The 927,898-nt window shown below is 47.6% G+C and overlaps 1 protein-coding gene across 2 annotated transcripts; it reads right to left on the bottom strand.

Moving 5' to 3' along the window:
* Positions 1–233,477: 233,477 nt before the first annotated feature.
* On the bottom strand, positions 233,478–755,243 carry EIF4B (eukaryotic translation initiation factor 4B). Of its 2 annotated transcripts, none has more exons than XM_078689169.1 (15): positions 755,112–755,243; positions 704,552–704,953; positions 690,982–691,190; positions 689,321–689,437; positions 586,939–586,993; positions 574,046–574,186; positions 569,860–569,973; positions 483,036–483,221; positions 382,607–382,841; positions 381,915–382,009; positions 331,884–332,106; positions 263,341–263,384; positions 262,732–262,828; positions 236,192–236,264; positions 233,478–235,462 (listed from the first exon to the last, which is right to left on the bottom strand). In XM_078689169.1, exons 1-15 carry the CDS (start codon positions 755,122–755,124, stop codon positions 235,391–235,393), a joined length of 2,076 nt encoding a protein of 691 aa, XP_078545295.1. In that variant the 5' UTR covers positions 755,125–755,243; the 3' UTR covers positions 233,478–235,390. The 2 variants fall into 2 exon arrangements, with proteins under 2 accessions (XP_078545295.1, XP_078545296.1); XM_078689170.1 differs by having other exon boundaries at positions 382,607–382,844; positions 755,112–755,209.
* Positions 755,244–927,898: the final 172,655 nt, after the last annotated feature.

The raw sequence follows: 927,898 nt of genomic DNA, 5'->3' as shown, positions 1-927,898 counted from the left end.
TGTTCCGTATAGGGATGCGAAGACCCCTATGATGAAGCATGACACCAAGGGCCCTTGTGGTGTGTATGGGGTATTTAAGAAACACGATGTGCTTCCCACCAATATAGGAAACACACTTGACCCATGATCAAACTTCATTGATTGCAATCTACCTTGGGTGGATCTTTTTGTTTACTAATAATTGTAAGGGTAGGCTGTATCCACCCCAGGTGTTTGTGTAGAACATAGACTCTCCACTCCCTCCTTTGTTTTCTTAATCAAAGCGAGTACCCTTCCTCTGTGTCACCAGACACTCAAATCACTATAGATCTGCTCCATCAACTAGGGTTTAGCATCAATGTACAAAAACTTCATCTGCAACCTTTACAGGTTCAGCCGTATCTGAGGGCTCTTCTCAAAACATAAGTAGATTACCCCATACCAATGCAGCAAGGATTGAAACATTTGACACTGCTACCTTAATTTCAAATCAATCAACAACTAACAGAACAGTTATGCGTCTGCTGGATATGATGGCCTTGTGCATCGCCATAGTTTTACATACATGATTACACATGCTTCCAATGCAGGAATGTCTTGCCTGCCAGTGTCCTTAGTCAAAGGGTCAGTTAGTAGATCTACTGTTGATAGACACTCATTGCTCTCTGAAGTGGTGGACCACACAAAACCTGTTAAAAAGGAAGCTGTTCCTCGACCCTGTTCCCCAGATCGTTCTGACAGTGAACACATTGCTCAACACTCATAGAGATTACATCTTTGCTCCAGAGTATTCGTTGGTAGTAGCGCGCCGTGTTCCGTATAGGGATGCGAAGACCCCTATGATGAAGCATGACACCAAGGGCCCGTCCGCGCCTGACAGGCGCCAGGCGCCAGACCCCCTGTCCCTCTTAATCTTGCTTCTGATTACACATGACCACCCTGAGATATACAAGTTTGGAGCTCCTCTCCCTAAACCCAGCCTTCCACCCGCCACAGGAGAACGCTCCGATCCCACAGATAGACAGCCACGCCATTGAAGTTCCTTTTCCACTTAACAGCCAAAAGATAAAACCACCCAAGAGCTGCAAATGTAAGAATAATAAGTTCTGTAGTAGGGGATCTCTGTGTATAGTCATAATCTAGTGAGAATAGTCCCGCCCATGTGCGTGGACCCCGGAGCAATCAAAAATAATCTCTTGAGCTGTCTTCATTGCAGTCCTGCATAGACACTTAAGAGAAAATTAAAGACAATAATGCAGCCTGTACCTACAAGGCTACACTGTCCAGTACTTCAACTAGAAATGCCAAGGATATAACACCAATAACACATTTAACACAATCTGTCAAGTTTCACCCATAGAGAAACTTTCCTCCCCTCACCAAATCCTTGGAATGATAGAGAGGAAGGTAAGGACAGACAAGCCTCCATAGGCTGCCATTATGTGTCTGGAAAATGGATACCGTGCCTTTAAGGAACTCTCTGGAGACCCTCGCTATCCCAGCATGCACAGCCCCTTCCTTTTACTTTCAGTTCTTTTTTCCGGCTCCTGCTAGCAGGACCCTGGAGCATTGAGCTCCCCCTTTTTGGGTGTTTTGTTAACTTTTTGGCACTTTTAAAGTGTTAGAGTGTGTTCACTCAACGTATTTTTGCTTCTTCACTTTTCTGGTGATTTTGGCCACTCTTTTATCAAATATGCCTGCCTTATTTGAGAAATGTCCAGAGTGTGCCAGGAAGAAGGCAAGATCTGATCCACACAGGGTCTTTATCCTGTGTCTCCCTTCTTCTCATGTTCCTGGGACTTGTGAGATCTGTCTGCAGTTTTCCAGTAGGACTCTGAAGGACAGAGAGAAGATCAGGCTCCAAGGACTGGAGCAAGGAAGACAGCAAGGTCAAGGTGGGTCTGGGCAGGAGAGGGCTTCTTCCTGTGCCGAGGCCTCTGGGGGGCTCCCCAGTAAGAAGAAGGCCAGAAAACGCCACTGGTCTCCGTCGGCGTCGATAGCCTCGACCACGGTCTGCTCCCCGTCTCCCCAGGGCTCTGGGTCAAAGCGACGTCGACGTTAGACGTTTAGGGGATTGACGTCGAGACCTCCGACGAGGTTGACGTCGAGAACTGCTTCGTCGTCGAGTCATCATCGACGTCGAGAGGGTTCGAGAAGGCGCAGGCGGTCGACGTTGAGGCGTCACCGTCGTTCACCATCGACGTCGTCTCGACGTTCGGCGTCGAGAAAGATCATCGACGTCGAGAAGGAGATCATCGACGTCGAGACGGCGTTCTTCGACTTCAAGCCGGCGTTCATCGACGTCGAAAAGGCACTCAGCGTCCAGGAGGAGAGCATCGCCCTCCAGGAGGCATTCCAAAGCCAGGACTGTGTCTTCGGTCACCACAAGTCCACTGTCGTGGCGGCGCCGTCGCTCGGCTGCCAGGGGTACGGCCTCTAGTTCCCCCCCTTCAGGTCAGGCTGGGAAAAGGAAGAGAGGGGAAGAGGCTCCGGGCTCGGAGCACTCACAAGTTTATTCCCCCGCCAAGCCGAGGTCACCTACATTTCCTCCGTTACCTAAGGATCCTCCTGCACGTAACCCGATCCCTCCTCCGCCACCTGTTCCTCCTCATCGTCCTCCACCTCCTACGCCACCACCTCCGCCGAGGTCTGCCTCGTTACCACATCTCCCGATGCCGCCTACAGGGCCACCGCAACCTAGGCTCCTGTTTAGGCCTCTACAGCGCCCTCCGCTGCGGCCCGTGGAACGTCTGAGGCCGCGGAGGTCGAGATCTCGCTCCGGACGGAGGGATAGATCCAGGAGTTGCCGTCGCTCTTCTACAAGATCCAGACGGCGCCACAGGAGGGACCGGTCGAGGTCCCACTACACGGATTCCTCTAGTGCTAGGGACTATTCACCTACCCTGACGGATTCCCCTCGGACGAGGGTGTCTCCAGTAGACGACAGTGTCCTTCCAGGACGTGTTGCTACGAGGGGCGGCTAAGCTGGGCATCACGCTCACTGTGCCCGTGCCACTGACGTCCGTCATCTTCGAAACGCTGCACAAGAAGCAGTTGTCTCGCCCTTTACTGCCCTTGGTGCCTGGGCTGGTAGAACCGGCCATGGAACTGTTCCTCACGCCTGCGTCTACGAGATCGCCACCTTTATGGCTGCAGAAGAAATATAAGGCTCCTGACTCGGACCTAGCATTTCTTCGGGTGGATCCCACGCCTGACTCAGTGATTGTGACAGCAGCAAGAAAACAGCACGCCACCACCCCATCATCAACAGTGCCTCTTGACAAGGAGAGCCGCTGGGTGGATTCGGCAGGCAGGAAGGCTTGCGGGACGACCTCCACATCGATGAAGGCCGGGAGTGCCTCAGCCCTGTTGGGACGTTACGATCGGGCTCTGTGGGAGTCCCTCCAACAGTTTTCGGAACACCTTCCCCAGGAGAAGAGGGAAGATCCTCGCTGAAGGTTTGCTGGTTTCCAACCAGGTGATAAGTTCGGCTGTGGATTCTTCCCTCTTGGCAGCCCACGTGTACTGCCATGGGGTCAACCTTAGGCGCCACGCCTGGCTGCGTCTTACATCCTTGAAGCCCGAGGCGCAGCAGAGAGTTGCTAACCTACCCTTTTCGGGCGAGACCCTCTTCGGGAAACATGCTGACGACGAGATGGCCCGCATGAAGGCGGAGGCGGAAACCCTGATGGCTGTCTGGTTGGAAAAGCTAAGGAACAGAAAAAGACCTACCGCCCGTTCCAGAGGCGGTACGGGGCGCAAGGCAGACGGCAAGGTCGGCAGGCTGGACAGCAACAACAGCAGCAGTTCCAGCGGAAACCGTTCCAAAAGCGCCAGAGGGGTCGAGGGGGTCAACAGTCTTCCTCCGCGACCAAAGGCCCGGCTGGGTCTAGGCCTTGAGGTGCTTCTTCCCCCTCATCCGTTACCCGCTCCGGTGGGGGAAAGCATTCAACATTACCTGGCAGAGTGGAGAAACATTACTCCGGACAAGTGGGTGCTGAATATTGTTTGCAATGGATACAGTCTTCGTTTCACCAGCCCGCCTCCAGCAATTCCACCGGTCGGCTCGCAATTCCAACTACGCGAGCTCCAGGCGGGGGCCGATACCCTGTTAAGAAAAAGGGCGATAGAAGACGTCCCTCTGTCTCAAAGGGGAAAGTGTCTTTACTCACGCTTCTTCCTAGTACAGAAGAAGAACAAGTTCAGACCCATTCTGGATTTGCGACAAGCAAACAAGTGGATTCGCAGAGAAAAGTTTTGCATGCTGTCTTTGCACCAGATTTATCCTCAGCTGCAAAGGGGAGACTGGCTTTGTGCAATAGATCTGCAAGATGCGTACTTCCATGTGCCCATTGCACGGAAACATCTGAAGTTCCTGCGCTTCCTCGTCGGCGCCAATCACTATCAGTACACCGTACTACCGTTTGGACTGAAGTCTGCACCCAGGACTTTTTCTAAATCCATAGCTGTGGTAGCAGCGCACCTGAGAAAGACCAAGGTGTTTGTCTACCCGTACCTGGACGATTGGTTGATCAAAGCCTCCACCTTCCAGGAAGTGCAATTGCACTTCAACAGGACGGCCGTCCTGTTGAACCGTCTGGGGATGCACATAAATCTGTCCAAGTCTGTCCCGATTTCTGTACAGTGCCTGCAGTACTTGGGAGCCTCCATCAATACGCTGTCGGCAAGCGTGTCTCCTTCGAAGGAGAGACGCTTATCCATCCTTCGGAATGCTCAGGCTCTCATAGCTGATCCATCTACAACAGTGAGGACGGTGTCTTCTTTACTGGGATTGATGGCCTCTTTTATCTTCCTCACTCCGCACGCGCGCCTACACATGAGGCCGCTAGAGGAATGTTTGGAGGACCAGTGGGACCAGAGGAAAGTGTGTTGGGACGACCGGATTCAGTTGTCTCTTCACGCCCAACAATCCCTGAGATGGTGGTGCTCAGCAGGAAATCTCCTCCGAGGGGTTCCTTTCCACAAGGACATCCCTACTCAGACTATCGTGATGGATGCGTCTCTCCTGGGCTGGGGAGCGCATTAAGACCATCTACAGATCCAGGGAACGTGGTCTCCGACAGAGTCCACGTATCACATCAATTTCCTGGAACTCAGAGCTGTTCACTTGGCACTGAAGGCCTTTCATCTGTCCTTCCAGACCAACTCCTTGCTTGTGCAGGCGGACAATACGACCACGATGTATTACCTCAACAAAATGGGGGGCTCAAGATCGCGCACACTGTCACAGGAAGCGCAGGCGATCTGGCACTGGCTGTTAGCCAGAGGACTGACGATAACGGCAACTCATCTGCCAGGTGTGCAGAATGTTCAGGCGGATGCCCTCAGCAGGTTGCTTCACGAAAACCACGAGTGGGTCATAAACTACGAGGTGCTCGACAACATCTTCGCCATGTGGGGCACTCCAGAAGTGGATCTATTCGCCACCGCAGAAAACAGTAAATGCCGCGACTTTGCCTCGAGGTATTACCAGCCGGGGAATCTGGGGAACGCGTTATGGATCAGCTGGTCGAACAGCTTTCTGTACGCTTTTCCACCCATTCCCCTGATTCCAGCGGTGCTCATCAAGCTGGCCCGATCCCGGGCGCGGATGATCCTCATTGCGCTGGAATGGCCCAGACAGTGGTGGTTCACGGACCTGCTTCACTGGTCGAACCTACCTTATCGGCGGCTGCCGAGTCGGCCGGACCTTCTCACGAAGTTCGGGGGGCAGATGGTGCACCCCAACCTCTCATCGTTGAGTTTGGCGCCATGGCTCCTGAAATAGTGCAATATGGCCACTTGAATCTTCCTGAGGATTGCATGGACATATTGAAGGAGGCCAAGAGGACCTCTTATGCTTACAAGTGGAAGAGATTCTGCATCTGGTGCATGTCTAAGAACTATGATCTGACGACCTGCAAGGAGGATGTTATCCTTCCATACCTTGTGCATCTAGCTCAGTCTGGCCTTAATTTCCATTCCATTAAGGTTCATCTGGCTGCATTGACTGCTTACAGAAAATGCCCTTCGCAGACATCCTTCTTCCAGATTCCCGTGATTAAGGATTTTTTGGAAGGGTTGAAGAAGGTGTTCCCTCCTGTTCGGCTTCCTTCGCCTTCATGGGAACTGAATGTGGTGCTGTCCAGGCTGATGAAGGAACCCTTCGAGCCTATTCATAAGGCTTCACTGCAGCACCTGTCTTGGAAGGCATCATTCCTTGTGGCCATTACATCGGCCCGCAGGGTGAGTGAAATTCAGGCATTGTGTTGCCAGGAACCTTATACTGTATTTCATGCTGCTAAGGTTGTTATGGGTACTCACCCTAAGTTCCTTCCCAAGGTGATTTCTGATTTTCATGTTAATCAGACTATAACTTTACCAACATTTTTCCAGAATCCTTCCACTCCAGCGGAACGGTCTCTTCATTCCCTGGATGTCAGAAGGGTGTTGAAATTCTATCGGTATAAGACCAAGGATATTCGTAGATCCGACCAGCTGTTTGTCAACTATGGGTCGGTTTGGACTGGTCTGGCTACTTCGAAACAGTCCATCTCTAGGTGGATTGTGTCATGTATCCAGCTCTGTTATCAGAAAGCGAATAAGACCTTAGGGGGTAAGCCTAAGGCTCATTCTACCAGGGGCAAAGCAGCTACAACAGCTTTGCTTCGAAATGATCCCATTGCAGAGATCTGCAGGGCGGCCACTTCGAAGTCGGTCCACACCTTTGCTAAGCACTACTGTCTGGACGCGGATGCCAGAGCAGATGCTCAGGTTGGGCAGGCTTCGCTGCGGAATCTGTTCGCACAATAGTGGTGTCTTTATTTCTCCACCGCCGGATTGTTTTGGATAGGCTTGCCATTCTATTCACTAGATTATGACTATACACAGAGATCCCCTACTACAGAAGGAGTAGTTTCTTACCTGTAACTCCAGTTCTGTAGTAGGGGTATCTCTGTTATAGTCATAAGCGCCCACCCTCCTCCCCGGTGGAGAAAATGGTACTGTGATGTATGCTACAGGCCTTGCTTTATGCACCTTCAAAAAGAACTGAAAGTAAAAGGAAGGGGCTGTGCATGCTGGGATACCGAGGGTCTCCAGAGAGTTCCTTAAAGGCACGGTATCCCTTTTCCAGACGCATAATGTCAGCCTATGGAGGCTTGTCTGTCCTTCCCTTCCACTCTATCATTCCAAGGATTTGGTGAGGGGAGGAAAGTTTCTCTATGGGTGAAACTTGACAGATTGTGTTAAATGTGTTATTGGTGTTATATCCTTGGCATTTCTAGTTGAAGTACTGGACAGTGTAGCCTTGTAGGTACAGGCTGCATTATTGTCTTTAATTTTCTCTTAAGTGTCTATGCAGGACTGCAATGAAGACAGTTTAAGAGATTATTTTTGATTGCTCCGGGGTCCACGCACATGGGCAGGACTATTTTCACTAGATTATGACTATAACAGAGATACCCCTACTACAGAACTGGAGTTACAGGTAAGAAACTACTCCCTCCACACCCGCCCAAACAGCTTAATTGTCTATATGCCAATGCCCGATCGCTTCCCAAACACTCCCTCGAAATCTGGGGATTGTTAGATTCAGAAAAACCTGACTTCTTCTTTGTTACGGAAACATGGCTCCAAGACTCATCCATCCCTGACATAGCTGTGGCCCTCCCCTCCGGCTACAACATCTCCAGACTGGACAGGATTGGGAAGAGAGGTGGTGGCACAGCAATTGTCCACAAGTCAGACATTAAGCTTCATATCATCGACACCCACATAGAGAACTGGGGCAAAATACTTATCTTTTCCATAGACTTGAAGAACAAGGAGTTATGGAAAGGCGCCCTCATTTATAGACCCCCTGGTAACAAAACCAACTTCACCACAAGGCTTATGGAGATTATAGCTTTACATGTCTTGGCTTGCAGTAATTTCCTCCTACTAGGGGATTTCATCTATCACGCTGAGCTCATACAAGACCCTTATACCAATGATCTAACTACCAGTATTAACTCGCTAGTGCTAACAATGTTAGAGACCAGCCCCACACACAACGCAGGACACACCCTAGACCTCATATTTACAAATTCACATAAAGTGCAAATAAACGAGCTGTTCCCTGTTATATGGTCAGATCATCTCATTATCAGGCTCAGCATTTCCGTAAACCTCGCGCAACCACACCTTAGGAAGGAAGTGAAAATCAGCCGATCCTGGAACAGGATCAACCAAGACTCGTTTTCCACTCACTTTGTTCCCCCTCTTATCAGTCAGTCTACCCATCCCAACAAGGCAGCGACCGATTTAGACCACGCCATCATCGCAGCCTTAGACACCATGGCCCGAAGCAGGCAACTAAATGCCCTAATAAACTTTCTCCTTGGTTCCCCCCAATCTAAAAAAACAGCTAAACTTGCTACAAGAGTAGCCGAAAGACAATGGCGAAAAACCAAAAACACAACTGATAAACATCAGTATAAAGTCTCACATGGAGTCTACATGAAAGAGATAACTGCAGCGAAAAAAGCGTACCTCCGGACTAGGATTAGCCAGGCTGCAAATTCGCATAGAGAGCTGTACACAATAGTCAAAACATTCACAAACCCCCCCATCCTGCCAACCCCCAATCATTGAGTCTCAGGAATGGGTCAATGTTCTCTCTACTTTTTTTTAAGGACAAAATAAATGATATTCATAAACTCTTCCCCAAATCAACCACGCTACCTATAACTAATATTCTACCTGATCAGGCTCCTAGTGACCATCTCCCTCCTCACAATGCTCTCAAAGAATTTCACACATTCTCAGAGGAGGAAGTAGCCATCACAATTAATAAAATCAAATCAGGGTCTCCAGCTGAACCCGCCTGCTCCCAAATCCTAGCCAAAATTGCACCGGTTTTGATCCCCGCCCTGACCACAACACTTAACCTATCACTGTCCCATTCAACAGTCCCTGCCCACTGGAAAGAGGCCATAATTAGACCAATATTAAAAAAGAACAACGCTGATCCAAAACAGCCCCTGAAACTACCGCCCGATTTCCCTCCTACCACTCTTCGGGAAGGTCATGGAATCTTTAATAAATAAACAACTAATCAAACATCTTGAAGATAACAAGCTACTGGATCCATCGCAATCAGGATTCAGAGCTTTCCATAGCACCGAAACTGCCTTGCTCGAGATAGTGGATAATATTTGGATAACTCTCGATGCTAGACAGTCTGCCATACTGATCCTGCTTGATTTATCAGCAGCCTTCAACACCATCTCACACAGCATTCTTCTAGAACGCCTAGCAGAGATTGGTGTCGAAGGCTCAGCCCTACTTTGGATCCAACGCTACCTGACCAGAAGGCGGTCTAGTGTCCAACTTGGGTCTTTTTCCTCAATACACATGGGAAATGATAAGGGAGTCCCCCAGGGATCAATACTGAGCCCTACACTCTTCAATTTATACCTATCCCCACTAGCCAAGGTAATCAGAGCTCACGGTTTTCAAGCTGTGTCCTACGCTGATGACACCCAGCTGTTAATCACCCTAGGTCCAAACCTCACGGACACTAAATCAAGATTCCAACACTGCATGACCTCTATAAAGGAATGGATGTCCAACAACTATCTAATGCTTAACGCTGGAAAGATGGAGATAATGCTATTTGGAAACGCACACAAACACTGGTCAGACTAATGGTGGCCACCGACATTAGGTCCCTGTCCTGCCCCCAAGAATTCAGTGCGGAATCTGGGAGTCATTATCGACAATAAACTGACCATGTCTGACCACGTCAACAAAGTAGTACATACCAGTTTTGGACTGATGCGCAGTCTTAGGAAGATCTTTAAGTGGATCCCTCTACCATCCCGCATGCCCTTTGATCCAGGGCTTAATCATAAGCCGTCTGGACTACGGCAATGCGTTACTTGCCTCCATCAACTAAAGTCTTTTAACAAAACTTTAGACCCTGCAAAATACGGCTGCCAGGATGGTTCTCAATCTCCCTCCCTGCCCTTCATCGGCCCCCTGTCTCAGAACGCTTCACTGGCTTCCCATTAAAAAGCGCATCAATTTTAAACTCTGCCATTGACAGTTTTGTGAACTAGGCAACAAAGGGCCTAAATATCTGGAAAAAAAACCTCTCTGAATACTGCCCGACTAGAACCCTCCGCTCCTCGCACAAGCACCTCCTAACCGTCCCGAAAGTCCGCACGGTTAGAAATGGCGACAGATGTTTTTCTAAAATAGCCCCAGAAATTTGGAACACTCTACCCCTGCAGATTAGAACAGAACCCAATCATAACACATTCCGAAGAAACTTAAAAACCTGGCTTTTTTTTAGGTCTGCCCACTGAATTTCTGCAAGTGCTATGAGACCTACGGGTGATTTACGCGCTATACAAATTCAAATTCGAAGGGCCCTTTTGGTGTGTGAGGGGTATTTAAAAAACACGATGTGCTGCCCACCAATGTAGGAAACACACTTGACCCATGATCAAACTTCATTGATTGCAATCTCCCTTGGGTGGATCTTTTTGTTTATTAATAATTGTAAGGGTAAGTGTTGAAGTACTGGACACAGGATACGAGAGAGTATTCAGTTCAGGGTATTTATTTATGAGATGAAGGTCGCAGGAGAAGCTGTAACAATCCTGCCTCAGCAACCGCCTTTCCTGGAATCACGAGAATCTGGAACCTTACAAGTTCCAAGTATGACCACACAGGTTCTCATGCTCGCACGAGGACGGCAGGAGCATTAGCAACATAACAGTAGGCTGAATCCACCCCAGGTGTTTGTGTAGAGCACCGACTCTCCACTCCCTCCTTTGTTTTCTTCTTTATCAAAGCGAGTACCCTTCCTCTGTATCACCAGACACTCAAATCACTATAGATCTGCTCCATCAACTAGGGTTTAGCATCAATGTACAAAAACTTCATCTGCAACCTTTACAGGTTCAGCCGTATCTGAGGGCTCTTCTCAAAACACAAGTAGATTACCCTATAAATGCAGCAAGGATTGAAAAATTTCAGATACTGCTACCTCAATTTCAAATCAATCAACAACTAACAGAACAGTTATGCGTCTGCTGGATATGATGGCCTTGTGCATCGCCATAGTTTTACATACATGATTACACATGCTTCCACTGCAGGAATGTCTAGCCTGCCGGTGTCCTTAGTCAAAGGGTCAGTTAGTAGATCTACTGTTGATAGACACTCATCGCTCTCTGAAGTGGTGGAGCACACAAAACCTGTTAAAAAGGAAGCTGTTCCTCGACCCTGTTCCCCAGATCGTTCCGACAGTGAACACATCGCTCACCACACATAGGGATTACATCAGTGCTCCCGCGTATTCGTTGATAGTAGCGCGCCGTGTTCCGTATAGGGATGCGAAGAACCCTATGAAGCGCGACACAAAGTGCCAGTCCGCGCCTGACCGTCGCCAGGCGCCAGACCCCCTGTCCCTCTTAATCTTGCTTCTGATTACACATGGCCACCCTGAGATATACAAGTTTGGAGCTTCTCTCCCTAAACCCAGCCTTCCACCCCCCACAGGCGAACGCTCCGATCCCACAGATAGACAGCCACGCCATTGAAGTTCCTTTTCCACCTAACAGCCAAAAGATAAAACCACCCAAGAGCGGCAAACGTAAGAATAATAAGTTCTGTAGTAGGGGATCTCTGTGTATAGTCATAATCTAGTGAGAATAGTCCCGCCCATGTGTGTGGACCCCGGAGCAATCAAAAATAATCTCTTGAGCTGTCTTCATTGCAGTCCTGCATAGACACTTAAGAGAAAATTAAAGACAATAATGCAGCCTGTACCTACAAGGCTACACTGTCCAGTACTTCAACTAGAAATGCCAAGGATATAACACCAATAACACATTTAACACAATCTGTCAAGTTTCACCCATAGAGAAACTTTCCTCCCCTCACCAAATCCTTGGAATGATAGAGAGGAAGGTAAGGACAGACAAGCCTCCATAGGCTGCCATTATGTGTCTGGAAAATGGATACCGACTACGGCAATGCGTTACTTGCCTCCATCAACTAAAGTCTTTTAACAAAACTTCAGACCCTGCAAAATATGGCTGCCAGGATGGTTCTCAATCTCCCTCCCCGCACTTCATCGGCCCCCTGTCTCAGAACGCTTCACTGGCTTCCCATAAAAAAACGCATACATTTTAAACTCTGTTGCCTAGTTCACAAAACTGTCAATGGCAAATGGCCTAAATATCTGGAAACAAAACTCTCTAAATACTGCCAGACTAGAACCCTCCGCTCCTCGCACAAGCACCTCCTAACCGTCCCGAAAGTCCGCACGGTTAGAAATGACCACAGATGATTTTCTAAAATAGCCCAGAAATTTGGAACACTCTACCCCTGCAGATTAGAACAGAACCCAATCATAACACATTCCGAAGAAACTTAAAAACCTGGCTTTTTTAGGTCTGCCCACTGAATTTCTGCAAGCGCTATGAGACCTATGGGTGATTTACGTGCTATACAAATTCAAATTCAAGGGCCCTTTTGGTGTGTGAGGGGTATTTAAGAAACACGATGTGCTTCCAACCAATATAGGAAACACACTTGACCCATGATCAAACTTCATTGATTGCAATCTCCCTTGGGTGGATCTTTTTGTTTACTAATAATTGTAATGGTAAGTGTTGAAGTACTGGACACAGGATACAAGAGAGTATTCAGTTCAGGGTATTTATTTATGAGATGGAAGTCACAGGAGAAGCTGTAACAATCCTGCCTCAGCAACCGCCTTTCCTGGAATCACGAGAATCTGGAACCTTGCAAGTTCCAAGTATAACCACACAGATTCTCATACGAGGACGGCAGGAGCATTAGCAACATAAGATATCTTCTTTTCTTACAATAAACAAAGAAGCAAATAAAGCATAAATATAAAACAGGGATGAGAAACATAAAATTAAACACAAAATATGCGTTAAAAAAAAACCAATATCATTCTTACAACTGAGAAAATCTTAGTTAATCTGACTTCGGTAACAATACTCAATACATAAGAAAATCATCATATTTCTTTGGAATACGACATCGACGTACAGAGTTCAATCGTTTATCACCCTGAATTTCATTGCCAGAAATTTCTTTCTTTACCACTTCAATACTTGAATCCGTGGCATTAGTTTTTTTTTAATACAAGGCAATTCTTCTGAAATTCCAACTCTGCCCATTTTCCAACACCACGTGCCACTTGTGAACTTCCTTAACTCTAAGAGGTTCAGAAAATTTATTTTCTCCATGCCTAACTTAATTTTGACTAAATCTCCTACTTCGACCCTTCCCATCTTACTAGGAATCGTAGTGGTATTCAAAGACACATTTTTCTCAAATAACCATTGTGGAACCAACTTGGTTATGGGCACTCTACCACGCATGAGCTCAAAAGGAATAGCATTGGTGACACCATGAATAATGGTATGGTAAGACCAAACCAACTCTTCCACAGCCCTTCGAACATTACATGGACCTTGAACAGACATTTGTATGGTACCCTTCACCATTCTATTCATGCGCTCCACAATGCCGTTCCCTTGTGGATTATACAAAGAGGTACACATATGCTTGATCCCATGATTCGAAAGAAACGAACGCATAGACAAAGAAGTTAATTGGGTACCATTGTCGGTAAGCAGAATGTGTGGAAAGCTCTCCTTTAAGAAAATAGACCTGAGTAGTTTGATAACGCTATCAGTGGTTATGTTCTTCATGAATTCGACACATATCCATCGTGAACAAACATCCACTAAAACCATAGCAAAACGGCAATCAGCAGATAAGAAATCCATAGGACCAATAAAATCCAAACAGACTTTATCCCAGGGTAAGTCCTTCTCACCAACGATAGAACCCTGAGAATGAGAATCAATTTTCAACCTTTTCTCACTTTCTCTGCACAATGGACAACTCTCAACCGACCCTCGAACATCGCCGTCCATTCCAGGCCACCAGAAGTTTACCTTAAGGCGTTTAATAATCATGCTTTGGCCAGGATGACCCTCATGCACAAGAAGAAAAAGTTTTTTCTTCAGAGACTTAGGTGGAATGAACCTTTCACCTCTCAGCACCAAATCATTGGAACAACAAAGACTAAGCTCCTCTTGCAATTTGATAAAATTACGCAAGGAAGGTTTCACTTCACCCTCACGTTTCCAACCAAGGCGTATAGCATTAACTAGGTCAACAAAATCTTGATCTTCAATGACAGCATGATCCCATTCATCTTTAGAAATGGAGTTATACCCACCTGAACAAACATCATCAAAACCTGCCACCAGACACACATTTTCTTCTTCAAACTCATCAGAATCTCCAGACTGAATAGGCAAACGAGATAAGCAATCCGCTTGTATATTTTTCCACCCAGAAATATGTTCCAAACTATACCTGTACTCTTGCAACTTGGCAGCAAATCTCATTAAGCGGGGAGAACCATTATTAGCTCCTCCAGGAGATAAGATCCTAATAAGAGGTTTGTGATCAGTCCTTAAAGAAAAAATGCATTCCCCACACATAAGTGCGAAAATGCGAAACACCCCACACAGCAGCTAACGCCTCACGCTCAATCACAGCATAGTTGCATTCAGAACAAGTAAGAGAGCGTGGAGCGAAAGCCACTGTCTTTTCCACACCATTTTTTGGGGGGACAAAATAGCACCAATGCCATGAGCACTTGCATCAACAGTCACAAAAGTGTCTCTACCTGGTTCAAACGTAGTAAGAATCCCTGCATTACAATCTCAAGTTTAATTTTTTCAAAAGCTTCAGATTGTTGAGGCTCCCAAGAAAATTGTACTCCTTTCCTAAGCAACAAGCGCAACGCTTCAGTTTTGTGTGCAAAATTTGACACAAATTTGGAGTAATACTCCACTAACCCTAAAAAGGATCTCAACTGATACTGATCTTTATTTGACGGAATAGGTGCACACCTAATAGCCTTCAACAAATCTTCTTTTGGTTTGACTCCAGATTGAAAAATGGTATACCCCAAATAATCTATTTCAGTCATTAGAAATTTACATTTGTCTTTCCTCAAAGTGAGACCAGCATTCAACAAAATGTTAAGCACCTTAGCCAAATTAGCATTGTGTTCAAACTCATCTATTCCAGTAATTAATATTTAATCTTGTACATGTTTTAAATCTTTTAGTTAGGAATGCATCATGCATTGAAATACACTGGCCGCTGAGGCCAGCCCGAAAGGCAACCTTTTAAATTGAAATACACCTTCAATGGTCAAGAACGCAGTAAGTTTCCTAGAATCAGGATGCAGTACTACCTGATGGTAGGCAGATCTGAGATCAAGTTTACTAAAAAATGTAGCCTTATCCATCAAGAGTACCATCTCAGAGATGTTAGGAAGGGGAAACTTATCTTCGATAATGTTCTGGTTAAGGGACCTGAGGTCAACACAAAAGCGAGTTTGCCATCCTTCTTTTGCGTGACCACGACCGGAGAAACCCACTCAGAGGCTTCCACCGGCTCAATTATATCTTGACTCTGCATATCTTCAAGCATTTCCTTAACTTCCTTTCGTATTGCAATGGGAATCCTTCTAAGAGGATGCCTAACCGGAGTGGCATTTTTCTTTAGTTTAATCTCATGTACATACCCCTCCAACTTACCCAAATCAGAGCGAAAAACGTCACTGTACTTAGTTATAACAACATTAACATTAGAAAAATCATCAATGACGAGAACTTTATCCTCAGATCTGGGATCCAGAATAACATGTAAATCGTGTTGCTGTATCCAACCCAAAATTGCTGGACCATCATCAGAAATATACACCTTTCCTGATGAGGATCTGCCTTTGAATTCAAAAGTGGTATCCATGACACCCTTTAAATTAATAACTTCACCACCATACCCCTTAGGAATTATATCGCTCTCAGATAGTAGCATATGCGGCCAACACTCCTTGAATAAGCGGAAAGGGATGATGGTGAACATGGAGCCAGGATCAACTAAGACTGTCACCGATACCCCATTTAAAACAAAAACAGCTTTAGGTCTTTGAAGAACACCATGAGAATTATCATCAATACACAGAGACATGTCAGGAGGAATAACATCATCATCTACATAGGCAACTCTATTGACAGAAGGGTTTCTGCAAGCTTTGCTGATGTGACCCCTTTTCCCACATTTTCTGCAAGTCTTGTCTCAAGCAAAGCACCCTTGAAAATCTGCTGCATGAGACATGCTTCCACAGCGGAAACAACCAACGAATTTGCTTCTACCATCAGGAACAACGGGGCAGATTTATGAGGCCCTTGCGCCACGTTTACGCCGCTGTTGCGTCACGCAAGGCGGCGTAAACGTGGCGCATCCCTACGAACGATTTACAACGTGACGCATCTAGGCAGATGCGTCACGTTGTGAAGCCCTGCGCCGCTTGTGGGCGTTCCGGCGCAGGGTGGGCGTTCCGGGGCAGGTGCGCCTCGCAAAAGTGGCTGAGTGAAATCTATAAGATTTCACTCAGTCACTTTCAGGCCAATGCTGCGTCAAAAGCCTGCGCCTGCTTGAAGCAGGCGTAGGTCTTGATGCAGCATTGGTCAGATAGGGCACCCCCCGAGCCTTGCTGGAGCTGCGTCGCGCTTGCGACGCAACTGCAGCAATGCGCCGCCTTTACGGCACAGATGCGTCACGCATCTGTGCCGTTTTTGCCGCATTGTAAATGAGGCGCACCATGGGTGGCGGAGCAGCGGCGCAGGATGACTGGTGCATCCCTGGGGATGCGCCAGTCATCATAAATCTGCCCCAACATTTTTAAATTTGGACTTGGAAGAAGAAAACTTAGGTCTAACATCAGAATGTTTAGCATCAGTGGCAGAAGAATCTTTTTCAAACTTGTTGATAATATTGACTGTATCATCTTTCTTGATTTCAAGAAGGTGCATTTCCTCCATACATTTATCAGATTCCTCCACGACTTTAGCGATGGCTATAGCTTCCATTAACGTCGGATTCTTGGCTGCCGGAAGTTTCTGTTGCATCCTCTTGTTTTTACACTGAACAATCAATTGATCTCTTATAAGCTGGTCTGTCATTGCACCGAAGTCACACTTTAAAGAAAGTTCTCTCAAGCGAGTTACCATCTGATCAACAGTTTCATTCTCTTTTTGTGGGACAGTGTAAAATTTGTGTTTCTGCATTACAATGTTAACTTGTTTTCCAAAATACTTTTCTAGTCTCTGTTTAGCTTCATTGTAGGGATTATCCACAGGTTGCCCATCAGCACCTACAAGTTCTGGTAAAAATGTAAAAGCATGTTGACCTGCTTTACCAAGAGAGTTTAAAAAAATTGCTTTCTTTCTTGCAACTTGAAATTTAAGACCATCAATGGCCTCTAAATAGTTCTCGAAAATACTTATCCATTATTTCCATTCAATAATAGGAGTGTCCCCATCAATAAGAAATGGAGGTGGTGGGGCAATAGTTTGATTGGCTGTTGTTGCCATGAAATAAAAGGAAGAATATGTAGAAATGTATATGCGGAATTAGGCTGAGGCAGGAGCAACTGTGATGTTAACAGTAATAAGACAATTGAGTAAAAATCGCTAAATAAATAGTAAAGTACACGAAAGTACATCACAAACATGATATATATTGCTAAATGTAAGATGACAAAACAGTAAAAATAGAATGGCAGTGAAGAGTAGTGTAAAATACTATAAACGCTCGGTTAAAGGACGTGGTTGCCAAATGTTGGTTGGCAAATAAAAGAAATGACCAAAGAAAATGGCCGCCAAGCGGCAGGAGCTTAATAACGTCAATGTGAGGACGTGGTTGGCAAACGTAGCTTGGCAAATAAAGCAAATATTCCAAGGAAATGGCTGCCAAGCGTCAGGAGCGTAATGACATCAAAGTGAAAGAACTCTGATTGGTCTTCGTCAGTGCGAGTGGCAAAAAAAAATGTAGAGAAAAATGGCCGCCAAGCGTTGGAAGCGTAATGACGTAAGAAGAGCTCACAGCTTGGTAACCAGGGTGTCCATGGCAACACCGACTTAATGCCTGCGCGCGCATATCAAGGAGGAATGCGTCTCGTGACTTACGGAATGCGCGTGAACGGATTGCCACACGTCAAAGTGAAGACGTGAGAATAAATATTAAAGCGAAGAGTACCTTGTAAGGAGGCCAATTTCACACGAGAGTTCGAAAAATAATGAATGGATGGAAACGCTGACAAAGGTGACGAAGGAAGACCAGGTAAGGTTGAGAACAGGATCGTCGCCAAAATAATGAAGTACTAGACACAGGATACGAGAGAGTATTCAGTTCGGGGTATTTATTTATGAGATGAAGGTCGCAGGAGAAGCTGTAACAAATCCTGCCTCAGCAACCGCCTTTCCTGGAATCACAAGAATCTGGAACCTTACAAGTTCCAAGTATGACCACACAGATTCTCATGCTCGCACGAGGACGGCAGGAGCATTAGCAACATAACAGTAGGCTGAATCCACCCCAGGTGTTTGTGTAGAGCACCGACTCTCCACTCCCTCCTTTGTTTTCTTCTTTATCAAAGCGAGTAACCTTCCTCTATATCACCAGACACTCAAATCACTATAGATCTGCTCCATCAACTAGGGTTTAGCATCAATGTACAAAAACTTCACCTGCAACCTTTACAGGTTCAGCCGTATCTGAGGGCTCTTCTCAAAACACAAGTAGATTACCCTATAAATGCAGCAAGGATTGAAAAATTTCAGACACTACTACCTCAATTTCAAATCAATCAACAACTAACAGAACAGTTATGCGTCTGCTGGATATGATGGCCTTGTGCATCGCCATAGTTTTACATACATGATTACACATGCTTCCACTGCAGGAATGTCTAGCCTGCCAGTGTCCTTAGTCAAAGGGTCAGTTAGTAGATCTACTGTTGATAGACACTCATCGCTCTCTGAAGTGGTGGAGCACACAAATCCTGTTAAAAAGGAAGCTGTTCCTCGACCCTGTTCCCCAGATTGTTCTGACAGCGAACACATCGCTCACAGGATGGGATGCTCACCTACTGGATCTCACAGTTCAGGGTCTCTGGGCCATCAAACACCAGGGTCTCCACACAAACTACCTTGAGCTTCAACCTGTTCACATAGCATTGAAAGCGCTCCTACCTCACCCGATAAGCAAGGCTGTTTTAGTCCGGACAGACAATATAAAAGCCATGTACAATGTACAAAGACAGAGAGGACACACTCTAGTTATCACGCCTATCTCAGACCATTTGGCATTTGGCAATACATCACAACATCCTCCCAGGAATAGACAAAGACTTTGCTTACCTCCTCAGCAAGATGTGTCAACAAGGCCATGAGTGGGAACTCCACCCCCAAGTCCTCCTCCCATGTTGCCACAAGTGGGGGTTTCCACAGATAGAACTGTTAGCAACTGCAGACAACGCAAAATGTCCAAACCTCGCATCCAGGGGGCGTGGCCAAGCAGCATGGCCGACAGGACGTGAGCTCCACCAGCTCCGTCCCGAAGACCGACAAAATCCTGAAAATTACTCCTGCCCGGGCTGTCTCGCCAACGAAGTAGCGTGTCGGAGGGTGATCTATCCCGACTGCGACCCCAGAGCTGTAGAGGAGATCCCGAATCCCCCTGTAAGCGGTGCCAAGGATACTGCCGAGGGTGGCAGCGGCGCGCTGATTCACGCGACGCCGCGGTCTAGGCCTACGTTGTGGAGCCGAGCTACGAGCGGACCACCCAGGGCTGGCGAGCTGAGCGGACCCCTGGTGGGTACCGGCGCTTTCTCCGTGACTCCCGGGGAGAGGGTGGAGAGGCGGAGGATGGCGACCCGGAGGCCCTGATGCTTGGGGGTGCTGATGGTGAAGAGACGGAGGCGCCGTCCATCTTGAATTGCGCTCCCGCGGTGGAGCTCTGATTCATGCACTGATCCTGCCGGGGACTGCCCACCTGACCTCCGGAGAGCCTGCAGCCACCAGCGGAGGACGTGAGTGCTGGTGCCCTAACCTCTGCTTGAGGCGTGTGGTGAGTGCAGAGCCTCTGGGCTGCTGGGTGCTTGACCGGACCTGGCCCCTCCGCAACCTCCTGCGAGAGCTGGGTGCTTGGTTCCCTCCTCCCCCCTGAGCTACGGACTGCATTCTGGTTCGGCCTTTCATCGCCCTGCTGCCCTGGGGGGGGAGACGGGGAGCGGCGCCGCTGGAACTCCATTTGCGCTGCGCCCCTCCCCCACTCGCCCGCCATCTTAACGACTGTATTGGGCGGCCTTCTAGTGGAGCTGCGAACGCTGGTGGCACAGTGCATCTCTGTCACTACCTGCCCTGATCTTTGGGACCTGGGGACTGCCCCGCTGCTGACTGGAGGTGGAGAGAGACACGGGGCGAGAGGGTGATTGTGCCTGCGGTCCCGTTTGTCCTGATCCCTGCTACCTCGGGGGGGGTGCTGGATCCTGGTCTTCACTGCGCTCTCAGTGTTGGAGGGAGACGGGTACACACTGCTCCTGTTCTGCACTAATCACTGGATCGGCTCGACTGCCTTGGGCCCTACCTGCGCTGCATTACCTGTGGGCCCGGGTGTGGCTTCGCTGCATCTGCTGTCCCTGGCCCGGGCCGGGTCGTTGGGCCCTCTCTAACCGGCGAGGCTTGGGGTGCACACCTGGCAACATACAGAATTGCACCAGTTGACATAGCGGCCCGCAAAGATCGTAGCGCGAAAGCCTCCCAGCCTAATACCATCGTGCAATACACTACCCCTCGACTACAGCCGCAGAGGATCACGAGGCAGACGGGACCTGACGACAGAGGTGAGGGTCCCGCGGAACCGTCCAGAGCTGAAATCCTTAAGGCTATTCAGGGTTCCCACTCTGCCCTGGAACGTCAGATAGAGACAGTCTCTGTAGATGTTAACCTTCTGCGGACAGACCTTCGCAAGGTGGCAGACAAGGTCTCGGACGCGGAGGGCAATATCACACAACTGCAGGGAGAGGTTGCCTCTCTACAGAAATCTCTCGCCCAGCTTACCTCTACGACCCGTGCATTGGAAAGGCGCGCCGAGGACGCAGAAGGGAGAGCGCGCCGGAGCAACATTAGGGTCCTGGGAGTGCCTGAACGATTGGAGGCAGGGAACCCTGAACGCTACCTAGAAACTTGGATCCGCACGCATCTATGTCCGACCGGATTGTCCAGCGTCTTCATAGTGGAACGGGCACATAGAGCCCTGGTGCCCCCTCCGCGGCCGGGGGAGGCTCCCATAGCCCTCATCGCAAAGATTCTGAACTACAAGGACCGCAACTGTATCCTCAGAGCAGCAAGAGAAACAGGGCCCCTCATGATTGAGAACAGTCGTGTGTCAATTTACCCGGACTACACTCAGCAAGTCCAGGAACAAAGGAAATCCTACTTGGGAGTTAAACAAAAAGTCCGTGAAATGAAGCTTCAATATATGCTTCTATATCCTGCCAAACTTAAGGTACTTTCCCAAGGCCGTGCACATTTCTTTGAGTCGCCAGCGGAGGTATGGGAGTGGCTTGAGATCAGGGGGGATGATCTACCCCCGGGTGAGCGAGGGGGCTCACGTGAAACTTGGGGGACCAGGCTGCAGAGGAGGCGCCGTGGTAGAAGAGGACGCCGGTCTAGGTCCCGTGGATCTCCTGAGGCTCGGCCTACGGTGGGAGCGGATGGAGCTATACATATGGAAGCCTCGCCGACGAGAGCAGGCTCGAGCTCAGCCGAGGCTCCTGCTCCTGGTGAGATTTTGGTACCGGACACTTTGCAGGACGCACCGCTGAATACAGAATCTACGGCTCCGGTGGTCCCGGAGACAGCCCTACCTACATCGAGGTTGGAATAATTTCTTGCCTTAACTTGAAAGTGCCTTTCTGTGAAGCTGTCCTCCACTTGTGTGACCCTACACTAACTAACACTTGGATGAGCTATCACATCCCGCCCTTGTCGTTGGGTCCTTTTCAAATAATGGATAATACCGAGGGACTGATGCCCTTGTGGCCTGAGATGCGGGGGGAGGAGGGTGGAACTGCTTATAATCTTGAGTAATATCGTGTCCGAACTGCTAGCAGAGTTGAGAAGACATGTCCGGGGATTCTTCTTAGGATCATTCGGTCTTTCGGGGAGCTGGGAGGGAGGGTGGGTGGGGTTGCTTTGTTGTGTGTGAGTGTGTGTTGAGTGTGTTGTATGGGGTGGCTGTGCACGTCCTGGCACTGGCGGGGGAAGGGCGGGGTGGCGTTTCTGTTTGTTGCTATCCTATTGCTCGTGGGTGGGGGGGGTGGGGATGTTCTTGCAAAAGTTCCGTGTTTTGGGGTTGTTGGGGGGTGGGGTGGGGTTCATGGCGGAGGTACTACTGGCATCATGTGCACACTGTTTCCGATTTGCGGGAAGTTCATCCCGAGAGCTGCATCCCCAGATTCACATATAGTGGGGGCCACGTGGAGGCGGTTCAGGTTGCATCTACACTGTAGCCCAAATGGGCGTAATCATTGGCCATGGGTTTTAAGTTTTTAACATGGAATGTGCGTGGCTTGGGCACTTGCACCAAGAGACACAGGGTCCTCACCTTCCTTAAACGGCATGGGGTCTCAGTTGCTTGTTTACAGGAGACCCATCTGGATGACGACGGCGCGCAGAGGCTGTCCAGGAAATGGAGAGGCCAGATTTTTCATTCCTCCTACTCTACATATGCTAGAGGGGTCCTCATCTGGGTGGCCCCGGGGATTCCCTGTGCTGTTCAATATGTGGATGCAGACGTAGAAGGCAGGTACATATTATTGAGGCTCAGATTAGACGACAAAGAGCTCCTGCTCCTCAACACGTATGCCCCGAACACTGATGACCCGGCCTTCTTTTCTCAGATACAGGATCTTGTGGCTCCGAGTCTAGACGCACCCCTCCTCTGGTTTGGAGATTTCAATTGCATACTGCATCATGAGCTGGACCGTCACCCGCCCAGAGCGGGCACTAAGCCCCGTATGACGGCGCGCTTACAAGAGGTGATGCATAATCTCGGGGCAATGGACGTGTGGTGTACCTGCCACCCCGCCCAGAAGCTTTACACATGTTACACTCCGACGCACGGCACACATAGTAGACTAGACCGTGTTCTTGCGGCTAACCTTACCTCTTCCCTTACATTGACGGTTACCCATCAGGCCCGATACCTGTCGGACCATGCCCCGGTCGCATGCGTGGCGAAGTGGCCTGATTGCGCTGCACGCCCATGCACGTGGAGACTGCCGGCTGACCTGCTTCAAGATCAGGTGGCCAGAGCACATGTGGCGACGTCGCTGTCACACTACTTGGGACTCAACTGGGGGGGAGCCGAACTGCCCTACTCCACCAAGTGGGAGGCACTGAAGACGGTAGTGCGAGGCGCGTGTATGAGCCTATCGTATGGGGTCAGGAAACAATTGTTGTCTGACTTACAAGATGCGGAGGCTGCGCTTCAACGCGCCCAATCTCGATCAGATCCGGACGCCTTAGATCAACAGGCGGAGAAGGATGCCTTGGTATCGATACACGACATACTCACACGGCTTGACAAATTTACGCTGGGCCAGTACAGACAACGTCTTCATCATGAAGGAGATAAGTCTGGCCGCTTGTTAGCCTGGATACTTCGTCGAGAGTTCGCACCTGAACGGATAGTAGCCCTACGGGACCCCAGTGGCATTATGGTCCACTCTGAATCAGATATCCTCGAGGTCCTTCGAGGCCATCTACAAACCGTATATGAGACTGACCCATTGATATCGGTGGATGTCTATCGCTCGTATCTTGAAGACCTCCACCTTCAGACCCTACCGGAAGCCGCGGTGAAGGCACTTGATGCAAAGCTGACACTAGGTGAGGTGACTGCGGCGATAGCCGCCCTCCCTCGTGCTAAGACCCCTGGCGGGGATGGATATCCAGCTGAGTTCTATTTATTTATTTATTTTGCGTGTTTGTAGAGCGCTAGAATAGACTCCCTGGGGAGTATCTCCGCGCTTTATGACTGCCGAACCTACAGGAGAACAAGTTACATAACTGCAATCCAATTCTGAGACTGTATAGTTAGCCCTGGAACAGGAACGTCTTCAGCTTTTTCCTGAAGGCCAGATGATTTTCAAGCTGCCTAAGCTGGAGAGGGAGGCCATTCCAAATCTTCGGTCCCCTTACCGACAGAGCCTTACCCCCTTGCCTTGCCCGCTTGATCCTAGGAATCATAAGAAGCAATTGATCACTGGACCGTAGAGCACGGGAAGGGACATACGGCACAAACTTGTCTGCCAGATAAGAGGGACCCAAACCATGAAGTCCTTTATGTATCGTACAACAGATCTTAAAGGTGACTCTCTGACGAATGGAGAGCCAATGAAGCCTGGCAAGAAGTGGTTTTGATGGTGTTCTGGGAGGAGCATTTACCACCAGCCTAGCTGCAGTGTTCTGCACAACCTGCAACCTGTCCAGATCCTCCTCATTAGCTGACAACAAGAGACCATTACAATAGTCGAGACGCCTGATAACCAGCGCCTGGACCAGGGTCTTTCTAATGGTGTCTGGAAGCAGTGGGAAGACTCTGCGCAGTAGTCCTATAGTTCGAAAACAGGACCCCACAATGTTGGTAACATGCTGCTTCAGGCTGAGTTCTTGTTCCAGACAGACCCCTAGGTTCTTGACTATCTGCTTAGGCTCAGGGACTGGGCCAAGGTCTAGAGGCCACCAGTCAGGAGCCCAGCAGATTTTAGCCTCCCCAAAGAGCATAACCTCTGTCTTTGAAACGTTGCACTGCAACTTGTTCAAAGACATCCATTGGGAAACTGCTCTCATCCCCTCAGAGAAAGAATGTAATACCTCTGGAGTTAGATGGTCAAAGGGAAAGAGCAGCTGAGTATCGTCAGCATATGACACTGGGCAAAAACCAAAGGCTCTCAGGATATTCGCCAGGGGGGCCACATAGATGTTGAATAATGTAGGGCTCAAACAAGAGCCCTGTGGCACCCCCTTAGTAATCCTGGTCTCCTTGGATCGAAAATCTCCCATGGTGACAGATTGGGTTCGATCCAGAAGAAAGCTCTTTAGCCAAGCCAATGCCATGCCCCCTAGTCCAGTCTCAGTCAGGCGCTCGACCAAAATTTCATGTGAGATGGTATCAAAAGCTGCCGATAGATCCAGCAGCACCAGGACAGCTGATGTTCCTTTGTCCTGGAGCATGCGTAGATCATCGGTAATTGACAGCAATGCTGTTTCCGTGCTGTATTTTGGTCTAAAGCCCGACTGAGATGGATCTAGTGCACCAGTGTGTTCCAGGTGATTAGACAAGTGCTTGTTGACATGCTTTTCTATGAGCTTTCCCAAGAATGGTAAGAGGGAAATGGGTCTCAAATTAGTCATGTCAGCCCACGCAGTAGCGGTATTCTTGCGGATGGGTCGCACTTGGGCTCTCTTCCACTCTAAAGGGACACAGCCTGTATCCAAAGAGAGGTTGACCAAACTTTGGATTTCTGGTGCCAATATGCTCCTCACTGCGATCATCACTCTCGGTGGAAGCTGATCCATATGGCTCCCACTTTTTATAGTTGTAATGAGTCCCTCCACTTCAGCCACAGTGATGTTAGGAAAATTAGTGAAGGTGGGGGCGAGGACCTTTTTACTCGCTGGGACCACAGTGGGAAAGATCACATGTCCAATGGATGCTATGGAGACATGAATCTTTTCATAGATGGTTTCGATCTTGTTCGTGAGGAAGCAGGCAGTGTCGTCACAAAGTTGTTGAGATGAAGTGTCAACACTCTCACATGCTGCCGGCTTCAGGAAGGAGTTCAGTATCTGGTAGAGAGTCCTCGGCGCATTTCCTACCGCCTCTAATTGTGAGGTGATATGTTGTTTACGGGCTATTCGAATAGCTTTATGATATGATTTTAGCGCCGTCTGATACTCCCCTTTATCTGACTCCAAATGAGATGTACGCCAGATTTTCTCTAGTTTCCTAGTCCTACGTTTCATGGACCTTAAGTCCTCTGAAAACCACACCTCCTGATTTTTCGTCGGGCGGGTCTTAAAGGTTTTCATTGGAGCTATATGCTCAATGGCAATGGTTACTGCCTTTTCATAATTTTCTAGCGCCACGTCGATATCGTTCGTTGTGACATAATCTTGAATAGAGAAGGCATCCCTCAAAGATTCGTTAGTTATCTTGTGCCATTGTCTCCGTTTCATAGGAATCTGAGTGGATCTTTTAGGAATAGGTCCTATCTCAGGAATAGAGAATTCAATCGTAAAATGGTCAGTCCATACATTTACGATAGGGTCAGAGCACTCAATTCCAGGAAACCTGGACAAGATGAGGTCCAGAGTATGTCCAGCCCTATGGGTAGGTCCTGTATTACGGAGCAGGAATCCCAATGAAAAAAGATCATTTAAAAAGTCCTGGATTTCTTTTTCCTCCTTTAACTCTGCATGTATATTAAAATCACCCAATAGTAAGAAGTCTTTATCTCCATTAACATGGGGGGCCAATAATTCCAATAACATATTGGAAAAATTGTTCATGGGTCCAGGAGGCCGATAGATCAGAGCGCCATTCACAAAACATTTTGGCGAGGTACAGATTTTAAAAACCAGCATCTCGATCTTTGCAGAACAATATTGCTCGAGAATGGAGACCATAATGCTATCCTTGTGCACAATGGCTAGGCCACCTCCCATTTTTATGGGTCTATCCTGGCAGATCATTTTATATCCCTCCGGTATTCCCAAAGTAATGGTAGGTGCAGTGTGGGGCTTTAGCCAGGTTTCGGTGAAGAAACATAAGTCAGGTTCTGCCTCTGAGATGAGATCCCAAATCTGCATGTGATGTTTAGGCAGTGATCTGACATTACACAGCAGACATTTATTTCGGGAACCTATATTAGTAAGAACCTGGGGGACAGGCACAGCAAATAACTCCGTCCGAGGCGGAGCATCCATGCTCTGAAAATGACAATTTTTACAGGAAAAGGGCCCTTCCAGGAACTGACCCTTGTAACACACAGAATCACCGAGCAAAGAAGTATGTACATGGTGAAGTGCGGCAGCCGAATATGTAATATTATGCATACGAATAACAATTATAAGTACAGGGGCAACCAACCTGAGGCCAAGCCCCTAGCCCCGTCCAGTCACGGACTGGCACAGACTGGCTTCTCTTTGGCGCCTCTTCGGCGCGTCAAAGGCGCTCCCGCTGCGCGTCACCGCTGCGCTACAAACCCGAGTCTATGTAGGTTAGGAGGGTTGGGAGACTAGACCCACACCCTGCAAAAATGGCCGCCCGTCGTGGAACGACCAGGAAGTTCCTGCGCTATTCCTCCCTCCACATCAATCAGCAATCTATCATACCTTCGGACATGTCCTGGCCCCTCCCCTCCTACAAGTCTATAATGAGGCTTTGCGTGTTGGCTCCCTTCCTCCCACCATGAATCAGGGAGAGGTGTGTATGATCTTGAAGCCGGGCGGTGACAAAACTGATCCCGCAGCATATCGCCCCATCACGTTGATAAATACAGATGCAAAAATCCTTACTAAATTACTAGCCACTCGCCTCGCCCCACTCATGACTCGGCTCGTCCACTCCGACCAGTGCGGATTTATCCCGGGTCGTAACACGGCGATGAATTTGCGTCGCCTGAATCACATATTGCATGAGGTGCGGGGACGAGAGGGTCCACACGTGTTGGTCTCAGTTGATTTGGCCAAAGCCTTTGATACGGTGCACTGGGGATACCTAATGCAGGTGCTCCGAAAAATGGGGTTTGGTCCTGGGTTTCGTGATTGGATCCGGGTGCTCTACAAGGCGCCCCGGGCCAGGGTGCGCCTGGGAGCGGCCCGTTCCGACGAGTGGTCATTGGGGAGGGGCACCCGGCAGGGCTGTCCTCTCTCCCCCCTCCTATTTGCTCTTGCAATTGAGCCCCTGGCCATCTCAGCCCGTACTGAACTTCAGAACTGGGGTATAGTGGTGGGTGACACTACCAATGTAGTCTCCCTCTATGCCGACGATGCACTTTTCTATCTAACTTCCCCAGTGGAAGCCCTCCCCGCTCTGTTGCGGCTCTTGGACCGATTTGGCGCAGCCTCTGGGCTGCGAATAAATCTCGACAAGTCTCTGGTGTTTCCGCTGACGGACACTGTCCCGGACCCAGATGCGGATCCCCACCATTTGAGCCTCCGCTACGAGCGACTGGTGTTCCGATACTTGGGCATTCAGGTGGCTGCCTCTGAACAGACTCTCCTGACTCACAATGTAGACAGAATACTCGCGGCCCTCTCTAAATCTATTGCCTTTTGGAACACACTCCCGCTCTCTCTCATGGGGCGATTAGCAGTTGCCAAAATGGTGATGCTCCCTAGGATCCTCTATGTGCTGCAGAACACCCTATGCCTGTTACCCCCCGGGTGTTCCGCACATTGAACTCGCTCCTCACCTCCCTACTCTGGGCGGGTGGGCGCAGCAGAGTCGCTTTACACACAGTGACGAGATGTTGGGACGAGGGCGGCCTCGAGGCCCCGAGGTTCGACTTGTACTACTATGCAGCGCAGCTTCTCCCGGCAGCCAGGTGGTTCGCCGAGGACGACAACTGGGAACTGGCGCTGCTGGCTGGTACGGCTAATGATAGGGACCTACAGAGGGCCTTGATGCAAGGTCGTGGCGCTGACGACACTCTGCCGTATGTGGTGCGACACACTGCCAGCATTTGGCAGCGGTTCGTCGAGAAGGTGCTGCGGCGAGCGCCGTTCCATAGGGAGCTCCCAATTTGGATATTGGCCCCGATACTCAGACTGGAGGAGAATATGTCCTTTCGGGAGTGGCGCTCGGGCGGCTGCGAGACCCTTGCGGACCTCTACCCGGGTGACTCCTTTGTGTCCTTTGAGGGTGCCATGGAGTCCTTTGGACTAGGCGAGGGGCAATACCTACACTACGGAAGTCTTCAAGATGTGGCCAGGACAACATGGCCCCAGTTCCCAGAGGCGCCCCCGCTCACCTACACCCTTGACATCATTATGTCCTGTGGGAGAGGTAAGCGACTGATCTCCCTCCTTTATTCTGCCATGCGCAAGGACTCGATCCCCCCGATAGCACCGACCTGGGTGGCTTGGGAGGCGGATCTAGGGGTGGAGCTGGAACCTGCCCAGCGGAGGCGGATTGGACTGTTGACTCGCAAGGTCCCCTGCAATGCACGTTTTAAACTTATACACTTTAACTTTGTTCACCGCACATACATGACACCTGTCTCCCTTTATCGTATATCGACAGATAGACCTCATAAATGCCCTAGATGTGGGGTGGGGAGGGCGGGTTTCCTACATTTAGCGTGGGAATGTCCTTTAGTTCAGGAATTCTGGAGGAGGGTGGTGGTGTACATTACCCGAGCCACGCACCTTAGGCTCCTTCTGGACCCACTCCACTGTCTGCTGGCGTTGGTGCCCAAGCCTAAAAAGAAGGGACTATCTTATAAATTCCTGCAACTCTTACTGGTTCTGGCGAGGAGGTGAGTGGCCATCACTTGGATGGGTCAGAGGGCACCTGAGATTCCTCATTGGCTGAGGGACGCAAAGGAATGGGCCTTAGCGGAGGAGACACACATGCAACGCACTCGCAAAGATGGGAAGCTCCAGGATGATTTGCTCGCCTGGAGGACGCTGTGCATGGAGGGGCTGGCGGAGGATGATTCGGATGCCACCAGCGCTGAATTGTTTTCTTCTGCGTCCTCGGAGTCTGACTGTGGGGAGGAGGGGGCTGAAGAGGGGTGTTTGGAGACAGTGTAGAGGTCCCCTGCGGCCACGCCAATATTCTTTAATAGGTATGCCTGTATCTAGCTGTGATTCCCATAGGTCCTGACTGAGCTGTACTGACTGCGACCTGACTGGCCCTCACACGAATCTCCTGCTTTATTCGGATCAGCACTAGAAATGCCATTAATGGGGTACTTAGTTATTGTTAAACTGTTACGTAGTATAAGGGTGCGAAATAAGAAAACTAAGTGAAGGCACCGATAAGTTTTTGACATATTTGGAGCACAATTGCAAATTTTCCCTACTGTTATACATGTCTTATTCCTGCGCCGCCCAGCCTCCGGGATGTGGGCCGTCTATGGCTGTGTATTGACATTGGGACTGCTTGTTCCTGTCGTTTACATATCAACAGTATTGATGACTGTATGCCTTGTGCCTTTTTAATATCTTCGCTGTAATAAAAATATGTTTTAAAAAAAAAAAAACTCGCATCCAGGTTCCCACACCTGTTCTCCAAAGGCAATGCTCTGTGGATTAATTGGTCAGGGATATTTGCCTATGCTCTGCCTCTCCTCCCCTCTTCCGTTTCTGGTTCGGCAGCTCAGGCAAACGTCTTACCCTCATTCTGATAGCTCCCACTTGGGCTCGCTACCCATGGTTCACCACACTACTTGAACTCTCCTTAGTTTCCCACGAGAAACTTCACCTCAACACGGACCTTCTCTCTCAGAGCTATGGAGAAGTCAGGCATCCAAAGGAACTAAACCTTACGATTTGGCTCCAGAGGTCATAGAATTAATTTACCTTCATCTACCAACAGAACTAGAGCATGTTAAGCAGCTGAATGGAAATGATTTGCCTTTGACAACTGTAAAAAGCACACTGATTCATTTAATGCAACTGTGCAAAACATTGTGTTCGAGGCATGTGTGCTGTAGATACACATGCTTTGCATACTCCTGCCATCTAGTGTTTAGCCCAGATGTTTGCAAGTTGTTTTTCTTCGAAGAAGTCTCTCCCAGTCACGAGGTAGAGTGACTCCGGTGAGAGTGCGCATGGGCATCGATTCAATTGTTAGATTGGTTTCTTTCAGCCATCTTGATCGGACATGGTTTGTGGCACTCCTCTTCGGAACCGTTTTTCAGGTTCCCTTCAGTGCGGAACCCACTGTACCCTCGTCGGTATTGTTTCGTACGTGTTCCTTTATTCCTGCGTGTCGCAAAAAAGTGAGAAAACTCCATCTTTGATTCAGAAGACATAGTGGGCGGCACTCTGACCTAGCTGTGTCTCATGACTTCCACTCAGTCGTATTCATCGAGTCTACTACTGATGGAACAGACTCAGTTTCAATTCTGTCCTCGGTGGGACTCCAAGTATCTGCACACCGACATGCACAAAGTCTGCAACTTGTGCCTTTCACCGGAGCACAAGGAGGAAGATCGTGGCGCTTGTCGATCATTTCCGTCGAAAAAGACTATGGGATCGTCGGGCTCGGCGAAGGGACATGCAGAGATAGAACATCGAGTACACCCCTGATATTTTCAGAGAAGATACCAAACAAGAGGAGATGGAAGCATCTGCAGCGGAGGAGGAAAATTCCCTCTCCATTCATGAATCGGACTCCGAGCTCGAGATTGACCTACAATCCGAAGAAATTCCAGCAAGACAGGAGGCCGTGAGTAAAAAAGCCCCTTTGCCCACCAAACTTGTTCCCATAAGACTTGAGGCTTCTGTGTCACCATTGCCTTCGGGCCATGCTCGGTACCGAGAGACTGCTTCGAACACCCCGCCTTCAAGCTTGGCACAGAAACATCAGGACAAGCCTTCGGCTCGGGCTCGAGTCAAGAAATGACCCCTTCGGAGCCGAAATCTTCAACTCTGACAGTTAAAAAACATCAATCCAATTTGCCACCGAAACCTTTGATGCCGTAAGAGAAAGAAAAACGGCCGGAACCAATTCTGGACATTATGAAAGAGAAGTTGGACCCTAAACAAAAACGTCTCTATATTAATCCAGATACTGGACACACTGTAGCTAAGGATGATATGCCTTCCAAGAAGAGAACTGTTCCTGAGGATATAGATTACACAATTCCTCTGAAGAAAAAGAAGGACATGGCTACAAGCCCTATCTAGCCTCTTCCTCAGTCCCCTCCACCAGGTTCAAATCCCCTGCAAATCACATCACAGGGTTCTCCACACACATAACCTGACATAGATGGATATGATAATAGTCCTCCACCCACAGATAGATGGATTGATTATGATCAACCGGTAGATAATGATCTTGATCTCTACGCTACAAGACCTTCACCTCCTGATGATAATATTACTTACCAGGAGTTGAGTTCAAAAGCAGCATCTTATAATGGGGATACTCTGTATAAAGAATATCTAGAGGAAGATGTCTTATTCAAGACATTAGGTTCCACACATAGGACCACACAAAACCTACCTATGCTAAGGGGTATGTTGAGACATGCCGTTGACATTTTTAAGGACCCAGTACGCACCCATGTTTCAACACCGAGGGTCGATAAAAATAATTAAAATAAATACAAACCTCCAATATCAGATTCAATTTTTATTAAAGGGCAGCTGCCTCTAGATTCTCTTGTAGTTTCAAATGCTCGCAAAAGAGCTAATTCACAAACATCAGCTGATGCACCTCCTCCAGATAAGGTGTAGGAAGGTAGAGCCCTGACTATGGTTGCCCCCAACTTTTTGCCTGGTGTTTTGCTGGTTTTCTGACTTAGTTGACCTGGGACCCTGCTATTCAGGGCCCCAGGCCTACTGCTCTCTCTGTAAAATGGATTCCATGTACCTTAGGTACATATCTAAATTGGATACTGAGTCACCTTATCAGTCCCTGTACAGTGTACCTTAGGTACCCAGGGCATAGGTGTACCCAGGGCCTACCAGGGGCTGCAGCATGTATTATGCCACCCCTGGCTGGCCATCCAAATCTGACACAACTGGCTGCTTGACAGCTGGGGCAAGGTGGTGTAATCACCCTTTGCTTTAGATATAGTATACCTATATCTAACCCTAAAAATGGACACACAGATCTCCTATCAGTCACTCCTATGGCAGGCCTTAACAATCCTGAAGGCAGAGTGCTTGGAATCGTGTGAGATGGTGCTCTGGCATGAGCTGAGCCTGTCTGCGGCTTTCGGGATCCATCCCTTAGCCGTTTCCATGATATCGCATACCATATACTCTTAAGTGCATTATAATCCTCGCGGTTATATGCCAACTCTGGTATCGCTTTATCAAAACATGTCGAGTAAGGTGTCATACGAATTGGAATACTAACCCCGCGCCAATTCTGGCGACGGGGTTAGCATTCCACCCTTCTAGAGGGACACGACATGTATGTAACCCCTAACCCCGGTTAAAGTCAGACAGAGCCTTAGCATCCACAAAATGGATGCTGCCACCGAGACACAAGTCTGCCCTCCTGCTGCTGGGAGTCCTCCCAGAGCAGGAGATAAGGACAAAGGGTTTCCTGCCAGGGGCGGTGCCAGCACCGTCCCAGACAGGGTTTTGTGTATTGTAGGTAGGCAGGGCTTTAGAGGAAGGTGACTGCACGTGGCACCCCGGTGCTCACTGTGCATAGGCTGGCTGGAACCAGTTCCAGGGTCACTCCAGACCCTGTGCTGGGGAAAAGCCCGCCAAGGAAGTGGGTGTAACCACCCCCCTCCTAGTCCCACCCATAGGGCAGGACTTAGTCGCGTGCCAGCCCCTTTTTACAGGATAAAGGTAGAGACTGGCCCCCTTCCAGATCAGATCATCTTTGAATCCTGAAACTACTTTCTGCGAAAGGAACTCAAGACTTCTTCCTAAGATTTCTCCCTTGTGACTAAGGAGTAGTCACCCTGCATCCGCAGGCACCATCTAAGAACACTGCGGTCTGCTGCAAGTCCTTCCTCCGGAATCCGACTGCCCAGCTCGACGAGAACCGGCTTCCCTGGCACCTCTGACCTCTACCCACCTCTACAGCCCAGCTGAGAACCGTGGGTGCGACGAGACCTCAAGGGACCGGCCATCTGCAAGACTGCACGACTTCTTTCCAGCAAGCCCGCCGAGTGAATTCCTGGTGAGTGCTTTGGGGTCCGAGAAGCCCCCACCCTGAGCAGCTCCAGCACCGAAGAGCAGCCCCCCAGCATCTCCACGATCTGCGTGGGGCCCTTCTGCTTTCCGCTGCTCACCGCGTTGTTTGGCTACTAGCCCGTTGGCTTGTGGCCTCCCTGACGACGCCCGACGACATTTCTGCTGCTGGTCTGGTTGCTCCAGACTGGCCCTTGCTCCCTCCCAGAAGAGGAGCACCCTGGACCCTCCTGGTCCACTCAAGACGCCATTTTGAGTCCACCGCGTGGGCTTGAATTAGCCAAGGCTTGTTGCCCAATCCTGGGTAACTTCGACGCCAACGACTTCATCCTTCGTGGGACAGCTCGCACCTCCATCCTGGTCGCCGACAACGCCTCCTGGTCCGAGAGACTGCAGAGCCCAGCAGCGCCCACTCACCTGACTGCGGTGACTTCGCCCGGTGCCATCCTGGTGCCCACTTAATCACTGGCTAGTGATTCAAGAACTTGGTCCCCTCTGCTTTCAGGTTTCTTCTTCCTTGATCCAGGCTTGGATCCATCGAACTTTCCTTCACTGGTCGCCTGCCAGCAACTTCTTCCTTCCAGGCTCCTGGTCCGGCAACGAGATCCCCGACGTCTTTTCAGACCTATGCAGCTGCAGCCCCTGGGCTAGGTAACTTCGGCACTCCGGTGTCCCAGCATAGCCTCACTATCCTAGGGTCAGGATCCACTGTCGTTTTCTCCCTACCAGGTCGGGTTCGCCCGTGAACACTAACTTTGTGAATTCTAGCTTCCATAGACTTTGTCCCGCATCCCGCGTGAGAGTGCACACTCTGCACCCGAGTTCCCTAGGCCTCCTGCTAGTAATCTAAAGGTTCAGTAGTCCAGTCCTAGCGATCCCAAAGCCTCTGAGAATCGTTACTTACCTGCTAGTAATTCGCATTCCACTTTGAAAGTATATGGTTTTTCGTGCCCCTCGGGCATTTGTGTAACGTGCTAACTTAAAAGTATTTTCGTAAGAGTTTTGTTGTGTGCTTAGCACCCTGTCCTCATAAAGAGTACAGGGTTGTTGTGATTCTAATAAATACCTTGTTTATTTTCATAACACTTGTGTGGTGTCCTTTCACTGGGTGTTCAAGGGGTAATGTGATGGTAAAACAGCTGGCTTAACACGCCCTCTAGAGTCTTAGCCTTAGACTGCTCGTATCCATGCTACTAGGATAGCTGGTCTATAAGGTTGACTTACAACCAATCATCAATAAGGGTTGTTTGGACTGATATATAGTGATCACTAGAATAGTGAGCACTGCACATCAGGCCAACTTCTCACATTGGTGAGCAGCGGTTGGGATTTGAGCTTGCTGTTGTTTTACCACACATGCCCTAAGAATATCTTGTGAAAGATCACATAAGTACTAAAGGTACATATAACTTAGCTTAGAATACTCTGAGTTCTACTGAACCAGCTGTTGTAGCTCCTATGGCCTAGCACACCCTAAACTACAACTCTAGCAAGGGATCAGTAGGCAAACATATAGTGTAGGTAAGTGCACCACTTACACCTCACTAGAAAAGCATGTCGACTCAGGGGGACTCTACTGAGACTCCCCTGGTCAGTGTTGACCCTCCACAGGTCACTTCAAGATATGCAGCTCTCAATTTTCAGGAGATGAGGCAACTCTGTGTCTCCAGGAAACTGAAGCAGGGGTCTAACCCCACCATTCCCTTTCTGATAGGTCTCTTAGAGACATATGATGCCAGAAAGCTCTCTCAGTTACATGAGAGCATGCCAGCCTTAGAGGGAACCTCTGGGGATCCAGACCTCCCCAACACTGATTCAGCAGTTGAGGAGGAGGATCAGGAGGTACTCTCTGGGGATGAGGTAGACAAGGGTCTTGAGGTAGTCAGAAGGCTAACTAGGACCAACTTAGACTTACTTGGGCTAGGATCTGGGGGCCCCCCAGTACTAACCCGAAGTGGGCCTAACCTTGGAGTTAGGAGGGATAGATCTCTTTCTAGGGACTCCAATAGATCTCTGCACTCTAATGCCTCTTCTCAGGGGAGAAGGAATCCTCCACAGAGGAGATTTACTTCCCCTCAGAGAAGGGAGCATGAAGCTAGGATGAGACAAGCTGAACTGAGGATTGAAAGGGAAGAAATTGCCCTGGCCAAAGAGAAGCTTGCCCTGGCAAGAGAGCAGCAGATGAGTGGGCTAGCTCCCACTGGTGGCAGCAATCTCCCAAGAGATAGAGAGAAGGGTTTAGATACTAAACACCTGACTAAAATAGTGCCCCCCTTTAAGCAAGGGGATGACATCCAGAAATGGATGGCTGCTCTGGAGAGGGCCTGCACTGTGCAGTGCATTCCCCAGAGTCAGTGGGCAGCTATACTGTGGCTCTCCTTTGATGGTAAAGGTAGAGATAAGCTCCTCACTACAAGAGTGGAGGATGCTAACAATTACCAGGTCCTGAAAAATGCACTGGTTGATGGGTTTGGCTTAACCACTGAGCAGTACAGGTTGCTGTTCAGAGACACCCAGAAAACTCAGTCTCAGGACTGGTCTGACTTTGTTGATTGTGCCACTAAGGCTTTGGAAGGCTGGCTACTGGGTAGTAAGGTTACTGATTTCAAAGGATTGTATAATCTAATTATGAGAGAGCAAGTCTTAAATAATTGTCAGAACCAGTTATTACACCAGCACCTGGTAGACTCTGATCTGACCTCTCCACAAGAATTGGGTAAGAGGGCAGACAAATGGGTCAGAACCAGGATTAGGCCCAAGAACCAAGGTGGTGACCAGAAAAAGGAATCAACCAAGCCTCAAGAGAAGGGTGGGAATAAATCTACAGATCAAACCACATCAGGGCCCCAAAAATCCTCTGAGGGGGGTGGGTCCCAGAATCCTTCCAACAACCAGAAGAAACCTTATTGTTATCCCTGTAAACAGGTGGGTCATTTAAAAACTGACAGCAGTTGCCCAAAGAATAACAATAAGGAAAACATACCCCCAAGTAACATTCCCAAACCTCCTGTTACTACTAGTAGTAATCCCCCAGGTGGTGGGAGTGCCCCCAAGAATTTGGGTGCATTTACTTTGGGAGTTCCTGGGGACTCTGGCCTAACCAGGTCCCCAAACTTAGATACTCTTGTCTGTGAGACTGGCATGGGGTTTGCCAACTTCACAACTTGTCCCAACACTTTGGGCAAGTACAGACAGGAGCCCCTCATCAATGGTATAAAAGTTGAGGCCTATAGAGATACAGGGGCTAGCATCACTATGGTGACTGAGAGTCTAGTCCCCTCAAGGCAACTTTTACCTGGTGCCACATACCAGGTGACCAATATTGATGGAGTACAGAGAGATCATCCCATGGCAGTGGTCAATCTCAGCTGGGGAGGTGTCACTGGCCACAAGAGAGTGGCAGTGTCACCAAACTTGCCTGTAGATTGCCTACTGGGGAATGATTTAGAGCTCTCAGCCTGGGCTGAAGTAGAGCAAGAAACCCATTCTAGAATGGTGAACATCCATGGTAAGGTTAGTGGGGCAGTGGTAGCCACAGCCCCAGTCCAAGATATCCTCCCTGAACCGGTCAGGAGGGTTGTGCCAGTCACAACCCAATCTCAGACAACTTCCTTCCCAGAACAGGTTGTCAAGGCTGTGATGGTCACAGCCCACACCCAAACTGAGCCCCCTCCTGAAAAGGTTGGGAGAGTTGTGATGGCCACAGCTCAAACTCAGACAGATGACAGTGTTGTGAAGCCTGAAACTATGGATCACTCCACTCAGACAGAGAGTATTGAGGAGGAAGAGAAATCTCCCTTCCACCAGACTTTAGGAAAGGATCAGCCTCCTCAGGGAACTGATCTAACCCCTTGTGAAGAAACTGCCACAGAGGTAGTCAGGCCTAGCCTGGCAGAACCCCTGATGTCAGTGGACCCTTCCAAGGTGGGACCCAGTCTGGAGCAGGTAACCTGCCCCTCTCTACCCTGCCTCAGTCAGCCCAGGGCTGTAGAGGTCAGGGAGGCCAGTGTTGGACCCCAAGGGGCCCCCTGTCCAAAAGAATTTCCCAATCAGCAGATTAAGGGCACTGAAGCTAGTAGTCCTAGCCAAGTGAAAATAAAACATACTCCTGAGGGATCCCCCTTAAAATTAGTTAGGGACCTCCCACAGATGGACACTGTTGGGCACAGCCAAACTTGGGACCTGAGGGCCCCAGACCTAACCTGTCCCTCCAGTAAGCCAAACAGAGGGACCCAACCTCCAGCTGTAGGTAGCCAGAGGTTGACCCTGAGAGCCCAAAACAACTCAGTCTTGGAAAGAAAGGCCTCTATGGTGGATGATGATTGGAGGAAGCTGAGCCCAAAGCTAGTGGAGCCTCACTTCAGTACTCCATTTCAGCACCAGCCTTTTTCTTTGACAAAACACACCACAGGTAGAGATTCCCTATGGTGGAGACCCTCAGACACCCTTAGGGTGAGGGATTGCTTAGTGGACCATGACATAGGGGGTAACCATGCCCGTGCTGGTACTTCCTTAAATGGCCACTCAGGCAATATAGGCTTACCTGGACAAGGATAGCCTTATCTCCTTTCGTTTGGGGGGGGGTTATGTAGGAAGGTAGAGCCCTGACTATGGTTGCCCCCAACTTTTTGCCTGGTGTTTTGCTGGTTTTCTGACTTAGTTGACCTGGGACCCTGCTATTCAGGGCCCCAGGCCTACTGCTCTCTCTGTAAAATGGATTCCATGTACCTTAGGTACATATCTAAATTGGATACTGAGTCACCTTATCAGTCCCTGTACAGTGTACCTTAGGTACCCAGGGCATAGGTGTACCCAGGGCCTACCAGGGGCTGCAGCATGTATTATGCCACCCCTGGCTGGCCATCCAAATCTGACACAACTGGCTGCTTGACAGCTGGGGCAAGGTGGTGTAATCACCCTTTGCTTTAGATATAGTATACCTATATCTAACCCTAAAAATGGACACACAGATCTCCTATCAGTCACTCCTATGGCAGGCCTTAACAATCCTGAAGGCAGAGTGCTTGGAATCGTGTGAGATGGTGCTCTGGCATGAGCTGAGCCTGTCTGCGGCTTTCGGGATCCATCCCTTAGCCGTTTCCATGATATCGCATACCATATACTCTTAAGTGCATTATAATCCTCGCGGTTATATGCCAACTCTGGTATCGCTTTATCAAAACATGTCGAGTAAGGTGTCATACGAATTGGAATACTAACCCCTCGCCAATTCTGGCGACGGGGTTAGCATTCCACCCTTCTAGAGGGACACGACATGTATGTAACCCCTAACCCCGGTTAAAGTCAGACAGAGCCTTAGCATCCACAAAATGGATGCTGCCACCGAGACACAAGTCTGCCCTCCTGCTGCTGGGAGTCCTCCCAGAGCAGGAGATAAGGACAAAGGGTTTCCTGCCAGGGGCGGTGCCAGCACCGTCCCAGACAGGGTTTTGTGTATTGTAGGTAGGCAGGGCTTTAGAGGAAGGTGACTGCACGTGGCACCCCGGTGCTCACTGTGCATAGGCTGGCTGGAACCAGTTCCAGGGTCACTCCAGACCCTGTGCTGGGGAAAAGCCCGCCAAGGAAGTGGGTGTAACCACCCCCCTCCTAGTCCCACCCATAGGGCAGGACTTAGTCGCGTGCCAGCCCCTTTTTACAGGATAAAGGTAGAGACTGGCCCCCTTCCAGATCAGATCATCTTTGAATCCTGAAACTACTTTCTGCGAAAGGAACTCAAGACTTCTTCCTAAGATTTCTCCCTTGTGACTAAGGAGTAGTCACCCTGCATCCGCAGGCACCATCTAAGAACACTGCGGTCTGCTGCAAGTCCTTCCTCCGGAATCCGACTGCCCAGCTCGACGAGAACCGGCTTCCCTGGCACCTCTGACCTCTACCCACCTCTACAGCCCAGCTGAGAACCGTGGGTGCGACGAGACCTCAAGGGACCGGCCATCTGCAAGACTGCACGACTTCTTTCCAGCAAGCCCGCCGAGTGAATTCCTGGTGAGTGCTTTGGGGTCCGAGAAGCCCCCACCCTGAGCAGCTCCAGCACCGAAGAGCAGCCCCCCAGCATCTCCACGATCTGCATGGGGCCCTTCTGCTTTCCGCTGCTCACCGCGTTGTTTGGCTACTAGCCCGTTGGCTTGTGGCCTCCCTGACGACGCCCGACGACATTTCTGCTGCTGGTCTGGTTGCTCCAGACTGGCCCTTGCTCCCTCCCAGAAGAGGAGCACCCTGGACCCTCCTGGTCCACTCAAGACGCCATTTTGAGTCCACCGCGTGGGCTTGAATTAGCCAAGGCTTGTTGCCCAATCCTGGGTAACTTCGACGCCAACGACTTCATCCTTCGTGGGACAGCTCGCACCTCCATCCTGGTCGCCGACAACGCCTCCTGGTCCGAGAGACTGCAGAGCCCAGCAGCGCCCACTCACCTGACTGCGGTGACTTCGCCCGGTGCCATCCTGGTGCCCACTTAATCACTGGCTAGTGATTCAAGAACTTGGTCCCCTCTGCTTTCAGGTTTCTTCTTCCTTGATCCAGGCTTGGATCCATCGAACTTTCCTTCACTGGTCGCCTGCCAGCAACTTCTTCCTTCCAGGCTCCTGGTCCGGCAACGAGATCCCCGACGTCTTTTCAGACCTATGCAGCTGCAGCCCCTGGGCTAGGTAACTTCGGCACTCCGGTGTCCCAGCATAGCCTCACTATCCTAGGGTCAGGATCCACTGTCGTTTTCTCCCTACCAGGTCGGGTTCGCCCGTGAACACTAACTTTGTGAATTCTAGCTTCCATAGACTTTGTCCCGCATCCCGCGTGAGAGTGCACACTCTGCACCCGAGTTCCCTAGGCCTCCTGCTAGTAATCTAAAGGTTCAGTAGTCCAGTCCTAGCGATCCCAAAGCCTCTGAGAATCGTTACTTACCTGCTAGTAATTCGCATTCCACTTTGAAAGTATATGGTTTTTCGTGCCCCTCGGGCATTTGTGTAACGTGCTAACTTAAAAGTATTTTCGTAAGAGTTTTGTTGTGTGCTTAGCACCCTGTCCTCATAAAGAGTACAGGGTTGTTGTGATTCTAATAAATACCTTGTTTATTTTCATAACACTTGTGTGGTGTCCTTTCACTGGGTGTTCAAGGGGTAATGTGATGGTAAAACAGCTGGCTTAACACGCCCTCTAGAGTCTTAGCCTTAGACTGCTCGTATCCATGCTACTAGGATAGCTGGTCTATAAGGTTGACTTACAACCAATCATCAATAAGGGTTGTTTGGACTGATATATAGTGATCACTAGAATAGTGAGCACTGCACATCAGGCCAACTTCTCACATAAGGAGTCTAAATTAATGGATGCATCGGGCAAGAGGATAGCGGCACAATCTGCCAACTAGTGGCACATTGCTAACACGCAGGCTCTTTTAGCAAAATATGATAGAGCCCACTGGGATGAAATAGAGGACATTCTACAATACCTCCCAGAAGAACATAAAAAGAGGGGGCAAGACCTAGTGCAAGAAGGAAATTAAGATTGAATTCTTCTATTCGATGTGCACTACATGCTGCTGACACTGCAGCAAGAGGGATTAATACCAGCATTCTCCTCCGTAGGCATTCATGGCTTATGATCACTGGATTTAAGCCAGAGGTTCAACAATCTATTTTAAATGTCCCTTTTGATAAGGAACCCCCGTTTAGACCTCAAGTAGATGTGTTACTTGAGAAAATGAAAAAAAGACCCAGAAATGGCAAAATCTATGGGAGCCTTGCAGTCATCATCCAGCAGGGGCTCCTTTTGTCACTCATTTTATAGTGGAGGATCCAAAATGAATACTTCAGATCCCAATACTTCCTCCTATAAAGCAAACACGCAACCCTCTTCACCCAGGGGTTTCTATAGGGGAGACTACAGAGGGAACAACTTCAAAGGCAGCGGAAGAGGTACATCAACCCGTACCTCTCCCTCTCCCAATAAGCAGTTACTTGTTTACCATTCCCCCTGCTCATCTCACACCTGTCAGGGGAAGACTACAGTGCTTTCTGCCCATTTGGCAAGCAATAACCACAGAAAATTGGGTATTAGACATTATCCAACATGGTTATTGCCTAGAACTCCCTACCAACCTCCCCAATATTCCGCCTCGTTATCATCAGCTGTCATTACAATACTTACAACTACTCAAACAGGAGGTACAAGCCCTATTAGCAAAAGGAGCTATAGAACCTGTTCCAACACAATATCAAGGATTAGGAGTATATTCACTGTATTTCCTAATTCCCAAAAAAGAGTGGTCTCTATGACCAATATTAGATCCAAGGCCCCTAAATCTGTACATACTATCAGAGCACTTTACTATGGTCACCCTCCAACAAGTGCTTTCACTGATACAGCAAAGTGACTTTATGTCTACATTAGAAGTAAAGGACGCATACTTATATATTCCCATCCACCCAGTGCATCACACATACTTCAGGTTTGTGATAGCGGGAAAGCATTACCAATTCAAGGTACTTGTATTCACAAAATGCCTGGGGGTAGTAGCTGCTCATCTGAGAAAACAGCAAATCCATGTCTTTCCATACCTAGACGATTGGCTCATCAAAGCCAAAACACAGGGAAAGTGTTTACAACACACTCCATCTATAATAAACCTTCCTCAATTGGGATTCAAAGTCAAAGCGCAAAAGTCTCATCTTCAACCCTCACAACTAAAACACTCGTACAGCTCTAGCTTCCTCCAATGCAGCCAGAGAATCTTACTGCGTTTTCAGTTAAACCAGCACCTACCAGTGAAAATGTTCATTTAGTTGTTGGGAATGATGGCATCATGCATTCACATAGTGCCTCATGCAAGGTTACATGTGCGCCCCCTTCAAGAATGTCTAGCACGACAGTGGAATCAAGCACACGGTCAATTAACAGATTTAGTGTTGGTAGACAGCCACACTTGTCGCTCTCTGCAGTGGTGGAACACACAAAACCTATCAAAAGGGTGCCCGTTCATCGACCCTATTCCACAAGTTGTACTAACAGCAGATGCATCTCACAGGTTGGCAGTGCCAATCTCCAGCATATGACAATTCAAGGGTTATGGGACACAAACACAAAAGTCTCCACATCAATAACTTGGAGCTTCTAGCAGTTCAACTAGCACTGAAAACGTTTCAGCCTCACCTAGTAGAGAAAGTTGTCTTAGTCCGGACGGACAATATGACGGCATTGTACTATGTACAAAAGCGGGGGGGGGGGCACACTCTACAACTGTCACGCCTCTCGAGACCATTTGGCGTTGGGCAATACATCACAAAACTCATCTTCTGGCAGTACACCTTCAAGGAATAAACCACCACTTAGCCAACCTCCTCAGAAGGATGTGGCAACAAGTACACAAATGGGAAATTCATCCCCAAGTTCTCCTCCCATACTTCCATAAATGGGAATTCCCACAAATGGACATCTTTGCCACAGCACAGAACTCAAAATGCCCAAACTTTGCCTCCACGTTCCCACACGATCAATCCAAAGGCAATACCCTATGGATGAACTGGTCAGGGATATTTGCTTACGCTTTTCCGCTTCTCCCCCTCCTTTAATTTCTGGCTCAGAAACTCAGGCAGACATCACTCACACTGATTCTAGTGGCTCCTGTAGGAGAGTAGGGACTGCTTCCTATGGTCACCCCCACTTTTTGCTTCTCTGGTTTTCGACTTAGATGTGGCTGTGGGCCTGCTGATCAGACCCACAGCCCAGATGCACTCTCTCTAAATTTACACCATGTACTCTAGGTACATCCACAATTGGGAATTGGTTCACCTTATCAGCCCCTGTACAAATGTACCATAGGTGCCCAGGCCATAGGTGCAACCAAGGCCTACCAGGGGCTGCAGCATGTATTATGCCACCCCTGGCTGGCCATCCAAACTGACACAACTGGCTGATCACTCAGCTGGGGCAAGATCGTGTAAACACCCCTTGCTTAGGTATAGTATTCCTATAGCTACTCTTATATATAGACACACAGTAACCTATAAGTCACTCCTATGGCAGGCCTTAACAATCCTGGAGGCAGAGTGCTTGGTTATATGTGAGATGGTGCTCTAGCATGAGCTGAGCCTGTCTGCAGCGTTCGGAACCATGTCCTTATAGCTGTTCTATGTTATCGCCATACCATATACTCTTAAGTGCATTAATATCCTCGCGGTTAAATGCTAACTTTGGTTTGGCTTTATCCAAACATGTCGTGTAAGGAGTCATACGCTTTGGAATACTACCCCCTCGCCAATTCTGGCGACGGGGGTAGCATTCCACCCTTCTAGAGGGAGAAGACCTGTTATTGCTGACTATCCCGGTTAAAGTTAGCCAGAGCCCCAGCGTCACAAAATGGACGCTGCTGCCACTGACACAAGTCTGACCTCCTGCTGCTGGGAGTCCTTCCAGTCACGGAGGTTTGGACAATATGTTTCCTGCCTGGAGAGGTGCGAGCACCACCCCAGACAGGACTTTGTGTATTGGGACAGGGAGGGCTGAATAGAATGAGACACTGCCTGAAGCACACAAGGTGCTCCATGCATACCCCGGTTCAAACCGGTTGCTGGGGCACTCCAGCCCCAGCTCTGGCGCGAAACTGGACAAAGGAGAGGGGGTGTAACCACCCCCTTCCTGGTCCCACCCATAGGAGGGACCTAGAAAGTAATCCAGCCGCTTTTAGTTGTATAAAGGTAGGAGCTGAGTCCTGAGACTTTAGATTAATCCTGAATCGAAACTTGACACGAAACTCTGGACCTTCGACATTCTGCTGAAGTTGAAGACTGAAGAATCTCCCTTGTGGCCAAGGAGTGACCACCCTGGGCAACCAGGCACCATGTATCAAATCAACGGCTTGCTTTGTCTACGTTCCCGCAGGAACCCGAGCACAGAGCCTGACACGACCCAGACTTTCAGACCTCTCTGAGACCTCTCTTCACGTCTGCAGCATAGCTGAGATCCATGGAGGCGACGAGACACGTGGGACCGGACATCTTGAAAAGCCTGCAACTTGCAACCTGTGCAGCTTCTGAGGCACCCTAGAAGTTGTGCACTGGGGATTGAGAAACCCCGATACCGAGCTCCATCTGCGACGAAGATCAGCCCCCCACACTCCACGAGTCCTGCGTGGGGCCCTTCTGCTTGTGTTCTGCTCGACGCGTTGTCCGGTTGCTGGCCCTTTGGCTAGTAGCCTCTGTGACGACAATCCTTTTTATCCACTTCGCTGGTCTGGTTGCTCCAGACTGGCCCTTGCTTCCCTGCAAAGGTGAAGCACCTCAGACCTTGCTGGTCTGTACCAGAAGCCTTTATTGTATCCTTTGTGGGTTGCCTTTGCCAAGGCTTGTTGACTCCAATCCGGAAGTCGACCCCTCCATCTGCGAGATCCTTCGTGGGACAGCTCCTCTCCAGCAAATGGTCGTCCTCGACGCCTCCTGGTCCGCGTGGCTGTAAAGACAAGCTTCTAGACAGCACCTGATTGCTCCTCGACGTCGTCTGGTTCCTTCCTGGTTCCACCCGGTCACTGGCTAGTGACCCAGACTCCGTCCCCTCTGCTTTCAGGTCCTCTTCATCTTCGATCCACCCTTGGATCCACCCGGACATCTTCCTCCTGGTCGCCTGCAGCATCTTTCTTCAAAGGCTCAATAGGCTTCAACGGCGAAACCCGACACATCTTCACACCTATGCACCCGCCGTCCGTGGGTGAGGTAACGCAAGTACTTCGGTGCTCCCAAGGGTATTGACTATCCAAGTGTCTAGGTTTTTAGTTGTTTCCTCCTAGCTAAACCGGAAGTGTCCTAGATCCTTCTAAATCTAACTTCTAAGTTCCCATTGACTTTGCATTGACTCACGCGTGTGTGTAAAGACACTGCACGCGTCGCCTGTGGGCCTCCTACTTCTAAACTAAGGTTCAGATAGTGTAGCCCCAGCAATTCCTTAGGCCTTTCCTTTTCTTGTGACGTGGTACTTATACCACTTTCTTAATATATGGTTTGCTTCGCCCCTAGGGCCTAACCGTAAATTGTGCAACTTAACGTATTCTGACTAAGGGCCAGATGTAGGTCACCAAATACCGGTCGGTAACGGCCGAATTCGGCCGTTACCGACCGGTATTTGACATGTAGGGGGCCTCATATTTACAGAATCTGTATATTTACCGATTCGGTAAATTTACAGAATCGGTAAAATACCGACTCGGTAAATTTACCGATTCTGTAAATCCATATGTAGGTGGCACTTCAAAGAGTGCCACAGGCCCTTTAGGAGTCGGTATTTACCACCCAATCCTATTGGGTGGTAAAATACCGAATTCCAGTGTACATGCACATCTGTGCATGTACACCTATGCCATGTGACACACAGACATGCCCTTAGGGCATGTATGTGTGCCACATGGCACACAAGCCTGCAATTGGGGTGCTACAGGGTGTCAAAGTGACACCCCGTTCCCCTTGCCAGGATTCGGTATTTACCGATTCGGTAAATACCGAATCGGTATTTCCCATTGATTCCTATGGGCTTCAAGGCCCATAGGAATCAATGGTAAATCAATGGTAAATACCGAATCTTACAGAATCGGTAAATGTGCAAGAAAAATTACCTACATCTGCCTACTTCTATATTACCGATTCATCGGTAAAATTCGGTATTTATGAATCGGTAAATTAGATTTACCTACATCTAGCCCTAAGTAACTTGTTATGTGCTTTGGCCTCTGATCTCATAAAGAGTTCAGAGGAGTGTGTTAGTAAATAAATACATATATATTTTATATATATCCTGTGTGGTGTCCTTTCATTTGATATTCAAGGGGTTACATATGGTAAAACAGCTGGCTTTACACGCCCTCAAGAGTCTTTTAGCCTAAGACTGTTCTGTCCACGCTACCACTAGGATAGCTGGTCTATAAGGTTGACTTACAACCATCACCATAAGGGTTGTTTGGACTGGTGCAAGGTGTTCACTAGAATAGTGAACATCATATACCAGGCCAACTTCTCACATTGGTGTGCAGCGGTTGGGATTAGAGCTTGCTGTTTTACCACTTGTAATCTTGAGATATCATTTGAAAGATCACATAGGTACCCATAGGCACATATAAAAACAAGTCTTAGTATACTTAAGTTCTACTGAACTTAGCTGTTGTAGAGCCTGGGCCTAGCACACCCTGACTACAACTCCTAGAAAGGTTCTGTAGGAAAACAAATAGTGTAGGTAGGTGCAACACCACACCATACCATACTAGAAACCATGTCTCAGACAGTGAACCCCAGTGGTTCTCTGCCTGCAGAGGTAGATCCCTTGAGGACTGCTTCGAGATATGAAGCCTTAGCCTTCCAATAATTGAGACAATTGTGTACTTCTAGAAGGCTAAAACAGGATTCAAACCCTACCCTCAGATTCCTGGTTGAGCTCTTAGAAGAGTATGATGCTCAACAGCCACCTAAGACAGGTGATTCAGGCAGTGCAGATGAAGGCCTTCCCTCCTCAGATGATAATGCTGATACTATTGAACCAGAGGAAGAAGAGGGGGTAGAAGAGGAAGATTCTGATCTCAAGACAAACAGCCAGGTCCCAGTCAGAGGACTTAGCCAGGCTAACCTAAGTATACATGGGAGTCATTATGGGCAGCCCCCATACAGACCCCCAAGTGGGCTTAACCCGAGGCAGAGGAGAGGAAGATCCCACTCCAGGGAATCTCTCCAATCTCATGCTTCAAATAGCTCTCATGGCCTTCCTCAGAGAGGGATGACCTCCCCTCAGAGGGAGGAGGGAACATGAGGCCAAAATGAGAGAGGCTGCTCTGAGGATTGAGAGGCAAGAACTTGAAGTGGCCTTGGCCAAAGAGAAGCTTGCTTGTGCTAGAGAGCACAGAGAGAGTGGGTTAAACCCACTGGTGGCAGCAATATCCCTAAGGATAAAGATAGGTCCTATGAGAATAGACACCTAAGTAAGATTGTGCCCCCCTACAAAGAAGGAGATGACATCCACAAATGGATAACTGCTTTGGAGAGGGCCTGCAAAGTACAGCAGGTACCCCAAAGTCAGTGGGCAGCAATCTTATGGCTCCCCTTTTCAGAAAAAGGTAGAGATAAGCTCCTCACAGTTAGTGATGGGGATGCTAACAACTACTCTGTCCTGAATAGTGCTCTGATTGATGGGTTTGGCCTAACCACTGAACAATATAGGTTGTTGTTCAGGGATACCCAGAAGACACAGACTCAGGACTGGACTGATTTTGTTGATTGTGCCACTAAGGCTCTGGAAGGCTGGTTATTGGGAAGTCAAGTTAAGGACTATACAGGGTTGTATACTTTGATCATGAGAGAGCAAATCCTTAACAACTGTCAAAACCAGTTATTGCATCAGTACCTGATTGACTCTGATCTGACCTCTCCCCAAGAATTGGGAAAGAAGGCAGACAAATGGGTCAGAACCAGGATTAAGCAGAAAAACCAGAACCAGGGGGGTGATCAGAAAAAAGCAGACCAGAAGGGTAATGAGAAGAAATCAAAAGACCAGAAGTCTTCACCAGGCCCCCAAAAGGCACAGGGGGAGGGTGGCTCCAAAAAGAACAAACAAAAACAAGAAGGCCCAAAGAAGCCCTGGTGTGGATACTGTAAATCAGTCTCTCACTGGTTTAGTGAGTGCACCAAGAAGGGCACAGCACCAACCACCAACCCTAAGGCAACTGTTCCCCCTAGTCCAGCTGGTAGTGGTGGTTCCCAGCAAAAGGGTGTAGAAAGGTTGACCCTGGGAACTGAGGTGGACTCTGGCCTAGTCAGAGTACCAACTCAGGCTGTTCTTGTCTGTGATGGGGACATAGCAATGTCCTCTACTTTAAGTCCCAGCAATCTGAGCAAGTACAGGCAGACGCCTTTTATTAATGATAAGATGGCTCAGGCCTACAGGGACACATGTGCCAGTGTCACCATGGTGACACCTAACTTTGTGGACCCTGACCAGATCATACTAGGTGAGACCTACCTAGTGACCAATGCTAGCAATGCCACTACCTCCCATAGTATGGCAGTTGTTAACTTCTCCTGGGGAGGGGTAATTGGCCTCAAAAGAGTTGTTGTGAGTTCAGACCTTCCTGTAGAGTGTCTGTTAGGTAATGATCTTGAAACCTCAGTCTGGTCTGAGGTGGAGTATAGGACCCATGCAGAAATGCAGGGAATATCAGCACATGTCCTTGCTGTGACCAGGTCACAGGCCAAAAAGTGCTTACCTGAACAAGTGCTGGATCTTGGAACAATAGACCAGACACTACCCAAGAGAAAGAGCAAAAGGGTTAAGGCAGTGCCTTCACCCCTGCCTCAGGTTGAGGATCAGCCCTCCCAGGAGGATGATTCTGAAATCCAAGAGAGAACTGTCCTAGAAGAGCTTGAGCCTCAACAGGTTTAGTTTCTTGGGACAGGGGGACCCTCAAGGGCAGATCTGAGGCAGGCACAACTAGACTGTTCCTCTCTTGATCCCCTCAGACAGCAGGCTGCTGCTGAGGCTGCTGGGAATGCTCAAGGTACCCATGAAGTGTATTGGGATGATGGGCTCCTTTATTCAGAGGCTAGAGACCCCAAGCCTGGTGCTTCCAGGTGGTTGGTTATACCTCTGCAATTTAGGGGCTTCCTTCTTACCTTGGCACATGATATTCCCTTAGCAGGACACCTGGGCCAGAACAAGACTTGGGACAAGCTTGTCCCTCACTTTCACTGGCCCCACATGTCAGAAGATACCAAGGAGTTTTGTCGCTCCTGTGTTACCTGCCAAGCCAGTGGCAAATCAGGTGGCACCACAAAGGCCCCCCTCATACCACTACCTGTGGTGGGGGTACCCTTTGAGAGAGTGGGGATAGACATTGTAGGACCAATGGACCCCCAAACAGCATCTGGGCACAGATTTATACTGGTGGTAGTGGATCATGCCACCAGGTATCCAGAAGCTATTCCCCTGAGGACCACAACAGCTCCTGTTGTGGCAAGGGCCCTACTTGGAGTTTTCTCCAGAGTGGGGTTTCCAAAGGAGGTTGTCTCTGACAGAGGTGCAAACTTCAGGTCAGGATATCTAACTGCAATGTGGAAGGAGTGTGGTGTCAACTATAAGTTCACCACACCCTATCACCCACAGTGCAATGGGCTTGTGGAAAAGTTCAACAAGACCCTAAAAGGGATGATAAAAGGGTTAACAGAAAAGCTGAGGCGAAGATGGGACATCCTTTTACCCTGCCTTCTGTTTGCTTACAGAGAGGTCCCACAAAAGGGGGTTGGCTGCAGCCCTTTTGAGCTTTTGTTTGGGCATCCTGTAAGAGGACCCCTATGTCTTGTGAAGGAAGGATGGGAGTTACTTCTCAAAAAGCCTAAGCTCGACATAGTGGACTATGTACTTGGTCTCCGTTCCAGGATGGCTGAGTATATGGAGAAGGCTTCTAAAAACCTTGAGGCTAGCCAAGAACTTCAGAAAGCTTGGCATGACCAAAAGGCTATGCTGACTGTGTACCAGCCAGGACAGAAAGTGTGGGTGTTGGAGCCAGTGGCCCCAGCAGCACTCCAGGACAAATGGTCTGGACCCCACACAATAGTTGAACATAAAGGAGAAGTCACCTACTTGGTGGACCTTGGGACTCCCAGAAGCCCCCATAGGGTGCTTCATGTCAACAGACTCAAAGCATTTGTCGACAGGGCAGACATGGGCTTGCTCATGGCTACAGATGAGGGGCAGGAGGAAGAGAGTGACCCTCTCCCAGACCTGCTTACTCAGAACCCTGATGATGGTTCAGTAGATGGTGTAGTCTTTGCTGACAGCCTCTCTGAACCTCAGCAACAGGACTGCAGACAAGTTCTTCAGTCCTTCAGACATCTGTTTTCCCTGACCCCAAGTCAGACAAGCTGGTGCACCCATGAGGTGGACACTGGTGACAGTCTGCCTGTCAAGAGTAAAATCTACAGGCAACCTGACCATGTCAGGGACTGCATTAGGACAGAGCTCCAAAAGATGTTGGAGCTGGGAGTTATTGAGCCCTCAGAGAGCCCTTGGGCCAGTCCAGTAGTCCTGGTGCCAAAACCTCACACCCAAGATGGTAAGAGAGAGATGAGGTTTTGTGTGGACTACAGAGGTCTCAATGCTGTCACCAGGACAGATGCCCATCCCATCCCCAGGGCAGATGAGCTCATTGATAGATTGGCTTCTGCCAAATTCTTGAGCGCATTTGACCTGACAGCAGGCTACTGGCAAATCAGACTAGCTGAGGATGCAAAAGCCAAGACAGCATTTTCGACCTCATGAGGACATTATCAATTTGTGGTAATGCCCTTTGGTTTGAAGAATGCACCTGCCACTTTCCAAAGGCTGGTGAATCAAGTTCTCACAGGACTGGATGACTATTGTGCAGCTTATCTAGATGATATTGCTGTCTTTAGCTCCACCTGGGAGGATCACCTGGTCCACCTGAGGAATGTTTTGGAGGCCCTGCAGAAGGCAGGCCTCACTATCAAGGCCACTAAGTGCCAGATAGGGCAGAGCAAGGTTGTGTACCTGGGCCACCTGGTAGGTGGGGGTCAGGTTCAAACACTGGAGAGCAAGATCCAGACCATCACAGACTGGACTCCTCCAATGACCCAGACACAGTTTGTTAAAAACTATGGGTCCATTGTGACACCACTGAATGATTTAACTTCCAAAAATATGCCAAAGAAAGTTCAGTGGACAGTTAGCTGTCAAAGGGCATTTGATGACCTGAAGCAGGCCATGTGTACTGCACTATTCTGAAAAGTCCAGATTACTCCAAAGAGTTCATAGTCCAAACAGATGCTTTTGAGTTGGGTGTGGTAGCTGTATTTTCACAACTGAATATAGATGGTCAAGACCAGCCATTGCTTTCATAAGCAGAAGTCTGACCCCTAGAGAGAAACGTTGGTCAGCTATAGAGAGGGAGACCTTTGCTGAGGTTTGGGCCCTGAAGAAGCTGAGGCCATACTTGTTTGGCACTCACTTCAAGATTCAGACCGACCACAAGCCCCTCCTATGGCTAAATCAGATGAAGGGTGAAAACCCCAAACTTCTTAGGTGGTTCATTTCCCTACAGGGGATGGACTTTACAGTGGAACATAGACCTGGGACTGACCATGCAAATGCAGATGGACTCTCCAGATATTTCCATTTAGAACATGAAGACTCAACTGGTCAAGGTTAGTTTAATGTCCCTAAGTTTGGTGGGGGGGGGGTTGTGTAGGAGAATAGGGTCTGCTTCCTATGGTCACCCCCACTTTTTGCTTTTGCTTCTCTGGTTTTCGACTTAAATGTGGCTGTGGGCCTGCTGATCAGACCCAGAGCCCAGATGCACTCTCTCTAAATTTACACCATGTACTCTAGGTACATCCACAAGTGGGAATTGGTTCACCTTATCAGCCCCTGTACAAATGTACCATAGGTGCCCAGGGCATAGGTGCAACCAAGGCCTACCAGGGGCTGCAGCATATATTATGCCACCCCTGGCTGGCCATCCAAACTGACACAACTGGCTGATCACTCAGCTGGGGCAAGGTCGTGTAATCACCCCTTGCTTAGGTATAGTATTCCTATATCTACTCTTATATATAGACACACAGTAACCTATAAGTCACTCCTATGGCAGGCCTTAACAATCCTGGAGGCAGAGTGCTTGGTTATGTGTGAGATGGTGCTCTAGCATGAGCTGAGCCTGTCTGCAGCTTTCGGAACCATGTCCTTATAGCTGTTCTATGATATCGCCATACCATATACTCTTAAGTGCATTATAATCCTCGCGGTTAAATGCTAACTTTTTGTTTGGCTTTCTCAAAACATGTTGTGTAAGGTGTCATACGCTTTGGAATACTACCCCCTCGCCAAGTATGGCGCCAAGGGTTGCATTCCACCCTTCTAGAGGGAGAAGACATGTTATTGCTGACTATCCCGGTTAAAGTTAACCAGAGCCCCAGCGTCACAAAATGGACGCTGCTGCCACCGACACAAGTCTGACCTCCTGCTGCTGGGAGTCCTTCCAGTCACAGAGGTTTGGACAATAGGTTTCCTGCCTGGAGAGGTGCGAGCACCACCCCAGACAGGACTTTGTGTATTGGGACAGGGAGGGCTGAATAGAATGAGACACTGCCTGGAGCACACAAGGTGCTCCATGCATACCCCAGTTCAAACCGGTTGCTGGGGCACTCCAGCCCCAGCTCTGGCGCGAAACTGGACAAAGGAGAGGGGGTGTAACCACCCCCCTTCCTGGTCCCACCCATAGGAGGGACCTAGAAAGTAATCCAGCCCCTTTTAGTTGTATAAAGGTAGGAGCTGAGTCCTGAGACTTTAGATTAATCCTGAATCGAAACTTGACACGAAAATCTGGACCTTCGACATTCTGCTGAAGCTGAAGACTGAAGAATCTCCCTTGTGGCCAAGGAGTGACCACCCTGGGCAACCAGGCACCATCCAGCAAATCAACGGCTTGCTTTGTCGACGTTCCCGCCGGAACCCGAGCACAGAGCCTGACAAGACCCAGACTTCCAGACCTCTCTGAGATCTCTCTTCACGTCTACAGCATAGCTGAGATCCATGGAGGCGACGAGACACGTGGGACCGGACATCTTGAAAAGCCTGCAACTTGCTACCTGTGCAGCTTCTGAGGCAACCTCGAAGTTTTGCCCTAGAGATTGAGAAACCCCGATACCGAGCTCCATCTGCGACGAAGATCAGCCCCCCACACTCCACGAGTCCTGCGTGGGGCCCTTCTGCTTGTGTTCTGCTAGACGCGTTGTCCGGTTGCTGGCCCGTTGGCTAGTAGCCTCTGTGACGACAATCCTTTTTTCCACCTCGCTGGTCTGGTTGCTCCAGACAGGCCCTTGCTTCCCTGCAAAGGTGAAGCACCTCAGACCTTGCTGGTCTGCACCAGAAGCCTTTGTTGTATCCTGCATGGGTTGCCTTTGCCAAGGCTTGTTGACTCCAATCCGGACGTCGACCCCTCCAGCTGCGAGATCCTTTGTGGGACAGCTCCTCTCCAGTGCCTGGTCGCCCTCGACGCCTCCTGGTCCGCGTGGCTGCAAAGACAAGCTTCAAGACAGCACCTGATTGCTCCTCAACGTCGTCTGGTTCCTTCCTGGTTCCACCCGGTCACTGGCTAGTGACCCAGACTCTGTCCCCTCTGCTTTCAGGTCCTCTTCATCTTCGATCTACCCTTGGATCCAACCGTACATCTTCCTCCTGGTCGCCTGCAGCATCTTTCTTCAAAGGCTCCATAGGCTTCAACAGCGAAACCCGACACATCTTCACACCTATGCACCCGCCGTCCGTGGGTGAGGTAACGCGAGTACTTCGGTGCTCCCAAGGGTATTGACTTTTCAAGTGTCTAGGTTTTTAGTTGTTTTCTCCTAGCTAAACCGGAAGTGTCCTAGATCCTTCTAAATCTAACTTCTAAGTTCCCATTGACTTGCATTGACTCACGCGTGTGTGTAAAGACACTGCACGCGCCGCCTGTGGGCCTCCTACTTCTAAACTAAGGTTCAGATAGTGTAGCCCCAGCGATTCTCTAGGCCCTAGGCCTTTCCTTTTCTTGTAATGTGGTACTTATACCACTTTCTTAATATATGGTTTGCTTCGCCCCTAGGGCCTAACCGTAAATTGTGCAACTTAACGTATTCTGACTAAGTATCTTGTTATGTGCTTTGGCCTCTGATCTCATAAAGAGTTCAGAGGAGTGTGTTATTAAATAAATACATATATATTTTATATATATCCTGTGTGGTGTCCTTTCATTTTATATTCAAGGGGTTACATATGGTAAAACAGCTGGCTTTACACGCCCTCAAGAGTCTTTTAGCCTAAGACTGTTCTGTCCACGCTACCACTAGGATAGCTGGTCTATAAGGTTGACTTACAGCCATCACCATAAGGGTTGTTTGGACTGGTGCAAGGTGTTCACTAGAATAGTGAACATCATATACCAGGCCAACTTCTCACAGCTCCCACTTGGGCTTGTCAACTGTGGTTTACCACACTATTAGAACGGTCAGTAGTTCCACACCAAAAACTGCACCTCACTTCTATCCTTCTCACAGAGAACCATGGAGAAATCAGACATCCAAACCCAAGAAGCTCAAAGTAGCAATCTGGCTCCTGAAGTCATAGAGTTTCTACCACCAGATTGTATGACAATTCTTAAAGAAGCAAGGGAGCCCACCACTTGAGCATGTTATGCAGCAAAGTGCCTTCCGGCTGTAGGAAGATGGCTCTGTATATACTATACCAAAGTAAGTGAGGTATAGTGTGCACAGAGTCCAGTGGAACCCCAAAGTTAGGCAGAGGTAAAGGTAGATAGCAACTTACTCTCTATTTGTGGTAGTGTGGTCGACCAGTAAGGCTTTATCAGAGGACAGTGTTAAGCATTTGTTGTACACACTCAATCAGCAAATTATGTCACACACTCAAAGACTGAACTTCAGACCAATTGTTTTTGTATAAAATTACTCTTTTAGTTATTTTATTTCCTAGAACCAAGCAAGCCTGGCACAGGTAAGTGATACGTACTTTGCAGTAAATATACAGATTGTAACACAGTTTGGATTGCAATTGTAAATGTACTTTGATTTGATTACAATAGTGTGACTGATAATGCAATGCCTTTCAAAATACAGTACATATACTTTGTATCGTTTTGAGTAAAATTACTGGTAAGTTACTTTTCAATCAATCAATCAATCAATCAATCATTATTATATTTGTAAAGCGCACCACATACCAGTGAGGGTCTCAAGGCGCGCGGGGGAGGGGGGGTTCTACTGATCGAAGAGCCAGGTCTTGAGGAGTCTTCTGAAGGCCAGCACGTCCTGGGTCTGCCGTAGGTCGGGGAGCGTGTTCCAGGTTTTGGCGGCGAGGTAGGAGAAGGATCTGCCGCCAGCTGTGGTTTTCCGCGGATGCGTGGCACTGTGGCGAGGGCGAGGTTGGCAGATCGGAGGCTGCGGGTGGGGGTGTAGAAGCTGAGTCGGTCGTTGAGGTATGCCGGTCCGGCGTTGGGTATGGCTTTGTGTGTGTGGATGAGGAGTTTGAAGGTGATCCTCTTGTCGACGGGGAGCCAGTGTAGGCCTCTTAGAAGGGGTGCGATGTGGCTGCGTCGGGGGGCGTCGAGGATCAGTCGTGCCGAGGCGTTCTGGATGCGTTGCAGCCGTCTCAGGAACGTGGTTGTTGTTCCTGCGTGGAGGGCGTTCCCGTAGTCCAGTCTGCTGGTGTCGAGGGCCTGGGTGACGGTTTTCCTTGTGTTGGAGGGGATTCATTTGAAGATCCTGCGGAGCATTCGGAGGGTGTGGAAGCAGGACGCGGAGACGGCGTTGACTTGCTTGGTCATGGAGAGGGCGGAGTCAAGGATGACTCCCAGGTTGCGCGCGTGGTCGGTGGGTTCTGGGGCAGTTCCTAGCGATGTAGGCCACCAGGAGTCGTCCCAGGCTGATTTGGTGTGGCTGAGGATGAGGACCGCTGTCTTGTCTGAATTCAGCTTCAGCCTGCTGTCCTTCATCCATTCAGCAACGGCCTTCATTCCTCTGCGGAGGTTGGTTTTGGCGGTGTGGCGGTATTCGGTGAGGGATATGATCAGCTGGGTGTCGTCGGCGTAGGAGATGATGTTGAGGCTGTGTTGTCGTGCGACGTGTGCGAGTGGAGCCATGTACATATTTAACAGCGTCGGGCTGAGGGAGGATCCCTGTGGAATCCCGCAGATGATCTCTGCGGTCTCGGAGCGGAAGGGTGGGAGGCGGATGCTCTGAGGCGGACTTTTGAGATTACTTTTCTTACACAGTGTAGTATACCTGGATACTAGACTGGGACACTTTCTGTAAACGGGTAAGTAAAATAGTTTGTTATTTAGTACAATTTTAAAGAATTTCTTAGATTTTCAAACTCCACACTTTTTTTTCCAAGAAAAACAGTCAATGTTATCCTATGGAGGAAAATAGTGTTATCGGTTTTGTTAGTGGGATTTGAGGTTCTGGGGTAGGCTCAGGGGTCCCCCAGGGTCAGGGGTGCACTCTCGTTACACCCTCAGCGGCACCAGGGCAGCCGGGCACAGAGTGCTGAGGCCCAATGTTATCCAACGGACGTTAGGGGGCCACTGGTTGGTGGCTGCTGACGAGCAAGCCACTTGGTTTGTGGGAGCAAAACTCCTGGACTTTAGCTCAGGGCAAATGGGGAAACAAAGTAGCACCAAAGGTGCACCCTCAGCGGCAATAGGGCGGCCGAGTGCAGGGTGCTGTTTTGACGTCGGGCGCCCTGTTGTTTGCAATGGGGAACCTCCGGTTTGCAAAGACACGGCAGTCTCTGGGACGAAAGGTCTTCTGGGTGCAACCACCACTTGAAGAGGTAAGTTGGGCTGTGTGGGGTTGGTTAGGTACTGTCAGTTGGGCCACCCAAGGCCGTGGGACGTCTGGTGCAGGGGTGCCTTTTGGGGTTGAATCTTCGTACCAGCTCCTGGTCGTGGTTGGGGGGACCTTCTGGATTTAGGCTGCAGACATCGACTGGAGGCTTGAGGCAGGTCAGGGGTCACTGGATCTCGGGTCAGGATCGCTGGGGAGACCTCCTTGTAGTGTTTGCCCACTCGAGCTGAGGCCGTGGACAGTGGGTGCAGAATGGTGATTATTCGATGTTTTCTGCCGGGGCCAGAGGTGGTTGAACAAATCTGGTGTTCTAGGGAGACACATTCTTAGTAGTTGAAGGCAGGCAGGTCCTCCGTGGTTTTTGAGGTTGCTGGCTGCAGGGCACACCAGGATTTCGCAGGAACAGGTTCGAGGTGGAGACGGGCCTGTAGGGCTGGAGCCAAGTCAGTGGGTGTCTTACCTCTTGTTTGCTTCGGCACGGCTGTTCTGTCCTTTTTCTTCTTTTCTTGTTGCAGGTTCTTGTCTGAGGAAGCAAGGATCAGGGGTACTAGATTTAGGGGTGTTACAGGTAGGTAAAAGGTTGGTACCATTTGGGTCCCTTACCTGGGGTGGACACCCCCTATTATGCCACCCTCCAGTGGGAGTGGGCGTCATAAGCCTTTCCCTGGTTGGCGGAGTCCCCCCATCTGCAAGAAGGTGGGGACTGAGAGTTGTGCTTCTCCTCGCCTCCCCCACCTGAGGAGTGGAGTTGGCAGAGGTGGGCACGTCTCTCTTCCTCACTTGTTTTTCCCTCCGGTTCTCCCGCCCAAAGTGGGGACCAGTTGCTGGAAGCCTAGGGAAGCTCACAAAGGTGGCAAGCCTTTGAAACTTCCCCTTCGTGGTCCCTGCCCATTCTGGGGGAGGAGGCTTGGCACCTCATCCCAGGATGTGCATTGTTTCAGGCCCCCGAGAACAGCAGGCTCTCGACCCAGGGGTCCAGAAACATGTCTGTGGTGGCAGTTGAAAGCAGCCACTCAGTCTGGACACTAGTGGTAGGTTAGTTTTCAGGGGGCTATTTCTAAGATTCCCTCTGTGTGCATTTTTCATTAAATCCCACACTGGCATCAGTGTGGGTTTGATGTGCTGAGAAGTTTGATATTAAACTTCTCAGTTTTCAGTGTAGCCATCATGGTGCTGTGGTGTTCGTAATGACAAACTCCCAGCACCATATACTCTTAATGGCAGCACTGCACTTACAATGTCTAAGAATAGACTTGGACATTGTAGGGGTACAGGGCTCGTGCACTTGTACCCTCACCACCGGTTTAGTGCACCCAGCTAGAGGGGTGACTGATCTATGCCAGGGCAGTGAGTTGTAGGCATGGCACACAGGGATGTGTGCCATGGCGACTCTTCACTTTGTTCTGCACCAAAACACACAGCTCGCAAAGGCTGTGTGTGTGGGTGTGTGAAGGTACAGGACCTCTAAAGGTGGCACAATAAGTGCTGCAGCCCTTAGAGGCCTTCTCTGGTCACAGTGCCCAGGGTACCTGTTGTAAAATTTACCAGGGGCTGACCTGTGGCCAGATATGCGAATTGGGTTTTGGCTTCAATGCAGTTTTAGGGAAAGGACATAGGCCCTGGGTACCTGGTTAGCAGGAACCCAGGGCGCCCTCAGTCAAAGCACATCAGCAATTCAGCAAAACGTGGAGGCAACCATTCAGAAAGAGGGCACTTTGTCACACCGGCTCAGCACGAAATACTCTGACAAGCATTCCTGCTCGAGGCCGAGTCGGCCAAAACCCACCTCTGAGCCGGACCCTTCGGGCTCTAAACATAAAATAGGCTCGGAGACAAAACCTTCAACACTGAAACCAAGGAAACATTCCTCGGAGCTGAAATCTTCTGCATCGAAAGGACATTCCAACTCCACACTGGTGCGGAAAATTACACAGATGACAATACCGCAATCGGATCCAAGCATGGACATTGTACCACCCAAATCGGATCAGAAACAGAAAAACTCTATATTAATCCGGATACTGGACATATTCACGCTAAAACGCCATACAAACACAAGCTTCCGGATGACGACAGCTCTAAAATTCCATTGAAGAAGAAAAATGTGGAAACGTGTCCTTTCCATACATACCTTCACCTCCTCCTCCTCCTCTTCCTCCTCCCTCTCTGACACAATTTGATCCATTACACATTACACCTAGGTAATCTCCTCTACCTCACCCTGATTCAGATGACACAGATGATGATGACACACAATAGCCAATAGATCCTTGGACGGATTATACCGTGGATCCTCCACAAGATACAGACCCAGATCTTTACCCTGCCTAACCATCTCCACGAGATGACAATCTATCATGTCAGGAGCTTATTGCCAGAGCGGCACACTACCAAGTGGTAGAGGTCCATAAAGAGTTCTTAGAGGATGATTTCCTCTTAGAAACTCTAGCAACACATAAATCCAATCAGACACTGCCAATGCTTAAAGGTATGTTAAGCCACACAGACGACATCTTTAAAGACCCTATACGTACTAGGATCCTCACTCCTAGAGTGGATGAAAAATACAAACCTTCCCCAACAGACCCTATTTGTATTAAGGGTAAGTTGCCACTGGACTCTGGTGGTATCCAATGCTTGAAAGTGAGCTAATTCTCAAGCATCTGGGATGCTCCTCCCCCAGATAAGGAGTCCAAACTAATTGACACTTCTGGCAAATGTGTAGCTGCGCAAGCAGCTAATCATTGGCGTATTACTATCACCCAAGGTCTCCTTGCAAGATATGATAGAGCCCACTGGGACAAAATAGAACAACTTCTACAGTTTCTCCCAGATGAACATAAGGCCAAAGCACGAGACTTAGTTCAGGATGGTAAACTCATTTTGAACACCTCCATTAAATGCATTCTAGATGCAGCCGATATTGCAGCTAGAGGGATAAATACAAGCATCCTACTCAGGAGACATGCCTGGCTATGTCTTTCAGGGTTTAAACCTTAATTACAGCAATGTATTCTAAACATACCCTTTGACAAAAAACATCTTTTTGGCCTTGAAGTTGATCAAGCGCTCGAAAGGATGAAAAAAGATACAGATGTGGCTAAATCCATGGGCTTGCTTCAGTCACCCTCTAACAGCGGTTCCTTTCGGCGCCCTTTTTACAGGGAAGGGTTCAAATCCACAGGGACAGACCAAAACACTTCCTCTTAACAAAACATTTCTCAATCATCCTTTACAAAAGGTTTTTTCAGAGGAGGATACAGGGGAAACAGTCCAAGCGACAGAGGTAAAAACACCACACCCCGCAAATCTCCTTCCCCAAATAAGCAGTGATTTCCCCAAACTTCCCTCCGACTATTCCATACCGGTCAGAGGAAGACTTCAACACTTTCTCCCCATTTGGGAATCAATAACAACCGAGAAATGGGTGATTGGACTGATCCAACATACTTATTGCCCGGAGCTTACCAACAACCCTCCACAAACATTCCACCTCAATATCACAAATTGTCAACAGACCACCAGCACTTGCTTCAACAAGAAGTGTAATCTCTTACTCAAAGGGGCTAGAGAACCAGTCCCACTTCAGCACCAAGGGTCGGTGGTTTATTCCCTTTACTTTCTAATTCCCAAAAAGGACGGCTTATTAAGACCTATTCTAGATTTCAGAGAGTTAAACAAATCCATACTGTCAGAGCACTTTCACATGGTGACTCTGCAACAGATACTTCCTCTTTTACAACAAGTTGACTTTGTCTACTTTGGATCTAAAAGACGCCTACTTTCACATTTCAATTCATCCAGCTCATCGCAAATACCTAAAATTTGTGAAGGCAGGCAAACATTACCAGTTCAAGGTACTTCATTTGGCGTCACCACAGCCCCCAGTGTTCACCAAATGTTTTGCACCTTATTAAAGCAGGCACTTACCGGAACTGTGTACTACACACTGGGGTAACCGTACACTAACCCTGGGCGTAGTTTGCTGGTAGTGCTACGCGAAGTACACTTCGCACTACGCGAGCTACGCAAACTGTGTAGTGCACTGTGCAAAATGCTGTTTGCACTGATTGCACAGTGCCGGATGCTTGTCCGCACTGTGCAATCAGTGCAAACCGCATCTTGCACAGTGCAAGCGGTTGTTTTCTGCCGCTCGAGTAGATTTCTACTCGAGAGGCAGCTTTCTCAACGCGGACTGGTAGTTTCTCATTGCGAGAGGTCGTGAGCATACGCGACCACACGCAATGAGAAACCTGACCTCCCCGCGTTGAGAATCTCGCCGGGAAGTTCATTTTCCACACTCGCGATCGGCAACTTGATGTTGAGGACCACGGGCAAGCAAAAAATGACTGCTACGCTATGCGTGTTTGCACTGTGTTACGTGCAATTCACGTAGTGCAAAGTAGCTCAAACTACGCGAGCGTAGTGTAGTACTTCGCCCAGGGTTACCGTACACCTACTTCATCAGTTAGGTTTCACAATCAATGCTGTACATAAAACTCTAGTTCAGGCCCTAATCCTCAGCCGCCTGGACTATTGCAATGCCCAACTGATCTCTGCAAGGGAATCCTCTCTTACTAAATTGCAAGTAGTTCAAAATACCGCGGCCTGACTGGTGACCAATGCCCCTCCCAGAACCACATCTACCCCACAACTTAAAAAACGTCACTGTCTCCCAGTGAAAAAGAGAATAAAATTCAAAATCTGCTGCATGTTTTACAAATCCTTAAACAACATGGAATCCAACTATCTGACTAAAAAGCTGGTCAGATATGTGCCACCCAGAACCCTGCAGTCGAGCCACCAAGGACTCCTCCATATCCCTCGCTTCAAACTAGCACGCATGGGCGGTGAAGCATTCTCCCACATTGCCCTGCACTACTGGAACCAACTCCCACTCCAATTGCGCCAATGTTCCAACTTATTGGCCTTCAGAAAGCTGCTGAAAATGGCACTGTTCTAACCTATCTCATTGAGTCGGCCACTAGTAGTCACAGTGCGGAGATACCGCGATGGGGGTGATTCGGGCGCTATAGAAATCATATAAATAAATGCACAAAAATCTCATCTGTGCCCTGCGCAAGTGCAATCCTATCCAGGATCTTCCCTTAAAGCTCTAGCCTCTCCCAGTGTAGCCTGGATTCACAATATTCAGGCCACAATACTACACTTTCACCCCAATCAAATATTACAACCAGAGTTTTTATGAAGGTGGTGGGAATGATGGCATCCTGCATTGCAATCGTACCTCATGCAAGGCTACATATGCCTCCTCTGCAGGAATGTCTAGGGCGTCAGTGGAATCAGTCACTGGGTCAATTAATCTATCTAGTGTTGGTAGTTGGCTGCACCCATCGCTCTCTGCAGTGGTGGAACCCTCAAACCTTATCAGAAGGGCCGCCCTTCTTAGACCTGATTCCACAGACTACTGACAGCAGACACATCTATAACCGGTAGGGGTGCTCATTTCCAACATCACTCAGTACAAGGGCTGTGGCCAGACAATCACAAACGTCTCCACATCAACTACCTGGAACTTCTAGCGGTGTTTCTAACACTCAAAACATCGCTGACATGTCTGTGCGGACTAAGACAGTTTTGCGTAGGTGAATGTGGAAAGCTTTATCTGCAGAAACAGGCACAAAGCAGTTGGAATTGGGCAATTCATCACAGAATTTATCACCTAGCAGAACACCTAGCAAAAGTGGATGTTCAAATTGCCGACCTGCTCAGCAGACACAGACGGCAAGTTCATGAGTGGAAACTTCATCCCCAAGTTCTTCTCCCTTACTTTCAACAATGGGGATTTCCACAAATAGATTTGTTTGCTACAGTCAACAACACAAAATGCCCTAACTTTGCGTCCAGGTCCACACACCATCTTTCCAAGGGCAATGCTATATGGATGAATTGGTCAGGAATATTTGCGTACGCTTTTCCACTTCTCCCACTAATTCCATTACTTGTTCGGAAGCTCAAACAAACATCCCTCACATTGATATTAGTAGCACCCTCATGGGCTTGTCAACCTTGGTACATCACCCAGTTAGAACTGTCAGTGAAGCCACATCAAAAGGTACATCTCACACCCGGTCTCCTCACTCGGAGCCATGGAGAAATAAGACGTCCAAATCCCAGGGAACTCAACCTAGCGATTTAGCTCCTGAAGTCATAGAGTTTGGTTATTTACAGTTGCCACCAGACTGTATGAATATTCTCGAAGAGGCTAGAAAACCTACTACTAAAACATGTTATGCAGCAAAATGGAAACGGTTTGTTATCTATTGTAATAACAACATCAATCCACTTGATGCATCTGTACAAAATATAATTTGTTACCTGTTGCATGTACAGCAATGTAAATTGGCTTACACATCCATCCGTTTACAACTAGCAGCGGTAGCTGCATACTTGCAAAATAATCAACACTTATCTCTGTTCAGAGTACCAGTGATCAAAGCCTTCATGAAAGGATTAAAAAGGGCGGTACCACCAAAAGTTCCCCCTGCACCAGAGTCAAACCTAAACATAGTCCTTACAAGGCTAATGGGTCCACCTTTTGAACCAATGCATAAATATCAGTTACAATTCCTCTCACGGAAGGTTGGTTTCTTCATAGCAATAACCTCACTAAGGAGAGTTGGTGAACTACAGGCATTAACTATACAAGACACTTTCTTTCAACTTCACAAAGATAGGGTGGTTATCCGAACCAATCCTAAATTTCTCCCTAAAGTAGTTTCTGCCGTTCATATCAATCAATCAGTTGTTACCTGTGTTCTTTCCTCAACCTGATTCTGTATCAGAACAAGCTCTACACACACTTGATGTTTGACGAGCTATACTATATTATGTAGAAAGAACCAAAGAATTTCGGAAAACAAAGCAACGATTTGTTGCTTTTTCTCCACCACACAAAGGCAATACCATATCTAAGTCCGGTAATGCAAGATGGATTGTAAAAAATATCTAAACAGGTTATGCCAAAGCAAAAATAACTTTGAAAATACCCCCTAGAGTACATTACACTCACAAAATATGGGCTACTATGGCCTTCTTAGGGAATTTTCCCCTAGCCAACATCTATAAGGGAGAAAAATGGTCTACATCGCACACATTCACCAAACACTATTGTGTAGATGTGTTTGCGAGACAACAAGCTATTGTAGGCCAAGCAGTTCTTCAAGAACAATTTACTTACCTTCGGTAACGATATATCTGTAAGAGACATAGATTAGTTATAGGTTCCTTACCTTAAAATTACCCCCAGGCGTCAGACTGGATCCGGAGAATTCTTTTGTCAGCAGTACCTCTGCGCGTCGAAGGGTGGCGTCGGTTGGCTCCGCTTTGTCATTGGCATCGTGGTCGCCGGGATGACGTCACGGTTAGCTACTTAAGCACCGCCATCGCGCGCTGACGTCAGGCCTTATACCAGACATTCCACTCCAGAAGCGCAGAGCCATGCAAGACACTGGCCACTGTTGCACAAAACTAGGGCCCTGAAAGGAAGTCCTTAACCCTAGAACTCAGTTCGCAGAACTGGGAGGATGGGTGGGGCGGTAAGGAATCTATAACTAATCTATGTCTCTTACAGATATATTGTTACCGAAGGTAAGTAAATGTTTCATCTGAAAGAGAAAATTAGTTATAGATTCCTTACCTTACAATAGATACCCCAGCAATACCACCCCCGGAGGTGGGTCTGCGAACCAAGTTCACACCAGAAAGTCCCAAAGAACAGAACGGCCAAGTTCATCCGCCCTGGCGGAATCTGCCAGGTGTTGAACCACCAGAGATATGCCCTGATGTCCCAGCCATGTCCAGAGACGGAGAGCCTCTTGACATAGGGTCCACTACTGCACCCCGCCCTGTTTGTTGCAGTACCACATGGCGGTGGTGTTGTATGTGAACACCTGCCCCACTCTTCCCTGGACAAAGGGAAGCAAGGCTTTTAGTGCAAGACGGATCGCCCGCAGCTGGAGAAGGTTGATGTGGAGCCCGGACTCAGCCGGAGACCAGAGACCTCTGATCTCTGCCTCTCCCATGTTTGTGCTCACCCCAGAAGTGACGCATCCGTCACTACTGTGAACTCAGGTTGGGGAAGGGAGAGGGATCTGCCGTTGACCCAATCCTGGTTCGTTAGCCACCACTGCAATTGTCATGCAGTGCCCTCCACGGTCTGAACGCAATCAGACAGATTCCCCTGATGCTGTGCCCACTGGAACGTCCGGTCCCACCGCAGAGCCCGCATATGCCACCTGGCATGATCTACCAGCAGGATGCCATGAGGCCCAGCAGCCTCGGGCCATTCTGACCGAAACCCGGGCTAGAGGCTGAAAGATTGTAATCATAGCCTGAATATCCCGGACTCGCTGCTCGGGAGGATATGCCAGAAACTGTGGTGTGTCCAGAACCGCTCCGATGAAAAGGAGCTTCTTAGAGGGAGTCAGGTATGACTTAGGCACGTTTATAGTGAACCCCAGCGAGTGCAGGAGGTCCGCTGTAGTCTGGAGGTGGGAGACGATTACCTGAGGTGAGCCCGCCTTTGAAAACCAGTCGTCATGATAGGGAAAGACTGGAACCCCTGATCTCCACAGATTAGTTTCAACCAACGCCATCCCCTTCGTGAATACCTAAATGTGCCATGGTAAGGCCAAAGGGGAGCACGTTAAACTGAAAGTGCTCGTGGCCTACCGAGAACCGCAGGTAACGCCTGCGGGCCGGCCGGATGGGGATGTGAAAATAAGCATCCGGCAAGCCCAGCACTACCATCCAGTCTCCAGGGTTGAGGGCAGACAAGACGTGAGCTAGCGTCAACATTTTGAACTTCCTAAGTGAGTGACTTTACTGAGATCCAAGATAGGACGCAGACCTTTGTCCTTCTTGTGCACCAGAAAGTAGTGGAAATAGCAACCACGACCTACTTCTGGGACAGGAACTCACTCGATGGCTCCCTTGGCCAGGAGAGCCATAACTACCTGTTGGAGAAGGGCCAGATGATGCATCCGACATGCAGTGGTACTGAGGTGGCATAGCTGGGGGGCATAGTCTCCAAGGGGAGGGAGTAGCCCCTTCGGACTATTTGCAAAACCCACCTGTCTGACGTGTTGATGCGCCAATGGGGAGGTGATGGCAAATCCTGACGCCCACTGGCGATTGGTGGCCCTGAAAGGTCAGACTAGGAGGGTTTGGAGGCTGCTGCAGAGGGGGTGGTGGTGGACTGGCACACTCACTGGCCCCGCAGGGCAAGACGGCTTGTGCCAACCGGTGGCTCTGGGCGGCGCGTGGTGGCGACAACTCGTATCCAGCCTGTGAAAGCAGAGATTAATTGTTTCCGTTGTGAGATAAGCCTTATGTATTATGTAGTAGTGAATTAGCTGGAATCTGGCGTTAAGGGGGACACTAGAATCATATTGCATTCCCCAGATGTGCATTGGCGAGCCAGATCTGTCTCCGAGCGGCTTCACAGGGAGTTCAAATCCGTAGCAGTCTGCAGACGGAGCGCCCCTGCAAACCACCGAGTAAGATGACGCCCCTCTCCCGTGACATGTAGGTATTCAAGTGTGCTGTGTGTTTGTGGCTCTTATGTAATATCTCCCCAGTGGCGTTGCAATGTGCCAGTCCAAAAGGCATGGCTAATTAAATATTCAGGTGGCATTCCTTCCTCCTCTGTTACGGTGTTGTAGGACATGAGTATGCCATCCCAATAGCGGTCACCAAATGTATAAATGCCTGTTGCATGTCATGCTGTGAGTTCAGCCGGGAGCATCTTCTTGTTGCCTCTACGCATACCCAATAATGGGATTGCTGGAGCGTATGGTGTAACATGTTTCATGAGGGATAAACAGCGACAAACGCAGTGGTAGGCCACTTGTAACAGCGAAAGGAGAGTCCTGAATGTTTTAGTGCAGGGGTGGAACAGTCATAGAAGAGTATCTAGTCTATAGGAAGTGCCATGCACTACCATGTCCGATAGGTATAACCCCGCCACACAACGGGCCACCCACTGTATTTGGGATGCTAGATAGTAATGTTCTAGGTTGGGCACCGCTATTCCTCCCTGAGCTGACGGTAAATACAGCTACACATGTGCCAATCTACAGCGTGATGTGTTCCATATTAGATCACAAAGCATACGCTCAATGGAGTGAAAAAAGGAGGGTGGTAGGTACAGCAGTAGATTAGTAAAATAATACAAAAACAGCGGAAGTACCACCATCTGGTAACCGCAACCCTCTCCCCTCTACTGAAAGAGCTAGCATCTTCCAAAAGTTTATTTGTGACGTAAAAGAGTTAAGAGCCCTAGTGAGATTGCCATCCAGTTAAGTCTTGGTCATTATGATAAATCCGGACACCCAAGTACCTAAACCTAGTCAGCTGCCAAGTAACTGGGCATAACAATGAGTGCTGGATCTGGTGTGTGGGGGAAAAAAGGGCACATGCATGATTTCCCCCAGTTGACACGTAGTCCAGACAGGCGTGCAAAAAGTTTAACACCTTCGCTGCGGCGGCTATTCCGCCGCAGCGCTAAGGGGGCGGGGGGCGCGCGCGCGCCCATGCTGGTGACGGAACCGCTCCGTTACCAGCCTCGGTTGAGCTGTGCTCATGACGGAGCGGTTCCGTCATGGCCCCGCCCGCTCAATAGAACGCGCCGCGCAGGTGCGAAATCAGCGCCGCGCAGGTGCGAAATCAGCGCCGCGCAGGCGCGTCGGGCGGGCCATGACGGAACCGCTCCATCATCAACACAGCGCTACCGTGGCTGATGACGGAGCGGTTCCGTCATCAGCGCGGAAGGAGTTAAGGATGCTAGGTATTGACATCTTTGATATACAACAACAGATCATCCGCATATACCAACTTTGCATGCCCATAGTTCTGCAGAGGCACGTATGGCTCGGGCTAAGGGGTCAATGGCCAATGAGAAAAGAAGGGAAGAAAGAGGGCAGCCTTGTCTGGTGCCCCTACACACTTTTATTAGTTTTGAGACAGATTCCAGTCTCAGCCTGTACGGTCGGTCTGTCATATAGAAGCTTAACCAAATTAAGAAAGAGAGGAAGGGTCACTCAATGGTATCAAACGCCTTCTCTAGATAGAGCACTAAGCACCCAGATCATGGTCAGTGGTGGGGGGGCATATTGCATTATGCGGAAAAAGTCAGCGCAGATTGAAAGAGGTGGTGCACGCCGGAACAAACCCATTTTGATCGCTATGTATAGAATAGGGTACCAGTGGGTCCAATATCTCCACTAACACCCCAGCCAAAATCTTGTAATCTGCATTTAGTAGTGCCAATGGGCGGTAGGACCCCAGTTGGGAAGGGTCTCTGTCAGGCTTCGGTAAAGTTACTAGAGTGGCCTTACAGAGGGAGTCTGGTAGATGTGAGGAGTGGAATGCCTCATCATACACCCTTTGAAAGATGTAGGGCCAGAAGTTCCACATACACTTTATGAAACTCAGATGGTAAGTCGTCTGGGCCTAACTCCTTCCTAGAAGCAAGGGCGCACATCGCTACCTGAATCTTAGCAGGTGTAATGGGGGTGTCCAAATTTAATTATGGATCTTTGGTCAACTTAGAAAAAGGAAGGCTTTCTAAAAAGGAACATATTTCCGATTCAGACACCTCTAGTGTTGATTGGTACAGCTTCGTTAAATGGTGGACCATCTCCTCATGTATTTCATGTTGTGTAGAACACATTATGCCTCCAGGAGACATCAGCGCAGTAATAGGTTGTACCTGCCATTCCTGTGGGATCAGCCAGGCAAGAAGGGTTACCGAACGGTCAGTTTTTACGTTTATCCTAACTGAGTGTACTGTATAGTTCAGGCATCATCAGCGCAGATTGAAAGAGGTGGTGCACGCCGGAACCAACCCATTTTGATCGCTATGTATAGAATAGGGTACCAGTGGGTCCAATATCTCCACTAACACCCCAGCCAAAATCTTGTAATCTGCATTTAGTAGTGCCAATGGGCGGTAGGACCCCAGTTGGGAAGGGTCTCTGTCGGGCTCCGGTAAAGTTACTAGAGTGGCCTTATAGAGGGAGTCTGGTAGATGTGAGGAGTGGAATGCCTCATCATACACCCTTTGAAAGATGTGGGGCCAGAAGTTCCACATGCATTTTATGAAACTCAGATGGGAAGTCGTCTGGGCCTAACTCCTTCCTAGAAGCAAGGGCGCACATCGCTCCCTGAATCTTAGCAGGTGTAATGGGGTGTCCAAATTTAATTGTTGATCGTTGGTCAACTTAGAAAATGGAAGACTTTCTAAAAAGGAACATATTTCCGATTCAGACACCTCTAGTGTTGATTGGTACAGCTTCGTGAAATGGTGGACCATCTCCTCATGTATTTCATGTTGTGTAGAACGCATTATGCCTCCAGAAGACATCAGCGCAGTAATAGGTTGTACCTGCCATTCCTGTGGGATCAACCAGGCAAGAAGGGTTACCGAACGGTCAGTTGTGACGTGTATCCTAACTGAGTGTACTGTATAGTTCAGGCATCGCAGCCATTCGAACAGGGTCGTATCTGTTTTCTTTGCGTCCGCCAGTTCCAAATTACAAGAAGATACGGCGGGAGAGTGTGTCTCAAATTTCAGTAAAGTTCGCTCCACCTTCAACAGTTTGTTCTCCACTTGCTTCCGCATACCTCAACCCAGACTCAGGCAACATCCCCTCAGTTTCAACTTTATTGCAATGGCAGTAACAAGAGATTCGCGGTAGGGGAGATCCTCCAGCATGGCAGGCTGCAAACTCCAAGTGGGAACTGTCGAGGATCGTGTGTCACAAACAACTGTTATGTATTGCAGATTGTGGTCTGAATGGGTGTGGCCAAAGTAATACAAAGTATGACAGAGGGTAGTAAATTGGGCGTGCATAGAATCTAAATGGACATATAATGCATGTTGTGAAGAGTAAAAATAATACACTTGTGTCATGGGATTGCAATGTCTCCATATGTCCACCAATCCCCACCGCTGTGTCCAATCGCCCAGTATCAAGGCATTACTAGAGACCGCCGTGTAACGCAGTGGGGGAAAGGAGCAGTCTAAGTCCATGTCCAGGACACTATTAAAGTCTCCGCCTATCAACCACGGTAGGTCGCACTACTTGGAGAGAATCTGTGATAATGACCTGAGGGAGCCCTGCTCAACATGGCATATATGTTACCCAGCAGGAGGTGACTACCATCAAGTCTTCCTCTGAGGAAGATGTACCTGCCCTTGGTATCCGTCCCCACCCCTCTATCAAGAAAGGAGTGCCAGGGTGAATCCAAATAAACACTACACAGGCATATAAGGAAACATTTGTGGCAAATACTTGCCCCCTCCATCTACGTTGCAGCTTAGATGCTTCTAAATGTGTTAGGTGCGATTCTTGCAGTAAGGTGATTTGAACATTATGTCTTTTGAGATATGAGTATATTGTATATCGGTGGGAGGGGGTACGCAGGTCTCGAACTTTCCAGGTGATAATACATTGAGTTGTCATGTTATGCCTGTGTGGTAGGGTATGAAGCACCAAAGACTAAAGCATACATGTGACTGTCGGAAGGCGAAGATGAAAGTTTGCAGTGAACACACACATCAAAAACTAAACAACCTAATATTAAAATTTAACGCTAACATGGCAATTTAGCAATACCAAAAGAGCGGTCCTTATAGAAAAAAGGCTGCCCAAACCGAGACTCAAACTTTGTCAAACAAGATGGAACCCCAGGATATGTGGGTAGGAGGGCATGTAACCACACAGAGCACTCAAAGGTAACATCCCCCAACATTGGTGAGTAAATGAGAAGCTCCAGGAGACATTTCAGACGGATCAAGAGAACAGCTCCCCACAGTCCCCTTTGCTCGGGGGACAGTGAAGCCACACAACCGCTCACCCAAGAGCCAGCCCAATCTAGACATAAAAGCAGTATACCAATTCCAGGGTGCATGCAGATAGTAAATCATGAGTGTAGCAGAGGGCAGATAATAGTTGAAGACAAGTTACATGCCAGATAATATCATCTGACATCTGCGGTGTAATGTCTGGCAAAATTATCCAGTTAGTGTCTGATGGGCAAGCTACTAAAGATTTCTCGTCTCCGGACTATTGAGCAGATACTGCGTCTTTCTTGGAGCCACTAATGGGATTAGATATCTGTTCCATTTCCCAGACTGCCTGTTGTAGCTCCCTGAGGATTTGCTCCAAGTTTGGAACTGCAATCAGTTTAGGTGAATATCTTTTTTTGCTTGCCACCAGCGTGATCCCCACATTACTCAGCTCTCCTCCCCTGCCACTCGGTCAAGGACCTACGAATTGACCGGAGGCCTCTAGCCAATCCCAGGTATCTTGCGGCATGTCGAAGGACCTTGCCTTGCTGCCAACCACCACACGCATTCTCGCAGGGAAAAGCAACAAGTATTGGATATCCAGCTGTCAGAGTTGCTGCTTTACTGCTAGAAAGGAGCTGCGTTGGTGTTGTACCCTTAGGGTATAATCCGGGAAAAACATCACATGAGCAGTGGATAGTCTGACTCTTGTAGCTTCTGTGTTTCACATAGTATAGAGTCTCTGTCACGGAAGTGTAGGATTTTGAAAATGAACGGTAGGGGCTTGAGCCTGGTGCGGGTCTCCTTGAGGGAATGTGATGCACCCTTTCAATAGTGAAGTATGATGACAGGGATGATGCCGGTAGGAGGTCTCTGAACCACACTGCCCGGTAAATACCACTACATCCTGGCCCTCCGCCCCTTCTGGATGTCCAATTAGGCAAAGGTTGTTGAACCTTGAGTGCCCCTCTGCATCCTCCACTCTGTTCTCCAAGTGACAAATTCTGGCTTCAGTCTCACAACTGTTTTTCAACCAACTCAGTGGCAGGCTGGACCACTGTTAGTTTGCTCTATGGCTGCTACACGGTCAGACAGCTTCCTGTGGTCAGTGTGAATCAGTGTGATTTCCGGCGCCACACTGTCAATTTTAGATTCCAATGAAACACGAGAGTGTTCAATAGTATCCAGCACGGCGTCAAATTTGTCCCCAAGAGGGGGATGCTGATTTTGGGAGTCAAGTTGTTCTGGTTCCACTATTGAAGAAGAGCGTGAGGAAGTTCTAGAGTTAATACCGCAGATGTGACCCATTCTTATGTCACCCATCAAGCACTAGCCTCCGTGGACTTGTACACTTTTTTCCACACTGACAGCATGGACAATAGAGCTTCCATTCGGCTGGATAAGAACGCAATTGCTGCTACGCACCAGATTTTTGTGCTCCAGTACAGTTCATAATGCTGTGTGCTATGCAGGTGTCAATGATGCAATTAATTACTGTACTCAGGGTGACAGTACTATTTTATGCGAATGCAGTGCTGTGAAGGCAGTCTTATACAGCGGTGTCCAGCACGCTACTGCACCATACCAAGCAGCAGGGGAGCAAAGTCACGTAATGTGCATTGAGGGGGAATATTTGCCATGCGATAGATGCCATGGGAAAACAAGTGTTGATCCACTTAGGAAGATCGTTCCAATGTCTACTCCCCCGGAGGGGGCCCAGTATAAGAGCAAAATCTAGGCCCCCACCAGCCGGATCGTTCCCAGGGGATCCCACAAGAAGCTGCAAGTGTCACAACACCTACTTACAGGGCCTTAGTACTGTGATCTGCAGCTCCACCGATTGGGCAGCCTGTGGTGAGAAGCGCACCAGGTGTGGCAGCAGAGCCTGCTCAATCCCCAGCTGCACGTTTTGTAGTTCCATAGCCGTCAGGGAAGGGGGGCTGCCCTCTAGACCGAGACCCACCTCAAGGCTCGTCCAGGCTGCAGCCATGGGCTCCAGTATCGCCATGTAGCCGCTATGCCTCCAACCAGTGAAAGGGGTGCACGGGTGTTGGCTGCACTTCTGACCCCAGCCCCCACTGTCCCAAAAATTGGCAGGCGTGTTGTCTTCGGTCGAGGCAAGAGAGCCCCCTTAATCCCGGCAGAGGTGTGTAGCGTATGGAGCAGGCAGGAGAGGAGACGGCGTCCAGCCCCAGGTCGTTGCACTCCTCAATTAGCCCCAACCGCGCAGCTTGGGCCACTGGGCCGTCTCTCACAGTCAGGGCTCAGACAGTCCCATAGTAGCTATGGCCTCCACTCCTCATCCCACCGCTGCAGCCCCCAGCATCAGCGCAGACCGCAGCTCAATACCGCTCACTCCCACTCGCAGTTCCCTACCACGCCTCACCTTCCGCCACAGGCCGGCAGCTGTTACCAATGGCGATCTGAGCACAGCAGCCTGGTTCTCTTTACAGGAGTAGGCCGGCGGGTTCCGGTTGGCAGACGGCGTATTGTGCACATCTAGATGGTGCTCCTTAGCTCAGTAATTGACCGGATAATGAGGATGAGTTGCGGAGAGCCGTTAGAACGCTTCCACCATCTTGCCTCTGCAGGCCACGCCCCATGGACACCTCTCTATTGATACTTGTTCACGCTGCATTCTCACCTTCGTGCTGGAAAAGAATCCTACAGTAGAATCTATGCTCATGCGCATTATCACCAAGAGAAGAAGTCACTTTGCCTCGGAACTCAAAATACTTTTTTTTAAGACAAACAACTTGCACACATCTGGACCCAACACTAGATGGTAGGAGTATGAAGAGCATGTGAATCTACAGCACTACATGCCAAGAACAGATGCTTACAGGGTACGTAGCGTAATCCTTTCAATTGTTGCCATAATGGTTTGAGAGTTCTGAAGAAGTTAAGAACCTCTATATGATTCTGCGGCTCCAATTTTGCACTGTGGTCCTGAACCATTATTGCCTTCTTGTCTTAAAAATATCGACTGTTTGTGAACCGGCACAAGGAATTCTTGAACTTTAAGTTGTGTTTTTTTTATGTTATTATTTCTTTAAGGTGGGTACAAGGGCGTTCTGGTGTCAAGCTGAGTAGCATTTTTTGCTGTAAAGTAAAGCAAACATTCATCCTTTACTTTAAATGTCAGCTTCAATGTTTGGAAGCCCCTCACCACTCCATTATCCAGTCTGCATCAAATTTGCGTATATAGACACGTTTTTATCAGAGAAAGCCTTTAGTCAGGACCTTTTGGTATATAAATAAATAATACCGGATCTATTTTTGAATGAATGAATGAATAACAGATAGCTCAATAAATAAGAGTCAAGATTCGAGGTAGTGGGAGTTTTGCAGGTTTTAATACAGCATAAGGACAGGAACAGGACAACCTGCATAGGAATAGGATGACAGGGCCCAGCAGCTGCTGGGGCTGGGTCTGGGATGAGCGCGCTCTAACTTTTAATAACAATACACGAGCATATATACATAGCGCAAACACATAGCATTACATTGCAGTAGGCGTAGCAGTGGGTGGAGCAGAAGGCGTGACGCGTAGCAGTCGCGAAAGATAAGAGTAAAAAGAAGGTGTAACTCAGACATGTGATGCAAACGTAGCAGAATATGTCATGAATGGGCGGAAACATAGGAGGGGCTACCTAAGGAGCCGGGACCTCTAACCTGATGGTGCGCGCAAACTGGCAATGACGTGTTACGAGGAGAAGCTGGGGGCTATGAACTCTGTGCTAGGAGCAGAGACTAAAGTCTGGAGGGTCGGAGCGACATGTACCTAAACCCTATCTAGTATCTGATGTTTAGGGAACATGTTGATATAAACTAGAAGTCATGAGGGGAAAAGCTAACTGACTCTAAGACTGAAGCAGGCATTTATTCTACATGTAGTGCGTGATGAAGAATATTAAATGACCATTAAATACAGTATTTCTCTTAATATGGAGCCGCATAGGCTAGACAATGACGGAAACTATTGATGCAGTTCAGTAGCTTAGGAATGCAGAGAAGGAGGACTAAACTGATAACTGGAATCATAACATAGTCTTGGCAGACTCAGAGACTGAGCCAAGCTGCACCGGGCACTGCGAGGCAGGAAGTAAGTGAAAGGTCGAGGATACAGGTGGGGGCTGTATCGCTCCTCAGCGAGGCTTCAGGAGACAGGAGCTGAATCTGATGTCCGGGCCCTGTTGAGGCCTGGAAACGGGGACTTTATAATGAAATAACGTGCACACTGAGAAGCGTGGCAACATTACTTTACATAAGCCTGATATTCGTAGTATTCACGGGGACTGGAAAATGACATACCAGAGGTGGACACAACTGTAATTGCGTCTTGAATCGGACATGGGGAATAACATATGCATATTGGTCATGCACACATAACATATGATGGATGACACGTAGGGACACAGAACATGACAAAATTTACTTTTCCACATTCCCTCCTTGTCACTACGTTTCCATCAGGAAACATCAATATTCATGATACCATCTATCATTTCATATAGTACCATTTGTTCATCTCGAATTGTCTTGGAACGAGATTTAGAACGGGGCTTGGGACTAGGAATACAAGAGGTAGCACACATGCCGCAAATCGCAGGGCCACATTGTATACAGAGGCAGCAGCTGAATATGATCGCTACTGCGATACCTAGAAAGGACAGGACTTTCCATCCCCAGGCGGAAATTATATTCCAGAACCAACCGGACCATGTCCAAGTGCCTGGATCTTGGTGTAACAGATGGGCAATTTTATGGAGTCTGGTTATAGCTGAATAAACAGACGGCGCGTTATTTGGAATGAAAATGCAACAACTAGATCCGATGAGTCTACAGGCCCCGCCCCTATCGGCCAGTATGACGTCAAGGACGAGACGATTCTGGAGCACAACAATTCTCATAAAGGATTGCTCTTCGGTTAAGTTACCTAGAGCGGAGGCAGTCTCATCTACTACTGCTTCAAGAGTTCTTGTTAACCTACGGATTAGCTTACTGTTTACGACTGTACCTAAATAAGGGAACACACCTTTATCAATATCAATGAATTGCTCTGCAGCAGTTTCAGTATAATCGACAATCGGGAGGTTTCTCTTGTGTCTAGTATGTACTAGGAAGGAATTCCTATGGTAGTCAGGTGGGGCTAGGAAAACAGGTGGCAGTAGGAAGGCAATGTAACAGGTTCCCTCCCAATCGAGGGGCAGACGAACATATGCAGTTTGACCACAAACAAAATAAGAATGACGTGAAGCTTTAAAAATAGATTTCCCACTGTCACTATACTGGATAATAGTAGTACAATCACTATGTCCTACGTGTACAGAACCATAATTACGGACACATAATTCGCCTTTGACTGGTAGTACTGAAATAGCAGGTGAGTCTGGAGTAGTATCAGACTGAACATTCAGGACCATGAAATTCGAAGAATAATTACCTAAATTGTACACTTCATTTTCTAGATCTAAACCTGTTCTGTGGGGGAAACCTTGCTTGTCTGGGAAACATGTGCTGTTAAGAAAAGACATATCTGTTAAGGATGACGTTAACGTGGACCATGCTCCACACGAACCATTATGTGAAAAAGGATAAGGAAAAAGTGGCAGAACTCCCTTCGACGTCTGGAAAGGGGGGAGTCGACCACACACCCAGCAATTAGTGGCATTGCTGGTCTGGTGTGAATAATGCAACATGCGGATGAAGGTATTGTTACGCATAGCGAGGCGGTATGAATATTCGTGAGGAGGCAGATCACTAAACGTGTGTTCTACTGTAACATTAGAATGCTTATTTACATGAGGAACTGGAAAACACAGGAAAAATGCGTAACTGGTGCAGGAAATCATTATGCTGATGAATAATATGAAACTCAGAAAAACGATACATCGGTTTGAGTTTTGACTAACTCTCTCACTATGGGGGTCTATTTTATACATGTCAGAAACAGTCTAACCGTTTCACCTAGGGGAGGACTTATACAATCAAACTGACTGACTTATTTTACTAGACCGGAGTTTTTGCTTATACTCCTGCTGCGGAGTTTTCTCTACCAAGGGAGGGGTTGTATCAATGTCATTTGCGGGACAGTCCTTGAGAGCAATATTCTGGCAATCCTTCGAATCCTGGGAAATGTTCTTAAAGACGGGTTTCAGTCCTTTAAAAAGTTTAACATGAGAAAGGTGCACCCAGCCCTTGCGTCCTTCCAACTTCACGGCTGTACGGGTGGTGAGGAGGACCTGTCGGGGCTCTTTCCAACGAGGCTCCAGCGGACTTGATCTGTCGAAGTTCCGGACGAGCACCATCGAACCTGGAACGATCTCATGCGGTGCCACCTCGGTATTGTCTGGAAATGTGGCAGCAACCTGTGAACGACATGAGTTGAGGGCAGACATCAAGGAAGCTAGGTAATCTGTCAGCATATTACATGAAACATCAGTAATACTTCGGGGCCTAGGAGTACCCCACATGTTAGGGGGGCGGCCGAAAACGACCTCATACGGGGACAGACCTGATCTGGAATGTGCGACCATGCGCATATAAAATAAAGCAACTGGCAGAGCTACTAGCCAGTCCACACCCTTATCTTTACAGATTTTGGCAATTCGAATTTTCAGAGTCTGATTATGTCTCTCGACTAGACCGGCTGCTTCAGGATGGCGTACACAATGAAACTTCCACTGGTACCCTAACAACAGGGAAACGTGCTTCATCAACTCAGATGAGAATGGCTGACCGTTATCAGAATATACGACTCTAGGGAGTCCATATCGAGGGAAGAATTCACGAACCAACTGTTTGGCAGTGGTCGCGGCTGTGTAATCTGGGACTGGATATGCTTCTGTCCATCTGGACAAAGCGCATACAACTACAAGGACATACTTGAAACCTCGACATCGCTCCATCTGAATATAATCCATCTGGAGGACCTCAAAAGGGTGGTCAGGAGGCTGGAATCCACCTTGTTCCACCGGGACACTTTTACCTGGATTAAACTGACAACATATCATACAGGTACGGACTTTCTGCTTGGCTGCAGCTCGTAAATGCTTGTTGAACCAAATGTTCTGGATACTGTCTAACATTGCTTTTTCTCCTAAATGTGCTGGACTATGTGCGGTATTAATGATGACTTGAACCATAGAGTCGGGGAGAAACCATGTGGCTCTACCCTTCGTTAACCATCCTTGATCTGTCTGGACCCCTCCTTGTTCGGACCATTTCTTGATTTCTTCAGGAGTAGCATGTAACTGGATATCTATGACATCTTGTGTAGGGTCCTTAACTGTCATGTATGTAATCAGATCTGGAGTGTGTGTCATGTTAACTGGACTGTCTAGAGCCTGTGCTGTAAGCTTGGCTGTGCGATCTGCTAGATCATTACCTTGAGAAATAATGTCAGTGACTTTCGTATGTGCTTTGCATTTCATGATAGCGATAGATGTCGGTAAATGTATTGCATCTAACAGAGCTTGGATAAGGAGACCATGCTGAATCTTGGTTCCATGAGAAGTCATGAAACCTCTCTCTTGCCAGAGCACTCCAAAGTCGTGTACAACTCCAAATGCGTAACGTGAATCTGTGTAAACATTAACTTTCAGGTTCTTGGCGTGTATACAGGCTTGTGTCAGAGCAACTAGCTCTGCTGCTTGAGCGGACAGGGTATCAATACGGTGTGTCTCAATAACTTCAGTGTCAGTAGTCACTGCATACGCGGCGACTAGTTCTCCTGTACTAGTTCTCATACATGAACCATCCACATAAAGTGTCAGGTCAGGATCTGGTAACGGAATGTCTGTCAGGTCTTGTCTTGGCTTTGTCGTAATGTTGACTACTTCCACACAATCATGTGTGGCAGAATTTGAACTAACTGATGGTAACAGTGTAGCAGGGTTCAGAACGTTGCAGCGTCTGATTTCTATGTGTGGCTGGAACAGTGTCAATTCATAACCTGTTAAACGTGCAATTGTCAAGTGCTGTGTTTGTGTTCGATTTAAAAGAACTTCCACGGAGTGTGGAACGTGTACTGTCAGGGAGTGTCCTAAAACTATGGAATCACTTTGTCTGATAGCTAGTGCTGTGGCTGCAACTGACTTGAGGCACGCAGGCAGAGCCTGGGCGACTAGATCTAGTGTGCTCGAAAAATAAGCACAGGGCTTGTATTGTCCTGCTTGATCTTGTGTGAGAACAGATAATGCTGTACCTTCGCGTTCAGTGACGAAAAGTGTAAAAGGCTTACTGTAGTTCGGTGTAGCTAGAACTGGAGCTTGACATAAAGCTTTCTTTAACTCGTTGAAACTAAGTGTATGTTCAGATGTCCAAGGGAGGACAGTCGATACGGCTGCCTCCTGTGTCGTTAACTGTATCAGTGGCTTGGCTAGAAATGCATACTGAGGAATCCATTGTCTGCAATAAGAAGTAAGGCCGATAAAGGCACGTACCTCCTTCTGGGTTCTGGGCTGGGGAAGACTCGCTATCAACTGGATACGGTCTGGTGTCAACTGCCTACCCCTCTTGGACAGTAAGTGTCCTAAGTAGACCACTTGCTGGACACAGAATTGAAGCTTCGAAGGGGACACCTTGTGCCCCATCTCGGCTAGGAAATACAGAACCGTCAGTGACGCTCGCTCGCAGTCACGTTCAGAACGGGCTGTGATCAGTAGATCATCGACATACTGGAGCAGGGCAGTGTCAGTTGGCATGTGAATGTTGTCTAGTTGTCTCTTAAGTGCTTGACTGTAAATACTAGGACTTTCTGTGAAACCTTGAGGAGCTCGTGTAAACATATAGCTCCTTCCATTTAAACAAAATCCGAAAAGAAACTGGCTGTCTGGATGAATAGGAACACTAAAAAATGCGTTCTTGAGGTCTATTACTGTAAAGAACGTGGCTTCGGAATCAATGGCTGTCAATAGGGAAGAGATATCTGGGACAACTGGGTACTGCGGAATAATACATTTGTTAAGTTCTCGTAAATCAATCACTAATCGATATACTGGGGGTGCATTTGGATCAGTACGTTTCATGACTGGAATGATCGGAGAGTTACATACGTTGGAGTCAGTTTCTACAACTACTCCTTGAGCCATGAGCTCGTCAATAATTTTGGATAAGGCTGCTACAGCCTCGGGTGGCAATCTATACTGTCTGATTCGTGGTAACACTACACCTGGTTTGAGAGTCACACGATGGGGTGTGATTTGCATATAACCTACATCAGTTGGACCTTGCGCCCATAAATGCTGCGGAACTTTAGACAGTCTGGAATCAAAATCTCGTAATACATAGTGACCCTTAAAGTCACGTAGGAACAATCGTATTCCCTCTGGGGAACAACATATAACGGCACCTAACTCTTTCAGTGTTTTAATGCCTAATAGATTTTCTGGACATGACTTAGTAAGTAACAGATCAGTAGTGCGGGACAATGGACCTACTTCTAGAGTGACTGGCTTTGAAATCTCATTAACGATAGGCTTTCCTGAAAATCCAAGGGAAACATTTCTTGAGCCTGAGAGCGGAGCCCCTGGAACTTCGGCGTGACTAATTGTGGTCCTACTTGCCCCTGTATCAATCAAAAACTTCCTGTCTTTCCCTAATACTTGACTGTGAACATAGGGACCTTCTTGATCTACAGGTATCTCGATGAGAGGCAAGCCTACCTCCCTCTCTAGGCTGTTTCATGAATATGGCTGGTACTCTGGATACTCAGACTGTGCATACTGGTACATCTGCGATGTAACATGCTGTGTTGCAGCAATAGGCTGCGGTACTGTAACTGTCTGTTGTGCATTCTGTGGCTGAGGAATCTGTGAAACTTGTTCCTGTCTAGGCGGACGTGGTCTTTCTTTAGTCTTACCAGTAGCTATGTTATGTTTCAGAACTGCACACTCATTTATAAAATGACCTGGTTGTTTACAATAATTGCAGTTCCCTTTAACGGGTGCTGCAGGATGACTGGCTTGATTCGGACCCCTCTTCTGACTGTCTTGAGGAACAGATTGTGCAACTAGCACTTTCATTTTCGTGTCTTTCATACGTTTTCTCTCGTGTTCTTGCTCTTCCCTGATTCTATTCTGGTGGTACTGGAGCATCTGGAGCATCTGGGACGGAGTATTTGCTTGCCAGGTGCTTTCGACTTTCAAAACTCGGTTTTTAATTGGTGGACTTGAATTCTCGACTAATTTAGTAACGAAAAGGTGAGGATATGACTCACTACTTGTCTTGAGGCCACTGTTGATACTAAAGCACTTTTCAAACCTAGAATAAAAATCACTAATGTCTTCTTCTTGTTTCTGTTTACAGGCTGAGATTGCATCCCAGTCTTCCTTTTTTGTTGTTAATAATCTGGGTAAAACTTGAATCAATAATTCAGGTAATTCCTTACATTTCTCTCCAAGACCAGTACCTGGTACTCGTGCCTTGTCTTCAGCTTCTAGAACTGCCCAATCGATCTTTTTCTCTCCCACCTCCCATTCTTTTTCTTTGAGCTTTTCATACACCCCTGCGGGCAACAGGACCTTTAACATCTTAATTATATCCGGGTACGTGTATTCTCCCATACGGAGCATGTCTTTTAATTCTCTATGGAACCTTGCTGGATCTTTGTCATGACAGGGAATTAATTTCTTCATTTCGAGGAGTTCCATCTTTGTGATCGGAGTGTACACAAACACTCGCTGCATTTCGCCACCCGCTCCTCTGACTGGGTGGACTTCTCGTAACGGATTCTGTCTGTCTATGTAGAATGATTTACTTTCTGGGGGTGAGACATGAACAAAATGCGGGTTCAAGAATGTTCTATATTTGTGGCGCTGTTCTAGAATGACACTAATTAAATCGGTACCTAGACCTCTCCATCTGTACTGGAGTAACTCGTTCAGGATATCATGTAACGGGCCTGGATCAGAGTGCTGACCCTCATACAGAGTAATGAGGTGCTGAATCATATACATACCCACCAGTCGCTGCTCGGCTGGGGGCATTTTCAGAAACATTTGTGCCACTATTTCATCTGGAAAAGTGGTAGAATCAGTAATCCATCGGACTGCTGATCGGGCTAGTTCCTGTTCATGCATAGTACTTAACTCACTATAACCGATTCGTGATTTCAGAATGTGATCGGTAGCTTGAAATACTTGTTCTAGGGAACCTTGTTCTGGTGCTGGATGATGGAAAATAGACTTGTGTTCTAGACGTAAATGGCGATCTGGAAATCTGGGTTTTCCTACATACGCTATTCTGGCAGTATTCTCATCGTCTTCCTCTTCAGGATCAGAGGTACTTTCTTTCTCGCTTACTTGTGCTGCTTTACGCTGTTCGTGTATCTTTATTATCTCTCTACGGATTTTCTTGTACATACTTTCCATGGCACCAATGGTATTGTGCTTTCCTTCGGCTATATTATCACTCCACTTTGTCAGGGTTTTCATTTCTTCCGGGTCTTTAGACGGGTAATCTTGTTCTCTTATTAGACAATTAATTAAGAACTTTAATATCATGCGCTGAATCTCGGCTTTCCTTTGAGACATGGCATCACTAATACTTTGTGGGTCATCCCCTGTACGGATGAAACGATATATTCTGTCTAGATCTTCTTTCATATTCGGCAAGGTGACTAGATACTCGGTCACTCTCCTTACGCGTACGGAATATAAAACCATATTAAACTCGCCTGGAACTGGGTCATAGACACATTCGCCAAGGGTTTGCCTGATCTCTGCAACAGACTTATTACTTTTAGGAGTACGCTGTGATGCTTGAGCATGTAATTCGAGTGCTGATAAACGTTTGTATGGCGGCGGAGTTTGAGGAAGACCTCCTCCTGCGGCCCCTAAACTGGAATCATCAACTGATGCTTTCCGTCCTGGCAGGGTCGGTAATTGTAACGTGGGCTGGACTTGTATGGCGGGCTGACCCGGGGGGGCTGTTAAGGGCACCCCGGTATCTGGGGGAGCAGGAATTACCTGATTTACAGGGACTGGCGGAGCGCGAACAGGATTTGCATATTCGGGGACTGTGTCGTCCAGATAGGACGAAATAAAAATATCAGCTGCGGTCGGTTTGTGACGTAGCTTGGTCGGAACTAATGGTGGCGGGAAATTACTGGATGCCTCTGGGGTCGCTTTTGGCAAGCCCTCAGCAAGAAGAGGATACATACCCTTAATGAGGGCATTCCTCTGTCTGTCTGATTGCTCAGTTCTAACTCGTTCACCTATCTCGATTAATTCTCTTTCTTGGGCTCGTTCTTGGGATTCTCTACTTAGTTCTGACTTTCTGATTTCTTTTTCGGTTCTTTTATGAGCTTCTTTGCGCCATAACTCGATGGCATCTTTCTGTGATTGTCTGGCTTTCTTTTTCCATAATGCTTCTTCTACTCGCATGATGCATTCGGCATCCCATGTACCCGATACGGGCCATCTATACTTTTCTTCTAACTGTTTGGTATACTCTACCCATAAATCTAGATACAATATGGCACTTATGCCATGTTTCTGATACATAAAATGACCTGGACTGTCCCTGGGCGGGACGGGAACTGCTGCTTCCAGCAGACCCTTTCTAGTCTTTAACTGACGTAACTTGGAAAATATGGGCATGACTGAACTGTAATCTAGACACAATACAATACACAATGAACACGATACTTATACTCCATTCATACCACGACATTAGAATACATGAAAAACATTTAAAATAACAGTTCGGACAGAATACTTCCTGGAAGTACTTGAAATTTCTCGAGAACAGAACTGACTAGAACAGAAACTAGATGCACTGCTGAAACAGTACGAAACTTACCGGTCTCTTAAAGAGACACGTCAGGACCCGTATCCACCGAAGTGGACACTTCGTTTGTGGGACTGTGTACCACCACCCCACAGACCAGAGTCAATCAAATTGACCCTGTCTAGATACCACCCCAGTAACGGTACTCACCGGGCAGCAAGAACGGAAGGCCTCGGACTGGACTGGACTGCTACGACGACGAACTTCGGACTTCGGACTTCAGTTACAGGTGGACCTCCGGATACCTCGGACCTTGGACTCTTGGCTTGGGCTCTGGTCGGGACTCGCCGCGTTCCTCCACCGTCTCGTCTGGATGCTGGACCGCCTCCTCCGTCTCCTCCGTGGGCCTGAGGGATACTTGAGCAGAAATATCTGCCACTGCGCAGAAGAGTTCCGTCACGACTGCAGAGGGTCAGGGGGTCGGCGTGGCTTCACCGACGCGTGGGGAAAGGGCAAGTCCCTATTCGGGCGCCATTATGTGGTATATAAATAAATAATACCGGATCTATTTTTGAATGAATGAATGAATAACAGATAGCTCAATAAATAAGAGTCAAGATTCGAGGTAGTGGGAGTTTTGCAGGTTTTAATACAGCATAAGGACAGGAACAGGACAACCTGCATAGGAATAGGATGACAGGGCCCAGCAGCTGCTGGGGCTGGGTCTGGGATGAGCGCGCTCTAACTTTTAATAACAATACACGAGCATATATACATAGCGCAAACACATAGCATTACATTGCAGTAGGCGTAGCAGTGGGTGGAGCAGAAGGCGTGACGCGTAGCAGTCGCGAAAGATAAGAGTAAAAAGAAGGTGTAACTCAGACATGTGATGCAAACGTAGCAGAATATGTCATGAATGGGCGGAAACATAGGAGGGGCTACCTAAGGAGCCGGGACCTCTAACCTGATGGTGCGCGCAAACTGGCAATGACGTGTTACGAGGAGAAGCTGGGGGCTATGAACTCTGTGCTAGGAGCAGAGACTAAAGTCTGGAGGGTCGGAGCGACATGTACCTAAACCCTATCTAGTATCTGATGTTTAGGGAACATGTTGATATAAACTAGAAGTCATGAGGGGAAAAGCTAACTGACTCTAAGACTGAAGCAGGCATTTATTCTACATGTAGTGCGTGATGAAGAATATTAAATGACCATTAAATACAGTATTTCTCTTAATATGGAGCCGCATAGGCTAGACAATGACGGAAACTATTGATGCAGTTCAGTAGCTTAGGAATGCAGAGAAGGAGGACTAAACTGATAACTGGAATCATAACATAGTCTTGGCAGACTCAGAGACTGAGCCAAGCTGCACCGGGCACTGCGAGGCAGGAAGTAAGTGAAAGGTCGAGGATACAGGTGGGGGCTGTATCGCTCCTCAGCGAGGCTTCAGGAGACAGGAGCTGAATCTGATGTCCGGGCCCTGTTGAGGCCTGGAAACGGGGACTTTATAATGAAATAACGTGCACACTGAGAAGCGTGGCAACATTACTTTACATAAGCCTGATATTCGTAGTATTCACGGGGACTGGAAAATGACATACCAGAGGTGGACACAACTGTAATTGCGTCTTGAATCGGACATGGGGAATAACATATGCATATTGGTCATGCACACATAACATATGATGGATGACACGTAGGGACACAGAACATGACAAAATTTACTTTTCCACATCATTAAGATTTCTTTTTGATAAGTTGTATATTGGAATTAGTTGTCGTTGCCTCATGATTAATCTTCAGAAGTTCATAGATTGGCTGAACAACCGCACTCATGACATAACATTCACATTTCAGTGGCACAATGAGTCCATAATCTTTTCAGACCTGATTATCAAACATGAAGGAGGAAAAATCTAGACTGCTCTTCACACGAAAGAGACTATAAATGTCACCATCAATGAGACTTAAAAGACAATTTGCCATTTAGTGAATTTCTACGTACCCGTAGGAATTGTACAACAAGCATTTACAATGCAATAGGTCTCGCATTGACGTGAGTTTGAGCTATTGGCATTGCACATAATAATGCCTTTTATTTTTGTTTTCTTTTTAAAAACATAAATACAAGGCATTGTAATTTACAATGCCAATAGCTTAAACTCACGTAACTGCGAGCCCTATTGCATTGCAAATGCTTCTGTACGTACGTACGGCTGCATGCGTCTATGCGTGGAGCGGATATTTGTTCTGTGCTGTTTGCGTGTCTGTGTGTACCTCGGTATGTTTGTGTCTTTGTGCGGGTTTGTGTTTCAGTGACTGCGTCTGTCTAAAGGTGGCCGTGCCTCTCTACGCATTTAGCGTACTTGTTTGTGCTCGTGTATGTGTTCCGTTTCCGCACCTGTGTACGTCTGTGTGTTAGACAGTGTTCGGTTCCATGGGAAGGCACCACTTTACTTATTGTGTTGCGATCAGCGCAGTTTTGCCGTTTGTGCTCAGGTCGGTTGTGTTTTCTGTTGACCCATACAATGTCCTCCTGGTGCCCAGCCCGGCCTCCTTTCCGGGTGCATTGACGTCAGCCTGGTGAATTATTGCAGTCCACCTCTCCCAGGCTCAGCCACGGACGTGTCCTCTGATAGGAAAGCTGAACCCACCGCCTCATTGCCGATCTGACCCTCGGCAGTCAAGACCCGCGAGCTTCGGCTGGGGGACTCCTGCCTGCAGCTTTAGCATCCCTATCTATGCAGGAAGCACCTCCAAAGCGAGGGATGAAACCTTGCTTTGGGAGGGAGCAGACCACAACCCAGAGATGTGTGAAAAAGGCCGCTTTATTGAAACAGGTGCACATCACATAATAAAATCCTTGGCAAATGCCTTACAAAACTAAACCTCACTAACCAACCAAATACCTGACCCCCGGCCCCGCCCCGCCCCTAAAATCTTCTTGAACCCGCCCCCACCCGCACATTACAACATTACACATCAATGCAACAGTATATACAACCCCCCAAATTCCAACCTTCCGTTAAACAACTTCCCCTGCCTCTTTGCCTTTATCACTGTCAAACCCCCAAACCTGCATAACCTAGAAATAACATAACTTGCCTACCCCATCCCTGCACCTGTTCCAAGCGACAAACAAAGCAATGTCCGTGCGCACCTGTCCCAGCAAAAAACGCCTATAACTAGCAATTATCCTACTAACGAAAAACCCCAAAAATGAAAAAAGGGGGAGGGGCGAGGGACAAAAATGACCACTGCCTAAGCTCCCAGCCGCCAGCTGGTCACCAAACCTAAAATGGTGGCTGGGAGCAGGAGCCCAACCCCTTTACGGTTGGGCTCTGTTTGGGCTATATTTGGGCTATACCCACCTGCAGCCCAAACACAAAATGCCCGGCTGGAGTCTAGCACCCCCTGCCCCCCTCGCCCCTCCCAAACCGCCTGGGGGGGGGGCTCCCTGCAGTCGGCCAGTCCCCCATGCCCCTCTTTAGATTGTGAAGTTTGCATCCTCAGTCTTGGTGCCAGTGTGTAGTGAGCCGGGGGAGGGAAGGGCGGGGCACGCACAAGTGCCCCAGAACGGCTTCCATCGGCCCCAAATCGGGGTAGGAAATCAACTCGAAGCGGCAAGGCAGTAAAAGGGTTAAGGAGCTTGGTTAATCCTTCAGGACAAGACTGTGTCGGCGAATCCTTGAGACCCTCGGAACACGCTGCCTCCTCTCTGAGTTCTCTCCCCCCCATCCAAACCCCCAGCCACATACTCCGATACACAGGGCAGTCTCTGAAGTATTAGTCCCTGCTGTCAAGTGTGTCATGCAGAAGTCAGCCGACCCCCCCCCCCCCCCCCCACCTCCCCCACCTCCACTACCACCACTGCCACAACACACAGCAGAGTCCTATCGGACACACATTTGCATTTATCAATGCAGACCGGTTGTTGGTCACTGGGTTGTGAAGGGGTTACGGGGTCAAACGCGCTAAGAGGCCGGGTCGTGCCAGAGGCGCAGCAAAGGCTCCATAAACCCCAAGCCGAGTGAGGAAAGTTCCTTGTACCATACCTAGCACATTAAAGGCAGGTAGAAGCCGTTTCCGAAGAGGAAACTATGAAACCTCCAAAAGAGGTGGGTAATCATGGTAAAAGCAGATGGCACCAAGGAAGCATAGAACACCGTACAACGGACCTGCAATCAGTGCATGGAGCCCACATGATCTCCAGGCCCAGAAGAGACAAGCAAGGGTATATAATAGTGTATGAGTACCCCACATGGAGTATGTATACCCTGGACAACGGGGGACACCTCTTAGGGCAAAAAGCCAGGTGAAAAAGAACGCAGCAACGAACCAAACCCATGATGTTACCGAGCTGAACTACCGGCTGAAAGCCGCAAGCAGAAGACACAGCAATCTGTGACGTACGGCCACCGAAAGCCAAAGCAAAATGCATCCAAGAGATGCTAGTAAAAGGGTAAACACCCTTGACCACATAAAAAGAAGACAAAGCTCACTGCTCATGTTAAACACAGAATACATGCCAAGGCTCACTGCTTATGTTAAACATAGAGCGCATCTAACACATGCGAAAATGAAAGGGTACCACAGAAGACAGGCCTAAAAGGACCTAAGCGGGAGGACGAAAGCCCGCCAGCAGCCGGTGAACCACCGACTCGGCGTGAGCATCAAAGAGCAAAACACCATCAACGGGTAAATCAATCAGATGGTCCCGGATATTTTCTGGGAAGACACGGTCTCGCAGCCAAGCGTGACGCCCTAACGTAACAGAACTCGCCATGGCTCGGCCCAAAGAATCCTTAGTATCTGAGGCTGAACGGATTGTGAATTTGGCCATCCCTAATGGAGTGAAGAAGAGCAGCGCAAGCACCCTCGGAGGTGGCAGTAAGCAAAGACTCTGCAGAGTCCCACAGGGCAGAAGTAGGTCGAGGCAAAACACACACAGTATTTAAAGACCGAAGGGCTGCACTAGTGGATGCAAAGACGTTCCTGCCCCAGGAGTCAAGCCACCTGGACTCCCGAGAGGGAGGAAGCATTAGAGGGAGCAGAGAAGGAAAGGTAGTCTGTAACACAAACCCCTGCATATCAGGGTGCACAAAAAGACAGACCGGGTCATGTGGAGCTGGCCGGTGGCGGTGCAAACTGAGCGTGCCCTGAAGCTGGTCGGACCCAGGTACCCAAGAGGGCATCATAGAGGGATGCCTCAAAAGGCAAAAGTGGCTCCACATTGCCAGACCCACGGTGGAGGACCTCCAGCAAGGGGTCCACCGACAAGGGGGTAGAGGGGGGTTGCATATTCAAGATGCTGGTGGCTGAGACCACCGTCAAAAAAGCTGCACCCGCCTCAGTAGCCCTTCGCGGAGGGGAAAACAGGTCATCAGTGGGGTAGGGTTGTAGGCTAACCCTCCCAAGACACTGAGGGTGCGCCCAATGCCCCATGGAAGGAATCCCCATGGAAGAATGGGGATTCTGACAGGGTTCCTGGGGGGGCAAACAGCCTGGTGGATCTGGAAGCTCCTGAGGAGGCGCCACAACCACGCTGAACTTTCTCCTGACGTTACACAGGAGGGTTGTACCCAATAAAGTCACTGGGACCTGGGTGCTATACGATATATGGAAAGAGGGGTCTCAGTAAAAGGTATCAAAAGTACACAATAATTATTTCAAAAATTATAAAAATGAGAAGAGAAACTCAATTCAATTACCACACTGTTATTTAATCACAATGTGGTTATTAAGCTGTATATATCATTCTGGCAACACAATTATTAAAGTGCCCCGGGAAAAGGAGGGCTGAACATACTGGTCTCTCTTACATGGGCATGTTGGGATTGGACTAAATCCGATGCACCGACAGTACCATTACTGATGCTTGTTTTTAGATAAATGTCGTTTTCACTCTCCTGTGTGAGAGGTGCGCGGCGAGCCTTAAATGTCCTACTACAAAATCGTGATTTTTTAATTCCATGCCCATTTATCTCCCACAAAATGTTTATTGAGAATGTGTATCTAATGTTTCGCAACACTGGTTGAAAATATGTATTTAGTGTTCTTTGAACTTGCGGGTCATATGGTCGTATTTAACTAACTGTGGTTTCGCCTACACCCTGCTGTGCATGAGGTGCGCGATGTTGATATAATCTGTGATATGGTAGGATAACCACGCTACCGGCCTCTCACAAGTTTAGAATTGACACAATGGATACTTGCAAACTTAGCTCATCTTCACCGCTTTATAGACACCTTGATAAGGATAAAGATAATACTCTTGCAATTTTTGAAAATTGGGTACTTTCGAAGTCGGCATGAGCACTTAGTCTTTTTTCGATGGCTCTTGACGTGTGACGTCATGGCACACGTGCACGCGTCAGCTTTACAACGCTGAACACGGGTGCCGGCCTCACTGCTGGACCGGATGGCGTAGCGTGAGGACGTGGAGATCCCCTCTTTGAGATAAGAGCGATGGGGTCTGTTCGCGGTTATGTACGGGCAATACCGTGTGACACGAGATAGTTCCATTAAACCGCCCCTATTTTACCTGTCTTTCTAGTTTACGAAGACCGCGGAGGCGGCCGTTTTTTTCCGAAGCACGGCTGAAATTGACCTGCCCGTGCATGTGAGATTGCATTTTTACACGACATTGGACGCTCGTTTGTGTGTACACCATTGTAATAGTTGTAGTTACCTTACAACCCCCGTTTCTAGGTCTCACCTATTCCATTCCGCAAGGAATGAATATGCGAGTCTAATGCAGGTAAACCACTATTTAAGCTAAGGCTCTCAAAAGGCTCTCCAAGAGCGGATTTTCAACAGTTCACGTGAATCACGTGACCAAACAAGCACGCGCATTTTCACGGCCGCCAGGCCGTGACACCATATCAAAGGGCTTCTCCCAGCGTGCGCTCTGCGGCTTCTCCTCCCCTAATTATTCATGGCCGGCCGGCCGTGCAGCTCCCGCTTTCGTCTCTTTCGTCCTGTTTAATGACTCAGCTTTCTCTGCCCGTCTCTCTACTCTTCCATGTCCTTTCCTCCATTCGTTCTTTCTTCTCCTTTTCAGCCCACCTCATCACATCTCCCAGGTGTGCACCACACTCGTTTTCCATTCCATCCCTATACTCGTTTTCTTCCCCCTTCCTGCGCTCTGCTTCCTCTCTGCCTTCTTTCTTACCTCTCCCCTCGTCCTCCATGATTCTTTTCACTCCCCTTCTTCCACACTCATACCTTTTATTCTCCTCCCAATTCGTGCGTTTCTCTTGCACCCACCACTCTTTGTGTTCCACGTCTCTTGTCTGCTTCATTTCCCATTCTTGTTATTTCTTCTATCTTGTGCTCGATTTTCTTTCCTCTCCCCCTTTCTGCTCGTTTTTCATATATATTACTACTGCCACAACTTTTCTTGTTAGTTTACGTGTTTTTAAGCCCCGCACTTAATTACATTGGCCCCACACCTTTGAGACCTCCCTCCTCCCCCCGTTTTTTCATGCCACGTAAAGCCCTGGGGACACCCCACCGCAAAAACACTGGGACAAGCTCTAGAGACTCCATGGCGACTAGATCCGTTCACTATGCAACAAAGGTGAAAGGACAAGCAGCCCTGCGACAGGGTTAACCCTTAAGGGCCCGCGGGCAGCGATGGATGTGACAGCAGGCGCCTGACCCCAGTGCAAGTGCAGCACAAACAGTGTCTCCCCTCAGCCATCTCTCGTACCTCCCAGTCACAGCGCGCCCTCTCGCTCTCAGACTCGCCGTGGTGCCAGTGTTTGGGTGGGGCGAGAGGTTCCTTGATGATTGACCCATAGAATTCGTGTCTTTATGATGAGTGGGCTTGGAAACATATTTATGACGTGTGCATGCTGTGCCTAGCATTACACAGTACCTGGATAATGTTTGCTGTGCAGAAAACTGCAACACAACATTTATATTTTTAAGCGCTACTCAAAGTTGTTCACGGTGTTAGGTGTAATGTCCGCATCATTTTGGTTCTTGTCGGGCTGCAGACATTAAAGAAATGTCACATTTTGTTTGGGTTACCTTGCGGGGATTGGGATGGAAGCCATCTGTTGCTTCCCCAGCACACCCTCTCCCCTAATTATTTACTTCACTTTTCACGGCCGCAGGCCGTGACTCGCATCTGCTTCTCTGCTCTTCAAAGGCTCTGCTCCCCGCCCCCCCCCCCCGCCTGCACCACCCAGAGCACTTCAGTTCGTGCCAGCCCCCCTCCCAGCGCTGCCTTCTTTTAATCGTTTTGGCTTATGTTTTAATACTGCCAAAGAGTCGAGGCATGGATTGGAGGGATAGTCATTTAGCGCTTACACAATGGTCCTTTCTGCGCGTGGCTTGTTCGATTGCATTTATTTGTATTTCGTTATGATCTCGTCACAGGCCCGTTTCTTGTCGCTAGCGTAGATTGTAATCAGATGAGAGATGCTGCTCGTCGCCAGAGACATTTTGAGGCTTGTTCCAGTCCGGGGGAGGATGGGTTAATGAGCGTCCACAGCCAGAGAGGTGCCTTGATTCCATTTCACATGCAATCTCTGCAACTTATTTTTCTGCGATTTTTCCAGTCCCATTTGTTGTAGTGTACAGAAAACAGGAAGACTTGGCACGGCCGGCCCTAGGGCCTGCTGTTGCATCACTCCTACGACGCGGTGGTGCCGGCCAGGAGTTCGCTTGCTTTGCGAAGGAGATATGTGCGCTGTGTCGCTGGCTGTGGATTTATCTGTAAATCTCACCTTTTACCCCAAAAATATATGTGTTTTCACTCGCAAAACTTCAATTTTGTTTGCATTTGCTTGTCAAAGAAAATACCAAAAAAAACTACACTCTTCTTTGAAAATATTGGCTACATATTATATGTTGTAACCAGCGCCATTGGTTACATTTAAACAGCGTGGGACTCGGTAAACACATCTTTATATGGCAGGGGAAAGATATTAAAAGGATCGGCGACTTAATGTGTGTCCCCAGCAAGAAAGTCAGAACCTAATTCTAGGAGCATTCGTACAGCCCACGGCTAAGGGCTTGTCGCTGTAAGTTATACCCTAAAACACTGACCTGCCCAACATACCAGCATCTAAAGCCAGGTACAAGCCCCCTCTCTCTCTGCTCTGGCTGTCATTACAGACCCAAGACAGGGTGTGGCTTAACGCTCAGAATTGCCGGCTACGGGCTTTGGACGTCTGCTGAACATCCTGTGATTCAGCGCAAATCACTTACTCACCCCTTGCTTGCTACAAAAAATGTGTCCCTGTATGACATAACTCCTGCAGCATCACTCAGCGCTACCCCAGCATCACTCAGCGCAACCCCAGCATCACTCAGCGCAACCCCAGCATCACTCAGCGCAACCCCAGCATCACTCAGCGCTACCCCAGCATCACTCAGCGCTACCCCAGCATCACTCAGCGCTACCCCAACATCACTCAGCGCTACCCCAACATCACTCAGCGATACCCCAACATCACTCAGCGATACCACAACATCACTCAGCGCTACCCAGCATCACTCAGCACCACCACATTATCACTCAGCATCACCACATTATCACTCAGCGCCACCACAGCATCACTCAGCGCCACCACAGCATCACTCAGCGCCACTACAGCATCACTCAGCGCCACCACAGCATCACTCAGCGCCACCACAGCATCACTCAGCGCCACCACAGCATCACTCAGTGCCACCACAGCATCACTCAGCACCACCACAGCATCACTCAGCACCACCACAGCATCACTCAGCGCCACCACAGCATCACTCAGCACTACCACAGCATCACTCAGCGCCACCACAGCATCACAAAGCACCACCACAGCATCACAAAGCGCCACCACAGCATCACAAAGCGTCACCACAGCATTACTCAGCACCACCACAGCATCACTCAGCACCTCCACAGCATCACTCAGCACCTCCACAACATCACTCAGCAACACCACAGCACCACTCAGCACCACCACAGCATCACTCAGCACCACCACAGCATCACTCAGCACCACCACAGCATCACTCAGCACCACCACAGCATCACTCAGCATCACCACAGCATCACTCAGCACCTCCACAACATCACTCAGCACCACCACAACATCACTCAGCAACACCACAGCACCACTCAGCACCACCACAGCACCACTCAGCATCACCACATCATCACTCAGCGCTACCCCAGCATCACTCAGCACCACCACATTATCACTCAGCGATACCCCAGCATCACTCAGCACCACCACATTATCACTCAGCACCACCACATTATCACTCAGCACCACCACAGCACCACTACAGCATCACTCAGCACCACCACAGCATCACTCAGCCCCACCACAGCACCACTCAGCCCCACCACAGCACCACCACAGCACCACTCAGCACCACCACATTATCACTCAGCACCACCACATTATCCCTCAGCACCACCACATTATCACTCAGCACCACCACAGCACCACCACGGCATCACTCAGCACCACCACGGCATCACTCAGCACCACCACGGCATCACTCAGCACCACCACGGCATCACTCAGCACCACCACAGCATCACTCAGCACTACCACAGCACCACTCAGCACCACCACATTATCACTCAGCACCACCACATTATCACTCAGCACCACCACAGCATCACTCAGCACTACCACAGCATCACTCAGCACCACCACAGCATCACTCAGCACCACCACAGCATCACTCAGCACCACCACAGCACCACTTAGCACCACTCAGCACCACCACAGCACCACCACGGCATCACTCAGCGCAACCCCGGTATCACTCAGCACCACCACAACATCACTCCGCGCCATCACAACATCAATCTGTGCAACCATTCAACAACAACTGGTTCCAATATGTTCTCTCAATGTTTTAAGCTTTATTACAAATGTCACAAAAAGATGTTAATATTTCACTTCTGTTCTTTGATTTTCGTCACAATAAAATACACTGAACATAATCTTCACAAAAGTTATTCACAAAAGTTTAAGCTATTGCCATTATAAATTACATTCACTTTTATTTAAGTATTATTTAAAAAAATTAAAAGCCGTTATTATTTGTAATATCAATACATCTAAGTCACGTAAATACAAAACATGTTGCATTACAAATGCTGTAGGTGTCACATTTACGAAAGTTATACCTATTGGCATTGTAAATGACAAAGCTATTAATTTAGCTATTTTCAAAACCAACACATAAATAAAAAAATTGTCATTTACAAGACCAATAGCTCAAACTTTCATAATGCGAGACCTATTGCATTGCAAATGCTTGTTATGTTCTTGCCGGTAGTACTGAGACGTTAATGATGGAATCAGACTGACTTTATTAGCAGGAATCGATTTGCCGTTTTGAGCCCCGTTGACAAGTGAGTGATTGTGCACGCTCTTCAGAGCCGTGTTGGTTTGAACTGACATTTGCAAATTGAAGGTGCGAGTCACACGCCCTTGTGTTGTTGTTTTTTACCCTCTGTAGCACTGAGATGACCATGACGGCGTCTGACTGAACTTGACTTCTAGGAGCTTGATAACTCAACTAACAAGTGAGCTATCGTTCATGCTCCAGCCTGTTCGTATCTCGAGTATTTCAATCGCTTGTTCTTGAAGTACTCTCTCACCCGGTCTTACAGGTTGTTTCACGTTCTCCTGTTCCCGTTGTGAGCCGGCCGGCCCAACTATCCATGGTGAATAATTAACTGGTGGTTTTACATGTTCTTGGGCGCTTTCAGCGCGAATTTTAATATATTTTCTTTTTTCACAATATTCAGACTTATTTCACTTCATTTTCACAGAATTATACGCCCTTTTTTTGACCCCCCCCTGTCCTGATGAAGACCCCGCCTTAAGGTTTTACGTATACCTACCTTTTTGTCTTGGGGTCGAAACGTCGACTGCTACAACTACACACCAGCCGGCGCAACCAACATTTTGATTATTAACATCAGCGGCGGTAGCATGGTGTCATGTGAATTTGTAGAGCATTAGTTGCTCCACCTATATATACTGGCTCAGTGTTCTGAAGCCAGTTTGATATTGTCTTATGCGTTTTTATGCTTTGATGTTATTGCCTGCACTATGACCAATTCTGCACATCCCTCCTTTCTCACACAAACACCCCATCCCACCCTCCTTTCCCCGGGGCACTTTAATAATTGTGTTGCCAGAATGATATATACAGCTTAATAACCACATTGTGATTAAATAACAGTGTGGTAATTGAATTGAGTTTCTCTCCTCATTTTTATAATTTTTGAAATATTTATTGTGTACTTTTGATACCTTTTACTGGGACCCCTCTTTCTATATATCGAACTTTCTCCTGAGGCCTCTATAGAAGAATCCAGAACACGGCGTCGACAAGGAGTCGAAACTACACGTGTCTGCGCGATATGGCCTGGTCAGACGCCGACTCGTCAGCCTCCGGCGTGGAGTGGGCGCCATCCGGCGCCGAAACGATAACAAGCTCCCCCTCTGAAGAAGAAGAGGCCGCCGGGGCCGGTGAAGCAATCTTCCGGCACCACCCCGGCTCCGCCTCATCTAGAGTGGGGTCCGATTCTGGAGAAAGGAGCGAAGCCAAGGAGGCGAGCCTCCGGTCCCGGGTTGGCGCCGACCCCAGCTCCGGACCCCGGTGGGGTGTGCTCAAGTCAGGGCTATGAGCACGGGGGCAACCACCTGCGGCGCCAGAGGGAGCCCCGTAGGGCTATGCAGCGCAGCGCCGTGGGACGAAGAGGGGGATCCAGGTGGGCCGCGCCCTAACGACCCCATGTGGAGCGTAGAGGGGGGACCCAGCTGGGCCACGGCCGGACAACACCACATCTCCGACATTCCTGGGAGGCAAGGGCTCAATCGGCGTCGGGGGCGAAACCGCCGGCGAGTCTGTCGGAGACCCCACAAGAAGTGGCGGTACCGAGGACGTCCCAGGAACGGGCGAGGAACAACGGGAGACCTGCAAGGGCGTAGCATAGGCCTCCATTTGGGCCTGAGTCGCCCCCACAACCGGAAAAGGCGGATAGAGGGTGGGACGACCGTCGGGAGCACAAGTCCGGAAAGTTTCGGGAACCAGAGCCCCTGACAACAGAAGAAGGTGAGGTGGATGACCTAGGCGACAAGCGCCTCGACTTACCAAGAGGAGAACGACGGCCCCGGGCCCCAGAGGGCGATCGATGGTGGAACCGGACAGTAGAGGAATCTGCAGTCGCCGATGAGGCTGGGGGGAGAGACGACTTCGACCGAGACAGCCGTGCTGAGAGAAGCTTCATACGGCGCTCCCGCCGAGACTTCGGCTTCAGACGTTGGCAGGCTTCACAGTCTGTGAAGTCATGGTGCTGGCCCAGATACTACATACAAACAAGATGCGGGTCTGTCGCGGACATCTGCCGCAAACAAGAATTACAAGTTTTGAAACCCGAAGGTATTACACACTGTTCCTGACGCAAAGCGTCGAAAATGAGGCCTGAAAACAGGCCAGAGGAGCTCAATCTGCACATGGAAAGAAACTGACGTCAGCGTGCTGGGAGGGACTTACATGACCTCGCTGACGTCACGTACGAGGACGACGTCAGGGCGGGGTCGTGTGGTGCCATCCCCCGGGGCGCAGAGGTGCTGCTGCAACATTTTTTCGGATACAGTCTCACGCCTGGGGATATTCTAATTTAAGGAATCTGCGGCTAGATGTCTATCAGATGAAGAGGGTTATACAAGCATTTGTTGCGGTCTCTGTTGCTTGACTAGAATGTGCCCTGACGAGCCAGTCATCTATCAATCAATCAGGGGTTTATATAGCGCACTACTCACCCATGAGGGTCTCAAGGCACTGGGGGGAGGGGGGAGCTCCGGATCGGTCAAAGAGATCCTTCCTGAATGTGTGCAGGGTAGGGGAGCGTACTGGAATACTTGATGTTTTTGTTTTCTTAAGAAGGCTGCTACTGGAGCCAGACACTTTGTAAATATCCTGGAGGCGGAGTTTAAACCAAAACGATGAACCCTTAACTGAAAGCGGCTTCCGGCTACTGTGAATCTTAGAAATCTTGTGTGGGACAGATGAATAGGGATGTGGAAATACAAATCCTCTAGGTCCAGGTTTGACATATAATCTCAGTGGTTTAGAATATCTAGTAAGCCTACCACGCTAAATTATTGTTTTCTTAAGATACTAGTTGAGATCTGAGGTTGAGGATAGGCGGCCATTCCTTCCACCTTTTGCAAATCACGATAACTGGAATAGAATCCCTTCCCTTGCTGCGAAATAGGGACTTTATCACCCCCTTCTGGAGCATGGTTTTGACCTCCAATTTGAGCATGTGCAGATGTTTAGGAGTGGAGGTGCGATGGCGAGTTCTTCACAAATTCTAGAGTGTGGGCGAATTGAACATGGTCTAGGACACATTGGTCCAATGCCATCTGTTGCCAACGCCGGATGAACTGGAATATTCTTCCTCCTAGTCTGACAGATGAGGGAGTGGGTAGCCAAAGCCTGAGACAGGTCACAGGTGATGACCAGCGTCCTTTCCCTGATGTGCTACTCTTCCTCTAGGTGAAGGCCTGCTGTAGGCTGCTTAAGGTGGTTGCCTCTGGGCATATTGTGGACCAAACTGCTGGGAGGTAGACATGCAAGAGATACCGGTATTACTGGTAGCCTTCCGTATATGAAGGCATGCCTCTTTCTTTGGTGCCTTGAAAGGGATTTTTTTTTAATTGGAGAGTCTCCAGCGATTTTGCTTTCTTTGTGCCCATCTTTATTGCCTGAAGAGCTTCATAAACATGCTGGACGAACAAGGCCTCTCCGTCAAAGGGGAGATCTAAGATTTTATTTCGTACCTCTGACCTAAAGGAGGCAGCCTTGAGCCAGCCTGGTCTTCTGAGTGCTGCAGAGCCCTCCAGCCGCCCGAATGTAGTAGTGGCTATTCATGGCACAATTATGATCTCTGCTGATGTGCGCTCTCCCCTCCTGTAAGGTCTTTCTTGCTTCGGTGTTTGCCTGTTCCGGAAGCTGATCTATAAGAGGCGATGTCAGCCCATAGCTGGCAACCATACCTTCCCAGCACAGCCAGAAAATGTGCTCCTCTAACTGTTAGACCTGACATTGATAAGAAACACTTGCCAATATTATCAAAGTGTCTGCCCTCCTTGTCTGAAGGTGCGGAGATCGGAGCAGAGGGATTCTTCGATCTGCTGCGGGCTGTCTGCGTAATTACAGAGTCTGGTTTAGGCTGGCCGGTCAAAGATGCTTGGGCGTCTTCAGGGGCTTTCTATTTCTTGTCAAAGCGTGGAAGGACCGCTGTTACTGTAGTCGGAGGGGCATGCACGTAATTCATTTTTCGAAAAGGTTCCTTAAAATCATAAAAAACAGTCCATCTCTTTTGGCACGGGGAGAGCAAATTTCTTTGCTGTCCTTTCTAACAAATTATGGAACCACATCAATATCCTCCGGTAGAGAGTCCACTGGGGTGGGTGATGAAGATGGTGGTGTAGGGATGAGATAGTCTTCCCAATCCGCTGGGGCCTCACATAGTGCCCCTTCCTCTCCCTCATCAGAGGTATCTGGATCATGGAGCAGGGCTGTCTGTGGTGTATGCCTTTCGGGGACAGGCAAGGACGTAAGTCTTTGTGCTGGAGTGGATGGTTGAACAGTGGGTGATCTGGCGTGCCTGGATGGCTGTGAGGCTTCAGCTGTAGGTGGATAGCCTTTTCTATATTCTGCCAGTGCCATCATAAACCGCAAATCTGAAGTCAGAGAGCCAGGCAGACAAACCATCTCTTCTTGGTATGGGTGCTGATACTGTACATGGGATGAATAATCATAGTCCTCGTCATAGCCCTCCTACTCTTCTTAGCATTTAATGTGCAATTAACCCAAAGGGTCCATCATCACATTCATCTTCCTTCAATAGATGTACTGGTACTGGGAGGTAAGTGCTGATGTTAACCAACTTAATTACTCCTGTTTTTCTATTTTTTCTGTTGTCGACTAGGTTGTGGACGGTGTCGGTAAACTTATCTGCCGTCGGTGGTGTAGTCATCAGCGGTATTACCCCTGTCAGCGAGGATATCTGGAGGAGTTGTTGACTGAGCCTTCGTCGACAAGCTCAGGGAAATCTTCAGCATTGACGGTCTAGTCAAGGACGTAGTATAGGATGTCGTCGTCAAGGAGTAAGTGGAGGTGTACTGTGTAGTAATCGTAGCTGTTGCTGATGCCACCGCTGTATACGTTTTAGTCAACTGTATTGACAACGATCTTGTTAACAGTAAGCGGCTTGTAGACGGATCTGCCGGTGGAGCAGAGGAACGTTTCTTAAAAGTGTGACTGTTCTTAGGAGGTGGTGTAGGTGGGTCAGGTGACCTTTTAGCCTTAGGTGAGGAGGCAGCAGGTTCTTTTTTGAAGACGATTTAGATCTGTGAGGAGATTTTAAAGGACTGCAGCTTTTATAAGACCCAAGAGTGGTCCTTTTTTCTTAGGCTTTTCTTGTCTGCTCCAAGAAGGATCAAGAAGGAGTAGTTTCTTACCTGTAACTCCAGTTCTGTAGTAGGGGTATCTCTGTTATAGTCATAATCTAGTGAATAGTCCCGCCCATGTGCGTGGACCCCGGAGCAATCAAAAATAATCTCTTAAGTTGTCCTCAGTGAAGACCTGCATGGACACTTCAGAGAAAATTAAAGACAATAATGCAGCCTATACCTGCAAGGCTACACTGTCCAGTACTTCAACTTGAAATGCAAAGGATATTCCACCAACATCACATTTAACACAATCTGTTAAGTTTCACCCATAGAGAAACTTCCCCTTCACAAAATCCTCGGAATGATAGAGAGGAAGGGATGGACAGAAAGGCCCCATAGGCTGCCATTATGTGTCTGGAACAGGGATACCATGCCTTTAAGGAACTGTCCAGAGACCCTCGGTATCCCATGGTGCATAGCAAACTCCTTTTACTTTCAGTTCTTTTTGAAGGTGTATAAAGAAAGGCCTGTAGCATTCATTACAGTATCATTTTCTCCACCGGGGAGGGGGGGGGGGGGGCAGGCGCTTATGACTATAACAGAGATACCCCTACTACAGAACTGGAGTTACAGGTAAGAAACTACTCCTTCTGTAGTAGGGGATCTCTGTGTATAGTCATAATCTAGTGAATAGAATGGCCAGCCCATCCCAACAATCTAACCGGCGGTGGAGAAAAAGACAACACCACTACTGTGCAAACAGATTTCTTAACAAAGCCTGCCCAACCTGCGCATCTGCTCTGGCATCAGAGTCCAGACAGTAATGCTTAGCAAAAGTATGGACCGGCTTCCACGTGGCAGCCCTCTGCAATGGGAACATTACGTAGCAAAGCCGTTGTAGCCGCTTTGCCCCTGGTGGAATGAGCCTAAGGCCTACCTCCTAAGGTCTTTTTTAGCCTTCTGGTAACATAACTGGATACAGGACACAATCCACCTAGAGATGGATTGTTTCGAGGTAGCAAGACCAGTCCTGACCGACCCATAGTTGACAAACAGTTGGTCTGACCTACGAATGTCCTTGGTCTTATCCAGATAGAATTTCAATACCCTTCTCACATCCAGGGAATTTCCGCTGGAGTGGAAGGATTCTGGGAAAACGTAGGTAAAGTTATAGTCTGATTAACATGAAAATCAGTGATCACCTTAGGAAGGAACTTGGGGTGAGTACGCATCACAACCTTAGCAGCATGAAAAACAGTATAAGGTTCTTGACAACATAATGCCTGAATCTCACTCACCCTTCGGGACGATATAATGGCCACAAGGAAAGCCGCCTTCCATGATAAGTGCTGCAGTGAAGCCTTATGAATGGGTTCAAAAGGATCCTTCATCAATCTGGACAGCACCACATTCAACTCCCAAGAAGGCGAAGGATTCCGAACAGGAGGAAACACTTTCTTCAATCCTTCCAAAAAATCCTTAATCACAGGGACCTGGAACAAGGAAGTCTGTGAAGGATATTTCCTGTACGCAGGTAACCCTGCGAGGTGAACCTTAATAGATTGAAAATTGAGGCCGGACTGAGCCAAATGCAAGAGATATGGAAGGACAACCTCTTCCTTGCAGGTCGTCGGATCATAGTTCTTGGAAGTACACCAGATGCAGAACCTCTTCCACTTGTAGGCATAAGACGTCCTAGTGGAAGGCCGCTTAGCCTCCTTGAGAATGTTCATGCAATCCTCAGGCAGATTCAGGTGTCCATATTGCACTATCTCAGGAGCCATGCCGCCAAACTCAACGATGAGAGGTTGGGGTGCACCATCTGCCCCCGAACATTTGTGAGAAGGTCCGGTCGACGCGGCAGCCGCATGTGGGGTAGGAGAGACCGGTGAAGCAGGTCCGTGAACCACCACTGTCGGGGCCACTCCGGAGCAATGAGGATCATCCGTGCTCTGGACTGAGACATCTTGATGAGCACTGCCGGAATCAGGGGAATGGGTGGAAAAGCGTACAGAAAGCTGTTTGACCAGCTGATCCATAGCGCGTTCCCCAGTGTCCCCGGTTGGTAATACCTGGAGGCGAAGTCTCAGCATTTTCTGTTTTCTGCGGTGGCGAACAGATCTATGTCCGGAGTGCCCCACCTGTCGAAGATGTCTCCTAGCACTTCGTCATTTAGAACTCACTCATGGTTTTCTTGCACCAGCCTGCTGAGTGCATCCGCCTGAGCATTCTGCACACCTGGCAGATGGGTAGCCATTATCGTCAGTCCTCTGGCTAGCACCAAGTGCCAGATCACCTGAGCTTCCTGCGACAGTGTGCTCGATCTCGAGCCCCCCTGCTTGGTGAGGTAATACATTGTGGTCGTATTGACCGTCTGCACAAGCAAGGAGTTGGTCTAGAAGGATGGATGAAAGGCTTTCAGTGCCAAGTGCACAGCTCTGAGTTCCAGGAAATTGATGTGATACGTGGATTACGCCGGTGACCACGTTCCTTGGATCTGTAGATGGTCTGAATGCGCTCCCCAGCCGTGGAGAGAAGCATCCGTGACGGCAGCCTGAGTGGGAATGTCCTTGTGGAATGGAACCCCCTTGAGGAGATTCTCTGCGGAGCACCACCATCTCAAAGACTGTTGAGCGTGGAGGGACAGCTTGATCCTGCTGTCCCAGCTCCCCCGCCTCTGGTCCCACTGGTCCTCCAGACATTCCTGCGGCGGCCTCATGTGGAGCCGTGCATGTGGCGTGAGGAAGTTGCAAGAGGCCATCGACCCCAGTAGAGAAGACACCGTCCTCACTGTCATAGATGGAACGGCCATGAGAGCCTGTGCCTTCCGAAGGATCGATAAGCGTCGCTCCTCCGAAGGAGACACGCTTGCTGACAGCGTATTGATGGAGGCTCCCAAGTACTGTAGTCACTGGACAGGAGTCGGGACAGACTTGCACATGTTTATGTGCAAATCCAGCTGGTTCAACAGAACGGCCGTCCTGTCGAAGTGCAATTGCGCTTCTTGGAAGGTGGGGCTTTGATCAACCAGTTGTCAAGTAGACAAACACCTTGTTCTTTCTCAGGTGCGCTGCCACCACAGCCATGCATTTCGAGAAAGTCCTGGGCGCAGACTTCAGTCCAAACGGTAGTACGGTGTACTGATAGTGATTGGTGTCGACTAGGAAGTGCAGGAACTTCCGGTGTTTCCGTGCAATGGGCACATGGAAGTATGCATCTTGCAGATCTATCGCGCAAAGCCAGTCTCCTCTCTGCAGCTGAGGATAAATCTGGTGCAAAGACAGAATGCAAAACTTTTCTCTGCGAATCCATTTGTTTGCGTGTCGCAAATCCAGAATGGGCCGAACTCGTTCTTGTTCTTGTTCTTCTTGCGTACCTCCACTTGAAGCTCGCGCAGGTGGAACTGCAAGCAAACCGGTGGAATCGCTGGAGGCGGGCTGACAAAATGCAGACTGTATCCATTGCAAACAATATTCAGCACACACTTGTCCTGAGTAATTTTTCTCCACTCTGCCAAGTAATTTTTGTATGCTTCCCCCCACCAGAGCGGGTAACGGACGAGGGGGAAGTAGCACCTCAGGGCCTGAACCCGGCCGGGCCTTTAGGCATCAAGGAGGACTGCTAGCCGCCTCTACCCCTCTAGCGTTTCTGAAATGGACGCCGCTGGTACTGCTGCTGCTGGTGTTGCTGCTGCCCAGCTTGACGACCATGCCCTCTTGCCTGGGCACCGAAACGTCTCTGGAAGGGACGGAAGGTCTTCTTCTCTTGCGGCTTTTCTAAATCGACGGCCGTCAGGGTTTCAGCCTCCGCCTTCATGCGGGCCATCTCCATGCTTTCCAAATAGCGTAGCACCAGAGAACGGCAGGTTGGCGACTCTCTGCTGCGCCTCCGGTTTTAGCGAAGTCAGGCGCAACCAGGCATGACGCCTCAGATGAATCCCGTGGCAGTATCAATGATCACTAAAATGGCCAACCATTTCCTTGAGAAGGGCCACACAACTCAAGATCTCAACTGGGTCATCCTAGAAACTTTATCTAACAAAGACAGGAATGCTGAGAAAATCCTCTTTGAAAAAGAGCAAAGGTGGGTACATAGACTGGGAACTGACCGTGAGCTGAATGACAATATCCCCTGGCTCAGTCTTAATAGACAATAAAGAATGTGCCTGACGTTATTGAACTGAACCAAACAAGAACCAACCTTGGAGACCAGTCGATAACCCATGTGAACAAAAAGTTATCCACATACCAACATGAACATCACCCAAAACTGGGTCCAGTTACTCCTCCTCCCTTGTTCCACCATTGATGGTTTTACAAATACTGTTCCCTCTTTGCTGGCTTCACAATGAAGTCTCTGCCTCTACCCAATTTCGGGACACAAACAAAGATGATTATATCGTGCTAAAAGGTCCACCATTGATGGTTTTACAAATACTGTTCCCTCTTTGCTGGCTTTACAATTGGAGTCTCTGCCACCACCCAATTTCGGGACACAAACAGAGATCATTACATCGTGCCTAAAGGTCTTAAAAACCAGTCTTAAAAACCAGTTTTTTTATATATGTAAACGGAGTCCTCGCTGCGACCACACGATTTTACTCGGCTAGTCACTTTTGAATAAAACAAGCAGACTCGTTAAAAACATTAACTAATACGAACAACCTAGAGCACAGCGTGAGCGTCACCACAGGTCGTCATGGCGACACGCGGTATAACCAATCAGATTTGACGCCTAGAGTCATTACTGGACAGGAAACAGAAGGTTCTGTTTCCGGGTGAAAGAAGGCAGCGCGCTGGCAGAAGACGCCAGGGCAGGACGAAATAGGTAGCGCGACTGTAAACCAGACAGTCCGACAACCGCAAGTATTGCTGCTAACCGCGTTTAAATAACATCTTTCCCCTTTGTTTAGTCCCCTGCAAGCCTCTTAACCTGACTGGAGCGCGTTATTTACATGCGCGAGGTAAATATACCAAGACGCCGAATTAAGCATGTTAGATACCTAGAGCACGCCTTGAAAAGAACACGTGTGTTTAGGCACGGTATTACACATGTTTCTTTGATACATCGGATAAATGTAGAACTATATGTTAAACTAAGTGTGTGTAAGATCTCACACGACATTTCAGCGAGCACAACACGGTTCTGATAACCTTAAGTTCATTTCACAATTTGATACATTGCACAGGCATTAACTCTAAGACTATTTGCATGTTATACCCACCTCTGAGTATGCCTTGACCCTCTGTCAGAGTATGGAGAGTTGAAGAGAGAGTTGACATTGCCATTGATAGCAGCCATAAATGAAGTATTGCCATTTTTTAGTTGTTGCTAAAGTCTGTCAATGATAGACTTGAGATACAGTTTTCTGTTTGGTGTCTCCCCCTGTACCCTCTCCCCTGTGTGTTGAAAACGTAAGTGTATATATTCTTCTTTCAACAGGTACATTGCGACCTCATTTGAAACAAGAGACAGGTCAATATACCTTTTTCTTATCACTCCATTTTGAGCACTTTGATCACACCCCATTACCCTCACGTTATTTCACATAACGGTCCTGATGAATGCCTGTAAGTCCTACCAAGGCGTAGAAGGCAGAAACATGTCGACCTAATTCCTTTTCCCTTCACGCAATGTTTTTAACGATACTCTGAGTGCATCAACTACTCCTAATAAGTATCCCATGATGCACTATACCAGAGTTCACAAGACCCGAACCCAGACCTATTAAAATTCCTTTTCTGGTTATCCGGGCCTTTTTTAATACTCCCTCATCACTGGCTCACTACTGCTTCAACCTTGGGTCAACACCTCCTGGTGGAGGTTGCATAACTTGATCGACCTGATGATTATGCACACACGTGAATAAAAAAGCGGAGAATCAAGATACACCGCTCCAACTCCACCCTACCCATCACGTGCATGAGGGTCTTTTAATTTGGGACACACCCCCCGCTCCTGCAAGAAACCTATGGTTGTGCAGGACAAGTGATCCTTTCCCGTCTGATTATTGAATATACTTTGGAAACTGATTGGATCAGCTTTCTACCTCCGTCGTTTTGATGAAAAGATGATGAGCAGCGCATAGCTGTGGGAGTCTTGACCAAATAATTCTGACCAAAAATCCCCTTGATCAGAATACCGCCTTGAAGATTTCATGATGGCTGAAAACCTGGGATTAAGTTATTCCATCGAAGAAATCGACGCAATACTTTCCAGACCGGCTCTATTTATGAACAGTGACCTCACTCAGACTCTCTCCAGCTCCACGGAGTGGGACGAACTAACAGAAATAAAAAAAGAACAAGTAAGAACAGCCATTCACGGCATAATAATGACGGAATACCTCAGAGTTAATGCAGCACCCAGAGGACTCTGGGTCACCAACGCCCCGAGGATTTTTCTGAAGGACCTTCCATTCAGAAAAGACTGGTCTGCCATCTCATGGAAGTGTACAAGGGACTATTTAGTCCTCATTATCAAAACAGCTACAAGACTAACAGAAGAACTTACAGTGAAAATCGAAATCTTGGAAACAAAACTGAACAACACTGTGAACATCACCATATATAAGAACAGATTAGAGGAGATTAATAAAGAAATGAGCAATACCCACGAGTATTTAACGCAAACCAAACTACAGAAGTTAGCAAAAGAACTCAAGAAGTTCTCTTTAGAAAAGATACATCCCTACAGCAGTAAGGACTACAATGCAGACGACAATGCCTCTAATTATGGATCACACAGCGGTGCATTAAGCGCAGGTTCTGATCAAGGATCGGACCAACACAACAATCCTAATAAAACATATTTCCAGAATAGGAGAGGAAACCGTCGAGGACGCAACTCGTGGCGGCCCCCATTCTTCCAAACGAATTCACAAGGGATTCCTTTCCAACCTTTCAACCCTCACTTCCAGGGGTGGATGAACCCATACTTCCAAGGTCCACAAATAATGAACCATCAGATACCAATACAGACAGGTCAGAATTTCCAACAGAATATGCCTTTTTTAGGGAATGGTCCAGCTCCCCAAAGAACCCGGAGAAGAGGAGTAACTTGGTCCGACCAATCCAGGCAAGTGCAGACGAGGAGTGTAACCAAAGCCAAAACCGGTACAACCACGAATCCCTCATCGTAAATCTCACTGAGAAAGTTTTAACCCAGGATGAAGAACTCGTACTCAACAAAGGACTTGGGTATGTCCCGACTCCGAAGCTAGATCTATTTAAAACCAAATGTGAAGTTGCAGAGTTCTGCCGCAAATTGAAGTTAAAAGCATTTTTCAAAGGAGACCAAATTCCCAACAGGGAAGGAGATACTACCTTGAGGAACAAGTCATCTTTCTGTCCTCTGAATTCTCAAATTCCAATTGAAATACTGACTTTCGAGCAGGCCATCTTCAAAGCCATAGATGGGCTAGCAGATGAACCTCCAAAACCCTTCCAAAATCTCTCCAGAACGGAACAGGCAGCTCTGAATTCCCTCAAAGAAGATCACAACATAGTCATCAAACCGGCAGATAAAGGCGGAGGAGTGGTTCTCCTTACAGCCAAGGGCTATGACCAACAATGTTTGGACCTCCTCCAGGATGAGAAATTCTATACAGTTCTGACCACAGATCCAACACCGAGATTACAGAGAACCATCGCGATGATGATAGAAGAGGCAGAGACCAACGACTGGATCTCAAAGAAAGAAGGTGATTATCTCAGGACCCACACACCTCGTACTCCCTACTTCTACTCGTTACCGAAAACACATAAAGGACGAGTACCACCACCTGGACGTCCGATCGTGTCGGGTATATGTTCTCTTTTAGAACCCTTGTCGCAGTTTGCAGACCAATACCTTAGACCTCTGGTCCAAAAGACACCGACGTATTTACGAGACACAAGAGACTTATTAACCAAGTTACAAGACGTTGAATACTCTCCTGACACCATGCTCTTGGTCGGATTTGATGTCGAGAGCTTATATACTAGCCTCCCACAAAATAAAACAATGGATACTCTTGAGAGCATACTTTTCAATTCAACCTGGAATTATAAAACGCCCAGACATTTTGTACTGGAATGTTGCCGGCTGGCACTTATGGAAATTTTTTTCCAATATAAAGACGATCTATACCTACAGTGCCACGGGACATCAATGGGTAGCACCTTTGCCCCAAGCGTGGCTGGGCTATACGTCAGTACCTTTGAGGACCTACACATCCTGAAGAAGAACAACAACCCTTATCATCGTCATATACTGTTCTGGAAACGGTATATAGACGACATTTTTGTCATCTGGCTAGGGGACGAAACCAGCCTAAGTGAGTTCTACACCTGGCTTAATCAGAGAGATGACTGTCTAAAATTCACTTACTGCACGAACCGGGAAAGCATAGACTTTCTGGATGTAAAAATGTATGCGGCAGAAGGAACTCTCCAGACCCGGACGTTCTTCAAGACAACTGCTAAAAACAGCCTACTCTCTTTCAAGAGCTTTCACCCCCGCCCTCTGAAGGAGAACTTGCCATACAGCCAATTTCTCAGGCTTAAACGCAACTGCAGTAATATCACTGAATACAAGTCACAAGCTGATGACCTGTGCAAAAAACTAGAAGCCCGAGATTACCCACAAAGAGTGATCAATAAATGCAAAAAAACGTGCCAGAAATCAAAATAGGGAAGCACTCCTTGAGATCACACCAAAATCACCCTCGGAGGAAGTCACCTGTGTAACTACATACAGCCCAGTGACAAACAGTGTCAAGAAAATCATCAATAAGAACTGGCGCATCTTAACATCAGGGAACCTTTCATGGCCAAAGCCGAGGTTTGCAAACAAAAGGAGCCGAAATTTGAGAGACATCCTTGTCCATACCAGACCTCCACCAAAACCCACAAGAGGATTAGTTGACCCATGGGGTCATCCCCAAGTAACAGGACATTACCCATGTGGTTCATGCTCGGTCTGCAGTTTGACAAGACCCACCAAAGAACTCCAATTACTACCGGATTTCAAATGGACTATACGCCATCATACCAACTGCAATACCACCCACGTGATATACATGATCACTTGCCCATGTAACCTTAGATACATAGGCATGACATGCAGAAAAGCCAAACAGAGACTTTGCGAACATAAAAGCAACGTGAAATGCAAGAAGAGCACCACTAAAATGGCCAACCATTTCCTTGAGAAGGGCCACACAACTCAAGATCTCAACTGGGTCATCCTAGAAACTTTATCTAACAAAGACAGGAATGCTGAGAAAATCCTCTTTGAAAAAGAGCAAAGGTGGGTACATAGACTGGGAACTGACAGTGAGCTGAATGACAATATCCCCTGGCTCAGTCTTAATAGACAATAAAGAATGTGCCTGACGTTATTGAACTGAACCAAACAAGAACCAACCTTGGAGACCAGTCGATAACCCATGTGAACAAAAAGTTATCCACATACCAACATGAACATCACCCAAAACTGGGTCCAGTTACTCCTCCTCCCTTGTTCCACCATTGATGGTTTTACAAATACTGTTCCCTCTTTGCTGGCTTCACAATGAAGTCTCTGCCTCTACCCAATTTCGGGACACAAACAAAGATGATTATATCGTGCTAAAAGGTCCACCATTGATGGTTTTACAAATACTGTTCCCTCTTTGCTGGCTTTACAATTGGAGTCTCTGCCACCACCCAATTTCGGGACACAAACAGAGATCATTACATCGTGCCTAAAGGTCTTAAAAACCAGTCTTAAAAACCAGTTTTTTTATATATGTAAACGGAGTCCTCGCTGCGACCACACAATTTTACTCGGCTAGTCACTTTTGAATAAAACAAGCAGACTCGTTAAAAACATTAACTAATACGAACAACCTAGAGCACAGCGTGAGCGTCACCACAGGTCGTCATGGCGACACGCGGTATAACCAATCAGATTTGACGCCTAGAGTCATTACTGGACAGGAAACAGAAGGTTCTGTTTCCGGGTGAAAGAAGGCAGCGCGCTCGCAGAAGACGCCAGGGCAGGACGAAATAGGTAGCGCGACTGTAAACCAGACAGTCCGACAACCGCAAGTATTGCTGCTAACCGCGTTTAAATAACATCTTTCCCCTTTGTTTAGTCCCCTGCAAGCCTCTTAACCTGACTGGAGCGCGTTATTTACATGCGCGAGGTAAATATACCAAGACGCCGAATTAAGCATGTTAGATACCTAGAGCACGCCTTGAAAAGAACACGTGTGTTTAGGCACGGTATTACACATGTTTCTTTGATACATCGGATAAATGTAGAACTATATGTTAAACTAAGTGTGTGTAAGATCTCACAATGACATTTCAGCGAGCACAACACGGTTCTGATAACCTTAAGTTGGTTTCACAATTTGATACATTGCACAGGCATTAACTCTAAGACTATTTGCATGTTATACCCACCTCTGAGTATGCCTTGACCCTCTGTCAGAGTATGGAGAGTTGAAGAGAGAGTTGACATTGCCATTGATAGCAGCCATGAATGAAGTATTGCCATTTTTTAGTTGTTGCTAAAGTCTGTCAATGATAGACTTGAGATACAGTTTTCTGTTTGGTGTCTCCCCCTGTACCCTCTCCCCTGTGTGTTGAAAACGTATGTGTATATATTCTTCTTTCAACAGGTACATTGCGACCTCATTTGAAACAAGAGACAGGTCAATATACCTTTTTCTTATCACTCCATTTTGAGCACTTTGATCACACCCCATTACCCTCACGTTATTTCACATAACGGTCCTGATGAATGCCTGTAAGTCCTACCAAGGCGTAGAAGGCAGAAACATGTCGACCTAATTCCTTTTCCCTTCACGCAATGTTTTTAACGATACTCTGAGTGCATCAACTACTCCTAATAAGTATCCCATGATGCACTATACCAGAGTTCACAAGACCCGAACCCAGACCTATTAAAATTCCTTTTCTGGTTATCCGGGCCTTTTTTAATACTCCCTCATCACTGGCTCACTACTGCTTCAACCTTGGGTCAACACCTCCTGGTGGAGGTTGCATAACTTGATCGACCTGATGATTATGCACACACGTGAATAAAAAAGCGGAGAATCAAGATACACCGCTCCAACTCCACCCTACCCATCACGTGCATGAGGGTCTTTTAATTTGGGACACACCCCCCGCTCCTGCAAGAAACCTAAGGTTGTGCAGGACAAGTGATCCTTTCCCGTCTGATTATTTAATATACTTTGGAAACTGATTGGATCAGCTTTCTACCTCCCTCGTTTTGATGAAAAGAGTATCAATGAGCCGCCAGGAGAGAGGAATCTGCAGCCGAGCAGATCACCTGGTTGGATACCATCATGCCCTCATTGATGATTTCCTGAAAGTCCTCCCTCTTGTCCCTAGGAAGGTGCTCCAGAAACTGTTGTAGGGAGTCCCATGAAGACCAGTCATACCGACCCAGGAGAGCCGTGGCACTAGCGGCTTTCATTGACGTTGCTGCCGTACCACACACCTTTCTTCCCGCTGAATCCATCATACGGCTCTCCTTGTCAGGAGGCACCGTAGAGGATGGGGCAGTAGCGTGCTGGTTCCTAGCCGCCGTGACGATCACTGAATCCGGCACCGGGTCCGATCTAAGGAACACAGGATGGGAGTCTGTATTTTTTCTGCAGCCGGGAAGGAGCAGATTTCGTCGCCGCCGGAGTCAGAAAGAGCTCCATAGCCGGCTCCTCCAGCCCTGGCACCAAGGGCAACAAGGGCCAAGACAACTGCCTCTTGTGCAGGGTCTTGGAAATCACTGACGTAGAAGGTGTGGGGACCGTCAGCGTAATTCCCAGCTTCGCCGCCCCTCTCAACAACACCTCTTGGAACGACACAATGTCATCCACCGGTGACACCCTTGTAAGTGGTGAATCCAATAAGGTGGGTGAGTAGTCGCGGGCACTGGTCCGTGTGACGGGACCTGGACTTGTCCCTCCGGTGACGGTGTCTGGACCGTGTTGAAGAGCGACGGTCACTCTTTGAACGGTGTCTCCGCCTGGACCGTGACCTTGACCTCTTAGGCCTAGGGCGATTCACTGGCCGTACTGGAGGGGTAAGTCGCGGCGGCCGAACCGGAAGCCTAGGTTGTGGAGGCCCCGTAGGCGGCGATGGAAGGCACGGCAATGATACAGACCATGGAGGAGGCCGTGGTGGAGGAGGAGAAGGAAGATGAGGCGGAGGAGGAGGAGTAGGATTACGAGGAGGAGGATCCTTAGGCAACGGAGGAGGATGAGGATCCTTAGGCAACGGGGGAGGCGTAGGCGTCCTGGGCCTAGACGGCGAGTAGGTCTGAGAATAATCAGAGTCTGCAGACCGCACCACTCTTCTCCCTCTGTGCAGGCCTTGATGAGGATGTTCTAGAGGCCGATCTCTTCTTAGACGAGCGCCGGTGCCGCCGCGACCGTGGGCTCGTGGATGCAGGGGATAGGGTGACTACCGAGTCATGGGACACAGTCCTGCCCCTTGAACGCCCCCTGGACCTCGACTTCTCTTTCCTCAACGTCGACCTCCTTTTCGACATCGAACGTCTCGACGTTGATACATCCGTCGACGTCGAGTCTCTCCTCCTCGATGACGAACGGCGGTGTCGCCTCAACGGCGAGCGCCGGTGTCTCCGGGACCCCTCTCGACGTTGACGCAGTCCTCGACGTCGACCTCGTCCGAGGTCTTGACGTCAGTCCCCTCAACGTCGAACGGTGACGTCGCTTCGACCCAGAGCCCTGTAACTGGAAAACTCCCACAGCATCAAAGTATGAGAAATATCTTGTGGGAAATATCCAAATAGAAAAATAACTGAGCAGGGATCAGTGGAGATTCCCTAGCACGACACGCAGTAGAAAATCTGAGCAAATGGAACAATCTCAGGAGCGTTCTAGAGGGCAGAGCAGCCTGATTGGCTGAAGTATAAGTTTGGTCTCTTTTTTTAAAGACTATGACAGGTTGCAAAATTGAAGGGCCTAGGGCCTTCGTGCACTATCTTTAACACTGTATTATATGGTACCGGGGACTCCCATCTCGAAGACGAGGACTGATTCAAGCATGTGAATCAATGAAAGTGCCAATACTGAAGTGATTACATGCTCTGCATACTCCTGACATCTAGTGTTGGGCTTAGACGTGTGCAAGTTGTTGTTTTTTTCCACAGAAGTCTTTTGAATCACGGTGAATGACTGATAAAGCACATAACAATATCACAAAATCAAATGATGGATGGAGTGTTGAAACTTTTCAAACACTCAACCCCAGCCACTGACCTGGGTTTAATTAATCGTCATTTTGCTTGCCACTTCACCCAAGTATGGATACAGACATATGCAAATCAGACTTAATCCTGCTCCCCATTACAACAGCCCAACCCGAGCTGCCAGATCCTGCCTGGATCAGAAACAAGCATCCTAGTATCGATTTGGGGGTATTACTCATCAGCCAGGCTAGGTGGAATCCGGTGGTGCAGAGACCCACGTCTGAGCATATCCTTCCCACTTAGGGCACACATGGCAACATGAGAAAATAAAATGATTGATTGGTATGCAGACGTGGGTCCCTTGCTCGCTGTGCCACTGGATTCAAGCTAGCCTGGGTCCAAACAGGGGTGGTGTAGTGAGCAAAAAACAATGGATTTAACCCATATTTCTTGACTGGGGGTAAATATTTGATTTAATCAGCATTCCGTCCATCATTTGTTACCGCAGAATGTTTCGCCCTACGTGGGATGGGATGCGGGTCTCTTGCTCGCTGTGTCACTGGATTCAAGCTAGCCTGGCTGATGAGGGGTGATACCCCGAAACTGGTCCCAGGATGCTGGTTTTCAGTCAAGGGAGGACACAGCTTGGCAGTTTGGGCTGAACTGTGCCCATGAGGAGCAGGGTCAAGACTTATTTGCATATGGCTGGGTCCAAACTGGGGTGACGTAGTGAGCAAAAGTACAATGGATTTAACCCAGATCTCTTTACTGGAGAGGAATGTTAGATTTATTCAGCATTCTGTCCATTTGTTACCGAAGCATGGTAATGTACATGGGCACTAGCGCCATTGTTAAGATTGTTTTCCGCATGGCAAGTGAGGATAAAGATGGAGCATAGAGTAAAGAAAGATGACCATGTAAAAAGAGAAAAAGAATAAGACATTTGCAACTAAAGGCTTCCAAGGAGGAGTGTGGGAGCATGTGAATCTACAGAACTACATGCCGTGAACATATGCTTATGGGGAAAGTAAACTAGTCTGTTCCATTCTCTATAGACTGTAAAGCAGTTCTCCCCTAAGCAGTGGCTAGCCAGAGGAGATTGCAGATGACTGAAAAAGAAAATGCAAGACATTCTAGTCAACCTTTGCTTGTTGCCGTGCAAGTCTGAATGCCCTCGACAAGCCATCTGGCTAGGCCCACCTTAGCGAGATTGTGGTCTTTCTGTGACTTGTAAGAAGTGCCATCAATGCCTCTTTCTTGCAGGTACAGTGGGAGTTTGTTTGGGGTGGGCTATTGTCTTCTGGGTTTAGTCTAGCAAGTTTGAATACCATAGACAAGCCATGTGGCTATGCCTGCCTTAGGAGACAGCGTTGTCATTAAGTTGCTTAGTAAAGGCAACAAAGTTCAGTTTTGTGAGATGTCCTTGTCCTGTCAATGTAGTGCATGCGGGCCCATTTGACATCTAGTGTGTGGAAGGTCCTTTATGCTATTTAGTCTGAATGTGGGAAGAACACCGAAAGCTCAATGGAAAAAAATTGGGTCAGTGTAGGAAGCTGGCTCTGTATATACTATACCAAAGTAAGGCATAGTGTGCACAGAGTCCAGTGGATATTTGTTGTATTTTATTTTTGGAACCAAGCCAGACTTGGTGCAGGTAAGTAAAATAATACTTTTCTAATAAAATACAGTTGAATGCAGTTACAGGGAGGTCAAATATTCAGAAAAAGTTTAAATTACTTTTCAGTTACTTTGTGATTACCTTTCAGATAATTTTTTCTACTCCGTGATATGCCTAGATTTCACACAGGCACATTTCCTAGATAAAAGGAAAGTAAGTCAATTTTTCTTAAAAAACAGTTTCTTAGGTTTCCATACAAATTTCAACTCCACACAACCTTTTTCCACAGAAAAAGTCAATGCAGTCCTAGGAGAGAAAATCTGGTTATCGGTTTAAAGGTGATTAATCGGTCTTGGGAGTTGGGTTTCTTGGGTTTGAAGGAGGACCCCCCCAGGGTAAAAAATGCACTCAAAGAGCACCCTCAGAGGCACTAGGGCTGCCGGGTGCAGAGTGCTGAGGCCCAATGTTATCCAGGGGGCTAGGGATAGGGGACCTCCAGTTGGTGGCTGGCTGCCCACGGGCGTGCCACTTGAATGTGGGAGCAAAGCTCCTAAGGTTTAGCTCAGGGCAAAGTGGGATCCGATTTAGCACGCAAGGTGCACCCACAGTGGCACAGGGGCGGCCAGGTGCAGGGTGCTGATTTGGCATCGGGTACCCCGTTTTCAAGGGAGTTGCTGGTTTTGTGTGTAGTCTTCATCCAGAAAGTCTTCTGGGAGGAACCAACAGCTGGGCAGGTAAATTGGAGGCCTCAGGGATGTAGGTGCACCTAAACTCCTTCTCCAGGGCACTGGGTGGCCGGATGCAGGGTTGCCTTTTGAGGTCAGATTTCAACTTACCGTGCAATTCGCGGTTGGGGGGGGCTCCGTACAGAGACTGCAGGCAAAGTTGGGGGGTCCTGGAGGAGTCAACCCACAGTGGAGCGCTGGGGGACCTCCCTGGGACCGGTGGGCCACTCGGACACGGGCCGTAGTTGCCGGGTGCAGTGGTGGTTCCAGGCATTTTTTTTTGTGTGTCTTCAGCAGGCTTGCATTGGGGATTTTTTTTAACAGAGCTGCTGTTCACAGGAGATCTGGTCTTTGTGGCAGGCAGTCAGTCCTCCCAGGAGTTCTGGAGGTAGCTGGCTGGAGGACAAGATGACGTTTGGCACGAATATCTGGAAACTGCAGATGGGCCGGTAGAGCTGGGGCCAAGTCAGTTCTTCTCTGCAGTCTCCTCTGCTGGTCATCTTCTTCCGTCCTTCGTAGGTTGCGGGAATCTGTCTTCTAGGTTCAGGGCTGCACCAAAAATACTATATCTAGGGAGAGTTTTAGGGGTCTCAAGGTAGCAGCAAACGGGCTACTGACCTAAGGGTGACTACACACTTGGTGTGCTCGACCCACGTGGGGGAATGAACACAATCCCTAACACTGATTGGAGAGTGCCTGCCATCTGCAAGATGGCGGGCACTGAAAAGTGAGCTTCATGCTGGCTCTCCCACCTGAGGGGTGGGGTCGGCAGAGGTGGGCACACATCTGAACTGTTCAAATTTGCCTGCCTGTCTTCCTGAAGAAAAGGGGGTGAGACAGGAAGGGGGCCTGCTCCTGATAGTACGAGTGGCTGGGGGTCATGTTACAAAGGCGGCAAGGCCTTTAAAGCTCCCCTGCCACAGATGGCTCTTCCGGACCTGGGGGAGGTGTGACCACCTCTGTTAGAATAGAAAAATCCTACCTATACATTTTTTCACGTATGTTAGCATTCGCTGCACCATTTTATATGTCTGCGCCATTTTGGGTTATAATCGAGACTTATCCTTTGTCATTTCTGAGAAGAGGCCTCAGTTAGGTTTCATTTCCCAGAGGCCTGAATTTACTTCACTAATGAATACACTGTTCTTATTAGCCCATACCTTTCCCTTTAGATAGAAGCCTTCTCCCACTTGTCTAGTGGTGGGCACGGGCATAATGACCTTCACTGCTAGATAGTGTGTGCCCGGCCCCAGAATAAAAACTGAATTTGTGTCCTTCACTGTTTTACTGCATCTATTTGGAAAATTCCATTGTGGGCGTGCCTTCATTAGTTCCGAAATGTATATACTGTAACTTTATGCATGCTGATACTTGTCCCTCTGCAGCACTCCTAGCGACTGGCAGACCGGGCTCCACTCTGAGTGTACCTGAATAAACAGTTATCGGTTTGTAATCTCTACTGTCTGACCAACTCTTCATTTGGTATGGAAGGCTGAGAGATGGTCGTGAGACCCGAGTGACCCTAATGGGGCCACTTTCTTCAGTTGGCGCCCCAACAGGGACTTCTTCGGGTAAGTGACCCATCTCTTTCCGGATAGGGGTCGCGGGGGGCCAAGGCCATCGCCAGGTCGGACTGACGGTTCAGGGATCCCTGTATGAGCTTGGCTTGCTCGCAGCTGCCCCTTCCGTCCTCCCAGACGGTGCCTCGCCCAGCGGTCATTCCAACTGGAGTCCTAAACGGCAAAACCCTTGGATCTGACCGTTTGGTCTGAAGAGTCCGCAGTGGAGAATTAGTTTGTTTTGACCTGCGCATATCAGGTGAGTTTGTTTTGGTTCTTTTTGGATATGGTACCATTTTGGTTTGCATTTGGTACGGTCTGAGAACTGTCGAGATGAACAAGTTACTTACCTTCGGTAACGCTTTTTCTGGTAGATACAATATCTGCCTGTGGATTCCTCACCTTGTGAATATCCCCCTTGCGTCAGCAGCATTCGGAATTTTTTCTTCGTAGCACGCCGGCGTGGACGACGTCACAGGAGCACGGCATCGCGCGCGACTCCGTCTGACGTCACCGACTCCTTATTAGACCCACGTCGGCGTGATGACGTCAGTTCCGCCCTTTTTTCCGTGCCTTCGAGGCACCCGGACGGACCAACGACAGCATATATACAATGTACACAGTACATACAAGCCAAAATAGCACACAGTGCATAGCAATCATATCAAACTCAAAATATATACAACAATAAAACCAGGTATAGCAGAATGGACAACGGGGAGGCGGGTGGGCATGTGAGGAATCCACAGGCAGATATTGTATCTACCAGAAAAAGCGTTACCGAAGGTAAGTAACTTGTTCTTCTGATAGATACATCTGCCGTGTGGATTCCTCACCTTGTGAATAGAGTCCCACAGCAGTCCCTACTCCCGGAGGAGGGTGTCCACCCTGCTATACCAGGAAATCTTGGAGAACAGAGCGCGTGAAGTGGCCGTCCCTCCTCACATCGGAATCCAAGCAGTAATGCTTCGCGAAAGTGTGGAGGGAGGCCCAAGTCGCGGCCCTGCAAATGTCCTCAACAGGAACACCTCTAGACAAAGCAGATGTTGCAGACTTTGCTCTAGTTGAATGTGCTCTAATACCCTCAGGAGGGTCCTTACCTGCCAGGGAGTAGCAAATCTTGATGCACAGGATTATCCACCTGGAAAGTGTGCGCTTGTGCACCGCTCTGCCCTTCTTGCAGCCAGCAAAACCAATAAACAGCTGGTCATCCACCCGGAAGTCTTCAGTTCTGTCCAGATAAAAAGACACCGCCCTCTTAGGGTCCAGACGGTGTAGTCTCTCTTCCTCCTTAGACGGGGGAGGATAGAAGGTAGGAAGGGTAATGGACTGTCCTAGATGGAAGGGAGTTACCACCTTAGCAGAAAAGCAGCCCTGGTCCTAAGAACCAGTCTCTCAGCATGAATGGTCAGGAATGGGGGCTTAGAACTAAGAGCCTGAAGCTCACTCACCCTCCTTGCCGAGGTGATTGCAACCAAGAAGACCGTCTTAAAAGAAAGAAGTCTCATGGTACACTTGTGCAAGGGCTCGAAGGGAGAACCCATCAAATAGGCCAGCACAAGATTCAAATCCCAATGAGGAATAACAAAAGGAGTAGGAGGGAATCTATTAGTGAGTCCCTTCAAAAATCTTAAAACCACAGGAGACTTAAAAAGAGAAGGCTGATCCGGCAAACAGAGAAATGCCGACAAAGCCGAAAGATACCCCTTGACCGTGGCAACAGCAAATCCTTGCTGCGCCAAAGAAAGAGCAAACTGCAAAATGTCAGACAAATGAGCCTTCAAAGGGTCAACATCTCTCTCCCTACACCAAGAGACAAATTTAGACCACCTATACGAATAAATGGACTTAGTGGAGTCACGCCTGGCAGAAAGAATGACATCCACCACATCGTGAGGGAGAGAAAAGGAATTCAAGTTGCCCCGTTCAATCTCCAGGCATGAAGGTGTAATGTCTGGAGGTGGGGGTGTAGAACCTGTCCCTCCATCTGAGAGAGGAGGTCTGCCCTGTGAGGGAGACGGAGCGGCGGGTGAGAGGAGAGGTGGAGAAGGTCTGTGTACCACACCCTTCTCGGCCAATCCGGGGCGACCAATATGACTTGGGCCCGGTCCTGGCGAATTTTCCTCAGAACCCGAGGAATCAAGGGTATGGGAGGAAACGCGTAAAGGAGTTGATTTTTCCAACTCAACTGAAACGCGTCCCCCAAAGCTCCTTGCATCGGAAACTGGAGACTGCAGAATGACAGTGTGAGAAGTTGGCCTGATATGCAGTGCTCACTATTCTAGTGATCACTATGTATCAGTCCAAACAACCCTTATTGATGATTGGTTGTAAGTCAACCTTATAGACCAGCTATCCTAGTAGCATGGATACGAGCAGTCTAAGGCTAAGACTCTAGAGGGCGTGTTAAGCCAGCTGTTTTACCATCACATATACCCCTTGAACACCAAGTGAAAGGACACCACACAAGTTGTTATGAAAATAAATGTATATTTATTTCTAACAAGACTACCCTGGCTCTTTATGAGACAAGTCAAGTCAAGTCAAATAATTTATATAGCGCGCTACATACCCAGAGGGTCTCAAGGCGCTTGAGGAAGGGTGAGGAATTACTTGTCGAATATCCAAGTTTTAAGTTGCTTTCTGAATGCTAGGTGGTTCTGAGTGAGGCGAAGGTGGGTGGGGAGTGAGTTCCAGGTTTTGGCAGCCAGGTAGGAGAAGGATTTTCCTCCCATGGTGGTTTTGTTGATGCGGGGTACGGCAGCAAGGGCTTGGTTGGAGGAGCGTAGCTGGCGGGAGGGGGTGTAGAAGGAAAGACGTGTGTTGAGGCATTCGGGTCAGAGTTCGTAGAGTGCTTTGTGTGCGTGGGTTAAGAGGCGGAATGTTATTCTCTTATTGACGGGGAGCTAGTGGAGGTTTTTCAGGTGACTAGAAATGTGGTCTTTGCGCGGGATGTCTAGTATGAGTCTGGCTGAAGCGTTCTGGATGCGTTGGAGTTTTTTCTGAAGTTTTACGGTGGTGCCGGCGTAAAGGGTGTTACCGTAGTCCAGGCGGCTCGTGACCAGTGCGTGGGTGACCGTTTTTCTGGTTTCGGTGGGGATCGAGCAAAATGTTTTTTTGAGCATGCGAAGAATATTGAAGCACGATGATGAAACGGCGTTGACTTGTCTGTTCATCGAGAGTGAGGAGTCCAGGATGATGCCCAGGTTCCGTGCGTGGTCCGTCGGGATGGGTGCTTTTCCAAGGGCCTCTGGCCACCAAGAGTCATCCCAGGCGGAAGGGGAGGTGCCTAAGATAAGAACTTCTGTTTTGTCTGAGTTCAGGTTCAGACGGCTGTGTTTCATCCACTCGGCTACTTCTTTCATTCCTTCATGTAGGTTGGTTTTGGCGGTGTTCGGGTCTTTGGTGAGTGAGAGGATCAGTTGAGTGTCATCAGCGTAGGAGATGATGTTGAGGTTGTGTTGGCGTGCGATGGTCGCGAGGGGGCTCATGTATACGTTGAAGAGAGTGGGGCTGAGTGAGGATCCTTGTGGTACGCCACAGATGACTTCAGTGGCTTCTGACTTGAATGGTGGAAGGCGGACTTTCTGAGTTCTTCCGGTAAGGAACGAGGTGATCCAATCCAGTGCTTTTCCTTGGATTCCGATGTTTCTGAGGCGTTGTAGGAGGGTGTTATGACAGACTGTGTCGAAGGCTGCGGAGAGGTCAAGGAGGATGAGGGCGACTGTGTCTCCATTGTCTAATAGAGTTCGAATGTCGTCTGTTGCTGCGATGAGTGCGGTCTCAGTGCTGTGTTTTGCTCGGAAGCCGGACTGTGAGGAGTCGAGGGATTTGTTGGTTTCGAGGAAGGTGGCGAGCGGGCTGTTGACGGCTTTCTCAATGACTTTGGCCGGGAATGGTAGGAGCGAGATGGGGCGGTAGTTTTTGAGTTCGGTGGGGTCAGCTGTGGGTTTTTTCAGAAGGGCGCTGAGTTCGGCGTGTTTCCAGCTTTCCGGGAAGGTGGCAGAGTTGAGGGAGCAGTTGATGACGTCTCGGAGGTGTGGTGCTATGATGGAGTCAGCTTTGTTGAAGATATGGTGAGGGCATGGGTCTGTGGGGGATCCTGAGTGGATGGAGTTCATCAGGCGAATGGTGTCCTCCGTGGAGATTGGGTTCCAATCAGTAAGGATGTTCAAGGGGGGTGAGGGTACGGCAGAAGGTTGGGTGGGTTGGTCTCCGTGTTGGTTGTCGAAGCTGTTATGGATGTCTGCGATTTTGTCGTGGAAGAACGAGGCTAGGGAGTCGCAGAGGGTTTGAGAGGGAGTGATGTCGTTGGAGTTGGCTGAGGGGTTGGTAAATTCTTTGACGATGTTGAATAATTCCTTGCTGTTGTGGGCGTTGTTGTCTAGGCGGTCTTTAAGTGCAGCTTTCTTGGCAGTCCGGATCAGTTGGTGGTGTGTGCGGGTGGCTTTTTTGAGGGCGTCCTTGGTGCTGGTGTTTGGGTCTTTTTTCCAGGCCTTCACAAGGGACTGACAGAGTTTCTTGGATGTCTTAAGGTCGTCGTTAAACCAGGGGGCGTTTTTGCTGCCTAGTTTAATTTGACGTTTTTTCAAAGGTGCTAGGTTGTCGGCGCTATTGGTTAGCCATTGAGTGAGGTTAGTGGCTGCTTGGTTGGCGTTTGAAGAGTGGGCCGGGGGGTTTTGAAGAAGCGATGAGGAGATCTGGTCGATGCTGATTTTGTTCCAGTTTCTTCGCAAAGTGGGTTGAGGAAGGTTGTGGGTTGTGATCTTTTTGTAGACAAAGTGAACACAGCTGTGGTCCGTCCAATGGAGAACTGTGGTGTGACTGAAGGAGATATGTTTGCTGGAGGTGAAGATGGGGTCGAGTGTGTGGCCTGCGTAGTGAGTGGGGGTGTTAACAAGTTGATTGAGTCCGAGGTTGGCCAGATTGTCCAGAAGGGTGGTGGCGTTGCTGTCGTTGCTCTTTTCCAGGTGGAAATTGAGGTCTCCCAGTAGTATGTAGTCCTCGGAGGGGAGGGCGTGAGGGGTGATAAAGTCAATGATGTCTTCACTGAATTGTGCATGGGGTCCTGGTGGCCTGTAGAGGAGGGTGCCTCGGAGTGTGGTCTTGGGGTCGGTGTGGATCTGGAAGTGAAGGTGTTCGGCACTAGCGAGGTTGGCGTCTGAGCTGGTTGAGATGCGGATGGAATTCTTATGGACGATTGCAATGCCTCCTCCTGTTTGCTTGATGCGGTCCTTACGGATGATCTTGTAGCCTTCCGGGATGGCAATGGTGATGTCTGGGGCTGAGGATGCGTTCATCCATGTTTCTGTTAGGAAGGCTACGTCCGGAGAGATGGTGTCTAGTAGATTCCAAAGGTCGATGGCGTGTCTGTGGACCGAGCGGGTGTTGAGCAGGATGCATTTTAGGTGGTTGGGGTCAGATCTCTGTTTGGTGTTCGTGGATGAGGAGTTGGTCTTGGTGCCGTCATACTTGCAGGAGATGCATGTGAAGGGTCCATAGGTGTGTCCAGGAGCGGCTTGGGCGCAGTTGGGGAGTCGGCCGGGGTTAAGGGCTAAGAGGGAGGAGGCGTCGTAAGTAATGCGGGTGCGGTGGGTGGTACGGGGGCCAGGGGGTCTGGCGCTAGGCGCGGTCCAGGCGCGGCCGTAGCGCGTGGACGCTGCGCGTTGATTCATCTGACATAAGTGGGTAGTGGAGGGGGTGGAGGGTGGGAGGGGCAGCTGGGAGGCGGGAGCGGGGAGGAGACTTGGGCCACGAGTAAACACCACAACAAAATGTCGGCCTATGTAGGAATCGAAACAGGGGCACAGCCGGAGTGCGAGCAGTGCTACAGATCCCCTGTGATCACAAATAACAATTGCCAGGCTATTACAATATCGCCGCTATACAATGTAACTGAGCAGACAGTAGAATAATGAGGCAACGATACCAGGCGCTATGTGGAGATCAATGCGCTCTCAAATGCAGATACCAGGCGCTGTATGCAGATACCAGGCGTTGTTCTGAGGCAGGCGGTCTGAGTCAGCAAGGAGGGGTAAATGCGGTGAGAAGTCGGGAGGTCAGGCAGGGAATGAGGGGAGCGACCACTACGGAGCAAGTCCAGGTGGTCACAGCGTGATTGTGACTGGGGCGAGCTTGCTCTACTACTGGGTGGGAGGGGCAGCTGGGAGGCGGGAGCGGGGAGGAGACTTGGGCCACGAGTAAACACCACAACAAAATGTCGGCCTATGTAGGAATCGAAACAGGGGCACAGCCGGAGTGCGAGCAGTGCTACAGATCCCCTGTGATCACAAATAACAATTGCCAGGCTATTACAATATCGCCGCTATACAATGTAACTGAGCAGACAGTAGAATAATGAGGCAACGATACCAGGCGCTATGTGGAGATCAATGCGCTCTCAAATGCAGATACCAGGCGCTGTATGCAGATACCAGGCGTTGTTCTGAGGCAGGCGGTCTGAGTCAGCAAGGAGGGGTAAATGCGGTGAGAAGTCGGGAGGTCAGGCAGGGAATGAGGGGAGCGACCGCTACGGAGCAAGTCCAGGTGGTCACAGCGTGATTGTGACTCGGGCGAGCTTGCTCTACTACTGGGTGGGAGGGGCAGCTGGGAGGCGGGAGCGGGGAGGAGACTTGGGCCACGAGTAAACACCACAACAAAATGTCGGCCTATGTAGGAATCGAAACAGGGGCACAGCCGGAGTGCGAGCAGTGCTACAGATCCCCTGTGATCACAAATAACAATTGCCAGGCTATTACAATATCGCCGCTATACAATGTAACTGAGCAGACAGTAGAATAATGAGGCAACGATACCAGGCGCTATGTGGAGATCAATGCGCTCTCAAATGCAGATACCAGGCGCTGTATGCAGATACCAGGCGTTGTTCTGAGGCAGGCAGTCTGAGTCAGCAAGGAGGGGTAAATGCGGTGAGAAGTCGGGAGGTCAGGCAGGGAATGAGGGGAGCGACCGCTACGGAGCAAGTCCAGGTGGTCACAGCGAGACAGGGAGCTAAGCACACAACAAAACTCTTATAAAAATACTTAAAGTCGCACAATTTACACAAATGCCCGAGGGGCACGAAAAACCATATACACAAGAAGTGGAATGCGAAATTACTAGCAGGTAAGTACTATTCTCATAGGCTTTAGAAACGCTAGGCCTACAATGCTAAACCCTTAGATTAGAAGCAGGAGGCCTGTGGACGTCGTGTGCAGAGGGGGAACTCTCACGCGTAAGGCGGGAAAAAGTCTATGGAGGCTAGCAATTGCAAAGTTACTGTTCTCGGGCGAACCCGACTAGGTGGGTCGAAAACAAGAGTGGATCCGAACACTTAGAGTGTTGGACTATGCTGGAGCACCGGAGTACTCAGTTTACCTAGCCCAGGGGCTGCGGCTGCATAGGGTTCAAGTTGCGTCGGAAACCCTCGTTGACGAACCAGGAGCCTGAAGAAAGAAGTTGCTGGCAGGCGGCCAGTGAAGAAGTTCGTGGTGATCCAAGCCTGGATCAGGGAAGAAGGAGACCTGTAAGCAGAGGGGACCAAGTTCTGAATCACTAGCCAGTGATTTAGGTGGGCACCAGGATGGCACCGGACGAAGTCACCTCGACCAGGTGAGTGGGCGCTGCTAGGCTCTGCAGTCTCTCGGACCAGGAGGCGTTGTCGGCGACCAGGATGGAGGTGCGAGCTGTCCCACGAAGGTGTCTGCTGTCGACGTCGCTGGACCCAGGATTGGGGCAACAAGTCTTGGCAAATGCAAGCCCACGCGGTGGACTTAAAATGGCGTCTGGAGTGGACCAGGAGGGTCCAGGGTGCTCCTCTGTTGGAGGGGAGCAAGGGCCAGTCTGGAGCAACCAGACCAGCGGTGTTTGTCGTCGAAGTTCGTCGTCAGAGGGCCACTAGCCAACGGGCAAGTGACCGGGACAACGCGGTGAGCAGCGAAGAGCAGAAGGGCCCCACGCAGATCTCGTGGATGCAGGGGGGCTGAACTTCGGTGCTGGAGCTGCTCAGGGTCGGGGCTTCTCTTACCCCAAAGCACTCAGTCGAGGGTCACTCGGTGGTCGTGCTGGACAAGCGTCGTGCAGTGTTTAAAGATGGCCGGTCCCTCGAGGTCTCGTCACACCCACGGATCACAGCTGGGCTGATGATGCAGGTTGAGGTCAGAGGTGCCAGGGAAGCCGGTTCTCGTCGTGCTGGGCAGTCTTGATCCGGAGAAGAGACTTACAGCAGACCGCGATGCTTGGTTGGTGCCTGCTGCTGCAGGGTGACTACTCCTTAGTCACAAGGGAGAAATCTTGAGAAGAAGTCGAGAGTTCCTTTCGTAGAAAGTAGTTTCAGGATTCAAAGATGATCTAATCTGGAAGGGGGCCTGCTCCTAACTTTATCCTGCAAAAGGGGGCTGGCACGCGACTAAGTCCTGCCCTATGGGTGGGACTAGGAGGGGGGTGGTTACACCCCTCTCCTTTGGCGGGCTTTTCCCCAGCTCAGGGGCTGGTGTGCCCCTGGAACTGGTTCAAGCCGGCCTATGCACAGTGAGCACCGGGGTGCCACTTGCAGTCACCTTCCTCTAAAGCCCTGTCTACCTAGGATACACAAAAATCCTGTCTGGGACGGTGCTGGCACCGCCCCTGGCAGGAAACCCTTTGTCCTTGCCTCCTGCGCTGGGAGGACTCCCAGCAGCAGGAGGGCAGACTTGTGTCTCGGTGGCAGCATCCATCTTGTGGAGCTGAGGCTATGTCTGACTTTAACCGGGGTTACAGGTTACCAACATGTCGTGTCCCTCTAGAAGGGTGGAATGCTAACCCCGTCGCCAGAATTGGCGAGGGGTTAGTATTCCAATTCGTATGACACCTTACTCGACATGTTTTGATAAAGCGATACCAGAGTTGGCATATAACCGCGAGGATTATAATGCACTTAAGAGTATATGGTATGCGTTATCATGGAACAGCTATTAGGACTTGGTTCCGCAAGCTGCAAACGGGCTCAGCTCATGCCAGAGCACCATTTCACATTATTCCAAGCACTCTGCCTTCAGGATTGTTAAGGCCTGCCATAGGAGTGACTGATAGGAATACATGTGCCCATTTTAGGGTTAGATATAGGTATACTATATCTAAAGCAAAGGGTGATTACACCACCTTGCCCCAGCTGTCGTGCAGCCAGTTGTGTCAGATTTGGATGGCCAGCCAGGGGTGGCATAATACATGCTGCAGCCCCTGGTAGGCCCTGGGTACACCTATGCCCTGGGTACCTAAGGTACACTGTACAGGGACTGATAAGGTGACTCAGTATCCAATTAGATATGTACCTAAGGTACATGGAATCCATTTTACAGAGAGAGCAGTAGGCCTGGGGTCCTGAATAGCAGGGCCCCAGGTCAACTAAGTCAGAAAACCAGCAAAACACCAGGCAAAAAGTTGGGGGCAACCATAGTCAGGGATCTACCTTCCTACAGACAGGCAGTGAGCATTCTCGCGAGTGGCGAACAGGTCCACCCGAGGAGTCCCCCACATCTGAAAGATGTCGTGAACCACCTCCGGGTGAAGCCTCCACTCGTGGTCGGCAGAAAACTGCCGACTGAGACTGTCTGCACGAACGTTCAGAACTCCGGCCAGATGATTTGCCATCAGACAAATCTGGTGATCCTGAACCCAGGACCAAAGACGCAGGGCCTCTCTGCAGAGACACTGCGACCCTACTCCTCCCTGTTTGTTGACGTACCACATCGCAGTCGTGTTGTCCGTCAGGACCTGAACCGACTGACCGCGAAGGGAAGGGAGGAAGGCCTTGAGCGCCAAACGTATCGCCCGCAATTCTAGAAGGTTGATATGAAGCAACCTTTCCTCTGGAGACCAAAGCCCTTTGACCTCCAGGTCCCCCAGATGAGCACCCCACCCGAGAGTGGATGCATCCGTTATCACTGTGGCAACCGATGGAGGAAGTTGAAAAGGCTTTCCTTGTGACAGATTGCTTTCCACACTCCACCAAGACAGATCCGCTGCAGTTTCTCTGGAGATCCTCACTGACTCCCTGAGATCTCCGTTGTGCTGATACCACTGCCTGCGGAGGCACCACTGGAGTGCCCTCATGTGGCAGCGTGCATGATTGACCAACAGAATGCAAGAAGCCATCAGACCGAGCAGACGAAGGACCTTCAGGACTGGAACAACCGCTCCCTTGTAGAATAAAGGAATCATTTCCTGTATGTCGTGAATCCTTTGAGGTGGAGGGAATGCACGACATACAGAAGTGTCCAGTACCGCACCTAGGAACAGGTTGCGCTGGGAGGGCACCAGGTGAGACTTGGGTACATTTATCGAAAAACCCAACCTGTGCAACAACTGAGTTGTCTCTTGCAGATGATGAAGCACATTCTCCGGCGACTCCGCCTTGATCAGCCAGTCGTCTAGATAGGGGAACACAGGAATGCCCGATCTTCTGAGATGCGCAGCCACCACTGCCATCACATTGGTGAAGACCCGAGGCGCAGTAGTAAGCCCAAAAGGAAGGACCGCAAACTGGTAGTGTTGCGATCCCACCGTAAAACGGAGATACTTTCTGTGCGACTTCAGAATGGGGATGTGAAAATACGCATCCTGCAAGTCAATCGACACCATCCAGTCTTCTTCCATCAGCGCTTGAAGAACCTGTGCAAGTGTGAGCATTTTGAACTTCTCCTGTTTGAGATAGAGGTTCAAAATCCTGAGGTCCAGGATTGGCCGAAGCCTGCCATCCTTCTTGGGTATCAGGAAATACCGGGAGTAGCACCCCTGACCCCTTTCCTGCTCTGGAACCACCCCTATCGCACCTTTTCGGAACAGTGCCAGGACTTCTTCCTGCAGGAGAAGAAGATGGTCCTCCGAACAATAACCTTGGCAAGGAGGGTAATTGGGAGGGAACTCCTGAAAAGGAAGTGCACACCCATTCTCTACGAGATTGAGAACCCAAAGATCTGATGTAACCGATTCCCAATCTCGTAGAAAATGAGTAAGCCGACCCCCTACCGGACCCACATGATCCAGAATGGTGGATCTAGGGCTGCTTTGCTGATGTAGGTGGGGGTTGGGTATTATTGGAGGAAGTAGAGGAAGAGGAGACTTGACGACCACGTCCACAACCCTTCTGTTTACCTCTATAAGATTTGTACAGAGGGTTTTGCTGCAGCTGCTGTTGTTGCTGGCCTTGTCTGAAGGGACGAAAGGAGGATCTACCAAACCCTCTAAACTTCTTAGTGGTAGAACCTCTTGTCTGGAGACCCAAAGACCTTGCAGTAGCCCGGCTATCTTTGAATCTTTCCAAAGCCACATCTGCCTTCTTCCCAAAGAGGCCTGTCCCGTCAAAAGGCAAATCCATCAATGTGGATTGTACATCTGTAGAGAAATCGGAGGATTTCAGCCATGCTGCCCTTCTGGTGGCAACAGTAGAGCCCATAATCCTGGCAACAGAGTCCGCTGTGTCCATGCCACTCTGAATTACCAAGCGGGCTGCAGCTTGAGTATCGGAGACCACTTCATTAAAGTTCTTTCTATCATCCTCTGGAAGCTTAGATGACAATTGTTTCACAGAGTCCATCAATGCATGAACATATCTCCCCAAAAGGCAAGTAGCATTAGTAGACTTTAGAGACATGCTACCTGAGGAGAAAATCTTCTTTGCAGATTGATCCAACTTTTTAGAATCCTTGTCTGCTGGCACCTGAGGAAAAGAACCTGCAGACCTGTTAGAACAAGCGGCCTGTACTACCAGACTCTCCGGTGAAGGATGTGAAGAGAGAAACTCGGGGTCACCAGGTGCTACCCTGTAGCGTCTTGCAACAGACCTGGAAACCGCAGGAGCAGTCAACGGTCTCTTCCAGACCTCCATAATTGGATCAGTTAAAGCCTCAGTAAATGGAAGTGTAGGCTCTATAATAGATGAAGGAGAGTGTAAAACCTCTGTGAGGATGTTAGGTTTGTACTCAACAGTAGGTAAGGTCAGATTGAGTAGATCTGCAGCCTTCCTAATAACAACATGGTAGGGTGTCACGTCCTTAGATGGTGCATCAGAAACTGATGGTAAACCCCACTCAGGAGAGAATTCCAGACCACTAGTACTATGTAGGTCTTCAAAACAGTCCCCTTGATCTAGAAGTTCACCCTCCTCTACATCAGAATCTTCATACCTCTTTTCCTCCAAGAGACGCTGAGCTCTGCGTCTCGACCATTCCATACGCACCGAAGTCGATGGATCCGGTAACGACTCCGACGGAGCCGGATCCGGCGTTGAACGAGGAGCCGGGGCAGCTGGAGGACGAGACTCACGGACCGGCGTGGTACCTCGATCCAAATCACGAGGTCGATCCGGAGCCGGCAAAGCCGCATGCGGAGTCGATGACCTCGGTGGAGCCGTACCGACCCAAGGTGTATAAGGCGCCGGCATAAACGGCATAAATGGAGCTGGGGCGTAAGTTTGAGGAATGCCCAAGTTGTAAGATAATGGACCCATGGGACCAGCCGGTGCACCAGTGGAGTACATTGCTCTCGAATAAACTCCAAACATCGCATTAAGGAAATGCGAGGGGTCCTGTCCAGGACCAGGAAAAGGAGGGTACGAACCTACTGGTTGTCCTGAAGGAGGTTGTTCCGACATCGGTTCATTCTGACCCTCTTGATCCACAGGGACTACTACCGGAGTCGGAGCTCGAGGAACTTCCTCTTCTTCTTCATGCTCCGAAGAATGGTGTGACTCCAGATCTGGTTCTTGTTCCGAAACCGGAGAACCTCCAAGAGACTGCAAAGGAGAAGGAGATACGAAGTCCTTATGATGCTTACGAGACTTCTTCGAATCCGAAGACTCTTTTCCAGAATGATGTCTTGAGCTATGTTTCCTCCTCTTGTGCTTCCTCTTCGAGGAGCTCGAAGCATGACCAGAAGCCGACTTGGATCCAGACCTCGATCTCTCTCTGGATCTCGACCTCGCCCTGGACCTCGACCTCGAAGCCGACCTCGATCTCGACTTCGAACGAGACTTCTGTCTCTACTTCGAGCGTCTGGATGTCGACCTCGAAGATCTCCCAGTCTCTCTCCCCTTTACCTTCGCAAGAAGAAGTTTAGCTTCACATTCTCGTAACGCCTTAGGATTCATCCTGAAGCAGGATCGACAGTTTTTAACATCGTGGTCCGATCCAAGACACCATAAACAATCGTTATGCGGATTGGTGATCGACATCATGCGAGCGCATGACCCACATTGTTTGAATCCTGTCTTCCTCGACGACATTCTCGACGAAGAAGGAATAATTAAAGATGAAATAGTAACACTATAATAGTAGAAGATACTAAGTACCGCAGAAGATCCCAGAAACCGTTCGCGTCGACGACGCGGAAAAAAGGGAACTGACGTCATCACGCCGACGTGGGTCTAATAAGGAGTCGGTGACGTCAGACGGAGTCGCGCGCGATGCCGTGCTCCTGTGACGTCGTCCACGCCGGCGTGCTACGAAGAAAAAATTCCGAATGCTGCTGACGCAAGAGGGATATTCACAAGGTGAGGAATCCACACGGCAGATGTATCTATCAGAAAAAAGCATTTGCAATAGTTTTGCCAGTCATAAATAGTGGGCTTGTTTTCTTTTGAAAATGCCTGGAGTTAGCAAATTGATTTCTTTGTACTGTCGCTGTTCTGCAGATGCTCGATTGGAAGAAGCTCAGCCGGTGCCTCCAGAAGGTACTCCAAATTTCGATATGTATGTGAAACATGGTCTGGGCCCTATTATGTTTTGTACATTATGGACAAATATATGAGGGACAATGCCGAGTTGCAGTGGCCGTTAATAGGCACTTTCACTCTCCTCGCCCCTCTCCTGGCTGCCCCCATTGCTGAGATCTTGAATACCTCTTTAAGTGAGGGTAGTTTGCCTCTTGACTGGAAGGCTGCCCAAGTGCTTCCTATCAAGAAGAAAGATCAGGTGCCTGCCGAAGTACTCTCCAATTACCGGCCCATTCCGCTCCTTCCACTAATTAGCAAAATGGTGGAGAGTCATGTTAACACCCAATTAATGAACTAGCTTGAAGCCAACAGCACCCTTGATTCCTCGCAGTTGGGGTTCAGATCCAACTACTCCACAGAGACCACTCTCATTGGGGTCACTGATTATAACAAATTGGCCTTGGACGATATCAAGCAGTGCTGTTGGTTTTGTTGGACCCGACAGCAGCCTTCGATACGGTCTCTCCTCAGAAACTGATATCTCGACAGAGAGGCCGGTACAGGGACAAGCTCTTGATTGGCATGTTAGCTTCTTAGACCAGCGTACTGAGACCATTAATCTGAGCCCTTTTCGTTCTCAAACCCTGAAGCTTACTAAGGGGGAGCCCCAGGGCTCCTGTTTGAGCCCTATTTTGTTCAACATATACGTGGCCCCCCCTTGCTAAAGTCATCCGGGAGTACGGCTTCACGCCTTTTTCCTATGCGGACGATACGCAACTTCTCCTGACCTTTGACAAGGACTTGGAGTTAGCTGATTAACATTTTGCTAAGGACATGCTAGCTATCTCGTAGTGGATGAGAGAACATTTCCTGCAGCTAAATGCGACAAAGACAGAGATCCTGCTGTTTGGCACTGCACAAATGTCCTGGTCCCCGAGTTGTGGCCGCAAGAGTTGGGCCCTGCTCCCTCTCCATCCCCTGTAGCGAAAAATCTAGGGGTTTGGCTGAACACACAGCTTTCTATGAAGGATCATATCTTAGCCAGCGCAGGGACATGCTACCATATGCTACGCCTTCTATGCAGAGTGTTCATGTGGCTGCCCCTCTCTGTACGCAGAACCTTGATTCAGGCCTTGATCATTGGCCGCCTGGACTAATGTAAGTCTCTGTTGGCATCCGCTTAGCAGACTGCAAATTGTCCAGAATGTGGCCGCACACCTGGCCCTATAAAAACCTCCTTGCACCTCCCCTGGGCCACTGTTGACATTTTTCCACTGGCTCCCAATTCGCCAGAGAATAAAATTTAAGCTCTGCTGTCTCGCCCATAAAGCACTCAATGGGAAGAGCCCGAGCAATCTGGCAGACAAGTTCACTGTCTCCTGTCCGAATCGACTTCTCAGATCGGAAGGAAAGGGGCTGTTAGTGGTCCCCCGCTTTAAGAAAATTCGAACAGGTGGCAAAACTGTTGCCTAGCTGGCTCCAAATTACTGGAACTCCTTACCGGAGGACCTATGCAAATGTCCCAGTCTCACTCGCTTCAGAAAACTCCTGAAGACGGAATAATTTAAAATTTAATTGTGGTGGTTCGACCCTGTCTGATTCTCTTCTACAGTGCGGAGATACCCCTGCGGGGGTGATTCCCGCTCTCTACAAATGATCTACATTCATACAAAATATTGGGTATTTACAGGAGCAGTTATTTAAAGGGCAAAGCAGACAGTCTATGCTTGATTCTCTTAGGACGTGGCAGAAGGCAGAGATGGCTGAAGTCTGAGAAAGAGGCCCGAAAAGGGAAGATGCAGACACTGACGCAGCAAGCTATAGCATATGATAGAGAGAAACAGGAAAAGGGAGTTGAAGAACAAGTTACTTACTTTCGGTAACAATATATCTGCAAGAACCATAGATTAGTTATAGATTCCTTACCTTAGAATTACCCCCAGGCATCAGACTGGATCAGCAGTACCCCTGCGCGTCGAAAGGTGGTGTCGGTCGTCTCTGCGTTCATCGTCGGCGTTGTGGTCGCCGGGATGATGTCACGGCAGCTAAATAGATGCCGCCCTCGCCCTCTGATGTCAGTTCTGTACACGACTTTTGCAGCCAGAAGCGTAGAGCCATGCAAGACATAGACTACTGGTGCACCCTGATAGGATGTCCTCAACCATACAAGTCAGTTCCCAAAACGGGGAGGATGGGTGGGGCGGTAAGGAATCTATAACTAACCTATGTTTCCTACAGATATATCATTACTGAAGGTAAGTAACTTGTTCATCTGAAAGAAACGGTTAGTTCTAGATTCCTTAGAATAGATACCCCAGCAATACAAACTCCAGATCTGCCAACTAAGTTCACACCAGAAAGTCCTGGAGAACAGAACGGCCAAAGAAGCAGTCTCTCCGGACTTGGCTGTCCAGGCAGTAGTGTTTGGTAAACGTGTAAAGCGATACCCACATAGCTGCCTGAGAGATGTCAGTTACGGGGACTCCCCGTCCCAAAGCAGTAGTAGCTGCCGTCGCCCTGGTGGACTGGGCGCACAGCCCCACTGGAGGCTCCTTCTTTGCCAAAGAATAGCAGGACTTAATGCATAGAACGACCCACCTGGAGATGGTCTGTTTGTGCATGCCCGACCTTTCTTTGCGCCCAAGTAACCAACAAAGAGCTTGTCGTCCACCCAGAATGGTTTGGTGCGATCCAAGTAGAAGGAGAGCGCACGTTTTTGATCCAGACAGTGGAGCCTCCCTTCCTCTTTTGAGGGATGCAGAAAGAAGGTGGGCAAAGTGATGGTCTGGCCAATGTGAAATGAAGTGACCACCTTGGGAAGAAAGGAAGGTCTAGTTCTGAGGACGACCTTGTCTGGATGAACAGCCAGAAAGGGAGGCTTGGAAGAAAGAGCTTGTACTCACTCACCCTGCGTGCAGAGGTGATGGGCACCAGAAAGGCAGTTTTCAAAGTTAAAAGCCTAAGAGGACAGTTATGCAGCGGCTCAAAGGGTGCACACATCAGATAGGTAAGAACCAAGTTCAAGTCCCACTGGGGCATTACAAAGGGAACAGGAGGAAAAAGATGAGTAATGCCCTTGAAGAATCTATTTACAACAGGGGCCTTGAAAAGCGAAGACTGATCAGGGAGCCTAAGAAAGGCTGAAATGGCCGAGAGGTAGCCTTTAAGAGTGCCCAGAGCAGAGCACTGCTGGGCCAAAGAAAGTAGGAAAAAGAGAACCTCTGAAAGAAGGGCGGAAAGGGGATCCACAGCCTTTGCTGTGCACCATGCCACAAATGTATTCCATCTGCTGGTGTATACCATCTTAGTGGAGGTATGTCCTCCAGAAGAGGCAGTCAGATCGGAGGATCGATGGCCTCGTTGAGCAGTTTGGGATACCAGACTATTCGTGCCCAATCTGGAGCCACAAGAAGGATTTGGGCCCGGTCGTGCTTGATCTTCAGCACTCTGGGCAGAAGTGATATAGGCGGAAAGGCATATACATCCCACAGCTCCAGTTGCGACGAAAAGAGTCACCTAGCGAGTGTCTTGGAAATTCCAACGTGCAGAATTGCTGACATTGCGCATTCTTTTAGGTGGCGAATAGATCTAACCAAGGCTCTCCCACTGTTGAAAGAGACCTTGCACCACTTCCGAGTGAAGATGCCATTCGGGATCCATCATGCACCTGCGGCTGAGTTTGTCCGACCTTGGAGTTCAGAGAACCTGCGAGGTGTTGAACCACCAGGGAAAAGCCCTGATGTTCCAGCCATGTCCATAAGCAGAGGGCCTCTTGACATAGGGTCGACAACCCCATCCCGCCCGGTTTGTTGCAGTACCATATGGCGGTGGTGTTGTCCGTTAACACCTGCACTACTCTTCCACGGACAGAGGGAAGGAATGCCTTGAGTGCAAGATGAATCGCCCGAAGCTCCAGAAGGTTGATATGGAGCCCGGACTCAGTCGGAGACCAGGCGCCTCTGATCTCTGCCTCCCCCATGTGGCCGCTCCATCCCAGAAGTGATGCATCGATCACCACCGTGAACTCTGGTAGGGGAAGGGAGAGGGATCTGCCGTCGACCCAATCCTGGTTCGTGAGCCACAACTGCAGTTGTCGTGCAGTGCCCTCTGAGATCTGGACAGGTTCCCCTGATGCTGTGCCCACTGGAACTTCAGGTCCCACTGCAGAGTCCACATATGCCATCTGGCATGATCCACCAGCAGGATGCAGGAGGCCATCAGGTCCAGTAGCCGGAGGGTCATCCTGACTGAAACCCGGGATAGAGGCTGAAAGATCGGAATAATAGCCCGAATATCCCGGACTCGCAACTCGGGAGGATAGACCCAAAACTGCGTTGTGTCCAGAACAGCTCAGATGAAGAGGAGCTTCTGAGAGGGAGTCAGGTGTGACTTCAGCACATTGATGGAGAACCCCAGTGAATGCAGGAAGTCAGCCGTAGTATGGAGGTGGGAGATTATTGTCTTCAACAGCCAGTCTTCGAGATAGGGGAAGACTGGAACCCCTGAGCTGTGCAGATGAGCTGCAACCACCGCCATCATTTTCGTGAACACCCCAGGGGAGCTGGTAAGGCCAAAGGGGAGCACGGTAAACTGAAAGTGCTCATGGCCTACCGTGAATCGTAGGTAACGCCGGTAGGCCCGCAGGACGGGGATGTGAAAATAAGCGTCTTGCAAATAAAACGCTACCATCCAGTCTCCGAGGTCGAGGGCAGACAGGACCTGAGCTAGCGGCAACATTTTGAACTTCTCCTATCAGAGGAATCGGTGGACATTCATGAAATCCACAGGCCTTTGTCCTTCTTGGGCACCAGAAAGTAGTGGGAATAGCAACCACAACCTACTTCTGGGACAGGAACTCGCTCAATGGCACCCTTGGCCAAGAGTGTGGAACTTATTGGTGGAGAAGGGCCAGAAGATCCTCTGACATGCGATGGTACTGAGGTGGCATAGATGGAGGAGTAGTCGCGAAAGGGAGGGAGTAGCCCAGTCGGACTATCTGCAAAACCCACCTGTCCGACGTGATGGTGCGCCAGTGGGGGAGGTGATGGCAAATCTGGCGATCGGTGGCCCTGAAAGGTCGGACTAGGATGGTTTGGAGGCTGCGGCAGAGGGGGCTGTGCTGGATTGGCCAGCCCGCTGGCCCCCAGAACCACTGTGGTGGTTCCCACGTTCTTGGCCGGGCAGGGGCTGAACAGCTTGCGCTGGCCTGTGGGTCTGGACGGGATGTGGCAGGGCACCCCTTCGGTAGCCACGAAAGGGGCAAAAAGCAGACAATGTGGGTCGGGAGTCGGAGAGACCCAAAGACCTGTCCATAGCCCGAGAGTCCTTACAGCGCTCCAGCATGTTGTCTGCATTGTCGCCGAATAAGCGGCAGCCATCAAAGGGCATGTCCATAAGAGTGGATTGGACATCCCCTGAAAAACCAGTCTACCTCAACCAGGAGTGGGTATAGCGGCCCAACAGACATGCCGTGTTTACCGACAGCAGTCCCAAGCGGGAGGAAGAAAACATCTTTCTAAGATGGTCCAGCTTGTTGGATTCCTTATCAGGTGAAGCGTTGGGGAAGGCGCCTTTGGAGTTGGAGGCTTAGGCCACCAAGCTCTCAGGGGTGGGGTGTTGGGAGAGGAAAAATGTGTCGCCAAGGGCCGGGCGGTGTCATCGGGCAATCATCCTATCCACAGGAGCCTGTGTTGGGCCTGGACCAGGTGCCCAAAAGGATGTTAGTGAGGGCTTCATTAAACGGTAGCAGGGGCTCTGAAGAGCTCTGAAGTCCTGCTCCTTAAAACCAACTTATCCGCATTAATGGTTAAGAATGGAAGTTTCTAACTAAGAGCCTGAAGCTCACATACCCTCCTAGCCGAGGTAATGGCAATCAAGAAAACCGTTTTAAAAGAAAGAAGCCTCAACGGGCAAGTATGAAAAGGCTCAAATGGAGAACCCATTAAAAAGGTAGGAACGAGATTCAAATCCCACTGAGGTATAATGAAAGGAGTAGGAGGAAACTTATTTGTAAGGCCCTTAATGAACCTCATGACAATAGGGAACTTAAACAAAGACGGCTGGTCTGGCAAACATAGAAAAGCCGACAAAGCGCCCTTAACAGCGGCCACAGCACACTCCTGCTGGGCCAAGAAAAGCGAAAACTGAAGAACATCTGACAAATGGGCCTTTAAAGGATCAATGGATCTCTCTCCACACCATTTAACAAACTAGACCATCTGGAATAATACACAGACTTGGAGGAGTGTCACCTGGATGATCAAATAACATCCACAACATCCGGCGGGAGAGAGAAGGAACTCAGGTTGACCTGTTCAATCTCCAGGCATGAAGGTGCAGACTCTGGAGGTGGGGGTGTAGAACCTGCCCCTGTGACTGCGAGAGGAGGTCTGCCCTTAGAGGGAGACGGAGCAGAGGGTGCAATAAGAGGTGAAGTAGATCTGTATACCACACCCTTCTTGGCCAATCCAGAGCCATCAATATAACTTGAGCCCGGTCTTGGTTAATCTTCCTGAGAACCTGAGGAATAAAGGGTATGGGAGGAAATGCGTAAAGGAGTTGTGAGCTCCAATTCAATTGAAACGCGTCCCCCAACGCTCCCTGCATCGGACACTGGAGACTGCAGAACAAGGGCCAGTGCGCGTTCTTGTGAGTGGCAAACAGATCCAACTGAGGAGTCCCCCACATCTGAAAGATGTGATGAACCACCTCCGGATGAAGCCTCCACTCGTGATCGGCCGAGTAATGCCGACTGAGACTGTCTGCATGAACTTTTAGCACACCGGCCAGATGATTTGCAAACACACAAATCTGATGGTTTTGTGCCTAAGACTAGACTCGCCGAGCCTCTTGACAGATGGTACGACCCTACACCTCCCTGCTTGTTGATGTACCACATCACGGTAGTGTTTTCCGTCAGGACCTGAACCGACTGACCGCGAAGGTAAGGAAGGAAAGCCTTTAGTGCCAAAGTATCGCCCGCAACTCCAGAAGGTTGTTGTGAAGCAACGTTTCCTCTGGAGACCAATGACCTTTGACCTCCAGATCCCCCAGATGAGCCCCCCACCCTAGAGTGGAGGCATCTGTGATCACCGTGGCAACCGGTGGAGGCTGAAAGGGTTTTCCTTGAGACAGGTTGCCCTGCACGCTCCACCAAGTCAGCTCCTCTGCAGCGTCTCTGGAGATTCTGACCTTCTCCCCAAGATCTCCGTTGTGCTGGTACTGCCTGCGGAGGCACCACTGGAGTGCCCTCATGTGCCAGCATGCATGACTGACCAACAGTATGCAGGAAGAGAACAGACCGAGCAGACATAGAACCTTCAGGACTGGAACAACCGCTCCATCGTGAAACAAAGGAATCATTTCCTGTATCTCAAGAATCCTCTGCGGAGGCGGGTATGCTCGACACACAGAAGTGTCCAGTATTGCCCCTATGAACAGGCTGCGCTGAGAAGGCACCAGGTGAGATTTGAGTACATTTATCGAGAAACCCAAGTTGAACAACAGTTGTGTTGTTGCTTGCAAGTGGCGCAGCACCAACTCCGGAGACTCCGCTTTCAACAGCCAGTCATCCAGGTAGAGGGAAACAGGAACCCTTGACCTTCTGAGATGTGCCGCTACCACCGCCATCAACTTCGTAAAGACTCGAGGCGCGGAAGTGAGACCGAACTGAAGAACCCAAACTGATAGTGTTGAGATCCTACCATAAACCGGAGATACTTCTGATGCGACTTCAGTATGGAAAGATGAAAATACACATCCGGCAGATCGATGGACACGATCCAGTCTTCCTGTTGCAGCGCAAGAAAAACCTGAGCCAAGGAAAACATTTTGAACTTTTCCTGTCTGAGGTAAAGATTCAAAATCCTGGGGTCCACGATCGGCATAAATCGGCCGTCCTTTTTGGGGATCAGGAAATACCAGGAGTAGCATCCCTGACCCCTTTCCTGCTCCGGAACCAGCTCTATCGCACCTTTCTCTAACAAGGTAACTACTTTCTGCTGTAAAAGCAGTAAGTGGTCCTCCGAGCACCAACCCTGGCGAGGAGGGTAAGGAGGAGGAAACTCCAAAAAAGGAAGGGCATACCCATTCTCTACAAGATTTAAAACCCAATGATCTGAAGTGATTGATTTCCTATCTTATAGAAAGAGAGACACCAGACACCCAACCGGACCAACATGTTCTAAGATGGGGGATCAAGAACTGCTTTCTTGAAGTACCAACTGTGGCGGGACGCGAAGAGGTGGAGGAGGTTTGCTGTCGAGCGGCTCCACTGAGACATTCTCTATGTTTCCCTCTGTACGATTTGTACAAAGGATGTTGCTGTTGGCTCTGTTGAGACTGTTGGTGGCCACGAAAGGAAGCAGCCCTTCCAAAACCACGATACGATTTGTAGCTGTATCCCCTAGACTGCATCTGAAGGCCCAGAGATCTTGATGTCGCTCTGCTGTCCTTAAAACGTTGTAGGGCAGAGTCTGCTTTAGTACCAAACAGTCTCGACCCATCAAAGGGCAAATCCAGCAGAGTCGCTTGAACATTAGGAGAAAATCCGGACAATCTGAGCCAAGCTGGTCTTCATGTCGCCACAGAATACCCCATCACACAAGCCACAGAGTCAGCAGTGTCCAGAACCAATTGAATCACCTGACGGGCCGCAGCTTGAGAATCAAAAAGGGCCTCCAACAAATTATTTTGATCCTCTTCAGGCAACTTTGGAGCTAGCTGCTTGACTGAGTCCATCAGAGCATGGATATACCTCCCAAGGAGACACGTAGCATTAGTGGACTTTAGAGCCATACTTGCAGAATAAAAAATCTTCTTCACCGCTTGCTCCATTTTTTTAGAATCCCTATCACCAGGTTAGGGAAAGAACCTGAAGATTGCTTTGAACAAGAAGCCTGGACCACCAAGCTTTCCGGTGACGTATGGGTAGACGGAAAAGTCGGATCCCCAGGAGCAGGCCTGTACCTTCTTGAAATGGACCCGGAAACTGCAGGAGCAGATAAGGACTTCTGCCAAACCTCCAAAATAGGCTTTGGTAAGGACTCATTTAAGAGTAGCATAGGTTCAGAGGCTGTAGAAGGAGTATTAGGAACCTCTGTCAAGATATTAGATTTACCCTCAGCTGAAGGAAGCTGCAGATCAAGCAACTCAGCTGCTTTCCTGATCACCACATGATATGGAGCAATGTCTTGCAATACTCCAGCCTTTGGAGATGAGAGATCATACTCGGGAGAAGAATCCAATCCACTGGCCTCCTGTAAGCCCTCAAACTTGTCCACAGACAACAATTCCTCCTCCTTAAGAAGCCTCTGCGCCTCTCTCCTAGAGCGCCTCTTTAAGGACCAGCAGAAAATGCCAAGCTGACGTCGTCACAAGAATGGCACAAAGGGTGCCTGACCATAGTGGTGAGGCACACCCAGGTTAAAGGCCAAATGAGAGTAGAGGCCCTGGCAAACAAGCCAAACATCGCATTCAGAAAATGCATAGGGTCTGATCCAGGAACAGGAAGAGGAAGATATGGATACATACCTTCCTGAACAGGAACCACCTGAGGTTGAACTAGAGCCTGTGGAGACGGCGCCCGTACAGGTGAAGCCTCACGGACTGGAGAAGACTCGCTAGGCATCAGAGGCATATCGGGAGCCGGAGAACCTTCATGTGACGAAGGGCCCTTCGATGCCGGGGACCTCGTAGCCGGAGATGGAACCTGCGTCACCCATGGAGATGGAGAAGGAGGTACAAAGTCCGTTTTCGAAGCCGCTTAGTTGGAGAAGGCGACCTCAAAGCCCTGACCTTCGACGAACTGTGTCGAGAGCCATGACTCTTCTTAGACTTCTTATGTTTCCTTGACTTCGAAGTGTGAGAAGATGACTACTTCGCTCTTTTTTTACTCCTCTTCGGCTTTGGCCATAAATAGCTTAGCCTCATGCTCCTTAGGATTCATCTTCCTGCAACTTCGGCACTCAACGTCGTGATCCGAAGAAAAGCACCAAAGACAATCATCATGCGGGTCAGTGATCAACATGTGATAGCCACACTCCCTACAGGGTTAAATCCAGACTTCCTAGAAGTAGCCATTAGAAATCTTCGAGGATACAAAGTGAACACTACAGAAAACGGAAGCCGTAGAAAAACAGTTATGCGTCGATGGCGTGGAAAAAAGGGACCCGGCGAGGTCCTCTTATGGCTCCGATGACGTGATACGGTGTCACAAGCGGAGCCATGCTATTATGATGTCCTCGTCGACATGGGAGAGCTAGAAAAGAATTTACGTGGAATGCTGGCGCAGGAAGTATTCAAAAGGTGAGGAATCCACAGGCAGAAGTATCCATCAGAAATGTATTTGGTGAGGTATTTCACCTATCGGCACCATCTTTGTAGTCCATCTGGAGTCTAATAATTGTTCAAAGTGCATCAGTATGGATTGTTTCCCTGAACTCCCCCTCTAACACTACAAGCTGATTCTCATGTTTTTGTCACAGCAGTTCTATTTCTTTTAAATGCCAAGAGTGTTTAGCAATAGCCATCCCTCATATGTAAACCTTAAAAGTCTCTCAAGCCAAAGGGATGTATGACGTTACAACGCATACTTTTACAACGCCTACCTTTACATCGCATTTTTTACAATGCATACCATTACAACGCATAATGCTTTTGGGCGCTGGATAGTGAAAAGTTTAATTTACTATTCCAACTCCAGTCCCCGTGGATAGTAGGGAAGGTGTTGGATAGTACATTAAACCTATTCCCTATCCTAGAGCGCCCCCAAGGGCTATGCGTTGTAATAGTTTGCGTTGTAAAAGTTGCGTCGTAATGGTAGTGCGTTGTAAAAGTTTCGTTGTAAAGGCTGTTCACCAGCCAAAGTGTAATGCACCTCTGAATCCAAATAGGTGTATCAAAATTTTGAAGTCAGGCCCCCATATTTCTTAATATAACACTATTGTGTAAAGCCCAGGAAGGGAAACTCCTGTCTAACCAGTAGGTCAGAGAACCTGGAATGTCAGACTCAAGCATCGCTGGAATATTGTTTAAGAGCGAAGAGTAGCCTCCCCGGCAAGAAAACGGACGTCCAATCTTGAAAGGCTATCTTGGATGGGGAGTGGAAAGAAAATATTTTCACCGTCCCTCTCAAGGTCATCCAAATTTTAAACCGGCGGGGGCGTGGCTAGCAGCCGAGCATGGCGGCAGCCTAAAAGAAGAGCTCCGTAGAACGGACGGCCTCTCCTAATATCCGACCACTTATCCGTGCAGGAAAGAGGCTCTAACGGAGGGTCCCGAAGCCTAGGACCGGGCGGAACCGAGGGCAGCAACTTTGAAAACTGTCCGACACCGGAGACAAGACTTATGTCGTGGCGTCACGGAGGCCTGGACATCTCCTGAATGATCGGCCGAGAAAGAGCGGGGCAACTCGGTTTGACCCCCCCGGAAACGCACGGCCACGGTCCACACAATCTGTCGAAGGCTCGATAACAGCGAGGACTGCTCGAGCAGTTATGATTGGACTCAGCCACTTATAAAAGGACAAAACGAGTGCGGTCAGAAAAGAATTCTTTCGGACGACGGGCAGATGAAACCGAAACCTAAGGAGAACGAAGGGTAGATCCGCCATCTTATCACATAGTGCGCAGTACATCAGCCACGTTTGGCCGTCGACGCCACAGTGCCGAGGTCGACCTTTCGAAAGTGGGACCTCTGGCCTTGAGACCTGCTCCCAACTGGCTCGAGAACTGGTGGAACTACATTCTACGGGGACCTGAACGTAGCGGATGAAGTGGGCCTACTGTCCGTGCGAATAGAAGGGGACTCCACGGACCCCGGAAGACTGGGAGATCTAACCTGCAGGACTCTTGGGGTACGAGGGGGCAAGGATGACGGGGAAAAACGCAAGGGGGGGCACAACGCAGACCCGTATTGATAGATTTGCCAGTGGTGGGGTGTCCTCCTCCCCGTCGGGCCCAGCCGGCAAGATGGTGGAAGGGACGAACACGCAGAAGACAACTCTGGAAGATATCATGAGAGCGTTAACTCAAGTACAGGCCACGGTGGGCTCCATATCCACTGAAATCACGCTGCTCCGTGCAGACTTTCAAAAAATGTCTGAAAAAAGTGAAATCGATGTAGGTGGTCACAAAGTCCCTAGTAGAAGACGTCTCCGAGCTTCAAACGGCAATGCAACAAATGGCGGTGGAAAACAAGACGCTGCGTGAGAAACTGGACGATCAGGAAGGTCACTCGAGAAGGAATGACGTAAGAATTCTTGGTGTACCGGAATCTGAAGGCAATGGAGCGACGAACCTGTATGTGGAGGACCTGATTAAAAAAGAGCTAAAACCAAAGGGACCATCTGCCTTCTTCTCCGTGGAAAGAGCGCATCGTGTACCGGGGGGTAAACCTAAGCAGGGCGCGAACCCAAGACCCATCTTGGCCCGTCTCTTCAACTTCCGTGACAGAGACGCCATTTTGCAGGCAGCTAGAGTGTCCCCTCCGGTGAAGGTCAACTCCACATTGGCCTTTTTTCCTGACTATACGGCAGAAGTTGCGCGCCGCAGGAGGACGTTTTTGGAGATCAAGAAGGAACTAAGAGCGAGAGAGCTCCCTTACTCCATGCTTTTCCCGGCTAAACTGAGAGTGGTATCAGACAATAGGACTTGGTTTTTTGACACTCCTGAACTAGCGAGAGATTGGCTCGATGGATGGAGACCAGCAACACAGCCCCGCAGATCGAACAGATCAAAAAAGGACAAAATCACGGGGCTTCCGGAGGGCTCGCAAACGTCTCACAGAACGGAGGAAGAACCCTCACACGACGGGGACGTACTAGACGAAGGCGCCAACAAAGAACTCTGATCTCCTGTAGGACAGTCAAGAACATGACTTTATACTTTGCGATCTGCCTGAAGGTTGGCTACAGGACACTGGGCTGAGGGCTTCCGCGGAGCGAATGAGGGGCCGCCGGCTCCGGAGAATCTTCACCCCCGCGAGCAAGTATTTGGTGTGGGGGATGGGATAGGCACTCTGCTAAGTTGGGGGGGCGGGCGGTTTTATGTCCGTGTAGCAGGGGGGCAGGGAGGAGGGTTGTTTGGGGTGTAGGGTTTTTTTTTTGTTATTTGTTTTGTTTGACTCAAGGAAACAATGTGCAGCACAACGAATTGAACACTCAGATGGGTAGATACCGAGTACTATGGAACGCAGATCCTGCGATAAACAAGTTAGGCCTAGCGGATATGCAATGATGCACAACCTACAATCAGCCACTATAAATGGGAACGCGTGCACGGGTCCGGTTACTCCATTACAATTGATGTCCTGGAATGTGAGGGGCCTAGGGGACAAGATAAAGAGGGGGTTGGTCCTACAGGGTATTAGAAGACTGCACCCGGATCTAATCCTTCTTCAAGAGACACACTTGATGGGGATGGCGAGCAAAGCAATGGACAGACGTGGATATAGTATGGTGGTGCACTCGGACTTTACCTCCGGGTCTCGTGGAACGGGCATTTTAATGAAGAAGGCATCTCGCTTTATACTGCATTCCACGAGAGCCGATGAGTATGGCCGTTTTGCGGTGGCAATTGGGCAATGGGAAGGCAAATCCCTCAACATTGTTTCTGTGTATATTCCTCCAGCATTGCATGCCACCACTTTACCCGAGCTAGGGAAATTACTGTTAGATCTTCCAGAAGGTGACCTAATAGTGGGAGGGGATTTCAACGCAGTGGCGCACAACTCACATGATAGGTACCCGACCCGTGCACACACGCCTGGCCCGTCCCGTTTTCACAACTTCATCGAGGCGCAGGGGCGGTTGGATGTCTGGCGGCATCTCAATCCCAAGGGCCGCCAGTACACTTACTACTCTGCAACTCATAATAGCCTGTCCCGCATAGATTACTTTCTCACACTGGGGGACGGCCACCTTACAATTAGTGACGTACAGATTAGGCCCAGGGGCATCTCCGACCATTCCCCCATCACACTAAACCTCTCCAGTTCAGGGAGGGTTCGAAAAAGACTGTACCCAATTTATCCGGGTTACATTAAGGTGCCACATATCCAGAAAGAGTTAAAAAAGCGACCCATAATTACTTAGTAGATAACACTGGCTCGGTGTCGTCCCCCACTACCCTATGGGAAGCGTACAAAACGGTTCTGAGAGGTCAGGCCCTTACCACGGTAACGGGGCATAAGCGCACGCAGCAGAGGAAATTGCGGGAGCTGGAACTGAACCTAGAAGCAGCAAACGCGACACACATGGAGCACCCAACAGAGGACGCACTACACACACTTAATCTATGCCAACAAGCACATACTGATCATGTTCGGCTACAAATGATTGAGAATATAACAGCGACGACAACAAGAATATACGACATAGGTGATAAGGCCAGTAAATTACTGGCGTGGCTGAATAAAAAAAAAAAGAGGGTCACAGGTCTATACTACAACTGGCTGACCCGAGTGGGAAGCTGCATTCACACCCATCAGAAATAATTGATATCCTAGCGGACCACTTTCAAGGAGTTTACACTCCGGAAAGAGTAATCACGACGAGTGATGCGACACTGGCCCTCCAAACGGTGCACACCCCGACTTTACCCCAAGAGGTAGTAGATGAACTGGAAGCGGACCTGACGCTACAAGAGATACAGGCAGCAATCAGCACACTACACACAGGGAAAGCGGTAGGCCCAAACGGTATCCCGGTGGAATGGTACCAAACGATGGTGGACACACTCAGTGGGCTGTTATTGGCCATGTATAAGGATAGCTTGGAGCGAGGTATCCTGCCCCTGGATCAACGGATGGCTACTATAGTTGCCATCCTGAAACCTGGTAAGCCCCCGCTGAGTGCACATCATCCCGCCCGATCTCGTTGCTCAATGCGGAAGCCAAGATATTGGCGAAAACATTGGCAACCAGATTGTTGCCTCAACTGTCCCGACTGATTCATCCAGACCAATCAGGTTTTATGCCCCATAGGAGCACCGCACTGAACCTCCGTCGAGTCCATGGAGCACTGGCGCGGGCCCCCCTATTGACGGAACCAGCAGTCATTCTATCACTAGACGCCAGGATGGCGTTCGACTTAGTGGAGTGGCCATACCTCTTCGCAGTCTTGGCACACATGGGCTTCGGCCCTAAATTTATCGCCTGGATAAAACTCCTATACACAGACCCTGTCGCACATGTGACGGCCAATGGCCACATTTCACGAGAAATACCATTGGCCAGAGGAACGAGGCGAGGCTGCCCGCTCTCCCCCTTGCTGTTTGCGTTAGTCATAGAGCCACTGGCAACGGTCATTAGAGATACTCCATTGCTGAAAGGGGTGAGTGGGGGGGAGCACTGGGAGGACAGAGTTTCCCTCTACGCTGATGACATGTTAATATACCTGTCCGACCCAGCCACTGGTATCCCTATATTATTAGACTTATGCACTACACATGGTATCCACTCTGGCTACACCATAAATTGGTCTAAATCGGTCGTTTATGAACTAAAAGGTCCTCTGCCACATCTACCCAACGAATGCCCATTGACAATTGCAGACTCCTCGTTTAAATACTTAGGAATCTACGTCGCCCGAGATGCCTCGATCCATTTTACTCAAAACCTATTACCTCCACTCGCTCGCCTAAAGGCGGATGTAAGGTACTGGACAAATTTACCATTGACACTTTTAGGTAGAGCAGCCCTGTTTAAAATGAAGGCACTTCCACGTTTTTTGTATGTACTGGAAAATACGCCGACCCTAGTTCCACCCTCGTATTTTAAGAAGGTGACAGCGGTACTTTCAGGTTTGTTATGGGGAGAACGCCCGGCTCGGGTGGCCCATATAAAACTCAACCGTGGGTGGTATGACGGTGGGATAGCACTGCCGAATATGCAGCTGTACTACTGGGCATCCCAACTCAAGGTGATAAACCAATGGATACATGCACCGCAAGAAGACCCAGCTTATAGGACGGACAGAATACAACTAGGCACGCACAGTCTACTGGCACCGTTATATAACAAAAGTCTAATAGCGAAATTGAAGGGCCCGACGAAACACACGGTAGTACTTTGGCACAAGGCACAGACTAGGTTGAAGTGGAGGGATGTAATAACTAAACTTACGCCTTTGTGGGACACTAGATCACTGGGATGTTTGAGATACAGTAAGGGATTCACCCAATGGGACAATATAGGAATTTCCACAGTGGGAGACTTATGGACTAGTACTGGCATGGTCCCATTCTCACTCTTACAACAACAATATGGCCTACGACCTACTGAGACCTATAGGTACATACAGATAAGACATGCATTAAGGGCAGCAATCGAGCCGGGGACAAAGGTCCCCGAATCGTCACCGTTGGAAGACCGCCTACTCACTGATTTTATGCAAAAGGGGGCTACTTCACTCACTTATCGAAAGCTGCTTAACAACCTACCTGATCCATTAACTAAATTGCGAGCTACATGGGAGGAGGAATTAGGGGAAATGGACGAAACAGACTGGAATGCTGCATTAGCATCCCCGCGAGAGGCAGGAGTGTCGGCCCGATTTCGGTTGATACAATTTAAGATACTACATAGAGTATATTACACCAGAAGGAGTTGTTTCTGTCCTGTAACTCCAGTTCTGTAGTAGGGGTATCTCTGTTATAGTCATAATCTAGTGAATAGTCCCGCCCATGTGCGAGGACCCCGGCAATCAAAAATAATCTCTTAAGTTGTCAGAAAATTGCAGAACTGCAAAGACACTTAAGAGAAAATTTACAGACAAATAATGCAGCCTATATTCACAGGCTACACTGTCCAGTACTTCAACTAGAAAATTCCACCAAAAATCCACAAACAGCAAAGCCTGTCCAGATTTCCCTTGCTTTAACAGCAAACACCCTCAGAAATGATAGAGAGGAAGGCATGGACAGACAAGCCCCATAGGCTGCCATTATGTGGCTTAAATAGGATACTGTGCCTTTAAGAGAACTTTCCAGAACTTCTCCCAGTATCCCAGAATGCATAGCAGGTACCTCTCACTTTCAGTTCTTTTTGAAGGCGTAACACGCCAGACCTGTCACATTCCTCAACTGAACATCTCTCTCCACCGGGGAGGCGGGAGGGCGCTTATGACTATAACAGAGATACCCCTACTACAGAACTGGAGTTACAGGACAGAAACTACTCCTTCTGTAGTAGGGGATCTCTGTGTATAGTCATAATCTAGTGAATAGAATGGCAAGCCCATCCCCACACCAAAGCGGCGGTGGAGAAAAGAGAAATAACGCCACTAATGTGCGAACAGATTTCGCAGCAAAGCCTGCCCAACCTGAGCGTCTGCCCTGGCATCAGTGTCCAGGCAGTAATGCTTAGCAAAGGTATGAACCGACTTCCAAGTGGCCACCTTGCAGATTTCTGCAATCGGAACATTACGGAGCAAGGCTGTCGTGGCAGCTTTGCCCCTGGTGAAATGAGCCTTAGGCTTACCTCCTAAGGTCTTATTAGCTTTTTGGTAACATAACTGTATGCAGGACACAATCCACCTAGAGATAGACTGCTTAGAGGTCGCAAGACCCGTCCTGACAGATCCATAATTGATAAACAATTGGTCAGACCTACGAATATCTTTGGTCTTATCCAGATAAAATTTCAATACCCTCCTAACATCCAGGGAATGTAACGACCTTTCCGCTGGAGATGAAGGATTCTGAAAAAACGTAGGCAAAGTTATGGTCTATTTGACATGAAAATCAGAAATAACCTTGGGAAGAAATTTAGGGTGAGTATGCATAACAACCTTAGCAGCATGAAATACAGTATAAGGTTCTTGGCAACACAGCGCCTGAATTTCACTCACCCTGCGGGCCGATGTAATGGCCACGAGGAACGCCGCCTTCCAGGACAGGTGCTGCAACGAAGCCTTATGAATAGGTTCAAAAGGCTCCTTCATCAACCTGGACAGCACCACATTCAATTCCCATGAAGGCGAAGGCAGCCTGACAGGAGGGAACACTTTCTTCAAGCCTTCCAAAAAATCTTTGATCACAGGGATCTGGAAGAAGGAAGTCTGCGAAGGGCATTTCCTGTAGGCAGTCAAAGCAGCAAGATGAACCTTAATAGAATGGACATTAAGGCCAGACTGCGCCAACTGTAGAAGATAAGGAAGGATGACATCTTCCTTACAAGTCGTCGGGTCATAGTTCTTAGACTTGCACCAGATACAAAATCTCTTCCACTTGTAAGCATAGGAAGTCCTAGTGGAAGGTCTCTTAGACTCCTTCAGTATGTCCATACAATCTGCAGGAAGATTCAAATGACCATATTGCACTAACTCAGGAGCCATGCTGCCAAACTCAAAGACGAGAGGTTGGGGTGCAACATCAGCCCCCCGAACTTCGTGAGAAGGTCCGGCCGGCACGGCAGCCGAATGTGAGAAAGGAGAGACCGGTGAAGCAGGTCCGTGAACCACCACTGTCTGGGCCATTCCAGGGCAATCAGTATCATCCGCGCCCTGGACTGGGACAGCTTGATGAGAACCGTCGGAATCAGGGGAATGGGTGGAAAAGCGTACAGAAAGCTGTTCGACCAGTAGATCCATAACGCGTTCCCCAGCGTCCCCGGCTGGTAGTACCTGGAGGCGAAGCCTCGGCATTTGCTGTTTTCGGCGGTGGCGAACAGATCTACGTCTGGAGTCCCCCACCTTGCGAAGACTTCTCCTAGTACTTCGTCGTTTATGACCCATTCGTGGTTTTCCTGAATCAGTCTGCTCAGTGCGTCTGCCTGAACATTCTGCACACCTGGCAGATGGGTAGCCGTTATCGTCAGTCCTCGAGCCAGAAGCCAGCGCCAGATCGCCTGCGCCTCCTGCGACAGGGTACGTGACCTCGAGCCTCCCTGCTTGTTGAGGTAATACATTGTGGTCGTATTGTCCGTTTGCACAAGTAGAGAGTCGGTCTGGAAGGACGGGTGAAAGGCCTTCAGCGCCAAGTGAACAGCTCTGAGTTCCAGGAAATTGATGTGGTACGTGGACTCCGTCGGGGACCACGTCCCTTGAATCTGTAGGTCTCCGGAATGCGCTCCCCAGCCCTGGAGAGAAGCATCCGTCACGATAACCTGAGTGGGAATGTCCTTGTGGAAGGGAACCCCTCTGAGGAGATTCTCCGCTGAACACCACCACTTCAGAGACTGAAGAGCATGCAGAGATAGACGTATCTTGTCGTCCCAAGATCCTCTCCTCTGATCCCACTGATCCTCCAAGCACTCTTGCAACGGTCTCATGTGCAGCCGTGCATGTGGCGTCAGGAAGATACAGGAGGCCATCGATCCCAGCAGAGAAGACACCGTCCTCACTGTCGTGGATGGAGCGGTCATGAGAGCCCGAGCCTTCCGAAGCAGTGATAATCGTCGCTCCTCCGAAGGAGACACGCTTGCTGACAGCGTATCGATGGAGGCTCCCAAGTACTGAATGCACTGGACTGGAGTCGGAACCGACTTGGACATGTTGATGTGCAATCCCAGCTTGTTCAAGAGAACGCACATCTTCTGGAAGTGCGCATGCGCTTCCGTGAAGGAGGAGGCCTTGATCAACCAGTCGTCCAGGTATGGGTAGACAAACACCTTGTTCCTCCGTAGGTGTGCGGCTACCACCGCCATGCACTTTGAGAATGTCCTCGGCGCAGACTTCAGTCCGAATGGCAGCACTGTGTATTGATAGTGATTGCCGCCAACCTGGAACTGCAGGAACTTCCTGTGTTTGTGTGCAATGGGCACATGGAAGTAAGCATCCTGGAGGTCTATGGCACACAGGCAGTCTCCCCGTTGCAGCTGAGGATAAATCTGATGCAACGACAGCATGCAAAACTTTTCTCTGCGAATCCACTTGTTTGCTTGTCGCAAATCCAGAATGGGCCTGAACTCGTTCTTGTCCTTTTTTCGAACCAGAAAGAACCGGGAGTACAGACCTCTTCCTCTTTGAGACAGAGGTACGACTTCTATCGCCCTTTTCCTTAACAGGATATCGGCCTCCGCCTGGAGCTCGCGCAGCTGATACTGCAAGCCGCCCGGAGGAATCGACGGAGGAGGGCTGGTGAACCGAAGACTGTATCCATTGCAAACAATATTCAGCACCCACTTGTCCTGAGTAATTTTTCTCCACTCTGCCAGATAAAATTGAATGCTTCCCCCCCCACCGGAGTGGGTAACAGTTGTCGGGGAAGTAAGTGCTCAGGGCCTAGACCCAGCCTGGCCCTTAGTCGCTGGTGCCGACTGATGGCCGCCTCTGCCCCTCTGGCGTTTCTGGAATGGTCTTCTGAACTGCTGCTGTTGTTGTTGCTGCTGTTGTCCAGAAGACTGGCCACGCCCTCTGCCTTGACCACCGAACCGGCGTTGGAACGGACGGTACGTCTTCTTGGTCTCCTTGGGCTTCTCCAAACCCACCGCTGTGAGCGTTTCAGCTTCCGCCTTCATGCGGGCCATTTAATCATCAGCGTGCTTCCCGAACAGGGTTTCGCCAGAGAATGGCAGATTGGCAACCCTCTGCTGAGCGTCCGGTTTCAAAGACGTAAGGCGGAGCCATGCATGTCGTCGCTGGTTTATTCCGTGGCAGAAACCATGCGCCGCCAGTAGAGAAGAGTCGGCTGCAGCGCTGATGACTTGATTCGCCACCAACATTCCTTCGTTTAGCACCTCTTGGAAGTCTTCCCGCTTGTCCCGCGGAAGGAGCTCCACGAATTGTTGAAGGGATTCCCAGAGGGCTCTGTCATACCGACCCAACAAGGCAGTGGCACTAGCTGCCTTCATTAAGGTCGCCGAGGTCCCACAAACTCTTCTCCCAGATGAATCCAACCACCTAGATTCCTTATCTGGCGGAACCGTGGAGGAAGGTGTGGTGGCATGCTGTTTGCGCGCCGCCGTCACAATCATCGAGTCTGGAGGGGGCTCCAGCCTTAGAAAGGCCGGGTCCGAGTCCGGAGCCCGGTACTTCTTCTGCAGTATGGAAGGTGCCGCCTTAGTCACCGCTGGAGTGAGGAAAAGATCCAGGGCCGGTTCTTCCAGGCCCGGCACCAGTGGTAGTAACGGCCGAGACAAATGCTTCTGATGGAGCGTCTCGAAGATGACTGATGTCTTTGGAGTGGGCACCGTCAAAGTAATGCCCAATTTCGCCGCACCCCGTAACAGCACGTCCTGGAAGGACACCAGATCGTCGATCGGTGAAACCCTCGTGTCCGGCGAATCCGACAAGGTCGGGGAGTAGTCTCTGGTCCCAGACGACCGGGTCCGTGAACGAGACTTGTGTCTCCTGTGGCGCAGTCTAGATCGTGTGGAAGACCTGTGACACGAACGTTCCCTCCTCCTGGAGCGGGAACGCGACCTCCCAGCACGTGGGCGCTCCACCGGTTTCTGTGGAGGCGTCTTCCGTGGCCTATCCCGGGGCTTCGGAGTAGGTGTACCCTTAGGAGGTGTCGGAAGCAGAGGCAGCGACACCGACCGCGGTGGCCTATGAGGAGGGACCGGCGGCAGAGGCTGCCCCGCAGGTTGGCGGCGGAGGCAGGGAGGGGAGCGGCGGATTAGCCGGAGGAGCTTCCTTCGGTAGAGGCGGAGGGGTCGTAGGCCTCGGCGGTGTATAGACCACCGAGTACACCGTGCCCGATGACTTCTTCGAGAGAGGGGCCTGTGATCCAGACCCTCCAGAGCGTGAGCGACGCCTCCGACGTCCTTCCCCAGCTCCAGCGTGACTTTTGGCGCCAGAATCCCTCCTGCACCTCTTAGAGGAGGTTGAGATCCTCGGTGACGCTGATCTCTTCCTGCTCGACGTCGAGCGACGTTTTTCAGGCGTGGAACGGCGATCCCTCGACTCTGGCGTCGAACTCCGTCTCCTCGACGTCGAGTGTTTCTTCCTCGACGACGATCGTCGCCCCCTCGACGACGAGCGGTCAGACCTCGACGGCGAGCGTCGACTCTTCCTCCTCGATGACCGTTTCCTCACGGTCCTCGACGCCGAGGATCCCCTCGACGTCGAGCTGGTCGGTGGCGACCGGCGGTGTCGCTTCGACGGCGAGCGCCGGTGCCTTCGTCGATGGCGATGCCTCGACTTCGACGACGTCGACGACGCCGTCGGCGGTGACTTCGACGGCGGCCTAGCCAGGCCTCTCGACGTCGATCTTCCACGCTGTCTCGACCCGGAGCCCCGGGGAGAAGGGGAACACACCGTCGTCATCCCTCTCGACGTCGCCGTCGACGCTATCGACGTCGACGGAGACCGGGACCTTTTGCTGGTCTTCCTGCCTCTGGGGAGCCCCCCAGAGGCCTCAGCAGGGGCAGAGGGAGCCTTCCCAGCCTGCCCAGACCCACCTGCAGCCTGCAGTCGCCTCTCTTCCAGGCCTTGGAGCCTAATTTTCAGCCTTTCCCTCAGGGTCCTTGTAGAAAAGGTCTGGCAGATGTCACAATCTTCAGGGACATGTTCATCAGGGAGGCAAAGAATGCAGACGTCGTGTGGATCAGTCTTGGCCTTCTTCCTTCCACATGCTGGGCACTTGTCGAATAAAGCAGGCATTTTAGATCCCTAAAAGCCTGAACAAACACACAGAAGTGAAAAGGAAACACCAAGAATCAAATGAGAACACTTTTAAATCCAAAAAGTGTAAAAAAAAACTCCAATAAACCCTTGAAAAAGGGAGAGCTCAATGCACAGGGTCCTGTAAGCAGGAGCCGGAAAAAAGAACTGGGAGTGAGAGGGACCTGCTATGCATTATGGGATACTGGGAGAAGTTCTGGAAAGTTCTCTTAAAGGCACAGTATCCTATTTAAGCCACATAATGGCAGCCTATGGGGCTTGTCTGTCCATGCCTTCCTCTCTATCATTTCTGAGGGTGTTTGCTGTTAAAGCAAGGGAAATCTGGACAGGCTTTGCTGTTTGTGGATTTTTGGTGGAATTTTCTAGTTGAAGTACTGGACAGTGTAGCCTGTGAATATAGGCTGCATTATTTGTCTTTAAATTTTCTCTTAAGTGTCTTTGCAGTTCTGCAATTTTCTGACAACTTAAGAGATTATTTTTGATTGCCGGGGTCCTCGCACATGGGCGGGACTATTCACTAGATTATGACTATACACAGAGATCCCCTACTACAGAACTACTTTGTACAGAATACATAGGGCTGATCATCCAAATTGCCTGAGAGGTTGCGGTGAGGAGGGGACACTGCTACACACACTCTGGGGATGCCCGATCATTGGTGAATACTGGAAACGTATTATGAGGACCATCTCCCAGACACTAGAAGTATCGCTCACACCGGACCCGAGAGTCTGTTTTTTGAATGTATGGGGGAAGACTGATTTGACACGCCAGGGACAGCTGTGGGTGACGATAGGGATGATGGCAGCCAAACGTGATATAGCGCAGAAATGGGGAGCAGCGGAAGCACCGACGTCGACGCAATGGTGCAAACATATGGATGGGCTGATGGTGACCGAGCGAGCGGTCTACAAGATAAGAGCCAACCCTCGCAAATGGAATAAGATATGGTTACCTTGGAATAAATATAGGAGTGATCTATGTGAACCTTTACCGGAGGAGGAAGATGACAGCTCAGATGAGGAGAATGGGTTGGGGGATTGATAAATACCCGTTGTCGGAATACTGGGAGGGATACGGGATCGAGGGGGTAGATTTTTAGAAGCCCACTAGAAGGTAATGGAATAGCACTAGGGAAAACCCACTGATAGGAACGATTGACTGTATAACTGAATCTTGTTAAAATTGATTATTATTCCTACTGACTGTGTTTTTGTTTAAAAAATGGGAAAAGGAAGACAACTGATTCTTTATTTAATGATGGAATGTCTAGAGCACGATATACTTATATGCTGCCGGACCGGAAGGTTGTCGGCTAAATAGCTGCGTATTGCAAACAACAAAATGACTATGGCATGCCGACTGATATTTGAATACGCGAATGTACAGCTGCCAGGAAAAGTATTGTATTGCTATGATTTCTATATTCCTGTCTGTACTTCCTCAAAATGTACAGCTGCCAGGGTGTGCACTTGTTTAGCAGTGTTCAACTTATTTCCATCCTGTCTGTACATGTTTTCTTCCTTTTGATTTTTCATACTTTTATTATACAGCTGCCAGGAAATGTTTAGTGCTGCTATATTTTCTATACTTTCCTGTCTGTATTAAAATTTTAAATCAAAATTTTCTTGTCCCATGATCTAGGCAGGGGCTTGTTATTTAACGTACAGCTGCCAGGATAAGCATTTTGTGCCAAAATATTTATTCCTGTCTGTACGATTTTAACTTTTATACCTTTTTGTCATCTTCATGTCTTTTAATTGAGATCCAATGTTTAAACGCTTGTTAGTATGTGTCCTATTCCCATATGAATTATTTTGGATTCCCCTGTAGAAACTTTGTAACAACTTTTTCTTTTATTGCAATGGACTGATTTCATGTTTTGCTTGTATGATTTGTTTGCAAATCGAATAAAAGCTTTGAAATTGAATTGAATACGCGAATGATGTATTGTGTAATTGACAACTGCCAATAAAGTCTTACAAAAAAAAAAAAAATTTAAACCGGCCATGTTCATCCAGAATCTAGTTTAGTAGTTTGACCAGTCTAGTATACCCAGCAGCTGAAGAGCCCCATCTGTCAAGCAGAGGGACAACCGCCAAGTTAAAGTCATCCCGAATACCAGCCTAGAGCAGTCGTATTTATGAATTAAGATAGCTAGGCTCTCAGAAAACAGAGGCAACTCTATATTGAGCGAGGGAATCTATGTTAACAATGGTATATTTTTGTCCACAATGCAATCGGTTTGACCACTAGGATTCTACCTTCAGGGTCAATATCTAAGTTGACTGGAGTGAAAACAGAAAGCTTTAATGAGGATAGCCACACCACTAGGATAGAAGCTAAAAGATTAAAATAATTTAAAAGGCCCCACCTTAGAGCAAATTGAAATATACATAGTGTCAAGATGTGTCTCCTGTATGAGAAATAGCTCCATCTTAAATCAATCCAGATAAACTAAAACAAGCCTTACCCTTTTGGTGTTGAGGCCCTGGATGTTTCAAAGTAGACATTTAAGCTTGACCAGCTTTGAAATAAATCAACCCTAGGTGTGAGGTTATGCGATGTTGTCTAACGACAGACACTATTCCATGGTTCCATGGCAAGCTAAGTACCCAACATGTTTGACTGCTCAACCACAGATTATAACAGAATAACCAGATCACCTTGCCCACTCCCAATGTATACCCCACCTAACAGTAGAAATCCATGACTCCCACAGTCTTTTATACCACTTCTAAACACAATGTGGATTGCACCATGAAGAGTATGCCAGGGGGGCGCTAGAGGGCGCCTGGCAAGATGGCCGCACCGCTGTAAGGCTCTGCCTGATCGGGACCATCCGCCAAATATCCGCTGCACCGCGACATGTTAGAGGGTGCAATAGAGCTGATCAAAATCCTACTTGCTTGCGGCATCCATTGGTGGCAGTGGAGACAGAATTCAGGCTTCAGCGGCGAGTTGAGCAGACTTCGGAGCTCTGAGGCGAGGTGCGGCACATGGCGGCTGTGGTGGCGTGATAAGCCGCTGGTGTGCTGACTGGCCCGTGAGCCCGATTTGTGCACACCAGATCCTTCCCCTGGATGTGAACTGCAGGCATTCTGCTGCTGGACTGTGCATTGGAGGTGAAGTGTGAGGCATACTCTCCTATCATTGCTGGCTGTGTTGATCTAGGCCAGGCTTTGCAGTGCTATTAAGCAGATCCGGAGTCTGTGGGGCCTGCTAGCATCTGGACTTGTGAGGTGCTCTGCGGTGGTTAGTCCTGTTGGAGGGGTCCCGCTTGCTGCAGAATAGAAAGCATAGCGTGTGACGTTTGGCATTTTTAAGAGACCCCTCTTCACCTTTCTGCCTGTGTGTGTTGTGCGCTTAGTTATAACTGAAGTACATTCTCCAGCATCAAGATTGTGTAGCGGTTATCATCATGGGTAGGATGGATAAGTCCCAACCACGCCTTACCTTTGAGTCAAAGAGGGCCCCCAAGACAGAAAGCGGCCTCTGATTCAGAGGCGGAGACAGTTGCTGATAGTCATCCCACGCTGGAATCTACATTGGTTGCTATGCAGCGCACATTACAGTCAATTGAGGGAGCGATGGCGGCAGTCAATCATCGCCTAGATCACATGTCCTCTAAATTGGAGAAGCAGAATGCGCGTATTGGGGAGGTGGAACAACGGGTCTCTGCGGCTGAAGATGGCTTGACGACTGCCATGAACCGAACGACAGGCATGGGAAAGGTCCTCTCAGTAATACAAGCTAAAAATGAGGAGTTAGAAGCGCAGTCCCGGCGCAATAATATACGTATTACTGGGCTGCCGGAGTCGACCAATGTGGACCGAATGGAGACCTTTATTGAGCAACTGATAACGGATATTTTTGGGAAAGAACACTTGTCCAGTGTATTTATTGTGGAACGTGCCCACCGCTCCTTGGCTTCACGACCTGTTCCGGGGGCTCCCCCAAGGCCCATCATTGCCAAACTTTTGAATTATAGGGACCGTGACACTATATTACGTCTGGCCAGAGAGACGGGCAATGTTGTGCATCAGGGCAATGCTTTGGCCTTTTTTCCTGACTTCACAGTTGCTGTACAAGCTGCGAGAATGGAATTTGGTGAGGTGAAGCAGTTCCTGCGGGCAGAGGGAGTCCCATATGCCATGTTATATTCAGCAAGGCTTCGGGTGGGCACGATGGCTGACGGCAAAGTTTTCAGTACTCCTAAGGCCGCAATGGACCATGCTAAAGCGAAAGAAGCGAGACTCTATGGCAGTGTCTGAGGAGGTTGAGTAGGGGGGACTCCAAACTGCTGAACCGTTGTTATTTTTACCCTTCTTTTGTTCCACTGACATGTTATCTGTCAGGTCACACTGTTGGACTGCGCTCTTACTGGTAATCTTAGACTGCTCGGACTGCGGGCATTATTTGTTTGCCTGAGCAAAGACAGACAGTTCAGTTATGTAGCCTCTCATGCATTCTGTTGATGCTATTTTTTGATCACTGTGGATACTGCTACCGTTTAAGTACAGGACTCTATTCTTCTTCTGGATCTGTGTTATATATGTATGGCGCTTTATTGAATGTTATTGCCTATTCTTCAGATGAGACAGCCATCGTATCACTACTATATTTGGGACAATGATTTTTCGATGCAGTGTGGTTCATAATAGTGCCCGGTCAACTCCTGCTAGGTGGGAGTGTCTTGGCTCCGCGCCCCCCAAAGAGGGGTATTACCCAAAAATTGGTTATGCTATGTTGAGGGGGGGGGGGTGCTTGGTTGGGTGTTGGGATGGCTTTGGCATGATTGGGGTGCTTAAAGTAGGAGGGGGGATGGGGATGTGTGAGGGGGGAGGGGGGACTGCTCATGGGTCATGTTGGGGAGTACTATTGTTCTGATTGGGCAAAACTGTTGGATGGTATGCTGTATGTGAGGGGGCGGTAGGGTGGGCACTGGTAAGGATGTGGGGAGGAGGGGGGAGAGGGGGGAATGTTGTAGTGTTTTCTTTGTACAGCAATGTGAATTACATTAGCATTACGAGGTTGCATTCATTTGCTGGGGGCGGTGCTGGTCGGCTGCATTGGGTGTTGCTTCAATATGGAACGTGATGGAGGGGGCTGGTAAACTTAAGTGGATCACATGGAAAGTCAGGGGGTTAAACAGTCCGAAGAAAACTAGACAGGTGTTGGCGTACTTGGACCGTCACAGTGTTCAAGTCGCGCTTCTTCAAGAGACACATCTTTCTGAACATACTGAGTCCTGCATAGCTAAACGATGGGCTGGGGTTCGCCTTGCTTCTTCATATTCATCAAATGCGAGGGTGGTGATGGTACTAATTAAAAAAGGTATCCCATTTGAGAGCACACATGAAGAGATTAACGCAGACGGATGGTATATTATAGTGCATGGAAGGCTATGTGGTACCCTGATCACGATGGAGAATGTTTATGGCCCAAACATAGATGATCCGGAGTTCTATAACCTGCTGTGGAATAAAGTTTTTAGGCTGCCGATGTCTGCTATAATTTGTGGGCGGGATTTCAATGTGGTATAAGATCAGAGCATGGATAGACATTCAAATGCAAGCACTACTGTGAAAAGGGCGGCGCAGACAGTACATGATGGAATGGCAGCTTTGGGACTTGAGGACTTGGGACTTGTGGCCGCCATCTTTCAGTGTCTCGGCGCTCGTGGACTGCGAGAGCAGCCTATTTAAGGCGCAGTCAGTCCGGGGGCAGCCTGGTGAAGTGGACCTGTAGTTTGAGTGTGCTTCTGCGCCTCGCTGCTGGTCGCGCGCTCGCTCTTAGCGCTAGTTGCTGTATTTTTAATATAGCCCGTTTTGCTATCTTATTTATTTTACTTTTGATTATCCCTTGTTTGTAGCCACTCTGCTTCTCTGACCCTTACCTGCACCTTAATTTCTGGTAGACCCACCGCTGCTTAGAGGGTCCGGTTCCGGGGAGGCTGTGGGCGGGGAGCGCCATCTTGGAGCAGGAAGAGAACTGTGGCCGCCATCTTTCAGCGTCTCGGCGCTCGTGGACTGCGAGAGCAGCCTATTTAAGGCGCAGTCAGTCCGGGGGCAGCCTGGTGAAGTGGACCTGTAGTTTGAGTGTGCTTCTGCGCCTCGCTGCTGGTCGCGCGCGCGCTCTTAGCGCTAGTTGCTGTATTTTTTAATATAGCCCGTTTTGCTATCTTATTTATTTTACTTTTGATTATCCCTTGTTTTTAGCCACTCTGCTTCTCTGCCCCTTACCTGCACCTTAATTTCTGGTAGACCCACCGCTGCTTAGCGGGTCCGGTTCCGGGGAGGCTGTGGGTGGGGGCGCCATCTTGGAGCAGGAAGAGAACTGTGGCCGCCATCTTTCAGCGTCTCGTCGCTCGTGGACTGCGAGAGCAGCATATCTAAAGGACACCACATGGCGTGCAGCGGTGACGCGCAGCGGGGGCGCCTTTCCTGCGCCTGAGTCGCGCCAGAGTCCTGCCCGTCTGCGCTCGTCAGCGTCTCGAGGCGGGTGAGGTAGGCCGGCTCTTTTTGCTTGCTCTTCAGTAGTGTGTTGGGTGTCCCCCTCATGCTTTCATGCTTTCCTATTCCTCCATTGAGCTTTTAGCGCTACGAGGATATACCTCCTCCTGCCATCATGTTTTCCCTGGTGGCCGCTCTCTTAGGAAGGGCTGCGCCGGTTGTGGCTGGCACATGCCCAGTCAAGAGGGCATCTTGCCTGAACCCACACCACTTTACTTTCAGTGCCATCTCCTTAATACCAGATCTCTCAGTAGACATTCCACTGACATTTGGAATTTGCTATCAGACTTTAAAACATCGTGTCTGTTTCTTACTTAGACATGGCTGGGTGAGTGCTCTGGCCCTGACCTGGCCACTGCTATCCCCGCGGATTATACTATCTACAGGAGGGATAGAGTGGTAGGCAGGGGCGGAGGTGTAGCACTAATTGTAGATAAGCGCTTCCCTTGTACAACTTTTCCCGTTGATAATGTCACGGGCTGTGAAGCCTTAGGCTTCACTCTCAGGATATCTCCCCGTCAAACTTGCGTTGGGATTCTTATTTACAGGGCACCGGGACCCCTGGGCTCCTTTTTTGATGAACTGCAGGTGGCACTTTCGGTGCCTTGCCTGAGATCAGAGCACTGCATTTTACTGGGAGACCTTAACCTTCACATGGACAATATACTGGATTCGGATACTATTAAGCTGCAGGATATTGCCTCCTCTTTAGGGCTAGTTCCTTATATCTCCAGCCCTACTCATATCATGGGTCATACTATTGACCAGATATTTTCCACTAGCTCAATTGATGTCTCCCCGCCACTTCCAGTTTTGTGGTCAGACCATTTTTTAATCAAATTCTATATTCCTTTTTCAGCCACGCCTGGTACAAGACTGCCGAAAGATACCAGAAGGGTGGCGCGGCCTTTCCATCTGGTTACGGCGGAAATGCTCTCTGACGCTCTCCGCCATCACCCCTGCCAGTTAGTTGGTAATTTGGAACAAAACCTTGATTTGGTTCAAAAATGGCTTACAGCTAGATTTGAAGAGGTAGCCCCCGGTAAGCCAGCCAAATCTGCGGGCAGGCACGCCTCGGCCCCTTGGTTCACTCCTCTTCTAGGCAAGATGCGCCAAGATTGCAAGAGGGCTGAAAGAGTCTGGCGGCGCAAGTATGACCCTGTTGATAAAATCAAATATAGGGATGCTATACGACTGTACCACAAACATATTGTGGACGGAAAAAAAGTCTATCTTGAGCGCAGAATTGAGGCTGCGGAAGACAAGAGTAAAGAAATTTTTAGGATCGTAAAAGAGTTTATTTCCCCTTCTTCGAGTACGTCCATCCATTCTCATACCGAAGATTGGATTAGCCAGCTTAGTGATTTCTTTACCAATAAAATCAAATCCATTCAGGATTCCTTCTCTGATGCCGGCCTCATTCCATCTGCTTGCCAGTTGATCACTTTACCACCATCATTGAAGGAGCAAGGCCCCTTTCTTTCTGTTTTTCCTCATATCCCTCTTGCTTCTTCCCTTGATCTTCTGTCTCGGCTTCAATCGGGCTCGCCACTTGACCCGTGTCCAGCGAAATGCCTAGGGAGAGTTGCGCCTGCAGTTAACAACCTGCTCAATCCGCTGCTCAACTCTTCCCTGACAACGGGAGAGGTTCCTCCGGCTTGGAAGCACGCCTTGATTCTGCCGCTGCTGAAAAAAACATCTTTAGATCCCCTTATTCACGCTAATTACAGACCAATCTCCCTCCTTCCCTCTCTGGCTAAGGTGATTGAGAATCATGTGCATCTCTCTATTTCCAGCTTTATTGAGAGTAATAATATCTTGCATGACTCTCAATCTGGTTCCCGTGCGAATTTTAGCACGGAGACAGCCCTTCTGGAGATCACCGATGCCATAAGAGAGACTTTGGACGCTGGGGGCAAAGCCATCTTGGTCATGTTGGATTTATCGGCGGATTTCGACACCGTTCCCCACGACGGTCTCCTTTTAAGACTCTGGGAGATCGGTTTCCGTGGGACGGTGTGGAACTGGTTTAAGTCGTTTCTGACCGACCGCCAAGTGATCTGGGCACCTCCGTTTTCCGCCGAAATGCCGCCGCTGGAGGTTGGGGTTCCTCAAGGGTCCATCCTGAGCCCCACCCTTTTCAATATCTATATGGCCCCTCTAGCGGCGGTGACGGAACCTTTTGGTGCACGGATCATATCCTATGCTGACGACACCCAGCTTCTTTTTACGTGTAATAAGGGTGAGGATTTTGACAGCGGTCGAATCAAGGAATGCCTAGGCGCTGTCTTTGAATGGTTTCAGAGGCATAGTCTGAAGTGCAACTCCGACAAATCGGAGCTGCTGTTCTTCGGCTGCCTACCTGATCCCAGCTGGAAATCATGGTGGCCTCAGGATATGTTCCCGCCTGATGCTGCCTCGTCTAAAGCCAAAACTCTGGGTGTCTTGTGCGACGATGATCTTTCTTTCAGACCCCAGATTATAGGGCTGACAGGAAAATGTTTTGGCATCCTGAAAATGTTGCAGAAATTTCTTCCACTACTGTCTCTGCAACATAAAAAAATCATTGTTCAGGCCTTGATAGGCTCGCGTCTTGATTACGCGAATGCCCTCTACCTTGGCCTTCCCAAATACCTGATGGCTCGCCTGCAGGTTGTGCAGAATTCGGCTGCAAGGGCCATCTTTGGACTACAGTGTAGGGCAAGAGCCGCGGAGTTACTCAAAAGACTGCATTGGCTCCCGGTCTCAAAGAGAATTACTTTTAAGGTCTTGACCCATTGCTTTTAAGGCTCTCCATTCGATTGGCCCAAAATACATCGGAATGCGTATGGCTTTCTACGCTCCCAGGAGGACTCTAAGGTCCGCTTTGTTGGCCAAAGCCGTTGTCCCTACCATTAGACGCGCCCGGATTGGAGGTCGCTCCTTCCGGTACCTGGCACCTCGTTGCTGGAATGAGCTTCCCATTTCCTTAAGGAAAGCCAACAGTTTGCTTTCCTTCAGAAAGGAACTGAAGACTTGGCTTTTCACCCAGTAATTTCTTTTTCGGCCTACGGTTAGTGTTGTGCACTTTTTCCTCAGTTCTCTTTGCCAAAGCGCGGGGACACTCCATGGAGTAGCCGTGTGCTATAGAAGAGACCTTTATAACATAACATAACATAACTTAATAATGTTTGGAGTCTGCGGCATCCTGGGTTGCGGGAGGGCACATGCTACACATATGCACATAACACATGGTCTCGGTTGGACTATTGGCTGACGACACATGATGTCAGTACCTGGGTGGCACATCTTACCCGAACGCTGTTGGACCACGCCCCTGTGCTACTTGAGGTGCAACTGGCTACCTATGCGCCAGCCCCGTTTCGTTGGAGGCTGCGGCCATCGGCTTTGTTGGACACTGTGTTTCAAGAAAGTCTTGGAGAGGCTATTAAAAATTATTTCGAGGACAATCTCGGATCGGTGCAAAGTATGAGTACCATCTGGGAGGCGTTTAAAGTAACTATCCGAGGGGCCTGTATTGGCCTGCAGGCGGGTGTACTCAAATCTCTGCGCGACTCCATGGGGAGAATAGAACGGGAATTGGTAAGGCTGGAGCGGCAATATGAGGAGGCGCCAGATGCAGCTACAGTGGCTGCTATACGGACACAGGTGACGGAGTACAATGAGCTAGCAGATCAGGAGGTACGACATGTCGCGTAGATGCAGGGCCCGATATTATGGAGAGGGTGGCAGGCCGGGACGGGCGTTGGCAGAGAAAATTGCAGAACCATGAGCTAAACATTGTAATGTGCAGAATATTACGGAGGATGACAAGACTATTTCGGACACTGCTGGGATTTTGGGCAATTTGTCAGACATTATAAAGAGATGTATGGGAGTAGACGGACAGCTAATGAAGATGAAATAGTACAATACTTAGAGGATGTGGCCCTGGTATGGTTGTCTAAGGGACAACGGGATTTCTTCATGCACTCACTCACTGCTGAGCTAATAAGGGAAGCAATTGCCGAGCTGCCTAATGGGAAGGCTGCGGGGTCAGACGGTCCACCCCCTGAATTCTATAAAGTATATGCTGATAAGCTACTGCCTCATTTAACAGCCATGTATGCGGAGGCTATTGAACGGCAGCGCCTACCTGACTCCCTTAGAGAAGCCTTGATTGTCACACTATTAAAACCGGGCAAGCCGCCGGATTGGTGTGAATCGTACAGGCCATTATCACTTATGAACACGGACGTTAAGATTCTGGCCAAAGTCATAGCGACACGGTTGCGCCTATTGTTAAATGTGATGGTACTCCCAGATCAATCGGATTTTATCCCTACTCGCTCCACGACACACAATTTCAGGGCAATGTTTGCAGTCCTGCATCTTTTAAAGCCATAATTGCCAGCAGTCGCGGTTTTACTAGACGCCGCCAAGGCTTTTGATTCGATTACATGGACTTATATGTTTAATGGGGGTGCCGTTCTTTTTTACAAATTGGATCAAGTTACTGTACACCGATCCGGTGGCTAGGGTGCGTGTGAATGGACAAGTCTCTGATCGGTTTCCGATTAATCGGGGTACACGACAGGGCTGTCCGCTCTCACCCTTGATTTTTGCACTTATGATGGAGCCCCTGGCGTGTGTACTGAGGCAGAGGCATGCTGGCTCAGCCTTGAGGTTCTATCAAAGGCCATTAGCAATATCCATGTACGCTGATGACATGGTTCTGTACGTGCGGGAACCAGCACAATATCTAGAACAGGTTATTCGGGATTACATCAGTTTTGAATGGTATTCGGGGTTAGCAAATCTATCATACTCTTACGCAGAGCAAGGTGCCATTTGCGCTAAATTATCCTTTGGAGTGGGGTACGGACCCTATAAAGTATCTTGGTATATGGATACTTGGGGACCCACAGGAGGTTATCAGGGCCAATTATGGGACGGCGATATCAAAACTTGAAGATCAGGTGGATCGGTGGGTTCGGTTACCACTGACCTTTGCGGACAGAGTGGCACTGATTAAAATGGTGTTGCTTCCAAATTTTTTGTATATGTTTGTCAACGTACCTGTCAAGCTGACGCAACACTTTAATACCCTACGCTCCTTAATAATCACACTGGCATGGGGAGGCAAGAAATCTTGTATAGGTTGGGAGACTCTGACGAAGCCGGATGCTATGGGTGGCTTTGCGGTGCCCGACATGCACTTATATGATTTGTGTGCTCAGGAGCACTTTGCATATTGGCAGAATGCGCCGCCGTTCATGCCACATGTGGCGGTGGAGGCTGGCGCGGTTCACCCTCTGCCTCTGAAGGCGATGATTGTTAATTCATATTCGGTATTCGAACGTGGAGAGGTAGACACGGTTAGATGCACGGCTCGAGCTTGGGAGGAGGGCACAACGTCTCCCGCTATATGCAGCGGCCATGCCTTTGTTGCACCACGCCGCAATATCTATATCAGGGGAACCGGAGGCACTTAGGGTTCTACAGGCTGCTGGGGTGCGCACAATGGGTGATGCTTATATAAATGGGACATTTATCTCAGTGCAGGAGTTTGTGAAAGAGGGGTCGAGCGATGCGATGGCCACATTCGTATACGCTAGACTCCGCTCAGCCATGTGCTGTTTGTACTCGGACTTTCCTGAGGAACCTCCCACATTGGGGGCTCTACAGCTGCTATATACTGCACAGAATAAGGTTAAATTGGTTTCGCAACTGTACTATGCCTCACAGCTGGATGAAAGTGTGGCGTCCAGCAGGTCAAGGGACAAGTGGGATGGGTGTCTGGCACGGCCTCTCGGGGATGTAAATGTAAATGTAATTTGCAGTTTATATAGCGCATAAATCACCCGAAGGTCTCAGAGCGCTAGCAGGTCCACTGACAGAGGCAACGGGCAGAGGTTAGTAAAGCCAGGTTTTTAGTTTTTTACGGAATGTGATTGAGTTCAGTCCTAAGACAAAGAGGAAGGTCATTCCAGGCCTCTGGGGCAGTTTTACTGAAAGCCCCGTCACCATTTCTGACGGTTCGGACTTTAGGAACCGTAAGAAGTTGTTGGTTGGACGATCTGAGTGTTCGGGCCCTGCTGTAGAATTTGAGTTTGTTACCCAAATAAGATGGTCCTTGTCCATTGATGTTTTTATGAACCAGACAACATAGTTTGAATTTTATGTGTTTTTTGACGAGAAGCCAATGCAAGGTTTTAAGACAAGGCAGAGAAGGTGAACGGGAAGGAAGGTCAAGCACCAGTCTGGCCACCGTATTCTGCACTACCTGGAGTTTTGCCAGAAGATTTTCATTGATGGAGGCTAACAGGGCATTCCCGTAGTCGATCCGACTAACGATGAGGCCTTGAACTAGAGGCATGCGGGACGATAGGGGGATCCATTTGAAGATTTTCTTTAGGCTGCGCATTATTCCAAAGCAGGTGCCAGTTACTCTGTTGACATGTTCAGCCATGGACAACCTATTGTCCACAATAACCCCTAAGTTCCTGACTGATGTCTTAGGAGCGGGACACATACCCAGAGTGGTTGGCCACCAATCTTCTGACCAGATCCTATCGGCCTTTCCAAAGAGTACAATCTCGGTTTTACTAGCATTTAACATCAGAAAATTGCTGGACATCCAGTGTTTTGCAATCATGCATTTTTGAAATCTTATTTTGGTCTCATTAGAATCTGGACCGATGGTAACCAAAAGCTGGGTGTCGTCAGCATAAGATACAGTTCCAAAACCAAAGGCTTGGATCACTTTGGCCAGAGGGGACACATATAGGTTAAAAAGCGTAGGGCTCAATATTGATCCTTGAGGGTACGCCTTTATCATTTCCTTGATAGTCCGAGAAATGTTTTCCCACTTGGCCCCTAGAGCGCCTGTTAGACAGATAGCTCTTAAGCCAAAGCAGTGCGGGGCCCTCTACATCAATCTCTGTCAAACGTTCTATCAAGATGTGATGCGAGATGGTGTCGAAGGACGCCGACAAATCAAGCAGGACCAGTATGGCGGACTGCCCAACGTCCAAAGTCATCCTGGCTTTGTCCACTATTTCGAGCAAGGCAGTCTCAGTGCTGTGAAACGCCCTAAAGCCAGACTGAGTAGGATCCAGAAGCTTGTTTGTCTCCAAGTAGGAGCCTAGTTGCTTGTTTACTAAGGATTCTATTATTTTACCAAATAGCGGCAGAAGAGAAATGGGGCGGTAGTTTGAAAGTCGTTTTGCATCGTCCGAGGGCTTTTTCAGGATTGGTCTGATTATCGCCTCCTTCCAGTGCAGAGGAACCAAGGCGTAGAACAGGGAAAGATTCAGAATTTTTGTTAACACAGGGGTGAGAGCAGGAGCAATTTTTTGAAGGATCTGGGAGGATGCTGGATCACTTGGGGAACCTGACTATCTAGTGTAGGGCAATGTCTACTTCAGTTTCTGAGAAGGGTTGGAATTCTCTAAGACCCGTATCTGGGAGATCAGTTTCCATGTAAATTTCAGCTGATGGGAATATTGTCGGCCGGGAAGAACTGATTGAGGAAAGGATTTATGAATATCCTCAATTTTATTGTAGTGTAGATCCTATATTCCCAATAGGCTCTGCGCATTGGAATAACAAACAATAGTTTAGAGGTAAGACTTAGGTCGACTAGGTCTCTATTGAATATGTTAGACTTAATTATGAATGCCAGCTAGCTCAGAGGTCACTAGAAACTTTCTCGAATTCACAAGAAGGGATTAGTTTCCGACAACCGCATAAACATGACAACTTTGCTCCCCCAAGAATAAGGAGTATATCTCCAGAGTCGCGGAAACAATAGATAGCTATTTCACTCAGTCAATCGTGCATGCTTAGTTTCACCAGAAGTGCAGAGAAACAGAGAGACAAGCGTTTTCAATAAAAGAGGTTATTTATTGAACAGTCTTCTTTCTCATGCAAGAGAAGTAACTTGCTACAATCGCAATACTTGTCATAAAGTAAAGTGCGTACAGTAAAAGGAGTATTATGAAATATTACTGTAAAAGCATGGTATGGTTTCTAAGCCATACTGTGTTTAAAATAGATAAAATACATACAATGATAAAGTAATGACTAAACGTACTCAACTGGTGCTTCTAAGATACGCCTACCCCAGTGTACCTAACCTAAGCCTAGTACATGGGAAGGAGTAAGTGAGATGTAGTTTGAGTTAAGATAGTTTCTGCCAAGAATCTAAATCAAGAATTCTCTAAGGGTCTAATCAGCTCCGTACCTTGGTTATAGAATGAAGGAGGTCTTGTATCTCTCTCTCAGGACTCGATCTCCCAGCAACCCGCAAGGGTGACAGGGAAACACTGGAGCTGGATTTCTCGGCAGGAGAAAAGACAGCATCTCTCTCAATGCATCAGCGGGAGGGTCGGCTTCCTTCGGCACTTGCTACAGCAGGGCGTCGGGCAAGTAGATAGTCTATCTGCTCCAAACCACCGTGTGTTTTGCTAGGGCAGATGCTGGTATATTTATACCTGGAAGGTGCCGAGTTTGACGTAAGGTTGGACATAAGACGTCACTAAGAACTCGCAGTTCTTTCAGGACTCCAGGAGTTCTAGGACAATTAAATACAGAAGCAGGGGGAATTCCCGGGCTGCTGGAGGCTTGGTTTATCTAAGAACACGTTGTGCTTTCTAGGAGTCTATGGGAGTAGCCTTGCCGTATTTGGACTGCATTGGCTATGTCTTAATATGGATATGATTCTTATGCCTATATAAGGATATGATCTGATATAACCACATAGGGGCATAAATCGGTAATATTAAATAGAGTCCTAGATTCGTCTACAACACCCACTCCACGTATAATGTCCATCATTACTAAATACTAAGCAATTTGAAACATATCTATGCATAAGTTTTCCATCCCACCCCAAAATACATAAAACGCATTTGAAATGGTATATACACGAAAAATGAGTATTATACTGTACGTTTTCAAGCAGTGGTATCATTCAGATCATATAATTTTAGTACATTGGAATATTGACTGAATGAAGCATGAAATTTACATTTATGAAATGGCTCTTAATACAGAAGAGAGGGTCGAGACCATTTCATCACATATTTATACAAGACTGTACATGTGCTAGAGGCTAAGTCAAAATATTGTCTCTAGAGTTTCAAAAATAGAAATCTTGTTCTCTAAGAATAGTTCTACTTTAAGCAGAGTATCATGTGCCAAAAGGAAAATATTTTGGAAACGTGGAAAAATATAATTTCGCTTTCAGGGAAAAAAATAGTTCCAGAGTTTTTAGAAGTTCTCTTTATCAAAACTGAAGGCCGAATTCAGAGTTCAGGGAACGCTGTGTGCTCGTGTTTTCAAAAGTTATTCTCGTTGTTAGGAGAGAACATTAACTCAGATAGGCTGGCAAAGAATTAGTCTACAACAGTAGGTGAAAGTTGGACCATGTCCGAAAAAGTAGAAATAGTGCATATGTGAGATGCATTGCCGTCATCGGTGTCTAGATCAGCAATGGTCACAGAAGGTTGTACCTGTGTGCCGCTTTCATCTCGTACCTCACCACCACCTAGTCATCAGTATAGGTAGCCGCTGGGGACAACAGGTGGCATGAGCCGTTACCGAACCAAGCAAAGTATCGATATCCATAGGTACTGCTGATGGGAGTGTGAGACAGACGTCTAACACGCATTCTTCTCCACAGAGCAGGCATCGTAGAACAGGTAGGATGCAATCTTGCCAGATTGGTCTGAACGAAATAAACCAGGTAGTATTCAGAAATCTTAGCCAAGCCGAGGACTTTAGTAATCCGATCTCGGTATCGCATTGCTAGGAGCGTTTCTTCCATTGTAGTCTGAGTTTTGTCTGTGACTGGACTTGCCATATCGGAGCAGAAGGTACAAAAATAAGATTCCCGCTACGAGTCCCAAGATGAGAGGCAGGCCGCCGAACACACAGAGTGCACGAATTCGGGAAGATGCTCAGGACTGCTTCAAAGGGTGCCAACAGTGCCAAAAAAATGGTCTTAAATACATGTGCGATGCCACTAGTATCTGACTTGTTTAAAATTTAACTTAACATTTGCACGAAATGCACGGGGCAATTTGTTGATAATAATGTATGTATCTCTGCGGCTGTCCTTGCGATTTGCAGATCATACTTTCCTCTAGACGAGGTTAAAGGCACAGTTGTTTGTAAAAGAATGGAATTCATTCAGCTTAAAGTATCAATTAGAATAGAAGAGATATTCAATGAAGGCCATATCGTTGCCTCCTTGTCTGGTTTGCTGTTTGGATACAATACTTGCATACAGCAAGTGACCCTGGATGTAACACTGACGAGATAGGCCGTTCCTGGCAACATGCCACAACAGCTGCGGTCACTTAACAGAACGTAACTGCCGTTAGAAAGTTGTCTGAAAAAAGGCTCTATTTGTGTAGCAGGGGTGCCGTGCAGGTGGCATGAAAGGTTATTTGATGAACCTTCGCAGGGTCCATGCAAGTTAATTCCTTGACACAGAAGTGTACCGCTCAGTGAATTTTTAGTTGTTACCACTAAGAAATACCTCTTTTTTCCCCCCCACTCTAACATCTATGTGTGTAAAGTAAATTCCAGGTTGACTTGATGTACCCTTTACCCAACCTTTCATACAGGCCCGCTGGTATGTGCTTTTGGCAATATTGAAACTGAAAAGTTGTTATCGGAATTGTAATGGTGCCATGTATTATCCATTCAAGTTTTCACTGTGGGGTCTGCGAAGGTGTTTGGTGAATTACACGCTTGTAGTAAAGGTTAAATACAGGTCACATTCATTACTTTGTAAAGAAGCTGTTAAGGGCAATTGATGGTGCATTAAGAGAACAATGAATCATGGCTTAACGGAATTATTGAGCTTTCACGAATACACATGCATCAGTAGTAAACTTACAATGATTATCTTAAGCACAGAATCTGTTTAAATGTCAGATTGCATTTCATGAATGTAATTGTAATAGTCGGCCATGTAACACAGCTATGTTTTTATGACTATTTACAGTGTCCCCTGACGAAGGGCGTATCCCGCCCGAAATGCATTGGGATAGAAATAAACACTGCTTGCAACGAACCTTGGCATTTGTCGTGTATAAGCAAGAGGCTTGGATGGGCACAGTTTTTACATGAGAAAAATGGGAAAACGTCACATGAACCCTGCATGTAGAGCATTGGATAAACAATTGAAAGAATATCAGTGAAATTTTGGAGGAATTTGATAAGAAGGACTAATGATGGAATAATTGTGGAACAAATCAGCCATGTAGGCGCTTTTTTGCAGTGCAAATTGGTTTGGGGCGGAAGTCCGCCTCATCTCTACACATCAGAATTATCCATTCAATGACAGGTTTCTCGGAAACTGTCAATGGTAATCTTTCTAGTTTTTCAATGCTCAGCACCGTATAGTCTGCCCCTCTTTGTGCCAAAGAGATTTGTTTATCTGTAAGGTTAAAGACAGAAAGCAATGACGTTGTGTTGATTAGACGCCATGGCACGTAGCTTGAACGGAGATTTTGTAACGTCCAGCCTAACTGTACAATAGAACGTAATTGGGACTGGCCATGTTGTAACATTAGCATATCCTGTTCTATTATATCAATAGCAGATGATACAATGCTGTCCAGTGAATACATTCTGGAGGGCAGGGTCGTTAACCCATAGTCCACTACAGACAGTGTTTTTTCCAAATTAATACGATCAATTTCTCGTATTTTTTCAGCAGTTTCAATTTGTGTTACTTTCCAAGCTTCGTTGTAAGCAGCATATATACCAGCGTATATGAAACGTTTTTGACTCTGTTTGCGAGGTCCCAAAAAGAAATCTCGCAAGTCAGCACCTTCTTTAAGTAAAGTCAAGTATTGCTTAATTTCAGGTAGTGTGGATTTCTGTAGCCATTCGAGGTATAGTTTTCCTACACTGTATGTTGTTATTATCCCTGGATGTTGTCTTTGGGAATATCTTGGGTCTTTCCTGTTCTGTTTGAACCCCTGTGTTTTGTTCAGGAATCAAACTTGACAGTTATTAGTGTCTGTGGGCCAGATCAACCATTTTTTCCAATCAGGATTAGTTCTATTTTGGTGTAAAATATGGGATACGTCTATCTCCAGAGCTGTAGTGCTATTACTATCAGGTATGGGCTTTGGTATAGACGGTTTGTTTAAGTCCTTTATCCTGGCTAGGCCAAGACAGGTTGTTTGTTGAATGGTGTCATTCAGGAACATTATTTGTTCTGGAATCATGCAGGCTCTGAATAATGATTCTAAACCTTGTACCTGCCAGCCTTTTGTACCCCAGACATTTTTTGTCTCAATATTGTTTTTCCAAAATTCAAAACCAATTGTAGACAATTGTTCATAAAATTTTGCAGAATAAATCAGTTTACTGTTTGTCAACATGTTTTTCATTCCTGTCATTCATATTTTGAAATAAAACGTTTCTGGATCTCTGTTGTTAAACCCTGAGAAGTATGGGAATTTCTCATAAAATGTTTTTGAGCTGCCTTTTGGCAGTGTTGGACAATGTTCGCCTTGATTATAATGATAGGTTTCATTTTACGATGCCCCGCCCACTTACACTTACGTTGATGAATTAGCATAATGTGTCTAACTAATGATATATTCATTTATGCATTTACGTTTATATTCTCTACTTCGTTATTCATTTATGCGTGTGACATTATTAGTTTTCTTAGCTTAGCTTGTGTGCCACCATTTTGGAGTGCTTCTCTCTGCGTGCGAGTCGCACTTGTTCACCCCCTCCCGTAGGAATAGGAAAAACCCTGAATGCAGCAGTTTTTCGTTTCTTGGCTAACTGTGATCGAAACTAATAGCAAAACTTCTTATTAGAACTGTTCTCATGCGCTAGAGATGCTGAGGCCTGGCTCTGCAGCCTTGGACGAAGATAACAAAATGTTGCTATTGCAGGTGCAGATGCCTCTTGTGTGAGGCCATTGTTCACCCTCTCCGGGGTCCAGTACTTTTCCAGTATGGGCGTGTTTTACTCTGCTGTACCATGATATAATGTATTGCTGTGATGAGACGGGTCAGTCCTCTCGGCGCACTCTTAGGGGTGAGGTCGGACAGGGCCCTCTCATATGGGAGTTTGTGGCCTAATAAAATACTCTGTTTATTCTTTTCCACTGTCCGGCTGACTTCTTACTTGGTAATTATAGGTGAGTGCGGTAAGTCACTCAGGTGGATTTGAGCCACGCTTATCAAGAAGTAAAAACATTTCTAGGATTAGCAGATTTATGCAAATAGTGATGCCCATAATGATTAAAGCAATACATTTCTTCATAATCTGATGAACCTTCTAAATAATCATGTTCTGTAAATGTTGCTGACATTTCTAAATCTGACATCATATTATTAATATTTGCAAAGTCCCAATCATCAGAGAAAGTACTAGGTGATACAAAGTCACTTAAAGAAACCTTGAACTGGTGTGGATATTTCAAGAATTTAACCGGGCCATGGATGTCGTAATCAGTAGCGTCCCATGCTACACCACAAGGTATAGGAATGGCTGTGATGTTTACTGATGATAGTTCTCTTTTTTCAATGTGAGAAGATCTGTGAGGCTTTAGAATCAAGTTGATGTTCTGACTTGCTGTGTCCATTGTACTGTATTTTCCATCAATCATTCTTCCCAAGCTTAAAACCAAAATGAGCCAGAGTAGGAGGAAAAGTACACCTAACACAATCCACAATTCATTTCATTTCATCTTTATTTCGGTAAATTATCACCATAAAAGATATTAAAACAACATTTCATTAAAATTATTAAAACATTAAAAGTTATAACATTGTGACATCCTATGAAGGCCATGAAAGTATTTCAATAGTGCAAAGTATCATTCTTTTACTACCGTAAAATTCCGAGACCGGCCTTGAGGCATTGTCTTCTCAAAGACCACATTGTACCTAGATATTTAGCCACTGCAAAGACAATGTGGTCCGTCAGGTCAGTTTTGAGCACTCTGAATGCGGCCAGACACTCCACAAACCCCAAATTCCTGCATACAGGAACAATCCATTTCTTACGGGTTGCACTGTAAGCCGGGCAGAAAAAAATTATGTGCAGCTCGGATTCATCGGAAACTCTACAAGCCGGGCATAAGCTAACGGCGGGTTTGCTCCACTTACTAGTAAAGGCTCGAAGTGGGAGAGTCCCGTGTCTCCATTGCAAGTAGAGTTTCCTTAGTAAAGCAGGGTATAGTTTGTCCAGGACTGGTTCAAAGCTATAAATGTCCTTGATACATAGGAATGACTCCGTGAGTGTCCCACGGTTTGATTGGCGACAGAGTGCCGCTATTTTACTGTCATGGTAAACCTTTGCCAGTCTCTTTTTGGAAATTAATGGACAGGTGGATAGGGGGTTAGACCATAGAGTCAGTAGGCCTAGACCCTCCAGCTCACTTTTAATTAATTTTAGCCATTTAATTTTCCCTACATTGGGCATAGCAAGCACCTCCTGGAGCCCCTGCCTATAGCTAATCAATTCTGGAACCGCCCACAGCCTACGCCAATAACCCAAGGGACGCAGTGCCAGATCTTCATCGAGAGGTCTCATCCCCAGATCTAACCTTAATGGGACAAGAGGCGTACTGGGGGGAAATGCTACCACCCGCCTGATGAACTTATTCTCCTCTTTCACTAGGTCTGGAGAGACTGCATGACCCCAGAGCTCACTGCCATACATGACAGCACCTCTTGCCTGTGCCCTGTAGATTTGAAGAGGTGGTGAAATCAGATATGTTTCTCCAAGTTGATGAGAGTTCTGTAATTTTTTCTTTGAAAGTTTTGTTTGCTGGCTTGTCTTCATGTTCACTTGGATGATCAGAAAAGTCATCGAAATTGATTAAGTAGCCAGATGCAGTTCTGTCAATTGTTGGAATTGCTTCCGGATTTTCATTAATCTTTGGATTTGTATGGTCAGCAGCTACATCATTGTAGACAGGTACTTCTTGACGAGCTGTTGCAATTTGGGTTTCAAGAGGCACACGTTCCATGGCTTTGTTGCATAGTCCTTCTTTGTTTACTGCAGGTTTATCAAATGTGATTAGTCTCTCAGTTTGAACCTCTTGAATTGTAGCAAGGTTTGGTCTTCTGCTACATCTTGGGAGCCCACTGGGCCTACTACTTATTATTGGCCACATGATTGTGGTTTTACCAGGTCGATTGATACAACTCTGTTCTCCTTTTTACCAGCAAGGGGCGGTAGTACTACTGATCTTGTTCCGCTGATTGCCAAGACAGGTACTGCTTTACTGTAAGAAGGCCCAAATTCCTTCTTCACCGCAATCTTTTCTCTGACCAGATCCCCAATCTTTGGAATCCAGACAGGTCTTGCTGGGACAGGTGGTTTTTCTTCAGTGACGGTTGGCTTTAGCTTTGTGTTACTTAGACTTCTTCTTGTTTCATTTAAGTCCTGTAAAACAGCCAAACGATCTTTGATATCAAAGGTTTTTTGTTCCACCACTGAAGTCTGACTATCGAGGTCTTCGATTATCATTCTTGTACCAAACAAAAGTTCATACGGAGTGATTCCACCCAGAGAATTTCTTGGCAGATTATTAAGACTACGTTGGACACTTATTAGATGTTTGACCCACCCATCACCCGGACCTAATACCCTCGCGGTTATAGATTGCTTTATGTCACGTTTTTTTCTCTCCACTACCGCATTCCCCTCAGGATGGAATGGACTAGAGTACCGCAATGCAATGCCCAGGCTGGCCATGGCCTCCTTGTAAGCTCGAGAGCTAAACGCAGGACCCTGGTCAGAATGTAGCATGCCAATTGCGTATGTGCCGATAAAGACTCGCAAATCTTTTATAACAGTTCTGGCGTCAGCCGAGTGCTGGGACCACATCCAAATGAATCTCGTCTTAATATTTATGGGATCACTTCTTTCCCTGTGGATGTCTGAGCGTAGATAGCCTAATGCTGTCTAATAGAGGTGTCTGTATCTAGCTGGCTGCTCTGTAGTCAGGTGTCTGGAGCGGTTCATTACTGCGATCTCTGTTGCAGTCTGGGCAGTTATTTGCAAATTTGTAGCTGTCCAAGCTCATTCCTGGCCACCAGTACACTTTGTCTAATTCCCGTATGGAATCTATAATCTTTTGATGTGCTTAGACCCTCTCCCATGCGTGCTTCCTGAATCAAGAAAACTCTCTGTTTCCTGTTTGGAATTACTCTTTTCCCCACTCCAGGGATTCGAGCAAAAGGAACGGAGCTTGCATCAATTATGTATTTATTTGTGAGTGGATACTGTAGAGGTAAAGCTGCATAGTTGCCATTTATTGAGGCTTTTACTGCTAGTAGCGTTTCACCATCTATTCTTTTTTAGAACGCTTGATTGTAGCTACGGAAGCCGTGTGGACAGCTGTCTTTGCGGCCTCATCAGCCAATGAATTCCCTGCAACGTGAACGCCATCACGTTGATGACTCAGTGTATGGATCACGTGAGTCTTTTGTAGTTCTTTCTGTAAGAGAACTACTTGTTTCCAAAACATTTTATGCTTGATTGTGCCACCTTTTGCATCTTTGAAACCGTTTTGAACCCAGTTCTGCAAGTATTCATTGTAAGACTGGACGCAGTAATACGAATCGCACACTATTAGTGTGGGGAATTTGCGATCGGTATTTTCAAGCGCCATCTTAAAAGCCTGTAGTTCAGCTCGCTGAGCTGTACAGTCTCCGAGTGATTGCGTTTTAGTGACCAATAGTCTGAATTTTCCTTCGTGCCAACGACCTTTAACCACTTGGCTGCTAAGGGTGTGCGAGGGGTTCCATTGACTTTCCATTGAAATCAATGGAAAGTCCATGACGAGTTACCCTTGTCATTAGCGCTGAAGGGGTTAAAAAATCACGCATGCAGCACTATATGCTTGTTTACCCCCAACTGCGGGTTGTGCTGAACCGTCTGTATATATTATACAGCCGTAATGTTCCAGAGGCATGATCTCAGTCGGCAGAGGACATTCATATTTGTATTGGAGAAATTCTTGTGTTTTTAAGTTGGGATCAAATTCGTATACTACGTCTGATGCAGCACGAGAATTAACCCATTGTATCCATCTCGGATGTAAAGCTTTAGCATTCGGAATGCTGGCTCTTGTTACTGCCTCTAGGGCAGGTACTGGTGTAACGATTATTATACGTTTACCTTGTGCGAGGGCTTTTTCTTTTGCTACAGCAGTTTGGACCGCAGTCAGAATTTTTTCAGTAGAACTGAATTTCATTTCAGCTTGTGTGTACAAGTGTGATTTATAAGCTATTGGTACCGTTTCTCCCTCATTAGAGGTCAGGTACGTAAATCCGCATCTTCCTGCGATGACTCGGATTACAAGGTTGCGTTCGTTTGCGCGTGTTTGCAGCTTTGTTTTAGTTAACATGTCTGTTTGTATTGATCCTAAAACTTCTGTGTGTTTCTGTGTCCAATTAGTTGGTTTGAAATCGGGTTTTATTAATTCGTAGAGAGGTTTAACCCTCTCAGCGTAGTTTAGAATGTAAGTTCTTCCGAAATTCAGGAAACCTAGAATTGATTGTAAGTTTTTCAGCGTTTTTGGAGTTTGGAGTACTGCACACTTCTCTAAGAAGTTGTCTGCTACGGTTTTGCCTTCACTTGATAACTCATATCCTAAAAATAGGACAGTGAGATGGGCAATTCATGATTTTTTAAAGTTGAATTTGTACCCTTCAGATGCGAACCCAAGTATAATGGTGTTCACTCTTTTTAAGTGTCTCTCCAGGTCATTGTCTGTAAGATAGATGTCATCGACATAAGATAACGCCTCATCATCATACATTTGTAGTAACTCTGTTACCCTGGCTGAAAATAATCCTGGGCTGTTCTTGAATCCCTGGGGGAGACGACAAAATTGCTGCCGGGCCCCCATACTGGAGAAAGCGGTCAAATACCTGCTTTCTGGTGCAATGTTTTGACAGAAGAAACCATTTGAAATATCGAATGTCGTTTTATATTTTTTGCGCACGATGTTATTCATTAGTGCTGCACTGTGTGAATTTTGTACTGCAAATGTTTTGCAACAAGAGTTTAGGTGTCTGTAATCCAAAACTAGATGATATGAATCGTCTGGTTTGGAGACAGGAAACAAAGGGTTGTTCATTTGTGAGGTGCATGTTTCAATCACCCCCTGGTATTCAAGTTGATCCAAGATCTCCCTGACTTGTTTTTTAGCTTCTTGCTTAACCGGATACTGCCTCTGTGCAGTAGGTTGATTTTTTTTGTAAAAGGTATTTTTATTGACATTTCAAAGGAAGAACATGCGACAATCCCGCACAAGGGGCTGTAGAGGTGCCCTGCGGCCAAGCTTCTAATTTAGAGAACGGAATCCTAGGTGGTGCTATTCGGAATTACGAGAGGCACCTTCCGGCATGTAGTGTAAATAGAGGCTAGCGGTTACTCCGGCCATGTAAAGCCATAACCATGCGATTTCACGCCCAGCCCCCAGCGACTAGCCCGCAGTCGGCCTATAAGGACGCTATCAAAAAACTCTCTGCAGCCCCGTGACGCTGCATGCATTAACGTGGGCAAACAATTTGGGAGATGTCAATCAAACCGAGCATACGAACACAACCTCCCGTCCCCCCCTTTCCCACCCTTCCCTACCCCCACCCTAGTGGCGGTAGCAACAAACAAAGGACAGGCACTAAACCTGCTGCGACAGAGGTTCATAGTTGAAACAAGTGGAGAGCTCAGACGCTGGGTGGGCACGACGCTGGGAGGGCACACCGCGGATGGTAGGCCCCTGTAGAGGAGGGCAACCAGTGGGCCCCAGCGAAACTCAAATTTCTTAAAGTCGTCTAGAAAAATATCTGCCATCCTCTCCATACTCAACAATTTCCACAGTCTCGATTGCCAGAGAGAGATGGCCGGTGCCGGAGTAATTTTGGCTGCTCCGATACTGAGCCACATGATCCTTTTATCCGCCCTAGTCTGGTGTTCGAGACAGGGATCACGGAGGCCCAACAGGGTAGCAGCCATTGAGGTGGGAATGGGGTAGCCCAAGATATCTTTAATTTGGGCTAGAATTTCCTCCCAGAACGGCCGGATAACGGGGCAGTCCCACCAAATGTGCTGAAAATCCCCTAAGAGCCCACACCCCCACCAACATCTGTCGGAAGTGCCCGGAAAGATCAAATTCAACTTGGCGGGGTGAAGATACCAGTCCATCATGGTTTTCATGTGTGCCTCTCTAAGCTCCACTGAGTGATTAAACTTGTGTAGGTCGGACCACAGATAAGCACACTGAGCATCTAAAATGTCCAGTTGAAGGATCCCTTCCCACATGGTCGTGTAGCGAGGCCTAGGGGTAACTGCAGTGGAAAGGAGGAACCCATATATGAAAGAGATGACCCCTTTCATGGAGGAAGTTTTGGTCAGGAAGGCTTCAAACTTCGTGAGAGGTCGAGTGGCCGCTTCCCTCACCTCTGGAGAGAGCGCCCAGTGTAATAGCTGCGCGTGGTGAAATCGTTCAGTCTCCTGGACCCTGTAGTCCCTCCGACAGCTTTCAAAGGTGAATGGGTCAAAGTTGTGAAATAGGTGTGTGAGCGCTAGGCACCCGCCCTCCTTCCAAGCCTCGAAGGGCGCCTCAATTAACGCTGGAGGGAAGGCGGGGTTAAAATGTATGGGCGTGAAGGGGGAAGGAAAGGTGGTGCATCTGTCATCTCTGGAGACTGAGTCCTAAACCTTCAGGGTGGTGCTAGTGGGGGTACTGACATAGGCGTTCCTGGGTCTATCACACTTGGGTCTCCAGACCAAATCCCAGATCGTTCTCCCTGCAACGCTCCTGTCCATATGTAGCCAATGTTTTTCTGATTCTTGTTGAGACAAGTGGATATCAGGCAGTCCCACTCCCCCCTCGGCCTGCGGAGAACGGCGAAGGAGAAGCGCGCCCTACCTCCCTGCCAGATAAAGCGCAGCATCATAGACTTCACTCGCCTGAAGAAGTCCCCATCGAGGTCTATAGGAAAAGCCTGGAATAGGTACAAAAGCTTGGGGAGAAGGGACATTTTAATTGCGTGTATCCTACCCAACCAGGAGATGAACATGGGTTTCCACCGGGCCAGGTCAGATTGGATCTTAGCTAGGAGCGGAGGGAAATTAGCAGAGTAAAGTTTACCCAGCGTAGGGGTGAAGTGGATCCCCAGATATTGGACAGAGGTATCAGTCCACGGGAGAGGCGTACGCGACTTCAGAAGTGGGACTTGCGACTGGGGGATCGTGAGGTTAAGGACATAGGACTTGTCATACTTAATTTTGAACCCCGCCACTGCTTCAAAACGCTCCAGTGCAGCGTGCACGTGTGGTAGAGAGTGGGCCGGATCAGAGATGGAAGGGAGGACATCGTCCGCAAAAAGAGTAATCTTGTGGGCTTCCCCAGTGAAGGGCAGTCCACGAATGTCGGGGTTGGCTCACATCGCTATCGCCAGGGGTTCTATGCTAAGGGCAAAAAGTAGCGGCGACAGCGGGCACCCCTGTCTCGTGCCCAGAGAGTGCTCGAAGAAGGGAAACAGGTGGCCATTCACCGCCACTCAGGATCGGGGGAGGAGTAGTTCGCTCGTATCATCGTCAAGAATTTGGAAGAAAAGCCGAAGGCGGCCAGCGTGCGAAACGGGAAGCCCCAGTCTACCCTGTCAAAGGCCTTCTCGGCGTCCAGCCCCACCAAGACCGCCGGGATTTTAAACCTATTGGCCTTCTCAATCAGGTGTAGTACTCGTCGTGTGTTATCATGGGTCTGGCGTCCCTTGATAAACCCTGACTGGTCCGGGTCTATGAGCACCGGCATCAGATCGTAAAGCCACCGGGCAATGATAGAGGAGTAGAGCTTCGCATCTAAATTTAGGAGACCAATTGGCCTATAAGAGGCGCACTTACTAGGGTCTTTACCGGGTTTGGGAAGGACAGATATAAGGGCCTCGGCCATAGTGCGAGAGGTCTCGCCCCCTTCCGCCATGCAGTTGAACAGCCGGACAAGGTATGGGCAGAGCTCAGAGGCAAAGGATTTATACAAAATGGCAGTATATCCATCCGTCCCAGGGGACTTGTGGGGTTTCAAAGCCTTAATGGCAGCTAATACTTCTTCCCTGGTGAGGGGGGCTGAGAGTGCATCATTCCATTCCGCGGAGACCTGGGGCAATGCTAACCTCTGTAGATAGTCACCTTGTGCTATAGCGTCTAGGTCATCCCCTGCATACAGAGTCTTGTAGAAGGCCCCAAACAATTCAGCCTTTACCTCGTCCTGATGTGTCAGTCCCCCCCCTGGCAAGCGTCATAGATTCCCCCAACGTACTCCTTCTCCCTCTTGCCTCTAAGCTGCCTGGCCAGGTGCCTTCCCACCTTATTGCCCTGGGAGTACGAGAGACGCCGTAGTTTCAGCAAGGTGTATTCGGCCCTATTATTATAGTGGGCCCGGAGTTTACCTCTGACGGCCGTCAGTTGCCGTAAGCCTAATCTGGAGGGGTTCTCTTTGTGCGCTTTCTCTAAGGTAGACAGTTCCTCCTCCAGATGCTCTCTTTCCCGACCACGCTGTCGATTAAGAGCAGCATTCAATGCCATGCAGTGCCCGCGAAAACATGCCTTAAAGGCATCCCATGTGGTGAAGACCGAGGTGTCTCCTGGGTCATTGAGTGCGAAAAACTCATTTATAAGTCCTCGCAACTTGTTACAGTAGAGTTTATCCCGGACCAGGGAAGCTGGGAAGTACCACCTAGGACTGTCCTTACTCCTCACGCCCCACCGCGAGCAGGCTATGATCAGAAACAGACAGCGGGAAGATCTTGGCCTCCCGAAGATCCCCATGAAGAGACTGACTCCGGAAGAAGTGGTCGATTCGAGAGTAAGAGCGGTGTACGTGGGAGAAGAAAGTGTAGTCTCTAGATTGAGGGTATAGGAAGCGCCAGGCATCAAAAAGACCCATGTCTGAAAGTTGTTGTGTGTCGGCGGAGAACGTTCCCATGTCTGACCTTTGTGAGTGCTATCTAGGTCCTTCTGAGAAAAACCAAAGGTGGTGATGGACGGAGCGTTGACAATACAAACACTCACCCCCAGTCAACTGATCTGGGTTTAATCCATCACCGTTCTTTAGCTCACTCCGACACCCCAGTTCAGACATGGCCATATGCAAATCAGTCTGACCCTGTGCCTCATGGGAACAGTGCAGCCCGAACTGCCAAGCCATGTCTTCCCTGGACCGGAATCAAGCTTCCCAGGACTGTTTTCTGGCATTACAGCGGTCTTCAGCCGGGCTTGCTTGACTCCAGTGGCAAAGTGAGCAAGGGACTCACGTCTGAGCATACCCTGCCAACTTAGGGCAAACAAAGAAAAACCAAAGGTGGTGATGGACGGAGCGTTGACAATACAAACACTCACCCCCAGTCAACTGATCTGGGTTTAATCCATCACCGTTCTTTATCTCACTCCGCCACCCCAGGTCCTTCTGCCACACTAGATTGAAGTCCCCCAAGACAATCAGCGGCCCGTCAGCAAAATCAGCGACTTTCCTCAGTAGGGTATGGAGAAAGACATTTTGGCCAGTATTAGGCGTATACAGCACAAGGAAGGTGCAAACCCTACCCCGCAGGAGGCCCTTAACCATGACCCAACGCCCTTCCTTGTCATTCTGTACACCCAGAGGCTGGAATTGTAGGGTCGAGCGGAACATAAGGGCCACCCCTTTCTGCTTCGTGGCGGCGGAGGATCTGTATATTAGCGGGAACAATTTGTGCTTAAGGCGCGAGTCCTCCGATTTGGTGAGGTGGGTCTCCTGCAGGCCCACTATGTCTAACTGATGGTCAATGACATATTTCCAAATCTTTTGGCGCTTCTGGGGGGGGGTTCAGCCCTTTAACATTCCATGTCCCTAAGGTTATTGGCAACATTGGGAGTTCCTTCGATACAGCTTCTCAAAGGCCGCCCCGGCCAGCTTCCCACGTTGAGTGAGCGAGTTGACGGTCCCCCCACCCCCGTCACCCGCCAGGCCCCGAGCGTAGCATTCCACCGCCTGCTTGCCCAAGACACTCTCCTCGCGGGACCCTCCCACCTTGTACACTCCCTCGCCCCCCTCACTGGCCCACCCTGCCTCCAAGTATCCCTGGACCATTCCTCTGAGTAACCCCCTGCTACCACCACTACGCCCCCTGACCCTCCCCTCCCACCCCACCCCACCCAACACCCCAACACACAGTTCATAACAGAAGAGAACAAGTCTCAAGGACAGGGGGATATGGCACCAGTCATGGATCCTCCAGTTCGTGTCGACGACCACCCTTACGAACATGGAGAGAAAGTACCGGTGTTACCTCGGAGTAGAAGTCCCCTCCGACGCCTGCAGATGGCCCTCTCGGTCTCATGAAGCCGCCTCACCGCAGTCCGTTGCCGCGTCAGTGACCTGGTCCACAGAAGCAACCGCTGCACCCTTCTCCTGTATCCTGGCCGACAAGCCGGGCCTCCCCATCGACACAGGTTTCCCCACTCTCTGCCACTCTGCTGAGCGCCGTCGTCGCCTGCCAGTCGAGCCGTTGTCCCTTGGCGACGAGTCCTGTCGCTCCAGGCCCAGAAGATCTAACGCCACCTGCAGAGAGCATACCTGGACCAACTTGTTCTGCCATCGTAAAATGAGACGGAACGGGTGCCCCCAGGAGTAGGGCACTTTTTGCTCCTGCAGATATGGAGTAAGCGCTTTGAATTCCCTCCGTTTTTGCAGAGTGGAGGCCGCCAGGTCTTGGTATAACAAGGGACGGCGATCCCGGAACTGGAGTGGGGCTAAGTCGCGTGCCTTTCGGAGGATGCGTTGCTTTCGCTGGAAGTCATGCACGCACACCAAAATGTCTGGGCGGGGGGTGCCTGGGGTCCCCGCGGCAAACCAACACGGTGCACTCGGTCCATTCTTATGCCTGCATGTCCTCCTCACCCAGGATATGCTTGAACAGTGCCTCCACGTACTCCTGTAAGTCTGCCCCTTCCCAAGGCACTGAACGGATCCGGATATTGTTGCGACGTGACCTATTCTCCAAGTCCTAGGTATGAGCTTTGAGGTCAAGGTTCTGTTCCGTCAGGCGGATGACATCTTGTTGAAGTCTGTGAATGTCCTCCGCTGTTCCCACGTCGTGCTCTTCTAATGTCACGACCCGTTCCCCCACTCCATCCACATCTCTCCTCACTTCCCGCAGGTCCGATGCCAGCTGGGAGCGCAGCTCCGATATGTCTTCTTTAATGGCCGCGAAAAGTTCAATCATGAAGGCCTTGGTCGCAGGTTCTTCATTCTCTCCCTTATGCGGGGATTTTCCGGAATCCCATCTTTCCCATGTTTGTCCTTTTTGGGTCTAGTGGACGCCATGACTACCGGCACGCACCCCGAAGCTAGATCGTGAGGGGTGCTTCCACCCCCGGGCAACACCCCCTCTCTCCAGGGGCGACCCTGTACCGACCGCCGACAATGCGGCCCGCTAGGCGCACTCCCCTGTTGCCCTCCACTCCTTACTTGGGGGCCTCGAAGCTGGTCTGGGGTTGTCGTCACACCGGTCAGGGGTGCTCTCCACCCTGGCTCGCGCACCAGAGTCCACGTCAAACTCCACCGTGCGTCAGCTCCACCACTACTGCGCTCCCCAAACGGTAGGCCCCCGTGAGAAGCAGTGCTAGGATGAGGCCACGTGGCGATCCACCAGATCGGCTGCAAACAGGGCCCCACCGGCCGCTCCTGCCCCTGCCGCTCCGCACGGTTCCTCTTGAGGTGCCCCCTAGAGCGTGAGGGTAATTTAATAGGGGCTCCCCGTACTAGCGTCGCAGTCCTCCCTAAACGTCTACCGCGACAGGGGGCGACCCAGGATCAGTGCAGAGTTGTCAGCCCCACTCGCCCAGGGCGTCCGCTACGCCACGTCTGCTGCACTACAGGCCGCCCGATAACACCCCTTCAGTGCAGCTCACCTCTGCAGACGCACGCCCGATGGCCTGAGCGATCCACTGCTTTCTGGAGCCTGCTCCCTCCGGGGGGGGGGCTACTGCAGTTTCCTCTATGTCTGCCAAAGGCGGGTACGGCCCGGTGCTCCCAACTCCCACACCAGCAGCTTCTCCCACGCCGGTAGTGTGTCGATGCCCGAGGACGTCCTCCCCCTGCCGGGGAGAACCAGCGCTGGCCCAAGTGTCCCCCGTGCAGTGGTCCGCGAGCGGCTCTGGGTCGGAGGCCCACACAGGCCCAGAAGCCCCGATCTCAATTGAGCAGTGCAGCCGAGTCCGAGTCAAAGCGCTGGGGCAGCCCACCTCCGGTCAGCCGTTCCTCAGGTCCGCCGCACCCCCCAGCTTAGGCAGTCACCTTGCCAGGGCCACACCAACCTCCGGGCTCCGCCGCAATACAGGCCGCCCTTCAATCGCTGCCAGCACGGGCCGCACCGCTGACCTCTGCCGATCGCCGACCCGGTGGGCCGAATAAGAACTCCTGGCACTCCCAGGCAATCCCGGGACCACAGGCGGATCGAGGCACGGCGAGCTGGAGCCCCAAGAAGGTGCTAAAACAAAGCTATGTATCTCGTGGCTCCGGAGGGACTCAGAAGCACGTCTCACTCCGCCACCATCTTGGCCAGGACCTCGCATAGGTTGATTTTTTAACTGAATTTTATGGTGAGGAGAATCCTCATCCCATCCTACATGATTTTCATATAATGCAGGGGCTTGGGCCACTGCCCATTTTCTAGCATATGTGTATTTTTTATGAATTGGAATGTGATTTGAGAAGGCAGGCATAATCATTTCTTCGCCATGTGGGCACTTACTGACAAACTCTGGTGGCCAGTCTTTCTCAGCTAGAAGGATATCATAGCCTTTAGATAACTTCTCCCAAAAGAGACCTCTTATTTTCCTAATTTTGTCCCCTTCTATATGCAATGTTATTTCATATAATTTATGAGGTACACTAACTCTGGTGTCTGCAGTTTCCACCTGAATGTATTCATTCGTGTCCACTGTCTCCAGAAGATTCATCAGGATCTTGCGAGCTATGGTCACTTCTGCTGCGCTGTCTAGCATTGTCTGGGCCCACTCTCCGTTCTTGAGTTGTGTCCTCAGAATCCTCGGCATGTTTCATTTTAATACTACCTACCTTCTTTTTGGGCAATTGTAATGTTTTACTTTGATGAGCAGGTTCCTTGTCTTTGGACTTGACGCGCTCTTCTTTATGTTCTGACCGTCCTCTTCTTTCCGATTTCTGTGAGGAAGTCTGAAAAGATCGAGAGGGACGTGTATCATTATCTTGATATCTGTCAGGTTTTCTTAAATTGTCCCTATTTCTAAGGTTGTATCTTTTTTCAGAGGGCTCCCGTTGTGGAGACCTGTCCCCCCCGACCTGGAGATCTATTTCTCCGTTGGTGAGACTTTCCTCTGGACTGAAATTGTTTTTCTCTGGGAGTGGTTTGTTTATTACCCTCCCACTTCTTTTTTACAGTATTGAGATTATTCTTAATAAAGGTTTTTTTCAGGATTTTCAGGTTGTTGTGGTTTTAGTGGTTTCCCACCCAAACTATCTCTACCTAATTCTTCGTAGCACTTTTTAATTATTCTGGCAAGTTCAAAAGGCTGGTCTGTTATTTCTGTCTCTTTCAATTTTTGGCGGATGGCGGATCGCCACGGATGCTGCTTCTCCTTTTATGTTGGCTAGTAGTATAGCCGAGACTTGCTTAAAGTCTTTCAGTAATTTCATACCTAGATTTAAAGCAGGTTCTGGACCGTATTCATTTTGAATCTGTCTTAATACGCCATAGACGGGACACCATGTGTTTTTGTGTATATTGAAGCAAAGACTGTTCCCCAAGTGTCACAGTCTTCCACATGTGGTGCGATCCCCATTGGTAGACAGATTGTCAGAATTCTGTGTTTTTCATGAGGTGTCCTATCAGGAAATACTGCCTCTATTGGAGTCATTTTTTGAGCTAACCAGAACGGAATTTGTTCCCGTTTTGCGGGTAATTTGCCAATGACTGATTGTATAGTCTGTGGTGTAATTTTATTTGTGTTCCCCTGGTAAGAGGTGTGCTGTGGAATTTTTATTGCTGGTTGGACTGTTAAAGTCCACATGACATTTTGGACCAATTGTCTATGTATTTTAATTAATTGTTTTAGCTGAACTAAAAGTTCTCTGTCTGACATTTCTTCAATGTCAGGATGTGGTGTATAGCTGGCTAGAACCGGCCATGTGGCTCCTGGTCTACCTAGTGGACCGAGCCTGGTAATGTGATTTTGATGTTTTAGGGCGCCATTAAACCAGAGCTGATGCTCCTGGTACGTTAGTGGAATTTCAACGTCCTCGAAAGGAACGTATTCCACTGGAGGTTCCTCTGCTTTGTAGTAGTGGAACTCGTGTGTCACAGCATTTGCTGCTGGAAAATATATCCATGAATAGAATACCTCTGTCTGTCGATTTTCATGTGCCTCTACCACAAATATGACTGTACCACCTCTTGATGATACTCCATTATTTATAAGTTTGTAAGTTACACTTTTTCTTACATTTTTCGGGATGATTATTGCCTCCGGGTCATTTTGGAGGGCTGTCATATCTAAGACTGCTTGAGCTTCTATTCTAGCTCTTTCCCTTTCGTCTTCACTTTTTGGCATTTTTGCTGACAAAGTTTGCAGAGCAAGTTTCAAGAAAACAAAGATTAGGTGCACAATATTTTGGAACACTGTATCCTTCAACGTTGACTAAACCAAAAACTAAGTTTTGGCAGATATTACCCTTTCACCTACTCCAGACGTCTATTGGAGTTTTTACGGGAAAAGGGGTCTGTGTGAAAAGCACGACTGAGTTACTCTAGTATCTGGCATTAAATTATCGCCTTACCAAACGTTGGGCGCCATGTAGTGTAGTTCCTATATTCCCAATAGGCTCTGCGCATTGGAATAACAAACGATAGTTTAGACGTAGGACTTAGGTCGACTAGGTCTCTATTGAATATGTTTTACTTAATTATGAATGCCAGCTAGCTCAGAGGTCACTAGAAACTCTAGAATTCACAAGAAGGGATTCGTTTCTGACAACCACATAAACATGACAACTTTGCTCCCCCAAGAATAAGGAGTATATCTCCAGAGTCGCGGAAACAATAGATAGCTATTTCACTCAGGCAATCGTGCATGCTTAGTTTCACAAGAAGTGCAGAGAAACAGAGAGACGGGCGTTTTCAATAAAAGAGGTTATTTATTGAACAGTCTTCTTTCTCATGCAAGAGAAGTGAATTGCTACAATCGCAATACTTGTCATGAAGTAAAGTGCGTACAGTAAAAGGAGTATTATGAAATAATACTGTAAAAGCATGGTATGGTTTCTAAGCCATACTGTGTTTAAAATAGATAAAATACATACAATGATAAAGTAATGACTAAACGTACTCAACTGGTGCTTCTAAGATACGCCTACCCCGGTGTACCTAACCTAAGCCTAGTACATGGGAAGGAGTAAGTGAGATGTAGTTTGAGTTAAGATAGTTTCTGCCAAGAATCTAAATCAAGAATTCTCTAAGGGTCTAATCAGCTCCGTACCTTGGTTATAGAATGAAGGAGGTCTTGTATCTCTCTCTCAGGACTCGATCTGCCAGCAACCCGCAAGGGTGACAGGGAAACACTGGAGCTGGATTTCTCGGCAGGAGAAAAGACAGCGTCTCCCTCAGTGCGTCAGCGGGAGGGTCGGCTTCCTTCGGCACTAGCTACAGCAGGGCGTCAGGCAAGTAGATAGTCGATCTGCTCCAAACCACTGTGTGTTTTGCTAGGACAGATGCTGGTATATTTATACCTGGAAGGTGCAGAGTTTGACGTAAGGTTGGACATAAGACGTCACTAAGAACTCGCAGTTCTTTCAGGACTCCAGGAGTTCTAGGACAAATCAATACAGAAGCAGGGGGAATTCCCGGGCTGCTGGAGGCTTGGTTTATCTAAGAACGCGTGGTGTTTTCTAGGAGTCTATGGGAGTAGCCTTGCCGTATTTGGACTGCATTGGCTATGTCTTAATATGGGTATGATTCTTATGCCTATATAAGGATATGATTTGATATAACCACATAAGGGCATAAATCGGGAATATTAAATAGAGTCCTAGATTCGTCTACAACATTATCATGAAAATAGGAGGATACAGAATTAACCCACTCCTGTGAGGCCATTGGGGAGGGCTGACAGGCAGGAGGATTAGTGAAATCTTTTATTATTTTAAACAATTGTTTCTGAGAGTTTGCTGCCTGATGAATCCTATGCCCCCAGTAATCCTTTTTCGCTTTGGCTATTTCTATCATATAAAGTCTATGTAAGTCTTTGTATTGTTGTTTATCAGAATGAGCTTTAGTTTTTCGCCATTTCCTTTCTGCTGACCTTACAGAAAGTTTGATTTCTTCCAGGTTCGGAGTGAACCAAGGGGACATTTTGGAAAGTGGCTTGGATTCTTTCAGAGGTGCAATTAGATCTAAGGCCGAGGAGATGGCACATTCGAGATTTAAAGCTGCTTTGTTAGGATCGGTATGCATAGTGATAGAAGGGGGAACAAAATGAGCCGTAAAAGAATCAAAATTGATCTTGTTCCACGGTCTACTCAGTCGTGCTTCTTTACTACTTTCGACTTTTGTCGGGGTTCCTGTGATATGAAATTCAATGACATAATGGTCTGACCAGAGAACTGGAAATACTTGACTGACTCCTATCCTTGATAAATTAGTACATACTAGATCTAATGTATGGCCGGCACTATGAGTGGGCCCTGTCTTTAATTGATTCAAGCCCAGGGAATCGAGACTAGAAGTAAGGTCCCTGGTGTATGGGTCAAGGGTGTGTTCCATGTGATAGTTAAAGTCTCCAAGTAATATAAATGTGTCTGAGGCAAGAACATGCGGTACTATGGCTTCCGTAAGACTATCAGTGAATTGGGTTTTCACAACTGGGGGTCTATAGACAAGAGCAACCTTAAATGCTTCTTTGTTTCTAGTAGGCATTTCACCCCATTTTTCTAAATGGGAGTCAAGTACATGGACACTAATATGTGATTTATAAACGATTGCAGTGCCTCCCCTTCTTTTACCAATGCGGTCGAGCCTGTATATCTTGTAATTCTCTGGTTGTGCTATCAAGATATCTGGGGTCGAGAACTCTTGCAGCCAGGTCTCAGTGATGAAAAGCAAATCTGGCTTCTCAGTGTCAAGTAACGACCACACTTCAAGAGCATGTTTGGAAAGAGACTGGGCATTGCAATACAAGCAAGAGTAGTCGAGAGTTGAAAGATAGGGTCACTCTTATTGAGCTGTAACGGTAGATATTCGGTAGGTGCAGGACAGGGGACTTTGTTTAAGGAACGGAGCTCGCGACTAGTATATTGAATTAGGGCCATCATCTGACAGAGTGATTTGAGAAGGAGGATTGGGGAGGTTATCTCACAATGTGCAGCTTAAAAGATTAAGATAGAGCATAAAACATACAAAATCCCAGGTGGCCGGCGGCGTCCAGGCAGGGACGGGCGCAGACGGGCTGGCCTTTGGCGCGCCACTGCGCGCGTCTGCTCAACGCACTTGCTAAAATACAGCAAGTGGGCGGGCCTGCGGCAGGGAGCAGAGAATATGGAGTGCTAACCCTGCGCACCAGGAAGTGAGTAGATCTGGGTGAAGAGGGTGTTGACCCCTTCGCTCAATCGGCACACGTCGTGACGGACCAGGGGGCACCGGAATACAGAGCAGATGCAAGAACAGTTTAAAACAGGTATGACTTTAAAAACAGCAGATAGTGCAATAATGCAATCGTGCAAAGAAGCAATCGTTTAAAAAAAAAAATGAAAGCACTGACAATGTGCTGCCCAGCCTCACTGCCGTTGACAAGTGGAGGTAGTAAGTTTCAGCTGGATGAAGAGTGGGAAGAGAGCTGTCGCATGACGGGAAGCTTTGCGGTGAATGGCAATTTTAAACGTATTCATTAGAAGTTCCTTCACCAAACGTACTATACCCCTGCCCAATTGCATAAATATGGCCTGCGGGATTCCCATAATTGTAGAAGATGTGGGGCCGACAACGCTGTGTTCATTCATTTGGCCTGGGCCTGCCCCAAGGTATCTGCCTTCTGGGATGACCTGACTACAACATAGACGGAAATGACAGAAGTGCATATCGTGAAGGATGTAAAGATATGCTTATTGGGTATTGTATCTGGAGTGCTGGCTGGTGTACGTAGGCTGGTAGTGTTGGCTTTGCAGTTGGCTAAACGTAGAGTTGCTCTGTGCTGGGATGGTAGGCCAGCACCTTTGGTGAAGCAATGGCTCCATGATTTTGCTTATTGTAGAGATCAACTTACCTGTTATGCAGAGAAGCTGCCATGGGCATCTAGGCCGCGTGATATATGGGGCCCCTATACGACATATATGCTAACCCACTCGGAGGATGTATCAGAACATAGTATGTGAGTGACTTGGTAAAAAGGTATTGACTGAACCTCCTGGATATAACCCCTTCTGTATTCTGATTATGCACTGCTCTATGAATTGTGACATTCTCGTATATGCTGTAATAGGTATTCTCTTACTTGTATGCACCTGTAACTGCTGTACTTTGTCATTTACAAAATGATAAACCACTCCCAGCTACTCATGTATCTATCAGGTTTATGCAATAAGGAGAACTGTACAGGCAATCTGTGTATAGATCTCCCATTGACAGCTAGTGAACGATACCTTTTTTCTTCAACTATTTTTTTTTACAAGACTGTAGCTAATATTTCATATCCTGGCTATGGAAAGATCACCCACACCATATATTCAATATAACTCATTATTGGATGAGAGCCACCGTCATCAGAGGGGTGTCATGGGAGGCTGTAGTTCTTATCACTATCAAAGGAGAGAGAGAGGACTAGGTAGCTAGTCCGTATCCCTGGGGTTTTATATGTGAGATCAAAAAGGACTAGCCTATTTGTGAATTTACATAGACTCAAGACTGTAAGACAGGGTACAAACCCTTTTGTTTGTTCATGAAGCCCTCACCCACCAACCTGGTTGGTGGCATGCTTCATCATCGGACCCACCCAGTGACACCGAGTGTCCCTTACAGTCTTGAGTCTATGTAAATTCATAAATATGCTAGTCCTTTTTGATCTCACACCGGCTGTAGTTCTGGACAGATGTTTTCTTTTACAAAATTTAAACTACTCTTCAGGCTTAGTAAAAAGTATTAGTGGCCCCCTGCAGTTATATGTAGTTTGGCATGGTACAACATTGAACAAACCAGGTTGGCAGCAGGTAATGCCTTTATTTTTGCCTCCGCTAAGGCCCTTCTTGCCACCTGCACAGCAAGCTTCTAATCAGAAAAAAGATTTTCGATCTTTAGAATTCAATAAGCTTCTTATCTCTGGTCACTTTCAGGATTAGTCCATGGTCCTTGAAGTTGAGGCAGGTGATGATTTAGCGTGCAGGAGCTCCCAGTGGTGAACTCGGCACCAGGTAACTATGTGCTTTCTCCACACCAAAGCATTGCAAAAAGTACTCTGCCAAAAATGTCAGAAAGTAGCATTTTCATTGTGTTCAGGTTCAGCAAAGCCTTTAGATTTAGCTCCCACAAATGGCATGAATATTTTTGGCCCTTGAGCATGCTTCAAGGGCCTCATACTTTGTGCTTGATGTGGTCACCAGTTTTTCCAAGTAAGGCGAGCAAGCCTTTAGCAGTTTTTGCCCCGCCTTGGATGTTGGTGATGCGCTCAACAGCTTAATCTGATCAAGTGCACTCTGCCTGTTCAGGTGCTTTTTTTTTAGGTCTAAGTGCAGTCACAAAGTCCATTTTTGATAAATGGCTTTAAGGGTTTGTTTCAGTTCAAGCAATAGAAGCTTCACATCCTCCATTACTGTGCTTTCATTTTCTGGTGGAAAGGGGTTGCAGCCCGCCGACTCTCGTTCAATCACAGATGATTTTCTGCACTCACAAGTAAGCCTCTTACGTTTTGTGTCAGATCTACCCTACGTTGGATGGTGCCGCATTGTCCTAAAGGTGTTGATAAAATGCATGGTGGCGAGTGCAATGATATAGCAGGTTAACAAGCAAAACTTAGTCCAAGACGGCAGATACCTTCCAGGAATAGAACAGCCCTTGTCTTACCAAACTTGTGTACTAGTTTGTTGTGGGTACAGGGCCTGCTTCAAAACGGGTTTTAGTGTTAGACATGGGAGGACACTAGGGGATTAACAGTGCACTCTCCTAAACACCAACAACCCTTACAGCCCAAGTTTAGTGTGGCCTAAGAGTTTGGCCACATTGAAATTAGACTGGGGACATGGCATTTTGGGCATGTTTGCAGTAGTGCATCCCGGAACTGCTGAAAAGTGGGTAGGGTCACCACTAGGAACTTTTACCCAATTGGTTAACGAGTGGTCAGGAGTCTTCCCCACCCAGAACTAGTGAATCCTACAAATCTGGACACTCACATAGTCTTCTTCAGAACACTTTCCGAACCAGTCTGTGAACTGTGAGGAAATCTGAAGGACTGGACCTGCTCTACATTGTACCCAGGACAAAGAAATGGTCAGTGGCTGACCTCCTGTGAGGCGTCGGGGGAAAAAACGCTGCAAGAGGGCTTTTCCCTACAATTACCAGCGACACTGGCAATTGGAACCTGGACTGGACTTGGCTTGTACCTGCTGAGTGGCACCCTGAGATTCTATGTTCCCTCTCCTTGAAGTTTTGGGCAGGTTTTAGAGGTGAACTCTTGTGGTTGCTTGGGCACCAGGGAAAACATTTGGAAACTTCTGAGCATAGAATATCTACAGTAATAAGTAAAGCAGCACCACAGTACCGGACTGAATTTTCAATTTGTCCATCCAGAAATGCTCACCATCTCAGAGAAAAACGCCAATGTCCCTTTCCATTTTGGTAATAGAAACTTTTTCAAGCAAATGCCTTAAATAAACCTGGCATTTGTAAAGCGCAAACTAATCCCCCGTAAGGGTCTCAAGTCGCTGGGGGCTGGAGAGATTAAGTGAGCTATTACCCAGTCGGACAATGCTGAGCTGATCTGCCTCCTTGAACCATGAGCACCATACTCCATAGTCCGCCGCTCAGGCAGCTGCGCCACACCTCAACCGGTCACCAGAGTGTTTGTGGAAGCAACCTGTGCCAGGTATCAGACGGGCAAGTTCCATGGTGGTGGCTACTATTGCAGAATTGTCCAGCGTGAAGACAACTTTTCTTCCAAAAAGCAAAGCCCCTTTTTAGATTTGGACTTTGAAATCTTTCCAATTATTTTTTTTTTTTTATTTCCAGTCCTTCACCAGGACCAATTTACTTGATGCATCCTCAATTCTACAAAACCCAACCAAATAAGGAAATACCACACCACAGATATTTCCCAAATCCAAGTAACTTCAGGATTTATGCCCAATAAAAAATAAAAATCACAAAACATATGTATAAATGATAATACAATCCTTTCATTTTTTGTATAAGCAGACCAGCAACGGAGAGGCAGTGGGTCAGCAGGAATCCACAGAGTCTATCCACCAGTAAAAGCATTACCGAAGGTAACTTGTTCTTCTGATGGATACATCTCGCTGTGGATTCCTCACCATTTGAATTGAATCTCCAAGCAGTCCTGCACTCGTCTGAGGGTACCTGCCTGCCTATACCAACAAATCCTGCAACACAGAATGAGCAAAATGGTTGTCCTTCCTCACTTCTGAATACAAGCAATAATGCTTTGCAAAGGTGTTCAGGGAGGCCCACGTTGCCGCTTTATAGATGGCAATCACAGGGACGCGTCTAGCCAAAGTCTAATACTTCGCTCAGGTAGAATGAGCACAAATACCTTTAGGAGGCTCATTCTTGGCCATGGCATATCAAATCTTGATGCACAGAAATATTCACCTGGACAGCCTTTTGTAGACAGCCTTGTCCCTTCATCTTCTCCACATATCCTATGAAAGGCTGGTCATCCAGTCTGAATTCTTTGGTTCTAGCCAAGTAGAAGCTCACTGCCCTCTTGGGGTCCGGATGATGAAGTCTCTCCTCAACCTCCCCAGAAGGGTGAGGGGGGAGGATAGAAAGTGGGTAAGGTAATGTACTGCACCAAATTGATGAGAGTGACCACCTTAGGCAGGAAAGCAGATCTGGTCCTAGGAACCATATCCACATGGAAAGACGTAAAAGGAGGCCTGGAGCTAAGAGCCTGCAATTCACTTGCGTGGTTCATTGCTGAAGTGTGTTTCGGTACCAAAGTGTTTGAGGGATCACTGGGTTTGTCTTTCGGTGCAGAAGTTTTGAGTTCGGTCCCCGAAGGAACGTATAGTTTCTTACCTGTCGGTGTACTTTTGCAGCTTGAAGACTTTCTGGATTCACTATGCTGTGCATTATTCCGCCATCTAGTGGTTGGGTCCAGAATTGTAGTCTTTTTTTCCCCCCGTGGCCCAGGTGGGCGTCAACATACCACCATTTGGTATCCTTCGTGACGTTGACGTGCTGCCTCTGGTCATCTTTCTGGTGGAGGAGGGTGGGTTCGCTATTGAATCCAGAAAGTTTTCAAGCTGCAAAATTACACAGACAGGTAAGAATCTATACGTTTTGCAGCGTGAATCTTTCTGGATTCAATATGCTGTGCATAGACTTTGTAGCGGTTTGTCCTTATTGTGGTGGCTGGGTGGAAGATGAGCATTGGTTACTGAATATGTGCTGTAAGACCACCTGTCCCACTTGCGCTTCTTTGTTCATTTGGATATCCACGCAGTAGTACTTTGTGGATGTATACACTGAAGACCATGATGCAGCTTGGCAAATGTCTTGAATCGGTGTGTTGGCCAGAAATGCAATTGTTGCTCCTTTCTTCCTTGTTGAGTGAGCATGAGCTCCATGTAACAGTTGCCCAGCTTGTTTGTGGCATAGTTGTATGGTTTGTGTAATCCATCGTGCACTTGTATTTTTAGTAACTGGTCGTGCCAAAAAACTGCTTGCGAAGGAAAGTTGCTTTGTCCTTTCTATATAGTGCATCTACGCCTTCCTGGCTTCCAGTGTGTGCAGTGCTCTTTCTGTGGTTGTCTTTTGGAAAAAACAAGGTATTTGGATTGTTTGGTTGATGTGGAACCGAGACATCACCTGTGACATGAAGTGTGGGTCTGTTCTCATTACAATCACTGTGTATCTGCAGGTAGGGCTCTTGAAGTGTTAGCGCCTACAATTCACTTACTCTTCGCAGTGATGTGATGGCCACTAAGAAGGCAGTCTTTAGCGTGAGCACGTGCAGTGTCGCCTTGTGCATCGGCTCGAATGGTGCCTTCATCAATTGGGTCAGCACTACATTGAGGTTCCATGCTGGTGCTAGCATTCTGTTTGGAGGTGCGATCCTCTTTGCTCCCTCTAGAAATCTTTTTACTACTTGGGAGGTGAAGAAACTTTTTCCCGTTTCTCCTCTTGTGTAAGCCACAATCTCCGCTAAGTGTACCCTTAGGGATGTTTAGCTGAGTTTACTTGGCAGTAGATGTGTTAGTACTATTGACACCCTTGTGATCTTTCTTTGCAGATTCTCTGATGCACCATTCTGAGAATATTTTCCACTTTGCAACGTAGCATTTCCTTGTGGTAGGGCTTCTTGCCTCCCTGAGCACTGCCATCGTGCTCGCCGGTAGTTTGAGGTGTGCAAACTCTAGGTCTTCAGGAGCCATGCCACCAGGCTGAGGGTCTCTGGCTCTGGGTGTAGCACCCTTCCGTTCTGCATTAACAGGTCCCTTCCTTTTGGGAATCTGTGTGCTGGTGCCTACACCATATCCACTATTTGCGAGAACCATGACTGGCCCACTGAGGTGCTATTAGTATCAGTGACATGTTGCTGATCCTGCATTTGCTGAGTACCCTGTGTATCAGTGGTATCGGGGGAAAAGCGTATGCAAATGTCTTTGAGCAATTTATCCATAGCGCATTCCCTTGTGACCGATGGTCTGGATGTGAACTGTTGACATTTTGCATTTTGGTGTGTTGCAAATAGGTCTATTTGCGGTGTACCCCACTTCCGGAATACTTTCTGCAATTCCTGCTGTTTCATCTCCCATTCGTGGGATGCTGACGTCTGCCTGCTTCCACGCTGTCCTTCCCTGGGAGATGTATTGCTAGTAGGTCTGTCCCCAGTGGAATGGCCCATGTCCATATCTCCTGTGCTAGCTTCCAAAGCGCTACTAACTGTGTTCCACCTTGCTTGTTGATGTAGAACATGGTTGTGGTGTTGTCTGTTTGGATCAACACCCTGCTTCCGTACAGCTCCTTCTGAAATTCTTTAAGGCTAGGAACACTTTTTAGTTCCAGGTAATTGATGTGCTTGACCGCATCCTGTTGTGACCATAGCCCCCTAACCTTGAGTTTGTTCATATGTGCACCCCACCCCAGCTGGGAGGCGTCCGTTGTGATGGTCACTGTTTGAGTTGATTGTGTGAATGGTTTCCCCTGTGATGTTTTCCTTGTTCCACCACACTATTTCCTGATGCACTGCGTGTGTGACAACCACTAGATCTTCCCAACTCCCAGTAGCCTGTGACCATTGCTGCTATATCCATTCCTGGAATGGGCTCATGTATACTCGAATATTTTGGACTAGTTTAATGCATGACACCATCATTCCCATCCGCTTGCTCACCGTCCTGTCAAACGTTCCCCTTGCGGTAATGACGCGTTTCCTTCAGTATCGCCAATGTTCGCTTCCTGCTGGGGAACACTTTGGCCTGTATGGTGTCGATCTCTGCCGCTAAGAATATCTTTATTTGTTCTGGTTCTGTTGACGATTTCTCCCAATGGATCTAGAACCCCAGCCTTGCCAGTGTTAGTATGACCTGCTGGATGTGTAGTTTGCATTGGCTGTAAGAACTTGCCTTTACGAGCTAATCGTTGATATGGGTATACCTGTATTCCTTGCCTTCGTAGGTGTGCTGCGACAGCTGCTAGGCATTTTGTAAACACCCTTGGTATGGATTTTAGGCTGAATGCCAGTACTGTGAACTGATAGTGGCGTTGGTTGATCACAAACCTTAGCTGGCGCTTGTGTTTGTGGTTGATGGGGATGTGCAAGTATGCGTCCTTTAAATCTATAGTAGCCATGAAGTCCTCTTGTTGTATTTGTGGTATTACCCCTTGTAGGGAAGTCCTCTTGAATCGGAGTTCTTATGAATTGGGTGCAGGAACCTTAGATCTTGGGTAGGTCTTAGGGTTTCGTCCACCTTTGGCACCAGTAAGTTGAGTAAACCCCTTTGTTACTTTGGTTTTGTGGTACCACCTCTATTGCCTCCCTGCTGAGCAGTTATTGCGCCTCTAGCTGCAAGAGCGAAAGCTCCTTTGCTGAGCGTGCCTTGCTTCTTGTTTTTTTGTTTGGAGGTTGTTTTCCTAACTCTACACAGTATCCGTATTGTATGATGTTTAGTATCCATTTGTCCGATGTGACCTTCCTCCATTCCTGGATGAAGTCTTTTATTCTTTCCCCTACCGATGTTGAGTGTTCGAGGTACTGTTTGTCGATGAACGTTCGGCTGCAGTTCTTTATGTCTTTCCACCCAGAGGTGTTGCTAGGGTGGGGGCCTATTTCATGGTAGAGTCATTTGGTTGAGGGCTGTTGGCCTCCTCTTCATGGTTGTCCTCATCCGTTTCCACGCCCTCGAAAGGACTGTACCCGGGGCTGGTACTGCCAGGTCTGCTGCTGCTGTCCCTACTGCTGCTGGCCCTGGTTGTTCCCTTGGTAGCCATGTTGGAACGTTTGGTGCGATGTGGTAGGCATTGCCTCCTCTACCACCCGGCCTTCTAGTAGGTGTGCCTCTTCTCATTCCCCTGAACTGCAACACTCCCATGGACCTTGCTGTTTCGTTGTCCTTCTTGAGCTGCGTCAACTTGTCATCAACTGGCGTGCTGAACAGTTGCTCTCCATTAAAAGGTGTATTTAGAATGTTGCTTTGCATCTCTGGCTTGAATCCAGAAATTCTGAGGCATGCGTGTCTTCTCTCAGTCACTCCTATCATCATTAGCCTACTTGATGTTTCTGCTGCACCCAATGCCGATTTTAGGCATGTGTTCGCCATGTTCTTTCCTTCTTCTACCAGGTGAGCTGCTCTTTGCTGCTACTGGTCTTGTAGATGCTTTAGGAGCTGTCCCACTTAATCCTAGTGTTGGTATGCGTGCCTGTTGATCAGGGCGTTGGAGTTTGCGATGCGCCAATACATTGCCGCATTTCTCTCCCTTTCTCCCTGTGAGATACATCCTCCTACTCACCTTGTCTGGAGGTGGTCCAGCATTAGTGGGTTCATTGGTCCTCTTCCTAGCCGTTGCTGCAATTAAGTCGGCTGGCATTGACCCGTGGATGTATGCAGGGTCCTTTGTAGAATGTTTGTACTTCCTCTCAGTTCTAGGGGTCATAGCTTTGCAAATGGCTGGCTTCTTAAAGAGCTCTTACTTGATCCAGCACACTAGCCAGCATGTGCAGGAATTGGCTCCTGGTTGGTTGAGGCAGTAGAGTTTCCAGGAGGAAACATGCCTTGGGCTTCTCCTACATTTTTGCTCCATAAGTCTGTGCAGCCTTCGGTAGGACTATGTTGTAGATCCCTATGTCGTCTGGGGGTGAGGGCCTAGAAGGGTAAGTGTTTAACCTTTATTCCAGCGATTCGCGTCAAGATCTTGCCATTTCATGTCTTGTGCCTCAGAGGACATCGAGTCCCGGTAGGATTGAAGATAGTCGCCGCCTTCTCCCTCGAAATAGTAGTCTTAGTCTCCCAGTCCCTAGACTGGTTCAGTCCGTTTTCGGCAGTTCGCGTCTTCGTCGTCCCCTTCGATTTCGGCAGGATGGTGTATTGGCTCATCTTCTCGTTGAAGTCCTTTTTCCGCTGTAGGATGCTTGCCATTTTGGCCTTGAGCCTCCTCTTTGTCCTCTCCATAATCAGCAGCATATTCGGTGTCGAGGGTTGGAGCACTTCTCTTCGGGGCCGTCGACGAGGTCGGCCCTTCTTTTCTCAGCACCGAGGTTTCCCTTTCGAGGACAACCTTCGACGAGCTTTGTTTTTCGAGCATTTTCACCGATTGGGAGTCCTTTTCTAAGGATCCGCTCGGTTGACTGTCCCTGATAGCTGTTGCTTTCGCCAAGTTTTTCAGCGGCAGAGCTCACCTTCGAGGACTTAGCTTCACTTCTACGAGTGTCACTCGGGGCTTAGCTTCCCTCTTTCTTGTGTCGCTTGAGTGTTTAGGGGTAGACGACTACCTTATCTCCTTTGACGTCTTCTTATGGAACTCGACGACCGTGCAGTCCACCTGTCCTTCGGCGTTGTTGTCCTCCTCTACACTAGAAAGACCCAAGTCTCGGAGCGATGGAGGTGGCCCCTGGCCCTGCATGTTGTGGTGGCCCGTCTCTGCCTCTTCCTTACTCGGAGGGTCTTGGGTGTAAACGCCAAGCAGGCGTTGCAGTCTTCACTGCTGTGGTCGAGCAGCAGGCAGAGGTTGCAGACTGGATGTTGGTCCTTCTGGGCGTACTTGTGGTGGCAATTGGTGCAAAACTTGATCAGTGGTTTGTTCTTCCCCGCGCTCAGGGAGCCCCCTGCGAGTGCATTCTCCGAATGTCGAGGTTTTGGTCCCAAAACTTCGACCTCGTTGCTCCAGTTGCCTGACCTGTAGTCCGATGTAGCTGAAAACTTGATTTACGTCGATTTTCTTTGATTTTCCTCTATTCTTCTTTCATAACTCTGGAACTCTTTGGGAACGATCCAGGCCTAACAGCGGACAAAGAATCTGAAGATGGTGACCAAAGGTGGGAGCTTCCGGAGGAAGGACGTCGACGGCACGAAGGACACCAAATGTTGGTATGTCGACGCCGACCTGGGCCACGAAATCCCCCCCCCCCCAAAAAAACTACCATTCCAGACCCAACCACTAGATGGCGCAATAATGCATAGCATAGTGGATCCAGAAAGATTCACGCTGCAAAAGTCGATTCTGTCCCGAGTCGGATGGCTGTCATATGTGTTTTGGCCCTGAAGGCAGGGCATTTCTCTGTGCCAACTTTAGCCCGAAGGCAGCGGAGGGACCGGAGCCTTTTTAGAGGGTACCTTTTGGGACAGAGGAGTATCTTTACTCGTGGTATGCTGACCGGGCGTGAGGTGTTCCTCAATGTTGGAGTCTACCTCGGACACGTAGATGTGTTGTTTCTCCTCTGCCTCGGCTCCCTGTGCTTCGAAGATCTCTTCGTCGACATCTTATCTGTAGAAACCTGGAGAGGAGTCTCTGTATTGCTGATACATTTCGTGACGTCGAGTCTAATGGTCACGGATCAGTTTTTTCGTTCAGAACGATCTGCACTTTTCTTCGTTGTTTTCTGGTGATAAACATAAGTTGCACACGTCGAGTAGAACGGTGAGGGGGTACTTAGAGTGGCACCAGGGGCAGAATTGGAATGGAGTCAGTTCCATCTACAGAGAACTCGGTCGACGCGGCTAGGCCCAAGGGCCTTGCACAAGACTTTCTGATCGTTATACGTGATTGAGAAAACAATACCGTTGAGGGTAGAGGATTGCGCGCCAAGGGGGAAATGAAACTGTTGAACCGGAGTGCAGCAATTCACATTCGAACTCTATGGCAGAAAAAAACGATCTAACAATGGAGTCGATGCCCATGCGCACTATCACCGAAAGGAGGAGTCACCTACCTCGTCACTGGAAAAGACTTCTTCGAACAAAAACAAAGTGCAAACATTTGGACCCAACACTAGATGGCAGACCTATTTTATTTATTTAAGAGGTTGTATATAGCGCTGGCCAGACCCGAAGGTATCGGAGCGCTTTACAGCAGAAAGGAGAGAAATCATATAAAGGAGATAAAAGTAAACATAAGTGTTCATAAGTGTTCAAAAGTTCCATTATGCTGTGCGTCCGAGGTGCTCCATTGAGGTACAGAAGTCCAGAGGTAGTCTCGATGCATGGACAAAGTCTTAGGCTAAGTCTTCCTCCAGGCGGCGGTGAACAAGGAGGGGGTTAGAGAGAGGGGATGAGGTAGGGAGTGGAGGAGCATTGCCGGGTGGCTGCAGAGAGGAGACTTGTGAGTTACGGATTTCAGTTCGGGAAGGCACGGTTGAGGTAGAGGTCTTTTGAATTTTACAAAGGAGGAGGTAGTTCTGATATCAACAGGGATGGAGTTCCAGATTTTGGGTGCGTTTCCTGGGGAGGAACGTGCTGCAGTTTTTTGTTTGCGTGTTTTCAAGGGGATGAGTAAGAGGGAGTTGGAGCTCCGGAGGTTTCTAGACTGGCTGGCTTTCTGAAGTTTAGAGGCCAGGTATTCCGGTTTCCCTGTGTGCAGGGCTTTGTGCGTGAGGCAGGCAGTTTTGAAGCTAGCACGCATTTCCAGAGGGAGCCATTTTAGTTCTCTGAGTGCTGGAGATAAGTGGTCATATTTTTGGACTCCGGTGACCATTCAGGCAGCAGCATTGAGAGTTGTTTTGAGTAGCACTAAGCAGGAGAGAGCTGTACCGGAGAGGACTGCGTTCCCATAGTCCAGTCTAGACAACACCAGTGATTGGGTGGCTTGTTTGTGGTCCATGGGAGGGATGTAGGGTTTGATTTTGTTGAGAAGCTTCAGATTGAGGAAGGCACTCTTTGCGGAGTTCTTGATGTGGTTGGTCATGGTTAGTTTTTGGTCAAGGGTGATTCCTAGTGATATTAAAGAGTTTGGCAGGTTGAGATCGCCGTTGAGACCATCGATTGCTTTCAGCCACTCTATGATTTGTGGGTTTTCTTCTTTATTGGAGATGAGGAGGATTTCGTCTTTTTCCTGATTGAATTTAAGGTGGTTGGTTGATAGCCATTGTTGAACTTCTCTGAGGGTGTTGTTGAGTCTTAGAATGTCCTTAATGGAGGAGGTTTCCAAGTAGATCTGGGTGTTGTCTCCATATAAGTGGAAGGAGATGTTGGCTTTTTTCAAAACGGTGGTGAGGGGTTCCATGTATATGTTGAAATGTTGAGGGGGGGAGTAATGATCCTTGGGGGACACCTCTGTTGACGGGGAGTAGGTAGGACGTAAAGGATTTGCTTTTTATCCTTTGGGAGCGATTGTGAAAGAAGGAGGAGAACCATTGAAGGACCACCTCGTCTGCACCTACTCGGTCTTTCAGATTCTTGATGAGAAGATTGTGATCCACTGTGTCAAAGGCTGCAGATAGGTCTAGGGGGATGAGTAGGCAGCAATGGTCTGTGTCAAGGGACTTGAGGTTGTCATCCACGATGTTAAGGATTGCGGTTTCGGTGCTACAGCCTTTTCTGAAGCCGGATTGGTGTTGGTCTAGCAGGTTGCTATTGTCAATGTGTTGGTTCATGTGAGAAGTTGGCCTGATGTGCAGTGTTCACTATTCTAGTGATCACTATATATCAGTCCAAACAACCCTTATTGATGATTGGTTGTAAGTCAACCTTATAGACCAGCTATCCTAGTAGCATGGATACGAGCAGTCTAAGGCTAAGACTCTAGAGGGCGTGTTAAGCCAGCTGTTTTACCATCACATTACCCCTTGAACACCCAGTGAAAGGACACCACACAAGTGTTATGAAAATAAACAGTGTATTTATTAGAATCACAACAACCCTGTACTCTTTATGAGGACAGGGTGCTAGGCACACAACAAAACTCTTACGAAAATACTTTTAAGTTAGCACGTTACGCAAATGCCCGAGGGGCACGAAAAACCATATACACTAAAAGTGGAATGCGAATTACTAGCAGGTAAGTAACAGTTCTAATAGGCTTTGGAATCGCTAGGACTGGACTAGGGAATCGTTAGATTACTACTAGGAGGCCCAGGGGACTCGGGTGCAGAGTGTGCACTCTCACGCGGGATGCGGGACAAAGTCTATGGAGGCTAGTAAAGGCAAAGTTAGTGTTCACGGGCGAACCCGACCTGGTAGGAAGAAAACGACAGTGGATCCTGACCCTAGGATAGTGAGGCTATGCTGGGACACCGAAGTGCCGAAGTTACCTAGCCCAGGGGCTGCAGCTGCATAGGTCTGAAAAGACGTCGGGGATCTCGTTGCCGGACCAGGAGCCTGGAAGGAAGAAGTTGCTGGCAGGCGACCAGTGAAGGAAAGTTCGATGGATCCAAGCCTGGATCAAGGAAGAAGAAACCTGAAAGCAGAGGGGACCAAGTTCTTGAATCACTAGCCAGTGATTAAGTGGGCACCAGGATGGCACCGGGCGAAGTCACCGCAGTCAGGTGAGTGGGCACTGCTGGGCTCTGCAGTCTCTCGGACCAGGAGGCGTTGTCGGCGACCAGGATGGAGGTGCGAGCTGTCCCACGAAGGATGAAGTCGTTGGCGTCGAAGTTACCCAGGATTGGGCAACAAGCCTTGGCTAATTCAAGCCCACGCGGTGGACTCAAAATGGCGTCTTGAGTGGACCAGGAGGGTCCAGGGTGCTCCTCTTCTGGAAGGGAGCAAGGGCCAGTCTGGAGCAACCAGACCAGCAGCAGAAATGTCGTCGGGCGTCGTCAGGAAGGCCACAAGCCAGCGGGCTAGTAGCCAAACAACGCGGTGAGCAGTAAAAAGCAGAAGGGCCCCACGCAGATCGTGGAGATGCTGGGGGGCTGCTCTTCGGTGCTGGAGCTGCTCAGGGTGGGGGCTTCTCGGACCCCAAAGCACTCACCAGGAAATTACTCGGTGGGCTTGCTGTGCAGAAGTCGTGCAGTCTTGGCGATGGCCGGTCCCTCGAGGTCTCGTCGCACCCACGGTTCTCAGCTGGGCTGTAGAGGTGGGTAGAGGTCAGAGGTGCCAGGGAAGCCGGGTCTCGTCGAGCTGGGCAGTCGGATTCCGGAGGAAGGACGTGCAGCAGACCGCAGTGTTCTTAGATGGTGCCTGCGGATGCAGGGTGACTACTCCTTAGCCACAAGGGAGAATCTTGAGGAAGAAATCGTGAAGTCCTTTCGTGGAAAGTGGTATCTTGATTCCAAAGATGATCTGATTTGGAAGGGGGCCAGTCTCTACCTTTATCTGGGAAAAAGGGGCTGGCACGCGACTAGGTCCTGCCCTATGGGTGGGACCAGGAGGGGGGTGGTTACACCCACTTCCTTGGCGGGCTTTTCCCCAGCACAGGGTCTGGAGTGACCCTGGAACTGGTTCCAGCCAGCCTATGCACAGTGAGCACCGGGGTGCCACGTGCAGTCACCTTCCTCTAAAGCCCTGCCTACCTACAATACACAAAACCCTGTCTGGGACGGTGCTGGCACCGCCCCTGGCAGGAAACCCTTTGTCCTTATCTCCTGCTCTGGGAGGACTCCCAGCAGCAGGAGGGCAGACTTGTGTCTCGGTGGCAGCATCCATTTTGTGGATGCTAAGGCTCTGTCTGACTTTTAACCGGGTTATAGGTTACAGGCATGTCGTGTCCCTCTAGAAGGGTGGAATGCTAACCCCGTCGCCAGAATTGGCGAGGGGTTAGTATTCCAATTCGTATGACACCTTACTCGACATGTTTTGATAAAGCGATACCAGAGTTGGCACATAACCGCGAGGATTATAATGCACTTAAGAGTATATGGTATGCGATATCATGGAAACGGCTAAGGGATAGATCCCGAAAGCCGCAGACAGGCTCAGCTCATGCCAGAGCACCATCTCACACGATTCCACGCACTCTGCCTTCAGGATTGTTAAGGCCTGCCATAGGAGTGACTGATAGGAGATCTGTGTGTCCATTTTAGGGTTAGATATAGGCATACTATATCTAAAGCAAAGGGTGAGTACACCACCTTGCCCCAGCTGTCAAGCAGCCAGTTGTGTCAGATTTGGATGGCCAGCCAGGGGTGGCATAATACATGCTGCAGCCCCTGGTAGGCCCTGGGTACCTATGCCCTGGGTACCTAAGGTACACTGTACAGGGACTGATAAGGTGACTCAGTATCCAATTTAGATATGTACCTAAGGTACATGGAATCCATTTTACAGAGAGAGCAGTAGGCCTGGGGCCCTGAATAGCAGGGTCCCAGGTCAACTAAGTCAGAAAACCAGCAAAACACCAGGCAAAAAGTTGGGGGCAACCATAGTCAGGGATCAACCTTCCTACATAACCCCCCCCCCAAACGAAAGGAGATAAGGCTATCCTTGTCCAGGTAAGCCTATATTGCCTAAGTGGCCATTTAAGGAAGTACCAGCACTGGCATGGTTACCCCCTATGTCATGGTCCACTAAGCAACCCCTCACCCTAAGGGTGTCTGAGGGTCTCCACCATAGGGAATCTCTACCTGTGGTGTGTTTTGTCAAAGAAAAAGGCTGGTGCTGAAATGGAGTACTGAAGTGAGGCTCCACTAACTTTGGGCTCAGCTTCCTCCAATCATCATCCACCATAGAGGCCTTCCTTTCCAAGACTGAGTTGTTTTGGGCTCTCAGGGTCAACCTCTGGCTACCTACAGCTGGAGGTTGGGTCCCTCTGTTTGGCTTACTGGAGGGACAGGTCAGGTCTGGGGCCCTCAGGTCCCAAGTTTGGCTGTGCCCAACAGTGTCCATCTGTGGGAGGTCCCTAACTATTTTTAAGGGGGATCCCTCAGGAGTATGTTTTATTTTCACTTGGCTAGGACTACTAGCTTCAGTGCCCTTAATCTGCTGATTGGGAAATTCTTTTGGACAGGGGGCCCCTTGGGGTCCAACACTGGCCTCCCTGACCTCTACAGCCCTGGGCTGACTGAGGCAGGGTAGAGAGGGGCAGGTTACCTGCTCCAGACTGGGTCCCACCTTGGAAGGGTCCACTGACATCAGGGGTTCTGCCAGGCTAGGCCTGACTACCTCTGTGGCAGTTTCTTCACAAGGGGTCAGATCAGTTCCCTGAGGAGGCTGATCTTTTCCTAAAGTCTGGTGGGAGGGAGATTTCTCTTCCTCCTCAATACTCTCTGCCTGAGTGGAGTGATCCATAGTTTCAGGCTTCACAACACTATCATCTGTCTGAGTTTGAGCTGTGGCCATCACAACTCTCCCAACCTTTTCAGGAGGGGGCTCAGTTTGGGTGTGGGCTGTTACCATGACAGCCTTGACAACCTGTTCTGGGAAGGAAGTTGTCTGAGATTGGGTTGTGACTGGCACAACCCTCCTGACCTGTTCAGGGAGGACATCTTGGACTGGGGCTGTGGCTACCACTGCCCCACTAACCTTACCATGGATGTTTACCATTTTAGAATGGGTTTCTTGCTCTACTTCAGCCCAGGCTGAGAGCTCTAAATCATTCCCCAGTAGGCAATCTACAGGCAAGTTTGGTGACACTGCCACTCTCTTGTGGCCAGTGACACCTCCCCAGCTGAGATTGACCACTGCCATGGGATGATCTCTCTGTACTCCATCAATATTGGTCACCTGGTATGTGGCACCAGGTAAAAGTTGCCTTGAGGGGACTAGACTCTCAGTCACCATAGTGATGCTAGCCCCTGTATCTCTATAGGCCTCAACTTTTATACCATTGATGAGGGGCTCCTGTCTGTACTTGCCCAAAGTGTTGGGACAAGTTGTGAAGTTGGCAAACCCCATGCCAGTCTCACAGACAAGAGTATCTAAGTCAGGGGACCTGGTTAGGCCAGAGTCCCCAGGAACTCCCAAAGTAAATGCACCCAAATTCTTGGGGGCACTCCCACCACCTGGGGGATTACTACTAGTAGTAACAGGAGGTTTGGGAATGTTACTTGGGGGTATGTTTTCCTTATTGTTATTCTTGGGGCAACTGCTGTCAGTTTTTAAATGACCCACCTGTTTACAGGGATAACAATAAGGTTTCTTCTGGTTGTTGGAAGGATTCTGGGACCCACCCCCCTCAGAGGATTTTTGGGGCCCTGATGTGGTTTGATCTGTAGATTTATTCCCACCCTTCTCTTGAGGCTTGGTTGATTCCTTTCTCTGGTCACCACCTTGGTTCTTGGGCCTAATCCTGGTTCTGACCCATTTGTCTGCCCTCTTACCCAATTCTTGTGGAGAGGTCAGATCAGAGTCTACCAGGTGCTGGTGTAATAACTGGTTCTGACAATTATTTAAGACTTGCTCTCTCATAATTAGATTATACAATCCCTTGAAATCAGTAACCTTACTACCCAGTAGCCAGCCTTCCAAAGCCTTAGTGGCACAATCAACAAAGTCAGACCAGTCCTGAGACTGAGTTTTCTGGGTGTCTCTGAACAGCAACCTGTACTGCTCAGTGGTTAAACCAAACCCATCAACCAGTGCATTTTTCAGGACCTGGTAATTGTTAGCATCCTCAACTCTAGTAGTGAGGAGCTTATCTCTACCTTTGCCATCAAAGGAGAGCCACAGTATAGCTGCCCACTGACTCTGGGGAATGCCCTGCACAGTGCAGGCCCTCTCCAGAGCAGCCATCCATTTCTGGATGTCATCCCCTTGCTTAAAGGGGGGCACTATTTTAGTCAGGTGTTTAGTATCTAAACCCTTCTCTCTATCTCTTGGGAGATTGCTGCCACCAGTGGGAGCTAGCCCACTCATCTGCTGCTCTCTTGCCAGGGCAAGCTTCTCTTTGGCCAGGGCAATTTCTTCCCTTTCAATCCTCAGTTCAGCTTGTCTCATCCTAGCCTCATGCTCCCTTCTCTGAGGGGAAGTAAATCTCCTCTGTGGAGGATTCCTTCTCCCCTGAGAAGAGGCATTAGAGTGCAGAGATCTATTGGAGTCCCTAGAAAGAGATCTATCTCTCCTAACTCCAAGGTTAGGCCCACTTCGGGTTAGTACTGGGGGGCCCCCAGATCCTAGCCCAAGTAAGTCTAAGTTGGTCCTAGTTAGCCTTCTGACTACCTCAAGACCCTTGTCTACCTCATCCCCAGAGAGTACCTCCTCATCCTCCTCCTCAACTGCTGAATCAGTGTTGGGGAGGTCTGGATCCCCAGAGGTTCCCTCTAAGGCTGGCATGCTCTCATGTAACTGAGAGAGCTTTCTGGCATCATATGTCTCTAAGAGACCTATCAGAAAGGGAAGGGTGGGGTTAGACCCCTGCTTCAGTTTCCTGGAGACACAGAGTTGCCTCATCTCCTGAAAATTGAGAGCTGCATATCTTGAAGTGACCTGTGGAGGGTCAACACTGACCAGGGGAGTCTCAGTAGAGTCCCCCTGAGTCGACATGCTTTTCTAGTGAGGTGTAAGTGGTGCACTTACCTACACTATATGTTTGCCTACTGATCCCTTGCTAGAGTTGTAGTTTAGGGTGTGCTAGGCCCTAGGAGCTACAACAGCTGGTTCAGTAGAACTCAGAGTATTCTAAGCTAAGTTATATGTACCTTTAGTACTTATGTGATCTTTCACAAGATATTCTTAGGGCATGTGTGGTAAAACAACAGCAAGCTCAAATCCCAACCGCTGCTCACCAATGTGAGAAGTTGGCCTGATGTGCAGTGTTCACTATTCTAGTGATCACTATATATCAGTCCAAACAACCCTTATTGATGATTGGTTGTAAGTCAACCTTATAGACCAGCTATCCTAGTAGCATGGATACGAGCAGTCTAAGGCTAAGACTCTAGAGGGCGTGTTAAGCCAGCTGTTTTACCATCACATTACCCCTTGAACACCCAGTGAAAGGACACCACACAAGTGTTATGAAAATAAACAGTGTATTTATTAGAATCACAACAACCCTGTACTCTTTATGAGGACAGGGTGCTAGGCACACAACAAAACTCTTACGAAAATACTTTTAAGTTAGCACGTTACGCAAATGCCCGAGGGGCACGAAAAACCATATACACTAAAAGTGGAATGCGAATTACTAGCAGGTAAGTAACAGTTCTAATAGGCTTTGGAATCGCTAGGACTGGACTAGGGAATCGTTAGATTACTACTAGGAGGCCCAGGGGACTCGGGTGCAGAGTGTGCACTCTCACGCGGGATGCGGGACAAAGTCTATGGAGGCTAGTAAAGGCAAAGTTAGTGTTCACGGGCGAACCCGACCTGGTAGGAAGAAAACGACAGTGGATCCTGACCCTAGGATAGTGAGGCTATGCTGGGACACCGAAGTGCCGAAGTTACCTAGCCCAGGGGCTGCAGCTGCATAGGTCTGAAAAGACGTCGGGGATCTCGTTGCCGGACCAGGAGCCTGGAAGGAAGAAGTTGCTGGCAGGCGACCAGTGAAGGAAAGTTCGATGGATCCAAGCCTGGATCAAGGAAGAAGAAACCTGAAAGCAGAGGGGACCAAGTTCTTGAATCACTAGCCAGTGATTAAGTGGGCACCAGGATGGCACCGGGCGAAGTCACCGCAGTCAGGTGAGTGGGCACTGCTGGGCTCTGCAGTCTCTCGGACCAGGAGGCGTTGTCGGCGACCAGGATGGAGGTGCGAGCTGTCCCACGAAGGATGAAGTCGTTGGCGTCGAAGTTACCCAGGATTGGGCAACAAGCCTTGGCTAATTCAAGCCCACGCGGTGGACTCAAAATGGCGTCTTGAGTGGACCAGGAGGGTCCAGGGTGCTCCTCTTCTGGAAGGGAGCAAGGGCCAGTCTGGAGCAACCAGACCAGCAGCAGAAATGTCGTCGGGCGTCGTCAGGAAGGCCACAAGCCAGCGGGCTAGTAGCCAAACAACGCGGTGAGCAGTAAAAAGCAGAAGGGCCCCACGCAGATCGTGGAGATGCTGGGGGGCTGCTCTTCGGTGCTGGAGCTGCTCAGGGTGGGGGCTTCTCGGACCCCAAAGCACTCACCAGGAAATTACTCGGTGGGCTTGCTGTGCAGAAGTCGTGCAGTCTTGGCGATGGCCGGTCCCTCGAGGTCTCGTCGCACCCACGGTTCTCAGCTGGGCTGTAGAGGTGGGTAGAGGTCAGAGGTGCCAGGGAAGCCGGGTCTCGTCGAGCTGGGCAGTCGGATTCCGGAGGAAGGACGTGCAGCAGACCGCAGTGTTCTTAGATGGTGCCTGCGGATGCAGGGTGACTACTCCTTAGCCACAAGGGAGAATCTTGAGGAAGAAATCGTGAAGTCCTTTCGTGGAAAGTGGTATCTTGATTCCAAAGATGATCTGATTTGGAAGGGGGCCAGTCTCTACCTTTATCTGGGAAAAAGGGGCTGGCACGCGACTAGGTCCTGCCCTATGGGTGGGACCAGGAGGGGGGTGGTTACACCCACTTCCTTGGCGGGCTTTTCCCCAGCACAGGGTCTGGAGTGACCCTGGAACTGGTTCCAGCCAGCCTATGCACAGTGAGCACCGGGGTGCCACGTGCAGTCACCTTCCTCTAAAGCCCTGCCTACCTACAATACACAAAACCCTGTCTGGGACGGTGCTGGCACCGCCCCTGGCAGGAAACCCTTTGTCCTTATCTCCTGCTCTGGGAGGACTCCCAGCAGCAGGAGGGCAGACTTGTGTCTCGGTGGCAGCATCCATTTTGTGGATGCTAAGGCTCTGTCTGACTTTTAACCGGGTTATAGGTTACAGGCATGTCGTGTCCCTCTAGAAGGGTGGAATGCTAACCCCGTCGCCAGAATTGGCGAGGGGTTAGTATTCCAATTCGTATGACACCTTACTCGACATGTTTTGATAAAGCGATACCAGAGTTGGCACATAACCGCGAGGATTATAATGCACTTAAGAGTATATGGTATGCGATATCATGGAAACGGCTAAGGGATAGATCCCGAAAGCCGCAGACAGGCTCAGCTCATGCCAGAGCACCATCTCACACGATTCCACGCACTCTGCCTTCAGGATTGTTAAGGCCTGCCATAGGAGTGACTGATAGGAGATCTGTGTGTCCATTTTAGGGTTAGATATAGGCATACTATATCTAAAGCAAAGGGTGAGTACACCACCTTGCCCCAGCTGTCAAGCAGCCAGTTGTGTCAGATTTGGATGGCCAGCCAGGGGTGGCATAATACATGCTGCAGCCCCTGGTAGGCCCTGGGTACCTATGCCCTGGGTACCTAAGGTACACTGTACAGGGACTGATAAGGTGACTCAGTATCCAATTTAGATATGTACCTAAGGTACATGGAATCCATTTTACAGAGAGAGCAGTAGGCCTGGGGCCCTGAATAGCAGGGTCCCAGGGTCCCAGGTCACTTGCCTGGATCACTTCTTTTCTTACCAGTCGCCTCCAAAGGGTCACCATGCACCCTTTTGAATCTGAAGACAAACCCCTCTTGTGCGGAGTTCCCCAGGGCTCCGCCCTAAGCCCTCTATTGTTTAACGCTTATGTGGCCCCCCTAGCCAAGGTAATTGAGTCTTGGGGTGTCAGGGTGGTCTCGTATGCTGATGATACTCAGCTTATCTTTTCCTTTCGAGACCATTCTGACTCCCTTTTCGCTAACTTTAGGAAGTGCCTTGGCAACATCTGCTCCTGGATGTCTACCAATCATCTTGCCCTGAACACCGATAAAACGGAGGTCCTTTTCTTCAGCAAAAAATCCCCCCCCCCATCTATCTTATGGTGGCCTACTATCTTGAACCCTCCCCCTACGCCAGTACAGGCAGCCCGGAATTTGGGCTACATTTTTGATAATGCCCTGTCTGGTAAAGCTCAAGTTAATAAAGTGGTCGGAGCTTGTTTTTCCAAACTACGCATGATAAAGAAAATCCTCCCTTTTCTCCCTCAATCAGCACGTAAAACTGTGGTCCATGCTCTCATTACCTCCCACTTGGACTACGCCAACAGTCTTTACTCAGGTGCCCCACTTTTCCTGGTTGACCGCCTGCAAATTGTGCAAAATGCAGCCGCTCGGCTCATTGGCAATATTCCTGCCCGCACCTCAGTCAGAGCCTTTCGAGAAAAACTTCATTGGCTTCCAATATTACGACGCATTGAATTCAAGATTTTGACTTTGACATTCCGGGCTATCCATGGTACTGGCCCGTCATATCTGAAAAAGCGTCTTAAAATCTCGGTATCAGCCAAACATCTTAGATCTAACAACCTGCGCCTGTTGATAGTGCCCAGATTTAAGCTCTCTCGGACTGGCGGCAGATCTTTTACCATCACTGCCGCCAAGCTCTGGAACAGCCTCCCTCTTGACCTCAGGTTCTGCGAAGCTGAGCCTGTTTTTCGCCGTAAACTCAAGACTTGGCTGTTCACTAAGCAGTAGGACCTGGCTGGGTGGGTCAGAACCCTATATGAGATCTGTCTCTGTTTTCTTGCCCTGGGGACAATTCAGTAATCTTAGCGCCGGGACACTTCCTTCGGAGGTAGCTGTGCGCTCTACAAGCTTCAAAATAAATAAATAAATAAATAAATAAACTAAGTCAGAAAACCAGCAAAACACCAGGCAAAAAGTTGGGGGCAACCATAGTCAGGGATCAACCTTCCTACAGTTCAGATGACTGAAAACAAATTTTTTGAGGATTTTGGCTAGGAAGTGAAGATTGGAAGCAGTTCTGAAGTTGTTCAGGTCGTTGGTGTCTAGGCCTGGCTTTTTCAGTAGTGGTGTGACTTGGCCGACTGAGGCAGTCTGGTATGATGCCGGTTTGTAAGGAGCGGTTTATGATTTTGCACCAAAGTGTTGCAAGGGAAAGTTTCAGCTTTTTGGCCATTTGGGAGGGTACAGGGTCAAGGATGTGGGATGAAGGCTTGGAGGAGGAGATTAATTTGAGAATCTCAGCTTCAGGGATGGGGGTCGAAGGATCTCCAGGTTTTTGTGGGGCGCAAGCTAGAGATAGTTTCGATTGCTGGGGCAAAGTTTTTGCCGGCAGGATGGAGGTTGATGTCAAGTGATATTTCAATCTTGATGATTTTGTCGCTAAAGAAGTTGGCGAAGTTGTCACATAAGTCTTTGGAGGCCTGGACTTGAGTAGTAGACTTGGAAGTTTATTGCTTGATAATGTTAAAGAGTTCCTTTGGTCTGTTTTTCGCATTGTCAAGTGCGGTGCAGAAAAAGTTTTTTTTCCCATTATGATAAGTCTTTTGTACTTCTTGCGGTTTTGAGTTCTTCGGCTAGAGGAGGGATTCTTTCTCCAGAGACGTTCTGTGGCTCTAAGATTTTTTCAGTTTTAGTGGGACTAGTTGGTCTAAGATGGAGGACATGGTTGTGTTGTAGTGGGATAGGAGTTCTGTTGTTGAGAAGCCATCAGGGGAGATGGGCAGGAGGGTGCTTATTTTTTCTTCTAAGTCAAATGTGTTGATCTGTGTTAGGTTTCTTGACCATGTCAGGGGGTCTTGGATGGAAGGTTGGCACATGATCTGTTGCGAGATATGGAATAGGATTAAGTGGTGGTCTAACCAGTCGACTGGTAGGATGTGGTCTATTGTGATTGCGTTGTGTTGGGCGATGATGGCATCCAGAATTGCCCCTTTGTTAGGAGTTTCTTTTAAGCAGTACTGGATAAGGTTGTTGGAATGCAATAGCTCGTTCAAGTTTTGTATTGGTGCGCTGTTTTTATCATTCCAGTGGAGGTTGAGGTCGCCCAGAATTAGGTTGTGGCTACCTTGGAGCAGTGAGCGACCAGGTCCGACAGGTGTTCTGCGAACGTGACTGTTGCCTGGGGGATGGTATAAGAGATGGTAGTGTAGTAGTTTGTTGTGAGAAGTTGGCCTGATGTGCAGTGCTCACTATTCTAGTGATCACTATATATCAGTCCAAACAACCCTTATTGATGATTGGTTGTAAGTCAACCTTATAGACCAGCTATCCTAGTAGCATGGATACGAGCAGTCTAAGACTAAGACTCTAGAGGGCGTGTTAAGCCAGCTGTTTTACCATCACATTACCCCTTGAACACCCAGTGAAAGGACACCACACAAGTGTTATGAAAATAAACAATGTATTTATTAGAATCACAACAACCCTGTACTCTTTATGAGGACAGGGTACTAAGCACACAACAAAACTCTTACGAAAATACTTAAGTTAGCACAGTATACACAAATGCCCGAGGGGCACGAAAAACCATATACTCTAAAAGTGGAATGCGAAATTACTAGCAGGTAAGTACAGTACTAATAGGCTTTGGAATCGCTAGGACTTGACTATAGAATCGTTAGATTACTTCTAGGAGGCCCAGGGGACTCAGGTGCAGAGTGTGCACTCTCACGCGGGATGCGGGACAAAGTCTATGGTAGCTAGTAAAGTGAAAGTTAGTGTTTACGGGCGAACCCGACCTGGTAGGAAGAAAACGACAGTGGATCCTGACCCTTGGATAGTGAGGCTATGCTGGGGCACCGAAATGCCGAAGTTACCTAGCCCAGGGGCTGCAGCTGCATAGGTCTCAAAAGACGTCGGGAATCCTCGTTGACGGACCAGGAGCCTGGAAGAAAGGAGTTGCTGGCAGGCGACCAGTGAAGATTGTTCGAGTGATCCAAGCCTGGATCGAAGATGGATGACACCTGAAAGCAGAGGGGACCAAGTTCGTGACTACTAGCCAGTAGTCAGTGGGCACCAGATGGTAGTCACCTCGACTAGGTGAGTGGGCGACGCTGTGCTCTGCAGATCTCACGGACCAGGAGGCGTTGTCGGCGACCAGGATGGAGGGGCGAGCTGTCCCACGATGGATGAAGCTGCCGGCGTCGAAGTACCCAGGATTGGGCAACAAGCCTTGGCTAATTCAAGCCCACGCGGTGGACTCAAAATGGCGTCTTGAGGGGACCAGGAGGGTCCGGGGTGCTCCTCTTTTGGAAGGGAGCAAGGGCCAGTCTGGAGCAACCAGACCAGCAGCAGTAATGTCGTCGGGCGTCGTTCAGAAGGCCACAAGCCAGCGGGCTAGTAGCCAAACAACGCGGTGAGCAGCAAAGAGCAGAAGGGCCCCACGCCGATCGTGGAGATGCTGGGGGGCTGCTCTTCGGTGCTGGAGCTGCTCAGGGTCGGGGCTTCTCGGACCCCAAAGCACTCACCAGAGGATGACTCGGTGGGCTTGCTGTGCAGAAGTCGTGCAGTCTTGGCAATAGTCGGTCCCTTGAGGTCTCGTCGCACTCACGGTTCTCAGCTTGGCTGTAGAGGTGAGTAGAGGTCGGAGGTGCCAGGGAAGCCGGGTCTTGTCGAGCTGGGCAGTCGGATTCCGGAGGAAGGACTTACAGCAGACCGCAGTGTTCTTGCGATGGTGCCTGCGGATGCAGGGTGACTACTCCTTAGCCACAAGGGAGAATCTTGAAGAAGGGAATCTTGAGGTCCTTTCGTAGAAAGTCGTGTCTTGATTCCAAAGATCTGATTTGGAAGGGGGCCAGTCCCTACCTTTATCTGGGAAAAGGGGGCTGGCACGCGACTAAGTCCTGCCCTATGGGTGGGACCAGGTGGTTACACCCCTCTCCTTTGGCGGGCTTTCCCCAGGCCAGGGTCTGGTGTGCCCCTGGAACTGGTTCAGGCCGGCTTATGCACAGTGAGCACCGGGGTGCCACGTGCAGTCACCTTCCTCTGAAGCCCTGCCTACCTAGAATACACAAAATCCTGTCTGGGACGGTGCTGGCACCGCCCCTGGCAGGAAACCCTTTGTCCTTATCTCCTGCTCTGGGAGGACTCCCAGCAGCAGGAGAGCAGACTTGTGTCTCGGTGGCAGCATCCATTTTGTGGAGCTGAGGCTCTGTTTGACTTTCCCCAGGGTTACAGGTTACATACATGTCGTGTCCCTCTAGAAGGGTGGAATGCTAACCCCGTCGCCAGAATTGGCGAGGGGTTAGTATTCCAATTCGTATGACACCTTACTCGACATGTTTTGATAAAGCGATACCAGAGTTGGCATATAACCGCGAGGATTATAATGCACTTAAGAGTATATGGTATGCGATATCATGGAAACGGCTAAGGGATGGGTCCCGAAAGCCGCAGACAGGCTCAGGTCATGCCAAAGCACCATCTCACACGATTCCAAGCACTCTGCCTTCAGGATTGTTAAGGCCTGCCATAGGAGTGACTGATAGGAGATCTGTGTGCCCATTTAGGTTTAGATATAGGAATACTATATCTACAGCAAAGGGTGATTACACCACCTTGCCCCAGCTGTCGTGCAGCCAGTTGTGTCAGATTTAGTTAGTCAGCCCAGGGGTGGCATAATACATGCTGCAGCCTCTGGGAGACTTCTGGGTGCACCTCAGCCCTGGGTACAGGGACTTGGAGAGGGCCCAGTGCCAATTGGATATGTACCTAGGGTACATGGAATCCATTTTAACAGAGAGCAGTGGGCCTGGGGTCCTGATTAGCAGGGCCCCAGGTCAACTAAGTCAGAAAACCAGCAAAACACCAGGCAAAAAGTTGGGGGCAACCATAGTCAGGGATCTACCTTCCTACATTTGTTGCTACTGGTTTTGATGTTGGCAGTTAGGCATTTGAAGGAGTAGTAGTTAAAGGTATAAATTTCGGTCACTGATAGGTTGTTGTGAATGATTGCTAAACCTCCGCCTTGCCTTTTTGGTCTTTTCTATCTATGTTGATGGAGAAACCTGGAGGTACAAGCATATCCATGATTGGAGGAGAGGAGTCGTTTAGCCAGGTCTAAGTGATGAAGGCTATATCTATGTCATGGTTGAGGCTGGATTCAACTAGCTCTGTGGCATGTTTAGTGCCTGATCTGCAGTTTATGAGCATGCAGTTAGTACGTGGAGTCTCTTTTTTTGGTTCAGTTGTTAGTTGAGCAGTAGGAATGGTGATGAGAGAGGCTGGGGGTCTAGGGGGTTTTGGAATGAAGCGCTCACTTCTGAATCCAGTGATTACCTGAATCGTGGATTGCAGGATGTGAGTGGAGGGGGTGGTGTACAAGGAGGCCAGCTCATCAGAGGACATGGCTTCCATAGTTCTATTCAGCCTCGGGGCATGGATTGAGAGGGGGGGATGAGGTCCAGCTGGGTCGCAGGACCTTGGGAAGCCTATGGCGTGCGAGGGTGGGCAAGATGGGAGTAGAGTGAGGGTTTAAGGGGGGCTTATGGAGTGTCGCGAGTTTGCTTAGGATGTCATTCAAGCCCTGTATTATAATAGCCATTTGGCTTTCAATAAGGGAGAGCTGGCGGCCCGTCTATTCTTGAGGGGTGGTGGGTTGATTCTGGGTAGGATCTTCTCGGCGGGGAGAAGAACTGACAGTGTTGTGCTGTCTTCTGGTAGTAGTTGTGTTGTCAGTTTGGGTTATGGGATAATGCAAAGGATGTAAAGCATGCAAAGTAAAGCATGTGATCTACAGCTCACATGCCTTGAACATAGTTTTGAATGCGTGAATACTAAAAGGACAACTAAGCAAAAATTCAAACCGCAAACTCATAAAAAATGTAAGAGCTAGCTTAAGATCTGAAGAAGGTATAATAAAGGGAGAGGGAGGAAACCTATTAGTGAGACCCTTAATGAATCTCATAACTATGGGAGATTTAAACAATGAAGGTTGATCTAGCAAACAAAAATGCCAACAAAGCAGATAAGTAACCTTTAACAGTTGCCACAGCGCAACCTTGTTGAACCAAGGAAAGAGAAAAATTCAGGACATCAGATAAATGGGCCTTCAAGGGACCTATATTTCTCTCTACACCATTTCACAAATTTAACCCACCTACCAGCATAGACAGATTTGGTGGGGTCATAAAATAACATTCACTTCAGGTGCAAGAGAAAGAACTCTGGTTGCCCTATTCGATCTCCAGGCATGAAGATGCAGGATCTGGAGGTAGGGGTGTAGAACATGCCCCCAATGAGAATTAAAGAAGGTATGTGTACCACACCCTTGGCGGCCAATCCAGGGCGATCAATCGGACTTGGGCCCAATCTTGGTGAATCTTCATCAGAACTTGAGGAATCAAGGGTATAGGGGAAACGCATAAAGAAGCTGTGATCCCCAATCGGAGTTAACCTTGTCAAACAACGCTCCTTGCGTTGGATACTAGAGACTGCATAACGGGCAGTGTGCGTTCTCGTGAGTTGAAAACAGATCCAACCGAGGAAACACTCACATCCTAAAAATATGAAGGACCACATCTAGAAGGAGGTTCCACTCTCGATCGGTACACCACTCGCGATAGGTCGCGACACTGTCCGCATGCACATTCAGTACTCTGGCCAGATCTGCAAAAACGCACATCTGATAGTTCTAAGCCCAGCACCAGAGTCGCAGAGCCTCTCTGCAGAGAAGATACAACCCTACTCCTCCCAGTTTGTTGATGTACCACTACATTGTGGTAGTGTCGTCTGTCAAGACCTCGAGCCAAAAGTATTGCCTGCAATTTCAAAAGATTGATATGAAACAATCTTTCCTCTGGAGCCCAAAGACCTTTGACCGCCAGATTACCCAGATGAGCTCCCCTCCATAGAGAGGGAGGAGGCATCAGTTATCACTGTGGCCACCGGAGAAGGAGGGTGAAATAGCTTCCCTTGAGACAGGTTCCCTGGAACACTCCAAAATTGCAGATCCGCTGCAGTCTCTCTGGAGATTGACCAATTCTTTGAGATCTCGGTTGTGTTGAACCACTACCTGCAGAGACACCACTGGAGGGCCCTCATATGCCAGCAAGCATGGCTGACCAACAGAATGCAGGAAGCAAACCAACCTAGTGGGTGTAAGACCTTCAGGACTGGAACAAATGCTCCACTATGAAATAGCAGAATCATAGTCTGGATGTCTTTAATCCTCTCTGGAGGCAGGAAGGTATGACTCACTGTCATGTCCAGTAGTGCCCCTATGAACAGGTTGCGCGAAGGACTCCAGGTGAGATTTGGGTACATTGATTGAAAAACCCAAATTGAACAGCTGCGTTGTCAACTGCAAATGACGCAACACCATCTCTGGCAACTTTTCTTTGAGCAGCCAGTCGTCCAGATGTGTGAATACAGGACTCCCCGACCTTCTGAGGTGTGCTGCCATCACCTTTGTGAAGACCCGAGGTGCGGAAGAAAGACCGAATGGAAAGAACTGCAAACTTATGGTGCTGAGTCCCCACCATAAAATGGAGATACTTCCGATGAGACGTCCGAATGAGACTGTGAAATGTGAAAATACACATCATGTAAATCGATCGACACCACCCAGTCTTCCTGCGAGAAGAATCTGCGACAGTCAACATTTTGAATTTCTCTTGTTTGAAGTGGAAATAAAAAATCCTGAGGTCTAGGATCGGCCATAAACTACCATCCTTTTTGGGAATCAGGAAGTACCAGGAATAGTACCCCTAACCCCTTTTCTGCTCTGGAACAAACTCTGGTGCACCCTTTTTAAGCAATCTCAGTACTTCCAGCTGGAGAAACTGAAGATGCTCTTCCGAGCAAAGGCCCTGATGGGGAGGGAAAGGAGGGGGAAACTCCTGGAAGGGCAGGGCATACCCATTCTTTATGATGTTCAAAACCCAGAGGTCTGTAGTGATAGAGATCCAGTGAAATAGAAAATATTACATACTCCAGAAGACAATGTTGTTGATGTGAATAGTAGATCGTGGATGTTGTGAAAGGCCCCTATAGGTATCCGGTTTAAGTAAGTCTCCTTCCTCTCGGACATCCATATTATCCGCGGATCCACGATCTACAATTCACAACAAATCTGTCTTCTGGAATATCTAATATTAGTTAAAAAATGGACACAAACCATTCTTAAAGAGAGCGGCCCATGGAATTGGTTTGCAGGCTAATCAGCCCTTACATAAATGATTATGGGCATTTTTTAAATGTTTAGTATTTACTTGGATAATTGAGCGATCTGCACGACAATCCTATCACCACAACGGTTATTCTAAGACCACAATTCCTCACATAAAGCCTTGAGGAAGTCACTGGATGTGACAAAACAAATGTCGGCTGTTTCTGTATCTGCTCACTTGGACTGATGCTCGTCATCTCTAAAGAAATGTTTTGCCATCTGTACTCATCTTGGGACTGGGTGCATCTAGTCTTGTTAAAAATGTTATAGTGATGCTTTTAGCTTGCATGTAAATAATTTTTTTGTATGTTATAGATTGATGCAATTTTGTCTAAAGGAATTTAGTTTAAATTCATCTCTGTGGTTCTTACCTGTGATTGAATAGACTTCTGCCATATTGGTGCAAAACTTACCAAGGTTATATTCTTATAATTTTGAAAATCTAAGAGTGCTGGGATTCATTCAGTAAAATTTTGGTACAAAGGGACACTTTCAGGTTCCAGTGTCTTCTTGCACTCATGGTAGTGTGGTGCTAGTAAGAAATGCGTTACTTACCTGTAACTGCAGTTATTCAGTATTGGTGTCTTTCATAGATTCACATGCCTGAATCATTCCCCGTCGTCGAGACGGGAGTCTCCGGTACATAGAAAAGTAATGTCCTATAGACATATATAGAGAAAAATAGGCCCAAAAATAGGCCTAAAGGCCTCGCCTTAGTAGCCTATCTATGTCCTTTTGTAAAAAGGACCAAACTCCAGAAGGTAGCCAATCAGCTATCACCTCCCTCTAGAACCTTCCTGTCAGGAGCCTCAGTCTCTCAGATTTTCGTACGCACCAAGTTACGTAGGTGTAATACTGTTGGAGAGATAAGTGAGTCCTTCCAGGGGAGGCGGGAGGGTTGCATGTGAATCTATGAAAGACACCAATACTGGATAACTGCAGTTACAGGTAAGTAACGCATTTCCTATCCAGTATTATGGGTGTCTTTCATAGATTCACATGCCTGAATCAGAGTAGCAAGCAATACATTATGCACATTTCTGATGGAACAGCATATACCAGTCTGTAGATAATACATATCATGCGACTATGAGCCATCAAGAAAGAACAAGAAAGAAGTAAATAAATGTGCATACCAGCGAAGGATGGTGGGAAGAAGGAAGGCTCACCTCATTGGAATAGATGGCGAAGCACAGCCTGGCCCACTGCTGCATCCTGCATCAGTTCCGTATCCAGGCAGTAGTGCCTGGTGAAGGTATGCGGCGACTTCCACGTCGCTGCTCTGCAAATGTCCAGTATCGGCACCCCACCGAACAGTGCAGCCGATGTGGACACAGCTCTTGAAGAATGAGCTCTTACTCTGGAGTGCAATGGCCATCCGGCTCTGTTGTGGCAAAAGGCAATTGCCGAAGATATCCATCTTGAAATACTTTGTTTGGAAAGCGGCATGCCTTTCCTTGGTCTACTAAAAGCGATGAATAGCTGATTAGTTTTCCTGAACTGTTTTGTCTCGTCAAGGTAAAATTTAAGACACCTCTTCAGGTCCAAAGAGTGCAGAGTTCTTTCAGCTGCAATGCTGAGATTTGGGAAGAATGATCGGAGGACTATAGGCTCATTTAAATGGAAGTCCGACGGGACTTTAGGAAAAAACCGAGGATTAGTTCTTAAAACCACTCTGTCTTCCTTAAACTGCATGAAGGGACTTTGCATGGAAAGAGCCTGTAGTTCACTGACCCTTCTTGCTGAGGTCAGTGCCAGTAGGAGGGCTGTTTTCCAGGAGATGTATTTGACGTCTGCCCTGTGAATGGGTTTGAAAGGGTGTTTCATCTATTGGTTGAGGACCACATTGAGATGCCATGTTGGTGGAACCCTCCGTGGCAGAGGAAAGGATCTGTAGAGTCCTTTAAGGAACTGTTTTATTAACCTGTGTGACCAGAGAGAGGGCCCTTTTGAAGTTCTTGTAAACCGTGAAATCGCCGCCAAATGAACTCTGATGGAGGCGTGCGCAAGGCCCGACTGTGCCAGGTGTAGCAGGTATGGTAGTAGCTGCTCCGGAGTAGCCTGAAAGGGATGTAGATTTTTGTTCTTACACCAGATGCAGAAGCGTTTCCACTTTAAGGAATAGGTTTTGTTTGTGCTCTACGCTCTTGCCTTCGCGAGGACTTCTTTGTACTCCTGCAGGATTTCTAGCTGGCAGAACTCTCGGTACTCAGGAGCCAAGCCGATAACCTGAGTGATTTCAGATTCAGGTGCTGTACTTGGCCGTTGGACATCGTGAGCAGGGATGGATGTTGAGACAGACGGATTGGTGGGTGAACTGAGAGGCGATGGAGGTCCGTGAACCAATGCTGCCTCGGCCAGAACGGGGCAATCAGAATCAGAGTGCAGTGCTCTGTCTTCATCTTTCTGAGGACTCTTGGTATCAGAGGGAACGGCGGAAAGGGGTACGCAAATACGTTGCGCCAGGCGATGGAAAATGCATTTCCGAGGGACCTTAACTGGGAATGCTAACTTGCGAAGTTGCGGCATTTGGCGTTCTCCCTGGCGGCAAAAAGGTCGATCTGCGGTGTCCCCCATTCCGAAAAGATGTGATCAAGCACCTCTTGGTCGAGCTCCCATTTTTGGGACATAGATCTCTGTCTGCTTAGAGCATCTGCTATGACGTTGTCCTTGCCTGGAACATACTCCGCTTTTAACGTGATACTGTGGATCACAAGCCAGTTCCAGATTTTTTGCGATTCGCGAGATAGTGTGAGCAAACGCGTTCCTCCCTGCTTGTTCAAGTAGTGCATCGTCGTAGTGTTGTCGGTCCTGACGAGCACTGGGGAGTTCTTGATGCGCGGTAGGAAAGCCTGCAGAGCTAGAAAAACTGCCCTCAGCTCTAGGAGGTTGATATGGAGCTGCTTTTCCTGGTCCGTCCACTTGCCGCTGATCTGCAATTCCTGGAGGACCGCTCCCCATCCCTCTAGAGAGGCGTCTGTTACCACATGTGGGGCTGCAGGAAGCAGGAATGGTAGCCCGTGAGAGGTTCTTGAGCGACCTCCACCAGAGTAAGGCCTTGGTCATTTGTTGAGTTACCACAATGCGATCCTCGAAATAACCTGTGCTTTGAGTCCATTGCCTGGTCAGGGCCTCCTGAAGTGGGCGCATTCTGAGCAGACAGTGGGGAATAAGCAGGATACACAAGGACATCATCCCCAAGAGGGACTTGAACGTTCGGACCAGTAAGGTTTTCTTTGATGCTACTGCAGTAGACAGAGTGATAAGCTTGAGCTTTCTCTCCTGAGACGGGAATGCTTTTGAACATTCCGTATCCAATGTCGCCCCGAGAAAGGTAAGAACTCGGGAGGGCTGTAGAGTAGACTTTTCGTGATTGAGCGTCAGGCCCAGGTGTTGGAAAAGATTGAGACAGGCGCTGGAGGACTTGGCTGCGCCTTTCATAGATGGTGCTTTCACCAGCCAGTCGTCCAGATATGGGAAGACCTGGTGTCCATGCTGTCGTAGGAAAGCCCCCACTGGAGAGAGGCACTTGGTGAATATCCGAGGTGCCGACTTGAGGCCAAATGGGAGGACGCAGAATTGATAGTGTTGACTCGCCACTGCGAATCTGAGGAATTTCCTGTGGCCTTTGTGAATAGGGATGTGGTAATATGCGTCTTGCAGATCTAAAGACGTCATAAAGTCCCCTTCCTCCAGTAATCCCAGAATCTCCTGGATCGTAACCATGCGGAACGATTGACTCTTCAAGAATGCGTTGAGTGCCCTGAGATCTAAGATGGGCCTCCATTTCTTCCCTTTCTTTTGTATCAGAAAGAAGCGGGAATAAAATCCATTTCCTCTGTGAGCTGATGGTACTCGTTCTATTGCTCCTTTCCTCAACATAGAAGAGACCTCTTGAAGGAGTAATCGTAAATTCCTGTGTTGCACTTTGCGAGGAGGAGTTGTCGGGGGAAATATTTTGAATTCCAATGAATGTCCGAATTGGATCAATTGGAGCACCCACCGATCTGTTGTAATTGATCTCCAATTGTCGAGGAAGTGCGTCAGTTTTTCTCCAAGTTTGAAAAAATGAGATTGTTGACAGACTGGCTGCTGGAAAAAGTCATTGGCGTCCCCCAGTGGGTTTCCTTTGGTTTTTCCCCTGTAGTTGGACTTTCCATACGAGGTCTGGCGACCTTGTTGCTGCTGACACTGTTGGTATTGCGATCGGCCTTGATTATAGGAGTATGAGTATTTGTTTTGGTAAGATCCTCTGTAAGAGGATTGACCTCTTCCCCTGCTCCCTCGAAAGGACTGGCTCCAAAACTGTAGTGTGCCAAGCACCCTTGCCGTGTCCGTGTCTTTTTTGATCGTTTGTAGGGCCTCGTCGATTTTCTCCCCAAAGAGGTGTTCGTCGTAAGGCATGTCTAGTACCTTAGTTTGGACCTCTTGGTGAAAGGATGTAGCTTTAAGCCACCCCTGCCTTCGCAAGACCGCAGCCCCTGCCAGCTGTCTGAAGCCGGTCATTGCAACATCCATCGCACAGTCAATAAGTTCCGATGCTGATGTTTGGCTTTCTTTAAGGAGTGATTGAACCTCCTCCTTCACGGTATCTGGTAGTTCCGCCAGATACGGAGCAATATCCTCCCACAATTGCCTGTGTAGCGGCCCAGTAGCGCAATGGAATTAGCTACTTTCACAGTCATGGCCAACGTGGTGGAAAAGCATTTGCCAATACGGTCCAGTTTCCAGCCCTCCTTGTCCGGTGGAGCTGACAATGGAGAAGACTGATTCCTAGAATTCCTAGAATTTTTCTGTGCCGCCTGGGTAACCACAGAATCTGGTTTGGGATGACCAGTAAGGCAGGCTGGCGCTGTTGTTGGTGCCTTATATTTCTTGTCCAGCCTTGGTACCACTGCTGAGACTGAGGCTGGTGTCTGCATCAGCTGTTTTCCCTGCTCCCATACGTGGTCAATGATAGGAATTGATCTGATTGATTGATTGAATAGGGATTTGTAATGCGCAACTTTGCCCGGAGGTACCAAGGCGCAATTGATGGAAAATAGCCAGGTATATGTATAGAAATATGGGGTATAGAGGCCTAGGAGTAGGCTTCAGTAAAAAGCAGAGTTTTAAGTACCTTTCGGAAAAGGGGAAGAGATTCTTGGACCCTGAGTTCCAAGGGGAGCTCATTCCAGGGTCTGGGAGCGAGAGAGGAGAAAGCCTTGCCTCCCCATCTCGCCTTAACGACTCGGGGGACGGTCAGCAAATTCTGGCTGGCAGAGCGCAAGGCCCTACCGGGGACGTAGGTCGACACTAGGGACCTGATGCCCTCAGCACCAGCACCATGGAGAAGCAGGTGAGTAATGGTCAGGATTTTAAATTTTATCCTGGCATATACAGGGAGCCAGTGAAGATTCTTCCTGATCAGAGTACCCAAAGAGCGTCTGGGGGCATTGACGACAAATCTCGCTACAGCGTTCTGGACAACTTGCAAGCGATGGAGTAGTTTGTTGCTCATGCCAAGATATAAAGCATTGCAGTAGTCCAGTCGCGAGGATAGGAAGGCAACCGCAACCAGTTTCCAGGCGTCAGGAGAGAGGTAATGGGTAAGTTTTCTTAACACCCTTAGAACCCCGCAACAGGTTGAGACCGTTCTATTTACTTGCTTATTGAAAGCAAGTGAGGTGTCAAATATGACTCCCAGGTTACGGGCGGCGGGAGAAGGCTGGGGACAAGTTCCAAGTGTCTGTGGCCACCAGTCGGCTGACCAAACCTCCTTATTTCCACCAAAAACAAGAATTTCCGTCTTTTCCCCATTTAATTTGAGGAAATTCGAAGCCATCCAGCCTGCCACTGCTTCCATACAATTTCTAAAATTTAGGGCCGTGGTCTCAACAGATTGCGACAGAGAGACCTGGTTGTTTTCCTAACCGGGTCTTTAAAATCATACAGGAAACAGTCTGTTTCATGAGATTCTATCGCCATATGGAATCTCTTGGCCGCCCTCTCCACTAAGTTATGAAATCCGCCAATATCCACTGGCGGTGAGTCTGAGGTAGTGGGCTCAGGTGTGGCAGGAGATGGAGCGATTTAGTCCTCATCTCCATGGTCAGACTGGTCATCTCGGACCTCTCCATCCTCTGGTTCTTCGACTTCCTCATCAGAAGACGGGATATCCTGCACTGGCTCGCTTTCCTGACGGATCACTAAAGGTGATGGTCTAGGCCTTGAAGATGGCGTCGGTCCAGATGTAGCTGGATTTGCCCCCATTGATGGAGCAGAGGATTCAGGAAATCGCTGCTTGTAGTCTTGAATCAAGAACTGCAAGTCTGAAACAATAGACACTGGAAGGCATACCATAGGCGTGACTTGCGTCTGGACTTGTGAATGTACAGTCTCTTCTGTAAATTCCACTTCATCCCCCTCCTCATCAGTGGTTTGGCACTTTACTATTAGGTCTGAAGGACTGGTAGCCCGGTCGTACATATCCTAGTCAGATTCCTCGTCCTGCAGTAGGCGTGCTGGGGGCAACTTCTGACCCTCCGGGCCAGTCACACCACCTCGCACCGCGCACACTCCCTGTGGGTGTGCCCAGGCTGCCCGATCCCGCCACTGCCCGCAGCTGAGCTCCTGACCTCTGGTGTGCCACGATCCCGCCGCTGCCCGCAGCTGAGCTCCTGACCTCTGGTGTGGTCTCAGCCTCCGGAGCGCTGCGCCGCCTCTCCTGCTGACTGCTGTCTCTCCCCTGGTGCCCGCTCCGTGACCTGTCTCCTTGTTTATTGCTTTGTGTCCCCCTGTTCATCGCTGTATCCTCTGTTGCCCCTCTGTGCCTTCTTGCCCTGTAACTGTTGGCCGCTGTTCTCCCTTGCTGTGACCCCGCCGCGTTTCCCGCCACCTCCCCGCTGCCCCCCTGCGGCCCCGCCCCCTTACACCTGAGAGCCTTCCCATTCGCCAGCCCCGCTCCCGCCTCCCAGCGGCTCCTCCCTCGCTCCGCCCCCCCACTCTCCTCATATGGCAGAGTGGCAAACGCGCAGCGTTGACGCGCAGCGGGCACGCCCTAAGCGCGCCGAAGGTGCGCCAAAGGTAAGCCCGTCTGCGCCCGTCCGCGCCTGGACCGCGCCCAGTGCCAGGACCCCTGGCCCCCACCGACGGAAGCCGACCCGACGAACCTAGGACGCCACTGAACTCTTCGCACTCAACACCGGCAGGACCCCGGGTTGCTACCGAGCCACACCGAGACGCACCCACGGACCCTTCAGCTGCCACTCCTGCAAGTTCACCTGCAACCGGACCCAAGCCACACCAGCACCCACCAAGCCGAACACCAACAGCACCCACCTGAAGTGCATCCTGCTCAACACCCGCTCCGTCCACAGACACGCCGTAGAACTCTGGAACCTGCTCGACACCACAGCCCCAGACGTCGCCTTCCTCTCAGAAACCTGGATGAACGCCTCCTCAGCGCCCGACATCGCCATCGCCATCCCGGACGGCTACAAGATCATCCGGAGGGACCGCGTCAACCAGACAGGAGGAGGCATCGCCATCATCCACAGGAACAGCATCCGCATCACGACCAACGCCGACGACACCCTCGCACCCGCCGAACACCTGCACTTCCAGATCCACATCAACCCCAAGACAACCCTCAGAGGCACCCTCATCTACAGACCCCCGGGACCACGCACACAATTCAGCGAAGACATCGCCGACTTCATCAGCCCGCACGCCCTCCTCTCCGCTGACTACATCCTCCTCGGGGACCTCAACTTCCACCTGGAGAACAACAACGACCGCAACACCACCACCCTGCTGGACAACCTCGCCAACCTCGGACTCAAGCAACTGGTGACCTCCCCCACCCACTACGCCGGTCACACACTCGACCCGATCTTCTCTTCCAGTAAGGACATCGCCTTCAGCCACGCCACGGGACTCCACTGGACGGACCACAGCTGCGTCCACTTCAGCTTCAAAAGGACCACGCTCCACCATCACCAGCAACAGGTTCCCCGCAGAAGCTGGAACAAGATCACAGCCGACCAGCTCGCGTCTTCCCTGAGCAAGAAGCCTCCCACCAGCACAACGAACCCCAGCCAAGCGGCCACCAACCTCACGAAATGGATCAGCGACTGCGCAGACGACCTCGCCCCTCTGAAAACCCCACCGAGCAGACCGGCAGCAAGAAAGCCCCATGGTTTAAAGACGAACTCAAGAGCTCCAAGAAGAACTGCAGAGCACTCGAGAAAACCTGGCGCAGAGACTCAACACCGGACAACATGACTGCCCTCAAGCTCGCCACCCGAAAACACCACCAACTGATCCACGCCACCAAGAAAACCGCATTCAAGGAACGACTGGACAACAACGCACACAACAGCAAGGAACTCTTCAACATCGTGAAAGAGCTCTCCAACCCCAACGCCGGAAACAACGACATCACCCCTTCGCAAGACCTCTGCAACTCCCTCGCCTCCTACTTCCACAACAAGATCGCGGACATCCACAACAGCTTCAGCACTCAACCGACGCACGCCATGACCAAACCACCGCCCCCCCACCACCACCACCACCCTCCGCGCCTGGACTCCGATCAGCACCGAAGACACCATCCGCACGATGAACTCCATCCACTCCGGATCTCCGACAGACCCCTGCCCTCACCACGTCTTCAACAAGGCCGACACTGTCATCGCACCCCACCTGCGGGACATCATCAACACCTCCTTCGACACCGCCACCTTCCCGGAGAGCTGGAAGCACGCCGAACTCAGCGCTCTACTCAAGAAACCATCAGCCGGCCCCACCGACCTCAAGAACTACCGCCCCATCTCGCTGCTCCCGTTTCCGGCTAAAGTCATCGAGAAGACTGTCAACAAGCAACTGGCCGCCTTCCTCGGGACGAACGGCTCCCTCGACCTCTCGCAGTCTGGCTTCCGGGCCAACCACAGCACCGAGACCGCCCTGATCGCAGCTACCGATGACATTCGAGCCCTGCTCGACAACGGAGAAACGGCGGCCCTCATCCTCCTGGACCTCTCCGCGGCCTTCGACACCGTCTGCCACCGTACCCTAGTACAGCGCCTCAGCAACGTCGGAATCCAGAAGGCACTGGATTGGATCATCTCCTTCCTCGCCGGAAGGACACAGAGAGTCCGCCTCCCCCCGTTCAGATCGGAGGCCACCGAAGTCATCTGCGGCGTTCCTCAAGGCTCCTCGCTCAGCCCAACACTCTTCAACGTCTACATGAGCCCCCTCGCAGCCATCGCACGCCAGCACAACCTCAACATCATCTCCTACGCCGACGACACCCAGCTGATCCTCTCCCTCACCAACGACCCCACCACCGCCAGAGCCAACCTGCACGAAGGGATGACAGACGTGGCCAAATGGATGTCGAACAGCCGCCTGAAACTGAACTCGGACAAGACGGAAGTCCTCATCCTAGGATCCTCACCCTCCGCCTGGGACGACTCCTGGTGGCCCCCCGCCCTGGGCAGCGCACCCAAACCAACAGACCACGCACGCAACCTGGGCTTCATCCTGGACTCCTCCCTCTCCATGACCAGACAAGTCAACACCGTCTCCTCGTCGTGCTTCAACATCCTGCGCATGCTACGCAAGATCTTCCGATGGATCCCCTCCGAGACCAGGAAGACGGTCACCCAGGCCCTCGTCACCAGCCGTCTGGACTACGGCAACTCCCTTTACGCCGGAACCACCGCCAAACTCCAGAAGAGACTCCAGCGGATCCAGAACACCTCAGCACGACTCATCCTGGACATCCCCCGCCGCAGCCACATCTCCGGACACGAGAGACCTGCATTGGCTCCCGGTCAACAAGAGAATCACCTTCCGGCTCCTCACCCACGCACACAAAGCCCTACACAACCAAGGCCCAGGATACCTCAACAGCCGCCTCAACTTCTACGCTCCCAAACGCCAGCTTCGATCGACCAGCCACGCCCTCGCCGCCGTCCCCCGCATCCGAAGAGCCACCACAGGAGGAAGGTCCTTTTCCTACCTGGCCGCCAAGACTTGGAACTCCCTTCCGACCCGCCTCCGCCTGACCCAAGACCACCTCGCCTTCAGGAAGCAGCTCAAGACCTGGCTGTTCGAGCAGTAGCGGACCCCCCCCTGCGCCTTGAGACCCTCCGGGTGAGTAGCGCGCTATATAAATGCTTTGATTGATTGATTGATTGATTGAACTTTTGCACCCTACTGGGAGACGTTAAGTCTGGTGTAATTGACTTTATTGTGCCTTTTTTTCCTAGAGGGGTTTGATGCAAACCGTCGCTGGTGTTAATGGCCCAGTCGTCGATGGTGGGATTGTAGACGACTGAATGGCAGCTGGCGACGGAGAAATCAGCTCCGATTGCTTCCATGGTGTCGACGATGACGTAGTCGACGGTACCTTCGTCGACGGTGCACTCGTCGACGGTGCACTCGTCGACGGTGCACTCGTCGACGGTGACCTCGTTGTCAATGTCTTCGTCGACGGCACGCTAGTCGACGAGAGTTTCTGTGACGACGGCGTAGGCGGCTTCGTCGTCGACATTGATGTCGTCGTCGAAATCTTTATTGTCGTCAATGGCTTTTCAATGAGGATAATTGACGACACAGGCTTACCCGCCGTCGACGATGGAGTAGTCGTCGAAGAGAAGGCCGACGACGCTGTCGTTGACACTGTCGTCGACGACGGCGAAACATATACTGGAGACAGTCTTCTTCTGCCCTGAGGATAGCGTTGACGAAGTCGTCGTCGACGGCGCAGGCTTCCTGAAGGCAGGAACCTCCTTGTCAGACGTTGTGGATTTTGCCTCTGAAGACTTTTTGACAGCCTTTTTAGGAGGAATGTCTGTAGGGCTAGGGGAAGCAACCCTTGGCCTCTTCAAGGATAATTTAGAGGAAACAGAAGCTATCTCACCGTCATCCGAAGACTCCAGGTTGTCTCTGGTTTTCAGCCTGTTCAACCAGAGTAGTAGTCGTCCTTCTCTGTCTTTTAGCGTTTTTGTAGAGAATGTTCTACAAATTCTACATTCTTTTGGAGTATGGTCCGGATAAAGACAGTATAAGCAGGTTTCATGCTTATTAATATGGACCCTCTTCTTACCACAAGAAGAGCAAGCTCTGAAGAGACCCTTCTTCTGTTGATCAGCCATGGTCGAATTATGAAGAAAATATCCAATTTCTGTGAAGAAAAGAGTTGAAATAAGGAAACCTGAGGAGAACTTTGGTGGAGACTCCATAGCACAACTTGCGGTAGAAAATCTGAGAGACTGAGGCTCCTGACAGGGAGGTTCTAGAGGGAGGTGATAGCTGATTGGCTACCTTCGGGAGTTTGGTCCTTTTTACAAAAGGACATAGATAGGCTACTAAGGCGAGGCCTTTAGGCCTATTTTTCTCTATATATGTCTATAGGACATTACTTTTCTATATACCGGAGACTCCCGTCTCGACGACGGTATGTAACTAGCATGAAGCCACACAATGCACCTAGTGATGCTCAGGAGAATTGCTGTAAAAGGTTTCTGAACACTGTCTAGTACCTAGGGCAGTGGTTCTTAACCTGTGGTTCTCAGACTCCTGGTGGTCCACAAAGCCTACTCAGGGGTTCCACACCTGTTTAGAAAATGTTATATTGGCAGATTATTGCAGTGCTTATATAAAAAAGAAACCAAATGTAAAATCGAAAGAGATGTTTTGTAAACATGAAGGACTTTGAAATTGGAGGCCCAAAATGTAGTTTGCATCCTCAGATAGATTTGAGAGCGCAGTGGAAGTGCATCACACAGAATATAGTATGAACGATAAGTGGCCTCAATTGAATTTAGAAAAGCTCGAACCATTCCATAAAAAGTTAGATTTTTTTTACAAATTATTTGTGAATTAAAAATAGGCCCTAATTTGTGTACTTGTTTGATGAATGCTTGCTTCTTTAATGTTTTGTGGCTCAAATCATCGAAAATGTTTAAGCCCGGCCGCTAGCTTTCAGTAACGAGGTTGTGGCAGTCCCCAGATTCCAATAATAATTCACTGGGGACCCCAGGGTTCCAGTAATGATTAAGTAGGGGTCCACAGAAATCAAAAGGTTAAGAATCACTGTTTAAAGGTGAGGAATTGGAGCTTAGGAATGTCAGAAATTGTAATACAATTCGTCACAGGGCAACGTTTACCACTTTCTACACTTACATATGGTCCCAACTTTAGCTGCTCCTACTCAGTTACTGGAATCCTGGACAGTGCCTGGCTTGCCCGATAAAAGCCCCACTACAATCACATAACAGGCCTTGCTTCACATGTACTTTGTGATAGAACGTGCAGAGCAAGTCATTCGTATTCTCAGCACTTATTTAAGATCTCTGGCACTAAGACTTATAGTACACTGTCATGTCCATTGTTTTTTGCTGGACGGTTGTGTCTGATGTTCAACAATTTACCCTATTTCCTGAACTTTTTCTGTTATGGTCAATCTGTCAGATTTAACTAACTAAAACTACTTGCTCAGTTGCAGTGATACAGCCTAAGCCACAAACAACCTTTTAGGCCCCCCCAACCTTAGCATTGGAGCACTCTGCTTCCAGCAAAGAATTTTGAGCAATAGAAATAATGCAAGCACCTATTCCCATAGGTCCTATGGGAATAGGTGCTTGCTTCCAGAAAAGAATTTTGAGCAATAGAAATAATGCAAGCACCTATTCCCATAGGACCTATGGGAATAGGTGCTTGCATTATTTCTATTGCTCAAAATTCTTTGCTGGAAGCAGAGTGCTCCAATGCTAAGGTTTTGGCCAGGACAAAATGTAATCACAAAGCTTTGTAGTCTTGATTACTGCATGTCTAACTCTAGAGCTCAACAGTCTTAAACACTGAAAGCACACATACAGCAGGCAGCTAAAAACAACATGCAGGAATACATTATTTTGAAGATTTGTTTATTTGGAAGGGGAGAAGAAAAACCAATGAAATGAAAAAAATAAAGTTAAGGATGGGTCACATGATAAGACATCTCCCGGATAACTGAAATTACAGTTTATTTTCATAGATTTTTATACAAATTTGTACACGTCTCCAGAATGTGTAAATGCGGACTACTGAACTGTACTCCCATAACAGGAAGTCAGAAATGGGAAGAGGGTAAAATTCAGCTTTTAACCAAAGCAATTCCACTCACAGAGGAAAGGTGCAAGTGAAACTAGTAGCAAGTTGGCCGTCACTGTGCCACGACAGTAGGGGAGCACACAGTTTGAAATTAAGCATGAAGCCCCGACACTTTCAGCTCATACTAAAGGCACGCTCCTATACTTTCCTAGTCAGGACACAACTGGATGTCTGAGGGTTAAGGCCTGCCAAATCTGCCTCCACCTGATGGTTACTGCTGCAGCCTACAGTTTTTTTCATCTAGCAAAACAAGATTCTTAATAGCAGGGACTGAGGCTTCCTAAAAACTGTACACCTCGGCCTCTTCCAAGAGATGACCTTAATACTATGCACTAGGTAGTGATTCTGGAACACCTAAAGCAAGGACTGGTGAGGCCCTCTTAGCCAACAGCAAATTAAACCCAAATAACCCAAAATCTATGCTTCTCAACATGGATGTTGCAAAACAAGCATCAGTCCAAGGTAGAGCGAAATTCTCCTCTGGGACTGCACAACAGGTTTGCTATGCAGCACAACTGACTCTGAATGCACATTTCCCAAAAAGTAGTAACAAAGTAGAACTCCTAAGAAATTAATGCAATGACTCCCCTAACTATTGCTGGGAGAACAGCAGACAAAGCTTTGCCAAATTAAAGGAGTCAAGCAAATTGTTACAAGGATCACACAAGCAAAATTGCCCCTCTTTACCTCCTATACTCCCCTCTTCACATGTAGGAGTTACGCAGGACTGCTCAATGTCATTAAGCGAGACTTTCAGTGTAAGCCTTTTAAGAAATTTACTTTCCAATAATGAATGGTTTGTAAGGACGAACCATCCCTTGGTCGAGGGCAGACCACACTAATACCATAGGCTTCAGAGTACATACATACCATCAAGAACATCCTAAGCCAACAAAGTCATGCTTCATTATCAGCCAAACTAATCGCAGTATGTGCTCCGTAGCAGCAAATTAGCGTCAGACTTGGATGACAGACTAAAAGGAACCTTTAATGACTCTTCCCTATCACAGTACAGTTTGGCAAGCCCCTTCTTAATAAATAGAATCTGCATTACAACAGGTTTCAGAAGAAATATGGGCAGAGGGCTGAAAAGTGACACTAAAAACATGAAGTGAGACCCTATCTTTAAGAGGATACTTTAAGTTTATTTATTTAGGTAATGATTCAGACTTCATATAAATTGCAACAGGCTATGGTAAGACTAGGGAGGCAGTCTACACTGCTTCTCCAGAAATCCTTTCATGTGCCCATATACCGCTTTCTACCATCTTACCCACATCAGAACTGCAAAGTCCTTTTAAAACCAACCCCAAAAGCAGTACAGAATGCATGCTTTGTAATTTTCACTAAAGAGAAGGCTCTATGTCACACTGGATAACAGCGTGCAGGCACTCCCCAAAAATGGGCCTTTTATTTCTTTAAAATTCTGCACTTCCCTCTTAATAAAACGTCAAAAATGTTTTCAGTTCGGTCAATACTTTAAAGGCTGCAGCAGCATGCAAGAGAAACAAATGGGTTTTGTTTAAAATTAAGAAAGGTCTCCCGGAGGTGTTAATTTTGAGTATTCTGTATTTCATTTTTTCTCATCTTTGACTGAAGATTGTTTCTGCTCTCCAAATGTTCAGGAAAAGCAACAGGCTAAGAGAAAGTGGAACTTCTTTGGAAAGGTGTCACTCTGGGAACCCTTCGCCATCTTCTCCATCAACCGCTAAAGCAGCATACTTGCTTGCATGGCTGAACTTCTGCAAGAAAAAAAAAATAATGGCCAGTCAGCTTAGATAACTCAAATCTTTCCCGCTAATATAAAAACCCTGCTTCTGACCAGAATAAATCCGTCTGAGGTGAAGCACTTACTTTTGACAGATCAATGCAATTAAGATGACCCAGTCGGGTTGCACATATTTTCACAAAGGAAGAGACAATCCCACAAAATTAGAACTACAGCAAGACTGGTAAAAGCATCTAGAACCTTAGCTTGTATGCCCATGAAATAAGTTCACAGAACTAAGATGTAATAAAATCCATTCTTACTAATGATTTCAGTGCAGACAATTGAGACTCACAACTTTACAGAAATACATCAGTTAAAATGGCATCAACTCCAGCACCTTCTATTCCCCCACACCCAGCCACCAGCTTCAGTATACGTAATCTAAAACTTCAACATGCATAGTTTAACTCATTGCTAAGAAAGTAATGGTTAATGATTGATTGGTGTAAACTTGAGAATTACTAGCCTGCTTCTCTTATGTTATCTTGAAGCTGTTATGTTGCAGGTCATCAGAATTATCAAGTCAGGCGACTTGACATCTAATTTGGTATTCAGCTTATTTTAAAGAACATTACTCAGCAACTCTACTAGCATAAGGGAACAGCACATCAGCCTGTTGGCAATGCAGGATAACGCTAACATTCCCACACTCCGGTATTGATAGACTAATCCTGAAAATACAGCCATGAATAGACCATACCTCTCCAGGCACATCCTGCAGTCTCTTTGGCTCAGCTGATGGTCCAAAGTCTTGTTCGTTCATGCATTCATTCCTGTAAAAATAAAATAAAAACTCATGTATATTACTAAAGATACATGTAACTGCAATCTACACAATTAGTCAAAGTGCACAATCTTGAAACCAACCTACAATCCTTGACGTCCGTGCTTTACTGAACCCCACTTCAATTCATTCATTAGGAGTTTGCCAGTGGGTTCTGGTAAACTGAGCCTCAATCCTATGTGCTCATTTGAGTGATCTAATCTCAAAACGCCAGTGCCCCTTTTAAATGGATTATTGAATCTTAACTCTAACAGCACATAATGTCTTGCTTTAACCAGAGGGTGGGATATTTGCCTTCACGTAAACTACTTATGATAATTAAAACCACCAAGTCAAGAGGGCTTTAGTAAGAACTGGTCATCACACGAGAAGGGCTTGGTTCTTTCCAATAGCCTGGAGTTTCAGCCCAACAGCAAAGTTGGGCAAATGGATGCCCTTTAAAGCAGTGTGGCAGCACACAACGGGAGCTATTATCAGCTAAGGAGTTCTGGGAACAGACAGGCTCGGTGGTTAAAGATGACTGAAGCAGGGACCAACCTGCGATTAGGAGACAGGCACCAGAGAAAAGTGCTGGCTACACAGTGGAGGGGTGGGGTTGTGGGGGGAAGATTTGAGAACTGTGGATGAGATAAATGCACTACTTCAGGACGCTGCAGGAGGAGAAGTAAGCTAGCTGTGGGAGACGTTGCTGCCGCTTGTTCCGGTTGTTGTCCGTAAGGGAGCCAAAGGATCAAAGCGGTCTAGGTGTGACTTCAGCAAAAGGCGAGGCAGCCAGAAGCACCTTGGGGCGAGACAGCCCAACTCCTTGTTTTTTCAGCTCCTCGATTTGTTGTCTGTGTAAGAAACTGGCTCTATATATACTACAGCAAAATGAGGTATAGTGTGTATAGAGTCCAGGTGACCCCATAGGTAGGCAGATGTTAAAGTTAGACCGAACCTTACTCTGTATTTGTGGTAGAATGGTCGAGCAGTAAGAGGACAGTGTTAAGCATTTGATGTACACACAGTTCGCAAATTAATTCACACACTCAAGAACTGACTTTAGGCCAATTGTTTTTGTATAACAAATATACTGTTTTATTTTTAGAACCAAGCAAGCCTGGCACAGGTAAGCATTAAATACTTTTCAGTAAAAAGTTGCTGAATATAGAACAGTTTGAAAATGCAATAGACATCGTACTTTGTTTGATTTACAGGGGATGCAGTAGGCTGCAACACTAAGCTAATACAGTACATTGAAATGAATAGACTTTTTCAGTAAATTACAGGTAAGTTACTTTTTACGTTACTTTTCTAACTCAGTGCTGGATACCTAGATTCAGAAAAGGAGGTGGTGATGAACAGAGTGCCTGAATTAAGCAGACCACTCTTACCCAGTCCAAAGATCAGGGCTTGATCCATCACCGTTTTTTAGCTCACTGCACCATCCCAGCTCAGAACTTGGCTATATGCAAATTAGTCTGTTCCTGTCCCACCCCCTTTTTGAAGGATACCTAGATTCAGCACTGGGACATTTCCTGCAATCAGTTAAGTAAATATGTTTTAGTTATTTGTGCAATATTTAAAGAATATTTTTAAGTTTCAAATCTCCACACACAAAAACTTTTTGGAAGAAAATTGTCAATGTTATCCTTTACAGTAAAAACAGGTTATTGGTTCACAGGTAAGATATTCACTGCGGGAGTTAAGGTTCTGGGGTTAGACTCAGGGGGTCCCCCAGGGTCAGTGATGTACTCAGCGGCACTAGGGCGGCCGGGTGCGAAAATGGGGTCTCTGGTTGGTGGCTGCTGGCAAGCAGGCCATTGGGTTCGTGGGAGCAAAGCTCCTAGGGTTTAGGTCAGGGCAAATGGGGAAACAAAAAGTGCACCCTCAGCGGCACTTGGGCAGCCAGGTGCAGGGTGCTGTTGCGAGGTCAGGTGCCCTGTTTTCAATGGAGAACCTCAGGTTTGCAAAAGTACTGCAGGGTGGGACCACCACTTGGAGAGGTAAGTTTGGAAGTTAAGGGTTGGTCAGGCACAGTCAGTTTGGGCACACAAGGCCGTGGGGCATCGGGTGAAAGGGTGCCTTTTGAGGTAGGATCTTCTTACGAGTTCCGGGTCACGGTTAGGGGGGGGAAGGCCTTCTGGATTTAGGCTGCAGGCGTCGGCTGGAGGCAGGTCAGGGGCCGCCAGATCAGGATTGCAGGGGTGACCGCCTTGTGGTATCTTTCCACTCTAGCTCGGGCTGGGTTCGGCAGGTGCAGAGTGGGCTGGATTTGTGGTTTCCATCTGCTGCCAGAGGTTGCAGTTTAACAAATCCAGTGTTCACAGGAGAAGCAGTCTTTAGAAGTGAAAGCAGGCGGGTCCTCTGGGGTTTCTGAGGTTGCTGGCTGAAGGACACACCGGGATTTCGCATGAGCAGGTTTGAGGGGAGACAGGCAGGTAGGGCTGGGGCCAAGTCAGTGGGCGTCTTCCTCTTGTTAGCTGGCTGCACGGCTGTTCGGTACTTCTTTTCTTCTTGTTGTCAGGATGGATCTGAGGAAGCAAGGTTCAGGGTGCCCCCTAAATACTAGATTTAGGCGGGTTCCAGGTAGGTAAAGGGCAGGGACCAGGCAGATTCGCCAGTGAGAATGACCCTACAATACAATACAAAACGATATAGACGGTGTTTCCTAAGCTGTTTGTCGCCAGCCGGATTTTTTGTGAGTGGTGAAAGTTCAAGCAAGATTCTGTATTTATCTTCTCACTTTTACTGTGCCTCAAAGACAGAGGTTTAATGTCACACTATATCTTCTGACAGTGTGACCTATAATTTTTTACGGTGGTTGGTGATTACAAATTCCTCAAACTTTTCAGTCAGAGAAAGTAAAGTGAATTGTGACAATCTTGCCTGAAAGGCTACAGGATGTATTTTTTGTAACACCAAAATATATGTGCCTGTAAATGAATTTTATGCATTCGGCAGTTAGGAAAAAAAACCTGTTTTTGTAATTCTGAAGTGTGATGGAAGCAAAGATTTTAATAGGATCAAAACAGACAATTTACTTTGTGATGCACACATGATAAATGCTCACGGATTTAATGACCATCTCACTGCAGAATATACTGTCTTTACAGGACAGTGCTCTACCACATAATGCTTTAGTTGCATTAAAAACCGCCCTCCTTATGTCCATGAAAGCTTGGCATAGGATGACAAACATAATCTGAACTGTAAATTTTGTTTGACTAATCACATGTATTTTTTAACAACATTGTTTTGCATAGTTATGTGTGTTTTATAAAGTGGCTTCATAAATGTTGGAGAGGAGCAGTTTCTTGCTAAGTGCTGATATTAAACTGCACAAACGCAGATTCCTTGCTACAGATGCCCACCACATACATGTAGTTCCTGAAGACAGCTCTAGGCAGCAGAGTTGGTCTTCTATATTAGGCGTCCTTATAACGGCTGCATTTGAGTCCTTGTTAGCGACTGGATTCATTTAGCTTAAGCCAGTCTTCCAGAAGTGTTGCACAAATGTTTCAGAACGAGGTGCACTGGCTAGCATTGCAAAAAGTTAGCAGAAGCGATGGCAGAGGCACGGAGTGACACTGGGATCTGTCAATGTGATGCCTCTTGAGTGTTTGCACATTTACAAACAAGCTGCATCATGGGAGTGCATCCATGGAAGAATGCTCATCAGTCACGTGGCCTAAGTTTTAATGCCTTTATTTGTTTTACTGCTGACATGATTTTTTTAGTGTTATTTGACTTGTAATGACGCATATGGAAAGAGTTAGCATTCTCGGACTTAGAAGTGCTAGTGTACATTTGGGGAGTGTGTGAATGTAGTGTGGCATACACAACAAATGTTTTGATGTTGTACAAGTATGGTAGAGGCTGCTCATATAGTGTTGCTATGATCATGTGACTGTGCATATGTGTGGAGTGAAGCAAAGGGGAGTGAGATGGTTCTGCTGATGGTTGTGCATGCCATATGCCATCCAGTGGTTGATCTGGACTAGTTTTTGATTGGGTTGCTCCTGAGTTTTGAAGTGTCAAACCTTTGTGGTAATGGCAAGTAGTGTCTGTTCATTATGGGGCCATTTTGGATAGAGCATGGTCTTCCTGAATTCCATGTGGTTTTGGATGGTTCCTGTCTTTGCTTCTTTTAGTGAGGGATAGATTCCACTAACATTTTCTTTTTTTGTTTGTATAGTGGATCTTTTTAGCAGATTATAAGCAATGGTGGCTCTGGAGGAGCTCAGCTCATCCCAGGTCTTGGCTGCCAGGTGGAAGATGGACCTTCCACCCACTCTGTTCCTGGAGAAGCGGGGGCGGCGGCTAGGGAGAGGTTGACTGATCATAGGTTTCTCTCAGCTGCTTGTAAGGAGAGGCAGTTGCTTGAGGTATTGAGGTAGGATGTTGGACGGCCTTGTATGCGTGAAGGAGCAGCTTGAAAGTTACCCTTTCGGCGATGTGTTTGTGCAGTGGGTTATCAAGAATTAGTCTGGTTGTGGCATTCTGCACGGTCTGTAGTTTGGGGAGTTTCTTGTTGATTCGTTGCTGTAGTCCAATCAGCTAGTGATGTGTGAGAAAGTGGCAGTATATATATGTTGGACCAGAATAAGGTACAGTGTTTATTGAGTCCACCAACCCCAGAGGTATAACTGAGGTTAAAGCCACGTGTGACCTTACTCTCTAAAGTGGTAGCTTGGTCGAGCAGTAAGAGTACCAGAGGACAGTGTAAAGGATTTGTTGTGCACACTCAGTCATCAAAAGGTTTCACAAACTCAAAGACTGAACTCCAGGGAAATTGTTTTTATATCAAAAGATATAGTTGTTTTATTTTTATAACCAACAGGTATAACAATATACTTTTCTCAGTGATGAGTAATCTCAGGTTATTGCTTTGCAGAAAGGCAGTGACTTTGTAAACACAATAGGTACAGGGGTTGCAATAGGCAACACAATTCTACACACAATTTAGCATTGAGCTCAATGGGTTTTTCTACACAATTACAGTTGATTACTTTGTAGATTACTTTTGTAAGTCCAAGACTGGATCCTAGATTCAGTCCTGGGGTATAAGCTGGAAACAGTTTAGTAAACACGTTTTGGTTATTGCAATGATTTTCAAGGAATACAAAGGTATTTCAAAAGTTCACACTTAGAAACTTTTCAGTGAAAATCTGGCAATGTTATCCAATGGGAGAAAATTCAGGTTACAGGTAAAGTATGTTCTCGTTACTTTTGTAATCCAGTACTGGGCTCCTAGGTCCAGCACTGGGATCTCTACATAAGACAGGTAAGTAATTACGTTTCAGTAATTAGTATGATTTTTAACGAATATTTCAAGTTTTCAAAAGTAGACACTGAAGAAATTTCATAGAAAAGCAGACAATGGATTCCTATGGAGAAAATTCAGGTTACTAGTAAACCCGGTTCGGATTACATGTGCTGTTCAGTACTGGGCTACAAGGTACAGTACTGGCTTCTCTCCTAATCAAAGGTGAGTACTTTGGAATTCGGTGATTTTATAGGAATATTTTAAGTTTTCAAAACGTCACACTTAGAAGATTTTTTGAGTCAAACCAGTCAATGTAATCCAATGGCAGGTAAGTGAGTTACCGGTTTCTAGGTGAGTACTCAACTGGCGAAGTTAAGGTTCTGGGCATGGACTCTGGGGTCCCCCAGGGTCAGGTAGGTACAGTTGGTTCACCCTCAGAGGCACAGGGGCGGCCTGGTGCAGAGGTAGTTAGGCCCAATGTTAACCAATGAGGGGCAGGCGGCCTTCGGCTGTGGGAGCTGGGCTCCTGGTCACTTGGTCAGGGCAAATGGGGAAGTAGGATAGGGCAAAGGTTGCACTGCCAGAGACTCTCTGGCGGCTGGGTGAGGGGTGTTTTTGAGCAGTCGGGCTCTCAAGGTAAAAAGGGAACAAAGGCTGCAGACTCGGGGACGGTGATTCTTCAGGTGCGACCACCACTTCGGGAGGTCAGTTGGGATCCTGGAGAAGAGGTAGGTACCCCAAAGGGAGCCGCAGGGCACTGGGTGTAGGGGTGTCTTTGGGTGTCGGGAAATCTTACCCTCAGCTGGTCGTGGTTGGAGGGGTCCCTGGTACTGAGGCTGCAGGCGTCATCTGGTTCGTCGAGGAGGGTCTTTGGGCACTGGACTTCGGGTCCTAGTCGCCGGGGGGACATCCTCGTGGTCTTGGATCACTCGGGCACAGGCCGGGCTCAGCAGGTGCAGAGTGGGCAGGTCTTGAGCTTCCTGGCTGGCACCAGGGGTTGGTTGCTAATCAGAGCCTCTGCCTATGGGAGTCCCAGTTTTTAAGAGGGTCAAGGCAGGCACGTCCTCCGGGTGTCCCAAGGTGGCTGTCCACAGGAGTCGCCGGGATTAAGCAGGAGCAGGTTCCAGCATCAACAGGCCGGTAGGGCTGGGGCCAAGTCAGTTGTTGTCGTCCTGTTAGCAGCTGCACGGCGGGTGTTCTTCTTGATCTTCTTTCTTCTTTTCGTATCATGATCTCCGGAAGGAAGGTTCAGGGAGCCCCTAAATACTGTCATGTTATGTTAAAATGGGATTTCTATAGCGCTCAGCTACTCCGAGGAGTGTCCCGGCGCTTCAAACCCAATGTGGAAACAGGAACAGGCGGCAAATGGCAAGTACTACTGAACAAACAGCCAGGACTTCAAATCCTTCCTGAAAGCTAACAGGTTGACGAACAAGTTACTTACCTTCGGTAACGATATATCTGTAAGAAACAGTAGTTAGTATTAGATTCCTTACCTTAGAATATCCCCAGGCGTCAGTCTGGATCCGGAAACTTTTGCGTAGCAGTACCCCTGCGCGTCTGTAGGCGTCGTCTGCAGGCGTCCCCTGCGGCTCCGCGTCAGTCGTCGGCGTCGTGATGAAGTCGCTGGAGTATATAGACGCCGCCTCCGCGCGCTGACGTCAGTTCTTTGCACACAGCTTTTCCGCGCCAGAACACGCAGAGCCATGGAAGAACCAACACTGGTGCCATGCGAAACTAGGGCCCTGAAGGGGATGACCTTAACCCTATGTATCAGTTCGCAGAACGGGGAGGATGGGCGGGGCGGTAAGGAATCTAATACTAACTACTGTTTCTTACAGATATATCGTTACCGAAGGTAAGTAACTTGTTCATCTGAAAGAAACAGGTTAGTATTAGATTCCTTACCTTAGAATAGATACCCCAGCAATACCAACCCCGGTGGTGGGTCTGCGAACCAATACAGCTTACACCAGAAAGTCCTGGAGGACAGAACGGCCAAAAAAGCCATCCCTCCGGACTGGACTGTCCAGGCAGTAGTGCCTCGCAAACGTGTGCAGCGAGGCCCACGTAGCCGCCTGACAAATGTCCTGCAAGGGGACTCCCCGGCCCAGGGCAGTAGTAGCCGCCGTGGCCCGAGTGGAATGGGCTCTCAGCCCAACAGGAGGCTCCTTCCGAGCCAAAGAGTAGCACGCTTTGATGCACAGGACGACCCACCGAGAGATGGTTCGTTTATGTACCACCCTTCCCTTCTTCGCACCCACGTAGCCAACAAACAGTTGGTCATCCACCCGGAACTGGCGTGTGCGATCCATATAAAATGAAAGCGCACGTTTTGGGTCCAGACGATGGAGCCGCTCTTCATCCTTTGAGGGATGCGGAGGCGGGAAGAAGGAGGGTAAGGTGATGGACTGCCCGATGTGAAAAGCAGAAACTACTTTGGGCAGGAAAGAAGGTCTAGTTCTCAGAACCACCTTGTCTGGATGAATGGACATGAAAGGAGGTTTGACAGAAAGAGCCTGGAGCTCACTCACTCTCCTGGCAGAGGTGATGGCAACCAGGAAGGCCGTCTTCAAAGTCAGGAGACGGAGAGGACAGGAATGAAGCGGCTCAAAGGGAGCGCACATCAAGAAAGTCAGAACCAGATTCAAGTCCCACTGAGGCATCACGAACGGAACAGGTGGATACATGTGCGTGATGCCCTTCAAGAATCTCGTTACAATAGGGGACCTGAACAAAGAAGGTTGATCAGGCAGCCTTAGAAAGGCCGAAAGGGCAGAAAGGTAGCCCTTGATAGTGCCCAGAGCAGAGCCCTGCTGGGCAAGAGAGAGAAGAAAGAGGAGAACCTCGGAGAGAGGGGCAGAAAGAGGGTTCACAGCCTTTGCTGTGCACCATGCCACAAATCTGTTCCACCGGCAGGCGTATACCGACTTTGTGGAGGGACGCCTGGCTGCCAGAATCACATCACAAACTTCAGGAGGCAAGTCAAATGGCCTCAACTGTCGCCGCTCAATCTCCACGCATGGAGGTGGAGACTGGACAGGTTCGGGTGGAGGACCATCCCCTGCTGCTGCGACAGAAGGTCCTCCTGAAGGGGCAGGCGGATCGAGGGACCGACTGACATGCTGAGTAGCTCGGGATACCAGTACCTTCCAGCCCAGTCCGGAGGCACAAGGATAACTTGGGCCCGGTCGCGCCTGATCTTCAGCACTCTGGGCAGAAGTGGTATAGGCGGAAAGGCGTACAACAGACGGCAGCTCCACTCGCGCCGAAAGGCGTCGCCGTGCGAGTGCCGTCTTGGAAACTCCAACGCGCAGAACTGATGACATTGCGCGTTCTCTTCTGTGGCGAATAGATCTAACCAAGGCTCTCCCCATTGCAGAAAGAGGCCTCTCGCCACGTCCGAGTTCAGACGCCATTCGTGATCCACCGAGCACCGACGGCTGAGTTAGTCCGCCCTGGCGTTCAGAGAACCTGCCAGGTGTTGAACCGTCAGAGTCACGCTCTGATGTTCCAGCCATTGCCAGAGACGCAGCGCCTCCTGGCAAAGGGTCCACGACCCCACTCCGCCCTGCTTGTTGCAGTACCACATGGCGGTGGTGTTGTCCGTGAACACCTGCACTACACTCCCGTTGACAAAGGGGAAGAATGCCTTCAGTGCTAGGCGAATCGCCCGCAGCTCCAACATGTTGATATGGAGCCGGGACTCCGCCGGAGACCAGATGCCTCTGATCTCCGCCTCTCCAAAGTGGCCTCCCCAGCCCTGGAGGGACGCGTCCGTCACAACTACGTGCTCCGGTTGGGGAAGGGAAAGGGATCTGCCTCTGACCCAATCGCGGTCCGTAAGCCACCACTGCAGTTGTCTCGCAGTGCCCTCCGAGATCAAGACATGGTCGGACAAGTTGCCCTGATGCTGGGCCCACTGAAACTTCAGGTCCCACTGCAGAGCCCGCATCCGCCACCGGGCGTGATGCACCAGAAGGATGCAGGAAGCCATCAGCCCCAGCAGCCGCAGCGTCAACCTGACCGAAACCCGGGATAGCGGCTGAAAGATGGGAATCAAGGCCTGTATATCCCGGACTCGCCGTTCCGGAGGATAAACCCGAAACTGCGCCGAGTCGAGAACCGCTCCGATGAAAAGGAGCTTTTGAGAGGGACACAGGTGTGATTTCGGCACATTGATGGAAAACCCCAGCTCGTGCAGGAGGTCTGCAGTCATCTGAAGGTGGTGGACGACTGTCTGGGGCGAGCCCGCCTTCAACAACATATCGTCCAGGTAGGGGAAGACTGAAACCCCAAGCCTGCGCAGATGAGCCGCGACCACCGCCATCACCTTTGTGAACGCCCGTGGGGCGCTGGTAAGGCCGAAGGGGAGCACGATAAACTGAAAGTGCTCGTGGCCTACCGTGAACCGTAGGTAACGCCGGTGGGCCGGCAGGACGGGGATGTGAAAATATGCATCCTGCAAGTCCAACGCTACCATCCAGTTTTGCTGGTCTAGAGCAGCCAAGACCTGAGCCAAAGTCAACATCTTGAACTTCTCCTTCCGGAGGAAGCCGTTGACGTTCCGTAGATCCAAGATAGGACGTAGGCCCCCATTGTCCTTCTTGGGCACCAGAAAGTAGTGGGAATAACAACCACACCCTACTTCTGGCCCAGGAACGCGCTGGATGGCCCCCTTGGCCAAGAGGGCCGTAACTTCCTTCTGCAGAAGTGTCAAGTGGTCCCCCGACACACGGTGGTTCTGTGGTGGCATGGCTGGAGGAGTGGTCTCGAAGGGGAGGGAGTAGCCCCTTCGGACGAGCTGCAGCACCCACCTGTCCGATGTGATAGTGCGCCAGCGGGAGAGGTGATGGCGAACCCTGCCACCCACTGGCGTCACATGGGCCTGAAAGCACGGACTAGGAGGATTTAGAGGCCGATGCTGCGGGGGGAGGTGTGGTCTGACCTCGCCGTTTTCCCCGACCGCCTCCACGGTTGCCACCGCGTTGAGAAGTGTTCTGCGGCGCATGGCTGGCAGCACGTGTGAGACTGCCCCTTCCTTGGCCACGAAAGGAGCGAAACGAACCCGTTTGCTGGCGCTGGGTCGAGAGACCCAAGGACTTGGCCGTGACCCTGGAGTCCTTGAAGCGTTCCAGCGCGTGGTCCGCCTTGTCGCCAAACAGGCGACTGCCATCGAACGGCATGTCCATCAAGGTATTTTGGACATCTGCCGAAAAGTTGGCGGATCTCAGCCAGGCGTGGCGACGAATCGCCACCGTCGTGGACATCGCTCTGCCCAGCGAGTCGGTCGTATCAAGACCACACCTGATGGAGTATCTTGCTGCATCTCGGCCTTCAATCATAGCCTTGCCGAGCTTTGCTCGCACCTCCTGCGGGCATTCAGGCAGCAACTCCGCGACCGTATCCCACAGAGAGTGGGTGTAGCGGCCCAAGAGGCATGCGGTGTTGCAAGACCGCAGTCCCAAACTCAGGGACGAGAAGACCTTCTTACCATACTGGTCGTACCTCTTAGATTCCCGGTCGGGCGGGGCTGACGGGAATGCGGTCTGGGAAGTCGAGGCCTGGATCACCAGACTCTCAGGGGTGGGATCGGTGGACAGGAACTTTGGGTCGTCCGGACACGGACGGTGGCGTCTGGCCACGTTCCTATCAACAGGCGAACCTGATGCGGGCCTGGACCACGTGCCCAAAAGAACGTCTGTCAAGGCTTCGTTGAACGGCAGCAGTGGCTCCTGTGGGCATGACTGCGGTTTTAAGACCTCAGTGAGGATGTTAGGCCTCACGACCGCGACGGGGAGCTCAAGGTGCAAGGCCTTGGCAGCCCTCATCAACACCACTGAATAAGCAGCCCCAGCCTCCGAAGCCACAGTAGGAGGCGCGACAAAACCAGGGTTAGGAGAGTCGTCCAGACCACTGGCGTCACCCAAATCACCTGTCCAGTCCACATTGTACTGACACTCGCGTGACAGAGGGTCCTCAGACCCCTCCCAAACCTCTCCGTATTCTACATCTTCCCCATATTCGGAGTCAACAATGTAGACCGGCTCCTCGGGGTCCACAGGCCCCATCGGCGTCGGACTCGGCGTCGGACGACGCCGGTCCGACTCCGCGTCCGGAGTCGGAGAGGTAATGGGGACGGCGCCGCCCGGAGCCGGCGCCCGAGCACCGGCGCCGCGCGGGGGCGGCGTCGGGGGCAACCCCGATGGAATCGGCGCCGGAGAGGCCGGTAGACCAGTCGGCGTCGACCCTGAGGGTCCCAGCGGCGCCGGGGCCGCCGGCGGCGTCGGAGCCGGAGCACCCGACGGCGTCGAGGCAGGGGCACCCGAACCGCTAGGACCCCCGGACGGGAGCACAGGGCCCGAAGGCGCCGTAGGCCCCGTCGGAGGAGACAGTGCCCTCATGGCCATGAGGAACTCCTCTATCTCCTCACGCGACGCGCCTTGCCCAGGGACCGTAGGGTATGGAGCAGGCCGCGCCGGCGACCCACGCGGAGCAGCGGCCACCCGAACCCCCGGCCACATCGCGCGAGCGTCGGGTGGGAGTCGGGGGTACGATGACGACGCCCCGACTTCTTTTGTCTCCTACCTGAGGAACCAGAGGAATGGTGACGACTTCCGGAGCGCTCGTGATGGCTCCGCGACCACTCCCTCGACCGCTCCCTCGACCTCCGGCCGGACCGGGACCGCTCTCGACGTGGGGCCGACACCCTCAGCTCGAGTAGCTTGCGGGACCGCTCCCGCCTAGCTTTACTCGTCAGGGCCCGGCAATCGACAGTCGTCCACGGCGTGGTCGGGGCCCAGACACCGAAGGCAGAGTCGGTGATGATCCGTGACCGACATCGTGCGGTCACAGTCGTCACAGTTCTTAAAACCGGGCATCCTACCAGCACCGTAACAAGAATCAAAGATTCACAAAAAAACTTTGGTCAAAAGACCGGAGTACTGCACTTCTCGGATCTGCGCTAACTGGCGCGGAAAAAAGAAGAACTGACGTCAGCGCGCGGAGGCGGCGTCTATATACTCCAGCGATGTCATCACGGCGCACGACGCCGACGACGGACGCGGAGCCGCAAGGGACGCCTGCAGACGACGCCTACCGACGTGCAGGGGTACTGCTACGCAAAAGTTTCCGGATCCAGACTGACGCCTGGGGATATTCTAAGGTAAGGAATCTAATACTAACCTGTTTCTTTCAGATATTCCTTCTCAAGGAAACTGGCAAAGCATTCCAAAGTTGGGGCGCCAAACGTCGGAAAGAGCGACCTCCAATGCGTGTTCGTCTAATGCCCGGGACAGACGCCAAGGCCAGCGAAGCGGACCTCAGCGATCTGGATGGCTGGTAGAAAGCTAGCCGTTTCCTGATGTATTTGGCCCCGGAATCATGGAGCGCTTTGAAAGCAAGCGTAAGCGCCTTGAAAACAATCCGTTTTCGGATTGGGAGCCAGTGAAGAGTTTTCAGAAGATCAGTAGCACTGGCTCTCCGATGGAGGCCAAAAATGGCTCGTGCAGCCGAATTTTGCACTATTTGCAAACGTGAAAGGAGATATTCCGGCAAGCCGAGATAAAGCACATTCGCATAATTCAAGCGAGAGCCTACTAAAGCCTGCACAGTAATTTTCCTGTGATCAAGAGAAAGCATAGGAAGACATTTCCTAAGCATTTTGAGAAGGCCAAAACATTTCCCTACTAGACCAAGAATCTGAGGCTTCAAGGTGAGGCCGTTGTCAATCTGCACACCAAGATTCTTGGCCGTGGATGAGGCAGCTGAAGGAGGAAACATGGCTGAAGGCCACCAAAACTGCCACCTAGGGTCAGATGGACAGCCAAAAAAGAGCACCTCAGATTTATCAGAGTTGCACTTGAGGCTATTGAGCTGGAACCAATCAAACACAGCCCCAAGACAGCTTCTGATAATCCCACCATCAAAGTTAGAGCCCTTCTTGCAGGTAAAAAGAAGCTGGGTGTCGTCCGCATATGAAACGATCTGGGCACCATACGACTCCGCCAGTGCCGCCAAGGGGGCCATATAGATGTTAAAAAGAGTAGGGCTCAAAATTGAGCCCTGAGGAACTCCTACCTCCAAAGGCGGCACCTCGGCAGAGAACGGAGGGGCCCAGACCGTTTGGCGGCAGTCCGCTAGAAAGGACTCAAACCAGCTAAACACCGCTCCCCGTAGCCCGATCTCCCTGAGTCTTAAAAGGAGACCGCCGTGGGGAACGGTGTCGAAGGCCGCCGACAGATTCAACATCACCAGCATCGCCTTACTCCCCAAATCAAGAACCTCCTTAATAGCCTCTGTTACTTCTAACAGCGCGGTCTCCGTGCTCATATTAGCACGAAAGCCCGACTGAGTGTCATGTAAGATGTTATTACTTTCAAGGAAGTTGGAGAGGGAAGACTGAATTTACTATATATACTGAATTTAGGGGTGTTACAGGTAGGGTAAGGACAGGGACCAATTGGTCCCTGTCCTGGGGTGAGTACACCCCCTAGCCTGCTCCTCTCCTGTGGGAGGGGGGCAGGAGCCTAGCTGGGATTGGGCAGGGCTCCCCATCTTCAAGATGGCCGGAGCCCGGGGTCGTGCTTCACCTCGTCTCCCCCACCTGATGGGTTGGGTTGGCACAGTCTGGCATCCCCCTTCCTGATGTAGTTTTTCCCGCCAGCGTGGGGGTTAGGACAGGTGGGGGCCAGTTGCTGGGTACAGCAAATGGTCTGGAGAAGCTCACAGAGGCGGCATGCCTATGAAGCTTCCCCCTGCCCATCCTGGGGGAGGAGACATAGCAACCCGCCCAGGATGTGCATTGTTGCAGGCCCAGGAGAGCGGGTGCTCTCCACCCAGGGGTCCAGCAACATGTCTGCTGTATGGCAGCCTCTGCAGCCACTCAGCCCAGACGTGGATTGTAGGTTAGGGTTTCAGAGGGCATCTCTAAGATGCCCTCTGGTGCATTTTACATTAAATCCCACACTGGCATCAGTGGGAGTTTAATGTGCTGAGATGTTTGGTACCAAACTTGTCAGTCTTCAGTGTAGCCATTATGGTGCTGTGGAGTTCGTAATGACAACCTCCCGGAACCATATACTCTTAATGGCATCACTGCACTTACAATGCCCAGGAATGGCTATGGGTACTGTAGGGGCACAGGGCTCATGCACCTGTGCCCACACCTCTGGCATAGGGCACCCAGCTAGAGGGGTGACTGAAGTATGCTAGGGCAGTGGGTTCTGTGGGCATGGCACACAGGGATGTGCACCATGTCGACTTGGTTTAGTTCTGTACTTAGGCACTCAGCCTGCAAAGGCAGTGTGTGGGTGCCAGGGTACAGGGCCCCTGAGGGTGGCACAATAAGAACTGCAGCCCTCAGGTGCCTTCTCTGGTCACCATGCCCTGGGTACCAATTACTAGGGGCTGACAGGTGGCTAGAGATGCCAATTGGGTTTCTAGTTTCCCCACAGTTTTAGGGAAGGAACACAGGCCCTGGGTACCTGGTTGGCAGGAACCCAGGGCACACTCAGTGAAAGCACATCAGCAGTTCAGAAAAAGTGGGGGCATACCAAGGCAAGAAAGATGGCACTTTCTCACATGTAGGAAGCTGGCTCGGTATATACTATACCAAAGTGAGGTATAGTGTGCAGAGGCCACTGGAACCCCAAAGGTATGCAGAGGTAAAGTTAGAGAGCACCTCACTCTCCATTTGTGTTAGTGTGGTCGAGCAGGAAGGCAGTATCAGGGGACAGTGTTAAGCATTTGTTGTACACACTCATTCAGCAGAATTCACACACTCAGACTGAACTTCAGACCAATTGTTTTTGTATAAAAATATTCTTTTAGGTTATTTTCTAGAACCACGCAAGCCTGGCACAGATAAGTGATAAGTACTTTGCAGTAAATATACAATTGTAATACAGTTTGGATTTGTAATAGTATATGCACTTTGTTTTGACTAGACAGTATGGTATCGGAGAAATACAACACTTTGTAAATACAGCACATAGACTTGAATAGGTTTTTCAGTAAAATTACAGGTAATTTACTTTTGAGATTACTTTTCTTACTCAGATTAGTAGATCTGGATACTACTATGGGACATTTCCTGTAAACAGGCAAGTAAAATCGTTTTTGTTAGTGCAATTTTAAAGAATTTCTTTAGGTTTTCAAACTCCACACTTAGAAACTTTTCCAAGAAAAACAGTCAATGTTATCCAATAGAGGAAAATAGTGTTATCAGTTTAAAGTTAAGTATTTGGTAGCGGACGTTGAGGTTCTGGGTGTAGACTCAGGGGCCCCCAGGGTCAAGGATACACTTTTGTTACACCCTCAGCGGCACTAGGGCGGCAGGGTGCTCTTTTGACGTAGGGCACGCTGTTTTCAATAGGGAACTTTCGGTTTTCAAAGGCGCTGCAGGCTTGGGGACGAAGGTCTTCTGGGTGCGCCACCAGGGGTTGGTTAGGCTTCGTCTGTTTGGGCACCCAAGGCCGTGGGGCGTCGGGGTGCCTTTCAGCGACGGATCTTCTTACCAGCTCATGGTCATGGTTTATTTATTCTATTTATTTATTCAAAGTTTTATATAGCGCGAACAAGATCCTTACAGATATCAGAGCGCTTCACAATGACAGGGTAGGGGCAGTAGGAATGAACAGAGGTAATGGGAGCAATGTAGTAGTCACTAACATGAAAGGATAATAATAACATACATAAAACATATCAATATACAGTCAGGTAAACAAGTAATATAAGACGGCATAAGTCATTGATCCCACTACAGAGGTGTTCAGGTACACTTTGGGTGTGTGGAAGGCTTATAACAGTGTTTTAGTATAGAGAGAGCACTGAGTGGGGGCAGCGGGAGGATGAATCAGTGACCCAACGTGTATCATATATTGGTCGGTAGTAAGAAAGTAGCGTAATAGTGGTTGGGAGGACCTTCCAGATTTAGGCTGCAGGCAGGTCAGGGGTCGCCAGATCTCGGGTCAGGATTGCCAGGGCGATCTCCTCGTGGTGTTTGCCCACCCGAGCTCGGGCCGTGGACGGCAGGTGCAGAGTGGGGCGGATTTCGCTGTGTCCGACCGGAGCCAGAGGTTGCAGATTAACAAATCCGGTGTTCACCGGAGACAAAGTGTTTGGGGTTGAAGGCAGGCAGGTCCTCCAGGGTTTTTTAAGTTGCTGGTTGCAGGACACCGGGATTTCGCAGGAGCAGGTTTGAGGTGGAGACAGGCCGGTAGTGCTGGGGCCAAGTCAGTGGGCACCTTCTTGTTAGCTGCTGCACGGCAGTTCGGTCCTTCTTGTAGTTTCTTGTGTGAGGAAACAAGGTTCAGCGGTGCCCCCAAATTCTAGATTTAGGGGTGTTACAGGTAGGTAAAAGGTAGGGACCAATGGGTCCCTTCCCTGGGGTGGGTACACACCCTATTATGCCACCCGCCAGTGGGAGGGGGGCATGAGCCTGTCCCTGGTTGGCTGAGTCCCACCATCTGCAAGATGGCGTGGACTGAGAGTTGTGCTTCACCTCGCCTCCCCCACCTGAGGGGCGGAGTTGGCAGAGGTGGGCACACCTCTCATCCTCACTTGTTTTTATCTCAGCTTCTCCTGCCTCAGTGGAGGTCAGAACCAGTGGGGACCAGTTGCTGAGAGCAGCAAGTGGCCTGGGGAAGCTCACAAAGGCGGCAAGCCCATGAAGCTTCCCCTTCATGAACCCTGCCCATCCTGGTGGAGGAGGCTTCGCACCTTGTCCCAGGATGTGCATTGTTTCAGGTCCCAGAGAGTAGCACGCTCTCCACCCAGTGGTCCAGAAACTGGTCTGGTGGTGGCAGCTGAAAGCAGCCACTCGCCTGGTTACTAGTGGTAGCTTAGTTTTCAGGGGGCATCTCTAAGATGCCCTCTGTGTGCATTTTTCATTAAATCCCACACTGGCATCAGTGTGGGTTTAATGTGCTGAGACGTTTGATACCAAACTTCAGTTTTCAGTGTAGCCCTTATGGTGCTGTGGAATCCGTAATGACAAACTCCCAGCACCATATACTTTTAATGGCAGCACTGCACTTACACTGTCTAAGACTGGACTTAGACACTGTAAGGGTACAGGGCCCATGCACCTGTACCTTCACCACTGGTATAGTGCATCCCAGCTGGAGGGGTGACTGACCTATGCCAGGGCAGTGGGTTGACTCTTTGTTCAGCACCAAAACACGCAGCCTGCAAAGGCAGTGTGCAAGTGTAATGGTACAGGACCTCTAAGGGTGGCACAATAAGTGCTGCAGCCCTTAGAGGCCTTCTCTGGTCACAGTGCCTTGGGTACCTGTGGTACCATTTACCAGGGGCTGACCTGTGGCCAGAGATGCCAATTGGGTTAAGGCTTCAATGCAGTTTTAGGGAAAGAACATAGGTCCTGGGTACCTGATTAGCAGGAGCCTAGGGCACACTCTGTCAAAGCCCATCAATTCAGCAAAAGGTGGGGCCAACCATGCAGAAAGAGGGCACTTTCTCACACTTGGTACTCCATTTACCTTGCTGGCAACAAATGCTCCATCCGCAGACAGGAAAGAAAATGGAAGAAAAATGTAATCCCCCAAAATAACTCATTTTACTTAAGTCTCTCCACATTACACGTAGAAAGCTGAAGACATCAGCAAAGCCAAGTACAGTACCAACACCATCAAAGAAAGTGCAACCATACTTGCCCGAAAACTAACACACTGATATTCAAGCCCTCACACTCATGTGTCTAGTTTGTGGCAATGAATTGCTCCAATGCCTCACATTGGCCTCAATGGCCTCTGTTGAGGTTTCCTACACAGGAATCACCTGAAGAAATATGACCACATCACCAGCACTGGTAGAACTTCGCTTGCTCCCCTTGTTGGCCAATATCATCTACAAAGCCAAACAGACAAGAATCCCCACATATCTAACTGATCTGCTCACCATCTTCAGCAGCTGTTGGTACACCTGACAGTACACTATCAGACTGAAGGGGAAGAAGTGGAAAAGGGAACAAGACAATAGGCCTTTTGACCACCCCAACCAGCTTTTAATTTAGAAAGAAATCTGAAGACATCTCTACATCCTGGCATTGAAACAATCCACATCGACTATTAGAACTCAGCTACCGGTACAAACACTTTTTGACCTTATCTTTGCTTTTAAGCCATGCAGTTCCAATGTCTTGTTTGTGCTATACAAACAAGTTACTTACTATAAAGCACTTTTGGTGGATACATTGTCAGAGGTGGAGCAAGTGGACATAATTCCACCTTAGGAGCTTCTTCAGCACAACAGACACTAATCTTTGCTCCAGTGCTTCCTTTGGCCTCACAGCCACAGGTTCCTTTTATGAAGCAGACACTAGACTACCAAAGTTGCTGGAGCTATACTAGCTCTACTCCACTGCGCAATGATGATGATGTTCCAGCGGGCTTCAGTTCCCCCTATTGCGCAGTTAGGCCCAGTGGACTGTTTGGGGCTCTGCCAGTGGGTTGTCCCTCGGTCCTGGGCATACCCTTTGTTCTGCCAGGAACCCTCCCAGTGCCTCCCATAGATGTGCTGAAGCCAGGGTCCTCTGCGGCTTCCCTTCCACCGACGCCACCACTGGCACCCCCACACCCTGGTGCTGCCCCCATCCTCCACCAACACTTACTCCCCCTAAAGACATGTTACTACCACTAGTCAAAACATTAAGGTCCATAGACTAATTGAGGAGAAATGATGCAAGGAGGATAGTGCTGGTTTCCCTCAATGATATTGTCAAACCATGAATAATATTTCAGATGAGATTCAGACTCATTGCAGATGCTCATGGGGCATACAAGACAGATGACAGCAGTGAAAAAGAACTACCACCGCCACCCACCTTCGAAACCAGCCTGCCTATACAAAATGCCAGTGGTCTGTATTATTGTAATATAAAATGGAAATTAAAGTGAAATACTACAACAGAGTGTGCTGTACTATGCTACATAATTTGCCATAACTTGCCACAGAATTTGATTAACCAGCAGCATAATTTGGAGCTACAAAGCCACAATTCCAATGGCCCTCCTAACAACTTGAGCTTTTTATACTCAATACTATCATCATCATTTTGGTCTTTATTTCGATCGATATTGATCACAAAAGATTACAGCAATTTCAAGTATTTAAAAAATATCAAGTTAGACGAAGTTTGGAAAAAAAGTAAAAAACAATACAGGTAGACAGTATTTAAAACATTCCAAAAGCATATTATAAAAAGGGGCAATTACAGTGTAATCCATTTAAAAAGAATCATCAGACAGTGCTTTGATTAGTATTTAGCTTAATACAACGATTGCGAATGTACCACATAGCTGTTAAAATTTTCCCCACTGCAAACACAATAGGGGGTGATAAATTTGTCTTGAGTATTCTGAAGGCTGGGAGATAGAGCCTAAAGCCAAGGTTTTTTAATAGTGGAACCAGCCAGTATTTCCTGGATCTTTGATATGCTTTGCAGAAAAATAAGACATGTGGATCATTTTCATGAGGATGTCGACAAGCTGGGCACTGTGTGGAGGACTGGGACTTCCCCCAACGATCCATGAAGGCCCCAAGGGGGAGAGTGCCGTAACGCCACTGCATAAATAATTTCCTTGTCAGGGCGGGGCTGATTCCATCAAGGACAGGCTCGGGGAGGTATGAGTCCTTGGACATAGTGAACAGGTTGGTTAAAGACCCCTCGTGTGTACTCTCAATCGAGGCAAGCAACTTTTGCTCATAGAACTCTCGACAAGAGTTTGCGTGGGGTCCTGCCACAAGCATTACCCGGGTCATGCCATAATTCCGGCCTACCTAAAGACTCACATGTATGTCCAATATATCTCAGCCAGGGTATCGAGGTAGCATTTGGTAGACGTAGAATCTCCATGAGTTCAACCCTGTAACTCAATAGTCCAGGGGAGCTCCAGATTCTGCGCCAAAAGGTTAAGGGTTTCAGCCCCAGTTCTTCACTAATGGATCTAAGACCCAAATCTAGTCTCAGCGGTAGAAGGGGGGTGCCAGGTGGTAGGGCTGCCAACTGCCATATAAAGTTGTTCTCACTTATCTGCAGTTTCTTGGTGACTGCATGGCCCCACAGTTCTCCGCCGTAGGTGACGGCCCCTCTTGCCTGCATTTTATAAATATGTATAAGGGGACCAAAAGGCTTAAAAGTCGACCTACTAGCCATCCTACAAATGCCACCCGATAGCTGGACCAGTTTCATGATGGCCTTGGTGCAATGTGAGTCCCAGGTCATATTCTGGTTGACGGTTAGCCCCAGATATTCAAAGGTAAGGACCCTCTCCAGTCTCAGCGGCCCTATGGTGGGGTTTGGGCGAGTTGAGGGGGGAGGGTTGAAGATCATAAATTTTGTTCTCATGGCATTGATCTCCAACCCTCGTTCCTCACAAAAGGTCGAGAACCCGTCCAGGACCCGTTGTATACCCATTGGAGACTTACATAGCAGCAGGGTGTCATCCGCAAACATAATAGCGGGCACCCTGCTGCCATTAAGCTTGGGAGCGTCGATGTCAACCAACCCATTCAAATGGTCAATCACCCCGTTGACAAAGAGGCAGAACAGGGTCGGTGCGAGCACACAACCCTGTCTTACCCCCCTGCCAACGGGGAAACCGCCTGAGAGTGCCCCACTTCTGCCACATCTAACCCGGGCAAAATTCCCCTGGTGTAGTCTCATCAGAATTGACAAAATATCCGCCGGGATCCCTAGGTCCGCCAGGACAATCTCTATCGGCACTAAATCAAAGGCTGCTCGCAAGTCCACGAAGACCGTGTACAAGCTGCCGCCCTCGATTGTCACAGTCTTCCAGAACAAGAGGTTCAAACGAAAGATTTGGTCCGTTGTTGACACCCCTCTTCTAAATCCGGCCTGATAGGGACTTAGAATGGCAGATTCCTCAATCCAGTTTTGGAGGCGATCGAGTATCAGCCTACCAAAGATTTTCTGAGTTACATCAATGAGGCTGATGGGCCTGTAGTTGGCTGGGAGCAGAGGCGACCCCTTCTTGTAGATAGGGACAATCTCTGCGCCCAGCCAAGTACCCGGTACATCCATGCCCCCTACAACAGCGTTGAATAGCGTCATTGGGTATGGTGCCCATACATTGGGCTCCTGTTTAAATAGGTCACCCGGTAAGCCATCCAAACCAGGCGCTTTGCCAGGTATCAGCCCTGCGATGGCTATTCGCACCTCCTTTTCGGTAAAGAGGTCCCCCTCTAGTACCGTGCTGGTAGTCGGTAAGGGTTTGTAAAGGGCGCCTTCATCAACCCCATAGAGAGACTGGAAATGATCTTGCAAAGCCTTGGCCGAAATGTTGGGTTCGATTGCCGAGGCTAACTCTTCAGACCCCGTATTTACAATACGCCAGAATTTGCGTGAATCCCTACGTGATAGTGAAATTGTGAGTTTTTTCCCATTTCTCTTGCTCCCATTCTCTTTTAGCATGTGAGATCAGGGACTTGTAAGCCCTTCTCCTTGCCCTGATCACGGCTCTGTCTCTGCCTTCCTTGATCGAGGTCAGCAGATCAGATTTAGCCTTGCGGCATGCAGCATTATACCAAGTGGGGCGGGTGTAGTGACCGCCACCACTCTTTCCTGTCGTAAAGAAAACATCAGCCACAGACTTAACCATGTCCTCGTGCAACAGCCCCAGCTGCTCGTTGATACCCAATGTACTTGATAGCTCCATTAATGTGGAGACCTTTTCAAGTGTGGGAATAATCCGGGCATAAAGCCCTGATACCTTCTCAGGATTAGACGCAAGCTTCACCCACCTAACTCTCCGTCTATCATTCGTCAGTACTAACCCATTCCCAGGGGCATCCATCACGTGCCCTCTATTATCTATGCCTGGGTGGGCATATTCTATTTCCAATGCGTTGTGGTCACTGTCCTCCCTAGGCATCACCCGGAAGTCTATAATATGAGACCACAACGAAATTGGGACTAGAATATAGTCTAATCTAGACTTCCTGCCTATTTTATTGTAAGTATATTTGGGAGGGATGTCAGAGTTAGTACGTCCGTTGCAGGCCCGTACACCATGTTTAAGAGTCATCCCAGTAATTTGGACAGCCAACGGAGTCCAAGCTCTGGGTGCAGGTGCTGCCGTTGGAGGTACGGACCATAGCGCATCCTCCTCCTGGGAAAATCCATCCACTAAACCCAGGAGGGGTTCGAAGTGGCAGTTTAGGTCCCCTCCAATCAGTAGGGGAGTGCCCTGGGAAATATCACTAAGGGCAACCGAGAGGTCCTCAATGGTACGTGACTCCTGCACGATGCTAACCGGTCTGGAATAGACATTTATCACCACGAGTCTACTCGAGTTCGGCCACTCTAACAAGAGACCAAGCATGTCCTCAGTGCCAAATGGGAGCACGGCAGCCGTGCACCCCAGATCAACCGCCACCCAGGTCACAAGACCGCCAGAAGGGCGCCCCCTACCCCCCACTTTGCAGGGACAGAGTAAGATGCAAAACCTGGGCGAGAGGCTTCCTCTCTCGCCCAGGTTTCTTGGAACATACATATGTAAATGTAGGTGTACTTATATAGCGCAAACCTGTCACCCAAAGGGCATCCTGGCGCTTGCTTAGGGAACCCGTCCTGGTATTCCCCTGTGAGAAACCCCGGCAGGGTGTCCACAAGGTGAAAGTCAGGCATCCCGCCGCGAGGGGCCGTTGTGGAGATTAAGCAAGCTATTGCCCAGAGTTGCAGAGTGTGAACCCGTGAGTCGAGGAGGCACCGGGGCGAGAATTATCGAGTCCGTGGAATTTTTAGCCCAAGACCCGCCGAGGCGGGGAATTGAACCCTGGTCCAGGGCCGATCTCAGCTTCCGGGTCTGCCGCCTCTAACCCCTGAGCCACACTTCTCCATATGCCACATATGTCCCTGCCCTCTATAAATAAGCTCCAATCCGGAGAATTAATTTTATTCCCCAGGCCAGCCACATTCCAAGATAGAATATTTAGGATGGGCGGTCTGGGGTTTGGGGTCAGAGGGGGCGGAATGCCCATGTCTGGGTGGTTCATTGAGGGGGTGTTGCTAGGGAGGCTTTCCCCATGTCTATATAAAGTTTCACTCAGACTGGGGATGGTCCCTACTATATTTGCATGAGCCTCACTAGTACGATGTTTTACCTCACAGCTAGCTGGCCCACAAGAATTGTTAGGGCAGAATTTAGTAGTAGTTGCTCCCCTTTCCTCGACGCCCCTGGGTCGCTCTGCTGCCTCCCCCCACTCAGTCTCGCTCTGTCAGTCGACCAAATCCAGAGTACTATACCTATTAACGGTTGGGATATGGACCGGATGGGGGACAACAGGACGAAATGTGGGTCCTCTCCCTCTGTCACCCCAACTTCCCTCCCTCCTATAGGTAGTCTTCCATCGCTCATCATCACTCACATGGATCACTGGTGGGTAGAAGGATAGAGGTAATGACTGGATAGATGTCCCAGAATCAGGGTAGGACCATCTACAAATATGTGCAACGGTAGAGGGGTCCCTAAAGTTGATTAGGACACAATCCCCATTGATCGATTTACGTGTGTTACCTAACCATGGGACTCTCCTCACCATGAGGACATCACTCGTTATTCCGTGGGGGATGGGGCCTATTAATGGAAAGCCAACTGACCACCTCATTTTTGAGAGCCATAACATGTTCTCTTGAAGATGGTTTTAGCTCGGGAACCCCCGCTAGGATCACCGTGTATGGACTCGACTCCGGCGGTAAGTTAACTACCCTGTGTTTTGTGTAAATGCCCTGTTCTCCCTGGGTAACTACAGCTGGCCTTTCAGGGGGACGTGAAGATGTAACACAATCGGTCAGCTGAGGGGATACTGTATGAGGAGCGGGTTGTTGCGATTGAGAAGGCGTGGAAGCCGGTACCACCTCCTTCACCACCTCCTTTGATAGTAGCGTTGGTGCAGGCTTCTTGTTCCTGAGCACCCCCCCACATTTAGCAGCCGTACTGTCCTTTTTAGAAGTGTCTGCTAATTGGACCGTGGCTTTTTCAATTGTCACTAATCTCGCTTCGATCTTGGTTAGACGCGCTTCCAGGGGGCCTATAATTGACTTCATGAGAGCGCCGATATCAGCGAGGGTAATATCTTCATCACATGAGGTAGCATTGCAGCTAGGTGTCAAAAGAGGTGTATCAGGAACGGGGTTTGGCGGGGGTAATGGCGTCTTTCTCCTCAAGGGAGTCTGTTCCTTGCTACCAGATCCCCGGTTAACTCCCTCCACTGGTAGATTATGCTTTGCTACCTTAGCCTTGCGTCCTCCTGGGTTTTGTGGTCCTCTTTTCCTTTTTGGGATGGCTCCTTCTCTTTCCCCCTGCGTAGGACCTCTAGCTGTATCAACAGTATCATCTGTGTTAGCCAAATTGACAATGACATTAATGGGGGGAGGAGGGAGCTGGGGTAGGGGTAGTAGGCTCAACTCTATAGGTGCGCTAGTGTCAATATCATTAGTTAGTATGGTAGAGATGGTTAGGTCAGGTGGGTTAGACGCACCCCTAGCTCCATTCTCCCCGGTGTCAGACTATGCGCTCCATTCTTTTTCCCGGGGTCCTAGCCTGCGCTAATGTGCCCATGGATGATCGCCTTACCCAATCTATTTCTTGCGATATTCGCCTTTCCAAAATCGTAATTTCGTCAATGAGGAGAGACCCCGCCTTAACAAAATAGGTGTCCAGAGTACCTTTAGAGGCCACAGCAGCTAGGGTGCTCTTGCTCCTTGTCTCTCTCGTAGCCATAGTGCCAAGGTTCAGTTGGTAGAAAGGATGAATCAGTGGAATGCAAAGGGGGTGGCCCAGTCCCGGTCTCTGCCGTTCTCGAACGGCCTCAAACGGCCCGGGCTTAGCCCCGCGCTTGGTCCCGCGCGCGTCCCGCGGATGCGTAATAGGTCCGCCCTAAATAGAGTGGGAGGAGGAATGGAGGGGTCACGGGAAGAGGCGGCAGGTGTGCGTGGTGATTATAACGCACTGCCCTGTGGGCCTCGCAGTCCCGTTCCCTCTGCTCCACAACGGTCCCAGCAGCAAGCACAGTTTTCACAATCAGAGAGAAGAGTAGTCCCGATGTCCACAGAATCCGACTTCAGGCGGCACCCGCGGAGCGGGGGCCGAGAGTCGCAATTTAAAGGGCAGGCCAGGAGACACGGCAGGGAGGGGTCACGGGAAGAGGCGGCAGGTGTTCGTGGTGATTATAACGCACTGCCTTGTGGGCCTCGCAGTCCCGTTCCCTCTGCTCCACAACGGTCCCAGCACCAAGCACAGTTTTCACAATCAGGGAGAAGAGTAGTCCCGATGTCCACAGAATCAGACTTCAAGCGGCACCCAATACTATCAATAAAGACCAAAAGTAACTCAAGTTTTCCAGATATTAGACATCAATGCCCCCCTTCCCCCTCATCCATCATGTAGCTCAAAATGTTGGCGTAATTTGCCTAAGAGAAATGCAGAAAGCCTCCTCTATCCCTTGTCAGCATTTAATAAGACCACTTATTTCACTAATAATTCAGCTGGTTCCCCACATTCGCCTAGAAGTAACAGGTCAGCAAGACCCTTCACATTTCATGGTATTACATGTGTACCCAAGACAAATGGAATTCTGCAGCAGGAACTACTAAATTATGCAGCAAGAAAGGGCAAATGATGTGGTACAATATGTAGTTATTTCACCAATGTAATACTGTCGGGACAAGGATGAATCTCATTAGTACCAGTTTAACACCTAAATGCTGCAATTAGGCACTGAAAGGCAGCGCACTAACCTTTGCAAAGGATTAGCAACTGCCCAGAGCTACATGTGGAGCTTTCTTTAATATCTATCACTTTGTGTTAGAAACAAATCTAGTAAAATATGCAAATTATGCAGCCAAAGATCGATTAAGTGTCAAATGTGGCAAATGCATGATTATGCGTAAAATTGCACAGCCGCAGAACTATACAAAGCCAGAGGACCTAGTAAAGCATACATCTAAGTAGTTTTATATAAGACAAACGTCATCCCCCTATTAGTAGTTCATGGAGGAACAAGGCACAGCCCATCATTAAGCCCATCATTATGCATATCCCCGGAATAATCAAGAAAGTGTTAAGTGTTACTTTTCATCGAACGTACAATTACCAAGAAGCAAGCAACAGATGGATGAAAGAAGGCAATTGAATGTGGTATGCCATGAGACATCAGCACAGCTCACCTTTCAGACTCTCTGTTTCGCCCATCGCCCCAACTACGGCCACTTTCGTCTCTATTGCCTTGCGGACTTCTTACGTCATCCAAATTGTTCTCATCAACTAGACAAGCCGAAAAGAGCGTGAGTAGATGGATGGGGTGAGAAATTAAAGATTAATAGTATAAAACGTATTTACATATGGTTTCCAGATATTGTCTGTCTGCAGTAGCTTGCTACTTTCATACTTTCCACGAAACATTTGTTCAGCATGCCGGATACCTTCAACCTCACACCTTCCAAATCTTTATTGGTGATAATCGAGCAGAAGTGCACTGCTACATGTACACATTGATTAAACTCCTTGTACTATCAATCTACAGCTCTATGTTTCTAACAAAAACTGCAAGCATGAGGAGCATTTTTATGTGCGTTGAACTTCATTAAAACTGTAGTTTGAAAAGATGAGAGGGTCACATCTGAATGGTCAATGAAAGCACACGTGCCAAGGTAACCAAAGCATCACCTCCCATTATTCTCTTCCCTAAGTTTGGCTAAAATGTTTTAAGATAATACATTTATGAACAGCAAGCTCCCTACACAAGAGTATCTATCACTCCAAATCATAACTCTTACCTCTTTTTGGGCTTGTCTTGGGCAGGCCTGGTTCAGTAATTCCACTGTTAAAGGAGAAAAACAGAGTTAACATGGTAAACCCAAAGATCAAGAAATACATTTGCAATGGGTTTACATATAACCATGCGTGTTGTTAGACTAACAAATAGTTTGATTAAAATAATTATATCTCCATTACAGTTTGTAGGCCAGCCAACTTGTTTACACTTAGAGGAAGAGGGTAACTGCAAAAAGGCTACTTAATTGTAACAAAATGGTTTCTTAGGAGTAGTTTTGCAGTTTGAAGAATTTTCTGGAATCACATGCCCAGCACTATTCTGCCATCTAGTGGTTGGGCTCGGAATTCTCTCCTGTATTCCTTCTATTTTCCTTTTTAGATCTCGCCTAGGCAGCGCTTGCACTCTCTGCGAGACATGCTGTATTCAGGATAGGGGCTATAAAAGCTCTGCCCATTGTCAATGACTGCCCATGTTACAAGTGTTGTTACTCATGAGTTTGTCAGCACTATTTCTTTATAATCTAGAGCAGTCAAGACCAGTGCTTGTGGTTTACAGAGCTCTGTTGTAAATAGGGCTGTAAATCTTGATCTTATTTTGCCACATTTGCTGTGCATTCAAAGACCGAGGTCTGTTTTAGCCTCAGCTGCCTCCTACCTCTTGCTTTTGAAACGCACGGCCTGGCGTCACGGCCCTGCCTTTGTATGGCTTCTGCTGCCTACGTCTCAGAGCTCAACAAGCATTTGCAATGCAATAGGTCTCGCAATTGTAAGAGTTTGAGCTATTGGCATTGTAAGGGAAATGTGCCTTATATTTACGTGTTTTGAATACTACGCTGTGTAAGAAAAGTAATCCCAGAAGTAACTTAGCTGTAATCTTACTGAAAATCCCATTCAAAGTATATGTCTCTATTCTGAAAAGCAATGTATTATCAGTAACACTCCGGTAATCAAACCAAAGTACATTTACAATTGCAATCCAAACTGTGTTACAATCTGTTTATTTAATGCAAAGTACTTACCACTTACCAGTGCCAGGCGTGCTTGTTTCTATAAAATAAAATAACTACAAAAATATTTTTATACACAAACAATTGGTCTGAAGTTGAGTCTTTGAGTGTGTGAATTCATTTGCTGACTGAGTGTGTACAACAAATGCTTAACACTGACCTCTGATACTGCCTTACTGCTCGACCACACTAACACAAATAGAGAGAGGTGCTATCTAAGTTTACCTCTGCCTACCTTAGGGGTTCCACTGGACTGTGCACACTATACCTCACTTTGGTGTAGTATATACAGAGCCAGCTTCCTACATTGGTGGACCAGCGGTGGGATATACAACTTTGCATTTGTTGGACCACTTGGTTACCACGTGATCACACAACAGTACTCTTACATTGTCTTTAGCATTCACATTTTTCAAATTGGCATTATTTGCAAAACTACTAAAAGTCTTATTGGAGCCTTGGTTAAGTCCCTTTAGAATTTTAGAAAACTAAAAGTCACTTTAGCTAGGGTTAGAAATCTTTTTTTAACAATGTCTCAAAACAAGAACCAAGCTGTTAGTGAAAATAACCACAATTGCATAGATGACTTGGTTGAGGAGCTCAACCTCACCCTCACTTTTTCCCCCAGGAGGTAAGGTCCCTATGTAAAATTCAAAACAACCATGGGGTCCCATCCCATCTGAAAATGGTGAAGAACAAACAGATGAGGAAGAAGAGGATCAGGTAGATCAACCCCCTCCACTTCATAGGGCGAAAAGGTCCCAAGTGCCCTTGACTTGAAGAGTAAACCTCTCAGTACATAGATCCCACACTAGTGGATCAGGTACAACTGAGGACATTGACGGCCTCAATGAGGACAGCCTTTTAGCAAGGCTGACCAAAAGACAATCTAGAGACCAGGTTCCTGGGTCTAAGAGAGAGAAAGCGCAGAAGTGGGGCTAGCACCCATCAATGGTGGCAGCAATATTCTTAATAAGGATAAAGAGTAATCTTATGATCCTAAAATCCCCAAAGGGATTTTCCTTAAATATAAGGAGAGTGATGATATCACAAAATGGTTCACAGCCTTGGAGAGGGCTTGTGAAATGAGAATGGCGAAGAATTAACTCTGGGGGGGCTATCTTTTGGGAACTGTTCTCTGGTAACTGCAGAGACAGACTCCTGAACCTTTCTGGGGCAGATGCTGGGTATTATGACCTCATGAAGAGAACTCTGAGGGATTTAGAGTCACAACTGAGAAATACAGAATTAGATTCAGGGGGGCTCACAAAATCCTGGATTGACTTCGTAGACTACTCAGTTAAAGCACTACATGGTTGGTTAACTGGACACATTGTGCATGATTTCAAAGGACTTTGCAATCTGTTTATTAAAGAACATATTATAAGTAATTGCACTAATGAAAAGTTACATCAGCATTTGATAGACCAAGTCTAATTTCTCCCTAAGAATTGTATAAGAAGGCAGACCACTGGGTCAAGACAAGGGTGAGAAAAATAACCACTGGGGGTGCCCAAAAGAAAGGTGTTACAAAACCTCCCCAGGGGAAAGGTGGTGAGAATACCCAAGATAAAAAGCCTAATTCTTCAAAAGGGCCCCAAAAACCTGCACAGGGGTGGGTCCCAAAACTCTTTCCAATCTACTAACAAGTACAGGGAAAAGAACTTTGATCTTTTGAAGGCCTGGTGTAACAACTGTAGGACGTTGACACTTAACTGGAGATGCTGCTTGCCCAAACAATAAGGCTTCTAGTCCTACTACAGCTACTCCTAGTGTAGCAAGCCTCCAGATGGGATCAACAGTGTGCCCAGAGCAAATCGGGTTGCGCACTGAAGTAGTTCTAGTTTCAGAAGGGGAAGTTGGGTTTGGCACTGTAGCTGTGTGGCCACCCAACTTAACGAAATACTTACAATACCCTTGGATTAATAGAACTAGGATAGAAGCTCGGAGGAATATAGGTGCCAGTGTCACTATGGTGAGAGATACACTGGTTTCCCATGAGCAATACTTGACTTACCCAGTCACCAATGCGGACAGTGTTACCACTAACCATGCAATGGCTAGGGGGACATTAGACCAGGGTGGTGGTGGTGGTGGGGTGGTGGTGGTGGGGTGGGTGTGGGGGGGGGGGGGGACGGGGAGGAGATTACTGGCCTGGAACAGGTAGTGGTCTCTCCAAAGCTACCAGCGGCATGTCTGCTTGGCACTGACCTGGAAATCTCATCATGGGCTGAGGTTGAACTGAAAACCCATGCAGCAAAGCTGGATATCCCTGCGATGGTGTGTGGAAAAACAAGAGCACAGAGCAGAAAACAGGGTGAAAAAGTGTTGGAGCCTGAAAGTGTGGCCCAACCTTCCAAGAGGAAAGGTAAGAAGACTGGGGAACCAGCTTCTGTAAAGCGAAAGGATCAGCACCCCTCTCCTCAGGGAGAGGACTTGGACACCTCAGAGGGAACTTATCCCATAGAGCTTGACCCTGACCAGGTTGAACTCTTAGACCCAGGAGGATCCTCTAGGGAAGAGCTCTGCCTTGGACATCAGGACTGTCCAACTCTTGAAAGACTGAGGCAGCAAGCTGCTGCACAGGAAAGGGGAGAGGGATTAGTTACTTACCTGTAATCCTAGTTCTCTTCCAGGGGTATCCTCATCAAAGTCATAAGCACTGAATATTCCCGCCCATGTGCGGGACCCCGGAAACAATATAAAAATATATATGTAAAAAACACATACATCTCGCTCGACATATATGTATGTACATATATTATTTTTCTCACACCAATGCAGCTCCATAACTGAGGCTAAAAACAATGTAAACACATACATGCACTGCAATTAGCAAGAAAGCAAAAGAAAAACACCTCAGGTCAAATAACCTTTGAACTTTGTGTTTTAATGAGTAGACCACTCATAAATCCTGAAAATTGCTTGTAAATAGACATTGTTAGCCCTCAGGCTGCATTGCAAAACAATAGCATAGAAAATGAAACCATTTTCAACGAAAATCTGGCACCGTGCCTTTAAGGCAGCCATGACCCCGGGCTTCCCATCATGCCTCAGGGGTGACAGTTAGGTCAGTTGTTCTTTGCATAACCCTGAAGACAGGGCTCAACCACAAGAGTGACATAGTACCAAAATCTCATTTACCTGGGGAGGCGGGTGGGTTGCTTATGACTTTGATGAGGATACCCCTGGAAGAGAACTAGGATTACAGGTAAGTAACTAATCCTTCTCTTCCAGGGGATCCTCATCAATAGTTATAAGCACTGAATAGAATAGCAAGCCCATCAACCACCTGCAGGTAAATGAGAAGTACATGACCCAACCAAACCATAACAGCCAAATAACTCAGCCGTTAAACAGATTCCTCAGGGAGGCCTGGCCCACCTGGGTATCTGCCCTCGTGTCAGAATCTAGACAGTAATGTCTGGTAAATGTATGGACAGACCTCCAGGTCGCCGCTTTACAAATCTCAGACATGGGCACATCCTGCAGGTAAGCCGCCGTGGCTGCTCTACCTCTAGTAGAATGCGCTTTAGGAGTAAACCCCAGAGGTTTCTGCGCCAACTGGTAAGCAAGTTTGATACACGAAACGATCCACCTGGAAATGGAACGTTTCGATGCTGCATGGCCAGTTCTGATCGATCCGTAGTTAATAAACAATTGATCAGAATGTCGAATAGACTTGGACCTGTCCAGATAGAACTTTAAAACCCTTTTCAGGTCCAACGAGTGTAAAGCCCTCTCAGTTGGAGTAGAGGGATTAGGAAAGAAAGTGGGTAAAGAGATAGACTGATTGACATGAAAATCTGACACCACTTTCGGCAGGAAAGAAGGGTGCGTCCAGAGCACCACTCTATTCAAATGAAATACTGTATACGGTTCCTTAGTACATAGGGCCTGAATTTCGCTCACCCTACGGGCTGACGTAATTGCTACCAAAAAAGCCGCTTTCCAGGAAATATGCTGTAAAGTAGCTTTATGAATGGGCTCAAAGGGAGGGCCCATCAACTTTGATAGTACTAGGTTCAGCTCCCAGGGAGGAGAAGGAGGCCGTACAGGAGGATACACCTTTTTCAGACCTTGCAGGAAATCTTTTACTGCTGGCAACTGGAAAAAAGAGGTTTGTGAAGGTGATCGCCTATAAGCAGTTATAGCGGCTAGATGCACCTTAATGGAGTTAAACTTCAAACCTGCTTTGGCCAGATACAACAAGTATGTAAGAACTGCTTCTTCCTAACCCTTCACCGGATTGTGACCATTCTGGACGCACCACATATAGAACCTCTTCCACTTGCATGCGTAAGAATATCTCGTGGAAGGACGTCGTGCTTCTCTCAGAATGGACATGCAGTCTTGCGGTAGTCCTAGATGGCCGTACTGAATGACCTCAGGAGCCATGCTGCCAAGTTCAGTGACGGAAGGTTGGGATGGTGAATCCTCCCTTTCATCTTCGATAATAGGTCCGGCCTGCAAGGAAGCCTCTTGTGAGGAGACACTGACAGGTGAAGTAGGTCAGTGTACCACCATTGCCTCGGCCAGTCGGGGGCAATCAGGATCATCGTTGTGCACGAGTGGTTCAGCTTGCTCACCACCTTCGGGATCAGCGGAAGTGGTGGAAAGGCGTACACAAATTCCCCTGACCAGTCGATCAAAAGAGCATTCCCTCTCGTTCCTGGTCGGTAAAACCTTGAGGCGAAGCTTGGGCATTTGCTGTTTACGTCGTCCGCGAAGAGATCTATGGAAGGACGACCCCAAGACTGGAAAACGTCGTCTAGCACTTCGTCGTTGAGAACCCAGTCTTCTCTGTCCTCGAAGTGCCGACTTAGTGCGTCCGCCCTCACATTCTGCTCTCCTGGGAGGTGGACTGCTTGAACAGACAACTTGCGAGCCAGAAGCCAATGCCAGATGCTCTGAGCTTCTAGTGACAGGGTCCTTGAGCGTGTCCCTCCCTGCTTGTTTAAATAGTACATAGTGGTGGTGTTGTCCGTTTGTACTAGAACCACCTTTTCCTGAAGCGAGGGAAGGAACGCTTTGAGAGCCAGGTGGACTGCTCTCAACTCCAGCAAGTTGATGTGGTAGGTGCTTTCCTTGGGAGACCACAGACCCTGCACCTGAAGAGGGCCCATGTGCGCCCCCCAGCCTTGTAATGAAGCGTCTGTGATGATCGTTTGTGTAGGAGGAGGCTGAAGGAAGAGAACTCCCACTTGCATGTTCTGCTTCTTCATCCACCACTGAATGGAGGACCGTGCCACCTCCGACAAAGTGATCTGATCGTCCCAGCGATCTGATTGCTGGTCCCATTTGTCCTCCAGATCCTGCTGAAGAGGACGCATCCGAAGTCTGGCGTTCGGTACCAAGAATATGCAGGAAGCCATCGATCCTAAGAGGGAGGCTATCTTTCGCACTTTCTGAGTCCTGTTGCGAAGAACTTGCTGGCACTTGAGTGCTATTGAAGACTGTCTCTCCTCCGAAGGAAACACTTTCCTACCTCGGAGTCTAGCAGAGCTCCTAGGAAGTGAATCTTCTGAGTGGGATGGGAGACCGACTTCTTGTAGTTGACATGCAGGCCTAGATGTTGACAAAGTTCTATGCATGTCTGAAATTGATTCCTCACGCTGTCTGGAGTTGGACCTTTCAACAGCCAATCGTCTAAGTATGGGTATACGAAGACTCCCCTGCGGCGTAGAGCTGCCGCTACCACTGCGACACACTTTGTGAACACTCTGGGGGCCGACTTCAACCCAAACGGGAGGACTTTGAACTGGTAGTGAGAGGTCCCCACCCGAAATCGAAGGAATCTTCTGTGATCTGGTCGTATCGGGACATGAAAATATGCGTCTTGAAGGTCCACCGAACACATCCAATTCCCCTTCCTGAGATGTGGATATATCTGGTGAAGCGCCAACATGCGAACTTTTTTTCCCCGTACATGTAGATTGAGCGTTCTCAAGTCCAGAATGGGCCTGTATTCCTCTTTCTGGCCCTTTTTTCTGACCAGAAAATACCTCGAGTATACTCCTTTCCCCCTTTGAGCCACCGGCACTCTCTCGATGGCTGATTTCTCGAGGAGTGTCGCTACTTCTTTCTTTAACCTTTGTAGCTGGTGACTTGAGGTTGACATCGGAGGAACGGGTGGAGGTAGACGATGGAAACGAAGACAGTACCCATTCTGCAGCGTAGACAACACCCATTGATCTTTTGTAATGGTCTGCCACTCTGTCCTGTGATGCGCAATGCTTCCCCCCACTGGAGTGGACAACGGCGCTGGGGGAAGTGAAGACTCATTGCTTCTGCTGAGATTTATTGAAGTTGTTGCCTTGTCGCTGATTCCCATTGCCTTTGGAATTGCGCTTGCCTTTGTATTGTGACTTTTGTTGACCTTGCTGGTTCTGGCCCTTCTGCCAGTGAGGGGTTTGAACCCTCTGCTTCGAAGAGCCCTTGTTGTCCGAACGGAATTTCTTACGGAATTCCTTCTTCTTTTCAAGCCCCACGGCTTTGAGGGTGTCTAACTCAGTCTTCATCCGTTGCATCTCCTCATCAGCACTCGCTCCAAAGAGAGACTTGCTTGAAAAAGGAAGATTCAGAATCCTGGCTTGAGCCTCGGGTTTCAATGCTGTAAGGCGCAACCATGAGGATCTCCTCGCTGTGATTCCATGCGCATAACCATGCGCAGCCAGCGTTGCTCCATCTGCCGCCGCTCCTATAATCTGATTTGAGACTTGACCGCCCTCCAACAGAATCTCCTCGAAGTCCTTCCTATCTTCCGGAGGAAGTTCATCAGAAAATCTCTGAAGTGAGTCCCACAGAGATCTATCATATCTGCCAAGCAGCGCTTCCGCATTAGAGACCTTAAGGAAAGAAGCCGAGGTGTTACAAACTCTTCTCCCCATGAGTCTTGCACCTTGCTGTCCTTATCCGGCGGTACTGTGGATGAAGAAGCTACCGCATTGGATTTTCTAGCCGCCGCAATGATTACTGAATCAGGCGGGGGATCAGACTCGAGGAACAAAGGATCCTCATCAGGAGGACGATACTTCTTGAGAATTCTAGCTGGGACGGACTTCACCGTCGCCGGAGTCAGGAAGACTTCATTCACTGGGTCCATTATACCCGGAACCAACGGCAACAAAGGTTTGGGTGTCGTTCTGTGCTGTAGGGTTTCAAATATGACCGTCGTCTTGATCTGCGGAGCAGTCCTAGGCTTCAGGGCTCCCCTGCCCAAGATGTCCTGGAACGAGAAGATATCCTCAGTTGGAGATATCCTCGAGCGTGGACTGTTCGTCAAGGTCGGAGAGTAATCCCTGTGAGAACGGTTCCTCGAAGAACCTGAAGAGCTACGGGTCCTCCTGGACCTAGATCTTCTACTTGAACGCGTTCCAGAAGGAGATCTATCTCTGTGACGAGATTTTTTCGCACTTGAATGTCTAGAACGAGACTGTTCCTTGCGGGGAGGAGCCTGGTCTCGATACGCCTTTAGCCGATCTGCCATCGCCTTGTCCTCGGCCCAGTGGTGAAGGGGTCTATACCACCTTGGGGAAACATGAATAGAAGGAGATTTGTGAGTGGGATCCTTTCCAGGTGAACGTGGCCGTGGAGGCTGATCCACTTGATCCTGTTGCGATCCTGCAGGGGACTTGGATCTCTCCCTATGTGAACCGCTGTTTCGTCCATCCGAGGATCCGCCACTGAGATGATGAGGAGGACGAGGATAGGCTCCTTAGAGATCTAGAGGAAGATCCCGACCGAGATCTCTTTTCTGCGACCCTCCTTCTCTTGGCAGGAGGTTCATGCACTGGAGATTGTCCCACCTCCGCAGCCGATGCCGATCCTGGAGAACCCAATTGAGACCGAGACTGGTCCAATGGTTCACCTTCCTTCTCCTGCAGCACCTGCCTCAAAGGCGACCTCTCCTGTGATCTTGTAGGAGCGATGCTCACTGGCTGGGAAACGCTCCGTTCTCTGGATCTCCGCTGATCCATAGACAGTGGCTGTATCGACGCCGAGCGCTGAGCTGAAATACGCTCTCTCGACGTCGACCGCGGTTTCCTCGACACCGATCCCTTCGGCATAGAGCATCTCGCCGTTGAAGGACGTCCACTCGACGACGACTGAGGCTGCTTCGACGCCGATCGCCAGTGCTCTGTCGGCAACGGGGTCTGCCTCGAGGCCGAATGCCGCTTGCCTGAATGCGACGGAGGCTGCCTCGACGTCGAACGCCATTGATTGGGCGTCGACGTGGGCTGCTTCGACGTCGATCGACTGTGTCGACGAAGGCTCCCTCGACGCCGAACGACCATGACTAGTCGTCGACAGAGGATGACTCGACGCCGAACGCCGGTGGCCTGGCGTCGACGGAGAAAGCCTCGACGTCGCAGCATGACGATGCTGCTTCGACGTCATGTGGCTCGCCGTCGAACTCTTCCGCTTCGACGGTGACCTATCCCTCGACGCTGTCTGTAGCGGAGGTACCTTGGATGTTGACGCTGAAGACATCTTCTTCGTCACCGTCGACGCCGAATGTGAACCAGTCGGGGCTTCTTTCGACGTCGACCGCGCCTTCCGACTTTTCTGCTTCTTGGGAGATCTTCCTCTCTCAGAAAGCCCATAAACACGAATTCTCTCACGTTCCTTAAGAGTTCTGGTTGATAAAACCTGGCAGTGTTCCCAGGTTTTCGAGGAATGAGAATCTGGTAGGCACAGGATACACACTGAATGAGTGTCAGTCTTGGCCATCTTCCTTCCACATGAAGGGCACTTGTCAAAGAGAGAAGGCATCTTTGACAGAAAAATCACCTTTTTTAAGCCTAAAAAAGGTAGCAGTAACACCCTAAGTCCAAAAGACGTCGAGTGAAAGCAAAAAATTGTAGATAACAAGAATATTTTTTGACAAAAAGCCAATAAGAAAGGGAGCTGTTTCACCAGGGTCCTGACTGAAGGAGCCGGAAAGAACAACTGACCTAACTGTCACCCCTGAGGCATGATGGGAAGCCCGGGGTCATGGCTGCCTTAAAGGCACGGTGCCAGTTTTTCGTTAAAAATGGTTTCATTTTCTATGCTATTGTTTTGCAATGCAGCCTGAGGGCTAACAATGTCTATTTACAAGCAATTTTCAGGATTTATGAGTGGTCTATTCATTAAAACACAAAGTTCAAAGGTTATTTGACCTGAGGTGTTTTTCTTTTGCTTTCTTGCTAATTGCAGTGCATGTATATGGGTTTACATTGTTTTTAGCCTCAGTTATGGAGCTGCATTGGTGTGAAAAAAATAATATATGTACATACATATATGTGGAGCGAGATATATGTGTTTTTTACATATATATTTTTATATTGTTTCCGGGGTCCCGCACATGGGCGGGAATATTCAGTGCTTATGACTATTGATGAGGATCCCCTGGAAGAGAAGTCAGTAGTACCCGACGAGTTTATTGGGAAGAGGGACTACTGTACACTGAGGCCAGAGACTCCAAACCTGGAGCCACCAGGAGAGTGGTAGTGCCACAGAAGTACAGGAAGTTTCTCCTAACTTTAGCTCATGACATCCCCCTAGCTGGGAATCTGGGCCAAACAAAGACTTGGAAAAAGCTCATTAGCCACTTTTACTGACCCCAGATGTTCCAAAAAGTAAAGGAGTTTGTCAGCTCCTGTGTCACCTGTCAGGCTAGTGGCAAGACAGGTGGCCCCTCAAAGGTCCCCCTGACACCACTATCTGTGGTGGGGGTTCTCTTTGAAAGGGTAGATGTGGACATAGTGGGTCCACTTGAACCTCCCACAGCATCAGAAAAAATCCTTCTAGTGGTAGTGGATCATGACAATAGGTATCCTGAGGCAGTTCCCTTTAGGACTACTACAGAAACTGCTGCAAGATGGCCGCCTGGCAGGAGCTCCTGTGAAGAGCTCCCAGTGCTTGGGACCCCGCCTCGGGCTTTATCCCGATTAGCACCCATCAGACCCATCTGAAGCAGAAAGAAAAGTAACTGGATCAACAAAACAAGTAACAGGATTCCACAAGTAACTGGATTACTGAATTACGAACCTGATCGACGACGGAGCCTGGAGTCTGAGGAGCACCGACCGGCCACTGGACACATCGCAACGCCGTGACTCTGGACTTTCCCCCCCGTCGCGTGAGTGGGACTGGGCGGCGGCTGAAACTCCGGGAGCCTGCAGAGTGCACCGTGCCACCCGCACCTCGGTGACCAACACACACCACAGAAGAGGACTCGCAGCGACACTGGGGAGGTGAGTGAGGCCCCCCGCCCCCCCCCCCGACCGCTCAGAGGCACAAGTTGGTGCGCTGGCTGCTGCGACTGGCGGGGAAGTGCAGAGAGGAGCCGCCGGACGCACGCACAGTGAGCATTTCACTGCCTGCGGGAGAGCTCCTGACGGGCTGAGGGCATCCGCAGCAACACCGGAGCGGTCCTGAGGGAAGTGAGCCGCAGGAGGGCCCCAGGGATTGCACCGGTCTGTGGGGTCTCGCGGCGCTGGCCGTGCTCGAAGCTACGAGCCCTGTGCTGCCTGTAGGAGGGCTCCTGGCTGGGGGGGGGTCGATCTACCGGAGCGGCCTGACAGGACTCACGGCAGCCCGAGGGCGGAGAGAGGCCCCACCCGCCCCACGAAAGAGAGGCAGTCTGTTGCGCTGGTTTCTGAGACGAGCGGGACATAGAGCAACATAGGATCAGAGACGCCGGCTCCACGGCAGAATAGGTGGCGGCTGCAGCGGCTGATCAGTGAATGCGGTAAATTTTACTCAGCATTATAACTACTCTTTGCTGCATAACTCAACAGGCGAAAGCTGGAAAAGGCGCCTAACGCATCAGGAGAAAGCAGGCAAAGGTGTTTACAGTGTTTACATTGCCCCATCCGTTTGATGGGGAAAGGTATCTACTTTGCCCCATTCGTTTTTCGTTTGTTTTGCAAAACATCTCTGCTCAAAATGGCCGGGGCCATAAACTGCAATTAATCCCCTCTTGCACCACGCCTGAGTCCACGAGGCCCCTCAGCAGCACCACTTAAGATAACCAGACTGAAGATAACACTCCCCTGGAATGCAAGGTCCGAGCCAGCCGGAATAGAATCTGAAATTGCTTTCCCTGCTTTGATAACAGCAACAACAGAAAGAGGACCAATGATACTATCCCCCTACTTGGCAGCTGCTTTGGCAGCCATCTTGGACTAGTCATTCCCATCAGTGAACATATCCTTAGAACTGGCCATTTATACCAATCCCACCCATCACAGACTTTGCCTAGCGCTGCATCTAATTCTTCGTGGGACTAAATGGCTGCCTTTTATTGCAGTATTATAGATGGTATTTCACACATTTTATGTAACCTGCTCTCATATTTTACTGGTTGAGCACTAGAGTCTTATGTGTCTATTGTAACCTAAGTCTGCACCTATACTGGTACCTGTATATCCTTAGCATTTATTCCAACAGGTATTTAGTATGCTATCCCTATTTGCATAGCGTATATTTTTGTTAGTTGATCCCATCTCACTTCTATCCCTACTATGCACTGATTGATACCTCATATACCTCATTAGTTGTAAATTACACCCACTCACTTTATACTACTGGATTGCATTGATGCATAATATTTATTTGTTGGGTTTTCGATGTAAGCTACGTCACGATATTGCACTGATTATTACTACCTCATTCACCTCGCTCTGTCATGTAAGCTGCACCCAGCCACTTTCTACGCCTAGACTACACTGCTGTTACCTCGTACATTCTAATATGTAACTTGGCTTCCACCTAATCGGTCCTACCTCTCATAGTTGGTTACACGGTGTAAGCTGACTGCTACCTCGTATATAGGATACATTTGGTAAGCTGCACCTACGCACGGTCTGATCGGGGATCACACTGACTTCTACCTCTTATACTTTTGATCACTCACTAGTGTCTTCCTTGGCCTTGTAACTAGCGGCTGACAGTTTGTACTATCGTCCTATTTCCTACACCTAACGCCACAGCCTCTCTAAAATGGAGCTCAACGGCAAGTACACTTTTAGAATTAACTACCCCTCCACCCCTCTCTCCAAAAATGCCATTAAACGTTTTAAACACAACTTCTTGAGGTCGCACCCTGAAACACCCTTTGCCGACACCTACTTCTCACCGGGCAATGGAGCCCTGAATACCGATATCATCTTCGACACCGCACGCAGAGCCCAATGGAGGAAAACTTTCCTATCCCTACTCACAGTCTCCACCACCAGGAAAACAACTCATGGCCTAATTCTCACCATCACACCTTCCCACCTCTTCCCTGGCAGGTCTACCATTACTATCTACAATAACGGGATTGTCCTAATCCAATCCACGGACAAGAACCTGGAATTACTAGACAACCTGCTCCCCAAGTTCAAAGAGCACCTCTCCAAGCTGCGGACCCCCACCCAGAACTCCGCCAGCACTATCACCCCTGACGTCGCAGCCACCACCTACTACACTTCTACCCCCAGCACCCCAGTAAATGGCCCACCTGCTGTTAACGCCCCCCACTCCCCAAGGACAGTCACAAATATCTCCACCGCACATACTAGCAGCCCCTCTAACATGACCCTTCTTATCCCCACCCATACCCCCTCCATCCCTCTCTCGCCGGACAGAACATCCCCCACCCACAACACACCACCATCTGAACTAGCCACCGCCCAAAGTTTATCCACCCCCCCTCCCAGCCCCCCCACGACAGACACCTCTCCCTCCCCACTCCCACCCACGAATCTCTCACACCTGACACAACAACTCCCACCCACAACACGCCTACATCTGCACACACCATCACTCGGAGTTTATCCACCCATCCCCCCCCACGGCAGACACCTCTCCCTTCCCTGCTCCCTCCCCACTCCCAACTCTATCTCCTTCCCAACAAAAGATACAGAACATACCTCCTCCCTTACCTTAGCATCCCCCTCTCTCCCACCTCCTATTCTCAGCCCTCACTACCCTCCTGTCTCCCCCACTGTCTTCAGCCTGCACTCACTCTTCTACTCACCGGCACAGTCTCCCACTGAAGTCACTACCTATGCTTCCCACCCACCGCCTGTCTCACCTACATCACCCACACCCCTCGCCCATAAACACGTCCACACCTTGAATACCATCCCACTCATTAGCACCGCGGAACCCCTCAACAACGCTAGTATACCCCCCCCCCCCCCCCGATACCCTGCCTGCTCTCCAGCTCACTACTCAATCACTCACCAACGGCTCTCTCCACCAACACCTTCCCCAATGACCCTCCTGACCTGACTTTATCCACCCTCCAACAAGTCACCCTCCAACAAGTCAAAGAGGAAATCTTACAAATCAAAAAAGACGTCCACGCAATCAAAGACCTTCTCTCCTCACAGCCCAGTCTACCTCCCACCATCCCACTACCCTACAAACGACGCACCCTCCCTACATACCCTCGCCCCCGACGACACCAGCAATGGCCTACTATCCCCGTTCGCAATAATTCCCACCGCCCCCGTCGTGTTCTCAACCCCTTGTCGGACCGCGACCTATGCTCTCTCCTACGCTCTTATGGCCCAGGTCCGGTAAAAGACTTTTCCAACTCACACATCCCCATACCCACAATTCTTACAAACCCTCTGAGGCTCCCAACACTCAACAACAGAGGCTCCGTCCCTAACAACCTCAGAAAAGTTCCCCTCACACTAGAAAGCTCGACCACCCTACTCTCTCCCAAACTCAAATGCATCCTACTAAACTGCAGATCGGCCCAGAGACATTCCTCCGACATCGCGGATCTCGTCTCAGATAGGGATCTGGACCTAGCCATTCTAACGGAAACGTGGCTCACTGAAGCCTCTACCCCGATTATGGACATACTAGTCCCCCCCAATTATCACATCATTAGGCTGGACAGGTCTCCTGGCAAGACGGGCGGGGGAATTGCATGCATCTTTAGGAGCAACCTCTCCGTTACTCAAGTCACCTCCCCCTCCCTTTCCTCCTGTGAACTCCTCTGCCTCGACATCACCAGTGAGGGCAAACCAGTCTGTGCTTTACATCTCATCTATCACCCGCCTGGTGACAATCTCATATTCACCCAACAATTCATGGACCTGATCACTTCCAATGCCGGTCGGCAGACCACTCAAGTCTACCTGGGTGACTTCAATCTCCACTGGAACGATCAGAAAGACACCGTGGTGAATAGTCTCAAAACTTTCCTCAATGCGCTTGACCTCACCCAATTATGCGATAAACCAACACACGACAAAGGCGCGATACTCGATCTCATCATTGCCAAAGAGAACGCTATTCAACTGGAGGCGATTATACCCTGCGATTGGTCAGATCACCACATTATCACCTTCTTTATCAACGAAAAAGTTAAACCTAACCCTACTCAACCAATCAAATCCAAAACATGGAAAAGGGATTTGAAGAATCTTAACCCCTCTACCCTACCTCCCCACATCGGCAACCTCCTCCTTCCCCCTTCAGGTGCCTCAGATGTTCAATCACTGACTGACCACTACCGTGACTCTATGAATACAATAGTCAATGAAGTCGCCCCTCTGCAACTGAAGAGTCTCCACCAAAATTTCTAACCCCTGGTATGATGACAGACTCAATGACGAAAGGCGTAATATGCGAATGGCAGAGCGCACCTGGAGATCGGACCCTTCAGCACTGCATCTCAAAAAGCTTAAGAACAAGAGAAATGCCTACTTTAGGAAAATAAAGCACACAAAGTCGGACTTCTTCAGCCGCCAGTTGGACCAAGCGAAGAACAGGCCAAGAAAGCTGTTCGAGCTAATCAAGACCCAAACAAAGGCACAACCCACACAATCAAACAGCACAACAAATGACACCCCACACTGTGAAGCCTTCTCTGCTTTCTTTAAACTAAAGACTGACAACATAAGAAATTACCTCATCATGGATGTAAGCCGATACCCCAACCACACCAGAATGGCAGACACTCAACCTAAAAACAAGGCATCCTGGCAGTACTTCGATACCTATTCGGAAGAAGCAATACACAAGCTGCTCTGCACCTTGAAGCCCTCTAATCACCTCAAAGACCCTCTACCTGCTAATGCTGTAAAAGACTTTATCCCCTTGCTCCTCCCTCTCTGGACCAAGATCATCAACAGCTCTTTGCAACAAGGCCACATTCCAGACTCCCTTAAGGTGGGGCAAGTCACGCCTATACTCAAGAAACCTACAGCTGATCCGTCTGACCTAAACAACTATCGGCCCATCACCAATATCCCCACCCTGGCCAAACTGCTGGAGAAATGTGTCCAACTCCAACTAACAAAACACATTGATCAATTTGACCTCCTCAACCCTCATCAATCAGGCTTCAGAGCGAAACATAGCACGGAAACAGCTATGACACATATAATTGATGACGCTCTCCAAATTCTGGATCGCAATGAGTCCTGCCTCCTCATCCTTCTTGACCTCTCGTCAGCATTTGACACGGTCAAACATGAGAACTTGCTGGAGCTGCTAAGTACTCGAATGGGGCTATCGGGAACTGTTCTCAAGGGGTTCTCGTCCTTCCTTCACAACCGGTCTCAGAGGTTCAAGATCGACAATGTGCTATCTACACCTGTGCCTGCAGATCTAGGTGTTCCACAAGGATCCACCCTCTCCCCTACACTGTTCAACCTCGTTATGGAACCGCTCGCCACCTTGCTTCAAGCATCCAATGTTAAATTCCATATGTACGCCGATGACACAACTCTATCTAAAGTTACAATCCCCGGAAGATATCAAACATCTGAATTCCACGCTTATTAACACCCAATCTTGGCTGGCCGATAATCACCTCAAACTAAATGCTCTGAAAACTGAGTTCCTACTCATCTCACCCCCGGCGAAAATCTCCACCACCCAAACATGGCTCAACAACCTAACAGCACTCAATGTCCAACCTACCATCGTGGACTCAGCGAAATCCCTAGGCATCACACTCGACGCCAAGCTCAACATGCAGCAGCACGTCAGCAAAGCCACAAAAGCAGCTAATTTCCAAATTAACACGCTGAGGAAAATTAAACCCTTCCTCCCGGCCAAAGACTTCCAAACTGCTGTACAAGCTTTAGTCATCCCGCGAATAGACTACGGAATTGCGGCCCTCAGCGGTCTCCCGCTATCCACAACAGCTCCCTTAAGAGCCTCCCTGAACGCTGCCGCGAGACTCATTACTGGCTCTAGAAAGCATTCGCACATATCCCCAGACTTAAAGTCTCTAAAATGGCTGCCTTTTGAAGCCAGAATACAGCTAAAAATTGCAGTTATGACACACGCGGCCGTGAACCACAAGGCACCCAACTACCTCGCTCAAAAGCTGTCTATATCAGGAGGTTCGAGATCCAATAGGAGTACAAAAAATCTACTCCTGAAACCTCGTAGATTCCGGAAAGTGAAAACTTACAAGCGCTCCTTCTCAGGAATGGCACCCAGGATCTGGAATGCGCTCCCTCCTGAAACCAGGCTGATCTCCTCCACGGCACTCTTCAAGAAAGAGGTGAAAACCATCCTTCTGGCCAAGATCTCCTGATCGTTATAGATGTTGGTTCAGAGACTCTGCATTGCTTTGTATCACTGCTTACCCTATCCCTTGGCACTATACTCTACTTGCTGGGGGGCACTACTACGCTACTCTCTTACTACCGACCAAGATATGATACACGTTGGTTTACTGATCCACCTGAACACCTCTGTAGTGGGATCAATGACTTATGCTGTCCTAGATTACTTCCTTACCTGATTGTATATGATTGGTTTTATGTATGTTTTTTTATTATCCATGTTATTACCATGTTATTGACTTTTATACTGTTCCCATTATCTCTGTTGACTCCTACTGCCCCTACCCTGTCTTTGTGAAGCGCTCTGATATCTGTAAGGATCCTGTTCGCGCTATATAAAACTTTGAATAAATAAATAAATACAGCTCCTGCAGTAGCCAAGTCCCTCATTGGTTTCTTCAACAGGGTAGGGTTTCCTAAGGAGATGGTTTCAGACAGATTCCAACTTCATGTCTGCGTACCTAAAACACATATGGAAAGAGTGTGGAGTGCAGTACATGTTTACTACACCCAGTCACCCACAAACCAATGGCCTTCTTGAGATTCAACAAGACACTTAAAAGCGTGATTATGGGCCTCCCTGAAAAACTCAAAAGGAGATGGAATGTCCTCTTACCATGCCTGCTTTTTGCTTACAGAGAGGTGCCACATAAGGGAGTAGGGTTTTCCCCCTTTGATCTTTTGTTTGGCCATCCGGTGAGGGGACAACTCTGTCTTGTAAAAGAGGGTTGGGAGAAGCCTCTCCAAGAACCCAATTGAGATATTGTAGACATCTACTTGGCCTAAGGTTGAGAATGGCTGAGTACATGGAAAAGGCATCCAAGAATCTTGAGGCCAGCCAGGAGATTCAGAAGCACTAGTATGACCAAAAAGTTGCACTGGTAGAATTCCAACCAGGGCAACTTGTGTGGGATTTTAAGCCAGTGGCACCAAGCGGTCTCCAGAACAGATTGAGTGGCCCTTACTCTAAACTAGGGAGAAAAGAAAGTGTGAGGTCACCTACTTGCTTGACCTGGGCACAAGCAGGACACACAAAAGGGTTATCCATGTGAACTGCCTGAAGCTCTACCATGACAGGGCTGACATCACCATGCTGATGGTGACGGATGAGGATCAGGAGAGAGTGAACCTCTCCCTGACCTCCTCTCATACAGCAGCCAATAAGAAGGGTCAGTGGAGTTGTCTTTTCAGACACCCTCTCTGCCCAACAGCAGACTTTTGCAAGCAAGTCTTGTGTAGTATGCTAAGCTCTTTTCTTTGACCCCTGGTCAGACAAACTGGTGTACCCCTGATGTGGACACTGATGACAGTACACCTATCAAAATCTAAATCTATCGACAGTCTGATCATGTCAAGGAAAGAATCAGAGCTGAAGTGCGCAATATGCTGGAGTTCGGGGTTATTGAACCCTCTGGGAGCCCCTGGGCCAGCCCCGTGGTTCAAGTCCCCAAACCTCACCCACAGGGTGGTGTAAGAAAGTGGCTCTATATATACTGGGCAGTGTGTACAGAGTCCCCAGAGGTTTGGCAGAGACTAAAGTTAGATATAACTTTACTCTCTAAAGTGGTAGCTTGGTCTAGCAGTAAGGCAGTATCAGAGGACAGTGTAAAGCATTTGTTGTACACACTCAGTCAGCAAATGGTCTCACACACTCCAGAACTGAACTCTAGGCCAATTGTTTTGTATCAAAATATATAGTTTTATTTTAGATCCAACAAGGTATCAAAATATACTTTCTCAAAATGAGTTACTTTAGTTAAATAATTTTCAAATAGGCATTAGACTTTTTGAATGCAATAGTTACAGTTTGTTGCAATAGGCAACACAATTTCAAACAATGCAACATTGAGCTCAATGGGAATTTTCAGTTAAATGCATATAATTGGTAGATTACTTTTCTAACCACAAAACTGGATCCTAGATTCAGTCCTGGGACATGTCCTGTAAACAGTTAAGTAAAAAAGTTTTGGTTATGGTAGTGATTTTTAAGGAATATTATTGTATTTTAAAAGTTGACACTTAGAAACTTTTTCAGTTGAAATTACCAATGTTATCCTATGGAAGGAAATTCAATTTGCAGGTACATCTAGGGGATTGATATTATTGTTGTGACAATATATTACAAAACGTTTCCACTTAGCTGCATAGAATGCTCTAGTGGTTGGGCGTCTAGCTTCTTTAATGACGTTCATGCAGTCAGGAGGAAGGTTAAGGTAACCGAATTCTAGGACCTCAGGAGCGAGAACGCAAGGTTGAGCTGAGCTAGGTCCGGGTGTCTGATCTCTCCATGGTTCTGGGTTAAGAGGCGAGGAGATAGGTATAGTTTTTGGTGCTGTACTACAGAGTTCCAGCAGTGTGGTGTACCACGGTTGTCTGGCCCACGTCGGAGCAACTAGAATGAGGGTTAGAGAATGCTGCTGAAGTTGCGCACTACTAGTGGCATGAGTGGGAGAGGAGGAAAAGCGTACGCAAATCTGCCTGACCAGTTCATCCATATCGCAATGCCTTTGGACAATGGGTGTGGATATCTGGCGGCGAAGCTTGGGCATTTGGCGTTTTCGTTGGTGGCAAAGAGGTCTATCTGAGGTTGTCCCCAAATCTGGAAAACAGTTGAAAAACTTGCGGATGAAGTTCTCACTCGGGGATCTGTTGTGTTTGACGGCTTCACAGATCTGCCATGGTGTTTTGTACCCCTGGAACATGTTGGGCTAAGAGGAATAAGGTTTGAGGTATAGCCCACCGCCATATGTTCTGTGCTAGCTGAGAGAGTTGTAGGGAGTGTGTTCCGCCCTGTTTCTGTATGTAATACATGGCTGTCATGTTGTCTGTGCGGACTAATACAGTCTTGTTTGATATTTGCTTTTGGAATGCTTTTAAGGCTAGGAATATGGCTAGTAACTCCAGGTGGTTGACATGTTGTTGTGTCCACCTGCCTTGCATGGTGTGTTACAGTAGGTGGGCTCCCCAGCTGGAGAGCGATGCTTCCGCTGTCAAGACTATCTGAGGAACTGGCTTGAGGAACAGTCGCCCTGTGGAAAGGTTTTTGGGGTTCCACCACTGCAGAAAGCAATGAGTACAACCGTCCACCAACACTAGACCTGTCAATTAACCTTGAGGCTGGTTCCATTGGCGTGCTAAGCACTCTTGGAGAGGACGCATGGGGCACTATAAAAATGTAAGATGCCATCATCCCTATGAGCTGCATGAACACTCGAGCTGGAAGGGAGTGTTTCTGGTTGAAATTTTGTGAGAAGAGCTTGCATGTTTGCTATTCTGAGAGGAGAGGGATAAGCTAGCGCTCTTGAGGTGTTTATTGTGGCACTGAGGTATTGTTGTATGTGGGACGGGTGCAGATGGGACTTGGTGTGGTTTATTGTGAACCCCAAGTCGTGAAGCAGCTGGATAGTGGTGCGAGTGTGTTGTACACACTAGTTGTAGGAGCTGGCTTTAATGAGCCAGTCGTCTAGATATGGGAAGACGTGAATGTGCTGACTTCTTAAATGTGCTGCCACTACTGCTAGCCACTTGGTGAATACTCTTGGTGCTGTGGTGACTCCGAATGGGAGTAATTTGAATTGATAGTGCTGACAATCTATTACAAATCTGAGATACTTCCTGTGAGCGTTGTGAATGGAAATGTGGAAGTAGGCGTCGTTGAGATCTAGAGTAGCAAGGAAGTCGTTTTGTGAAAGAAGAGGAAGGACCTGTTGGAGCGTGACTATGTGAAAATGGTCTGACTGTATGTATATGTTTAAAGGTCTGAGGTCTAGAATAGGCCTTAGAGAGCAGTCCTTCTTTGGAATAAGAAAGTAGAGGGAGTAAACGCCCTTGTTTTGATGGTACAGAGGAACTGGTTCTATGGCACTTTTTTCTAGTAGGGATATTACCTCTTGCTTTAGCAATAATAGATGCTCTTGTGACATTGGACGCTGTTTGGGTGGTATTTTTGGGGGGTGGGGGGGTAGATGTTAGTTTGAGATAGTAACCTGATTGAATAATTGGTCGCACCCACCTGTCTGATGTGATGTTGGTCCAGACAGGGAGACATTGTTGTAGTCTTTCCCTCACTGGAGTGGAATGGTGAGGGGGAAGTGGAGGAAAGTCATTGGGTAGGGGTGGAGGCAGAGCAGGCGTTGTTAGTTTTGCCACTGCCTTTGTTATGGTTACCCCTGTAACCCCCTCTTTGGTAGCCCCTAGTGAAGGAGGATTGGCTAGGGGTCTTATAAGAAGTGGAGGGGCTATCGGAAGAGTAGCCTCTTATGTTGCCTCTGTAGGATGAGCGACGAAAGGAGTGTGAGAGCTTGAGACTGCAAGGCTCCCATAGATTTAGCTGTGTCGGTATCCTTTTTCATCTTTTCAAGGGATACATCGACATTAGGGCAAAATAGGTGTTGCTCATCAAATGGTTGATTGAGGATGGAACTCTGGACCTCCGGTTTGAAACCTGAAATGCATAGCCAGGCATGCCTACACAAAAGGACGCTGGTGTTAATTGCCCTTGAAGCAGTATCTGCGGAATCTAGGGCACAACTCATGGAGGTATTGGTGATAGTTTTACCTTCCTGTATGAGTTCATTGGCCCTATTTTTACATTTGTCTGGGAGATGCTGCATTATGGATTCCAGCTCATCATAATGTCCCCGGTCATATCTTGCTAACAGCGCTTGAGTATTGGCGATGCGCCATATTTTTGCTGCCTGTGACGCCGTTTGTTTACCAGACGCGTCAAGGAGTTTAGACTCCTTATCTGGTGGGGGGGGGGGGGGCCTCACCTGATGTTTGAGAATTGGCCCGTTTCCGTGCATTGGAGACTACAAGGGAGCCTAGCGGTGCGGGCCTCTAATATAGGCTGGATCTGTAGGGGCAGCTTTGTATTTTTTCTCAATTCGGGGTTGAGGACTCGAGCCCTGGCTGGACCTTTAAATACCTCTGGTGCATGCTTAATGACCCCCTTAAGCATTGGCAGAATTGAAGTGAACCTTTGCGTATTGTCAAACGTGTCCATTAAGAAATCTTCCTCCACAGCGTCTGTGTGTAGGTCAACCCCATGGTATTGGGCAGCCCTATGAAAAAGTAGGTTAAAACCTATAGTGTCCTCTGGGGGGGTGGGGGAGGCCTGGAGGGATATACATCATCCTGAGGAACGTAAGGGACGTCAGGGGTGTTATAATCATCCCATGAGTTAGGTGAGTGAGGGGGACTAGTGTTTCCTGATGGCTCATCCGCACCCCCCCTGTATCATCAGAATCTGTATCCACATAATCATCTTGCCTACTGGAATAGGGGATGGTGTAGGAGGATGATGTGGTGGGGTGGAGGAGGAGGGGGAGGAGGTGGAGAAGGGATCCTTAATGGAGAGGTTGCAATGTCTTTTTAGGAGGAGGCGCAGGCGCATCTAGTTGTCTCTTTTTGGACCTAAGACCAAACTGTTCAGTCTTAGGATCCTTTACAAGAGTCTTTTGAGTACGATCTGGTGTAAAAAGCTCTTCTGTAGAAGGCAGATCCTTCAGTGTCGAAGTTCCCGGTTCCGGAGGCTTTTTCGGCACTGACTCGGCAGCTATTCTGGGGTCTTTTGGCTTAAAACCGTGACCTTTTGCAGTGTCCTGGCGGAATGTGGTGTTATTTCGGTTCAGAGGTTTTTTTCGGTTCCGAAGCCTGTAGGTGGCAATTGTTTGCTCAGCTGTGAGTGTGGTTTCGGAATCGATGAGCTGGAGCCAGTCTTCGGCGCAGAGTGCTTGGATGTCGAAGCAGCGGTCGGCATGGATGAGGAAGAAGATGGCTTCTTTTTCAGTGTCGGTTGTGTGTCGGCAACGGGAGTAGGCTGACTCGAGCCCGAGACGCCTGAAGGCTTGGTAGGATTCTTTGCCGAGCCCGAATCCGGGGCATGGGAAGCAGTCTCTCGGTGTGCACCCGGGCCAGAGGAAGAGGATGTGACCGAAGCCTTTTTGGAGGGTGTCGAGTAAGGGTCGAGTCAACGTGTGTACTTACGACCCGTTGCGCCGGAGTGATGTCCTCGACGTCTGAGTCTTCGGCGTAGCTGACGCCTTCTTCGGCCCGCTGCCGTTCTGGTACGTCGACGCCCTCTTCAAAGATGTCGTCGGGGATGGAAGCGGACGAGCCAACCATGGTCCTTCGAGCTTGTCAGTTCCGCATTGTCTTCTTGGAGCGGAAGGAGGCACAAGCTGAACAGTCCCTGGCCTCGTGCTCTGGCGAGAGGCAAAGGTTGCACACATCATGGAGATCGGTGTGGGGAAACTTCGACCCACATTGAGGACACTTCGTCAATGGCGTCCTTTCCATGAGCAAGAAGATGAGGCCTAGGTAGGCCCGAAGGCCTTCGTCGACGACCGGAATCAAAGACTTAAAAATTGTCGAGACTCGCGTCAAGACGGGAAGCGCGTTCAAGACAATAACGTCGGAAACGGGTGAGGGATTGCGCACCGAACAAAACTCTGTTCCAAACCGGAGCGCAGGAAACACATCCGAGCCCGATGGTAGAAAAAAATAATCTGAGGATGGAGCCGATGCTCAAGCGCAATGTGATCCAAAAGAGGAGTCCCCTATCTCGTGACTTCCAAAGAGTTTTTTAGGACAAAAACAAGTGCAAACATCCGGGCCCAACACTAGATGGTGATCTATGCAACAGTGTGTAATCTGCAGCTCATATGCCTCGAACAGTGAGTTATCGGCTTGTAGGGAAGTACTTGACTGGCAGTGTTAAGGTTCTGGGCATAGACTCAGGGGACTCCCAGGGTCAGGTAGGTACAGTTGGTACACCCTCACTGGCACGGGGGCAGCCGGGTGCAGAGGTAGTTAGGCCCAATGTTATCCAATGAGAGGCAAAGGCCTTCGGTTGGTGGCTGCTGGCTAGCACGCTGCTGTGGGAGCTGGGCTTCTGGTCACTTGCTCAGGGCAAATGGGTAAGTAGGAAAGGACCAAAGTTGCACTGCCAGGGGCACTTGGGCGAATGGGTGCAGGGTGCTTGAGCCGTTGGGCGCTCAATGTTATTCATTGGAGATCTTGAAAAAGGAAAAAAGGCTGCAGATTTGGGGACAGAGGATCTTCTGGAGCGACCAACACTTCGAGGGATAAATTGGGATCTTGGAGGGTAGGCAGGCAACCCAGAGTAGAGCACAAGGGGACGGGGGGGCGTCGGGGTGTCTTTTGGCGTCGGGAAATCTTACCCTCTGCTGGTCGCGGTGGGGGGGTTCCCTGGTTCAGAGGCATTGTCTGGGTTGTGTATGGAGGGTCCTTGGCCACTGGATTTTAGGTGAGAATGTAAATGTAAATGTAAATGTATTTATATAGCGCAAATCACCGACCCGGTATCTAAGCGCTTGCTTAGGGAACCCGTCCTGGTATTCCCCTGTGAGATACCCCGGCAGGGTATCCACAAGGTGAAAGCCAGGCATCCCGCCGCGAGGGGCCGTAGTGGAGATTAAGCAAGCTATTGCCCAGAGTCGCAGAGTGTGACCCCGTGAGTCGAGTAGGCACCAGAGCGAGAATTGTAGAGTCCGTGGAATTTTTTAGCCCGAGACCTGCCGAGGCGGGGAATTGAACCCTGGTCCATGGCCGATCTCAGCTTCCGGGTCTGCCGCCTCTAACTACTGAGCCACGCTTCTCCACAGAATCGCCGGGGGGACGTCCTCAGGGTCTTTGTCCACTTGGGTACAGGCTCAGCGGGTGCAGAGTGGGCGGGATTCATGGTTCCTGGCTGGCACCAGGGGTATTGCTGTTTGAGCAGAACCACTGCCCATGGGAGTCCCAGTCTCTAAGATGGTCAAGGCAGGCAGGTCCTCCGGGGTTCTCGAGGTTGCTGTCCGCAGGAGACACCGGGATTTAGCAGGTTCAAGGATCAACAGGCCGGTAAGGGCTGGGGCCAAGTCAGTTGGTGTCGTCCTCATGTTCGCAGCTGCACGGCAGGTCTTCTTCTTGGTCTTCTTTCTTGTTTTGTAATCGGGATCTGAGGAAGGAAGATTCAGGCTGCCCCTAAATACTAAATTTAGAGGCGTTACAGGTAGGGTGAGGGCAGGGTACATCCCCTAACCTGCTCCTCTCCTGTGGGGGGGGGGGGGGGGGGGCAGGAGCCTAGCTGTGAGTGGGTAGGGCTCCCCATTCTCAAGATGGCGGTAGCCTGGAGTCGTGCTTCACCTCGCCGCCTCCACCTGAGGGGTGGAGTTGGCACAGGCTGGCACACCCCCTTTCCTGACGTCTGGTTTCCAGCCTGTCTTCCCACCAGAGTGGGGGTCAGAACTGGTGGGGGCCAGTTGCTGAGTACAGCAAATGGCCTGGAGAAGCTCACAAAGGTGGCATGCCTTTCAAGCTTTCCCATGCCCATCCTGGGGAAGGAGACCTAGCACCTCGCCCAGGCGAGTGTGGGCTCTCCACCCAGGGGTTCAGCAACATGTCTGCTGTGTTGCAGCCTCTCAGACAAGACGTGGATTGTAGGTTAGGGTTTCAGGGGGGCATCTCTAAGATGGCCTCTGTAGTGCATTTTACATTAAATCCTATACTGGCATCAGTGGGTGTTTAATGTGCTGAGAAGTTTGATATCAAACTTGTCAGTCTTCAGTGTAGCCATTATGGTGCTGTGGAGTTCGTAATGACAACCTCCCAGCACCATATACTCTTAATGGCATCACTGCACTTAGTGCCCAGGAATGGCCCTGGGTACTGTAGGGGCACAAGACTCATGCACCTGTACCCACACCATTGGCATAGGGCACCCAGCTAGAGGGGTGATTGATGTATGCCAGGGCAGTGGGTTTTATGGGCATGGCACACAGGGATGTGTGCCATGTCGACTGTTCAATTCTGCACCAGGACACACAGCCTGCAAAGGCAGTGTGTGTGTGTCGGGGTGCCGGGCCCCTAAGGGTGGCACAATAAGTGCTTCAGCCCTTAGGGATCTTCGCTGGTCACAATGCCCTGGGTACCCATGGTACCATTTACCAGGGGCTAACATGTGGCCAGAGATGCCAATTGTGTTTTAGCTTCAATACAGTTTTAGGGAAGGAACACAGGCCCTGGGCACCCGATTGGCAGGAGCCCAGGGCACATTCAGTCAAAGCACATCAGCAATTCAGCAAAAAGGTGGGGCATACCATGCAAGAAAGATGGCATTTTCTCACGGGTGGAAAGCGAAATGAGGTTGTGTGTGGACTATAGAGGGCTCAACTGTCACCAAGACAGATGCTCACCCTATCCCAAGATCAGACGAGATGGACAAATTGGGTGCGCCCACATTTTTAAGTACCTTTGACTTAACTGCAGGGTACTGGCAAATTAGTATGGCCCCAGGAACAAAAGCAAAGAACGCATTCTCCACAACTGATGGGCATTATCAGTTTACTGTTTTGCCAATTGGTTTAAGGAATGCCCCTGCCACATTCCAGAGGTTGGTGAACCAAGTCCTTACGGGATTAGAGTCCTTTAGTGCAGCCTATCTAGATAATATTGCAGTGTTTATCTCCACCTGGCAGGATCACATGACCCACCTTGAGAAGGTTTTAAAAGCCCTGCAAACTGCAGGCCTAACTATCAAGTCATCCAAATGCCAGATAGGGCAGGGATCTGTGGTGTACTTGGGCCACCTTGTTGGTGGAGGCCCAGTACAACCCTTACAGCCCAAGATCCAGGCCATACTGGACTGGCCAGCTCCAACAACCCAGACCCACGTCAGGGCATTCCTTGGCTTGACTGGGTACTACAGGAGGTTTGTGAAGGGATATGGGTCCATTGTGGCTCCCCTCACAGAACTCACCTCCAAGAAGATGCCCAAAAAGGTAAAATGGACAGTTAGTTGTCAAAATTCTATGTGCCCAGCACCAATTCTCAAAGCTACAGACTATGCCAAGCAGTTCACAGTGCAGACAGATTCCTCTGAGCTAGGGATAGGAGGGGTGTAAAAAACTGGCTCTATATACTACACCAAAATGAAGTATAGTATGTTTAGAGTCCAAGTGTCCCCAGATGTAGGCAGAGGCTAAAGTTAAATAGAACCTTACTCTCCAATAGTGGTAGCTTGGTTGAGCAGTAAGGCAGTATCAGAGGACAATGTTAAGCATTTGATGTACCCACTCAAGTCAGCAAATGAATTCACACACTCAAGAACTGAACTCAAGGCCAATTGTTGTATAAAAATATACTGTTTATTTTTAGAACCAAGCAGACGCGGTACAGGTAAGCATTGAATACTTTTCAGTAATAAGTTACTGGATATAGGACAGTTTAAAAATCCAATTGAAATTGTACTTTGTTTGATTTGCAGGGGAGCAGTAGTATGCAGCACTTAGCAAATACAGTACATTGGAATTAATAGGCTTTTTTAGTAAATTGCAGTTTAGGTACTTTTCTAATTAAGTGCTGGATACCTAAATTCAGCATTGGGACATTTCCTGCAAACAGGCAAGTAAACACGATTTGGTTATTTGTGCGATTTTTAAAGAAAATTTTTAGGTTTCAAAACTCCACCCATAGAAACTTTTTGGAGAAAAAGTGTCAATGTTATCCTATGGAAGGAAAGCAGGTTAATGATTCATAGGTAAGTAATAGACTTTGGGAGTTAAGGTTCTGGGGTTAGACTCCGGAGTCTCCCAGGGTCAGTGATGCACTGTTGTTGCACCCTCAGCGGCACTAGGGCAGCTGGGCGCAGAGTGTTGAGGCCCAATGTTATCCAATGGGGTATTGGGGGCCTCCGGTTGGTGGCTGCTGGCAAGCAGGCCCCACGGTTGTGAGAGCAAAGCTCCTAGGGTTAAGCTCAGGGCAAGTTTCGGACCAAAGTAGCACCAAAGGTGCACCCTCAGCCGGCACTAGGGCGGCCGGTTGCAGGGTGCCGTTTTGAGGTTGAGTGCTCTGTTTTCAATGGAGAACCTCCTGGACAAAAAAACACTGCAGGCTCGGGGACGAGGATCTCCTGGGTGCGACCACCACTTCGAGGGGTACGTTGGGATGTGATGGGTTGGTTAGGCACCGTTGGTGTGGGCACACAATGCCATGGGCCGTCGGGTGCAGGGATGCCTTGTGATGTCAGATTTTCTTACCCGCTCATGTCGCGGTGGGGTCCTCTGGATTGAGGCCACAGGCGTCATCTGGAACAATAGGTTAACAATATCTCCAAGTTAAAGTAGTCCTTTGCCCGGGGAGGCGGGAGGGTTGCTTAGGACTTTGATGAGGATACCCCTGGAAGAGAACTAGGATTACAGGTAAGTAACTAATCCTTCTCTTCCAGGGGATCCTCATCAATAGTCGTAAGCATTAGAATAGAATAGCGAGCCTCACCTCATCTCCCTGCGGGCAAAGGATCAATAAAAACAGTATATCATTCATGAGCCTAGACAAAACTAAGCTCGAACAGGCCGCAGGCTACCCAACTAGATTCCTCAAAGAGGCTTGCCCTACTTGAGTATCAGTCCTGGAATCAGATTCTAGGCAGCAATGCCTTGTAAAGGTATGAACTGATCTCCAGGTTGCAGCCTTGCATATCTCTGACATAGGGACATCATGTAGGAAAGCTACTGTGGCCGCTTTCCCCCTAGTAGAGTGCGCTTTAGGTGTCAACAGCAAGGGCTTGCCCGCTAGCTGAAAAGCCAATTTAATACAGGAGACGATCCATCTGAAGATGGATTGTTTGGCAGCTGGAAAACCCGTTCTCATGGAACCATAGTTGACAAAAAGCTGATCCGTCTTCCTAATACTTTTAGTATTTTCCAAATAGAATTTAAGCACTCTTTTGAGATCTAAAGAATGCAGCCACCGCTCAGCAGGGGTCGCAGGGTTTGGAAAAAAAGATGGAAGAGAAATAGACCGATTAATATGAAAATCAGACACAACCTTTGGTAGAAAGGATGGACGAGTCCTTAACACTACTCTATTGTGGTGGAAAACAGTGTAAGGCTCTTTTGCACACAATGCTTGGATTTCACTTACTCTGCGCGCTGATGTGATAGCAACTAAGAAAGCGACCTTCCAAGATAAATGCTGTAACGTTGCTTTGTGGATGGGCTCAAAATGAGCTCCCATCAACTTGGATAATACAAGATTCAACTCCCAGGGAGGGGAAGGATTTCGAACAGGGGGATAGACTTTCTGCAGGAAGTCCTTGACCACTTGCATCGGGAAGAAAGACTTTTGGATTGGCGATTTCCTATACGCCACAATGGCTGACAAGTGTACTCTAATGGAAGCATACTTCAAACCAGACGTTGCTAAGGAAAGAAGGTATGGAAGAATAACATCCTCTTGACCTTTAATAGGGTCAAGATGATGTTCCCTACACTAAATATAGAACCTCTTCCACTTGAACGCATATGACGCTCTTGTGGAGGGCCTCTTAGCTTCCTTTAAAATGCGCATACAATCAGGAGGCAAATTCAGATGTCCATACTGCAGGACTTCAGGAGCCATGCCGTCAAGTTCAGAGAGGGGACGTTGGGATGTAGAATCCTCTCGCTCATCTTGCCCAACAGGTCCGGCCTGCAAGGTAGACGTCTGTGTGGACACACAGACAGATGAAGAAGGTCCGGATACCACCACTGCTGCGGCCAGTCCGGAGCTATTAGGATCATCTCCATGTCCGACCTGAGGAGCTTGGAAACCACCTTCGGGATCAGAGACAGGGGAGGAAATGCGTAAGCAAATGTCCCTGACCAATTCATCAAGAGTGCATTCTCCTGCGTCCCTGGGCGGTGGAATCTGGACGCGAAGGCGTGGCATTTTCTGTTTTCGTCGTCTGCAAACAAGTCTATGGTAGGACGACCCCAGAAACGAAAAAGCTCTGCAACTACTTCGTCGTTGAGCACCCAGTCTGGTTGATCTTCGAAGTACCTGCTGAGTGCGTCTGCCTTGATGTTTAGCTCGCCTGGAAGGTGCACTGCTACCAGCGAGAGTTTCCGAGCGAGAAGCCAGTGCCAGATCGCTTGGGACTCCAGAGATAGAGGGCGTGATCGTGTGCCACCTTGTTTATTCAGGTAGAACATGGTGGTCGTATTGTCTGTCTGCACCAAGACCGAGTTGGCTTTGATTGCAGGGAGAAAGGCTTTGAGAGCGAGATGCACCGCTCGGAGCTCCAGCATGTTGATGTGGTAGGTCTGCTCTCGCACCGACCACCGACCCTGTATCTGAAGGCACCCCATGTGTGCCCCCCCAGCTTTGAAGGGACGCGTCCGTCACTATTGACTGAGACGGAAGAGGTTGGTGAAAAGGAACTCCCACCAACAGATTGAGGTCGAGTCCACCACTTGATAGAAATTTTCGCTGCCTGGGAAAGACTGATCCGGTCTTCTCAGCGTCCTGATGCTTGGTCCCACTGGTCCTCTAGAGACTGTTGCAAAGGCCGCATCCTCAGTCTGGCGTGCGGTAGGAGAAAGATGCAGGACGCCATGGAACCCAGCAGTGAGGATACCTGACTGACTGTTGGACTTCGGGTCTCGAGCAGAATCCTGCACTTTTGCTGCATCGAAAAAAGTCTCTCCTCCAAAGGAAACGCTCTTCCCAAATTTGTGTCCAGAACGGAGTCTAGGTAGTGGATGGACTAGGTTGGCTGCTGGACTGACTTTTCCATGTTGACATGGAGGCCGAGATTGTGCAATTGTTGTAGGCAAAGGTGGAAGTCGCTCCCTAGTTGCAGAGGACATGGAGCCTTTATGAGCCAGTCGTCTAGGTACGGATAGACAAAAAGCCCCTTTTTGTGAAGAAAAGCTGCTACCACTGCCATGCATTTGGTGAAGACTCTCTGTGCTGATTTGAGCCCAAAGGGTAGCACCTTGTATTGGTAGCGTTTGTTGCCGACCACAAACCTCAGATACTTGCGATGATGCAGTGCAATTGGAATATGAAAATATGCATCTTGCAGATCCACCGAACACATCCAATCGCCTTCTTGTAGATGTGGACATATTTGGTGAAGAGCCAACATGCGTAATTTCTCTTTGACTAGGACCTTGTTTAGCAGACGAAGGTCTAGGATGGGACGGAACTTGTTCTCCTGGTCCTTTTTGGGAACAAGAAAATATCTTGATTAGACTCCCATTCCTCTTTGCGAGGAAGGTTCTATAACTCGTTTTTGAAGAAGAATTTTCACCTCTCTCCGGAGCAGATCTAACTGGTGAGGACGAGATTTCTTTGGAGGAATGTTCTTTGGGAGAGCACGGAAACGAAGCCTGTGTCCATTGCTCAGTATATTCAGCACCCAACGATCTTTTGTGATGCTGCACCACTCTGCCAGATGTTGTGAAGCACTTCCTCCCACTGGAGTGGGCAATGGCGCCAGAGGAAGCCACTGCTCATGACTTCCCCCCCTCTCGTTAATGTAGAGGATTGTTGCTGATTACCTCCTCTACCTCGGTTGGATTTACCACCTCGAAACTGGGTCTTGCCCTGATTTTTGTTCTGGGACCACTGAGGGGTTTGAACCCTCTGTTGAGCCCCTCTGCCTCTGTTGGTCTTAAAACGGCGCTTGAACTCCTTTTTCTTCTCCAAACCGACTGCTTTGACTGTTTCTTGCTCGGCTTTCATTCTATTCATCTCCTCGTCAGTGTGTTCACCGAAGAGAGGAACCAGAAAAAGGAAGATTTAAGATGCGCTGCTGTGCATCGGGCTTGAGGCCTGTCAGGCACAACCAAGACGACCTTCTGGCGCAAATTCCATGGGCATAAGAATGTGCTGCAAGAGCTGCGCCGTCCGCAGCAGTGCTAATCATCTGGTTCGCCACCAGACAGCCTTCTGTTAATGTCTCTTCAAAGTCCTTCTGGTCTTCTTTCGGCAGTTTGGACTTGAAACGCTCCATGGAGTCCCATAGGCTCTATCATATCTACCCAACAGTGCAGCTGCACTGGAGACCTTCAGTGTAGAAGAGGCAGAGTTGCAGACCGTACGACCCCACGAGTCCTGTGATCTGCTGTCATTCTCTGGAGGGACTGAGGAGGTAGCCGTGACTGAGTGTGTTTTTCGTGCTGCTGCTACGATCACAGAGTCTGCGGGAGGGTCAGTCTTAACAAAGACCGGGTCAGAGGTCGCCGGCTTGTACTTTTTTTTGGATGCGAGCCGGCACCGCTTTAATGGTCGCTGGAGCCAGAAATATGTCTGACAGGATCCATAATCCCCGGAACCAATGGCAGCAACGGACGAGAAGCAGACTTCTGGTGAAGAGTCTCAAAAATCACTGTCGTAGTGACTTGCGGAATGGACAGCTCAATGTTGAGCTTCTGAGCTCCTCTTTGCAGGACATCATGGAAAGTGTTGATGTCATCAACCGGTGAGACCCTAGACACAGGGCTATCCGAGAGTGTGGGAGAATAATCCCTCTTGGAAGATCGGGTAGAGGAGGTAGAATAAGTCGATGGTGTCCTCCTACTCCTGCGATGAACACTGCGCCGCCTTTCGTGTGATCTTCCTGAACGTTCCTCCCTTCTGGGAGAACGAGATCTAGTAGGCCTCCTCACAGGCGATCTCTCAGCTTGCACTCTGCGCCTGGGAGGGCTGCGTCTGTCCACTTCCTCAACTAGTCTCTGAAGCGGAGATCTATGTGCAGGACTGGCGTAATCTTGCATTCGCCTCGTAGCCCCTGAATCTCGCCAATGATCTAATGGCAGATTCCATCTAGGGGACAACCTCACATTCGCAGAAGAAGGGTCTCGCAATGGTGAATTGCGGGCAGGGCTTCTAGACTTCGAGGCAGGTCGGCCAGATGAATGCGAAGACTAGTGTCGGGAGACTGATTCTGTCACTAGAATCACCGATTCTCTGGATCTTCTTGAAGCGGAGTGCCTCGACGCCGATCTAGACCGCTCATGATGTCTCGACGTCGGGTGTTCTGACGTCGAATGCCTCGACGGCGAGCGATGCAAGGATCGGCGATGACTACGTTGAACGGCGATGTGAAGCCGACGACGGAGCCCTCGATGCCGAACGCCGCTGGGGCGACGGCGGAGCAGTCAATCTCGACGCCTAATGTCTACGTGACGACGGCAGAGGGGTATTGGTCACCCTCGACGCCGAACGCCTAGGTGACGTCGACGGAGATCTTCCTCGACGCCGATTGACGTCTGTCTGTCGACGGCGGAGGATTCTGGACTCTCGGCGGCAGCAGAGGTGAGCCTCTCCGTGACGACGACGGAGAGTCTCTGCTCCTCGACGCCGATCGTCGCCAGGTTGACGACGGCGGAGGGGTCACCGTTCGACGCCGATCGTCGCCTGGTTGACGACGGCGGAGGTGTGACGGTCCTCAACGCCGATCGCCGCCGGGTTGACGACGGCGGAGGGGTCTTGGTCCTCGACGCCGAGTTAACAATGGCGGAGGGTCTTGAATTCTAGACGTCGAGGACGTACCTGAATCTTTTCTAGCCCGCCGTCGAAGGTTGTTTTTTCGATAAATGACCCACCGGTAGTTCTTTCCTCAGCGCCGAGCCCGACGCTGAAGCTGAAGGGTGCGAAGACTTGTCCTTTGAAGGTGTTCTAGCTCTCTTGGAGCCCTTCCTTACCGGAGACCTTCGTCTGGAAGACTTTTGAGCTAGGCCATAGATGTGAATCCTCTCCCTGTCTTTCAGAGTTCTTCCTGACAGGGTTTTGCAGTGAGGACAGGCCTTTGGGTCATGATTGTCAGGTAGACAAAGAATACAGACTTCATGGCTGTCTGTCTTGGCCTTCTTGTTGCCACAAGAAGGGCAGTTGTCAAAAAGGGAAGGCATTTTAGAGAAAATACCCACCAAACTGTCAAGAAAAAGACAGATTCTTACTTGACAGGATATAAAATGTCAAAGTAAGTCACAAAACTGTGAAAAATGAAGCAAATTTCTGTCAGAAAAACAGAAATGAGTGGAGCTGTGTTGCCAGGATCCTTCCTGAAGGAGCCGGAAAGAACTGACCCAACTGTCACCCCTGAGGCATGATGGGAAGATGGGGGTCATGGGTGCCTTAAAGGCACGGTGTCAGTTTATTGCATTCAGCTGCAGGTTAGCTTTCCAGTCTTTTTAGACTGGGGATTTGCAATGCAGCCTGTGAGCTTCCTATGCTTTCAGTGTTTTATAAGAATTTCAACTGCTTTCTGAGCATTAAAACAGTTCTAAAACAAACTTTATTGTTGTTTTCTCATGTTTATAATGCATGTTTGTTCATGTATGGTGGAAATTCTTTACAGCATGATTCAGCTCCAGTGTTTAGTAGGCTACTATCACATATATATATATATATATATATATATATATATATATATATACATACATACATACATATACATATATATATATATATAGTTATATATAGTTATATATACCGTATTTTCACCTTTTGGATGGACAGTTTTGTTTGCAACCATATCAAAATTCATTGGAGTTTCATCCATATTTCCGATACTACTTAGCGCACAGCCATGTTCATTGCGCAGCTTAATAACGTAGCGATGGAAACTATGTATTTTGGCATCAAGATCTGCAGGTAATTTTGTGCAATTTTCGTCTTTTGCCTCAATACCAGATTATGCCTTCCCAAGAATCTAGTACACCAGGATACAGTGGCCTTAAATCTGTTGCTGAGATCTGGGTTAGATCTGGCCCACTGAAGTGCAAACAAACGTATTTTATTTCGTGTCACTACATAACCGCTTTGGCGATGCTCATTCGCCATGTCTGTTACATGTTTTTCGAGTTCTGGCCAATGTGGGGTTCCTCTTTTTAATGCACAGTTATCCCTTGGCATACTCCCTTAATGCTTTTTCATTTGCTTTCCAGTCACGAACCATCTTTTCTGTTACTGCATATTGTCTTGCAGCAGCACAGTTATTATGTTCAATGGCAAAGTTTACAACTTTAAGTTTGTAACTGGCTTCATATTTCTTCCTTCTGTTTGCTGGAGACATGATGGGTTCGTGACTGTTAGCCATTTGCATACTCTACTGTATGTACTGGTGCGGTACTGTATGAACCAGTACAGATACTGGTGCTGTGTTGAACTGTCTTCACCACCACATGTATCTGCTCACCAGATTGACTGCCTTTCCTGTCTACAACAGCCAGCCCATCACAGCAAGCGATGTACTGGTACCGGTATTTCCTGTGCACACTGCATACAAACTCTGCTTAGATTTGGAGGTTTGTAGTTCCTCTCGTGTCCTAAAACGTGATGTTAGTGTCATCTTTACTATGTGCTCACACTACAGGCCCTATCTAAGCATCTCCTTTCATTAAACAGCCATGCAGAACAGTGCATTTCAGGTACGATATTATGCATGTGTATCAAAAGAAGGTGTGTAAGGAATCTTAAAAAGAAATGCAGTGTGTTTGTGATTCATCAGGAATGTACGGTACAATAAACACCCTATAGAAATATCATAAATGCAACAAAACATTATGTACCGGTGCTGTATTGCCGGCGGGAACTTTCTACAGTCCCCTTTCAATGCCCATGAACTGAGGAGATGACGTACGGTACGGACGCTCCTCTCCTTCCGATGAACGTGAGATTTATTGCCACATCGGAAGGAGAGAGAGAGACGCCAGATCAGCGCATGTGCCCGCTGTGTCTTTAGACTGAACACGCAGTTAGAAAATACCGTAATGCCCCGTGAGACCCTCTCCCATCGGCACTACGGGACTGTAAGAGACTGCGCACTATTGTCATTGTCATTTTTGATTCATGTACCGTAACTTAACTTAACGTTTGCTTTTGTAATTTGTTCTGTTGTACCGGTAATTTTCTCCTCATGTATCATTACTGGTCCTATTGTGAAGCGCTCTGACACCGTCGGGTAAAGTCCGCGCTACGGTACCGTATATAAAATTGCATAAATTCAGCTAGAGGGGATTGTAGTATGACTCACATAAGCACGAATATAAGGGGGATCAGTAGCTGGGAGAGAGAGACGCCAGATCAGCGCATGTGCCCGCTGTGTCTCTAGACTGTGCACGCAGTTAGAAAATACCGAAATGCCCCGTGAGAGCCTGCTCCCATCGGCACTACGGGACTGTAAGACTGCGCACTTTTGTCATTTTTTATTCATTTACCGTAACTTAACGTTTGCTTTTGTAGTTTGTTCTGTTGTAATTTTCTCCTCATGTATCATTACTGGTCCTATTGTGAAGCGCTCTGACACCTTTGGGTAAAGTCCGCGCTATATAAAATCGCATACGGTAAATAAAGTACAGCTAGAGGGGATTGTAGTATGACTCACATACCGTAAGCACAAATATAAGGGGGAATCAGTAGCTGGGAGAGAAGATGCCAGACTGCATGAGGTGGGCCCCGAACAGAGTGCCACAATCTGCTACGGCACAGGGAGTGTGAACGCGCGCAGAGTGAAACAAGAGCCCAGAGGCCATATTGGAGGGCTCGTGGGTGCGGACTTGGTTCTACTTGATTTTTGCTTCAAATTTAAAGTCGGTGGAGCGTTGATTAAACTCCTAAAAATTTGGTTCCCGGCGTATAAGACGACCCCGACTTTCGAGAACATTATAAGGGGTTAAAAAGTCGTCTTATACGCCGGAAAATACAATATAGTGTTTCCGGGATCCCGCACATGGGCGGGAACATTCTAATGCTTATGACTTTGATGAGGATCCCCTGGAAGAGAACTAAGGGGTTAATCTTGTTATGTGTGCAGTAGACAACAAATCGTTTACTACATTTTGCTGCATAACATGCTCTAGTGGTAGGACGTCTTGCTTCTTTAATGACATCCATGCAATCAGGAGGTAAATTTAGATATCCTAACTCTAAGACCTCAGAAGCCAAATCGCTAGATTGAGCTGCATTGGGTCTGGATGCATAATCTCTCCATGGTTCTGTGTTAGTAGATGTATGGAGAGTTTTAGTTTGTGATGTGGTACTACAGAGAGCTGCAGTAGCGTTGTGTACCACGGTTGTCTTGCCCACGTTGGTGCTATTAGAATCAATGTGAGAGAATGTTGCCGTAGTTTCCGTACCACTAATGGAATTAGTGGGAGAGGTGGAAAAGCGTACGCAAATTTGTTTGACCAGTTCATTCATACCGCATTGCCTTTGGATAATGGGTGTGGGAATCTGGCGGCGAAGCTTAGGCATTTGGAGTTGCTTTGTGTGGCAAACAGATCTATCTCCGGTTGTCCCCACATTTGAAAAAATGGCTGAAGAACTTGAGTATGCAGCTCCCATTCGTGTATCTGTTGTCTGACGACTTAACAGATCTGCCAATTGATTGTGAACTCCTGGTAGATGTTCTGCTAACAGATAAATGTTTTGAGGAATGGCCCATCTCCAAATGCTCTGCGCCAGCCGGTAGAGCTGTAGGGAGTGTGTTCCTCCTTGCTTTTGAATGTAATACATTGCTGTCATATTGTCCGTCCGGACTAGTACAGCTTTGTTTGATATGTAATGCTGGAACGAGTTTAGAGCTTGAAAGATTGCTAGTAACTCCAGATAATTTATGTGAAGTACCTTTTGTTTTATCGTCCACATACCTTGTACTGTGTGACTTTGTAAGTGCGCTCCCCATCCCGTGAGAGATGCGTCTGTGGTCAGTATTATTTGTGTAACTGGCTCTATAAACGGCCGGCCTTTTGAAAGGTTTTTGTTGTTCCACCATTGCAGAGAGCGATGCGTCCAGTCGTCTACCACCACCAGATCTGTTATTTCCTGTCGAGCCTGATTCTACTGACTTGCCAAGCATTCTTGTATGGGGCACATTTGTAGTCTTGCGTATGGGACTATGAAAATGCAAGATGCCATCATTCCTATTAACTGCATAAATACTCGAGCTTTTAGTGAGTGTTGTGCTTGGAATGTTTTGATGAGATTCTGCATAGCTTGCATTTTAAGTAAGTTAGGGTACGCTATTGCCTTGGAGGTATCTATAGTGGCACCTAGGTACTGCTGAGTTAGGGACGGTTGTAGATGTGATTTCTTTAGATTCACTGTAAATCCCAACTTGTGCAGCAGGCAGACTGTTTGATGCGTGTGCTGTACGTATTGGTTGTATGACTTGGATTTTATTAGCCAGTCGTCTAGATATGGGAGTACATGAATGTTGTCCCTTCTTAAGTGTGCTGCTACTACTGCTAGACACTTTGTGAATACTCGAGGTGCTGTTGTCACTCCGAAGGGGAGCACCTTGAATTGGTAGTGCTGACCTTCTGGCACGAACCTTAGGTACTTTCTGTGAGACCGATGAATGGGAATGTGAAAGTAGGCGTCCTTGAGGTTTAATGTGACAAGGAAGTCGCCTTTCTCTAGCAACGGTAAAACTTGTTCTAATGTGACCATATGAAAATGGTCTGAGTGTATGTACTGGTTTAGGGGTCTTGGATCTAGAATTGGTCTGAGAGACCCGTCCTTTTTGGGTATGAGAAAATAAAGGGAGTAAACTCCTGTGTTTTGATGTTGCTTTGGTACTGGTTCTATTGCATTCTTTTGCAGTAGTGATTCCACCTCTGGCCTTAATAGTAAGAGGTGTTCTTGTGACATAGGACATCGTCTGGGTGGTATTGTTGGAGGAGTGGAAGTGAGCTCCAGGCAATAACCTGACTGAATTATTTGTCTCACCCACTGTCTGTGGTGATGGAGTTCCAGACAGGTAGGAACTGTTGTAATCTTCCCCCGACCGGAGTGTAATGGTCTGGGGGAATGGAAGGGAAGTCACTGTTTGGGAGTAGAGGCGTTGCGATTGTTGCCTCTGCCTCTGCCCTTATTATGGTTTCCTCTATACCCTCCTCTATAGTATACCTTACTGGGGGAGGTTTGGTTGGGTTGTTTGTAAGTAGAGGAGGTGTTATCAGTTTGGAAACCCTTTGATGCGCCTCTATACGAGGAGCGGCGAAAGGAAGGTCTATGGGCTTGTGTTTGTAAAGCTCCCATTGATTTTGTGGTATCCGTATCTTTTTTCATCTTTTCTAGTGCACTGTCTACATTTGGACCAAAAAGATGTTGTTGGTCAAATGGCTGGTTTAATATACTGGCTTGTACTTCAGGTTTGAGGCAAGAGATTCTTAGCCATGCATGCCTACGTAACAATACCCCTGTATTTACTGCTCTAGATGCTGTGTCTGCAGTGTCTAGCGCGCATCTTATGGAGGTATTAGTTATAACCTTTCCTTCTATTAAATCAGCAGCCCTAGCCGTATATTTTTCTTGCAGGTGTTGCATGAGTGACTCAAGCTCATCATAATGAGCTCCGTCATATCTTACTAACAGAGCTTGAGTGTTAGCAATCCTCCATATATTAGCAGCTTGTGATAGTGTGCGTTTCCCTGAAGCATCTAAAAGCTTTGATTCTTTGTCAGGGGGTGGAGCATCCCCTGTTTGCGAGTTGGCTCTTTTTCTCGCATTTGACACTACCAGAGTCTAGTGGCAACTGCCCCTTAATGTATGCAGGATCAGAGGGAGCCGCTTTATATTTCTTTTCCAGTCTGGGGTTAATTACCCTGGCCCTGACTGGGTCTTTAAATATTGCTGGTGCGTGTCTTACCACTCCATTAAGTATTGGAAGTGTGGTAGTGGTTTTATGTGACATTAACAGTGTATCCATAAGAAAATCCTCTTCTATAGGATCTGTATGCAGGTCTACACCATGAAAAGTAGCTGCTCTATGGATGAGTTGTGTGAACCCAATGGTGTCATCTGGTGGGGATGGCCTAGACGAGTATGCCTCGTCTTGTGGTAGATCTGGTGCATTGTAATTCTCCCACGGGTCACCTGATGATCCAGCCATATCATCTGGGTCATTAATGTTATGTTATGTTATTTCCACTTGTAACGCCCACGGCTACTCATGAGTGTCCCGGCGCAGGACTCGAGAGGAACAAGAAGAAATTAACAAACAAAGATGTGTCTTGAGTTTTCTTTTTTAAATGGCGGGGTTCTGAATTGACCGTAGAAAGGGGTTGGGGGGGGGGGGGGGGGGGGGGGGGATGGCATTCCAGGCTTGACTGGCCTTAACGGCGAGGGAACTGCCTCCCATCCTCTGAAGTCGGAAACGAGGCACCCAGGCAAGGCACTGAGTGGCAGAGCGAAGGACACGAGCCAGGCGGTAAAAGGAGAAGCACTTCTGGAGATAGAGGGGGCCAAGGCCATGAAGGGCTCAATGGGCCAAAACCAAAGATTTAAATCTAACTATCTGCAACAGGAAGCCAATGGAGAGAACGAAGTTGAAAGGTCACACTAGTCTTGGCTGAGAGACCCAATAGCAATCTGGCAGCCGTGTTCTGGACTACCTGAAGTTTTTTGAGCAGGTAGCCAGGGGATCCGACAAAGAGAGCATTGGCATAGTCCAACCGGGAAAGGATCAGGGCACAGGTGACAGTTTCACTAGCCGCTTGGGGAAGGAGCGGAAAAAAAGTGCGCAGAGTCTTGATGAGACCAAAGCAACAGCCTGCCAGTTTCTTAATGTGGGAGGAAAAGGATGGACTCTCGTCAAACCAGACTCCCAAGTTTTTAGAAGACTGTCCTGTCGCCGAGGGAACGGGGAGTCAGGGGGCCACAGCTGTTCGCAAAAGTCAGTGGGAAATCTACCAAACAGTAAAATCTCAGATTTTTGTTTGTTACATATAAGCTGAGCATCAGCTAGCCATTTAAAGATGGAAACTAGGCACTGTTGGGCTGCCACAACTGAGCAGGTCTTGTCCCAGGTGAACAGCAGCTGTGTATCGTCAGCATAAGCCATCACCTTAGCCCCAAGCTCCTCTACCAGATATAAAAGCGGCGTAGCATAAATGTTAAAAAGGAGCGGGCTGAGGGAGGATCCCTGAGGCACTCCTGTGGTAACCAACTGAGGCGAAGGAGAAAGGGGGAGCCAAATCTGCTCGGCTCGCCCTTCAAGGAAGGACCTGAGACAGACCCAGACTGCTCCACATACCCCAATCTCAGCCAGACGGACCAAAAGAAGGGCATGAGGGACTGTATCGAACGCAGCCGAGAGGTCAAGCAAAATTAGTGCTGCCCTCCCGCCTGCGTCCCGGCACTCCCGAATAGCCTCGACCACCTCCACCAGGACAGTCTCCGTGCTGTGAGAGGTGCGAAACCCCGATTGAGCAGGATGCAAGAGGCCCTCAGTTTCCACATACTCCGTAAGTTGGCTGTTAACAACCTTCTCGCAGACCTTAGCAATGGCTGGGAGAAGGGAGATGGGACGATAGTTCCCAGGAGTGAAAGGATCCAGGGAGGCTTTCTTCAGCAGCGGCAGTATCTTCGCCTGCTTCCACCTCAGAGGAACCGCAGCCGTCTGGAGGGACAGGTTGAAAATACAGTTCCTCAGACGACAGGCTCTCAGCCACTGAAGCCAGAAGCCTGGCAGGGCAGGAATCCAAAGGGGAGCCCGACTTGAGACCCCTGAGGATTTTAAGGGATTCCAGGGGAGTAACTGCTCTAAAAGCTGAAAAGGAGCAGACAGGGGCAGCAGGTGGGGAAACCAGAGGACCCATGTTACCTCCATTACCCACGGAGAAGGAAGCTTGAATGGCCTGAATTCTCTCTGAAGCAGCGGGAAAGCGTATTACACCATGCGAGAGAAGAAGGAATAACACCCGCCTGGGCCCGGGGAGAAGTAAAATTCTGCACTATAGAGAACATTTCTTTGGCATTATTCCTTGCTGAATCAATGCGGGCAGCAAAGAATTGCCCTTTGGCCATGGCGATAGCCTCATCTATTTGCTGATAACTCTGTTGTGAGAATGTATCTCCATAATCCTCCTCTTGTGGTATTATACTGTGTGTGCTAGCTGGTGAGTGCACAGGAGAAATTTCTATTCGCCAGACACTTGGTAAACACTCGGGGGGCGGTGGTCACTCCGAAGGGTAGGACTTTGAACTGATAATGCCTGCCTTGGATGGTGAACCTGAGATACTTTCTGTGGGACGGGTGTAGTGGTATGTGGAAATAAGCATCCTTGAGGTCTAAGGTTGCTAGGAAGTCCCCTTGGTTCAGCAAGGGAAGAATCTGTTGCAGTGTAAGCATATGGAAATGTTCTGACAGTATATACATGTTGAGGGGGCGCAGATCCAGAATGGGTCTGAGGGATTCATCCTTCTTTGGAATAAGGAAGTACAGGGAATAGACTCCTGTGCCTTCCTCCTCCACTGGCACGAGCTCGATTGCGCCTTTTTGCAGCATCACCACCACTTCCTGCTGCAATAAGTGCAAGTGCTCTGCGGACATAGGACGTTGCCTTGGTGGAATGTTGGGTGGAGTGGACGTTAACTCTAGACAATAACCGTACTGGATAAGTTGTCTTACCCACCTGTCTGTGGTGATGTTTGTCCAGACTGGCAGGAACTGCTGGAGTCTCCCCCCGACAGGTGTTAAATGGTCGGGGGGCAGTGACAGAGAGTCACTGTTTGTTCGGGGCAGAGGAACGGGAGTTGTTGTTTCCTCTGCCGCGTCCCCTGGTGCTGTTTCCTCGATAACCCCCTTTATTCTGCTTGGGGTACGAGGACTGTGCTCCACCTTTAGTGAACTGTGATTGTTGACCCATCTGTCCTCGGGTAACAAGTTCATAAGTCTTTATTTCGAATAAAATTCATAAAAGACCACAGAATAAAAACATTTACGAAATATCGACATTTTTACATGTTTCAAGGAACCCCAACTATAAAACGAGAAAATGCCCAAGGGCAGCATACAAAATTTAAAACAAGTTAAAAAACAAGTTGATGCAGGGTTACACGTTCTTTACACGTATCAGCCACATCCACCCCAGAAATTTAGCAACACAAATCACAGATTTTTCATTGCGCATGTCGCGTAATTTCAACAGGGCAGTGCGATTCTCCACACAATTTAAAGTTTTACAAATTGGTTGTAGCCATTTTAGTCGCGGCAATCGATATGCTGGGCAAGCAAAAAATATGTGGCCAATACTCTCAACCTGATCAGGGCAAAAGGGACACTTGGAAGTAGAAGACTTTGTCCATTTTGCAGTAAAGGAATTGATCGGCAACGTTCCCACCCGAAACTGGAAATACAGCTTACGGTCAAGGGCTTTGCATATCAAATCCCAGAAAGGCTCAAGGGATGGTGTGATCTTATGTGTTAAAAACAATCCCGTTAGGCTATTCTCTGATGAGAGCAAAACCAATGCAGATTTCTTTGCAGCCCAAAACAGCTCTTTAAATTCTACTTTGGATGGGAACCTAGCACATTCAGGATGTAACCATAATTCATGAAGGCCCATGGAGTGCAGAATCTGTTTGACCTCCCGCAACCAAGGGATTTTACTGGCACCCCACAATGATCTAATTTCGCACAGTTCATGGGCAAAGAGACTAAGCTCTTGAGTCGTCCAGAGTCGTCGCCAAAAAGCGACAAGCCGGTACTGTGCCATCTCATCCAGGGGTCTACAGCCTAAATCCATGAGCAGTGGTTTTATAGGTGTCGATTGCGGAAGCCCAACTAGACTCCGAAGGAACTTATTCTGTGCTATGGTCAATGCTGTCAAACTTTTGTATCCCCAAATGTCTGCACCATACAAAGTGGCTGCGTTAACCTTGGCCTCATAGATTTTTAATGCCGGTGTAATGCGTTTTGTCTAGGTTTGTTTTTGTTCCTTTAACAAGCAGCCAGTAAGGCGGACAAATTTTAAAATTAAAACCTCCAGCTGTGGATTCCAATTTAATTGATGGTCAAGAGTCACGCCTAAATAGGACATGACTTTGACCTGTTCAATAGGGACACCTCCTAATAAAAATGAACTTGTGATTGGTTTGTTTTTATTAAAAACCATAAATTTGGTTTTATCAGTGTTAATCTGAAGGTCATTTTCTGTGCAAAATTCTGCGAATCTATTTAAAGCTGCCTGGAGGCCACTCCGAGTCCTAGAAAGGAGCAAGGTATCGTCGGCAAATATTAGCATGGGGTACTTGGCCCCCCCCAGGGTGGGTGCATCAGTTTGTGTTTCATTAAAGAATGCAACCACCCGATTAATGAACAGGAGGAACAGCGTGGGTGCCAAAACACAACCCTGCCGAACCCCACGTTCGACAGGGAAGTTAGCAGTTACCTGGCCCTGTTTCCCCCATCTTACACGGGCAAAATTGTCCTCGTGTAGACGCCTAACCAACTCTAGAAGTTCTAGTGGAAGGCCCATAACTCTAAGGGCATCCCATAGCTTGGCCCTTGGAACCAGGTCGAAGGCCGACCTGAGATCTACAAAGGCGGCGTACATGACACCTCCACCCAGAAGGACCACCTTCCAATATAACATGGTAAGGCGGAACACCTGATCTAGGGTGCTAGTACCTGATCTGAAGCCTGCTTGCATGGGGGAGAGTATATTATTCTGCTCAATCCACCCCTGGATTCTAGCTAGGGCCATTCTTGATACCACTTTCTGAATAGTATCTATCAAGCTGATGGGGCGATAGTTTTTCGGAGAAGATCGATCCCCTTTCTTGTGTACCGGAAGTATTTCGGCCCCTTTCCAGGATTGTGGCACCCTAGCTCCCGCTGCAATGGAATTTGCTAGAGCTGTAATATAGGGGACCCATAATTCCAGGTTTAATTTAAAAAGATCCGCAGGAACAGCATCTATGCCTGGGGCTTTCCCGGACTGGACTGAGCGTAAAGCATATTCGGTATCAGAGGTACAGAAGTTAAGGACATCCCCATAAACTACTGATGAAGTCCCTACTACAGGCTCAACAACTAAGTGAACAATATTTGGGTCTTTAAATTGAGAGGAAAAAAATTCCACCCAATCAGCAGAAGAAACATAATTTTCCGGAGTAAGTGAGTCAGATCCCCGACCCCACCTCACCAACTCCCAAAACTTAATCTGGTTAGACGATTCACAGGCTTTGAGGAGTTCCAGCCAATATGAATCGTCCCATTCCCTTTTGGCTTCCCAAATAATATGCTTATAAGCCTGTCGCGCTGTCCTAATTTCTGGGGTGTTTCTTGATTTGACAGCGGCAATTAGGGTGCTGTGGGCCTCTCTACAATTTTTGTTATACCAACCTTTGGGTTGCTTCACTTTCTGTTTTCTATGAGGCCTAGTGAGCAATTCTTTAATGGCCAGGAAACATGCCTCGTGGAGATCAACAATGGTGGGTTTTGCCCAGTCTTCAAGTGAAGATTCAAACATCTTGTCTCTGGTTTCGAGGACAAGTTTTTCTATTTGACTGACGAGCTCCTGGTCGGCTATGACCCTCGGCCATTGGACCCGTCTTCTATTGTCACTCAAAACAAGGTCTGATGTAATGCAAGCTGTTTCTACCTGGGGGGGCCCTAGACCCTGGACCTTAAATACAAATAACAGCGGATCATGATCACTCTCTGGCCTTATTCCGATTGACATGTCCACTACTGTGTCCCAGGAATCAATATTGACCAAAATATAGTCAATACGACTCACACCAATCCCATTATTAAAGGTTGGTTTGCCCGTCTTATCAGATGGGCAACGCCCATTCACCGCCCGGAACCCCCATTCCAGACATAGTCCAAGCCAGTGAAGGGCAGCCTCCGTACTCCTAACACCCTTAGTTATAGCCAGTGGAGGAATGTTCCAGACAATATCATCCTCCAGCCCTATATCCTCTACAAGATTCATGATGGGTTCAAATGAGCAGTTCAAGTCGCCAGCCACTAAAACGAGTTGGTCACTTTTCTGCTCATTTAGGAGGGCATCCAGGTCGTTAAGGATGGGTTGTTTTTTGCCACCCTGACAGCCCCGGGCATAGATATTAATTAAGAGAATATCCTTGCAATTCTCCTTTCTTAATAATAAACAAAGGAGATCGGGGTTCTTCACCTGGATTTCCCTCACACTAAAGCCGAGTGAACTTTTTATCCATATGGTTAACCCACCTGATGGCCTGCCCCTAAGACCCTGTAAAGCAGGTGTATAAAAGTTTAGAAAACCCACTCTAAACAGGGGATCAACTGACCAGGTTTCCTGGAACACGATGATATCGTGAGTAGTGATGAAATCAACCCAATCGTCGTTGTCCAGGCGACCCCTTAAGCCTGCTATGTTCCAGGAGACCAAATTGATTACATTAGCTGGATCACTAAAACTAGAGGTCTCAGTATTCCCCGGAACTCCAGACTCAATCAAAAATCCATCACCAGCAGAATCCACTAAAGGTAGTATGCCCGATGACAACATGGAACAATCTATACTAAGTGGTACCCGGGAGGGCAAGGTGAGATCGACTAGATGTTTCAAAGCAACCCTCCCCCCCAAGTCAGTCGACCTCATCCAAACAGCCAAACATGTTGAAAGTAGGCACACCTTGCCACCCAGTACTCTGTGTGGGCCCACCATGTCCAAAGCCTTTATACCTGGGCCTTTGGATTGTCGTCCAAGACCCTCCTATGTCAAATTGCCGTTGTGGGGGATAAAAAAAGGTGAGGGGTCTAACAACGATTGACTGATCACCTTCACAAGAGGCCCATGAACAAAGGTGCTGTGCTGTGTTGGGATCAGCAAATGACACCACTATACAATCACCGGAAATATTTTTATTTGTGCGTCCAACCCATGGTACTCTTCGCGCCATTAAGACCTGGCTTCTTAGGTGACTAGGTAGCTGTCTATTCTTGTTAAGCCAGTGAATGACCTTATTTTTAAGAGACCAAGGGTCCTCTTTTGTTTGATGGTCAAGAGTGGGTACACCGGTAAGTATGATAACATATGAACTGGCCTCAGGAGGTAGATCGATATAGCCACCACGAAAATTTGAACGACTAGATTCTAAGGGTGGCCGATACTTGTTAATCAAATGATTCGAACGTTGTACGACAGGTTGAAGCCTGGGTTTAAGACCTGTAGTGTTCTGTAGTGAGCTAATATGAGCCCTCGCCTTTGATGGATTTATAGGTTTAGCAGGGCAAGCTTGTTGTGCGGGTTTAGGTGGTATTGGGTCCTGGGGCAGGGAGCAGAGGCTAAGATTAGAAGAATTGATGGCACTATCTCCAACTATTGTACGAGGTTTTGGTACAGGTTTGGAGTTTATGATAGGGGGGGCCGGGTGATCTACCACTAGTGGTTGTAATGTTAAGCACTCATCCTCTGTAACCCTAGCTTCCATTTGCTTGAGACTAAAGCTAGCCAATGTAACTATAGTTTTGTCCATTTCTAGCAAGTGGTTTTCCATACGGGAAAGTCTCAGTTCTAGGGGATTAAGTAACTTTTTGAGTGTGTCCCATACTGTTTTTAAAAATTCCTCGTCCCTCCTTCTATCCCCCTCAGCCTCGCTCAATCTACACGTATTTTGTACTATTTTATAGTTGTCTTGGGAGTTTTCCACTAGGGATTTAAACTCAACATCACTTAGGGCAAGACTAATGTCGCTACTCGATGGTGCTGAGTCAACTTTATCTTTAGCATTCCCGGTCCCTGGTGTACACCCAATGGTCGTCGATTATTAAAAAACTGGGAACGGGCAATCCTTGCCTTTCTACGAGCAAAGATAGACCTTGCCAGAATTCTTTTCCGCTGAAGGGCTGCCCTTCTGGAAATAGCAGCGGACTTGGGCATAACAATTTTTCTTGGTGATCTTTTGTCCGCCACAAAAATAGACGGTACAGGCACCTCCATAGCGGTTGGAAAAGAATCCTTAACTTGCTTAAGAGGAGATGTAGGTGGCGGGTGATGCATATCAGCCTTTACAATCAGGGGGCGTGGACCAGATGTGCGCTCGGGAGTTAAGGCTAGAGCCAGTTTTCCTATAAACGATTTTTTAGAGGAAGCAATGTCCATAGAGTTTACGCGCAGCGTCTAATTCAAGGGAAACCCTGTGCTGCATTTTGTTTATTTCGACATCAATAGCCAGATTAGTCCTTGTGAGAAAATCATCCAAAGTCCCACTAGGTTTTTTTAGACCCATGGCAGTTTTGCTCCGACTTCCCCGTGAACACATCGTTAACACAACAGGGAACTGGAGTACGTAATGGGATTAACACAGGTAACAATAAAAATGTTGTAATAAACCCAAGGGGGGTGGCCCTGCCCTAACCTCCAAAACCTCGAACGGCCTCAAACGGCCCGCTCTTAGCCCGGTCTTGTCCCGGGCTGCGTCCCGCGCTGCGGGAGTTTGAGGTTATGATATAGCGGCTGATGAGGAGGAGGGGGCGGGGCCGGCAGGGAGAGCGGACCGGATGCTGTAACACGGTCTGGCAGGGACTCCTGGTTCTTGGAGTTCCCTGCACGCTCGCAGCCCCGCCGAGCCTCTCGCCTACCTCGCCTCGCAGGACCTCCCCTGTAGATGCTCCACTCCACACAATGGCGGGCGAGGTAAGGGTCAGTTTCCGCTGGTAGCTGGTGGCTCGCTGTTGGCTCCTCGTGCAATCCGCTGTGCCTCTGAATAGCAAAAAAATGACTGTGTCCCAGGAAGGGGAGTGTGAGAGTGCCTTAAGTGTCCAGGATGAAGCGAGGGGCGGGCCGGCAGGGAGAGCGGACCGGATGCTGTAACACGGTCTGGCAGGGACTCCTGGTTCTTGGAGTTCCCTGCACGCTCGCAGCCCCGCCGAGCCTCTCGCCTACCTCGCCTCGCAGGACCTCCCCTGTAGATGCTCCACTCCACACAATGGCGCGGCGTGGTAAGGGTCAGTTTCCGCTGGTAGCTGGTGGCTCGCTGTTGGCTCCTCGTGCAATCCGCGGTGCCTCTGAATAGCAAAAAAATTACTGTGTCCTCGGGTAACACCACGTGCACCTGAGCGACGAAAAGTGTTGCCCCGGAATTGTTGCGACTGAAGGGCCCCCATAGACTTAGCTGTTTCGTTGTCTTTTTTTAATCTTTGAGGGTGGTGTCAACATCAGGACCAAACAGTCTATCAGGATTGACGGGCTGGTTGAGTATGGTTGAGTATGGTCGTTTGAATGTCTGGTTTAAACCCTGATATGCGTAGCCACGCTTGTCGTCTTAGCATGACGCTAGTGTTAATAGCTCTAGCTGCTGTGTCTGCGGCATCAAGTGCACACTTTATTGCTGTGTTGGAGATGAGTTTTCCCTCCTCTATGAGCAGTTTGGTACCCTCTTGAAACTGCGTAGGCAGGTGTTGAAAAAGTTGCTCTAGGGTGTCGTAATGCGCCCTATCATAACGTGCCAATAGCGCCTGTGTGTTTGCTATACGCCAGAAATTGGCAGCCTGCGCAGCTATTCTTTTGCCCCCTGCCTCAAGCACTTTAGACTCCTTGTCTGGGGGAGGAGCTTCACCCGTTGTCTGGGAGTTCGCCCGTTTGCGGGCATTCGCGACCACAAGAGAGTCAAGAGGCAACTGTCCCCGAATATATGCTGGGTCTGCAGGTGCCGGCCTGTATTTCTTCTCGATGCGTGGGTTGACCACTCTCGCTCTGGTAGGCTCCTTAAAAATCTCCGCAGCATGTTTAAGGACACCTTTGAGCATAGGAAGTGTCTTGACTGTTCTTTCAGAGACAGAAAAAGTGTCAAATAGAAAATCTTCCTCCACTGGGTCAGCATGCATGTCCACGTCATGATTAGCAGCTGCCCGTTCAATTAGTGCATGAAATCCTGCAGAATCCTCTGTTGGGGATGCACGAGCACTGAAAAGCTGTGGGTCTTGCCCCACTTGTTGGTTTCCCTGGTCACCCGTGTCATCATAGGAATCCTGTTGTGCATCAGGGTCATTGATGGGGAAATTGTACTGGTCATCTTGTTCCCCCTCCTCTCCCCCAGAGTGGTCGGGGGAAGGTGTTGGACTCCTCCTAGGCGGAGGCTGAATAGGTTCAACCAGGGCAGGAATGTCCTGTGCAGGCCTTTTCTTTTTTAGTGGAATAACATAGGAGTCCACTGGTTGGGAAGTGATTTTCCGCTTATAAAGGGTCAACTTGCCAGTGTCCGCGTCGATATAGCGCTCAGATTCTTCCCCTGAGTCGCGTTGTCGACCCAATATTCCACCAGACGTTGAAGATTCTGATGTCTTCGGCGCCGTCCTTGGTGCAAAGGCTTTCGGTGCCTCCTTCGGCGGCAGAATGTATAGAAGCTTGGCAGCAGGCTTTGCAGGCATGTCCAGCGGCTTCTGGTGCGACGGCGCGGGAGCCGGCGTCGCAGTAGCCTTCTCACGAATTCTTTGCAGTGAACTAGCGATGTGAGATGCGCCACTCACCGAGGCACCGGGCGCCGACGAGGAGGCCGCTAACGGGCTTTCGCCTCCGACGTTCTGTGGTTCCTTTGGAGGCTTAGACGTCGATGCCGCAGCTTTAGACACGGAGTCTTTGGACCTATGAGTAGAGCCTCCGCTCTTCGATCCGAGGGATTTTGTGGACTCCGCCTCGACCATGCGTCCGTCTAACGGTGCCCCTGTTGGCACCGAATGTTTGTCGACGACTTTTGTGGACTTTGCCGGCGTCGCCCCGGCCGACCCGTGACGGACGACCTTCTTAGAGGACGCATCCCCCGCCGATGACTTCGGCACTGTCGAGTCGACAGCCTTCTTCGACTTCTGTGGCCCGGAGGTCAACGGAGCCGATGAGGTAGCAGGCTTCGGTGTTGTAGATGGAACGTCCGCCATCTTAGGTGCACTCGAATCCGGTAGTTTCGGTTTCGATTTGGCGTCGGCCATTTTAGGTGCAGTCGATACCGATGGTTTCAGTTTCGGTTTCGATACGGGCTGCGTAGCCCCCGCAGGTATGTCCGTGGCCGGGCCTGAAGGCGGGGTCGTGGCTTGCGGTGCAGGGTCTTGGGTAAGGCCGAGTGGCGATCCCGTGACCTGAGCCTGATCTGTGTAACTGTCGGGGCATAGCTCATCCCCTGAGCTATCTTCCGCGGCCCCATAAACTTCTTCGTCGTCCCCTACCTCGTCGACGTATTCAAGGTCTTGGTCAATGACCCCGTCGTCTACTTCGGGATCGGCCTCGACCTCCACCGCAGGTGGTGAGATTTGAAGATGATGGCTTAGGCCCTCCTCTTCTGGGTCGTCGAAGATGTTATCGGGTGCCGGTGCCGCCGGGCCTCGAGGCGCACCGCGCGCCGAAGCTTGAGCGTTTTCTTCGACCTGAACTTGGAGCAGGCCATGCAGTTCTCCTCGTTATGGTCTGGCGAGAGGCATTTATTACAGACCGGGTGCACGTCGATATGTGGGTATTTGGACCCACAGACGGGACAGTATTTAAACTGGCTCCGGTCCATGTTGAAAAAGTCGTGGTCTTGCTGCGATAAGAAGGCCTCGATGTCTGAAGAGTAACTCGACTCCGCAGATTCCGACTCAAAGAGACGGGAGAAACCCGAGACCGTACGCAAACAATACCGACGTAAGTAACGAAGGCCTTTTGGCCTTAAAGAAGTAAGTGTTATCGGTTCCGACAGAGAGACGTCGAGACTGCATCCGAACCCAATGGCGGAAAAAAACAATCTGGGGATGGAGCCGATGCCCATGCGCACTGTAGTCCAGGGGAGGAGCCACCTATCTCAGGATACTTCGAAGACTCTTCCAGGACAACAATGTGCGATTATCCGGACCCAACACTAGGCGGCGATCTATGCAAAAGATATGAATTTAGCAGCCCACATGCCTCGAACCTTGGTTTCGGTTCGGTAACTTTCGGCATTGATGGGTGTGTCTGTGCCGGTGTTAACTTCAGTTTAAGCACTTTCTGCTTTTCGGGACCGACAGTCTGACTGGAGCCCGAGCCGACTGGAGGCTTTTTAATACTCTTCGCTGCCGGGCCCAAAGGCGGGCGTCAGAAGGTTTCGATCTGTGTGCACCCGGACCCGAAGGCGGGGGTGGAACCGAAGCCTGTCCCTGTAAGGGGGGGGGATGTGTGAACAGGGTCGACGCTCTTACTCACGACCTGTTGACCAGCTGGAAGAAGATAGTCATCTTCGGATCGATCCTCCTCACCGGAAGCTGACTCTGCCTCGGAAGCGACGTCTTCTTGTTGTTCCTAGACGTCTACCTCGATCGGCGCCTCGTCAATGATGAGGTCTGGTGTCGACGATGACTGCTCCATAGCTCTTCGAGCTCGACGATCCCGGATTGTTTTCTTGGACTGGAACAACACGCAGGCCTCACAGTCTCGACTCATGCTCTGGAGACAAGCACAAGTTGCAAACCTCATGCAGGTCGGTGTTGGGAAACTTGTGTCCACACTGAGGGCACTTCTTGAACGGTGTCCTTTCCATGAGCCAAAGGCCCAGTGGCGCAGTTGGGCCCAACAGCCCCGATGAGCGCCGGAATGGAGAAGTGGATCCTCTTCTTAGTGTCGAAGACGATATTGATGTTTTTTAGTTGATTTATGGCTTCGAAAGGAGATCGGTAACGGGACCGACCGATTAACACATCCGAGCCCGATGGCGGGAAAAAACAATCTGAGGATGGAGTCGATGCCCATGCGCACTACGGTCTAAGGGAGGAGTCACCTAGCAGACAAAGACTCTTCCAAGACAACAACAAAGTGTAATCATCCGGGCCCACCACCAGATGGTGATCTAATGCAAAAGTGTGTGGTCTGCAGCCCATATGCCTCGAACTTGGGTTTTCCAAAATACTAAAAGTCTTGTCAGGGCCTTGCTTAAGTCCCATTAGAATTTTAGAAAAATAAAAGTCACTATAGTCAAGTGTAGACGGTTAGAACTGTCAGGTTAGAATGTCTCAACAGAACCCAGCTATTCGTGAAGATAACACCATGGACCTGGTTGAGGAGCTTGACCTCACACCTTACTTACACTTGAATTTCAAGGAATTGAGGTCCTTTTGCAACCTTAAAAATATACCAATGGGCGTGCATGCAATCAAACTAGGGCTCCAGGAGCTCCTGGCTGAGTATGCTAAAGGCCACCCCTCTGAACATGGTGATGACCAGTCAGAAGAGGGAGAGGTGTCAGAGAAGGATAATCTCCTCCCTCACCCCCCCCCCCCCCCCCCCAGTCATCTCTAGGGAGGAGAGAGCCCACATACCCTTAACCTCAAGAGTTAATCTCTGGGATCCTAGGCCTCACACAGGTGGACCAGGCCCCAGGGAAGACATTGTGAGTAGTCCCAGTGACGAGGACTGCTTTTTGGCAAAGATGGCCAAAAGGATAGACCTAGAGTCCAGACTCCTGGCTCTAGAAAAAGAAAGGAAAGAGATGGGTTTAGCACCCATCAATGGTGGCAGCAATAATAACAAGCATTTACAATGCAATGGTTTCGCCTTTGAAAAAGTTGTCAGGTCTGTGGAATTTTTGATCCCAAGACCCGCCGAGGCGGGGAATTGAACCCTGGTCCCGGGCTAGACCTCTGCATCAGGGTCTGCCGCTCTAACAATTGAGCCACACTTCTCCGAGATAAGAATCCATGTTCAGATTATGAGGTAGTCTGTGCTACAGAGAACCTTCCAAGAGGCTTGCTATTGCCTAGAATGAGTGCTGGCACACTGATCATGAGAGAACACAACAAGGACCATGCAGGAGGTGTCGGACACAAAATGGAGGAGTCGAATGACAGTTCTTGGCTGGCAAACTGCTGGCGCTGCAGAAAATCCAGCAGCAGAAAACTGCAGGATGAGAAAGGCTGCAAGAAGAGTAGAAAGTACAGACTTCATGGGTGAGCTCTGGTGAGTTAGGTGATAAAACCCCGTGTGGACAATTCGCTCCATAGTCCATGCATTTCCTGCGGTTCTTCATCGACAACTGACACCTTTCTAAACAGCGCTTATGGGGCGCTTTCACCAAAAATAAAACAAAACAAAGGTTCCTGAAGGCGGCCGCTGAAGTTCAAGCATACAGCCATGGCAAATAAAATAAATCAAGAAGCGGGTCGCTATAGTTAAAGGGGACCAGTCACCATTACAAATAAAAATATAAAAGCAGGCAGCGTGCTGCTTTGTAGGCAAGCACACTGTGGGCGGAATAGGGGAAAATCATTAAAAAGAGATAGTGCTCACAGACTAAATAAAGCAGATGTGTAACAACGCAAGTAAAAAGTCCAGTCCTCATGTGAGGTTACAAATGCAGACAAGGCGGTACTAAGGAGGGACTACAAAGCCTATTCATGAATCAAAAGCAACGATTTAGAAAGGACAGCAAACTGGGCAACCTTGGAATTTTAAAAGGCAAATGTTAGGAGTAGGGGGTCTGAGCAATACAAAATCCGTATTCCCCCAAACGACGACGTATAGGATTAATGCAACGTTACGCCTTTCAATTACGTATGCCGAAGCGTTTATTTATTGGTTTATAAAGTTTTATATAGCGCGAACTTGGCTAAGATATCTGTACTGTCCACATTTCTGCGCACACGGCCGTAGCCGAAAGCGTTGTTCACATAACGGTTTCCCTTCACCAGGGAGGCCTTTGAGGGCCATCTGGACGCTCAGTTAAATGGCTTAACATGCCATCCTTTTGTCCTCAAAACACCGAAACTAACTACGCTAGGTATGCATGCTTTTGGCAAGGGAATGTCAAACACCGAGATCAGCCCAGACGGAAGCATCAGCTGGTGTGTCAAGCAAAAATGTCATGCATTTCCGGAAGAGGTTTGTGTGCGAGACTCGCGCTCTGGGATGCCTTAGGCGCACCCACTGCAACGTTTGTGGCCACAAGCTAGTGAGTAAGACTGCCACGTGTTACATTTGTTTACATTTCAGATGAGAGGCGGAATCGTATTGTTCTAAAGTGATATTATGTTGCAAGTTGTGAACAACCAAAGTATACAATAGACTATCGTCCCATAATTGTCCGAGTTACAGTCCCGGCTGGTATTTTGGTGACGTCAAAGTACCACGATGCACTAACAACTAGTCTACAGCCAAAATCACACGATCGAACAAAAAACAACCCCTCCCCAATGCACAACCAACAACTTCAGAACTACCACCCCCCACCTTTGCGACTACCACATGCGCGCGCCCACCAACACTGAAATAAAACACCCCAACAAACACTCCAGCTGTCTTTTGACCCCCACGACACACACACCACCACCAAAACAACACATCAAATCAGTTGAGCCTCCCCGAAAACACAGAGCAGTCACCAGTACGTGTTTACGCACTCTGCTCCACCCAGCCCCCGCAACGGGAGTGCCTCTCTGTCCTCCAAGGCACTGTTCCCCACGGGATGCACTCACCCGATGCTTCGCTTGCTGCCACCCGTTGCCGGCTGAGCTGGTCCCAGCACGGGACTTCGGTGCGAGACGGGCGTTGGCCGGGGCGTAGGCTCGTACTCCAGCGTGAGGGTGCGGCTCGCTGCCTCCTCTGCCGTTCCTGCTCTCAACGCCTCCGGCACATCGGCGAGCCTCCGAGACGGCCACGGGCGTGCGCATGCGTAAACTCACAACATGGCGGAGAAGAGGTCGCATAAACAGGGAGGAAGGACTAAAACGGGGCTTCATGGATTAGAGCCGAGGACCAAACACGAGCAACAGAGTGCGCTGGGATTAGGAAAGAGGATGAGCAGCAGCACGAAGGGCTTAGAGGAAGGACTAACGCAGCACGCACAGAAAGGATAAACAAGCCAACTTACTCGGAATCAGAGAAAGGATAAATAAAGCGTATCAACTGGAAAAGCAGAAAGGATAAACAACCAAGTCAACTGTAAAACTCAGTGTAGAAGAAGCATTTGACCCAGCAAACTTCTTACCGCTATACACTTTGAGTAACTGGCAGTTATTAAGTGTTACCTATGATTAGCAGAAGCAGAATTTTATTTTCACAAGCGGTTCTTCATTAACACTGCAATCAGGGCACAAGTCAGGTCCCGGGCCGGCCAGCCAATCACAGCGCGGCCCGGGAATGACGTCATGGGGGGTGTTCCGGGCCGGCAGCCAATGACAGCGCGGCCCAGGACAAAGGGGCGGGACTTAAAAAAAGCCCGAGAAACGCCCCCGAATAGCGTTTTCACGAGAAAGCGTGATTGACAGCCTCTGTCTCCCAATGGCTAGCCTCCATTTATGGAGCTAGCCAATGGGAGACAGAGGCGGAACCAAAGTCCATATGTAGGATCATGAGGTTTCGCCGTGGGCGGAGCAACTGCTACGCAGTTGCAACGCCCAGGGCGAAACCTAAAAACAGGATAGGGAGCAAACGTCTGATCCTAAAATCCCCAAAGGGATTGTCCCTAAATTTGAGGAAGGTGATGGCATCACCAAGTGGTTCACAGCCTTTGAGAGGGCTTGTGAAATAAGAGTAAAGAAACCTCTCTGGGGGGCACTCCTGTGGGAACTGTGTAAGAAAGTGAGTTTGTACCCTAAAAACTGTACTAAACCCTAAACCCAATTGGCATCTCTGGCCGCATGTCAGCCCCTAGTAAATGGTACCCTAGGTAACCAGGGCATTGGGACCAGAGAACCCCTAAGGGCTGCAGCACTTATTGTGCCACCCTTAGGGGCCCTGTACTCTGACACAAACACACACACTGCCTTTGCAGGCTGAGTGCCCTGGTGCAGAACTAAACAAAAAGTCGACATGGCACACATCCCTCAGTGCCATGACCACAAACCCACTGCCCTGGCATACATCAGCCACCCCTCTAGCTGGGTGCCCTATACCAGTGGTGTGGGCACAAGTGCATGAGCCGTGTCCCCTTACAGTACCGAGGGCCATTCCTGGGCACTGTAAGTGCAGTGATGCCATTAAGAGTATATGGTGCTGGGAGGTTGTCATTACGAACTCCACAGCACCATAATGGCTACACTGAAGATTGACAAGTTTGATATCAAACTTCTCAGCACATTAAACCCACACTGATGCCAGTGTGGGATTTGAGGTAAAATGCACTACAGAGGGCATCTTAGAGATGCCCCCTGAAACCTAACCTACAATCCACGTCTGGTCTGAGAGGCTGCCACACAGCAGACATGTTGCTGGACCCCTGGGTGGAGAGTCCTGGGCCTGCAACAATGCACATCCTGGGCAAGGTGCTAGGCCTTCTCCTCCAGGATGGGCAGGGGGAAGCTTCAAAGGCATACTGCCTTTGTGAGCTTCTCCAGACCACTTGCTGTACTCAGCAACTGGCCCACACCAGTTCTGACCCCCAATCTGGCGGGAAACCCTACGTGAGGAAAGGGGGTGTGCCAGCCTGTGCCAACTCCACCCCTCAGGTGGGAGAGGCGAGATGAAGCACAACTCCAGTCTCAGGCCATCTTGAGGATGGGGAGCCCTGCCCAATCAGAGTTAGGCTCCTGTCCCCCCTCCCACAGGAGAGGAGCAGGATAGGGGGTGTACTCACCCCCAGGACAGGGCCCTATTGGTCCCTGCCCTTTCCCTACCTGTAACACCCCATAATGTAGTATTTAGGGGCACCCTGAACCTTCCTTTCTCAGATCCCGAATTCCAAACAAAAAGATCAAGAATAAGACCTGCTGTGTAGCTGCTAACAAGAGGACACCACCAACTGACGGGGCCCAGCCCTACAGGCCTGTTGATACTTGAACCTGCTCCTGCAAAATCCCGGCATCTCCTGCAGACAGCAACCTCAAGAACCCCAGAGGACCTGCGTGCCTTGACCCTCTTAGAGACTGGGACTCCCACGAGCAGTGGCTCTGCTCAACCAGCAATACCCCTAGTGCCAGCCAGGAACCGCAAATCCAGCTCACTCTGCACCCGCCAAGCCCGGCCTGTGCCCAAGTGGACAAAGACTCTGAGGATGTCCTCAGGCGAATCTGATCTGGAATCCAGAGAAAGAGAGAGCGAAAGAGCGAAAGAGAGAGCGAAAGAGAGAGAGAGCGAAAGAGAGAGAAAGAGAGAAAGAGAGAAAGAGAGAGTAAGAGAGAGAAAGAGAAAGAGAAAGAGAGAAAGAGAGAGACACACACACACACACACACACACACACACACACTCAGTAGTCTGGCAAAAAGAGAAGGGTTACTGCAACAGGAACCCACTTTCCTACATGTGGTCCTATCCCAGGCCAATGATGAAGGCCAAGACCAACCTGTTGCTTTTATAAGCAGAAGGCTTCGTCCCAGGGAGCAGTGTTTGAGTGCCATTGAGAGGGAGCCCTTTGCCGTGGCTTGGTCCCTGAAGAAGGCGAGACCATACTTGTTAGATACTCACATGGCTAATGCAAATGAAAGGTGAAAATCCTAAACTGTTCAAGGAGTCCATCTCCCGACAGGGAATGGACTTCGTAGTGGAACACAGACCCGTACTGCTCATGCCAATGCAGATGAACTTTCCAGGTTCTTGCACTTAGAAAATGAAGACACTCTAGGGAAAGGTTAGTCTAATCCTCTTTCATTTGAGGGGTGTGAGAAAGTGTCCTCTTTCTACATGGTTGCCCCCACTTTTTGATGAATTTCTGATGTGCTTTGACTGTGTGTGCCATGGGGTCCTGCTAATCCGGTATCCAGGGCCTATGCTCTATCCCTAAAACTGCATTAAAGCCTAAACCCAATTGGTATCTCTGGCCACAGGTCAGCCCTTGGTAAATGGTACCACAGGTACTCAGGGCACTGGGACCAGAGAAGGCCTCTAAGGGCTGCGTGGTTTGGTGCAGAACACAGTGAAGTCTTGACATGGCACAGATCTGTGTGCCATGCCTACAACCCACTGCACTGGCATGCATCAGACACCCCTCTAGTTGGGTGCATTATACCAGTGGTGAGGGTACAGGTGCATGAGCCCTGTACCCCTACAGTGTCCAAGTCCATTCTTAGACATTATAAGTGCAGTGCCGCCATTAAGAGTATATGGTGCTGAGAGTTTGTCATTACGAACTTGCAAGAAAGTGGCTCTATATATACTGGACTAAAGTAAGGTACAATGTGTATAGAGTCCCCAATCTCCAGAGGTATAACAGAGGTTAAAGTCAGATCTGACCTTGCTCTCTAAAGTGGTAGCTTTGTCTAGCAGTAAGGCAGTATCAGAGGACATATGTAAAGCATCTGTTGTACACACTCAGTCAGCAAAAGGTTTCACACACTCATGAACTGAACCCTAGGCCAATTGTTTTTATATCAAAAGATATAGTTTTATTTTAGAACCAACAGGTATCAAAATATACTACTCAATATGAGTGACTTTAGGTAATTACTTTGCAGAAAGGCAATTGACTTGGCAAGTACAATAGTTACTGGGGTTGCAATAGGCAACACAATTCTAAACACAATTTAACATTGAGCTCAATGGGTTTTTCTACATAAATGCAGTTGATTACTTTCAGGATTACTTTTCTAACCACAGGACTGGATCCTGGATTCAGTCCCGGGACCTAAGCTGTAAACAGCTAAGTAAAAGCGTTTTGGTTACAGTTGTACTTTTTAAATAATATAAATGTATTTTCAAAGTTGATAAAACTTTTCAGAGAAAAACTAGCAATGTTAACCTATGGAAGGAAATTCAAGTCACAGGTAAAGTAGGAGCTCGTTACTTTTGTAATCCAGTACTGGACTCCTAGGTTCAGCACTGGGACCACTACCTAAGACAGGTAAGTATTTACGTTTCAGTAGTTATAATTTTTAAAGAATATTTGTAATTTGCAAAAATCGTCACTTAGAAGAAATTTCAGAGAAAAACAGTCAATGGTTTCCTATGGAAGAAACTGCAGGTAACTGGTAAGTACAGTTAGGATTACTTTTGTGGTTCAGTACGGAGCTAGAAAGTACAGCATTGGCTTCTCTCCTGATCCCAGGGGAGTATTTCAGAAATGGTTATTCAGCTGATTTTAGAGGAATATTTTAAAGTTTCAAAACTGCTATAAAAGCCTTTATGGAACGACTTAAATGGAGAATTCCTCCTAGAGCACCACCTTCACCGGTGTGGAATTTAAGGAATATGCTACTTGCCAGTATGCATCTGTTCTTGGCATGTAGGGCTGCTGATATTCATATCTGTGCATAGATCGCCGCCTAGTGTTGGGTCCGGATGATTGCACATTGTTGTCCTGGAAGAGTCTTCGAAGTGTCACGAGATAGGTGGCTCCTCCCTCGGACTACAGTGCGCATGGGCATCCTCTCCATCCTCAGATTGTTTTTCGCCATTGTGGCAGAGATGGAGTATAGTACAGTAAGAGATGTCCATGCAAAGAGTGAATGCTACAGCTGCAACAGGCACCGGGGAGGCGGGTGGGCGATATGAATATCAGCAGCCCTACATGCCAAGAACAGATGCATACTGGTAAGTAGCATATTCCGTTCGAGGCATGTGGGCTGCTGAAATCATATCTGTGCATAGAATGTATAGCAGTATCTCCCTTAGCGGTGGCCACCTATGTCAGCTGCAGCAGTCTGAAAAAGAGTTTTGAGAACAGCCTGTCCTACAGCAGCTTGCTGTTTGGAATGTACATCTACACAATAGTGTTTGGTAAATGTATGTATGGTTGACCATGTGGTTGCTCTACAAATATTAGGAAAGGAATATTTCCTAGGAAAGCCATGGATGCCCCTAGTTTGCGTGTAGAATGCGCCCTAGGGGGAACTGTTAAGGTGCGTTTTGCCTTTAAATAACGTATCAGAATGCACTTAACGATCCATCTGGCTATACCTGATTTTGAAATAGGGTTGTCTTTGTGTTGCGGTGCGAAAGCAACAAACAACTGTTTTGTCTTTCGAAATGCTTTAGTTCTATCTATATAGTTTAGCAGGGTTCTTTTGACATCTAGAGTATGCAAGGCCCTTTCAGCTACTGTCTGTGGATTTTGAAAGAAGACTGGCAGTTCTATTGTTTGATTTATATGAAAATGGGATACCACTTTTGGCATGAATTTAGGGTTTGTTCTGAGAACTACTCTATTTGCATGTACTTGGATGAATGGTTCTTGAATAGTTAGGGCTTGCAGCTCGCTAACTCTTCTAAGGGAAGTAATGGCAATAAGGAAAGCCACCTTCCAAGTAAGAAATTGTAGTTCGCATGTGTAGTGGTTCAAAAGGTGGTCCCATAAGTCTGGTTAGAACGATGTTTAGATTCCAGACTGGTGAAGGTGGGTGTTTTGGGGGAATTACTCGTTTCAGTCCCTCCATAAATGCTTTAATTGCTGGAACTCTGAACAGTGAAAGGTGTTGCCTGTTCTGGAGGTATGCTGCTAACGCGGCTAAATGTATCCTGATGGATGAGTAGGCTAAATTGCAACGTTGTAGGTGCAAGAGATAGCAAATGATGTTTTGTGTAGAAGCGTCCAATGGGTTTATATCGTTACTGCAGTAAATAACGAAACGTTTCCACTTAGCTGCATAACACGCCCTGGTAGTGGGTTTTCTTGCCTCTTTGATAATATTCATGCAGTCTGGAGGCAAGTTCAGGTATCCAAACTCTAGGATTTCAGGAGCCAGATCGCCAGGTTTAGCTGTTGTGGGTCTGGGTGTTGGATTTCGCCATGGCTCTGAGTTAGAAGACTGGGTGTGAGTCGCAGTCTTTGATGAGGCACCACTGACAGTTCTAGGAACGTTGTGTACCATGGTTGCCTCCCCCATGTGGGAGCAATTAGGATTAGCGTCAGAGAATGTTGGCGCATTTTGCGTGCCACTAGCGGTATTAATGGAACTGGGGGGAAAGCGTACGCAAATTTGCCTGTTTTCGCTTGTGGCAAACAGGTCTATCTCCGGTTGTCCCAACTGCCGGAAAAATGGTTGGAGCACATTGGGGTGAATCTCCCATTCGTGCATCTGTTGACTGTGCCTGCTGAGTAGGTCGGCTATTTGATTGTCCTTGCCTGGGAGGTGTTCCGCCATGAGGAACATGTTCCTTTGAATGGCCCATTTCCACACACTTTGAGCTAGATGCGATAGCTGTGGGGAATGTGTTCCCCACCTGTTTCTGAATGTAATACATAGCTGTCATGTTGTCCGTCCGGATCAACACAGTCTTGTTGCAGAAGTGTTTTTTGAACGCTTTTAGTGCTATAAAGATCACCACCAGCTCTAGTAGATTGATGTGCATTTTCTGTTGTATTGTCCATAGACCCTGGACTGTGTAATGCAGGACATGGGCTCCCCCCATCCTAGCATGGATGCGTCCGCCGTCATTACGATTTGTGAGATAGGCTCCTGGAACAGTCGTCCTTTGCAAAGGTTTTGTGGATTCTACCAATGCAGAGAGCTGTATGCCCGACTGGTCACCAACACTAGATCCTTTAATTGTCCCTGAGCCTGGTTCCACTGCTGTGATAGGCACTCCTGTAGCAGACGCATGTGTAGTCTGGCATGAGGGAATATGCATGAGGCCATCATGCCTATTAGTTGCACTAACACTCGAGCCTGTAATGAGTGTTGTGGTTTGAACCTTTGGATTAACTTTTGAATTCCGTTGATCCGTGCTGCGTTTGGGTATGCCTTTGCTGCTAGTGTGTCTATTGTTGCTCCCAGGTACTGTTGGACGTGGGAGGGTTGTAGGTGTGACTTTGGGTAGTTTAGCGAGAAACCTAGACTGTGCAGGAGATGAATGGTTATTGACATGTGGCTGGCACATTGCTGGGCCGATGGTGCTTGTATTAGCCAATCGTCCAGATAAGGGTACACATGAATGTGTTGTCTCCTGAGATGTGCCGCCACTGTTGCTAGGCATTTGGTGAACATCCGTGGAGCTGTTGTTACTCCGAATGGTAGGACTTTGAACTGGTAGTGCTGTCCTTGAATAGTAAACCTCAGATACTTTCTGTGAGCAGGGTGTATTGGTATATGAAAGTATGCGTCTTTGAGGTCTAGAGTTGCTAGGAAGACTCCCTGGCGCAGCAGTGGTAAGACTTGTTGCAGAGTGAGCATGTGAAAATGCTCCGAAAAAATGTACAGGTTGAGGGGCCTGAGGTCCAATATTGGTCTGAGAGAACTGTCTTTTTTTGGAATGAGGAAGTATAGTGAGTATACTATGGCCCCTTTTTGCAGCATACTGATGACCTCCTGCTGCAGTAATGTTATATGTTCCTGTGACATTGGAGGGTGGTATGTTGGGTGGTGTTGATGTGAGTTCTTTGGATAATTTGCCTGACCCACTTGTCTGTAGTGATGTTTAACCAGACTGGCAGGAACTGTTGTAGTCTTCCCCCGACCGCTGTTATATGGTCTGGGGGTAGTGCCAAGGAGTCACTGTTTGGTGTTAGTGGAGGATCTATTGGCATTGCCTCCACGACCTCTGCCCTTGTTATTATTTCCTCTGTATCCACCCCTGTTTGTGTTCTTAAGTATGTGGATTGCGTATTACTTTTGTACGTGGAGGGTTGTTCCGATTTGTTACCTCTCGCTGCTCCTCTATATCTTGATCGACGAAAGGAGCCTCTGTGTTGTTGGTACTGCAGAGCTCCCATGGACTTTGCAGTCTCAGTATCCTTTTTCATTTTGTCCAGAATTGAGTCGACTGCTGGACCAAACAAAAAATCAGGATTGATAGGCTGGTTAAGAATTGTGGCCTGTACCTCATTCTTAAATCCAGAGATGCGAAGCCATGCGTGCCTCCTAAGCAGTGCGCTTGTGTTGATAGATCTTGCAGCTGTATCTGCTGTGTCTAGAGCACACTTAATGGAGGCATTGGTGATGATCTTTACCTCCTGTATAAGTTCATCTGCTTGCTCTTTGAAAGGCTCAGGTAAGTGTTGGAGAAGTCCTTCTAAACTGTCAGTGCGCCCTGTCGTATCTGGCCAGCAAGGCCTGAGTATTGGCTATTCTCCATGAGTTTGCTGCTTGGGCTGCTACTCTCTTGCCTGATGCTTCTAAAATTTTTGACTCCTTGTCAGGAGGAGGAGCCTCTCCAGTAGTTTGTGAATTAGCACGCTTTCGTGCGTTGGATACCACTAATGAGTCTAAAGGCAGTTGTTCCCTGATGTAAGTAGGGTCTACTGGTGCAGCCCTATACTTCTTCTCTATTCTAGGGTTATTGACACGTGCCCTAGCAGTGTCTTTGAAAATGTCGTTTGCGTGCTTTAGGACGCCCTTTAACATGGGGAGTGTTTTGACACTTCTTTCTGATGTTGCCAGCGTATCAAATAGAAAATCTTCTATAGCATCTGAGTGCATGTCTACATTATGGTAGAGTGCTGCTCTATCTATTAAAGAATTAAAAGCCACTGTGTCTTCTGTGGGTGATGGCTTAGCTGGGTATACAGTTGGGTCTGTAATGGGTAGAGCACCCTCATTGTCTGGCTCACCCCCCCCCCCCCCCCCCCCCGATGGCTGTGAATTGGGGTCTACATATGGGTTTTGTGGATATCCAAAACCCACATCTGCGTCCTGATCTTCAACTGGGTTGTAGTCAGAGCGTGCAGGCGAGTATGGTGCATATGGAGTAGCAGGCATAGCTATAGAGAGAGGTTGGAAAAGAATAGGAGAGGTTGCACAGTCTCTTCTTTTTGAGTGGAATTCTAGAAAAGTCTTCAGCAGGCACTGGTCTTTTCTACTGGTCTTTTCTTTTTTGTATAAACAGTCACTTTCCCAGTATTTGGGTCAATATATAGCTTTGACTGATCTTCTGTGGAGGGGTCTAGATGGATGATCTCTTCCACAGTCTTTTGCCTTGGCGCCGTAGTTTTAGGTTTGACTTTTTTCTGTTCGATGCCTTTAATGGGTTCGACCGCTTTTGGTGTCTGGATCGGTTTCTGAGGCTTTCCGACAGGTTTTGTCGGTCCGACGTGTTTTACAGGTTGCACCACTTTCTTCGGACCGATCGGTTTCGCCGGTTTGGCAACTGTTTCCGGCTGTAGAGGTGTCCTCGGAGCCTGCGGCTTTGGCGCGATGCCCTTCTTCGGATCGATGGGCTTCGGCTCGACCGCTTTCGGTTGGTTTACCTTGGGTTTCGCTTTCGGTTCTACGCCCGCCTTGGGCGTAGCCCTCTTGCCTTCGTCCACCGGCTTCTTTACTTTTTCGGCCGTCGAATTCGATTTAGTCGATTCGACGGCCTTTGGCTTCGAAGGTTTATATGGAACGGTGGCCTTGGGCTCTGCGCCCTTTGGGTTCATCACCTTCGGTTCGACGACGTTCAGTCCGAAGACTGTCATGTCGATGAGTTTCGGTTTCGATTGAACAGGCCTCAGATTACGTGTCTCGGGAAGGCTCTTTTTGTATGTTCTTAGCCGGGCGGTATGGCGGGGCTATAGAACCAGTATTTAGATCTTGGCTAAGGCCTGTTGGCGATGCCTCGACCTGAGTCTCTGATATTGGTGTAGTGTCTGTATGGGGCGGTGTACCCACGGTTCGCCCCCCGTTGTCATCGGAGTCGTCTTCGACAGCTACAATGTCTTGATCGTATTCTTCGGCATCGACGATCTGTTCTTCCTCGTCGATATAATATTCAGAGTCGTGCTCGGAGTATTGATCTTCCTCTTGATCCGAGTCTTCGGCGTGAACTAGTTCTTCCTCATCGTCGAAGATATTCTCGAGCTCCGGCGCCGACCTCTGCATTTCTTGCCTTGCCGCCCGCCGATTCCGGATCGTCTTTTTGGAACGGAACTGGGCACAAGCTAGGCAATTATCTTCATTATGATCTGGAGACAAACATTTGTTGCACACAGGAGGCTTATCTGTGTGCGGTAACTTTGAGTTGCACTGCGGGCAATATTTGAATGGACTTCGTTCCATCGACCGTCGGTCCACGTGGCGTCGAGAAGGCCCAACGGCCCGATTTGACGACCGGAGCGCAATCAAATGTTGAAAAAAACCTGTCAGTACCGATCGAAAACAATACCGACGAATCCGAAGGCCTTTTGGAAAAGTTTTATTTCGATTCCGAACTAGGAGTTCTGGAAGTACATCCGAACCCAATGGCGGAAAAAAATACAATCTGAGGATGGAGAGGATGCCCATGCGCACTGTAGTCCGAGGGAGGAGCCACCTATCTCAAGATACTTCGAAGACTCTTCCAGGACAACAATGTGCAATCATCCGGATCCAACACTAGGCGGTGATCTATGCACAGATATGAATTCAGCAGCCCACATGCCTCGAAACACATTGTTCTAACACAGCTAATGGGACCTCCCTTCGAACCTTCACATAAATGTGAACTACAATTCTTAACACGGAAGGTTGCGTTCTAGTAGCTATTACTTCTCTACGGAGAGTTAGTGAACTACAAGCACTAACCATTCAATAACCTTTCCTGCAAATGCATCATAATAAGGTCGTTCTCCGTACTAATCCTAAATTCCTTCCTAAAGTCATTTCTTCATTCCACTTCAATCAATCTGTGGAACTGCCCGTTTTTTTCTCGCAGCCACAAACAGTCGCAGAAAGAGCTCTTCATACCTTAGATGTCAAAAGAGCATTGCTATACTACATTGAAAGAACACAACACTTTCGTAAGACCAAACAACTTTGTGTCTCTCGCCACCACATAAAGGCAACCCTGTATCAAAATCTGGGTTAGCCAGATGGATTGTCAAATGTATACAAATTTGCTACCAGAAAGTTAAACGTACATTATCTGTTCCTCCTAAAGCCCACTCTACAAGAAAAATAGGGGCTTCAATGGCATTCTTAGGGAACATTCCCTTAGATGACATCTGCAAGGCAGCTACAAGGTCTACACCGCACACATTCACAAAACACTATTGTGTAGATGTGCAAACTAAACAAGCTACTGTGGGCCAGGCTGTACTCAAAACACTATTTCAAACTACTGCAACACATACTGGCGGTCGCCGCTAAGAGGGGGTACTGCTATATAATCTATGCAACAGTGTATAATCTGCAGCTCATATGCCTCGAACGGAAAATGCTACTTAACAGTATGCATCTGTTCTTGGCATGTAGAGCGGCAGAGTTACACACCCCCACCAGCCTCCCCGGCTACCTTATGTGTTTCAGTATTATCTTAATTAGATACAGCTTACATGGACATCCTTCCTTTTCTTGCAAAGCTCCATCATTTCCCTAATGGTGAAAAACAATCGGAGGATGGAGCCGATGCCCAGGCGCAATGTGATCCAAAGGAGGAGTCACCTATCTCGTGACTTCCAAAGAACTTTTCAGGACAAAAACAAGTGCAAACATCCGGGCCCACCACTAGATGGCGATCTATGCAACAGTGTGTAACTCTGCAGCTCCTCGTGTCAAGAACAGATGCATACTGGCAGGTAGTATTTTCCTTTGCTCTATAGGATAACATTGACTGTTTTGCTGTGAAAAGTTTCCAAGTGTGGAGTTTGAAAATCTAAAGAAATTCTTTAAAATGGTACTGTTTAACAAAAAAGATTTCTTACCCGTTTACAGGAAATATCCCAGGGTAGTATCCAGGTATACTACTCTGTCTAAGAAAAGTAATCTCAAAAGTAACTTACCTGTAATCTTACTGAAAATCCCATTCAAAGTATACATACTGTATTCTGAAAAACATTGTATTATCAGTAACACTACTGTAATCAAATCAAAGTACATTTACAGTTGCAATCCAAACTGTTTTCCAATCTGTATTTTAACTACAAAGTACTCATCACTTAGCTGTGACAGGTTTGCTAGGGTCTAGGAAATAAAATAACTAGAAGAATATTTGATAGAAAAACAATTAGTCTGAAGTTTAGTCTTTGAGTGTGTGAATTCATTTGCTGACTGTGTACAACAAATGCTTAACACTGTCCTCTGATACTGCCTTACTGCTCGACCACACTACCACAAATAGAGAGTGAGGTGCTATCCAACTATACCTCTGCCTACCTTTGGTGTTCCACTGGACTATGCACACTATACCTCACTTTGGTATAGTATTTACAGAGCCAGCTTACTACACCCCCCCCATCATCCCCCCAAAAAAGAAAACTAAAATAACTTGCTGGCTAATGTATAGGATGGCCAAATAGTACCAGAACAAGAGAATGGCTGATTATTACACCAAAATGTGCTGAAATAGTTCAAAATAAATGAAACGTTTGCCAATGTTCAGCAAAACTAATGCTCTGCTGGCTGAGTCCAGTTCCATAAGAGAATATACAAACATCTGACTGACATTTAGACAAAACAAAATTGACAAAAATCAAAACTTCAGAACCACCAAATAAGATGCATTAATACTGGCTGTAAAAATAAAGGGTTCTTATTTACTCACCCAGTGGTTTGATATGTGAAGTAGCTTTTAGGGCAATTCTAGATGGACCCCATGCAGACCACAGTTACGAACCTAGGTTTCAGTTGAACACTAGATATTTGTAGACACCCAGAGCTCACACAGAGTATGTTGATGAACTGAGAAGGCCAAGACGTGCTCTTACCTTGTGGGCGATTGCTTGTCAGAGTCTGAGCTCAGTGAGCGGGCAGCGGGGGAGGTAGTGCTGCGCTTAACCCATGCATTTTCCTTGGGCGGCGGGGCCGGCATCACCTTTAGGGGAAGGGGGGACTCTGCTTTTGGACCTTTGGAGCTGGGAGAGGTTGATTCCTCATCTTTATTAAAAACGTCATTTTCCACAGACTTGTCGCTTTCCCTCCTTCGTGTGCCTGAAGGGGAAAAAATCCACAATAAATGTCCTCATCCAAGTACAGTAGGTGGTAGTTGTGAGGTGGAGAGAGGGGGGTGGCGGAGTGAACGAAGCCTGGATGGGATTTTCTCTGTGAATTATCACGTTACAATTATACCAAGTTTGTGCACTGGGTAGAACAGCATTGGCAAAGCCAGCAGGTTACATCTTTTGGCTTTGCCAAGGCAGACCATTTGAGTCATCACACATGCACCATGAAGCTAAAACAGGCCCACCGTGATGGCGTGAGCATGCTTCGCCACAAAGAATCACGAGACACCCACCATTTTGCTTTGTTTGATTTATCACTCCAAGCTGGTGGATGCAGTAAATTAAAAGAAATAAAATGTGCGGGACAGCACATTTGCAGAGAAGAGGCCCTCTTAAAAAGTTTAACTAATGGGACTCCGAGGGGAGGGATGTTTGTTTAAAGAAAAAAAGAAAAAAAAACAGCAGGAAAGGGAGAGAGGGGTCAAGCAATACATAGCTGCCAAGGTTTCAGAATGCTTAGATGTGACATTTTCATAATTTCAGTTAAATTAGGAGTGACATTCAACGTCTATGAAGGACACTTTCTCGCAAGCAAAAATTCAAGTAATGAAGACTAGGGAAACCTATAAATAACTGAAATGATAAACATTTGAGCAACAAGAAATAAAACACCGTCCCCTGGCCTCACCCTCACATCTTCCAAGCTCAATTATCATGATTCTAGAGAAAAGTCAAATAATGCCAGTGCGCATTTTAATTGGCCGTTACACAATTTCAAACGAAACTTCAAATTTAACAAGAAAATATGTACAAAAATAAATGAGTAGAGTTGATACACACATGGCATGCATGAGACCACTGTCCAGGTATATAAATGACGGAAATAGAAAAATGAAAATACAGATTCAGAGTCCACATTCAGAGTCCAATTTTTTTTTTATTTCAAGTCATTTTTATTGAGTAATAACAAAGAAACAAAGACAAATAGAAGATATATAAAATCATACACTAAGGCACAACCTAAGTAATAATATTAATGATAATAATAATAATAACCATATTACACTAATAGTTTGCTCAAGAGCCAGGCAGGACATTCGCATCAAGTCGCAGTAATATACAGGTGGTCACAAAGTATGTTTCCCATGAGTGTAGACAACAGGTACAATGCAATAGAAAATATACAAGGCTTTACAGGTTGAGGCGTATCTGGGAGTTCACGGGGGGACGTATGAGAAGGATGAGGTGTCAAGGGATTTCCACAATTTCCTGTGTGATTTACGCCAGGGAGATGTATGGAGTGACTCGTTGTCTGCTCCCCTTAAGAAGGCTAGCCATTCCTGCCACGTTCTAAAAGAGACCTCATTGGCGTTTTTCCATTTACTCAGTATAACTTTACATGCTATGGTGAGCATGAGATCTATTAAGTAGCGATCATGTATATCTTTGATCTTGGAATCCAAGACCCCTAGTATAATATAAGAAAATTCCTTTGGAGGAAAGAAGTTAAAATGTTTGTTTATGCATTTGTTCGCTTTATCCCAGTATGGTTGTAAGGTAGGGCAATAGAAGATCATGTGGGCGAAGGTGCCAATATGAGATTTGCAATTCCAGCATGTAGGGCGGTCACTGAGTTGAAGTTTACCATTTTTTTCAGGTGTCCAATATGTCCTATTTATTAACATGAGTTTGGTTTGTGATAGTACAGGAGATATTTTATTCGAGAATGGGGTCAGATGAATTTCCCCCCAGTCAAATGGGATTTTACTGGAGTGGAGTTCAGATTCCCACTTTGCTTCACATTTCCTGTGGGATTTACGGGAATTGGGGGAGAGAAGTTTATAAATTGTAGAAACGGTGTGCCCAGACTTTACTAGCTGTGACATCTTGGAGACTATCGAAGGGTCGGAGGGTTTAATGGAGCGCATCGAGAGGAGAGATTTTAGTTTTATGAATTTATAAAAATCTAACGGTTGAAGCCCGTGACGAGCCTGAAGGTCAGAAAAAGGCAGTGGTAGTGTACCTCTAAAGAGATTTTTGACTTGATTTATTCCGCTTTTAGACCAATTATCCCAATGTAGTGTCTTCCCATCTATCTTTAGACTCTGGTTGTGCCATTGGGAGGTCAAGTTGGATTTATTGATTCTGATAACGGAGAACTGTTCCATTCGCAATAGGGCTCTTAGTATTAAGCAAGATGTATTTTGAGTGAGGTAACGTGGAAACGTCTGCTGTTAGGAGCGCGGATAGAGGCATATCGTTGACGATTGACCTTTCTATGTCCATCCAGACTGGGGTGTAGTCCGTTAGAGGGATTAGCCAGTTAGACCCTTGTTTGCAGAGATACGCCGTTTGGTAGTTCCTAAAGTTCGGGAGGCCCAGAACGCCTTTTCCTTTGGATAATTGGAGTTTATTCAATGATATTCTGGGCTTTTTACCTTGCCAGAGGAAAGTATTAAAAAAGTTTATAGATCCTTTTCAGGAAGTCGTTTGATATTACCACTGGCAGCATACTGGCTAGATAGTTAACAAGGGGGGTAATCATCATTTTCAATGTCTCAGCTCTACCCCCACCAGGACAAAAACTTTGGGGACCAGCCATCAAGCAATGTGGATATTTTCTTGTAGAGGGAATTCTCGTTGGTATTTAAGGTGATGACCAGATCTTTGTCAAATTCCAGGCCCAGGTATTTGAAGCATTTAGGTTGCCAAAGCAGACCTGAGTCGCCAATAATTTCTTTATCACCAAGGTTATTCAATAGTTTTACCTCTGTCTAGTCCTTATTTAATTTGTAACCTGACACTGTGGCAAAGTCTTCTATTGACGACATTAGAGCCGGGAGGGCAGTTTCCGCGTTTTCAGAAACCACTAGTATGTCGTAAGCGCTTATTTTGACCATGCAATTATCGAAACCTATCCCTGATATCTGTTGGTTATTTCTAAGATGGTAGAGGAAGGGTTCGATTGCTAGTAGAAATAGAGAAGGGGAAAGAGGACAGCCTTGTCTAGTACCTTGTTCTAATTTGAAGGCGGACGAGAGGCAGCCTCCCGCTCTTACTTTGGCTGAGGAGTTTGAATAAAGTGCCATTACCATACACGTAAAGTTCTCCCCCAAGTTGAATTTATCCAATGCTGCTTTCAAATAGGTCCAGTCTACTTTATCGAAAGCCTTTTCAGCGTCTACAGTAATAGCATCTGTTGGGAAGTCATGGGCTAGAATTCGTGTATTGTCACTAGATAGTCTGTTTTTTTAGAAAGCCGACTTGTGAGGGGTGGATACGTTTGGATAACATGTTTAAGTCGTTTGGCGAGGATCATAGCATAGATTTTGCAGTCTAAATTGATTAGAGATATCGGTCTGTAATTTTTTGGGAGGGGTGGGTCTTTTCCCTCTTTGGGGATTACTGCTATAATGGCCTCTGCTGATGTTCCATTGACGTGGCCGGATTTACTAAATTCATCGTATAAGCTTAGTAATGGGAGAGTTAATGCCGAGGAGAAGCATTTGTAAAACTTAGCATTAAACCAGCCTGGACCCGGGGCTTTCCCAATTTTAAGGGGCTTAATCGAGTTTTCGATTTCTGAAGTTGTGATCGGGGTATTAATTACGTTTTTTTCTTGTTGTGATAGAGCGGGAAGCCTGCATTCGTCTAGGTAGTCATGAGTTTCAGTGCAGTCTAGGTTCTGGTTCTTGCTATATAGAGTGCTATAGAATTCCTTAAAGATGTCTGCAATTTTTTCAGGATCAGAGTGAGCTAGGCCTGTCTGGTCTGTTAAGTTCTTGATCATGTTCGGCTGTAGTTTTAACTTTAAATACGAAGAAAGGCTTTTCCCTGCTTTGTTGGACTCGCATAATTTGGTGCTTTTTTGTTTGCTTAACCAAACCCCTGCTCTATCACTATCTTGTTATATTCGTACTTTTTTTTTTTTTTTTTAACTATTTCATTTAGTACTGAGGTATCCCTCGATATTATATGTTTCTCCTCTAGCGCAGCAATTTCTCGTTCCAGTCTTTCAAGAGTGCTATTGGAGTCCCTATTCATCGCTGTTCTAATTTTTATGATCTCTCCTCTAATAGTGGTCTTTAGAGCCTCCCATCGTATAAGGTCAGATGTATCACCCGATTTGTTAATCCTAAATTAATCTTTTATTGTGCATTCAATTGCTTGTCTGTGGGATTCTTTTTCTAATACCTCATTATTAATCCTCCATAGATTTTGTCTTTTGGCAGGCTTTAGCTCAGATAAGGATAAAGTGATACATGAAATCACTCTCGGTTCAATTGAGATTTCTTCAATTCTGGTAATAGCATTCCCGGAAATAAATGGGTAGTAAATGCGTGAGTAGGAATTATGTACTGTTGAGTAAAAAGTGAAGCCCCTTTATGTAGGATTTTGTACCCTCCAAGTATCTATCAAATTGAAATGTGTGCAGAGGTTAATAAAGGCTTCGTGAGAGTTGTTGGGGCGAAAAGGGCAGCTGGAGTCCCTGTCTAGTGTTGGGTACAGGAGTAGATTGAAATCACCCGCTACTATGAAGTCAGGTTCGTCTTGGTTTGAGGCATAGATGTTAGTGACCTAAAATTCTGTGTTGTCCTTTGACATTTTTGTTGAAATCCATTTCCCACTCGTGTCGGATGTGCTAGACAATAGGTCAACGTTAAATGTATTTGCCACTAAGGTCAGTACACCATTTTTTCCCCTAAAGCGTCCGAACCGGCAACATCGCTGTACTATTTGCTTCTATGTGAATTAAATTGTTTTGAGTCGATCTTCGTCTCCTGAAGTAAAATAATATCCCCTTTTTGTTTGTGAAGATAATCAAGTATCTTCTTCTGTTTTACTGGGTGGTTTATGCCCTTAACATTCAGTGAGACTATCTTGAGACTATGTGCCAAGGCACCTGTAGGAGTGAGCGGAGTCATAAGTGCGTTATATTCATTGTGTGTGTGTCGCTGGTCTTTTGAAGATCCTTAAATGACTGCCTATGTAAATAATTAGAGATTGTAGACCCATGTTGTGTGTGCCACTAAGGTAAAGTACAGAGTTGTGTAAAGTTTGTTTACTGTTTGTACCTTATGATTACACCTTTGTGCAACTTGATATGATGGGAGGCAAGCCTAGGGTGCAAGCAGAAAGATGACACTACTGGTACATATTCTTCATTCACACCACTTCAAAGTGTAACAGTCACATATGAGATTACTATTTTAGGCATTATCTTTAGGACAGCAAACAAGGTACCTGTATAAAAAATAAACATCAGAGCATACATCACATATATAGATTCTCACTCACTTTGCTACCCCCCATTCTGTGTATGGAATGCCCTGCAGGACTCGCTGTAGAAAACTTCATTTAGAAAGGGAAGCCTGGCACTTGAGCAAAGAAAACAATAATACGCAACATGAATAAGATAGCAAACAATGAGAAATAAAGTAAGAAAAACAAGAACCAAAACCCTATCCCTACCCACCCTCACCCCACCCTGAAAGTATGTAGCAGGCATGGTGACTGGGGAAGATGGCTCCCCTCCCATGGTAGTCGACCAGAATATGCTGGACACATGGGACCATAGCGTGGCTTAAGAGTAACGAACTTGAACATTTAGTAACTAAAACTGGAAGCTGAGTGCTGATAGAAATTAGATCGTTGTGTGTGACATTGTATTGCATAATGTGCCGTAGTGTATGTATGCACAAGTTACTTACCTTCGGTAACAATATATCTGTAAGAAACAGTAGTTAGTATTAGATTCCTTACCTTAGAATATCCCTAGGTGTCAGACTGGATCCGGAAACTTTTGCGTAGCAGTAACCCTGCGAGTCAGTAGGCGTCTGTGGCTCCGGGTCCGTCATCGGCATTACGTCGCCGGAGTACTTAGACGCCGCCCTCGCACGCTGACGTCAGTTCTAATACATAGCTTTTCCGTGCCAGAAACGCAGAGCCATGATAAAAAGCCCTGAAAGGGGATGACCTTAACCCTAGATATCGGTTCGCAGAACGGGGAGGATGGGTGGGGCGGTAAGGAATCTAATACTAACTACTGTTTCTTACAGATATATCGTTACCGAAAGGTAAGTAACTTGTGCATCTGAAAGAAACAGGCTAGTATTAGATACCCCAGCAATACCAGCCCCGGTAGTGGGTCTGTGAACCAATGGTCACACCAGAAAGTCCTGGAGAATGGAACGGCCGAAAAAGCCATCTCTCCGGACTTGGCTGTCCAGGCAGTAGTGTCTTGCAAACGTGTGCAGCGAGGCCCACGTCGCTGCCTGACAGATGTCCTGCAAAGGGACTCCCTGACCCAGGGCAGTAGTAGCCTCCGTGGCCCGAGTGGAATAGGCCCTCAGCCCAACAGGAGGCTCCTTTTTAGCCAAAGAGTAGCATACCTTGATGCACAACACGACCCACCAAGAGATGGTTCGCTTGTGCACCACCCGACCTTTCTTAGCCCCCACGTAACCAACAAAGAGTTGGTCATCCATCCGGAACGGGAGTGTGCGATCCAAGTAGAATGAGAGCGCACGTTTTGGGTCCAGACGGTGGAGCCTCTCTTCCTCTTTAGAGGGATGCGGAGGCGGAAAGAAGGTGGGCAAGGTGATGAACTGCCCGATGTGGAAGGCTGTGACTACCTTGGGCAGGAAAGAGGGTCTTGTCTGCAACACAACCTTGTCCGGATGGACAGAAAGGAAAGGAGGCTTGGAGGAAAGAGCCTGGAGCTCACTCATTCTCCTGGCAGTGAACCAGTTTTTCAAGAAGGTGATGCATGATCCAGAGGAGCTTCTTCCCCTTCCGGTATTCCTAAAATTCTTAGATTCCCTCTCCTGTTCCTATCTTCGAGCCCTGACAGCCATTTTTGTTAGAAAGTCGGTGGTGATTGTCAGATTTTTGATGGATTTACATACCTTATTTTCTGTGTCCTCTAGTTGGCTAATTCTGCTCAGTTTCAGATAATCTGACGTTAGTGTCTCTAATGTCCTGCCTGATTGCGGCGCTTTCTTCTTTCGTTGACTTTGCGAGATCATGAACCTCTGCCCGTTTGCTTAATATGGTGTCCATTGTAGCGTTAACGTTGCGTTTACCTTTTGTAGGTGAATCGGGACTTGGAGGCTCAGCTTTGAGTCTCTTGAGGGTCTTGACTTGGTCACCCATTTTGCGAAGATCGTGATCTGTTTCCTATGCAGCTTAACTGGTTTGCGTAGTAAACGTAATGTAGTTTGCGCCACAGTTTCTCGCCTGATCTGACTTCCCTAACTACTTAGGTTGGTTTGCGGCCTTGTTTGTAGTTTATAGTTTGTGGGCATATAGGTTGTACGTTTGTAGACTATAGGTTTGTAGACTTATAGACTGTATACTTGTAGACTTTCAGACTGTAGGGCATAGGCTGAATTATATTTTATTTTAGGCCTATTTGGGAAGTTGGTTGCGCTTTACTGCTATTGCGTGTAGCCATTGGATACCTATTGTTTGATGAGAAAATTTACAAGAGGACCAGAGCTAGCAGGGTGAAGCAGCACTGGCCTATAAATGCCTGGAAGTGCTAGGCTTTCTTTGGTAGCTGCCATCTTAAGGTCAGGCAGGCTAGGGTTGTTTCCCTATGGCGGACATTTTAGAGTCAGGTGACGAAATGCAACAAAGGGTTCAGTATAACTTCATCATTTGGAATTTATCAGAGGAGAAACATTTGGCAGTATTTGTTCGGTTGGGAGCAAGCGGTTATTTATTTCCCCCCACAAATGCGCCGATCGCCCCTCGCTCTGGTCACTTTTACAGCGCTTTTACAACAGTAGCGCCGATTTTGCCGCCATTTCGTATAACCCCCTAATGAGCTGCGTAGGCATAGGGGGCAGTTATTGCTCAGTTGCTCCGTTTATTATCAATCGCTTGCATATGCCGCTCAAATGTGCTGCTAGCTGCCTCTCGCTCATGTCATTAAATGCGCTTCAGGTACAGCACTCTTTCATGGTCATAGGCACCAAGCCTAGCCCTGTGTTTGGAAATGTTGTGGCAAGTGCGATTGTTTTGCAAGTTTTACGCGAGCACAATAAACATTAAAGCTGTTATACTGTTTTCTTGGCGAAGCGGATTAATGCAGATTAAGTAATCTTTCTGCTTATCGCGCTGATCATGTTGTGTAGGTACACCTAATGTTAGTAGAACACAGGACGTAGGAAAACACCGGCCATTTTAGGCGCGCGCAAGCGCAGCCTTACTTGAGGAGTAGTTGAATATTTGAATAGTGCAGTTCCAGCCGGTGTATGATTATTCTTTAGTGACCGCCAGTTAAGTATTTTCCTTGGAAGGCCCCCGACATTCATACGGGGTTAATTCCGGCCCCTCTTCAGTTCACTTTCCAGCATCGATAAAGCTACAGGCTTGATGCAGTCAGACAAGAGGTCGGGCTGGGCTGTGCTGTACTGGGTATCACCTTTCTGGAGATTCAAACTTTCTTCAATTTGGCATCAGTGGTTTCTCCAACGATTCGCCACTCTATTATCACCAAGGTTGGCGTCGGTCCCCGCGGAATCCGGGTGGAAATACTCTTGGGCTACAAAATGGGAAGAGGTGAAGGCTCACGCCGCCATCTTCACCAGAGTCCAAACCACGCCCCCCAGAGTCCAGATTTCTAACACAAGACACCTTGTACCGATCACACTTGGGGCTTTTCTAAAACGTGTTTGCCACGTCCGTGTCCACAACCTAATCTGGGCTAATCATCTCCTACGTCACTACTTGCAGGCTGCTAAAATTAAATTATATCTTTACTAGTGTTCTTGATATAAATTATCAACAGGTCAGTGATTGCACGGACCTGAGCAGCGGACTAGTTTTACAGCATGGCATCTTAAGTTACAGTCAGATGTTTTGAAAATGTATAGTTTACCTGTCGGTGCAGTTTTGCAGCTTGAAGAATTTTCTGGATTCACATGCTCTGCATTAATCTGCCATCTAGGGGTTGGATCCGGAATTGTATTTCTCTTTTTAGGAATCGCCGGAGCCAGCGCGTATGCGCTGCTCTGCGAGGCTTCTAGTAAGGACTTTCAACTCTAACCACACGCTCATGCGTGTGCTATTTTTTGCTCACACGCGATTAGCCTTTGCGTGCGTCTTTCTAAGAAAGACAGCACGCAATTGGCCAAAGGCGGGTGCATGTCCCGCCTTCTCTCCCCCCTGACCTAGGGAGCGAGCAGCAGCGCTGCCTGGTGTCAGCTGCATACCTCACATTCCTTGCAGTGTGCAAGTACCGCACTTATTTGTATTGCTGGGATTGGAGTTCCTGCGGCAGAAATCGGACGTGTAAACAACAACTATTTCGCTGTTTTGTCGCCATAAAATATAAAGCATTCAGTCATTTAAAAAGGAATCCGTTAAGCTATCTGTTGTAGCGCTGTTGGAAACACCCAGGCACCTTTACTCAGTTCCATCAACAACGTAATACTGTCAATGAAGCGCGTCAACGCCCCCGGAAGGGAAATTAACACATTATGTGCGTGGTTCCTGACTTCATTTCTTGCATTAAAATACTGTCATACCACTGAGCATCATGGGCTGTGCTGCGCAATCTTTTAAGCAGCTGCTTTTTGTTAGATTTTGCGAATTACCCGTTCCAGTTGTGAGAAAGTGCCATCTTTCTTGCATTGGTATCTCCCCACTTTTTTCTGAACTTCTGATGTACTTTGAGTGTGCCCTGGGTTCCTGCCAAACAGGTACCCAGGGCCTGTGTTCCTTCCCTAAAACTGTGTTGAAACTAAAAACCCAAATGGCATCTCTGGCCACCTGTCAGCCCCTAGTAAATGGTACCCTAGGTACCCAGGGCATGGTGACCAGAGAAGACCCCCTGAGGGCTGCAGCACCTATTGTGCCACCCTCAGGGGCCCTGCACCCTGGCACCCACACACTGCCTTTGCAGGCTGAGTGTCTAAGTACAGAACTAAACAAAGTCGACATGGCACACATCCCTGTGTGCCATGCCCACAGAACCCACTGCCCTGGCATACTTCAGTCACCCCTCTAGCTGGGTGCCCTATGCCAGAGGTGTGGGCACAGGTGAAGGAGCCCTGTGCCCCTACAGTACCCAGGGCCAAACTTCTCAGCACATTAAACCCGCACTGATGCCAGTGTGGGATTTAATGTAAAATGCACCAGAGGGCATCCTAGAAATGCCCCCTGAAACCCTAACCTACAATTCACGTCTGGGCTGAGTGGCTGCAGAGGCTGCCACACAGCAGACATGTTGCTGGACCCCTGGGTGGGGAACCCCCCGCTCTCCTCTGCCTGCAACAATGCACATCCTGGGCGAGGTGCTAGGTCTCCTCCCCCAGAATGGGCAAGGGGAAGCTTCAAAGGCATGCCGCCTCTGAGCTTCTCCAGACCATATGCTGTACACAGCACCAGGCCCCCACCAGTCCTGACCGCCACTGGCGGGTAGACTGGAGGGAAAAACCACGTCAGGAAGGGGGGATGCCAGCCTGTGCCAACCTTACCCCTCAGGTGGGGTAGACAAGGTGAAGCACGACCCCGGGCTCCGGCCATCTTGTAGATGGGGAGCCCTGCCCAATCACAGCTGGGCTCCTGCGCCCCTCCCACTGGAGAAGAGCAGGCTAGGGGGTGTACCCACCCCAGGAGAAGGACCTATTGGTCCCTCTCCTTGCCCTACATGTAACGCCCCTAAATTCAGTATTTAGGGGCTCCCTGAACCTTCCTTCCTTAGATCCAATAAAGAAAGAAGATCAAGACCCGCCATGCAGCTAACAGGACGACAACAACTGACTTGGCCCCACCCCTACCGGCCTGTATACTGGAACCTGCTCCTGCCTAATCCCGGGAACTCCTGCGGACAGCAACCTTGGGACACCCAGAGGACCTGCCTGCCTTGACCCTCTTAAAGCCTGGGACTCCCATCAGCAGAGGCTCTACTGCAACAACCCCCCTGGTGCCAGCCAGGGAGCTCCGGACCAACCCACTCTGCACCCGAGACCAGCCCGTGCCAGAGTGATCCAGGGCCACGAGGACGTCCTCCCGGCGACTGGGACCCGAAGTCCAGTGCTCAAAGACCTTCCTCGACGACCCAGACAACGCCTGCAGCCTCAGGAACCCTCCGACTGCGACCAGCAGGGGGTAAGATTTCCCAACCTCAACAGACACCCCTGCACCCGGCACCCCACGGCCCCCTATGCCCAACTCCTGGGTGCCTACCTATCATCAAAGATCCCAACGTACCCCTCAAAGTGTTGGTCACTCCAGAAGATCCTTCTTCCCTGAGCCTGCAGCCTTTGTTCCCTTTTCAAGTTCCTCATTAAATAACATTGGAGCGCCCGACGGCTCAAAAGCACCCTGCACCCAGCCGCCAGAGTGCCCCTGGCAGTGCAACCTGTACCTTATCCTACTTCCCCATTTGCCCTGAGCAAGTGACCAGGAGCCCAGCTCCCACAGCCGTGTGGCCTGCTAGCCAGCCGCCACCAACCAGAGGCCCCCTTTCCCTCATTGGCTAACATTGGGCCTAACTACCTCTGCACCCGGCCGCCCCTGTGCCGCTGGGGGTGAACCAACTGTACTTACCTGACCCTGGGGGACCCCTGAGTCTATGCCCAGAACCCTAACTTCACCAGCCAAGTACTCACCTGGAAACCGATAACTCACTTACCTGCCATTGGATAACATTGACTGGTTTGACTTGAAAAATCTTCTAAGTGTGAGGTTTGGAAACTAAAAATATTCATATAAAATGACCCGAATTCCGAAGTACTCACCTGTAATCAGGGGAGAAGCCAGTACTGTACCTTGTAGCCCAGTACTGAACCGCCAAAGTAATCCTACCGGGGTTTACTAGTAATCTGTATTTTCTCCATAGGAATCCATTGTTTGCTTTTCTATGAAATTTCTTCTAAGTGTCTACTTTTGAAAACTTGAATTATTCTTTAAAAATCATACGAAATACTGAAACGCAATTACCTACCTGTTTTAAGTTGATACCCCAGTGCTGGACTTAGAGCCCAGTACTGGATTGCAAAAGTAACGAGATCGTACTTTACCTGCAACCTGAATTTTCTCCCACTGGATAACATTGTCAGATTTACATTGAAAAGTTTCGAAGTGTGAACTTTTAAAACCGCTTTTAATTCATGAAAATTCACTACAGTAACTAAAACGTTTTTACTGAATTGGTTTCAGTTTAGACCCCAGGACTGAATCTAGGATCTAGTCCTGGAACTACTAAAGTAATCTGCATAATAATCCACTGTACTTCTATGTTGAAAACCCATTGAGCACAATGCTAAAGTGTGTCTAGAATTGTGTTGCCTTCTGCAACCCCTGTATATATTGTGTTCACAAACTTTATTGCTTCCTGGCAAGGTAATTACATGAGAGTACTCATATTGAGAAAAGTATATGTTTATGCCTGTTGGTTCTAAAAATAAAACCACTATATCTTTTGATAGAACAACAATTGGCCTGGAGTTTAGTCTTTTAAGTGTGTGAAATCCTTTGCTGACTGAGTGTGTACAACAAATGCTTTACACTGTCCTCTGGTACTGCCTTACTGCTCGACCAAGCTACCACTTTTGAGAGTAAGGTCAGCCCTGACTTTAACCTCTGTTATACCTCTGGGGTTTGTGGACTCTATACACACTTTACCTCATTCTGGTCCCGTATATATAGAGCCACTTTCTCACACCAGTTTGCTATCAGGCATGCACGTGATTAATCGCAGAGGACACACCTACAACATTCATATAGCGCTTACTACCCAAATGCGGGGCGGCAAAGCGCACTCTTGGACTGCTTGCACACTACATTTTGGCAGAGTGTGTAATTATCACAAAAACACAATAGCACGAAGAGTGCTGGGTGTTTTATCTGACTTTTGTGTTATTGCTGAGCAAATGTACGCATTTTCGAAGCCACCTTAGGCTTCGAATGTGTAACTAGTTTTAGGCGTAACATTTTAAGAAACTTGAAGGTCACCAACATTAAACAGCTTGGTTTTTTAGGGGCATTGTTTAAATTACTTCTGAACTGTGAGGTGCTGCGCTACCCGTCTCCGAAGGTTTTGGTGAAGCATGGCGGCCTAGCTGTCTGTGTCTGCACAGAGTGAGCTACCATTGCCTCTGGGCACTGCGTGCGAGCGTTAGATAATATCCCCCTCTATAGAAACATCTCTGCCTTCCCTTTCAAGGCCTCTCACGTTTTAGCACAGAACCACAACTCACAGGCTCTTCTCGGACCAGTGCTTGCAGCAGAAATATAGAAGTGCAGGTGCTTACTATTTCGAGTTTCCGTTTGCTCCTGAGAAGTGCAGGCACAGAGGCACTCCCCATCAAATGGATCGCAGCAGTGCTGAAAAGTGCAGGGACCCACTATTTACAGTACCTCTCTACTCCTGAAATGTGCTGGTACTCTCACATTAAATGTACTGCAGGTGTGACGTTACTCTCACATTAAATGTACTGCAGCAGTGCCATTACTCTCGCATTAAATATCTTGCAGCAGTGTTGAGAAGGGCCAGTACTCGTTACTCTCCCACTAAATGTATTGTGCAGTGGAGGTACTGTCACATTCAATGTATTACAGCTTTGTGGAGAAGTGCCGGTACTCTCATTCAGGAAGGACCTCAAGACCTGGCTTTCCGACTAACCCGGAGTCGCACCCCCTCCCCCTCCCCCAAACGCCTTGAGACCGCCAAGGGTGAGTAGCGCTCTTTATAAACCCCCTGATTGACTGGTTAAATGTATTGTAGTGGTGCCGAGAAGTGCCGATTCTCTTACGCTCAAATGAAAGAAGTGCAGGTAGTCGATACAGGACAGCATCTGCCCTTTTAAAGCAGTGTCTCAAACACATTTCGTTTCAAAGGGCCATGTGTGTAGTTTCAACGCGCGCTTATTTTCCGGCACAAAACCAAAACGCATTTTAAAAATAATTACAAGACTCAAAAACACCCCAATAGTATTAACTATCTGCCATGCTCTTGTGGGGCCGGGAAAGAGCCCCGGTGTTAAGTAGATCTTTGCAAACAGACCCACAAATCGTGCGCACCGTGTACCTCTCAGCGCAAACCCCCCATGGGCATAACATAGGCCCCCGCAGCCCAAGCGTTGCGGGGGGAGGGCCCCAGAACTCCAGGGGCCCCCACAGCACAAAGTGCAGTCATTGACAGGCAGTAGGGTCCACTGGGAAGTAGTTTTAAAGTTATTTTCAAGTCTGTGTCGTGCTTTGCCACTGGATTCAAGCAAGCCGAGCTGAAGACGGCTGTAATGCCAGAAACTGGTCCTCAGAAGCTTGTTTCCGGTCCAGGGAAGGCATGGCTTGGCAGTTCGGGCTGGACTGTTCCCATGAGGCACAGGGTCAGACTGATTTGCATATAGCCATGTCTGAACTGGGGTGGCAGAGTGGGCTAAAGAACGGTGATGGATTCAACCCAGATCTTTTGACTGGGTGTGAGTGTTTGATTGGCTCAGATGCTCCGTCCATCACCACCCCCTTTTGTACTGCGTTGTGCGTGCGGCACACAGCTTAGTGTGATGTGCAGTGTAAGCTATGCGTGAGGCATCCGGGGCACTGAGACTGGGGCCATAATTAAAATTGCGAGCCACTGTCTTCTGCAGCCCACATGTGCCTGCTGGTATCGAACCTGCAGGTGACTATGAAGTACTTGGTTGCATACTGTCCTTTGTCGCACTTCGCCCGGGTGACTTTTTGTGTAGTAATTAAGTCAGAATGTTACACTGATCTTCCCTTCGACATGTGTGTCCCTTTCGTGTGCGGGGAGCTGAGCTGGATCCATTGACAGCATCACAGCCTGAGCCTGCCCCGGTCCTCCTTCCCATATCTCCCCTCTTTTCCCACCCCGCCTTTTGTACTGTCTGTGTCACCGAAAAATCAAGCCGTCGGACTGTGGTGTCAAGTAAAAAGCTACTTACCAGTATGCATCTGTTCTTGGCATGTAGCGCTGCAGATTACTAAACTTAGCATTAGATCGCCACCTGGTGTTGGGCTCGTATGATTGCATGTTGTGGTCGTCTTGGAAGAAGTCTTTGTAGTCACGAGATAGGTGACTCCTCCCTTGGACGATAGTGCGCATGGGCATCGGCTCCATCTTTAGATTGTTTTTCGCCATGATGGGAAATGATGGAGTTAGCAGAAGTAAAGAAAAGGATGTCCATGCGTGTGCATCTAAGTAAGATAAAACTGGAACAGATACAGGTCCCGGGGAGGCGTGTAGTAATCTGCAGCTCTACATGCCAAGAACAGATGCATACTGGTAAGTAGCATTTTCCGTTCGAGGCATATGAGCTGCAGATACTACACTTGGCATCGATTGTGCAGCAGTGTCTCCCCTAGCAGTGGTCACCTGTATCCGTTGCAGTAGTTTGAAAGAGAGTTTTAAGGACAGCTTGGCCTACTGCAGCTTGCTGCTTGGCTTGCACATCAACACAGTAGTGTTTAGTGAAGGTGTGTGTTGTAGACCATGTTGCCGCCTTGCATATGTCCTCTAGGGGTAGGTTTCCTAAGAAAGCCATAGAGGCTCCCAGTTTGCGTGTGGAGTGCGCTATAGGAGGAACTGTTAATGTACGTTTTGCTTTTTGACAGCATATTTGTATACATTTTACAATCCACCTTGAAATTCCACCTTTAGAGATGGGGTTGCCTTTATGAGGTGGAGAGAAAGACACAAACAGTTGTTTTGTTTTTCGAAAAGACTTAGTCCGATCTATATAGTAGAGAAGAGCTCTTTTAACATCTAGTGTGTGTAGAGCCCTTTCTGCTACAGAGTCTGGGTTTTGGAAAAACACAGGTAACTCTACAGATTGGTTTAAATAAAAAGGAGTAATGACTTTTGGAAGGAATTTTGGATTAGTTCTTCAAACCACTTTGTTACGATGTAGTTGTAAAAATGGTTCTTTTGTATTGTGAAGCTTGTATCTCACTCTTCTAAGAGAGGCAATAGCAATAAGGAAAGCTGTTTTCCACGTGAGGAATTGCAGTTCACATTTATGTAAAGGCTCAAAAGGGGGTCCCATGAGTCTTGTAAGAACAACGTTTAGGTTCCACACTGGAGAAGGATTCTTTTTAATCCTTCGATAAATGCTTTAATTGCAGGTAATCTGAAAAGAGACAGATGTTGTCTGTTTTGTAAATATCCTGCAATTGCTGCAAGGTGCAGGCGTATGGATGCCAAGTTACACCTTTGTAAATGTAAAAGGTAGCAAATGATATTCTGGATGGAAGCATCCAGGGGATCAATTTGGTTATTGTTGCAATAGATGGCAAATCTCTTCCATTTAGCAGCATAACAAGCTCTGGTAGTAGGGTCCTTTAATGATGTTCATACAGTCTGATGGTAGGTTAAGATAACCAAACTCTAAGACTTCAGGAGCCAGATCGCCAGATTGTTGATTTGGGTCTGGATGTCGGATGTCTCCATGGTTCTGCGTTAGCAGGGATGGAGTCTGTCGTAACTTTTGGTGTGGAACTAGAGAGATTTCTAGCAGTGTGGTGAACCACGGTTGGCGTGCCCATGTGGGAGCTACCAGGATTAATTTGAGAGACTGTTGTCTGAGCTTGCGTACTACTAATGGTATTAGTGGTAGAGGCGGAAAAGCGTAGGCAAATCTGCCTGAACAGTTCATCCATATCGCATTGCCCTTGGACAGCGGGTGTGGAAATCTGGCGGCGAAGGTTGGGCATTTTGCGTTTTTGTGTGTGGCGAACAGATCTATGTCTGGATGACCCCACTCGTGGAAGAATGGTTTAAGAACTTGCGGATGTAGTTCCCATTCGTGAATTTGTTGTGTCTGCCAACTCAACAGATCTGCTATCTGATTGTGAACTCCTGGAAGGTGCTCTGCCAACAGATATATGTTTTGTGGAATGGCCCATCTCCAAATGTTCTGTGCGAGCTGGGACAGTTGTAGAGAGTGTGTCTCCCCCCCCACCCCCCGTTTTTGTATATAATACATAGCTGTCATGTTGTCCGTCCAGATTAATACAACTCTGTTTCGTACTTTTACTTGGAATGTTTTGAGTGTTAAGAATATTGCTAGCAGCTCTAGATGGTTGATATGGAACAATTTCTGTTGACTGTTCCATTGTCCTTGAGTTGCATGATGTAGGAGATGGGCTCCCCATCCTGTGAGAGATGCATCTGCTGTGAGCACTAGTTGTGGAAAAGGTTCGAGGAACGGCAGCCCTTTTGTCAAGTTTTTGGTGTTCCACCACTGCAGAGAGCGATGTGCACGGCTGTCTTCCAACACCAGGTCTGTTAGTTGATCTTGAGCCTGGTTCCACTGTTGTGCTAGACATTCCTGTAACGGATGCATTTGCAGTCTTGCATATGGCACTATGAAGATGCAAGATGCAATCATGCCTATTAGTCTCATGAACACTCTGGCTTGCAGAGATTGTTGGTGTTGAAAGGCTGTGACTAAGGCTTGAATGCTCTGTATCCTTGCTGGACTGGGATACGCTAGAGCTGTAGACGTGTTTATTGTAGCCCCTAGATACTGCTGCATATGAGAGGGTTGCAGGTGTGACTTGGTGTAGTTGATTGTGAACCCTAAGTGGTGCAATGTGTGTGTTGGACACACTCATTGAATGACTTGGCTTTTATGAGCCAATCGTCTAGATAAGGAAAGACATGTATTTGTTGTCTCCTGAGATGTGCTGCTACTACTGCTAGGCACTTTGTGAATACTCGTGGTGCCGTTGTCACTCCGAATGGAAGGACTTTGAACTGATAGTGTTGTCTTTCCAGTACAAACCTTAGATACTTTCTGTGAGCAGGAAGCATAGGAATGTGGAAGTAGGCGTCCTTTAGGTCTAATGTTGTAAGGAAATCGCCTTGTTGCAGCAATGGGAGCACTTGTTGTAAAGTGATCATATGAAAATGATCTGATTGTATTTAATGATTGAGGGGCCCCGAGGTCGAGAATTGGTCTTAGTGTCCCATCCTTCTTGGGAATTAGAAAATACAGCAAGTAAGCCCCTGTTCCTGGTTCTTGTAAAGGAACTATTTGTATTGCGTCCTTTTGTAGAAGTGATAGAATTTCTTGCTTGAGCAGAGTAAGGTGTTCTGTAGACATTGGACACTGCCTGGGTGGTATGTGTGGAGGGGTTGCTGTAAGTTCTAGGCAGTAGCCATACTGGATAATCTGTCTTTCCCACTTGTCTGTTGTGATGGAGGTCCAGACAGGCAGGAATTGTGTTAATCTGCCCCCCAGAGGAGTGAAATGCTGTTGGGGGAGAAGAGGGAAGTCACGGTTTTGTGGTGGAAGAGGTTCGATTATTGTTGTTACCCCGACCTCTTCCTTTGTTGTTATTCCCTCTATATCCTCCTTTAAAATATCCCTTGTTAGAGGATGTTTGTGTGTTAGATTTGAAGGATGTTGTATTGTTTGCACCAGTTTGTTTGGAGCCTCCTCTGTAGAAGGAGCGACAAAAGGAACATTTAGCTTGTGCGAACTGTAAAGCTCCCATAGATTTGGCAGTGTCTGTATCCTTCATCTTTTCAAGCGCTGGGTCTACTTCTGGCCCAAACAATTGGTTCTGATTAAATGGTTGATTTAAAATGGTAGTTTGCACTTCCCGAAATGCGTAGCCAGGCATGTCTCCTAAGTACAACACTAGTATTTACAGCTCTAGATGCAGTGTCTGCTACATCTAGTGAGAACTTGATTGAGGCATTAGAAATTAGCTTGCCTTCTTGTATAAGGTTGTTTGCCTGTGCCTTATATTGATCAGGTAGATGTTCTAGTAGTTTCTAAAACTGATTATAATGAGCCCTATCATATCGTGAAAGGAGGGCTAGTGTGTTAGCTATACGCCATATGTTGGTAGCTTGCGCCGCTATTCTTTTGCCTGAAGCATCTATTACCTTGGATTCTTTGTCAGGTGGGGGTGCCTCACCTGAGGGTTGCGAGTTTGCCCTTTTCCTAGCATTTGACACAACTAGTGAATCTAATGGTAGTTGTCCTTTAATGTATGCTGGATCTGCAGGTGCAGGCCTATATTTTTTCTCAATTCTAGGGTTTAGGTTCCCAGTACGTACAGGGTCTTTAAATATCTCTGGAGCATGTTTGATGACCCCTTTAATCATGGGGAGAATTTGAACAGACCTTTGTGATTGTTCAAATGTGTCTAACAGAAAATCTTCCTCTGCCTCATCAGAATGCATAGTGACCCCATGGTAAATGGCAGCTCTGTTCAACAGGTGACCAAAACCAATGTTATCTTCTGGGGGAGAAGGTTTTGATGGGTAAGATTGTGGGTCAGGAATATCTGGCACATCCTGTGGGTTTGGGTACTCCCAGTCTAGATCATCTGTAGGGTATGGGAAAGGCTCATCTGTGTATATCCCTCTCCCCAAACTATATTCATCATCATTTTTAGGTGAGTGTGAAGATAAAGGAGGAGAATGTGGAGGAGATATCTGTGGTGAATTAAGAGGAACAGGGGATGAAGGAGAAGGAAGTATAGGAAAAGAAGGGTGCATAGGAGATGTGGCAGAGTCCTTCTTGGCAGGAACTACAGGTGTGGATGTTGCATCTGCCTTCTTTTGTGGTGTACTAGATACATGACCTGTCTTTGGGTCAATGTAGATCTTCTTTTGCAGAGGATCTGGTTGGAAAAGGTCTTCTCCTTGTGGGCGCCAATTTTCGGGTCCCGACGAGGTTGCGGTCTGTCTTTAGCCTTAGGAGGTGTTAGAATGTCCTTTGGCGTAGTTTTTGATACCGAAGGTGGTGTTTTCGGTGTTGTAGGCTGTTTCGAGGGATTGGACGCTGCGGAATCAGGCCTTGTCGGTTTTGGCACCGAAAACGATGGCTTCGGAGTGGAAGCTGGTCTCGTCAGCTTCGAGGCTTCGGACGCTGGCTTCATACCTTTGTCTTTAGAAGTCGACGGTTTCGGAGGCGAGACTTATTTCGGTTTCGGTGCCGAGGGAGTTTGTGGGATCGGCAAGTGCGGCTTGCTCGGTACGGAGCTACCGGAAGGCTTATTGAGTTTCTTCGGAGCCGGGCTCGATGGCGGGGCTGTCGAAGTGGTTTTTCGGTCACGACTGGGCCCCAGAGGCGGAGTGTTGACCTTTGCCTTCGATCTGGGTGCTGTGTGTGGTGCAGGGGTAGAAGTACTCATGCGCTGACCCGATGGTATGGAGTCATGCGAGTCATCTGCCTCGGATACGATTTGGAGATCGGAATCTTCTTCGGGAACGAGCAGAACCACCTCGTCAAAGATATCCACCGGTTCCGGAGCTGATCTCTGCATGTCGTGTCGTCGGGCCCGCCGATCTCGGATGGTTTTCTTGGATCGAAAGGACGCACAGGCTGTACAGCTGGATTCGCCGTGTTCTGGAGATAAGCACAGGTTGCAGACCATGTGATGGTCACTGTGAGTAAACTTTGCTCCACACCCGGGGCATCTCTTGAATGGCGTCCTTTCCATGAGGTGTAGGCCTCACGGCGTGGATAGGCCCAACGGACAGCGTTGATGAACGGAATCCAGCTGATGGAGTCGAAACTATGTTAGTCGATAACAAAAGTAGTTTGGTACGTTTTTAGTAAGTTTTTGCGCTTCGAAGTACTTGAAAAGTCTATTTCTAGCTGGAGCGGAGAACTTTCATCCAAACCCAGGGACGGAAAAAAAAAATCTAAGGACGGAGCCGATGCCCATGCGCACTATTGTCCAAGGGAGGAATCACTTATCTCGTGACTACAAAGACTTCTTCCAAGATGACAACATGCAATCATCCGAGCCCAACACCAGGTGGTGATCTAATTCTAAGTGTAGTATCTGCAGCTCATATGCCTCGAACATAGTGATTCCCAGGGCTAAAATCGAAGTACTTTCACGCTCTCACACACGCCTTTCACCGCCACATGAATGCGCCTTGTGGTCTAGTCTGATGCATCTACACCTATGGGCCACCCCTTTGTGCCCCTCTCCCTGCCATTCCCCAGTGGATTCAACAGCCCCTGTCGAAGAGAAGAGCAAGAGCGTAAGCACCCACCTGAATGCTCTTTGGCAACAGAGGCAAGTCACTCTTATACTTTGTTTGCAGTGCGGTTTAAACTTTATTTAGCGCCTCGCCACAGGTTGGTTGAAAGCACTAATGTTCTCCTCAGTCTCTTCATTTCTCTGCGGTGGGAGCAGCTTTAATTCAGGTCCCCGGGCGGGCCTGCATGTGCAGTGAGACTCTAGCCATAACATCGTTACTTTACCGCGCAATATTGGGAATGTATTATTGGAGCCTGCATGCATCCCTGAAAGGGCATTGGATTGATTTTTTTTTTTTTTTTTAATGGGTCCAGTGACTTTGGTCGCTTCAAGGGAGGGAGAGGGTGGGGCGGGATTCCTATGGGGGTTGTGTTGACCCCTGATTTTTTGTTTATTGTGCATCTGAGGAGGTTAGCAGTTTTTGACCAGCAGAAAATAGTTTGTTAATTATTTACATTGTTATTTCCAAAAAGGCAGGACATTTACTCCAAGATAAGAATCAGTCTAAGGAAGTAAATGTACTCCTTTTTTTCTTAAAGAAATGTAAAGTGGTGAAGTACTTAAAAGAAATCTTATTATCTTACTGCAATAGCCAATAGGAGAGGCATGACTTAAGCCTAACACAATGAAATGTAAGGGAGTTCTGAAATTCCAGTACAATGAAGATTGAAAATAAAAATACTCACATTAATAGATAACGTTTACATATTTTGTACATACAAAGACAAGTGATTTTTTTTTATATAGGTGATGTGGACATCTCACAAGTTAGGAACGTGATCACTTGACTGTATTACCCAAAATGCACTGAGTTGCAGAATGAAAGCCCAACATACATTCCACAGATCAGTTACGTAAAGTTGGTATAATTATGCAAAATTATGCAGTGGTCATCCTGTAGGCCAAGCTTTTCTCTTGGGTGCAAATGGTCACTGTACTGAGTAAGATAAAGGCTGTTTTTAGGAATGTCCGGCGGGTGCCACCACATCAGGTGCCGAACTCAAGGGGGCTAAATACTTATAAGGTCCCAAAGGTGAGACCTATTGACTATGCCAATGCATGTTTGTTGTTGGTGGGTGTCGACATACCACCATTTGGTGTCCTCCTTTGACGTTGACGTGCTTCCTCCGGAAGCTCCAACCTTTAGATTCTTTTTTTTTTCTTTTCCGTCCGGTCTCATCTTTCTGGTGAAGGAGGGTTTGCTAGTGAATCCAGAAAATTCTTCAAGCTGTAAAACTACACCGACCGGTAAGAAGCTGGTTTTCAGCATGAATCTTTTCTGGACTCACATACTGTGCATAGATATTGTAGCGGTTTGCTAGTCTTGTGGTGGCTGGGCAGAAGATGAGCGCTGGTTTGTAAATATATTTTGTAAGACCGTTTGTCCTACTTGTGTCTCTTTATTCATCTGTATGTCCACACAATAATGTTTTGTGAACATGTGCACTGAAGACCATGTTGCGGCAAAGCAAATGTCTTGATTGGAGTATTTGATAGAAATGAGACTGTTGTTCCTTTCTTCGTTGAGTAAGGCTTTGGTGCTCTTTGTAAAGTCTGTCCTGCTTGTTTTTGGCATAATTGTATGACTTGAGTAATCCATCTTGTGATGGTGTTCTGGTAACAGGTCGTCCTAGGAAGCGGTTTGCAAAAGATACAAAGAATTGCTTTGTTTTCCTTTGTCCTTTCAATGTAATACATGACTGCTTTTATAGTGTAAAGCATGTGCAAAGCTTTCTCTACTTGTGATTTTGGAAGACACTTGGAATCTGTATAGTTTGGTTTATGTGGAATTTTGACACCACCTTCGGCATAAAGTGTTGATCTGTTCTCATGACAATCCTGTCATGTATTCGGAAGTAGGGTTCCTATAGTGTTAGCGCTGGTAATTAACTAAATCGAGATGCAATTGCCCCTACAAATGCTGACTTTAGCGTTAGCATTTGTGGCATTGGTTTGGGTAGTGGTTCGAATGGTGCGTTCATCAGCTGAGCTAGTACCATATTCAAGTTCCATGTGGGTGCTGGTACCCTTTTTGGAGGCGCTATTCTTTTTGCTCCTTCTAGGAATCTTTTGACTACGTAAGAAGTGAAAACCCTCTTTCCAGTTTCTCCTCTTGTATATGCTACAATTGCTGTTATGTGTACCTTTAATGACGTGTAGCTTAGAGTACTTTGTAGTATGTGCGTCAGGTATTTTACTTCCCTTGTGAACTTCGACAGGTTCTCTTTAAGGCACCATTGGGAGCATCTCTTCCATTTTGCTGTGTAACATTTTCTTGTTGTTGGTTTTCCACCTTCTCTTAATACTGCCATTGTGCTTTCTGGCAGTTTGAGGTGTGCAAATTCTAATTCCTCAGGAGCCATGCAGCTGGCCTAAGCTCTCTGGTTCTGGGTGAAGTACCCTTCCGTTTTGCATTAATAGGTCTTTTCTTTTTGGAAGCCTGTGCACCTCTCCCTGTGTTTTCTCCATTATCTCCGAGAACCAGGTCTGTCTGTCCCATTGTGGTGCAATGAGAATCATGGTCATGTGGCTGATCTTGCATTTGTTGATCACTTTGTGGAGAAGTGATATCGGGGGAAAAGCGTAAGCAAATATCCCGGACCAGTTTATACATAGAGCATTCCCTAGGGCCTACTTCCACGGTTGCCTGGATGCAAAGCGTTGGCATTTTGCATTGTGGGGAGCAAATCAGTCAATTTGCGGAGTTCCCCATTTCCTGAATATTTTGTGTAGTTCTGATTGGTTCAGTTCCCATTTGTGGGATGCGGACATCTGTTTGCCTCTACATTGTCCTTTCCTGGCAAGTGTACTGCAATTATGTCTATACTCTTTGGGATTGCCCATTTCCATAGTTGTTGAGCTAGCGTGCAGTGCTAAAGACTGTTTCTCCTTGCTTATGTAAAACATGGTAGTTGTGTTGTCTGTTTGTATTAACACTTTCTTTCTGTAAAGCTTCTTCTGAAAGGCTTTTTAGGCTAGGAATACAGTTTTAGCTCCAGAAAATTGATGTTTTACCGCATCTTCCTGTGTCCACAATTCCCTTACTTTGAGGCTGTTCATATGTGCTCCCAATCCTATCTGGGAAACATTTGTTATGGTCACTGTTTGAGTTGGTTGTGTGAAAAACCTTCCTTGTGCTATGTTTGTTTTGGTCCACCATGCCATCTCCTGATGAACTGTTTGCATGCCAACCACTAGATCCTCCCTACTCCGTTTCTTGCGACCATTGCTCTTGAAGACATTCCTGGAACGGCCTCATGTGCAAGCGCATGTTGGGGATTAACACCATGGCTGCTTGTCAGATTCTTCTCCTGTGTTGGACCCTGATGTAAACTGGTGTGGTCATGACGAGCTGAGCTCGTCATGAGCACACGAGCACCGTGCCTCATGACAAGCTGAGCTCGTCATGAGCACGGAAGGGGTTAAATGAATGCATGAAGCCATCATTCCTAGAATCTTCCCTACTGTCCTTTTTGTCAGAGCAATGCTCTTTTCTCCCTTGGGGAACACCTTCCATACTATATTGTTGATTTGTGCTCCTAAGAACACCTTCAATTGTTCTGGTTCTGGCGACGACTTGTTCCAGTGTATTGACAATCCGAGTTGAACTAGTGTCTCTATAACTTTTTGTATATGCTGTTTGCAGATACTATATGAGCTTGCTTTTATTAACCAGTTGTGCAGGTAGGGGTATACATGAATCCCGTGCCTTCTTAGATGAGCGGCTGGAATTTGCCACTAAGCATTTTGCTAAAACTCTTGGTGCGGATATCATGCCGGATGCTAGCACTTAGTGCATTTTGTTGACCACAACCCTTAATAGGTTTGTGTTTATTGGAATGTGCAAGTATGCATACTTTAGGTCTATGGTTGCCATGGAGTATCCTTTCTGCAACTGAGGTATCACCTCTTGCAACATTGTCATTTTGAATGTTTGTGTCTTTATGAATTTGTTGAGAAACCTTTGGTCTAGTATAGGACACAATTAGGAAGTATGCCGTAGTTCCTTTCCCTTTGTTGTACCTGTTCTATGGCCTACTTGGATTGAAGTTTTTGCACCTTCAGGAGTAATTGGGACACATCTTTTTCCAAATGTTTGTGCGCTGTGCTGTCTGGAAGAGGTACTGTTGTGCATTTCCAACATAGTACAAAAACTGACAGTAGGTTTCAAATAATACAACACAAAAGGAGTTTATAAACAGCACATTGACAGAGGCGCAGCATGGTAGAAGTGTTGTGCGTTTTCAAAGTAGTACAAAACTATGAAAATGTGTCCAATAACTTAAAGAAACACACGTGGTGTATGAACAGCACATTGACACATTCCCTTAGGCACCGCATAGTCGATGTGTTGGATTTTTCCAAACTTACAATGAAAAAAGCTTAAAGTTTTCTTGCTAGTATCTGGGGAAATGTATCCATGCTTTCCTCATATTATATATAAAAGAGAAAATTCTTAAATTGTTTACGGATGAACCATCAGCTCCTTGCAGAACCCCCCCCCTCAAAATACCTGGAGTCTGTATTCTGCCTGCGAAAAATGTACTTGCTCTGGTGCATGAGGAACCAAGTGAGCATCGGCAAAAAAAAAAGAGGCTTTTTTGCTCTTAGATTTCCACTCATGCATTTTTTTCTTGGTAATACATCTCTCTCCTCGGAGATTCTGGTGGGTTTTCCTTCTTGCCTGCGTCTGCTGATGTGTTTTCTCAGACTTCTTCAGTACACCTTCGATCTCCATGGCGAAAAGAATAATCTGAGAGCTTGCACACACTCATGGGGGTTCTAGCCTGACCACAGGGATCAGGTTTCACAATCATTCAAGAAAAAAAAAAGCACTTTCCGACTCCAACCACTAGATGGCGGAATATGCACAGTATGGGAATCTCAAAGAAGTCTGTGCTGCCAAACCGTACTGTATGTTTAATATCCATTTGTCTGAAGTGATCTCTTCATTTTTGGAGAAGTATTTTAACCAGCCTCTTACTGGTGCTGTATGTTGGAGGAACTGTTTGTTTAAAGGGGGTCTTCTTTTTTCTGATAGTGTCTTTGGGGGCCCACTCTGCATTCTAAAAGTGGGCCACTCACCAAAAACATCAGTCACTGTTGTGGTCTGCGGTCCCCCTCATTGTGTTTGCCCTCTTCCCGAGGGCGCCCTCGAAAGGATTGTCTTCTCGGTTGGAACTGCCACTTCTGCTGCTGCCCTGGTTGCTGGCCCTGGCTTACCCCTTGGTAAGTTTGCTGATATGTTTGGTGCATGGTCATCTCTGCCTGCTGGTCTCCTTGAGGGTGTGCCTCTACGCATGCTTCTAAATTTTAGTGCGCCTATAGATATTGCGGTTACATAGTCTTCAGTGGATTCAGCTTTTCATCTATGGCGCTACCAAACATCTGGTCCCCATTGAATGGTGAGTTTAGTATGCTATTCTGCAATTCTGGCTTACACTTGAGATTCTCAGCCATGCAGGTCTTCTATCTGTAATGCCAACCATTTGTCTGCTCGATGTATCTGCAGCATCTAGGGCTGATTCTAAACGTGTTTGCCATGTTCTTTCCATCTTCCACTAAGTGGTTAGCTCTTCTTTTGAACTGTTCTGTCAGATGCTTTAGTAGTTATCCTACCTCTTCCCAACACTGATATGCGTGCCTGTTTATCAATGCATTTGAGTTCGCAATGCACCACTGAATTGCTGCACTTCTCTCGACCTTTCTCCTCATATGGTCCATCCTCTTGCTCCCTTTGTCTGGTGATGGTCAAACGTTGGTTGGTACATTGGCCCTTTTCCTGGCTGTAGACATAATGACTGAGTCAGCTGGCAACGACCCTTTGATGTACAATGGGTCCTATTTATTTATTTATTTATTTTATATTCTTGTAAAGCGCCAGACTAGACCCCCGAAGGGGTATCTCCGCGCTATTGCTGTAACAAGAAGGGTTCCAAATAAATTGAATGTCCAGCCTAAGGGGAAACTACAGGGCATTATTAGTAGGGTACAGGTAAGTTTTTAAAGTTTTCCGGAAGGTCAAGTGGCTGGAAAGAGATCTTAATTCCGGGGGCAGCGAGTTCCAGAGTATTGGTCCGGCATAAGCTAATGCACGGCCACCTTGTCTAGTCTTTTTTACTCTGGGTACTTGCAGTAGCTGCTGATAACTGGAGCGCAAAAGGCGTCCGGGAACGTAGGGCTGAAAAATAGTGGTCATATGTTTTGGACCCTCCCCTGTCAAGCTCTTATGAATAGTACACAGTGTTTTAAACTGGACTCGCTTCCTCACAGGGAGCCAGTGGAGTCTCATCAGCAGGGGGTGTGAGGGTGTCCTTGGGGGGGCGTTCAGGATAATCCTTGCAGCTGTATTTTGGATTACCTGCAATTTACTGAGTTGTTCTTCGTTTGCTCCAAGGAGCAAACCATTGCAGTAATCAATCCTGCTGATGACAAGAGCCTGTACAAGCGTCTTTCTATGATGATCCGGTATGTAGGGGAAAACACGCCTTAACATACCAATTGCCCGGAAGCAGTTACCAGCGACTTGGTTAACATGGCCCTTGAAAGTGAGCTGCTGATCGAAGAGTACTCCCAGGTTCCTGACTGAACTCTTGGGAGTAGGGACAGGGCCCAGCTCTAGTGGCCACCAATCGGGTGCCCAGTGTGTCGCCGCTTGTCCGAAACACATGACCTCCGTCTTCCCTACATTACACTGCAGGCAGTTAGATGACATCCACTCTGCAATGGCTCTCATGCCATCTGCAAAAGATCTTTTTATTGCAGGTGTAAGATGTTTAAAGGGAAAAAGGAGTTGAGTGTCGTCGGCATACGACACAGGGGTGAAGCCGAAAGATCTTGCTAAGTTGGCTAGGGGGGCCACATACACATTGAAGAGTGTAGGACTCAAGCACGAGCCTTGCGGCACTCCCTTATTGAGCTCCCTAAGGGTGGATTTGTGGGAGCCCAGCCTAACTTCTTGATGACGGTCAGTCAAAAAGCTCTTCATCCATGCCAGAGCCACTCCTTCTACTCCCACCTCGCCTAGGCGGTTGAGGAGCACCGTGTGAGACACCGTATCAAAAGCGGCGGAGAGGTCCAACAGCACCAGAATCATTGAGCTGCCATCATCCAGTGCCATTTTGATGTTGTTGGTCACTGTCTGAAGAGCTGATTCTGTGCTGTGGTTTGGCCTGAACCCTGATTGAGAATGGTCCAGGCCATCCGTCGCCTCAAGATGTTGAGAAAGATAGGTGTTCACGTGCCTCTCCGTAACCTTGCCCAGGTAAGGTAGGAGAGAGATGGGTCGTAAATTGGAGAGGTCTGTCCATGGAGAAGATGCCTTTTTTCTAATCGGGTTCACCACCGCCTTTTTCCAGTCTGCTGGAACCTGACCTTTTGTTAGAGAAATATTCACCAGTTCTAATATGGAGGGACCCATGAGAGAGATCATGGGGCCGATCATCTTGGCGGGAATAAGGTCATTTGGGGACCCTGATTTGATTTGGCCGCAAAGGGAGAGAAGCTCTGTGTTAGAAATTGAGGGAAAGGCTGTTAGAGGTGTTTTATTGTTGTTTGTTGTCGGGGTCAGAGGATTACTATTGATAGTTTTATTCATAGCGCTGTTCGCTGCCACTATTTTTCCATATATGTTATTTATTTTATCCTCAAAAAAAGTCGATACTTCATCACATAAATCTTGTGAGAAGTCCTCTGAGCTCTCACACGCGGTCGGTTTAATAAAATTCTGAAGAATATTAAAAAGTTCCTTAGAACAATTGCCTGCTTGTGATATCTGTTGCGTGATATGCTGTTTTCTGGCAAGTTTAATGTTTTTATAGTACTTTGATTGAGCGTTTAAAAAAGCTGTTCTGTTACTCTCAGTTTTCCTTTTTCTCCACGCTTTCTCAACTCGCCTACAGTTTTGTTTTTCTGCTCTCAGTTCGGAGGTATACCAGCTATCTTGTTTGGATAAAGGATACTGCTTATGCTTTTTCAAGGGGGCTACAATGTCAAGGGCTAGCTTTATAGAGGTGTTGAGTTTAGCTAGAGCCGTATCGGCTGTGTCTGTTATCATAATTTCCGGATCTTTCCAAAGTTCCTGGATTTTATTAATAGTGACTTTGTGCCATTTTCGCCGCCAGATGGAGGGAAGAGAAACGCGCTTTGCAGTACTTGGAGGTGTTACTAATAAAAATTCTAATATTGAGTGGTCTGTCCATGTCATTTCTTTTGCTGGAGAGCAGATAACTTTAGCACAGTTGGTAAAAAGTAAATCCAGCATATGTCCTCCTCTGTGAGTGGGACCTTGGTTTTGTAATTCTAGACCTAAATTAGAAAGGTCGGTAATCAAGTCAGAGGATTCGGAGAGCATGGGCAAGTCTGCATGTACGTTAAAATCACCCAGAAGAAGAAAGTCTTGTTTGGATTTAATATGAGGGGCTAAAATTTCCTGCAGAGTAAGTGCAAATTTAGGGTTCGGTCCCGGAGGTCGATAGACCAGAGCACCTTTCCAGGTGATGTGGTTGGTAAGTGTGAATTTAAAAATCATTGTTTCTAGCTGTGGGTGCATGTGTTGCTCGCTAATAATCACTTTTATACAATCTTTATATATAATAGCCAGACCCCCTCCAGTTTTGATATCTCTATCTACATGTTTGATTTTATACCCAGAGGGAATCCCCATGGCAATAGCCGTGACAGTGTGGGGTTTTAGCCATGTTTCAACAAGGAAACAAATATCTGGCTGCATAGTGTGAATCAAATCCCAAACCTCGTGCTGATGCTTGGGTAGAGATCGCACATTAAGTAGAAAGCTCTTAAGGCCCGGTACGGGGGATTTAGAGTCTGAGGGAGGAGTGCCCTTTTTAGAGAGATGCCAACATTGTAAGCATGAAAAGGCTCCCTCAACACAATGCCATGGTATTTTGGTGCTACATGGCACCTGTGGTCTGAGGCTTAGTAGCACTTGGCGAGAGTACATAATTCGCCGCAGGTCCTTACCGGTGGAAGATTGTGGCACAGTATCATGGTCCATCGCCCCTCGCCCCGTCCTGTCGCGGACGGGCGCAGACGGGCTTTTCTTCGGCGCTTCTTAGGCGCGCTCGAAGGCGCCCCCTGCGCGCAACCGCTGCGCGCTTCCTGGAAGGGCGTGGCTAAATAGCCCGGAGTGAGGTAGCCACTAGAGCGCTAACCTCTACTCCGGGACTACCGGAAGTGCTGCTGCCTGGCTCTGCCTGTCCGCCCTCCGCTCAACGGCACTGGTTGCCGAGTCGGACCGAGGCGGGCAGGCGATGGTATCGAGCCCAGGTAAAGCGGGGGAGAGAAGCGGGTATTTGGGACAAGTAAGTCTGTCCTGTCTAAGTTAAAAATGCTATTATAAAAATTGCGCCCATTCCTATGGGGAATGTTTGCATTTTTTCTCACCTCTTGGTTATGACTGGTTTGCAATTGGTAGGCTCTTTAACAGCCTCTTTCCCTTGATCTAATACACTTGGTAGCATGGGTAGAAACTGGCTTCTTGATTGTGTAAGCAGTAAAGTCTCTAGTAGAAAGCATGATTGTAGCTTTTCTTCTTCAAGTTACACTCCATATGTGTCTGCTGCCCTTTTTATGACTTGGCTGTACATCCCAATGTCATCTGGTGGTGAAGGCCTCGAAGGATATGTCTACTGCCTCTTCAGGTGATTCGGCATTGAGATCCTGCCATTGTAGGTCTTGAGCCTCCGAGGTCGCAGAGCCAACATACGTAAGTGCCTCTTCTCCTTCATCCTCGAAGAATTCCTCTTCTTCTTTGTCGAGCGGTTCGGAAGTCATTGGTGGCTGCAATTCCTTGACCGGTTGCTCTGCTTCAGTCAATGTTTTCAGCGGTATCTTGAATGGCTTCAAAATGTTGTCAAATTCCTTTTCACCATCTCTGCCTATAGAGCCTCTCTCGATCTCAGACGCGTATGTTTCGGCATTAAGACCCCCCCCCGCCTCTCTTCGTGCTTGATGACGCGGACATTGTCAAAGGCAGTTTCGACCTCATTTCGACGTCAAGGAGTCTTTTTCGTTACAGTCTTCCGATTTCTTCGATTTTGAGAGGTTTTGCCGTCACAGACCCTTTCGAAGCATCCGACGGACTGTTTCTCTTTGAAGGCAGCTGCCGTCGACTGATTCGATGCGGAGGCTCCTTTCGAAGGATTTGAGACTTTTTCGTGTCTCCTGGTTTTTTTTCGAGATCAAAGGCTCTCTTATCTCCTTCGAAATCATCTTCTCGACCTTCACGACTGGGACGTCTGTATACTAGTCGCGTTCAGCGACGTTGTCATCCTCTTTGCTAGAAACGCCCACATCGCGAAGCGACGGTGCTGGTCCCTGGCCCTGCATGTGTTAGTTGGCCCTTCTCAGTCTCTTACCCTCAAGGTCTTTGGGGTGAAGACCGAGCACGCGTTGAAATCTTCACTTCGGTGATCCAGCGGCAGGCAAAGGTTGCAGACTGGATGCTGATCTTTTTTAGCATACTTATGACATTTTTTTGCAGAACTTGAAATGTGTCTTGTCCATTACCGTGCACAGGGAGCCCTCTGCATGCGCATTCTCTGTGTTGACGTTACGTACTTCCCACTTTTCTGCGCACTCTGGCTCGCCGGATAGTAGTCTGGTACGTCGAAAAGCCTTTTATCGCTGTTTTGTATAAGTTTCGCCTATTTTCGACGATTCTTCTCCTCAAATATCTGGAGCTCCTTCTGTATCGATCCAGACCCAACAGCAGAAAAAAAGAAGCTGAAGATGGCGACCAAAGGTGGTAGTCTCCGGAGGAAGAAGGTCAGAGGAGAACACCAAATGGTGGTATGTTGATGCCCACCAAATAAAATATTAAATAAAAAAAGAAATACAACAATTCCAGACTCAACCAGTAGATGGCGGAATACTGTACAGCATGTGATTCCAGTAAAGATTCACGCTGCAAAACATGATCTGCAGCATGCATGTGTGTTCTCTCAGGTGTCCTAATGATTGTGCATTATGAGGCACAGCCTGCACCAAACTGCCAGCACATCAGTGGTGCGGCATAGAAACATCACCACGTGACCAAAGAAGAAAACAAATAGTTTGACCTGTCGGTGTAGTTTTGCAGCTTGAAGATCTTTCTGGATTCACTATGCTGTGCATTATTCTGCTGTCTGGTGGTTGGGTCCGGAAACGTAGTCTTTTCTTTTTTTTTTCGTAGCCCAGGTGGGCGTCGACGTCCCACCTTTTGGTGTACTTCCTGTGACGTCGGCACGCTTCCTGAGGAAGCTCCCAACCTTGGGCGCCATCTTCGGATTCTTTTTTCTCGTGTCTGTTTTGTTTCCGAATCCATGGCAATGTTCAAGTACGTTATTCACCGCTTTACCTTTAAGGCGTTTAGCTTCAGTATTGTTTCCGTTTTCAACCACCTTTTTCTCCAGCCTCATCTTTCTGGCGGAGGTGGGTGGGTTCGCTAGTGAATCCAGGAAGATCTTCAAGCTGCAAAACTACACCGACAGGTAAGAAACTATTCGTTTTGCAGCGTGAATCTTTCTGGATTCACTATGCTGTGCATAGACTTTGTAGCGGTTTCTCAATTTTGTGGCGGCTGGGTGGAAGATTAGCGTTGGTTATTGAATATGTGTTGAAGCACCTTTTTTCCTACTTGTGCTTCCTTGTTCATCTGTATATCCACACAGTAGTGCTTCGTGAACGTGTGCACAGAAGCCCATGTTGCCGCCAGGCATATGTCCTGAATGGGTGTGTTAGCTAGGAAAGCTATTTTAGCCTCCTTCTTCCTGGTAGAGTGGGCTTTTGTCCCATCTGCTAGTTCCCGTCCTGCCTGTTTGTGGCAGAACTGAATTGTTTGAGCGATCCATCGTGCAATCGTTCCTTTAGTTACTGGTTTTCCCATGAAACTGTTGTAAAGGACACAAAGAACTGTTTTGTTTTCCTGTGTTCCTTTGTTCTCTCTATGTAGTGCATGACTGCCCTTCTGGCGTCCAGAGTGTGCAGCTCTCTCTCTGCGCTTGTTGTTGGCTTTTGGAAGAAGCTTGGTATTTGTATAGTCTGGTTGATGTGGAACCTAGACACCACCACCTTTGGCATGAAGTGCGGGTCCGTTCTCATCACCACCCTATCATTGTGTGTCTGGATGTAGGGTTCTTGTAGTGTTAGCGCCTGTAGTTCGCTCACCCTGCGCAGTGAGGTGATTGCCACCAGGAAAGCTGTTTTCATGGTCAGCATCTGCAGGGAGGCCTTGTGGATTGGTTCAAAGGGCTCTTTCATGAGTTCTGTTAGGACTAGATTAAGGTTCCATGCTGGTGGAGGCACCCTCTTTGGCGGTACGATCCTTTTTGCTCCCTCTTACGAATCTCTTTACTATCTGCGATGTAAAGAAGCTCTTGCCCGTTTCTCCTCTTGTGTAAGCGACTATCGCTGCTAAGTGAACCCTTAGTGAGGATGAGCTCAGATTCTTGTCGAGCAGGTGCGTGAGGTATTTCAGCACTGTAGAGTCCTTTTGCAACTTATTGTGCAGTTTTTCCTTCCTGCACCACAGTGTGAACCTCTTCCATTTTGACACGTAGCACTTCCGTGTGCTGGGTCTTCTCGCCTCCCGTAGTACCCTCAGGGTGCTTTCCGGCAATTTCAGATGCGCAAACTATGTCCTCAGGAGCCATGCTACCAGGCTGAGGCTCTCTGGCTCTGGGTGCAGCACCTCTTCATTTTGCATGGAGAGTAGGTCTTTCCTTCTCCTGAATTTGTGGGATGCACTCTGTCTCATCTCCATTATCTGTGAGTACCATGTCTGCCTGGCCCACTGCGGTGCGGCCAGTATCATGGTCATGTTGCTGGTTCTGCACTTGCTGAGTACCTTGTGTATCAGAGGTATTGGGGGGAAAAGCGTAAGCAAATGTCTTTGACCAGTCTATCCATAGGGCATTTCCTAGGGACCCCTCCCCTGGTTGACTGAATTCGAAGTTTCGGCATTTTGGCGTCTTGCAAACAGGTCTACTGATGGTGTCCCCCACCTGTTGAACAGTCCTTGTTTTCTGAGCATTGAGCTCCCACTCGTGGGATGCTGATGTGTGTCTGCTGAGCCAGTCTGCTTCTACATTGTCCTTCCCTGGAGGTGTATGGCTAGCAGGTCTATCTTGAGTGGGATGGCCCATCTCCATATTTCTTGCACTAGCTTCGAAAGCGGGGCTGATTGTGTGCCTCCCTGCTTGTTGATGTAGAACATCGCTGTTGTGTTGTCTGTCTGGATCAACACTCTCTGGTTGTACAGCTTCGTCTGGAAGGCCTTTATTGCGAGGAAAATTGTCTTCAATTCCAGGTAATTGATGTGTCTGACCGCATCTGCTGGTGTCCACAGACCCCTCACCCCGAGTTTCTCCATGTGAGCGCCCCATCCTTTCGGGGATGTGTCTGTGGTGATGGTCACTGTTGGCGGCGTCAGATGCTTCCCCCATCTTATGTTCTTCATGTTCCACCATGTCATCTCTTCCTGCACTGAGTGCCTTACAACCACTAGATCCTCCCATTCCTGGAAAGGTCTCATGTGTAGCCGAACATTTGGCACTAGGTGTATGCATGATGCCATCATGCCCATGACCTTGCTCGCCGTCCTCACTGTCAGAGCTCGCCCCTTCAGGTAGAGTCGCATCTCCTTCAACAGTGCTAACGTTCTCTTCTCGCTGGGGAACACCTTGCTTTGTAAGGTGTTGATTGGTGCTCCCAGGAAGATTTTTACTTGTCTGGTCTCATTGAGGATTTTCCCCAGTGGATGGAGAATCCTAGCGCCATCAGTGTGTTTGTCACTCTCAGTGCGTGCTGCTTGCAGGTTCTGTATGAGCTTGCTTTTATTAGCCAGTCGTCCAGGTAAGGGTATACGTGTATCCCTTCCCTTCTTAGATGTGCTGAGACTGTTGCGAGGCACTTTGTGAAGACCCGTGGTGCCGACTTTAGTCCGAACGCCAGGGTTGTGAACTGGTAGTGGTCTTTGTTGATGGTGAATCTGAGCAGATGTTTGTGCCCTCTGTTTATTGGGATGTGCAGGTAGGCATCTTTGAGGTCTATGGTGACCATGAAGTCTCCGCCTTGTAATTGAGGAAGTACCTCTTGCAAGGATGTCATCTTGAACTTTTGCGTTCTTATGAATTTGTTTAAGAACCTTAGGTCCAGGATGGGCCTCATTGTCTCGTCTACTTTTGGTACCAAGAAGTAGGTTGAGTACACTCCTTTGTTCCTTTCTCTGTAAGGTACTGGTTCTATGGCCTGCTTCTGCAGGAGCTCTTTTGCTTCCTCTTGAAGTAGCTCTAGCTCTTTCTTTGTGAGCGTTCTTCTCCTTGTTTTTTTGTTTGGGGCTTTTCTCTCCAACTCTATGCAGTTCCCGAACTGTATGATGTTGAGCACCCATTTGTCTGAGGTTATTTTCTTCCACTCCTGGAAGAAAAGGTTTAGTCTTCCTCCCACTGGTGTTACATGTTCGCAGGTGTTTATTTCGCGTAGCTCCTGGCTGTTCTATCTGTGCTCCACCCTGGGAGTTTTTGCATGGGTGGGCACGCGGAGCTTGACCAAGTCACTTAGTAAAAGAGGGGGGACAACAACCCTCCTCTATGTCCACATCCATTTCCTCTCCCGCGAAATGACTGGCCTTTTTGTTGGTACTGCCAGGACTGCTTCTGATGCCCCTGTTGTGTCTGTCGGCCTGGTGCGACTGTTGGAAAGCCTGGTGTGATGTTCCCGGCTGGTTTCCACCTCGCCCGTTATGTCTTCGTGACGGGTTGCCTCTTAGTGCCTCTGAACTGCAATGCCCCCATGGATCTTGCAGTCTCGTTGTCCTTCAGCTGAGTGAGTTTCTCATCCACTGGAGCCCCGAACAGTGTCTCACCGTTGAACGGGGTGTTCAGGATGCTGTGTTGCACCTCTGGCTTAAAGCCTGAAAACCTGAGCCAGGCTTGCCTTCTTTCAGTGATGCCCACCATCATGAGTCTGCTGGTGGTGTTCCCTCCGTCTAAGGCAGTTTTGAGGCAAGTGTTTGCCACATTCTTCCCTTCCTCCACGAGGTGTTCAGCCCTTTGCCTGTACTCCTGAGGGAGGTGTTTGGTTAGCTGGCCCAGTTCGTCTATGACCTGGTGCAGGTGCCTGTTGAGCAGCGCATTGGAATTCGCCATGCACCAGTGTATTGCGGCGTTCCGTTCTATTCGCCTCCCAGTCAGGTCCATCCTTCTGCTCTCCTTGTCTGGGGGTGGGCCTGAAGTAGTTGGCACATTAGCCCTCTTTCTTGCAGTGGCTGCGATGATGGAGTCTGCTGTGACCGACCCCTGGATGTAGGGTGGGTCCTTTGAGGAGTGCTTATACTTGTTCTCCGTCCTGGGTGTGACGGCTTTACATGTTGCAGGCTCCTTGAAAGCCTCTCTCCCCTGCGCCTTCACGCTTTCGAGCATGGGCAGGGACTGGCTCCTGGTTTGTGTGGGGAACAGTGTCTCTAGAAGGAAATTCGCGTTCTGTTTTTCTTCGTCGAGTTTTACCCTGAAAGCTGTTGCTGCATTCTTGATGACCGTGTTGTAAATCCCGATGTCATCAGTTGGCGATGGCCTCGAAGGGTACGTGTCGACGTTCTCCTCCGGGCTCTCAGTGTCGATGTCCTGCCAATCTATTTCTTGAGTCTCCGAGGATGCAGACCGAGGAACGTCCTCTGGTCGTCATCCCCTTCATCTTCGAAGTAGTTTCATCTTCAGGAACTTCGAGCCCCTCAGGGCTTCCCGACTGTTCTTCGACGTCGTAGTCCTCCTCCTCCGTTATCTCGACAACCTGTCGCTTCGGTATCAAGAAGTCTTTCATCCTGGCGTCAAATTCTTTCTTCCGCTGCAGATGTTCTCCATTTCGGCCTCGAGCCGTTTTCTTTTCCATTTCGGCGGCATGTTTTGCGTCGAATGGTTCGGCCGCTCTCTTCGGCGGATATGTCGGCGCCGAGGTGGGTTTCGGCGCCGAGCTGGCTTTCGGGTCTTTTATCGGCGCCGAAGTACTCTTCGGTGCCTTTTCTTTCAGCGTCGAACGTTCCTTTTCGGGGGCGCTTTTCGACGTCCTTAGCTGTTCTCCAGCTTTTGGCGCCTGGGAGTCCTTCTCTGAGGATCCGCTGTGCCTTGATGCAGCCGTTGACGCCGAAGCTTTCGGTGTCGGCGCTTTCGAGGACTTGGTCTTGTTTCTCCGAGAGTCTGGGTTAGACTGTCGAAAGTCTCTCGGGGCTTTAGGGGCCGTAGATTCTCCTACCTTCTTAGGAGTCTTATTATCGGTCTCTACGACCGTGTAGCCGTCGTCTTCCCTGGCGACGTTGTCTTCCTCGTCAGACGAGAGCCCCAGGTCTCGAAGGGACTGTGGCTGGCTCTTGCCCAGGATGTTGGCGTTGGCTATCCTCTGCCTCTCTCCGACTCGAAGGGTTTTCGGCGTGAAGACGGAGCAGGCGTTGCAGTCCCTGCTCTCGTGGTCGACCGGCAGGCAGAGGTTGCAAACCAGGTGCTGGTCCTTCTGTGCGTACTTGTGGTGGCAATTACGGCAAAATTTGAAAGGAGTTTTGTCCATCTCTTGCTTCAGGGGGCCCCCTGAGCACGCATTCTTCAAAGGACGTCGAGGTTCTTGAAGTTCTCCTTCTATGGTGTCGTGTTATCGATGCTTTTCCATTCAAAAATCCTTCTTTGCTTCTTCTTTCGCCAAAAATGTCTGGAGCCCTTTCGGGAACGATCCAAACCCAACCGCGGAAAAAAGAATCTGAAGATGGCGCCCAAGGGTGGGAGCTTCCGCAGGAAGTGTGCCGACGTCACAGGAAGTACACCAAAAGGTGGGACGTCAACGCCCACCTGGGCTACGAAATAAATAAATAAATAAATGACTACGATTCCGGACCCAACCACCAGACCGCGAAATAATGCACAGCATAGTGAATCCAGAAAGATTCACGCTGCAAAACAAGTTACTTACCTGTAACTTTGGTTCCCCAGTATTGGTAACTTTCATAGATTCCCATGCTTTTGTATCATTCCCAGTCGTCGGAATGGGAGTCTCGGTAACAGAAATAACATAGCAGTAGGTACAAAAGAGAAAGAAAAAAGGCCTAGGCCTCATTCACTTTTGTAGCATATCCGCCTCTTTGTAAAAGAGACCAAACTAAGCATCAGCCAATCAGAAGAGCCTCACCCAATAGAACCCTCCTGAAGGAACCGCAGAGCCTCAGAGTTTTGTAGCCGTTGTGTAACAGTAACCACATCTGCTGAAGGCTGAGCTTTCCTCTGGGAGGAGGGTGGGCGCATGGGAATCTATTAAAGTTACCAATACTAGGGAACCAAAGTTACAGGTAAGGAACTTGTTTTCTTGCCCAAGTATTAGAACTTTCATAGATTCCCATGCTTTTGTATCCGAGTAGCTAGCAGTAAGCAATAAAGCACATTTTGTGGCATAAATACATATAAATATCCCAGTATGCATACTTACATAAGAGAATAAGTATACACACATTGCAATAGCCATCAATACTCACATTAGATACAAAATGTGCAGAAAAGGAAGGAGGGATAGTAAGGAAAGCTCACCAATCAGTGGAAGAGGTTCCTCAGGAATACCTGGCCCACAGGCATGTCCTCCTGCGTCAAGGATTCTAAGCAATAATGCTTCGTAAAGGTGTGCACGCTGCTCCAAGTCGCAGCCCTGCAAATGTCTCTTATGTGCACTCCCGCGAAGAGAGCTGTCGACGAAGCCACGGATCTTGTAGAATGTGCTCTAATCCTGCTGGTCAGCGGCTTACCCGCTGTCGAATGGCAATAGAGAATGGCACTGGAAATCCATCTCGCAATACTTTGTGTCGAAAGTGGGAGGTCCTTGCGAGGACCACCAAAAGCAATGAATAATTGTGAAGATTTACGAAACTCCTTGGTGCGATCCAAATAAAATTTCAAGCACCACTGTACATCCAGAGAATACAGTGACCTCTCCGCTGGTGTGGAAGGGTGAGGAAAAAAAGATTGGAGAATAACTGGTTCATTCAGATGAAAGTCCGAAGGCGCCTTAGGTATGAACCTCGGATATGTTCTTAAGATTACTGCATTCCTCTTGAACTGGAGAAACGGTTCCTGTATTGTGAGAGCCTGTAACTCCCCAATGCGTCTCGCCAATGTGAGGGCAAGAAGGAGAGCCAATTTCCATGAAAGGAATTTCATGTCCGTCCGATGTATTGGTTTAAAGGGGTTCTTCATGAGCTGTGTGAGAACCAAATTTAGCTGCCAAGTAGGAGGCGTAGGCCTCACTGGGGGATAGACTCGGCACAATCCTTTGAGAAACTGTTTAACTATTCTTGAAGACCAGAGAGAAGGTGCAGATGTAGAACGTCTGTATCGAGAAATTGCTGCCAAGTGAACCTTTATGGATGAATGAGCTAGTCCTGCCTTAGCCAAAGACAAAAGATAAGGAAGAAGCTGATGAGGCTGAAGAGAAAGGGTCAACACCTTTCCGGCACCAAATGCTAAATCTCTTCAATTTTAAACGGTAAGTCATATTCGTGGAAGGAGCTATAGCCTGGGAGAGAACTTCTCTTTTTTCATTTGAGATGGGAAGGTTCATGAATTCTCGCTGCTCAGGAGCCATGCAGTCTGGTGCAATGAATCTGGATCCGGATGCCAAATCTGTCCGTGGGACATCGTGAGAAGATCCGGAATCGTCCGCAAAGGAAGAGGAGGGACAAGCGACAGAAGATGAAGTTCCGTGAACCAGAACGGTCTCGGACAAGCAGGGGCTATCAAAATCATCTTGCACGGTTCCACCTTGATTTTCCTGAGAAGCCTCGGGATCATTGGAATGGGAGTAAAGGCGTATACAAATGCTTTTGACCAAGCTATCGAAAGCGCATTCCCTAATGACCCTCAATGGTGAAGCCTGCTTGCATAAGACCGGCATTTCTTGTTGGTTGAGGTAGCAAATAGATCTATCAAGGGTTTGCCCCACTGTTGGAAAATCTCGTCTAGAACCTCTTGGTTCAGTTCCCACTCGTGACTGACTGAGGATAGCCTGCTGAGTTTGTCGGCATCTTCGTTTAGGAACCCTGGTAGATGTTCCGCCTGCAGCGATATTCCGTGAAGTATAGCCCACTCAGATTTCCTGAGCTTCCTGAGACAACGGAAGAGATCTGGTACCCCCTTTCTTGTTTATGTAATGCATGGCCGTGGTGTTGTCCGTTCAGATAAGAACTTGTGAACGAATAGTTTTCTTACCTGTCGGTATAGTTTTGCAGCTTGAAGATCTTTCTGGATTCACTATGCTGTGCATTTTTTCGCGGTCTTGTGGTTGGGTCCGGAATCGTAGTCTTTTCTTTGGTTTTTTCTTTTTTTTTTTGTAGCCCAGGTGGGCGTCGGCGTCACACCTCTCTGGGTATATTTCTGGTGACGTCGGCATGCTTCCTGCGGAAGCTCCCACTCTTGGGCGCCATCTTCGGATTCTTTTTTCCGTGTTTGTTCTGTTTCCGAAGTTATGGCAATGTTCCATTAAGTAATTTTCCGCTTTTAACCTTTAAAGGTGTTTTGTTTTAGTATTTGTCTCTGTTTTACCTTTTCTCTCTCCAGCCTCATCTTTCTGGCGGAGGTGGGTGGGTTCGCTAGTGAATCCCGAAAGATCTTCAAGCTGCAAAACTATACAGACAGGTAAGAAAACTATTAGTTTTGCAGCGTGAATCTTTCTGGATTCACTATGCTGTGCATAGACTTTGTAGCGGTTTCTCATTTCTGTGGCGGCTGGGTGGAAGATGAGCCTTGGTTATTGAATATGTGTTGAAGCACCTTTTGCCCGACTTGTGCTTCCCTGTTCATCTGTATATCCACGCAGTAGTGCTTCGTGAACGTGTGCACCGAAGCCCATGTTGCCGCCAGGCATATGTCTTGTATGGGTGTGTTAGCCAGGAAGGCTATTGTAGCACCCTTTTTCCTAGTGGAGTGGGCACGTGTCCCCTCTGCTAGTTCTTGTCCTGCTCGCTTGTGGCAGAGCTGTATTGTTTGTGCGATCCATCGTGCAATGGTCTCTTTGGTTACTGCTTTCCCCATGAAACTGTTGGCGAATGACACAAAGAACTGTTTTGTTTTCCTGTGTCCCTTCGTTCTCTCAATGTAGTGCATGACTGCCCTTCTGGCGCCCAGGGTGTGCAGAGCTCGCTCTGCGCTAGTGGCTGGTTTTTGGAAAAAACTCGGTATCTGTATAGACTGGTTCATGTGGAACTTGGACACCACCTTTGGCATGAAGTGTGGGTCAGTTCTCATCACAACCCTATCATTGTGTATTTGTATGTAGGGTTCTTGTAGCGTTAGTGCCTGAAGTTCGCTTACTCTGCGCAATGATGTTATTGCAACCAGGAAAGCTGTTTTCATTGTTAGCATCTCTAGGGAGGCTTTGTGAAGTGGTTCAAAAGGCTCTTTCATGAGTTCTGTTAGGACTATGTTCAAGTTCCATGCAGGTGGCGGCACCCGTTTTGGTGGTGTGATCCTCTTCGCTCCTTCCAGGAATCTTTTCACCACTTGTGATGTGAAGAAACTTTTGCACGTTTCTCCTCTTGTGTACGCGACTATCGCTGCCAAGTGAACTCTTAACGAGGATGAACTAAGGTTCCTCTCCAGCAGGTGCGTGAGGTACTTTAGCACTGGAGTCCTTCATTTTATTGTGGAGCTTTTCTCTTCTGCACCACTTTGTGAATCTTTTCCACTTCGTAGTGATACTTCAAAGACTCTTCCAGGAATACAATGTGCAATCATCCGGACCCAACACTAGGCGGCGATCTATGCTATAGATATGAATTCAGCAGCCCACCTGCCTCGAACACACCTTTGTTTCCTTTCTCTGAAGGGTACTGGTTCTATGGCCTGCTTCTGCAGGAGCTCCTTTGCTTCTTCCTGAAGACGCTCTAGTTGTTTGTTTGCTAGTGGTCTTATTTTTGGTTTTCTGCTTGTTGGTCTCCCCTCCAACTCTATGCAGTATCCGAATTGGATGATGTTGAGAATCCATTTGTCTGATGTGATTTCTCTCCATTTTTGGAGGTAAAATCTTAATCTTCCTCCCACTGGTGTTATGTGGTCGTAGGTGATTAGTTTGTGTAACACTTGATCCCTCTGTACGTGCTGCACCCTGGGATCTTTTCTGTGGGTGGGCACACAGAGTTTTTTGAAGTCACTTAGAGGCGGGCTGCTGACCCCCTCTTTTATTCTGTCCACGTCCATTTCCTCTCCCTCGAAATGACTGGCCTCTTGGCTGGTACTGCCAGGACTGCTTATGCTGACCATGCTGAACTTGTGTGTCTGCCTGGTTTCCACCTCTCCCGCTGGGGCTTCGTGACGGGGTGCCCCTTTTGCTACCTCTGAACTGCAATGCCCCCATGGACCTTGCCGTTTCGTTATCCTTTTTCAGTTGGCTGAGCTGCTCATCAACTGGTGCTCCAAACAAGGTTTCGCCGTTGAACGGTGTGTTCAGGATGCTGTGCTGCACCTTGGGCTTGAAACCTGAAATCCTGAGCCAGGTGTGACTCCTCTCAGTGATGCCCATCATCATGAGCCTGCTGGAGGTGTCTGCTCCATCCAGGGCAGTCTTGAGGCAAGAATTTGCCGCGTTCTTCCCCTCCTCCACCAATTTCTCGGCCTTTTGCCAGGAATCTTGGGGCAGGTCTTTCACCAACTGACCGAGCTCCTCCATGATCTGGTACATGTGCCTGTTGATCAGGGCGTTGGAATTCGCCATGCGCCAGTGGGTTGCGGGATTCCTTCTGCCCACCAGGTCCATCCTCTTGCTTTCCTTATCTGGAGGTGGCCCAGAAGTAGTGGGCAAGTTTGCCCTCTTTCTTGCTGTGGCTGTGATGGAGTCTGCTGAGACCGTGCCTGAATGTAGGGTGGGTCTTTTGACGAATGTTTGTATTTGTTCTCCGTCCTGGGGGTGACCGCCTTGCATGTTGCGGGCTCCTTGAATGCTTCCCTTCCCTGAGCCAAGACGCTGTTGAGCATGGGGAGGTACTGGCTCTTCGTTTGGGTGGGGAGCAGTTTCTCTAGAAGGAAGTCTGCTTTCTGCTTCTCTTCGTCAAGCTTGAGCCTGAATGCCGCAGCGGCAGTCTTTATCACCGAGTTGTAGGCCCCGATGTCGTCCGGCGGCGAGGGCCTCGAGGGATATGTGCCGTGGGCTCCTCTGGGCTTAAGGTGTCGACATCCAGATAATCCACATCCTGTGTTTCAGAGGGAGCAGACCCGGGGTCCGTCCTGCTGTCCTCTTCCTCCTCATAGTCGTAACTATAGTCGGGACTCTCTTCCTCTTCCTGGTCGATTTACTCGACGTCAGCCGCCTGCCCCTCGGCGTCATAGTCTTCCTCCTCGACAACCTCTACAACCTGTGCCTTGGTTTTGTGGGGGATCGTGTAGACCTTCATCTTGGCGTCTAATTCCTTCTTCCGCTGCAATATGCTTTCCAATTCGGCCTCGAGGCGCCTTTTCTTTTTCTCCATCTAGGCTGCGTGTTCCGCGTCGGATGGTTCGGCCACTCTTTTCGGCAGTTGGCTCGGCGCCGAGCTGATCCTCGAAGGCTTCGTCGCCGAACTGGATTTCGTGTCTCTGGTCGGCGTCGAAGGTGCTTTAGGGTCCTTCTCCCTCGGCGTCGAACGATCCTTTTCGGGAACGTTTTTCGACGACTTTTGCTGTTCAACAGCCCTCGGCGCCGGGGACTCCTTCTCAGAGGATCCGCTGGGCCTGGATGCAGCAGCGGGCGCCGAAGTTTTTGGCGCCGGCGCTTTCGAGGCCTTGCCCTCGTTCTTTCGAGACTGTCTCTCAGGTATTTAGGGGCCGTAGAGTCTCTTACCTTATCAGAAGTCTTGGTATTATCGGTCTCTACGACTCTGTAGCAGTCTTCGGCGGCGTTGTCCTCTTCCTCGGAAGACATCCCCAGATCGTAAAGGGATGGAGTCGGGGATTTGCCCTGCAGGGTGGCGTGCGTTACCCTCTGACTCGCTCTCACACGAAGGGTCTTCGGGGTGAAGACAGAGCAGGCGTTGCAGTCCTTGCTCCCGTGGTCGACCGGTAGGCAAAGGTTGCAAACCGGGTGCTGGTCCTTCTGCGCGTACTTGTGGTGGCAGTTACGGCAGAACTTGAAGGGCGTGTTGTCCATCTTGAGCGCTCAGGGGGCTCCCTGGTCGGGCGTTCGTCGACGGGCGTCGAAGTTTTCTCCTTCTCCTTCGTTGGCCCTTGGTTGATGAAGTCTCTTGAAGCCTTCTGAGTTGTTTTCCTTCCAATTTCTGTATTCTTCTTCTTTCTCCAAAAATGTCTGGAGCCTAAACGGGAACGATCCAGACCCCGACCGCGGAAAAAAGAATCTGAAGATGGCGCCCAAGAGTGGGAGCTTCCGCAGGAAGCATGCCGACGTCACCGGAAATACACCCAGAGAGGTGTGACGCCGACGCCCACCCGGGCTACAAAAAAAAAAAAAAAAAGAAGACTATGATTCCGGACCCAACCACAAGACCGCGGAATAATGCACAGCATAGTGAATCCAGAAAGATTCACGCTGCAAAACCTCGCAGTCGAGGGAGAAATGCTTGAAGGGCCAGCCTGATAGCTCTGAGTTCTAGAAGATTGATGTGAAGAAGACTGTGCTGAGGTGACCAATGTCCGCTGACATGAAGATCCTGAAGTACTGCACCTCAGCCGTCCAGTGACGCATCCGTTGTCACCACTTGAGGAGACGGATTGCTTACGAAGGATAGACCTTGGGAAAGGTTTTCCAGTTTTGTCCACCACAAGGCCGCTCTTCTCATTGCTAAGGTGATCTTCACCTTGTCGTCGAAAGAACCGTGAGTTTGCTTCCACTGTTTGTGTAGCTGCTCCTGGAGAGGGCACACCCGCAATCTGCAGTGAGAAATCAGAGGGAGGCATGAGGAGATCACTCCCAGAAGGGATTTGTAACGGCGTACTGAAAGAGACCTTTTTCTCAAGAGCAGTGCCATGGCTCGCAGTTTCTCCTGCCTTTCAAAGGATGGGAAAGCCTTGTTGAGATTTGAGTCCAAGATGGCCCCCAAGAAGCGAACTGTCCTTGACGGAATCAGAGATGATTTCTCCTTGTTGAGAGTCAGACCCAAATTCTGGAATAGGTTTGTACATGCGTTGGCTGCTTCCCTCGCAGCCACCCTAGACGGAGCCTTCAGCAACAGTCGTCCAGGTAAGGGAAGACCTGAAAGTGATTTTTCCGCAGAAAAGCTGCCACCGGTGCCAGCACCTTGGTGAAGATTCTTGGGGCTGAGCGAAGCCCGAAGGGTAAAACCCTGAATTGAAAGTGGCTCTTGGCTACAGTAAACCGTAGAAACCTTCTGTGTGCTGGGTAAATGGGTATGTGAAAATACGCATCTTCGAGATAGAGCGTGGCCATGAAATCCCCTGTATTGAGAAGACGTAATAGGTCTTGAAGCGAGACCATCCGAAAGGATAGGTGTTGAGCTCCCTGAGATCTAAAATAGGGCGCCATTTCTCCAATGTCTTCTTTACCAGGAAGAACCTGGAATAGAAACCCTCCCCTCTTTGTGAAGAGGGGACCAGCTCCACAGCTCCCTCTAAGAGCATCTGATGAACCTCGAGCTGTAGGAGACGCAGATGTTTTGACGGAATGGCAACAGGGGGCTTGGATGGTGGTATTTGTGTGAATTCCAAAGTATGGCCCTTTCGAATGATGTTTAGCACCCGACGGTCTGATGTTATCTTGGACCAGTTGTGAAGGTATTGAGATACCCTGCCCCCTACAGATGTTCTTGGAGGTGGGCACAGCAGGAAGAGCCAGGACGCCGCTATTGCCTCTTGGACGTATCACGATCCTGGTAATTCTGTTTTCCTCTAGTATTCGATCTTGAGAAAGTCGAGGTTTGACCTTGCTTCTGATATGGTTGTCGGTTTTGTTGCGACGCTGACCCATATGACGAGTACCGCTGCTGCTGGTATGAGCCTCTGTATGTGGTACTCTTGCCACTGGCACCCCTGAACGGAGTCTTTCTGTATTGAAGTGTACCAAGAGACCTAGCCGTCTCAGTATCCTTCTTAATATCTTGGAGAGTATCATCTATATGATTTCCAAACAACGCCTCTCCATCGAAATGTAGATCCAAGATTTTATTTTGAATCTCCGGCCTGAACCAAGTCGCTCCGAGCCATCCCTGGAGATCAAGAAACGCTGCACCAGCTAGTGATCAAAAAGCCATTGTGGCGATGTCCATGGCACAATCGATTATCTCCATTGATGTTGCTTACCCCTCCTGTAGAATCTTCTTCGCGTCACATTTCACTTCCTGGGGCAGTTGATCTGAGTAAGGCGAAATGTCACACCATAACTGGCGATCATATATGCCCAAAATCGCCAAGGCATTCGCTGCCCGCACCAGAAGACTAGCCATTGAATAGAATCTTTTCCCAGCGTTATCTAGTCTCCTGCCTTCCTCATCAGGGGGAGTAGTCAAAGGAGCCAACGGGTTGCAGGACTTCCTCTGTGCAACCTGCAAAATCACAGAGTCTGTTTTGGGGTGCCCAGTCAAAGCCGCCGGACCATCCTCGGGCACCGTATATTTCTTTTCCAGGCGCGGTAGGACAGGGATCACCGTAGCCGGATTCTTCATAGCTTTAAGACTTTCATCCCATACATGCTGTACAATAGGGATAGATCTAGTCACCTTCTTATATGGCTCCTTAAAGTCATATAGAAAACACTCCGTGGTAACAGATGGCATAGGCAGCTTGAATCTGCTAGAAGCCCTTTCCATTTACTTTTGGACCCCCCCTATGTCCACCGGAGGGGAGTCCACAGGGTCTGGACATAGTGACGCCGGGTCCGGGATTACGTATTCATCCCATTCCAAGCCCTGATTAGGCCTGCCAACGAGATTCTGATCCTCATCCGAGGAATCATCCTGTACGTCCAGTGGCGATGAAGGTATCTGTGGAGCCGGTGTCTGCGGCAGATAGACCACCTGAGTTTGCAACTCTGGAGAGATCATCACTCGGGTCGTAGGAGTAGGCAAGGCTTGACTAGCCGGAGTAGCAGCAGGCTGAGGGCATCTTGATTTGTAATCCTGCAACATGTTATGGAGATCTTGCAAGAGAGAAGTTGAAACAGACCATCTCTTGGCTTGTAAATTCCTGTGGTCGAGAAGAATGTTAAGTACATTCTTGAAGATATTCTCCCTCTGAATCTGTCTCCTGACATTTCACTAGCAGTTGGGATGGACTGTGTGCATACCCAAACGATTCCTGATCCTCATCTGAATCTTCATCATCCTCCTCTAACAACAAAGCGGGAGGCAAGGGGGTAACCCTCCTTGGAGAAGTCATGTCTGGAGTGATTCTTTTCATAGAAATAACAATTTTCTCCGTCGACGATCCAGTCGACGATGGAGCCGTTAAAGGTAAACCTGCCGTCGTTGATGTCGTCGACGGAATAGGTACTGTCGGCGTACGAACTGTCGACGATGAGATGGGCGTCGTTGACGCGGTCGACGACGAGTCAGTCGACACTCCTGCCGCCGTAGTAGTTAATGTGGTGGTCGTCGAAGCACTTGACGACACCGTCGTAGTCACCACCGTCGACGAAATCTTCGTTGTCACTGTCGATGCTCCAGTCGACATCCTCGTCAACATCCTCGTCGACGTCACCTCCGTCGACGATCCCGTCAACGCCGACCGTACCGTCAACGAGCCCGTCGAAGGCACCACTTTAATCTTGGGCTTCGACCCCTTCGTCGACGGAGCCTTCTGCTGCGTCGTCGACGACTTGGAACTCCTGTCAGACTTCTCAGAAGACTGAGAAGATGGCTTTTTGAAGGCTGGAGCAGTTTTCATCCCAGTGGATGGTGTAGATGGTCCCTCCCTCTCCTTTACACCGTGGCGAGGATATTCGACTGGACCCTGGCTCTCAGACTCGCGGTGGGTCTTTTTTGAGGCCTTAACTGGACGCTCCATAGAAGGTGAAAGGGAAACCCTACCCCTTTTGACTGACCTTGACGATGAAGCTGAAGGACTCCTCACTGTCGCTGGAGACTGTCTTTCCTGGACTTCAGTTTCTGGAGCCAGGTGAGGAGCCGACCCTCATGGTCCCGGAGGGTCTTGGTAGAAAAGGTGCGGCAGATCTTGCAGTCCGCAGCCTTATGATCTGGGTACAGGCAAAATATACAATCTTTATGCCTGTCCTCAACAAATAACCTTTTCTTGCCACAGGTGGGACATGGCTTGAAAAGGGCCTTCTCAAAAGAGTAGAGATTGAGCAGAGCTCAAAAAAGACGGGGAATGATACAAAAGCATGGGAATCTATGAAAGTTCCAATACTGGGGCAAGCTTACTTAAGTTTCATCACTTCTTGTCCTCAAATTAACACACTGTGTTAATTGTTACATGACCCTATGTCACGTGATGCGGCCGGCCCAGGCTGAGCGAGTCTCAGCAGCTGAACAGATAATATGAATACAGCCATCACCAGGCCTGTGCTAATCACTGCCATGAGTGACCTTCAATTAACAGCTGTAGCAGGCAGCATTACACAATGTGCAATTGGTGAAGAACCCTCTACAAGAGCAGTGCAAAGTCCCCGCTATGAGGGCTTTTAAAGGGCGGCACTAGCGTGTTAGCGCCGGTAGTGTTAGGGGGCACTATGTTGAATGTGTGTGTGCAAGCACATTTGGAACTTAAGCAGCCAGCATTAAACCTAGCCGCCTGCAACTGAATGAATGATTTTATGCATCATTACATGGTGCTAAACACACTTACTTTTGCAGCGAGAGCAGGCAGCTGCAATTAACACTGGCTGGCTCACCTCTCTGCACCTGGTGGCCGGCCTCCGGCCATTATGTGGCTCACACGTTTCAGATACCTGCGCAGTCAGGGGTTTCGATGCTTTGGGCAATGGAGCTGCGAATAAACCACCACTCCAGATGCTGCATTTAGTCTCTGTTCAAGCGTCGCGCCTATGGTGGGCCCGCTCTGGCGTTGGTCACAGGATTCATTTACACTGAGTTCACTGCAATGCGCTTGACGTCAGACAGTATTAGTAAATGTACCTATCACTATGCCACGCCTCAGCGCGGTGACAGAACATAGTAGCAAGCAGCTTGATGAGCTCAGCCAGCCCCCAAGACTGCAGGGCAGAGCGCACTGGGTGCTGGCTGCCACTCAACTCTGTAAATTAATTATAATAACACGCTATTAAGAGCGAGCGCTCTCAGGCCGCTTAACAGGCACAAATGCTGAAGCACTATATGTGGGACTTCGCATTTCAGTTCGGTGATGTGGACCACCACTTATTGCAATAGTCTAATGCCTGATGCATTGTACTTGGCAGGGCTGGCAATAGACTAGCTGACAGAGTGGGAATATAGAAAGTAGGGTGAGCGGGAGTGATAAAGCAGAAGTATCACAGGTGAGTTAGATTACAAGAAAATACAAGCACTCCCATAGAGTTTTAAAGGCAAAAGAAAAAAAGTAGTTCCCTGAAAATAAGCAATAGAAGTGCAAAAATCAGCCACTAAAAAGGATGGTAAAGAAGCTATGCTTCAGAGTGCGGACAAATGCCAGAGGAGGAAGGAAAGCCAATAAAGAAGAAGTCAGCAAATGAGAGCGACAAAAAAGGCAACCAATCATATGAAATGGGCTGACCAGGAGCACAAGTAGTATTGGTATAATCTACAATTGGTCTTTGGCCAATATATAGCTAAAACCTTCTGTATGCCAAACATAAAAAGACCTACTGTTCTTAGTGAATTTGGAGCAGAACCGTGTATAGGCAATTTCTAATCTCTCCAGTTGTACTTACTACGGGAAGACGTCCCTGTGCTACCAGTCTGGGAGGACTCGCTGCCTGTCCTGGATCGCTCTTGGGTATTTTCTTCACTGCGCCAGCTTGGATGTCTGCGGTCAATAGGAAAATGTGGGGTTACAGAACGTATCAAATGCTTGGCACAAGAGCATCACAAGATGTCAAAATAAATATTAAATTTTCTTTTTTGAGCGTCATTAAAAACAATTCACAAATATTTTCCCCTTTACCAATCTGTAGACCATTGTAGTATAGAAGCCAACAAATATTTTCCTTTTTACCCATAAAGATATTTCACCCTGTTTTAATGGTCTAACTTTCACTTTCCTCCTTATTGAGGGATACCCCCTTTCATGGAATCCCAGTCTGTCAGTATTTCGACTCAAATTAAACTGAAATAAACTTACAGAAAATTCAAGTCACCACAAATGTTGGATTCCCATTCACAAACCACAATGCCACATCATTCAAATATAGTGCAACCAATGAATTGGGTGCCTTCATGATCGTTGGGTCTTTAGTAGATGGAGGTCAGGTACGCATTTTTTCTCTCAGACAAAACACCATTCTGAATTACTGCTGTATGTGCACCTTCTCAACTGTATCCTTTTTGTTCCCCTTGATTGCTTATCCCTTCACTTGATAGAAACACTTAACACTGCCTTAAAAGCTTCCCTTTTTGTCTTCACCTTTCTCTAGGTTTTCGCTCTAATCTCGGGCGCTCGTCATCCAGATGGCGTGTTAGTTTCTCCTGTTCTTTCTGTAGCCGCTCCTCTACCTCCCGTTCCCTGGCCGCTGTGTCCACTGGCTTTGCTCCGCCAAAAATGGAAGCAGCCCGGCTTGAGGGTGTGGACCCTCCAGCTGAATCTGGCTCCTTGGGTGCCGTTCGAGGCTTTAGGACCAGTTTGGGTCTTTGAGTAGGGCCTGCTTCAAAACGATAAAAGAGAAATTAATTTACTGCAGCCACTTAATCAAGGCTACATCACCCCTCATTCAGAAAAAAGCTAAACAGAAGCACAAGCTTTGGCACACCTAGCAAAAATGGCATATGTGTAGTATCTTACAGATGATCCTAAAGCTGCCAATTTAAGTAGAAAGGAAAGGGATATCACGCTTCTACCGTACCTATCATTCTAACATTACACTTTATTCATGCTCAGATTTAGATCAGCATGCATACAGAACATTAGTTAAAAACAACTGTAGAGCATGCAAATGGTAAGTGTAAGACATTGGGTTGTTGGTAGACTGGTGGGAGCCCTGGGCAAGCAACAACACTTGTCCGGGTGAGAAACAAGCTAGCCCTAAATTAACCTGTGCTTAACCCTCTGGTAGCTTGGGGCAGAGCAGTCAGGCTTCACTTGGAGGCTATGTGTAAAGTATTTGTGAAACACTTCAAACAGTAATAAAGTGTAAATATCACAAAAACAAGAAGGATAAGTTACTTACCTGTAATCCTAGTTCTCTTCCACAGGTATACTCCAAGTCATGAGCACTGAATAGTCCCGCCCACGTGCGGTACCCCGGAGCAATAACCAATAATATATATATATATATATATATATACACACACACACATATATGCGCATATATCTACATATACATACATATATCCTGCTCCTTAATCCCAACCTCCACTGCATGGAATATATATATATATATATATATATATATATATATATATATATACACATATACATACAATATGCATATACATATGCAGCCTGAAAAACACCGTATTAAGCTCCAAATCTGCCATCATTGCATGTAAATCTTCTTGATTTGACAAAATAAAGACATAAGTCACCATATATGATATATGTAAAGAAGAAAGCTTCCCGGAGTTTGCTTTGAAACACACAACCTTTATTTGCAAAGGTAAACAAGCATTTACAATGCAATGGTTTCGCCTTTTGAAAAGTTTGAGCTATTGGCATTGTAAATGACAATTTTTATTTATGTGTTGGTTTTGAAAATAAATAAATGGCATTGTCATTTACAATGCCAATAGCTTAATCTCTCGCAAATGCGAGACCTATAGCATTTGCAATGCAATAGGTCGCATATTTACGCGAGTTTGAGTTAATGATATTGCAGATAACAATGCGTTTTATTTATGTTTCAAAAACCAAAACATGAATAAAAAGGTCTCTCACACTGCTGTCTCTCACACACTGCTGCCTCTCACACACCATGCTCTCCCACACACCATGCACTCCCACACACCATGCACTCCCACACACCATGCACTCCCACACACCATGCACTCCCACACACCATGCACTCCCACACACCATGCACTCCCACACACCATGCACTCCCACACACCATGCACTCCCACACACCATGCACTCCCACACACCATGCACTCCCACACACCATGCACTCCCACACACCATGCACTCCCACACACCATGCACTCCCACACACCATGCACTCCCACACACCATGCACTCCCACACACCATGCACTCCCACACACCATGCACTCCCACACACCATGCACTCCCACACACCATGCACTCCCACACACCATGCACTCCCACACACCATGCACTCCCACACACCATGCACTCCCACACACCATGCACTCCCACACACCATGCACTCCCACACACCATGCACTCCCACACACCATGCACTCCCACACACCATGCACTCCCACACACCATGCACTCCCACACACCATGCACTCCCACACACCATGCACTCCCACACACCATGCACTCCCACACACCATGCACTCCCACACACCATGCACTCCCACACACCATGCACTCCCACACACCATGCACTCCCACACACCATGCACTCCCACACACCATGCACTCCCACACACCATGCACTCCCACACACCATGCACTCCCACACACCATGCACTCCCACACACCATGCACTCCCACACACCATGCACTCCCACACACCATGCACTCCCACACACCATGCACTCCCACACACCATGCACTCCCACACACCATGCACTCCCACACACCATGCACTCCCACACACCATGCACTCCCACACACCATGCACTCCCACACACCATGCACTCCCACACACCATGCACTCCCACACACCATGCACTCCCACACACCATGCACTCCCACACACCATGCACTCCCACACACCATGCACTCCCACACACCATGCACTCCCACACACCATGCACTCCCACACACCATGCACTCCCACACACCATGCACTCCCACACACCATGCACTCCCACACACCATGCACTCCCACACACCATGCACTCCCACACACCATGCACTCCCACACACCATGCACTCCCACACACCATGCACTCCCACACACCATGCACTCCCACACACCATGCACTCCCACACACCATGCACTCCCACACACCATGCACTCCCACACACCATGCACTCCCACACACCATGCACTCCCACACACCATGCACTCCCACACACCATGCACTCCCACACACCATGCACTCCCACACACCATGCACTCCCACACACCATGCTCTCCCTAGAAGACTCACAATGCTGCCTCTCACACACCATGCTCTCCCACACAACATGCTCTACCTAGAAGACTCACACTGCTTTGTGCTGGATAGTGCGAGTTGATAGCCTGTAGCTATAGGAACTGGTTACTTCTAGATAGGGAGCAGATGTAGCGATCTGATAGGTCTGCTTGCGCAGTTAATTGTTGGCTACAGAAAACTAAGGAGGGGGGGTGGAGATGGTATGGCCAGAGTGTAGAATCATTGCACTTAAAGTACTGGACAAACTGTGATTGAGTTAGTGTCGACGGGAAGCATGAATCGGGCAGAGCAATTATTTTTGTGCAGAGCGTGGGCACTTTGCGTGCGCAATTACGGTAGTTTGAGTGTTTACAGCGCACTCAGTATGTGGTATGTGGAAAATAATTCAGTGTGGGATTACAAGCCGAAGGTTCCAGGGAGTTGTGCTTCCATCCCCCAGCCCCGGGGCCGGAGGCGCGGAGCTCCAAGCCAGGCCCAAAGGTGACCGGCTCTAATTGATAGAAGCGCCTGGAGGGGCCCCTGGGGGCCAGAAGATCAAGGGCGGGAGAAGATTACCTGTTGGGGACGCCTGGCTGCCCCCGCCCGCGTCCCTAATTAATAAAGGCTCTCCCCCCCTGTGGATGCGCTGGCGCCCTGGGGGAGAGGAGGCACCTGGCTGAGGAGGGGGGAAGGGCAGGTGAGGCACTGCGAGTACCAGAGGGAATAAGTGTGTGTACTCCATCGGTCTGTGAGCGCGCTGTGCATTCTGGGTGTAGGCGTGAGTGAGTGTCTCTTGTGGGTGGCCTTCTCTGTCTACAGCCTCTCTCTTCTCTCTGTGCGTGCTCCGGTGTGAACATGTCTAGGTGTCTGGCTGTGTACATGCCCTGTTTGTTACACATATGTGTGCGTGTGGCGCATTCTGGGTGACCCCTTCCACTGCCCCACTGAGGCAGGACAGTGCCACTCCAGCGGCCTGAACCAAAGAACAAAGATTTGGGGGGTATTATATGGTTTTTGTGAACCATTGCCTTGTCTCACGCTGTGAATATATGGGGGTCAGCCCTGGCGCTCGCAATTTAAGGTACTGGGAAAAAATGTACATTAGCGAATTACGATCCCCGCTGGGCATTACAAGCCGTGCAGAAAGAAGTGCACATCCCAAACCTCATATTATCAATGCCGGTCTGCCCTCACACAACCTAGTGCATTCTGGGTCTTGAAGTCAGAGTTTCCGTTCACTGAACGAGAGTAAAACACCGGATAACACATTGCACGTTTCAAGCCCCAGCCTTGCAACGGCACCACGGATGACGCGGGGGGAGTCATGCACTTGGTAGAGTTCAGATTTTGCCATCAAAGCTCCCGACAAAACGAGGAGAGGGCGGAAGGGCTGAGAAGGGGAAAACGTGAAGTAAACGATACGTAAAACGGTTTGGGCATTTATACCTCATTTGCGGCAGGAGCTCGGGGCTGTCAACACAGGTACGACAACAGGATCTGCGATGAATTTACCAGCAGCGCCGACCTCTCAAGGACGCAACAAGCGCTGCACGGCGGATGGCCCCGTTCCAAGCGCTATCTAGAAGCCCTGCTCTTGGGACCAGGGCCCTCCGGCCTCCCCCAAGGCGCCTAAAGAGGGTTAGAGGAGTGTCGAGGCACACTCATCATCCCGCCGTTTAAATCGTGTTAATCTCGCAAGGCTTCACGAAATTTGGTTACACGGGCGGCGTGACCAAACCCCAAGAAGCTGCCCCCCTCTGGGGAGACCATGTACGTGCGAGGTACCCACACAATCTGTGTAAGTGGCCTGATAGCTGCCCCCACTCGATCCCACACTGAACGGGGCCAGGGCTTCTGTGGTACCCGCGGCAGATTGTGAGCTGTTCACATGCAAATACCATCATGACACCGGGGGGGGGGGGGGGGGGGGGGGGGGGGGGCGGGGGCGGGAACGGACAGCGGGAAGGGGGGGGGGTAACGGGCACACGGACAGCGGGAGGGAGGTTGGGAACAGACAGCGGGAGGGGAGCCCTCACCAGGACTTCTTCCGGCGGCCATCGGCCTGGCGGAATGACAAGAAAAAAGCTCCCACCGCCGCATGACGTAGGCAAAAGGGAAACATTCTACGGAACGCCCACGAATCGCCTCGGTGAATGACGGACAGATCTCTTCCAATGGCTAGCCTCCATTTATGGAGCTAGCCAATGGAAGAGAGAGGCGGAACTAAGGCCATACTGTTTCTAACATAAGATTTCGCCTGCGCGAAACGCTGCTGCGCAGCTTTCGACAGGCGAAACATAAAAAAGACGAGTAAGCAGCTGCTCTGTTTGTTATACATTATTGGTGGAGTGGTGCTTTTCAGAATCGACGGGTAGAATCGTGAAGTTGTACATGAGAGATGTACTCAGAATTGTTGCAGAGAACTTCTAGCTGTGCTATCTCAGTGTGCACTGGAGGGATGTGCAATCAGTAAAGTCACCCACCTTTAGCCACAGACAACTGAAGGTTTCCACTTTGTGAAACCAAAGACACAGATAAAAGATATGCATGTTTAAAAAAACATCAACTATATATCTTACAGAAACTAAAACCCGGAACATTTGATCGAAAACTTAAAGCAACAGCAAATAAGAGAGAACAATAACTAGATGGCAGATGCTTTTCAAAATGAATGCAATTTTGGATTGACTGTGTAAGCACCTGTTTTTGATAATAGTAACTTGGTTTTGTATAACAATTGGAGTCTCTTCTTGGAGGATTTTTGGTGCAATATATGATGATCTTGTTTGTATGTTTTTTTGATGAAAATCAAACGGGGAAAAAAAATTCTGGCATACTTGTTAAACTATTGTTTATTAATTATTCCTTTTAGAATACCTTTCACATAGTTGACGAGATCAACTTAACGAAAGCCATTTTTGAAGAAAGTTCTATGTCTTCATGTTTGATTTTCTTTAGCGATTTTTAAGGAAGGGAACAACCTTTATTCTCCGGTTCTTTTTTCGAAGACCCTCTTTCTTTTTTTCATGCCCCTTATGATACTTCCCCTTCCACTTTACTTCAGTATTTTTACTCCCGTTTTTAGTTCACACCTGTTGTGTTACAGACCCCTTAATCCCGTTTTACTCACCTTTTTACATACCTCCTATTCCTATTTTCCACATACTCTTTTCATTTCTCTTATTCCCCCTCCAGCTTTATTCATTTTATAACAAGGATACTCTTGCTTTACTCCGTTTTAAAACTCCGTGTTTCCCCTACAGCTCGGCTTCCTCTTTGGTATAACCCCATTACTCCCACTTTTCCTCGTTTCCTTTTCAAACCCCTTAATCCTCTTCCATTTTTCTCTCATATTTTAACAAACTACTATCTCCCACTCCTGCTATGCTCCTTTTGTCAAAACCCCTCAGCCCATTTTTGTTATATAACACCGATTTCACTTCCCACTTCAACCCCCCTGTAGGAAGGTAGATCCCTGACTATGGTTGCCCCCAACTTTTTGCCTGGTGTTTTACTGGTTTTCTGACTTAGTTGACCTGGGGCCCTGCTATTCAGGACCCCAGGCCTACTGCTCTCTCTGTAAAATGGATTCCATGTACCCTAGGTACATATCCAATTGGCACTGGGCCCTCTCCAAGACCCTGTACCCAGGGCTGAGGTGCACCCAGAAGTCTCCCAGGGGCTGCAGCATGTATTATGCCACCCCTGGGCTGACTAACTAAATCTGACACAACTGGCTGCACGACAGCTGGGGCAAGGTGGTGTAATCACCCCTTGTTGTAGATATAGTATTCCTATATCTAAACCTAAATGGGCACACAGATCTCCTATCAGTCACTCCTATGGCAGGCCTTAACAATCCTGAAGGCAGAGTGCTTGGAATCGTGTGAGATGGTGCTCTGGCATGAGCTGAGCCTGTCTGCGGCTTTCGGGATCTATCCCTTAGCCGTTTCCATGATATCGCATACCATATACTCTTAAGTGCATTATAATCCTCGCGGTTAAATGCCAACTCTGGTATCGCTTTATCAAAACATGTCGAGTAAGGTGTCATACGAATTGGAATACTAACCCCTCGCCAATTCTGGCGACGGGGTAAGCATTCCACCCTTCTAGAGGGACACGACATGCATGTAGCCTGTAACCCCGGTTAAAGTCAAACATAGCCTCAGCTCCACAAAATGGATGCTGCCACCGAGACACAAGTCTGCCCTCCTGCTGCTGGGAGTCCTCCCAGAGCAGGAGATAAGGACAAAGGGTTTCCTGCCAGGGGCGGTGCCAGCACCGTCCCAGACAGGATTTTGTGTATTGTAGGTAGGCAGGGCTATAGAGGAAGGTGACTGCACGTGGCACCCCGGTGCTCACTGTGCATAGGCTGGCTTGAACCAGTTCCAGGGACACTCCAGACCCTGTGCTGGGGAAAAGCCCGCCAAGGAAGTGGGTGTAACCACCCCCCTCCTGGTCCCACCCATAGGGCAGGACTTAGTCGCGTGCCAGCCCCCTTTTCCCAGATAAAGGTAGGGACTGGCCCCCTTCCAGATCAGATCATCTTTGAATCCTGAAACTACTTTCTACGAAAGGAACTCAAGACTTCTTCCTAAGATTTCTCCCTTGTGGCTAAGGAGTAGTCACCCTGCATCCGCAGGCACCATCTAAGAACACTGCGGTCTGCTGCACGTCCTTCCTCCGGAATCCGACTGCCCAGCTCGACGAGAACCGGCTTCCCTGGCACCTCTGACCTCTACCCACCTCTACAGCCCAGCTGAGAACCGTGGGTGCGACGAGACCTCGAGGGACCGGCCATCTTCAAGACTGCACGACTTCTGCACAGCAAGCCCGCCGAGTAATTTCCTGGTGAGTGCTTTGGGGTCCGAGAAGCCCCGACCCTGAGCAGCTCCAGCACCGAAGTGCAGCCTCCCAGCATCTCCACGATCTGCGTGGGGCCCTTCTGCTTTTTGCTGCTCACCGCGTTGTTTGGCTACTAGCCCGCTGGCTTGTGGCCTTCCTGACGACGCCCGACGACATCACTGCTGCTGGTCTGGTTGCTCCAGACTGGCCCTTGCTCCCTTCCCGAAGAGGAGCACCCCGGACCCTCCTGGTCCACTCAAGACGCCATTTTGAGTCCACCGCGTGGGCTTGAATTAGCCAAGGCTTGTTGCCCAATCCTGGGTAACTTCGACGCCGACAGCTTCATCCATCGTGGGACAGCTCGCCTCTCCATCCTGGTCGCCGACAACGCCTCCTCGTCCGTGAGATCTGCAGAGCCAGCGTCGCCCACTCACCTAGTCGAGGTGACTACCATCCGGTGCCCTCCTGGTGCCCACTGACTACTGGCTAGTAGTCACGAACTTGGTCCCCTCTGCTTTCAGGTGTCATCCTTCTTCCAGATCCAAGCTTGGATCAACTCGAACAATCTTCACTGGTCGCCTGCCAGTATTTTTCTTCCAGGCTCCTGGTCCGGCAACGAGGATTCCCGACGTCTTTTGAGACCTATGCAGCTGCAGCCCCTGGGCTAGGTAACTTCGGCACTTCGGTGTCCCAGCATAGCCTCACTATCCAAGGGTCAGGATCCACTGTCGCTTTCTCCCTACCAGGTCGGGTTCGCCCGTGAACACTAACTTTGCCTTTACTAGCTCCCATAGACTTTGTCCCGCATCCCGCGTGAGTGCACACTCTGCACCCGAGTCCCCTAGGTCTCCTAGAAGTAACCTAACGATTCTGTAGTCAAGTCCTAGCGATTCCAAAGCCTATTAGTACTGTACTTACCTGCTAGTAATTTCGCATTCCACTTTTAGAGTATATGGTTTTTCGTGCCCCTCGGGCATTTGTATATACTGTGCTAACTTAAGTATTTTCGTAAGAGTTTTGTTGTGTGCTTAGCACCCTGTCCTCATAAAGAGTACAGGGTTGTTGTGATTCTAATAAATACACTGTTTATTTTCATAACACTTGTGTGGTGTCCTTTCACTGGGTGTTCAAGGGGTAATGTGATGGTAAAACAGCTGGCTTAACACGCCCTCTAGAGTCTTAGCCTTAGACTGCTCGTATCCATGCTACTAGGATAGCTGGTCTATAAGGTTGACTTACAACCAATCATCAATAAGGGTTGTTTGGACTGATATATAGTGATCACTAGAATAGTGAGCACTGCACATCAGGCCAACTTCTCACACCCCCTTTTTAAAAAAACGTCTTACTTCCCCTCCTTCTTTATCTCTTTCTTAAACCTCTAACTCGCTCTCCCACTTTACTCCTTTAATTTGACAAAGCCCTTTCTATTTGCCCATCCACGACTCCCCCCATCCTGGTTTCCCAACCCCCTTTCCTTTCTTACATTGTGTTGCCCTTTAATATAAACCTATACCTTTTCTACAGAACATATTTTTGGTGGAAAGCGTAGCTCTCGTCATTTTAACTTTTCTCTAAAATGAAGTTTCATCAGCCTCTTTACGTCAGCTCGAGGTACACATAGATCACTGGAGCAGGTTCATGCAGATGGAGGGCTAATCAGCTGATGAATGGTCTTGCTTGTGACAGAGTCCATTATAAAACACTGTCGCCTCTTCTAAGGGCTATATCAGTCACCAAATGCACCCCCCCCACCCCCGAGTTAAAAACCTGCATTGCAGGCATGGTCCTATAACAAAAGAGTGGGCATATAACATCTGGTATCACCCCTAACAGAAGGGCTATACTGCTATCAGAATGCAATGTTACAAATTAAAAAGGGAACAAAAAAGAGAGCCACTTAAATGTTGGGGTTTTATGTCATAATATTGAGGTCAAAATTATCAATCGATACAAAAATTGCAGAATGTTGGCTAACACTATAACTTGAAAATATGTATTAATTGGTAATGATAGATTTACTCTTATTAAGTAAGGACTAATGTAGAGTTATGTATATGTAAGGTAGCCGTGGTCAATCTTAACGCTATATATTTGTAGTTCAGTGTAAAAGCGCAGCATTTGGTAGTACCCCAAATGCTGGTAAAGAGAGTCCGCACAGGCAATTATCTCTCTCACGCCATGGTCTTCTGTGGCGCTCTCTGTGTTCCAGTATGCGGCGCAGGTCCACATTGAGGGCACAAGTGTTTACAGGTGGTTTCATGCCCTTCCTGCTCCTCATGCTGCCCCCGCCCTGCAGCCCCGGTAGACATCTAGGGTACAGAAAGCTCGAGTCCGTGAGGGCTCTTCAGCTCATCGGTTCGTTAGGGAGGCGGCGAGGTGCCGGGGCCCACGCCAGCTGGCTTCGTAGCCTTTTTGAATTGTTTTGGCCACCATAAGTGTGGAAGGGTATGCTCAGATGTGAGTCCCTTGCTCACTGCACCATCAGGATTCAAGCAAGCCGGGCCGAAGACGGCTGTAATGCCAGAAACCGGTCCCCGGAAGCTTGTTTCCTTTCCAGTAAAGAATTGGCTTGGTAGTTTGGTCTGCCCTGTTCCCATGATGCACTGGGCCAGGGACAGACTAATTTGCATGTAGCCAGGTTCTGAACTGGGATGGTGCAGTGAGCTAAAAAACGGTGATGGATCAAGCCCTGATCTGTTGACAGGGTAGGAGTGTTTTGATTAACTCAGATACTCTGTCCATCACCACCCCCTTTTTGATTCGTAGCCACAGCATCTCCTCCTGCGAAGACCAGCTGCTCTCTATAGAAATGTTACTGCGGCGGCCTGCAAAGCTGATTGAAACGCAGGAATAAAGCCCGTGTCCCGCCGCACGGCTCTCGAGGGGGCCGGCTGCCGCCAGCAGGCTCTGAAAAGGAACGTGACTGTGGCGGCGGAGCGGCTCGGTCATCCTCCCCGCGCGCCGCCACCACCCATGCGCGTGATTTCTGTACGCGACGCCAGTATTCTCAAGCGAGCAAAAAGCTTCTGGTGTAATTTGACGGAATCTTTACCTTTCATGCATATTTGCGAAAAAAGAAAAGTACTACTGCAAAAAATTAAAAAAAACAAGTCAGGTCCCGGGCCGGCAGCCAATCACAGCGGCCCGGGTAATGACGTCACGGGGGTGTCCCGGGCCGGCAGCCAATCACAGCGCGGCCCAGGCAACAAGGGGCGGGACTTAAAAAAAGACACGGAAACGCCCCCGAATCGCGTTCTGACGGGAAAGAGTGATTGGCAGCCAATCTCTTCCAATGGCTAGCCTCCATTTATGGAGCTAGCCAATGGAAGAGAAGGCGGGACAAAGCCACACACTGTAGGATCATAAGATTTCGCCCTGCGTGAGCACTGCTACGCAGTGCTACGGGCAGGGCGAAACCTAAAAAGGCAGGATCATACAGGCAGATTTAGCCTAGACAGGCTGCATAGAAAACAATTGGAAACATTGGAGTTGTGCCTTTAAAACCTCCAGGAACCCCCAGGCTCCTATTATGCACCACAGGTGACAGTTAGTTCAGTTCTTTTGGATGGCGTATAACAGCGTAATCACAGTATGGGTAACAGGTACATATACAGGTCTGGTATTCTCCACGGGGAGGAGGGAGGGTTGCTTATGACTATGATGAGTATACCCCTGGAAGAGAACTTGGATTACAGGTAAGTAACTTATCCTTCTCTTTCAGGGGATACTCATCAATATGGAGGAGATGAAGCGTCCCGACTCCCTTTCTTCAACTGGTTGAATACTTGTGATCCTCACTTAAGGTTCACAAATGAATATGCCAGAGAAAGGATCACCTTCTTGGATATCACTATTGATAAAAAGGAACATTTGCTGCACACTCAAACGTACTATAAACCAACATCGAAAAACAACCTGTTGTTGTTCAGTAGCTTCCATCCCCGTCCGTTAAGGGAGAATCTCCCCTACGGACAATACCTTCGCTTAAGGCGCAATTGCAGCAAGCTGAATAATTTTAAAAAACAAGCAGATGACTTGACGGCAAAGTTGGCGGAGCGTGGCTATCCGAAGAAAATACTCCAAAAAAGTCGAAAGAGGGCGCTCAACCAGAACAGAGATGCCCTCCTGGAGACATACCCCAAAAACACCAAAGATGAGGTTCCTCTGACCTGTGTAACCACGTACAACAGTCTGTGTAACGTGGTGAGTCGAAGCATCCAAAGGATTGTGACGAGCAACCAACTGAACTGGGAGAAACCTCTTTTCTTATAAGAGAGCGACTAGTTTAAAAGACTCTAGTCCATACTCGCCCAATGAAGAAACAGAAGAACCAGGATCCCACAGTACTATTCACCTGGAGACTGCCACCAGTGACGGGACATTTTCCATGTGGTGATTGCAGTATTTGCCATTTAACAACCCACACCAAATTCCTGAACTTGGAACCTGGAAAACAATGGGAGCAACGGAGTCATACCAACTGTAATACTAGTAACGTTGTGTACTTGATCATCTGTACCTGCGGTCTGAAGTACATTGGGATGACCACAAGACGTGTCAAGCTCAGGATTTGTGAACATCGAAGTAGCATTCGATGTAAAAGGAGTGCCACCAAGCTGACAAATCATTTCATCGAAAAAAAACATACACCGAACGACATGCGTTGGACCATCGTGGAACAAATATCTGGTGATGAAAAGACTCTTTGAGAAGGAGCAGCGATGGATCCATCGTCTAGCCAGCCATCGCACAGGCCTTAACGATGATGTCGCCTGGGGATCGGTACTACGACGTTGATACAACTTCTTTGTCTACCCATTATAACATACGGGCCTTAGTGGACTTTTTCCTCACATAGCATAGGAACATCTTAGAGTTAAGGGAATCGTAGTACCCCCATGAGAACCCCTACAGTATGAAACATAACGCTGTGGCAGGGATCTTAAACCAACTTACAGATGTATTTTATAAAAGACCTTTCCTGTATGTTTATTTGTTCCCCAAGAGTGTGTTTGGGGAAATACAATGTCTTTGACTTTAGATAAGGCTCCTCTATTAACATCCCCTTTAGAAATGAGCCACGTCTTTCAAGTATTCCCGGCAATAACGAAATTGTCCTTTATGTTACTTGCTATAAGAGTTTAAATGCATCTGCCTTATTCATGGTCTTTGCCAGCTATGTGTACTCTTTCTGGGTGGGCGCAACCCCATACCACCTAATAAACCCTCCACCTCCCACCCTCTCTTCCGTGTAGGGTTCATTGTTTATTATTATTTTTATACACAATGGAAACAAATCTCTCTGTCATACATGACAAACATTTAATTTGCACACGTTACTGCGTGTTACAGTGTTCGAATATTAGGGTAACTTCTAATGACAAATTCCGACTTTATTTCAAGCCGAGTCGGAATAATAACAGTACGTCCCCTTTTAACACCTCGGAACTTTTTGCCGACCCATACGATCACATGATGAAGTCACGTGATAGTAGTAGGAAGTACGAATACCAACATCACCGTCTCCTCGGCGTTCACACCGGGCCGCGGTGGCGTTCGAATAGGTACTCGGCGGGGAGTCGCCTGCTAAAATGTAAGTTACTCAGCGAGAATCTAAGCCCTATTGTTCCACTGCCCTACGATTCTCGCAAAAAGCTTTGAATATTTCAATTCAAGTGATCTGTCCCTTTGGCTAATTTCTTTGCAAAATTTTTTCTGTATAGATATGCGGCGTGAAGATTACCCCACACCGCGCTTGCCCTTGAGGACATACATTGACGCTCCTCCTGTGAGTTTAGACAGAGACCTTTCTGTCTTCTTTTTCGTCTGATCTAGTCCTTACCTATGGAGCCTTTTGTGACTCCATTTTTTGCTAATATCATTTAAAGTGCATGTTTAACTTGTTGTTTTTATTTGATTATTCCCACGCTGTTACTCGTGTTAACAGTTGGATGTTATGTTTAGCTACAGGAATTTGTAGGCAGTACATAATTCACTGATTCACAGAATGCTGAATAGGTTGTAATGACAGCGTATGTTATTCGCGACATTGGGAACCCTGATCAACTACCCCAGTGATTATTTCACCATATGGGTGTTTTTTGTCTGGGTGATGGGATTGAGTTGTATTATTTAATACTGCACCATACCAGCGGGGATTGATTTATTCTAATTAAGGAAACATTTCTCCCCACAGGTACCCGACTCCAGCAAAATTGCTGTAGAGTTCTTGAACGGCTTCAAGCCGTAAGTACAATATACTTCCTTAAAAAAAAAGGAGAATAATTTTTTCTTTTTCTTTTTACACTAACTCCTCACGGCAGGGTGCACCTTAGGGCGTGTACACCACTGGAGGATCACATTATATGGTCCTGATGAAAGCTGAGCGACTTGGGCTCTAAACAAGCAGAAACATGTCGACCAACCTTTGCCACTATGGACTAGGGATCTCTAATAACTGAGACCAACCCTATGGGTCCATTTATATCTGTTTTTAACCAGTGCAATCCGGACTATTAATAAAGTTGAGTCACGTATTTGCACTTTTTAATTAATTCTTTTCCACCCTTTTTGCACTCACCTAGCTTAATTTGGCCGGAATACACCCTCAACACACACAAGAACCAGCTCCGCTGTAATCAGGCGTTGAAGCACACTGGAAAGACATTAGGTCTTTCCAGTGGGAACCCAGTGATGAAGCATGTCACCACTAGGTTGGTGAGTGAGTGTTCTTAAATTACCTTGTCTTGTCCCATCTTTATGTGTTTCCTTTCTCCTCGTATTTCGAGGCTGTTTGTTGTATATATTTTCACTCTTCTGTTGTTTATTGGTAAATAAAACAAGGGGTGTAAGAGTGAATACCCATACCCTTTCTCTCTTGTTGTTTCTTTGATACTCATCAATAGTCATAAGCACTGAATAGAGTAGCAAGCCCAACCCCGCACCCTGTGGACGAATACCAGCATATCAAAACAATTTACAAACATACTACCCAAACAAATTTCTCAGGGATGCCTGACCAAACTGAGCATCTGCTTGAGTATCAGAATCAAGGCAGTAATGGTGTGCGAAAGTATGAACTGAATGCCATATGGCTGCTTTACAAATTTCCTGAATAAGTACATTCCTAGGCATTGCTATCGTAGCAGCTTTGCCTCTTGTGGGAGAGGTGTGGCGCCGCGGCCAGGGCGACTGACGCTGGAATCTGGGGACCACGGTTCGATCCCCGGCTCCGGCGGCAGGTTAGCCCAGCACCATGTGACTCTGGGCAATAGCTCGCTTAATCTTCCCAACGGCCCCCAGCGCCTAGAGACCCTTACGGGTGATTGTGCGCTTTACAAATGTGGACATTACATTACATTCTTGTAGAGTGAGCTCTCTGCTTGCCCGGGAGCTGCTTTTGTGCCAACTGATAAGATAACGTAATACATGACACTATCCATTTAGAAATGGACCTTTTAGAGGCTTGAAAACCAGTATTTACCATACCATAATTCACAAACAGTTGGTCAGACTTTTGTACACTTTGTTTTGTCAAGATAAAATTTTAACACTCGTTTTATATCTAAACAGAGTGCAGAGCCCTCTCAGCCGGAGTGGTAGGATTGGCAAAGAAAGTAGGAAGTGCTATTGACTGGTTGATGTGAAACTTCGAGACCACCTTAGGAAGGAATCTCGGGTCAGTACGTAACACCACTCTATTCGCATGAAAAACAAGATGAGGCTCTGTAGAGCATAAGGCTTGATCAATCAATCACAGAATTTGTAAAGCGCACTACTCACCCGTGAGGGTCTCAAGGCGCTGAGAGGAAAGGGGGTGGGGGGTGGCTGCTGCTACTGCTCGAATAGCCAGGTCTTGAGGAGCTTCCTGAAGTTGAGCAGGTCCTGGGTCTGCCGCAGGTCTTGGTAGCGAGGAAGGAGAAGGATCTGCCTCCGGAGGTGGTATGCTGGATTCGTGGGACGGCGGCGAGGGCGAGGCTGGCGGAGCGGAGCTGGCGGGCGTGCAGTGGTGGAGTCTGTTGTTCAGGTAGGCTGGCCCGGAGTTGTGGAGTGCTTTGTGTGCGTGGGTGAGGAGCTTGAAGGTGATCCTCTTGTTGATGGGGAGCCAGTGAAGGTCTCTGAGGTGGGGGGTGATGTGGCTGCATCGGGAACGTTGAGGATAAGGCGGGCCGAGGTGTTCTGGATGCGTTGTAGTAGGTGTTTGGTCGGGATTCCTGCGTAGAGTGCGTTGCCGTAGTCCAGCCGGATGCTGACGCGGGCTTGGGTCACCGTTCTTCTGGTTTCGATCGGGATCCACTTGTAGAGCCTGCGAAGCATGCGGAGGGTGTTGTAGCAGGAGGAGACGGCGCTGATCTACTTGGACATGGAGAGGGAGGAGTGGAGGATGAATCCCAAGTTGCGTGCGTGGTCCCCGGGCGTCGGTGCTGTTCCTAGTGTTGTCGGCCACCAGGAGTCGTCCCAGGCAGACTGGGTAGGGTCGAGGATGAGGACTTCCATCTTGTCAGAGTTCAGCTTCAGGCGGCTGCTCCTCATCCACTCAGCGACGGCCTACATACCCTCGTGGAGGTTGGTTTTGTGGTATGCGGGTCCTTGGTAAGGGAGAGGATGAGCTGGGTGTCGTCGGAGTAGGAGATGATGTTCAGGTCGTGTTGGCGGGCCACTTGTGCGAGGGGGGCTATGTAGATGTTGAACAGCATCGGGCTGAGGGATGGGCCCTGGGGGACACCGCAGATGAGGTTGGTTGCTTCGGATCGGTAGGCTGTGAGGCAGACACTCTGGGTTCTGCCAGAGAGGAAGGAAGTGGTACAGTCCAGGGCTTTCTCCCGAATTTCGGCTTCTTGGAGGAGTGTTCTTAGTGTGTGGTGGCAGACCGTGTCGAAGGCGGCTGACAGGTCCAGGAGGATGAGGGCTGAGGTTTCGCCGTTGTCTAGTTGGCGTCGGAGGTAGTCTGTGGCGGCAATTAGGGCTGTCTCGGTGCTGTGGTTACGTCTGAATCCGGATTGCAACGGGTCTAGGATGTTGTTGTCCTCGAGGTGGCGGGTCAGCTGTATGTTGGCGATTTTCTCAATGACCTTCGCCGGGAAGGGGAACAGGGAGATGGGGCGGAAGTTCTTTAGGTCCTTGGGGTCTGCCTTGGGCTTCTTGAGGAGGGCGTTGATTTCGGCGTGCTTCCAGCTTTCCGGGAATGTCGCTGAGACGAAGGAGATGTTGATGACCTTTCGTAGTTGGGGTGCGATGGTGGCGTCTGTTTTGTTGAACACGTGGTGTGGGCAGGGGTCTGCTGGCGATCCCGAGTGGATGGAGTTCATGATCTTTCGTGTCTCGTCGTAATTGACGTGGGTGCAGGAGGTCAGCTGGTTGGTGCAGGTGGCGTTCGGGGTGGGGTCTGTCGTGGTCGGGGCTGGCTGTACGTTGGAACTGTCGTGGATGTCGATCTTGCGGTGGAAGAAGGTGGCCAGTGAGTCGCACAGTCCTTGCGAGGGCGGGATGTCGGTGTTGGCGCTAGGGTTGGAGAGTTCCTTCACGATGCTGAAGAGCTCTTTGCAATCGTGTGTGTTGTCCAGGCGGGCTTTAAAGGAGGATCTCTTGGTTGTTCTGATGAGTTGGTGGTGTCTGCGAATGCAGTCTTTGTGGGCAGCGTGGTTGTCTGACGTGCGGTCTTGGAGCCATTTCTTTTCTAGCATCCGGCATGTGTGTTTGGAGATCTGGAGTTCTTCGGTGAACCAGGCGGCTTTCTTGCTGGAGTGGTTGATGCAGGGCTTCTTTAGCGGGGCAAGAGTGTTGGCGCAGTCTTCGATCCACTGTCTGAGGTTTCGGGCGGTGGTGTCTGGGCCGGTGGGGTCGGTTGGAGGGTCCAGGGTGAGGGCGGTGGTCAGTTGGTTCTTGGTGATTTTGCCTCAGCAGCGGCAAGGTAGCTGTTGGGTGTGGTGGTGCGTGGTAGCTTTCTTGAATGTGAAGTGGATGCAGCGGTGGTCGGGTCAGTGGAGTTCGGTGGTGCGGTTGAAGGCGACGTGGGTGCTTGTGGAGAAGATGGGGTCGAGCGTGTGGCCGGCGGCGTGGGTGGGTTCGGTGACGAGTTGTCTGAGGCTGAGGTTGTCGATCAGGGTGGCGGAGTTGGTGTCGTCGTTCTCGAGGTAGTAGTTCAGGTCCCCGAGGAAGATGTAGTCCGTGGAGGCGAGTGCGTGGGTGGTGGCGAGGTCGGCGATGGAGTCGCTGAACAGGGCCCGGGGTGCAGGAGGTCTGTAGATGAGTGTTCCTCAGAGTGGTGTTGGGGTCGGTGTGGATCCGGAAGTGAAGGCGTTCGGCGGAGTTGAGTGAGTCGTCTGCGAGGGTGTGGACCTGGAGTGTGGACTTCTGGACGATGGCTATTCCTCCTCAGATTCCGTTGGCGCAATCCCTGCGGGTGATCTTGTAGCCGTCTGGGATGGCTATGGCGATGTCAGGTGCTGAAGATTCGTTCCACCAGGTCTCGGTCAGGAATGCTACGTCTGGGGCTGTTGTGTCGAGTAGGACCCAAAGCTCGACGGCGTGTTTGTGCGCGGAGCGGGTGTTGAGGAGTATGCAGCGGGGTTGGTTGGGTCCGGTCCTTGAAGGCTTGGTGGTTCTGTCACAGGAGAAGCTGCAGGTGTGGCAGGAGAAGGGTCCGTGGGTGCGTTTCGGGGCAGCCTGGAAGCAGCGGCGGTCCCGGCCGGTGTTGAGAGCGAAGAGGGTGTTGGCGTCGTATCGGAGTCTGGCGTTGTGGGGGCCGTGGGGTCCAGGGGATCTGGCGCTGGGCGCGGTCCAGGCGGGGACGGGCGCAGACAGGCTTGCCTTCGGAGCGCCACCGGCACGCCCGCTGCGCGCGTCCGCTGCTATTCCGCGCGGCATCCTCCATAAAAGGCAAAGTGGGCGGGAGGAGCAGCTGGGAGCGGGGCGGCCAATGGGCGTTGAGGGACGGGACACAGAAGGCAAAAGGGGGCGGGGCTGCAGGGGAGCAGCGGCGGGAAGGGGGTGCGGGGGGTACAGAGAGCAAGGGGCAAGGGGCATTTAAGAGCCAAAAACAGAATACAAAACAAAAAAAGTACAAAACAGTCAACAAACCACAATGCAGGCAGCACAAGAGCACACCAGCGGCAAACTCCCGGCAGCGGCAGGAGCGGGGCAAGAGTCACAGGCGCACAGGGGGAGCCGTGCGGCGGGGGAGCGACCCGACCTGCGAGCAGGGTCAAGGCTTATATCTTGCTTTCCCTGCGAGCAGATGTGATTACCACCAGAAAAGCAGTCTTCGACAAAAGATGCTGAAGGGAAGCTTTGTGGATGGGTTCGAATGGGGGCCCATTAGTTTAGAGAGGACTACATTCAGCTCCCAAGGAGTAAATGAGGCCCTAATGGGAGGATAAACCTTCTTGAGACCCTCCAGGTAATCCTGAACAACTGGCATTTGAAAGAACGAACCTTGAGTGGGAGACTTGCTATATGCTGTTATCGCTACCAGGTGAACTTGTATGAATGAGTATTGTAAACCTGCTTTGGCTAAACACAGTAAGTATGGTAACAGTACCTGTTCCTGACCTCGAATAGGGTCATGACCTGCAGCAGTAAACCACATGTAAAAACTCCTCCACTTAAAAGCGTAGGACTGTCTCGTTGAAGCTCTCCTAGCCTCCTTCAAGATCTGCATGCAGTCCTGAAAAATGCCTAAATGTCCATATTGGATGAACTCAGGAGCCATGCTGCTAATCTCACGGACGGCAGGTTGGGGTGGAACACCTTGCCACCCACCCTGGTCAGCAGATCCGGATGACATGGCAACCTCCTGTGGGCAGGTGAAGTTCCGGGTACCACCACTGGTGAGGCCACTCTGGGGGAGCCAGGATCAGGTCTGTTTTGGACTTGTACAGCTTCCTGATCACCATGCATGGGATTGAGGGGAATCAGTGGAAAAGCGTAGAGTAATGTCTCTGACCAATCTATCCACAGAGCATTCCCCTTTGAACCTGGTTGCAGGTACCTGGCGGCGAAGACGCTGCATTTTGCGTTTTCGTCGTCCGCAAAGAGATAGATGTCTGGTGTTCCCCAGTTGTGGAAGATGTCGTGTACCACTTCTTGTTTTAGCACCCAGTTATGTGCTTCTGCGAAGTGCCTGCTTAGGTTGTCTGCTTGGACGTTGAAGACGCCCGGTAAGTGAATCGCAGAGATTTTCATGTCTCCTGCCAGAAGCCATTTCTAAATCGCCTGTGCTTCCAGCGACAGGGGTCTGGATCTGGTTCCCCCCTGCTTGTTCAGCTAGTACATCGTTGTTGTGTTGTACATCTGAACAAGCAGAGAAGTCGTAGTGACTGAAGGAAGAAACGCTTAGAGAGCTAGATACACCGCTCTGAGTTCCAGCATGTTTATGTGGTATAGTTGCTCTTTCTCTGACCACATCCCTTGAACCTGTAATGATCCCAAATGAGCGCCCCATCCCCGAAGGGACGCATCCGTCACCAGAGTCTGTTGGGGCATTTCCTCTTCAAAAGGAACTTCCACGATGAGATGAACCCGTCGCATCCACCATCGGATGGAGAGTCGGACTGACAAAGGTAGTGTTAACTTGTCTTCCCAACGATTGGAGATTTAGGACCACTGCTGCAGAGGCCTCATGTGAAGCCTGGCGTTTGGAACGAGAAAAATGCACGAGGCCATGGACCCCAGCAGAGAGGAGATTTGCCTGCCCGTGGGCCGAGGTATCTTTAGGAGAGTTTGACACTTGTGGTGAATGGATGACAGTCTCTCCTCCGAAGGATACACTCTTGCATTGACTGAGTCCAGAGTTGCGCCTAGATAGTGTATCCTCTGTGTTGGAATGAGGATGGACTTTTTGAAGTTTACATGCAGACTGAGCCGATGCAACTGGTAAAGCAGTGCGTGAGGGGCTGTCGCAGAAGAGCGGGAGACACACTCGAGTAGCCAGTGGTCTAGGTAAGGGTAGACTAATATGTGCTGTTTCCTCAAGAAAGCAGCTACTACTGCCATGCACTTTGAGAATGTGCGAGGAGCCGACTTCAGTCTGAAAGGCAGGACCGTGAATTGGAAGTGGTTTGATTGGATGCGAAACCGTAGGAACTCCCGATGCTTTGGAGAGATTGGTATGTGGAAATAGGCATCTTGAAGCTCTATGGAACACATCCAGTCCCCTTGATGCAGAAGTGGTATTATTTGATGTAATGCCAGCATTATGAATTTTTCTCTTAGAATGAATTTGTTGAGACGTCTGAGATCTAGTATAGGCCTGAACTCCTTGTTTGGACCTTTCTTTGGAACCAAAAAGTAGTGAGAGTAGATCCCCTGCCAACGTTGATGCCATGGGACCTCCTTGATGACGTTCTTTAGGAGTAGAGCTGACACCTCTACCCTCAAAAGATTTATACGACAGGTGACAGTCCTTTGAGGAGGAATGGAAGGGACTTGAACGTGATGGTATACCCATTCTTTACACTATTCAGCACCCACTTGTCTAGCGTGATTTTTGTCCACTCTTCCAGGTAGAAACGGACACTCCCCCCCCGTAACTCCCCCAACAACGGAGATAGGGGAAGCAAGTACTCACTGCTTTTGTTGCTGCTTGGCAGCTGATGTGGACTGTCTAGAGTTACCACTTCTTGCTCTACCAGGACTACGCTAGGAGATTTTTGACCTTCCTTGATTTTGCTGGGAGGACCATCTGTTGGTTTTGTCGCCGGTCATAAGGGCGGTAACGTCACCTGAAGGCCTTCCTCCTCTCGAGCCCCACAGCTTTCACCGTATCCAGCTCGGTTTTCATTCTAGACATTTCATCATCAGCATGAGAGCCGAAGAGTGATGTTACATTGAAGGGAAGATTAAGAATGCGATGTTGTGCTTCAGGTTTTATTCCCGTCAATCTCGATCCAGGCAGAGTGTCGGGCACAAATCCCATGAGAATAGCCATGGGCAGCTAGATCTGATGCATCAGCCTCTGCACTGCTCACTTGATTGGCCACTAAGCCACCTTAATGCAGAATTTCTAAGAAATCTTGCTTGTCCTCTTGAGAGCTGGTGTAGGGCCAGCCCTCAGAAAGAAAGGGTAATTTTCAGGAGCCTTATATTTCTTGGAGATCCGAGAGTGTGCAGCTCCCACTGATGCGGGATTGAGAAATGTGTAGAGCAGGCTCCAGCAATCCAGGCACTATAGGGAGCTAACGTCTAGAAGACGACTTTTGGTGCAGGGTTTCAAAGATCACTGATGTTTTGGTGGTAGAGACCGGCATTTCAATGGAAATTTATCCGTCCCTCGACAGAGAACCTCACTGAAGGTCAGAATATCGTCAATGGGCGATATCCTACATGGAGAGGAAAAAAAGAGTCTGACAATAGTCAGCCTTGGAATCCGACGACGACGATGAAGATCTAAGGCTACGTCTTCTAGGAGATGGGTGTCGAGATCTAGGTGCCCAACTTCTAGAAGAGCGTGATAACCGCTTTCTTATCAATGGAGGCCTACTTGGAATGGTACGTTCCGGTTGTTCCAAAGAATGTACAGAGTGAATCAAAGATGACCTGGACCTAAAAGGAGAACGTGGTATATTAATCCTGCGGATCTTCCACTCTGTCTCCTAGCCATCTCGGTGAGATATTAGTTGGTGGGGCTGGAGACGGTACTGGTGATTGTTCTGGAGACACTTGGAGAACCTTCGCGAAGTAGCGCTACGCGAAGTGCACTTCGTGAGCTATTTGTAGCACTTCGCGAACTGCGTAGTAGCATGTTCGCACTGTGCAAGATGCCGTTTTCAATGATTGCACAGTGCCAGATGCTTGTCCGCACTGTGCAATCATTGAAAACGGCATCTTGCACAGTGCGAGCTGTACTTTTCTGCCGCTCGAGTAGATTTTTACTCGAGCTGCAGCTTTCTCAACACTGACTGGTAGTTTCTCATCGTGAGCATGCGCGACCACTTGCAATGAGAAACCGGATCTTCCCGCGCAAACAAGGAAAAAGTCTCACGAGGATGTCATTTTGCTTGCTCGCGGTCGCCAACTTGACGTTGAGGACCGCGAGCAAGCAAAAAATAACCGCTGCACTACGCTACGCATGTTTGCACTGTGCTACGTGCAGTTCGCGTAGTGCGAAGTTGCGCAAACTTCACAAACTACACGAGTGTAGCGCTTTGCCCAGGGTTAATATGTATATGCATAATATATATATATATATATATATATATATATATATATATATATATATATATATATATATATATATATATATATATATATATATATATATATATATATATATATATATATCCATCTTTTGTGCAGGTACCCATTTGGAAGCAACAACATACACGGGCTCAGTGTCGAACTTAATTTATTTCACGCACTTGCCAGCAGGCTTTCAAAAGTACGTCTCTTCATGCAATTTCGAGTGCCAAATGCATTTCGAGAGCGAAGGCTCTCTTCCTCAGTGGCAAATTTCATCCAGGTACTGGAGCGCTCCCATAAATGTACGTGACCCCGCCCTCTGAACTTTGTAAAGAACAGCAGCGTTTCTGGTAATGTGCCTTCAAACCCACTTGGGATTTTATTTGCACCAATTTTGCTGATGAGCTCCCCTCCTTACTAAGGACTACTAATCCCAGAAACGCTGCTGTTCTTTACAAAGTTCAGAGGGCGGGGTCACGTACATTTATGGGAGCGCTCCAGCACCTGGATGAAATTTGCCACTGAGGAAGAGAGCCTTCGCTCTCGAAATGCATTTGGCACTCGAAATTGCATGAAGAGACTTACTTTTGAAAGCCTGCTGGCAAGTGCGTGAAATAAATTAAGTTCGACACTGAGCCCGTGTATGTTGTTGCTTCCAAATGGGTACCTGCACAAAAGATGGATATATATATATATATATATATATATATATATATATATATATATATATATATATATATATATATATATATATATATATATTCACTGAAAAAACCATAGGTTTCAGGCCTTGTATAGTTAGGAATTAGCATTTAAAAAAACCTTTAAAATTCACTCAAAAAACTATAAGTTTTAGGGGTGTTCTAGTTAGCTGGACATTTCACTCATACAAAACCATTGAAACTGCTCCTATAATAATCCACATTTGTAAAGCGCACAATCACCCGTAAGGGTCTCTAGGCGCTGGGGGCCGTCAGGAAGAGTAAGCAAGCTATTGCCCAGAGTCACATGGTGCTGGGCTAACCTGCCGCCGGAGCCGGGGATCGAACCCTAATCCCCAGATTCCAGCGTCAGTCGCCCTGGCCGCGGCGACACACCTGTACTAACTATATTTCGCGCACCCACAATGCACTGCTGATGATGTCACATATTACATAATTCATGACATGGTCAGTGACATCACTGATGACATCTCAAATGACATCACTGATGACATCACTGATGACATCATCCACGTGACAATCACATACACCTTTTCATACACTAGTAAATCTTTCATCACTCTTTGTAAAATACAGAGTATCATATTTGAATCCATTGTTACAGCAATACAAGTATCTAAAAACCCACTCAGTGATTCATAGATGTATACACACATCTAAATCACTTACCTGTAGATTCACTCATACATGCTGTCAATGAACAATAGAACACTATCAAAAATACTTATACACCTAAATCGACATTACACACCAGCACACATCCTATTCACATATGAAGTCATCCTACTCACTTATGCAAACAATGGATCATACACATAGTTACTTAGCTACACACTTCTACAAACACAACTTCATCTATTCATTTAGAAAGTAAGTCATACTTAGTGAATTATAAAATCATTACTACAAGTATAAAGTTATCCATACAGTCACTCACACAATCATTGAGTCTTATGTATACTTATTAATATACAACAACTGACACATACACTGCCTTTTATTTTTCTAGTTTGTTGGACATGTACCATTGAGAAATATATTTGCTCATCACCACACCCATAAAGATATTCACTCACCCAAACAACTGTTAGAACATGTAGTTTTAACTTCATATATCTAGTCAGACCCCCCAGGATATAGCGGCATGGATTAGCAAATTTAGCGGCACAAAAATGGAAATTTAGCGGCACAATTATGGAAATTTAGCGGCAATTTTGCGGCATTTTATGTGGCCATTTTTCCTACAACAAACACAGATATCTTAGTTTTTTTTTAGTTATTTAACAACATGAAGCTATGTATATTTGGTTTATTTACAATGTAGACACTTGTTTCCCTCGAGCGTGTGCTTCACAATTATGGGCTGCTGCAGTTTCACAGCAAATTTACAACTAGGAAGGAATATTTCTTTCCTGTCCATATTTTATTGTATCTTGCTCCCCGTCCCATCCTTCCCCTGTTGTTGCAACAACACCTCCTCACTGTACAGGAGTTTTTTCCAGCTAGTACTGCAGCCACTACGTCTGGTGCACTACGTGATTTTAACATGGCAGCTCCCAGTCTACCAACACATGAGTTGGTGAGCGCCCAATGCCTCTATACAATCTATTCCAATATGACGACAGCGGTTTTCCGAGTCAGATTGTTGTAGCACTCACCATGCATCTTCTCTTCGCTCCCCTCCCTCAAACACAGGCTCTTGTCACTACCTTTGGTAGATTTACCAAAGTGCCGTTATTCAAATTTGAGGCAAGTGTCTTAATTTTCATGCTTCAAATGTATTTCTTAGCAGTTCTACATCAATCTATCACTGAGGCTGCAGCTACCAACCTACTGCAGGAAAACCTGGGGCTAGAATTGGCAAGGTGAGAGTTTATTACCCGGTTTATGCAGGTAAACTCATGTCAGGTCAGTTTGTGTCTTGCAATAGAGTTCCTTAAGAAATGAAATACATTGAATGGTGAACTCGGTCCTTTGGTTTGTTGCACCTCTTTCCCATTGAATGTATAAATATGATATTGAGTATTGTGAACCACTAGTAACTCGATTGCTCTTGACGTTCACTCACACATTTGTCTAAACCATACCTAGGCATCCTACTGGCCCCCACACCAGTGAAGACACTTTCAGCCAAATAAGGCCCCTTCTCGCCCAGACCAACACAACGCTCTCTGCATGGAACCGCTCAGGGCTGTCATGGTCCGGTCGTATTGCGGCTGTCAAAATGACAATACTCCTGCGCATTCTTTTTATATTTCAGACCCTACCATTAACCCCATTGCCAGCGATCCTCTTAACCTACAACTCATCATTAACTGGTTCATCTGGAAAGGCAAGAATCTGCGTCTTCACCAACAACAACTTATCCGACCCAAATCGGAGGAAGGGGGCTTCCCCTGATACCACGGTATTTCCAGGCTAAACAGTTATGCTTTATTATGGAGATGTACAAAAGAAGAGTGCTACATTGCTGCCTGCAGCTGCCATTGCTTTAGATGTTAATTTTAGAATCTTGCGCTGCTGTTGATTATGCTGTAAGCAGCATGTTTCAATGTCTCTTAAGAAGCACCCATTTGAACAATGTTATCAATTGCTTGCTACGTGCTTCTTTAGTTGTTTGGTGTTTATAGCCGTTTGCATGTATGTGTGTGTTGTTTTTCAGTTGCCAATAGTGACCAAGCATTTCAGGCCCGAGAATATAATTAGAAATTCGTCGGGTGTGGTTCTGTTTTTTTTTTGTTTTTGTTTTAGTTCCGCCAATTAAATGTTTTAAACCTTGCAGGTGGGTTTTCATGTCAGTTTGCCTCGAAGGCCGTGTGGCAAAGCCCTTGTTGTTTTCTCTTTGTTGTAGTGACATCCGCCGATGTATTCTACCTGCTGCATCTATTGCTATCAGTCACCCACATATTTTTCTGTTTTTTAAAGGCAAACCACTATGCTAATTATATCTCGTTGATCTTTCCAGTACATTTAGACAACGACCCCTGCCTACAGTGATGAAACATAAAGAAAGGGGTTGCTATTTTGTAAAGAAACATAAATCCTGATTTGCTTAAAAAAAGATTAGCAGGTCACTAGAGGGCAGCAGAGCAGCACGGAGCACCAATTCCAATCTTTCGCAACTGAGAATGAATCCAAATTTGCAGATTAAACGAATAAAGTTTCCCTTAACTTTCCAAGGACGTTGTCAATTCGTGTCTCCAGCTTGTTGGATGCAAAAATGGATTGGATGAATATGGAGGGGTGGCATTCTCCAAATTTCGCGGCCAGTTTTGTAAAAATCGCGGCATTTTTACAAAACTGCCGATTTCGCGATTTGTTTGCAAATCGCGAAATCCTGGAGGGTCTGTCTAGTGAATCAACTATTCACACATCTTTGGGCAGTTACACCCCCCCCCACCGAACCACACACACATTCACTCTCCCATACAAATACTCAGTTAACTAATCAATAACTAATACAGACTTTCACATAGCTAGTAACCAACTGGAGAACCAGTTTACACAACAACTGACAAAGTGATACAGATATTCAAACAGTTTAGTCACTATCCACTATATTTAGTGAGACACTATAAATTGGTCAAGTAAACAGTCAATTACACTGCTACTAAATCCTCCATCCAAATATTTATTTTTATATATCCACTCATTCTTCAATGCAAATTGCTATATATATATAATGCATATTTAAATAACGAAGCAAACCACATTCACTGGATGATGTCACTGACCATGTCATGAATGATGTAATATGCGACATCAGCAGTGGATTGCGGTTGCGCGAAATAGTTAGTACAACTAACTATATAGGAGCAATTTCAATGGTTTTGTATGAGTAAAATGTCCAGCTAACTATAACACCCCTAAAACTTATAGTTTTTTGAGTGAATTTTAAAGGTTTTTTAAATGCCAATTCCTAACTATATAAGGCCTGAAACCTATGGTTTTTTCAGTGAATATATATATCCGGTAAACATCCCTCCAAAAAGAAAAGATCAGAGGCCAACAGGGGGAAACAGTACAGGAATCCTTTATTTCAGACCTCTCAGCAGCGGCAGATGCATTTCGGCACACTTGCCTTCTTCAGTGCCTTGTGCTGTTAGGAAACACCCCCATAGTACTTGTCCTGTGTAAAATACCCGCTGGTCACTGTGTCCCCTCCCCCTGATGACATCATCAAACCAATAGGAGTTCGTCTTAAGTTCACTGAACTCCAAATCCCAGCAGGCACTGTCCCGGCGCTGCAAGGCAGGTGGCGTGGGGGAGTAGGGAAAACTGTAGGTAAGGGCCAGCTCCAGGTGAGTTGGGTTTTTCGAAGAATGCTGAAACGACGGGAGCCTCCCTGTGTCCCCCATAAACGCAGCAGCCAGTCCCTCCAGGTGCAGTCGAGTGTAAGGGCAGTCAAATCCGAGAAAATATATATAGGTATTTATGTATATATATATATATATATACACTGAGAAAGGCCGCCAGGCCGAAATGCGTTGGTGTGATAGACTTAGGATATGTGCCAATAAAATAAGATTCACGGAGTTAGAGTGCAGCACATTTTGTATATGTGTGTGTGTGTATATATATATATATATATATATATATATATATATATATATATATATATATATATATATATATATATATATATATAATATATAACGCTCAAACACTCCTCCGCTTTCGGAAAAAGAAGAGCAGCACTCCGGGGAGTTACTTAAACAACGTGCAGTTTATTCCAGCACAACAAACGTTTCGGCAAAAAGCCTTAGTCGGTGTCACAACCAGTTTCCCAGCATACACATTTAAATAAGGTCATGTGGTGATTCGTAAACAACAAGGGACTCGCCCTTCCAGCATTACAATGAACGCCATCTTAGAATGGTTTCCTACGTTCGAAACCGCTACAGAATTGATCCATGGATTGGATAAATCATTGTTAGCAAGGGGCAAAAATCAACAATCTATTCTAATTATAGAACAAATAATAAAGCCGTGGATCGGCGAGGGTCCCTTGAATGAAGAGAATAAACAAATATCATGACAACATACATTACCATGCTAGGAAACATATATATATATATATATACGTGCATATATGGGTTCAGCGTACTTCATATAACGACAGTTTATAATTATTAATAATTATTGCGATGGCAACATCATAAACACTCAGTTAATCATGATTGAATAGTGAAAAGAAATAAATCAACAGCACAGCAAACAGCTAAACGTCCGTCCAGCAGGAAACATTTACGACATACTATATACAAAAACTAATCACCACTATACAGATGATGGTATAGTCATGTCCATGAAATCCATCATATCATGAAATGAGATCGTGTAGAGGATCATAAAAGCCAAGTATAAATATATACATGTTCTAATAAGACACAGAAGATGAGAATATCGGATTCGGGATATGAAATATATACAACAATGATTCAAAGATGATTGTGCTGTACAAAAGGAGTTCAGTGATCCCCATGGGAGCAAGATATGGCTGATAAATCTATACATTATATACACTATATTCCTATATGCGTTCACATTACTTTCAAGTGTTCTAGAAATAACGACATAGATAAATATCCTGATCTAATGGAATATCAAAACACTAATATCTTCACGTTCTCATTACTTCCCTTCATTTACCCAAGTGCACCACCATATCTTCTCCGCTGTTCATACCCTTGGGGAACTTGGTGGACAGATCGATTATATATCTAGATTCCAGGCGTCTAAGCCTTCTCAGTCTGTCCCCGCCCCGTGGATTGTATGGAACATAATCTAACCCAAAGTAGCGTAATTTTGTTCTATCCCTTTTGGGATGTTCGGCAAAATGCCTAGCTACTGGGTACGCGGGGTCCACTTTGTCGATAGCCCTTTGATGTTCTAGCACTCTCAGTTTAAGTTGGTTGATGGTACTCCCAATATATCTGAGACCGCATGGGCATATCAGACAGTACACAGCATAGGTGGTACTACAGGTAATGAATTTTTGGATCTTTCTAGTCCTACCAGCATCAGGAATGTCATATTGCAGGACCCTACGGCTGTTGCTGCACGCCTTACATTTCCCGCATGGGAAAAAAACACTCATTGTTTTCAAGGTGTTGGTATTAGTCTGAGTGGGTAGGGGTTCAAGATGACTACGTACTAGCACATTGCCCAAAGACCTAGCTTTACTGAAGGTCACTAATGGGTGAGGTGGCAAATCTTCTCTAAGTACGTCATCTGTGAGCAAAATGTGCCAGTTCTTACGCATGAGGCTCCTAAGTCTCTCGGCACCTGCAGAGTAGGGAGTAATCATTCTAAAGACATGCCTAGTATTCCTATCCGACCCCCCCGCTTTCTCAACTAGTAAGTCCTTTCTCAGGATCATTCTCACTTTTTTTCAGAGTATTAGATAAAAGTGGCTCATCATAGCCTCTGAGTCGGAAGCGGGATAGGCATTCCGAGGCAGCCGCCTCGAAATCCTTGTCTTGGGTACTGTTTCTTCTTATTCTTAACAGTTCCCCATACGGGATACTCTTGATGAGTTTAGGTGGATGGGCACTCTTGGCAAATAGAATAGAATTTCCTGCCGTCTCTTTGCGATATAGAGACGTTTGGATATGACCATCCTCAATGTACACCCGTAGGTCCAAATAGTTGGCTGCCACCCCGCTAATGGTACCAGACAGGTGTACATTATAGATGTTATCATTGAGGGTGTCAATGTATTTCCTGGCCATATCCTCAGTCCCCTGCCACACGATGAACAAGTCATCTATGTAGCGGTACCAATATACCAATATACCACTTTCCCGCTTTCACCACCTTCTTGGTAGCTTCTGGGCACCCGCTCCTCCCACCAGCCAACGAACAGGTTCGCATAGCTGGGGGCGAAGCAGGTGCCCATAGCTGTCCCAGAGGTCTGTCGATACAGACAATCCTCAAACAAAAATATATTGTTCGTTAAACAGAATTGCACAAATTCCATTAGCATTATGTTGTGTTGTGCAAACCGAATTGGACGTTTGTTAAGATAGTGTTCAACAGCAGATAGTCCATGTGGATGCTCAATGATGGTATATAGACTGGTACACTTGCCTTCTTCAGTGCCTTGTGCTGTTAGGAAACACCCCCATAGTACTTGTCCTGTGTAAAATACCCGCTGGTCACTGTGTCCCCTCCCCCTGATGACATCATCACACCAATAGGAGTTCGTCTTAAGTTCACTGAACTCCAGATCCCAGCAGGCACTGTCCCGGCGCTGCAAGGCAGGTGGCGTGGGGGAGTAGGGAAAACTGTAGGTAAGGGCCAGCTCCAGGTGAGTTGGGTTTTTCGAAGAATGCTGAAACGACGGGAGCCTCCCCGTGTCCCCCATAAACGCAGCAGCCAGTCCCTCCAGGTGCAGTCGAGTGTAAGGGCAGTCAAATCCGAGAAAATATATATATATATATATATATATATATATATATATATATATATATATATATATATATATATATATATATATATATATATATGACTGCTCCACTCACTCCAAATTATCCCAGCCGGGATTGAAGACAAAGTAAGGCACTCACGGGGTCCAAAATCTCAGCAACAGTGTTTATTAAACAGACGCGTTTCGGGAGAACGCTCCCTTCGTCAGTGTTTCACAAAAAACGCGCGCAGTGGCAGCATGTTATAACCTTTCAGTTCATTTCCGGTTTAGCGGGCATAGACATAAACATAGGACAGACTACAAGTCTAGTCATACGCGCCATCTTATAGTGTCTAATGCCACCTTTTGCAACAAATGGGTGTGTGGTTACATTCAACCTTCTACCTTTTCACCTGAATACGAGTTGTTATTCATTATGTTCATGTTTATGGCCTTGAGGTTTACCGGTGATTCACGTGAAACGCAAACATTTTAAAACGCCAAAATGCGTATTCAATAACCCTCTGTATGATGGGGTTAACTACATATCGCCGTGTATCGGCTGTGGCAGACTTCGTACTGCCCTTAAATTACAAGCACCTAATTAGTGCATGGCGGCTACAGACCAACTGTTTTTTGTGAAACACTGACGAAGGGAGCGTTCTCCCGAAACGCGTCTGTTTAATAAACACTGTTGCTGAGATTTTGGACCCCGTGAGTGCCTTACTTTGTCTTCAATCCCGGCTGGGATAATTTGGAGTGAGTGGAGCAGTCATTTTTTATCGCGGTGCACCACCGCGAAAAACGGCACCCGCTGCAGGAGTGACTCGTAAATGGTGTAACAGGAGCGTGATATAAATTGTACGAGTGCACCGTCGCCGAGGGGAGGAGAGGACCTGAGATAAGATCGGCCATCCCTACCCGATGACACTCTGAACTGAGACTGGACGATACTGAACGGAGGGAGCAGAGAAACCGCGAGGAAACAGCGGTAAGCCAACCTTCCTGATTTATTCAGCTTAAAAGAGTCCAGGGGACACAGTCAGTGTGGGACAGACGACGCAGCGAGGGGTTCTGGATAAATCTCAGCGGAGCAGCACAGTGATATTTCCGGGATCGGTTTATCACGTGGACATTAAATCATGTTTAACATGTCGGAACGCAAAGGAGCGGCAGTTGATATATTTAAGAACAAGAATCCTGACATTTCAAAACCTCCGAGTAAAAAGATCACGGAGACTACCAATGCTCTGACTATACAGTACAGGAAATTAGAAAAACTTTACGAGAGAGAGCTGCGCAAGTGGTGGGAGGGAACATAATTGCAGGGATACATAGAGGTTCAAAGGGTACCAAGGGGACTGCGTATTTTCACTGTCCCTGCCTATGAGAACCCGGATCCCCTCCTACTAGAGACTTGGGCTTCACATATTGCATCCTCATGTAAAGGTATGCTTGAAATCTTGGTGCAATTCGCTTGGAGCGACCGAGAGAAGGTTGTAAAGGAGATCGAAGAGTTGGAAGAAGAACTTTCCAAGAACTCAGATAAAACGGAACAAGAGCGACTACGGGCTGCCATGAAAATAAGATTGGGAAAATACGAGACTAAGATCAAAATGAGGAAACAGGAGAAATTTGACCGGGACGAACGCGATTACATGATGGGAAGGGTTCTCACCTTCTCCAAAAAGTATGATCAACCGCGCAAAGACCTGGCAAAGAAGAAACAATCACCAGTTACATCTACTGAGGGAAGAGTGGAAACCTCTGACTCGGACCTCACTGCCAGTGAGGCATCAGGCGATGAAGCGGCAGGCACCTCTACTATGACATCGGAGACTCCTTTTCAACGGGAGTTTGGAGTAATAAGAGAGAGCTGGCTGAGGGGTGGCAAAAACAAACCCCCGGAAGACACAGACAAACCAGACGAGGTGGATGGAAAGGGAAGAGGCAGAGGAAAAACCAACCCGACTATGAGAGTAACAAGAAGTCAACGCAGAGGGAGATGGTAACAGAAACCAACCATCTCACCATTGTGAACCTGTCCGAACGGGTATTGACACCAGCTGAAGAGTCTGTTCTAAAACTGGGGCTGACATTCTGTCCCAATGCTAATTTTGAATATACACAGACCAGAATAGACCTCTATAAATTCGTTCGGAAGGTTAAACTTCACAAATTCTTCAAAGTAAAACCTACGGCCCAAGAAACTAAACATCTGAGACTTAATAAGAAAAACACAGATCTCCTTACGGTAAATGATTTGACCGCGTGTGAAATGCTGCAAAACCCCCGTGCAGAGGGGAGTACAGAAGTTAATGAAACAACACACACATTAACACAAAGATTGTCAAATGTAGATGTTGAGCAAGAAGTGCCAAAAAGTGGACTGAAACAACTCTCGAAATTTGTGCCTCAGACGGCTGTAGATGCGATCGACATCTTCTCAGATAGTCGTCAAGGATTTGATGAAATTGAGAACTAAGCAGATCCATCGACCCAAATCCTTTAACATTTCAAAGGAACAGAGGCTGGCAATAACTGCCCTATCCAAGGACCAAACCATTGTATGTAAACCCTCGGATAAGGGAGGCAACATCGTCATTATGACAAAGGAACAGTACATATTGGAAGCAATGCGGCAACTGCAGGATGGGAACTGTTATGCCAAAATAACGAGAAAGGAATATGCTGAAAGCATAGAAAAGTTACATGTGATCTTGAAGAACTGGCATGGAAAACAAATGATTGATTTGGAGGAATATTTGTTTTTAAAAACCATACATCCGATCCTACCAACGTTTTACCACCTTCCCAAGGTCCACAAATGCATGAGCAACCCGCCGGGCAGACCCATCATTTCGTCCATCGGTGGCCTAACCGAAAATCTGTCCAAATACCTTGACCACTACCTGTTTGAATTTGTGATTTCACTTAAGTCATACATAAGAGACACGTCTGACTTTATTGAGAAAATTGAAAAAATCGAGTGGTGTCCCACCTACACACTCGTGACCCTAGATATCACGAGCCTTTATACGGTCATCGAACATGAGAAAGGCCTGTCTGCTGTAAAATACTTTTTGGATAAGAAACCTTTAAAATTCGCAATGCACAACAAAATGTTGTTGGACCGTATCCAATTCTGTTTGTATTTTAACATCTTTACATTTCAGGATCAGATATATAAACAACTATCTGGTACAGCGATGGGATCCTGCTTCGCCCCAAGCTACGCGAACTTGTTCGTGGGCTGGTGGGAGGAGCAGGTAGCCTGGGCCCCACACCATGAGATATCAAACAGGAGGGTCATTGCTTGGTACAGGTATATCGACGACCTGTTCCTTATTTGGGACGGGTCTATAGAAGAGGCCAAACAGTTTGTCCAATCACTCAACAACAATGAGTGCAATTTGAGATTCTCAGGGGAGATTAACAAGGAGCAGGTCAGCTATCTAGATTTACTAGTTACCATAAGGGATAACAAAATCTGCACCTCCTTGTACCGCAAGCCAACAGCGGGAAATAGCGTTTTACACGCCACGAGTAGTCATCCTAAGAAGTTAGTAAAGAGTATCCCTTACGGGGAACTACTCAGATTGAGACGCAACTGTACTCTAGATAGTGACTTTGATGAGTCTGCTCGAGAGAGCATTAAGAGATTCTCTGAAAGAGGATATAATCTTAACCTCTTAAACAGTGCATTAGAACGTGTCAGAAGACTCTCTAGATGCTCTCTTTTCGAACTTAAGACCAAACCCAAATCAAATGCGGAAAATCAATTTCGAATGATCACCCCCTACTCAGCGAACTCTTGGCAATTGAGAGCAATTATGCAAAAACACTGGCATATTTTAAAAACCGATCAGATCGTTGGACCAGATCTGCCAGCTGCTCCTCTGATTACTTTTGGTAAGGCCAGGAGTATACGAGATCATTTGGTCCACAGTCATCTCAGTATCACTAAAAAGAGTCCTGGGACCCTTAATGAAACCAAAGGCTTCTTCCCGTGTGGCAAGTGCAAGGCCTGCGCCTTCAGCAGGCGTACATTGTCATACGAGGTAAGAGGTGTCAAAGGGGGAAAGAGGATACAAAAGTTCATGTCCTGCCATACTGATCATGCAGTTTACTGCTTGATGTGTCCATGCCAACTCAGATACGTCGGCAGCACAATCAATCCGGTTAAACTGCGAGTACTCGAGCACATGCGAGCGATCGCGAATAAGGATTTCTCTTATCCAGTCGCGCATCACTTCGCCATAAAGCATAACAGCAATAGGGATCTGCTAAGGTTCTTCTGTGTGGATTATGTAGTGGATAATCCAAGAGGAGGCAATAGGCTACAGATGCTCAGAAGGTTGGAATCCCGCTATATATTAGACATGGAAACGAAGGCCCCTGGGGGGCTGAATATGGGGGAGGAATTGTCAACACATCTGGGCTAGAAATTATTATTTTTTGCTGTGAAATGCTCTGGAGTAATATGTCAGCAGAGTAAGCTAACATATTTTTTGGATCACATTGATGTATGGACTGAACTGTTGATTTGCTGAATTTTCATTGATTTTTTGAATTGTCATTTGATGACTGAGATATATTTGATAAATATTTGGGTCCTGTACTAATAACTGAAGCTTTGGTTCCATTGAAAGTATATTTTGTTTGGGTGTGATGTAGTAACCAGCCTTTGAATTTATATTGTGGAGTTATGGCCATGAGGCATACTGAGGTATGGAGCAGCCGATAGGCTGCGATGCCGATCCACGGCGAGATTTTGGCAGGCAGACCAGTTGGTCTGTAGCCGCCATGCACTAATTAGGTGCTTGTAATTTAAGGGCAGTACGAAGTCTGCCACAGCCGATACACGGCGATATGTAGTTAACCCCATCATACAGAGGGTTATTGAATACGCATTTTGGCGTTTTAAAATGTTCGCGTTTCACGTGAATCACCGGTAAACCTCAAGGCCATAAACATGAACATAATGAATAACAACTCGTATTCAGGTGAAAAGGTAGAAGGTTGAATGTAACCACACACCCATTTGTTGCAAAAGGTGGCATTAGACACTATAAGATGGCGCGTATGACTAGACTTGTAGTCTGTCCTATGTTTATGTCTATGCCCGCTAAACCGGAAATGAACTGAAAGGTTATAACATGCTGCCACTGCGCGCGTTTTTTGTGAAACACTGACGAAGGGAGCGTTCTCCCGAAACGCGTCTGTTTAATAAACACTGTTGCTGAGATTTTGGACCCCGTGAGTGCCTTACTTTGTCTTCAATCCCGGCTGGGATAATTTGGAGTGAGTGGAGCAGTCATTTTTTATCGCGGTGCACCACCGCGAAAAACGGCACCCGCTGCAGGAGTGACTCGTAAATGGTGTAACAGGAGCGTGATATATATATATATATATATATATACACACACACACACAGTGAGAAAGGCCGCCAGGCCGAAATGCGTTGGTGTGATAGACTTAGGATATGTGCCAATAAAATAAGATTCACGGAGTTAGAGTGCAGCACATTTTGTATATGTGTGTGTATATATATATATATATATATATATATATATATATATATATATATATATATATGTTTGCCACAATGTGATCCAGCAGAATTAGAGTGCGCTCATCAGTGTGTGCTCAGCCCAGGGGTTGGATCCAGACACAACATTCAAGTTTCCTCACGAATTTATATAGATCAATTTTCGTTTGCGTGTAATCAAAGTGTGATTCGGGGTAAAATGATAGTCCTTTATTTAATAATATCTTTTCTTGTTCTGTTATCTGATAGTTTGAGAGGTTCACGATCAGGTTAGTTATTTCAATAGTACCAGCTGACAAGTTCAAATTGCTAGGGTACTATACCCAACACTGGAACTAACAGTAATTGGGAACTAATCCAAGAATGACCCTTAATTCACAATACTGCCCATGTGAATTAACATGTAGTTAAATGTACTAATGACACGACAAATGTTTAATCACGCCTGTCTTTCTTTTTCTCTTTGATTTAAAAAAACGTAACTTTGTTCCAAACTACGTATCCCATAATGCCACCTAAGGCTAGTATGGGCTAGTATTTAAATGGAAATCGTTGAAGGACTAACTGACCGTGACCAAAGACTTCTGTGGCTGAAACGCGTTGGTGGGGTGAAGCGCTGATTAAAAGGCTTCAATAAAAATCCAGTTGTGCCGCCTCATTTGTGATAAAATATATATATATATATATATATATATACATATATATACATACATACATTACCATTACACACACACACACACATATATACATATATACATATATATATATATATATATATATATATATATATATATATATATATACACACACACACACATATATGTCGATATATGCATATTATTGGCAATTGCTCCAGGGTCCCGCACGTGGGCGGGACTATTCAGCGCTTAGGACTATTGATGAGTCCCCTGGAAGAGAACAAATTGAAAAAAATCTAATCAGTAGAACCGGAGACATGCAGATTTTAAGATTTCACTGAAAGTATGCTAAAAAGCACAAAGCGCCAACTGTGCATATATAGCCACGCAGGACCAGCACAAACTAACAAGTTCAGGCTGACCGAGATTGAGTGCGAGCAGACTACAGGGACCCCGTTAGGCCCGCTGAACAGAGTACCTGGTTTGTGGAGCATTGGTAGGACCTGCTAAGATGAGTCACGCAGCCTAAGTAATGCGTCGGTTACGAGTTGCAATGAGGTTGCGATGTGAGGTCCTGCGTCTACATTGAGGATCCCGTTAATGAGGGCTTGCGATGCGAAGTCTGGCATAGACGGTGTGCCTTGCAGTCAGGGAAATGTATCCGTTCCGAGGCTGCGATGCTGAGTCAATAATCCTCAAGGCTGCCGGTCAACAAGGGATGCGAGGGCCTGTGCTTAGTGTATGTTGCGCAGCGGCGGTTCCAATAGGGCGACAGGCTGCAATGCTGGTTCTTGCGGCAGTACCAACCCAGGCATCAGGGGTGATTGCTCGGGGTTGTACCACGCAGAAGAAATGCACCCGTTCTGCTGGATCCAATGAGGCTGGCAGAGCACTTTAAGCACACTTGGAAAGGTCCAGGCCTGATGTGGCATCACTTTACTGGGTAGCCTCACTGATGGCAGAGTCCAGGTGCTAGGGTCAAGTTTGTTACAACCTTCTGTCCTGAGGCTCAAGTCAGGAGGCCAGCCAACTATCATCCGAGCCCAACACCAGGTGGCGATCGTTAGGGTGTATTTGACAAAATGGTTCTTCTATGGCGAATGCTTGCATTTCACGAACTCTTCTGAGAGAGGTGATGGCAACAAGGAAGGCAGTTTTCCGTGTTAGGAATTGCAGTTCACACTTGTGTAAAGGCTCAAAAGGGGGACCCATAAGTCTTGTAAGGACCACATTTAGGTTCCATACTGGTGCAGGTGGTAACCTAGGAGGGATTATTCGTTTTAATCCTTCCATAAATGCTTTTATTGCAGGTACTCTAAAGAGAGATAGATGCAGTCTATTTTGTAAATAGGCTGCAATTGCTGCTAGATGCAGGCGTATGGAAGAATAAGCCAAGTTGGACCTTTGTAGGTGTAGAAGGTAGCAAATAATATCTTGGCGACGAGTGGAGCCTCGTCCTCTGAGATATCTTCGAGTGGGTTGTCTTCCTCGGAGACGTCTTCTTCGACGATCTCCTCCTCAAAGATGGCCTCCGGTGCTGGCGCTGATCTCCTCATCTCGTGTCGACGGGCCCTCCGATCCCAAATGGTCTTCTTCGATCGGAAGGAGGCACAGGCTGTGCAGGTCGACTCGTCGTGTTCTGGCGAGAGACAGAGGTTGCAAACCTCGTGATGGTCGCTATGAGGGAATTTTGCTCGACATACCGGGCATCTCTTGAATAAAGTTCTGTCCATGAGGCGTAGGCCGTACGGCGCCGATAGGTCCAACGGCCCGCGTCGACGCACCGGGATGTAGCTGGTGATGTCAAAGTTTATTCGATGTCAAAGTGTTTTTCACGCTAAAATGCTGAAAAGAGTGTTTTCTAGCCGGTGGCGGAAAAAAACAATCTGAGGATGGAGTCGATGACCATGCGAAGTATTGTCCAAGGGAGGAGTCACCTATCTCGTGACTACAAAGACTTCTTTCAAGAAGACAACAACCTGCAATCATCCGAGCCCAACACCAGGTGGCGATCGATTATATTCCGCCATCTTGTGGTTGGAGTCAGAAAGTGCTTTGTATTTTTATTTTTCTCTGGGGGAGGTTGCGAAACCTGATCCCTCTGGTTAGGCTACAACCTCCATCGTGTGTGTGCAGGCTCTCAGATGATTTTTCCCCTTCTGCCTTGCAATTTTGTCTTATTGCTTAATAAGTCTACTATATATATTGCCTAAGGGGCTGAGAGTGCAGGGACACTTGTCGATTTTCAAAAGGTGATTTTTTAATAAATATTATATAAATTGACATGTACACACCTGTTTTTTTTTTTTGCATGCATGCGTCTACCTACGTATGCAAACATCTATATAGATATATCCTTGTATTACCACCTACTTCTCCAGCCTCATCTTTCTGGCGGAGGTGGGAGGGTTCGCTAGTGAATCCAATAAGATCTTCAAGCTGAAAAAACTACACCGACAGGTAAGAAACTATTTGTTTTGCAGCGTGAATCTTTCTGGATTCACTATGCTGTGCATAGACTTTGTAGCGGTTTAGTTACGTTTGCGGCGGCTGGGTGGAAGATGAGCGTTGGTTGTTGAATATATGTTGAAGCACCTTCTGTTCGACTTGTGCTTCCTTGTTCATTTGTATATCCACATAGTAGTGCTTCGTGAACGTGTGCACTGAAGCCCATGTTGCCGCCAGGCATATGTCTTGAAAGGGTGTGTTAGCCAGGAAGGCTATTGTTGCACCCTTCTCCCTGGTAGAGTGGGCCCGTGCCCCTCCTGCTAGTTATTGGCCTACCTGTTCACCTAGTAGGTATCCATACGGCTTTCCTTTGGGTAAAAGTACCCATATACGTACTACTTTGCGTATTAATCTGTATTTGTTTTAATTCAGCCCTTGGTTTAACACTTCACACTGAAGTACAAACTGAAGTGCATGCCAGATATTTGAGCAAATGCTATTTAAACAACAGTACACTGCTTCCTTCTAGGCCTGTGTAGGAACAGGAAAATTGAAAAGAAGTGTACCAACAAGGGCCCATGCTGGAATGACATTTAGCAATTGCCGTCCAACAGTGATGCTCAAACAATTTCCAGAGTGGGGATGCTGTCATTAATGTTATATCACTAAAGTCATCGGGATTGTGAAAAATCCATGAGTCACACAAAGAACAAGTGTAGCAACTATTTTTAGCAGGAAAGTGGTACGGGTGTAGTATGTAGATGGCAAACTTAGGAGCACTGTTACAAATCTATTACTAAAGCACAGTGTTGTAGCTCACTGTCATTTACAGACAACACATTTTCCTAGTGAAATGACCAGTAAATGTGTACAGACATTTGGTGTTTCTGATCAACTATGTAGCGCACAAACAATGTGTGGAAATCGTATTGCGGTCAATATTTCATCAAGTGTGTTAATTTGTTTTGTTTATATTAAAATCTTTGTTTCCACCATATTTCAGTATTACGAAAAAATGCTTCATTTGAGTTATCTACAGTGCAAATATATTCTACATATTAGTTTATTTCATTTACTGGTATTTTAATTGTGTGCTCTTTTTTTACATCCTTCAGCCTTTTTTTTTTTAACACTTCCAGTACCCAGCAACTTTATTGCATAGTTCATATTACAAAATTCTCTCATTTTGCAGTTAGACAAAGAAAAGTAAACGCCAACCTACATTTAAAAAAAAAAAAAATAGCATTTTGTCAGAAGAGGCAGCCTGGCATTTGACCTCTGTTTTTAAACAACCAGCAAATGTGTCAAGATTAAAACCAAAATTAAAGGCTCTTTAGTGCTCATTCAACTTTTGAAAGAAAGCCCTCTTACTTCCAAAAATAAGTGTAATCAGTCATGCAGAAATAGGATTCTCAGAGTAAAAGATAACTGCTTGGACTCAGCTTGGAGAGAAACTTGAAGTGGTCTACCATGAGTGGTGGTTTGGATATTAAATCATACTCATCACCAAAAGTATAGCAACGCACATAGGATATAGTAAACCTCAAAGAAATACAATACGTTTATTATAACTCACCAAACTACAGCTGCTCCCTGAACTAGCATACAGGGGAGACAGCTGAAATCACATTCCATAAGAAGTAGCTACAAACAAAAGTTCCTGGAAAACCAGTACTTGTGGAAAAATACACGGAGCCAGTCAGAGAGGTGGTAAAGAGGGAGGGCGTGGGACACTCCCTTCCATAAGCTGAATCCATAAATGAGCATGACCAGGGCAAGTAAAGTGATAACGTGATATGTGCAGGACCCAACAACATGAGAAAGCATGCAGCATATGTTAAAGGCAGGGGGCACAGGTAGTTATGCTGCAAGAGACACCTGATGAAAGCAGAAGCCAGGCTCTTCAAAAGACTATAGAGGCAACATATGTTTTATACGCATTACTTGGCAATTGCGAGGGGAGGGCTAATATGGATCTGCCCTCTTACAGGAAACCCAGGTGACTTGATGAGATACTGTGTGGTTGGCTGGAAGGTAAAGACATTACCTTTATTAATGCGTACGTCCCCAGCAATGACAGAGGAATATTTAAGATGACCTGTTGCAGTACATGGCCAACTTAACACGTTACTCAAAAATAACGAGGACTGTAATTGAATAACAAAGATAAACCTAAACAGATCTCATTCCCACAACCATACCCCACGTCTGCAGTAGTCAAGGTGGCTGGGGCATTCCAGAGTTGGGATGAACAATGGCACCTGATAAATGGTGAGCAGTCTACATGGGGGAGAAGGACCATTCCTTTTACTTGGGCAGCCATAACATACATACTTGATTGGATAGATTATTGTGCTCCCCAAGTGCCTGTGGTTCAGGGGTATACACTGAATATACCTTCCTAGATCGCACACAGACCATAATCCATTACTAATATCACTGAACTGGAATGGCAAAAGGGCAGAGATCCCAACATGGAGATTGAAAGTTGAAGCCTTGGAGGCTCAAGTATTCTAAGAAACATTAGATAAGACATACAAAACTACTTCAAGGAAAACCAAGGCTCAACATCGTCCTGGTTAACGGAATGGGAGGCCTTTAAAGTGGTGCTTTGCATAGACAGAAAAAGCATTAAACTCCTTGTACTGGGGCTTCTTGTATGCCACAATGAAAAAACTGGGACTGGGAAAGGCCTATATATGATGGACTCAGCTACTTTATACTAACCCAACAGAGCTAAAGTGTGCATAGATTGGACTATCTCCAGGGGTTATTATGCAGTTAGAATGAGCCCTTGGCAGGGACGTCCATTGTCCTCCCGCTCCTTTTTTCGACTGCAGTGGAGACGTTCAGTGAGATGTGTAGAAGCAGAAGAATTTCAGGGGAATTGAGGTGGGGTGGAAGATACATTATATTTCTATGTAGGCGACATTTTGCTTCAAGTACGAGACGGCAGAGCAGATATGGAGGGGGCAATAGAGATGTTGCATAAATGTATGTTAGTTCTGGCATAAAGGTGGACAACCAACAGGCAAACCAATCTTGAAGGGTGGTCTGACCTGGGAGACTGGCACCAAAAAATATTTGGGGACCCAAATTTATATGACTGAGGAAGACCTAGTAAGGAGAACATTAAGCTAGCAATTGAGGGCATGAGAAGCAGCGCAAACTTCTGAAAACCACTCCCTCTGCAGTGCCCAGACAGCACTTGTGAAAATGGTACGAAAATGGTACTCCTGCCTCGGCTGCTTTACTACCATTTGTTAGAAACTGGCTCTGTATATACTATACCAAAGTGAGGTATAGTGTGCACAGAGTCCAGAGGATCCCCAAAGGTAGGCAGAGGCTAAAGTAGATAGTATCTTACTCTCTATTAGGGGTAGTGTGGGCGAGTAGGAAGGCCTTATCAGAGGGTAGTAAGTATTTATTGTACACAAACAAGCAAGAAATGATTTCACACACTCAAGGACTGAACTCAGACCCATTTGTTTTCTATAAAAAATAATATTTAGTTGTATTTTAGTTGTATAACCAAGCCAGGCCTGGTACAGGTAAGTGAAATAATACTTTGCAGAAACAATATAGTTGAATGCAGTTGTATGAACTTGTTTTTTTTTTACAGGTAGGTCAGTTATACAGAAACAGCTAGTTACTTTTCAGATACTATAGTTACTGTACGATTACTTTTTAGATTACTTTTCAAGTTACTTTTTCTACTTGGTGAGATATGCCTAGATATCACACTGGGACATTTCCGAAACAAAAGGTAAGTTAGGTCTCGCGCCTGCTGTCGCAAAGCGAGCCTTTTGAGATTGTGTCAGCTTTCAAGGACTGAAGAGGAGAGGACAAGAGACTGGCACGCCCACGCAGCCTGCCGGAATCGGATCAGGTCACGCGCTTGAACATGCGCTCCAATTCCTGCAGGCTGTTCAAACAGACAGGTACACACATACAGACCCCCCCCCCGCCGCCACACACACCAGCGCACCTACACACACACACATACAGAGACCCCCCCGCCGCCGCGCACACACACACCTGCGCACCTACACACGCGCACGCACACATACAGAGACCCCCGCCGCGTACAAGTACACGCACAAGTACACGCACAAGTACACGCACAAGTACACGCAGCCTGCCGGAATCGGATCAGGTCGCGCGCGTGAACATGCGCTCCGATTCCGGCAGGCTGTTCAAACAGACAGGTACACACACATACAGACCCCCCCCCCCCCCGCCACACACAACAGCGCACCTACACACGCGCACATACAGAGACCCCCCCGCCGCACACATACACACAAGTACACACGAGTGCACCGAGACCCCCCCCCCCCCCCAGCCCTTTTGAACTTACCGGGCCAATCTCGGGGGGCTCCGCTCTCATCCAAAATGGATTCTACTCAGTTGCCGCATTGAAAGTGTACCCCCGGAACGAACACCTGTTGCCCGTCTTCACTTTCTATATCCTCAGCACCTCCTCTTCTTTTCATGGCCGATTTCGTCTCACGTTTTGGGTCCTCAAAGTGTGGCAGACCGCTGTGTTTCATGGCCGCCCGCCTCCGCTGGGCCATTTAGATGTTCTTAGATGTCGCCTGAAAGATCCCTACATATAGAGAACGCCGTTACACTGACCTCGTGCGAAGAGGTATTTTTCTTCACCTCCACTGCACTTCAAGGCGCTGCCCTACTACGCCGCTGAGGACCAATGATCTACAGCCCGTGCCTGACGCCGTCACTTGACTCAGGCAGTCGCGCAGGGCAGCCCTAACGGGAGGCCCTATTGGATCTGTAAATCCCCCCAGTTCCTGTGTCGCTCTCAGGCGCTCGGTGCGGCAGCAGCGGGCCGGAGCGGCTGCGTCTCGTCCAATTAGTTACCCCCTTCCCCCTCACACAAAAACACCATTAGAGCGACCCCCTCCTTCCCCCTGGATCCGCACCCTACTCGCACCAAGGTACGGGGGCTCCGCGGCCTGCGCAGCTTTTGTGCTGGTGTAGGGGAACTGGTGTTCGGTTCACTTTCTGATGTCTGGGGCGGCTCAGTGCTGCAGGCGGCCGAGCCCCCTCTCGGTACGTCACTGTGTCCCCGCAGGAGGGCCTGAGCTCGGATCCCTCAGCCCCTGTGCAGTCCGGCTGATGTGAAGTCACGGGCCTTGTCTTTTGTTTATGGTCTGCAGGCGTTGCTGGGTATGGCATCATACGCGTCCCTGGTCTGTGTGCAGGCTGGGAATTCGCTAAGAGGGTTGCAGCTGCGCTCTTGGGTTGTAGAAGGTGACAGTAGCCACGTTGTGACGTCACGGCCCGAGTTCAATGTATGCCGGGAGGGTGCAGTGCGACATCATCCACCGAGTCCGTTCTGGGAGTGTGGGGGGCAGGGGTGTTGTGACCTTTAGTAGATGTTCTACTCGAATCTGTGCGGTGCACGAGCCTTGTTTTTTCTAACCTATAGGTGTTGTTTAAAGCAAGTAGGTATGACGTGAGAGCCATACCATCCTACCTTCTGTGCATCGTGGGAGGGGGTGTGTTGCTTTTTAGCCTGTCAGCACTCGGTGCACGAGTACGCTATGTATAGTTACAGTGTCTGGCATTCAACACACTGCTTCTTTTCTGTATGGGCGCAACATGTAGTTTGGAGTTTGCCTTTCAAACTGTCTCAGATCTGTTTCAATACTTAAAGCCTTGCAGGTAGTTTCAATAACCTGGCACAAACCGAGCATAGTGGAACCTAATGGCGTGAGAGTGTTATGTCATTTGCTACTAATGCTTCTCAGAGTTTGTAGTCCAATGCTACGGTAGATCCGCAGGGTCGTGATGCAACAGCTGTTATTATGTTTACTATGTTTTGTAGCGCATCTGTTGTCTAGAACGGTCTCTGACTTCAAATACATTTTGCAGCCTCTGAATTTAATATCAAAGACAAAAGGTACCTTGTGTCATTGTCCTAACAATATATGCAGTTTGTTTTCTCGTCAAGTACATGGAACGTCTCGTACGTACACATACACCACCAGCCGTCAGTGCATGCTTTCACCAGGCGCACACACACCACCAGCTGTCAGTGCACGTTTGCACCAAGCACACACCACCAGCCATCAGTGCACAATTTCTACAGGCACACACACCACTAGCCATCACTGCACACATCAATTATTAACGCATCCACAATTAACTATTGCAGCAATCGCAGTATGGCACACTTTACTTTTAAACATATTCATCTAAAGTGCAGCATGCCACCATTGCTACAAAAATAAATACACTTTTTTGGCCTACAATTTATTGACTTTTGTTGCAATTAGTGTTGCAATATTTAGCAATGCCAAAAGCTCAAACTTAATTACTGCGAGACCTATTGCATTGCAAATGCTTGTTTTGTAAGTACACAGTTTCTTAGGTTTTTATAGTTTTCAAACTCCACACTTTAAATTTTTTTTCACAGAAAAGCAGTCAATTAAAACGTATAGGAGGAACTTAAGTTATTGGTTTACGGGTAAGTACTTCGTTTTGGGAGTTGGTTTTCTGGGGTTAGAGCAAGGGTTCCCCCAGGGTCAAGGATGCACTCCAAGAGCACCCCCAGCAGCACTATTGCAGCCAGGTGCACAGTGCTGAGGCCCAATGTTATCCAAGGGGGGATAGGGGCCCTCCGTTTGGTGGCTGGTCACAAGCAGGCCATAAGGTTGAGAGCAAAGCTCCTGAATTTAAGCCCAGGGCAAAGGGGGGGGGGGGGTTCAAGTGGGCACCCATAGCAGCACTAGGGGGGCTGGGTGCAGGGTGCTGTTTTAGCATCAGGTGACCTATTGTTTTCAAAGGGGTTTCATCGATTTGAATAAACACTGCAGGCTCGTGCACAAGTGTATTCTAAAGGCGACCACCGGTTGGAGATAAGTTGGGATGCTGTGGGACGCCATCGGTTGGGCCACCGAATCAGTGGGAAGTCTTTTGGCGTCTGGCTTTTCTTACCGGCTCTGGTTGCGGTCGGGGGATCCTCCAGAAAGGGTCCGCAGGCGTCCAGGGGAGACTCTAGGCAGGTCAGGGATCACCAGATTCCAGGTCAAGATCGCCGGGGAGACCTCCTCGTGGGCTGGGCTACTCAAACTCGGCCCGTGGGGTGCAAAGTGGTGCAGACACACGGATTTGGCTGGAGTCAGTCGGTTGGTGAGCAATCTGGTGCTCAAAGGAGACAGACTTTTCAGGGAAGGCAGAGCAGGTCCTCCAGGTTCTGGGGGGCTACAGTTTGCAGGGCACACCGGGATTCTGCTCGAGCAGGTCAAGGACAGGCTTGTCGGGCTGGGGCCAAGTTAGTTGGTGTCCTCTTCTTCCTTCAGCACGGCTATTCGGTCCTTCTGGAGTGCTTGTCTGAGGAGGCAAGATTTGGGGTTGCCCCTAAATACTAGATTTAGGGGTGTTTCAGGTAGGTACAGGTTGGGACCAATGGGTCCCTTCCCTGGGATGGAATACCCCCTATTACACCACCCTCCAGTGGGAGGGGGGCATAAGCCTCACTCTGGGTAGTTTCCTTCCCCCATCTTCAAGATGGCGGGGACTTAAGAGTTGTGCTTCGCCTCCCCGGAGGGGTGGGATTGGCAAAGGTGGGCCCACCTCTCCTCCCAACTTGGTTATCCTGCCAATTCTCCTGCCCAAAGTGGGGGTCAGAACCGGTGAGGGCCAGTTGCTGGGAGAAGCAAATGGTTGAGTCAGCTTAAAAAGGCAGCAAGCCTTTGAAGCTTCTCCTTCGTGGTCCCTGCTCATCCTAAGGGAGGAGGCTTGGCACCTCTGCCCAGGATGTGCTTTGTTTCAGGACCCAGAGAGCGGGAGGCTCTCTACCCAGGGGTCTAGAAACATATCTGGGGGTGACAGCTGGCGAGCAGCCACTCAGCCATGACACTAGAGTTAGGTTGTTTTTCAGGGCACATCTCAAAGATGCCCTCTGAGTGCATTTTACATTGAATCCCACAGTGGCATCAGTGTGGGTTTAATATGTTGAGAAGTTTGATACGAAAACTGCCCAGGTTTCAGTAAAGCCATTATGGTACTATGGAGTTCGTAATGACAAATTCACAGCACCATATACTCTTCATGGCTTTACTGCACTTACAATGTCTATGAATAGACGTAGACCCTGTAGGAGTCAGGGCTCATGCACCTGTACCCTCACCAGTGGCATAGTGCACCGAGGTAGAGGGGTGGCGGACCTACGCCATAGGAAGTAGGTTGTAGGCATGGCACACAGGGATATGTGCCAAGTCAACTCTTCGCTTTGTTCTGCACCAAAACACGCAGCCTGCAATGGAAGTGTGTGTGTGTGTGTGGGTTAAGGTACAGGGCCTCTAAGGGTGGCACAGTAAGTGCTGCAGGCCTTAAAGGCTTTCCCTGGTCACAGGGCCCTTGGTACCAGGGGTACCTCTCACAAGGGGCTTACATGTGGCCAGGGTTGCCAATTGGGGGCTACAAAGTACAGTTTTAGGGAAAGAACATAGGTCCTGTGCACTTGGTTGGCAGGAACCCAGGGCACACTTATTCAGAGAGCATCAACATCAGGCAAAAAGTGGGGACAACCATGCCAAAAAAGAGGCACTTTCCTACACAACCCCTCTCCCCCAAACTAAAGACGATAAGACTATCCTTTCCCTAGAGAGTCTTCATTGTTTAAGTGGAAGAACCTGGAAAGTCCCTCTGCATTGGCATTGGCAGTCCCAGGTCTATCTTCCACTGTAAAGTCCATTCACTGTAGGAGATGGACCACCTATAGTTTACATTAGCCACTTGAGAGGTCTGTGATCAGTTTGAACTGTGAGGTGAATACCAAACAAGTATGCTGGCCTTGGTTGTTCCCTTGGTAGCCTTGCTGTAACGTCTGGTGCGATGTGGTAGGCACGTTGCCTCCTCTACTACCTGGCCTTCTCGTGGGTGGGCCTCTTTTCATCCCTCTGAACTGCAACGCTTCCATGGACCTTGCTGTCTTGTTGTCCTCCTTGAGCTGTGCCAACTTGTCGTCAACTGGTGTGCTGAACAGTTGCTCTCTGTTAAAAGGTGTATTCAGGATATTGCTTTGCACCTCTGGCTTGAATCCCGAAATTCTGAGCCATGCGGGTCTTCTCTCGGTCACACCTATCATCATTAGTCTGCTTGATGTTTCCGCAGCATCCAATGCTGATTTTAGGCATGTGTTCGCCATGCTTTTGCCTTCTACCAGGTGAGCTGCTCTTTGTTGGTACTGTTCTGGTAGATGTTTTAGGAGCTGCCCCACTTCATCCCAGTGTTGGGTTGCGTGCCTGTTGATCAGGGCGTTGGAGTTTGCGATGCGCCAATGGATTGCCGCATTTCTCCCCAACTTTCTCCCTGTGAGATCTATCCTCCTACTCTCCATGTCTTGAGGTGGTCCGGCATTAGTGGGCACATTGGCCCTCTTCCTAGCTGTTGCTACAATTCAGAGTCGGGTGGTACTGACCCTTGGATGTATGTAGGGTCCTTTGAAGAATGTTTATACTTCTCCATTCTTGGAGTCACAGCCTTGCATACTGTTGGTTCCTTAAAGGCCTCTCTTCCTTGATCCAGCACACTAGGGAGCATGGGCAGGAATTGGGTCCTAGTTTGTTGAGGCAGTAGTCTCTCCAGGAGACAACATGCCTTGGGCTTCTCTCCCATTTTCACTCCATAGGTCTGTGCAGCCTTTTGGACGACCATGTTGTAGATCCCTAGGTCTTCTGGCGGCGATGGCCTCGAAGGAGAAGTATCTACCCCTTCTTCCGGCGATTCTGCGTCGAGATCTTGCCATTCTAGGTATTGTGCCTCCGAGTGCGTCAAGTGCCAGCAGGTTTGCAGATCTTCGTCGCCTTCTCCCTCGAAATAATAGTCTTCGCCCCCCTGTTCCTCGACTGGTTGGGACGTTTCCGACGGTTCTGCGTCCTCGTAGTCTTTCCACTTTGAGCGACGGTTTCGGCATGATAGTGCATTGTCTCATCTTCTCGTGGAAGTCCCTTTTTCGCTGCAGGATGCTCGCCATTTCGGCCTCAAGCCTTCCTCTCTACGTGGCCGTCGACTACGATGTTGGCCCTTCCTTTCGTGGTGCCGCGGTTTCCTTTTCGAGGGCATGCTTGGACTATCTTGGTTTTTCGAGGGCTTTCGTCAATTGGGACTCCTATTCAAAGGATCCGCTCGGCTGACTTTTTGGTTGCTGTTGCCTTCGTCGAGTGTTTCGGCGGCAATGCTCACTTCAAGGACTTAGCTTCAATTGTAGGAGTGTCGCTCGGGGCTTTAGCTTCACCCTTTCGAGTGTCGCTCGAGTGTTTAGGGGGTCGACGACTCCCTTACCTCCTTCGACGTCTTCTTAAGGACCCCGACGACCATGCAGTCCTCCAGCGAGGTTGTCCTCTTCTCTACTGGAAAGGCCCAAGTCTCGGACCGATTAAGGTGGTCCCTGCCCCTGCATGTTGTTGTTCACCCTTCTCTGCCTCTCCCTTACTCTAGGGGTCTTGGGTGTGAACGCTGAGCATGCGTTGCAGTCTTTGCTGCTGTGAAAGAGCGGCAGGCAGAGGTTGCAGACTGGATGCTGGTCCTTTTGGGCGTATTTTTGGTGGCAATTGGTGCAAAACTTGAACAGTGTTTTGTCCATCCCCAGGCTCAGGGAGCCCCCTGCGAGCGCATTCTCCGTAGAACGTCGAGGTCTTGGTCGTAAACCTTCTCCCTCATCGTCCCGGTTACCTGACCTGTAGTCAGGTGTAGCTGAAAACTTGATTTTTTCCCTTTTCTATGATTTTCTTGATTCCTCTTCCGAAAACTCTGAACTCTTCGGCAACGATCCAGACAACGGCGGAAAAAAGAATTTGAAGATGACGACCAAAGGGGGGAAGCTTCCGGAGGAAGCACGTCAACGTCACGAAGGACACCAAATGGTGGTATGTCGACGCCAACCTGTGCCATGAAAAAAGAAAAAAAAAGGACTGCAATTCTAGACCCAGCCACTAGATGGTGGAATAATGCACAGCATAGTGAAAGATTCATGCTGCAAAACCTGGAAAGTCCATCCTCATTGGCAGTCCCAGGTCTATTTTCCACTGTAAAGTCCATTCCCTGTAGGGAGATGACCACCTAAAAAGTTGGGGATTTTCACCTTTCATTTGCATTAGCCATTTGAGAAGTCTGTGATCAGTTTGAACTTTGAAGGTAGTACCAAATAAGTATGGTCTAAACTTTTTCAGGGATTAAACCACAGCAAAGGCCTCCCTCTCAATGGCACTCCAATGCTGCTCCCTGGTGAGTAACCTGCCTATAAAAGCAACAGGCTGGTCTTGTCCATCATCATTGGTCTAGGATAGGACCGCTCATATCCCTAGCTCAGAGACATCAGTCTGCACAATGAACTGCTTGGTATAGTGTGGAGCTTTGAGAATTAGTGCTGAGCATATTGCCTCTTTCAGGGCGTCAAAAGCCTTTTGACAGCTAACTGCCCAGTTTACCTTTTTTGCATTTTCTTTAAGAGGAGTTCTGTGAGGGGTGTCACAATGGATCCATACCCCTTAACAAACCTCCTGTAGTACCCAGTCAAGCCAAGGAATGCCCCGACTTGGGTCTGGGTTGTTGGAGCCTCCCAGTCCAGGATAGACTGGACCGTGGGCTGTAGCGACCTATGACCCTGCTCGCAGGCAGGTCGCTCCCCACGCTGCTGCAAGGCTCTGCCTGCATTGTTTTTGCCTAATCTTGTATTTTTCCCGTGCCTAACTTGCTTTCTTGCCCAGACTTATTTTTATTCCCCTGTGCCTAAATTGCTTTCTTGCCCAGACTTGTTTTTATTCCTCTGTGCCTGTACTTATTACTTGCCTAAACTGGTTTTTCTTTCCTGTGCCCAGTTCTCCCAAGGCCCCCGCCCATTTTTCCAGCCACTGCGTCCCTGCCCACCTGCAATCCCATTCCCGCCCCGCTCCCGCCTGCTCCTCCCTCGCACATACCCTCCTATGGATGCCGCTATGCGGCCGCACGCAGCGGGCGCGCCGCTGGCGCACCTAAGCCAAGCCAGTCTGTGCCTGGACCGCACCCATTGCTAGGACCCCTGGACACCATGAACGCCACGACGCCCGACACCGCTACGATGCCAGAACCCTCCACGCACTCAACACCGGACGATCACACACCTTCTTTCTGGCCGCCCGGAAGCACACCCACGGAGCCTTCACCTGCCGGAACTGCTATTTCACAAGCATCCGCCCCACCATGCTGCCGACCAGGAAAGAACCCAACCACCTCAGATGCATTCTTCTCAACAGCCGCTCCGCCCGAAAACATGCCGTTAAACTCTGGGACCTACTCGACTCAACCTCCCCAGACGTCACCTTCCTGACGGAGACCTGGCTGAACCCCGCCTCGGCACCCGACATAGCCATAGCGGTCTCGGAAGGCTACAAGATCCCCCGCAAGGACTGCACCAACAGAGCGGGAGGAGGAATCGCCATCGTCCACAGGAACACTCCGAGTCTCGACCAACACCGACGACACCCTCAGCACTGCCGAACACCTGCACTTCCAGATCCACACCAACCCCAACACCACCCTCAGAGGAACCCTCATCTAGATTGCCCGGACCCCGACCACAGTTCAGCGACTCCATCGCCGACTTAGTCAGCACACACGCCCTCGCCTCCACGGACTACATCCTCCTCGGGGACCAGAACTTCCACCTCGAGAACAATGACAACACCAACTTCATCACCCTGATCGACAACCTAGCCAACCTCGGACTCAGACAACTCGTCACATCACCCACCCACTCCGCCGGTCACAAACTTGACCCCATCTTCTCCGCAAGCCCCCACGTCTCCTTCAACCATACCACTGAACTCCACTGGACCGACCACCGCTGCACCCACTTCACCTTCAAGAAACCCACCACGCACCACCGCACCCAACAGATGCCTCACCGCTGCTTGAGCAAAGTCACCGGAGACCAGCTAACCACCACCCTCGACCAGAGCCCAACCCGCCGACCATACCGACACCGCCGCCCGCAACCTCAGACAGTGGATCAACAACTGCGCCAACACCCTCGCCCCGATTAAGAAACCCTTCAACAATCATACCAACAAGAAAGCCAGCTGGTTCACGGAAGACCTCCGGGCCTCCAAGCAAACCTGCCAAAAGCTGGAGCAGATCTGGCTCCGTGAACGAACACCGGACAGCCACGCCGCTTACAAGAATGCCACCCGCAGACACAATCACCTCATCAGATCCGCCAAAAGGGCCTCCTTCAAAGACCGCCTAGACAACAACTCACACAACAGCAAAGAGCTCTTCAACATCGTGAAGGAACTCTCCAACCCCAGCTCCAATACCAACTACGTCCCACCCTCGCAAGACCTGTGCGACTCGCTGGCCACCTTCTTCCACCGCAAAATCACAGACATCCACGACAGTTTCAACGCCACGGCCGCCCCGGCAACCACCGAGACCTTCGCCCCCACGACCACCATCCGCCTGCTCTACTGGACCAACATCAACGACGAAGACACCATCAAGATCATAAACACCATCCACTCCGGATCTCTGTCAGATCCATGCCCACACCACATCTTCAACAAATCCAGCACATCCATCGCACCCCATCTCCGGAAAGTCATCAACACCTCCTTCGAGACAGCAACCTTCCCGGAGAGCTGGAAGCACGCCGAGATCAATGCCTTACTTAAGAAACCCAAGGACCTCAAGAACTTCCGGGCCATCTCCCTGCTCCCGTTCCCGGCAAAGGTCATCAAGAAGACAGTCAACGAACAACTGACCCGCTACCTCGAGGAGAACAACATCCTGGACCCTTCCCAGTCCGGGTTCCGCAGCAACCACAGCACTGAGACTGCCCTCATCGCTGCCACCGATGACATCAAGTCCCTGCTGGACTACGAAGAAACAGCGGTCCTCATCCTCCTAGACCGGTCAGCCGCCTTCGATACGGTCTGTCACCACACGCTACGAACACGCCTCCACAACACTGGGATCCAAGAGAAGGCCCTGGACTGGACCACCTCCTTCCTCTCCGGCAGAACACAGAGCGTCCGCCTTCCCCCCTTCCGCTCGGAAGCCACCGAGATCTGTGGCGTACCCCAGCCCCTCACCCCTCAGCCCAACTCTGTTTAACATCTACATGGCACCGCTCGCCCACGTCGCCCATCGGCACAACCTCAACATCCTCTCCTACGCCGTTGACACCCAGCTGATACTCTCCCTCACCAAGGACCCCCACACAGCCAAAACCAACCTTCATAAAGGAATGAAGGCTGTTGCTGAATGGACGAGGAACAGCTGACTGAAGCTGAACTCGGACAAGACGGAGGTCCTCATCCTCGGATCCAACCCTTCAGCCTGGGACGACTCCTGGTGGCCGACCGCACTGGGAACCGCTTCAACCCCCACAAACCACGCACGCAACCTAGGGATCATCCTCGACTCCTCCCTCTCCAGGACTAAACAGGTCAACGCCGTCTCCTCCTCCTGCTGCTTCAACACCCTCGGCATGCTCCGTAGGATCTACAAGTGGATCCCCAGTGAAACGAAAAGGACATTCACCCAGGCCCTTGTCAGCAGCAGGTTGGACTATGGAGACACCCTCTACGCAGGAGCCTCGGCCAAACTCCTGAGACGGCTCCAACACGCCTCTGCACGCCTGATCCTCGACATCCCTAGCCGCAGCCACATCACAACCCACCTGAGACCTGCACTGGCTCCCGGTCAACAAGTGGATAACCTTGAAGCTCCTCACCCCCGCACACAAGGCACTCCACAACACCGGACCAACGTACTTCAACAGACGACTCCGCTTCTACACCCCCACCCGCCAGCTCCGCTCTGCCGACCTCGCCCTCGCTACAGTCCCCCGCTTCCGAAGAGCGACCTCAGGCAGCAGATTGTTCTCCCACCTCGCCGCCAAGACCTGGAACACCATCCCCATCCACCTACGGCAGACCCAAGACCTGCTGACCTTCAGAAAACTCCTCAAGACCTGGCTTTTCTAGCAGTAGCAGCCTTCCCCACCCCAGCGCCTTGAGACCCTCACGGGGGAGTAGTGCGCTTTACAAATGATATGATTGATTGATTGACTGTAGGGGTTGGCCTTGGCCTCCACCAACAAGGTGGCACAAGTATACAACTGTGCCCTGCCCTATCTGGTACTTGGATGCCTTGATAGTTAGGCGTGCAGTTTTCAGGGCCTGTAAAACCTTCCCCTGGGTGGATCAGGTGATCCTGCAAGGTTGAGCTAAAGACTGCAATATCACCAAGATATGCGGCAATAAAGGCCTCCAATCCTTTATTCATCAACCTTTGGAAAGTGGCAGGGGCATTCTTTAAACCTAAGGGAATAACAGTAAACTGAACGCCCATCAGGTGTGGAGAATGCAGTTTTTCCCTTTGGCTCCTGGAGCCATGCCAATCTGCAAGTACCTGCAACTAAGTCAAAGGTGCTAAAAAATTTGGCTGCACCAAATATCAACTCTTCATCCCTTGGTACGGGGTGAGCCTCTTTCTTGGTGACAGTTGAGTTCTCTGTAGCCCACACAAAACCTAATTTCTCTTGCCACCCTGTGGGTGATGTTTGGGGTCTAAAACCACTGGGCTGGCCCAGGGTCTCTCAAATAGCGTAACCCCTAACTCCAGCATTTTGCTGACCTCAGCGTTGATGCTCTCTTTGGCTTGATCAGACTGTTGAAATATTTTGTTTTTGACAGGTACACTGTCACCAGTGTCCACATCATGGGAACACCAGAGTGTCTGACCAGGTGTCAAATATAAGAGCATAGCATTCTGCTGTAAGACTTGCTTACAGTCAGCCTGCTGTTAGGCAGAGAGGGTGTCTGAGTAGACAACTCCATCCACTAACTCATCTTTGGAACTGTAAGAGAGGAGGTCAGGGAGTGGTTCACTCGCTGTCTCTTGATCATCCGTCACCATCAGCATGGTTAGGTCAGCCCTGCCATGTAAAAGCTTTAGGCGGTTCACATGGATCACCCTTTTGGGTGTCCTTGTGCCCAAGTCCACCAAGTAGGTGACCTCACTTTTCTTTTCTAAGACAGGGTAAGAGCCACTCTATTTGTCCTGGAGGGCCCTTGGTGCCACAGGCTCCAAAACCTGCACCTTCTGCCCTGGTTGGAATTCCACCAGTGCAGATTTTTGGTCATACCAGTGATTCTGGAGCTCCTGACTGGCCTCAAGATTTTTGGAAGCATTTTCCATGTACTCTGCCATTCTGGACCTTAAGAATAGTACATAGTCCACAATATCCTGTTTGGGTTCTTGTAGAGGCTTCTCCCAACCCTCTTTAACAAGACAGTGTGTTTCCCTGTCCACCGACTTGGCCCCAGTCCTACCACTCTGTCCCCATCTCGAACCTGTTCCAGCGAGATCCCGGTGTGTCCTGCAGCCAGCAACCTCCAGAATCGTGGAGGACCTGCCTGCCTTCCATCCCAAAGACTCGGTCTCCCGTGAACACTGGATTCGTTCAACAACAGACTCCAGCTCCGCAAGGATCTGCGGTCTGCCCCACTCTGCACCAACGCCCACGGCCCGAGTGCGAATGGCCCCAACACCGAGGGAGAGGTGTGGCGCCGCGGCGACTGACGCTGGAATCTGGGGACCACGGTTCGATCCCCGGCTCCGGCGGCAGGTTAGCCCAGCACCATGTGACTCTGGGCAATAGCTCGCTTAATCTTCCCGACGGCCCCCAGCGCCTAGAGACCCTTACGGGTGATTGTGCGCTTAAAAAAAAGAAAAAAAAAAAAAACACCTAGAGGAGGACTCCCCGGCGATCCTGACTAGAGATCCGGTGATCCCTGACCTGCCTCAAGCCTCCAGCAGACGCCTGCAGCCTAAAACTGTAAGGTCCCCGCGACCAGGAGCTGGTAAGAAGCTCGGACCCGAAAAGGCACCCCTGCACCAGACGCCCCACGGCCTTGGGTGGCCCCAACCGACTGTGTTTAACCAACCCCCAACTTACCTCTCCAAGTGGTGGTCGCACCCAGAAGACCTGCGTCCCTGAGCCTGCAGTGTCTCTGCAAACTGGAGACTCCATTGAAAGCTACAGGGCACCCGACGCCAAAACAGGACTCTGCACCCAGCCACCCCAGTGCCCTATCGCTCTCGCTCTTCCTCCCTCCCTCCCAGCATCTCCCTCCCTCCTTCTCCCCCTCCCTCCCCATCTCCCCCTCCTCCCCCCTCCCTCCCTCCTCCCCCCTCCCTCCCCCCTCCCTCCTTCCCCCCCCCTCCCTCCCTCCCTCCCCTCCCTCCCTCCCTCCTCCCCCCTCCCTCCATCTCCCTCCTCCCTCCCCCCTCCCTCCCTCCATCTCCCTCCCTCCCTCTCCCTCCTCCCTCCCCCCTCCCCCTCCCTCCCTCCTCTCCCTCCATCTCCCTCCCCCCTCCATCCCCCTTCCTCCCCCTCCCCATCCATCTCCCTTCCTCCCTCCCTCAAACGACCTTCTCCCCTCCCCTCCCTCCCTCTCCATCTCCCTCCCTCTCCCCCCATCTCCCTCCCTCCCTCCCTCTCCCTCCCCCTCTCCCTCCATCTCCCTCTATTCCCCTCTCCCTCTATTCCTCCCTCCCCCTCTCCCTCTCCCTCCCTCCATCCATCCACCCTCCCGCCATATCTCCCCCCCTCCCGCCATATCTCCCTCCCTCCATCCATCTCCCTGCCATATCTCCCCTCCCCTCCCTATCTCCCTCCCTCCCCTTCCCTCCACATCTCCCTCCCCTTCCCTCCACATCTCCCTCCCTCCCCTCCACATCTTCCCCCCCTCTCCACCCCTCTCCTTCCCTCCACATCACCCTCCCTCCCCCATCTCTCCCTCCCCTCCCCCCTCCCTCCCCATTGCCCCCTCCCCCATCTCTCCATCCCCTCCCTCCCCTTCCCTCCCACATCTCCCTCCCCTCCACATCTCCCTCCCTCCCCCATCTCTCCATCCCCTCCCCCCTCCCTCCCCATTGCCCCCTCCCCCATCTCTCCATCCCCTCCCTCCCCTCCCTCCCCTTCCCTCCACATCTCCCTCCCCTCCACATCTCCCTCCCTCCCCTCCACATCTCCCTCCCTCCCCTCCACATCTCCCTCCCTCCCCTCCACATCTCCCTCCCTCCCCTCCACATCTCCCTCCCTCCCCTCCACATCTCCCTCCCTCTCCTCCACATCTCCATCCCTCTCCTTCCCTCCACCCCTCTCCTTCCCTCCACCCCTCTCCTTCCCTCCACCCCTCTCCTTCCCTCCACATCTCCCTCCCTCCCCTTCCCTCCCTCTCCTTCCCTCCACATCTCCCTCCCTCCCCTCCCCTCTCCTTCCCTCCACATCTCCCTCCCTCCCCTTCCCTCTCTGCTTCCCTCCACATCTCCCTCCCTCCATGCACATCTCCCTCCCTCTCCCTCCCTCCCTCCCTCCCTCCATCTCCCTCCCCCTCCTTCCCTCCCCCATCCATCTCCCTCCCTCCCCCATCCATCTCCCTCCATTCATCTCCCTCCAACCATCTCCCCTCCAACCATCTCCCTCCAACCATCTCCCTCCCTCCATCCATCCATCTCCCTCCCTCCATCCATCCATCTCCCTCTCCGTACCTCCCTCCCTCTCCGTACCTCCCTCCCTCTCCGTACCTCCCTCCCTCTCCGTACCTCCCTCCCTCTCCGTACCTCCCTCCCTCTCCGTACCTCCCTCCCTCCATCCATCCATCCATCTCCCATCCATCCATCCATCCATCCCCCTCCCTCTCCCTCTCCTTCCCTCCTTCCATCTCCTTCCCTCCCTCTCCTTCCCTCCCTCCCTCCATCTCCTTCCCTCCCTCTCCTTCCCTCCCTCCCTCCATCTCCTTCCCTCCCTCCCTCCATGTCCTTACCGCCCCCTCCTTCTCAGAGGTGTGGTGCCGCGGCCAGGGCGACTGACGCTGGAATCTGGGGATCACGGTTCGATCCCCGGCTCCGGCGGCAGGTTAGCCCAGCACCATGTGACTCTGGGCAATAGCTCGCTTAATCTTCCCGACGGCCCCCAGCGCCTAGAGACCCTTACGGGTGATTGTGCGCTTTACAAATGTGGACTTTACTTTTTTCCCTCCTCCCTCTCTCCCCCTCCCCCTCTTTCCATCTCTCTCCCCCTCCCCCCATCCCCCTCCATCCCCCTCCATCCCCATCCCCCTCCATCCCCATCCCCCTCCATCCCCATCCCCCTCCATCCCCATCCCCCTCCATCCCCATCCCCCTCCATCCCATCTCCCTCCATCCCATCTCCCTCCATCCCATCCCCTCCCCTCCCCCATCTCCCTCCCCCCTCCATCTCCCTCCCCCCTCCATCTCCCTCCCCCTCCATCTCCCCTCCCCCCTCCATCTCCCTCCCCCCTCCATCTCCCTCCCCCTCCATCTCCCTCCCCCCTCCATCTCCCTCCCCCCTCCATCTCCATCTCCCCTCCATCTCCCTCCCCCCTCCATCTCCCTCCCCCATCTCTATGTTTACATAGGCATGAATATGTATAAAATGTATACATATGTATTTTAGTCAGAAAAAAAGCACCTTTGTGGACGGTGGGTAGTGCTAAAATACTCCTAAATTCAACATAATTCTAAAGATCAAAGATTTTAACATGAAACAGTGCATAGAATACTTGCAGTAGTAACAAACAAAGGAGAGAAAACAAATATGCATAGATATATTTAAGACACATATACTGCATCCAGAACATCAACTAATAAAACCTCTTGAAAGAGGCTTAACTTCACAAAATAGGTTCCTTAACACTGCCTGTCCCACAGAAGCATCAGCACGTTGTGATGATTCCAGGCAGTAATACTGAGCAAACGTGTGTCGTTTTCCACATCGCAGCTCTGCAGACTTTTTCAAGTGGCACTCCTGCAAACAGAGCAATTGATGCTGAAATTGCCCTAGTTGAGTGCGCTCACGGTCTTTATAATGGCTTGCCAGCCCGGTCATGGGCAAATTGTATTGCGCTCGCTATCTACCTTGTTATGATCGCTTTAGAGACTGCAGCGCCTTGACAGCTTTGACCACAAGCTATGAACAACTGATTTGTTTTCTGTATGTCTTTAGTCCTTTGTAAGTAAAATTGAAGACCTCTTTTTAGGTCTAGAGAGAGTAATGGCCTTTCTTCAGGTGTGGAAGGGTTAGGGAAGAAAGTACTCAGAACATCTGGCTCATTCAAATGGAATTGTAAAGGAACCTTTGGGATGAACTTATAGGTTGTCCTCAGAATGACTGTTTGATCAGTGAAGCGCAAGAACAGATGGGATATGGTAAAGGCCTGAATTTCACTAACCCTTCTAGTTGAAGTGCTAGAAGGGGGCAACTTTCCAGTTTAAATACTTCAATTCTGCCTGGAATTGGCTCGAATGGCTGTTTTAGCAATTGAGACAACACCACATTAAGCTGCCATTCCGGAGGTGGCACTCTGATGGGTGGGAGAGCTCTAAACAGTCCTTTCATAAATTGCTTTACGACTCTAGAGGACCATAAAGGTGGAGTATGTGGCGATCGTATGTATCTTGATATAGCAGCCAGATGAACTCTAACTGACAAGTGGGCAAGAGCATACTTTGCTAGAGAAAGTAAATAAGGCAGGACCCTCCTCTGAGCAGAGAGAAAGGGATCTAGTTCCTTGCGTTTGCACCATACACAAAAACGCTTCCACTTAAGCCTGTAAGTCTTATTGGTGTTGTCAGCTCTGGATTTGCCCCTAATGTCCTTGCAGTCTTACGCAATGTTCACATTTCTAAATTCAAAGTATTCAGGAGCCAAGCATGCAGTTGCAGAGAAGCTGGCTCGGGGTGACGCACTTGGGCTTTGTTCTTGGTCAACAGCATTGGGTGTTGGCAATAAACGGATGGGCTGAGATTCCGACAGGAGGAGGAGTTCCATGTACCAGTGTTGTCTGGGCCACCTGGGGGCCGTCAGCATTCTGCTGCAGTGCTCCCATTTCATCTTCATGAGTACCCTGGGTATCAGAGGAATTGGGGGGTGGGAGAGAAGAGTGCGCTTAGATCCCTGACCAGCGCATCAAAAGAGCATTTCCTCAAGAGTTTGGGAGAGGGAATCTGCTTGCAAAAAATCTGCATTTGGAGTTGTACTGGGTCGCAAACGGGTCCAGCGCTCGTTTTCCCCAGATTGCAAATATCTTGTCCAGCTGTTCTTATTCCAGCTCCCATCCAGGACAGCTGTCGTTCCTTCTGCTCAGGGTATCCGCAAAGGTATTCCTGAGACCTGGGATATTCTGCCGTCAAGGAAATTCCGTGTAGCATCAGCCAGTTCCACAACTGCTGTGCGTCCTGTGACAGAGTCGGAGATTTTGTTCCTCCTTGTTTGTGGATCTAAAACATGCTTGTGGTGTTGTCCGTCTGGATCTACACAGACGACCCCTGTATTCAAGGAAGGAAAGCCTGAAGAGATAAGAAAATGGCAATTCAAACCAGTTTATGTGCATCCGCCGCTGAGCCAAGGACCACTTCCCCTGCACTTGCAAGTCCTGTAAGTGTCCTCCCCAGCCTTCCATAGAAGCATCTGTTACTATGTAATCTGGGATGACTGGAATAAAAGACTGGCCTTGGGACAGATGTGAAGTCTGAGTCAACCATTGCAGGGCCTCTTTCATGCGGAGTGACGTTGACAACGTCTAACGAACCTGTGGTCTGAATCCATGGATGTTGTAGTTCCTCTTGTAGAGGCCTCATGTGCAATCGGCATGCGATCTATTGCCGAAGAGAGCATTCCCAGTAGAGATTTGTACACTCACAGAAACTCACTTTTTCCAGTACAGTTTGAGTGCTAAGGCTCGTAACCTTGGTTGTCTTTCCTGGAAAAGAAAAGCTTTGTTCTGGATGGTGTCCAATTCGGCACCCAGGAATGTCATTCTCGGGTTCGGGAGGATCAAAGATTTCTGGTAATTGATCAAGAGACCTAGTTTGTGAAAAAGAGTAAGGCAATCGACTGTTGCATTTTTCACTAGGCGAGAAAATGGCGCCTTTAGCAGCCAGTCGTCGAGGTAAGGGAATACCGGAATACCTTTGCTTCTCAGGGCTGCTGCCTCTGGAGCGAGAATTTTCGTGAAAGTCCATGGAGCCGATTTGAGGCCGAATGGAAGGACTCTGAATTGATAGTGGGTACCAGCCACTGTGAACCAAAGGAATTTCCTGTGTTTCGGATGAATAGGGACATTAAAGTATGCACCCTCGAGATCCAATGAAGTCAGGAAATCGCCACTGTTGAGGCGTTGCAGGATGTCCGAAAGTGTAACTATCCTGAATGTTTGACTCTTTAGAAATGTGTCCACATTTGCCTATCATAACGGGCTGAAATTTCCAAAGCGTTAGCAGCCTTAACAGAGACTGCCGCCATAAATGAACATTTTTGCCAGCCGAATCAAGGCGCCGACCCTCCTTGTCCGATGGAGAAATGATAGGAGTAGACAGATTTTTTGATGGTCCCTGAGCCGCCTGAGAAATCACTGAGTCAGGCTTGGGGTGACTTGTTAGACATGCAGGAGAGCCCTCAGGTGCTCTGTATTTTTTGTCCAACCTTGGCAGAAACAGGAACCACGGAAGCTGGTGTCTTCATGACCTTGATTAGCTCCTGCCAAATATGATCAATGATGGGTATTCATCTGACAGTCTTTCTTGCCTGGTCCTTAAAATCATAGAGGAAACAGTCCAATTGATTCACAATTGTTGGAGGATGAAATCTGTTAGCGGCCCTGTCCATAATATTATGGAATACACCGATATCCTCCGGAGGAGAGTCTGCAGGATGATGAGGCAGTGGGGATGGCATTGGTGCTATGTAGTCATCCCACTCATCAGCGGGTGGAGGAGGGTCTGGTATCTCCTTCCTCCTCATCCTCGGATGTAGTAGGGTCTTCTGTGGGAGGAAGCGGAGTCATGAGACATGGTGCCTACCCAGGCGTGGGAGGAGGTGGAGGTAGAGGTGTCTGAGGAGCTACCTGCAGAGGTGGAGGAGCTACATTATCCTCTTGAGGAGGAAACCTTTAATAATCTGCCAGCATATTCCGAAGGTCTAGAATTAATTCTGGAGGAAATTGTGCAGGCTGCTGCCTAGGCTGTCCAAAATATTTATATTGTTGGTACTGAGCAGGAGGGGCCGGATAATGCTGGTAATACTGCTCTTCATCATCATAGTCATCATCCTCCTCTTGATATTGAACGTTCAGTTCGGAAGGACTACGTGCCACACGAAATTGGCCTTCGTCCTCATCCGAATCCTCTACATCCAACAGTTGGCTGGGAGGTAGCTGAGCCCTTTTTGGTGTCCTGAATTAACTTTGCACAGATTGCTGGAACGGTGTTGACGGACCTGCATAACATACTAGATTTTTTGAGGTTAGTGCCGTTGACGGTAAACCAGTGACAGTTGACAGTACTGCCACAGCCGTGGGATTGTCACCAATGGAACATTTTCAGTCGACGACCGTTGTCAATGGTATTGTCGCCGACTGTTTCGTCGTAGTCTGTTTCATAGTCGACGGTGGTGTTACAGTCAATGTCTTCGTCGACAAGCTTGTCAACGATGAGGTCTTCACTCTCGTCAACGGTGTAGTCGACGATACAGGCCGCATCGACGGTATGGAGCCTTTTATACTTGCGGGCGCTGTGATTAACGCTTTCAACGAGAGTCACAGTAGCCGAAGTAGACACCAGCGTCGGTGAACTTGACGCAGAAGAAGACTTGTGGCCAGTTTTACCTTAGGAATGGCTAGATGTCTCGTTTTTCCTTGACGTTCCTGGAGTCTGAGGGATCCAAATTCTGGGGAGACCTTGGGCTGTTTCTCCTGTTTAAGAGATTCCTTGGTCAAATAAGAGACTTTAGCATGCTTCCTTCTCTCTTCAGATTGACCCTCTGGCGACCTTGGCCTCTTGTGTGACAGAGGACGTGTTGCTGTCCACATCAGAGGAAGCAGACTGCTTATTTTTGAGCCATATCAAAGTCTTCCTTCTCTATCCCTCAAGGTCTGGGTTGAGAAGGTGCAGCAAATCTTACATTGTTTTGTCTCATGGCTGGGATAGAGACAATAAATACAATCCTTGTGTGCATCATCCACATGCACGCTCTTCTTCCCACAGGATTAACAGGCTCTAAATAACCCTTTTTTATAAGACCTTCAAGAAGACTAAAAGAGGCTTATCTGAGAAAACTGAGCAGAGCTCAGGGAGACTCCCTTACACAATGAAGTGCAGTGAAAAATCTGAAGGACTAAGCCTCTTCGGAACGTTCGAGAGGGTGCTGGCTGGCTAGGTTTTCAATTTGGTCCTTTTTGTAAAAGGAGATTAATATGCTATAGAGTATATGGTTGCTACCATAATAGCCTATGGAAATGTACATTTTACTACTTTGTTATTTATGCACCGTGGGACTCCCACTAGAACCAAGGGGAATGATTCAGGCATGTGAATCTATGAAAGATACCCAAATACTGTATAACTAGGGTGTCTCCAACCAAGGTGACACTGGCACCTGTATCCCCCAGGACTTTTTTTCTAGTCCCATTTCTCCAGGGTTGTGGTAAATACTTCTTTAAGTTGGGAGGCCATGCAGCTAAAGTGGCAAACTCAACTTCACCCTCTGTGACTAGAACTGTTTCAGTGGGAAACCTGATTTGCTCTAGGCGCTGTTGATCCCAACTGGAGATTGGCTACGCCAGTAATAACTGGAGGAGGACTAGAGGGCTTCATGTTAGGATACGTAGCGCCTCCAGTTAAGTGCCCCGGCTTCTTACAGTTGAAACACCAGGCCTTCTGCAGATCAATGTTTTTCCCTTTGTAACTACCATTGGACTGGGAAGAGTTTTGGGACCCACCCCCCTGAACAGGCTTTTAGGGTCCTTTTAAAGATTGTTTTTGTCTTTGGGGTTCTCAACCCCTTTCTCCTGGGGAGGTTTGGTAACCCCTTTCTTTTGGTCACCCAAAGTGGCTGTTTTTATTACCCTGGTCCTGACCCAATGGCCTGCCTTCGTTTACAATTCTTTAGGATAAATTACACCTAGGTCTACCAGATGTTGATGCAACTTCTCAGTGCAATTACTAAGATCAGAATACGCTTTATTCGATTAAAAAAGTATTAAACCATAAAAGCACAATACTAATTAAAAAAGCATACATTACATCACGATAGTTTGAATAAAATGGATTAAAAAAAGGACTGACAATTTAAGAAAAAGGAGGACCATCCATTGTCATCCGGTGTCTAACCACCCTTTTCAGATATTTTGCAATATGGTATGTCACGGGTCCATCATTCAAGTATTGCAACTTTAAAAAGGCAGGTCGGCATTGTCTCAGGCCATACCACTTTAAAATAGGTAAAATCCATTTTGTCCTGAGCATAGAATAAAATTTGAAAAAAAACATAACATGAATTGTCGACGGAAGGGAGCGAGACCAATCATTAGTATTTTGAAAAGTGACCCGGATGTGAAAAATACCGAGGCGTAAGTGGATCAGTAACAACCTATCATAGGCTCCTGTGGTATTTAATAGGTATGGTTTATTTTATTTTTATTTTGAGAGTTTTATATAGCGCGAACAAGATCTTTGCAGATAACAGAGCGCTTTACAGAGGCATGTGTAAACAACATCAAGATCAACACGATCAGGTACATAGCAAAAATATTACGTATAGTACAGGTATGAGGTAGCAAGGCATACTTGGAGCGTATGACAACAAAACGCTGTAACTATCCAGAGATGGGGAAAAAAAAAAGGATCTAAGCATTTTAGACTAATATAGGGCAAAACACAAGTGCAGAGGAATTTATAGGCTGTATCGTAATAAAAATACTGGGGTACTGTTCGCAGTGTAGGTCAAACGCATTGTTCAAGTGTATTTAGCCATAAGGATACTTTTGACTTCTTTCTTAAAAAGGAGGGAGGAGGAGATGAGCCTTGTTTCAGGAGGCAGTGCGTTCCAGATCCTGGGCGCCATTCCAGAGAAGGAGCGTTTGTAAGTTTTTTCCTTCCGGAATCTTCGCGGTTTCAGCAGAAGATTGTTTGAGCTCCTGGTAGTTCTGGACCCCCCTGAAATTGTCAACTTATGAGTGAGGTAGCTGGGTGACTTCAGGTGAATAGTCTTGTGCGTCATGCAGGCAATTTTCAGCTGTATTCTGGCTTCAAAAGGCAACCAGTTCAAGGATTTGAAGTCAGGGGAGATATGAGAGTGTTTTTTTGATCCAGTGATGAGTCTCGCTGCCGCATTTAGTGACGCTCTGAGGGGTGCAGTTGTCGTTAAGGGGAGGCCGCAGAGGGCCACGCTGCCGTAGTCTATGCGAGGAATGACTAAAGCTTGTACTGCTGTTTGGAAGTCTTTTGCTGGGAGGAAAGGTTTCAGTTTCCTCAAGGTATTTATTTGGAAGTTCGCCCCCTTGGTAGCCCTGCTGATATGCTGCTGCATGTTGAGGTTGGTGTCAAGTGTTATGCCTAAGGATTTTGCTGAGTCCACGATGGTCGGTTGGACATAGAGTGCTGTTAGGTGTTTAAGCCATGTTTGGGCGGAGGATATTTTTGAGGGAGGTGAGATTAGGAGGAACTCAGTCTTCATAGCATTGAGTTTGAGGTGGTTATCGGCCAGCCAGGATTGGGTGCTTCTGATCGTAGAGTTCAGACTCAGGATGTCTTTGGGGGAATGTAACTTGAGATATATTTGAGTGTCAACGGCGTACATGTGAAAGTGTACATTTGATGTTTGTAGCAGGGTGGTGAGAGGCTCCATAACTAGGTTGAACAAAGTAGGGGATAGGCAGGATCCTTGAGGGACACCTAACGACACCGGTACTGGTGAAGACATCATGTTTTTGCTCTTGAATTTTTGGGACCTGTTGTCTAGGAAGGAAGTGAACCAACGAAGCACAGTCCCAGAGAAGCCCATTCTTGTCTTCAGGAGATCGAGTAAGTTCTCATGTTTCACTGTGTCAAATGCTGACGAGAGATCAAGAAGGATGAGGAGGCAAGTAACATTTTGATCTAAGATTTGGATGGCATCGTCAATTATGTGAGTCATAGCGGTTTCAGTGCTGTGCCCAGCTCGGAAGCCTGATTGGTGTGGATTGAGGAGATCAAAGTGTTATGTGCTTTGTCATTTGTAATTGGACGCATTTTTCTAAGAGTTATGGTTGTATTCCTTAGTGAGTCAGGAGTAGTTGGTGTGCTCTCACTGACGGTTTAACAATATTGGTAGCTAGATTAATAGACTCCAGGTGATCTAGACAATGTTTTTAGATTATTTCTGGAGACATTATTCAAACTGTCAGGGTTAGAACAGTACTCAGGGTGTCCTAAATCCTCTAGGAAATAGTTAACGTATGTCAACAAGGGAATGCGACCTGCCCCATCAAGGGACAGGCAATCGTTAATGAAGTCCCTATTAAAGCTAGTAGAGGTACCGGTCCAAACCTTACGCCAGAGCAGGATAGACTGCATTTTAATCAGATACGATAGATAGGACAAACCCAGCTCAGCGTGGCATATGAACATGGCTGTACTGTTAGGGACCTCAGGAGATATCTTAAAAAACTATTTTCTACTAGATGCTTGCACTCAACATTAGCATAACCCCAGATGCCCGCTCCATACATAGCAATCGGTATACATTTAGCTTTGTAGATTGTTAGTAAATCAGAGATTGGGCGCCTTCCTAACTTTCTGGCAAAGTGAAACAATGCACCAGTTGCTTTACAAAATAATAATTTTCTAGATTATATAGCTATAGCCCATAGACCCCTTCTTTCAAATACAATGCCCAAGTATGAAAAGTGAGTAGTAAATTAGAGTTTCCTATTAATGAAGAAATCTCGGCACTGGGTTTACAGCATTTCATTGTAAACGTTTTGTTTATATTTACATGGAGGTCAAGATTTAACATAGGCGGAAAAGCTAGAGATGACTTTTTGTAGGCCAAGGGGCGTACGAGCCAATAGGACTGCATCTTCCGCATATAACAATACACCGATTGGTCGTTTATTTGTATATGGTAGATCCTGACAGTCACGACTTTGTTTTGCTCCCAGACTGTTAATACAAAGGGTAAACAGGAGGGGTGCTAGCACACACCCCTGCCTCACCCCGTTCTATACTAGGAAGCCGTGGTTGAGTTTGCCACCTCTTCCATAGAGCACCCAGGCCCTGGCATCTCGGTAGGACGGTTTTAAAAAATTTAGGATGGGTGGATCAACCCCCATGGTCTCTAAAATGCTCCATAGCTTCTGGTGGTTGATGCAATCAAAAGCTGAACTCAAATCAACAAAACAAAAATAAACTCCCCTTTTGGCCTGTAGATATTTTCTGAGCAGGAGATTCAGACACTGATCGCCGGTTCCCACGCCTTGGTGGAAACCGTACTGTAGTTTTGAAATTATGCCCTTTTTCTCCACCCAGAGTTGGAGGCGATTTAGGATGACACGCTCTGCCACCTTTGCAAAAGAGTCCAGTAGTGATATTGGTCTATAATCGCTCGGGTCGTCACAATTACCTTTCTTGTAAATAGGGACGAGTATGGACTCCGTCCAACGGGCTGTAAATCCCAAGGTAGAGCAAGCCTTTAGGACCAAAGCTAACAAGGGTCCCCAGAGCGCTGGACTCTATTTAAATAAATCCACTGGTGTGCTATCTAGGCACGGGGCCTTACTGCCCACGCTTGCATTTATAGCTAAAATAGCCTCTTGGGAATCAAAGTCAATCTCAATCGGAAGATAATTTGAGGAGTTTATGCTCAAGGCCTCTTCGTTTTGGGGATCCACCAGGTTGCCATTTACCCTCCCCTATTGTTATTTCAATGCTGGGCAAATTACCCGAAGCTAAAAAGGGGGCGTTCACAGCCTTCCAAAAACTTCAAGTCTTTCAAATCTGATGCTTGTTTTGGATTTTGCCGTAATTCTGGCTTGATGGCAGACTTCCGTTCCTTAAGGGACATCTTGTAAGCTAATCTAGCCCTTTATATTGCTCCTCGATCTTTTATGGGCTTATGTAAGGCAGTTATCAGGGCTGCATGAGCTTTTGAACATTTAGAATCAAACCAGCCACTCCTTATTTGCCCATTTTTTGCTTTTTACCCATAATTATTTTGTACAGACTGGGATATATTTATGAAGGAGCTAAGGACGTCAGACTTGTTAGCAGTTTTGTCGAGGCAGACCATGAAGTCGTCTTTACAAATAGTTAAAAGGTGCTTGCATAATTGAGATTAGTTGACGCCTGTCCATTTGACTGTATAGCTATTTTGTCTGTTGATAACAATCTTCCGCCAGTGGGTAGCCAATGTTTTACTAGTTAGCACCTTGGCAGGAAGATCTAGGAGAACGCTAATGGGATAGTGGTCACTAAAAGCAATGGGATGTACTTTAAATTAGTGTATTCTGTCCGCGTATCTGTTTGATACTTGTGGGTGGTCTATAACTGAAGACAGGCCACGACCATTAAAAGTGCTGCTAAAAGGAATTGGGAATAGACTTAAATTATTAGCAAAGTCGAGAACCAAACTATATTTTAACAAATTGAATAGGTCACCGGGAGTAGAATGGAAAAAAATGGGACGAATCATTATCGTCATCTAGTTCAATACCACAGACCTCTCCAACGGTATGTGGGCAGGATCCACAATTAAAGTCCCCATCCCAAATTATGCAGTAGTCTTTGCCAGTACTCCTTTGAATATTATCCAAGTCTCTCTGCAGTGCATTAAAATGTATTCAATATCCAGAGCGGGTATGTTATTATAAAAATGTTATAGAACTAAGTAATGGATATTGTCTATATTAATTTTAAGCACCTGATAATAGATCTTGGACTCCACAAAGTATCTTGAGTGCATTAAACCTATAGGACAGGCAAGTACAAAGGTAACCCTTACTCCCCTGACTAAGAAACCGCCAGGCTGAAGAATGTTTCATAACCATTAATATGTTGTAAAGTGTCCGTCCAGGTTCCTTGAGTACATGCGTCTAATTTGTAGATGAATTCCAGGCAGGATTGGTCAGTTTGGCTTTAAGGTCTGACATTCCAAAACAGAATTTCCATTTCAGTAGTTCTAGGCCCAGGCTGAGAGCGCAATCGGTAGGGGAAAGGGCGGCATATGGGCCATCAAGGCTATTTGATATATCACTATGAGAGATGTCTATTGTAAATGGAGTTGTTCCATTCTGGGTATTATCAGTATTAGGAATGTCTCCTACCTCAATGACTACTTGCTTGACATTATCCACGGGGACTATACATGGCAAAGTTATTACCGGAGTTTGGGATTGAGCCACATTACTACTAATACTGATTCAATTGCTTTCCTCCAGGGAAGAAAGCACTTCAAATCTGTCAAACAAGGGTAGGCTGGGTTGGGAATGATTCATGGGGTAAGCCAGGGTTTGCTGTGTTACATAAGAAGTATAGTTTGTAGGAGGATAAAAATAACCCATGGGCAGTACATTTATACCATGATTGGTTACATGATTGGAACCCTGTCGGCGCAAGATCTCCTCTGTTAGGTTTGGTGTTCCAAATGTGAGAACAATGCAGTCGCCAGGGAACCTCTCATCTCTTTTCCCCACCCACCCTACTCTCCTTGACATTTTAAACTCCCTAAATACGAAATTGGTTAGGCCGAATTTGGATCAGAGCCAACAAAGGGCCTTATTGCATAAGGACGCCCAAGATTATTGACTTAGAGGGTAGTTGCGGTACATTCGCCAATATTATTGAGTAAGGTGTGGCTTCTGGTGGTAGATTTAAGATCACCTCCTCTCCGTTTACTCTGCCCTTTCCCTTATAATAGTGCACGAATTGGGCATCCTATGAAAGTCACTGGGCGCTATTTGGGCTGGCACTTTATTATGATTTAAATTAGGAGTGCTCCTAAAGTCAACACTTGCCCCGGGGACTGATTGTGAGATCTGCTGAAAGGGGTTTAACTGCCCTGCCTTCACTTAGTGTGCTCACTGGGCGATTATGCAGTGTTATTTAAGCCTAGACCCTGTACTTTACTCAGCAGGTCCTCGATGAGCGATGTCATGGCCAACAATTTCTCTAGGGGAACCAGGGCTGAGTTTTGATGGTCATAAGCATTACCGGACCCCTGGCCCTCCCTCGACACCTGGGGGCTCACAGGGGTGGAAGACAGCTCTAAACGTCCTGAAAAGTTATTCAATACGCCAACTAGATGCTCTAGACGACCGTTCAATAGAGCAAAACGTTTGTCTATGGATTCCTTAATCTGCTCAAGGACAGTGTCCAGGGCGGTCACACCAGCAGCAATTGTGGCAGTTTTATCCTCCAAGGGGCAAGGCTGCATTAGCGAAGAAGGGTCCTTAGTCTGTGTGCGCCTATGGAACAGGTCCTCACCACAGAATTACACTGAGGATTACGCTGAGGCCCACTTTGTTGTTTTTGCTTTAGTGGGCCCGCACCCTTCTTACGATTCACAGATGCCTTCGTCTTAGCCTGTGCACCATCTATCGAGAGGTGCGAAGTCCGAGTCCTAGAGGCTATACCGGGCCGTTGGAGGTATCCATATGTGGTGCTATCAAATCATCAAATGTGAGGGCCGGGGTACCCAGGGCGACCAGTGCTGCCCCAGAGTTGAGTGGTGATGAGCAAGTTTGAGTTAGAGTTTGATTTTCGGGAATTCCAGCCAGGTTGTGTGTTCCTAGTGAGGATCGCCTCGAAAGAAATTGAGGGTCTAGAGACAGCTGCCTCTCTGTTAGTTCTATTTCATATCAGAGCAGTGATTCTGCCCACATTATAAAAGGCATCTAAAGTCCCCTTGGCCCCATTGCTCTTAATCGCTGCGGGATTACTCATTAAGTTGTCAATGTAAGTCTCGCCGCAACAATAATAAGTACACAGTGCACAGAGAACGCGGGGCAGAAATAAAATCAGGACATAGTACCTAGAGATCTGTAAAGGATTTGCAGGGGGCCTGTAATTAGAGAGGGGGCCCAGCCCAGCCTCCTCCGGGCTTGGACGCTCTTAACATGCTTCCAGGAGCGGGCGGTAGTGTCAGGGCCAGCGCCGCGGCGGTGCCTCTGGGAGATGTGGTCTCCTGTCAGGAAGATGTCGGGCAGAGCATGCGATGGCCGTTCCCCTCACGGCGGTGAAGTATACAGGCAAGCGCGTCCCCAGGTTGTCTCACAATGCAGACCACTACAGCAGCAACCGGCGTATCAGAAGGACTTCTGAGGTACTCTTCACCCTACGATGTGAGCGGTAGGCACAGACTACAGGGTTCATGCACCTGGGAGAGTGCTGGCCATTCTCCCTGGGCTCCCCAGTCTCACCTTCCTCGAAACGTGGTCCCAGCACAGGAGGTCTTCGTGTGAGCACCCCGTGATCCCCAGCAGAATGTGGATGGCTAGTGGTGTGCTGGGGGCGCGCTGCCCTCACGGCACCCTCATGTGCAGGGGGCTCCCAATCAAGGTCAAGGATGGGGCTGGGGGCTCAGGCACACTCTCACCGCTTCCAGGGGAGGGCCCACAGTAGGTTGACAGGCTCTCGTTGGCCCCGGAGCTCCTCTTGTCTCGGGGCGTCAGGCGCAGGCGCTGGCTGCAGAATAAGGCTGACCTGCGTCACCACCACACGCCCCAAAATAGCACTGCCCACCTCTGGTCGGGGATCGTCCGCTCCTCGGCTTGGGCCCCTGTATCTTGGCGATGGTAGTAGGAAAAGCCAGGAGTCTCACCCAGCTGCAGTCCGCGAGCAGGGCTCGCTCGCCGGCCAATCGAACAGCGGCCCGCGCCAAGTTGCCCCTTCCACACCTGCGACCTCCGGGTCTCAATGGCGCCCTTCCTGTGCGATCAGGGATCGTAGTCTGCAGCGTTTCCGTGCAGCCACAGACAGCCCCGAAATCAGTGAGAAGCGGTGCGGGGAGTTTACCGCTGCACTTCCGTGCAAGATATTGGGCCAGGCAAAGAGGTATCAGTATTCTTCTGGAGGGTGCGGGGGAGCTCAGTCAATCAGGAAGCAGCTTAGTCACGCGGAGTATCGAAAATATTTGGCTCTTCAGGAGAAGCAGCTCGTTGATGGGCTAGCTGAGGTCCCAAAATTTTTCTTTCATAAAAAGATTGTAAAGTCCATTGAAATCATGCACATAGTTTCCAGTTGCTAATATCTTAACTGAGTGGTCAATGAAGTCAACCCAGGACTGGCTCTGGGTTTGTGAGCCCCCTGTATCTAATTCTATATTCCTCAGTTGTGAGCCCAAGCCCTCAGTGTACTTCATGAGGTCATAAGACCCAGCATCTGCCCCAGGAGTCTGTCTCTGCAGTTACCAGTTGCCAAGGGAGTGACCCCCAGTGTGACTACTTCACTTTTCTCATTTCACAGTCCCTCTCAAAGGCTATGAACCATTAGGGGATGTCGTCACATTCCTCAAATTTGGGGACAATCCCTTTGGGGATTTTAGGATCATAAGATTGCTTCCCTAGCCTAGTTGTTTAAGTTGCTGCCACCATTGATGGGTGCTAGGCCCATCTCTGCTCTTTCTAGAGCCAGGAGTCTGGTCTGGCCCTAACCTTTAAGCCAACCTTACTATAATGTTGGTCTCCTCACGGAGGCTGTCCTCAATTGACTCAGAAGCACCCGACCCACCTGAGTGGGATCTAGGCGTTGTGAGTTGTATTCTTGAAATCAGGGGCACACTTTCCTAGAGTGAAGGGAGTTGACAGTTATCCTCCTCCCCTCCATCCTCTTACCCATCTTAGAGGTCTTACCTTTGCTCCGAGGGGAGGACCTTAACATACTCTGCCAACAGCTCCTGGATCTTTTGTTTGGAGGGATGGGACCTCATGGTAATGTTTAAAGTTTACATAGAGACCTTAACTCCCTGTATTCCAGGTGGAGGTAAGGGGTGAGGTCCAACTCCTCAACCATGTACACGGTCATTGGCTATATTTTCAGTAATGGCTGGGTTCTTGTTAAGAGACATTCTACAAAAAGAATCTTAGCCCTCTTACCCCTAACTATAGTGTTTTTTCATTTTTTTAAATTCTAAAGGGACTTAACCAAAGTCCTAACAAGACTTTTTAAAATTTGAAAAAATTGTCAATTCTAAAAATGTAATATTCTAAAGACAATTTTGGAGTTCTTGGGTGTGATCAGGTGTTGACCAATTCAGTCCAACAAAAGCAAAGTTGACGACCCCACCACTGATCCACCAATGTAGGAAGCTGGCTCTGTATATACTATACCAAGGTAACGTATAGAGCGCACAGAGTCCAGTGGATCCCCAAAGGCTTACAGAGGTAAAAGTAGATAGCACCTTACTCTCTATTTGTGGTATTGTGGGCGAGCAGCAAGGCTTTATCAGAGGGTAGTGTTAAGCATTTATTGTACACTCTCAGGCAAGAAATGATGTCATACACGCAAAGACTTAACTCCCGGCCAATTGTTTGAACAAAAAATGTTTCTTTTGTTGTATTTTATTTTTAGATCCAAGCACGACTTGGCGCAGGTAAGTGAAGTTGTACTTTACAAGACAGACTGATAAGAATATGCAAGCTGAATAAAATTGGCTTTGTTACAGATTTGTAAAACATTTAAAAATAGTTACTTTGGGATTACTTCTGGATTACTTTTTGGATTACCTTTTCTTTTCTGTGGTATGCGTAGATATCACACTGGGACATTTCCTAGACATAGGAAAGTAAACCACTTTGGCATTTAAATACAGTTGCTTGGGTTTTCTTAGAAACATCTAAACACAACTTTTTCAGAAGAAAAATAGTCAATGCAATCCTATGGAGGAAAATGTGGTGATCGGTTTGAAATTAAGCAACCTGTTTTGAGAGTTAAGTTTGAGATCAGAACAAGGGTCCCCCCAGAGTTAATAATGCACTCAAAGAGCACCCTCTGCGGCACTAGGGCGGCCAGGTGCAGAGTGCTGAGGGTCAATGTTAACCAACGGGGCTAGGGGGCTTTCGGTTGATGGCTGTTCTCGAGTAGCCAATGGGTTGTGGGAGCAAAGCTCCTAGGGTTCAGCTAAGGGCGTAGAGGGATCAGAGTTCGCACATAAGGTGCACTAACAGCAACACAGGGACGGCCGGGTGCAGAATGGACGTCAGGTGCCCTGTTTTCAAAGGGAGCTCTCCGGTCGGAACAAAGACTGAATGCTCAGGCAGGGAGGCTTCCTGGAAGTGACCACCGCCTGGAGAGGTAAGTTGGGATGCTGGAGGAGGCCTGGACACAGTTGGTTGGGCCACCCAAGGCCATGGGGCGTCTAGGTGCAGAGGTGTCTTTAGGCGTCAGGTTGGCTTACCAGCTCCGGTCGCAGTCTCAGGGACCCTCCATATAGAGGCTGCAGGCATTGGCTGGAGGTGTTAGGTTTCATATAGGTACCCTAATACAGGCCCAGGTAACATCATACCCCTTAACCTACATTACCTCCCCTACACTACACCAAGCCTTATAGTATTGAACCTTTACTTAGTTCTAGTCCTGGGTGCAGAAGGAGAGTTCCTCCTAAACAATAGAGTCCTAGAACTCCATCAATAGACTCACACAGTATGAATGAATATGCATAAGGGTTCCTAGAAACCAGGCTGGGGCTACACCACCTTCCTCCCCATATCTACATACACGGTTCATCCCATACATTATCTTCAAATTCAACAATGGCTAATACACACAACAAGGGACAAAGGAGCTCTAGATACTTTCTGTATGAATATAGCACCTCTTGCTAGTGTTACTTAGAGGGAACTGAGACTTGCAGGCCGACCCACCGACCAGAGAAGCGGAGACTCTTGCATGCAGACGGTTCAGCTGACAGTGGTCTGAACATCCCTTGCAGGGTGTCCAACCCGAGACCAAGAAGGGCTCCTACATTCTCACACTTCAGGTAATGGGGTTCGACTAAATCCTAGAGGGATTCTTAGCTCTCACACCTACTCACATGCTAGGTACACTTAGGTACAACTAGATAGGCATCGTAGGAGTACGCGCACTTATGAATTTTATATTCATGTATTTATTCATGCTAATTGCAAGATGGTAGAACTGTTCTATCCTTTTATGTTCACTGTACTGCTAACCATATATCTCTACTACTGTCTAATGGTTGTTGCAGCGCATATATTTTACACAAGTAACAACTGTTCAATAATTCCTTATTGAAACGCCCAGACTGTCTATTCTGTGCATCTCAGAGATGAACTAAATGAGCACGAGTGACTGAGCAAAAAGTAGTACATTGTTTCCACGATCTTGAGGGATCGGGGCTGTCATGTTCTAGGGTTACCAGAAACTAATCTCTCCCCAATAAGAGGAGACCCTAGTGGCACTGTGAGCTAGCTAAACACAAATAGGCTAACATTTCTCAGTGGGGGTGTACGGAACCAGTCTGCCACCAATCCCACATTTTACGTTCTCAAAACGCGCAGGTCCTGCATGGGTACTATAGGAACTGCACGACGGAGGCAGATCAGGGATCACCAGATCCCAAGTCATATTTGCTGAGGGGACCTCTTCGTGGTGTTGGGTCACTCGAACTTGGGCGTCGGGTGCAGGCTCACGGATCCGGCTGTGGCTTGAGCAAAGTCCGGTGCTCATTAGAGAAAGTTTTTGCAGGAAAGGCAGAGCAGGTCCTCTGTGTTCTGGGGTGCTGCTGGCTACGCCGGGATTCCCCTGGAATAGGTCGAGGTTGGGACAGGCAGGTAAGGCTAGGGCCAAGGCAGGTGGTGTCCTCTTCCTTCAGCATGGCTCTTCAGTTCTCCTTCTTGCTGGTCTGAAGAGGCAAGGTTCGGGGCCACCCCAGCATTTCAGGTAGGTATAGGTCGGGACCAATGGGTCACTTCCTTCGGGCGGGAACATCCCGTATTATGCACTGGGGGCCGTAAGCCTCACTCTGGCTGGCTTCCATCATCTTCAAGATGGTGGGGACTTAGAGTTGTGCTTCGCCTTGCCTACCCCAGCTGAAGGGTGAGGTTGGCAAAGGTGGGCACACCTCGCCTCCTAACCTGGTTTTCCCACCAATTCTCCCGCCCAAAGGGGGGGGGGGGTTCAGAACAGGTGGGGGCCAGTTGCTGAGAGCAGGAAACGGCTGGGTCAGCTTCCAAAGTAGGAAGTCTATGAGCTTCCCCTTCGTGGACCCTCCCAATCCTGGGGGAGGCGGCATGGCACCTCTTTCCAGTATGTGTTTTGTTTCAGGACCCAGAGAGCGGGAGGGTCTCGACCCAGGGGTCTAGAAACCTGTTTAGCGGTGGCAGCTGCGAACAGCCACCCAGCCAGCACACTAGTTTTAGGTCGTTTATCAGGGGGCATCCCTAGATATGCCCTCTGAGTGAATTTGTCATTAAATCCAACACTGGCATCAGGTTGGGTTTAATGGGCTGAGAAGTGCGATACCAAACCTCAGTCTTCAGTAGAGTCACCATAGAGCTGTGGAGTTCGGGGTGCCAAACTCCCAGCCCATGGTTTAAAAGGAATATGCTACTTACCAGTATGCATCTGTTCTTCGCATGTAGGGCTGCTGACATTCATATCTGTGCATAGATCGCCGCCTAGTGTTGGGTCCGGATGATTGCACTTTGTTGTCCTGGACGAGTCTTCGAAGGATCACGAGATAGGTGACTCTTCCCCTGGACTACAGTGCGCATGGGCATCCTCTCCATGCTCAGATTGTTTTTCGCCATTGTGGCAGAGATGGAGATAGGAAAGTAAGAGATGTCCATGCTAGAGATAATGCTGCAGCTGCGACAGGCGCCGGGGAGGAGGGTGGGCGATATGAATGTCAGCAGCCCTACATGCCAAGAACAGATGCATACTGGTAAGTAGCATATTCCGTTCGAGGCAAGTGGGCTGCTGAATTTATATCTGTGCATAGACTGAATAGCAGTATCTCCTCTAGCGGTGGCCACCTGTGCCAGCTGCAGCAGTTTGGAAAAGTTTTGAGGACAGCCTGGCCTACAGCAGCTTGCTGTTTTGCTTGCACGTCTACACAGTAGTGTTTAGTGAAAGTGTGTATGGTGGACCATGTGGCTGCCTTACAGATGTTCGAGAGGAATATTCCCTAGGAAAGCCATGGATGCCCCCATTTTCCGTGTAGAGTGCGCTCTAGGGGGGACTGTTAAAGTGCCTTTAGCTTTTAGATAACATATTTGAATGCATTTAACTATCCATCTGGCTATCCCTGACTTTGAAATAGGATTTCCTTTGTGTTGTGGTGCAAAAGCAACAAACAGCTGTTATGTTTTTCTAAAGGATTTAGTTCTGTCCACATAGTAAAGTAGAGCTCTTTTTAAGTCTAGTGTGTGCAGGGCTCTCTCAGCTACTGACTGGATTCTGAAAGAATACTGGCAGTTCAATTGCTTGATTGATATGGAAATTGGATACGACTTTAGGCATGAATTTAGGGTTTGTTCTAAGAACTACCCTGTTAGCATGTACCTGCATAAAGGGTTCCTGAATTGTTAGTGCTTGCAATTCGCTCACTCTCCTGAGTGAGGTGATGGCAACTAAGAATGCAACCTTCCACGTTAGGAATTGCAATTCGCATGAATGTAGAGGTTCGAAAAGAGGTCCCATGTGTCTGGTAGGCACTATATTTAGATTCCAGACTGGGGAAGGAGGGTGTCTTGGAGGGATCACCCTTTTTAAGCCCTCCATAAATGCTTTAATTGCTGGGACCCTGAACAGTGAAAGGTGTTGCCTGTTCTGAAGGTATGCTGCTATAGCAGCTAGGTGTAGTCGTATGGAAGAGTATGCTAAGTTACATATTTTTAAATGCAGCAGGTAGCATATAATGTTTTGTATGCAAGCGTCTAATGGGTTGATTTGGTTATTGTTGCAGTAAATAACAAATCTTTTCCATTTTGCTGCATAGCACGCCCGTGTGGTTGGTTTTCTTGCCTCCCTAATGATGTTCATGCAGTCTGGTGGCAAGTTAAGGTATCCGAACTCTAAGACCTCAGGAGCCAGATCGCTAGGTTCATCTGATTGAGATCTGGGTGTCTTATTTCTCCATGGTTCGGAGTTAGAAGATGTGGAGCAAGGCACAGTTTTTGATGAGGAACTACTAAAAGTTCTAGGAACGCTGTGTACCATGGTTGTCTCGCCCATGTGGGAGCAACTAGGATTAGGGTGAGTGAGTGTTGTCGCAGTTTGCGTGCCACCAGCGGGATCAACGGTGCTGGGGGAAAAGCGTACGAAAATCTGCCTGACCAGTTCATCCATATCGCATTGCCCAGTGACAACGGATGTGGGAATCTGGCGGCAAAGTACTGGCATTTGGAGTTTTCTTTTGTGGCAAAGAGGTCTACCTCTGGGTGAACCCATTCCTCGAAGAATGGCTGGCGAACTTGGGGGTGAATCTCCCATTCGTATATTTGTTGGCTGTGCCTGCTGAGCAGGTCGGCAATTTGATTGTCCTTCCCTGGGAGGTGTTCTGCTAGGAGAAAGATGTTCTTTTGAATTGCCCACTTCCATATGCTCTGCGCCAGATGGGACAGCTGTGGAGAGTGAGTTCCTCCCGGTTTCTGGATATAGTACATTGCGGTCATGTTGTCTGTCCGGATCAACACCGTCTTGTACTGTGTACTGGAGGAGATGGGCTCCCCAGCCTGTCAGTGATGCGTCCGCTGTTGGTATTAGTTGTGGGACCGGCTCTTGGAACAGTCGCCCCTGTGAAAGGTTTTGTGGGTTCCACCACTGCAGAGATGTGTGCGCAACTGTCCACCAACACTAGGTCTTTTAGTTGTCCACGAGCCTGGTTCCATTGCCGTGCTAGGCATTCCTGTAACGGGCGCATTTGAAGCCTGGCATGGGGGACAATGAATATGCAGGAGGCCATCATGCCTATGAGCTGCATGAAAACTTTGGCTGGCAGGGAGTGCTGTGGCATGAATTTGCGGATGAGTATCTGCATGCTGGCTATCCTTGCTGTGTTTGGATACGCCTTTGCCACTGAGGTGTTTATAGTGGCTCCCAGGTATTGCTGTATGTGGGAAGGTTGCAGATGCGATTTTGTGTAGTTGATTGAAAAGCCTAGGCTGTGTAGCAACTGGATTGTGTGGGACGTGTGTGCTGCACAGACTTGGTACGATTTTGCTTGTATTAGCCAATCATCCAGATAAGGGTACACATGGACGTGTTGCCTCTTGAGATGCGCTGCTACTGTCGCCTAGCATTTTGTAAACACTCTTGAAGCCGTGGTAACCCTGAAGGGCAAAACCTTGAATTGGTAGTGTTGCCCTTCTATTGTGAACCTGAGGTATTTTCGGTGGGCTGGATGAATGGGTATGTGGAAGTACGCATCCTTGAGGTCCAGTGTTGCTAGGAACTCTCCTTGCTGTAGCAGCGGGAGCACTTGTTGTAGTGTGATCATATGGAGGTGCTCCGATAGCATGTATTGATTTAGGGGCCTGAGGTCTAAAATTGGTCTGAGAGAACCGTCCTTCTTTGGAATAAGGAAGTATAGGGAGTATATTCCTTTCCCTTGTTGGTGGAAAGGGACTTGCTCTATGGCCCCCTTTTCCAGCATGCTTTGCACCTCTTGTTGTAGTAGGTTGATGTGTTCTATAGACATAGGACGATGTCTGGGTGGTATGTTTGGTGGCGTAGAAGTCAGTTCTAGGCAATAACCAGACTGGATAATTTCTCTCACCCACCTGTCCGTGGTAATTTCGTGCCAGACAGGTAGGAACTGTTGTAATCTGCCTCCGACTGGTGTTAAGTGGTCTGGAGGCAGCGAAATGAAGTCACTGTTTTGTGGTGGCGGAGGCCCTGGTGTTATTGCCTCCCCGCCCTCTTCCCTTATTACTGTTACCTCTAACCACCTCTGGTGGTGTTCTTTGCAAAGGAACCTTGTGTGTTACCTTTGGGTCCCCGGGAAGGGAGTATATCTTCTATCCTTACTGTAAGAGAAAGCAAATGGATGCACCTGTTGGGCACATAGTGCATGGTCTTAATGAACAGGAGAACAATTTTGCACAACTGGCGTGTTTATAATGTCGAGATTTCATGTAATGTTATCATGTTTTTAGGCTAATGTGATATAATTGTCATCATTTTTAGTCTAATGTGATATAACTGTCATTACAAAGGTTTTAATACCAACTATGACCGGTGGTTTGAATCCGACCAAGATAAGAGTTTTTTTTTTCCCCCCGTTTGGTGTCATTTAGCAAATTTGTACATGTGTTTAATTACTGCATTGTCTGCACTTTTCTACAATCTTGAAATGTAATACACCCGATGGATGTTACACTGGTTCTGCACATTTGACACATTGTAAACCCCCCCTTTGGCTATTATGAGTGCCCCACTAAATTAATCTGGCATTCAACGAACAAATTGATGAATATATGTCTGTGCGCCAGTAAGGACATCCTCCTTTTGCGCTAAAACAGAATTTTCTAAGGCAGTATAATGAGGTTTCCCAGCGCTTAATTTCACCAGGGGCCGAGTCTTTTTACCATTTTTACTGTGTGCCCATTGGCCACATGTAAGCAGTAACATTTAGCTGCTGCCCGGTTGATTGACCCCGCTCCCGGTTCCCGCGTTTAGTCACTAGAGTAAACGGTGTGCTGAGACTCGGCGAGAGGAAACTGTGTGCTGAGACGCGAGGATTCTTCACGCTTTCTCCTTTTTCCGGGTAAGCGCGAGTTAATCTACAGTTATCTCTGACTATGCGGAGGTCGCGAGCGCACAAGCTAACACGCGCCTCCTTTTGTTTTGCCTTTTAGAAATACGAGCCAAACGCGATAGGAAATTTGCAGTGGTTTTTTCAAAATAAAGGCACCACTCGTCCCGCTCCTGGGCAAATCACTAGATTATACGGCCTATCGATGAACAGCGAGGAGCCCTCCCGCTCTCTTCGGGTTTCGGGTAAGCTTGGTTAAAACCTGAATTGTATCTCACTTCAGCTATGCGGAGGTCGCGAGTGTGGTTGTTAACACGCGCCTCCTGTCTGTCCATTTTACTTTTTAGATATACAAGCGAACTTTGGAGTTTTGATTTAAAGACAGTTTGTTTCCCTAAAAGCAACTCGGAAGCTATAAGTGACGGCGAGCTAGTTGTTTTTGCTCCCACTGTTTCACCTTCACATTTGGTGAGTAAAGAAATGAAGTAGCGGCTTGAGTTCCATAGACGACATGACAGATATGTTCTGAATTGCGTCCTTTTATTAATTGCAGATGTGAGTTTTGTGTCACGAATAGAAGCGCCCCCATGCAAATACAATACCTAGGATCGCTGCTGCGTGAATAGGTGAGCCTTGGACTTGTGTCTCATATATCTGTATGGAGCAAGTAATGTCATGAATTGTAAGGGCCAGTCCTTAGGTTGGCTGGTTAGGTCGGTTCTCCGTTGTATGATTTTGGTAACTTATGTTTTTAACCCGGCTGGGTAGTGTGTGATGTTTCATTGAATCATACACTTGTGCTGATATTAATTATGATATTGCGTGGATTATAGTTAAGTACGGTCCACTGTCTTATAAATGCCTAATTTATTTTTAGGAATACGCTCTCTTGGCAATAGGAGCCCTTGGCCCAACATCACTTTTCAGACGGAGCCGCTAGATCCACCGTGCTTCGTGTAGGTAATTAGGTATGGCTTTAATTAGCCTCCAGTTCTTCTTGTAAGAATACATCAATCCTAATTGAGTTTCTCCTTTATAGGTGCCCTTTGTTGTACCCCCACACCCCACCACCACCTGTCCTGAGGAAGACCCAGCTGTAGGGCAATAACGTCGCCTGCTCAACTGGGGTCGAAACGTCGACATACTGTTACCCTTTCTTACCTGTGGGCAAACTGATCATTTGTTGACTGTGCCAGCCATTAACAGGATAGGATTGTCTTAACTTATGAATTGATATATGACAATGTATATATATCTAGTGTGGCACTACATGTTCAAATATTGATGAGACCACATATTATGTTATTCTTGTATGACTAATTTAAATCTATGTTGCACAATTTTCCTTTCTTCACTATTCCCCCCCCCACCCCTCTTTTTGGGCTTATCATGAAATGTTTTGAATTATACTATTGTAAAAAGATACGGTAATTAATTTACGAAGAAGGATGTGTATTAAATAACATTCTTCGAAGTCTATGTTTACGAGGTTAATTTTGTTGATTTGTGTATCTTATGTTGTTCCATCTGGGACCCCTTCTCATATACCTTTGTAGGAGGCAGATGTTTGTGAAGCATTTCCTCGTGTATTTGCTCTGTATGAGGAGCGTCGAAAGAAGCCCCTATGTTGCAGAAATTGCAGTGCACCCATGGATTTTGCGGTTTCTGTGTCCTTTCATTTTGTCCAAGATGGTGTCTACCGCAGGACCAAATAGAAAATCTGGATTGACTGGTTGGTTTATAATGGTGGACTGCACCTCATTCTTAAAACCTGAAACCCGCAGCCATGCGTGTCTGTGGAGGACGACACTAGTATTAATGGACCTAGCTGCGGTGTCTGCAGCGTCCAGCGCACATTTAATGGAGGCATTTGATATGAATTTTCCCTCCTGAATAAGATCATTTTCTTGTGCTTTAAACGGCTAGGGCAAATGTTGTATAAGGCTTTCGAGCTGATCGTAGTGCGCCCTATCGTAACGAGCCAGTAGGGCTTGTGTGTTAGCAATTCTCCAAGAATTGGATGCTTGTGCCGCTACTCTTGCCTGATGCTTCTAGAATTTTTGACTCCTTATCAGGGGCAGGTGCTTCCCCTGTTGTCTGAGAGTTGGCTCTTTTACATGCGTTAGCAACCACCAGTGAGTCTAGCGGCAACTGGCCCTTGATGTAAGTAGGGTCTGTAGGAGCCGGTCTATACTTTTTTCTAATCTGGGATTGATTACCCGTGCCCTGGCTGTGTCCTTGAATATGTCAGGTGCATGTTTTAGAACTCCCTTCAACATGGGAAGTTTTCTGACACTTTTCTCTGCAGTAGTGAAAGTGTCAAAGAGGAAGTCCTCTTCCACTGGGTCACTGTGCATGTCCACGTTGTGGAATTGTGCTGCCCTGTCTATGAGTTGGTTAAAGACTACTGTGTCATCAGTGGGAGATGGCTTAGTAGGATAAGTGGGCACATCAGGGATGGGATGTGTGTCATAAGGGTCTGTTGGCTCATCTCAAGGTTCCTCCTGGTCAGGATCTTGAGGAAAGTCATATAGGGGCTGTGGTTCATACCCTGTGTCCCCCTCATCGTCCCTGTGGTGAGAAGGTGAGGTAGGTGCAAAGGGTGTGGAAGGCATAATAGGTTGAAAAGGGATTGAGGGTCTTGTGGGAGAAGTGCCAAAGTCCTTTTTCTTCAGTGGGATAGGTGAATCAGGTTCAAAGTCCAAAGGTCTCTTTTTCCTATGCAGGACGGTAACTTTTCCAGTCTCTGGGTTAATGTAAATTTTAGCTTGGTCGTCGGATGGATCTGGGTGGAATAGTTCTTACTCTACGGTCCTGTGTTTAGTGTTGGACTTTTTCGGGTCGACAACACCTGGTTTTTCGACAACTTTTGGTGTTTTGCTGGGCTTTTTCGGCTCGGGCCCCGATTTCGGGTCGACGAGTGCTTTCGGGTCGACACGTTTTTTGTGCTCCGTAGGCTTATTTGAACGAGTGTCTTTCACAGGATCGATGTTCTTTTTTGGATCAAGTGCTCAGACCAATTTGATTTGTATACAAATATTTAGTTATATTTATTTTCTAGAACCAAGCAAGCCTGGTAGAGGTAAGTGTAAATAGTCCTTTTCAAGGCAGGTTGAACAATACCAGCAAGCTGAATGAAAAGGACTTTGGAACAGGTTTGTAAATGCTTTCAATACAGTGGAAATTACTGTTCGATTACAAATTAATTTACGGATTACCTTTTCTACACAGTGTGGTATGCTTAGATATCTCGTGGATAGATCGTGCACTCCCTATTTTAGAAAACGTACTCTGTCTTCAACCTAAGATTTTGAGCTGTGTGCTACACCTTCTCTTGTGTTTACCTTACACAGTGAATCTTGTATATGGGCCCAGAAGCCAACTGGCTTCTTGGACAAAGACGTGCACAACTTCTACTTGATATACAAACGTTTCAAAACATAAACAATGATTTTTCTTGTATCTCATTTTAATACATTATTTCAAATCGATATGTGACCATTCTTCTCAATTGTTTTCAAATTGTACCCTCATTTATACTTATGTTTAGGAATGGCTGGGCGGTGATTGAAATTACCATTGCAGAGACTATGTTTGGTATCGGATAGCTTTATTGACCTCAACTTGGGGATTCATGGTTCTGGCGGGGGGGAGGGGCGACCAGGGGCCTGTACAAATATGCCCTCCTCCTCTTCTCTGGTAGAGTTCTTCTTTTAGAACCTAGTTAGTTGGGGCGACAGGCACGCTGCTATTGGGGGTTAGGCGGTAACCGTTTGCAGGGGTGCAGGGCGGGGGGGAAGGGTTTATTGTTTTCTTTTGGTTATCGTCCATATTTTCTAATTTTTCATCTTTTTCCTAGCCTTTCCTATATATGTACTGTTGTCGTAATATCCGGACTCTGATCCTTAATTTCTAGTGTCAAGTTGCCATGATTCTCCTGCTGTTTGATTTGTGGGTGGGTGGGTCTTGAAGATCCGCTTCCAAACGGTTTAGCGATTATATTGCAGTCAATTTTGTTTTTGTGCTTAATGGTGCGGACCTCTCGAAGAATTGTACTGTTATAAGTCTATCCTGTTTTGTACCACTTCACCCTGGTAACATTGTACGTATCTATGGCACCGGATATGTCTGTTGATTTTTTTTATTTTTGCTTTAAAATAATAAAAAGATATATAAAAAAAAATTGTACCCTCATAAGATATGTACAATTTGTTCAATACATAATCAAAACAACACTATTATTAACGCATCTCAATTATCTGTGCCGTTAGATGTGATTAACATAGGTCCAATGCATTTCGGGACGTAGCGTCCCTTCGTCGGGGGCACATCTGCAAAAAAATACAGGAACCATGTTTCATGTTCATTCGTGAATAGACATCCATGATATTGCAAGATTCGTCATCAACCATGGCTATGTGCTAGAGTTGTACGAGTTACTTACCATCGGTAACGATGTATCTGTTAGAGACTATTCAAGCCGCAGATTCCTTCATGTAGAATTATCCCCAGGCGTGATACTGGATCCGGAAACTTTTCTGCCACAGCATCCCTGCGCACCAGGGGCGGGGTGACCTCACGCAACTCTGCCCAGGCGTCGTCTGCGTACGTGGTGTCAGCGAGGTCACATAAGACGTGCCCCGGCGCGCCTACGTGAGTTTTCTTCGGAGAATTTTTCCGCACCACAACGTGGAACCACCAGATAAAAAACTGGAAGCATGGGAACGGTTGCGAAGAGCAGAAAAAATTGGAAAGAAACGGTGACTAACACCACCATCAGAGTAGTGTCCACACCGCAGAACTCAAAGGCAGGGAAAGAAGAAAGAAAAATCAGAGCCCTGCACAGCCATCCTGCCAGCACATAGACAGCCTCCCACCCCTGTGCTCCCGAGGCAAGGAACATGCATAAAAGTCATGGCACACGGAGTAAACCTACCACCCCAATCCTGAGCAAGGAAGGGAACCAGTCCCAAGACAGGCAGGGACAACAAACCTCCAAGCCACCCCAACATAGAGGCAACCACCCACAAGGGACAAGGGCAAGACATGGCCAGACGACCCTCAATCAGAAGACAGCGAGGGGAGGGAGGACAGGGATAGAAAGCAACCCCCCTCCCCTCCCCAACCCTGGAGTAGCCAGAGCAGCGGGGCACCGGAGCACCGGAACCCCATCCTCCAAAGAACCAAAGGAGGAATGAACCGACCCCAGACGGAGCCACCAGTCAAGAACAAAGAAGGCACTCACAGGAGACACAGCCCCCCGCCGGGAGGCGAGTGCCGAAGACCAACCCAAGGGTCCTCGCAGAACAGGGGAGGAAGGGCAGGCCATGAAGGAATCTGCGGCTAGAATAGTCTCTACCAGATACATCGTTACCGAAGGTAAGTAACCGTACATTTGATAGAGACTACTAGCCGCAGATTCCTTCACGTAGAATAGATACCCTAGCAATACCCCCTGGGAAGGAAGGAGGGTCTGCGAAAGGCCCCCCACCAGCCAATACAGAACAGAGGGCCCCACAGAGGACCAGGTAGAACCTCGTCCCTGCCAGGCAATGGGAACCCCCACAGACTCCAAAAGGATGTAGGCGGGAGAAGAAGGCTTAAGAGGCCCGTACACACACTGCAGAGGAACCAAGGGCAAGGTCGAAGAGGCCGAAGCACCACACTCCCCCACAAGGCAAACCAGCTGCCGCCCAATGCCAAGACAGGAAGAGCAGAAGAAGCCTAGAGAACCCAAGGAAATGAGGGAAAAGAAGGCGAACCCACTCCAGATGGAGAGCAACCTGCCAGCCAGAACAGCGCCGGCAGTCAAAAGCCGCCAGAAGCAAGAAGAACAACCGGAGGCCCCAGGAAGGCAGAGTAGGCAGCACCCGGCAAGGGAAAACACAGGATCATCCCAGACCTCAGGGCAGGAGCAGGGAGAGGAGGAGATGCCCGGGCACGCCACTACGAGTGGCCGCGCACACAACCTCAGGAACCAAAAGCAACCTACATAAACGCCATGGAGAACAGGCACCCGAAGGCGACCAGAACCCCCTAGCAGAGCGCAAGCCATATGACCTCTACCACTAAGTCACATGGGGTACGTTAAGTCCCAAGATATGGGAACCCTTTTTAGAAGAACTTCCGCAGCAGAGGAAAAACAAAAGAGCGACGGGGAAAAAAATACCCCCGCGGGAGGCTTGACAAGCAGCCCAAGCAAAGCAGAAGCCCTAATCTCAAGGCCAAGTCTGCGCAACAACTCCGGCAGAACACACACAGAAGCAACAAAAGGGCAGTCCAGCAGCCAATAATGCTAAAGTCCCAAAGAGGAACGCAAATGGCCAGAACACACTCCACAGCCAGAACAACCAGCCTAAGAAGGCCAAGAATCAACCCAACTCAGGAATCACTGAGGATGGGACGGAGGAGGATAAGGCAAGGGAGGAGGAGGAGGAGGAGGACGGAGCCATGTCAAGAGCCGTTGGATGGCCGAGTCGGCAGGGGCATGAAACAGGCTGCCATCAAACAGAAGGCCGATGAGTCGCTCCCGAATATTCTCAGTGAACACTGTCCCAGAGCCAAGCATGGGGACGGAGAGCGACTGAGGAAGCCATGGCCCAGCATCTCCGAGATGTCCAGAGCAGAGTGGAGAATAAACGCCGCAAGCTCCCGGACATCCAAAGCATGATGCCGTACGTCCACCTGACCAGTCTCCTGGGACGCTGCCAGAGACTCAGCCGAGTCCCACAAACAGGAAGAGGCCCTAGCCAGCACACACTAGGTGTTAAGGGTCTGCAGGGCAGCGCTGGTTGAGGCGAACATGTTGCGCCCCCAAGAGTCCAGCCAGCAGCCCCCTCGGGACAGCGGAGTCAACAGTGGTGGCAGGGAGGGAAAAGCAGTCCGCAGAAGGGGGCTGGCGGCCGAGGGGTGAAGGGAATGACACGCCGGGTCACGCGGCACCGGGAGGTGCCGGTGCAGAAGATGTTGAGGCACCGGGTCCCCCGAGGAGGGATGCCTCCAAGCCCGTCAAGGAAAAAAGGAGCGAACCTTTGACACTGGTGAAAAAGACACCACACGGCGACCAGACTCCGGGGAGGATGACATCAATATACAGGCTGCCTCGGGTGAAGGAGCGTCCTAAGACTAATTCGCGGTACGACTGCTGCGCGGAGCTGTAGAGTCAGTTGCCTGAGGCAGGACGTCGGCACCACCGAAGAAGGTTCCTCCAAGTCACCCCGCACCGGAGACCGGAGTAGAGCTGGAGCCGGGGCGGCGCCGGAACGACGCCGATCCGACCCCCACAGAGGCAGCCACCTGCGAAGGTGAACAAAACAGGCCTGGGGAGTGACACGAAGCCCTCCGCCAGTCGCGGCCCAGAATGAGGCGTAGATCGTTCGGCAACCCATGAGGTGGTGCCAGGCACGATTCAACCTCTGACGAGGCAGCCTGTGGGGAGGGACGAGAGGGGTCCGGAGACGGACGAGGGGTCCTCCCCCGGCCTCGATCCGGAGCGGGACGAGGAGGGTCCACCGACCCCTGTGGCTACGCACGGTCCAGCTGCTGCCGGCGCCGTAGCGGTGTTACCTCGGCCTTAGACAGGACCACCCTGTCAAAGGACAGATGGGGGCCCGGGGATGCAACCAGAGCCCCAGCGACCTCCCACTACACCACAGGGATTCCCGCGGGTGTTTGAGGCGAGGCAGAGACACCGTGGCCTGAAGGAGGTGCCCCGGAGGAGCCGCACCCAATCACCACCACATCCTCCAAGCCTGGATCCGAACCAGTCAGCGCCAGAGCCACCGGCGGCGCCGCAGAGGGTCCTGCGCAAGGCGAGGGATCCGCTGACACCCCAGGAGGGGAAGGAGGAGGAGACTCCAGCGAGGCCTGTAAGGCCGCCGCGCATGTCTTCGTTGGACTCTTGACGCCCCAATACCAGGAAACGGTGAATAGGATGACACGCGGGGCCACATCACCGCCGGAGAGTCCACGCCCCGGCAGGTCGTAAACCAGCCCCCCGGGGACATACTGCAACACTTACCCACCGGGGAGCGACGCTCACGTGACATCGGAGAAGGGAGAGGACGACGACCACAGCCGTATCTGAAGCCGTCCGCCGAAGCAGACCGAGTGAAGGACGTCGACCTGGAGAGGCGCGCCGATATAAGTTTCATCCGGCGCTCCTGCCGCGACTTCGGCTTCAACTGTTGGCACGCCGCGCAATCAGTGGTGCCGTGATCCTCCCCCAAACACCACATACAAATGAGGTGCAGGTCCGTCGCCGACATGAGACGCCCACAAAATGTGCAAGTTTTGAAGCATAAAAGCATTCGCACACTGTTCCACCAAAAAGAAAGGGAAGAAAAGGGGGCCCTGAACAGGCCCGAAGCAAGGATCGGATCCGCGTTGCACACGAAAAAGGAAAAAACTGACGTGGGCGGGTCTTATGTGACATCGCAGACGTCATGTACGACGCCTGGGCGGAGACGCGTGATGTCGGCGGGCAGGGATGCTGTGGCAGCAAAGTTTCCGGATCCAGTCTCATGCCTGGGGATAATTCTATGTGAAGGAATCTGCGGCTAGTAGTCTGAGATATAAAGTTATCTGACAATCTCCCCTGTCCTGTCTTGCCAATTGCCATTCTAAACCTTCACCTCTCCTGTGGCAAGTTGTGAAGTCTTGAGGCTGCTGGCTGCAGGACACTGGGAATTAGCTTCTGCAGGTTCGAGGTGGGGACAGGCCGCTAGGGCTGGGGCCAAGTCAGTGGGCGTCATCCTCTTCTTCGCTTTAGCCCAGCATCTTTTCTTCTTGGTCGGTTCTTGTCTGAGGCGGAATGGTTCATTGTTGCCCCTAAATACTAGATTTAGGGGTATAACAGGTAGGTAAAGGTTGGGACCAATGGGTCCCTTCTTTGGGGTGGGTACACCCCCTATTATGCCACCCTCCAGGGGGAGGGGGCATATGCCTCACTCTGGTTGTCTGGGTCCCCAATCTGCAAGAGGGCAGGGACAGAGTTGTGCTTCACCTCGCCTAGCTCACCTGAGGGGTTGGGTTGGCAAAGGTGGGCACACCTCCCTTGGTTTTGCCACCGATTCTCCTGCCCAAAGTGGAGGGTCAGAACAGGTGTGGGTCAGTTGATGGAAGCAGCAAAGGCCTGGGGAAGCTTACAAGGGCGGAAAGCCTTTGAAGCTTCCCCTTCGTGGACCCTGCTCATCCTGGGGGAGACGGCTTGGCACCTCATCCCAGGATGTGCATTGTTTCAGTCCCCTGGACCGAATACACACCTCCCCCCCCCCCCCTGAGAGCAGCAGGCTCTCAATCCAGGGGTCCAGAAACATGTCTGGTGGTGGCAGCTGGTGATCAGCCATTCAGCCTGGAAACTAGTGTTCAGTCGTTTTTCAGGGGGCATCTCTAAGATGCCTTCTGTGTATATTTTTCATTAAATCCTACACTGGCATCAGTGTGGGCTTAATGTGCTGAGAAGTTTGATACCAATTTCCCAGTTTTCAGTAAAGCCATTATGGTGCTTTGGAGTTTGTAATGACAACCGCCCAGCACCATATACTCCATGGCATTACTGCACTCACAATGTCTAAGAATTGGCTTAGACACTGTAGGGGTACAGGGCTCATTCACCTGTACCCTCACCATTGATATAGTGCACCCAGCTAGAGGAGTGGCTGACCTATGCCAGGGCAGTGGTTTATAGGCATGGCACACAGGCACGTGTGCTATGACGACTTCACTTTGTTCTGCACAAAAACACTCAGCCTGCAAAGTGTGTGTGTGTAAGAGTTACGGGCTTCTAAGGGTGGCACAGTAAGTGCTGCAGGCCTTAGGGGCCTTCCCCGGCCACAGTGCCCTTGGTACCTGTAGGACCATTTAGAAGGGACTGACCTGTGGCCAAAGAGTGATAACTGGGTTTTGTCTTCAATGCAGTTTAGGGAAAGTACATAGGCCCTAGGTACATGTTTGGCAGGAACCCAAGGCACACTCAGTCAAAACACATCAGCAGTTTAGCAAAAAGTGGGGAAACCATGCAAAAAGATGGCACTTTCTTACATCTGTTCTTGGCATGTAGGGCTCTAGATTAACATGCATTGCATACTCCTGCCATCTTGTGTTGGGTCTGGATGTCTGCAAGTTTTTTTTTCTTCTTCCAGGAGATGTCTCAAATTCTATCTCCAAAGAACTGCAACAATGCGGAAAACAGATCAGCTATTCGTAGCATATGGAAGGCTACGTCAAGGTTATGCTGTATCCAAACAGACTATAGCCTGTTGGATGTCTTCAACAATTAGTCTGTCATCAACAGGCGGGAAGGCCTCTACGCTCTATGCCAACAGCACATTCTACTAGAGCGGTCTCCTCTTCCACCGCTCTCTTTGCTGGTGTGCCTCTTCATCAGATCTGCAGAGCGGCAATTTGGTCCAGCAGGCACACGTTCACCAAACATTACTGTTTGGACGCTGCAAGTGATGCAGATACTTCAGTGGGACGAGCAGTTCGCCGCAATCTTTTCAAATAAGGTGAGCCTCTGTTCTCCCTCCTCCACTATGCTCTTTTTAGACATTTATTCTTACATGTTATTCTCTTTAGCCAAGTATGCATTTGTCACCATTATTGTATTTATATAAGTTTAAGATTCTGCTCATACTGCATTGAAATGCATGTTTGCATATATACTGTGATGCAAAGAGCGTCTAACGAGCATTATGATTTGTACTGCTATCTACTCTGATTCAGGCATGTGAATCTATGAAAGACACCCCAATACCGGAGAAGAATAATAGTTACTTACCTGTAATCTGTGGTTCTCCAGTATTGGTGTCTTTCATAGATTCACATGCACCCGCCCACCTCCCCTCAGAGGCTCCTCAGGCGATTTTGTTGGCTTCACTCCTTTGCGAGAAAATCTGGGAGCCTGAGCCTCTGGGGAGAACATTCTGCAGTTTGGTGTATACAAAATGACTAGGATTGTTATGAGTGTGGAAGTTTTTGCTCTTGTAGCTTAGGGCTACTTCACTTCCGGGTTGGTTATTACCAAGGTTTTTGGATATTATGTGCATATTATTGCTTTTTTATGTACCGTGGCACTCCCACTCCGACGAAGAGGAATGATTCAGGCATGTGAAGAAAACAAGTTACTTACCTGTAACTTTGGTTCCCCAGTATTGGTAACTTTCATAGATTCCCATGCTTTTGTATCATTCACCGTCGTCGGAATGGGAGTCTCTGTAACAAAAATACCATAGCTGTAGGTACAAAAGAGAAAGAAAAAGGCCTATGCCTCATTCCCTTTTGTAGCATATCACCCTCTTTTTGTAAAAGAGACCAAACTTAGGCATCAGCCAATCAGAAGTGCCTCACCCCTTAGAACCCTCCTGAAGGAACCTCAGAGCCTCAGATTTTCGTAGCCGTTGTGTACCAGACACCATATCTGTTGTAGGCTGAGCTTTCCTCGGGGGGGTGGGTGGGCGCATGGCAATCTATGAAAGTTACCAATACTGGGGAACCAAAGTTACAGGTAAGTAACTTGTTTTCTTGCCCCAGTATTGGAACTTTCATAGATTCCCATGCTTTTGTATCAGAGTATCAAGCAGTTGGCAATAAAACCACATTTTGTGTCATAAAAACATTGCAATAGCCAACATGACATAAAGATGCAAAATGGGTACCACGGAAGGCAGGATAAAAAGGAAAGCGCACCAATTATTGGAAGAGGTTCCTCAGGACAGCATTGTCCCACTGCCGCATCATCTTGTTGTAAGGACTCCAAGCAGTAATGCTTAGTAAAGGTGTGAACGCTGCTCCAGGTAGCAGCTCTGCAAATGTCTTTAATCTGTACCCCCGCAAAGAGGGCCGTTGAAGATGTCAGATCTTGTGGAATGTGCCCGAATCCTGCCAGTCAGAGGTTTTCCTGCCGCAGTGTGGCAATGCAGAATGGCACTTGTGATCCAGTTTGAAATACCCTGTTTGGATAGCGGAAGGCCCTTGTTTGGACCCCCAAAGGCAACAAACAACTGCAAGGGTTTCCGAAATCCCTTAGTACGTTCCAAATAGAATTTCAAGCATCGTTGAACATCCAACGAATGCAGTGTTCTTTCTGCTGGTGTAGCCGGTTGAGGAAAGAACGCCTTCAGAATAACAGTCTCATTCAAGTGGAAGTCCAAGGGTACTTTAGGCATAAATCTAGGGTTAGTTCTCAAGATTACAGTGTTTCTTTTAAATTGTAGGAAAGGCTCATGGATAGTTAAGGCCTGCCACTCTCCAACACGTCTAGCCGATGTGAGAGCGAGGAGGAGAGCCAATCTCCATGAAAGGTACTTCATGTCAGAACGATGAATTGGTTCGAATGGGCCTTTCATGAGCTGAGAAAGGACTAGATTTAAATGCCAAGTAGGAGGCGGAGGCCTCACTGGCGGATAGACTCTGAACAAGCCCTTAAGAAACTGCTTGACAATCCTGGAAGACCATAAGGAAGGCCCAGACCCAGACCTTCTGTATCTCGAAATGGCCGCCAAATGGACCTTAATCGATGAATGGGCTAGTCCCGACTTAGCCAGGGACAGCAGATAAGGTAGGAGCTGATGAGGCTTGGAAGCGAAGGGGTCAATCTTTTCTCTCCTACACAAGCAACAAAATCTTTTCCATTTAAGACGGTAAGTCCTGTTCGTTGAAGGAGCCCTTGCCTGGGAGAGGGCCTCCTTAATTTCGCTTGAGATGGGGAGATTCATAAACTCTCGCTGCTCAGGAGCCATGCTGTCCGGTGTAATGACTGTGGATCTGGGTGCCAAATTTGTCCTTCGGACATTGTGAGGAGATCTGGTATAACCCTCAAAGGAAGAGGACGAGCGAGCGACAACAGATGGAGTTCCGTGTACCAGAACTGTCTCGGCCAAGCAGGGGCTATCAAGATCATCCTGCACGGCTCCACCTTGATCTTCCTGATGAGCCGCGGCATCAGAGGGATGGGGGGAAAGGCGTAGACAAATGTCCTTGACCAGGCTATCGAAAGCGCATTCCCCAATGACCCTCGATGGTGAAATCTGCTTGCGTAAGACCGGCATTTTCTGTTGGTCGGTGTGGCAAAGAGATCCACCTCCGGTCTGCCCCACTGACTGAAGACCTCTTACAGAACTCGGTTCAATTCCCACTCGTGGCTGATTGAGGATGACCTGCTCAGTCTGTCGGCGTTCTCGTTTAGAACTCCTGGCAAGTGTTCTGCCTTTAGTGATATTCCCTGAAAGATCGCCCATTCCCAGATCTGTTGAGCTTCTCGCGACAATGGATGAGATCTGGTTCCTCCTTCCTTGTTCACATAGTGCATGGCCGTGGTGTTGTCCGTCCTGATAAGCTCTTGCGAACCTCCCAAGCGAGGAAGAAAGGCTTGCAGAGCCAGTCTTATTGCCCTTAGCTCCAAAAGGTTGATGTGGAGTCGTTCCTGAGGCGACCAATGACCGCTGACATGTAGGTCTTGCATCACTGCTCTCCAACCCTCCATTGACGCGTCCGTTGTTACTACTTGAAGAGACGGGTCGTTTACGAAGGATAGACCTTGGGACAAGTTGTCTTGATTTGCCCACCATAAGGCCGCTTCCCTCATCATTGGAGTGACGATCACCTTGTCCTCGAATGATCCGTGAACCTGCTTCCATTGGTTGTCCAGCTGCTCCTGTAAAGGGCGCATTCTTAGTCTGCAATGAGGAATTAGGGGAATACATGATTAAATTACCCCCAGCAGAGATTTGTAGCAGCGTACTGAAAGACACCTTCTTTCTTGTAAGTCCCGAGCCAAGGTCTGTAGTTTTTCCTTCCTTTCCAGAGTAGGGAAGGCTTTCGAGAGCTTTGAATCCAAGATGGCTCCCAGGAAACTAGCCTTTCTGGACGGGACCAGGGATGACTTTTCTGTGTTTAGAGTGAGTCCCAGATTCTGAAACAAATTTGTACAAGCCTGAACAGCGTCCAGTGCTGCCTCCCTGGACGGGGCCTTCAGCAACCAGTTGTCCAGGTAGGGGAAGACCTGGAAACTGTTTCTTCGCAGAAATGCTGCTACTGACGCCAGCACCTTTGTAAAAATCCTCGGGCTGAACGGAGTCCAAAGGGTAAAACCCTGAACTGAAAATGGCTCTTGGCTACTGTGAATCGTAGAAACCTTCCGTGTGCTGGGTGAATCGGGACATGGAAGTACGCATCCTCCAGATCGAGCGAGGCCATGAAATCCCCCGGGCTGATGAGCTTCAAGATGTCTTGGAGAGAGACCATCCGGAAGGACAGGGAGATGAGGTAGGTGTTGAGCTCCCTGAGATCTAAAATGGGGCGCCATTTCTTGAACGTCTTCCTTACCAGGAAGAACCTGGATAGAATCCCTGTCCCTTTTGATTGGAGGGGACCGGCTCTATCGCTCCCTTCCGGAGCATCTGTTGGACCTCGATCCGCAGGAGACGCTGGTGTTTCGATGGAATGGCTGCCGGGGGCTTGGGTGGAGGGACTTGCGTAAATTCCAAGGAATGCTCTTTCCGAATGATGTTGAGCACCCAACGGTCTGATGTTATTCTGGACCAATTTTGAAGGTATTTGGCTACCCTGCCTTCAACTGATGATTTCTTGGAGGAGGGTCCAGTAGGAAGAGCCAGGAGGTCGCTATTGGCGCTTGGACGAATCTCGTCCTGGTCCAGCCTGTTTCTCCTTATTGCAAGGCCTGGAGTAGTTTGAAGATTGGCCTTGTCTCTGCTGATAAGGCTGACGGTATTTCTGGGAACCTGAGCCCGTGGATGAATAGCGCTGCTGTTGATAGGATCCCCTGTAGTTATTACCTCTGCCTCTGGAACCCTTAAAAGGAGACTTGCGGTATTGAAGGGTACCCAAGGATCTGGCAGTGTCCGTATCCTTTTTAATTTCCTGAAGAGTGTCAATCAGTTTTCCGAATAATGCCTCTCCATCAAAGGGAAGATCCAGGACCTTGTTTTGGACCTCAGGCCGAAACCAAGTAGCCTTCAGCCACCCCTGGCGACGTTGGACTGCAGCCCCAGCCAAGGAACGAAATGCTGTTGTTGCAATGTCCATGGCACAGTCAATGATCGCCATTGACGTCGCTTCTCCCTCCTGCAAGATCTTTTTCGCCTCTGATGTTGACTCTGGAGGTCGCTGGTCTAGGAACAGGGCAACATCACACCAAAGTTGGCGGTCGTATCTACCCAAGATAGCCAGGGCATTTGCAGCTCACACTAGAAGACTCGCCATCGACGAGAATCTTTTCCCCGCATTATCCAATCTCCGCCCTTCCTTGTCCGGAGGAGTTGTTAAGGGGGCAGAGGGGTTATGAGATCTCCTCTGCGCTGCCTGTGAAATATCCGAGTCTGGTTTGGGATGGCCCGTCAAGGCCGCCGGTGCATCGTCGGGTGCCCTGTATTTCTTATCCAGACGCGGTAGCACAGGGACCACCGTCGCTGGGTTCTTCATAGCCTTCAGGCCCTCCTTCCACAGATGATCTACAATAGGAATGGATCTTGTTGTCTTTCTAAAGGGTTCATGAAATCATATAGGAAACAATCCTCAGCCACAGCAGGCATGGCCAATTTCAACCTGCCAGCTGCTCTTCCCATCAGCTGATGGAAACCTCCAATGTCCGCTGGCGGGGAATCAACTGGATCCGGAACTGGCGATGAGGGATCCGGAATGATATATTCACCCCATTCAGTTGTATGAACAGAGTCATGATCCGAATGGTGATCCTCACCCGAGGAATCATCATGGGCATCTGCCAGCCTGGAAGGATCCTGTGGGAAAGATGTTTGAGGCTGAGGGGATACCTGAGCCGGTAATCCAGGCATAACCGTTGATGCAGAAATCAATACAGGCGGAGCAGGCGCTGCCGGAACCAGAGTTTGCCTAATCGCCTTAGATTTGTAGTCCTGCAGCATTTTATGCAGGTCGTGAAGAAAAGAAATTGGTACTGTAACCATATCCTGCCCAGAATGATGTTGTGACTGGGCTGCTTGATGACCTCCACCATCCTCCTGGTCATATTCTCCTTCAGAGTCAGTCTCTTGACATTTGACTAGAAGTTGAGACGGACTATTGGCATAGCTGTACGAGTCCTGGTAATCCTCATCCGACTCCCCGTCCTCAAAGAGCAAAGCTGGTGGCAAGGGGGTCACTCTCCTAGGAGATGTCATCTCCGGCGTAATTCTTGTAACAGAAATTGTAATTCTCTTTTCAGAGGACAATGCCGTCGACGACAGAGGCCTTCGTCGTCGACGCTTCAGTCTTAGACGACGATCCCTTAGTCGACGCATCCCCCGTCGACGAGCTCGTCGACTAAACCAATTTTAATTTTGACTTCGATTTCTTCGTCGACGGAAACTCTGCCGTCGACGCCTTCGTCGTCGAGGACTTAGAACTCCTCTCAGAAGAATGGGAAGAGGGTTTCTTAAAGGCTAAGTCAGTCTTCTCACCCTTGGAAGGCGTAGCTCGTCCTACCCTCTCCTTTTCACCTCGGTGAGGAGATTTGCTGGGACCCTAGCCCTCAGACTCACTGGGGGTCTTTTTTGAGGCCTTAGTAGAACGCTCCACAGAAGAAGGGGAACCCCTACCCCTCTTCACTGACCTTCTTGAGGAAGATGCCGATGCTGTATCCTCACTGTCACTAGAGACAGTATCCTTCCTGGATTTCAGCTTCTGGAGCCATGTCAAAAGCCTACCCTCACGGTACCGGAGAGTCTTGGTCGGAAAGGTGCGACAGATTTTACAGTCCGCAGCCTTGTGGTCAGGATAGAGGCAATAGATACAGTCCTTATGCTTATCCTCCACAAAAAGCCTTTTCTTGCCACAGGTGGAACATCGCTTGAAAAGGACCTTTTTCTTCTCCTTGTCAGACATCCTGGAAGGCAGCAAACAATTCTGAAGTGAATCTGAAAAGAATCTGAAGAAAAAATCCTGAAGAAACTCCTTGAGGAGTAGAAGTTGAGCAGAGCTCAATGGAGGCTCCCTAAGCACAACGTGCGGTAGAAAATCTGAGGCTCTGAGGTTCCTTCAGGAGGGTTCTAAGGGGTGAGGCACTTCTGATTGGCTGATGCCTAAGTTTGGTCTCTTTTACAAAAAGAGGGTGATATGCTACAAAAGGGAATGAGGCCTAGACCTTTTTCTTTTGTACCTACAGCTATGGTATTTTTGTTACCGAGACTCCCATTCCGACGACGGGGAATGATACAAAAGCATGGGAATCTATGAAAGTTCCAATACTGGGGCAATCTATGAAAGACACCCCAATACTGAAGAGGTGCTGTCTCGGCGCAGATCTGGAAGGCTTCATCTGTGCATTCAGTGCCAAGCCAGAGGGCGAGGCATTCGAAGCAGAGTCTCAGTGCCTACCATGTCCAGATGAGTGGTGGCCCAGAAGCCATTTATTTCAAAGAAGTAGGTTTTTGTCTGGGCAAACTGGTTTGGGTATTCACGTCACCATGACCAGCCGTAAAATCATGGAACTCCAGATCGATTTGAAGTTCAGAGTCAGTCTTGAACTGACAAGGCCTCTTCTTCGGCAGCTTATTCATCCATGTTTTCCTGTTGTTGTTTGATATCTTCTTGGACAAAGATATCAGGGTTTTTTTCAGTCTCAGAATTTCTCTACGTCAAGCTAGAGGGTCCTGCAAAGGTCTTTTTTAGACCAAAAAGACAGGAGTCGCACTCTTCTTTGTGCTCTGAAAATAAGCACAAATTGCAAAATTTATTAAGGTCAGTGAGTGGGTACCTGAAGCGGCACAGAGGGCGGAAGTGAAACAAAGGGTGGAAGTCTGTTCCACCAGCTTCTGTTGATGGAGTTGGTATGCAGTAGAAGGTAACCTGGATGACTAGGCCTGAAGGCCGCAGATGGGGTGTTCAAACCAGATGAGTGAATTCTTGTGAATTTTGATTTGTGATGGATAGAATACCTGTTCGAAACAATACCGACTAGGGCAGAATGGATTGCGCTCCCAAAGGATCCCAAAGAAGAGGCTCGAACAGAAGCACCGAAATACGTGTCCAAAACCAATGGTGGAAAACAAACAATCTACCAATGGAGTCTATGACCATGTGCACTATTACCAAGAGGAGGAGTCACCTTACCTTGTGACTCTTAAGACTTCTTTGGGGGAAAAAAAGTACTTGCAGACATCCGGACCCAACAATGGATAACAGGTGTATGCTAAGCATGGGTATCTACAGCACAGGTCTCAAACACTATTTTTGTAACTATGATGGATACAGGAGATAGTCCTTAATACCTCTTGATGACCAGATGTGCAAGGAAAGATAAGGCAGGTCATAAAAAAATATTGGTTATCAATACACAAGTCTCATAGCCCCACTTGATGAATCGAAGGTTGCAATCACAATCTGCAATATGAGTAGATTTGAAAATGCTAAGGTTTCTTAAAAGCATAAGTATCACAATTATAGCCCTGAAAAAAAGACAGGATTTGAGTCAATCTGTATGTTTAACCTTCTGGCATGAAAGGTGGGTAATTTCACAGCAGAAAAGAGAAAAACAAGACTATGCAGACATTTACCAAAACAAATACAGTGCATAAGAGGCTGTATTAAAACATGAGAACACAAAAATGTCTATTACCCTCACTCTTCAACCAAAAAACAAAGGAAGCAGAAGAGACATGGTTTGGCCGTTTGTAAAAAGAATGGCTGAATAAGGACAGTAACAGATACAACCAGAGTATATGCAAAGGGCTGCCTGGCATGGCTGGACTCACATCGCAGGTATTAACCTATTCCAAATTACAATAAATAGTCCAGCTAAGGAGGGAGGCTCCCAAGTGTGAAACAATATGCTGCATAGGTTTGGCATAGTGTGCTCAGTATTAACTAAAAACAATAATAAAACAAAGGCTCACTGTATGAGACCCAAGAATTCCACATGACCAAACTATGAGACGAAGGGACAAAGGGACGACAGTTCAAGAGGTAAAGCTTGTGCAGATTAAATGTACTGTTGTGTTAGCATTTATTAAAAAAAAGGGACAGGTTTCAAATTTGAAGATTCAATTGTAAGCCGTGAATAAAAAAGGTCTGGGAATGCACTGAAGATTGCAAATCAGATGTGATAGGAACTGTCCATTGTAAGTGAGGAGTTTAATTATGAGAGTGAATTAAACAACAATCTTTAACAGTCTGAAATTTGCCAATAAAAGTCTAGGGATTGTAATCTCTGAAAGAGCATTGGCTGTACCCCCGGCCCAAACATACCTTACGTTTTACAACACCCTCCAACAGAGCACACCTACCTCTCTCCTCTCGTCGGAAATCATCCCTGGGGGATTCAGTCCACCTGTCCCTGTCGTCACGCCGCTCTGATCGATCACCATAGCGGTCTCCACCGCCCCTGAAATCATCCCTCTTCTCATAGTCCTGCCGGTAGCCAGTGCCAAAGGCTCTCCGACCGCCCCGGGAGTCGTCAAATCCTCCCCCGCCTGAGAACAACAACAGACATCAGGGTTCCACAGCCTGTGATTGGCTCAAAGCATTGCATCATACACCAAAGGATATGTCAAGAGGACAGCCACATGCAGATCGGCAAACAGAGCCATATGAGATTGGCAAGGGTTATGCCAGGGACAATTACCAGAAAAGAAAAGCACACAATTCAAAGCAGATAGACAATTTACTACCACCACCCCAATTCTGCAATACCAGTGACTCCTTACTTATGTACTTCAGAAATGCTCTGCAATGATTATACATGCTGTATACTGCCTAGAATACATAGCATTACCTCACTCACAAAGACATATCCTCCAAACAGCAGTGCTCTGAATCTTCAAAACAAGTCAAGGGGAAATACTTCATCAATATATATTATAAAAAGCAAACTAAAGAACCTCTGGTGCCTCTAGCCCATACACTCCTGATCCTGAGAGCCAGAACATAGACTTCAGAAACCACTATAAACTCTGCAAAGCCTGTCACATAGATCAATATACCGCCCACCCATTTCACAAGAACCAATCACATTCCAGCACCAAAATAGGTCTCTTCTGAAGACCTCAATTACAATACAGCTACTGCTTAATATATACCATCTTTTTATAGTTAAAAAAGTATTTTTTTGGAATCGGTTACAAATTTGAAAGCAAAGCCAAGAGAAACAATGAACCTGTACACCTACCTAAGTCCAGTTCTAGATTGGTGGTGACAAAAACATGAAGGATAATCTGTAATACAATTATTAAGAAATACTAGCAGTAAGATACTCCTCCATATTCTGCTCTGAAACCATGACACCAAGCAATGCTAATTGAACAGTACAGTCTGAATGCTTAGAGTGCAATGGATTGGAGAGAGATGGAGTGGAAAGGAGGGACGGAGTCAGGAATTGCATTTGGCAGTGTGAGGGTCATGGACACAGATAACCATGGTCACGTTTCAAGGCCCTGAATGGATCCCAGTGTAGCAAGAATAAATCACACACAAAGGGCCTATCAGTCAGTCATTCAAATGCATTACCCCCATCCCAAAGGGCACGTACATTATTGTTAAGGAGACAAAAAAGAAACTTGTGGAAAATAAACAGACCTCATTGAAGGAAACTAATTCTCAGAAGATAAAAAGGTTAAAGCTTGCAAAGACAGAAATACAAGCACTCCGTAAAAGAGATGGAAAAGTACAGACTAAAAACCAGGGTCCAAAAATATACTTATGTGGTCTCTACACTAGTGCTTGACTTAAAATACTACTCTTTGGTTAAAAAAAAAAGTATTGGTGCATGAGCCCTGTACCCCTACAGTGTCTAAGTCCATCCTTAGACATTGTAAGTGCAGTGCTGCCATTAAGAGTATATGGTGCTGGGAGTTTGTCATTACAAACTCCAAAGCACCATAATGGCTGCACTGAAAACTGAGAAGTTTGGTACCAAACTTCTCAGCACATTAAACCCACACTGGTGCCAGTGTGAGATTTAATGAAAAATGCACGCAGCGGGCCTCTTAGATATGCCCCTTGAAAAACGACCTATCACTAGTGTCCAGGCTGAGTGGCTGCTTTCAGCTGCAATCACCAGACAGGTTTCTAGACCCCTGGGTCAAAAGCCTGCTGCTCTCGGGGGCCTGAAACAATGCACATCCTGGGTAAAGGTGCCAAGCCTCCTCCCCCAGGACGGGCAGGGTCCACGAAGGGGAAGCTTCAAAGGCTTGCCGACTGTGAGCTTCCCCCTGCCACTTGCTGCTTTCAGCAACTAGACCCCACTGCTTCTGATCCCCACTTTGGGTGGGAGGACCGGCGGGATGAACAAGTGAGGAAGAGGAGTGTGCCCACCTCTGCCAACACCACCCCTCAGGTGGGGGAGGCGAGGTGAAGCACAACTCTGTCCCGCCATCTTGCAGATGGGTGTGACCCAGCCAACCAGGGAAAGGCTTATGCCCCCTCCCACTGGAGAGTGCCATAATAGGGGGTGTTCCCACCCCAGGGAAGGGACCCACTGGTCCCAACCTTTTAACTACCTGTAACACCCCTAAATCTAGCATGGAGGGGCAGCACCCCTGAACCTTGCTTCCTCAGACAAGTACCTGCAAGAAGAAAAGAAGGAGGACCGAACAGCCGTGCCGAAGCTAACAAGGAGAAAGCCCACAGACTTGGCCCAACCCTACCGGCCTGTCCCCACCTTGAACCTGCTCCAGCAAAATCCCATAGTGTCCTGCAGCCAGCAACCTCGACACACCCGGAGTACCTGCCTGCCTGCCTGCAATCACAAAGACTGTCTCCTGTGAACACCGGATTTGTTCAAACAGATTCCGGCTCCGCAGGTCTACACCACTCTGCACTAGACGCCCACAGCCAGAGTTAGAGTGGCCCAACACCAAGAGGAGGTCCCCCCAACGATCCTAACCGTGATCAGGCGACTCCTGATCTGCCTCAAGTCTCCAGCCGATGCCTGCAGCCTCAAACCGGAAGGTCCCCCCCAACTGCGACCAGGAGCTAGTAAGAAGATCTGACCCTAAAAGGCACCCATGCACCCGATGCCCCACGGCCTTGGATGGCCCAACCGACAGAGCCTAACCAACCCCCCAGATCCCAACTTACCTCTCAGAGTAGTGGTCCCACCCAGAAGACCTTCGTCCCCGAGCCTGCTGTGCTTTTGAAAACCAGAGACTCCCCACCGAGAGCTACAGGGCTTTCGATGCCAAAACAGCACTCTGCACCTGGTCACCCCAGTGCCGCTTAGGGTGCAACCTTTGTGCTGGCCTAAACCCCCATTTGCCTTAAGCTCAAGTCCAGGAGCTTTGCTCCTACACCCCAGTGGCCTGCTCGTCAGCACCCCTACTGGATAACATTGGGCCTCAGCACTCTGCAGCCAGCCGCCCTAGTGCCGCTGAGGGTGTAACAAGAGTGCATCCTTGACCCTGGGGGACCCAGGAGTCTAACCCCAGAACACCAACTCCCACAACAATTTACTTGTCTTTAAACCGTTAACACTATTTTCCTCCATAGGACAACATTGACTGTTTTTCTATGAAAAGTTTCGAAGTGTGGAGTTGAAAAACCTTAAGAAATTCTTTAAAATTGTACTAACAAAGACTATTTTACTTAACTGTTTACATGAAGTGTCCCAGTGTAAGATCCAGGTATCTACTGGTCATTTTACTAAAACGCCCATTCAAAGTATACGTACTGTATTTACAAAGCATTGCATTTCTCAGTAACAATACTGTAAGTTAAAACAAAGTGCATATACAATTACAATCCAAACTGTATTACAACTGTATATTTACTGCAAAGTATTTATCACTTACCTGTGTCTGGCTTGCTTGGTTCTAGGAAATAAAATAACTAAAGGGTAATGTTACTTACCCAGTAAGCATCTGTTCTTGGCATGTAGAGCTGTAGAGCCACATGCTGTGCATAGCTCGCCATCTAGTGTTGGGTCTGGATGTTTGCACTTGTTTTTCTTCGAAGAAGTCTTTCCAGTCACGAGGAAGGTGACTCCTCATTTCGGTGATAGTGTGCATGGGCATCGACTCCATTGGTCGCCGCAGAAGGAGAGAATGGAGTAGTAGTAGTAGTTAAGAATAGAGATGTCCATGCGTACGTATGTAAACGAATTAGAGAGCTGCAGCAGCTACAGGTATCCAGGGAGGTGGGTGGGCACATGTGGCTCTACATGCGAAGAACAGATGCTTACTGGGTAACATTATCCATTCGTGGCATGTGAGCTGCAGATCACATGCTGTGCATATATTACATAGCAGTATCCTCCCAAAGCGGTGGATAACCTGTAGCTGTGGGAGCGGTCTGAAATAGTGTTTTAAGTACTGCTTTACCCACATTGGCTTGTTTTGCTGACACATCTACACAATGTTTAGTGAATGTGTGAGGTGTAGACCATGTTGCAGCTTTGCAAATGTCAGCAATGGGAAGGTTTCCTAAAAAAGCCATAGTGGCACCTAGCTTACAAGTGGAATGTGCCCTAGGGGGTAAGGTTAGAGTTCTTTTTGCTATTGCACAGCAGGTTTGAATGCATTTAACAATCCACCTTGCAATGCCTGATTTTGAGATAGGATTGCCTTTGTGTGGTGGCACAAAAGCAACAAAGTTGTTTTACAAAAAGATTGTCCTTTCAATGGAGTACAAGAAAGAATGCTTTTCTAACCTCTAAGGCATGTAGAGCTCTTTCTGCAACTGTATCGAGTTGAGGAAAGAATACAGGTAATTCTACAGACTGATTTATGTGAAATGCAGATATGACCTTAGGTAAAAAATTAGGATTAGTACGAAGAGCCACTTTGTCTTTGTGTAGCTTCGTAAAAAGGTTCTTGTATGAGTAATGCATGTAATTCACTCACTCTCAATGATGTGATTGCAATGAGGAAATCTGTTTCCAAAAGAGGCACTGTAGTTTGCATTTGTGCATGGGCTCAAAAGGTGGGCACATTAACCTTGAAAGGACTATATTAATATTCCACAGTGGAGCTGATGGAAGTTTTGGTGGTATGACTATTTTTAGTCCTTCCACGAAAGCTTTAATCACAGGTACTCCAAACAACAACACATGCTGTCTATTTTGGAGATATGCAACCATTGCTGCTAGGTGTAGTCTAACTGAGGTATAAGCAAACGCAAATCAATGCAAATGTAACGAATAGCATATGGTGTTTTGTATGGAAGCATCAAGAGGGTTGATGTGATTGTTACCACAGTAGATGACAAATCTCTTCCACTTAGCTACATAGCAGGCCCTTGTGGTATGTCTTCTAGCTTCCTCAATGATATTCATACATTCAGGTGGAAGTAATCAAACTCTAAGATTTCAGGAGCCAGATCGTGAGGTTCAGTTGTTTGGGATCTGGGTGTCTGATTTCTCCATGGCTCTGTGGGAGGAGACTGGATGTTAAATGCAGCTTTTGGTGTGGAACCAGGGATAGCTCCAACAGGGTTGTGAACCAAGATGGACGTGCCCATATGGGAGCTACTAGGATTAGTGTGAGATGTTTGCCGTAGCTTCTGAACCACTAATGGAATGAGTGGGAGAGGCAGAAAAGCGTAGGCAAATATCCCAGACCAGTTCGTCCATAGTGCAGTGCCCTTGGATTGTGGGTGTGAGTACCTGGATGTGAAGCTTTGCATTTTGGTATGTGGCGAACAGGTCTATGTGAGGGACTCCCCAGCCTTGAAAGTATGGAAGGAGAACCTGAGGGTGGAGTTCCCATTCGTGTATTTGCATTCTTTGCCTGCTGACATCTGCAATCTGGTTGTTGACTCCTGGGAGGTGTTCTGCTAGGAGATAAAGTGTGTGGTGAATGGCCCACCTCTAAATGTCTTGGGCTAAGTGGGACAGTTGGAGTGTGTGAACCGAACGCTAAACCCCCACCCTCTGTTTTTGTATGTAATACATAGCTGCCATGTCTGTTCGAATTAGGACAGCTTTGCCCTCTAGGTGAGTTTGAAACACCTTGAGTGCTAGAAATAATGCAAGCAGCTCTAGGTGATTGATGTGGAGCAAATTCTGTTGGCTCCACAAGCCTTTCACTGTGTGCTGTCGTAGATAAGCTCCCCAGCCAGTGAGGGACAGGTCCGCTGGCAGTACTATCTGTGGGACAGGGTCTATGAACGGCTGTCCTTTTGATAAATTCTGTGTGTTCCACCACTGCAGAGAGAAGAGTACGGCCGCTTACCAACACTAGACCGGTCAATAGACCTTGTGACTGGTTCCACTGACTGGCTGAGCATTCTTAAAGTAGACGTATGTGCAGTCTGGCATGGGGAACGATCATGATGCAGGATGCCATCACTCCTAGTAGCTGCATGTAAGTTCAAGCTGGAATCCAATGATTGGATTGAAAGTGGAAAACTAAAGCCTGAATATTTTGTATTCTGGCTGAGCTGAGAAAAGCGAGAGCTTTTTTTGAGTATCTATTGTGGCTCCTAGGTAGTCCTTTGTATTGGCTGGTTGGAGGTGCGACTTTAGCACATCGATTGTGAACCCTAGTTGATGCAGTAACTGAATTGTCCTTAAAGTGTGCTGCAGACATTGCTGGTACGTGTTGGCTTGGATGAGCCAGTCTTCCAAGTACGGGAAGACATGGATGCTTTGACTCCTTAGGTGAGCCGCTATTACTGACAGACACTTTGTGAAGACTCTGGGGATGGTGGTGACACCGAATGGGAGTACGCTGAACGGATAGTGTTGACCCGCTACCACAAACCTGACGAATTTGCGATGAGCAGGGTGAACTGGTATATGAAAGTATGCGCCTTTTAGATCTAGAGTAGATAGAAAGTTGCCTTTCTGTAGTAGAGGAAGTACCTGTTGAAGTGTTACCATGTGGGAATGGTCTGACTGAATGTACCGGTTGTGGTCTCAGATCTAAAATTGGTCTGAGAGAATCATCTTTTTGGGGAATTAAGAAATAAAAGGAGCACACGCCCGACCCGTGATGTTGGGGTGGCACAGGCTCTATAGCCCCTTTTAGAAGTACAGACTGAACCTCTTGTTTGAGGAGGTGTAGATCTGGTGATAGTTTGTGTGGTTTTGGTGAAATATTTGGAGGTGTGTTGATAAATTCCAGGCAGGATAATTTGGAGTACCCAATTGTCTGTTATTGATTGACAGCTTGGTAAAAATGGAGTAGTTTCTTACCTGTAACTCCAGTTCTGTAGTAGGGGTATCTCTGTTATAGTCATAATCTAGTGAATAGTCCCGCCCATGTGCGTGGACCCCGGAGCAATCAAAAATAATCTCTTAAGCTGTCTTCTTTGCAGTCCTGCATAGACACTTAAGAGAAAATCAAGACAAATAATGCAGCCTAACACTTACAAGGCTACAATGGCCACCACTTCATCTAAACAGTGAAAAGGATAGCTAACAAAGAAAATGCTAGTAACCAGTATGCATCTGTTCTTGGCATGTAGAGCTGCAGAATCGTACACTTTTGCAATAGATCGCCACCTGGTGTTGGGCTCGGATGATTGCAGGTTGTCGTCTTCTTGGAAGAAGTCTTTGTAGTCACGAGATAGGTGACTCCTCCCTTGGACAATACTGCGCATGGTCATCGACTCCATCCTCAGATTGTTTTTTGCGCCACTGGGTTCGGATGAAAGTTTTCCGCTCCGGCTAGAAAAGACTTTTCAGCAACTTCGAAGCGCAGAGGAAGGGTTGGACAGACAAGCCCCAATAGGCTGCCATTATGTGTCTGGAAAAGGGAAACCGTGCCTTTAAGGAACTCTCCAGGGACCCTCGGTATCCCAGGATGCACAGCCAAAATCCTTTTACTTTCAGTTATTTTTGAAGGTGTATAAAGCAAGGCCTGTAGCATACATTACAGTACCATTTTCTCCACCGGGGAGGAGGGCGGGCGCTTATGACTATAACAGAGATGCCCCTACTACAGAACTGGAGTTACAGGTAAGAAACTACTCCTTCTGTAGTAGGGGATCTCTGTGTATAGTCATATTCTAGTGAATAGAATGGCAAGCCCATCCCAAAAAACCAACCCGGCGGTAGAGAAAAAAACAGACAACACCTCTATTGTGCAAACAGATTTCTCAACGAAGCCTGCCCACCTGAGCATCTGCTCTGGCATCAGAGTCCATCCAGACAGTAATGCTTAGCAAAGGTATGGACCGATTTCCAAGTGGCATTACGAAGCAAAGCTGTTGTAGCTGCTTTGCCTCTGGTAGAATGAGCCTTATACTTACCCCCTAAGGTTTTGGTAGTCTTCTGATAACATAACTGGATACAGGACACAATCCATCTAGAAATGGACTGTTTCGATGTGGCAAGACCAGTCCTGTCCGACCCATAATTGACAAACAGTTGGTCTGACCTACGAATGTCCTTGGTTTATCCAAGTAAAATTTCAACACTTCTGACATCCAGGGAATGAAGAGACCTCTCCGCTGGAGTGGAAGGGTTTTGAAAAAACGTAGGTAAAGTTATAGTCTGATTGACATGGAAATCAGAAAGCACCTTAGGAAGGAACTTAGGGTGAGTACGCATCACAACCTTAGCAGCATGAAATACAGTATAAGGTTCTTGGCAACACAATGCCTGAATTTCACTCACCCGGCGGGCTGATGTAATGGCCAAATGGAAGGCCGCCTTCCATGATAAGTGCTGCAGAGAAGCCTTATGGATAGGTTCAAAAGGCTCCTTCATCAACCTGGACAGCACCACATTCAGCTCCCATGATGGCGAAGGACGCCGAACAGGAGGAAGCACTTTCTTCAATCCTTCCAAAAAATCTTTAATCACAGGTTATCTGGAAGAAGGAAGTCTGTGAAGGGCATTTCCTATACGCAGTTAATGCTGCAAGGTGAACCTTAATGGAGTGAAAATTAAGGCCAGACTGAGCCAAATGCAAGAGGTATGGAAGAATGACATCTTCCTTGCATGTCGTCGGATCATAGTTCTTGGAAGTGCACCAGATGCAGAACCTCTTCCACTTGTAGGCATAGGAAGTCCTAGTGGAAGGTCTCTTAGCCTCCTTAAGTATATTCATGCAATCGTCAGGAAGATTCAGGTGTCCATATTGCACTATCTCAGGAGCCATGCCGCCAAACTCAGATGAGAGGTTGGGGTGCACCATCTGCCCCCCGAACTTCGTGAGAAGGTCCGGCCGACAAGACAGCCGCACATGGGGTAGGAGAGACCGGTGAAGCAGGGCCGAGAACCACCAGTGTCGGGGCCACTCCGGAGCAATGAGGATCATCCGTGCTCTGGACTGAGACAGCTTGATGAGTACCGCCGGAATCAGGGGAATGGGTGGAAAAGCGTACAGAAAGCTGTTCATCCCAGCTGATCCATAGCGCGTTCCCCGGAGTCCCCGGTTGGTACTACCTGGAGGCAAAGTCTCGGCATTTTCTGTTTTCAGTGGTGCCGAACAGATCTACGTCTGGAGTGCCCTACCTGTCGGGAGAGGTTTCCTAGCACTTCGTCGTTTAGAACCCACTCGTGGTTTTCTTGCACCAGCCTTCTGAGTGCGTCCGCCTGAGAATTCTGCACACCTGGAAGATGGGTAGCCGTTATCGTCAGTCCTCTGGCTAGCAGCCAGTGCCAGATCGCCTGCGCTTCTTGTGACCGTGTGCGCGATCTCGAGCCCCCCTGCTTGTTGAGGTAATACAACATTGTGGTCGTATTGTCAGTCTGTACAAGCAAGGAGTTTGTCTGGAAGGACGGACGAAAGGCCTTCAGTGCCAATGCACAGCTCTGAGTTCCAGGAAATTGATGCGATACGTGGATTCCGCCGGGGATCACGTTCCCTAGATCTGTAGATGGTCTGAATGCGCTCCCCCAACCGTGGAGAGAAGCATCCGTGACGACAGTCCGACTGGGAATGTCCTTGTGGAATGGGCCCCTATTGAGGAGATTCTCTGCGGAGCACCACCATCTCAGGGACTGTTGAGCGTGGAGGGATAGCCGGATCCTGTCGTCCCAGCTCCCCCGCCTCTGGTCAGACTGATACTCCAGACATTCCTGCAACGGCCTCATCTGGAGGCGCGCGCGGCGTGAAGAAGATGCAAGAGGCCATCGACCCCAGTAGAGAAGACACTGTCCTCACTGTCGTAGATGGAACAGCCATGAGAGCCTGAGCCTTCCGAAGGATCGATAAGCGTCGCTCCTCCGAAGGAGACACGCTTGCTGAAAGAGTATCGATGGAGGCTCCCAAGTACTGTAGGCACTGTACAGGAGTCCGAACAGACGTGGACATGTTTATGTGCAACCCCAGCTGGCTCAACAAAACGGCCGTCCTGTGTAAGTGCAATAGCACTTCTTGGAAGGTGGAGGCTTTGATCAACCAGTCATCCAGGTACGGGTAGACAAACACCTTGTTCTTTCTCAGGTAAGTCGCCACCACTACCATGCACTTTGAAAAGGTCCTGGGCGCAGACTTCAGTCCAAACGGTAGTACGGTGTACTGATAGTGATTTGTGCCGACCAGAAATCAAAGGAACTTCCGATGTTTCTGTGCAATGGGCATATGGAAGTACACATCTTACAGATCTATTGCGCATAGCCAGTCTCCTCTTGGCAGCTGAGGATAAATCTGGTGCAGAGACAACATGCAAAACTTCTCCCTGCGAATCCATTTGTTTGCTTTTCGCAAATCCAGAATGGGCCTGAACTCGTTCTTGTCCTTCTTGCGCACCAGAAAGAACCGAGAGTAAAGACCCTTTCCCCTTTGAGACAAAGGGACGTCTTCTATCGCCCTTTTTCTTAACAGGGTATATCTGCCTCCGCTTGGAGCTCGAGCAGTTGGAACTGCGAGCAAACCGGTGGAATCGCTGGAGGAGGGCTGATGAAACGAAGACTGTATCCATTGCAAACAATATTCAGCACCCACTTGTCCAGAGTAATTTGTCTCCACTCTGCCAAGTAATTCTTTATGCTTCCCCCTACCGGCGCGGGTAACAGAAGAGGTGGAAGAAGCACCTCAGGGCTTAGACCCGGCCGGGCCCTTGTTCGCAGAGGAGGACTGCTGTCCACCTCTGCCCCTCTGACGCATCTGGAATGGCTGCCACTGGTACTGCTGCTGTTGTTGCTGTTGACCAGCTTGACGACCCTGCCCTCGTCTTTGAGAGCCATAGCGCCTCTGGAACGGACGGAAGGACTTCTGCTCTTTTGGTTTATCCAAACCAACAGCTTTAAGTGTCTCTACCTCTGCCTTCATGCGGGCCATCTCCTCGTCCGCATGTGACCCAAAGAGAGTCAATCCAGAGAATGGTAAATTAGCAACTCTGTTGCGCCTCCGGATTGAGAGATGTAAGGCGCAACCAGGCATGTCGTCGTAAATTGATGCCATGGCAGTAACCATGATTTATAGACGTAACCATGAGCCGCCAGGAGAGAGGCGTCCGCCGCAGAGCTGATGACCTGATTGGAGACCATCATGCCCTCATTCAAAATCTCCTGCAAGTCTTCTCTCCTACCCCTCGGGAGTAGCTCCAGGAATTGCTGCAGGGACTCCCACAAGGAGCGGTCATAGCGACCCAAGAGCGCCGAGGCACTCGCCGCTTTCATGGAGATGGCCGCCGTCCCGCAGACTTTCCGTCCAGCTGAGTCCACCTGACTGCTTTCCTTATCCGGAGTCACCGTAGAAGACGGGGCAGTAGCATGCTGCTTCTTGGCCGCAGTTACGATAACAGCATCCGGTACGGGATCTGATCTCAGGAATGCCAGATCGGAATCCGGGGGCCTGTACTTCTGCAGCCGGGACGGAGCTGACTTCACTGAGGCCGGAGTCAGAAAAAGCTCCATAGCCGGTTCCTCCAGTCCTGGCAACAAGGGGCGAGACAAATGCCGCTTGTGTAAGGTTTCATATATCACAGATGTAGAAGGCGTGGGTACCGTCAAAGTGATCCCCAACTTCGCTGCCCCTCTCAATAGCACCTCCTGAAATGTTACAATGTCATCCACCGGTGACACCCTCGTATGGGGGGGAATACGACAAGGTGGGAGAATATCTCCGGCCACTTGAAGAGTCCGTATGCCGGGACCGTGATCTATCCCTCCGGTGATGATGACGGGACCGTGTCGAAGACCAACAGTCACTCCGTGATCGATGCCTTGATCTAGATCTCCTAGGCCTCGGGCGATCCACTGGCCTTACAGGAGGCCGGAGCTGCGGAGGCAGAACCGAGTCCTAGGCTGTGGAGGCTTCGTAGGCGGTGTCGGAAGGTGCGGCAGAGATGAAGGAGACGGTTGAGGGGGAGGAGGAGGAGGCGGATAAGTTGGAGGAGGAGGCAAGGGAGGTAGCGGAGGAGGCTTCCTCGGAGGCAATGTTGGAAGCGTAGGCGTCCTGGGCCTAGAAGGCGAATAGGTCCGAGAATATTCGGATTCCGAAGACCTAACTACTCTTCTTCTTCTGCGCAGGTCTTGACGAGGATGCTCTGGTGGCAGACCTCTTTTCAGCCGAGCGCCGGCGCCGCCGCGACCGGAGACTCGTAGATGCAGAAGATAGGCTGACTACTGAGGCAGAGGACACCGTCCTGGCCCTTGAACGCCTCCTCTACGTCGACTTCCTCGCCTTTCTGCTTCTCGATGTCGATCGTCCAGACGTCGATGAACTGCTCGACATAGACTCTCTTCTCTTCGGCGTCGACTTGTCTTTCCTGGACGTCGAACGTCGAGTCGACCTCGACGGCAAACTGCGGTGTTGCCTCGACGGCGAGCGCCGGTGCCTCCTGAACTCATCTCGACGTCGAAGATGTGTCGACGCCGGTGAAGTCCTTGACATCGACCTCGTCCGAGGTCTCGACGTCCTTCCCCTCGACGTCGGAAACGCTTCGACCCAGAGCCCTGGGTCGACGGGGAACAGATAGTGGTCATGCCTCCCGACGCCGACAGACGTCGACTGGGACCGGTGCCGCTGCCTTTTCTTGACTGGGGAGCCCACGGAGGCCGAAGCACGGGCAGAGGACGATGACTAAATCCCTCCATGCCAAGACCCACCTGGTTCCTGATGTCTCCTCTGCTCCAGGCCTTGGGGACAAATCATCTCCCTGTCACGCAGGGTCCTCCTGGAGAAAGATTGACAAATCTCACAGGCTTCAGGGACATGGGAGGAAGGGAGACAGAATATGCATACTCTGTGGGGGTCAGATTTAGCCTTCTTCCTGGCACACTCAGGGCACTTGTTGAATAAAGCTGGCATATTCGACAGAAAGAGTGGGCAAAACTGTCTAAAAACACAGCAAAGGGAAGAGGAAGACCCCAGACGTCGAGTGAAACACTCAAAACACTTGAAAAGTGCCAAAAATTGAAGAAATACCCAAAAAGGGAGAGCTCAGTGCTCCAGGGTCCTGCTAGCAGGAGCCAGAAAAAGAACTGAAAGTAAAAGGACTTTGGCTGTGCATCCTGGGATACCGAGGGTCTCTGGAGAGTTCCTTAATGGCACTGTATCACTTTTCCAGACACATAATGGCAGCCTGTGGGGGCTTCTCTGTCCAACCCTTCCTCTCTATCATTTCAAGGATTTTAGTGAAGGGGAGTTCTCTATGAGGGAAACTTGGTAACATGTGTAAAATCTGACATTGATGGCTATCCTTTTCACTGTTTAGATGAAGTGGTGGCCATTGTAGCCTTGTAAGTGTTAGGCAGCATTATTTGTCTTGATTTTCTCTTAAGTGTCTATGCAGGACTGCAAAGAAGACAGCTTAAGACATTATTTTTGATTGCTCCGGGGTCCACGCACATGGGTGGGACTATTCACTAGATTAGGACTACACACAGATCCCCTACTACAGAACTGACAGTTTCCCCCCAACTGGTGTTAAGTGGTCAGGAGGGGGCGTGGGGGGTGGGGGGTGAAGGTAAGTCAATGTGTTGGCAGGGGAGGTGTGGGTGTTTTTTTTTTATTGTGTGTAACTCACCTAACCTGACCTCCCCTCCCCACCCCCCCGAAATATCACAGCATTACCACGTATAGCAGACTTAACCACAGTTCGATTCATGGCCCTTGACGTTCAATTCTGAAGGCATTTCAGTGTCTCTTTCAGTCTGTCAGAAGGTCAGTCTGCTTTCGGCTTTTCCCTTCTGCATCCATTCGATTGTATGCGCTTTATCTACAAACTCTTGCTGTAGGCCTACTGCCACATAACGCTCTAGATAATCATACATTTCCCATGGTTAAGCCCCCACTCCCCCCAGCCTCATCGCCTTCCGAGGGTCGAGCTAAAAGGTATGTCGTCAGGGCCCCCCAGATATCCTTGGGTTGAGACTTCATTGGCAATTGATCTGCATATGTGTGCAACTGTTCCTGCCATGTGGTTAGTTCTTGGATCCAGGCCTTGAATTTGGGGATTTGCACCTCCCCTATCTGCGGGCCACCTGTCTCCTTGCAAGCAGCACTCCCATTGCTAGGAATTTCTTGTGGATCGTCCTAATGTCTCTGACCAGTCTCAACAGAGCCGTAAGTGGGGATGGCTCTACCTGTATACCAATCATATCTGACAGGCCCAAAAAGACCTCCCCCAGTACGCGGCAACCCGTGGGCACTGCCATGCCAAGTGCATGAAATCCGCTCCCCCGCCACCACAGCGCACACACCGGTCATCCTCCCCAAGTTGAAACCGGTGTAACCTAGCTGGAGTATGGTAAAGCCGATGAAGAGATTTATAGTGCAGCAGGCATAATCTGCTGTTGCTGGTGACAGCCTCCGTCTGCATGCAGCACACCTCCCATTGCTCTTCCGTTAGGGGATTGTCAAGATCATTATCCCATTCCCTCCTGGCTCTCACGAGTTAGGGGGGTCGCACCCCTCACCTGTTTATACAGCAATGAAATGGCATGCCTGGGGACACCAGTGTGCAAAAGCAGATGCAGGGGCTCAAATATTTCAGGCTCCATCTGGAATTCCGGGATTGTTGCTCTCACACTCTGTCTAAGTCGTGTGTATATAAACGTATCCATAAACGTGGGTTCCTGCTCCCCGAAGAATTGTTCTTTCGTGCGAAATTGCCCCCCTATGTCCAAATCCCTCCCAGGTTCTGTACTGCAGCTCGTCTAACATCTTTTGGCAAATCCTCTCAGTTGTTACTGGCAATAGCGGGAGATGCCTCAGCTGCACCCTCTGGGAGTACATCAGTTGCGCTCCTCCCTCGCTTGCGAGCCATCTCCAGGCTCTCACTGTGCAGTCGACCGTAGACTGGTCTCTCTCCCTCTCTTTGGTCTGCGTGAACAGGTATCCCTCTGGGGGTGTCTGGCCATATATCCATCCTCCACCGCAAAGTGGGCCATGAACGGGGGTGGATGGAACCAGTACACTGCGAAGTGTGCTTGTGCGCAGTAGTAATATTGTTCCAAGTTGGGGACATCATATCCCCCCCCTGCTGATACGGTAGCATCAGTGTGTCCAAACTCAACCTTGCCTTGTTGCTAATACCTTAGCTAAATTTTTTGTGTCACAATTCAGGAGCCGATATGATTCACAGCTAGTCGGGGGTTTCCCTGGTTTTAATAAGGACATTATTTGGGCCCCCCTCATGGTAGACGGCAGGCTACCCTCCTCCAACGCCTCATAAAACACCGCTTTAAGGATTGGTGCAAGGATTGGCACATAGGTTTTGAGGAATTCTACTGGCAGTCCATCTGAGCCCGGCGCCTTCCCCGACGGCATGTGCATAATTGCCTCCATTATCTTGTCCACCTCCAGTTCATGAGCTAAATATTTGCGCTGTGTGTCCCCCAGCCATGCCAATGCCGTGTCCTCAAAGTAATCCTGCAGTGCCAAAGGGGAGCCTCTCTGTGAGGTGTAGAGCTTTTTATAATAAGTTACAAAGGTATTTATCTGCTCTGGGAGGTTGCTGTGTGTTTGACCCAGCTCGTCAAGTATTTCAGTTATATAGTTGTTAAATTTAGTGGGAAGCGCTGCATTTGCCAAGGCTTTCCCCTGTAGATTCCCCTCTCCGTAGACTCGTGCCATGTGTGGCTTCCCCCTAAATCTACATTCCCTGTCCGCCAATTCCTCATTCTGTCCTTTTTTCCCTCAGTCTGGCCTGATTAGCTCCTATCTCCCCTCCACCTGCTATATCTCTTTCCAGCACTTTTACCTCTCCCTCTAGTCTGCACAAACCCCAACATAGGTCTTTAAGAATTCCACCCCCCCTTAGAGATACACCATCCCCTGCGCGGTTACTTTAAATGCCTTCCATACTGTTGTTAAGCTTGCTACTGAGTCTATATTCCTCGCAAAAAAGTCCTGAATTTCCTGCTCCACTTCCGCTTAAACACTGCATCCTGTAGATGCAGAGGATTAAGTCTCCAGTTAAGGTATGGTGTCTGATCTATCGGAGCCCGTAGGGTCACTAACACAGGGAAGGGGTCCGAGTAGGTGCAGGCCAGGTGGGCCGCCTTATCTAGCCAGCGTGCCATGCCCGCTGCCACCAATATATAGTCTAGCCTGGCCCATGTTTTATGCACTGCAGAATAGTGTGTTCCGTCCTTCTGTGTGGGGTGGCTATACCTCCAAGCATCCAGTAGGTGATTAGAGTCAATTATGTCACGGAGAGCGCGCTGTACAGTAGTGTAGTGCGTGACAGGCATGGGATCGGTCGTTTTGCGGGTCAACTACTGAATTAAAATCCCTCCCCGTATAACATATGTAGACCCTATTGTTTGTATTTTACCCCATAACAAGAGCTGGGTGTGTGTATCGTCCGTATTGGGCCCGTAGTAGTTTGCGATGGTTCTATTGTGCGAGTTCAGTTTGCCCCAGAGCAGACCGTACCTCCCATCAGCATCCGTTTCTACCCCACCCAGTACAAACCGGACCCCACGCCTAATGATTATGGCTACCCTTCTGGAATAGCCAGAGTACGATGCAAAACATCTATGGGACGCCCACTTAGTTGCAAATTGGGGGTGCTGCTACGTTGCAAATGGGTTTCCTGCAGTAGGCCCACCATGACATGATGCCGATCTAGATATCCAAGCACCTGTCTCCGTTTTCGCAGGTTATTCAGCCCCCTCACGTTCCAAGATATAACATTTAAGTCATTCCTATTGCCAGTGGTGTCTGCCATTCCAACTAGTTGTGATGTTCCTACATGTGTTTATGCCATTCTCCCCTCCCAATTGTGTTCTGTGCATTGTAACCCTCCTCAGTTCCTCCACCCCCACCCACTGCGGCTCCCCCAACATGCCGAGCAATTATTCCCTCCCACATCCCAACTTTACGATCAAACAATCCCCTACTCATCCTCTAGAATGAAACAGTAAAGGGGTATGCTCTTGTGCAGGGGCCACTAGGGGCTCACACCTTGCCCACTCAACCCCCCTATTTCACCCACCTGCTGCACCACTTAATTAAGCGGGCCGCGTCGGCGGGACGGAGGTGAGTGTCCGGGCGGAAAATTTTATAACCTCTATAAACAAACATAATACATCACCAACTCTGTAAAGTTCTCAGAAAGTCACATTGCCCCGGCGATTCTTCGTTCAGTGTATTGAAAGACCATGTCCTCATCCTAGTTCCAACATGGGGGACTGCGATCAGGATCTCCTGCGTGATGCTGACTCCTGAGCCGCTGCTCTGCGCGTCTGTGAGGTACTCCTCTGCCTGCTGGGGAGTATTGAAGAAATGCTGCTTTCCCAGGTGGTTGATCTTCAGTTTTGCAGGGTACAACATGGCGTACGATATGTCCTGCGCTTGGAGCTTTTTCTTTACTGCTGCGAACTTGCGACGGGCTTCCTGTACTGCCTGTGTGAAATCAGGATAAAAGGCGAGGGTGGCATTCTCATACAGTACTTGCCCCTTCTCATAGGCCAGGCGTAACACATTGCCTCTGTCGCGATAATTTAAAAAGCGGACAATCACTGGGCGCGGTTACGCTCCTGGAGGCGTGCACGTAGCCAGAGATCTATGGGCCCACTTGATCATGTGTGCCGAGAAGGAGTCCTTGCCAAACAGATCTGTGACTAGCTTTTCCATGAAGTCCTCTATTCGCCCAGTATTCATCGATTCGGCCAGTCCAAAACTCGAACGTTGTTTCTACGTGAGCGAGTTTCCAACTCCTCATTTTTGTCTGCTATCACTTTTAGTAATTTGTCCATTTGAAGCACATGTTTTTTGCTGACTGCCGCTCCATCCTCCAGCTCCGATACTCTCGGTTCTGCCTCCTTGATCCGCTGATCGTGCTGGTCAAGCTTGGTGACCACTGCGTCCAGTCTGGTATTCATGACATCCATTTTGGTATCAATGGAGGTGAGACTCTGTTTCATTCCCACCAATAACGCCTTCCAGTCCTCCTCCCGTGCTTCAGTTGAGTCTGACTCCGCTCGTTCTAAGGAGGTAGAGCGGGGCGCCTTTCGTGGGTCAAACGTTAGCTTCGCCTGTTTACCCTCCGTTTTCAAAAAGGTGTTCTAATTGTATACTGGGTGCGCCAGTCTTGTAAATGCGTTATCACTTTTCGCGCCGTAGGTTCCTGTACTTTGCCCCACGCCGTTAGTGCGGCTCTGCTAGTTATCCCCACTTCTACAAAATGGATGCCGAGGAGAGCATGGTGCTAGTGTCGTTCCTGGCGCCCGTATGTTCTGGGCTCTCTCACTCTGGGGCAGTGCACACGGTGCAGCTTGGACGCTACTGTGGGGGATGCTCACCTTGCGACTCAACCATGCTTCAGAGTCCATTATGCCCAGCATACGGTAGGGTGTGTCTAAGATGGCCGCTCCGTAGCCCAGAGCCCCGTTGTATCTCTATGTCATTAATTCCCTCTCAGGCCAAGCTCGAACTCTCCGTCTCCACTCGTGCACTGCGTCAAGAGCCCAGGCCGCAGCAGACGGGAGTCGCGGATCGCGGGCCTCCGGGCTCGCTTTCTCACTTGTCGTGTGTCTCGTGCAGGGTCAATTTATCAGCAGCCGCAGATATCTTCCGACACTGTCCCCTCTCGCACCAGCCATGCCTCTCCAGGAGTTACCTCGCTCCCGGTCGCGGACGTCTAGCGCCGTCTTACTCTGCCAGGCCCAGTCAGCAGCGGCTCCTCCCAGTCCACTCAGCCGGCTGAGCGTTCCAGGACTTCACCAATGCTTCCCGCACCAAGACGTCGCAGCCCTTTGCTACTGCATGCCTCGTCCCCCCAGCATACGGAAGGTATCGCTGAACTCCGGGCTCATTCCGCTTTCCGGTGGTCACATTTGGGGTGATATATGCGTAGAGGATGTGGATGAAGGTTGTCTTTCCGCTAGGTCAGGCGGGAGCCTCACTGGTGTGCGGCCATTTTGGTCGTGCGCCACCTAGCGCCCCGTGTGTCTGTGTGTGTTTGAACCCCTGCCTTTACCGTTGTTACCCCGGCAACCTCCCCTGAAATAAGCCCTAGATGAAGAGGGTTGGTTATAGCCCTCATAGGTGGCTTCTGATGAGGTATTCTTGGAACCTCCTCTGTAAAAGGAGCGCGGAAAGGAAGCACGACCCTGGGTGGACTGAAGGGCTCCCATAGATTTGGCTACCTCAGTATCTTTCTTCATTTTTTCAAGTAACGAATCTACTACTGGGATAAATAAATGTTCCTTGTCTAATGGGGTATTTAATAGGAAGGTCTGAACCTTTGGTTTAAAACTGGAAATGCAGAGCCAGGCATGCCTCCTTAAAAGGACACTAGTGTTTATAGCTCTAGAAGCAGTGTCCGCAGCATCTAGAGAACATCTTATTTGATTGTTAGAAATAAGATGTCCTTCATGAAGCAGATCTTGTGCTTTTGATTTGTGTTCCTGGGGGTAAATATTTGATCAGCTCAATTTCATCCCAGTGCTCAGTCGTATCGCACTAACAGTGACGGTGTGTTGGAGACGTGCCAGAAATTGGCTGCCTGTGAAGCTACCCTTAATCCCAGAGGCATCAATAAGTTTTGATTCCTTATCAGGAGGTGCAGCCTCTCCTGTGGTCTGGTAGATGTCATTTTCTTGCATGGGACACAAACAGGGAATCTAGTGGCAATTGTCCCCTTATATATACTGGGCCCGATGGTGCCGACTTGTACTTGTCCACTCTAGGGGTAAGAATACGAGCTCTGACTGGGTCATTAAAAAGGTCATCAACATGCCTGACCATTCCTTTAAGGATGAGTAGTTATGTAATTACTTCTGCGAGGTACTGAGGGTTTCAAAGAGGAAATCTTCTAATGACTCCTTATGTAGCTGCACCCCATGGTAATTGGCAGCTCTAGTGGAGAGGTGTGGTGCAGCGGCCAGGGCACCTGACTTCGGACCTCAGGGTTCACGGTTCGATCCCCGGCTCCGGTGGAAGCTCAGCACCATGTGACTCTGGGCAATAGCTCACTTAATTTCCACGATGGCCCCCAGCAACTTGAGACCCGTAAGGGTGAGTAGTTATCGCTTTACAAATACGGATTTATTATTACCCAGAAACTCAATATAGCCTACATTCTCTGGTGGAGAGGGTTTGGTAGGGTACAGGTCAGGATCATTGCCTGTGGGAGAATTGGTAGTATAATCGTCCCATGGGTCTTGTAATGGTTGATCATCATCCCTATTCTGATAGTCATCCCCATCATCCTGGTTGTCAGGTGTATGTTAAATGTAAACGTGGGATACTTGTAAAGCGCACTGTTACTCTACCCGAGTGTCCTGGCGCTGTACACCGCTGGGGAACCCGTCCTGGTTTTCCCTGTGAGATGGTCTCTTTCTGGGTATCTCCAGGGTGAAACCAGGCATCCCCGGCGTCTGTGGGGGGCCGTTGTAGAGATGAGGCAAGCTTAATGCCCAGAGTTACCGAGTGTGTTCCCTGGTTAGAGTAGGCACTGAGGAATTATCGAGTCCGTTGACCCTGGTCCAAGACCCTGCCGCGCCGGGAATTGAACCCTGGTCCCGGGCCGTTCTCTGCTTACAGGTCTGCCTCCTCTAACCAGTGAGCCACACCTCTCCATGTTGTGGTGAATGTTCAGGTGAAATTGGTTGAACCTGAGGGCAAGGAAGAATAGGTGAAGGGGAAGGGTTAGTTCCAACAGATCTCTTCTTCAAAGGGATGTGATATTCTTCTTCTGCATCAGCCCTTTTTAGTCAATTTAGTGGTGATATGGCCATTCTGTGGATGAATATACAAATGCTTGTGTTTGGGATTGGGGTTTTTCCAATTGGGGCATAGAAACAGGGCTTTTTAGTTTTTTTCTGCACCTCTGTTTCCGCGTCGAAATTTTCGGTGCTGGAACCATTGATGTCTTCGGATCTGAAGATTGTTTCGGAGCCGAATGGTGAGGGTCGGTGCTGGACTTTTATTTCGACTCCAAAGGTATGGGCTCAGAGCTCGGTTTGGAGGAGTCTTTTCGGAGCTGGAAGGCTTTTTGGCAAGCTTCGGTGCTGATCCAGGGGGCAGGGCAAGCATGACCTTGGTGCCGACCGGGGCCCGAGGGCGCAGGTTAGACCGGAGCCTTCTCTTTAATTGGAATTTTCTCTTGGGACGAGGATGGCAGCTGTACTCCCTGTAGGTTGACCATGTGGGATGTCCTCTTTTTGGTCAGAGTCGAATTCTGAGATCGCGACCGGCTCCTGCTCCTCCTCGGTTCCGATGGCCTCGCCAGCCTCTTTGTCAGATTGTTGACCAAAGATGTCCGGAATGGCGCTTGTGTGCTGGCTCTACATGTCGCGACGTCAAGCCCAACAGCCCCTAAGTGTTTTCCTGGAGCTGAAAGCCTGGCACGAGTCGCAGTCTTGTTCTCGGTTTTCGGGGGACAAACACAGATTACACACTGTGTGAGTCAGTGCACAAGTATTTCGCGTGACACCGAGGGCAGATCTTCAAAAGATTTTGTTTCATCAGCTGCAGGTCGACCCGATGCGGGTAGGCCCAATGGCTTCCACAAACTTTCTGTTCAAAAGAATATTTTAAGAAATTACGATATGCAATAGAAAGGGAGACGTGATCGAAAACAATACTGTCAAGGGTGAGTATCTTGCGCACCGAGGGAAACCGAAAGAATGGTGCTGGAGCTCAATGATAGACATCCGAACCGATGGCGGAAAAAAACAATCTAATAATGGAGTTGATACCCATGCGCACTATCACCGAAAGGAGTCACCACCTGCCTCGTGATTGGAAAGACTTGTTCGAAGAAGAACAAGTGCAACCATCCGGACCCAACACTATATCTACAGCTCACATGCCTCGAACAGAATATTTTTCTACAAAAACAATTGGTCTGAAGTTCAGTCTTTAAGTGTGGGATTTCATTTGCTGACCGTGTGTACAACAAATGCTCAACAATGTCCTCTGATAAAGCCTTACTGCTCGACCACACTACTACAAATAGAGAGTGAGGTGCTATGACGTTTACTCTTTGACCCCAATGCAACTACAACTGGACTAATGAGAACTGCAGTCCTGAGTAGCAGGCTATCTTCTCTGCATCTTTTACCTCCTTCCCCCCCATGACGGATCACCACCTTGGTCTTACTATTTGAAAGGAAAATAAGCTCAGATGCCCCTTTTTTAAAGCTAGACAATCATAACTGATGCAGTGGGCCCCTCAAATCCCTGGGCCCCAGTCCTGCTGAATCGGCTTCCCTAATGATAACTAGCAGTGGCCAACTACACACTTGGCAGCAGTACCAGCTTCACTAATAAATGTCCCAAAAAAAAAAGAAAGCTTATATTGTCCTCCTTTGGGGTATCTCTCTGAAACAGCTGTCTGGCCATTTGTAAACGTAACAAGCATTGGTATAGCCAATAGGTCTCGCCTTATGGATCTTTTATGCTTTTAGTTATGTTTTAGATTATTGTACGTGAAAGTTCTAATAAATGTGCAGAGAGTAGAGGCCGGGTGCTGTGGCATAGAGCTAATCAGGCAGAAGTTACTGGAAACACGGGGCTGAGAGGGGGTGAGGTCAGAGAGTCCCGCATCGCCTGACAAGCTCTTTGCCAACGGAGCTGCTGCCGCCCCCGGTGGGGCTTTGCATCAAGGGAAATCCGCCCAAACCAGCGCTGCAGGGGCCGAGCTTGCTAATCCCTACACGCCGCACTGGACTCAAGAGACCAGGAGCCCGTGCGAGATACCACCTGTGAGGAGGCCAGCCCCCACGCACACCGGCGCTTCATAACTCCTCGCCGGACCCGCTGGCGCGGGTCCCGCATCGCCTGACAAGCTCTTTGCCAACGGAGCTGCTGCCGCCCCGGTGGGGCTTTGCAGAGGGAAATCCGCCCAAACCAGCGCTGCAGGGGCCGAGCTTGCTAATCCCTACACGTCGCACTGGACTCAAGAGACCAGGAGCCCGTGCGAGATACCACCTGTGAGGAGGCCAGTCCCCACGCATACCGGCATATATATTTATATCCGGTTCCCGACGCGCGCGGGACATGCCGGACGAAGCCCGGACAAAGGGCGGGCCGGGCCATATCCATAACGTTGGCTGGGAACCTACCTCGCTGTGGACTACTAACACTAACGGTACATAGCGCTTTTGCCAACTATATTCATAAAGGCGCGTGGGACTAACAATCTGCTGTGATTGAAGATGGGCAAGCGTAAAGCCATGGAAGGAGGGGGGGGGGCTATCGAGACAGCGAAATGACAAAAACGATGCAAGAAGAAGAAAGCAAAGGCACACCCAAGCACGCTGCGATGAACTGCCTCATGGACAAAATTGACACTATAATTGACAATTGCCAGGAAATTTTATCTGCTGATCTGGGTCCCTTAGAAACTATAGAGCAGGCTAAGGAGGTAGGGGGTCCAAAGCCTAATCGATCTGAGGTTGCTGGTCCAACTTTTACAATCCCCGAAATGTTCCGAGTTAGTGCCAAACCAAAGCTGGCTTCTTCGAAACATCTTGGGGAAGAAGGTCGTCTAATGGGAGAAAGGGTAAATGCTCTCCCAAGTGCTGTATGTGTGGAAAATCCCCCGGACACTCTTGCGATGGGTAATGATCCAATACTATGTTCTAATAGGTTTCTAGTACTGGCAAAGGTACAGCAGGAGCCGGAAAGGGAAACTCCTAATAGTGGTACTGTCAGCTCGCCATCACCAGGCATGATTGATGTTTGTGATCGTTCAATCCCAAGAGACAACCCGGGAACTATTAGTGAGCTGGTTAATCTAGTCTCACTACTTCGGGACGAGATAGAGGATATGAAAAAATTAATTATCAATCTAGCTACAGTCCCAAATCCCAATCGGGGTGTCTCTTGGACCCAGCCAGGGGTTTCACAAAAGACATCTACAGCTTATCCAATTAAACCCCACAGGGTACCCTCACAACAGCAGGGAAAAATGTTGCTACAAGTAGTAAGATACATCGGGTTGGCCATGTAGAGGGGGGAGCGACTACCTCAAGCATGATCCCCGTCTCCACTAATAAAAGGCTAGAACGCCCGTGATTGAAACTAAGGCTGTAAATGAGTCTAGTGCTAGCACCCAGAGGTCACAGAGGGGCTGTAATGGGGGGAGAGGTTCTACAGGGCCTGCCTTACGCACAGAGCCAGGAACGCTGGCAGGGTTCAGTACTATGGTATTACATCAAGCTCCAAAGGGCCATCAACGATACAGCTTAGCGCCCACCAGGAACCAAGTATCTACGAAGGGTAACTTCGCCACGAATACAATATACATGACTAACGTGCCCAAATATCAAACTTCACCTAATTGTCCAAGAGAAGGGGTAGACTCCCTGACAAACAAGGCCATTCATTGGCTACGGTATGTCAGAGGGTGTCGATCTGGTATTAGGGATGACAGTCAGAGTAAGGAGAATGAGCCACCCTGGGGCTACGCATGATGCCATTGAATTAACTTTATCTTCTGACAATTTAGCTGAGAACTTATTCATGCTAGAATTTAGATCAAGCCCCCAACCGGTTCGGGCATACAGCTGAGGAAAATGCCCCCCCTTCCATTTTCACTCACTGCAGCCATGTCTGCAAGGGACATTAGGCATGGGTCTTACAGGTCCGGGCTTAACTCCATTGATTGACTATCCAATGGAGGATTGGGTGATAGGTTTACAGACCAACAGGGGCCAAGAGATAGCGAGCATCGAATGTCCTGTAGTACGGTAGAGGGGGCTGGCCATTTGGGTCTGACAGGTTTTCCCCCAGCAGAGGTGGAAGTACCTAGTGATGAGGTTGGGACGGGTACTGGTGCCCTTAACGCAGGGGTAGTGGGAGATCAGAGTTCTTCAAGTATATATGGCCAAAGGGCACAGCCTCTAGCCCCCCTAGGCCCGTGGTGGCAATCTAGTAGGGCTGGGGGGAGAATAGTTTCCTGGAATGTAGCTGGATTGGGCTCTAAAATGCACTCCCCAAATGGGTTTCTTTTATAAATGGCTTTGATCTTTGCATCTTCCAGGAGACGTGGGCCTGCGAGCCCTTGCTCCTCTTGGGTTTCTTCAATTTTTTTATACCAGCAGACAAGGGCCCCAAGGGCCGGCCGAAAGGGGGCCTAACTATCTGGGCACGGCAGACACTCTTTGATAGAGTAGTAGAGCTCCCAACTGGTAACAATGACATCCAGCTGATCAGGATAAACATGGTTCTGGGGGACTACTTAGATATCTACAACTTGTATGTAAGCGGGTCAGATGGAGGGAAATCCCAGGTTTTGGCAGCCCTCGATCGCCTGATTGGTGCCCAGCCAAGTGAGAACAATATACTTATTGCTGGGGACTTGAACATGACCTTCAAGCCTCTCTCTGTAGGTGATTGGCACTCTGGGGAGGACGTAGACTAAGAGTGGGGGGATCCCTAAATTGGACTTAAAACCTGTAAGTAGATGGTCAACAGGCATAATTCAGATGAATGCTATATGCAGCGAAAGGGGGCTCAGAGCTTTGAATGGAAGAACAGCGAGCGACGGCCAAGGGGCCAACACTTCTGATAATGGTCGCTCGCAAAGCAGGATCGATTATGCCATCTGTAATCTGGCAATTTGGCACTTGATGAGTGACATGAAGGTGGTTAGTAGACAGGAGAGTGATCACAACCCCCTATGTATTGTTCATCTGCTATGGGGGGGGGGGGGGGGGGGGGGTGATCCAGAGGGGCAAAATATTGCTGAAAATAATGTTGAAGAAGCTGTAGCGGAGATTGTTCCTACGAATAACATGAGGGTCAAGTGGTCCCAAATTGTTATAAATAGCGAGGTCCTAGAAAATATTAGCGGAAATTGAGAGCACTATCGCCGATATGGAAGCCATAATGAGGATGGGAATTGGGAACAGGACTGGAAAAAATCACCAATTTGCACTGAGTTTTTTGATACTATAAGGGTCATTTCTACAAGACATTTTCACACCCCACAGGCAAGAACCATCGCCCACACAAAATGGGGTGGTATAATGCGGCTTGCAAGATGGCTAGAACCTCCTTGGGAACGGCTATTAAAAATAGAGATCCAACAGCCGTTAGGAAAGCAAGACAGAATTACAAGGCTAGTATATCCATGGCCAAGAAGCAATGGGATGAACAGCACTGGCAAGATCTTAAAGCTGCCAGCGCTGCTAAAGATTCCAGATTATTCTGGAATATCGTTAAGTGAGGGAATGGAGGTCTCCCCGAATCACCGTCAAACCATGTCTCCCAGAGCAGTTGGCTAGAATATTTTGGGCCCCAATACAGGTGCCGGCCCGAGGATAAGATCAGGGTGTCTGTAGCCACTGCTATAATTGCTGTCCCTCCTTTCAACAACGTTGATGTAGCGGAGGCTCTGGACTCAGTTGCCCGGGGGAAGGCACCTGGACCTGAAGGGGGCCCTGCGGATGTCTTTCTTCATGATAAAACACGATGGGGCAGGTATATCCTGGAGCTGGCTAATGCGGTGGCATTAGGGGCTTCAGTACCAAAGTCTTGGAAAGGGGCTGTAATAATCCCTGTGTATAAGAAAGGTGACAAGACACTTCCACGGAATTACAGGCCCATTAGCCTAATAGACAGTGCAAAAGGTGGTAGGTAAAATGACCCTAGCGAAAATCATGGTCTGGGTAGAAGAAAACAACGTCTTGTCTCCTTATCAAGCTGGCTTTTGCAAGCTAACCAGTACCACAGACCAGATATTTCGGTTCACGTTGCTCCATTGGAAGGTAGTGCAGCTGGGGAAGGGCAGCCTCTATGCTGCTTTTATCGACCTATGAGCGGCCTTCGACCTAGTCCCCCGGTCCCTGCTATGGAACGTGTTAGCCAAGATGGGAATGCCGCTGGAAATTCTATCACTAGCGATGAGACTACACGAGTCAAACTACGCTAAAATCCAGTGGGGGAGGCATGGGCAAGTCACTGCTGAGTTTCGAATAGAGCGGGGTGTACGCCAAGGCTGTGCCATGGCCCCTACGCTCTTCTCATTGTACATTAACAGTGTAGTGGAGCATATGTTGGCTGGATCTGTAGACGCTCCCACTCTGGATGGAGTGAAAACACCAATTTTATTATTTGCAGACGACACGCTCATTATATCTAAAACCCCTAGTGGTCTGCAGCATGCTTTGAAGATTTTTGAGGGTTTTTGTGTTGATCGTGGGCTTGAAGTAAACGTAGCTAAAACGAAGCTCATGGTATTTAATCCCCACGCTAGCTTTAAAGGGAACTTCTTTATGGATGGCCAAAGGGTGGAAATGGTCTCGGACTTTGTTTACCTGGGAATCCATATAGCAAAGGGAGTAAAATGGGGGAAGCACAGAAATGGCGGCCCCTAAACTCCGTCAAAATGCTGGGGCTATAAGTGCTGAACACAAAAAATCTTTGACTAAACCAATTTCGCCAGCACTCCAGGTGTATGAGGCCAAAACTCTCGGCGCGGCGCTTTACGGCGCCGAGCTATGGGGCTATGACAACTTGGCCCCATTAACGCTTGCCGAAAATAAATTCCTGCAAAACCTTATTTGCCTCCCTAAAAGTACACCCATGAAGCCACTGCGCTAGGATTTAGGCAGGAAAGCCATATCTGATATGGCTAGGCTACGACCTATTTTATATTGGCGGCACAGTTGGGTTGCCCCCGAACTTGCGCATTATGCGAGGGGCTTCCTGGATGTAATAAAAATTGACAAATTCCATAAGATAGGCTGGCTAAAGGACTTGTGTAGCTCACTGGAAAAAATGGGCATGAAGGGGTTATGGCAGAACCCAGAGCTGGCCCAATTCCCGACTAAAGACACCATAAAAACAAGTTATTGGGAAATGGTTGCACGCCGAAACTGGAATGATGCAGATCCCACCTCCCTAGAAGGTCGCTTCTTGGAAGTGAAGGTTTCCCCATCCCTGGAGCCTTATTGGGACATTATAGCTAGGCCACAGGATGGGAAACTCTACTTCCAGCTTAGAGTGGGGTCGCTCCCAACTAGATCACCAACAGGAAGATGGGCAGAAGCTAATTCTGTTTGTCCAGCTTGTAATAATGGCATTGAGTCCTTTGCACACCTTTTTGTTTGCGGGGCATTCTCAATCCCCTGACGGGTCTGGTTAAGGGCGATGTGCAAACTGCTTGGTACGAGAGATAGCAAGGTGGCTCTAAGAATAATTTGCACTAGCTCTCTGCCAGTCATATCTGTGGCGGTTGCCAAATTCTTGGGATGGGCATGGGCTATTAGAAGGAAATTTCTATCCTGAGAGTAGGTTGGTTGAGATCAAGCCATGATTTCTATGTCTTGCCGCTAGCTTCCAGGAATGCCTTGATTATGTATGATGGGTCTTCATTGGTCTTATTATATGAATTTGATGTTTTATTGATTGTCTTTTAAACACTAACGAAGCCAAAATGTTTTATTCTTTTTAAATTCTAATATACAATTATCGTTCCTTCTTTGTAAAATGGATAAAAAGGAAATGTTTTGGAGTTTGTAAATATATCATACTTTATCATGAATCAAAATAGTTTTAAATGTTTTTTGCTTTTATGAGTTTTTATCTCGAATAAAGCAAATTTGACTTTGACTTTGTGACTTTGTGTAGAGACAGGAGAAGAGTGCTGTGGCATAGAGCCGGACAGGCAGATGGCACCAGAAGCACGGGGTGAGAGCAGGGGTGGGGGGCAGAGAGTAGAGACAGGGAGCAAGCAGGGTGCTGTGGCATAGCGCCGGACAGTTGGAGGGCACCGGAAGCACAGGGTGAGAGCGGGGCAAAGAGTGGAGACAGGGAGTAAGCAGGGTGCTGTGGCATAGAGCCGGACAGGCAGAGGTCCCCGGAAGCCCTACACTCTACTGCAAAAGTTCAAAAGAGAAACCTTTATGTCCAGACTGTTGTAAAGTAATGTTTAAAGAGCAGTCTCACTGGCTGAAAAGAGTTCATTGTAAAGTTGGTGCTGGTCCAGCCTGTTTTCCAACTCTTTTCAGAAAAAAGACAGGACATGGTACCTGATTCAGAGCATTAAAGTAAAGGCAGACACCACAGATGCTGCTCTGTGTGTGGCTCCAAGCAGGCATTTGATATGTGTACATTTAAGCAGTGGATGTGGCTGCTTCAAGTTGACGTGAATTTTGTAAGAACACAAAAGAAGGAAGTCCCTTCATAGTGCAAGGGGCACTTTTGCACAGAAAATGAAGTGTGCCCTTGTCTACACCTCCTCGGCGTTACAGACAGCCTTACAGCGCCTATCACACGCCATATGGACCTAAGGTGCAGGCGGACCGGGGTCAAGTGAAGCGAGGCTATAACTGCTCAATGACACAGGAGGGGGGTGTGCTGGTAGGCTTTACATGGTATCCGTGTCGGGGCCGGGGTGCGCACATGGGGGACTATGTACAGAGGAACAGCAGGAATAGGAATGATGTGCGCACTCCGGAGCCAGGCACGTAGGACTGCTTATGCAGAAGATGAATCGGACTAGAGGCACAAAGTCTTTAGGAAACAAAAGGTCTTAGTAGCTAGAGCAGGCTACCTTAAGTGTACCAAGTTCTCAGAGTACTGTGTGCACAGAAGGACCGGGTGAGCGGGTATAAGATAGCGCAAACAGATATTTTTGACACACAAAAGCGATGTGCTTAAGGGGAGATTCTGAATGAGGGGCAACGTGCATAGGTGGAGTGTATGACTAGCAGGAAGGTGTGCACAAGCCAGTGCATCGTGAAAAACATACCGTAGATGTGTGGTGCATAAGTGATGTGTGCGCATGGACGATGCGTATACAGGAGAAATACGTGCACAGGAATGTGTGTGAACAGTGATTGTGTGGGCATGAGGTGTGTAGGCAGGGATGTGCATGAGACTGCATGCACAGCGTGTGCAAAAAGTTCAGTGAAAATGACCATCTCACAGAGCGCACGGGATGTCTGCAGTGCTCTCATACCTGCGAGCTGGCTTCTGTCTCAGCAAGCCCTGCTTTTAACAGGCCCCGAGCCCCCTTGCATCCCTCAGCATCCTCCGGACCTAGGCAGCTGCTCGCATTCACAACGAACGGCTCTGGTTCACCGCTGGCAGCGCGCGTGCACGCAGCAGAATAGCGGGCACAATGGGCAAGAGGGACACGCGCCTGCAATAACGCGCCCCTGTGCTAGAGTACGGGCGCGTAGCAGCCTGCGTCTCCTACTTGCACAACGGGAGTTGTAGTTCCTTTAAACGTACCCGGTACGACGTGATCTTTTAACGATTATCATCCCTCAACCGGACAAAGCCGGTGACTGAGCTATTTCTCCACATCCTTGAAGGTGTTTTTTTTGCCGGGAAGTAATATACATAACGTCTGATAAATACAGAGTTCTTAATAGGAGCCTAAATTGTACGCCATTATGCTGATGTGTGAACTAACAAATTAAAAGGGCGAGGAGAGCAGAGAAGGACCGAGAAAGGGTCTGGCATGGCTCAAAGAGGTGCTGTAAAGGCTACATCGGTTTCTAATTAACGCGATAATTGCAAACAGATGCCGCTCTGCGCGTAACCGCAAGGCCTAGGCAGTGGGCGGTTACATTTGCTGGGAAAGGCGGGACAAGCACCTTTCCTCTGTCTCCTAGAAGATTACAGAGAGGCCCCAGGGATCGAGCTGATTAGGGCTCTGCATCGGAATGCAACCCTGCTGGCCTACCTGCCACCCCATGGACTCTGCTTAAAAAAGAACAAAAAACTGACCCTGAATGGTTAATACTGACTGAGGTGCCTCTGCCTGAAAGCAAAGGGTGTGTTGGTGGTGCAAAAAGTTAAAAAAAGAAACCAGACTTCTTACCAGCCATTAAGTGATTGAGTCATTTAAAGCCAGGGCCACTGGAAGTAGGAGTTTCTGCAGCAGAGTTTCCCAAGTAATCATCAGTTTACTGCATTTGCTACATAATCTGCAGATTTCAACAAAAAAAACTTGATTCTAGCTGAAATGGAACAAAAGTTACTTAAAGTGCGACAGTGTTCTGGAGCAAAGGAAGGCCCTTTGCAAAGATTGACTGGTAATCTTGTGGTTACTTGCTGCTGTATTTGGGTGTTAAACTGGTGCTAATGAGATGAAATATTTCCCCCGACAGCTTTACCTTGAGTAAAAATGACAAAATAATGAAGTAATGCTAACCACAAAATGTGGCGCATTGTACCACATAATTGACCTTTTCTTGCTGCATAATTTAGTCAAACCTGGCACATAGTGTGGTCCTCTAATGATGAATAATTCCAGTGGCTCTGCTTAAAGCTTCATGGTGGCAAAGATGTATTCTTTTTGAGATGTAGTGTAAGGGTGTTATCAGCTGAGATCTGGAATAGTGGAGACACTTACAAAAATGTCTGCATTAGATACAGTTTAATTACTTATTACTAAAAAGTATATTTTGTAAGAACTTGTTTTATCTCAATCACTGCATCATTTTGCAGCAGCCTAGCTTAAGAATATGTAAATACTGTTTTAAAATAATGACTTGCATATTCACAGTGCGTTTTGCCACAGGCTGGGACCTCATAGCACTGTTAACACGGCCACTGGAATTATGCAGCAGGAGAAGGCCAAATTATGTAGCAGGGTTGACTAAATTCTGCAGCAAGTAAAGGTGAATTATGCTGCACATTTTGTGATAGCATTACTGCATTCTTTTGCAATTTTTACACTTGTTAACACTTTCTCGGCTTTTATTGCCCCTCGTAAGTATAACATTAACACCAACATATAGCAATAAGCAACAGAAAAATAACCAGTCAATGTTTTTAACATGTGTTGCTGCATTTTTAGTAACTTTTGAACCGTTTGAGCTAGAAACACTTTTTTTTAATCTGCAAATTATGCAACAGATGGCTTATGCGGAAAATCCATATCTATACGCTGTGAGTGTAGGATGATCGTGAAAGTGAAGGGTGAAAGTGAAGGGTGAGAATGAGGAGTGAGTTGTCTGAATGCAGGGTGCATTCCCAGACACTTGAAGTAAATCAGCATGTTATTGACAGCGGCGTAGTGTTTCAGATGTAAGTTAAACTATTGCTATTATGGCATTAATCAGGGATCGAGAGTGGAGGAAATAAATAATTCGTTGATCCTGCAACAAACTTCCAGTTTTAGGATTAGGGTTGCCAGCTCATTATTTTGACGTCGCAGACCGTACAAAAATAAAGTCATCAATAGCTGTATTTTCAGCACTTATCTTTGCGTACTCCGAACAGAAAATGTAAATAGAAAGCCCTTTTAATTGTGTTCTAGGGCTGCCTGAATGATTCATGATTGATAATTAAAGGGAAAAAAGACAGAAAAGTCAGATTACAAATGAATACATACTTTTATTTATAATCCTATTTAGTGTCAAGATGAGGTCTTTGCAGGCTCTTTAAACAACAAATTGCTGGCATTTTTCTTTTGGCATCCCTACTTTATATTCCTTTTCCTGAAATGCATCCTCACACTAGGCCTTGGTAACCACTTTGCAAAGGTATGTAAATATGCAAATGGTCTTTCAAGACCTGTGAAAAACTTGGGTGTGCTGGAGATAAGTCTCCAGACACTGCCCAGCCGAGCCCACAGCAGCACCCTCACTGACCTCTGGCCCCACAGCACTCTGATCTTACTTCAAGGGCTTCTGAGCAAATGAAGACAGCCTGGAAATGCAGCAAACAAATATCACCGCACTTCCAGGCCATCTTCATTTACATGTACTTTCAGAGGCATTTACGCCCTGTCCCCCCCCCCCCTCCTGAATCAATCCACGCCCCACCGTTTGAAGTCCCCTGCTCTAACTTCGGGGAACGCAAACTGACTTTTGACCTATGTCTCTGAAAGCAGAGCAAATTTGACCAGAGTAAAAGAGATTTAAAGGCATATTTGATGCTCACAAAGTGAAAGAGCTATAAAGATGCCATTACATTTTTTCTTGTCACATTCGCTGGCTTTCAGGGACAGAGGTCAACGGTTAGCTTATCTTATTACATTTAGTTTTCTTTCTGTGACTTAAGTTAGAGGCTTTTGTAACATGAACTGTGTGATAACTGAACTGTGCAAAGCATGTTAAATGAAAGGATGTAAGTCGTCAAGCTTTTTTCTAACTGAAATAGCTAAGCGAACTGTTCAAACATTTCAAATATATTTCACTAGTTATAAAGACCCATTTTGTCATTCTGTGTTGAAAAAATATTTTTATAGGATCTAAACATATTCGAACACTTTATTTGGTGATGTGCAAATGTTCAATATTTTTGCTGAAACCCAATTTCCGAAAGTGGTTTATGCACTAGTATCAGTAAACCAACATGTTAGTGGGAAAGTTCTGTGGCCATTTCAAAGGAAAATAGGCTATCTGTAAATGACAATGCACTACCACATCATGCTTTGGTAATATATTTATGAAATGTGAGTTTTTAAACATGAACTGGGAATTATTACTGCTCCTACCCAGATGACAATGCTATTGGTGAACTATGAGGAATCATGTGTAGCCTATATATGGGCTTGATTCCTGTTCTACATGGAGCAAACAATTAAGTCTAGTAAATAAAGTCAAAGTCAAAAACCACTTTATTCGAGTAAATAAGGAAAATGATACAAGAGTATGCATCTGTTCTTGGCATGCAGAGCTGCAGATTTTCTCACTTAGCATTAGACCGCCATCTGGTGTTGGGCTCAGATGATTGCATGTTGTGGTCTTAGGAAGAAGTCTTTGTAGTTACAAGATAGGCGACTCCACCCTAGGACGATAGTGCGCATGGACTCCATCCTTAGATTGTTTTGCACCATGATGGGAAATGGAGTTAGTAGAAAGAAAAAAGATGGCCATGTGTGTATATTTAAGTAAGATAGAACTGGAACAGATACAGGTCCCGGGGAGGCGGGTGGGCGTGTGAGAATCTGCAGCTCTACATGCCAAGAACAGATGCATACTGGTAAGCAGCGTTTTCCATTCGAGGCATATGAGCTGCAGATCTCACACTTAGCATAGACTATACAGCAGTATCTCCCCTAGCAGTGGTCACCTGTATCTATTGCAGTATTTTGAAATAGAGTTCCGAGGACAGCTTGGCCTACAGCAGCTTGCTGCTTGGCTTGCACATCAACACAATAATGTTTAGTGAAGGTGTGCGTTGTAGACCATGTTGCTGCCTTACAGATGTCTTCTAGGTGAATGTTCCCTAAGAAAGCAACAGAGGCTCCTAGTTTGCGTGTGGAGTGTGCTCTAGGAGGAATTGATAATGTGCGTTTTGATGTCATATTTGAATACATTTTACAATCTACCTTGCAATACCAGCTTTAGAGATCGGATTGCCTTTATGTGGTGGAGAGAAAGCTACAAACAATTGTTCTGTGAAAGGATTTAGTTCTGTCAATGTAATAAAGAAAGGTTCTTTTCACGTCTAGGGTGAGTAGAGCTCTTTCTGCTACAGTCTTGGTTTTGAAAAAACATTAGTTACTCAACCGATTGATTAAGATGAAATGAAGTGATTACCTTAGGAAGGAATTTTGGATTTGTTCTGAGGACCACTTTGTTACGATGTAATTGTAAAAATGGTTCCTGTATAGTGAAAGCTTGAATCTCACTTACCCTTCTAGGAGAGGTAATGGCAACTAGGAAAGCTGTTTTCCATGTGAGGAACTGTAGTTCACATTTGTGTAAAGGTTTAAATGGGGGTCCCATGAGACTGGTAAGAACAATATTTAGGTTCCACACTGGAGAGGGTGGTAACCTTGGAGAATGATTCTCTTTAGTCCTTCCATAAATGCTTTAATTGCAGGAACTCTGAATAGTGACAAGTGTTGTCTGTTTTGTCAGTTGCTCAGAACTGGGATAGTGAAGGTCATGGAGTCACTCAAGACAGAGGAAACGATAACAGGGGACGCACATTGCGGCAGCACTGACACGACTGCTGTGACGGGTCATGTGGGTCGCTGAGTCAGAGCTTGCGCTTGGGCGGTTTGCTCCGAGTGGCTATGATAGATGGAGCCGGGAACGGCAGATAGATTTGTCTTGTTTTGATGTATGTCCCTATTGTGATGATTTATGCTTTATTCCTGACGTCATTGTAATGCTGCCATTTTGATACACTGCCTGATGTAATCATTCTCATGATTGTGCTAATTGATGCTTGTGATTTGCCTTTTTCTTTCCTTGCTTCTGGTTCCTTTTGTCTTTGAAATTGCAATAAACAAATTAATTTAAAAAAAAGTGTTGTCTGTTTTGTAAGTACACAGCGAGTGTTGCAAGATGTAAACGTATAGAGGAGTATGCTAGATTACATCTTTGCAAATGTAGTAGATAGCAAATGATATTCTGGTTGGAAGCATCCAGTGGATCAATAAGATTATTGGTGCTGTAAATGGCAAACCTTTTCCATTTTCCCGCATAGCAAGCTCTAGTAGTGGATCGTCTGGCTTCTTTAATGACGCTCATACCGTCTGGTGGCAGGTTAAGGTAACCTAACTCCAAGACTTCAGGAGCCAGATCGCCAGATTCAGTTGACTTGGATCTGGATGTCTAATCTCTCCATGGTTCTGCGTTAACAGGGATGGGGACAGGAACATTCTTTGGTGTGGAACTAGTGAGAGTTCTAGCAGCGTTGTGATCCACGTTTGGCGTGCCCATGTGGGAGCTACTAAGACTAGTTTGAGAGACTGTTGTTGGAGCTTGCGTACCACTAATGGGATTAGTGGGAGTGGCGGAAAACCGTATGCAAATCTGCCAGATCAGTTCATCCATATCGTATTGCTCTTGGACAACGGGTGTGGAAACCTGGCGGCGAAGTTTGGGCATTTTGCGTTTGTGTGTGGCGAACAGATCCATGTCTGGTTGGCCCCACTTGTGGAAAAATGGTAGAAGAACTTATAGATGTAGTTCCCATTCGTGAATCTGTTGTGTCTGTCGACTTAACAGATCTACAATCTGATTGTGAACTCCTGGAAGGTATTCGGCCAGTAGATCTATTTTTTTGTGGAATGGCTCATCTCCAAATGTTCTGTGCAAGCTGGGACAGTTGCAGAGAATGTGTGCCTCCTTGTTTTTGAATGTAGTACATGGCTGTCATGTTGTCCGTCCGGATCAAGACAGTTTTGTACAAGTACTATGAACGTTTTTAGAACTAGGAATATTGCTAGTAGCTCCAGGTGATTGATGTGGAGCACTCTTTGTTCAGTGGTCCATCTTCCCTGAGTTGTATGTCCTAGGAGATGGGCTCCCCATACTGTAACGGATGCGTCTGTTGTAAGTAGTGGAGAAGCGTGGCTCAGTAGTTCGAGGCGGCAGACCCGGAAGCTGAGATCAGCCGTGGACCAGGGTTCGATTCCCCGCCTCGGCGGGTCTCGGGCTCAAAAATTCCACGGACTCGACAATTCTCGCTCCGGTGCCTACTCGACTCACGGGGTCACACTCTGCGACTCTGGGCAATAGCTTGCTTAATCTCCACTACGGCCCCTCGCGGCGGGATGCCTGGCTTTCACCTTGTGGATACCCTGTGCCGGGGTATCTCACAGGGGAATACCAGGACGGGTTCCCTAAGCAAGCGCCTTGAGACCTTCGGGTGATTCGTGCGCTATATAAGTCGGAATACAAGTACTATCCGTGAACAGGTTCGAGGAACTGCCACCCTTTAGACAAGTTTTTGGTGTTCCACCACTGCAGAGAGCGATGTGTGAGGCTGTCCACCAACAACAAATCTGTAAGCTGTCCTTGAGCCTGATTCCACTGATGTGCTAGACATTCTTGTAATGGACGCATCTGAAGTCTTGCATATGGTACAATAAAAATGCAAGATGCCATCATGCCTATGAGTTGCATGAAATCTCTGGCTGGGAGAGAGCGTTGGTCTTGAAATTTTGTGACTAAGGCTTGAATGCTTGCTATCCTGGCTGGACTGGGATATGCTAGAGCTATAGAGGTGTTTGTGGCCCCCAGACATTGGTGTATATGATAGGGCTGGAAATACGACTTGGTGTAGTTGATCATGAACCCCAAGTCGTGTAATGTGTGAATGGTTTGATGAGTGTGTTGAACACACTGATTGAATGACCTGGCTTTTGTTAGCCAGTTGTCTAGATATGGGAAGACATGGATTTGTTGTCTTCGGAGATGTTCGGAGATGTGCTGCTACTACTGCAAGGCACTGTGTAAACACTCTGGGTGCAGTTGTCACCCAGATTGGAAGGACTTTGAACTGATAGTGTTGTCCGTGCAGTACAAACCTTAGATACTTCCTGTGAGAAGGATGTATGGGAATGTGGAAGTAGGCGTCCTTGAGATCTAGTGTGGCAAGGAAATCGCCTTGTTGTAACAGCGGGAGCACTTGTTGTAGAGTGATCATGTGAAAATGATCTGAGTGTATATATAGGTTGATGGACCTGAGATCGAGAATTGGTCTTAGTGTCCCATCCTTTTTGGATATTAGGAAGTACAGCTAGTAAACCCCTGTTCCTTGATGTTGTAAGGGAACAATCGCTATTTTGCATTCTTTTGAAGCAATGAGAGAACTTATTTCACTAGTGTTAGATGTTTTGTGGACATGGGAAGCTGCCTGGGTGGTATATGTGGAGGGGTAGCTGTAAGTTCTAAGCAGTAACCATACTGGATAATTTGTCTCACTCACTTGTCTGTTGTGATGGAATTCCAGACAGGGAGGAACTGTGCTAATCCCCCCCGACTGGAGTGGGATGTTGTGGTGGGAGCAAAAGGAAGTCACTGTTTTGTGATGGGAGACGTACGATTGGTGTGGTTACCTCGACCTCTACCTTTATTGCGGTTTCCTCTGTATACGCCTCCAAAATATCCTCTATGTTTGTGTAGTGACTTTAAAGAAAGGTAAGTTGTCTGCTCCCATTTGTTTGGAGGCTCCTCTGTAGAAGGAGCGATAAAAGGAGCCTTGTGTTTGTGGGGACTGTAAAGCTCCCATGGATTTGGCAGTCTCAGTGTCTTTTTTCATTGTTTCTAGTGCAGTGTCCACAGCCGGGCCAAAAAGTTGCTGTTGATTAAATGGCTGATTAAGGAAAGTATTCTGGACCTCCTGCTTAAAAACAGATGCGTAGCCATGCGTGATGTCTAAGGAGGACACTAGTATTTATTGCCCGAGATGCCGTGTCTGCTGCTTCAAGTGCACATTTTATTGATGCATTTGAAATTAGTTTACCCTCTTGGATTAGATCATTTGCTTGCATTCTATATTGGTCAGGCAAATGTTGTAGTAGGGTTTCTAACTGGTCGTAATGGGCTCTGTCATATCTTGCGAGCAGTGCTTGGGTGTTAGCTATGCGCCAGGTATTGCCTGCTTGGGCAGCTATTCTTTTACCAGAAGCGTCTAGCAGCTTGGACTCTATCAGGAGGTGGCGCTTCTCCTGAGGTTGGGGAGTTAGCTCGCTTTCACGCATTGGAAACAACCAGAGAATCTAAGGGCAGCTGTCCCTTAATGTATGCAGGATCTGAAGGGGCAGGCCTATACTTCTTTTCTATAATAGGGTTTAGAATCCTGGCACGTACTGGATCTTTTCAAACCTCGGGGCATGCTTAATGACTCCTTTAATCGTGGGTAATATTTGTACTGACTTTTGGGACTGTTCAAAAGTATCTAAAAAAAAAGTCCTCTTCTAAGTGCATTATGACGCCATGATAGATGGCAGCCCTATTAAGTGTCCAAAACCAATATGGTTTTCTGGAGGAGATGGTTTTGAGGGGTGAGTGTGTGGATCTGGGATGACTGGTAGGTCTTGTGGGACAGGGTACTCCCAATCAGGTGGACCCGTTGGGTAAGTGAAAGGGTCATCTGGGTCACCCCCTACCCCCATGTCATTATCATCATCGTTCTGTGAAGGTGTATGAGGTGGAGAAAAGTGAGGTGGAGAAGTTTCAATTGGAGGTGTAATAGGTTTAGGTAGAGGAAGTGGGTTAAAAGGAAGTATAGGAGAAGAAGGGTGCATAGGCAATGTGGCAGAGTCCTTCTTCATAGGCACTGGAGGAACAGGTGCTGTGTCTAACTTCCTCTTTCTATATGGTCCAGTGGTGATCTGTCCTGTTGTCTTTGGATCAATATAGATCTTTTTCTGCTATGGATCAATAGGATCTGGATGAAAAAGCTCCTCTTCTTCAGGAACCGCTTTCGGTGCCGATTTTTTCGGTTCCAAGCAGGGTTGGTGTTTGTCTTTGTCCTTAGCCTTAGGAGGGGCGATAGAGTCCTTTGACGTAGCTTTTGGCTCCAAGGGTTTTGGTTCCGGAGCGAAATCTGAATGTTTCGGTATTGAAGCGTCCGAAGCTGGTTTGTGTACGGGCTTGGGAGTTTTCCGGCCCGATTTGTCTTTCTAAGTAGACGGTGTCGAAACCAGTTTCGGAGCCCCAGAGTGAGAGAGTCATCGGAGTGATCTCCCTCTGACACGATTTCGAGATCTTTGGAATCTTCTTCTGGGACATCTGAGCCTTCAAAGATGTCCACCGGTTCCGGAGCTGATTTTTGCATGATGCGTCAACTAGGTCTTCGATCTCGAATGGTCTTCGATCGAAAGGATGCGCAGGCTGGACAGCTGGACTCGTGTTCCGGTGATAAGCACAGGTTGCAGACCTTGTGAAGGTCACTGTGCGGAAACTTTGCTCCACACTAGGGGCATTTCGTAAATGGCGTCCTTTCCATGAGCTGTAGGCCTCACGGCGTGGATAGGCCCAACGGCCTGCGTCGAGCACCGGAATCGAGCTGATTAAGTCGAGTCAAAGGTCGAGATGTTTAGAAGTGAATCTGAAGAGTTTAAGGACGTTTTTTCGCGTCAAACTACTTTGGAAAGTAGATTTGGGAGCGGAAAAGTTATATCTGAACCCAATGGCGGCAAAAAACAATCTAAGGTTGGAGTCTATGCCCATGTGCACTATTGTCCAAGGGAGGAGTCACCCATCTCGTGACTACAAAGACTTCTTCCAAAGACAACAAAAACATGCAATCATCCAAGCACAACACCAGATGGCGATCTAATGCTAAGTGCGAGGTCTGCAGCTCATATGCCTCAAACAGAGTTTTTTTGTACAGCAGAAATGGTGAAATTGCATATTTGAAGGTGGTCTCTTATATAAAGAAAAAGGAGGCTCCATAAGACAAAATATTTGCCTAGGATCACACAATTTGAGACCAGTTCACAGGTCAAGTACATTACAATTAGGTCGAGAAGATTATTAAAGTTACTAGACCTTCAGGTCTGGTAAACATTTTATGATTTTTCGAGCCCTGTTAAATGCATTATTTAAGTAAGTCTAGATCTACTTAAATATTGCATATTTAATATAATAATTGCAAAACATTCTAAAGAGGGCCCTGATTTTGTTTTTTTTACTGAGGGAGGAGGTGGCCTTAAAAAGTTTGTGTGGCTGTCTTAAGCAGTAGTCTTGGAAGGGACCTGGGGTAGGACATTTGCATTCTGATGGCCCATCACTAGGCTGATGGGCCTTTGAGGTAGATTGGGATGGAGGAGCTGAAACTTGCACATGAATAGAGCTGTACCTGTCCTCACAAAAGAGCTGCATACCCTACTGTAGCGAGTCTGGAGCCATGGCAGAAAAGACAGGGCCCATGTGATCTTCAAAGGCCTCTTTGAAGTCTCCCCCACTTCGTAGGTACATTTGTGTATAGTTACTGGACTCCTGAGGCTCCCAAATCAGAACTTTGCCAGCACCAAGTCAGGGAGGAGAGCTGCTGGAGGGACTGCCACTTTGCTACCTGCTCTGCTGTGTTGGCCTGCTGCGTCTTGCCTGGGAGTGAGAAGGACTGGACCTGTTCTCTACATCCTTGAACCTAAGTTTCTCCTGTTTTACAATGTCTCAGGGTCATAAAAGACTTCTTCCAATTCTGCTGGTACTGCTGGACTCTGCCATCTGTGACTCCTACACTTGCCTAAGGTGCCCCCCACCGTTATGGGACTCAGAAGTGGGTTCAGCAGCTATTTTTTGCAAAAATGTATGCCAGGACACATTTGCGCCGATCAGAAGGGATGCAGTGCCCTCCAATGCAGAGCTGTTTCGCTGACAGCGCAGAACCGATCAGAAGACACCGCTAAGAGGCTACACTTTGACAATGCTGATCCTGCGACACAAACTGCGAGGCACGCATTGCCAGAGTGCATGAATTGGTAACAGACTCATCGAATCCTCAGTGCTTGTTCCATCCAAGGTACTTTTTCGGCAGACTGTGCGTGGAACCTACAGCCAACCTGCCCTCCATTGCTGTGACCTGAATTTTGGGTTTATCCCGATCTAACACGACCTCAAGTAACCTTTTAGCGCTATTGACTTCTAAGCACTGGTTTTGGAATTCACAGTTAAAAATGTATCTCGACTTCTAATGGGATTTGTCGTTTTGATCTTGATTTACTCAGATAAACAGGCTCCATTTCCTCAAACTGGAGTGGAGTCCCTTTGTGGTGTTGTCACTGTAAGTTCAGCGTTGTAAAAATACTTTACATGTTATAAGAAAGAGCCCTCTTTTTGCATGGTTGCTCCCACTTTTTCCTAAACTGCGAATGTATTTTGACTGAGTATGCCCTGGGCTCCTGCCAAACCGGTACCCAGGGGCTATATTGTTTCCCTAAAGAGGCATATGAGCTGCAGATTACATACTATGCATAGATTGTATAGCAGTACCCACACCTAGCAGCGACCACCGTAACTGTTGCAGTTGTTTGCAACAGTGTTTTTAATACAGCTTGGCCCAGGAGTGGCTTGTTGTTTAGTTTGCACATCTACACAATGTTTTGTGAATGTGTGCGGTGTAAGCCATGTAGCTGCTCTGCATATGTCATCTAAAGGGATGTTACCTAAGAATGCCATTGAAGCCCCTATCTTTCTTGTTAAGTGGGCTTTTGGAGGAATTGTTAACGTGTGTTTTGGTAACAAATTTGTATGCATTTAACTATCCATATGGCGATCCCGGATTTTGAAATAGGGTTGCCCTTGTGTGGCGGCGAAAAAGACAAAAAATTGTTTTGTTTTACAAAATGATTGTGTCCTTTCGATATAGTACAGCAGTGCTCTTTTAATGTGTAAGGTGTGTAGAGCCCTTTCTGCGACAGTTTGAGGCTGCAAGAAGAATACAGGCAGCTGAACTGATTGATTTAGATGGAATGGTGAAATGACTTTAGGCAGGAATTTTGGATTAGTACAAAGACCACTTTGTTATGATGCATTTGCAAAAAGCGTTCTTGAATGGTAAATGCTTGTAGTTCACTAACCCTTCTAAGAGAAGTGATTGCTACCAGGAAAGCTACTTTCCAAGTTAGGAATTGCAATTTGCATTTATGTAATGGTTCAAAGGGAGGGCCCATTAACCTTGTAAGAACAATGTTCAGGTTCCACACTGGTTCTGGTGGCGTTCTGGGAGGAATTATTCTTTTGAGTCCTTCCATGAAAGCTTTAATAGCTGGTACTCTAAAAAGAGACAGGTGTTGTCTGTTTTGTAAGTATGCTGCAATGACAGCAAGGTGTAGTCTGATAGAAGTATAGGCTAAGTTACACTTTTGAAGGTGTAATAGATATTCTATGATGTGTTGTATAGACACGTCTAAGGGATCTATTTGGTTGTTTTGGCAGTATATGACAAAGCGTTTCTACTTAGCAGCATAACATACTCTGGTAGTGGGACGTCTAGCCTCCTTAATAATGTTCATGCATTCTGGAGGAAGGTTGAGGTAACCAAACTATGACCTGAGGAGCCAGATCGCTAGGTTGAGCTGAGCTAGGTCCGGGTGTCTGATCTCTCCATGGTTCTGCGTTAATGGGCGTGGAGATCGATTTAGTTTTTGGTGTGGCACCACAGACCTTTGCAGCAGCGTGGTGTACCACGGTTGTCTGGCCCAAGTTGGAGCGACTAGCATGAGTGTCAGGGAATGCTGTTGTAGTTTGCGCACCTCTAACGGAAGTAGTGGGAGAGGAGGAAAAGCGTACGCAAATATTCCTGACCAGTTCATCCATATCGCATTTCCCTTGGACAATGGGTGTGGGTATCTGGCGGCAAAGTTTGGGCATTTTGAGTTCGTGGGTGGCAAAGAGGTCTATCTGAGGTTGTCCCCACCTGTGGAAGAACGGTTGAAGAACTTGCGGGTAAAGATCCCACTCGTGGATCTGCTGTGTTTGTCGACTTAGCAGATCTGCGATAGTGTTTTGTACTCCTGGGACGTGTTGGGCTTAGAGGAAGATGTTTAGCGGTATAGCCCATCTCCATATCTGCAGAGCTAATTGAGAGAGCTGCAGAGAGTGTGCCCCCCCCTGTTTGTTTATGTAGTACATGGCTGTCATATTGTCTGTGCGGACTAAGACAGCCTTGCCTGATACTTGAGTTTGAAATGCTTTTAGAGCTAGAAACACGGCTAGCAACTCCAAATGATTGATATGGAGTAACTTTTGTTGCGGTGTCCACCTGCCCTGCATGGTGTGATGCAGTAGATGGGCTCCCCAGCCGGAGAGCGATGCGTCCGTTGTCATGACTATTTGAGGAACAGGCTCTAGAAACGGTCGTCCCTTGGAAAGGTTTTTGGTGTTCCACCATTGCAAAGAACGATGAGTCAGACCGTCTACCAACACTAGGTCTGTTAATTGACCTTGATCCTGGTTCCATTGGCGTGCCAGGCACTCTTGAAGTGGACGCATTTGCAATCTTGCGTGAGGTACTACAGATATGCAAGATGCCATCATTCCTATGAGTTGCATGAACACTCGAGCTGGTAGCGAGTGTTGTGGTTTGAATTTTGTTAGGAGAGTTTGCACACTTGTTATCCTGGCTGGAGAGGGATAAGCTAGTGTTAATTGGGTGTTTATCGTAGCGCCAGGATATTGTTGTATGTGCGAGGGGTGAAGGTGCGATTTGACGTGATTTACTGTGAACCTCAAGTCGTGAAGCAGTTGAATAGTAGCTTGAGTGTTTTGCACACACTGTCTGTATGAGCTGGCTTTTATGAGCCAGTCGTCCAGGTATGGGAAGACGTGAATGTGCTGTCTTAGGTGAGCTGCTACTACTGCTAGGCATTTGGTAAACACCCTTGGCGCTGTTGTGACTCCGAATGGGAGCACTTTGAACTGGTAGTGTTGTCCGTCTAGCACAAATCTGAGATATTTTCTGTGTGCTGCGTGGATGGGAATATGGAAGTAGGCGTCCTTGAGATCTAGAGTGACAAGTCGATTAATACCAGTAATGGGAGGACCTGTTGTAGTGTGACCATATGAAAATGATCCGACTGTATGTAAGTGTTTAGCGGTCTGAGGTCTAGGATGGGTCTTAGAGATCCGTCCTTTTTTAATATTAGGAAATATAGGGAACATACTCCTTTGTTTTTCTGATGCTCTGGAACTATTTCTATTGCATTTTTCTGCAGGAGGGATATTACCTCGTGTCTGAGCAGTGTTAAATGTTACTTTGACATTGGACGTTGCTTGGGTTGTATGTTAGGGGGGTAGATGTTAGTTCCAGACAATAACCTGATCAAATTATTTGGAGCACCCACCTGTCTGATGTGATGTTTTCCCATGCTGTCAGGTACTGTTGAAGTCTTCCCCAGACAGGAGTGGAATGAGGCGGGGCAAGGGAGTCATTGGGCAGGGGTAGAGGCAGAGCGTGAGTTGTTATTTTTGCCTCTGCCTTTGTTATTGGTACCCCTGTACCCACCCCTTTGGTAGCCTTTACTGTAGGTAGACTGTGTAGGGGCTTTGTATGAGGTGGAAGCTGTGTCTGAAGTATATCCCCTGGTGGCACCTCGATAGTTTGAGCAACGAAATGAACGTCTGGGAGCCTGCGACTGCAGGGCTCCCATAGATTTGTGTCTATCTTTTTCATTTTCTCTAATGATACATCTACCTGGGGTCCAAATAGATGTTGGTCAAAGGGTTGGTTAAGAATAGCGCTTTGTACCTCGAGTTTGAGCCCCGATATGCGTAGCCAGGCGGGTCTGCGTAGCAAGACGCTGGTGTTAACTGCCCTAGAGGCTGTGTCCGCTGCAGAGGGCGCACCTAATGGAGGTGTTAGTGTTGTTTTTCCCTCCCTGGATGAGCTAGTTTGCTCTATCCTTGTACTCGTCAGGGAGGTGGCTCATTAGTGACTCTAGTTCATCGTAATGTGCCCTGTGATATCTGGCGAGCAGTGCCTGTGTATTGGCGATGCGCCACATGTTTGCTGCTTGAGACGCTGTTCTTTTGCCTGATGCATCAAGTAGCTTACTCTTTATCTGGTGATGCAGCCTCACCCGATGTTTGGGAGTTTGCCCTCTTGCATGCGTTGGAAACTACCAGTGAGTCTAGTGGTACTGGGCCTTTAATATAAGCTGGGTCAGATGGAGTGGCCTTATATTTTTTTCTCTATCCGAGGGTTAATGACCAGAGTTCTGACTGGGTCCTTGAAGACTTCGGGAGCATGCTTGAGCACTCCTTTAAGCATGGGTAAGACGGAGGGACGACCTTTGTGCATTATCAAATGTATCCATAAGGAAGCCTTCCTCAACAGGGTCTGTATAAATGTCTACACCATGATAATGTGCACCCTGTGAATTATTTCGTTAAACCCAATAGTGTCTTCTAGTGGGGAGGGCCTTGAGGGATAAATGTCATCCTGAGGGACATTTGGGTCATCTGGGGTGGTATAATTGTCCCAGGGGTCTGGGGATCCTGTGGGAGTTGTTGGATCAGGTGTGTTACCCCCATGTCATCAGAGCTATCATCCCTGTGTGGTGTGATAGGGGATGCTGGTGAATGCTGTGGTGATGGTACAGGTGAAAGAGAAGGGGAAGGCAGTCTTAAGGGCGAGGTAGCCATGTCCTTCTTGGAATGCGGAGCTGGAGCTGGTGTGTCCAGTGGTCGCTTCTTTGGAGCCAAAACTTGGTGTCCAGTGACTGGGTCCTTGGCCAAAGTCTTTTGAGATGGATCTTTCGGTGCGGAGGAAGTCTTGTGCACCGAGGCGGCTTGTTTTGGCTTTTTAGCAATGTCTTTCACTGGGGAGGCAGCCGTCTTTTTCGGCTCCGAAGCTTTCCTCGGTTCCGAGTGTTTTTTCGGTTCCGGTATCGTTTTTGGATCAAATTACTTTTTCGGATCCGATTATTTTTTTCGGTTCCGGTGGCGTTTTGGAATCCGAAGCGGGCTTGCTTGGTTCCGGCCTAGTTTTCGGTGCCGAAGGAGTAGTGGTGTGCTTCGGTGCCGGTAGCTTGGGTGTGGGGGCCGTTGTCTTTTTCGGTGTGGGGGCCGTTGTCTTTTTCAGTGCCGGTGTGTGTGCGCCTGCACCGTGTGAAGGTCGACTCAAGCTGGAGTCGCCTAAAGGCTCGGTTAGCTTCTTAGCCGGGCCCGAAGGTGAGGCAGTAGAAGCAGTTTGCAGGTGTACACCCGAGCTGGAGGGCGAGGGTGTGAGTGTGGCCTTCTGTGTCGAGGAGGGGTCGGGGTCGACGGTCTTACTTATGACCCGCTGCGCTGGAGTGATGACCTCGACTTCGGAATCGTCTGCTTCGGAGCTGCTGTCGACGTCGTGCTGTTCAGGAACGTTGACGCCCACCTCGAAGATGTCATCCGGAATCGGAGCTGCTGAAGATCGTTGAGCCATTGTTCTCCTCGCTCTTCGGTCCCGGATAGTCTTTTTGGAGCGGAAAGAGGCACAGGCTGAACAGTCTTTCGCCTCGTGCTCCGGAGAGAGACAGAGGTCACACACCTCATGCAGGTCGGTGTGGGGAAACTTCGACCCACATTGAGGACACTTCTTAAATGGCGTCCTTTCCATGAGCTGGAGTTGCGGCCTAGGCAGGCCAGCAGGCCGTCGACGACTATTGGAATAGAGATTCTCGATGTTTGGAGATTAGCGTCGACTAGAAAGCATTCGAAACTAAGTTTTGCGCGCCGAAGGAAATCGGTTCCAACACAGAGCGCTAGAAACACATCCGAGCCCGATGGCGGAAAAAAACAATCTGGGGATGGAGCCGATGCCCATGCGCAGTATCATCCTAAGGAGGAGTCGCCTATCCCGTGACTCCAAAAGACTTTTCTACAACAAAACAAATTGAAAATCATCCGGGCCCAACACTAGTTGGCCATTTATGATAATGTGTAATCTGCAGCTCATATGCCTCGAACACCACAGTTACCAAGACTACTGTGGCCAGGGAAAGCCCCTAAGGGCGGCAGCACTTATTGTGCCGCCCCTTAGAGGAGAAATATATATATATATATATATATATATATATATATATATATATATATATATATATATATATAATCAAGGCTCCTCCTCAGCACGCTCTGCGCTCGCAGACACCACTTCCACGCCAGCAGAAATGAGGAACGGACCAACGAAGTCAGCAAAAGATGTTTTATTACCAAACAGAACCAGCGACGCGTTTCGAGCTACAAAGCCCTTGTTCACGCTGCAACATGTTAAGAATAATGATGCTTTTTTATATGCTTATGGTGATGACATCACCTCCCCCTAGTGGTGATCACCAGTGCCACATGTGTAACAAATAGTGAAAACATACTGCCGCTGTTAGTCTTTTCTTGCTCATGATACATAGAGACAATACAATTCCTGGTTAAATCCAAGTAATTACCCTACTGCCACATCAGGATGGTTATTAAAATCCCAAATATCACAGGATACAAACAATCAATAAACCATCAAGAAAAGTGGGCTCGATAAATCATCTCAAATATTATATGTACATGTGCAAATCAATGCATTATAGCAGCAAAAGTTAAAGTGCAATAAGTGTATAAAAAAGTGCATAAGTGAGAGAATATTCCAAAAAGTACAAAGTGCAAGGGAAAGCCGCATTACCATCAGAACAGAGATACCTAATGCTTCATATTAATCAACATTTTCAATTTCACGAATTCATAATGGACTGCATTATTAAGTAAAAGGTTCTCTAAAATGTGCTAACGGTAAAACTATGTATCAAAAACGTTAAAAAAGAGAATATGTAAAAAGTAATATCATATCTCGTATATATATATATATATATATATATATACACACACACACATCAAGAACAACTATAAAGTAAAAAAAACCTATACAGAAGACAAAAAATATAATATATATACATATATATATATATATATATATATATATACACACACATCTGCTCTAAATCAGAAAAATACAGTTCAAGTATAAGACTAGACAAAATTCAAACTCAAAAGACTCAAATGTCAGGATAAATACAAAACTGTAAAATACCAATAAAGTAGATGGAAGTATATGTTTGGAAAAAATGCATGTAAATCCTAGAATCATTGATATATAAACACAGAAACTGCTCAGCAAAAAATCGGTACAGTGAAGAATAGAGATGTAATCAGCCATGCTGGCACTGGAATGAAATGTACCTCCTAATAGGGAACCTAACTAGGAGGACAAGGACCACACATGGAAAAGAATACTGGATAAATGCTACAAGCTCAGATAAGCTGCAACCAAAGACATAGATATTTATAAATAATGGTGCATTTCTTCAATATTGTTAAGCCCGTTTGGCCAACGGCTATCGAGCTCAAGAATAAATCTAGACTCCAGTTTTCTCAGCTGCAATTCACGATCGCCCCCTCTTTTCAAGCATGGTACTGCTCCAATGACAAAGTAACTGAGGCATTTCAAATCATTATTGTGTACCCGTTTAAAATGCCGGGCAACCGGATAAGCCGGGTCGCTATGTAATATAGCCCGTAGATGCTGTAATATCCGGACATGCACCTGGAGCTTAGTGCTGCCAACATATCTAAGCCCACAGGTGCATGCCAGGACATAGACAGCATGATCTGTCCTACAGGTATAGTGACCAGTAATCAGTTTAGGCACTGTACTGAAAGGGGTGGAATAATGTGTAGTAGTGGTACCGAATTTACATGCACGACAACTAGTGCATCTATAAAAAACCTCTAGTAGGGCGTAACCAAGGTTTTTTCATTTTCAGTTCAGGGGCTGTCTTATCCAGAGAGTTGCCCATAGTTTTAGCGCGTCTAAAAGTCACAGTAGGGGTGGCTGGTAATCTGGTGTTGAGTATATGATCACTCAAAACTATTGGCCAATTCTTATTCAAAATGGACCTGATTTTTCTGTCCTCTCTGCTGTATGTTGTAATTAGACGCGGGCATTCCAACTGGGGCTCAATATTATTAGAGTCTTCAGTTTCAGAGAGGGATACAGGAAAAAGACTCTCCCTAGATCTGGATAAGGATTTACTCATGGCTGCATTTAAAATAGTGTCTGAATAGCCACGAGCTTTTAATCTTGTCATGAGGTCTCCTAGACAAATGTTATAGTCTAAAGGGGAGCTACAAATCCTTTTTAGCCTCAAAATTTCACCATACGGGATTCCTGAAATGGTGTGTTTCGGATGCATGCTAGTAGCGTGCAATGTAGCATTGCCCGCTGTCGGTTTTCTGTGTAATGTTGTATTGTACAGTTAGTAACATATACCTCAACATCTAGAAATTGAATTCTGGTTTTATCAATATGCGCTGTAAAGTTGAGATTGAGTGAATTGCTATTGATGTCTTGAATAAATAGGAGGGCTTCCTCTTTACTACCTCTCCAAGCAATAAATATGTCATCAATATACCTCAGAAAGCACATCACGTGTCCCTCCATCCAAGCTTTATGGCGTACATTGAGGACCTGCTCCTCCCACCAGCCAACGTGCAAGCATGCATAGCTGGGAGAGAAGCAGGCCCCCATCGCCACTCCTCTCAGTTGTCTGTATATCTCCTTACCAAAGGAGAAAAAATTGTTGTGGAGACACCATTCCATGAGGCTCAAAATGACCTTATGTTCATAATACATGATTGGTCTGCTGGAGAGGTAATGTTGTACTGCGGAAAGCCCTTGTGCATGGTCTATACTAGTGTACAATGCCTCTACGTCCAATGAGATAAGCCACATATCACTATCCCACTTAATGCTGGAGATTTTCGTGATAAAGTCACTGGTGTCCCGGGTAAAGCTGGGGAGATGTTTTACAAAATCCTGGAGGAAAAAAAATCGATATATTCCCCCACTTTCTCACCCACACTGCCTATGGCCGATACAATGGGCCTGCCAGGTATACGTTGTACAGCTTTGTGCACCTTCGGGATGAGGTAAAGAGAGGGCAAGATGGGAAAATTAATATACATAAATTTGTACTCCTCAGATGAAATCAAACTCTCTTTTCCATTGACTTAACATCTTGTGGAGTTTAGATGTAGCGTTCTCATTCTTTTTGTGAGGCTGTAGTATAGCATAAAGGGTCTCCAAGCTGGCGTTTGGCCTCCTTAATATAATCCTGTTTGGGCCAAATTACAAGATTACCCCCCTTGTCTGATTTTTTTATCACGATATCTGGATTGTCTTCCAATTTCCTCATCAACTTATCATAGGCGCATTTCATGTGTATCTTTTTTTCGATGTTTGTTGTTTACTTGTGTATAAAGTTTTTTGATATCATTGGTGACGCAGTCATTAAAGGTATCGATCGCATCCTTGGGCATTAAAGGGATGAATTTCGATTTGCTACGAAAAGGACTCAAACCAGCACCTTTTTGGACAATGGATATTCGCTTTAAGCGGCTCTGTGTTGCCTCTTCAGGGTCTAATTCCAAATCATTATGGGAGTTCAGCAATTCATTAGCGTCCAAAAAAGTATGAGTATCTGATGCACATAATTCATATATCTCATTGGACTGTCTCCTCATTTAGATCATTTGATTTGTTAAGATCTTTAGCAGTTTGTAAGGCAAAATGTTTTTTTAGTTTTAGCTTTCTTATAAAATCGAAAGAGATCCACTCTGGTCATGGCATAATTAACCCCTTCAGTGCTGCGCGAATTTCGCTGCAGTGCTGAAGGGTCATAAATCACATTGACTCATGACGGAAATGTTCCGTCATCAGCACCGGAGCACCGACGCTGATGACGGAAAGGTTCCGTCATGAGCATGGAAGGGGTTAAAGCTCTGTATGGGTGAATAGTTCAAACCTAACGAAAGTAATTGTTCTTCAGCTTTACTCAGGGTAACGTTAGACAGATTAATGATGGTGTTATCAACTAACGGCGTTTCCCCCATATTTTTTTCTTTTGTTGTTGCTGCGCACCGGCGCTGCTTCCATCTGCGCCGTCGTGCTTTCCGACGTTGGTTCCTCCTTTGCCTGTTTGTGTATTGGGTTGGCAAGACCTCAGAGTTTGGAGTCTCTCTTCCACCACAAAATCCATTTCTTGCTGGAGATTGAATGCTTCCAGTCCCATTAAGTTTAAATCTGAGCTTGTGGAGCCAGATGATAATGATTCCACACTAGATGCACTTGTTACAGATGAGGCCTTGCTGTTTTGTTCGGCCCCCTCGTTATTAGAAGCACCTAATGCTGCTGTGCTGGCACTGGTAGCTGGATTGACATTATTAGTATTGCCTCCCGTAGCATTTTTCTTCTTTGTATAAGCTTGCCTTTTAGCTGTGTTATATTTTCGCGAGAATGTGAAAATCCTGCCGTAGCGGTAGTCGTCGGCATCACGAGTGAAATTGGTGGCTTTTCTGATTTTAATTCTTTCCTCATGTTTGCGTAAATGCTCGTTCATGCTGTCCGTCAATTTTTTGATTTCTGAGGGTTCCGGGCAAGCGTTAATTTCCATTTCCACGGTTTTAATTTGATCCAACAACTTTGCTCGGTCGCTCACAGCATATTTAATTAAAATGCAAACCAGATTCATAGACGCCGCCAGGTTGCTTTCCCCCCACTCCAGCAGCATCGCCGGATCCGGATTATCAAAACAGGGCGCCAGTATTAGACGCAATCCACGAGGAACCCGACCAACTTGTTCATATTTGCTTAGGGATTTATGCTCCCACCATTTTGTACATTCTGCTTTACGCAATTTTTCTAGTTCTTTAAATAGATATTTCAAATCCCTCGTTTGCATGGTGTTACGATCACCCTGCGATGATACTTTGTCTTGACCTGGGGGATTGTCAGTCCCATCAAACAATGTGAGAGCGGCTTCCTCCCGCAATTTATCAATTTCCTCTTCGTTCATGTTGTTTCTATGGTTCTGTTATTTTTGTGGAAAACTAGCAGGCAAACGTAATTCTTCCGCCCGCTATATTATCGCTGCTTAACAACTTCACCACCGGGTAGTATTGCGTTGAATGAACTCACCGCACGTAGATGGCGGGAACCGCTCCGTATCCCGCGTCCTCCGACGCGATCCTATGGGGCCGCTCCAACCGCCAATTACAGTCTCGGTAAGATTTCAGTTCACCCGGGGACAGCCGCTGGAATTCCCACTCGAGATCCAACATAGGTGATTTGAAAGCGGCTGTCAGCTTACGATGAAGGGGTCCGTTACGGAAGCAAATCCACTTCCGTTCAATATGAAATCAAGGCTCCTCCTCAGCACGCTCTGCGCTCGCAGACACCGCTTCCACGCCAGCAGAAATGAGGAACGGACCAACGAAGTCAGCAAAAGATGTTTTATTACCAAACAGAACCAGCGACGCGTTTCGAGCTAGAAAGCCCTTGTTCACGCTGCAACATGTTAAGAATAATGATGCTTTTTTATATGCTTATGGTGATGACATCACCTCCCCCTAGTGGTGATCACCAGTGCCACATGTGTAACAAATAGTGAAAACATACTGCCGCTGTTATATATATATATATATATATATATATATATATATATATATATATATATATATATATATATATATATATATATATATATATATATATATACACACACACACATATATACACAAATATAAATATACATATACACACCCCCTTTGAAGGCTGCATGTTTTGGTGCAGAACAAAGTGAAGAGTCGACATGGCACACATGCCTGTGTGGGTACAGGTGCATGGTCTCTGTACACCCACAGTGTCTAAGCCAATTCTTAGATATTGTAAGTGCAGTAATGCCATTACAAGTATACAGTGCTGGCAGTTTATTACAAACTCCAAAGTACCATAATGGCTTTACTGGAAAGTATGATATCAAACATCTCAGCACATTAAACCCACACTGATGCCAGTGTGGTATTTAATGAAAAATGCACACACAGGGCATCTTAGAGATGCCCCCTGAAAAACCACCTAAAACTAGTGTCCAAGCTGAGTGGCTGCACACCAGCTGCCACCACCAGACATGTTTATGGACCCCTGGGTCGAGAGCCTGCTGCTCTTGGGGTCTGAAGCAATGCACATCCTGGGAAGAGGGGCCAATCCTCCACCAGGATGGGCAGGGTACATGAAGGGGAAGCTTCAAAGGCTTGCCACATTTGTGAGCTTCCCCAGGCCTTTTGCTGCTTCCAGGAACTGGTCCCCACCGGTTCTGACCCCTCACTTTGGGCGGGAGAACCAGTGGGAAAACCAAGTGAGGCAGTCAGGTGCGCTCACCTTTGCCAACGCGTACCCCCCCCCCCCTCAGGTGGGGAGGTGAGGTGAAGCACAACTCAGTCCCCGCCATCTTGCAGATGGGGGGACCCCGCCAAGCAGAGTGAGGCATATGCCCCCCTTCCACAGGAGGGTGGCATAATAGGGCATGTATCCACCCCAAGGAAGTGACCCATTGGCCCCAACCTTTACTTACCTGTAACGCCCCTAAATCTAGTATGAAATGCATTACTTACCTATAACTGCAGTTATCCAGTATTGGTGTCTTTCATAGATTCACATGCCTGAATCATTCCCCGTCGTCGGGATGTGAGTCCCCGGTACATAAATAAAGTAATGTCCTAAAGACATACAAAGAAGTAGGCCCACAGGCCTCACATTCGTAACATATCCGTGTCCTTTTGTAAAAAGGACCAAACTCTATAAGAGAGCCAATCAGCTGCCACCTCCCTCTAGAACCCTCCTGGAAGGAGCTCAGTCCCTCAGATTTTCGTACGCACAGAGCATAGTAGGGGTGTTACTGAGAGAATTAGGTGAGCCCTTCCAGGGGTGGCGCGAGTGTTGCATTTGAATCTATGAAAGACAGCGATACTGTATAACTGCAGTTACAGGTAACGCATTTCTTATCCAGTATTATGGGTGTCTTTCATAGATTCACATGCCTGAATCAGAGTAGCAAGCAATGCAGAGAGCACATTTCGGATGGCACTGTATATACAAGTCATTAGATAACATATCAAGCGACTAGCAAGAGCAAATAGATGCAAATAACAAGTACCAACGCATTACACAACAGAGAAATGTGCGTATATGAGAAGGATGGAGGGTTGAAAGAAGGCTCACCTCTAGTGAAATAGATGGCGAAGTACTGCTTGTCCCACCACTGCGTCTTTTATAAGTTCCGTGTCCAGGCAGTAATGCCTAGTGAAGGTATGTGGCGACTTCCATGTTGCCACTCTGCAAATGTCAATGACAGGCACAACTGCGAACAGTGCCATAGATGTGGACATCGTCCTAGTAGAATGGGCTCGTACTTCGAAGTGCAGTGAATGTCCTGCTTGTTCATGACAAAAAGAAATCGCTGCAGAGATCCAGCGGGAAATGCTTTGTTTAGTAAGTGGAAGACCTTTTCTGGGCATGCTGTAAGCTACAAATAGCTGATTTGACTTTCTGAAAGCTTTTGTCTTGTCGATATAAAAATTTTAAGCACCGTTTGAGATCCAACGAATGCAACAACCTTTCCGCTGCTGTACTGGGATTTGGGAAGAAGGAACGCAAACCACAGGCTCTTTGAGATGGAAATCCGAAGGGACTTTTGGAATAAACTTCAGATTTGTCTGCAAGATCACTCTGTCTTGTTTAAATTGTAGAAAAGGGTCCTGAATCGAGAATGCTTGCAGCTCACTCACCCTCTTCGCGGAGGTGAGCGCAAGAAGGAGAGCTGTCTTCCAAAAGAGATATTTCAGGTCAGCCCTGTGCAGCGGCTCAAAGGGATGCTTCATGAGTTGATTAAGGACTATATTAAGATGCCAGGTAGGAGGCAACATTTTCACCTGAGGGAAAGTCCTGTACAATCCTTTCAAAAATTGTTTGATCAGTCTGTGAGACCAGAGAGAAGGACCTGCTGAAGATCTCTTGTAACTGGATATTGCAGCCAAGTGGACCCTGATGGAGGAGTGAGCAAGGCCCGACGTTGCCAAGTGTAGGAGATAAGGTAAAACTTGCTCCGGAGAAGAAGTGAAAGTTTATTCCTCAACCCCTACACCAGATACAAAACCTCTTCCATTTCAGAGAATACGTTTTATTGGTGCTATCCGCTCGTGCTAGGATGGCTCTACAGTCAGGTAGAATATTCAAGTTTTGAAGCTCTCGGAACTCAGGAGCCAGGCGGCTAAACTGAGAGATGTCCGATTCGGATGTTGGACTTGCCGGTTGCTCATTGTGAGTTGAGACGGACACTGCTTCAAACAGATCGGTGGCTCCAGAGATAGACGGTGGAGTTCCGTGAACCAATGCTGTCGTGGCCAAGTTGGGGCTATTAAAATGAGAGTACAAGGCTCCGTTTTCAATTTTCTGAGGACTCTGGGGAAGCATCGGAAAGGCGTACGCAAAGACGTTGCGCCATGCGATCGAAAATGCATTCCCTAGAGACCCTGACTGGGGATGCCAACTTGCGAAGTGTGGGCATTTGGCGTTGGATCTAGTGGCGAATAGGTCGATCTGTGGAGTGCCCCATCTCGAGAAGATTTGGTCGAGGATCTTCTGATCCAGTTCCCACTCGTGAGATGCTGTTTTCTGTCTGCTCAACGAGTCGGCGAGTACATTGTCCATGCCTGGGACATACTCCGCCAGAAGGGATACCTGGTTTGTGATTAGCCAGTTCCAAATTTTCTGCTACTCGCGAGAGTGTCAGCGAGCGAGCGAGTCCCTCCCTGCTGGTTGAGGTAGTGCATCGTCGTAGTGTTGTCTGTCCGTACGAGCACAAGGGAATTTTTGATTCTTGGCAGGAAAGCCTGAAGGGCCAGGATGACCACCCGCAGTTCGAGCACATTGATGTGAAGTTTTTTCCTCCTCGTAGGAGACCACTTCCTGCTTATCCGTAACTCTTGCAGAAAAGCTCCCCAACCTTCCAAGGAGGCGTCTGTTGTGATAATATGAGGAGCAGCTGGAAGTAGGAATGTCAAGCCCTGAGAGGTTTCGAGATGACATCCACCATTGCAGGGCTTTGACCATCTGAGGAGTCACTTTTATGTGGTCGTCGAATAAACCTGTGCATTGGACCCACTGCTTCGAGAGTGCCTCCTGTAGAGGCCGCATCCGTAGACGACGGTGAGGAATCAGGAGGATACACGATGATATCATCCCCAGAAGGGATTTGAAGAGGCGGACTGTCAAGACCTTCTTTGAGGCTACTATAGCAGCTAGTGCCAGGAGCTTGTTCTTTCTCTCTTGGGATGGGAAAGCTTTTGCTGAACGTGTGTCCAAAGTTGCACCCAGGAAATTGATGCACTGAGAAGGTTGTAGGACTGATTTTTCCTGATTGAGCGTGAAACCCAAGCAATAGAAAAGTCTTAAACAGTCGTCGGAAGACCTGGACGCGTCCAAGGATGGAGCCTTGATCAGCCAGCCGTCCAGATACGGAAAGACTTGGTGATGGCGCTGTCTGAGATATGCCGCCACTGGGGAAAGAGAAAGATGGGTTGTACTGTGCACTCGTAGTAAATTATTTGAAAGTTTAATATTTAAAGCTGTTCTGCTTTTAAATCTATACTTGAACAGGGCGTGCTAGGCGAGAAGGGGGTAGCCAACCTCCATTGTATAATAATCAGTATGTAGCAAGTGACAATTATGTCACTTGAGCTTGCCTGCACTGCTAAACCAAAGGTTTGCTCTATTTAAGAACCTTGTTTTTGGAGTATATGAGTCATGAAATGACTGGTTTTCTAAATTGGAATTGAACACAAGAAACAGACGGATTCAATTTACAAACTCAATCGATTCTCTCCAAATTTCATTTCGAGATGTAAAGGTAACCATAACAGATCATAAGATAGCAACCGAAGTGTACCACAAACCACCGGTTTTCACCCTAAAGCTTTACTGCAGAACTTGCCATATTCTCAATTTCTACGAGCAAAACGGATTGCATCTACAGAAACAGCTCTCACCAAAGAGATGAACAAACAGAGACAGAAATTCACAGCTCGGGGATACCCAATGAGAATAATTGACTCTGCAGAGAATAGAACGAGAAACATACCAAGAAGTGAACTCCTGCACACTAAAGTAAGGCAAAAACAGGACCAGTTGGTTTTCGTGACAAAATATTTGACGCAATCCGGTCAAATAAAGAAGAAGATCATAAATACACGCTGGGAATTACTGCAGAATGAGGAAGATTTCAAAGACCTGTTCAGAGACAGACCATTGTTTGCCTACACAAGAAACAAGAACCTCAAAGAAATGTTAACTAAACAGACGTGGAACACCGATAAAACATCCACAAAGAATCCAGGTATGAAAAGGTGCAGCAATTTTACTTACTGTAACAACGTTATCACCGGTGCTTCCATAGTACATCCACAAACGGGTAAAACTATCAAAATCAGGCATCAAGCCGATTGCAACACAGCATACGTTATCTACAGCATTAATTGCCCATGTGGCAAGTTGTACACAGGCAAAACAGAAAGGAAAATAAAAGTGCGGATTACAGAGCACAAAAGTCGCATTAGAAACAAATCAACTACCTCAAGTTTAGCGACACATTGGGCAGTATTCAACCATTCAACCATACAATACCACAATTGCGGTTTCAAGTGCTAGAAACCATTCAACAAGCACCAGATCGAAATAATGCTAAATGGCTTTCACAACGAGAAATCTGGTGGATCAGATTTCTGGACACAATGATCCCGAAAGGTTTAAATGACAAAATAGACATGATATGTTTTCTATGAGAGAATAACTCATCCTTATTGACATACATTTAACTCAGTACCAACTATGTCATGAGTGTATGTACAGATAGGCATTCACAATTATGTTCTTAACATTCATTATACCGTAACAACTTAAAGTTAGAATATGACAGTCATAACTAACACTAATATGGTAGATACGATAAAATGATTTGATTACAGTGGATTGTTTTTTATTTCAAACAACCTTTATATATATTTCTGAGTAGTTGTCTGTTTTTTTTAGTTGTACTCTGTCAATGTAAATAGGCACATTTCTATGCTATATACTGTCATGACATGTTCCCAGTTATCATTTTTCCATTTTATCACGAGGCCTGGTTCTACTATCACATTCCTCATGTTCGGTTGTTTCAAATGAGCAAGTCATTCCAAACATTGCAAACACTATTGCTCTCCACTTTTTCCTGTTTATTATTCATATCGCTACGAGTTCTGAACACAAGTCACCCGGATCACACTTCTCGTTCTTCCATCCTCACACAGCATTATATACCTATATGCCATCCAGTGCAAGGTTCTAGCCACGGCAATATGACCACGGCATTTCCAGTCGCACCGAATACTTAAATGTAGTCCTTTCTTTATGTTTAAACTAGATAGCGGAAGTAATTCACCCGCATAAACCGAGTCAGTTAGACTACACGTTCATTCAACTCGGAGGCAGTAACCGTGTGCAGCAATTGTTCGGCATCTAAGGTAACCGGAATACTTTCGCTCGTGAATTAATAGCGCATTGTAGGAGACTAGCAGTTTTAACAGCTAGACCATTTGATTATCCGTCCACAGGTCTAAACTTTTAAGCCGACTGACGGAACACTGTATAGATCATCGCGGCGTCAGGCAAAAGATACGCTGTTTCAGGTATTTATACCCGTCCACATGCTGGGCTATCTGTGAAGATATCTCTATTAGAGGTTTGTCACGAATACGTTCTATTCTTCTTACAGATACTTGCACTTCACTGTTGAAACACAGGACACCATATCTTTGATAACTAACGGAGATCACCGTTCGCACTCCAGGTAGCAGGGATTTTCAATTTACATTTCTTCAGCACCCAGTAACCATAGTATATCAGTTTTTCCATTAATTTCCCCCATTTGATTCCACCCTTGCAGGCGTTCAGGTTTCATCGCTACCATATCGGTTTCTCCTCAAGTGATCTTGAGGACGTGTTCAACAGTTCAGTTTACCAGGTACACCATTCCTCTCAATGCACACCAAGTTGTGATGTATAAGTCGCCATTTTTCAACGTGCAACAGGTTTCTTTGAATGGCAAGTAGAATCTTAGACCAGTCAGGCGTTACAGGCGTTACAGGCGTAGGGCTACGTGTAATAGCATAGTTGCAAGTCTGTGACTTCACTGCCTTCTTTTACCTTTCAGGTCTTGCATCGCAAATTTATTTTTTTTTCGAATTCATCGTCTATTAACAAGGCACATTGGTAAGAGCATTTCTTATCTTCGACACACTCTGGTCATTCTGAGCATGTACACCTTACCACCACTTTTGAGTTCACACTTGGGTGCAGGTTTTATTGATTTTACTGCATGGCAATACATTAAATATGTAATTCTGAGAGTGTCATATGTATACTATTTATAGTGACTCGCACCACTTTGTACTGTATATATATAGTATCGTTAAAAAATTGTTTGTGCTTCTGTTTAATATTTTCAACAGCTCCCCTGAAGGGATCACATGATCCCGAAATGCATTGGGATTCACAACGGATATAACATACGTGCATTGTGAAATTTTTGTGTTTAATAACAGTAGATCTGATTGTTTCTTTTTCAAATAATGTGAAAAATGATTCTCGTGATAGAGAATATTCATATAATTGGAAGAAAAATAAATTGCAAAAAGGACTACATGTAAATGGTGTTGAAATTCTAATTTAGAAAACCAGTCATTTCATGACTCATACTCCAAAAACAAGGTTCTTAAATAGTGCAAACGATTGGTTTGCATTAGCAGTGCAGGCAAGCTCAAGTGACATAATTGTCACTTGCTACATACTGATTATTCGCCACTGGGGAAAGACATTTCGTGAAGATGCGAGGTGCAGACGTGAGCCCGAAGGGCAGGACACGAAATTGAAAGTGTCTGCCCGCTACTGCAAATCGTAAATATTTTTTGTGATTCCTGTGAATTAGGATATGGAGGTGAGCATCATGCAAGTCTAGGGACGCCATAAAATCTTCCTTTTCCAGTAGTTGCAAGACCTCCTGGATCGTTACCATGCAAAACGACTGCTTCTTTAGGAAATGGTTGAGGGCCCTGAGGTCCAAGATTGGTCTCCACTTTTTTCTGGATTAGAAAGAAGCCGGAATAAAATCCTTTTCCCCTTTGAGATGGGGGTACCTTCTCTATTGCTCCTTTCTGCAGCACAATAGAGATCTCTTGTAGAAGCAGCCGTAGATTTTTGTGATGCATTGGGCGGAGTTTGTGGAGGGATTTGATGAATTCTATAGAGTGGCCAAATTGTACTAATTGAAGGACCCAACGGTCCCTAGTAATCTTTTTCCAATTTTGTAGAAAATGGGAAATCTTTCCTCCAATTTTTAATGAGTGAAATGAAGTCTGGACTGGCTGAATAAACATGTAATTGTCTGCGCCCGTTCTTTCGCTGTCCTCTACCCCGAAAGGACGACTTGCCATAAGAGGATTGCTGGCTTTGCGGGTGTTGGCGCTGTTGGAATTGTGGTCCACTCTGGCCTGAAGAGTAGGAAGATCTGTATAGGAAACTTCCTCTATAGGAAGACTGCCCTCTTCCTCTATGTCCACGAAAGGACTGGTTCTTATACTGGAGAGTGCCCAAAGCTCTCGCAGGGTCTGTGTCCTTTTTTATTTTTTGCAGTGCTTCATCAATTTTGGAGCCGAATAGTAACTGGACGTCATAAGGCATGTCCAAAATCTTTGTTTGCACCTCAGGAAGGAATGAGGTTGCTTTCAGACACCCTTGTCGTCGCAAGAATGCTGCCCCAGCCAGCTGGCGGAACCCTGTCATAGCGATATCCATCGCACAGTCTATAATTTCTGATGCCGGTGTTTCACCTTCTAGCAGGATCTTCTTTACTTCCTCTTTGGATACATCTGGTAATGCCGACAGATATGGGGCCATATCCGCCCACAATTGTCTATTATAGCTTCCCAAAAGCGCTAGGGCGTTTGCGGCCTTCACTGTCATCGCCGACATTGAAGAAAACCTTTTCCCAATGTTGTCCAATCTTCTTCCCTCCTTACCAGGAGCCGATAAAGGGGCCGAAGGATTCCTGGAGTTCTTCTGGGCCGACTGGGTCACTACAGAATCCGGCTTAGGATGTCCTGTCAAGTCAAACAGGCCGGTGCAGTATCTGGTGCCCTATACTTCGTATCTAACCGAGGGATCACTGGTGATACAGATGAGGGGTTCTGCATGATCTTAACCACCTGTGACCATAGATAATCGATAATAGGTATTGACCTCACTGACTTCTTGAGAGGTTCTTTAAAGTCATACAAGAAGCAGTCTTGTTCCTGGGAGACCATCGAGATTTTAAAACGTTGAGCAGCCCTCTCCACCACATTATGGAATCCTCCAATGTCACCGGTGGTGAATCTGCGGTTGCGGGCACTGGAGATGCTGGAGAGGGGATGGCAGTCCTCCCAATCATCATACAAGGACCGATCGTCCTGTAGCTCACCCTCTTCCTGCTGGTCTTCTTCTCCTTCCTCTGCTTCATCCGAAGTTGGAGGATGTGGTAAATCCAACCTTTCTGTCTGAATATTCAAGGGTGGAGGCCGTGGTCTTGGCGACTGAGTTACCGTGGTAGTCGGAGGAGCCGGAGATTCTGGAAACCTCTGCTTATAATCCTGGATAAGGTATCGCAAATCCGTAACTAGAGATGCAGGAAGACAAACCATAGGAGTAGGTGGTGGATGATACCGCCTCCTGAACTTCCTCCTCATCCGAACTCTGGCATTTTACATGCAGTTCCGAAGGACTTGTCGCCATCTGGAACATGTCACCCTCATCAGAATCCTCCTCCTGTAGGAGACATGCTGGAGGAATTGGTTGCACCCGGCTTGGTGATCTTAACTCCGGCGTCAGCGCCTTTTTTGTGATCCTTAAGCGCACGCATGTTGTTTGAAGACCAGAATCCATCAGATGTGATAGCCGACGGTGGGGCGTCGACAGTGATCATAGCCGGTGGAGACATAGTCGACGGGGCCGCCGTCGACGGTAGATATTCCTGTCGTCACCGATGTCTTCATCGACGTTTCCTTAGTCAACGAGGCTTTCGTCAACATAAACTATATTGGCTTAGTCGTCGAGGTAGTCACCGATGCTGTCGTCGGCGAGGTCAGCGTCGACGGGGTTTTCAACGTCAACAGCGTTCTCTTAATGGCCATCGTCGACGACAAAGCCTTACCCGCCGTCGACGATGGGGTTATCGTCGTCGACTATGATAATGACGATGATGCTGTCGACGTAGAGACTGTCGTCGTCGAGGTAGACACTGCCTTCTTCGACGAAGATGCAGTCGACGATATAGTCGTCGACAATGTTGAAACTGGCTTCTTGAAGGTGTGAACTTCCTTCCCAGAAGTTGTTTTAGCCATAACCTCTGAAGACTTTTTTGAGGTCTTCTTTTGAGGAGGACCCGTAGGGCTAGGAGATGCCACCCTTGGTCTCTTCAGAGATAATTTTGAGCAGATTGAGAACCTTCACTCTCCTCAGAGGAATCAAGGTTATCTGTCCTTTAGCCTCTGGAGCCAGATTAAAAGGCTTCCTTCACGGTCCTTGAGGGTTTTAGTGGAAAAGGTACGACATACCTTGCAGTCTTTAGCCGAATGATCTGGGTACAGGCAATACAGGCAGTCCTTATGCTGGTCATCAATGTGTAGCCTTTTATTTCCACAAGAACCACAGGATCTAAAAAGACCCTTTTTTGGGGTGTCCGCCATAGTATATAGCAGTCACTGAAGAAACAGGAGAAATGTCCCAAAATACTGTTAAAACAGCTGTGAATAAACAAACCTGAACAGAGCTCAGAGGAGACTCCCTTAGCACAACGTGCGGTAGAAAATCTGAGGGACTGAGGATCCATCAAGGAGGGTTCTAGAGGGAGGTGGCAGCGGATTGGCTCTCTTCTAGAGTTTGTTTCTTTTTACAAAAGGACACGGATATGTTACTAATGTGAGCCCTGTGGGCCTACTTCTTTGTATGTCTTTAGGACATTAATTTATTTATGTACCGAGGACTCCCATCCCGACGACGGGGAATGATTCAGGCATGTGAATCTATGAAAGACACCCATAATACTGGATAATGAGGGGCACCCCTAAACCTTGCCTCCTGAGACAAACGACAAAGAAGGAAGAACGACCGAACTGCTGTGCTGAAGCTAAGAGGAGTATGTCCACTGACTTGGCTTCAGCCCTACCGGCCTGTCCCCACCTCAAACCTGCAGAAGCATAACTTGGTTGTGTCCTGTAGCCAGCAACCTCAAGTACCCAGAGGACCTGCCCTTCCAAAGAAAAGACTGTCCTGTGAACACTGAATTTGTTCACCCACAGACTCTGGCTCCTGCCAAATCCACATGTCTGCACCACTCTGCACACGTCGTCCACAGCCAGAGTTCGAGAGGCCCAACACCACAAGGAGGTCTCCCCGGCAATTCTGACCCGAGATCTGGCGATGTGACCTGCCTCGAACACCCCAGCAAATCCTGCAGCCTCTTTCTGAAGGATCCCCCCCCCCCCGACCGGACTGATCAGAGAAACCAGACGCCTAAAGACATCCCCGCACCTGAAGCCCCATGGTCTTGGGGTGGCCCAAAAGAAGGTGTACCCGCATCCCCAAGCATCCCAACTTACCTCTCCAACTGATGGTCACGTCCAGAACATCTTCGTCCCCGAGCCTGCAGTCTTTGTTGAAACCGGAGAATACCAATTGAAATCAACACTGAGGGCAGAATTTATAAGGAGTCTGTTCCATCGACTGAGAAGACCGAACCGACGCGGTTAGGGTGGACTGCCTTTCCAAGATCTTTGAACGAAATAGAGGTTTTCCTCGACAGATACGATACACAGCGGTGGGATACGCGTTCGAAACAATACCGAAGCAGGGCGGGTGGACTGTGCACTAGGGGAACCTGAAGAAACTGTTTCGAAGCGGAGCAATACACGTCCGAACCAGATGGCAAAAAAAGCAATCCAACAATAGAGTTGATGCCCATGAGCAATATCACGGAAAGGAGGAGTCACCTACCTCCGGACTGGAAAGACTTCGAAGAAAAACAACTTGCAAACATCCGGACCCATCACTAGATGGCAGAAAGCATGTGATCTACAGCTCACATGACTTTAACATGAAGTTATCGGTTTACAGAGAAGTACTTGGTTGTGGGAGTTGGGTTTTTGGGTTAGAACCAGGGTTCAACCATGGTCGAGGTTGCACTCAAAGCACACCCAGCAGCACTAGGGCAGCTGGGTGCTGAGGCCCAATGTTATCCAATGGGGGATAGGGGGTCTCCGGTTTGTGGCTGCTTACGAGCAGGCCACTTGGTTGTGGGAGCAAAGCCCCTGGGGTTAAGTTCAGGCAAAGTGGGTTCGATTTAGCACACAAGGTGCACCCATAGTTGCACAGGGCTAGCCGGGTGCAGGTTTGGGGTCGGTGCCCTTTTTATTTCAATGGGGATTCTCTGGTTTCAACAAACACTGCATGCTCAGGGACGAAGATCTTTTGAAGGTGATCACCGGTTGGAGAGAACACTTGGGATGCCTGGGGTTGCTGGGACACTATTGGTTGGGCCACCCAAGGGGCTGGGAGTGAGAAAGTGCCCTCTTTCTTGCATGGTATGCCCCCACTTTTTGCTGAATTGATGATGTGAGTGTGCCCTGGGCTCCTGCCAATCAGGTACCCAGGACCTGTGTTCCTTCCCTAAAACTGCATTGAAGCCTAAACCCAGTTGGCATCTCTGGCCACATGTCAGCCCCTGGTAAATGGTACCCTAGGTACACAGAGCACTGTGACCAGAATAGACCCCTAAGGGCTGCAGCACTTATTGTGCCACCCTTAGAGGCCCTGTGCCCTGACACACACACACACACACACACACTGCCTTGGCAGGCTGCGTGTCTAGGTGCAGAACAAAACAAAGAGTCGACATGGCACACATCCCTGTGTGCCATGCCCCCAAAACACTGCCCTGGCAAACAGTCACCCCTCTAGCTGGGTGCCCTATGCCAGTGGTGAGGGTACAGGTGCATGAGCCCTGTCCCCCTACAGTATCCATTCCTGGGTACTGTAAGTGCAGTGCTGCCATTAAGAGTATATGGTGCTGGGAGGATGTAATTACGAACTCCACAGCACCATAAAGGCTACACTGAAGACCAAGAAGTTTGGTATCACACTTCTTAGCAGATTAAACCCACACTGATGCCAGTGTGGGATTTAATGTGAAATGCACGACAGCATCTTAGAGATGCCCCCTGAAACTCGACCAACTCCCAGTGACCTGACTGAGTGGCTGCGAGGCTGCCACCACCAGACATGTTTATGGACCCCTGGGTCGAGAGCTTGCCGCTCTCGGGGGCCTGAAACAATGCACATCCTGGGACGAGGTGCCAAGCCTAGGGTTCACGAAGGCAAAGCTTCAAAGGCATTCCGCCTTTGTGAGCCTCTCTAAACCACTTGCTGTACTCAGCAACTGGTCCCCACTGGTTCTACCCCACACTAGGGGCGGGAGACCCGGCGGGAAAACCAAAGTGAGGAAGAGAGGTGTGCCCATCTCTGCCTACTCCACCCCTAGGGTGGGGGAGGCGAGGTGAAGCACAACCTTGAGTCCCCGCCATCTTGAGGATGGGGGGGACCCAGCCAACCAGGGACAGGCTCCTGCCCCCCTCCCACTGGAGTGTGGCAGAATAGGGGGTGTACCCACCCCAGGGAAGTGACCCACTGGGCCCTGACCTTTACCTACCAGTAACACTCCTAAATTTAGTATTTAGGGACACCCTGAACCATCCTTCCTCAGATCCAGCAACGAAAAGAAGGACGAGAAGCTGTGCAGAGCGAACAAGAGGACGACGCCCACTGACTTGACCCTAGTGGCCTGTTTCGCCTGGAACCTGCTCCTGCAAAATCCCAGCGTGCCCAGTGGCCGGCAACCTCACAAACCCCGGAGGACCTGCCTGCATTCACTTCCCAAGCGGTTTCTCCCATGAACACCGGAATTGTTTGTAACTGCAGTTTCTGGTGCCAACCAAAAACTGCGAATCCAGCAAACTCTGCACCCGCCAAGCCCTGCCAGTGTTTGAGAGAACAAACACCAGGAGGAGGAGGTCTTTCTTCTTCTCCCCCTCCCCCCCCGCAGCGTTCCTGACCCCAAGATCCGGCGACCACTGACCTGCCTCAAGCCTCCAGATGACGCCTGCAGCCTGAATCCAGAGGCCTCCCCCCCACCCTCCCTGCTGCAACTCGAGCGGGTAAGAAAGTCCGATGTCCAAAGGCACCCCTGCACCAGACGTCCCACAGCCTTGTGTGCCCAACCCAGTGGTGCCTAACCTTCCCTCTACATCCCAACTTACCCCTCAAAGTGGTGGTCACTCCTGGAAGATCATCGTCCCGAGCCTGCAGTGTTTCTGTCCCAGAGAACAACCATTAAAATCAACAGGGTACCCAACCTCAAAACCGCACCATGCACCCAGCTGCCCTAGCACAGCTGAGGGTGCCCATTCGGTGCCAACTTGGTCCCCAACGTGACCTGAGCTTAACCCTAGGAGCTTAGCTCCCACAACCCTGTGGCCTGCCGCCACCAACCGGAGTCCCCCTATCCCTCATTGGACAACACTGAGCCTCAACACTCGGCACCCGGCCGCCAGAGTGCCGCTGAGGGTACAACAACAGTGCATCAGTGACCCTGGGAGACTCCTGAGTCTAACCCCAGAACCTTAACCCAAAAGACAGACTACTTCCCTTGAAACCGATAACTCATTTTTCCTCACAGGTTAATATTGACACTTTTTCTACCAACAAGTTTTTAAGTGTCGACTTTTGAAAACTGCAAATATTCCTTAAAAATCTGCTGAATTACCAAAACGCAATTTCTCAACTGTTTTCAGGCAATGTCCCAGTGCTGAATCCAGGATCCAGCACCGAGTAAGAAAAGGTAACGATAACCTAACTTACCTGCTAAGCGAATTTCCTCCCATAGGATAACATTGGTGATTATAGGGGAAAAAGTTTCTAATTGCCAACTTTTAAAATACAATAATATTCCTTAATTATCGCACCTTTAACCAAAACGTATTTACTCACCTGTTTTCAGGAAATGTCCCAGGACTGAATCCAGGATCCAGTCCTGTGTTAGCAAAAGTAATCTGAAAAGTAATTCACTGCATTTTACTTAAGCCCACTCAATTGAATGTACTATTCCTGCAATGTGTTGCAAACTGCTTTCTTAAAACTGTAACCAAAACCAATAGAAGTTACACTGCTATTTTGAACTGTGTTCATACAAGTAATTTACTACTGAAAAGTATTTTTATGCCTACCTGCACAGGCTTGCTTGGTTCTAGTAATAAAACAGTATATTTTTGTATACAAAACAATTGGCCTAGAGTTCAGTTCTTGAGTGTGAGACCATTGCTGACTGAGTGTGTACATCAAATGCTTTACACTGTCCTCTGATACTGCCTTACTGCTCGACCAAGCTACCACTTTAGAGAGTAAGATTATATTTAACTTTAGCCTCTGCCAAACCTCTGGGGATTGTGGACGCTATACACACTGGACCTTACTTTGGTCCAGTATATATAGAGACACTTTCTTACAGGGGCTGCATGCGTCGTTTGGAGATTCATGGCAGGTCAGCGATCACCAGATCTCAGGTCAGGTTTGCCCAGGAGACGACCTCGTGTTTTTTGGCCACACAAACTCAGCCATGGTCTTTGGATGCAGAGTAGTGCAGACTCGCGGATATGGTCGGAGCCAGTATGGATTAGTGATTCAGTGATTAGCGTGTTTGGTTTACTTGTCAGACCCTATTACAGTGCACTGAGTGTGCTCAGGGCTTGTAAATCCAAATGCTGCTGGCGTGCATGCAGCACTGGTTGTGCCACCCACAGAAGCAGCCTTGTAAAATGTGTCTAAGGCCTGCCATTGCAGAGCCTGTGTGCAGTCTGGTACTGCCATGTTGACTTGGTAAGTGTACACACTTGCCAGTCCCTAAACCTTCCCTTTTCTTCATATCAGACACGTTTGGTAGGCCCAAGGGCAGGGTGCATTGTAAGTATAAGGTAGGACATGCCCTGGTGTGTGTGGCATGTCCTAATAGTGAAATACAGCCATTTTCGTTTTTCACTATTACAAGGCTACCTGTTCTCCATAGACCAGAATGGGCAGTTAGATTATTACTTTTTATAATCCTAACTGACTCAGGGAACATGGTCGAAATTAGAGTTTAGTATGCCTGAACTCAGAATGATAAAATACATATTTTAGTGAAGTTGGTTTTAACTTTGTGTTTGAAAATACCACTTTTAGAAAGTAGGTATTTTCTTGCCTAACTAGCCAAGCCTGCCTCTGCTAGGTTGTGTATTCCTTGTCTGGAGTTTGAGTGACAGGGCTGGGGATTCCAGGAGACAGAATGAGTCAGCCTAGTGGTGAAGAGAGATCTGCATCTAGATGGGAAGGAGGAGTTGCAACTGGGACCTGAATAGGACTGTGCCTGCCCCCCACAGTGCTGGCTCCACCCCCTGTGGTACGTCTGAGGTCTCTGCCCTGCACTGTGAAAGGAGAGCAGGAATCATGTAATCAAAGTGCTCCAGGGCTGTGCTTTCCCTCCACAATGCTGGCTCCACCTCCTGTGGGGCGTCTAATGTTTCTGCCCTGCACTGTGAAAGGAAAGAAGGAGTCATGTCAACAGAGTGCTCTAGAACTAGTCTGGACAGGGCCAAGGCCCCTCTAGCCTCAGAGGACAAAGGATTTGGGGGTATAACTATTGAGACCCTGATCCCAAGAAATTAGATCCTGGAATCAAGAAGGAACCTCTGCCAAGGAGAAAGCTGGAAGACTGAAGATGAAGGACTGTCCTGCTGTGTGTTTGTGGGCTGATCTGCAGTTGCTTTGCTGCCAAGGAGAGGGGGAAGGACTTTGCTTTGTGCTGTGTCCCCTTGTTTGAAGAGTTCTCCAAGGGCCTGAGGAGAGCTGGCCTCCTGTTAAAAAGTCCCAGGAACAAAAGGACTTTACCCCCAGCTTCCCCCTGAACTATGCTGAGAGAGTTCTGCCCTTCCTAGAGTGCTTGATCCAATTGTGGGGCCTCTGGAAGTTGTGCCTGCTGTTTGGGAAGCTGGACAAGGAGAAACTAAGACAATCTGCAATTTTCACGCATCGCTTGCTTGCGGAGCGCATCCCCAACAGTGCAAGGAAATTCCCGCCGTCGCGAGGATCGAGATCGTCGCAGCACCTGTCATCGCTGGGTGAAATCGCCGCACCGTTTGCTTGCGGACCGCATCACATCGCTGTGATAGTCGTCGCAGAGCCATCGCATTGAGGGGCCGCGAGAGGAGAAGATCAGCGCTGCGCCGCCGAGATTGTCGCTATTCCGAAGATAGTCGCATCGTGCCTGTGCGAGACGCTTCCTACTGAACCTGCGCACCAGAATCCATACAAGGTATCGCCTCCCTCCCCATACAGACCGGATTCATCGCAACTCGCCCGCTGCGTCCAGTGGGGCTGTCGCATCGCCTCTCCAGGGTCTCAGGAGTGACACATCGCTTGTTTTTCAACGCTGCAGCTTTTATTTGGACTTTTGTAGTATCTACAGGTACTTTGGGCTAAACGTGACGCAACTGTGGATTATTTTGACGCAAACCTTAGAACTCTGGAAATCATATTCTTGAACTGTGTATGTTGGATTTTTGTCGTTTTGGTCTTGTGTCGTTTAGATAAAGATACTTTATTTTTCTAAACCGGTGTGGAGTCCATTTGTGGTATTTTCACTGTGTTACTGTGAGTGTTGGTACAAATACTTTACACATTGCCTTTGATAAGCCGGTTTGCTCGTGCCAAGCTACCAAGGGGGTGAGCAGGGGTTATGTAAAGTGTGTATACCCCTTACCCTGACTAGAAGCAAGGGTCCCTATTTGGACATTGGTACCTACCTCTGCCGACTAGACACCCCCAGATCTAACAGGGCCCAATGGGTCCCTTACTTGGGATGGGTACACCCCCTATTATGTCACCCTCCAGCCGGAGGGGGGCATTAGCCTCACTCTTGTTGGCTGGGTCCCACCATCTGCCAGATGGCAGGGACTGAGTTATGCTACTCCTAGCCTCGACCATCTGAGTGGGCGGGGTTGACAAAGGTGGGCACACCTCCCTTCCTCACTTGGTTTTTCCGCCGATTCTCCCGCTCAAAGTGGGGGTCAGACCCGCTGTGGGCCATCCTCGGGGAGGGGGATTGGTACCTCGTCCCATGATGCGCATTGTTTCAGGACCCAGAGAGCGGCAGGCTCTTGACCCAGGGGTCAAGAAATATGTCTGGTGATGGCAGCTAGCAAGCATCCACTTAGCCAGGACACTAGACTTAGTTTGTTTTTTAGGGGGCATCTCCAAGTTGCCCTCTGAGTGCCTTTTTCATAAAATCCCACACTGGTATCTGTAGGTTTAATGTGCAGAGAAGTTTGATACCTAACTTCCCAGTTTTCAGTAAAGTCATTATGTTGCTGTGGAGTTTGTGATGACAAACTCCCAGCACCATATACTCTTTATGGCATTACTGTACTTACAATGTCTAAGAATTGGCTTAGACCCTGTAAGGGTACAGGACTCATGCACCTGTGCCCCCCCCCCCCACGGGTATAGTGCACCCAGCTAGAGGGGTGGCTTACCTATCCCAGGGCAGTGGTTTGTATGCATGGCACACAGGGGTTCACTATGTTCTGCACACAGCCTGCATTTAGGGAGAGAACAGAGGCCCTGGGTACCTGGTTGGCAGGAACCCAGGGCACACTCAGTCAAAGTACATCAACAGTGTGGCAAAAAGTGGGGGGCAACCTTGCAAAAAGGGGCACTTTTCTACAATGCACCCAAGTCAGGCAGAATCCAACACTCTAGTCAGGATAAGGGGATTGATTACACGTCTAAAATAGCCCCTGCTCACCCCCTTGGCACATAATTTAGTAATACAGTGAAAACACTACAAAAAGAAACCACAACAGTTTCAGAAAAATATCCAATATTTCTCTGTGTAAAACGAGACCAAAACGATAAAAAAGGAAAATGCTACTTACCAGTATGCATCTGTTCTTGGCATGTAGGGCTGCTGACATTCATATCTTTGCATAGATCGCCGCCTAGTGTTGGGTCCGGATGATTGCACTTTGTTGTCTTGGAAGAGTCTTCGAAGTATCACAAGATAGGTGACTTCTCCCTTGGACCATAGTGCGCATGGGCATCCACTCCATCCTTAGATTGTTTTTCGCCATTGTGGCAAAGATGGAGTATAGTAGAGTAAAGACGGCCATGCAAAGAAGACCCTGCAGCTGCGACAGGCCCCGGGGAGGAGGGTGGGCGATATGAATGTCAGCAGCCCTACATGCCAAGAACAGATGCATAGTGGTAAGTAGCATTTTCCGTTCGAGGCATGTGGGCTGCTGAATTCATATCTTTGCATAGACACTATAGCAGTACCTCCTCTAGCGATGGACGCCTGTCCCAGCTGCAGCAGTTCGAAAAAGAGTTGAGGACAGCTTGGCCTACAGCAGCTTGCTGCTTTGCTTGCACATCTACACAATAGTGTTTGGTGAAAGTGTGTATTGTAGTCCATGTGGCTGCCTTACAGATGTCTTCTAGTGGAATGTTTCCCAGGAAAGCCATGGATGCCCCCATTATGCGCGTGGGGTGTGCTCTTGGGGGTACTGTTAGAGTGTGTTTAGCTTTGTGGTAGCATATTTGAATGCATTTAACTATCCATCTAGCTATTCCTGATTTAGAGATGGGGTCACCTTTATGTTGTGGTGAGAAAGCAACAAACAGTTGCTTTGTCTTTCTGAATGGTTTAGTTCTGTCAATGTAATATAACAGAGCTCTTCTTACATCTAGTGTGTGTAAGGCTCTTTAAGCTACTGACTGCGGGTTTTGGAAGAACACGGGCAGTTCAATGGACTGATTGATATGGAAAGTGGAAATTACCTTTGGCAAGAATTTAGGGTTAGTACGTAGTATCACCTTATTTGCATGTATTTGCATGCAAGGTTCCTGAATAGTTAAAGCCTGTAACTCACTTACTCGTCTGAGTGAAGTGATGGCAATTAAAAAAGCCACCTTACATGTCAGAAATTGCAGTTAATATTAGTGGAGTGGTTCAAAAGGAGGTTCTATAAGTCTGGTAAGTACTATATTTAAGTTCCAGACCGGTAAAGGTGGATGTTTGGGAGGGATTATCCGTTTGAGCCCTTCCATGAAAGTCTTGATTGCTGGAACTCTGAACAGAGACAGGTGTTGTCTGTTTTGGAGGTAAGCTGCTATAGCTGCAAGATGAAGTCTTATTGAAGAGTATGCTAGATTGTATCTTTGAAGATGCAACAGGTAACAAATAAAGTTTTGTATTGAAGCGTCTAATGGACTGATTTGGTTATTGTTGCAATAAATTACAAATCTTTTCCATTTGGCTGCATAGCATGCTCTAGTGGTTGGGTGTCTTGCCTCTTTGATAATGTCCATGCAATCAGGAGGCAAATTGAGATATCCAAATTCTAAGACTTCAGGAGCCAGATTGCTAGGTTTAGTTGATTGGCATCCGGGTGCCTGATTTCTCCATGGTTCTGAGTTAGGAGATGTGGCGATAGACGCAGTCTTTGGTGTGGAACCATGGAGAGTTCTAGGAATGATGTGTACCATGGTTGTCTAGCCCATGTTGGAGCAACCAGGATCAGTGTCAGACTGCTGAGGTAGTTTGCATACCACTAGCGGAATCAGTGGGGCTGGTGGAAAAGCGTACGCAAATCTGCCTGACCAGTTCATCCATATCGCATTGCCCTGTGACAACGGATGTGGGAACCTGGCGGCAAAGTACTGGCATTTGGAGTTTTCGTTTGTGGCACACAGATCGATTTCTGGATGCCCCCATTCTTGGAAGAATGGTTGGAGAGCTTGAGGATGAATCTCCCATTCGTGTATCTGTTGGCTGTGTCTGCTTAACAGATCCGCTATTTGATTGTTTTTCCCTGGCAGGTGTTGTGCTAGGAGAAAGATGTTCTTTGGAATTGCCTACCTCCATATGCTCTGCGCTAAGTGAGAAAGCTGTAGAGTGCGAGTCCCTCCCTGTTTTTGGATGTAATACATGGCTGTCATGTTGTCCGTCCGGATCAACACCGCTTTGTTGTATATGTGGTTTTGGAACGCTTTCAGTGCCAGAAAAACTGCTAGGAACTCTAAGTGGTTGATATGCAGTGTCTTTTGCTTGGCTGTCCAGAGTCCATGGACTGTGTATTGATGTAGATGGGCTCCCCATCCTGTCAGTGATGCGTCCACTGTCAATACTACTTGTGGAACTGGCTCTTGGAACAGTCGCCCCTTGGAAAGGTTTTGTGGATTCCACCACTGCAGAGAGTTGTATGCGCGACTGTCTACCAACACTAGGTCTTTTAGTTGTCCATGGGCCTGGTTCCACTGCCTTGCTAGGCATTCTTGTAACGGACGCATTTGTCTGGCATTGGGGACAATGAATATGCAGGAGGCCATCATGCCTATGAGTTGCATGAACACTCGAGCTGGTAGGGAGTGGTGTGGCTGAAACCTTTGGATTAGTATCTGCATGTTGGCTATCCTGACTGGATTGGGCTATGCCTTTGCTACTGATGTATCTATTGTAGCTCCCAGATATTGTTGTATGTGGGAGGGTTGCAGATGAGATTTTAGGTAATTTATTGAGAAACCCAGACTGTGCTGCAGCTGGAGGGTTTGAGACATACGACTTGCACATTGGATGTCTGACTTGGCTTTTATGAGCCAATCGTCGAGATAGGGAAACACGTGGATGTGTTGCCGCCTGAGGTGTGCTGCCACTACAGCTAGGCACTTGGTGAACACCCTTGGAGCTGTAGTTACTCCAAAGGGGAGAACTTTGAATTTATAGTGTTGTTCTTGTATTGTGAACCTGAGATATTTCCTGTGAGCTTTGTGTATAGGAATGTGGAAGTATGCGTCTTTTGAGGTCTAATGTGGCAAGGAAGTCGCCCTGCTGAAGCAGTAGGATAACTTGTTGTAAGTTTATCATATGGAAGTGCTCTGATAGTATGTATTGGTTCAGAGGTCTGAGGTCCAAAATGGGTCTGAGCGACCCGTCCTTTTTGGGAATTAGGAAGTATAGAGAATATACTCTTGTTCCTTGGTGTTGAAAAGGAACTGGCTCTATGGCGCCCTTTTGTAGCATGGATTGGACCTCTTGCTGTAACAGTGTTATGTGCTCTTTGGACATAGGACGGTGTTTGGGTTGTATGTTGGGTGGAGTAGAAGTGAGTTCCAGGCAATAACCATACTGGATAATTTGTCTCACCCACCTGTCTGTGGTAATTGCGTTCCAGACAGGTAGGAACTGATTGATTCTGCCTCCGACAGGTGTTGTGTGTTCTGGAGGGAGTGTGGTGAAGTCACTGTTTGGTGGCAGTGGAGGCTCTGGTGTTAGTGCCTCCACGTCCTCTGCCCTTATTATGGTTTCCTCTGTAACCTCCTCTATTGAAGCCTTTGTTAAAAGTGCTCTGGGTATTTGACTTGGAGGAGCTTTGCGAAGTGCTGCCCCTTCCTGCACCTCTATATGAGGAGCGACGAAAGGAGCCCCGGTGCTGTTGGAACTGAGGCACCCCCATTGATTTGGCAGTTTGTGTCTTTTTTCATTTTATCTAAAATGGTGTTTACTGCAGGGCCAAACAGAAAGTCTTGGTTTACTGGATGATTGAGGATGGTGGATTGCACCTTGTTCTTAAATCCAGATATGCGTAACCATGCGTGTCTGCGCAGTAGAACGCTGGTGTTGATAGGCCTGGCCGAAGTATCGGCGGCGTCTAGCGCGCATTAGATGGAGGCGTTTGTTATGAATTTGCCTTCCTGAATGAGGTCGTTGGCCTGCACCTTAAAAGGTTCTGGTAGGTTTTGCATTAGTCTCGAGTTGGTCGTAGTGTGCTCTATCATATCTCGCTAATAGAGCTTGTGTATTAGCGATTCTCCAAGAATTAGCAGCTTGTGAAGCTACTCTTTTCCCTGATGCTTCTTAAATTTTAGATTCTTTATCAGGAGGGGGAGCGTCTCCTGTTTGCGAATTGGCTCGTTTACGAGCGTTTGCAACGACTAAAGAATCTTAAGGCAACTGTTTTATATAAGTAGGTTCTGCTGGTGCTGCCATATATTTTTTCTCTATTCTTGGATTGAGCACTCTGGCCCTAGAAAGATCTTTAAAGATATCTGGCGCGTGCTTGAGGACCCCTTTAAGCATTGGAAGAGTTCTGACATTTTTCTCAGAAGTGGGGAAGGTGTCAAACAAGAAATCTTCCTCTATAGGGTCAGTGTGCATCTACCTTGTGATATTTAGCTGCCCTATCTACAAATTGATTAAACACGATTGTGTCGTCTGTAGGTGACTGTTTTGTTGGGTAGGGGGAAGTATCTGGGATGGGCTGTTGCTCGTCATCTTGGTCATCCCATGTGTTATCTTATTGATCAGGATCCGCAGTGTCATCATAATTGTATTGAGGATCTTCCCCCATGTCCTCTCCCTCATTGTGATTAGAGTGTGTGGGAGAGTAAGGAACGAAAGGCATATCAGACAGAAAAGGAGGAGGAGTGAAAGGCCTTGAGGAAGATGTGCCAAAGTCTTTTTTCTTTGAGGAACCGGAGAAGGGGTGTCTTGTGGTAAAGGCCTCTTCTTTCGGTGGTAGACTACCACGTGTCCTGTATCTGGATCGATATATAATTTAGCTTGCTCCTCGGACACTGGATGTGGGTGGGGTAGTTCTTCCTCGACACTCCGTGGCTTTGACGTCGAGGGTTTATGTTTATGAACCTTTTTTTGGAGTCTGTGGCTCGGTGCTTTTTGGTGTCGGAGCTCTTTTGGGCTAGACAGCTGATTTAGGTTCAATAACCTTTCTTGGTTCGACTCGTTCTTTGGCTTTAGAGTCTTTCTTTGGATCGGCGGCCTTTTTAGGCTCGGCGACTTGCTTTGGATCTACCAGGGCTTTTGGTTCGGTACGTTTTTTTGTCCGAAGCCTGTTTCTTTGGGTCGATTGTGGTTTGTGTGTGTTCGGCAGCCTTTTTAGGTTCGTCTGTATCAATTGGATCGACGACCTTTTTCGGTTGGACGATTTTCTTCGGTTCCGATGTCTTCGGTTACGATGGTTTTTTGGGCTCGGCGATTGCATTTGGTGCTAAGCCTTTTGGTGCCGAGTGTTTTTGCGGCGTGACGCTCTTCGGTGCCGATGGTTTCCGTGCTGATTGTTGGCGTCGACAGCTTCCTTAGGCTGTACACCCTTTGGATCGACGACCTTACTTTTTGGGCCGATCTTCGGTCGGGCCACCTCTTGGTTGTGAGCCCTTCGGGTCTACCATTTTTTTTGGTTCGATGACCTTTGGCTGGAGAACTCTTTTTGGCTTGATGACTCTTCGGGCCTGGGCTACCTGAAGGCGTTAGTTTGTGCTTCGGAGCCGGGCCGAGAGGTGGGGTCTACGACGGAATGTCTCGATCTAGGCTAAGGCCTTTCGCCGATGCTTCGACCGGAGCCTTCTTTGTTGGGCTGAGTGGAGTGGGGGGCTGGGTACTCACAGTTTTTTGCCCCGTGTGATCTGGTCATCGGAGTCAGATTGGTCCTCCACGGTGACGATTTCGAGATCGAAGTCGGCAGCTTCGGGAAGCTCTTGGTCGTCCTCGAAGATATTCCCCGGTTCCGGTGCAGACTTCTGCATCTCTTGCCTGGCAGCCCGTCGATTCCGGATAGTGTTCTTGGATCGAAATTGGGCACACGCCGGGCAATCCTCTTCTTTGTGTTCAGGTGACAAACACTTGTTGCATACTGTGTGTTTGTCAGTTTGTGGGAACTTTGAGTGGCATTGTGGGCACCTTTCAAAAGGACTCCTTTCCATCGACTGAAGTCACACGTGGCGTTGATAAGGCCCAACGGCCCGCGTCGACGACCAGATCAAGATGAAAATCTGGATGGAGTCGAGGGGTACCGAGCGAACACAATACAGTAGAGTTCGAAGGCCTTTTGGCCTTAGAGAGTAGTTAGTTTCGATTGTGAGCTGGAGAGTAGGAAATAACAGCCGAACCCAATGGCGGAAAAAAAAATCTAAGGATGGAGTGGATGCCCATGCGCACTATGGTCCAAGGGAGGAGTCACCCATCTCGTGATACTTCGAAGACTCTTCCAAGAAAACAAAGTGCAATCATCCGGACCCAACATTAGGCGGCGATCTATGAAAAGATATGAATTCAGCAGCCCACATGCCTCGAACATCAACATATAGTAATGCACAATACCAATAAAGCAAAAAAGACTATATACAGTTCCTTGAAATCGACAGCTGCGTCCGGTGCTATCACGGTGTTGTGAACAAAAACAATGTTTCTTTCTTCAGGGAGCTATGGGCACAGATTGCGATTCTAGACTGCCAAACGATTATTTGGGGTGGAGACTTCAATGTGGTCCTGGACGATTCCATGGACAGACAAGGCCTTTCCCGGACACTGCACCCACACGCCACTGCGGCATTACAAGACATCATAGATGAAGGCTCACTAGTTGATATTTGGCGCTCCCGCAATACACAGACGAGAGTGGGCACGTGCATCACGGCGCACCGTGTGGCCTGGTCCAGGTTAGATTTTTGGCTCGTGTCCAGGGACGTGGCCACATGGACAGCGAATGTGGGCATTATGGCTCGATCCCTTTCTGATCATGCCCCTTATCTTTTGGAACTTGCCGTGCCGGGGGCCCCCGCTAGGGCCTTCTCGTGGCGCCTCCCGCCACATGCGCTCCAAGATGCAGCCTTCACTGAAGAAATTAGGCAAGACATTGTAGACTATTTTACCAATAACGAGGGTTCTGTAGATACAGAGTCGGTCCTATGGGACGCCTTCAAGGTTGTCATTAGGGGGCAATGCATTGCGAGGAAGGCTGGCGTATTGAAAGCCATTAGGCACACCATAGCTGGGCTAGAGAGCGAATTGAAGCAGCTTGATCAATTGTTTTGTACTGACCCCACCCCTGTCCTAGCTGCTCGAGTGAAAGCGAAGTTACTTGAATTTGCGGAGGAAGCTCAACGTGAGGTCAAATTCCTGGGTAAGCATGCCGAGGCTCGACGTTATGGGAGGGAGACAAGCCCAGTAGAACCCTAGCTAGAATGCTCAACTCCATTCCTCCACCCACCCATGTGCACTCCATCATAGATTCGGAGGGGGCTGAGAAAGTAGGCCATGGGGAGATACTGCAAGCATTCACGGACTACTATTTGACTCTGTATACTTCTACACAGACAGCGTCCAAAGACGATCTGTTGGCGTTCTTGGAGTCAATTGCGATAGTCTGGTTTAATAATGCACATAGGAAGTATATGGAACTGCCGGTTACAGTGCAAGACATCGTTAAAACGATAAAAGCCCTGCCTTCGAACAAGGCTCCAGGTCCCGATGGCCTCACTGAAGCCTTTTATAAAGCTTATGCGGATGAATTAGCCCCCAGGATGCACTCGGTCTTTGCGGAGGCCCTTGAGCTGGGAGTGTTGCCTGAGTCGATGAGGGAGGCCCTTATCACCTTGCTAAAGCCGGACAAAGACAGTTGCCATCTCGATTCCTATAGACCCCTATCGCTCATAAACGTGGACGTAAAAATATATGCAAAAATAGCAGACCGTCTCAAACCTCTCCTTCCCATGATTGCTCTCCCGGACCAGTCGGGATTCATACCGGGCCGCGCAACCTCGCATAACTTGCGAACTGTTTTTTCGGCGCTACATTTGCATCCCAATGTCCAAGCTGCGGTGGTGTTTTTGGACGCCACGAAGGCGTTTGACTCGCTAGAGTGGCCCTACCTTTTCGCCATATTGGAACGCATGGGGTTCAGCCCGTTGTTTATCAACCAAATCAAGTTGCTTTATACAGCAGCGAGAGTGAGAGTTAATGGCATGGTGTCTGACCCGTTTAAGATCTCGAGAGGCATGAGACAGGGCTGTCCACTGTCCCCATTATTGTTCGCGATAGCCATGGAACCTCTAGCGGCAAGAATTAGACAGCACCATACCGCCAGGGGTATTGGATTTAGCTCCCGAAGCCTGCTCATTTCCCTCTATGCTGACGACGTCACTCTCTATGTGGGCAATCCGACTGAGAACCTTAACCCACTCCTGAGAGAATTTGTCCGATTTGGAGGTCTCTCGGGCGTCTCCATCAACTGGTCAAAATCGGTAATCTTCCCGCTGACTGATAACACCCTAGAAGTGCACTCAGACTACCCACTGCGCTGGGAGGCAGATGAGGTGAAATATCTGGGGGTCTGGATTAGCCGCAAACTCCAGGACATCTGGACCCTGAACTTTTGGCAGAGCCGTTTCCTGGCTTGAAGGCAAGGTGGCCACATGGTTAAAGCTCCCACTCTCGTTGGCAGGCAGGATTGCACTCGCAAAAATGATTGTACTCCCCAAATTTTTATATTTATTTGCCAACATACCCATCCCGCTAACCCAACACTTCTTTACCTGCCTACGCTCCCACCTGTTGACGCTTGTATGGGCGGGGAGTCAAGCTAGAGTCTCGTGGGCACTACTAACGCTGCCGCTGCGGCAGGGGGGCATGGGTGCACCAGATATGAGATTGTATGCACTCTGCGCGCAAGCCCAATATCTCCACTTCTGGGCCTACCCTACACCCTACCAGCCGCACGTGGCCGTAGAACTAGACATGGTGGCGCCGACACCCCTAAGCGTGGCGTGGTACTGTAAAACCCCTAGACCCACACGAGACTGACTCAGCTAACATGCTCAGATGGTCGTGGAGAGAGTTACAGAAGAGAGCGGGTCTACCCCTGCTATATGCGCCTGCCATCCCCATCAGGCAAAATCCAATGCTCCCATGCGTGGCGGAGGAGGGGGGGGGGGGGTCATTACAGTGGCGGGATCCCCTTTACGTACTTTTGCTGACCTCTACCCAGATGATACATTCCTCACCCTACAGGCTCAGGAAGCTGCCCAGCCACTGTCCTTTAGAGATAGATTTGCCCACCATAAACTGAAAGCCGCATGCAGGGCACTTAGTGACAATTTCCCTAGTGAGCCCCCTCAACTACTCGCATTACAAAACATTTTAAGCAGGGCATCCCGCAAAAAACTTGTAACGCGCCTATACAATTCCATGCAGGAACAGTCCCCCATAATAGTGCCCAAGTGGCACTCTCTGACTGAGGAACAGTGGACGTTCTGCTGTGGACAGCTGATGGACCTTTCCCCGAACTACAAGCTGCGCCTCGTACACTTTAAGTTCCTCCATAGGTTTTATCGCACTCCGGTAGCACTTCACAAAATGGGTATTAAAGAAGATGATAAATGCTGGAAATGTGGGGAGGAGGGCGCTTCTTTCTTGCATATAGCTTGGCTCTGCCCGGCGCTGTTCGAATATTGGTCTAACATTTTTGATGCCATAAACCAGATTCTACACAGGGCTGACACCCCTTCTCCGCTGCTGGGGCTCCTGGCATGGGTGGCCGAAACCGTGCCTACGCATAGGAAACTGCATGCCCTACTGTTGTTATATGCTAAGCGCCAGGTGGCTATGAAATGGGGGCGTAGAACTCGTCCTAAATTTGCGGACTGGATCACTGACGTAACGTATGGTCACACGCAATTAACTACCTATTGGGAGCTGATGCCTTCTGCCTCCAGACCGAGAGACATTTGGGAACCATTTCTGCAGTGGTCTCAGAGCAGAGCAGTGTCCCCCCATGATGCGCCTGCTGAACTGGTTGATTAACACTGCCATGTTGTACCACAGCATCCGACCTACTGTGATGGGACACCTATGCCATTTCTGCACGAGGGAGGAAGAGGGGTGCAGTTAGCTTGGCCTCGAAGTCTCTCATTGTCCACTGGTGCCATGCGCTGCTGCTAGTAGCGTTAGGCGCGCTCCTACACCTGTGCTCTGACATGTGTTGTATATTGACTGTATGTGCCTTGGCCCTGTACACCCTTTATTTTCTTTTTTCCACTTGCCTGGTGAATGATATGCTATTACATTTTTACTTTCTACACACTGACGATAGCCTAGGTTGTTTCCTGTTGAAACGAAATTTCACAAAACTCTTATCCTTACCTACTGTATAGCACTACTGATGCCACAAATTGTAGATCCTGTTTGTATGAATATGAAAGTCATATATTTGTGCTATTTTCTACTGTGCAAGCTCTAATAAAAACATCACCAAAAAAAAAAACAATGTTTGTGGCTGACTGCGGCGTCGAGGGCCAACTACGGTGTCGACCTGTAAATCTGTACTTTGGAGATGCAGTGCGTCTGACCTTAAGGTGAGCTCTGGAACAGCGGTGCTTCCGGAAGTATGAGCAGGAGTCGTCGGGCCCTAGTAGCCACAGGTGTTGCAGGTCGAAATCCGTCAGCTTCTAGTCAGGAGCACCAGCAGGCGTTGGGGCGGAGGAGTGATGTGGCATGGTGCGAAGCGCGGTGCCCTGAGGTCGCAGTGCAGGCAGCGGCTCGGTGACGGTCGTCAAGCGGTGGTGAGACCAGGGCTGGGGTGCAAATCAGGGCGGTGCTTGTTGTGGTGCGGACAGGTCATGGTGCAACCAGTCGTTGCTGAAGCACTGTCGTCAGTAAAACCAAGGCTGCTGTGCAAATAAGACAATGCAATGTGCGGGCCCACAGGTCACCGTGCAGGCAGCATCTGTTGACGATCTGAGTCGATGGCGTTGTCAGTGGACCAAGGCGCGGTGTGGGACAGGGGCAGCCCGTCTAGTAACCTACGAGAGGTCCCACAAACAACGATGAAGGCAGCAGAGTCTAGGTAAGCGTGGAGCGTCGTCGGTAAGACCAGGGCTGCGGTGCAAAGCGGGACAGTGCTCAGTGTTTTCCACAAACAGTGTCCACAAGGCACGGTCCAGGAAGCGGTGTCATTGACAGGGTCAGAGATACCAGGGTGGCAGTGTGAGAAAGTGGCTCCATATATACTGGACAATAATGAAGTACAGTGTGTCTAGAGTCCACAAACCCCGGAGGTATAACAGAGGTTAAAGTCAGGACTGACCTTACTCTCAAAAGTGGTAGCTTGGTCGAGCAGTAAGGCAGTACCAGAGGGCAGTGCAAAGCATTTGTTGTACACACCCAGTCAGCAAAGGATTTCACACACTCAAAAGACTGAACTCCAGGCCAATTGTTCTTATATCCAAAGATATAGATGTTTTATTTTTAGAACCAACAGGCATAAAAATATACTTTGCTTAGCTGTGAATACTCTCATGTAGTTACTTTGCAAGGAAGCAATAAGTTTGTGAACACAATAGATACAGAAGTTGCAGAAGGCAACTCAATCCTAAACACAGTATAGCATTGAGCTCAATGGGTTTTCCACATAAAAGTACAGGTAATTACTATACGTATTACTTTTGTAGTTCCAGGACTGGACCCTAAATTCAGTCCTGAGGTCTAAGCTGAAACCAAGTTAGCAAAAACGTTTTAGTTACTGTAGTGAATTTTCATGAATATAAAGCGGTTTTAAAAGTTCACACTTAGAAAATTTTCAAAGGAAATCTGACAATGTTATCCAACGGGAGAAAATTCAGGTTGCAGGTAAAGTATGATCTTGTTACTTTTGTAATCCAGCACTGGTCTCCTAGGGCCAGTACTGGGGTCTCAACTCAATACAGGTAAGTAATTGCGTTTCAGTATTTCGTACGATTTTTAACCACTTCCATGCTAATGACAAGGTCAGCTCGTCATGCAGTACACTGGAGCTGTGCTTATGACGAGCTGACCTTGTCATGAACAATGGGATTCTGTAAATGTCAGCATAGGAGAGGATCAGCCTAGCATCCAAGGTGTTAAAGAATATATCAAGTTTTCAAAAGTAGACACTTAGAAGAAATTTCATAGAAAAGCATACAATGGATTCCTATGGAAAAAATACAGGTTACTGGTAATCCCGGTAAGGATTACTTTAGCGGTTCAATACTGGGCTGCAAGGTACAGTACTGGCTTCTCCCCTGATCACAGGTGAGTACTTCGGAATTCGGATGATTTGATATGAATCCCGGTTTCCAGGTTGAGTACTTGCTGGTGAAGTTAAGGCTCTGGGCATAGACTCCTAGGTCCCAAAGGGTCAGGCAAGTACAATTAGTTCAGCCCCAGCAGCACAGGGGCGGCCGGGTGCAGAGGTAGTTAGGCTCAATGATATCCAATGAGGGAAGTGGGGCCTTCGGTTGGTGGCTGCTGGCTAGCAGGCCACGCGGCTGTGGGAGCTGGGCTCCTAGTCACTTGCTCAGGGCAAAGGGGGAAGTAGGATAGGACAAAGGTGGCACAGCCAGCGGCACCTGGGGGCTGGGTGCAGGGTGCTTTTGAGCCGTCAGGCGGGACGTCCTCGTGGATTTGGTTTGGTTGGGCTCGGCTGGTGCAGAGTGGGCTGGTCCGGGGCTTCCTGGCTGGCACCAGGTGGGTTGTTGCAGCAGAGTTCTTCTGATGAGTTCCAATCTTCAAGAGGGTCAAGGCAGGCAGGTCCTCTGGGTGTCTCAGGGTTGCTGTCCACGGGAGTCGCCGGGTTTAGGCAGGACCAGGTTTCAGGATCAACAGGCTGATAGGGCTGGGGCCAAGTCAGTTGTCGTCGTCCTGTTAGCAGATGCGCAGCGGGAATTCTTCTTCTTGATCTGCTTTCTTCTTTTTGGTATCTGAATCGGAGGATGGAAGGTTCAGGGAGCCCCTAAATAGTGAATTTAGGGGCGTTACAGGCATGGCAAGGGCAGGGACCAATGGGTCCCTGTCCTGGGGTGGGTACACCCCCTAGCCTGCTCCTCTCCTGTGGGAGGGGGGCAGAAGCCTGGCGGGGATTGGGCAGAGCTCCCCATCTTCAAGATTGCCGGTGCCCGGGGTCGTGCTTCGACTCGCCTCCCCCACCTGAGGGGTGGGGTTGGCACAGGCTGGCACCCCGTCTTCCTGGCGTAGATTTTCCCGCAAGAGTGGGGGTCAGGACTGGTGGGGGTGGTTGCTGGGTACAGCAAATGGTCTGGGGAAGCTCACAGAGGCGGCATGCCTTTGAAGCTTCCTCCTGTCCACCCTGGGGTAGGAGACCTAGCACCTCGCCCAGAATGTGCATTGTTGCAGGCCCAGGAGAGCAGGGGCTCTCCTACCCAGGGGTCCAGCAACATGTCTGCTGTGTGGCAGCCTCTGCAGCCACTCAGCCCAGACGTGGATTGAAGGTTAGGTTTTCAGAGGGAATATCTAAGATGCCCTCTGGTGCATTTTACATTAAATCTCACACTGGCGTCAGTGCGGTTTTAATGTGCTGAGCCAAGAAACCAGCGCCAAGAAACCAACCTGGTGTACGTGCGCTCTACATATAAAGTTTAACATAACAGAAGTTTGGTACCAAACTTGTCAGTCTTCAGTATGTCCATTATGGTGCTGTGGAGTTCGTTGTGACAACCTCCCAGCACCATATACTCTTAGCAGCATCACTGCACTTACAGTGCCCAGGAATGGCCCTGGGTACTGTAGGGGCACAGGGCTCATGCACCTGTGCCCACACCTCTGGCATAGGGCACCCAGCTAGAGGGGTGACTGAAGTATGCCAGGGCAGTGGGTTCTGTGGGCATGGTACACAGGAATGGGTGCCATGTTGACTCTCGTTTTAGTTCTGTACTTAGGCACTCAGCCTGCAAAGGCAGTGTGTGGGTGCCAGGGTTCCGAGGGCGAGCAGCATGGATGATCGAGGGCAAGCCGTGCCGCCGTATAATGCACGACCTGGAGTCTAGAAAGATCTTCCCAAATACAAACCAGTAGGGAGTTGTAATAGTCCAACCTGCTAACTAGTAGTGCCTGAATTAGTGATTTTCTTGCAGAGAGGGGCAACCAGGGAAAGACCTTTCTGAGCATAGGCATCAGGCCGAAGCAAGTGGCAGAGATGTTCTTCACGAGGTGATCCATGTAAAGTTTGTCATCCACCATAATGCCTAGGTTTTTCACCCACTTTTTTGGAGTCGGAAAGTCGCCTATCTCCGATGGCCACCAACCCGCAGACCAAAGCGCCTCTGTTTTCCCAAACAGAAGCTCAGTTTTAGGTGTGTTCAATTGTAGGAAATTAGCAGTCATCCAGGTCGCCGTCATTAACACACTTTTTGAAACTTTCTCTGGTCAATGCGGGATCTGAATCAACGGTAATAAGCTGGGTATCATCTGCATACGAAATGGTGTCAAAAGCAAAAGATCTAATAATGGGAGCCAGAGAAGATACATGAATGTTACATAATTTGGGGCTTAAAATGGAGACCTGTGGTACCCTTTGTCCACAGCCAGTCTGAGAAGTGAACGACTCAAGTTGGACTTGTTGAGATCTATCGGCAAGGAAGCTTTCAAACCATCTGAGTGCCATTCCTCTGACAACAATCTCATGATCTATCCACCAGAATTCAATGAGAGATGGTGTTGAAAGCACCCGACAGATCTAAAAGAATCAGCATGGTCGAAGTACCCTAATCCAAGGCCAGCTTGATTGAGTCAGTGACTTCTGTCAGTGCAGACTCCGTACAGTGAAAAGCCCATAAGCCTGACTGAGAAGAGTCAAGCTGATTATTCACGTCTAAGTACTGGGTTAGCTGCTTATTGACTGCGGATTCCATGACTTTGGAAAACAGAGGGAGAAAGGAGATCGGCCTGTAATTTTGTAGATCCAACAGACCTGCATGGGTTTTTTAAATATAGGTCTGATTTGCGCCCGCTTCCATTTCTGAGGGAAGGTAGCTGTGATTAAAGAATGATTACATAATTCAGCCATGGGGGCCGTGGCCAGAGTAGTGATAATGAACGGGGGAGCCACGTCTAAAGAGGAACCCGATTTTTGATGATCCAGTAATGTGTGGACATTGTCCATCGTAATGGGCTCAGATGTTTCTAAGACACAAGACGTGGAATCATTATACTTCTATGAATCCACACTAGGTTCCATTTGTAGGTTAAAGGAGCTATAGGATTTTATCAATCTTTATCTTGAAGCGATTGGCCAGATAATTACAAAGTTGTTGCGTCTGAGGGATGGACAAGTTGTTCACTCTAGAATTGGTAAAGTCTTACAAGATTTTAAACAATTCTTTGGAAGATTCTTTGGCTTCATTAATTCTGGACCCCAGATCTTCTAGCGCCGTTACAGTTTCTTGTATTGTCTAAGGGCCATTCTGTATACTAGTTTGCCTGCCTCCTGTTTAGATTTCTTTCAAAGGGTGTTTGTTTTTTTAAACCATCTACAATTTGGAAACCTTTACCTTCATTAGCTTTAGAAGTGTTTCTCTACTTTGGGTTATGCTGGGCTTTTCACCTTCTGAAACATTGGATATAACGTCTTACACGGTTATCACAGGTAGAAAGGAAATAATCTAATATTTAGGAGTATCATCTGAGACAAGATATGCTCAGGTCTTTCATCCCAACACTAGCAAATCACAGAATGAGAATCTCTCAGGCCAGTTAGCAAAGCAGTGAATGTGAAGATGACAATTAGTAATACAAAATGCACATGCATCCTTTCTGATCATTTATTCCAATTCTGCAAAATTGAAGCAGTCGCCCACTGGTTTTCAGATCGTAAAATAATCCCTTGTCCGTCTCCCTCCCTCATATTTGTTATTAGTCTGTACAGGCTAGATCACAGGATGAAAATGCAATCCAGCCTAAATTAGTTTTAAAACTTTCATAGATAGGTTTTCAGATGGAATACATTCCATTTCAAGTTGCCCAGCTTAACCTTAACTCCTTTACCTCGATCATCCCTACGATCTCTATCATCATAGCGATCCCGTGGTGCTCTGTCAAACCCTTCTCGACGTGGACCATCTCGAAATCGATCAGACTCATACCGGTCACTTTTATATCCTGGAGAATGGGAAGAAAAAAGTAAAAACAAGGTGACCGAAACCATGCAGTTAAGTCACAGGCAGATATTTTCCTAAAGGAATGATTAGGCATTAATACTTAATCATATAAGCGGTGTGAGAAGTTGGCCTGATATATGATGCTCACTAGTTCTAGTGATCACCTTGTATCAGTCTAAACAACCCTTATGGTGATTGGTTGTAAGTCAACCTTATAGACCAGCTATCCTAATGGTAGCATGGGCAAAGCAGTCTTAGGCTAAACTCTTTTGGCATGTGAAGCCAGCTGTTTTTACCACAATATAACCCCTTGAATACCAGATGAAAGGACACCACACAGGTTGTTATGAAAATAAACAGTATATTTATTAATAACAACACCTCTGAACTCTTTATGAGGTCAGAGGGCTAAGCACATGACAATCTCTTCTGAAAAATACGTTAAGTTGCACGAAATCACAATGGTGCCCTAGGGGCACGACAAACCATATACTAAGTAAGTGGAATGTGAAAGTCAATAGAAGGAATGGAGCTGTCCAGAGGTTGTAGGGTCGATGGGACCACGCTACACTAACTTTAGGTAAGTAATAGGAGGCCCACGGAACGCGTGTGCAGAGTGTGAACTCACACGCGAGATGCGTAACAACGTCTATGGACAGTACAGTTCAAGTTAAAGGTGAGTACGGACAATCCTGACTAGATAGGACTAAAACGACTGTGGAACTGGACACTAGGACAGTTAAACTACCCTTGAGCACCGAAATGCTCGTTACCTCACCCACGGGCCGTGGGTGCACAGGTGTCAAAGTGCGTCGGGTTCTCGCGTTGAAGTCTATGGAGCCTGAAAGAAAAGATGCTGCAGGCGACCAGGAGGAAGATGTCCAGTGCAATCCAAGGGTGGATTGTTGAAGAAGGAGACCTGAAAGCAGAGGGGACAATGTTCACAGTCACTAGCCAGTGACTGGGGTGGAACCAGGAAGGAACCAGATGTCGTCGTCGCGATCAGGTGAAGAGTGGACGCTTGACTCTGCAGCCACGTGGACCAGGAGGTGTCTTCGACGACCAGGATGGAGGCACGAGCTGTCCCACGCAGGCTCTCGCTGTCGGCGGTGTTGGATCTGGAATCGGCGTCAACAGGCCTTGGCAAAGGCAACCCACACGGTGAGTGGAGAAAGCGTCTGGTGCGGACTAGGAGAGTCCGGGGTGCCCCTCTTTTGGAAGGGAGCAAGGGCCAGTCTGGAGCAACCAGACCAGCAGCAAAGATTCAAAGGTTTGTCGTCTAGGAGGCCACTAGCCAGCCGGCAAGTGACCAGACAACGCGTCGAGCAGCAACAAAGCAGAAGGGCCCCACGCAGATCTCGTGGATGCTGGAGGGCTGATCTTCGGTGCAGGAGCTGCTCGGAGATGGGGCTTCTCAGTCCCCAAAGCACTTGGTCGAGTTTACCTCGGGAGTCGTGCTGGAAGCGAAGTGCAGTTTCTTCCAAGATGGCCGGTCCCACGTGTCTCGTCGCACCCACGGGTCTCAGCTTTGCTGCAGATGTGGGTTGAGGTCGGAGAGATCTGGGAATCCGGGTCTCGTCGGGCTCTGAAGTCTGGATCCTGGAAGGAAGACGACAAAGGGAAGCCGCTGGACGCTTGATGGTGCCTGCTTGTGCAGGGTGGACACTCCTTGCCCACAAGGGAGCTTCTTCAGTCTTCTGTGGAGCAGAACGTCGAAGTCCAGAGTTTCTTCTTGTAGAATATGTTCAGGATAATCTAATTTGGAATGGGACCAGCTCCTACCTTTATCCTGCTAAAGGGGGCTGCACTACTGACTAGGTCCCTCCCCTGGGTGGGACCAGGAAGGGGGTGGTTACACCCCCAATCCTTTGTCCGGTTTCCCGCCAAAGCTGGGGCTGGAGTGTCCCAGCAACTGGTTCGAACCGGTGTATGCACAGGGCACCTTGTGTGCCCCAGGCATGTCTCATTCCTTTCAAGCCTACCCTACCCAATATACAAAATCCTGTCTGGGGTGGTGCTAGCACCTCCCAAGGCAGGAGACCCTTTGTCCAAGCCATCCTCGCTGGAAGGACTCCCAGCAGCAGGAGGTCAGACTTGTGTCTGTGGTGGCAGCATCCATTTTGTGATGCCAAGGCTCGAGTTAACTTTAACCGGGGTTCTCAGTTACATACATGTCGTGTCCCTCTAGAAGGGTGGAATGCTACCCCCGTCGCCAGAATTGGCGAGGGGGTAGTATTCCAAATCGTATGACACCTTACTCGACATGTTTTGATAATGTTATACCAGAGTTAGCATTTAGCCGCGAGGATTATAATGCACTTAAGAGTATATGGTATAGCGTTATCATGGAACAGCTATAAGGACTTGGTTCCGCAAGCTGCAAACGGGCTCAGCTCATGCCAGAGCACCATCTCACATAATTCCGAGCACCCTGCCTTCAGGATTGTTAAGGCCTTCCATAGGAGTGACTGATAGGAATATATGTGTCCATTTTAGGTTTAGATATAGGTAACTATATCTAAAGCAAAGGGTGATTACACCACCTTGCCCCAGCTGTCGTGCAGCCAGTTGTGTCAGTTTTGGATGGCCAGCCAGAGGTGGCATATTACATGCTTCAGCCCCTGGTAGGCCCTGGGTACACCTATGCCCTGGATACCTAAGGTATACTGTACAGGGACTGATAAGGTGACTCAGTATCCAATTAGATATGTACCTAGGGTACATGGAGTCCATTTTAACAGAGAGAGCAGAGTGCCTGGGGTCCTGAATAGCAGGATCCCAGCCCATCTAAGTCAAAAACCAGCAAAACACCAGGCAAACAGTTGGGGGTAACCATAGTCAGATATCCACCTTCCTACAAGCGGTCTACCACATTAACCCCATAGGTAAGAGGTGCAAAAGATGGGGACTGTTGCCAGGTAGGCATGTGGCTGTAGGAGTGAAGGATGAAGGAGCCAAAGTGTTGGCATAGGAGAAAGATTCAAAACACAGGAAAACATACAAAACAGTGTGCGCAGAGGAAGCATATAGAAAAGAATCGGGTACACCGAAACAGGCCAGAAAGGTCCAGAATTACTAAACCATCCATTTTAAACTCTGCACCTGCATTTGTGTAGTCAGACTGGACACAAAGTGTGTTCAGGACCTCCATGGAAACGGTCTAATCTGGATTAGTTTAAGATAGTGGTATCAGCATCAACTCAAGCCTGTGCTTCTCATATGCTGATGCACCAGTTTACTTCCTAAGTAGATCATGGCATACACTACAGACGCACACCAAAAAAAAAATCAATCTATACTCTTTGCTGCAGAACCAATTACTCGGATTCTGAAATACAAAAGACGGCCTGTTGGGCCCTTTGTCATGTGTTCTTGCATTCAGGTCACTTACTTCTGCTCACTAGATTGCAGTGACAATAGCATGATAGCTAAAACTGGCATTAAGCTCCGCAAGACCAACACCATGTGTGAAGCAATTGGTTTACTTTCTGATGAAAGACAATAGGAAGCATTTTTAGAGATGACAATTTCAGTCCTCTTAGTCAAGTAAGTATTAGCACTTTAGCCTCAAATGTGTGTGGGCAAATGACACTGACACCTGGACAAAAGAGAAGTCTGTAACTGAAGCAGGAGATGAATGATCCCATATAAGGTGTATACATGTGTGGTGAAAGGTAACTACCATTCCAGAGATGGATGGGACACTCCCGTGATGGATGCACTAAACTTGTTCTGAGCAGAAATGCCTTATAAAGACACAAAGAAATAAGTGCTCAACTGAGCCTGTAAATATTTGGACAAGGGAACAAGCTCACATTCCTACACCAGACTGTGTATGGGCGCAGTGTTTCACTGTACTATGTGTTTTGCTCTTAATGAGTTTTTATAATTGTGCATATCAGATTTAGAGCATGCATAACCAGGATGCAGTTTTTCACCTCTGGTATGGATTATAGAGTGAAACCTTAGCTGAAGTCTGAACACACTCTACAATACTGCGACCTTGTGGTATCCACATTCCATTTTACAGGTGAGATGCTTTCAGCAGAAGGCTTTTCTTTCCCTAAACTTACGGTCTCCAAAGCCATCATCGCTTCTTCGTGGAGGATCGTCCGCAGTATCGGAAGTCGGTCGCGCCCTCCAATCTGAGGAGTCAGTCTTATCAGAATCACGATTCCGGTCTCGATCCCTGCCTCCAAAAGAGCCATCTCTATCTGCAACAGAGAAATGGAAAATAACCAGTGTGTGATTTGAGGATATAAGTGACGTTTAGAGAACTATATGGGAGGAAAGCACAAGTTACGACTTGTGTAACAATATATCTGTAAGAGACATTAGTTAGTGATAGATTCCTTACCTTAGAATAATCCCAGGCGTCGGACTGGATCTGGAAAGTTTTGCTTAGCAGTACACCTGCACGTCGGTAGGTGGCGTAGTGTGGCTCCGCGTCCATCACTGGCGTTGTGAGCGCCGAGATGACGTCACGGAGACTACTTAGGCGCCACCCATGCGCGCTGACGTCCGTTCTGTACACGACTTTCCGTGCCGAAGCGCAGAGCCATGAAAGATACTGACCAGTGGTGCATAAAACTAGGGCCCTAACAGGGGGATGATCTTAACCCTAGTAATCAGTTCGCAGAACGGGGAGGATGGGTGGGGCGGTAAGGAATCTATCACTAACTTACAGATAGATCGTTACACAAGTAGTAAATTGTGCATCTGAAAGAGACCCGTTTGTGATAGATTCCTTACCTTAGAATACATACCCCAACAATACCAACCCCGGTGGTGGGTCTGCAAAAAGGATTACACCAGAAAGTCACAGAGCACAGAACGGCCAAAGAAGCCGTCTCTCCGGACCAGACTATCAAGGCAGTAGCGTTTGGTAAATGTGTGCAGGGAGGCCCACGTAGCTGCCTGACAAATGTCCTGCAGGGGAACGGCGCATCCTAAGGCAGTAGTGACTGCAGTTGCTCTGGCCGAATGAGCATGCAACCCCACAGGAAGCTCCTTCATGGCCAAGGAGTAACATGCTTTGATGCACAGAACGACCCACCGGGAAATGGTCCGTTTTTGCACAGCCCGAACTTTTTTGGCACCCACGTAGCCAACAAAGAGCTGATCATCCACCCGGAACTGTTGTGTACGCTGCAGATAGAAAGCAAGCGCATGTTTTGGGTCCAGACGGTGAAGCCTCTCCTCATCCCTGGAAGGATGCGGAAAGAATGTGGGCCAATTGATGGTCTGCCCGATGTGGAAGAGCATGGCAACCTTTGGCAAGAAAGAAGGACGGGTCCTTAAAACCACCTTGTCCGGATGAACAGAAAGGAAAGGAGGTTTAGAAGAAAGAGCCTGGAGCTCACTCACTCTTCTGGCAGAGGTGATAGCTACCAGGAAAACAGTCTTCAGAGTAAGAAGACGTAAAGGACAGTTATGAAGAGGCTCAAAGGGAGCGCACATCAGAAAAGTCAAGACAAGATTGAAGTCCCATTGAGGCATTATGAAAGGCAGGGGAGGAAACGTGTGTAATGCTTTTGAGAAAGTGGTTAACAAGAGAAGGCTGATCAGGAAGCCTCAGTGAGGCAGAAATGGCAGAAAGACAATGCCCAGAGCAGAGCCCTGCTGGGCCAAAGAATGGAGAAACAGAAGAACCTCAGAAAGAGGGGCCGAAAGGAGATCCACAGCCTTCGCTGTGCACCACGCCACAAATTTGTTCCATCGGCAGGCGTATATCGTTTTAGTGGAGGGACGCCTGTCTGCCAGAATGACATTACAGACTTCGGGAGGAAGGTCAAAAGCAGTCAACTGTCGCCGCTCCATCTAACGCATGAAGGTGGAGGCTGGACAGGTTCAGGTGGAGGACCGTCCCCTGCTGCTGCGACAGAAGATCCTCCCGAAGAGGCAGACTGATTGGGGGATCGATGCTCATAGTGAGTAGCTCGGGATACCATACTCTTCGAGCCCAGTCCGGAGCCTCAAGAATAACTTGGGCCCGGTCGCGCCTGATCATCTTCAGCATTCTGGGCAGAAGTGGTATAGGTGGAAAGGCGTACAGTAGAGCGCAGCTCCACTCGAGATGAAGTCTCTGAGCGAGTGCCGCCTTGGAAATTCCAACGCGTAGAACTGATGACATTGCGTGTTCTCTTCGGTGGCGAATAGATCTAACGAATAGTTTACCTGTCGGTGTAGTTTTGCAGCTTGAAGATCTTTCTCGATTCACTATGCTGTGCATTATTCCGCGGTCTAGTGGTTGGGTCCAGAATCGTAGTCTTTTCTTTTTTTTTTTTCTTCCATAGCCTAGGTGGGCGTCGATGTTCCACCTTTTGGTGCCCTTCCGTGACATCGGCACGCTTCCATCTTCGGATTTTTTTTTCTCCTTTTGTGTTTTTGCGAATCCTTGGCAATGTTCAAGTACATTTTTTAATCCGCTTTGTCCAAGGTATCCGTGTCAGTGTTGACCTTGTCTTCTACCACCTGATTCTCCAGCCTCATCTTTCTGGCGAAGGTGGGTGGGTTCGCTAGTGAATCCAGAAAGATCTTCAAGCTGCAAAACTACACCGACAGGTAAGACACTATTCGTTTTGCAGCGTGAATCTTTCTGGATTCACTATGCTGTGCATAGACTTTGTAGCAGTTTGTTATTTTTGTGGCGGCTGGGTGGAAGATGCGCGTTGGCTGTTGAATATATGTTGAAGCACTTTCTGTCCTACTTGTGCTTCCTTGTTCATTTGTATATCCACACAGTAGTGCTTAGTGAACGTGTGCACCGAGGTCCATGTTGCCGCCAGGCAAATGTCTTGAATGGGTGTGTTAGCCAGGAAGGCTATCCCTTTTTCCTAGTTGAGTGGGCACGCGCCCCCTCCACTAGCTCTTGGTCGGCTTGTTTGTGGCAGAATTGAATAGTTTGTGCGATTCATCGTGCGATGGTCCCTTTGTTACTGGTCTACCCAGGAAGCTGCTTGCGAATGACACAAAGAACTGTTTAGTGTTCCTGTGTTCCTTTGTTCTTTCTATGTAGTGCATTATTGCCCTTCTAGCGTCCAGAGTGTGGAGTGCCCTCTCTGCGATTGTGGTTGGTTTTTTAAAGAAACTTGCTATTTGAACTGTCTGGTTGATGTGAAACCTCAACACCACCTTTGGCATGAAGTGTGGGTCCGTTCTCATCACCACCCTATCACTGAATTTGGATGTAGGGTTCTTGTAGCGTTAACGTCTGTAGTTCGCTCACCCAGCGCAGGGAGGTGATAGCCACCAAGAAGGCTGTTTTCATTGTCAGCATTTGTAGGGAAGCCTTATGAATCGGTTCAAAAGGCGCCTTCATGAGCTCTGTCAGGACTAGATTAAGGTTCCATGCTGGTGGCGGAATCCTCTTAGGAGGCGCGATCCTTTTTGCCCCTTTCATGAATCTCTTTACTGTCTGTGACGTAAAGAAACTCTTTCCAGTCTCTCCTCTTGTGTAGGCCACAATTGCCGCCAGGTGTACTCTCAGCGAGGATGAGCTTAGCTTTGCTTTCAGCAGGTGCGCAAGGAACCTTAGCACTGTTGACTCCCTTGTCATCTTTCTGTGTAACTTCTTGCTGAACCATTCTGTGAACCTTCTCCATTTCGCCAAATTGCACCTTTGTGTGCTAGGCCTCCTTGCCTCTCGCAGTACCCGCAGGGTGCTCTCCGGTAATCTCAGGTGCGCGAACTCTGTCTTCAGGAGCCATGCTGCTAGGCTGAGGCTCTCTGGTTCTGGGTGTAGTACCTCTCCGTTTTGCATGGACAGTAGGTCTTTTCTTCTCCCGAACTTGTGGGGTGCACCTTGTGCCATTTCCATTATCTGTGAGTACCATGTCTGCCTGGCCCATTGTGGTGCCACCAGGATCAGAGTCATGTTGCTGGTCCTGCACTTGTTGAGTACCCCGTGTATCAGGGGTATCGGGGGAAAAGCTTAAGCAAATGTCCTCGACCAGCTTATCCATAGGGCATTCCACAGGGAACCTTCCCCTGGTTGCCTGGAGGCTAAGCTTTGGCATTTTGCATTCTGGTGTGTTGCAAATAGGTCTACAGTCGGTGTTCCCCACCTTCTGAAAAGCCTTTGTTTCCTGTGCATTGAGCTCCCACTCGTGGGACGCCGACGTCTATCTGCTGAACCAGTCTGCCTCCACATTGTCTTTCCCTGGTAGGTGTATGGCTAGCAGGTCTCTCTTTAGTGGGATGCCCCATCTCCATATCTCCAGCGCTTGGTTCGATAGCGGCGGAGATTGCGTTCCTCCCTGCTTGTTGATGTAAAACATAGTCGTCGTGTTGTCCGTCTGGATCAACACTCTCTGGCTGTACAATTTTTTCTGGAAGGCTTTCAGGGCGAGGAACACGGTCTTCAGTTCCAGGTAGTTGATGTGTTTGACCGCATCCACTGGAGTCCACAGACCCCTCACCCTGAGCTTGCTCATGTGCGCCCCCATGCCTTCTGGGATGCGTCTGTGGTGATGGTCACCGTTGGGGTCGGTGGTGTTAGAGGCTTTCCCTTTAAGTTCTTCATGTTCCACCATGACATCTCCTCCTGCACTGCGTGCGTTACAACCACTAGATCTTCCCAACTACCTGTAGCTTGTGACCATTGTTCTTGTAGCCATTCTTGGAATGGTCTCATGTGGAGGCGTACATTTGGTACTAGATGTATGCATGAGGCCATCATGCCCATGACCTTGCTCGCTGTCCTCACTGTCAGAGCTCGCCTCTTCTGGTAGAGGCGCATCTCCTTCAGTAGCGCCTGTGTCCTCTTTCTCTGGGGAACACCTTGCTCTGTATGGTGTTTATCTGAGCGCCTAGGAAGACCTTCACTTGCTCTGGTTCCATAGAGGATTTCCCCCAGTGAATGGAGAATCCCAGGTCTATCAATGTCCTTGTCACGCGCTGGGCATGTTCTTTGCATGTCCTGTGTGAATTTGACTTTAATTAGCCAGTCGTCCAAGTAAGGGTATACATGGATCCCTTCCCTTCTCAGGTGCGCTGCCACTGCCGCGAGGCACTTGAAGACCCTTGGTGCGGATTTTAGTCCGAACGCTAGGGCTGTGAACTGGTAGTGATGTTTGTTGATGGTAAATCTGAGCAGATGTTTGTGCCGCCTGTTCATCGAGATGTGCAGGCAGGTGTCCTTGAGGTCTATGGTGGCCATGAAATCTCCGTCCCCTATCTGGAGAATGACCTCCTGTAGAGACATCATTTTGAACTTTTGTGTTTTTATGTATTTGTTCAGGAACCGGAGGTCCAGGATGGGTCCTAGTGTGTCGTCCACCTTTGGTACCAGGAAGTAGGTGGAGTACACTCCCTTGTTTCTTTCCCGGTATGGTACAGGTTCGATGGCCTCCTTTTGGAGCAGTTCCTCCGCTTCCCTTTGAAGCAGCTCCAGTTCTTTTCTTGACTGCGCTCTCTTTTTTGGTTTTCTGTTTGGCGGTGTCCTTTCCAGTTCTATACAGTATCCGAACTGTATGATGTTCAGTATCCACTTGTCCGTTGTTATCTTCTTCCATTCTCTGAAGAAGTGACTTAGCCTGCCTCCTACTGGTGTTACATGTTCCATGGTATTTGGTCCGTGTAACCCTGTGTTGGTCCTTTTGTGAGTCCACCCTGGGAGGCGTCGTGCGGGTGGGCATGTACTGTGTGACGGCGTCACTTAGAGGTGGCTTGATGGCCTCCTCTCTTGTTCTGGCCACGTCAGTTTCCTCTCCGGCAAAAGGAGTGGCCCCTTTGTTGGTTGTGCCAGTTTTGTTTTTGGTGTCCCTGCTGTGCCTGATTATCTCCCTGGTTGGACTGCTGGAAGGTCTGGTGCGATGTTCCTTGCTGGTTTCTCCCTCTTCCGTTCGGTCTCCGTGACTGGGTACCTCTCTTCATCCCTCTGAATTTTAAGGCCCCCATGGACCTTGCAGTGCGTTTTCCTTTTTAAGCTGGGTGAGTTTGTCATCCACCGGCGCTCCAAACAGTGTCTCCCCATTGAATGGGGTGCTAAGAATGTTGTGCTGAACCTCTTGTTTTAAACCTGAGCTCCTGAGCCAGGCTTGCCTTCTTTCAGCGATTCCCAACATCATCAGCCTCCTGGATGTGTCTGCTCCATCCAAGGCTGTTTTGAGGCAAGCGTTCGCCACATTCTTTCCCTCCTCCATTAGGTGTGAGGCTATGTGTTGGTACTCTTGTGGGAGGTGCTTCATCAGCTGCCCAATTTAGTCCAGGATTTGGTACTGGTGCCTATTAAGTAGGGCGTTTGAGTTCGCCATGTGCCAATGCATTGCTGCGTTCCTTTATATTTTCCTCCCAGTTAGGTCCATCCTCCTGCTTTCCTTGTCTGGCGGTGGCCCTGATGTCGTCGGCACATTTGCCCTCTTCCTTGCGGTTGCCGTGATAATGGAGTCCGCCAGGACTGTCCCTCTGATGTACGGGGGATCTTTCGTGGAGTGTTTGTATTTCTTCTCCGTCCTCGTCACGGACCTGCATGTCGCCGGTTCCTTTAACGCCTCCTTCCCCTGAGCCATGACACTTTCAAGCATTGGGAGATACTGGCTCCTGGTCTGCATGGGGAGTAAGAGTTTTGTTTTTCTTCGTCAAGTTTGACTCCAAACGCCGTTGCCGCGTTATTGATCACCATATTGTACGCCCCAATGTCGTCTGGCGGCGAAGGCCTCGAAGGGTACGTGTCTACGCCCTCTTCTGGACTTTCGGTGTCGAGGTCCTGCCATTCCAGGCCCTGCGTCCCCGAGGATGCTGACCCGAGGCACGTCCTCTGGTCGTCGTCACCCTCCTCCTCATAGTAGAAGTCTTCATCCTCTTGATGTTCTAGAGTTTCTGGGCTTTTGTGCGGCTCTTCAGACTCGAAATCCTCCTCCTCCTCCTCTTCTACTTTGACGATAACCGTCGGTATTTTTGACGGAATCGTGAACTGTTTGAGGCGTTCGCAAACTCCTTTCTTTGTAGGATGCTATCCATTTCGGCCTGGAGCTGTTTTTTTTTTCTTTCCAGTTCGGCGGCCTGTTTGGCGTCGGACTGTTCGGCTGGTCTCTTTGCCGAATATTTTGATGTCGAAATGGGCCTCGTTTCCTTTGTCGGCGTCGAGGCGACCTTTAGCGGCTTCTCTTTCGAAGTCGAACGTTCCTTTTCGGGGACGTGCTTCGACGACCTTGGCTTTTTGACCGGTCTTCGCCGCCTGGGAGTTCTTCGTGAAGGATCCGCTGGGATCTCTGTCCTTGGATGCAGCTGCGGCCGACGAGGTTTTCGGCGCCAGTGCTCCCGTCGAGGACTTAGACTCAGTTTTTCGAGAGTCTGATTCAGACCTTCGATGGTTTGTCGGGCTTTTGGGGTCGACGACTCTCCTACCTCTTTAGAAATTTTCTTATCGGTCACTACGACAGTGTAGCCGTCGTCTATTCCGGCGACGTTGTCTTCCTCGTCGGTCAAGAGTCCCAGGTCTCGAAGGGATGGTGGTTGGCCCTTCCCCTGCATGGTGTAGTTGGCAATTCTCTGTCACTCTCTGACGCGGAGAGTCTTCGGTGTGAAGGCCGAGCAAGCGTTGCAGTCCTTGCTCTAGTGGTTGACCGGTAAGCAGAGGTTGCAAACCGGGTGCTGGTCCTTCTGCGCGTACTTGTGGTGGCAGTTACGGCAGAATTTGAAAGGGGTGTTGTCGATTTCTCGCGCTCAGGGGGCCCTCTGTATGCGCATTCTCCGTTGGACGTTGAAGTCTCCTTCTTCGTCGTCGTCCCGGCTTCTATATGTTCTTCTTCGTTGTCTTCAGTCTTTTCCTGCAAAATTCGACTCTTCTGTGTCTTTTCCCGTCCAAAACTCTGGAGCCTCTCGGGAACGATCCAGACCCAACGGCGGAAAAAAGAATCTGAAGATGGCGCCCAAGGGTGGAAGCTTCCGCAGGAAGTGTGCCGACGTCACGGAAGGACACCAAAAGGAGAGACGTCGACGCCCACCAGGGCTACGGGAAAAAAAACAAAGAAAAGACTACGATTCCAGACCCAACCACTAGACCGCGGAATAATGCACAGCATAGTGAATCCAGAAAGATTCACGTGGCAAAACCAAGGCTCTCCCCACTGCAGAAAGAGACCATGCGCCACGTCAGAGTTCAGACGCTATTCGTGATCCATCAAGCACCGGCGTCTGAGTTCGTCCACCCTGGCGTTCAGAGAACCTGCCAGGTGTTGAACCACCAAGATAATGACTTGATGTTCCAGCCATGTCCAGAGTCGCAGAGCCTTCTGACATAGGGTCCAGGACCCCACACCGCCCTGTTGCAATACCACATGGCGGTGGTGTTGTCTGAACACCTGCACTACACTTCCCCGGACAGAGGGAAGGAATGCCTTCAGTGCAAGTCGGATCGCCCGCTGCTCCAGAAGGTTGATATGGAGCCGGGACTCCGCCGGACACCAGAGGCCTCTGATCTCTGCCTCTCCCAAGTGGCCTCCCCATTCCAGGAGGGACGCATCCGTCACCACTGTGTTCTCCGGTTGGGGAAGGAAAGAGGGATCTGCCATTGACCCAATCGCGATTCGTGAGACACCACAGCAGATGTCGCGCAGTACCCTCCGAGATCTGGACATGAGCGGACAGGTTGCCCTGATGCTATGCCCACTTGGACTTCAAGTCCCCCTGCAGCGCCCGCATATGCCATATGGCATGTCACACTAGCAGGATGCAGGAGGCCACCAGGAGCCGGAGCGTTATCCTGACTGAAACCCGGGATAGAGGCTGAAAGAGCGGAATCAGAGCCTGAATATCCCGGACCCACTGCTCGGGAGGATAAACCCGAAAGAGCGCAGAATCCAGAACCGCTCTGATAAAAGGGAGCTTCTGAGAGGGACTCATGTGCGACTTCGGCACATTGATGGAGAACCCCAGCAAATGTAAGAGGTTGGCCGTAGTCTGGAGGTGGGTGACGACTGCCTGGGGCGAGCCCGCCTTCAGCCAGTCGTCAAGGTAGGGGAAGACTGCCACCCCTAACCTGTGCAGATGAGCAGCGACCACCGCCATCACCTTCATGAACACCTGAGGGGCACTGGTAAGGCCAAAAGGGAGCACGGCAAAATGAAAATGCTCCTGGCTTACCGTGAACCGTTAGTGAGCTGGCAGGAAGGGGGGGTGAAAATATGCACCCTACAAGTCCAACGCCACCATCCAGTCTCCAAGGCCCAGGGCAGCCAGGACCTGAGCCAGAGTCAGCATCTTGATCTTCTCCTTCCGGAGGAAGCGATTGACGTCCCGGAGGTCCAAGATGAGGCGCAGGCCCCCCCTTGTCCTTCTTGGGGACCAGAAAGTAGTGGGAACAACCACCATGTCCTACTTCTGTTCCAAAAACACGCTCGATGGCCCCCTTGGCAGGAGGGCCGAGACTTCCTGACGGGGAAGAGTCAAATGATCCCCCGACATGTGGTGGTGCCGAGGCGACATGGCCGGAGGGGAGGACAGAAAGGGGAGTGCGTAACCGTGGCCGATTATCTGCAGCACCCACTTATCCAATGTAATTTTGCACCAGTGGTGAAGGTGGTGGCGGGTCCTGCCATACACCGGCGTGGGGTGCTCCCTGAAGCTTGAATTAGGAAGGCTTAGAGACTTAAGCACTAGGAGTGGAAGTGGACTGACCCACATGCTGGGTTACCAGACCCACCCCTGCAGAATCCACGGTTGCTCTGAGGCTGGTTCTGCACAGGCTTGCTGGAAGAGCGTGCCTAGGAGCCCCTGCCCTGGCCACGGAAGGAACGAAACCCCGGAGTGGCAATGTCCTTTGTAGAAACACCTAAAGACTTGGCCGAGGCCAGAGAGTCCTTAAAACACTCCAGTGCATAGTCTGCCTTATCGCCAAAGAGGCGGGAGCCATCAAAGGGCATGTCCATGAGCGAGCTCTGGACAGCAGGTGAGAACCCAGTGGAACGCAACCAGGCGTGGCAACGCCACAGTCGTGGAAATTGTCCTGCCCAACGAATCAGCAGTGTCTAAACCACACCTGATGGCAAACTTCGCCGCAGCCTGGACCTCCTCAGAACACTGAGGCAAGACCTCAGCTACCGAATCCCACACTGCGTGGGAGTAATGGCCCAATAAGCAGGTGGTGTTAACCAACTGCAACCCCAAGCTGGCTGAGAACAACCCCTTGCCGAATTGGTCTAGCCTTTCAGAGTCCTTATCCGGCGGAGCCATGGCAAAGGCACTCTGAGTGGTCAAGAAGGCAGGGTCACCAGGCGATGAGGCCTGGCGATGTTTTTATCCACCGGCGCCCCCGAGGCCTGTCGCAAGCAAGTGCCCAAGAGGACTTCGGTGAGAGCCTCATTAAAAGGGAGCAGCGGCTCAGACAACGTAGATGCCGTCTGGAGCACCTCCGTAAGGAGGTTGGTCTTAAAGGCCACCGTAGGGAGGTCGAGATGGAGAGCCTCTGCAGCCCGACGCAGCACCATGGTATAGGAAGCGCCCTCCTCCATAGTAAGCACAGGAGAGGCAAACCCCGGGTCAGAAGACACATCAAGTTCGCCAGCATCTTGAATGTCGTCCACCCAATCCTGCTCGGAGTCACATTGCTGGGCAAGGGGGTCCTCGGAGCCGTCCCAGTCCTTGTCCGGCTCCGGAGTAGAGGGAGCCAGCTGCGGCGGCAGGGCCGGAGCGGGGGCAAGCGGTGTCGAGAACGGCGCCGAAAACAGCACCGGTCGGGGCCGAGCCGGAGCCATATCCCAATGCGGATCCCAGGTCGGAACCAAATGGTCTGAGAACCGGGGCAGGGGTGGGATAAACGGCACCCAGTGCGGCGCCTGTGGCGGAGCCAAGGGCAGCGCCCCGGGGCGGGAGGCAAGACCGGGGCTGGAGCCAGCGGCGCTGCACCTTGTGGCGCCAGGGAAGGAGGCGCAGGATCATGTGGCGCTGGGGCAGGCGCCGGTGGCGGAGCCGCCTGGCCAACAGGATCTGGACACGGGACCGCAGGGCCCGAAGGCACGCCGGCAGGAGCCGGGGCCTAAAAAGGCGGTCGATGGCAGCAAGAAGCTCTTGCATCTGTTCGGGAGTCGCCAATGGACCCGGGTATAGCGGGGTAGGCCGCGGGACTCCCCAGCTCCAGCGGAACCGCAGGGGCAGAGCCCCTGTTCCTCTCCTCTGCCTCTGGGGAGCGACAGGGGGACGTCAGAGAACGAACAAGCTTCTTCTACTTCTTTTTATGGCGTCGCTTACCGAAATCTTAAGGTGAAGACGTAAGAGTCAGAGGAGCGACGGCTCCGGTCCCGCGAACGGCACCTAGACCCAGTGCGGCGGTGAGAGGAGTTCCGGACCTCCAGCAACTTCTGGCACCACTCCCGCAAGGCATTCGGGCCATGGCTCGACAGTCTCGTCCCGGGTGTCATGATCGGTCTCCAGGCAGTAGAGGCACACATCGTGGGGTCCGCCACCGACATGTTACGGCGGCACGACCCACAAGACTGAAAGCTGGGCATCCCTACGTGCCCCAGGAGACAAAAAGTCTCAAAAAGTAGTCAAAAAATGACCGAGGTACGTGCTCATTTCAGATATGCGCTTTCGGCGTGGAAAAAGAAAGAACCGACGTCAGCGCGCATAGGTTGCCCCGAAGTAGTCTGAGACGTCATCTCGGCTCTCACGACGCTAGTGACGAACGCGGAGCCGCACGACACCACCTACTGACACACAGGGGTACTGCTAAGAAAAACTTTCCGGATCAGGTCTGTCGCCTGGGGATTATTCTAAGGTAAGGAATCTATCACTAACGTGGCTCTTTTATATATAGAGATTCCCTGCCACAGGCATGCTATGAAGTTAGCACAAAGATCAAAACACTTGAACAAAACTCATTAGAAAAATATTAACAAAATACAACCAGGATAGTGGGTACAGAAAATATATCTCCACCTCGAACAATTAAAAGTCTGCACACTTGTAAAGAACCTGCTCTAAAATAATGACCCTGCGAGAGCACAAGCTAAATCTTAAAAGTGTCTCTGTAAAAATGTAAGCCCCTCTAGCGCATGCACATCCTCAGGAAATCCACCCATGACCTTGGCATCATACAGGTACTTATAGTGGATGACAGAAAATAAAATATGATGCAGGATGATCAGAGGAACTGTAGGTTATTTCCCCAAATGGGACTTGCCTATGGTATTTCACAGGTGGATAAGAAGCAAAGCAAGAAATGCTGGAGACCAAATGCTTGCTCATCTATGGTATAAAGAGACAGAACGTCATTAGCTTAATTGCAAAAACATTTTACAATGGGTGTGCCATCACGATTAAAGAGGGTCTTATATGTGCTGAACCAGACCAGAGAAAGGTAGGTACCTAGATTTGTGATTCAAGCATGTTCTTCTTGAAGCACTCATGTCTGTCCTCTGCCGGGTCTACCCACCACGTTTGGATGTTCTTACTACATTGATGAGGCTATGACAGTAACAACCTCAATGGAGAGTCCCAAAGCAAATCCCTGCAAATTGTTATCTTGACTTTAGCTTAGATTAGGCACTCTTCTTTGGGTCAACAGTCTCAAACTTATTGCACGGCAGATGCATGCTTTACCATCTTTGCATAGATTGAAGCAGAAGTTTGGATAAAACTACTGTATTGCAAATATCTATGTATGCCCCATGATAACTCATACATCAGTAAGAGCAAAGAAACACGTTGGATGGAGGAAGACAAGCTATAGGACGAGCAATTAAGCAGGAAAAGGTGATACCTTCCCTCGACAAGTGGCAATAGTATTTTAAAGATGAAATCCTTTATGAAGGAAGAAAATTCAAATTCAGCCTAGAAGATGTGAAACACAAAGCATACGAGGAAATCATGGACAAGGCATCATGCAATTTTAAACTCCCTGAGCCTGGAACTGGGCATGGGTGTAATCTGTGCTACACAGGAACACAAGAAGCTTAAAACCATGCAGCGCATCGTAATGCCTCAGGGGCAAGATTTATGGACCAGATTATGCAACAAGCCTTACCTTTATCATTGGACTGGTCAGCCACGTCCACTCTAATTCTTCTATTCCCTAGGGACTAAACACAATCTATTAAGCTCATCAGAACAAGAAAAAACGACACATTTAAAAGCAGTGTATATTAAAGAGCTAAGTAGTGATCTCTCAACAGAAAGCTTACACAGACATCAGCTCAGAAACTGGGTAAAATATGAAAATCTCCTCTTTTATGTATCGTCGCCAACTAAACAGAGGGCCCTACAAAACCAACCAAAACATATGTTGACTTGGGACCCATATACAATTACTCATTTGAACTTCCTTCAGACAATCAACTAAGAGTGAAAGCAAGACTGCTACAGGACTGCAGTTAGTACAGGGCACAGATTGTTCTACAGTAATCAATATTTTCTACAACTTACTTAAAAGACATGTATTCTTCGGCATATAGTTGTTTCTCCTGACTACATTTCATTGGTGACTTGCACCAGAAGGGTCTAACTTTTTTATTGACTGTCCCACCCCTCATGGACAATTTTATCTAAGTTCCAGGATGACAAACATTTCCGCATTATTATTCCATATAATGTTAAATACAAGACAAGCCTGGGCACTATCTACATTAGGGGAGGGTTCCTCATCCATCATGGGCCTTTGGTTCTGGCTGGGATGTTTGTTGGATTACTTATGGTACTTCATGGGGGGTCAGAGGGAGAGAGCCCCGGAGGGTGGGATTGGCTGCACCACTCACCCCTAAGGTTATCGTTTTTAAGGGCTACAGGCGCTCTGCTAATTGGGGATGTCCGGCGCGGTTGGCCGGAGTGGCAGGGTAGCAGGGTGGGGGGCTGTTGTGGGGGGGAAACGGGGGGCTTGGTTTAGTTATTTACTTGTGGTTTTTGCATTCTATCATGGTTCTGATTCCATCGACACACTTGTGGGGCGGGATGGAGCGGGTGGAGGGAGGGGATGGTTCTTCCACATTAAGTGCTGGCGGAGGACATGGCAGGCACGCACTCACATAAGACGCAACATATAAACATCTTATCCTGGAATGTGAATGGCCTGCAGAATAAAATCAAACTGACGGTCGTTCTACAATACCTCAGTAGGCATGCTCCTGATGTTGTCCTACTACAGGAGACACATCTGCTGGGGAATCACTGTAGGGCCCTGGACAGATTCGGGTACACCCTACTTGCACACTCTGGTTTTAAGACAGGCTCAAGAGGTGTGGGTATACTTATAAAAAAATTCTCTGCCATTGGTTCTGGGAAAAAGCTGGTTTGATCCCCTGGGTCGCTATGTGGCATTGTCTGCGCAATGGGAGGGCCGCCCTCAACTTCTGCTCGCTATACATACCCCCGAGGTTACACACGTCCACTCTTCCGGATGTAGGGAGGTTGTTGCTGGAATTGCTGCCAGGGACGTTCGTACTAGGTGGAGATATGAACGATGTGATGGCCAGAGACTTGGATAAGTCGTCGCCCATGCTGGGTAGGGGGTGGGGGTGGGGACGACTCACCACCTCAGGGACTTTACGCAAGCAATGGGTCTCCTTGATTTATGGAGGGCACACAACCCGCACCTCAGACAGTACACGCACCTGTCGGCGGCCCATGGGTCCTCCTCTAGGATCGACTATATTTTCACGCGCACAGACAGCATGAACCTGTTTCGAGATGGGCACCTTCAGGCTCTAGGAATTTCACACCATGCACCGGTGGGGGTCCAGTTGTTGGGTCCCACCCGGGATTGGAGCGTCCCCCCCCGGCTTGACTCTTATCTTTAAAGATCAGGACTTTCAAGAGCGCTTCAGGGAGAGAGTGGATCAATATTTTGCTGACAACGTAGGCTCCGTGGAATCCCCCGGGATAGTGTGGGAGGCTTATAAAACTGTGGCCAGAGATTTTGTACAAGCTGAAGTAGGGCGGAGGCGTAAAGATAAATATGCACTGGTGGAGCGGTTAGAGGCGGAGATTATGGCTCTAGACAGTGAGACGGGGCTCACCCCGGAACAAGACCGAGTTAGACTGCATAGGGCGCGCCTACTCAGCAAAGAAGTGAAGGATCTCCAGACGGAACAAGCACGGGTGCACGCACTAGCCACCCAGCGTATAGTGTATGACATGGGTGATAAGGCGAACAGAATGATCGCCTGGCTGGAAAGGAGAGACCGGGACCGTAGTTGGGTACCGAATATAGAGCACCCGGATGGGTCGGGGAGTACCACGAGCAGGGCCATAGCGGAGGACTTTGCGCGCTATTATGAAGAGGTCTACCGCTTCCACACGTCTAGTAATGGCCAGGAATGTCGTGACTTCCTTGCCCCCTTGCAACTTCCAGTCCTGGAGGCGGCGGATAGGGATGTGCTGGAGGCCGAAATCACGGTCAAGGAAGTAGAAGAGGCCATGGGGGACTTACAGACGGGGAAGGCCCCGGGACCCAACGGGTTCCCGGCGGAGCTGTTTGGCTGTGTGGCTAGCCACATTGCATCACATCTATGCAATATGCTCCTTGAGGCGCGAGACGTGGGTCACCTCCCGAGGGATCTGCATTTAACCACCATCGTGGTGATCCATAAAGTGGGGAACCCACAAGGCGACTGTAGCTCCTACAGGCCTATCTCCCTCCTTAACTACGAGACAAAGGTCCTTGGAAAGATCCTTGCTACGCGCTTGGGAGCGGTGATCCAGTCGCTGGTCCACCCGGACCAGTCGGGCTTCATGCCCCACTGGAATACGAGACTTAATCTACGCCGTCTGTTTGGGGTTCTACAGACAGTCGCCGCGCCCGCGGGAGCTCCGGCGTCCTTGCTCTCCCTCGACGCCCATATGGCCTTCGACAGTGTTGAATGGTGCTATATTTACGCCGTACTGGAGAAATTGGGTTTCGGAACGAACTTCTGCTCATGGGTGAAACTGCTGTACACGGAACCGCTGGCGCGAGTCCGAGTTAATGGGGCCACGTCTCGTGAGTTCTGATTGGGACGTGGCACGAGACAAGGTTGCCCCCTATCCCCGACCCTCTTTGCTCTGGCACTGGAGCCGCTGGCACACTGGGTGAGGACGGACCCTGGGGTGTGGGGATAGAAATGGATGGTGCCTGGGAAGAGCGTATTTCGCTCTACGCCGACGACATCCTGTTATACACCCGGAGACCGGCGGAATCGATTCAGCGTCTAATGACTATATTACGTATTTTCGGGGAATATTCTGGGTACCGGATCAACTGGAGTAAATCCCTCAGCTATGTATTGACGGGACCCCAACCGCCTGTGGTGGTGGGATGTGAGGGCCTGGTGTGGCAAGAGGCGTTTCGCTACCTAGGGATATGGATTACGCCGAGGGCCTCGGAGTTCGTCCGGCTTAATGTGCAGCCACAACTTGACCGCTTGCATGGCGACGTGCAACACTGGCGCACCCTCCCGGTCTCCCTCATGGGGAAAGCGGTACTCTTCAAAATGATGGCCCTACCACGACTGTTGTACGTGGTGCAGAGCTCCCCCTTTCCGATCCCGGACCAGGATTTTAAAACGGTGAAGGCGGAGCAGCGTTCCCTTCTATGGAGCGGTGGATGTCCGCGGATTGCTCTTAGTAAGCTGCAGCGCGGTCCCTATGAGGGGGGACTGGCGGTCCCTGACATACGCCTCTACTACTGGGCGGCTCAGCTGGCTAATGTTAACGGTTGGGTTTTTGCCCCACAGGAGGAACCGGCATATCGGGTGGACCGTGCAGCCCTGGGCGCGGATACCTATTTGGCAGCCCTTTACTCCGGGATTCGGCGTAGTCTGCCCATGCCCCCCCAGACCGAAGTGGTGGTCCAGATATGGAAGCGGGCGACGAAGTTGCACGGCTGGGAGAGGAAGCTCACGGCTCAGACGCCCCTACGGAAGGGCGACTTCCTGAGGGAAGTAGTTAAACTCGGCGATCTGCACAAATGGAGCCTCATCGGCATAGATCTATTGGGTGATGTCTGGAAGAGGGGGCGAGAGGTGGTATTCGCGGCTTTGCCGTCAGAATTCCAGATGGGGAATGGCGAATTCCTCCACTATCAACAATTTACGCATGCCTTAAATTCGCATTTATCACAGGGGGGCCAGCTACCTGAGTATGCCCCACTCGAAGACTGACTGCTTTTGGACCCAATGATTGATAAGGCTATATCACTCACCTACAAGAAACTAATTAATAACCTTCCAGATACACTCTGACCACTGCGGGAAAAATGGGAATCCGATTTGGGCTTGTTAGAAGACGATGATTGGAGTGAGGCCCTGCAGTGCCCCAGGGAAGTGGCGATTCGGGCAAGATTCCGTTTGGTTCAGCTCCGTATCCTTCATAGGTCTTACACCCCACGCACGGTGCAATTCAAAATGGGATACGCGCCATCACACTTCTGCTTGAGAGGGTGCGGATACAAGGGTACATTCTTCCACATCCTCTGGGACTGCCCTAAAATTTGTTCAAACTGGGTTAGGTTGAAGGGCATAATGGAGGAGGTGGTTGGGGCGGAGGTGCCGCTGGAGGCCAGGTGGCATATATTAGGAGTCACAGGAGAGGTAACATGGCCCAAGGGAGATAAGGTGTGGTTGGCCTTTGCGAGCATGGTGGCAAAGAGAAATATCGCACGTCTCTGGGGGAGTGACCTGCTACCAACAATAGAGGAATGGGAACGGGACTTGGATTGGTGCCAGAGGGCAGAAAAAGTCATATATAACAGTAGGGGTTGCCCCGGAAAATGGGAAAAGATCTGGCAGGCCTGGATGAGGTACAGAGGAGAGTGGCTGGAAGCCTCGGAGGATGAGTAGTGGGGCCCTGCCCTGTCGGGCGCCGCCTGTGACATGCCTGTGTTCCCTCCTTCCAGGGAGGCTATGGTCTTAGGCTCAGCTACGGCTTGCATTCCTGAAAGGGGGGGGTTGGGGGGGGAGTAGGGGAGCAGGGGAGGTCAAGAGGGAGGGTGGTTAGAAGGGCAGGGGATGGACCAAAGGCTGGAGTCTGGCTAGAGGAGACACTGGACTGGAGGTGGATCATCCCAATAACTGCTAATGATTGGAGTGATTTTCACACTGTAAGCTACTACTGCTCTTTCACTGCTCCAAAATGTGTATGATGGAACTGTTTTTCTTTCAATAAAAAGATGTAAAAAAAAAAAAAATACAAGACAAGCAAGGTAAAGAATGTCATGGGTCTGGAGGTATCACAAATAGACAAATGAAGGAGGCCGATTTAAAATAGTGTTTTTCAGTTTCTCGCATAGTAAAATATAGCAACCAAGCTTAATGTTTCATGGGTGATTGCAGAGTAGTTGGATATATTTTCATTTAAAAATGCAATGTTCTTATTTTTTCATTACAATAAACCTCAAACATGGAATTGAAAACAACATTGTAATCAAAGGGGCCAAAATGTGTAAGGTACTTCAGAGGACATCAATTTTGACAAAAACAGAGGTTCATTCTTGCCATTTATTTTTTCACCTCATCATATCCAGCTACCAACTAGTCCCTTGCCATCTGACATCTCTAGCCAGACCTGGCTTTTAGCCACAACCACTTTGCATGCTGGAATTTCTTTAGGGAAACTTACAATGTTGAATATGAAACCACAAGCCTCAAAATGCAAAGCTCTTTGGACAAAGGGGACAAAAACAACTTCAGACCAGGTGAAGATACTTTACAAGTAATGGGACCACAGAAGCTCTGAACACACTTTTTTTCCAATGGAGCATTGCAGGTATGTTCAGTTCTCTATAAAGTGCAGTAAAATACATGATTGCAACAAGCGGATAGACCAGTCACCCTAAATGTGGCCAAAGTATACCATATCAGAAATGAGAGGGTGCGATTTTGGGGGTTATTTGGAGATGTTCCTTTAATGCCTACTCACGGCTAGGACAAGACTGACCAGCATTTGCAATGCAATAGGTTTCGCATTTGCGAGAGAGTGAGCTATTGGCATTGTAAATGACAATGCCTTATTTATGTGTTGTTTTTAAAGAAAGGTGCATGACAGATATTAAAATGAAAGCGTTGTATGGGCGTTTAAAAAAAAAAAAGCATTTGTTAAGCAGTATAGTGTGTGCAAAAGTGCAGAGCTTTTCAGGGAGCATTTTTCATATAAAACCCAGCATCCATGATCGGGTGCCGCTCTGTCAAGAAACCGGGTGGGTTAGGGAGAGCCCGTCGTGCCTGCAACAGCAGCTAGAATAGACATCAAAGAAAATAGTGCTCACAGACTATAGATAACAGACCATGTAACACAAGTAAAAAGTCCAGTCCTTATGGGAGGTTACAAATGCAGACAAGGCGGTACTAAGGAGGTACTACTAAGCCTATTCATGAATCAAAGGCAACCATTTAGAAAGGACAGTAACAGGAGCCAATTGAAAAGATGGGAGGAAAATGGGTGGAGCTGCAAGTCCATACCAGAATACAGCGTACCTTGCAGAGCAGCACTTGCGCTGCCCAGGCTAGACCTAAAAACGGGCAGTTTCTGTAAAAGATTTCATTTGATTTAAAATAGCAAAAATGAAACTGAAATAAAAATATTAAATGTGTGAACGATACAAGCCATGTGTGATCTGCACCCTTTAAGTACAGAACATACAAAGACCATTCTGCACCCAAAGAAATGGCCATGGGTAGTTTCCTGGGGATAGCTATCAAATACAGTTTATATAACTAGAATTAGGAAGTGAATGGAGCAGGAGATTTCCTGATGGTTTGGAACAAAGAAAGCCTGGACGATTTACTCTTCCTGCATTTAAAGCATAAGGATTGTTAAGGGTAGGCCAGGGTGGTCAAAAATAAGCTTAAAGTGATAAAACTTGTTTAAGGATGATAAAGTGCTATTGCCCTTCTTGAAGCCCACACCTACCCTCTGCATCTCAGTTTACTTCCATTCCCAAAAGGAAACAAAATGACACTGCAGTGTGTTTGGTTTTTAAAAGAAAAAAATCAATGAAAATCAGCAACAAAACAAAGAAAAGAATGCAGTGTGCAAGTAACCTGTCATCCAGACATTTTTTCAAGCATATTCATGATTAACATAGATGTTCGTTTAGAAAATAAACACGCCATATCTAGCGGAATTCACATTATGCACCTTTGATCTCCCTAAAAGCATAGCTGAGTTGCCCCCTTCTGTCTCAAAGTGTGTGTGTTGGGGGAGGTTGCAAACAGCAGGTAGCAGAAGTTACACAGATGGGGAGGGCGTGGGGAAGCAAAACTGAGGATGAGGGTGAGAGGAAGCAAAAATGATGGTGCGGTGGGGGGGGGGGGGAAGGGGCTCAGAGGGCATAGGGAAGCAAACAATACAGCAATGTGTCTATTTAAGTACAAAAATTACCACACTTCCCTTATATCGTCCTAAAAAACAAAAGAAAAACCGCATTATCTAAGTATATTTTTCAAGAAGCTGCTGAGGGCAAAAGGCAGGAGAGACGCTCATAGGAAGACACCAGAATAAAATCAGCTGAAAATGTTGTTTGGGGGTTAACAACGGGTCTTGATTATTACACATACAGGTTGCATGGTACTTGTATAAGTCAGCAACCTCTTGTTTGGTGCCTTGAAAGCAGCAGGTTCCATCTGCTAGAGGCATTCAAATTGTCTAAAACCTTACACGATTTTGCAAACGCTAGAACCAATTGTTTAAGCAAATGTACTCGTGGTCGCCAGTCAGCATATCCATTCAAATTAATCTGCCACATCAGCTTTCCTTCACAAATAAAAGACAGTATGGATTTGCTAACCTTCGCAAACGTCAGACTGCACATACGGCACCCAGCACTAGTATTTGTACAAATTCATAGCAACCTGAAACACTAATGGCTATGCACCACGGTCTGGGTAAATTCTCACAATGCATCACTTCTGATGAGTGGTAACTAGGACAACCAAGATAGTACAAGTTAACAGCTACCCCAGCTCTTACTGCCTGCAGCAAAAAAATCGTATAATTCTGAATGCCTTTCCTGAATTGGCTGATGGGCTGTATCTTGCACAAAAAAGTATCTGTATGCAGCAACAGTTTGTGTGCATAAGTGATTGGAATACCCAGTTTTAGGTAAGAACTCAAGTATCTGTTCATAATATATACTAAATATCCCTCCACATTATATAAGATAATTCACTAAGTCTGCATAATGGTACCTGCATAACGGCACTACCTCTTGACTTGAAAGACATTCTCCAAAGAAAAACAACTTGCACACCTCAAAGCCCAACACTAGATGGTGGAATTATGCTAATCATGTGAATATACAGCTTTGCGTGCCATTAACAGATTCTTACTGGGAAAGTAACATTTTCCTACTGGTAGATATGTTCACCTGCAGATTCCGCACCACTGCTGTTCACCTTCCTGTTGTGTGCAATGTTCTTTGGTCCATTAATAAGATCCCACATTAGTTGTGATGTACGACATGAATTTATGGTTTAGTTGGACGCTTATCTGCTTCTTTGCGCATAGGAAACAGATGAAGAGCTGACGTTAGTGCACTGTGGCGGTGTTTATGGCTGCAATGTCTGAGGTAGTGCCACATGTTGAGACGGAGTAGAGCTCCATCTACCGGTGCAGGGAGCGGATTCAAATTTAACTGATCCAGTCTGGCACTTGGGGATATTCAGGGAGTGCGGAATCTGCAGGTAGAGGATACATTCGAAAGATCATAATGGAAAGTATGTAACTAGTTCATCAAGAACTGTTTAAAGAAAATGAAGAGAAAACAATCAGATAGGTTCTTCATAGTAATGTATTCTTTTGAAGTGTAAAAGACGAAATGCTTCAGGTTAGATGTGAATCATCAGTAGTTGTATGGTTCCTACTGTTATACAATCTTTAACCTGAAAGGCATTAACTCCAGTTATTTTACTTCAGTTTAATAGTTTTATGACTTCACTAGTCTAGTCTTTCAAGTCCACGTCTTTTCTCGCCCTGAACTCTTAACAATGCTTCTTCGTTCTGCTGTGTGAATGCAACATTCAGGGTGTACCGTCTTGTAATGCAGGGGCAGAGGGGAGCATGTACCAAGCAGTGCATCAGCCACGGTTTGTTTCATGCTAAATATCCATTTAGAAAGGGCTAATGTTTGACGTTGCATTACTACTTCCGCAAGTAATAAGGCATCTGTTGTGGCTGTTTATGGGGGATGGAGGGGTGGGTGGGTCTACTTTGTCTACTTCATCTACCAAGACGGGTTTTGTATGTGTCCGTGAAACTAGCACAGAGGTCTGCATAATTCTGCAGGAGTTCTCAAAGAGAATTCCAACTCCTACTCTTGCTGGTAATGCGCTTTGTCATTGACTCCATTGTTAGATTGATTTCGCCAACAATGGGAAATGACAGTAGGTAGAGCATAGTATAAAGTGAAAACCATGCAAAAATAGTGAAAATAACGGTCACAAGCACAGGTGTCAGTGAAGGAGGGTGGGTGCAAGTGAATCTACAGCAATACATGCCACGTATAGATGCTTAATGGGTATGTATCATTTTCTGTTCAAGGCACAAGTGGCTATAGAGACACATGCTTAGCATAGATTGTAAAGCAGTTCTCCATAAGCTGTGGTTAACCTGTGGGAGTTAAAGTTGTTTTAAACAATGTCTGTGGGCGTCTTGGCCCACACTGGCTTGTTGACCGGCCTGTACATCTGCACACTAATATTCTGTAAAAGTAGGTGAGGTGGACCATGTAGCTTCTTTACATATGTCAGCTATAGGTAGGTTTCCTAGGGAGGCTTATGAAGCTCCTCCTTTACACGTTGAATGAGCTCTAGGAGAAATACACTTATTTTAGTGTTTGCATAGGATGTTTGGATGCATTTAACAATCCGTCGTACAATGCCGGATTTAGAAATGGCCCTTTATTTGTGAGGTTTTGAGAAAGCGACAAATAGCTGTGTTTTTAGAAATAATTTAGTTCTGTCAATATAATAAATTAGAGCTTTTTTACATCTAACGTATGGAGAGCCCTTTCTGCAACGGAGTACCTTTGGAGGAAAAAAACAGGTAGATCAAGAGCGTAGGAAGCTGGCTGTGTATGGAATATGCTACTTACCAGTATGCATCTGTTCTTGGCATAGAGGGCTCCAGAGTGGTACATTTATGAACAGATCGCCATCTGGTGTTGGGCTCGGATGATTGCACTTGTTTTTCTCTTGGAGAAGTTTGTCGTCACGAGATCGACGACTCCTCCTTTGGGTGTTAGTGCGCATGGGCATCGGCTCCATCCTTAGATTGTTTTGCCATAGTAGGGTTAGATGGAGTAGTGTAATAGAATACAGAAAGAGATGCCCATGTAAGTGTATCTAAATAAGATAATGTTGGGACAGACACAGGTTTCCGGGGAGGCAGGGAGGGCATGTACCACTCTGCAGCCCTCTATGCCAAGAACAGATGCATACTGGTAAGTAGCATATTCCGTTCGAGGCATATGGGCTGCAGATGGTACATTTATGAATAGATTATACAGCAGTTACCTCCCTAGCGGTGGTCACCCGTGTCTGTCGCAACCGTTTGAAATAAAGTTTTTAATACAGCTTGGCCCACTCTGGCTTGTTGTGTAGCCTGCACATCAACACAGTAGTGTTTTGTGAAGGTATGTGGTGTAGACCAAGTTGCTGCTCTGCATAGGTCATCTAGGGGAATGTTTCCTAAAAATGCCATAGATGCTCCTAGCTTACGTGTAGAATGAGCTCTAGGAGGAACAGCTAATGTTCTCTTTGCTTTTATGTAACATATTTGTATACATCTTACAATCCATCTGGCAATGCCCGCTTTGAGATAGGATTGCCCTTATGTGTTGGGGAAAACGCGACAAATAGTTTAGTTTTCCTGAAATTTTGTGTCCTTTCTATGTAGTACAATATTGCCCTTTTGACATCTAATGTATGTAGGGCCCTTTCTGCTACCGTCTGTGGTTTTGGGAAAAAGACTGTTAGTTCCACTGGTTGATTGATGTGAAATGCTGAAATTACTTTAGGCAAGAACTTTGAGTTTGTTCTAAGAACCACTTTATTCTGGTGTAACTGTAGGAATGGTTCTTGTATTGTCAATGCCTGTAATTCGCTTACTCTCCTAAGGGAGGTAATGGCTATAAGGAAGGCCACCTTCCATGTAAGGAATTGTATTTCACACCTATGCATAGGTTCGAAAGGTGGTCCCATTAGCTGGTGAGTACTATGTTGAGGTTCCAGACCGGGGAAGGAGGTAATCTTGGTGGAATGACTCTTTTAAGGCCTTCCATGAAAGCTTTGATTGCTGGCACTCTAAACAGGGATAGGTGTTGCCTGTTTTGTAGGTACGCTGCTATAGCTGCTAGATGTACTCTGATAGATGTGTACGCAAGATTACATTGCTGTAAGTGTAGTAAATAGCAAATATTATCTTTTGTTGATACGTCCAGAGGGTTGATGTTATTACTGGTACAGTATACAGCAAACCTTTTCCACTTCGCTGCGTAGCATGCTCTGGTGGTGGGACGTCTCGCCTGCTTAATGATCTCCATACAGTTTGGGGGTAGATCTAAGTATCCAAATTTTAGGATTTCAGGAGCCAGATCGCTAGGTTCAGTTGTTTGGGATCTGGGTGCATTATTTCTCCATGGTTCTGTGTAAGGTGCATGGGTAAAATTCTTAGCTTTTGGTGTGGCACCTGTGAGAGTTGCAGGAGCGTGGTGAACCACGGCTGTCGTGCCCACGTGGGTGCTACTAGTATCATGGTCATTGAGTGTTGTTGCAGCTTTCGGACCACTAATGGGATTAGTGGGAGAGGGGGAAAAGCGTATGCAAATTTGTTGGACCAATTTATCCATAACGCATTGCCCTGCGACAGGTGGTGTGGGTACCTGGATGCGAAGCTTTGGCATTTTGCGTTTTGATGAGTGGCAAAGAGATCTATCTCTGGTTGTCCCCATCTTTGGAAGAATGGCTGCAGTATTTGGTGGTGCAGTTCCCATTCGTGTATTTGTTCTGACTGTCTGCTTAAGATGTCTGCTATCTGATTTTGAACTCCTGGTAGGTGTACGGCTAATAGATAGATGTTTCGAGGAATGGCCCATCTCCAGATTTCCTGCGCTAGTCTGGATAGTTGGAGAGAGTGCGTCCCCCCCTGTTTTTGAATATAATACATTGCTGTCATGTTGTCTGTTCTGATCAGGACTGCTTTGTTGATAACGTGCATTTGAAAGGCTTTCAATGCTAGAAACACTGCTAGTAGTTCTAGATGATTGATGTGCAGTCTTTTTTCCCGCACACTCCATCTTCCCTGTACTGTATATTTCTCCATATGCGCTCCCCATCCAGTGAGCGATGCATCCGCTGTTATGATCACCTGTGGAATTGGTTCTAGGAACGACCGCCCCTTGGCAATGTTTGTTGTGTTCCACCACTTCAGAGAGCGGTGTGTGCGGTCGTCTAGCAACACCAGATCTGTAATCTGTCCTTGAGCCTGATTCCACTGTGTCGCTAAGCATTCTTGCAGCGGACGCATTTGTAGTTTGGCATATGGTATTAGCAGTATGCAGGATGACATCATCCCTAATAGCTGCATGAACACTTGCGCTGTTAGTGAGTGTTGTGGTTGAAATTTTTGAATGACTGTAAGCATTGTTTGGATCCTGACTGGATTGGGGTATACTTTGGCTTTTTCTGTGTCTATAGTAGCCCCTAGATATTGTTGAACCTTGCTTGGTTGCAGGTGTGACTTTGTGTAGTTCACCGTAAACCCTAGCTGGTGCAGTAGCTGAATTGTCTTTTGTGTGTTCTGAAGACATTCTTCTTGTGACTTGGCCTTTATTAGCCAGTCGTCCAAGTAAGGGAAGACATGTATTTGTTGTCTTCTTAGGTGAGCTGCAACCACTGCTAGGCATTTTGTGAACACTCTTGGTGCCGTTGTGACCCCAAATGGAAGGACTTTGAATTGATAATGTTGTCCTTCTACCACAAACCTGAGGTATTTCCTGTGGGCTTTGTGAATAGGAATATGAAAGTAAGCGTCTTTTAGATCCAGTGTAGAAAGAAAGTCCCCTTTTTTCAGTAAAGGAAGTACTTGTTGGAGCGTGACCATGTGGAAATGTTCCGAATTTATGTATGCATTGAGAGGTCGGAGGTCTAGTATTGGCCTCAGAGACCCGTCTTTTTTGGGGATTAGGAAGTATAGGGAGTATACTCCTGTTCCTTGTTGGTGTTGTGGATCCTTCTCTATGGCATGCTTTTCTAGTAGGGATAGTACTTCTTGTTTTAACAGTGTTAGATGATCTTGGCTCATTGGACGCTGTTTGGGGGGGATGTTTGGTGGGGTAGCTGTGAGTTCCAGGCAATAACCATGTTGGATAATTTGTCTCACCCACCTGTCTGATGTGATGGTTTCCCAGACAGGTAGGAACTGTGATAGGCGTCCCCCGACCGGTGTTATATGGTCTGGGGGGAGCTGTATGAAGTCACTGCTTTGGTGTTGGAGAGTTGCCGTTGTTGTTGTTTCCGCGACCTCTACCCTTGTTGTTACCTCTGTAACTGCCTCTAGAATTACCTCTGGGTGATGTTGGTGTAAAAGAGGTTGGTTGCTGGCTTGTACCTGTATTTTTGGATCCTCCTCTATAGGTGGACCTACGAAAGGAACCTCTTTGGGTTGGCTGTTGCAATGCTCCCATTGATTTAGCCGTTTCCGTATCTTTTTTCATCTTTTCTAAGGCCTCATCTGTCCCTGAGCCGGAAAGTGTTTTCTCATCAAAAGGTTGGTTCAATAGTGATGTTTGTACCTCTTGTTTGAACCCTGAAACTCTGAGCCATGCATGTCTTCTTAGCATGATGCTTGTGTTTATGGATCTTGCTGCAGTGTCTGCTGCGTCTAGGGCGCACTTAATGGAAGTATTAGTTATTATATTTCCCTCTTGTATGAGTTGATCTGCCTTCTTTTGATGTTCTTTAGGGAGATGCATGATGAGTTTTTCTAATTCATCATAATGAGCTCTGTCATACCGTGCAAGTAGCGCTTGCGTATTAGCTATGCGCCAGCTGTTTGCCGCTTGGGATGCTACTCTTGCCGTTGGCATCTATTAGCTTAGACTCTTTGTCAGGAGGCAGAGCTTCTCCTGTAGTTAAAGAGTTTGCTCTCTTACGAGCGTTTGTGACCACTAGTGAGTCTAGAGGAATTTGTCCCTTGATAAATATTGGGTCTTTTGGAGCTGCCTTATATTTTTTATCAATTCTTGGGTTTAATACCCTAGCCCTCACCGGGTCTTTGAATATTTCTGATGTGTGATTGAGGAGACCCTTAAGCATTGGTAGTGTTCCTGATGTTCTTTGTGCAGAAGGTAGTGTTTCCAACAGGAAATCCTCTATTTGAGGTTCTGCGTGTAGTTCTACCTTGTGGTATTTTGCTGCCCTATTAATTAGTTGTGCAAAACCTGTATTATCATCAGGTGGTGAAGGTTTTGAGGGATACAGTTCAGGGTCGTTATCATTATCTGACCCTACATTATAATCTTCCCATGGGTCTGCATCCTCTCGGAATGTGTCTTCATCATCCCTAGGATGTTCTCCCTCTCCTGTCTCACTTTCTACATCTGTTATAGGTGTAGATGGGCGTGGTGTGAAAGGAGTAGTTGGCATAGTGTGAGGAAGAGGAGAAGAGGGTGTGTCTCTAGGTTGTGGAGAAAGGGGAGGAGTTGTATTTGTCCCCATTGTTCTCTTCTTAGGAGGAGGAGTTTTGTCGTCCAACTGTTCATTCTTCCTCTTTTTAGGTAGTTCTGTCACTACCTTGCCAGTTTGTGGATCAATAAACAAAGTCTTTTGTTTGGGATCTGTTTGATGCTCCTGTGTCGGTACCGAAGTTTTTGGTTCCGAAAGGTGCTTTTTCTTCTGACTGTCCATTTGTGTTTTCGGCACCGAAAGTTTATTCGAGTCCGATATTTTCGGTGTCGAGGATGTCTTCGACGTCGAAGCATGTTTCGGTTTCGACATGGAATGTCGACTTCGAGCTTTCCTTTGTATGGAGCTTCGGTGTCGATGTCGAGGTGGGCCGCTTTTCGGATCCACCATGGTGGGAGACCGAGTGTTTCGGTTTCGGTGCCGGGCCCGAAGGCGGGGCGTCAAACTTTTTTCGGTTGTCTGACCGGGCTCGGAGGCGGGGTCGACACCGTGCGGGGTCGGTTCTTTGGTAAAGGGACGTCGTCACTCACGGTTTGATGAACGTCGATTTCCTCGACGTCGGACTCGTCCGCTTCTGACCCCGCCTCGTCCTCCTCTTCTTCCTCCTCTTCGGGGTGCTGGTCCTCGAACAGCTCCGGGATTGCCTGTGACTGCATTCTCGATACCTCGTGTCTTCGGGCTCGACGGTTTCTAATCGTCGACTTGGAGGAGAATGCCGCGCAGGCTTCACAGTCCCTGGATTCGTGTTCAGGGGACAAGCAGAGGTTGCACACCTCGTGTAGGTCCTTGTGTGGAAACTTAGCACCACACGTTGGACATTTTTTGAATGGAGTCCTTTCCATGGACTCTGGGCTGGACTACGTCGAGATGGGCCTCCTGGTCTCGTCGACGTAGCAGTTGGAAATCTTGTTGTTGACGTCGAAACGCGTCAAAATGGAAGTGTAGTCGCGTTCGATAACAATACCGTCGAATTGGAAAGGGAATACGCGCCGAATATAACTTTTTTTTGTCGAAGTCGATCCGGAGCGCTTCGATCCTCATCCGAACCCGAGGGCGGAAAAAAACAATCTAAGGATGGAGCCGATGCCCATGCGCACTAACACCCAAAGGAGGAGTCATCGATCTCGTGACGACAAAAACTTCTCCAAGAGAAAAACAAGTGCAATCATCAAAGCCCAACTCCAGATGGCGATCTATTCATAAATGTACCATCTGCAGCCCATATGCCTCGAACATACTATACCAAAAAGAGCTATAGTGTGCAGAGTCCAGTGAATCCCCAAAGGTATAGCAGAGGATAAAGTAGATAACGTACTCTCAATTTATTGGTAGCTGGGCTGAGCAGTTAGGCTTATCAGAGGGTAGTGTGAATGCATTTGATGTACATACTCACACAAGGCAGGAATACACTCAGTGACTGACTCTAGGCCAATGTCAGGAGAGTTCGTCCAACACTGGTTTCCAGGTCAGGATTGTTGGGAAGACTTCACTGAGTGTGTCAGCCACCTGGACTCAGGCAGTGTCCGGTGCAGAGTGGTGCAAGTGTCGCGGATCCACCTGGATCCAGAGTCCTTGAGCTAGCTTATGGCTGGACAAATCCGATGTCCACAAGAGAAAAGTCTTTCTTGAAGACAGCGCGAGTTACGCGGTTCTTGGAGGGTGCTACCTATGGGCCACACCAGGTTTAGAGCAGTGTCACTGGAGGAGACAGACCAGTAGGGTTGGAACCACGTCAGTCCTCATCTTCTCCACTGTTGCACAGCTCTTCAGTTCTCCTTTGTAGGTTGTCGAATCTGAGGAACCAGGTGGTTCAGGGAGCCCTATAATAGTACATTTAACAGTGAGATACTGAGGTTGGGGGGCAGTAGGCAATGGCTACTGTCCCTAAGGGTAACTACACCCTTCAGGTGCCCCCTTGCCTTCAGGGAGAAAGGCACATCCCTGTTCCTATTGGGAATAATTCTCAAATTCAAGATGGAGAATTTTCACATGAGGGGTTCACTTCAACTCCTGGCCACCCTAGGGGTGTGTCGAGCTAGGGTAGACACCCCTACTCTGCTTACTAATTTTCCCCACCTATGCTGCTGCCAAAAGTGGTGCTGGGACAGGGGGGCCGACATCTCCACTAGTTGGAGCAGCTTAAATCAGCACATCACAAGGTGAGAGCCTTTGAGACTCAACCCCAAGTGTTAACTGTTCCTGCCGGGGGAGGTGAGCAGCACCTCCACCCAGAGCAGGCTTGGTTTCTGACCTTCAAGAGCACAAAAGATTTCAACCCATGACGTTCGAAACCTGTCTGGTGGCTGGCTGGCAGGCAGGGACACGTTAGCCAATACACTAGTAGTTGGTAGTTTTTCAGGGGGCATCTCTAAGATGCACTCTGGGTGAATTTTAAAATAAACCCAACACTGACAGTGCAGGTTTATTATAATGAGAAATTTGATACCAAACTTCTCAGTCTTCACTAAAGTCACCATGGAGCTGTTGTAGGAGGCTTGCTCTGTATATACTATACCAAAGTGAGGTATATTGTACACAGAGTTCAGGGGATCCCCAGAGGTCTAGCAGACGTTAAATTAGATAATCACTAACAGCTCTCATTGTGGTAGTGTGGTCGAGCAGGTCGGCTTATCAGGAGGGTGTGTTAAGAGGAGTTGGCTTAGAGGCTAGGGCAGTCGACCTTGAATCTGGGTTGGAGTCTCGGCAGGGACACACAACATCCTGTGATTCTGGGTAAATCACTTAATCGCCTCCTGCCTAACAAAAATGAATGTGACCTCACGTAATGCAACTGGTGCTTTGTAAAGCGCTCCGATACCCGATTTGGGTCAAGTGCGCGCCATATAAAACTGTAAAATAAAAAAATTCAAATTGTATTCACTCAATCAAGACTGATGCAAACACTCAGACAGAATCCAGACCAACTGTATGTATAAAAAAAAGGTAGGTCTGTCAAAATGGAGGAACCAGGAGCCTTTGGTGAAGTCCTGCACAATGCCCCTAGTAGGTATGTTAATCAAAAGGGTATGCAGTTCCTGAAGGGAGTGAACAGGTCTCTTATAGATTGCCCTAACCCAACCCGAAAGATGTCATGCTTCATCATTGGGCTGTGCTCCTCGTCTGGCCCTGCTCTGCAATGCCAGACAGGCTCCCGCGAAGGGGCTCTTTGCCAGAGATCTTTTAGGAGACAGCTGTCTGGTGCGTGAAGTAAGTGCTAAAGGTAGTGGAGTGAGCGTGTGTTGTGAATTAAAATAGGTTTAGTACTGCCCTTATGGAACAAATTTTATTCTTGGGTGCACTAACCTAACTAAAATCCATGAGCCCTATCTGGAAGTGATGATCCTATGGGGTCTAGTGAGTGTATATGGTCGACATGTTTCTTGCCTTCTGCCCCTAACGGGTCAATCGGCAATTCTTCAGGACCAGTAACTAAGGGAGTAGAGTACTCCTGAACTCTAACACTACCGCAAGGCCGGTGCGGAGTACCCTAATTGTTACCAGAGTTGCTTGTGATGTTCCAGGATTGGTGACCTGGATGGGTGAGGCCCGGGAAGAGATGCAAACTAATACATTTCAGAACAAAATCTAGAAAACTATAGTATCCATCAGTTGTGCAGTAATTTACATGCAGCGGCGTGTAGTTGCCCCAAGGGTGATATTGGTGGCAACACTATGGGTAGGTGAAGGTAAAAACAGTTGTGACTGTGTTTATCATGTTATATACCATCAGGACGAGTGGAACCACGTGGCGATGTTGACATTCTATATGTAATCAATCTATCAAAGGACTTGATTTTAGAAAGGACTGGATTTAAAGAACTTGTGTGGACATCAGCAAAAATCAAAGCGCTCATGATATAGTGTTAGCTTCAAGCATGCAATAGGATTATAGCGCGTGGCTCGGTGTTCACCCCCTGTATAGTTTGGCGTTATCAGATTATACCAAAGGTGTGTTGTGAGCTGAATCGTGGTCTAAATGGCATGCTATCCGTGCGTTTTCTTAAACACAACAACTTACCCCTGGTAGTCAGGTCATAACCAGATGGCATATCCAAGAGAGCACCTCGTTGCTCAACTCTGCAAGATAAATGACAAAAGACCGGCAGCTAGCTGCCCGCATCAACGCGTAAGCATACGTTAAAGTCTAACCAGCCTCTCGGTTCAGACACTATCGATTAGGTGTGTAGCGACTGAACGATACTCACATATGGGTGGTGTGTAACTAGCGACGATTCTACCCCTGCTCTGGCTCCTGTAGCTCTGTCCTTCAGCGCTGAGGGTGAAGTGTATGTTGTAATCACGCAATTCGTCCAAAGAGTAGACCATAGCGGTAGGCGGCCATCTTGGTGGTTGGGTTTAGTGGTGTAAGAATTCAAGTTTCTCAGTTGAAGGGTTTATTGAATCACTTGCGTGTGCTCTGCCTTCCCTTATGGTGCAATTTCATTTCTGTATCTTGTCATTGACTAGTGCCTAGGAAGACAACCTCAGACTGATTCCATTCTGCAGGGTAATATCTAGTGATTGTTTATCAGTGAACTCGCGATTGCGGTGTTTATGTGAGAGTAAGTGTAAATCGCTTACTAAAGCAGAAGGTACTATATATCGTTCTAAATGGCCTGAATAAGGTAACATTTTTATGCTTGTATGGATGGTACAAAACGTGTGGGTAATCTCTTCTATAGCAGAGATGGAAAATGCTACTTACCAGTATGCATCTGTTCTTGGCATGTAGGGCTGCTGACATATCTTAGCATAGATTGCCGCCTAGTGTTGGGTCCAGATGTTTGCACCTTGTTGTCTTGGAAGAGTCTTCGAAGTATCACGAGATAGGAGACTCCTCCCCTGGACTACAGTGCGCATGGGCATCTTCTCCATCTTCAGATTGTTTTTCGCCATTGTGGCAAAGATGGAGTATAGAACAGTAAGAGATGACCATGTAAATGTATGTTAAGAAGGTAACCCTGCAGCTGTGACAGGCACCGGGGAGGAGGGTGGGCGATATGAATGTCAGCAGCCCTACATGCCAAGAACAGATGCATACTGGTAAGTAGCATTTCCCGTTCGAGGCATGTGGGCTGCTGAATTCATAACTTAGCATAGACTGTATAGCAGTTTCTCCTCTAGCGGTGGTTACCTGTACCAGCTGCAGTGGTTTGAAAAAGAGTTAAAGACAGCCTGGCTTACAGCAGCTTGTTGCTTAGCTTTCACGTCAACACAGTAGTGTTTAGTGAAAGTGTGTATGGTAGACCATGTAGCTGCCCTACATAGGGAGTAACCAAAAATGGAGAGCAAGGGTTTGAAGGGGCGAGTCCTTACCCCTGAGGTATAATCAAATAAACAACGAGGACTAGCCCACTGGGTTGAAGAGATGGAATCAGGTTAGTATCCCATGTCACCTGTAAATGTAGCTATGTCAGCTGGGCACAAACAGTCTTTGTTTAGAAACCCCTCACACACCAACCTGGTTGGTGTCATGCTTCATCATCGGGGTCCAACCAGGCAGCAGAGTGCCGCCTGGTTGTGCTTCAACGCCTGACTGCAGCGGAGCAGGTGTCGTGCGATAGTGTGAAGTGGGTGAAGGTGAATGTTAAAATACACCTCTGGGGATCCTTGCCTGATTATTTGTGGCGGCCCAGGGTGTGGATAAAAAAACTAAGTGTTGCAACTAGTAGTAAAAAAATTATGATTACTCAGTTGTATTTAGGTCACGGTCTACATGTTTCAGTCCCTGTAGGATCTGGACGGGACTTTCTTCAGGACCAGAATAAGTGAGTGGCAAAAAGGAGGGCCACGTGTTTTAATGTCCAGCACACGCGCTAAGGTGTGTGGAAAAGGGAGGTCGGCGCGGCTGCCAGTTACAGGCGCCTTTGTTGGAGCGAAAAAATCCTGTAGGGAGGAAACAGAGAATGCACACCTAGGCGTTAACGAGGTTGCAGCGAGCGTGCATTAAGTAGGTCTCTACAGGTATTCTATAACATGCATTGTGATTGCTGATATCAAAAAGGGCAGGTGACAGAGGGAAAAGCACAGCACGCTGTGAGTGTTGGCATGCCTGTGCTGTGGACTGTAGAAGTGGCGCTATGGGGCCTGGTGGGTAATCGGTGTGACCTACATGCCAACAAGGTCATAGCCGTAGTGATGCCGTCATATATGGCGGCTGGCCCCTGCGACACCTAAAATACAGTGCGTGGGCTCCTATACTCGTATATACACCATATTTGCGCTGTTGTTGAAAAAGTGAGACTCACATACAAATAAGGCTTAAGTAATGACGAACACACATATAAAAATTATGGTGGCGTGCTCATACGTAGTGACAAGCACATATATGTGCATTATGGTGAGACATACAAACAATTAAAAATTGCCAAAACTAAAATGTATAGATAGTTACATCGCTAGATATGAAGGTCCAGAGAATCGGGGCACAGGGGGGAGTCACTCCTGTCACTATCTATGGATAGATGAGCAATATGGGAGTAAGTGCCATGCGTTCTGCAGACTTTAGTAACATAATCAGGGCGGGATGCGAGACCTTACTTGTGTCTAGAGAATGCTCCGCCGGAATCCTATACCGTCCCTCCGTGGCCCGGCTGGTGTGGAGCAGCGGGTGGTGACCAAATAAGTAGCGTCCATGGCCGGGGGCTCGGGGGAGGTAACTCGATAGCGCGCATGTGCGGTGTACCTGTGTGTCGAGCGCATGCGCGAAGGGTGGCACTACTCGTTAGTGCATGCGCATAGTCCTGTGTAGTGATCAGCGCGCAGGTTCGCGGCTGCTGTGGGGACATTGGGGTGTAAACTCTGTCGGCCTGGATCCTTGGATACTGAGGCAGCAGAGTAAAATAATTAAAAACGAATCAAAAGAGCTATGGCCAAAGGGGGAAAAGAAACTGGATCGCCATGGGATCTCAAATACAGGGGAGGTGTCAAAGGCGGCAAAATGAGGGCCTCACTGAATGAGCGGTACTAATTATAGGTGCAATAGAAACTGTCATATTGCCTGTCTATGGAGCTGTATTGAGACCGTGGCTGGGATTGGGCAGTGTTCAGGCAGCCTGCAGGTGTAGATAAGGTCGTGATGCTATAAGGCACATTTCAACAAATGCCTGGGGGATCATTGTTCAGGGATCGGCAGTATTTATAGGGTTTTTTTTGTTTGCATAAAGGCAGTCACCATCAATTCAGGCCCCAGGGTGCATAAGGGGTACAGAAAGGGTGGTGCTCATCACTGGTCCGATGGACCGACATCAGTACAGTGGTTACTGGTTACTGAGAAATGGGCCATACCACAAACGACATGTGTTGGGTTGTGATTGAAAGCATTGACCCAAACACTACCAATGTCCAGGAGAAACTACTTAACAAGGAACAGCGATGGGTTTACCGTCTGTCCACCCACCAGAGGGGGCTTAATGATAACATAACATGGAACAGTCTCAGTAACCGGTAACCACTGTACTGATATCGGTCCATCGGACCAGTGATGAGCACCACCCTTTCTGTACCCCTTATGCACCCTGGGGCCTGAATTGATGGTGACTGCCTTTATACAAACAAAAAAACCCCTATAAATACTGCTGATCCCTGAACAATGATCCCCCAGGCATTTGTTGAAATGTGCCTTATAGCATCACGACCTTATCTACACCTGCAGGCTGCCTGAACACTGCCCAATCCCAGCCAGGGTCTCAATACATCTCCATAGACAGGCAATATGACAGTTTCTATTGCACCTATAATTAGTACCGCTCATTCAGTGAGGCCCCCATTTTGCCGCCTTTGACACCTCCCCTGTATTTGAGATCCCATGGCGATCCAGTTTCTTTTCCCCCTTTGGCCATAGCTCTTTTGATTCGTTTTTAATTATTTTACTCTGCTGCCTCAGTATCCAAGGATCCAGGCCGACAGAGTTTACACCCCAATGTCCCCACAGCAGCCGCGAACCTGCGCGCTGATCACTACACAGGACTATGCGCATGCACTAACGAGTAGTGCCACCCTTCGCGCATGCGCTCGACACACAGGTACACCGCGCATGCGCGCTATCGAGTTACCTCCCCCGAGCCCCCGGCCATGGACGCTACTTATTCGGTCACCTCCCGCCGCTCCACACCAGCCGGGCCACGGAGGGACGGTATAGGATTCCGGCGGAGCATTCTCTAGACACAAGTAAGGTCTCGCATCCCGCCCTGATTATGTTACTAAAGTCTGCAGAACGCATGCCACTTACTCCCATATTGCTCATCTATCCATAGATAGTGACAGGAGTGACTCCCCCCTGTGCCCCAATTCTCTGGACCTTCATATCTAGCGATGTAACTATCTATACATTTTAGTTTTGGCAATTTTTAATTGTTTGTATGTCTCACCATAATGCACATATATGTGCTTGTCACTACGTATGAGCACGCCACCATAATTTTTATATGTGTGTTCGTCATTACTTAAGCCTTATTTGTATGTGAGTCTCACTTTTTCAACAACAGCGCAAATATGGTGTATATACGAGTATAGGAGCCCACGCACTGTATTTCAGTGTCGCAGGGGCCAGCCGCCATATATGACGGCATCACTACGGCTATGACCTTGTTGGCATGTAGGTCACACCGATTACCCACCAGGCCCCATAGCGCCACTTCGACAGTCCACAGCACAGGCATGCCAACACTCACAGCGTGCTGTGCTTTTCCCTCTGTCACCTGCCCTTTTTGATATCAGCAATCACAATGCATGTTATAGAATACCTGTAGAGACCTACTTAATGCACGCTCGCTGCAACCTCGTTAACGCCTAGGTGTGCATTCTCGGTTTCCTCCCTTCAAGATTTTTTCGCTCCAACAAAGGCGCCTGTAACTGGCAGCCGCGCCGACCACCCTTTTCCACACACCTTAGCGCGTGTGCTGGACATTAAAACATGTGGCCCTCCTTTTTGCCACTCACTTATTCTGGTCCTGAAGAAAGTCCCGTCCAGATCCTACAGGGACTGAAACATGTAGACCGTGACCTAAATACAACTGAGTAATCATAATTTTTTTACTACTAGTTGCAACACAGTTTTTTTATCCACACCCTGGGCCGCCACAAATAAATAATCAGGCAAGGATCCCCAGAGGTGTATTTTAACATTCACCTTCACCCACTTCACACTATCGCACGACACCTGCTCCGCTGCAGTCAGGCGTTGAAGCACAACCAGGCGGCACTCTGCTGCCTGGTTGGACCCCGATGATGAAGCATGACACCAACCAGGTTGGTGTGTGAGGGGTTTTTAAACAAAGACTGTTTGTGCCCAGCTGACATAGCTACATTTACAGGTGACATGGGATACTAACCTGATTCCATCTCTTCAACCCAGTGGGCTAGTCCTCGTTGTTTATTTGCTGCCCTACATAGGTCTTCTAAGGGAATATTTCCTGGGAAAGCCATGGATGCCCCCATTTTGCACGTTGAGTGTGCTCTTGGGGGGAACTTTTAAAGTGCGCTTTGCTTTTTGATCGCATATTTGAATGCATTCAACGATCCATCTGGCTATTCCTGTCTTGGAAATGGGATTACCCTTAGGTTGCGGTGAAAAGGCAACAAATAGTTGTTTTGTCTTTCTGAAAGATTTTGTTCTGTCAACATAATATAGCAGAGCTCTCTTAACGTCTAGTGTGTGTAGAGCTCTTTCAGCTACTGATTGCGGGTTTGGAAAGAAAACTGGTAATTCTATGGACTGATTGATGTGAAAATTGGAGATGACTTTTGGCATAAATTTAGGGTTTGTACGGAGTACTAACTTATTGTGGTGTATTTGCATGAAAGGTTCCTGAATGGTTAGTGCCTGTAGTTCACTTACTCGCCTAAGGGAGGTAATGGCAATTAAAAAAGCCACCTTCCATGTTAAGAATTGTAGTTTACATGAATGAAGTGGTTCGAAGGGAGGTCCCATGAGTCTGGTAAGTACTATGTTTAGGTTCCAGACTGGAGAAGGTGGATGCTTTGGAGGGATAATTCTTTTAAGTCCTTCCATAAAAGCTTTGATAGGTGGTATTCTAAACAGGGAGACATGTTGTCTGTTTTGAAGATATGCTGCTATAGCAGCAAGGTGTAGCCTTATTGATGAGTATGCTAGGTTACATCTTTGAAGATGTAGCAGGTAACAAATTAGGTTTTGGATGGAGGCATCCGATGGATTGATTTGATTATTACAATAGATTACAAATCTTTTCCATTTAGCTGCGTAGCATGCTCTGGTAGTGGGACGCCTTGCTTCCTTAATAATGTTCATGCAGTCGGGAGACAAGTTAAGATATCCGAACTCTAAGATCTCAGGAGCCAGATCGCTAGGTTCATCTGATTGGGATCTGGGTGCCTGATTTCTCCATGGTTCTGTGTTAGCAATTGTGGCGTAAGGCGTAGCCTTTGGTAGGGGACTACAGAGAGTTCCAGGAGTGTTGTGTACCATGGTTGTCTTGCCCATGTAGGAGCAACTAGGATCATTGTGAGTGACTGTTGCCTTAGTTTGCGTGCCACCAATGGAATCAGTGGGGTTGGTGGAAAAGCGTACGCAATCTGCCTGACCAGTTCATCCATATCGCATTGCCTTGTGACAACGGGTGTGGGAACCTGGCGGCAAAGGACGGGCATTTTGAGTTTGTTTGTGGAAAACGAATCCATTTCTGGATGTCCCCACTTTTTGAAGAATGGTTGATGAACTTGAGGGTGAATCTCCCATTCGTGTACTTGTTGACACTGTTGTCTCAGTAGATCTGCTATCTGATTGTCTATTCCTGGGAGATGTTTTGCCAGGAGATAAATGTTTTGTGGAATCGCCCACTTCCATATGCTTTGTGCTAGGTGAGACAGCTGTAGAGAGTGTGTTCCTCCCCGTTTCTGGATGTAGTACATGGCTGTCATGTTCTCTGTTCGGATTAACACAGCCTTGTCGCACAAGTATTTCTGAAAGGCTTTCATCACTAGAAATACTGCTAGTAACTAAGTGTAGTGCCTTCTGTTTGACTGTCCAGAGACCTTGGACTGTGTATTGAAGGAGATGGGCTCCCCAACCGGTCAATGATGCGTCCGCTGTTAAAACTACTCGTGGACTGGCTCTTGGAACAGTCGCCCCTTGGAAAGGTTTCGTGGGTTCCACCATTACAGAGAGTTGTAAGTGTGACTGTCTACCAACACTAGGTCTTTTAATTGTCCTTGAGCCTGGTTCCACTGCCGTGCTAGGCATTCTTGTAAGGGACGCATGCGAAGGCGAGAATGAGGGACGATTAATATGCAGGAGGCCATCATGCCTATAAGCTGCATGAACACTCGAGCTGGTAGAGAGTGTTGTATCTGAAATTTTTGAATGAGAGACTGTATGTTGGCTATCCTGGCTGGATTTGGATATGCCTTTCCCACTGAGATATTTACTGTAGCTCCCAGATATTGTTGTATGTGGGAGGGTTGCCGATGTGATTTTGGGTAATATATGGAAAACCCTAGACTGTGCAGTAGCTGGATTGTCTGTGAGGTATGGCTGGCACACTGACCGTACGAGTTGGCTTTTATGAGCCAATCGTCGAGGTAGGGGAACACATGGATGTGTTGTTTTCGGAGGTGTGCTGCTACTACTGCTAGGCATTTTGTAAACACCCTTGGTGCTGTAGTTATCCCGAAGGGGAGAACTTTGAATTGGTAGTGTTGCCCTTCGATTGTGAACCTGAGGTATCTCCTGTGAGCTGGATGTATAGGGATGTGAAAGTATGCATCCTTGAGGTCTAATGTAGCAAGGAAGTCGCCTTGCTGGAGCAGTTGGAGCACTTGTACAGTGATCATATGGAAATGCTCCGATAGTATGTATTGGTTCAGAGGTCTTCGGTCCAATATTGGTCTGAGTGACCCGTCTTTTTTGGGGATGAGGAAGTATAGAGAATATACTCCTGTCCCTTGATGTTGAAATGGGACTGGCTCTATGGCACCTTTTTGTAGCATGGAGAGTACCTCTCGTTATAACAGCGTGATGTGTTCTTTGGACATTGAACGGTGTTTGGGCGGTATGTTGGGTGGAGTAGAAATGAGTTCCAGGCAGTAACCATACTGGATAATTTGTCTCACCCCCCTGTTTGTAGTGATGGCGTTCCAGACTGGTGTTGCATGGTCTGGAGGGAGTGTGAACAAGTCACTGTTTGGTGGTGGTGGAGGCTCTGGTGTGGTTACCACCACGTCCTCTGCCCTTGTTATTGTTCTCTCTATAACCTCCTCTATTGGAGCCTCTATTAAAGGTGCTTTGTGTAGTACTTTTAAACGAGGAAGAGGCCTGGGATGTGTTGCCTCTGCCTGAGCCTCGAAAAGAGGAGCGACGAAAGGAGCTTCGAGACTGTTGAAATTGAAGTGCACCCATGGATTTAGCGGTGTCAGTATCTTTTTTCATCTTTTCTAAGATGGTATCCACTGCAGGTCCAAACAAGAAATCCTGATTAATGGGTTGATCAAGTATGGTAGACTGCACTTCATTTTTTTTTTTTTTTTTTTTTTTGTCCTCATTAGCCATAAAGTCGATCCAACTATGCTCTTAGCCTCTCAGACACGAGGACCGTCCCCCCCATAGCACCAAGGAGCCCAATGCTGAGCCCCAGGTGCCCAGAGAGCCGGCCCCCATGCTTCCAGCAGAGCTTGAATAGACGTACTCCCTTCAGACCAGTTCGGCCAGATGTCCTGTTGCTGTACGATACCACCCTTTTGGACAGAGAGATTTTAGGCCTAATCATCGGACCCGGGGGAAAAAAAAAAAAAAAAAAAAAAAAAAACCCCGGGTAGGCTAACTATCCCTCCTCCAATCGATCAAAAGGTGCCAAAATGTAAGAGATCGAGGGCTGCATGTTCTCATTAAGTCCATCTTTGAGGTTGCGTATAATGAAGACAGCCACTCTGCATGCGTTGGGGGATTTATGTTAATCCAGTTTTTACAGATCTCTCTTCTAGCCAGTAAGATGGCATAAAACAGAAAATCTCTCTCTGATCCCTTGATGTTATGATTTAATCCGAAGATGACCAAAGACCATGACCACGGGATAGTGACACTAAGAATAGATTCGAGTGTTGTTCTAACTTCATGCCAAAAGGTGGCAATACTCGGACAGTCACAGAACATATGCAGGTCTGACGCTGCCGGTAAGGAACATTTACTACAGCACTTCCCTGTTTGGAATTTCGACAACCGTTTAGGAGAGTAATATGCTCTATGAAGTGTGAAGAAATGATTGCGCCTCAGCCATGCTGGCTTGACGATTTTATAGAGGAGGATAAAAGATTCCTCCCAAATATCTCCCCTATCTGGTTCTCCCTCAGCACCCCAAAGTTTTTCCGGGAGGTTAAAGTCTCGCTCTCCATCCTCTATAATATGCCAATAGAAGAGCGCAACTTCTTTTTTCCCCGCCGGTCTATCCACTAGGATATTCTCGAGAGGGCTTTCCTGTCCCATCATTCCTTTCTTCTTAATTTGAGTTCGAATCCAACTTCCTATTTGTAGATATACTATCCAGGAGAGTGGTGATGTTACTTTAAGCTTGAAGATATCCCAGCCCAAGATTGTTCCTTCCATCAGCAGATCCCCCCACTTTGTGATCCCTGCGTCCAGCAGGATTCTTTTGACTGTGTTGGCTTCCTGTGGTGCTAGTCCAGGTAGGTCCCAAATTGGGGCGTGTTCGGATAAGTGTCCTATCCCGATCTTAGATTTTATTTGGAACCATTCTTTTAAGCTACTCAATAGTGTCTTTAGTCTAATTTTTTTAAAAAACTTCTGGTGGCCGAACTTGAAGAGAAAACCATTCACTGGAAGGTCCGAACCCAATAACATTGCCTTGTACATAAGCCCATTTGCATTTTCCCAGGGGAGCTTAAGTAACATCCTAGAGTGGGTCAGATGAAATGCCCAGGCATAATATTCTAGGTCTGGCAAAGCGAGCCCCCCTTTTTCTCTTCTCCTTCTCAGCTTTTTCCAAGCTAATCTGCTGGATTTATATCCCCAAATGAATGAGTTAATGTTTTGCTGGCATTTTGCAAGCTGCTTGGTGTCAAAAATTAATGGAATGGAATTAAAAATAAAAGTGAATTTCGGGAGAATACTCATTTTTATCAGGCTAGTTCTCCCATAAATGTTGAGCTGGAGAAAAGACCAGGCTTTCATAAGAATTTGGGATTCTCGGGAAATACGGGCTAAGTTGTTTTGAGCCAAGTGATCCAGATCTTTAGTTATTGTGATGCCAAGGTACCTCATTGAGGATTTTGTCGGAAGTTGAGAATTGTGAATGTTCCAGACCATAATTTCGGTTTTTCCTGCGTTGATTTCGTAACCAGAGAATTTCCCAAAATTTTCCGCTTTCTTTATAATGATGGGAAATGCCAATGTAGGATCAGTTGTGTATATGAGAATGTCATCGGCATAGAGGCCAATCTTCTTTTCCCAGCCCGAAAAATTAAAATGTGGGATGTTGGTATCCTCCCTAATGGATTGTGCAAACGGTTCTACATATAAATTAAAGAGAAGGGGGGACAGAGGGCAACCCTGTCTTGTTCCTCGGCTGATTTTAAAAGGAACTGTTCGTGTACCGTTTATTAGTAGAGATGCTCTGGGGTTGCTATATAGTAAGCCTATAGTCCTACAAAATTTGGGTCCCAAGTGAAATTTGGTCATTATTAAATTTAAGTATGCCCAATTTACCCTATCGAACGCTTTAGTGGCGTCGAGGGTCATGATAGCCAGGGGTAGGCCGAAGGTTGAGGCAATATCCGAGGCTCCCACCAAATCATAGGTTAAATCAGCCAATTGCCGACCTCTGATAAACCCCTTTTGATCAGGGTGGATGATCGAACCAATCTCGCTTCCCAATCTCGCAGCCAAAATTGAAGTAAAAATCTTGTAATCATTATTGAGAAGCGAGATTGGGCGATATGATCCACATTCGGCTGGGTCCTTGCCAGTTTTTAATATTAGAGCTATATTGGCTTCCCCCCAGGAGCTTGGTGGTGTCTGCCCTCTGATCATTATGTCATTAAAAAGATTTGTAAGGACAGGGGTAAGGGTGGAATTGAGTGTCCTATATAATTCCCCAGGGAGGCCATCTGGTCCCGCGGCTTTGCCCTGTGATAATTGCTTAATGGTGTTATAGACTTCTAATTCAGTGATCTCCTTATCTATATTCTCTGTTTGGGAACTTTCCAGTTCCGGGAGGATTATATTATTCAGCCATTCGTTCCTTTCATCATCATTGACATTCAAATCCTCTGTGTATATGTTCTGGAAGAACTCCCTAAAAGCTTCTCCTATGGCTGTGGTTGTTGACCTACTGTTAGCTTCCCCAGTGACCCTCACTTCTTTAATACAATTTCTTGATTGGTCCGCTTTAATTTTCCAGGCCAACAGTTTTCCTGCAGATTCCCCATATTCAAAGTGTGCAAGTTTACTTGCCTGCCATCTTTTATTAATTCTCTCCTGCAATAGTGTGTCTAGCTTGGCTTTTAATTCGACTTTCTCCTCTTGATTATCTGAGGGGAGCTGTTCTAGTGATTCTAAAAGAATTAATTCTTGCTCTATATTTCTTATTCCTTCTTCGTATTTCTTTCTCCTGTATGAGGCCCTCCCTGTAATGCACCCCCTGATGAAGGCCTTCCAAGCCTCCCATACTATAACCACGGAGGTAGAACCTAAGTTTTGGTCTAGGAAGGAAGCTGTTTCCTGCGTCAGATACTCTTTCTCCTCCTCCTCCAGTAGAATTGTACGGTCGAAAGACCAAGAATGGTGGGTAGGTTTCTGATCTAATTTTACAGAGAAAAAGATGGCAGAGTGGTCTGACAAGTGTAGAGGGAGGTATGTTATACTTTTAACCAGGTCTTTGATAGATCGACTAAATAGAGCATAATCAATTCGTGATTTATGTCTGTATTTATAGTTGTGGTAAGAGACTCCCAAAACCTTGCCGGACCTTTGTCTCCATAGATCTATTAGGCCAAGGTTCGACATACATCTGAGCAATGTATCCCTCATATTACTATGAACGACCGCTCTAGAAGTGGGAGATTTGTCTAGCTTTGGATCTAGGACAAGATTAAAGTCTCCCACCCATATTATGGGATCGGAACAAGTAATCAAGTGGTTCTGCAGGATGTTTAAGTAAGAAGGGTCGTCCTGGTTAGGTCCGTAATAGCTGACGATGGTAACATCCTTCGAATGTAATTGAGCTTTAACTATCAGCCACCTACTGCTTAAATCTGTTTCCCAGCTCGTGATCTGGGCCCTTGCCGCTTTTTTGAAAATTATGGCTATACCACGAATGCTAGTGTTGTGATCTGTAGTTATAAATATGTCAACCCATTTGAGCTTCTTAAGTATGTCTGTAATCTCTTGTTTGTTCAAGTGCGTTTCCTGGATCGCAATGATCTGCGCGGGTGAGTCCCGTAGGTACTGTAAAATTCTATTTCTTCTAGCCCTGACACGCAGACCATTTACGTTCCAGGATAAAAATTTGATGTCCGACATTAATATATAGGGGAGTTGCCCTCCCCTCTCCTCTGATACTTTTTTTTGCAAAAATGCCTGATGTTAATTGTAACTCTTACTATTTTGACCAAGCAGCCGCTTTGAAATACTGATGGATCTATATCCTTTATGATTTTAAAATTCGGTTTATGAGGACTTTTATATTTTGCCTTCCCACCCCCCCCTCCCCTGGAAAACCCCCCCCAACTTACTCTGGCTTGATGTGTTGCCAGCTTGTCGTCTCTGGCGTTTTCCTGCTCCATGCCCTATTATCTATATTATTGGTCACTATGTTTAAGATGAAGGCAGTAATGACTCATAAAGCCCTATTTTAGATCTTTTGTAAGGTGATTATACTATTGAAGATGCTTAGGTGGCCAAGGGTAATTTAGAGCTGTAGTGTGGGAGCTAGAAGTAAGACCCAGTACGCTTTTACCCCCAGACTATTGAGGATAAGTATGCACTTCATTCTTAAATCCAGAAATGCGGAGCCAGGCATGCCAGCGTAGTAACACGCTAGGGTTGACAGATCTAGCGGATGTATCCGCTACATCAAGGGCGCATTTAATGGATGCATTTGTGATGAACTTCCCTTTCTGTATTAATGCATTTGCTTTTGCTTTATAGGATTCTGGTAGGTGTTGTAATAACCCTTCCAGTTCATCATAGTGTGCTCTGTCATAGCGTGCTAGGAGAGCTTGTGTATTGGCAAATCTCCATGTATTAGCTGCTTGAGAAGCTACTCTTTTGCCTGAGGCTTCTAAAATCTTTGACTCCTTGTCTGGAGGAGGGGCATCACCTGTTTGCGAATTCGCTCTTTTCCTAGCGTTAGAAACAACTAAAGAGTCAAGTGGTAGCTGAGCCCTGATATAGGAGGGGTCTGTAGGGGCTGGTTTATATTTCTTCTCAATCCTAGGATTGAGTATGCACGCTCTAGCTGGGTCTTTAAAGAGGTCTGATGCATGCTTTAGTACTCCCTTAAACAGTGTACGTACAGTCTTCTCTGATGTTGGGAAGGTGTTAAATAGGAAATCCTCCTCTATAGGGTCAGTGTGCACGTCTACGCCATGATACTGAGCTGCCCTGTCTACTAGCTGGTTAAAAGCGACCGTGTCGTCAGTAGGAGATGGCTTTGTGGCGTATGTGGAGGGATCGGGAATGGGTTGTGTATCATATGGGTCATCAGGGTAGTTTTGATCGTCCCATGTGGTATCTTGGTTTCCCTGATCGTCTGGGTCCATAAAATCCTGTTGAGGATCTTCACCCATGTCTTCTCCCTCATCATAATGTGGAGGTGTAGGAGAATATGGAACATAAGGCATTTTAGGAGTAAAAGGAGGAGGTGTAAAAGGTCTTGAAGGGGATGTCCCAAAGTTTTTTTTCTTAGGAAGAACAGGAGAAGGAGCTTCAGTGTCCAGTCTTCTCTTGTTTTTACTGTAAACTGCTATACGTCCTGTTTCAGGTTCTATATACAGTCTATTTTGGCCTGGGCTCACTGGATCAGGATGAAAAAGTTCTTCTACTGCCCGTGGCTTTGGGCGCCGATATTTTTGGATCGCTCGCTTTGTCCTTCTGTTTCGGTGGAGCTGTAACCGGCTCGACGTCTTTTGTCGGCTCGACAGTTGTTTTTGGGTCGACGTTCTTGTTCGACTCGGTCTTTTTCGGCTCTACTATCTTTTTAGGGTCGATGGCCTTTTTCGGCTCCACGGCATTTTTCAGCTCCACGGCATTCTTCGGGTCGATCTCTTTTCGGGTCGATGACCTTTTTCGGGTTGACGCTCTTTTTTGGATAGACTACCTTTTTCGGGTCCACAGTCTTCTTAGGATCGGCAACTGTCTTCGGGTCGACGCTCTTTTTCGGCTCGACGATTTTTTGGGTGTCGGTGCGCGTTCTCGGCTCTGTGGCCTTTTTTGAGTCTACAGTCTTTTTGGGAAGTGTTTTACTCGGTACCGTTGTACGAGAAGGCTTAGGTGTAATCTTCGTAGCCGAGCCGGAAAGCGGGGCTTCTGAAGCTATGTTTCGGTCTCGGCTAAGGCTTTTGGGCGATGCTTTGACCGGAGCCTTGGATGGAGGTGGAGGCAGGGTAGGGGCTTTGGTACTCACGGTTTGCCCCGGTGTGATCTCGTCATCTGAGTCAGACTGGTCTTCTACGGTGACTAGCTCTAAGTCGGAGTCCGCTGCCTCTGGAAGTTCATGTTCGTCCTCGAAAATGTTTTCTGGTTCTGGTGCCTGCCGCGGCATCTCTAGTCGGGCAGCTCTTCGGTTCCAGATAGTCTTCTTCGACCGGAACTGAGCACAAGCTGGGCAGTTTTCTTCGTTGTGCTCCGGAGATAGGCACCTGTTGCATACTGTATGCTTGTCGCTATGTGGAAACTTGGATCGACATTGTGGGCATCTTTTGAACGGGGTCCTTTCCATCTGCAGGAGGCCCACGTGGTGTCGAAAAGGCCCAACGGCCCGCGTCGACAACCAGATATAGATGGAAAGAGTTGTTGAGTCGAGGGATACCGAGCGTAAAAAATACCGTCGAAAGTTGAAGGTTTTTCGGTCTTTGAATCTTGGAAAACTTCGATCCCGAAGTTGGAGTTGTCGAAGTGCATCCGAACCAAATGGCGGAGAAAAATAATCTGAAGATGGAGAAGATGCCCATGCGCACTGTAGTCCAGGGGAGGCGTCACCTATCTCGTGATACTTCGAAGACTCTTCCAAGATAACAAGGTGCAAACATCCGGACCCAACACTAGGCGGCGATCTATGCTAAGATATGAATTCAGCAGCCCACATGCCTCGAACGTACAGTTTTTCATAAAATGAAGAGAGTAGTCTCATAAGGTGCCAAGACAGAACAATTGTATATAAGACACTCCATAATATCCTGACTATCTTAGTGTGTGCTCGTTGTATAGAGGTCTGGGTAATGGACCCCATACGGTTAGTCAAAATAACTCCGGGAAGTGTGTTGGTGATATTGGCCTAATGGGTGAATACTGCTCCATAGGTAATATATGGGAGGAGACAGCAAGGTTAATGTATCCGCTTACAAAGATTAATAACATACTTTGAAATAAAAAATAAAATATAAATATTACCACCCATGGGATGTCGTCATTGAAGCCCCTTGTATTACTTGAAATTTTGAAAATCCATTTTTGATCTTTTCTAAAGAGCGCTTCCTTACTGATCAAAGGATGTGATTCCAAAATGGTCCAACACATGTCGTTGGCAGTGTGGTTGGCCTTCGTTAAATGGGTACACATCTTAGTATTGTTTCTCTTACACCTGATGTTACTACAGTGTTCTGAGATTCAGATTTTTACGGGGTGAATTGTCATGCCCATGTACTTGAGATTGCAGGAACATGTGATTAAATACACAATTGCGGGTGTTGCAAATCGTTCGTGCCCTTTGGTACCAGGTGAAGGTGTCTGTAACGGTAACCATTTTACTTGTTTTGGTTAATGGGTAGGCTATGCACTGACCACATGGATAGTGGTCAGTGACCGGTGCAGGGATGGGGAATTCCTATCTCCCGACACCCGAGATATCTAGATGTCTTACAAGGGCAAGAGGTTTTAATTTCTATTTTGTCCAAAGGACAAGTAGACAGTCTTACAGTAATCTGATACACAGCTGTTCAACCCAGTTGGTCACACCCAGTTAATAAGTAGCTCTGCAAAGTTTATTGGCAGTGAAAGGGTCAATGCAAAAGATGGGGCCTGCACTTTAATTTCCCATGGGCATAGGAACAACATGATGGAGCTGAGCTCAAAGTTGCAGCATCCACAGCACTGGAGTCTTTTTGCTTTCTCCCCGAGGCTCATGTGTGGCTTCCAGGCCCTCCCCTGGTCCTTTCATTGAGCACAAAACAAACATGGAGCTTCTGCAGCTCCAGAACACTCCTGCTCTGACTTGAACCATGTGACCTCCTGCTTTTTATTCTGTGCTTCACCCTTGGGCCTCAATCGGCCCCAACTCCTCACCCTCGACGCCGGGGGGCCTACAGTAAAGCCCATGCTTTCCTTTCTCATGAAGCTTTTGCACAACCCTCCTTTGCACTTTGCCTTTACCGTGCACCTTTTATTTCACCCGGTGCTAGAATTTGCTAATCCCACCCAATACCCCTCTGCTGCCCCCTCTGACCCGCCCCCCTTGGCCTCGCATATCCTACATCATCCAGGGCTTACAATAATACTCAATATTTTTCCCATGGGGAATTCATGCAGTCCTCGGGCACACCCTCATGTCTGTCCTTGCACTGGGCCTCTCGTCTCACTTCATGTGTGCACCAGGGGCATCCGAACATGCTACTGTAGCAGCTACAGCAGTTGTAGAGTTCTTGATGGGCACCTTTCTACAGGTCCAGACAAAGGTTCATAATTGACGTGAAAGGATATATACATGGATGAATGAGTGAAAGGATGGATGTAAGGATGAATGAGTGAAAGGATGGATGAGTGCAAGGGTGAATTAATAGATGGGGTGAAAGTGGAAGGATGAGTGAATGGATGAATGGTTGAATGAAAGGGTGGATTGATGGATGAGAGAGTGGATGAATGGATGGTGGAGTGGGTGGATGAATGGATGGTGGAGTGGGTGGCTGGGTGGCATGATGGATAGATTGATGGGTAGAAGGGTGGATTGTTGAGTGAAACGGTGAATAGAGGTATGAATGAAAGGGTGGATGGATATTATAAATGTTATTATAAATTTTATAAAGCGCTTGGTTACACCGGCAGGTGTATCCCCGCGCTAGTAGCTGCTGTTGTTTCCCATTACGCGTTTGATGCTGGTTGTAGAGAGAGGACATATTTGGCGCACTAAAGTTTGGGGAACAGGATTGTTTTTAGTTCTTTGCGGAATATGAGCTCAGAGTTTTTCAAGCGCAGCTTTTCTGGCAGCTTGTTCCATAGCCTAGCAGTCGAGGCTCTGAAGGATTTTCCCCCCATTCTTGCTCTTTTTACCTTCGGGACCTGTACCAGCCCCACGCCACAGGATCTTAGTTGGCGTGTTGGCTCATACCGCTTGAGATAGTTATGCAGGTACCTAGGACCTCTCGTATTCAACAAGGAGCTTAGAGGGAAAGGCTGGAACCCAGGTCGCCCTCCACTCATAACTACATATACAACAATGACCGGGTACTCACAGGCAATTATACATTGAATACGACGAATCACTCTTATTGCAATTTTGCAAACAATTATTCTCCCCTTCTTTAAATCACCATAGGGGTAGAGAGTACATCGTGTATTGCCTCTTAAAATAGTGCACAAGACCCAGTTAAGACAGTCTCACAAAAGACCCCACAGTAGTGAATCTGCTGCAAAGAAAAATGTGCAGAGGCTAGATGACCCCTCACGGGCGAACCACCAACGGGATACCTGATAGGTACTCACCAGGTATGCCCTGATCTCATCATCGGCGGTCATCAAGCCAGAAAGTGAGTGTGTTCAAAGAATAATAAAGTGCAGTGAAACCAAAAACAATCAAAAAAGTGAAAGTAAAGGTAAAAATGTGAAGGCGAGCACGATGACTACTACTTTTATTCTTCATTTTCGTGCCACCTCCCCAGTTAAAAAGCAGGGTTGGCTGCTAAACATGCATACCACTTAAACCAAGCCGACATGTTTCATTGCCTTTCACGACTTTATAGGCAATTTCTTCAGGGCTGTAAAGTTTTACCACTGCAAAGATTTGTTGAACACACCAACGCTGAGACCATGCAGAGCCCAGGTTTCTCATACCGGCCAGCAGGTCATATTGTTAATAAAAATACGAGGAAACAGTCTCTCGTTTTGCGCTGCACTTCTCGTTATGAGTCGCCCTTTGGTATCGGATATTTTCTCGATACTCCGCGAGACGTCAGCGTTATCTCTTTCAAGATTGAAAGAGGGGTCATCTAGCCTCAGCACATTTTTCTTTGCAGCAGATTCACTACTGTGGGGTCTTTTGTGAGACTGTCTTAACTGGGTCTTGTGCGCTATTTTAAGAGGCAATACACGATGTACTCTCTACCCCTATGGTGATTTAAAGAAGGGGAGAATAGTTGTTTGCAAAATTGCAATAAGAGTGATTCGTCGTATTCAATGTATAATTGCCTGTGAGTACCCGGTCATTGTTGTATATGTACCTAGGACCTCTCCCCTGAAGGATCCTATGTCCTATACAGAGGGCTTTAAACTTCACCCGTTCCCTAATAGGGAGCCAGTGGAGTGTTCTCAGGGCTTTTTGTGATGATGCCATTCTGGGTAGTTGAAGGATCAAACGGGCCGCCGCGTTTTGTATGCGTTGCAGTCTAGAGACGTATTTTTCGCTGGCTCCTAGGTATAGTACGTTTCCATAGTCCAGCCTGGATGTTATCAATGCATGGACTAGGGTCTGGCGCACCGGCGTGGGCATAAGGTCCAGTGTTTTCCTAAAGACCCGTAGTGTGCCAAAACAAGTGCCTGCCACTTGTTTGGTCTGGTGGTCGAAGGATACATTTTTATCCAGCCAAACTCCTAGATTTTTCACTAGATTGCTGGGGGTGGGCAGTTCACCCAGCTCATCCGGCCACCACGCTGAGGTCCACACAGAAGGAGATTTGCCTATGATCAGTACCTCCGTCTTGTTTCCATTAAGACGGAGGCAGTTTTCCGCCATCCACTTGGCCAGTTCCTGCATGCAGCTCTTGAAATTAGCCGCACATTGCTCTTCTGGTTGCGTCAGCGACACAATCAATTGTGTTTCGTCGGCGTACACTACTGTCTCAACCCTAAATTTGTCTGTGATCGCTCCAACAGGAGCCACATACAGATTAAATAAAGTGGGGCTGAGACTGGAGCCTTGTGGGACTCCCTGCTCGAGTTTTATTTCATTGGACCTGAACTGTCCTTGTGCAGCCTGGAAACTGCGGCCAGTAACGAATAGTTTTCTTACCTGTCGGTGTAGTTTTGCAGCTTGAAGATCTTTCTGGATTCACTATGCTGTGCATTATTCCGCGGTCTTGTGGTTGGGTCCGGATTCGTAGTCTTTTCTTTGTTTTTTTTTTTTTTTTTTTTTTTTTCTTTTTGCCCAGGTGGGCGTCGGCGTCACACCCCCTTTGGGTGTATTTCCGGTGACGTCGGCATGCTTCCTGCGGAAGCTCCCACTCTTGGGCGCCATCTTCGGGTTCTTTTTTTCCGTGTTTCTTTCGTTTCCGAAGTAATGGCAATGTTCATCTTAGTTTGTATTTACCGCTTTGTACTTTCAAAGTCTATTCTTTAGTTAACCACCTCTTCTCTCTCCAGCCTCATCTTTCTGGCGGAGGTGGGTGGGTTCGCTAGTGAATCCAGAAAGATCTTCAAGCTGCAAAACTACACCGACAGGTAAGAAAACTATTCGTTTTGCAGCGTGAATCTTTCTGGATTCACTATGCTGTGCATAGATTTTGTAGCGGTTTCTCATCTCTGTGGCGGCTGGGTGGAAGATGAGCGTTGGGTGTTGAATATGTGTCGTAGCACCTTCTGTCCCACTTGAGCTTCCTTGTTCATTTGTATGTCCACACAGTAGTGCTTCGTGAACGTGTGCACCGAAGCCCATGTTGCCGCCAGGCATATGTCCTCTATGGGTGTGTTAGCCAGGAAGGCTATTGTAGCGCCCTTCTTCCTGGTGGAGTGGGCACGCGTCCCCTCAGCCAGTTCCTGTCCTGCCCGTTTGTGGCAGAGTTGGATTGTTTGTGCGATCCATCGTGCAATGGTCCTTTTGGTTACTGCTTTGCCCATGAAGCTGTTTGCGAAGGACACAAAAAACTGTTTCGTTTTCCTGTGCCCCTTTGTCCTTTCAATGTAGTGCATGACTGCCCTTCTGGCGTCCAGGGTGTGCAGAGCTCTCTCTGCGCTGGTTGTGGGTTTTTGGAAAAAACTCGGTATCTGTATCGACTGGTTCATGTGAAAATTGGATACCACCTTCGGCATGAAGTGTGGGTCAGTCCTCATCACAACTCTATCGTTGTGTATTTGTATGTATGGTTCTTGTAGCGTCAGCGCTTGAAGCTCGCTTACTCTGCGTAAGGACGTTATCGCAACCAGGAAGGCTGTTTTCATAGTTAGCATCTTTAGGGAGGCCTTGTGAAGTGGTTCAAAGGGCTCTTTCATGAGTTCCGTTAGGACTGTGTTCAAGTTCCATGCAGGTGGCGGCACCCGCTTGGGTGGTGCGATCCTTTTCGCTCCTTCTAGGAATCTCTTCACCACCTGTGATGTGAAGAAGCTCCTGCACGTTTCTCCCCTTGTGTAGGCTACTATCGCTGCCAGGTGAACTCTTAACGAGGATGAGCTAAGGTTCTTCTCCAGTAAGTGCGTCAGGTACCTTAGCACTGTGGAGTCCCTCTTCATCTTATTGTGGAGTCTTTCCTGTCTGCACCATATTGTGAATCTTTTCCATTTCGCAACGTAGCACTTTCGAGTGCTGGGCCTTCGTGCCTCCCGAAGTACCCTCAGGGTGCTTTCTGGTAGTCTCAAATGTGCGAACTCTATGTCCTCAGGAGCCACGCTACTAGGCTCATGCTCTCTGGCTCTGGATGCAGTACCTCTCCGTTCTGCATGGACAGTAGATCTTTCCTCCTGCTGAATCTGTGGGGTGCACACTGTGTCATCTCCATGATCTGCGAGTACCAGGTCTGCCTCGCCCACTGCGGTGCGACCAGTATCAGTGTCATGTTGCTCGCTCTGCATTTGCTCAGTACTCTGTGCATCAGTGGTATCGGGGGAAAGGCGTAGGCAAATGTCCTTGACCAATCTATCCATAGGGCATTCCCCAGTGTCCCCTCCTCGGGCTGCCTGGATGCGAAGTTTTGGCATTTTGCATTCTGGCGTGTGGCAAACAGGTCCACCGATGGTGTCCCCCACCTGTCGAACAGGTATCTTGTCTCCTGAGCATTGAGCTCCCACTCGTGGGATGCCGATGTCTGCCTGCTGAGCCAGTCGGCTTGTATGTTGTCCTTCCCTGGTAGGTGTATGGCTAGCAGGTCTATCTTGAGAGGGATGGCCCATCTCCATATCTCCTGCGCCAGCGTTGAAAGCGGTGCGGACTGTGTGCCCCCCTGCTTGTTGATGTAGAACATCGCAGTGGTGTTGTCTGTTTGTATCAATACCTTGTGCTTGTACAGTCTTGTTTGAAAGGCCTTCAGTGCAAGGAAGATTGTCTTCAATTCTAAGTAATTGATGTGCTTTGTGGCATCCGTCGGTGTCCACAGTCCCCTCACCTTGAGCTCCTCCATGTGAGCGCCCCATCCCTTCAGGGATGCGTCTGTGGTGATGGTCACTGTTGGCGTTGGGGGCGTTAGAGGCTTTCCCCTTGCTATGTTCTCCATGGTCCACCATGTCCTCTCCTTCTGCACTGCGTGCGTTACAACCACTAGATCCTCCCAACTGCCTGTAGCTTGTGACCATTGCTCCTGTAGCCATTCTTGAATGGGTGTCATGTGGAGTCGTACATTCGGTACCAGGTGGATGCATGATGCCATCATCCCCATGATCTTGCTCGCCGTCCTCACTGTCCGAGCTTGTCCCTTCCGGTAGAGGCGAGTTTCCTTCACCAGCGCCCTCGCCCTCTTCTCGCTGGGGAACACCTTGCCCTGTAAGGTGTTGATCTGTGCTCCCAGGAAGATCTTCACTTGTTCCGGCTCCATTGACGATTTCTTCCAATGGATGGAGAACCCCATGTTTATGAGCGTGCTGGTCACTGTATGTGCGTGCAGCTTGCATTTCTGGTATGAGTTTGCTTTCACCAGCCAGTCGTCCAGGTAAGGGTATACATGTATCCCCTGCCTTCTTAGGTGCGCCGCGACTGCTGCGAGGCACTTTGTGAAAACTCTTGGTGCCGATTTTAGACCGAAGGCCAGTGTCGTGAACTGGTAGTGGCTTTCTCCGACGGTGAACCTGAGCATGTGCTTGTGCTTCCTGTTCATTGGGATGTGCAGGTATGCGTCTTTGAGGTCTATAGTGACCATGAAGTCCCCGGTCTGCAACTGTGGGAGCACCTCTTGCAGGGAGGTCATTTTGAATTTTTGCGTTCTTATGAATCGGTTCACGAACCGTAAATCGAGAATGGGCCTCATTGTCTCGTCTACTTTTGGTACCAGGAAGTATGTTGAGTATACTCCTGTGTTTCTTTCTTTGAAGGGTACCCTTTCTATGGCCTGCTTCCGCAGGAGTTCTTTTGCTTCTTCCTGAAGGCACTGCAGCTGCTTGCTTGCTAGCGGCTTTCTTCTTGGTTTTCTGCTTGTTGGCCTCGCCTCCAACTCTATGCAGTATCCGAATTGGATAATGTTGAGGATCCATTTGTCTGATGTGATTCCTCTCCACTCCTGGAGGTGGAATCTTAATCTCCCTCCCACTGGTGTCCTGTGGTCGTGGGTGTCTAGTTTGTCTTGACCCATCTGTACGTGCTGCCCCCTGGGATCTTTTTTGTGGGTGGGCACACGGGTTTTTTCGAAGTCACTTGGAGGTGGGCTGCTGGCCCCCTCTTCTATTTTGTCCTCGTCCATTTCTCCCTCGAAAGGACTGGCCTCTTTGTTGGTACTGCCAGGGCTGTTTCTGATGGCCCTGCTGACCCTGCGAGTCTGCCTGGTGCGTTTGCTGGAAAGCCTGGTGTGAAGTACCTGGCTGGTTTCCGCCTCTTCCGCCGGGCCTCCGTGACGGGGTGCCCCTCTTGTTCCCTCTGAACTGCAATGCTCCCATGGATCTTGCTGTTTCGTTATCCTTCTTAAGTTGGCTGAGTTGCTCATCAACTGTTTGTCCGAAAAGCGTACTGCCGTTGAACGGGGTGTTCAGGATGCTGTGTTGCACCTCCGGTTTGAAACCGGATATCCTGAGCCAGGCGTGTCTCCTTTCCGTGACGCCCATCATCATGAGCCTGCTGGCCGTGTCTGCCCCATCCAGAGCCGTCTTAAGGCAAGAATTTGCAGCATTCTTCCCCTCTTCAATTAGCTTTTCGGCTTTCTGCTTGGCATCCTGGGGCAAGTCCTTCACCAACTGTCCCAGTCCCTCCATGATTTGGTACATGTGTCTGTTCACCAGGGCGTTGGAATTAGCCATGCGCCAGTGGGTCGCGGCATTCCGTTCGATCCTTCTGCCCACCAGATCCATCCTTTTGCTCTCTTTATCCGGTGGCGGGCCCGAGGTAGTGGGTACGTTAGCCCTCCTCCTTGCTGTGGCCGTGATAATGGAGTCTGCGGAGACCGTGCCCTGAATGTAGGCCGGGTCCTTTGCGGCATGCTTGTACTTCTTCTCAGTTCTGGGAGTCACTGCCTTGCATGTTGCGGGCTCCCTGAAAGCTTCCTTCCCCTGAGCCAAGACGCTCTCGAGCATCGGGAGGAACTGGCTCCTCATTTGTGTTGGGAGCAATGTTTCCAGAAGAAAGTCTGCTTTCTGCTTCTCTTCGTCGAGCTTGAGCTTGAAAGCTGCTGCGGCAGATTGTATCACCGCGTTGTAGGCCCCGATGTCGTCCGGCGGCGAGGGCCTCGAGGGGTAGGTGTCGACCACCTCCTCCGGGCTGTCGGTCTCGACATCGATGTAATCCACATCCTGAAGGTCATAGGGCGCCGACTCTGTGTCTGTCCTGCCCTCATCTTCCTCCCCATAGCTGTAGCTCTCGTGGGGATTCTCGTACTCCTCCTGGTCGTCGAACACCTCGACGTCCCGGTCTTGCTCGGTGACTTCGGCGACCTCCTCTTCTTCCTCCTCGACCGCCTCCAGCACTGGTGGCTTGGTCTTCTGAGGGATCGTGAAGGCCTTCATCCTTGCGTCGAAATCTTTTTTCCGCTGCATGAAGTTCTCCATTTCTGCCTCGAGGCGCCTTCTTTTCTTTTCCATCTCGGCCGCGTGTTCCGCGTCGGATGGTTCCGCCGGTCTCTTCGACGGATGGCTCGTCGCCGTGCCTCTCGGAGTCGAAGTTTTCGACGTCGAACCGGATATCGGGTCTCTGGTCGTCGTCGACAGTTTCGGGTCTTTCTCCCTCGTCGATCGATCCTTTTCGGGGACGATTTTCGACGTCTTCTGCTGATCAGCAGCTCTCGGCGCCGGGGACTCCTTCTCTGAGGATCCGCTGGGCCTGGGAGTAGTCGCGGACGCCGCCTTTTTTGGCGTCGGCGCTTTCGGGGTCTTGCCCTCGATTTTTCGAGACTCAGAGTCTCTCGGGTTCTTGGGGGCCGAAGAGTCTCCTACCTTGTCAGAAGTCTTCGTGTAATCGGTCTCTACGACCGTGTAGCAGTCGTCTTCGGCGGCAGCGTTGTCTTCTTCCTCGGAGGACATCCCCAGCTCGTAGAGCGACGGGGTCGGGGCCTTCCCCTGCAGGGTGGCGTGTGCTACCCTCTGCCTCTCTCTCACACGAAGGGTCTTCGGGGTGAAGGCGGAACAGGCGTTGCAGTCTCCGCTTTCGTGGTCCACCGGTAGGCAAAGGTTGCATACCGGGTGCTGGTCTTTCTGCGCGTACTTGTGGTGGCAGTTCCGGCAGAACTTGAACGGCGTGTTGTCCATCCTCGAGCGTCCAGGGCCTCTCTGGTCGCGTGTTCGTCGACGTTCGAAGATCTGGATGGAAAACGCCTTATCTTTGCTTGTCTTTCGTCGGTGAAGTCCCCTGGAGTCTTCAGATGACTTCTCCTCGTCTTTTCTGTATTTTCTTTCTTCTTTCTCCAAAAATGTCTGGAGCCCAAACGGGAACGATCCAGACCCGACCGCGGAAAAAAAGAATCTGAAGATGGCGCCCAAGAGTGGGAGCTTCCGCAGGAAGCATGCCGACGTCACCGGAAATACACCCAAAGGGGGTGTGACGCCGACGCCCACCTGGGCAAAAAGAAAAAAAAAAAAAAAAAAAAAAAAAAAAAAAACAAAGAAAAGACTACGAATCCGGACCCAACCACAAGACCGCGGAATAATGCACAGCATAGTGAATCCAGAAAGATTCACGCCGCAAAAGGAATGATTCCAACCACTCCCATGCTTTGCCTCTCACTCCTCCCTTTTTAAGACATTGTAGCATTGCGTGATGTGCTACAGTGTCGAAAGCGGCACTGAGATCTAATAGGATCAGTGCCGCTGTCTGGCCTTCATCCGCATATCTCCGTAGGGTTTCAGTTGAGGCCAGGAGGGCCGACTCCGTAGAGTGTAGAGCCCGGAATCCCGACAGAGGGGTGGAGCGGTCCGTTGGTCTCAGCGAAAGCTGTTTATTAACTGCTTTCTCCGCGATTTTGGCAAAAGAGGGGAGAAGGGAGATAGGTCGCAAGTTTTCCAGGTTAGCAAGGCTAGCAAGGATATGAGTAAAAAGCAGGATGGTGGGGTGAAATATGGACGAGCAAAAGGATGGATGGAGGGAAGAGTGAAAAGGTGAATGAATATGAGGGAAAAAAGGATGGAGGGGTAAAAGATGGAAGAGCAAAAGGATGGATGGAGGAATGAGTGAAAGGATGGGTATGAGTGAAAGGGTGGATGGAGGGGTTGAAAGTGGATGGATGGACGAGCGAAAGGATGGACGAGTGGAAGGAAGGAGGGATGAGTTTGAATTATAGTTTTAGAGCTGGAAGGATAGTTTTGGCCAGGGGCAGCTACAGTGGGGGTGGAGCTCATGATGGGCATCATCTGTCTGCAGCTCAGCAATCAAAGGCCCATAATAGACATGTAACGGTGAGTGAGTGAAAGGATGGATGGCTGTGTGGGTGAAAGGGTGGATAGATGTGAGTGTAAGCATGGCTTGCTAGATGGATGAATGAGTGACAGGGATGTTGGATGAGTGACAGGGATGGTGGATGGATGATTGATGTCTTGATGAAGGGAAGGGTGAAAAGATAGATGGGTTTCAGGGTGGATTAATTAGTAAGCTAAAGGATGGATGAGTGAAAGGGTAAAATGATGGATGAGTGAAAGGGTAGGTGAGCGAAAGGATAGACCAATGGCTGAGATGGATGGATATGGCTGGGGACGGATGGGTAGGTTTGAATATGGATGGGCGGATGGATGGACAAACAGAATGGGGAAAGTCTGATGAAAGAATGAATGGATGCCAATATGAAGGTGAAATGCTAGATATCAGTGGGCGAATGAAAGGATTAATGGGTAGATCTGCAAAAAAGAGGCAAAATAAAGAAATCACAAGTATTCGTAACCTTCTATATTATGAGCCTGACATAACCAGAGAGGCTATTATTCGAGCTCTTTTATGATGAGTGCTGCCATTATTTGACGGTGCACTACATGGCACCAAAGGGACAAGTGGATTTAGTTACTGGACAAGTAGATTTATGAAGCTACCTGTCCCATGGACAAGTAAATATTTTATTAAATTCCACACCCCTGCCGGTGGTAAGTCCCAAAGCTGGTTTCTCATAGGTGGCTCCTTTTTAGGTCTTGTTCTAATGAGGTTTTTTAGATTGTTGCCTCTCTTAAAGGCGAATCTAGGGGATCAACTGTTGAGTCGCCTATATTCAGGATCCTCCAATGTTTATTTATGATCTTTTCGATCATATTGGATTCAGGGGTATATGTAGTGACATGTAATCAGTTTTGTGTCAGTTTTCTCTTTTGTCTCTAAAAGTGTCTCCCTGTTTGTGTTGCGTGCCCTTTTACATGCAGTCTGGATGGTATTTCTTGGATATTCCAGTCTAGCTAGATGGGACATCAGTTCAGAAGCCTGTATTTTAAAATCTTCCAGTTTGCTGCAATTGAGTCTTAAATATTGCCCATAGGGCAAGTTTTCACGTAGTGCCTTAGGATGGAAGATACTGAAAAGTAGCAGGCTATGAATATCTGTTTTTTTTTTTTTTTTTTTATAAGTCCTTGTTTCCAATCCTGTGGCAGTGTGACTTATTAGGAGATCAAGGAATGGTATTTCTTGTTTGGAGGTGTTAGCAGTAAAGCGGAGGAAAGGGTTCAAACTGTTGACCCAGGCGACAAACAGCGGTATTATTTCCAGGTCTCCTTTCCAGAAGACCGGGACGTTATGGATGTAGCGTCGCCAAAGGACGACATTGTCCTTGTACATATTGGTGGCAGGTAAGATGTGTTTTGCCTCAAAGTCAGACATGTAGAGACATGCCAGACTAGAAGCGAACGTGCTTCCCATGGAAGACCCTTGGGTGTGATAGTACATAGGTTCCGCAAATTGAAAATAGTTCAGTCACTGCAACATGTGCACCTTCCATAATGAATGAGATTGGTGTAGGGGCAAAGCATTCGGTAGAGCGTAATTTTCCTTTACTACCCATAATGTAGCCAATTCTGGGATATTGGTGTAGAGGACCTACACATCCAGGGTTATTATAGTATCCAGATGGGGCCCTCTTTGTTCTGCAGTTCTATGATGTTGAGGACATCTCTGGTGTCTTGTAGAAATGTTGGGGTATTTTTTACTAGAGGCCTGAGGAAATGGTCGCAGAACCTGGACAGGAGTTCCAACACTGACCCATTCCCTGACACAATGGGCCTCCCTGGTGGTGGTTGGGTACCTTTGTGAATTTTTGGCAAGGTGTAGAAGTAAGGGATTAGGGGGTTGTCGTTCATGAGGTATTCAGATTCCTTTTTGGTAATCCATCCTTGTGTAAAGGCTTCCATAGCTAAGGACCTGACTTTGATTGTAAGTCGAGTGCTCGGATCTTGTCTGCCTCCTTTATAGAGATAGATTTGGGATTGGCCAGATTTTTAATGGCCTCATTTTCCAGTTGTGAGGTATTGTGGAAAGTTATGTGTCTCTTCAGCATCTTAATGTCCTTCAGGACTGCCTTCTCAAAGGATAGAACCTCGGGTGGCATCGCAGCAGAAGGCGTGAAGGTTGAGGGTTTTCTTCGTCCCGCATCCCCAGGTAAGGAGTTGACTTGGTCTTTGAAGAAACTCCTCAGACAGACCTTTCTGAAAAGGTCATGTATCTCAGTTGGTTCGGAAATGGTCTATGGCTGGTGTGGGTACAAACCAGAGTCCCTTGTGTCGGACCTTTTCTTCCGTCGTTTTTAGTATCCAGTCAGAAGGATTCACAACTAGTTTTTCTTGCCTGTTTGGCACCGGAGTTCCATCAGCAGCTGGTGTGGGTGGTCCTGCCATTGCACCTGCTTGCATTGGTTGTTGCCTCCTCTCCTCTAAACTCAACCACCAAAATAGCCGCTTACCGCTACGGTCTAGTTTTTTTGACGAATTGCATGATGACAACATACACGTAAACCTCAGCGCTGAAGGACAGAGCTACGGGAGTCAGAGCAGGGGTAGGATCATCGCTAGTTAAGCGCCACCCAAATATGAGTATCGGTCAGTGGCTACACACCTAATCGAGTGTCTGAACCGAGAGGCCAGTAGGACTTAAACCTATGCTTACACATTGCTGCCTGCAGCTACCTGCCAGTCTTTTGTCATTTATCTTGCAGAGTTGAGCAACGAGGTGCTCTTTCAGCTATCCGGTCTGGTTATGACCCGACTACCAGGGGTAAGTTGTAGTGTTTAAATAAACGTACCAATAGCATGTTATTTAGACCACGATTCAGCTAGCACTCCTTTGGTATAAGCTGATAAAGCCAAATTATACAAGGGGTGAACAACGAGCCACGCGCTAAAATCCTATTGCATGCTTGAAGCTAGCACTACATCATGAGCGCTTTGATTTTTGCTAATGTTCACACCATTTTTTTTAAATCAAGTCCTTTTTAAAATAAAGTCCTTTGATAGATTTATTACATCTAGAATGTCATCACCACGTGATTCCACTCATCCTGATCTATAACATGATGAACACAGTCACAATTGTTTTTACCTTCACCTACCCATAGTGTATCTACCAATATCACCCTTGGGGCAACTACACGCCTCTGCATGTAAATTACTGGCACGACTGATCGATACTATTGTTTTCTAGAATTAGTTCTGAAATGTATTAGTTTGCATCTCTTCTCAGGTCTCACCCATCCAATGTCACCAATCCTGGAACATCGCAGGCAACGCTGGGGACAATTACGGTACTCAACACCGACCTTGCGGTAGTGTTAGATTTCACGAGTACTCTACTCCCTTAGTTTCAGGTCCTGAAGAATTGCAGATTGACCAGATTAGGGGCAGAAGGCAAGAAACATGTCGACTATATACACTCCCTAGACCCTATAGGATCATCAATTCCAGATAGGGCTCACAGAATTTAGTTAGGATGGTACACCCAAGAATAAAATTTGGCCTATACAGGGCAGTACTAAACCTATTTTAATTCACAATGCACGCTCACTCCACTAACTTTAGCACTTACCTTCACGCACCAAACGGCTGTCTCTTAAAAGATATCGGCAAAGAGCCCCTACGCGGGAGCCCGTCGGGCATTGCAGCGCTGGCCCGACAAGGAGCACAGCCCAATGATGAAGCACGACATCCTTCGGGGTGTGTGTGAGGGCAATCAATAAGAGACCTCTTCACTCCCTTAAGGAACTGCATACCCTTTTGATTAACGTAAAAAAAAAAAAGGGTATGCTTATGCCTAGATATCACACAGTGGATCCTACAATAGAAAGGTAAGCAAGACACTTCAATTTAAAGCACAGTTACTTTTCTTCATAAAAAAACAGGTCAACAGATTTTTAGGAACAAAAACTAATAACATTGGTTCCAATGGGAAACAAAGTTAACGGTTTACAGGTAAGTAAACGACCTTCAAGTATGGTTTTCGGGGGTTAGGACCAAGGTTCCCCAAGGTCTAGTTAGGCACTTCAATTTCACCACCCGCGGCACTGGGACAGCCGGTGAAGAGTGCAGGGGCCCAATGTAAGCCAGGGGGGCCTTCGGTCAGGGGCTGCTTACGAGCAGGCCACTCAGGTGTGGGAGCAAAGCTCCTAGGGTTAAGATCAGCACTGCAGGGGCTAACAATCAGCACAGGAGCTGCACCACCAACGGTACAGGGGCGGCCAGATGCACGGTGCCAAGAAGTTGGGGACCCTGTGGTTTTCAATGGAGATCTCCGGTTTGAAGAAAGGGCTGAAAGCTTGGACAGGGAGGCTTTCTGGAGGCTACCACCAGCAGGAGAGGTAAGCTGGATTCTTGGGGGATGCCTGGACACAGTCGGTTGGGCTATCAAGGGCCATGGGAGTCTGGTGCAGGGGTGTCTTTTGGTGTCTGGTCTTCATACCAGCTCTGGTCGCGGGTACCCTTCAGGTTGAGGCTGCAGGAGTCTGCTTGAAACTCTAGGTAGGTCGGGGATCACCAGATCCCAGGTCAGGATCACTGGGGAGACCTTGTGATGTTGGGCAACTTGAACTCTAGAGTCGGGTGCAGAGCCGCCTGGGTCGGTCTGCATTCTGTGTTGTAATGTTTGTTGAGCAAATCCGGTGCTCGCTGGAGACAGTCTTTAAGGTGTATACAGGGCAGTTACTCCGGATTCTGTCTGGGGGGATGCTGGCTACGCCGGGGTTCCCGCTGTAGGCTGGTCGGTGTGGGGACAGGACGGTGGGGCTGGGCCTCTTCCTGGGTCAGCACAGCTCTTTGGTCCCTATTTCTTACTCTAATCTGGGGAAACCAGGTTCAGGGTCGCCCCTAAATCCTAGTTTAGGGGGGTTACAGGGGTGTGCAGGTCCAGACCAATAGGTCCCCTCTTTGGGGTCAGTACAACCCCTATTTAGCCACCCTCCAGTGGAAGAGGGGGCAAGAGATTATCTCTAATTGGTTGAGACCCCTCATCTTAAAGATCATGGGCACTAAGATGTGTGCTTCACCTCGTCTCACCCACCAGAGGGGTGGGGTTGGCAAAGCTGGACTAACCTCTCTTCCAAGCTTTGTTTACCCGGCGAATCCGGTGTCAGGCCTCTGAAGCTTCTCCTTCGTGAACCCAGCCCATCCTAGGGGAGAAAGAATGACACCTCTGCCCAGGATGGGATTTGTTTCTGGACCCAGTGTGGGAAGGCCCCCTACCCAGGGGTCCAGAAACCTGTCTGGTGGTGGTAAAAGGTGGAAAGCCATTCAGGAACCACAACAGGACTGAGATGCCCTTTGAGTGCATTTTACATTAAATCCCACATTGACATCAGTGTAGGTTTAATGTGCTGATAAAGTTTGCTGCCAAACTTCCCAGTTTTCAGTAAAGCCATTATGGAGCTGTGGAGTTCGTGTTGACCAACTCCCAGATCATATACTCTTTATGGCTTTACTGTATTTACAATGTCTAATAATGGACTTGGACACTGTAGGGGTGCAGTGCTCATGCAACTACACCCTCACCTGGGGGCTAGTGCACCCTGCTAGAGAGGTGACTTACCTAGGCAGCTTGTGACTGGAGGGAAAATTTGCTGCAGTCTAATTTGGAACTTTACAAAGGTGCTCACTCGGACAGGGCATACAACAAGCGAGCACGCATAATATGCTTAGAATATTAATCATGTTAAATAAGTGTAAAAATGGTGTGCGTGGACTTCTCTCTCACATTATTGATTTTTGTCCCCTCGTCTATTTGCACCAACTTGAAAGAGAACAGGAATGAAAAATGCCATCTAACCACAGACCCTGGAGACAGTTGCAGAATCATCTAAATGAGTCATCTTTCAGCATTAAAATACGAAATCTACACATGGGAGGGATCGTTATTATAATTGGCATGCAACTAATTTACCCCTGAAGGGCTTTCAGCCGGTAATGCATTGGGTCAATATTTGCACAATTAACCAGGATATATTGTTGATTCCATCGTGCTGCATGATAAAGCATGGATGGGCATATATACAGCATCTGAAGCTTGGAATTAAGTCGCCTTCGTTTAAAATTTGCAAAAGCTTGAAGAGCAATGAATGAAAATGATTTATATCCAGGAAAATCTAATTATACTTTTCATTCAACAAACCCACGCTGTGCAGCTTGTGACTGGAGCGAAGATTTGCCCCAGTCAAATTTCGAACTTTATAACGGAGCTCACTGGGACAGTGCATATTACAAGACAGCACACATAATATGCTTAGAATGTTAATCATGTTAAACAAGTGTAAAAATGGTGTGCATGGACTCTCACACAGTCAACTGTTTCGTCACAACACCTAGTCTTCAATGGCAGTGTGTATGTGTTTGGTGTGAGGTCCTTAGGGTGGCACAATACATGCTGCAGCCCTAAGGGACCCTCTGTTTCAAGGCCCTTGGTACCAGTGGTACCTGTTACAAGGGACTTTTATGTTGCCCAGAGGTGTGCCAATTTTGAGAGCAATGGTATAGTTTTGTGAAAGAACACAGGCCCTGGGTACCGGACTGGCAAGGACCCAGGCCACACTCAAACTGCACCAGGCAAAAAATGTGGGGGTAACCATGCACAAATGGCGCTTTCCTACAGATTAAAATGGAACTGTGAGACCACAATAGGAAGATATTTAGGGTCTATGCGAAGTACAACCCTATCCATTTGAATGAAGGGTTCATCTAAAGTTAATGCCTGAAGCTCACTGATAGCAACTAGGAATGTTACCATCCAGGATAGAAACTGGAGGGAGCAGGAGTGGAGTGGTTCAAATGGAGAACCCATTACTCTTAATACAATACTGAGATTCCACGTGAGAGCTGGTGGTACTCTAGGAGGAATGACTTAAGACCTTCCAGGAAAGCTCTGACAATTGGAATCCTGCATAGGTTAGTGTGTTGCCTATTTAACAGATATGCAGCCACTGCTGCGAGGTTTAGCCTTATAGATGTTAAGCTAAATCAGAGTTATGCAAGTGAAATAGGTAGCAGACAATTTCCTTTGCTTTAGCCGCTAAGGGATCAATGTGTTTGGAATCACAATTGTGAACAAATCTTTTCCATTTGTTAGAGTAACTGGCCCGAGTAATAGGTCTGCGTGCCTTTTTACGAATATCTATATATTGTTGTGGGAGATTGGGGTAGTCAAAATCTAAGACTTCAGGATCCGGATTGCAAAGTTGAGTGATATAGGGTTCAGGTGTCTGTTTTCTCCTTGGTTCTGTGTGAGAAGGTCCAGCCTGTTCAGCAGTGCTTTGTGAGGAACTAGTGACGGTTCAAGCATGCCCAGGTGGGAGCCACCAGAATAAGGGTGAGAGATGTCTGCCAGAGTTTGGGAACCACAAATGGAAGTAGTGGGAGAGGTAATAAAGTGACAGCAAATATCCTGGACCAATGCATCCAAAGTGCGTTGCCCTTCAATTGTGGGTGTGGAAACCTGGAGGCTAAGTTTTGGCATTTGCCATTTTCAGCTGTGGCGAAGAGGTCTATTTGTGGTTGTCCCAAACGCTGTAAGTATTGGAGGAAGACTTGTGGGTGAAGTTCCCACTTGTGGGCTTGTTTGTGCCTCCTGCTCAGGCTATCCGCAAAGTAGCTGTCCACTCCCAGGAGATACTCTGCTAACACATTAATGTTGTATTGGAGAGCCCACTTCCAAATGGTCTGTGCTAAATGGGAAATCTGTGGGGACTTGGTGCCCCCTGCTTTTGGAGCTACAATATGGATGTCATGTTGTCTGTTTTGATGAAGACAACCTTGCCAATTAGGTGACGAAGAAAGGCTTTCAGCGCCAGGTGAACAGCCAGTAGCTAAATGATTTATCTGGAGATCTGACTGGGTGACCAGTGGCCCTGGACAGTTACAGGTTGAAAATGCACTTGCCATCCCGGACGGGAGGCGTCTGTTACTGTCCTCTGTGGAACTGGGTATAAGAAAGGTCGTCCCTTTAACAGTTTGTTCCACCACTGCAGGGTGGCAAGCTTGATGGCCCACTAACGCTAGATCTTCTAATTGACCCTCCACTTGAGTCTATTGGTGCATTAAGCACTCCAGCAATGGATGCATGTTCAGTCTGGTTGAAGGTACCATAGCTATACCTGAAGACATGCCGAGGAGATGCAGGACTTCTTACTGTTACTTGTTGGCCTAGTTGAAATGAAGGAATGAGGGGCTGGAATGCTCGTTTTCTGGCAGTATTCTGGTATGCTATACATTTTTGGAAATTGAGAATCGTCCCAAGGTAAGGTTGCATTTGAAGGGGTTGGAGGTGGGACTAAGGCGATGATTGTGACACCCCCCCCCCCCCCCTCACCCCCACCCCTCCGCAAGTCGTTGTTCCGACTTGCAGAGTAATGGTATGCGGAATCACAACGCGGTCCCTGTGGGGAGAAAAATTTGCGGTAAACGTTGTTTACCAGAGGGACTATGTGAAAATGCCCTGGGAGAATGGATTTGTTAAGGGGTCTGAGAGACCAGTCTTTGTGGAAATAAGGAAGTATACTGAAGAGGCCCCTGTGCCCAGTTGGTGAATTGAACAGGTTCTATAGCTCTTTCATTTTTAGGAGTGCTTGTACTTCTTTCCTGAGCAACTACTGATGATGTGGGGAAAGTTTGTGTTTGCAAGGTGGAATGCTGGGAGGTGAGGAAATGAGCTCCAGACAATAACCATGTTGGATAATATCCAACACCTACTGGTAGGAGGGGATATTTACCAGGTGGTAAGAAACCCTTGCAGTGGACCAGTGACAGGCATTGGTTGATCAGGGGAATGATTGGGGAGTCAGGGTTTTTTGGTTGTGGTGGATGGTTTTGTAAATCTGCCCTTGCCCCTAGAGTGGGTACCCCTGTATGAGACTCGGTAATAAGCCCTAGGCAAAGTGGTTTGAGTCAGAGTCGGCTAATATCAGGTGGCAGTAGTCTTGGAACCTTCACAGTAGGAGAAGCGGCAAAATAAAACATCAATGAGTGTCTGTAGCTCTCCAATGACCTTAGCTGTTTCATTATCTTTAAATCTTCTCAAGGAGGGCATCTACTTGAGCACCAAAAGCTGTTTCCCATCAAATGGGAGAGCCAGGAGTTTCTAAACTTCGGTTTTAAACCCTAAGATCCGGAGCCAACCATGCCTGCGTAGTAGTAAGCTAGAATGTGAGGATTTCTGCGTAGGGTTTTAAGTATACAGGAAAACATTGGGGCACATGACAGGTAGCGGTGAGAGTAGGAGTAAATAGACAGTGTAAGGACGGTGCTACTAGGTCAAGGGGAAACCCAAAACTCCTGAAAAAGAGATGGCAAAAGCTAACCCTGTACAAATTTAACAAAAGTCCTGTGCACACGTTTGAGGAAATAAATTCAAAATAGACCACATGTTTCGGCAATATTCATTCATAAAAGAGAAACCAGAGTACAAGGTCGACAACAGGTAGTAGTTTTTTGTTTTATGTGATCATTGGTCTGCCTTCCAGAGGAGACACCAAGAACAGACCAGCCGACACGTGTTTAGTCAAACGGGTAGTTACCCATGACTCTTCAGGGCTGGGGATAACAAATCAAAGACATGGTATAGTGCAAAATACAAACTAGTTACAATGGTCAAAGAATAAACAAACAAAAGTGGCGGGAAGTACACCTCCTGGTGAGTGGAAACCCTATGAGGAAAGTGGAAAAGACAATATATGTGACATCACTCTTGTACAAAAGACAGGAAACGTGGTGATGTGGAAAGACAAAAGAAAGACTGTAAATAAGAGAAATACATTCATTAACAGTTTTAAACTAAAAATGGAAGATCCTGGAATAAAAACCTAGAAAAAGAAAAAGTAAAAAAGGGAAAAGGTAGGAAAGAACAAAATATGAACATAGGTAACAGTGCCATGAACTTACACAGATCAGACCTTGAAGTATCATGTCTAAAATAATATAAACATCGCCTGTAGAACAAGGGACGGAGTGAGACTAAGTGATCTGGTGAGTGCATGCAAAATACATATCAAAAACAGTTTGTTAATCAATACTGTATGGGAGAAAATACTGAAAAGCACGAGAGGATCCCTGTCTCTAGAGGAGAAAACCCCATTAGGTAAAGTTCCCTGTAAACTGGAGACAAACATTAATGACCTCTATTGGAAGCGGTTCAAACCCAAATGACGGGTCAAAGGGAGAAAAAACATAATAAATGGGTGGTCAATTTCTTAACATTCACCTAGAATTAAACAAGTTTGTGCAAAGTAGAAAATCTCTCGATTGCCAAATCATGTTGTAACAGGCTCGACAGGTACATTCACTGCTCAATAAGTGCAATATCCCAAATCTGCATTAAGTTAAAAAAGAGAACGGCCCCATGGACCAGAGAGCACCCTCCCACTCATGTGAATGGACTTAAGCGGAGAAAGAAAAACAGAATATGGAAAAATGAGGGAGGAAAGAGACAGAAATGGTGAGGATAACAGGAGAAACAAGCATTTGCAATGCAATAGGTTTCGCATTCGGAACGTTTGAGCTATTGGTATTGTAACTGACATTTTTGGGTTTCGCCTGCCGAAGGCTGCGCTCTGCGCAGCTTTTCGGCGCAGGCGAAATCCATTGATTACAATAAGGACTTCAGGAACGTCCCCCGGATCCCATTGGCTAGCTCCATAAATGGAGGCTAGCCATTGGGTGCTGGATCTGTCCGTCAAGGCCGGACCAGATTCGGGGGCGTTCCCGCGGTTTTTTCGCTCTCCACCCACTTCGGATCGTCATCGCGGCGGTGGGTGTGTGTTATTTTTTTTTTGAGTCGGCCTGTTTTCGTCTTTTTACAAGTGTTTGTTGTTGGAGTTGGCTGCAAGATTCGAGTTCCCACGAGGCAATCAGGTAAGGAGCATTTTGTTTATAAATGTGTTTTCACTTTGTTTGTTTTTATCCCGTTCCCGACCCCCCCTCCCGCTGTCCGTTCCCGCCCTCCCGCTGTCCGTCTAACCGTTCCTGCCCCCCCCCCCCCCCCCAGTCTCTCTTGGTGTCTCCTCCAAATCGTGCACTCACTCCCTTACTCAGAGTAAGCCACACGCTTAACCACTCACTAATTCTCACAATGACTCACATATTTGCTTGCTGAATCCGCCCCCTCCTTAAGTCGGCGCCGGCTTTGATGTGAGCACTGGAGGGCCGTGTGGGCCTGCCGCAGGAGGAGACTTGAGCTGAGAGCTGGGCAGAGCCGGAGCCTCCAGAGAGCTCCAGCAGCGGAAGCAGCAGCAAGCACTGAACGGAGCTCTCTCACAGGACAGCACGGGCACCCCGCACCCCCTCTCAAGAGCAGGCACCGCGCGCCGGGGGAGACATGGAACATCAGCTGCTGTGCTGCGAGGTGGAAACCCCATGCTGAAGGCGGAGGAGAACTGCCCGCCGTCCGCTTCCTACTTTAAGTGCGTGCAGCGTGAAGTGCAACCCTACATGCGGAAGATCGTGGCCACCTGGATGCTGGAGGTTTGTGGAGCAAGGAGAGCACGTGCCACATGACTGCCACCCAGGTCGAATCACCCCTGCCCCCCACAACCCAGCAGAGTAACATTATAAACACACACTTATGCTAGGGGCGCACCGAACTTGCATACATGTGGGGCAACCCTTATCCGCCGCTCTATAGAGCCTGGCCCCCTTTATGAAGAGTGCCGGTCAAACCTGCTTTGGAAGCCGGGACTACACCCAGTGCCCCGCAGTCTCACCCCCCAGTAACCGGGTCTGGAAATACTATGAATGTAGTTTTTAATGTAATACCATGTACACGTATGCAGCGCTCCCCGTGCCAGTATTACACGCCATCTTTGATGACTTCTTGTTTCCAAGCAAAAGTGGGCTCCCAATTCTGTAAAAGTGGATAAATGTGGGTTTTTTGGGGGGGGGGGGGGGGGGGGTTGCATTGGGGTGTGAGGGTCCTCCCTATGTGGCCCTAGGTTAGAACAGCCTGTGCCCCACTTCAAGGGGACTTTCCCTTGTTGAAGGCTGTGTTCTCAGTCCTTACAAGCAGAACATGCTTGTTTGGACTAAACTTGCAAGGTCGCAAGTCCAAAGAAGTTCCAAATGAGGAGCTCTTTTGAGGATCCGACTCTTGTACCCGGCTCAGTTTGAGCTCCACACTCAGGGGTACATTTTGATGGGTCGGATGTGACTATTTCTGACTTCTAAATATTTTTATTAATTTTTGAAACTTCGGCGAGCTCCTTCCTTGCAAATGTCGCATGCTTTCGGCAGGGACCTGGTGGGGCACCCATAGGCCTTTCAGATCGGGGGACCCCTTGCTCTGACCCCTTCTTAAACAGCACAGCTCGGTAGAGCATCGCCAGTAGTACATGTTCATGTGATTTTGGGGTTCTGACATTTTTTTTACATTTTTAAATATTTTTTGAAAAGATGACGTTGGAAAATGTGACTTGAGTAGAGCAGGATTAGACGCCACCTTTGTATAGAGTGCAGCGCACACTGCACCCAAACTGCATTGGAAGAAATAACCTTTAATAGTAGGGAGTGCATGGGGCGTGGAGAGTGCATGGGGCGTGGAGAGTGCATGGGGCGTGGAGAGTGCATGGGGCGTGGAGAGTGCATGGGGCGTGGAGAGTGCATGGGGCGTGGAGAGTGCATGGGGCGTGGAGAGTGCATGGGGCGTGGAGAGTGCATGGGGAGTGGAGAGTGCATGGGGAGTGGAGAGTGCATGGGGAGTGGAGAGTGCATGGGGAGTGGAGAGTGCATGGGGAGTGGAGAGTGCATGGGGAGTGGAGAGTGCATGGGGAGTGGAGAGTGGAGAGTGCATGGGGAGTGGAGAGTGGAGAGTGCATGGGGAGTGGAGAGTGGAGAGTGCATGGGGAGTGGAGAGTGGAGAGTGCATGGGGAGTGGAGAGTGGAGAGTGCATGGGGAGTGGAGAGTGGAGAGTGCATGGGGAGTGGAGAGTGGAGAGTTCATGGGAGTGGAGAGTGGAGAGTTCATGGGAGTGGAGAGTGGAGAGTGCATGGGGAGTGGAGAGTGGAGAGTGCATGGGGAGTGGAGAGTGGAGAGTTCATGGGAGTGGAGAGTGGAGAGTTCATGGGAGTGGAGAGTGGAGAGTTCATGGGAGTGGAGAGTGGAGAGTTCATGGGAGTGGAGAGTGGAGAGTTCATGGGAGTGGAGAGTGGAGAGTGCAGAGTGCATAGGGAGTGGAGAGTGGAGAGTGCAGAGTGCATAGGGAGTGGAGAGTGCATAGGGAGTGGAGAGTGCATAGGGAGTGGAGAGTGCATAGGGAGTGGAGAGTGCATAGGGAGTGGAGAGTGCATAGGGAGTGGAGAGTGCATAGGGAGTGGAGAGTGCATAGGGAGTGGAGAGTGCATAGGGAGTGGAGAGTGCATAGGGAGTGGAGAGTGCATAGGGAGTGGAGAGTGCATAGGGAGTGGAGAGTGGAGAGTGCATGGGGAGTGGAGAGTGGAGAGTTCATGGGAGTGGAGAGTGGAGAGTTCATGGGAGTGGAGAGTGGAGAGTGGAGAGTTCATGGGAGTGGAGAGTGGAGAGTGGAGAGTGCATAGGGAGTGGAGAGTGGAGAGTGCAGAGTGCATAGGGAGTGGAGAGTGCATAGGGAGTGGAGAGTGCATAGGGAGTGGAGAGTGCATAGGGAGTGGAGAGTGCATAGGGAGTGGAGAGTGCATAGGGAGTGGAGAGTGCATAGGGAGTGGAGAGTGGAGAGTGCATGGGGAGTGGAGAGTGGAGAGTTCATGGGAGTGGAGAGTGGAGAGTTCATGGGAGTGGAGAGTGGAGAGTGGAGAGTTCATGGGAGTGGAGAGTGGAGAGTGGAGAGTGCATAGGGAGTGGAGAGTGGAGAGTGGAGAGTGGAGAGTTCAGAGTGCATAGGGAGTGGAGAGTGCATAGGGAGTGGAGAGTGCATAGGGAGTGGAGAGTGCATAGGGAGTGGAGAGTGCATGGGGAGTGGAGAGTGCATGGGGAGTGGAGAGTGCATGGGGAGTGGAGAGTGGAGAGTGCATGGGGAGTGGAGAGTGGAGAGTTCATGGGAGTGGAGAGTGGAGAGTTCATGGGAGTGGAGAGTGGAGAGTTCATGGGAGTGGAGAGTGGAGAGTGGAGAGTTCATGGGAGTGGAGAGTGGAGAGTGGAGAGTGCATAGGGAGTGGAGAGTGCATAGGGAGTGGAGAGTGCATAGGGAGTGGAGAGTGCATAGGGAGTGGAGAGTGCATGGGGAGTGGAGAGTGCATGGGGAGTGGAGAGTGGAGAGTGCATGGGGAGTGGAGAGTGGAGAGTTCATGGGAGTGGAGAGTGGAGAGTTCATGGGAGTGGAGAGTGGAGAGTTCATGGGAGTGGAGAGTGGAGAGTGCATAGGGAGTGGAGAGTGCATAGGGAGTGGAGAGTGCATGGGGAGTGGAGAGTGCATGGGGAGTGGAGAGTGCATAGGGAGTGGAGAGTGGAGAGTGCATGGGGAGTGGAGAGTGCATGGGGAGTGGAGAGTGGAGAGTGCATGGGAGTGGAGAGTGGAGAGTGGAGAGTTCATGGGAGTGGAGAGTGGAGAGTGGAGAGTTCATGGGAGTGGAGAGTGGAGAGTGGAGAGTTCATGGGAGTGGAGAGTGGAGAGTTCATGGGGAGTGGAGAGTTCATGGGGAGTGGAGAGTGGAGAGTTCATGGGGAGTGGAGAGTGCATGGGGAGTGGAGAGTGGAGAGTGCATGGGGAGTGGAGAGTGGAGAGTGGAGAGTGCATGGGGAGTGGAGAGTGGAGAGTGGAGAGTGCATGGGGAGTGGAGAGTGGAGAGTGCATGGGGAGTGGAGAGTGGAGAGTGGAGAGTGGAGAGTGCATGGGGAGTGGAGAGTGGAGAGTGGAGAGTGCATGGGGAGTGGAGAGTGGAGAGTGGAGAGTGGAGAGTGCATGGGGAGTGGAGAGTGGAGAGTGGAGAGTGGAGAGTGGAGAGTGCATGGGGAGTGGAGAGTGGAGAGTGGAGAGTGCATGGGGAGTGGAGAGTGGAGAGTGGAGAGTGGAGAGTGCATGGGGAGTGGAGAGTGGAGAGTGGAGAGTGGAGAGTGCATGGGGAGTGGAGAGTGGAGAGTGCATGGGGAGTGGAGAGTGGAGAGTGGAGAGTGCATGGGGAGTGGAGAGTGGAGAGTGGAGAGTGCATGGGGAGTGGAGAGTGGAGAGTGGAGAGTGCATGGGGAGTGGAGAGTGGAGAGTGGAGAGTGCATGGGGAGTGGAGAGTGGAGAGTGGAGAGTGCATGGGGAGTGGAGAGTGGAGAGTGGAGAGTGCATGGGGAGTGGAGAGTGGAGAGTGGAGAGTTCATGGGAGTGGAGAGTGCATAGGGAGTGGAGAGTGCATAGGGAGCGGGGAGCGCATAGGGAGCGGAGAGCGCATAGGGAGCGGAGAGCGCATATGGAGCGGAGAGCGCATATGGAGCGGAGAGCGCATAGGGAGCGGAGAGCGCATAGGGAGCGGAGAGCGCATAGGGAGCGGAGAGCGCATAGGGAGCGGAGAGCGCATAGGGAGCGGAGAGCGCATAGGGAGCGGAGAGCGCATAGGGAGCGGAGAGCGCATAGGGAGCGGAGAGCGCATAGGGAGCGGAGAGCGCATAGGGAGCGGAGAGCGCATAGGGAGCGGAGAGCGCATAGGGAGCGGAGAGCGCATAGGGAGCGGAGAGCGCATAGGGAGCGGAGAGCGCATAGGGAGTGGAGAGCGCATAGGGAGTGGAGAGCGCATAGGGAGTGGAGAGCGCATAGGGAGTGGAGAGCGCATAGGGAGTGGAGAGCGCATAGGGAGTGGAGAGTGCATAGGGGAATGCTAGGGAGTGCTAGAGAGTCCAGAGTGCTAGGGCGTGCTAGGGAGTGCAGAGTGAGTAGGGAGTGCTAGAGAGTGCAGAGTGACTGCAGAGATTAAGCTAATGGCAATGTAAATGACAATGCCATGTATTTATCTGTTTTCAAAACCAACACATAAATACAAATTTTGTCATTTACAATGCCAATAACTAACTTTTCCAAAGGCGAAACCATTGCATTGTAAATGCTTGTTTACTTATGTTTTGTTTTTGAAAATTGCTAAATTAATAGCTTTGTCATTTACAATGCCAATAGTTATAACTTTCGCAAATGTGGCACCTATAGCATTTGTAACGCAATATGTGTTGTAGTTACGTGACTTACATGTATTGATATTACAAATAACAATGGCATTTAATTTTTTCAAATACTTAAATACTAAGTTATTGTAATTTATAATGGCAATGGCTTAAACTTTTGTAAAAACCTTTTGTGAAGATTATGTTGAGTGTATTTTAGTGTGACGAAAATCCAAGAACAGACGTGAAATATTAACATCTTTTTGTTACATTTCTAATAAAGCTTGAAACATTGAGAGAACATATTTGAACCAGTTGTTGAAGGGTTGCGCAGATTGATCCTGTGGTGGCGCCGAGTGATGTTGTGGTAGCGAACGAGTGATGTTGTGGTGCCCCTGAGTGATGTTGTGGTGCCCCTGAGTGATGTTGTGGTGCCCCCGAGTGATGTTGTTGTGGTGCCCCCGAGTGATGTTGTTGTGGTGCCCCCGAGTGATGTTGTTGTGGTGCCCCCGAGTGATGTTGTTGTGGTGCCCCCGAGTGATGTTGTTGTGGTGCCCCCGAGTGATGTTGTTGTGGTGCCCCCGAGTGATGTTGTTGTGGTGCCCCCGAGTGATGTTGTTGTGGTGCCCCCGAGTGATGTTGTTGTGGTGCCCCCGAGTGATGTTGTTGTGGTGCCCCCGAGTGATGTTGTTGTGGTGCCCCCGAGTGATGTTGTTGTGGTGCCCCCGAGTGATGTTGTTGTGGTGCCCCCGAGTGATGTTGTTGTGGTGCCCCCGAGTGATGTTGTTGTGGTGCCCCCGAGTGATGTTGTTGTGGTGCCCCCGAGTGATGTTGTTGTGGTGCCCCCGAGTGATGTTGTTGTGGTGCCCCCGAGTGATGTTGTTGTGGTGCCCCCGAGTGATGTTGTTGTGGTGCCCCCGAGTGATGTTGTTGTGGTGCCCCCGAGTGATGTTGTTGTGGTGCCCCCGAGTGATGTTGTTGTGGTGCCCCCGAGTGATGTTGTTGTGGTGCCCCCGAGTGATGTTGTTGTGGTGCCCCCGAGTGATGTTGTTGTGGTGCCCCCGAGTGATGTTGTTGTGGTGCCCCCGAGTGATGTTGTTGTGGTGCCCCCGAGTGATGTTGTTGTGGTGCCCCCGAGTGATGTTGTTGTGGTGCCCCCGAGTGATGTTGTTGTGGTGCCCCCGAGTGATGTTGTTGTGGTGCCCCCGAGTGATGTTGTTGTGGTGCCCCCGAGTGATGTTGTTGTGGTGCCCCCGAGTGATGTTGTTGTGGTGCCCCCGAGTGATGTTGTTGTGGTGCCCCCGAGTGATGTTGTTGTGGTGCCCCCGAGTGATGTTGTTGTGGTGCCCCCGAGTGATGTTGTTGTGGTGCCCCCGAGTGATGTTGTTGTGGTGCCCCCGAGTGATGTTGTTGTGGTGCCCCCGAGTGATGTTGTTGTGGTGCCGAGTGATGCTGTGCTATGTTTTGTTATGCTATGTTTTGCTATGCTTTGTTTTGCTATGCTATGTTTTGCTATGCTTTGTTTTGCTATGCTATGTTTTGCTATGCTTTGTTGTGATATGCTTTGTTGTGCTATGCTTTGTTGTGATATGCTTTGTTGTGATATGCTTTGTTGTGATATGCTTTGTTGTGATATGCTTTGTTGTGATATGCTTTGTTGTGATATGCTTTGTTGTGATATGCTTTGTTGTGATATGCTTTGTTGTGATATGCTTTGTTGTGATATGCTTTGTTGCGATATGCTTTGCTGTGCTATGCTATGTTATGTTTTGCTATGCTATGTTATGTTTTGCTATGCTATGTTATGTTTTGCTATGCTATGTTATGTTATGTTTTGCTATGCTATGTTATGTTTTGCTATGCTATGTTATGTTTTGCTATGCTATGTTATGTTTTGCTATGCTATGTTATGTCATGCTATGCTATGTTATGTCATGCTATGCTATGTTATGTTTTATTATGCTATGTTATGTTTTATTATGCTATGTTATGTTTTATTATGCTATACTTTGATTTGCTATGCTAGGTTTTGTTATGCTATGAGGGTGAGGGAGGGTGTGTGGGTGGGTGAGGGTGGGTGAGGGTCTGAAGTAGAGAAATATGAAAGAGGACTTGGGGGGTAATGAAGGAGCCGGTGGGGCAATGGATGGGTAGGTCTTGGCGGGCAAAAACAGCAATCGAAGGAGAGGCTGAGCAACACTGGAGGCGGGGGAGAAACATTAGCAAAAGCAACACAGAACATGTGGGAGGTGTGGGAGTTTGGGCACACGAGAAAACTCGCAAAATGAGGGAGACAGTAACACGGAGAGTGGGACAGGTATTTAGGGGGGGGGAGCATTGCACATGTGCTCCGGCAGAATGATGTGGGTACCAATGTTTTTACATTTATATATATGAGATGGGTCAGAAGGCATGAAAAAGAAGTTGTGCAAAACTAAATTTGTTTAAGACGGAGGAGCTGACAGCAATTTGCTCACTGGTATCCCTGGCTACACCTCCCTCCGCACCAAAATTGTTTAAAAAAAATATTGGGGGCATATGAGGCAACGGATGAGCAGGTAGGGAGGGTAAAAGCAGCGCATGCATGGCAGCAACTCGGGGGCGGGGGAAAAGCTACTGAGAGAGAAAGCAACAGATTGTACACGGGAGAAGTACACGAGAAAGAGCTTAGAAAACAAGGCCTCAAGTGAGAGCAATAAAGCAACAAGCTCTCGGCACTGCTGTGGCAGGGAAGCGCATTCCTTTCAAGTCTGAGGCAGGGGGCGGGGGAGCAAAAAGGTGAGCGCGCGCCCGGCGCCCATGCACTGGCCATAATCCGCATTCCAAAGCCCTCTGGCAGAATTTCCTGGAGCCCCTACATAAGTCTCGCCGGAGCAATGCGCAAGCTCGTTGGCTCAGGCGAGACCTAAAAACCGATCAGAGAAGGGCTGTAAATGGAGCAAATACCTGAAAATAGGTCAATCTACGCGGTATCTGTGTCGGGACATAAAAAAAACAACAATCAAAAAAGTGAGCTAAGAGATTACACACACAACAAATCAGTGTGGGTTCTGTATTGGGTTACAACGTGTTGTAAGAAGCCACTGAATGAGAGCTGGAAAATGACGAGCGGATACAGCCGTCACAACCGAAGAGCTGTAATGAGGTGCAGGTTACAGCCACTACTAAAACAAAATGCCAATCACAAAGTACCGCTGGTCATGAGGGCCAGAGACCGCGCTTACCTGCAAAATGGTGGATAAACAAGTGGAGCGCGATAAAGATACAGAAGGAGCAGAGGCAATAACGAGCCTCACTCGCACCTCATTCCCGCACCTTATATTTTTAATTACTTTTACAGCTCTTCCGTTTTGACGGCTGTATCCGCCCGTCATTTTCCAGCTGCCCACAGCAGGGGGGTCTTTCATTTTACCTCCATTCCGCCATCAGTGGCTTCTTACTACATGTTGTAGCACAATACAGAACCGGGTTGGAATTATCACTGGTTCCCCGGTGAGTGTTATACCTTATTATTTGGCAGCATACACACTGATTTGTCGAGTGTAAGCTCACTTTTTTGATTGTCTTTTTTTATGTCCTGACACAGATACCACGTAGATTGACCTATTTTCAGGTATTTTCTCCATTTACAGCCCTTCTCTGATCGGTTTCTTCTCCTGTTATCCTCACCATTTCTGTCGCTTTCCTCACTCATTTTTCCATATTCTGTTTTTCTTTCTCCGCTTATGTCCATTCACGTGAGTAGGAGGGTGCTCTCTGGTCCATTGGGCCGTTCTCTTTTTTAACTTAATGCAGGTTTGGGATATTGTATTTTATTTTAAAAGTTTTATATAGCGCTAGCTAGACACGGAGGTATCAGAGCGCTTTACATGAGCATCAGATCATAGTTACAGGTTACATCGTTACAAAGATTACAGTTCTTAGAGCATGGCAACATAGTTACTTGTAAGGTCGAGATAAACAATAAGCACAAATACGTAAGGGGAAAAGAAGGTAAGGTGATAGATTCAGGGGGGGTTGGAGTAGGGGAAGAAGACAGATAATGAAGGTGGGAAAGAGGAGGGGAGGGTGAGAGACACAGCATGGGGAGAAGAGGGGAAGGGTGACGGGGACACAAACCGGTAGACGAGTCAAGGCAACGTCCAAAGTCCAGTAAGCTGTGATCCCAGGGAGGGGCAGAAGTGAGTGGGGTTGGAGGGGATGAGGGTGGACAAGGGAAGGGGGGGTGCAAGGAAGAGTGAAGGTGGTAAACGGGGATGGGGAAGTGACGAGGAGGAAGGGAGAGTAAGGCTGATGAGAGGGCGGATGCATCTAGGGTCAGACAGATGTGGCCGGTGGAGGAGAACAGATAGGGATTAGGGTCCCCAGTACTTATTGAGGAGATGTAGTTTGAGTTCTATTTTGAAGGTAGAGTAGGAAGGGTTGCAGCGAAGGTCAATTGAAAGGGCATTCCAAATGCAAGGAGCGTTGCCGGAAAAGGATCGTGACTGAGTGGATTTCTTTTTTAGAAGGGGGGATAAGAAGGAGGGTGTTCGTACTTCTCAAGGAACGGGAGCAGCCGGCTTTAGTGAGTTTGTTAGCGAGGTAGGTCGGAGTGTTCTGATGGAGAATTTTGTGTGTAATGCAGGCTGTTTTGTAAGTGGACCTACCTTCAATGGAGAGCCTTTTAAGGGTTTTAAGGGCAGGGGAGATGTGGTCGAATCACTTGCAGTCTGTGGTAAGCCTAGCTGCAAGGTAAAGCACAGATTTAAGAGGTGCTAGGTGGATCTTGGGAATTCCGGTGAGAATGGCATTGCCATAGTCGATGCGAGTAAGAACAAGGGATTGGACTGCTAGTTTGAAATCATCAATAGGGAAGAAGGGCTTAATTTTCTTAAGGTGGCGGAAAGTGAAGAGGGCTCCTTTGGCAGAATTGTTGATGTGTACCTTGAGGGTTAGGAGGTTGTCAAGGGAGATCCCTAGTGATTTGACTGCGGGGGACAAAGATAAGGAGCAGTTGAGGGCATTAAGGTCTGGGATCCAATTCTGAATGGGGAGCTGGTTATTTTTAGGGGAAAAAAGAATAATTTCAGTTTTAGGGTTGAGTTTGAGGTGGTTAATGTGGAACCAGGCTTGAATCTTGATGAGTGTTGTTGAGGTGAAGGATGTCAGCATGAGTTTTAATCTCATAATAGAGTTGGGTGTCGTCGGCGTAGAGATGGTAATTGATACCGGCTTGTTTAAGAATGAGTGTGAGGGGTTCCATGAAAAGGTTAAAGAGAGGGAGAGAGGATGGATCCTTGTGGAACTCCTAAAGAGATGGAGGTAGGGTTAGATAGGCAATTTTGGACTTTGATTTGTTGAGAACGGTGTTGTAGGTATGAGACGAACCATTTGTGTGTCGTACCATTCAGGCCGAATCGAACATTGAGTAGAGCAGAGTGGTTAACAGTATCAAACACTGCAGAGAGATCAAGGAGGATCAGAAGGCTAGATTCGCCATTGTCAAGTGAGTGGTGGATGTCGTCAACAATGTTTAGCATGTTGGTTTCAGCGCTGCATCCTTTCCTAAAGTCAGATTGGAAGGGGTCTAGTAAGTTACAGTGTTCAATGTGTCTATCTAGTTGGAGAAGGACAGATTTTTCCAGGGCTTTAGAGAGAAGGGGAAGGTTGGAGATGGGACGAAGGTTATTGAGGTAGTTTGGGTCTGTCAAAGGATTTTTAGGGCTTGCCTATCCCATTCCACAAGGAATGGATAGGGGAGAATTATAGTAGGCAAAAAGGTTCTCAAACCATCGGGCGCATTTCCAACAGTTCACGTGAACACAGGCACGCACTTTTCCCTCGCTCCCGAGCCGCCTGCCTCCGAGAGCTTCACTTCAAATGGCTCCGCTCCCCCGCCCACTGCTTCACACTTCACGGCCGCCAGGCCGTGTCTCGCATTTCTCCTTCCCCCGCCCCACACTTTTCACGGCAGCCAGGCCGTGTCTCAATTTTCTCCCCCCCCCCCTCCCCACAGCAATGCAAAGAGCTTGTTTCAGCTCGCCTCTGTCCTGTCGTCTCCTCTGTGCTGACAAACATCAGTCCCACACTTTCGTTTGCTACACCTCCCCGATACTCAATTGTCACCTTTACCTCATATAATGTAACTTTTGCTTTTAGAACATGCCCACTTGTAATTTTCCCCTCATGTAACGCTACCGTTCCTTTGAAGCGCTCTGAAGCCTTCGGGTAAAGTCTGCGCTATATAAAAACGCATAAAATAAAAAATAAAAATTAATAAACGCGGGACTCCCCGCCTCGCTCCACTTTCGATGCCATCTTCACACCTCTCGGGAACATTCCTCTTGTCACCCCAACCCCGCAGCTCCACTCCCGACAGCCAAGGCGCTAGCATTGGCACTGCTTACTGGTATTATTATGCTGCTGCAGTCTCCACCGAAGCTACATTTCCAAACAATTGGGACTTTTCACACCGCTTCAGACTTCTTGGCGCTCAGAAAAGGAGCACTTCTTCCTATCTCAAATCTACATTTTTCGTACTGTTTAGAACAGTTACCAGTTGCTTACTACCTTCACACTCCCACACATCTTTTGTAAGTAAACAAACAAACAATTACTTCACTTACAATTCTCCATTGGCTGTGTTTCTGCATGGAGCGCCGCAGGGAGATGCAGGCTGCGGTGGGAACGCTGCCCGCCCCCTCCCCCCCCCCACCATATCCAGCACAACTTGTGCTAGTTACAAATAGAATCCGAACATGCATTTTTACCTTTGTGTGCTCACAAGTCCACATAACATTTAAAACATTACTATAGTGCTGTATTGGTTTTCTTTCATGTTTCTGTGCCCTTACTGGACACACAAATGCATTATGTTGCATTTAAATGCATTGACTTTCTTGTTTTCATTGCCATGGTGGCCTGTGAAACTTCTCAGATGGTGCACTTGAATACCTGCTCATTGCTTACTGAATTGTCTCATCAACCGATACTTAAGTTTTCTACTCCTCTCTCCTTCACCGTTTATTTTTCTCTCACAATCTCGCTCTGCCCCTTTCATCTATCCTCTCATTTTCACTGTGTCTCTCTTGCACTTTCGCCTCCTTCTCGGCCGTTTTCACCCTCTGTCTTCATTCTGTCTTATTTGGTTTCTGCATGTTTAGTCAGTGGGCACTCGGCCCGAAGGTGTCAGAGCGCTTGACAGAATACCATGAGGGTGCAAGGGAGTAGCTGTCTCCAATGATTCACTGCAAGATGTGATATTGTAAGAGTTGAGAGCTCTTACTTATTGTGGTTGTACACTGATAGGAAGAAACAGTGCAGGTTTTCATGTACAGTGCTGTGGGGCATTTTTATCATGCGTTCATAACACCCAGGCGACAGATTGATGTGTGATGATGCTCTAAGTAATTGGGGACGTGGCAGAGGTCTGTCCAGCAGGCCTCTCTCCACAGCACAGTTTAAAGAAAACAGTGATCCAAATATTGAAAACAAGTATTTGCAAAGCAATAGGTCTTGTTGTGCCTTTCTGCATCACCACATCACTCAGCGCTACCCCAGCACCACCACAGCGCCGCTCCAGCGCCACCACAGCGCTGCTCCAGCGCCACCACAGCGCTGCTCCAGCGCCACCACAGCGCTGCTCCAGCGCCACCACAGCGCTGCTCCAGCGCCACCACAGCGCTGCTCCGCGCCACCACAGCGCTGCTCAGCGCCACCACAGCGCTGCTCAGCGCCACCACAGCGCTGCTCAGCGCCACCACAGCGCTGCTCAGCGCCACCACAGCGCTGCTCAGCGCCACCACAGCGCTGCTCAGCGCCACCACAGCGCTGCTCAGCGCCACCACAGCATCACTCACTCAGCGCCACCACAGCATCACTCACTCAGCGCCACCACAGCATCACTCACTCAGCGCCACCACAGCATCACTCACTCAGCGCCACCACAGCATCACTCACTCAGCGCCACCACAGCATCACTCAGCGCCACCACAGCATCAATCTGTGCAACCATTCAACAACAACTGGTTCAAATATGTTCTCTCAATGTTTCAAGCTTTATTACAAATGTCACAAAAAGATGTTAATAGTTCACTTCTGTTCTTGGATTTTCATCACAATAAAATACACTAAACATAATCTTCACAAAAGTTATTTACAAAAGTTTAAGCTATTGCCATTATAAATTACAATCACTTTTATTTAAGTATTAATTATTTAAAAAAATCAAAAGCCATTGTTATTTGTAATATCAATACATCCAAGTCACATAAATACTAAACATCTTGCATTACAAATGCTATAGGTGTCACATTTGCAAAAGTTATAACTATTGGCATTGTAAATGACAAAGCTATTAATTTAGCTATTTTTAAAACCAACACATCAATAAAAAAATTGTCATTTACAAGACCAATAGCTCAAACTTTCATAATGCGAGACCTATTGCATTGCAAATGCTTGTTGATAATGGGGGTGATTTGGCCAAGTTACAATGAAGTGGGGACACAGCCGGTGGCAAGGAAGCTGTTGATAATAGAGGTCCAGGAAGGGGTGATGAAGTGTTTAAGGTTTTGGACAAGTTTGGAGGGGAGAGGGTCTTTGGTGTGGGAGGAAGGCTTGAGTTTGGTAATGATGTTAAAGACGTCTCTTTCAGTGACTGGCTGAAAGTTATGCCATGCGGCATTGTTTTTAGGAAGTGGATTAGGATGATTGGAGGCCAGGAGATTGGAGGGCAAGAGGGGGTGAGGGAGATCAGAGTTGTGATGGGTAGTGGTGAGTGTAGGGGGAGTTGTGATGGAGGGGGTGATATTAAGAGATGTTCAGAATGGCGGTAGGGATCGCAGTAGAGAGGAAGGATTGCTCAATTGGTTTAATTTTGTCTGAAAAAAAAGCTATTTCTTCACATCTAGTCGTCGAGGCCAGTGGGACAGGGGGAGCGGAAGCAGTTTGATTGCGCACAATGTTGAATAGTTCTCTTGGCCTATTCTGTGCTCGATCTAGTTGTGTCCTGAAGGACTTTTTTTTTCTAAAGATATGTTTTTTGTAGGACGATCTAGCAAGTCTGAGGCAGGCCAGGTTAGGAGGGGTGCCGTCTCCATAATCTTTCCGTCAGTCTGAGTCTGCGTCTTTCATTATTTAGCTCTCTGTTAAACCATGACTTAACTCATTAACCCCTTCCATGCTGGGCCGATTCTGCTCCTGTGGTGAAGATTTCAACGTGGGTGCTGTCATGACGGCCCCCAGCTGTCATCAGCACACGAGCACTGTAGTGCATGACGGCTAGGGGCCGTCATCAGCATGGAAGGGGTTAAGGAGCAAATGTACCTGTGGAGCCTGTTACAACACGAGTTGGGAATCGAGAGATTTTCTACTTTGCACAAACTTTGTTTAATTCTAGGTAAATGTTAAGAAATTAACCACGCATTTATTATGTTTTTCTCCTTTTGACCCGTCATTTGGGTTTGAACCGCTTCCAATAGAGGTCATTAATGTTTGTCTTCAGTTTACAGGGAACTTTACCTAATGGGGTTTTCTCCTCTAGAGACTGGGATCCTCTCGTGCTTTTCAGTATTTTCTCCCATACAGTATTGATTAACAAAATGTTTGACATGTATTTTGCCCGCACTCACCGTATCACTTAGTCTCACTGTGTCCCTTGTTCTACAGGCGATGTTCATTTTATTTTAGACATACTTCAAGGTCTGATCTGTATAAATTCATGGCACTGTTACCTATGTTCATATTTTGTTCTTTATTTATTCAAAGTTTTATATAGCGCGAACAAGATCCTTAAAGATATCAGAGCGCTTCACATAGACAGGGTAGGGGCAGTAGGAATGAACAGAGATAATGGGAGCAGTGTAGTAGTCATTAACATGGTAATAATAATAACATACATAAAACATATCAATATACAATCAGGTAAACAAGTAATATAAGACAGCACAAGTCATTGATCCTACCATTTCCCTTTTTGACTTTCTTTTTCTAGGTTTTTATTCCAGGATCTTCCACTTTTAGTTTAAAACTGTTAATGAATGCATTTCCCTTATTTACAGAGTCTCTTTTGACTTCCCACATCACCACGGTTCCTGTCTTTTGTACAAGAGTGATGTCACATATTGTCTTCTCCACTTTCCTCATAGGGTTTCCACTCACCAAGAAGTGTACTTTCCCACCACTTTTGTTTATTCTTTGACCATTGTAAGTAGTTTGTATTTTGCACTATACCATGTCTTTGATTTGCTATCCCCAGCCCTGAAGAGTGACGGATAACTACCCATTTGACGAAATACGTGTCGGTTGGTCTGTTCTTGGTGTCTCCTCTGGAAGGAGGACCAATTATCACAGAAAACAAAGAAAAAACTACTACCTGTTGTAGACCTTGTGCTCTGGTTTTTGTTTTATGAAAGAATATTGCCGAAACATGCGGTCTATTTTGAATTGATTTCCTCAAACTTGTGCCAGGACTTTTGTTCTCAAGTAAGCTAGAATGTAACTCTCTAGCTGCAGTATCAGCAGAGTTGAGTGCACAGCGAACTGTAGTATTAGATATTAATTTACCCTTGGATGCAAGTGGATATGCCCGTTTGTTATGTTCGTATGGGAGGTATCCGAGTATTCCATCCATCTCATTCCAGTGAGCCCTATTATATCTAGAAAGGAGGACGATCAAATGTACGATCTGCCAGCGATTGCGGACTGGGCGGCCACACTATTTCCTGCTGCGTCAACCTTTTTAGGTCTCACCTAGCGTTGCAGCGCGCATGCGCTGCTCGCTCTGCAAGACATTGTTAGAGACGAGATTTCAGAAGGGGGCTCGAAGCTCCGCCCCTCATTTTCATTGGATGGCGTAATCTGTTATGTAAAACAGTGGCCCTCGATTGGAACCGAGGCTTTTTGGTTGCCGCCCTTCCCCCTTTTCGTCCGGCCCATCTGGACTGGATCATCTGCCTTTCGGCTGTCGTGAAGCACTTTATCTTCAGGAGGTGTGTACTGCCGGATCATGTTTCCGACAGCTTGTTTTGGTTTGGATAAAGATTTTAGGCCTCTTTTCTACCAATAAAGCATTGTTAGATAACTTGTATGTTAACTTGTTTGTTTGTATTGGCTGAATGTATGTATTTTTATGATAATTAATAGTTTTGTATTTTAATTAATGCAGGGAGTGGTGGCGGACTGGCTATAATTTTTAAATCAAGCCTCTCCTGCTCCCTATCCCCTGCCAACATAGTTGATTGCGAAAGTGCCCTATTTAAAATCTGGATTTCTGACATCTTTACCCTTTCAGGTCTCTTAATATATCGCCCCCCGGGTCCATCTAGCGCTTTCCAAGACTCCTTGGCTTTGACTATTTCCACTCTTACCCTACATTCAGCCAACTTTAGTGTCCTAGGAGACCTAAATCTCCATCTTGAAAGTCTTGATTCTGCCTATTCTGAATTTCTTGGGCGATTTAGAAGCCTGCCAACTAATTCAGTTGGTTAAGGGACCTTCCCACTCAGCTGGACATTTATTAGACCCCGTATTTTCCAACATTTGTGACATAACGGTACATACACCTCTTCCGTTAACCTGGACGGACAACCATCTTATTCTCATTACCATAGGGATACCCCCTGGCATTGGACTCAAGCCCCTCCCTCCCCTTTTACCGCGCCCATGGCACAAACTTGACGGTGCCTTATTTGAAGAGAGCCTGAAAATTACACGCCCGGTATGGTCTAGCAATTTGGAGGAGGCTGATAAAATCTACAGGGAATGGATCACTGATGCACTGGACCACTTCATTCCCAAGAAGCTGTCTAGGCCTTACCGCGAGCAGTCCCATCCCTGGTACTCGGAGGAACTCGTTAAGGAGAAAAAACAATGTAAACTCATTGAGCGCAAGTGGAGGCGCTCATATGACCCCGTAGTAAAAGCTAGCTATAGATCTGCCACTAAATTGTACCATAAACAGATAAAAAAGGCCAAGGCCATGTATTACACCAATTTGATCAATTCTAGTACTAATCGATCAAAAACTCTCTTCTCCTTGATAAAGGATTTGTCCAAAGCCCCTGAGGCCACTGATGGTGATGAAGCAAAGCTTCGCATATTTTGCGGCTTGCCGAAATCAAGAACCTCGTTTATGTGTAATAAGGTAACAAAAATGTATGTTTTACTAACATTTATTTTGTTTAAGCAAAGTTCCCGAAGCTTGCCTATGTGTATTTCTAATGAATTAATCCGTGTCCCTAAAAAATGGCCGCCGCTTGTATTTTAGTTACTGCGCATGCGTCAGCCACACTCACGTGTCCTGACGCGTCTGCAGAAGTGGAGGGAAAGTTATGCGCATGCGTAATTCATAGCTGTGCTTATCATGTGGTACTGCTCGTGCCACTGCTCTTGTGTCCGTATCAATGTAGCTAACATTTAAATGCAATAAGTTTATTTCTTGATGATGAGTTAAAAGTACAAACCCTGTGATGTGTTTTCATAATGACATTATTATGTATTAATTTGTTTTCGCTTACTTTTCATGTACCGCGGGCAATGGGGGTCTGAGTGAGAGGAGAGCCATATTGGAGGTCCCTTCTGCGCCTGTGCGACATTCGGCAGCACGAGGGACCTTGGCTGATGGAACATAGCCAGTTGGCAGTGATGGGCGAGATGCTCCTGAGAAAGTCACCTCTGCCCTGCGAGAACAGCGAATGTGGCTCCTTATATGATACATTGTAATATTGCGCTACTGTTTGCCGTGTAACTTTTCATGGGAACCCCAAACCTGCTAGGCGGTACCCAAATATGTTAATGAAGGCTTCAAATCGTGTATTGTGATTGGTGTGTTACCCAAACCCTACCTTAGGACCAATCGAAATTGAGGGATTCTGACACTTTGCAACATTGGGGGGTGGTACACTGTCCCCAAACTGTATATCTACCCTGGGTTCACCTAGTGAACCGTCCGACTTGTCTGGTTTAGCTGACCTGTCACTGACCCAACGCACTCAATAGGTGACTGAAGATACAGAGCGCTGCGGAGCACTCTGTCCGAATTTGACCATAGACTAAGGTTCTACTGAACCTTAAAGTGCTGGCAAAGCACTTAGCTGGGAGTTCGCTGACCCAATCGGGGTCTTGATCGATAGCTGCAGAGCGGGTGGAGCGCAGGCGTTGCTTCCGAACTGTGGGTTCCGGTCCTGTCCTGAAGAGGGTCCTGTCCTGAGGGTTTGCTGTCCTGTCCTGAGGGTCCTGTCCTGATTCCTATTCCGAGGGTATCCTGTCCTATCCTGGGTGTCCATTCTGCACCTGCTGTCCTTTGAGGGGTATCCTTCCTTGAGGGTTTCCTGTCCTTAACTGACCCGTGGCCAGGGTTTGGTTTCCACACTTTTCTAGGTAAATATTGCTCTGAATCTCTTGAAATTCTTGCACCTTCTGAATTTCTAACTTTTGCTTTAATAAAGTTCAACATTGCATATGTTATATTTTCCATGCCTTTCCGCAACTATTGAAAGTCATTTATAATTTTCCATAAAGTTTATTCCTATGTCTTCTCATTTGTTAGAAATTATATTTTGCATAGCAGTGTGTCATTTCCTGATATGGTCTAGAACTTCGTTGCCTAGGTTGTTCAAAGGCCACTTCACCTTAAGTGAAGCGTGTTATTCATTATAAACTCTCCTATAGTCACTCACACTTAGGCTATCCCTGTTTAGATAATACTGACTTGCATAGTATCTTTTCTCATTACATTTTATTAGTACTTTGATGATTACTCTGTCATTATTTCTTTATGCTTATGTGATTTACGTTATCTTGGTTATTGATTGCCTTGTTTTATTGTACCTCATGCAAGAAAATAATGAACTTTAGATAAACATTTTAAAACTTCCAGTTGTCCGTGGTCATTTAAACAGTATTTGAATGTTATTGTTTGGGTTTGTATTTTGCTGCCTTTCCTTTACAGCTAGCTCCCTGATTCATTGTGGTCATTAGGCACCCGCATCGGTGGATGGTAAGTCGGGTGCACCGAAATTTGGTAGCAGGGAACACACACACACCAACTTGATAGAGCTCGTGAAGTCACCTGATCGATGTATATGGTGATTTGAAAAGTATATGGGCCCTGAAGCCGGAAAACGGCGAAAACTGTTGGTCGGGTGGCCTCGCGCGCTCTATCAGTTTTCTGGTAGCTAGAGGATGGTTAGGGACTAGTTGAGAGTAAGGCAGGGATTAGTTGGACTAGTTAAGTCGGAAGCTGCTATTATATTAATGCTGCTAGAAGAGCGGCTGTTCTAAGAGACCTGATCAATCTCTTGTGAATACGCACGAATAATATCTTGTAAAAATATTTCATGAATTACTGTATTGTTATTATTCTTGTTCTTATATTGTTATATGTACTAATCCATGCAATTGTCAACCGTCTTGTTTCTTGTTGTCCGAACTCCCCGGGGAATTGAAAGGGCAAGTGGTGAATAGAATCCATTGTCCTGAGGTCACAGGTTCGAGGAAAGTTAGGTGCAGGTTAGGATAACCGGGAAGCACTAACTAGGGTTTTCTGAATACATGTGTGAATAAATGACAGTAACGGGGTTCATTGGCAAAATTCCCATAGTGGCGTAACCTAGTAAGGGTCACATCGGAAGAGTAGCAGGTTCCTCGGAGCTAGCGTGAAAGCAGAGGGGTCCGCTGAGAAACCTTAAAACTCGGAATATATCCCGGAAAGAAGTGGATGAGTTTAGGGGAATAACAGGTTCACCGATGCTAGAGTGAAGGGTAGGCGGAAGAGATCTGCCCGCAGCGCGTGAAAAGTAAATGGAAGTAGTTTACTTGCAGTAAAAGAATTCTTTCTCTGTCTAGACACTTGGGCACTGTGGCGAATGTGTATTTGTTGTAAAATAACCAAGCACTGAGCACTTTAAAGGAAAGAAAGTTTCCGTTACCTTGTGAAGGGAGGGAGTCAGTCGCGAAGCGTCTCTGACGTCACTCTGTGCCGCGCTGGGATTGGTAGAAGCAGCGGGCGGGTAGCGGAGCTGAAATTGTAAAGGAGGGGTGAGCGCCGGAGCGTGGGAACTGTCTCACGAAGGGGCCGCGCACCCATTGGCGGAGCTTATTTTGTGTCGCGCACCCATTGGTTGCACGAATTTTTTGAAGCGTGTTCTGATTGGAGGTAGTTTGTAAACAAAGTTAGCGCAGAAGTCGTATGTGGCACTCGCGGACTACAGAGACTCGACCTGATCCAAGGCATCTAGGATTTGAAAGGGATCAGTGGAAGGCTAATAGATACGATATTATGTACGGAACCAAGAGAAAAATGTCCCTTGTAAGTAAGGTGAAAAATTATTTTAAAACGGACAAACCGATTAAATCTAGAGAAGGTGTTCTTGTCCCAGCACCCAATACTCCCGCCTCATTCATGATGTTTGACCGAGGGTACAATACCTGTGTGTGGCTGGAGAATTGGGTGAAGTACACAAAAGATGACGGAGTATTGGCTTTTCCGTTAGATGGTACTTTCAATGGTAGGATCTTATTTAATTTAAGAACCCGAATGAATGAACTGCATCCCAGACCGAGACTAACGCAGTATGAGGCATTAGAGGAATGGGAGATTGAGGCTTTTGAAAGAGAAAGACCCCGAATGGACAAGGGTTTGACCAAGTGGTACCCCAGGCAGAAACAGGAATCCAGGGAGAAAAGGATGAAACAGTGGAGGCAGAGCATGATTGTTGAGGGTCTGTTTCCCATGATGCCTGCATGTCATAACATTGGAGCGGGTGAGAAAAGTACTGAAAAATGTAAGCATTGGGGGGCCCTGGGGTATTCAGATGATGAACTAATAGATGACATCTGTACCAGAAGTCCGCCACCTTACAATGAGGGAACCCGACCTTCCAGTGTAGGAGATGTTCCCCGACGCCACTTCCTAAAAGAGGAAGACAGGTCCCTGGGACTGGGAGGGGGTGGTCAAGTATTGCCCTATCCTGAAAAACCCGAACTGACGGAAACAAGGGATATATATCCCAAAGTGCCCGCAAGTCAGGAAGAAAAGTATTCACGTACGAAAACCTTTTTTCCCAGACCCTTGTATGAAAGCGAAGAGAAACCCTCGAATTCAGGACTGCCTTTTGTTCAACCTCCATATGGGGAAGAGCGCAGGTCCTTTAATACTGGAACTTTATTCCCGAAACCAAATTATGGGGGAGGACCAAGTGAAACGCATCCTACTGCCCCAAGTTTTACTCCTCCATTGACCCCCCAGATATTACATGACACAACTCTAAGAAGGGTACTAGTGGAAAAGGAGCAAGAGGCTCTAGCTAGACAAAGAACAGAAATAATTCAGAAAATTTCTCAGTTAAATACCAGTCCTGAGGCATTAACTATTCCAGTAACTATTGGACCGGTGGTCCCGTTATATGGAAATGGTCAGGGAAATCCGATTACTCCAGTTATGACCCCAGTCATGGCAACCCCGAGACAGGAACCGATCATTATAGATGATCAGTCCAGTGAGTGCGAGTCTGAAGTTGCGTTTTTGGAATTGCCAAACAAACAGACTGGAAAGGGAACACAGCAGAGGTATAACCCTTTTAATACAAAAGAAATTAAATTAGAGACAGCAACAGGTACTAGGAATGTCTCTCTGGTAACTCCGGATGAAATTGAGAGTTGGAGTCGTGAATTAGAGAAGCAGACTCCGCAAACAAAACCTTTAGACCTCTATAAGCTGAGGGTAGAAATAGAAGAATTAATGGCAGGAAATGTGGGGTTGGATCGATTGAATACCTACTCTGAAGAAGAATTGTCGTTTATATGTAAAAGCTTTACAAGGAACACCAGAGTGCTCCACGAAAAACTGACCGAAACAGCAGTTAGTATGGGGGTAGATATCTCAAAATCCAAGCCCTTACAGAAACCGTACAGAGCAGACTTCTCAGACAAAGATATAGAACACCTGAATGTGGCAGGGAAGAAGTTGCAGATTAAAGAATTAATGGGGGTACTGCAGAAATGGGGAGATGTGGAAAAATGGAGAAGCAGGTGGGCGAAAAAGAGGGAAGAGGTTCGCTCCCGACAAGTGACTCCCGAGTTTGCTTTAAGAGAGGTAGAAAAACCTGAGCAGTTATGCCCCATGCGCGAAGTTCCAGGGGGAAAATATGTGCATGTCCCCTGGTCTAGGCAGGATATTGTGTCCTTCACGAACGATTTTCCAAAATTACGAGAGAAACCAGTTGACTGGTACAGGCAGGTGGAGAGGTTCGTGAAGGTACAGAAATGTCTGTGGAAAGACCTGGATGGGTTTTTCGACATTGTGGTTCCAGTAGATTTATGGACCCAGTGTAAAATAAACATAGACTGGCCGAGTGAGGAGTACCCAAGAAATAAAGAAACAGGGGAGCCATCAAAAGATGTCATGCGAAAGTATGAGCAGGTAATTCAGCATTTGAAAGAAAAGGTGCCCGCAAAGGAAACTGATTGGACAAAAATAGATAGAACAACACAGGAAAGGGACGAGACAGTGCACTCCTATGAGAGGTTATTGCAGGTATTTAAAACATACAGTGGTATTGACAACATCGACCTGAAGGATATGACGCACTTTATTTACAGGTTTGTAAATGGTTTAAGACCTGAAATTTGTCAGTGGATAAAAGATAATAAAATCTGTTGGCATACTAAGAAAATGGATGAGGTCCTGCGGTACGCTAAGTACTGCGAGGACGAGATGGCAGAAAAGAAAAAGGCCCTTAAGGAGAAGGTTATGTGGGCTCAGGTGAAGCTCGCAGAACAGCAGGAAAAACAATTGAGTAACATGGTTAAAAATGCTGAGAACAAAGGTCCTGGGGGAGGGGGTGGAGGAAAGCCCCGGCCCAAATTTAGCAGGGAAGAGGCTATGAAAAAATTTCCCTGCCATCAGTGCGGCGAAATTGGACACTGGCGAAACGAGTGTCCCCAATTAGTCGATGTTAATGAGAAAACTCCTGATTTAACTCCACAGACGCAGAAAGAAAGACCAAGAAAGACTCAACCCCAGGTAAAAACAGTTCAGGTGCCTCGAGCACCCAAGCAGGTATACAGGGGAAGACAGGCAGAAAATGAAGAGATAGAGGTTTGGGAAAGCGGGGAGAACAGAAATACAGCAACTTCGCAGTATCTGCTGAATGATACCTTCCTTTGTAATGATCAGGACTGACGGGGCCTGAGAGGGGAGGACGAGGAGTGCGTACTTGGCGCTTCCTTGCCGGTAGACCAGTCTGGACCATATATTGAAGGAAAGGTCGACGGAAATGATGTCACCTTTCTGTTGGACACTGGCGCTACCCGTTCTACTGTAAGAACAGTGGACGTTCCAAACCTACCCCTCTCGGGAGAAAATATCCAAGTAGTGGGTGTATCTAATCAATTGATTAGTACTCCTGTTACCGAACCAATGGAGATTTCAATTGGAAATTTTAAACAGATGCATAGATTTGTCGTCTGTGACACCAGTCCAGTGAATCTACTGGGTCGTGATTTGCTGTGCAAAATGAACTGTACCATCTTTTGCACACCAAAGGGTGTTGAAATACAGACCCCAGATGAAGACGGCATTTATAAATTATTGTTGCTTAGACCTGACTCAGAAATTAAAAGATTGACCCTGCAGGACTTGCCCCAAGAACTACAGGAAGCCGTAAAGCCAGAGGTGTGGGATTTCACTGGAAAGGATGTGGGGTTGATGAAAGATGTGGACCCCATACAGATAGCCATCAAGGACAATGCAGTATATCCTAACACTAGGCCCTACCGAATGAATGCTGAAGTGAAAGCAGGTGTCACTCTGGAAATACAAAAATTATTAGAAGGAGACATCATACAGGAAGTGATGAGCAGCCCATGCAACTCACCGATTATGGGCATCAAAAAGCCTAGTGGCAAGTATAGGGTAGTGCAGGACCTGAGAAAGGTTAACAAAATTGTAGTTCCTTGCTGCCCTATTGTCCCAAACCCTGCAGTGATATTGTACCAGATCCCTTGGGATGCTGAATGGTTCACTGTGATTGATTTATGTCATGCATTCTTTTCGATACCCCTGCACCCCGACAGCAAATTTCTTTTCTCATTTGCTTTTGAGGGTCACGTGTATTGTTGGAACAGGGTCCCTCAGGGGTATACAGAGAGCCCCTCTATCTTTAATCAGATCTTGAAAAAATGTCTAGAGACTTTGATCTTACCTGGGAACTCTGTGTTAGTGCAGTACATAGACGACCTTCTACTGGCGTCTAAAAGTCACAGGGACTGTGTGGTTGACACCATTGCCCTCCTAAATCATCTGTGTGAGAAAGGGCATAAAGTAGCCCCTGACAAACTACAGTTCTGTGCGAAATCTGTAAAATATCTGGGACACCAAATAGAAAAGGGTGTCAGAAAAGTCACATCAGAAAGAGTGAGAATAATTCAAAAGATGCAGTTGCCCCGTACTCAAAAAGATGTCAGAATGTTCCTGGGGGTATTAGGGTACTGCAGACAGTGGATTCTGGGATTTGCAGCTTTAGCCAGGCCCTTGATAAAAATGACCACGAGAGGAATGCCAGATGTTGTAGAGTGGGACGATGAAAGTCTAATGGCTTTCACAAGACTGAAAAACTGTCTGTGTACAGCCCCTGCGTTGGGAATGCCAGATTATTCCAAAGAGTTTGCCCTTTTCTGTGACACTCGCGATAATTGCGCATTGTCAGTCCTGACTCAAGAACATGGCACGACCAGAAGGCCTGTGGCTTATTTCTCTGCCACATTGGACCCAGTAGCTGCTGGGTTACCAGGCTGTCTGAAAGCAGTAGCTGCTACCTGTGCAAGTTTGGAACAGAGTGAGTCCATTGTCATGGGACATCCTGTGACCGTGTATGTTTCACATGGAGTGGTAATTCTATTGACCAGAACTAAAACACAGTATCTCACCCCTAGTCGGCTGACTAAATACGAGAGGATTCTTGTGGGTGCAGCAAATGTAAGCATTGTTAGGTGCGGTATTTTGAACCCTGCCACCTTACTCCCCGACCCCTTGGAAATGGAAGGTGGGGATGATGATGAACATGATTGTATTGATCTAACAGAGTTCAGTACCAAGCCACGCCCAGACATAAAAGAAGTACCATTGCCTGAGCATGATAAAGAACTATTTGTGGATGGTTCCTGTCTAAGACATGAATTAGGAGGCTTGAGTGCTGCTTATGCAGTAGTGTCTTTCACAAAAATTGAACAAGCAGGTTACCTATATAACATCAAGTCTGCACAAGTAGCCGAATTGATAGCCATGATAAAGGCTTGCAAAATTGGGAAGGACTTACGCATAACAGTGTATACTGACAGTCAGTACTGTTATGGCGTTGTGCATGACTTTGGCCAATTATGGCTACAGAGGGAATTCATGACTTCCTCAGGTACTCCCATTCGGAATGCAAAGGTTGTTCATGACCTTTTAGAGGCCATCCAGTTGCCCAAAGAACTGGCAGTGGTAAAATGTACTGCTCATCAAAGGAGCATGGACAGAGTATCACTGGGGAACGATTATGCTGATCGAGTGGCTCAATGGTGTGCCAAAGATCGGTATATTGTAAATCCAAAACGAGGGGGGCCAGGAACCAGCTGCCAGCTTCAGGTGTTTGAGGAAGTGCCTACATGGGATGAGGTGAGAGAGTGGCAGGAGTCGGCTCCTTGGCAAGAAAGAGAGAAATGGAAGGAGGATGGGTGTAGACCGAGACGTGTGGATGGTGTGATTTTGGGCCCAACTGGTATGCCTGTGTTACCCCGACACTTGCTTGGCACAATGGCAAGATTAATACATGAAGGATCACACATTGGTAGGGATGCCATGATTCTGGTATTTCAACAGACTTGGTACAGTAAAAAGTTCAGGAAGGTAGCAGAGTCCCTCTGCCAGAGGTGCCTGTCATGTCAACAGATGAACCCAGGCAAGAGGACAATGGTTGAACTGAGCAAGATTGGGAGATCAGGGGGTCCCTTTATAAGAATACAGGTTGATTTTATCACCATGCCCCGTTGTGAAGGGAAACGATATGTCCTTGTCATTGTTTGCGTATTTTCAAAATGGGTAGAAGCTTACCCCACTCCTCAAAGTGACGCACTGACAGTAGCGAAGTGTTTACTAAAAGAACTGATACCTAGGTTCGGAATACCATGCATTATTGAATCAGATAAGGGTGGACATTTCCAGAATGACATACTGGCTGAACTCTGTAAGGCCTTCGGAATAAGGCAGAAACTCCATTGTGCATACCACCCAGAGGCTTCTGGAATAGTGGAACAAGTAAATGGAACTATCAAAAACAGACTAGCAAAGCTGACAGATGCTACTGGCATGACCTGGGTGAAGGCCCTGCCCCTGGTCCTGATGGGACTAAAAAGTGTTCCAGACCGCAAGACAGGCCTAAGTCCCCATGAGATCATTATGGGAAGAGTGATGAGACAAGCATGGGTGCCAGGAAGCAAACTGTTGAGTATTACTGATGATTTGGTGCTTGAATACTGCAGAAGATTGGGTGACCAAGTGCGTTCTATCTCTCGCCAGATTGGAGACGACGGCATCCTCAATCCAACGACTCCTCTCCACAGCTTGGTTCCAGGAGATTGGGTCAAAATAAAGAAGCACACTCGATCAAGCTGTCTGGCACCAAGGTGGGGAAAGAAACGCCAAGTAATCCTGGTGACAACCACTGCAGTAAAGGTCGCAGGTGTTCCTCAGTGGATCCACGCTGGACACACCCAGAAGGTATTGCCAGACAGAGGATTTGAAGAAGAAGGGCAACCAGCAGAGGACCCTGAAGGAGCCAGACCAGAAGCAACTGACAACGAACAGCCCAGCACCAGTCAGGTTGCAGGAACAGCAGACGTTGGCCCAGGAGTAGTTGACTACGAACTGCCAAGAATCCAGCCTGCTGAAGAGGTCCAGGAAACTGAGTCAGGAGTAGCTGAAGACGAGCTGCCAAGCATATGGCCAGAAGAATGGATACCGATGATTGATCTGACTGAAGATCCTATCAGAACCAGAGAACGACTTAGTGAAGGTAGAGAGTGGACTAGTCAGGAAAAGCAAGGCACAGGCGAAGAACCTCAGCCACTTGAGATTCAAATCAAAACTGAGGAAGGAGAAGGTCAGACAGGGACAGAGCAGGTATTCGATACACCACCGCGAACACCTGATGCAGATAAGGGAGAGACTAGAAACAGAGTGATAGTTCGAGCAGAAGAAGATCAAGAGATCGAAGTGCTTGAACAGGATCAGAGAGGGTTAGAAGAACGGGTTCAGGAAACAGAAACAGAAATAAAGACCATCGAAAGCCAAAGGCAAAATATTCCTGAACAAGGCCAGATTAGCAACCAGGCAGAAGAATTTGATGCTAGCCCTGGAACTAGTCAGATAAGGGAAGTAGGAGAAGAAAGTGGAGAAGAATTACCACAAGATAAGGAGAACAAGAGGATAAGAAAAGAAAGTGAAGTCCAAGTACCGACTAAGAGACTAAAGAAAAGAAACAACCTTGAGCCTAGGTTTGTAAAAAGATTGAGACTTAGGATAAAGACAGTGGAAGAAAAACGTGCAGAGGCAAGAAGAAGTGCTCGAATAGCAGAGCAAGAAGAAGACTCTTCCAAAAGAAGGAGTGGGCGAATAAAAAGACAAAACAAAAAGTACAAGTCTCCTGAATGGACACTGGTTTTGGAAGAACTTGAAGATCTTGATATAACTGACGTGAGCGACGGAGAACCTGTCCCAGAGTACTCAGCTGAAGAGGAAGACGAACCACCGTGAATTTGCACAAAGTAAGCTAGTTGTGTAAAAGCTAAAAAGAGGGGTGAGAACACTCCTTCTGAGCTAAAATGTCTGATTCAACAGTGAATGGTAGACCTAGTTGCAGCCGTTTTAAGACGTGTTGCAAGGTGTGTATATGTAGTGTAGTAGTACTGATAGTTATCTGGATAGGATTAACAATTTTCATTCTCTTTGCTGTAAGTAAAGATACTAACATTGTCCCTACTGAAGTTGTAAATACTGACAATGAGGAGCTAACAACACAGAGTGTAGAAAGACATGAGAGAGCATTGAGACAAACTAAACAAGACTTAGAAGCATCAGATGAGGGAGGACTACATTATCATGGAATGAAGAACAGGACACATTTAAATGTTTTCGCAAACTTATTAATACACTATGTAGAGACTATGGAAATTGAAGATTGCTATGTCTGCATGAAGCTACCTACTTCGGTGGCTGAAGGCGTGACATACCATCATCTGCCATTGACATATGGAATTTCCTGTAGCATTTTAGCTAGTTTATTTTACAAAAGGGGACCGTTACAGTATTATTACTCTAACAATGACGTGATCTTTTCTGAGCTTCCTATACGTGGGAACTTGAATCCTGTACATACCAAAACTGACACCATAAGATATATGGGAGACTACTTTCTGACTATAGGGAACATTGACATAGCAGACGCACACAGAGATAACTTGACTTGTTCTTTGCGTGAGCAGGAAAAGATGTTCCTGAACATGGCAGAGAAAAGGAGAATTAAAATTCAGAAGAAGGCTAATGACGAAAGTCAGAAAAAGCCAAAGTGGGCAGAAAACATGGAAGGCACATCATCTGGTGGAGCGGGTCCTGCTCTGTTGCTGGATTTTGAAAAGAAAGGCAAGCTATGTCTTCACCGCGAGAAGACTAGCTATTATAATAATGTTTTCATTGGTTCCAGTGAATGCGAACATAATTACAAGGTAATTGGGGGTTGGGGTTTCAAAAATGGGTCAGAGCCTGTGTTTCCTGGAATTTATTATATTTGTGGGGACAAGGCTTATTTCAAATTGCCGGATCACTGGTATGGAAGCTGCTACTTTGGCATTGTCTTCCCGAAAATATACCATGTGAATGGAAAAGCTGGAAGCAATGAAGATACTAATGGCTTAGTGCGTAGTAAAAGAGAGAGTATAGGTGAAATTATGGGTAGTATTTTCAGTGCACTGATACCTGGAGTGGGAGTGGTTCTGAACACTCACAGAATTTGCAAATTGTCTACTATAGTAGATGTGCTGTCTACTGAAACAGCTCATGGATTTCTGCTGGTCAATACCGAAATGGTTGCGATCAGATCAATGGTTTTACAAAATCGACTTGCTCTTGACACCTTATTAGCGAAAGAGGGCGGAGTCTGCCGGATGTTGAAGGCGCAACATTGTTGCACTTATATTCCGGATAAAAGTGTACAGATCAAAAGATATGTGAAAAACATTACTAATTTGGCAAAGGAACTCAAACCACTCGAGGTTGATAGTGCCTGGAAGAGACTGGTAGATGGTCTCTCAAATGTAGGTCATTGGCTTGCTAGCATAGGTAAAAGCTTATTATTCAAAATTCTGATGCCAATTGGTATTATAGGTCTTATTATACTTTCCATTGTCTTATGCTGTAAATACCGCAAGCGCACCAAAAAGCACGAGGTAAATGCAAGAGGAGTGAAACGAAGTGTGGATGAGATTGAATTAGAGGAAGTGAATGATCAGATATACAAAAAGGTGAAGACTTCTCATCCGGCTAAAACTGAAAGAGAAAAATTAGAACGGTTGCTGGAAGAAATAGAACTTTATAAAGTGTGAAAGAAAGTTGGCATCTGGTTCCACTATAATTTGTGATGATAGTAGATATCATCAAAGAGGGGATTGATGAAGCAAAGCTTCGCATATTTTGCGGCTTGCCGAAATCAAGAACCTCGTTTATGTGTAATAAGGTAACAAAAATGTATGTTTTACTAACATTTATTTTGTTTAAGCAAAGTTCCCGAAGCTTGCCTATGTGTATTTCTAATGAATTAATCCGTGTCCCTAAAAAATGGCCGCCGCTTGTATTTTAGTTACTGCGCATGCGTCAGCCACACTCACGTGTCCTGACGCGTCTGCAGAAGTGGAGGGAAAGTTATGCGCATGCGTAATTCATAGCTGTGCTTATCATGTGGTACTGCTCGTGCCACTGCTCTTGTGTCCGTATCAATGTAGCTAACATTTAAATGCAATAAGTTTATTTCTTGATGATGAGTTAAAAGTACAAACCCTGTGATGTGTTTTCATAATGACATTATTATGTATTAATTTGTTTTCGCTTACTTTTCATGTACCGCGGGCAATGGGGGTCTGAGTGAGAGGAGAGCCATATTGGAGGTCCCTTCTGCGCCTGTGCGACATTCGGCAGCACGAGGGACCTTGGCTGATGGAACATAGCCAGTTGGCAGTGATGGGCGAGATGCTCCTGAGAAAGTCACCTCTGCCCTGCGAGAACAGCGAATGTGGCTCCTTATATGATACATTGTAATATTGCGCTACTGTTTGCCGTGTAACTTTTCATGGGAACCCCAAACCTGCTAGGCGGTACCCAAATATGTTAATGAAGGCTTCAAATCGTGTATTGTGATTGGTGTGTTACCCAAACCCTACCTTAGGACCAATCGAAATTGAGGGATTCTGACACTTTGCAACATTGGGGGGTGGTACACTGTCCCCAAACTGTATATCTACCCTGGGTTCACCTAGTGAACCGTCCGACTTGTCTGGTTTAGCTGACCTGTCACTGACCCAACGCACTCAATAGGTGACTGAAGATACAGAGCGCTGCGGAGCACTCTGTCCGAATTTGACCATAGACTAAGGTTCTACTGAACCTTAAAGTGCTGGCAAAGCACTTAGCTGGGAGTTCGCTGACCCAATCGGGGTCTTGATCGATAGCTGCAGAGCGGGTGGAGCGCAGGCGTTGCTTCCGAACTGTGGGTTCCGGTCCTGTCCTGAAGAGGGTCCTGTCCTGAGGGTTTGCTGTCCTGTCCTGAGGGTCCTGTCCTGATTCCTATTCCGAGGGTATCCTGTCCTATCCTGGGTGTCCATTCTGCACCTGCTGTCCTTTGAGGGGTATCCTTCCTTGAGGGTTTCCTGTCCTTAACTGACCCGTGGCCAGGGTTTGGTTTCCACACTTTTCTAGGTAAATATTGCTCTGAATCTCTTGAAATTCTTGCACCTTCTGAATTTCTAACTTTTGCTTTAATAAAGTTCAACATTGCATATGTTATATTTTCCATGCCTTTCCGCAACTATTGAAAGTCATTTATAATTTTACATAAAGTTTATTCCTATGTCTTCTCATTTGTTAGAAATTATATTTTGCATAGCAGTGTGTCATTTCCTGATATGGTCTAGAACTTCGTTGCCTAGGTTGTTCAAAGGCCACTTCACCTTAAGTGAAGCGTGTTATTCATTATAAACTCTCCTATAGTCACTCACACTTAGGCTATCCCTGTTTAGATAATACTGACTTGCATAGTATCTTTTCTCATTACATTTTATTAGTACTTTGATGATTACTCTGTCATTATTTCTTTATGCTTATGTGATTTACGTTATCTTGGTTATTGATTGCCTTGTTTTATTGTACCTCATGCAAGAAAATAATGAACTTTAGATAAACATTTTAAAACTTCCAGTTGTCCGTGGTCATTTAAACAGTATTTGAATGTTATTGTTTGGGTTTGTATTTTGCTGCCTTTCCTTTACAGCTAGCTCCCTGATTCATTGTGGTCATTAGGCACCCGCATCGGTGGATGGTAAGTCGGGTGCACCGAAATTTGGTAGCAGGGAACACACACACACCAACTTGATAGAGCTCGTGAAGTCACCTGATCGATGTATATGGTGATTTGAAAAGTATATGGGCCCTGAAGCCGGAAAACGGCGAAAACTGTTGGTCGGGTGGCCTCGCGCGCTCTATCAATGGCACAATAGAATCTAATACGCAGTGTGAAGAGCTAGCTTGTTTTTTCATAGGAAAGGTCAAAGGTATCTATAATGCCTTAAATTCCAATGCTCGGGCCACCCCCCCCCCCCCCCCCCCACCCCACACACACACACACTATAGGTTCATCTGTTCGATCTCACTCCCTTTTAACCGTCCCCTTGCTTTCCCAGGAAGCTTTGGAACTTCTTGCCAGTAAAGTAAAGTCCGGCTCTCCAGATGATCCGGTCAAACCTGAGATGTTTAGACTGCATCATGACTATCTTGCGGGAGGGCCATGAGCTGATTAATCAATCTCTCCAATTAGCTACGGTGCCCTGCTCTTGGAAGCATGCTAAGGTGGTTCCCTTGTTGAAAAAGCCTACCTTGGATCCTCTAAGGCCAGAAAGTTATAGACCTATATCGTTATTGCCTTACCTAGCCAAGGTTAAGGAATCCCACGTGAATGGTATTTTGACTAAATATATGGAAACTAATGATATCTTAGCTGACTCCCAAAATGGCTTTAGAGCCAACCACAGCACGGAGTCAGCCCTCCTGGCAGTCATTGAACAGCTGAGGGTGGCACAAGATCTGGGCAATACCTCCGCCCTTATTCTTCTGGATTTGAGTGCGGCCTTCGACACGGTCTCCCACAGGATTTTGCTTGAACGTCTTGGGTAGATCGGGGACAGGGGCAGCGCCCTGGATTGGTTCGCGTAATTTCTATCAGACCGTTCCTTCCAGGTGCTTGCCGCTCTGCACTCGTCCGGCAGACACCCCCTCCGCTGTGGGGTCCCTCAGGGGTCAGCTCTCAGCCCTACGCTGTTTAACGTTTATGTTAGACCCCTGGCCATACTGGCCAAAGAACGGGAGATAAAATTAACTTCTTATGCTGATGATACTCCGCTTATTTTCACCTTTTCTAACAACGCTGAGCTAGACCAAGCTAAATTTGTAGAGGATCTTATGGCCATTGCCAACTGGCTATCCAGCAACTGTTTACAACTTAATGCTTCTAAATCAGAGCTGCTCATAGTTGGCCGGAATCCACAGAAGTGGGTGGAACACTGGTGGCCCCCTATATTGGGCTCGTCTCCAACCTTGAAGCTGGAAGTAAAAAATCTTGGAGTTCTGCTGGATAATGATCTTTCTTTAGACTCCCATGCAAAAAAAGTGGCAGGCACCTGCTTTGGGCGCCTTCGCTCCCTTAGGCCCATTCTGGGATTCTTTGAACCTCCGACCCGGCAGATAATTGTCCAAGCTAGGGTCCTTTCACATCTGGACTATTGCAATGTTCTGTTTCTGGGCTCTAATCTGACGGTCATTAAGAGACTTCAAAGGGCTCAGAATGCGGCAGCTCGTACTCTGCTTGCCTTGCCAAAACATTGCTCTGCCTCACAGGCTCTTGCCCGGCTGCATTGGCTACCTCTTAAACAGAGAGTCCAATTTAAAACCCTATGTGTAGCCCACAAAGTCCTCCACGGACGCGGCCCTCAAATTCTGCAGGGACTCTGCACCCCTTACACCCCGACTTGCGATCTCCGCTCTGCAGATCTCCATCTGGCCTGCACCACGAGGGTTCGCAGGAGCAGAGCGGGTGGACGCTCATTTAAACACAAGGCCCCACTTCTATGGAATGCTCTTCCATTACAAGTACGTGCTACCACGAACCATCAGCACTTCCGCAAACTAATTAAAACTTGGTTATTTTCTACCATCTAATCTGTATGGCAGTGGTAGGGCAGTGGCAGCCACCTTCACACTCTTTTCATACAATTGATTTGTTATGTTCGTCCGCAGGGCTGGGACGCCCCATTGCTGGGGTAGCCATGCGCTATACAAACTAACCTAACGTAACATAACATAACACGCGTCCTGATGCTTACTGCTGTGCTTTATACATCAACACCTTTGCTGACGCTGGAAGAGGCAAAAAGGCTTTACGCGGAAACACTTAACGACCTCCGTAAATATAATTTTCGACTGTGTGCAGCAAGGGTCCACCGGGAGGGTAATCGAGGGGGGTGCGCTCCTGGCTTGGTTAGCCAAACAAGATACGGAGATCAAGCCGATCACAGCAGTGATGGATGTCACAGGGGTTCTCCGCCACTCACAATTGGACATCCTAAATGTCTTCCATGGCTACTACTCCGGCATTTACAAGACCCCAGAATGGGACAGTTGTCGAGCAAATGCCAATTTCCTGGACCCATTACCAATCCCCCAAATCTCACCGGAAGATAAAAAAATTAAAGGCGCGCATCAAGCCGAGGTACGTGACCCAAGCAATCAGGGCTCTGGCGCGTAATAAAGCCCCAGGAATGGACGGCTGCCCAGTAGAATACTACAGCGCTTTCGCAACGCAATTGGCCTCCCGCATGGCAATAATGTATAATGATGCACTAGACAGAGGGGTACTCCCCGGCTCCCTCAGAGAATCAGTCATAGTCACCTTCCCCAAACCGCACAGAGATCCCACCCTACCCTCTTCATATCGCCCAATAACGCTCCTCAACACGGATTGCAAGATACTAGGGAAAATTTAAGCAGAACGAAACTCAAATTCCGACACCATTAATCCACCCCGACCAATGCGGATTTATTCCTAGGTGCACTACCTCACAAAACCTACGTAGGCTATTCCATATACAGGATGACACAGATACAATTCCCACTAGCTGCATGTCTCATTATACCATGAAAAGGCCTTTGAAACATTACTATGGCCATATTTGTTTGCGGTCCTCGACAGGGTAAACATAGGCCCCACATTAGTAGCCTATACAAAACTCCTTTACACTAGTCTCACGTCGAGAGTCAGGATTGGCAAGTATGTCTCCTCAGCGTTTGCTGTGGAGAGGGGAACAAGACAGGGATGCCCATTATCCCCTCTCCTGTTCCCCCTAGCGGTGGAACCCCTGGCTATACATTTATGCCAGGAGGGTGAGGAGTGGGGCATTCCATTGGCAGGCATGACACACTGTGTGTCCCTTTACGCGGATGACCTTTTGATATACGTCCGTGACGTTACCCAAGATCTGACACCCATATGGCAAACATTGCAAGACTTCGCGGAGGCTTCGGGCCTGGGAGTTAACTGGGGAATATCCACCCTGTATCCCCTCAGCCCACACATAGCCCCATTCGAGATACAGATTGGGATGCAATCGCTCACGTGGAACGCCGAGGCGCCCAGATATTTGGGAGTGCGCCTGTACCACTCCCCGACGGACATGTACGAAGGGAATCACCGCAGGGCCTTGGCAGGCCTTCGGTCGGCGGTGGGGTTCTGGAAATCGCTACCCCTAGCCTCCATAGGCAGAGTGGCGCTGGCCAAAATTATTATGGTTCCACGCATGTTATATCGCTTTGCTAACATCCCAGTTATACCGCCACGGACATTCTTTAAGGAGTTAGACTCCCTACTTGCTGAACTGATTTGGGGTGGGGGACGACACAGGGTGGCCCTGACTACACTATACATCCCCACGACGAAAGGGGGGCTGGGAGCACCTTCCTTTGAGGCATACTTCCTCGCAGCTCAGCTGCAATGGCTGTCATATTGGACGGCGGAGCGGCAAATGGGGGAGACCGTCACCACGGAAGGTCGTATGCCACTGCCAGTTATTTGCCGGATGCTACTCCCGGGCACAAGGCCCATACGCACGCGGCCCATGCAGTTGTCCATAGCCGCACTTGTATGCAGCGCATCCACCGCATGTCCCGAAATAGGCCCCCATATTCACCCTTGCTCCCGCTAGTGGGCTTCCCCAGGGATGACGCGTACTACACCGCCAGCGCCCTCCAAGTCTGGACTGACATGGCAATCACGGAGATGGAAGCCCTATTTGAGAATGGCCAAATGAAAACGTACGCCCAAATGTCTGAACAGTACGATCTTCCCGCTAGACAATTCTTACTACACAGACAGCTGATCGACAGTAGCCGTAGGTATTGGGACCAGACAACAGGGGAACCGCCAACACACCCAGTGATTCATACTATTTTACACATGGGAATAGGGCGCCACCTAGTTACGTGGCTTTGCAAAGCTATACGGACACTCATTCTCCCCTCCATGCAACCGCTACGTCAGAAGTGGGAAGCGGAAATAGTAAGGGCATTACATGATAAAGAGTGGGAAATGGCCCTCGAGTTTCCTAAAAAAGTATCCAGGAATGCACGCTTCCGCAATATACAATTTAACATCCTTCATCGGGCCTACCTTACACCCCACCGGCTTCATAAGTTCTATCCTGACACAGATTTTACCTGCCCCCGATGTCAATTACCGAGCGCAGACTTCAAACACATGTTCTGGGATTGCCCTACACTTCATTAATACGGGGACCAGGCCCACCAGTCACTCAGAATCACAACAAACATCACAACCTTTTCCACCTGGGAGGCGTGCGCCCTTGAGGTACTCGGTAGACGGAAGACTCATAAAACACAGCATCGCTTTCTATCCCTTGCCCTCCTCTTAGCGTAAAGGAGAATAGCCATGTACTGGCGAGCACCGGCAGGCCCCCCGGTGGCGGACTGGATAGGAGCCTTGAAAAAATGGGAGGGCGGAGGAGGAGGTTTCGCGAGATGAAAAAGCAAAAGGTACCCGCAAACATCCCATCTCTCTCGAGTGGGCACAGTTACTACATGCCTTTACGCACGAAACCACCCCTGAGACCGAACCGGCAAGTCCCCAGCCCCAGGCCTCGCACGCATCCCCTATGGGAGGAGTGGAGGAGTGTGGCTCAAGGGTTAGAGCGGGAGACCCTGATGCAGAGTTCTGGCCAGGGACCAGGGTTCGATTCCCGCCTCTGCGGGCTCTCGGGCTCAATTTCCTCGGACCTGTTAATTCACGCCTCGGTGCCTATTCTAATCACGGGCCCCACGCTGCAACTCTGGGCAATAGCTTGCTTAGCCTCCACACCGGCCCCAACAGCGCTAAGGATGCCTGGCTTCACCCTGGGGGTGCCCAGGAGTGGACACTTCACAGGGAAAGCCAGGAGGGGTTCCACAGCGGTATGAGTATCAGCGCCAGGAAGCCTAATAGGCGACACCGCAAGGTGACCGTCTGGTGACAGTGCGCTCTATAAGTACCATGACATTTACATTTGACATATGGGGCCCACCGTGGACACTTCAGGGGCGCAGGAATGTACTTAGGTCCACACCAACGTATATGGCGTACCAGTGTCCCTCCTTAAAGTGAAAATGCTCGTTCATACCTGCTTCTCGCCGGACCCCCTTCCTGTATGCCAGATCATAGATCATAGGATAACCGCATCACACGGCAACAATGCCATCACCCACACTGCAGATCACATCCAGATGAACTCTGAAGGCCCTCTGCCAATCCCATCCGCTCCGTACCCAAACAGTTATTGATTCACAGTTCTGCACCGGAAGTTATGGTGTTGGTGTTAATTTATTGGGGACACAATCACTCAAGCACAGACACATTGCGCATGGCATAAGCAGGTACACACAAACAGTGGGGTCACACAAGTGCAATGACAGCAAGCGCACCCACAACTGCAATTGTAATGATCATGAATGCGCAACAAAGGGGATACCCACCCCCTGCATGTCACGCCCCACTGCAAGGGGACTGTACTAGTTGAAGGTTGATAACATTATGAATTGTTGACCTGCGCCGGATGCATGCCTTAAAACAACTGTAATAAGATGTATAACGAAAGTGCAATGATTATGAACTTACTTATGAAAAACCTCAATAAACAAGTTTAAACAAAAAAAAACACCTTTGCTGACAAGTCGCTTGGCTTCCTGGAAAGCATTTCACGGAGTGAGTAAACCTGATATAACAGAGGCGGGACAAGTCTGTGAGGCGCTCAACGGGTAAGAGCATTTTTCAGTTCAAATATTAACTTCTAGTCCTGTGTTTCCGCCCTTAAAATATCAGGGGTAACAGCACATCCCAGCGGACTTGCAGGGGGCACTGTCTATAGCTACAAGCAAAGACCCCTGTACACCATCATTACTCATGGCGGATTAAGAGTCCGTCCATCCTAAAGCCTTGCGCTGCATTTGCGCCTCAATCGCTGTAGATTAGGTTTTAACCGAAGTCTAGCGAGAGCCCCGCCTTCTCTCCAGCCCCTCCCTTGTCGGAGCTTCTCCCGAGTCCCTTGCACCATCATTTGCACCTCACTCGCTGTAGATTAAGTTTTAACCGAATACAAGTGAACCCTGCCTTCTCACCACCCCCTCCCTTGTCGGAGCTTCTCACGAGTCCCAGTTCTGCCACTGGCCCCCTCCCCCAGGCGATAACCTGAGGCAGGGACGACGGATAACAGATCTTTTGAGGGGGCTTGCTTGAGGGTTGGGTCAACACATAGCTCTGTGTTGGGGGTCAGGGAGGGACGGCGCCATCCCTTGCTGGAAGATGGACTCTACCTAGAAGCTGTGGAAGTGTTCATTAGGCTGCGGTGAGGTGGAAGACTGCTGCCGGAGAGGAGTGGGCTTGGCGGGAGGCGAGGGAGATGGCTATTAGGGAGGGGCATTGGTCGTGCAGGGGAGAGGGCTGGGAGGATAGCGAGGCTCGGCAGACCCAGCCATGAAGGGGCGACTCTAGAGGGGCTTGTTAAAGACTGTGAAGATGAGACTTGCGGGCAGGTAGTGAGGAGCGATGGGCGCAAGCTCAGTAGAACGGAGAGGGCTTGGGTGCAACTGAGGGAGCAGTGCAGGGGACGTTGCTTGTGGGGATGGCCCCAAAGCTGTAAGAGGAGGGGCGTGGGTGATGGTATGAAGAGACCCCGGGCAGGTTTGGCTGGTGGGCTCAGACTTGGAGCGGAGCACAGTAAGCAGCAATGGCTGGCGAAGAAGGGGGTCGCAAGGGTACTGCCAGTGCAGGAGGTGGGTTCCAGTTCTGCTGTGTGTAGCCTGTCTCTAGATAGGAGAGGCAGGTGGGAACCGAGGAACATCGGAGGTCTGTGGCGGAGAAGTAGGTGCTTCTTAAAGGGTCAGTGTCCGAGGGGACTAGCACTATATTGAAGGAGCAGGCCACAGGGGGGACAGCGGGGACCAAGTCTCCTCCCAGCACTGCAGACCGGTAAGTGCCTGCGGTAAGTACGTCCACCTGCCTTCATGGAACTCTAGAGAGGAGGACACACCAGCAGATGGAGAGGAGTGTCTCGCCCCAAGGACATGGGGGCGGTTTCCACTCTGACACAGGAGGGTGGAGGTCTTTTTCATCCTCCCAAAAACTGCAGGGTGGGTGCCTTTTTAAACACCAGCATATGCGGAGCAATCCCAACACATTTTGAGGGAGGGGAGGTCTTGCAAACATCAGTTCATGGGGATGTTGGAGTACTTCTCTGCCCGCCATTTTGATACTGGGTATCAAACCGATAGAGCATGCGGGGACCTAGGGAGGTGATGTGTTTTTATATGGAGCACAGACATCGCTGAGCTGATGGGAACTGTTCCCCCCCCCCCTACCCCAGTGTAGGGCGGTGAGGGGTAGTGGGAAGAGAACCTGTATCACACTGGTTTAGAGTGTGACCGTAAATCAAGATTGTGGTTGGGCGAGGAGCCTTTCACCCTTGCATCACCCAGCACAAGGGGGGCCATGTGCAGTAGTAAACTCTGGATGGAAGGGAGTGGGCTGGTTTTTGTAGCCTCGCCAGCCTGCTGCACCCCCCCCCCCCCATATGCAGGGCAGAACGTGGGCAGTGCGTTGAGGGGTGCAGCTTCATCCCCGGTGCACCATGAAGGAATGAGGTAAAGGGCGGGGGAGAGGACTCATTTTCTGTGATTCCCAAAATAGCTGTGAGGAGTGAGAGGTAAATATTGGGGAACGGGGAGGGGGCCATCTCTGGGAGCTTTCTGCTCACATGTGCTGCTAACATAAGGCAAACCATACGGTCCAGAAATGATGAGTCTTAAACTAAAGTACTCACCAAACCCTCCACTGGAGTAAACCAAATCCTCTAGCGTTCGTCTCCTGATCTCATTGGGCAGTGATATTGATCTCACACCTAAATCAGCAGTGAAGGTAACCTCACACCTATATCTGCAGTGATACTGATCTCACACCTATATCTGCAGTGTTAATAATCTCACACCTATATCAAAAGTAAAGTAACATCACACCTGTAGCTGCAGTAACAGTAATCTCACACTGGACTAATAATGATCACACACCTATATCTGCAGTAATACTAACCTCACACCTATATATGAACTGATAGCGATCTCACACCTATATCTGCAGTGATGATCTCTCACATATCCCGAAGTAATGGTAACACAGCTATAGCTGCAGTGATAGTAATCTCACACCTATAACTGCAATAATGGGGTTCTCAAACCTGCATCTGCAGTGATTGTAATCTCACACCTATCTAAACAAATAATGATCACACACCTACCTATATCTGCAGGAATACTGATCTCACATCTATATCTGCAGTGATGGTGATCTCACACCTGTAACTGCAATTATAGTAACAATACATGGGTATATGCAATATCCACTCAGTCCTTATTCCAAAATGAGTAGGTATTAACATTTTTAATGCAATAGATGAATGTGATGAATAAAAAACATTAATAAAAGCCAGTACCATTTACAATACAAAACTCACTAGTACAGGGGAGGAGCCAAGATGGCGATCGGAACGGTCGCATAAACGCATCGCTCCTAGATCCCTTCCTCCCCGCCGCCTATCCTGACTTTAATCCTGTTCGGGGAGTTCTGAATTCGGTTACCAGGGAAGAGCCTTCACTTACCGTTTGTTTCCGGGGCTCCGGCGTGCAGCGGTTTCTGCGTTCTGCCCTTATCGCCTTGCCGACCTTCCCGGCCCTGACGCCGGGGCCTCGAGTGCAGTGTCTGCCCGGAGAGGTTCGGAGTGCCGGCGGTCCGGGTCCGGTGGAGAGACCCGATGGTGGGAGCCTGAGAGCCGCGAGCCGGAAACATCGGAGCGGAACCACCCCCGATAGTGGGCCGCCCCACATGCCCGATTGCCTGCCGGACTGGAGAGAGAGGCCGCGTTGTCCGGCACCCCTCGGGTGAGACGCCCGCTCCTGTTGCTTGTCCCGCCTGGGATCCGGTGCGGAGCTCCCCGAGAGTTGTGGGGAGCACGCCCGTTCTTCTGGTGACTCCTTTCTCCGCCGTGCGCCGTCCGCCGCAGATCGGCTGTGTCTCCTGTGGCCTCTGGCATTCATGGTGAACTGGTAAGCGGGCGAGACAACGGCGATGGGCGAGGTGCTCAAGATGGCGGATGGCCCCTCGGAGTGTCTTCCTCCTGGAGACAAGGACGCTGCTGCATCTGTTCTCCCCGGCCCTCGTGTGCTTTGGGCAGCGCCTACACGGAGTGCTGTCTTCCTTGCCCTGGCTTCGTTGCGGCTTGACCTGTTCTTGAAATGCCGGACCTTGGAGTTGCGGATCGCTGCCATGGTTGCTCCGCCATTTTGTGACGCTGGTTCTTCTCCCCGAGTAGACATCGTTGAGACTCCCTCAGCTGCTGTGCTGGGCTCTCCTGATGGGTGTTTGATTCTAAGGGATCAAGTGGACCCGGTGCCGATGCTGCAGTGTTTTCTACATCCTGATTTCTTTGTTTCGTGCTGGACATCCCAGGTTTTGAACGTGGCCACGTGGATAGTTGGTGTGCTTTTGCATTCTGACTGCTGCCGAGTTTTCCTGGTTGCTTCTTGGTGGCCGGGACGGTGTTCCGCGAAGATTCCACTTTCTTTCCCTGTCTGGTATGAGCCCGCTATGTCATACTGTTTCTCGGCCATTCCGAGGTCTGGCAGTTCTGTTCTTCATAGAAGTGGACAGGGGTGATCGTGTCTGGGTGACTACGGGACTTTCGTTTTGTTAATGGCATCTCCGGACCTCATTATTTGCACAATTCCTGTCTCCATCCTCTGTGTGGGCTATTCTTGATATCCTTTTTTGACCTCGATTATTGAATCTTTGTTGCGGGTGGGGAGGTGTTGTGTATTTCGATCACCGGCTCCTCTCCTCTCTCTTTCTTTTTTCTCCTCTCCTTCTCTCTTTTTCTCCTTTTTCTTTCTCCATTATTTCTCCCTTTCTCTTCCTTCTATATTTCGGGTGACTCTGGGGCGACAGGCACGCTGTTTAGTGGGGTAGGCCATAGCCATTACAGTGATGTAGGGTGGGGGGGTGTTTGTTATTTTAGCTTGTTTTGTTCTATGGTCCCTTTTGCTTTCTTCCTAGGGGGTGGGCTATGTCCCTTTGTTCTTTCTCCTTCGTTTCGCACGTGTCTGCACTTTCTTCCTTTTTGGGGCGGGTGGGCTGTCTGTGTGGCGTCCTATTCTATTGTTTGCTATGACTTATCCTGTATTTTTGACCCCTTTGGTGGGCATAGGATGTCTTAGGGCTTTGACCCTACGATGGTTACCTGATTGCGTGGGGGGCTATATCCCTCCTGTTCCCCCCCTCCCCCGTTTCTTTTTCTGTATATGCTGCATGACGCCCTGGTAGATATGGCTGCTGTCTCCTCTATAAATCATAAAATGAAACCTTTGTTCTCCTGGGGCTTACTGTATAGCGACTTTATTCTACGTCTATACTGCATTTGCTTTGCCGTACACATTGATGCTGCTCCTTGTTGACTCTCCTGATTTTGCGGCCGGCCCCTGTGGTTGTAGGCCTGCGCTTGTACTGATACGAATATTTCAATAAAGGTTTTTAAAAAAACAAAAACAAAAAAAAAAAAACTCACTAGTACAAATGCAATAGATTTCGCAATTACAACAAAGTGAACTATTGCCACTTTGCATTACACCATTTGTTTAATGCTTCACGAAGGGGGAAAAAAAGGACATTTACAATGCCAATAGCTAAAAAAAATGCCATTGCGAGACCTATTGCATTGTAAATGCTTGTTACTCTTCTTATCCCGGTGATGCGCCTCTCCAGATGTCTGAATTGATTCTTTTACATGCTGTTGCTACAATCAAAGAGTCTTTTAGGTGGGAGAGGGAGAGATATGGTCATTAGGTAATGCTTTATAATTTTTTATCAACCCTTGGAATTAAGATCCTAGATCTTACCAGGTAATGCCAGTGTTGTGGCAGAGCATGCCATTGTGCAATGGCAAGTATTGTGAAGAGCGTTGTGTAGAGGAGAGTATCAAATAAAAAAACATCCTATATGGGCTCTGTATGTGATGGCACCTTCTGGAAGGTGGTAGCTCTACTGATTAAATCATGCTAGATGGTAGTATTTTCAGAGGGAGAGGGTTTGCAGGAAATAGATCGGGGTCTGTATTTGCTGGTGGGGGTTCTTGGGCCCCAATGCTAATCTTTTTGGCTTCAAAAGATTTAGGCTCCGAAGCAGCTGGTTTTGGTGCAGACATCGGGCAGTGTTATTATACCAAAGGTTTCTGCTCTGAAGAATGACTTGGCTCCAAGGCAGAAGTGGTCGACTTCGTAGATTTTATCACTGGGGCAAGGCGTATCAGAAACAGACAGTAGGTGCCGAACCTGGCACAAAGGTAGTGGTGGCCTGGCAATGGTTTTAGGTCTCTGGGATGGTCTGTCAACACAGTCATGGTAGTTTGCCGGGGTCGAAATGGAGGTGGTGAGGGCACATTACTCACGACTGGTTGTGCTGGAGGCAGGTCTAGCAGCTCTATGTCGGAGCTGAAGCTGTCATTGTGGGAGAAGGTCCCTTCATCTGCCGCTTGTGCCTGTACATCATGCTGGAGGTCCTCGGGGCCTAAGAGGTTTGGTGTCGTCCATACTCCGACATCTCGAGACGTCGAGCCAGATGGTCACGAAGAGCGTTCTTGAACCTGAAGGAGCTGCAGGTTACTCAGCTCATCTTGTTGTGCTCAGGGGGAGAGGTACAGATTTGCACACTTGATAAAGGCAGGTGCAAGTAAACTTTACGTGCCATCGAGCACAATCAAAAAGGCGTCCATTGCATCACTGAGTTGGCATGATGCGGATGGAACGCCCAATGAAATATGCGCCCAGAGGACAGAGGCCCACAAGGGGCTGTGGTCGATGCAAGTCACCCCAACCACGTTAAAGTTGTTGAATCGAACTAGAGGGAGTAAAACAGGACCGCAATTGTTAGAACTGGGGGGTCTCTAGTTGGCAGAGGTAGGTACCACTGTCCAAATAGGGACCCTTGCTTCTAGTCAGGGCAAGGAGGAAACCCTCTGAGATAACCCCTGCTCACCCTCTAGGTAGCTTGGCACGAGCAGTCTAGGCTAACCAGAGGCAATGTGTAAAGTATTTGTACCAACACTCACAGTAACAGTGAAAAACACCACAAACTGACTCCACAACAGTTTAGAAAATAAAGGTATTTAATCTAAACTACACAGGACCAAAACGACAAAAATCCAACATACACAGTTCAAGAATATGGTTTCAAAAGAGTTCTTAAGGTTGCAATAAAATTCTTTAGGTTGCGATAAAATAATCCACAGTTGCGTGAAAAGTTCACAGTTGCGCAACGTTAACTCACAGTACCTTTTAGTTGTGACAAAGTTCCAAAAGCAGAAGCTGGTGCGGTGGAAAACAAGCGATGCGTTGCTCCTGAGACCCTGGGGAGGCGATGCGACAACCCCACTGCAGCAGCAGGCGTGTTGCGACGAATCCGGTCTGTAAGGGGAGGAAGGCCACTTGTATGGATTCCGGTGCGGAGGTTCGGTAGGAAGTTTGTTCTCCCAAAGGTACGATGCAACGATCTTTGGAGTGGCGACTATCTCCGGGGCGACGATGCGCAGACCAGCGGTGGTGAGCTCTCTCGCAGCTCCTCGATGCGATGGCTTCTGCAACGGCACTCGCAGCGACGTGATGCGGCCCGCAAGCAAGCGGTGCGGCGATCTCACCCAGCGACGACAGGCTCTGCGACGACACTCGCAGCGACGTTAAGACTTTCCCGCACTGGTCTGGTGTATCCCGCAAACGAAGGATGCGACGGCTCTGCGATCTCTGCCTTCGTAGCTGCGGGAATTTCCTCGCACTGTCGGGGGTGCGCTCTGCAGCGAGCGATGCGATAACTTTTCAATTGCAAAAGTCTCTCAAGCTTAGTTTCAAGCTTCCCAGCACAGGTACAACTTCCAGAGCCCCCACAACTGGATAAAGCACTCTAGGAAGGACAGAACTCTCTCAGCAGCGATCAGGGAAGCTGGGGGTGAAGTCCTTTTGTTCCTGGGACTTCAGAACAGGGAGCCAGCTCCTCTCAGGCCCTTGGAGATTCCTTCAAGACAGGGGACACAGCACAACAGCAAAGTCCTTCCCCTCTCCTTGGCAGCAAAGCAACAGCAGGTCAGTCTTCCTTCTTCAGTTTCAGCTTTCTCCTTTGCAGAGGTTCCTTCTTGATTCCAGGATGATCTAATTTTCTGTTGTCAGGGGTCCTGTACTTATACCCCTAAAAGTCTTTGTTCTCTTTGTGCAAGTGGGCCCTGGGCCCAGTCTGAAGCAGTTCTGGGTGTTGCTGGAGCACTTGGTTTTCCTGGCTTCTCCTTTCTTTTCAGAGTGAGGGGCAGGGTCGTCAGCCGCCCAGCAGGAGGTGGAGCCAGCATTGTGGAAGGCAGGCACAGCCCTATTCAGGCCCAGGTGCTATCTCCTTCCACCACTCAAGCTGCAAATGCAGTCATTCAGCCTAGGGCTGACTCAGCCAGCCTCCTGGGGAATCTCCAGCCCCAGTCACTCTCAAACCAGACAGTCAATACACAAACAGGCCCAGGCACACAGAAGGGTCAGACAAGAGAACAGCTACTTTCTAATAGTGCTATTCTCAAACCCAGGATTTAAAAACAACCTTTCCTAAAAGATGTGTTATTAAATTCTGAGTTCAGGGATACTAGACTCTTATGTCCTATCTTGTTCTTATGGGAAGAAATGCTGGTAGCCACTGTAGCCAGCATCCCCCATGTTAATCTATGGAGCAAGATAGCCTTGGGGCAGTGAAAAACGAAAATGGCTGTAATTCACTACCAGAGCATGTCACCTGCACAAGTACATGATCTACCTTTCACATACACTGCACTCTGCCCAGGGGGGTACCTTGGGCCTTCCATAGGGGTGACTAATGTGCACAAAAAGGGAAGGGTTAGGCCTGGTCAGTGGGGACACTGACCAGCAGGACATGGCAGTTGAGTGACTGCACACAGGCACTGCGGTGGCAGGCCTGAGACACCATTTTAGGGCTACTCATATGGGTGGCACAATCAGTGCCGCAGGCCCACTAGTAGCATTTGTCATCACCAGCCCTGGCACACCCAGTGCACTTTACTAGGGACTTCATGGTGATACAAATATGCCAATTAGGTATATACAATCACAATATCAATTTACATAGGGAGCACTTACACTCTGGCACTGATCAGCAGTGGCAGAGTGTCCAAAGCATCTAAACCAGCAAAAACGAAATCCAGCACAGCATCAAAAATATAGGAGGTAGAGGCAAAAAGATAGGGGGAAACCACGGCAAAGATGCCAGGTCTAACAGCGATGAAAAACAATAGTGGCGAGAAGTAGGTATAGTCAAAGAAAGCTATAGCACAATGGTGTTGAACCAGGGCAAAAGAGTACATGTCAAAACCAGGCGGCGGAATAAAACACTCCAAAAATGGAGTAGACGACCATGCACATTACTAGCAATAACTTGCACTTATTATACACTCAGAGCAAGCTTGTCCTGAGACATCAGTCTCCACTTCATGTCTGTCACCATAAGAATGAATTCCCAGTCTGTGGGCGAGGGTACTCTGAGCTCAATTTATTGAAGGTTCACATTTTTCAACTTACCTCTTCGTTGAGGCTGAGGGCACGGAGAAGGGAGTCTAAATCGTCAAACTCAGCATAGCCAAATCCCTTCAATCGCTCAGGGTTGCTAGGTTCCCGCGGCAAGCGTACTGCACTGATCTGCATATGAAAATGGAGGGGAAAAAAGTGGTCTCAAATTGGTAGTTTTAGTAAAGGCAGGTAAGAATATATTGAAATGTTATCCAACACTTATAAACCCAGTGTCAGCCTGCAGTCAACTCTTGCGTGGTGCATTAAATGTCAGGTCTTCTACATTTTAGGCATTTTTTATTTCTTTTACGAAGCAGCTGATTTAGGCCATGCAGATGAGCTCGGACTGCTCAGTAAGTGTTAGTAAAGAGACTATCACCCCACGAATTTGCATGCGCTCTTATACCAACAGCAATCGGAAATGCAGGAAACCCCTATACGAATTACTTGTGAATCGTAGAGGTCATGTCCTTACCAGAGTGCTATAGACCACAAGGTCAAACAAGGGTAACAAGCAGTACATATGAACGAACAGCTTCCTAGATTCACTGAGCAGGATGGGAATTATAATGCACACTCTCCAGATTGAGCACTGACATTTTCACAATGGATTCAAGAGCCCATAAAAGTGCTCCACACCAGTTAGAAGCCAAAGGGCACCTCACACAAGGCACAGGAGGAGAGCGCTGGCTAGTAGTAACAATGAACCTTTTTAGTTGACCATGCCACTCTGAAACTTAAGTTTGGAGGGCTCAGCAGAAGAGAGAAAGTTAACTGCCTTACTCGTTCGACATGTTTTCATTTATTTTACTGGTAAACCACTGTGAGAAGGATTTAGATTAGTAACGTTAGTTTCTGCTACCTAAAGCTGGTCTACAAGAAAAAACTTAAACTCTTAATCAACTACTCGATAATTACTAATCAAGACACAAAGTTGCTGGTATCCGCTAGAAAGTGGGATTTGTGATGACAAGCACAAACCACAAGCTTAGGCCTTTTTATTTCATGCAGGTTTCGCAACCCTATGAAGGTATGGATTGGTATTTGTACAGCACGAATCTTGCAAGAGTGCAGAAAACTACATGGGGTGTTGGGAGGCTATACAAGATGGCGCACATCAAGTGGGTATTACACCAATACATTTCACACATTGCAATTACATTTTTTAGGCACGATTCAATGATTTAAAAAATGCTGTATTTATTTTTTAAACTAGGGTTCAAATGTTAGAAAACATATGAAAACTAAGTCCTGTACAAGTGGGTTCTCTGCACTATTGGATGTTCACCACACCTGTCCCTGCAGCAAGGCTCCTGAAACTTCTTACTACAACCTCACAATATTATACACTGTTCCAGCCTGGATATTATAGTCACACCCCTCCTAATATTTACACAGTTTATCCTTTACTTGGTATTTTACAAGATTAATTAACTTTTTTCCTGGAAAGTTATGCAAGGGGCTCCAGATATAGAAGAAAAGGTGTTTTCAAACACTGAAAAAACGATCAAAAGTGAAGCCTCCCACCCCAAGTCAGTTGCAAAAATTGTGAATAAATTAACCGAAAACAGCACTTACTTCATCCCCTACTGTGTATGTAGGAACAAAACAGTACACCCGCTCCCTCCCCACATTGACAGGACAAAACGAAAGCCACTATCTCCCATACTCACATTCAGCCCATGGAAAAATTTTAATATAGACTCTTCGCACACATCATAGGGGAGATTTCCAAGAAAAGCGGTGAAGGGAGGAGATTTAGGGAGTCTGCTTCTGTCCACATCAGGTTCACGAGCAGCACGAGGCGCCGTAGGCAGGATAGAGCGATCAATTGCAGGTGTCCGATAAGCATCATCATCGTTACTATGCCAAGTGGTAGAAACTAAAGCAGACATGTACCAATGTTAAAATAAATAGAAAACAAATTGCTAAACGAAGCACACTACAATGGTCAAACTTCACTTCCTAAAAAAGTCAATTTCTCCATTCATCACTGATTGCAGGTAGTAGTAGCGTGCCCTGAACTGGTCTTTGCATGGATGATCATAAAAGCAAGTTAGGCTTACTGCTAAGTTGGAACAACAAAGCTCCTAAAGATCAGCCTAGGTGCGACACCTTAGTGAAAGGCCATGGTGAGGAAACAAGAGCATGAGCACATGGATTCCAAGTATAAATCCCTAAAATAAGATTCCTGTATAGATCATCAAGTTACCGTTGAACATTCTGTTTAACTATTTGCTGTAACACAAAGGCTGAAAAATAATAGTCACGGATCCACCGCAACATATCAGGCAAGAAAAACTTCAGATGTGATAGAATTGTCATTCAGGGAGCCCTAGATGGAAAATGCTACTCACCAGTATGCATCTGTGCTTGGCATGTAGAGCTTCAGAGTTGTACACTGTGCATTAGATCGCCACCTGGTGTTGGGCTCGGATGATTGCAGGTTGTCTTCTTGGAAGAAGTCTTTGTTAGTCCCGATAGGTGACTTCTCCCTTGGACAATACTGCGCATGGGCATCGGCTCCATCCTTAGATTGTTTTTCGCCATGATGGGAAATGATGGAGTTAGTAGAAGTAAAGCAAAAAGGGATGTCCATGCGTATGCATCTAAGTAAGATAAAAACTGGAGCGGATACAAGTCCCGGGGAAGCGGGAGGGCGTGTACAACTCTGCAGCTCTACATGCCAAGAACAGATGCATACTGGTAAGTAGCATTTTCCGTTCGAGGCATATGAGCTGCAGATTGTACACTGTGCATCGATTGTGCAGCAGTATCCCCCTAGCGGTGGTCACTTGTATCCGTTGCAGTAGTTTGAAAGAGAGTTTTAAGGACAGCTTGGCCTACTGCAGCTTGCTGCTTGGCTTGCACATCAACACAATAGTGTTTAGTGAAGGTGTGAGGTGTAGACCATGTTGCTGCTTTGCATATGTCCTCTAGGGGTATGTTTCCTAAGAAAGCCATAGAGGCTCCTAGTTTGCGAGTGGAGTGCACTCTAGGAGGAACGGTTAATGTACGTTTAGCTTTTATATAGCATATTTGTATACACTTTACAATCCACCGCGCAATCCTGCCTTTAGAGATGGGGTTGCCTTTGTGCGGATGAGAGAAAGCGACAAACAGTTGTTTTGTTTTTCGAAAGGTTTTAGTTCTATCTATATAGTACAAGAGAGCTCTTTTAACATCTAATGTGTGTAAAGCTCTTTCCGCTACAGAGTCTGGGTTTTGGAAAAACACAGGTAATTCTACGGACTGATTTAGGTGAAAAGGAGTGATGACTTTTGGGAGAAATTTTGGATTAGATCTAAGAACCACTTTGTTTGAATGTATTTGAAAAAAATGGTTCTAGTATAGTGAAAGCTTGTATCTCACTTACTCTTCTGAGAGAGGTAATGGCAACAAGGAAAGCAGTTTTCCATGTTAGGAATTGCAGTTCACATTAATGTAGAGGCTCGAAAGGGGTCCCATGAGTCTTGTAAGGACAATATTTAGGTTCCACACAGGAGAAGGTGGTAACCTGGGTGGGATTATTCTTTTTAATCCTTGCATGAACGCTTTTATTGCAGAAACTCTGAAGAGACAGATGTTGCCTGTTTTGTAAATAGGCTGCAATTGCTGCAAGGTGCAGGCGTATGGAGGAATATGCCAAATTAGACCTTTGTAGATGTAGAAGGTAACAAATGATATTCTGGATGGAAGCATCCAGGGTATCAATTTGATTATTTGTGCAATATATTGCGAATCTTTTCCATTTAGAGGCGTAACACGCTCTGGTAGTGGGTTTCCTAGCCTCTTTAATAATGTTCATACAGTCTGGTGGTAGGTTTAGATAACCAAACTCTAAGACTTCAGGAGCCAGATCGCCAAATTCAGTTGGTTCGGGTCTGGATGTCTGATTTCTCCATGATTCTGTATTAACAGGGATGGAGTCAGTCGTAACTTTTGTTGTGGAACTAGAGAGAGTTCTAACAGTGTGGTGAACCACGGTTGGCGTGCCCATGTGGGAGCTACTAGGATAAGTTTGAGAGACTGTTGTCTGAGCTTGCGCACCAATAATGGAATTAGTGGGAGAGGCGGAAAAGCATACGCAAATCTGCCTGACCAGTTCATCCATATCGCATTGCCTTCGGACAGTGGGTGTGTAAACCTGGTGACGAAGGCTGGGTATTTTGCATTTTCGTGGGTGGCAAACAGATCTATGTGTGGATGACCCCACCTTTGGAAGAATGGCTGAAGAACTTGTGGATGCAGTTCCCATTCGTGAATCTGTTGTGACTGACGACTCAACAGATCTGCTATCTGATTGTGAACTCCTGGAAGGTGTTCTGCTAACAGATGTATGTTCTGAGCAATGGCCCATCTCCAAATGTTCTGTGCTAGCTGGGACAGTTGCAGAGAGTGTGTCCCCCCCTTGTTTTTGTATAGAGTACATGGCTGCCATTGTCCATCCGGCTTAGGACAGCCTTGTTTTGTACTTGAAGTTGGAAAGTCTTGAGTGCTAAGAATATTGCCAGCAGCTCTAGATGGTTGATATGGAGCAGTCTCTGTTGCGTGTTCCATTGACCCGGAGTTGTATGATGAAAGAGATGGGCTCCCCATCCTGTGAGGGATGCGTCTGTTGTGAGCACTACTTGTGGAACAGGCTCGAGGAACGGCCGCCCCGTTGTCAGGTTTTTGGTGTTGCACCACTGCAGAGAACGATGTGTGCGGCTGTCTACCAACACCAGGTCTGTTAGTTGACCTTGAGCTTGGTTCCACTGTTGTGCTAAGCACTTGTAATGGGCGCATTTGCAATCTTGCGTGTGGTACTATGAAGATGCAAGATGCCATTATGCCTATTAGTCTCATGAACACCCTGGCTTGCAGAGACTCTTGGTGTTGAAAAGCGGCGACTAAGGCTTGAATGCTCTGTATCCTGGTTGGACTGGGATAAGCTAGGGCTGTAGTCATGTGTATTGTAGCTCCTAGATACTGATGAACGTGCGAAGGCTGCAGGTGCGACTTGGTGTAGTTTATAGTAAACCCTAAGTCGTGCAACGTTTGAATTGTCTGATGTGTGTGTTGGATACACTGACTGAATGACTTGGCTTTTATGAGCCAATCGTCTAGAGAAGGGAAGACCTGTATTTGTTGTCTCCTGAGATATACTGCCACGACTGCTAGGCACTTTGTGAATACTTGCGGTGCCGTCGTCACTCTGAATGGAAGGACTTTGAACTGACAGTGTTGTCCTTCTAGTACAAACCTTAGATACTTCCAGGATGTATGGGGATATGGAAATAGGCGTCCTTTAGATCTAGTGTTGTAAGGAAATCGCCTTGTTGCAGCAGTGGAAGTACTTGTTGTAGAGTGATCATATGAAAATGATCTGATTGTATGTAATGGTTGAGGGGCCCGAGGTCGAGAATTGGCCTTAGTGTTCAGTCTTTCTTGGGAATTAGAACGTACAGCGAGTAAACCCCTGTTCCTTGCTCTTGTAAAGGAACTATCTGCATGGCAAGCATGGCAAGATGGCCGCCTGGTAGGAGCTCTAGTCCGGAGCTCCTAGTGCTTGGGATCCTGTTCATGGAAATATCCCGGCTAGCACCCATCTCCGCCGAGCAAAACAAGTAACTGGATTTATAACAAGTAACCGGTTTCACCACAAGTAACTGGATTTTAAAAGTACTCTCACCGGAACAGCAGCGGAGCCCTGAACGGTGGGGAGAGCCTGCTGTGGATACGGCTGCTGCTCAGGCGCTGGACATCGGAGGAGCTGGAGTCCAGGATCGCTTGGAGACGGTCGGCTGAGGGGCGCGAGTCGGAGGAAGGCACCCGTGACTGCACCGGATCTGTAGGGGTTCCACTGGGGTTTCGCACCGCTGGCCACGTCTGGAGCTCACCGTGAGTGCTGTGCTACCCACGGGAGGGCTACTAACGATCTGTGACCCCGCCCGTCACCACCGGAGCGGTCCTGAGGGGCGCGAGTCAGAGGAGGGCAACCGTGACTGCACCGGACCTGTGGTGGTTCCTCGGGGGAGCCTGGGGTGGCGAGTCGCACCTAGAGCAACGCATGCATCCAGCGGCGCATCGGCTGCAGCAATGAGAGCGGATCTCTGATCTGGGCTCACCGCGGACCCGGCAGCCCCGAGGAGATTGTCACCGCCGCGCCACCCCCCCCCCTGCAGGCATCGAGGGGGTTCGCTCCGCTGGGCATGACCGGAGCTCACCCCCGGGGGTCCCCCTCTCCCATCATCAACGGCTGCAGGATCAAGCCGGGTGAAGGGACGGGCACCGGGAGCATCGAGGCCTGCCACGGACGGACGGGACGGCTGGATCAGGCTTCTCAGCCAGGGGAGACATCGGCCATTCCCCGCGCCCCCCCTGCTGCCGCCGGAAGTTGGCGGGCACTGAGTTACAGCCTGGGCAGGGGTGCTACGAGTGGCGGCCTGAATCGCTAAAAGGTGTGTACACATTAGTTTTTACTCTACGGATCAGTTATGCGGTTTTTTCCCTCTCCCTGCCCGGACTGATCAAGTGATAGATTCCTCCTAACAAAGGTATTTTCGTCGACGTGGCAGAGTCTCTTTTTGTCTGAAATGGCAGGGGCTATAAACTAGAGTAATAAATCGCACCACTGCCCCAGATGACCATGAAGATGCATACCAACTCGGTCAGGGGTCACCTAAACTGTGATAAGGCTCTCTCCTCCTCACCAAGCAGCAACATGGAAGCAGCAACATAGAAGCTGGACCAACTCGACCTGCCCATTAATAGAAAGGGAAACTGAACTCGCTAAATCCAGCAACAACAGACAAAGGACTTATACTCCTGCCTCCCTATTCTCTATCCTGGCGGCCATCTTAGACTAGTCCACCACTTCGGTGGCCATCTTAGACTAGTCACCCTCATTAACTCACACCTATAGCTATCCCTTATTTCTCTTTTCTATTCTCTATGCTTCCCGCCCTATAACCTCGTGCACTTTTATTGCAGTATTAGATTTCTATTTGTATTTTATACATTTTGTGGAACCTGCACCTATTTCACTTTTTTTCCTCACCGGTACTGCACCGATCGCTACCTAATATTTTACCGGTTGCTCACTAGTGTCATATTTGTCTATTGCACCTATATTGGTTCCAGTATATCTTTAGTATTTTATTCCTATTTGTATACTGTATATTTTGTAAGCTGCTCCCATCTCACTCTTATCCCTATTATGCACTGATTGCTACCTCATATTTTGTTCATTCTTGTAAGCTGCACCCATTCACTTTCTATTCCTGGATTACACCGATGCTACCGCCTACATTCTGGTTATTTTTGGCCATTCACTAGTGTCGCTTTGGGTCCATTTAACTGATTGCTACCTCATATATCTTGTACATTTCTGTAAGCTGCACCCACTCGCTGTTTCCTGGACTGCACCGATTGCTACCTCTTATATTTTGGCTATTTTTGGCCACTCGCTAGTGTCACTTTTGTGCCACGTAACCTACGGCTGACAGTTGTTTTTTGCACATATGTATTTTTAGCGTTCTTCCTCCCATACCCACCTATACAGTCATCCCAACATGGATCTCATCTGCAAGCATACATATAGAAACAACTACCCATCCACTCTCACCAAAAAAGCCGCTAAACGCTTTAAACACAACTTCCTGAGGTCCCACCCTGAAACTCCCTTTGCCGACACCTACTTCTCACCGGGCAATGGAGCCCTGAACATTGATATCATCTTCCACACCTCACGCAGAGCTCAATGGAGAAAAGCGTTCCTCACCCTACTCACCGTCTCCACCACCAGGAAAACCGCTCATGGCCTAACTCTCTCCATCACACCATCCCAACTCTTCCCTGGCAGAACCACCATTACTATCTACAATAACAGGATTGTCCTAATTCAATCCACAGACAAGAACCTGGAACTATTAGTCAACCTGTTCCCCAAGTTCAAAGAGCACCTTTCCAAGCCTCGGACCTCCACCCATAACTCCTCCCGCACTATCACTCATGACGTCACAGCCCCCACTCACAACCCCTCTAACCTGGCACAGCATCAGAACGACACGCACCACGCCTCTACCCCCAGCACCCTAGTCAATCACCCACCTGCTGTTACCACCCCACATTCCTCAATCACAGCCACAAATCTCTCCCCCTCATACAGTAGCCGCCCCCCCCCCCCAACACCAACCCTTGGACCCCCACACATAGCACTCCCATTCCCCCCTCCCATGACATCACAACTTCCACCCACAACCACTTTAACCTAGATCAGCACCAGAACGACACGCATAACGACAAATCCTACCCTTTGTCCCCCCCCCTCTCTCAGTCCCCACTACCATCCGCTAACTAACCACGCAGAGCACACCACATCTATTATTATAACTCCCCCTCCCCACGACCGGACCATCTCCAACCCCATTCCCCCCCCCCACTCTTAGCCCTCACTACCCTTCAGGCTCCCCCATCACCACCATCATACACTCCACTTCCACCCCGCTCTCTCCGCCTGCCACGAATTCCCTCCTCTACGCCACCAACCTCCTCCGTACTTCTTCCACCCCCATCGCCCCCATACCCTCTCGCCTCCCTAACACCAACCCGTACGCCTACACCACGGAGCCCTGCATGAACACCAACCCACCCCCCCCACCCGATAACTCCCAGGTCAGCCACTCACCCATGACTTCCACCACCAGCACTAACACTTATCCCACGCTGGACAAGATTATGTCCTCCCTCCTCCAACTCAAAGAAGACATTCACACCATCAAAGAAGACATTCACACCATCAAAGAGATACTCATCACACCACCTAGACACACCTCACTCACCACCACGCCCCCTCTCAACTTGCTCTCCACCCGTCCTGATGACGCGCCCAAGCTACATCCCTCACACAGGACCGCGATCCATGCCCACAATCGCAACAACCGCACCCGCCGCCCACACTGGACCACGATCCCTGCCCACAATCGCAACAACCGCCCCCGTCGCACATGCAACCCTCTTTCGGATCTCGACACTCTCACCCTCCTCCGCTCCTACGACCGAGCTCCCCTAAACACCACAACCGCCTTGCACCTCCCCTTTCCCACGATACACTCAAATCCCCGTAGACCCTCCACACTAAACAGAACCTCCGTCCCGAATAACCTTGGAAAAGTCCCCCTCTCTCTAGTACCCTCTACCTCCCCTGACGCACCCAGTCTCAAATGCACCCTCCTAAACTGCAGATCGGCTTCTAGACACTCCTCCGCCATCGCTGATCTCATCCTAACATTGGACCTGGACCTAATCAGCTTGACTGAAACCTGGCTAACCGAATCTTCTACACCTATAATGGACATTCTGGTTCCCCCCCCAACTACCACATCATTAGGCTTGACAGGTCTGGCAAGATAGGTGGTGGAATCGCATGCATATACAGGAACAGCCTTTCTGTTCTGAAAGTCTCCGCACCTTCCCTACCCTCCCCAACTTCCTACGAATACATCTGCCTCGATATTATCAGTAATGGCAAACCGATATGCTCTCTTCACGGCATTTACCACCCACCCAGAGACAACCTCACCTTCGCCCAACAAATCATGGACATGATCTCAACAAACGCCGGACGACAGCTCACCCAAATATACCTTGGTGACTTCAACCTCCACTGGAACGATCACAATGATAAGGTGGTAAATAGTCTTAAAAGCTTCCTCAACGCCCTGGACCTCACACAATTATGCAACAGCCCGACCCACGAGAAAGGTTCTATCCTCGACCTTATCATCGCCAAAGAGGACGCTATTCAACTTGAGTCTATCCAACCCTGTGACTGGTCAGACCATCATATTGTCACATTCCACATCAATGAAAAAGTCAAACTCAACACGGTTCAATCCTCCAGACCTAAAGTCTGGAAAAGAGACTTGAAAAAACTAAACCCATACTCCCTACCCCCGAAGAGCCGCGACCTCCTGCTCCCTCCTACGGGCGCTACAGATGTCCAATCCTTGACTGACCACTATCTCAACGCCATGACCTCATTAATTAATGAGGCTGCTCCCATGCAGCTAAAAAGAGTCTCCGCTAAAATCTCCAATCCATGGTACGACGGGAGTCTCAATGAAGATAGACGAGCCATGCTAATGGCAGAGCGCACCTGGAGAACAGCTCCCTCTGCACTGCACCTGAAAACCCTGAAGAAAAAGAGAAACGCCTAATTCAGGAAAATTAAGCGCTCAAAAGCAAACTTCTTCAGCCTCCAGCTCGACCAAGCAAAAAACCGTCCAAGAAAACTGTTTGAGCTAATCAGAACACAAGCCAAGGAACAACCCCAACCTCTCAATACCTTGTGCGAAGCACCCTCCTGTGAAGACTTCGCCGATTTCTTTACCCAAAAAACTGACAACATAAAGAGTGATCTCCGCACTGACGCAAGCCTCTACACCACACCCAACTGCATAACACTCACCGAACCTAAAAACAATGCAACATGGTCATCCTTTGAAACCTACTCCGAAGAAGAAATAGGCAAACTGCTCAGCACCTTGAAACCTTCCAATCACCTCACGGATCCCCTTCCTGCTAACGCTGTCAAAGATTTCACCCCATTGCTCCTTCCACTCTGGACTAAAATTATCATCAGCTCGCTCCAAGAAGGAACAATCCCTGACTCCCTCAAAGTTGGACAAGTCACACCTTTGCTAAAGAAACCTACTGCCGACCCATCCGACTTAAACAACTACCGTCCCATCACCAATATTCCCACTCTCGCCAAACTATTGGAAAAATGCGCACAACTACAACTGACTAAACACATTGATCAGTTTGCTCTCCTCAACCCTCATCAATCAGGCTTCCGAGCAGGGCACAGTACTGAAACTGCGATGACCCACATAGTTGACGACGCACTTCAAATCCTAGATCAAAATGATACCTGCCTCCTCATCCTTCTTGATCTCTCTTCAGCATTCGACACTGTTAAACATGAGAATTTACTCTATCTTTTGAACACAAGAATGGGTCTATCTGGGACTGTTCACAAGTGGTTCACCTCCTTTTTACACAACAGGTCGCAGAAATTCAAGAGTAACAACCTGATGTCCTCGCCAATACCAGTTTCGTTAGGCGTCCCCCAAGGATCCTCCCTATCACCAACCTTGTTCAACCTAGTTATGGAACCTCTCACCACCTTGCTACAAGCATCCAATGTACTTTTTCACATGTACGCAGATGACACCCAACTATATCTCAAATTACAATCCCCTAATGACATTCTACTCCTGAACTCAACGATCAGAAGCACCCAATCCTGGCTTGCTGATAATCATCTCAAACTCAATGCTCTGAAAACAGAATTCCTTCTGATCTCACCTCCCGCGAAGATTTCTACCACTCAAACCTGGCTTAAACAGCTAACTGCACTCAATGTCCAACCCACCATAGTGGATTCAGCAAAATCCCTAGGCATAACTCTCGACTCCAATCTCAACATGCAGCATCATATCAGCAAGGCTACTAAGGGAGCGAACTTCCAAATCAATACCCTGAGGAAACGTAAACCCTTCCTACCAGCCAAAGACTTCCAAACTGCAGTACAAGCACTAGTAATCCCGCGAATTGAATACGGCAGCATCGCCCTCTGCGGTCTCCCGTTAACCACTACTGCACCCCTAAGAGCTTCTCTAAACGCTGCAGCGAGACTCATCACTGGATCAAAAAAACACTCGCATATCTCCCCTGACTTGAAATCCTTGAACTGGCTGCCTTTTGAAGCCAGAATACATCTGAAAATCGCCTGCATGACACACAAGGCTGTACACCTGAGCTCTCCCGGATACCTCACTCAGAAGCTGTCAATCTCTGGCGGATCTAGAAACACTAGAGGCACAAACAATCTTCTGCTAAAACCTCGAAGATTCCGGAAGGAAAAAACTTATAAACGCTCTTTCTCAGGAATGGCACCCAGGATCTGGAACTCACTTCCTCCTGAAACGAGGCTCATCTCCTCCATCACACTTTTTAAGAAAGAAGTAAAAGCTATTCTCATGGCCAAATACACGACCTATTAACGTGGATCTGTAAAGACTCTACACCGATCTGTATTGTTTTGCTCGAACTCTACGACTATGTGTCCCACCTGTATTATTGACCTACCTGACTACCTATGCACACATTCATCTGTAATATTTGCATTATTGATGTACCTGTTCTACTTTGCTCCCTCACATACCTACCCATCTCACTTATTACGTTTAATTTCGCTATACCTAATGACCTGCTACTCACTCTATGGTTGTATTCCCGGCTTTGTAAAGCGCTCTGATATCTGCAAAGATCTTGCTCGCGCTATATAAAACTTTCAAAATAAATAAATAAATCTGAATAGCACCTTTTTGTAGAAGTGACAGAACCTCTTGTCGAAGCAGAGTCAGGTGATCTGTAGACATTGGACGCTGCTTGGGAGGTATGTGTGGAGGGATTGCTGCAAGTTCTAGGCAGTAGCCATGTTGGATGATCTGTCTTACCCACTTGTCTGTTGTAATGGAGTTCCAGACAGGCAGGAACTGTGTTAGTCTGCCCCCCTACAGGAGTGGAATGCTGTGGGGGGAGCGTAGGGAAGTCATTGTTTAGTGGCAGAAGAGGATCGATTGTTGTTGTTACCGCGACCTCTTCCCTTGGTATTATTGCCTCTGGATCCTCCTCTATAATAACCCTTGTTAGAGGAAGTTTGCGACTAGAAAGATGTGGCAGTGTCTGCTCCAGTTTGTTTGGAGCCTCCTATGTAGAAGGAGCGACGAAAGGAGCCTCTAGCTGGTGTGGACTGTAAAGCCCCCATAGACTTGGCAGTGTCTGTATCTTTCTTCATTTTTTCTAGGGTAGTGTCTACCTCTGGGCCAAATTGGTTCTTATTAAATGGCTGCTTTAAAATGGTGGTTTGCACTTCTTATTTAAACCCTGAAATGCGTAACCATGCATGTCTCCTAAGTAGGACACTGGTATTTACAGCTCTAGATGCTGTGTCTGCGACATCTAGTGCGGATTTTATTGTGGCATTAGATATTAACTTGCCTTCTTGTATGAGGTCAGTAGCTTGATCCTTATACTGATCTGGTAGGTGCTCAAGCAATTTCTCTAATTGACCGTAATGAGCCCTATCGGAGCGAGAGAGGAGGGCCTGTGTATTGGCTATGCGCCAAAAGTTTGAAGCTTGTGCAGCTATTCTCTTGCCCGACGCATCAATGACTTTAGATTCTTTGTCAGGTGGGGGTGCTTCGCCAGAAGTTTGAGAATTGGCCCTCTTCCTAGCATTGGACACAACTAAAGAGTCTAGTGGCAAGTGTCCTTTAATGTAGACTGGATCTGTGGGTCTATATTTTTTCTCAATTCTGGGGTTCAATATTCTTGTACGTACAGGGTCTTTAAAGACCTCTGGAGCATGTTTATTCACCCCATTTATCATGGGAAGAATTTGAGCAAACCGCTGAGACTGCTCAAAGGTGTCTAAGAGAAAGTCTTCCTCAACGTCCTCTGAATGCATGGAGACACCATGGTATACAACAGATCTGTTTTAACAGATGACCAAACCCAATAGTATCCTCTCGAGGGGAAGGCTTTGATGGGTATGAATGTGGCTCAGGAACGTCAGGCACATTTTGGGGGTTTGTAAAGTCCCACACAGACAGTTTTAGTGTGGGGAAAGTCTACAGGGTATGAACTAGGTTCTTCTATAACGTCCCCTCAAAATCATATTCATCATCATTCTGCTGAGGCGAAGGTGATAATGGAGAATGTACAGGAGAGATTTGAGCTGATGTGTGAGGAGGAACAGGAGAAGAGGGAGATATAGGAGAGGAAGAGTGCATAGGAGAAGTTGCTTGGCAGGAACCACAGGTGTGGGTGGTGTCTCTGCTGGTCTCTTCTTGAGAGGCGTGGCTCCTACATGACCTGTGTTTGGGTCTATGTATATCTTGTCGAGGATCTGGTCGAAAAAGTTCTTCCTCATGTACAACCTTCTTGGGCGCCGATTTTTTCGGTGCCGGTGTAGGTTGCCTGGTCTCTTTAGCCTTGGAAGGTGTTGCAACGTCCTGTGGCATAGTTTTCGGTGCCGAAGGTGTCGTTACCGGCTTCGTAGGCATGTTCGAGGATTTGGGCACCTCGGAATCAGGCTTCTTGTTTTTCGGCACCGAAGGTCTAGAAGTGGGCGGCATCAGAGCCGGTGCTTCTTTCGGTTTGGGTACCGGAAAAGTGTTCTGTTTCGGTGTCGGTACTATTTTAGTCTTCGGAACGGAAGGATCTTTTGGCTTCGGTGCTGAGGCATCTTTGTGTTTCGGTGCCGATGGAAGAGGTTTGCTCTGCGTCGAGGCACTGGAAAGCGTAGTTCATTTCTTCGGAGCCGAGCTTGAAGGCGGGGCTTTTGAAGTAGATGGTCGGTCTCGACTGGGCCCCTTGGGCGGAGTGCTGACCTTTGCCTTCTGTTTGGGCAGTGTATGTGGTGCAGGGGCAGTCGTACTCACGCGCTGACCCGATGGAATGGAGTCGGAGTCGTCTGCCTCGGATACGATCTGGAGATCAGGTGAGTCTTCTTCGGAAACGAGCGGAACCTCGTCGAAGATATCTTCCGGTGCTGGAGCTGATCTCTTCATCTCATATCGACGGGCTCTCCGATCTCGGATGGTTTTCTTCGATGGGAAGGATGCACAAGCTGTGCAGGTCGACTCGTCGTGTTCCGGCGACAGACAGAGGTTGCAGAACTTGTGGTGGTCGCTATGTGGAAACTTTGCTAGACATACCGGGCATCTTTTGAACGGAGTTCTTTCCATGTGGTGTAGGCCGACGGCGTCGATAGGCCCAATGGCCCGCTTTGATGACCGGAATGGAAACGCTGGCGTCGAAAAGTATTGTATTCGATGTCGAAGTTAGTTTAACGTTTTAGGAAGTTCTGCGCGTCGAAATTGCAGATAAGTCGTTTTCTAGCCGGAGCGGAGAAACTTTCATCCGGACCCAGTGGAGGAAAAAAAACAATCTAAGGATGGAGCCGATGCCCATGCGCAGTATTGTCCAAGGGAGGAGTCACCTATCGGGACTAACAAAGACTTCTTCCAAGAAGGCAACAACCTGCAATCATCCGAGCCCAACACCAGGTGGCGCTCTAATGCACAGTGTACAATCTGCAGCTCATATGCCTCGAACATGTGTAATCCTTCAAACTAGTGCATAATACAAGACTACAAGAAATGTTAAAGCTTAAGAGAAACTCACCATCTCCTTCCAAATCATCTGTCTCATCAGCCCAACTGACAGGCTTGGAAGAGTAGCTGCTGCCACCCCCACGATCATAGCTGCTGCCTCCACGGTCATAGCCACTGCTGCCACGATCAAAGCTGCTTCCACCACGGTCATAGCCACTGCTGCCACGATCAAAGCTGCTGCCACCACGATCATAGCCACTGCTGCTACGGTCATAGCCACTGCTGCTACGGTCATAGCCACTGCTGCCACGGTCATAGCCACTGCTGCCACGGTCATAGCCACTGCTGCTCCCTCCACCACCACCAATGCTGCTGCCACCGCCACCTCCACCACCACCACTGCCACCAGTGGTATCAGCTGCCAAGAAGTCAGTGAGGGTCAGGGTCTTTGCCTTCTTCCCCTTCTTCTTAGCTGTAAAGAATAAATACAAGTCATTGCAATAATCAAAGGCCAAACACCACAATGTCACTAGACTGCATAAGCTAATGAGCTTCACCATGCCATTATAGGCTGGGCTAGATGTTTATTTTCAGGGTTTTATCATACACAATGAACTCATCATATGCTGCGAGCAAATACAAAAAGACTAACAAATTTGTCAAATAATACTTGTTCAGAATTGATAGCAAAGTCATAACCTTATTGGGGGGGGGGGGGCGGGTTGGGGAATCAATGAGGAAAGAAAAACAAAAAAGATCAGTATTTTCATATACATTAAGCACTCTAAAGCTACTACAGGGCTAGATCATAACTGAAAAGCCAGTTTCGGCGGATTTAACATTTAGCGCCCTAATAGGACAAAACATGCCAATTCCTGTGTTCAACATCCTCTCAAATGGAGGCAAGGCAGAGTCTGATCCCTTAAACTGTTGTAAAGAAATAACCTCGAAGTGCCAGATGATGAATCACAGAAAAATCAAAATGAACTTTATCACTACTGGATCCTGAAAAACCACAAAAGAGAAAGTAAAAGGTGATGACAGGATAAGACTTGCACCTGTAGAAACAAAGTATGCATCTGGTTACAAAGGACAATCAGAGGTGGACACGAAGTTCATAAACAGAGAAGAAACCTGGGTGACGGACTGTCTGAGGTGCCCGAATTGCCACAGAGTATTCTAGCCTTCAGCCAAGAGAATTGGTGTTTTCGGATGACAATGGAAAGACAAGTCAAGCAGTAGAGAAAAACATGGTTGCATTGCCCATATTGTAGCAAAGAGCCATTAGACAAGCGTCATCTGGGACTACATTTCTTAGAGGACATGAGGAATGTTTAAGGAAACGGGAATAACAGGCAAATATCCAGGACCAGTTCATCCATAGTGCATTGCCCAGCGACTGTGGGAAAGAGTAATTTGAGCTGACACATTTGGACTCTACATTTACACCCCCCCCCCCAAAGCACCTTGAGACCCCACAGGTGAGTAGTTCGCTTAACAAATCCCTGATTGATTGATTCATTCGAGTGTATTGCAAACAGGTTGATTGGGGACATACTACATAATTCTAAATATTTCTGCAGCACTTGAGGATGTCACTTCCATTAGTGGGTCTGTGGAGGACTCCTGCTGTGATTTGCAAGCTTGGTGCAGAACCCATGCGGGTGTTCTACCAGTAGATTGACGTAATGGGTTATGGTCCAACCTCAGACCTTACATTGAACTCTAGCAGTAGACTGAACGGTTTGCATCCTCCTTCTGTATGTAGTATATAACAGTCATGTCTGCACTAATCAGTAAAATTCCGCAACAAATTTGCAGAAAGAATGCTTTGATGGCTAGCTTAATCGCCTGCAGTTCCAATCCGTTGATGTGGAGGTAACCTTTTTGCATGGTCACCCGACCCTAAACTACTATGGCTGCATCAGTGTTGGTCACTAGAGGCTGAGGTTCGAGAAAAAAACCTAACCAATAACACATTTTCTGCTTTCCACCATTGTTTTGTGCTAATCACTGGACTCGACCAACACTAGAGCCTCACAGTCCCAGCAACCACTATATAGACAGACACTCTCAGAGCAGATGCATGCTTAACTTGGCATGTGGCACCAAGATAATGCATGATGCAATTATCTCTAAACGTTTCATACCTGTCCTCACTGTCAGAGGCTGCACCGTCTGGTAAAAGGGGTTGCCGCCTGTGGAAGGTCTCTGCTTTCTCTAAACTGGGCCAGCCTTTTAAAGTCACTGCATTTAGTGATGTCCCTAGGGTGGCTTGCATTTGCTGGGAGTTTACGTTTGATTTTTCACAAAGACAGTGACCCTTAATTGGTCTAGGAACGACTTGTGGTTTTGCTTTTTGTCAGCAAGGCATTGGCCTCAACTCTTTCCCTTCATCAGCCAGTCATCCAAGTAAGGAAAAAAGTGGATGTGATGCGTGCTCACAAGATCTAAACATCTCGTAAATACCCTCAGAGTGACTACAACGTTTTATTGGTATATATCCACCTGCCAGAAAACGTACATATTGGTTGTGAACAGTAGATATGGCGAGTTGGAAATATACATCCTTGAAGTCGTGAACTACCACGTAGTCTACTTGCTGGAGAAGAGGAATGATGTTTGGCTGGGTCATAATCTTGAAATGGTTAGGCATAACCTTTGGATTTAGCACCCAGAGATTTGAATTGGGTGCAAGTATACATCTTTGTTTGGAATAAGCAAGTATAGAAGTACACTCATTCTGGTTCTTTGACAGAAACATCTTGATTGCTCCTTTGCAGAGAAGCACCTGGAATTGTTGAGCATTAGATTCATACTGTATGATCGTGGTGGTATGCTGGGTTATCTTGTGTAAAACGTTGAGGCAATATTCTTGTGCACTGATTGAAAGTACCAACTAACCTGAGGACATATCTTCCAGGGCCAAAGAACCAATTATGACAGGAACCAATGTACTATCCAATGATGAAACACATTGGTTTATACTGCAATTGTTCCATGTTATAAAAAGCCATCTCATGCTATACACACAAACGCCACCCACAGGATTCACACCAAACTGTAGTTATACAGGGGAAATTTGAAAAACCTGCTGGACAGAGTTAGCAGAACATGTCACTGTTCAACAGAGCCCTTTTCTAAGGGCCAAGAACAATTTCACACCACCATTGGTACAGAACAACCCACAGAGTTCAGAGAAACTTTCATAACCATAATTTTTCTCCACAATAGATGCCTGGTAAGATGGTTAGCCCAACATTTTGAACCTCCTTAATACATCACAATCCCCAACCTCAAAGCAACAGACAATCCACCAACACATTTAAATATGAGGGGAGCGAAGTACGCAGACAAAAAAAAAATGTAGAGCAGCTCAGTGCGGTAAAGTGGAGTATGCATGGTGTGGTAGCGCACGGCCATTATAGCCAACACATCTTCAATTGAAAGGACCATTACATGTGCACATACAGTTTAAAAGATAAAAGTGCACAAACAATGTGAGAAACGGTCTTCACTGATTTTTATGGTATTAAAATTTGTTTCCACCACACTTCATAAGTAGCAAAAAATTTGCTCCATTGGTGCTGCCCTGATTCTGATATATTGTGAAATATCTGCACAGATCATTTACTTTTTGTTGCGTTCTAGAAAAAAACAAAAACATAGCACAGCCTTCTGTCCAACACACCCCCAGCAGCCATCTGCTTAATGATCTTTCATGCTTATGGTAAGTAGGAGGTAGGTCCTAAAGTCCAAGTAGTGCAATTACTTTACTACTATTCAACTTCCAGTCTGATGTCTTCCGTGCTAAGGAGTGTGCTTAGATCGCATGGATGTGGTGAAATTATTTTGTAGATGTAGACCACACAACACCAAGCTTTTGGTTGACAAGTGCTGTTGTATGTGGTTCTTGTTGTTAGAGGGGTTACTGCATAGGCTAGGGTTCTGATTTGCTACGAGGACTAGGGTTTCCAATTGGACTTCGGGATTAGGGCTTAAGCTTTGGTTGGCGGCTAGGTCTTACATTGGCTCTAGGGTTTAGGTTCGGATTGGTTTTAGTTAGGGTTCCAATGGCCAATAAGGCAATTTTAAGCATAGGGCTTAGGGTGTCTTAGCCTGGGCACCCTGTTTCTGATTTGAGTCAGGCCTACAGCCAGAGATGCTGCCCAATTTTCTACTTATGATCTACCACCTTAACCCTCCACATAGGCCAAAATCCAAACGCTATCAGCAAAGGCATTCTACTCATGCACCACAAACAATACTTCATGCATATTTCAATGTGTACTGAACCACTACAAAACCCCACATACCTCAACTATACACTATTCTACTTTTACTACAAGACTATGGCACCTACATTCTAACACAAAACACAACTCTGTCCTATACCACCAACACATCACAAATACTACAAAAAGCCACAGTATACAGAATGTTAATGCATCCAGACACACTCGCTGCTCAAACAAAAACACCAGCTCTATCCTTAACTTGCTCCCAACAGATCCCCTTCTATCATAACAAAACCCATACTTAGCCTCCATTCACAACATCCACCAACACCCACATCCTTTTTTATCAATTACACACAACCATATAATCCTTACACATCACTCCACCACACACATTACCTATTCCAGTGATCCAATCTAACACTCATAACTCTTGTCCATCCCCCTCTTAAGGACACCACTTATTCTTCTCCAAAACACACCACCACGCCTGTACTATTCAAATACCACTCACCAGCAGTACTGCACATACAAATCGTTCACAGAAACACACATCACTATCTCCTCTCACTACTCCACAAAAACCACACAACGCGCAATAGATTCTCTCCCCCCTCTCCCCCCAAACCCTTACTACTATGGTCTCCAAAATTACCCTTCATAGACTCCTCCATCCTCTACACCTCCTGGCTCAACCTGATCATCAGTTTACAACTTTGGTTTCCGAAACCACCCGAATAAATTCTCCCTCATGTTCTCTCCTATGACTCATCCCAATCCTCATTTTTCTACTGATTTTCTTTCTCCCTAATAACTTTATACGGGCCCTTCTTCTGGGAAGCTGGCTCTGTATATACTATACCAAAATGAGGTATAGTGTGCACTGAGTCCAGTGGAACCCCAAAGATAAGCAAAGGTAAAAGTAGATATCACCTTACTCTCTATTTGTGGTAGTGTGGGCGAGCAGTAAGGCTTTATCAGAAGGTAGTGTTAAGCATTTGTTGTACACAGTCCGGCAAGAAATGATGTCACACACTCAGACTGAACTCAGACCAATTTGTTTGTATAAAAATATTATTTCGTTCACCGCCTAATCCATTTCAAATTCATTAATAGAATATATTACACACCTGCTAGACTTTAGATACGGCCTGAGAGCCACGGCGGACTGTGAGAGATGCCGCGCCCCAGACGCAGGGTTCTTACACCTCGCCTGGCAGTGCCCTGATGTGTGGGATTTCTGGACTAAGATCTTTGCTGAGATTAGCGAAGCGGTGGAATTTGACATCGCTCCGAACCCGGGGATGGCCCTGTTGGGATACACTAAACAGCTGCCGGTGTGTGCGTAGGCTGGTGGGCATGGGACTGCTAATAGAGCGCAAAGTGGTAGCATGCTGCTGGATGAGAGGCCCTGCTCCGACCCCTGCGCGATGGGCCCGTGAGATGGTGTTCTGTTGTACGCAATCTAAAAATTACAGCGAACTCCTCCACCCCCCCACAAGCAGGCACAGGAACTTTTGGGGACTCTATAAAAAAATATCTGGCACGCGAGAGAGATGGCAATGCGACTGTCGAGCTGTATGAGGGCGGAGCCTGACAGGTGCGCTGAGTGGTGACTCTGGGTCGCTTTAAGCTCCTTGTACCTGACTCTGCAGTGAGGTGGGGGGGACAGTGCTGCTTATGACACACATTTGCAATATTTGCTGTCTTCGCTATGATAGGTTATAAGTCTGCCGCCTGCCCTACTTTCTGGGTTGTTGGCTAAATGGCTGTGTAATTCCTGTCATGTGGTATGATAACAGTTAAGTGGATGCACTTGTGCCTTGAAGGGTGGGTGGGGGGTTCTGATGCGTTCTATGGGGACTAATGTTTGCTTCCTTTTTTTTTAAACTTGCAAAATAAAGTAATTAAAAAAAATATTATTTCGTTATTTTATTTCTAGAAACAAACCGTGCCTGGCACAGGTAAGTGTAAATTGTTTCTTTTCAAGGCGGTTTAAACAATACAAGCATGCTGAATGGCAATGACTTCGCTACAGGTTTGTAAATACTTTGAATACAGTGGAAATTAATGTTTGATTACTTTAATACTTTATGGATTACTTTTTCTACCCAGTGTGATATGCCTAGGTATCACACTGGGACTATTCATTGAGAAAAGGTAAGTAAGCAGTTGTTCGATATTTGCAGAATGGGCAAGAGTTGTAAGGTGGTAGTATGCGGGCAGAGTTCAGTGGGGAAGACTGCCATCCTGGAACAGCTGTTATATAGTGCACATGTAGTCGGCACAGTGATCTGACATCGATGTCATCATAGGAGCTGCGGAAGACTTCAGTACACAGGAGGCCTTGCTGGATTTCTTTCTACGACCCAAGTGGTGGGAGTGTGTTGCAGGCATTTGGCTGTGGGCACCATATTGGAAGGTGGATAGAGTAAAGCTGACATTCTTTGACTGATGGCAACATTTCGTACTATGTGTTTTTGGATTTGACGGGGCACCAGTTGTAGGGTGGTGGTGTTAACTGGAACTTTAAAGAAGGGGAATGGTGTCCATGTTTTGCTTCTCTGTGTTGCAGTGGCCCATGGAAAATACTTGTCCAAGGCTTCTCAGGTGCTAGTTCCAGCATTGGTGCAAGAGGAGAGTGGTCATGGGGGAGCATCCACAAAATGTTCATTCTCACCCATTCCCACCTCTGAGGTAGAGGCTGCCATAGTGGTCCCCTCCACGTTGTTTTACTTCCCTGGGACAATAATTGGACATTGACCAGACCTTTAACCTATCCCCTAACATCAGGACCTCGAACCAGCGGAACTTACCCCAGACTGTGGAGATTAATCGATTTGGCTGATGCCCGGTGAAGCTATCAGATAGTTAAAAGAGGAGATTGGTTATGGAATCCCCCTCCCCCCCCCCGTCACCTACCCAGCCGGACTTGGGGCAGATTTTCCCCTTGTCTCTACGTCCTATCTTCTTCCTACCCATTTAGCCTATCCCCTTACCCTTCCTCGCTCCATCCACCTTGTCCCCTATGTTCTTTAAATGTTTCTCTTAATACTTATCTAACTTTTAACTGATGTAAATTGCAACGTTATTGTTCCTCATGTAAAGCGCTCCGATTCCTTCGGGTCTAGCCAGCACTATACAAAACTCGTTAATTAAATATGTTCCCATTTAGTACTCTTTCTCTCCGTCTACTTCCCTAGCTCCTATCCCCTCTTCCCTGAATCTCTCCCCCTGCCTGCTACTCTGCCTAGCCCCCTGTCCTTTGTGCCCTTTGACTAAGCACTCCTTCTCCCCTGGTTGGGGAAAGATCCAATATTTACACACTGGAGTCTCAGCGAACCCACTGAGAGGGTCCACTGCGCCAAGGGAGCCACTCACACTTGAGGTATGGTATGGTACTCCTTGCCAAAGCACTCCCTCTCCCCTTTTTGGGGAAGGATCCAGTATGTAGGCCTTGGAGTCTCAGAGACCGCTCAGAGTCCACTGCGTAAAGGGAGCCTCTGGCAACAGAGATAGGGAAGTGATACCACTTCCCCTGGGATCACAGCTTACTGGACTTTTGGACGTTGCTTTGACTCATCAACCGGTTTGTGTCCCAGTCACTCTTCCCCTCCTCTTCCCATGCTGTGTCTCACCCTCCCCTCCTCCTTTCCACCTTCATTATTTGTCTACTTCCCCTGCTCCTACCGCCCTCCCCTGAATCTCTCCTCTTGCGTGCTTTTCCCCTTACGTATTTGTGCTTATTGTTTCTCGACCTTACAAGTAACTACGTTGCCATGCTCTAAGAACTGTGTAACAATGTAACCTGTAACTATGATCTGATACTCATGTAAAGCGCTCTGATACCTCCAGGTCTAGCCAACGCTACATAAAACCTTTAAAATACCTCAACACAAAACAATTTTCACAAGAAAGCAGTGAATGCAGTCCTACGGGAGGAAATTAGGTTATCGGTTTCAAGATAAGTATTTGGATTCGGGAGTTTGTTTCCTAGGGTTAGAACCATGGTTCACTATCAAAACACCCAAGGGCAGCCGGGTGCTTAAGCCAATTGTTATCCAATGGGGGATAGGGGGCCTCCGGTTGGTGGATGGTCACGAGCAGGCCACAAGGTAGTGGGAGCAACGCTCCTGGTGTTAGGCTCACGGTAAAGGGGATCCGATTTAGCACCCAAAGTACAAGGGCAGCGGGGTGCTTGGTTTATTTCAATGGGGATTCTCTGGTTCCAACAATGACTGTAGGCTCTGGGACAAAGACCTTCTGAGGGGGCCACCGGTTGGAGAGGTAAGTTGGGATGCTGGGATAAAGTCAATTGAGCCATTTCAAGGCCGTGGGGCGTTAGGTGAAGGAGTGTCTTTAAGCGTCTAGTTTTCTTACCAGCTTCGGTCGCGGTATCCTCTAGAAAGACTGCAGGCATCGACTGGAGAGTCGAGACCGGTCAGATCACCAGATCTCAGGCCAGGATCACCGGGGAGATGACCTCGTGTTGTTGGGCCACTCGGACTGTGGGGTCAGCTGCAGACTTGCGGATTTGGCTGGAGCCAGATTATGTGGGTGAGCAAATCAGGTGCTCACTGGAGACAAAGTCTTGGGCTTGGAAGTCAGGGCAAGTCCTTTGGGTTCTGGAGGCTGCTGGCTGCAGGACACACATTGGGATTTTGCTGGAGCAGGTTCGAGGTGGGGACAGGAAGGGAAGGCTGGGGCCAAGTCAGTGGGCGTCCAAGTTTCAGCACAGCTTCTTCAGTCCTTGTTGATTCTTGTCTGATGAGGCAAGGTTCAGGGTTGCCCCCAAATACTAGATTTAGGGGTGTTACAGGTAAGTAAAGGCTGGGACCAATGGGTCCCTTCCTTGGGGGTGGGTACACCCCCTATTATGTCATCCTCCAGTGGGAGGGGGGCATATGCCTCTCTGGTTGGCTGGATCCCCCAATCTGCAAGATGGTGGGGACTGAAGGTTGTGCTTCACCGCGCCTCCCCCATCTGAGGGGTGGTGTTGGCAAAGGTGGGCACCCCTCCCTTCCTCACTTGGTTTTCCTGCCGATTCTCCAGCCTAAAGTGGGGGTCAGAACCGGTGGGAGCCATTTGCTGGAGGCAGCAAATAGCTGGGGTAGTTGACAAAGGCACCAAGCCTTTGAAGCTTCCCCTTCGTGGACCCTGCCCATCCTGGGGGAGGCAGCTTGGCACCTCGTTCCAGAATGTGCATTGTTCCAGACCCCCAAGAGCAGCAGGCTCTCGACCCAGGGGTCCAGAAACATGCTTGGTGGTGGCAGCTGGCAAGCAGCCACTCAGCCAGGACACGAGAGTTAGGTTGTTTTTCAGGGAGATGCCCTCAGAGTACATTTTTCATTAAATCCCACATCGGCATCAGTGTGAGTTTCATGGGCTGAGAAGTTAGATACCAAACTTCCCAGTTTTCAGTAAAGCCATGATGGTACTGTGGAGTTCGTACTGACAGCCTCCCAGCACCATATACTGCACTTACAATGGCTAAGAATTGGCTTAGACACTGTAGGGGTACATGGCTCATGCACCTGTACCCACACGACTGGTATAGTGCACCCAGCTCAAGGGGTGGCTGACCTATGCCAGGGCAGTGGGTTGTGAGTATGGCACACAGGGATGTATGACAAGTCGACTCTTCACTTTGTTCTGCACCAAACATGTAGCCTAAAATGTGCGAGTATGTGTGTGTGTGTGTGTGTGCTAAGATACAGTGCCTCAAAAACTGCAGTCCTTGGAGGCCTTCCCTGGGCACAGTGCCCTTGGTACCTATGGTATCATTTACAAGGGACTGACATGTGGCCCAGGAGTGCCTACTGGGTTTTGTCTTAATGCAGTTTTTAGGGAAGGACATAGGCCCTGGGAACCTGTTTTGGAAGAAAGCCAGGGAACACTCAAAGTACAAAAGCAATTTAGCAAAAAGTGGGGGCAACCATGGAAAAAGAACAATTTCTTACACTTCCCTACTCCATTTCTCCTTCACTCATCCCAGACCTCAAGTTACTACTATGATCTCCCAATTGACACTTGTGGTTTTCTTTTCTTTCCTTCCATTACTCTATTCAATTCAACTAACAGTCTCACATGTCCTCCGCTCCAATTAACTTGTACCTCCCTATACTAACACTTCACTCATTTCCCTATACTAATCCACCACTAATCCTTTTGGGTTCCCGAGTAGCATGCTACTCACTGAAAAGCGCTTTGGTGCCTCGTCAGAGGAAGAACAAACTACATAAATACAATTACAATTATAATCCTCTCACTGAAGTCAGAGAAACATAAGTAAACGCCAAGCTCCCTCAGAAGACGGAGCCTGATAATTGACCTCTCTTGCACAGCAAATGTGACCATATATGAACAAGCTTTAAAGATCGATTACAGAAATCAAGCACTGGTGGAAGGATAACGTAAATGGGGTTTGGGCAAAAAAAAGGGACGAACTCAAGCTGCACAGCCTAGAACAGCCAGCAAACAAAGCAAGAGAATGTGCGTTACAAAACGCAAAGCCATTGATAAGCAATGGGCAGAATGCCTTTTGACAGATCTGGTGCGCAGTGGACTAATGCATCCACTGTAGGGGCCTGTGTTCGACCTCATGGTCACAGGTTCTAATCCCAGCGGGTCCACTCAGCCTTTCATCCATCCATCTGAGGTTGATAAAATGAGTACTATTGAGTTGGGTAACAATATACATCTGTTATTCAGCGCCTTGAGACCCTTGGGTGTTACGTGTGCTTTACAAATATGCGTTATGTCATTCCTGGGGAAGCTTTCTGAATGTCCCTAAGATGCCGTTAGCAAACCAGACAGCTGCGCTGCCTGGCAGGCTTACGACCTAAACAAGCAGTGACAAAGCTCACAGGTCCTGCCTATATGAGAGCTATTGACTTTGTCAATGTCTCTTATCCATGCTGTAGAACATAGTGGCATCTGTGCAGCATGGGTAAAAGTTACATTAAAAAAGCATTGGCAAAGCCAATAGGTTTCATCTATGTGAGATCTAGTGGCTTTGTCAATTTGTTTTTATTGCTACAGTGGTGCAAGCTGCTGTGCTACATAGCTTTGAAGAAAGAAAAAAAAACTATATGACGTGGCCAGACCGAGTTACAGTGCTTTTTTTTTACTTTATCCAAGTACAAAAAAGTTAAAATTGCTATATTCCCTACATTTGTTTTCTTGAAGAAATACCTATTGCAGTTACCAGCATGTCAAAGTGTAGCTAGCTGTAACACTGAGCATGGAGAGGGTGTGGCGTTCCTGCCAGAGCTGCTGATTTTGGAGCTGGGAAACCAGGTTTGAGTCTCCGCACCAGCTGATGCTGGGCAAATCACTTATTATCCCTGTAGAAATGAATGTGTCCTTGTGTAATGTAACAAGCGCTCGTGTGAAGCGCTCTGTGTCCTTCCAGATGATTTTACACTATATAAAGCAAGCTAGGACTAGCTAGTGAGGAAGGGGCCAGCAGTAGAGAGTGAGGTGGTGGTAGGGTCAGGGGCATGCAGCGACAGGAAAAACTGAAAGGAGAGGCTGGAAAGCAAACAAGCATTTGCAATGCAATAGGTCTCGCATTAGGAAAGTTTGAGCTATTGGTATTTTAAATGACAAATCTTATTTATGTGTTGGTTTTGAAAATAGCAAAATTAATAGCTTTGTCATTTACAATGCCAATAGTTTTAACTTTCGCAAATGTGACACTTATAGCATTTGTAATGCAATATGTGTTGTATTTACGTGACTTAGATGTATTTATATTACAAATAACTATGGCTTTTATTTTTTTTAATAATTAATACTTTAATAAAAGTTATTGTAATTTATAATGGCAATAGCTTAAACTTTTGTAAAAACACAAATAACCTAAAAAATAGGTTTTAGCATAGTGTGCCGCCAAACTAGCATGTTTCTACTCCTGCCAGCGTATTCATATATGTACCACAAGTGGTAACACACCAAAAAGCAGCCATGACTATTAGCTTTGTCAATAGTTGTTCCTACATGTTGATTTATCAAAAAATAAAGCTTTGCTATATAAAAGAAATACGCTTTTGTTCGTATGTGCTAATTTGTAGCATAACGATTGCGGCTTTCAGGGAGCAGAATTGTGTCACAGCCCTGGCTCACCATTCTGTAATTATGGACAACCTTGTGATCACTGTTACTACAGAAATTAACATAAACGTTGTTTGTATGTAATTAACCAAGTAGGGTCGAGTTATAGCGCAGGCTCACCAAAAAATACATAAACATTGCATTTGTAGAATGTAGCTATGGACTATGTAAAACGGTCCAATACATTAAGGACTGAGTTTGTGCTATATACAATTGTCTAAAAATCAAATGGCATTGCAAACACTGAAATGCTACAAAGTTAAAATCTCGTCTTTACCCTATTATTAAAACTTTACTTTCATGGTAAATATGTAAGTCTGTAAATACAATGCAATAAATATAGCTAGGTTTGATTAACAAAATGCAGACAGAAAGTCTGCTATAGTGAGATGTTTCGGTGACAAATCCAGCACTTGAGAAAGGAAAGTAGGAGACGTTAATTAAAAGCTACGTAGACAAGTGACACAGATTGTAATCTATTTGGAGGCTGCATCTGTGGGATGCAAATTAACCACAGCAGTATGCTAAACTTGTGCTGGCACGTAGGAAGGGGGAAAAAAAGTGTCGGCAACTACAGCATGGTAAAACACATGTTACTTTATATTTGTGTAACTAGTGGCTATGTAAAACTGTGCAATACTTTAGGTTCGAGTTAGCACAATATACAATAGCCCAAAAACCAAATAAAATTTAAAACCTAAAATGCTGCAAAGGTAAACTATGATTTTTCTCTCTAGGGTGACGTTAAAAACAGAGAGCCCGATCGGCACATGTTGCAGCACCTACTTGGACCAGGCACCCTTAAAGCCCTAGGTAAAGTGTAGTGCGAATAATAATTAAACATATGGAAGGCATTCGCAACTAATAAAAACACTCCCAAAGCACAAATAAGCTAAAATGTAGGTTTTAGCATAGTGTGCCAATAACACCTTTCAAGTACTAGGGCTGTGTGTGTGTGCCCGGGAAGCATCCGGAGCAGGAGCTGCCATACAGGACGGATGGGGGTTGCCTGAATCCCTTTTAGCCTAATGGCGTTGCGCGCTTGACCAGCAGCAAAGTGCTTCGATATATTTGTGCAGCGGTGAACAACTTAAAAAAAAATGAAATAACACCTACAAGCAGCAATGCATATGTAACACAGGTAAAATAACACCTACGAGCGCGGGAAGCAAGGAATGGATCTCACGGCCTGCCGGCCGTGAAGTGTGAAGCAGTGGGCGGGGAAGCTTTGAAGCTCTCGGAGGCCGGAGCGTGGGAGAGCCTGGTGGGGGGGGGGGCGGGAATACGAGCGACGGGAGGAGAAGTTGATGCAGGCGGATTAGGGAGATGCGCGTGCTTGTGTGGTCACGTGACCCGCTTTTGTGGCCACGTGACCTCACATGCACTGTGAAGAAACCGCAGTGGTTTCACTAGTCGATCGAGCACTTGAATTCTCGATCCCAAATGCGCTTGCGCGCATTGTAGGTCACGAGACCTAAAAATATTGTTATAAGTGCACTGCCAGTGGAAGTACACTGGCTGCTGGATTTAGAATATGGTTCAAGCTCCACCGCATGGAAGTCGGGCAGGGAGCTGGAGGCAGGAGGAGGCGCTGACCAACAGCAGGAAAGGAAATGAGTGATGGGGGAGCCTGCTTAAGTAAAAGTAAGTAATGAGTGGGCTCTAAAACCCTTAGCACGGTGGAAGCGCTGTGTAGGTGAAACCTCAATATACCTTTTTAGGTCTCGCGCCTAGCGGTGCAGTGCGGTGCGCAGCGGTGCAGTGCGCAGCGGTGCAGTGCGCAGCGGTGCAGTGCGCAGCGCGTTTTGTTTTGTACAATAGCGATCGCTTTCACTGCCGCGATTATAACATTCCATTTGGTAGTAATCCTAGAATGTGGCATGCAGCAGAAAATGTGTTAAGCGATGCGCTTGCCAATACTCACGCTTTTTGACAATGTATCATTAAACAAGCCTTGTGTGTTTGTACTACATAAAAGCTTGTTAGCACTGCTTCCATGATGGCCGACCCATCAGCACAGGTGCCGGCCCAAACGTTAGGGTCGCGTTTATTTATTAGCTCTTCCGCCGGACTCCTTTGCCTGTGGTGGGAACAATGAGACCTCACCCAGTCGTTAATAGAAATAGAAGGAGGACTAAACTGTGCCACCGTCTTTGGCCGGCTCGTGTTCATCTCTAGTGGTGTATACTCTGGGAAGCAGAAGTGAGAACCGACAGCAGCTCCTTGGCTCAGACCTGCCGCTGTTAGCTGCAGGAGTCTATCTGGGGAGATCACCTAACGGGAAGATGAGCCGAGCCATGGCCGCTTTCGCACTGACATGCTCCCACCTCTGGCGGCAGCACCATGACATCTGTCCAGAGCCTCAACCGGGTTGGGTTGCGGGAGGATGAGAACGGGGAAGTGGATGTATCCCTCCAGCAAATGATCTCTGCCATTGTGGAGGAGAGGAACCGTAGCAACATCAGACACGAGATCAGCGGGCTGGGTAAGAGACTTTTGAGAGAATGACATCATTAAAGAGGGGCTGTTGTGTTCTGACCTAGTGACTAACGAGAGAGTGACTATTGACAGATCCTCAGTGTAAGGGACAGCGAATGGTTCGTGGGTGACGACAGAGAGAGAGTGACTTCCTATAGAGTGAATGTTGCAAGACGGGGAAAGTGACTCCCAAGATACTTCTTGTTAGACAAGTGAGTGCCGGGAAAGTGACTGGTATGAGACGATGGTATTGAGTGAGCATAACTAAACAGAGTAACTACCAAAAGAGTTACGATTGAGGACTTGTGTGGGCGAATGTTGTGGGACTAGCTGATCAAAAAAGTGACGGCTCGGGGAGTGAATGCTGCCAGTTCAGGATCTGGTCTAGTGACTGCTGTGCGACAGCTGACTGATGACAAGCTAGAGTACTGACTGAATGAGTACTCCTTTAGAGAGTAGAATCCTCGGTGGCTGATTATTAGGAGAACATGTGGATATTGGTTAGAGACTAGTGAGACAGAGTTGAAGCTTTTAAGAGATATATTTACTGGATGAGCGACTGCAAAGACAGTTCCTTGTCGTAGAGTTATAATTCATTTTTAAAACGCTGTTTTATTTATGTTATAGGTAGAGGTCACATCACACAGAATACTGGACAAGGGTAAAAGCAACTTATTTGCTTATTTGACTAACTAGAGCAAAATGATGTGTAAAAATAACATTCAAGGTAGCCCCTTACGATTTTACCTTTTGGGGAAATTGATGGACAATTCTCTGTACTCTGGCTACACCCAGTAACATATCTTTTACGTGAATAGCCGTAGAAAGCCGTGCGCCACCCAGCATTGTTTGTGAAAGCAAAGATCTGAAGTTTGAAAGCGGAATAGGCATAATTAACAATAATTGCGGAAACGTCCAAATATGGTTGTGGTGATGTGCAATCACCTACTATTGTGGTAAAGAATGTGTATCACATGAAGTGAATCAGTTCTGATGAGTGGCCTTGCTAATTATGTGCATGCTCAAGGGCAGAAGGCATGAGCGATCATTCTACATCACAGTCCAGTGGCAACAGATTCCCAAACCGACTTGTCTGTGAACATCGGGGAGGGTGGTGGGTGTTGCACACTGCATAACATTTAGTTGGCTCTCAGTATGCCTTAATCCCTGTATTAAAGGCCCTCCACCCAGCAGCTGACACCACCATGTTTTGTGGGTTTTAAAATTCGTTTTTTTCAGAATCGACTTTTATGAGGGAGAAACAGGCTGGTCTGTGTAATATCAGTGAAAAGAATGACAGGCTGGACAGGCCATATGTAAAATTTGGTCTCTGGAGTGTCTGATGTGTTCGTGGTTTAAAGTGGAGTCGTCTGTTTACCGAGACGAGAAGCTGTAGTTACTGTTTGAAACTAGTCTTAAAACGTGGGCGTGGGTGGGTGATACACAGTGTGTCATACATAAAATAATGTAAGTTATCACTTTTCTAGACACAAATCCGGTGCTGCGACATCTACCTACGGCATCAATAAAACAGCGTTTTAAAAACAGATAACTCTATCACAAGGAACTCATCCAGTCACTCATCCAGTAAATATGCATGTCCATAAAGAAATGCACCCTTTCGGCTGGCTTGCAGGTGGCAGAAAAAAAGGCATCATTTTAGTGGTAGCCCATATATATTGCATGCATGGGAGAGCCGAGATTTCGTTGGTGTTCTGTACCATGGTAGTGAGCAGTTTTTAACAACACAGTAATTGTATTTCCTTTGAACTCCCTTCTGTGGAGCAACAGAAGCAATGATGTTTGAACTGCTGTGGGCTAAACCTCAAATCCTCCCCTGAATGCACCGTATTATATTTAATGTGGTTTTTGCCACGCCTCACCTTTAATCAGTTTACTAGAAACTTTGTGCTGCGTGTTGCGATTTGTTAAACTACATTGGTGTGATGGGTTAAACTGCATTTGTGTCTGTTGGCACAATTTATATACAGTGTAAACTGGAAATCCTCAGAGTTGATGCTCTGAGATGTTGAGGGGATACTCAACTGTGTTTTTGTGCTTCATTTTGAGCGAGAGTACGCACACACATGTAAGTAGGTCTGTCTTGTGCAATTGTTTACTACACCTGCTTGAAACGGTACTCCGCTAACAGCACGTTACTCATCCCAGCAGCATGACAAATAGGCACATGCGCTATAATTGTGCAGCCCGGAAGATCGAGTGATGTCATGGAGTCTCCTTCGGAAGAGCATGGAGTAGCATCGATGTGCCACGCCAGTGTTCTCCGTACGCGCCGGGCGGTGCCATTTATAGAATCTGCCAGACGAGTTGTTCTTGGAAAGCACTCTAAGAGCAAAATATGAAATGCTTCTCATATGGGGGCTGTTTTATCACAAGGCTTGGAGATCCCAGCCATTCATCACTTAAATAAATCTTTTTGAGGGCAATCATTTGCAATGCAATAGGTCTCGCATTATTAAAGTTTGAGCTATTGGCATTGCTAAATAATGCATCACCAATAACTCAAATTTTAATAATGCGAGACCTATTGCATTGCAAATGCTTGTTTTTTTACTTTCCCTCGTCATAGTCCCTTTTTAGGTCTTGCGCCTAGCGTTGCAGTGCGCAGCACTGCCCGCACAGCATGAGACTTCTTGTAGGGGCTTCAGAAAGCTGACCCCACACTTGTGCAGGCTATTGGGCATTGCTTGCGTCTTTCTAACAAAGACAGCACACAATTGGACAAATGCGGGCGCATGTCCCGCATTTGCCCTGCCAATGGCCTATTGGTGTCTGTTACCCACACGTTCGACATCGGTTTTGCATCATCGTGCTCGATAATGCAAGACAGATGTCTTGCTGTGGCGTGCGCACCACTCACGGGCTTGTTTGTTTCCCGATAGTCATGGAAAACCATGTTTTCCAGCATCGCATGGCCCATCATAACAAAAAGCAAAGAAATGTACTCCGAGTAGGCAGACATCTGTTTGCGATTAGGACTGGAGGGCCACGGGCAGGGTTCAGGGCCCTAGAAAAGACCACAAACATGCAGCACGAGGCGATCAGAGCAAAGAAGAGTTTGAAAAACAAAATAAAAACCTGCGAAAGTAGTGCCAGCTGTGTGCGGGGTCGAACATGAATGACTGTGTTTATGTATTCTGCATTAAGATTCTTGATCTTCAGGGCTCCTCTACATAGGACGGCGAGCGCTTTACATGCAAGAGGGCCGTAGGGCTGGGGCGGTGCAGCCTCATGTCAGGCAAAGGGGCAGATGGCCCCTGTGAATGCCCAAAGCACCCCAAGTTGAGAGAGCTGCCCTTCCCCTGGGCTGATAGCCTATCCGGCTTGTCCTGTCCCAGCCACCCTCAAGTCCGGCTTTCCATTGCATGGAGCTCCCCCAGACCCGCCAATCTCCCTCCCGCCCCCTCCCCACTTCCCTTACAGTTCTCTATTAATACCTCTGCGTGCTCGCATCTGTAACTCATTCCCTTCCAGATCTTGACTCTCCCTGCCCTCTCCCGTTCCAACAATGCCCTCTGCACACACACTGTCTGCCACTCGAGTCTAGGCTTGAGCTCCGAGACACTTACTATACGTAGATCTAAGGTGTGACAAAGGCAACGGTGCAGTGGCGCCATGGCTGGGAGGGGCCCACTCTGCACCAGTTATAGTGGTTTGTGGGAATGGGGGTGCATTCCCCTTGCACCCCGGCCACACCTCTGTTTTTGATCGTTTTTGCTCCTGTGCAGTTAATATCCCATTCCCAGCAGTACTGCACTTTTCTTTCTGACTTATCTGGGAGTGTGCTCATGTTCGTATTGGGCACTTGCTGCTTAATTTACATGACTCATTGTAAACTGAAGCGGCAAGCGCTTCAATAAAGCGGTCGAGTTTGCGCTATAATAAAACTGCAAAAAAACAACAAAAAAAGACTGACACCGCGCTCTCTGGTGCCTGATTTGCAGCAAAGTCACTTGCTTCCATTTTCATTTTGAACGCAAACGCATACTGACTTTGTAGCAAACAGTATGCATTTGCGTTCAATATCAAAACCGCAGCGACTGCTGGAAGCAAGTGAAGCCAATAATTATTACATGTGGTCATGATACATTAACAATATAATCCATCCAGTCCCTGTATGCGCTGATTTAACAATTGATAACTTATCATTTAAATCAGTGCATAACTGTCAGAGTGTTGACTTTCCTGCCGCCGCCACGGGTAAACAATATTTTTCCTCTGCTCTGGGTCACTCTGTGGTTTAGAATTTCTAAAGCTCTTAAATGGAGTGTGTAGGTAAAACCATTAAAATCAGTCACATACCTACCGACTGAGACTTTAAACTGAGGGTAGTAACGAGTAGAAATATGATGTTGGTGTCATCACGATAATCAACGGAGCTCTTTAAACTTTGAAACTTGTGCCTTTTTAGGGAGGGGGGTGGGGTGCTGAGCATGCGAGTCCGACTTTGCATTCTCCACAGCTCACGGTGTCCAGGCTAGAGTACCATGGGCAAGTCTGTAAGCAATAGATAGGCTGGTGTCACGGGGGGGGCGGCAATGGGCGAAAGGGGATAATAAATAGAAGCAGGCGGGGGGAGGGGGAGGGAGAGAAGGCAGCACCGAGTCCTAAAATATATATGTGTAAGAGCAACAAACCACGGAAATAAAGGGGCACCGAGGTCTGTATCCCGCAATTAGGCGCTAGGAGCAGAGAGAGCAGGCAAGAGCGCAGCAACGGGAGTGCATGGGTTGGCGAGATTATAAGGGCTATATTGAATACGCTACTCCGTGGGGTAATGCTTTGTTGTAATAATATTGGTATGGCACTGCTAAAAGTTTTAAGACGGCTGCTTAGGTTACCAGCAGCAACATATAATGGAGGGACGAGGGTCCCGACGGGCTGCATAATGGAGAGGGGGTGCGAAAGGGAAGTGAGGAGGATTGTGTGGCGGGGGATGGGGGGGGGGGGGGTGCGTGTTAGCATAAAGTGTAAGTGACCCAAGAGACATGAAGCAAGGTGATATATGTGTAAGAGCAACAAACCACGGAAATTTCGGGGGACCGAGGTCTGTACAGCAATTGAAGCAGCAGCCACAAGCATTTCATTAAGCCTAGTCAGTAAGTAAACAGAACGCTGAGCAATGGTCGGATGTCGAGTAGCTCTTGGCATTGCTGTGGGGGGGGGGCGCATTGCTTTGAAGTCTGATGCAGGGGGCGGGGAGCGGCAGCTTTGAAGTGTGACGGGAGGCACAGACAAATGGTTGTTTGTGACGTGGCTGGTGTGGCGGGAGAGCAGAAGGGATTACTTTCAAGTCTGATGCCGAGCGTCGGGGAGCAAATGGCAAGCGCATGCACGGAGCACATGCACTGTGCGTAATCCGCCTGCCAAAGCCCTCTTGGTAAGCTTTCCTGATGCACCTCTATATGGCTCGAGCTGCAATGCGCAAGCGCATTGGCAGGTCGAGACCTAAAAAGCATTTGTTTTTCAAGTTGACAAACAAATGCTATTTTGTGTAAAAGCTCCTCGTAAAAGCACGTCATGGCGCGCTTAATCTTGCAGGAAAGCATGTGGTGTCTACAGTAGGAGAAAGGCATTAAAGAAAATAGTGCATGCAGACTAAATAAGACGTATCGTGTAACAACCGAAGTAAAAGGGCCAGTCCTCATGGAAGGTTACAAATGAAGCCAGGGCAGTAGTAAGAAGGGTCTAAAAAGTCTATAAACGAATCAGAAGCCAGCATTTACGAAGGACAATGACACAAGCCAATGACAAATATGGGCAGAGAGGGGGTGGGGATTCAAGTCCATACTACAATACAGCATGCCTCACAGACCAGCTCATGCGCTGACCAGGATAGACCTAATAAACACGGTACTGAGGTGGTAAGAGACGTCTAATGTCTGACTTCCCATACTGCACAACTACATTGTTTAAATGAGCCCAAGTCAAAATGACCGGTTACTTACCGGTAATTATTTTCATTACTCAGTCATAGACCTCCCCGTGTCAGAACTTCCAAGCAAAACTCCCTTAGCCCATCCCTACCCTCCAGGCAACTCCCACATCCTGTGGCTCATAACCCCTGACCCAGGTCAGCACAACCTGTAGCACAAAAAGCCGAACATGGAGGGAGGGATGGATGAGAACTAGGACTGTGACGGGGAGGTCTACGACTCGGAGTAAAGCATATTACCGGTAAGTAACCGGTCATTTCCTCCTGGTCAGACATCCCTGTCACAGTCATTACAGCATGAGTAGATACCAAAGCAAAAATCGGCTTCACCGTAGAGCAGAAAGACTATAAGCACCAGCAGAAAGTCACACCACCTGAACAGAAAGCAACAGCGCCCCAAAACCAGCAGACCCTGTCCAACCCACCACCAAACGATAATGGGACAAAGGTGTGTGGAGTACTCCAGGAGGCTGCCTTGCAGATTTCAGCCATAGACGCCCCCTGAAAACAAGCCCAGGAAGCAGCCACATCCCAAATCGATCTCCCTTGCACCGACCCAGGCACCTGCACCCCACTAGCCTCATACACCGCCCCCACAGCCCACCTCAGCCACCGACAGTTGCACTAGAAGGCTTCAGACCCTGGCCCGCCAGTCCAAAAGTCACAAAAAGAGAAGCCACCTTACAAACAGGTTTATTAAGAACTAAGTACACTTCAGGAGCCCACTTAACGTCCAAACAGTGCAGCAGCACCGCATCCTCCTGAAAGAGGATCAGGACCGAATACGGGCATTACCAGATCCTCTAATCAGTGAAACGAGGAAGGGACCTTGGGAACAAAGGAATGATCAGACCAGAAGACAACCAGATCCAGAGGGGGGGGGGGGGGGGGGGGGGGGGGGGAGCAAAAAAGGTTCAGGGCAAAGCAAGGAGCCCAACTCTCCAACACTACGGGCCAAGGTAATAGTGACAAGAAAAAACACCTGGATCGTCAGAAAACGCATTCACCCCTCCCCCAGAGGCTCAAAGGGAGAAGACTGTAAAGCCCTCCGCACCATCGGAAGATCCCAACCAGGTGTAAAGGACTTAACCATGGGCTTTTTGAGGAAACAATTCCTCAACAGCTGGGACACCAAAGCAACGACAGGCTCACAGGTCGGACCCCGAATGCCCTCACTGCTGCCCACTGTGCCCGCAAGGAGGACACAGCTAGACCCAAGTCGAAGCCACCCTTCAGGAAATCCAAGACATGCACAGGATCCACCGCCATAGTAGACCGGCCCTGATCCAAACACCAAACATGAAAAGACACCCAATGCAGAGTATAGGACTTAAGAGTCGAAGGGCGCCGGCACTGCTGGATGAACTGAGCACTTCAGGAGAATACCCCATAGCCACGAGGCTCATACTCTCAACAGCCAGCCTTCCAGATGCAAACGGACAAGACAATGCCGGGACAGAGAAGTATACGTCAGGGGACAAGAAACCACTGGCAAGGGCCCACCGCCAACCTCAACAGGGGGAACCAAGGACGCCTGCTCAAAGCAGGCGCCACCAGGATTACGGAAGCCCGTTCCAACTTGATCTTCAGCAGGACCCTCGGAATCAAGACAATCGGAGGAAAGGCATACATCAAGCCACCCTCCCACCGAAAGGACAGCACATCTTCTCCACCTCTCCTCTCACCCGCCGCTCCGTCTCCCTCTCAGGGCAGACCTCCTCTCTCAGATGGAGGGGCAGGTTCTACACCCCCACCTCCAGACATTGCACCTTCATGCCTGGAGATTGAGCGGGGCAACCGGATTTCCTTTTCCCTCCCACCTGACGTTGTGGATGTCATCTTGTCAGCCAGGCGTGACTCCACTAAGTCCATCTATTCTTATAGATGGGCGAAATTTGTCTCGTGGTGTGGGGGAAAGTCTATTGACCCCTTGGGTGCCCATTTGTCTGACGTTCTCCAGTTTGCCCTTTCTCTGGCTCAGCAGGGTCTTGCTGTTGCCACGGTGAAAGGTTATCTTTCTGCGCTGTCAGCTTTTCTCTGTTTGCCTGACCAGCCTTCTCTTTTTAAGACACCTGCGGTTTTAAGGTTTTTAAAGGGCCTTACAAATAAGTTTCCTCCTGCCCCTTTTATTGTGCCTCAGTGGGACTTGAATCTGGTCTTGACCTTTTTGATGGGTGCTCCTTTCGAGCCTCTCCACAAATGTCCCTTGAGGCTTCTTACCCTTAAAACAGTCTTCCTCGTTGCAATAACCTCGGCAAGGAGGGTAAGTGAGCTTCAAGCTCTTAGTCACAAGCCCCCTTTCTTGTCCATACATGCTGATCGAATGGTTCTCAGGACCAGGGCTGCTTTTCTGCCCAAGGTGGTAACTCCCTTCCACCTAGGGCAGTCCATTACTTTACCTTCCTTCTATCCTCCCCCTCACCCTTCTAAGGATGAAGAGAGACTGCACCGTCTGGACCCTAAGAGGGCGGTGCCCTTTTACTTGGACAGATCCAAGGACTTTCGTTTGGAAGACCAGCTCTTCGTTGGATTTGCTGGCTGCAAGAAAGGAAGAGCGGTCCATAAGAGAACTTTGTCGAGATGGATCGTCCTCTGCATAAAGATCTGCTACTCTTTGGCCGGTAAGGAACCACCAGAGGGTATAAGGGCTCATTCTACAAGGGCTAAGTCTACCTCAGCATTGGCCAGAGGTGTGCCTGTAGAAGATATTTGTAGAGCGGCGACTTGGTCTTCCCTCCACACATTCGCGAAGCATTACTGCTTAGACTCCGAAGTGAGGAGGGACGGTCACTTTGCGCGCTCTGTCCTTCAGGATTTCCTGGTCTAGAAGAGTGGACACCCTCCTCCGGGAGTGGGGACTGCTGTGGGACTCTATTCACAAGGTGAGGAATCCACACGGCAGATGTATCTATCAGAAGAACAAGTTACTTACCTTCGGTAACGCTTTTTCTGGTAGATACTATATCTGCCTGTGGATTCCTCACTGACCACCCGCCTCCCCGTTGTCCACTCTTCTGTACCAGAGTTACTGTAATGTAATGTGTATATATTATGTTGTCAGGATAATGTTTCAATTGCTTTCCTGCATTTGCTTAACACTGTGTGTTTTGCCTTGTGTACTGTGTATGCTTTGCATATTTCTACTGTCATTGGTCCGTCCGTATGCCTCGATGGCACGGAAAAAAGGGCGGAACTGATGTCATCACGCCGGTGTGGGCCTATTGTAGGCGTCGGTGACGTCAGCGGAGTCGCGAGCGAGGTCGTGTCTCTAGGACGTCAGAGTCCACGTCGGCGCGAGGCTACGAAAAAAGAATTTCCGAATGTTGCGGACGCAAGGGGATATTCACAAGGTGAGGAATCCACACGGCAGATGTATCTATCAGAAAGCCCCTTATAGAGGTTTTATAAACCATAGATTAGAGTCATAGCAACAGTGCGCAGGTGAGGCCAGCCAGAAGGTCAGCAAATGCACACCTGGAGACTTCTAGGCTAATGATATGTGCAATAGAACAAATTTATGGCCTGGTCAAACAGCTGCTCGTGCTCACACGTCACCAGCGGGTGTTAGAAGACATTTGGACTCCCATAACCGACATGTCGAACCATCAACACGGAGAACCACAACCTCAAAGTTGATAGCCTAGCATTCAAGACTAGCATCAAACACACAACAAATGACCGCAAAGCGCACAAGGTCCTTCTTGCTGACCTGAAAGTATACTATCAGGATGGCAAAGCTTCGACAGATGAACTGGCATATCTAAATAAATATTAAGACCATTTTAAAGCACATCCAGTACATACACATCCACCCAGGGGCTGCAGGCTGAGACCAATCAAGCATTCTTATCGAAATACTCCCACAGAGGGGTAAGCACTGAGCAGGACTACACCCTCAGCGTAACTCCTCTGAAATGTTATCAGTGAGACACAGACAAACGAAAAGGTTCTAAGAGTAGATGCATTCAAAGCAGACGGGCACAAAATGTATACAGGCTGAAACAGAGTGAAAAGTTAAGCAGGGCCAAAGGGAGGCGATGGGGCGCACTTAATATGGATACAAAGTTGTAGCTGAACTTGCAGCAGGAGACTGCATTCATAAGGGATAAATAAATATTCCACTGGAGCCTTAAACATCTGGTAAAATAGAATTTCACATTTACGTGTTTGTTTCTCGCATGTGACCTGAAGAAAGTCTAGTTCTCTGTAGAACATACAATTCAGTGGAGGGGGCCAGTCCGGAGGTTCAACACCATAGATGGCATCCACTGGCATCTGGGGAGGCAGGCGCTCGACCGACATTAAGAAAATCAACTTTCGGTTGCCAAGCACGACTCATCCATCTGGATATGTATTTCTCGGCTCTGGACGAAGATGTGGCACAGGAACTGTACGGGAGCAAAACCGTGCCTGCATAAGTACTTTTCACATTCCGCACCTTGAAACTATAAAGCCCCTGCCAAAACACGGATAACAGTCACACAATCCACCTGCACTGAAGCACCAAACCAGCGTGTGCAGAATAATCTCATCATACATTTGAGAATTCTTCGTATGGACTCCTAGCTAGTTGATCCATCCAATGAGCCGGTTTCAAACTTAAAAAAATAAAATAAAACGAATCCGAAAAGCAAGCCTAACAAATCCAGTGAAGTCTGTGCGACCTCTAAACGCAGACTCCAAATATACACAGCCAAAAATACAAGCAGCCTGACACGCAGGTCTTAGCGACAGGCGGCATCTGAGAGGCACCGCATACGGTGACATGCCAGGAAGGGAACTTTAACAGTTAAAACCTCGATCATAAGTGTAGATATAAGCAAAAGCTTGTGAGCTGCCATGTGCCTCCCAACCCCCAGTCATGTAGGAGACCAAGGTTTTGTTTGATCAAACTAGTTCAAATATAGTAATGCTTTGCAGTGAGCAATATTTTTAGCTGTCAGTGCTTGCGCTGACCCTGGGCTCCACGAACGCTTAATCATGCGGGGGAAGAAACTAAAAACTCACAGGCAGGTTATGAGACTCCTGGCTGTGCAGAAGCAATGCATGGGACGGCATTCATCAGATCCCATTGGACTTGGAGGTTAGAGACAGATATTGATTGAACGGCAAGATTGATACCATCATCAAGAGAGACCAAAATTGCAGCAGCAGCACCTAGTCAGCAAAGCTCCTCAACTTATCTTGGCATTTCAACAATCAAAAACCTTTTTTAATACTTTCACTGGACAATGAGCCAAGTGCCTACACAAACAAAAATTGGAAATTAACCATCCGTGGTTAATAAAACACACCGTAGCTGCATACTGCACAGCGAAAGTATAAATTTCACTTTACAATACCCAACTCTTAATAGAAGCCTAATATCGGACCCTAGGGTATTTACACATGGAGAAGTGAAGCAACATATTCTTAAGAGAAAATTATTAAGTCAGAGGTTAGACTCTTTACCTTGCCAAAAATCAAAACAGAGTAAGAGCATTAAAAAGCCACCAAAGGACAGGTAATTGGAAACCAGAAGCGGCTACATAGACTTCTAAACCTTAATCAAAGTGTTGGATTTATTTTCCAACTCAATGGTTTGGAAAGAAAGAGCTGCAGGCCATCAATACCAAACCAAGAAACTGTAGGGAAATTCCTCTTCTTGTATGGTCAGCCCCAAAGGTTGGAACTGATGCTACTGGTGGTTTCTCGACTCCGCGAGTGCAGTGAGCCTCCTAACTAGACCTGGGTTGCCATGCCCCAACCTTAAAGTGTCTACGTTGAGTAGGCTTGTACCCAACTGGCATAAGTTAGCTTACTGGTGGGTCCCTAGTATATGGTGCCCAAGGCCTGTAAGTTAGAGGGTCACCCCACAGATTGTAGCACTGGTGTGCCACCTTGGATGCAACAGGTAAAACACAGCTCCTGGTCTGCCACTGCAAGACTCGAAGTGCAGTTTTAAATTGCCAACTCAACTTTGACACAAAGCAATGGCAAAGCCATGGTCTCCCTGTTTTGTATATGTAAGTTACCCCTAAGGCAGGGTGCTTTGAATTAAAAAGTGAAAAGTGTAATTAACATGTTTAAACGGTACAAATATGCAACTGTAGTTTACTTCGAAAGAGGTTAGCAGCCCATTTATTAAAATCAGTGTTACGGGCTGTGACACAGCCCTTCTGACTGGTTACCCAAATGGAAATTAATGTGGCTTGTTGTGGTGTGCAACTTTCACAAAGTTGCCACTTAGTTGCCCAAAGTGTCCGGTGCCTATACATGGTTGCACATGGGCCTTCTACACTCTGAGGAGATGTAGAAACAATTCACAGGAAAGGATTCCATAGAAGCCTGCTGGAGGAGAGGGATTACCTCTCCCTGGCAGGAAGCCATACAGGTATTGGCCCAAAAGGGGAGCTACATAAGGAGAAGCTGAATTTGAAGAGGAAATGGGAAACATTTGGGAGAGGAGCTGCCCTATTGCTTAGGCAGACAGGCTGGCAGTGGGGAAGCCAGTTGTCAAACAGTTTTCGCAGGGGCATGTAGCCCCCTTGGTAGCCACATTTCGGAGTTGGGTTAGGGAGCACTACACACCGAAAGTGGTTCTGCCGTCTTAAGATTAGGCAGAATAGAGACTTCTGGGATACCTAGGAGCCACACTTCACAGGATGTGGTTATCAGGCAGGAGGGAATCTGGCAGCCCATTGGCAAGTGACCGCAACCTCCCCGGAGGACATTTCCTGGGCATGAAAAGGGCACACCTGGCAACCAGAACAAAGTTCTCGAACTGGAGAAGACAACTGAAGAAGACTGCCCTGCAGCATAAAGGACCGGGCGAAGAGAGGCTGCATCGACATGGACAGCACCTGCTGTACCTGGTGGCTAGCAAAGGAGAAGGCACAGAGCTTGCTGTGTTCTGCTCTTCGAGAAGTAGACTCCTGAGCTCAGCTGAAGCAAGAGTCTGAGTGTCTGTTCGCTGGCCTCCTGTTGACAGCAGAGGGCCAGAACAGCTGAAGAAGCCAACTGGGGCAAGTTGGAAACCCAGATTTCCAAATCGCTGCTCCTCATCGCCATGCAGCTCAAGAGACCAAGACCCGATATTTAAAAGTTGACACCCACCGTGAGTCTGCCGGGTCCAGGAGAGTAGTCTGAATGCATCTATGTCACCCAGAAGGTAATTTACTGCCAAAAGAAGAAAACTGCGGAAACCGCTGTACTGGGCGACTGGAAGCACAGTGGAAACTGGACTTCTGCCAATCCACAAGGACATTTAGGGATGTCAAGCCCTGTGGGCAGGATCGCCTTACCAAGCCCATGGACTGATGAGTGGCCAGAGGAAGACTCCCATCAACACCACAGCATCTTTAGTATTCTGTATTCCTTGCACCAGGACAACTTTATAGAAGACAATTGCAAGGAGCCACTGACACAGGAACTGGACTGAAGACTATTGCTTTTGCCGAGGTAACGGTTTGTGGACCTTGCTGGTCCCAATGACTGGCTACCTGTTGGAGTTGGTTGTCTAGATTAACTATCAGTAACTGCATTGATATTTATCCAAGTTTTCCCTAAAAATGTTTTGCAGTGTCAAATTCTTTGGATTTACCAATGCTCGTTTTGGGTTCATTAAAAAGTGATGATTTACTATAACTTGTAAATTCTGTATCTCAAGAAACCTCTAGTGGATCCTTTTCATTTTTTAGTCTACCTTTGCATGAAAATCTAACCTATTTTTATAAATTGGTGTCATCTTTCTTGAGCGTCTTGTGTATTTCTTTTTCAACAGTTTTAGTGTAGTTTAAATGCTTTACACTTTTTAGGTCGAGCCTGGGCAGCGTATGCACTGCTCTGCAAGCCATGCTGTATTGAGAGTATGGACTTGAAGACCCCACCCACTCTGCCCATATTTTTCATTGGCTTGCGTCATTGCCCTTCGTAAATGCTGGCTTCTAATTCCTTATTAGGCTTATTAGTACCGCCTCACCTTAATTTGTAACCTCTCATGAGTCCTGGCCCTTTTACTTAAGATGCTACACGGTAAGTCTTCTTTAGTCTGTAAGCACTATTTTCTTTAATGAGTTCTCCAACTTCAGGAGGGTCTCTCATGCACAGTTGTGACCACTGACTTGTTTAAATCGTAGCAAACGGGGAGCTCTTCAAGGGCCATGGGAGACAGAAGGGGTCAACTCAACAATGCCTTTAGGGAAGTCAAAGGTGCGTGATGTAAATTCCACAAGATCTGGTGTGTTTATTTTCTGCACGAACATCTATGTTAAACATGAATTTGCTTTAGGTTTGCTCCTCCGAAAACTTGCTAAAAACCATGACTTCCAACAAAGGGCTCTTACATTCTTATCAATTTGTTCTTCTGTGAAATTAATCCAAAAAAAGAAATTAACTCTTTGGCTGCAAACATCTTTTTGGACACACTCCCGCAAGCGCAAACCCAACTTGAAGGTATTGGAGCGCTTGACTGAGCAGTTCTCCAGTTCCAGGGAAGCAGATCGCAGCGCTTTGCTCATCGTCTCAGATTACCTGTAAAGGGTGTGCATTCCCCCCCATCTTAATAACTCTTGCTCATTTGTTTTTCTCCCCCTGCGTACTACATTGCTCTATCATTTGCTTCCCTATGCCCTCCGTGCCGCTTCCCCCACCGCACCATAATTTGCTTCCTCACACCTGCACCCTGTTTTGATTCCCCACACCCTCCCTGTGTTCCTTCTGCTACCTTCTGTTTGCCACACCCCTCCCCAACACAATTTTAAACAAGCATTTAAAATGCAATAGGTCTCAAATTTGCAAGTTTATGCTATTAGTATAGGAAATGATGCTTTTTTTTAGGTTTTAAAAAACCAAAACAAACAAAGGCATTGTCATTTACAATGCCAGTAGCTCAAACTCGTGTAAATGCAAGACCCACTGCAAATGCTCGTTTTCTTTGTGGAAGACGGACTGGTCAGAGCCACAGCTACCCAGGCTTATGTAGTAACTCTACATTGTCCTAAAAAAAAGGAAACTATCTGGAAAGGTTTGAGCACACCAAATGACTGACCCAAATCATCCAAAGCATGTATAATAAACATGTCCTACTGGACAACCGCCAGTCAGAATGACCATGGACAGCAAAAGGGTCTGCAGTAATCATGTCACTACACCCCACTACAGTGTCAAATACTCTGGACCAATGTTAAGATTCGACAGCAAAACCCAAGGACGGTAGAGTTAATCATTAACTACCAGAGAGAACTCTCCCATTCCTCAAAGTCGAATAACAATGATTACTTAAAGCATGAGTACTTCCAAACATTTTTTCAGGGGGCATACAATTTGTTCGGAGATGTGGCAGAGGGCCACACTGATGCCAGCAGGATGGCCGTTGGGAGTTTTGGAGGAAGGTAGAGATATGGCGGTAACGTAGGTGATGGGGACACGAAGGATATACATCTAGTGGCTGAATTGCACAATGTGAAACTTGAAAACCTGAGTTTAATTCATGTTTACCCACTTATCCAAAGCGTGTGATCCTAGGCAATTGTTTTGAACTCAAACACATGACTTCAGGGTGTGCCCCATACAAAGTCTTCTCCTGTGTTTGATTTAATAACCTATAATGTTGTTCATGAATAATAGGAACCTAGGCCACCCAAAGAGTGCACATAACAAACTTGCCTCTTAGTTCACTTTTGGCATTGCTGTCAGGGTGTGTAAAACATTCATTTTTGGAAATAAAAATACTTCAACGAACAAATATAATCCAATGTACTAAGGAGAAATGGTTCTGCATGTTAATGAAATTCACTTTTTGAATGGACATTTCCATATTGTTACTTTTGCTGCAAGAGGTCTTTAAAAAAGGTGTTCTTGAAGTTAAGCAGTTCAGGACATCATAGTTACTTCCTTTCTCTAACTTCAATTAACCACTAAGTAAATTACTGCATGTAACATTGTTTTAATGTTAGTACCGAGTAGAGTATACAGTAGCACAGCTGTTGGCCAAGGAGCCACATGTAAAGGCGAGGAAGACACATGTATCCCCTGGTCTGTACTTGGGAGTATCACGGACACCTAGACACGTGGTGGGGGGAGGGAGGGAGGTAGGGGGTGTGTGTGTATATATATATATATATATATATATATATATATATATATATATATATATATATATATATATATATATATATATATACACACACACATATATATATACATATACATACACATACAGCAGATTCCTGATCGCCAAAGCGTGACGGGCGAAATTCAGGTGCAGACCTCTTGCAAACTCCTTGAAATTATGGACCAGCACACAGGAACAAAGTGCAAGCAGTGTGATAGATTTATTTGGCATAAAAAGACAAGTGTCTGTCCATGGCGCGTTTCGCTCCACGAAGGAGCTTGGTCACATGACACGCCCCAGCAAACATTGCGTTTTTAAAGTGAATTAAAAGCCCAACCACCTTTAAAAATAAACTGGCCAGCAACAAACCAACAGTGATAAATATAAAAGAGACTATAACAAAGCGGCACATATTCCAATGGTATGTCGTTTTTGCATGTAAATAGCCCATTGAAATAGCCTATTTACAAATAAATATTTGCATAAAGTGTCTGTGCAGTTCTTAAAAATATAACCAAAAAAATACATCATTGTAAACACAAAGGATTGTTTGCATTGCACTTGTTTTTTTGACAATCAACCACATTATTGATGTATTTTCGACAAGTGTCGTATCAATCACCCCTCAACAATAAAAGGGGATGAGACCTCAAAAATGGAAATATTTATGATGAATTAATCTAATTAGGGGCAAGTGCCCTAGCTCATGGCCTCTTTAAAGTCTGAAATTTCAACAATGCACGTAAAACTGTATAGTGGATTCCATCTAAGATAGAATTAGTGGAAATAACGAACCAAATATAGATGTCATTTTAAAGCAGCTAAGCTAATGTATAGATAAAGAATATATAGATGTCAAAAAAGTTTTTAACACGCTGCCCGGTAAAGTGCAAATGCAACCCTTATAAGGCAAAATGCTGAAAGGAGACATCCGGTCCACTAGAAAGTAATACTACTATAAAATTCGACAAGCCAACAGAAAAATACCAAACAGAACATACATTTATAATATCAAAAAAAGGTCAAGATGCGAAAAATGCTAAAGTAGTTTTAGGTCATACTTTGAATAACAAAATGCAAAAACTTCACAATATACAGATTATCAAATTGCGCCAATGTAATAGTCTGAAGTGCTTAAGTGCCGTAAAGTGGTTTGAAAATGTGCAAAAAAGTGCTTGTAAGAGATAGCAGCAGAATGGAGGCTTATAAATTGACAACCTTAAAAAAGTAGGCAAAAAGTGAGACAGAGACTGAAGCTAATACATGATAATATAGTCGAAATACAACTATTTCATACAAATGGATAACTGCTACACAATCAAAAATCTAGTTACAGATAGATATGATGCCCACCATATTAGAAAGATACAGTTAGAACTACAATGAGGCAGATCCTATAGAAAATTATGTAGGTACTCATTCATATTAATTCCATTTGGGACTCTGGTGTCAAGAGATGAGATAAAATGGGTTTCCTTCTGCCTGAGAAGTTTTTCTCCATTCCCTCCCAGTCCGGGGTTAGGGACTGAACCTAAGACAGTATATTCAAGATCCTTACGTTTGTTATGTACAGACTTGAAACGCCTTGCCACCGGATAGTTACTATCTGAATTCACGATGGCTGTTATGTGCTGCAAAATACGCAGCTTCGTGCTGCCAATATAATCAAGATTGCAGGTACATTTCAGTTTATATATCACATATTCAAACCTGTATGTTAAATATTCTTGAATTGCGATTTTATCTTCACTAAAAGCTGTTGTATAGTGGGTACCGTTTTTAGCAAAAGTGCAGGCACGGCATGACGTACACTTTAAAAAAACCATTTTAGATAACCACGTTTTCTTGATTTGGACCTCAGGCATAGATCTGTCAAGGGCATCACGCATGGAAGGTGCCCTCCTAAATGTGATTGCTGGCCGGCTAGGCATGATGGGACCCAAGATATTGTCAGTTAAGACAATAGGCCACTCGGAGCAGATAATTAGACGAATAGCTCTTTCTTGGGTACAGAAAGTGGTTATAAGGCGTACTGAACACTCTGTTTTTGGGATGGCCGATACAGTAGCCACGGGTACCAACAGTTCGTCCCGAGATCCAAGTTTGGCCTTCAATAAAGCTTGATCTAAGATTTTCCATTTGTAACCCCTTTTGAGAAAACGCTGGACAGCTTCGGCTAAACAAGCGTCCGCTGTTTCAGTATTACTGCATATCCGACGGATATGAATAAATTCTCCGTACGGAATGCTGTGAATGGGGTGTGCACTTTGGGCATGAAGAATAGAATTGCCCGCTGTAGATTTTCTATGGAGCCTAGTGTGTAAAATATCTGACTCGATATATAATTGCACATCCAAAAATTCAGCCAAGCGGTCATTGATTGTAGCCGTGAACTTTAAATTGAGGTCATTAGTGTCGATGTCAGTAACAAAAGCTACAGCCTCATTAGATGAACCCCTCCAAATAATACACGTCTATATAGCGCCAATATTGGACAATGTGTTGCCACCAGTGGCGGTGGGTGACTCCGAGCACGTGCTCCTCCCACCAGCCAACATGCAAGCATGAATAGCTGGGAGAGAAGCACAAACCCATTGCCACCCCGCGCAACTGCTGGAAGATGTCATTCTGAAATTGGAAAAAAATTGGTTTTCAGACAGATCTCAATCATTTGTGTTAGCATTTTGTTATGTTCACGTAAAGACACATCACGGCTATTTAAAAAGTGTTCAGTAGCTCCAATACCATGTTGATGATTGATAGTAGTATACAACGATCCTATATCCATCACCACAAATAGATAGTCAGAACACCAGTCAACATTCTTGATTTTGATTAAAAAATAAGTGGTATCTTTCAAATAAGAGAGCAAATGAATGACATGGGGTTGAAGAAAGAAATCAACATTTAGAAATATGGTCGTTAATGCTTCCCTGTGCAGAGATTATCGTACGACCTGGGATATATATATGCAGAAACAACTCGAACCAACAACTCCAGCTATTCTGCGTACAACAGGACTCCACCAGAGAAGGAAACGAGAGCCGACCCAAGCTTGAAGGTGAATTATTTATTTACTTTGTTCTCCCCACCAGCATACCGTTTCGGCCTGCCCAGAGGCCTTGATCACATAACGCTACAAAAGGAGCAGTTCATTTTTAAAGTGCGCGTCACTCTGTTACATGATTGGTTGTTACACAGAACAGCATGACTAGAAATGGAAAAAATACTAAGTATAGGTTTCAAATCACATTAATCTGCAAACCATTACTTTCCTTATTTCACGAGACAATTTGTCACATTAATATATGTTTCTATATACAATGCCGCAAAGCGAAGTAAGCTTTATGAAACGCAGTATATATATGCGCGTAATTCAACACCATTCAAAATTCTGTATTGTTTTAAGTCAAACCATATTAGCCAGGAAGCTCTTTAATTAAGCAATGCTTCCTCAGTACGGCTGTTTTTACTCTGACATGTAAACTTGCATTTTTTCCAACTTTTTTGCACAGTCATACGTTTTATTTTTTCACTTTTAATTTGTCTCTTCCATTACTGGTGTGAAAGGTCAGCTTGCTGCCCTAATACAGAAACTTTGCTAAATTATGCTTAAAGGTGTGAATGTTGTTTTCAATAGCGGCAATTTGACCTGAAGGTTTCGGAGAGCTTTACAAGAGCACCACTTGCTTTACAGACGGACACATTCATTTTGATCCTTTTGTTTGCACAGGGAGAATAAGTGATTTGCCCAGAATCCCAGGATATAGAGCGTCCCTGTCGATACTCAAGCCCATGTCCCCTGCGTCGAGGTCGACCGCTCTAGCCGTTAGGCCACAAGATTACCCTTGTCTGTTTTTGTCATGTTTCACCCTTTCTTTGCTGGTTGTTGCCTACATACTGATAATGATTTAGTGACAAATAACGTTGAGCCTAACTGCTGTCAACGCTGTGTTAATAAATTTGCAAATAGCTAAGCTTCTCCCTTTTTATTGAATCGTTTGGATAGACTTTTCATCCATGAGCAAATTGTTACCGGATAACGGCCATTTTCGTGTCTCCTATGTCTTTGCACATGGCCATGTTTGCCCGTATTAATTGCATAGTTGTTACTTATTTGAGTGCTGCTTCTCTAGTGCGGTTTCTGCATAGTGTTTTGAAACTAGTTTAAAGAGGTAGTAGGCACTATATAAGAAGATTCTGACGTCACTACTAGTCAGGTGTACACCTCAGTGCCTGCACTGGCCTGAGGGCGGCGTGCGGTTGTGACTGCCTGACCTCCCAGAGCGCCAAGAGGCTGCCCTAACTCGCGCAGCGCCAAGAGGCTGCCCTAACTCGCGCAGCGCCAAGAGGCTGCCCGCGGCTATTCGCTCGCAGTTAGAGCACACAGTGCCAAGAGGTGTGGCAGGTGGAGACCTGCAATAGGTCTCGCATTTGTGAGAGTTTCAGCTATTGGCATTGTAAATGACAATGCGTTTTATTTAAATGTTTGTTTTAAAGCATAAATAAAAGTCAGTATCATTTACAATACCAATAGCTTAAACTCTAGCAAATTATTGCATTTCTTTTGCCACGCGAGTTTAAGCTATTGGCATTGTAAATAATGCCTTATAATTTTGTTTCAAAAACAAAAACATAAAAGGCATTGTCGTTTACAATGTCAATTGCTCAAACTTGTGTAAATGCGAGACCTATTGCATTGCAAATGCTTGTTTGTTGTTACTTCCACCCATGCTGCACAGTAGACCGTTGCACTGCTGCACCACATGGCTAGAAGTTATTGTCAAGCCAATCTTTGGTAAGTCAAATTGGCTTTGGCAAGGCTTGTTGATATAAACTGTTAGAACATACAATATAGCAGCAAGCCACTTAAATCAATCCAAGCCCTCCAAAATGATATATTATGACAATGCTCAAGAAGTCAATAACAAAAGATATGCAAACTTCTAAAATGCCATCATAATGAAACAATATCAAATACGGTGTGCGGGGTTTTCTGCATGTGCACCTACATAGTGAACGTGCTTCAAGGAAGAAGCAGCTACGTTAGTAATAAGACTAGCACCAGCACGGTCTTAAATAACATGTTTATTTTAAGAACAAGTTCACTTCAGAGATTTCCCTCAGATCCTCCTGAGGGAACTCAAAAGACCACGAGCACAAACATGAATTGGCAGTCTTTTGAATAAACAAGTTGAAATAAAAGGTCTGTGAAACGATTTAAAAATGTAATCAAAAATAATGTAGTTCAGATACTACAGGGAGAAAAGCCTTTTAGGTAACAATGAATCGCTTGAGATCTTTCACAAAATTTCTAATTATGGTTAGCTCACCATAAATAAGAACGAACATGCAGGGCTTTAGATACTAATCTTGGTTCCATGGAAGTGGACGAATATATTTTGCCGGCGGTATTCTAGAGATCCAAAGATTAATTAAGACCGATGCACATGCAAATTCCGCTTAACTCCATGTAGCTTTTTTATCCATCAGCCACACATACAAGGGGAAATTGCGATCTCATGCTTACAATGTTAAAGAAACACTACAGGTCCCAGAATCTAATGCGCTGGTAGCCAAAATGTCTGGGCTGAAAGTCAAACATGACATGAGGCAGCTTTGTTTGCTGTTTGCTAACTAACGGGAGCTTTTTTCCGCAAGAGAGGCGGTCATTATTCCATTGAAAAATGGAAAGATGTTCTCAAATCCTTGAACATTGCTTTCAAGGCGATGTCACTTCTGGGGTGGGGTGAAGGGGGGAAGTGAGGGGCGAGGAAGATTGATTTATCTACAGGAAAGCCCGTCATGTAAACCAACAGCGGTAGGCATTCTAGCACTTTTAGTTTTGCTTTCTGAATATTTTTATAAAATCGCCGTTTGCTTTAATTTTTTGCTCTTCTGCTAATTTGAATCACGTCCATCGACTCATTTAAAATTGGAAATACTCAATGACGCACAACAGAACAAAGTCCACACAAAAAGGAAATGTTATTTCCAATCATATTAGCCTGTCTGGCCGTCTGCAGTATGTTGCACCTGAATAGCCCTCACAAGTATTACATTTATTTTGTGCTCTCTGGGGGGGACAGAGAAGCAAAAACAGAAGATGTTACAAAAAATCAGATAGAACAAAAAAAGAGACAAAAGAAGGACCCAATATTTATAAAAATAATTAAATCGAACAGGTCACCAGTTTCGCCGTGACAGAAACCACTATTTAAGTTAAACATTTGCAATGCAATAGGTCTCGCATTTGTTAAAGTTAGAGCTGTTGCCGTTGAAAACAACAATGTTTTTTACTTTAGTTTTTTATTCTGCTGTGGAGTTATACTTGCATAGCACTATTGCCAAAGTTATAAAAAAAAGCATTGCCATTTTCAACGCCAACAGTTCTTACTAACAAATGCGAGACATATTTAATTGGAAATAATATCAGTCTCGCAGGGTCCCATGGAACCTCTTATGGCCACATATAGTACTGCACCCTGCAAAGATGGGGGATGTATGACGTTACAACGCATACTTTTACATCGCATGCCTTTACAACGCGGTATTTACAACGAATACCATTACAACGCATAGTGCTTTGGGGCGCTGGATAGTGAATAGTTTAATTTACTATTCCAACTCCAGTCCCCGTGGATAGTAGGGAAGGTGTTGGATAGTAAATTAAATCTATTCCCTATCCTAGCGCGCCCCCCAGCGCAATGCGTTGTAATGGTTTGCGTTGTAAAAGTTGCGTCGTAAAGGCACTGAGTGGTAAAAGTTGCGTTGTAAAGGATGTTTCCCTGGCATTATAAATGGCTATGTTTTTAGACTAGCCGTGTTGCAGGGCGCAGTACCATATGTAGCCAGAAGAGGTCCCATGGGACATATGGTACTGCACCCTGCAGAAGATCTAGTAAATCCACCCAATCCATAATGCATTGCATGCAAGACAGTGCCACGAGTACATTCAATTGGCTATGTCAATATATACAATTCGTAGCTTTGAAATGTGACAAAAGAATTATATATTAATTCCGGATTAGGTTGTACTCTGTGTGGAGAGGATGTAGGGAAATGTATAAGTCTCATAACTGTGATGTGCTAGTGAGTAAAGTAACCACTGTGTAAGTTGCGGTTGCAATTTTAAAGAAGGACCCTTCCCAGGGTACCCAGACGATCTCTGGAGGAGAGTGTCAACAAGCCTTTGCAACGGCAAGTGGACGCAGTGCACAGGGGTTCTGTTCCAACAGTTTGGATGAGGGATACTGGCCTCAAACTCAGTAGAAGACAGTGCAGGCCTTGAGGGAGATGCAGAACCACCACATGTGATGCTGGCCCTTTCGGGAGTCCTTGGGAGCCCAGGATCAGCAGACTGGTCAGCTATGTTACAGTACCTGCAGTTGCAGGGGTGTGACTGCTTCACTCCAATGGAGATTTATTCAGGTGTCTTGGATGTCCACAGATGATGCATGTCTCACACCAACGTAAATGGGCCTGGCAAGGAGAGACGCTGCTTTAACGGTCGTCATTTTGCCTCGTCTTGATGAGAAATAATCAATTAATTCTGGATCGGAAGACGAGTGGAGGGCAGTGACATAAGGGCGTTTATACTAAATCTGTTTAAAGGTGCCTTCCCCAAGCTTTTATCCAAGAGTTGGGACCAGGATATACACAGAGTGCATAACTTCACTCTTATATTTACAAAAAAAAAAAAAAAAAAAAAAAAGAAGAAGAAGAAGAGCAGGGGAAGGGACGGCCAAACACATTACTTTGGGAACTATTTGTTTAGGTGCGCCATCTTCAAGAAGGTATGCCAGATGCCAAACGTGGTTTTGAAAGACACTTCTTCAGCAGGCCAGATTTTTGTCACGCAACTGTGGAGAATGAGGCAATCGATTAAGCCGTGTCAACAAAGGGGAGATGAGGCATACTTGATGTACCCGGCTTGACTCAAGATTATCTTTAAGAATAAGACTAGTGTTCTCTTCGGAAGTTAAAGCCAGGAAGTACATTCATGAATTTGTTAAATCAAACTGAAGGCCAGTGATATAATAGAATAATGTGCAACGTTAATTTGCTGTGTTGCCGTCTTCATGCCTAACTGGTGTTCATGGTCTACGCAATTGAAACCTTTTTGGGGGCGTGCACAGAACCCATCACCCAGGCCAGGGTTGGCCTGTCTGCTTCCAAGGATAGGAAAGGTAGGGGCATGGGGAACACTGCTTAGGGACAGGTTTTTAAGAGGGGTGACACAGGGGAGGGGTTGGGGAGCACTACACAAGGGGAAGTAAACATACAAATGATCAAAGACGAGTGTCTAATTGAATGTTGGAAGAGTGGAAGTATTAAGTGAAGCAACAGGAGTGAGCTTGTTTGCTTTCTCCTCCCCCACCCCCCCCCAAGGCCAGGTATATGCCTTATATGACTACGCATTGCTTCTGTCAATATATGTAGTCTGTATGATGATGTTAAGAGACAGAATAATGTCAAAGATCTCAACTATTACGTGCAGATATTCCCTGCATGTAAGAAACAAAGAGGGCTTAAACAAAAAACTGTTTGCATCTTTTGGGTTTACTCTGAGTGTGTGTACAACACAAGGGTTCTAAACAGACAAGGGGTGGCTATTTTGGCATGCAAGAATATTTGTAGATTCAAATGATGTTCCGCTGATAAATATGGTATATGGGTGATAGCTGAATGTCAATTTTAAATGAGCACCATCACACTGTTCAGTTTATGGATCAAATTTCGATGACCCGGCACAATTTGATTTCTTGAACACTGAGCTGGTTTTTTGGCTAACACCAAGCATATTGTGTGGGGATCTAAATATCAATATAGCTGGAAGATTGTTTGACCTAACCGATGTATGTTACTCAAGGCGGAAGCCTAGAGTTTTGTGTACTTTATAACCTTAAGCGCAATCATGGGCTAGTTGACATATGGCATAAAATTAAGGCACTTGAACCTGGATATAACTTCTTCTCAGTTCCCCATAGGACGCATGTTAGTTTAGATTATTTTTTACATCCCTTAGTCTGGCCCATAGGCCACAAATTCAGAAGTTTCCACAAGTCATGTTGGACCACAATCCATTAGTTATTGAAATTTCGTCCATTGCAGGGCAAGGGTAAGGGTAAATTTGGTCATTTTAAAGAGGCCTACTAAGTGACGAGGCCTGGGTTGCCATATGAATAAGTGGAACCCTGAGTTTTTAGCTTGCAATCGAGGTAGTGCATCACTGGGTATAGTATGGGTCACATTAAGAGTGGGTATTAATGGAGAGACCCTTAGTTTTAGTCTGAATTGCCAAAAGTCGCAAATACAGCTGCAGCTAAATTTAGATAGAGAGTGAGGCTGAGGTTCAATTAATTGAGGCTGCCTCAGAGGGAGCAGAGTTAGTGGTGATTCAACAGACTTGCACTAGTTAAATCAGCCATCAATAATATTTCATCGAAGAAAGCAACAGAAAAACATATGACCCGCAAAAAAGAATGTTAAGAATACAGTGAGCATGTGGGGCACTTGTTGGCAGTACGAACCAGATAAAAAGTAACATCTGTGAGAGATCACTGAAATAAGAGACAGTAAGGGTCAATCTATAACTGACATCGGGGGAATCCGTGAGGGTTCTATGAACTAATGTATCACACTGATGAAACAAAGGATGAAAATGATATAAGGGAACATCTAGACCTAGTTTCTGGATACAAAGTTAGCTGTGAAGATCAGTTTTTCCCTAGAGGCCCCCATTTGTAAAGATGACATTCTTGAGGCTCTTATGGACCTCACTTCTGGTAAGGCAGTGGGAGTAGACAAAATCCCACTTTAATTATATTAAAGTTTTTTTCCCAGTTCTAGATGCCGACCTCGTCAAGAGGTTTCTGGAGGCCCAAAAAGGCCAGAATATACCAGAATCTTGGGCTTTGACTAATATAACAGTGTTTCTCTAAAAGGGAATCCCTTTCAAGACCCCGGATCGTACAGACCTATTACATTAATAGTGACACGAAACTCTACCCTAAAGTTTTAGCTACAAGGCTAAGCCATATTAGTAAAAAGCTGGTCTCGCCAAGACAGCATGGTTTTATACCGGGGACGGGAACCACAGGCCATTTCCGTTGGGTCATAATGCTATTTGATGCAGCAGCTGTTTCTGAAGAAGATGTCCTCATGTAATGCAACTGGTGCTATGTAATGCGCTCGGATACCCGATTCGGGTCAAGTTCATGCTATATAAAAATCTGTTAAAAAAAAAAAAGTCCCATTACCCTTGCCTTCCTAGACACAGAAAACCACTTGAGAGGATAGCTTGGAACCATCTCCGGGGAATCATGAGGTGGTATAAAATGGGGGAGGGCTTTATCAGGGCTATCCAAGGAGTGTTTCATAATCCTTCTGCCAGGATCCAGATTTGGCGGGGGCAATCGGACTACTCAAATCGCAAGGGAACAAGACAGATGTCCCTGTTCTCGCGTTTGCCCTATACATGGACCCCCTGATTATGAAATTGGAGGCTAACATAATCTAACCCATGCAATTTCATAGAAAAACTACAAAAGTCTTGGCAAATGCCAATGACATTGCAATCGTGGCGCCAGACCCTGAGAGATCAATGCTGGAGACAGAAAAGGAGGCCTCGTGGGAAACTGACAGAGAACCCCATAATCAGAAAAAGACTCCATTGGTTGCTAAAAAGCAGATAGAACTCACTAACGTCCGCATAGTGGAAAACTCTATATTTCTGGGTGTAAGTAATGAGTCGGACAAAGACCAGATAGTTGAATCTAATTTGGCACTGGTAATTGATAAGGCTAAAAGGGATCGACGAAGAAAGGATGATCTCCATCTTTCAATTATCAGCGGATGTAATACAATCAAGAGGTTATTCCTCCCCAAGATCATATTTTTTTAGGGCTATCCCACTTGAATTTGAAAATTGATGAAAGACATGGAGAGTAGTTTTATTTGCTCATATGCTAAAGTCAGAAGAACCCTCAAAAATGTGATGTTACCTAGTAGTTGATGGGCCGGTTTTGTATTGGAGGAGACTCTGGGCTACACCAGAGCTTCACTCATACCAAATAGGCCTTGAGGAGGTGCTATGTACCCCTGGCACCATTTTCTTGATTTGGCATGTCAAGAAAAACCCTAGCTAATATTGGTTGTGATAAGTTGTGGGCTACCCCTGAGGAGTCCTGTTCAGTTACCACAAACAATGAAGAGGATATAGGCAATATAAACAGGGGGTTTTGCAAGGTCAGACCAGCTTTGGTCCCTTGACCCAGTCCTTACTCCTGGTGACTGATCAGTTCGCAGAAGAGCGATTCGTGGGCGAACTAGAGCCTGCAGTCGCAAGGAAGCTATACCTACAATTTAGATAAGAGATCCTGCCGCTCCACTCTTTCACAGTTAACGGGTCGCGAAGCCCTGGGGTGTTAAATAACCAGTGCCCTTTTGTATTAATTGCACTGAGTAGGTATAGCATGCCTTGTTATTCTGCCCTGCATATTAAAAGTAGTGGGGAAAGCGTATTTTACCACGCGGCCGCAATATAGGTGTCAGAGAAAACAAAGAAGCAGTGAAAATCCTAAACACAGACACGCTAATGTGTAGTCTTTGCGGTCTCTCGCTTCTTGATGGCGTTTTGGAGGCTTAGACAGAAACAATTCTTCTATTATTAAACCCAGGTGTCAGTGTTAAATCAGCACTTCAACATTCCTGGTCATCTTTTAGCCCTTTTTAATGATAGTTTATATGACTACAGATCTTACATACATGTATGGAGGTTGAATTGCCCAAGTTTTTGTATCTTCTTTTAACGTTTGATGAATTCATGTATTTTGGCTGCATATATGCATAGTGACGTTTTTATGGTATCTTAAGCCTTCATATTTTAATGTCTGCATTCATGCTTTAATCCATTTGTAAAATAACTGATGTGATGATCATTAGCACTTTGATGGCCATTATGCCAAAATAAAGTGTTTGATGATGATGAATATTTTGGACATCTTGAGGAGGATGGTGGACAGAGACGTAATTAGGTGAATGGTTTTGCTCATGTTTCTGCAGCCTTCAACACAGTCAACCGTGACATGTTGCTTCCTATGTTGGGAGTCCAGCAGTACTGCATTAAACAATTTTAAACAGTTCCTATTCAAAAGATCACAACCAGCTCAGTTTCCAATTCGCTTCAGTCCAAGCACAAGTCTATTTTCGGGTTCCACAAAAGTAGCTGTGTCACCCACTTTATCTCCACCAAACGGATTTGGCCTTTGGCAGAGCAAATTTGATTATTTAGCTTTAATTTCATGAAATACATTGTTGAATGAATATCATCCTGGAACTCAATAACCACTTCCTCTCTAGCAATAAATCAGACTATATAAACGCATTAGGCCCAAAGCCAATCCTGTTAAAACTAAGATACTACTACCTGTAAATGCCTCAGTAACTTTGAACATCTTAGACCACCCAAATACTAGCTCAGGTACTTGCTGTAATTGCAAAACACTACAGACCATCTACGATCTGGAGTATCTTTCAAGATCCTCATTTATCCATCCTGAAACAACTGTGTTAGTTTCCTGTCCGTCAACTGAGTCAACTCAAGGGATTGTGCACTGTAGGCAGAGAAGTAAATGGTAAGGGACTCCCTTAGCTGCAACACAAACCAATGAGGTCTAGACATCAACAAAGGCGTCGCTCTTCGTCCAACAACCTCGTCAGCATCAGCAGCAGCTGTTTTTCACTCCACACATTTGACTTATGAAATTTCAGACAACTAAAGTAAGCATGTACTATATGCAGTTAAACAACCGACTCTTCAATGTGCATCAATAGTCCCATGAGACCACCAGGTGGTGAACAAAAGATTTACAGAGAATCATCCTGGGCAGCCTCTGAAAAGGGCCATAAACTGACTTAGTCTTGAACTAAAAACTAAGAAGCCAACAAGTTACCAAAAATAGTATATCTTGGAGGAGCCTTCAACAAAGTTCCAGACGAGATCTTTTGCTTTAGCCTCCCACAAGAAGGCAAGCATAGTCATCAGGTGCAACCTTCAACAAGCATTAGCTATTCAATAGGACGCGCATTTACGTGAGTTTGAGCTATTGACATTGCAAATAATGCCTTTTATTTTTGTTTACGCTTTTTAAAACAAATAAAAGGCATGGTCATTTACAATGCCATCGCTTAAATGCGCATAAATGCGAGACCTATTGCATTGCAAATGCTTGTTACGAATTAAGTTTGGGATTAGTATTGTTTTGTATTGTGACTTTATTACTGTTTTGGTACAGCATAAATATTTTACACTTGTCCTAAATTAAGCCTGTCTGCTCTGTACCATAGCTTTCAAGGGATTTAGCTCAAATTTAATGACTAAGGATTCATCATGAGGGTTGTCACCCAACCCAAATAATAATCCAATTTTTACAACAATGTACTCGGAAACATTACTCACCCCGTATTCACACAAACTATGTTGGTCCTCACTCACACAGGCACCCCTCTAACCATGAAGTCACACAGGCACAACTCACAATACACTCATACAGACAGTTTCCCTGCGATCTCACACACACACTTACCTCACCCTCATACAGGTCTCCTATCATCCTTAAGTCACAGTATACTCCAAAGCCCTTCACTCCTGTAGAATACCTACCCGCCACTAATACAGATGCTCCCCTCGCACCTTCCACTCACACCACCCCGCAACCTCCTATTACAGACATTCCAGTCACCCTGCACTCATATGCAGACCACAACCATGCACATGGCTCAACCTGCACTTACGCTGCTCGTCCTCACTCATACAAGCTTAACTTTCTACACTCATTCAGACACATTCCCCCTGCACTCACACAGGCACTGAACCAATCAACGCTCATACAGGGCCTCCCTCAACATGCACATAAACAATTACCACATTCTCCCCTCACAATACACATCAAAATGCTGCAGATTGATTCCTTACTCTCTCAGAACTCCCAGACATTGTTCATCCTTACATGCCCACATACAAACACTAAGCAGCCCTCTCACAATGCACTCATACTAGGCACCAGTTTTAGAACTTAAAATCCAGAATTTACACCAAGTTTTAGGGAGACCAGGGCATGGCAAGGAAGTGTTTTCAATCATTTTTCAACTTAATATATTTCATACTCTTAACAGGTTACCTTCTTGACTAGAACAATATTTGCGAAGATTATTAAAAACATTTCAGAGAATCTTTACAGCTCGTCATGTTTCTGTTAATTTCATGGACGAAATAATGACAAAATCCACATTAGACCCATTGTAAAGAAACCAGAGATAAACCAGCTGTAAAGAAACAGAGGACATGCCCTCAAATTCGGTAAGACTTGGGTGGCTATTTGTATAATTGCGGGTGGCATTGTGCTACCTCTCACCATGCAAACTAGACCCTTTGGGGCTGAAAGAAGTCCCACTCACAGGTTGGCAAGCCCAGCCTTCCGGACAGCGGAAGGGATGGTTTTCACAGCCGTGCCGAGGGAGTTGAGCAGTTGGGTCAGCTCTCCTGTCCCCATGGCTTTCCTGCCCTCCTCCATCACAAACTGGGTCAGGGTATGTCATTGGTGTCAAAGGGAGCCTAGTCCGACATGGCTGTCCCGGATTAGGAAGCGAGAGTCAGGGGACGGGTGGGGAGCAGGGTTTACAAACTGCAGTCGACAATAGTGAATTGAAGTAGAACACCACACCCCATAGACATAAGGAAACGTAACCAGATCCCCCATTCGTAAATCACACAAAATACATCCTGGTCAAGAACTTCAGCAGCGGGAGGAGCGTCAGTGGGCCTTGGCAAGGGAAGGACTCCTGTTTACGTGCAATGAAACAAGAAGAGGAGCTGAAAGTTGGGAAGAGGCAAAAGGTTGTACTCCTCTTCCAATTGGCTGCAGTGTACTAAACTTAATTTTATGGCAAGGCCAGCAGAAATAACACATTTTAAAAAACAGCAAAATAAAAGGACACGTCGGGAAGTTACAGTGCTCTGATACCTGAAAGGTTCTGCATCGGTAGCCTATCTCCGAGCCCCCCACCATTGGTGCAGAGTTGAGTAGCCGGACGGAACCTGAGCCCAAGGGAGGGTACACCCCGGGGAGCCAATCCGGGTACACAAGGGAAGCAGCAGGCAGTAGTGACGCACAGACGTCAGGAAACAGAGAGACCATTGCACGAATGGGAAAAGAAAGTGCTTATACTGTAATTGAAGGCGACAGTCTAATGCTGCAAGTTAAAGATCCAGTCCGGGTGGGCGGACCAAAAGGAGACAGGGCGGTAACAAGGAGGGACAACAAAGCCTCACTCAAAATCCAAAGCCAGCGTTTAGCAGCAACGATAACGTAAGCCATGGAAAGAAGGGGCTGAGCCTAGACTCCACTTCTGAAATTGGCTTGATTACAAATAGCCTTGCAGAGCTAGCCGCGCTGCAACGCTAGGCGAGACCTAAAAAGGATGAACACTGGTCTCAAGCGACAACCAGCAACAATGCTCCAAAGTCTCATGGCGCAGCTTACAAAAAAATCCTGTGAGGCTTCACACTCACATCTTCCATCCAGCTAATCCTGGTCCATCAAATTGTCAATACACCTCTTCCTTAGATTACTGCCAACAGTTCAACCTATCTCCCAGTTTGACTACTGGGAAAGTGCTATGGTTGTATTCCTTTTCAAGCAAGTATTGGGAAAGCCAAAAGGTCTGGCTTTGACAAGCCTGAATGTAGAGGGCTAACTGAAACACCATGCATGTGTGTGTGATATATGGACAGTTCTTTTAAACATGAGGCAAGCAAGCCAGCTAAAGCTGTACTGGGTCAGACCTAAAACGCATTAATTTAACATTAATTGACTAACAAACACTGCTCAATTTCACTCCAAGACACTCGTAATGTGAAAACCTTCAATCAAGTCACCAACAACGGATGCACTAATGTGCAATGAGGGTCCTTAAAAAAACATTCTTCAAAGAATGGTCTTAAAGTGTATGCATCACTAACACTCGCCAGAGCCACAATTGCTTACAATCTGTTAAAAAGATCCACTATACTAAAAATAAATAATAATAATAAATAAATGATAAATAATAATAAGGTTTGTGGAATCCATCCCTCACTAAAAGAAGCAAATCTTGGGAATTATTTCAGAGCAAAGATAGGAACCATCTAAAACCACATGGAATTCAGGAAGACCATGCTCTATCCAAAATGGCTCCACAACAAACAGACACTACTTGCCATTACCACAAAGATTTGACACTGCAAAACTCAGGAGCACACCCCTTCAAAAACTAGTCCAGATCATCCCCTGGATTGCATATGGCATGCACAACCATCAGCTGAACCCTCTCACTCCCCTTTGTTTCACTCCACACATAAGCACAGTCACATGATCATAGCAACACTATATGAGCAGCCTCTAACATACTTGTACAACATCAAAACATTTATTGTGTATGCCACACTACATTCACACACTCCCCAACCGTACACTAGCACTTACAAGTATGAGACTGCTAACTCTCTTTCCATATGCGTCATTACAAGTCAAAGAAAACTAACAAAATCATGCCAGCAGTAAAACAAATAACGGCATTAAAACTTAGGCCACATGACTGATAAGCATTCTTCCATCGACGCACTCCCATGATCTAGCTTGTTTGCAAATGTGCAAACACTTAAGAGGCATCATATTGACAGATCCTAGTCTTACTCAGTGCCTCCGCTATGGCTTCTGCTAACTTTTTGCAATTCTAGCCAATGTACCTCGTTCTAGAATGTTTGTGCAGCACTTTTACAAGACAGGCTTAAGCTAAATGAATCTAGTCAGTAACAAGGACTCAAATACAGCCCTTATAAGGACGCCTAATATAGAAGACCAACTGCACTGCCTAGAGCTCAGTCTTCAGGAACCACATGTATGTGGTGGGTATTTGTAGCATGGAATCCGTGTCTGTGCAGTTTAATATCAGCACCTAGCAAGAAACTGCTTCTCTCCAACATCTATCGAGCCATTTTATAAAACACACCTAACTATGCAAAACCAGGTTAAAAAATAAATGTGATCAAAAGATTGGTCAAACAAAGTTTACAGTTCAGATTATGTTTTGGTCATCTTATGCCAGAGTGCTTCATAAACTTTAGATCCACACCCCACTTTTTAAAACTACAAACTTTTGTGACTTACCTAGCTTTCATGGACATGAGGAGGGCGGTTTTTAATGTAATTAAAGAATTATGTGGTAGCGCATGGTCATGTAAAGACAGTATATTCTGCAATGAGATGGTCACTAAATCAGTGAGCATTCATCATTTGTGCATCAAAGAGTAAATTGTCTTTGTTTTGATCCTATTAAAATCTTTGCTTCCACCACACGTCAGAATTACAAACAAAAAAAGTTTCCCCGCAACTGCTGAATGCATACAATTCATTTACAGGCACATATATTTTGGTATGTTACAAATGTCACATAATTCACTTTACTTTCTCTGACTGCAAAGTTAGAGGAATTTGTAATCACTAACCCTTGTAAAAAAAAATATAGATCACACTATCAGAAGACATAGCGTGACATTTGACCTCTGTCTTTGAAGCACAGCAAAAGTGAGAATATAAATACAGAATCTAAAGGCATCTTTATTACTTGAACTTTCACGACTCACTAAAAATCCAGCCAGCGAGAAACAGCTTGGGAAACACCGTCTATGTAGTATTGATCACTCTACCAAGACCTGCAGACAACCCTCTATGTTAACTGTCTCAAGACTACCCCTCCAGAGTCACTTCTAGCACTCGTCAAGCAGCATTTGGGCACCCAGACTTGTAACAGGATGTCCAAAATAATTCCTGCATGTTTCATGTCCCCAAAGAGACATTTACTATGTCAGGATCTAACGATGTTAGACTTTGTCCAATTACAGACAAAAAAAATCCCGCTGTAGCAAGGGCCTTCCACCGCTGGGAAGAAAGCTTGATCTTCTTACTATACCAACCATGAGCCTTAGAAATTTGGTCATACTGTGTCAACCACCATCCATGCTTTTCAAAAATGCCAGGCCAGAAGCACAACTGCATGAGCTCAGCCGCCTAAGCCAACCAATTGGAATTGGACTTGCACTACCACACCCCACTTTCTATCAGAAGAGTACATTTTGGAACAAGACTTTTATCGCCCCACAAGGCTCCTGAGTGGTAGTGTGAGAGACGAGTCACTTTGTACATGCCTTGTGGTCACCTCATGTGATAAAGTCCTCATGATATTCTACTCTGGCAAGGTCCAGCCAGATACGGGACCCAACTACAGCTGGGCAAAGATTGGCTTGACCCACTTATCCGTTAAGGAGATACTGTCGCATCCTATACATTCCCAGTAGAATTTTACAACAGCCACATCCATTCGAGGACAAGGAGAGGGGAGCTCATCTTTGGTCGTCACATTCTCAGGGGCATAACTCTTGGGGGTGGGGGGTTGACACCACCCTAATAAATGGATTCTGGTGTGTGTAGTTGGGTCCAGTGCCCTCCAGTCGGACTAGCAGTGCATGCGTTTCTACTCGGATTAGCAGCCTTCATAGTAAATAAACACATATCTCAAGCTTTCCAGAGCTTGCATACATCCATCCATCCTCTTTCCTTTCACACAAAACAAGCCACGGATAAACAAAGGGCATGATGACTTATGTGTTGCAGAGAAATCTTTTAAATTTAAGATTTTAATGTACTTTGCCCTTTTAATGGCAGTGATGGTTGGGGCATTTCGGGTTAACACCCCCGAATCAAACTGACCAAGCTACGCCTCTGCACATCCTCCGCCCACACACTCTTCAGATGGATTCTGTACATTACATCGCCTTCTTTACGCTTTTACCGCTTTAGAATATAAATATGTAAGAATACTAGTGCCTGGCCCAGCTAACATGTTCTTGACTCAAGCGGAGCAATCTCCCTAACGGCGCGACTATTCTTATTCGGGCTTCAGAAGTCAAAGCAGAAGGGAGAATGCACGTCCAAACTTTGAATGCTGTTGTAGGATAAACTGGTGATATTAGTGGACTGAGATAATAGGCAAAGTGTGATTTTCATACCAACCTCACTAAATGTTTTCTTGCACTAAACAAAACTATTACAAAATACACGAAGATCAAGAGTTCACTATTTGACATTCTTGTTGCTGAAGAAACTTGTTAAGAGTTTGGTCAGTCTCCACGCTTCCCAGAAGGCAGGTTTTGCTGAATACAAATTGGGGTGGAAAGAGTCCTTCTATTCATGTACAGTGCTGCTATTGGGTCCCAACAATAAGCCATGGCCAAGTGTTGACACGCCATCAACCGACAGAATGCCCCACTGTTATGAACTACACCGCGAGTTAGAGCAAAAGTCATGCTATGCTGTCAGACCCCGCCCATAATGGGGAGAGTCTTACTGTCATGCCGCCGTCCTGAGCCCACCACCCCTACGTTGCGTCAGTATCAATAATGGGCCTGCTTACAATTCCTGGGGTGGGGAGGGCGGCAATAGGGACTGTCGTGCACGAGCTTACTGACCCTCAAGCCCACGCGAAGACCGCGCGCCGCCGCCCAACTGCCAAGCACCTCCAAGCTAAACGTGCTCTATCCAAGAACCCCTGGGACAAGCTCCGCGAAGCTCCAAGAAACCGACTCACAGCCCCCTTTCTCTCCTGACGAGGCAATAAACCCCGGGCCCCCACCACGTCCGCCAGCGCTCACCTGAAGCCGCCATATTGGGAGAGTGAGAGAACTCAAGGACCCGGATGGCGCGGTCACGTGATGTATCGCGCGTGCTGCTGGAAAGGGGGAAGCGCGCGTCACTGAGAAACAGAGTGCGATGCGTATGACGTAAAGGAGCGCAACCGGAAACAATTTCCGGTCAAATGTAAGTCTCTCTTCTAGCTCTATCATGTTCCTCTACGACTGGAATTTGACTGTTCCAACATGGCTACCTCGTATCTGGAAAGGCCATCTTAATGTGCCACGAAAAGGCAATGTTTAGAGTGGTCTTCCCCAAATCGACATTTGTCTCACCTCATTAGATGCGTGCATGCAATCTGTTTACAATTGTAAATAAAATAAAATCTATACCAAAAATGAATGACACGCTGGAGATACAAAATCTAGTGTTTTATATAGATGCCAAGTTTGTTTCCAAGGTTCCAACGTGATGAGCTGCTCCAGTCCATTTTTTTCCTCAGAATACTGGGACTTGTAGTTCTGCTATATAATGGAGCAAACAAGACTATCACTACTAGAATTTAAATAAAAAAATCCTAAATTGGAGTAGCACATCTGTCCTGGACCTGAGGAACTTGTTAGGAATGGCTCGTCGACAGACCACACTAGTTGACATTTAGAATAATCTAGAATAGATTTTTGCCGATTGTTTTTAAATGTGCAATCTATTGTTGGATTTCTGTTTGTCCAATCCTCGTTTTTGTTTCCCACTAGTTTTTGAGGAACCCAAGGTACAGACACAATGTCCGTGCGCGAGTGTAGAAATAGGGCAGCTAAAGGGAAGAAGCTGAATGGAACTCTTGATGATTTTATAACCAGAACTAACACTGCCATTGATGTGGAAATTAATAAAATGCAGAAGAGAGTGTCTATGGACCTTGATGCAGCTAGAAGAATATCCCAGGAGCTGTCTCTAGTGAGGAAATCATCCTTAGGCCATCTTGCCTCAGCTAAAACTCCAGAGCGCCGGGTAGGTACCGTTCCTATCCTGACGCAGGCAGTTGTCAATCAGATGCCGGTTTCCCCACTCCCAGCCCCTATGGGGGGGTCACCCCCTTCGCCAACTCCCATTCACACCCCTTCCATGGGTGGGGTGGAGCTGGCAAAGGGGGCCCCAATAGAGATATCACCTAACCCTAAGGGGGAGGGCGTGAGGAATCCTTTCACATTTAAAGAGGGTACCATCCAAAAAAGTAAGCGCCACACTACACCTGCCTTCTCTAGGAAGAAGGCGAAGGTTGCAAAGGCCCAGATCTTCACGGGTGCTAATCCTATAGCAGGGGGGGTGTCTACCATACCGTTCCACTCTTCTCCCCAAGTATTACCACCTACGTCCCATAACAGTACAATAACTGCAGAAACTAGCCGGGCAGCTTCAGTGGGGGAGCAGGATTTCGTAATAGAAGGCGAGAATGATGGGGTCCCTGTGTGTGTGATAGAGGGAAGAGATGTGGAATTCTTAACGATTGTCTGGGAAACGCTAAAGAAACTTCTAACCCCCCTGGAAGTCAGACTATCGCGTATAGAAAACCAGCTGCTTGAGACAAAAAAGAGCATATTAACCTTACCAACCCTTAGCATAACTGATAATAAATCGAATTGCACTCCTGGTCCAATCCATCCTACACCAACAACCACTGCCACCCCACCCCTGGTTTCTGTGACCAAACCTATTCCTAAACCCCGAACCAAGGCTGTTACAAGCAACACCACTAATGTCACATCGGAGTTACCCAAGCAACTGCTTGCACAACCTGTCCCAGCCACAAAGGCCATAGTAGCCACAAGGGCTAAAGAACAAAAGTCCTACTATCCTAAGACGCAGGGGGTGAAACATAAGGAGAACCACCGCGGGGGTTATATCGACCTCCCCCCTGACGTTAGGCCTTATGTAGTGGTGCTAACAGGAGTTCCGAAAATTGCATATCACCAGCAGGAAAACTATGGGTCACTGAGAAACAAGGTAATACATTGGCTAAACGAAAACAGGCCGCTACCCGTCCACCTGAGAAGTAAAATCCTCATGGTACGAAGGGTACCATGGATAGGCTGTTCCAAACAAAGAAGAGAGTAAGGGAGTTCGTTCACCCAAAAGTGAACTAGAGACTTCTCCTATTCCCCTGGGAGGAGATATGGCAAAAACAAAGAGAGGAGTATCCACTATGATTTTGAAGAACAGACGTATCTGGAGGACCGGTTCTTGGCAAAAAGAAGGAAATTCATCCTTTTGATAGAAACCCCTCACTCACCACCTAGTGGTGACATGCTTCATCATTGGGGTCCACCTTGGCGTCCTAGCCGAGCAGTGGACGCGAGGAGTAGGTCGACTCTGATCCTACCTGCCTGAAACTAATTTGTTATTATACAGGCATTGACCCTACGCCCTGCCCGTTGAAGCGCAGAGCACTCAAATTTGAGTCTCTTTTTTTACCCGCCAGCTCACTTATTTTATTGAGCGGCACTCACCACTGGCAATTTTTGCCAGTAGGCACACAGGGGATCAAGGACGGGTGTGCTTTTTAGGGAGCACGCACCCCCTGTCCACCTGTTTTTTCTGGTCCTGACGAATACCGGGCAATAGCCCTTATGGTAGAAACATGTTGACCACTCAACACATATAGAGATCCCTGGGTCGTAACCCTCCCTACCAGGATCTCGCCAGTATTAATTTTAAAACATTGTTCAGTTGCTCTAAAAATAAAACTACTTTTTCTGAGTACAACCAGGACAATTTTTAACATTTTTTTGCACCTACAGCCACAACCCGCTCCACTGTAGTCCAGGTGTTGCAGCACACCTTGGTGTCGCTAGGACGCCAAGGTGGACCCCAATGATGAAGCATGTCACCACTAGGTGGTGAGTGAGGGGTTTCTATCAAAAGGATGAATTTCCTTCTTTTTGCCAAGAACCGGTCCTCCAGATACGTCTGTTCTTCAAAATCATAGTGGATACTCCTCTCTTTGTTTTTGCCATACCATGGATAGGCACCTCGCATAAATCAATCCCAGGTGACTGTATAATTGTTTCTTTTGATGACCCCAATACAGCACATTATATATGCACATGGAACGATTACGGGGGGAATTCGACCATAGCAGCTAGATCCCTAACCTTTTTTTATCCCCCGCTTCCACGTCCTATAAACGGGGGGAATTGGCCTTTGTCTAGGAACCATGTATGGGGTGATCCAGTAGATTCCTGGCGGGGCATACAAGGGCAGTGGAATGGGGCACCTACCTATAATAGGCTGTCTTGAAGATGTTGATTGACTCATTAGCAATGCGTCTTGCACAACTTCTTCTGAGGACTCACTTTCCCCTCCACTGCACTTTGTTGCTGTGCCATCTCTATGTATCCCTGAAAATTATAATTATGATTTAATAGAAAATAGGGCCCTGCACAACGAGGGTAGAGTTGTCGAATCTCGACTATCTGAAATAGTCTTTGAGTCCTTTTACAATAAATTAGGTCATGTAGTCCCAGATTACGATAATGCCAAGGGTAACTCCCTCCCTGGGGAGTTGTTTGGAACAGGTAGGCTACACTTAGAGGGACTGACTCTCCCAGAACCACTTTCACCCGAAGTGGCCATCAAAAGTGGGGGACCTCAGGTCAGCAGTCTTATTGCACCGCCACCGGCGACTACTGGGGGGGAGCTATCTCGCTCCCCGGTGGCGGTGCCTGGAACTGAGATTGCTTCTCTGATCACGGTTGAGTCCTCTAGTATTACCCCCAGTATAACCCCTAGTACTCTCTTGGTCCATCCCGCAAAGGACCAGGCGGGGGGTCCAGCGGGAACTGGTGGGGAGGGTCTGAAGGTGCTCAGCTGGAACATAGCCGGCCTTGCACGGAACATAGACATACCCGATTGGAACACATTTATTGAACCCTTCGGGTTGTGCCTATTTCAAGAAACCTGGTGCCTGGAACCATATCATAAGGTAGGTTTCACCACCTATTTTGTCCCTGCGACACAACCCCAGGGAGGGAAAGGCCGTCCCTCCGGCGGCCTACTTATTTGGGCGAGCATCTCGCTGGGTCTTTCTATTAGGCATATTGTCAATAAATCACCGGACTTACAAAGAATTTCAGTTAGAAGGCCACAGGGGGGGAGTAGGCTTGAAATTTTCAACATCTATGTTAGAGGGGCAAGGGGCGGGTCCTCCACACTGTCTTGTACGGGTTTTGAGGAGGGTCTTAGTTCTTGCGCGCCCGACGCCCTAGTGATACTAACAGGGGACTTCAACTGCACATTTGAACCCCTGGCTAGCGAAGATATATTGGGCACTTGGGAGGACGATGCCAGGAGAGGCATTCCATCCCTCTCACTGGCCCCTATTAGAAGCTGGTCCCAAAATGCCATAGATCTTAATGCCCTCTGCCTGGAACATGGCCTTAGGGCCACCAATGGTAGAGCTAAGTCAGACCAGTCAGGAGCTCATACGTTTAATAGAGTGGGTCATTCATCGCGAAAATTCCTTTATTTTAGAAATCTCCTGCCTAAAAATGCCTTTACTTCAATGCTAGTCAATGTGGAAAATGTAATCTCCTGATTTTTTTAAAACAAAATCTATTTCTTTCATAGTGTCAAAATGTTGGCACTTATAGAACTAAATGCAAGTGACTGTCATTCTCATAGCTCTTGTGTGAGCTTGCTGCTGATTATATGGGATACTAATCTTGGCCGTCACCTTTAATACATAACCTAAAAGTGGCATCTGACCCGCTCCTGAATGCTGACTTTCTCAATGCACTGGCATAAGTGGCATTCTCCTGCAATAGTTCTCCCCACCAATTCATCAAGGAGTGAGAACCAGAACTTTTAGCATAGCAATAATTTTGGTGGCCAGAAAGCCTCTATGGGCGACTTTCATGAGCTAGTTCAATGGCTTAATTTTGTAGTGAGGAAGGTGACAATGGCACGTTCCCAGTGACAGTATTCCACTTTAATGTCTGGCCAGTTCATTGTGGACATGGTAACACGTTTTGAAATCCTTCAATAACTGTCATTACAGGGTGCATGTTTGCCCTAGAAACATCCATCTCAGTACTGCCAAGTGTCAGGCATCAGGCGTGACTCTAGGGCATTTCAGTGTGTGCTCCGCATCACCGCCCTGAAATGCATTTTCACGCATAATGGGAGTTTCAGGTGTACATTTACTGATGGCTGCAGACGTGAGTGTGGCAGCTGGCTGCTGGAACAGCCTGTGGTTTCTGCCTGCGTCGGCGTGCAGCGCTTCTTCTGTAGTCTTGAGGCAGTCTTGAGGCAGTGATTCCCAGCTAAGCTATGGCCTGCCAGTCCCAGGCTTTCTGCTACAATGTATCACCCGCGGCCGCGATGCCGCGTGCTTTAGTCAGCCTGCCTGACCTCACGTCCGTTGCTCAATAGTTGGGCTCCGCGGGAATATGTCACATGACATCCTGAACCCGCTGGCTCCGAAAGCGGGGAGTTTATTCTTTAGGAAGGCGCCAAGGCGGCCACAAATAATTATTGGGTAGCGGCGCTGTGACTCACACGTGATGGCCCGGCCACACTCTGCTGTAGGCCATTTTGATCAAGGCTGCCGCAGCATTCTTCAGTTACAATTTCCGAGCCGGCAGAGGGAATAAGTGCAGTGGACAGGTAATGGAGAGCCATGACTGACCGGCATCACTGTCGGTTTACAGCACCGGCTGCCAGGACTCTGTGAGGACAGCAGCAACCTGGACCAAAGTCTAAGGCAGATTGCCATGGGGGTAGCTCACTTGTGGCATGAGCACCCACCAGCCCACTTGCAGTGCGAGTCACCGACGTGCCAATCACGCTTCCGGCTGAAAACGATCACTGTAAGTAGACAGTTGTTTCAGCCACTTGCCACCCTGTTTGTCAGTGTTAACCACAATATGGTGTCAGTGTTAACACAATTGTCAATATGGTGCCAGGAGTGGCAGGATCTGGAGTCTGAGGCCCTCGTGCTGGTTCCCTCCCCTCATCTCGGTTTTCAGTAATGATTGTTCCTGTTGGGGGCGGAGCTTGCTTGTGACCAAGATGGCCGCTTGAGCTTTGTGCTCCGTGATATCTTCGCATTATCCTTCAATCATCCGGCAGCTGCGTGACTAGAAACACTTCACGAGGCGCGGCCCAGCCACCGGAAGACGGCCGGAGGAGAAAGGTCCAACTCCGGCTCCGAAGCGACCGAGTTTGACTAAGGTACGGAGTCCTGACGGCGACCGCCCTGCCAGGCCCCAATCCCCAGGCTGCAGTTGGGCTGCGGAGTGGTATCGGACCAGAAGCTTTGCCGCTAGTGCACCCGGAGTGCGAGTGCCGCATTTTGCTACCGGGATACCTACTGTGCTCACAACACCTGCGTGCTATCACTTGCCATTACATGCCAGGGGTGCAGGCTCGACCCTAGGCGACATGCGGCTTGGAGGTGTTTGAAGTCCCGCTGCCTGGGACTGCACGGAGGCTCTGCAGCGCTAGGCGGTGACAGCCTGTGCCACTGTGTCCCCGCCGCTGCTTCGACCCTGAGGCGCGAGCCAAGACTGAGGGGTGTCTCCCTCCTAGATTGAGCCCTTTGTAGGTGTGCTCTGGGAGCCTGGACGGACGGGACATGCACAGTCCTCCGGGTCCGTCATCTTGGGACCGCGAGTAGCAGGCTCGCTGCGCTGAGGCCAGAGACGACGAGCGGCATCCATGAACTGTGAGGGATGCGCCCCTAGGCAAGGTTGGTGGAGTGTCTGGTGAGGCCCCTGCGAGTGTGCTGCTTAATGATCTTGCTGCTACAAGCCTGGGTGTCCGCAGTGATTCTGGGACTGCGGCACCCCGGTTCACGGCCCTCGCCCTTGACTGTGACGTCTGAGCTGCTGGGCTCTCTCAGGCTATGACCGTCCTATTTGCGGCCCTGTGGCTGACTGCCTTATCAAGGCCCCTTTGCTATCTACTGCGGAGTGAATGGTGCAGTGTACAGAGACATTGCTTTGACCTGAGAGGTGAAGGGCGGTGGCCAGAGAAGCTGAGACAGCAGTAGTTGCACACTTCACCACCATCGAGGAGCCTGCTTGGGCGCTAAATTTCAGTGTCGCCGCTCTGGTGCGCTGGTCTATGCGCTAGAGTTTGGATTCTCCTACTAGTGCACAGCCTGACTGTTTGCTAGTGACGGGGATTGGTGTAGAAACAGCTATTTGGCAGACGTTCTTGCCTTTTATCATATCGAGCCCCAGTGAGGAGGTGTAGAAATGGCCTGCCCGGTGGGACATATTTGTTGCAAAGATGGGCAGAGTGGACTGAGCGCAGCCAAAGCTTTCCTTTGAGCAGAGAAGGTTGAAGTCTAATGACGCAACTACTGAAGATGCTGCCAGAATGCAGGGGCCCACGACTGAAGACCCTAGCCCCGACATCCGAAGCATGCTGATGGCCATGGAGAAAAGCCTGCGGAGTGGCATTACATCACTGGGTACAAAGATGGGCGCTGTATCATACAGGATGGATAGAATGGTTGAGCGCCTCGACAAACATGCTGAAGGGCTAGATATGTTGGAAAGCAGGATCACGGAGGTGGAGGAAGCGCACACCACCCTCGACACTGAACACAAACAGCTTGGGAGAGTCCTTCAAGACAAACTGAGGACTTGGAAGCACGTTCTCGTTGCTACAACCTCAGAATTACTGGCCTGCCGGAGCCCACCCTAACTGGCAACATGGAACAATTCATTGAGAAACTGCTGGTCACCTTGCTTGAAAAGGGAACTTTTTCCGCTATGTTTGTGGTGGAGAGGGCCACCGCACTGTAGTGTAGTTCCTATATTCCCAATAGGCTCTGCGCATTGGAATAACATAAACAATAGTTTAGACGTAGGACTGAGGTCGACTAGGTCTCTATTGAATATGTTAGACTTAATTATGAATGCCAGCTAGCTCAGAGGTCACTAGAAACTTTCTCGAGTAAACAAGAAGGTGTTAACTTTCCTGAATAGACAAGAAGGGATTAGTTTCTGACAACCGCATAAACATGACAACTTTGCTCCCTCCAGAATAAGGAGTATATCTCCAGAGTCGCGGAAACAATAGATGGCTATTTTACTCAGTCAATTGTGCATGCTTAGTTTCACCAGGAGTGCAGAGAAATAGAGAGACGGGCGTTTTCAATAAAAGTGGTTATTTATTGAGCAGTCTTCTTTCTCATGCAAGAGAAGTGAATTGCCACAATTGCAATACTTGTCATAAAGTAAAGTGCGTACAGTAAAAGGAGTAATATGAAATAATACTATAAAAGCATTTATATGGTTCCTGAGCCATAAGATACTTAAAACGGATAAAATACATCCAATGATAAAAGTTGACTAAACGTACTCAACTGGCGTTTCTAAAATACGCCTACCCCGGTGTACCTAACCTAAGCCTAGTACGTGGGAAGGAGTAGGTGAGATATAGTTTGAGTTAAGATAGTTTTTGCAAAGAATCTGAATCAAGAATTCTCTAAGGATCTAATCAGCTCCGTACCTTGGTTATAGAATGAAGGAGGTCTTGTATCTCTCTCTCAGGACTCGATCTCCCAGCAACCCGCAAGGGTGACTGGAAACACTGGAGCTGGATTTCTCGGCAGGAGAAAAGACAGCGTCTCTCTCAGTGCGTCAATGGGAGGGTCGGCTTCCTTCAGCACTCGTTACAGCAGGGCGTCGGGTAAGTAGATAGCCGATCTGCTCCAAACCACCGTGTGGTTGCTAGGGCAGCTGTTGGTATATTTATACCTGGAAGGTGCCGAGTTTGACGTAAGGTTGGACATAAGACGTCACTAAGAACTCGCAGTTCTTTCTAGGACTCCAGGAGTTCTTGGACAAATCAAAACAGAAGTAGGGGGAATTCCCGGGCTGCTGGAGGCTTGGTTTGTTTTAAGAACGCATTGTACTTTCTAGGAGTCTATGGGAGTAGCCTTGCCGTATTTGGACTGCATTGGCTATGACGAATATAGATATGATTCTTATGCCTTTATAAGGATATGATTTGTTATAACCACATAAGGGCATGAATCAGGAATATTTAAATAGGGTCCTAGATACGTTCACAACACCCACTCCACGTATAATGTCCATCATTACTAAATACTAAGCAATACTAAACATATAACGATGCATGTGTTTTCCAACCCACCCCAAAATACAAAAAAAAATGCATTTGAAATGGTATATACACGAAAGATGAGTATTATACTGTACGTTTTCAAGCAGAGGTAACATTCAGTTAATGCATATATCGTACGTTGGTTGAATGATTTGCGAAAATTACATTTATGAAATGGCTCTTAATATAGAAGAGAAGGTTGAGACCATTTCATCACATATTTATACAAGACTGTACATGTGCTAGAGGCTAAGTCAAAATATTGTCTCTAGAGTTTCCTAAAAATAGAAATTCTGTTCTCTAAGAATAGTTCTACTTCAAGCAGAGTATCATTTTTTATTTTTTTTTGGTTTTTAGAAGTCCTTTTATGCAGTAAGTGGTTATCATACATTTTACAATTTACGCCTCTCAAAGACTGTGTGAACGTATAACAGTCAGGCAGGTTCTGGACAGGATGACACAGCCATTCAGCCGACAACCCGGGGGTCCGGCGGCGAAGTCCATGCGATAACATGTATAACCATCTGTCGTCTAGTGATATAAGTGTTAGATCTCATGGTTTTGCATTTTGTCATCAAAATTCGTTTCGCAATTTCCACCCAGCAGTGGCGCCATGATGGTAGCCTCCCAAGGTCCCGCAGGCCGTGTAAGAGTCAGTCGTGGTTAGTCGGTAATGGGGAGGGGGTTCGGCAATAGATATGTCTCCAATGCTGAGTCAGCGTTGCTGTCCGTGAAGTGGCAATATGTGTAGTAGTATAGCTCACTGAGGCACAGGAGTAAGCAGGTGTGCCCAGCAGGGTTAGTCTGTAGCCATGTTGGGCAAGGTTCAAATATCTAGCAGTAGGGTGCCTATGTGTCTTCCCAGTTACATCACTGGGAGGGCGCAAGTGACATGACAGCATCTAATGAACAGAGCATCAAATCCATGTCTAACACATACGAGGCCGAGCGTCTGTGTGTACCCCTTGCAGTGTGTGAGTGGCATCGCGTCTCCGCAATCCGCAGGTAGCTTGAGGTTTTTGAGGGATCGCCTCCTGTTTGTGACGTGTTACATCTAGTGTCTTCATTTAGAGCAAGGAAAGGGGTCTGGTCAGGGAACGTGACCAGCAAACAAACTGTTCCCTACGCCCATACCATGGCTGGGAAAACAGGGTGGTTGGGAAGATGTGAAAGACAGGGGAAGGGAAAGGGGGGAGATCGTTGCGGGTTCTAATGTGGAGCATCTATTGTACAGCGGGGTCCAGCAAGACTTCATGAAATGTATAGGGACAGACAGGGGGGGGGGTGGGGGGGGGTTGTGGGTCCCCAGTCATGGTCAGGGACTGATGGGCGTCGTCCGCAATGCAGAGTCAGGGTGTAAGTTGGCAGTTCGCGGGGTGGCGGCGCATGCCGTCTATATGTTAATCAATCCCCTGCAGGAGGAGGGGAGGGGGGGCGGCACCCCCTTTTCTGGTGTCTACAGTCGGCACGGGCAGGTCAGGGCCAGGGTAGCGGCGCGCGCTCAGTGTCCCAAAGGCGTCCGGTGTAGAGCGGAGAAGTGGTAGTATCTTTGTCCAGGGGTGTATGTCTTGTGACGGTAAGAGGTGAGTGGGCGGGGGAGAGAGGTGCGGGGCTACATCTGTCCCCAACATTGGTTGGTATCGCTATGGCGATGATGCCCGTTGTCTCAAGTGATCCCCCGTTCCTGGCAGGCGTGCTGGAATGTCTTTAGGAGGTCGTTCCAGAGCTGAGCAATAGGGAATTTGCGGAGTCCCGCCGTTTCCTCTCGAAGTCAAGCAGAGCATCATGTGCCAAAAATTATGTAAATATTTTGGGAACGGGGAAAAATAGTTTCGCTTTCAGGCAAAAATAGTTCCACAGATTTTTAGAATCTCTGTTTTAAAAATTGAAGGTCGGGGGGAGGAGCCAAGATGGCGATCGGGATGGCTGCATAAACGCTCGCCTCCGTGCGCCCTCCCGCCCCGCACATATATCCTGGCGATTCACCTGAGCAGTTTTTGTTGATTCAAGTAGAGGAAGGGAAACGTTCACTTACCATCTGTTTCTGTGGCTCCACCGTGTAGTTGCCCCGAAGAAATGTCCCCGATTGTTTGGCGTCCTTCGGGGTGTTGAGACCGGGACCTCGAGTGAGGAGAGTGTCTTGCCGTGACTGCAACTTCTGAGGCCTTGGTCGCGATGGGAAGCCGCTCGAAGGGAACCTGAGATCCACGAGCCGAAAGAGATGCCACCAACCCACTCCCCATAGTGGGTTGCCCGGCGAGAGGTGCGATATAGCTGGGCCAGAGAGAGTCCATGTGGCCCAGCTCCCCTTTGGTATGACGCCCGGTCATGTTAACAGCCCCCCCGGGAGCCGGTGGGTGCCGCCTGGAGAGCGGCGTGAGCTTGTTTAGCCTTTTGGTGACTCTCCTTTTTGTTACCTGCCACGACTCTTGCGATCCTGCTGTGGATCCTGCTGGTTCCGGGGGTTGGTCCCGATCCCGGGGTGAGGTGGAGGAGGACGAGACCGTGATGGCTGAAATGGCGGATGCTACCCTCCTGCGTGTTCATTGTCCGGGCGGAGAAACCGGTGCACATGTGCATCCCGAGGTTTGGCGACGTGAGGACAGACCCACACCCGGCACTATACTGGCTGCGTTGATGGCCCTGCAGACTACCCTATTCCGGGGGGCCCGAGACTTGGGAAGAAAGGTGGCCGCCATTGCTGGCCCGCCATTTTGTGGCAGCATGGATCGCTTTCGGGGTGGTGCTGAGGTGTCTGCCTCTGATTCATTGACATGCCCCCTGGATGGATCTGCGTTCTTGGAGCCGCGGATGGGTCTGGTTCCTGAACCTGCTGTAGCCACCCTTGTTTCCCGGGTGCTTGTCTCGTCGGGGCCTCTCTCTGATCGACGAGTGGGGGAACGGCATCGATCCATGGCCCGGGCGGCCCCGATGAGGTTTTGGCGTTTCCCTTATCGAATGGGCCCTCTTCTGTGTTTGGCGGGACTGTGTACTGTTTCGAGACTGTTGGCGGAATTGACATTGTCACATTCAGACTTCCGCCATGCATCATCTGCGAGATTTCGGTGGCTGGGATCCTATGGAGCGATGGGGCTGCCTGGCCCTCCCTGGGCCCTCGGACCCTCTGTGCTACTTTATACCCCGTCTGCGGGACTGTTCACCATTGGTGCTATTGACCGAAGTGGCCAGTGGTGAATTTGATTGGGACATGGAGGGACTCATGGATGGTTGATGGTGATTTGAGGGGTGCTTGGCGGAGGTGTAATTGATTGCATTATACGTGATTGCTATTACTTGAACTTCTTCTACCGTTGCTGTTTAAACGATTTTTACGTGCGGAGGTGGGAGGGGCCGGATGACCAGATCGATGGCCCTTCTCCTGTCTTTTTTCTATTTCTATTTCTCTTTCTTTTTTTCTCTTCTTCTTTCCTGTATTTCGGGTCTCTTATTTAGGGCAACAGGCACGCTGCTGGGGGGTAGGCCGTAGCCTTCTGCAGGGGTGCAGGGTTGGGGGTTGGGGGATGGGCTTGCTATTTTGTTCTCTCTTTGTTTCTATGGCCCTTTGTCCCTTTTCTTTTTCGATGTCGTCGTCTTCCATGTCTCCTATAGTGTGATTCGTCTTGAGGGGTGGGACTAGCTCGCTATGATTGCTTTGTATCGATCGCATCTATCCTGACTCTTATGCTCCCTCCCCCGTCAGTTCTAATATGTGTACATTTCTGGCGTAAAACTTTTCGCTTTTCCCTAGTTGCAATGGGGGAGTGTGTGACTGTGCGACATTGATTTTCATTTTATTTTTTGTTTTTGCAAAATGAACCGTCTCAGATCCTTATTTGCATGGTGCCTTACATATGTGTTATATCCTGTATTCTACTTGGCCTTCGAACTCCGGACCACTGTGTATTTTTGCACCCCTTTCCTCTTTGATCGATTTGAATAGCGGCCGGCCGGATAGGTTGTAGGCCCATGTCTGTATCTCCGTGTTACATCAATAAAGGTTTTTAAAAAAAAAAAAAATTGAAGGTCGAATTCAGTGTTCAGTGAACGCTGTGTGCTCAAAAATTATTCTCGTTGTTAGGAGAGAACATTCACTCAGATAGGCTGGCAAAGAATTTGTCTACAACAGTAGGTGAAAGTTGGACCAAGTCTGAAAAAGTAGAAGTAGTGCAAATGTCAGATTCATTGCCATCATCGATGTCTGGATCAGCAATGTTTACAGAAGGTTGTACCTGTGTGCCACTTTCATCTCGTACCTCACCGCCACCTAATCATAATGGTGAGGTCTCAACGAATGCCGTCATCAGAATAGGTAACCGTTGGGGACAACACGTTGCATGAGCCATTACCAAACCAAGCAAAGTATAGATATCCATAGGTACTGCTGATGGTAGTGTAAGACAGACGTCCAACACGAATTCTTCTCCGCATAGCAGGCATCGTAGAACAGGTAAGATGCAATCTTGCCAGATTGGTCTGAATGAGAGAAACCAGGTAGTATTCAGATCTCTTAGCCGAGCCAAGCCGAGGACCTTAGTAATCCGTTCTCGGTATCGCATTGCTAGGATCGTGTCTTCCATTGTTGCCTGTGTTTTGTCTGCGACTTGACTTGCCATATTGGAGCAGAAGGAACAAAAATAAAATTCCTGCTATGAGTCCCAAGAAGAGAGGCAGGCTGCCAAACACAGAGTGCACGAAATTCGGGAAGATGCTCAGGACTGCTTCGAAGGGTGCTAATAGTCCCGAAAAAATTGTCTTAAATACATGTGCGATGCCACTGGTATCAGACATGTTTAAGATTTGACCTAACATTTCTACGAAATGCACAGGGCAATTTGTCGATAATAGTATATTTATCTCTGCCGCTGTCTTTGCAACTTGCGGATCATACGTCTCTTTGGACGAGGTTAAAGGCACAGTTGTCTGTAAAAGAATAGACTTCATTCTGTTTAAAGTATCAATTCGAATAGAAGAGATATTCAGACAAGGCCATATTGCTGCCTCCTTGTCTGGTTTGCTGTTTGGATACAATACTTGCATACAGCAAATGACCCTGGAAGTAACGCTCACGAGATAGGCTATTCCTGGCACCATGCCACAACAGCTGTGGTCACTTATTATAACGTAGCTGCCGTTGGAAAGCTGTCTGAAAAAAGGCTCTATCTGTGTTGCAGGGGTGCTGTGCAGGTGACATGAAAGGTTGTTTGATGAACCTTCGCAGGCTCCATGCAAGTTAATACCTTGACACAGAAGTGTACCGCTTGGGGGAGGAGCCAAGACGTCGACTAAGATGGCCGCATAGGCGCCCGGCTCCGCCGCCCGCCCTCTCCCTCCCTAACATCCTGGCATCTATCCTGCGCTAAACCCCCATCCCCTTGCTGCTGAGACGAAGCGGTGCCCAGCCGCGCAGTTCCGAGCTCGCGCTCGCCCCGGACGACTGAGATCGGTCGACGCAAGGGCTGTGGCCTGAATCGATTGTACTCCGGGGCCTCCAGTGGCTGCGCTGCCGGTGGTGAGACGTATTGCGGCGGTAGTGGCTGGGCAACAAAGACCGGTGAACTCCGGCGGGAGTTGCGGCTCGCTAGATTTTGCTGGCGGCCGCAGGCATGGGACAGTCGGGCTGCCCCGAGGAGACCTGGTTCAAGGTGTGATTGGCAGTCTCCAGTGTCGTGGTTCTGACTCCCCCCCTCTACATGGTTGCTTGGATGTTTGGGGCGCTGAAATGCGTACTGTCCTGCATGGCTCCAGTATAACTTGCAACGTCTACTGCTGAGGGGTAATGCGATCCGGAGCGCACAATAGGATGTGTACCCTCCGGTCTGGGGGGCCCTCGGGGGTGAGGAGTTTGACAACCACTGAAGGCGGAGAGAGGGACTGTACCCCGAGGGACGTTCTCCTGGCTATTGAGGACTGTTGTACCTCCCTGTGCCATGGACTGCTGGCCGTCCCTGACTCCCGGGTGATTGTTGCCTCGGATGTGGTGCTGGACGCCGTGGAGGAGACGGGGATGGGCAGTTTGGACGGCTGTGTTCCATTGGTAGTGGTCGAAGACTATCGGAGGTACTGTGGACTGCACCCTGAGGACAGTGCGTACATCGGCCATGTTTGCACGGAGGACAGCTCCTTTGTTTCCCTGACTAAACTGATCGCTGCTGACCATCAGAGCCAGATACTTCCTGTGTCTGATTGCGAACGCTGGACTATGGTAGTCGTTACAGTGGGGCTGTCTGTTCAGACTACTGGCGTGGCTTATGGGGGGCAGTTATGGCCACTTGACTTGTTTGCCTGTGGAACCGGAGAGCTGGGGACGGTTTTTATTCGTGCTCGAACTGCCCAAGGCTGAGCGGGGCAGGATGACTCTATTACGTTGGTGATTCCGGTGTTGAAGCGGGACCTGATCTGATATTGCAACTGTGGGGGGGACGTGTTGAATACTGTTGAAATGGCTGCTTTCTTCTGGGAGGGTTTACATTCTCTTCTGTGATTAATGGGTCGGAGAGGAGGCGGGCACAAGGGGCGGACGCGAGGGCTCCTCCTCCACTTTCTCTATAGTCTGGGGTTTTTCTTTGTTAGGGCGACAGGCATGCCTATGGGGGGGGGTGGCCGTAGCCTTCTGCTGGTATGCGGGGTGGGGGGTTGGGGTTTTGTTTTCTTCTTTATTTCTATGGCCTTCTTCTTTTTGTTTTTCCTTTTTCTCCTTTCCTTCTTTATTGTGCACCTTTGCTTAGTTTGGGGTTTGAGTGTAGTCCGATCTGGGAGGTTTTTGCAATGCGCGCTGCTTGTTTTTACACTGATTGTTGTCCTATCGAGGGGAGCGCTGGGTTGATGCGCGTTTCATATATGCTTACATCTTTTGCTCTTAGTGTCCTTGAATTACCTCCCTTTCGTTTCCTGTTGAATGCTTTCATCCTGTTACATAATCTGCTTCAACTTAGATCTTGCTAGATTGTATGTTCTTAAGATCCTCATTCCCTTATTATAAAATGGAATCCTCTCACATCCGGTTGTTTCGCAGACGCACTTTGATGTAAATCCTGATTTTATGATGTGCTATACCCTAGGCCTGATGGATGCTGTGCTGTGCTCATTTGTTTGTATGATTTGCTCTTTATTGCTGGCCCTAAGGGTTGTAATCATTTGTCTGTGCTTTCCAACGTGATATGTCTGTGGTTTTCCAAATAAAATATATACAAAAAAAAAAAAGAAGTGTACCGCTTAGTGAATTTTTACAGTTGTTACCACTAAGAAATAGCTCTTTTTTCCCTTCACTATAACATCTATGTGTATAAGGTAAATTCCAGGTCGACTTGATGTATCCTTTACCCAACCTTTCATACAGGCCTGCTGGTATATACTTTTGGCAATATTGAAACTGAAAAGTCGTTATCGGAATTGTAATTTTACCATTTATTATCCATTCAATAACAGGTCGTTCTGACATTGTCAATGGTAATTTTAATAGTTTTTCAATGCTCAGCACCGTATAGTCTGCTCCTTTTTGTGCCAAAGAGATTTGTTTATCTGTAAGGTTAAAGATAGAAAATAATGACGTTGTGTTGATTAGACGCCCTGGCACGTAGCCTGAACTGAGGTTTTGCAACGTCCAGCCTAACTGTACAATAGAACGCAATTGGGACTGGCCATGTTGTAACATTAGCATATCCTGTTCTATTATATCAATAGCAGATGATACAATGCTGTCCAGTGAATAAATTCTGGAGGACAGAGTCGTTAACCCATTGTCCACTACAGACAGTGATTTTTCCAGATTAATACGATCAATTTCTCGTATTGTTTCACCAGTTTCAATTTGCATTACTTTCCAAGCTTCGTTGTAGGCAGCGTATATATCGGCGTATATGAAATGTTTTTGACGCTTTTTGCGATGTCCCATTATGAAATCTCGCAAGTCAGCACCTTCTTTAAGTAAAGTCAAGTGTTGCTTAATTTCAGGTAGTGTGGATTTCTGTAGCCACTCGAGGCGTAGCTTTCCTACACTGTATGTTGTAACTATCCCTGGATGTTGTCTCTGGGAATATCTTGGGTCTGGCCTGGTCTGTTTGAACCCCTGTGTTTTGTTCAGGAATCTATCTTGACAGTTATTAGTGTCTGTGGGTCAGACCAACCATTTTTTCCAATCAGGATTTGTTCTGTTTTGGTGTAAAATATGGGATACGTCTATCTCCACATCTGTAGTGCTATTACTATCAGGTATGGGCTTTGGAATAGACGGTTTGTTTAAGTCTTTTATCTTGGCTAGGCCAAAACAGGTTGTTTGTTGAATGGTGTCATTCAGGAATATTATCTGTTCTGGGATCATGCAGGCTCTGAATAGTGATTCGAAACCCTGTACCTGCAAGTCTTTTGTACCCCAGATGGTTTTTGTCTCAATGTTGTTTTTCCAAAATTGAAAACCAAATGTAGACATTTTTTCATAACATTTTTCAGAATAAATCAATTTAGTATTTGTCAACATGTTTTTCATTCCTGTCTTATTTAACATTTTAAACTAAAACGTTTCTGGATCAGTGATGTTAAACCCTGAGAAGTATGGGAATTTCTCATAAAATGTTTTCGAACTGCCTTTTGGTGATGTTGGACAATGTTCCCATTGATTATAAGTAAAAACATTTCTAGGATTAGCTGATTTATGCAAATAGTGATGCCCATAATGATTAAAGCAATACATTTCTTCATAATTCGACGAACCCTGCAAATAATCATGTTCTGTAAAATGTGGTGATATTTCTAAATCTGACATCATATTATTAATATTTTCAAAGTCCCAATCATCAGAGAAAGTACTAGGTGATACAAAGTCACTTAATGAAACCTTGAACTGGTGTGCCGTTCGGAGCCGTGGACACTGCCTTGTTTCTAATCTGGTGTTTGGAAAACTTTTATCACTCCTGCCCTGACTTGGACTCCTGCTGAATTGATAGCCAGTCCTTTGCTTGATTAGTGGAGCCGCTGCTGTGTGACACTTGGCCGATAACGGGGAGTGCGGGACTGCGAGAGCCAGAGGTCTTTGCGCTCTGACAACCACGCGCACCTGGCGACTCTTCCCGCTCCTCCTCTCTGCTGTTTCCGCCCTCAAAAACGACTCACGGCCCCCCCTCCCCGGGGGCCGTTCGGAGCCATGGACACTGCCTTGTTTCTAATCTGGTGTTTGGAAAACTTTTATCGCTCCTGCCCTGACTTGGACTCCTGCTGAATTGATAGCCAGGCCTTTGCTTGATTAGTGGAGCCGCTGCTGTGTGACACTTGGCCGATAACGGGGAGTGCGGGACTGCAATAGCCAGAGGTCTTTGCGCTCTGACAACCACGCGCACCTGGCGACTCTTCCCGCACCCTCCTCTTCCTATTTAAGGAACACCATCTACGCCAACGCGGGACGCGCGCGGGACGGAGCACGGTCAAAGGGCGGGCCATCTGAGGCCGTCCGAGGTCGATCGAGGCCGGGCTGGGCCCTGTCCCTTCATCTTGTTGTTCAATCCCGAAGCCCTGGAATATTGACAATGCCACCGAAGCCGGGGAATGGTGGAAAACCACTTAAGGGGGGAAAGGTAAAAGGTACATTGGACGCTTTTTTATCAAAGGCGGTCTCGAACCTGGATCATGAAATATCTGTTGTAGAATCGTGCTTGTCTTTTGAACTTCAACAAAACAAGCGCTCGTCATTAGGTGCTTTAACACAGATACCTTCACCCCCTATTCATAGCCCTCAGAGCATAGGGATCTCTTTATCATCAGATGCTAGTATCCCCCTGCTCTTTCAGGATAATTTCTTAACACCAACCCATGTTTCATTGAGGAGCCCTAATCATCTGTCAACTTCTTCGGATCTTTCCTTGGACTTCTCCCCGACGGAGCCCTCTTTGTTGTAGCTCCCAAACGCGACCCCCATGACTAAAAAGAGTACACCCCCGCAAAAACCACTTAGACAGTTAACGTTAACTTTAACGAAAAGGAAGAGAGGGGGAAATGATCATCGGGGTAGAAAAACTAAAGTACCCAGATTGGGCTCAAGTCCCCAAACGGACACTTGCAATAAAATATCAATGGCCCCTTTGATACCACCAAATACAAATTTAAAGCCCCAGGATACCCAAAACTCGGTAAAGAACCGACCTTCCAAATCTAAGGTAATTATGCACGAAATAGAACATCTAGTCAGATCATTAATCCTCCCCGTCTTAGAAAGGGTAAAAAGACTGGGTGATCAGATAAATGACTTAGCAGTAGAAACTACCCTAAACTCCCAATTATTAAAGGGCCTGGTAGCCATTAATACGAATACCAAAATCAGTGGACTCCAATTAACAAAGAAGGCTCCCTCAATAGCTACTTCATCTACCTCTGATATGACCAAAGGGAATCTCAGACCTACTAAAGATACTCGACCTGTTCCGATCACTCTTAGAGGGAAAGAGGAGAAATCTGACAAATCCCATACACACTCTATCCTTACAGGCCCCAATGAATCAGCTTCTCTCCCACTCAATACTCATACACCTGCTACCACACAGTCACACATTAAGGTCGCTGATGCAGGCATTCGTCAACCTCTTGATCAATCTACGAAAAACAAAGGCTGCCATATCGATTTGCCACCAGAAGCAGTTCCATACGCCCTAGTTCTAACAGGTGTCCCAGAGCTTATAGAGGGGAAAAAGGAAGGTTATCACGAGCTAAAGAATAAAGCCATTTATTGGCGTAGACAGAACAGGCCATTGCCTCCCCATTTAGATGGAGACATACTGTTCGTTAGAAGACTTGGGTGGGTAGGTACAAGACCAAAAGATACCGCAGGGGATGTAATCATTATCAATTTTAGAGATAGAAGGGTGGTCCCGCACATTGTTGATTGGTATCAAAATCAGGGATGCAGCACCATAGTGCCCCAAACCTTAACCTACTTTTATCCAGCATCTAACGCCATTAAGAAAAGTGTACTCAAACACTGGCCGGTTCTGAATGTGGGTCCCCTAAATCTTGAACGCCCTATGTTTGCTTTCAAAAGAGCAAAAAATATAAAGGATCACTTAGTACGTGCATCCCTTCCACATCAACCCCCTAAAACCACACTGTATGATGCTTGGGGCCTTCCCACTCTTACAGGACACTCCAAATGTGGCAGCTGTGTATGCTGTGACTCTACTATAGAAGGAAAAAGTTTTGAATATGGTGATATCAAATTTAACAGGAAATACTTTTCAAACTGTAATTCGTCAAATGTAGTCTATGCGATTTTTTGTCCCTGCATGCTGATCTATATAGGTCAAACAAGTCAGAAGATAAAACTCCGGATTGGACTACATCGCAGCAGAATCCGATGTAAAACACCCAATGCCCCACTTGTGGATCACTTCAGTGGAAATGGACACAGTGAAAATGATCTGACTTGGACTGTTATCTCAATAATAACCCCCCCCCCCCAGGGGCGCAGACATTTCTTTGCTACTTAACAAGGAAGAACTGCACTGGATCCTAAAGACTAACAGTATCCGAAATGGATTGAACCGCGTTGAGGACTGGACCTCCTTGCTATAGACTGAATTTTCCAATCACCACGACTGGCCTATCACAACCTATGAAACCTGCCCATAATGTACTTCTGTTTTGTGTATTATTGTTCCTTTCAAGTCACCTGCGCCGTTATGAGTACATCACTCTTTTTAATTCTCTTGCGCCGTCTGCACTTTTCGTGCGCGCATTTATTGTTCTTTTCAAGTCACCTGCGCCGTTATGTGTACATCCCTGGGTTTTAGATTTTAAATTCTCCTGCGCCGTCTGCACTTTTCGTGCGTGTTCACAGTTTCACTGTCCCTTCACCCCTTTCCAAGATGTCCGCCATCGTGCTAATTCACCACACCCCTTTTCCCAGAGAGTCCGCCCTTGCTTTCCATAGCCCCGCAGCGTTAATCAGAAGCACTCCAGCTACCTCGCCGTCATCCCCGGCCATCTAGCAGACAGACGAGTCATTGCGCTCCTGTTCCCCTGATTCAAGTAAGTGCATCCTTTGCTGCCTAACCCAGTCCTCCCTCATTTTTTCAGAGCACCGGCAATTCCAACTTACCGATTCCTCCCCCTCCTTTCCTCCCTCCAGACTGTGCGATCGCGCACCTCCTGAATATCGGAAAACATTGTCCCGATCTCGTATCCCAATACCACACGGTAATTTCTCTTAATTATTCTCCCCACACTGAACCCGATTTAACTGGCCACTCACGCTAACCTAGTTCTGGTTTTAATCTCCAGCGCGGTGACGAACACGCGCCGCAAACCCTTGTGCCGCCGTGGTTTACCCACACCAGCTACCTCATGTTCTGCCAAGTAAAGTCGCCGGGCTCTCCGTTGCGGTTGTATGAACGTAGACACGTAAGAACAGAGACTTGTAATTCTATGTTGATCACTATCCATATGCCGCCCGTCCTCCTCTAGACACAGATATTCCTGTTGCCCACAACACGCTGTGCGACCTTCACTTGTGCATGGAACCATCACTGTACTTGTTGTATACCGCTTAATGGATCCGATCCTTGTACCCAGCCTCTCGCGCTCTTCACTCCTTGCGCAATTCACCATCACTCACTGTCCACATGTCAGACCTTGATTCCCGCCTCAGATCACGTCTCTGCGGACTGTTTTCACACTAAGTCACTAATCACATGTTTTAATGCCTAGCAGATACCCTTACTTACTGTTTGTTTCATTTTTCTTCCCTTTTCTTGTTTACAGTAATGTGATGTAGACATAGTGTTTTCTAAAATTCTAGACAACAATGACTTATAAAACTGTCCTGAAGATGATGCCCTGTAATTAATTAGGAGGCATCGAAACGTCTTCGACACTTTCGCACCATATACAATATGAATAAGCAATATTGTTAAAGTGTAATGGTGTCTAAATGCATAACTAAGTCTGTTTTACTGAATACTAATTTACAGACATATGTGAACTTTGCCTTTGGCTATCTCTTTGTTCGTTGGTTTGTCTTATGTTCTGTGGGTCACGGCTGTGCCCACTTGTAATTTCATGTTCTCAATCAATTTGCTCCTACATTTGATTAATAAATCTATGTTCGGCTGGACATAAAAACATACTACCTATTTAGTGTATGTTCATCCTTTCACAGTAATTTTTCCTCCAAAATAGGGACCACTGTTCTTGAGAATACTACTTTTATCCAGAGGCACTAATTGTTCCACGTGGCTCCCGCGGTGTGCCCTCACTACATAAACTTAATCTCTATCACTCCCACCCATCGAAGCGGACCCCATGGCCCACAGATCACTCGCATTTCGAGAATATTGAAGGGCCGATTAAAAGCCGGAATCTGTCCATTCAGCAAGGTTTTAACTTGGACTTGGACTCCTGCTGAATTGATAGCCAGTCCTTTGCTTGATTAGTGGAGCCGCTGCTGTGTGACACTTGGCCGATAACGGGGAGTGCGGGACTGCGAGAGCCAGAGGTCTTTGCGCTCTGACAACCACGCGCACCTGGCGACTCTTCCCGCTCCTCCTCTCTGCTGTTTCCGCCCTCAAAAACGACTCACGGCCCCCCCTCCCCGGGGGCCGTTCGGAGCCGTGGACACTGCCTTGTTTCTAATCTGGTGTTTGGAAAACTTTTATCGCTCCTGCCCTGACTTGGACTCCTGCTGAATTGATAGCCAGGCCTTTGCTTGATTAGTGGAGCCGCTGCTGTGTGACACTTGGCCGATAACGGGGAGTGCGGGACTGCAATAGCCAGAGGTCTTTGCGCTCTGACAACCACGCGCACCTGGCGACTCTTCCCGCACCCTCCTCTTCCTATTTAAGGAACACCATCTACGCCAACGCGGGACGCGCGCGGGACGGAGCACGGTCAAAGGGCGGGCCATCTGAGGCCGTCCGAGGTCGATCGAGGCCGGGCTGGGCCCTGTCCCTTCATCTTGTTGTTCAATCCCGAAGCCCTGGAATATTGACAATGCCACCGAAGCCGGGGAATGGTGGAAAACCACTTAAGGGGGGAAAGGTAAAAGGTACATTGGACGCTTTTTTATCAAAGGCGGTCTCGAACCTGGATCATGAAATATCTGTTGTAGAATCGTGCTTGTCTTTTGAACTTCAACAAAACAAGCGCTCGTCATTAGGTGCTTTAACACAGATACCTTCACCCCCTATTCATAGCCCTCAGAGCATAGGGATCTCTTTATCATCAGATGCTAGTATCCCCCTGCTCTTTCAGGATAATTCCTTAACACCAACCCATGTTTCATTGAGGAGCCCTAATCATCTGTCAACTTCTTCGGATCTTTCCTTGGACTTCTCCCCGACGGAGCCCTCTTTGTTGTAGCTCCCAAACGCGACCCCCATGACTAAAAAGAGTACACCCCCGCAAAAACCACTTAGACAGTTAACGTTAACTTTAACGAAAAGGAAGAGAGGGGGAAATGATCATCGGGGTAGAAAAACTAAAGTACCCAGATTGGGCTCAAGTCCCCAAACGGACACTTGCAATAAAATATCAATGGCCCCTTTGATACCACCAAATACAAATTTAAAGCCCCAGGATACCCAAAACTCGGTAAAGAACCGACCTTCCAAATCTAAGGTAATTATGCACGAAATAGAACATCTAGTCAGATCATTAATCCTCCCCGTCTTAGAAAGGGTAAAAAGACTGGGTGATCAGATAAATGACTTAGCAGTAGAAACTACCCTAAACTCCCAATTATTAAAGGGCCTGGTAGCCATTAATACGAATACCAAAATCAGTGGACTCCAATTAACAAAGAAGGCTCCCTCAATAGCTACTTCATCTACCTCTGATATGACCAAAGGGAATCTCAGACCTACTAAAGATACTCGACCTGTTCCGATCACTCTTAGAGGGAAAGAGGAGAAATCTGACAAATCCCATACACACTCTATCCTTACAGGCCCCAATGAATCAGCTTCTCTCCCACTCAATACTCATACACCTGCTACCACACAGTCACACATTAAGGTCGCTGATGCAGGCATTCGTCAACCTCTTGATCAATCTACGAAAAACAAAGGCTGCCATATCGATTTGCCACCAGAAGCAGTTCCATACGCCCTAGTTCTAACAGGTGTCCCAGAGCTTATAGAGGGGAAAAAGGAAGGTTATCACGAGCTAAAGAATAAAGCCATTTATTGGCGTAGACAGAACAGGCCATTGCCTCCCCATTTAGATGGAGACATACTGTTCGTTAGAAGACTTGGGTGGGTAGGTACAAGACCAAAAGATGCCGCAGGGGATGTAATCATTATCAATTTTAGAGATAGAAGGGTGGTCCCGCACATTGTTGATTGGTATCAAAATCAGGGATGCAGCACCATAGTGCCCCAAACCTTAACCTACTTTTATCCAGCATCTAACGCCATTAAGAAAAGTGTACTCAAACACTGGCCGGTTCTGAATGTGGGTCCCCTAAATCTTGAACGCCCTATGTTTGCTTTCAAAAGAGCAAAAAATATAAAGGATCACTTAGTACGTGCATCCCTTCCACATCAACCCCCTAAAACCACACTGTATGATGCTTGGGGCCTTCCCACTCTTACAGGACACTCCAAATGTGGCAGCTGTGTATGCTGTGACTCTACTATAGAAGGAAAAAGTTTTGAATATGGTGATATCAAATTTAACAGGAAATACTTTTCAAACTGTAATTCGTCAAATGTAGTCTATGCGATTTTTTGTCCCTGCATGCTGATCTATATAGGTCAAACAAGTCAGAAGATAAAACTCCGGATTGGACTACATCGCAGCAGAATCCGATGTAAAACACCCAATGCCCCACTTGTGGATCACTTCAGTGGAAATGGACACAGTGAAAATGATCTGACTTGGACTGTTATCTCAATGATAACCCCCCCCCCCAGGGGCGCAGACATTTCTTTGCTACTTAACAAGGAAGAACTGCACTGGATCCTAAAGACTAACAGTATCCGAAATGGATTGAACCGCGTTGAGGACTGGACCTCCTTGCTATAGACTGAATTTTCCAATCACCACGACTGGCCTATCACAACCTATGAAACCTGCCCATAATGTACTTCTGTTTTGTGTATTATTGTTCCTTTCAAGTCACCTGCGCCGTTATGAGTACATCACTCTTTTTAATTCTCTTGCGCCGTCTGCACTTTTCGTGCGCGCATTTATTGTTCTTTCAAGTCACCTGCGCCGTTATGTGTACATCCCTGGGTTTTAGATTTTAAATTCTCCTGCGCCGTCTGCACTTTTCGTGCGTGTTCACAGTTTCACTGTCCCTTCACCCCTTTCCAAGATGTCCGCCATCGTGCTAATTCACCACACCCCTTTTCCCAGAGAGTCCGCCCTTGCTTTCCATAGCCCCGCAGCGTTAATCAGAAGCACTCCAGCTACCTCGCCGTCATCCCCGGCCATCTAGCAGACAGACGAGTCATTGCGCTCCTGTTCCCCTGATTCAAGTAAGTGCATCCTTTGCTGCCTAACCCAGTCCTCCCTCATTTTTTCAGAGCACCGGCAATTCCAACTTACCGATTCCTCCCCCTCCTTTCCTCCCTCCAGACTGTGCGATCGCGCACCTCCTGAATATCGGAAAACATTGTCCCGATCTCGTATCCCAATACCACACGGTAATTTCTCTTAATTATTCTCCCCACACTGAACCCGATTTAACTGGCCACTCACGCTAACCTAGTTCTGGTTTTAATCTCCAGCGCGGTGACGAACACGCGCCGCAAACCCTTGTGCCGCCGTGGTTTACCCACACCAGCTACCTCATGTTCTGCCAAGTAAAGTCGCCGGGCTCTCCGTTGCGGTTGTATGAACGTAGACACGTAAGAACAGAGACTTGTAATTCTATGTTGATCACTATCCATATGCCGCCCGTCCTCCTCTAGACACAGATATTCCTGTTGCCCACAACACGCTGTGCGACCTTCACTTGTGCATGGAACCATCACTGTACTTGTTGTATACCGCTTAATGGATCCGATCCTTGTACCCAGCCTCTCGCGCTCTTCACTCCTTGCGCAATTCACCATCACTCACTGTCCACATGTCAGACCTTGATTCCCGCCTCAGATCACGTCTCTGCGGACTGTTTTCACACTAAGTCACTAATCACATGTTTTAATGCCTAGCAGATACCCTTACTTACTGTTTGTTTCATTTTTCTTCCCTTTTCTTGTTTACAGTAATGTGATGTAGACATAGTGTTTTCTAAAATTCTAGACAACAATGACTTATAAAACTGTCCTGAAGATGATGCCCTGTAATTAATTAGGAGGCATCGAAACGTCTTCGACACTTTCGCACCATATACAATATGAATAAGCAATATTGTTAAAGTGTAATGGTGTCTAAATGCATAACTAAGTCTGTTTTACTGAATACTAATTTACAGACATATGTGAACTTTGCCTTTGGCTATCTCTTTGTTCGTTGGTTTGTCTTATGTTCTGTGGGTCACGGCTGTGCCCACTTGTAATTTAATGTTCTCAATCAATTTGCTCCTACATTTGATTAATAAATCTATGTTCGGCTGGACATAAAAACATACTACCTATTTAGTGTATGTTCATCCTTTCACAGTAATTTTTCCTCCAAAATAGGGACCACTGTTCTTGAGAATACTACTTTTATCCAGAGGCACTAATTGTTCCACGTGGCTCCCGCGGTGTGCCCTCACTACATAAACTTAATCTCTATCACTCCCACCCATCGAAGCGGACCCCATGGCCCACAGATCACTCGCATTTCGAGAATATTGAAGGGCCGATTAAAAGCCGGAATCTGTCCATTCAGCAAGGTTTTAACGTACCACACTGGCCACTTCCACTAACTAATCGATATGATGTATTTTCGGACCTAAATGATCTGGATTGACAACAGGGAAATACTGTGATATATTCTCCGGAAACATTAAGCTGTCCAATATTAACAAATTTCAATCAGAGAGGGGGACACACAAGTGATCTAGCGGAGAGGGACCCTATGATTCCAATTGTCTCGATTGGGTCTTCGTTTAAACAGAACGACCAATTAGTTAATCCGCCTGTCATAGACGATCCCCATCTGATCCAGCATAATGCTTCCGAATCTAATCGATTAGATATTTCTAAACAAATAGATTTTACTCGTAGTTTCCTTTCTTGGAATGTGGCCGGCCTGGTAGACAAAGTGTATCAAAAACATTGGCTAGACGTCGTCACTGCGCACAGCGTAATTTGCCTACAGGAAACATGGTCCCTGGAGGCACTTCATATTAGCGGTTACAAAACCTTTCATACTCCAGCTGTTCAAAGTACACACGGCGGTAACAAAGGGGGTCTGTGTACATTTGTATTTATTACCGGGGGTTTTGAAGTGAAAAGGTACATGGCAACTGAATACTATCAGATATTGTGGTTAAGATGGGGCTCTTCGCAACAAGCAATTTTATTAAATTTTTACAATAATATACCTTCTGACATGAGCGAGGCGCTCTTGAGTAACCTCCTTTCGTCTCTCATCTCTTTACAAGACCAGATGGTAGGTGATAATATCATGTTTTGGGTAGGAGACTTTAATTGCACGATCTGTCCTCACGACTCACCAGGTCTGTGTGGCCTATCGGATTATGGGGAAGATAGTCTTACCCATTTCAATCATACGCCACTCGGTACCATACTTAATAATATACTTTTTTATTTTAACTTAAATTTTATAAATGAGATTTGTATACCGAGCATCCCATTTCAACCCACCTTTAATGGGAGGGGGAGCAATACTATAATTGATTATACCTTAATTTCTGCATCCCATGCCGGGTTAGTGGCTACCTGGGAAATGGGCCAGGCTCCCCACTCCGATCATTACCCTATAGTGTTTAGTATTACAGACAAAAAAATAACACGCAGGCCTGAAGTCAACACCCAATATACCCCTGAGATAAGATTAGCTTCTACTAATGGCTATACTATTAAATGGGACAAAGTAGACCCTTCGGGCTTTTTGGAAACATTAGCTGCCTCCAATATTAAAGACATAATGATTTGCCTAACCCAAGATGAGGCACCAGATAGGGTAATGAACTCTTTTTCCAAAATTTTAGCCACAGTCAAATCTTTATTGACTAGAGAACATCGTAGGGGGGTTTCAAAACCCTTTAGGTGGTTTGACAGTGAGTGCACTAAAGCACTAACTCTTCTTAAAAAGGCACTGCAGACAACTCCAAAAAACCCTGATTTAATTCGTACAGCTAGAAAAACTTATAAAAATACGATAAAAATGAGAAAAACCACTTTAAAGAATAAGGTATGGGTAGCCCTGAAAGAAGCCTCTATTAAAAGGGACAACAGGGCCTTTTGGAAGGTGGTTAATCACCCCTTCCTACAAATACAAGAGGCTAATCTTAGTGAGATGGCAATTACAGGTGATCAATGGGTAGCTCATTTTAAACATTTATATGGTAGAATGTCATCTATTGATGACGAAACCAGGTTAACAGATAAGGATAGCAATTCTCTGGTAGGTAAATGGCCCACTTCTTTCCCTTTACCGATAACCTTCAGTTATGAGGAAGTTATTAAAGGTATAAGGGATAGTTCATCGGGCAAGGCACCGGGCCCTGATGGTGTTCCCATAGATACCTATAAGGCCGAGATAGATCTATGGGCACCAATGATAACCAATGTTTTAAACAAAGCGAACCAACAAGGCCTTATAACCTCATGGTCTGATGCCATAGTGATACCTATCTATAAAAAGGGCAAGAGAGAAGATCCGACCTGCTATCGTCCAATCTCCTTGTTGGATGCTTTGGCAAAGGTGGCAGGCCGAATCATTTTAAATAGAATACAAACTTGGGGGGAGGAAAAACAAATTTTTACTAACTTACAGTATGGTTTCACCCCAGGAAAGGGGACAACGGAACAATGCTTAAACTTATCCCTTTTTATAGCAAAATACACCCAGGCTAAGAATGGGAACCTTTTTATTTCATTTATAGATTTAAGTTCGGCCTTTAACTGTGTAGACCACGAATTCCTATGGCTAACACTTAGCGACATGGGGATTGACAGTCATATTTTATCATATACTAGCAGCCCGTCCCGACCTTGTCCGGGAGCAATCAGGCTTCCCCGACCCCCGCCTGCCCCAACATTGGCCAGCAGCCCGGGCCCCCATCCGTCCTGTCCCCCGGCTGCCCCGACCCCCGCCTGCCCTGACATTGTCCTCCAGAGGCTTACCTCACACACTTATGCCAGAGGCCCAGTGTTGCAGTGGTGGCCAGCAGCAGCTCCTGAGGCTCTGGGGAGCTTTCTGGGTAAGTGGGGCTCTGGCGCTCTGTTTGCAGGGAGGCGAGGATGAGCAGAGGTTGCAGGGATAAGAGTAGGAGTTCACAGAGTATGGAGCGGCCGGCGGGAGTCGGGAGCTTGAGCACAATTATGCCAGAGGGTCCCCCGCCTGTCCCGACCCCCGCCTGCCCCGACATTGTCCTCCGGAGCCTTTTTGTTGTAACTCCCCGTCCCCCGCATGCCCCGACCCCCGCCTGCCCCGAGATTGTCCCTCGGAGCCGTACCTCAGCCGCCGCTCCTCAGTTCAGTGCTCCTCGCCGCTCCGCCGGTCCGCTGCTGCTCACCGCCTGTGTGCCGCTCGTCAGTGCTCCTCCCCCGCGCCAAGTCCGCCGCTCAGCCGCCGCTCCTCAGTTCAGTGCTCCTCGCCGCTCCTCCGGTCTGCTGCTGCTCACCGCCTGTGTGCCGCTCGTCAGTGCTCCTCCCCCGCGCCATGTCCGCCTCTCCTCCTCGCGTTCCTGGACGCCGCTCCTCCCTGCGCTCCTGGACGACGTCAGCATGCAGGTTGCGGCCGGCGCTACTTCGAGGGGACTACTTTTTTTAAAATGTAAATTTTTTAAATATAACGTATTTTTTAAATTTATATAGCCTATGTCCATCTCCACACCCTGAGGATTCCAACGATGTATCGGGTGTGTGGATTGGCGCTGTGGTTCCCGAGTTTACCCGCCTCAAAGCCTCAAAGTTCTTCCTTTATAATAGTAGTATAGATCAAAGAACTCTATAGAGAGGCAGGAGCAAGGGTTAGGTACGGCCCTTGGGGGGAATGCTCAGACAAATTCCCTATACAAAGGGGTGTTAGACAGGGGTGCATTTTGGCACCCCTGCTATTCTCCTTATACATAAACTCAATTGGACAATACCTTGGGGACTTTCAGCACGATTACCCCACTATTAAAGGAATTCCTACCCCATTATTGCTAGACGCCGATGATGCGGCATTAATGTCACGGACCAGACTCGGGCTTCAGAGAACTGTAGATAAATTTAACATCTATATGAAGCTCCGCGGCCCGGCCTGAGTATAAATATTTCTAAAACTTTTATAATGGTCTGTGGGAAGGGTAGAAAAAGGGCACCCTGTCCCATTTTCCTAGACAATAAGAGAATTGAAATTACAGATACTTTCTCCTATTTGGGGGTACATTTTCACAGAGGAAGCTCTTGGCAGTCAGCGGTTAACGCTAGGAAACTAGCATTTCTGCGTTCCACTGGCGCATTGAGAAACTTTTCCACCAAATTGGGGGGGAAGCCAGTTAAAGACTTAATTTATATTTACAAAGCTAAGTGCGTTTCGACTGCCATCTATGGCGCTGGCATTTGGGGCATCGAACACGCACAGGGGTTACAAAGTTGTGAAAACCAGTTTCTTGCCTACCTATTGGGGGTACCTAAAACTACATCTTTGTTTATGTCCCACATAGAAACAGGCCTTCCCCATATAACAGACTCCATAAGGATTTCCCCGATCCTTCTTTGGCACAAGGTCTGGGTCACCCCGGAAACTGCATTAAACCGGGAACTAATAACTGATTGCCTCTCTTTAGCTGAGCTGTCAAAAATTAAATGGTTAAGCTATGTGAGAGACATGTTTAAGGAGTTAGGCCACCCGGAATTTTTTGCAAAACCAACAACGATGGAGAAGGTATCAAGAAGCTCGATCAAAAAAAATGGCTTTGGCCCACCTTGTAACATCCAGGTGGAATGCAGAAAGAGAAAAACACACCATCATTAGATACCAGCAAATTACTTCCCATGAAGGGCTACAAAAATATCTAACATTAGTGAATAGCCCCTATGCCCGCTCGCTCCTTACTCGCTTTAGGTTAGGCTTTTTCTTTCGACTGGTCACATTCCCACAATGCAATAACTGGTCCCCGTCAAATCCTATATGTCCCTGCGACGATATTTCGCAACAATCTAATATTCATTGTGTCCTATTTTGTAAATTTTATCAGGCACCATGCAGGGTGTTCTTATTACCTATTTTAAGGACTTGGGGGATTCGAACTTGTAAGTCAGCTTTTCTCAAATTGTTACAGATGGAAGAAGACTATGTTATTCATGCACTGAACCACTTCCTAATACTTGTGGTAAAGTTCCGTAACTCAATGTTTTGACCAGCAAGGCTCTATTGTTATCTCTTTGGCCATTATTTGTTCTTTTTTTTTTTAAGGCATGTCTTTTAAATGTGTCATTTTTTTGTAATAATTGTTTTTAACTTGTGTGCTTTTATGGTTTGATTCATTAAATCGAATAAAGCAATTTTGAAATGAACTGGTGTGGATATTTCAAGAGCTCAATCGGGCCATAGATTTTCGTAATCCGTTGTGTCCCATGCTACACCACCAGGTATAGGAATGGCTGTGATGTTCACTGATGACAGTTCTCTTTTTTCAATGTGAGAAGATCTGTGAGGCTTTAGGACCAAGTTGATGTTCTGACTTGCTGTGTCCATTGTACTATAGTTTCCATCAATAAATCTACCCAAACTTAAAACCAAAATGAGCCAGAGTAGGAGGAAAAGTACACCTAACACAATCCACAATTCAATCCATGGTGAAATCAGATATGTTTCTTTGAGTTGATGAAAGAGTTCAGTCATTTTTTCTTTGAAAGTTTTAGTTGCTGGCATTTTTTCATGTTCACTTGGATCATCAGAAAAGTCATCGAAATAGATGAAGTAGCCAGATGCAGTTCTGTCAATTGTTGGAATTGCTTCCGGATTTTCATTTATCTTTGGATATGTATGTTCAGATGCTACATCATTGTAGACAGGTGTTTCTTGACGAACTGTTGCAATTTGGGTTTAAAGAGGCACAAGTTCCATGGCTTTGTTGCATAGTCCTTTTTTATTCACTGCAGGTTTATCAAATGTGATTAGTCTCTCAGTTTGAACCTCTTGAATTGTAGCAAGGTTTGGTCTTCTGCTACTTCTTGGGAGTCCACTTGGCCTACTACTTATTATTGGCCACATGATTGTGGTTTTACCAGGTCGATGGATACAACTCTGTTCTCCTTTTTACCAGCAAGGGGCGGTAGTACTACTGATCTTGTTCCGCTGACAGCTAAGACAGGTACTGCTTTTCTGTAAGAAGGCCCAAATTCCTTCTTCACCGCGATCTTTTCTCTGACCAGATCCCCAATCTTTGGAATCCAGACAGGTCTTGCTGGGACAGGTGGTTTTTCTTCAGTGGTCGTTGGCTTTAGCTTTGTGTTACTTAGACTTCTTCTTGTTTCATTTAAGTCCTGTAAAACAGCCAAACGATCTTTGATATCAAAGGTTTTTTGTTCCACCACTGAAGTCTGACAATCGAGATCATGAATAATCATTCTAGTATCAAACAAAAGTTTGTACGGAGTGATACCTCCTAGAGAATTTCTTGGCAGATTATTAAGACTGCGTTGGACACTTATTAGATGTTTGACCCACCCGTCACCCGAACCTAATACCCTCGCTGTTATAGATTGCTTTATGTCACGGTTTTTTCCCTCCACTACCGCGTTTCCCTCGGGATGGAATGGACTAGAGTACCGCAATGCAATGCCCATGCTGGTCATGGCCTCTTTGTAAGCTCGAGAGCTAAACGAAGGACCCTGGTCAGAATGTAGCATGCCAATTGCGTATGTGCCGATAAAGACTCGCAAATCTTTTATAACAGTTTTGGCGTCAGCCGAGCGCTGGGGCCACATCTAAATGGATCTCGTCTTAATAATTATGGGATCGCATCTTTCCGTCTGGGTGTCTGCATACAGATAGCTTAATGCTGTCTAATAGAGGTGTCCGGGCAGGTGTCTGGTCTGGTTCACAACTGTGATCTCTATTGCAGTTTTGACAATTCATTGCAAAGTTATAAATTTGCACGCTCATCCCCGGCCACCAGTATTGTGATTGCAATTCTATTAGAGATTTCAAGATCTCTTGGTGCCTCGGACCCATTCCCATGTGTGCTTCTTGAATCAAGTAAGCCCTCCGGTTCGTGTTTGGAATTACTCTATCCCCTACTCCAGGGATTCGAGCAAAAGGAACGGAGTTTGCAATAATTATGTATGTATTATTGAGTGGATCGTTGAGAGGTAATACTGCATCGTCGCCTTTTAATGAGGCTTTTACTGCCAGCATGGTTTCTCCATCTATTTGTTTTTTAGAACGCTTTTTTGTAGCTACGGAAGCCGGTTGAACAGCTGCCGCTGTGGCTCTGTTAGCCAATGAATTCCCTGCAACGTGAACGCCATTACGTCGATGACTCAGTGTATGTATCACATGAGTCTTTCGTAGTTCTTTCTGTAAAATAACTACTTGTTCCCAGAGCTTTTTATGCTTTATTGTGGCACCTGTCTCATCTTTGTAACCGATTTTAATCCAGGTCTGCATGGAATTATTGTAAGACTGGACGCAGTAGTGCGAATCGCACACTATCAGTGTGGGGAATTCGCGATTGCCATTTTCAAGCGCCATCTTTAAAGATCTTATTTCAGCTCGCTGAGCTGTATAGTTTCTGAGTGATTCAGTTTTAGTGACCATTGGTCTGAATTTACCTAAGCGCCAGCGACCTTTGACAATCGTGCATGCTGTATTGTAAATTTGTTTTTCCACAACGTAGTGTTGTGCAAATCTGTCCGTGTAGATTACACAGGTGCATTGTTCTAGAGGCAGAATTTCGATCGACAGAGGATATTAATTTTCGTATTCTAGATCTTCTAGCTTTTTCATTTTGGGATCAAATGCGTGTTTCACGTCTGTTGCAGCAAGAGAATTTTCCCATTGTATCCATTTTGGATCTAATGCCACAGCATTTGGAATGCTCGGTCTTGTTACTGCCTCAAGGGCTGATACTGCTGTTAAAACAGATATGCTCTTCCCTTGAGCTTGGGCTTTTGCTTTTGCTACAGCAGTTTGAACTGCAGTCAGAATTTTTTCAGTAGAACTGAATTTCTTTTCAGCTTGTGTGTACAAGTGTGATTTATAAGCTATATGTACCGTTTCTTCCTCATTAGAGGTCAGGTATGTGAATCCGCATCTTCCTGGGATGACTCGGATTACAAGGTTGCGTTCATTTGCGCGTGTTTGCAGCTTTGTTTTAGTTAACATGTCTGTTTGTAATGATCTTAAAATTTCTGTGTGTTTCTGAGTCCAATTAATTGGTTTGAAATCAGGTTGTATTAATTCATAGAGAGGGTTAACCCTCTCTGCATAATTTAGAATGTATGTTCTTCCGAAATTCAGGAAACCTAGAATTGATGGTAAGTTCTTCAGCGTTTTTGGAGCTTGGAGTACTTCACACTTCTCTAAGAAGTTGTCTGCTAGGCTTTTGCCTTCACTTGATAATTCATATCCTAAAAATAGGACAGTGAGGTGGGCAATTCGTGACTTTTTAAAGTAGAATTTGTACCCTTCAGCTGCGAACCCAAGTATTATGGTGTTCACTCTTTTCAAGTGTGTCTCCAGGTCGTCGTCTCTAAGATAGATGTCATTGACATAAGATAATGCCTCATCATCATACATTTGTAGTAACTCTGTGACTCTGGCTGAAAATAATCCTGGGCTATTCTTGAATCCCTGTGGGAGACGACAAACTTGTTTTTGGGCCCCCATACTGGAGAAAGCGGTCAAATACCTGCTTTCTGGTGCAATGTTTTGACAGAAGAAACCATTTGAAATATCTAATGTCGTTTTATATTTTTTGTGCACAATGTTATTCATTAGTGCTGCACTGTGTTAGTTTTTTACTGCAAATGTTTTGCAACAAGAGTTTAGGTGTCTGTAGTCCAATACTAGACGAAATGAATCGTCTGGCTTGGAGACAGGAAACAAAGGATTGTTCATTTGTGAGGTGCATGTTTCAATCACCCCCTGGTATTCAAGTTGATCTAAGATCTCCCTGGCTTGTTTTTTAGCTTCTTGCTTAACAGGATACTGCCTTTGTGCAGTAGGTTGATTTTTTAACTGAATTTTATGGTGAGGAGATTCCTCATCCCATCCTACATGATTTTTATATAATGCAGGGGTTTGGGTTACTGCCCATTTTCTAGCAAATGTGTATTTTGTATGAATTGGAATGTGATTTGAGAAGGCAGGCATAATCATGTCTTCGCCATGTGGGCACTCCCTGACAAACTCTGGTGGCCAGTCTTTCTCTGCTAGAAGGATATCATAGCCTTTAGATAGGTTATCCCAAAAGAGACCCCTTATTTTCCTAGTCTTGTCCCCCTCTATACGCAATGTCATTTCATATAATTTATGGGGCACGCTAACTCTGGTGTCTGCAGTTTCCACTTGAATGTATTCATTCGTGTCCACTGTCTCCAGAAGATTCACCAGGATCTTGCGAGCTATGGTCACTTCTGTTGCGCTGTCTAGCATTGTCTGGGCCCATTTTCCGTCTTTCAGTTGTGTCCTCACAATCCTCGGCATGTTTCATTTTAATACTAGCTACCTTCTTTTTTGGAAATTGTAATTTTTTACTTTGATGAGCAGGTTCCATGTCTTTGGACTTGACGTGCTCTTCTTTGTGTTCTGACCGTCCTCTTCTTTCCGATTTCTGTGTGGAAGTCTGAAAAGATCGAGAGGGACGTGTATCAATATCTTGATATCTGTCAGGTTTTCTCACATTGTCCCTATTTCTAAGGTTATATCTTCTTTCAGAGGGCTCCCTGTGGGGAGATTTGCTCCTCGTTCTGGAGATTTACCTCTCCGTTTAGGAGACCTTCCTCTGGGCTGAAATTCTTTTTCTCTGGGAGTGGTTTGTTTATTACCCTCCCACCTCTTTTTTGGAGTGTTGAGATTATTCTTAATAAAGGTTTGCTGTGGTTTTAGTGGTTTCCCACCCAAACTATCTCTACCTAATTCTTCATAGGATTTTTTAATTATTCTGGCAAGTTCAAAAGGTTGTTCTGCTATATCTGTTTCTTTCAATTTTTGGCGGATCGCTGTACCGTCAATTGTCAATTGAACACGTTCTCTATATGCTTTTGTTAGTTCTTTCAGTTTAACTAGAATTTCTTGGTCTGACATTTTTTCAATGTCGGGATGTGGTGTGTAGCTGGCTAGAACCGGCCATGTGGCTCCTGGTCTACCTAGTGGACCGAGCCTGGTAATGTGATTTTGATGTTTTAGGGTGCCTTTAAACCAGAGCTGATGCTCTTGGTATGTTAGTGGAATTTCAACGTCCTCAAAAGGGGCATATTCCTCTGGAGATTCATCTATTTTGTAGTAGTGAAACTCGCCTGTCACGGCATTTGCTGCCGGAAATTGTATCCAGGAATAGAATACCTCTGTCTGCCGATATTCATGGGCCTCTACCACAAATATGACTGTACCACCTCTTGATGATACTCCATTATTTATAAGTTTGTAAGTTACACTCTTCCTTACATTGACTGGGATGATTATAGCACTCGGGTCATCATTTTGGAGAGTTGTGTCATCCGCTAAGAGTTGAGCTGCTATTCTAGCCCTCTCCCTTTCGTCATCACTTTCCGACATGTTTTCTGACAGAAAGTTTTTTTGTTGCAGAGCAAGTTTCAAGGAGACAAAGATTAGGTGCACAATATTTTGGAACACTGTATCCTTCAATGTTGACTAAACCAAAAACTAATACATAGGATTCTCATCCTACTAAGTTCTGGCGGATATTAACCTTTTACCCACTCCAGACGTCTATTGGAGTTTTTACGGGAAAAGGGGTCTGTGTGAAAAGCACGACTGAGTTACTCTAGTATCTAGCGTTAGATTATCGCCTTACCAAACGTTGGGCGCCATGTAGTGTAGTTCCTATATTCCCAATAGGCTCTGCGCATTGGAATAACATAAACGATAGTTTAGACGTAGGAATGAGGTTGACTAGGTCTCTATTGAATATGTTAGACTTAATTATGAATGCCAGCTAGCTCAGAGGTCACTAGAAACTTTCTCGAGTAAACAAGAAGGTGTTAACTTTCCTGAATAGACAAGAAGGGATTAGCTTCTGACAACCGCATAAACATGACAACTTTGCTCCCTCCAGAATAAGGAGTATATCTCCAGAGTCGCGGAAACAATAGATGGCTATTTCACTCAGTCAATCGTGCATGCTTAGTTTCACCAGGAGTGCAGAGAAATAGAGAGACGGGCGTTTTCAATAAAAGTGGTTATTTATTGAGCAGTCTTCTTTCTCGTGCAAGAGAAGTGAATTGCCACAATTGCAATACTTGTCATAAAGTAAAGTGCGTATAGTAAAAGGAGTATTATGAAATAATACTGTAAAAGCATTTATATGGTTTCTGAGCCATAAGATACTTAAAACGGATAAAATACATACAATGATAAAAGTTGACTAAACGTATTCAACTGGTGTTTCTAAAATACGCCTCCCCGGTGTACCTAACCTAAGCCTAGTACGTGGGAAGGAGTAAGTGAGATATAGTTTGAGTTAAGATTGTTTTTGCCAAGAATCTGAATCAAGAATTCTCTAAGGATCTAATCAGCTCCGTACCTTGGTTATAGAATGAAGGAGGTCTTGTATCTCTCTCTCAGGACTCGATCTCCCAGCAACCCGCAAGGGTGACTGGAAACACTGGAGCTGGATTTCTCGGCAGGAGAAAAGACAGCGTCTCTCTCAGTGCGTCAATGGGAGGGTCGGCTTCCTTCAGCACTCGTTACAGCAGGGCGTCGGGTAAGTAGATAGCCGATCTGCTCCAAACCACTGTGTGTTTGCTAGGGCAGCTGTTGGTATATTTATACCTGGAAGGTGCCGAGTTTGACGTAAGGTTGGACATAAGACGTCACTAAGAACTCGCAGTTCTTTCTAGAACTCCAGGAGTTCTTGGACAAATCAAAACAGAAGCAGGGGGAATTCCCGGGCTGCTGGAGGCTTGGTTTGTTTTAAGAACGCATTGTACTTTCTAGGAGTCTATGGGAGAAGCCTTGCCGTATTTGGACAGCATTGGCTATGACCGAATATGGATATGATTCTTATGCCTTTATAAGGATATGATTTGTTATAACCACATAAGGGCATGCATCGGGAATATTTAAATAGGGTCCTAGATACGTTCACAACAGCACCCTGGGGCCACGACCGCCCCCGGGGGCGCCACCTAGACCGATCATCGCAAAACTGCTCAATTATCAAGACAGGGATGCTACGTTGAGACTGGCAAGGGAAAAGCAACCTCAGACTTATGAGGGCTCCACAATCTCACTATTTCCGGACTTTACATTCGAGTGCAGGAAGCACGCCGGCAGTTCGTACCTATGAAGAAACAGCTCCGAGACCTGGGCATCGACTACGCCATGTTGTATCCTGCGAGACACCGGGTTAACAGACAAGAACCTACCCATATCTTCACTGATCCAAAGGCCTTGCAGAGGGTTCGAAACGACTGGTCCGAGGAGCTTCGCCACAGCCCGGAGCGGCACCAGCTCGACGAGGTGACGGGGGGGCCACTTGAGGAACAAGACTAAAAGTGGCCAGACACCTCCGAGCGATAAGTATGGTCTTGGGGCAGGGTGTTGAGGGTACTGGTGGTCACGTGGGCCGCCTGAAAACTGGCTACTGCGGACAGGAGCTATCTCTTGACAATCGCTATTGGTGGTTGGTGACCCTGGTTTAGTTAAATAATCATTATATTACGAAGTAGGGGTGGGCTTTGGGAACGGTGCTTAGGGACGGCCGGGACGTAAGCTCAGTTGCGCTTGAGTGCTTCTAACCCAGTGTGACTACTCCAGGACTATTGAAAGTAGCTGGCCTCGGTTCCCGGGTCACCATATTCTGGAATTGGAGCAGGAATTGCAGGGCCATGTCTCCTACGGTTGCTGAGACCTGAGAATATGTGGGTCACGTAGTTGCACACTTATTCCCTGACGGTGCATGGGGTGGGCTCTTTCACGTCCAGGTAGTACTCCTTGTTAGATAAGCAACATCCGCACACGAGTGAATCACACAAGGGAGGGTATTTTGTTTTGGAGGGGGGGGGGGGATTGATTGGAAGTTCTAAAGGTTGTAGCGCAACCGAGTTGGGGGTGGTCTGACGTGGGTGGGGGGAGGATGGGTTGAGAGAATCGCATTGTTGTTTTTGTTGATTGATGTTTTTTATCAGTTTGCACAGGGTGTACTAGCCAATTATTTGCTGCACAGGTCAGATTGTATCACACGCTTTAACAGTCATGATGGCAGGACCCAGTAATGTTAATGTTTCTGCAACACTAGATACCCTCTGCTCGCTTACGTGGAATGTTAGGGGGCTTAATGATCATCAGAAACTTCGTAAGGTGTTGAATTATTTACACAGACAGAATATTGACATAGCCCTTTTACAGGAAACACACCTCCCACTTAAAAGCCTATTACTCCTTAGTAGAGGATTGTTAGATAATATACATGTCTCAGGTTTTACTACACATGCCCGAGGGGTGTTGACCTGGGTTAACCCTAAATCTTCATACACACTGGTCCAATTAGACACGGACAGGGACGGCCGATATGTGATTTCCAGATGCCACGGGAAGGGCATGGACTTAGTAATAGTGAAAAATTATGGCCCTAACTACGATTTCCCTGAATTTTACACAGCACTTGTAAACGCTGCCAGTAAATACACGGAAGGACAATTCCTTTGGGGTGGGGACTTTAACCTGGTTAGAAACCCAAACATGGATAGATCGGGTGCCCCATGAGGTGCCCTTCCACTGCAGCTAGAGCACTTGAGAGCACTATGGTTGGCCTGGATCTTTGCGATGTTTGGTGCACGCGGTATCCGTATAGGGGAGGTTACATTCACTACTCAGCTTATCATAATCTACATACTCGCATTGACTACTGGTTGGCTTCCTCGCTGCTCATGGCTCACACCAGAGTGTTTGGCTCTTCCTCATACTCTGTCAGATCATTCCCCCCTTCTGCTAGTTCTCACCACTCCTAGGAAGACTATACCGCCATTCACTTGGAGATCCCCCCACTATTCTTGGCTGGATCCGGTCTTTAGAAAAGACCTGGCTGAAGCTATAGAAACGTTTTTTACCATTAACGTGGGGTCAGTGGATAGTTAACAGGTAGTATGGGAGACCTTCAACGTATATATACGTGGCGATTCCATGGCCAAGCACTTGGGGTTCTCCGTTCTATCCGACAGTGGCTGGTTGATTTGGAAAAGAAACTGGGAGCCTTGGAAAGACGGCAATTGGCGGGTGCTGATGAGGCAATATCGCGAGAAATTAAAGAACTACTGGGAGAATATCAAGAAGCGGCCAACAGCCAAGTCAAACACCTAGGCAAATACGCCACGGCGCGGGTTTATGGTGAGGGTGACAGGCCGGGCTCTGTATTGAGGCAAATATTGAAGAAAAGGCACAGTAAAATGCTGGTCACTGAACTCAAATCGGCGGAAGGCGAACTGCTAACTGAGGAGACCAACATAGCAGACAGGTTTAAACAATTCTACACATCTCGGTCTTCCGGCGCGGTGGGCGAAATGTTAGATTATCTTGCGTATATTAAGTTGCCATTCCTCACCAATATGCATCGTGAGTTTCTTATGAGGCCTATAGAAAAAGACGAAATCCAATTGGAAAAAGCCTCGAGTTCCCCAGGAGTGGACAGCCTCACTGTTGCCTTTTATAAAGCTTTTCTTGATCTTTTACTCCCGCACCTGTCTGCGCTTTTTGACGACATGTGCGTGTCGGGCACAATGCCGCCTACGATGAGAAAGGCGATTATGGTCGCCATTCCCAAACCGGGCAAGCCGCTGGAGGAGTGCGGGTCTTATCGCCAACTGACTCTGCTCAATGTTGACTCCAAATTATTTGCTAAGATTTTAGATAACGGCTTAGTCCCCCAGGCATCGATACTAGTGGCTCGTGAGCAGGCAGGGTTTATTCTTGACAGGAACCTCACCTACAATCTTCGCACGGTATTTGGGACCATACAACATATTAAACATAACTCTAAAGCTGTTGTGGTCTTCCTCGACATGGAGAAGGCCTTCGACTCGGTCGAGTGGCCCTTCATGCGTCACGTGCTTACTAGAATGGGACTAGTCCCTGTCTTCCTCCAACTGATAGGGGTACTGTACAACTCCCCCTCCGCTAGAAAAAAAATAGGAAATTTGGTGATGGATTCCATTGTCGTTACTAGACGGACGAGACAGGGTTGCCCGCTGTCTCCCATTTTATATGCCCTGGTGGCCGAGCCGCTGGCATGCGCGTTGAGAGAGTACCATAGCCACAAGGGTATCCGCTTCCTGAAATATGAGTTCATAGTGTCCACCTAAGCGGACAACACGTTATTATACGTCCGTGACCCGTAAAGTAATCTCTCTTCCGTCTTAAGGGAGGTAGTGCACTTTGGGGCGCTCTCAAGACTTCAGGTCAATTGGTCTAAGTCCATAATTTTCCCACTCACTCGGGTCACGGCACCCTTCGAACCCGACTACCAGTTGCAATGGTCCACTGAGGCAATACAGTATTTGGGTATCCAGTTACACACGGATTCGGAAATTGTATTTAGTGAAAATTATGGCACTGCTGTCAGCAGATTGAAAGATGATGCGAAACCTGGATTAGGTTACCATTGTCTTTGCTAGGCAGGATGTCTGTTATGAAAATGGTGGTGTTACCCCGGTTCCTGTTCCTTTTCACAAATATCCCCATAGTTTTACCTTGCTTCTTTTTTCACAGAGTCAACAAATTGCTGATAAAATTGGCCTCTAGGCCCATAGGAATTAATGGGGAGATATTCCTTAATTGCGAGTCGCAATTTGCGAGTCGCAATTAAGGAATTATTAGAAATCGCTATTTTTTAGTGATTTCTTGATGCATAGTATTTTGCGACTCCTTAATAGCGAATTGGTATTTTTCGCTCTTAAGGAATAGCAAAATGTGTTCTTGATGTATCTGGGGGTAACTCTCTGCTACAGCGGTTTTGGTTTCATAGAGTGCGTTGTGTGCTGTATGACGTATTGGGAGAAGACCTCCAAGAACCTCCTGAGTTGTTGGAATTGACCTGCACCATCAAAGGTAAGTCACCCCACAAGATCGTCTCTAACATATACAAACTAGCAATGACCATAGGGCGAACCACTATACCAAAGCCAGGCTGGCCTGGCAGCGGGATTTACAACAAGCTATAGATGACCCTATGTGGAATTACTGTTATGCTAGCACTCAACGTATTTCTTTAAACGGCACACATAGGCTGATACACTTCAAGTATGTAAACAGAGTGTATTACACCCCAGAGAGGTTACATAGGTACGGGCTCAGGGATAGCCCGGCTTGCGACAGGTGTCATGCACAGACGGCAGACTTCCTGCATCTAGCCTGGTCTTGCCCGGGGGTGTATACATTTTGAGAATCGGTCTTTCGAGAATTGGGGAAAATAACTGACTCGACACTCCCTCTAGACCCCGCACTGGCCGTTTTGGGATATTCCAAGCAGACACCCAAGGCAATAGGCAGATTGGTAGAAATGGGATTCCTCCTGGCGAAGCGGAAGGTAGCGATCAGCTGGTCTAGAGGCCCTACACCCACTGTGGCACAGCGATCGCACGACATGCTCTACTGTAGTACGCAAACTGAGAACTTCAGCGAACAACTTCCTCCCCGGAGTCGACCCAAGAACTTCTGGGGGCTTTACACAACATATTTGTCCACTAAAGAGATTGATACGAATTACATTGGTAACCCCACGCTCGATAGCAGTAACCATACCCCTGTCAATTAACTTGCTTTTTGTTGTCCATCCTCTGCTGCGTTATCTTAGATATCATGAAACCACTGAACCTCCATTTCCAATGCAACACACCTGTGCAGACGGGAGGGATTGCGTATCTAGAATCAGTCCAATATATCGGTATTCCACCTTAGTGGTAAATTTATTTACAGATGATCTATACGTGTTTTATATTTCTGTAACCAACTGACCGCCATATGTTTTATATGCTTTTGGTATGATGCTACACCGTGCACCAAGAATGTTTTTTTATATAAAGTTCGATAAAAATAAAAAAATAAACTGATTGTTCCTGTCGCCCGGGCTTTCAGCACTGAGCCAGAGCGTCACTATCACTCAGCATAGCCTGTCTGTAGCTCTGTGACAGCCTGCCTGCGGCTGGTGTGAGCTGGTGCCTGCTGCAGTGCTGCGCAGATAGCGGCTCCACTTGCCGCCTTGGGCAGACCTCTCAGCTTGGGGTAATGATCAGAAGGGTTTAATAAGGCGTTAGGTGGGCCTGGGTCCTGCCGGTGCACAGCACAGCAGTCCTGAAAAGCAGATGCAGAGAAGGGTCTCTATCGGGCTCTCCATTTTTGCCCTTACAGCAATAACACCCTTCACTGACATTGAATGATGTAACTTCAAAGATACTCGTTATGTTTCTTTTACAGTCTCACCATGTCACAACAGAAGCATTTTTCAATGTTATTTACAACAAAGCTATAGTTGCTCATTTTTCTTATGCAACTAATAAGCATTAACAAAGCTAAATGGTCCTGGCTTGTTGTTACTTGTTGTATTATATATCTGGATGCATTGACAGAAGCAGCAAAATTCCACTCGGGCAGCATCCAACACAGATTTTCTCATTGCATGTTTTTAACCCACACCCCTTTGAGAGACACCCGCGGCCGCCCCCCAGTTTTTCATCCCACATAAACCCCTGGGATTGAGCCTGCTAAACTAGTATTAAATAATAAAACACAACCTGGCTGTTACCTATGCGTGCCTCAGCCTCACACTCCGGTGTAATTTCTAATATATATATATATATATATATATATATATATATATTCACTGAAAAAACCATAGGTTTCACACCAGTTATAGTTAGCTGGAAATTTACTCGCATAAAACCATTGAAATTCCCACGTTATAGTTAGTTGGACTCACTATAACTTGCGCGTGCAATGCACTGCTGATGACGTCACATATTACATCACTCATGACATGGTCAGTGACATCACTCATGACATCACTCATGACACCATCCAGTGAATGTGTGTCTTTTTAAAAAATAAATATGTGTTATATATGTATATGTAAAAGTTGATGGAAGAATAAATGTTTAAATAAGTGTTTACATGGATGTTAAAAAAAAAATTGATTGGTTAACTGGTTTATTAAGTGTATCTTAGTGAATACATATATTAGAAAGTAATGTTTAAATATTTAAATATATTTATTTATTTATTGAAGTTTTGTATAGCGCTAGCTGGACCCGAGGGTATCAGAGCGCTTCACAGCAAATACAGATATGCAGCAAATGAGAATAAGTAAGACAGGAATCAAGAACAACAAGCAGGAAATAGAGTCTGTACGACAGTCATAGGGACTTTGACCGTCAGGCGTGGGGTTCTCCTTAGGCGCCAGAGTGTTCAAGGAAGAGGGCTTTGAGTAGCGATTTGAATTGCGGGAAGGAGACGGTCATTCTGATGTGGGGGGGATGGCGTTCCAGATCCTGGGGGCATTCCCCGCAAAGGATTTATTTGAGGTTTTGCGTTTCTGTGATTTCAGAGGGATGAGTAGTAGTGTGTTGGGGCTTCTGAGGTTCCTGGATTGACCCGCCCTTTTGAGTTTGGAGGCCAGGTATTCCGGTTTGCCTGTATGCAGGGCTTTATGTGTGAGGCAAGCTGTGCGGAAGTTGGCTCGTTGGTCAATCGGGAGCCATTTCAGTTCTTTGAGTGCTGGAGAGATGTGGTCAAATTTCCTAGTTCCTGTGACCATTCTTGCTGCTGCATTGAGGGTGGATGTGAGAGGTCCTTGGTGCGCCTTGGCAATGCCAGTCAGCACTGCGATGCCATAGTCAATTCTGGAGAGCACAAGTGCCTGCGTGGCCTGTTTCAGGTCTTTGGGGGGGAGGAAGGGTTTGATTTTGTATAGGAGTTTCAGGTTCAGGAACGCGCTTTTGGCGGTTTTAGAGATGTGTTTGTTCATGTCCAGTTTGGGATCGAGAGTGATTCCTAGGGATTTAGCGGAATCCGTTGGCGTTAGATAGACGTTGAGGGCATTTAAGGCTTTGAGCCATTCCACTATTTGTGGGTTTTCATCTTTGTTCGAAATTAGGAGAACTTCTGTTTTTTCTTCATTCAGTTTGAGGTGATTGGCTGCGAGCCACTGTTGGACCTCCACGAGTGTCGCATTAAGTCTGCGATCGAAGTGTTTTTCAAATAGAGTTGTGTGTCGTCCGCGTAAAGGTGGAAGGGGATGTTGGAGTTCCTTAGAAGTGAGGTGAGGGGTTCCATGTAGATGTTGAAGAGTTGTGGCGAGAGTACTGACCCTTGAGGGACTCCTCTACTGATGGGGAGAGGGTCAGATTCGAAGTTGTTGATCTTTATTTTTTGAGTGCGGTTGTTCAGAAAAGGGGAGAACCATTTTAAGACTGTCTTTTTGTCTATAGACTTGTCTATATGTATTAGTGTTTCACTTTGTGTATAAGTGGCTGCATGGGTTGGTGAGTAGCTACATGTGTATGTATATGGGTTATTAGATGTTTTTTTTAGTATCAGTATGAGTGTCTGTATGGTTTGGTGGTAGATGCATGAATCACTGACTCTCTGTTTGTATCTGTTTTGAAGACAGCATATGTGCAGGACTGTATGGGTGAATGAGTGTGTATATGTGTGTGTTAGTGAGTGAATGACTGTCTCACTAGTGTCTTTATCAGTAACTACATATGTTTTAATCTAGTATATCTGAATATTGATGTATATAAGTGAGTATATGTGAGAGTAAGAGATTGTAAGAGTTCCTGTTTAAATAAGTATGTGTTTCTATAAGTGATTGTTTAAGAGAGTACATATGTGTAAGTTTCCTTAGAAGTAAAGTGGTAGTGTGTGTATAGCTGTATATACAAATAAATGGATGTTCAATAGTTTATTTGCATGTGTGAGTATGTATGAGAGTATCTTTTGGATGACTGTAGGTGTGTAACAGGATGTATAGGTGCATCACTACATATGATGAGTGAGTATATGTATGAGTGACTATATAGAACTGTTGGTGAATGAGTGGATGTGTATATAGATTGTGGAATTATTGAATTGTTTGTTGTAACTGGTATGGATATCTCTATTTTTTGAAAATTTTAGTTTCTATTTTTGAATATGTGTTGCAAGGGTTACATTACAGTGAAAGGAGGTCTGTCACTCTGTCACAAGGATGGTGTCATCAGTGATGTCATGAGTGATGTCACTGACCATGTCATGAGTGATGTAATATGTGACGTCATCAGCAGTGCATTGCACGCGCAAGTTATAGTGAGTCCAACTACCTATAACGTGGGAATTTCAATGGTTTTATGCGAGTAAAATTTCCAGATAACTATAACTGGTGTGAAACCTATGGTTTTTTCAGTGAATTTAATAGGTTTTTTAAATGCTAATTCCTAACTATAACTGGTGTGAAACCTATGGTTTTTTCAGTGAATTCCATAGGTTTTTTAAATGCTAATTCCTAACTATATATAGGGCCTCAAACCTATGTTTTTTTCAGTGAATTTCAAAGTTTTTTTAATAGCAAATCTCTATAGCTATGAAATATAACATTTTTATAATGAATTTTATATTGTATATTTATGAGGAAGAGGTGTGGCGCCGCGGCCAGGGCGACTGACTCCGGAAGCCGGGGATCACGGTTCGATCCCTGGCTCTGGCGGCAGATTAGTCCATCACCATGTGACTCTGGGCAATAGCTTGCTTAATCTTCCCGACGGCCCCCAGCGCCTAGAGACCCTAACGGGTGATTGTGCGCTTTACAAATGTGGATTATTATTTTATGTAATACTATTTTTTTATGTATATTTTTCCCTTTTTTTTTTTTTGCCCTGGAGCGCTCCCGGTGCGCTTACCGGTGAGCGCACGGGTAAGCGCAGTGTTACGGGGCGTTCCCGGTGCGCGTACCGGTGAGCGTCCCGTTAGCACTATTGCCGCGAACGAAAACAACATCGTGACGTATCGCGTAGCCGCAACACAGTGCGTCATAAGACACGTATCGCGTAGCCGCGAGATGCGTCTTATGACGCACGGCGTAAGCGCACCCGGAAGCGCCCGAGCGCATACGATCGCGCAACGTAAGCGCCCCGACGCGCTTACGCTATGCGCCCCGGGACGCGCCCCCGGGCGCGTAGCGTAAGCGCGTCAAGCCATGTGACTTTAAAATAACACTTTTCATTGGTTCAGAACATTTTTTTTTCCAAATATTGAGAAACCCACCCATTTCTCTCACTATTGCTTTGTACTTGGAGAGAGCAAGAGGTGTTCTATGCATTATCTGCTTCTCAAAGTTTCCTGATCTACAGCAATGGCTGCAAGGGAGTCATCCAGCAGTGATTCTGATGGTTTTTTGCCTGAGGACCCTCCTCACCACAAAACAAAGGACCACTTCATTTGGAAATTTTTTGACATCCCCGAAGGAAAAAAAAAGGTTATTGCTGCTAAGGTAACCTGCAAGATATGTGGCTCTATTTTATCCAGAGGCAATCTTAATAGGAAATATAGCTTTGGAAATGCCACTTTAATTAGTCATGTCCAGAGAATACACCCAAATAACTATGCCAGGGAGAGTGTCAGGGACCTGGCACGGAATTTACCAAGAGATGGCGGCAGCACCTCCACTGGTGGAGCAACACCTTCAGGAACACCACGTGGAAGAATGGTCCCTAACGTGCAGCCGGTCTTTGCAGGCATAACATTTCTATGCGTGGACTGTGATGAACTGCTCTGTTATGAGGAGCAGAGCGTTGAACTCATTGCTCTAAAGAGACAGGAACACCGCTGCCCCCCCCGTCCCTAATTTTTCACAATTTTTTGCTCCTGTTGAGCAGTTTTGGAATCCCTGTTTTTGTTTTTCCCCTGAAAAAAATCCCACAAAAATATAAAATCGTTCTAAAAAAGTATAAAAAAATATAAAACAACAAAAAGAATTAAAAAACAGTTCTTTTCAGAACTACCTCCAATTTATAAAAAAATTCTAAATTTTTTAAAAACTGTCATTCTTTTTTCTCCATGGTACGCTCCCCGGTACGCTCCCCGGTGCGCCTACCGGGCGCTCCCCCCGCGAAAATCGTTTTTTTTTTTTTGCCCCGCGGGGCCCTTTTATGTCCCCCCACATCAAACCTAGGGGGTCAGGGGGGGTCTACCCTGCCCCCTTTTGGTCATTTCCCCCTTTGTTTTTGCCACCTCTTGTGTCTCGATCCTACCGAGACACAAGATGGCGGCCGCTCCGGACTGTTTGGAATGTTAACAGACACCCGATAGCCAATCAGCTTTCCGCTCGCGAACTCGCGTAGTGCGTTGGAGCGCGCCCCGGTGCGCGTACCGGGGCGCGCATATAGATATATATATATTTTTTTGAACCTAAATTACTCAAAATCCACTGCAGCACATATCTTGAGACATAGCAAAGGCACATCGGGCTGCCAGTCCCTACAATTTTGCCAAGTTTGGTAGAAATCCATTCAGCCGTTCGGGCTAAAAGTGAGTCCAACCGCCCTATGGAAATTAACATGGGGAAAACACTTTTTGGGATCCCCCTTTTATCTCGGCCCCCGCTTGACGAATCCCCCCCAAACTTTCAGTGTTGTCTCTGTAGTTACATTATTGAGAACACCACCCACAATGGGCGTTACACACAAGAGTTGCACGATGGCATGCTGGTTCATGTAGTCTCTGAGGTGAGTACTATATTAAACATTTCTTAACACTGGTGAGTTATTCATTTCCCCTGTGTAGCAGCCCATGAGGAAGAGGCGTTCTGCCTCGAAATGCGTCGGGAATCAAGAAAGGAATCGAAAAAAGAAATGGATGCAAAAAGCTGCAAGCAGCCTCGAGGCTTTCAGACCGGATGGTAGGAGCTGCATTGTGTGACTTCTGCAAAGCTCAAGGGCATTTGAGAGGAAATATATATATATATATATATATATATATATATATATATATTTTTTTTTTGTTTTGCAGCAAACGTCCCAATATGAGAGGAGCGGCCAAAAGCTGGTGCAGGCGGCGAGGTTCGGGACACCCTCGCAAATCTATGATTCCAGCAAAGTTTTCTTCAAAAGAAGACGCCGCACACCACCTCAGTTATATGACTGATTTGTTTATTTCTTGTAGGTTCCCCACCTACGCGTTTCAGACAGATACACTGTCCTTGATCACGGTTACAAACACGTGTCCATCATTGATTTCTACCATTTATACTGACTAACTCCACTTGGCAATTAAGGTGCATTGTGGGTGCAGTAGTTTTTTTGCATTTTTTGTATCTTGCAGTGCGCTATTACCCAACCGGATCGCGGCATTATAATGGCATTTCTTGAACATTAGGTTGTTATCAATAATTATAGTCTTATTCGTCACATAATGTTAGACGATGTGAGACCACGGGGGAGTCAAGGACTGAGTGTCCATGTGGGAATTTATTAGCTAAGTGCCCAAGTTCTCAATTACTCGTGGCGTGTGTGAGGCTGAGTGCCTCCGTTCGATAATGTCATTATATACTTTGATCAACAGTCGGGGTTGCGCAGAGTTAAAAAACTATCCATTACATTAGGACATTTCAATTTGCTATATCCAAATCATAGCATTTGGAATCAACAGATTAATTATGTACAAAATTAAAGTTCAACAAAGATTATTTCTAAAGGAGTGTTCAGAAGGCTTCCAGAAAAGATTGTTATAAATGTACGCTCAGTTCTTCGTCCATATTAAGACCCCACGGCTGTCTAGTTTTAAACCTGATGATCAGTTTAGATTCAAGGCGTCTCAGTCTTGTTATTCGATCGCCTCCTCTTTCATTTTCTCCCACCATGGCAATTCCTGAGTATTTCATATTTTTCCACGTTTTGCCAGGGTGTGTCTTCAGATGTTTCGCCGTTGCGTAACTCATATCATTATTCTGGATGGCTCTGGTATGTTCAAGTATTCGTTTTTTGAGTGGGCAGATAGTGGAACCAATATATTTTTCTCCACAGAAACAGACAATTTAGTAAACCACGAACGATGACTCACAAGTTATCTTGTCCTTTATGTAAAATGTTCTTCCCTTTGGATCTTTCAGGGTTTTAATGTTCTGGCCGATTGTACATGCTTTGCATGTTGTGCATTTACTGAAACCCAGTTGTCGTTTTTCTAGCCAGCTCAAAGTTTTAATTTCCTTTTTGAAGTGGCTGTTCACTAGGGTGTCTTGTAGAGAGGGCGCTTTTCGATAAGTGATTAAAGGTCTGTCACCTATTAGCGATCCTATCTCATTGTCCTTTTTCAGTACATTCCAGAATTTGATCAGAATTTGACGGATTTTATAACTTTCTCTTGAATATGTCAAAATCAGTCGTGGCTTTTCTTCCCCATTGTTCTCTGTGGGTTTGCCTTTAGGTATCAAGGGTTCGGCTCTTGTTTTGGCTCTCGCTTTTTGTTCGCCCTTGGTGATATCTGCCTGTTTGTATCCACGCTGAATGAAGCGGTCTCTGGTTTCCCTGAATTTGTTTTCCAATTCGGTTTCTTCCAAGCAGTTCCGTTTCATTCGAAGAAACTCCCCGTAGGGAATGCTTTGTTTCAATGAGGTGGGATGGAAACTCGTTCCATAAAGCACACTGTTCGTGGATGTTTTTTTTCAGAATACTGTGGTCTCCAGTTTGTTGTTGTTGATATAGATCTTCGTGTCAAGAAATTCAATTTCTTGCTTTTGGATATTAAATGTGAACTGTAATCCTACATTGTTCACATTCAAAATATCAATGTATTCCACTAATTTTTGTTTGGTCCCTTTCCACAGGAGGAATAGGTCGTCTATGAATCTGAGCCAGACAACCACGTCCGTTGTATATGGCTCGTTCTCCTCTCTCCAAGCTATGTTTTTTTCCCACCAACCCATGGTGAGGTTGGCATAGCTTGGAGAGAAGGAAACTCCCATGGCACAGCCACAGACTTGTTTGTAAGTTTTTTTGTCGAAAGTGAAGACATTGTTCTCCAAGCAGAACGACATCATGTCAGTTAGCATGTTGGTGTGTCTTAACTCTGATATCGGTCTCTGGTTGAGGAAGTATTTTATTGCATTCATGCCTATGTCATGCTGGATTGATGTGTACAATGACACGACATCTATGGTTGCTAGCCAATACTCTGGTTGCCATTCCACTCCCATGATGATTCGTAGGAAGTCACCAGTGTCTTTAATGAATGAACTCAGGGTTGGGACTAGATGAGCTAAAAAATAATCAACATAGGAGGATATGTTTTCGCACAGAGAGCCACAGCTTGATATTATCGGGCGTCCTGGTGGTTTAGTCAAGGTCTTATGAACCTTGGGAAGGAAATATAATGTTGGCATGATGGGATGAGTAACCGTTAGGAAGTTCTTTTCTTCTTTACTTATTAGGCCACTTGCTTGCCATGTCTCGATTTTCTTGTGCAACGTCCTTGTCATATCCATTGATGGATTGTGCTCCAGTAGTTGGTAATTGGTTCTATTATTCAGTTGGCGATGTGCTTCCTCTAAGTAGTCAATTTTGTTAAGAACAACGATGTTTCCACCCTTGTCTGCGGGTTTTATTTCAATCATTGGATTTGACTGGAGATTTTTTAGAGCAATGCGTTCGTTCTTGGTTACATTTTCTTTCTTGTTATTTGTGTTTTTCATTGTCTCCAATTCCGCCACTACCAAATCATGAAATACATCAATACGATTGCCAGGGTGAAGAACAGGACAGAATTTGGACTTATTTTTCAAATTGGTCTTAGGATGTTTTCCTATCACATTGCCCATTTGAGATAAAAATTGAGTGTTAGTCAGATCTGTTTGTTCTACTTCGTGGGCTAGTTCCAGCGCTGTTTGTAGGCTTGTCGCATCCGCGACTGCAAGGGTTGTTGGCGATGTAGTTTGTGCACTGGTGTTGATTGTTGGCGGTTCTTCTCCCTGTTTTTTCCGCGAGAAGAGTTTTTTTAATTTGAGCTTCCGCACATATTTATAGATGTCAATTCTAGTCTCCACTTCATCATGATGCTTATCAGGGCAGAAAGTCAGGCCTTTGCTCAAAATGGACTCTTCAATAGTTGACAGTTTGTAGTTGGATAGGTTAATTATTAGTTTTTGATCCAATTTGTAGACCTTTTTTACTTTTTGAATGTCCTGTTGCGAAGAGGGTATCTTTGATTTGTGGCCTCTCCGGGTTTTCCTCCTTGTGTAGAATTTGACACCTGTCCCCTTCCACCTCCTCTTGTTCTGGTGTTGCCGCGTCCTCTTCCCCGTGTTTTTGGGGTTTGTTGATCTCTGTGGAGCATCTCTAGCTCCTCTAAAAAAGTGAGCTTTTTGGATGGCACTCTGGTTTGTTCCCCGTCGCTAACTTCGGACTCTGTTTCGCTGATTGTGTTGTCCTGCTGTGCATTTGTTGGTCTAGTTTGGTGTTGCATTTTTAATGTTTCAAAGCGTTTGGCGAAGGTGAAAATGGTCCCATTTTCAAAGTCTGCTTCGTCACGCCTGAATTTGCGTTCCTTTCTGTCTTGTATTTCACTGTCATGTTTGTCCAGATTTTTATCCATATTTTGTCGAAGATTTTTGATAGTCTCTTCACTTTCCCCTTGTGCTTGAATCTGATCTTCCATTTCTTGAATTTTAGTGTGTAGGGCTTCTAAGTCTTTTCTGGCATGTTTCACGATGATGAGTATCATTTTGCGTGAGCATTCCATATTATTTTCTCCCCACTCTTCAAGCATTTCTGCACTGGTGTCTGGATGATTGGGTAGGGTGAAAATGCGAAGTCCCCTGGGAACTAATCCTAGTTCTGTATATTTATTCAAGGTTATTATTTCCCAACTTTTTGAGATTTCTTTTCTTTGTAATTTCTCAAGTTGGTGGAAGAGTTGCTTGGTAGTTACTTTGACAATTTGGCTGGTTGCATTTTTGACAGTTGTAGAACTGGATGATGCAGCATTCTTGACAAAGATGCTTTCAGCTTTCTCTAGCCGTTTAGCTGTACGTTGTTCCATTTTAGATAGATGAGGTTTTAGGATTAGATGTGAGTTGTAATTTTCTGATGCAGCAAATTAAACATTCGTGACCTTTATTACACGTGGTTGTCTTTTAATGGGGAATCACGCACTTTGAATATGCGATGTTATCGTTACTGATTCTTCGAAAAGGAAATAAACTGTCCTTCTGAGGTGAGTGATGTCTGGTTCCTGTCTGGAAGCAGTGACACTTCAGAAGCGCGTTTCAGTGTATGAAGGACGCGCTATGCCAATTACTCGCTACAACATTCCCATGCGCTATGATACGCCACAAGGTTTGTTCGGTTATTTCACTTACCCGGGAGTCTCCCGTCGCTGGTGGTGCCCTCCGACACTTCCAGTCGGCGCTCAACCGGCGGAAAAGCCAGTGGCGTTTTACAAGCGTGTGGGTTGAAAGATTATCGTGCTGAGACCAGGTTCCGTTGACAGGAGGGTTCAGAGACGGCAATGGGCGGAAATCCTTGCAGCGCCGCTCTCATTCCACAAGGGCTCTCCTTCAACGATATGCCTGTGTAGATCTTTTGCTTACAAGCACGATAAAAAATGCTGGGCTCTCTCTCATGAGTTAATAGTTTTGCAGCAAACGTCCCAATATGAGAGGAGCGGCCAAAAGCTGGTGCAGGCGGCGAGGTTCGGGACACCCTCGCAAATCTATGATTCCAGCAAAGTTTTCTTCAAAAGAAGACGCCGCACACCACCTCAGTTATATGACTGATTTGTTTATTTCTTGTAGGTTCCCCACCTACGCGTTTCAGACAGATACACTGTCCTTGATCACGGTTACAAACACGTGTCCATCATTGATTTCTACCATTTATACTGACTAACTCCACTTGGCAATTAAGGTGCATTGTGGGTGCAGTAGTTTTTTTGCATTTTTTGTATCTTGCAGTGCGCTATTACCCAACCGGATCGCGGCATTATAATGGCATTTCTTGAACATTAGGTTGTTATCAATAATTATAGTCTTATTCGTCACATAATGTTAGACGATGTGAGACCACGGGGGAGTCAAGGACTGAGTGTCCATGTGGGAATTTATTAGCTAAGTGCCCAAGTTCTCGTCCACGAGTAATTAGTCAGTATAAATGGTAGAAATCAATGATGGACACGTGTTTGTAACCGTGATCAAGGACAGTGTATCTGTCTGAAACGCGTAGGTGGGGAACCTACAAGAAATAAACAAATCAGTCATATAACTGAGGTGGTGTGCGGCGTCTTCTTTTGAAGAAAACTTTGCTGGAATCATAGATTTGCGAGGGTGTCCCGAACCTCGCCGCCTGCACCAGCTTTTGGCCGCTCCTCTCATATTGGGACGTTTGCTGCAAAACTATTAACTCATGAGAGAGAGCCCAGCATTTTTTATCGTGCTTGTAAGCAAAAGATCTACACAGGCATATCGTTGAAGGAGAGCCCTTGTGGAATGAGAGCGGCGCTGCAAGGATTTCCGCCCATTGCCGTCTCTGAACCCTCCTGTCAACGGAACCTGGTCTCAGCACGATAATCTTTCAACCCACACGCTTGTAAAACGCCACTGGCTTTTCCGCCGGTTGAGCGCCGACTGGAAGTGTCGGAGGGCACCACCAGCGACGGGAGACTCCCGGGTAAGTGAAATAACCGAACAAACCTTGTGGCGTATCATAGCGCATGGGAATGTTGTAGCAAGTAATTGGCATAGCGCGTCCTTCATACACTGAAACGCGCTTCTGAAGTGTCACTGCTTCCAGACAGGAATCAGACATTACTCACCTCAGAAGGACAGTTTATTTCCTTTTCGAAGAATCAGTAACGATAACATCGCATATTCAAAGTGCGTGATTCCCCATTAAAAGACAACCACGTGTAATAAAGGTCACGAATGTTTAATTTGCTGCATCAGAAAATTACAACTCACATCTAATCCTAAAACCTCCTCTATCTAAAATGGAACAACGTACAGCTAAACGGCTAGAGAAAGCTGAAAGCATCTTTGTCAAGAATGCTGCATCATCCAGTTCTACAACTGTCAAAAATGCAACCAGCCAAATTGTCAAAGTAACTACCAAGCAACTCTTCCATCAACTTGAGAAATTACAAAGAAAAGAAATCTCAAAAAGTTGGGAAATAATAACCTTGAATAAATATACAGAACTAGGATTAGTTCCCAGGGGACTTCGCATTTTCACCCTACCCAATCATCCAGACACCAGTGCAGAAATGCTTGAAGAGTGGGGAGAAAATAATATGGAATGCTCACGCAAAATGATACTCATCATCGTGAAACATGCCAGAAAAGACTTAGAAGCCCTACACACTAAAATTCAAGAAATGGAAGATCAGATTCAAGCACAAGGGGAAAGTGAAGAGACTATCAAAAATCTTCGACAAAATATGGATAAAAATCTGGACAAACATGACAGTGAAATGCAAGACAGAAAGGAACGGAAATTCAGGCGTGACGAAGCAGACTTTGAAAATGGGACCATTTTCACCTTCGCCAAACGCTTTGAAACATTAAAAATGCAACACCAAACTGGACCAACAAATGCACAGCAGGACAACACAATCAGCGAAACAGAGTCCGAAGTTAGCGACGGGGAACAAACCAGAGTGCCATCCAAAAAGCTCACTTTTTTAGAGGAGCTAGAGATGCTCCACAGAGATCAACAAACCCCAAAAACACGGGGAAGAGGACGCGGCAACACCAGAACAAGAGGAGGTGGAAGGGGACAGGTGTCAAATTCTACACAAGGAGGAAAACCCGGAGAGGCCACAAATCAAAGATACCCTCTTCGCAACAGGACATTCAAAAAGTAAAAAAGGTCTATAAATTGGATCAAAAACTAATAATTAACCTATCCAACTACAAACTGTCAACTATTGAAGAGTCCATTTTGAGCAAAGGCCTGACTTTCTGCCCTGATAAGCATCATGATGAAGTGGAGACTAGAATTGACATCTATAAATATGTGCGGAAGCTCAAATTAAAAAAACTCTTCTCGCGGAAAAAACAGGGAGAAGAACCGCCAACAATCAACACCAGTGCACAAACTACATCGCCAACAACCCTTGCAGTCGCGGATGCGACAAGCCTACAAACAGCGCTGGAACTAGCCCACGAAGTAGAACAAACAGATCTGACTAACACTCAATTTTTATCTCAAATGGGCAATGTGATAGGAAAACATCCTAAGACCAATTTGAAAAATAAGTCCAAATTCTGTCCTGTTCTTCACCCTGGCAATCGTATTGATGTATTTCATGATTTGGTAGTGGCGGAATTGGAGACAATGAAAAACACAAATAACAAGAAAGAAAATGTAACCAAGAACGAACGCATTGCTCTAAAAAATCTCCAGTCAAATCCAATGATTGAAATAAAACCCGCAGACAAGGGTGGAAACATCGTTGTTCTTAACAAAATTGACTACTTAGAGGAAGCACATCGCCAACTGAATAATAGAACCAATTACCAACTACTGGAGCACAATCCATCAATGGATATGACAAGGACGTTGCACAAGAAAATCGAGACATGGCAAGCAAGTGGCCTAATAAGTAAAGAAGAAAAGAACTTCCTAACGGTGACTCATCCCATCATGCCAACATTATATTTCCTTCCCAAGGTTCATAAGACCTTGACTAAACCACCAGGACGCCCGATAATATCAAGCTGTGGCTCTCTGTGCGAAAACATATCCTCCTATGTTGATTATTTTTTAGCTCCTCTAGTTCCAACCCTGAGTTCATTCATTAAAGACACTGGTGACTTCCTACGAATCATCATGGGAGTGGAATGGCAACCAGAGTATTGGCTAGCAACCATAGATGTCGTGTCATTGTACACATCAATCCAGCATGACATAGGCATGAATGCAATAAAATACTTCCTCAACCAGAGACCGATATCAGAGTTAAGACACACCAACATGCTAACTGACATGATGTCGTTCTGCTTGAAGAACAATGTCTTCACCTTCGACAAAAAAACTTACAAACAAGTCTGTGGCTGTGCCATGGGAGTTTTCTTCTCTCCAAGCTATGCCAACCTCACCATGGGTTGGTGGGAAAAAAACATAGCTTGGAGAGAGGAGAACGAGCCATATACAACGGACGTGGTTGTCTGGCTCAGATTCATAGACGACCTATTCCTCCTGTGGAAAGGGACCAAACAAAAATTAGTGGAATACATTGATATTTTGAATGTGAACAATGTAGGATTACAGTTCACATTTAATATCCAAAAGCAAGAAATCGAATTTCTTGACACGAAGATCTATATCAACAACAACAAACTGGAGACCACAGTATTCCGAAAAAAAACATCCACGAACAGTGTGCTTTATGGAACGAGTTTCCATCCCACCTCATTGAAACAAAGCATTCCCTACGGGGAGTTTCTTCGAATGAAACGGAACTGCTCGGAAGAAACCGAATTGGAAAACAAATTCAGGGAAACCAGAGACCGCTTCATTCAGCGTGGATACAAACAGGCAGATATCACCAAGGGCGAACAAAAAGCGAGAGCCAAAACAAGAGCCGAAACCTTGATACCTAAAGGCAAACCCACAGAGAACAATGGGGAAGAAAAACCACGACTGATTTTGACATATTCAAGAGAAAGTTATAAAATCCGTCAAATTCTGATCAAATTCTGGAATGTACTGAAAAAGGACAATGAGATAGGATCGCTAATAGGTGACAGACCTTTAATCACTTATCGAAAAGCGCCCTCTCTACAAGACACCCTAGTGAACAGCCACTTCAAAAAGGAAATTAAAACTTTGAGCTGGCTAGAAAAACGACAACTGGGTTTCAGTAAATGCACAACATGCAAAGCATGTACAATCGGCCAGAACATTAAAACCCTGAAAGATCCAAAGGGAAGAACATTTGACATAAAGGACAAGATAACTTGTGAGTCATCGTTCGTGGTTTACCAAATTGTCTGATTCTGTGGAAAAAAATATATTGGTTCCACTATCTGCCCACTCAAAAAACGAATACTTGAACATACCAGAGCCATCCAGAATAATGATATGAGTTACGCAACGGCGAAACATCTGAAGACACACCCTGGCAAAACGTGGAAAAATATGAAATACTCAGGAATTGCCATGGTGGGAGAAAATGAAAGAGGAGGCGATCGAATAACAAGACTGAGACGCCTTGAATCTAAACTGATCATCAGGTTTAAAACTAGACAGCCGTGGGGTCTTAATATGGACGAAGAACTGAGCGTACATTTATAACAATCTTTTCTGGAAGCCTTCTGAACACTCCTTTAGAAATAATCTTTGTTGAACTTTAATTTTGTACATAATTAATCTGTTGATTCCAAATGCTATGATTTGGATATAGCAAATTGAAATGACCTAATGTAATGGATAGTTTTTTAACTCTGCGCAACCCCGACTGTTGATCAAAGTATATAATGACATTATCGAACGGAGGCACTCAGCCTCACACACGCCACGAGTAATTGAGAACTTGGGCACTTAGCTAATAAATTCCCACATGGACACTCAGTCCTTGACTCCCCCGTGGTCTCACATCGTCTAACATTATGTGACGAATAAGACTATAATTATTGATAACAACCTAATGTTCAAGAAATGCCATTATAATGCAGCGATCCGGTTGGGTAATAGCGCACTGCAAGATACAAAAAATGCAAAAAAACTACTGCACCCACAATTCACCTTAATTGCCAAGTGGAGTTAGTCAGTATAAATGGTAGAAATCAATGATGGACACGTGTTTGTAACCGTGATCAAGGACAGTGTATCTGTCTGAAACGCGTAGGTGGGGAACCTACAAGAAATAAACAAATCAGTCATATAACTGAGGTGGTGTGCGGCGTCTTCTTTTGAAGAAAACTTTGCTGGAATCATATATATATATATATATATATATATATATATATATATATATATATATATATATATATATATATATTCACTGAAAAAACCATAGGTTTCAGGCCTTATATAGTTAGGAATTAGCATTTAAAAAACCTTTAAAATTCACTCAAAAAATTATAAGTTTTAGGGGTGTTATAGTTAGCTGGACATTTCACTCATACAAAACCATTGAAATTGCTCCTATACAGTTAGTTGTACTAATTATATTTCGCGCACCTGCAATCCACTGCTGATGATGTCACATATTACATCATTCATGACATGGTCAGTGACATCACTGATGACATCTCAAATGACATCACTGATGACATCACTGATGACATCATCCAGTGAATGTGGTTTGCTTCGTTATTTAAATATGCATTATATATATAGCAATTTGCATTGAAGAATGAGTGGATATATAAAAATAAATATTTGGATGGAGGATTTAGTAGCAGTGTAATTGACTGTTTACTTGACCAATTTATAGTGTCTCACTAAATATAGTGGATAGTGACTAAACTGTTTGAATATCTGTATCACTTTGTCAGTTATTGTGTAAACTGGTTCTCCAGTTGGTTACTAGCTATGTGAAAGTCTGTATTAGTAATTGATTAGTTAACTGAGTATTTGTATGGGAGAGTGAATGTGTGTGTGGTTTGGTGGGGGGGGTGTGACTGCCCATCGACATGTGAATAGTTGATTCACTAGATATATGAAGTTAAAACTACATGTTCTAACATTTGTTTGGGTGAGTGAATATCTTTATGGGTGTGGTGATGAGCAAATATATTTCTCAATGGTACATGTCCAACAAACTAGAAAAATTAAAGGCAGTGTATGTGTCAGTTGTTGTATATTAATAAGTATACATAAGACTCAATGATTGTGTGAGTGACTGTATGGATAGCTTTATACTTGTAATAATGATTTTATAATTCACTAAGTATGACTTACTATCTAAATGAATAGATGAAGTTGTGTTTGTATAAGTGTGTAGCTAAGTAAATATGTAAGTATGATCCATTGTTTGCATAAGTGAGTAGGATGATTTCATATGTGAATAGGATGTGTGCTGGTGTGTAATGTCGATTTAGGTGTATAAGTATTTTTGATAGTGTTCTATTGTTCATTGACAGCATGTATGAGTGAATCTACAGGTAAGTGATTAGATGTGTGTGTACATCTAAAATCACTGAGTGGGTTTTTAGATACTTGTATTGCTGTAACAATGGATTCAAATATGATACTCTTTATTTTACAAAGAGTGATGAAAGATTTTACTAGTGTATGAAAAGGTGTATGTGATTGTCACGTGGATGATGTCATCAGTGATGTCATCAGTGATGTCATTTGAGATGTCATCAGTGATGTCACTGACCATGTCATGAATGATGTAAAATGTGACATCATCAGCAGTGGATTGCGGGTGCGCGAAATATAGTTAGTACAACTAACTATATAGGAGCAATTTCAATGGTTTTGTATGAGTGAAATGTCCAGCTAACTATAACACCCCAATAGTTTTTTGAGTGAATTTTAAAGGTTTTTTAAATGCTAATTCCTAACTATATAAGGCCTGAAACCTATGGTTTTTTCAGTGAATTTCAAAGGTTTTTTAAATGCTAATTCCTAACTATATAAGGCCTGAAATCTATGGTTTTTTCAGTGAATTTGCAAGGTTTTCTAAATGCTAACTCCTAACTATATAAGGCCTGAAACCTATGTTTTTTTCAGTGAATTTCAAAGTTTTTTTTAATGCTAATTCCTAACTATATAAGACCTGAAAGTCCACCAGGAATCTCCAGTATGCTCCAGGGGACTGCATTGCAGAGAGGTGTAATGAAGCCACGCCCCTTTTTACACCTCTCTGCAACACAGCCCCCGTGCATGTTTGAAGAGGGGGAACTAATTCCCCTTGCATACTGGGGGCCCCTGGGGGCCAACTAGCCCACCTTGAACCTCCAGTATGCGCCAGGGGGCTGCATTGCAGAGATGTAATGAGGCTATGCCCCTTGTTACACTTCTCTGCAACGCAGCCCCCTAGCGCGTTTGCAGAGGGGGAACTAATTCCCCTTGCATACTGGGGGTCCCTGGGGGCCAACTAGCCCACCAGGAGCCTCCAGTATGCGCCAGGGGGCTGCATTGCAGAGAGGTATGAGGCCACACCTTTTTTTACACCTCTCTGCAACGCAGCCCCCGTGCATGTTTGAAGAGGGGGAACTAATTCCCCTTGCATACTGGGGGTCCCTGGGGGCCAACTAGCCCACCTGGAACCTCCAGTATGCGCCAGGGGGCTGCATTGCACAGAGGTGTAATGAGGCTATGCCTCTTCTTACACCTCTCTGCAACGCAGGTCACTGGCGCGTTTGCAGAGGGGGGACTAATTCCCCTTGCATACTGGGGGTCCCTGGGTCATATCTTCCCAAACGCCGAAATTCCGAACGATTGAAAATGACTTTTCTTGAGAAACATTTGGATTTGGATTATCATGTCCTATACTTTGGAATTTTTGAAAGACTGACTTTGAGGATGCTATAAATTACTCAAGTCTGCCCGAATTGTGTGGGTAAAATTGATACCTAGTCACTTTGAATAAGAATGTACTTGCGTCTCGTCTAACATTTGGAAGAAATATCTAGTTATATGACAACAGGATGCCGACATAACCTGAAGGAAATAAGAACGCCCTGAAGAAGTTCTATTGTACAGAACGAAACGCGTCAGCTGGCTGTGGTACATAAACTTAAGGAAAATAAAAGCATTTGAATATACACCAAGATTCAGCGCTTCAATAAGGACTCTAAGTGATATGATTTGATTGGACTTATTGTGCAAGTGGTCCTGTGCCAAACTTTGGAATATTCTCCACTACTCTCTACTACTTACTCTCTACTACTCCACTACTCTCTAATACTCACTCTCTACTACTCATTCTCTACTACTCTCTACTACTCTCTCTCTACTACTCACTCTCTACTACTCTCTACTACTCACTCTTTACTACTCACTATCTACTACTCTCTACTACTCACTCTCTACTTCTCACTCTCTACTACTCTCTACTACTCACTCTCTACTACTCTCTACTACTCTCTACTACTCACTCTCTACTACTCACTCTCTACTACTCTCTACTACTCACTCTCTACTACTCTCTCTCTACTACTCTCTACTACTCACTCTACTACTCACTCTCTACTACTCTCTACTATTCTCTCTCTCTGCTATTCACTCTCTACTACTCTCTACTACTCACTCTTTACTACTTTCTACTACTCACTTTCTCCTGCTCTCTACTACTCACTTTACTACTTACTCTCTACTACTCTCTACTACTCACTCTCTACTACTCTCTACTACTCACTCTACTATTCACTCTACTACTCTCTACTACTCACTCTCTGCTACTCTCTCTACTGCTCTCTACTGCTCTCTACTACTCACTCTCTACTCTATTACTCACTCTCTTCTCTCTACCTCTCTACCTCTCTCTACTTCTCTCTCTACTAGTCTCTACCTCTCTACCTCTACCTCTCTACCTCTACCTCTCTACCTCTACATCTCTACCTCTCTACCTCTCTCTACACGCACACATATACACATATATATATGTCATGTGATCAAGGCTCCGCTGAGCCGAAACGTCTGTGACTCTTTCTGCGCAATAAAATTGTGAAGTACCTCGAGGTCCGTGTCCGGTGTCTACTTGCTAAAGGCAGAGGAAGCTGCATGTGCTTGAGAGGAACGGAATTCAGGACACATATATATATATGCATATATATATGCATATGCATTTATGTATGTGTATATATATATATATACATACATATATAAACATATATAATCTGCATATCTATATAAATACAAATATAAATGCATGCATACGTATACATATATGCATACATATGCATGTTATTTACATGAAAGTTTTCAAAACACTAATAAAAGCAAAGCTAAAAAGCCACCTCATTACAAACAGAATGGCTTTAACTTAAACGAGGGCGAGATCTATTGCATTTTCAATGCTTGTTTACTTTGGTTCCATCAAGAAGGCCTTCAGATGTGTCACACATTTGCCATAAATTCTGAATGTTAGCACTCTAGTTGCTCATTAGATCACTGTAGTAAAGCTACTGCTCACCAGGGCAGTCTGCTGCTAATGAAAAATTTCCTAGCTTACGTAACGGAAAGTTTCGATTCTATTAAGGACTAGGAGGCGAGGATTATGCAGTCCTTTCTTCTCTTTATTATAATAGCAGATTCAAAGAAAAACATAAAACATTCTGGAACTACAACTCCCATGAGCACATGGGGCACAGTGTCCATAGTAACCGCCAGCCAATGGTGATGGAGTCCTTGGTATAACTGGCTGTGACGTCCCTTCCGCTTCCTCTTCTTCTCTGTGAGGAAAAACTCCCGGGAACGTTCATCAATCCGTCTGTTCTTGTCCTAAATCAACACAAGACAACCGTTATCCTGTTCTTCTTCCGTGGAAGAAAGCATATAAAGGCAGTCTACCGCACATCCAAGAATCCATCCTCCCCCATGGAGACCAGGGCAGGGAGAACACAATCCAATTGAACAAACAGTAACTGTATGCCAACGTAGGCCAGACAGCAGCACAACACATTAAAGTAACGTAGAGTTACTACTTTATAACACATTAAAGTAAACATTAAGGCACTACTTACATAATATATTAAAGCAACGTTGAGTTACTACTTTATAACACAATAAAGTAAACATTAAGGCACTACTTACCGAAATACGAGGATCACGGGTGGGTCGAGACCAGGAGTCTCGGGAGGGATAATCCTCGCCTCCTAGTCCTTAATAGAATCGAAACTTTCCGTTACGTAAGCTAGGAAATTTTTCATTCTATGTCAGGACGGAGGCGAGGATTATGCAGGTTTAAAGCTTATCCACCACCAGTTCTGCCGCACCATAGACGGGCTTAAGTAAAGTACTGGAATGTGGACTCGGAGGACTAGTCCGCCATAGACATAATATCCTCCCAACGGCCGCCCACCTGCACGGCTCTGGAGGCCCTGCTCCTCTCGCGGAGTGAACGTCGAACCTGGTGACATCCACCCCAGCCTCCGTCCTGGTCTAACAGACCCACCTGGCGATGGATGGAGCCGAGACGGCCCTAAAGGGTTCCGCAGAGCAATAAGGAGCTGACTCTCTCCCGGGGCGACATTCCGCCGTCACATCCACAGACGCCTGAGGCAACGCCCCACACACAGCATGCGTCGGTGAGTCCACCTAAGGTGAGAATACGTGCCATAGTAACCAGTGCCCTCACGTCCGAGAAGCGTGCACACGAAACCAGACACAGCAGGATCGCCGGTTAGATCGACGGCTCCTTCCTGGTAAGGTATTGATTATCCCGCCAGTAGCAAGGAACCGTAGTACGGAATTGACGTCCCAAAGGGACTCGTACCTGAGTCCGGGGCTTAGAGGGTCTGGACCCCACCTAATTGTGCATACCCAAGGGTGTTCCCCGCCGTTTTACCGTCGATGTGGGCATGTCCCACCGACATGGCGGACCTGACCAACTTAGTGGTCCGGTAGGCTAGTCCAGAGAAGGCCCATACGGCCAGAAAACAGGAAGTGGCTAACGCCTGCCCCACAGGACCTGCGTGCCTACCCAGACCCCAAGTACGCCACCGTTGCTAAGATTAGCGGCACCTCTTGACAGGTCCCGGAGCCCAGGCTCTATCGACGAGGTCCACAGCCTCCGTCGAAAGGCGACCGCCTTCCAAACGTCCCCCGAAAACCACCAAGTCAGGAGGTGCAGGAACATCAGAAGCACCCACGGGAGAGGCTCTTCCAGAAGAGCCCGGTAGCAGTAGAGGGAACAGGGCAGTGGAATCGGGCAGACTCGCGACAGTTCCAATAGAGGGAACCAGGCCTGGGCTCGCCAGAAAAAGGATCACTAGGATCCGGGACGCTTGTGGTCGGCGAACTGGAGCCGCCCCTCGAGAGACCATGAGAAAAGAGGACGCAGAAGTCCTGACCGGAGAACCGTCATGCAAGAACGCATGAACTGCTGTTGCTTCCGGATCCGGCCTCCAATTCACAAGCCTCGGGAGTCGACGGTTGAGGCGGGACGTGAAAAGTCCGCAGGGCACGGCGACCGCCAGTCCATCAAGGCCTGGAATACTGCCTGATGCAGTCGCCAAGTGTTGAAGTCGCGGAAGTTCTGGGAATGCCAATCCGCAATCGAATTCCGAGTGCCCGGAATATACTCCGCCGACACCAAAATCCGCCTCTTCGAACAATAGTGTCCGAAGTCCTATGTCAGGTCCGCCAAGGCCCGAGGCCGAGGCTCGCCCTGGCGATGGATGTACAGTCCCTCTGACACCCAGTCTATGCGCAGCAAGAAGCAGCCCTATATCTGCTTCTGAGGCGGACGTCCTTGCGCGGAAACCCGTTAGGGATTCAAAGCAAGTGATGAGAAGCTGGAAGCGTCCAATAGTAGACGTGAAGCTGGAATTCCTCCTCCGACCAGCGGCCCCCATCGTTATATCGCCACAGCGAAAGAGCACTCACAGTCCCCTGAACTGCCAGTGAGCCATCTATCTTGCTACTGAGATGAGCCTGGAAGGAGGCTACTGAGTCTAGCTAGCCGTCGAGGGGAGGTTCCGTCTTCCCGAAGGACCTGGGAGGGCTCCTACGAAACCGCGCCCCTATGAGGAGGGAGGCTGACCCCGAGGCCATGTGGAACCCCAGAAAGAGAATTGTCTTATCGAAATTAGGACAGACTTCAGGGAAGTCACTACCCACCCCAGCTCCTGGGGCAAAGAAATAGACAAGATGCAGCGCAATCGGTTCCGCAAATGCTCGAGAAGTAGTATATCGGCGAAATATACAATCCTTTGTACGCCCCACTCGCGCAGTGTCCACACCATTGAACGCAGGAGCTTCGTAAAGCACCAAGGGGCCGAAGGGAGGCCGAAGGGGAGCGAAAAGCGCAGATGAGGCGGGAGGATGAGGATTGAGCGGTAGGCGTCTGTCAGGTCCAGACGTATCCTCCACTCCCCCCTCCGAGGAAGGTACCGCTCGGGGAATGAATCCCCTCCCTTGAAGTGGCAGTAGACCGGCCGTTTGACGAAGTGCAGCAGGGTCAGAACCGGGCGAATTCCTTTGTCCTTCTGGACCAAAATGTAGTTCCGTTGCCGAGCAGAAACCCTGCCCTCGGAGGGTAAACTAGAGGGCGAGGGATTGCACCCCGTCGGGGTGAACCGTAGAACTCTGTCCGGAAACCCGGGCTGCTTGGAGGCCTCCCCCCCCCTCCCAGGGTGTCCGGAGGAAAACCAGGGGGGGGAACCTCCTGGTGCGTCGGCTCCGCCACGGAAGGCCCTTCGTTGTACGACTCTGCTGGTATTGTTAGCATTAGGGCCTCTTACGGTCCCAGCAGAAACCCATCCGAGGATATCGGTTTAGCTGATGTCCGTGCTCTGGCCAGAGCGGAGAAAGTGAGGACGGGTTTGACTAAATCAATAAAAAAAGGTTCGCCAGACAACTTGCCTCCTGCAAAAGGCCCTACAGTTGAGTAGGCCCGGTCCCCAAGCCTAGAATCTATTGTAATGAGGAGAGACCTCCTCTGCGCCTCCGCCAATGCACAGTTCGCCGTACCCAAGAAGAACAGGGCTCGCGCTGCCCATCCTGCCACGACCTCCGTGGACATCGACGTCCCCGGTTCCCTGGCCCCCACGGCCAACTGGATGATCGGAGTCCCGGGGCCCGCCGCGTCCCGGAGCTCATACTGACAGCTAAGCCAAAAGCGAACCATGCCCTTCTCAGGAGCCGCAATGAACTCCGCAAAGAACGTGCAGAACATTTCGCCTTGCTGGTAACATCCGGGGTGGCAGCCAACCTGTCCCCCATATTGGGCGAGGGCTTGCGCCCCGCAGGCGCGTCTAAACCTCCCGGGCCGGAGGTTGGCGAACGTTACCCGCGACATACGTCGCCAGCTTAGGATCCAGGATCCATTCCTACACTCGAGGGTGGTAAACTCATCCCCCTCTCTGGCCCCCAGAGGCCGTCGGAAAAAGCTCCTCCACATCCTCCGGGGAGTCCTCATCCATAACACCCTCTCCCTCCAAGGGGAAACCATCCTCATGGTCCGTCTCCGGGGCGACCTCGTCGCCATCTTCTCCGGGGAAGAACCCCTCCCGGTAGGGTATATGTGTTAGCGTCCGCGCACTCTTACTGGAGGAGTCTCGCAAGCGGTCAACTCCCCCCCAGGTGCCCCGCGTGACGTTTAGCAGACTCCTGCCCCACCCTGCGCGCCTCTAGGTCCGCGAACGACATGCCCTGCGGCACCAGACACCCCGGGAAAACTAATGGTCAATGGTCAACAGTGTCCACTCCTTCCCGCCAGGGCGCCAGCACCGTGACAGGGTCTGTGAAACGCGCGACCCACCGCCGGCGGCAAGGGTTGGAAGAATCATACATTGTTTGCCTCCTGAACGGGGTTTATTGCCTACACTGAGGTTGTATATTGTGAGGGTGTGAGCACCAAACGCCCTTATCCTAAAATACAATAGGGCAGCCCCCTCGCCGATGCTCTTGCAGCCTATGTGCTCGAAATGCAGGTGCAGTACCCGCGTCCGCCACCAGATGGCGTTGCGCGCAACGCACAGTCGAGGATCACCACAGAGGGTGTCAGGCGAGGGTTGGTGAGGCGAAAGGAAGACCGCCTCAGCACGCCGCAAGGATGGGAAGAAGACCGCGAGCGCAGCTTCTCCTCACACTACGGCGCCCCACAGAGCCGGGGAAAGCGCGAGGGCGCGCCTCACACGGTCCGCGATGGAAGCGGCAGGAACGGCGCAAGCAGCGCCTGGCGCGCGTCACTCTGCCGGCTCGACAGCGCTAATAAGCGCACTTCAAGAACATAGTATAAAGGCTTATGCCGATCGCCTAACTAATATCAACAATAAAACATAGTATAAAAGCCTAGGACAATCGCCTAGCTAATCTCAGCAATAAAAAATACCACACAAGTCAGAAAGATAGTGAAGCTCAACAGCGCTAGTAAGCACACATCAAGAAGCATAGCCTAAAAGCTTAGGTCAGATCGCTTAAAGAATCTCAAACAATAAAAAATACCACACAAGTCAGAAAGGTATGAAAGTGACTTATCTGACGAGCAGAGAAGAAAGAGGAAGCGGAAGGGACGTCACAGCCAGTTATACCAAGGACTCCATCACCATTGGCTGGCGGTTACTATGGACACTGTGCCCCATGTGCTCATGGGAGTTGTAGTTCCAGAATGTTTTATGTTTTTCTTTGAATCTGCTATTATAATAAAGAGAAGAAAGGACTGCATAATCCTCGCCTCCGTCCTGACATAGAATCATACTTTCTATGGCGAAATGAACCCCCTCATTTTGTTCCTTTTTAAATTAAATGTTTTCAGACTTACCACTTCATTCCAATCAAGATGGCTTCTGGTGTGCCATACTTTTGTCATAAGTAAGACTGTTAGCGCTCTAGTTGTTCTTTAGAACACTCTGGGACATTCTGTCATTGGGCTATACTTGGGCTACATCTGGGTGATATTTGGGCTACATTTGGGCTCTTTTGTCTCTGGTGGCCATCTTGGGAGACTGCATGTCAGACTTTTTTAATGAAATTGAAGAGGATTTGGGAAGTCACTCAAAATGTGCCCTAATTTTTCTTTCTGCAGCACTAATCATACTTTCTATGGCAAAATATACCCCCTCATTTTGTTCCTTTTTAAATTAAAATTTTTAAGAGTTACCACTTTATTCCAATCAAGATGGCTTCAGGTGCGCCATACCTTTGTAATAAGTAGGACTGTTAGCGCTCTAGTTGTTCTTTAGAACACTCTAGGAGGCTGCAGTAGAACACAAAGGAATCAACTGACAGTCTCTGTCCTTGTTGGATGTACATGTTTTACTGAGAATGTCAGACTTCATGCTCACATGACTGAGAAAGATAATGTGAATTTACAGAAAATATGCTTTCAGTTTAGCTTATAGATCCCCTTCCAAACCACTGTGGGAAAAGCATGAGATAATAGTTTTCTTTCAAACATGATTCATGATATCCCAGCAGAAGGCTTTTTCACATGGTAAAATCACCTTAGAACACACCACAATTCCTAAAATGAGTATGGTACCATCAACAAATGATTTATAATGAAACTAAAGTCCTAAAACACTCTATTAACTACAATGCTTTTTAATGAGGTGCTATCATGTATATTGGTCCCAAGATGCTGCCAACACTTCTTGGATGAAGTGCTGACAGCCAATCAGATCTCACGATGAGATGTGTGGTTAGGCTCCGCCCAGATATATATGTGTTTTTGAAGTTAATTTTCATAAAAACCACTGGAGCAATTTTCACTAAATATAGCAAAGGCACTTCTGCGTACCAGTCCCTACAATTTTGCCAAGTTTGGTGTAATTCGGTTCAGCGGTTCGGGCTGTAGCCTTGTCAGAACGTCCTATGGAAATTAACATGGGGAAAACACGTTTTGGGACCCCCCTTTTTTCTCAGCCCCCACTTCACGAATCCCCCGAAACTTTCAAGGAAGGAGCGCAGCGGAGCTGGCCAAAAGTTTGGAAAATTACACGCAAATTCCTCAACCGGCGCCAAAGTTATTCCCAATAGAATGTTGCGGATTTCCTATGGTAGCTAGGTCCTAACTATATATACCTCCTGGCTATCGCCAGTAGGTTATATATATATATATATATATATATATATATATATATATATAGATATATATAGATATATATATATATATATATATATATATATATATATATATCGAAGCTCCCAGTCCTACTACAATGGACGGAGCACTCGCGGGTGGGTGCAGTCTGCGGTGGTAGGCTCCCGCAATAACATGTAGCTCATAATCCTTAAAGATCCTTAGGAAAACAGCACTCGTAGACTTGCTGATACTCACACTTGTGTTTATTCACACATAGTCAACAGACGCGTTTCGGCTACAAGCCTTCGTCAGTGTCAATTGCAATGCGCGGGCCAGCCATAGATTTAAGGTGTTGTCACATGATTTGGTCAAACACAGAAAATGGACTTACAACATTATTCGCATACAGTTGCGCCATCTTTGAGTGAGCAAATGCATTTTGCCAGATGTAGAAAATATTTCCAGCGTAAGTTTATGCGACCTTAGAATGTTCCGGGGCAAGTTCTTAACAAAGTTCTTAACCAGGGTGAAATGCTGATACACGGCAACACACCTAATTTCCTCGACTTTGCAAAGCGCGTGTACAATGAAAATGTTGTAAATAAGATTATACGATTAACAATTAATCAAATTTGCTCACTCAAAGATGGCGCGACTGTATGCGAATAAGGTTGTAAGTCCATTTTGTCCACAGCTCCCTCACAGGAAACAAATGGGTCGCACTCCACGGGTATTCTTTTTGCAGTTTTTTTATTGTTTTTAAGTTACATTTCCACAGGCAGATGTTCCGATCTACGCGTTTCGGTATTACAAATACCTTGCTCACGATCAACCGTTCTCTGGGCTACCCCTTCAAGATATACCACAATACAATGTATTCCATACATCACTTCCTGTTAGGGGTGTGTCAGAGCCTCTAAGCTTTATGGGACATGTAGTTTTTTTTACCAAAGTGTCAATATTGCTTCATATCGCCCAATTTTTACATTTTATATTTCATTAGATGAAAATAAAGATGTTGTGACATGCTGGTGATATTAGGTTCCCTCTAGTGGGATTAGTAAACAGTATGGTAACAATTTTAACTCCGTTTGTCTCTGAGCAGCTGCATTATCTGTTTCTAATATTTTCCCTCTGGTGGGATGACATTATATATGTAGGAATCATGTAATTAAACCCAACATTATCGGTATCACTGATTTTTAAGTATAATTTGGTTCTCACATAGTGTGAGGCTTTCTTAGTGTCACAGATTCCCCATAATGCTTAATTCCAACTTCATCATTCTAACAACCGCTTGGGTGATTTCACTATTATAGTATCACATTTTCGTCATTACTTATTTCTTGCACCTATTAACATCAGTCAACATGGAGTAGATATATGTTGGGCATCACAAAAATTAAGAAAAGAGAAGTTTTCATAAATGTATGTACAGTTCTTCAGATTGATTCAGCCCATAGGGCGTTAAGGTTCGTAGGTTTAGGATATGGCGGGATTCCTTTTGTCTTAAGAGTCTTTCTCTGTCTCCTCCTCGTTCTTTCTTGGGGACACTTTCCAGACCAAAGAATTTTAGTTGGCTCCAGTCACTCTGATGATACAGTTCCATGTGCTTGGCTATTGCGTTAGCCTTGTCTTTGTGGATTGTGGCACGCACATGTTCCAGTATGCTATGATAAAAAATCAACAGAGGAAGCGGAACCCATACGCATGATAATGGACTACTCTAACGAGAGCAAAAGAATTGCTGATATCCTCAAGCGTAATTGGAAAATACTTCAACTGGACGAAACTGTGAAAGACATGGTGGGACTACATCCAACGATCACCTACAGAAGGGCAAAGAACCTCAAGGATCATCTGATCCACAGCCATTTTAAAAAAACAAAAAAGGATGAGTGGCTAAAAACAACGGGGTTCGTGAAGTGCTACGCCTGCAAGGTGTGTCAGATTGCCAAACCCATTAAACAGGTACAAATGTCCAACAAAAAGAACTGGGAGATAAAGGAGCTGATCACGTGCAAAACAACCCATGTGGTCTATGTCGTGGAATGCCCATGCCCCATGAGGTATGTGGGCAGCACAATATGTGAACTTAAAAAACGCATACTGGAACATGTGCGTGCCACAATCCACAAAGACAAGGCTAACGCAATAGCCAAGCACATGGAACTGTATCATCAGAGTGACTGGAGCCAACTAAAATTCTTTGGTCTGGAAAGTGTCCCCAAGAAAGAACGAGGAGGAGACAGAGAAAGACTCTTAAGACAAAAGGAATCCCGCCATATCCTAAACCTACGAACCTTAACGCCCTATGGGCTGAATCAATCTGAAGAACTGTACATACATTTATGAAAACTTCTCTTTTCTTAATTTTTGTGATGCCCAACATATATCTACTCCATGTTGACTGATGTTAATAGGTGCAAGAAATAAGTAATGACGAAAATGTGATACTATAATAGTGAAATCACCCAAGCGGTTGTTAGAATGATGAAGTTGGAATTAAGCATTATGGGGAATCTGTGACACTAAGAAAGCCTCACACTATGTGAGAACCAAATTATACTTAAAAATCAGTGATACCGATAATGTTGGGTTTAATTACATGATTCCTACATATATAATGTCATCCCACCAGAGGGAAAATATTAGAAACAGATAATGCAGCTGCTCAGAGACAAACGGAGTTAAAATTGTTACCATACTGTTTACTAATCCCACTAGAGGGAACCTAATATCACCAGCATGTCACAACATCTTTATTTTCATCTAATGAAATATAAAATGTAAAAATTGGGCGATATGAAGCAATATTGACACTTTGGTAAAAAAAACTACATGTCCCATAAAGCTTAGAGGCTCTGACACACCCCTAACAGGAAGTGATGTATGGAATACATTGTATTGTGGTATATCTTGAAGGGGTAGCCCAGAGAACGGTTGATCGTGAGCAAGGTATTTGTAATACCGAAACGCGTAGATCGGAACATCTGCCTGTGGAAATGTAACTTAAAAACAATAAAAAAACTGCAAAAAGAATACCCGTGGAGTGCGACCCATTTGTTTCCTGTGAGGGAGCTGTGGACAATATATATATATATATATATATATATATATATATATATATATATATATATATCAAAGAAGAAAGGTTGCCCCCAAAGAAAAGGTCGCTCAGTGAAGAGTTACCGCACTCGCATCCCCGGCGGTGACAAAGTTGCTGCCTTAGCTCATTCCCCTCGATTCACCAAACGCGTTTCGGGCGGTGAGCCCTTGATCACTGGTGCAGGCTGAGACACGGAGGCAGTGGCAGTGTCAGGAAACCATTTTATTTTGCTTGAGGACCCGCCCCAGTGGGCGTATTCAGGCATTGCATTGTGGTAGATGCAGTCTATATGCTTGTAAAGGACCCCAGGTTTGTCCAAAGTACACCCAAGTGGGCATCGATGCCCCCGTTGCAAGTATGAAAATGGGCTTAAAGCAGTTCCTTCGGCACCAATGTCCCCCGAAGATGAGGCCTCCTCACTTCCACATGGTGCTGTGTTTGAACACCAGGATCCGCTATGATTAGCGGCGGGACCTCTCTGCGACCGGGCCGGCCGCATAACATCAAAGAAGAAAGGTTGCCCCCAAAGGAAAGGTCGCTCAGTGAAGAGTTACCGCACTCGCATCCCCGGCGGTTACAAAGTTGCTGCCTTAGCTCATTCCCCTCGATTCACCAAACGCGTTTCGGGCAGTGAGCCCTTGATCACTGGTGCAGACTGAGACACGGAGGCAGTGGCAGTGTCAGGAAACCATTTTATTTTGCTTGAGGACCCGCCCCAGTGGGCGTATTCAGGCATTGCATTGTGGTAGATGCAGTCTATATGCTTGTAAAGGACCCCAGGGTTGTCCAAAGTACACCCAAGTGGGCGTCGCTGCCCCCGTTGCAAGTATGAAAATGGGCTTAAAGCAGTTCCTTTGGCACCAATGTCCCCCGAAGATGAGGCCTCCTCACTTCCACATGGTGCTGTGTTTGAACACCAGGATCTGCTATGATTAGCGGCAGGACCTCTCCCGACCGGGCCGGCCGCATAACATCAAAGAAGAAAGGTTGCCCCCAAAGGAAAGGTCGCTCAGTGAAGAGTTACCGCACTCGCATCCCCGGCGGTGACAAAGTTGCTGCCTTAGCTCATTCCCCTCAATTCACCAAATGCGTTTCGGGCAGTGAGCCCTTGATCACTGGTGCAGACTGAGACACGGAGGCAGTGGCAGTGTCAGGAAACTATTTTATTTTGCTTGAGGACCCGCCTCAGTGGGCGTATTCAGGCATTGCATTGTGGTAGATGCAGTCTATATGCTTGTAAAGGACCCCAGGTTTGTCCAAAGTACACCCAAGTGGGCGTCGCTGCCCCCGTTGCAAGTATGAAAATGGGCTTAAAGCAGTTCCTTTGGCACCAATGTCCCCCGAAGATGAGGCCTCCTCACTTCCACATGGTGCTGTGTTTGAACACCAGGATCTGCTATGATTAGCGGCAGGACCTCTCCAGACCAGGCCGGCCGCATAACATCAAAGAAGAAAGGTTGCCCCCAAAGGAAAGGTCGCTCAGAGAAGAGTTACCGCACTCGCATCCCCGGCGGTGACAAAGTTTCTGCCTTAGTTCATTCCCTTCGATTCACCAAACGCGTTTCGGGCGGTGAACCCTTGATCACTGGTGCAGACTGAGACACGGATGCAGTGGCAGTGTCAGGAAACCATATATATATATATATATATGTTTCCCTCGTCTTCATTTTCCTTTTGAGAAAATGTCACTCATAGTCTTTGAAATGTCACTCATAATTACACTGAAATTATGAAAATGTCACACATGGCAATCTGAAACCTTGCCGGCTATGCCATCTTTGAGTATCAAGTAGATCACCCAAAGCACACAGAGTGCATATGTTCCAGCTGTCACCCTGGTTTAGCTCTCTTCACCCCACCCCCACCCATGTTGCTCTCACCATGTGCTTCTCCCAGCCCCCTTACGTGTTTTGCTTGCCATTTTGAACATCTCCCCAGCATTGCTTTCTTGCCCATGTGCTTCTCTTCCCTCACACTCCACATTTCTTTCTCTCTCACATGTTATGTACTTCTCCCTCCGCCCTCTGTGTTGGTTCTGACTCTGCCCTTTGTGATGCGTCCCTCACCCACACCCTCTTAAAAAGTACCTTTTTTAATTTATCAATCCAACTTAGATCTGTAAATAGCATCTCTTAGGTTTGCTCCTTAGCCATGCTGCACAGCATGGCTAAAAAGCACTGGCAAAGCCAATAGGTCCCAAGGGTGAGACCTATTGGATTTGCTAAAGTTTGGGTAGGTAGGTCCTCTATGATGCACTAACTGAGGCATAATCGGGGATAGAGCTTGTGCAGTATATAGTTAGCCACAGGAAGGAGAAAAGAGCGACATCTTTTAAGTTGCATGAGCTGATGGGAGGGCAGATACTTTGTCCAGGCCCCTTTAGTCCATCCTCATGCTTAATTATCATGTACTGGCCTCTGACAACCACCATTGTAAATGTAAATGTATTTCGATTTATATAGCGCACGATTCACCCAGGGGTCTCAAGGCGCTTGCTTAGGGAACCCGTCCTGGTATTCCCCTGTGAGAGATACCCCGGCAGGGTATTCACAAGGTGAAAGCCAGGCATCCCGCCGCGAGGGGCCGTAGTGGAGATTAAGCAAGCTATTGCCCAGAGTCGCAGAGTGTGCCCCGTGAGTTGAGTAGGCACCGGAGCGAGAATTGTCGAGTCCGTGGAATTTTTTTGAGCCCGAGACCCGCCGAGGCGGGGAATCGAACCCTGGTCCACGGCTGATCTCAGCTTCCGGGTCTGCCGCCTCTAACCACTGAGCCACACTTCTCCATTCCCAACTGCATGTTCTCCTCCCAGGGTAGTTCATCTTTCTTTTGAAATAGATCTTTTGTATCTCTCACACAAGATGTCAAACCTAAAACTAGAGTGCCAGAAAGATGTCTGCATACTCCGACATCCATTCCTTACTGGAGTCAATGCCTAAAATAATAGGTCTGCAGGGCACGCGCAGGGCCACTGATCCAGCAGACAGCCCCCCTTTAATATGTTCTGTTAAATTTTAATCATTTTCTCATGTTCTTTTTTTAGACACCTCAAAAACGCAGATGCAGTTGTAGTAAGTCAGGCTGTTGGGAGTTCCTTGAGTCACATGCCAGATTTCTTATTGAAAAGCTTAATTGGCTGAATAGACGCCAACGCTGAGGTGTTTGCAATGGGTAGCGAATGTGGTGATGTTGCAGGATTCTTCATCTAGCGCAAGTTGATTATTTCACAAATTCAAAACAATTGAGCGCCATTCAGGCGATAGTTTATGTCCTGATTTCTGGGTGCCACACGTCTTTTGCTTGCTTTAGCAACATATGGTTGCCACTTATCCACAGATATAGAGATCGTCCCTCCAGCTTGATGTTTTGTAACTGGAGCTATTGGGAACACCCACAGAGTTGGGCTGTAAGCAGGCTGCATGATGTTCTGATAGATGAGGTTCTTGGTTTTTTCCTTGACTTGCTTTTGAGTGCTCATGGGTATCCAGCAAATGTGTTGACTAACAATCTTGATTGTTTCTTCTGCTTGCAGGGGCATTTGCCTGTTTTTGAGCTTGCCAATGCCTCGGAACAACTCAGGGAACATGCTCTTCATGTCTTTGTTTTGCGACACTTACCTGTTTATAATTTAGATGAAAAACTTGCAGCAGGCCCAGTTTGACTGCTCAGAAGACATGTCATACCAGCAGATGCTTCAACCATATAGATGTCAACATTAATAGAATATGATGCATGAGTGAGTAGGGTATGGATATCACACACACCCACTGAAACTAACATGCGGCGGCTGGTACCTGGCTTGCCCTCTCATTCTGACAGGGTTGCGGAGTTGGGCGCTTTGCTTTAGAGGCATATATAACCTTTGTTCTGGCTTGAATTGCTGAACTATAGGGCCTGCAAAACCAAACAGCAGGGCGAGGGCGAAGAGTGGTGGCGTGGCTTTTGAGTGAGACTGTATTGCATATTCCCACATCGGTGATAACTCGTTCAGATGCGGTCAAGGTTACGTCCTAGGCCGACATCAATGCAGCCTTCAGAGAATATTATACCACAGTGTGTTCGCTGACTCCTGGTCAACCTGCTGACCAGCTGGTGGCATATCTCCAGGACATACTGATTCCATGCATCAACCTGCTGCAGCGCAGAAGCTGGTTGATCCTCACCAGGTGCAGACAGTTTGCCAGATGAATTTTACTCTGCCAATGGTGCCCGCCTGTGTCCTAAACTGTTCCTGGTGTGCAATCATGCACACAAATCGGAAAAACTTCCCGCGTCCCTACTGGAGGTTCTAATCCTAGTGCTGGCTAAACCCGGCCGTGACCCCATGGATGTGAAATCTTATAGGCCTCTTCCCCTCCTTAACTTGGGCGGTAGGATACCCTGGAAGGTCCTTGCAAATTGGTTCCTGCCGCTGATGGGGATCCTTGTTCACTTGGACTAGAATGGGTTTATTCCCGACAGGAGTACATGAGTACATTCTTGAACATTAGGCCTAATTGGTCTTTTGGATGATGCCTACAGACTTCTTTCGGACTTCTAGGCTGTGTCACTTGGCATAGAGAAGGTTTTTGATACGTTGGGTCGGCCTGTCTTTCTAGTTGTCCTTGCAAAAATGGGGATGGGTTCTGGGATCCTGGTATGGATCTGGACCCTCTATAATCGTCTGTCGAACACAGTTAGGAGAGCAGGACCATATTAGATCTTTTTTGTATTGGCTGAGGCACCTGCTAGGGCTGTCCGCTGTCTCCATTATTTTTTGCGTTGGGCATGGAGCCCCTGGCGTGCTTACTCCGCACCAGGGTGGGGGAGTGGAGTATTCGGGTGATAGGTCGTTGGCACGTGGTCTCCTTATATGCTGATAATGCCCTGGTTTATTTACTGGACGCAGCAGTGACACTGCCAATGCTTGAGCATCTGCTGGATACCTTCGGGAGGTTTTCGGGCCTTCATGTTAACTGGACCAGTGGGGAGGGGGGCAATTGCAAAGATGCTGATCTTGCCTCGGCTGCATACTTCTTTACGGGGTTGCCGGTTGCCCCTCTCTGTCTCTTTTTTGTATTTTAAACGCCTTCTTTCGGACCTCACTTAGGGTAGTGGCAGGATGCAGCTGCCATTGCATGAAGTGCAGTGGCCTATGCTGAAGGGAGGGTCTTGGGGATCCCAACTACAAGTTGTACTGGGCGGCGGCACAAATACAATAGCCAATGGAATGGCTGGGGAAGGGGTCCAAATACGAACAGCATGAGGCAGTGGAACTGTTGGGTGATACGTCTCTCATGACTTGGCTTCTTCAGCGTGCAGTTAAGAGGGTACCTGCCTCTGCTCTGATGAAAAATGTCTCACTCATGTTGGTGGTGGTATGTTCGTGCTGGGGTGGGTCTTGCCTGTATGCCCCGTTTAGACCTTGGGCATTGCCTGGGACCTGGTGAGTCAGGTCGAGACCCAGGTATGGAGGGAGGCAGGAGTGACATGTGTGGGGGACCTGTTCCTGGATGGAAAGCTTGGGGTGTTCCAAGATCTGGTTGAGTAGTATGAGATCCTGCATGGCCAGTTCCTCACGTACAACACACTTGTGCACATTATTTGCAAGTGCTGGGGGCCGCGCTGTCAGAGCCGTCCCCCTCCTAATTGTTGATGGAAATATTGACTCACTGCATGGGCAGGAGAGTGGTAACAACATTATATAGCCTGTTGCTGGTGCAATCACACACCCCAACTCCCAGTCACAAGGCGAAGTAGGTGACTGACCTTGCCACAGTATTATGTTTGCCACCAGCAGTGGAGCAAGGTTGTAACCCAGGTCAAGCAGGTGTCCCAGAAAGTGTGCTTTTGCCTCACACAATTCAATTAGGTACATTGAGCATACCTCACCCCATTGCATATACTGTGGGCTTGATTCGCAAAGGGCCTCTGTACTCGTGGCGGAGGCCCCGCAGTCGTGGTGGTGCTGTCACACTCGGGCGGAATCTCCTCAATGAGAATTCTCATTGCACAGATTTTACCCCCGGTGTGGAGATGCCCTTGCTCTTTGTGAATCATGCCCATATGTTTGGTGGAGCACTTAGAGACTCTCCATAGTGTAGGCGGGAAGATGTGGTGTTCTACCACATGCAGCAGTGGCTCCTCTACTAAGGTGGAGGAGCGCCGCCCCACTGCTCTGCAAGCAGTTTAAAAAGGAAAAATAAAATGATAATAACGCAATGTTATTATCATTTTATGTTTCCATTCCTGCTTAGGTGCGGGGTGGGGCTGGGCAGGCCAGAGCAAGGGCCAGGGGGAGAACTGGTGAGCACACTCTAAGTGTGCATGACTGGTCGACTGTCTTGGGAGAGCCAAACAGTCATGCTCACTTTGCATGTTCTCCACCGGCTGTATTGTACAGCCTGGGTGGCGAACATGCACAGCCTCCCAGTCCCACTCTGAGCGCCAAATCGCAGCACTCAGACTAATCATAACATTGCTGTAACGCACCGTTGTGATTGGCTAGGGGAGTCTGGGAGCCTGTGTGCTTCCTGGTTCCTGCTCCTGTAGTCCACCGAAGAGCCACATAGGACAGAGAGGCAGTGGCCAGCCTGCAGGCAAGTGCTTTTAAAATGTTCTTTTTTCATTGGACCGCCCAATCCTGTGTATGCCTGTGTTCTTCCTGGTGGGGCTAATGACTCAGACAAAAGCCAATCGATTGGAATGTAGGTTTGTGGATCTGGCGCTGGTATTGTTTAAGAGACGGATCACCATGGCCTGGAAGATGCTGGCACCCCAGGAAGTTGGCATATGTGTAGGAAAGTGGGTTTCTGTTGCAGTAACCCCCCCACTTTTTGCCAAACTACTGATGCACATTTGCTTGGTGCCAATAAGGTTCCCGGTGCATGTGTTCTTTTCCCAAAATTAACCCAATTGGCATCTCTGGCCACAGGTCAACTCCTGGTAAATGGTATCACAGGTGCCCTGGGCACTGTGACCAGGGTAGACCTCTAAGGGCTGCAGCATTTATTGTGCCACCCTTAGAGGCCCTGTACCGTTACATACACACACACTGCCTTTGCAGGGTGTGTGTTTTAGTGCAGAAAAAAGTAAAGAGTCGACATGGCACACATCCCTGTATGCCATGCCTACAACCCACTGCCCTGGCATTGATCAGTCACCCCTCTAGCTGGGTGCCCAAAGCCAGTGGTGAGGGTACAGGTGCATAGGCCATGTACCCCTACAGTGTCAGTCCATTCTTTGACATTGCAATTGCAGTGCTGCCATTAAGAGTATATGGTGCTGGGAGCTTGTCATTACCAACTCTACAGCACCATAATGACTACTCTTAAAACTGAGAAGATTGGTATCAAACTTCTCAGTACATTAAACCCACACTGATGCCAGTGTGGGATTTAAAGAAAAATGCACACAAAGGGCATCTCAGGGATGCCCCCAGAAAATGAACCCACCACTATTGTCCAGGCTGAGTGGCTGCTTTCAGCTGCCACCACCAGACATGTTTCTGGACCCCTGGGTCGAGAGCCTGCTGCTCTCTGGGGCCTGAAACAATGCACATCCTGGGACGAGGTGCATAGTCTCCTCCCTCAGGATGGGCAGGGCTCACGAAGGGGAAGCTTTAAAGGAATGCCACCTTTGTGAGCCTCCCCAGACCATTTGCTGATTTCAGCAACTGGTCCCCACTGGTTCTACCCCCCACTTTGGGCGGGAGAGCCGGCGGGAAAAACAAATGAGGGAAAGAGGTGTGCCCACCTCTGCCAACTCCACCACTCAGGTGAGCGAGGCGAGAAGAAGCACAACTCTGAGTCCCCGCCATCTTGAGGATGGGAGGACCCAACCAACCAGGTACAGGCTCCTGCCCCCTCCCACTGGAGGGTCGCACAATAGGAGGTGTACCCACCACAGGAAAGGGACCCATCGGTCCCTGCCCTTTACCTACCTGTAATGCCCCTAAATCTAGTATTTAGGGGGCACCCTGAACCTTGCTTCCTCAGATCCAGAAATGACAAGAAGAAAAGAAGAAGAAGAAGGATCAAACAGTCTTGCAGCCAGCTAACAAAAGGAAGACGCCCACTGACTTGGCCCCAGCCCTACAGGCCTGTCTCACCTCGGACCTGCTCCTGCGAAATCCTGGTGTGTCCTGCAGCCAGCAACCTCAAAAACTCCGGAGGACCTGCCTGCCTTCACTTCCATAGACTGCTTCTTTCGTGAACACCGGATTTGTTGAATTGCAACCTCTGGCAGCAGCCGGAAACTGTGAATCCAGCCCACTCTGCACCCGACGTACCCGAGCTTGAGTGGAAAAACACCATGAGGAGGTCACCCCGGCAATCCTGACCCGAGATCTGGTGACCTCTGACCTGCCTTAAGCCTCCAGCCGATGCCTGCAGTCTAAATCCAGAAGGCCCCCCTAACCGCTGGTAAGAAGATCCTACCCCAAAAGGCACCACTGCACCCAACGCCCCACAGCCTTGTGTGCCCAAAGCAACAGTGCTTAACCAACCCTGAACTTCCCAACTTACCTCTTAAACTGGTGGTCGCACCCAGAAGTCCTTCGTCTCACTGCCTGCAGTGCTTTTGCAAACCGGAGGTTCTCCATTGGAAACCACACGGCGCTCAACGTCGAAACAGCACTCTGCCCCTGGCCGCCCCAGTGCCGCTGAGGGTGCACCTTTTGTGCTACTTTGTTTCCCCATTTGCCCTGACTTAAACCCTAGGAGCTTTGCTCCCACAACCCAGTGGCCTGCTTGCCAGCATCCACTAACTGGAGGCCCCCTATCCCCCTTTGGTAACATCGGGCCTCAACACTCTGGACCCAGCCGCTTTGGTGCCGCTGAGGGTGTAACAAGAGTGCATCACTGACCCTGGGGGACCCCTGAGCCTTACCCCAGAACCTTAACTCCCACAGTCGATAACTTACCTGTGAACCGATAACCTGTTTTTCCTCCATAGGATAACATTGACAATTTTCTTCCAAAAATTTTCTATGTGGAGTTTTGAAATCTACAAATATTCTTTAAAAATCGCATGAATAACCAAAACGTATTTACTTACCTGTTTGCAGGAAATCGTCCAGTGCTGAATCTAGGTATCCAGCACTGGGTTAGAAAAGTAACGTAAAAAGTAACGTACCTGTAATTTACTGAAAAGCCTATTCATTTCAATGTACTGTATTTGCTACGTATTGCAACCTACTGCATCCCCTGTAAATCAAACAAAGTAGAATTCCTATTGCATTTTCAAACTGTTCTACAATCAGCAACTTATTACTGTAAACTATGTCATGCTTACCTGTGCCAGTCTTGCTTGGTTCTAAAAATAAAACAACAGTATATTTTTTATACAAAAACAATTGGCCTAGAGTTCAGTTCTTGAGTGTGTGAATTCATTTGCTGACTGAGTGTACATCAAATGTTTAACACTGTCCTCTGATACTGCCTTACTGCTCGACCACTCTACCACAAATACAGAGTAAAGTTCTATCTAACGTTAACCTCTGCCTACCTTTGGGGTCACCTGGACTCTATACACGCTATATATACCTCATTTTGGTGTAGTAGATATAGAGCCAGTTTCCTGCAATATGGAAAAAGATGTATTGAAATTTGCTAGGGCAGAGGCTGATACGTTAACATTGCTTAGACTGCAGAATGGCTGTGCACCAATGGGGCTCATGTCAGATGTGTATGTTGAAAAACTAGTCGCTAAGGAGGATGTCAAGCCACCTTAAATTGCAGGACAAACCTTTGTTCCCTTGGATGCATTTCATTCTGCTGCTGATCGGGGAGGGAAGGATGCGGATGTACCACTGACAGTAGAAGGATAATGGTGTACTTGTGTTCACGTGAGACAAGTATATTTGTACTATGATTCTGCATGATTGGGCAGTTGTGTCCTTATTTAGAATGCAATAAAAATATTTGTTTAAAAAGTTTAGTGAATAGAGTATGAAAACCTCCAAGACACTTGAGATGATTGCTCGATCATGCTCAGGCCCAAATTGAAACACAGTAGAGAGGGCTTCTCAGGCAGCCTTGCAAAGTCAGTGTCAGCCATTATGATAAGGGTGTGTCATCCATGTACACCAAGGAAAGGGTGTGTTTTCCATTGACACCAATATCAAGTACAAGTTCCATGAGTTCATCATTCTTGTCTGTGAGGACACTCCTGATGGAGGATACCTTGATGTTCTTGCTGAGGAGATGCTGATGAGTCAGAATGCATGGCAACTTCTCTTACACTGTGGCATTCTCAGGCTTTGTGTGTAGGCTTATTCAGTGGCAATGCAGTGGTTTTGCCTGACAATTATCTGTTCGTGAATACCCCAAAGAGGCCAGAGAACAGGCAGTGCTACATATTTTGTAAAGTATTTTGTGATGAGGGAACAACACAAACTGCCATGTCGCTTAGATGATTAGCCCATTTTCATGTACTTATTCTGATACCCCAAGGCTGATTCACCTTATCCCTTGTCCAGCTGCACCTCAATCAATAACTTTGCTGCTCTTCATTCCACGCAACTGTTGCGCCAACCTCAATATAGTCACACATCCTGGGCACACCTCTCCATAGCCAGTGCCTTGTTACATTGTACCAATGTTACACAACCATAGTGTATCTCCTGCAGTTCTGCAGTAACCTCTATTGCAACTTTCTACAACACCATCTGCAGACCCACCACACCCTACCTTCAGTCTACCGTAGCCTTCGCTATCTGGGTTGTTTCCACAATTAGGTTTGCTGCCTGAGGGACAAAGCGGCCTATTAACCTCAGACCCTGGACTCCCTGGTCTAACTGCTGCCCAAAGACTTCTACCATAATAATTTCAAAAAGGGGGTGGTGATAGACAGAGTATCTGAGTTAATCAGAACACTCCTACCCCGTCAACAGATCAGGGCTTGATCCATCACCGTTTTTTAGCTCACTGCACCATCCCAGTTCAGAACCTGGCTATATGCAAATTAGTCTGTCCCTGGCCCAGTGCATCATGGGAACAGGGCAGACCAAACTACCAAGCCAATTCTTTACTGGAAAGGAAACAAGCTTCTGGGGACCGGTTTCTGGCATTACAGCCGTCTTCGGCCCAGCTTGCTTGAATCCTGATGGTGCAATGAGCAAGGGACTCATGTCTGAGCATACCCTTCCACACTCATGGTGGCCAAAATAATTTCAAAAAGGGGGTGGTGATAGACAGAGTATCTGAGTTAATCAGAACACTCCTACCCCGTCAACAGATCAGGGCTTGATCCATCACCGTTTTTTAGCTCACTGCACCATCCCAGTTCAGAACCTGGCTATATGCAAATTAGTCTGTCCCTGGCCCAGTGCATCATGGGAACAGGGCAGACCAAACTACCAAGCCAATTCTTCACTGGAAAGGAAACAAGCTTCTGGGGACCGGTTTCTGGCATTACAGCCGTCTTCGGCCCAGCTTGCTTGAATCCTGATGGTGCAATGAGCAAGGGACTCATGTCTGAGCATACCCTTCCACACTCATGGTGGCCAAAATAATTTCAAAAAGGGGGTGGTGATAGACAGAGTATCTGAGTTAATCAGAACACTCCTACCCCGTCAACAGATCAGGGCTTGATCCATCACCGTTTTTTAGCTCACTGCACCATCCCAGTTCAGAACCTGGCTATATGCAAATTAGTCTGTCCCTGGCCCAGTGCATCATGGGAACAGGGCAGACCAAACTACCAAGCCAATTCTTCACTGGAAAGGAAACAAGCTTCTGGGGACCGGTTTCTGGCATTACAGCCGTCTTCGGCCCAGCTTGCTTGAATCCTGATGGTGCAATGAGCAAGGGACTCATGTCTGAGCATACCCTTCCACACTCATGGTGGCCAAAATAATTTCAAAAAGGGGGTGGTGATAGACAGAGTATCTGAGTTAATCAGAACACTCCTACCCCGTCAACAGATCAGGGCTTGATCCATCACCGTTTTTTAGCTCACTGCACCATCCCAGTTCAGAACCTGGCTATATGCAAATTAGTCTGTCCCTGGCCCAGTGCATCATGGGAACAGGGCAGACCAAACTACCAAGCCAATTCTTCACTGGAAAGGAAACAAGCTTCTGGGGACCGGTTTCTGGCATTACAGCCGTCTTCGGCCCAGCTTGCTTGAATCCTGATGGTGCAATGAGCAAGGGACTCATGTCTGAGCATACCCTTCCACACTCATGGTGGCCAAAATAATTTCAAAAAGGGGGTGGTGATAGACAGAGTATCTGAGTTAATCAGAACACTCCTACCCCGTCAACAGATCAGGGCTTGATCCATCACCGTTTTTTAGCTCACTGCACCATCCCAGTTCAGAACCTGGCTATATGCAAATTAGTCTGTCCCTGGCCCAGTGCATCATGGGAACAGGGCAGACCAAACTACCAAGCCAATTCTTCACTGGAAAGGAAACAAGCTTCTGGGGACCGGTTTCTGGCATTACAGCCGTCTTCGGCCCAGCTTGCTTGAATCCTGATGGTGCAATGAGCAAGGGACTCATGTCTGAGCATACCCTTCCACACTCATGGTGGCCAAAATAATTTCAAAAAGGGGGTGGTGATAGACAGAGTATCTGAGTTAATCAGAACACTCCTACCCCGTCAACAGATCAGGGCTTGATCCATCACCGTTTTTTAGCTCACTGCACCATCCCAGTTCAGAACCTGGCTATATGCAAATTAGTCTGTCCCTGGCCCAGTGCATCATGGGAACAGGGCAGACCAAACTACCAAGCCAATTCTTCACTGGAAAGGAAACAAGCTTCTGGGGACCGGTTTCTGGCATTACAGCCGTCTTCGGCCCAGCTTGCTTGAATCCTGATGGTGCAATGAGCAAGGGACTCATGTCTGAGCATACCCTTCCACACTCATGGTGGCCAAAATAATTTCAAAAAGGGGGTGGTGATAGACAGAGTATCTGAGTTAATCAGAACACTCCTACCCCGTCAACAGATCAGGGCTTGATCCATCACCGTTTTTTAGCTCACTGCACCATCCCAGTTCAGAACCTGGCTATATGCAAATTAGTCTGTCCCTGGCCCAGTGCATCATGGGAACAGGGCAGACCAAACTACCAAGCCAATTCTTCACTGGAAAGGAAACAAGCTTCTGGGGACCGGTTTCTGGCATTACAGCCGTCTTCGGCCCAGCTTGCTTGAATCCTGATGGTGCAATGAGCAAGGGACTCATGTCTGAGCATACCCTTCCACACTCATGGTGGCCAAAATAATTTCAAAAAGGGGGTGGTGATAGACAGAGTATCTGAGTTAATCAGAACACTCCTACCCCGTCAACAAATCAGGGCTTGATCCATCACCGTTTTTTAGCTCACTGCACCATCCCAGTTCAGAACCTGGCTATATGCAAATTAGTCTGTCCCTGGCCCAGTGCATCGTGGGAACAGGGCAGACCAAACTACCAAGCCAATTCTTCACTGGAAAGGAAACAAGCTTCTGGGGACCGGTTTCTGGCATTACAGCCGTCTTCGGCCCAGCTTGCTTGAATCCTGATGGTGCAATGAGCAAGGGACTCATGTCTGAGCATACCCTTCCACACTCATGGTGGCCAAAATAATTTCAAAAAGGGGGTGGTGATAGACAGAGTATCTGAGTTAATCAGAACACTCCTACCCCGTCAACAGATCAGGGCTTGATCCATCACCGTTTTTTAGCTCACTGCACCATCCCAGTTCAGAACCTGGCTATATGCAAATTAGTCTGTCCCTGGCCCAGTGCATCATGGGAACAGGGCAGACCAAACTACCAAGCCAATTCTTCACTGGAAAGGAAACAAGCTTCTGGGGACCGGTTTCTGGCATTACAGCCGTCTTCGGCCCAGCTTGCTTGAATCCTGATGGTGCAATGAGCAAGGGACTCATGTCTGAGCATACCCTTCCACACTCATGGTGGCCAAAATAATTTCAAAAAGGGGGTGGTGATAGACAGAGTATCTGAGTTAATCAGAACACTCCTACCCCGTCAACAGATCAGGGCTTGATCCATCACCGTTTTTTAGCTCACTGCACCATCCCAGTTCAGAACCTGGCTATATGCAAATTAGTCTGTCCCTGGCCCAGTGCATCATGGGAACAGGGCAGACCAAACTACCAAGCCAATTCTTCACTGGAAAGGAAACAAGCTTCTGGGGACCGGTTTCTGGCATTACAGCCGTCTTCGGCCCAGCTTGCTTGAATCCTGATGGTGCAATGAGCAAGGGACTCATGTCTGAGCATACCCTTCCACACTCATGGTGGCCAAAATAATTTCAAAAAGGGGGTGGTGATAGACAGAGTATCTGAGTTAATCAGAACACTCCTACCCCGTCAACAGATCAGGGCTTGATCCATCACCGTTTTTTAGCTCACTGCACCATCCCAGTTCAGAACCTGGCTATATGCAAATTAGTCTGTCCCTGGCCCAGTGCATCATGGGAACAGGGCAGACCAAACTACCAAGCCAATTCTTCACTGGAAAGGAAACAAGCTTCTGGGGACCGGTTTCTGGCATTACAGCCGTCTTCGGCCCAGCTTGCTTGAATCCTGATGGTGCAATGAGCAAGGGACTCATGTCTGAGCATACCCTTCCACACTCATGGTGGCCAAAATAATTTCAAAAAGGGGGTGGTGATAGACAGAGTATCTGAGTTAATCAGAACACTCCTACCCCGTCAACAGATCAGGGCTTGATCCATCACCGTTTTTTAGCTCACTGCACCATCCCAGTTCAGAACCTGGCTATATGCAAATTAGTCTGTCCCTGGCCCAGTGCATCATGGGAACAGGGCAGACCAAACTACCAAGCCAATTCTTCACTGGAAAGGAAACAAGCTTCTGGGGACCGGTTTCTGGCATTACAGCCGTCTTCGGCCCAGCTTGCTTGAATCCTGATGGTGCAATGAGCAAGGGACTCATGTCTGAGCATACCCTTCCACACTCATGGTGGCCAAAATAATTTCAAAAAGGGGGTGGTGATAGACAGAGTATCTGAGTTAATCAGAACACTCCTACCCCGTCAACAGATCAGGGCTTGATCCATCACCGTTTTTTAGCTCACTGCACCATCCCAGTTCAGAACCTGGCTATATGCAAATTAGTCTGTCCCTGGCCCAGTGCATCATGGGAACAGGGCAGACCAAACTACCAAGCCAATTCTTCACTGGAAAGGAAACAAGCTTCTGGGGACCGGTTTCTGGCATTACAGCCGTCTTCGGCCCAGCTTGCTTGAATCCTGATGGTGCAATGAGCAAGGGACTCATGTCTGAGCATACCCTTCCACACTCATGGTGGCCAAAATAATTTCAAAAAGGGGGTGGTGATAGACAGAGTATCTGAGTTAATCAGAACACTCCTACCCCGTCAACAGATCAGGGCTTGATCCATCACCGTTTTTTAGCTCACTGCACCATCCCAGTTCAGAACCTGGCTATATGCAAATTAGTCTGTCCCTGGCCCAGTGCATCATGGGAACAGGGCAGACCAAACTACCAAGCCAATTCTTCACTGGAAAGGAAACAAGCTTCTGGGGACCGGTTTCTGGCATTACAGCCGTCTTCGGCCCAGCTTGCTTGAATCCTGATGGTGCAATGAGCAAGGGACTCATGTCTGAGCATACCCTTCCACACTCATGGTGGCCAAAATAATTTCAAAAAGGGGGTGGTGATAGACAGAGTATCTGAGTTAATCAGAACACTCCTACCCCGTCAACAGATCAGGGCTTGATCCATCACCGTTTTTTAGCTCACTGCGCCATCCCAGTTCAGAACCTGGCTATATGCAAATTAGTCTGTCCCTGGCCCAGTGCATCATGGGAACAGGGCAGACCAAACTACCAAGCCAATTCTTCACTGGAAAGGAAACAAGCTTCTGGGGACCGGTTTCTGGCATTACAGCCGTCTTCTGCCCAGCTTGCTTGAATCCTGATGGTGCAATGAGCAAGGGACTCATGTCTGAGCATACCCTTCCACACTCATGGTGGCCAAAATAATTTCAAAAAGGGGGTGGTGATAGACAGAGTATCTGAGTTAATCAGAACACTCCTACCCCGTCAACAGATCAGGGCTTGATCCATCACCGTTTTTTAGCTCACTGCACCATCCCAGTTCAGAACCTGGCTATATGCAAATTAGTCTGTCCCTGGCCCAGTGCATCATGGGAACAGGGCAGACCAAACTACCAAGCCAATTCTTCACTGGAAAGGAAACAAGCTTCTGGGGACCGGTTTCTGGCATTACAGCCGTCTTCGGCCCAGCTTGCTTGAATCCTGATGGTGCAATGAGCAAGGGACTCATGTCTGAGCATACCCTTCCACACTCATGGTGGCCAAAATAATTTCAAAAAGGGGGTGGTGATAGACAGAGTATCTGAGTTAATCAGAACACTCCTACCCCGTCAACAGATCAGGGCTTGATCCATCACCGTTTTTTAGCTCACTGCACCATCCCAGTTCAGAACCTGGCTATATGCAAATTAGTCTGTCCCTGGCCCAGTGCATCATGGGAACAGGGCAGACCAAACTACCAAGCCAATTCTTCACTGGAAAGGAAACAAGCTTCTGGGGACCGGTTTCTGGCATTACAGCCGTCTTCGGCCCAGCTTGCTTGAATCCTGATGGTGCAATGAGCAAGGGACTCATGTCTGAGCATACCCTTCCACACTCATGGTGGCCAAAATAATTTCAAAAAGGGGGTGGTGATAGACAGAGTATCTGAGTTAATCAGAACACTCCTACCCCGTCAACAGATCAGGGCTTGATCCATCACCGTTTTTTAGCTCACTGCACCATCCCAGTTCAGAACCTGGCTATATGCAAATTAGTCTGTCCCTGGCCCAGTGCATCATGGGAACAGGGCAGACCAAACTACCAAGCCAATTCTTCACTGGAAAGGAAACAAGCTTCTGGGGACCGGTTTCTGGCATTACAGCCGTCTTCGGCCCAGCTTGCTTGAATCCTGATGGTGCAATGAGCAAGGGACTGTTCCTGTGCATTATCTGCATGCTGAGTGTGTGCATTACTCTTTCAGTGCTATTAAATAAAGACATTCAGCAGTGCATTGCCCACCTTTTAGACCACAAAATGCATTTAAAAGTATGTACATTTTCAACTTGTTTGCATGTTTCATTATCTATATATATATAAAAACGAATGTATGTCTGTCTGTCTGTCTGTTTGTCCTTTATGCATTACTACACCATTCATCCGATCGCCATGAAACTTTGGGAAGTTGTTGAGTACACTCCCGCGAAGGTTTCTGGCATATGCATTACTACACCATTCATCCGATCGCCATGAAACTTTGGGAAGTTGTTGAGTACACTCCCGCGAAGGTTTCTGGCATATGCATTACTACACCATTCATTCGAGCGCCATGAAACTATGGGATGTTGTTGAGTACACTCCCGCGAAGGTTTCTGGCATAAATGTTTTTTAAATATCGGTCCTCCAGGGCCCTCATTTTCTTTCGAATACTGATGTACGGACCAGACGGAAAGACAACAAATCGTGTATCCACAAGCACTCGAATAAATAAATAGAATTAAAACACCATTCATACGATCACCATGAAATTTTGGGAAGTTGTTGAGTACACTCCCGCGAAGGTTTCTGCCATAAAAATTCTTTAAATATCGGCCACCCAGGGCCCTCATAATCTTTCGAATACTGATGTACGCACCAGACGGAAAAACAAAAAATCGTGTATCCACAAGAACTCGAATAAATAAATAGAATTAAAACATAATTCATCCGATCGCCAGGAAACTTTGGGAAGTTGTTGAGTACACTCCCGCAAAGGTTTCTGGCATAAAAACTTTTAAAATATCGGCCCCGCTAGGGCCCTCATAATCTTTCGAATACTGATGTACGCACCAGACGGAAAAACAAAAAATCGTGTATCCACAAGCACTCGAATAAATAAATAGAATTAAAACGACACTTTGAAATGTTTTCCATATTAAAATGAATAAGTTTCAATAAAAATGACACAATATAAATTGAATGTTATCATGACGAGTTTCCTTGAATTTCCTTTCTTCGGAGATCACAGCAACGCTCGACGGGTAAGCTAGTTGTAAATAAATGATAAAGGCCAATTGCTGTGTATATCATGGAAAGCAAAAAGTATCCCTAGACTTCCCTATTTCCCAGGCCACCTCTTGGTGAAGCACTGTTAGAATTAAAATATTACTGTCATATTGCGATTGCTCTGTTCTGTGTGAAGTTAGCATTCATGGCACCATTTTCTTCTTCCCCCATTTTGAAATATCTTGATCGAATTATATTTCTGCTTTTTTTTACTAAAAGCTGTGCCAATGTATTTGTGTCTCCTAGGTTAGGCCTTGCTGAAAGCATGATAAAGTTGTTCATTAGCGCATATCTTTCCCTTAAGATAGAGGTTTGCTCCTACTAATCCAGCTGCGGGTACAGACAGGACGACCTTGTCAGAGATTAGTGTGTGCCCGGTCTCAGACTCTTAGCTCATGTACTCATGCTGAAACCTATAAACGTTACCTTTATGCTTGTGAGGGCCAGGCCCTCAGCAGCTATCTCATGAGGCTGGTCAGACTGGGCTCCGCTGCAGCGCAATATTAATAAATAACTTAGTTTGTATTCTCTACTGTTTCATCGACTCTTCATTTCTTGGAAGACTGAGTGGTGGTCGTGAGTGACCCGAGTGACCCTATGCAGTTCACTTCTTTCAGTTGGCGCCTGAACAGGAACCCCATCGGGCTGACCCATCTCGCCCGCAACCAGGTGTGATGGACGTGGCCGCGTCAGGTCGGACGGGTGGATCGGGACAGAGCTTAGTTCGCGCAGCTGCCCCACCTGCCTGATCGGGTGGTGCCTCGCCTGGTGGTCATCCCGGCTGGGGTACTTAAAGGTGAAACCCTTGAATCTGACCGTTTGGTCCAAAGAGTCGGCAGTGGAGAATAACTTTCTTCGAACTGTGTGCACCAGGTGAGTTTGTCTTGATTCTTGGTGAACATTGCGCCATTTTGAATATTCTTGAGTATGGTCTGGAGACCATTACTTGACTTGCTTGAACTTGTTAGGTCTGCGGACCGATTAGAGACAGAGGGTCTGCGGACACTCTGCCAGGCAACATAATGAATTTCGCGTACTCTTGAAAATGCCTAGGACTTGAACTTGTCTCTTTTGTGCAGTCTGGGGACTGACTCTTGGTTTCCTTTGTTTGATGTGGACTGAGAACCAACTCGTATAATAAAAAAAAAAGAGGAGGAAGTATATTTGCGAGCCATTCGTCTGGTATGATTAGTGCACGTGTCATATTAAGATGCCTTGCTTGAGCAAATTGTGGTGTTTGGAGTGCTGTTGTTGTTCTGCTGATGCTCGACTGGAGGAAAGACAACCTGCACCTCCGGAAGGCACCCGAACCTTGATATGTATGTAGAGCATGGCATTGGCCCTATTATGTTTAGTACATTGTGGCACAAATATACGAGGGACAATGGTGAGCTCCAGTGGCCACTTACAGGTACCTTTGATGTACAAAAAATGAATTTCCTACAGGATAAATTGTTTGCAAGACGTAGTAGACAGTCGATGTTTGATTCTTCTCAGGTATGGCAAAAGGAGGGCAGGAAAGGCACATGAGAGTGGAAAAAGAGGCCCGAGACGGAAAATGCAGACAGTGACTCAGAAAGCAGTAGCGTCTGATAGAGAGAAAATAAAATAAGGTATAGAGTGTGCTGATAGAAAGTTTTGATTGAAATGTGACAAATCTTATGTTGCCCGAGAGGAGGGCGATACATTTGTGGAGGAGCTGTTAGACGCTCGGCCTCCGCCTCCCTAGGCTCCGTAGAGAATATACCCTGTTGTCCCGATGCCTCAGTCCTCCACACCTCCTGCTTCCAACTATGGTTCTTCTGCTCCTGACCCGGTTGCTTTGGCTCCGGCACCTCCTGTTCTTTCTTTTGCTTCACATCCTATAAATGCAATAACTGCAAGTCTCCCTGCTACGCCTATTGTCTCTGCTAATGCTCTCTCTCCATCCCTCACACCTTCAACACAGTCATTACTAACGCTTGTGCCTGCCCCTTCGTCTATTGTGTCTTCCTCAAATGTCTCTTCCCCAAAATTGTTGGGTATTGGGACGCCAGTCCGCGGACCGGATGAAGAGAATTGGGCAGCAGCTCCAGAACGAATTGGGGTGGGTGCTGATTTGATCTGATATGGGGAATCAGGAGAAACAGATGGTAGCTGATCAGGCCACACAGTGGGCCCGGAATCCGCTTTAGAGCATGGATGATTTGTAGAGTGTGGTGAAAGATTATGAGCGTTTGTGCAGCAGCATGCCCTTAAGCATATGTCGGCTACATTAATAGGGTTGTGGGAACAGTGTTTCAGTAGTGTCGTACCTCAGATAATTTATGACAGCCGGGACTGCGTGTTCGCTGCTGATATGGCTCCTAGTGACGTTTTTAGTAATGTTGCCACATTGATTGGTTATCGAGGTAGGTTACAGCAGAAAACACCGACAACAGGGTTCCAGTTTCCAATGAGGGAAGTACATCCTATTTTCACCCTGAGATATCGGAGCTGCCTAATCAGCAGAATGCTGTTGTTAGACAGTGAGTAGAGGCTCATTTTCAAGAACAATGGGTTTACACTCCATGGAAAAGAAGTGAGGTTATATCTCTCAAGAGTCAGTTACCGGATCCTAGAAAAAATCTGACTGCATATTACAAGGAATTAACAGAGGCCGCCTCATCAACAGTGATGACGTTGGCTGACATTGAGATGTTTTTCAGTTTGTTGATACCAGTGGATATTTGGAGACAGGGGCATAAGCTGGACACCCTGTGGAGTTGGGTGGTACTTGTAACAAGATCAAGGTGTGGTACAAAGAGAGGAAACCAGGTGAGAAGCCTAGGGCTGAGATATTGACTTTGCCGAGTCATATTATTACATACATGATTCCCTCATCCCACCTAGATGAGTAGATTGGGGCAAGTTAGCAGCATGTCATCAGAAGAAAGATGAAAGTGTGTCTGATTTTTTTACTAGATTTGAAGGTTTGTTTTTGGATCTCAGCGGGCAAGAATTAGCAATGGAGGGAGGTGTCCGATTCTTCGTTAACAGATTTGTTATGAACCTGCTTCCTGAGATCACGTCTCGGTTGCAGGCTTCGGAAAGCACTTGGACTACATCCTCCCCTTCAGTGATTTTGAGTAAGGCACAGTATTATGAGCATAGGGTTAAATGAAGAGAACGAAAAGGTGGAGATGAAGAATAAAGAGTGGAAGAGAAAGGTGTTGATGCAGCCGGTAGCAAGAGGGAACGGCAGGGGATGTGGTTTCGGGTTGGCTCAACAGTTGCCCCGCACTAGCAGGAATAGTGCACCTGTGGGGCCAAATTAATGTGCTTATTGTAAAAAGGAGGGGCATTGGCGAAGTGAGTGCTTGGAATTGTTGCAGAAAGTTGCAGCCCCCAGAGGATGGGGTTCTCGTAGACGGGGTCATGGTGGAAATGGTCATGATGGGATCCAGGCAGATGAGACTTTTCAGGGTCGTACTGATCAGAACAATTTTGATGACCCTCGAGGAAGGCAGTACTATTACAATGATTATGATATAGAATGAGGCGACAGGGATGTCCTACAGCTAGGACAGCCAGGGACAGGGTGAGGGACCAGTTCAGATACCTGTAGATCAGCGTGGTCCTTATGTCACAGCAGATTTGCATGGCTCAGAGAAATGTTTTTGTGTGGACACAGGTGCAATGAATAGCTCTGTTTCTTGTTCACTGGTCCCCATGGACGCCTGAGAGAGGTACCGACGGACAGAGCGGGGCCTCATATTCCCGAGCGGGTGCCGGGTGAGGTGAGGTCCACTTCCTTGCAAAGCTTGGATTGTGAAAGGAAAATACCTTCTACATATGGACATTGGGGCTCCAAGTTCATGGTAGCTGATTGCATTTTATTTATGTTCTCACTTCACTTTGTTATAACTCACTTTTTGTGGCAGTAGCTTTAAATCTTTGGTCCTGACGAAAGCCTGACGACACGTCTATTGGGCTGAAACATGTTGACCACCTGCACAGCGCCATAGTGTAGTCATTAGCTCCAACTACCTGGCGTGTTTTTAACTTTAACACTCGGACTTTCTTTATTAAATGTACTCTTGTCTGAGTCGCTAATTTTAACATTTTTTCACCACAGCACTGCACATACACTTTCATCACCACTCTATGAGTGCAAGTTTGGCACGAGTGTAAGATCTTCATCCACTCCCGCACCATCAGCTGATGGTTTGGGCGGTAGAGTCGGGTGCTCCTACAAATATCCCATATGATGAAACTCTGCCAAGTTAGGGTGGTTTGATGGGAATATCTCGGCCAACTGCCACTCTAGTATCCACTTCTTTGTAGTTTCCTTGTGTTACCACACATTTTAGACCTTTTCATTCCCTTTGGTATATAAGTGACTGTTGTTGGAGATGGGATGATAGGTCTTTAAATATATCTCCTTTGACCCTTCTCAAATTTTTTTGTTCTCAGCTCTGTCTAGCCACAGTAACGTTTTGATAGGTTTTTCAGGCGTACTGGTCGTTAGCCCCATTTCCATACCCCTTGCTTTGACTGTTGGCCCTTTTACAGTAGATTCGCCATTCTTATTGACAACAAATTGCAGAGAGAATTTAATGGGACTAGATCTGTTGAAGAAGTTGCACGCTACAATTTCTTGTTTCACGGATGGTGTCTATATGACAATAGGACCAAATGTGACTAGTACCAAACAGTGTTTTTTTCAAAGATGAGCCACTCCCTGCTGAATTCAATGATGTGCCGCCCACAACAGGTGATAAGGACGTAGGGTTGTTGCCGATACCTCCAGTTTCTATTAAGGTAAAAAACAATGTTGTGTTGCCTTGTATTCCCCAGTACAAAATACCGCAGGCAGGGGAGCAAGCTCTGTTGCAGATTATACAGGATCTGATTAAGTCAGGACTTGTTGAGGTGACAGCATGTGTGTAATAGCCATATTCTCCCCATCCTTAAGAAGGCACACTTGGATCCCGCGATGCTCATCCTGATGTCTATCATTTTGTGATTGATTTGCGTGAGGTTAATAAAATAGTGGTCCGTTAGTTCCCAGTGGTCCCCAACATCACCACTCTTCTGACGATGATTCCTTCCACTGGCAAATTCTTTTCTGTGATTGATTTGAAAAATGCTTTTTTAGCATTCCTATTCATCCAGATAGCAGGCACCTTTTTGGGTTCGTTCAAGCCGACAGAAGCTTCCGACTCTGTTGCGCTCCCCAAGGGTATACTGAAAGTCCTAGTATATATAGTTAAGCTTTAAAAAGCAAATTGGATTCCCTCACACTTCCCTCATGTACTGTATTGCTGCAGTATGTCGGAAGACCTCTTGATAGCTTCTGACACTGAAGAAGGTTGCAAAGATGCAACGGTCAAATTATTACTGCATTTGGCACAGCAAGGACATATGTCATCCCTTTCAAAGTTTCAATATTGTAGACAGGAGGTCACATATTTAGGTCATGAACTGTCGAAGGAGGTAAGGAGACTAACACCTGAGCGTATTAGTGCTATAGTTAAAATGCCCATCCCTAAGACTCAAAGGGATGTGCAAGCTTTTATTGGTCTTACTTTGTATTGTTGTCACTAGATTCCTAACTTTTCTTTACTAACAAAGCCGCGGTTGCAGCTAACCACTAAAGATGTGCATAAACCCTTGCCCTGGACGCCTGAATGTCAACCAGCTTTTGAGCAATTAAAAGTTGCGCTTTGTTGGGAACCTGTGCTCGGCACCCCAGGTTATGCTAAGCTGTTCGTGTTGTTTGTACACAAGATGGCTGGTAGTGTGCTCTCTGTTTAAACACCAGCCTTTGGAGGTAAACAGAGGCCATGTGCTTATTTATCTGCTTTACATGATACTGTTGCGAGAGCCCTCCGAGCTGTCTAAGAGCGGTTGCGGCCGTGGCTATCTCTATCCGACAATCGGCGGGGCTGGTTCTTGATACTGATCTCACAGTTATGGTACCTCATGCTATGGACACACTTTTGAACAAAACTAAGACACAGCACCTTACCGGTGCACGTCTGAATGGTTATGAGCTGACCCTCTTCGCACCACGCGTCACAATAAAAAGATGTGCCGCTCTGAACCCAGCCATGTTACTACCCTTCCCTTCTGAAAGTGAGGACAGAGATATGCATGATTGTCTCTTTTGCACAGAGAAAGAGACGAAGGGACGGGTAGACCTGACTGATGTTTCCCTATCTGACCCACAAGGGGAACTATATGTCGATGGCTCTTGTTTTAAATTACCAGATCGCACAACCACAGCAGCGTACGCTGTTATTACGCTGCATACTGTAGTCGAGACATCACGTGTTCCCTATCAATCGGCCCAAGCTACAGACCTCGTGCGCTCCTTTGAGCGTGCAAGTTCAGTGAGGGACTGACTGTCAATATTTATACTGACAGCCAGTACGCCTTTGGGTTCACCCATAATTTTGGGCGGCTCTGGGCGGAGAGGGGATTCTTGACTTCAGTGGCGTCACTGGGGTTGGTGTCACCCGGTGCGGGTTACTCATGGTGTCACCCCCTCACGACTTACCACATGGACCACCTCTGTCGGAAATGTACGGTGCTAGGTACTGTCTTACTCCCTCTAGCTCCCTCTCTCTGTCTAGCTCCCTCTCTCTGTCTTACTCCCTCTAGCTCCCTCTGTCTCCCTCTCTCTCTGTCTTACTCCCTCTAGCTCCCTCTCTCTCTGCCTTACTCCCTCTAGCTCCCTCTCTCTCTGTCTTACTCCCTCTAGCTCCCTCTCTCTGTCTTGCTCCCTCTAGCTCCCTCTCTCCCTCTCTTACTCCTTCTAGCTCCCTATCTCTCTGTCTTACTCACTCTTGCTCCCTCTCTCTCTGTCTTACTACCTCTAGCTCCCTCTCTCTGTCTTACTCTCTCTAGCTCCCACTCTCTCTCTTACTCCCTCTAGCTCCCGCTCTCTCTCTTAATCCCTTCAGCTCCCTCTCTCTCTCTTACTCCCTCTAGCTCCCTCTCTCTCTGTCTTGCTCCCTCTAGCTCCCTCTCTCTGTCTTACTCCCTCTAGCTTCCTCTCTCTCTGTCTTACTCCCTCTAGCCCCCTCTCTCTCTGTCTTGCTCCCTCTAGCTCTCTCTCTCTCTCTGTCTTACTCCCTCTAGCTCCCTCTCTCTCTTACTCCCTCTAGCTCCCTCTCTCTGTCAAGAGCCCTCTAGCTCACTCTCTCTCTGTCTTACTCCCTCTCTCTGTCTAGCTCCCTCTCTCTCTGTCTTGCTCCCTCTAGCTCCCTCTGTCTCCCTCTCTCTGTCTTACTCCCTCTAGCTCCCTCTCTCTCTGTCTTACTCCCTCTAGCTCCATCTCTCTGTCTAGCTCCCTCTAGCTCCCTCTCTCTCTCTCTTACTCCCTCTAGCTCCCTCTCCCTCTGTCTTGCTCCCTCTCTCTCTCTTACTCCCTCTAGCTCCCTCTCTCTGTCTAGCTCCCTCTCTCCCTGTCTTACTCCCTCTGTCTCCCTCTCTGTCTTACTCCCTCTAGCTCCCTGTCTCTCTGTCTTACTCCCTCTAGCGCCCTCTCTCTCTGTCTTGCTCCCTCTAGCTCCCTCTCTCTTATTCCCTCTAGCTCCCTCTCTCTCTGTCTTGCTCCCTCTCTCTCTGTCTTGCTCCCTCTAGCTCCCTCTCTCTCTATCGTACTCCCTCTAGCTCCCTCTCTCTGTCTAGCTCCCTCTCTCTGTCTTACTTCCTCTAGCTACCTCTGTTCCCTCTCTCTGTCTTACTCCCTCTAGCTCCCTCTCTCTCTGTCTTTCTCACTCTAGCTCCCTCTCTCTCTGTCTTTCTCACTCTAACTCTCTCTCTCTCTGTCTTCTTACTCCCTCTAGCTCCCTCTCTCTCGCACATTAAACCCGGGGGTGGGGGGGGGGGGGGGCAGGACCCCCCCCCCACCCGCTTTTACACTCTCTGCCGCTTTCATGTAGTTTCTCTTTTAAAGCTTTTCAAGATGCAAAAAGAAATCTGTGTACAAGGCACCAGCGAGTTTGTAGACGTGAGAATTTTACGATATGAAACAGCTAAAGTAAAAGCTAATTTTCAAGCGGTTAATACCCCCCCTCCCCGGTCCCCCCTCTTTAGCACTGTGTCTTTTTCCATATAAATGGTGGGGGCCCCTCATTACTACACTTTTCAAACTTTAACTAATGAGAACATTTTAATTCGAATAGGTGAGAAAAAATCTCTGTTCGCTTTTGTCTTTAAAGCGGATCGAGTCTCTCCGAGGCCTTCGGGTGCGGTGCAGGGGGTGACATGTACAGAGGCCTGCTGGGGGGGGCGCAACCAGATGGTGTCACCCCCATGTGAGGGTGTCACCCGGTGCGGTCCGCACCCCCCGCACCCCCCTAGTGACGCCACTGCTTGACTTCGCATGGATTAAAGATCCAGAATGGCCCGGTGATACACAGGCTTTTGTCATCTCTGACACTTCCGAAAGGTTAGCAATAGTGAAGTGCAGTGCCCACAAGGCAGTTACTGATGATGTGGGAAGGGGAAATGCGTTTGCAGATCAGACTGCAAAGGAGACGGCTAGATCTAAAATCAAAAGAATGTTTGTGGTAGGTCTTGCTACATGGGTACCCAATAATGCGATGTTTGAAGATACATTGGAGAATGTGAAAGAAATCCAAAGCAAGGCAACAACTGAGGAGTTAGCAATATGGCGGGAGAGAACAGGATGGTTAGATGATGATGGTGTTGGACTGATAAATCAAAGAGGCAGACATGGATGTTACCAGATGCATATGTACTCCCTGTAGTCACCATGGCACACGGGCCAGCCCACATCATTGCGAAGGGAATATGTAAACTTTTAGATCCTGTGTGGCAGAACGATAACATCCCTAAGGTAGCTGCCCACCTGGTGAAGTATTGTATGGTCTACATCAGGGGTACTCATAGTACGGCCGCGGACCTTGCAGACAATCGTACCTGTGCTTAAAAAAATAATGTATTAGTGTTAGCAAACACCACCGCCGCAGCGCTTGACTGAGAGGACTCAGAGACTGATAATCACTGCTCCCCCGGCCCTCATAGAGCAGAGGCTTTGTTGTATTTCACCTCTTAGCGCCCCTGCATCCCCACTCTGACAATCACTGCTCCCCCGGCCCCCACAGAGCAGAGTGGAGATGCAGGGGCGCTAAGAGGTGAAATACGACAAAGCCTCTGCTCTGTGGGGCCGGGCGAGCGGTGATTGTCAGAGTGGAGATGCAGGGGCGCTACAACAAAGCCTCAATAATATGTAAATGGTCTTTTAAAGACCTGCAAAGTACTTTGGTGCGTCTGTCTGTGTGTGCGCACTGAGGAAGCTGTCTCAGCCCGGGCTGAAGGCTGACACAGACAGACACACAGTGAGATGGCAGAGGGGGAGGGAGAGGGAAGGCAGGAGGGAGAGAGAGATGGAGAGGGAGGGCAGGAGGAAAGGGAGGGCAGGAGGGAGAGAGAGATGGAGAGGGTGGGCAGGAGGAGGAGGGAGCGAGAGATGGAGAGGGAGGGCAGGAGGGAGAGGGAGGGCAGGAGGAAGAGGGAGGGCAGGAGGGAGAGAGAGATGGAGAGGGAGGGCAGGAGGGAGAGGGAGGGCAGGAGGGAGAGAGAGATGGAGAGGGAGGGCAGGAAGGAGAGGGAGGGCAGGAGGGAGAGGGAGGGCAGGAGGGAGAGGGAGGGCAGGAGGGAGATGGAGGGCAGGAGGGAGAGAGAGGGCAGGAGGGAGAGAGATGGAGAGGGGGGCAGGAGAGAGAGAGAGGGCAGGAGGGAGAGAGATGGAGAGGGAGGGCAGGAGGGAGAGAGAGATGGAGAGGGAGGGCAGGAGGGAGAGGGAGGGCAGGAGGGAGAGAGAGGGCAGGAGGGAGAGAGAGGGCAGGAGGGAGAGGGAGGGCAGGAGGGAGAGGGAGGGCAGGAGGGAGAGGGAGGGCAGGAGGGAGAGAGGGAAGGAGGGAGAGAGATGGAGAGGGAGGGCAGGAGGGAGAGAGAGATGGAGAGTGAGTGCAGGAGGGAGAGGGAGGGCAGGAGGGAGAGGGAGGGCAGGAGGGATAGAGAGGGCAGGAGGTAGAGAGAGATGGAGAGGGAGGGTAGGAGAGAGAGATGGAGAGGGAGAGGGAGGGCAGGAGGGAGGGCAGGAGGAAGAGGGAGGGCAGGAGGGTGAGAGAGGGCAGGAGGGAGAGGGAGGGCAGGAGGGAGAGGGAGGGCAGGAGGGAGAGAGAGATGGAGAGGGAGGGAAGGAGGGAGAGAGAGAGGGAGAGGGAGAGAGAGGGCAGGAGGGAGAGGGAGGACAGGAGGGAGAGGGAGGGCAGGATGGAGAGGGAGGAGGGAGAGCGAGTGCAGGAGGGATGGAGAGGGAGGGCAGGATGGAGAGGGAGGGCAGGAGGGAGAGAGAGATGGAGAGGGAGGGCAGGAGGGAGAGAGAGATGGAGAGGGAGGGCAGGAGGGAGAGAGAGATGTATGTATACTGGGTCTGGTGGCTCAGTGGATGAAGGCATCTGCTGCAGGTACCTGTGTGCAACCTCATGGTCACAAGTTTTCTTTTTGCTTTAGCCCCGCCCCTCCCCTTCTGCCCCCGCCCCCACCAGTGCACCCCTCGGCCACAAACCACACTGTAAATTTGGCCCCCGAGAGAAAGTTTGTGAGTATCCATGGTCTACATGATACATAATCCTGTGGGTACAGACAAGACGAACTTGCAAGAGAGATAGTGTGTGCCCGGTCTCAGACTCTTAGCTCATCTCTGTGTGCCCCTTTGTCTAAAGCTGCCTCCTGTGGAAAGTTACCGGGTGGGTGTGTCTTGTACTCATGCTGAAACCTATAATCGTTACCTTTATGTTTGTGAGAGCCAGTCCCTCGGCACCTATCTCATGAGGCTGGTTAGATTGGACTCCGCTGGACCGCAATACTAATAAATAACTTGGTTTGTATTCTCTACTGTTTCATCGACTCTTCATTACTTGGAAGGCTGAGAGGTGGTCGCGAGTGACCCGAGTGACCCTATTCGGGTCACTCTTCAGCACCTCACCCATTAAAGGCCTGGAGACAGTTCCTAGTGCTGCTACTCTCCACAGTCCGCTACCATCGTTGTCCCCCCTCCTTCCCAGAGTGCATGTCACCTGAGGTTAATCTGTAATCCTCCTGTTTTCCTTCCCCACTCACCTTACACCAGGTAACAGCAGCACCCTCCTAGTCTGTCAGATCCCAGGACCAAGAGGACCCTTGGCTGGTACCTCATTGTTACACAGGCCCCTGCTGATAAAGCATATCTTGCAGAGGTGATTGTTTTGCTGGGATGGGATGCAGTCAGCACTGCAATGGGATGGAATTGTGTGCGCAGTTCCTGCGTGTTTGTATCTGGACAATGTGATACAGGCTTGGAGGATACGTTAGTGTAGTTTCTTCTATGCAGGGATCAGGCCTTCCAGTAGTCATGTGGCTACATAGGAAAGGCCTGTCTCTGGTGCTGTCATGGGGGAGCGCATTATGGGGCGATTACAAATTTGGCGATGTGGGAGCGGGCCGCTACGCCACCGCCCCGATCCCACACACCAAACAGGACCACCGCCCACCCGCCAGATGATGAGTAATTTTGTGGTCTGGTGGACGGGCAGCGTGGCGGCCCCGCAGTCGTGCAGTTACAAAGGATTGTATTTGAACCTTAGAACTGCACCGCCGTGGACTGCATGCACAGGAGCAAGAGGGGGCCCTGTGGGACCCCTTTTGTTTCTTCACCCCCCGCAGTGTCATGGTATGGAAACCGCAATGAAACCTCTGGCAATGAGGAAATTTATAATATGCATGGCAGTTCGGCAGCGGCACCACCAAGCATATTGCAACCTCAAGACTGCAGTGCCACCGCCAGGGACTGTGGATCCCTGGTGGTTGCAGCCGTTTCCTGGAGGTCCGAATGCCTTCTTGTAATACGGTGTTGGACCGCTGGTGCAGTGGTCCCTGATCGCCACCACGCCTCCACCGCGAGTTTGGAGGTCCCATGGCCTCCCAAACTCCTAATTAGGCACTATGTCAACTCTTGGATGGGGCACATGTTGAGTTAAGTTTACAGTGGGACCAGCTAGTGCTGGTGGGGAAGGTACAAGGGAAACAATCTAAGAGTAGATAATGAATGACCCTCATAAATAAGTGGGGTTGCACAACAGGCAATTGGCCTGCAACAGGTACAATTGTGATGTAGGTGGTAGTGTTGTTTAAAATAAAAATACAACAGTGAGTGTTAATACTGAGGTCGAAGGCTTAAGTGGAGGTAACCTCTGTGAAGACGGTAATGAGCAGTAAAGAAGGGTGTTGGGGCTCATGTTTACAATTGGAAAAATTAAGTGTGAAACTGAAACACAGAGTCATGGGTTAAGGCCAGCCGGACACGGTTATTGGAATGGCTTCTGGTATCGAAATGCAAAGTGCATCTGATGCAGCGGTTCTCCGGAAATAATTTCTATAACCATGACACCTTTCCCTGAAGTACAAAATCATACATATACTCGACAGTGGGGCCCATAACACCGCGAGACACTCACAATGCACTTACACCCTACTTCATGGATCGGTGAGATTCAAAGGAGAGCTGCTGTATCATAGTGGAGTATCTAAACTATAACTGAATATTTATACTATTTACACCTGCAGTTTAAATGAGTTTCACCATGGCTTTCATTAACAAAACATTTATATAGACACCCCACCACTGTGGTCGACGAATCTGCTAGTAAAAAATTAGGTGTAGGAAAACTCAAGACGAGCTTAATTCTCCATTTATCTAATTTTTATTAAAAGGAAATTTAGTATGTCTAAAGTTTATTCACTTTATTTATTTCTTTATTCAAAAACGACATTAAAAGGAAAATAAGGAGTTTTTTTTCAAATTCAGTTAATTTAATTTATTTTTAGAAAAATCAGACAGATAGTTCCCAAAATTCATCCTTTCTCCTAACTTCCCTGACTAATAACCTCACCTAAAGTTCAGATCTCATTCTTAAGAAATAGAAAAATTATTCAAAGTCTTAAATCTCAGGAATGTTATGGTGCATGTCCGTCCTAGTCCTGTTCTCAACTAGCAACTTCTCAAGATTTTCTCACGTTCAGAACTATTGAGCTCATCCTTTTGGCAGCCATCTAGACTTCCAGGCCACATCATCCTTGAACCGCAATCACTCCAGACACAAGCAGCTCGCATTCGAACCCGGACTTGGGCTTGCGCATGCTCAGTTCATTTTTTATTCGCAGTTCAACAAGTCAGCCATCTTTTCAATAGGCCTCACAGGCCAGAATGGGCACTATCATAGAAACAAACACAAACAAACGTTACATTTAGAAATGTAACCTTTCTGTTTACCTCGCCCCTTACTAAGGTTTTCCCTATTAGTAGTTACCTAGCAAATAAGCAACATTTAGGCGTAATATACTCACCTATTTCCACGTTTTGCCACAAAATACGTAAACAAAAGCACATTTATGCCGCATTCCGTTATCTCAAAAGCTGCTTATTAGTTTATGACATGACAGAATCACATAATTAGTTAATTATGATTGCAACATAAGAAAAATTAATTCCCACGTGTATTCGTGTAGGTGCATTTCTTATTCTAAGTTGATTAATTACACATATCATTCCATTAGTTCAAGTTATGGCTATGGAAGTGTGATTTTGCAAGGGGTACACAAAATTTTGTTTCTCCACCTTGCTCCATCAACTCCCCCCTTTGGTGATTTATCACCAAATATCTCCCAAAATGTAACAAATTTTTATCAAAACATGTTTCAGGTTCTTCAGATTAGTAGGAATTTATACTCTAGTATCTTTTTCTTTAGTCTCTTTAAAAACCTTTTCTCGGAACTCCTCCATTTCTATATCACCTTTTTCTCTTTCTCTTTCTCGTTTTTCTTGAATTATCTTCTTTAATGACTTTCTAATATTCCTTCTTTTTCTGTATATGCAACATAATCTTATCATTAGAATCACTAATACTATTATTGTTACTGGAATTAGTATTTTACCTATATTTGAACTACCTATTTCTTAAAACCAATGTTTGACTGCTGTAAAACTTTTACCAAGTCGTTCAAGAATACCATCAACCTCCAGTGGTTCAATTTCTCTATGCAACTCTGTAATATTTGTAATGTATTTTTCAATGTTTTGACTTTTATCTGGAATATAGGTGCAGCAGGGCTGTACCTTAAAAATTCCACAAACTCCTCCTTCTTTTGCTAATATTATGTCAAGAGCAAGACGATTTTGCATTACCATAGTTCTCATAGCAATCATTTCGGTGTTTACCATTAAGAATCCACCTGCTGTGTCTGTTGACAAACGATCTACTATCCCCACTGCTGGTATCAGTGCTCCAAAAACATCACCTATTATTTCTATGACACTCTCTCTTTTTCTCCGACTCAAAGGTTTACCTATCGCATGGATACCATTAGTACCTCTATCTACATGAAAGATTTTAGGAAAGACCAGGCCCACATAACACATCCCATACCAGTGGTCAGGCAATCTATAATAAGCCTTATTTCCACAAATGAAATAAACGCCAGGAAAAACTGGATCTTTTCCCCTTTTAAATCCCCAACCCCCTTGGATTCTATAAGTGTCTTTACATTGACTTGCTCCCACAAAATAATTGTAATACATAGTGTTGTCTCTCCTAATACAGAATGTTCTTAACAATGGAGTGTCTATATTTATTGCTACATTCATATTTCTTTCATCAATATTCTCATCATTGAATGTCCAATATTTGGATTTCTCATGCTTTACTTTTTCTTTTCGTGTATAGGCAATTCTCCTTTCCTCAACCATATCTAAAAATGCTTTCTCTTCCGCTCTCATTTTACATGTCAAATTATTTTTAAACGCATAGTCATGGCTTAATTTGTCTATTTCTGAAAAGTATTCTCCCATAACTGTAGCAGGCTCTTTCTTATTCAGTGCCTTATCAATTTTCAATTTTGCAAAGACTTCATCCAAATTAGAATAATGGTATTCTAATTTACCTGTCTGATAAAACAGGCTTGCAATCACACTACACGTGACTCCATATGTAAGTGGAAGGTGATGATATGTCACCCCCTCGGAAACAGATGCAGGTAACTTTACACACACATAGCAGTCACTAGCATCCATTGTCCTGACATACTCAGACAATAATCTTGAAAATGTATTTTTGGTGAAATCACTAATAGAACTATCCTGATGTATTTCTGACCTATATACATGCTGCTTGTTAGACTTTGATTCCACATTTTGTTCACCTGAACTCACATTATGTTTTAACTTCACTAAGTTATCCTGGAAAGGAAGGACAATAGCCAAAATTATCCATATCAATATTAGTAATCCAGTACATATTAGACATGATCTACACCATTTTCTAAAAATAGAACATTTCGTTTAACGCTCATTGTTAACCATTTTTTTTTTATTCAGCGAGTTTTGCTAACAGGTTTTCTTCGACCTTGTGTCACCTACGAGCTTACATTTTCTAACAAGTTTTCTTCAACCTTGTGTCACCTACAAGCTTTAATTTTTCTACCAAGTTTTCTTCGACCTTGTGTCACCTACTTTATTTTTCACTTACAATGCCTTCTCCTCTAACAGGATTTCAGCTTTTACCTTTTACCTTATATTTTTTATCACTTTTGTCTGTGCTTCAGTTTCTTTACTCACTTTTCTCATTTGCCTTTGTGCAGTTCAGATTCTCTTGACTGCTGTTAACTTCTTCAATTGGAGGTAGTATTATGTAGGTCCATTCAGATGATTTGTACTTCTGATTTGGTCTAATCACTCTTTTTGGCCTTTGGACAACTTCTATTCTTTTTCCCAATGATTCTCTTTGACTGGTTATTTCATTGACCTGCTCCTCTGGCTTTCTTTCTTTATTAACCAGTTTAAATCTCAATCCATCATTTCCTTTAGGCCAATTATCCCCTCTGCAAAATCTTTTTGTCTTAGGCTCCGTGGTGTTATGTTCCACTCTCTAAGCCCTTTTTCTTGAACTCTTTCTTAATGGAGTTTCATCTTCACTGTCGTCAGTTTCACTTTCAGTGTCCTCAACAGTTTCATTTACAACAAACTTTATAACGTCTTTTTCTTTTTCAGAGTCAGTTTTCTCTTTTGACAGTTCTTTCACTCTGTTAGGAACATCTCCATAGCTGGTACTTGGAATCTCATCCTTATCGTGAGTTTTTCCTTCTTTTCCAGTGTCTGGATTTTCGTCCCTGCTTCCAGAGCTTTCAGACTGTACTTCAGTATGTTCTTGATCATCAGTTTTATCTTTGCTTTGCTCAGTGTCCTTACTGGTGTTATTCTCTACCAATTCTCGATCTTCAGATTGATCTTCAGAATTCGGTACTTCCATAATTTCTCCTTCTCCTTCAGACGCAGAGCTAGCATCTGATACTGTCATATATCGACGTTCCTGTTGATCTTCAGTATCTGGACCTCTCTCTGGTTCACCTTCAGAGTCAGAATCAGTTGTGCTTTCACCTTCTTCGTTTGGATTTTCAGGCACACGGATAGTATGGCTTGCGTGTACCCATCTCTTCACTCCGGCACACTTAACTGCAGTGCTGCTAATCAATATGACCTGTCTCGGTCTCTGCCAACAAAGCACCAAACAGTTTCTTCTGCAGTGTACCTTTATGCGCACCCAGTCTCCAGGAACTAGGTCATGAGCTGGACTTTTCTCTTTCGTGTTTGATTCAGTTCCCACCTGATGGAACACAGAAGTCACCACGTCAGTCAGGTTTTTGCAACAATCCAGTATGATGTCATCTATTATTGTCAACAACTTATCAGCTGGTACAAATGCCTGTCTCGTCACCCTGCCCATTAAGATTTCATGTGGACTCAATCTAGTTTTTCTGTCAGGTATGCTTCTTAAGGTCATCAAAACAAGTGGCAAGGCATCTGGCCACTTCAGTCCTGTTGCCAAGCACATTTTAGCAATCCTGTTTTTAATGGTTCCATTTACCTGTTCAACTACTCCCGAAGCCTCAGGTCTGTAAGCACAATGCAGTTTCTGACGAATGTCCAGTGCTTCACATACCATTTGCATGAGTTCATTTTGAAAATGTGGGCCACGATCAGTCTCAATCGTCACTGGGAAACTGAACCAAGGGATGATTTCACGCAGAAGTAATTTTGCAACAGTTAGCCCATCATTCCTCCTTGTGAGGAAAGCCTCTACCCATCGGGAGAACAAACAGATGATCACCAAAACATATCTAAGTCTGTTACATGGCGGAAGCTCGATGAAATCCAATTGCATTCGTGTAAATGAACCTCCCTCCCGTCCTATGGTTCCCAAACTCACAATGATTCTTCTGTTTGGATTAAACTGCTGGCATACAAGGCACCTCTGGCATAAGCTTTCTGTCTGTCTAAATAGACGAAGAAGCATGGCATCTCTCCCAATATGAGCTTGACCATGATACATTCGGGCCATATTTGAGATCATGCTATCGGGCATTCCTGGTCTTTCATCTTTGTAGCCCCAAATTTTATCTTCCTCTCTTTGTCTACATCCTGCTTTTAACCAGACATTTTTCTCTTCCTCATCAGCTTCTTCCTGCATTTGCCTCACTTCCTGCCAAGTTTCAACTACAGTTGTTAGCATTAAAGGACTTGAAACATGCTCTTTTTCCCTGTCCCGAATGATGGATGCAAGATTTTTAGCACAGTATTTGGCAATTGAGTCTACATACCTGTTACCTCGGGTGATGTAGTCATCCCCCTTTTTATGTGCTGCACACTTCACCACAGCTATTTTGTCAGGTAATTGAATTGCATCAATCAACATTCTCACAAATTCTGCATTACGTATGGGGGATCCTGCAGAAGTCAAATAACCTCTTTGGGACCACAGTTGTCCGGACAACCCCAAAACTATACTGACGATCAGTCAATATGGTAACCTTGATCTCCTTTCCCAGTTCACAGGCTCGAATCAAAGCAATCAATTCTGCTATTTAAGCAGAACGAATTCCTTTCAGACAAGAAGCTTCCAATACATCTGACACTGTACAAACGGCATATACTACACTCAAAGCACCCTCATCTGTTCTCAGACACGAACCATCAACAAACATCACATAGTCGGATTCAGGCAATGGCTCATCTCTGATGTCTGGTCTTGGTTTGATACAGTATTCAAGAACATCTAGGCATTTGTTATCAACCTCATTTCTCACTTCGGTTTCCATAGTATCAGGCAATAATGTGGAAGGATTTACATTTACACATCAAGAGATTGTCACATTTTCTACTCCCAGAATTACCTTTTCATATTTGGTCATCCTATTGTTGGTCAAGTACTGTGTTTTTGTTCTAGTGAGGAGAATCTCCACAGAGTGAGGAACATACACTCTCACAGGAAATCCCATCACTATTCCTTCACTTTGTTCTAGACTGATGCTTGTGGCTGCTACTGCTTTCAGACAACCTGGCAATGCTTTTGCAACAGGGTCCAAAACATCTGAGAAATACGCTATTGGCTTTCTCAGTTTTCCATGTCTCTGGATTAGTACCGACAATGCACATCCTCCTCGTTCACTGCAGTACAGTTCAAACTCTTTTTCATAGTCAGGCATCCCTAAAGCTGGTGCTTCACATAAACTCGTTTTTAACGGTTCAAATGCTTCCATCACAGTTCTGGTCAGAACTATAGGGTCTCTGATATCTGCTCTGGTTAATCTCTGCAATGGCTTTGCAATCAGTGAGAATCCACTAATCCACTGTCTACAGTAACCTACCATTCCTAGGAACATTCTCACTTGTCTTTGAGTTTTTGGTGGCTGCAGTCCTTGTATCATTTTAATTCTTTCTGCAGTAACTTGACTTATTCCTTTGGCAATTTTATGACCTAAGTATTGCACTTCTTTCTGACAAAATTGTAATTTTGATGGAGACACTTTATGTCCCTCTTCTGCCAAATGATTCAGCAATGCAATAGTATCTGTTACACATGCATCTTTTGTCTTTGATGGCTTTAGGAGATCGTCAATATATTGAACCAATACAGACTCTCCAGGCATGCTCAAACTTTCTAATGATTTCTTTAGCAACTGATTAAAGATAGATGGACTTTCATTATACCCTTGTGGAATTCGGCACCATGCCAAAATACGATCTCTGAATCTGAACGCAAAAATTTGCTGGCTTTCTGGGTGCAATGGTACTGTAAAGATTGCATTACACAAATCGATAACAGCGTACCATTCTGCATCATGGGGAATTTTATATAAAATCACTGCTTGATTTGGTACAATCGGACAACATGGGACAACTATCTTATTAACCTTTCTCAAATCCTGTACAATTCTAAATGTTCCATTTGGCTTTTTCAATCCCATTATTGGTGAATTACAAGGACTACTCTCTATTTCTCTCAGTATGCCTTGTTCAATCATTTTGTTTATCACTGGGGTTATTCCTTCAATTATTTCTGCGGTCATTTTGTATTGGGGAATATTCGGGTAATTTGCACCTTCCTTTACAGAGACTTTTACAGGATCTACATCTTTCATCAACCCAATATCTTCTCCTGTGAAATCCCACACTTTCTCTTTCACTGTCTGTTTTAATTCATCAGGTATCTTTTCTCGATCAAACACAGGGAACAATTTGTTTTGCTCTGCTTATAGCATAAGCATTGTCATTTTATACAGGCTATCTTCATCTGGGGTTTGCAACTCTATGCCACCTGGTGAACAATATATGGCACAGTTCATCTTACACAAAATGTCTCGACCTAGCAAATTTACGGGGCTACTATCACACACCACAAATCGGTGCATGTCTTTAAAATTTCCAATTTCTACTTCAACTGGTTGTGTCAAAGAAGTTTTAATCTGTCTATTAGCTACACCTACAACCTGATGTGGTCTCCCGAGAGAGGAAGATTTTGGACTTCCACTGACCTAACAGTAGAACGGGTAGCACCAGTGTCCACTAGGAAAGTTATTTCTACATCATTCACCTTTCCGTTCACAAATGGACCAGACTGATCTACCTCAAGAGTGGCTCCAAGCACACACACTTCTTCCCCTCTCAGGCACCGTCAGAAACTTTCATCCGACTCACTCCCACCTTCCTCTTGTAACCAATACTGGGGACTCACATTCACTCTGGGCGATCTATTTACCTGCTCGCCTCCGCTGAATCCTTTCTCTGCACTGTATCTTTGATGGTTTACACTGTGTGGAAGTGGCGGTTGTGGCACCTGACTTTGCTGATTAACTATCTGCTGCTGTTGCGGTTGCTGTTGAATTACCTCATTCTGCACCTGTGGATTCAATGATGTATTTTCTAGATTAACTCTTGGTGGATACTTACACTCTTTTCTCCAATGCCCTATTCTGCCGCAATTATGACAAGGGAACTGTTTATTAAGCTCTTCTATATTTCCTACTAATTTCGTTTTGTTGAAATTTCCTTTCAATTTTCCCTGATTTGTATCAGTGTTTTTATTTTCCAATTGTGCCTCGTGGTGTTCTGCTACCTTCACTTGTGCCCACATAGCTTTTTCTTTTTAATTTCTTTTGTTTGGCATCAATTTCTTCACTACAATAGTTGGCTTTTCTTAAAACATCATCTACAGAACTTGACTGCCATCCTATCATACTATGTCTGATCATGTCTCCAATTTCTGGTCTTAATCCATACACATATCGATATATAAAATGACTCATGTCCTTTTCACTCAACTCTTCATATCCACTGTATTGTTTAAATACCAACAATATTTCATAAAATGCATGTACAGATTATTTTGGTTCCTGTGTAGTTCTATCTATCTTTACCCAATCTGTTTCTTTTGGTGGAATTTTATTTTTCAAAAATACTATCACTTGTTCATATTTCCTCATCACTTCAGGTGACGGAGCACCTGTTAGCTCGAGGATATTCCTCTTTTGGCCAATTCACAGTAATTTTATATTCGGTCCTTAAATCTGCTGACACAACTATGTCAAATAATCAATCTAGATCAACCCATATCACTTTTGAAACTTTCACAAATCGATCCACCTGTCGATACCATTCTACTGGTTTTTCTCTCAATCTGGGGAAATCATTTGTAAATGCTAATATATCCTGTCTACTCCATGGTACATGTACATATCCTCCTCCAGGTATTTCTCTCATAGGGAACTCATTTGCAACTGTCTTTTTTTATCTGACTGGAAACGCTAATGTGGATTTATCACTAGCCTCCTCTTTCTTCTTTGCCCATTTCACTCTACATTTATTCACATCTCCCCATCTTCGTAACAGCACAATTAATTCTTTTATTTGGGTTAACCTTCCGGCAGTATTCATGTTTTCAATGTCTTTTTCTGAAAAATCCACTCTATAGTATTTCTGCAATGTTTTATTCTTTGCAAATTCTATTTCAAATTCATTTGCCAAGCCTTCTAATTGATCATGTACAGACTTCGCTTTCCATGTTATGCTTTTACACATGAACATGAGTTCATCATCTTGGTACGTTTTTAATCTATCTGTTCCAATTGTTCTAATAAGTAATTCTTCCATGTCAACTTTTAATCTCGCTACATCCAGTACTTTAGGTTCATGTTCTTTTAATTTCAGAGTTTTAATCCAATCAATTAATTCTTGATCTGATGGTCCTACAGGTGTCTGCGTTAAATCTATTTTCTCTATACTCTTTTCAGGTGTAGCAGAGTCAGACTCTGCTCCTGTTGCATATTTATAGGGTAAACTCTGATTGAAAGTTAAGTCAGGCGGATTTACATTATTGGTTTGTCTGATTTCTGACAAATCTGGATAAATATTTCCTCTCACTTTTTGCAAACTCTGTTGCAAAGGGATTGTCATACTTGGTTCTTTTATTCTTTGGTTTTCACACACTGGAATTACCGGCCCTATCATTACTGGGACTGTTACTGCTTCTATGTTTTTCGTAAGCTCTTGTATCTTTTCTGTCAATGCATTTGTAGTCCGTATATATTCAGCAGTACTTGCGTGTTCTTCAACTCGTTTTTCTACCCTATTTACACTTTCTCGCTCATTGATTTGTTTTGGAGTACCGGTAAGTCTTGGTTCTGTTATTGAAGTACTCGGATTATATCTCACTTCCACTCTTTCTGGTACATCTCTAAAATTAGAAAATTGCCTTGGGGTTTCATTAATCCTTTCATCTACGGGTGGAGCATTAGGTGTAGTCCATAAAGAACCTGGTTGATATGGTGGCGGTCTTCTATTTAATATTTCTTCTAACACAGCATCCTCTGATTCACTTTCACCATAACCTTCTCTCCCTGTTTCTACATTTTTCCTCTTTTCTGTGCATTTCTGCCCTTCATAATCATCCACTAATCTGACTGGATACATGCCATCACACATGTCAGCATTTCTCCATCTACGCATTCTACTCTCATGTGTCTCTCCCCTTAAATTACGAAATCTACCTCTTGGTCTGATATGTCCTTTCAACCTCTCGCTTTCCAATTCATGCATCTCATCTTCCCATTCAACTAAAGCTTCAAACTGAGTCGGTCTAGGTCTTGGCTCAAGTTTCATCATCTTTTCTCTCAAATTTCTCAAAATTGCCACATCAAAAGATCCTCCTTCTGGGAAAACAAACACACCATCATTTCTGGTATACCTTACCCAATTATCTAGCCACACACACGTATGGTAACCATATTTTGACAACATATAGGAAGCAGGTATTTTCGGCGGAGGAGGTAATTTTCCCTCTCTTGTGACTATCGCCTTGTCCTTAACAAACACATTTTTCAATTTCTTAAACCATGAAAGTTTCTTCTTTTCCTCTTCGTTCGTAATAGTAATCCATTTTTCTGTAAATGTCCTGTCTTAAGCAGCTGGGCCCGATTTTATTCCATTAGGATTTTATTCCACATTTCGGGCAGAGATTCGTGAAGATCTCCTAACAACCTTTAGGAAAGCTCAGCTTGGGATTACTCCGGACTCTTGGCATTTGACAACTCTTATCCTGATCAAAAAAAAAGATAAGCCAGAGTTGGATCCAGCCTCATTTCGCCAGATTTCATGAATAAATACGGACAGCAAACTATTTTCAAAAATCCTCGCTGCTAGACTTGCATCAGTCATATCTCCCTTGGTTTCAATCCGTCAGCATGGCTTCATCCCGGGCAGGGATACGGCGGACCATGTACGCCGAGTTATAGCTCTGCTGGACTGGGCCCAAGTCACAGAATCTCCCCTAGGGCTAATCCTACTGGATGCCGAAAAGGCGTTCGATAGGGTTGCCTGGGGGTTTCTGTGGAGGGTTCTTCAATGGAAGGGTTTTTGTCCAAGTTTCATACATGCTATACAATCATTGTATATTACCCCCCGCGCAATGCTATCTATATCAGGTCTTTTTTCAAGCTCTTTTGGTATTGGCAGAGGCATTAGACAGGGGTGCCCATGGTCACCCCTGTTATTTGCCTTACACATCGATCCGTTTATCAATAAAATAGAGTCTTCTCTAAGTATAGCTCCCGTCAAGGTTAATGTGCACGAATTTAAAGTATTGGCTTATGCCGACGACATTGCCTTTTTAACTACCAATGTGTCATCTGCATTTACAGCTTTACAGAGGTTGGCAGATTCTTACGGTCAACTCTCGGGGTATAAGTTAAACATCCAGAAAACTCAGGTTATACAAACTATTAATATGGGTTCTTCGGACGTGCCAGTGGTACGAAGCGCCAAATATTTGGGGGTTGAAATCATAGCAGCAGTGGAACTTCTACCGGAAATAAATATTTTGCCAATTATTCAAACAGTTAATGCTACTTTGAGCAGACTGGACAAGTTACATCTTTCTTTATTTGGTAGGAGGAACGTTTTAAAAATGCTTGCGCAGTCTCCGGGAGGAGATTTTATGTTATGGAGTATGGGGGCTTGAACCCGCCTCTCTCCTTTATTCTCCTCCATTGGCTGGCTTCCTAAACGGAGGCCAGCCATTGGAGGAGAAGGGAGTCACTCCAATAAAGCCCCGTCTCTTTCGGATTCGGGGGCGTGTTTTTGGCGTTCTTTCACCCTGTGACGTCACCCGTCACTCAGAACGCCTAAACACGCCCCCGAATCCGAAATTTTCGGATGTTTGCAGCCGCCATTGTTGCCCGACTGCGTCTGGCCCTTGCATCCCCGCCGCCACCTGCCAGAAGACTGCAGTGTGCTCTGTCTGCCGGTTTTATTTATTTAATTCACCGGGAGCCTACCCCGGATTGCCGCCGCAAGTCGTTCTCGATACCCCCCCCCCGGGTCGCCGCGCTGCCTGCGACGACCCGGAAGTGCTTCTGTACAAAACCAGAAGCGGAAGGGAGCCCACCCCGCACTCCGGTGAGGGAAGGAGAAAAGAAGAAGCCCGCAGCCGGCGCCTCCCACGGGGCTCCCAGGAGTGAGGGAGAGCCCCGTGCTGCCCCGCAGTCTCACCAGTGAGTGCCTTCTGCCCCCTGATTGTGCCGCTTTTCGTGGAAAGTCTCCATCGCTCTCTGCGCAGCCGTGCGGGATGTTCTGCCTGAGAGGTAAGTGCTTCTAACACTCTCTTTGAAGTGCGCCGAGAGGTGCCCTCTCCATGCCAGGGGGCAGCGGGGTCCGTCTGGTAGAGAAGGGTCGCCTCGGTGTAAAGTTGATGGGACTTAACGCCTTCGGATTTTGGGAGACCGCATAGCGCTGTTCCATGGGCTGTATGCTCACAAGGCGCTTTGTGGCTTTAATGAGTTATTGCAATAAGGAGTCCGAAAAAGCGGTTTAGCGTTTCTTTTCCGTACTCAAACATGGGTGTTCTGGGCGCCGATGCCCTTGTTCAGCCAGGGTCTTGCAGAGTGTTTGTTCCTACTTTTATGTTTTTCTCGTTTTGTGTTTGTTGTTAAGGAGTTGACTAGCCACCGCTGTCTTCCACACCACGGCGCTGCCCCTGCACACCCGGCATCGTGTTCCTAGGACAAGGGACTTTAGGAAAACGTGTACTTTAGGGGGCGGGGGCATTCTCCCTAAGAAAGAGAACTCTTCTATGCTTTGAGAGGCTGCCAGGGGGAACAGCAGCAGAGCACACCCTGTCAGGCGCCTCTTTTCTGATTTAAGTAACAACACAGACACAGCTGTACCTGCTCGCAATACACACCCAGGGAAGTGCTGGGGGAAAGAAATGGCACATTCCACACGGTGACCTCCCTGGGTTTGAGGAAGATAGGGTATAATTTTCATTTTCTGTTTATTTCCTCATTATAACGGGGCATGTAGTTGGCAATGTCGGACTTAAAAATGGGAAAGCTTTCTGAAACAAACAACTAGGCATGCCACAAAGCGCTATGTAAATGTTGTAATACAATTGGAAGCGCCAATGGGTGTGAGTTTAGTGTGGTAACGTCTGTAAACACTGCCCCTCACAAACGCAGTTTACATGTGTTATATGCACAAAATTGGTTTACAGTTTTAAAGCTAGTCCCGTGGGCTCTGCCAATGCTGGGAAGAAGGGAGGGAAGGAAAAAAATGTTTTCTGTATAGAATGTACACAGGGGATAGAAAACTGAATGTGATAGTGATTGTGTTTTTCGTGCCTTCTGCCCCCTAATTGTGCCGCTTTTCGTGCTTTCTGCCCCCTGATTGTGCCACTTTTTGTCCTTTCTGCCCCATGATTATGACGTTTTTCTTGCCTTTTGCCCCCTGATTGTGCCGCTTTTCGTGCCTTCTGCCCCCTGATTGTGCCGTTGTTCTTGCTGTGTGTGTGTGGCTCTGTGTGTGTGTGGCTCTGTCTGTGTGTGTGTGTGGCTCTGTCTGTGTGTGTGTGTGGCTCTGTGTCTGTGTGTGTGGCTCTGTGTCTGTGTGTGTGGCTCTGTGTCTGTGTGTGTTTGGCTCTGTCTGTGTGTTTGGCTCTGTCTGTGTGTTGGGCTCTGTGTGTGTGTTGGGCTCTGTCTGTGTGTTGGGCTCTGTCTGTGTGTTGGGCTCTGTCTGTGTGTGTCTGTGGCTCTGTCTGTGTGTGTGTGTAGTTTTTTTTGTAGGTGGCTCTATGTGTGTGTGGCTCTGTGTGTGTGTGTAGGTGGCTGTGTATGTGTGTGTGTGTGTGCGTGGCTCTGTCTGTGTGTGCGCGCGGCTCTGTCTGTGTGTGCGCGCGGCTCTATCTGTGTGTGCGCGCGGCTCTGTCTGTGTGTGCGCGGCTCTGTCTGTGTGTGTGTGTACGCGGCTCTGTGTGTGTGTGTGTGCGCGGCTCTGTGTGTGTGTGTGTGCGTGGCTCTGTGTGTGTGTGTGCACGGCTCTGTCTGTGTGTGTGCACGGCTCTGTCTGTGTGTGTGTGTGTGGCTCTGTGTCCTTGAATACTCTCTACTACTCTCTAATGCTCACCTATTGCCATTGTAAATGACAATACCGTTTATTTATGTTTTTTAAAAAAAATGAAAAAAAATGTCATGAGCAATGCCAATAGCTCTACCTTTAATAATGCCGAGACCATTGCATTGTAAATGCTTGTTATATATGTTTAGGACAATCCCTCTGGAATTTGCTCAGACGAGTCTAACTCTAGCAGAAAGCTGTTGCAACAGGTTTCTCTGGGGGTATCATTCCCCTCGGAGGGCGGCCAAGTGGATGCATTTACCATTGAACGGGGGGGGGTCAGTTCCTGATCTGATGCTGGATAATTTGTCAGCCCTGTTGGAACATCTAGCTGTAACTCTGTTCGGGGCAAGAGCTCCAACTTTACCACCTTGCTCCCCTTCTATTTTTGAGATGGGGCTGGGTGATGACGCCAAAGGGATTCTTCTCTTGGTGTTGGAACCCAGCTATTACAAAAAAACTAAGTTCAAGGTAATTCAAACTATGTATTCAGTTTTGAGGAAAATACGACGGAAATGGGAAATTTCAAATTATAATTTTTAATCACCTTTGGCGGCTGCTAGGTTGTTTCCCTCTATTTTTCAAGATTTTGTCACTATTAGGTGGAGAGCACACGGTATTTGCACTTTGGGGGACTTAGCTGATGATGGTAATATGGCTCCTTTTTCACTCTTAAAAGAAAAATATGGATTAGGCACAAACACATTTTTTAAATACCTTCAGTTACGCAGTTATATTGACAAACTCTTGTTAGGCATCCCCACTGCACTTGTTAAAAATTCACTTATGGAACTTATTTTGAGAAAAGTGCGCATTGGGGCTTTGTATCAGAATTTATTAACAGACTTACCAGACGATCTTTCTTCTCAAAACACTAGATTGGATCTTAAGTTCGGTAAGAGCGGTATCGATATTCCATCAATATTGGAGTTAGCTAACTCAGTATTAATCTCTGGGAGCTTACGCTCTCAAAGTTACATGGCCCTTTTTGATCTCTATTTCACCCCGGCTAAGATTTCTAAATGGGGAGGGTCCAGGGGTCATGGGTGCCCAAGATGTGGCCAATTAGCTGCTAATGACGTTCATATGTTTTTTACTTGTCCGAAATTGTTTTTTTTTTCATGATGTTCAATTTTTTATTACCAGTGCTCTCAAGATCCCTGTGGTTATCTCAGCCGAGCTAGTTATAACAGGGTGTGAAAATGATTGTTTGCTTACCAGATCAGCTCATGAAACTCCTTTTCTTTGTATTGCTATGTCTGTAATTTGTTTAACTATAACTTCTGAATGGATTAATCCTATTCCCCCAATTTTCACTAATTGGAGTACAAGGATTCTTGCTCTCCACAATTTGGAATCAGCGGTGTTTCAAAGAGGGGGAAGAGGAGGCGAGAGAGAAGGTTGAAAATATGGGCTGCCAAGAATTGCCAAAGGTTTCTCTAGGTTCTAATCAGCTCCATACCTTAGAATGAAGGAGGTCTGGTATCTTTGTCTCGGACTCGATTTCCCAACACCCCGCAAAGAGAGTCAGAAACACTGTGTGAGAAGTTGGCCTGATATGCAGTGCTCACTATTCTAGTGATCACTATGTATCAGTCCAAACAACCCTTATTGATGTTTGGTTGTAAGTCAACCTGATAGACCAGCTATCCTAGTAGCATGGACACGTGCAGTCTTTAGGCTAAACTCTAGAGGGCGTTAAGCCAGCTGTTTTACCATCACATTTACCCCTTGAACACCAAGTGAAAGGACACCACACAAGTTGTTATCAAAAATAAAGTATATTTATTTATAACAAGACTACCCTGGCTCTTTATGAGACAGGGAGCTAAGCACACAACAAAACTCTTGAAGAAATACTTAAAGTCGCACAATTTACACAAATGCCCGAGGGGCACGAAAAACCATATACACAAGAAGTGGAATGCGAAATTACTAGCAGGTAAGTACTACTCTCATAGACTTTAGAAACGCTAGACCTACAATGCTGAACCCTTAGATTAGAAGCAGGAGGCCTAGGGACGTCGTGTGCAGAGTGGGAACTCTCACGCGTAAGGCGGGAAAAAGTCTATGGAGGCTAGTAAATGCAAAGTTAGTGTTCTCGGGCGAACCCGACTAAGTAGAGCTGAAACGACAAAGGATCCTGACACTTAGATAGTTAGACTATGCTGGAGCACCGAAATGCTCAGGTTACCTAGCCCAGGGTCTGCGGCTGCATAGGGCTGAAAAGACGTTGGAGATCCTCGTTGCAGTCTATGGAGCCTGAAGAAAGAAGTTGCTGGCAGGCGACCAGTGAAGAAGTTCGTGGTGAACCAAGCCTGGATCGATGAAGATGAAGACCTGTAAACAGAGGGGACCAAGTTCTGAATCACTAGCCAGTGATTAGGTGGGCACCAGGATGGCACCGGACGAAGTCACCTCGACCAGGTGAGTGGGCGACGCTGGGCTCTGCAGTCTCTCGGACCAGGAGGCGTTGTCGGCGACCAGGATGGAGGGGCGAGCTGTCCCACGAAGATATCTGCTGTTGACGTCGCTGGACCCAGGATTGGGGCAACAACTCTTGGCAAATGCAAGCCCACGCGGTGGACTTAAAATGGCGTCTGGAGTGGACCAGGAGGGTCCGGGGTGCTCCTCTGTTGGAGGGGAGCAAGGGCCAGTCTGGAGCAACCAGACCAGCGGTGTTGTCATCGTAGTTCGTCGTCAGACGGGCCACTAGCCAACGGGCAAGTGACCTGGACAACGCGGTGAGCAGCAAAGAGCAGAAGGGCCCCACGCAGATCTCGTGGATGCAAGGGGGCTGGACTTCGGTGCTGGAGCTGCTCAGGGTTGGGGCTTCTCGGACCCCAAAGCACTCACGTGAGGATCCCTCAGTAGTCGTGCTGGGCAAGCGTTGTGCAGTCTTGAAGATGGCCGGTCCCTCGAGGTCTCGTCGCACCCACGGGTCTCAGCTGGGCTGATGATGTAGGTAGAGGTCAGAGGTGCCAGGGAAGCCAGTTCTCGTCGCTGGGCAGTCTTGATCCGGAGGAGAGACTTACAGCAGACCGCGATGCTTGGATGGTGCCTGCTGCTGCAGGGTGACTACTCCTTAGTCACAAGGGAGAAATCTTGAGAAGAGTCTTGAGTTCCTTTCGTGGAAAGTAGTTTCAGGATTCAAAGATGATCTAATTTGGAAGGGGGCCTGCTCCTACCTTTATCCTGCAAAAGGGGGCTGGCACGGGACTAAGTCCTGCCCTATGGGTGGGACTAGGAGGGGGGTGGTTACACCCCTCTCCCCTGCCGGACTTTCCCCAGCTCAGGGGCTGGTGTGCCCCTGGAACCGGTTCAGACCGGCCTATGCATAGTGAGCACCGGGGTGCCACTTGCAGTCACCTTCCTCTATAGCCCTGCCTACCTGGGATACACAAAATCCTGTCTGGGACGGTGCTGGCACCGCCCCTGGCAGGAAACCCTTTGTCCTTGCCTCCCACGCTGGAAGGACTCCCAGCAGCAGGAGGGCAGACTGGTGTCTCGGTGGCAGCATCCATTTTGTGGAAGCTGAGGCTATGTCAGACTTTAACCGGGGTTACAGGTTACCAACATGTCGTGTCCCTCTAGAAGGGTGGAATGCTAACCCCGTCACCAGAATTGGCGAGGGGTTAGTATTCCAATTTGTATGACACCTTACTCGACATGTTTTGATAATGTTATACCAAAGTTAGCATTTGACCGCGAGGTACATAATGCACTTAAGAGTATATGGTATAGCGTTATCATGGAACAGCTATTAGGACTTGGTTCCGCAAGCTGCAAACGGGCTCAGCTCATGCCAGAGCACCATTTCACATTATTCCAAGCACTCTGCCTTCAGGATTGTTAAGGCCTGCCATAGGAGTGACTGATAGGAATATATGTGTCCATTTTAGGGTTAGATATAGGAATACTATATCTAAAGCAAAGGGTGTGTACACCACCTTGCCCCAGCTGTCAAGCAGCCAGTTGTGTCTGATTTAGTTAGTCAACCCAGGGGTGGCATAATACATGCTGCAGCCCCTGGGAGACTTCTGGGTACACCTCTGCCCTGGTTACAGGGACACAAGAGAGGGTCCAGTGCCAATTCAGTACCTGGGTACAATTTGGAGTAGAGAGAACAGCTAGGCTGTGGGTCTGATTAGCAGGCCCACAGCCAGGGAAAGTCGTAAACCAGTGAAGCAAAAAGCAAAAATCTGGGGTGATCATAGGATTGCAGACCCTACTCTCCTACATGACCCCCCCCCCAAACTTTGGGACAATAAACTAACCTTGACCAGGTGAGTCTTCTTGCTCTAAGTGGAAATACCTGGAGAGCCCATCAGCATTGCCATGATCAGTACCAGGTCTATGCTCCACTGTAAAATCCATCCCCTGTAGGGAAATGGACCACCTAAGTAATTTGGGGTTTTCACCCTTCATCTGATTTAGCCACAAGAGGGGCTTATGGTCGGTCTGAATCTTGAAGTGAGTGCCAAACAAGTATGACCTCAACTTCTTCAGGGCCCAAACCACAGCAAAGGCCTCCCTCTCAATAGCTGACCAATTTTTCTCTCTGGGGGTCAGCCTTCTGCTAATAAAAGCAATGGGCTGGTCGTTACCATCAAAATTCAGCTGAGATAGAACAGCTCCCACACCCAACTCAGAAGCATCTGTTTGGACAATGAATGTTTTGGAGTAATCTGGACTCTTTAGGATAGGTGCTGTGCACATGGCCTGCTTTAGGTCATTGAATGCTTTCTGACAGCTTGCTGTCCACTGAACTTTCTTTGGCATCTTCTTACTTGTCAGGTCATTAAGTGGAGTCACAATGGACCCATAATTCTTGACAAATTTTCTATAGTAACCAGTCAGGCCCAAGAAAGCTCGAACCTGAGTCTGGGTGGTTGGAGGAGCCCAGTCCTGGATGGCCTGTATCTTGCTCTCCAATGGCTGAACCTGGCCTCCACCTACAAGGTGGCCCGGGTATACAACCTGTGTCTGCCCTATCTGGCACTTGGTGGCCTTGATAGTGAGGCCTGCCTTTTGCAGAGCCTCTAACACTTTCCTCAGGTGGACCAGGTGATCCTCCCAGGTGGAGCTAAAGACAGCTATATCGTCAAGATAGGCTGCACAGAAGTCATCCAACCCAGTGAGAACTTGATTCACCAGCCTTTGGAAGGTAGCAGGTGCATTTTTCAAACCAAAGGGCATTACCACAAACTGATAATGCCCACCAGGGGTAGAAAATGCTGTCTTGGGTTTGGCCTCCTCAGCTAACCTGATTTGCCAATACCCAGCTGTCAGGTCAAATGTACTTAAGTAGTTGGCAGAAGCCAATCTATCTATCAGTTCATCTGCTCTTGGTATTGGGTGGGCATCAGTCTTAGTGACTGCATTGAGGCCTCTGTAGTCTACGCAAAACCTCATCTCTTTCTTACCACCCTGGGTGTGAGGCTTTGGCACTAGAACTACTGGACTAGCCCAAGGGCTATCTGAGGGCTCAATGACTCCCAGCTCCAACATTTTCTGCACTTCTGTCTTGATGCCATCTCTGACATGATCAGGCTGTCTGTAGATTTTACTCTTGACAGGCAGACTGTCTCCAGTGTCAACCTCATGGGTACACCAATCAGTTTGGCTGGGTGTCAGAGAGAACATATGTCTAAAAGATTGCAGAACCTGTCTACAATCCTGTTGCTGATGTTCAGAGAGGCTGCCACAAAAGACAACACCATCTACTGATCCATCATCAGGATTCTGAGTGAGCAGGTCTGGGAGAGGGTCACTCTCTTCCTCCTGTCCCTCATCTGTGGCCATGAGCAAGCTCATGTCCTTCCTGTCGACATATGCCTTGAGCCTATTCACATGGAGCACCCTGAGGGGGCTCCTGGGAGTTCCAAGGTCCACCAGGTAGGTGACCTCTCCCTTTTGCTCAATGATTGTGTGGGGCCCAGACCATTTGTCTTTGAGCGCTGCTGGGGCCACTGGCTCCAGCACCCACACCTTCTGTCCAGGCTTGTACACAGTCAGGACAGCCTTCTGGTCATGCCAAGCTTTTTGGAGTTCTTGGCTGGCCTCAAGGTTTTTAGATGCCTTCTCCATGTACTCAGCCATCCTGGAGCGGAGACCAAGTACATAGTCCACTATGTTGGTTGCAGGCTTTTTGAGAGGTCTCTCCCATCCTTCCTTCACCAAACACAGGGGTCCTCTTACAGGATGCCCATACAGAAGTTCAAAAGGGCTGTAGCCAACCCCCTTCTGTAGGACCTCTCTGTAAGCAAACAAGAGGCAGGGTATCAGGACATCCCATCTACGCCTGAGCTTTTCAGGTAGTCCATGAATCATCCCTTTGAGGGTCCTGTTGAACCTTTCAACAAGCCCATTGCACTGTGGGTGATAGGGTGTAGTGAATTTGTAGTTGACACCACACTCCTTCCACATTGCAGTCAGGTATCCTGACATGAAGTTTGCACCTCTGTCAGATACAACCTCCTTAGGGAAGCCCACTCTGGAGAACACTCCAACTAGGGCCCTTGCCACTACAGGTGCTGTAGTGGTCCTAAGTGGAATAGCTTCAGGATACCTGGTGGCATGGTCCACCACCACCAGTATAAACTTGTGCCCTGATGCTGTCTGGGGTTCCATTGGACCAACAATGTCAATCCCCACTCTTTCAAAGGGGACCCCCACCACAGGTAGTGGTATGAGGGGGGCCTTTGTTGTGCCACCTGACTTACCACTGGCTTGGCAAGTGACACAGGAGCGACAAAACTCCTTGGTATCTTCACTCATGTGAGGCCAGTGAAAGTGTGAGACAAGTCTGTCCCAAGTCTTTGTCTGGCCTAAGTGACCTGCAAGGGGAATCTCATGGGCCAAGGTGAGAAGGAAATCCCTCTGAGACAAGGGGATGACCAGCCTCCTGGTTGCACCAGGCTTGGGGTCTCTTGACTCAGAGTACAGGAGTCCCTCTTCCCAGTATACCCTGTGGGCACCTGTGGCGTTCCCTGCAGCCTCAGCAGCAGCCTGCTGTCTGAGGGGTTCAAGGGAAGGGCAGTCTAACTGTGCCTTCCCCAGGTCTTCTCTGGATGGTCCCCCTGAGCCCAGAAACTCAACTTGATCAAGTTCAAGCTCTTTAGGCTCAGTTTCCTTCAGCTCTTTCAGGTCAGCCTCCTCAGAGACTTGATCCACAACCTGGGGCAAGGGGGAAGGCAATGCCTTAACCCTACTGCTCTTCTTCTTGGAAGGTGTCTGGTCCATTGTTCCAGGATCCAGCACCTGTTCAGTGGGGCATCTTCTGGCCTGTGACCTAGTCACAGCAAGCACATGTGCTGGCAAGCCTAACATTTCCATGTGAGTCCTCTGCTCCACTTCTGACCATAGTGATGACTCCAAATCATTGCCGAACAAACAATCCACTGGGAGGTCTGAACTAACCACAACTTTCTTGTGGCCACTTACCCCTCCCCAGGAGAAAGCAACAATCGCCATACTATGACTGGTAGTGACGTTGCTGGCATTGGTCACCAGGAAATCTGTACCTGGCATGATCTGTCCAGGGTCCACAAAGTTAGGTGTCACCACGATGACACTGGCACAAGTGTCCCTATAGGCCTGAGCCATTTTGCCATTTATTAAAGGTGTCTGTCTGTATTTGCCCAAAGTATTGGGACTGACATCAGGGGACATATCCATATCCCCTGTACAGACAAGGACAGCCTGAGTAAGTGTGCCAACTAGGTTGTCAGACCCCTCAGTTCCCAAGGTTAACCCAACTATTCCCTTGGGAGGTGCACTACCACTACTGACTGTACTAGGGGGTGCAGTTGCCTTAGGGGCTGTAGTGGTAGGAGTTTGCCCTCCTCTTTTGGTGCACTCACTAAACCAGTGAGACTTACTTTTGCAGTACTGGCACCACCTTTTTGACTGGCCTTCTTGAGTCTTCTTTTTCTGCTGTGAAGCCTGACCCCCACCCTCTTTGGTTTGTTGGGGACCTGCTGAAGACTTCTGGTCATTTTGTTCATTCTTGTTACTACCCTTCTGGTCTGCTTTCTTCTGACCACCCTGGTTCTGAGTCTGGTTCTGCTTTACCCTTGTTCTGACCCATCTGTCTGCCTTCTTTCCCAATTCTTGGGGAGAGGTCAGATCTGAGTCAACAAGGTGCTGATGCAACAACTGGTTCTGACAGTTATTTAAAATCTGCTCTCTCATGATCAGATTGTACAACCCTGTATAATCAGTAACCTTACTGCCCAGCAACCAGCCTTCCAAAGCCTTAGTGGCACAATCCACAAAGTCAGACCAATCCTGAGACTGAGTTTTCTGGGTATCCCTGAACAGCAACCTGTACTGCTCAGTGGTTAGGCCAAACCCATCAACCAGTGTATTTTTCAGGACTTGGTAATTGTTAGCATCCTCAACTCTAGTAGTGAGGAGCTTATCTCTACCTTTGCCTTCAAAGGAGAGCCACAGTATAGCTGCCCACTGACTTTGGGGGATGCACTGGACAGTGCAGGCCCTCTCCAAAGCAGCCATCCACTTGTGGATGTCATCCCCTTGTTTAAAAGGGGGGCACTATCTTACTCAGGTGTTTAGTATCTAAACTCCTTTCCTTATCTCTTGGGAGATTGCTGCCACCAGTGGGAACTGTCCCACTCATCTGCTGCTCTCTAGCAAAGGCAAGCTTCTCTTTGGCCAGGGCAAGTTCTTCCCTTTCAATCCTTAGATTAGCTTGTCTCATCCTTGCTTCATGCTCTATTCTCTGAGGGGAAGTCAATCTCCTCTGGGGAGAAATCCTCCTCCTCTGGGAAGAGGCATTAGAGTGCAGAGATCTATTGGATTCCCTAGAAGGAGATCTATCTCTCCTAACTCCAAGGTTAGGCCTCATTAGGGTCAGTACTGGGGGTCCCCCAGATCCTTCCCTAAGTAGGTCTAAGTTGGCCCTAGTAAGTCTGCTGACTAGTTCAGGCCTGTCTGTCTCATCCCCAGAGAGTTCCTCTTCTTCCTCCTCCTCAACTGCTTTGTCAGTGTCAAGGAGGTATGGATCACCAATGGTACCCTCTAAGGCTGGCATATTCCCATCTATATGAGAGGCTTTCTTAGCATCATATGTCTCTAAGAGACCTATCAGAAAGGGAATGGTGGGGTTAGACCCCTGTTTCAGTTTCCTGGAGGTACACACTTGTCTCATCTCCTGGAAACTGAGAGCTGCATATCTTGAGATGACCTGTGGAGGGTCACTAGCCACTAGGGGAGTCTCTGAAGACTCTCCATGGGTAGACATGCTTTTCTAGTGAGGTGTAAGTGGTGCACTTACCTACACTATTTGTTTGCCTACTGATCCCTTGCTAAGAGTTGTAGTTTAGGGTGTGCTAAGCCCTAGGAGCTACAACAGCTGGTTCAGTAGAACTCAGAGTATTCTAAGCTAAGTTATATGTACCTTGGTACTTATGTGATCTTTCAAATGATATTCTTAGGATACGTGTGGTAAAACAACAGCAAGCTCAAATCCCAACCGCTGCTCACCAATATGAGAAGTTTGCCTGATATGCAGTGCTCACTATTCTAGTGATCACTATGTATCAGTCCAAACAACCCTTATTGATGTTTGGTTGTAAGTCAACCTGAGAGACCAGCTATCCTAGTAGCATGGATATGTGCAGTCTTTAGGCTAAACTCTAGAGGGCGTGTTAAGCCAGCTGTTTTACCATCACATTTACCCCTTGAACACCAAGTGAAAGGACACCACACAAGTTGTTATCAAAAATAAAGTATATTTATTTATAACAAGACTACCCTGGCTCTTTATGAGACAGGGAGCTAAGCACACAACAAAACTCTTGAAGAAATACTTAAAGTCGCACAATTTACACAAATGCCCGAGGGGCACGAAAAACCATATACACAAGAAGTGGAATGCGAAATTACTAGCAGGTAAGTACTACTCTCATAGACTTTAGAAACGCTAGACCTACAATGCTGAACCCTTAGATTAGAAGCAGGAGGCCTAGGGACGTCGTGTGCAGAGTGGGAACTCTCACGCGTAAGGCGGGAAAAAGTCTATGGAGGCTAGTAAATGCAAAGTTAGTGTTCTCGGGCGAACCCGACTAGGTAGAGCTGAAACGACAAAGGATTCTGACACTTAGATAGTTAGACTATGCTGGAGCACCGAAATGCTCAGGTTACCTAGCCCAGGGGCTGCGGCTGCATAGGGCTGAAAAGACGTCGGAGATCCTCGTTGCAGTCTATGGAGCCTGAAGAAAGAAGTTGCTGGCAGGCGACCGGTGAAGAAGTTCGTGGTGATCCAAGCCTGGATCGATGAAGATGAAGACCTGTAAACAGAGGGGACCAAGTTCTGAATCACTAGCCAGTTATTAGGTGGGCACCAGGATGGCACCGGACGAAGTCACCTCGACCAGGTGAGTGGGCGACGCTGGGCTCTGCAGTCTCTCGGACCAGGAGGCGTTGTCGGCGACCAGGATGGAGGGGCGAGCTGTCCCACGAAGATATCTGCTGTTGACGTCGCTGGACCCAGGATTGGGGCAACAACTCTTGGCAAATGCAAGCCCACGCGGTGGACTTAAAATGGCGTCTGGAGTGGACCAGGAGGGTCCGGGGTGCTCCTCTGTTGGAGGGGAGCAAGGGCCAGTCTGGAGCAACCAGACCAGCGGTGTTGTCATCGTAGTTCGTCGTCAGACGGGCCACTAGCCAACGGGCAAGTGACCTGGACAACGCGGTGAGCAGCAAAGAGCAGAAGGGCCCCACGCAGATCTCGTGGATGCAAGGGGGCTGGACTTCGGTGCTGGAGCTGCTCAGGGTTGGGGCTTCTCGGACCCCAAAGCACTCACGTGAGGATCCCTCAGTAGTCGTGCTGGGCAAGCGTCGTGCAGTCTTGAAGATGGCCGGTCCCTCGAGGTCTCGTCGCACCCACGGGTCTCAGCTGGGCTGATGATGTAGGTAGAAGTCAGAGGTGCCAGGGAAGCCGGTTCTCGTCGCTGGGCAGTCTTGATCCGGAGGAGAGACTTACAGCAGACCGCGATGCTTGGTTGGTGCCTGCTGCTGCAGGGTGACTACTCCTTAGTCACAAGGGAGAAATCTTGAGAAGAGTCTTGAGTTCCTTTCGTGGAAAGTAGTTTCAGGATTCAAAGATGATCTAATTTGGAAGGGGGCCTGCTCCTACCTTTATCCTGCAAAAGGGGGCTGGCACGCGACTAAGTCCTGCCCTATGGGTGGGACTAGGAGGGGGGTGGTTACACCCCTCTCCCCTGCCGGACTTTCCCCAGCTCAGGGGCTGGTGTGCCCCTGGAACTGGTTCAGACCGGCCTATGCATAGTGAGCACCGGGGTGCCACTTGCAGTCACCTTCCTCTATAGCCCTGCCTACCTGGGATACACAAAATCCTGTCTGGGACGGTGCTGGCACCGCCCCTGGCAGGAAACCCTTTGTCCTTGCCTCCCGCGCTGGCAGGACTCCCAGCAGCAGGAGGGCAGACTTGTGTCTCGGTGGCAGCATCCATTTTGTGGAAGCTGAGGCTATGTCAGACTTTAACCGGGGTTACAGGTTACCAACATGTCGTGTCCCTCTTGAAGGGTGGAATGCTAACCCCGTCGCCAGAATTGGCGAGGGGTTAGTATTCCAATTTGTATGACACCTTACTCGACATGTTTTGATAATGTTATACCAAAGTTAGCTAATATATGTGTCCATTTTAGGGTTAGATATAGGAATACTATATCTAAAGCAAAGGGTGTGTACACCACCTTGCCCCAGCTGTCAAGCAGCCAGTTGTGTCTGATTTAGTTAGTCAACCCAGGGGTGGCATAATACATGCTGCAGCCCCTGGGAGACTTCTGGGTACACCTCTGCCCTGGTTACAGGGACACAAGACAGGGCCCAGTGCCAATTCAGTACCTGGGTACAATTTGGAGTAGAGAGAACAGCTAGGCTGTGGGTCTGATTAGCAGGCCCACAGCCAGGGAAAGTCGTAAACCAGTGAAGCAAAAAGCAAAAATCTGGGGTGATCATAGGATTGCAGACCCTACTCTCCTACACACTGGAGCTGGATTTCTCGGCAGAGGAGGGCAGCTTCCTGATCAGTGCGTCAGCTTGGAGAGTTGGCTTCCTTCGGCACCTGCTGTAGCGAGCTGCGTCGGGCAAGTAGGTCGTCAAACTGCACCGAACCACCGTACTTTGCTATAGGTATGAAGGTATATTTATACCTTGACGGTGTTTAGGAATGCCATGTTTGACGTAAAGTCGGTCATATGAACGTCATGAATGAACCCCTAGGGAATAGTTGTTCATTGTAAAGTAACTGAGTTCTCGGAGAAATCAATATTCAAGCAAGGGGAAGTCCCTAGCGGCTTAAGCTCGTTTTCCAAGAAATTGTTGTGACGTTTGGTGAACAGATGGAAGTAGCCATGCCTGTATTTCGGTAGCATGGTCTATGCCTAAATAAGGGCTTGATTTCTATGCCTATATAAGGGCAACCTAGATTGTACCTATATAAGGGCATGAATCGGGAAAATTCATTCAGAATCTAAAACGCCATACAACAATGTGTTGCAGTGATGATGTAATATTTCAGGAACTATGAGACCTATATACTTCATTTTGGTGTCAAAACTTAGTTTGTGGGTGTCAAGTAGTCTTATAGAGACAGAAAATAACTCTTCAGAGTAACTCTTGTGCCATTTTCCAAAATGGCAGCTCTATAATGAGGAGTTTTAGATATCATATTGGTAATTAATTTTAATATTGTTTTTGTTTCAGGTTTTCTGTTGATTCAAATTTGAAAACATGAACGAAGTAGGTGGTACCAGATCATCTTTACCTCCAGACAGAGTGTTGCTAACTACAAAATCAGAGGACTCTTTCAACAAAGAAAAATGTATCATATGCCAAACTAATCCAAAAGAAAACCTAACATCAAATGTGGCTGGACAAAAGAGAGTTGGAGTTGCTGCAGAAATGTTGCATGACGAAGTTCACAAAAGATTGAAACTGATGGGTGAAGAGGATCAAATATTTCTTTATTGTAACAACAAGTGCTACAAGTCATATTCACTGGAAAAAAAGCCTGGAAAAAAATCATCAAAAAGTAACAGAAACCATTGAATTACAACAAGAATCCAAGTCTCCTGAGAAAGCAATGACAACTAAACCCAATGCTCATCCACTTAGAAGGTTGATGGCTACCCCTTATTCACCTCCAACAACTGATCAGAAAGCAGAGGATCTTCAATGTGTTATCTGTGGTTTAGCCAGAACAAGAGTCAAAGGGACTGGCAAAAGAACAAAGTACAGAGAATGTGAGTCTCAAAGGGCAAACATATTTTTATCTGCAACTAGTTTCTTACAAGAAGAAGTTTTTAGCAGAGTAGCTTATTTAAACAGCGAGGTGAATGCATTTGCAGCAGGTTTATACGCCCACCCAAACTGCATGCATGCATACATTTGAAAATATGAATGTACAATGAGCTCCCAGCAGCAATGTAACTACCAGCCTTTAGTTACATTTGCATTCTTTGAAAAAGTCAATGAAGTTTTAAAGCTACTCTTGACTGCTGGCTATGGGTTCACACTCAGTGAGATAGAGAAATAATGGCCACAATTATTGAAACTCTATTGATCCATAATAATGAAATTGAGATTTTTCTGCTGAGACTGTACAATGACAGAATTTGTTTTTGTCAGTCTAACAAAAAGAATAAGCCACTGCTTGGCTGATTTAACACCTGAAGTTCATGCTGCCAAAATAAGATCACAGGATGCAGTAAAATCAGCAGGAACCATTTTAAGAAACATCCTGAAAGAATTTGATTTTGGACTTAATGACAAATTTTGTGATGCCCCAGGGCTCCGCAAATCATGGGAGTCAACAAGAATGCCAGATGTCTTAAAAAATGTTACATCATTTTTTAATATCAGCAAAGCAAAACTATTACAAACTAAAGTTCTTGAGTCGGACCAGAAGCTGATAACATTGATGATGACTTTGAAGATATAATCAAAGAAGTGGAAGACAATCCCATGAACCGACAAGCTTATTCTGTGCAAATGTACTGTCTTTTCCAAATCATGTTTTATGAATTACATCACTGCAAAACTTCGCTACACATTATGACTGCCCACATAATCTATGAAAAGTGTAAAAATAAAGAGCTAATCTCTTCAATGAAAAGAATCCATACTAATATAATAAAGAGAGAGCCCAAACCTTTGAGGCGGGTAATCTCAGGAACCACAGCACCAATCACAACACCCAATACAGCGTTGGAAAGGGCAGTTGCAGCAGAAGGACATAGGCTATGCAGATGCCCACCATATACATTTAAAAGGTTAAAGAACCGTGCCAGCAAAGTAGTCCCTTGTGGGCGTGTCTGTGTTGTGCTGGGGGCGTGACAAACGCTGGGGGCCTGTGGTACATTCCGCCCTTCATGCCATGTCTCATATCATGTGCTGTGGGGGTGTGCTGGGGGCGTGGGCGTGTGCGGGGCGCGGGATTACGGAAAAAAAAGCGAGCGTTGTGCCCAATATTTCATTGTTTTTTCTTCCCAGGTTCTGTACATTCCAGCTCCGGGTGTCCACCCTGCTCCGTTAAATACCCCTGCACCCCATAATCTTAACCCACCCATACTCTTTAAAATACCCCAACACCCTTAAACACTAATCCATATTAACCCTATAAATATACCCTGTACCCCAAAACCCAAACCTAGCCTTGAACCCTATAAATACCCCTGTACCTCAAAACCCAAACCTACCCCATAACCCTAAAATACCCCTGTACCCCAAAACCCAAACCTAGCCCTGAACCCTTAAAAATACCCCTGTACCCCAAAACCCAAACCTACCCATGAACCTTAAAATTCCCCTGTACCCCAAAACCCAAACCCTTAAAATACCCCTGTACCCCAAAACCCAAACCTACCCCTGAACCCTAAAAATACCCCTGTACCCCAAAACCCAAACCTAGCCCTGAACCATAAACATAACCCTGTACCCCAAAACCCAAAACTACCCCTGAACCCTAAAAATACCCCTGTACCCCAAAACCCAAACCTAGCCCTGATCCCTTAAAATACCCCTGTACCCCAAAACCCAAACCTAGCCCTGAACCCTAAAAATACCCCTATACCCCAAAACCCATACCTATCCCTAAACCCACCCCTGTACCCCATAACCCAAAACTATATCTGAACCCTTAAAATACCCAAACACCCCAAAACGTATACCTCAGTACCCCAAAACATATACTCCTATACCCATACTTACCTTATCCAAACATAAAAAAAAACATGCTTTTACCATTCATGAATTTACAACGAATTTCGTTGTAAATGTATGCGTGGTAAAAGCATATAAAATGTAATGCCATACGTTATAATGGCATTGCGGAGTCATGGTACTTTCGTAATGAAAGTATGCGGAGTGATGGTATGCGGAAAGAAAGTTGCGGAATAATGGGTGTTTACCCTCCCCCGGTAAGTACATTGGTGGCACGGCGGCCCACATCTCCAGCAACATACTCATATTTTTTCACCACCGATTTGAAAAATGCACAGGTCTCTCTCATTGATGGCCAGAACCGACATACACTTTTAGACACACCTCCCGCCACAAGGTCTAGAATTGCGAACTTTAGAGCTGGGGAGCTACTTTCGAATCTCGGCATCAGCTCAACATCCTGTGATTCCAGGCAAATCGCTTTGTCTCCCCGTGCCTACCACAAATGAATGTGTTCTTCTGTAATGTAAATTGTGCTCATGCCATGTTGTCGAGTTCGCACTATAGAATATTGCAAGGAAAAAGAAAGTAGGGAAACTCGAGTTCACACACTACTGAACGCGCACTCTTAAGTGCATCAGCAGTGCACTGTAAATCGGAGCTTTTCACAGGCCTGTCACAGATAAGAAATGCTATCAAAACGAAATCCTACAAAACAATATACTACTGGCCGGCAGCAATTCATACCCGGACAACGTCGGGACGGGCTGCTAGTTGGTGTATAAATAAGTTATAATGACATACTAGGGAGCAGGAACTTGTTAGCAGCTCATGCCGTAAAATGTTTGAATCCGACAGCACACTACTTCCATGTCACTTTACTAGGAAAGGATTTACAATTGCTGCTAATGATAATTTTGATTTTGAAGACCGTTCTTCTTTGTCTGGAACATCCAGCACCAATGATACTGCCATGGTGCTTTTTCAAGATGGTACCAATGAAATAACTTCTGGAAAACAAGCTGCGTCAGCTGTGGACATAAACAAATGAAGCTTCAAACTTATAACTCAACTGCCTTGCCATTGTGTGCAAAATCCCTACAAGCCATTAACATGTCCCAGTCTACCAGAAAGTTTCAAAGTAGCTGAGGATATGGATCTTCTTCTACCTGATGCTGCGGTCCACAATGCTGATTTAAATACATTTATCATATCGCTTATTCGGTGCGGACTGAAGGATGAAGAGAAGCCAGTTCTGTCATTGGCTGGAATTCATGCTCTGATCTCCCAGAATACCGTCCCACTCAAGGAGGTTGGGTTTTTACCAGTAATATCATCTCCAGTCACAAACTACGCAACAGCTCTAATAAAATTCCAAAATGTGCGTGCTCAGCTTGTAGACCAGCCTATCCTGCCAATTTTCAGAGTTAAAGGTGTTTTCCTTATTGTAGCTGATATTTTTATGAGCAATCCAGTAGAATGTTATGATCTTTATCCAATGATGGGTATTTTCCACATGACAAAAGTTGTGTTGAGGTTGGAGGAAGTTATCTCAGTGGATGTGGCTTAGATGATGCACATATTGAGGCTGACATTTTTGGAAGCAAAACTGTTCAGGGTATATTGAGAGGAACTCATTAAGTTAGTTTGTTACTACGTATGCTCATTGTGAGAGGCTGAACTGGTATATGCTGTCCACTAATGTAAGTGGGCACCTTGCACCAGTCCCAGAAAACCCTTATGGTGATTTAAGAGGTCTTAGACAACCTTAGAAAACTATCCAAGTGCTAGCTGTTGAGATCAGCCTTCAGGCTTAGTCTTGAAGGAGTGTAGAGCAGCTTGTTTTACCAAAATGCAATCTTATTGTGTAGATTAAATGAAAGAGAACCACACAAGGTATTTATAAAAATATGTATTTTTTATATAATGCTCTCTAGTACGTTTCAGAATCTCCTACACGGAGACAGACACAAATCACACAAAAGTATAGCCAAGAAACCACAGTAAATAGCACTAAACACAGTGGGCCGGGGTGGGGGGACCAAACCATATACTAAGAAAGTGGTATGAGAACCACGACTTGAGTCATGACAATGTTGAGAGGACGTAGAATTGCTGGGACCCCAAGGAACCACCCAAGGTGAGTAGATAGGGATCCCTCGGAGTCCATGTGCAGTACGAGGACACGACCGCATGCTCCGTACAAGTCTATGGTTGGGTTTTTAAAGATTAGGGACCCTTCCCAGTGGACTTCGAAGAAACCCAGTGGAAGACAGAAGGTTGGAGAGCCACACCACCCGTAGATACCGAAGTACCCAAGTTACCTAACCCAGGGAAAGTGAGAAGTGGCATCAGAAACCGCAGTTGAACCCAATGGAGGACTCAAAGAAGAGCCACTGCTGGAAGGGAGAAGGATGTCCATTGGCATACAAATGTAGATTCTTGTCGAAGAGTACCTGAAAGCAGAGGGGACTGAGTCTGGGTCACTTCAGAGTGACCAGGGGCTCGGTAGACGAATGCCCACCGATGTCGGGTGCTTCAGGATAGTTAACGGTGATCTTGACTCTACAGCTGCAGGGACTAGGCAATGTTGAGGATGACCAGGAGTCAGATGCGAGCTGTCCCACAAAGGATGTCGAGTGCTGAGTGATCGGTGTCTGGCAGGAGCACCTACAAGCCTTGGTAACAGTAACCCATGCAGAAGGTCACAGAAGTGTACGGTTCGGACCAGCAAGGTCCAGGGGACTCACCACAGCCCAGGAAGTCGAGGCAAGCCTGGAGCAACCAGGGGAGCCCAGGGCAAGCAACGTTGACCCTCAGTTGGACCCACAGGCCTGAGGCATAGGAGTCGCGAGAGGACCTCAAGCAGCTCCACAAAATGACAGGCCACGAAGCACACGGTGCAAGGTGGTTGAAGATCTTTGTGGATGGAGACGCCATAGGTTGGGGCTACTCGGAGCCCAATGCACTTGTTAAGGAATTGCCAACAAGCACATGCACTTGCAAGAGAATGCAGTGCACAGAGGGTCGGGTATTGCAGCCCCCACAAGGGATTCTGACCTCAAACTTGGTTAGAGGACACCTCGGACCTTGAGAGACATAGAAACCCACCTCCTATGTTGGTGAGCCTTCGGAGTCTGTAGGAGCTTCGGGTCAGCAGACTGGTCAGCAATTTTGCGGTGTCTGCGAATGCAGGGGAGTGACTCCTTCAATCAATCAATCAATCAATCAATCAATCAATCAATCAATCATGGGTTTGTATAGAGCAAACTACTCATCCACTATGGGTCCCAAGGTGCTAGGGTAGGTAGGGGGAGGGGGGTCAGCAGCTATCTGGAGAGTCATTGAGTCCCATTGAAGAGCCATGTCTTGAGGTCCTTTAGGAACTTGGGGAGCAATGTGGTCTGTGGGAGGTGGAGAGGAAGTGAGTTCCATGCCTTGGTCGCGAGGAGGGAGAAGGAGCGTCCTCTTGCTCTGGTTTTCTTGATCCGAGGTACTGTCGTGAGGGAGAGCTGGGCCGTGTGGAGAGAAAGTTGGGGGGCGTGGAACGAGAGGCGGTAGTTTAGGTTGGTGGGTTCTGTGTTGTGGACTGCCTTGTGTGCGGGGGTGAGAAGCTTGAAGGTGATTCTCTTCTCGACATGGAGCCCGTGTAGGGTCCATAAGTGTTGGTTGATGTGGCAGTGGTGCTGTAGGTTGAGTACTAGTCTGGCGGTGGCGTTCTGGACGTTCTGGAGTTTGCAGGTGAGGCTCTTGTTGATCCCGACATGTTGCCATAGTCCAATCTGCTGCTGATGAGGGCATGTGTGACGGTTTTCCTGTGTTCATGAGGATCCAGTTGAAGGTCTTTTGTGGTAGGCGGAGGGTGTGATAGCAAGAGGAGGTGATGGCGTTGACATGGCGGTCCATTTTGAGTTCGGAGTCTAGGATGATTCTGAGGTTTTGTGCGTGGTCCATGGGAGCGGAGGCTCCCGAGGGTAGGGGGCCACAAGGTGTTGTTCCAGTCATTGGGGTGTGGGCCCATGATGAGCACTTCAGTTGAGTTGTAGGCAGCTGTTCTTCATCTATTTAGCGACTACTTCCATTCGTTCTTGAAAGTTGCATCTGGTGATGTTGGGTTGGTTGGAGAGGAAGAGGGAGAGGATGAGTTGGGTGTCATCTGCGTATGATGTGATTTTAAGTCTGTGTGCTGTGACAAAGGATGCGAGCGGAACCATGTAGAAGTTGAACAGGGTCGGGCTGATGGAGGATCCTTGTGGGACTCCACAGGTGGTTGGAGTGGGCTCTGAGAGAAAGGGAGGGAGTCTGACTCATTGGGTTCTACCAGAGAGCAAAGAGACAATCTAGTCAAGAGCTTTATTACCGATACCCGCTTTGTGGAGTCTGCGGGCTAGGGTGCAGTGAGAGACTGTGTCGAAGGCCGCGGAGAGGTCAAGGAGGATGAGGGCCACCTTCTCTCCCCTGTCGAGTAGGGAGCGGATGTCGTCTGTAGCTATGAGGAGTGTGGTTTCAGTGCGGTGGTCTTCCTGAAGCCTGATTGGGAGGAGTTGAGGATGTTGTTTCCTTCTGTGGAGGCGGCGAGTTGGCTATTAAGTGCTTTTTCAATTACTTTGGCCAGATACAGGAGCAGGGAGATCGGTCTGACGTTTTTGAGGTCGGTGGGTCCCGCTGAGGGTTTTTTCAGGAGAGGGTTGATCTCGGCATGTTTCCAGTCGTCAGGGAAAGAGGCGGACTCGAAGGATTGGTTGATGATTCGATGGGGCTCGGGGGTGATGATGTCTGCGGCTCTGCGGTGTCCCGGGTCTAGAGATCGGGGGAACAACAAGTATCTACGGAGGAGGGGCTAGCGGTGTGCGGTCCATTGCTGCTTTTTCTACATAAGGGCTCCCTTGAGCCCCCCAAGCTGATGAGCTTCTGGACGACGCACCTGCGTGCTGGGCAACGAGGCCAGTGACGGTTACGAGGCGGCCTTCTCTTCCACCCCTATTGACTTTCTCTACTGATGAGGGAAGATATCCCGAAACCCGGGCCATGTCCCGGGTCTAGAGATCGGGGGAACAACAAGTATCTACTTGCACCTACATAGGTGAACCACTTATGAACTTTCAGTAATTCTTCAAACTTCAAGCACTACACATACCAGAGTGCTTAGGGGCGATCCGGAGGAGGGGCTAGCGGTGTGCGGTCCATTGCTGCTTTTTCTACATAAGGGCTCCCTTGAGCCCCCCAAGCTGATGAGCTTCTGGACGACGCACCTGCGTGCTGGGCAACGAGGCCCGTGGCGGTTACAAGGCGGCCTTCTCTTCCACCCCTATTGACTTTCTCTACTGATGAGGGAAGATATCCCGAAACCCGGGCCATGTCCCGGGTCTAGAGATCGGGGGAACAACAAGTATCTACTTGCACCTACATAGGTGAACCACTTATGAACTTTCAGTAATTCTTCAAACTTCAGGCACTACACATACCAGAGTGCTTAGGGGCGATCTGGAGGAGGGGCTAGCAGTGTGCGGTCCATTGCTGCTTTTTCTACATAAGGGCTCCCTTGAGCCCCCCAAGCTGACGAGCTTCTGGACGACGCACCTGTGTGCTGGGCAACGAGGCCCGTGACGGTTACGAGGCGGCTTTCTCTTGCACCCCTATTGACTTTCTCTACTGATGAGGGAAGATATCCCGAAACCCAGGCCATGTCCCGGGTCTAGAGATCGGAGGAACAACAAGTATCTACTTGCACCTACATAGGTGAACCACTTATGAACTTTCAGTAATTCTTCGAACTTCAGGCACTACACATACCAGAGTGCTTAGCGGCGATCCGGAGGAGGGGCTAGATGTGTGCGGCCCATTGCTGCTTTTTCTACAAAAGGGCTCCCTTGAGCCCCCCAAGCTGATGAGCTTCTGGACGACGCACCTGCATGCTGGGCAACGAGGCCCGTGGCGGTTACGAGGCGGCCTTCTCTTCCACCCCTATTGACTTTCTCTACTGATGAGGGAAGATATCCCGAAACCCAGGCCATGTCCCGGGTCTAGAGATCGGGGGAACAACAAGTATCTACTTGCACCTACATAGGTGAACCACTTATGAACTTTCAGTAATTCTTCGAACTTCAGGCACTACACATACCAGAGTGCTTAGGGGCGATCCGGAGGAGGGGCTAGCGGTGTGCGGTCCATTGCTGCTTTTTCTACATAAGGACTCCCTTGAGCCCCTCAAGCTGACGAGCTTCTGGACGACGCACCTGTGTGCTGGGCAACGAGGCCCGTGACGGTTACGAGGCGGCCTTCTCTTCCACCCCTATTGACTTTCTCTACTGATGAGGGAAGATATCCCGAAACCCGGCCATGTCCCGGGTCTAGAGATCGGGGGAACAACAAGTATCTACTTGCACCTACATAGGTGAACCACTTATGAACTTTCAGTAATTCTTCGAACTTCAGGCACTACACATACCAGAGTGCTTAGGGGCGATCCGTAGGAGGGGCTAACGGTGTGCGGTCCATTGCTGGTTTTGCTGCTTTTGGGCCACAAGGTGTTGTTCCAGTCATTGGGGTGTGGGCCCATGATGAGCACTTCAGTTGAGTTGTAGGCAGCTGTTCTTCATCTATCTAGCGACTACTTCCATTCCTTCTTGAAAGTTGCATCTGGTGATGTGGGTTGGTTGGAGAGGGAGAGGATGAGTTGGGTGTCATCTGCGTATGATGTGATTTTAAGTCTGTGTGCTGTGACAAAGGATGCGAGCGGAGCCATGTAGAAGTTGAACAGGGTCGGGCTGATGGAGAATCCTTGTGGGACTCCACAGGTGGTTGGAGTGGGCTCTGAGAGAAAGGGAGGGAGTCTGACTCGTTGGGTTCTGCCAGAGAGGAAAGAGACAATCCAGTCAAGAGCCTTATTACCGATACCCGCTTCGTGGAGTCTGCGGGCTAGGGTGCAGTGAGAGACTGCGTCAAAGGCCGCGGAGAGGTCCAGCAGGATGAGGGCCACCTTCTCTCCCCTGTTGAGTAGGGAGCGGATGTCGTCTGTAGCTATGAGGAGTGTGGTTTCAGTGCGGTGGTTCTTCCTGAAGCCTGATTGGGAGGAGTTGAGGATGTTGTTTCATTCTGTGGAGGCGGCGAGTTGGCTATTAAGTGCTTTTTCAATTACTTTGGCCAGATACAGGAGCAGGGGGATCGGTCTGACGTTTTTGAGGGCGGTGGGTTCCGCTGAGGGTTTTTTCAGGAGAGGGTTGATCTCGGCATATTTCCAGTCGTCAGGGAAAGAGGCGGACTCGAAGGATTGGTTGATGATTCGATGGGGCTCGGGGGTGATGATGTCTGCGGCTCTGCGGTAGACGGGGTGGGGGTAGGGATCCGTGGGGGCCCTGGAGTGGGTGGTCTTCCTCATTTTCCGAGTGTCTTCGATGATGAGGGTGGTCCAGCTGTCTAGTGTAGGTTGCGTGGTGCTGGGAGCTGTGAGAGGGGGTTCCTTGTGGGAGTTGTAGTGATCGAATTTGTCATAGATGGTCTCCTTCACTCCAAGGGAGATTATATTCAGGTGTCTTGGATGCTTCACAGGTCCTACACGGATCCTGTACAGTACACAGGCACAGACGATGCAGCAGACTGAGAGGGAGATGAAATCAGGCCCAAACAAAGTCCAGTGAAGTTCAGAGTCCCCAGACAGTGGAAGTGCAGTGGTTTCAATTCTAAATGATGTCCGCGATGAATCTAAGGTCCTACAGCCAGGTAAGCCCTTAACTATCCATGAGAGAGGGTTGGAAAGATTCAGGGGACCCTCCTAGGGGAGGATCTGGACAGGTGGAGGTTACTCTCATGTCCTTTGTCCAGTTTCGCGCCAGAGTGGGAGCCAACGGCTCCCAGAACTGGTTTGAACTGGACTATGCATAGGGGCACCAAATGTGCAGCTCATGCAGACTTTCAGTCACTGGCAAGCACACCCACCAAGCCCTTATACACTAAATCCTGTCTGGGAGGTGGTCACACCTCCCTGTGACAAGATGCCAATTGTTCTGCCTTCCCCCGCTCAAGTTTGGCTTAGCAGCAGGAGGGCAGAAATGTGTCTCTGGTCGGCAGCAAATATTTTGTGCTGTCCATAGCTAGAAGGCTGGTACCGGGAACACCAGGGACCCCACGAAGCTCGCTTCTGAGGGGTGGAATCATACCTCCCACACCGATTACCGGTGTGGGGGTATGATTCCAACATGTTTAACACCAAACACGATAGGGTGTGTTTCAGCTGTTTAAGAATTGGTCATCACACAGTTGCATAATGCTCCTCTATAGTGGTATATGGCTGCTTCACTGACAACCCGGGAGAATGGACTCCGTAGATTGTAGTGGTGTCCTGCTCATGCAGGGGCACCCTCTCATTTAGAACTAAGCACCCTGCCCTCAGGATTGTAAAGGCCTGCTATAGGGGTGACTTATTGGTTTTAAGTGCAGGGACCCTTAGATATAGTCAACCTATATCTTAAGTAAGTGGTGCATGCACTGACTTACACAGGCTGCAATGGCAGGCCTGTGGTTCCATTTTGCATGTCCTCACATGGGTGGCATAAACATGCTTCAGCCCATGGGAGCGATCTGGGGTACCTATGCCCTGGGAACATGTGTACCGTATAATAGGGACTGACAAGGGTACCCCAGTATCCAATCTAGAGTGTACCAAAGTACATAACATAACAGTTTAGAGAGGAAGCAGACAGACTGGGGTCCTGATTAGCAGGATCCCAGTCAGACTAGTCAAAAACAGTTTTACATCAAGCAAAAAGTGGGGATAACCATAAGAAGCAGATCCTACTTTCCTAAACTCATCATATCTGAGGCTATAGAAACATTGCATTGGAATGCTTTCTGTAACAAGAATGACAAATTAGGCTTTGCATATCTTAGCTCAGAACTGAACAAGGCACAGGGTGCACTTCATAAAAAAGACATAATGCAAAGCCAGGCAATGCTCAATACATTTAGTTCAAAATCAGAAAACCTGAAAAACAAGTTTGTAGAGTCTGTCAAAGAAAGTGAAGAAAAATCTGAACTTTGCAAGTACTGGGGAAATGTTTTACACATGAGAGCTCTGGTGAAAAACGTGGTACATGCCGATTGGGAAGATGATTGGGAGTTACATGTAAAGACTGCGGAGTCACTGATTGCTGTGTTTCGCAAATTCGATTGCATAAACTACCTTAGATATGGGTCCTGGTATTTGGAAAAAGTAAAGAAGCTAGAGATGGAAAACCCATATCTCTAAAGAAAATTCATCCAAAGGTATTTTTGGGTGAAAGACAGAAAGGGAGGGTACCATGCTGTGGCTCCAGATATGAAACTGGAACAGACGATCCAGATATCACAGAAAAGCACCAAGGGAATTGTTGGTCAGACACATAAAAGTGAATATGTTGCTCAATAGCAGCTAGTTTACCATAAAGTCCTTTCAATTTGCAATGTTTTGAGAGATACAACAAACTCAAAATTAATGGACCATCGTGAAACTGTTCCTCACCATGAACTTGTAGGAAAGAGAGGGGAACATTTTATTATACATGTTGACAGCCTTCTTCATTTCATGCAGCAGCAAGGAAACCCCTTTGAAATGACTGAGCCTGAGCGACTACACAACTTCATGACCAAACAATATGTGGACAATGATATAAAGACACATCTACTAAATGTCCTGGAACATGGATAGAAACTATACGCAGAACTGAAGCAGGAGAGATTTGTATTGAGACAGAAAAGCTGTTTGACATAATCACTAAAGCTAAACGTCCACAATTTAATTGCCATAGTAAGATTTACATCTAACCAGCTACTACAAAACAGGTTACAAAAAAACAACTTCTGCAAGCAAATAGAGAGGTGGATGTAGCAAAAGAAAGGACTGACATTCTGTTGCATTATCCTCTTCCAGCAAACAAATGATTTGGTGGAGATGCTGCAACCAAACCAGTGAAGCATAAACTCGTACAAGAGCTCCACAAACAACTTTCACCTAAAGAATTTCAATTCGAAAAGGTGTCCTCATTTAAAACTGCTATTGTTGTGGATTATATGTCACAATTGTAAATGGTTAAGATTTCATCCATGCAAAACTTCGTAGCGGTCATACAGACTGTTCTACAAATGTCAAAGTCAGTGTGCACCTTTCAAGAACTGCACATCGTCTTTGACAGTTATATTGAACTATCTGTCAAAGAATGTGAAAGAATCAGATGAATGTCTATAAGTAGAACAATTGGCCTTTACTGCATCAAAAATTAGACACTTATACCTGTGCAACTTGATACATTCTGGTCATCAACATCAAACAAGATGAACTTGAAGATATTAACTCTCCAAAACTTTGCTGATGCTTCAGCAAACACTGAATTTCCAATTATTGCAAGTGGAATGATTGACAATAAGGAGTTGGTGCCTGCAGAGATATATTCTAAAGGTACGGGCCATATTGTTCAAGAACATAACAGCAAATTGGAGGAAGCTGACTTTCGTGTTGTGCCACATGTTGAGTGGGCTGTTTGAAATTGTTCCAATCGGCACATTGTACTGCCCAACAAATCAGATGTTACTATTGTGCTACTTATACTTGCAATGTTCATAAGTCAAGGATTGTCAGAGTTATGGATATGTTATGGAACAGGTGAGTTAAGACACTAAGGGCCAGATGTATGTAGTCCGCATTTTGCTATTCCCTAATTGCGAATCACAAGGATTTGCAATTAAGAAATAGCAAAATGCAATATATGAAGGTGTATAGTACACCTTTTGCGATTCCTAAGGGGTCTCAAATGACCTACCTCATGAATAGTAATGAGGTAGGTCGCAATTTGCGACCCCTTAGGAATTGCAAAAATCACAAGGCTGGTGGCCTGCTGAGATCAGCAGACCACCATGTCCATGATTGCTTTTCAATAAAGCAATCTTTTTTTTTATAAAGCAGCCCGTTTTCCTTAAAGGAAAACAAGATGCTTTACAAAACGAAAAATGTGCTGTGACAAAGGATGCGAGCGGGGGAAATAAACAAACAATAATCACTGTAGGAAGTAAAGGGCCCATCACGGGTACACACAACGGAAGCAGGAAATAAGCAATCTGTGAATCAAGCAAAGCGATCCCACCCACACGACCCATCATAATGTCACAGGATAAATAAGTCAGCGAAAACAACCGGACAGTAGAGGATCCGTGAAAGATAAACAGCCCATCTCTCGTAAAAGAAAAAGGGAAAAGAAAAGGGGCCATAGAACATAAAAAAGGCAAAATAAAAAACCCCACCCCGCACCCCCCACCCTGCACCCCTGCAATGGCTACGGCCTAACCCCACTAGCAGCGTGCCTGTCGCTGTTACAAAATATATATGAATATCCATATAAATTCATTTGCATTTAATTCCAAAGAGTTCATGAGTATATAAGATCACATTAACATGAGGCCTGGAGCTCAAAATGGCTTCCTATCTGACCTTGACTGGACAAGCTTCAACAAGCTATTCTGTACACCCTTACAGGTCACCTTGCTTGTCTTGACTACATGATATGCAAATGTTACACAGTGCAGAGCCTGCCTTTCTGGTCTGCCCATATCTGGCTGTTTTGCATGGTGCAGACATTGCACATCCATGTCAGCCATATTTGGCTTGGTGCCTTATTCTAAGTTCCGCTGACATGGCATTGAATACAGTATATAACACCTAGAAACTTGTCACTCTGGGAAGAAGTGGTCTGAGAGCCCCTAAGGTGGCAGATCTGACTTCTTCCTTGCTAATTAGCAATGATGCATGCTTTTGGTACCATTTAATAAAGTTCACTTTGTTTCTGAGCAACCTGCTATGTCTGGTGAGTTTCATTCATGATATGCTCCTGGGAGGGTGCCAGTATTTCCCTATCAGTCGCCCCCAGAACTACCCTAAAGGAAGGGAAAAGAAAAGCGGAGGTGGAGAAAGCAAAACACACTCCCGGTCTCCCGTACCCCCCGCCAACAGCGATCACCCGGATACATGTTAAAATCAATATTCAGCAAGTATACAAACCGGTAAAGGGAGGATAAACAACAGCCACCCAATTCCCATCACATTACAGGTACCACCCCGGCATCACGAAAAGCTCTTATATCGGAACCCAGCGATAAAGTTCAGCCCTGGCCAGTACGGTCTGTCAGAAGAGTCTTTGCCATTCGAGCCGCCATTTTGTTGGAAAAAGCAAAGCGTCCAAAAAAGTTCTGTTCAGCACAAGAGGATCGAAGACAGGATAAAAGTTCACGGCTCAAACTAGGAAAGGTGTCCAAAGACAGCGAATATCCAAAACCATCAACAAGGAACTTGTAGCCACGTGGAAGACCGTCTATAGATGTGTTAGGTGGCAGCAGGGTCGGGCAAAAGACGTTAGCGGGAAGCACGGGCTGGCTAGCCGGTAATAGGGGACCATCAGGAGTCATAAATTCCGGGGTACGCACAGGGACCTCGACCTCTGAGACACAATGCACCGCTGGTACCATCTCCAGCTGGAAACCAAACGAGGCGTCGTCCTCAGGTTCCAGGATACCGTCCACTTTCACCATCATTGTCCGGAACACAGCGACTGTGTGCGAATGGAGCGCCCCAATAGCGGCCACAACGGCCCGTAGAGATGGCGCGCCCTCCGTCCGCTCCATCCCCTCTCAGTAGGAGACAGAGCCGGACTCGAACCCCGGAGGCCGGCTGCTCCGGAGTCACGGGCCACGCAAATCCGATCACAATAACGGGCGCTCCTCGTTGTGCAGAACACACCGTTGCCGCCAGAGAGGACCCCAGCCCGTCGACCCCGAGGGGGCAACAAGGTCTCCGGGCACCGGGCTCCCACCACAGCAGTCGGCGTGGCACGATGGCGTGTCCCGGGCGTGGATCGTTCAAAGGATCGTCAGGAAAATCAACAATTCAGGCACTCTTCGGGAGACCGGGCTCAGTCCAGGTCTCACGGCCGATGTTGTTCAACTCTGACTCGGGTAGTCCAGAAATCGAGGCCCCGGCTTCCACACGGTGGTAGGCCGAGAAATAGAACACGGCGTATCTTCGTCAGCCGATAAGATAGAAATCTCGGGATTGTATCTTTGGAAGCTGTAGACCTTCATAAACAAGAAAATCAGGTGTAAGGTCAGGATGAAAGACAGGATAATCGAGCTGCTGGCGGAGGTCGGTGGAGCCGGGAGCTTATGCGGCCATCTTGATTCGTAGCGTAGCTCCTCCTCCTTCTTTTCATTTTTTAAGAGCAGGCAGTGGTCCGTGAGACCACTGCATGCTCTTAAAAATAGTTTTACAAACATTCACAAAGGGAAAGAGGTCCCTTGGGGACCCCTTCTCATTTGCGAATGGGTTACCACCTACTTGAAGTAGGTGGTAAAATGCGAATGTTTTGCGACCGCAATTGCGGTCACAAAACATTCATACATACCGATGCGATTCGGTATGAGGAAGGGATGCCCGAAACACACCCCTTCCTAATACCGAATTGCAAACCCATTTTGCAATTCGGTAACAGTTTACCGATTCGCAAAATTGGGTTTGCTGCATCGGAAAAGCAATTTTGGCGTTCGCAAACGGGCAGATCTGCCCTTTTGCAAATGCAAAAGTGCTTGCTACATCTGCCCCTTAATCCTGCTTCATGTTCTGTGCAAGAAACTTGACCCATAGATGCCCAATGTTTTTTTCAAGGTACATATTCTTAAGGGTGATGACACTGTGAGCAAAATTGGAACTAAGCTTGGAGCTCTAACTGCTGAACCTGAACAAGTTCTGACTGTAACACATTTGAACATCTTCAGTACAAAAAGTTCAAGAGATCAGTTGTGCTAAGTGATCTTCCACCAATGTCATATTCTGTGCATGGGCACATTAAAAGAGACTTTTACTTGATCAGAAGATGTGTAAATGTTTTGGATCATGCATATGTAGAGAAAGATCTGTGTGAATTGTGTTGGGAAGATATTAATGGGGTGATAAAACTTACGAAATTTGATAAAGATTTTACACACAGAACCTACACATACACGTACTTGCAAAGCCTGGGCTACAAAAATAATGTCCCTGTCGATATGCTCTTTTCCAATGTTCAACATTCTGCAAATGTACCTCGAGCGATTGCAGGAACAAATAAACAAACTATGAAAATGGGTCTAAAACAGGAGTGATAAACATTATTTCTTTTCATATTCAGATCATAAACATTGTTTGGTGTATACATAAAAGGATTAAAAACCATTATGATTTGTATCATTTCTATATATGTCTCTTCTGCCTCTATTATAGCTGTCATTTTGAAAAACGGCAGCAGGGTTGCATTGAGGAGTTATTTTTTGGCTATAGAAAACTACTTGATCCCCCAAAACCTATGTTTTGACACCAAAGTAAAGTATATAGGTCTCATGGATCCTGCAATATGACAACATGACTGCAACAACTCCACCATTTTTTTAAAAATGTTGTCCAGAAAAATTTGGCCAGGATCAACAATGTCTATCCAAGCTACATGACTTCTCTAAAGAGCCAAAAACACAAATCAAAAATGAAAATCTCTAGACAATAATTTTTTTTTACTGAGGTGTATCGGAGGCCGGGATTATTGACAATCTTTAGGAAAAATAGAGTCAAAGATAGTATATTAGAACTGAGGGGTACTGCTGCACCTTTAGTGTGTACCTTGCTAACAGACCCAAAAAGTGGGTTGATTGAGTTACAGGGAATCAGCACCCCTAGATGTCTTTGACTTACACCCCCTATCTTCTGTATCAAAAAAATGTATGTACAGTTTTGATTTCTATGTTTTTAAATCAAAATGAATTAATAAACTTCAGCCGGTAAGGTACAACATGAGTATGTTGTATACCCACACTAACCTCTCTGAGAGGCTCAGGATTGATTGCCATTCACCATTACTATTATTGGCAGTGAAAGTGCCTGAGGGATTCTACTTGGCACATTGTTGATAAGGCATAGTAGGATGGACCCGGAGCATGATTGCCTAGCCACCCTAGGTTCCATGGCTGAGACGCTCTAGGCCAGCCCTGTTCAGTTCACTTCAGTCTGCGGCTTAAAGTTTAAATCGAGCCACTCAATTCCATCTGTACACTACAAAGTGATCTCAGGATTTCCAATGGCAGCCACACTACATGACGTCTATGTGAGCTCATTTAGAGAAATTCTGAAAAACTATTGGGTTCACCTCTAAATGAAAGTTAAAGACACTTAAATCCACATCTGTCTTGAGACTGATCAGCAATGGCAGGCGGATATCACCAGAAGCCCTGAAGGGAAGCCTGCAATGCCTTCAAGAGGCAGTCCTGACATTTTGTATTTGGGGGTGACCGTCCTTACCACTCGGTTGGCCCTCAAGCACCATCTATGCCCCAGCAGGTGATGAGCCTGGGAGTTATATTCGATGTGGACCTATCATTCTTTCCTCAAATCAACCATATTATATCTGATATTAACACCAGGTTACTGTAGGAAGCTGGGTCTTTACTTGATATACCACTGAGTGGTTATATCATGCAAAGAGTACAGAGATTCCCCAAGCAGTGTACAGGGCTCAATGTAAACCCAAAGTGTTCTATTTGTGGTAGCATGGTCGAGCAGCCTTGGGCCTAACACAGAGGAGTGTAAGACATTTGTTATACACACTGTGACCAATAAATGACACATGGCTCAAAAAGTAGATGCACATCAATTTTATAAAAATAAGCTTCTTTCAAGATTTATTTTAAGACCAAGATATACATTCTAAGGTAAGTACGTTTTTCAATAGAAATACTTTTCACTTTAGGGGGGCGGAGCTTGCCGGCAACCGAAATGGCCGCGTAAGCCTAGGGCTCCGCTCGGAGGTTCCTAATATCCTGCAATATCCTGCACCAACCGAGACATATTCTGAAAGGGATTGACTCCCTGCACTCATGAACCGATGCGGCACAGGCGACGGCTTGCCCGGAGCCGGGCAGATCTGCTAAACGCCTGGGAGAGTATACGAGGCGGACCGGGCCGTGAGCCACGGTCCACAGTGCATCGAGTGGCCGACGGACGTGCTTCGGCGTGCGGCTGGTAGGCCCCGCCCATAGGGGGTCTCGGTGGAGCGTCTCACTGGCGTAGGAGCGAGGTGCGGCCACGGAGTAGGGCCGACATTGGTGACTTGCCCTGAGGTGAGGCACTGCGGCGCACTTCCAAGACCCAGGAGAGCTACCCTCACGACGTGGAGAACCCTGGACTACGCGACGAGTGAAGAGCGCATGATAGCGCTAGCCCCGAGTGACGGCACAACACATGAGTCCAGGGCAGCTGCTGGGAGAGCTATCGGGCCATTGCCTTGTGTGACATAGTGATTGACCTCGCTGATCGGTCAGTGCGAGTGTGCCTGGATGGGGGCCTGCAAGTAAGGCCCACAGGACAGCAGAGTTCCGGCGCCGCCTTGGCTAGCGCCCCTGGGCGCGGACGGTGACTGCTGGTGAGTGAGGAAGAGCGTGGGGGGCGGCCTGCCACGAACACCGTCAAGCGAGTGCACATAAAGCTGTATACAGTGTGGAGGGGAGACTGGAAGCTGCGCAGCTGCCCGAGGGCGGTAGAGACCACATTGACCACTGAAAGTAGGCGCGGTGGTAGAGACACTGAGACGGCTGGAGGCCTGGCCCCACAGTGAAGCCGTGGTGAGGGGCTCTGGGTCTGCACGCTAAATTGGACACTGCGAGTAGCAGGGGGCGGTTCCGCAGTAGTGGTGGACGGAGACGGAGGCAGCGACTTTGCGGCTGGCGAGACTGGCTGGATTCGGCCTGGGGACACTCCCCCCTCCCCCCCCCCCTCTCCACGGCGCCCAAGCAGGCAGCAGCTGCTGCAATGAATGGCGGAGACTGACCACAACAGTGCAAGAAACAAGAACTGCGCTGCTGAGAGGGCCGGGTGTGGTGTGATTTCAGCCACTGAGGGGACCCTAGGGCGGATGTAGAGTGCGCTACTGCCCACCATAATAGCTGGAAAGTGGCAGAGGGCGGCGAGGACAGCGGGAGCCACAGGGCCAGGGAGAGCATTTGGCCTGGGACCCTGGTTGACCCACGAATAGGAGCCCAGCTGCATCGTAGGACCCGGAACGTTGCCCGCCACACTACTCGATCTGAACTATCCGCCGAGATGGGCAAGGGCGATAAAACGCAGACTAAGCTCACTTTTAGCCAGCGGAGGTCTAAGTCACAGGACACTACGGACACAGAGCCTGAGAACTTTTACCCAGTGGATGCGGCTACTGCCACCTCGGACATAAAAACAATCTTGCTTGCTATGGAGAAAAGTTTACAGACAAGCATGACCACCCTGGGCTCCAAAATTGATGCATTGACTTACAGGATGGATAGAATGGCGGAGAGGATAGACAAGCACGCAAAGCGGCTCGATATGTCCGAGAGACGCCTTACGGAGGTAGAAGAATCGCAGACGGAACTGGGCACTGACCATAAAAAGGTGGAAAAAGCGATGCAGGCACTACTGGACAAGACCGAGGATTTGGAAGCACGTTCATGACGAAGCAACCTCCGAATTACGGGCCTTCCCGAGACAACGCAGACGGGTAATATGGAACGCTTTGTTGAGAAGCTACTAGTGACTCTGCTAGGGGAAGACTCTTTCTCCCAGGTCTTCATTGTGGAAAGAGCGCACCGCTCGCTGGGCCCGGGCATGCCGCCACGCCCTATAATAGCCAGACTACTCAACTACAGGGACAGAGACACTGAACTGCGGCTTGCCCGGGAGAAGAAGTCGCTGCAATATGAGGGCTCAGAAATATCACTATACCTGGATTTTACCGCCAGAGTACAAGAGGCCCGTAAGCATTTCGCCCCCTACAAGAAACAACTCAGAGAGCAGGGGCTGGACTATGCTATGCTTTACCCAGCGAAACTGAGATGTAACAGGTAGGGCCACTCCCACTTGTTCACAGACCCTCGCGCACTGCAGCAAGCTCTGAGGAACAGGGCAAAGGAGCGTCACAGAGACAACCCGGAGCAACGCGCGGAGGTTGAAGCGGATAGCCATCTGGATGAGCAGGAGTAGAGTCTATGCCGCAGCTGACCAGGAGAGGTGGTAAGGCGAACAGGGGGTCTCCTCTGGAGGCAGCTATGCTTTGGACTCGGTCTACGGACGATGCCACCTTGCAGTACAGGACCGCGGGGGTGGGGGGATATGCTTAAGTGACTGGACACAAGTAACTGATTAGGGCACATGTACAGCCGGTGCTGATAAAGTTAATGTTGGTGGTGCTCTCTGTGATATTATAAGTGGGCACCTTCTGGGTGTCCTATCCTCCAAGAAAATGGGGATGCGTGACCTTCAACATGATCTCTAATAGTTGATAAAATTACGGACCACTCATGGCCCTTTGTATAGTCAGTTGGTGAGGCTATGGAGCTTAGGCGGGAGCCGTATGAGGCTGCTAAGATGTACGTTATTTCTACATAGTTCGATGGAGGCTTGGCAACCTCGGCCCCCGTGCATGATGCTCCCAAATGACTCCGTTGAGTCATTAACCATGAGGGTTGGGATTGAGGGTGGGTGGGTTGGACACTGGGTCGGCAAGGCCAGGTTGGGGGTGGTCTGCTGTGGGTGGGGGGTGGGTCGGTTGGAAGACTGTTTCCTGTTTGGGGATGGGCTAGGGAGTTTACTGCGGTTTTTTGGTCTTTGCACAACCCCACTTACGTCACTGGAAGATCAGCTGATACACGCACTTTATATGTATGACTATCATGACCTCCACACCTGCTGTGCCTGATGCCCCCCCCCCCAGCTTTCCTCCGAGCTCTCACATGGAATGTGCGAGGCCTTAACGACCACCAGAAGCTTAGAAAGGTGTTGAACTACTTACAGCGACATAATGTAGATCTTGCTCTCCTACAGGAGACGCACCTACCACTCACGAGCAGAATGCTGCTTAGTAGGGGATGGGCGGGACATATAGCAGTAGCGGGCTTCACAACCCATTCCAGAGGAGTGCTGACCTGGGTCAACCCTAGATCGAAACTCTCCCAGACACTTCTGTCTGCTGACCCGGAGGGACGATACGTTTTGTCTTGCTGTGCGGGGATGGGGCTGGATCTGGTGGTAATAAATGTGTATGGTCCAAATTACGATTCCCCAGTGTTTTTTCACAATGTGGTAAAGATAGCACGCGCTTACCCAGCGGCGCGTATTCTGTGGGGGGGAGATCTGAACTTGGTGTTAGACCCAACACTTGATAGGTCTGCAGGCCCAGTGCGCAGGCTCTCGGCGGCAGCACAGGCGATACAACCGGCGATCACCATACTAGATTTGGAGGACGTATGGAGGAGTAGGAACCGGGAACAAGCGGGATACACGCATTACTCTGCTTTCCATAACATCCACATTAGAATAGATTATTGGTTGGCCTCCTCCTCCATGGTTGCCCAAATAAGCTCCTGCATGGTATTACCTAGGATGTTGTCCGATCACTCCCCTCTGCTGCTGGTGCTAGAAACTCCTCGGAAATCGATACCTCCTTTCACCTGGCGCTTCCCACCTTATTCGCTGCTGGACCCAGTGTTTCAGGGGGAGCTGGCGGAGGAGATAGACGTCTTCTTTGAGGCTAATATAGGCTCTGTGGACAACTTCCTGACGATATGGGAGGTCTTTAAGGTATTTATTCGCGGTGTGGCAATGTCTAAGCACTCCAGTGTGCTAAAATCCATCCGACAGCGACTAGGGACGCTGGAAAACCAGCTCACTGCCCTTGAGCAACGGCAGCGGTCTACCCCATGTGACAAGGTGCCTGAGGAGATTAAAACACTGCTCTCCGAATTCCACGAAGAAGCAGATAGGGAGGTACAACACATGGGGAAATATGCCACGGCGCATGTGTACGGGGAGGGGGAACGACCGAGCTCCCTATTAGCCAGATTAATCAAAGGGACTCAGGGAAAGTCCCTGATCGCGGAACTGCGAACTGCGGACGGAGGTAAGGTGTCGGAGGAAGGAGAAATAGCGGAAGAATTTAGGAGATACTACTCTGATCTGTACTCCGCTAAAGTTGGTGACCTCACTGCAGAGGTGAGTGACTACCTGGATCACATCGACCTACCGCAGCTGACAAATACTCATAGGGAATTCCTAATGGCTCCCATAGAAAGGGATGAAATAATAGAAGCATTAGCAAGCATGCGCTCCGGCAGCGCATCGGGAGCTGACGGGCTTACAGTTGCATTTTATAAAGCCTTCCAAGATAAGCTACTCCCACACTTAGCTAAGCTATTTGACGACATTTGTGTGGATGGAGCTATGCCGCCTTCGATGAGAGAGGCCCTAATAGTCACTATACTTAAACCAGGGAAGGAGCCCAGTGAGTGTAGCTCTTACAGGCCGCTCTCATTGCTGAACGTAGATACCAAGATATACGCCAAGGTATTGGCGACCCGCCTTGCCCTCTTGGCACATGAACTGGTTGCGCCGGAACAGGCTGGATTCATCCCCAGTAGAAACTTGACGTATAATATACGTACAGTCCTGGGTACCATGCAACATGTGCGACAGGACACGAAGGCGATTGCTGTCTTCCTAGACATGGAAAAGGCATTTGACTCTGTCGAGTGGCCATTCCTGTCCTTGGTGCTGCGGCGGTTTGGTTTGGGTGAGCCGTTCCTGCAAATGATAGGGGCCCTGTATTATAAGCCGACAGCGCGACTCCGCTTGGGAGACCTGGTTACTGACCCTATTTAAATTGGCAGAGGAACCAGACAAGGCTGCCCCCTCTCTCCACTGCTATATGCTCTGGTGGCGGAACCGCTGGCTTGCGCATTGCGTGAATACCACGGGCATGAGGGAGTCAGTTTTCCGTCTTACAAGATAGTTGTCTCGACTTACGTGGATGACACCTTGCTGTACGTCCGTGATCCGGAACGCAACCTGTCCTCCATGCTGAGAGAGGTTGTGCACTTCGGTGCTCTCTCCGGTTTGAAGGTTAATTGGTCGAAATCGGTTGCCTTCCCGCTTACCCCGATAACGAGGCAATTCGAAATGGAGTTCCCTCTGCAGTGGTCCAGTGACACAGTCCGGTACCTGGGAATAAGGATACATACGGATTCGGAGACATTGCTACGAGAAAACTATGGTGTAGCCTGCAGTAAACTATAGGATGACGTTGAGGTATGGTGTAAACTACCCCTCTCACTTATGGGGCGCATTGCCCTTATGAAAATGGTGGTACTCCCAAGATTTCTCTTTTTATTTAGTGCCATCCCGATGGTGCTGTCAAAGGCCTTCTTTCAGACTCTGACACAGTTAATAGTTAAGCTTGCCTGGGCGGGCAAACAGTCCAGAGTAAAGTGGTCGCTACTGACACTCCCATATGAAATGGGCGGATTAGCGGCCCGGATCTGGAACTGTACTACAGAGTGGCGCAGGCGGCACATCTCCACACTTGGATTCATGGGGATAAACGCATACCCCACCTTCGGATGGAACGCCTATTCGCGGAGCCATTGCCACTGCCGGCTACGATCTGCCGGCAAATGGACCGCAGGACGGGCATATTGGACTCGCTCTCTGCCACGAACCACACCTGGTATTCTCTACTGCTGACGCAGGGGAGAGCCCTCATATACGCGCCGTCCATGCCCATAGAATGGGCCCTCTGGCTTTCGCCACTGACAGAGCGCGGCGTAACTCAAGCATTGCATCAATTAGGCATTTCCACAATGGGCGACATGTTCATGGACGGTAGGGTCAAAGAGTGGGACCAGATAGAGTCGGATACAGCTCAAGCCTCATTGTTGCAGAAGTTTCAGTACCACAGGGTACGCAGCGCTTTACTGGAATTACTCTGCCCGGACCTAGCGGAGCCTCCGGAAGTCCCGGAATTAACGTATTTAATTAAGGCAGAGACGCCCCGTAAGCTGGTAACTTCGCTGTACAAAACAGCAATGAAGCACAGGGAACACCAGTATATGAAGGCCAGGGCCGCCTGACAACAGGACTTTCAGAACACCGTTGATGACGAAATGTGGAGATACTGCTGCACGAGCACCAAGAAGATATCGCTAAATGGTAGACATAGATTGATACACTTTAAATTTCTCCAGAGAGTTTATTACACACCAGAGAGATTACATAGATATGGTCTCCGGAGCTCGGCGGAATGTGTACGCTGCCGAACACAGGTAGTGGACTTCTTGCACCTGGCGTGGTCGTGCCCGGGGGTCAGTAGGTTCTGGTGTGGCGTATATGCAGAATTAAACCAGATTCTGGGCACAGACTTGACCCCGGATCCGGCGCTGGCGCTGATGGGGTACTCCAAACCGTTGCCGGATGCCGTTAGGCGCCTTGCAGACATGGGAATGCTGATCGCCAGACAGGTGCTGGCGATGTGCTGGATGAGAGGACCCCTGCCCACAGTGAAAAGATGGGCGCACGACATGATGTATTGTTGCACCCAATCGGAACTTTATAGCGAGCTTTTGCCACCAACCAGTCGTCCGTAGAACTACTGGGGCTTATACAGGTCGCGCTTGCGGAGTGCGGAGTACGAGGCGACAGGGGGAGAGGGGGCAGTAGAGGAAGAGAGAGTGCCCGAAGGGGTGCAGCCAGATGAGGCAGAGTAGCTACTAGCTAGACGGAGTGGTTCTAGTTGGTGTGTCTGGGGAGCTGGAAACTTTCAGGTTATTGTAGGGCATCGGAGCGGCCTAGATTCAGATGTAGGAAGTGGAATATACTATTGAACTAAGTGGGGACAGATGTGCATGGGGGGGGGGGTGGGGTGGTGTTCCTATTGTGTTTTTGGTTGGGTTCGGGCCTAATTGGGATCAGGGCTGAGAGAGGTGGCGGGGCCAGAATCGGGAATTGCACACAGTACTGGGTTCAATAGAGCTTCTAGGGAGCGGGGAGGTGGCAGTTTTCATCTAATGATTCCCCCTCCCCCCCCTCACCTTTTTGTTTTGGTCGCACTCGGATGTACTATTTTGCCGCCGGACCCCCGGGTTGTCGGCTGAAAGGCTGTGTTATACGAGATCGAACTTGTTATTACCCCAGACTATATGGAGCGGCCAGCCTCCGGGTTGAAGGCCTGGTGCTGTGTATGACACGTATGATACCCAATAAAGGTCTTTAAAAAAGTTTTTAAAAAAACAACAAAAAAAACACTTCACATACAAGACCTAACTTGAACTTTTAAGTACTGCCTTGATGGAACGATAAGCACCGTCAATAAATAAAAGATAACCAAAAAAAAAAAAAAAAAAAGAATTACTTTTCACTTTAAAAAGTGGACACTGCAATTTTTCAGTTTGGCAATGTTAACCTATGGGAGGAAAACAAAAATGCAGTTTTAAAGGTACATCCACGACTTACAAATCCAGTCTTCGGGGTTTCAGGTCAACACCAGGCAAGGTTCAAATCAGTACCAAGAGTGCACCACCAGTGGCAAAGGGGGGCTGGGTGCACAGGTAAAATTTGGGGTCGGGCGCTCACTGTTAATCAATAGAGATTGGGGGTAATCGAAGTTGCGCTGCTCACAGGTGATTAAAGCGTTGTCAGTGGTCGATCTCCTGGCATTAAGGTAAGTACAGGAGCCACAAGGCAGCACCAATCTTAAACAGTCAGCGGCACAGGGGCAGCGTGGTGTAGAGTGTCAACAGAGCTTCGGGCACCCAATGCAACTCAATGTGGGGGATCGGTTTTGAAGGAAGGCTGCAGGTTCAGGCCAGGAGGACGACAGAGAAAACCCACAGCTGCCCACGTACCTAGTGATGCTAGAGGATGTAGATACACCATTGGCCAAGCTCCCGGCCTTCAAGCAGGCTGTCCTTTGGCATCGGGAACAGCTTACTGGGCAGGTTACCGTCAGGGGATGTCTTGGGTTTGAGGCTGCAGTCGTCGAGGTGGAGTCCCGCAGCAGTGAGTCCACGGTGGATTCCGACTCAGAATTGCTGGAGAATCATTGCAGGACTGGTGGGCCACTTGGACTCGGGCTGTGGGTGTGGGATGCAGAGGTGAGTACGGATGCGGTTTTGCAGTTTGTCAGGCCAGAATAAATTTTTCTCTTTAAGTTACTCTCAACTTGAACAGGTCTGCAGTTCTCAGGAGATCTTGATCTTTGTTGAAGGCAGGCAGTCCTTCAAAGACTTTGGAGGTCACTGGGCAACAGGATGGGTTGTCTTCTGGTTCAGGATTGTCAAGGGCTGCAGACAGGCCAGTAGGGCCAAGTCAGTTGGTTTCTGCAGTCTTCTCTGCCGGTGCGACTCTGTAGTGTCTGGCTCTTCCTAGGTCATCAGGAATCTCATTTCAGGGTCTGGGAGTGCCAGCTAAATACTTGATTTAGGTGTGTTAAGGGGTAGTGACAGGTAGGGACCAATGGGTTCCTCACCTGGGGTGTCTACACCCTCTATTATACTGGCCTCCTGTGGGAGGGAGGCATAGTCCTGACCCTGACTGAATATGTCCCACCATCTTCAAGGTGGTGCGCACTGACAAATGTGCTTCACTTCGCCTCCAGCACCTGAGGGGTGGAGTTGCCGAAGGGGGGTACACGTCCTTTTCTCACTAAGTGTTCCTTTTTGATTCTTCCACCAAAAATGGGGTTGAACAAGGGGCTGCCATCTGCTGCTAGCAACAGAGGAAGGGGTTGCATTACAAAGTCGGCAAGGCAGTTGAAGCTTCGCTCTTAAGCACTGTGCCTGCCTAGGGAGGCAGGGTGACACCTCAGCCCAGGATGGACTTTGTTTCCGGTCTCAGAGAGCAAGGGCTCATACCCCAGGGGTCCAGAAACATGTCTGGTGGTGGCATGAGGCCTAACGCCAATCAGAGACCACACCAGGGTTGGTGGGTTTTCAGGGAGCACCTCTGAGGTGCCCTCTGGGTACATGTTTTATTAAATCCAACACTGGGATCAGTGTGGGTTTATTAAGAGGAGTTGTTTGGTGCCAAACACTCCTATGTTCAGTGAAGCCATAATAGTGCAGGGGAATTGAGTTGTCGAGTTTCCAGCTCATGTACTCTTTATGGCTTCCTGGGCACTTAGAATATTAAGAATAGACTTAGATATTGTTGAGACATATCTGCTCATGCAGATATGCCCACACCTGAGATGAAGTGCACCCTGCCTTAGGACTTGTGCGGCCTGCTAGAGGGGTGACGTACCCATACCTTAGGCAATGCTGCTTGGCATGACACACAGGCAGTGCGCCATGTAAACTTTGTTGTTTTTCTCTGCATCAGGCATGTAGACTGCAGTGGCAGTTTGCATAGCCTTGGTGGGGGGTTTCTGGTGTGGCACAACCAGTGCTGCAAACCCAAAGAACCCTCTTCAGTACCCATGCCCAAGGTGCCAGGGGTACCACTTACCAGGGGACTTATAGGGGTAATCTGAAGTTGTGCCAAATGTTGTATAGTTTTAGGGGAAGAACACTGGTACGCGGAACCTGGACAGCAGGGACCAAGTACACCTCAGTAAAAGTTGCATCAAAAGCCAGGAAAAAAGTGGAAGGGGGTGTACTGCAACAGAAACCCATTTACTATTGTTACCCATGCTTCAGAGAATCCTTTCACTTCTGCAACCTCCTCATCGAATGGAGCTGGTAGGAGACCTTGTGTTAGCACGGTAACGCTGCTGAGATGTTGTAAACAAAGGTCTTCCAAAAGCAACTTACAAGTGGACACTAAACACTTCAAAAGAAGGCTGTTAGAATGTGTCTTCTCTTAACCTTTGGAAATGTGATCATATTACACCAGTCTTGAAAGCTCTTCACCGATTCCAGGTATCCTAAAACTTTCTGCATCAAGTGCATGGCTTAGTGGAAAAGAGTGCATGTCACCTACAAATGTTTGCACCCGACTACACACCAATCAGAAATCTATAATCAGTCACTTTGCATATAATCCAGCAACATTTCTTCCAATGACTAAAACATGGTCGCCAGTTCATGGGGACCCAGAATCTGGCACTCCCTAAACCTGCGCTTATGAGCAGGGCCAAACTTCGTAGTGCTCAAGAAAATTCTCAAGACAGAACAGTTCAGAGTTATTCGATTTATACTTTGTCTATCGAAGGGCAGCACCTGAAGGCCATCAGTTACGGGATTGTACTTGCATCGGTTTAACCTCCAGGTGCCTTGACTCCTGGGCCATTACTTTTTATCCTTCATGCAAATGAGCACTATATGAACAAGAGAAGTTTGAGTGAAGGACTTACAAAGAGTGCCATATTTAGCAAGAGACGCCTACAGATGATGTAATTGGCGGTGCTTACACTAAACACATTTGTTCTACATGCCACTCAGGTTTGCACTATGGCTCAAAAGTGAGCTTTGTCTAACATGAGGTACTGATGAAGCAAAGCTTCGCATATTTTGCGGCTTGCCGAAATCAAGAACCTCATTTATGTGTAATAAGGTAACCCGTGTATGTTTTACTAACGTTTATATTAAGATTGAGTAAAGTTTAAGACGCTTGCCTATGTGTATTTCTAATGAAATTAATTCATGTCTTCTAAAAATGGCCGCCGCTTGTATTTTAGTTACTGCGCATGCGTCAGCCACACTCACGTGTCCTGACGCGTCTGCAGAAGTGGAGGGAAAGTTATGCGCATGCGTAATTCATAGCTGTGCTTATCATGTGGTACTGCTCGTGCCACTGCTCTTGTATTTCGTCTAAATGTAGCTAACATTTAAATTGCATAAGTTTATTTCTTGATGATGAGTTAAAAGTACAAACCCTGCGATGTGTTTTCATAATGACATTATTATGTATTAATTTGTTTTCGCTTACTTTTCATGTACCGCGGGCAATGGGGGTCTGAGTGAGAGGAGAGCCATATTGGAGGTCCCTTCTGCGCCTGTGCGACATTCGGCAGCACGAGGGACCTTGGCTGATGGAACATAGCCAGCTGGCAGTGATGGGCGAGATGCTCCTGAGAAAGTCACCTCTGCCCTGCGAGAACAGCGAATGTGGCTTCTTATATGTTACATTGTATAGATGTGCTACTGTTAGCTCATGGGAACCCAAACATGCTAGGCGGTCCCAAAATATGTAAATGAAGGCTTAGAATCGCATATTGTGATTGGTGTGTTACCCAAATCCTACCTTAGGACCAATCGAAATTGAGGGATTCTGACACTTTGCAACATTGGGGGGTGGTACACTGTCCCAAAACTGTATATCTACCCTGGGTTCACCTAGTGAACCGTCCGACTTGTCTGGTTTAGCTGACCTGTCACTGACCCAACGCACTCAATAGGTGACTGAAAATACAGAGAGCTGCGGAGCACTCTGTCCGAATTTGACCATAGACTAAGGTTTTACTGAACCTTAAAGTGCTGGCAAGGCACTTAGCTGGGAGTTCGCTGACCCAATCGGGGTCTTGATCGATATCTGCAGAGCGGGTGGAGCGCAGGCGTTGCTTCCTAACTGTGGGTTCCGGTCCTGTCCTGAAGAGGGTCCTGTCCTGAGGGTTTGCTGTCCTGTCCTGAGGTCCTGTCCTGACTCTTATTCCGAGGGTATCCTGTCCTGTCCTGGGTGTCCATTCTGCACCTGCTGTCCTTTGAGGGGTATCCTTCCTTGAGGGTTTCCTGACTTTAACTGACCCGTGGCCAGGGTTTGGTTTCCACACCTTTCTAGGTAAATACTGCTCCGAAATCTCTTGAAATTCTTGCACCTTCTGAATTTCTAACTTTTGCTTCAATAAAGTTCAACATTGCAAATGTGATATTTTCCATGCCTTTCCGCAACTATTGAAAGTCATTTAAAATTTTGCAAAGTTATTTCTATGTCTTCTCATTTGTTAGAAATTATATTTTGCATAGCAGTGTGTCATTTCCTGATATGGTCTAGAACTTCGTTGCCTAGGTTGTTCAAAGGCCCTTTCACCTTAAGTGAAGCGTGTTATTCATTATAAGTTCTTCTATAATCACACACACTTAGTCTATCACTGTTTTAGATAATACTGACTTGCATAAGTATCTTTTCTCGTTACATTTTATTAGTACTTTGATGATTACTCTGCCATTATTTCTTTATGCATATGTGATTTACATTATCTTGGTTATTGATTGCCTTATTTTACTGTATCTCATGCAAGAAAATATTGAACTTTAGATAAACATTTTTAAAACTTCCAGTTGTCCGTGGTCATTTACACAGTATTTTGAATGTTATTGGTTGGGTTTGTATTTTGTTGCCTTTCCTTTACAGCTAGCTCCCTGATTCATTGTGGTCATTAGGCACCTGCATCGGTGGATGGTAAGTCGGGTGCACTGAGAATTGGTAGCAGGGAACACACACACACCAAATTGGTAGAGCTCGTGAAGTCACCTGATCGATGTATATGGTGATTTGAAAAGTATATGGGCCCTGAAGCCGGAAACGGCGAAAACTATTGGTCGGGTGGCCTCGCGCGCTCTATCAGTTTTTCTGGTAGATCAGAGGATGGTTAGGGACTAGTTGAGAGTAAGGCAGGGACTAGTTAGGCTAGTTAAGTCGGAAGCTGCTATTATATTAATGCTGCTACAAGAGCGGCTGTTCTGAGGGAACTGATCACTCTCTTGTGAATACGCTGCTGAAATTTATGAATTACTGTATTGTCATTATTCTTGTTCTTATATTGTTATATGTACTAATCAATGCATTTGTAAATCGACTTGTTAAGTGTTGTCCGAACTCCCCGGGGAATTGAAAGGGCAAGTGGTGAATAGAATCCATTGTCCTGAGGTCACAGGTTCGAGGAAAGTTAGGTGCAGGTTAGGATAACCGGGAAGCACTAACTAGGGTTTTCTGAATACATGTGTGAATAAATGACAGTAACGGGGTTCATTGGCAAAATTCCCATAGTGGCGTAACCTAGTAAGGGTCACATCGGAAGAGTAGCAGGTTCCTCGGAGCTAGCGTGAAAGCAGAGGGGTCCGCTGAAGAAACCTTAAACTCGGAACATATCCCGGAAAGAAGTGGATGAGTTTAGGGGAATAACAGGTTCACCGATGCTAGAGTGAAGGGTAGGCGGAAGAGATCTGCCCGCAGCAAGTGAAAAGTAAATGGAAGTAGTTTACTTGCAGTAATAGAATTCTATCTCTGTCTAGACACTTGAGCACTGTGGCGAATGTGTATTTGTTGTAAAATAACCAAGCACTGAGCACTTTAAAAGTAAGAAAGTTTCCGTTACCTTGTGAAGGGAGGGAGTCAGTCGAGAAGCGCCTCTGACGTCACTCTGTGCCGCGCTGGGATTGGTAGAAACAGCGGGCGGGTAGCGGAGCTGAAATTGTAAAGGAGGGGTGAGCGCCGGAGCGTGGGAACTGTCTCACGAAGGGGCCGCGCACCCATTGGCAGAGCTTATTTTGTGTCGCGCACCCATTGGTTGCACGAATTTTCTGAAGCGCATTCTGATTGGAGGTAGTTTGTAAACAAAGTTAGCGCAGAAGTCGTATGTGGCACTCGCGGACTACAGAGACGCGACCTGATCCAAGGCATCTAGGGTTTGAAAGGGATCAGTGGAAGGCTAACAGATACGATATTATGTACGGAACCAAGAGAAAAATGTCCCTTGTAAATAAGGTGAAAAATTATTTTAAAACGGACAAACCCATTAAATCTAGGGAAGGTGTTCTTGTCCCAGCACCCAATACTCCTGCCTCATTCATGATGTTTGACCGAGGGTACAATACCTGTGTGTGGCTGGAGAATTGGGTGAAGTACACAAAAGATGACGGAGTATTGGCTTTTCCGTTAAATGGTACTTTCAATGGTAGGATCTTATTTAATTTAAGAACCCGAATGAATGAACTGCATCCCAGACCGAGACTAACGCAGTATGAAGCATTAGAGGAATGGGAGATTGAGGCTTTTGAAAGAGAAAGACCCCGAATGGACAAGGGTTTGACCAAGTGGTACCCCAGGCTGAAACAGGAGTCCAGGGATAAAAGGATGAAACAGTGGAGGCAGAGCATGATTGTTGAGGGTCTGTTTCCCATGATGCCGGCATGTCATAACCCTGCAGCGGGGGGGAAAAGTACTGAAAAATGTAAGCATTGGGGGGCCCTAGGGGATTCAGATGATGAACTAATAGATGACATCTGTACCAGAAGTCCGCCACCTTACAATGAGGGAACCCGACCTTCCAGTGTAGGAGATGTTCCCCGACGCCCCTTCCAAAAGGAAGAAGACAGGTCCCTGGGACTGGGAGGGGGTGGTCAAGTATTACCCTATCCTGAGAAACCCGAACTGGCGGAAACAAGGGATATATATCCCAAAGTGCCCGCAAGTCAGGAAGAAAAATATTCACGTACAAAAACTTTTTTCCCCAGACCCTTGTATGAAAGCGAAGAGAAACCATCGAATTCGGGACTGCCTTTTGTTCAACCTCCATATGGGGAAGAGCGCAGGTCCTTTAATACTGGAACTTTATTCCCGAAGCCAAATTATGGTGGAGGACCAAGTGAAACGCATCCTACTGCCCCGAGTTTTACTCCTCCGCCTACTGCCCCGAGTTTTACTCCTCCGCCTACTGCCCCGAGTTTTACTCCTCCATTGACCCCACAGATATTACATGACACAACTCTAAGAAGGGTACTAGTGGAAAAGGAGCAAGAGGCTCTAGCTAGACAAAGAACAGAAATAATTCAGAAAATTTCTCAGATAAATACCAGTCCTGAGGCATTGACTATTCCAGTAACTATTGGACCGGTGGTCCCGTTATACGGAAATGGTCAGGGAAATCCGATTACTCCAGTCATGACCCCAGTCATAGCAACCCCGAGACAGGAACCAATCATCATAGATGATCAGTCCAGTGAGTGCGAGTCTGAAGTTGCATTCTTGGAATTGCCAAACAAACAGACCGCAAAGGGAACACAGCTGAGGTATAACCCTTTTAATGCAAAGGAAATTAAATTAGAGACAGCAACAGGTACTAGGAATGTCTCTCTGGTAACTCCGGATGAAATTGAGAGTTGGAGTCGTGAATTAGAAAAGCAGACTCCGCAAACAAAGCCTTTAGACCTCTACAAGCTGAGGGTTGAAATAGAAGAATTAATGGCAGGAAATGTGGGGTTGAATCGATTGAATACCTACTCTGAGGAAGAATTGTCGTTCATATGTAAAAGCTTTACAAGGAACACCAGAGTGCTCCATGAAAAACTGACCGAAACAGCAATTAGTATGGGGGTAGATATCTCAAAATCCAAGCCCTTACAGAAACCATACAGAGCAGACTTCTCAGACAAGGATATAGAACATCTGAATGTGGCCGGAAAGAAGCTACAGATTAAAGAATTAATGGGGGTACTGCAGAAATGGGGAGATGTGGAAAAATGGAGAAGCAGGTGGGCGAAAAAGAGGGAAGAGGTTCGCTCCCGACAAGTGACTCCCGAGTTTGCTTTAAGAGAGGTAGAAAAACCTGAGCAGTTATGCCCCATGCGCGAAGTTCCAGGAGGGAAATATGTGCATGTCCCCTGGTCTAGGCAGGATATTGTGTCCTTCACGAACGATTTTCCAAAATTAAGAGAGAAACCAGTTGACTGGTACCGGCAAGTGGAGAGGTTCGTGAAGGTACAAAAATGTCTGTGGAAAGACCTGGATGGGTTTTTCGACATTGTGGTTCCAGTAGATTTATGGACCCAGTGTAAAATAAACATAAATTGGCCCAGTGAAGAGTATCCCAGAGACAAGGACACAGGGGAGCCATCAAAGGAAGTCATGCGAAAATATGAGCAGGTAATTCAGCACTTGAAAGAAAAGGTGCCCGCCAAGGAAACTGATTGGACAAAAATAGATAGAACAACACAGGAAAGGGACGAGACAGTGCACTCCTTCTATGAGAGGTTATTGCAGGTATTTAAAACATACAGTGGTATTGACAACATCGACCTGAAGGATATGACACACTTTATTTACAGGTTTGTAAATGGTTTAAGACCTGAAATTTGTCAGTGGATAAAAGACAATAAAATCTGTTGGCATACTAAGAAAATGGATGAGGTCCTGCGGTACGCTAAGTACTGCGAGGACGAGATGGCAGAAAAGAAAAAGGCCCTTAAGGAGAAGGTTATGTGGGCTCAGGTGAAGCTCGCAGAACAACAGGAAAAACAATTGAGTAACATGGTTAAAAATGCTGAGAACAAAAGTCCTGGGGGAGGGGGTGGAGGAAAGCCCCGGCCCAAATTTAGCAGGGAAGAGGCTATGAAAAAATTTCCCTGCCATCAGTGCGGCGAAATTGGACACTGGCGAAACGAGTGTCCCCAATTAGTCGATGTTAATGAGACAACTCCTGATTTAATTCCACAGACGCAGAAAGAAAGACCAAGAAAGACTCAACCCCAGGTAAAAACAGTTCAGGTGCCTCGAGCACCCAAACAGGTATACAGGGGAAGACAGGCAGAAAATGAAGAGATAGAGGTTTGGGAAAGCGGGGAGAACAGAAATACAGCAACTTCGCAGTATCTGCTGAATGATACCTTCCTTTGTAATGATCAGGACTGACGGGGCCTGAGAGGGGAGGACGAGGAGTGCGTACTTGGCGCTTCCTTGCCGGTAGACCAGTCTGGACCATATATTGAAGGAAAGGTTGACGGAAATGATGTCACCTTTCTGTTGGACACTGGCGCTACCCGTTCTACTGTAAGAACAGTAGACGTTCCAAACCTGCCCCTCTCGGGAGAAAACATCCAAGTAGTAGGTGTATCTAATCAATTGATTAGTACTCCTGTTACCGAACCAATGGAGATTTCAATTGGAAATTTTAAACAGATGCATAGATTTGTAGTCTGTGACACCAGTCCAGTAAATTTACTGGGACGTGATTTGCTGTGTAAAATGAACTGTACCATCTTTTGCACACCAAAGGGTGTCGAAATACAGACCCCAGATGAAGACGGCATTTATAAATTATTGTTGCTTAGACCTGACTCAGAACTTAAAAGATTGACCCTGCAGGACTTGCCCCAAGAACTACAGGAAGCCGTAAAACCAGAAGTGTGGGATTTCACTGGAAAAGATGTGGGTTTGATGAAAGATGTGGACCCCATACAAATAGCCATCAAAGACAATGCAGTATATCCTAACACTAGGCCCTACCGAATGAATGCTGAAGTGAAAGCAGGTGTCACTCTGGAGATACAAAAATTATTGGAAGGAAACATCATACAAGAAGTGATGAGCAGCCCATGCAACTCACCGATTATGGGCATCAAAAAGCCTAGTGGCAAGTATAGGGTAGTGCAGGACCTGAGAAAGGTTAACAAGATTGTAGTTCCTTGCTGCCCTATTGTCCCGAACCCTGCAGTAATTCTGTACCAGATTCCTTGGGAGGCTGAGTGGTTCACTGTGATTGATTTGTGTCATGCATTCTTTTCGATACCCCTGCACCCCGACAGCAAATTTCTTTTCTCATTTGCCTTCGAGGGTCACGTGTATTGTTGGAACCGGGTCCCTCAAGGGTATACAGAGAGCCCCTCTATCTTTAATCAGATCTTGAAGAAATGTCTAGAGACTTTGACATTACCTGGGAACTCTGTATTAGTGCAGTACATAGACGACCTTCTATTGGCGTCTAAAAGTCACAGGGACTGTGTAGTTGACACCATTGCTCTCCTAAATCACCTGTGTGAGAAAGGGCATAAAGTGTCCCCTGACAAACTACAGTTCTGTGCGAAATCAGTGAAATATCTGGGACACCAGATAGAAAAGGGTGTCAGAAAAGTCACTTCAGAAAGAGTGAGAATAATTCAAAAGATGCAGTTGCCCCGTACTCAAAAGGAAGTCAGAATGTTCCTGGGTGTTTTAGGGTACTGCAGGCAGTGGATTCTGGGATTTGCAGCCTTAGCCAGGCCCTTGATAAAAATGACCACGAGAGGAATGCCAGATGTTGTACAGTGGGATGATGAAAGTCTAATGGCTTTCACAAGACTGAAAAACTGTCTGTGTACAGCCCCTGCATTGGGAATGCCAGATTATTCAAAAGAGTTTGCCCTTTTCTGTGACACTCGCGATAATTGCGCATTGTCAGTCCTGACTCAAGAACATGGCACAACCAGGAGGCCTGTGGCCTATTTCTCTGCCACACTGGACCCAGTAGCTGCTGGGTTACCAGGTTGTCTAAAAGCAGTAGCTGCTACCTGTGCAAGTTTAGAACAGAGTGAGTCCATTGTCATGGGACATCCTGTGACTGTTTATGTTTCACATGGAGTGGTAATTCTATTGACCAGAACTAAAACACAGTATCTCACCCCTAGTCGGCTGACTAAATACGAGAGGATTCTTGTGGGCGCAGCAAATGTAAACATTGTTAGGTGCGGTATTCTGAACCCTGCCACCTTACTTCCTGACCCCTCAGAAATGGAAGGTAGGGATGATGATGAACATGATTGTATTGATCTGACAGAGTTCAGTACCAAGCCACGCCCAGACATAAAAGAAGTACCATTGCCGGAGCATGATAAAGAACTATTTGTGGATGGTTCCTGTCTAAGACATGAATTAGGAGGCTTGAGTGCTGCTTATGCAGTAGTGTCTTTCGAAAAGATTGAACAAGCAGGTTATCTATATAACATCAAGTCTGCACAAGTAGCCGAATTGATAGCCATGATAATGGCTTGCAAAATTGGGAAGGACTTACGCATAACAGTGTATACTGACAGTCAGTACTGTTATGGCGTTGTGCATGACTTTGGCCAATTATGGATGCAGAGGGAATTCATGACTTCCTCAGGTACTCCCATTCGGAATGCAAAGGTTGTTCATGACCTTTTAGAGGCCATCCAGTTGCCCAAAGAACTGGCAGTGGTAAAATGTGCTGCTCATCAAAGGAGCATGGACAGAGTATCACTGGGAAACGATTATGCTGATCGAGTGGCTCAATGGTGTGCCAAAGATCGATATATTATAAATCCAAAACGAGGGGGGCCAGGAACCAGCTGCCAGCTTCAGGTGTTTGAGGAAGTGCCTACATGGGATGAGGTGAGAGAGTGGCAGGAGTCGGCTCCTTGGCAAGAAAGAGAGAAATGGAAAGAAGATGGATGTAGACCGAGACGTGTGGATGGTGTCATCATAGGTCCAACTGGTATGCCTGTGTTACCCCGACACTTGCTTGGCACAATGGCAAGATTAATACATGAAGGATCACACATTGGTAGGGATGCCATGATTCTGGTATTTCAACAGACTTGGTACAGCAAGAAATTCAGGAAGGTAGCAGAGTCCCTCTGCCAGAGGTGCCTGACATGTCAACAGATGAACCCAGGCAAGAGGACCATGGTTGAACTGAGCAAGATTGGGAGGTCAGGGGGCCCCTTTATAAAAATACAGGTTGATTTCATCACCATGCCCCGTTGTGAAGGGAAACGATATGTCCTTGTCATTGTTTGTGTATTTTCAAAATGGGTAGAAGCTTACCCTACTCCCAAGAGTGACGCACTGACAGTAGCAAAGTGTTTACTAAAAGAGCTGATACCTAGGTTCGGAATACCATACATTATTGAATCAGACCAAGGTGGACATTTCCACAATGAAATAATGGCTGAACTGTGTAAGGCCTTTGGGATAAGGCAGAAACTTCATTGTGCATACCATCCAGAGGCTTCTGGAATAGTGGAACAAGTAAATGGAACTATCAAAAACAGACTAGCAAAGCTGACAGATGCTACTGGCATGAACTGGGTGAAGGCCCTGCCCCTGGTCCTGATGGGACTAAGAAGTGTTCCAGACCGCAAGACAGGCCTAAGTCCCCATGAAATCATTATGGGAAGAGTGATGAGACAAGCATGGGTGCCAGGAAGCAAACTGTTGAGTATTACTGATGATTTGGTGCTTGAATACTGCAGAAGATTGGGTGACCAAGTGCGTTCTATCTCTCGCCAGATTGGAGACGACGGCATCCTTAATCCAACGACTCCTCTCCACAACTTGGTTCCAGGAGACTGGGTCAAAATAAAGAAGCACACTCGATCAAGCTGTCTGGCACCCAGGTGGGGAAAGAAGCGCCAAGTAATCCTGGTGACAACCACTGCAGTGAAAGTCGCAGGTGTTCCCCAGTGGATCCACGCCGGACACACCCAGAAGGTATTGCCAGACAAAGGATTTGAAGAACCAGGGCAACCAGCAGAGGACCCTGAAGAAGCCAGACCAGTAGCAACTGACAACGAGCAGCCCAGCACCAGTCAGGTTGCAGGAACAGCAGACGTTGGCCCAGGAGTAGTTGACTGCGAACTGCCAAGAAACCAGCCTGCTGAAGAAGTCCAGGAAACTGAGCCAGGAGTAGCTGAAGACGAGCTGCCAAGCATATGGCCAGAAGAATGGATACCGATGATTGATCTGACCGAAGATCCTATCAGAACAAGAGAACGACTTAGTGAAGGTAGAGAGTGGACTAGTCAGGAAAAGCAAGGCACAGGCGAAGAACCTCAGCCACTTGAGATCCAAATCAAAACTGAGGAAGGAGAAGGTCAGACAGGGACAGAGCACGTGATTGATACAGATCCAGTGAATAAGACTGAACAAGTACCCGATACTGAACAGGTACCTGAGACTGAACAAATACCTGATATTGAACAAGTGCCGGATACAGAGCAAGTGTTCGATACTCCTCCATTAACTCCTGATGTGGATAAGGGACAGACGAGACATAGAGTAATAGTTCGAGCAGAAGAAAATCAAGAGATCGAAGTGCTTGAACAGGATCAGATAGAGTTAGAAAAACGGGTTCAGGAAACAGAAACAGAAACAGAGACAATTGAAAGCCAAAAACAAAATATTCCTGAACAAGGCCAGATTAGCAACCAGGCAGAAGAATTTGATGCTAGCCCTGGAACTAGTCAGATAAGGGAAGTAGGAGAAGAAAGTGGAGAAGAATTACCACAAGATAAAGAGAACAAGAGAAGAAGAAAAGAAAGTGAAGTCCAAGTACCAACTAAGAGAATAAAGAAAAGAAACAACCTTGAGCCTAGGTTTGTAAAAAGACTAAGACTAAGAATAAAGACAGTGGAAGAAAAACGTGCAGAAGCAAGAAGAAGTGCTCGAATAGCAGAGCAGGAAGAAGACTCTTCCAAAAGAAGGAGTGAGCGAATAAAAAGACAAAACAAAAAGTACAAGTCTCCTGAATGGACACTGGTTTTGGAGGAGCTTGAAGATCTTGATATAACTGACGTGAGTGACGGAGAACCTGTCCCAGAGTACTCAGCTGAAGAGGAAGACGAGCCACCGTGAATTTGCACAAAGTAAGCTAATTGTGTAAAGCAACAAAGAGGGGTTCAAGAGACTCCTTCTGAGCTAAAATGTCTGATTCAACAGTGAATGGTGGACCTAGTTGCAGCCGTTTTAAGACGTGTTGCAAGGTGTGTATATGTAGTATAGTAGTACTGATAGTTATCTGGATAGGATTAACAATTTTCATTCCCTTTGCTGTAAGTAAAGATACTAACATTGTCCCTACTGAAGTTGTAAATACTGACAGTGAAGAGCTGACAACACAGAGTGTAGAAAGACATGAGAGAGCATTGAGACAAACTAAACGAGACTTAGAAGCATCAGATGAGAAAGGACTACATTATCATGGCATGAAGAACAGGACACATTTAAATGTTTTCGCAAACTTGTTAATACACTATGTAGAGACTATGGAAATTGAGGATTGCTATGTCTGCATGAAGCTACCTACTTCGGTGGCTGAAGGCGTGACATACCATCATCTGCCATTAACTTATGGAATTTCCTGTAGCATTTTAGCTAGTTTATTTTACAAAAGGGGACCGTTACAGTATTATTACTCTAACAATGACGTGATCTTTTCTGAACTACCTATACGTGGGAACTTGAATCCTGTACATACCAAAACTGACACCATAAGATATATGGGAGACTACTTTCTGACTATAGGGAACATTGACATAGCAGACGCACACAGAGATAACTTGACTTGTTCTTTGCGTGAGCAGGAAAAGATGTTCCTGAACATGGCAGAGAAAAGGAGAATTAAAATTCAGAAGAAGGCTAATGACGAAAGTCAGAAAAAGCCAAAATGGGCAGAAAACATGGAAGGCACCTCATCTGGTGGAGCGGGTCCTGCTCTGTTGCTGGATTTTGAAAAGAAAGGCAAGCTATGTCTTCACCGCGAGAAGACTAGCTATTATAATAATGTTTTCATTGGTTCCAGTGAATGCGAACATAATTACAAGGTAATTGGAGGTTGGGGTTTCAAAAATGGGTCAGAGCCTGTGTTTCCTGGAATTTATTATATTTGTGGGGACAAGGCTTATTTCAAATTGCCGGATCACTGGTATGGAAGCTGCTACTTTGGCATTGTCTTCCCGAAAATATACCATGTGAATGGGAAAGCTGGAAGCAATGAAGATACTAATGGCTTAGTGCGTAGTAAAAGAGAAAGTATAGGTGAAATTATGGGTAGTATTTTCAGTGCACTGATACCTGGAGTGGGAGTGGTTCTGAACACTCACAGAATTTGCAAATTGTCTACTATAGTAGATGTGCTGTCTACTGAAACAGCTCATGGATTCCTACTGGTCAATACTGAAATGGTTGCGATCAGATCAATGGTTTTACAAAATCGACTTGCTCTTGACACCTTATTAGCGAAAGAGGGCGGAGTCTGCCGGATGTTGAAGGCGCAACATTGTTGCACTTATATTCCGGACAAAAGTGTACAGATCAAAAGATATGTGCGAAACATTACTAATTTGGCAAAGGAACTCAAACCACTCGAGGTTGATAGTGCCTGGAAGAGACTGGTAGATGGTCTCTCAAATGTAGGTCATTGGCTTGCTGGCATAGGTAAAAGCTTATTATTCAAAATTCTGATGCCTATTGGTATTATAGGTCTTATTATACTTTCCATTTTCTTATGCTGTAAATACCGCAAGCGCACCAGAAAGCACGAGGTTAATGCAAGAGGGGTGAAACGAAGTGTGGATGAGATTGAATTAGAGGAAGTGAATGATCAAATATACAAAAAGGTGAAGACTTCTCACCCTGCTAAAACTGAAAGAGAAAAGCTAGAACGGTTGCTGGAAGAAATAGAACTTTATAAAGTGTGAAAGAAAGTTGGCATCTGGTTCCATTATAATTTGTGATGATAGTAGATATCATCAAAGAGGGGATTGATGAAGCAAAGCTTCGCATATTTTGCGGCTTGCCGAAATCAAGAACCTCATTTATGTGTAATAAGGTAACCCGTGTATGTTTTACTAACGTTTATATTAAGATTGAGTAAAGTTTAAGACGCTTGCCTATGTGTATTTCTAATGAAATTAATTCATGTCTTCTAAAAATGGCCGCCGCTTGTATTTTAGTTACTGCGCATGCGTCAGCCACACTCACGTGTCCTGACGCGTCTGCAGAAGTGGAGGGAAAGTTATGCGCATGCGTAATTCATAGCTGTGCTTATCATGTGGTACTGCTCGTGCCACTGCTCTTGTATTTCGTCTAAATGTAGCTAACATTTAAATTGCATAAGTTTATTTCTTGATGATGAGTTAAAAGTACAAACCCTGCGATGTGTTTTCATAATGACATTATTATGTATTAATTTGTTTTCGCTTACTTTTCATGTACCGCGGGCAATGGGGGTCTGAGTGAGAGGAGAGCCATATTGGAGGTCCCTTCTGCGCCTGTGCGACATTCGGCAGCACGAGGGACCTTGGCTGATGGAACATAGCCAGCTGGCAGTGATGGGCGAGATGCTCCTGAGAAAGTCACCTCTGCCCTGCGAGAACAGCGAATGTGGCTTCTTATATGTTACATTGTATAGATGTGCTACTGTTAGCTCATGGGAACCCAAACATGCTAGGCGGTCCCAAAATATGTAAATGAAGGCTTAGAATCGCATATTGTGATTGGTGTGTTACCCAAATCCTACCTTAGGACCAATCGAAATTGAGGGATTCTGACACTTTGCAACATTGGGGGGTGGTACACTGTCCCAAAACTGTATATCTACCCTGGGTTCACCTAGTGAACCGTCCGACTTGTCTGGTTTAGCTGACCTGTCACTGACCCAACGCACTCAATAGGTGACTGAAAATACAGAGAGCTGCGGAGCACTCTGTCCGAATTTGACCATAGACTAAGGTTTTACTGAACCTTAAAGTGCTGGCAAGGCACTTAG

Source organism: Lissotriton helveticus, chromosome 1_1 (assembly GCF_964261635.1).
Source record: "Lissotriton helveticus chromosome 1_1, aLisHel1.1, whole genome shotgun sequence".
NCBI classification, from domain to species: Eukaryota; Metazoa; Chordata; class Amphibia; order Caudata; family Salamandridae; genus Lissotriton; species Lissotriton helveticus.
The sequence above is the reverse complement of the archived record's forward strand: the minus strand, read 5'-3'. Positions and strand labels throughout refer to the sequence as shown.

What these genes read in the sequence shown, in the direction of transcription:
- EIF4B (XM_078689170.1), bottom strand. An exon ending in AGATCGTAGGGATGATCGAG is followed by an intron (nt 483,222 to 569,859) that starts GTAAAGGAGTTA and finishes TGTTGTTCTCAG; the next exon opens with GCGGGGGAGGATTTGACGAC. An exon ending in CACAGGGACGTCTTCCCGTA is followed by an intron (nt 332,107 to 381,914) that starts GTAAGTACAACT and finishes TTTCCCCTTCAG; the next exon opens with GCACACGAAGGAGGGAAAGC.